This window comes from Mustela nivalis, assembly GCF_964662115.1.
Source record: "Mustela nivalis genome assembly, chromosome: 2".
NCBI classification, from domain to species: Eukaryota; Metazoa; Chordata; class Mammalia; order Carnivora; family Mustelidae; genus Mustela; species Mustela nivalis.
The window spans coordinates 171,857,292-172,922,304 of NC_139021.1; the positions used below are offsets into that span (position 1 = coordinate 171,857,292).

Genomic DNA, 1,065,013 nt, shown 5'->3' on the forward strand with positions numbered 1-1,065,013 from the left:
TTTTGATAGAGAGGTTCTGTGAGCCAGCTAATGCGTTGGCAGGTGAACTAGCTTTTACTGCCAAATGAGTCAGCTGAGATGGGAACATTAATTTATTTGAATGGACATGAATTGACAATGCCATAAAGAGGTATTGGTATAGCTTAATGGAACAAACTGTCAGGAAAATGTAGGTTGGGTACAATATGATTGGCAAGCATCAAGAATGTTTCCATGTTCACAAATATCTCCCTTTCCTAATCTGGACTGTTGTCTCTTGGATTCCTCCATTGAATTGCAAATACTCCTGGAGGAATGACACCTTCTGCTATCATCAGGTGTTAATATTAGATTAAAATTGCTAATATTCAGAAGTTTTGACCTACATAAGTAGTACTTTGATTTGATTCAAAATCATACCTTCTTAGGGATAGTTTATGAGATCACCTTGTTATGGAACTAAGAAGAGAGAGGATAAGAAATTTCTGAGACAGGGAAAGATTTAGAGTATGAAGTATTGCCTTCATTGTTGAGTTGGCTGTGTTATCAGGACCCATGACACCCTCCTCATTCTAGACATAATGATTCCATTATTGCTTCCAAGATCTATGGCTATTTTATATTCATGTAAATTTTATAGTGTACTCATGTAAGGCTCGATGTAGACTGAAATCCCCCAAACTTGTTCATTCAGGTTGATTCTAAACCATGTTTTCTAGGACTTGGCCCTAAAAATTGGTTTTTAGGATCTAGAATTTAATGTTCATCTCTGTAAAAATAATTGCAATTCAACTTAGTTCTCTAGTTTCTACAATCTGGTTGTTGGTTACTGAATACTGTTTATGGACTTTGGAGTCAGGCAAAACTGGATTTTACTTGTTGTAACTTTGACAAGCTGCTTACTCATTTTGGGCTTTAACTGACTCATCTTTGTATGCCACTCATATTCCTCAGAGTCATTAGATTAGTTACATGTGCATTAGATGAATTGTGCTAATTATGCACATTCCAAAGAAAAGACTAGTCGTTGACTGGTTCCCAGGAGAGAACCTCTCACTCCTTATCATATCTTGCCTGAAAAGAATGTTTTAGGATGCCTGAGATTTTGGGTTACACTGTATCAGGTGGGCAATATAGTTTATGCGAACAAGATGACTTAGGGCAAATGTTTGTTCTTGCATGCCTGAGGTCCTGGACCACATGTTAATTTGTTTTCTGGAAGCTGGAGACTGAACGGCTAAGATCAGTGATGCACATCCTGTATGCCTATGTGACAGATCACCAACCCAAACCTTGGATGCCAAGGCAAGGGAGAGCTTTTCTGACCGACAACACTACACACATGTTGTCACATTTTATGACTTGGAGAAGTAAGTACTGTCCTTGTAATCCCACTAGGAGATGATAACCGGAAGCTTGTGCCTGGTTTCTCTTGGTGCCTCCATCCTAAATGCCTTTTACTTTTGTTGATTTGGATCCATATCCTTTCACTGTAATAAATGGTGACCATAAGTATTATAGCTTTCTTGAATTCTTTAGACAGTCCATTCTGAAGTTGGTTTTAGGGGCCCCCACACATCTGTTTATGCTTTGCTAGCAATATATCCTGGGTCAAGGATATATTTTAATTTCATTTTCTTAAATTAAAATTAATTTCATTTAATTTCATTTTCTCACCAGTAAATGGGGATGATAATAATTATAGTAGCTACCTTGTCATGAAGTTTTGGGACCCAGCCTATACTTTATTTTCTCCACAAGCATTACTTGAGAGTTACTATAGAAATTCCAGGAAAATGTAAAGTGCCAGCACATAACATATATATTTTTTCAACAAAGTTCTCTTAAGCAGTCTCTTTTGCAAGTTCTCATATCTTCTCTCTCCCCTGGTCCCAAGATACCATTTCTGGATTAGGAGATCCAACCTCAACTAGTGCAGAAATGTCTTTTTCCAAACTCAGGAGAATGGGCCTCATTCTCCTCTTATCAGTGGCTATGCCCATTTTCATCCCCAAATCATCTCCTTGATGGAGAAGTCAGGCAAAATAGGTGCTTTGCTTGAGCTTTTTCACCTGATTGGCCTCAAGCAGTAAACTGATCTTTCTTGGTCATCTTTAAAAGTTCAGTTTTGTTTTCTTTTAATGTCTCTGGAATTTTTTCTTTTTTTTCCTATCCCCAAATCTTTTAGACTTTAACTTTTCCTTCCTATATGTTTGTGATATTATCTATGCCTCCTTTAAAGTTTTTTTGGCTTAATTAAAAATTTTACATTATTGCCACTATTTTTCCTTAATTATGAAACTTATGATCAAAATTAAAACATTAAAAATATTTATACCTTAGAAAATAAAACTCTTTTAAAGAAGTCTAACTCTCAAGAAACCACAGATGTGTTCCCTTTAAATAACCTGGTTCACAGCAGAAGTTCTTATGTAACCACTGGCTTCTTTAATTACCTTCCCTATGAGGATAACTCTATTAGGATAATTTGAAATGGCAGGGGCAGAAGATTTTTTTGGTGGGGGAGAGTTTTTTAGCTCTCTCAAATTTCATGTAAGGAAACATGCCCATCTGTTCTCTGAACTTTAAAAAAATATATATGCCTTTCTCAAGGTCATGGTAGAGATTTGAGAATCTCCAGCATTTTCTTCTTCATTATCAGGAACACCCTTTTGTGTTCCAGTTTTAAAATGAGGGTCTTACATTATATGGTTTAGATGTTCACATCAAGCATTATTTTCTTTCTTTTTTTTTTTTTTAAAGCATTATTTTCTTTTTAAATTAAATTAATTTATTTGAGAGAGAGAGAGAGAACATGCATGAGTGTGAGGCAGAGGGAGAAGGAGAAGCTGACTCCCCGCTGAGCAGGGGGTCCAGACCAGGGCTGCATTCCAGGACCTTAGATCATGACCTGAGCTGAAGGTTGAAGCTTAACCGACTGAGCCACCCAGGTGCCCCCCAAGCACTATTTTCTGTACTTCTACTGTCTATAGGAAGTTGTACATATGAGCAACAGTTGGAGAAGACTTTATAAAGATCAGTTTTCCCAGGCATATATGCCTATGGCAAGGAACAAAGAAGTGCCCCAAGAATGCCTCCGTTGTGAAAACTGTGACAGGTTTGGCATCAAACCCAAGAGGATTATCAATTTTTAGGTCTCATTAATTAACAATCCTGCAGGCGACTGGGTAGCTGAGGGCGCAGCAAGGAAGCTGGTCTAGAAAGTTGGCGTTTCTTTTATATAGCATGAAGTGATCATATTCTCTCTTTGCACCAGTTCCGTACACACACAGAAATGGAAACAAAAGCATTGAGGCTGCACTTGGAAGATACCTCATTATTTTATGTATTCAGCACTCTGCTTTTCTGGAAACTGTCACTAATTGCCCTGTATTTACATGGTTTCTGCTGGAGTGGCCATGTTTATTGATTCAGTTATTCAACAACTATTTATTGGGGGCTATGCGTGACACTCTTCCAGGCCCTGGAGACATAGCCATGAATAAGATATACAAGAAATTTCTTATGGAGCTTGCATTCTGATGGGGGAGAAATTAAACATTAAATGAACTAAGTAAATATTTGGTATGTCACACAAAACGTGCTATGGAGAAAAATCAAGCAAGAAAGTGAAAAAAGATGAAGGGACAAAGTGAGAGAAACCCTATGTTCCGTAGGTGGCCAAGACGGACTTCATCCAGGTTATTTTTGGAGTTAGATCAAAACAGGAGGGTTTAAACTGTGGAATGAGGAGTAGGGGGAAAAAAAAAGCCTGTTAGAAGCAAAAGAGAAGCACGAAGACGCAAGAGAGTAGCAGAAAAAGAGAATGTGGGTGGAGAGAGAGAGCCTGAAAGAGAACTTCTCAGGTTCTGCATATCATTCCAGTGTATGTCTGATAAATCCTTTTATAAAAATCCTTCTTCCATTTTAAACTGGATCAGTTTCTGTCACTCCCAACCAAAGAATCCTAACTCATACACATATTGAGTAAGATAACTTGTAAATTCAAGGCTTGCTCTATGTGGGAGATGTTGGTTACCTCAGAAAATTGGAGCTCGGTGCTTCTGATGCCAAGAGTACAGATTTGGTAGCACAGTAGAATTAATTTTGCTGTTCCCTAGCATTCCAGAAATAAAATGTGCAAGAAATATCCATTTTTCTGGAGCTTTTTCAAATTTTTATTTATATCTAGTTAGTTGATGTATATGGTAAAATCGGTGGCAGGTGTAGGATTTAGTAATTTTTCACTTCCGTAAGATACCCAGGGCTCTTCTGTTTTTCTTTTAATTGAATTAACTCTGACTCTGCAGTGGCACTGTGGAAAACTCAAATTGGAAGCATTATATTTCACCACTATTTTTGTTTTCCCACTGCTCCCTCCATCCTGGAGTCACAAAATAATTAGGGAAGCTTACTGATGTCTAGATCCCTGGGGAAAGGCTCTCTAATCTCCAAGTTGCTATTGTTCAACCCTGCTTTAAACTTTCTCTTAAAGTCCCTGGCTCTCTGCTTCTCACCAAGAGGAGAGCACAGAAATCTGTACTGAGGCTAAAGGATGCTCTCCTTCACAGGGTGCACTCCTCCCTTCTGAAGTTGTGTCACCTTCCTGGAAAATGAAAAATCTTGAAGCAGGCTCCAGTATCCACTCAGGTAACCATGGGACCTGCAAATCATTCACTTTCTCTCTTTATTCTCAAAATAATTCTATTCTCTTCTGGCCTCCCACACACTCCCATACACAATATTTTCATTTAGCTTAGACTTTTAGAATAGACCATAAGAGTTCGTGACTTCCACTTCCAATTCAGCTTCCCACCTTGCAAAAACTCCCCGAAGATTTTTTTTTGGTCTTTCTCATTATGCTATAATATACATAACATAAAATTTTCCATTTTAACCATTTTTAAGTGTATGTTTTTGTGGCATTAAGTACATTTACATTGTTGTGTACCCTAAAGATTTAACAAGAATCTGGCAATCTGACTGAAATGGGGAAGGATGAAAATATAGAAATAAATTCTATATTTGAAACATTGCTCATTTGAAACATCATGTATTTGTTGAATAAATGGGGCAAGTTCCATAATTCATAATTTTGAGCAGCAGAAAGCCATCAGCAGTACAGCAGGTTTTAAAGTGCAAGAGGATGATGAGGAGAAAGCTTGGCTGTAAGGAAACTTGGGGAAACAATGAAGACAAACTTTACCTATCTCACTCATAACATCATTTAATATATCTGAAGCGAAGTAAAATGAAGACTTTTTCTCCACTATGCCTTGTGCCAGGATCAGAACAATGTTCCCGAGTGTTGATGGGGGCATAAATAACTTCCACAGAGAAAGTCTCAAATCAAAAGTAAAGTTTATTATGAATTGCAATAATGCTTTTTGTTATCTAAGCAATGGTTTACTAAGGGATGCAATCCACATAAGAGTTAGTATTAAAAAAAATTTTTAAGTATTAAAAATCTTAAACTTATTGAGAATTACAGTGGGGGTCGTAGGGCGTGGGGTGGACAGGAATGAATTCAAAATACGCTCAAGTGATTTACATTGGCTTGGCCTACAAGTTTCTTTTGGGAATTTGAAGAACTTGTATCCATTCATTCATTCTGAAATATTTAGTTAAGCGCCTACTATGTGTGAGGCCCTGGGATACAGCAGTGAACAGGTAGTTTCCTGTATTTAAAGAGCCTACATTTAGGTGTACTGGAATTCTGAGTCGTGCATCCAAGGGCACGATAAATCGAATGATGCAGTGAGCCGAGGAACCACGATTCTTCAAAAACCTCAGCAAAATCGGTATTTAAAATTTTCTATTTTTGGAAGCTGGATCCTCTTAGTTCCGGAAAGGGGGCGGTGTGGGCAGGTGGGATGTAAAGAGATTGCCCGTCCAATATATACACAGATTTCGTGTTTGGGTTCAGCAGTTTAGGACTGGAATTCCAAATTACAACTGCGGTACAGAACTATCCCGACCTAAGAAGCAGACAGGATTACAGAAGAAACACTAATTTATATCAGAGCCCCCAGAAGGTAGAGCCATCTCAGCCTACAGCAGAAGGCCATGAACTACAACTCCCAAACGCCCTTGCTACCGCCAGCCCGACTTCGAAGTATGGGAAAGATGGAGGAACGCCGGGCGCTCTCCTGTTGCGTCATTAGAGTGCGACTCCAGACACAAAACAGGTCTGGGCTACAAAAGTATGGCAGCTGCTGAGGCGGCGGTGGTATCGTCGTCGTCTTTGGAAACAGACAGAGCCCTGGTCCCTGAAACGGCAGGAACAGGCGCAGCAACGGCCGCCACCCCACCAGCGACGGCTGCAGCTGCGGCCGTTGCAGCCGCTGCCAGAACCGGATCCGAAGCCAGGGTCTCTAAGGCCGCTTTGGCTACTAAGCTGCTGTCCCTGAGCGGCGTGTTCGCCGTGCACAAGCCCAAAGGGCCCACTTCAGCCGAGCTGCTGAATCGGCTGAAGGAGAAGCTGCTAGCAGGTACTGCAGCCCGGGTGGGGACCAGGCTGAGGCGGTCGCCGCGAGAGCGGAAGCCGCAGAGAGCCAATAGGCTTTTTTTTGCGCGCCCGTGGCTCGAGAAGTCAGAGGAGGGGAAAGGGAGGATGACCACTGAATTAGCTCTGGACAGAAATCTGGGGCATCTCCGGCTTGGACTTGCCCTGACGTGAACTCCTGTAGCCTAGTTGACAGTTATCGTCTCCAGGGAAGAACAAAACACAAAACCCCCACACTTAACACGAATAAACCCCTTCCCTTGGGCAGACAGACTAATATTCTGTAATTTACAGACTTTTGTTTGGCTCCCGTTGATAAACCCCTCCTAAAGGACGCACTGGCTCTCTACCCCCAACGTTGAAGTCTTAAAAATAGTTTGGAGATGCAGATATTACTTAATTAACCAAGACTTGAATGCCGTGGTTTTCACAGAGTGAGCATAGGAATTATTTAGAGTCCCTTGTACAAATACAGATTCCGGATCTCTGCCCTCCCAGAGATTGTGATTTTGAGGTTCTGAGGTCTTTTTTAGGAAACCATTTTTAAAAATCTTTTTTTTTTTTTTTAAAGATTTTATTTATTTATCAGAGAGAGAGAGGGGGAGAGAGCGAGCACAGGCAGACAGAGAGGCAGGCAGAGGCAGAGGGAGAAGCAGGCTCCCTGCTGAGCAAGGAGCCCGACATGGGATCCCAGAACACTGGGATCATGACCTGAGCCGAAGGCAGCTGCTTAACCAACTGAGCCACCCAGGCGTCCCTAGGAAACCATTTTTAAACTATTCATCCAGGTGGTTCTGGTGTAAGTGGCCTTTGCACGACATTTTGAGGAACACTAAGTATAATTGAAGAGCATTCTTTTTTGTTTCTTCATGTACACGGGGAGCATATTAGAAGAGCCTTGGAGGATATCTCAGTTCATCCGACCAGTAGATTATTTCCGACAGTGACAGCAAGGAACCTTAGATTTATTGGACACCTACAATAAGCCAGATGTAGTTTATAGAGAAGGAAAGATGAAAAATCCTGTCTTTTCTCTTAACTGAGCTCAGAGCATAGACATTTCTGCAGACTTTGAGGATAAAACTATTTAGCTGTGTATTCAGGGCTCTCCTGAATTTGACCCTGGCCTGTCTTTCTATTAAAAATACAGTACAGGAACTTTTCTCCTCCCCCTCCACCTTCTTCTTTTGAAGATTTATTTAGTTTAGAGGGAGAGAGAGTGCACAGGCAGGGTGAAGAGGCAGAAGGAGAGGGAGAGACTCTCAAGCAGACTACTCCATGGAGCATGGAGCCCAAAGAGGGGGGCTTGATTATATAACCCTGAGATCATGACCTGAGTCCAAATCAGGAGTTAGTTGCTTAACTGACTGAGCCACCCAGGCGCTGCAGGAACTTTCTTTCCTTTTTTTTTTTTTCTTTTAAGATTTTATTTATTTATTTAACAGACAGAGATCAGAAGTAGGCAGAGAGGCAGGCAGAGAGAGAGGAGGAAGCAGGCTGGAGCCTGCTAAGCAGAGAGCCTGATGTGGGGCTCAATCCCAGGACCCTGAGATCATGACCTGAGCCGAAGGCAGAGGCTTTAGCCCACTGAGCCACCCAGGCGCCCCAGGAACTTTCTTTTTAACATTGTTTAGTGTGTCTTGGCAAACTTCATTATACTTTTTTTAAATGCAAAAACAAATTATTCTGGCGGGAATTTGTTAATTAAAATTGACACAATATGGATTCAAATGTTTAATGGCATTAATGTTTAATACGTACACTCTTTAGATGTTTAATCCTAGTGTTATATCTACTCATTCTGTTTTTATACTTCCCTTATACTTTGTTACCTGTAAGAATGGGTCATATAGGGATGTTGAAGGAAGGAATTGCATTAAGAACAAGCGATGTGGTGTCGTTTGTGTGTAGTTGTTTCCTATACACAATTTCTTTCATTGGGCCTGATTTATTAGCTGAACTATGATTTTTTTGATTCGCAAGGTAATGATTACCATTCTTCCTCTCAGACAGGTTTCTGATGGAATCAAAGCCATATCCTGGCCTTCTGGTTAATCTGCCTCCAAGAGTCTAAGAGCTGAAGTTTCTTGTTGAAACTTGGTTAAAACATTGTTTCAAGGCTGTTGCTAGGCGATCTTCTAGAAGCCCCTTGCTCAGATGTAGATATTCTCATTACTCCATTTCTGTATTGCTTTGATTGGTCTAATTCTATATTTGTGTTAGCTAGACCAGGCTATCTGGGAGGGTTCTAAAAGATACGAATTTCAAGGCAGCACGTTCTGTTGCTGGCCAGGTTTGACATCCACTGATTCAGGCCACCGTTAATGGCCATAGCCTCTATTAACACTTCTGGCCGTTCCCTGTATTGATCCATGTTATACTGAAATCCTTGCTCTTTGTCTTCTATCTGAATCCTTCAAGGCCCCAAACATCAGAATTTTATAGCTAAAAAAGACCTTAAGAGATATTCTTCCATCAATGTTACCAATAGGATGAACCAAATTCCAATATAGTAGACGGGTGTGTCTTTGAACTTGAAAGAGTAAATTTGGACACAAAGGAAAGAAACAGGTTTGTGGGCCTTCGTAGTCTAAGGAGTGTCAGGTTGAAAAATACAGAGAGTTCTCCGGAAGTTTCCTATAAATTTATAGGTGAGAGGCCCGTAATGAATTACATAAAGTGAAAGGTGAAAGGTTTGAAGCTTGAGCCTGTTCTTATGGGTTGATGTTAAAGCAGGCTCTTCCACGCCCAGTGATGTAATCAGAGAGTGCTGTGAGGACTGTGTTCCAGACAGATGGTGTTCTGTAATTATGCAGTCAGGCCAGGCAACCCAGCACATCATTTTGGACATCTATTCTGGCTTCTCCATTATTGCTCTGCTTTCCTTCTCTTCTTTTCTCTGTCCTCTCTTTTCGTTTCTATTGCTCTATTTTTTTATCTTCATCATGTCAGTGGTTATAAGGGAAGTTTGATGGGTTTGGGAGATGTAGATCAATACAGCTGTTCTTTCCTTTTTCATTTGAAGTTCAGTAGCCAATGTTTGGTCTATATTGATATATATATGTAACAATAATAATGATAGTAATAATAATAACTTATTGTCAGAGTGCCACGTAGTTTCCAAAGCACTTTCAGATAACATTATTTCAATTTATCTTTGTAATAGGAAGATGAGATGGCCCAGGTTGACATTTTCTTTTTTTAAATCTAAATGCTTCAGAGTTTGAGATAATTTAACTGGTACCTACTTCCCACATAACCCCCCCCCACCTTTTTAAAATTACCATATAATTTATTATTTGTTTCAGGGGTACAGGTCTATGATTCATCGGTCTTACACAATTCACAGTGCTCACCATAGCACATACTCTCCACAATGTCCATCACCCAGCCAACCCCTTCCTCTGCCTCCACTCTAGCAACCCTCAGTTTGTTTCCGGAGATTAAGAGTCTCTTATGGTTTGTTTCCCTCTCTGGTTTCATATTGTTTGATTTTTTCCTCTCTTCCCCTATGATCCTCTGCCTTGTTTCTCAAACTCCACACATCAGTGAGATCATATGATAATTGTCTTTCTCTGATTGACTTATTTCGCTTAGCATAAACCCTCTAGTTCTATTCATGTCATTGCAGATGGCAAGATTTCATTTTTGATGGCTACATAATATTCGTGTGTGTGTGTGTGTGTGTGTGTGTGTGTGTGTGTGTAGGTATATATATACCACATCTTCTTTATCCATTCATTTGTTGATGGACATCTAGGCTCTTTCCATAGTTTGGCTATTGTGGACATTGCTGCTATAAACATTGGGGTGCACGTGCCCTTCGGATCACTACATTTGTATCTTTGGGATAAATACCCAGTAGTGCAAATGCTAGGTCATACGGTAGCTCTATTTTCAACTTTTGAGGAACCTCCATGCTGTTTTTCAGAGTGGCTGCACCAGCTTGCGTTCCCACCAGCTGTGTAGGAGGGCTTGTCTTTCTCCACATCCTTCCCAACATCTGTCTGTCATTTCCTGACTTGTTAATTTTAGCCATCCTGACTGGTGTGAGTTGATATCTCACTGTGGTATTGATTTGTATTTCCCTGATGCCATGTGATGTTGAGCACTTTTTCATGTGCCTGTTAGCTGTTTGGATGTCTTTGCAGAAATGTCTGTTCATTTCTTGATTGGATTATTTGTTCTTTGGGTGTTGAGTTTGATCAGTTCTTTAGAGATTTTAGATACTAGCCCCTTGTCTGATATGTCATTTGCAAATGCCTTTTCGCATTCTTTCGGTTTTATTTTGGTTTTGTTGACTGTTTCCTTTGCTGTGCAAAAGCTATTTTTAAAAAAATTTTAAATTTTTTTATAAGCATATAATGTATTTTCTACCCAGGGGTACAGGTCTGTGAATCACCAGGTTTACACATTTCACAGCACTCACCATAGCACATACCCTCCCCAATGTCCATAACACTACCACCCTTCCCCCAGCAACCCTCAGCCTGTTTTGTGAGATTGAGTCTTTTATGGTTTGTCTCCCTCCCGATCCCATCTTTCATTTTTTTATTTTCCTACCCCCCAAACTTCCACGTTGCATCTCCACTTCCTCATATCAGGGAGATCATATGATAGTTGTCTTTCTCCGATTGACTTATTTCGCTAAGCACAATACCCTCTAGTTCTATCCACATCGTCACAAATGGCAAGATTTCATTTCTTTTGATGGCTGCGTAGTATTCCATTGTATATATATATATATATATATATATATATACAACCACATCTTCTTTATCCATTCATCTGTTGATGGACATTTAGGTTCTTTCCATAGTTTGGCTATTGTGGACATTGCTGCTATAAACATTTGGGTGCATGTGCCCCTTCGGAGCACCATGTTTGTATCTTTAGGGTGTATACCCAGTAGTGCAATCACTGAGTCATAGGGTAGATCTATTTTGAGCTTTTTGAGGAACCTCCATGTTGTTTTCCAGAGTGGTTGTATCAGCTTGCATTCCCACCAACAGTGTAGGAGCGTTCCCCTTTCTGCGCATCCTTGCCAGCATCTGTCATTTCCTGACTTGTTAATTTTAGCCATTCTGACAGGTGTGAGGTGGTATCTCATTGTGGTTTTGATTTGTATTTCCCTGATGCGTAGTGATGTGGAGCATTTTTTCATGTGTCTGTTGGCCATCTGGATGTCTTCGTTGCAGAAATGTCTGTTCATGTCCTTTGCCCATTTCTTGATTGGATTATTTGTTCTGTGGGTGTTGAGTTTGCTAAGCTCTTTATAGATTTTGGATACTAGCCCTTTATCTGATATGTCGTTTGCAAATATCTTCTCCCATTCTGTGAGTTGTCTTTTGGTTTTGTTAACTTTCTTTTGCTGTGCAAAAGCTTTTGACCTTGATGAAGTCCCAGTAGTTCATTTTTGCCCTTGCTTCCCTTGCCTTTGGCGATGTTCCTAGGAAGATGTTGCTGAGGCTGAGCTCAAAGAGGTTGCTGCCTCTGTTCTCCTCAAGGATTTTGATGGATTCCTTTCTCACATTGAGGTCCTTCATCCATTTTGAGTCTGTTTTCATGTGTGTTGTAAGGAAATGGTCCAATTTCATTTTTTTTCATGTGGCTGTCCAATTTTCCCAGCACCATTTGTTGAAGAGGCTGTCTTTTTTCCATTGGACATTCCTTCCTGCTTTGTTGAAGATTGGTTGACCATAGAGTTGAGGGTGTATTTCTGGGCTCTCTATTCCATTCCATTGATCTATCTATGTGTCTGTTTTTGTGCCAGTACCATACTGTCTTGATGATGACAGCTTTGTAGTAGTGTTTGAAGTCTGGAATTGTGATGCCTCCAGCTTTGCTTTTCTTTTTCAACATTCCTCTGACTATTCGGGGTCTTTTCTGGTTCCATACAAATTTTAGGATTATTTGTTCCATTTCTGTGAAAAAGTTGATGGTATTTTGATAGGGATTGCATTAAATTTGTAGATTGCTCTAGGTAGCATAGACATTTACACAATATTTGTTCTCCCAATCCATGAGCATGGAACGTTTTTCCATTTCTTTGTGTCTTCCTCAATTTCTTTCATGAATACTTTGTAGTTTTCTGAATACAGATTATCTCTTTGGTTAGGTTTATTCCTAGGTATCTTATGGCTTTGGGTGCAATTATAAATGGGATCGACTCCTTCATTTCTCTTTCTTCTATCTTCTTGTTGGTATATAGAAATGCAAATGATTTCTGTGCACTGATTTTATAGACTGCCACTTTACTGAATTCCTGTATGAGCTCTAGCAGGTTTGGGCCCACATAAACTTTTGCTATGATTAGCTTCTTGAAGGAATTGAGGGTTTTGATTTGGAGAGAAGGGCAACAAAAATAGATAATTTGGGAACATAGTGTTCTTAGAAGTAGCCCTTTGAAAAGTATTCCTGACATTAGGTAGCTAGGGGTACCAGCAAAGAATGCCTGGAAACGAGAGAATTAGACATGAAATCAAGAACTTCTAGAACTACCTGCCTATATAAAAACTGACTTCATTTCATCATTTAAGAGCCCACTACTGGGAATTTATTATTATGTTTTTCAGGGTTAGCCTGGATATTTGCTCACATTAAAAAATATTTCTAGAAAGTGAATTCTAGTTTCTACACAACTAATTTTGTAATACTATTTCTTCATAATTTAGGGAGTATCTGTACATCTTTAAATCTGTTCTTTGCTAATAGTGTTATCATCTTAATCTGTTAAGTTTGTACAATCCTTTTTGTTTTGAATACTCCATCCCTCTTTCCCCCGTATTTATGAAGCTCTTACTTCGTTTTCTAATTGACATTTCTCATTCAATTACTCTCACAGAAGCTGGAATGCCTTCTCCAGAATGGACCAAAAGGAAAAAGCAAACTTTGAAAATTGGACATGGAGGCACGCTAGACAGTGCAGCCCGAGGAGTTCTGGGTAAGAGATACGAATGGAAGTTTGATGTAACTACCACTTATTATAGAAAGAAATACAGATTGAGAACAGATAAAGCCATGCCATTTTCAGTCTTTGGAGTATTTCAGATCTACTGGATTTATAATGCCATCTTCTAAAGAAGACCTTAAAAGGTACAAGCTATACAAAGCTATTAGAAATAGCCACTTTTGTGTGTGGATGGGACTGTAAGACAGGATTTGTATCTGTGAATCAAAGCGTTAACTTAGTGGGCCTGAAATTGCTATGTTTAGAAAGGCTTGCTTGCAAGTCTTTCCCTTGGCAGGCATCTGGGAACTTGGATTTTGAGAGTGTTCCCACCTTTCTTATTCAATAAGGGTGGCTTGCTGTGTGCCTCAGCTGTTGGTGTGAACAATGTGGTGTGTGCCGAACACCTGCTTTCCTTTTAGGAGTCTGGAGTTTTGTCCTACCACTTGTGCAGGTGTGTCTGGGCAATTGTCCTCATTCTCCCCAATTAAGAACTTTGGGTTCTGAGTTTCTAATAGGCTTTCCCGAGTAGGAACATTGCACGTGCTTTTTATATGTTGGAGAAAGGAGCAAGCTCAAGGGTCCTCTGTCACAGGAGGAAAAGAGAATAAGGAAACCTGTGCGTGGATTTCTCCAGTGTCTTTTTCCCTTTTTAATCCTATGATGTAATGGTACTATGTCACCGTAGTGAGTCTTAGCCATACATGCATCTTCCAGTGTGGAGTGTCCTTTTGGGGATTCTGACAAAGTATTTGGCTTTTTTTTTTTTTTTTACACTTATCTCAGATTTCATCTCTGAGGATCAGCTCTTTTGAGAACGTGGGGCTTATGGTTCCTGAGAGGAAGTCACACTTTCTGTTGGAGATATAGTGAACATTATTGCTTATGGAGGCAGATTGGTGGAATTGATTGACAGGAGAAAAATCACTTATCCTTTTCCCTTTTTACTCTTTTTTTTTTTTTTTAATGCCTCTGGTAGAGGTTCTAAAGTTTACAGACTGCTAAACTGTGTGTCCACAGGCTAGACTATGTTTACAAACTTTTGGTATAAGTCTATCCATCGTCACAGAAATACATATGTTGGGATTCCTGTCTCCACATCTTAGAAACAGAGTTCAGTAAGACAATACCTACTTTTTTACATGGTCTGGTGTTTTGTATTTTATTCTATTTCATTTTCCTTTTAAATGTTGATAATCCACTAAATGGATTTCATGATGTACTAATGGGTTGTGATTCACAGTTTATAAAATACTGTGCTACAGTGTTCAGTCCATTTTATTGGAGCCAAAAAATTAGGTACAAACAACAAACCTGATCTAAGCTATCCAAAGGAAATGAATGCTTATTTAGAAGAAAAGGATAAAGTTTTTGGTGAAGAAAATTCCATTTTTTAAGAAAGCTAGAAACAATATATAATTTTGCATTTTAAAAAATTACAGTTTTGGGACGCCTGTGTGGCTCAGTTGGTTAAGCAGCTGCCTTCGGCTCAGGTCATGATCCCAGCATCCTGGGATCGAGTCCCACATCGGGCTCCTTGCTCCGCAGGGAGCCTGCTTCTCCCTCTGACTCTGCCTTCCACTCTGTCTGCCTGTGCTCACTCTCGCTCTCTCTCTGACAAATAAATAAATAAAATCTTAAAAAAAAAATTACAGTTTTTATTTAATTCATTTGGAAAAATATCTTTACTGAGGGTGTAAGTAGATTAAAAAAACACAAGCGAATCCATTTTCCTGAGTTAGAGAACTTGAATAGGCAAATTCCGTTCACTTAAAGTTACTGTTTCTTGCCTAACTAATGATAATCATTTAATGAGCAGTGAACTACGTGTGAAGTCTTCAGCTTGGGGCATACATAAGTTATATACTTTAGTCCTCGTAAGGTAGGTGTTATGATTCCTCATTTTACAGAAGAAGAAATGAAGACCCTGAGAGAAAGTGCTTTGTCATAGTTTGTGGCAGAGTCAGGATTCTGAGCCTGATCTGCTCCGTTCCAAAGCTTCTGCCCTAACCTGGCGTGGCAGATATTGGGCCTCCTGTTCTCCTGCTCCGCCCATTGCAGGGTCACCCAGCAGTCACTGTTCTTTGCAGCTGGTCCTAAAAGTGGCTTCATGGTTTTTATCAGTTCAACACTTCTTGAGTAGAAGGCTATTCATTGTAACCATTCTGTTCTACTGTTTTCCAAGGCACAGCCCTAAAATATGAGAAGAGACAGGATAAAGTCTGCTGTTTATTTATGAATAGACCAATTGTATTAGTTTCTGGTGGTTTTTACTCCTTTGTATGCAGAAAATAGTGATATTCGAGGCAGTGAAAAAATAAGTTTATTTTTCACCCTAAAGCTAAGGGATCTTGTTGAAATTTCCATTTTAATATTATGAAAGGCTGGCATTTGGCCAAGATTTGTATGAATGGAAGAAATTATATTGGAAATAATTTCCTATTTGGAGGCTTAGTTTATATTTGATCATTCAGGAACTTTTATGATGATATAATCCATGCATGTATCAAATTGATTAATTTTATTCTAATACCTGTATTTCCCAATGAGGAATAAAGTAAAAAAAAAAAAAAAAAGTAGGCATTTAGTCACAGAATAAAGGGTATTCATTGTTTAAATTAGTCATCTGGAGACTTAGAACTTGATTTTTGTTATGTGGTGGAATAAGCACTGGTTCTAATCGTCATGAGTTTGTGAACTAGCTGCTTTACTTACTAAGTAAACATAGTCTGGGAAAAATCTGTAACCTCTCTAAATCTCCATTTGTTTAATCTCTTGAAAGGGGTAAGTAACATCTACCATAATTTTCAGTAGATTTATTGAAATATCTTATGAAATATCTATAACCTATGGATATATGCTATACTCTGTCAAGTGCTTTATAAAGGTCTTTTTTTTTCCCCCATAAAACTGGACCTGTGTGAAAAAATATACTTTTACTTTCAACATGTAGACTGTTTTTGCTGGGCTTTTTTTTCCTTTGTAATATTAATGGTACAGATTTAAGAATTTAGTTTATAATGTAAGATATAATCTGAAATTTGGGCTTATAATTCTATTAACCTATATTATATATAATATATATGACATATAATTCTATAAAGAGGACTTGCAAGATTCTTAAAAATCTTGTGGTAAGTAGAATAATGACCCCTTAAATATGCCTATGTCATAACCTCCAGAATCTAAGAATGTTCTATCACAATCTATGTTAAGTTCTAACACAAGGGGAAATTGAGGTTGCTAATGAGCTGCTAAAGAGATTATCTTGGAATATGCAGGTGGACCCAGTGTAATCACAAGGGTCATTAAAAGTGGAAGAGGAGCCAGAAGAGAGAGATGTGGACACAGTGGTTGGAGTGATGTGATTACTGGCTTTTAATGAGGAAGTGAGTCACTGAGCCAAGGAATGTCGGCCCCCAAGCCCTCGGTATTAGAAAAGGCAAGGAACCTCCTATAGAAAGGCTCTAGAGAGATTCTTCCACAGGGCCTTCAGAAAAGACTGCAGCCACGTAGATATACCCTGATTTTCAGCTTAGTAAAACTCATTTCAGACTTCTGATCTCCAGAACTGTAGGATAATGAGTTTGTTAAACTACTAAGTTGGTAATTTGTTACAGCAGCAATAGGAAACTAATACATCCATTTATTATAAATCACCTGAAATGGAATCTCAGGTGATTTGAAAATTATTATTTTGGGGGGTGCCTGGTTGGCTCAGTAGGTTAAAAGTCTGCCTTCAGTCAAGGTCGTGATCCCAGGGTCCTGGGAACCAGTCCTTGCTCCGTAGGGAGCCTGTTTCTCTTTCTGCCTGCCACTCGCCCTGCTTGTGCTCTCTTTCTGTGACAAATAAGTAAACTCCTTTAAAAAAACAATTTTTTTTAACTTCAGAGTTTATAAAATTACTTAAAAATATTAGAAAATATAAAAAAACAATAGAGGTAAAAATTGTTTTCCACGTTCAGCAATAGTCACCAACATTTTTGCTTTATTTTCTCCTAGCTTTATATCTATGCAAAATTTTTAAGTTGAGCTTTTTTATTGTACGTACCTTTGTATCCTTTTTTAAAATTTAACTTAACATCATTTATGTTAACTCTCAGTAAAGATTTTTCTTTTTTTAACTTTATTGAAGAATAATTGACAAATATAATTGTGTATATTTAAAGTATTGAAATTGTGCCAAGTATATTCTCCAACCACAGTAGTATGAAACTAAGAAATCAATTACAGTAGGAAAGCTAAAAAACTCACAAATATGTACAAGTTAACACACTTTGAATAACCAGTGGGTCAAAGGGAAATCAAAAAATATCTTGAAATAAGTGAAAACAGAAATAAAACGTACCAAAGTTTATGGGGTGCAGGAAAAGCAGTTCTAAGAAGGAAGTAAACATTATTTTTAAGGGCAACATAATATTCTGTCGTATCAATCAAAAACAATTATTTAGGGGTGCCTGGGTGGCTCAGTGGGTTAAAGCCTCTGCCTTTAGCTCAGGTCATGGTCTCAAGGTCCTGGGATCAGGCCCCACATCAGGCTCTCTGCTCAGCGGGGAGCCTGCTTCCCCTTCTCTCTCTGCCTGTGAGTTTTCGCGTCTGAGAGACGACCAAGGAGCCAACATGGATGCAGTCACACGAGGATTTATTTAACAAGCTTGAGCTTGGGTCCAAGTATACCCGACACAGTGGAGTAAGGACTTGGACCCTGAGCTTAGTTAAGGCAGGAGTATTTATGGGTTCCTGTTACTAAAGCAGGGTGGGGGTCTCTGCAACTAAAGCAGGTTGGGGGTCCTTAGAACTAAAGTAAAGTAGGGGAAAGTTCAGCCCTTGGGCACAGGGGTCTGAGATGGCTGTCCTTATGCTAAGGCTGAACCTGAGGTGGGATGGCCTTAATTTTTCTTGGCCTCCACATTTCCCCCTCTCACAGGAACCTAAGGAAGGACCCAGTGATGGGTCCAGGCTGTTCTCAGCCACAAGGTCTGGTGGTTGGTATTGCTTGCTGTCTGAGTACCATGAGCTGACCTGTACTGTCTCTGTCTTTGACAAAAGATACTAATCTATTGATAACGTAGGGCCCGAAGGTAAGGAGGAGAAGGAGGTTAATGAGGGTTACTTTTTATTCCCCCACACTGGTGTAAGAAGAGGGCGTAGTATAAGTAACATTAGTGGGGCACGTGAGAGCGGCACAGTCTCAGCTTTAGGGATTGTCCTTGGCCAGCTGGCTCTTTCATTCTGGAACAAAGTTCTTGAGAACGGCGTGTGAGTCAGCTGGACGGATGTGGGTGTAGTGGACCCAGGGAGTAATCCCGTCGACCTTGAGAGCGGTGGGAGTGGTGAGGATCACGATGTAGGGTCCCTTCCAGCGAACAAGTTTTCCACTTGGCGGCTGCGCATCCAAACCAAGTCCCCGGGTTGGTAAGGATGTGGTTCCAGCTCCTCCTTTGTCTCAGTATGGGCAGTTAGGATCTCTGCCCAGGGAGCCTATTCCCCCCTCTCTCTCTGCCTGCCTCTCTGCCTAGTTCTGATCTCTCTCTGTCAAAATAAATAAAATTTGAAAAAAACCAAAACAATTATTTAACCATTTCCCTATATGTGATCATTCATCTTAGCAGAATTTTATTAGTAGGACAGATTATGTGAGGAACATCTTTATGAATAAAACTCCTTTTGGTTTTGGATTATTAAGATAGATTTCTAGAAGTGGAAAGATGCAGTTCTTTTAAGATGGTTGCAAGGGTATTAGAGAATTAGGTAAATGACAATAGAAACTTTCATTTGCAAAAGCTTTGGAATTATATGTGTCATACTTTCGACTGTTCTGAAGGGGCTCTCATCATTTAAAAAAGTCTATATGATTTGTGAACATTTGGATAGGTTTGGAGATAGTGGTTTTTTTTTTTTTTTTTTTTTTTGCAGAGAGACATTTGAGCACAGAAAATTTGGGAGATGGAGAAAGAGAGTAGTCACTGTGAGACAGTGCTTAGCAAACCCTGTTATTCATTCATTTTCCCAGTTATTCCCACTTTTCAAACTGCTTTGTCTTCTTTAGTATTAGAAAAACTACTGAGCTTTCCAGATTTGGCTGAAATGCTCTCTCCTACATAGATAGCCTGCCCACTTGTGCTTTTATATTGCTAATGTAAAGCTTCATTCTAGTCTAACCTTAACTCACAGAAGGGCTGAAACCAGGTTTTATTTATTTCTGTGCCTGTATAAGAACTGAATAAAATGTGGAACGATTGAATGAGAAAAAGCTGAGTAAAAATTCTGTCCAATAAACTGTCCTTTGAATGAACAGCCACTGGTTGGCTGGGCCTCAACTCCAGATAATCTTTCTGCGCACCGCTTTTGCAGTTGTCTTCCTAGAACTCTGCTTTCACTGATCAGCTAACTTCAGCGGGCCTTGGTTTTCTTGGATATAAAATGAGAAGGTTAAGCTGGATAACTTTAAAATACCTTCTTGTTTCAAATTCTGTCATGTTGGATCATTGACCTAGCAGAGAAATCAGCGTTTCAACCACGATAAAGTCAAACACGTCAGCCTGTTCTAAGACACCTGCACTCTGGTTGATAAACCCACTGTGCTTATTCTTGTATCAGAATTTGTGCGGTGTGTTCCTTTTTTAGAACATGCTTCTCTCCTTTCTGTATGTTCAAATTCTGAACATCTTTTAAGGCGTATCTCAAGCTGTGTTTGAAATGCTTGAATGAAGCATTATCTGGCCTCTTGAGTGGTTTAGAGTACTGCCTTCTTTGATGTCCTACAGCATTTATTCTGTGTTCGTTTGGACTCTTCCTCACATACTGTCTTATTGCTATTTAGCATTGTTCACTCATTAATTCATGCACCTTTTTTTTTTTTTGCGTGCTTGCAGTTTCCCTTATCTGTATTTTTTTTTTTCCCCATGAGGTTATAAACTCTTTCAAAGTCAGGAAATGTTCTGTTCCATTAAAAATACTGTTCTTGGGACTGTGTGCTTAGTAGCTGCTCTAGAAATATTGACTAGGGATTCTTGAGTGGAAAAAATTGCATTGGATGTTTGTTATTACTATATAGAGCTTTTTCCTGCATAGTAGCAGCTACCATTGGAAGAGTATGATGCTTCACATAGGACACTAAAGGCAGACAATTGCTTTTATCTTAGTCTTTGAGCTAATATGACTCTTATCATAGAAGCTCAGGGAGGGTTTGGGATGATTTTATGTTGGGGTTGAGATTTGACCTGGGTTTCAAAGGATGGATTTTGAACACTAGAGAGTTGGTACTCTAGGCATTGGGATCCCATTGAGGATTGCTTGGGGGCTGGTAGTGTGCAGTACAGGTAATCAGAAATGGTTATAAAATGGTGTGAACTGGAAGAGAAAGGGATAGATTGTAGAGCAGTCAGGCTGGTAGTGGTTTACGTAATTTAGGCTTATGGCATTGGGAAGAAAGCCTCCATAAGTAAGGTGGCAGAAGGATAAAAAGGAAGGGAGGGGGTCTTCCGTTAGTCTGGTCTGAATTTTGGCCACCATATATTAGTTGTTAGATGTTGGGCAAAGTTCTTAGTCTCTGTCTGTTTCAATTTCCTCACCTATAAAATAGGGATAATTGTATTATTCTTTAGGGTTGTTATAAGGGTTAAATGAACTAATGAATGGAAAGCATTTTGAGTGGAATTTGATACTTGGTAAACTCAAGGAATGATATCTGCTATAAATATTCATGATAATTCTTTTAGCTGGTCAATCATTTCTTTTTGTTTTTTCTTGTAATTCTGAATCGTGGTGTTTATACTATGTTCTTTTACAAAATTATATCCATTGATGAGAAATACTTATACTTATGATTTTAAATTCTTATAAAAATTTGCTTTCTGTTAAGTGGAGAAATAATTGTAAACTCTATCCTTCTCTCCTGGTGAAATGTGTTCATAAGGATAAATAATGTTCGAAATTGAAGAGATAGGTGGGGCATTATTGTACTTAACACATGATGTATGTGAACATACATTGTCCAGGCTCGCATTTTACTTTGTATTCTTCTTTGTGTTTGGTTGATCTGTTACGTTTCTGTTTTCTTGATTGTATACTGATGGACACTAATCATTTTTAAATGGTTCATTACTTATGATAATGGCTTTTGCTTGGTTTGATAATGAACTCTATCAGAAGACTTTATCATACTGTGGTTAAAGCATATCATGTGTTTTTCACTGATCCACATATAAAATTCCAATGAGTCCTCTGAGATTGTTCTAAACTTTTCATTATGTAATTGTCTGGATTGAGGTTTCTGTCATGTTTAATACTTTGAGAGGAAAAAAAAGTTTTATTTTACATCCTTACCCTTTACGTACCCTTACATCCTCTCTTCAGAATTTCTAAATTGCATGACAAGTTCAACTGATTGGAATAATAGGAACCCTCTAGTAAGGCTAAATATATGTTCTTTCCAACTTTATGTTACATGTGCCAGGGAATTATGACCCAAATATATAGTTATTTCAAAAATCTAGTTTTCAGAATAGAGTGTTATAATATTTCTTTCTTTGATTTATAGTGGTTGGAATTGGAAGGGGAACAAAAATGTTGACCAGTATGTTGTCAGGGTCCAAGGTAAGAAAATTGGAATCCTTTTTTTTTTTTTTTTCTCTTGAATGTTTTTCTTAATGACCTATGTTTTGGATTTTAATCAATTAAAAATTATGTACATTGCATTTACAGGGGTTATTCCTGAGTATTAATTGTGTTTGTCATGAGAGCTGAGATTGAAAATATTGAGACTATAAATTGGAAATGCTTCAGCAAATTGATTTATAGAAGCAAAAACTCTGGAGTGCTTATCATTTTAAAAATTATATATTTTTAATATATTTCTTAGATGAAAGAGAACTTACAGATCATAAATTCTATGGGCAGATTTTTTTTAAACCTTGGAATTTTTATAGAAACAATACCATTAAAAAAAAAAGAAGAAGAAACAATACCATTTTGTAACCCATACACTTTTACAGCAAAAGACCTGTTCACTGGTTATAAAATGTTTACCAATACAAGTGAGGCTTCTTTAGGGTGATAAGTTGCATCATTCATCTGTAAGGGTAACCTTGGCTGAATCAAAAAGCACTTTTTGAGGCACTTAGGGAGAGAGAGGAAGGTTTATGCCGGGGCAGGGAGAGCTGTAAATCTTTGGATAGCTTTAGGCAGTGAGTGAGAACCCTCTTGCAAAACAGCAGGTAGAAGAAGCATTGAAACAGAGGTCAGTGTGTCAAAGGGGTTAACCACTCTGGACCTCTCGGTTTTTCCTTCGGAAGAATGATTTGATCCCCTCTAGGGTCTCTTGTGGCTCTACAGGAGACAGGCATAGCTGAGTTCTAACTGGGAGTGAAGTGGTGGTTCTAATAGTTGCAGCGAGGGACCAGCGAAAATGCCTATGCAGGGAAGATTGATAAGCCGCTAGGTAGAGAATTTCAGCAAGTTCCTGAACTAACTTTTTATTTGTTTTGAAACCCTTCCTCTAAGTGGGGTATGAATAGTTGGTAAAGTGAACTTGTCTAAATTGTTCTTTAAAATACGTGTGTGTGTATGTGTATGATCAAAGACCATTAAAAAAAATTTCCTCTTATTGCAGATAAAGGACTTTTGTAAAATATAATTTAAATGCTATGACAGCATCAGATTGCTAAATAAGTTTCTAAATAGTCTCATTTTTCTGAGCTTATCTCATTGCGGGTGCTGGCTCATAGAGCACACTTTGAGTGGCAGTGGTCTAAGTAAGTTTTTCTTAAAATAAAAAGCCCTCAAGAACATACTGTTTTTGACGTCCCATTTTAGTTATCAACTGGAATAGAAACCTGTATCTTTCAGTTGGAAAGGACCTTAATACTTTAGATAAATGGAAAAATTTCATTGTGTCTTACTGCATAATCTTTAAAATGTTGGTGTTGAAAAATCACAGAATACAAGAATTGTGTTAGAATGGCAGAGTTTGACGTGTTTTGCTAAATTTACATTGTGCTTAAATACTTACACATGGCATTTAGAATTTGTCTCTGATACAGGGTTTTGCCATTTGCTTAATATTTGTTTCTTTTTAATATTTCTTCTTCCAAAGTACAGACAGTGATTCCATTGATGAAGAATTATGGATGATTTTTATTTTCTTTTTTCACATTATTTAGTATTTTCTAAAATCTTTACAATGAACAATTACTTTTATAATAATAACAAAAAGATACGTTTGCATTAAGGATTTGTTCTTTTACTCCAAGATAAAAGATGTTGCATTCATTGGAATATTCATTATTCACCTCTCCCCTCCTTCCCAAACCACAAATACAACACGCTATTGAAAGGTTTTACATATAAATTCCAGGCATATTTCCAGAAATATGACCGGAAATGTAAATACATCATTGGCTGTGGTTTAAGCTTTATTTATCACGAACCATTTTGGTATTCAGCTTGGGAAGCTGAATGTCATACAGTGAAATCACTGATCCTCAGATGACTGTATCCTAAATAGAAAATCCCAGGTGCATCTTATTACAGAAACCTAGTTCTTGGATGCTTCACATTTCAAAAATAGGCATTTTTATCTTGTTAGCTATTTGTTTTTCTTACACTTTTAATTTTAGATTATGTATCTGTTTAAAAAAATTAAGTCATTTAAATTTTAGCATGTGGGATACTACATTTTTACCAAAAGTAGTTGAAAATTTTTAATGAATTTTTTAAAATTAGATTTTGTGTTTAGCCCTGGAAGGAATCTTATAGATTGTCTCCAAAAATTTTTTGGCCAAGACCCATAATATAAGAAATTCATTTTACCTTGTGACCCCATATACACATACACATATAAAAAAACAAAAATTTCAGGGGCACCTGAATGATACAGTTGGTTAAGCCTTTGTCTTGGGGAGCCTGCTTCGCCTTCATCCTCTGCCCCTCCTCCCAGTTCATGCATGTGGTTGGTCTCTCTCTCTCTCTCTCAAATAAATAAAGTCTTAAAAAAACAAAAAGCAAAAATTTCATTAAACAGCCTTAACCCTATGTACAATGTACTCTTGATATTTTTGCTTCTACTTCCTTAAAAAAAATTGGTTCCTACAGCCTCCAAACTAGGCATGGACCTACCAGACCTACCACTGGACCTATGTTTACTCTTTCTCCACTTCCTGCTTTTATGGACGAGTTTTATTTACATCACATTGCTACTAGAAAAATTCATCTTATAGTATGTGTAGGGTAGAGTTACCTCAAGAGTAGCATTATTTGTTCTTGGATGGCAGATATGCAGTGTTCAGATTACAGCCTTATCACAGTGCTTCCCTCCCTCACCATCCAGTCCTGATTACAGAGATTGCTAATTGAACATGGCCTAACACTCTTTACTGCTGAACCAAGAAACATCCTTGGAATTCATTTCAACATAATGCCACTTCATATAGTCACTGTCAGTTAATTGGTAGAGTGCTGACCTTTTCAATAAACTTTTTATGCCATCAGATGATTTGGTTCCATTCTTCGAAGACCAGAGACCATTTCAACCACCCAACTCCTCTCTTGCATTTCTTCCAATTCAGATCAGTGTACGATGTAAATTCAGATCAGTGTACGATGTAAGGGTCCTGCTCTGTGTTCTTCACTTCTTCCTCTCCTTTCTTACAGTACTCTTTGCTTTGCCAATGCTCATGTTTTTCTTGAGCCATTTTTTTTTTCACTGCATGCTCTTTTTGGTTACATTTATAGTGTGTATAAAAAGTAGATCAATAAATACTATTAAGAGTTGACCCTTGAAAAACACAGGGGTAAAGGGTACTAACCCCCTACACAGTCATAAAACACCATATAATTTTGACTCCCTAAAAATTTAACTTACTAGTCACCTGCTATTTATCATAAACATTACTGATATATTAATTATTAACACATACTTCATAAGTTATTTGAATTTTATACTGTATTCTTAACATAAGCTTGAGAAAAGAAAGTGGTATTAAGGAAAGCATGAAGAAGAAAAAATGCGTTTATAGTACTGACTATAAAAATTACATATAAGTGGACCCATGCAGTTCGAATCCATGGTATACAAGGATCAGTAATATTACTATTCCCAAGTATTTCATGTATCCCCAGATCTCTCTCCAGGGTTCAAGGCCTATTGGATCTCTTTAACTACATGTTCCATAAACACTGACATTTATGTCATCTAAGCAAGTTCTGTTGGAAATCTGAGTACAGTTAATTTCATTCTTTTTCATATCTATGATTTCTGGTAACCTAGGCAAAACATGGCGCTCATCAGAAACAGGAAGTATCACCTGCCTGTTCTTTAGGGAGAAACAGTTTCTCTGGGCATTAAAGTGAGAAAGAAATTTCTAACTGTGAGGGATATTGCATGACAGACAGTGGTTCTCAAAACTCGTTTTACAACAGATAAAGAAGTGTATCTATATAAAATGTAACTTAGGTAAGATAATTCTGAGATACGTTAGGCTAATGTATCCCTTTGGCCTAACTTGTTCTAAATACATAGAAGGCAGCAGTGGTTGCAATGTCCCTCTACCAGCTTCCCTAAATTATACTTTCTTTGAGCCAATCACTAAGCAGATATACTTAGAAGTAACAGACTGTGATGAGATTTTGTAGTACTACCTTTATTAGCGTCCTATATTGCTGATTAAAGTCAGTTACTTATATGCACTTTAGAAACCACATGAACAGATGGAAGGGTTGATGTCCTATTATGAAATCACTCATGCCATATAAAGACTAGCATTTTCCAGATGTAAGGCCACTCCCATATCTCTGTGGAGATAAACTGAAGTGGTACCTATAGACAAACCCAGCATTTCTTCAGAAAGCAGTTTTGTATCCCTTCAGCAGTTGAACAAATATTATCATTGAGGTATCCAAACTTTTCCACCCTGGATGTGTTCAAAAGACAGTAACCTCCCCCCAAGTGTACAGTAGCGTTTTGAGGTGAACCAGTCAATGGCTGCTCTGAAGTGTGACTTGAATGTTGCTCCTGTGGAATATAAGCCAGCTCTCCAGGACTTGTGCATTTCTTTCATTTTCTTCAGAAGCTAGTCCAATTTATACCTTGTCTTACACTCTATTAACATGCATACATTTCATAAGTACTATATTGAAAATTTGAAGGGCTTACACTTACGATCTATAAAGAGCTATTCCTTTTTTCATGAAGACATTTGCAGTTACATATTCTTGGTTTGGTAGGTTTTTAAAAAAAAGTTCTTCCTCATCATAAATAATATTCCTTTGTTTGTGAAATTTTGAATCACAAGCTTTCACATCAAACCTCAGAAAAAGCAATTGCCTACTTGAGAGGGAAATGGTTATGTATATTTCTGTAATATAAAAACATTTTCCTTTCTTCTGAAGAGTACAGAAGCCAATTTGCTCTTAAATCTGTCTAGCTAATATCTTGCTATGGGGTTCTGGGAACTTGAAGATGAGTAAAGTAGAAAGTAGGGTACTACTAGTAGCAGAGAGAAACCATGAATCCCACAGAGCACACAGTTCAGTGGAAACTTCTTTCAGAATTCTTAGGACTTCCATTCGTTTTGTTGCAGTCAATTTATGTTGAAACGAATACCTTAACAGAATTTAGAATTATCAGGTTATGCATCCTGTCTCTTTGTAGAATTTAGGGCAGTAAATAGAAATACTTTTGACCCCATGGGATAAGATGGTGATGTGTGTATACACATTCCCATGTCTTTTTTCTTCTTGGTGGTGAGGTTTTGTTTCTCTTGAGGGCTTGCCTGTCTGACTGAATTTTTCTAAGTAGCTTGTGGACCATTGACTAGAACTAAAAGATTATTATCAGTAGGTGCCAAACAAGGGAGAGCTAGAAAACAGCTATGATTTAGCTCAGCAGTTGACAAAGTTTGGTCCAGGGACTTCTCTGAGGCATTTTCAGGGGTCTGTTAAAGTCAAAACTATTTTCATAGCTTCACAATCTGATGAGCATGTTGTGGAGTTTTACATGTTGTGTACATGTATATCAGTGTTTTAAACATTTTTGTTTTAATTTCTAACACAGTAAGTATCAACAGATAGAACTCACATGAAAAAAAAGTTGTGCCAGGGTTTCTAAATAACTTTCAAGTGTATATAGGGGTTTAAATCACAATGTTTGAGAATTGCGGATTTAGGTATTTTATTTCCCTTTTTAAAAAATGCAGCATGTAGCCAGATTAAGTGTAAGCACAGAACCTGGAAGGATTTGAAACTTGGCAGATACAATCTGGATGTCCCAAACTATGGTGAAATGTGAAGAATTTCACAGATAAGAACTTCTCCAACATGTATATAATTCTGTCAACAAATTTTTAATTAAGTGGCTACCATGTTTCCATTTAGTAAGAAACACAATAGAACAGCAATGCAAAATCCAAGCTAACAGTTTGTAATTGGAGAAGATAAGGATCAATATATATCTTTGTATTTCTCACAAGCTCCTAGGAAATTAATTTGTACATTCACAGCCCTTAAGAAACATGACTGAATGAAAGCACATACGAATGAATGAATGAATGAATGAATGAATACATGATGTGGGTGTGATATAGGCCTTTCTTCTAGGTATTGAGCGTTTACTCTTAGCTTTGTTCCCAGGTAGGTGATTGGAAGTTGAGAAGAATTAATAGGGTGGCTTTGAAAGATGAACAGGAGGTAGGATTTGAGTCTTAGAAAAGAGAAAAAGCTCAAGGCTAGGGAAGTAGCTTGTGCAAGAACCCCTGGAGTCTGGAGACAAGAAGAGGAGAATGAATATTGCATACTTGAAAGCATGTTCCAAGATTAAAAGGTTTCTGGTTAAAACTTGTTGCATAGAATAGCGCAGGCATTTTCAGCATTTTCAAGGCATAGTATACATGATTGCAGGGTTTTTCTCATGCAATAAGATAGATAATTAAGGCAGAAATTAGAGCATATTCTTGCTTTACTGTTTCTTATGGGAAGTCACTGTAGCTAGATGAGGTACTCTACCCACTGTTATTGTAAATCATTCTGTATCTTCATCATCATCATCTTCTTCTTCTTCTTTTTTTTTTAATAATAATGATGATAATAGTGTTGTTCAGTGGTGCTCACCATGGCCAGGTATTGTTCTCAGCTCTGCCCTCCCAAGGTACTATTATCATCTCCGTCTTAAGGACAATAAGGCTCCAGGAGGAAAGACTTCCTTGACCTACTTTACTCATGTGATGCAGTCAGGATTCAAACGTTTGAGTCCACGCTCTTCCCATTCACCCTGCTATATGTACTTTTCTCCATGATTACGCTTAATCCAGGTTAATTGTTCCAAAATATGGAAGCAGGAATGGAGCATCTCATCAATTAAGAGATGAGACTGAATGTTTAGTTACAAGAAACTAATTTTTATCAATACTAATGGAGTTTTTTGGGGGACTTTTAAAATTTTAATTCCAGTATGGTTCACATACAGTGTTATATGTTTGGGGTGTACAGTATAGAGATTCAGCAATTCTGTACATTACTCAGTGCTCATCACAACAAGTGCACTCTTTTAACCCCACCACCCGTTTCCCCCATACCCCCAGCCACCTCCCTTCTGGTTACCTTCCATTTGTTCTCTCTAATGAAAGGTCTGTTTCTTGGTTTGTCTCTTTTTTCCTTTGTTCATTTGTTTTTTCTTAAATTCCAGGTATGAGTGAAATCATATGGTATATGTTTTCTCTGACAATACTAATGAAATTTTTAAAAGTTAATTCAAATACATTGGAACATTACCTCCTGTAGTTCATTGTTTAGAAAAATTATTTTGAGGGCTGTCTGGGTTGCTTAGTTGCTTGAGTGTGCGACTATTGATTTTGGCTGAGGTCATGATTTCAGGGTCGTGGGATCAAGCCCCATGTTGGGCTCTGCGCCCAGCATGGAACCTGCTGGAGAGTCTCTCTCCCTTTGTTCCTCCTCCTGCTTGTTCTTTCTCTCTCTCTCTTTCTAATGAAAAATCATAAACAAACTATTTTGAGCTATATAATAGAAGATGATTTCATCAATGGGCATGTAAGCTGGTATAAAATGCTTGTTTATGGGAATTTGAAGTTTTAATATTTTTCTCATTTTTGTCTCTGGTTCCTTCAATAGCCTAATGAGCTTGTCATTAATAAACTTAAGTTTCTGCAAAGTATTTTGAGCTTCCTCTTTAACAAATTGCCCACATAACTACAGATTATTTTCAGTGGGGATTATATTCCTTGCATTTTTCTCACTGTTTCATGAAATGTTCCAAGTAAAACTTGAATTTGACCCAAAGAGGGCAGTATAAAGAATATGTAATACACGGCACCTGCTTAGTCAGTTAAGCGTCGGACTCTTGATTTCAGCTCAGGTTGTGATCACAGAGTCCTGAGACTGAGCCCCCACATCAAGCTCCACACTCAGCACTGGGGAGTATGCTTCTCTCCCTTGGCCATCTCCCCACTTGTGTGCTCTCTCTCTCAAATAAATAAATCTTAAAAAAAAAAAAAAATATGTAATACAAGTGTGCCCCGAGGGGAGAAGTAAATAGGCCTCAGTTAACTATGAATGCTGTAATTCTTCACGTATGAATAAATGATCAGTTCTTAGAAGTGATTTTTTTTCCTTTCAGAGAGCTCGAGAAGTAGCTATTTCTCTTCATTAAGAAAACTCATGTAATATTAAGTATACTGCCCTTGCTGTACTAGTTTGGCCCATTTTCTACACATTTAGCTTTTGTTTATATATCTAATCAAGTTACTGAGCTTGGTTTTAGTATTTCATATGAGAAGTAGTAAACTTATTTTATTTTTAAATTAATTTTAATTATATGCGTGGTAAAATTGTTGAGTCTTGTGATGGCCATGTAGGGATTTATTGTACCATTCGCTCCACTCATAAGTATATTTGGAAATTTTTCCTTCAGAATCAAAACTGCCTAGTATAAAACTGGTTTTAGAAATACATTTGTAATAACTGTGTTTATAAGCCATAATTGTCAATAAAATAAGGCTTTTCCTTGTCATGTTGGCTGGTGTGGGAAGTTTGTGAATGCTCCTCAATTTATACAAGTGCTTCCCACATATCAAAAAAAAAATTTATTTTTGCTTTTAATTTAGTGTCAAGTTGGTAGTATTGGTGAAATTCTGTATAAAACTTTAAGACATACATAACAATTTTTCTTTACCTTATGATGTATTTTTCTCCCTTGCTTCTCTTCCTCTAGAGGTATATTGCCATTGGAGAACTGGGGAAAGCTACCGACACACTAGATTCTACTGGGAAAGTCACAGAAGAAAAACCTTATGGTATGATGTTCATCTAATGTGATCAGCTTTTTTAAGATTTAGAGAAAGTTTCTGTGAATTCAGACTTTTAAAATAAATGTCTTACTGGATATTACCAGTGATTATTACAGTTATTAGTACATTTCCTTGGGTTAATAGGATTGAAAGTTGTTGATCACATTTTTGCTTATTTCATATGAGTTTGTTCATAAAGATTTATCATAATTGCCTCTTTTCCTGTAATCAGGTTTTTTTTTTTTTAACGTTTTCAGAGTTCTTCTAGATAATTCTCTAGCCAAACAAACATTTATAGCTAAGAATTAGGGGTTTTACCACAGTGTCTTGTCATTGTTTATTGACTTACTTTTTTACAACTATTTCTTAGCTTTTGAAACATACCAGGTTTAGTACTTTACAACTAATCATTTCCTCTGCTTTTGGAGTATATTAAAAAATATGACAGAGGGAAAGCTGTTTCTCTAGAAGTAAAACAGAACTCACTGGGGCCCACCTTCATTTCCCTGCCATTCCTTTTACTACTTTGAGTGAGGATAGGTAAGTTAAATGGTTTCCTAGCAACTCTTAGGGTGTGAGGCTCTTCCAAATACAGTGGTTGCCATTCTGTTGGCTCACCTATGTTATTATGTCGTCAATTGTGAATTATTTGTAGGCTTTCTGGTTGTTGTTGTTGTTTGTTTGTTTTTGCCTGTGTTTAATGTTACCTCTTTTTAATTTAGCTAGTCTAGCATCTGGCTTTCCTGCTTTTGTGTTGAGCATCCTTAATATATATTACATACCAACCTTCTTCTTGGCCTTGTTTGCTTCACTTGTCTTGTTAACATTTATATGTAAGTTAGTATCTTACTTGATTAATCAAACAATATAATCAAAAGATAAATCACTGATTTATGTTGAGTTAAAAAGAAATAGAGGTTGAATTATCTTTGAAATTATTGTTATTAGGAAATAATAGCAGATCCTCACTTAATAGAAACCCAACCATAATTTTCAGCAGGAAGCTTTTAAGGGATTAAAGAGGCATAGGACAATAAGAGGATGTCTGAGATTTCCAGAGTATACTAAAGTATATGCCAGTACCCACATAATCAGAAGAATGGTGAGGAAGTAAAATTGGTAAGACTTCTCGATGGGATGGGTGGTAAGGGCATTGTCAACCATGATCTAGGTTTCTAGGTTTTAAAGTTGGTTACATGATGATGCATTTCATTGAGTAGGGGATACTTGAAGAAGACCAAGGTGATGAAAATGCAGTCGACCCTTGAACAGGACAAGTTTGTCTTGTGTGGGTCCACTTATACATGGGGAGTCTTAAATGCAGTACAGTACTGTAAATGTGTTTTCCTTTTTTTTTTTTTTTTAAAGATTTTATTTAGAGAGAGAGTGCTTGTGAACAGAGGGGAGGAGCAGAAGGAGAAAGAGAATCTCATGTAGACTCCATGCTGGGTGTGGAGCCCCACACAGGGCTCGGTCTCATGACTCTGAGATCATGACCTGAGGTGAAATCAAGAGTCAGTTGCTTAACTGACTGAGCCTCCCAAGTGCCCCTTCCTTATAATTTTCTTAGTAACATCTTTATCTAGCTGACTTTATGCTAAGAATATTGTATATAATCTATGTAATATACAAAACATGCATTAGTCTGCTGTTTATGTTGTTGGGAAGGCATTCAGTCAGCAGCAGGCTATTAGTAGTTAAATTTGGGGGGAGTCAAAAGTTACACATGGATTTTTGACTTCATGGGGGTTCCATGCCCCTTAACTCCTGTGTTGTTGAAGAGTCAGCTGTACTGAAACATTCCCTTCCTTCCTGCCCTTAAGCATTTTGGAATTTTAAAAAACTCTATTTTGTATTGTGCAATTTGTAACCTTCCTTCCTTACTTTAAAGGAAAATTACGTTGTTAAAAATCATCTCATTGTATGTTGAAATAAGTCATGGAGAAACCAAGTAACTTTCTTCAGACTGGAAAGGGAAACTTCCCTATAGTTTTTCGAATAGTATTTATAGTCCCAGAAAATGAAAGCTCAGAGAATTTTGCTTATTGACATGAGTTTTCTGTGTGGTTTAAGTAAATTAACAAATGTCTGTCATCGATTTAATCTGCCAAAGCAGGTACCAAGGGGAAAATAAATAAGTATGAGACCTAACCTGTGTCCTTAAGGAGCTTCTGTTTAATGAAAATCTAGGACCCATGTTCTCAACCCTCTGAGACTCAGTACTGAGACTGTAACCAATACTTTATAATGCCTTCCTTACTCTCTTGAACTAAAATTCAGAGATACTCTCCCCTACCTACATGTTAGGAAAGAAGTCAATATAATACAATTAACAGAATATAAAGAAGAAATAAAAGTAATTTATAATAAGCTAGGTATGTTGCCATGCAAATGCACAGCTATTACTGCACTAAGAATTGGAATGAACTAGTCAGATGTTGACACAAAAATGAATGCCATAAGTATAAAGGCAGACTGATATAGGTATGTTGTATTGATGACTCAGTAATGTAAAATTCAGTATATGAAAAACAGTACAAAATATACTTCGTATTTAAGTGCAAAACAGACTTAGATTCTAGCCTCAGGTGATTATAAACAGGCTTTCACCCACATAAGTATCTGGCAGACATCCAGAAGTTACGTGGTGCGCAGAACACTGGATCGTGCTGTCCCATCTGCATATTGTAGGACATCAGCATTCCTGGCCCTCAGCTATGAGATGCTGCTGATGCTGCCGCCCCGCCCGATCACTGTAACGATTAAAAAAAAAGCAGTTCTTAATTGACCCGTTGAGGACAACTGACATAGGGGGAAGGCAACTAAGGCAGGATGCAGTAAGTGGCAAATGGCTGCTTTTCAGTCATTTTTGTTCTCTCTGGACAAATACTGTTTTTAACCATTGTTTCAGATACCTGAAAGCTTAGAAGAGTAAGAAGACAAGTCTGACTCAGTAGACTGAAAACTCAAACCATAGTAATAAGACGCTTCCTTTTATTCTCTTTCATGGAACCTTCCTTTATCCCTAAATAGCTTTTCACCATTTATAAATACACATTTGCATGTTAATCCCTAAGCTGTGCGGCTGAGACCATGTCTCTTTCGGTCCTCACTGTCTTCTTGGTGTCCAGGACCATGTGTGGCGTATAGAATAAAGCATAGAGCATGATTAAATAAGCAGGCAGTAGATAAGCATGGCAGAGATGACTGCAGCTAAGTCACACAAAATATTCTTCCTACCTTCTGCGGCTCTTTCCTCACCCACGTCTGGGTGTTAAGTCTCAGGCACAGTTGTTGGTGTCTCTGAGGGCACTTGGCTTTGTTGTGCTCATCTGCCCTTCGCTGAGCTCAGGACACGAGGGCTGAGTTGGCGTCCCAGGCTGTCTCAGATGTGGGCCAAGCTTCTGGGAAGGCCGGACTGCGTCTGCGATAAGAATAGGTTTTTCTATCTCTCTTGTGGCTTTTTTATTGGGAGGCCAGAAATGTGGAAGGAAAGTGGTATCTTGTGCTAATCCTCTGGTCTAAACCCTGCAACTCCTTGATCCCAAGATAGGATTTAGCAAGGTCTTCTCTAGTGGATGTAGCTGATCTGTCTAATGGGAGAGGCTCCTCTTGGACTGTGCTTTGGCTGCCCACACTTCTCGGAGGAAGCTGATGAGTTGAATTGGGTCTCAGATTGTGATTTAAACAAATAGGGCACACACTCTAGTAGGGCTGCTGTGTACCTCAGCATCAGTCATCTTATGGTGCCTTTCATTTGTGTTTAAACCTTTTTATTATGAAGTGTTACACAAATAAAGACAAGTGAATGAAGCTTAAATTTGCAGCTCAGTGAACTATCACAAAGCAAACCTCCCTGCAGCTCCCGGTCTAGTCATCAAATAGAAAATTCCTAGAGACGTCTTTCAGGCCCCATTCCATCTATAACATTCTTCTGTCGATACACATTTGGGCTGACCCTGGTTTGAGGCTTTATGAATAAAGCTGCTATGTGTGTTTTGTACCTGTTTTTGGTAGACACATGTACTCATTTCTCTTGGATATGCCCCCAGGTGGAATTGCTGGGTCACAGGATAATCCTGCTGTACTGGGAATTGTCAGGTTTTCAAAGTAATTGTATAACTGCGTTTTTACCACCAGTAAATGACTTTCCCTTGCCAGGACAACACATCGTATTAACAGTGTTAATAATGTTGGCCGTTCTGATGTGTATAGTGGTATTTCATTGTGATTCTCATTTGATTACTAATGAGATTCAGCACTTTCTCATCAGTGCTTTGGCTTCTTAGTCATATTCTTTTCTGTATTGTCCAGGTCTCTCGCCTCTTCTTTTATTTTTTTCTTTCTGTATTGAGTTGCCTTTTTAAAAATAATGATTTGTACAAGATCTTTGTATACTCTGGGTATATGCTCTTTTGTTATATGTCTTATGGATATTTTCTCCTACTCTGTGGCTTATCTTTTACCTCTCCTTAACCCACTGAGCCACTCAACCACCCCTATCTTTTACCTCTCTTAACTGTGTCTTGGAAAACAGAAGTTTTTAGTTTTAATTTAGTCCACTTTATCAAGTCTTTTCCTATGTAATCAGTCCAGTTGTTTTGGTGTCTAGTTAAAAAATATGGGGCGCCTGGGGCGCCTGGGTGGCTCAGTGGGTTAAAGCCTCTGCCTTCGGCTCAGGTCATGATTTCAGGGTCCTGGGATTGAGCCCCACATCGGGCTCTCTGCTCAGTGGGGAGCCTGCTTCCCCTTCTCTCTCTGCCTGCCTCTCTGCCTACTTGTGATCTCTCTCTGTGTGTCAAATAAATAAATAAAAATCTTAAAAATAATTTCCTACCCCAAAAGTATGAAGATATTTTCCTGTATTCTAGAAGTTTTGGTGCTTCTGCAATCCACCCTTTTTTCTAGCCCCGCCCTGTATGGGTATCCTGTATGGCCCAGCACTTTTCCCTGTTGCATTGTCTCCTTGGTCACGAATCAAGCACCTTATAGATACGGGTTTGTTTGGAATTTATTTTGTCACACTGGTCTCTCTGTTCTTATGGTAACACCAAACACCAAACTATCTTAATTGCTATAGTTTTAGAATAGATCTTGGTATCTGAAAGAGCAAGTCTTTCTGTTTTTTTTTAAAGATTTTCTCTATTGGTTTTTTTATAGCTTTCTTGTCAGAGTAAGGAAGTTGCTTTCTGTACCTAATTTACTGCTTTTTTGTTACTTACTTTGTTTGTTTTAAATAAGCTTTACCCCCGGGGCGCCTGGGTGGCTCAGTGGGTTAAAGCCTCTGCGTTCCGCTCAGGTCATGATCCCAGGGTCCTGGGATCGAGCCCCACATCGGGCTCTCTGCTGAGCAGAGAGCCTGCTTCCTCCTATCTCTCTCTCTCTGCCTGCCTCTCTGCCTACTTGTGATCTCTGTCTGTCAAATAAATAAATAAAATCTTAAAAAAAAATAAATAAATAAAAAATAAATAAGCTTTACCCGCAACGTGTGGCCTGAACTCAAAACCCTGAGATCAAGAGTTGCGTTCTCTGCTGACTAAGCCAGCGGGGCACTCCCAACTGTTGTATTTTTTAAAAAATCATGAGTAGACATTGAATTTTATCAAATACTTTTTCTGTATCTGTTGATTTTTATCTTTATTCAAATATTAAACTAACTTTACATTTCTAGAATAAGCCCAAATTGATCACGATATGTTATCCTTTATATAAATTGTTGGATTTAGTTTGTCAATATTTAATGTAGGATTTTTGCATCTTTGTCTCTGAGTGAAGATTACCCTCTATTTTTCTTCCTATTAATGTCCTTGACTGGTTTTGATATCAAAGTTATGCTGACTTCATAAAATGGGATATAAAAAAAAATGGGATGGGGAGTATTCTCATCTCCTTTTTTAATATCTAGAATTTGTGTAGATTGGCAGTATTTCATTTTCTAATACTTGGTAGAATTTACTGGTAGACATCTTGAGTTTTCTTTGTTAGGAAGGATTGGCCTTCTTTATTAAATATCAAACAATTTTTTTATTTCTTGTGTCATTTTAGGTAATTTTTATCCTAGGAATTGGTTCATCTAAATTTTTAAACTTATTAGTATAAAGTTGTTTATACTATTTCTTTATGACCGTTCTTTTTATTTTGAAATAACATCAAACCTATTTTTGTAGTTTTCAGTATGTAGATCTTTCACGTCTTTTGTATGTGGAAACCCTAAGTCCTTCATATTTTTTGATGCTATCATAAGTTGAATTTTAAAAATTTCAGTTTCTAATAATTCATTCCTAGTGTAGAGAAAAGGAGTTAACTTTTCGATATTGGTCATATGTCTTTCAGCTTTGCTAGACTCACTAATTTGAGTCACTTTTGTGTAGATTCCTTGTTAGGGGGACATCTAAAGTAGACATTTTTCCGGGTCTGCATGAGCCCTACTTCTCAGACTTGACTTCTCTGAGATCTCAGTCAAATGCCCTGGGTATTCAGCCAAGTGTCTTCATTCTGGATGGTTGTCAGAGCCCACCTTGTAAGAGCTGTGATAGTGGTTCTTTGGTTAACTTTGTGGCAACTCACTGTATTATGTGCAGCTTGGAATGTAGTCAGTATCTAGCGGACCCCTGTAGACATCTCTTTCTCTGTGTGGTTCTCTCAAATTCCAGCTGCTGCTTCTTCCCCAAACTCTTGATTTTTACTCAGTGAGATTGCTAAATATCTCGGTTTTTGTCTTCTTGAAGGGAAGAATTCTGTTGAGAGACTTGAGAGAGAATTAAAGCAGCAAAGGTTTTATTTAGCAAAGGGGAAGTATACTCCAGGAATGTAGCAAAAAGGGTTGCTCTAAGGCAGATAGGCTGGTCTCTGGGTGGAGACTGGGGGGGTCCACACCCTCTTTTCTCCCCCACTGCGCATGTCTGTCTGTCTCCCTACTCGAGCCAGATCACAGTTCTCTTACTCCCCTCCTTGCACCATGGCTCAGAGCGCAGCTCCAGGTGAAAGCAAGTGAACCTCAGAAGGGCCTTGCCTATTTCTTTCCCTTCTCTTAAGGATTATAGTCTTTGCTGTCTGTTGTCTAATGTTCGAAAACAGTTGTGTGTTATCTATTTTTTCCAGTTAAGTAGTTGCTTATAGTGGTAATGCTTGTCTGGTACCATTTAACTCTACCATGGTTGAATATTGCTTTTAACTGCATAGTTCATTTAAGTAGCAGCTATCACGATATAAGTAGAGTCAACACATTTTAAGCAAATAATAATGTGTGGCGTGATCTTACATATATTAATTTTATGAGAATGACTTTTTAAAATTAATTTCAAATGACTACTGGCACACTGATGAATTATTAGTTCCTAAGAAAAGAATACTTACCCAGGTCCTATGGCATTTTTATCATACCCATCTTCTTTTATCAAATATAATTTTTTTGATTGTTATTGGATATGATCACTTTAGAGATTTTATTCTCCATTTCTTTTAAATTCTTTGTAGGTAAAATCTGTATTTTTTTTTAAGATTATTTATTGAGAGAGAGAGAAAACACAAGTGTGGGGAGGGCCACAGTGAGAGAGAATCTCGACAGGCTCCTCACTGAGCATAGGATAGGGCACAATATGGAGCTTGATCTCACAACTGTGAGATCACGACCTGAGTCAAGACCAAGAGTTGGGCGCTTAACCGATTGAGCTGACCCAGGTGTGCCTTGAGTCTTTATTCTTATTATTAATTATTAATTGGATTGTACTAATACCAGTTTTAGAGATAGCCAGCATGTTTCATACATACTCATATAGTGAATATAATAATCATATGTTAAAAGATAATCATGTTTTATTCTACTGTATCATGTTCACTTTTATTGCAAAACAACTTGCTACATAGGCTTTTTGTATGGTGATTCAAACATCAGATGAATGATTGGCCTTGCCCTTTGACTTTGACATTCTGTCACTGCTCAGCTAATTCAGCAGCAATGTCTTGAGTGCCGCCATAATTGTGTACATTACATAAGAAGAACTGCCTTTGCTTTTAAGGAGCTTAGAGTTTCATTGGCAAGATAATACCTGCATACATATAGTAGGTAATAATTAAAAATTGAGTATGATTGCGACACCTGGGTGGCTCAGTTTGTTAAGCATCTGTCTTCTGCTCAGGTCACGATCCCAGGGTCCCACTTCAAGCTCCCTGCTCAGCAGGGAGCCTGCTTCTCCCTCTGCCAGCTGCTCTCTCTCTCTCTGACAAATAAATAAACAAAATCTTTAATAAAAAAACATTGTGTATGAATAATTACAGAATGAACAGCACAAAGCAGAAATGCCTGAGATGTTAAGTCGGAGAAAGATCTTGGCAGAAGTAAAATGACAAAGAGCACACCTTATCATCTTGTGTTGGGGAGTGTCAGTAAAGGAGAGCCACCCAACCAGGAAAAGGAGTATACGTTGGCAGGAATGTTAGTAAAGAGACCAGCCTAGCAGAAGTAGAAAGCATTTGGTCTTGTTTTGAAAATGTATTGCTAAGTTACGAAGTTTTGCAGTGTTCTCAGCAATGATGTATCTTTAGCAGTGGTCCCCTGGGAGGTAGCATTGGCTGTCGGAATTGGAAGTTTTGCATCACTAAGGTGCCACCAGTAATTGTTATAATGTTGCAGTAGAGTGAAAATTTCTCATGGAAAAAACTCATCATATCATGAGCTACATCTGTTTGAAAAACAGTATGAAGAGAACACCCATCTGAGATCTGTCTTCGTAGACCACTAGATGTTGGAGAAATTCTCTTTGAGTTCTGTAGATCTTCTCTGTTTGAGTCTAGTAGATTTTAGTCTTTTGTTTATGTTTAACTTGAGGATCCAGGTCACCCTGAGGTAAAGATTCTTGTGTTGATATTGAAATCAGAATCCAATATTCCATGCTGTCTTTTAATCTCTATTCTGGTTTTACAACGATAACTCAAAGCACATTATTTTTGAAAATATTTTTTAATAAAATAAAATGTAGCATGTATGTATTAGACTAAAAAGTTTGAATAAATTTCCTACAAAGTGAGAAAGAAGCTCTATAGGGGCACTGGGTGGCTCAGTCTGTTATGCATCTGCCCTCAGATTATGATCTCAGGGTCCTGGGATAGAGCTCCATGTCAGGGCTCTCTGCTCAGTGGCTAGTCTGCCTTTCCCTTGCCCTCTGATCTTCCTCCCAACTAGTGCTGTCTCAAATAAATAAATAAAATCTTTAAAAAGAAGTATAATTTTTTTCCATTGACTATAACCTAAACAAGTTATAGAATATTTCTATAATTATTGAGTATGAAATATGTACATAGTCATCTATATGTATGAAAATCCCAAATACTGAATTTCAGTGTGTTATAGTTTTCACTTGTTAAAATCATAGAACTGTACTTTAATATTATAGTGATGGTATTTTATAATTAATATAGTTAATATAGTTAATAATAGTCTGTTGGAAAGAGTATTAAATAGAAGCTGAAGATGTGACTAACAGAAACTGAAAGCTTTATGTCTCTATTCAGATTTTCTAAAATCATTGTTTTAAAAATGCTTAGTAATCATATCTTTGCTATGTACATTCTTTTTTTGCACTGGCTTATTTTTAAAATCAAACTCCTGGGAGTGTTTGTTTAAAAGAACAGAGAAATTCTAAGCAGTTAAGGGACAGAAGGAGACAAGTAAATACAACTTTACTTGGGGACAGAATCGAATGTGAATGTCTTATGCCATACCACAGAGCAGTTTTAAAATCTAGCAGGTGAAATTTTTAATGTGGTTAATACTTAATAATCTTTTTAAATACTGCATTAAGTTGTTTATCATATGTGATGCCTGGAGAAACGTAAGCAACTTATATAAGATGTTATTTTTAAGTAATCCCTACACCCAAGGTGGCCTTGAACTCAACCCCAAGATCAAGAGTCACACGCTCCACCAACTGAGCTAGCCTGGCACAACTCCTTTAAAAAAATTTTTTTTTAACTAAAAAGTTTAATTGATTTTTTAAAAAGATTTTTAATTACTATTTATTTATTTGACAGACAGAGATCACAAGTAGGCAGAGAGGCAGGCAGAGAGAGAGTAGGAAGCAGACTCCCCGCCCAGCAGAGAGTCCAACATGGGACCCTAGGATCATGACCCAAGCCGAAGGCAGAGGCTTTAACCCACTGAGCCACCCAGGCACCCCTAATTGATTTATTTTTTAATTGAAGTATAGCTGACATTCAGTATTATATTAATTTCAGGTGGAAAACAGATATTCACTGCTTACCGTCTGTCACCATACAAAGTTACCACAATATTATTGGCTATATTCTCTATGCTGTACTTTTCATTCTCATAATTTACTTATTTTACAACTGGCAGTGTGTACCTCTTAATCCCAATCACCTATTTTGCCCATCACCACTTACCATGATGGGCACTAGGTAATGTATGTTTTTTAGATCACCACGTTGTACAACTGAATTATACTTCAATTTAAGAAAAATAAAAAGGACTTACCTGTATATCTCTACTTAATTTCTGATCTCATTTTTTAATATGGCAGTATTGTTTCTATAGCTAATGCAACATTTTCTCAGGTCTTCTAAAGGCCATAGTAAGAACCAACTAAATGTAACAAGGTGACTGGATCAGTTTTGGAGAAGACTTGGAGAAAAAATTGAAGCGAAAGAAATTTGGTCTTAATATTACACAATACAAGACTTTCTCCTTTTATCTCATTTATATGTATTTTATTCATCTCAAAAAGGTAGAATTTGGCATACAAATTCAATTTTTAATTGAATATTCAGAACTTTCAGTGCTGTGAAAACAGCATGTATATTTCTGTGGTTGTTATAGTATTCCATTTTTTTATTCATTTTTGGCAGATAAAATAACACAAGAAGATATTGAAGGCATTCTACAGAAATTTACTGGGAATATAATGCAAGTACCTCCCCTGTAAGTTCAGTTATTGAATTTGGATAAATGTTTAATTTTTATTTTTCAGTGTTTAATATCACTTTAGTGAGGAAAAAAGGGAGGCTTCCTTTTATGTATTATGAGGCACCTTTTAATCTGACATAACATATGATCAAGTAAAGGTGAGTCTGTAAAGGTGAGCCTGATTTAGACAAGTTACAGAGCTGCCTGCACTCTCTGAGGTAGTGGCATGTGGTTTCCTCTGTCTCTGGATGTTGCCACAGCCTGACATCAATGCTATTCCAGAGTTTATCGATCTTTCTGACTCCATCTGTATACCTCAAGGCAGTTCTGGAGTGCAGAGATGCCGGTTTTCCCGGAGTGGCTGTGAAGGGATGAGTCCAGGGGAGTACTGGTGTCAGTACTGTGATTCATAGTCCAGTTAGTACTTTTTTTCAGGGGTGGAGACCATTCTTTTAGGCAGAATCTGCTTCACAAATCTCTGCAACAGATGAAACAGATGAGAGTAATAATATATTAAAAGTATAAGAATAGGGTCACCGGGGTGGCTCAGTGGGTTAAGCCTCTGCTTTTGGCTCAGGTCACGATCCCAGGGTCCTGAGATTGAGCCTCGCATCAGGCTCTCTTCTCATCAGGGAGCCTGCTTCTTCCTCTCTCTCTGCCTGCCTCTCCACCTACATGAGATCCCTGTCAAATAAATAAATAAATCTTTAAAAAAAAATAAATGTATAAGAATATTGAGTACCATTTAACCGTATTTTTTGTGCACATTACCATTTCAAGCAAATTGCTTTTTATTTAAAAAAATAGCTGAATCATATGTCTGGAGGTGACTGACAGTTCTTTTAGAATTTAATATTTTATTTATATATATATTAATTAATTGATTAATTAATATAGTAGGCTCTGTGCCCAGCATGGAGCCCAATGTGGGGCTTGAACTTCACGACCCTGAGATCAAGACCTGAGCTGAATACTTAACTGACTGACCCACCCAGGCAACCCTAGAGTTTAGTATTTATGTTTTACTTTAATATCTTGATTTTTTATCAAGAACGCTAAAATATCTATAGGGAAATGTGTCTTCATAATTTTGCCTCAAATGAAGGTTTTAAAAATTTTGCAAGCTATGAATAAATGTTACTTTTTTGATCATTATTGTTAACATGCACGTTTATATCTATTTATAAGAGCAGTTTTAGAAATTTTTTCTCTGGTGATTATTCCAAATATTTTGTGATCTAATAAAATTTTATCACACAAAACTTAAGATCTATTAAGTAGATTTGCATTTTAGAAATACTTTATTAATTTTTATGTGAAAATGAATATTATTATAATGGAAGTTGTTTAAAGAAAATACAGTAGAGACTACTGTGACCAGAGTCCTTGTGCCCTTAACCCAGAACCAGGACCAGTGAACACATGAACAGACCATCTCCAGAGAGAAGGTTAAAGTGTAAAATTGATAGTACTGTTCATTGGGAGCAGACTGAGCTTTAGCTTTAAAGCTATTTAGGAACTCCGTCTCTGGTGCCATCATGGAGTAGATTAGAAGAAAAAAATAGTTCATGTCCTAGAAAGATTCAATTTAAGGACTTCTGGTCCTCCTTTCTTTCCATGCTCTAATGTGGAGTTATTCTCTGTCATTCTATCTTAATCTTTTCTCTCTCCTTCACTCCCTCTCTTCCTCTCTTATCTTGCAAGCTATTCTGCATTAAAGAAAGATGGACAGAGACTTTCAACCTTAATGAAGAGAGGCGAAGTAGTAGAAGCAAAACCCGCCAGGCCTGTTACCGTATACAGTCTCTCCCTTCAAAAATTCCAGCCACCATTTTTCACATTAGGTAAGGTGGGAAATTTGAAATCATTTGTCATTAACATGTACCTTTATTCTGCATTTGGCTACTTTTGGGTAATTTAATTTAATTTAATCCTAGGATATTGGAGATTTTTAAAATTCAAATTTAAGTAAGGTTAGGATTTATTAATACCTTTCTATTTAATGAAAAAATTGATAGCTACATGGAAGTTTAGAAATACTTTTCTAAATAGGCTGAGTTTTTTATATATCATACTGTCTTCTGAAGTTGGAAGTAACATACCTTTGATCTCTAATGGGGTATATGCTTTCAAAATTTTATATTTTATGTTTTATTATCTTATGGGTGCTTGTTCCCCCATTTTGGCTAGTACCTCGTAGTTTACATTCAGTTTTAAAATTTAAATTGCCCTTATAAAACAAAGCATTTTCAGTTTTTGGACAAGAAATTCTAGGAGCGGAGTGATTATTTCTTCCCTTTCTATTTTACCTGCAAGTTACTGCTAAGGATCCTGACAATATGGAAATAATGGGTAAGGCAAAAATGTATTCTTGGACATGCAGTAAACTTTAATTCAGGTTATTAATTTGAATTTATCTACAAATCTATATTGAAATAAATTTAAAAACCAAAAAGTTTGTTTCTGTGGTTTGGAAATTTTATCTCCTAGTTGCAGAAAGTAGTAGCTCAGGTCATGAGCATGGATATGAACTGTGAAGAATTAAAAGCTGTAGTTTTTCTAAATTAGGCTTCCTTAAATTGATCCTGCTCTTAATTTCACAATGCCTACTAAATAGAATTCCCTTTAGAAATAATTTCCTAAAACGTTTTTTCCCCTAACTTCCATTGCTTTGACATTCTACTTAATGTATATAAAGTTCCTATAGAATGTGGTCTTTGTACAGTCAAAAAATTAAGTCACTTCTTTCCTTTAGTGTCCTGACTCTAAAATGTTTAACAAACAATGAGGAAAATATACTAAAAAATATTTCATTCCATGAAAATGCAGCAGCTGTGTTGGCACAGTAGATATTATCTCTGCAAGGAAGAAAAATTTGAATTTTTCTGATTGCATTTAAGTTGTAAATACCTATTTTTTCACTTGGAGGTTATGGTAGGCCCAAAAGAGCTATCTTTTCACCAAAGTCAAATACAGTGCAAGAATGTTTATATACCTGCTTTGATCCCAGTGGTCATTTTTTATCTCATCCATGGCCCCCAGCCTTGAGCTGATGGGGGAAAAAATGAATTAAAATCTCAGGTAGTGAGTTCTGGTTAATTTCCTCACGTAGCTTTTTTTGTATGATAAGACTATAAGCAGTATAGTTCTTTTCTGTGGAAATTCAGGATATCTTGTGGATGAATAAAAATAATCCAGAGTCTTGCTCTTAACCAGTAAATGTGTAATATTCTGTGTGAAGATGTTTAGATATGCATTCATTCTGGAACATTGTGTAATTTTAGTTATTTTATGATTTCTTTAGGAATATTTCCAAGAGAACATTTAAATCGAATGAGCTCTCAATGTAGTGTATTTTCCCAAACATAATTACTGTCCCTGATAAGGGATTTGGTTTGATGTATTTGTTGAGCGTGTAAATCTGAAAATATCATAAAAATCTACAGCTCTTGATAGCAAAGCTGAGATGTCCAACTGTTTAAAACCAATTAAGTGAACAAGGTATACAAATCTGAAAATATTTTTTATATGTGCAGCTCATAATAGCAAAGCTGAGATTTCTAAACTATTTAAAACCTATTAAATGAACAAGGCTGTAGTATTAACGTTGGTGTGACTTGCCAGTTCATTTCAAATGTGTTCATGAGTTTCTGCTGTTTGCTTTCTCTACACTCTGACTTTTCAATCTCACAAACACATATGCTATTGGATGAATAATTTATGTTTCAGCACATAAATATTTTATCACTCGATTGTTTGCATAGTGCATTTTTACATTTGTTTAGGGCATCATTTCTATGTAAAGTGGATTTCATAGGAGGTTAGCAATTTACCATGTCACTGTTAACATTCCAGATGTTGAATGTGGAGGAGGTTTTTATATCAGAAGCTTGGTCAGTGACATTGGCAAAGGTAAGCATAAAGATGAATTATGAATTATCATTTAGAGAGTAATATTCTTTTTTGATGGGAAGAGGGAATTTTCTATTTTTCATATCTCTGAGTGCTGGCCTTAGGGAACTGTACTCTTGCTGCCTTCAGCTTCAGAAGCATTGAAGGTTTATAGCATACAATTATCAGCCTCACCAGCTGCCATGAAATGCTTGTAGTAGAAGAGAAAGAGAAAGCGAGGAGCAGGAAATGAAGATGGGAATAATCAGTGTAAGAACCAACATTATTTCAGATATATTTTAACGCAAAGGGATAAGATGAAAAGATTTATCCTTCTAAAAGGTACTTTCATTGATAGAAGTAAAAAAAAAAAAAAACCAAAAAACTGGAAGCCACAGTCTTGCAAACAGCTAGAAGGCTGCAATTCCAGCTCTGCCCTTTGCTGGCAGCTGTGGCACTGGACAGGCCAGATGACGTCATCTGCAGATGAGAGTAATGGTTACCTCATGGGCTTGCTTCATGGCTAAATAAGAAAAGTATGTGCCAGTTCCTCGTAGACTGTAACGCAGTGCTAAGGTGAGTTACTAAATATTATTTTGCTACTTTATCATTTGTTAATCTCAAAGCTCTTGGTTCTTAGATTAGATTATTACAGTTTTACATGTGGGATGGTTTGGAGAGGTTTGAATCAAGATCTTCTGTCATTTGAACCTCATCATGACTATGAAATACTGAATCATTTCCCCTGTGGATTTTCTTTTCCCCTTTTGTTGCTGTAGAACTCTCTTCCTGTGCCAATGTCCTAGAGCTGACCCGAACCAAACAGGGACCATTTACACTAGAAGAGCATGCCCTTCCCGAAGACAAATGGACGATTGATGACATTGCACAGTCTCTGGAACATTGCTCATCACTTCTCCCAGCAGAGCTGGCACTTAAGAAATCAAAACCTGAGGATTCTAATGAACAAGTTTTGAGCTGTGAATATATAACTCTGAGTGAGACAAAGGGAGAAGATGATGTCATTAAGACATCTTAAGATTGGTTTGGGATTGTCATCATTTCTTGGTTGACATTTGAATCCTGTGTGCAGAATGACAAGCTACGTGCAAAAGACAACTATGTCTCCCCCTCTCCCCCGCATGATTTTTTTGTGTGGTGAAGAAAAACGTCCATCATTTACAGTTTCTGTCGTGTACACTTTATCTGCTCATTATAAATAAGCTTGCGGTTCATTCGGTTCTTTGCTTTACTACGAAGTGTTCTTTTAGGATGTTATTATGTTGTTAGATTGGATTCAGGAAAATCAGATCTTCTGATTTTGATCTTTCTTCAAAGTCTTTTCCCGGAAAAAGTTGAGCACATACTCTAATCAAAGAAAAAGGAAACTCAAGCTACGTGTTTCTTTGGTGTCACAAAAGTGAATGTAAATTAGTGTTACTTTGACTTTATTTTGGCTTTCTAGTGGTTCTGTTGTATTGAATTCCTTATGTTTGAAAAGGCCATTATTTAACTCATGTTTTGAAGTTTACAGTTATTGAGAACATTTATTTGATCAGGCTGTACTACTCTGGTAATAGGTATGTTTGTTTAGATCTCAGAAACTAATAAACTTTTATAATAAATATTTGTAACTAGATCATTGCTGCTACCACTAACAGAATGTAAATATAAATAGGAGACTAAAGATTTAATTAGATTCACCTCTACTATGAGTGCAAAGGACAGCCCTGTGGCTTATATTTTGGATTTGTGTGATCTTTCCTGATGATTTCATCAAGATAGTAAACCACCCTGTACCAAGTTATTAAGTAGCATAATTTTTTAAAAGTAAGCTAAAGAATGTGTCTTCAGTTCAGAATTTCTTTTCTCTATTTTTTAGTATTTACGCCTATATGGGGCATTAATCCCCATGACACTGGTTTTTGGTTTTTCTTTACTTTCTTTCTTTCTTTTTTTTTTTTTAGTTTGCTGTTTCAAATTACATTTGTAGATATTGAGGTAGCTGCTCTGAATTTCCATTTACTCTCTTCTGCTCTAAATATTTTAAAAACAGCTATTCTCATTTTCTTTTTCTTTTTAAAGATCATTTATTTATTTGAGAGAGAGAGAGAAAGCTCAAGCACAAGACGGGGGAGACAGAGGGAGAAGCAGTCTCCCTGTTCATCCCCGATGTGATGCGAGGCTCCATCCCAGGACCCTGGGACTACGACCTGAGCATCCAAGGTAGATGCTCAACCAACTGAGCCACCTAGGCGTCTCTCAGACACTTTCCTTCAAATAGCTTACTGAAAGTTCCAGGTCTGTTTTTAACATAATTTTGAAAACATAGTCATGTTATAAAAATGCAAATTTCATATATAATGAGTGCTTTATATTTTTATTATGGGAAAGGAATATATTATGTGGCCAGTCTTTAGAGATGTCCAAATCCTGCTTCACTGATTCAGATAAATATAGTTTCTAAAGGAAGAATAGTTGGAAATTTCATAAATAGGAGTTTCTAGGTTTTTATGGAAGGCTTTTCTTTTTAAAGGTGTCTCAACCGCTAACTTAAAAATTTAAACATGTAAACTAATGTGATTTTATTTGTAGTTAGTCTAATATAAATTCAATATAAAAAGTTATATGCTTCAGCAGAGCATTTTCATCATATTGGCAATTGGTATTTTATTTATTTATTTTAATTTATTTATTTTTTTAAGTAGGCTCCATGCTGGGAGCGGTATAGGCTCCAATACGGGGCTTGAACTCACAACCCTGAGGTCAAGACCTGAGCTGAGGTCGAGAGTCGGACACTTCACTGACTGAGCCACCCAGGTACCCCGCAGCAATGTATTTCAAATGAAAATATTAAAACTAATTCTAAGTATGTACAACACACAAAACTATAAGGAAAAGAGTTTGCTCTCCTGATACAGTAATGTAAGATACCAAACACACAAGGTTATAAGTTGAAAGTTTACAGTTTTACTTATTCACATCTTGTGCCCTGCCGTCCGTATCAACTGCAGGTGGCGGTGTTGGCCTCCGGCCTGCTGGAACGGCGTGGCTTCCAGAATTTCTTTCTGCAGTGCCCACTAAGGTCAAATAGAGGACAATTCCAGTTTTAGAGAATGTCGACTTAAAAACTGACATGTCATTTACTAGTGAAGAGTAGAGATTTTATCTTTTTTTTTAATATTGAAAATACTGAAGGAAGTTTTGCCAAATGGAAAAATGACCCACGGGTCCTCACCATCCTGATGCAGTGACCTGAGAGCTTTAATTTTGTATTCCTGTTTCCCTGGTTTTTTGTTGATGTGATCACAGTCTTGACACCTAGATTTTCTAATGGACTATTTTTTCATTTCATGATCATCAGACTCTATTTGTATTTAGTTTTTATTAATCATATTACTTCGTATTGAATTTATTTAAGCCATTTCCTTATTGCTGAACACTTACTTTCAATTTTATTAGGATCAATTCCTGGGAATGGGATTATTAAGTGGAATAATAAGAACAGTTTTATGGCTCTTAATATGTTTGCCTTATTACTTTCCCAGTGAGTTACAACATTTTACAGTGGCACCATTTGAGTTTATCAGTTGATTAAAAGTTTACAGCTTTGGATAGGGGTTTTATATATATTGTTGCTAATTTAGTAAGTATAAAAAATTGCTCTTATTTGCTTTTTTGTGACTTTTTCGTATGCTCTCTTCATTTTAGAAATAAATGTCTTCATGGTTTCTTTATACATTTGTATGGGTTATTTATGTAGTAAATACTTGGTAGAAGTATTTTCATGGCCTGTTGTCTTTTTAATTTTCATTTCATTTTTCATTTTTGCTATATTTGCTAATTAATTTTAGTAACTATTCCCCTTATATAGTTGTCAGATTTATGATATGAATAGTTAAAATTTTTTAACTTTAAAATATTCTTAATTGTCATAAACAGCTGAAACTGATCAAGATGCTCTGAAAGGTTCAAGACTCATCAATAAATTCATTTTCTTCTGAAAGTCTAGCATTTACGTACCAACTGTTTTGTTTTTTTCATTATGTAGTTCTAGGCCTAAAGTTTAGTGATATGATAAAGTTGTTTTGCTTTTAAGTAAAAGGACTTCCTGAAAATGTTTCAGCCTAGAATATACCAAAGTACTTAATTTTTACACTTTAGATTTTTTTATTTCTGAAAACTTTTGTCTTAGAAGGTGGTCCTAGGATTATTTTACTTATGATTTTAAAGTTTTTGAACTTTAGAATAATACAGATTTTACTCTCTGCTAATTCAAAGTGATAAAATTTGAATAAGGGCTAAACTCACATTTTCCTATACTGACTAAATCTTTTCTTCTTAAATACTTGAATTAATACAAGCTATTAATCTATCATCAGAAATGATTAATTTTGTAATATAAAATAAAGAGTGCTTTATATCAGGTCTTCAGTACATTTTATACTCCTGACCAGTTTGAAATTTGTATCAGACTTACAGTGGGCACTTAGAGGTTCATTTCGATAGTGAGTTGTTCTATTTCAAAGGAAGAAAGTAATTTACCTTCTGTCATTATGTATATAATAGAGAAAATGTAATTCAAAAAGCACTCTAAAATGTTGAAAAATTTAAATATGAGGCTATAATAGATAGTTTATATATTGAAATCATTGTGATGGCCTTGTAGTCAAATCTGTAGAAGACTTGTCTTAAAACCATTTCTTTATACTATATGTGGGCAGCCCTGGTCTGGCCTAATTATTAAGTATCATTCATTAAATACTTATTATGTGGTGTTTGAATCAGTAATGCCTTTGTATTTTCAGTTTGAGTTAAATTCTATGAACAGGAATATTTCGGATTGCTGTTGTAAATGGTGATACCAGCAGGAAAGTTAAAGTCAGAAATAACTATACCTTCTTATCTATGACTCTTAAAATATATTAAGATCACTTCTTTATCTATCATTAATCAGCTTTTTAATCCAGGAAAATCACTTCAATCTTTTGGGGCTTCCATTTTCTTATCTTTGAAACAAAGGGATGGACTTGTCTAAGAACTGAGTCTAAAATAAATGTGTATTTATTATGTTCAGAAACTCATTCCTTGTAACCTGAATTTTCATGTTGTTTCAAATTCTCACTCTTCATCTCTTTGAATACTGCATCTCTTCCACCCAGTTGTCAGATTAGATTATGTCTTATCTTCTCATTTTGTTTTATGTATCTAATTACTCTTATATTTTCTATCTCTGTCCCTCTGTGCTAGAGCTTGGGGGATTTCCTGGAATTTTTTCCAGATAATGAATTCCTTCTGCCATTTTAGTTTACTCTTTACCTATATATTCATTTTAATGATTATTGTGTTTTTAGAAAAGTTCCAGAATATCACCTTTTTCCCAAAATGCCTCTTGTGTGTTATCTTGTTCTTTCATCAGATTTTAGTTTATTTATATATTATATATATGTATGTATATATACATACATATATATATATATATATTTAAATATAGTTTCAATATGTTTTTTTACTTTAACTGATAATATCTATATGGTAAACTGCATATACCATAAATGAATAGACTGATGAGTTTTCAAAAAGCAGACACATGTGTAACCAGCAACCAAATCAAGAAACAGGATGTTTCTAGTCTGCCCAAAGCCCTCCAAAGTTCTCTTTCAGTCACTGCCACTGACCCTCACCCTACCACCAAGGTAATCATTTCGAACATAGCTTATTAATTTGCTTTCATGATTTATATAAACAGCGTGTAATATATACTCTTTGATGTCTGACTTCTTTTGCTCAAGATTACAGTTAGGAGATTCTGCCATCTTGTTGCCTATGGTTGTAAGTTACTCATTCTCATTATTGTTCAGTATTCCATTAGGTGAATAGACCACCCTTTATTGATTCTACTGAATGATGGGCATTTGATAAGCTTTCAGCTTTGAATATATATTTTTTTGTATTCCATTATATTTCATTCTGTCTCATTTTTTGCTTATTCTACCTCTTTTAAAAATGTCTTAGTGTTTGCTGGAGGATTTGTGAGATACATCTTCAGTTTATCACAAATTATCTTCATTATACCACCTCATATGTAGAAACTTTGCAATACAACTTTCCATTTCCTATCTCCTATCTTTTGTGCCTTTTTCATACATCTTACTTAAACATATGACATAAACCCTATAATATATTGGGCTTTTATTTTTGTTGTTTTTTGCTTTTACTTTATTACTTTAAACTGTGGTTCAGCAAATTTTTCTGCAAAAAATGCGATTATAAATATTTTAGAGTTGGCAGGTATATGGTTCCTTTTACAGCTACTCACTTTTGCCACTGTAGCGTGAAAGCAACCATAGACAATACATATAAATGCATGGGTGTGGTTATGTTCCAATAAAATAACATTTACCCTGATGCTGTAGCTTACTGACTCCTGCTTTAGACTTACAGCCATCTTTAAGAGATTAAAAAAAAAAATCTTTCCTATTTCTCTATATCCTAATGTTCTTCATTTTTCTTATGTAGAACCAAATTTTTACTGCTATCATACTTCTTCCTCCTGAGTAACTTCCTTTAATATCTTTTATTTTTTTTTGAAGACTTTATTTATTGAGAGAAAGAGCATGTGAGCAGGGGGTGGGGCAAAGGGAGCAGGAGAAAGAATCCCAAGCAGATTCCCCACTGAGTGTGGAGCCCAGTGCAGGATTCGATCTCAGGACCCTGAGATCATGACCTGAACTAATATCAAGAGTCGGACACTTAACTGACTGAGCCACCCAGATGCTCCTAATATCTCTTTTAACACAGATATGACAGCAGTAAATTCTCTCAGCTTTTGACTGAACAATGTTTATTTCACCTACATTTTTGAAAGCTATTTTTGCTGGGTATATAAATCTGGGCTGGTTAACCTTTTATTTTTTTTTCAGTCAGCACTTTAATGATGTCATTTAATTATCTTCTGACTTGAGTAGTTTCTCTGGCTGCCTACAAGGTTTTATTTTTGGTGTTTAGCAGTTTGACTCTGATATGTCTATGTGTGGTTTTCTTTGTATTTACCCTTTGGGACTCTGAATTTCTTACATTTTCAGTTTGTTTTCTTTCGTCAGTTCTGGAAAATTCTCAGCCATTATCTTTTCAGATATTTATTCTACTCCATGCTTTCTTTTTTCTGCTGGGACTCAAATTACTATTATATTCAACCATTTGATATTGGCACACAGGTATTGAATGCCCTGCTCTTTCAGGCATCTGATACCTGTGTGCCAGTATTTATATTTGTATGCCATAATATGTGTGCCAATACATTTATATTTCAGTTTGGGTGGTTTTTAATGACATATTTTTAAGTTCACCAATTCTTTTGTTAGTGCGGTGTAGTGATACGCCTGTTGAAGAAATTCTTCATCACTGATATGTTTTTAATTCTAGCATTTTCATTTAATGATTTTATTTCTGGTTTTTATCCTTCTACTGAAATTCCCTATCTGTTCATGCATGTTGTGCATTTTCACTAGGTCCATTAACATATTAAAGTTATTTTAAAGTCTTTGTCTGATAGTTCTAACATCTGGGCCTTATCTTAGTCTAGTTCTCTTAATTACTTTGTCAATTGTCTTTCCTTACTTGTGTGTGTGTGTTTCATATTTCTTGATTGAATGCCAAATATTGTGCATAAAACAGACTGAGCTACATAGTATTTACATCTGGAAACGGACACACATCTGCTCTCCAACGATTAGATTGGGTGTTGGGGCACTGTAGTCAGTAGTCAGGATAGGTTTGGGTTTGTTGTTAATCTGACTATCCACACACCAGCCCTCTAATTGCTGCTGCTGCTTTGTTTAGTGGTCACATGGATTGTGGGAGGGTTTTTCTGTTTTCCCCTGCATGCTCACATTTCAACAATTCCTTTCTACCTGTGCCACAGAAGGAATCTGACCCATGCTTTTTCACCTCTCTCAGAGGGAAATTGCTGTTATTTGTTACATGGTGGACTTCAAGGAAGTGTTTCTTGGTTCTCTCACACCAGCCTCACAGTCTTAGGCCTTGTGCTCCTGGACTTTGGGGGGTGGAGTTTTTCAACAATTCTGCCCCTTCACCAAGGGTCACAGATCTCTGCTTAGGATCAGCACAGCATCCTGAACCAAGTTCATTTTTGCCCCTTCCCACAGTGGCAGGCAGCTTTTGTTTCTGCTCTGCCGCCAAAGGCAAATGTATCTTTGCCTGGGCCTCGTCTCTCCCTGCAAAGTTTATGGCTTTTGCTTCACGTGAGGGAAGGGGTCATGTAGGGGGTGGGTTTCATTACTTTGTGCCACCCACAGGGTCTCTTTCAGGTCTCCTGCCCAGCCCAAGTCTTGCTTATAGATGGAGACCCATGGTAAAACTAAGAAGTGCCTTCCTTTGTGTCTGAGACTCTCCAAATTCCTAAGCTATCACTCTTGGCCTTTAAGAATTTATTACAGTTTCATTTGTTTTCATCTTAACCTGCTTTTCTGATGACTGCCTCTTCTGTACTGTGCCAGGAGTGAAACAATTCAGTTTCCCATTGCTTGTCAGAGGAGCTTGTCTCCCACTTGAATTCATTTACTTCTCTGTTAGGCTCAAAAAGTTATCCAGCTTTTTCTCGCTATTAGGATGGGACTGACACCCCTTTGAAGCTTGCTGTATCTTAAGTGCAAGCAGAACCTTAAGTGATGCTTTTATATTTTCTCCAGCTTTCTAACTCCAAATTAATGCCTTAGTAACTTAGAGGCCAGATATCTTGTCATTAATAATCTTTTGGCTCATGGAATTGCCCATATGATCCAAAGATGGCAAATAGGGACGTCTTGGTGGCTCAGTCAGTTAGGCGTCTGCCTTCAGCTCAGGTCATGATCCTGGGGTCCTGGGATCGAGCCCCGTGTCAGGCTCCCTGCTCAATAGAGTGTCGTCTTCTTCTCTTCCCTTACCTCCTCTCCTTGCTTGTGTGCTCTCTCTCATCCTCTCTCTCAAATAAATAAATAAAATATTTTTTAAAATTAAAGATGATGGGGTGCCTGGATGGCTCAGTGGGTTAAAGCCTCTACCTTCAGCTCAGGTCATGGTCTCAGGGTCCTCGGATCAAGCCCTACATCGGGCTCTCTGCTCAGTGGGGAGCCTGCTTCCCCTCTCTCTCTGCCTACTTGTGATCTCTCTCTGTCAAAATAAATTTTAAAAAAAATTAAAGGTGATGAATAGGTGTTCTGCCTTATATAATTTAAATATGTTACTTGTCAGGGCACCTGGGTGGCTCAGTGGGTTAAAGCCTCTGCCTTTGGCTCAGGTCATGATCCCATATTGGTCCTGGGATCAAACCCCACATCGCACTCTCTGCTCAGCGGGAAGCCTGCTTCCTCCTCTCTCTCTCTGCCTACTTGTGATCTCTGTCTGTCAAATAAATAAATAAAATATTAAAATAGATAAATATGTTACTTGTCAGATATGAGTACCTTTGCCTGGGGAAACAATGTATAGCATACAGAAGTCTTGAAGACATAATCCAGGCCTTTAAGAAGTTTCACTTAATTACTTTGCTTACTGACTACATATAAAAAAATATGGTTCAAAACAATACATGAGTATCAATGAATAGTATTCCCAAAAAGTGCTAGTGATGTTTAATGGAGCAATAAATAATTCTGCAAACATCTGTTAAGCTCCTAATAAGAACAGAGGAGCGAGAACAGAGGATGTCTAGTGATCAGGATAGGTGCAAGAAGACGGGAACCTTGAAGAAGAGATAATTTTCAAAGAGTTAAGGGGAGGAGTTCAGGGCAGTAGAGTAGTTCCAGCAAAGAGGGCAGTGTACAAGGCGTATGCAGTGAGGAAAGGAAAAATGACTCTGTGGTTAGCATTACGTCTTTGGAACCTTAAAAGCCAGAAATGAATAAAGCTTCAGGGGAGGGACTGGTTTATATGGAAGCTTTATTTTAAGGAGATTAATCTGGCAGTGATGTGTGGCAGGAACTGAAGAGGTTGAAACAGGAGGCAGAGAGCCCAGCTAGAACTGAGTCTGGTGCACTCATCCAGGGCTGAGATAATAAAGATCTCCAAGCCAGAGTATCATCAGATAAGGGATGTTTGAGTGAACAGTTTAAAGGAAAATTGACATTATTCAATTTATTTATTAGAGAGTTGAGGGCCAGGAAATTGGAGGGCAAAATGATTAGCAATAGCCATCAGATAGTTTATCTAAAAGGAATGAATCTGAAATTTGGTATAAGAGTAGTATTTTCTTGGGTGTTGGGTAATTGGTGTAATTGCCTGTGCTAACAACAACCATTATGCCTTGTTCCTTTTTAATCTGTTGTGAGCAAACAACCTCCTGGAAGGAGCCATGCCTTCTCGCTTCTCTCCAGTGTCTGCCGCATAGTAGGTTTACGGAATTTCATCTATAGTTGAGGATTCGCAGCAATCATGTGAAATATTAAATATTAAATCATGCTCGTGGTTGTAGGTTTATCCAAGCTCTACTGCTTTTCACCCACTATTAACTTTAGGCAACTTAATTAGCTTTTTTGAGCCCCAGTTTCCTCATCTGTAAAGTGGGGATATTAATAGCATCTACTTCATAGAATTATGAAGTCTAAATTAGTAAGTATTTAAGTAAAGCATTTAGCATGACTTAGAACTTAGTAAACAGAAGCAAATGCCATATATCTGGTTTATATGTAGGAGAAGAATAAACCTGAAATTCTCATAGTTTATGAATTCATAGAATACATTTCAAACAATGCTATATAAGATACTGTTTTGGTAGGAAGACTTGAGCTAAAACAAAGAACTCCTGACAGTACAGATAATTAAATGGTGCACTAGGCTACTGATGTAAGTAGAAGTCTTTAGAGAACGTCGATGCTTGCCTTTTGTATATTAAGTGTACTAAGGTGTATTAAATCTCTATATTTACACACCCACAAACACAAACACACGTGTCGTTCAGGTTAGTAAACCTTTTGCATTTCTATCATCTTATTTGACCCTCCAGCAATCCCGTGACGTCGGAAGGATCCGTCTTCACTTGTCATTTAGGTGAAGAGCTTTAAGTGGCGTGAGGACGCCGTGACTCACGGAGGCTCGCATAGCCAGCCAGCTTGGCAGAGCCGTGTCTGTCCTCTTCTGCTTCCCAAATACTGTTTGTATTACATCTGGAGAAAAGTGATCTGAAGCACAGATGTTTCGTGGGAGGAATGAAACACGTGCTGCAATGCCAAAAAATAACTGGGCATAAAAGCAGAAAACAAGACATTTGTTTCTGTTATAATATGACAGAAAATAAGGCTCTTGCGGCTTGGGATTGAGCATTCACAGAAGAAACGGGGAGCCGTTTGATTTGGGCGACACTGCTCTTGGAACGCTGCATCTGGTTCTGGGCTACTCATTACCAGGCTCATGGAAACCAGCTGGACGAAGTTCAAAGCAAAGCTCCAAAATGATTAAGAGGCTGATGGCATTGATTAATAAGGAAAGATTAAAAGAATTAAATATGTATAGCCCAGCTAAGCAAAGACTAAGGAAAAACAAGCTAAATGTATGCAAATATCTGAAATGTGTAAACATTAAAAAGGAAGATTAATTATTTAGCGTGATACATGAGTATAATATGCAGTAATAGGATGAACATTTAAGCTGAGTATAAAGAAAAATTGCTTGATAATCGATGAAGGCAATCTGTGGCATAGCCTTTCTTTAGAGAAGCAATAGACATCTCTAGCCTTATGACTTCTAAAACTTTCCTGGAAACTGGGAATTAGATGATGTGAGAGGATTATTATTCATTTGGTCAGGTTTAATAATAGTATTGTGGGGCGCCTGGGTGGCTCAGTGAGTTAAAGCCTCTGCCTTCGGCTCAGGTCATGATCCCAGGGTCGTGGGATCGAGCCCCACATCGGGCTGTCCACTCTGCGGAGAGCCTGCTTCCTCCTCTCTCTCTCTCTCTCTCTCTCTGCCTACTTCTGACCTCTGTCTGTCAAATAAATAAATAAAATCTTAAAAAAAGAAAAAAAATAATAGTATTGTGGTTGTACAAGAACATGTCGCTTTTTAGAATTACTCTGAAATATAAGTGTAGAATCGCATGATGTAAGATATTTGCTTAAAAATACTACAGCAAGGAAAAGAGGGAGGAAAGGAGAGGAGGGAGGGAGAAGAAAAGATGGAAGAAAAAGAGGAGAAGGAAGCAAGCGGGTTCAAGTGCGGATAGTGTTGAATGTGAAAGAAGGCAACATGTGAGTTCATTTTACTTTTTTCTTTGCTTTTTTGTATGTTTGAAAACTTCCATAATAAAAAAAATTTAAATTATATTTTCCTGAACAAAACTCAGTAGTATATTAATCCCTGGCCTCCCTGAATAGAAAAGCCTTCCTGCGTCATAGACAGACTTCTGGTTGACCAAGACCTGCAGTGTAGGGGTATATGTCTCTGTTCACCATCTTGGTCTGGCATTGGAGATGGAACTGGGCTGAAGGACTCTACAACTTTAGATAGAAATTCAAGAAAATTAATTTGGTCTGTAGGCTTCTAGTAGTAGCTTCAAAAGGTAGGATTTCTAAGGTGCAAGAACAGAGAGTAGGTTTGTCAAACTATTAATAACTGACCTCTCTGGTCCCTAGTTCATGGAAAATACTAACCATTGAACAGACGTCTGGGTGCCTTGGAATGGCCAAATCTTGTTCTCTTCAATGAAGAAACACTTTTCCCTTTTGTTTGTTGAGTTTGAAAGATAAGAAGAGGGGTAATTAGTAAAGTGAAAGATTTTAAAATCTAGCAATCATCTATGAAGCTGAAGTGTGTAAAAAAAAAAAAAAATAGATTTTAAAAAACCATCTTCTCTCCCTTAGCTTCGCCAGGCAGGGGACTTAACAAGCTTTTGGAATGTATGCCCTCAGTCTGCTCTTTTGTTTGTAGAGGAATATAAATATTTTATCTGAATTTCACTGGTAGCAATCAAGCATGAACACAGACCCACTATTTGAGGACCTGTCATGTCTGAATTTTTCCAGAGTGCACAACTAGGCCAGCACATGGCAATTGGAATGACGCTGATTCCAGCTCAGGGTAAAGATGGACCCTGTAGCCACCGGGGCTGTCTGAAAACGCAGAGGCTGAACGGTGGACATGCTTAGTCGAGTCCATCCCATGACCAGACGTCCTTTCTCCAGCCTAGGGTCACTGGCGTATCCCTGGCCCTTATCATCTCTTACCACGGCTATTGCAGTCGCCATAACTGGGCTTCCTCGCCTCCAGTCTCTTCTTATGCCTTTATTCTCCCCCTTCCAACCAGAGTAGCTATTCTGAAACACAGCGGATTGTGTCACTGCTCTGTTTAAACTCTTTATAGCACCTACAGGATAAAGTATGATCAGGACCATCTTAGTTTTTACTATTTCCCTGGTGCTCACACCTTGCCTGGCATGTAGACATTCTTCAGTGGTGATCTGATCCAACGCACACGAGCTCAATGCCTCTCCTCTCCCAGTTGCCTCTCTGTGCCTTTGTACTTGATCTCTGCCCAGAAGGTGGCTATTTCCTGTGTCCACCCAGCAATTTCATTTTTAAAGATTATTTATTTATTTATTTATTTGACACAGAGAGATCACAAGTAGGCAGAGAGGCAGGCAGAGAGAGAGAGAGAGAGGAGGAAGCAGGCTCCCTGCTGAGCAGAGAGCCCGATGCGGGACTCAATCCCAGGACCCTGAGATCATGACCTGAGCCAAAGGCAGCGGTTTAACCCACTGAGCCACCCAGGCACCCCCACCCAGCAATTTTTAAGACTCAAAGTTTTTAATAATGAAGTCTTTTTTGATGGCCCCGTCAGAGTGAATCCATCCTTGTCTTAGTTGTCATGGTACTTCATGTATACGTTAATTACCATACTTATGCCCCATTTTATTTATTTTTATTTTTTATTAACATATAATATATTATTTCTTTCAGGAGTACAGGTCCTGTGATTCATCTGTCTTAAACAATTCATAGCATGGGGCGCCTGGGTGGCTCAGTGGGTTAAAGCCTCTACCTTCGGCCCAGGTCATAATCCTGGGGTCCTGGGATTGAGACCCGCATCGGGCTCTCTGCTCGGCCGGGAGCCTGCTTCCCTTCCTCTCTCTCTGCCTGCCTCTGCCTACTTATGATCTCTGTTTGTCAAATAAATAAATAAAATCTTAAAAAAACAAAAAACATTTCACAGCGGTCACCATAGCACATACCCTCCCTCATGTCCATCCCCCAGCCCTACCATCCCTCCCAACCCCCTCCACGCCAGCAGCCCTCAGTTTGTTTCCTGAGACCAAGAGTCTCTTAAGGTTTGTCTCCCTCTCTGGTTTCATCTTGTTTCATTTTTCCCTCCCTTCCTCTTTGATCCTCTGTCTTGTTTCTCAATATTCCTCAAATCAGTGAGATCATATGACAATTGTCCCTCTCTGATTGACTTATTTTGTTTAGCATAATACCTTCTCGTTCTATCTACGTTATTGCAGATGGTAAGATTTAGTTTTCTTTTTGATGGCTGCATAATATTCCATTTTGTATGCGTGTATCTGTGTGTCTGTGTGTATCATATCTTCTTTATCCATTCAACTGCTGATGAACATCTAGGCTCTTTCCATAGTTTGGCTATTGTGGACATTGCTGCCATAAACATTGGGGTGCATGTGCCCCTTTGGATCACTATGTATCTTTAGGGTAAATACTCAGTAGCTTAGCACCCTGTTTTAATAACTGTTTTTCCCACCAGAACTATGGGCCCTTTGAGGGCAAATAACTATGTTTTCATCTCTATTTCCCCACTGCCTGGTACGTTCTAGGCCCTCATTATCATCAGATAAACCTTGGGAGCTATGATGTTCCAAGGATGGGAAGATGATGGGCACTCAGCAGGTTCTGAGTGAATAAAGTGAGGGACATTTATGCAGCACATATTTACTGTTCGCTTTTCATCTAGGTCGCTTTCTTATCTGTAGTTCAAGGAGAGCATGATACACAGAACCAGAGATCTAGCTGACCTCTACGTTAACCTTGAGTCTATTGCTGGTCCTTGAATGAGGAAATATCTCCCCCCTCCCATTTCTGTGTCTTAGGGACAGAAGGATGAGTAATGCAGTGATAACATTCTAGAGATATTTATTCTACTACCCTAAGCTGCCTCTCAACTTTAGGAGTCTATGAAAGAAACAAGATGATATGTAACTTATCCTAATTGGTGGTAGCATTGTTTATGTGTTTCCTTTTTAAGGAGGAGGTAGAATCGGACTGTTTGTTTGGTTTCTTCCTCAATAAGAAGCATCTTAATAAAACTAGTCTGGACATCTGTCCCATTTTCAAAAATTACAAGTTTTGATCATTGCTAAATTGTACAGATCCCAATCTGTCTGCTCTGCATACATTTGCATTTATAAAAGCAGAAACAGACTTAAAGTCTTTCTAATGCAGTCCCCTAAATGCATGAAGTATTAGATTGCTTGCCCCCATTGGTTCATGCATTGCTAAGGGCTTAAAAGGATCACCGATTTGAATTATTTAATGTGTACAGCAAGTTGAGTTTCCTTTTTTTTTTTTTTTTTTAAGGAGCTTTGGGGATATTGCTTTAGTTTTTTAATGTTAAATCTCATTTTTCTTCGAAAATAAGAAGTTAAAGCTGTATTCACATAAGCTCCCAAAGTGCCAGATTTTCATTGTGTTTTTAAACCATCTAGGAAATGTTTGATTCTAATGAACGTTACTGCTGGAAATTGGACTGAAATTGCCGGGCTGAAAATATAGTTATAACTCCATGTTATTCTAATGCTGTATTATTTTTCTGTTTTGGAGCTGATGCAGATGAAATAAAAGAGGGAGAAATTCTGTGTCTAATAAAAAGCCCCCCTAGATTTTGTGGTTTTAAAAATTTAAGCTGGTTTTGACTTAAATTCAGCCAGCGGAATCCTGTCCTTTCAGTGTTGAACATTTATACTGCATTTTTGAAGTTTTAGTTCCTACTGTTTGTGGTGGTTTACTCTTTCCCCGGGGAAAGGCAGTGGTGTTTTCATCACAACTTGGGATGGTAACATCTGGGTGAACGGATTTATTTTAGTTGGTGTTATGTTGGTAAAGCTTGCCAGAAATGGAGCCTTGTTTGTGATTTCTAGTGTGGTTCCCTTTCGCCACGCAGAGAGTGTTCTGTTACCCATATGTCAGGACACTGCACAAATAAGAAAAAGGGAAGTCCAGCCACGTAAGGCAGTCAGGTGACGTGAAAAGTTGAGGTACGGGGATCAATAGGGTGACCATATAACTTATCATCTAAACCCAGGGAGTGAGAAGGGAACGCTAAGTGATTAAAAACATCACTTGATCTACAACAGTTGGATCTACTCGTCCATCCAGGACGATCCCAATACCATTGTCACCCTAACTGGGAAGCTTGAAACTCCCATTAAAGGTCTTGTTTACTATGATATACAGCACATTCTTCTGGGAATTCTGCGGGTTCTGATGAGTCATTGACGTAGCTCTGTGTCAAGGAGTAACATGGTAGGAATCCTAATACATCAGGCAATATACCACTTTTCTGGATTTGTAGCGGGTTAAGAGGCATGTTAGGGCAGAAGACAAAGCAACTGGGACTCAACAAAGGGTGTAAACATTGTCTAATAAACCCGCTAGAGCTGACAGTAAATTATTGTTATTGGCTAACCATCTTTCTTAATAAATCAGATGTGCTTAGTATCGAGGAGGGCACAGAAATTGACTGCCTACTGGGAGAGCTGGGATTTGGGTTGCCTATGGCTTTGATTCCAGAATCAGAAACATTAGGCAAGGATGTCAGCAAATGAAATATATTTTCACTGTTACATGCCATGAGATGCAGCCACTGTCCTATTTTCACTTACAGTAATTCCTTCTGAATTCATATACCTTAAAATAGCTGCAGAGCCTCAAATCTGTAGGAATGGTGTATGCTGCTTACCACACATTCCTTTTTCCTGAAGCTTTCTGGGGTCTTTCAAGAACACAAGTCAATTCAGCAAATATGTGGGGGGACCTAATGTGTGAAAGTCACTGTCTAAGTTGTTTCCAAGATACAAAGGGAGAGTGACCCCTGCCCTCAAGACACTTCCTGTAATACAAGGAAATAAAGTGAAATAATAAAAGCGTGGGACCACATAGCAGGTACCATTAAAAAGGAACATACATTAAAGCCAGGTATAGGAAGAAAGATCCCTATAACATTAGTCTATAACAATTAACTGCATGTTTGAAATATCTTATACTTTTAAAACATCTTGGGGGGGGGCTGGCTGGCTCAGTTGGAAGGGCACAGGACTTTTAATCTCTGGGTCATGAGTTTGAGCCCCATGTTGGTTCTAGGAACTACTAAAAAAAAAAAAAAAAAAAAAAACTCAAAAGGGAGATTTATGTATCTACGTAGTACCATGAAGATTTAGAGAACTGGGAGGTGACATTTGATTTCAAGGATCTGTGATGCCTTTCCCCTTTGGGCCACCTTCCCTGTCACTTGACTTTCTTAAAACCTTTCTTAGGAAAAGAGACTTCTTTCTCATAAACGCGCTCAATCGTAGATGGCCAAACACAGGTTCTTTGGGGACCCCAGGACATTCCCTGTTGTTTTGTCCTTAACAGCCTTTGATGTCCTCTGCCTTTCTCTCTTACCCTTGCCTGTGTCATGTGCATTGTACTTTGGCACCTGGCTCCCTGAGGCCTTCCTCCTCACTCCGGCACTTGCCAGCAGGATCTGGGTGTGCGCTCTGCTCATCTTTCCTTTGCACACCTCGGCCCAAGCCACACACACACCTCTTGACTGGACTCTTGGCAATGTGAGGGGCCTGGAGGGGGGACAGGTGTGAAAATGCCGAGGAGAGTAAGACTGCTGTGCACATGCTGGTTTGAGACGTGTTAGATATTCACCAGTTGGCAGTCAGGTGAGTCTCAAGGGAGAGATGGCTGAAGAGCCGAGATTCTTGTGTATGAGAGGTGTTTAAAACCATGGGATAGGGTCAGGTCATCGTTCTTGGGAGCACACAGATAGGCTCAGCAGCTTCTGAGTCCTTTGTCATTCCAAGTCAGTCCAATGCAATAGGAGGAAAACCCAGGAACGCTGGAATCCTGAGAAAGGAGGGGTACGGTTCTTTAAGGGGGGACTGATCGGCGCTGCTGACGGAACTATTAAGACCAAAACAGAGAGGAAGTGTTGGATCTGAGGAACTTGAGTTTGTTCATAATCTTGAAAACCCCTTAAAATTATGTGCAAGATTTGTGGGATATGTGCAACAGAGTCCTTATTTTTTTTTTTTTTAAGATTTTATTTATTTACTTGACAGAGATCACAAGTAGGCGGAGAGGCAGGCAGAGAGAGAGGAGGAAGCAGGCTCTCCGCTCAGCAGAGAGCCTGATGCGGGGCTCGATCCCAGGACCCCGGGATCATGACCTGAGCTGAAGGCAGAGGCTTTAACCCACTGAGCCACCCAGGTGCCCCAACACAGTCCTTATTGAGTGGTTCCTCCTTGCCTGGTTGTGTAGTACTCCCATTGAAGTTTCACAGAAACCCTGTGAGTTCAGTACTGTCATCCCAAGCTTCCAGATGATGACACTGAGTCCCAGAAACTAAGTAGTTGACCTAAGGTCACACCAACTGATTAGTGAAGAGCTGGGATTTGAACCCAGGCAGCCTGACCCCAGAGCCCAAGCTCTTCAATGTGATGCTGAGACCCACAGAAGACAATGGCAGAGCGTGCACACACATCTGGCCTCGAGAATTAGGACTTGTCCACATGGGAGTCCAAGTGCAAGCTGTCAGAGCTGGTGAAATCAGAAAGAGTGAGGAAAACTGAGACCCACCAACAGCAGAAGCAGTGAACTCCTCACTGGCTGGGGGTTAAACCTTACAATTACATACAGAGATAGGTTTCTTCGACTCTTAAATAAAATTCACCTCCCCTTTGATGAGCACAAGACTTCATAACCTCCCTTGAATTTTATTTATAATCCAAGTCAAATTAAATATTGTGACCAAAACCAGGGCAAGGGGACAAAGTGCTGCTTTGGTTTCAAATTCGATGTCCATTTCCAGATTCTGACATGAATGTACACAGAGACTGACAACACACACACATACACACGCACACACGCACATACACGAATATTTCTAATGCGGCCGGTGGGAGCAGAGAGCTGAACAGGATGAGCCATTAAAGAGAGGGTCAGATGGAGATGGAGAGAGACAAATGGAGAGCAAGGATAGGACTTTGTCAGCGAAGCGCCAGAGGTGAGATGTCTTATCAAAGGAGAGAGTGGCCAGCACTGTTGGCTGCAGTAGGACACGATTCCTTTGGGAGCTGCTATGTCTGTGCTTCCCTTACTACTCCCACTAGACCATATGCAGCCGTGTCAGGAAGAGTATTGTGACAAGCAGAACACTTGGTGGGGGAAGCCCATTTTCCGTCCTCTAACGGATGATGAGAGCAACACCAAACCTCAACCCCCAAATCCATTTTCTTGCCTTCCCAAGAGAAGTGATCATTAGAATTGCAGGTGACCTTGAGGAAAGAAGGGAAAAAGCTCCCCTGAAGCCAGGCTCATTTTCAGCTGTCAGTGGAAAATACTGTTCTGCGCGAGGCTCCGCCAAGCCTCTCAGGCTGGGCCAGTAGTCGTTTTCCAACTCCTTTCTGTTACCTTTGTAATCCGAACATTTTTCGATCCATTGTTTTCTGCTGTGTCAGCACTGATCAAGCTAAGTGCGAGAGTTTGCACCACCAAGATGCCACAATTACTCACTGTGTCCCTGTCCATGCAGGTAGGGAATGCGCATGGCTCCCGCAGACTTTGGACCAGAGCGGGGCTCTTGAAGGGATGTGATAATAGCCACGTTACATTGAGCTGGGCTTAAACTAATGGGCAAAAAGAGCCATCTGACCCTCTACTTGTGAGGGTTAGTAACAAAATAAATCATGTTTTTTTTCTGTGTCAGTTTCCCACCTTGCCCTAATTTCATAGATGAAATCACATGTGTAGAGCCGACTTTGCAATTTCGCTCTGAAGTCCAGAATGGCGACACGGGAGAGCACCATGCCTTTTTATATACTTGTTCCCTGATGTGTTAAATCACCCAGAAAGCCGGAGGGAAAAACGCTCCCCTGCCTGAGCAAGTTCAAGAAAGGTGCCATCTGAAGGATATTCCAGCATTTTACAGTTGAAAGGATGTGGAAGATCTAGGAGTATTAATAATAACTATTATTATCTTTTTATTTTTAAGCTCCGATGCAGGAAGTTGCGTTAATTACACTCCTCAGTTCCTGGCACACTTGCATTGTTCTGTTTTCCAGTCTCTGCTCTGCTTGCTTGTGTTTCTTCCTCATTCCCGCTCTCTCTCTGTCTGCTCCCCTGCCACCCTGGGCCCCCCATGGGTAATTGTTCTAATGCGCGCGTATTACTTATTTGCGTATATTCTTGCAAACCGCATGACCTGTATGATCAATCTACAGACCAGTATTGCGTTGTAGAGCTTTCTCTTTCTTTCTTCCCTCAACTAGGTTTTTAAGATTTATCCTTGTTGCTCTGTGGGTTTCTAACCTATTGCTTCTACTTGCTGCAGAATGCTCCATGATTTTTCGCTCTTCCCTGGGTGCTTACGACATGCCGGGTTTAGTATATGGCGCTTTATGTGCGTTCTCTCTTGATCTTACCAACAATCCAGGAGCAGGGTACTGTAATTGCGGCAGGAATCCCAAACCGAGTGAAACGAGTCAGAATAACAACAGGGGATTCAGCAGAGGGATATACGGCTGCACCAACAGCGGGGCAGTCTTTGCTCAAGCATCCTCCGGGACAGCTGTTCTCGTGGCTTCTAGCCTTTAAACACTTCAAGTCTTTAAACACTGCTGATCTCAGCTCAACGGTAGCTCTTTTCTTCCCTCTGGCAGTCATGTTCCTTTGGGTCCAATAGCACACGAGTCTCTGGACTTACCTAGTACCCACAGATAAAGGAGTAATGAGGCGCTGGGCATCTCTGTCCATTCTCTCAGAAGAGACATCTTAGGGAAGGCTGCAGTGCCTCTTGAACATTGTGTGCTTGGCCCAGGCCCAAACTTCATGGTTCCAACAGGACAATGAGGAACTCTGAGCTGCAGAGCAGGATCCACATCTTCAGTGGCCCAGGTGGGATGGAGAGCTGCTGGCCTTGTGAGTGAGTGCTGCCCGCCCAACCCTGCATTAGAGGCTGCAGACACCGACTGTGGGTCCCAACTATGCAAAACTTGATTCCTCTTCATGCAGTATATAAGCCCCTGTGTGGGTATAGCTCAAGCACTAGGCTGTGTGTGTCTACTCCTGCATGAATCTCGTAGAATAAATGTGCAAATGTGCTCTTTTTCTTTTAAAACTTGCTGTCAACAGTGGCACTCATAGCACCACATCCAGGGAAACTTCAAAATCAAAATCTTACTCCGTGAAAATGCTCCAAAACTCAATATAGGGAGTTTTTTTTTTTTTTTTTTCCATGTGTGACAAGAGAGCTTCCTTTAGTGTTGACACTCTTTAAAGAAGGACTTGATTATATTTTCTCAGATCTTATATTCTGTTTTTTAAGCTGCCATTTCTATCTATTCATTTTGGAAGTAGTACGTTTGAGTAAGATTTTCAACAATTGCATATCTCCTGAATATTCTCTGGTTCCTTTCTTATTCTCGCAAAAAATATATTCAGTACAGCTGATATTGTGTTTCTTTTAAATTATCCATTTTCCTTTTATTCACCAGTCTTCACTTCTTGTCATCAAGCTTCTGGTCTCCTATTACCTTGTAGGTCTAATTGGCTATTCTAATAAAGAGCTTCTATCAGTTTCTTTTTTGAATATATCTTGTCTTTTGACTGCATGCCGGTAACAACAGACTGTTAACTGTTGTGATCTTTTATAATATTTCACACTGCGTGCTGACTACTCCTCTCTTACTGAAAGTGGTAAAATCAGCTAGTACTCAGCCAACATGGACATAGCAAGAATTAGGAGGAAAGAGACCCCTCTGGGCCTGGCAATGGATGGAGACTAGACTAGTCTCCAAAGCTCTGGAGGTGAAAAAACCGAGTTGTCCGCATGAAACACAGAGGAGTGATGGAAGAGACGTGCCTGCTGAAGCCGATCCACGTTGGGGTGGACGAGGCTTCCTGTAGGAAGCAGCCTCTGAACTACCAGCTGATGGAGAAACTCTAGGTCTGCTCTTGCGGCTCTCCGGGGCAGCTTTTCCACACCTGCGTGTTGGCACTGCAGTTTGACTCCCTTCAGGCACCCACAGATGTCAGACCCTCTTCTCTGCAGAACAGTTGCACCAACATGGAAACATGTTTCCCAAACAGGAAAGGGGTGTCACCATCACCTACTCAAAGACTGGCTCACTGGAAGTACCCATGGGCCACTCAGTCCATCCTGACCATTTTTAGGAGAAGACCTTCTGACTCCAGGAGCCCAGAGATGTTTCCATCTTTGCCAGGTCTACTTTTCACTTTCTTAGAATCGGAGTTGGGAGCACACAGTGTACTGGAAAGTCATCCTGTCCTTACAAGGCAAGACACAGGGGCCTTTCCTAGCTGGAGGAAGAGGGCAGATGGACAGTTCATCGTCTTCCTGCAGCATAGATTCTCTGACACCTGGAAAGATTTGACACCTGTCATGGCAACCACTAAACAGAAAGGCATAAATAGGGACGCCTGGGTGGCTCAGTTGGTTAAGCAGCTGCCTTCGGCTCAGGTCATGATCCCAGCGTCCTGGGATCGAGTCCCACATCGGGCTCCTTGCTTGGCAGGGAGCCTGCTTCTCCCTCTGCCTCTGCCTGCCACTCTGTCTGCCTGTGCTTGCTCTCGCTTCTCTCTCTATGACAAATAAATAAAATAAAAAAATCTTTAAAAAAAAAAAAAAAAAAAAAAAAAAAAAAGAAAGGCATAAATACCTTCCCCCTTCCCTCCTACTGTCTGTCTGTCCATCCCTGCCTCCCTCCCATCTCTTCCTCTTTCTGGGCTCTGTACCTTGATTCAGAACCCATATTAACTATGCTATGATTTCTGCCTTTCCCTCTTCTCTGTTGGAAATGGACAGACATGGAAGTCATTTACCTTTTACTGACTGAGGTGAAAGAGCTACAAATTGATCATAAAAACGAAAGCATAAATTAGGTAGGATACTAGCAGCAATGAAAAGACCTAAAAACTGATGGAGGAAAAAGAAAAAGAGAGGAAAGAGACACAAAACAGTAACATAGATGACCTATTTTTAGAAAAGCAACATCAGTATTGTTTCTACTCATGTATATTTCTAGAGAATAAAATTTATTCCATAGAATAGGGAGATCTTTTCTGTTTGTTTCTGAGTAATCAGAGCTGTGAGTACAATTAAGAGGAGATTCAAATAAGTGTACAACCATGGCAGGTTCCACCCCCACCCCTGGGCATGGTTGCCCATCTCCTCTAAATGATGAAGAGTTTTTGGTTCAACTTAGACATGATCCACTGGCAGAACACTTGTGATTTCTTCCCATTCACCACCCCCCCAACCAAGTCACAACTGTCTTAGATAAAAAAGAACAAAACCACCCTGTTAAAGAGAAGCTTGGTGCTATAAAAAGCTTAAAATGTGCTTCCAAACCATCTCCATCATTTTAAACCCTTCCCAGTGTTGTACACAAAGGATCCCAATCTTAAGAAGTGCTAAATCAAATTTCTGTAATGGAAAATGTAAATTTTAAAATGTATTATGAAATGACAGTAATCAAATCAGAACTGCTGCAGGAATACGCCGACAGACCAGTGAGGCAGAAATCAAGTCCAGGGATAGACTCAGAGTCGTAAAGTAATTTAATGTAAAATAAAGGTAACATGGTGAACCCGTGGGAAACTGTTCATGCAATAACTGGTATTGAGATAATTGGCTGGTCACTGGGAAAGAAATAAGCTTATGCCCTACCTCAGTTCTTATACTAAATAAATTAGAGATGGATATAAGATTTCTGTGTATGCTAAATATACTGAGAACATTTTTAGAATATCTGCTGGAACCAGCCATGCCACTAATAAAATAAAGATGCAGAACTGTAAAACAGGCCCACTTTTCCAAAGCCCATTTTTTAAAATTTTATTTTCAGTAAATTCTGCCTTGACTCTCTGAAGGAGCATTACTATGGCACTTGGCTTCTCAGATGATGAACTCAACCTTCCCATTCAGCGTAGAAGCCTTTCATATTTAAAAAATAACTGGACTAGTCCTTTGGCCCCATGAAAACTAAATCTTACCTAAAGCATCAAGAGGAGGTAGTACTTTGCTACGGTTAATGTTGAGCCAATTCTGACATCCATTAACACAAAGTAAAATTAGTACACCTGCTTAGAGACTTTTGTGATTAACAGATGTGGTATTTGTTGGGATTTTGATTTTGATCAAGATGAACTATTTTAGTCAAAAGTTGGGTTTAGTTTTCTTAAAAAAATACATACACAGAAACACATTTTAAAATTATATTAAAATTCAGTCCCAAATGTCAGGGCACAAAACTGTATCCTAATGCCAGCCACATGTATAACATTTGTACTTTTGTGTTTCAAAAATTACTAAATTAGAGGCACCTGGATAGCTCAGTTGGTAGAGCATGTGACGCTTGATCTCAGGGTTGTGACTTCCAGCTCCATGTTGGGTGTAGAGGTTACTTAAAAATAAAATCTTTAAAAAATACTAATAATAGTTTGATAATGATTTTTTGGATATGAGACAAAAAGCCAAGGCGACAAGAGAAAAAAGAAGACAGATTGGACTTCGTGAGATTTTAGAAGTTTTGTGCATCAAAGATACTATCAACGGATGAAAAAGTTGACCCACAGAGTGAGAGAAAATGTTTGTAAGTCATGTATCTAATAAGGGATTAACAATCAGAATATATAGAGAACTCCTAAAAGGCAGCAACAAAAAAAAAATAAATAAACAACCCAATTCAAAGATGAGTCAAGGAGTAAATAGATATTTCTCCAAAGATGACACACGAATGGCCAGAAAGCACAGGAAAAGGTGCTCCACATGACTCGTCATTAGGGAAAAGCAAATCAGAACTACAATGAGATACCATCTCATAGCCATTGAGATGGCTACTGTAAGAGAAAGAAAAAACAGAAAATAACAAGTGTTGGTGAGGATGTGGAGAAATTGGATCTCTTGTTCACTGTTGGTGGGAAAGTAAAACAGTAGAGCCGCTGTAGAAAACAATATGGTAGTTCCCCCCCAAAATTGAAAACAGAATTACCATATGCATCTGCACACCCACGTTTGCAGCAGCATTATTCACAACAGCTAAAATGTGGAAGCCCTCCAAGGGTCCATGGACAGAAAAGCAGATGAAGGAAATGTTGTTGTACATATAGTGGGATACTAACCAACCTCAGAACGTAAGAAAATGCTGACATTTTCTACCGCAGGACTTAAGTATGAGGACGTAAACCGGTGAGACAAGCCAGTCACAAAAGACAAATAGTGCACGATTCTATGTACTTGAGGAACTTAGCATAGTCAAAATCAGAGACAGAAAGTAGAATGGTGGTTGCCAGGGGCATGGAGGAGGAGAGAAGGAAGAGTTACTGTTTATCAGGCATGGAGTTTCAGTTTTATAGATGAGAGCCTTCTAGAGAGGGGCGGTGGTGGTGGTTGCACAGCGAGATGAATGTTCTCACGCCCACTGGAAAGTGGTTAAGTACATTTTTTTTCTTTTTTTTTTTTTTCTTTAAAGATTTTATGTATTTATTTGACAGAGAGAAATCACAAGTAGATGGAGAGGCAGGCAGAGAGAGAGAGGGAAGCAGGCAAGCAGAGAGCCCGATACGGGACTCAATCCCAGGACCCTGAGATCATGACCCGAGCCGAAGGCAGCGGTTTAACCCACGGAGCCACCCAGGCGCCCCGGTTAAGTACCTTTTATGCAGTGGGTATTTTACCACAATAAAAAATATTGGAGAAAATTACTAATAAAAATTACAGTTCCACAATCAATCATCCCAATTCCCTGAGGGAAGAGTAACATGGTTAAAGACTCAAAGTGGCCTATGAAATATATACAGAAGGACAGAATAAAGAGTCAATATTATGAGGACACGGGGGGCACAGGCAAGATCAAGTCTAGGGAACGAATAAAGCAAAGGATAAGACTAACACAAACCCCCCCCCCAAATTAAGAGTTGACATTTGTGGAGCTCTTATGAAGCACCTGGCCTAAGAGCTTTACATATATTCACTCATTTAATCCTCCCAGCTAACTCTTGAGGTAAACACTCATTTTTGTTTTGTTTTGTTTTTGAGGAGTGCGAATTAATTCAGTGGATTAAGCAGAGAATACACATGCAGAGGGGAAGAACAAGTGTGAAAACAAGACAAAACAGCAGAACATGACCATACAGGAAGAGCCAGATCTTGTTTCCTCTTCTGTTTCCGGCACAGGATGAAGGAAGGGTTCAAGTTGTACTTATTTCTGTTTTGTTTTAATTTTCTCTGTCTCTGTTTCTCTCTCTCTCTCTCTCTCTTTTTTTTTTTTAACCACTGTCCATCATCTGTCAGTTTATGTGCTCAATATAATGATGTCAAAATGTTAACCTGCATTCTCTTGGGAAACAACTTTATTAACTACTGTCCAGTGCTTCTATATAGTTCCTGTAGTCCTTAGTCTTATAGTCTCTATTCATTATCTAAGTTCGTAGGCAAATTTTCCTCCACTCCTTTTAGTGAAATTGTGTCATGTATCTGTAACACAGTTGGATTTGTTTTTTAATTTTTAAAAATAAACTTGTACCTACCTCTCTCCCCATTTCTCCTCCTCCCACCCCAGACCCTGTGCTCCTCCCATTTCGCAAATGAGGAGCGGATCCAGAGATGCTGAGGAACTGGCCTGATTTCACAGCTAGCCTGTGACGGAGGTGGGGTTCGAACCTAACCGTTGATCTGGAGTCCACATTCTCCATGACTGGACTAAGTGAATACACGTGCTATCAACATTGGCAAAGGTGGGCCATAAATCTGACTTTATTTTCCGATAGCCAAAGAGAAAGTGTGATCAGAACTTACTTTAAAAAGAAAATACCAAGGCGGAGAAATAGAGTTCAGGATGAACGTACTCTCCATGTGTGTGTTTATACATAATAAAACCTGACTCATTTTTTAGGTGGCCTATGCATTTATGCTCTAATGTCTTACCAAATAAAATTAGCTAGAGTTAAGGTGTCGTTTCTAGGCCCTGCAGTTAGGACTGAGTTTCTTTGCTTTTTTTAAAGTAGATTTTCTTTTAGAACAATTTTAGATCTAGACAAAGATAGAGAGAACAGTACAGAGATTTCCCCTATACCCCACACCAATGTCCACCGTTAGTAACTTCTTACATGAGTGTAGTGCATTTGTTATCATTAATGCAGCATACTGATACATTATTATTAACGAAAGCATATCCCTTACTCAGGCTTTCTTAGTTTTTATCCAGCATCCTTTCTCTGCTCCAGCAAACCACGGGACCCCATGTTACATTTGGTTTTCATGTCCCTTAGGCTCCTCTTGGCTACGACTGGGTTTTAATCTGCTCTATGCAAAGTCTGAGGCTGGTAGTACTTTGCTTGAAGCTTTACAGCTCAATATTTTCAAGCGCTTGTACAAACAGCCTAATGTTATGATGGCTCATAACAGTGTTTCAAGGTAGTAAACAGCTCTGTTTTCTGTGCCAACCGAAAGAACTGCTGCTTGCTCTCCTGCCAGATGACTAATTGGGTGCACAGGGGCATTCTTCCAGGTAAAGCATATTTCATGGGATTTCTTAAGCTGCAGCCTCAGATGCAATAATTGTCCAATTACGAGACTTATGTTCACATTTCAGCCACTCTGTTTTCACTATCTGAATCTCCAACTTTGAAAAGTATGGCTTCAGTCACTCAGAAAATTTAACATGACTATAATGCTTTTCGCCCTCAATTTTGCCTCCATCAACTCTTTCCTCTTTGCCTGTTTGCCTGTAAACATGCTCAAGATTCTCCCAGGCTTTTTCAAAAGTGAAGAAAACAGTTTATTGCAGTCTAGTTACTGCCTGATTCCCTTATTCCGTTCACCTCTGGAATTCTTGAAGACCTGGACCCTGTCATTATTCCTTCTTCTTCCTCATCCCTTTATTCCTTAATCCAGGATAATCAGGGCCCTTTCATCACTATTTAAAATGCCTCTCTGAGTGTGACCAAGTATAGTGACCTTTTCTTAGTTCTTCTTATGCTTTTGGAGCGTTTGACTATGTTGGTGATTCCCTCCTTTAAAGTGCTTCTCCGGGGCACCTGGGTGGCTCAGTGGGTTAAAGCCTCTGCCTTTGGCTCAGGTCCTGGTCTCAGGGTCCTGGGATCGAGCCCCATATCGGGTTCTCTGCTCACGAGGGAGCCTGCTTGCTTCCCCTCCTTTCTGTCTGCCTCTCTGCCTACCCGTGATCTCTGTCTGTCAAATAAATACATGAAATCTTTAAAGTGCTTCTCTGGGCACTTGAATGGCTCAGGGGGTTTAGGTCTGACTCTTGATTTCTGCTCAGGTCATGATCTGAGGGTCATGAGATGGAGCCCTGCTTCGGACCCTGCGGTCAGCACATGGTGGGGAGGGGAGTCAGCTTGAGATGCTCTCTCTCTCTTCCCTTCTGCCTCAACCCCCCACTTCCATGTGCATGCTCTCTCTCAAATACATGAATGAAATCTAAAAAAAAAAAAACAAAACAATACAGTGCCTCTCACTTGGTTTTTATCAGATAAAATGATCCTTTCCCTTTCCAACCATTTCATTAACTTTTTAGCTTCCCCCCTTCCTCCCATCTCCTATATGTCATTGTTTCCCAGAATCTGCCTCGCCTCTGACTGCTCGAAGCTGTCTTATCTACCTGGGTCTCCATTACATTATTATATCTGTGTCAGTCCCTCTGGTCTTTCTCTTAAACCCCACCCTCCTATTTCCAAATGTCCCTAGACATTTCCCCTTGAATATCTCTCCAATATACTTAATCTGCTAAAAAATCTAATACACAATGTCTCCCACCAAATCAGTTCTTCTTAAGGTCTTCCTGTTTCCTGTTCATACTGCCACACGTCTTCCAGGAGCCCAGACTTGAAACCTTGATGTTTTCCACCACAACTTCTCTCTGGTCCTCTCTGATCAATCAGCAGATGCTATCAATCATTCCTTGATAGTATCTTTCGATAGATCCTTCCTTGCTATTATCATTCATTCATTCAGCAAATGTTTGTCCAGTGCTTACTGCATGTCATTCTGTCCGCACAGTTTGGTGATTAATTGAAAGCTGAGCAAGGTATATATTCAGAATATTCTATTCTAATTTTGTTGTCTCCATGTTTGCAAACATTTCATGGCTGCCCTTCACCCACTGCAAAATACAGGATACTCTGTTGGGCCCTAAGGGTTCCGTGGAGTTCCTTAAAGAACCAAAGTATGTGAGCCTAATGTGAGGAAGCCCTGTAGCCCAACTAGCTTAGCATCATTTCATAACAATGTTTTTAAAAGCTAAAAACAAGTTTTAAAAAATTTAAACAATTTTTTTGGAAGCTAAAAACAAGTTTTTAAAAGAACTGTTTCAGGCTTAGCTTACACTTAATGCCCTCTTCAATCAAACCTTAAATGACTCTGCAGCCTAATATGCTACTAGCCAACTACAGGCAGCCCACTTTTTAACCAAACGAGACTGTCAGCAGTGGAAATCAAGCACACCAGCTCTCCACGTCTCTGCTCACACCATTACCTCTTTTCTGCAAAAGGTAGGATCTTCCCACGGACTCTTCTTCTTCTTCATCTTCGTCTTCATCTTCTTCGTCTTCTTCTTTGTCTTCTTCTTCTTCTTTTTTCTGGACTCATCTTCTTCTTTTTTTTTTTTTTTTTAAATTTCATTTATTTATTTGACAGAGAGTAAGAGAGAACACAAGCAGGCAGAGCAGCAGGCAGAGGGAGAGGGAGAAACAGGCACCTTGCCAAGCAAGGAGCCCGACATGGGGTTTGATCCCAGGACCCTGGGATCATGACCTGAACAGAAGGCAGTTGCCTAACCAACTGAGCCACCCAGGCACCCCTGGACTCATCTTCTTATACCGATTCCTATATCCAACTTTTAAAAGCTAGTTCATATTTCAGAAAGAGCTTTCCTTTCTCCTGAAAGTCTATGAACTTGGTTGCATGAATCTTACAGGCTCTTACTACAATATTTGCTTGATTTTTTAAATTTGTATTCATGCCTTACATGGCCTGAAGGAGTTTTAGACTCCTTGCAGACAATCAGGATGTTCTAAACAACTTTCTATTTGCCACCATAGCTAGCACAGTACCTGATCTGTACAAAGCAATGGATAGGCATTTGTGGAATACTTGAGCAAATCTGTTTTCCTACCTAGCGTCTTAGCCTGAAAGGGTCTGTATGAGTTGCTGTCAAAAAGAGGGGGAAAAAGTACAGTCAGTTTTTTGTGAATATCCATGTAAAAGAGGTCAAGAGGAACCATGAAAAGAAAGACCAAATAAGAAAGACACATAGAGGGCCCTTGGGTGGCTCAGTCTGTTAAGTGTCCAACTCTTGGCTTCAGGTCAGGTCATGATCTCAGGGTCATGAGATTGGGACTCAGTGCAGAGTCTGATATTCTCTCTCTTTTCCCTCCATGCTCTCTCTCTCTTTCTCTGTGAAATAAATAAATCTTTTAAAAAAAGAGAGAGAGAAAAGAATAATACGTAGGCAAAGCTTACTTTCTTACTTATTCAGTACGATCTAAGAATGTAAAAAAGGTAAGTAAGAATCCTTCTTCACTTCATATTTAATTCACTTTCCTTGCACCTTAGTTTTGATCACGTCTCAAGAGAGACAGGAACTTGCTAATGCTTCCAGTATCTGTCGAGATAGAAGGGCTGCCATGTTCATCGTATCGATGGGGAAACTCGGATCATCAATGACTTAAACAGGATCCGTGGCACAGAAGTACAGCATAAAGTATGAGATGCTAGTTACAGGATTCTGATTCCTGGCTTGTGACTCATCATGTTTTGTCACTGTCCCCAAATTTATGATCTTCTCCTGTGCCTAGGAAAATAATTTTTGTTTCCTACTGTCCTTAGAATTACGATAGCTTCTTTGAAGCTCCCTTTATATGCTCAGAAACATCAAAGTTTGAGTTTGACCCCTTTTCGGGGTCTGTATCCTTATGCACACACACAGCTCCCAATTTAATACAGAAAATCCACAGTGCCAATATTCTCAGCAGCTGCCACCAAGAACCCAGCTGAAGCAGGTGGCACGAAGAGCTAAGCACTGTCATGCCAATCTTGAGTCCTCGGGGGATGCAAATGATTCTTTAATCACTTTTTGCTGGCTTGTCTCTTTTGCTAATGGAGGAGTGGCTAGTGCATCCATATTATATCCATGTAGTGTGGCACTGTTAGCATCACTTGCCTTTTTCCAAGCAAAACTTGGAGCTAATGACAAGCTATTGCTGAGAAAATGAATATTTTTTCTGAATTCAGTTCTGCATGGGAACAGCTGACCAATTTTCATTGCTGTGATGTGGCTCTTTTGCTCATGGTTGATTTTGAGTAATAGCTTCTCTTCTGTAGAGAAAGGATTCTATTTGAAGTCCTCTCAGAGATTTGGTTCAACAAACTAGACTACAGGTCTCAGAAAAAAAAAATCTCTTTTGAACCTTCCAATAATAGACTTTTTCTTCTGTTATTTCTGGAACACTTTGTCCTACACAGCCAAGCATGTAGATAATTTTGTTGTTCGCTGTGTTCTCTGTTTGCCATTATGACCCACTTTTTCAACTTGAAGAACAGATAGAATCAAATCTCTTTTTTATTACTAATTAGTTGTTTGAGTTCCACTTTTCCTCATCAGTAGGAAGTCCACTATCTTCTTAAGAACTTCCTTTGCCCAGCCTGGGAGACAGATTATTTTGTCTGTAAGGTGTCAGTCTTCTAGCTAGATATCAGGGAGAGAAGGTTTGGAACCATGGTCATCTGTGTGATGTCACTTTCAAAAACTGGTCCTGGGTAGATCTGTGGACCTCGCCAGGCCAGCTTTTCAAAAGTAAAGCTTTTACTTTACTCATTACAGCAAATGTGATAGCAAAATATTTAACTACTGGTAAAGCATGGGCATCAAGCAATTAGAATGAATTCTAGCTATAAACATCTGGTAGACTTAGAGAGTGTCCCAGCTGACTGTTGGTCCTGGGAAACAGTTCTTTTGAGTTCCTGGGCCCATGGTCAGCCCTGTTCCCACAAAGTCCCCACACAGTGTGGAAGTGGCTGGCGCTAGAAGAGTTTCTGGCCTGGACCAGATGCTGCCCCAGAGCCAGCCCCCTACCAGAGCTGTGGAATGTCGGTACAGTTCTTGACACCTTCTTTCTTCAGTGGGTGTTATTTCGGGGATATTTCTACTTTTATTAACTATGGGGATGATTGAGAATCTTGGGGAACAGAGATAGAGTTCCTTTCCTTCTAGAAGGCCCCTGTATTCGTTTCCTAGAGCTGCTATAGCAAAGTACCACAAACTGGGGCAAACAACTTAAAACAACTGACATGTATTCTCTCACAGTTCTGGAAGCTGGAAGTGCAAAATCAAGGTGTTGGCAGGGCCACGCTCCCTCTGAAATCTGTAGAGAAGAATTCTTCCCGGCCTCCTCCTAGCTTCTGGTGGTTGTGAGGTGCTAGACTTTCTGTTTCTGCCTATATAGAATTTCTCTTAGGAGAAAAGAAACAAACCAAAGCCTGTCGTATTAGGTTTGGTTGACCAAAGAAACTTGCTATATGAGGGCAAGGACTTTGTGCTCCCATATCATATGGGGGCTTTTCTTTGCTTTTCTGTTCCAGAAGATTCAAGGAAAATTGTCACAATTCTTATTTTTAATTAAGGAAATTAAGATTTAGAGAAGTGACGTGGCTGTCCATGTTACTCAAATGGTAAGTGACAGAGCTGTGATAAAGAATCTTCATATCTATGTAGCTCTGACCACCAGACCAAGCTGAATTCTGTCCATCTTTTAATACTCAGCTGAAGACTCACAGCTCGGGAGACAGTATTTTTTTCCTTCCACTGATGGACCATTGATCTAGGAAAGTGAGATTAGAATGAGATCATACAAGGCTTGAATGAGAGCCAGAGGAGTTTAAATCTTGTTTATCAGGCAGCAAAGACTTTTTTAAAAAGAAAAATGGCACAATCAAGATTGAACTTTTGGAAGATTAATCTAGAAAGTATATTCAAGTGTGATAGAGAAGAATCGGGGGCCCAGCAGGAAGCTGGTAGGAAAGTCCAGGAGAGAGGATACAGCACGAGACAAGGGCATTGACAGAAGGCAAAGATGGTTCCAATGTTTGAGCCTTTAGAAGACAAAACTTCTTTAAAAATAGGGGACACAAAAGGGGCTCATCTGGGAGGGAAGGTGAATTCAACACGACACCCTGGTTTGGTGTTCTAAAGGAGATGTCCCGTTGATGGTATATGCCTTTTCGAGTGAGAGTATTGAGATTCTAAGTTTGGTCTTTCTTCAGAATGCAAAGCTGGTAGCTTGTGTCCTAATGGCACATGCACCCTTATCGGACCTCTCTTGTGCTGGGATCTCTCTATTCATTGAGTAACAGTTCACCAATTTTCAGGAGCTGGGGATTCAAAAATGACTGACAGCATCCTGGATTTCAGAATAATTATAGAGTATCTCCTGGCATGGGGGCAGTGACAGAGATAAAACAAGAAGTGATGGTGGGACAAGGGGGTCCAAAAAAGCTTCCAGTGCGGCATCTCTGAGCTAGGTTGTAAAGGAGGACTCAGAGTTGTGTTGGAAGAGAAATGAGTGAGGGTTTTCCCCAGGAAGGTCATAGCAAGAGTAAAAGCAGAGCGGGAAAGGATATGGATGCCTGGGAAATTCTAAGTGGGCCCATAAGGGTTCAGCACAGGAGATAGGGAAGAGGTGGAAAGCCATTTTCACAATGAGAAAACGAACAAAACAAAACTGCTCCGGTCAGAGTGAGGAAGTGGAAGACCAGGAAGGAGGAGTGGGGATCAAAAATAGAATTTCAGTCTTAGATAATATGAAGTATTCAGGTCTGTAAGAACCATCAGAGACCATTCTGCTTTAGCCACCTCACTTTATGGACAAATAAATAAAGTCCAGAAAGCACAGATGCTTTCCCCAAGGTCCACAGATAAGCTAGGACTTTAGCTCCCAGATCAATGTCCTGGCTCCTGTCTCCTCAGTGAAGACTCAGGAAGGGAAAGTGGCTGCTCAGATTCATACACAGCAATGCCAGGGCTTTGGATTCTGACCCCAGTGCTCCTTCCTCCCCGCCCCCCAGAGATCACTGCTCTGGACTGTGTCCCTCCAAAATTCATATGTTGATACCGAATCCGCAGAGCGATGGTATTTGGTGATGCGACACTCGGGAGGTGACTAGGACCTGAGGGAAGAGCCCCGTGAATGGGTTGGCACCCTTACTGAGCACTCACAGAGCTCCCTCGCCCCTTCTGCCACACAAGGACACAGGGAGAAGACAATCTTCTGTGAACCAGGAAGTAGGTTCTCGTCAGGCACTGGATTTGCGGGTACCTTGATCTTGGACTTCTCAGCTCCAGAATGGTGAAGAATAAATTTCTTTTGTTTATAAGTCATCTAGCCTAGGTACTGTTATAACAGCTGAAGCAGACTAACACAGTCATGGAGGTGAAGCAGCTGGGTGAAACCACAAGAGCAATGTGTCAGCGTGGCAGTGACATGACTGACAGGAGGCCAAAATAAAGAGGGTGAAAGGGAAGACTTTGACCCACTGTGGGCCAGAGTGTGGGGAACATGACTGGTCAGGATGCTGAACGTCTTCCAGAATGCCACCAGAGGAAAAGGCCATGACCCAGGGTCTAGAATCATCCAGGAGGATGAGAAAGTGTTCCAGAAGCAGAAGAGGGTGGGGAATGGACAGAACATGCCGATGACGAGGATGCCCAGATCAGTTGTTATTGCAGAACAAAGGAGGTACCAGAGCCTGGAAAGGGTGGCAGAAAGTGAGCTCCCTAAGGTCCCCCCTTCCCCTACGGGGCTTTTGACAAAGTGGTCATGGACAGGAGTTAGAAATCACAGTGAGGGGAAAAGTAGAATTCCCCAGGGCACAGAGTATGAGATTAGAAGTTCTACCCAGGGTAGAGTGAGGGAAGGTGCTGTTGAACCAAAAGGGAAGGAGAATGTGGGTGGCAGGGGCAGGAGGTAGGGGATTGAGGGCAGGATGGTGATTTTCTAATGTAGGGTTGAACGAGGCAAACTCTGAGAGCCCCTGGATGGCTGTGTTTATGGCCACTGAGACATGATTAAGCTCCTGTTATAGGCCAGGCACTGAGCTAAGTGCCTGGGATGTCTGTCTGCCAACGCTTACCCCAATATTACCTCTGAGGTAAGTAGAGTTGTCCTCATTTTATTTTATTCTTTTATTTATTTACTCATATTTTTAATTTTTATTATAATTATTATTATTTTTCTTTTTTTAGAGAAATAGAGTGTGCACACATGCACGTGCCAACAGGATGGGGGGGAGCAGACAGATAGGGACAGAGAGAATCTTAATCAAGTTCTACACCCAGCACAGAGTCCCACTCAGGGCTCAGTCTCCCAACCCTGAGATCATGACCTGAGCTGAAATCAAGAGTCAGATGCTCAACTGGCTGAGCCACCCAGGCACCCATATCCTCATTTTATTTTATTTTATTTTACTTTATTTTAGGTTTTTATTCAGATTCCAGTTAACTAACACATAGTGAGTTGTCCTCATTTTATAGGTGAGGAAATTGAGCCACAGAAAGTGACGTGACATACCCAAGGTCATGTACCTGATGAGTGGTAATTAAAGGCAGAGGTTGAGCTGCAGCTGGCTTCATGGTTCAAGTGGGTAACTACTATGCGTTACATCCTTCACAAAAGGGGGCAGCAGTGTAGGAGGAACTGGGGTAACTGCCCCTTTCAGCCCTGAAGATATGGTAGCGTGTGGTTTCTGTAAAACTCATTCTCTTTGAAGAAGGTAGCTTGGAAAAGATTATGTGGGTTTGCATCCCATCTCTGCACTAGGAGCTTAGCGACTTAGGATAAATTTCTTAACCTTATGTAGCCGACCTTTGCTTTTTATAGAGATGCTGTAATGAAAGTAATAATCAAGGTACCAATTTTAGCAGAGCATCCAGGGTGTTCCTATTAAAACATAAATCATATCCTGTCATCGCTTGGCTGAAAACCATTCAATACCTTCTGAACTTACGGTAAAAACTGGTCTTTACCGTGACCTGCAAGACCCTAGACCATCTGGTCTTTGAACTCGCCTGCTGTTCCTGGCTCCCTCATTTCCTAGCTCCAGTGACAATCGGTCTCCAGCTGTTCCTTGAAGACACCCGGCACACCTGAGTGCTAGATATCTTAGTTCACTCCCTCACTCCCCTAATTCGTTGATCCAAACTCTCTGAGGGCTTCTCTCTCCCTTACGTAAAACTACTTTTAGTGGGCTAAAACATCGACAAACATTTTATTTCTCATGGTCCGTGCGGGCCAGGAATTCTGCGAGGGCTCTCCTGGGAGGTTCTGACTCCTGGATCTCTCTCATGTGGTCAGAGTCACATGGTGGCTAGACCTGGGAGAATGCAGGCTTCAAGCGGCTGAGGCTGGCCGGGTCTCTCTTTCTCTCTTCCTACTCTTGGTCCCTGCAGGTGAACTCTCCATGGGGGCTCATTTGAACTACCTCACAGCATGGGGGCTTCCGGGCAGTGGGCTGCTAATATGGTGGCTGAGGCTTCATAGGTGAGCTTTCCAGCAGCTGAGGTGGGAGCTGCATCACATTCGAGCCACACAGTCTATGGGTTGAAGCCACAAAAACGATCCCCTTTCAAGGGAAGGAAACAAAGAACCCACCTCTTAATTGGAAAAAGGTCAAAGGCAAATTGTAGCAAGGGCCCATAGGATGGGAAATACAGCTGCTGCCGTATATGAACAATTCAGCCTGCTGAACCCCCTTCCTTCGCCTCATTCTCACCTCACGTGCCCTTTACCTGACATTTCTTTCCTTCTTTTTTAAAAAAAGATTTATTTATTTATTTCTTGAGCAAGAGAGAGAGAGCAGCGGAGGGGTGGAGAGAGAGGGGCGGGGGAGGGGAGGGCGACAAGTAGACTCCGCCCTGAGTGCAGGGCCCCACGCAGGGCTGCTTCATGGGAGACAATGAGATCATAGCCTGAGCTGAAACCAAGAGCTGAACCCACTGAGCCGCTGACATTTATCTTCTGTGTTGTCTGTCTTCCGGCTCTAAAATGTCAGCCTGATTTGTTCACTGCTATGTTCCCAGGGCCTGGAACAGAGCCTGGCACATGGTATTCAATAAGTGCTTGTCGAATGAATGAATTACGTCTTTTACATCTAACTATAGGTCTCGAAGTTAGATGGTCGTAGACCCATCTTACAGATGAGGAAAGTGAGGCTCAGGAAGGTCTGGTGACTAATGCAGGGTTCTCAGCTGCAAAGTGGAAGGACTGGAAGGTCGATGTGTGTCAGCAGCGCCTCTCAGGACTCCCCTCTGCTCACTACCCGCAGCCCTGCCCAGAGACACACACTGCCCCTCGCAGACCACGGTTCAGTTTTTACCCAGTTGGTTGCACCTAAACCGACAGCAAAGCCTTTACACTTGAAATCCCCTTACAGCCGTATCTCTGAGCATGTTCGGAGGGAACCAGCACGTTTCACATTCAGATTTTATTTCTGGTTTGCTGCGAGAAGGCAATTAAATGAAAGGTTACGCAGCTTTTTTAAATGGCCAGCTCAAACTTCTGGCTTATTTTTGCCCTGCTGTCTTTATAGACATTTTACCAATATTTATCACTACCTCCCTCAGGGAGCCCTCAGCTCTGTGATATTTGAAATAACAAAGCCTCTCCGTTGTGGGCCCTTTAAAAGGTTCCCGGTAAAACTGCACCATTAACATTCACAGTTCCTCATTTATGAGGCCGGATTGCACTTATTTCCATATTCCTCACTGTTTTGCCAATGAGGGTTTCATATAATAGTGTTTGAAGGCTAAAGACTTCAAAGCAAATTCTTTACTGTTTTTATCTTGAAAAATATTCAATATTTGTATAATTAAAGTGAAGTCTTCCTAGAAAAAATGACAACTCAAATAATCTTAAACGTACCTCCAAGAAAGAAGCTGTCAAAATGACATTTAGTTGTACGGTCACATTCTCCAAGGCGGCTGCTTCTCCTCCTGATTTCTTGTAATTTTTGAAGGTTATGTCATGGCTGACTTCAGATCACTTTTTAAATTATTACGGTCTCCCTTCAGTGTGAGTTCCGAGGCTGAGGGGCTCTGGCTTCCCTTTGCTCCACATTTCGTCTCTGGCATTGTTACCAGCCTTTTAAAGCAAAAGGCAAAACAACAAAATCTTCCTTGACCCAGGTTTTGCCCCTAGTTACTAAACTATTTTGCCCCTAGTTACTATACTATACTATCTTTCCTCCGTACCAACGATTTTCAGTCGAGCTGCATACCTTCTGTCTTCATTTTCTCATCTCCTAAATACATGGCAAAGATTTGACAGTGGCCTCCAAGCTCATTAGCAATTAATCTTAGGGAATTTCTCAGGTTCTTTTTTTAATTGACTGCCCCGTCTGCCTCTCTGGTTTTCACTTCATGCTTCTCGCTTGGCAGCCTGCTCAGCGATCAAGCATCCCTCCATCTAGGATGTTTTCAGAGTAACTCAAGAGTTGGTATCATAATTCATACATCCTTGTGCCTGGGGCTGGCAAGGACATTCAGGGAGAGGAGGAGGAAGCTGGGGCTCGGGAAATGGATCCATCTGGTTGGCGGGCAACAGGGGCAGGAGGTCATCACAGATTTACAGTTGGTGTTCAAAGGGGCTTGGAGAACTTGTGCTGGGCCTCGGCCAAAACTAGTTCTTGGAGTCCAATCCAGCGGTCACTAGGGATTCCCAGGCAATGCCTCTGCTCATTCAATGAGAATTTACCAAGCGTCAATCCTGTGTTAGTCATTGTGCTAGGCAAAGGAGATGCCAAGTTAAATGAACACAGTAGATTTCCTTAAGTTGTTCATTGGGGGAGCAGACAGACAGAAAAGTAGACCCACAAAGTATGAAAAGAATATCTAGAAGAGTAGAGTTTGGCCTTGTGTTCGTATCAGTGGTCATGGAAACAAATGCCACTGCCTTTATCTCATCAGTTGCTCTTTTGACAGTTTGATATGGGATGTACTAGGTATTATATGGGAGAAGTATGATTGTGATTGCTTTTCACATTAGGCACATGAATAAATAAGATGCTTTGGTAGTTTTATAAATAGCTGTTAAGAGCCTCTAGAATACCTGAAAGCTCTTAAAACTTGCCATGCTACTTCCTCTAAAATCTTGTATTTTGCACTTTCTTTACCCACACAAACACCTGTTTTCTTCATTGCTTAGTCTGTTTAAACCTCACATCCCTCCACCATCTCTTAGTTAATCCCATCCATTAATTCTCCTGTCCCAAATGAAACAAAAATGACAGACTTTGTCTAACCCAGGAGAGTAGATTTTCAACAGGCAGTATTCACAAGTGAGAGGAAGGAGTCAAGACAGGTTATGATAAACAAAATAATGAAACAACTTTCAGCCCTCTACTTCAGGAAATTTAAGACCTTAAGAGAGATGTCTGCAAAGGAAGAAATAAAAACTTTAAGAGATGATGCAGACAATAACAAGAAGACTAGATTTTTCAATTTATGAGATGTGGTCAAAGCTTGCTTATTGCTAAATTCATCATCGTAAATGCTTTCTATTATTTAAAGCATAGGTTTTAGGTTTAGTTAGACCTGATCCAAATCCCGAGGCTGCCACTTGCTGAGTGACCTTCAATGACCTTGCCTCTCTCAGCGTCTGTTTCTACAGAGGGAAGGTGGGGGATACTGATGGAGTGCAGTGAGGAACTTGGGATAGATGTCAAGAAGAGCATCTCGTATGGTGTAGATACTTGACAAGTTGTAGCTGCGAGTGAAGATTTGTTTAAAGAGTTCTAGTTTTGTCCTACAACTATTTAATGAACTTTTTAAAAAGGGACACATAGATTTTCTTAGTGATTCAAGAGCTTTGAAATGCTCTCAATGTGTCATACCTGTCTTCATCTAAGAAATGTATCTTTCTTCACTTCTTTTGACTTGCTATGAGTGTTTCTGGCAATTTTTAATTAAGCCCTCACAGATTTTAGATCATTGGCTATGTGGTAAGCAAATTATTTGCAAAAATAATATTCTTGCTTCCTTTGGGGAAATTTCCTCCATGGAAATAATACAGCATCCAATTTGCTGTGCAACAATTTCAGATGTTGAAAAAGGACTTTAATTTGAGAAGGGGTCTGTTTGGATTGTTTAGATTCCACGAACTGAAACTGCTTTGTTGGTTCTGTTTTCCTGGCTTCTGGGAGAGGAGGAGATATGAATTCAATTAGCACCTTGGTGTTTGCTTTATCCTTCATTTCGGTATGGGAGATGCTTCGTATGCACAGTGGTGTCAGGTTACATCAAAAGAGGGGGAAACAGTTTCTTGGTTTTTAATTTTCTACCGAAAAGGAAAGGCACCCATTTTGTTCTGCTCTAATTAGTATGGGAGCTAGTGCATGACTTTGAGGGCAGGCAGATGCTTCAAAGACGCTTGTAACAGAGATCTTTATTAATTTCCGTGCAGGATTTATCCTTCTGCCATGTCTAGGCCGAAGGTAAAGGCCCAGGAGGACGAGCAGTGCAGAGAGCTCACCAGCCTAAGCCAGGTGTTACCAAGAACAAGTCACAATGGTGAGAAAATGGCATGTTCACAGTCTCCCACTTCCTTCTCCATCAGAAACACAACGTTCATTATTTTATTTAGGGATTCAAAAAATTATTTTAAAGTCAGTAACAAGTCTAATTATAAAGACATTTGCTGCGAAGGTGCTGGGATTAAGGCTAGTTTGCCACCCCCTCTTTTGGAGGAAGCGAGAATGGAATCATGCAGAGAACGTTCACTCTGCTCCCAAGTCCTGCTTTTCAGATGAGGAAACAGAGGCCCATGTGGCAAACTAAGGATTAAGAGACTAATTAGTGCTCTGGTCCTTTTATTAAGCACTGAAATCTTGGTCCAGTAATACATTTGTCCAGTAAAAGGAGCTTCCCTAACTGGTTCTCACCCTTGTCCTTGAAAGGGCCTGTGCGTCCTCTACAGACTCCGGGAGGGGACTTTGCCTCCACTGCTGAGAGACCAAAGCCTCACCTGTTCTAAGTGACATTCTGCAGCTCGTGTCCCAGCAGTACTACAATGCCTGAGCTCCAGCAAGTTGCCTAGATGGTCAGTCCATTTAATTTCAGTGAGTACTTCGTTCTGGTTAACTGAGCATCTACTTTGTAGAAGGCACTGTGGAGGTTCATAGATGAAAGAAACACGGAGAGTCTACCCTAGCCTATAAAACATCACTTTGGGAAAAGTTTAAAATGGAGGTAAGCTCCAGGGCTTTCTTTAGGCTAGAATTCACAAGCTCAGATGCCTGCAGAGGCCCAGCTGATGACATAAAGGAGTGATTTGGGCTGGATGTGAAATAATTTGGGGTGGGTGGGTGGGGGCTGTGGGCTGTCTCCAGCTGGAGAGTGCTTTCCTGTTTTAAAGGGGCAGCTGCTACTCATTCCCGGCCAATTGTGTTCCCATGCAGAGAGTCAGGACCAGTCTGGCCAATATTGAAGATTTCCCAGAAAAAGCCAGAAATCTCCATTTTTGGGTAAAATCCCTCAAAAGGACTGTGCAGGCCAAATGGACACAGCTCAGTTTGCAGTCTCCCACTTAGCCATGTGCAGCGCTGTCCCAGAGAACAGGGCGCAATGCCCTTCAGAATCATTCTTTTTCATCCCCTGCCATACCTTTCCTTTTCCTGCCTGGCTGTACCCTTTCTTCTCCTCCGCCCCCTCTGGCCCAGGCCCCGGTTCAGCGAATGTTCCAGAGGAACACTGAGCGTCTGTCGTGGGCTCTGTATGGACAACTTTGAGCAACACTACTCTGGGGTAAGCACCTCACTGTAGATTTGTGATTTTTTTTTTTTAAGATTTTATTTATTTATTTGAGAGAGAGACAGTGAAAGAGAACATGAGAGGCGAGAAGGTCAGAGGGAGAAGCAGACTCCCCATGGAGCTGGGAGCCTGATACAGGACTCGATCCCGGGACTCCAGGACCGTGACCTGAGCCGAAGGCAGTTGCTCAACCAACTGAGCCACCCAGGCGCCCCTAGATTTGTGATTTTTAAAGAAACGCAATACTTGTGATTTTCTTCTTTCAGGGGAGAGCTGTAACCGTTTTGGTAGGTACTTCGAGGCTGACGAGGGTTAGGGCTGTACGAGCATGCGCAATAGAGAACTCCATTCTGCAATGGGTGAAAACAGCGTCAAATGCCACGTGAAAATCACTGCTAGAAGCGTTACATTAGTGTTAATATTGAGTTAAAAAATTCTGAAGGGATCAACGGACCAACCATTAAAAGACCTGCATGTGACCCCTCTTTCTCTCTTTTTCTTCTTCTTGTTCTTTTTTTTTTTTTTTTTTTTAGATTTTATGTATTTAGGGACACCTGGGTGGCTCAGATGGTTAAGTGCCTGCCTCTGGCTCAGATGATAATCTCCTAGTCCTGGGATGGAGCCCCAGGAGCCCCACGTCTGGCTCCTGGCTCAGCGGAGAGCCTGCTTCTCTCTCTCTCTCTGCCCCTCCACCCCTGTGCTCGCTGTCTCCGTCTCAAATGAATAAATAAAATCTTCATTAAAAAAAAAAAAGATTTTATTTATTTATTTGCCAGACAAAGAAAGAGAGCACAAGTGGGGGGAGCAGCCCACAGAGGGAAAGGAAGAAGCAGGCTCTCTGCTGTGCCACCGGCCCAATGCGGCTCCACGCAGAGCTGGGGCTGGATCCCAGGACCCTGGCAGATGCTCAACCCACTGAGCCACCCAGGCGCCCCTTTCTCTCCTTCTCTTAAAGAGATCATGTGAATGTCAGAACAGTAACTGCAGACAGACAGTGTCTACCACATTTAAAACACTGCCTATGATGCAGGCATCAGGAGCTGTCCGCTGAGGGGAGCGCACGAGGAGTTAATGAGAGATGGGAAACAGAGGGAATGAACGGGATCCGAGGAGAATGTTCAAGTTACCCCTAAGTAGAGGCTGGAAAAGGGAAGGAGCAGACCATCAGAGGACATGGTGTGGAAGAACGGAGTTACGTGTATTGGGAGAGATGACTCTGGAATACAAAATAGGAAGGTCAGGAGTCAGCAGGGGATGATAGACAACAACGAGCTGAGAAGGGATTGGGGCTTATCTATAAATATATGCACACACGTGCAGTATTATACTGGAAAATAGCTAACCACTGGCCTTCCTGGGGTGGGGGTAGGGGGAGCCTTGATTTGTAATATGTGCGGCTCATGTGGCATAAATTCTCCTACAGTGACTAGTTTCAAGCTATCGACGTGAAGGCATTGAAGGCAGAGCCAGGAAGAGGTGTGCACGGCCGGGCCCTGCAAGGTGGAAGGTAAGGAAGGCGACATGACGAGGCCCAAGGAAACTCATGATCCTGAGTGCCTCAGCGATGAGGGGTAACAAAGTCTGAAGAGCGGCTCGAGTGCAGTGATGGCTGAGGTCTTGAAGCCAGAGAGTGCGCACAGACATTAGAAGGACCCCTCCAGCTAGGAGGGTGACCGTGGAGACAGTTGTGGAGGCTGGAGCTTATGATCTAGGTCCTGAAGCCATAGAGGGCAGTGTGACATTGTGCTCAAGGTCAGTGAATGTCAGAGGGAGAAGTCGGGATGTTCTGCGCCATTGTCCATCGCAAGTTGCTGAGCATCTTCTACGGGCATGATGCTGGGTGGACTCTCAAGACGTGTAAGACAGCGTTTCTATCCATTTAGTAGGAGATAAGGCCTGGACATAGGACATACAGTGTCATGTGACTGATACAGGTTAGGGATGCTATGGATTAAAAAATGAGGCTCTTAATATTCATAATAGGTACCACCTATCTGAGCCCTTAGCACTGTGTTAGGTACCTTACCTGCATTCCTTTTAACCTTCAGAACAGCATCCCATTTAACAGAGGAGGAAATGGAATCAGAAATTTTAAATAACTTATCCAGATTCACACATCTGGCAAGTGGCAGAGTCAAGCTTGAATCCCACACCTTTCTAATGCCAAAAAGCCTGTCCCCCAGCCGCTGTGCATCCCAGCCCCCTCCCCCTTAAAGACAGGGCTCTGATGGAGATGAAGGAGAGTGTAATAGGAGATTTGGAGTTTCTTTTTAAAAAATTACTCAGCTTGCATATTCCTAAAGAGTCAATTCATGTTAAGAAATAATTTCCCTTGTGCTTGCATGTGACATGTATTTTTAGGATCTGCTGTTAGCAAGTGTATTTTTGTGTGATTGAGTGGGAGAGTGGGAAAGTTTTTGCAGAGCTGTTTAAACCAGAATGCAGGGGGCACAGCAGAGACTTTAAAATCTCTGTCATCTAATGTCTTGGAAAAACCACAAAGAGACGTGTTCTCAATTTATTATTCTGTGTACATCCCCAGATGAATGACTAGTTAAAGGTATTGTTAAAGCATTTTAAATGACCCACTTCCAGCAGCGAACAGAATCACTTGCTGTGCCAAGCCAACTGGTGTTTCTGAGATTATAAAACCACAAAGTGAGGAAAACGTTAAAACTGCTAAAGCAAAAATGATACACAATAATGGAGAAGGATAAAAACCGAGCTTTATTGTCTGCGTAGGCAGATGGCTGACCACTAGGTGGGCCTCGGTGTAATGTCCAGGGTAATTGGCTGCTGGGGTGTTTCTGGCGAGGAAGCTTCAGACTTCAGCTCCGTACACAAAATCCTGGCGCATTCTTCCCTGTGCCCTGCTCTCCGCCTTCTCCTCACGACTAGATCTGACACTTGATCCAAGCAGGCAACTGCAAGCAGAAAGTTACCTTTATCTTCAAATGCTTTTCTGAAAATAATGACATGAAAAGTAATTAAGGACCGGATTTCCTCTCCGCCATTCTCTTCTGCATGTACAATTATCCGCAGATATAAAATTGCCTGCTTTGATAATTATACCCTCCAAATGAGGGGCAAGTGGCTAATTATGCCCACATGTGGCCGATTGCACTCTCCATTAGCCAATTATGTGCACGATTATTTGTGCACATAAATAATTGTTCTCATGGAAAATAGCCATCCTCCTTTCAAGTGCTCCTGCTTTGAGTGGCTGATGGAGTGATTGTCACGCTGGAAACGTACTTGTTGGGAGTGAAAGAGTATCCGATACCAGGAAACGCACCAGTGACCAGAGCTTGCTGGTGGGCACTGAAGCAAATGGCAGTAGGGGTCCAGGAGAGCAGGAAGGACTCCTGGACTGCGGGACAGACTGGGGGATGGAAGGGAGAGTCTGGGGGTGAGGAAGGTGCTTCCGAGGTTGGCGGAGCTGCTCAGGTGTGGTGACCTTGAGCAGGTTCATTAACCTTCCCTCGGTTCTACTGGTTCTGCACACACAATGAGAATGATAATAATGCCCAAGTCCCAGCTCTATTGTGGGATAGATCCGACAATTTAGGAGGGTTTGTCCTCTACTTCGGATAAAAGCACCACATGACAGGAGGCATCAGGATGTGAGGCAACACATTTCCACCCGCCAAGGAGGGGTAATGACCCTCCTTAGCAAAGCAGGACCTTTGCTAAGGGAAAGGAGGTGTGATAAGAACAGGAAGCTTGATTCCCCAGGGCACTGATGAGACACCAGAGAATGACATGCAGAATTCATTCATTCATTTGTTCATTCATTCCTTCATTCATTCACCTCTTCAATAGACAAGAGTCAGCCTTTCACCTGGAGCTTCTCTGATGAGTAATGAGGGGAACTTTTACTTCACGCCCAAGAAATCTGGCGTGGGTTTTCACAGTTTGAATGACAGACAAACTCAGTGCCAGTGAATGTTGTGAGGTAGGGTCCCTTTTAACAACCCAGGAACTGTGGTTTTGATGCCAATACTAACAAGTAGTAGATGTCGCAGTGTCAGGGGTAAGGCCACGAGGCAAGATTGCAGCTCTGCTACCTGCCTGTGCTCCCATCTTCCCTTTCACACATGATAGAAGGAAGTATTCTGCCTCATGGGGGGAAGGAAGAAGATTCACAGAGGCAAATAGGCTAAGTTAGTTTTGAAAGAAGAGGTGTTTGCCATGTGGGTGCGGCACGGGGGGATATGGTCGTATTATAGAAAACCGAGGCATAAAATAGCCTGTCTAGAGTTAAATGTGTGGACTTTGGACCAGACTCTGCCTGGGTTTGAATCCTGGCTGTGTGATATTAAGCAAGTTACTTAACCTCTCTGCATTTCTGTCCATTCTTATAAAATGGGGATTCTAATAGACTTGTGCCATACAGTTTTGTAAGGGTCCAATTAGTATGTATGTAAATAGAAGTATTTAGAACAATGACTAACATAGAGGAAGCACTGTCTGCCATTACTTTAATTACTAGACTAAAAATAAACCAAAAATCTCATCTAAGAAAAGTAATACTAGTGGTTCTCAATCTTCAGTATATCTAAAACTCACATGTGTGACTTAGCAAATAAAGCAGACTCCTGGATTCCCGCCTCAGAGACGCTCCCTCACTAGGCTGGGCTGGAGTCCAGACGTCTTCCCTTCAAATAAGCCTCTCCCCAGTCCTGCCCCAAGTGATTCCGGTGCAGGTGACCTGCGGACCAGGCTTTGAGAAATAGAATCGCACAGAAGTGGCCCCTCACCACAGCCCATTCCTTACCTGGGGGATTTCTGCTAACAAAAGCCTCTGCGGGAACGGGCGGCGGGAGCCCAGAGAGGCAAGTGCGGGGCCCCTCTGAGGCAGCAGCGTGTGTGCTGCGTGGTCCCATGGGCCCACTAGCAGCTGCCTTCTGGAACTCTTCTGTAAACTCAGCAGACAGGATGATTTTTTTTTTAATTAATATTTTTATGATGAGACAAATCTTGTGTCTCTTAATTCTGTAAATGAGGAAACTAAAGTGTAAACATCTGCACTGAGGAGAACGAGTTTCCAAAGCCAGAGGCTCCCGGCTCCGGGTGATCCCCAGCAGTGGGAAGGCAGGTGGACTTGCCCAGAGTGCAAAATACGGACCTGTGGCTGCAGGCGCCACAATGGCCAGAAAGAACCGGTTCTGCCTATGGTGCATGCATGCTTAAGGTAAGCGCTTCTTCACAATGCTGGTTTTGAAAGCTCGGCTTCCTTAAATAGGAACATTCTAATGGTAGCAAAAATGAAAACATCTTCTGGATTGAAAAGGGACCCACGGCATAACAGTTATCACACACCCCTCTCCCTGGGTGATGAGTGGCTGCCTGGCTGGCCTCCAACCCCAGGGTCCAGATGCTGAAGCAATTATAGACAAGATCGCAGGCCTACCGGACACTTCTCAGAAATAGGTTGTTGACATAAAAAGAAATATTGATTCACGAAAATAAAAATGTTATGCTTAAATACTACCCCCCCCCCAAAAAGAAATTTGCTTTCTGCATATCTACATATTGAACCTTCATGAAGACACGTTCCCCTAAAAACCCACTAGTGTCGGAATGTGTGTTGTCCTTTGTGATGTATGCACACAGATCTCGTAGACCCGGTCAGGAACTGCGGAGAGTGAAGGTCATCCGCTCCCTGTCTAAAGCCCGAGCCCTCTGCGTCACAGCCCTAAGCACAGCCTCTCCCCTCTGCTGGAGGGCGGGTTCAGCGGCCAGCTGGGCTCAGCCCTGCTCTAGCAGACAGTTCCATCCTTGGCTTCCATATGAGACCATCAGGGGACGTGCTTATCTGGAAAGAGCCAGTCAGGCCGGAGGGAGGGATTGAATCTAACAAGACGACGTGTGATAAGGATACTCGTGAAGCTGAACTCCAGACTGGAGGAATGGAGCAGCACATTTTTGAGAACAGCGGAGATGAGCTTTGGCGGTTGGGCACTTCGTCTGCCAGAGCAGCCGTTCCATCTGGATGGCTCGAACTGCTGGAAAGTTCTTCTCCACATGGTGCCCATGTAGCTTCAGTCCATTCTTGCCGTGGTGCTTGCTTGCCCCGGCTTGCTCACCCTGGCTTCCCCTATCTCTCCCTTATGTGTTCCCCTTCTGGCTTACCCCCCTCCTCCTGACTAACGAGTGCCAGTCACCCTGGGGCGTTTTTTGGGGTCCTTGATGGACTAAACCCATTCCTGCATCCAAGTCCCTACCCCTGCTGTCCTACCTCTTGGCCAAGCTGCCTCCTTCCCGTCCTTCAGGACTCGGCTCCGAAGCCTCCTTGCGCAGCGTCAGCTTTCTCCCCCTGTTCCTCTCACTCTCTGTACCCTGTTAACTCCCTGCTAGCGCTCAACAACATTTATACTTATTTAAAAATAGAGCTATTTGTACACTCTCTCTCCTGTCCTCCTCCTTCACTGGAGTCTTCATAAGCCAATCCTTAAAACCCAGTTAATAGATAGATATCAGACAATTATATATCATTTTCAGTCCATTCTGAGTTGATAAATATATTTTAATGTATTAGGCATGAAGAGAGCAAAGATATTTGTTCTCCTGTTCTTACCTAGGGATGTATCTCAAAAAGATTTAAAGTAGGGGCGCCTGGGTGGCTCAGTGGGTTAAAGCCTCTGCCTTCGGCTCAGGTTATGGTCCCAGTGTCCTGGGATAGAGCCCGGCATCGGGCTCTCTGCTTGGCAGGAAGCCTGCTTCCTCCTCTCTCTCTCTCTGCCTGCCTCTCTGCCGACTTGTGATCTCTGTCAAATAAATAAATAAAATCTTAAAAAAAAAAAAAGATTTAAAGTAGACATTTTGGGGGCCAAATAAGTGTGGTAATGAGATGATCTTCTGCTCCTAAATACTCAGCTCTTCCAGCTCACTGTCCCTGCATGGGCGTGTCAGGCCTCGGGTCCCCTTCAGACCGTGTGGTCTCTGGAGCTGTGGCTCTCCAGGGCTGGCAGGCAGAATTCTGGTTGCACAGGACTGGGTCAATTCTGACCTGGTCTGCAGGCCAGAGCTGTCAGGAGCCGAGGAGGTGGTAGCTGCTGCTGTGAACGCCTTTCCCCGAGTCTGCCAAATGGCCATCAGACAGTGTTAACGACTTTTGATTTAGGTTTGAACAGAGCAGTCCCTTGGGCCATTTACTGTGCTGTATCATCCTCTCTGGAAAGTGCTCTCTAAGTAACTGCCCAGCAGACTGAGGAAATAAAATGCTCACAGACGGGGGAAAAACCTATACACACAGAGAGGCCGACTTCTCATAACACGGTGTTTAGGTCTAGAACTGGATCGTGAAAGGGTGCTTAAATTTTCTGTGTTCATTGCATAGAACACGCATTTATCCCTCCTTTCCCCTCACAGCTGCCTGCTTCTGTCTCTCTGCCACTCACACACACACACACACACACACACACACACACACACACACTGAGTCATTGCCAAGAGTAATAGAGTTGCTTCTTTACCTTTTGGAAAGAAACCTCATTCTGATGAGGATGCTGCTGACTAGCCTGGCTCTTAATTGCAGAGACAATGCTTTATGCCATTATCTCTGCACAGCTGAAGGGCCTGGTGGAATCCGTCCTCTAAATGAAATAAAGTAGAGAGATTCCTGCCAAGGGTTGGCAAAACTGCAGTCTTCTCCCCCACGCTCACAGCTTCTGAGAGAGAGAGCAAGAGGGGGGCAACAAGCATGTAGGGGCAGAGCCCCCTGAAGGGAAGATGAGGGCAGAAGTGTACGTGGAGGTCAGGCTGGCTGACAGAAAGGACATACTCCTGAGTAACTGCTTTACCCCTTCGGTACCTGCTCTGAAATACTCGGCAGAAGTTCACAAAGCACCCGACTGAAGTCTCTACTGCGGGGACTAGAGGACCCCCTTAAGGCTGAGACCTTTATTCCCACACGGACTTTGGAGAATGTACCCTGCACAGTGGTCCATATTCTTGCTCTGACAATGCCAGAGACAAGGACTACAGGTCATGGCCCTCCACCCGGGATGACGGCGGAAGGGGACATCTCCTGAGGGTTCACCGTGTGCCAAGGGCTGATCCAAGTGCTGTACTGTACCGTCACATCTAGTTACCAGAAGGGCGTGGGTATGGAGCAAAAGCCAGTAAGGGCGTCCAGGAATAGCTACCCTCCTTGGGCCCCTATAAACATAGTAATTGTGTTTTCTTCTCCAAATCCTATGTATTACTTCTGTTGCTGAGATATTCACTGTAGAAAAAAGATGTAATAGTAATCATGTAAAAGGGTGCTGGGCAAGACAGCATCCAGCCTCAGTACTCACTGGAGGCTGAACCCGAAACTCTAGCTTCTCGATCGTCCCACGATGAAGATCGCTTGGTTCAAAGACAAGCCGGTAGATGGTCACTCTTCATTACATAAATGAGCAGCGTTCAAGAGAAGAGTGAAGAGATCTTTGTATTTCCCGAGATTCAAAAATCTGCCTCACTCTTTGGGGGGCAGGTCGTCCAGCTAAAGTGGGAGCCGGTACCTCTGGTTCTGTAAAGTGGCAGACCCTGAAATGAGAGACACACTTGGAGCCCATATGCCCCTGGCTCTGTGCAGGGACTGCCAGAGCTAATCACGAACAGTTGTAACTTTGGAACAAGTGCAGCACCTCCTTGGCTAAGGTTGGCCCTGACAAAGAGGGTTGTCATCCTATAAAAACCCATTGCATGTGTGCATCGGACTAGTAAAAAAGCATCATGAAAGGGACTGTAACATCTTGTGGAAATGGTCTAAGTAGCCTCTGTTTCCATTTGGTGTTAGAAGAAAATGGACCCATCTTTGTGCTCAGCAAAGCCTTGGGAGAAGGAAACCTTACAGAGGAATATACTGTAGTTTCTGTGGCGTTAATGACAGAGAGAGGAAGGGCGAGTGCTGCTGTAGGCAGTCATTCAGGAACCTGGCTGACAGCACATCTGCCATTTTTAACATTTTGTTTCCAAGGTTATTCCCATCACTGAAGTCTCTATTGCAGCCCATGACAGAGGATGGCTTGGAGGAACACAGATGGGAATTTTTATGCTCCAGACTTGAAATGTGCATATACCGTTTCTGATCGTACCCATAGAATGGGGGCTGAGAAATAGAGCCCCAGGAAGCAGATTTTGTGGACAGCTAGCAATTTCTGCCACCTACGACAAGGGGGATCTAAAGCTACTTATTAGAAAAATATAATATAATATAAATATATATCATATTTATATTATAAATATATATTAAATAATATTATATTCATATATAATATAATATAAAAATGGTGATAGCTAACATTTATTCAAAACTGACTATACACCAGCTGGCACTCTAAGAGTTTTCATGGATCAACCCGTTTAACCCTGACAGTGGCCCTGTGAAGTCAGTGCTGATATTATCCCCATTTTATAGATTAAGAAAATGAAGTCTGGAGGGGCTTGAGTAGAGAAGTGGTCATATTTGTGCCCTTGGGCTTTGAGCAGTTCCTGGAAGTATCACCTGGAATCTGATGTGAGAAATGCTCAGACAGGCCGGGAACAAGGAGTAGAAGGACACTGAGACTCAGGCTCAGTTGGGGATGGGTGGATGAGTGGGTTAGGCTTGAAGTTGGATAGAGAAGCTGATGCTTGACAATTTTGCGGAACCTTGAAGGGTGAGAGGGACTTTACTGGACAAACTGATGGGTCCGGCAGGCAGGAGGCAGAGGAAACCATACCCCCCACCACAGAGACACTGGAGAAACTATAGCATGTTTCTAGTGTTAAGGGATAATTCTTTGAAAGGTGAGGTCAAGCCCTCATGCAGATATGAAATGAACACATGTCAAATATTTTATTTGATTTTTAATTAATGAGGAAACCGGAAAGATGCTACAACCGGCTCCAAGGAGAATTCAGAGAGCCACACAGTGGGCAGTGAGGAGTGCCGAAGTGAGCTTTCAAGCAGATGCAAAACGGGTTTATCCACAGAGCAAGAATCAGCTGTTTTCCACTAGACATGATTCAGGTGCATTTCCATGCATCATTATCAATTTTATGGAACAGGCAGAGTTGTAAAATAGCTCAATGCCAACGAGAGGCACGACTAGCCCAAAGGGTATGCTAGACAAGATGCCCCCAATTTTTTTTTTAACCTCATTTCAAAGACTTTCACAGATTTTTTTCTGATAAGGAGTATCAGCGATTCCTTGTGGCAGGAGGTAAGACTGGAAAGACAGCGGAGCCCAGTTTTAAGAGGTAACAAAAGTCCTCCAAAGGCATATGGACAATATCCTACAGGTCAGGAAGTCTCACACTATTAATAGAGACTGTAATAGAGACACCTGTCGAGTTTGTCCTCGTACACTTCTCAGGCCCAGCTCCTAAAGGGTCTGAGACACTGGATTTCAGGTGGATCCTGATAATGTGCAGTTGCATGAAGAGGCCCCCGGGTCATTGTAACACACTTGGAGAAAAATTCGTGGAACTAGTAGAGAACCATCGAAGGTTTTTAAGCATGGAAGGTTTTTAACCTGAAGACATCTATGTTGCAGCAGAGGAAAGCTGATTAGGAGGGAGAGAAGCTCGATGCTCTTTAAAGACTGCAAAGCAATAGTGAGAACAATTCACATTTGAGGGCTGATGGGGGCCCCCGAGTATGTGAGGCACATGGCATGTTGTAGACGGGAGAGCGGCCTGAACTAATTCAGTGTCAAGGGGAGGAGAAGAGGGGGCAGAGTTGAGAGTGATTTTCACTGCAGCCTGAGAACTCCGCCTCCTCCCAAATTCATACCCAGGGCTGCGCCCATGAACGTGTGTCCAGCCTCTTCCTGGGCCTGTAGGGATGGGCTTGGGCACCTGATAAATAGGGACACTTCCCACCAATGTAAAGCCTAGACTTTGGAAATCTCTGGATGTGATTCATGCTTTCTAATAACGATGGAGATCTGAACCATAAAAAGAATCCAAGTTCCTCAAGTCATAAAGGCGCTCATCATTTGGAAGGGGTAAAACACTGTCACTATTTTCAGTCATCCGTGAAATGAACATTCTAGGAAGATACAGTGAGTTGATGCACCACCCTTGAGCAGGGGACAAAATGAATGCTCACCGGGGATACTTGGTATTTTAAGAGGATGGCAAAGGGAAGAATAGTGGGGGTGGGGCAAAAACTGAGAGAGATCATTAAATTATAATCTTAATTGAGTAAGCATTCATGGGGCCCTGTTATTTGAATGGCCTCCCAACTGTTCATGTACAAATATGATACATTGAACCAAAGCTATTTTAATAAAACATCCATTTTCAGAAGCTGTAATAGGTTCTCCCAGGTCAGATTTGGTAAGCTAGAAAGAATAAATGCCAACTCATATTTTTCTGTGATAATGAAAATAAAGAGAAATGAGTGGTTCAAACCAATAGTTTAATTTTAGACAAGAGTTTGACTCCTCTCCTGTCCTTTCCCTGGAGCTGTTACCAAGTAACCAAGCCGATTGGCTTGAATCTCCCTGTTCGGCATTCACACTTATACTGACCCTCTGTGCAGACAGTCTTCATCTGTTAAATGAATCAGTGGTTGTATAACTGGGGCTATCCTGAGTGGGATTCCTGAGGTCTACGTCCTGATTCTCTTTTGCCGGCTAAGTCTGTGAATGACCTTCAGCAAGACGCCTAAGGTCTGCGTAGAATTGCAGGTTTGTCATCTCAAAGATGGAGTTGATAATCCCATCTCTCTTGAGCCCACACTGAGAAAAAGATTACATGACTGCAGTTATTGGAGAGTCTCATGCAAAGATGTCTTATAAATATTATAATTAATGTTATCATTAAGTATTGCCTTAGTGCAGCTCTCCCAAGTATAAATATCAGCAGAGTAAGAAGTCAGTTTTCCCTGAAGCAAAACTGAAATTTGAAAATGCAAGTTGGAGGAACCTACTTTGCCATGGATGATTCCAGAAGTTCTGCAACACATGCATGATTTTTTTCCTACATGGACTATTGATGACGAATTTTGACTTAAAATTTCTTATTTCTAGGACTGTCCAGAGACTTAATAATAAAGCCCCATGGGAGGTTTCTAAAATATTTTCATACAATAGTTTTCATGACCATTAAATTTTCCATATAATATCAGTCTATATAAAAGCTCAGAACCACTATGTGTTTGTCAATTGAGTAGAAGAAAATATACATTAATTGTTATAAATGAGAACATTGACTTATTATATGTAATAAACATTTATAAATATATACACAGTGTCATCCTTTGGCTAGTTTAGAGGTTAGAAGAAACTGTTGCAGTGTATTGCAGTGGACAGAGGACAGGACCAGGAGTTGGGACACCTGGGTTCCTAGGAAGCACTTAATAGGGCTGCATGGTACAGCTTAGAGCTATTCCAACAGTGGACCAGCCTGGCATCATGGGTACCTACCCAAAGTCTTGTTAGAAATACAAATTCTTATCTTTGACCCTCAATTTACTGAATCAGAATCCTTGAGTATGGGCCATAAAATCTGTATTTTAGCAGATTCTGGTGAGACTCTGATGTAGTAGAGTTTGAGAAGTACTATGTAGTTGATCCTGACTTAGACTTACCAGAAATATGATCTTGAATATGTTACATCATATCACTGAGTTCAATTTTCTCATATTTAAAATCTGCACAATAATGTCTACATTACAGGTTTGCTTGGAGGATTAAACAAGATGTTGACATCTGGTCTAAGGCTGACATCAAATAAATGGTAGTTTTCTTGCTTCTCTGCTCTTCTGTAGACTAGTTGGTTAAGTGTGAGCAACTGTGAACATGAAGCTGTTCCCTATTTAGTTTCTTTATTTGTAAAAAGAAGGAGACATCGTTGTACTCAGTTCACGAGATAGTTACCAAAATCGGTTGAAATTATGTGTGTGACAGCTTTTTGCACACTTTAAAAGGATTAGACACATCTAAGAGATTAATGGGCTTGGGTTGCTGATTTTTAAGCTCAAGTGGGTAATAAGATTGACGCTGTTCTGCATCCACATAGAAACTCTAGAGAATATGCACATTTGAAACAGAGATGTCATCCCGGGAAGGTGACCTGTTCACCCAAACGAGTCCACACAGATTGGTTTTCTGGTGGTATGCTGGAGTCAACCTGTCCTAGCTCATCAGGGCCAATTGATAAACCTCCAGGAATTTTTGTAAATTGGTTGTTTAAGTTAGCTATTATTTAAAATTAAGTTATATAAATTAACTTACAATGATATTAAATAAATTAAAAACAAAGAATAATTACTCTACATTCTTCCCTTCATAATTATTTTACTACCTACACCTTGAGACTATTTACATTGCTTGCATACATATGGCAGTAGTACTTCGTAATGGCATGCTATCTCCTCACTCCACAGAAACGGACATTGGGCCAGTAGCTTGAAACTGGCCATGGTGGATGAATATTTGCATCATGGAGATACACCAGTGCTACAGATCCAGGCTTTTTTACCACTGGTCTTACCTTTGTTAATTTACTGCAGTCCAAGTTCTGACTCCAGCCTTAGAAACCGAGATTTGCCAGCATGCTGAGAATAGAACCATTTTATGGGAAGGACTCATTACCCAGGCTCACAGACTGATATATATACAATCAGAATATTCATTTATTAAGTCACAGCAAGGAGAGTTGCCATAGGACATACCCCAGGGAAGGCAAAAGGAGCTACTTACACATTTTGAATATTTAATGACATTAGGCCAAAATGACATAGACCATTTTTCTCCACAACAGGGACACCAGTTGACTTAAGGGAGGGACAAGCTAAGTGCTTGGGCAGGGTCACCCGCTCCTTTAGACCTTATGTGGGACTGTCCACTTTGCCCAGGGACTCTCCTTTCTTGACATTATTATAGGCAAGTTGACCTTGCCTTTCTGCCCCCACTGATGAGCTTATTCTTTCTTAACACATGGCAATGACTCCAATCAGGTCATAGTCAAAAATGGACAGCTGTTCTTCATCTTCAATGCACTGTCTGTCTTCCAAAGACAAGTTCTGGGACCATATGCATCAGGATCATTTGAATGTGTCTTAAAAAATGCAGATACCCAGGCCTTCCCTACATCTGTTACATCAGAGTTTCTGCCAGTGGGGCCCAGGAATCTGTATTTTCAACAAGCTCCTAGGTGATTTCTATCCACACTGCAGGCGTGACAACCAGTCCTAGAAGTTTCTTTGCACATTTCCACTCAATACATGAAGCTGTTAATTTCTGAATTTTACTCCCAAGACACCTGTAGCCTCAAGTTCCTGAGGGCACCACACCGCAGTCCCCCATACTGCTCCTACCACCTCTGTCACGAAAGACACAGCACCAGACAGTGTGGCTGTATTAGTACAAATTCACCCCCATTTAAGAAAACTCAGTTCTAATCCTGACTGCGGGCCAGTAGCCACCTTTTCAGTCCCTTTCATTAAGGGCCTACCCATTATTATTCCCCCTTGATGGCAGAGCTAGAGATGCAGGAATGCAATTTGTTCTATGTGAAATCTTAAGTGTACACAGAAGGAGGTGCACGGGTTTTGGTACCGTCTCTAAACAGCAGAAGGAATGAACTTTGGTGAATAGGACATGATCAGAATCATTCTAGCTCAGTGCTTCTTGACCAGGAGTGAATCTGACTCCAGGCAACTGTGGCAATGTTTGGAGACATTTCTGGGTGCTGCAACTGGGGGTGGGGGTGGGTGATGGGGTGTTACCGGCATATAGTAAGTGGATGCCAGGGATGCTGTTAAACATCCTACAAAACGCAGAACAGTCTCCCCAACAAAAAATTATCCAGCCCCGGATGTCAATAGCTCTAAAGTTGAGAAACCCTGCTCAAGCTTCCTTTTCTCTTTCACATTCTAGTCATTTGTTTTCCTTTCAGCTTTAGGATTCATCCAACAGCCTCATGCCCCTGCAGTTTCTGGAGAATTTTTAAGGGCTGAATCATTTTAATGTCACAAGAAAAAAATAAATTCCCAGGAAAGGATGGGTCATTTTGTTTAATGATGTTTTGCCTTTCACCCAGCAGGATCTCAATAAACATTTTTTTAATTAAATGGATGAATAAATTAAAACATTACTTTCACATGTGTTTGAATAACAGGAAGATGGCTTCATGTACATTTATAACTTGTTCTGGTATTTGTCTTGAGTGGGTCATAAATGCAGGCTACATGCTTTTCCCCTTTGAATGGATCCAATAATAATGCTCTTTAAAAAAGAAAGGAAAGTGGTTGTGATTTGCTGAGAGTGTAATGCTCATAAAAGCCAGCCCTGAATCCAACCCCCTAGATCTATTTACGGAATTCAAAGAATGTCGGAAAAGCATGTGGCTTCAAGGTTAATGTGTAAAATTCACAGAAACTTGAAAAATCACTATGACTAAAAAGAAGGTATGAGCACTCTGGATGCCTTTAAGTTAGAACGACGGCCAAAGCCAGTTAATGCTAAAAACAGCTAATTTAACAAGTTTTTACATTTGCCTCCCACTCCACCTCACATTTAATCAATATGCCTTAAAGAGAAATAATGAAAAAGTGGGAGCTCTGAACCAGATCTGCTTGACTGCACAAACCCCAGTCAAACACTGCGTTTTCTATCTGCAACTTGGGGGCGTCCATAGTTTACTAATCAGGAAGCAATGCAAAGAGAGGAGGAGATGCACCCCAGAGCTGGATTTGGTTACAGAGCCTGACAACATCAGTGAGTGGTCTGGAATCTAGGGCAAGCAGGCAAAAGAAGTTCTAGATAAAGGAGCCTCATCATTGTCACACCCTAAAATCATAGACTCCTGGAAGTGTACAGACGGATGTGATTAGAAATTTAAAAATCCAGTCTTTCTAGTTTTCATCTGAGAAAACAGATGCCCAGAGAGGCTAAATAATTTGTTCAAGAACACGGAGCACAGACCACCCTAGAGTATAAACCCCTTAGCAGAGCATCCCAAGCCTTTGACCTTTCCAGTCAGAATTAGGTAGTATTTTCCAGGGTCTCATGTCTGCCTCTGTCTAGCACATTTGCCCATCTGATGAGTTTGGGAGTTTCATTATCTGCCATCTACCATTATTCTACCATCATCTCCCCATTCCTCTTCACTTGGCTGTACCTTGGACTCAGTACATGTTGGTTAAATCAAACTGGGTTGAGCCCAGGTTTGCTAATCAGTCTGGGGCACTGGGAATCAGGATAGCTTGTAATTTGTTTTGCTTTTTTTTTTGCTCATTCACTTTTTCCACATATAGACTTTCTACAAATGTTATTAACATCTGATACAAATGCTACATCTGGATTCTTGGGATTAGAGGTCTCAGATATATCTTGGTAATCTCTACACATCAAGTTGCTCTGAATTTTACTTTTTTAATTAATTAATTTGTGGATTTTTTTAAATTAATTAATTTGTGTTTTAAGTAATTTCTACCCCCAACATGGGGCTTGAACCCCAGATCCCGAAGATCAAGAGTTATGTGCTCCATGCCCTGAGCCAGCCAGATGTCCCTGTTTTGAATTTTAAAATGTAATTGGGTGAGGGTGGGGGGTAGATAAGACCCTCAAAAGTATTTTTGTTAATTTTACATTTTTTTCTTTTATTCTTTTAAGTAACTTTCTTCTTATTATAATTCCTGTTCATTATAGAAACCTGAGGAAATAGTAGAGAAATAAATAAGATAAAGATTACCCATAATTGTACCATACATTTTTTTAAGCCCTAGGTAAACGCTAGGAATGCAGTGTAACATCAAAACATCAAAGTTTGCAGGAGCATAATTGACTTAAGAAATTATGCAGGCTGGACAGTTCTTGCTGGGGTAATTTTACAGATGACATTATTGAAAAAATAAGTGACTAGTCAATCTCACACAGCGAGGATGTGGCTTAGGAGGATATTGGAACCAAGATTTCTACTTTCCAAGGATAGTCAAGGGGAAGTGCTAAAAATCTGACAATATCCCTCTGGACAGACATTTATTCTATTACTACAATAAGCCACATGGTAAGTCATAAGGGGCATTTCGTACTTCTAATCTGTCTCTACTGTATTTAGAATCTGATAATGCCACTATTAGAATTCATCTCTTTAAGAATAAAAGGAACCGAGGAACTAAAGAGAGGGGTTGCACTAATCCATTAATTATATCCGTTAAGCTTCAGTTACAGCTAATAAGGAATATCACATGACCACGGTGCGTGCTTGTTCTGAACAATAAAGAACATGAGGAAAGATACGATTCAGGACCGAAATGTCCTTCAGCACTATGTAGGTAGTGGTGATGAAAGTCATTAAAAGAAAAATTGATTGAGGTATTTTAGTAAACAAAAGAACTCACTGCTTACCCTTCAGGAAGTGTATTGTTAAGATAGTGCCATTCAGCCTCTTGGAAGAAAATGTTTCTTCATGCTTCTCTCTTTAGCCTAATTCTTATCCTGTCACATTTCAGGCAAAAAGAAAAAAAAAAAAGAAAAAAAAAGACAAGATTGAAAATGATGGCTCTATTTTATTTGCTTCAAAAGAAACAGGCTGTTGCATTGTGCTTGGAACAGTTTACTTTTGGCCTTGACGTAAGTGTGAAAGAAAGACCATGTAATTGACAAGGCTGTCTCTGGGGAGGCAGCAAATATAGTGTTAAGAAGATGAACAGGCGTGAAAACAATGACTGTTTGGTAAAAGTAAATAATTTCTGCAGCGACCATGTTCTCACCATACTTTCTTTGATACTGATTTGCTTAATAGGACAGTAACAGAACCGTAAGTAGCTTGTGGGCATTGTCTTTCTGATATTTTTTTTCTTTTGCATTCTTGAATTTATAATCACATTTGTATTACCTTTGGGTTACACTGAGGATCTGTAACTTTTATTAAAATCTGGAGCATCCAATACCTGACATATATCTTCATTCTCTGAAATCTTAGGATTGAATTAGAACATTCTTGTGAACACTGGTATATTAAAACAGAATTTTTTGTCAACTGAAGACGTGAACACCAGACTGTCATACAGGCTTTAAAAAAGGTCTTGGAGGGGGTGCCTGGGTGGCTCAGTGGATTAAAAAAGGTCTTGGAGGGGGTGGGGAGAGGAGGGGGGAACTCAGTTTTATAAATCTTAAGGAATTCACCCTTGGTAAGAGTATATAAGGGTAGAAGTGGGAAATCAGGAAGAGAGCATTTTAGGAGAGGGGTGTCGGTTTGCTAGGAATGAATGCTGCCCCTCCCCCAGGGGAGATGGCCTAGGGGAGGCCTGTCTTTCCATCGATGTCTGGTTGGAAAGGGCCCTCCACAAAACCACTTCAGGAGCCTGCTGTGGGAAAACTATTGCCCAGGGAGTGTAGTCCTCCAAACTCTGACTCTCAGTGAAAGGGGGAGAGACAGTTTGGCTGGCTGCTTCGATGGTGGAGTCAAGATTGCCCGCATTGGACAGCCTTGTGGGGGTTGCCTTAAGTCTTATCTGAGAGGTGCCCTGGAAGAAAAAACATGTAGCTACAGAGAAGATGGAGGTCGCTTCAGATGGAGCTGAAGGAGAAGTAAGTAACCAATCGGGACTCATTCACCCTGTGAAGAGAATGACACAGGAAAGATCCCCAGTGATGGGGGACAGGGGTGTCTCTATGAATGACAACCCTCTGCCCCACATACACACCCCAAAGCAATCAGTTTTAAACACATGCCGAATCTTAGGAAATTCATATACTAAATCACCCCCAGAGTATCTGGCAAGTAAGAATTTTCTGCTCCCCTTACCTCTTCTTCCTCTTTGTGCTCTAACCCTTGCAACCCCAGTAGGATGAGCTGGAGAGGAGCAGAACCCCTGGGCTGGAAATCAGACCAGAAGTCTGCCCTCCTGCAACTGCAGATTCTCCCTTGCCACTGGCCTGAGCTGGGGGAAGGAAGGAGGTGTTCCTTTTAAATCGAGAATAAAATGTTATTTCATTTAATGCTTTCATTTAGAATAAGCATTTATAGATTTATATATTGACTGGATGTCTTAATTATTAAACCAAGACCGTGTTTGGTAGCTTAAAGTGATGAGACATCTTTTTATTGCCAAAGAGCATCCAGGAAAGTTGGGAGCCTGCCTGAGTGTTTGTGCAGTGACAGGGGAAGAATGAGGTCCTAGGGCAGATTTTATAAGTATAGCCAGAGCCCTTAAGGGCTTGTTTAATGTAGTGGTTCCGTACTAAGGTTTGTGCACCATAGCTTGTGCAGAGGGGAGAAAAAAGGGCTGTCTTGTGTTTTTCCCATTCCTTTTTTAGAGGAGAGCTCAGCAAACATAAAAGCCCAATTCAAAACCCAATGGGTATATTTGCATATTCAAGTCTAAGACATATCATGTAAGAACTGAATTATGGCATTCATTATTTCAAGTGACAAGCTGTGGGGTTTTTTTCCCTTCTAATTTAACAAATTAATTTTCTTTGGAACCTTTTGGTTTGGATTTTAAGATTTTAAGCTTTCATCACGAAAAGATGACAGCCTTGAAGATTAAAGTGTGGTTCTTCCCAAGATGTTCTCAGCCCCGCCAAGGATTCTGTGCAGACTCAGGCTTCGTTCCTCTCCCATAACCTGTATTTCTTGATATTCTCTTTACGTTCTGAAAGACTTTTTTAAAAGAAAAATATCTGTGGTTGAAGGACATTTCAAAGAATAGAGGATACAGTTTTAAATCAAAGGAAGTTTCATGATATGACTTTAGTAGCTCATTTGACTTACGGTGTATCCTTTCCTTATGAAAGTGTTAAAAAGCTCTGTACAGTAAGCCTGGCAGTCTTTCTACGAAACACAGGTTTGTTTCTTTTTTTTTCCCTGCCCTATAGAATGTATTTTTTCAAAACATGAATATCAGCAGTTAGAAAATAGTACATTTTATATATGTATCTACTATATACATAATATGTATGTCTATGTATTTTTTTGTTTCCTTTTCAAAGTCCTCAAAAACCTATAATCATGAATATTTTCTCTCCTCAGTATTTTTCCCCTCCCAGAAACTTTGAAGTTTCTTTGCATAACACCAGGACAAATGTATTATTACTATTATTATTATTATTATTATTTTGTAGACATGAAAGAGGGTGCCCTATCCCCAACCAGGCTTAGGAGATTCTGAAGTCCCCTATTTTCTTCCTTCCTTTTGCAAAGAGGCCCTTCTCTTTAAGAGAAGTAATTTGTTATTCACAGTTTCCTTGTCCTCATATTATCAAGGGAAAAATTGTAGAAATTTTAAGAAAGCTCTAGGCAATGTTTTCATCGCCGAATCTTTGGGGAGTTATAAAAACAAACAGATTACTGAACCTACAAGAGAAACAATTGTGAAGTCATTACATGTTAAGCATAAAGCAAAATCTCCTCCTGGATCATTAAGTTATAGAAGAATAGAGAGATTGCATTTTAAGATTCTGATAAAGCTAGGTAACTTGGGAGGCAAACAAGTAAAATTTTACAATTCAGGAATATTGACAGCAGTTGAGTATGATAGACTTCTCACATTCCAAATGTAAAGCTTCCTTCACTGAGCTAATAGAGGCACTGCCACTGTAGATATTTAACAAAAAATAAATAGAATGAGTCAACAATTTAAAACTAAAATGTGTTTTTTATTCATTCTCATTCACATAAAATTTTTAAGTCATCATAAGAACTTTGAAAGGAGGAGGGGGCAGAAAAATCACCCACTTTCCTTCTCCCCAACTGTCTCCTTCAAATGTGTGCCTTTTCCTCAGAGTGAGGCACTCCAAAGAGGAAAGTCTAGGCAGCTCAGTCAGTACTCATCAACCCAAATGACCTACCAGCTTCCTCACCTCCAACTTGTTCTCAGCCCTTGATTCTTGGCTTTGTTTGGGCTCAAGTCCTGTGACCTGATTTGTCTTATCAGAATGAATAGGTTAATGTTCCTCCTTCCCTCTAAACTGGTCTAGCTCTATGGTGGGCCCAGATTATTCATAAAACGTAGCCATTCACTAGGACCCTGGTTAATTTCCTTCCAACATTTTTCCTGTATCTTCTTTTCCTTCCTAGTTAGAGTAGTATACCCACACATGTATTTGAATATCTTGTGTTTTTCTTTAAAATCACACTTTAAAGCTTTTATATCATCTCTGTAATTTTCACTTTTAAAATAATACAATACTCTCCAATTGAAATATAATAATTTCTTTGGTCATTCTGCCATTGAAGTAGACATCTGGTATTCTTCCTGCTCAGCATCATTCTTTTCTTTCAGGAAATGCCACTCCCCCTCATATGAGACTGCTGATCACGGTATTTTCATCCTGCATTTCATCTCACCAAAGGGCAAGCAGATGACCCAAGCCAGGCCAGTTAGATATGACCTCCATATTCTCTGCGTAGAGAATCTTAAGCATGGTATCACCCTACTCAAAATTTGGTTGGTAAGTAGAAGGTGACTGACTAAATGCTCTACTTTTACTAAGTGAAATAGAATGACTGGGTCCTTCTAACACAGTACCCCAAAGAAAGACTATCCTTAAGACTATTATACAAAGATCCCTGGAGTTACCCTGGTTCCCATCCTTCCTGATGTCATTGATTTAAGGAACTATCCAATCTTCCCAATGTTCTCTTGCTAAAGAAAGTCAGATTTTCCGTCTGTTCTTTGCAACTAAGGAACTCTAAATGATAGACTTGTTGCTAGACATTTTGGTTATTTTTACTATTTTGGATACTTCTGTGATAAACATCTTTTGTGTGTGCTTGTATGTGTATAATGGCTTTTTATATATTTTAAATAATTTCCCAGAAGTGTAATTACTTAGTCAAAAGATATGAACATTTTCCTGACTCTTAATATAAATTGCTCAAGTGTTTTAAAGAGGATTATGTGAATTTACATTTTCTATATTACAAAGAACATTACTAAAAAAAATACTACAAAAATCTGCCTCTCCATTTCGAAGGACCTTGTAATAGATGTTGTGTTGAATGTACTTGATATAGGAACAGAGTGCTTTCAGTTTGGCTCTAAAATAATTTCACTGGGTTATTCATAAGATCTTATGGAGGTATCGTGAACAAGCATTTAGGGGTTATTTGCATTAGACCCTAGGCTAGTGAACAGATTGTATATTCAACAGCCTTAAATCTGTGATAAAAATCTGATACTCAGTGGATATTGAATATACACTTGCTGGTGGCTTTGCATTATTCCATGAAATCCTCAAAATGACCCTACTGTTATCCCTATCTTATAAGTAAGGAAAAGAACCCAAAACTGTACTGGGCCTAGAACATAAATCCACATACCCCTTAACCCTTCTTATAAAACTATATCCTAGTCATCTGTTTCTATAGAACTTGGGGTCAGAAAGCCAAGTCATACTCCTGACTCCACCAAGTAGTAATTGGATAACCTTGGAAAATCCACTCAATTTCCTTGAAAATTAGTTTTCTAATCTAGAGAACTAAAGTAATAATACCTACTCTACCTACCACTATAGGACTTTGTGAAACTCATACAGATAATGTGGGAAAGTGCTATACAAATGTAAGCTATTGGCATGGTGACTTAGAGTTAGCGAATCCCATGGGTAAATATCTCTGAGGTCATAAAAAAACACTGGGGCCTTGGGATACCCATTCTTCTCTTTCTGCCTTGAGTTCTCAGTCATTTGAGATACATATACAAACCCAATAGATGAGCATAAAATATATCAGCTGGACTGGGAATGTGGTTTAAGTATGTTGCCACAATGGACTTCCTAATACTTCAGACTGAATAAGGAAATAGACATACCCACTCCTTACTGACAGAGTGGGATCCTTCATGTGTCTCCCATGGGGAAGTTATTTAGTGCCTGGTGGCAGAGGAGAAAGTTGGCTGAAGACAGGCAACTCCAAAACACAAGCATGAATGGCACTGAGCCCACATGGTCAGGTCCTTCTTCTTAAGTAGTCATATCATTTGTCCTAGACAAAGGTACTGGGGTGGCATAGAGAAAAGGCTGCAAGACTCCCAAGGTTTACCCTTCTGGGAATCTTTATGGGAATATGAAAATATGAAGTTTGAGAGAGTAAAGCAGTGAAGCAGTGAAGAATCTCTGTTGGTAATAGGAAAGCAAGGACCACGGGGAGTCGTTCAACTCTACTGCCTCCCACTTGGCTGAACTGAAGGGAGCCATCTGTGGCTTCTACATACAATTTTGTCAACTTTGTAATTCCACACCCACTCTTTAATTTCTCACCATGTGGCCATAAAACTCCTTTCATATTATTCACTTAAAAAATAAAATGTGTTTCCGCTCCTATAAAATACAGTTCATTGTCAGCACTCTTGCATTGTTTGCTGTCTGATGTAACCCTTTCCCACCACTTGGGCTGCTTGCTCTGTGGTCTCTGTGGGGTCTGTCCAGGTCCAAGTGTATGGCAGCCTCATTTGGGCAGCAGAAGGCCCATAGAAGGGCATTAGGAGACAAGAGCTAATTGGAGTTTTGTGATTTGCTGTCATGGATGCCTGGTCCTGTCAATAGTGCTCAATAAAGTCACAAGGCCAAACATTTCCTTCTGCATACTGATTGCTGAGTTGGATTTCTCTCTGCAGAAGCACCGTCCAGGCAGTCAATTTTAGAAAAATTGTCTTGGTTCTTAAGTGGTTAAAATCCAAGTCTGGAGAATTGTTTGTTAGGGCTGAGATTTTGCTATGATATTTTTGTCCTTCAAATCTTTACCCAGTTTCTTCGATCCCTAAGTTTTATATCTGATCAGCGATCTCCTTCCAGTCTCCAAGGGTGGTAAGTACATATTCTACCAGGCTTAGGCGATAGGACTTTTAAACGTCTTTCTCCTTGTCCCCTTTTCCTTCTTATTGCCACCCTGCTAGTCCAGGCCCTTATTCCTCATCTATGCTATTATGATGACCATGAAGGAGGTTTTCTGGGGCTACCCTAGTTCCTGTCCATCCAGAGTTCTGTTGGTCAGCCCTTTTTTCGGTCCTGTGAACTGCCTTGTCATTATATTTCTGTTTTGGCTTAAGTTGGCCTTGTAACCAAAGGATTAATAAAACACCAGCTTGCAATGATCTGTGTTGGTTTCAAACTTCTCCAGCATTTCCTATCTAATCAATCTACTGATTTTTAGTAGTTTCTTCCTTTTAGTGGGTAATTGTCTATTTGTGTGCACATCTTATCTCCTCAAATAGAATGTGGTCTTCTTAAGGTGTTGGGCCATGTTCTCTGCATCTGTAGATGCCTTATCAAGCTTAGTGGAGCCTTTCACAATGAAAGTCCATAATAGATATTGATTGATCACTCCATTTTCTTCTTCTTTATCTCCAGCTCCTCCTCAGTCATATTAAACATCTCCATGGGAGTACTAGAGGAAGCACTTTGCTTTACCTGCAGCTATGGGGTTCTATCCCCATGGTAGCTATAAAAGGACCCAGAGAGGCAAATACAATCCTGCCTTGGTATCACGTCCTTGGCCTTCTGAGGGTGCATGGCAAATAGCAGAGTGTGGGGGTTATTGCTTGATCTGCTCCTCCCCCTGTGCACCTACTCCCTGCTCTCTATGGGGACCAAGTCCCTAAAAAGTAAAGGGGCCAGATTAGAGAAAATCATTATTTTATTTAGCAATCCAGTATAAATACTGAGTATTCTAGTGTGTGTTTATGATAAGGACACCCTTCTTTGTCAGAGAGAAAAAGGAGAGTCAAAACTAGATTATCATTATTATTATGTATTGGTTGTAATACTTTAGTGTGTTATTCAGAAATCTCTGATTGTAAGTGATGGACATTCAATTCAAGCCAAGCTGAGTCTAAAAGAAAGTATACTTAATCTTATAGCAAACGTGTCAGGATAGGTGGACTCTCAGGGACAAAGGAATGGGATATGAAGATTAATCCAGTGTGAGTCGATGGCCCATCCCAGAAGTGGTAGTGCTGGTATGGAGTATTATTAGAGGAAGGGGTGTGTGTTAGGGTGAGGGGAGTGCTGAGCAGATAAAGATAAGGGCCAATAAAAGCAACTTCTTTCAAGGTATGTCTCCAAAGGCAAAGGAAACCAAAGTGAAAATGAATTTTTGGGACTTCATCAAGATCAAAAGCTTCTGCACAGCAAAGGAAACAGTTAACAAAACAAAAAGGCAACCCATGGAATGGTAGAAGATATTTACAAATGACAATACAGACAAAGGGCTGATATCCAGGATCTATACAGAACTCCTATAACTCAACGCACACAAAACAGATAATCATGTCCAAAAATGGGCAGAAGACATGAACAGACACTTCTCCAATGAAGACATACAAATGGCTAATAGACACATGAAAAAATGTTCATCATCACTAACCATCAGGGAGATTTAAGTCAAAACCACATTGAGATAACACCTTACACCAGTTAGAATGGCCAAAATTAACAAAACAGTAAACAACATGTGTAGGAGAGGATGTGGAGAAAGGGGAACCCTCTCACACTGTTGGTGGGAATGCAAGTTGGTGCAGCCGCTTTGGAAAACAGTGTGGAGATTCCTTAAGAAATTAAAAATAGAGCTTCCCTATGACCCTGCAATTTCACTACTGGGTATTTACCCCAAAAATACAGATGTAGTGAAAAGAAGGGCCATCTGTACCCCAATGTTCATAGCAGCAATGGCCATGTTCGCCAAACTGTGGAAAGAACCAAGATGCCCTTCAACAGACGAATGCATGAGGAAGATGTGGTCCATATATACTTTTATTATGCCTCCATCAGAAAGGATGAATACCCAACCTTTTTATCAACATGGAAGGGACTGGAAGAGATTATGCTGAGTGAAATAAGTCAAGCACAGAGAGTCAATTATTATATATGGTTTCGCTTATTTGTGGAGCATTAGAAATAACACAGAGGACATGGAGAGACAGAGAGGAGAAGGAAGTTGGGGGAAATTGGAGCAGGAGATGAACCATGAGAGACTGTGGACTCTGAAAAACAATCTGAGGGTTTTGGAGGGGTAGGGGGTGAGAGGTTGGGTGAGCCTGGTGTTGACTATTATGGAGGGCACATATTGCATGGAGCACTGGGTATGGTGCATAAACAATGCATTCTGGAACATTGAAAAGAAATTTAAAAAAATAAATAAAACTTTAAAAAACTTGAAATAAAAAAAAATGATAAAGGCCAACAACCATTTTAAAAATGGTTTCCTTTAGGGGCGCCTGGGTGGCTCAGTGGGATAAAGCCTCTGCCTTTGGCTCAGGTCACGATCTCATGGTCTTGGGATGGAGCCCTGCGTCGGGCTCTCTGCTCAGTGGGGAGCCTGCTTCCCCCCCCCCCTGCCTACTTGTGATCTCTGTCTGTTGAATAATAAAATCTTTAAAAAAAAAATGAAAATGGTTTTCTTTAATGTCTTCCTAAATTTTGCAAATGCTTTCAACCAACAGGGTCAAAGAACATGGAAACTATACTAGTGGGTGTTATGTTTGTATCATGAGCCCGGTGCCTGCCTTGAACAGCTCCCTCACTGCTTGCTTGTACCTGAGGCTGTAGGTGCCTGGTGAAAAGCTTCTACAAGTCTGCTCTCGTGCTGGGCTCCTCAGGTGGTGCTGTTCCTGCCCTGATGCTTCACACCACTGGTCTCCCTCCTCTCCTGACCTCTGGGATTGATGTCTTATTTGCATGGATTACCTTTGTCCGTCCTTCCTTCCTTCCTTCCTTCCTTCCTTCCTTCCTTCCTTCCTTTTTTCCCTCCTCCCTTCCTCCCTCCCTTCCTTTCTAACAACTTCCTAACTTCCTTTCTTTCTTAAGATTGTATTTATTTGGGAGAGAGTGCATGCACATTGGGCACACATGAGTGCGGGGAGAGGTAGAAGGAGAAGCAGACTCCCCGCTGAGTGGAGAACCAGATGTGGTGCTAGATCCCAGGACCCTGAGATCATGACCTGAGCTGAAGTCAGATGCTTAATGGGGGTTGAGCCATCCAGATGCCCCATTGCTTTTGTTTTCATTCTGGATGACAAAGTCTTCAGATTATCCCAAACCTGATCAACTGTAGCCAACTGTAGCCAGTTGGAGGAGGGGCTAGTTTCCCCCTCCTCCCCCTGGACATTGTTCCTTCACCTTAGCTTAGGTCAAGTACTCCTGGAAAAAGAAAAGGCATGGTTCACAATAGACATTCTGGAAATGGATTGTTTCTGACATGTTGCAAAATTTATTCACTCTTTGGAACTAAAGCATTTTCCCACTAAAACCAACACCAACCAGGCTGCCCCTGGAAGGTAAGGAGGCCCAAATACAGGATGTTCTAGAGAGCTGTATTTGGGACACTTAACACATTCTCCAAAAGATTTGCTTAGGGCCCAGTGCTGCAATTGACACCATGAGGTCTGTCCTGTCCATGGAGTTGATCTCACAGCATGCAGCCTCAGAAGGGAAGCCAGCTCCTCAGGGTGGCTGGCCTGCCTTCTCTCAGAAGTCAGCTGTGTTTTCTGCTAATTTTCCCCAGGAAAGGCAGCGCCTGAATCCTCAAACCATCACCAGGAGTAGTGAGCCGTCCTTCACAGGAGGCATCCAGTGCTGGAGACCCAAAGCTTGTGATAGATTAGAGAGAGAAATGAGAAAGCGGAGCTCTTCAGATAAACCTTGCTTTTTACAAATCCTCTAATTTGACTGCATAATTATTTTGAACCCACAGATAATTTGTACAATTTTCCTATAAGTCATTCACACACAATTCCTTCTCATGTGACACTTGGCTTTGTTAAGACATATCTATGAGGGAGAGCTGTACTTCTCAAGTGCAAATGTTTTATACGTGTTATGGCTCTCAGCTTACATATAAAGAGATATTGGGTACTAGGAAACCAAGATCTTTTATTTACATATGTAAAGAATTCACTAGATTGGCTAAAATAAACTCATCTGTCAGTTTCTATACAAGCTTATAACAAAGAAGTCATTAGCTAAGAGCAAAAATACACATTTCGTGCAATTAAAAAAACAGATCGACTGTGCCCAGTACAAAAATAAGACAAAAGAAACTGCGCGAAAGACAGTATTCCTTTAATCAGGTCATTGAGAGTCTATTACAAAGTATTTTTTTCTTTAGGGTGAGCACTCTCTTGACTCAAGTGAGCAGGGATGAGCTCTTGGACCATTTGTGTCCACATGGAGTGGGGGCGTTGTCATAAAACTCTCACCTGACCCAGGTATGAGAAAGTGCTCAGGCTTGCTTTTCAAAGCACTCCATGCGTTTTCGCCTTTCAGTGAACGAAAGGAAATTAAAAAAAATGTATCTCTGTTACAACACCTCCTCCATTTTCGGGGAATTCATTCTGCCGAGGTTCTATCTGGTAGTTACCTTTTCCAGTTCATTTAAAGCTGTCCAAGGCCCGAACACTGCTAATTTTTCTCTCACTTGTGATCAGTTTAAGCATGGGGAATGACGTATTCAACTTCCTGCCCTTTGGGAAATATTCTTACTGCGAAGATGTCCTAGGAAAGGAACTTAGATTTTTGCAGAATCTGTATTCTCCCTGCCATTACTCAAGCCCATTCAACTGTTCATTCTGTCCACAGACTCAGAGAAAGAGGCATGAGGAAGGTGCAGCACCCTCCTGCATCCTCCGTGTGGGAGAAAAAACATGTGTGGCAAGGCTGACCTTACAAAGGCACATTAACGCTCGATGACAATGAAGACCTTCTCTAGGTCATTCCTCTTAAGAAAAACTACACACATGCGCACACACGCACACAACATTACTGCAAAACAACTGTGATTGTGGTTTACGTACTGAAGCTGCTGTTTCCCTAGAATGTTTTATCCAACATCCTCTCCAGACAGTGAATGCAGAAGACCTAGGGTGGAAAAGTGCATTAGCTTTTGATTAAAGGTTGGATGAGGGCCAGTTAAATTTTTAAATCTGAATGAGCTTGCTGACTCAGGCTCCTTAGCAGCATAATGGACAGACAGTCCTCAAAGCTTTCATTAAAAGGGTTTCTGGTAACTGATGTCTAGAGAAATGAGTTGAAATATAATTCACTGAACTACTCAGCTTTCATCTGAAACAGAATCTGTAATCTCAGAGAATTCAACTGGTCTCTTGAAATTTTCAGGTAAAATTAAATTTAAAGAAGCTCGAGCTTAAATATTCTGAAGAAAAGAAACCTCCAGTAGCTTTGTGACTAAATCATTTTATCCTTCCGAATCCTGTATTTAATTCTGTTTATTGCATTTTAAGTGCAGCTGGAGTCACCAATCTGCTGATAATAAAGCCTGGAATGGCTTGTGGGAGGTTCTCAGGATGTATCAGAGACTGATTTGATTTGAGTTTTATTTTAAATTTTGGGTCCTCTCTGAACTCCGCCTTCTTGTTTTTGTCTTTTTCTCCTTAGTGGTAGGAACAAACTGTCTTTGCAGAAATCTCCCCGGGAAGCCTAGCTATAAACATGCCACAGAAACGACCCTGACCTTGGAGGCAGTCTCATCAGGACCAGTAACTCTCAACCTTTAAGATGTGGCCCAAAACAATACCTAATAATCTCCTTTTGCAATGACCCTAGAGGTGAAGATGCTCTCTTCCTGTTTCTCATGAAAGGATGTAAGTTGTATTTTTTAGTTTCTTTTCCCGGCCCAGTAATCTCTTGCTCAATGTATCAGATTGGGTCAGCACCTCCGGAAGGAGGCAGCAACAATGGCTGCTTCACAAAACTGGTGACACCTTGGCAGTCAACTCTGGGTTGAATTCTTCATTGATAACTTGTCTTCTCAAGGAGACTGTGAGCTCCTTAAGGCAGGAATTCTATCTTTTACTCCTCCCCAATCTCCCCAGCCGCTCCCATGCAATAAGATTCCAATAATCAGTTGCCAAGCCATTTATGTTCTTTTATGGACATGTGTAGTAGACACCTTTCAGAGTGTCTGCACAGTTCCCAAAGACCACCGCCCTGCCTTGAAATCAGCCCTAGCAGCCATATTTGTGCAATACGACTCTTTCAGAGGCGGTAGCTTATTGGAATTGTGATAGGCAGTTGCCGCTAGCTGGACGGATCATATTCTCTTTATCTCTTTCTCTCCCTCTTTCTCTCTGGAATTTCAAATTGAGATTTAGAAACAAACCATTTTAGTCTCCGCATGTGGCTAGAACTGGTAACATATGAATTCAGGCTGTGGGGATACAATATTCTACCAAGGGAAGAGAGACTCAAAGGAAGCCAGCCTGCACAGAGAGAATGGAGTAGCAGAGAGAAGCAGACATGAATTGAGAAAAAGCCCGACACCTTTCTGGTTAAATTCCAGTCAGTTTGGAGGCCAGATGCATTCCTGTCCAGGAGCATCACAATCATCTTTTGTAAATCTATGATAACTCCCTTCTTACCCTTTTGCATGCTAGCTTAAGATCTTTTGCCCTTGAAACCAAAAGTGTTCTAAGTGATATAAAATGGCTGTCATACAGAAAGTAAAATGGCAGTTGTCAGGGGCAATGGGGTGGGGGTAATAGGAGTTGTTTAATGGGTGCAATTTCTGTTCAAGTTAAAAAATTTCTGGAGATTGGCTGTACACTAATGTGAATGTTCTTAACATTCCTGAATTATATGCTTAAATATGCTTAAGATGGTAAAATTTATGTGGTATGTATATTACCACGATTATTATTTTTTTTTAAGATTTTATTTATTTACTTGAGAGAGAGACAGTGAGAGAGAGCATGAATGAGGAGAAGGTCAGAGAGAGAAGCAGACTCCCCATGGAGCTGGGAGTCCGATGTGGGACTTGATCCCGGGACTCCAGGATCATGACCTGAGCCGAAGGCAGTCGTCCAACCAACTGAGCCACCCAGGCGTCCCTATTACCACGATTTTAAAAAGAAATGAGAAGTATCTGTTACCGTGGATTTCCTGTAGTTTCCATTGCCTTATTCAGGTCCCGTTGCCCCCCGTGTGGACATCTGTGGTTACCAAACTGGTCTTCCCACTTCCATCTCCTTGGAACTTGGTCCCCAACTACCAAGCAGTCTACCCTGCATACATGGAGCTGTTCGTATTCCTAAAACAGTGTTCAACCTCTACCTTTCTCCAGCATACAAATCTTCATGCTACCCAGTGAATTCAGGATCAAGTACCACTCCCCAGCCTGGCATACAGAACCTAACAAACCTTACAAACCTTCTGATCCACTGATTCCCTAAAGGAAGATTGTTCTACGTGTTCTACCAAGCTGCCTAGATTGTTTGACCTCCTATCCAGAACAGCACTTACTTATGCTATTATCTACCTTGGATCCCTTCCTTTTGCTCACCATATCTCATCTCTCTTTCTGAGTCCAGTTCTAGGTCCATTTCTCCCGAGGAACATTTTCAGACCACTGTAGCTCTCTTGGGACATTTGTTATTTGAATCACACTTGTTGACATTTAAATATACATAGTTCTATGCAACTATTTCTTATTTTGCTAGTTTTAAAATTGCTTGATGATAGGGACTGGGTCTTACATTCTTTGATTTGATTTTTTTCTTTCTAAATTGTCTACTAAGATACTATATTCTGAGGAGGTTCTTAATAATGCTTGTTGAATGAAATCAGAAACAAGGAGGGGTTGCTTCATCAGCTCGCCTCTTTAGGACAAGCACTTGCAAGGAAGTAACAGAAACATATATTGAACACTTAGTACTTGCCAGATACCATGTCAAGTGTTTTACATGGACCGTATACCTCATTCAATCACCCCAACAGCCCCATTAAATAGATATGACTCTTATCCTCATTTTACAGAAGAGGAAATCCAGGTACATACAGTTAAATAACTCCCCAAGATCATCTCAACTGTAGGAGGCAGAGTTATGATTTTGAGCTAAATCTATTTGGCTCCCAAACCTTTGTTTTTTCTACTGTATCACCACACATTCCATACTCTATTGTTACTGCTAGCTTCCTTGCCCGGTTTTCCTGTGAATTATAACTTCCCCCAGGGCAGGAATCTTGTCTTACTATCTGGTAGAGGCTCACTAAAAATCTGTTAAAGAAAGGGAAGACATACTGTCTTTCTGTCTCACAAAGGATGGGAAGGAAAAAAGGAGGGAGGTTGGGTTGGTGGGATGGCTAGAAGAAACTTGGGGTAGAGCTTGTTCCCCTCCTAAGCTTGGCAAGTCGCGTTCTTGCAAGGGGCTTGGCTAGAAAACGCTGGCTCATCTTTCTAAGCCATATTCCCAGTGTCATTGATCCCTTTCCTCTGGGGAGTTATTCAACCATGTGTTCACTGTGTGGAGGATAGTTGATGATGAATATTCTCTTCCTTTGGTCTCTTCTGGCCGGGGTTCCTTGGCTCCCAGCCTGCTCCTTGCTTGTTTTGAACAGATAGTACATAGCCTTCTTTTCTGTCTCGTAAATGCTGAACTCTGGCCTCCCTTAGCCATTAGGTCTCTAGATAAAAAGAAAATAGGGGGCTCCCTGCCCAGCTCTACCTATTTTGTGTCCCTGCCTGGTTATGTATGCGGAGCTATAGAATATTGGGTGGTGACATATGTTTAAGGATGGATAAGCAGATAACCCTTAACTACATTCCTGAAATCATACTATTGGGGACTAATTCTTTGTGTTAAAGAGTTCCTCCTCCTCTTTTCCCACTGCCACACCCCCTTGCCCCCCATATCTCAGTTTCCTACCTATAAAATAGAGATATTAAGGTTGTTGGAATTATTAAATGAGTTAGCACAGGTATGTGCTTAGCACAGTACCCAACACCATGAATAGTAGTTATTGTTGTTGTAATTATTATCAGTAGTAGCAGTAGTATTAAGATGCATGATAACCTGGGAAAAGTAGCTCATTAAGCCAGGATTAGTCATGAACTACCTCAGGGGAATTAGTTTACTAGCATTTTTATGCTACTTCCCAAAAGAATGGTTCATTGAGATGAGAAACATGTAGAGATGCCTCCCTACAGACCTGGAGTCTGGGAATGAGGAATGCTGTGTATTCAGGTGCAGTGTGAGAAGACAGGAGGGAACTGGGGCAGGACACAGTAGTGTTCATTGAAAAATCTTTGGTTTGCAAGGAGCAGAAAGCTAAATCAAACTAATTTAAGGCATAAGAGAACTTTTCAGAAGGGTATTGGGTAACTGCAGAGACCAGGAAACAGGGTTCCCACAACCCCCAGCCCCCACAACTCCCAATTTTCCTAAATTCTACAAGACTTTTACAATTTTTATTTATTTATTTATTTATTATTACTTTTTAAATTTATTTATTTGACAGACAGAGAGATCACAAGTAGGCATAGAGCAGGGCAGAGAGAGAAGAGAAAGCAGACTCCCTGCTGAGCAGAGAGCCCTATGCGGGGCTCGATCCCAGGACCCTGGGATCATGACCTGAGCTGAAGATGGAGGCTTAACCCACTGAGCCACCCATGTGCCCCCCCCCCAATTTTTTCTTTATTTTTTAAAAGATTTTTTTTTAATTTATTCTAGATAGAGAGCAAGCTAGTGAGCCAGCACATGCACAAGCAGGGGTGGGTGGGGAAGGGGCAGAGGAAGAGGGATAAGCAGACCTGCATCTGAGCAGGGAGCCTGACAAGGGGCTGCATCCCAGGACCTCAATCTCAGGACCTCGATTCCAGGACCCTGGGATCATGACCTGAGCCAAAGGCAGATGCTTAACTGACTGAGCCACGCAGGCGCCCCTGAATTCTACAAGGCTTTATCCTCTCTTTCTACAAACAGATGTTCTCTCCACGGTGGTAATGATAACTGACATTATCTCTTACGTCTCCTCTTTTCTGCTCTCTCACCAAAACCACAAAAGCTTCAAGTTTTAAAGAGAATCCCGGGGCGGAGCATGTATTGGTCAGGGCTGCCTGGATTACATGTCTACCCCTGGTCTTTGAGTCAAGAAATCAGAGGGAACACTGGTCTCTGCACAAGACTCCCAAGAACGGAGCAAAGTAGAAACTAGTCAAACAGAAAACAACAGACGTCCACTTATTTTATAGTATATGGGTCTGGGAAAGCAGACATCCTGAGATTAGATGGCCTGCACATTTTCTTTCAGGCAGATGAAAACCTACATTCTTCCAGCTAAAATTTTTCCATTCTCTTTGTGAGGAGTGTCCATGGAGAGGCTAGCTTCATGGGATAGAGCAGCAAGAACACAGCTCGTGCTGTTTCTCCCTACTTCAGTCCAGTCCTTCTTACGGCGCACACGTTAGTCCATACTCTGGTGGGTTATGGGCTTTTTCTTTCTTTACAGGCTGCTCATATTCCCTTCCCTAAAAGCTACTCTATTAAGAGGGAGATTAGCCAAGTGGGCTTGTTTGATTATGTGCTGATTTAACTCGTAATCACAGGCCTGGAAAAGAAAATGTCAGACACACTTTAATGGCTCGGGATATAAAACATGGAGTACAAAGCGAAAGGCAGGCTTTCTCCTTGCCGAACTGTAATTCTACGACAGCAGGCAAGGAAGGAACATGGTGAAGAATAATAGTTAACATCAATTGTGGCAATGTCCAGTTTTGTTTTGTTTTTGTTTAAACTATGGTGGGGGGGGGGTGGAAGAGGATGACATTAAGTCTTCGGGGTATGTATGGTTAAGTCTTAGTGTGTGCATGTTTCAAGCTAAGGCTAAATGATGAGAAAAAACAAATACAATTTCATTGGCTGTCTGATTAGGCCTAGCACGAACTGTATCTTTGTGGTATTAATTTGGAAACACTGGACATTGTTCTTCCCTACTTGGCAGGGTCCTGACTGGGATGGAGAGAAACAATCACGGTTTTGCAGTTTACAAAGCACTTTCCTATAAAATAAACCATTTTAATCCTCCCAACGAGGTCGGGGGAAGGGATGTTATTCCCATTTCACAGAGTGAGAAAATTGGGCTGGAGCCCAGAAACTTGGCAGATGAGTTTGAAAAGTTGAGTATCAGCGGTTTTTAATTTTAGGGCCTAGCAAACTTCTAAAATGCATGTTCCTGGTTCTCTACCACCAGCGTCTTGGTTGAGTCAGTTTGGGGAAGGGCCCTGGAAACTGAATTTCTATCACGCACCCCAGGGGATTTTGAGTATGTACTTGGCACTACCCAGGGAGCTATGGGAGAAACTGAAACACACAAACTGTGTGGCCATCTCATTCATCCTTTCCGAGCCTTGGTTTCCTCATCTGGAAATGAATGATGGTAGTGAAAATAGCCAGGTGCCACGCCAAGTACTTTCTGTATGCTGTCTCCATGAACCCTTTTGATAACCCTAGGGGGCGGGGCTATTGTTGTTCCCAGGTTATAAGACTCAAAGGCAAACCGTTTCTACCCTCTCCCTCTTTGCATAACTGCCAGAAAGAAGAGAAGAAGTAGGAAGTATCTAGCATATACTCATGATGTCGAATGAATGGCAGCATCTGTTACAACTAACTGCTAAGACTGACAATACGCACAAGACAGCCACTGCTAAGAGGGCCAGAACCAGGTCATCTCCAAGTCCCCCTCCAGCTCCTCTGTGCAGTGATTTCAGCATATCAAGTTCCTCTACTTAAAGGGATTCCTACAAAGAGTGTGGCAGTAACTTAACTGTACTATAATGAGTGACCCAATTCTTCCTTTAGATTGAAATTTGTTGATTTTTTTTTAAAGAGTGAGACTATATAAAGACTAGACAGATAAGGAGAAAAATGAGAAGAATATTGGGCTTTGATAGTATGGTTATGGATGATTTTTTTATTTAAGCAGTTTACTTTTACATATGTTTTTTCAAAGATTTTTATTTATTTATTTGAGAGAAAGAGAGAGTGAGAGCAAGAGAGAGCACAAGCCAGTGGGCAGAGGAAGACGGGGAGGGAGAAGCAGACTGCCCACTGAGCTGGGAGCCTGATGCAGGGCTTGATTCCAGGACCCTGGGATCATGACCTGAGCAGAAGACAAACACTTAACCGACTGAGCCATCCAGGTGTCCCTACTTTTAAATATGTTAATATAGTTTCTATGAGAAATAAAAATTTGGAAGAAAAGCAGGATATCCAATTTGTCTTGTGCTGCCAATTTAATGTATATTTCCCAAATGTATTCTTTATCACAGTCAGCAATTGAAAGTTCTCTATTAAAAAAAATCAACAAAAGAAGGTATCAGGAACCAAGAAAGAAAGACTTCAGAGCTGATGGACCTAAATTACATGCTCATTAGCCTTGACTTATCTCAAAATACTAGAAGTAAAATATCCAGTCTGTATCTCCTGCACAGCATCATGTTGTTTAAATAGAAAGTTCTCGGAACAGTCTGTATCATCACTGAAACACGTCATTCAGTTCCTGGGCATTAAATGTAATCTTCTGTTCCTGCCCCATATCATTGAACAGTGCTCTCAATTTCATTGCAAAGGCAGCTACTGGAGCCTAATGCTGTACTTTTTTTTTTTTTTTTTTTTTTTTACATTGGACATAAAGCATAAACATTTACGGTTATGATCCTAAGTTTACTTTGCTCTGGAAATAAGAGTTGTTGATGAAAGAGGAAATCCCTTGGATCCCGTGACCTTACCAGCAACGTATAAGAAAATAATCTGTCTTTCGTTTAAAGCAGTTGTCAGAGAAGGTAATCTGTATTTTCATTTGCTCTTTAATTATCCTTTAGCTTTAACAGAGTGAACCTGCAAAGTCATATTTTGAGTTCAGAGAACATGGTCACTGTAGCAATGAGGGGAAGAGTCCATGTCTCAATGTCTTAGATGACACTGGTGTGCACTAGAAAGCGTGAGTTTGAAGACGGGGCAGGACAGTAGAGTGGGTAACTGCATGGACCACACAGATTCAAAATAATCTAGGGGGAGAGATGATGGTGGTTTACACTTGGATGCCAGCAGCAGAGGAGTTAAGAAGTGCATTATGGATATGCTGGGCTGATTCACTCTTAAATGCCCTATACCTAGGTATAGAACTTGGCATGTAGTAGTGACTCAATAAATATTTCTTGAGTGAATAAATGAGGGGGATTTGGGTAAAATTCTCTAAGGCTCAATTTTCTCACCTTTGAAATGGGGGCGAGGGAGGGAGATACTAATAGTATCTATCTCTGAGGGTTATTGTAGGGATTAAATGGAATAATTCACATAAAGTGCTTAGCACAGTCACAGAAACATAAGATAATGGCAAGATGTGTTTATGAAACACATAAATATAAAACATTTGGGAAGAGCTTATCTTTGGAGAGATGGAGGGAGTGTAGACTTTCACTCTTCACCTTATTTTTAGGGGGGAGGGGCACAGGGAGTGAGAGAGAGAGAGACTCTTAAGCAGGCTCCACGCCCAGTGCAGAGCGCCACTTGGGGCTCTGACTCATAACCCTGAGATTATGAACTGAGCTGAAATCAAAAGTCAGACACTTAACCAACTGAGCCAGCCACCCAGGCCCCCCTTACTCTTCATTTTATATGCTCAAAATAAAGAAAAGAAAAGAGTACTGGAAGGGTGAGCCATTTTTTACTTCCTCTTTGCACTTTTCACTACCTTTTGAAATTTTTCTCTAATGAACTTGTGGAGTGAAGACAGGAATTAAAGGGTAAGATCGTTCAGAATTTTAGGGTTTTATAAAGCATCGGAAATGTGAGACTTTTTTTCTACTCCTTCTGCATGGTCCATTTCTCTGACTCTATGAATGTGGGTATTATGCTTATCATCCTCCTCTCCCGCCTCTTTTAGGTTCAGAGTAAAGTGAGCTTTTGAAGCTATTACAAAACAAGAACAACAACCTAGTTCATCCCCAAGGTCTGGAGCCTCTCATTCCTTCAAAAGAATAAACACATGTATTTAGTGGTTAAGAGTCCCTTGAGCTGAAACCATTCATCAGAGTAACTACACTCCATCTGTCTGAGGTATAATTTATCACTAACGAAATGGGGCTCCTTGTTGGGATTTACAAACCCTATGTCCAAAGAAGGGATCTGATGCTTTTTAAGTGGAGGCACCAAAAGGTGAAAAGTAAGGTGTGCAGTTGGAGGCATAAGGGAGGGCAGAGGCCCGCAGGAGATTTGACTGTTTCAACTAACGTTAGCATCACCTCAAGAAATAACTATGCCAGGATGAGCTCTTGGTGTTTAGCAGAGCTCCTGCTGCCAAACACTGAGAGATCCTCCCTCTTCAATTTTCTTGCTCTGCTGACCCCAGCATCTCCTTCATGTTTGCCGTTCTAGTGCTGGTGTGCTTTTTCCTAAGGTTTGCTCCCTGCTCACACATAGCTGTTGTTGCTAAGATCAAGAAGTCCGTTCTTCTCAACCCTGGCTGTACTTAGGAAACTCCTGGGGAGCTTAAAAAAGAAAAAGAAAAGAGGGTACCTGGGCCCTATTCAAGACTTGTTAACTTTGAATTTCTTCTTGATGGATCCTGGACATTGCTTTTTTATTTTTATTTTATTTTTTCCCTTAAGCTTTCCAGATGGTTCCAGTGTGCAGTCCGCATTGAAAACTACACAGAGAATTAAAGCTCAAGAGAGACCCCTCCCAGGGAGAGTTTACTTTTCTTAGAAATCTAGGAGATCGGGAAACTGTTAATACACAAAGGCATCTAATAACACTCTTCACAACAGCAACAATAATAGTAATAATGTTATTAATATTGATAGCTAATATTCATTGAGCTGTGTGTTAATTTAATTCTCATCAACTCATTGAGATAGTTACTGTTATGAATACGCCCATTTTACAAATGCGCAATCCAAGGCACCAATATTTTCCAAGCAAGGGAGTGCTCAAGCTGGAATTCAAGTTCAAACAGTGCAGCTTAGAGCCCACAGTCTTTATGACCACACTCTACTGTCCACTTAACGCTGCTGAAATCACAGAGGTGATGGCACTGTCGACATAGTGCTGGCATTCTCTCTCCTCCTTTCTGGGTAAATCCATTCATGTTCCAGATGACACACTTTAAAAGCAGGATATGAATACTATATGCAACTTCTCTGATATAATTTGAACTAACCGAAATACCCCATCCTGTTTTTAAAGCAATGTAAATTATTAACCAGCCTTCTGTGATTCCTTTTGGAATCTAATTCATGACATAAATCCATGGCATCAGTTAGGATCATAAGTTTTCTATAAATTGCTCATCAATCAGTATGTGATGTAAGATAAAGCAGTAAGAGTTTTCCTCCAAAGAATGGTCTTTCTGTTTGTGACAAATTATTCTTGGCATTATAATTAGCCAGTGGGGTTACTGAAACAGATGGGAAATGTTTCTTCCAAAATTTGAGAACTGAAATGATTCTTATTCTGTCTTGTGATAAATGCCAATTAAAATAGTTTTCCCTTCACAGGAAAAATTAAGAAAAAAATAGTTTAAGGAAATATCAACCCCGATTGCCAGAGGAAATTTGTTTCTGCAGTAAAACAAGCAAAACAAATAAAATCCCTTAAAATTAGGAACAGACTGTCTTCTGAAGTGAAGTTCACATCTGGAGATTTTTATAAAATTTATTGGAAATGTTCCGGTTATCTCTATTTTTAACATAACAAAAAGATTCTTGTTTGTTGAATTTGATCTAAAATGTTACTTCTAAGGCAAGTCCTGACACAGCTTTTGCATGGTTGGAAAATATTCTCTGTGTGGAAAAAGAAGCAAAGATCTTAGATATTGAAGCTAAAGTGGACCATTGATCGGCTGGAGACTCAAATATTCTTTCTAAATTATATCTAATGCCCATCACCAGGGGTGTGACCAATAAGCAAAGAGCTGACAGTAAGTAGCAAAATTAAAGAACTGTGTTTATTAATATCCTTCAAATACATGCAGTTATAGAATGCTACTTAAACTAGACCTTTTTGGTAAAGACATTGCTTGACTATGGTATCAAGAAATACTAGTTAGAATGTATATAAAAGGACCCTGGTGGGGTGACTCAGTAAGTGAAGCATCTCACTCTTGGTTTTGGCTCAGGTCATAATTTCATGGGTCATGAGATCTAACCCTCCATCTGACTCTGCACTCAGCACACTATCTGCTTGAGACTCTCTCTCTCCCTCTGCCCCTCCTCCCACTAAAATAAAATAAATAAATAAAAATAAAAAAAAATTTTTAAAAAAGGAAGACGTAGAAGGACCCTGGAATGACTAAATACTCACCCATGCAAAATTCAAAGTTCAGAAAAATTGAAATGTTCTTTTGGTCTTGCTAAATTTTGATTTTTTAAAAATCCATAAAAATGAATCAAAATCTGTTATTTCACAAGTTTATTGGCTTTTTTCTCTTCATCTTGTACTCTTGTCATTTCTCTTTTTCACAGTTGCCATTTATAATTTTTCTTCCTCATAATTTTGACCTTCTCATAAATTGAGTTCTACCTTTTTGCTCCTTCTCTACCCAATGGTCTCACTATCTCTTTCTGCACAAATTTTCAGCTTGAGCTCCTGTTCTTGATTGCTTAATTCTTTCTATATTTTCTAATTCAAATTCCTAAAAGTGAGAATTTAATTGCCCTAGTTCATCCCTGTTTGATTAGAGCTTTGGTGCCAAGTCACCTTGTAAAACTGTGGTGAGCCCAAGGATTGGCTGCCCCAAGATTGGCAGATGCCTCTGTGCTAATTATCTGTGGCAGAGGAGAGCAGAATCATGTGTACCAAACATGGCTGCCTAAGTAGGCTTTATCACTGGAGGATAAGGAAGGATAATTTTCCTCAGAAGGAGTTAAGGGCTTATCTCTCATAATTATCTAACGTAGATGGTAAAGGGGTAGTGGATTATTCAAAATCCATAATCATGGAAATCTGTAAGTACCTAGACATTTTACTTAACCACATAGATGAACATACCAAAGGTAGAAATTTATCTTGAAATTCTATAATTTTAATGCATCTCAGAAAGAAATAATTTAAACAATATACTGTGAGTATTGAATTAGGTCTAACCCTTTGGAAAATATATAGACACCATCACAAATAGTTCAAAGAATACAGCTTAAAGAGCCGTGGTAATCAATAATAAGTGGCCTGGTTTGTAGAAAATATTGTGGTCATTTCTGTTCTTTTTTACAAAGTGCACATTCTAATTTTGAAATGCGTGTTCCGGTTATCTTCTTCATCTCAAAAATGACTGAGCCAGATAAGAAATAATTTAAACAAGGTCAAATAAAATAATTATAGGCAGTGGAGCAATCTAGAACCCAGGGGTGAATGACTTTTTAGTTGGGGTAAAAAGAGTAGAAGTCTGGTAAGAGCTACAAAATAATACTTGTTAAAGACAAGAATAATTGGACATTTTAATTTATATTTTCTGATAACTCAGGACTAAAAGGATACATGATAAAATGAAAAAGCAGAAAAAATTTAAACTAGTGAAAGAGTCTTTTTTTTTTTTAACTTAACAATTAACTTTAGAAACTTGAATCATGGGATAATTGCTACAGATAGTTTAAGATGATTCAGAAAGATTAGGCATTCATATGAATGAGGATAGCAGTTGCAGCAACAGAGTTAGAATAAAAATAATGAGCACTAGGAAGTCCTGAGGCTTTAGGGCATACACTGATCATATGCCAGGGAAATGTTCCCACCTGATACAACATTGTAGACCCGCCAGGACTGTTGGGCATCTACAAGCCTTGGGAGCATGTAGGGGATTGGTACTGGTTTCTTTGGTGGTTTCCCCTGAATCACTGCACCCTCAACAACATCATACCAATGCAATATTGCTGCTTTGCTGTTTATTCATACATATTTTTGGTGTCTGGCTAGCTCAGAAGCGCCCATATTTTTTTCCTTTTTAATGAGGCGGATTTTTTTTTTTCTTATTGTGAGTGATCATTTCCAGTTTCACCCTTTCCAATCTTTCTCTAATAAGTATTTCATTTTGACTAGTCTGCAGTTTAAAAGAAGATCAGTTGAGCCAAGAATCTGTCAGTAATGATGTTATTATTTATGCAGAAGAGACTTGGGGTAAGTCTTAGAGCTAGATACTTCCTTAAGCCTCCTTCTGATGATTTCTGCCAGACTTGAGTTTGGGGAGGGTGCTTCCTAGTGAAGACCTTACCTTTCATTCTAATTCTCCTCTTAAATTTATTCAGTGTGTAGTCAGAGGTGCCAAAAACCCACTATAGTCCAGTCTCCACTTGGAAGTACGTAGCTATCTATTATAACTGACTAGAGGTACCTGTCAAATCTTTCATCCAGGAGCTACTCTGTCTAAAAATATCACTATTGGTATTTAATTCCTTTGTGTTTGTTCCCTCACTGGCCTTCTTTGAAAAATAAAATCATTTGCTCCATGGACGTTATATTCTATTAAATCACTAAAGGATGTTAGGACTCAAAAAAAAAAAAAAAGGATGTTAGGACTCCTCAGGTTCATTTTCCTTTGAACAGACCAGGTAATAGTCAGGGAATGTTCATCTTATGTGTGTGCTGTGTGTGTCCTGGGGTCCTGGGGTGGGGGCCAGGTTGTTGGGGATGGTAATGGAGGTAGGATATATCTTTATACTTTTCTTATATTCCTTATCGCTCAAAACGATCAGGAAATAGGTACAGTCATTCATGTTAATGACTGGTACAAAGTAAGTGTGTTAGCTCTTTAAAGCCCTTTGCAATATAACAAGTGCCTCCTAAACCTTAAGTTAAAGGATAAAACCATGGAGTTCCAAGTTTTTGTCAGAGTGTGGTGGTTGTATGTTTTGTTCTCTGGTCACTGTGGTCCCGCCACAGGTTGGTCACTGACCTCATTGGACATAAGGCAATGGGCTGCGAAGTTGCTGCCTCCTGGGAAAAAGGTGACGGGCATCAAGAGGCAGGGGAATTACTATGCTCACTCTGTGGCTCTCTGGAATCACATGGCCCCTCTGGGTCCTATAATAATGTTCTCCAGGAAAGAGTAAAAGCAGGTGCCATCAAGTAGAGCTTCACAGTTTTAAAAAATAACTAACATTTTACATCATTTGGCATTTTAATCTCCTTTTCTCTTGGCATTGTCTTGTGCTACCTTCCTAAACTGAAGGACTGTGTCCAGTGGAAAAGAACATGACTGTAAGATATTTCAAAAAATATCTGCTATCAAGCGGTTTAGGTAATTTAATAAACAAAATTCTTGCACATGCTTTCTAGTTGTGGATAAAACATTTTCTCTGTTTATGGAAGAGCCAGTTTTCCTGGAAAAATATGTCCTCTTCATGTGCAAAAAGACTTTCATACTACATTCTAATTTTTAAAAAATGGAAAACTTGGGGTTCTTGCTTAAAATCAGCAATGTTCATGTTGACTTTTTTTCATTTAATTTAGAATTTCCCATCAGCTTTGCAGAGGGACATGGGTGAGGGATGTACAATAAGAATTGTAAGGCTGGTTTTAATTTACTTGTGTACATTTTCAAAATTACGGTGCCTGGAGTCTTCCAAGACTGATGTTTTTAATAAGTAGAATGTCGTGTTATCAGGATTTGTGGAGCCTGGCTATCATTTGTCAGATATTTTTCTTTTTTTATATATGTGCTGTTTTGCAGTTCTTCTTTGTCTCTGACTTTATTCAGGGAAACCTCACTGTGTTCTGATGCTTTGTCTCTCCTGATCAGAAGGTCCATAATTCTCTTTCATGCTCTTTTCCTTGTAAACATAAACATATTTTCCTGTGTCAGGACCCCAAGCAGCTTTCTAAAAGCTAGTATGTTATTCTTATGAATTGTTTATTTTGCTTGGGAGCTTTTGTGTTTTAAGTATTTCCTGTTTTCCTTACTTTGCCTGCTTTTTCTTCAAACAGAGGGAACATGAAACAAACCTCAACTCCACCAAAGACTTATGGAGATTCTACCTGGTTTATCTGTATGTGGTGATGCCTCAGGAGTATAATTGTAGCAGCTGGATTTTTTCACAACTAAAAGAATCCTTTCTGTTACTCAAAATCACAAGTATGTCCCTGGGTTCCATGACACTACTTTCCAGGGCATGACCTCATTTTAAGTTGGTGTTTGGAACTGTAAGATGCCTGATGCAGCTAGTGCAGTGATGGCTAATATTAGAGTCATCCTGAGAAATTAGAATTACCAATTGGGGAAAGAATTATGACTTTAGAAAAGAAAAGAGTGTGATATTTTCTTTTTTGTTACCTGATTCAAATTGGACTTTTGTTCATTTTTATTGACAGAATTGTATTTTTAAAAAGAGTTTTTCTATCTTCTCATGAAGGAAAGTGACAGCAAATGATTACCTGGGTGTGAAAGAGAGAAAAGTTCTCTCACCTTTTTATCTTTAAGGTGCCCTCATTCCTTCCAGCATTATCCCAGTGAGGAGAGGATAGAGAAACCTCTTAGGTGTCTTGCAATAGGTTGGAAAGTTCCAAATTTAGGCATCCCTTCTTGACACATTTTGTCAGACATTGGGCCTTTTCTTCTTACATATCTACTTTCAAGAGGAATTTTGCTGCTGGTTTGGCTTGTCTAATTGCATTTTTTAAAAAAGTATTCCTATTTCCTTTTTGGCTTTTTTCTCTGTACTCAGGCAGGAACTTTAGTCAACAAATTAACGGTATTAATTGATAATTTTTATGTTGCAGACTTTGAGCTGAGCTTTCAATATATGCCTTTACCTCTGCCAGTAAATTTGCACTTGGTTCCAAGTTTCAGGTTCAAGGTTCATTCTCTAGCTGTGTGTCATGTGTTCGGTTTAGTTTTGGCTCTGCTCTCACTAACTTGTGAGACATTGGGCAAGTCACTTTGCAGAGCTATGGAAGGCCTTTCTGGAACTCAGCACGAATGATAGATAAACCCAAACTTGTTTCCCATTAGCCTGAACTATGAGCTATAGGACAAAGAAAATTGCATTGCCTTTCAGAAAAACTAGGGTTTTAGACTTACCTCTACCACTGTGTGAGTTTGGATAAGGTACTTCAATTTTCCTGGTCCCAGCATCTCATTTGTAAAACAGATTAGATCCATCTTCAAAATAATGAGGGTTTATCGCTTTGATTGCTTCTTTATGTTTTTGTATTTTGTATTTGTGTGTTGTGTCAAACCTAAATCTCTTTCAATTCCATGAATTCAATTCAGGGAATCAGAATGAATTCTGTTCCTAAGACTAGTTTTTGATGAACATTAAATATCAAAGTTTGTATAGTGCGTTACCATTTACTGTGTGCTTTCATATTTTCGGTTTAGATTCTCATGTGAGCTTGGAAATGGACACTGATGCGTAATTTGATTTTCCCATCTTAACAGTGGGAAAACTGAGGCATAGAGGTTAATGGGTCATGCAAGAGTAATCCGTATATAGGGGGCAGAATTAGAAATCAAACCCAAGTTTTTTTCTTAGGGCATATGCTACCTTTAACATTTTTTATGAACCCATATTTTAAATTAATTTTTTATTATTTTTTAGAAGTAAATTTTAATTTTCAATCAAAGAGTACCAAAAGCCTTATAATAAAATGCTGCATCTCCTGCCCATTCACTATTTCCTAAGACAAGGCAGCTTTCAACTCTTCAGGGTAGTATGATTATACTACTAGTTCTTGATTTGTCAGTTTTGGACATGCAATTACTTCTTATTAAGCAATTAAGGATTTAGACCCACCCATCTTTATCCATCTCCCATTTTAAAAATTTAGACATATTATAAATTTTTGGTAAATCAATAGTGTTTATATAGTGAATATTGTTTACTGATAAACCATCTTGTACAACTTTCCTTTTTTCCCTTAGTCAATGATTGCTTCATTTTGTTCATTTACTTGTTTTTCTGTGTGCTCATTCCATTTTCCTTCCAAATATCTGTCACATATTATTAGTATTTTTCCCCCCAAAGCTCAAACAGTTCCAAACACTTGTATTTATTATTTTTCTAGTTATACCTCCCTCCTCAGCTCTGTTGCAGGTTGGACTAGTTGTTCTTGAGACACAGCTATCTGTCATTCTAGGATGTCTTTACAATTCTTTAATGTTCAGTCTCTTTTCCTTTCACCACTTACCATGAATTTTCTAAAGAAGGGTATGTTACAAGAAAAATTTTACAAATGTTTGTGTGTCTGAAAATATCTTTATCCTCATACTTGATTGATAGGTTGGCTAGGTATAGAATTCTAGGTTGATGGTAATTTCCCTTCTACCTCTACTTTTAGCATCTAATTTTGTTGTTGAGAATTTCAATGCTATTCTAACTTCCAATCCATTCTGTTTGCCTTTCCCCCCCCTTTTTTTTCCATTTGTGAGTCTTTTAATTCGATGTTTTAGGCTATAGTGGGTAAGCAGGCTCAGTTCAGTTTTGGGAAATCTTATGTTGAAGTTGATACAACAAATTTTGTCTTCTCCTACATAGGAGTTTTGCATTGTCACATTAATTAATATACAATATTGTAAATTCTTAATTTAAGATAAGAGTCTGTTATATATAATCATTAGTGAATCTTACCCCCCCAGTTTTTCCCTCCTTGATAAGAGGAGAAACTTTGTTTTTTAATTTTAATTTCTAGATTTCCCAGACTCTATTTTGTAAACTTTCTTTTATTGTATTTTAATTTTGGCTACCCTGTTTTCATTTTTTGTTCTCTGAGTATCCTTTTGTTTATTAAAGAGTATCCAGTTCTTTTTTTTTTTTTTTTAAGATTTTATTTATTTGAGATAGAAGGAGAGAGAGAGAGCATGAGTTGGGGCAAGGACAGAGGGAAAGGGAGAAGCAGACTCCCTAATGAGCAGGGAACCCAATGCAGGGCTCCACCCCAGAACCCTAGGATTGTGACCTGAACTGAAGGCAGATGCCCAAGCAACAGAGCCACCCAGACATCCCTCCTGTTCTTGTTCTATGATTGCATTAAATATTCCCTTGTCACTTGACTGTGTTTCCTCTGATTTCCTTTTCTGTTTGTTTTGGTTTCTTTTATGTCTAATGAATCCCTATTGCTTGTATTTATACAGAGAGTCATGGAAAAAAAGATTGGGTGAGATTTACTGACTCAGCAGCCGTCACTATAGGGTGAGCTGTAGGTTGGTTTGCCATTTGGTATGGAGACCCCCAACTGACAATATATTTTCTCTTGGACTATTCAGTTTCTGCAGATAAGTATTCTTCAATTTTCTGCCTGGAGGTTATTCAGTTGACTGTAGGTATTCAGGGAACATGTAGGAAAAGAGTGGTTGGGAAATCCACCATTCAATATATAGATTTTTACCTAATTTCCCCATTTTCAGCTGTGTACGTCTCTCCCTCCTTCCATTATGACTGATGCCATTATGACTGGAGCCTCTAGCATTCAGTTTCTTAAGATATTTACCCTCCTGTCAGGGTTGGGTCTGGGGTCATCTTTGGCTGCTTGGGGTGAGGAAGGGGACCATGGGCCTTTATATTTCCCTCAACTATTCTCCTTGTTTTCATCCTTGGGCCCCCCCCCTCTACTTCTCATTGTACCTCTTACCTCTGAGTCATGGACTCTTCAGGCTTGTTTCTTACTGTTATTCATCTCTGTAGGCATAAATGATTAGTTATTGTTTCTCCATTCCCTTTTCTCCTTCCAAAGCTCTGACACTTTCAAATGCATTGGCACCTCTTATCAACTAATTGGCTCTTTTCTTACTTTCTTTGTTATTGTGAGTTTGTACCTTTAAAATTAAAAAAAAAAAATCTTTCCTGTCAAGTTGGTAGAGTTTGGAGTAGCAGTAAATGCTCCTCCTTAGTCTACTATGTTTAACAGGAAGTCCTAACCCATATTTTTATTGAATTAAATTTCATGAAAGACAAATTTCAGCAACAGACTACTGACTACTAGCAATAAATGTCTTTGGGGGTAATAAGTCTGAATATTTAGGATGAAAGTTGAATTATGTTCATTTTATTTCCCAGTTAAAAGAAATATAATAGCCCTGCACTGAGAATTTAGAATCTTTGGAGTTATTTCCTTGAATTTACTTATAACAATATGTTTGAAATGTGTTAAGTAGAAAAATTGGCAGGATCAGAGTGTATGTGTGTGTTTGCAAGTGTGACGGCAAGAGAAACTGATGGAATCCAAGAGAAAAGCAGAGTGTTAGATATTGGTGGGGAGAAGGTTGGTATTTCAGCACATAGCCACATGAATATTTTTAATACCATCAATAATTTTTGATAAGTACCTAAAGTTGATTTTTTCTTTACTATCTAATATCACAGACCATTCATGTTCCATCAGTGTCTTAAAAATACAGTCCCAATTACACTAAGGATACATTTGAACGAACAAACTTGTGGCTCTTGTAACCAGGCTATCTGCAACTCTCATTATCTTAGCTGCTTTCAGAAGCCTCCTATGAGCCAAACGGTGAACAATAGAGATCATTCTTCAGTCAAGCAACTGAGAAGGGGTTGCTTTGGCTCATTAGCCCAAATAGGATCTTTTACTTTTTGAGTTGCAGTCAAAAGATCAGTGGAACTGTCATTTCTCTTGTTCTTTAAAAAATCATGCGCATTTCCTTCAATTTGGCAATGTGAAGTCTTAGCTTCTTGCCCATCATTTTATAGTACCACTCTTAAGTGGTATGAATGGAAATGAAACACATTCCCCAAATATCTGAAGGTCCTGATATATGGCTAATTGTGGAGAAAACAAATATACTTTTCTTATCTCTTTCCCTTGGAGAAATTGTAATAGATAATTCCAATCATAACAGTTTCATCCTACTTCAGTAAAACTGATTTTCCCTCTACTACCTCTTTGGAGTAGATTTTCACCTTTCTGCTGGATTTATGACTGCTATTACCAATACAGTGAGTTATTATAGTGTCGGATAGCACTACTAGAATGCTGACTCTACTTTTTTTTTTAGAAAAAAGAGATAACCATGTTGGAGCTTTAAAATTTCTTGATCATAGAAGACACTGAAACATTAGTCCAGATTCTAGGCAAGTTTTATCACTGACTTTTTGTGTGACTGTTGTAAATCATTTAAGTTTCCTGTGTCTACATCTGTAAACTATATGACCCTTAACTGTATAAGGAATTCCCGGTTTACTGAACCTGATAATAGATAAGCTTATCCAGGGGTGAACCTCATGTTTATTTATCTTTGTTTCCTTTTCCTTAAATTCGTAAATGTTGACTTTTAAAAGAGTATGAAAGAAAAAAAAATTGGATATAGAGCAAGCGGTAATCCTATGAGATCCTTGTGAGAATAATTTTATATAGATTTAGTATATACAGCTTGATTCTAAAGGCAAAGTTGAGAGGAAGACTGTGGGGCTGCATGTTCTTCAGTAACGTGAAGTACTGAGCCGATTATAGTGGTTACAAGATTAAAAGATATATATTTTTAATGGACAAATCCTTTGCTTGAATATAGGCTACAGTGAGCATGTGGCTGAGCAGTGATCTCTCTTGTTAAATGGGTTCCCGTGTACCCTTTGAGTTACCTTCACACTCACTGACTGTTTTAAGAGCTTGGCTACCTTCCACATTTCTGAAAGCAACTCTACATGGATGTGAGAAGGATGTGGTTCACTTTAAACTTTGGCTGGCATGAGAGAAGAATGGAGAAGGCAGGAGAGATTGTTCCAGTATGGCTACTACTAGAAAGAGTTCTGGATTTTATAGTCATGGAAATTAAACAGTGTAATCCAGAACAATATCCTCCTTTTGTTTTGTTTTCCACCCCCCTAGAATGTTCTCCTCTTTTTCTTCCTTCATCCCAGGTAGTCTCTAAGGAGCATCCTGATGTGGAAAAGATGTGAAAGGAAGAAGGGGCTGTCCTCATTTTCAGGTTTGAGGATGACATTTCTAGTACTGATATTATGGGGGAATTGTGATTTCTTTGTTATATGAATGAAAATCATGGTTTCCTTTTTTCTCCCTTTTCCTTTCAAAGGAGCCACCTCTTTCTGGACTTTTGTTTTCCCTCCTTAAGTCACTGCTGAGGTATTTGCAAACCAAGCCAACACATTTTATTCACCAAAGTAGAACAAAGCAACTGCTAATAGAAATAGCTTGGTAACTAATGGAAAAAGACACGGACTTGTATTTAAAGCTCGATTCATTACTTACCCCAACCTGTCATTGACAAATCTTTCAACATTTCCCAGTCTCTATATCCTCATCTGCAAAATGGGGTTAATGGAGGATTTCATCTGCAAAGTGGGGATAAAAGAGATTAAAAGAGATGACGTGGGTACATTATGCCCGAAATAAACATGAGTTGAATCTTAACAATAACGACCGTGTGGTTACAACTAAAACTTTTTCTCCTTTTGCTGTCAGAAATGTCTTCGGTAGATTTTAAATTCTTTTTCGTACTGTCTCCTCCTCTTTGGTGGGGATCCCATTACATTGCTTGTAACTCGAGTATACATGGCTGCAATTTGTGTTCGGCTTCCTTTCTCAAGGGTTGAAATAGGCTTTTTAGAGAAGGCACGAAAGTACAAAGCAAAAATTTCAGCACATGCCATCAAATCTTGGAAAGTCATCTAAAGGAGGAAAGATTGCCGCTGAGAAAGGAAAAACGGCTCTTTTCTGGGCATCGTTTCTGCTCTTCTGAAAAAAAGCCCAGATGTTGCAATATTTTTCAAGGCAGAATATTGTCCCAGATGGAGGAGGAAACACTGACAAGCAGAAAAGGGAGATACCTGGGGTTCCGAGGCAGCGCGGGGAAGGGGTGGTGCGCCCCGGGCTCAGAATCTTGTAGCTCTTTGTTGGGGGCGGGGGAGTCATCATTTCGGCGGAAGAAATGGCTCCCCCTTGGAGAAGTCCCCACGCGGCCACCGCTCCCCGACCCTCGCGGCCCCTAAAACCCCGCCCCTCCCAGTTCTTGCGGACCCCACAGCGTGTCGGACTGCGGTGCCTTTAAGACTTTTGCCTGCTGCACAAGCTCAGCTCTTTGTGTGTTGTTGGAGTTTTTCTAAGAAAAAAAGAAGAAATAGGCAGGAGGATGGGGCGGAGGAAGGGGAGACGCGGGGGGGAAAAGCGCTGCACTTTTGCAGCTGTAGACGGCCGACGGGAAGGGCTGCTTTTTTGCTGAAGCTGCGAAGCCGGCCGGGTCTGCTCTTTCGCTGGTGGGGCTCAGGGGGCGCGTGGCGCGAGTGGGGCCCTATCCCCGCCGCGCGCCGAGGAGAAGGGCACCGCGGGCACGCGGGCCACACCTGGGGGGCCAGTCTCGCTTCAGCTCGCGGGCCGGGCCGGGTGGGCGCGCGCGGGGGAGTCCCCGGTCCCTGTCAGGGCGGGGCGAGACCACAGCGCAGGGCCTGTGGGGGGGGAGCGTGGGCACGCGCGAGTGGGGGCAGGCGGCCTAACGCACCGCGGGCTCCAGCCGCCACCCTGGTGCCCGGCTGACGGCAAAAGAGAGAAAATGGCTGCTGGGGGGCCGCTGGCCGCCGGCCTGGCGGTGCGGAGCTGAGCCCCGCTTCCCGAATTCCCCTCCCGGGTTGGGCGCGCCCACCTCGGGGCTCCCGCGGGCCCCCGCCTTCCCCGGCGCGCGGGGCCGGAGCCCAAGCAGTTGGCGCGAGCCGCGGGCGAGGCGGGGCCGCGCGCGGGGGTCCCCTCCCCCTCCCGCAGGTCCCCTCTGGAGCGCTCCGCGCCGCCCGCGCCGCCCGCGCCGCCCGCTCTCCGCCTCCGGCCCGGCCCGGGTCGCCGCGGCGGTGGGCTCCATTTGCCGAGGACAAGGTCAAGAGACCGAGAGGCGATGCCCGAGTGCGACTGCAGGGGGCCGAACAGAGGCGACGGCGACTGGGATCTGTCCCTCCAGACCGGGGAGCGGGACTGGGGCAGGCGCCGGTGAGGAGGAGGAGAAGCGGCGGCGGCGGCGGCGAGGTTTTCTCCGGCCGAATTGCACCCCCCCCTCCCCCGAGCATCGCTGTCCGCGCCCGCGAGCGCAGCCCGGCCGGTCAGGGGCGCCCGAGAAGATGGAGCCGGGGGGCCGGGCCCGCATTGGCCCCCCGCAGCCGGCGGCCCCGGGGCTGTGGAGGGCTCGGCCGGCGGGCGGCGGCGGCGGCGGCGGTGGCGCCTCCTCCTGGCTGCTGGACGGGAACAGCTGGCTGCTGTGCTATGGCTTCCTCTACCTGGCCCTCTACGCGCAGGTGTCCCAGTCCAAGCCGTGCGAGAGGACCGGCTCCTGCTTCTCGGGCCGCTGTGTCAACTCCACCTGCCTCTGCGACCCGGGCTGGGTGGGGGACCAGTGCCAGCACTGCCAGGGCAGGTTCAAGTAAGTGTCTTCGCGACCCCGCACCTCAGCCCTGCCCCGCACGGGTCGTGCCCCCTCCCATCCTCTGCGCCCCCGCCCTCAACGCGGCCTCGGGTCCCAGCGCTGGGAACCGCCCGCAGCGCGCCGCCTCCCTGCAACCCAGGCGCCCGGGGCACTCGAAGCCCTCGTGATGGTCCAGGTGTCCGCAGCGGCTTCGGGTCCCTCGCTCTTGAGCATTTATTTCCATACTCAGTTACGGTGCCAAACACCATTTTTGTTAGGTCACTGTTTTTTAATCAAAAATGCAAGTAACTCATGAAATACTTGAACACTGCGAAACATTCAAACCATGCAGAAGTGTAAAGGTTAAAGTTACGGGCTACCAGTACCTCCCTCTACTCCCATCCTAGTCCTCTCTAGAGGTAACCACCGCGAACATTTTAGTTTATTTAGTATGATAATTGTGATCCTAAGAGTTTATGATGGGCTTACTCTGTGCCAAACACTGTTAAGCGCCTGACGTGGATTATCTCATTTGTCCCTCACAACTCTGTGAGTTCCTAGGATGATTATGCTGGATTTACAGAGAGAACTCGAGGCAGTGAATTTAAGTCATTTGCCCAGGATTACACAGTACTAAGGGCAGAGTTCTTCCAAGTCAACTAGCCTAACTCCAGAATGTTTACTTTTAGCCAATATACTATGTCGAATTTGCTACGGCAGTTTTGATTGGGAATACAAGAGTGACTTTGGGTAACATAAAATGATGAACTATGTGGGCTTTTTTAATGCAGGGAAGGTAATGGGTTTTTCGAACTGTTTATTTCACTATCAGCTGTTATGTGAGAGCATCACTTTGGTTTTTCTCTGAAGCTCAAGGCCGTAAGGAGTTTGCTTTACAACAGCAAGGGTACCCTCCCCCTATTGGCTGATGTTTATTACCTTCCTGCCTGATATGAGAAGAAATGGGTGAATTGGGGGGAGCAGCAAGTAAGATAGTTGAGGTGGCCATCTGACAATTTGCAGATAGCAGTCACTGAGTCAACTTCTTAGATTTCTAGATAGTTACTGTGAAATTTGCTGGCTGTTTTGCGGCTCTGGAATTACACTATGTAGATTCTGGATATTTATTGTCAGGATGACAGCAAAATCTCGGGCTCTAAGGCAAAGAAAGGTAGGAAGTATGTTTCACGTTATTAATGGATTATAGGAAAATGTCCTGAGAGTTTTAAATACAGCATATTTTCCATTTATTTAAACTATTGCTAATTTAAACCATGCCCCTTAAAACTTGTGAAACTGTATTTTTTAAAAGGGCACTTTTAAATTTTAGGTAGATCCTACTATTTAAATTAATTTACAGTGGTTTTTGGAAGTGAAATCTTAAAATGAAGCTTCATGAAATTCATTTGTTTCAAAAGACTGAAATGTTTTCTCGCTTCCTAATAAATTAGTATAATACTGTAGTTTCTTGATACTTTTTTTAATTTGAAAGAGGTGTTAATTAAAAGTTTTATAAAGTGTTTCAAGATAAGGAAAGATATCTTATTGAATTGTGCTTGTTGGTAGCCTTTTTTACTTAAGTGTTTTGAAGCTTTGGCTATGACAATTACAGCCAGCCTTTTTATCAAGCAAGAATTTTGAATATATAAACTGGCAGCCAACAATGAATGAAGCTGCATCAGTTTTTTACCTCTTTCTGTAAGTAGGAAGATAACCCATTGTATGTGTGATTTAGGGATTTTGGCCTTTTTGTGGATTTGGTCTATTTATCTAAAGAGGACAGAGATTGCTATGATTTTGAGAGGCTCCTTTCTACATTTTATGGTAGTGGAACTTGTTAATCAGCTAGCTAGATCAGCAGCCTGCAACCTCACTAGCAGATACTGTCTCAGTTAGGAAAGATCACAGATCAAGTTAAACTATTTTAATAACATAAGATGCTGTTCATAAACTTTACACATTAGTGAGTAAAATAGAAATAGCTTCTTAAATATACTTAAATAACAGTTAACCCTGAATTACTCATTGAATATAAATCATTTCCTTGGAAACTTATTTCCTATGATTCATTGTACTCTATTGGTAAGTACTTTTTCATTTCTCTGTGGAATACAGGCTATTAATTATAGTAAATATAACTGGTACTATTCCGTGTTTTATGTATACTCTTAGGGGTAAAATGTGGTATTTAATGTTAAAGGGAAGAATCAATTTAGAAGAAAAGAATTCTTCATGGTAAAGTATATGCTAAGCTAAAAAAGGTTTATTTGAGGATGGTGGCTACTGTTATTCAGCAGTTGAAGGAATAACAGTGGGAAAGACTAACTGGAAATTCTCACTTCATTAATTATCTTGAAAATCTTTTACTAAGCTGAAGGATAGTAACCTAGCAAACAGATATAAAAAATGATCAATCTTGGTAAGCAGGTGTCAAAATTAATTGGCTGGTTCCATGGTAACTTAGTTTTTTTCCTACCGTGGGGATTTCACTAGGGAATAAGAGAATTCTTCAAATGGTTCTTTAGAATGTAAGATTGATGGTAGGTGGGTGGGGGAATGCAGAAGCAAATATGGTATCAAAAGTGGTACTTTAGTTTTCTTAGCACTGATTTCCATCTTCAGTTTCTATTCAAAGAACAAAACACTCAATTATAAGCCATTTCTCACATAGGTAAAAATGAATACTTATCTTTGGCTAAAACTAGGCTGAAGGGTTTGGGACTGAGAATCAGAAAGGACAGTGCCAATATGAAATAGAAGAATTAAGGATATAATATATGCTAACTTGGATTCTATTTATTTGAATTAGGCTAGTATAACATTAGACTAGAAAACATTTTACTATGAACTTTATTTAAATGAATGACATTCTCTTTTAGAAACTAGGTCTTTAGAATTATTTCTGTAGAGTAATTGAGATTTATATTTATATAAATTTATATTTTGTGTTCAGACTTGGACATTTTCTTGCTAATGTGAAATAGGAAACTATGACTTCTAGTTTGTAAGCAAAATAAACTACATTAATGATCTGAGATGGGAAAATATCTCATATTGTGAACAATTTCTAAATGTAAATTTATTAAAATTTTTATTGAATATTTTTCTAAAATCATTTTTACATCTTATTATATGTTTAATGTGTATATAGATTTTTTTAACCTTTTAGATTAGTCAAATATGGATACCGAAATTCTCGCATATATAATGGAAGTATTCTATTTCTTCTGACAGCCCAAAAATGGGGATATAATAATGAGGAACTTCATTGCTATTATACACAGAAAGGGGCAGGGTTAAATATGTAAATATGTTTCCTTAGCTTTTGGTAAGAAAACACACATTTCAATCCTTTCTATTAAGACTAGGAAAACTGTCAGTAACTATAAAGTTGGACTGAATGCTCCCTGACCTCTAGTCTGTATTTTTTCATTTAAAATTTTAATGTTTTTACCCATAAATTTTTAAAAGTTTTTATTTAAATTCTACTTCATTAACATACAGTGCAGTATTAATTTCAGGTGTATAATACAGTGATTTAACACTTCCATGTAACACCAGGGTCCTCATCCCATCACCTATCTAACCCATCCTCTCCCCACCCCCTTCTGTAACAGTCTTATTTATTTTATTTTAATTGATTAATTTTTTTAGCAGGAGAGAAAGAGTGTGTCGGGGTGGGGGCAGAGAAAGAGGGGGTGATAGAATCTATTTTTTGAAGGTTTTATTTATTTGATAGAGAGCAGGAGCTAGCTGGTGTTGTGGTGGGTGTGGAGGGGCAAAGGGAGAAGCAGAAGCAGACTCCCTGCTGATCAGGGACCCTGGGATCATGACGTGAGCAGAAGGAAGATGCTTAATCCACTGAGCTACCCAGCCAACCCAAAAGAGAGAATCATAAGTGGGCTGTACGCCCAGCAAGGAGCCCATCGTGGGGCTTGATCTCATCATACTGAGATCTTGACCTGAACTTCAGTGAAGAGCCTGTTGCTTAACCCACTGAGCCATCCAGGTGCTCCAGTCTTCTTTATTTAAACTAGGATTATAGGGGCACCTGGGTGGCTAGGTTGGTAAGCATCTGCCTTTGGCTCAGGTCATGATCCCAGGGTCTTGGGATCGAGTCTCACATCAGGCTCCCTGCTCAGTGGGAAACTTGCCTCTCCCTCTGCCCCTGCTGTATTCCCCCTCTCTTTCTTTCTCTGTCAAATAAATAAATTAACAAAATCTTTTAAGAAAAGGGGAAAATAAGATTATAATATGTAATTATATCCATGGGTTCTTTTTATGTTATTAAAACAATTACAGAGTAGAAATTTAAAATTAGAGTATTTCTAAGACCTAAATTGATAAAGTAAGTTACGTGGAGTAACATGATTTTCAAAGATTTTATTTATTTATTTATTTGAGAGACAGAACGAGCATGAGCTGGGGAGGGGAAGAGGGAGAGCAGGATCTGGTGGGTGTGGGAGAGGGGCAGCAGGAGAGGGTCAAGTGGACCCCCAGCTGAACGTGGAGCCATCCCGGGCCTTACAACTTTTCTGTGTGGTATGTAGTAGTATCTCATTGTGGTTTTAATTTGCATTTCTCTAATGAGATGATGTTGAGCATTTTGTCATGTGCTTATTTGCCATCTGCATATCTTCGTGGTGAGGTATTTGTTCAGAACTTTTGCACACTGGGGCGCCTGGGTGGCTCAGTCATTCGCTGTCTGCCTTCAGCTCAGGTTATGAACCCAGGGTTCTAGGATGGAGCCCTGCATTGGCCTCCCTGCTCAGTGGGAAGCCTAATTCTCCCTCTCCCATTCCGCCTGCTTGTGTTCCCTTTCTTGCTTTGTCTCTGTCAAATAAATAAATAAAATCTTAAAAAAAAAAATCTTGGAGCACCTGGGTGGCTCAGTGGGTTAAAGCCTCTGCCTTCTGCTCAGGTTGTGATCCCAGGGTCCTGGGATTGAGCCCGCATGGGGCTCTCTGCCCAGCATGGAGCCTGCTTCCTCCTTTCTCTGCCTGCCTCTCTGCCTGCTTGTGATCTCTGTCTGTCAAATAAATAAATAAAATCTAAAAAAAAAAAAAAAAAAATAGACCTTTTGTACATTAGAAAAAAGATTTTTTTTTCTTACTATTCATTTTTATGGGTTCTTTACATGTCTGGATACTAGTTCCTTTTCAGATACATCATTTGCAAATGCTTTTTCCCAGGCTGGGGTTTTCATTCTCTGAACAGTGTTTTCAAAGAACACAACTTTTAAATTTGATAAACTTCAGTTTATCTTTTTCTTTTATGAAATTTACTTTTGGTTTCGGATCTAAGAAACCTTGGCTTAAGTCATAATTTCTCTTTAATTTTTTTTCTAGAAGTTTTGTAGTTTTAGATTTTACATGTAGGTTTATAGTTCATTTTGAGTTAATTTCTGTCTATGTAAGAGGTATGGGTCTCTATGGATCTCAGTTCTTTTCTTTTTCTTCAGGGCCATTTTAAAAACACTATTCTTGGGGCCTATGGTGGTTCAGTTGGTTAAGTGTCTGACTCTTGATTTCAGCTCAGGTCTTGATCTCAGGGTGCTGGGATTGAGCCCCACACTGAGCTCTTCTGCTCAGCATGGAGTCTGCTTGGGATTCTCTCTCTCCCTCTTCCTCTGCCCATTGCCCACTCTCTCTGTCTCTAAAATAAATAAATAAAATTAAAAAACAAAAAAACAAAAAAAACAAAAAGACTCTCCTTTCTCTGAGAAGTCACTTTGTATCTTTGCCAAACTCAGTTGTTCACATTTCTGAATTCTCTGTTCCATTGATTTCTTTGTCTATTTGTACATCAAGACAATAACCTCTTGATTATTGTAGCTTTCTAAGTCTTCACGTCAGCAAGTGGTAAGTCCTTTAATTTTGTTCTTTTTAAAATTATTCTGGTTATTCTATTATTTGGTTATTCTGGTTCTTTGCATTTCCATATGAATTTCAGAATCAGCTTGCCAATTTCTACAAAAAAAAAAAGCCTGCTGGGATTTTACTTTGGATTGTGTTGAAGCTGTAGATGAATTTGGGGGACAGTTGATGCCTTATTAACATGGAGTTTTCTGACTCCTGAACCTGGTATATTTCCTTTTGTTTAGGTCTTTTTATTTATTTATTTATTTATTAAAAAATATATTTATTTATTTATTTGACAGAGAGAGACACAGTGAGAGAGGGAACACAAGCAGGGGGAGTGGGAGAGGGAGAAGCAAGCTCCCCGCTGAGCAGGGAGCCCGATGTGGGGCATGATCCAAGGAACCTGGAATCATCACCTGAGCCAAACGCAGATGCTTAACAACTGAGCCACCTGGCACCCCTGTTTAGGTCTTTTTAAATCTCTCAGCAGTCTTTTAAAATTTTCAGTGAACAGGTTTCACAGTACTTGTCAGATTTTTCCTTAAATATTTCACTTTTTTTGATTATATCCTTTTTAATTTTGATTTCTGATTGTTGCTATTATATAAAAATACAACTGTTTTTGTTTATTAATCTTATACCTTTCAATCTTGCTAAACCATTAATTATAGATTTCTGTAAATTCCTTATGATTTTCCAAATAGATAATTGTGTTGTTTGCATATAAAAATACCTTTGCTCCTTTCTTTACAATCTTGGTGCCTTTTCTTTTTCTTGCCTTATTTCACTGGCTGGAACCGCCATTGCTGTGATCTATACATGGGATGAGAGTGGTCAGCTATATGCTATTCATGATTTAGGGGGACAATATTTTAATCTTTAAGCTAAGTGTAATGTTTCTATAAGATTTTTATAAATCCCTTTTATCACATTGAGGATGCTTCCTTCTGTTCCTAGTTTGATAAGAGTCTATTGGAGATGGATATTGGATTGTGTTTTCCGCATTTGTTGAGATCATCATATCATTTTTCTGATTGTTCATTGATATTATGAATTCTATTGCTTAGTCTTTAAATGTTGAACTAATGTTAAATTCCTGAGATGAGGACCATCTGAAATGATATATTTTCTTTCTTTATATATTATTTGGATTCGATTTAAAATTTTGCTTAGAATTTTTGTGTATATGCTCATGAAGGATATTGGTCTGTTAGACCAATTGGTCTATTAGAATCAGTGTAATGCCAGCCTCACAGAATGAGTTGGGACCTTCCTGTTTACTTTGCTGGAAGAGTTTGTGTTGAATTGGCATTATTTTTTCATTATGTGTTTGGTAGAATTCACCACTGAAGCCCTTGAGGCCTGGAATTCTCTTTAAGTCCAGATTCAATTTAATTAATATAAATTTCTTTGACTTAGCATATTCAACTACAAGTTCAATTTATATAATATATATATAGAATTTGTTAAAATTTATTGGCCAGAATATTGCCCATCTTGGGAAGCATTCCTTGTGCTTGTGAAAAGAATGTGTGTAATGGGTAGAGTATTCTATAAATTTTAAGTTAGCTTGAGTCGATTTCTGGTTTTGTTGGTTTTCTAAAACCTTTCTGATTTTCTGTCTACTTCTATTAGTTATTGAGAGGGAGGTATTAAAATCTTCAATTATAATTTTGCATTTATCTATTTCTCCCTGCAGTCTTATCTGTTTTGCTTCATTTATTTTGAAGCCCTGTTATAGTGTATGAAATTTTATATCTTCTTGATAAATTGACCCCTTTTATCATTATGAGATGACTATTGAAAAGATGATCTGGGGCGCCTGGGTGGCTCAGTGGGTTAAGCCACTGCCTTCGGCTCAGGTCATGATCTCAAGGTCCTGGGATCGAGTCCCACGTCGGGCTCTCTGCTCAGCGGGGAGCCTGCTTCCTCCTCTCTCTCTGCCTGCCTCTCTGCCTACTTGTGATCTCTCTGTCAAATAAATAAATAAAATCTTTAAAAAAAAAAAAAAAGAAAAGATGATCTTTTTTTTTTCGTGTCTTTGTACCTTTGTTGAAAATCACTTGGGTAAGTCTATCTCTATATTTGTATCTTGATTCACTTCTGTTCCTTTGGTCCATATGTCTGTCTTTTTGAGAGTCTCTTTTTTGACTATTGTAGCTTTGTAGTAAGTCTTGAAATTAGATAGAGAGATTCCTATAAGTATTTTTATTTTTGAGAATTTATTTAGTTATTCTAATTCATTTGCTTTTTCACATTTTAGAATCTGTTTATCAGTTTATCATTTCAAACACTGGGATTTTAGGTGGTATTGTGTTGACTTGAGATCATTTTAGGAAGAACTGACATCTAAACAATACTGACTTCTCCAGTCCATTGACGTGATATATTTCTTCATTTATTTATGTTTTCATGGATTTCATGCATAAGTATTTTGTAGGGATATATATATATATAGATCCTACAGGTATTTTGTTAGATTTATACCTAGTTTATGTTCTTTGATGCTATTGTAGTTGATACTGTTTCTTTTAATTTCACTTTCTATTTGTTCATCTTTATTATGTGGAAATAGAATTGATTTTTGTATATTGAATTTGTATCTTGCCTGCAATGTTGCTAAACCCACTTAGTTTCAGTAGCTTATTTGATTTGCTGTTATTTTGTTGAGGATTTTTGCTTCTGTGTTCTCAAAGAATCGTACTTTATAATTTTCTTTTCTTGTAATGGGTTTGATTTTCATGTCATAATGATTTTGTTTGATTTCTTATCATGCCCTATAAAATGAATTAGAAGGTACCTCTCTTCTTTTTTCTGGAAGAATTTATGTAGAATTACTTTTTTTCATCAATGTCAGTAAAATTCATCATCATTTAGTTCTGTGTAATACCCAGTGTTCATCACATCATGTGCCCTCTTTAATGCTCAAATGGACCAAAGAAAGATCCTGGCCCTTTCTTTGTAGAAAGGCTTGCAACTATGAATTTAGTTTTTAAATTAGATGTAAAGACGTTCATTTACTTGGTTTCTTTTTGAGTGCATTTTGGTAGATTGTCTTAGAAAGATTGTCCATTTCAAGTTTTCAAATTTGTGAGCATAACATTTGTACAGTGTTCCCTTATGATTTTGAAGTCTGTGGCATCTTTAGTAATATTTCTTCCATTTCTGATATTGGTAGTTTACATTTTCTTTCTTTTTTCTTGCTTAGTCTGGCTAGATATTTATTGGTGTTATTGATCTTTTCAAAGAATATGTTTGGTTTCATTGATTCCTGCTATTTTTTCTTTTGTTGTTATTTTCAGTTTCATTGATTGTTGCTTCCTTTGGTGTTAATTTTCTTTTATTCCAATTTCATAAGATGAAAAGTTCACATTGTTAATTTGAGGTGTGTCTTCCTTTCTAATGAAAGTTTTTTAATGCTGTTTGTGTTCTTCTAAGCACTGCTTTGCTGCATCTCACATACTGATATGTAGTGCTTTCATTTTTATTCAGTTCAATATACTTTCTGATTTTCCTTTAGACATTCTCTTTGGCGTATGTAGAACAATTTTGTTTAACTTTCAAATATTTGGATATTTACCAAAGACTTTTCTGTTATTTATTCCTAATTAAAGTCCATTATGTTCAAAGGACATTCCTTGTATGGTTTTAGTTATAAATTTATTAAGACTTGTTTCTGGGGGCACCTGCATGGCTCAGTAGGTTATGACCTTTGGCTCAGGTCATGATCCCAGTGTCCTGGGATGGAGCCCCACATTGGGCTCCCTGCTCTGCGGGAGGCCTGCTTTTCCTTTTCCCACTCCCTCTGCTTATGTTCCCTCTCTTGCTGTGTCTCTGTCAAATAAATAAATAAAATCTCAAAAAAAAAACCACCTTGTTTCTGGAAAAAAATATGGTGTATTGTGGTGAATTTTTACATTTGCAATTGAAAAGAATATATATTCTTCTGTTGAGTGAAATGTTACAGAAATCTCAATTAGGTCATGTTGGTTGTAATTGTTCACATATTCTTTATCCATACAATATTCCGTCTAGTTTGGTCGATTACTGAGAGAGGAGTGTTGAAGTCTCTAATTGTAACTATGGATTTGTCTGTCTCCTTTCACTTCTGTCAGTTTTGCCTGTGTTTCAAAGTTTTTTTGTGGGTTCATATACGATTAGAACTGCTGTGTTTTTTGGTGAGTTGACCCATTTATCATAGTATCATTTTCTTCCTCTTTTTCTTTGGTAATTGTTTCTGCTTTCAAGTCTTCTTTGATATTCATAGCTACTCTATTCTATATACGTATTTTAATCCAATCTAGTTATCTCTTTCTATCTGTTTATTGAGGCTTTTTACATTTAATGTATTTGGATATATTTTGGCATTCTATTTTAATTTGCTGTTGGCCCTTTAGGTATATGTCTTTTTAAAAAAATTTAAGTTCAGGGCGCCTGGGTGGCTCGGTGGGTTAAGCCGCTGCCTTCGGCTCAGGTCATGATCTCAGGGTCCTGGGATCGAGTCCCGCATCGGGCTCTCTGCTCAGCGAGGAGCCTGCTTCCTCCTCTCTCTCTCTCTCTCTCTCTCTCTCTGCCTGCCTCTCTGCCTACTTGTGATCTCTCTCTGTCAAATAAATAAATAAAAAGTCTTTAAAAAAAATTTAAGTTCAATTAGCCAACATATAATACATCATTATTTTTGGTGTAATTTTCAGTGATTCATTAGTTGTGTATAAAACCCAGTGCTCATCACATCATGTGCCCTTCTTAAAGCTCATTACCCAGTTACCCCATCCCCCCACCCAACTGCCTTTCTCCAATCCTCAGTTTGTTTCCTGGAGTTGAGTCTCTCGTGGTTTGTCTCCCTCTCTGATTTCTTCCCATTCAGTTTTCCCTCCCTTCCCCTATTGTCCTCTGCACTGTTCTTTATGTTCTACTTATGAATGAAGCCATATTATAATTGTTTTTCTCTGACTTATTTTGGGTATATGTCTTCATATTATGTTTTAGTGGTTATGCTAGTATGTTAGTAATTACAGTATGCATACCTAACTTTTTATAATCTACTCAGAGTTAATATTATTTTTCTTCAGGTAATAAGTTTTAGAACTCTATTTGTCCATTTATCTATCTCCACTGACCTTTGCTATAATTGTCATATACATCACATCTACTTGTATGGCAAACCCTATTAGATAAAGTTATAAATTTTGCTTTCAGCAATATACATATTTTAAAGAATTAAGAGGAGAAAAATTGTCTTTTATATTTTCTCAGATATCTTCTCTTTCTTTTGCTCTTTGCTTATCGCTAGAGAGAAATTTCCTTGTAGGGTCATTTCCCTTTAGTGTGAACCACTTTTTTGGGAGGGTCCATTTCTTTTCAAACATGATTGTTGCTGATGTATTTTCTTAAAATTTTTTTTGACCTAACAATACCTTTATTTTGCCTTTTTTAGTGAGGGATTTTTTTTTTTTTTTTAATTTGTCAGAGAGAGCACAAGCGGGCAGAGGCAGAAATGGGCTCCCCGTCGAGAAAGGAGCCCTATGTGGGACTCGATCCCACGGCACTAGGATTATGACCTGAGCTGAAGGCAGCCAATTAACTGACTGAGCCACTCAGTGAGGGATATTTTTACAGGAACAGAGTCCTAGGTTTTCAATTCTTTTCTTTCAGCATTTTAAAACAGGTTGCTCAATTTTTTTCTGGCCTTTCATGGTTTCTGATGGGAAGTCTGCAGTCATGCTAATTGTTTTTCTCCTATGTATATAATGTTATTTTTCTCTAGCTGCTTTCAAGATTTTCCTACATTTTTTGTTTTAAGCAGTTCAAATTATGTATCTGGATATAGGTTTTTTAAAATTTACCATGAGTGGTAGGGTTTACTGAGCTTTTTGAATTTATATTTATGTCTTTCACCAAAATGGGATTTTAGAAAAACCATTATTTCTTTTAATATATTTGCAGTAGTCTTTTTTGTTTCTTCTTCTGGGACTTCAGTGACACTAATGTTAGGTTTTTGATTTAGCTACACAGGTCCTTGAGGTTCTGATCCTTTTCTTTCTTTTTTAAATCTTTTCTCTTTCTTCAGATTGTGTTATTTCTTTTGAACTATCATTGGCTTCACTGACTATTGCCTCTGTTATCTGCATTTTGCTTTCGAACCCATCCAGTCAGTTTAAAATGTAGGATGTGGTATTTTACATTCTTAACCTTTCCGTTTTGTTCTTATTTTTTTTTTTTAAATTTTATTTATTTATTTATTTGACAGAGAGAAATCACAAGTAGACGGAGAGGCAGGCAGAGAGAGAGAGAGAGGGAAGCAGGCTCCCTGCCGAGCAGAGAGCCCGATGCGGGACTCGATCCCAGGACCCTGAGATCATGACCTGAGCCGAAGGCAGCGGCTTAACCACTGAGCCACCCAGGCGCCCTCCGTTTTGTTCTTTTTGATGATTTTTCTTTCTTTGATGAGAATGTCTCTCTTTTCATTTCATTTTATTGTCTTTACCTTTGTCTCGTGGCATCTAGTTATAATAATTAATGTCTGTCTGATGATGCAAATTTTTGGATCTTAGGATTTTCTGACATCCATTGATTATCTTTTTCCTTGAGAATTGTGTATATTTTCCTAGTTCTTTGTATGTCGAGTGATTTTTGGATTTATTCTGGACATTATCAAGGTTATTTTGCATAGGTTATGGATCTTGTATGTTCTGGGGAATGTTGATTTATTGATCTATCTATTTATTTGTTTATTTTTATTTAGTAAGCAACAAATCAGTTAGGTTCAAGTAGCAAATTCTCTGTCATGCTTTCTGAGGGCAGTGAATATAAAGCCTTTGGATCTGAATGCACACATGCCACTCAGGGATTATTCTGAGACTTGTGCAGTGTTTTAGTTTTATTTCTCAGATCCTTCATTAAGCTGCTTTTGGGTCTGTTCCTCGTATGGGCTGCTCACATTGATTCTGAGTCTTATGTGGGTTCATACACAGAATTAGGGGATTTCCATCTTCAGCAATCTGTTACTTGGGACATCTTGCATACTCTGGTAGCAGGGGTACTTTTTCCCAGCCATTTTTAATGGAAAGACAGAATTTCTCCTTTAAGAGTCCATCTGTATGTGTATGTATTGCTGCCATTCTTAAGGTTTGCCATCCTTTTCGTCTCTATGGCCATTGTTTTAGTAAAGTCCTGAATTTTTCTCTACTGGGTTGTTGCAGTAGCTCTTTTAATTCATTTTTCTTCTAATTTCCCCCTTGCTCTTCTCTTCTTTATTGCTACCAAAGTTTGCTTCCTAGAATACAAATTTTATTATATCTCTTCTTTTCCTGAGAGCCAGAATATTTAAAGCAGTGACTCTTAAGTTTTCTGATGACAAATCTATTGTCATAGATTCTTGTTTTCTAGCTAATGTATCGTTTTCTTCTGGCTTCCCTTATTTTTTTCCTTTTAAATTTTCAGAAATTTGCTTATGCTATGTGTGGGTATGGAATTCTTTGAGTTTTTCTTGTTAATTGCTCTGCAGGTTTATATCTTTTTCAGAATTTGTAAAATTTTCTGTTGCCATTTTTTCAGCTACACTCTTTCTTCTTTCCTTTGACCCCAATGAGACAAATATTAAATCTTTGTTACTGAATTCTAGGTCACTAAAGCCCTATTCCGTCTGTTTTCTTTCTATTCAGGTTGGATAACTTTTATTTATCTATCTTTATGTTCATTGATTCTTTCCTCTGTTATTTCCATTCTGTTATTGGGCCCATCTTGTGAACTGATACAAAAAGTTTCATTTATTGTATTTTCCATTTTATTCTTTATGTCTTCTGTTTCTTTGCTTGAAACTGTATTTCTATATTTGTTTTGAAAGTATCTGCAGCTTCTTGTTGTATTATTTTTCTGATAGCTGCTTTAAGATTCTTGATAGATAATTCTGCCATCTTTACCAGAGCAGCGATGGTAACTTCTGATTATCTTTTTCAGATGAGTTGAGATTTTCTTGTTTCTTGGTATGGCAAGTAATTTTGGATTATATCCTGGACATTTTGAGTATTGTGTATGAAATTCTGATTCCTATTTAAAAATTCTTTTTTAGGAGGCAATCAACTTGTTCTGGTTCTGCCTGCATGACCTTCACTTTTTTTTTTTAAAAAATATAACAGCTTTATTTAGTTGTAACTTATATAACATAATATTCACCACTTTAAATGGCTCAGTTGTTTTTAGGATATTCAGAGAGTGGTGCAGCCATCACCATATCTAATTTTTGAAATTTTTTTTAATCATCGCACAAAGAAACCCCATTTCCATCAGCACTCATTCTGTATTTCTCCCACCCAACAACTCCACTAATCAGGTAGCCACTAATTTGTTTTCTGTCTCTGTGAACTTGCCTCTTGTGGACATGTTATATAAATGGGATCATATAATGATTCTGTCTTATGTCATGAGTTTCTTTCACATAGTATGTTTTCAGGCTTCATTCATGTACCATGTGTCCATTCCTTTTTATTGCTGAATAATATTCCATTGTATGGATATTCTACATTTTGTTAATTCAGTTATCAATTATTGGACATTTGAGTTGTTTTTACCCTTTGACTATTATGAATAATGCTGCTGTGAATTTTTGTGTACCAAATTTTTGTGTGGACATAGGTCTTCATTTCTCTTGGGTATATATGGAGGAGTGTGCTCGTCCATTTTTGTGCTGAGATTCGAATGCCAGTTTAGTTTCCAAAGCCTTGGTTGTACCATTCTGCTCTGCCCTGTTTGTCTGCTCCAAAGAGACCATTCTGAAATGCAGGTGATATTCCATACCATAGTTAAATTCTAAAACTTTTTTGCTTTGTTGGTTGAGATCTATTTCACATATGGGCTACCTGAGGGTGTACCCAGGACTTCATACACGGATTTGAAAGATCTCCCTTTTCATCCTCTTCATCTTTGTGTAATCCCTTTCCCTTCTCTAGTTAGGAGGATGAGGGGTGCTGACTCTGCTGTCATTTGCATAGTGCAGGGTAGAGATGGTCTACTCCAGGATCTCTGCAGCTGCTGCAACCCAAGTGATGAGCATCAGGGCTGCCGCCTCCTTGCTGGCACTTATTTAGTGCATGGCAGAGATCACTGAGGGACCCTACCTCCACATTTTCTCCCAGTGGGGAGGGGAAGGTACTTAGTATTTTTATAGGAAACATGTAAACATTTTTTTTTTTTAAAGCACCGTGTACATTAAGAACTCTCAAGTTGATTCTCTGTGTCTCATAAAAGAGTAGAAACTCTAAGAGCATTTTCCATGTTTTGATATATTTTTTATATGAGTTTTTGTAGGCAGGGGGTGTTTAGCTTTTACAAAATTCTCAAAAGTGATCTCAGATCTCCAAATGGTAAGAGTCATTGTATCATAGGAAAGAAAGTCAAATAATGGTCACCTTATATGTATAGCTTGAAAACTTATTTTTTCAAGACATGGAATTGTCTCAAAAGTAGTTTTTAAATATATTTTTTCAAAAAGCTTAGGAAGATTATACAGCAAGGATAAAAGATTCTTCCTGTTTTTAATTGCTCAAATAATCCAAACATTTACATCTATATTACACATAGAAACATATAGATACAATGTACATTTATATATATTTACATATATTACAAATATATTTATATATTATGTATATACATACATATACCTGATGTATTTCTGTAAATACATATCAGAGTGATGGGGAATAGTCTATATTCCTCTATGTATGCATCATCACTTTACATACTCTACTTTTATTTGCTGTTTGTATGTTGTCTTTCCCCTTTTATAGCCATATTGTCCACTCTGGCAGTTACTAGCCACATATATCTATTAAAAGTAGTTAAAGTTAAATTTTAAAGGGTCAGTTCCTTTGTTGCACTGGCCATATCTCAAGGGCTCAATAGCCACATGTACTGAGTGGCTCCCATATTGAACAGTAAATATATAGAACTGTTCTATCATTGCAGGAGGTCCTAGACAGCATTGCCTGGAATGTAAGGTCCAGGAGGGCAAAGACAGTTTCTTTTACCATGTTTTTCCTCCACTTTTTATATTAACGGCTTTACTGAGATATAATTTATATATCATAAATCTCACCAGTTTAAAGTACACGATTTCATGTTTTTAAATGCTTAGAGTTGTGAAACCATAACCATAACTTTAAAACATTTTGTTATTCCATAAAATAACCTGAGCAGTCACTTTCTATTTTCTTCCCTACTCCTTAGCACTAGATTGCCACTAATCTACTCTTTAGAGATCTTTTAAAGTTCACTGTTCTTATCCCCCATGCCAGGAATATTGCCTCATTTAATAAATATATTTGAATCAGTGAATGACTATGTGTATATATTTTTTCTGTAGTCTACTTAGGGAGAAAGTCAAACTATATAAGTATATTTTTACCTGTGACTTAAAAAATAATTTACAGGGTATTTTATATAGGTAGTATAAAATCAGACTAATCTTATACTTTAGATATATGAAAATTAACTTTGATAATGATGTTCCTGAGGTATTTAACCATCCTGAGTTATGAAGACACATTAGCTCCAGAAACTTAGTAATATAGTAAGTGTGGTAAGCATAATTTTAAGAAGATCCTCTTGACTTTTGTCCCCTGGTATTACTGTCATAGTTGTGTTATAAAGCTGAAGGGAGATAATTTGAGTAGACTTAAGTCACATAGCCCTTTAAAAGCAGTTTTCTCAGGTTGCTAGTAGAAGGGGAAGTCAAAGACTGGAGGTACAAAGAGAATTTGACATACCATTGCTGGTTTGAAGATGGAGGGGAACATGTGGAAAGGACTGGAGAGTGGCCTCTGGAGCTGAGAGCATCCTTGACCAATAGTTGTCAAGGAAATGGGACTCTGAGCCCTATAACTCAAGGAACTGAATTCTGTCAACAAGCTGAGTGGGTTTAGAAGTGGATTCTTTTCAAAAGGTTGTAGATTAGAGTCTAGCTCAGCTAGTGCTCATCTGAGTCCACAGGGACTTCTGACTTATAGAACTGTGAAATAATAAAGGTATGTTGTTTGAAGCTTCTATGTTTGTGGCAATTTGTTAACAAAGCAATAAAAAGAAACAAATTCAGGAACACATTTAGCAACAAGTCATTGAAAAAAGGTATTCTTGAGTTTCAGTTAATCATACTGTTTAGTTAACCAGAAAATTAAATTAAATTACTTCCTTAAGCATGATGGTGAATTGAGTTTTATTATTTTTAACAGCAGTAATAATGCAGGATGATTTGTGAGTTTAGTTTTTTATCATGCTTTGTTTACTTCCCTCTCCTTCCTCTCTTTGGTCTGCCATGAATGATGGGAATTAACACTGAATGGTTGGCATACGTTTACTAATTAATATTTGGATTCTTGAAGATGCTTTGATATTTTAGCTATCTGATCTATTTGGCCCTGTTTGATCCACAGGATACTATTCATTCACACCATTCATTTCATTCTGAAATACTACTTGAGCCAAAGGTAACAATTATATCTTTAAGACAGCTGAACACCTAAAAGTGAATAGGAAAAATATAGACAGCTTAAGGCTTAAAAATGATTAGTAGATGTGAAGTCAGTTTAGCCAGAAGGGAAAAAGGTTCTCCTTACTTATTATTAGACGGTAGATGAATTTGAGAAGGATACAATGGGGAAGAGACTGTATGACTAAAAAAATTGCTTGGGTTGTATAGTTATCTCAGTGACTTAAGGCAATGCTGAGGAAAAAAAATGCTTAATAGGCTAGAATCCTCATATTTGGGACTATAATTGTTAGAATTTTTGAGTTCAGAATTAGTTGAGAAATAGGCTTTGAAGTTAGATCATTAACAGTTAAACTATCAGGTTTATGGGTGCTAATATGGAGAACATGATTTTTTTTTAAATTTAAAGATTTATTTATTTGAGAGAGAGAGAGAGGGTGCACATGTGCACATAGTGGGGAGGGGCCTAGGGAGAGAAAGTCTTAAGCAGACTCTGTGCTGAGTGTAAAGCCTGATACAGGCCTGAGATCACGACCTGAGCCAAAACCAGGAGTTGGATGCTTAACTGACTGAGCCACCCAGGCGCCTCTGGAGAACATGACTTTGATTCATGTGTGGCCATAATGGACTATCTAATATTTCACTTCAAAATTAAATTTACCTGCAGCCAGAGGTAAGCAACTGCTGGTCCATGTTTCTGGACAGGGCTCTTAAGTGCTTGGAAGAAAGTAAGCATAATGCATTCCCTCAGCCTGCAGTTGGTGCAGCTTTCAACATCCCGTTTTTTTCTCCTTAACCTTACCAATCAGAAGCCTCGCCTTCTCCATTGAGGAAGAAGGAAGGAGTGAGATATGGGCAGAGAGGTGAAGAGTGTCACTCTAATTAAAATCCCTCCCCATGGAAATATTAGGAATGAGTAATATATTCTAACAATCAGTAAAAAATAAATAAGTACAACTGAATCAAATTTTTTCAAAATGAAGTATCTTGCCCGGTAACTTAATATCTTCCCCTATGCCTGTAGCCTCTTTACTCAGTATGAAGTCAGCTTTACAGTAAGCATATTTAACATGGCCAGGAATCTTGAAGTAAATGCCTAATTAAAATATTTGTCCAACAACCTGATGTTCAAATATTTGAGCAAAAGACTGCTGAGTACCCGATTGCCTGCTATCAATTCCAGTATAACTTATGCACAGTTAAGTATTGACACACAGCAGGTAAAAGGTTAAAATGCTGAAATCTTTTTTGATACTGGTCTTAGTAACATCTATCCTGAAGGCACTGTTTGGTCTTGGCAATTATTTGAAGCCTGGTTGAGACTGGGAAAGCTATGCAGTGGGAATGCAGTATTTTAAAGGAAGGTTTGATTTGCCGGAGGAGAAATGGTAATGGTCTTCCAGTGGCAGTCCACTGGAAGTAAATTATTTTTCACCCCAAATCATGCAAAGGGTGTGGTATAAACAGCTCCTTCCTCTTCCACTAGATGTGAGAGCTGACGAAGCACATACTATTTGCTACCACTGAGGCCAATGAATAGAGGGATTTTTGTTAGTGTGTGCTGGTGTCAGTCAACTACTGTAGTCAGGTTGGTTAGTGTACTTACACGGGGTAATACCTATTTGGCCAGGATATAGTTTATTCAAATTTGTGTTAAGTGGGACGGTACCCAAGATGATTTACTGGAATATGGGAAGAAAATATTAGGATTTCTAGTAATGTTATTTTTAATTTTGATTTTTAAAATTTATACTTTATAGTACAAAATATTTATTTTAATTAAATTTAATTTTTTTAAGTAGGCTTCATTCCCACTCAGAGTGGAGGCCAATGTGGTGTAAGAACTGAGCTTAAATCAAGAGCCAGACACTTAACTGACTGAGCCACCCAGGGGCCCCAGGTACACAATATTTTAAATAGTACATGTATATTTACAGGTAAATATACATATACTTGAGTTATGTAATAAAAACTTTTACTGGGGGTGCCTGGGTGGCTCAGTGGGTTAAGCCGCTGCCTTCAGCTCAGGTCATGATCTCAGGGTTCTGGGATTGAGTCCCGCATCGGGCTCTCTGCTCAGCAGGGAGCCTGCTTCCCTCTCTCTCTCTGCCTGCCTCTCCATCTACTTGTGATTTCTCTCTGTCAAATAAATACATAAAATCTTTAAAAAAAAAAAAACTTTTACTGACAAGGGAGCATGTAATTAAGGTTTGAAGACTACTGCTCTAGCAGGTGAGGTCACTTAAATTTTTATTAGGAGTTGGATGGATGGAGAAGGCACACTTAGAAGTGGAGGATACAGGGGCGCCTGAGTGGCTGAGTCAGTTGAGTGTCTGCCTTCAGCTCAGGTCATGATCCCAGAGCCCTGGGATCAAGCCCCACGTTGGGCTCGCTGCTCAGTGGGGAGCTTGCTTCTCCCTTTCCCACTCCCCCTGCTTGTGCTCTGTCTCTCTCTCACTCTGTCTGTCAAATAAATAAGTAAAATCTTAAAAAAAAAAAAAAAAGTGGAGGATACACAGTGCTCTGTGAAGAAAAAAGAAGAAATGCAAGCTCAACAGTGTAATACAATAATGACTGTGCAGAAAGGAAAAAGAATAGTTAATACCAATGAATATAATCTTTAGGTACTCTTTACTTTGTTTAACTGTATAAACTGTTAAACAATATTTTAATTAAAAACGTTTTTTTAAAAAAGACTTCCTTATGAGGATGGATTGCAGTGGTGACTGTGCATAAAGATTCCCCAAATGGATTCAGCTATTCTTTGGGTAGTTATTGTCAACACTAAAACCATATATTTTTAAAAAAGATTTTACTTATTTATTTGTCAGAGAGAGAGAGTGTGTACAAGCAGGGAGAGCAGCAGGCAGAGGGAAAAGCAGGGAGCCTGCTGAGCAGGGACCCGGATGCGGGACTTGATCCCAGGACCCTAGGACCATGACCTGAGCTGAAGGCAGATGCTGAACTGGCTGAGCCACTCAGGCATACCAAAACTATGTTTTTTGATAAATAGGATTTATTACCTCAGAGACTTTGTACCATTTAAACTACTGATTTTTTTCTCATTTTTATGATGTTTTAATCAAATTTTGTATTCATACCAAGGATAGAGAACAATATAATTGATTTAGTTTTAGTTTTGTTTAACGTTTGTGTTGGTTTTCTTAACAGTCCAGTGTGTTTATTTGATCATGCACTCTAGACTGGGCAGTTTTAGCTAGATGAGACCTTTGAAGACATATAGGCACGTGACTTGCATCTGGACAGGGATTGGCAAACTTCTTCTATAAAATGCCAGTGAATAGATATTTTAGACTTTGCAGGCCTGATAGTCTCTGTAGCCACTGCTCAACTCTGCTCTTGTAGTGTGTTAGCAATCTTAGACATGTATAGACAAATGTGTATAGTAGAATTCCAGCAAATCTTCATTTACACAAACAGGCAATGGGGCAGTAGATTGTGGAGCTGTGATCTAGATTAACATGTCAGTATGGCTCTCAATTCATGAACAGGAGCGCCACAATAAAAAATACATCAGTTGTTCGAAACTTAGAATACATTGTAGAAACAACATTAGGAGTGGCAAGTTCAGTGTCTGTGTTTCTGTGGGGACAGTTTCTGAAAACCTCTGCAGATGGGCCATACTTTGTTTCTTTGTCTGCTTGGTAATTTTTTTGTTAATTTTTGTGATGTGATAAGGCTAGGATTAGAAGCATCTCCCTCTTTAGGTTTTTTGTTTTTGTTTGCATATGTGGGTTGGAGTTCATGATTTTTCTAAACTACTTTTGTAATGCCTGTATTCTTTATTGCATATGGTCTCTAAAGTCTCTGTTCTTTTAGCTTGTGGTCAGCTAGTGTTTTGAGATCGATTTCCTTGAATGCCTGGAGCCAAGGAAAAATGAATAACTCTCTAGTCTTTGCAGATTGACTCTTTCAGGGCACTCCTACAGTTGCATAGCTAGGTTGTTTATGACTCTACCTTAGCCTTAATTTCCTTTTTGCTTTCAGTCTAAAAGTTAACCAGAGGTTAAATTTCAGGTCTTTTGTGAGCATGTAGTCTTCCCTGGGAATGCATGTGGCTCCCCATGTTCCCCTGTATGGGCTTACATACTGGATAGTTTTTCAGTACCCTAATTCTTCAAAGAGTCTCTCTCCAGATTTTTCTCCCAGCTGTGTGGTGTATCTATTGTTTGCTTCCACTGTGACCTTTTGCCTCATGCATCAGGGTTGCTGGTATTTGCCTTTCAGAGCTTTTAAGGAATGCCTTCTGTATAACTGCTTTCTTTGCTCTGAAGGGGTTTCATGTTAGGCATAGGATGATTTTCACGTTTTATCAACAAATGATTTCGTTAATTAAATGTAAAAATTTTAGGTAAGTTTAAATTGCTCAAAGGGTTAATGCAATTAAATTTATGGTTTCTTCCTTTAACCACTCCAGGTAACCATTGAATCTATCTTCTCCCATTCTTGTAACCACTGTCATCTGGATTTCCTTATGGTCTCATCATTAGACATTCCCCATTGATCCAGTGAATGAGCTGTAGTCCCCCAACAGAGGAATGCTATTTCCCGAGCCTCCAAGTCTTTATACATACCTCAGTCAGAATACTGTTATATATATTCTTTTTATAAAGTGCTAGATTAAATTTGATTATATTTTAAGATTTTTTCATGATGGATTATTCATAATTTTCTTTTATTCTGTTGGTTTCATCGAGTTGTACTGTTTAAAGAACCATTCCTTTCATCTAAAATATCAATTTTTTATTTTTTAAAATTTTAAAAGAATTTTTAAAAATTTTTCATAAACATATAATGTATTTTTTGCCCCAGGGGTACAGGTCTGTGAATTGCCAGGTTTATACACTTCACAGCACTCACCATTGCACATACCCTCCCCAATGTCCATAACCCCACCACCTTCTCCCGACCCCCCTCCCCCCAGCAACCCTCAGTTTGTTTTGTGAGATTAAGAGTCTCTGATGGTTTGTCTCCCTCCCGATCCCATCTTGTTTCATTTGTTCTTCAAACCCCAAACCCCCCACATTGCATCTCCACTTCCTCATATCAGGGAGATCATATTATAGTTGTCTTTCTCCGATTGACTTAGTTTGCTAAGCATAATACCCTCTAGTTCCATCCATGTCATCGCAAATGGCAAGATTTAATTTCTTTTGATGGCTGCATAGTATTCCATTGTGTACACACACACACACACACACACACACACACACACACACACCACATTTTCTTTATCCATTCATCTGTTGATGGACATCTAGGATCTTTCCATAGTTTGGCTATTGTGGACATTGCTGCTATAAACATTTGGGTGCACATGCCCCTTCACTATGTTTGTATCTTTAGGGTAAATACCTAGTAGTGCAATTGGTGGGTCATAGGGTAGCTCTATTTTTAACTTTCTGAGGAACCTCCATGCTGTTTTCCAGAGTGGTTGCACCATAAAATATCAATTTTATTGTTAGTTCTTAATGTCTTATTCTTTCTGTAGTATCTGTAGTGAGGTTTCTCTTTTCCTTTTTGATAATGGTAATTCATGATTTTTTCTTAATAAGTTTTGCTAGAAAATTTTTCTAGCAAAATTGTTAGTCTTCATGATGCCAGTTTTTAATTGTGTTGGTTTCCTTTGTTGTATGACTTTTTTATTTACAAGTTTTTTTTTTTTTAAGATTTATTAATTTATTTGTGAGAGAGAGAGCATGCACCAGTGTGGGGAGGAGCAGAGGGAAAGAGAGAGAATCCCAAGGAGACTCCTTGCTGAGCACAGAGCCCAATGCAGGCCTCAGTCTCACAACCCTCAGATCATGACCTGAGCTGAAACCAGCAGTTGGACCCTCAACTGACTGAGTCACCCAGGCCCCCCAAGAGATTTCTGTTCTTTATTATTCCCTTCCATGTATTTTCTTCTGATTTAACTCACTGTTCTTTTTCTAGCTTCTTGAGCTGTAACCTTGGATAATTGATTTTCAGTTTTCTAATATATACATCAAGAGCTAAAATTTCTCTCTAAATACTGGCTTAGCTTCATCTCATAAATTTTGATATGTTGTGGTTTTAATATTATTCAATTAAAATATTGTCTAATTGTCTTGGTGACTTAGAAGTATATTGCTTAATTTGCAAATATTTGGGGATTTTAAATTTATCTTTTTTGCATAGTCAGTGTGTATGGTGCTGCCACTAATTTCATGATTTTTGGATGCATTATTACTGTAGCCAGTTGTTATTGATTAAATTGATTTAGTTCAATTCTGGTATTTCTTGTTGGTGTGACTTATGAACAAGTAGTCCTATAAAGAGGGTGGGAATTTATTTTTCTCACTGTCGACTTTGGCTCCTGAAAGACTTTTGCAGGCTCAAAGTGTAAAAAATATATAGGAGTTCAAGGTTCTCAAGTGCATCTACCCAGATGGCACCCTCCTAGGTATCAGGGTTTTACTTCCTCTTAGGGGCACTATCTTTAGCACTGAAGTTTTGTCACGGCTGTGAATTAAACTTTTTCTAGAATTCTGCTTCTCTCACAATCTGATCCTGGGCCTGTTTTCAGCTTGATCCTCCCTTGGAATTCAGGAGCAGAGATTTTTTAAATGTTAGAGTCCCCTGGCTTTTACACTGTATCTAAAATTGGTGGTTGGTGAACTGGGTCTTATAGGTTATTGGGAAAAGCAGGTGTCTCATAGAGGGACTCTGCTGCAGTTTTCTTCCTGCAGCATATCAGTGACTTTTTATAAGCAATTAACTCATTCCACAGTCCTTCTAATTATCCTTGCTACTGTACTTCTCAAATATTAGAGCTATTGCATTAGCCTGTTGTTCGTGCATAACCTTCTACTGGAATGCCATGTCAGCTCTCAAGTAGGAGTCTTAGTCATCGTGATGCTGTAACATGCCAGGAGTTATTACCACTTTGTCTACCATCTGCCCAGTGAGTGATCCACTAGAATCCTGTCCTGAAGATATGCTTCTCAGTGGTAACTGTTAGTTTGGCCACCCTCACCTCCATCACCCTGAAGCAGAAGTATCTGCTTTCACACTGAGCACTGGGCACATGTGGTATACCTGGGAGATGCTGGAACACCGACAGAGTAGTACACAGAAGTAGCCAGTAAGAAGTATATTATCAAGTCCACTACCACAGGGGGGGACCAGACTTTAATCCCATAAGGAAGTACTGGGGGGAAAATGCACTGCAGTGTTATCCCAACAAAGAAGTAAGGAAGCTTGGGAGTATCTACACTCTTACCAAATCATTCATTGGCTAGAAATCATTCATTCTGGGAGAATGTTGGTTTATAGGCACTTTCAGCTCATCACATGCAGAGGAACTGGGGTTCCAGTGGCCAGAGGGGAGTCCACTGAAGGCACTCTGCTGCAGAATTTCCTGAGGGGAGGTGCTGGGAGGAGCTATTGGTAACTGGGTTGCTGGCCGTCACAATCTATAGGAGCCTAGTCCTGGAGAAGCCAAGCTGCAGGAGATCGTTAAGTAACCTGGGTGCACTTTGTTGACAAAGCATGACAGCTTTAACATCAGGCCATTTGACAAAAAAGTATTTACAGGGCCCAGATCCATTTTCATAGAGTAGGCAAACTGGATTTTGAGGTGACAGGCAATGGATAATTGGCACTACCCTTTGATTATTCAGCTTTTTAATGTTTTCTTCTAAACATATATGAATTCCCCTGCAACCAAACAACACTGCATTTCTAAGAAGATACACATCTTCCTAGTGAAGTTCTCACCCTTCGTCCAAAAGGAGAGAGTACGCAGTTCAAAGAGTCATTATATCTGTGATTGGCTGTATTAATTACTTTCCATATTCAGTCATAGTCATACTCAATATGCCATTATCTAAAGTCTAAATTGTAAAGTTAACTTACAACAGCTTGTATGTAAAGTAGAAATGAGGAGAGAAGATATACACATAACAAGAAAATAGAAACTATGCAAAGTTGTTATGATCTTTGTTTCTGTAATGTGTTTATAAGATGATAATTGCTTTCTGAGGTTTTGTTCTTCCACTCCCTATTTTTATTTCTCCTGCTCTCAGCTAGAGTTTCAGGTTGTTGGAATTTCACCTAGTGGAGTGACCAAAACCAAATGGATTGAGTTCTCAGTCCCTGCTTTGGTTGGATATTTTTTTATGCGTCTATCCTCATCCTCTTTTAGCTCTGTTTAAGTGTGCTGTGTTTAAGTGTAAACCTGTGCCTCAATTTTCAATTTTGATTTTGGTAGTTTTCAGTATTAGTATATCTATTATTATTTTTTTCAAATATATCTCTTACCTTTTACAGTTTTTAATTAAGTGCCAAAATTTTAAGTCTTGTCTTTTGCCTTTTTGAGCTTAGTAAAGTATATTTATTTTATAGGACAGGTCTGACAGTCTCTGTAATAGAAGTATCTTCAGGTCTCTTCCTGTTGTCCCTTTGTTCTTATTTTGTTGTCGTGCATCTTCATATGTCTTAGTATTTTTAATCATACTAGATATTTTACTTGAGAGATTATTGGTAGAAATAATTTGAGGTCTAGAATGATGTTACATTTCTTTAGAGAGTATTTTTTGTATCTTATTAGGAACTTTGGCATATTAGCAGTTTCAGTAGCCCCTTAAGCCAGTTCTAAGCCTTGAGGTTTTCTGCCATCCAGTTGACTCATAGCTAGGCTTCAGTCCACATGGGGCTGGTTTACTTCTGGTACAGCCTTACCCCAGTAACTGGTCATTGTGTCTCAGTTCAGAGGGCCATGTTGTTTGAGCCCCTACCTTTCATGGGCCATTGCCCTCAACTGTTATCTCCCTCCATATCTTGGGCTGCCAAAAGCACTCAACTTTTTGATACTGTCTTCTAAAGAGGCAAGTCTTTCCAGAGCAAAAGCAGCTCTGAATGCCTTCCTCTTAAATTTGTAACTTCTGGGTCTTGGGTTGGTAGATCTTACCATTTTGTTACTTATAAGATGCTTTTAATATTGTAAATATTTTCCTTAGCTTTTTAAAGTTGTTTTCAGTGCAGGATTTGTCTGAATTATCTTTTTTTTTTTTAAGATTTTATTTATTTATTTGACAGACAGTAATCACAAGTAGGCAGAGAGGCAGGCAGAGAGAGAGAGAGGAGGAAGCAGACTCCCTGCTGACCAGAGAGCCAGATGCAGGGCTGGATCCCAGGACCCTGAGATCACTACCCAAGCTGGAAGGCAGATGCTTAGCTGACTGAGCCACCCAGGTGCCCTGGTTTAGAGATTTTTAAGTGAGGTAACACATATGTGCTTATGTAGGTTCCTGACACATAGAAAATGCTCAATTTATTGTTACATTAATTTGAGAGTATTTGAATTTTTCTTAAAAAACTTTTCCAAGAATGAATTAGCCCATTTATTGCCTAAAATCATCTGCAGGGATTATGAAAGACTTACAGATAACATTCTTATTGACTGACATTTCTGTCAACCATTATTTAGATAAATGAAATTTTTTTTCTAGTGTACTTAAGACTAGTCTATAAGGAAAATTTAATTTATCTAAAACTAAATAATGACCCTGAGATCTATGTGCATATGTGTATATTATGTATAATATATGTGTTTATGTATAAGTGAATATATAAAGACTAATCCTTGTGTGTTTGTTTCTGTGTGTGTGTGTGTGTATGTATATAAATAATGTACTTGCATATATTATATATAAAGGCTAAATAGGAAGGTATCTTAATTACTTAAAGTATGGTCTTCTGTGGATAAACAGTTGGGCTGGAGCTAAGGAGAACAAAGTGAAGTAGAACTGAGATTTTGTTTTAAATGTTTTTAAATTCTAAAAACTGAATTTTTCTAATTATCTTTTTTGTGTTTTAAATGGAAGATAATTATAAAACCTTGATTTATCCTATTTTTAGAATTGATTGAGTTTTTGGACTAGATATAAAGTAGATAAGAGAAAATGACAATAAAAACAGGCAGCCCCCTAACTCAGTAAAGTCTAGTGACAGCTACCTCAGTTATCCTGGTTTGTGGAAAACAAAGACAGTGATATAATGGGACAAATGGTGACTATAGTGGGGGTGAACATAGCATAATGGACATACTTTTAAATCACTGAGTTGGACACCTAAAACTAATAACATTGTGTGTTTACTCAAAATAAATAGATAAAAAACGTATTACTTGAGAATAAATAACACGATAACTGAAAAAAGCCAAGACCAAAACCAAAAGCAAATATAGCTAACACTATAAGTTCAGAATGGTATGTACATACACTATTTCTCTATATTCATTGATCTGCATCTTTTAAAGTTCATTTGACCTTCCTTTTTTTTGCCTCCATCTTATTTTTATATAGAGGCAATTTAACAACATCTATTTTTGCATTAAGCATTAAGCCCATTGGTACAATGTTCGATCTCTCAGTGTGTTTTTTCACTGTGCAAAGTGAAACAGCCAAGATATGTCGAAGTTTAGAGAAATCCAAAATAAATTCTTTTGAGATGTAGAGAGATAGATGGCAATATGAAAACTTTCCTAATTTTTAAGTAAACTCTCCCTATTGGAAAATGCTGCATTCCATTTCTTTGGTTAAGTGTCTTTATAATTTTCTTATGCTACTATATGTTTTAAAGTTACTTTAAGGTAATCGTTTTCATGATTTTGTTTTCTAGGTTAACAGAACCTTCTGGATATTTAACAGATGGTCCAATTAACTATAAATATAAAACTAAATGCACTTGGCTAATTGAAGGCTAGTAAGTATATAATTTGGATTAAATTATTTTATTCTGAAATAATAAAGAAGATGATCATTTCAGTTTTAAAGCATTACAGTATAATTTTATAGGTACATAGCTTGTTCAGTTACTTATCGTTCATTCAGCCATTATTCATGATATTTTAAAATGAGATTTGCAACTTTTAGATATCACATTTAATGTAAATTATAGTACCCCATTAACGAGATAATAATTCGTTACATATATTTTATTTTTGAGTTGTGTTAGTGTGGCAGTAAATCAAGTGGACACTTTCTGGCTTGCTTTAAACATCTTGTTATGGAATTTGAAAATGCCATAGAAAGCATAAAAATATTTCATGCTAAATTATGCTATTGGTTCATTCGATTCAGCATTTTAGTTATAAGGGTGTTAAAAAAAGAACATTTTGTAGGAGAGAGTTAATTATCTTTTTAGGAAAATTTTTCAGTAATTAGGGTTTGAGATTGAATTGATCTATTTAAACATGCTGTGAATAGATCATAAATGAATTGATAAAAGCTATTTTTGAATCATTTTATGATTTTTAAAGAGTGTATTTGGAAAATGTTTTTCTTTGGGGGGGTTATTTTAGAAAGTTTTTAGAACTTAAAAGTTACTAATTCCCTTAGCACTTATGGTCTCATTTTGATTTTTTGTGTTTTGTTTGTTTGTTTATTGTTTTTAAAGTAATCTCTCTGCCCAGTGTGGGGCTTGAACTCATGACCTTGAGCTCCATGCTCCACTAAGCCAGCCAGGTGCTCCCCCCCTTTTTTTCATTTTGTTTATTTATTAATATATCATTGAGACCTTTTTATTACAATTTCAAGGCCATATTAGAGCCTTTACTTAATAAGCGTTGTGTAGAAATAAGAGTTGTTACTTTTTGAACGTTGAATTTTAAAAATAAACTTTATTTAAGTATAATTTACTTATAATACAATGCATATTAAGTATACAGTTCAACATGGCTTCAACAATGTATACAATCTCTGTAATGTCCCTTTTAATCAAGACCTAGAATATTTACTGCTGACCAAATTTTTAGAAAATGGTGATTTATATATGCAATCTTTTAATAGATTTTGAAGTTGTATGTCATTTTTACAATTCACTTATTTTTTAACTTTTAAAAAATTTTTTATAAACATATAATGTATTTTTATCCCCAGGGGTACAGGTCTGTGAATTGCCAGGTTTACACACTTCACAGCACTCACCATAGCACATATCCTGCCCAATGTCGGTAACCCCACCACCCTCTCCCAACGCTCCTCCCCGCAGCAACCCTCAGTTTGTTTTGTGAGATTAAGAGTCACTTATGGTTTGTCTCCCTCCCAGTCCCATCTTGCTTCATTTATTCTTCTCCTACCCCCTTACCCCCATGTTGCATCTCCACTTCCTCATATCAGGGAGATCATATGATAGTTAGTTGTCTTTCTCTGATTGACTTATTTCACTAAGCATGATATTTTTAAAGTTTTGTTTATTTAAGTAATCTCTACACCCCACATGGGGCTTGAACTCACAACCCTGAGATCAAGAGTCTCATGCTTTTCTGACTGAGCCCGCCAGGTGCCCCTCATTTTTACAATTTAGAGAAGACTCTTTATCACTCTTTTACACTGGTAACTTAAGAATGTATACAAAATTTTCTATAAATACTTTTTTAATACAGTACTCTTAAAATTTTTTAGACTCTGCTTTGAATGTTACTTATTAATTAAATGTATTTTAATATTTTTTTTTCAGTCCAAATGCAGTGTTAAGATTAAGATTCAATCATTTTGCAACAGAATGTAGCTGGGATCATATGTATGTTTATGATGGAGATTCAATATATGCTCCTTTAATAGCGGTTCTAAGGTGAGTAATAGTGTTTAATTGGTGAACTTACAGTCAGTTTTAGAACAGTAACTATAATTTATTAATTTTAAATATGTACTGCTCTGTGCTTTAAAATAAATTTAGCAGAGATATTGATGGCTAAATTCTAAGATGGTTGTAATACAAGTTTGCATACTGTGACTGTCAACTAAATTTTGATTTCGTAAAGATAAATAAGTACTCTTTCAGAAGTGTGTATTTCTTGATAGATATCCTTTATTCTTTCCACATATCATTTATTCTTTTAAAGTGATATGAATATGTTTTCAGAGATACCTGTTGGGGAGCTTATTGTGAGCTCTATGTAACAAAGAAATAATAGGCAGATGTATATGTTTTTTATAGTTGTCTTTTTATATTGGTGAAATGATAAAATTTCCAGTTCTGTAAAAAAAGGTTTTGGTATACTTTATGTAATGATTTAATAACAGATGTGTTTCTTTCAATCTTGAATTGAGTTTTGGTTGTTTCACAATACTTATTGTTAGTAGTCAGACTTAATTTTATTTTGTTTAATTTTTTATTTTTTTAAAAAAATATTTTATTTATTTGAGAGAGATTACAAGTAGGCAGAGAGAGAGGGAGGGAAGCAGGCTCCCTGCTGAGCAGAGATCTCAATGCGAGGCTCAATTCCAGGACCCTGGGACGATAACCTGAGCCGAAGGCAGAAGCCACTGGGCCACCCAGGTGCCCCCAGACTTAATTTTAAAATTAAAGTGTTTTCAGTATCAGTTTAAAAAATGCTTTCTGTGTAATACTAATTATTATAAAATGTTTTATGAATAAGAGAAAATATATTAGACATAGGAAATATTCGGATCATGTAATGTTGATTTGGTGTACAATTTAACTAAGTTTATTGTCGACCAGAGTTACTGATTAAATTATTCCTTACATTTCTTATTTCTATAATACTGCTTACATGTTCTATCATTGTTAAAATTTTGAATAAAGATAAAAGCTTATTGTTCCCCTCAAATTTTTAAAAATTTCTTTCTTCTTTTTACTATTTATGTTGTAAATATTCTGTTTACCAGGAATGTGAACTATTGTTTTTTGGATAGACATGTTAAGGACTTGTATTTCTGAAGGAATATTTCACAGTGACTCTTAAGGATCTTAAACATAGTCTGTAATATTGCTATTGTTCTAAATACTTTTAGAGTTTAATTTTTGAGTTGTTTGAAAATTATTTAAGGGGTTGGTTGCCACAGATAGCCGTTTATCCAAGGGTGATAGAAAATGGAATAGTCGTATGAATAATTATATTGTAAGATAGTTTTTTGTGATAGTTAGGTAAGATTCTGGGTTCATACATTAATTTTTAGTAATTTAGATTTTACTCAGATGTCATTATTGTGTTTTTTTTTTTTTTTAAAGATTTTATTTATTTGACAGAGAGAGATCACAAGTAGGCAGAGAGGCAGGCAGAGAGAGAGAGGAGGAAGCAGGCTCCCTGCTGAGGGCTGAGCAGAGAGCCCGATGCGGGACTCGATCCCAGGACTCTGAGATCATGACCTGAGCCGAAGGCAGCGGCTTAACCCACTGAGCCACCCAGGCGCCCCTCATTATTGTGTTTTTATGGCCTTTCCATTTGTTTTCTTCATAGTTGTAATGACCGCATTAATTAACAGTGATTCATTAACACTCTTAACAATGCTTTCTTGATACTAAAGGAAACTTTTGTAAGGTAAGGATGGGTTTTAGTATATGACTGTGAAGATGGAACCAGTGACTTTTCATTAGCAAGTGTTCCTATTAGCTGTCTTGAAGGAGATGGAAAGATGTTTATTGAGTATCCCTTGATGCTAATCAGTGTACTGGGCAGTTTAAATGTTATCAATTTCTCACAGGGATATTGTGGTAGAAGTGCTGTTATCCCCATTTTATTGTTGAGAAAATTGAGGCTCAGAGAAATTGCTTTACTTTTAATAGATGGTGGAGCCAGGATTAGGATGTGACATTCTCTGGACTTAAAAGCCTAAAATACTACAGTTTAGAATCTTAAGTGTTTAAATCATTCCAGTTTCATAATATACATTTCTCAACAAATACGTGATAACTTCCTCAGCTTCAGAGACTGTCATAAGCCTGGAAGATATAGTAAGGAAAAAGGTACAGGCCTTGCAGTGAATTCACACACCAGCTGTCTAGAGTTGGGTCAGACTTCATAGTTGGGTGCACCGCCCTCCATAGGACTGCCCATAGTTCAGATACCAGCTGCAGGTCCAGAGGTCCTCGAGCCCCACCCACACTTCTGACCAGATGGCTGCAGATTTAGGGGTGTCCACCCCCCTTTAGTAATTCACTAGAATGACTCATAGAACTCAGGAAACACTATACTTATGATTATAGTTTCATGATAAAGGTTAAAAATCAGGATCAGCCAAATGAAGAGACACATAGATTGAGGTCTTGGAGGATCACAGACAATTTCCTTGGGATATGTTACGTTTCCAGCATACCAATGTGTCTCATCATCTAGGAAGCTTACCTGATCCACAGGTGTCCAGAGTTTTTGTTGGGGTTCCGTTATATAGGCATGATTGATTGAATCATTGGCCACAAGGTCGAACTGTCTCTAGTCCTCCTGCTCTCTCTGGAATTTGGATTGATTTCTTGTGGCTCAAAGCCTCAACCCTTTAATTGCATGTTGGTCTTTCTGGTGTGGCCAGCTCCCATCCTGAGTCCCCTCATTAGCATGAACAATCACAGAGTTCCCATGAATAATGGAGACAATCCTATCACTTGGGAAATTCCGAGGATTTGGAGGCTATATTAGTACACAGAAGTTTGGTACTGATGGCAGCATGCACACAGTTTTTTTTTTTTTTTTACCCAGCACATAAGTATTGTAATTAGGTTATGAAAAGAGTGCTATATGATTTTAGAAGTAACTAATTCTTCATGGTGAATTTCATCATGGGCAGAAGTAGAATAGACAAAGTATGGGGGCCAGATGGGACATTCTCGATAGAGAAAAACATGTACAAAGGCACAGATGCATTAAAGAGCTTTATGTTTTGGGCTAATAGAAGTAGTTATGAGTAATCTGATCATAGGCTATGTGAAGGGATTGGTAGGAGCCGGATTACCCAATAAACAGTAATCATTACATCTACTGAATGGTTATTATGTGCCAGGCAGTATGCAAGAGTTCTTTATATATAATAACTCATTTAATCTTCACAGTAACCCTTTAGTTAGGAATTATTATTGTCACGGAGTTTATAAATTCTCCATTCATAAATGAAGAATTGAGGTACAAAATGATTCAGAGTGGTTCAAAGTTGCCTAGCTAGGAAGTAATATAGTCAGAATAATAACTCTGGTTTTATATTCCTTTATCACTGTAGTATTGCTTTCTTCTTTACCACATTAAGGAAATGGGGCTTTATTCTATAGGCAAGACTTTAGAATGTGGAGAATGGATTGTAATAGAGAAGTGTTATTATTTTTTTTTTAACTTTTTATTTTTTATAAACATATATTTTTATCCCCAGAAGTGTTATTTTTTGATTGTGTGCTGGACAACTCTGTGCTGGACATCATGCTTGTAAAATCACATGTAGAAATAATTTGAAGCTTAGAAAGATAATATATTCCTATAGAGAGTGCCTGGGGACACTAGCAATCCAATCAACTGAATTTAGATACTGAGGTGATTTATACCCAAGCTGTAATGCAGTCTCCTAGAGAGTTGATCTTTTACTAGTTCACTTTTACTTAAAGTCCTTGGGGTCCAATTTTGGTTTTCTACCTCTGTAAAACAACCCAGTTTCTCAGCCCTTCAAACCTCACCGCCAACTTTGAAATCAGCAAATGCCCATAAGAAGTGGCCCCAGGACGCCTGGGTGGCTCAGTTGGTTAAGCAGCTGCCTTCGGCTCAGGTCATGATCCCAGCGTCCTGGGATCGAGTCCCATATCGGGCTCCTTGCTCTGCAGGGAGCCTGCTTCTCCGTCTGACTCTGCCTTCCACTCTGTCTGCCTGTGCTCGCTCTCGCTCGCTCTCTCTGACAAATAAATAAAATCTTTAAAAAAAAAAAAAAAAGAAGTGGCCCCAGTACCTGGGCTCACCATCTTCTTAGTTCTCCAGGACCTTCAAACTGATTTTTTTTTTAATGTAATTTGTCATTTTTCTAGTTGACTTCAGTGGAAGGGTTAGTTGGTCCAATTGCTTGATGTGTCATATAAGATGTGGAAACCCTCTCTTATAAAGTTTATTTTTAAAAATAAATTCTTCAATTAAATTTCTTTTATTTATTTTTGAAATAAATTACTCTTTAAAAAAAAAAACACTTATGGGGCACCTGGGTGGTTCAGTGGGTTAAGCCTCTGCCTTCATCCCAGGTCGTGATCTCAGGGTCCTGGGATCGAGCCCCGCATCAGGCTCTCTGCTCAGCAGGGAGCCTGCTTCCCCCTATCTCTCTGCCTGCCTCTCTGCCTGCTTATGATCTCTCTCTCTGTCAAATAGATAAATAAAATCTTTAAAAAAAAACCACACACTCTTAAATAAATAACCAATAAACATACCTGTCCTTTGTTTCAGAGAGGTTAATTATATCTATTATAAAGACCTGGGAATATTATTTTTAATAATGTACTCACTTCAGGGGCGCCTGGGTGGCTCAGTGGTTTGGGCTGCTGCCTTTGGCTCGGGTCATGATCTCAGGGTCCTGGGATCGAGCCCCGCATCGGGCTCCCTGCTCCGCAGGAAGCCTGCTTCCCTCTCTCTCTCTCTCTGCCTGCCTCTCTGCCTACTTGTGATCTCCGTCTTTCAAATAAATAAATAAAATTAAAAAAAAAAATGTACTCACTTCAAAGTAATCTCACTTTAGTGAAAAATATATGTAACTAAGATTGGTAGTATAGAATTAGAATTCTTTTGACAGTCCCCTTTTAAAATTTTTTGTTCCTTCACAAACATAGGTTAGTAGATGCAGTAATAATTAGAAAGGCATCAAGATTTGATTGCTTTTTCATTTGTTTACTTTGAGAATGTGTTTGTAAAATAAATCATTTGATTATTGTATTTCATTTTGTTCTGGCAAATATGATTTGAATGAGATAGTTCAGTTCCTGGTGACGCCTATACATTAATTTAACATTGCTAAAAGGAACGGACTATTTCGAGTAATGTAATTTGTTGTTAGCAACTTCTTTTCTCATAGTGCATGTTTTCACAGATTTAGAGAGGGTAGGATGGTATTAGTAAATGAAGATATGTAATTTTTCCTAATGCATATGGAGATTGAAAAAGGGAAAAGTAGCAATTACTAACTGATTACTGACTCAGAACTCTTGCACATTAATATCTGCCTCTCTCCCTTTGTTAGTTTTCTTTTGTGTGAATATGGACTTAAATGTCTTTTGGAATATTAATATAAGTTGTATGAGTATGCAAACATTTTTTCTAATGACCTGAAATACCTGGATAAGTGTCCTGGAAGTGTACAGGTTTAACCAGAAAGTCACTGTAGTCCCTTCGCTGGGGTGGAGTATTCTCCTTCCAGCTTCATCAGAATTTGCCACCAGAGGGAGAGATAGCAAGGCTCTATGCCGGCTTTAAGAGAAGGTTAGCACGTGACTTAAGAGACCACCCTGTAGTATTATAACAGGATGGGTAGGAGGATAAAGGGGGAAATGGACACTGTGATCCAGCGGGTGTCCGGGAAGAAGAGAGGGTGGTGACACGAGAATGAACCTTGGTCCCTTGGCAGCAGTAGAGGGCTAATTGGGTGAAAAATGGAGAGAAGCTTGTTTTAGGCTTATCCTTCTAGTTGCTTCTTCTGTTACAGATTTTTAGTGATGCTGACAATATTTTTTGAGTAAGTTTTAATGTGATGAAGTCATATGCATATTAATATATATTGCGTTCAATTTTGCTCTCTTACAGTGGTTTGATTGTTCCTGAAATCCGGGGAAATGAAACTGTGCCTGAAGTTGTTACAACATCTGGCTATGCACTGTTACATTTTTTTAGTGATGCTGCATATAATCTAACTGGTTTCAACATTTTTTATTCGTAAGTTTTTTTTTTAATTCTGTATTATAATGATTCTTATAACTTGACTTTAAATAATTTATTGTTTTTATAAATGTCTTTTATATGAGGAGCAGGCTAGTGTGTTAAATTTCAGAATTATAAGCTCTTTTCCTACGTGACATAAAATCTTAATCATATGCCTCAAAGTACTGTTTGAGTTTGTATTCTAAGTCTCAGGACATTACGGTAGCAAGTTGGGTTGGCAATTAATTATGAATTTTAAGATTGTCAGTAAAGGATTAAATGAACAAGTACAAGTTAGGGAAATTGTAGCAGCAGTCATGTGGGATCACAGGGGTCTTCATCTGTGTCTGTGCTCGAAGGTATTTGAAGATGGGTGTGAGAACCAAGTTTGTGTAGTTCTTCTGCTTTCCAGAGGTTGTGCTGGATACTCTGCGTGCACTACGTTCTTTGGTTCTCTTTACAACTGTTCTGTCTAGTGGGTATTTTTCCCATTTTACAAGTGAGGAAATTAAGGCCTAAAATAAGGTAAATGAATAAACCACTGTCTCCTCTAAAATAAGAAAATGATTTTTGTTAAGACTCTATTATGCATCTGATACTTTATATAAATTTTCATGCCTGGAAGTCTCACTTACATGAAGTGGAGGAGCCACGTACTTTCATGGGAATGCCCACAGAAGAACTTGATACACTTCTTTTTTCCCTTTTCTTCAGGAATGTAGAATATGACTAGAGAATTTTCCTGCATGAATAAAATGTTGTAAATATCTTCAGACTATTAGAATTTAAAATCAGCAAGCTGTTATAGAACCTATCTATCTTATATATATTCAAGGAAGAATAAATGTGTAGTAGAATGTAATTGGTCAAAGGGCTTTAAAATAAAATGTGATAAGCATCCCTATTCTTCCGTGGCAGTGTATAGGTGATAGCATGCTATGTAAATATTATTATATAACCAGCCTAAATTTTAGCTTTTCATTTAATCTCAGATATTCATGAATTTAATTATTTTCTATAAAATATATATTCAGAACGTTTGAGTACTTAATTCTTTACAAAACATTGTGTTTGGAACTATAGATCCTGCAAATGTTGAGTGTGGAGTTCTTGGAGGTTTGGAGCCTTGGTAGCAAAGTAAACTCATTGAATGAGTTAAAGTCAATTGCAAAAGTCAATTGCAATTAACTGAATTGCATTAGGTATAAAAGGGTCCAGAGTAAAGAATTGAAGTCACATTGTGAAATTGGGTTAAACAGAACATATCAAACACAACATAAAAGTGGTAAATAAGGTTTACAAAATATCAATCAAAATTCTTTTTTAATTACTTTGAATTTGAATCTATATGTATTATATTTTACAGAATTAATTCATGTCCTAACAATTGCTCTGGTCATGGGAAGTGTACAACTAGTATTTCTGTTCCAAGTCAAGTGTACTGTGAATGTGATAAATACTGGAAGGGTGAAGCTTGTGATATTCCTTATTGTAAAGCCAATTGCGGCAGTCCTGATCATGGTTACTGTGACCTAACAGGAGAAAAATTGTGCGTCTGCAATGATAGTTGGCAAGGTAAGCATGTGTGGTGTGATGGCTTTTGAAACATTGATTCATATATTTAATAAGATTAAAAGATTCTATTTGTTTTGTTACAGTTTGCACACCCAGATCTCATGTATTTTATTTTTAGAATTTTCAGATGAACAATCAACTTCTTAGGATGTTTGTTTCTTCCCAACTAGAGTTGTGTCTATACCCTGTTTTGAGAATCAAGTGCTTCTTGGCAATCTTTCTAAATTGTGGGTGTGTGATCAGTGTGATATTCTGGAATTTTTGGCTGAATGCTGAAAAATTTGATGACTTGACTGAATTTAATGCAGGTTGCCTTCAAATTTGACTTGTAATGGGTAATAGTATATTGCAAAAATGCTTATATTCATGGCAGGGTTTAAATTTATTTCTTAGGAAAGACTGACCTCTTGTGGCTATTTTTTTAAAAGAACAGACTATTTTTTGAAGTATTTAAAAAATTTCATTAAGGATTAGTATTAGGGATTTCAGCTGCTTATTCAAGAGTAATATTTCTGGGGAAGAATTGCTAAACAGTTTTTATAAGTATCTATGATTAAATATTAATTTTAGACTACATTGAAGAGTTTTAGCTTACTTAAGTATTTGGCTATCAAATCATAAACTTTGTCATTGTGGAATTAAATGAAGAGGTACATCTAGTTATCCATATACTTACCTTTCTGGAGCTTACTTTGTGCTAATTGTAATTACACATTGAGAGCTTGCTTTGTGCCAGCATGCTAATCCTGTTGATTGAGGCAGTTTTGACTCAAGAAATAAGTAATCCAAAATCACATGATCATGTGTTATAGTACAGGGTAGCAGTAGGTCCTAAGTAAAAACCAAAGAGAACGTGCTCCTCATATAGTTGTAGTCATCATTCTTTAGATGACTTTAAGAAAAAAAATGTTACTAAGTATGCTGAGTACTTGTTAAGAGGAATTAATTTAGGCTTTGTATAAATTATGCCCATCTTAAATCCATGTTATCTCACTAAAAAAATTAGTTGCACTGACACAAAATATGAGTGATTTCTTACTGAAATGAATTTGGTTACCTATTTTGATTATGATAGAGACAGATTTCTCTATGTTCTTTAATTACAGGAGCATGTTTTTTGTTAAGTGGTTATTTTAATAGTTGGTGATCTTTCTTCTCCTCAAAGTGCCTCAGTACACCATTTTTTTTTTTTCATTTTAGTCTTGAAACTAAAATAATGTCCTTTTCTTTGGAGAGAATGGTACTTCAGGAATATATTTACATTTATTGAAATTAAGGCCTGAGAAATAGAAGTGTAGCTTATACACAGTGTTTTTCAAAGTGGTCTTCAGTGGCTCTCAGTCTTCCATCTCATTTCAACAGTCTTGAAAGCAAAAGAATACGTTTGTATGCTATTCTCTGTGAACATCTCTGTTCTTTTTTATTCTTTCTTTCTTTTCTTTTTTTTTTTTAACTAGTCCTTCTTTAAAATGCTTTGTTTTCTGGGGGTTTATAAAGTCTAGCTCAAATGTTATCTTTTGTTTTTTGGCTTTTGTTTGACCTTTCACATTTTATTATTCTTGTCAGTAGTGCCTTAAGACAAAGGAAATTCCTGACTCTTACATATAAGAAATTGGAAATGGCGTAGCAAATACTGGGCATGTTCACTTTTAAAGCAAAGGGATAATATGAATAGTCCCATATTTATACCCACAGAAATATATCTATATTTTACATATAACTTTTAAAAATAAATATAAAATGTTGTACAGAAGTCAGACAACTATTCTTAATAGATAAAGAGTTGATCTCTGAGCTGATGTGAATGTTTTGAGGGTAGGGTACTTGGTGAAAGTGATATTATGCTTCTTTCATGACAGATGACATACATATTGGTTCCTTCGAGCTTCAGACCTGATCCCTGGTTTTGTATTTAAGGAAGTGTAGCTTAAAGTAGCTGGAATTACTACCAGAACTGCTAGGGAGAAAATGATGTTTCTATTTCAGATACGTAGAATGGGGAGGAATCATTAAGGGGGAAATGAGAGAGAAATTTGTTTCTAGGACATCTGGGGAATGATCAGAGAACTTGAGATATTTAAAAATGAGAGCTGAGGAGGCAATTTATGAGATTCAAAATCTGGCACGTTTTTGTAATGTGTTATTTGGAATTAGATTCTTTGGGTTAAAAATAAGATTATTGGTACCTCCATTATATTTTATCCTTTTATGTTGGTTCATTTTACTTACTCTTTTGGGCCTATGCTAATATACCAAAAAAAAAAAAAAGTATTGCTTTCTAGAAACAGATTTTATTAAAGAGGACAAGTGTGGAGGGGAAGCCCAGCTTTATGTTAAGTCTTGGATTCCCCTCCTAACATTTCTGTAGTGCTTGTCCCACCTGGCTTCTGTTCCTCTTTCTAATTTAGTTTTTTGTGGGTACCTTTGAAGATTTCTGCTTACCCATCACCATACTTTTTCCTCCCTTAACTTTTTCTTCTTTCTTCCTTAATCATTTGCTATCATCTTTTTACTGTTTGAGGAATTTTTCCAAATTAGAGAGGAATTTGTTTTAATGGAAGATGGCGCCATCAATGTTAACTGCCCCTCCCCTTTCCTTTAGAAAGGCATGTTGAGGGGCACCTGGGTGGCTCAGTGGGTTAAGCCTCTGCCTTCGGCTCGGGTCATGATCTCGGGGTCCTGGCATCGAGCCCCACATCGGGCTCTCTGCTCAGCGGGGAGCCTACTTCTCCCTCTCTCTCTCTCTGACTGCCTCTCTGCCTATTTGTGATCTCTGTCAAATAAATAAATAAAATCTTTAAAAAAATAAAAAAATAAAAATTTAGGGAAAGGCATGTTGAAAAGCATATACGTTTGTTGTATTATGTGTAATTATAATAATGTATGGTTGTCAAAGATGATATATACATATTAGATTATTTAAAGGGTAGGGACCTCTGTGGGCTCATCTGCTTCGGTGATGATTTTCAGTTAATAAAATTATTTAAGTCCTAATAAGTCACAGAAGGGGAAAAGGGAGCTTTAAAAAGTAATTTTCTTTAGAGATGGCTTCCAAACATTAAGACAGATGAGGAATTTTTAAAAGACATCAAAATCATGATACAACAAATTGAGTTTATGTTCATATGTAGAGAATTTCAAAGCAGGATCCAAGTTGTAGTGTCTCTACCCTTCCCCCCAGGCTATCAATTCCCTAATTAGAGGGGCTCCAGGTTTCTGTCTTTTACATAAATTAAACAAAATCTGAATCACTGGAAGTCTTTGATTATAAGCAGAAGCAGTTCTGGCTTACTTGAGCAGAAAAGGCACTTATTGGAAAGCATGGCAGAGACCATTGTTGCCCAGAATTCGTTTTTCCCTTGTTTTTAGCACATGGCATTCCAGCTGCATACCACATTTCTCAGCTCCCTTGCAGCTGGTATGGCTGTAGTACTAAGTTCAGATCAGCAGGACACGAGTGGAAGTGCTCTGTGGAACTTGTAGATCATTGAGATCTTTCCAAATGGTGGTAGATGACAATAACTTTAGTAACCAATATTACTTGCCTATTTGCTTCTAGAATTTATCATTAGGTTGAAATTTAGTTTTAGCTTATTTAAGCAGCTTAGTTTCGGTTCTCCTAACCTATACCCTAACTAATACAGAAGGGTCCCCAATAGCTCTGAAGAGAGATGAAAGGCTGGTCGAACCTTGGTTGGAAAGGGTCAAGTACAACGGAAAGGCAGGTGGGTAGATTCACGGTTACCTGAAAGATGAAGCCACAGGAATGTTGGATGAGAATATTCATGTCACTCCACTGGACCCTGGGATTCCCACTGGGATCCTTACTGTGCATACAGCATGCTTCAGGCATGGCTAGAGAGAATTCTAAGTGTTTCCTACACCTTTGTATCACTTGTTAAGATTCAAAGTCCTGCTTAGTAGCATCTGTTTGGCTGAGGTCCTACTCATACCTTGGCTGCCTAGAGATGCATAAAGAGAAGTTAGCTTCTCTGATCCATGAGTAGAAGGGATCCCGTTTCCGAACAGAAATCACACGAGAGAGATTTTCCCAAACAAGAAGGGGGTTTATATGATTAGAGTCTCTCAAACAAATACAAAATCCAAATAAAATAATTTTTAAACTTTAAAAAAAAGATTTTATTTATTTATTTGAGAGAGAGAGTGAAAGAGAGAGCATTAGAGCAGAGAAGGTCAAAGGGAGAAGCAGACTCTCCGTGGAACAGGGAGCCTGATGTAGGACTTGATCCCGGGACTCCAGGATCGTGACCAGAGCCGAAGGTAGTCGCTTAACCAACTGAGCCACCCAGGCGCCCCCAAATAAAATATTTTAAAATGTAGATTGTTGCCTTAATTGAAAAGGAGTGGTATAAGTAGTTCTCTGATGTCTACTCAGAAAAAAACTTTGCAATGTGGAACAGATGGTGGAAGTAGACAGGTTAAAAAAATAAACCCGTAGGCTTCAGCGTCTGATTTTCTTTTTCTTAATCCATTACACAAGACATTTTCCCCCTATTTTATAGAGATGAAAAATAGGTCACCGTCTTTATATACATGACCATTATCTAACCATTTAACAGTTGTTCCTGTGATGTTCCTTTCCTATTCCAGAATGTCCTGCTTAATCCTACTGTTCAGTCCTTTTAAATGTCTTCAGGATATTCATTGTTTATAGTATTTCAGTTCAGTTAAGACTTGGTTCTCATATAAAGATTGGAGTTTGTTGTGTTAAGCCTTTAAATTATTGATTAAAAGATAATATCTACATATACAAATCAGAGAATTTGATAGTTTTATATAGAGCCTCTGATTCTTTATTTAAACTCATACTTTATTTGAACTTATTTCAGTTTCTTTCTTTTTTTTTTTTTTAAAGATTTTATTTATTTATTAGAAATCACAAGTAGGCAGAGAGGCAGGCAGAGAGAGAGAGAAAGAGAGAGAGAGAGAAGCAGACTCCCCGCCAAGCGGAAAGCCCGACGCGGGGCTTGATCCCAGAACCCTGGGATCATGATCTGAGCCGAAGGCAGAGGCTTTAACCCACTGAGCCACCCAGGCACCCCTTATTTCAGTTTCTTTCATGTCTCTTTGACCCTTAGTATTTCACGGCCTTTCTTATTTCTGAATTTCATCCAGGAATACCTTACCCCATTAACATTCTAAGACCAGGTTGGATTCTTCTGTTGTATGCTTTCCTAAGACCCTACCTTTTTAATTTATAGCACTTATCACATTTATGTATGTTTGATTTTTAATTTTCTTTCCTACTGGAGTATAAGCTCCATGAAGTTAAGAATGATTATGTTTTGATCATGTTTGTGTCCCCAGTACATATTATAGTGCTTGACGTGTAGTAGGCATTCAAGTTTTTTGTTGTTGCTGAGGGAACTATTATTATTATTTCTTAAATTTATTTTTACTTAGTTAACATACGGTGCAATATTGGTTTCTGGAGTTGAATAAATGAATAAAACTAGTTTAATGATATATAGACATTCAAGTATAAATGTTTCAGAAGATGAGTACTATAATAAATTACTTAATGTACTTAATTTATAAAAAATGACTTTAAATATTGAGAAAAACAACTGAATTTGAGCTTGTGGTTCTTGGATTCTTTGTTTTCCAGTATTGCAATCCTTTGGTTTTAGATATTAACATTTGCCAGTAGGTGGCAGTATTGACTACCAGAACATACACTTAACCTCTGCTTTCATTCAGGTTGTAAAAACTTGATAATGTTGTTGTTTTAGAAAAATATAAAACGTTTTAATTTAAACTCTTGAATATTTTATCTTGAAGTGTTTTTTTCTGCGCTAGCCATATGACATACCAGGACATGCTTAGTTACTTTAGTATGTAAGTATGCATCAGAGTTGCGTACTTTAAATGTAGCACCTTTAAAAAATTCACTGGATAAATTACCTTTTCCTTTTTATGTTTAATGATAATAAACATTGTCTCTCTACTTTATTTAACTTTAATGACAGGTAATATATTAAATTTAATTCTTTTCTTTTAGTCATTCTTCTTACTAGTAAAATCAGCAGATCTGACTTTTTGCAAGTCAATAAAATTAAGTTTTTATTCCTAACCTACTTGAAAAATTGTTTAAAGGTAGCATTGAGAATGTGTGTGTGGGTCTGTGAGTGTGTGTATAAATATATATTATATTCATTTATGTAACAAAATTTTTTGAGCATCTACTAAGTTTTAGTCACTATTCTATGCCTTTCGGATACATCGTGGAACAAAGAAATCAAGGATCTCTATGTAGTTTACATACATTAAACTGGGAGAAAGATCACAGACAATGAACATAATATACATGTTGTAAGTACAGTCTATTAGAAAGGGATAAGTGCTGTGGAAAAATAAAGTAGAGCAGAGAAAGAGGGGTAGATATGGGGATGGGAGTTACAGTTTAAAATAGAGTGGTCAGTTTAGGCCTTAATGAGAAGGTGACATTTGTGCAAGGACTTGGTACATGTGAAGGAATTAACTATATCCTTACTTAGGAGAAGAATATTCTAGGCAGTTGGAACAGTCAGTACAAAAGCCCTAAGGTAGCAACATGCCCTTTGTGTTTGAGGACCAACTAAAAGGCCAGTGTGCCTAGAGTTGAATTACTAATGGAAGATTAGTCAGATAGGAGCTCAGAGAAGTTACAGAACAGGGGAGAGGATTGGAGATATGGGGTTTAAGGGTTACTGGAGTGATGGAGGTATGTGAAGAATGGAGACAGTTTAGCTAAGCCTTAGCATTGGGGACAGCTCTAATGATTTTGACTTTTACCCTAGGTGAAATGGGGAACCACAGAAAAGTTTTGAGCAGAAGATTGATCTAATCTGACTTAGTTTTTAAAGGTTTCTGTTGGCTTCTAATTGAGAATATTGAAGGCATAGTACCAGTTAAGAGGTTACGGCTATAATTATTATCCAGATGAGAGGTGATAGTAGTGTGGGCAGGCAGTGGAGGGGTAAGAGTGGCTTGAGTGTTAAATGGAACTTAAAAAGCAGGGTTAATAAGATTTGCTGACACATTGTGTATGGGTGAGGGAAAGAAAAGAGTCAAAATGACTAAGATTTTTTAGACCACAGAGGTAAGGTAGAGTTACCAATGGATATGAAGAAGAGTTTAGGAGGAAAATTAGTTTGACTTCGGTGTGTGAAGTTTGAAATGTCTTTTAGACATCTAAGTGGAGATGTTGAACAGATAGTTGGGGTTTAGTGGAGGATGTCTGTACTGTAGCTATACATTTGGGTCTTAAAAATATTAAATTGGAAACTATTGGTGGTACTTAAGCCATGAAGTCAGATGAGATCACCAGGAAAGTAAGTATAGAGAGAGAGTGAAACCTACTGAGCTCTGAGTTACAATACAATTCACGGGATATTGTGTGAGATGAGTAACTTCCCTCCTTAGAGAAGCTTACCTGATGTTGAAACAAGCTCTTGTATTAATGTTTCTGACTTAGAGAAGTAGAATAAACAAATCCTGCTCTCAGTCCTAGCAAACTCTGTATTAATCATTTTCAACTAATCAGAACCAAAGTCCATAAAGCTTTGTTTTAATCCTTCCACGACTCAAAATAATATGTTGGAAAATACTTTTCTTTGCCAACAGGACAGTTCCTGTCTATATTATAATTGCATCATTGACCTAAACTGAGAGAACCAAATATTCCTGGAACAGAACAGTATAATGATTACCATTCACACAACTCATTGTTCTATAAAATTAAAATACTGTCAAAACAGCTGTGAACATTCACAATACATGAAAATTCATGCCTGACCTTTGGAGATTGGTTTAGTGGGGCTAGAAAATGTTTAGAATACTTTGGATACTGAAACAAAATCAGATTTTTCAGTGCCGTTAGAAGATGACTTATACTTTTGTTACCTTGTTTTGCTTTTTATTTGGAGAACTTCAGATTCAGTATACATACTAAATCATAAAATTATTTCTGGGATGATTACAATAAGTTATATACACAGTTCTTAAAATCTCCCTTCTCAGCGTATTTTTTTCCTTTTCTGTTAGCAATCCAACTTTGGGAAATTGCCTTTCATTTAGTTAAAGTAGTCGTGATGGGATGATGAATACAGATAGTTGTCTATTCTAAACTTGATTTTTTTAGCCTCATTTTGAAATTCTCTGAATTTCTCCAGTAATTCCCATTTTTTTTCCTCAAAATAGCCGAAATTAGTTTCTGTGGCTTACAAACAAAGAAATCTAGCTGATACACTATACCAGAATATAGTGGTACTCTGTACTATAGTGCCCTCTATACTATTAGAGTTCATATGTATATATGTGTGTATGTATTTTATATTTCTGTTATTAGTTTTATTTAAAATACTAAAAGTGATATTTGCAACATAGATGTATTGAAAGAAATTTAGCTTAACCATTTGCATTTGGTACAAAGTTAGCACTAATTTAGTGTTTTTAATTGAGAACTGAAAAAAGAAAATAAATATAATTTGGCCCTTTAAGTCTATACCACCTCGATAATTTTCATCATGACTTAGATTAAATATGAATTAAAAGTATGAGCTAAAACTATATTAGGAAGTCCAAAATTCTAGAGAAAGATTAATTTTTCCCCTGAAAATCCCTTATATGACTGCATAATTTTTGGGTTTCTTTTCTTACTTTAAATGATACAGAGAAACTCCACTCAGAGTAATTCTTGTTTTTAGAAATCAAAGCCTGCTGTTAAGTTATTATTACTGAGGAACAATTAATCTTCTGGGGGAGATCGAATTTTACTGTCAGGTTTTCCTTTCTTTATCTTTGTATATAGCAATTACAGGTTTTCTAGTAACATCGAAAATTTGTATATAAATCTATTAATAATTTTTGGACCTTTGGGGGATTGCTGTTTCACTCATCTGAAAACTTTAAATTTTTATCTTTCTTTATATGGAAGCTAAGTTATTTTATAAATTTCATTTGTGTTATACACATTTTTTTGTATTGATTTTGTATTGATTTCCATTATAAAATCAGAGATAGATTCCTTTAGAAAAACTTGTCCAGTTTTTCCAGTGCAAAATACAACACTTTGGAATGTAATTTAGTGGTCTGGAATTACTTTGGAAGAACTTTAAACATTTTGCAGTTCTTTCTTTATTCTCGGTTTTATCTTTGCAATTTTTTTCTCTATTTGATTTTCCCGCTATTATAGGACTTATTTTGCAGACTTCCTGCCCAGTGTGGAGCCTGATGTAGGGCTGATCTCACTACCCTGAGATCATGATCTGAGCCAAAATAAAGATCAGTTTGCTAACCGACTTAGCCATCCAGGAGCCCCTTGGGATTATAGGAATTTTTCACTTGTAATTTTCCTTTTTTCTTTGACATGTCTGTTTGTAATATCTAATGACACTAGGCTTTATTAACATAGATTGCCTCAAGTATACTTAGTTTTCTTATATATAAAATGAGGGGACTGACTTAATAATAAGAATAGGATTACTGGGACACCTGGGTGGCTCAGTCTTTAAGTTAAACGTCTGTCTTCTGCTCAGGTCATGATCCCAGGGTCCTGGAATTGAGCCTCGCATGGGGCTCTCCACTCAGTGGGAAGCCTGCTTCTCCCACTCTCTCTCCCCCTGCTTGGGTTCCCTTTCTGGCTCTCTTTCTGTCAAATAAATAATTAAATAAATAATCTTAAAAAAAAAAAAAAGGATTAGGATTACTGTAAAGGAGCTTGAAGAAGTAACTTCATATCTAGTAAGTTGAAAATCTTGGTTTACTTCATAGCTCATACTTTGATCTTTTATAGCTCTAAGGTTATTTTTATTCATTCATTCCATAAGTATATACTGAGACCACTCATAGGTGTTGGGCTATGTTAGGAATTTTTCATTTTGTTTGAAGTATGATGGGAAACCACTGAAGGATTTTGAGTAGGAGTGAATTCATATTTTTAATTACTCTCGTTGCATTGTGGAGAGTAGAATGTGATGGGAAGGGAACCAGAATGGAAATAAGGAAACCAGTTTTTGGAGACTCTTGTTCCAAATAGTTCCAAATAGGTGGCTAGGACTAGGATGGTAGCTGTTAAGGAAAGAATTGGTGGTTGGTGTCTAGTAGAAATGACAGAATTTAAAGATGTTTATCATCGGTAGGGTACAGACACTCAGACACCAGCCAGTCAAAAGGGATGCTGCCCTTAAGACAGAGCTAGATCCTGGAGAAGCCATGCTGTGCCAGGTATCATGCCTTTAGTTGTTGACTGGAGAGGCTTGGATTATCTCAGGAAGGGGCCAGGGGAACTGGGAGGGTAGGCCAGGGGCCAGGGGCTTGAGGCAGTATCTGCTTCAATTGAAACCTTTCCATATTGTAATGGTCAGAAAGGCTGTACGCCTGCATACTAATGAATGTCAGTCCGGGATTTGTTGATGGATTGGATATGGAATGTGAGTGAAAGAGAGAGCTCAGGAACAGCCCCATGGTCTTTGTCCTGAACAGTGAGGTGAATGGAAATGCCATTTACTGAGATGGTGAACACTAGTGAGGGAACAGATTTGAAAAGGAAGAGTTAAGATTTTAGTTTTGGACATGTTAAGTTTGAGATTATTATTAGACATCCAGCTGGTGGAGATGTCATATAGGTCATTTCTCTTTGAACCTGGAATTCAAGAGGGATTGTGGGACTAGAGATACACATTTGGGAGAGATCAGAGTGTAATTCTACTCTCTATGATTGTGTGTAGAATAGCATTTTCCCTTTAGAAATCTCTCAACAGCCTTTAATCTCCAAAGTTACAGTATTAGAAATTCATTTGTGCTCTTTGGATTATAAATGATGCACAACCTGTGGAAAATGTAGCATATTAAATCTTTATGAAATCCCCACTGTAATGTGAATTAGTTTATTCCATCTTTTCAAGACAGCTGAGTTCTGCATACCTTGAGGAGAGAGAGAGAAGTTGTGCAGGAAGAGTTAATGCAGAGGGGCTGCATAAGGGGCCCCATTAGGAAGTGGTAGATAGAGGGCTTTTCATGGAAATTATATATATATATATATATATATATGTATATATATAAGTATATATATACATATATATTAAGGTTTTATTTATTTATTTGACAGAGATCACAAGTAGGCAGAGAGGCAGGCAGAGAGAGAGGAAGGAAAGCAGACTCCCTGCTGAGCGGAGAGTCCGACACAGGCCTCCATCCCAGGACCCTGGAACCATGACCCGAGCTAAAGGCAGAGGCTTTAATCCACTGAGCCACCCAGGCATCCCTCATGGATATATTTTTATAAAAAGGGAGTCTTGGGGCGCCTAGGTGGCTCAGTTAGTTAAGCATCCGACTCTTGAATTTGGCTAAGGTTATGATCTCAGGGACCTGAGATTGAGCCCTGCGCAGAGTGGAGTCTGCTTAAGATTCTCTCTCTTCCTCTCCCCCTGCCCCTTCCCCACTCTCTTAAAAAAAGCTAAAAAGGGAGTCTTTGAGGGCCTTAAATGTAGATATCAATATTAGATTTTTAATGGATGGTGACACCTTTATGTATAGTGTAATCTTTGTAGTTATTTATGTTTTAAATTAATGTTCAGTTTATAAAATTACATTTTAAAAAAAGGATTTCATTTATTTATTTGAGAGAGAGAATGAGCAGGGGACAGTGACAAGATTGTCCGCTGAGCAGGGACTCTGATGTGGGACTTGATCCTAGGACCTTGATATCATGACCTGAGCCAAAGTCAGATGCTTAACTCACTGAGCCATTCAGGCACCCTATAAAATGATGTTTTTAATTATTTTAGTTATAGAACACAGCGTGCTACCAATTAAGCTATCTAGTTTTCCTTAAACTTTTAAGCCATATTCATAAATCTCATTCTATTTATAAATTTCCTAATTTAGAACGAAATAAAGACAATCTATAGAGTTTGACTATAGACATTTCTTCTAATAATTGCCAGAAGTAAGATATGGTAGTAACAAAGGTAAGAAAAATTTTAACTCCTATTTTGTGTAGAAAATCAGATTTTTTAGATTACGGAGTAAAATTTAAAAAACCTTTAGAATCTTGTTTTTCTGTATTAAATAACAATATTTAAATAAATTAAGTAATAAATTTAGTTATACATGTTAGTTTCTTATAACTGCTATAATGAATTACCATAAACCTGATGTCTTGAAACAATACACCTTTATTAATCTCTTACCATCTGAGATAAGAAGTGTGAAGTCAGTTTCACTGGTCTAAAATCTCAGGGCTTGCAAGGTCACACTCCTGGAGGCTCTAGATCTTTTCCTAGATCTTTTCTAGATCCTTGACTTTTCCTGCTTCTAGAGCTGTGGTTCCTAGTTTTCCCTTCCTCCACTATCAAAGCTTACACTACAGCTGACTTCAGTGGTCATATTGCTTTCTTCTTCTGTATTCATATCTCCCTCTCTTGTTAAGGAAACTTGTAATTACATTCAGAGCCTGCCTGGATAATCCAGGATAAACTTCTGAGCTCGATTCCTAATTTAGTCATATCTTCAAAGTTCATTTTGCCAGATAAGGTAACATTCACAGGTTCCAGTGATTAGGACCTAGACTTCTTTGGGGCGAGGGGCTTTATATAGCCTACCACAAACCTGCTCTGAAATATTTTGCTTTAGCATAGGTTTCATAAACATATTACACTTTAAACAATTTTTTTTTTTAAGATTTTATTTATTTATTTGACAGAGAGAAACCACAAGTAGACGGAGAGGCAGGCAGAGAGAGAGAGAGGGAAGCAGGCTCCCTGCTGAGCAGAGAGCCCCATGCGGGACTCGATCCCAGGACCCTGAGATCATGACCTGAGCCGAAGGCAGCGGCTTAACCCACTGAGCCACCCAGGCGCCCCCATATTACACTTTAAATATGGTTCTGACTCTCAAGAGTTTTACGTGCTGTTAATTCTCTGTCAAGCTCTTTGTCAAATAATACCTGGGTATTATTTGACTGCTCCCAGCTCTGCCTTTAGGTGGTAGACTTTTTTTAAGTTTTTACTTAGAAAGTTTTAAATTTATGAAAAAATTGCAAGAATAAGAATAGTACAAAGATTATGAAAGCGCCCTTTACCCCCATTTTCACCTGTTGTTGACATTTTACCCTATTTGCTTTATTATTCCTGACTTCCATGATTTAAAATAAATCTACATTTCCTTTTTAAGAAAACAAGATACAAAAATTCATACCAATGAATATATTACTTATATATAACGTCCATATGATCTCATTTCTCTTCAGTCTACGTAGAGATTGGTGAACCATTCTGTGAGTTTTGTCTTTGTAGGCCACAAAATCTATGTTGCAGGTATTCAGCTGTACTCGTGCGGAAGCAGTTACCGGTCGTACTTGAATGAGCATGACGTGTTCTAATAAAATGTCGTTTATGAAAACAGATAGTGGCCTGGAGTTTGCTCGTGGTTTGCTGTTTGCCAACTTGAATTCTAAGTGATTTCGAATGGGAATTAAAATATATTTTTGGCAGCAGTATATTCTTTTTTTTTAATTTTTTCTTTTTTATAAACATATATTTTTATCCCCAGGGATACAGGTCTGTGAATCACCAGGTTTACACACTTCACAGCACTCACCAAAGCACATACCCTCTCCAATGTCCATAATCCCACCCCCTTCTCCCAAACCCCCTCCCCCCAGCAACCCTCAGTTTGTTTTGTGAGATTAAGAGTCACTTATGGTTTGTCTCCCTCCCAATCCCATCTTGTTTCATTGATTCTTCTTCTACCCACTTAAGCCCCCATGTTGCATCACCACTTCCTCATATCAGGGAGATCATATGATAGTTGTCTTTCTCTGCTTGACTTATTTCGCTAAGCATGATATGCTCTAGTTCCATCCATGTTGTCGCAAATGGCAAGATTTGATTTCTTTTGATGGCTGCATAGTATTCCATCATGTATATATACCACATGTTCTTGATCCATTCATCTGTGGATGGACATCTAGGTTCTTTCCATAGTTTGGCTATTGTGGACATTGCTGCTATAAACATTCGGGTGCACGTGCCCCTTTGGATCACTACGTTTGTATCTTTAGGGTAAATACCCAATAGTGCAATTGCTGGGTCATAGGGCAGTTCTATTTTCAACATTTTGAGGAACCTCCATGTTGTTTTCCAGAGTGGCTGCACCAGCTTGCATTCCCACCAACAGTGGAGGAGGGTTCCCCTTTCTCCGCATCCTCGCCAGCATCTGTCATTTCCTGACTTGTTGATTTTAGCCATTCTGACTGGTGTGAGGTGATATCGCATTGTGGTTTTGATTTGTATTTCCCTGATGCCGAGTGATATGGAGCACTTTTTCATGTGTCTGTTGGCCGACTGGATGTCTTCTTTGCAGAAATGTCTGTTCATGTCCTCTGCCCATTTCTTGATTGGATTATTTGTTCTTTGGGTGTTGAGTTTGCTAAGTTCTTTATAGATTCTGGACACTAGTCCTTTATCTGATATGTCGTTTGCAAATATCTTCTCCCATTCTGTCAGTTGTCTTTTGATTTGTTAACTATTTCCTTTGCTGTGCAAAAGCTTTTGATCTTGATGAAATCCCAGTAGTTCATTTTTGCCCTTGCTTCCCTTGCCTTTTGCGTTGTTCCTAGGAAGATGTTGCTGCGGCTGAGGTCGAAGAGGTTGCTGCCTGTGTTATCCTCAAGGATTTTGATGGATTCCTTTTGCACATTGAGGTCCTTCATCCATTTGAGTCTATTTTTGTGTGTGGTGTAAGGAAATGGTCCAATTTCATTTTTCTGCATGTGGCTGTCCAATTTTGCCAACACCATTTATTGAAGAGGCTGTCTTTTTTCCATTGGACATTCTTTCCTGCTTTGTCGAAGATTAGTTGACCGTAGAGTTGAGGGTCTATTTCTGGGCTCTCTATTCTGTTCCATTGAACTATGTGTCTGTTTTTGTACCAGTACCATGCTGTCTTGATGATGATAGCTTTGTAATAGAGCTTGAAGTCCGGAATTGTGATGCCACCAACGTTGGCTTTCTTTTTCAATATCCCTTTGGGCTGTCGAGGTCTTTTCTGGTTCCATATAAATTTTAGAATTATTTGTTCCATTTCTTTGAAAAAGATGGATGGTACTTTGATAGGAATTGCATTAAATGTGTAGATTGCTTTAGGTAGCATAGACATTTTCACAATATTTATTCTTCCAATCCAGGAACATGGAACTTTTTTCCATTTCTTTGTGTCTTCCTCAATTTCTTTCATGAGTACTTTATAGTTTTCTGAGTATAGATTCTGTGCCTCTTTGGTTAGGTTTATTCCTAGGTATCTTATGGTTTTGGGTGCAATTGTAAATGGGATTGACTCCTTAATTTCTCTTTCTTCTGTCTTGCTGTTGGTGTAGAGAAATGCAACTGATTTTTGTGCATTGATTTTATATCCTGACACTTTATTGAATTCCTGTATAAGTTCTAGCAGTTTTGGAGTGGAGTCTTTTGGGCTTTCCACATATAGTATCATATCATCTGCGAAGAGTGATAATTTGACTTCTTCTTTGCCGATTTGGATGCCTTTAATTTCTTTTTGTTGTCTGATTGCTGAGGCTAGGACCTCTAGTACTATGTTGAATAGCAGTGGTGATAATGGACATCCCTGCCGTGTTCCTGACCTTAGCGGAAAAGCTTTCAGTTTTTCTCCATTGAGAATATTTGCGGTGGGTTTTTCATAGATGGCTTTGATGATATTGAGGTATGCGCCCTCTATCCCTACACTTTGAAGAGTTTTGATCAGGAAGGGATGCTGTACTTTGTCAAATGCTTTTTCAGCATCTATTGAGAGTATCATATGGTTCTTGTTCTTTCTTTTAATGATGTGTTGTATCACATTGACTGATTTGCGGATGTTGAACCAACCTTGCAGCCCTGGAATAAATCCCACTTGCTCATGGTGAATAATTCTTTTAATGTACTGTTGAATCCTATTGGCTAGTATTTTGTTGAGTATTTTCGCATCTGTGTTCATCAAGGATATTGGTCTATAGCACTCTTTTTTGATGGGATCCTTGTCTGGTTTTGGGATCAAGGTGATGCTGGCCTCATAAAGTGAGTTTGGAAGTTTTCCTTCCATTTCTATTTTTTGGAACAGTTTCAGGAGAATAGGAATTAGTTCTTCTTTAAATGTTTGGTAGAACTCTCCCGGGAAGCCGTCTGGCCCTGGGCTTTTGTTTGTTTGGAGATTTTTAATGACTGTTTCAATCTCCTTACTGGTTATGGGTCTGTTCAGGCTTTCTATTTCTTCCTGGTTCAGTTGTGGTAGTTTATATGTTTCTAGGAATGCATCCATTTCTTCCAGATTGTCAAATTTATTGCCGTAGAGTTGCTTATAGTATGTTTTTATAATAGTTTGTATTTCTTTGGTGTTAGTTGTGATCTCTCCTCTTTCATTCATGATTTTATTTATTTGGGTCCTTTCTCTTTTCTTTTTGATAAGTCGGGCCAGGGGTTTATCAATTTTATTAATTCTTTCAAAGAACCAGCTCCTAGTTTTGTTGATTTGTTCTATTGTTTTTTTGGTTTCTATTTCATTGATTTCTGCTCTGATCTTTATGATTTCTCTTCTCCTGCTGGGCTTAGGGTTTCTTTCTTGTTCTTTCTCCAGCTCCTTTAGGTGTAGGGTTAGGTTGTGTACCTGAGACCTTTCTTGTTTCTTGAGAAAGGCTTGTACCGCTATATATTTTCCTCTCAGGACTGCCTTTGTTGTGTCCCACAGATTTTGAACCGTTGTATTTTCATTATCATTTGTTTCCATGATTTTTTTCAATTCTTCTTTAATTTCCCGGTTGACCCATTCATTCTTTAGAAGGATGCTGTTTAGTCTCCATGTATTTGGGTTCTTTCCAAACTTCCTTTTGTGGTTGAGTTCTAGCTTTAGAGCATTGTGGTCTGAAAATATGCAGGGAATGATCCCAATCTTTTGATACCGGTTGAGTCCTGATTTAGGACCGAGGATGTGATCTATTCTGGAGAATGTTCCATGTGCACTAGAGAAGAATGTGTATTCTGTTGCTTTGGGATGAAATGTTCTGAATATATCTGTGATGTCCATCTGGTCCAGTGTGTCGTTTAAGGCCTTTATTTCCTTGCTGATCTTTTGCTTGGATGATCTGTCCATTTCAGTGAGGGGAATGTTAAAGTCCCCTACTATTATTGTATTATTGTTGATGTGTTTCTTTGATTTTGTTATTAATTGGTTTATATAGTTGGCTGCTCCCACGTTGGGGGCATAGATATTTAAAATTGTTAAATCTTCTTGTTGGACAGACCCTTTGAGTATGATATAGTGTCCTTCCTCAACTCTTATTATAGTCTTTGGCTTAAAATCTAATTGATCTGATATAAGGATTGCCACTCCTGCTTTCTTCTGATGTCCATTAGCATGGTAAATTCCTTTCAACCCCCTCACTTTAAATCTGGAGGTGTCTTCGGGCTTAAAATGAGTTTCTTGGAGGCAACATATAGATGGGTTTTGTTTTTTTATCCATTCTGATACCCTGTGTCTTTTGATTGGGCCATTTAGCCCATTGACTTTCAGGGTAACTATTGAGAGATATGAATTTAGTGCCATTGTATTGCCTGTAAGGTGACTGTTACTGTATATGGTCTCTGTTCCTTTCTGATCTACCACTTGTAGTCTCTCTCTTTGCTTAGAGGACCCCTTTCAATATTTCCTGTAGAGCTGGCTTGGTGTTTGCAAATTCTTTCAGTTTTTGTTTGTCCTGGAAGCTTTTAATCTCTCCTTCTATTTTCAATGATAGCCTAGCTGGATATAGTATTCTTGGCTGCATGTTTTTCACGTTTAGTGCTCTGAAAATATCATGCCAGCTCTTTCTGGCCTGCCAGGTCTCTGTGGATAAGTCAGCTGCCAATCTAATAATTTCACCATTGTATGTTACAGACTTCTTTTCCCGGGCTGCTTTCAGGATTTTCTCTTTGTTACTGAGACTTGTAAATTTTACTATTAGGTGACGGGGTGTGGGCCTATTTTTATTGATTTTGAGGGGCGTCTCTGAATCTCCTGAATTTTGATGCTCTTTCCCTTTGCCATATTGGGGAATTCTCCCCAATAATTCTCTCCAGTATACCTTCTGCTCCCCTCTCTCTTTCTTCTTCTTCTGGAATCCCAATTATTCTAATGTTGTTTCGTCTTATGGTGTCACTTATCTCTCGAATTCTCCCCTCATGGTCCAGTAGCTGTTTGTCCCTCTTTTGCTCAGCTTCTTTATTCTCTGTCATTTGGTCTTCTATATCACTAATTCTTTCTTCTGCCTCATTTATCCTAGCAATGAGAGCCTCCATTTTTTATTGCACCTCATTAATAGCTTTTTTGATTTCAACTTGGTTAGATTTTTGTTCTTTTATTTCTCCAGAAAGGGCTTTTATATCTCTCGAGAGGGTTTCTCTCATATCTTCCAATCCTTTTTCGAGCCTGGCTAGAACCTTGAGAATTGTCATTCTGAACTCTAGATCTGACATATTACCAATGTCTGTATTGATTAGGTCCCTAGCCTTCGGTACTGCCTCTTGTTCTTTTTTTTGTGTTGAATTTTTCTGTCTTGTCATTTTGTCCAGATAAGAGTATATGAAGGAGCAAGGAAAATACTAAAAGGGTGGCAACAACCCCAGGAAAGTATGCTTTCACCAAATTAGTAGAGACCCCAAATCGTGAGGGGGGGAGAAAGGGGATAAAAAGAGGTTCCAAAAGGAAGAAAGAAAAAAAAAAAAAGAGAAAAAAAAAAGAAAAGAAAAGAATTAAAAAAAAAGAAAACAAATAAGAAAAATATGAAAAAGAAAAAATATATATATTAGATAAACTCGTTAAAAAACGTTAAAAAAGAAAAAGGTAAAAGTTAAAAAAAATTTTTACCAGAAGGCGAGAAAAAAACAAAAAGTGAAAAAGAAAAAATTTAAATTAACTGTAAGACTAAAAAAAAAATCACAGGGAAAAAGCCATGAGTTCCGTGCTTTTCTTTCTCCTCCTCTGGAATTCTGCTACTCTCCTTGGTATTGAAACCGCACTCCTTGGTACGTGAACTTGGTCTCGGCTGGATTTCTTGTTGATCTTCTGGGGGAGGGGCCTGTTGTAGTGATTCTCAAGTGTCTTTGGCCCAGGCGGAATTGCTCCGCCCTTACCAAGGGCCGGGGTGAGTAATCTGCTCGGGGTGCTTTCAGGAGATTTTCTTCCCTGAGTGCTTGCCGTAGTTTTCTGGAGGACGGGAATACAAATGGCGGCCTCCTGGTCTCCGGCCCGGAGGAGCCGAGAGCTCAGGGCCCCACTCCTCTGTGGACCCTCAGAGAACAGTGCCCAGGTACTCCCGTCTGCCTGACCTCTGGCCGCGCTTCGAGCTCACTGAGCCTGCGACCGGTTCAAGGTAATACCGAGCTGCGAGCTTACTGTCGGCTCCGTCTCTGTAGCCGGCTTTCCCATTCCAATACCCGCAAGCTCTGCGACACTCGGACACCCCCGATCCTTCTGTGACCCTGCGGGACCTGAGGCCACCCTGACCAGGCGTGGGCTTCGCCCCGGTTTAGCCTCTGGAGCGATGTCCCTCAGCGGAAAAGACTTTTAAAAGTCCTGATTTTGTGCGCTGTTGTTCCGCCGCTTGCTGGGAGGCCCCCCCCCCCCCTCTATCTTCCCGTCGTTTTGGATTCACTTCTCCGCCGGTCCTACCTTTCAGAAAGTGGTTGTTTTTCTGTTTCCAGAATTGCTGTTCTTCTTCTCTTCGATCTGCCGATGGATTTTCAGGTGTTTGCAATCTTTAGATAAGCTATCTAGCTGATCTCCGGCTAGCTGAAGTAGTCTCAGCCTGCTACTTCTCCGCCATCTTGACTCCTCCGGCAGCAGTATATTCTTTAAATTTCTTCAGTTACCAAGGAATAGTTTGTAGTCTTCTCACTCAGAATCAGTAACATTTTCTGTATCTGATTTAAAGGATTATCATGTTATCAAAGAGATAAGCTAGAATGCTACCTAGTTTGTACCTGAAAAATATAGCACGCAAGCACTGAAAAGGACTTTGAAGATGAATGAATGAGTGCAGGGTGAGTGAACCCAGAAACAAATGGGAACTGTTTGGGTTCACGTCTCTCACATCAGAGTCTCTTCGGATATTTTAAAATTTTGTGATTCAAGATAATCTAAAACTTTTTGGTATTAACAAATTTAAGCCAAGTGATTGCTCTCGTAATTGAGTAAAAATGTCACTTGGTTGCAATGTTAGCATTCCTGTTTGCTATGGATTTGAGACCAAGTGATGTTACTTACTATAGGCTAAAAAGAATATTCCTCAGGTTTTTTATGCTTTTGTGACAAGTGCAGTTCAAATGATAATATGGCATATTATTGAATTTAAACTATTTATTAAAGGTAAAGGAAAGAAATGTGATGAGAGAATTATGTCAAGATAATATAGGTATGCTAAAGTATGTTAAAAAGGCACTGTAGTAATATCATTTTCAACTTGGGACCAATGATTTACTTTGAGCAAAGCACTATTACCATCATATTAAGTAAACATTAATTTTACGGGTTTTGTAAGTTTATATACAATTTATAAATTTTTGTTGGTTTTATATTTATGAAAGTACTTCAAACATAAGGAATTTATATTTAGTTTTATTTCAGTGTATTTTAGTTTCCTTAGAATTAAAATAATTTATGAACCTTAAGTTTGGTGAAATATGTATTTCCTTCGGGAGCATTCCTTCTATTAGTTAAGTTTGAGAAACCTGATCTAGGCTAGTCTCCTATATTTTACAGAGGAAATCAAGTCTCATGAGTAACTTGAATGATGGGTAGGTAAAGGCAGTGTTTTTAACATAAAGTTATTTAGGTTATCCTGCACTTATTAATACTTTTTATTTTATTATGCATAATAATTTTTTTCTGTTTGAGGATAATAAGCCTCTCTACTAATACCAATTTTGGTTGTTCTTTATATAATGATACTAAGAAAAATATAATTTTTGGTTTCATATTTGTTTAATAGTTTATAATTTATAAATGCTTTCATTTCCATTGTCTTTTAAAAATTATGATAATCTTTAGGGGATCAATTGTTATTTCTAGTGTATAGATGAAAGATTGATGATGGGAGAGACAAACAGACTTGCTCAAGGTCACATTTGTTGTTAGTGACTAAACCAGGATTTGGTTACATTGATTTGCAGTCTGATACTCCAGTAGCATTCTAGTAGCATAATAAAGTAAATAGGATATTTCGTATTACTTAAATGATTTTTTTTCAGGTTGTGGTATTTATGTCTGATTGGGTATATGAATTTTTTGCCTGGTAGGCATTATTTTTGGTCTTAGAAATTTTCCTATAAGTTATATGTTAGGTCATTTTATGTATATTGCATTCATTAGTATCATGAGCATTGAATTCTTAAATTTTCTTAATCCTTATATTCTATTTCTATAACCTAAGGTCTTTGTTTAATGCATTGTGTTTGATTTTTTTTTTTAATAGGTCCTGATTGTTCTTTGAATGTTCCTTCTACTGAGTCTTACTGGATTTTGCCAAATGTTAAACCCTTCAGTCCTTCTGTAGGTCGGGCTTCCCATAAAGCAGTTTTACATGGGAAATTTATGTGGGTGATTGGTGGATATACTTTTAACTACAGTTCTTTTCAAATGGTCCTGAAGTAAGTTTTTTTTCAAATGTTCATAATCTATTGGATTATTTTGGTAATAAGGTTATACTAAATTTCTTATTTTATTGCTGTCCAAATTTATAAGCAGATCAGTGGTAGTAACTACTTGCTACATAGGACTGATTTGAGAATACATAAAATCAGTATATACATAGTTAATTTTTGTCATTGTGCATGTAAGTTTGTTTTGTAGAAATCTTATTACTTCTCTAGAGATTGCTTTTCTCAAATTCTTAGTATGAAAATACTAACTTCAAAGAAGTAGGGGACTGTGCCTGTATTAGACATTAAAAATCCTGTCACCTTTCATTTTCTTAGAATGAAGTGTATTTGCTTATATAAAAATACTTTCAGTTTTTTGTTCCGTAAGTTTTAATTTACCTGAGCTTTTATTTTACAAGCTTTTGGGAACACAGCGCCAATATTATAAAATAAATCATTCATTTGCTGTTGGTGCAGTAGAGATTATCCTCTGCATGATTGGATGACATGAAAAATCACATGGGTGGCAGGTTTATCTGACTTTTTTTTCAGCTGCCAGTTTTATTTTATCAACCATCTATTAATATAATAAAAGAGGAATTAGAAAGAGTAATTTGATTATCAGTATTGTTTTCGATATAATAATATAACTGGTACAACCTGGGCATCAACCAGTCAGAACTGACCTTGTTAGTCTTCATTGTAAAATTATATATGTTGCATGTAGGCTCCTTGCAATATGCAATATACAAAATAACTTTAAAAATAGGTATTTTTGCTTTTGTTCCAAATATTGCATGGGTACACTAAAAACTTGTTGGTTGCTTATCTGAAATTCAGATTTAACTGAGCATCCTATATTTTATCTGGCAACCCTACCAAGTGAAAATACTAACCTTGTTACTTTGGAGAATATAAAAATGTCTGTGTTTAAGAGGAGATTGCTTTAAAGCTATGATTGAATACGATTGGAATTAGTCTAAAATGAATTCTGGAGAGGAAGAAAAGGAAGAGTGCTAGGTAAATATTTAAGTGAATAATTAGAATTATACCTCATAGTATATGAAGGATAAAATATTCTAAAAAGAATTGAAGGAGTGTTGGTAGTATTAAACAAGTTGTTAAAGGTATAAAAAGAACCTGAAGCAATAATACAATTTAAATGTGGAAATGAGAAGGAAATTAACTATGATTAATGATAATGAAAAGTCCATGAAAATAAAATAATACTTTGAATTAAACTGTGGTCTTTGCATCTTTGTGAAGATAGAGTACAGTATCAGGGAAACATGGGAATCTTAAAAATTTGTGTTCTGTACAAGTTTAAATGCGTATTTAAAATTAAGTGGTGAATATCATTTCATACTCTTAAACTTATATATTTCTCATTTGACTCAGATAATTTAACTTTTTTTTTTTTGTCTGCAACCTGTTTCTTTTGCCTGTAGTGTTTAGTTTTAAGTCTTGATGTGTCAGATTAAAAGTAACCTGGTTGCTGTGTTTACAAGTTAGAGAATTTTTTGTTTTTATTATTCTGAATGTAATTCAGTTGTAGATAGGTAAGGATATTTATTGGCTTTTAGAAGTGATGTTAGTCATTAGTCAATTTCTCTTCTATAGAATTTAATCGAGGTATAGATGTTACATTTGTAAGAATCTTTTGCAATTTTAACAAAGATTTTATTTGAGAGAGAGAGAGAGAAAGGGAGAGAAAGAGAACATGATCAGGGGTAGGGGCAGAAGGAAAAGCAGTCTCCCTGTGAGCAGGGAATCCAGTTTGGGACTTGATCCTGGGATTCCGGGATCATGTCCTGAGCTTAAAGTAGATGCTTAACTGACTGAGCCACCAAGATGCCCCTAGATGTTATATTTTAAGACAAAATTGTTCACTAAGATATAAAATTCTGTATTATTTGACAGAACATATATGATGGGTCCCCCAATGATAGGTCCGTGATCAAAGGAGCGAGACTGATAAAAAGTGAAGGTCAAGCAAAGCTTTATTTTGCGCCAAGCATCGAGAATCAAACTGACTGTTCGGGGCTGCCTCTTACAAAGAGGTGACCCTTCCCTGCCTTACTGACTAACTTTTAAAGGGCAAGGGCCATGTGGTTGGCCACACACAGGTGGCCAATGAGATTGCAACATACAGAGAAAGCTGCATAGTCATGCTAGGTCACACACAAGTGACCAATTGAATCACAATTTACCCTATAGTAGATATTTGAACTAGGCTATCACCTTGGTCAGAATTGGCACCCAAAAGGCGCCCAAAAGGCAGGGCCCACACTCCTTGGTAGCTAGGGAGACAGAATACATGCCCCACTGATTGGATGTCTCCACCCAGCCTGACCCACCCTTGTATTTGGGCTTTGTTACCTGGGACTGGTTTCCTGGACTTGATTTTAAGTAAGTCCCCTGGTGGGGGGGCAGGGTCAGTTTAAGTTTTACTGGGTAAACAACAAAACCACTGTTTAACCGGATGGAATCGCTCTGGCTAAATAGACCCTTACGTTATATACTGACATTAGTGAGAATTAACATGTATTTATGGGCATAGCAAACTGTTTTGAATATTAACTGTATGCTTGATATTTGGGATACATAGTGGACATATTGTCTCTATATTTATGGAGTTAGTGAGGAAAGACAGGCAATTAGAAAAACACAATTACCATCATAAATAAGTACATTTTATGTAAAATATATATATATATATATATATATATATATATATGTATAAAAAGATACCGAGATAGATAGGATAAGCAAATCACAAAGTGCAAAGAGGAGAGTTATCAATGTGGTCAAGGTAGCCATCGTGGGAAAGGTGATAACAACAGATTTAAAGAGATTAAGCATTGGCAGTGCAGTTATCTGGAGACAGAAAAGAGCCAGACAAAAGCCTTAATGTGGAGCTACTTGCACAGTTCAAGCAGCAAAAAGGAGGCCTTGTGACTTTCATGGAATACATGAGAGGGACACATGAACTTCTTGGGATAGTCGGAGAGAGAGACAGATCATGTAGGATGTTGTAGGTTTTTTGAGAGTCATGGGAATCTTTGAGCATGCTTTGACTTGCATTGTGCCTACTTTGTGAAGACTATACTGGGATTGTAAGAAGAATAGAAATGGGGCTTGAGTTGGGATGATATCATTAAAGGAATGAATTCTAGGTGGAGAAGAGAACCAAGAACCGATCCCAAGGCACCGTATCACTAGGAGGTCAAGGTAAAAGATGAGAAAACAGCAGAGGAGGCTGTAAAGGAGTGGCCTGTGAGGTAGGAAAACCAAGTGTGGTATCTTTGAAGGCAAGGGAAGAGAATATATGAGGAGAAAGGATTGATTAGCCGTGTCAGATGCTAATGATTAACCAAATCAAGGAAAATGAGGACTGAGAAGGCCCAGGGATTTAGCAGGAGGAAGCTGGTTTTAACAAAAACAGTTTTGTTGTAGCCTCGTTTTAAAAGCTTATTTAGAGTTAGTTGAAGAGAGTGGAGAGGTTCAGGGTGGGGTAAGGAAGAATAGGCATAGTAAAGAAATGGGGTGATAGCTTGAAGGGGGAACAGTAAGGTCAAGAGAAATTTTCCTTTTTTTTTTTAATAAGTGGGGAAAAATAACACCATGTTTTTATGCCAATGGGAATTATCTAGTAAATCCATAACGTGGTGATGCAGGAAAGAGATGGAAGAACTGCTAGAATGTTGTGGGATCCACTGCACCAGGAACACAAATATAGTTTATTGATAGCAGAAACAGCCAACTGCCAAGGAGGGGCCTAGGGCCTAGATGCTAAGAATGGTTTTGCATTCTTAATGGGCTGTAGAAAAGAACCGAAGAAGAATGTATGAGACCAATGTGGTACACAAAGCCTAAAATATTTATTGTCTGGCCTTTTACAGAAATAGTTTGCTGGCCCCTAATTTATGGTAATTTGGTAGAAAGCTGTGTGTTGGGTGCAGATATGGTAGGTAGATACAGGTACGAGTCTGGAAGTTATGTTTATGTTTTGGTTGATTATATTTCCTCATTTATGACATACACATATTTTATAACTCCATGGTAGGAAATAAGTTAAACATGATACTGAAGACAATTTTTAGTAACCCTTTCTTTCTCTCTCTCTCTCTCTCTTTTTTTTTTTTTTTTTTTGGGTGAAGGGAGTCCTCTTACCTTTCTTGATGAGTTGAAGAGAAGAGGGAAAATAATTGATAATGAACTTCGTAAACAATGTTCTTGCTAATTCTTAGCTTGGTGCTTCCCTTTTTTATGTTTAGGCAAATTGAGGAACTTTGAGTGTAGAGTATGATGGTGGAGTTCTGTTGGATGAGCACTTGAGATTCATAGTTTGGAACTTCTGTTTCATATATATATTTTAGAATATATTAATTTTCTTTTTTTATCCTGTAATCCAATAAGTACTTTATTTTTACAGAAGCTTCTATCTTACTAGATTCATTTTATTTCAAAAAGTGTTCTGTGAACGTGTTATATTTGGCATAGGAAATGCATACTTAGTTAATTTACATAATGCTAAGCTTAGTCTGTATAAAAGAATAAAAATGAATACATAAAGGAAATGGCTGTTATGAAAATAGGGAGAAATTTTATCTATTTTGAAAAGAAAAAGGTGGCTTTTAAAAAAACTTAAAAATGCAGAATAACTCACTTATTATTTAGGCTACTCAGTTGGTTGAAATTGTTAAGGGTAATTGAACAAATTAATTCCAGTAATAAATAGCCTACTCAAGTTAATATATATTACATGTTTAAATGATTGAATTTTGATTTAGAGTAGGTATGTCTTGAATGAGTCTTTATTAAAAATTTCTAATGTGGCACATGAAATTATGTTTATTAGTTATAATAATTTTTGAGTTGAATGAATACTTGAATACAAGCGAGGAAAACATGCAAATTAAAAAAACAAAAATGAATCTTAGCTTATAAAGTTTTTTTTCTTTTCTATTTTTTTGCTTTTAGTTATAATTTGGAAAGCAGTATATGGAATGTAGGAAGTCTATCAAGGGGTCCTCTCCAGAGATATGGACACTCTCTTGCTTTATATCAGGTATGGATCGTTCTTTTTACATTCTATTCAATGTTTTTTTTAAGAGTTTACCTTTGAGGAAAAAAAAATGCTAAATCCCAGTTTTACTTCAAATCTTAATGAGAATAGATCATAGATCACAATAACTTGAGATGTCACAAACTTGTATAGTATTTTAGTAAAAAAATAGATTTTAGTACAATTTTTCATTAAACATGAGAAAAAATGAAGATTCAGTTTTTGTCCATGGCTTTATGCCTAGTTATCAGGTTAATCACTTTTTTTTAAAAGATTTTATTTATTTATTTGGAAAAGAGAGAGTGAGTGAGAGAGCAAGCATGGGGAGGGGGAGAAGGAGAGGGAGAAGCAGACTCCCCTCTGAGCCAGGAACCCATTGTGGGGCTTGATCCCAGGATCCTGGAATCATGGCCCGAGCTGAAGGCAGTCACATAACCCACTGAGCCACCTCGGCTTTTAAAAAATTGTAGTAAAGTACACATAATATAAAATTTACTATTTTAACCATTTTTAAATGTATTTTGAGTGACATTAAGGATACAAATTGTTGTACAACAGTTATCACCATTATTTCCAGACCTTTTTTCATCTTGCAAAAATGACACTCTATACCCATTGAACAATAACTCCCCCTTTTATTCCCCAAGCCCCCGCAACCACCATTCTACTTTCTCTCTCTGTAATTTGACTACTCCTCATATAAGTGGAATCATACAGTCTTTGTCTTTTGACTGGCTTATTTTACTTAGCATAATGCCCTCAAGATTCATCCATACAGTATATGCTAGAGTATCCTCCCTTTTTAAGCCTAAATAATATTCTATTGTATGGACATATCACATTTTATTTATCCATTCATTCATTGATAGACCCTTGGGTTGCTTTCACATTTTTAACTCTTGTGAATGATGCTGTTGTGAACATGGATATATAACTATTTAAGTCCTCCTTTAAATTTTTTGGATAGATAACTAGAAGAGGAGTTGCTGGAATATATTATAATTCTATTTTGATTATTTTGAGGAATTGTCATATTGTTTTTCACAGCAACTGCACCATTTTACATTTTCACCAGCAGGACACGGGATTCTAATCCCTCCACATCCTTGTCAACACTTATTATTTTTTGTTTGTTTGTTTGTTTGTTTTTTATAATAGTCACCCTTATATGAAATGGTATTTATTCTGGTTTTGATTTGCATTTTTTCAATGATAGGTAATGTTGAGCATCTTTTCATGTGCTTTTTGGCTATTTGTATGCCTCCTCTAAAGAAACGTATATTCAAGTCTTTTGCCCATTTTTAAAATCAGGTTGGTTGTTTCTTTGTTGTTGAGTTGAAAGTGTTCTTTATATATTCTGAATATTAGCCCCGTATCAGATACATGATTTGCAAATATTTTCTCTCATTCTGTGGGCTCTTTTCACTCTCTTGATACATTCTTTGATGTACATAAGTTTTTAATTTTGGCATAGTCCAGTTAATGTATTTTTTTGTTGTTGTTGTTGTTTTTCTCTGGGCTTTTGGTGTTATATCCAAGAAGTCATTGCCAAATCCATTGTTATGAGTAACAATGTTATGTTATTTCCCTATATTTTCTTTTAAGAGTTTTAAAGTTTTAGTTTTTATATTTAGCTCTTTAATCCATTTTGAGTTAATTTTTTTGTTTATGGTGTAGGGTAGGTGTTCACTTTCATTTCTTTGCATGTAGATACTTTGTTTTCCCTTCACCATTTGTTGAAATGACTGTCTTTTCCTCATTGAATGGTTTTGGTGCCCTTGTTGAAAATCATTTCATCATGTGTGAGGGTTTATATTGGGCTATTCTTTTTTTTTTTAAAGATTTTATTTATTTATTTGACAGAGAGGGATCAGAAGTAGACAGAGAGGCAGAAGAGAGAGGGAGAAGCAGGCTCCCCACTGAGCAGAGAGCCCGATGCGGGGCTTTATCCCAGAACCCTGAGACATGACCTGGGCCGAAGGCAAAGGCTTTACCCACTGAGCCACCCAGGAACCCCTATCTGGGCTATTCTTTTGATCTGTGTCTGTGTACCAGTACCAGTGTGACACAATTTTGATTATTATACTTTTGTAGTAAGTTTTGAAATGAGGAAGTGTGAGACTTCCGGCTTTGATCTTGTTTTTTAAGTTTGTTTTGCCAACTTGGAATCATTTAAGATTCCGTATGAATTTTAGGATAGATTTTTCTGTTTCTCCACTGTCACGGATTTTTTGATAGGGATTACATTGTACTCACTTACTCTTGTGTAATTCATGAATTTAGTATGATTAAAACATGGGCTATTTAACTGTTTTATTTTGAATCAACAAAGATTCTTATATTTTGTAGTCTTTGACTAGACCTGTTAAATAAAAACTTAAATATTTTCTGTGCTTATTTAAGACAATTGGGAAAATACAAGAGTGATGTAAAGAATAAATGTTAATCTTTTTTTCTATGTGCATGCATGTTTTAAAGATAAAAACCTCTCTATGTATATGTGTTTATGAACCACTTCTCGGCCTTTTGGCTAAGATCAAGTGTATATGTGTTTGTGTGTATATAAATGCTTTTTTTCTTTTAATTTTGATTTTTAGTTTTAGTGTTTTGATTATTGCATTTTTGTGGTAATAACTTTTGAGATGTAATTGATATACCATAGAGTTCAGTCATCCATAGTGTGCATTTGGAATGGTTTTTAATTTAGAGTTGTGCAACAACCTTTTGCGTATTTGCATAAAATCGCAGAGTTGGTTCAATAATCAATTTTAGAACCTCACAAAGATACTTGTACCCTTGTTACTCTAAACCTCCTCATCCTCCCAGCTTTAAGCAATCATGAATCTCTAGAGATTCGTCTGTTCTGGATATTCCATATAAATGACATTATATACCATATAGTTTGTGTCTAGCATGTTGTAGCATGTATTGATACTTCATTTTTATGGCTAAATAATATTCTATTATGGATATACTACACTTGCTTTATTCATTTATCAGTTGATTGGGCATTTGAGTTGTTTTTTTACCTTTTGGCTACGATAATGCTGCTGTGAACATTCATGTGTAAGTGTTTGTGTGGACATGTGCTTATGTTTCCCTTGGGTATATAAGTAGGATTGAAATTTGCTGGGTCAAATGGTAACTCTATATTTAACTTTTTGAGGAACTACCAGACTGTTTTCCAGAGTGGCTACATCATTTTACATTTCTACAGGCCATATATGAAGGTTGCAGTTATTTTACATCCTTGCCAGCACTGGTTATTTGATATCGTTTTGGATTATAACCATCCCTAGTGAAGTGGTATCAGAGTTTGTTTTGATTTGCATTTCCCTGTTGACTAATGTTATGAGTCATCTTTTCATGTGCTTATTGCCTATTTGTATTTTCTTTGGAGAAAATCTATTCAAGTTCTCTTACCATTTTTAATTTTTTAAATTTACTTTTATTTCATTTTATTTTTAAAAGATTTTATTTATTTATTTGAGAGAGAAAGAGCAGAACTGGTGGAGAGGGGAGGGGCAAAGGGTGAGGAAGAAGCAGACTCTCTGCTGAGAGAGCCCTGTGGGAGGAGGCTTGGGGACTGGGTTGGGGAGGGCTGGATCCCAGGGTCTTGGGATCCTGACATAAGCTGAAGGCAGATCCCTTAAGCAACTGAACCACCCAGGTACTCCCCCTTCCCATTGTTTAATTGGGTTATTTGTCTTTTTATTATTGAGAAGTAAGAGGTATTTAGATATTCTAGATACAAGTCCCTTATCAAATACAGGCTTTGCAGATTTTTTCCCATTCTGTGAGCTTTCTTGATAGTGTCTTTTGAAGCACAGAAGTTTCTTAATTTTGATGAAATCCAATTTATTGTTTTTCTTTTGTTGCTTGTGTTTGGTGTCATATTTAAGAAACCATTGCCAAATCCAGTGTTATGAAGGTTTACCTCCTGTTTCTTTCTAAAATTTTATAGTTTGGCTCTTAAATTTAGGTGTTTGATCCATTTGGGTTGGGTTTTGTACATAGTATGCCATAAAGGTTCAAGTTCATTCTTTGTCATGTTAACTGTCTAGCTCTCATTATACCATTTGTTGAAGAGGCTGTTCTTTTCCTTCTGAGTGGTCTTGGCACTTTTGTCAAGTATCAGTTGGCCCTAGATATACAGATTTATTTCTGGACTCTCAGTTCTATTGATTTATATGCCTGTCTTTATGCCTTTAGTACACTGTCTTGATTACTTTTCCTTTATAGTAAGTTTTGAAATTGAACAGTGTGAGTCTTCCAATTATAACCCTCTTTTTCAAGATTGTTTGGATATTCTGGGTTCCTTGCAATTCCATGTGTTTTGGAATCAACTTGTCAATTTCTACAAAGAAGCAGTTTAAGAGATTGCATTGAATCTGTTGATCAATTTGGAGACATTGCCATCTTAATTATATTAAGTCTTTTGACCAATGAACATGGGTTGTCTTTCCATTCATTTAGATCTTTTAAAATTTCTTTCAACAATATTTTGTAGCTTTCAGAGTTAGTTATTTCTTTTGTTAAATTTATTTTTAAGTATTATTTCCTTCTTGATGCTTTTGTGAATGGAATTGTTTACTTAGTTTCATTTTTCATTTTTGGATTGTTCATTTTTAGTGTATAGAAATAGAATAGATTTTTTGTATGTTGATTTTGTATTCTGCAATGTGGTCTACCTTTTTGGTGGACAGTTCTTGAAGAAAACAGTGAATGAGAATAGCACAAAGCAATATACATAGCTGGTAAAATTTAAGTGTAAGAAGTGGAGACTCAACAACTAAGAGAATTAAAAATATAGTCAATTTAACTCTATTAATATAGCTATTTTAAAGAAAGTATTTTAAAGTAACTTTTTGAAAGTATGGATTTTCCCCCCCTTCTTGTAAGTAAAAGCATTAATTCCATTTGACTTTCTATAAATAAAATCTATGCCTTGTGCATGTTATGAGTGATTACTAAAGTTTAGTGTTTAAATTAAACCTTTATTTTTAATTATATTGCTAAGATATGACTATTTTGCTTATTAATATATGTTTTTAATTTACAGGAAAACATCTTTATGTATGGAGGCAGAATTGAAACAAATGACGGCAATGTCACCGATGAACTATGGGTTTTTAACGTACATAGTCAGTCATGGAGTACAAAAACTCCGACTGTTCTTGGACATGGTCAGCAGTATGCTGTGGAGGGACATTCAGCACACATTATGGAGTTGGATAGTAGAGATGTTGTCATGATCATAATATTTGGATATTCGGCAATATATGGTTATACAAGCAGCATACAGGAATACCATATCTGTGAGTTACTTTGAAAATGTAACTATATACTCTTTCCTTTATTAGTTGAGACTATTGTTATCTTTAATAAAATCTTCGTATGAATTTAGTCAAATGCTGAGTTTTTAAAAATCAGAATTATGAGCTAAGAATTACTTTTTAATATAAACCTTTTGGTTTTGTGTTAGGTTTTGTCCTTTAGTATTTACCTTCTTAGCTAAAAGTGAGGAAGTGTTACATACCAGTTACACATTTTCAAGAATTGAGAATTTTTATAAATATGAGAAATTCCAACAGATGGTGCTATTTCTTTGGATTTTACTTATGAACCAAGAACTAACACTAAAATAGTCTCTTTACGATGCATTCCATGATTTCAGGATTTTCATTTTTTCAGGGTTCTGTTTTTAATCTTTCTGTAGGATCTCTATATGTGTATTATTCTTTTAAAGTTAGCTTCCTGAAGATGGTCTGTTGTAATCTTTTATAAGAGATTATTATCTGGTGGGTGAAGGTGACTGAGACGATCTGCATACGACTTTTTATACTATGCTTTTAAATACTCTTCTTTGTTTTTCTGGTACTTTAAAATTAAAAAAAAAATTCTTTACAACATTTTCAAACACAAGATTTTTTTTTTTACAAAATTTATGTACACATACCATATGTTCCCTGTTTAGATTAAAAACCATATTCCATTTTTAGCTCTGGCCAGTATTATGAACTCAAGTTTTTGGCTCCTTTGTGTATAGATAGCTATATTCAACTATTTAGAGTCCTTGTGTAGTCTTAATGAGGACTCTCACTTACAGAGCAACAAGGGAGTCCTTAATGTGCTCACAAGACTCCTTTTCTAAAAATATTCCTCTCTTCCCCCTGCAGTCCTTTCAAGTGATAAGTTTTCTTTTCAAAATCCCCACTGCAGCTGAGTGGAAAGTGGAATACATATCCTTCTTACTTCTTATTGCCATTTTACACTATTCCCCTTCCTTCCTCTTTTAAAGCATTCACCTTTGAACCTTACATCGTCAAACTGTGTCGCCTATTACTTCTTTACTTTTCTGTTGCCCTCAGATCACTGCTTTATTCCTTGAAAAATATAACTTCTGGTCCACTATCATTCTACCCCACAGAATATATTACATTACAATACATTAGAAAGCAAAATGTTAGTCAACTATTTCTCTGATTTCACTATCCACTTAAAGCGTTATTCTAATTCTTGGATTCTCTCTTTTTTAAAAATCTCTCTTCCGGGATCTTATTTCCCATCCTATTTGAGTCTCTCTTTCCCATTGTTATACCCTTGACCTGTGTTCCTCGGTGTATCCCATAATTTCCATTTCAGTTATCTTACTCATTGAGTGCCACTGATCTTTCCAGTTTACTCCTTCTAGTACCCCACCTCCCACAATTCTGCAACCTTACTGGAGCTGTCAGTGCATTGGGCCTCCTATAGGTTTTTCACTATCACTCCCTTATCTGTACTTCTCACCTTACCCAGCTTGAACCTCATAATCACCAGTCTTTCCTCCAACTCTCCCAGGTTGACCATTTCATACATTTCCTCTCTATTTCGTATATATTTCCTCTCTATACAAATATTTACATTTCATTCATATTTCCTCTCTAAACTTTCAGTGCTTCCTTCTCCACAATTACCCTGAGCCAATGACCTGACTTCTTAACTTACTGGGAAAATAGAACAGATCTAAAGAGAATTCCTGCTGATGGGAACACTTTGGGGTGTAATGGTTAATTAGCGATACTGTATTGGATAGACGGCTATGTACACACATTATTGTTGTAACAGACTCATGGTGGCATTGAAGCACATGTGGCTGTCATTGCATATCTTAGATGGGCCCAAGGGTTGTTTAAGCAGCAGTTAGAAATTTTCTATGTAGAAGCGTGCTTGTTTTTTGATTTTGTTATTGATTTTTTTCTTTATTATGTTGTTCAGGGAACACATATCTATCAAATCTACTTCATTAATCTGTTTAGGTATTCTATTCTTTCCTTACTTTTTTTGGTACTTTACCTGCTATGCTCTGAAAATTGAATTAAAGCCTAAAAATGTTAGGTTATTTTTGCCCATTTTTCCTTGTATATTCTGGAATTTATACTTTATAAAAGTTGATATTGTGGATATTCATAACTGTTACATCTTTATTGTAAATTGTGTCTTTTAATATTATAAATTGCTTTGCTTGCTTAATGTTGACTTGATTTGACTTGATTTCTACTTTGTCTGATATTTAATATTATGGCTCTTGCTTTCTGTGGGAAGGGGTTCAGTATTTTCCTGGTATACTTTTGCCCTTTCCTTCATTGTTAACCTTCCAGAATCACTTTGTTTTAAATGTGTCTCTTGTGTATAAGAGGGGATTGGATTTTGCTTTATATTCCATCTGGTTTTTGTATACTTTGTGTTACTCTGTTGTCTTCTTGTTTATAATTATGGCTCTTCTTACATTTAGGGAGAGAAAGCCTTTTTGTGGGAAGGAGCGTGGTAATTTTTGAGATCTGCTGCCATTAAGCTTCTTCCACACTCCTGTTTCTCATCTTTTCTGCATTCTTGTGGCTTTTTCTCTGTGACTCTCTTGGTTTTACTTACCTGTTTGCATATTCACACCTTATTTGGAGTTTGTAGTTTTTTAAAAGTTCCTAGTTTCTCTGGATATTTAATTTTCTTTTTCTTTCACGTTACCTTCGTGTTTTCCTTATTGTTTTCCACATCTTCTCTGAGGAAACTGGGAAGATTCAGAATTAAACTATCATGAATCTTATGATTGAACCAGAGGTTTTGACTTTTGAAGTTTCATAAAAAATGAAGTCTGAAGTTAACTAGTACTTTCACTCTTTGGTCAACCTCCAATTTATAGGCTACTATTTCGGCTGCTTTAATTCTTGTTTTGTTTTAAGTACATTTGACCATATTATCAATATTTTAAACTAAGGGTCACAGTCTTTTCTGTAAAGGGACAGAGAGTAAATATTTCAGGTTTTGTGGGCCACGTGGTTTTTATCATAACTAGTCAGCTCGGCTGGTTTGCATAAAAGCAGCCACATATAATACATACCACAAACGAGCATGGCTTTGTTCCAGATTGGGCCCCCTTGGGTGTTAGTTCGCCTGCTCTAGAGAGAATATGTACTTCTGGGGGCCTAGAAACCTTGGTCTAAATTAAATTAAAATTTCGGCATATGCTTTTTGGGACCTTATTTATATGTAGGGTAAATTCATGCCCACAGTGACATGATGTCTAGTGTTTGAAGGAAAGTTTTCAAGGGAAGCCCTTTCTCCTTCCACATAGGGCCAACGCTAAAATAGACATTTTCTGCCTGCCTCTGCAAAGCAGATTGAAACAAAACAAAACAAAACCATTTTTCGTTGAGGGTATAACCCTGACTTTATGTAGAAGCTCTCTGATTCATTATTTACATGGGCTCACATGCAGTTTTGGCCTTGAAAACTGAATTTCTAAGTTACCTGATTAGTACATGTCTTCTCTACTCTGCCTCCCAACAATATAGTTTATAGTTCACAGAATATGTTACTTACTCTTTTCATATTCCCCTTTATTGAACAGTAGTATCATTCAGTTATGAGACATGGTGGTGATTATGCTTTCTAGGGATAGCTAGGAAGGCACGTCAGAGTTTTTCTAATCTATGAATGGTAAATGTTGATGTAGGTTGTTAATTGATAAATTCATTGGCTGGTAGGTTTTTGTTTTCATTTGGAATAATTTGATTATATAATTTTAATTGTAGTTTTGGTAAAATATTTAATGATTTCTTAGAGTTCTTTTGGTTTATTCTATAACAACAATACTATTTATAAATAAATTTATCCACAGGTTTTTTTTGGTTTTACTTTTGCCTTATTAGTTGCACTACTTTCAGGCACACTTATGAATGTAGTATAAGATAGAAATGGGAGGAATGCATAGTTTATGAGTTTTATAAGAGTAATAGATGAATTGTGGGCAGTTTTGAAATTCTGTGAATTAAGGACAAAGTAGAGTTCATCAACTTTTCTGTAAAATTATATCTTAATAATAAAATTAACATTACTTTATTTACTCCTGTGCATTTTGAATTCACTGCTTTTGAAAGTATGTGATATCAAAGAATAATTGAAGTACTTTCACTTTGGAAAGTCCTTAAAAATAAAAGAATACAAAACCAATGAGTAAATATAGTTTAAATATGTTAGAAAAATTAAGTTCTATATATCATAGAAAAGTGCTTCTTTAGGGAATGATATTAAGTAGGGCTACTTTGAACGTAAGTAATAAGATAATTTATCATCTTAGTTATAAATGAATACTTGTTGCCATAGAGAGAGTATATATTCATTTATTTATTTAGTCCTGTTCTTAGGGGGAATTACTACACTGTTTTGGCAGTTTCGCCTCTTTTTTCCTGACTGATTTTAATGGCATCAGGTCCCCAAATGTAGGTTGGTTTTACTTTGACTATCCTTACATATTAAAGCTTCTAGACAACTAAGGAAAAAAATGCTTTTGTATTAAAGAAGGGGCTATCTCTTTAACCAGCATCATGGTGAGGTAACTGAAAAGAAAGAGTAATTCATGAAAACAGGTTATTTTGGTAGCTAAAAATTTACTCAGAAGCATACGCTAAGAATATTGATCTCATGGTTATGTAGAAATTTTAAAAACAGAGAAAAAATTTCCAGTTAACAAATGACCCTTATTCAACTTTTAATAATATTGCAAATCATTCTAAGGTATTTCTGTTTCTGCATTTAATACAGTGATTCTTATTTGAGATTTTTGTAATATAATTTAGAACAAAATGACCATTTAGTTAACTTATCTTCAATTATCTTAATTGGAGAATTATAGATTAGCACTAAAAAAAATCTAAGATACTAGAGAATATTTTTTAACTGCTGAGATTGTAAGTATCGTCCTTGCTATTTTATGAGTTTTAGAGTTTTGTTGATCTAGGGTGTACTTCCTAAACATTGGGTTGACTTTGTAGCTTATATGAGCACAGTTTGGTTCTACTTGGTTTCAGACATATGCAGTAATGCACACCAACAAATGATGAATCAGGTATTTTCCCTTAGCTTTGCAGAGCTTATTTCGAGCAGGGTGATACAGACAATAAAAAATAAATATAATATGGATGTATGTTATATGATGTGTTAGAAGATAGTAAGTTTTAGAAAATCAGAGCAAGGTAAGGGGATTGAGAGAGAGATTGAAAGTGAGGTAGTTTCAAAACAGGAAGGAGACAGTAGATGTCACTGCAAAGGTGAGTTTTGAGCAAAGAGTTGAAAGATGTGAAGGGATTTACCGTGTGAGTGTCCGGGGAAGAGTGTTTCCTTGAGGCGAGAGCAGCTGTGTCAAGGCAAGAGCATGCTGAGCATGTTCAAGGAACAGTAAGGAATCTGGAGAAGAACGGGTGGGAAGTAAAAGGAAAAGATGAGGTTAGAGGAGTAATAAAGAAGCAAGATTATTGGGTTTTTGCATTGCTTTTGTTTTTTTTTTACTGAGTTAAATGGAGAGACCTTGCAAGACTTTGAGTAGAGGAATGACATAATTTTTAAAAGCATCATTTTGTGTGTGTTGGAAATAAGCTCTAGGAAGGAAAGAACAGAAGCTAGGAGGCCATTTAGGGAGTTGTTAAAATAATCTGGATAGGGACGGTGGTAATATTGAAGATGATGAGAATTAGTCCATTTCTCATCAACATCTATGTTTTTAAATTAAATCAGCAATATTACTTGCTGAAGGTTTTGGATGTAGAGTCTGAGATAGATGAGTCAAGGATGATTTTAAGGTTTTTGGTTGGAGCAGTCGGAGAGATGAAATTGCCATACTGAACACAGAAGATTCTGAAGCAGGTTTGAGGTGAAGGTGGTTTGAAGGTCAGGAGTTAGTTTGGATATGTTATATGTGAGATATCCATTAGGCATTAGACTAGAGAGAGATCTGGGCTGGAGATGTAAATTTTGGGCCTCTTAGGATATGGAAAGCAGTGAAAGCCATGAGACTGGATCAGATCACTAAGGAAATGGGTGTAGATAAACAAAAGAAAAAGATTGGGCCCCATGGTGTTCCATAAGAAGGAGAAGAAGATAAGCAAGGAAGAGTAGTGTTGTGAACGGAAGCCAAGTGAAGAAAGATTATTAAACAGGAAAGTGATTAATTGTACCAGATGCTGCTCTGCTCTTGGCTCAAGGAAAATGATTTAAAAAAAGAGAGAGAGAGAGCACCCATGCACGCACACACATGCACGTGAGTAGGGGGATGAACAGAGGGAGAGGGAGTGAGAGAATCTTACGTAGGCCCCAAACCAATGATGAGCCTGTTTCGGGGCTCAGTCTCATGGCCCTGATATCATGACCTGAGCTGAAATCAAGATGCTTAACTGACTGAGCCATCCAGGTACCCCTCAAGGAAAATGATTTCTAAGGATTGGCCATTGAATTTAGTGCAGTGCAGACGATTGGTGATCTTGGCAAGAACACTTTTTGTGTAACGGGGAAGGGTGGTAAAAGCCTGACTGGATTGGATTTAGAAGGGAGGGAGAGCGGAATTGGAAATATTAGTCAAGATCAATTTTTTCAAGAAATTTGCTTGTAAAGGGGAGCAAAGAAGGTAGCAGCAGCTGGCAGGAAACACAGGATCTTTTTAAACTTGGGTTTTCTCAGAAGCAGACTATTAAGCAAGGTTTCAGGTGAGAGAATCTTATTTGGGAAAATGCAGGTAATGCTGTTCGCTATTCGAGGAGTTGAGAAGAAATGCCAGCATGAGAAGGCGGACATGAAAGGATCCACTAAGCCAACAACCACGGAAGTTACGGAGCTTAATGACCAGGCTTCGAATTAACACTTCGTCTTTGAAATATCCTTCTTCAACTTTTAAACTTCTTGTGAGTTGATGAATCCTGCCAGATGTGTCTCTAAAATCAATCTGTTCTTTAGCTGAAGACGTTTCATTCATTGTGGCGTGATTTCTATTTTTTTCTTATTTTATTTTATTTTTAATTTTTTAAAGATTTTATTTATTTATTTGACAGAGAGAGAGATCACAAGTAGAGAGGCAGGCAGAGAGAGGGGGAAGCGGGCTCCCTGCTGAGCAGAGAGCCTGATGGGCTCGATCCCAGGACCATGAGATCATGACTTGAGCCGAAAGCAGGGGCTTAACCCACTGAGCCACCCAGGTGCCCCAAAAAGTTTATTTTAGAGCAGGAATCCTGCAATATGTCTCTCTGAAAGTGTACTTTCTAGTAAAGAGCTGTGTATTAAATGCTTGGTAAATATCTGAATGAATGCATACGATTTTGAGCACATATTTTTAAAAGTTAAATCTGTAGATTTGCTTAGTGTTGTTTAAAATACATTAGCCAATTTTAAAAAACCATACACTATACTTATTATTGTCTTTCTAGTGGTGACTCAAAAAGTCTTACGCTGATATTCTCCATGTGTCTCTCCAGAACCACCCTTTGCCATTTCTGCCCTCCTCCCGTGCCCTCGAGCTTTCACTGGGGGGGCACCCACAGTAAATCAGAGATCATGAGGTGTTTTATTTGCCCCACTTCCTCCCTGCTGGGTGATCTTGGGTTGGGGGGTTGCCCTACTGAAGGCTGGACTGTCAGTTGTCTTTATCCATATAGCTACTCTCTAAGAGTTCTGGAAACCATTCTCTCCTCTTGCTTTTTTCAGGCTAGCAGATACTAAAGACTTCCTGCTGTGTTATTTCCAAGATATTACCCTGACTATAGTTTTAAAAGTAATCTTTCTATTAGACTCCTTATAATTACTCATTTTTAATATATCATCTGTTTTCTCTCAAGACCCTGGGAATTGTAGCAACTGTTGATTCCTTAGAGATTCAAATATAACTGTTCATCTAAATGATCTTTTACATGTATTTAGGTATTAGGATCCTGGAAGGTGGGAGAAAGAAGTGTTTTATAAGAGGACTTCATCCTTTATTAGATGAGAAAAATGTCAGCAGAAATATAAACCTTTTAGAATAGCATGGGTCCTTTGGTCCATTTCTACTACTGTTATTTTGAATTACAATTTTTAATACTATGTGGTCCTTTGTAGCATTTTGTTTTTTCTTAATGTTAAAGGTTGTTATGTTTATTTAACTTCTTTTTATTTAACATTTTTAAGAGCATTAGCTATTCTTTTTTTTTTTTTTTTAAGTAAGCAGCACTCTTATGTGCCTACATATTGCTTTCTATTTATTTATTTATTTTTAAAAGATTATTTAGGAGAGAGAGAGTGAGCACGAGTGTGTGAGTAGGGGGAATAAAATAAACTTCTTAGAAGAAGAATGTAAGTACCAGAAGAATACCTATATAAAGCCATATATGTGTCATATTCACTTATGAACAAAGAGATACAGGAATTTGGAGGAAAATTAAACGACTTCCAAAAAAATGAAAAATTCCACAAATACAGCTCTGGATTAACAAGAGTCTTTTCACCATTATACAGTTAAGAAGGCCACCTTTACTTTGTTAATTAAACAAAAGGTTAGGGAACCTTTACTGCAAGCTGATCTCTTCATTATGCATTTTCCTGATTGTTCCAATAATTCTGCACATGAAGCTCATTGGATTACTGTCACTCCTAAGCACCTGACAGCCATACGGCACTTTTAGAAGTTGTAGGGGGAGAGAAGAGCAGAGGGAGAGGGACAAGCAGACTCTGTACTGAGTGCAGAGCCTGATGAGGAGCTCAGTCCCAGGATCCTGAGATCATGATCTGAGCTGAAACCAAGAGTTGAATGCTCAACCCAGGTGCCCCAGCTTTCAATTTATTTTTAAAAACAACCACTTATTGGTTTCTTATTATGTTTACTCAACTCAACTTTATTTTGTTATTAAATCATCAGTGTAGAAATGACCATGTCTTACTAGCAAAAGCACCCCAAAAGTATATCTGGTAAGATGATATTTATGAAAAAATGTAACCATTTATTGTAGTCCTTTAAGTTTTCTCTTTATAATTGTAGTCATTAAAAAAATTGTTGGATTTTACAAAAAAGTTTTCTGTCTCTATACTATTCTAAAATCTAGAATTTCTTATGGATTTGTTTTTAAAAATAGCTTTTTATATGTTTATGCTTATATTGCATATTGTTTTGTTTATTTGGTTTTGAGTTTTACAAAAAGGAAATATTTTATACAGTTTTCTGAGGCTTTCTTCTATTTCATTCACCTATTATATTGCTAAGGTTCATCTATGTTATGTATTACTGTATTTACTCCTTTACATTACTGTGTTTCATTATATGACTCTACCACAATTCCTTTATCCATTCTCCTGTTCATGAATGGGTGCTTGGTTAAATTCAACCACAGCAGCAATTTTGAGACATCTTGATAAAACGACTGTGTTTTAAAAGACAAAGAAAAAGTCTTCAGGATTTTCAGGTAGAGAGATAAAATATCTTACAAGGGCAAGAGATTAGCTTGTATCAGATTTCTCAAAAGTAACATACAAATCAAGGCAACCAAGGAGCAAATTTTTCAAGAAACGTAAGGAAAGAAATATGGTTTAAGGCTTTTATATCTTGCCAAACTGTCCTTCAAGTGTCAAGGTTATAGAAAAAACAGTTTGAACATGGAAAAACTCAGGTAATTTCGTGTATATGTGCCCTTACCTGAGAAATCTAGTAAAGTAGAAATGTGCAGACTTTTTCGTAGAGGTCTAGATAGTAAATTACTTTGGCTTTGTAGGCCACATGGTCGTTACTCAGTTCTACTGTTGAGTCTGTACACATGCACTGGTATAAAATATATAAGTGAATGAGTATGGCTGAGTTCCAGTAAAACTTGATTTACAGAAACAGTTGGTGGGCTGTTTGGCCTGTGGACTGTGATTTGTCAAACCCTGTCCTAGAGAATAAGCATCATCTGACAAAGAGATGAATGGGAACACTTCAGGTAAAAGACTGGTTAGAGGACCTGTATTTAACTTTAGAGCTAAGACTAAAACAAGGGTAGAGATGTCAGTAGACCACTAGAATGCAGATATTATGTGTTCCTTCTAAGTAGAAAGAATGCAACTAAAAATGGGGGAAGGGTGAGAGAAAGAGGAAAGCAGAGAAAGAGCCTGGATTCTTGCATAGGTAATTGGTAGGAGTCAAGAATGCCATTTAACTCTTAATACCATAAATGTTAGTCGGTCCCAATTTTAGTTGTTTGAGCAAGCCTACCTAACATTCTGTGAAGGCTGTTATTTCATAAATCTCATTCTTTCTTAGAAGTCTTTAAAGAACAAAGAGAACATTTACTTACTTAAAATTATAGTATAAAATATTCTATCTGCAATTACAGATGGATCTGTTGGATGCTTTTACAAATCTAAGATATACTCTAGGATCTTGGTGCTTATTTTTATTATGTTTGCTTTGCTATTTCATTTTCCTAGAAATTAATTCATTGCTCATCAGTTATTACCAAACAATGCTAAAAAATTTAACAAGGAAACAACTTACTTAGGAGGGTGATACATGAATGAAATATATGGTCACTTTCAGTTTTCTTATTGCAGTGCCCAAAGTATTTTATTACATTTGAGAAGGCATAAAAGGACTGGAGGCACCATCATTGTAGCCTGCTCTTAGCTTTTATTGAACATAGTAATTAGAGTCAATGAGATAGCATGGGTTGTGATCCTAATGCCAGAGAAAATAGAATTCAGGCCACCAAAACATTGTATGAGTCAAGAATACCTTATTGTATTAAAACCACAATTCACCAGAAGATGTAATATACAATAGAAGAATATCTATGTACCAAATAACCCAGCAACCAGCCATTTAAAACAGAAACTGTAGGCAATCAGAGAAATAGCAGCAATTTCTTTACAAAACAGTTCAAGCATTACTCTGTACACGACAAGACAAAGAGAAGGTAGAAAGATCTAAACAATATAATCAAGCAATGTTAAGAATATATATTAACACAACCTGATTATGGACAAAGTACTTGTGGACTTCTTAAGTATGCATGGAAAACTCATAAAAAGTGAGTAGATTGTATCTTAGGATATAAAGAAAACATCAGTAGGTCCCCCCAAAATGGAGATACTAAATAAAACCTTTAAGGTAGGTATAAGCTTAAGTTACAAAATTGCTGAAAAATAATGACAGTAAAAGCAAAACATACAAGAATCTATCAGATAAGTTTAAAGCAGTTATCAGAGGATTATTTATAGCATTAGACAACTGTATTAATATGAGTGAAAATAGGTAAACCACATTCTGAACTCAAAAAGCAAAAAATAGAACAAAGTACATACGGACCTAGAAGTGATAGGATTCAAATAGTAAAAATGACATCTGAAATTATTGATGTAAGAGCAAAAAGCAATAGATCACATTAATAGATTATTAAAAATTTTAAAATAGATAAACCTCTAGCTAACTCATTTAATCAAGAAATAAGGAAGAAACCACAAATATACAAAATAAGAAATGGTAAGGGGAGAATAGTACTAGTAAAGAGGAAATTTAAAAAAAAATGAGAATACTTTGTACATCTATGCAAATAAATTAAAAAATATAGAAAAAATAGATAATTTTTTAGAAAATAACAGTTTTGTAAAATTAAGCCCAGTAGAGATAGAAAGTTTATATAGGTGAATTTCCATAGAACAAATAAAGCACCAAGCCTAGATGATGTTATAGGTTAACTTTAGCAATGCTTGTAAATTCTTTTAGAGAATAAAAATGGAAGGAGAACTTCAAAATTTACTTTAGAAAACAAGTATAACATTGCTACCTACAGTTATCTCAGAAATAGGAGATTATAGACCTGTGTGATTGAAAATGAGTTAACATGCTTTCCTTTAGAAATCACCAAAAAATCTTAAAATGAACAAACTAACACACACCAATGAGATACCATGATCAAGTAGGATATATAACTAGGATTTTAGGGATGATTTAATATTAGGAAATACATTAATAAAATTCACTACGTTAATAGGTCTAGGGAGACCATGCTAAAAAAGCCCATTCCTAAAAAAAATCTTAAAAAATAAATGTATCTATATCAATCCAAAGCCAGCGTCTTCTGTGGGGAATCAGGCACTTGGGTGAAGGTTAGGATCAAAATAAAGATGCCCACAATCTCCTTTACTACTAGCCATTTTTCTGAAGGTAGTAGAGGAAACATTAGAGGAATAGGACTTTGATAAGGAGAACATAAACTATTTGCAAGTGATATAGAATTTTTGGAAAACTTATGCAATAAGAGGACTAACTGAAACAATAAAACAATAAAAGAACTCAGCAAGGTAACAGGTTATAAAATTAATATGCAAAAAGTGTGCCTGGGTGCTACAGTCAGTTCAACGTCTAACTCTTGGTTTTGGTTCAAGTCGTGATCTCAGGGTGGTGAGATCGAGCCCCATGTTGGGCACTGTTCAGTGGAGTCTGCTTAAAATAAAAGACTCTGCCCCCCATAAATCTTTAAAAATTAGTATGCAAAAATCAATATCCTTCCTGTATATAGTAGGCAATTAGAAGACATAAGAAGGAGAAAAACACATTTAGAAAGCTACAGTGAAGCTAAATTATTTAGATATAAATTGAACAAGAAATGTTCAAATATATTTTTTTTAATACTATAAACCATTCCTGAAAGTCACAAATGTAGGGGGAAAAACCCAACAAAATATATAACAAAAATACATATCAATTCCATTTCAAAGAATTTATGCTTCAGTTTTACCTCCAAAATACAGAAACACTTTTTTTTTTCCCTATGGACAGAGTTATTCACTGTAACATTATTTAGAAACTACTGGTACATAAAGCATGGTACATCCGTATTAGTGAAGTACTGCTGTGTGCTTGTAGAAAAGGAAGAACTGTTTGAAATCTTATGGTTTACAGGATATATCAAGTGACAAGTGAAAAATAGCATATGTAGCATATTACTTTTTGTGTAAGAAAGTAGGGGAAATCAGAAAATACTGTTATGCCTGCTTTTTTAAGTAAAAATGAACACTGGAAGGATAAACTAGAAGATGGTGATGTTGGCTACTTACAAAAGATAGTAGAGAATGGAAAATGGTGTGGGAAGGACAGAAAATGAAAGTCTATTTCCCTTAAACAGTTTTGACTTAGAAGCAGATTGATCTACATGCCAAATCATCAACAAGGAAAGCAATCAAACTCTAGAACAATGCAAACGGGAACTCATGAACTCACTCATGTCTCAAATGGATAACACAAACCACTGAAGAGGGAGAAAATAACCCATAGGCCTTTTTAACACAGTGTTGGGTTACGTGTCCTCAGGCTAGGTGTGGCTATGTAGGGAATAGCTGCTAACAAATTTTTTAAGTTTGTTTTTTGAAGGTTGTGGTAAAGTAATTCTACATTATTTTGGGTGTATTCGACAGATTAAAAAAAATCAATAAATGTGTTGTTGGGAGCTAAAATTCTCAACATGGAAGACAGGAGATACAAATGTGAAATGGGGAAGGCAGGAAGAATCATGTCTGATGGACTGGGCTTGTAGGTATCCTTGTGAGCTTGTAGTTTGGTAGGCGGGTAGCAGGTAGACAGGTAAATAGGCAGGCGGCCCACAGTTACAGGGTTAGATTCTTCTGAAAGGGCCTAGAAGCTAAGATACCCCAGGAAAAGGGAGCAAAATGATCACCCATATTCCCAGATCTAGTTTCTAAAAACATTCCCAAGAAAAGAAACCAAGACTCTTTGGAGAAATGGCTGATTCTAGGGCTATGGCAGGAAAAGTAAGGATGAACCTGGTATATCTTGCTATATCAAATTAAGGAACCGCTCAGGAAAACGATGGGTCCTGTCAAAAGCACAGAAGAATTGGCTTGGGGGGGCGTCCTTTGGTAAAATCTGGGATACTTTGAGCATCAAAATAATTTAGGCAAATAATAAATTATAAAATTGAACCAGGAATCCGTGAGCTTATACTCATAATGGGCAGATTGACAAATAGAGGAGAGGAAGACACAGAATGCTGAATGGCATTGGCAATGCTGACTGGAGTTGAGGAAAAAAATCATTGTTTAATAATAATTGTAGCAAACAATTGGTTTGGGAAAGAATCATCAATAGGTTTTAAATCAATAGGTTTTAAATAGGGGATAAATTTTTGATGAGATGTGCACAGTATTTAAAGGTCTTTCTCACAGATTGTTTATAAGGTGCAGAGAAAAATAGTACCTTGTCTGAGAAATCAAAATTCATATAAAAAACCATGCGAAATTATACATTGTGTGCCTCTGGATGTGATAGCTGCTGAGAGAAACATCACTTAAAACATCACTTAAAAGAGAGTTTGGCACACTCTTTGTACAGGTTAAGACAGTAAATATTGTGGGCTTTGTGGATTATACAGTCTCTGTTTCATCTACTCAGTCCTGCTGTTGAAATTTGAAAGCACGCCATAGATAGTATGTAAATGAGTAAATGTACCTGTATGCCAAAAAATATTTATTTAAAAAAATGAGCCACTGGCTAGATTTGGCCAATGAGACACAGGTTTCCTACCCAGCATTTTGAGTGGGACTGCAAACAAATCTAATCATTAAGCAGTATTGTATAAACCTCAAATAAGGAAATTTTTGTTTAAAAAGGCAAAGAGCTTTATTCTTCAAAAATGTCAATGTTGGGGCACCGGTGTAGTTCAGTCAGTTAAGCGTCTGACTCTTGATTTCTGCCCAGGTCGTGATCTCAGGGTCCTGGGATTGAGCCTCGTGCAGGGCTCCTCACTCAGCAGGAAGTTCCTGGAGATTCTCTCTCCCTCTCCATCTGCCCTCCCCCCTCCCCTGTGCTCTCCCTCTCTAAAATAAATAAATTTTTTAAAAATGTCATAGGAAACAAAGACTAAAAAATTGTTCCAGATTAGAGGAGGTTTATGAAACATGACAACTGAATATGGTAGGTGATCCCTGACTGTATTTCTATACTGGATGAAAAAATGCTGTGAAGGACATTACTGGCCTAATTTAAAAACTAAAATATTTGTGGATTAAATCATTCTATAAATGTTAAATTTCTTGACATTAATAACTATAATATGGTTCTATAGAAAGAAAGTCTGTTCTTAAAATATATACCATAATATATAGGGATAAGAGAAATGATGTATACACAGTTATTGTGCTTGTGTCTTTCCACACGTGTGCATGCGTGTGTGTGTCTGTGAGGGAGAGAGAGGAAAAGAGAGATTGACTGAGGTGGGGAAGGAAAGGGAGGGAGAGAGAAGAAGGGGAAATAATAAAATGGAACAAGGTATTAACAATGAATCTGAGAAATGGGTGTATGGGAATTCTTAGATTACTCTTGCAACTCATTTGTACCTTTGAAATAATTTCCAAATAAAATGCTAGAAGTAGATTACAAGAAGTGTACGTAATTTTTAAAATATTTGTTTATGTAGGACATATATTTGAACTGAATGTTATAGAGAATTCTTGTGAACTTCCTCTGGTGATAAAGGAAATGCCAGTTTGTCCTTTCTGCTATACTTAGAATTACAGCTTTTAGGGAATCTGTAAATCTCAGAGGGGGCTTATATGGATGGTTTTACTAACTTGGACCATAAAGCTATTCTGGGTTAGTCCTGAGGGAAATTTCACTTTAGGTTAGCAATACCTCATAAACTTTCTAAGAATCTCAATGTGCATCTCAAGGTTAGTATAATATTAATGTTTTGCTTTAGTATTTTTCATGCTTTTAGAATTTGGAAGGTGTAGTTGGGAAGCCAGTATTAATACCATTTTATCTTCACTTTTTTTCCTTTTGATTTAAAAATTGTTAGATATGATATTTTCAGGGACTTTTTTTTCCCCTTTTGTAAGTGTAGTGGTATCTGACTTTCTCTTTCACTTGTAACATGACATGTTTTTCAAAATTTGGTGGTGAATTTCAAGTGTGAATTGGACATTGCTTTTCAGAAAACTAGTGTCTGAAAATATAATTCTATAGAACAGATGTATTAGGTGGTAGAAGTTAGGAATTTTTAATAGAGGAAATCTCCCCTTTAAAAATAATTCAGTCATAGGAATCATAAAACACATACTTTTACTGTCTTAAATTAGGGTTGGCATTTGATATAGAATTTCATTTGTGAAGAACTTTTCAGGACTAAATAAGTAAAGTAAAACAGTTTCAGTGTAGTAAGTAAAATATTGCTTTAATAAAGTGTTCAGTCTGTGTGACAAAGGCTGCTGTTCAGAGTATATATGTTTTCATATTTTCTAAGAATATCACAATAATAAAGACCAGTTTTGGTAAGTGACTTTATTATATCATGTTTTTAAAGCTATTTATAAGCTATATGAATATTATATATTTAAAAATATGCATTGGTTATATAAAAAAAAATTCACTGTATATGTGTTCAGGATTCAGAAAATTCTGGTCTTTCTCTGTTTAACATTCTTTCATTGATGGAGATCTTAGTCCCTTAAAGGCAGCCACTGCATTATTATATATATTTAAAAAATTCTATTTATATTTAGAAGAAAAACGCTCTTCTTGTAAATTTGTACTTAGTTTTTCATGAGTATATAGAACTGTATAAGTTCTATAGTGCAAAGTCCCTCATGCTTCCTTCGACATACTGGCTCTACAAAAATTCTGAGATACCTTATTTTCCACTTGCCTTCCATTCTTCAGACTTTTCTTTAGACAAGCAGCTCTAGTGCCTTTAGTCTTCACTCGACTGGGCTTACATTCATAGCTTTTTGTTAATGCCTTACATTAAAACAAATGTTAATGATTTAAAGAATATTTTGTAACAATGATAATAGCAGCTAGCATTTGTTTGCTGGGGACTTATTCTGTGGTAGGTGGTATTATAAGTACCTCATGCATGTTAATTCAAAGTGAACATATAAATATAAGCTATTTTTACCCCATTTTATAGGCAAGGGAACTGACACACAGATGTGTCACACAAGTAGCTATGGTCACCCAGTTAGCAAATGGGAAGGTCAGGATTATATAAATATAAGATACACATTATCTTCGTTGACCTTTTGATAGCTTTATCACCCTCTCTGGACAAACCATACTTTGTAACAACCCTTTCAGACTTAACTGTGTGTAATAGAGTGTGATGTGTTATCTAATGTGAGACCATTAAGTTCCCTTATTCTAGATATGATATTTTCTTTTATACTGGTATTACTGTGTTGACCTATAGTTGGCCTAAAGAAAGCAAAACTTCTTATTTGGTTCATTAGTTTTTGTTTTTTATATAATTGCTGTGAAGGGAGGTATATACTCTGTCCTATATTTGTTTAATTTTAGAAACTCAGTGAGGGGTTTATTGAAAGAGTTTCAGCCCATTATTGGTATAAGGTTTATAATTTATTATTAAAAGAGTTTCAGCCCATTATTGGTATAAGGTTTATAATTCTGGTATCTAAAGACTTAGTTACCTTGTCCTTTTATTGGTCAGTGGTCATTTAATAAGTACAACTTCATTCTAGGAATTGACAAAAAATGGTAAAGAGTAAACCATTGGCAATAAAAAAGAGTTGGAGAATGTATAGATAAAAAGAGATTTAATAGACATATCAGAATATCAGACACCTGTGATGTGTGGGTCTCACGTAGATCCTGATTTCAACAAACTTAAAAAAAGCTTATAAAATAATTAGAAATTCGAACACTGACTGGAAACTTCCTGATTTAGATAATTATTAATTGTCTGGGTTTTTGTGGTTGTTGTTGTTGTTGTTGTTTTTTGAGAGTTGCTGTGCAGACCTCTGGGGTTCTGGAACAAAGCTATAATCTCTTCTACAGATCACTTTTTGAGAAACAGTTTCTCTTTTGCTAGTCTTGCTGCCTATTATATGAGTATATTATTTTTTCCCTTGTCTGGATGGCTTTCAGTTGTTCATACTTTTCCCAAAGATGTTTGGTAGAAATTGGCAAAGCCATCTGAGTTTGGAATTTTCTTGGTGGCAAGGCTTTAAAATTACAGGTTCAATTAATCTAATCGTTATAAAGCTACTCAAGTTTTTTCTCACTTCTTGTCAGAGTTAGCATTTGATTATTCTTTCAGGATTTGTCTATTTTACTTAAATTTTCAAGTGTATTGACATAAAGGTTTCATAATATGCTGTTAGTGAGGTTTAGAAGATTTTATAGCTGTGCTCCCTATAGGTCCATAATAATGTCTTATTTGGACCTTATTGTCTTGTGCAGATTCTCCAGAAGATTGTAAGTATTAATACTTTTCAAAGTACTAACTTTGGGAGTTACTGATTTTTTTGTATATTTTTTTGTCTATTTCTTTCTTACTTTTATTATTCCCTCCTTTTAATATATTTTGATTGTTAAGCTTTCCCTCTTTCTTTATATTGATATTCATTGTTATCAGGTTTTTAAAAATGTTTTTTAAAAATATGCATTTCTTCTTTACCATGTCTTTTAAAAAGCAGATATTTTAAATTTGTATAAACTATATCATAAGTTTTTATGGTGTCTGGGTTTTCTATTCTGAGAGATCTTTGTCAAGGTCACAAAGGTTTTTCTCCTAGATGATTTAGAGTTTTGCCTCTTATCCTCAGATCTATCATCTATTTGAGTTGGTTTTCACAAATGGTATGAGTATGAAGTAAGGGGTGAGGTTTTTTTTTTGTTTGTTTAATAAATATAAAAATTTTCCAGTAACATTTGTTGAAAAGATTTTCCTTTTCCCGTTGATAGGTGTGTTTAAAAGTCAGTTGACCATATGAGTTAATGTTTGGACTCTCTTTTGATCCATTAATGTATACAGCCACACTTCATTGATTACTGTGGCTTTATAATTGAGGTGGTGTAAGTCCTGTTTTTTTTTTTTTCTATTTCCAAAAAATTTTGGACTATTCTCTGTACTTAACATTACCATATAAAATTTAGAATCAGCTTGTCAATTTCTTAAAAAAAAAAGCTTGTAGGAATTTTAATTGAGGTTGAATTATGTGTACAGATAGGAAAATCAAGTCTTTAGTAATATTAATTCTTCTAACTCATGGGCATGGCGTATTTCAGCATTTACTTAGATGTTTTGCATGTATTTGTGTAGTGTAATGACTGTCATGTTTGCCTGTTAATGGCACTTAAAATTTCAATTTACAATTGTTGATTGCTAGTAAATAGGAAAGAAGTTGAGTTTTCATATTGAACTGGTATCCTGCAATTTTGGTAAACACAGTTACTAATACTTATAGCTTTTTGGCAGAGTCCTTATTTTCTACACAGATAGATGATCACGTGTTAAAACCATGATAATAAATTTTGTTTATTTTTCCTTTCAATCTGCATACCTTTGCCTTGTTTTCTTTGTATTATTGCTGTGGCAGTATCTCTGGTACAGTACTGAGTAGGAGTACTGAGAGCAGCTATTTCTGCCTTTTTTTCCTGTTAAGAGGGAAAGTTCCAGTCTTTTAATTATTGCATTAGTGGTATGTTTTCTAGGTGCTTTTTATGTGGTGAAGGAAATCCACTTTTATTCTTAGTTTACCAAAAGTCTTTTTTCTCAATGATGTTAATTTTGTCAAGAATTTTTATGCATCTATGGAGAAGATCATTTGTTCTTTTTTTTTTTTCATTTCTTAATATGGTAAATGACATTGATTTTCAGGCATTAAGTAATGTTTGCATTCTTGGGTAAATCCCATTGGTCATAATGTATTACCTTTTTCATATATTGCTGGAATTGATTTGCTAAAATGTTAAGGATTTTTATGTTTATGTTCAGAAGAGATACTGGACTATAGTTTTCTGTTTTTATAGTCTTTATCTGGTTTTCAATCTGGATAATGATAAAGTGATTTGGGGTGTGTTTTACTCTATGCTATTTTCTGTAAGAGTTTGTATAGAATTGCTATTGTTTCTTTCTTAAACTTTTGATGGCACTCACCAGTGAAACTGTCTAGTTCATGAGCTTTCTTTGTCAGAAAGATTTTGACTATTGCATTTATTTTCTTTAACAAATGTTAGAGATATTTAAATTACCCATTTCTTTGTGGGCGAGCTTTGGTAGTTTGTGTTAAATTTATTGGCATTAGTTCTTTTCTTATTCTCTTATTTTTCTCTTCATTTTAGTGTTTGTAAAATGTATAATGATATCTGATATGAATTATTTGTGTCCTCTCTTGTCAGTTTGACTAGAGATTAATAGGTTAAATTTATTGATATTTTCAAATAACTTGCTTTTGTTTCCTTTTTTTCTATTTTTATTGATTAATGCTCTATTTATCATATTTCTTTCCTTATTTGGGTTTTATTCACTCTGTGGAAGAATAGGTCATTGAATTGGCTGAGACATTTTCCTTCTTTTTAAAAATATAAGTGTTTATTGTTATAAATTTCTTTCTAAGCTAATGGTTCTCAAACTTTAATATACATAATTATGAATCACCTGGATGGTTGTTAAAACGGATTGCTATGTCCTAACCCCTGGTTTTCTTAGTATGTGAGTATTGATGCCAAGAAACTTCCATTTTTAAAAAATTTCTAAGTAATGTCATTTGCTGCTGTCAAGGAACCATCCTTGAGAGTGATTGCTTAAGCTGTCTCCTGCATAGTAAAATGTATTTTTGTTTCCATTTAATTCAAAATATTTTCTAATTTTCTTTGTGATTTTTTTTTTTTTTCCTGGCTCCTAGGTTGTTTAGTAGTATTGAGTTTTATCCAAATGGATGAAGATTTTTCAGGTCTCTTTCTTGTCATTATTTCTTATTTCATTTAGTTGTTGTCAGAGACTATATTTTGCTATTAAAATTTGTGTGAGTCTTCTGAGAATATGGTCTATCTTGGTGAATGTTAAGTGTCAGTTAAAAAGGGTGTGTCTTCTGCTTCTGTTGGTTGGGGTGTTCTATGAATGCCAAATGCATGATGATGCTTGGAGTTGTTTAATATTGGTATTTTGTTTAAAAACGTGTTTTCCTTAATTACTGAAAGACTAATGTAGAAACCTCCATTTATGGTTGTGGATTTAAGTGTTGAATTTTTCGGTTCTATCAGTTTTTGCTTTATACATTTAGATGTTTTGTTATTAGGTATTTATATAATTAGAATTTTCAGGTCCCTGAAGTAAATTGTCTGCCTTCATTCCGAGTTATCTTCTGTTACCATTTCTGTTATCATCTGTTTGAATAGCTTCTTTAGCATGTCTTTCAGAGTAGATCTGCTGGATATAGATTATCCTGTTTTGTTTTTTTTTTTTTAATATATATATCTGAGGATCTTTTTATTTCACAATCATCCCTGAAGGATAGCTTTGCTTATCATGGAGTTCTGAGTTACATTTATTTTAAAAAGTGTTGGTACTTATTCTGGCCTCTATGGTTTCTTAGGATGAAAATCACAGTCATTCAAAATGTAATTTTTGTTTTTCTCTAACCGCTTCTGAGATGTTTTGTTCATTTTGAGTGTTCAGCAGCTTGATTGTGATGTGTTTAGGGGTCTAGATTTCTTTCAGTTTGACTTGTTTGTGATTATTTCAGCTTCTTGAATCTGTAGGACCATTAATTTATTAACTATACCTTTTTGTCTTATTTTTGTTGAAGTTGCTCTAGGGATTACAATATATGTTTTCAATTTATCAGGTTCTACCTTTAAATAATGTTCTACCACTTCACATATAGTGTTAGAACCTCTGAATTTCCTGTATTTCTTCTCTTTTCCTTTGTGCTAATATTATGTCTCATATGTTATGAACAGCATCATAAATTGTTATGCTTTTTGTTTTAGGAAATAATTTATCATTTTAAGGAGACAAAAAAAGGAGAAATTACGTCTTTTATATTTACCACCTAGCGACCTTTCTTGTAGTCTTCATTCATGTATGTAAATCCAAGTTCTGTCTGGTATCGATTGTTATTTTCATTCAGCTTGAAGAAATTCTTTTGTCATCTCTTGTAGGGCAAGTCTGGAGTAGTACATTATCTCTCTCTCTTTTTTTTTTTTGGTCTGAAAAAGTTGTTTCATCTTTGGAAAATACTTTGTTGGGTATAGAATTCTATCTTGATAGTTACTTTTTTTTTGGGTAGAGAATTCTAGGTTGACAGATTTTTTTATACCTTCTGAGTAGTTTAAAATGTGAGACTTTATTGTCTTCTGACTTAAATTCTTTATGATAAGAAATTAGTTGTAATTCTTATTTTTGTTTTTCAGGTTGTACATCTTTATTACTTAATGCTATTTCTTGGCATGGGTTTCTTTCTTGCTTGCTTGTATTTCATTGATCTAGTCCTGGAGTCTAAACCAGTCTGCCTTTACACTTTTCAGATTTGTCTCTTGCACTGTTTCCATTGTCTGTTGTTGTACTTAATTAGGGGGATAGGAAGAAATGAGTCTATACCATTTTGTTCCACTTATCAACTTTTAAACTTTTGGTGGCTTTCTGCAAACTATTTGTTAGTCTTTATCTCAGGGCTGTTTATAAATAGAGAAATGTATGTGAGAATAAATTTTTTTTTTTCCTGATGCACATCCAAAAATTTTGCATTTTTAATATTTCAGAATTTAATCCACAGAAAAACTAGTCTTACTCAACTTTAATCTCTAGCATCTAACATAGTAACTAACATCTATTTAATAATTGTTTTTTGATTAAATGAATATTAATTATACTTACTTTACTCATAAAATGTGCTATTAGAATTTGCTTATTGGTACTTTGGTGATATATTAGTTATATTTTTAAATATCCTTGAATTTCATGGTTTATCTTCTTTCATTTACAGCATCAAACACTTGGCTTGTTCCAGAAACTAAAGGAGCTATTGTTCAAGGTGGATATGGCCATACCAGTGTGTATGATGAAATAACAAAGTCCATTTATGTTCATGGAGGCTATAAAGCATTACCAGGCAATAAATATGGATTGGTAGATGATCTTTATAAGTATGAAGTTAACACTAAGACTTGGTGAGTAGACTGGATAAAAGTATGATGAGAAACTTTGTCACTGTTTTATTTTATATTTGTATAATAGTGGCATTTATTAAATATTTTCAGGGAAACATTATTGTCCTTTTTTCCTGTTTATTTCAGCTAATGAAATTCTCTTGTACAGCAAAGGCACAAAATAACACATTCTCTATGTATTCATTATCACTTTAAGTGATTGACTTTGAAATGTTTTCTGATTATATAGATATGCTTATTCTGTATATATTACTTATAAGTGCTGATCTCATGTTCAATTCAGATGAGCAGATTTGCTTACCAATGGAACTTTGAGCTTTGATATTTTTTGCTCTGTGATTTTTTTTGCATTCATATTTTAATGTCATTTGTAAATTTTAAAAGCATTTCTTCAGTTTCATCATCTAATTTCCTTCAAAATGCAAAGCTTTTGCATTTTTTATTGTTGTTATAAACAGTGTTACATTGTACATCTTGTACTGGTTTTCTCATGCAGATATGCGAGAGTTTTTGTAGGACATATACCTAAAAGTGAGATTGTTGTGTCTGAGGATATTTACATCCTCAATTTTACTACATGTTGCCCAACTGCACTCCCAAGTCACTGTGGTAATGTATACTTTCACCAGCCAGATGTAAATACCCCTGTTTCTTCATATTACCACCAAAATTTGTAATTGTGAGGCTCTTTTCCTTTTGCACTTGAGGTGGATTTGCATGGTATCTTAATGATATTTATTGTGGATACCCAGATTATTGTTGTGACTAGGCATCTTTTTATAAAAGTGTTTATTTGCTACTTGTGTTTCCTAGTAAATTGCCTATTTATAACCATAATGTTCTTTTTTATGTTTCAAATATTAGTATCTTTTCACTTATTATTTTCTCTATATATATGAGTTTTAAAATAGATTTTTTTTTAGGTTTTTTTTTTTTTTTTTTTTAAGATTCTATTTATTCAACAGAGAGAGGATCACAAGTAGGCAGAGAGGCAGGCAGAGAGAGAGCGGGAAGGAAGCAGGCTCCCTGCTGATCAGAGAGCCTGATGCGGGAGTGGATCCTAGGACACTGAGATCATGACCTGAGCTGAAGGCAGAGGCTTAACCCACTGAGCCACCCAGGTGCCCTGAAAATAGAATTTTTTTTAAATAGAATTTTTGTTGTGTTCAAATATTTACCTTTGTAAAGCCTGGGAAATTATTCTGTTGTTTTCTTAAGACATTGTACATTCCTTTAAACTCTTATGAAATTACTTTATGCATTGAATGAAATAGAGTTTTTCACCAAATTTTGATTTGTTCTATCCCCTTCACTTTCAAACATACATTCTAAATTTTATTTTCTTTGAAAAAGAAAGATGGAATTAAAGAAAAGAGACATTTCCTTTGCATGATTTAGTAATTTTTATTACTTTTTGTCTAATCAATACATTATTATTCTTTATATTTTTATAAATAGTAAAACTAGTAAATCACTTTTTTCTTTTATATAATTTTAGCATTGCATTTTATTTTCTATTTTAAACTTTCTAACTTTAACTTTTTGTTCTGATAGCAATAGGAACTATGATTTAGTGATTAAGGCACTATCAATCTGCTTAACATATTTTTGTGATGTGAATGGATAAGAGAACTATGGGTATTATTTGAATGAAGTCAAAATGAGAGTTATTTGTTGCTCACCACTTGAATGGGATTTGCTCAGATTTTAACATGATTCCCTTCCCGAAAGTTTCCCATAGTGAACTTTTATGTAGAAGAATGTAATTATCAATCTTGGCAATTTTAGTATATGTACAAATACCATTGGATACTTATCCCTTAGGAGAATTTATTGAAATAATTTGCAAATTATTTTTAGTACATTATTAGATATATATTATAGATACATATGATACTTTAAATATTTTACTGGTTTCTGTGTTTTTAAAAAATATAATAAAATTATTAGTGAGTACTAAAATATTTTTCTATTATTCTTAAAGTTTTGATACTTGTTAGCTTACCTTTAAAGTTTGCTATCATATAGCAATTAGTATGTATAGGTTTATTTGTGATATAATTTAAAAATGTCACTAATATATATCTGTTGTACAGATTGATTTTTAAGTTTTTATCACCTCAGAACTAGTTTTATTTTTTAGTAGATATAGTTTATAGATAGGCTACTTTGTTGAAGTATTAGTAAATGGGTATTTGGAGGAATTCTTTTTCATTGGTATAATGGATTATTTTGGAATATTTTTTCCATTGAGAAGAATTAGGAATTACATCTTTTTAGGCACCTAAGAACTGTCAAGGCAGTGAGAATCTGTGGATCAAGATCTAGGAGAGGTGGAATGTCAAGGGAGGTAAAATTGGCATTTTGTGGAACTATTTTCCCTTTAGATGATAATAAATCCTGAAAGCTGTCTAAGAAACTGAGTAGAACTTTTGTCAATTAATATGGAGGAATAAGATTGGATTTCCGTGTGCTAATGAAGATGGACTTCGCTACACACATAAGGATTTGGTTTACTCCCTGAAGTTCTAGGCCTACTAGTGTGGATGAGTCCACTTTGAGTCATTGGATTGCAGTGATCTGCTCATAAACTAGGTAGCTGGCAGAACATATGTAAATCCTCTCTTGAGGAAGATAATATCACACAGAGCCTCAAATTATTTCTTCAAAAAACATATGCAATATCTGATACAAAGTAAAACAATGATAAGTCTTAGAAAAAGACAAGATAGGAAGAAAACAGCCTTTAGAAGCATAGCTTTAGGATAATGGTGTTTTAAGACAGAAACTTTAACATAAAAGGTAGAAAGTATTAGGAAACAAGGGGAAACTTTTACTAAAGAATCAAATGGAAATTTTAGAAATGAAGAATACATTAAATGAATGAAGAATTCCTTAGATAGGTTTAACAACAGGTTAGATACAGGTGAGGAGGGAATTAATGAAATGGAAGATCAGAACGAAATACCCGCACTGAAATAAAGAAAGAGAAGAATGAAAAATAAAATAAGGAAGGAAATATTAAGGACCTGTAGAATGGCCTAACATGCATGTAATTGAAGTCCAGAGGAAGAAAAGTTAGAAAATAATGTAGAGCACTATTTGAAGTCTTAATGACTGAGCATTTTCAAAAGTGATAAAACACATCAAGCTACAAATTGGAAAACTTCCATGTGCAACATAATAAAAAGAGATGTATACTTAGAAATATCGTGTGATAATCCAAACATGAAGGGAAAAATTTTAAAGCAGCCAATGGGAAAAAAAGTCATACTCTTTAAAGAAACAATATTAAGAGTGACAACTGATTCCTTCCTCCCTTCCTTTCTCTGTTCCTTCCTCTCTTCCTTCCTTTCTTCCTTCCTCTCCTCCCTCCCTCCCTTCATTCCTAAGGCTTTTATTTATTTATTTGAGAGAGAATGAGAGAGAGCATGTGCTGGGGAAGGAATGGAGAGAGAGAGAGGGAGAAGCAGACTCCCCTGCTGAGCAGGGAGCCTGATGCGGGGCTCAATGCCAGGATCTTGGGATTGTGACCTGAGCCCAAGGCAGATGCTTAGCTGATTGATCCACTGAGGTGCCCCTAGACTGACAACTGATTTCTTAACTGAAAAAATGAAATCTAGAAAACATGGTCTTCAAATTGCTGAAAGGAAATAATCATCAACCTAAAATTTTGCACCTAGTGAAATATCTTTAAGAAATGAAAGCAAAATAAAGATATTTTTCAGAAAAACAAGAGTTAAAGGAATCTTTAACAGACCTCCAATAAAGGAGATACTAAAAGAAAATGCTACTGAAGTAAAAGAAAAATGTTGCCAGATACTGGAATGAATAGGAAACTTAAGAGTAAATTGAAATAATTATTTGTTATTTTAAACTATAAAAATAATAGAGGCTTAAATGGGTATAAAATTTGAATGCATGATAATAACATCTCATAAGTCAGGAAGAAGGGTAAATGATGTTCAAAATACTAGGGGTTTTGTTACATGTGGGAATTGGTAAGAGAAGTAGTTTATAGTAGACCTTAATAACTAAGGATTTATATTGTAATTATTAAGCAACAAAAATAAAAGTAGACCTTCATATCTAACAAGCTAATAGGAAGGAAAATTATACTACTTAATGGATTTGGAAGAAGACAAGAAAAGAATGGAATAGGACAAAGTCTAGTTGGGATACTTGTAAAGGAAGTAGGAAGTGTATTTAACTCCAGATATTTCAATAATTACACTAAATGTAAGGGAATTAATATTCCAGATTACAGTAAATATAAGAGACTAAATATTTCAATGAAAAGCTAAGGATTTTTTGGACTTTGTATAAAGCAAAACCTAGCCATATGCTGCTTAGAAGAGATACAAAAATCTAAAAATATTTGGAAAAATTGAAAGAAAAGAATGGAAAAAGATACACAATTGCTAAACAAAAGAAAGTTGAGATAACTTTACTAATACCAGACAGATAAGAATTTAACTCAGACATCTACTTGGAAGATAGAACAGTGAATTTATATGTGCCTTATAACATGTGTTAAATAAAGCAAAAAAATGATGGAACAAATGGGGACAGATTATATTGGGATGTTTTTAATCCAGTTATCTTGGGAACTGATAGCACAAGGAGACAAAAAACAAAAAACAGAAAAGATATGAATGATTTCAACAGTCTAATAATTTTGTGTTCTTCAGTATTTGAGAGGATATTATCTTATAACTGCAGAATATGTACTGTTTTCAAGTACATATGGAACATTTTCCAAAATTTACCATATGCATTTTAATGCAAGTCTCAACAAATTTAAAAAGATTCAAATTATACAAAGTAATTGATCACAATGAAAAAAACACAGAAGTAACTAGAAAATCCCTAAGATGTCTGGAATTAATAAATTTCTTAAAACTAACTGTTCAAAGGAATTATACTAAAATTAGAAAATATTTTGTACAGAATAATGACAGATCAAAATGTGTATGATGCCTCAAAGAGGGACATTTATAACTTTATTTATTTATTTATTTTTAAAAAGATTTTATTTATTTATTTGATAGACAGAGATCACAAGTAGGCAGAGAGGCAGGCAGAGAGTTAGAGGAGGAAGCAGGCTCTCCACTGAGCAGACCACCCAATGTGGGGCTCGATCCCAGGACCCTGGGATCATGACCTGAGCCAAAGGCAGAGGCTTTAACCCATTGAGCCACCCAGGTGCCCCCATTTATAACTTTAAATGCATTTGTTAGAAAAGATTTTTAAAAAGCCTGAGAATCAGTGTTATAAAAGCATAATCTCAAGAAGTTAGAAAAAATGATAGATTAGTCCCATAAGAAGAATATAAATAAAGATTAGAAAAAGAATATGAGATAACATAAATTAATGAAATAGAAAAGAAACATGATAAAGATGATCCATATAGTTACCCCAAATCAATAAAATTGGTTGTTTGGAAAACGGTAACTTAAAAGCAGTACAATTTATGCTATCATAAAAACATTAACAACTATGGAGAAAATGCAATGACATGTATGTACGAACTTTACACAGAAAATTAAAAACCTTATTTAAGTGAGAAATAAATAAGAGCCAAATAAATGGAGGCTACATTATGATAATTGTTAGAAAAATGGAATAGTGTAGAGATTTTTTTTTTTTTTTTTTTTTTTTTTTTTTTTAGGATTTTTATCTATTTGAGAGAGAGAGCACAAGTGTGTGCATAAGTCTTTTGGAGGGAGTGGCCAAAAGAGAGGGAGATAGACAAGCAGACTCCCTGCTGAACAGGGAGCTGGATATGGGGCTTAATCCCAGGACTCCGAGATCATGACCTTGTGAACCAAAGGCAGATGCTTAACTGTGTGAGCCACCAGGTACCCCTGTAGAGATCTCTCTTTTGCTCAAACTGATCCTGTAAATTTAGTGTAATCCTAAACAAAATTATAGCAAGTATTTTTTTAGAAGTTGATGTGCATATTCTAAAATTTATATGAAAATGCAAATGACCAACTATAGCTGAAACAAAGTTTAAGAAGAACAAAGCTAGAGGACTTCTATACCAGATCTCATGATTTTGAAGCTATGGTAGTTAAGTGTTGTTGCAAAGATAATGAAGTAGACCAGTGTGGCAAATAGGAGTTCCATAGGCAGACTCACATATTTGTGGACATCTAATTTATGACAAAGTTGAACTACAGAGCTGTTTTTATGATAAATTGTTGTGGACCAGTAAAATATACAATTGAAAAAAAAGAATTTTGGGCCCTACTTCACACCATACACAAAAATCAGTTTCAGATCAATCGTGGATCCAAATATGGAAGGTAAAATAATAAGTGTTGTACAAGATGACATAGGCAAATATTTTTATATCGTTGGTAAAGAAAGACTTTTAAGGTAGATTTAAATAATTTCCTTTTTTTTTTTAAGATTTTATTTATTTGACAGAGAGCGACAGAGTCAGCAGGCAGAGGGAGAAGGAGTAGAAGGCTCCCTTCTGAGCAAGGAGCCCAATGCAGGGCTCCATCCCAGGACCTGAAATCATGACCTGGGCAAAGTCAGATGCTTAACTGACCGAGCCATCCAGGCTGTTTTAAGTGTTTAAGAACCATGGTGGGGTGAGGGGAGGGGATGGGAAAGGATGGGAGAGGGAGGGGCAAAGCAAAATTGTATTGGGAAACTGAGGAAAATTTAAGAAACCAAATAAATGGGTTTGCTTCCTTGTCATGGATTCTGTAAGGACATAGTTCTTCTCAAATTTCCTGTTAGCTGGCATGTGTCATATTTAAAGCAGATTAAGTAGGACAAGCGAGTCAGCAGAATAGAAATATTAAAAAGAATCATTCTTTTAATCACAAATCTTATTTTGGGGTTTAAAAAAACTTCTAGTTTTAGCCAGGTGTGCGCCTTAATTACTTATTATTTAAATCCTGTTAGTAAGCGAGAAGTGATAAACTGAAATACATATGTTTAAAAATATAAAAACATTAAGTGAAAAGGGAAGGTGCACCATGGAAAGTATTTGCAACACAGGAAGTCAACAAAAGACTGTCTCTTCCTGCAAATATAGGGAAGCACTAACAATCAGTAAGAAAATGTCAGATAATTCAATAGAAAATATGTAAGAATCTTGAACAGGTATTTCACAAAGATATTTGGATGGCTAAAATACATATTAAAAGGTGCTCAACTTTGTTACTAGGACAATTTAAATTAAGACAACATTGACATACCACCACACATCCACTTAAATGGCTAAAATTTACCTGACTGCTAGTATCAAATATGTATAAATTGGTTTGAAGTACTCTGAAAAAATCTTTTCTGCTAAATATGAATATACTCACACTCTTAATGTATGAATCCTCTGAAGTAGCTATTGTAGTTCTATATCCAACAAATGCGTATATGTGTGCACTGTAGTCATATGCAATAGTATTCATGACAACTTATTTATAACAATCAATAATCAAAAACAGGTGAAATATCTATCATTTGTTCAAATGGATGAGTTATATATTCTTACAATGGAATGCTATATAATAATGAAAATGAAAGAATCATCTCTGTATACATTCATTCAGTTGTATCTCACCAAAATAGTGTTGACCAAAGAAGTCAGACCAGAAGAAAATAATATGATTCCACTTAAATGAAGTTTAACAGCAAGAAAAATTAATCTGTGGTCGTAGAAGTTATAACAGGGATTAGGCTAGAAAGGCTAGAAAGAACTGAGTAGTGATTGGGTGAGCAACAGAGAAACTTCGGGAATGGTTACACGGATGTGTTCACTTTGTGATAACTCATTGAACTATACCCTCAAAATATGTATACTTTTTCGTATGTATGTTACATGTTATTAAAATTTATTTAAAAACAGAAATCTGTATTTGATTTGACTTTGTAGGTTTAATAGTATATGCTTATGGTTTATAATAATTGGAATAATGAAAGCGGGTCAAGTTTTTAAAAAATTTCTTTATGTATTTATGAGATAAAGAGAGTGAGCTCAAGCAGGGGGAGGGGCAGAGGGAGGAGAAGAAGCAGGCTCCCCCTGAGCAGGGAGCCTGATGTTGAACTTGATCCCAGGACCCTGAGATCATGACCTGAGCCAAAGACATACACTTAACCAACTGAGCCACCCAGGTGTCCCAAGAGGTTCAATTTTTAATATATAGTTACCAAAATACTTTTTTTTTTTTTTTGCCATTGTTAGAAAAGAATTGAAATGTAAAAGTTCTGATACACCAGAAGCCATTGCTGCTATTCCACTACTTCTAGTTGAATCTGGTTTCTCTACATTTAAGGAATAAAAGAGATCAGATATCCTGTATTTTTAGGAATTCCCATTTCTCGAAAATGATTCCTTATATATTGTTGGAATGTACTATTCATTGATATCATCATTTAAGAGATTTAAGCGTTGCTGTAATGGTTTTTGTTACTAAGGCCATTGTGGTCTTGATTTCTTAGCCTTGTTAGATAAGACATCTCATAATATTCTTTGCGCATACATGTTTGTAGAACTAAGAGTAGGAGGCTTTTCTGTGATAGTGGAAATCTTAGATTTTCTAGACCTTCTGTTGAGGTCCTTTCCTCTACTGCTGTCTTCTTTTAACCTGTGAAAAAGACCAGTAAGTTTTAACACATAAGGAGCATATTAAACATTATTGTTTATAACTTATAGCTATTATGATCAACTAAGAAATCTTTTCCCATTTTTTTAAGTGGAAGAAAATAGATTTTAGCTTTACTTTGAGAAATATTAAAAAGTTAAGTACAAGTCTAATGATAGTACTTTTGTGGTACTATATTAATTCTGTACTTTAAAAAATTTTGGAATCACATTTACCTTAAATGTATTTTTATAATGATACTATGTCTGATTACATAAAATGAGTTCTTTTACATTCTTAAATTTGATATAATGGGAGTTATTTTTACATTGAAGGATTCAAAATTATTAAATTACTGAGTTTTTGTGATTTCTCTAAAATTTCAGCTGTCAGGCTTTGGAAAGTGATATAAGACAATTTTATAAATGTTATTAGTTAACTTACCTTTTAGTAAATACTGATGAGCATGGTGTCCATCCTTGCTCATTTCTCTTCACGATGAGTGTCTGAAATCTTTTCAACTAACTTGTTGACTCTATTAGGTACTGTGTTGGGAATAATTTATGATATCCTCAGTAAGGAAGACAGAAATTTTATGGTTCATGTATATTTGGGAAATAATAGAAATACACACATACATATATATAAAGAAGTGGAATAGTAGACTTATTAAAATGAACAAAATATATAGGAAAAAATATTATCATCTTTATAAATATCATGGTATGTTATGGGATTTAGAATTTTGGAAAGTATGGTTAAAGCCACACACTGCTAATTTGAAGAAATATTTATCTCTTTAAGGTAATTTTGAGATGTGTTGTACTTACTTTTATCCTAGTGCTCTTTTATAAACTAGGGAATATTGCATATGGTATCTGAAAGCATACATTTATAATTTTTGAATAATAATGAAGTGAACACCTTATCTTCCCGAGCTATATAAGAGGACATTACAATACCCCCATCATGTATGACTTCATGATGGCATTCCCTTCATTATCCCTGAAAGAGATAACCATTATGCTTAATACTGTGTTAATTATTTCCTTGATTTCCATTTTTTATATGTATTTGCAAACAAACCACTCACTTAGTCTCTTTTGAATTTTGCTTCTATTGTTAAACTTTGTATGCTTTCCTTAGAGATCTTTTAAAAAATCAAATCTGTGTGTTAGATATATATATATATATATATATATATATATTTTTTTTAAAGATTTTATTTATTTATTTGACAGAGAGAAATCACAAGTAGATGGAGAGGCAGGCAGAGAGAGAGAGAGAGGGAAGCAGGCTCCCTGCTGAGCAGAGAGCCCGATGCGGGACTCGATCCCAGGACCCTGAGATCATGACCTGAGCCGAAGGCAGCAGCTTAACCCACTGAGCCACCCAGGCGCCCTAGAGATATATTTTAATGGAGGGAGGTAGATAATAAAAATGGAAGTAAATAAAACATATTTAAATGATAATAACTGCTGTGGAGGAAAGAGAAAGCATGGAAAGAGGATGGGTTTTAGGTTGTTGCATTTAAATAGGGTAGTGAGAGAAGACATAACCAAGGCCATATGTGAGGAAAGACCTGAAAGAGGTTAGAGAGGGAGCCATGCCAGAATCTGAGGGGCAAGTAGAAAGGTAGTGCAAAAATCTTGAAATGGGGATATATTTATCATTTGGAATAGCAAGGTGGCCCAGTATTGCTGGAGTAGGGGGTCTTAGAGTGGACTGGATGAAATGGTAGAAAGAAAATGATCTTAAAGTGGTAATTGGGAACATTGTCAACAAGCTCGGTATAGGGATTTTGATTTTTATACAATATGGGAAGCCATTGGAGGGTTTTGAATAGAGAAGTGAGATGTTCTGCCTTAGGTTTTTTAGGGGAATCACCCTGGCTGTTGTGATGTGATTATGATGCAAGAGTAGAAGCAAGAACACCATTTAGGTTATTTTAGTAACCTAAGAAACAGATGATAGCATCTGGGACCAATGAGGTAATGTGCAAGTGATGAGGATTGGTTAGATTCTGAATATAGTTTTAAGGTAGAGCCCAGAGAGATTGCAGGGACTAAGGGATTGGAAATAGAGTGGTAGAGAGAACAACTGAAAGAGGAGTTAGACTTGGCCTGAAGACCTGAAAGCATGGAGTTGGTATTAATGGAGATGATGAATTTTTTGAGAGGAATAGGTTTGATGTAGAGGAAGATGAGAAGCTCAGTGTTAGATATATTTAATTTGAGATATAGACTACACATCCTTGTGGATCTGTTTAATAGGTGGATAGGTATAGGAGTTTGGGCATCTGGACACTAATTTTCTGGTCAGAGAAGTAAGGACAAATAATAAGAAAAGGCAACTGAGAATGAGTAGTTAAATGAGCAGGAAAACCAGGAAAATCTATGTTCTAGAGCCAGGAATGTGTTTCAAAGGAGGGAGAAAATCTGTTCCCATCAGCAGCAGCTGTGAATGGGTGAAGTAATATGAGAATTGGGAGATATTCATAGGATCTGGCAAGCTGGAGTTTTTTGGTGATATAAGTAAGTTCCAGTGGAGTGGTAGAATGAAATTCTGATCAGCATGGATTCTGATCAGGGTGAAAGAGGATTTGGAGAAAAGTACTGGTAAATTTTCTGAGGAGTTTAGTTTTAAGGGAAAGAGAAAAATAGGATAATGGTGGGTAAAGGAGGTGGGGACAAAAGAGGTCTTTTTTTTTTTTTTTAAGTTTGGAGAAATGATTGTTTTTTGGCTTAAAGGGAAGATCAACTGTATGTTTAAAAAAAAAAAATTATGCCAGAGGGAAGAATTTGATAGAAGGAAGTACTTAGAACAAGTAGCCATGGGTTCTAGCGAACACAAATAGTGAGGATAGGTTTTAGGAGCATAGACATTTTATTCATAGGAATAGGAGAAAAGGCAGGTTACATGAATATAGAGCAAGAGAATTGGTAGAGTGATGAGAACTTAGGAAGATTTGATTCTTTTTTATTCTTAATGAAGTGGAAAGTGAAGTTACCAGTTGGGAGAGAATGGGGATATTTAAGAAGGTGGAGGGATAGGCAGAATGGATGAAGGGAAGTGGGAGATACAGGCTTTCAGTTATGGAGTGTATAATCTAAGGAAATGAGGTACAGCATAGGCAATATAGTCAATGGTATTGTAATAGCGCTGTTCAGTGACAAATGGTAGCTACACTTGTGGTGAGACTAGCATAAGGTATAGACCTGTTGAATCCCTGTGTTATACACCTGAAACTATTGCAATGTTTTGTGTCAATTATATTAAAAAAAAGAATTGAGGATATTTACTAGAGGTTGAAGGTTTGAAGAGAGAAGTTGCAGTATGAAATGTTCATTTAGGAGGAGAGTATGGAAGTATGGTAGAATTGTTGGCAGACTGCAATTGTAGTCTTATGTGAGAGATACTTAAAGTGTGAAAATATTTCCTTTTTATATTTTCTGCCATGGATGGTATTTGGAATGTAACAAGTTTTGTATTATGAACAATTATAGTATATATGTTCTTATTTAGTCTTCTCTTGTTTCCTATATAGGTTTCTCTAAGCTATTTCCTTAGTATTATACATGCTTGCTCATAGGCAATGTCAAGCTCACTTTTACCCAACTATACTTCAACATTATTTCACTAATTTATACACTTACCAGTCATGAATGGGAGTTTCTAGTTCTCTACAATTTCTCCAAAATGTGATGTTTGAATTTTAAAATAAATTTTGTCAACATGATGGGTGTGAAATGGTGTTCCCATTTGGTTTTCATTTGATTTCCCCTGATTACTAAAGAGGTGAAACATCTTTTCATGTTTTTTGTTCATATATTTCTTCTTCTTGTTTTGTCATACTGGTTATTTTGTGTATCCTTCTTTTTGATATTAATCCTTTGTTAGTCTTCTACTTTGCCAGCCTGCTTTCTCTTGGATCATGGATTTTCATTCTGCTCTTTGTATAATGTTTAATGAATGGAACTTCTTAATTTAAATATAGAAATGATTAATATTTTCTTTTGTGGGTTGTATTTTGTGTTTTGCATAAATAATACTTCCATACTTTAATATTTTCTATATTCCCTACCATTTTATATCATTTTATAGTTTTGCCCCTCATATTTAGTTTGAATCCAACTGGATAGGGATTTTTTTTTTTTTTTAATGAGGATATCCTTTTGTCCCAGACCATTCCTTTAATGGTCTGTAATACTAATAAATTTTTGTTAGAATTATTGCTAGGTGTTTGATATTTTTGATATTTTTCTAAATGACATCTCTCTTAGCTTTTGAAGGCTGAGATGACAAATTACCACAATTTATCCTCTCATAATTCTGTAAGCTAGACACCAGAATGGAAATCAAGGAGTCAGCTGGGCCACACTTTCTCTAAGGCTCTGGGGAAGTCCTTTCTTACCTTTACTAGCATCTGGTTAACTCTGGGCAGTCCTGGGTGTTCTTTGGTTGTAACTCCATTCATCACTCTAATCTCTGCCTCTGTCTTTCCATTGCCTTCTTTCTGTGTGTACGTATATGTGTTTTCACGTGGCCTTCTTATAAAAAGAGACCAATTATGGGACTTAGGGATCACCCTAATCTAGTGAGACCTTACTTTACTTAGCTAATTAAGTCTGCAAAGATTATTTCCAAATAAGGTCTTGTTCAGAGGTTCGAGGTAGACTTGAGTTTTGGGGATTCTATTCAACCATATATTATCTTTTTATTTCTTTTTGGGCTGATATATGGAGATGCAGTTTTTTTATATTTCTTTTGTGTCTAACAACTTGCTGTATTTTAGTAACTTATGTGTAGATATTTCTTAGTTTTTTTTAATAGATGATCAGATTATATGCAAATAATGATAGCTTTGTTTCTTCCTTTTTGGGTCTTACAACTTTTTATTTTTCTTACCTTATCATTTCAGCAAACATTTCTAGTTCAGTGCTGAATAGAAGTTAACAGGCATCCTTTATTAGTTCTGAGCTTTAATGAAATGCTTTTGGTGTTTATCCAGTATGAATGATGTACACCGTGGGTTTTGTAGATGTTGTTAAGAAAGAGCCTTTTTTTCCTGGTTTCCTAAAAGTTTATATCATGAATGGTTGGATGGATTCTATCAAAAATATTTTGGGGAAAGTTTATCTGATTTTTCTACTCAATAATTTACTGTGGGTAATTACTTTAATTATGTTATTATTAACCTAATTTGGGTTAAGTCAAATTGAGTCAATATATATTACTTGTTTTTTGGCTTGCTAACATTTTGATAAACATTTTTGCACTGATGTCAACAGATTTGCATGTGGTTTTCTTGCATATTCTTGTCAGTTCTTTGGTGATAAGATTATGTGGGCCTTATTAAATGGGTTGGGGACTACTCCTTTTTATACTTTGGAACAGTATGTATGTATCTATGTATGTATAAGACTGGGAGTTGTTTTTCCTGAATATTTTATGATGATAACCTTCAAGTCAGGTGTTAGAAAACAACTTTATGTGTAGTATTTAGGTACTATGTCCAATATATATAATGGTTATAAACCTATTTAGATGCTATAATTAGTTCTTATGTTTTGATTATACCTATTTTTTGGAATTTATCTAAGAAATCAATGTCTTCTGTTAAATTGTTCCAGAAGTGTCTTTATTATGTTCACTTAGAATCTTCAATATTAGCAACATTTGTAGTTATGTTCCCTTTTAATTATTTTAAGCACTATCTGTAATTATCTATCCTAGCCATCTATACTATTTTTTCTCAATTAATAGTGAGTTGTTGACATGATGTCACTTTAAACCTGAATATTTTTATACTTATTTACTAAAAAACAAGGACATTCTCTCCCATAATCACAATATAGGTATCAAATTTAGGAAATAACATTAATAGAATATACTAATACAGCCTGTAGATTTTATTCATCTTTCTTAGTGACTCTATTATCTTTCATAAAAAGGATAACACTTTTTAATGGCTGAATTTGATTTCTTAATAAATTTTGCATGTATGTTCACAGGTGAAATTGCCTGAGGTTTTCCCTTTTTATACTTTCCTACTTAGGTTTTGATATTTTTTTCCTTGCCAGGGTTTGATATCCTTTCCTGATCCAGGATTATATCTAAGATCACACATGTGTTTAGTGGTCATGCCTTTTTAGTCTTTTTTAATCTGAGACAATTTCAGTCTTTCTTTTGAAGAATTTACCCAATCTGGAATGTTTCTTCATGATTAGATTCACTTTTTAAATTTTTGGTAGAATACCAAAATAATTCCTTGCATGATTTTTTTAAACTATTTTTGTTGACATCAAATTCATGTAACAATATTCTCCATTTTGACTATTTTTAAAGTGTACAATTCAGTGGTTTTTAGTATATTTATAATGTTTTGCAGCCATCATTACTAATTTCAGAATATTTCTATCCCCTCCAAAAGAAATCATATACCTCCCTAAGCACTCTTCCTCTGTCTCCTACAAACCATTAATCTACTTTCTGTCTCTAGATTTGCCTATTTTTGATATTCATATAAGGGGAATATACAATATGTGGCCTCCCGTGTCTGGTTTATTTCACTTAGCATAATATTTTCAGACTTCATCCACACTGTGATATGTTTTACTACTTCATTCTTTTTTATAGCTGAATAATATTTCATTGTATGAATATTCCACATATTGTTTATCCATTCATGAGTTGATGGACATTTGGGTTGTTTTCACTTTAGGATATCATGAATGAGGCTGCTATGAACATTCCTGTAGAGGTTAACTTTATATATTGGTTAAAGTGGTGGTTAAAATGGTTCCAGTTTTCTCAACTGTAAAGACACACTTTTTCCTTTTTAAATTAATAAACACCTGTGGAGAGATACTTATAGATTATGTAAGTATTCTGTTTCTTATTAAACTTTTATCTAATAGTTTTAGTATCCACTGATCATTCTTGTGAGAAAGTTATTACCATTGTTGGTTACTGAATAGTGATATCTAATTTTATTATTCCTTCTAAATTGCCCTGAATTTTTCTTTATTTTGTTAAATGTTTTATAATGAATTACTGTTTTTCTTTATTTTGCTGCTCAAAGTGTCCCACATTTGGCCACTGTGAGCTCCTTTCAGCCAGGCGGCTGTGTTTTTCAGATGTGTCCTCACTGTCTTTCGACTCCTCTACTTTCTGGCACACATACAACAAAAAAAAATTCCTTCACATTTTGTTCTTTTCCAGCTGGAATAAGTAATTTTCTCTAGGAACCCACATTCCTTTAGTGGAGAATAGCGTTTAAAAACTGAGATTAGGGCACTAGGTTTGTCTATTGCTTTTTTGATGTGTTTATAGATCCTCTTAGAAGATAGAGCCAGAAAATATGCAAACACACATATCTATATCTATTTTTAGAAAAAGGCATATATCTCTGTCTCTATATATTTGTCTGTCTCTCTGCCTAAACCCTGTCCTGTCTAAACTGCATAATGATGCATCACAGTATTTATTCTAGCCTTCCCCTCTTCTGCATTTGTAAATCCCTTCTGACAGTGAGAAACCTGGATCAAAAGATATCTTGATTTCTTTCATTGGAGTTTTGTACTTTTTGTTACATAGGTAATATATATATATATATTTAGATTTATACCTATTTTATTTTTTTGGTGCTAATATAAATGGTGTGTATCTTTAATTTCAAGTATTCATTATGCTGGTATGTAAGAAAGCAATTGACTTTAGTTTATTAGCCTTGTATTCCTTACCCTTGTTATAATCACTTAGTTCAAGGGATTTTCTCCATAGACAATCATGTCATGTGTGAACAAATACAGTTTTATTTAATTTTTTCTAAATTTGTTTATCTTTTATTTCCTTTTCTTATTTGATTGCATTGGTTAGAACTACCAGTACAATGTTGAATAGAAGTTGTTAGAGAATACTTTTTGCCTTCTTCTTTCTCTTAGAAGGAAAACATCTAGTTTCTCACTGTTAAGCCTGATTTTTTTTTTTTTTTGGGTAAATTTTCTTTATCAAGCTGAGGGACTTACCCTCAATTCCTAGTTTGCTGAAAGTTTTTATCATGAATAGATGCTGTATTTTGTTTAGTGATTTTTTTCTGTATCTGTTGATATGATCATATGATTATTGTTCTTTATGCTGTTGATGTGATAGATTACATTATTTGACCTTCAGATGTTTAATCAGCTTTGCATACTTGGATAAATCCTATCTGTTTAATCATTAGATTAAAACACACACACAAAAAAAAAAAAAAAACATTTTCAACTTAAAATTCTCTCTAGTAACTGAGTATTTTTCCTTGATTCATATATTTCCTTTGCTATTTACTATCTAGATAGTGTTTATTTTGTAAAAAGAGATCATAGACCAGTAGATTTTAAAAGGAAAATGTGCTGTATTTTGTTTAAAAACATTCAACTTGAACGTGCTCTCTATTGGACAGTGGTATAATTTTGTATATGTGCTACTGAAGTGAGCATGACAATGGTATAATTTTGAATCTATAGATTTCTTTTGTAACCAGAAAGGCTTAGGAGAGAATGGGAGACAAATTTCTAGATGAAGCCATCTATAGTAGTTTATTATGAAAGCCCAATATTCTTTCTTTTACAGCCTTATTAAGATGTAGTTCATATACCATAAAATCTACTTACTTAAAGTATCATCTTCAGTGTATAATTCACTGAGTTGTCCAGTCATCACCACAAACTTAGAACCATTTTATTCCCGCAAAAGGAAACCCTATACTTATTAGTAGTCACTCCTTATTTCCCCACAGACCTTCAGCTCTAGGTAAGCACTGTTTACTTTCTATCTCTATAGATTTTTCTTCTGGAGTTATAAATGGATGATACAATATGTTTTTTTTCAAATATGCTTCTTTAAGCCCAATGAGAGCATGATTTCATATTGTAGTATGTATCAACACTTAATTTCTTCTTTTGATAAAATATATTCTGCTGTATGGATATATCACATTTTACTTATTCACTTGTCAGTTGATAGAAATTGGGGTTGTTATTACTTTTTAGCTATGGCTAATAATACTTCTATGAACATCTGTGTACATGTTTTTATGTAGAGGTTTGTTTTCATTGCTCTTGGATATATATCTAGGAGTGGATTTGCCAGCTCTACAGTTACTCTACATTTAAATTTTTAAGGAATAGCCAGACTGTTTTACAAAGTGGCCACACCATTTTACATTTCCATCCGCAGTGTATGAGGATTTTAATTTCTCCATATGCTTGCCAACACTTGTTACTGTCAAACATTTTGATTACAGTGACCCTAGTGGGTATCTCATTAAAGTTTTTGATTTCTATTGTTATAATTGCTGTTCATATTAAGCATCTTTTCAAGTGCTTTTTGGCCATTTATATAACTCCCTTGGAGAAATGTATATTAGGATCCTTTGCCAATTATTTAATTTGATTTATGTCTGTTTATTGTGGAGTTATGAGGTCTTTATACTAGTTGTAAGTTCTTGGTTAATTATATGAGTTGCAAATATTTCTCCCATTTTGTGTGTTATTTTTCACTTAGTTTACAGTGTCCTCTGAAGCTAAAACTTTAAAATTTGGTGATGTCCAATTTGTTATATATTTTGTCACTTACGCTTTTGGTGTTATATCTACAAATCCATTGCCTAACCCAGTGCCAGGAATATTTACTTCTGAATTTTCTTCTATGGGTTTTATATTTTTAGTTCTTAAATTTAGGCCTTTTATCCATTCTGAGTTAATATTTGTCTACATTGAGAGAGAGGAGTTCTTTTTTCTTTTTTCATGTAGATATTCACTTGTCCTAGAAACATTTGTTGGAAAGAGTATTTTTCCTTTATTTGAATTTACAATTCTTTGAATTGACTATTACGGTTTCTTGAATTTCTACATGATTTTAAGATCAGCCTGTCAATTTCAAAACAAAACAAAACTCCAGTTGGGACTTTTATGGGGAATAAGTTGAATTTATAGATCAAATTGTAGAGTATGGCCATCTTAATAGTATTTTGTTTTCCAATCCATGAAAATGGGCTATCCTTCCATTCATTTAGGCCATCTTTAATTTCTTTCCTTAATATTTTTTAATTTTTTACAGTACAATTTTTATACTTGCTTTCCTACATTTATTCCAAAATATTTTATTCTTTTTGATACTATTGTCAGTTGATTTTTAATTTATTTTTGTCTTAGGATTTTGCATTGGTAGGTATACAAGTTGGTGGGTATAGATATTCAACTAATATTTGTATATTGTTCTCTTATCCCATAGATTTGCCAAACCCATTTATTATTTTTAGTAATTTTTTGTGGATTCATTAAAATTTCTATGTATAAGATCATGTCATCTACAAATAGTGAGAGTTTCACATCTTCCTTTCTAATCTGGATGCCTTTTATTTCATTTCCTTGCTTCTTTCCCTTTCTATAACCTGTAGTACAATGTTGAATAGAATCGAGAAGAACAGACATCTGTGTATTGTTTCTGGTCTTGGGGGGAAAGAATTTAGTTTTTCACCATTAAGTATCATGTCAGCTGCTCTTTTTTTTTTTAATAGATGTCTTTTATATTAGATTTCTGTGGCTGCTATAACAAGTTACCACACACTGTGGTATGTATTCTATCACAGCTCTGGAGGCCAGAAGTCTAAAATCAAATTATGAACAGGGCCATGCCACCTCCAGAGGTGCTAGGGAAATTCCTTTCCTTTCCTTTTTCAGCCTTTGGTGCCTGTCAGTATTCCTGGAGTTGTGGATGAATTTTTCTGTCGTCTGCCTCCACATTATATTACCTGATCCTCTTTTCTGTGTGTGTCTTTTATAAGGACACTTGTCATTGGAGTAAGGTTAGCTGCATAATCCACAATGATCTCATCTCAGAATCCTTAATTTAATTACATTTGCAAAGACACTTCCTCCAAATAAGTTAACATTCATAGGTTCTAGGGATTGAAACATGCATTTATCTTTTGGGTTGGAGTACCATTCAGCCTTTATCAGAAGTTCCTTTCTGTTCCTATTTTTTGGAATGTTGTTATCATGAAGGGGTATTAGATTTTATCAAAAACTTCTCCTATATCTATTGAGATTAATTTTTTTCTTTATTAATATGTAACATTGATTTTCAGATATTAAGCCAATTATGAATTCTTGGGATAAACTCCACTTGGTCATGGTTTATAATCCTTTTTATATATTACTGGTTTTGGTTTGCTAGTATTTTGTGCAGGATTTTTGTGTCTTCCTTTTAAAAGAAGAGTAGTCTGTAATTTTCTTGTGATTTGATGGTATTAGTATCAGACTCATATTTTCTCATACAATGAGGTGGACACTATACCATCCTATTTTATATTTTTGAAGAGTTTGTGAGGAATTTACATTACTCTTCTTTAAATATTTGTTAGAATTAACCAGTGAAGTCATCTGGCCTTCTTCTTTTTTTTTTTTTCTTTAAGGAAATTTTTAAATTCTTAATTCACTCTCTTTATTTGTTATAGGTCTATTCAGATTTTCTATTTCTTCTTGTCTCAATTTTGATAGTTTCTATCTTTTGAGGACTTTGTTTATTTCATATTGTTTGTATATAGTTGTTTAGTATTGTATTATAATTTGACTTATTTCTGTTAGGTTGGTAGTCATATGCTTTCTTTCATTCTTGATTTTATTTTATTTTTAAAAAGATTTTATTTATTTATTTGAGATAGAGAAAGCAAGAGAGAGTGAGTATGAGCCGGGGGGAGGGGCAAAAGGAGAGGGTAAAGCAGATTCCCTGATGAGCAGAGAGTCTGACCTGGGCTCATTTCCAGGATCCAAGATCATGACCTGAGCCAAAGGCAGATGCTTAGCCAACTGAACCACCCAGGTCCCCTCATTCTTGATTTTAATAATTTGAGTTTTCTGTCTCCTTTTATTCTTGTTCAGTATACCTAAAAGTTTGTCAATTTTTTTTTTTTTTTTTTTGTCTTTTAAAAGAAAGAACTTTTGGCTTCAGTGATTCTATTGTTTTTCATCTATTTTATATTATTTCCTGTTCTAATTTTTATTATTTTAAAATTCTTTTTGGTGTAGGCTTGGTTTGCCCTTTTGTCCAGTCTCTTATAGTTGAAGTTTAAGTTATGGTATGGAATTCTCATTTTTTCTTTAAATACGTATCTCTGCAAATATAGATTTCCCTCTGAAGTATTGCTTTTGGTGTATTCCATGTGTGTCTTTGTTTTCATTTTCATTCATCTCAAAGTGTTTTTCAAAATGCTTTTGATTTTTTTCTTTGACCCATTTGTTATTTTAGAGTTTTTGTTTCATTTCCACATATTTGTGGTTTTCCCAAATATCTTTTTTTGTTTTAATTATTTTAATTTCAGTGTAGTTAACATTCAGTGTTGTATTAGTTTCAGGTGTACAGTATAGTGATTCAGCAATTTCATACATCATCTAGTGCTCATCACTACAAGTGCACTCCCTCATTCCCATCATCTATTTAATCCATCCCATCACACCTTCCCCTGTGGTAACCAGCAGTTTGTTCTCTATAGTTAAGGGTATGTTTCTTGGTTTGTCCCTTTCTCTTTCCCTCTTTTTTCTTTGCTTGTTTTGTTTCTTAAATTCCACATATGAGTGGAATCATATGATATTCATTTTTCTCTGACTGACATTTCACTTAGCACTATACTCTGTAGCTCTATCAATGTCATTGCAAATGGCAAGATTTTATTCTTTTTTATGGCTGAATAATAATAATATATATACATATATATATATAATCTCTCTCACATCTTTATCTATTCATCCATTAATAGACACTTGGGTGGCTTGCATAATTTGGCTATTGTATCCTAAACAATTTGTTATTTGTTTTTAATATAATTCCATTGTGGTCAGAGAGCATACTTTGTATGATTATAACACTTCCGAATTTATTTAGGCTTATTTTATGACCTAGCATTTGGTCAATCCTAGAGAAATGTTACATGTATGCTTGCAAAGAATGTGTATATTGATGTTGTTGGCTACAGTGTTCTACATATGTCCGTAAGGGCTAGTTGGTTTGTGGCATTATTCAGGTATTCTGTTTCCATGTTTATCATAGAATTCATTCCATTTTTGAAAGTGAATTTTGAAGTTTGCTGCTATTAATGATTTATCTATATCTCTTTTCTGCACATTTTGTCTCATTTTGGGGGGGGTTCTGTTGTAACGTCATATACATTTATAATTGCTGTATCTTCTTGATGGACTGATCCTTTTATCACTGTGAAATACTACTATTGAAGTCTTGGAATTTTTTTTTTAAATTTTTTAATTTTTTATAAACATATAATATTTTATCCCCAGGGGTGCAGGTCTGTGAATCACCAGGTTTACACACTTCACAGCACTCACCAAAGTACATACCCTCCTCAATGTCCATAACCCCACCCCCCTTCTCCCAATCCCCCTACCCCCAGCAACACTCAGTTTGTTTTGTGAGATTGAGAGTCACTTATGGTTTGTCTGGAATTTTTTTTTTAATGTCTATTCTGTTTGATGTTATTATACTATATATTATTCCAGCTTTCTTATGTTTATTGTCTGCATATCTTTTAAAAATCCTTTTCTTAATATATTTGTACCCCTCAATCTAAAATATGTCTCCTAGAGAGAGCACATAGTTGGTACCAGTTTTTTTTTTTTAATCCTGTCTCACTCATAATCTCTGCCTTTTATTTGTATATTTAATAACTTTAATGTTATTTTTTATATAGTTGAATTTGTCATTTTAATTTTTTAAATCTCATTTGTTATTGTAGATAATGCTTCTTGTTACTCTTTTTTATTGCTCTTTTTGTATTGAGTAAATATATTCCAGTGTAATAGTTTAATGCTTTTTTTTTTTAATACAGTCATTTTAGTTACTTCTTTACTGTTGGTTCTAGGGCTTATCATATATATATCTTAACTTACCAGAATATACTTCCAACTTAACTTAACTGCAGTGAAATATAAAAATGTTGTTCTTATAGATCTCTATTCCCTTTTTCATCTTTTTTTGCACTATTATAATTATATGTAATATCTGTGTTTGTTGTTAGCTCAAAAATACATTGTTACTATGCTAACTTTATGCAATTTTTGCCTCTCAGAGAGAGAGAGAGAAAGAAGAGGAAATATAAATTTGTTTTGGATATTTTTGCGTGCTGCTTTTTCATTTGTTCCTGTTGATATGCATTACTATTTGGCATCTTCAACAGAATTTTGCTTTCATCTGTCACTTTGTGTGTTATTGTCAAATATATTGTACTTTTTAATGTTACAGATCCAACAATACATGTGTTGTTTTGTAATAATTATTTATCAAATGTATTAGGAAAAGAAAGGAGAAGAAATATGCATTTATACTTTGTTTTATAATTACATAATTGCCTTTTCTAGAACTCTGGATTGAAATGACTGATCTAAGACTGGAGAACTTCCTTTAATATCTTATAAAGCAGATATTCTACCAATAAATTTATAATTTTTATTCATCTGGTAATGTGTATCTGGGTTATTTTTTTTCCAGCTTTCTTGAACTTCAATTGACAGATAAGAATTGTGTATATTTAAGGTTTATATGTGATGTTTTGATATACATACACAGTGGGAAATGATTACCATAGTCAAACTAATTAACATATTCTTTATCTTACATAGTTCACCCCCCCTTTTTTGGCTGTGTGTGGCGAGAATACTTATGATGCTCTGTCAGCAAATTTCAAGTATACAAGGCAGTCTTATTAACTGTTGTAACCATGCTGTACATTAGATTTCCAGAGCTTATGTATTCTGCATAATTGAAACTTTGTGTGCTTTGACCTATGCCTCTCCTTTTCCCCCATTCTTAGGCCTTGCAACCATTTTACTCTCTGCTTTTTTGAGTTTGACTCTTAGATTCCACGTAAAGTGAGATCATGTAATTATTTGTCTTTCTGATTTCACTTAGCATAATATTGTCCAGATTCATCTATGTTGTTGTAAATGGCAGGATTTCTTCCTTTTAAAAAGCTGAATAATACTACACATATTTATATAATACTAATACTAATACTAATAGTACACATATTTATATTTATATTTAATTTTCTTTATTCATTCATTCATTGATAGACACTTAAGTTTATTCCATATCTTGGCTACTATGAATAATACTTCAGTGAACATGAGAATGAAGAGATATTTTTAAGATACTGATTTCATTTCCTTTGGACATATACCCAGAAGTGGGATTGCTGAATAGTACGATAGCTCTTGGTAGTTTTGTTTTTAATTTTTTGAGTAGGGTCTATAATGTTTTCCAAATTGATTGTACCAATTTACTTTCTCACCAACAGTGTACAAAGTTTCCTTTTACTCCACATCCTCATCAACACTTATTTCTTATCTTTTCAATTATAGCTATTCTAACAGGTATGAGGTGATATCTCATTTTTTTTTTTTTCATTCCCTGATGATTAGGGATGTTAAGTGCTTTTTCATTTACCTGATGACAATCTATATGTCTTCTTTGGAAAAGTATTTGTTCATATCGTCTGTGAATTGTTTAATTGGATTGTTCTTTTTTATTGATTTTTGTCAGTTTTTTTAATATTTTGGATATTCTATTCTCCATTCTGCAAAGCTAGGTCCAATGCTGAGGGCTTCCCATTTTTTCACTTGGGCAGTGCCTGAAGTGTTCAGGGTTATTCATCTTCTACCAGTGCAACAGAGTTGACCCAGCTGTCTGTGTATGCTCATGAACCATCTGCAGGAGCACGAGTGTGCTACATGAGGAGGGATTTATGGGTTGTTGGGGGCATATTTGTGCTATTTGGGGTAAGTTTGCAGGTGATGTATCCTATGAAGTTCATGGGTAGGCCTCTTGTAAGAGTTTATGAAGTGGTTAGTAGAAATGTTGAGTCTTTGTTGAGTTCTGTGCCCCAGTTTTCTTACTCTGCCAATCTTCTTATCTTTCTGGATGGGATAAGAAAGAAGTGGTCCTCTTGGGCATAATCCCTCTTGGCTGTGGAAGCCAGATACATACTATATTCTCCCATGGGAGTAATTGTAGGTTGAAGGGATTTCTCTTGGGAGTGAGCAGTGTTGTCTTGGGGAGAGGTGATGTGGTAATGTTCTTCCTACCCTCCTTGACACTCCTATTCTTGGAATTTTTGCTCCAAGTGGTCCTGGGATTTCTGGGCTCCCATAAAGGTACTTTTATCCCTCCATAGTTGATAAAATCTGTTTCTATGGGAGGACAAGGTCAGAAAACTCCATCATCATATGTCCCTCCCTGTATTTTGATTTTTTTTTCATTCAGCACTTTGCATATGTCATTTCACTGCATTTTGACCTTTATTATTTCTAGTGTAAAGTCAGTTGTTTGTCCTATTGGTGTTCTCTTGTATGCAAAAAAATCCTCTTTCTTGCTGCTTTTAATATTTTCTCTTTCTCTGTAGTCTACAACGTTTTTACTATTTTATGTCTGAATGTGGTTTTTCCTGTGTTTTTTCCTCCTGTAGTTCATTGAGCTACTTGAATGTGTATATTAATGTTTTTCATCAAATTTAGGAAGTTGTCACACATTATTTCTTGAAAATTTTTTACCACTTTACCCTCTGTGCTAGAATTTTCAGTAAAAGTGTGTTGTTGCTGTTAATGGTGTTCTGCATTTCTTACAGGCTTTGTTCATTTTCTTTTCTTATTCTTCAGATAGCAGAATCTCTGTTTTTCTGTCTTCTACGTCATTGATTTTTTCCTTCTTTTTAAAAGTGTTTTTTTTTTTTAAGATTTTATTTATTTATTTGACAGAAATCACAAGTAGCAGAGAGGCAGGCAGAGAGAGAGGGGGAAGCAGGCTCCCCGCTGAGTAGAGAGCCTGATGCAGGGCTTGATCCCAGGACCCTCAGATCATGACCTGTGCTGAAGGCAGAGGCTTTAACCCACTGAGCCACCCAGGCGCCCCGATTTTTTTCTTCTTGTTGAAATTTACTATTAGGTTTCTGTCATAAATGTAAAAATTTCAGTTCTTATACTTTTGAATTCTAGATTTGGGTAACTTCTGTATCTTTTGTTTTATATTTGATATGACATTTTTTATTTTTCTTTACTTCTTTAAACCTGTTTTCTTTAAGACTGAACATTTATAATAGCTGCTTTGAAGTTTTTTTTGCTTCATCTGACATCTGGGTTCTCTCAAAGGCATTTCCGTTGCCTGCTTTTCTCCCTGTGTATAGGTTACTCTTTTCTGTTTTGTTGCATGCCATAGTTTCCCCTGAACACTGAACATTTTAGAGAACATGTTGTAGCAATTCTGGATCCTGGTTTTTCCTCCTTTTCTGGAAGTGTTGTAGTTTTACTTATGTAGTGCCTTTACTGAACTGTTTTAGTGAAGTCATTTTCTTCCTCCAGTAGATCCTCTGATGTTGCTCCTTAGAATAAGCAGCCTGAGGATGCGCAAAACCCCCCCGGATGACAGGAGTGTTAGCGGGGCTTTCTGACTTTTCCCTCTGACTTCTGTGGGAAGCTATCTGATTGCATTACAACTACCTGCAAGCACCACTAGTTGCTGACTGTGGGTGAATTATTCTCAGCAATACTCTGGGGGTGTAAATTGCTCCCTAGTCTGAATTCAGTTTCAGCCCTTTTTCAGGCATGGTCTTTGAGACCAGTCTTAGAGATTTTGACTCTACTATGGCTCTTACTAGCTGTCTTTTCCCCTGCTTTTCTCTGGTGAACTCCTCTCTATTCTGTGTTTTAGCTGATTGCTCTCAGGGAGTTGCCAACTGTCTCTTAATTGCTTACAGTGGAAACCTCCATTGTTTTTGAGAGTGCCCTCAGAGCTTGAAGTTTCCCACCTTTTATTACAAATAAACTCAGTTCGCTTGGGACATCTGTGGCGCTCTCTTTTTCTTCGCCTGCGTCTCCCTGGTGTGGGATGGGGTGAGACTCTGTGCCACTACTTTGGAATTGTAGGTGGGGTTAGTAGTCTGTTCCTCCTGGAGTGATTCCACTGTGCTCTGTGCAGGAAGTAGATGAGGGACAGTGACCTTTGCTCTTCTCAGCTTGCATAGAACTTCTGCCTATGACTGATATGGGGTGATGATTTCTTGGCCCTCTTAGCCAGCTTACAGCATATGAATGGGGACTAGGTCAAGGATGAAAGATTTTGTTACCCAGAACTGGGGGCCATGAGAAGTATTGGCTGTCTGCTGTTCCTGGTTAGATATCAGTGGCCTGGACTAGGAGGTGAGGAATGAAGGAGCTGTCTGTTCTCAGCTTTACCCACCTGGAGTTGAACTTCCTCCTTGCTGAACTAGTTGTGTGTGTGTGTGGTGGAGGAGGGTGCTGTTATGGGGAAGGATGGGAGTAGATAGTGGGTTAAGTATTATGGATTCCTGCTGTTCTTACTGAAATTTCGTAGGCATTCTTGAGTAAATATTTATTTATTTATTGACAAATAACAATTATTTGTTGTTGCTCTTACTAAATTTTTCTGAGAAATTAAATGCCGTTTTTTGGTAATTTTTACCAATTATAGTTCTCTCCCTATAGAGTTTGTGGGACTCCTTATCTTGCTGTTATGGAAGTCAGCTCCATATTCTTTAAGCATTAATTGCTATAGGTTTTTGAGATATATACTATACATATCTTACTCATTATACTGTATGTACTGGGTTTACATTCTGATTCGTTTTAGTAGCACTGCTTTATTTGGAATACTTACGAAATATTGATTCATATTGAGTCATGCAGTTTATTAGATTTCAGTACATTAAGGTGAAATATAATTATGAGCATATATTTATAGTACTTTCAGTTATACTTCAATTAATTAAAAATGTTTATATTAATTTGATGTTTCTTAAAAATACATTATGATTTTACACAATATGGATCTATCTCAAAAATAATCTTAAGCAAAATAATGTGTATACAAATGGATACAGGCTATATGATTCTATTTTATAAAGTACAGCAACAATACAAATAGAACAAACAATCCTAAGCTTGGTATGGAACCACAAAAGAATCAGAACAGTGGTAATCTTTTAAAAAAATATCTCAGTACTCTTTACACAGTTATGTTCATCTTGTGAAATTTCATTGAATTTTAGACATGTGCATCTTTATGTATGTTATATTTAAATAAAAATTAAATGGTGTATTATGGGATCCATGTGAATTATTAGTTTTAACTGAATACAGTTCAGAGTAAATTTATTATATTAAACTTTCTATTTACTTTTGTATTTAAAACTTATGGTACTTTGGTCCTCTAGTTTTAAGGACACTTGTTTGCTACTTTTATAAATGAAATAAAAGTTCAAAATACAAATTATAAAATCATGAACAATTATGTTTAATATTGTGTTTCCTCAGAACATTTGAATTAACTGTGAATCTCAAAATATTTTAAAAATATTGAAATTTAGAGGACATGTATGAATTGTTAAAAAATAAAGCATGTTATTTTCATAATTTGAAGGAAAATTCTATATGCAAGTTAGACCCTTTATATAATATATATAAAATCAGGGAGGTCTTTTTATCCTTTGTAATACATTTTCAAATTTTATCCTGTAGGACTATTTTGAAAGAAAGTGGGTTTGCCAGATACCTTCATTCAGCTGTTCTTATCAATGGAGCTATGCTTATTTTTGGAGGAAATACCCATAATGACACTTCCTTGAGTAACGGTGCAAAATGTTTTTCTGCCGATTTCCTGGCATATGACATAGGTATGTATCTGTTAGGATTGTACAAAGTAGGAAATACCAGAAATTTGTCATATAGAGATTATCAAATACATTAATTGACAGCATGTGTATATGTCATTTTAGAGATAAATTCAGTGACAGATTATGAATGGAATTCTCTCTAATTTCAGCACAATAGTAGTATAGGGCCAGGAGAACAGACACTATAGGTTTAAGCATCCTTTTTGAGGGCTTTTGTATATTGTATCCCTGTGTGAGCCCTTTATCAGTCTATTATGTTGCCTTATTAGTTTTGATAACAGACAGATATGGGGCTCTGTCAAATTATATAAATTACAAGTAGTAGGAATGCAAATATTTTAGGGTTAGTGTGTATGAGCAAAGATGCATTTAAATTAAACACGGAGTTATAGTTCCTTTGTGTAGGAAGATGATAGAAGTAAAGAGAGGAGTATAGAGACAGTAGAGCTAAGAAAATAAGATTTGGGGACAAAATGGAAACCCAGAACATACCTGGGAAGGAAGTAACCAAATAAGAATATTTTTCAGAGAGTCAGAAGTACAGTGTATTTATATATTTTCTTAATTTTGTTTATGCTATCTATAGTCCTTTAATTTCTAAACATTAAATGAGTATATTTTTTGAAATACTAAATTTAGCTACCCCGTGGACCAGTATAGTGAAAATACTTCTTCTCTTTGTGTCATTTTATAGATGAAGATTACTTGATATTTAAAATATATTTAACAGTAGTTCAGAACAGTTTTAATTGATGGTGTAAAGTAATATGTCAATTTTAAGCTATTATGAAACTTCCTGATAAATAAAAATAAAAAATAAACTAAAGAATAACACACTTATTGGATTTAAGAGATATAGTTTTGCTCTTAAACATCATAAACGCACATAGTCTACTTTGAAAAATTATTTCAAGTGGTGGCATATAAAAAAATTATGCCTATTAGTAAGGACTTTGGTTTTTATATTGTTATACATTTGGAAGGAAATTCCTAGTGATAAAATTAAGCATACTTTTTGATTCTAAACTGTGAGTATCTGTCTGTGATTAATCATTATAAAGAATCCACTGCCTTTAGGATTTTTAGATACTAAATAATTAAATCTTTACCTTTTTGGACTAATAATTTGAAGTGATAATTCATTATCAAAATTGGATTGTCTTGGTTTATAAATTAGTGCTGAGATCCTGAAAAATGGATTAAATAATGTTCTGAATCTAGGCTCCTTTTTATGATCTGTTATTGCCAGGCTGAGGCTGCCAACATATTTTTTTGGTTGTGATGAGACAGTAAGCTTATTTCTCTGGAGGTAGATGAAGGGATTTTGTTTCATTTCATTTTTTCTTTTATGAATAAAAACTGAGAAAAGTGTAGAATTTGTTATTATTGTTAAAAACCTATGAAGTGAGATTTTGGACTTTTTCAGAAGATTCTTCAAGGAGTTACCACCTACTTTGTATACTTTAATGAAGGAGTTAATGTTGAGGTATTTTGTAGCTAACATATTGGGAAATTAATTTTATTCTTTCCATATTCAAGATTATTATATCTTAGGGTTTATGTATCAGAAAAGCTTATCCATGTGAAAAATAATAGAGGTATTAGATTAGTTTGAAAGAGATCAGATTATCATTTTTCTAATTACTATTTGTTAAGTGTTTCTAAGGATTAGATAGTATGCTAAGGACTTTATATACAATATCTTAACCTCTCTAATAATTTTGTAACAAGGTGTTAATAAACTCATTTCTGGAATAGTAAGCCCAAAACCATGCAGGTGGTAAGTGGTACATCCAGCTTTTGTAACTCCTAAAACTTACATAGTCTTTCTACTTGAGTATCTTGTGCTGCTATTTGGTTGGATCCATTTTATGTTCTAATTTTGTAACAGATTATCAGACACTTATATTTAATAATGTTTTTTAATGCTGTGGAAAGATAGAAACAAATACCAGTTTCGTTTTTCAAGCAAATTGTTCAGATGGGAGAGAGAATAACATTTTAAGCAGTTTTTACACTTAAATATAACATTAACAATTAACAACAAAATATTAACAATATTAACAAAACCTAAAACAACCATATAATTCAACATAGGATAAAAGTGTTCTGTTTTATCTAATTTAATTATTTTTGTGCAGTTCCCAATAAAGCTGTCCCCCCAAATCTGTTTTTATTCTCTTGAATTTGTGGCATCAAATGTTGGAATGTTTTCCTGGGAAAAATATTTTTTATATTTCATAAAATGTTTTCTAAAATAGTTGTTTTCCTTATGGAGTATATTTTATGGAAATAAAATACAACCATTGCATAATGAACCAACTGGAAAATAGATCTGTTTTGAAAAAAAGGTCATCTTGCTAATTTTTCTCTTTAGTACATTATCCTTGGACTTTTATGGCATATTTATCTGGAGTGCACCTGAGGAGTTAGCTGATTGTATTGTGTTTTATGATGTTTAAATAAATAGGAATATTTGTGCCAATATGTTGCTCTAAAAAGTACTATTTCAACCTTAATTGCCATAGTAAATTTTACATGGTGAATATTGTTAATCTTTGAGGACATAACCTTGACTTCACAGTTCTCATTGTTACACTATAGATGATAGATGTGGAAGGCACATGGCAGTGATTTTTTAACATGGCTGTACCTTGGCATCCCCCTTGAAGATTATAGGGAAGAACTTAGATCTGTATAAACTGATTCTCTTAGATTAGGCACTGGGCATCTGTATTTTAAAAAAGCAACTCTAGTGCATAATTCTATGTTAGGCCTACCAAACATTCTTGTAATAGCTCTTCATTTCATGATTCTGAAATAATGTCTCAAAATTCAGTTCAGGGCTGGTGAATGAGACTGAATCAACTCTAATATAGAATGATATATTACTTAACGATCTTGTTTATAAATCTAGCTTGAGATCAGATAACTTTGTTTTTTTTTTGTTATTGTTAGTGGTAGTATTACTGCTTTCAGAAAGCCCCATGACACTTTATTCAAGATGAAAATGATCTTTGTGGTAAAGATAACCTTCGGCTAAAGATGTAATGGAAAAACATGCCTCATGTTCATCTCCTGTTATTAGACATTTATACTCTGAAATTATTTGGCTGTGTGAAGTATGCATTGTCATAAAAGTTAGTTTTCTAGGGTTAGAAGGAAAAAAGGTATCAGGTTGTTAGTTTTTTTTTTTTTTTTCCACATCTCTAAAGTATCTCTAAGTAGTTTGAGGATTTCAGCATTTACAAATGAGAGATTGTCCTGAATTGAAACAGACATTAATAATGAACTGAATTTTGAGACATTATTTCAGAATCATGAAATGAAGAGCTATTACAAGAATGTTTGGTAGGCCTAACATAGAATTATGACCCTTTAAATACAAATGGTAGTCATTCTTTTCTAGTAAGAAAATTTGCCCAGTGGTTAAGAGGATGTATAGAATTCTGAACAAGATGAAAGACAACTCAGAGATACAGGGATCATATATCTTTTTCTTTAGAAAGATAGTAGAAATACCAAAGTGTGATTTCCTGAATTAGACTAAAGTAAGATTTATATTAGAAATACATCTTGCAGAAAGTAGATATATTGAAACTGAAATGAAAAATCAGATCAAAATAATAAGATCAAATCAGATCAAAATAATAAGAGTTCTAAAAATTTTTTTATTTCTGGGCGCCTGGGTGGCTCAGTGGGTTAAGACTGCCTTCGGCTCAAGTCATGATCTCAGAGTCCTGGGATCAAGTCCCGCATCGGGCTCTCTGCTCGGCAGGGAGCCTGCTTCCTCGTCTTTCTCTCTCTGCCTGCCTCTCTGCCTACTTGTGATCTCTCTCTGTCAAATAAATAAATAAACAAATAAAAATTTAAAGAAAAATTTTCAAGATTAATTTATTCATTTGAGAGAGAAAGAGAGCACACAGGAGGAGGACCAGAGGGAATAGAATCTTGAACAGATCCCCCATCTCCAAGTGCAGAGCCCCACATGAGGCTCAACCCAGTACTCTGAGATCATGATCTGAGCCACAGTCAAGAGTTAGAAACTTAACTGAGCCAGCAAGGCACCCCAATTTTATTATTTTTTTAAGTGAGCTCTACATTCAATCTGGAGTTTGAACTCAGAACTCTGAGATCAAGAGTTGTATGCTCTACGAAGTGAGCAAGCCAGGTGCTCTAATAATAAGAGTTTTTAAACTAAATTTCTTGAACATGACAGTTTTACTTATGACATTAATTTCTTGGTAGGTGATTATTTGAAAACAAATTGAGTAAAGAGAACTTAAAACTAATTTCATATTTAGAGAAGCAGTGTTATTTTAATTGGCAATGTGTAGTAATATGTACAGTTAACCACACAGTTAAAACACAGTGAAGTTGTAGTTCACCATACCATTAAAAATCACTTGACTGGGTTATGAGCTTAGCACGCATATTTTTGTACACTCCTATAGAATGTATGTGTGTGTGTGTGTGTGTGTGTGTGTGTGTATGTTCAATGGATATAATTTTATAAGATATATAATTTCATTAAAAATCATATTTAAATAAAACATCTAATTATTTAATTTTTAAAAATTTTTTTATTTTTTATAAACAAATATTTTTATCCCTAGGGGTACAGGTCTGTGAATCGCCAGGTTTACACCCTTCACAGCACTCACCAAAGCACATACCCTCCCCAATGTCCATAACCCCACCCCACTTCTCCCAACCCCCCTACCCCCAGCAACCCTCAGTTTGTTTTGTGAGATTAAGAGTCACTTATGGTTTGTCTCCTTCCCAATCCCATCTTGATTCATTGATTCTTCTCCTACCCACTTAAGCCCCCATGTTGCATCACCACTTCCTCATATCAGGGAGATCATATGATAGTTGTCTTTCTCTGCTTGACTTATTTTGCTAAGCATGATACGCTCTAGTTCCATCCATGTTGTCGCAAATGACAAGATTTCATTTCTTTTGATGGTTGCATAGTATCCCATTGTGTATATATACCACATCTTCTTGATCCATTCATCTGTTGATGGACATCTAGGTTCTTTCCATAGTTTGGCTATTGTGGACATTGCTGCTATAAACATTCGGGTGCACGTGCCCCTTTGGATCACTACGTTTGTATCTTTAGGGTAAATACCCAGTAGTGCAATTGCTGGGTCATAGGGCAGTTCTATTTTCAACATTTTGAGGAACCTCCATGTTGTTTTCCAGAGTGGCTGCACCAGCTTGCATTCCCACCAACAGTGTAGGAGGGTTCCCCTTTCTCCGCATCCTTGCCAGCATTTGTCATTTCCTGACTTGTTGATTTTAGCCATTCTGACTGGTGTGAGGTGATATCTCATTGTGGTTTTGATTTGTATTTCCCTGATGCCGAGTGATATGGAGCACTTTTTCATGGGTCTGTTGGCCATCTGGATGTCTTCTTTGCAGAAATGTCTGTTCATGTCCTCTGCCCATTTCTTGATTGGATTATTTGTTCTTTGGGTGTTGAGTTTGCTAAGTTCTTTATAGATTCTGGACACTAGTCCTTTATCTGATATGTCATTTGCAAATATATTCTCCCATTCTGTCAGTTGTCTTTTGATTTTGTTAACTGTTTCCTTTGCTGTGCAAAAGCTTTTGATCTTGATGAAATCCCAATAGTTCATTTTTGTCCTTGCTTCCCTTGCCTTTGGCATTGTTCCTAGGAAGATGTTGCTGCGGCTGAGGTCGAAGAGGTTGCTGCCTGTGTTCTCCTCAAGGATTTTGATGGATTCCTTTTGCACATTGAGGTCCTTCATCCATTTTGAGTCTATTTTTGTGTGTGGTGTAAGGAAATGGTCCAATTTCATTTTTCTGCATGTGGCTGTCCAATTTTCCCAGCACCATTTATTGAAGAGGCTGTCTTTTTTCCATTGGACATTCTTTCCTGCTTTGTCGAAGATTAGTTGACCATAGAGTTGAGGGTCTATTTCTGGGCTCTCTATTCTGTTCCATTGATCTATGTGTCTGTTTTTGTGCCAGTGCTATGCTGTCTTGATGATGATAACTTTGTAATAGAGCTTGAAGTTCGGAATTGTGATGCCACCAACTTTGGCTTTCTTTTTCAATATCCCTTTGGGTTTTCGAGGTCATTTCTGGTTCCATATAAATTTTAGAATTATTTGTTCCATTTCTTTGAAAAACATGGATGGTACTTTGATAGGAATTGCATTAAATGTGTAGATTGCTTTAGGTAGCATAGACATTTTCACAATATTTATTCTTCCAATCCAGGAGCATGGAACATTTTTCCATTTCTTTGTGTCTTCCTCAATTTCTTTCTTGAGTACTTTATAGTTTTCTGAGTATAGATTCTTAGCCTCTTTGGTTAGGTTTATTCCTAGGTATCTTATGTTTTGGGGTGTAATTGTAAATGGGATAGACTCCTTAATTACTCTTTCGTCTGTCTTGTTGTTGGTGTAGAGAAATGCAACTGATTTCTGTGCATTGATTTTATATCCTGACACTTTACTGAATTCCTGTACAAGTTCTAGCAGTTTTGGAGTGGAGTCTTTTGGGTTTTCCACATATGGTATCATATCATCTGCGAAGAGTGATAGTTTGACTTCTTTGCTGATTTGGATGCCTTTAATTTCCTTTTGTTGTCTGATTGCTGAGGCTAGGACTTCTAGTACTATGTTGAATAGCAGTGGTGATAATGGACATCCCTGCCGTGTTCCTGACCTTAGCGGAAAAGCTTTCAGTTTTTCTCCATTGAGAATATTTGCAGTGGGTTTTTCATAGATGGCTTTGATGATATTGAGGTATGTGCCCTCTATCCCTACACTTTGAAGAGTTTTGATCAGGAAGGGATGCTGTACTTTGTCAAATGCTTTTTCAGCATCTATTGAGAGTATCATATGGTTCTTGTCTTTCTTTTATTGATGTGTTATATCACATTGACTGATTTGCGGATGTTGAACCAACCTTGCAGCCCTGGAATAAATCCCACTTGGTCGTGAATAATCCTTTTAATGTACTGTTGAATCCTATTGGCTATTATTTTGGGGAGAATTTTCGCATCTGTGTTCATCAAGGATATTGGTCTATAGCTCTCTTTTTTGATGGGATCCTTGTCTGGTTTTGGGATCAAGGTGATGCTGGCCTCATAAAATGAGTTTGGAAGTTTTCCTTCCATTTCTATTTTTTGGAACAGTTTCAGGAGAATAGTAATTAGTTCTTTTTTAAATGTTTGGTAGAATTTCCCCGGGAAGCCGTCTGGCCCTGGGCTTTTGTTTGTTTGGAGATTTTTAATGACTGTTTCAATCTCCTTACTGGTTATAGGTCTGTTCAGGCTTTCTATTTCTTCCTGGTTCAGTTGTGGTAGTTTATATGTTTCTAGGAATGCATCCATTTCTTCCAGATTGTCAAATTTATTGCCGTAGAGTTGCTTATAGTATGTTCTTATAATAGTTTGTATTTCTTTGGTGTTAGTTGTGATCTCTCCTCTTTCATTCATGATTTTATTTATTTGGGTCCTTTCTCTTTTCTTTTTGATAAGTCGGGCCAGGGGTTTATCAATTTTATTAATTCTTTCAAAGAACCAGCTCCTAGTTTCGTTGATTTGTTCTATTGTTTTTTTGGTTTCTATTTCATTGATTTCTGTTCTGATCTTTATGATTTCTCTTCTCCTGCTGGGCTTAGGGTTTCTTTCTTGTTCTTTCTCCAGCTCCTTTAGGTGTAGGGTTAGGTTGTGTACCTGAGACCTTTCTTGTTTCTTGAGAAAGGCTTGTACCGCTATATATTATCCTCTCAGGACTGCCTTTGTTGTGTCCCACAGATTTTGAACCGTTGTATTTTCATTGTCATTTGTTTCCATGTTTTTTTTTCAATTCTTTAATTTCCCGGTTGACCCATTCATTCTTTGGAAGGATGCTGTTTAGTCTCCTTGTATTTGGGTTCTTCCCAAACTTCCTCTTGTTTGGAGGAAGTTGTTTGCTCTGAGTTCTAGCTTCAGAGCATTGTGGTCTGAAATATGCAGGGATTAATCCCAATCTCTTGATACCGGTTGAGTCCTGATTTAGGACCGAGGATGTGATCTATTCTGGAGAATGTTCCATGTGCATTAGAGAAGAATGTGTATTCTGTTGCTTTGGGATGAAATGTTCTGAATATATCTGTGATGTCCATCTGGTCCAGTGTGTCGTTTAAGGCCTTTACTTCCTGTAGATCTTTTGCTTGGATGATCTGTGCATTTCAGTAAGGGGAGTGTTAAAGTCCCCTACTATTATTGTATTATTGTTGATGTGTTTCTTTGATTTTTGTTATTAATTGGTTTATATAGTTGGCTCCTCCCACGTTGGGGGCATAGATATTTAAAATTGTTAGATCTTCTTATTGGACAGTCCCTTTGAGTATGATATAGTGTCCTTCCTCATCTTTTATTATAGTCTTTGGTTTAAAATCTAATTGATCTGATATAAGGATTGCCACTCCTGCTTTCTTCTGATGTCCATTAGCATGGTAAATTCCTTTCCACCCCCTCACTTTAAATCTGGAGGTGTCTTCGGGCTTAAAATGAGTTTCTTGGAGGCAACCTATAGATGGGTCTTGTTTTTTTATCCATTCTGATACCCTGTGTCTTTTGACAGGGGCATTTAGCCCATTAGCATTCAGGTTAACTATTGGGAGATATGAATTTAGTGCCATTGTATTGCCTATAAGGTGATTGTTACTGTATATTGTCTCTGTTCCTTTCTGATCTATCACTTGTAGTCTCTCTCTTTGCTTAGAGGACCCCTTTCAATATTTCCTGTAGAGCTGGTTTGGTGTTTGCAAATTCTTTCAGTTTTTGTTTGTCCTGGAAGCTTTTAATCTCTCCTTCTATTTTCAATGATAGCCTAGCTGGATATAGTATTCTTGGCTGCATGTTTTTCTCGTTTAGTGCTCTGAAAATATCATGCCAGCTCTTTCTGGCCTGCCAGGACTCTGTGGATAAGTCAGCTGCCAATCTAATATTTTTACCATTGTATGTTACAGACTTCTTTTCCTGTGTGCTTTCAGGATTTTTTCTTTGTCACTAAGACTCGTAAATTTTACTATTAGGTGACGGGGTGTGGGCCTATTCTTATTGATTTTGAGGGGCGTTCTCTGAACCTCCTGAATTTTGATGCTCATTCCCTTTGCCATATTGGGGAAATTCTCCCCAATAATTCTCTCCAGTATACCTTCTGCTCCCCTCTCTCTTTCTTCTTCTTCTGGAATCCCAATATTCTAATGTTGTTTTGTTTTATGGTTTCACTTTTCTCTCGAATTCTCCCCTTGTGGTCCAGTAGCTGTTTTTCCCTCTTTTGCTCAGCTTCTTTATTCGCTGTCATTTGGTCTTCTATATCACTAATTCTTTCTTCTGCCTCATTTATCCTAGCAGTGAGAGCCTCCATTTTTGATTGCACCTCATTAATAGCTTTTTTGATTTCAACTTGGTTAGATTTTAGTTCTTTTATTTCTGCAGAAAGGGCTTTTATATCTCCCGAGAGGGTTTCTCTAATATCTTCCATGCCTTTTTCGAGCCCGGCTAGAACCTTGAGAATATTCATTCTGAACTCTAGATCTGACATATTACCAATGTCTGTATTGATTAGGTCCTAGCCTTTGGTACTGCCTCTTGTTCTTTTTTTTGTTGTGAATTTTTCTGCCTTGTCATTTTGTCCAGCTAAGAGTATATGAAGGAGCAAGTAAAATACTAAAAGGGTGGCAATAACCCCAGGAAAATATGCTTTAACCAAATCAGAAGAGATCCCAAATCATGAGGGGGGGAGAATGGGAATAAAAAGAGGTTCAAAAAGAAAGAAAGAAAAAAAAGAAAAAAAAAAGAAAAGAAAAAAGAAAAGAAAAGAATTTAAAAAAAGAAAACGAATAAAGAAAAATATGAAAAAGAAAAAATATATATATTAGATAAACTAGTTACAAACGTTAAATAAGAAAAGGGTAAAAGTTAAAAAAATATTTAGCAGAACATGAGAAAAAATTGAAAAAAGAAAAAAATTAAATTAACTGCAAGACTCAAAGAATCACTGGAATAAAACCATGAGTTCCATGCTTTGCTTTCTCCTCCTTTGGATTTCTGCTGCTCTCCTTGGTATTGAAACTGCACTCCTTGGTAGGTGAATTTGTTCTTGGCTGGATTTCTTGTTGATCTTCTGGGGGAGGGGCCTGGTGTAGTGATTCTCAAGTGTCTTTGCCCCAGGCGGAATTGCACAGCCCTTACTAGGGGCTGGGCTGAGTAATCCGCTCAGGTTTGCTTTCAGGAGCTTTTGTCCCTGAGCCCTTCGCTTTCAGTAGAGTTCTTTCAGAAAGTGGTTGTTTTTCTGTTTCCAGAATTGCTGTTCTTCTCTTCGATCTGCCGATGGATTTGCAGGTGTTTGCAATCTTTAGATAGGCTATCTAGCTGATCTCCTGCTAGCTGAAGTAGTTTCAGGCTGCTACTTCTCTGCCATCTTGACTCCTCTAATTATTTAATTTTTTGAACACACCAGCAAAATTATAAAAATCCCAACCTACTTGCTCTTTATAATTATTTTCATTTTCTGGAGGTAATTTTTTTAGTTCCTCTGTTAATCAAAATTTCTCTATACCCTTTGTTAAGTTGTTAGGGTTCTTCTTTGGTGAAATCAGCACCCCTTGCCTGGTCACCTGAAAGAACCTGTTTGTTTCTCTTTGTCATCAGAAAAACTCTTAAAAGTATTCACACATTTTTTTTACTGAATTTAGCCAACTGCTGTTTTTAGCTTTATTGTATATTTTGCTCAAGGGGTCCTTTCTATAATATACTATTATATAGAAAAATAGTATCTTCTTTTTTAAAAAGAGGCCAATAATTAAAGGAAAAAGTGACCTTTCATTTTGAGAAATGGAAGAACTAGAATTTGTTAAATGTTTCCTGTGGTGCTTGGCACTTATCACGTGCTTTATGATATAATGCATCATAACCTCTAATAACACCTATGTAGTATGTATGGTTATATTATTTTATAGGGGAAGAAACTGATTTAGCATGGTTAAACCCAAAGTCACATAGGTCATAAGATGGTCTATTTAGAATTTGAACCCAAGCCTAAGTTCAAATTTCTTTTGATTCTACCACTATGCTATGATAATGATTTTTTTCTCTGATTTAACAGGAAAATATTTAAATGATCTTTAATTGGGGAAAGGGCATATAATATTTGCTAATGTGGCAAGTCACTCAAGAAAATTAGTTTTATTAGTAGATTTAGAGTTAATCAGATATTTAAGGCATATTTGAATTATAATTGTACCTCCCCTCTCCCACAAATTAATCAGAGAATACTGATCTCAAGATAGGAACTCAAGGAAGAAGAAAAATGAAAAAAGAAAAACGAATAAATCTTTCTTTCTCTTAACAGATCTACTAGCATTTTGAGAGATTGTTTTGAATGCAAAAATTGCTGAATACTGATTCTTGTAATAAAATATAAAACTGAAAGAAAAGTTTTCAAATGTCTTAACAGAACCCCAGGGGAAGAGGGCATGGGGAAGCAGTCATGAATATAGAATAAAAAATTTAAAATAAATTATTAGCAAATAGAACTTGACCGTGTTTCAAAAGTATAATAAACTCTGACCAAATAGGAGTTATTCTAGGAACTCATGTATGATTCATCATCAAGAAACCTATAAATATTTTTACATCAAGACTGTGTAGAAGCCAACAGGAAATATCATTGTATGTTAAAACTATAAAATCATTTCAATTAAGATTGAGAGTCGAATAGTGATATACATTTTTCCTGGCAGAGAGTAAGGAACTAAATAAATATAAATATTCATTGAGTGAATCATAGGGGACAGAATCCTGAGTAGAGCTGTGATGAGATCACCTAGGAAGATTGTGCGCCGTGTACAGATTAGGAGACTTGGCCTAGTGGACAAAAAACCCACTGAAGCACTGTCACTTAAGGGACAAGTGGAAAAACATTTTGGTAGCATCCATAAGTTTGGTTTTCTATTACAAAATGTACAAATCAATAATAGAAGTTTTTCTTTATATCCATCTAGTTTTGAGTTTTATATATATAATATGTGAATTGTTTTTAGTAATATTAGTAATATGAATACTGACTGACTTTTGAACTGGCATTTCAAGTGGGTTATTAAAAGGATCTTTAAAATATGTCCTTAAAGTAGTATAGATACATATTTTCATGAAAAATATGAATATTTTTAGAAAAATAGTAAAAATACTCAAAATTAGTAACCATTGACTATGCATTTTCCACCTGCACTATTTTTTGCATCATTGATAAAATAAACCAGTCTCTAATTTCAGCAAAAGTTCTTAATGTAATTGTGTGGCCCTTCATAAAGAGATCATTTGGGTTTGAGAGAATGCTACCTCTAATTTCTTGATTTTTTTTTTTAAAGATTTTATTTATTTATTTGACAGACAGAGTTCACAAGTAGGCAGAGAGACAGGCAGAGAGAGGAGGAAGCAGGCTCCCCGCTGAGCAGAGAGCCCGATGCAGGGCTCGATCCCAGGATCCTGAGATCATCACCTGAGCCGAAGGCAGAGGCTTTAACCCATTGAGCCACCCAGGCACCTCTAATTTCTTGATGTTATGTGTATTGAATAAAATTTGTAAATTAATATTTAGTACCTTGCAGTATAAGTGTTTTTTAAAATCTGTATTTCAGAGAGTATATTTTAGTTTGGTCATTAATCCTGTGTTGTTTTTCTGTTGTCATGGAATGGTGTTTTTGTCAGTTTTCATGGTGTTAGTAGGCTGTGGGGTTTTGCTCTCATTTGTGTAACCTTGAAATGTTTGTTAGGTGATAATGACCTGAGTGCTTTGGAAATATATTGTCTTCTTGGCAAGAAATACAATTATAGATTATAGTTAGATTAATAATAAACAGACTTTTCAATGTAATAATGGGAACAGACTATATGTAAACAAAGTATATTAGTTTAATATTGAGCTTTAAGGCATTTGATAACTTCTACGTGTTATAGGAAAACTAATCTGTGTTTTATAATGAATCCTGGTCAAGAATGTGAAAATTCAGCAACAGAATTTATCTAGCTCAACCTTCTGTTTTGTAGCTATTGAAGAAACAGGAAGGTATAAGTAGAAAGCCTATTTGTAACAACTGCTCTTATCCTTTTCTTTTCTTATTCTTTTGAAAAATCCTGGCATGTTGGGCAAATATCAGCAAGGATCAAAAAGTGTCTATATCCGCAAAAGTTGCTTACCTCAACAAGCTTTTCATAAGCTTGCAACTTAAATTCTGTTCTTCCTAAACTGAGTTTTTTTTTTTTTTTTAATTTTATTGATTTATTTGAGAGAGAAAGCGCACAGGCTTGGGGAAAGGGCAGAGGGAGAAGGAGAAGCAGACTCCCTGCCGAGTGGGGAGCCCAAAATGGGGCTTGATCACCAGGCCCTGGGGTCATGACCTGAGCCAAAGGCAGATGCTTAACCAAATGAGCCATCCAGGCATCCCATTTTCTAAATAGTTTCATGAATGAAAACAATTTGCGAGCAATTCTAAGAAACTGCAGAGGAAACTCACTCTGTATTTATTGTATTGTATTGTATTTATTGTATTGTATTAGTCAGTACAGGTTAGGTCATACTCTGGCAACAAACAATCCTGCCATAGTCTGGGTTCTCTGGAAAGCAAATTCTAAGACAGAGTTTAGTGTTTGGGGCTTATTTAGTTTAGTGTTATTGAGTCATTGGATAAACAGCTGTGAAAAGGACATGGAAGAAGCAGGATTGGGCAGAGGAAAAATTCAAGTAGAATTTAACAGCTGCAGTCAATCCCAGGGGAACTCTGGAGTTGAAATGTTCATCAGAGTTGTCCTTTGTTAGGATGGAATAGCCAGGCCTTGATCAGTCATTGTATGAGAGTCACTCCTAGGAGTGTAGGAACTTGGGTGAGGAAGCTCTGTGTGTGCGCAGCTAAAGCCGTTTCTATGGGGGCTGGTAGCTGAATGATGTTGCTTGACACCAGTCCTAGCAGCAGGGACAAGAGGTTCTTTCTGAAGGTTTATTTAGGCAGATCATGTCCATGTTCATCACAATTTGTTCTTTGAGCTACTCGGTCTACTTCAAGCACATTTCTCAAGAGCTCCTCTAGGATTCCAGTGACCCATTCTTCCTGGCGGAAACCTGGGTTATTGCTTCGGTTTCTGTAGCTGGTTTCAGGGCTATAGCTGATATTCAGCATGTCCCCCTTTTATTATTTTTTGTAAATATTCCTTACTTTCAGTTGGAACCCACAATCTTTGTAACTTACCTGGTGGTATGACGTAGACCCTTACCCTTAGGTATTTGAGCCCTGGTCATTATGTACCTCCTGCTCTAGGTATTGAAGTTGCCCATTTACCATAACTCTTGGCAAGAGGATACCAAGGGACACCCAAGGGATCATCTGTGTACCAAACATATTCCCCTCCCTTTATTTTGTAACAGTGGTGGTCCTACCTTCCTTTTATGATCTGGGCCAATTATCCCTGCCAAGATGGTGACTCCTTTTTTGCCTGCTTGCTGGTACCTTGACAGAAGGAGCCTGAAGTGCCTAAGGGACACTATGGCTTATAGTTCAGAGGGGCATTGCTTTGGCCTCTGCCAGAGTATTTCCCCTTTGGGGAATAAGATCTCTAATCCTGCAGAGCCCAGATTTCTGGGATAAGAAGCACAAATTACTCAACTGTATCACTGAAAGTGAGGCCACTAAGAGTGGCTTTTACTCCTTGGGTCCTGGACTTTTATATTCTTCCTACTGGGAACAGATTACCATGTAAAGTTGCTAAATTCCAAGGTGTATCCTGCATGGTGGTGTTTCATTTGTGCCTATCCAAAGGTCTATCAGACTGTGTATTACGGGATCCAGTGGATCCCATGGTTATGGGCTCATTCCTATACTTCCTTTGCTGTAGTGTGTCTTTTGATTACATAGGAACCCCTGCTGCTTGATCTATTACTTCATAATTTCTAAGGCAGTCATACTGGTTAAGACTTTGTGGTTGGGAAAATCAAACTGATACTCTGAGTATGTATCTCGTCTTTTTTTTTTTTTTAATGAAAATTTTTAAAAATTTATTTTATTTTTATTTTTAAAAAGATTTTATTTATTTATTTGACAGAGGTCACAAGTAGGCAGACAGGCAGGCAGAGAGAGAGAGAGAGAGAAAGAGAGAGAGTGGAGGAGGAAGCAGGCTCTCCACTGAGCAGAGAGCTGGATGCGGGGCTTGATCCCAGGACCCTGGGATCATGACCTGTGGAAGGCAGAGACTTTAGCCCACTGAGCCACCCAGGCACCCCCCAATTTTTTTTTTTTTAATTTTATTTACTTATTTGACACACAGAGAGATCACAAGCAGGCAGAGAGGCAGACAGAGAGAGGGGAGGGGGGGAAGCAGGCTCCCTGCTGAGCAGAGAGCCCAATGCGGGGCTCGATCCCAGGACCCTGAGATCATGACCTGAGCCGAAGACAGAGGCTTTAACCCACTGAGCCACCCAGGCGCCCCAGTATATATCTATTCTTGTCCTAATGAATTGTTGATCAGATTAGAGTGGAAGGGGCCCATTTGTAGTCAGCTTGCCACTAAGTGTTTATTTGGTGGCCTTGGGGAATGGTTTCATCAAGGGACCAGAGTTGATATCTTGCTCGCAGGCTGACCAGTTGCCAGTAACAGTAGCTCGATCAGCTTTGTTCAGAGGAGCCCATGTTATTGTATCCCTAGATGACTTCCATCTCTCTATAATGGCTAGTTTGTTCATGTTCTTATTGTGCCAGCACTGAGGTATCCTATAGTGGAGCCTAACTAATGCTAGCTGTTTTAGTTATTTGTTTGCTTGTTGTTTATTGTCGCTTCCATGTTCGATGCTCTCTGATGCCTTTAAATTGTGTCACAAAGATCTTTATATTTTGTACTTGTTCAAATATATCCATCCATTTGCCTCTACCCCAGGCCCTCTTTGTTTCTGATCTTCCAGTATTTCTTTCTCTATGCTACTGATCAGTGAGCTAGACCACTAATTACTGCCCCAAAGAGAATTGGGCCAATTCTTTTTGCGTACATTGTGGATGACACACTGCCCAAAGACCTGCCACACTGAGAGGCTTTTTCCTTTTCCATTGTTCCTTGAGGTCACTCCTGAGTGAGGTTCTCTAGGTGATGTCCATTTTTGACTTGTCCCCACATATCAAGCTGAAATATTTGTACTTTTCTCTGATTGGTATCATGGCATAGAGAATTCTTCATATGACCATAGCTGTAAAATGACAGGTGCAGGTTTAACAGTGTTACTTAACATGGGGCCTGAACTATCTGTTCGTGCAGAGTGCTTGTGCATTATGTGATCTGGCTCATACTTCATCTTGGGTGCCACTTTCATTTTATGTTCTTATGATTCTTGATAACAGAGTCAGCTCATAATATAAAACTCTGAACACCTGTGTTAGTTGATAACACAGGGTCTCTATCTCTGGCAGGGTCCAATAACATGGCAGGCATAGAGAATAAAGTTTTCCACTGCAGATGATATGGCCTTTGGCATGTGTATGGGGTCTGCGTTGGGATTCTACTGGGATTCTACTTTCTGTATATTTCATGTGCTACTTTTCCCAACAGTGCCTCCACCAATAGCTATAATTCTTCTGGGTCTTGCAGCCCTAACTGCAAGTCTGCTTACAAAGTGTAGCCTGAACCTATAGCAGAGCTATTCCCTACCCTGGCATGAACTCAAAGCTGACAGCCAGCCTTTCATGTTGTTCAGTATGTGGGCTAGAGCAGTATTTCCAGGTGTGAAATAAGCTACCTTCAGAACCCAAAGAGACCTACTGAATGGTTTGCTTTCTGCTTTTCATGGGCATTGCAAGGTATAATAATTGGTCTTTTTTTTTTTTTTTTAAGATTTTATTTATTTATTTATTTGACACAGGAGAGAGAGCATAAGTCGGCAGAGAGGCAGGCAGAGAGAGAAGGGGAGGCAGGCTCCCTGCTGAGCAGAGAGCCCGATGTGGGGCTCGATTCCAGGACCCTGAGATCATGACCTGAGCTGAAGGCAGAGGCTTAACCCACTGAGCCACCTAGGTGCCCCAATAATTGGTCTTTCAATTCAGATGAGCTGTCTGAAAATGTTCTTCACCACTGGTTCCCTAAATATTTTACTAATATGAAATCTGAATCTTTGTAGGTTTTATCTTTCACCCTTTGAAGCCTGTATATCTTAACAAGGCCTCCATTGCATAAGCCTATCTTATTCATCTGGCACAGTTAGAATGATGTCATTAATGTAATGGAACAATGTAATGTTCTGCAAGATGTCCAGTTGGACCAAATTTGTTATATGTTATGACAAAAGGAGGGAGAGTTAGTATGAACCTGAGGGAAAATTGTGAATGTATATTATTTCCTATTCCATATGAAAGCAAACTGGTTTTGATCCTCTTTTTTAAAAGGATCAGCAAAGAACACATTTGCAAAAAATGGTCACGCTAATCTGTTTTAAGAAAAATATGCGTTTTGCATAGTGACTCCTATTTGGGCTACTACCTGGTAGTAGGCTCTTATCATCCTCCAGGCTTTGTTTGGTTTGCAGGGCCCAGATCGGTGATTTAAAAGGAGATTAGATGGGGTCCATCATTCCTGCATTCTTTAATTCTTCAGGGTACTACTACTACTAATTCTTGCCATCCACACCCCCTGGAATGCAACATTTGTTTAAAATGTAATACATTATCCAGGGGGTGGTTGTTTCAGAAGTTTCCACTTGATCTTTGCCACTGTGAAAGCCAAGGACCCAATGTCAGTGTTGTGCCATTTGCCAGAAACATCCAGAACATGACCACTTCATAGGTCTGCAGACCTAGTGACTCATTTTGAACAGGACCTTGGCTAGGACATCATTAATTACCTCATTGCCATATATCCCTCCTGTAAAGAGAGGCCATGATGACACTTTATATCCAGGGTGTCAGTGCTAACTCAGACCTGTGTCCAACTGTACTTGAAACATTTGTGCTGCTTTTCCCCCTAGTTATGCAATTAAATGATCACGGGTGACTTTGATAAAGAAATAGGGGAATTATTACCATGTACACTTACTGTGGTATTGCAGGGTCATTCCCTGTAGGCATCAGAATTTTAAATATATCAAATCTGGACTTCATAAATGACTCAATTTCAGGAACTGAGTAATAAATTGTGACTTTTTATTGCAGCATCTGCCATCAGCCTCCTGATCATCCATCCTTGATTTCTTCTGATGACTTAAGTTAGATAGTAGTGCCCTTGCTGGCTGCCTATTTTGCTTCTAGGGATGCTGTGGTCTATTAAACATCTGTATAATTTTTAACGTATTATTCTCCTTGACTGACGCTCCAACCTTGCTTCTTATTATAAATCTTGCCCTCTACTTGGATTGGATTCTAATGGTTTAATGTCACCAGTTGGGATGGATTATCCTCTTGTCTCCATCATTGAGCTCAGGTTTTTTGTGGTTTTTCCTACCATCAGCTTTGGTCTGTGGAGAAGAGCTAGCATATTCTTATTGATTCCAGTACCATTTTCTCCATCACATTCTTCATGACTTTAGTAAATGGCATACCATCTGGCCCTTTCCATAGATATAAGACCTGGTAGATTTTCTGGTGTTACATTAGTATATCCACTTTAGAATGCCCATATTTCTAGACTTTTTATCCTCTCTTTGCTCTTTGTTATGGCAATTCCAACCAATACAGCAAAGGCTGTATTTTTTATGTCTCTATGCATCTTCTTTTTCTTTTTTAGCTTTATTGAGGTATAACTGGCAAATAAAATTATAAGATATAAAATCATGTACATTGTAATGATTATATGTATACATTGTGATAGGAATCCCTCAGTATAGTTAATGCATCCATAAGTTCACATTTTTTTCCTTTTTAAAGACTATTTATTTATTTATTTGACAGACCGCGATCACAAGTAGGCAGAGAGGCAGGCAGAGAGAGAGAGAGAGAGGGGGAAGGAGTCTTGCCGAGGAGCAGAGAACCCACTATGGGGCTAAATCCCAGGACTCTGGGATCGTGACCTGAGCTGAAGGCAGAGGCTTTAACCCACTGAGCCACCCAGGTGCCCCTTTTTCGCTTTTTTTAATTTGATGTTCTTTGTAGAGTAAGTTATACTCTTTGAGCAAATTTCAATGATACACTACTCTGTTATCAACTATAGCAACCATGTTGTATATTAAATCCTCATACCTGGTTCATTTTATAACAGAAAGTTTGTATCCTTTTTATGAACCTCTCCTTATTGTCCTTATTACTTAGTCCCTGGCAAACATTTTTTGACTGTTTCTATGAGCTTGACTTTTTTTTCCCCTTTAGAAATTCCACGAATAAAGACAAATACTGTGTATTATTTATCTTTTTTTCTCAGACTTACTTTGCTTAGTGTGATACCTCCAATGTCCATCGTTGTTTTCTTAAATGGCAGGATTTCTTTCTTAGGGCTGAATAATATTCCATTGTGTATGTATATGTATACACACACGTGTGTGTGTGTGTGTGTGTGTGTGTGTGTATATATATAATGCATACACATATATATGTAGGTATGTCACATCTTCTTTATCCATTCAGCCATTGATGAACACTTTGTTTGTTTCTGTATCTTGGCTTCTGTGAATAATGCTGCAGTGAATGTGAGAGTGCAGAGATCTCTTTGATATCCTGTTTTCATTTCCTTTGTGTATACACCCAGATGTGGGATTGCTGGATCATATATCGTAGTTTTATTTTTAATATTTTGAGGAAACTTCCTGTTTGAGGGACAGTGGCTGAACCAATTTAAATCCCCACCAACAGTGCACAGGGTTCCCTTTTCTTCATGACCTTATCAACACATGATATCTCTTTTCTTTTTGGTGATTGCCATTCTAACGTGTGAAGTGATAGCTTATTGTGGTTTTGATTTGCTTTTCCCTGATAACTAGCTATATCGAACACCTTTTTTGTTATTTATTTATTTATTTATTAGACAGAGAGAGAGAGAGAGTGAGCATGCACACAGCTAGGGAGAGGGAGAAGCAGCCTTCTTGCTTAGCAGAGAGCCTGATGTGGGGCTTGATCCCAGGACCTGAGGTCATGACCTGAGCTTAAGGCAGACACTTTACCAACTGAGCCACCCAGGCACTTCTGAATACCTTTTCTTATACCTTTAGGCCATTTGGATGTCTTCTTTGGAAAAATATGTGTTCATTTCCTCTATTCATTTTTAAAAAATTATTTATTTATTTTTTTTAAATTTCCTTTCAGTGTTCCAGAATTCATTGTTTATGCACCACACCCAGTGCTCCATGCAATACGTGCCCTCCACAATACCCACCACCAGGCTCCCCCAACCTCCCACCGCCCTCACCTCCAAACCCTCAGTTGGTTTCTCAGAGTCCACAGTCTCTCCTGGTTCATCTCTCCTTCCAGTTTCCCCCAACTCACTTCTCCTCTCCATCTCCCCATTTCCTTTGTGTTATCCTTATGCTCTACAAATAAGCGAAACCATATGATAACTGACTCTCTCTGCTTGACTTATTTCACTCAGCATAATCTCTTCCAGTCCCTTCCATGTTGATACAAAAATTGGGTATTCATCCTGTCTGATGGAGGCATAATACTCCATAGTATATATGGACCATATCTTCTTTATCCATTCGTCCATTGAAGGGCATCTTGGTTCTTTCCACAGTTTGGCGACTGTGGCCATTGCTGCTATGAACATTGGGGTATAGATGGCCCTTTTTTTCACTACATCTATATCTTTGCGGTAAATACCCAGTAGTGCAATTGCAGGGTCATAAGTTAGCTCTATATTTAATTTCTTAAAGAATCTCTACACTGTTTTCCAAATTGACTGCACCAACTTGCATTCCCACCAACAGTGTAAGAGGGTTCCCCTTTCTCCACATCCTCTCCAACACATGTTGTTTACTGTCTTGTTAATTTTGGCCATACTAACTGGTGTAAGGTGGTATCTCAATGTGGTTTTGATTTGAATATCCCTGATGGCTAGTGATGAACATTTCTATCCATTTTTTAATTGGATTTTTTTTTCTTTTTGTTGCTGAGTTGTGCCAATTTATTTGTATATCTTTGTATATTAAACCTTTAACAGATATATGATTTACAGATATTTTCAACCATTCTGTAGGTTGCCTTTTCATTTTGTTGATTGCTTCCTTTGCTATAAATAGGAGTCATTTTGATAGTGAGCTTACACCATCTCCTGGGGTCCATTTCAGGGCATAAATCCTGCATCTTGGGAGAGTGCTTTTAAATCTGTAAACTTCCCTAATACAATATAAGGCCCTTTGGGTCACTTTCTGCTTATTATCGAGTACAATGTGTACTTCCCCAACTTCTGCCAATATTTGCTTTCTAGGTCTTCCAGATACTTGGGGCATCATCCCTTTCCTTCCTTAGCGGTCACAGCATGTCCCTGGCTGAATTATGCTGAGCCAAGATTATTGACTCAATGGCCAATAGGGAAGGAGTGAACAGATTCTGAACTGGGGCACAAGTCTTGCTGGAGAGAAGCCTGCATTGTGTTTAAGCAAGGACTAGTACTATCTATGCAGGGTAGGGTGGACAACTTCTGTAGTCTCAAATGATTCTGGAAAATTTGGGTAGATTATCAGAGGTCCCCAACCCATGTGTCATGATCTTTTTCTTTTCCTAGCTGGCTCTTGACTTTGAAATAGCAGACATTCTTTAATTTGCAGACTTTCTGTACTTGGCATCCTTTATATATGGGACTAAGGAGGGCCTCTGGCTTTCTTGGCCTTTCTTATATTTTTATTTAGTTATTATTTTTTAAAGATGTAATTTATTTATTTGTCAGAGAGAAAGAGAGAGAGAGAGCAGTAGCGGGGAAGTGGCAGGCAGAGGGAAAAGCAGGCTCCCTGCTGAGCAAGGAGCCTGATGTGGGACTCAATCCCAGGACTCTGGGATCATGACCTGAGCTGAAGGCAGACGCTTAACTGATTGAGCCACCCAGGTGATTGGCTTATCACCAATAAGATATGCCACCTATTTATCTTATTATTTTTTAAAGCTTTTATTTATTTGAGAGACAGAGAAAGAGTTGGGGGGAGAGATAGAGGGAGAGAATCACAAGCAGACTCTTGGCCGAGCCCAAAAGCGGGGCGCGATCCTACAATCCCAAGATCACGACCTGAGCCAAGATCAAGAGTTGGACACTTATTCGACTGAGCCACTCAGGTGCCCCTCATTAACTTTTTTCTCGAGCTCAGTGGGGCTAAGCTGTAGACATGTGGTTTTAGTATATTAGTAGTTAACTGTTACCAGACATCTGATACTTCACACCTGCTAGAATATTCCCCTCCCTTTGGCATACCTTCCTAATTTACCACTGGTATAAGTTAATAGTTGATGACATCTTGTGCCAGAGGCTTTCTCTGTTATGCTTACAGCAGTGATAGGTTCTTCACTGCTAGCCTGGTGGTATGTGATGCAGCTCACAACCTCCATCTTTCTTCCTGCTTTTCTTGTGTCAGTCCTGGTACCAGCTCTCATAGTTGGGCTCTCTGGGAAGTAGACTCTGAGACATAGTTTTGTGTTTTTGATGTTTGTTGAGAGCCCTTAAAATCAGTGCCTTTGGAAAAGGTAGGGAGGAAGCAAGATTTGACAAAAGGAAAAGTTGAGTTGTGATACTGGACAGACAACCTTAGTCAACTCAATTCACAAGAAACTCTGGAGGTAAAATGTGTGGTATGTTGGGATGAAGTGACAGGACCTTTAAAACTTCATGTTGATCAGCAACTGCATGTGGATCATCCTTAAAAAGATGTGGCCTTGTGTGTGGAGTGGCCCAAAGATACCGAGGCACTTGCTGAAGTAGTTTGCAGCTGATGACTGCTCACCGACAGCTCTCCCAGCAACAGGGACAACAGTTCCTTCCTTGAATGAGGTCTGGGTAGCACATATCCATGTCCACCATGAATCTCTTAAGTTTCAGAGGATTAAGACCAATTAAAGTGGGCGCCTGGGTGGCTCAGTGGATTAAGCCGCTGCCTTCGGCTCAGGTCATGAACTCAGAGTCCTGGGTTCGAGCCCCACATCTGGCTCTCTGCTCAGCAGGGAGCCTACTTCCTCCTCTCTCTCTGCCTGCTTCTCTGCCTGCTTGTGATTTCTCTCTGTCAAATAAATAAATAAAATCTTTAAAAAAAAAAAGACCAATAAAAGTTAATTTCTCACTCATACCACATGTTTAATATTGGAGGCAGGGCAGATTAGCTTATTGTCATCATGTAGGGACCCAGGACGAAATTGCATTGTCTTTCATTGGTAATTCAGTGGTTCCATCTAGAAATACAAGTGTCACTTTAACTTGCATTTTGTTGGCAGAAACAAGTCATATTATCACATCCAACTTCTGGGAAGTGTGGGAGTTTAATTTTACCATGGACCCGAAGGAAGAGAACATGAATATCTGTTAAATAACATCAATATATATAGCAAATATTGTTTGTAATTCTTTGTAAACTTTTAGTATAATTGAAGGTGATGTCTTGCAGATAGAAATAAAGCCTTCATCTCCTACCACCACATATGTTAAAAGGCAACCAACTTCTACAAGTAGAATTGTGTTGTATTATTATTGGTCTGAATTAACTATTCTCATCTGTAATTAAAAATTAATAGTGTACTGTACTATTTCTCTCCAGGGACTTGCATACTTTACAAATATTACTACTTTCATGACATTAATGTTTATGTCAAAAAGGATAGTTTGATGATATAGTGAGACAGTATAATATAGTAATTAAGATCTTGTTTTGAATATGGACTTCACCATTAAATGACTATAAGGAAGTTACCAAACCTCTAAAGACTGTTTCCTTACCTATAACATGGCAACACAAATATTTACTCCTCCAAGTTGTTTTCAGAATTAAATACTACATAGCATTGATAAGCAATGAGTATATTGTTTTTATTAGGTAAAAAGTCATGACTACTTATCTTAGGAAGATTTACCCATTTAAAAAAGGCTATGGGGTTTTGGGGCACCTGGGTGGCTCAGTGGGTTAAGCCTCTGCCTTTGGCTCAGGTCATGATCTCAGGGTCCTGGGATCGAGCCCCGCATTGGGCTCTCTGCTCAGCGGGGAGCCTGCTTCCCCCTCTCTCTCTGCCTGCCTCTCTGCCTACTTGTGATCTCTCTGTCAGATAAATAAATAAAATCTTAAAAAAAAAAGGCTATGGGGTTTTATGTGTTCTTCAGTTAATTTTATATAATATTATTATAGCAATTAAAAAATTAACTTTTAGAAGCAACTATGTGCTTTCCTATTTTTGGAGGGAGACTCCAATGGCACTCTTTATATCTCTCTCTTAAGACTTGTCACATTCTATTGTTTTTCCTTCAGGGCAGGAATTCCGTCTCATTCAGTTTTATATCCATAATGTTGTTGTGTCATTGGATCTGCATTACAACTAAGTTGAATTACTTAGTGATCATCCTTTTTCCTCCGTTTTATCTAAATCTATTAACCCAAATTTTACTTATTTTTTTCCTATTCTTAGTTAAGAGCAGTTGATGACTTCTCAGTCTTCCTTTCTTTAGATTGAAACACCCAAGTTAATTAATGTTTCTATTTTCAAGATTCACTATTATGAATTGTGAATTACAACTCCCTGATCTTTTAGCATTGTTACTAAATTGAGATGTTCAGTTTTTATTTTTTTTTTAAAGATTTGCTTTCTTTATTTGAGAGAGAGAGTGTGAGATCACAAGCAGGGGGAGTTGCAGAAGGAGAGGGAGAAGCAGGCTCCCTGGTGAGCCCGATGGATCCCAGGAACCCGGGATCATGACCTGAGCTGAAGGCAGATGCTTAACCAACTGAGCCACCCAGGCGCTCTTGAGGTGTTCGGTTTTTAAATGTGCAAATGACTATTACCTAAATAGGAAGCAACTCAATGGATAAATCTCAAAATGCCATGCTTTTGACTTCATGGGCCTTGCTCACTTTTGTTAGCTGTGTGATTTGATCAGTAGATATGTTGTTTGATCACCTAGGTCCTACTATTTCACTGTCTTGAACACATTCCCAGTATTCTTGCCATTACTTGGGAGTTGAGTTGGAGTTGTCTGTCTCTCATGTACTTTTGCTTTATTTTGTATTTTATCTTATTTTATTTATTTAGAGTTTTTAAGTATTTCTGAAAATGGGATGTGCTGTGGACCTGAAACAGAAAATTTGATTAAAAACCTATACAATTAGTTGTTAAATCCCCAAATTCCCTTCTTCAGCTTGTGCAGATGAGTATCTGTCCTGCCTCTATTCTGCTGAAAGGCAGAAGTTTCTTCTCTGTGGATTTTGACCTAGGTACCAGAACATGGTTGAGGGTGTCAGTACAATTTTGGAAACAGTGGAATTGATGAAAGTGTACATACTTATGAATGGAAATGTTAGCTTTTTTTCTTTACTTAGGTCCAGAATACTGTTAGTCAGGTGTATAGCTTCTAGGCAGGAGATTGGAGGATTTACCTCAAAGAATAAGGCCAGCCCAAGAGAAGGCATGTGCAAAAACTAACATTTGGAGGTCTTCAACTGAAATAGTACCACCTATCAAAACCCCATACTGCTGTATAGTATGTATGAAAGTTATTAAGAGAATAAATCTTAAGAGTTGTTATAACAAGGCGGAAAACATTTTTTTCTTTTTCTATTTATTTATTTATTTATTTATTTTTGGTGTGAAGTGAACTGTGTTTAGTCATTTCACTACACACACACACACACATCAAGTCATGTTGTACATCTTAAACTTATACAGTGTTCGTTTCAGTTATATTTCAAAACACAAACAAACAAAAAGTATTCCAACAGACAACAGCATGTCTTGGCCAAGCACAGAGTTTCCAAACAGTCTTTTTGTGCTTTATTCTTCAACTTGAAAGGGCAGCTAGTTATTATAGACATTTGCAAAAAACTGCTAAATCTGATGAAAATATCAAATGAATAGGAAAAAAACAAGAAATCAAAAGAAATTGACGTAATCCTGGAAGGAGATAAAAACTTCAGTCTTTATGGACAGAAGATGTTACATTTATGAAGTAAAAATGTAACTTTTAAAAATAGATCATTCATAAAACAAAAATTGGGGCTTTTGAAATTCAAATTAGGATAACAAATTAATGGATTTTAAGATAAAAATGATTATGTTCCAAAGTAGTATGAACAAAGGACAGATGTAAAATAAAAGTTAGGAAATTTAAATGATTATTCCAGAATATTTGCTGAGTGATAGGAGTAGCCAAATTAAAGAACAGAAAATTTTAAATGAAGAAATTATGAAATGAATAATTCAAGAAAAATTTCTGGGCTTGAAGTACATGAATTTTCAGAATAAAAAATATCACATAGCCCCAGAAGAGACTTGTAGCAAAATTGGTCATGAAAAGTGGTGAGAGAAAGAAGACCCTAAGAGCTCATATGTAGAGCAAAGAAATAAGACAGGGTCTTACAAAAGCAAAATCAGAAGCCAGAAGATTGGAGAGTAATACATTTAATATCTGAAAATGCTTTCCAAGTTAGAGTTCTAAGTTGATCAAATAATCATATAAGTAGTACGATCATATGGTTGCTTTCAGAATTGCAACCTCTCAAAAATTTACTTACAATGTACACTTTCTCTGGAAGCTACAGAAGTATGTCTCCTACTAACGTATTTGACTAAATAAACAAATGTAAATTGATAAAAATTTAAATCCAATGAATAAATAATAGGGAGATGTGCAGAGAATCCTTCCTTTGCTACAGCAGGCCCAGAGGCAAGTTTGAATTTTAGAAGAAAGATGGAGTTTTAGTAGGGATGTCTTCAAGAAGTAAATGAAACTTCTAGATAGCTTGATGTATTAGAAAATGTTGTGAAAAGTTGTACACATTTGGTAAAGAGGGATGAAGTAGCATATCTATAGAAACCTAAACAAAAAAAAAAAAGATTTTCAGGGAAAAATACAAAGTTATTCAAGAAAAATGAATTATAATCTACATGGCTTATCTGTATATAGAATAATATATAGTAAATACTCAATATTGGTCTAAATAAAATTATAAGTACATGAGGAAGACAGAGGGAAGGGAAGTATGTGTGTATATGTCTGCATAAGAGTTAAATCTTCATCTTTTAAAGGGAAAGTTAGAGATATTATCTGAAACTAAGAACTTAGTATGCCATTTAGAATGAGGAGATAAATACAAAAACAAGCTTCTTCTAGTGTTTTAGAATTCAAAGTGCTTACCTCTGTGATTCAGGAGTAAACATTGAGAAGATAGGGAGCAGGAGAATTTTTTGTGGTCAACCTTGTGGGATTATTTGACTTTTAAACTTTGCCCATACATATATTTTGTTTTGATTGAAAACAAGCAAAATAAGAACATACCAAACCAGTACAGGAACAGAGTGAGGCACAAATTAGTGGGTCAGGGTAAATATTAGGATAGTGGTTCTGGGAAGATTGGTATATGGTAATACATAGAAAGGTATAGGAAATAAGATATATGGGAAAAATTAAATTACATTCCTGGAGAAGATGCAAAACTGAGTTCCAAATGGATTGAAGATCAAATGGTTAAAGCCAAACTGTACATCCTTTAAAAGAATATTGGAAATTATCTTTAAAATCTTGATTAAGAGTAAAGAGAATAAATCATGAAGAAAATGATAAATTTGATCAGGTTTATGTACAAACTTTGGTAAAATAAGGCTCCATAAACTACATGAAAATGCACATCACAGCATAGGAGAATATATGTTAATTTGCATATAATTAGCAGAGAATTGCTAATTAAGTATTTAGAATACTTAATAAAGAATTTGTAAAATTATCGAAAAACTAAAATTCTGGGGGCACCTGGCTGGCCCAGTCAGAAGAGCACATGACTCTTGAATTCAGCGTTTTAAGTTCAAGCCCCACATTGGGTGTAGTGATTACTTAAAATCTTTGTTAAAACAAAAAAACAAAAATCAAATAGAAAAATGGGCAGAGACTTGAACAGTGATTTTACAGGAGGGTGAAAACAAATGACCTATTAATGTAAAAAAATGCTTGATCTTACCAGTAACTAGGGAAAAAAACTTCCATCAGATTGGTAAAAATGTAAAAGTCTGAGAAAGCTACATAATGGAGTGGGTGTGACATAAGAGCTGTCATGCATGGCTAGTGTGAATTTAAGTCAGTGCAACACTTTGTGGAGCAAATGGGTATCGGAGAAATCTAGTACAATTGAACTTATGTCTTTCCTTAAACCTAGTGATTTTCCGTTCAGAAATCTGCCTGGAGAGGGGTACCTGGGTGGCTCAGTGGGTTGGGCCTCTGCCTTTGGCTCAGGTCGTGGTCTCAGGGTCCTGGGATTGAGCCCCACGTCGGGCTCTCTGCTCGTTGGGGAGCCTGCCTCCTCCTCTATCTCTGCCTGCCTCTCTGCCTACTTGTGATCGCTCTCTCTCTGTCAAATAAATAAATAAAATCTTAAAAAAAAAACTACTTGGAAAAACTCTCAAAACTTGCAAAAGAAGGTGTGTGTAACAGTGAACAAACCAACATGTGACTTGTAGTAGAAAAAATCTGAAAAAAGTCTAATTCATCTTTAAAAGGATAAATATGTTTTCATATAATCATAATATGGAATGTTATAACATGATTAAAGTGAGAACATAGCACCATGTATGTGCATAGGTCTAAATAGGTTGTTTAATAGACATTTCTCCAAAGAAGATACATAAATGGCCAATAAGAACACATGAAAAATCATTTGGAAAATACAGATCAAAACCATTTTGAGATACCACTTCACATCCATTAGGATGGCTATTATCAAGAAATAGAAAAATAAGTGTAAGTAAGGATATGGAGAAACTGGAACCCTTGTGCACTCCTTGTTGGATTATAAAATGGTACAGCTGGTGTGGAAAAGAGGATGGATGGTCCTCAAAAATTTAAACAAGACTTAACCACATAATCCAGCAATTCCACTTCAGGTATTTACCCAAAAGAATTGAAAGCAGGTACAAGAACAGATATTTGTCCATCCATATTCATAGCAGCATCATTCACAATAGCCAAGATGAGAAGCAACCCAGGTGTCCACTGATGGATAAATGGGTAAAGGAAATGTGGTGTATGCGTACAATGGGCTATCAGGCTTAAAAAGGATGGAATTCTGACACACAGCACAACATGGATGAATCTTAACGATCTGGTAAAGGAAGGAAGTCAAAGACTAAGGGTCTAATACTGTATGATTTCATTCATCTGAGGTACTAAAGTAATCAAATTTATGGACAAAAAAAGCAAAAAGGTGATTGGCAGGGGCTGAGAGTGAAGGGAATGGGAAATTACTGTTTAAGAGGCACAGAGTTTTAGTTTTGCAAAATAAAGTGCTGAGATGGATGGTTGTGTTGTTTTAAAAATATAAATGTACTTAATGTCACTGAACTGCACACATAAAAATGGCTAAAATGTGAAGAGAATAAAAAGCAAAACAATGTGTTGAAAATAAGCAAGTTATAGAATTGATACTCTATACTACAATATACATTTGTATTAATGCAAAGCTTTCCCGTGTACGAAAATTACTATATATGTATCATATATATAGAAACACTGATAAGCAAATACAGAATAGTAGTTGCATCCTAAGAAGGAAGACCTAATGGAGCTTGAATTGGAATGAGAGTACACAGGGAGCCTGTCATATCTGTAAGAATTTATTTCTTTAAAAAATCTAAAGTGGGGCGCCTGGGTGGCTCAGTTCGTTGAGCAGCTGCCTTCGGCTCAGGTCATGATCCTAGCGTCCTGGGATCGAGTCCCACATCGGGCTCCTTGTTCCTAGGGAACCCGCTTCTCCCTCTACCGCTCTGTCTGCCTGTGCGCTTGCGCTCTCGCTCTCTCTCTCTCTGACAAAAAATAAATAAATAAAATCTTTAAAAAAAAATCTAAAGTAAATATGGTCAAATACTAGGTTTGGCAAATCTGGTTAGTGGTACATAGGTGTTTGTAATGCCATTTTTTTAGGCTGTTCTGTGCGCTGAAAACAAAATCATCTTCTACCAAAAGAAATTGGCTTATGAAATTAGAAGAAATCCTCAGGAAGCCAATTTTTTAGTTAATGCTTGTCTTTATTCTTAGCTCCTTTCCCCCCCTTTTTTTCCTGAGTTTTTCTGAGCATTTCTATGGTTCTCATCTGGAAAATCTGCTTTCCTTCTTGCCTGGTTTGTGTTGGATTCTGGGCCAAATGGCTTACCTTTTAGTCCTAGGTTAGCTCAGATGGTTGGATCATTTTCTTTTCTGGACTACAGATTGCCCCCAAACGATCTTAAAGATTCTTCTTTGGAGATTTTTCTAACAAACTGGTATCTGGTAGTGTTACTCTTTCATCTGACTCTTTTCTGTTTTATTTCTTTGAAGCATATTCAGGTTTCTAATTCTGTTGTTGGAATACTATAAACAACACAATTTGTAAATCACTGGCCCTGTGTGTGTGTGTGTGTGTGTGTGTATGTGTTGGGTGGGATGATTGAAATCTATTTGCTCTAACTCATTTACTGTCTCTAACATTCCCATCTCTTTCTTTTTCAAAGCCTATGCCTTTTACAGGTCACCCTTTCCAAATGGGAATGATCTTTCAGAATCTGCTACAAATATACTTTTAAATGTCAAATATTTTTATAATAATTTATAGAAAAACAAAGGTAATCAAATGGGCTTTGAATAAATTGCCTAACTTCTCCTAGATCTAATTTTTTAATTTTCTTTTTAAAAGATTTTATTTATTTGACGGAGGGAGAGAGAGAAAGAGAGAGCGTAGAAGCAGGGGGAGCAGCAGAGGGAGAGAAAGAAGGCTCTCTGCTGAGCAGGGAGCCCACGGGGCTAGAATTTAGGACCCTGGGGACATGACCCTAGCTGAAGGCAGACACTTAATCGATTGAGCCACCCTAGTTCCCCTAATTTTTCATTTCATTTTCAGCATATGATAATACCTGCTGAATCAATTTCATTGGGTTCTTACAAAGACCGTTTTAAATTATGTAGATGAATGCACTTTTTTTTTTTAAGATTTTTATTTATTTATTTGACAGACAGAGATCACAAGTAGGCAGAGAGACAGGCAGAGATAGGAGGAAGCAGGCTCCCTGCTGAGCAGAGACACCCCCCCCCCCCGCCCCGGGATCATAACCTGAGCCAAAGGCAGAGGCTTTAACCCACTGAGCCACCCAGGCACCCCTAGATGAATGCACTTTGGAAGCTTTATAGTACTATACACATGTAAGCATACTTCTTACATAAACTGTAACATGTAAATTTCACCAGAATGTTAATTGTATGTATAAGCCTCCTTCATAGTATTTCCCAAGATGTGATATTCAGAGCATTGGCTCTTAGAAATGTTAATGTGAAAAGTATGACATGAAAAGTGCTTCTGTGAATAAAATGTTGGGAACATTGTGTTAGGTATAGTTAGGCTTCTATATGTCTGTACTCTCTTTTGAGACTATTTAATAGGCAGATGTATTTTCTGAACTAAAGAGAGAGATTATATAAACTAAGGAATAACTTCTCTTGGGGGGAATTTGTGTTCTTTGGAATAGACTTCAGGAGACGTAATTCAAGGTATGTTTTATTGCTGTCTGTTTTCTAGTTTCATTTTTTAAACCATGATTTTGGTTTTTATAATTTCTTTGATCTTCATTAGTAGTGATATTGAATTAAAACCCAATTATTATTTTAACACTAGTGTTATAGAGGTAATCACATGAATAGGAAAACAAATAATTTATTACAACTTTAACTTCTACAACTAACTCTATTTTAGGTTATTCTCTTTTTCCCAGAGGGCTTCTAAACTACCTAAAAATAAAATTTGTTTTTAAAAATTTGTTACATCTATGTGTTTTTATTAAATACTACTGCCTGCCTTTAGATATGGCATGTCTAAGAAGATGAAATCTAAAACACTGTCCTGAGGATGTCCCTAGTAACTGAAAACAATATTTGACATCTCAAAAGCTATGTTAGTGTATGTGTCAATTTTGAAGCTAGGTTATATTGAAATGATACAAAGTTTTCTATTAACATTTTTCTTTTCATATTTTTATATAGCTCATGAATTATTTAGGTTTTTAAATTTTTTCTAGATATTTGCAACTGAAGTCATTCTGTTTTATATAAAATGAACTCTATTATTTTGAAATACAAATCATTAAAATGATTTAATGATTTTATTTTGATGATTCCATTTTTAGGCATTATTTCACTGAATATTATTTATATATCATTTAATTTCATAAGCGTGAATATACAATTTGGTTTAGTAATTTAATTTTCTAATAGGTTTGCCCAGTATTGGTATTCATGCAGTTTACTATATGAGCCTTGATTTATTTAATAAAGATATGTCTTTGGAATTATCCTCCAATAAAAACTATACCCCTAATTTTTTTCATTTTCATCATTCTCATACACTTAAATTTATTTGTGGGAATTTTATGCAGAAGTTGTTTTTATTTAAGGAATGATGCCAGTTGAGTAGTGTTATTAAATTGTAGGTCATGGCAAGTTAATGAAAGTCTTCCTAATTTTAATTATTGTATCTTCAATTTGACCAAATATGGTTTTATATTATTTGTCTTGATTTATTGTTTTATTTCATTTTTTTGTTTTGCTGTTCTCTTTTTTCTAGCTTGTGATGAATGGAAAATATTACCAAAACCAAATCTTCATAGAGATGTCAACAGATTTGGACACTCTGCGGTTGTTATTAATGGGTAAAAAACATACATTTGTCAGTCAAACTATCCACATATTCTGTTACTCTTTTCAAAAATTATCATTTGTACTTAATGGAATTGTGTATCCCTAGTCTACTGTGGACTACATTTTGGTTCGTTAACCGTATCCTTCATTCTTTTGTGTTCAAATATATTTAAGAGAAAGGGGAGCAGTCAGACAGAATTAAAACTGAGATAAAACCAAAGATATTAAAAAAAATATCATCCTGCCTTCTTTTCTTTTTGTAGAGATCAGACAATGAATGTCTTCTTTAAAAAAGGTCAAACTGAAATGATAAAAAGGCTAGCTGCCTATTTCTATCAAGGAGAACAAGGAAAGTGAGAAGAATTACATTGTCATTTTAGTTCTGTCATTAACCCTGTGATTTTTGACAATCCCTTAATGTCTTTAAACTTTAATATCTTTATATCCCTTGGGATTTTGGATGGGATGATCATTAAGTTACCTTCTTTTAAGTTAGTATCATTTTTTCTTTTCTTTTTAAAAAAAGATTTAACTTATTCATTAGAAAGTGAGAGAGAGAGAGAGATTGTGAGCAGGGGGTAGAGATAGAGGGAGAAGCAGGCTTCCTGCTGAGTAGGGAGCCTGATGTGGGACTCAAGACCAGGACTCTGGCATCATGACCTGCGCCAAAGGCCAATGCTTAACCAACTGAGCCACCCAGGTGCCCTCATTTTTCTATTTCTAAGGCAGAAATTTGCTAATATGGTAGGAAACAGTAGGTCTTTCCTTAGCTTAAAATTTGTAATTTATAATGACATTTTTATAGGTTTATTTTTTCTCCACCTTATTCTAATTATGTAAAAATTCTTCAGGATGGTACTAAGAGCACGTAGAAGTTAACCACAATGAAACTCTATAATTGGTATCAGTTAGCTTTCAAAACAGTAATAAATGAAATTCAGAGTTTATAACTAAAACCTCTAGACTTCTTTGTTGCAATACTGTGTTGGTTGACTTTTATTTTACTCTTTTTAAATAATAAAAGATAATATTGAAGCATTTTCTGATCTTTTCTACTTATTAATAATGTTGGAAATAAAAATTATGCTTTTTTAGAGCACAGAATTCTTTGGCACTTGTAGTTGAATCAATTTGGCAATTGTCTGGACTTCTTTTCCTGAATTGAAGTTTTGAATATCTTTTTGATATTTTACCTTTGGTTTATTTCGTAAGAGGATAGTAAAACACGGAAATGCAGATTCTGTATCTAAGTTCACTGTCAGTATTAAAAAATTGTAATTCTAGGGTGCCTGGGTGGCTCAGTGGGTTAAGCCGCTGCCTTCGGCTCAGGTCATGATCTCAGAGTCCTGGGATCGAGTCCCGCATCGGGCTCTCTGCTCAGCGGAGAGCCTGCTTCCCTCTCTCTCTCTCTGCCTGCCTCTCCATCTACTTGTGATTTCTGTCAAATAAATAAATAAAATTTTTTTAAAAAAATTGTAATTCTAGATAGCAGTTCTAAAGTGTATCTTATTATCCATGTAGAGGCATTTTCAATTTCTATTTCTTAAATTTTAAATTTTTATTTTTTTATAAACATATAATGTATTTTTATTTCCAGGGGTACAGGTCTGTGAATCGCTGGGTTTACACACTTCATAGCACTCACCATAGCACATAACCTCCCCAATGTCCATAACCCCAGCATTTTCATTTTCTAAAAAAAATTATTTACTCCCTTGATAAATGTATTTAAATTTATTTTTCAAACTAGTAAGTTGGACTTTTCTTAATATTGTTTCTTTGGGATTCTTTTTTTTTTTTTTTTTTAATAGGTCCATGTATATATTTGGAGGATTTTCTAGTGTGCTCCTTAATGATATCCTTGTTTACAAGCCTCCAAATTGCAAGGCTTTCAGAGATGAAGAACTTTGTAAGAATGCTGGTCCTGGAATAAAATGTATTTGGAATAAAAATCACTGTGAATCTTGGGAATCTGGAAATAGTAATAATATCCTTAGGGCAAAATGCCCTCCTAAAACAGGTAGTTTTTATTTTTTTCTTCCTTTCTGGCATAAATCTTCTCTACTTGGCTAGAAGTACTAATACATTTTGCTTATAAGAGTTACCTTGGTATAGCTTTTAGAATTAAAAATTCATAATCCTTTAGTTAGGAATTTTAAAGTTTGAACTTAGCAGTGATTAACAATTTTTTATTAGCTATTTTCAGTTTTCTCTTTTAATTCTATATGTAGTATTATATATACCAATATTTTACGTATAACATGGTCATGTACATATATGTATATATGAACTATTTTCTTGTATAAGTAAAACATGCTTTAAAGTATATTCTAAGAACTACTGTGCTTCTAAGAAATACAATGAAATAATTTATTCTGCACTTGGTAGTTTTTTTTCCTTCTTTAATATTGCCAAGCCAACCACAGAGTTAAAAGATTTTCTAGAATTTTGATGACTAATGTTTTAGTTTAATACTTATTATAAAATATTGAATAAGTAAATCAAACATGAAAAATTGCTAGTAAATATTTATGAGTGAATGATTTGGATAAAAACTGTTCAATTTCCTTTAAATGGGTGGCACTTTTATATATTTTTTTATGCTACAATTAGTAATGTATTTTCAGTGAATCTGATTAATGTGATGCCTCTGAATATCTTTATGAAGAATGATAACCAATGAGTATTTGTTATAATGTTTCTTTTCAATGTGCAGTAATGGTTTTTTAATTAAAAAGCTTGTAAGTCTTTCCCCTTCCATACTGGATAAATGTTAAATGGCAGTAGGATCCTGGTAGACTGAATAATTAAAATGAGGGTAGGAGGAATCTCAAAACCTGCAAACACAATTCAAATTCAATATGAAGTTAAGTTCATATTGAAGATGTTATTTTCATGTTTTTGGCCATATTTATGGTGTAAAATGTCTTAGTGATTCTTAGACAGGTGTTAAAAATGTGTGAATGAAGAAGTGTGACATTTTCTTTCTCACCCTGACGCACTCATCTCCTGTTTGTCCCGCAGCTGCTCCTGATGACAGATGCTACAGATACGCAGACTGTGCCAGCTGTGCTGCCAATACCAACGGGTGCCAGTGGTGTGATGACAAGAAATGCATTTCTGCAAACAGCAACTGCAGTGTGGTTAGTATTTATGGGTGAATGGTGATGTGGTTGATGTGGTTAGCCTGGCTGCTTCTAGTCATTAGCTTCCCATTTAGTAGCCTGGTGCAGGCAGCACCTCACACATCAATGAAAATATGGAAGGAATCCCTCACTGTGTGCTGAAGTCACTCCAGCTTCTTGCTCAGATTTTTTAGTTTAGATTCCAAAAACTTTTGCTTCTTCCCATGCCCTTTAAAAAAAGACTAGAACTGTCAATGTAGTTTTCTGTGCTGATAGACACATTATATGGGTAAGTATTGGAATGATTTCCATGGCATTCTGGTCAGACATACACATGCGTGGTAGTAGTGTGGTCTTATGTTTTGTTCACAGGCTTTGTATGTAAGTTTACTCAGAGGTTGACAGTGGCACTTTCCGTTTGTCTCTTTAGATCAGTGGTTCTCAACCACAGGCAGTTTTGTGCCTTAAGGGACATTTGGCAATGTGTGTCAGCATTTTTGGTTGTCACAACTGTGGGGCTGCTTCTGGCATCTAGAAGAGGCCAGGGATGCTGTTAAAATTCCATAATGCATGAACTCTCCCACAAAACACTAGTATCTGGCTCAAAATGTCAATAGGGTTAAGTTTGAGAAACCCTACTTTAAGTAGACAATTGAAAAAAAGTAATGAAATTAATATTTATGGTAGATGAAAATGGATTAAGGGCAGTAAAAATTAATCTTATAAGCAGGTAGTATCAAAATATCCCATGTTTTTAAGATGTCAACAATTGGAAAGAAAAGTTTCAAAATAAAAAAACATTAAAAGGATTAAAAACTATAGTAGGACCAAGAATTCTCTTACTGGGCTGTAGCTTAAAACACTAAATGATGTCCTTACATATTTTCAACTAAATGTAACATACATTATTTAAAAAAAAAATTTTTTTAAATTTTCATTAATCACCAAAAGTATTCACTTATTTTTTTCAGAATACTATATGGAGATAAAGGTAAAGAAAAGGGTGTTTGAAAGTTAAGTAAAAAATCTTTATTGTATCATCAAACATTTTTTAATAAACAGTCATATTTAAAAATATTTGTTTTATGGTTCTATACTGTAATAATATTCAGAACTTAAAATGGTGGAAATTTTTCAGTTACTAACTCATCAGATTGAAACCTTTGCTTTAGTACATATTGTGTTGGTATATACTTTCCCATGATATAAGTTGCTTTAGTAATAGATATACTTCAATTTTATATGAATTTTAACATTAATAGGACATGACTCTGCTTTGAAAATTTGAAATACTTTTTAATATTTGCATTAATATTTGTCTAACGGGGGTTATTTTAGTGAGTAAAATAAAGCACGGGAATAAGAGTAAAATGAAGAATGTTATTAAATAAAAATTGTAAACAGATTGTGTTTAAAGCTTTGTTGGATAACCATGAGTTTAGGTATTGTGTTTAGACATTATTGTGTTTAGACATTTAAACTAAATGAGTCTACGGCCATACCACCCTGAACGCGCCCGATCTCGTCTGATCTCAGAAGCTAAGCAGGGTCGGGCCTGGTTAGTACTTGGATGGGAAACTAAATGAAAATAGGGGCACCTGGGTGGCTCAGTGGGTTAAGCCTCTGCCTTCAGCGCAGGTCATGATACCACTGGGGTCCTGGGATCAAGCCCTGCATTGGGCTCTCTGCTCGGCAGGGAGCCTGCTTTCCCCTTTCTCTCTCTGCCTGCCTCTCTGCCTACTTGTGGTCTCTGTCTGTCAAATAAATAAATGAAATCGTAAAAAAAATAAAATGAAAACATGCGTTACCTCAAAAATTGTGTTACGTAAATTATTATCAAGTATTCATTTTATAAAGTGACCTTATTTATATTTTATTTTATTTTTAAAGATTTCATTTATTTATTTGAGCGTGAGAGAGAATGAGAAGAGAGAACATGAGAGAAGAGGGGTCAGCGGGAGAAGCAGATTCCCCACAGATCAGGGAACCCGGTTTGGGACTCTTTCCCTGGACACCAGGATCATGACTGGAGCCCAAGGCAGTCGCTTAACCAACTGAGCTGCCCAGGCGCCCTATATTTTATTTTTTTAAATGATGTGTTAACGAGGAAGGCACTGGGTGAGATAGTATAAGTGAACAGATGGTACTCACTTATAATTTAGATTTTGATGTAATGTCTTTTAGACGGTTTGATCAGAATGGTGATTAAACTAAACCAAATGCTAATGGTTACAGAAAGTTCTGTGAGCTGTTAGTGTGAATGATGCCCATTGATACCCTATTTTGTTATTTGGTCGTATTTACTCGAAGTTGCATATTTTGTGCTCTTAAAGCTCAAATAACCTGCTTACTTATTTGGTTCATTAGGCTAAAAATTACCAACCGTGTTTCAGAATAACAGTCATTTCTTTCCTCATTGGTTAAATTGGCCCCTGTGTGTGATTAAAATATAATTTCATCTATTGTACTGGTTCAGCATCAATAAACTACCTTCCCGTTTGTAATGAAGAGCAGTGGAGTTATTCGGATGGTAACTCTAATGACACTGTTGTTAGTCTAAAGACTGGCATTAAAACTGTTCTTTCTTTTATCCTAACAAGTTGTTCAGCCATCCTCCTGTCATTTTTACAGGTTATTCTATTTATCGGATGGTTTGAGTAAATTTATTCCTTTTCCATTAGCTGACAAATGTTTGGAGCTATATTCTAATTATTACATAGAATAATGCTAAGATTTATATATATTCTATATGAAGACAGAAAACTACGAATTAGAAAAAGTAACAATGAAAAAGTATATATGTTCTGAATGAAAATGTGGTTGAATAAGAGTCACAAAGTAATTTGAGATTTAAAAAAATGTATCTCCTCTGGTTTTTTTTTTTTTTTAGGATGAATAATGAAAAACATTAGTATCTATCTACTTTTTATCTGTTACCTTATAGCACATGTAATTTGCCCTAAAGAAATGAACATCTTTGGAATTGAGGTGACTGCAGTGTGTTTTGTGTGGGAAAGTATAGTAGTTTATAGAAAAATATTTGATGGGTGACATTTAAATTGCCCAAGAGGATAAAAGTTGCTTCAACCATTTTTATATTTGGGATAGGTATATTAAATTTTAACTATTAACTTTATTGACTAAAAAGAAATATTTAGCTCCCTTAGTTAAAGCCTGAGTTAAGTATTTATATCTATAGAGGAAAAAAAAGATTGAAGTGAAGCTCAGTGTTCAGCATTAAGTCCTTTATGTTTTCTTCTCAAGAGTTATGGAAAGAATTGAACCAAATATTTTAATCATAGATATTGATGACATCCTGTAAAATATCTGAACTTTGATGTTTGTAGGGAACTCCCACCAAAGTTCCTGTGGTGCCTAAATTTTTTCTTTTCTTTCCTTCCCTTTTTTTTTTTTTTTTTTTTTTTTTTTACCTTTTTAACTTTAATCTTTTAATGCTGGAGTTTAGTTGACGTATGGTTATGTTTTATGGTAGGATTGGTCAAAGTCTTACTTCTGCGGCTTCTTTGCAGCCATCATAAAGGAAATGTGACAAATACAGAAGTGTCAGTTAACCAAAATGATTATTTCATGTCTGTGGGAATAAAATTAGTTTGAGTTATTGTGAATATAATTCATCTTTTTAGATTGATTTTGATAAATTATCTCTTTATTTTTTATTACTTATCATTTCTACTTCATTTCTAGGGGTTTGTATGATAGTTTTATTATGACTAGAATTCTTTCACATGGTAATGAGGAGCAGTGACTCTGCATTGGCTTTATTGATTGAATGGAAGCCTGTTATCAGATTCAATAGAAAATATTTTCATTAGATGGTTTCTGTTTCAAATTACGAAATGTGCACATTTTTTCCAATAAGTATATGTTGTAGTTCCAAAAACTATAGTTTAAAGAAATGAGTAAAAGAGATTCTGATTCAGTAAACTCGATCTGGGGTGGCTCAGTGGGTTAAACCTCTGCTTTCAGCTCAGGTCATGATCTCAGGGTCCTGGGATCAAGCCCCACATCGGGCTCTCTGCTCAGCAGGAAGGCTGCTTCCCCCTCTCTTTCTGCCTGCTTCTCTGCCTACTTGTGATCTCTCTCTCTCTGTCCAATAAATTCTTAAAAAAAAAATAGAAATCTTAATTTTAAAATTTACTTGTGATTTATATTTATGATGTAGTTTAAGAATTATTGCTATACAAAGATGAAAAATAACATGCTTTATCTTTAAACTTTCTAGTCTGTGAAAAACTACACCAAATGTCATGTGAGAAATGAGCAGATTTGTAACAAACTTACCAGCTGTAAAAGCTGTTCACTAAACTTGAATTGCCAGTGGGATCAGCGACAACAAGAATGCCAGGCTTTACCAGGTAAAGATTTCAATTTGGTAAATGAATTTCTAGTCCACAGATGAACGCCATTATAATAAAGAGCATGTAGTAAGAACATTCCAGTTCTTACTAATTTTTAACTTAACTTAATTTTTAAATTAAAATTAAATTAATAGCAAATAAACAATAATATTGGAGTAATAATAGCATAGTTTCTATAAGAAAATTTTGTATATTTGCTTCCAGTTCTTTTAGGATGTTCAGGATTTCTTATATTTATTATACTAGTGATTATATCTTAAATCATATCTTAAAAACAAAATAATAAGCACTGAGACTAATATTCAGATTTAATGAAAGTTAACATTTCAACCTATTTGGTTTGTTTTTTAAGTGCCCTTTATCTTTGAAATTCTGGGAACTTTTTTACTGACTACTTTTTTACTATAAATAACAATTTTTATAATAAGTTTTATATGATTTAATGAGACTCAAGTTATGTAAACCAGAGAAAAGCCCATTTTAAAAAGCAATTTCAAGTTATTTTTTGCATATAACACTCTTCTTAGTAGACTCTAAGTACTCTTCCTTTTAAATATAAAGGTAAAATCAGAAACTAGAAGAGTAGTATGGGTATTTAACCGATTCCATCTTCCTGTTATACAGGTTAACTGAGATATACACTGGTTAAGCGACTTGCTCAAAGCTACATGGCTTGTAAATGGCAAATGTAACTATTAACTGGGAGGTCAATTCTTGCCTTTGTCTATCCAGTGGTTTTTGTTTGCTTGTTATATTTTTTCAAAGAAAAATTTCTGTGCATATGTAACTTTAAAAAGTCCTTGGAAATCCCATCAAAGGATCTATGTCATGCTTAGAAGTTCATGTAATAAAATAAAAATTAGAATGCCTTTACAAGTACCATTCAGATTTTACAATATTCAAATTGTGGGTTTTGTTGATATACTGACCTTTAAAATTTTTAAACAGTGATATGTGCATGTGTGTTCACTTTGAAAAAATTAGAGAATATTAATGCAGTTCCAGATTTTGAAAAGCAGTAGTGAGATGACACTAAACTTGAAAGTAATATTGGTATCTAAGTGTTAAATTCTAAAATCAGCATGTAGATCAGTAAAAAATACTTACAAAGTTGTTTTAAAAATCTTGGAGCAAGGGGCATCTGTTGGTGCAGCTGGTTAAACGTCATGGTCTCAGGGTCGTGAGATGGAGCCCCACCTCAGCTCTGTGCTGGGCATGGAGCCTGCTTAAGATTCTCTCTCTCCCTCTTCCTCTGCCCGTCTTACCCCGTGTGTATGCTCCCTCTCTCAAATAAATAAATGTTTTAAAAAAATCTTGGACCAAAATAGGATTTGACCGAGGAAAAAAAATATATATATAAAATATATATAAACATATATTTATTTATATTTATATATAAATAAAATAATATATATAAGTAAATAAATGTTTTTTAAAAATCTTGGACCAAAATAAGATTTGACTGAAGAATATATATATATAGATATATATATATAATATATATATATATCTATATATATATTTAAAGGAAGATTGCTGCAGTGAGAAGGGAATTTGATTGCCAGCGGAAGTTTGGAAAAATAAGCGGTCATGTTTGGTAGCACCCATCTACTCATTCCCCGGAAAGAATATTAGTTTGGTATAAGAGCTCTACTTGGCCAGGCTATTTTGGAGAATAATAAATAACATACAGTAAATGTAATAAAAATTACATTATAAATTAACTTACCTTGTTCTAGGTTCATATTTACTAAGCAGCAATTTGGGTATATATAGTCTGTTTTCCCCTCAGCTTGTCTTGAGGAAGTGAATGCTCCAGATGGAGGACCCTGTCTATCCAGAGTTAGGCTCTCCCTTGAACATTTGTGAATTGTATTTTTTAATTGAGCTCACATAAACTTGGCAATTTGAATTTATCTCACTAAACTCATTTTAAAAATTTACCGCTCCCCATTTAACTCTGAAGCTGAGTTGATGCTCAATATTACAAACCCTAAACCCTCAAAATATCTGGGTCAGTGGTATAATTTAGTTTAGCCCCAAAGACCCATACGTTTCTTTTCATTTTCATGGTTTGTCAAGTAAGTGTTTTCGTCTCATAAAAAAATAAGACAGGGCAAAAGTAATCGAAACCCTTCCTTGATTAAGTAAGTTAACAAAAGCCATACTTAAGCAAAACTTTTATACTGTTTCCTTAAGTTGATTAGGTACTTTGGATTCCAGAAGACAAGGAATATTGCTATAGCTGTAGCCTGAAAAGGAAAATAAAGATGTTTTAAGCAATCATATTAAATGAAAATTATACTTTATTAAGGTATTGCTATGTTCTAGGTACTATTCATAGTATCCAATTTGGTAGGACTGCAGTTATTAAAGAGCAGAAGTCCCATGCTCATGGACTCTCTCAGAGGGTCCATGAGGTCAATACTAGTAATACTCATATGATTACTTACTTTTTAAATTCTGATTCTGTCATGGGTTTATTATGGAGTTTTCCAAAGGCTATGTAATATATGATTCCAGTAGTTTGGAGAAGTAGATAGGAAACTAGAATTGTCTTATATTAAACCAACATTAAAGAGATTTGCAAAAATGCAAAAGAGTGCTATACTTTTTGCCATTTTTTTTTTTACGGTTTTATTTATTTATTTGTCAGAGATCACAAGTAGGCAGAGAGGCAGGCAGAGAGAGAGGGGTGGGGGAAGCAGGTTCCCTGCTGAGCAGAGAGCCTGATTCGGGGCTCGATCCCAGGACCCTGAGACCATGACCTGAGCTGAAGGCAGAGGCTTAACCCACTGAGCCACCCAGGTGCCCCCTTTTATCTGTTTTAAAGACTATATTTCTCTTAAAATAAAATCTACTTTTGATTTTAAGTTGTAATGTTTTCCCCCAACATTTTATTATGAAAAACATTTTTTTAAAAGATTTTATTTATTTATTTGACAGAGAGGTAGAGAGAACACAAGTAGGCAGAGAGGCAGGCAGAGGGAGAGGGAAAAGCAGGCTCTCTGCTGAGCAGGGAGTCCAACATGGGGGCTCGATCCTCATGGCCTGAGCTGAAGGCAGACGCTTAACCGACTGTGCCACCCAGGAACCCCTATCTTGAATATTTTTACACGTACAGAAAACTGGAAAGAATCATAGAGAGGACACCCACCGAATACCCTCACCCAGATTCTACAATGAACATTTTGCTCTGCTTTATCCTTGATCTGTCTATCTGACCCTCTATTCGTTCATTGTTCTTTCTTAATTTTTTGATGCCCGTGGCCTGATTTGAACTATCAGCTTCTCTTTCTCAGGGAGAGAATTTGATGACACATCTCCTTTGGCCTGTATAAAGGGGCAAGACACCCCAAAGAGCTGGACGAGTGTGTCTGTAATGAATTTTTTAAGTACAATTTTAAGTGAACAAATAAATATATTTTTAAATGGTCATTTAAAAATTTTTAATATGGTCAAAGCCAATAGATAAAAAAATACATAAGAATCTGTGAAGTCTTCAATAATATTTAAGAAATAAAGGGGTCTCGAGACCAAAATGTTTGAGAATTGCAGCTTTAGAACAATTCCAGAAAATATGCACTACTGCATCTAAAGCCAAAAGGTCAAAGGGCACTGAAGCATTTAATGTGGTATGGAAACGAAATATAGTCAAAATTTATAGAACAGTGTATTAATGAAGCACTATATTATTAGCTAGTACACACTGAAGCATAACTTTATAATGTACTTATAAATGTGTGTTTTAGAAAATAGCACTATTTTAAGATCAGCTTGTATTCTAAGCATAAACCACTGTTATTGTACAGTATGTTTAAATGTTAAACCTGAATATCTGTATAAAAATAAACATTAGAAAGCAAAGATTATAGCTTCTTTATTAAACATAAAAGAAATAAGACCTATCTCCCTACAGTTATAATTAAAGAATCAAAGAACCCAGCTTATATCAAAATAGTGCACCAGGGCTATGGAATGGAGGAATAACTTTGAAATTGCTTTTGTTAAGTGGTGTTTATTTTTCTTTAAAGTGATCTTGTATTATATAAATTGGACCTGAAGATGTAAATGTAGTAGCGATTTTATTAACTGAGATACCATATGCCAATACACTAAGAAACCTAGCAGGCAATCAACACATTTTAACAGATTTTATAGCCATAGCTTATATTATGCTTAAGAATTAAAGGAAAAAATAAGAACTTCTGTTTTTATTCTTCACCAAACTATTAGATAAATTTTGTTTAGTAAATCATATTGATATCCTTAGAAAATTTTTATCATTGAAAGTTATTTAAACAAATAAAGAAGTTGTATTTAGAATTCTAAAATAACTGAAGAATATACATGCCTTTTGGTAATCTAAAAATAAGATAGAATTTTTTTTTCTTTTTTTTTTTTTGACTAGCTCATCTTTGTGGAGAAGGATGGAATCATATTGGTGATGCTTGTCTTAGAATCAATTCCAGTAGAGAAAGCTATGACAATGCAAAACTTTATTGTTATAATCTCAGTGGAAATCTTGCTTCATTAACAACATCAAAAGAAGTAGAATTCGTTCTGGATGAAATACAAAAGTATACGCAACAGGTAATAGCTCTACTTGTTTATATTGTAGAAATACACAGGAAGTCCTAAAATCATTAGCAATGGTTCATTTTTTTGTTTTTAAATAAATTGTTTTTACTAAATTTTGGAAGTAAAGTGGACATGACTTCAAAAGTCAATTGGCACTGGACTTCATCTGTATATGTATTTGGGAATAAGATTTTCTAAATTACTCATCTATGTTTTGCATAGTAAGCCGCTACATTTCTTACCAAGAAATCATTTCATATGAATAAATACACCTTAAAATACATTTTTTTTAAATTTTTTATTTTTTATATACATATATTTTTATCCCCAGGGGTACAGGTCTGTGAATCACCAGGTTTACACACTTCACAGCACTCACCAAAGCACATACCCTCCCCAATGTCCATAATCCAACCCCCCTCTCCCAAACCCCCTCCCCCCAGCAACCCTCAGTTTGTTTTGTGAGATTAAGAGTCACTTATGGTTTGTCTCCCTCCCAATCCCATCTTGTTTCATTTATTCTTCTTCTACCCACTTAAGCCTCCATGTTGCATCACCACTTCCTCATATCAGGGAGATCATATGATAGTTGTCTTTCTCTGCTTGACTTATTTCGCTAATACATTTTTAAAAAAAGATTTTATTTATTTATTTGTCAGAGAGAGAGCACAAGTAGGGGGAGTAGCAGGCAGAGCAGTCAGAGGGAGAAGCAGGCTTCCTGCTGAGCAAGTAGCTGGATGGGGACTCTTTCCCAGGAGCCTGGAATCATCACTTGAGCCAAAGGCAGCTGCTTAACTGCCTGAGCCATTCAGGTGTCCCAAGAATTTGTTTTGAAGTGTAATGTCTTTGTAACTTGAGATGTCCCTTATAATTAAAACACAAGAGGGACAGATGGTTGGCTCAGTCAGTTGGGTGTCTGACTCTTGGTTTGGGCTTAGGTCATGATCTCATAAGTCCTGGGATGGAGCCTCTGCTGAGGGCAGAGTTAGCTTGGGATTCTCTCCCTTTCCCTCTGTTTTTCCTCTGACTCAGGCCCTCTCTTTCTCTCTCTCAAAAAAGAAATAATAAAAATAATTAAGGCCAACACATTGGTTACATTTGTATATATGTATTTTTTGTGAGTGTGTGTGTTTTTGAATTATGCTATTTTTTTAGGTGTAGATTTGCTTAAAATAATATATTAAGGGTTAGCTGAAATAAAACCAGTTTTTAAAGTATGTAAAAGCTGTTGGAACTTACAGCACTTAGAAACTGTTTCAATATTTCAGGGGGTTTTATGGAAAATATTTCCATAAAAAATGGAATATTTCTTTGAAAACCAGGTGATGGGTATTAAGGAGGGCATGTGTGGTGATGAGCCCTGAGTGTTATATGCAACTAATGAATCATTGAACACTACATCAAAAACTAATGATGTACTATATGTTGGTTAATTGAACATAACAAAAAAATTAAAAAATGAAAACTGTATTAAAATATTAGTTTATAAGCTATTTCTAAGAAGAATTTACAGTATTTTCTACTCTTGGATCTTCAAAATATAGTTAACTCTTAAGAGTAGATTATATAAGGGGGCGCCTGGGTGGCTCAGTGGGTTAAAGCCTCTGCCTTCGGCTCAGGTCATGATCCCAGCGTCCTGGGATCGAGCCCCACATCGGGCTCTCTGCTCAGCAGGGAGCCTGCTTCCTCCTCTCTCTCTGCCTGCCTCTCGGCTTACTTGTAATCTCTGTCTGTCAAATAAATAAATAAAATCTTAAAAAAAAAAGAGTAGATTATATAAGGAAATTCAGAAATAATTTACTAAACCTAGTTTTGAAATATTTAGCTCATGTAATTACTTGAAGTGTACAAATGCAAACCGTCATAGCATCATAGCAGATTTTTGTATTTTGTTTCAAAAATAAAGTTAGAACTCAAAACAGATCAGGTAAGTGATAAGACTAAACAATAATAAAATAAATTTTATTTATGTATGAATAAAGTATATTATTTTATTTATAAATATAATAATAAATAATAAATAAATAAATAATAAATGCCTTAAATCTGTGGTTTGTGCTAGATTTGGCCTCACAGTTAAGATAAAAACATGGGGCGCCTGGGGCTCAGTGGGTTAAAGCCCCTGCCTTCTGCTCAGGTCATGATCCCAGAGTCCTGGGATCGAGCCCCACATCGGGCTCTCTGCTCTGCAGGGAGCCTGCTTCCTCCTCTCTGCCTGCCTCTCTGCCTACTTGTGATCTCTGTCAAATAAATAAATAAAATCTTAAAAAAAAAAAAGAGTTGGATGCTTAACCAACTGCACTAGTAAGATAAAAACACAAGACACGCAGAGATATCCTATTGTCAATAATGTACAAAGTAGAAAAATTTCTATACAAATAATGTAGGTGTGTCTATAATTCACCTGTTACTTTGAAAACTCTATTCGGCCTTATCTCAACAACTTTATTTTGACTTTGAGTTATGATTTTTATTTGGACAAATAGTCTGTTGGTACTTCAAAACTTTACTTTGTATAGGACAGAAGAGACCATTTTGGCTTGAAAATATTTTAGAGCAATATTACCAATTACTTGCTATAGAAATACTTAAGTAATGTTTTCTTGGTATAGCTGATTTTAAAGGAACATTGAGGACCACCATCAAAATGATGGAGAGCATGTAATTGGACATACTGCTTATCTTTAAAACTTGTCAGAAAAAATAAGATAATGCATATAAAGAATATATATTTTATTTTTCAGGGTATACAGTAATTATTATTGTTTGCATTTTAAGGTTTTTTTTTTAAAGATTTTATTTATTTATCTGATAGAGACACAGCAAGAAAGGGAATACAAGCAGAGAGAGTGGGAGAGGGAGAAACAGGCTCCCCCTTGAGCAGGGAGCCCATTCGGGGCTTGATCCCTGGACTCTGGGATCATGACCCGAGCCAAAGGCAGATACCCAAGGACTGAACCACCCAGGTGCCCCGAGGGTTGTTATTTTGTATCACTTTCTCACTGCTGCTATTACTACCATGTCCCAGAGTCATTATTTAGAATTCTTAGGTAACTTGATGAATTTATTTAATGAATAATTAATACTGATATTAATTGTGGAAAAATATTTGCCCCATATGACTATTGTAATTTTTCCATAGTGAATGAGAAATCCGCCCTGCTATTCCCCCACCCCCACTGACTGCCCTGGGTACTTATACAGAACCTTTTATCTCTTAAGATAATTCCTGATTTTTGATGAAGAATAGGTTGCTGATTTCACCTTTACTAGTAACAGAGGAATATGCACCTTGTGTTTAAAAAGTGACATAAGAACAGTTTTTATACATGTTAAAAAAAAATTAGGGGACTTGTGCACACTCCCTTTTGAAATTTTTGTATGGACATTCACTTCACAGTTACTGCTTACCCTCACATTTTTGGTGATATTAGCAATTATATTTCTGTTTTTTAAAAGATTTTATTTATTTATTAGAGAGAGAGAGCACAAGCAGGCAGAGCAGAAAGCAGGGAGAGGGAGAAGCAGGCTCTCCACTGAGCACAAGTCTGACATGGGGCTCAATCCCAGGACCCTGGGATTGTGACCTGAGCCAAAGGCAGCCACTTAACGAATTGAGCCACGTGGGCCCCAGCATGTGTATTTCTTATAAGTATTAATATGAGATGATTTAACTTATAATTATAGTTTCTAATTGTAGAGCCCTACCTCACACATAATAAAATGTTTAAATTAATTATGTCCTAGGCTTTTATAAATAATCAAAATTTTGGGGCACCTGGGTGGCTTAGTGGGTTAAAGCCTCTGCCTTCAGCTGAGGTCATGATCGCAGGGTCCTGGGATTGAGCCCCACGTTGGGCTCTTTGCTCAGCAGGGAACCTGCCTCCTTTCCTCTCTCTCTGCCTACTTACGATCTCTGTCTGTCAAATAAATAAATAAAATCTTAAAAAAATATATTAAAAATGTTGAAGTGGTTATCACAATATACTTGTTGACTCTCAAATATTTATTATATGCCTGATATTAATAGAATAAAGAAAAACTATTATAATTAAATTCATGTGAAAAACTAATCTGTGAAATTATTTTTTTGTGAACTGTAACTATTTTTCTGTGAAGAATGAGCCAGTATTCATTCAGTTAGTAAACATTTTTTGGGAATGTACTTCTTGCTGAGAATAGGGATCAAAAGACAGTCACTCATCTGTTTTGTTTTGTTTTTTATTAACATATAATGTATTATTAGCCCCAGGGGTACAGGTCTGTGAATCGCCAGGATTACACACTTCACAGCAGTCACCATAGCACATACCCTCCCCAATGTCCATAACGCAACTACCCTGTCCCTACCCCTGAACCCCGGGCAACCCTCAGTTTGTTTTGTGAGTTTAAGAGTCTCTTATGGTGTGTCTCTCTCCTGATCCCATTGTGTTTCATTTATTATTTTCCTACCCCCCAAACCCCCAATGTTGCAGCTCCACTTCCTCATATCAGGAAGATCATATGATAGTTGTCTTTCTCCGATTGATTTATTTCGCTAAGCATAATACCCTGTAGTTCCATTCACGTTGTTGCAAATGGCAAGATTTCATTTCTTTTGATGGCTGCATAGTATTCCATTGTATACCTATACCACATCTTTATCCATTCATCTGTTGATGGACATCTAGGTTCTTTCCATAGTTTGGCTCTTGTGGACATTGCTGCTATAAACATTCGGGTGCACGTGCCTCTTCGGTTCATTATATTTGTATCTTTAGGATAAATACCCAGTAGTGCAATTGCTGGGTCATAGGGTAGTTCTATTTTTCAACTTTTTGAGGAACCTCCCTGCTGTTTTCCAGAGTGGTTGTACCAGCTTGCATTCCCACCAACAGTGTAGGAGGGTTCCCCTTTCTCTGCATCCTCGCCAGGTCTGTCATTTCCTGACTTATTAATTTTTAGCCATTCTGACTGGCGTGAGGTGCTATCTCATTGTGGTTTTGATTTGTGTTTCCCTCATGCAGAGTGATAGAAAGAACTTTTTCATGTGTCTCTTAGCCATCTGGATGTCGTCTTTGCAGAAATGTCTGTTCATGTCCTCTGCCCATTTCTTGATTTGATTATTTGTTCTTTGGGTGTTGAGTTTGATAAGTTCTTTATAGATTTTGGATACTAGCCCTTTATCTGATATGTTGTTTGCAAATATCTTCTCCCATTCTGTCAGTTGTCTTTTGGTTTTGTTAACTGTTTCCTTTGCTGTGGATGTTCATTTTTGCCCTTGCTTCCCTTGCCTTTGGAAATGTTCCTAGGAAGAAGTTGCTGTGGCTGTTGTCAAAGAGGTTGCTGCCTGTGGTCTCCTCAAGGATTTTGATGGATTCCTTTCTTTCTTTTTTAAAATTTCTTTCTTTTTTTGTTTTTTAATGATTTTATTTATTTATTTGACAGAGAGAGAGAGATCACAAGTAGGCAGAGAGGCAGGCAGAGAGAGAAAGAGGGGAAGGGAAGCAGGCTCCCTGCTGAGCAGAGAGCCTAATGTGGGGCTCCAGGACCCTTGATCTCACATTGAGGTCCTTCATCCATTTTGAGTCTATTTTCATGTGTGGTGTAAGGAAATGGTTCAGTTTCATTTTTCTGCATGTGACTGTCTAATTTTCCCAACACCGTTTTTTTTTTTTTTTTTTTTTTAAGATTTTATTTATTTGACAGAGAGAGATCACAAGTAGGCAGAGAGGCAGGCAGAGAGAGAGGAGGAAGCAGGCTCCCTGCCGAGCAGAGAGCCCGATGCGGGACTCGATCCCAGGACCCTGAGATCATGACCTGAGCCGAAGGCAGCGGCTTAACCCACTGAGCCACCCAGGCACCCAGCCAACACCGTTTGTTGAAGAAGTCTTTATTCCATTGGACATTTTTTCTTGCTTTGTCAAAAATTAGTTGCCCATAGAGTTGAGAGTCTATATCTGGGCTCTCTATTCTGTTCCATTGTTCTATGTGTCTGTTTTTGTGCCAGTACCATACTGTCTTGATGATGACAGCTTTGTAATAGAGCTTGAAGTCTGGAATTGTGATGCCACCAACTTTGGCTTTCTTTTTCAACATTCCTCTGGCTACTTGGGGTCTTTTCTGGTTCCATATAAATTTTAGGATTATTTGTTCCATTTCTTTGAAAAAAATAGATGGGATTTTGATAGGAATTGCACTAAACGTGTAGATTGCTTTAGGTAGCATAGACATTTTCACAATATTTGTTCTTCCAAACTGTGAATATGGATAGTTTTTCCATTTCTTTGTGTTTTCCTCCATTTCTCTCATGAGTACTTTATAGTTTTCTGAGTACAGATTCTTTGCCTCTTTGGTTAGGTTTATTTCTAGGTATCTTATGGTTTGGGGTGCAATGGTAAATGGGATTGACTCCTTAATTTCTCTTTCTTCTGTCTTGTTGTTGGTGTAAAGAAATACAACTGATTTCTGTGCATTGATTTTATATACTGACACTTTACTGAATTCCTTAATGAGTTCTAGCAGTTTTGGAGTGGAGTCTTTTGGGTTAATCACATAAAGTATCATATCTTCTGCAAAGAGTGAGAGTTTGCCTCCTCCTTGTTGATTCAGATGCCTTTTATTTCTTTTTGTTGTGTAACTGCTGAGGGTAGGACTTCTAGTGCTATGTTGAATAACAGTGGTGATAGTGGACATCCTTTCCATGTTCCTGACCTTAGGGGAAAAGCTCTCAGTTTTTCTCCATTTAGAGTGATATTCACTGTGGGTTTTTCATAGATGGCTTTTTTTTTTTTTAAGATTTTATTTATTTATTTGACAGACATAGATCACAAGTAGGCCAAGAGGCTGGCAGAGAGAGAGGAAGGGAAGCAGGCTTCCTGCTTAGCAGGGAGCCTGATGTGGGGCTTGATCCCAGGACCCTAGGATCATGACCTGAGCTGAAGGCAGAAGCTTTAATCCACTGAACCACCCAGCCGCCCCATAGATGGCTTTTATAATATTGAGGTATGTACCCTCTATGCCTACACTTTGAGGAGTTTTGATTAAGAAAGGATGCTGTACTTTTTCAAATGCCTTTTCGGCATCTCTTGAGAGGATCATGTGGTTCTTGTTCTTTCTTTTATTAATGTATTGTATCATACTGATTGATTTGTGGATGTTGAACCAACCTTGCAGCCCAGGAATAAATCCCACTTGTTCGTGGTGAATAATCATTTTAAGGTACTATTGGATACTATTGGTTAGTATTTTGGCGAGAATTTTCACACATGTGTTCATTAAGGATATTGGTCTGTAATTCCCCTTTTTGATGGGACCTTTGTCTGGTTTTGGAATCAAGGTAATGCTGGCCTCATAAAACGAGTTTGGAAGTTTTCCTTCCATTTCTATTTTTTGGAACAGTTTCAGGAGAATAGGTATTAATTCTTCTTAAATGTTTGGTAGAATTCCCCTGGGAAACAGTCTAGCCCTGGGCTCTTGTTTGTTGGGAGATTTTTAATGACTGTTTCAATCTCCTTACTGGTTATGGGTCTGTTCAGGTTTTCTTTTTCTTCCTGGTTCAGTTTTGGTAGTTCATATGTCTCTAGGAATGCATCCATTTTTATCATAGTTGTTCATAATATGTTATTATAATTGTTTGTGTTTTTTTGGTGTTGGTTGTCATCTTTCTTCTTTCATTCATGATTTTCTTTATTCGGGTCCTTGCTCTTTTCTCTTTTCTTTTTGACAAGTTTGGCCAGGGGTTTATCAATTTTATTAATTTCAAAGAATCATCTCTTAGTTTTGTTGATTTTTTTCTATTGCTTTTTTGGTTTCAATTTATTGATTGCTGCTCTTGATCTTTCTTGTTTCTCTTCTCCTGTTGGGTTTAGGCTTTCTTTGCTGTTCTTTCTCCAGCTCTTTTAGGTGTAATGTTAGGTTGTGTACTTGAGACCTTTCTTGTTTCTTGAGAAAGGCTTGTATTGTGATATGCTTTTCTCTCAGGACCGCCTTTGCTGCATCCCACAGATTTTGAACAGTTGTGTTTTCATTTTCATTTGTTTCCATGAATTTTTAAAATTCTTCTTTAATTTCCTAGTTGACACATTCATTCTTCAGTAGGATGTTCTTTAGCCTCCATGTATTTGGGTTCTTTCCAACTTTCCTCTTGTGATTGAGATCTAGCTTCAGAGCATTGTGGTCTGAAAATATGCAGGGAATCATTCCAATCTTTTGATACCGGTTGGGACCTGATTTGTGACCCAGATTGTGATTTATTCTGGAGACTGTTGTGTGTACTAGAGAAGAATGTGTATTCTGATGCTTTGGGATGGAATGTTCTGAATATATCTGTGATGTCCATCTGGTCCAGTTTGTCATTTAAGGCCTTTATTTCCTTCTTGATCTTTTGCTCAAATGATCTGTCCATTTCAATGAGGGGGGTATTAAGGTCCTGTACTATTATTGTATTATTGTTGATGTGTTTCTTTGATTTTGTTATTAATTGGGTTATATGAAATGTGCTATTTTAGAAGTTGCATATTTCAAGGTTTCTTGTGTTAGTTCCTCATTTTTTCTTGCTTGTTTTTATAGATCATAAACATCGGACTAACAGTTATTTTGGATGTGTAAGAAACTTATATTTGAGAGTTTGTGGTCTAGCATGTGCTAGGAAAGAAAAATATTTTGTTTCATTAGAAAGCTGAACTGTAGCAAAATTTCAAAGGTGGAAGCCTCTGCAAGGTGACATTCCATTAAGCATACCTTTATGTAAAATGAATTATATCCTGAGTCATTCCAGTTATATACACTTAAGATAACACTTCCTTGGCAAGTAAAGACGGACAAATTCAGGCAATTTAAAAAGATATTCTGCGTCAAGTAATCATTTACTTATCGGAAATGGCTAATGAAATGTTGTAATGATTTATGGCGTGCTGCAGTAAATTTTCATAATATAGTAATTTGTCTTTGATTTTCAACTCCCTGTCCAGTTCATTTACTGGGTAATAGTTACTTTAAATATTTTATCAATGGCTTCATTTTTCTGTTTCTCTCCTCTTCCTCACAGATCCTTACCATGATGAGATAGGGAATAATATTTCATTTTAAATGACTTGTCTTTACTATAGATAGTTGGAAATGTAGGCAGAGTCACTGTAATGTGAAGCACAGTCATTAATCTGAAATATCTATGTTGGATTGAGTCCTGCTGTTATTATCAAGAACTATAAAAATGTTACAGTTTTTTTGTTATCAAAATATCTTTCACCATAATATATGAAATAAATGGTGATTATAAGAAAAAACAGCATGTGTATTTTTATAATTAGAAACATTTATTAAGTACTATCTCTATCTCAGGAATTGGATGGTAGAAAGTAACCATATATGTTCTAATGTACTTTGGTTCTAAAAATTTATTGACTACCTACTATCTGTATAGCATTCTACTAAGTGATAATGTCATAATGAATATTCATAGGATATTTTAATTGTAGCTAGGACATATTTGTTGAGTATTAACAATGAAATTTATTGTATTTATACACCTTGCAAATTTCTAGGTCTATAGCTGTCTTTAGAAGCTCTATAGGACCATTTGTATAACATATTTAGAATAAACACTGGATATGTCTATCTTATTTATGTATGTTAAACATTCAAATAGAGAGACATATTTTTCTCTATCCTGACAGTCCACAATGTAAAAAGGTGACATGAGTTTTGAAGTCACCTCACATTATAATATTATTAACTTAATAACTGAAAAAATAAATATATTATGTGCATTAAGGTAGAAGTGTTTAGGAATAATGTCAGCAAGATGACAGAATGGAAATTTCAAGGTTTTGTCCTGCATTGGTGGTATAGTCGTGAGCAAAGCTACATTCCAGCTTTTGTTCCCTCACAGAAACATTGGTTTGAACAACCATTCATATACAAAAATACCTTTGCAAGAGCTAGGTAATCTCAGTGAGAGATTATAACAGTTGAGAAAAGTGCAGAAATAAGAAAGGATACTTTTATAATACCTGCATCATCCCCGCCCCCAAGCCTGTGCAGGGTAGTGAAGCATGGTGAGAGATACCTTCTACAAAGGGGAAGAAAAGTAAAGTGAGCACGTGACTTTGCTGCTGAACCAGCTTCAGGTTTTCTCTAGTGAACCCTGATGCCTGATTGGTTCCTACTGACCCAGGTACCAGGCTTGCTCCAGACTGATCCCCATGGCCTCACAGTACAGGCAGGCTTCCTGTGGCCCTAGGCTCCAGAAGACCAAAAGTTCAGGACCTTCCCAGTATACTCTAGTACTTGGCCCAAGACCAGTACTTGGTACCAAGTACTAGTACTCTAGTACTTGTGACCCAAGACCAGGCTCACCCCTGGAAAGTCAAGCTTTAGACCCTTCCCTGTATACCCAACCTTCAGGCTTGCCCCTGTGTTTCCAGGTACCAAGCCCATCTTTTGTTACTCAGAATCTGGCCTGCTTCCATGGATTTGGCCACTAGCCTTAACCTAGGAGACCCTGGCACCAGGCTAGCCTCTATAGACTCAGAACCAGGTCCATACCCATGAGTCCAGGTGCCAGGCTCATCCCAGGACTAAGCTGGCATCCATGGATTCAGAATTGAAAATTATCCCGATGCCAGGTAACCTCCATGTTTCCTTCAGTCTGTCCCAAGAGATTTAAGCTCCAGATTGGCCCTTTTGGACCCAGCTACAGGCCTGCCACCATGGACCGTGGTTCTAGGTGTACTCTCATAAACCTAGTTCCCATGACTACTTCAATGGACCCTTGTACCAGGTGGCCCCCATGCAACCAGTATCCAGGCCTGTATCTACAGACACAGATTCTAGGCCCACTTCCATGAACCCAGGCATTGGCCTACTCATGTGGACATAAACTCCAGACCTATGGCAATGGTCCCAGGCTTGCCCCTCTGAATCCAGGTACCAGGCAGCCCCCTGTAGACCCAGACTCTAGACCTGATTACCCACTGACCTAGCCACCAGGCTAGCCTAGCTGAATAATCCAGCAGTAAACCTGCCTATGGATTCTACTTTATGGCCCTCTAGAATTGCTGGAATTTCTGGATAGGCTGAATGATGAAGGGCTTTCCTTACTGAAGTCTGTCTATAAAGATTAAAAGAAATAGTTACTTCTTTAGATGAAACACTGATGCAAGGCAATAGGGATCACAAAAAATCAGGGAAATATGACACTACCATAGAAACAGAATAAAGTACCAGTAACTGACCCTAAATAATGGAGAACTAAAAACTGACAATTCAAAATAATCATCTAAAAGAAGCTTAGTGAGCTAAAAGAAATAAAGATAGACAACTAAATTATATTAAGAAAATGATATGTGAACAAAATGAGAAGTTTAACAAAGACATGGAAATCATAACAAAGAAACAAACAGGAATTATAGAGCTAAAGAACACAGTGATTGAAATAAAAAAATTCATATAGCACTTCAATAGCAGACACTGTCAGTCAGAAGAAAAGAATCATTGAGCCCAAAGTCAAGTCATTTGAAATCATCTAGTCAGAGGTAGAAAAAGAAAAAAAAAAAAAGGATAGAAACATGAAGAAAGCCTCTGGGACCTATGACAGACCATCAAATGCATCCATACATGGTTTTTGGGAGTGCCAGAAGTCATAGAGAAAGACAAAAGAGGCAGCAATTTCCTTTAAAGAAATAATAACAGGAAACTTCTCAAATCTGAAACTCCCCAAGTGAATATCCAGATCCATGAGACCCCAAATAGATTAAATACATAAAGAGAACCTTCACCAGGACACATTATAACAGAGAGCCCAGAAACAAATTCATGCATTTATGATCAACTGATCTTCAGCAGAGGTACCAAGAACATAAAATGGGGAAAGGACAATTCAATAAATGATGCTGGGAAAACTGGATATCCTTGTGCAGAAGAATGAACGTGGACCCTTGTCTTACACCATATAAAAAAATCTGAAAATGGATTAAAGACATGAATGGAAGCCCTGAAACTGTAAAAATTCTAGAACAAAATTTGGAGAATAGGCTTCTTGACATTAGTCAGGGCAATGATTTTTTAGAAATGACCCCAAGAGTATAGGCAATGAGCAAAAATAGACAAATGGCATTGCATCAAACTAATCAGTGTCTTCACAGCAAAGGAAGCAGTCAGCACAGGAAAGGGACAACCTGTGGATTGGGAGAAAATGTTTGTAAATCATACATTTGATAAGGAGTTAAAGTCCACAATATATAAGAAGGCAAATAACTCAATAGCAAAGAAAAAGAACTCAGTGAAGAGATGGACAAAGGATACGAATAGCCATTTTTCTAAACAGAATATACAGATCACCAACAGGTATATGATAAAAGTGGGTATCATTAATCATCAGGGAAATACAATTCAAAATCAAAGTGACCCTGTTAGAATGGTTGTTAACAAAAAACAAGATAACAAGTTGGCAAAGATCTGGAGAAATTGTATACTGTTGTATACTGTTGGTGGGAATACAAATTGGTAAAGTCAATTTGGAAAACAGTATGGATGTTCCTCAAGAAATTAAAAATGGAACTGCCATGTGATCCAGCAATCCCATGTCTAGGTATATATTCAAAGGGAATGTAATCATATCAGTGAGGATATCAGTGAGGCATCTGCATTCCCATGTTCATTGTAGCATTATTCACAATAGCCAAGGTATGGAAACAACCTGTGTTCATTGATGGGTAAATGGATAAAGAAAATGAAATGTGATATGTGATAGTGTGTGTGTGTGTGTGTGTGTGTGTGTGTGTGTGTGTGAGGTATGTGAGATAGATAGATAATGGCATATTATATAGCCTTACAAAAGCAGGACACCTTGCCATTTGCTACAACATGTATAAACCTGGAGGACATTACACTAGGTGAAATAAGCTAGATACAGAAAGATAAATACTGCTTGATTGTATTTATATGTGAAATCTAAAAATGTCAAACTCATAAAAGCAGTTAATTGAGTGGTGGTTGCCAGGGACAGGGTATGAGGGAAATGTAGAGATATAGGTCAAAAGGTATAAAGTTTCAGTTATACAGGATAAATAAGCTCTGGACATCTAATGTACAGCATGGTTACTAGTTAATAATACTGTATTGTATACTTGGAATTGAAGATACTAGGTGTTAAATGTTCTCACCACAAATATAAAGGTAACTCTATGAGGTGATGGAAATGTTAATTAGCTTGATTGTGGTAATCATTTCACGTTGATTGCATGTACCAAAACATCAAATTGTATGTGTTTTAGATCTATATTTTTAAATTTTTCAATTATATCCCAAGAAAGTGAGACAAAAATAAAAAATTTATGAAACCCCACATAATTCAGAAACAAGAAAATAAAAAGAGTTGTTTATAATCTAATATATATAGAGTAGCAAAAATATATCATTTAAAAATATATTTTAATAAACACATTTTAAAATTGATTCATGATTAAAATAAATCTGTGTATACAGAATGAATTTCTTTTCAAACCCCTTTTGAAATATTAATGAGAGCATTAGGAGTATTTTGTTTTGTGGCATTTGGCAATCTATTAAATTTTAGGCAAAGGAGTCAGATTTTATCAATTTTCTTGATCTCTTTCATAATGAAAGTAGATGACATAACTTCATCAAAAATTGAGTAAAAGTCCTGAGGTACCAGTAAAAGTCTGAACTAGGACAGAGGCAGTTTTTCTTCTTAGTCCTTATGTGAACATGTTAAGTTTTCACTCACCTCTGTATACAGTTTGTTGATTTTGTTTCCTGTTCTCTCACAGTGCGTGTAATGGCAACTTAGCTGTAGATTCTTACCTCCAGAACTGATTAAATTGTTAAAGTAGAGCAGTAGCAGAGCAGCAGCAGCAATATGTTAATTTTTTAGTGATCTTGTTTTGTAAGGTAGGTATTTATATCAGACATTTATAACCTCATTTTGTAGAAGAGGCAACTGAGGTTCACAAGGGCTAAACAACTGGCCCCAATTATGTAGCATGAGTGCAAGATCTATTTTTGAAAAATACTGTTCTTTTCTACATCATTCTCTAAAATATGCTGGAATTGTTAATTATCCTTGGTACAGGAAGTCATTAGAAAGGCAGTTTTATATATTTTTAAATGTTATTTTTACTTTTTAAATTATTATTATTTTTTAAAGATTTTATTTATTTATTTGAGAGACAGAGAATGAGAGAGAGAGAGAGCATGAGAGGAGAGAGGTCAGCAGGAGAAGCAGGGAGCCCGATGTGGGACTTGATCCTGGGACTCCAGGATCATGACTTGAGCTGAAGGCAGTTACTTAACCAACTGAGCCACCGAGGCTTCCCTTAAATGTAATTTTTAATGATAAGGAGGTATTTGCTAAGGAATATGACTTTTTAAAAAAAAAACTTTTTATTTATTAGTTTGACAGATTACAAGTAGGCAGAGAGGCAGGCAGAGAGAGAGAGAGAGAGAGAGAGAGAGAAGGAAACAGGCTCCCGCTGAGCAGGGAGCCCGATGCGGGGCTTGATCCCAGAACCCTGGGACCATTACGTGAGCCGAAGGCAGAGGCTTTAACCCACTGAGCCACCCAGGTGCCCCAGGAATATGACTTTTTATATCTAACTTTCTTTAATACTCCTTTTGCTATTGTTTACAGAAAGTATCACCATGGGTAGGCTTGCGCAAGATCAATATATCCTACTGGGGATGGGAAGACATGTCTCCTTTTACAAACACGACGCTGCAGTGGCTTCCTGGTGAACCGAATGATTCTGGATTCTGTGCATATCTGGAAAAGGCTGCAGTGGCAGGCCTGAAAGCGAATCCTTGTACATCAATGGCAGATGGCCTGGTCTGTGAAAAACCTGTTGGTAAGCAGTAAACTAGTATTTCTTTAAAATAATTACCACGCCTTTCCACTTGCAGTAGTCCATGTGCCTAAGGTAAATTTCACCATCTTTTTATGATGTTGATTCCCTGATAATTTTGGTAAATTTTATCTTTAACTACATTCTCCACTTACTGTTAGTGACCTCACTGTTAACTTGTGAAAATACCAAAATTTTATGGTTTTATACAATTTTTATTTTTTGATTGAGTCTATTCTTAATTTTGTTAATGACTTATACTTTTATAATTACAGTGTTTAGAAGGAAGATTTGTTTTTAAGATTAACAACTAATTTTGAATCATTTTCATCTTATAGATCTCTTTCATTTGGCAAGTAAGAAGAAACATTTCTGTTCTTTTTTTTCCCTAATATGTCATTTTGTGGTGATTGACTTTTATTATTTTTTATATTGGCCATGACATTCAAACCCCAAACCTGTATTAATTGTGTGGTAATTTTTTATTTGGTTTTATTAGCCAGTATAAAATATTAGACATATACATTGTTTTTTTTTAAGTTTTTATTTTAATTTCAGTTAGTTAACATATAGTATAATATTAGTTTCTGGTGTGCAGGACATGTGCCCTCCTTACTCCTATCATCCATTTCAACCACCCACCTCCCCCCACCTCTGCCACCCTCCTCCCTTGTCAGCATCACTTTGTTCTCTATAGTTGAACGTCTGTTTTTTCATTTGTCTCTCTCTTTTTCCTCTTAACTCATTTGTTTTGTTTCCTAAATTCCACATATGAGTAAAATCACATGTGTGTCTTGAAATGGATTTTCGCTAAGTGATAAAGGAATATTGAATTATTTTCTCTTTTTAAACACTTAAAAAAATATACATAATATAAAATTTACCATTTTAACCATTTTTAAATGCAGAGTTCAGTGTTATTGCATGCATCAACATTATTGTGCATAATCAACAGCATGTATCTCCAGAACTTCCTCATCTTCCCAAACTCTATACTCATTAAACAATAACTCTCCAGACCTCTCTCCCCCAGCCCCTGACAAGCACCTTCTAGTTTCTGTGTCTATGAGTTTGACTAATTTATTTACCTCATATAGATGGAATCATAAAGTGCATGAACTTTTATGCCTGGCTTATCTCCCTTAACATAATGTCCTCAAGGTTCATTCATATTGTAACATATGTTAGAATATCCTTCCATTTTTAACATGAATAACTATCCATTGTATGTACATCCAACATTTTGTTTATCCATTCATCCATCAGTGTACACCTGAGTTGCTTTTACTTATTGGCTGTTGTGAATAAGGATGCTATGAACATGGGTTTACAGATATCTTTTCCAGTTCTGGTTTGTATCTTTTGGGTATATAGGCAGAAGAAGGAATTGCTGTATCATATGGCAATTTTATGTTCATGTTTTGAGGAATTGCCTTACTGTTTACCGTACAAGTTGTACCATTTTACATCCCTACCAGCAATGAACAAGTGTTCCAATTTCTTCACATCCTTGCTAGCATTACAAAATTATTTATCTGGGACGCCTGGGTGGCTCAGTGGGTTAAAGCCTCCGCTTTCGGCTCAGGTCATGGTCTCAGGGTCCTGGGATCCAGCCCCGCATTGGGCTCTCTGCTCGGCAGGAGCCTGCTTCCTCCTCTCTCTCTCTCTGCCTGCCTCTCTGCCTACTTGTGATCTCTGTCTGTCAAATAAATTAAAAAATATATATATATATATATATATATATATATATATATTTATCTAAAGGTTATGATATTCTATTTCATGTAAAGATTTTATAGTGTATTGTTTTATTTTTATTGTTTGTTTATCAGAGACATGTTCACTGATAAGCATTTGTTTTGATAAGGTATGGAATGTTTATGGAAAAAATTTTAGTGGGAAAGTAAATAATGAGTGTGTGTGTAGTACTTAGCCAAAAACAGAAAACTAGGTTATGGGCTACATCTCTATGTATAAGTTTTTAAATTATGTAACTTTATGTACTTTGTAAAGGATTAAAATTTTCAAAAGAAGTATGATTTTCAAATTTGATAATAAATTTAAGAAGTATTAACACCTCATCTTCATTTTCATTTATCGTATTATGTAGTTTTTGCTATAATTTTTATTTCAAACTTGGCTTACTTGAAACATTCCCCAAACCTCAAAACAAATGAAACCCATATATCTGTGCTAAAATATAGTTAACAAATAAAATAATTGTATTTGTTGATTTATTCCAGTCAGTCCGAATCAAAATGCAAGGCCGTGCAAAAAGCCGTGCTCTCTACGTACATCCTGCTCCAACTGCACCAGCAATGGCATGGAGTGTATGTGGTGCAGTAGCACGAGGCGCTGCGTTGACTCCAATGCCTACATAATCTCTTTTCCATATGGACAGTGTCTGGAGTGGCAAACGGCCACCTGTTCTCGTAAGTATTTATTTAGAGTGACTTTTCATGTAAAGGCAACACAAATCAATTTTCTGTGATGGAAGGAGGAATTAAACATCTGAAGAAGTTTTTAAAAGTTGGGAAAAAGTTTTTGCTTTTGTTGCAACAAAAAACTGTTGTTTTAAAACCTATTAATGGTATAGGCCCCAGAATTATACTATACCATCATTTTGAATTCTACTAATTATTTTATCCGACATAGGCACACACACACATTTTGCCACATTTGTGCTCTCCCCAACTCTGAGTGTACGTTGCAGAGAGTTTAACACTTCACGAAAGTGCTTATTGCTGCAAAGATCGCATACTGCTTTGTCGTGCTCCTTTAGTGTCCTCTAATCTAGCAGAGTTCCCATGTCTTACACAACTGATATTTTTGAAGAATCTACACCATTTGTTTTTTTACCTGTCCCAATTTGGATTTATCTAATTCTTTCCTCATAATTGGATTCAAATTAAGCATTTGTTGGCCAGATATCAATCCTATCAGTGGTGGTGCATCTACCAGGAAGGCAGGATGCAGTCTTGGAATCACATGGGAGTCCCGGCAGCAGGTCGGTACTGCACTTGCTATCGGTTGTACTTCAGGGCTAGATCTTACCCCTTGCTCAAATTTTTTAAGGACTTGACTGAGTGTATGTATCATACCACTGTGTGGTTATGAGAGTGGCCTTGTAAAGGCAGATTGCATCATGATGCTATTGCCAAGGTAATTGCATAGCACTACTGAGAGCACCTGGTGTCCTTGTAGGAATTTGAAACCACATGCAGCTTTTTTTTTTTTTTTTCCTTTTGGAAAATGTAGAAGCTGCTTTTCTTAGCGAGCTTTGAGCGAGCAGAAAATATGGTTTATCTTTCCACAATCTACCCTCTGACACTGGGTCTTATCAAAAAAATGCCTTTCCAAAAGGGACATGAAGTAATTGGTCTCTTCAGATTTATAATAAGAAGGTAGGAACAATTATTTATTTCCAGTGCTCCCTCACCCGCTTTTCAATGTTGAATTGATTTATTCATGCCACACTAATTGGAGTCTGTCCTTTTTGTGACTGATTCAGACTTTGTGTCCTTTTTGGAGAACATACTCTGCTGGTGCCCAGGGTCGCCATTCCACAACCACAGTTAGCTCTGGAATCACCTTAGATAAAGTTGGAGTTCGGTGTGTATTCGACCAGAAATCCTTTATTTAAACAAAGCAAAACATCTATTCACTTGCTAAATTCAAGCAGATACAGATGAATGAGAGGAATGAGGAATATGAGAGGAATGTTTAGGAAGGTCTCTAAGGCAGAAGGACCAGGAGTCCTTAGGTTTGTTTTATTTTAGTTTTCTTCCCAATACTTTTACTTGCAATAACCTGTGTTTGCAATGAATGAATGCCAGGTCCCAAAGGAACTGCAGTTACAGTGTAGTGAAGGGAGACAAAAGAGCAGCCACTTGAAGCCCCATATGGGTTAAACTCAGGAAGATATTGTAGTTGAAGTGTTCAATGGGATAGAGAAGGGCCAGTTTTAATCTTTCTAAGGGAATACTCCTCAGCGGATCTTGTTATCCCACGTCTAGTTTTTTTCCTCCTAACAATTGCTTTGATAGTTGTTACACACTTGTTATGCCTTCTCTCACCCGATCTTTGCAGCTCTGGTAGGTCCAGTTCAGGTCTTTGCATCAGTCCACTGGCTTCCCTCTGTTCTTTCCCTCTTCCAAGCAGGCACTTGTAGGTTTCCGAGGAGTTTGGGCCATGACACAGCTTGTTCCTGCAACTTTTTAAAGTTTTGTCTGGACTTTCTTATCAGCCCATTGGCTTCCTTACATTCCTTCCATAGGAACAGCTGCCGCTGCTGTAACCGTGATGATGGATGGATAAATATCCTAGCAGCAGCATGCATTGTCCGACCATGCATTCTTCCTTCCATCCTTCCTTGAGCTCTCTTGCTTATACTGTAAGAGAAAGGAAGAGCTGCTTCTTTTAAGAGGAGCTTCCTAAGTCTGAGATACCCTTTGGTGGTGAATCTACTGTTTTGAGGCTTGCGCCCGGGATCTGGTAGCCCACAGACAACATGGCCACCCATGTTCATAAGCTCTTCTTGCTCAGATGAGGATGAATGACCTTGTCATTTTGAGGTAACCAGCTGCTTAAGACAGTGCAGATGGAGACTCACTGGCCTTTACAGAACTTACATCATTCCCAAAGATACCCTCATAGTCTACCAGCCAGCCAAACCTGTGTTTGTTCCATATAGTCACCACTGGTGCATGAAGAGCTGAGATAGAACAGTAAGTGCCACAAGGTAGGCCAGAACTTCTAGGCTGTGGCTGTTGGGTATATTTGTTTCCCCAGGTTCTTGGCATCACGTGGAGAGGTGTTCTTGGCATGGACATAGCTGGGTATATTCGGTGTTGAGCTCCTCGGTGCTGTACTTTTTTAGGAACTTTATTTATTTATTTTTTAAATTAATTTCTTTTCGGCATAACAGGATTCATTGTTTATGCACCATACCCAGTGTTCTATGCCATACGTGCCCTCCATAATACCCACTACCTGGCTCCCCCAAGCTCCCACCCTCCACCCCTTCAAAACCCTCAGATTGTTTATCAGAGTCCATAGTCTCTCATGGTTCATCTCCCCTTCCAATTTTCCTCAACTCCCTTCTCCTCTCCATCTCCCTTTTTTTAAAAATAGGGAATGAGGACGGGCCTCATTCAGCACATGGCACTGGGGTTGTTGCAGGCATAAAAGGGTCTTACTCCCGCAGAAAATGTCTTATTAGGAGTCAGCTGCCCAGGGGAGCTGCATCCAGTGATGCAGTCTTAGGGGGAACTGACAGCACCCAGGCTCTCTTGCCTTCATAATCATGTTTGTCTTTCCACAAACTTTAATGTTTGATGAAAGAAATCAGACACAAAAGTTTATATACAGAATGGCTCCATTTAGATAAAGTTCAAAAATAGGCAAAACTAAGCTCTCTTGTTTAGGAATGAATATGTAGGTGGTAAAACTGTAGAGTAAGGCAAAAAATTAATGTAAATGACAGATAGTGGATGCTGCTGGGAGAAGACTAGGGTGTTGGCTAGGACAGGGGTGCAAGGGAGGCAGTGGGCCACCTCCAGGCTGAGTGCAGGCACAGAGTATTTCTGTACAATAATTGATTAATCTCACATTTCTCTATGGGCTTCTCTGTGTGTGTTATAGAATAAAAGGATAAAGGGTAACGAAAAAGGAGCTTGTAAACTTTCCAAGGTCTTACATGCTTAAGAACTTCCTAAAAATTAAAATCTAAGTCGTCTTCACTACTTACAAATCTTTCTTGTATTCCATCTCTTCCGTCTCATTTATTAACCTTTTGGAGAATAGTCTTCAGTAATTCATTCAAATAAATTTATGGATAATAATCTTTTTGAATTTTTGTATGTCTAAAGTGTATTTTTTTATGTTGACTTGAATGATTAAGTGGCTGGATGTGGGAGTTCTAGGTTATTCTATCCTTAGACCTTATAGTGTTTGGTGTTGTGAGTGAGAATTTTCCTGTGAATTTGACTTTCATTCCTTTGTGGGGCATCTTTTTAAAAAAATTCTTCAAGAAATGAAGGATTGTAATTTTTTTCTCTTAATCCCTGGGATTCCAAATTCTGTAATTCATTTCAATTTCCAGTAATTGAGTTAAATTTTAAAAATGGATTCTCATTTGCTCTTTGAATCTGAAGAGTAGTGTCTTTCTTTACCGCTAAAAATGGTCTTTAATACTTACATTGTTTTCTTCTATTTATTCTTTTTTAGAAATCTTCTATTTATTCTTCCTTAGAAATCTTAAAATAGTGGTTGGAATTTCTTTTTATTATTATTATTATTATTTTAGTCACCATATAGTACAGCATTAATTTTTGATGTAGTGTTCCATGATTTATTGTTTGCATATAACACCCAGTGCTCCATGCAATCTGTGCCCTCTTTAATAATTACCAATATGTCTTGAATTCACTTGAATTTTCCATCTCTTAGTTATAATTCAGATGTTTTTTCTTCTTTATGGTTGTTTATTTGGGGATTTTTATCTCTTTTAAAACAATGTTTTTGAGAACCTTGTATTTCCACCATAAAAAGTCTAACTGAATTTTTTGAGAAGGCATATGAAACATGATTAAACACCAGTATGAAGTGTATCTTCTTCACTGGTGAACTAAATTGTGACACATACTGCTGGGAGGGCTGTCCGCTAGAGGTGTGTATATCAGTTGTTAAGTTCTGCCTTTATGTCTTCTGTTTTTGACTCTTCTTTTTTTGTTTTCTTGATTTTGATTTCTTGAGAGTTTTGTGTTCTACTTCAACCATTTTTTTCTTGGGCAGTTAGTCTGCTGCATTTTTCTTTTCTGTAAGTCTTTTCTTTCACTGTTTGTGTCTGTTGTCATATTTACCTTCTTGGTGGCTATCTACAGTTCATTTGTGCTGATGATGTCCAATTATTTTTGTTCCACATCCTTTTAAATTATATGCCCTTCCCTTTGCATCCTTGTAGGGAAGAGGGCTACTGAACTTCTCTTTAAGGAGATTTTGTATTTTCTGGAAGTAAATACAAGTAAACCTGGTGGTGATCTACTCCTTGTGAGAAATAAACTCCTTCTCTATTATGTCATTCTTCCCTGCTTTTAACCAAAAGGCTTTTTTTTTTTTTTAAAGATTTATTTATTTATTTATTTATTGGACAGAGAGATCACAAGTAGACAGAGAGGCAGGCAGAGAGAGAGAGAGAGAGAGAAGCAGACTCCCTGCTGAGCAGAGAGCCCGACGCGGGACTCGATCCCAGGACCCTGAGATCATGACCTGAGCCGAAGGCAGCGGCTTAACCCACTGAGCCACCCAGGCGCCCCTAACCAAAAGGCTTTTAATGAGCAATAAGGAAATGCTAGGAAATAAAATAAGGACTAGGAACAAAGGTGGCATCCTTTATCAAAATCTGAGTGCAGCGGTGCCTGGGTGGCTTAGGCGTTGGGCGTCAGCCTTCGGCCGAGGTCGTGATCCCAAAGTCCTAGATTCAAGCCCCCATCGGGCTCCCTGCTCGGTGGGAATCCTGCTTGTCCCTCTCCCACTACCCCTGCTTGTTTTCCCTCTCTTGCTGTCTCTCTGTTAAATAAATAAAATCTTAAAAAAATAAATCTGAGTGCAAAACATAGCTGAATATTATTGTTTCAAAGACATCAGCTTTTGGGCAATGTTTTTATCATACTTTTGCTTTTAACTTTATATCTTGTTATCTTGTTAACATTAAATATTAACAATGGATTTACATGATCATTTCTACTACACGTATCTGGTCTTTCACTAAACATTTAACAGTAGTAAGTCTTTAAAAACATTCTTAGAGTTATAAATAAAATTGTGTTAGAAATGGTATATATTTTATGTTGCTTTTGTAAAGTTGTTCAGGGATCATTTGAGGTTTCCTAGTAAATGGAACTTGAAGGAAATTTTTCTTTGCTAATGAGAAACGAATATGGATTTTATAGTATTTGCCAGTGTTTTTTTTTTGTTGTGCTATTGTGATATTAGTACTTAAAATTTACAAATTGAAGAAAAGAAATGTATCTTAAGACAACTTTTGCCTAATGTTTTCTGAGAAAGCTTTGTTAATAACTGCAATTATTAATAATTGAGATATTTTATTTAAAATATTGGTTATTCTCTTTGTGAAGATGATCTTCAAAAGGATAATATAATGCAGTAATAGGCTTAGTTCTTAATATGTAAAAGTTCAAATAAAAATGTAATTAAATTGATAACAGTGAAAATGAAAAAATAGGAAACATGAGAATATAGTACACTGTTACAAATCTGTATTTCTTTCGGTATTTTACAAGTTTATGTACATGCTCAATTTAAACATTTTTTTCTCGGCAGTTAGGGAAGGTAGTCTTTTAAAAATTGATTAAAATTTATTTTTTAGAGTAGTTTTAGGTTCACGGCAATTTTGAGAGGAAGGTGCAGAGAATTCCTTTATGTCCTCTGCCCCCACACATGCACAACTTCCCTGCGGTCAACATCCCACACCAGAATGGTTCCTTTGCTACAGCTGATCAATCTACACTGACACATCATTATTGCCCAAAGTCTGTCGTCCAAAATCCTCTGACCTCCACCTGTTCATCCCTCTTTCTCTCCTAACTCCTGGAAATCACCAATATTTTTACTGTCTGCATAGTTTTGTCTTTTCCACAATGTCATATCATTTGTATGTAGCTTCTCAGATTGGTTTTAAGTCTCTCCATGTCTTTTCTGGCTTGGTAGCTTAATTTGTTTTTAGAGCTGAATAATATTCCATTGTCTTTTACCACAATTTATCTGTTCAGGTATTAAAGTCTTGTTGCTTTTGGCAAGTTTTGACAATTATGAATAAAGCTGCAGTAAACATCTATGTGCAGGTTTCTTATTTTCTTTTTTTTTTTTTTAAAGGTTTTTATTTATTTGAGAGAGAGAGAGAGAGAGAGAGAGAGAATATGTGAAGGGGGAGGGTCAGAGGGAGAAGCAGACTCCCCGCCAAGCAGGGAGCTCAATGCAGGACTAGATCCAGGGACTCCAGGATCATAACCTGAGCGGAAGGTAGTTTCTTAACTAACTGAACCACCCAGGCGCCCCAGGTCTCTGTATGGACATAAATTTTCAGTTCATTTGTATAAATATCATGGAGTGTTTTTGCTAGAATGTATGGTAAAAGTATGTTTAGTTTTGTAAGAAACCACTAAACTGTCTTTCAGAGTGGCTGTATTTTGCATTCCACCAGCAATGAATGATTTGTTACTTTGCATTCTATATACTCACCAGCATTTGGTGTTGTCAGTGTTTTGGATTTGGACCATTTTAATAGGAGTATATTACTGTTTTTAGTTTGAAGTTCTCTAGTGACATATGATGTGGAGAATCTTTTCATACTTGCTTCTGTATACCTTCTTTGGTGAGCTATCTGCTTAGGTCTTTTGCCCATTTTTAAAATTGAGTTGTTTGTTTTCTTATTATTGAGTTTTAAGAGTTCCTCATGTATTTTAGGTAAGAGTCCTTTATCAGGTGTGTCTTTTTGAAATATTTCCTTACAGCTATGGCTTGTATTTTCATTCTCTTGACAGTGTCTTTATAGAGCAGAAATTTAAAATTTGAATTTAAATTTTAATGAAGTTTAGTTTATCAATTTTTTTTCTTTCATGGATTGTGCCTTTGGTGTCATAACTAAAACACCATCACCAAACTCAAGGTCATCTAGATCTTATATGCTATCTTCTGGGAGTTTTATAGTTTTGCTTACAATGCTCATCTGTTCACGCATGTTACCATTAGAACTTTTAGCATATTAATCATAGTTGTTTTAAATTCTGGTCTGATAATTCTGACTTTCCTGCAGTGTCTGGTCTGATGCTTGCTCTATCTTTTCACATTGTGTTTTTTGCCTTTTGGTATGCCTTGTAATTTTTTTCTTGGTAGTCAGATATGATTTACAGGTAAAAGAGACCGCTGTAAGTGGGCTTTTAGTACTGTGGTGGTAGGTTGTGGAAAGGGCAGAAGCCTTCTATAACTGACTAAGTCTTTCTGTGGGCTTGTGCTTCATGCTGTGAACTTCCCTAGTGCTTCTCAGTTTCTTTCCCCTCTCTCGGGTTGCACAGGATGGCTGGCTGGATCTGTGCCTTTCTTTCCTCACACAGAAGGCCCAAGCAGGCTAGAGTTGGGTATTTCCCAACAGTTCAGGGGGGCTCCAATAAAACCCCAGCAGTTTGGGCTCTGTTCAGTAGTTTTTCCTGGCCTTATTAAAAAGAACGGAATGCTCTGACATGTTTCAGGATGTTTCCTTTTTGTCTTCCCCTGCTGGAAGCACAAGAAGATTTGTCTTTGATGTTCACTGTGAGGACTTTGTAGAGCTCCTGGAGGTTAAAGGAAAAAAAAAGTGTGGGAGTGCTCCTGTGACTGGGTCCTTCTGGAAATTTTAACTCTCAGTGTTGTCCACACTGAGCTTCCAGCAATCGATCAGCTGTAAGAGGCCTTTGGATCATGGTTTCTTCCCCACATACTGGCTCCTGCAGAGGTTTCAAATGTGGTATACTATGATTCTCTGCATACTCCTGTCTGTCTTTCCAGTCTTGCATGCAGTGATTTGCTCTGTGACCTCACGTCTCTGACAGATCTAAGAAGAGTTGTTGATTTTTCATTTTGTGCTGCTTCTTACTTTTTGTTAGGATGAAGTGGTAACTTCTGAATGCCTAGCATGCTGGATCAGAAACCAGAAGTCTCCAGTAATCATCTGATGACAGAATTTCTTACAGATTGATTTCTCAACTTCTTACACATTTCAAAAAACCATATTGGATGTTTAACAACTTAATTTTTCAAAAAGCCAAAAATAAATAAAATGAAAATGATTGCTCTAATTATTTATCGTTTATACATAGTCTCTTTGCTATTCATAACTTAGGAAAAATAGCATAGGCTACCAAAGCTTCCCTGTATTATTGTCTAAAAAACGTTAGACTCTGTCAGGTTTTGAATCAATATTAAATACTAAAGAATGAAATTTCTGTTAATCTTTAAGCAGTGCCTGTTGCTTTTTACTCTTGAGCAAAAGGGAAACCAACATTACCTTATGTAATAGTTTCATATGTAAAATAAAATCTGAGAATAAAATGTTGCTCTGAACTTGATATTTTGTAACTTGTTATTAAAGCCTAAAATCAAATAGATAAACAGAACTAGAAGATTGACAGTTTGTCATTCAGCAGTGCAAGAAACCCAGCATTCTTTCATCTAAGATTTTCCTAGTTTGGAAAGTATTAGTAGGAATTCTATACTTGAGAAGAGTTTAGATTTACTTTGCATGTAATGCTTGTTCAAGACTTTTTTTTTTTTTTTAATTTATGTCCTTAAAAAGATAGTCCTAAAATAAAATTTACTTTCCTAGGAGATATTCATAGACTCGTAAATATAAAACTAGATTTAATCTGGGGGGGTCTAGTAAAAATCTACTTCAGATCATCACACAGTACACATGGGGCTAATCTCTCTCAGGATGGGCAGGCAGCAGTTCCACTGGACGTCCAAGGCAGTGCAGAGTTTTTCTTTGGAGGCCCTCACTAGGCCCAAGACCAGCTAACATGGCTTTACACATGGACAAGGGTAAATGAGATCTGTAGGCCCCTGAAGCAGCTTCCAAAATGTCCTAAAAACAGGTAAAAAAATTCTCAGCAACCTTGAAATGCTGACTTCATTTTTCTCTATGTCATAGTTATCACACTCTTTTCACCTTTAAGTCTCCTCTGTGCCCATGATGTATATTTTATTTGGTTTAAGTAATTGCTGTCTCTTAGATATTATTACAGAAAAATGTTTACATCAACTATAGACAACTTTTCCAGGCTTTTTTTAGACCGTATTTATTTTTCCATTACCTTATAATTCCATTTGAATATAAAGTCATATAACATATTTTGTTACTGTTCCTGTCATGCAGCTCAAAATTGTTCTGGATTGAGAACCTGTGGGCATTGTTTGGAACAGCCTGGGTGTGGCTGGTGCAATGATCCTAGTAATACAGGAAGAGGACACTGCATTGAAGGATCTTCACGGGGACCAATGAAGCTTGTTGGGATGCACAATAATGAGATGATTCTCGACACCAGTCTTTGTCCTAAAGAAAAAAACTATGAGTGGTCATTTATCCAGTGTCCAGGTAATAAAAATGTGATGAAATTAATTACAGTTTGGAAACCAAGAATGACTTGTTCTTTCTTATAATCAACATTCAGGAAAACAATGAGACTCAAATTTCACAGATGAAAAAATATTCTTCCCTATATTCATCTCTATCATGCAGATGGCATTCTGTTTGGAATCATTAAATAGGCTCACCAAATGCATGGTATACAGTTGTTATATTTGGCTTTATATGAATTTCTAAGAGGGGAAATAATGGGTTCATGCCAATTTTCTATCTTGTACTATAGTCTTTTATGTGCACAGTATAATAATAACTTAAAATTCAAGGCAATTCAGAAGATCCAGTCAACTTCATGCTAATTGTGGGAATATTTTAAATGATATTTGTGATGGAATCAACAGGCCTCATTTTAAATATCATTCAATTTTGAAAGTCATTAGTTTTCAGGGTTTTTTTAAAATATAGGAAGTCAGTTCTTATACTGAAGAAAGCCAATCTCCTAGAAAAATTAACTTACTCAGTATATTTTTATTGCGTGCCTACTATGTGCCAAAGAGTGTTTGAAGTGTTAGAGACATAACAATTAACAAATGAGAGTAAAATCACTGCTCTCGTGGAACCTGTATTCTAACTGAAATTAACAAAATTAATTACACACATAAGAAGTTACATGCTGTTAAATTGCTGTTAAATAAATGAAGTAAGGAAGGGGGATAAGGCCTGCAGTTTTAAAAGGGTAGTGAGATAAGAGCTCACTGAGACATAGCAATAAACAATTCATGTAGTTGAGGGAGTGAGTGAGTCATAGGGATATCTGGGAAAGTGTTCTAGAGCAGGTAATAGTCTGACACAAGGGCTTGGATGAAAGAGTTTATTAAGGAGGTGAATCCGGGAGGCACAATTGAGGAAACAGTTTTGGAGAAGGGAGAAAAACCAAAAATATTAAGCTGGGTGCTGTACTTAGAAATGTGGCCTCACACCCACTAGGGACCTAGCAGAGCCGTGTAGAATGCTTCTCAGAGTTAACCCACTGACGAAATGGGAAGGTAGAGCACTTATCTATGGATTCTCATTAGTTGAGTGATATCTTTGGAGGTATGGTACTTCTAAGCTGTGCCAGCATGTCTGATCAATAGTTTGCCCTGGCACTAATGAAAATTCTGAGGTTGAAAAGTAGAGAGACACTGCAGAACTTTCATTAGGTGAGTCACCAACAGTGTGCTGTCCTGAAACCAGATGGATTGTGGGAATGTGGCACAGAGTGCAATGAAACCTGCTACATAAAATTTGAAGTATATGAAAAGCAAAAATGAAAAAAAACAATTGGTTTGTACAAGATGATTGAATTTAAAATTTTTTTTGCTTAGTGAAAGAAACCAGACCCAAAGGCTACATGTAGTATTATTTCATTTATAAAATGATCTGGAACAGGCAGAATTGTGGGGATGGAAAACAGATCAGTTATTTGCCAGGAGTAGCAAAGGTAGGGATTTATTTCAAGGGGGGCCTCACAAGGGAATTTTTTGTGTTATAGAACTGGTCTTTATGGTACTGTGTTAGGTTGATATATGACTCCATACATTTGTCAAAACCCATGTTGTTTACCACAAAGAACCAACTTTCCTGAATGCAAATTAAAAGGAAAAGTCAACTAGAATACCAGGGGATCCCAGGATGTAAAGTAAACTGTGACAAGTAAATTTAACTATATTACAAATGCCATAATGTAATATATACAAGTAATAAATGTAAGAAAAAGAAAAAAAAAAGAGCTGACCTAAGTAACTTTGGCAAACAATTTGATTTGATACTGTCAAGCTAAGGAAAAAGAAAACTATATATAAGATTGTATTCTGGTTAGTAAATTTGTGTATCACATGGTATAAGTTAACATTTCTAACAATACTTTATGCATTTACTAGGTTTGGACAAATAAATTGTGTTTAATTTAAGCTAGGTTTTCCCTTGTTAGAAAAAGAAGTTAAAAATAAGCAAGGACTGAAGACTACAAACAACCCTGTGGTGTTGGATTAGGGTCTGAGATAATAATGTGAATTCATGTTTATTCTAACATATATATACCAAAAAGTGAATATAGGTATGTATGTATACATAGGTTAGTATTATGCAGTGTTATTTCCTAGTTCTGTTGTCAAGAGGGTCTAGAAGTCATGACATGCCAGTAGGAATGAACATATCTAGTGCCTGCATCTTGGTTTCTAAATACTGTTTTCCAGTGAAAGGAACCATGGCACTGTAGAGAAATGGCTAAGTCTAGCACTGGGACAGGGAGAAAACACGATGAGCCCGGAGCATTGTTTGGTGACAGAAAGTAAAAAAGAACTTTAAAAAAAGAGAGGATGGGATCGTGATTATCCCACAGGAACACAGCACCAACCTAAATGAGCTCTCCGTGGATGAAATATGAGCAAAAGATAATGATCGTATTGTATTATAACTCAAAAACCTAAATCCTGATTCTGTATTGATTTAATGATATAATAAATAAAGAAACGGTGTGAATGAACAAGAATTCCTTATAGAAAAATTCTAAATAATAAATGTAGAAGGAATGAGGGGAATAAAAACATCACTCAGCACCCCCCCAGTATTAAATGCTATAAGAATAATCCACTTAATATAGAAATTGAGGAATGAAATTTTAAGGAGAAACGGGGTGCTTGTGTAGCTTTAAGGCTTCTGGTCAGTAATCACTTCTTTTCTCTTTTTCAATGTTTGAAGTTTTTATTTAAATTCTAGTTATCTAACATAAATTGTAATACTTGTTTTGGGAACAGAATTTAGTGATTCTTCACCAACACACAACACCCAGTGCTCATCACAAATGCCCTCCTTTATGCCCATCACCCATTTAGCCCGTTTCCCCTGCCCACTTCTCTCCAGCAACCCCCAGTTTGTTCTCTGTAGTTAAGAGTTTCTTTTATGGTTTGCCCTCCCCCCCTGCCCTTTTTCCTTCTCATATATTTATCTGTTTTATTTCTTAAATTCCACATATGAGTGAAGTCATATGGTATTTGTCTTTCTCTGGCTGACTTATTTCACTTAGCTTAATACACTTTGGATCCATCCACATTGTTGCAAATGGCAAGATTTCATTCTTTTTGATGGCTGAGTAATATTTCTCTCTCTCTGTGTGTGTCTCTTTGTTTTGGTTTTAAGTTTGATAAGTTCTTTATAAATTTTGGATACTAACACTTTATCAAATGTCATTTGGAAATATCTTTCTCCATTCCAAAGGTTGCCTTTTAGTTTTGTTGATTGTTTCTTTTGCTGTGCAGAAGTTTTTTTTTTTAAGATTTTATTTATTTATTTGTCAGAGAGAGAGGAGTGAGAGTGAGCACAAGCAGACAAAGTGGCAGGCAGAGGCAGAGGGAGAAGCAAGCTCCCTGCCCAGCAAGGAGCCCGACGTGGGACTCGATCCCAGGACCCTGGGATCATGACCTGAGCTAAAGGCAGCTGCTTAACCAACTGAGCCACCCAGGCATCCCTGTGCAGAAGTTTTTATCTTGAAGTCCCATTAGTTCATTTTGCTTTTGTTTCCCTTGCCTGTGGAGATGTATCTAGTAAGAAGTTGCTATAGCTGATGTCAAATAGATTACTGCCTGTGTTCTCCTCTATAATTCTGATGGTTTCCTGTCTCACATTTAGGTCTGTCATCCATTTTGAATTTATTTTTGTGTGTGCCAAGAGAAAGTGGTCTAGTTCCATTTTTCTGAATGTTGCTGTCCAGTTTCCCCACACCATTTTTTGAAGAGGCTTTCTCTTTTCTATTGGGTATTCTTCCCAGCTTTGTTGAAAATTAGTTGACCATATACTTGTGGGTTCATTTCTGGGTTTTCTAGTCTGTTTCATTGATCTAAGTGTCTATTTCTCTGCCAGTACCATACTGTCTTTATCACTATAGCTTTGTAATGTACCTTGAAGTCTGAAGCTGTGATGCCTCCAGCTTTGGTTTTCTTTTTCAAGATTGCTTTGGCTATTTGGGGTCTTTTGTGATTCCATACTCATTTTAGGATTGTTTATTGTAGTTCTGTGAAAAATGCTATTGATATTTTGATATGGATTGCATTAAATGTATACATTGCTTTGGGAAGATTAGAAATTTTAATAATATTTATTCTTCTAATCCTTGACCGTAGAATGTTTTTCCATTTCTTTGTTTCCTCTTCACTTTCTTTCATAAGTGTTCTATAGTTTTCAAAACACAGATCTTTTACCTCTTCAATTAAATTTATTCCTGGATATCTTATGGTTTTTGATGTAATTGTAAATAGGATTGATTCCTTGATTTCTCTTTCTGCTGTTTCATTATTGATCTGTTAAAATGCACAGATTTCTGTACATTCATTTTGTATTCTATGATTTTATTGAATTCATGTATCAATTCTAGCAAATATTTTTGGTGGAGTCTTTTGGGTTTTCTACATATGGTATTAAGTTGTCTGTGAGTAGTGCAATTTTGACTTCCTTGCCAATCTGGATGCCTTTTACTTCTTTGTTGTCTGATTGCTAAGGCTAAGACTTCCAGTACCAGCAATGGTGAGAGTGGATGTCCCTGTCTTGTTCCTGACTGTGGAGGAAAAGCTCTCAGTTGTTCCCCATTTGGAATGATATTAGTTGTGGGTCTTTTTTATATGGCCTTTGTGATGTTGACTTACACTTCCTGTATCCTTTTACTATATTGAGGGTTTTTATAAAAAATGGATGCTGTATTTTGTCAAATGCTTTTAGTGCATGTATTCAGAGGATCATATGGTTCTTAGCCTTTCTTTTATTAATGTGTTGAATCCCATTGATAAATTTGTGAATATTGAACCACCTTTATAGCCTAGGAATAAATCCCACTTGGTTGTCGGGAATGATGCTTTTAATGTACTATTGGATTCAAATTGCTAGTATTTTGTTGAGAATTTCTGCATCCATGTTCATCAGGGTTATTTGCCTGTAATTCTCCTTTTTTAGTGGGGTCTTCCTCTGGTTTTGGAATCAAGGTAATGCTGGCCTCATAGAATGAATTTTGAAGTTTTCCTTCCATTTCTGTTTTTTAGAACAGTTTGAGGAGAATAGGTATTAATGCTTCTTTTTAAAAATTTATTTATTTTTAATATTTCTTTTCAGTGTTCCAGAATTCACTGTTTATGTACCACACCCAGTGCTCCATGCAATACGTGCCCTCCACAATACCCACCACCAGGCCCACCCAACTTCCCACCTCCTCCCCTCCAAAACCCTCAGTTTGTTTCTCAGAGTCCACAGTCATTCATGGTTCATCTCCCCCTCCAGTTTCCCCCAAATCCCTTCTCCTCTCCATCTCCCCATGTCCTCCATGTTATTCCTTATGCTCCAAAAATAAGTGAAACCATATGATAATTGACTCTCTCTGCTTGACTTATTTCACTCAGCATAATCTCTTCCAGTCCTGTCCATGTTGTTACAAAAGTTGGGTATAAGTGTCTGGCAGAGTTCCCCTGTGAAGACATCTGGCCCTGGGCTTTTGTTTATTGGGAGTTTTTTCATTACTGACTCAGTTTCTTTGCTGGTTATCAGTCTGTTCAAATTTTCTATTTTTTTTCCTGTTTCAGTTTTGGTAGTTTATATGTTTCTAGTGTTGTCATATAATTTTTCACAATATTCCTTTATAATTGTGTTTCTATGATGTTGGTTGTGATCTCTCTTTTGTGACTTTGTTTCCTTTCTGTTTTCTTTTTGATAAGTCTGGCTTATAAGGGTTTTATAAATTTTAGTAGTTCTTTCAAAGAACCAGCTCCTAGTTTCATTGATCTGTTCTACTCTTTTTAATTGTTTATATATTGGTTATTTCTGCTCTAATCTATATTATTTCCCTTCTTCTGCTGGTTTTAGGCTTCATTTGATGTTCCTTTTTTAGCTTCTTTAGGTGTAAGATTAGGTTATATATTTGAGATTTTTCTTGCTTCTTGAGGTGGGCCTGTGTTGCTTTATTCTTCCCTTTAGGATTGCTTTTGCTGCATCCCAGAGGTTTTGGACTGTCATGTTTTCATTTGCATTTGTTTCCATGCATTTTAAAAAATTTCTTCTTAATTTCCTGGTTAACCCATTCTTTATTTAGTAGGATGTTCTTTAACCTCTATGTATGTGTGGTCTTTCCAAATTTTTTTGTGTGGTTGGCTTCAAGTTTCATAGCATTGTGGTCAGAAAATATGTCATGGTATGATCTCAGTCTTTTTGTACTTATTAAGGACTGATTTGTGACCCAGTATGTGATGTATTCTGGATAATGTCCATGTGTACTTGAAAAGAATGTGTATTCTGCTGCTTTAGGATGAAATGTTCTGAATATACCTGATAAGTCCATCTGGTCCAGTGTGTCATTAAAAGGCCTTATTTCCTTGTTGCTTTTCTGCTTAAATGACCTGTCCATTGCTAAGTGGGATGTTAAAGCCCCCTACTGTTATTGTATTATGATCAATGAGGTTTTTTATGTTTGTTATTAATTGATTTATATATTTGGGTGCTCCCAAGTAGAGGCATAAATATGGACAACTGTTAGATCTTCTTGTTGGATAGACTCCTTTACTAAGATATTTGCTCTTCTTCATCTCTTGTTATATTCTTTGTTTTAAAATTGAGTTCATCTCTTATAAGTATGGCTACTCTTGCTTTCTTTTGATGTCCGTTAGCATGATAAATAGTTCTCCATCCTCTCTCTTTCAACCTGCAGGTAGGTATCTTTAGGTTTAAAATGTGTCTCCTGTAGGCAGCGTATAGATGGGTCTTGTTTTTGTTTTTGTTTTTGTTGTTTTATCCAATCTGATACCTATGTCTTTTGATTGGAGCATTTACATCATTTACATCAGAGTGATAACTGATAGGTATTTACATCAGAGTGATTATTGATATAAATTTAGTGCCTTTGTATTACCTGTTAAATTATCATTTCTGGAGACTTTTTCTGTTCCTAGAAGTCTTTGCTGGTTTTAATCTTTTTTCCTACTCAGAGAATTCCCTAATATTTCTTTCCTGGTCAGTTTAGTGTCATGAATTTTGTTACTTTTTGTTTTCTGGGAAACTCTTTATTGTTTCTTCTATTCTGAATGATAGCTTTGCTGGATAAAGTATTCTTGGTTGCATATTTTCCCATTCAGCATATTGCATATATCATGCCACTTCTGCCTGGCCTGTCAAGTTTCTGTGGATAGATCTGTTGCTAACCTGATTTGTCTTCCCTTGTACATGAGATATTTCTTTTCCCTTGCTGCTTTTAGGACTTTTTTCTTATTAGTAATTTGCAAATTTTACTGTGATATGTCTTTGCGTTGTCCTGCTTTTGTTGGATTTGATGGGCATTGTCTGTGCTTTCGGGATTTGGATGTCTGTTTTTTCCCCCCCAGATCAGGGAAGTTTTCAACTATAATTTGTTCAAAACCTTTCCCTGTTTCCTTCTCTTCTTCTGGGATTCCTACGATATGAATAATATCTCCCCTCATGTGTTCTAGGCATGTTCTCAGCCTTCACCCTGTCTGTGTCCCAGACATCTGCCCATCTGTCAGCACAGTGCACCTGTGTTTTATCTCAGGGTTGCTGGCTGAGTTTCAAATATCCAAACTTTAGGGACCCAATGTGGTGTGGATCCACGCTGGTCCTCTGGGGGAGGGTCTCATCATACTTTGGCCGGTGCTGGTTTGCCCCAAATGGGTAGTCATAGGAATGCACAACAGCTTGAAGTTTATGGTAACGCTCACCAAAATTTATCATCCAGGTTAGCTGCCCTCAATAAGTGTCTCTACCCTTATGCTATGGAATGGGGCAACACAATATGGGAACTGTTGGCTCTTTTGTTCCCCAAAATGCAGAGCAACCGCTCCCAGATGCACTCCAAGAGTGGGGAAACAGCTCTCCCAGTACATCCTCTGATCATGAAACTTCTTTCTGGCCTCTGCCCTTCTTCATATGAGAACTGCTTACCCACCAGGCTCCACTCTGTCCACAGTGCATGTTGGTTTTGGTCAGCAAACCTTGAGATGGTGAATCAAAGGATTGATTGCTTCCAACACCTTAGTAGGAGAAAGGAAAGGCCTGGGGATCAGGCGCTCTATTGGTGAAAGTCCTTGAGCCAAGCTCTGTCTAGGCTTTCATTATGAATTTAATTAATACATACATGCAAGGCAAGGAGTTCTTGAAGCACATGATCACTTCAGGTGCCTATATTTTAAACATCTACTCCTGGGAAGAGAACCTTGAGCTGTAGTAAGAATCTGTCTGTCTACTTTCAGCCATGAAAGTTCAAAGGAGGCCTAGTGTTCTGGGCACTCCTCCTTTGCCTTTCAATTAATTTCATCCAGGGAAAATATACAAGTCAGACTTTATCTATACAGGCACTGTGAATCCCAAGTGTGGTCTTCTAAAACTTCAGTCTTTGAGCTCCTCTGCTTATAAAAATGCATAATAATCAGCCCCTCTTTTTTCCCAGTCAGCGGTTTCGGTAAGTGTTTTTCTTGTGTGATCCTTTGTGTGCTGCTCTTTGTCTGTCTGTCTGTCTGTCTCTCACCCCCTTTCTTCTCTTCATGATCAGGGCTCCCTCTCCTCTGTAGCCCATGATTCTTTTCTTCTCCCAAATCACTTCTCCACACCTCTTATTTTCCATGATGTGGTTTCTTTTCTTCCTCTAGTTGTGCAGTTTGTTCTCTCAGTCTTCAGATCGATTTCTTCAATGTTCAGAATGATTTAGTATTTATCTAGGTGTGTTTGAGGGATGAGGCAAGCATAAGTTCCTCCTACTAATCCACCATCTTAACTCCCACTTAACAGTTACTTCTTAAACAGGACTCAAAAGATTAACCATATGGAAAAATATTATAAATTGTACTATATTAAGATCTAAGAATTCTTTTCATTGAAAACATGAACAAGGAAAGTTACAGAATTAAAGATACTTACAATACTACCTAATAAAGCCCTTTATCCAGAATTGATATTTTTTATACACCAATAATAAAAGACTACACAAATAAAAAATGGCCAAGATAGTTGAACCTCACAAAAATGAATACTTAAAAGACCAATAGATATCTGAAAGTTTGTTTAATCTCTTTGGTCTTGAGGGAAATGCAAATGAAAACCGCAAAATGATACCATTAATCTCCCATGGGCGTGTCTAAAATGAAAAAAAGATAATTTTAAATGTTAGCAAGGATGTAGAGCAAATGGAAATCTCATACATTGGTTTTTGAGAGACTAAAAGGTATAAACACTTTAAAAACATTTTGCAAATATGGGTTAAAGCTGAACAAATGTATACCCAATGATTCAAGAATTGTATGTCTAGGCCATGGCTGGTAAACTGAAATCTGCTGCCAAATTTAGCGTGTGACTTGTTTCTACATAGCCTGTGAACAATAGTGATTTCACATTTTTAAAACTGAAAAGGAGTAGGAGAAAGAGTGGGGAAGGGAGGAGTGCAGGAGGGAAGGAAATTAAGGAATGGAAGAATCTTTGACAGTCTATATGTGCCCACAGTGTCTAAAAACACTTACTATTTGGTCCTTTACAGAAAATGTTTGCTGGTCCCTGGTTTAGGCCCAATAACCCAATAGGAAGCATAGTTATGTTCACTTACAGGACATGCATAGGGATGTTCATAGCAGCACTGTTTTAATATCTCCAACCGAGAACTCATCCAAATGTTCATCAACAGTTGGATAATTAAAGAAGTTGATATTACGCACAACAGAACATATAGCATGAGAATGATTAACCTATAATTGTATGGAACAACATGGTGGCTCTCCCATACACAGTGTGGAGAGAAGGAAACCAGACATAAACAAGATACTGACTCAGTTTACCTAATCTTCAAAAACAGGCAAATCTGTTTTATGGTATTATATAGGTCAGGAAAGTGATAACTTTTTTGGGGCACAGCAACTAGTGACTGGAAGGGGGTACAAAGGTATTATTTTATTTCTAAGAAGTTTTCTTGTATTATATTTTTAAATAGATTCTCCATTTCTGACCCTCTTTATTTCTCTCTGAATCACCTTATTGCTTTCTTGGTTGTTTTTCTGCCTTGCTTTAATGCCTCATTAAATTGTGAAGGTTATCTATTTTTCTGTTTTGGATGTCTTATAATTCAGTGTCCATTTTGGGGCTTGTTTTCATTTCCTTCCATAGTTCAGTCAACTCTTTTTTCATTTCTTCCTCTTTTATGTCCATTTCTATTCTTAATTGAATTTCTGATTTAAGGTAGTTTTAAAAAAATTCTTCAAATGTTGGTTTAACTATATTTATTGTTTAGAAATTTGTCATAATTTCCTGCTCCATGGTTATATTTTTCAGGGGAATTTTCATCAGTTAAGCTATGTTATATCTGGTTTCCTGATTTTATTGTTATTTTTCTGATTTTGGGGGAATAACTATGTAGTGTCATTTTTTTTTTCTTTCCATTTCTGGCATTGGTGTAGTTTGTAGGATTTCTGGTTTTATGGTCTCTCTTTTGTGAGAACAGCAAAGTTGTGGTGGCCAAGATAAGGACTGTGTGGCCTCTGAATTTGTGGCTTTCTTTTTTGTTTTGCAGGAATTTAACTTTCCAATTAATTTCTTTATCCCTTAGCCACCTGGTCCTAAAAGCCACCTTTCTTACTTCCCACCTTTTTCTCCGTAATCAAGAGCAGTTCTTCAAATTATCCACACTTCTAAGTCATCTTCTTTGTTTCTTGGGAGACATAGTCCTAGGCAGCCTTCATTGTTTTCAGTTATCAAAAAGTTCTACAGTGTTTCCTCATGCTGGAACAAATGGGATTTTAAAGACATAATTTTCTAATGTTTTGCTATTTTTATTTTATTATTGTTATTTTAAAAAGGCTTTTTTATGAGAGAGAGAAAGAGCATGTGTGCACAGAGTGGTAGGAGGGTCTAAATAAAAGGAAGAGAGAATCTTTAAACAGACTTTATGCCGTGTGCAGGGCCTGACATGGGGCTCAATCCCACAACACCAAGATCATGACCTGAGCTGAAACCAAGAATTGGATGCTTAACTGACTGTACCTCCCAGGTGCCCCTAATTTGCTATTTTATAGAAATACATTTTATTTTATTATATAGTATCCCTGTTCTAAGTGACCTTGGTGATTTCTGTTCATCCTGGTACATTTTTTATAGATTCCTTAGGATTTTTTTTAACATTGCTTTTCAATAAACAGAGTTATTTTTCCTTTCTGAATCATGCATGTTATTTTTGTTCTTTCCCTATTGCTCTGTCAAGACCCACTGTGCAACATGGTATTGAATGAGTGAGAGTGTACATTAGTCTTAAATGGAAAGTATTTAGCCTTTAACCTTTAAGTAAAATGTTAACTGTTGGTTTTTCATAAATGTCCTTACAGTTTGAAGAACTTTTAGTTGAGGTTTTGTTTTGTTTGTTTTGTTTTATTTTTCCTATTTGTTTGTTTTAAATCACGACCAGATGTGTAATTCTTCCAGATATGCATCTATTGAGCAGATCGTATAATTATTGTTTGTCTTAGTTAATACCATTAATTCATATTGTTTGGTTTTCAAATGCCAAACCAATCTTGCATTTTGGGATAAACTGCACTTATGATGTAGTATCCTTTTAGTATATTGCTGGGTTCAATTTGTTTAAATCTTGCCAAGTATTTTTGTATTTATATTGTTAAGACCTTTGTAGTTACCTTAGGGTCTGGTTTGGTATCATTCTCAAGACTTGGGAAATACTTTTTCCTCTTCCATTTTCTGGAAGAGTTTATGTAAAATTGGCATTATTTCTTAAATATTTGGTGGAATTTACCTATTAAGACATCTGGCCTGGAGTTTTCTTTGGGAGAGAGATTTTAACTACAAATTCTTTTTTCTTTTCTTTTCTTTTCTTTCTTTCTTTTTTTTTTTTTTACGTAGGTATGAGGCTATTCAGGTTCACTAACTTTTCTTGAAGAAGTTAGTAGTTTGTGTCTTTCGAGGAATTTATTGCATTGAAGATGTTACTGACAGATATTCATAATAATTGTTATTATCCTTTTCTCTAAAGGATCTTTAGTGATAACCTCTTTTTAATTCTAAATATTGATAATTTGTGTTTTCTCTCATGAGCAGTCTGTCTGGGGGTTTGTCAGTTTTCATTGATCCTAAAAATAGCTTTTCATTGTATTGATTTTCCTCTATTGTCCATTTGATATTTCATAAATTTCTGCTCTTAATTTTTCCTTCATTTTGCTTGCTTATAGTTTAATTTGCTTTTCTTCTAGTTACATAAGGTTGAAACTTAAATAACCAAGTTGATAATTTTTTTCTAATATAAGCCTTTGATGTTATAAATGTTCCTCTAGAAACTACATTTCAGTAGTGGTTTTATGATACACTCTTTCCATATTTTTACTTTAAGCTACCTGTGTTGTATTTTTAGTATGTTTTTTATAGATAACACATTGTTAGGCTCTTTCTTTTTAATACAATTTGATAGTGTATACCATTAAATTAATGTGTTTGGGTCTTTTAAAGTAAATGTTTTATTAATATGGTTGACTTAAATTTCCATCTGGTTACTTATTTTCTTTTCTTCTCATCTGTTCTTTGTGTCTGTTTCTTCCTTTTTTTGCCTTCCTTTGAATTAATTGAATATATTTTATGCTTCATTTTATTGGCCTATTGACTATATTACCTTCTTTTGCTTGCTCTTGGATTTCTATTCATCTTTAACTTGTCACAGTCTGTATTTAAGTGATATTATAACTACACAGTAATGTAAGAGCCTTATTACTTTTAAATATGTTATAAATCACATAGTGTACTTTTATTAATTTTTCTTTAATGGCAAGTTATCTTTAAAATTTTTTTTAAAATTAAAAAAAAAAACTTTATCATTGAGCAGAAATGGTGTAAAAGTGAGTAGGTTATCCAGCTATCCTGGAATGTGTCCAGGACTGAGGGCTTCCTTGAGATGTGGGACTTTGAGTACAAACACCAGTATAGTCCTGGGAAAGTTGGGATGACTGGTTACTCTAAAAATGACCCAATTTAATTGCCCCTAGTTGAAACAATTAAGAAATGGGACAAAATGAAAAACACTTCTTGAGACATTGGACAGGCAGCCAAAGTTAATGATCCCTCAGAAACAGGAAAGGAGTCAGGTGAACCTTACCACTATCCCCAGTTAGTGCTGGAAGAAAGTTTGCATGAGGTGCTGCATGGGTCAGGGGACACAAGTAGAGTCTGGTTATCCTGTGTTGGAAAAATGGAACTGGGAATCTGGGGAGCGGAGGACAAGGTGCCTGTCTGTTCAAAGAAGAGAGTTGAGCAGAGAGAGAGAGAATTGTGGAAAACTGCAGAAGAGTATCCTCTGAATATTCAGCTAAAAAATAAGTACAACATTGTAGAAAACTACTTGAGTTCTGCAGGAAGAATTACTTGAGTGGAATAAAAGGAATAGTCACCAAATAGCACACAGGACTGGGAATGGCCTGGGCATTATTCATTGGACAACTTGTAGAGTACTTTAGAAGAATTTGCTTTAATTAATATGGCAAAATTATCACTAGACTAGATGTTGCAATTGTCTTGTGTAACATTGGCCAGAGGATCAAACTGTCTTCAATTAACATAGCCAAATTCCAGAACAAAGCTAAACAATATAGGAATACAAAAAGTTTCCAGCATTCAAAATGTAATATTTAAGATTTACTATGTCTGACTTCCAATAAAAAAATTAGCATGTATGCAAAGAATAGGAAAACCTTGACCCCTACTGAAAAAGAAAAATCAATAGAAACCAACCTAGAAGTTAGATAGATGTGAAGAGTAGACAAGGCTATTGAAACAATGATTATGAAGGCATTTCATATATTAAAAATTAAACTTTTGAGCATGTTAAGTAGAGTCACAGAAATAAAAGAAAACAAAAAAAACCAAGTAGAATTTATAGAGATGAAATATATTCTAAGATGAAAAATGAATGGGCTTAATATCAGATTAGACACTGTAAAAGTAAAGATTGGTATACTCTTAAAGACAAATAGGAAGTACTCTAATGAAGCACAGAAGGAAGAATAACTGAAGCAAAATGAACAGCACATCAATGAGCTTTGGGGCATGAGGCCTCGTATTTTTGTAATTGGATACTCTGAATGAGGGGAGAGAGAAAGGACTTTGAAAAATCAGAAAAAAAAAAAAAAAAAACCAATGGCAAAATTTTTCTAAATTGGATGAAACCCAAAAACCCAAAGAGGCAGGAATGTCAATAAATGTTAAGCACAAGAAATGTGAGGATATCTATATCAATGCCCATAATAATTAAATTGTTTAAAGCCAGTGATAAAAAGATAAAAGCACCCCAGAGAGAAATAAGGCTTAGTATGAACAGAGAAACAAAGGTAAGTTTGAACCAGATTTCTTTGCAGGGGGAAAAAAAAAAAAGCCAGAAAACAGTGGAGCTACAGAAATGCAGTATCTTTAAAATAGCAAAAGAAAAAAAAACTTGAAGTTCTTTACTTAATGATGTATATATTTTTAAAAAGTAAGGGTCAAATAAAGATTCTTTCAAAGTTCTAAACACTCTAAAATTCATTACCAGTGGACCTGCTGTATAAGAAGTGTTAAGAAATCTTAAGTACTTCATTCTGAAGAATAATTTCCATATATAAATCTGATCTACACAAAGGAATGAAGAACAAACGACATGGTAGCACCATGAGTAAAGACTTTTTTCCCCTAAAACTTCCATATTTAAAAAAGGCAATTAGTGTTTTAAGGCAAAAATGACAGGACTGTATTCAGAGTTTAGTTTTTATGTGGAAATATACCAACAATACCTCAAAGGCCAAGGAAAGAATATTGGAAGTCTACTGTTGTAAGATTATTTTTTTTTTAAACAATATGTGAAGTGGTAAATCTTGAGCTTAATTGGTAGATGTATATTCTAAACCCTCAAAGAACTACTAAAGTAACACAGAGTCATAGCCAAGGAAGTAGATAAAATAATCCAAATGAAGGCAAGATAAGGGAAAAAGAGCCATGTAGAAAAGATGGGACAAATAGTTCACTAATGGCAAATGATAGATTTAACCTCAGCTTTTTCAATAATCATATTAAATGTAAATGATATACGCACCATAATAAAAAGGCTGAGATTTTCATATTAGCTAAAAGCAAGACCTAATACCCTACCTCTAAGAAATCCATTTAAAATACAAAGATACATTTTAAAAGTGAAAGCATGGAAATAGATAAACTATGCTAACATAAGTCAAGGAAAGCTGAATTGGTGACATTGGTATAAGAGAAACAGATTTTAGAGCAAAAGATATTACCTAGAATAAAGAGGATCAATTCACAAAGATAAATAGGTGAATTCATCAAGAGGACATAACATTCCTGAACATTTCTACCTAACCGTAAACATTCAAAATAGGTGAAGGTTCAACAGTGTATGATAAGGCTTCTCTTTTGATTTCCAGAGATATTGTAGGTTACCACTTTCTACTTAGAGATAAGTAGCTGCCATCACATCAGTTTGTTTGTTTTTGTCCACGGCTCTATTTTGGAGAATGTATTAGTTTTCTTTTGCAGCATGACTAATTACCACAGACTTAGAGGCCTAAACAATACACAATTATAGCTTGGGATTATAGCTCTTGGATGTGGCCTGGTTGGCTTCTCAGCTCAAGTTCTCAGAGGCTGTAATCAAGTGCCAGGCTGAGTCTTTGGAAGCTCTGGAGAAGAATGTGCTTCCAAACTTACCCAGATTTTTGTCAAAATTCAGTTCTTGCAGTTGTATAACTAAGTGCCTGTTTTTTCACTGGCTATCAATAGTAAACCACTTCATCTCCTGAAGTATGCTCACATTCTTTCCCACATGTCCCCCTCCATCACTAAAACTAGCAACATCATCTCAAAAGGTCACATGGAATCTCTCACTTTGAATCTCTTACTTCCAGTAGAGACCAATTTCTTTTAAAGGATCTTTTGGTTGGATTCAATCAGAATGAGTTTCTTTTCTTAAAGTCAGCTATGCCATGTAATATAACTGAATCACCAGATTAAGCTGATGACCCTTCTATCATATACATATCATATACAAGTTCCTACCACACTGAAGAGGAGGCCATTAGTGTTTGATTAAAAAGCTGAGTACTGTAACCTAGTTTTATTGACACCAAAGATTAACCACCATAACATACAATTTACCCATTTAAAAGTATATAACTCAATGAGTTTTTAGTATAATCAATTATGCAGCTATCACCACCATCAATTTAAAAGAAATTTTACCATCCCCAGAAGAAAACTTCTACTTATTGGCAGTCACTATTAAGCCCCCACTTACCCTTGTCAGCAATAGGTAATCTTTATATCTTTAATGGTTTTCTGTATCCATTATGTATCTCTAATCTTTATATCTCTATGGATTTATGTATTTTGGACATTTTAAGTAACTTGACTCATAGTGGTAGTCTGTTGAGACTGGTTTCTTTCACATTCTGTAATATTTTCAAATTTGATCCATGTTGCTGCATATAGCAGTACTTTATTTCTTTATATTACTAGATAATGTTCAATTTTATGAATATACCACAATTTATTTATTCAGTTATGACCTGATGGACATTTGAGTCTTTACAATTTGAGTCTTTTGGATAATGCTTCTATAAACATGCATGTAAGAATTTATGTGTGGACCTATTTTCATCACTTTTGAAATGGTGTATCTTTACTAGATACAATTACTTTGGGTCAAACAGCGACTACATCAAACCTTTTGAGGAACTACCAAACTGTTTCAGCTGCTGCTGTGTTATTTTATATTGCCACTGACAGTTCACAAGGGGTTCTGATTACTCTATATCTTTACCAACATTGGTTATTTCATGTCATTTTGATTATAATTATCCTGGTTTGTGTGAGGTGGTATCTCACTGCAGTTATGATATACAGTTTCTAAGTGGATATGGTGTTGAGCATCTTTTCATGTGCCTATTGGCTTTTTCCACTCTTTTTCAGAGAAATGTCCATAATATTCTTTGCCCATTATTTAATTGGGATATTTGTCTTATTATTATTGAACCATAAGAATTCATTATATACTGTAGATGTAAGTCCTTTATCAAAGATTGATTTGCAAATATATTTTCTACTCTATGGATTGTTCTGTCATTTTCTTGATAATGTACTCTGTTGCACACACACAAAAATGTTTTTGAAGATTTTATTTATGTATTTGACAGAAAAAGAGAGAGTGAGCACAAGCAGGGGGAGTGGTGCAAAAGGGAGAGGGAGAAGCAGGCTTCCTGTGGAGCAAGGAGCCTGATGCAGGGCTTAATCCCAAGACCTGGGGATCATGACCTAAGCTGAAGGCAGACAGTTAACTGACTAAGTCACCCAGGCACCCCTGTTGCACAAAAATTTTAAATTTTGATGATGGCCTATCTGGTTCTTTTTTTTTTTTTTTTTCATTTGGTGTCTTATCTGGAAAACCATGCATAATGTAAGATACCAAAGGTTTACTCCTGTGTTTTTTTTTTTTCTAAGAATTTAATAGTTTTAGCTATTACATTTAGGTTTTTTATCTATTTTGAGTTAATTTTTGTGTGTGATATGGGATGTGGATCCAACTCAATTCTTGAACATTTTTTTTTATCCAGGTGTCCAAGCACCATTTGTTGAAAGACTACTTTTTTCCTCATTGAATTAGTTTTTTATTTTGTTTTATTTTTCATCTTTTTAAAATGGTGTTTTAATCACTTCTGTATTTTCCATTTCTCTCCTTTTTATGTTCATGTTTTATTTTATATTCTTGAACATATAAAGCTTATTTATTTATTTATTTATTTATAGAAAGAGCAAGAGACTGGGAGTAAGGACAAAAGGAGAGGGAGAGAGATTCTTAAACAGACTCAATGCCTAGTTCAGAGCTGATGTTGGGCTTGAACTGAAGGCCCTGAGAGCATGACCTGAGCTGAAATCAGGAGTAGACACTTACCTGACCCAGCTACTCAGGAATAAAGCATACTTTCAATAGCTGTTTTAAAAATCATTCTGTGCTCATTCCATCATGTGTGATGTTTTCTTGTTTGTTTGTTCTATTGATTTTTTTGTTTGTTTTACTGATGAAGGAGCAGATGTTCCAGCTTGGTTATTTTTTTTTTGTGGTATTCTAGACATTGTGAATTTTTGGAATTTTATTATATAGTTTTGTTCTGTTTCTTTTAGTGTGTTGTACTTTATTCTGGCATGCAGTTACGTTACTTAGAATCTGTATGATCATTTCAAGAATTGTTTTTAAGTTTTTTCTTTTCTTTTCTTTTCTTTTTTTTTTTTTTTTAAGTTCCTGTACGTAGCAGTCCTAAGTTCAGGGCTAATTTATTTCCACTGCTAAGTCACTGTCTTTCTGTGGTCTCTATAGAGTGCTCTTTGTATTAAGGGGTCTCCACTCCAGTTGGAATACAAAGTATTCCAGTCCTTTGTGAGCTACTGGCATTGTTTGACTTACTGTTTTCTGGTGGTACTTTCTCTAACTTCATGGAGTTTCAGACTCTGTCATTATGCAGCCAAAGATTTAAGAAAACTCCTCAGTAGATTGATATGTATAGCTCTCTTTCCTCTCATGTTTTAATCCCCAAATTCTAGCCACTGTGACCTCCCCTGTCTTTGATTTTAGCTTTCTCAGCTAAATGACTCTCTGGCCATTGTTTGGCTTTGCCTCCCTGGGCTGCTTCCTTAAATCTGTCTCCAGGTAACAAGTCAGGGGAGTCATAGGCCCATGTTTCCATTTTTCTCAGATGCCATTCTTGAGCTGCTTTAAAAAGTAGTTTTTTGAAAGTTTTGAAAGTAGTTGTTTCATATATTCTGTTTCATGTTTGTTGTTTACAAGTGGAGGTCAATTCTTAGAGTGGTTAATGCCTTATTGGCAGAAGAGGAAGTCTTCTGTCTGTTTTTATCAACAATAATGAATCTCTTGTAAACAACATATAGGTCTTGCCTTTTTTGTTTGTTTTGTTTTGTTTTTTAAATCTAGTCTGACAATCTCTGCCCTTTATCAGAGTGTTTAGTCAATTTAGATTTAATATAATACTGGTATAATTGAGTTTTAGTTCTACCATCATGGTATTTATTTTTTAAATTTCTTTTATTTTTTTCTTCTGTTGTTGATTCTTCCTTTTGCCTTTTTTGGATTAATTGAGTGTTTTTAAAGTCCATTTTTATCACTTTTATTGGATTTTTAGCTATACTTCTTTTGTGTTTTTTTTAGTGACTGCTGTAGTGATTGTAATAGTCATCTTTATCTTATCACAGTCTACCTTGAATCAATATTATACTACTTCATGTATAAGGTAAGAATATTACAATAGTGTAATTCCATTTGCTCTTTTTCTGTCCTTTGTCTAATTATTGCCATATATTTTACTTCTGTATATGTTATTAACCACACAATGCATAGTTTTTGCTTTAAACAGATGATTTTCTTATAAAGAAATCATGACAAGAAAAAAATCCTTTTACTAATCCATGTAGTGTTCATTTTCTGTGATCTTCATTTTTTCCTATAGATCTGAATTTACTTCTGTTATATTTCTTTAGCTTGATGAATTTTATTTAACATTTATAAAAATACTGTTTCTCAATTGTAGCTATAAATGATGTTTACTTTCATATACCTGAGAAATGTTTTTATTGTATACTTGCATGTATTTATATTTGAAGGATATTTTTTGGAAATAGCATTCTAAGTTGATAGATACATTTTTTCCCTCCAATAATTTGAAGATGTAATTTCCTTTTCTTCTGGCTCCTACTGCTTCTCTTAAGAATTCCTTTATCAGTTTTATTGTTTACTTTTTGAAAGTAGTATTTTTTTTAAATCTCCGGCTGGCTTTTTAAAATAGATTTTTTTCTTTGTTTTTGAATATCAGCAGTTTTTTTTTTAAGGCTTTTAATAAAATTTTTTATTTTTTATAAACATATATTTTTATCCCCAGGGGTACAGGTCTGTGAATCACCAGGTTTACACACTTCACAGCACTCACCAAAGCACATACCCTCCCCAATGTCCATAATCCCACCCCCTTCTCCCAAACCCCCTCCCCCCAGGAACCCTCAGTTTGTTTTGTGAGATTAAGAGTCACTTATGGATTAGCAGTTTTAATATGCTGTACCTAAGGATCAATTTTATTTGTTATTGTGATTGTGAATTATATGGTTTATTTACTCTGTAGCTTGATTTTTTTCATCATTTTGTACAATTTCCTGCAATTATATCTTCACATATTGCATCTGTCCCATCATGTCACTCTGTCTTCTATTTCTAGGACTTTGCTTTTTCATTATGTCCATAATTTTTCTTACTGTTCTTTGTATTTTATATTCTTGCATCTCCTTTGATCTGTGTCTCAATTCATTGATTCTTCCTATACATGTTTCTAGTTTTTTGTTAAACTTATGTTTCAGTTATTACTATTTAACATAGTACCCCAGGCTCACAGTATTAAAGCAGTTTTATTCATGATTTTGCATCATCTCTTTTCTTGTTGAATTCCGCTAGGCAGTTCTTCTGTTAGTCTCCCTTAAATTGATTAATTGGTTGATTGATTAATTGATTTTTTAATGTGACTGCAGTTATCTGGCTTTCTGATTTGCTTTGACTTGTCTTAAAATGTTTCCCTCACATGTCTAGTACTTTGAGCTGGCTGGTTGGTCTAGGGGTCCTCTGCTATGGATGACTTATTTCTGCTGTCCTATCATCCTCCCGTTTATAGACTGTGCTCTATACATGTCATTTTTAGCATTCTAAGGAGAGAGCAGAGTGTGTATGCCTCTTGAGGCCTAAACTTAGAATTTGTATACCATCACTTCTTCATTCTGTTTTTTGAGAAGTCTTGATGCCAATCCATGTTCAAAGAATGGGAAAAAAAAATCCCACTTTTTTGGTGAGAGCAAGGATAAAATAATGTTATGTACAGCCTTCCTAATGGGAAGAATTCAACCAGTTCAACCCGAATATGGGAAGAATTTGTGTCAATTATTTTTCAGCTCATCTACCTAGCTCTAATTTTTTGTACGTTTCTTAATTGATGTATAACTCATATGGCGTAAAATCCTCCATGTTAAAGTATATAATTCAGTGGTTTGCAGAATAATTGGTAGGTTTGTAACTGTCACCAGAATATAGTTCCAGTAAATTTAGGTACCCCAAAATAAAACCCCATACCCTTAATAGTCCTTTCCTAGTCTTCTTTCTCTTGGAACCCCAAAACTACTGATATACTTTATTTATGAATTTGTTTATTCTGGACATTTAAATATGGTTTAAATGTACTGTTTTTAGAATATGCCCTTGATACTTAATATAGTCTTTTGAGAATTATTGTAAAATTATGTTAAGAAATAGCATAGAGGATCATAGGGGAGGGGAGGGAAAACTGAATGGGAAGAAATCAGAGAAGGAGACATACCACAAGAAACTCTTGACTCCAGGAAATAAACTGAGGCTTGCTGGAGGGAGGTGGCTGTGGGGATGGGGTAGCTGAGTGATAGGCATTAAGGAGGGCACATGAGGTAATGAGCACTGGGTATTATGTGCAACTGAAGACTCACTGAACTCTACCTCTGAAACGAATAATATACTACATGTTGGGTAATTGAATTTAAATAAAAAATAAATAAAAGACAATCCCTATGTCAAAAATTATACAATACATAGAAGTAAACTTAGTCAATGAGACAAAAGACTTGTAAAAAAATTAAAAAATAAAACTGTTTTATAACAGAAAAAAAAAAGTGCTTATGGGGGAGGGACAGAGGGAAAGAGGGAATCCCAAGCAGACTCCACACTGAGTGTGGAGCCTGACTGGGGGCTTGATCCCATGACCCTGAGATCATGACCTAAGCTGAAACCGAGAGTTGGTCACTTAACCATCTGAGCCACCCTGGCGCCCTGACTTCAGTTCTTTTAAATTTTTTGAGGTCAATTTTATGACCTGGTATGTAGTGTATTGATGGAGAATGTTTTAGGTGTACTTAAAAAGAATGTATATTCTGCTGCTGTTATGTGGATTCTTCTCTTTGTGTTTGTTTGGTCTAGGTTTATAGTGTTCAAGTCTTCTCTCCCCTGCTGATCTAATGTCTAGATGTTATATTTTTGTTGAAAGTATTAAAGCCTCCAACCATTTTTTTTTGAATTGTGTATTTATATTTTAATTTCTGTGTTTCTTCATGCATTTTGAGGATCTGTTAGTAGGTACATATGTATTTATACTTTTAATATGTTCTTCATGAATTGACCTTTATTGTTACACAATGTCCCTCTATATCTCTAAGAAAATTTTTTAAAAGTCTATCTGAAATTTGTAGAGCTACTGCAACTTTCTTATGGTTGCTGTTTGTATGTTAATATCTTTTTTCATTCACTCACTTTCAATATATTTGCATCTTTAGGTGTGTCTCCTGTACACAGTATACAATTAGATCTTAATTTTAATCCAGTCTATTTCTTCATATTTTTTGTACTTAAAATTATGCTTCTTCACTGTGTCGATAACATTTTTTTATCAAATTAGGGTAGTTTTCAGAATTTCAAGTAAATTTTAGCCTCCCCTACTCTCTCTCATCCTTTCAACACTCCCATTACATGTAGGCCTGAGTACTTGATGGTTTCCCATATTTATCTGAGATTTTGTTCACTTTTCTCCATTCTTTTTTCTCTGTACATACATAGTTTCTATTGACCTATAAATTCTTTCTTCTGTCATTATTAATCTACTGTTCAGTCCCTTTAGTGTATTTTTCATTTTAGTTATTAAACTATTCTACTAATTCATTTTTCATTCACTTTTTAAAAACTTGCTTTTACCATTGTTCTCTATTTGATCAGATATTGTCATCATACCTACTTTTACTTCTTTTATTCTTTGTCTTTAATTCTTCTGAATATTTTCATATCTTCTAATTGTCCTAAGTGTCCAGTTCTTGGGCTATCAATTCTCATTTTTATTATCTCTCCCTTTCTTTCTTCTGAGTCTTCTTTTTGATGCTTTGTAAGTTTTTTCTTTGAGGTTTAACCCTGTGTTTTCGTTTATTTACTTGTCTCGCACTCTCCCATAAGTCAGAGGTTTGCAAAGCAAGGCCTGAAGGCCAGGCCTGGTCCCTTGCCTATTTTTGTAAGTGGAGTTTTACTGGAATGCAGATATGCTCAACTGTTATGTATTGTGTATGGTTGTTTTTGCACTATAATGCTCAATAATGGCAGAGGTGAGGAACTGTGATAGAAATTATATCATCAGCAAAGCCTAAAATACTTACCATCTAGCCCTTTACAGAAAAACAGATTTTCTCACTGTGTATTCTGTGTTGTATTTGTTTGAGTTTTTAGAAGTATTTCTAGGGGCCGTTTACACCTGATTTTACAAAGTGTATGAGGCTTTTCTTGATTACAGAACAGATTTTACATTAATGTTTGATGTTGGAGTTTCTCTACCATGTGGACAATGTGAATTTCTTCCAGTAGATATGTCTGGCATAGGCTTTAAGTTCTCACAAGTGGACTTGTGATGTGCTTTTCTCCCCGACAGATAGGGGCTGCAATTGGAGGCTTCAAGCCTTGTAAGTATGGTTTAGTTTTGCTGTCTTCCTTGAGGATGCCAGAGACCATATCACCTGGCCATATTGGGTTTTCAAACCCATGTCTCCTTATTCTTGTTTGTCCATTCTATAGGTAGCGAAATTCTGTTACTAGCTCAAGATTCTCTTTAACATTCTTGTTTTGAATCCCAGCTCTGATTTCTAGCATCTGATAATCCCTTTTCTTTTAAGATAGGGTATGTGTTAAAAAATGTTTTGAGTAAATTTTCTGTGTATACATGTTTTGAATTTTATTGAGAATATCAAGCAGATATTTTTAAATGTTTTACATCTGTTTTAGAGAGCACATACTTTGCAAAACTATGTACCTTATTTGCATATCAAATGCTGAGTTTTCCATAATATTTTTTTTTTCTTTCTTTTTTCTTTCTTTCCTTTTTACATGTTTGTATATATAGACAAGAAACCATCTGGGCTGGTTTTAAAATTTAGACAAAACAGTATGGATGGCTTCTTTTTAGCTTTATTCATGTTCCTCAGCCAGGTTGTTATTAGAACCTTTCAAGTAACAATGTATCCTGGAAGAACTATTAGATACAAGCTTCTATTACTCTTCGCTTCAGCACCCTATGCTAGTGGGAATAAAACATAAGCATAGGCTTATAGTCTATCTTTTTCTTGTCTGTGTTTGCCACAGCCATTATGTCTGGGTTCCACTTTGTGTAGCATGCTTTATCTTTTGCCATTGTTGCCATGCTAGTTACAGGCCAGGACAATGACTACCCCCACCCCCCTGCCTTTTCTTCCCCGCCTTGGAAATTTTGTCTGCAGTCACATCTAAATTGTACTAACTTTTCGTGTGGTATATTCATTACCTTAAACATTACACTTACCTGTATCACACTTTCCATGAGCTTTATGGCATCAAGCCAATAATATGCTTTGTGATTGCCCTATGGCTCAGAAATGCCTTTTGAACTTCTCATTTTCAGGAAGAGACAGTGAGTGGCATTACACCAGGGATCCTCTTTTAATTTCCAGAGGTATTGTAGTTTACTACCTTCTAGTTTAATTTGTGTCGTTGTCACCATACCCAAATTCCTGTAGTTGCTGGTAAGTTTCCTTCTTATTTTAGTGGTGAGCTAACAGGAGGATATTAGATGTGATTGCTGAATCTAGACATCTTATTCAGAAGTTAAAGCATTTGTTTTTCTGGTGGAAATATGTCACCAGGAGATTCATAAAATACATATATAGTAACCTATTTCTTACTTTAACTTTTTCAGGTAATGCTTTACATGTAGTGGGCACTCAATAAATTTGTTTTTACCCGACTGAGTTAATTAGTGGTATCAATAATAAAGTTTCTGTGAAACAACAACTTATACTTTTAAACAAATATTTAAAAAATCAAAGTTCTTAACATTATTATTTTTATAGAACTAATATGAATTTGCTATAGAAAATTGATGATGCAAAAAAAACTAACTAAACTGAGATAACCTATATTAACTTTCGATAGGCAAACCTATATATTTTATTTTATTTTTTTAAACTTTGTTTTTACTTTTTAAAAATTTAAATTCAATTAATTAACATACAGTATATTATTTGTTTCAGGAATACAGGTCTGTGACTCATCAGTCTTATATAATACCCAGTGCTCATTATAGCATATACCTTCCCCAGTGATCACCCAGTAACCCCATCACCCTACTCCCTCCCCTCCAGCAGCTCTCAGTTTCCTAAGATTAAGAGTCTTTTATGGTTTGTCTCCCAATTTTCATTTCTTTAAAGATTTATTTATTTATTTTAAAGAGAGAGAGCTCTCAAGATAGTGAGTAGGGGCCAGAATGGGAGGGAGGAAGAGGGAGAGAAGGAGACTCCCGCTGAGCATGAAGCCTGATGCTGGGCTAGATCTCCCGATTCTGAGATCATGACCTGAGCTGAAATTAAGAGTCAGTCAGATGTTCAACCAACTGAGCCACGCAGGCATTCCATACTGATACATTTTAAAACAAAATTGTTGTCATTTTAAATATCAAGTTTTGTACCTTGATTTCACTTAAATTATCATGAACATTTTTCCTTGTTCTAAATTTCTTCCTCATTGTTTCATAATGTAATATAAAATATGAAAACTATAATTTTCCTCAGTTTTATAGAGGATGATGAAGTTTATTTAACATTTCCCCATGATGACTTTATGTTATTTCTATACTGTCTTATAGTAGAGTTATGGTTCTGAAAATTTCTATAAAGTATAGGTGTTCAGTTTTTACCGTTATTGCCTATGTCTTACTTTACCTTTTGATGTTAGCTCTTGTGGTGACCCTGTGTTACTCTCTCAGGATCTCCCTTTCTCACTTTCGAATTTTCTACATACAATAGCTATGGTATTTAATGTCTGGTCTTTTGATTCAAACTTTCTGTTTATGTGTTTGTTTCTGCTGTTGATTAGTTGTGTGACTTTGGATGGTTGCTTAACCTAGGCTTCCTTCGTGTGGTGTATAAACAATGAATCTTGGAACACTAAAAAAATAAAATAATAAAAAAAAAGTCTTAGAAATGGCCTCAATGTAATACCTCCCATATAGAATTATTGTGAGGATTAAATGATATAATTTAGGTCTACCACCTGGTATACTATCTGGCAATTGAGTAGTATTTATATATTTTAAACGCGATGCAATATGTACACTGACCAATCAGAATAGTAGCTGGCCACAACAATTGGTATTGATGGAATATTGGCTTCCCTGGCTACAGTAAGAGGAAGCTCAATTAAGTGCTATCTTAGTTGTAATAATTATGAAAATGATTATGAGGGTGGCAATGATGATGGTGTTTGGACAAGCAGTTACAAAATTAAGTCATTATGTTCCAAATAGGCACAAAAGGCATGAGCTTTCATGTATGAACTTTATCTCTCATCTGAAATTCTGTTGTAAAATTAATACCAGAACTTTTAAAATCTTATGTTACAAACATATAAAAAAGTCTTATGCTTTAAATGTGATTTTGTGTAGTTCACTTTCTTATAGAATTTTGACTAAGCTTTGAAGCTTTTCTTATCCAAAGAAGATAAGAAGATAATTTGTTTTTATGCAAATTAATTTAGAAGTACTATTTTTATTAATCATACACAGAGTTTTTTGAAGTAAGGGCCTATTGCTGCACAATATTTTATATTTGTTGATCATTTGTTATTATGTGTAAATATAATTAAGATGAAATTTAGCATCCTTTATTAAAGCTATATTATTCATTCTTGTGTGTATATAACTTAACAGATAAATATTCATGTGGATCTTTAAGTAATGTGTTAAAAAAAGTATTCCTTTTTGGGGCCCCTGGGTGGTTCAGTCACTTAAGTGTCTGACTCTTGATTTTGTCTCAGGGCATGATATCAGGGTCGTGAGATCAGGCCCTGTATTGAGCTCTGTGCTGGGCATGGAGCCTGCTTAAGATTCTCCCCCTCCCTCTGCCCCTCACCCTTGCTCATGCACGTGCGCTCTCTCATAGCTATGTTATGTTTTACTTTGTCTCTTTCCCCTATATTTTATAGAACATACAACAAAATTTCAACATAATTTATTGTATATATTGTCCTGTATTTATATTTTGAACCACATATATTTTACATTAAAAAATAAATCTTGGGAAATGTCCTTTGGCATTTGCTACCATTTAAATTTGTAAAACAAATTCTTTGTCTTGATAAGTGTTATACATGCTGTGGTTTTGTAGATATTTATGATATTTTTTACTCTTTTCTTCAGCTTGCCAGTGTAATGGACATAGCACGTGCATCAATAACAATGTGTGTGAACAGTGTAAAAATCTTACCACAGGAAAGCAGTGTCAAGACTGTATGCCAGGTTATTACGGGGATCCGACTAACGGAGGACAGTGCACGGGTAAGTATGTTTTCTTTTACTTCAGTATATTTTTATTACAGAAAAGAAAATTGAGGAAGATATGTATCTTGTGGAAAATATATTTTATAAAAGAAAATTTTTTCCATTAAGTTCCAGTATTTTTAGAAGGTAGTATTTACTCAGTAGGAGTGATGTGAATTATAACAATTCTGTGAAACACTTTACAAAGTTCTTATTGCAAAATTAATACATGCTTATTACAGGAAATTTAGCAAATGCAGGCACATTAAAAATTACCTGTAGTCTCCCTATTGAAAAATAATCACTGCTGGGGCACCTGGGTGGCTCAGTGGGTTAAAGCCTCTGCCTTTAGCTCAGGTCATGATCCCGGGGTTCTGGGATCGAGCCCCACATTAGGCTCTCTGCTCAGCGGGGAGCCTGCTTCCTCTCTCTCTGCCTGCCTCTCTGCCTACTTGTGATCTCTGTCTGTCAAATAAATAAATAAAATCTTAAAAAAAATGTTTAAAGAAATAATCACTACTGATTATTTTTTAATAACAGTAAGTCATTGTTTTGACTCTAGATATAAGAAATAATTAAAGGTATTGGGTATGCCTTATATCAGATAAGCTTTTTTGGGTTTGGAATCAATCCTGGAATCCTGGACTGATATCCACCCCCACTGCCAGTGTTCACATGTATGGCCATAACCACTCAACCTGTCAGTGCCTCCTTGTACTCATATGTAAAAGGGAGATGTTGAAGGTCAAATGAAATGATACATAATAGAGGCACACGTAAGGAAATTGAAGCACAGTAAAAGACCATTTAAAGTGCTCTTCTCATCGCATGGTTTTTTGTTCACTAAACTCTGCTTTTCTCCATTTTCCTCTATATCCTCCTGCTTTTTCCTCTTACTTTTTAGGGAATTTTTAGATTTCCTTTTTAAAAATTTCCTTCTAAGCTGTGATTTTATAGTAATCCTTTTTTATCTCTAGGTTAGTCCTTGTCGCTCATGTTTTAAATTTTCTATTTCTACATGGAGGTTGCCCATACAGCACCCACAGACCAGCCCCCGTTGTTGTCTATGCAAAGATTAAGACTGTTATGGACATTGGGGAGGGTTAAACAAGGAGCGGGCCCAGGGCCTGACCTAGATAAGAACGTTCACATTGCTTGCGTGCTGTGGACAGTGCTGCTGTGAACCTGTTTGAATATTGGTTTGTAGTTCTCTTGTGCATAAACTAGAAGAGGCATTGTGGCAGTTCTGTGTTTAACTTTTTGAGGAATTGCCCCATTGTTCAAGTTTTCCATAGTGGCTGCCTCATTCTACATTCCTGCCAGAAATGTAGAGGATTCCAGTTTCTCCACATCCTTGCCAACACTAGTTATATTCCATTTTTTAAAAATGTTAATCATCTTAGTGGATGTGAAATGATATCCCATTGTGGTTTTGATTTGCATTTCCCTAATGACTAGTGATGTTAACTATCTTTATCTTTTCATGTGGTTGTTGGCCATTGTATATTTTCTTTGGAAAAATATCTTTAGAAGCCCTTTGCCCATTTTAGAAGAATTTATTTTCTTTTAATTGTGGTGAAATATGCATAACATAAAATTTATCATTTTACCATATTTATATGTATAGCACAAAGGCTTTAAGTACATTTACATTGTTGTGAAACTATCATCACCATCCATTTCCAGAACTTTTTTCATCTTGCAAAACTGAAACTCTGTACCTATTAAATAATAATTCTTTATTACCCTTCCACAAGCTACTGGCAACCACCATTTTATTTTCTCTTATTATGAACATGACTTCTTCAGATAGCCTTAAATATGTGAAATTGTACATTATTTGTCCTTTAGTGACTGGCTTATTTCTCTTAGCACAATTGTCTTTAATTTTCTTTCATGTTCTAGCATGTGTCAGATTTTCCTTGCTCTTAAATGCCAAATGCTGTTCCGTTGTATGAGTATATACATTCTGTTCATCCATTCATCCATTAATGGACCCTGAGTTGCTTCCACCTATTGGTATTGTGAGTAATGCTGCGACGAACATGGCCTGCAGATACTTGTTTAGGTTCCTTTGTCTTTTCGTGTTGTTTTTGGCCATTTGTAGATCTGTGGAGAAGCGTCTTTTAAGCCCTTTGCCCATTTTTTATTTGGGTTGTTGATGTTGTTGTTCAATTATAAGGGTTTTTTTTTTAATATATTCTAGATATTAAGCCCTTAGAAGATACATAATTTGCAAATATTTTCTCCCATTCTGTAGGTTGCCTTTTAATTTTCTTTATAGTGTCCTTTGAAACACAAAAGTTTCCAAGTTTGATGAAGTCCAGTTTACTTATTTATTTTTTTGTTGCTTGTGTTTTTGGTGCTTATCTAAGGATCCACTGCCAAATGCAATGTCATGAGGATTACCAAAGTATTGATTTTTTGCCAACATAGGCAAAAGGAACATTATATTAGCTATAAAATATTTTAAATTAGAATGTAAGTTTTATCACTCCAATAGACATAAGTGCTTTTAGAAATATGTTCCCCTTTGGGGAGGATATGTCTCTTCTAGGTTTAAGACTAAGTTCAGTTATTCCATATTCATTTTTGTTGCTGACATTACACATCTGGCAAGCTGAGGCATAATGCAATGGAAAATTAAAGGGGATGAAAGATAAATGCCTATCTTATTCAGTACTGCACATTCTCTGGTAGTTTATGGAGCTTTAAATAATTCCTTATAGTTTCATTGTTTCCTAAAGTTGGCAAGATATTATTTTGCTGTCTGTGACTTCTCTATGGTGATGTAATATATGAAAGTCATTTTTATTTCTTAGGGCCATATTACCTATCTAACTAAATCAACAGTATGTCACATCTGGCGAATTATTTTTAAGCAGCTGTGGCTAAAATAAATTTATAAAAAATAAGAAGTATAAATTTACTGGTATTTCTTCATTTTTAGTTCACCTTTTTGGGAAAAGTTCATTTTTCATTAGTAGATGCATTTATTAAGATTCAAAGTCTGCTGATATTAAGGGGAAGAAGGAAGTCGATTTATATTTGAATGGTGAAGCTTTAGAGGTACTGAAGATTCAGAGATTATTTTTTAAATTCAGTGTACTAAAGTCAATTTAACATTGTTGCCGATATTAATGAATGTACATGTAGATTTTCCTCAGATTGTTTTTAGACTATGGCATATTCATAGCTATTCTTTTATTATAATTAACTATTTTTTATTATAATTAACTATTTAAAGTGGTTTATTAGTAACTGTCAGAGGGTGCCTGGGTTGCTCAGTCAGTTAAGCGTCTGACTCTTGATTTTGGCTCAGGTCATGATCTTGGAGTGGTGAGATTGAGCTCTGTGTCAAGCTCTCATCACCGAGTCTGCTTGAGATTCTTTTTCTCCCTCTGCCCCTTCCCCTGCTTTCTCTCTCTCTCAAATAAATAAGTAAATCTTAAAAAAAAAATACTTGTCAGAATGGCTAAAATTAACAACAGGGGTAATCACAGATGTTGGCAAGGATGCCGAGAAAGGGGAACTCTCTTACATTGTTGGTGAGTACACAAACTGGTGCAGCCACTCTGAAAAAAAGTATGGAGGTTCCTCAGAAAGTTACAAATGGAACTAACCTATGATCCAGCAATTGCAGTACTAGGTATTTACCAAACGATACAAAAACACTGAATTGAAGGTTCACATGCACCCCAATGTTTATAGCAACGTTATCAATGATAGCTAAATTGTAAAAAAAAGCTCAAATGTCTTCAACTGATGAATGGATAAAGAAGATATGGGATACACACACACACACACACACACACACACACACACACACACAGAGTGTGTATTATTACTCAGTGGAATTTTACTCAGCCATCAAGAAAGAATGAAGTCTGGCCATTTGCAAGCATGTGGATGGAGCTAGAGTGTATTATGCTAAGTGAAGTAAGTTAGTCAGAGATTTCACTCATATGTGAAATTTAAGAAATGTGAAACAGATGTACATAGGAAAAAAAGAAAAGAGAGAGAGCACTGACCTGGATGATTTAAAAAAAAAAAAAAGAAAAGAGTTAACTATGGAGAACAAACTGAGGGTTGCTGGAGGTGTGGTGGGTGGGGAGATAGGTTATATAGGAGGATGGGTATTAAGAGGGGCAACTTGTGATGAGCATTGGGTATTATATTTGAGTGATGAATCATTAAATTCTATTCCTGAAACTAATATTATACTGTATATTAACTACCTGGAGTTTAAATAAGAACTTGAAACAAAAAACTTTTTAAAAAAGTGGTTTTTTATTAAAATTATTTCTCATTGATGTCCAAGAAGATTCTTTGATACACATTTGCTCCGGAGTTGCTGTCTGTCTGTCTATCTGTCTATCATCCGTCTATCAATCTTCATAGCTATGGAAGAATATAACGTTGTCAACAGCTTGGGCTTTGGAAATATACTGCTTGGGTCCATATCCAGGCAATGCCACTGTCACATTGGGTAATTATTTAACCTCTTATTGTCTCAGTTTCCTCAGTTAAAAATTATATGACTGATTTAATTTATTGTGAGGCATAAATGAGGTACTTTACATAAGAAATAATTTGTGCTTCTGGCAAATGTTTATTCTAGAATGCTGTCATTGTCATTATTACTATTATTTTTATTACAAAAATTTGTTACATCAGTAAACTTAAGTATGTTAATAAAACTATGATTTTATACTTTGTAACAGTATTATTTTTGTCATACTTTCTTCAACTTGACTTATAAATGTTAGTAAAAGAACATAAGTGAAAGTTTCATTGACTAGAATGGCTTGCTGTACTCTAATGGCTCAACACTATGTACTGTATTACTTTGCAATGAAGGATTATCTTCGATTCACAAACAATTATTGAATACTTAACTATATGCAAAACTCTGGACTAGGGCTTGAATTTCTATACATTGTAAGGGTGATATAAGGTGTTATGAAGAGGCTGAATGATAGAACCAGGGACAAAGAGTTTAATTTTTTTTTTTTTTTTAGACGCTTAACCCACTGAGCCAGCCACCCAGGTACCCCAAGAGTTTAATTATGATGGAAGGATCTGGGTGGGCCCTTTGGAGTTGAGTTCAATTTATAAGTTTCACTTTTATACCATTATCATTAATTCTATGCTTTTCATTATACCTTGTTCTAAGTGTGAGGCAACTAAGCTATAATGCTGTTAATCACCAGAATGTTAAAAAATATTTGTATGTATTTGTTTTATTTGATTATTCATAAAAAGATGCACAATAAGAAGAACGACAAAAAAACTCACCTCTCCAAATTGTGAAATATAGGCATTTAAAAAATTGTAGACATATGTGACCAATAGTTTTTTTCATCTAGGTCTTAACTCTTTTTGGTTATTTTATTGCAAGATGTTTAATGGGGTAAACAATAATGCCATGTTTAATAGCATTATCAATAAGATTTTTTTTTTTTACACTGCATTCATAATTGGTTTTAACATAGTCTAATTTTGTTATGTCTTTTTGTTCATTTTGTTGTTCTTTTTCTAGGAGTTTGAATACTATACTCATCTGATTTTTTTCTTTCTACATACTTTTTAAAATTTTATTTTAGGTCTTTACTTTTAATAGTGATAAAAAAACTCTTTCCTAGTTTGGGGAAAATCACTTCTTTCAACACAGTGACAGTTCTATTTTTACCTTGTTTCGTATAAGCAAAACTTATTTATTTTTAAAATTTTTTGATATATTGTGGATATCTACCCTTAGCAGACTTTTACAGAAGTAATTAATAATTTTTTTTAAAAGATTTTAGTTATTTATTTCACTGAGAGAAACACAGCAAGAGAGGGAACGCAAGCAGGGGGAGTGGGAGAGAGAAGCAGGCTTCCTGCTGAGCAGGGAGCCAACATGGGGCTTGACCCCAGGACCCTGGATCACGACCTGAGCCAAAGGCAGATGCCTAACGATGGAGACTCCCAGGCGCCCCTGTTTAATACTTTAATAAATACATTGGGCTATGATACAACTATCCTCAGAGACAAGAGGGTAGTAAAAGGAATTTGAATGAGCTCTTCTTTTTCTCTACTAGGAGGGGAATTTTTTTCATTTTAAACTTTTCTCACGTATCAGAGGTGTTTATAGAAGCTGAAAGTTTATAATCAAATGACCTTGAGTATTCCTTGAAATAAGCATAAGTAATTTAAATCTCTCAAACTGGGAGCATTGACCTGAATGATTTAAACCTGCCAATGGATGAAAATTACTTGACATAGAATCTTATTTCTATTAATTATTTTGACACAACAAAGTTAAAAAGTTTGTATTTTCTTAGTGTACATGATTTTCCTGTGTGGCAAAGAAGGGTCAACCTGAGACTTTACATATCCCCAAAAGAGCCCATTACATGAATAATTATGTAATTATATGTAGATATTTAGCATATGGTATGGGCATGAAGTTATACTTTGATTAAAGACTTGCTTCAGAATAACATTTTTCAAAAACATTTAAATACATTAAGAAAACAAAAAAAGCCTTTTTAAATAAATTTTTAAAAAGATTTTATTTATTTATTTGACAGAGTTCACAAGTAGGCAGAGAGGCAGGCAGAGAGAGAGAAGGGGGAAACAGTCTCCCTCTGAGCAGAGAGTCGAATGTGGGGGCTCAATATCAGGATCCTGAGATCATGACCTGAGCTGAAGGCAGAGGCTTTAACCCACTGAGCCACCCAGGCGCCCCCCAGAAAGGCTTTTTATATTATGCAGAGCTGCCTGTTTAAACTGAATGATTAAAAAAATTAAAAATAAAAAAATCTTTGTTTTATAGCTTCTATGATATTTGTAGCTAATTATTTTGAAGCGTTTTGTTTTTCTGAGGGATGTGTTCCTCTAACTTCAAATACTTAGAGCCCTAAGCTTTCTTTATCTATTTCATCTTTCTGAGCTCTGTTTATCTCTTTTATTCTCATAAAAGGAATCAAAAGGACAAGAAGAACTGAGATTATGAAAAGTATTTGGACCTGACATTAAGTCAGGTAATTTGTGGTTAGTAGAAGGTGCAGTTTTTACTACTTTCTTGTGTTAGATGCCTTTTCAGCGAGATGTCTGTGGGCTGAACCTCATGAAACTGCTAGAGACACCCTTGGTAAACTTTTGAGTGTTGGGGAACTTCGCTTGGCTTGCTTCCGCACCTTTATTATACCTACCCTTTTTCAAGATCTTTTCAAGATCTTGAAGATCTTGAAGATCAAGATTGCAAGAGAGATCTTTTCAAGATGTCTCTCCCTGTTTTTTATTTGCACAAACTTCTAGTTTCCGCCCATCCTAACTTTAAACCTTCATTTCAACTTTTGGCATTTGGTTAGTGCTATTGGCAGTTGGTTAGTTCCTAGGCCTGATGCTGCAAATTATTTCCACCTCTAATTTGCATATTTTTGACAATAAAATGTGTGACTTGCATGCTTTCTTTTCATTAATAAGTTCACTAATATATCTCATGGAATTAAAAAAATAATGGCTTTAAATCTACAAGTACAGGGTTTATCTTTTGGGGACTACATAGAAGCTATTATTTTATCTTAAGTGTTTAATATTTCTCTTTAATTTCATTTGATGTGATGCCTAGTGCCCTTATCATGTATTGCTTGAGATTTTGTGTTATAAGGATCCGGCACTATTTGATTGTTTAAAAAGTGAAGTAAGATGGTATAATTTAATTTAACAATAAAAAAGGCTATTTTACAAACCTACAAAAATTAAGCAATTCTTATTTGCTTCAAATGACAGGCATAGGATGAAAATTAAAAAGTAAATTTAAAATGGTGCATATTTCTCATATTCTAAAAACATAAAACATTTATTTAGTGTATTTCAGAAAATTAGAGGTTAATCTAAGAAACTCTAGGTGTGTATTTGGTTTTAGTCTGATATTTATAGATTTTTTAAAGATTAGAATTCAGCTAAGTGCCAATTTGGATACACACTTTTTCATTGCTTAGATAATGCACAAAAAGTAATTAGTGACGGTAGACAAGTTAATCATATGTTAGAAATGCCTAGAGCAGGTGTAGGAAAGCATCAGCATAAATATTTTCTGTAAATAGTTCATAAACATATTAAAATCCTTCTTAATATATTATTACCAAGAAAAACCTTTTCTTTCAAAGTTCCATTTTTATATACCATAGGGTATGAATGCAAATATTTGCTTTTCTTTTAATCACAGTTTCATCTATACCTTTCATCTTGCTTTTTCTCTATGGGTTTATCTAGTGATTTTATTAGACTAATTATCTATATTTTTAGGCTTCAAAGGGAATATATAATTGTTTAATTGTGTATTTATTTTAATGAGCAATGTTTACTTGTTTTTTGTCATCCTTACAAGGCCAGAATTGTTCATATTAATTGGTTCAAAAACTGAATTCAACAACTACATTATTTAAAAATAGTCTCCTTTCACCCCCGTCTTAGTTAATGATAAACCAATTAAGCGTCCTCTATTCTTCTTTTCTTCTTTTGCTGTTGGGTGTTACAGGTTAGCTGAAATGGAATAGCTTCTTCTTAAATATTTGTGGAATGAATGAGTGAATACTCTCCCTACAATCTCTATACCCTCCATACAGTGTCTCTATTTGTCATCTACCTTTTTATCTCATTTACAGAAAGAGAAAGAATTAATAATGTTTTCTTGAGGTGTGGAATTGTTTACTTCACATATTGCTGACAACATGCCTTCTACTCATTATGGTGAAAACAAAGCCTCGATAACATATAGGGAAAAAAAGAACACCTCAAAGTTGTTAAGCAATGTTGTTACCGACTTACAAGTCAAAAACATAAGCATGTATTTTACTTTTTTTTTTTTTTTTGGTGTATAAGTGTTTAATCTTTTCAAAATTGAAAAGGTCTATTTAACTTTTTTGTTTTATTGTTTTGACATAATTTAGCACAGGAAAGTTGCAGGTAATACACAGAGTTCCATCGTGCTTCCTCTCTCTCTTGCTGTTTCAGTTAAATATTGCAGATTTGATGGGCCTTTATCCCTTAAATACTTTAGTGATGTTTTCTGAAAACTAGGGATTTTTTAAACCACATTACAGTTCCAGAAATCAGGAAATCAACCTTGGTGTGTATTATTATTAAATATAGACCTTAATTAGATTTTAATTTGTCCCTGCATTGTTCTTTAGAGAAAAAGAAAATCCACTGGTTTTATTCATTTGTGTATCTCTTGAGACTTCTTGAATCTGGAACATTTCTTGATCTTTCTTTTTATTAAGTGACATTGACATTGTTTAGGATTGTAGTCCATTTTTTGGTGTGTGTATATAGCATGTGCTTTGTATGGAACATGGCTTTGTTTGACATTTCTTCATGGTTATATTCTGCTACATACTTTTGGTGGGAGTACCACTGAAGTTATGCTAAATTCTTCTCATGAGCTATCATGAGCTACGTGCTATCATCATGACCTACGTGCTACCATCATTCCAGTAAAGGTAATGTTCAGTAGGGACATTTGGATAATGTGTCTGCCAGATTTCTTCACTCTAAAGTTACGATATTATTCTTCAATGAAAAAAAAATATCTTTTAGGAGATACTTTGAGACTCTGTAGTATCTCAAAACTAGTCTACTAGTTTTATGATTTTTACCAAATGGTGATTTTCTATCATTCTTTCTATACTAATTATTAGGCTTTCTTTTGTGATGAAAAGCTTTCTCTTCTCTAGTTCATCTGTGTATTTTATTTATGTATTTATGTATCTGTTTATCTATCTATCATCTCTTTGTATCATACTCATCCATTTTTCATATACTCTTTATCATTCTTTGAGCATTTTCTTGTATTTTTGCCACCATCTAGTACTTTCCCTGCTCTAACTGAAAGCTGGCATTTCTTAAGCAGCCTTGGTTCCTTTAGTGGGCTCTTTGCTACAAAGACAATTTTATTTCTAGATCACTTCAACAGACAGAACTGGAGAATAAATAAATATCTGTGTACACACATTGCTTACATTTCTAACCATAGATGCTTATATATTCTTATACATGTACATAACTACACACATTGATATATAATTCTACATCCACCTATATTTTATACTAAAATCTGTGAGTGTAGGGGCATCTGGGTGGCTCAGTCAGTTAAGGGTCCAACTTTAGGCTTTGGCGCAGGTCATGATGTCAGGGTAGTGAGATTGAGCCCCACCTTGGGCTCCGTGCTGAACTAGAATCTGCTTGGGATTCTTTCCACCTCCCCCACTTTCCCCCTCTACTCTTCTCCTTGTTTGCACTCTTTCTCTAAAATAAAATAAATAAAATCTTAAAAAAAAGAAAACAACAACCCATAAGATTACACTAACACCTCATTTTCTGTCCCTTACTATAGGGTTCATTTTTATTCTTTCTACTGTCCAAATTTTTAAGCCGACTTTCACTATCCACAGTATATATTTTTAAATTTCCTCAATCTTAAAATGTACAGAAAGTAGTTTTGGAACTGCTAGGCCATACCCTCCACGAAAAGGAAGTCTACTAATTAGAATTTAGCATTTATACATTTATTTTTGTCTTCAGTATGAGGACATAGAGTCTGTAACTGTTTAAAAAGTACTTGTGTTCACTCTTTTTCTCTCCTTCAGTGTGGTTGTTAGTCATTTCAGTTGGGGCCATTCATTTATTTCTGTGTTTAGTCAGCTTTAGGCCACCTGTGCCCCACCAGTGTTGTTGATGTAATTTTTTTTTTTTTTTGAGTACGTGAAATAGTAACATGGTCCTCAAAGTCACGAATGTACAAAAAGCCAGTTTCCTCCTTGCCCCTCCCCCCCATCTTTTCATGACATTCTCACTCATGCCCGGTAAGTAACCTATCTCAAACCCATCTCTGGTTTCTCCTCCCTATGTTATTTTAAAAATTAAATATGTAGAAACATGAATATTTTCTTAGTTTTTTTTTTTTTTACACAAAGCATAACTTTTGTCATTTAATAATGTAACTTGGAAATCATTCCACATTACAGAGCTCTTCCTCATTGTTTTTATAACTACCTAGTACTACATTATGAAGTTATACTACAACTGTAAACATTTAGGTGAATTCCAGTAATTTCAAATATCAGTAATAGCATAGTGGAAACTTTTGTGTGCATGTATATTTCTGTACTCTAAGAAGTGTATCTTCAGGATAAATTCCTAGAAGGGAGCATGTGAGGTTAAGAGATAAACACATACATTGTATGCTAGTCATGGTTCTACCAGTCTGTACTCCCACTAGTAGTTTATGAGAGTACCTGTTTCCATATAGCTTTGTGAGCAGAAGATATTTTTATACTTTTTAACTTTTGTCTGATAGATGAAATTTTAATTTTTAGTTCTCTTATCATGTGTGAAATTAATATAATCTTTATACATTTAAGGACCATTTTTATATTTATGTGAATTATCTGTATTTTTTGCTCAATTTTCTGTTGAACAGTTTTCTCCAAATATGTATCTGTCCTTTGAAATTGCTTACGGTGGTTTTTTGTTTGTTTTGGCTGTGAAGTCTTTATATTTTAATCTCATCAAAATAATTACTCTTGAGTTAGAATACTTTTTCTTATACCGAGCCTATCCAAGTTACCTATGCATTCTGTTACTTGTGTCCTTTTGCTTTTTTACACTTAGATCACTAATGGTTTTCGAGTTTAATTTTGTGTATGGTGTGAGCTATAGATGTTAATTTACCTTTTCCATCACTTGTCCAATTGACATTTATTTTAAAAAATTTTGATCCATGATTTAATATACAAGCTTTTTAAATTCTAAAGTTTCAAATGTCTTATGGATTTTTTATTCTACTCTGCTGATCTGTTTGTCTCTTGATACTCCAGTATTACAACGTTTTATTATAGAGGGCTTATAAATGTTTTAATGTCTAGTAGGCTGGTTCTTTGTTTTTTAAGCTTTTCTTTTTTTAGTGTTTTCCTGGCTCTTCCTGCCTGTTTATTTTTTTATATGATGACCGTTATCAGTTTATCTATTCCCAGAAAAAACTTGGTATTTTTTTTCATTTCTTTGAAGCTGTTCCTCAAACGGGTATAATATGTGAGGCAAAAGATTAAAGAAGTAATGTGTATGAAAATACATCAGAAATAGTACAGTCATATATAGATACAAAATATTGTTATTATGTTACAAAATATAAAACACATTTTGTAACATAATACTCAACATTTTTTCAGATTCTTTGATTCATCATCTAATATCTATTCAAGGCAATTTTATAAAGTAATCTCATTGAAAACAATGCATATTCAAAATAGACACAATAAAGATTCAGTCACTTGGTATTTAAGAATTTGAACTTGAAGCAAGCAATAATATTTGTGAATAGCTTTTAATAATGTGTCATTCTTAAAAGTCTCATTTATAGCCCAGGTATTGGTATTTTGTTGTTTTTTTTAGATGAATGAGAAACAGATTAAATAAAGTATAAGAAGTCAATTCTAAAGGATTTATATACTTTAATGGTAGTCATTAGCAGCAGTCAAGAAACTAGCCAGTTAGAGTAAGAAAATAAAATATGACTGAAGGTTTACTCTTTTATCAAAGATATTGAAGCAAGATTAAAGTTACTCTTTTATAAAAGTAAACACAGGTTATTAGAAATTCAATTTTTAGAAGTTGAGTTAAAATTTAGTTTGGTGACATTTTTAATATTTTAATATTTTTAATATTTAATGTTTTTGCTTAACCTTTCTTCTATTAGGAAAAAAACTAATTGTTTTAAATATGATTTCAGTTTTTAAAATTAAACCAGAATGGAAAGCTGACAAATTATGTGATTGCAGGCTTGGTGATTATAGATCAGGGACTGCATGCTTTTTTTCTTCTAAAGGGTTAAATAGTAAATTTTGGTTTTTGTGGGCTACTTATGCTTGCTGCTGTTGCTGTCTCTGCATCTTCTGCCTCCTTCTCCTTCTCTCCACCTTCACCTCCTTCTCTTTCTTCACCATTCTTTAAATGTAAAAACCATTCTTAGCTTATGGACTGTACAATAACAGGAATTGGGCCAGATTTGGCCCCAGGGATATAGTTAGAATAGATGGTTAGAGTTTCTTCTCTCCATTTTTGAATATGTTGAACAGCTTTCGACTATAAAATATAAATCTTAAAGTCCTGTTGGCACTTTATGACTTTCTAACCTATCACTGAAATCCTTGAAACAGTGCCATGTGCTTGAAGGTTCCAGTTACTTAAGTTCTGGATCCTTATTTGTCACTTTTTTTTTTTTAAAGATTTATTTAATTATTTATTTGAGAGAGAGAGCACACAAGCAGAGGGAGGGCTGGAGGGGCAGAGGGAGACGAAGAGAGAATCCTCAAGCAGGCTCCCTGGCGAGCACAGAGTCTGTTGAGTGGTTCTATCCTAGGACCCTGAGATCATGACCTGAGTTGAAATCCAGAGTTGGACGCTCAACTGACTGGGCCATCCAGGCATTCCTTCTTTGCCATCTTAATTACAGTTCTAAAGCAGTGCCTTATACCCCCATCCCATTCTGTAAATACTGGATTTAGGGCTGAATAACGGAGTTTTACTACTTACTCTTTATTTAGGCAAGTACAGGGGTCAAATATCCTGACTTAAAGTAATCCCTGTAAGTCCGATTGATGGCCCATTTTTAATTATGAGAACTATCAGTTTTTCAGTAGAAAAAAAAAATCATACTCTCTCAACAGGGACATGGCAATAGTTAGAATTCTTGCATTAAAAAAAAAAAAGATTTTATTTATTTATCTGACAGACAGAGATCATAGGTAGGCAAAGAGAGAGGAGGAAGCAGGAGGAAGCCCAGGACCCTGGGATCATGACTTGAGCTGAAGGCAGGGGCTTTAACCCACTGAGCCACCCAGGCACCCCTAGTTCTAGCATTTTTGATGAGAAAATTCAGATTGCTAAGATGATGTTGGTATCAGCATTTCATGTTTATTTATATAAAAAAGAAGCAGCTATATTCTGTTTCCCTTCTTTCATAAACCATACATCAGTGAAAATTTGGGTTTAGAGTTGTAAGTAAAAATGTAAGTTTGAATAGAATTTTAGATCAGCTATTTGAACATTTGCCTTTGTCAGAATTCTTACTCCCTTGAAATATAATGTATAGCAGATCTAGTAAATATCAAGTATAATACACTAGATGTATACAGTGCATATTAAATGGACACGATTTCCTAATTTCCAGAAATTATTGTTATAGGTATTCAACAGATAGTAAGGATCTAGCAATGGAAGGGACTTTGACACATAAGCTGACTTAGAAACAAGTCCCACCAATGCTGACTACCTTTTTTGGTTTCATGTTTCTATATATACAACTTGTTAGAATAACCCTTAGAGCATCTTTATTTTTTCTATCCTTATTGTTCAGTCTTGGCTATAAGTTAATATTGCAACTTTATACTGTAGGGGAACAGAAATAACATGTGACCACAAAATGTCCCTTCAGTGTATGTCTAGGCTATAAAATCATCATCATATAAAATTTGCCAAACAGGAGGCCACTGTATGATGATTTCATAGGTGCTTATTCAGCATAAAAAGATAACCTCAGATGCTGACAACAGAGTAATTTCAACACTTTCATGAAGTGTAAATTTTAAACAATTGAATTTGAAATACATTTGTGCCATTTTAACCTGACATACAGAACCGCAAGGGAATTCTCTCAAAATTGGCTTACATTAAAAGGCATTTTAACACAATTTTTTTTGGTCTCAGGAATTATTAAAGCTACTATACAATGATAATTCTTCAAAGGAACTCTGCAAACATAACTCTTATTTAGTTCTGCCATAAAGGGTAAATAAAATGTTTATTTAAGTTTTAAAATATTAATATGCATCATTATTTTTAGTGAAGTTCTGACTATGAGACAATATTAATATGAACCTCTGCAAGTTAATATTAAGATATCATGGTATATTCATTTACTATTTATGAAATTACATGTTATCAATATATCTTAGAGTCCCGTAGATTCATTTCTGTAATTCTCACACCGTGTGTTTCCATAGTTAATTCTACAAGCTTAAAGGAAAACTATGCTGATTTATTTAAATATTCTTTAGGAAGAAAAAAGTAGTACTTTTATGTAGAACTTTCTTTTAGCCAGAAAACCACGTTCTTAAGAATCTATCTAGTACCAAAACTTACTTTATATGTGTGTTTATTTACTTTATATTAATCATCTATATTTTTCAAAGCAAATAATCATAAACAATTAGCAAGATGCTTAGTTTCTAGAGTATTTTTTAAAAAAATTATTTATTTATTTGACAGAGAGAGAGATCATAAGGAGGCAGAGAGGCAGGCAGAGGGAAAGGGACAAGCAGACTTCCTGTTGAGCAGGGAGCCCGATGTGGGGCTCGATTGCAGGACCTTGAGATCATGACCTGAGCCGAAGGCAGAAGCTTAACCCATTGAACCATTCAGGTTCCCCTGTTCTAGAGTATTTTATATTTTGATCAAAACTCACTTATTTTTACATGTATATGTGAACCAAGAAAAAAACCACATTGTTTCATTTATATCAGAGAGTGGTTTAACTAGCTGGAGGTGTGTAGGACATGATCGATCTCACTGAAGTTTTTGGAAGAGCTAGTAGCATGGTTGACCTGGTCTCTTTAGGCTGTCTCATGATTGGCCAAACGCATTGTAGCCTAGAAATAACTGATGGTAGATCAGATATGTGACTGTATGATTATGACATGTGTTATGTTATGTATTATGATATGTGACATATGATTGTGACTGACACAATACAGTGTCAGTGTGTGACACTGACATATGTCAATGACATATGCTGTCCCACCGAATACAGTGGTTATCACAATATAAGAGAGATTGTGCAGATATAAGAGAGATTGTGCATGCTGAAATAGAACTTACCAGTTGTTTGGATGGTGGACACAATAAGTATGGAGTTTGTGTCCCAAATAATTGGAATGTTACTCTTTAACAAGGAATGCAAAATAATAAAATGAAATGAGTCCCCTGTTTGTTTCAGTTAATATTGTGGAATATTAAAACTGAGAGTGATCTCAGAAGCAAGATAAGATTATTTGGGGCAATAAAGAGGCATGCTTTATTTACATGATTTATAGCTATATTTTTATTATTTTTGGCAATGTAATAGTAGTAGAAATAATAGCTTTATTTATTAAGTGCTCGATATGTGTTAGGTATTTAAAAATATGTGATATCATTTAATCTTCACATCAGTACTAAGAGCGAAACATCATCATCATCATCATCATTATTATTATCTTTTGCAGATGAATAAACTAAGGCAGAGAAGTTACATAAATTGCCCAAGGTAGCTGGTGATTACAGATGTACATTTTGAATCTAAGCCTTTGATTCCAAAATTCTTAAGCTCTTTGAAATTCATTTGCTTAACTAGAGATGGAGAGGAGCCCAAAGAAGAATGCAATAATACTTGGATCCATACTTAACTTCAGGATACCCCAAAGTCTTTAAAGAGTTTCACAAAATTTTTCAATAAGTGAATTTACTTCCCTTTAATAAAAAAATAACTTATGAGGTAACTCTAGTTTTTGGATGGACAGGGGAAAATACATGGTATAAAAATAAAGCCCTAAATGAAATGTGATGGATGTTTGTGATGGAGAATATTCAGTGTCATTTTCGTTTTGACTTACAGCTTGTACATGCAGCGGCCATGCAAATATTTGTCACATGCACACAGGAAAATGTTTCTGCACAACAAAAGGAATCAAAGGTGATCAATGCCAACTGTAAGTAAAAATGACTTTTAGAACTTTTTGTAGATTGAACTTTTGCTATAAACTAATTGTTATAGGCTTTCCTTTTTTAAGGTTAGTGTTGTGCTAGTTAAGCAACCCATATTATTGTAAACTAGGTTTACTTGCATTTTATCAATTATCATAAAAAACCTAAGCCTTTTAAAAATGGTAGTTTTGCGGGGGCTTTAAAAGAACCCATAGAATATCTTTGCTTTGGTATCTCTCTAAAAAAAGAAACATTCTTAATTTTTTTGAAAAATGCATACATTAAATTTTCATTATATTTTTATGATTTTCCTCCATAGCCTGTTAAGTAAAAAATCGTATTTCTTGCCTTTTTTTGAATCTGTCATTATTAATTATAATTGTAGTTATTTATGCTTTTTAAGTGGTTCCTTATACTTCTTTTTCACTCTTTCACTAAACATGAACCCACCTTTTTTACTCGCTTTCAATATTTGTTTAAAGTGTTTTATTTATTTATTTGACACACAGAGAGAGATAGTGAGAGAGAGAGTATAAGCAGGGGTGTGGAAGGCAGGCAGAGGGAGAGGGAGAATCAGGCTTCTCGCTGAGCAGGGAGCCCGATGTGGGGCTTGATTTCGAACCCAAGGCAGATGCTTAATGACTGAGCCACCCAGGCGCCCTGCTTTCAGTAGTTTTGTGAATGATTTTTGTCTTCTTATAATTTAATTGTTATTCTCAAGATTTATTCTCCCCCTCAAGAAAATAACCCTAAAAAGCAGTTGTCTCATGGTATCTAAACATTCATTTTTTCTAACTTATATATGACATATAATATTAAAATAATTTTTGTTTCGGAGTTGTCTATATGCACCTATATTAGGTATAAATTAGGTATAAATGTACTGTATTGGACACAAATCATCAACTCTATAATAACTATAAAATTATGAAAAAATAAGAAAGGGTGAATACCAACTTTTGTATCAACACGAATGGAACTGGAGGAGATTATGCTGAGTGAAATAAGTCAAGCAGAGAAAGTCATTTATCATATGGTTTCACTTACTTGTGGAGCATAAGGAATAGCATGGAGGACATTAGGAAAAGGAAAAGAAAAAATGAAGGGGGGGAATTAAAGGGAGAGAAGAACCATGAGAGGCTATGGACTCTGGGAAACAAACTGAGGGTTCTGGGGGTTATGAGTGAGCCTGGTGATGTGTATTAGGGAGGGCACGTATCACATGGAGCGCTGGGTGTTATACACAAACAATGAATCATGGAACACTACATCAAAAACTAATGGTGTACTGTAGGGTGGCAAATAAATGCATAAATAAACAAATAAGCAAAATAGCAGGTATTTCTCTTAATTTTTATCTGGACCATATGTATTATGAAGCATTAGGCACATTAGTACTTTCCACATGCATTTGTATTTTATTCATTTATATTTTTTCACTTTAATTTCAAAATAAAGAACATTTTCCATGGGAAAAAAATAAAACTTTTATATCCAGAGAAGTCTGTTAACCATGGAAAATGATCAGTTTATTTCTTTTTGTTTAAAACAAATATAGTATTTGCTGTAGAATTATTTTAAGCATTTCAAGTTAGAATAACATATCTTTGACTAGCCACTGAGGTGTCATAGGTTTTCAAGTTCAGAGAAAGTGAACAGACTAGTTTTTATTTCTTCTCCATAGCTTCTAAACTTAAAAAAAGGAAGTGAAAGCACAAGATCTTAGGGAAATTCCTATTAAGGAAAGCTGTTTTTGTCTCAATACCAATGGATTTAAATCAGAGTTCTGTGTTCTAAGACAGAAGATACTTCTAATATTTCACTGAATACAAAATTCATAAGTAGGGCCACCTTCTTGGGTGTGTGTCTAGAAGGGCATTGTGCTTGGTTTAATGTACTGCTATCACCATCTTGAAATTCTTAATAAATTTTTAGCAAGAGCCTTACATTTTTATTTTGTACTTCTTCTTGCCTCCCTCTGCCACAAATTATGTATCAGGTCCTGGACATAGAGAAGAAATATTCTATTTTTGTTCTAAGATTCGATTAAAGCATCAAATAAAACTGACATCTTTAATTTGTACTGTATTTTTACTTAAATGATATAACCATCTATAATAATTTGTGATGTGGTATTTTAGTAAGATGCTTTTGTCTCCAGATTAGTGAGAGCAGTATTTTAATTCATTGAAATCATGGGATTATCACTTTAGAAATACAAAGTAACAGGATTTGGCATATATATGAAATAGTAGAAAAATAAATTATATAGTTCTGAATGATGAAAGTACAATTTGCCTTAGTTCTTATTTATGATTTTTGTAAGCAAGGGAAAAATTGGAATACTAATTTGTACAGTACTGTGTATATAGCCTTTCTAGATAGAATTATATTCATTATTTTTTCTTTGTTTTATTTATTTGGCTTTTGAGTGCAGGGCACTGAAAATAGGATCATCATTCTTAAAGCAATTATTTTCAACAGTGTGCTTATACTAAAAAAAAAAACACTCTTATTAGGAAGCAAAGCTAGTCATTCAAATCGCCAAATAATTATTAAGTTAATGCTTATACTATTAATGAAGATGAATATCACATAGTTTTTGCTGAAAGTATCTTTCAGGCTAACAGTGGAGACACCAGCCAAAATGTAATATACTAATTTGCTGTTTCAGTGATTTGAAATGCTTGGGAACCTTTCCCTTTTCACAGGACGATTTTTGTTTGACTTTAAATTTATAGTTGGACATCACATCTTGTGTATTTATACGTCCTCAAACTAAAATTTTATAACCTCTTCCAACTAAAATGCATTCTCTTCCAATATGTTAATGTGTTCCTTGCATTATCTGTGCACTCGCCTGTAACCTTTGCTAGAATGAAATTCTCTGGGGACCATGTCATCTGTACCACAGTGTAAGTGTTTAGTAAATTTATACTGGAATGGAATGAAGAACATTTTGCTGGGGTACTGAAAAGGCAGGATTAATTACCTTGGAGGGATCAGGAAAGTTTGAGAAGAGGATACTTGAGCTGGAACTTGAAGGAGGAGGTGAAATATTCTGGGTGGAGAATATAGTAAACAGGAGAAACTTTATCAGTAAAACAAGGGAGTGAAAATGAAGAAGGTTATAGCATTTCAAGCTTTTGCTCAAGGACACAGACAGCTGGCAAGAACATTGCTCTGACCCCTACAATGAAAGAAACAAGAGCTGGGAAAACTGAAAATCCATGACTTTTCTGGAAATCACTGCAGAACCGAGACTACAGGGTAAACAAATAGCCAAAAGTCTGAAGGGAAACCAGAGCTTTCCAGGAGACATGAGACAGGAACACTGGCTTACCTGCAGTGAAACGAACTGGAAACGTAGAAGACTTGAGCTGAGGTGGTTGATAGACTGCTGTTGTAGTTTGGACGGGCAGTAGAGTGTAGAGCTCTTGGTGGGGGTCCACAGGGATTGGGGTCCCCCAAGGGCTCTTTCTAGAATTTTTTCCCCATGCACCCCACCAGTTGCTCAAGGAAGAAAATGGAGAATATTTCAAGAATGCATTTCCTGTGATGTAAGCTGGGGGAGGGGAATAGCAGAAGCAGACAGGGTGAACAGGGCTTCAGTAATGGGGCCAAAATGTTCATTCAAAGGAGCACTGCATTATTTGCCTTGCCAGGGTTCTGGCTCTGACCTAAACCACAACTGGAACTCAGAAATGGTCACTTAAAACATTATTTAATGGAGATATGAACTGTAAGATAAATATGTAATGATATGTAAATGATATGTAAAGATAAATATGTAATTCTCTACGACACTTGTTTACTTTTGAGGAGTAACATGCTGACTTCAAAGAAAACACAATATATTATTTTTGTAACATGTATCAGTTTTACAGTGTGAAGGTCATGCATATTTGCATTCTGTGAAATGCAGTGTCTCTCACTCACTCAAATTCCTGTTCAATGTAATAGTGTAAGGAAGGTGAGTAGTTAATTTTTTTTTCTTCAGCCTTATAACAACCGTTGTGATAGAAACTAGTGTTCTTCAGTGGGAGATAATTTATTTTAATAAAATAAAAATGGTAAAAGAAGTTTTGATAAAATGTTGTGGCAGATACTTACGATATATCTTGCTAATAACTCCCTTGGCTGTCATACTTCCACCAAAGCTGTAGGGACAGTTTCCTATCCTTTCCAGGGTTCCACATAAAGTAGGAGAATCTTTGTTCCTCTTTCAGTTCCAGAGATACTTATTTCTGCCCAGTGCAACCAGGAAATATAGTTTATGCCAAAATGGGTCTTCCTCCACCAATGAAGGGTGAGCGTTTATCCTGCATTTCCCATTGTGTCACAGTGCTTCCTGAGATGACTACCCTCGGCAAGCACCCCCATCCTACCTTGGCATCTGCTACTGAGATAATTCCAGCTAAAGAGTTGCTCCTGAAAGTGGCTCTTGGTAACACGCCTTCATCAGGGGATCTTATTGTTAGAAGACTTACCAGGGGCAGTAAGCACTATGTAATGCTAACGGTAAGTGTGATAGTGGTTATCCTGGTGTACTATAGGATGATTATTGAGAATATAACTGTGTTTGGTAGACTGAAATATAGGCTGGAGGAGAAGTGCTGGTTTGTGCAGCAACCTTAGCACTTGAAAGTCTTGGCAGGGTGGATCATAACTATGACCGTGGATTTGGCTGGCTTTTATTAACTGTCATAAAGCCTTAAAGAAAGAGACTTCCATCAACTCAGGGCATCCTGTGAATATCACTTGGTCTTCATGACAGCATTTGATGAACCTTAACTTCGATAGCTATAGAGAGCAGAGTATGTTGAATTTATGCCTGGGATTTAATTACTAGTTCGGCTGGCTACAAATGAAACTGAAAGATGAGCCTTGACAGGTTACCCATGCTAGAGTCACTGCCTGGTGAGAACGAGTGGGAGTTTGAGGCATACAGGGGGGACACTTCTAAGTGTGACCTCAGAGTCTTGAATCCTAGATTCATTCCCCGGAAAACTCCTGGGTAGAAGTAGTAATCTTCTGTCATTTGATAGAGTAAGGTCACTTCCCTTTCCCTGGCAACAATGCAAAGATTTCACCTGATGTTTATGTTTCATAAGAAGATGTTTGTCTTCTTCCAGAGTGCACCCTGCCTCCATTTATTGTCTCCAGATCAGTAACAAGTGTCAGGTCTCAGTGTGGCATGATTGGGAAGACACAGTCTCTGCTGTAGATAGGTAAGAGATAGCTTGCCACTGAAAAAGTTGCAGGGCCTGAGCAATATGCAGAGGCAGGAACCAGCAGTGGATATATGAGAGGGTTTGGGATTAGGGAGTGTGAAATCTAAGGCTGGAGAAGGGAGAATTTATTGATGATATCATATCACTCTCCTATGATCCAGGATTTCATGCCTTAGTGATACACCTGTAGTTGCTGATGGTTTTTTAAAATGTGAGCATGCTGATTGCCTGTAGTATATAGGTGGGGAGATGCTGTAACTATCGAGGAAATGTTGAGCATTGGAGTCAGGAAACTCAGGAAGTTGGATATGTTGGAATACAAATATTACATAATATCTGGTAGACTATTAATTGATTCTGTTTTCTTGGAGGTTTTCCAGAGCACTTTCTTCATTAAGACAATAAAGAGTACAGTTGTAAGGGGAACTCTGGAGTCTTTGAAACTCAGTGGTGGCTGTTGTCTGTAGGTCATGGTAGATAAGAGAAAATATTACCTGTCAGTTGGGTTCCCTAGTATCAGCGTGGTTATGTTAGGATTCCAAAATCGTAAAGGATGGGTGGTTGTACCTAACTCTTAATTACCTTGACAGTTAACAAGACCAGATGGCTAACAGAATGTGTTAGTTGGCAAGAATTTGTGGTAATGCCTAAGTGAGTTCTGAGGGATGAACTAATTTGGCAACCAAGTAGATTATTGTTTGACTTAAATTACCAGAAAAAGAAAAAAAATCATGAACCAGTTAGCAGAAGGTTGGTGTCAGCTGTCCCAATGGAAAATTGTGAATCTTCACTCTTAGGCTTCCAGTCTGAAATGCTGGTTCCCAGCACCCATCAAATAAAGTAAAAGAAGCACCTGTACCATCTCATCGATATACACAATAAATACTTCTCCACTGTTTCTCCAAAGGGACCTCAACTCATTTAGTAGATAATTGGTCATGGGAAAAGGCACAAAGATACTTCTGAGGGGCTTTGGATAAGGTATATGAATTGGTATCAAGCACCAAAATATCATTAATTTATTTGCTTAAAAAATCTTTTCAATATTGCTACCATGTATCTGAGGAAGTTGTGTTAGTTCTTCTTAAGACACCATTGACAATTTTTATCTTAACTGCAAGTGACGAAAAAAACCCAAAAACATGTTTCTGGATTGGCCCTCGATTAGACCTTTTCTAATCTACTACTTTTTTTTTTTGTTCTGTTGTGTTAGTTCCCACACGGTGCACCATTAGTTTTTGTGCGTGGAGCACTGGGTGTTATACACAAACAATGAATCATGGAACACCACATTGAAAACTAACTACTTCTGATTACCAGAAAATATCTGAATTCCAACAAGTCAGTAAAGTGTTCTTATGTCTTATAGACAGTAAATGTGAAGGTCAAAGTATTTTGGTTGGGCAGAGGAAAACATTATTAGGTCAATGATTCTCAATGGGGATGGAATAATGTTCTCTAGAACTTTATGGATTTTCATAATTAATAATCTTGAAAAGTAAGGAGTGCTCCTGGCATTTAGAGATGAAGAGTCATAGCCTCTTTGTAAAAATGGGAACTTATGGGGACTAGGTAATAAATTGAATTTTGGTATAAATCTATTTAATTGATTATATTGGGTCTGCAGACTCACTCTGTGGTAATTTTCCCTGTCTCTAAGTGCATAATTGGAATGGGTATATGTCCCTCTTGTAGAACTGCATATTATTTTTGATCTGTGAGAAATGAGCTGTTAAGGCAGAAAGGGCCAAGTGGAAGAAGTCTCTGAAACTCCTTTCATTCACTCTGAACTCAATCAAGATAGTAAATCAGAAACTGGAGATCTCATGCCAAGACAGATAACAGGCTGTTGAAATGGAGAAAATGAGGAAGTATTATATTTTAAGTATGAGCTGATCTTTGAGTGGTTAAAATATGGACAAGATTATGATGAAATGCCACGGAAAATATATTTTCCGTCTTGAAGCCCATCACATGTCAAGGCATTCATTCAGTTTTTGATATTTAAAAAGACTTTGGAAACTATATCATTTCATTGATTTTAGGAAATAGATGACAGATTGGAAAAAGATACAGTAATATTAGAGCAAAAGGAGTTAGACTGTAGGCTTCTGGGAGCATTTTATGAGTCCCATGTTGAAAAACAATTGTCAGCCCCCAAGTAAATAATTTTAATGTGTGATTTCTACCACAAAGATTTTATGCTGGTGCTACAAATTAAAAAAATATGTTGGCTAGAAATAATATAACTTTAATCACTTTATTAATGAAATACAATGCTGTTAATAAGTTGATATGACTAATAATATTTGGTTCTTAGTCTACTAAAAGGAGTCTCAGATATTTTCTAGACATATGGTGTACTCAAAGATGTGTATTGTACATAGCTGTGATGCAATTTCCTGACATGATGAACACATTTTTGTTAAGTTCTAATCAGAATTGTATATGCTATATTTTCAAGTCACATGGTTGCATTTCTAGAAAATTCAGTGTATGTTGTAAACATGCAAAGCTACTCTGCATTTATATGTAAAATGGATGTAAGTTCTAGATTCAAATAATTATGAACAAAAAAATCCTGTTCATGGTTCAAAAAGCCATGTTGTTCAAAAGTTACACGGGTTTTGGATCAATTATTTTTTGTTGTTTTGTGGAGTTGCCTTGTACTCAGGATGTCTATAATCCTTGGCATCCTTTTTAGCCCTTTTTTTTTTTTTTTTTTTTTAATTTATTTTTTATTTTCAGCATAACAGTATTCATTATTTTTCACCACACCCAGTGCTCCATGCAATTCGTGCCCTTTATAATACCCACCACCTAGTACCCCAAACTCCCACCCCCCACCCCTTCAAAATCCTCAGATTGTTTTTCAGAGTCCATAGTCTCTCATGGTTCACCTCCCCTTCCAATTTCCCCCAACTCCCTTCTCCTCTCTAACTCCCCATGTCCTCCATGCTATTTGTTATGCTCCACAAATAAGTGAAACAAGATGGGATTGGGAGGGAGACAAACCATAAGTGACTCTTAATCTTTTTAGCCCTTTTAGTAAGTTCTATTAGAAATCCATAATTATTGGGGCACCTTGGTGGCTCAGTCAGTTAAGCATCTGTCTTTGGCCCAGGTCGTGATCCCGGGGTTCTGGGTTTGAGTCCCTTATCAGGCTCCCTGCTCAGCTGGGAGTCTGCTTCTCCTTCTGCCTGCCACTCTCAGTGCTTGAGCCCACTCTCTGTCAAATAAATAAAAAAAAATCTTTTTTTAAAAAAGATTTTATTTATTTAACAGAGAGAGAGATCACAAGTAGGCAGAGAGAGAGAGGGAGAAGCAGTCTCCCCACTGAGCAGAGAGATCGATGTGGGGCTCAATCCCAGGACCCCGAGCTGAAGGCAGAGGCCCTAACCTACTGAGCCACCCAGGCACCCCCCAAAACATCTTTAAAAAAAAAAAGAGAAATCCATAATTATGGAGATAACTAATTGTTACCCTAAAATTTATCTCCACTGAGAACCAGTTACCTCATCAGTTTGTGTTTTTTTTAGCCAAAGAACTTTGTTATTTCATTTATTCCACATCAGATCTTAGAGCAATTTATTGACTACTTGAGAAGGTTGTATATATTGATAGGATTGTTAGATACCATGTTGGTAGATTAATGAAAATGAATGGGTTTGTCCAGAATCATATTTTATTTTTTCCCACAATAAATTGAAGACTAAATTTCTCAAAAACATTTGGGATTATAAAATAATTATATGAGATATAGGTCACTATTACTAAGCAGGATCTTTTAATTTAATAAATTAATCCATAATTGAATATTCTTTTCTCTTCCTTATAAACTTTTCACTGATTATGGCTTTTTTATAGCTCTTATGTTAGGCTCAAGATACTAGTTCTCAAAATTAGTGTGAAAAAGAAATCTTTGGAAATATAGTGACTTGAATTCTAGCTTGGGGACCCAAATTTTGCTTTACTACAAAAGGTGACTGTGAAGTAATAGTCCTTTATGTACTTTGGGAAATATTCCCTTAGGAGGATAGTCTTCTGAGTACTTTTTCCTCCCCAGTTTACCTTTAGGCCAGTGATGTCTAAGATTATTACCTATTTTTTCATATTTTTCTATTTTGTTATATCTAGTCTTTTTTTTTTTTTTTTTGTGGGAAAGAGGCAGAGGAAGATGTCAATGCCTTTTCCATTTCAGGAAGATCAAACTTGTGCCTTCTTTTTTAGACTAGTTTCTGGCACATAACAGGGACTTTGTAAAATAAATATCTTAGGATTTTTGTTTTTCCCGATTTCTCTTGTCACTTTTAAAAGTCTTCTGTATTGGGAATGAGGAAGTACAGTACCTATTTCATCACTGTGCCCTAATCTCCGTTGTTATTACACAAAAAAATACAAAGGAATCATTTGCTGTACAACCTGCCTTTTTATACTATATCAATTTGCATATCGATTATCAGCTTCATAAACAAGATTGGATAAACAGATGGTAAATACAGTCTTCACATACTAATGCTAAATATTGCTTATGTTTTCCACCTCATTTTTGCCCATTGTAGTCACAAGTATAGTTCGACTTAATGGTTTATCTGTGCCGATGAGCCACGCAGCCTTAATACCTATGAAATAAGATATTTGAGGAACACCTATGCTTGCTTTATTTCAGAAACATTCTGTCAGTGAGATACCATAAAGACATAAATCTCAGCATATCAGTTGAGCAAACAGGTTGCTAATTCAGTTTAATCTTGCCCCATGTGAAAACAGATTTAATACTATCTACCTCCAATTCTCCAGGAAGGTGCTCTCCTGGTAAGAAGTCCAGCGTAAGTAAAAAATACCCCTGGTGTCAAGAATATGTTTGGGTTCTTTTGGAATATGTCTTCCTGCATTTAAAACTTTTGGATTTGTAGGAACACACTTCCAAATCTGTTAGCTTTGCAATTCGTCTTTCTTAGCCCCAGAACTGCACTAGATAGTATTTCATTTAGTTATCAATTGTGAAAACTTTCTAAACACAGCTAGGCTGTTTTCTAGTTACTGTTAGTTAGGTTGGAGGTCATGTAATTGGGTTCTGACCAATAAACATTAAATAATGTCCATCATTCCAGGCCTGGTCCCTAAAAAGTTATGTGCCACACATCCTCTTTGCCCCCATTCAGTAGTACAGTGAAGAGGAGGACGAGGACCTGAACGATCACGGAGCTCATGAACATCTCCGTTCCGGAAGACTGCATGAAGCCAGATGTCTTCCCCAACTCCTCCTCTCCATACCGGACTGTGTCTTAAGTTACAATCAGACATTTATTGTGGAGAAGTACTGAGATTTCAGAGTTTTTTTTTTTTTTTTTTAGTAGTAGTTAGCATACCCTTCCATGAGTAATTATTGTTCCTTTGGCACTTTACTTGGCATCCTTAATTAAAGCACTTTCATTTGAATTACCTTAAATGAAAGGTATTGATTAAGTGTGTCTTCTGGTATTAGTTTAGTGAATTATCTGTGGGGTGTTTGGGTCAATTTGTTCTTTTATCCACATTCATCTCTTATAGCCTTTGCATACTTTCCATTTCTTTTATTAGAGCTATTCTCATTGGAGGCTGTCTCTTAGGAGACTAGCATAGTCCTTGATCTCCAGTTTGATTATTACATTGATATAAGACATAGCAGAGTTACGTGGTTTTAATTCTAGATGGTCAGAATAATTCTAGATGGTGTGTAGGTTATACTAATTGTAAGTAATTGGAATTGGAAACAATTACAGAAAGAAACAGACTTAAATACCAAAGGAAAAAAAATGTACTTTAAACTTTCAATTTGTTTTGGTCATTCTATATTTATTATTAAAAATTATGTTAACATATCAGAGGATGAAATAGTCTCCTAGTATATTCCAATGTAATCTTCTGTGAAGAATTAAAGTACAGTAAATTTCAACATTTTAATGTAGAACATATATCTGGTGTATGTGTAGATGTTTTATCAAAATATGGATGCATTTCAAATCATGTGCATTTTAAGATGAATTACCGCTATATACTGCTGTGCCAGTTTGATTCATTTCTGGCGGCCTCAGTGCAACACTCGTACTTCTAGGAAAAAAGATAGATGATTGAAAATATTCCAGTGTAATCTGTTTCTCAAATAATTGTCTTTTGGTCTTGCTTTGACATTTACAGGTACAAATATAATGTCCTTTATTTTTATGTTTTTACTTTTCTTCATCGTCATTACTGTCGTCATACTTAACATATATTGAACTCCGCCAAATTCCTATCTCTGGGCCAGGTACTTGTATTTAATTCCTACAATAATTTTGTAAAGTGGGTAGTATTATTATCCCCGTTTTACTCTTAAGGGCACGGTAACTTACAAAAGTTAGTTTGTCCAAGGTCACACTTTAATTACTGTTAGAGTAGAACTTCCATCTAGGTTTCTCTAACTAAAATAACAGTGTTCTTTACTTACTATATACCCATCATTTAAAAAATTTGTAAAAGATTTAATTATTTATTTTAGAGTGAGAAAGCATGCATGTACATGCACACAGGAGCTGGGAGGGGGTGCAGAGGGAGAGGATCTCAAGCAGATGCCCTGCTGAGCCTGGAGCCTGGCCTGGGTCTTGATCCCATGACCCTGAGATTACGACCTGAGCTGAAATCAAGAGTTGGTTGCTTAATTCACTGAGCCACCCTGGCACGCCCCCCCCCCCATCATTTCCTTATTAAGGTTAATTGGCAAAAGAGAATTGAGGCTCTATTTCTGGATTTGTTGAAAAATATATGAATACTATTTGTGACTTATTAAATGACAGTTTTAATATAAAATATTTAGTAATTAATTAAAATTAAGTATTGTTTAGATAACCAAATTATTAATACTGTTTTTTCCCTAGGGAAAGAATTATATAATGTAGAGATTGATTTTATTCTTCAGAGACTTATGCTCTAACTAATCTAAGTTTCAGATTAATCACTCTTCAGTTTACATTTTTTTAATGTGAAATACTTTGTAATTTATCAGTAATTTCAATTTTTATTTTATTTTAATCCATTATCTTTAGCCTTTGCCCCTTAATTTTAAAGACATTGAATTAGTATTTTTTTAATCTTTTCATTGACTGATTTTGTCAATGTGGATATTTTTTGATGGACTTTAGCCTTTTTTTTTAACGATTTTATTTTATCTATCTAGCTAGCTAGCTATCTACCTATCTTACCTATTCTATTTATTTGTCAGAGACAGAGAGAAAGAGCACACACAAGCAGGGGAATGGCAGGCAGAGGGAGTAGCAGGCTCCCTGTTGAGCAAGGAGCCTGATGCCGGGCTTGATCCAAGGACCCTGGGATCATGACCTGAGCTAAAGGCAGGCACTTAACTGACTGAGCCACCCAGGCGTCCTTAATGGATTTTAGTTTTTAGGGCAGGTTTTGGTTCACAACAATATTGAACAGAGGTACAGACATTTCCCACATACCCCTTATGTAACACATAGCTCTCTCCATTATCAATACCTTTTACCAGGCTGGTACGTTTATTATAATTTATGAACATACACTGACACATCATTAAAACCCAAAGTCCCAGAGTGCCTGGGTGGAACAGTCCTTTGAGTGTCTGACTCTTGATCTTGGCTCAGGCTATCGTCTCAGGTCTTGGGATCAAGCCCCGCATTGGTCTCTGCTCAGTTTGGAGTCTGCTTGTCCCTCCCCTTCGGCTCCTCCCCACCTCCCACATATACTTTCTCTCAAATAAAATAAAATAAAATGACCCAAATCCAAGTTGACATTAGGGTTCACTCTTGGTCTTGTACATCCTGTAGGCTTTGGCAAATGTATAAATGACTGTACCCACCAGTATAGTATCAGAGTAGTTTCAATGCCCTGAAAATTCCCTGTGCCTCCACTATTCGTTTGTCTCCCCTAACTCCTTGCAAGCACTAATCTTTTATCGTTTCCATAGTTTTGCTTTTTACAGAATGTGATGTAGTTGAACTCATACAATATGTAGAGTTCTCAGATTGGTTTCTTTCACTTAATAATAGACATTAAAGTTTCCTCCATGTATTTTCATGGCTTAATAGCTCATTTCTTTTTAACGCTGAATAGTATTTCATTGTCGGGATGTGTCATAGTTTATTTGTCCACTCACCTGCTTACTGAAGGACATCTTGATTGCTTCCAAATTTTAGCAGATATGAATAAAGTCATGGTAATTATTTATTTTCACTTTTCTCTGTGGACATAAATGTTCACCTTCTTTGGGTCAATACTAAGGAGAACAGGTGCTGGGTCATATGTTGTCAGTATGTTTAATTTTGTAAGAAACTACGAGAATGTCTTTGAATGTGGCTGTACCATTTTGCATTCCCATCAGCAATGACTGAGGGTTCCTGTTGCTCCATATTCCACTACTTACGAGCGTCTGGTGCTGGTGTTCTGGATTTTGCCTGTTCAAAATTGTGTGTGGTTGTTACACACAAAAGTCAATACACACAGTGTGTGTATCTTGTTGTTTTACTTTGAGTGTCCCTGATGACATAGGACGTACAGCATCTTTTTGTGTGCTTATTTGCTAGATCTTAGTTGTGTATATTCTTTGGTGTGGGGTCTTTGGCCCATGTTTTAATTAGGTTATTTGTTTTCTTATTATTGAGTTTTAAGAGTTCTTCATATATTTTAGATAAAGTCCTTTATCAGATACATCTTCTTCAAATATTTTCTTCTAGTCTGAGACTATATTGTGTTGTGTTGTGTTTCTCACCCAACAACTTGATATTCATCTAAGCTGTTGCTTCCAGGTAGATGTAATTGGATCCTTTTCAATGATGTAGAGTATTTTGTTGCACTATTATACCACACTTCATTTATTCATTCTCCTATGTGTTATTTGATAATCTCAGTTTTGTTTTTGTTTTACATGAAAACTAATGTGCTTATTATTCTTCACATGTATATCTCCTGGTTCACAACTGTGTGCATTTTTGCCAGGCATGTATTTGGTATCCATATTTTCAATTTCAGAGCATTAACTGTTTTGTAAAATTATTACATCAAATTATATCCTTTACAGGACTGTATAAGTTTTTTTAATGTCTATGCACTTGACAGTACTTGCTATTAAAAGATATTTTAGTTTTAACGATTCTGATATTGCATGACGTATTTGGATTTTTTTAAGAATTAAAGTTCTTGGGTGCCTGTGTGGCTCAGTGGGTTAAAGCCTCTGCCTTTAGCTCAGGTTGTGATCCCAGGGTCCTGGGATGGAGCCCCGCATAGGGCTCTCTGCTCGGCAGAGAGCCTGCTTCACTTTCTCTTTCTCTGCCTGCCTCTCTGCCTACTTCTGATCTCTGTCAAATGAATAAAATCTTCAAAAAAAAAAAAAAGAATTTAAGTTCTCGAAGATTTATGTGCTTAATCTTTAAGAGATCAATTTTTCTCTTTTATGAAATTGTCCTCTTTCAAATGTCTTGTGTTTTTTTTTTTCCTCCTGGATTCTTAATGATACGTAATAATTTTTATACATTCTGGATGCATGTCTTTTATTGGTGATATGTGTGGTAAATACCACTATGTGGTTTGGATTTTCATTGTTTTCTGTGTCTTTCATGAAGAGACATTCTTAATTTTAATATAATCTGAAACATCAATCTTTTCCATATGGTTAGTGATTTTGGGGGGGATTCTGTTTAAAACTTCCTTGTCTTCTCCATTATTAGGTAATATCCCGATTGTGGCCAAATGGCCCTAGGTTATGTGGAAAGGTCTTAATTATTTCTTCACAATAAGATATAAACTATTCAATTCTTGAAAAGAATATAAACTATTTAGATTTTTAATTTTTCTTATGTCTATTTTATTCTTTGGTTTTTAAACAAAAATTGTTGGTATGCTTAATTCTTCTTATAATTATTCTTTTCATTTATCATGTCAGGAATTTTAGAAAGTTCAGCCAGTGCTCTTCAAATGTTTCTTGTTTTCTGTTTCCTCTGTCTTCTGCTTTGGGACTCCAGTAACACCATATCTTTTATGTCTCTTTCATATTTTTCCCTTGTCTCCTGACCCGTTTTTCAGTTCATTTTTCTACTGTGTCCAATTTTCTATTAATCTCATTCATTCAGTTCTTAATTTTAGTCACTGCATTTTCATTTTGTTGTTATTATAGTTCCCACTTTTTTCAGATTAAATTCTTAAACTTATCTATTACAGTTTCTAATTGTCTTTTATTGTTTCTATTTTTTAAGGCAGATTTCTCTTCCATTATAATAAAGATCATTATTTTAAGAACTGTGTCTTTTTCCTGATAATATCTGGATTGCCATAGCCCTGTTTCTGGTAGCTCCTGTTTCCTGTTTTCTTACCTATTTCCATGTCTGGTTATTTTTCATTTTGTCCTCAATACACATTTACAAAATCTAATTATAGATTGAGACCTTGTATGAAATCTTTTCCAAAGAGAATGTAATCCTGCTATGTGCATGAAGACAGTAGAACCTTAATCACTTTTAGAGATAAGTGTCCTTCAAAGTAGATCTGCAGGCTCTGGAAGGCTTCACTATGCTCTAATTCCCAAGATTAGCTCACCAAACTTTGGTGGGCCTGGACTCTAATCCATTTTCCTGTGACATATTGTCCTCATCCATAATTAGAGACAAGAGGGTTCCTAAGATGATCCAGGGAGTCCATCCTTTTCTGCATCTGGGCCTGGTAATTTTTCATTCTTAATCTTCAGCCTTTTAAGCTGAAAAGTAAACTCTACCTTTTTTAGTTGTCTGTAACTTACTTGGTTAGTTCTACTTATCATTATTAGTCTCTGAAATCCGTAAACAGGCTTATAATTTTAAAACCTGTGCCTACCTCCTGTACTGTTTGAGGGTTTACCTTACCTTTGGTTCTGATTTTTTAAGTTAAATTGCCTTAGAAATATGTTATTAATATTGATACTGTGCTACTCCCTAATATCCTATTTTTCTTCATATTATGTAACATTTTAATGGGTATTTTTAGAGAAGAAACAAAACAAAAGCAAGTGTGTTTTATTTTGTGTGTACTTTTTATAATTTCTTGGGAAAATGCAAACTTCTTATCAGATTCCCAACTGTTTTAAAGCGTCTGTCATGATATATCAAAATTAAAGCAATTAGATGTCCAGCCTCCTTTTTTTGTTTCTGAGTAGAAAAAGTATAATCTCATGATAAGATGTATGTGTATGTATATTTAAATATTTAATTAATAGGGACAAGATGAAATGCTATATTTTAGCTCTTAGAATGTAGAATTATTTTACATTTTGCTTTTTACAGGTTATATTTATAATGCAATGTGATAATTCACAAAAGTGATAGTCATTATTTAGGTGATATTTGCCCTTTCAAAGTCCCTAATATTTCAGTCTAAATCTGTTTTCTTAAAAGGTATGGCTATTTGCTTAGTTCGTTTGTTGGAACAAGAGGATGATTATCCCTTTGCTTTAGACACAGAATACTTTGATGTTATGTTTTTAATTAACCATTCAGAAGGTTTCTGAAGACTTTTAATGTTTGTATCTAATCCTTATACAGAAATATTCTGAAGTTAAAAATATTACTTAACTTACATATTAGAAATATTAGTGTAATTTATATTCAGTATTAATATGTTTAAAGAATTATTTATATCTATACTTTTCCTTCACATTATTTGACCTCCTATAATCTGAGTTTGAACTTCATCAAATAATTTAATTTCTCAAATTGTTTATTATGTGAATTAGATTAGTATATGTTCATATCTCAAATAAATATATTGAAATATTTTATGGTAAGAAATTTTATGTATAACAAAATATGGTGGACAGACTTAAGATGACTATCAATGGTCTCTGCCTCCGGGAATTCACACTATTGTATAGTGTGGGCAGGATTTTTGACTTCTAAACCAGAATATATGGCAAGGATAATGGTATATCACTTCTATAATTATGGCATGTCACTTCCATACATATGCTTTAAGTATGTCCTTTTTAAAAAGAAGATTTCATTTATTTATTTGAGAGAGAGAGAGAGAGCACCTAGAGGGAAAGAGAGAGGGAGAAGCTGACTTCCCACAGAACAGACAGCCTTATGTGGGGCTCTGTCCCCGGATGCTGAGATCATGACCCAAACCAAAGGCAGGCTCTTAACCAACTGAGCCACCAGGCACCCCTTTAAGTCTGTGTCATGCTAGAAGTTTTGCTCTAGAGAGTTTCTCCCTTTCTCCCTCACTTTGAAGAAGTAAATGGAGCTGAAGGCATCTTCTGGGAGGTGAGGGCAGCCTTCAGTCAATAATAATAATAATAATATTATAATAATAATAAACCAAGGTCTTTAGTTTTATAGCCATAAAAAAATAAATTCTGCCAGCAACCTGAGGGAGCTTAGAAGCAGCCCACCCCATCTAACCTTTAAGGGCAACCCAACCCCATATGTAGCAGATCCCAGCTCCAGCCAGTGCCTTGATTGTATCCTAACTCATCTCAGAATCTGAGGACCCAACTTTGCCCTATGTGCAGACTCCAGGCCCACAAAATCTGTGAGATACTAAATTTTGTTGATTAAAGTTACTAAGCTTTTGTGATTTGTTACTTAGCAATAGAGAACTACTGCAAATATATCCAATTAATCTTTTATTTACTTGAATTATATATTTGTGTATTAAGTATACAATACACACCTTATGTGCTTTTAGGGTTTTCAAACCAGGAGGGGCATCTCAATCTTCCATAGAAAAAATATACTTTCCTGAATGGGCAAAATAATTTTAACAATGCAAATTAAGGCTTTTTAAAAAACAGACTATTTAAAAAGAAATTTTACTTTTGTTACTTAACACAGTGGTTTGTTACAGAACAAAACATAGCTTAGGGGCACCCGAGGGTGGCTGAGTTGGTTAAGTGTCCCACTCTTGATTTCAGCTCAAGTTATGACCTCAGGGTGATGGAATCAAGCCCTGCGTTGGGTTCCACGCTCAGCAGAGAGAGACTACTTGTTTCTCTCCCTCTGCTCCTTCTCTTGCTTGTGCTCTTTCTCTTTCTCTCTCTCAAAATAAATTAAAAAAAAAAATCCTTTAAAAAAAGTAAAACATATCTTAAAACATTTTTTCTTAATCAGAATACTTCACATTCATATATGTAAAATTTTAGTAAGAAAGAATTTAGAATTTTCTTCTTAATATTGCTCTTTTTTTGTTGAAAATAATTGTGAGGTACTCCATTCTGATATTTTAATTTCATTTATGTATAAAGTCTGTAATGAAATTGACAGGTTTTAATAACTTTGATTTCCATTCACATTATTATGTAGGTTACATGAAAATGTATAATGGCTGTGCTAAACATTTCAATATAACAGCTGATTATATTTGTAACAGATTTGTATAAGTGGTTATATTAATTGATTTTGACATGTGGGAAATGAGATGGGGGATCATTCATTTGCATAGAACAGCATTAGGTGTAAGTAATACATTTATATATTTTTTTAAAAATTTTACACATATACATTTATAAGTTTATTTGAGATTTCATTAATTTCATCCCTTGGTTGTTTTTTTGTTTGTTTGTTTTTCATTTCATCCCTTGTAATGAATATATTTTTCCATTAAGTAAGCAGAGTGTTAACTCTGCTATTAGAATGCAAAATCTTGGATTTTGATTAGAAATATGACAAGTAGACCTGATATCTTTTTCTTTTGTCCTTTTTGAATGAATTAGACATGAGACAAATTTATCTTATAGGATATTCATGTTTATAAGAAGAAATATTTGATTATTCTTGCCTGGTCTCTATCTTTATTATGATGATTACCAGCTCCCATACTTCTACATTTAGCAGTGAGCTCTTAAAATTCTGCTGTTAGCAAGAGCTCTTCCTTCTCCACTATTTAATTATTATTGGGATGAACGCATGAATTCCCATTTTCTCCAATCATAGATAAATCACTTAGCACTCAACTTGTTCCAGATTTGGTTAGTGGGGGCTACTTAAGGCAAACTTGTATATATTTTTTTAAATTTTTTATTTTTTATAAACATATATTTTTATCCCCAGGGGTACAGGACTGTGAATCACCAGGTTTACACACTTCAGAGCACTCACCAAAGTACATACCCTCCCCAATGTCCATAATCCCACCCCCTTCTCCCAAACCCCCTCCCCTCAGCAACCCTCAGTTTGTTTTGTGAGATTAAGAGTCACTTATGGTTTGTCTCCCTCCCAATCCCATCTTGTTTCATTTATTCTTCTCCTACCCACTTAAGCCCCCATGTTGCATCACCATTTCCTCATATCAGGGAGATCATATGAAACTTGTATTTTTGTGACATATACCCATCATTTTGTGAATACTTCCTTACTCTGATATAAGAAAATGTTCCAGGCTGATGTTATACCTGTCCTGTCTCAGCCATTTTTTTTTGAAGATTTATTTAATTGACAGACAGAGATCACAAGTAGGCAGAAAGGCAGAAAAAGGGGGGAGGGGTGGGAAGCAGGGTCCCCGCTGAGCAGAGAGCCCAATGCGGGGCTCTATCCCAGGACCCTGAGATCATGACCTGAGCTGAAGGCAGAGGCTTTAACCCACTGAGCCACCCAGGCAACCCCTGTCTCAGCCATTTAAAACATGTTTTTGTAGATCTCTGATTCCTTGTAATGAAGAATTATATTGGAGGCCATTATCTTGGTGATAGATATGTCCTTTGCTAATGAGGTATCTTAATGGACTGTTCAGTGAACAGAACTAAGAAATATTTATATGTACAGATAAATACATATATTTATGTACATGTGTACATATGCATCCACATACACATATATACATATTTTAGAAAGCATTACTTAATACCTAGACTTCCAATTCCAATGTATCCCTCCAAGGTTCTTTTGGACCTTCTCTAGTTTAGTATCTCTATGTCTCTTCTTCCTCAGTGAAAGCACTGGCTTCTGGTGATGTAACACACTCCTTATTTGCTCAGTTCTCTAATACAAGAAATGCTTTCAGAATTGCTTTGTCTGTATCACTTTAATAAGCAAACCTAAAAAGATTCCAAAGTTTAACTCGTCCACGCTCAGGATTGAGGATATATAGTCAGATACTGTGTTAGGAAGTTATTTGGAATGGTCCCTCTTCTTTTTTCTTTCCTCCTTTCCTCCCTTATTTCTTTCCTTTCTTTTCTGTTCTTCCTCACCTCTCCCTTCAATTCTCCTCCCTCTGTTCCTTCCTTTCCCTTCAGGATGGCTATACGGTATTCATTGGAAATTCATTAGATTCATTTCTTTTAGTTTCTGTTTGATGGTTTTTTTCCTCTTTCTCATTCTTACTGGTTTTATGTATATATTTCAGAATATGTTGAACACTGACATTCTTTCAAAAGATAAAAGTACTTAAAAATATACTCAGAGAGATTAGTTCCCATTTCCTCCTTTCTTCTCCAGGGGGTAACTGACTTCATTGTTTCTTGTTTATCCTTCCTGTGATTCATATATATATATATATGAATCATATATATATTTCATATATATATATATATATATATAATATACATGCATATGTTTCTTATATATGTATATATATATACACACACATATACATATTCTTTTTCTTCTTACACAAAAGGTAACATATCATAGATATGTATCTATATTAGGTCATAAAGATCTTTATTACCTATTTGTTTGGTTTTATTTATTGATGTATGGCACTCCATTATGTTTATGTACTATAGTTTATTTAACAAATCTTGCATGCATGGACATTCAGATCATTTGTAATATTTTGTAATTATAAATGATGCTGTATTAAATAAACTTGTGCTCATATATATTCATAGTGCTGGTGATTTACTTTCAAATTCCTTTAAGTGGGATTTTTGGATTGAAGAATAAGTGCTCCCATATATTTGTTAGGTATTACTAAATTCTCCTCCACAGGGATTTTCTCATTTTGCATTCTCACCAGCTCATAATTTTATAGGAGTGCTGTTTGCCCACAGTCTCATTCGTAAGCAGAGCATATTGCTATACTTTTAAAATTTTGACAATCTGATGAGAGAGAAGCGGGCATCTTAGTATAGTTTTAGTTCTTATTTCCCTATTTGTAAGTAAAGTTGAACATTTTTTCACATAGTTAAGAACCATTTCCTTTTGTGTGTGTGTGAATTGTCTGTGTTTTTTGCTAGTTTTTCTATGGAATCGTCAGTCCTTCCCTTATTATTAGAGAGTTCTTTGTAAATTAAGGATTTTAGCACTTTTATGTCACATACATTGTCAGTTTTCTCACAATTTGTCATATTTTTTTATTTTACTAATGACATTCCTTTTACCATGCTTTTCAGTATATCCATGCTATCTTGCAATTTTTTTCTTCCAATATGTTTAAAGTTTTATTTTGTATGCTAGGATTTCTGATCCATTTAGAGTTTTTTTATATGTGTTTGATATGAGGAATGGATTTGATTTTATATTTTTCCAAATGGCTATCCAGTTTACCATATTTTGTCATTATGGTATTTTACCATAAATACCATTTATGAAAAAAACTTTACTTTGATAATTTAAAATACTCTTTTATCATATGATATGCTAGATTTTTAGTATATGATAGTTGAGCTTGTTTGTGGAATTTCTGTTCTGTACCTTTGGTTTTTCTATCAATGCACTGATACTACACTATTTTATTTTACAGACTTTGAGTATATTTTAATATCTTTTAAGTCTCGTTGCCCCCAAAGCTCTTCCTTTTCACTGTTTTTTCCCCCTTTTTTAAATTAGATTTTTAATTTTAATTCCAGTATAGTTAACATACAGTGTTATATTACTTGCAGGTATAAAATATAGTGATTCAGTAGTTCTGTACATTACTTAGTGCTTATCATGCTAAGTTCACTTTTTAATCCTCATCACCTATTTTGCCCATCCCCCTGCATTCCCTGTCTGATAACCATGAGTTTGTTTAGTTTTTTGCTTTCTCTCTCTCTTTTTCCTTTTCTTGTTTGTTTTGTTTCTTAAATTCCTTATCATATAGTATTTTTTTTCTTCTGGGTTATTTCACTTAGCATTATACTCTCTAGGTCCATAGATGTTGTTAAAAATGTTAAGAAATCATCCTTAATGGCTAAATAATATTCTATCATGTATACATACCTCAATGTTTCTAACTCCTTTAAAACTTACTGGAATTTTTATTTGGTAAAATTAAAAATTACCTTTCAAATTAACTGCCATCTTATGACATTGCAATGTACCAATGAAAAATAAGGAATGTGTTCGCATATATTTATGCATACTTTTGTGTTTTGCAGTCTGACTTTTATGCCTAAAGTTTCATTATATTTCCTTTGGAACTATTTATTTCCTTAGTTATTTGTAGGCATTAGTGATTTTTTAGATGACAGCTAAAGTTAAATTACTAAAAATTGATATTTAAGTTCCATTCATAATTATACACTTAGAAAATACTTTTAATACATTCCAAATTGTCTCAATACTTATTAATATAAAGCTCTTTAGATAATATATGATTGTCTAAAGAGTTTAAAATTTAAAAGAGAATATAATTCTGTATTGGACACCTTCAAGAACTCTATAAAGCTTCTCCGTTTAATTCTTTTGTTTAAAGGTTTTATTTATTTATTTTAGAGAGATTGTGAGAGTGTGTGCAAGTAGGAGGAGGGGCAGAGGACGAGAGATAAGGAGGGAGAGAGAATCTGAAGAAGACTCTGAGCTGAGCATGGAGCCCGTCATGGAGCTCTGTCTCACTACTCCAAGATCATGACCTGAGCTGAAACCAAGAGTCAGCCACTTACCCACCCAGGCACCCCTCAGCTTAGTTCTTAACAAGGTGATATTAATTCCTTATTTCTGTAAGTAATGAAAGGCAGGAAAAATTACTTCCTAAACGAGAATATATAATTTCATCCTCCTGAGATAATTTGTAGTTTGGAGAAAATAAAACTTTAACTGTGCCTTTATAAAAATTATATTATGTTGAAGGTAACATCACAATGACTTCTATTCCAATATGATATTAAATAATTTGAATAAACTTAATATTATCAACCAAAGTAAATATTGTGTAACTTCCATATGGGAATATAGGTTTGTATTCAGAGCTCTTAATGTCAACATATAGATCAATTAAAAAGTACTTGAAATCCTTAACATTTGTCAAAGTTAGTCATTTTCGACTGCAAATAAGACATGCAGGGAATATCATGCATAGCAATGCAGGCACTATTATTTTGAATATTTCCCTATTCTTAAAGTAGTATTGTGGGTCGCCTGCATGGCTCAGATGTTTAAGTACCTGCCTTTGGGTCAGGTCACGATCCTGGGGTCCTGGAATTGAGTCCCATGTAGGGTTCTCTGCTCAGTGGGGAGCCTGCTTCTTCTTCCTCTTCCTCTGCTGCCCCCCCTGGTTGTGCTCTCTCTCTTTCAAATAAATAAATAAATAAATAAATAATAAAATAAAACAAAAGTAGTATTGAGATATCCATTTGCAACAAGTCATATTTATATTTTGTGACAGAAAAAGGAATTATAATAATATTGTAAATCAGTCCTTCAGTGTATGTATATATTTGGTACTAAGTCATGGGATTTATGGTGGTGAGCCTGAAGGAAGGAACAAAATGTAGAAATAGTAGAGAACCTTAAGTGCTTAACCTAGATCATACTCATGATATTTATGATACCAGTAAAATGTATGTCACACATTTTGCAAGTTGCATTTGGGGAAGTCACAGGAAACCTAACTCCCAAAGTTTCATTGTTTCCCAGAGAATAAAGTTAGTTGTATAAAGGATTATTATATTTCTACTTTAATTTTGCAGTTAGTGTAGAAAAAGATTTATTCTTCAACTCATGAATAAAAAAACTAGCAACTCAAGGCTGATAAATGCATTCAGAATGTAACCTGATTATTTAGCCTAATTGTCTCAACTCTTTGACCTTTTATTAGTTAAAATATATATAAAAATTATTCCTGTGTTCTAGTTAACTCTATTAAAACTAAAGACATTTTGAAAGGTCTTATTCATCTTTTAAACTTTTAAATATACTTTAAATATTAAGTCACTTTATTCAGTTAGCCTGGTGTGTTTTATTGTATAATAATTTATTTTGGAGGGTGTTCCAGTGAAAAAACATTATGTGAAATCAAGCTGTATCAGTATTAGGTGCTAACTCTCATTTTAATTGACTTTTGGAAGCAGATATAAAAATGTGAACTTTGGAAATTTTTAGAATATTTATGATCTTCTCCCACTGCTATAATTAAGCGTAATTTTGAAGAATTTAATTTAATTTAGAATTCATGATTTGGAATGCTCTTATGTTCTTCTGTTTTTTATTAATCTCACATAAATTCAGAGTTTGAGCTACTGAATTTAGAGTTGGACAATTCAGAAAAAAACTTTTCTTTATTACATAATTGGGGAGATCTTTTTTGAAAATATAGATTCATGTGTAGAAACTGGGAAAAATATATTGATTTCAAAGAATACCAGAAGTAAGAAAATGATGTAGATTTATAAATTCCACAAACTTTCTTCCTTCCCCTTAAAGTGTCTCTATATCTTTATCAAGACTTTCAATTTCTTTTTCTATTATTAAGGAAGAATATTTATTCCCAGACTCCTAGTATTATCTTATCTGCCTTGTGACATTCCCTTTTATCATCTTGTGTGTGACTATTTGTCATCACTGTTTCTTTTCTCTACTCAAGCTCAAATATTGGCTTTTTACTTTAATTATTTTAAAGTTTTCTTTTAAAACTTTTATTTATGATATAGTTTTTAAGATGTTTTAATGTAGAGTTTATTGTTTTTCTTAAAGAAAAATACGGAGTTTTGAATTTTGTTGCTCAGTAGTAAATGAGTTTTTTTCCCTAGTTATAGGTTTAATTCTGTCATTTTAATTTATTTTTAATTTTTTATTGTGTTATGGTAGTCACCATATGGTACATCATTAGTTTTTGATGTAGTGTTCCGTGATTCATTGTTTGTGTTTTTATTTCTGCAGATGTGACTCTGAAAATCGCTATGTTGGTAATCCACTTAGAGGAACATGTTATTGTAAGTACTTTTACTTTTTCATTTTAAATAATTAGTATTTTTAGTTTTAGGTGATTTTGCAGATTATAAAATTCATCTTGCATGCTGATGTTGTCATTAGTATGTTACCATTTCTATTTCTAAATTGTATAATACAGTTCCATATATGTTGCTAAGAAAGGCAGTCTTTTTGCTATATTTTAAAAATTATATTTGGTGCATTTTTTTCTACTCTTGAAGAGTGACATAGCAGTAGATCTTATTCTGGAAGTGGAAACAAAAATGGGATTTGAGTAATCTCAACTGATTTTAATGTGGTCTTTTCATTTTGATTAAATTTTGAACAAACAGAATTTTGTGATAGATTTTTGCAGGGGGCAGTTTTGGTCATCACTAAAAAGCAGTGTTGAATTGTTACTGTAAGATACTTTCACTGGGTAGTGATCATATGAGAGATGTATGATAAACCTTTTAAGAAAGAATTTTTCAAATGGTTATACCATTTTACATTCCCATCAGGAGTATATGAGTTTCAGTTCCTCAAGTCTCTAAATTTCATATGGTCAGTCTTTTTAATTTTAGCTGTTCTAGTAGGTGTGTAATGGTATCTAATTCTTATTTACATTTTTCTAATGAGTAGTGATGTTAAACATATGTTGTGATTATTTGTGATAATTGTGAATATTTGGTTTATATATATTTTATTTAATGAAGTATGTTTAAATCTGTTTTCCACTTTTAAAAATTGAATTGTTTTCAGGGTACTTTATGTATTCCTGATACGAATATTTTATGTGACGTATAATTTGCATTTTTTTTTTTTTTTTGTGGCTTGTCTTTTCACTCTAGTAGGAGTATTTTTTTTTTTTTTTTGGAAGAGGAGTTTTAATTAAAATGAAGTTCAACTAATTAATTGTTCTTCTGAGAAATCTTATCCTAACCTAAGATCACAAAGATTCCCATTTTCTTTTAGAAGTTTTCTATTTTTATGTTTTTGTTTAAGAATACTGTACATTTTGCGTTAATATATGTATATATTTCAAGAGATGGATCAATTTTTTTCTCCATATGGATATCCAAATGTTCTGGCACAGTTTGTTCAAAGTCTTTCTTTTATTATTATTTTTTTAAAGATTTTATTTATTTATTTGAGAGAGAGAGAGAGAGAATGAGAGGAGGGACGGTTAGAGGAAGAAGCAGACTTTCCATGGAGCTGGGAGCCTGATGCAGGACTCTATCCCAGGACTCCAGGATCATGACGTGAGCCAAAAGCAGTTGATTAACCAACTGAGCCACACAGGCACCCAAAGACTTTTTTTAAAACAATGAAATGCTTTTAGACCTTTGTGGAAAGTCTGTTGCCTGTGTATGAGTATAAGGTTGTAAAGGCTGGGGGCACCTGGGTGGCTCAGTCAGCTAAGTGCCTAATTCTTGGTTTAGGCTTAGGTTATGATCTCATGGTCATGAGCCTGTAACAAGCTCCATGCTCAGTGTGGAGTCCCCTTGTCCCTCCCCCACCATCCTCTACCTGTTTCTCTCTCTCTCTCAAATAAATAAACAAAATCTTAAAAAAAAAAAGTATAAAGGCTATTTCTGGAATCCCTATTGTAGTTTATTAATTAATTTGCCTACTTTTATACCAAAATAATGCTGTTACAACTACTATAGTTTCATAATAAATCTTGAAATCATGTAGCATTTATTCTCCAATTTCATTCTTTTTCAATCTTTTGGCTTTGAGTTCCATTTCTTTTATGTTTGCATATGAATTTTAGAATACACATGTCAGTTTTTACCAAAACACATGCTTGGATTTGGATTGAGATTGTGTTTAATTTACATACCAGTTTGGGGGGAGTTGATAGTTTAACCATAGTGAGTCTTCTGACTCATGAACATATATCTCTTTTTTGATCTTAATTATTTTAAAATTTAGTCTCAACAATATTTGGTATTTTTCACTATGTGGGTCTTTCACAGTTTTTTTCAGCTTTATCACTACATATTTTATATTTCTGATGCTGTTGTAAAGAGTATTTTTTAATATTTAATTTTTAATTGTGTCTGGATAGTAAAAATACAATTGATTTTTATGTTGATTTTATTTATCCTTAAGCCTTGTTGAGCTTAGTTATTAGTTGTAGTATATTTTTTTTGTAGATTCCATTATATTTTTTATGTGGACAATAATGTGTTTTGCAATTAATGGAATTGTTTTTTTTCTTTCCTCTAAGGACGCCTTAGAGGCCTTTATTTCTTTTTCTTGCCTTATTGCATTGGCTACACCTCTCGTATCATGTGAAAAGCTGTGATGAGCATGGCAACATTCTAGTGTTGTTGATTTTGGATGGAAAACATTCAATCTTTCACTATTAAGCATGATGTAGGTTTTTTCTAGATGCCTTTATCAGGTTGAAGAAATTCTGTTCTAGTCCTTCTAGAATGGGTGTTTGTATATGTCATATAGTTTTTCTGGATCAATTGTGACAATCACAAGTTGTTTCTATTTTACTTTGCTAGTATAGCAATTTTAGTTTTTAAAAGTAATGAATGCTACAACATATGGATATACCACTTTTTTGAAGTTTATTAGTAGATGAACATTGGGATTATCTCTAGCCTTTGGCTGTTATGAAAAAATGCTGATATAAACATTCATATGGATTTTCTGTAGACATATAATTCCATTTCTCTTGAGTAGATTCCTAGAAGTGGAATTACTGGGTCATATGATAAACTTATTTTTAACTTTTTAAGTAACTGCCAAAAGATTTTACAATATGTTTGCATCATTTTACATTCCTACTAGAAATTTATAGATGCTTCAATAATTCTGCATACTCACCAAAACTTAATATTGTCTGTCTCTTGATTATAGCTATTCTAGAGTATTTGTAGTAGTAGCTTATGGTTTTATTTTATGTTTTTCTTATGACTGATAATGTTGAGCTCGATTTCATGTATCCATGTCCTACACATGTTTTGTTAAATATGTAAAATACTAAATTTCTGGATACCTTTGTTGCTATTTAAATGTCTTTTAAGGGGCGCCTGGGTGGCTCAGTTGGTTAGGCGACTGCCTTCAGCACAGGTCATGATCCCAGAGTCCTGGGATTGAGTGCCACATCAGGCTCCCTGCTCCACGGGGAGTCTGCTTCTTCCTCTGACCTTCTCCTCTCTCCTGCTCTCTCTCAAATAAATAAATCTTTAAAAAAAGAAAAAAAATAATGTCTTTTAAAATTACATTTTCTACTTACATTTCATATATAAAAATTAAATTCATCTTAGTACATTAATCTGATATTCATAAGCCTTAATGTATTCTCTTATTAGTTCTAATTATTTATATATTTGGTTTTAAAATACAATTAATTATATTACCTATAAATAAAAACAGTTTTATGCTTTTGTTGGTAGTTTTTTGATTACAGATTCAATTTATTTTTTCTAGTAATCACTTTGCTCAAATTTCTTATTTCTCCCTGATTCAGTTTTGGAAGGTTAGTAATTTATGTCTTCTAGGTTGTCCAATTTGTTGGTATATAATTTTTCATAATATTAATAATTCTATGTATTTCTGTGGCATTGGTTATTATTTCTCCTCTTTCATTCCTGATTTTATATATGAGCCCTCTTTTTCTTGATGAATCTTGCTAAAGGTTTATTTATTTTGTTTATCCATTCAAAGAACTAACTCATGATTTCACTCATCTTTTCTGTTGTTCTTTTAGTCTTTATTTCATTTGTTTCTGCTCTAATCTTTTTTTTTTTTAAATTTTTTAATTTTTTATAAACGTATTTTTATCCCCAGGGGTACATGTCTGTGAATCGCCAGATTTACACACTTCACAGCACTCACCAAAGCACATACCCTCCCCAATGTCCATAACCCCACCCCTCTTCTCCAAACCTCCCTCCCCCCAGCAACCCTCAGTTTGTTTTGTGAAATTAAGAGTCACTTATGGTTTGTCTCCCTCCCAATCCCATTCATTGATTCTTCTCCTACCCACTTAAGGCCCCATGTTGCATCGCCACTTCCTCATATCAGGGAGATCATATGATAGTTGTCTTTCTCTGCTTGACTTATTTCGCTAAGCATGCTCTAATCTTTTTATTTCCTTCCTTCTTCTGGCTTTAGTTCTGTTTGTTCTTTTTCTAGTTCCTCTGGCATAACGTTACATTGCTTATCTGAGATTTTTCTTGCTTCTTGAGGTAGGCTTGTATTGCTATAAACTTCCCTCTTAGATATGCTTTTATTGCATCCCAAGGTTTTGGACCATTGTGTTTTCATTTTCATTTGTCTCCATGTATTTTTTTATTTACTCGTTGATTTCTTGGTTGATCTCTTCATTGATTAGTAGCATGTTTGGTCTCCATGTATTTCTGTTCTTTCCAGAATTTTTCTTGTAATTAATTGTGAGTTTCATACCCTTGTGTTTGGAAAGATGCATGATATTATTTCAGTCTTTTTGAATTTATTGAGACTTGTTTTGTGGTCTAACGTGATCTATTCTGGATAATATTCCATGTACGCATGAAAATAATGTGTAGTCTACTGTTATTAGATGGAATGTTCTGAATGTATCTGTTAGGTTGATGTGGTGAAACAAATCATTCAAAGCCACTGTTTTCTTATAGATTTTTTGTCTGGATGTTCCATCCATTGATATAAGTGGGGTGTTACAGTCCTCTACTACTATAGTATGACTATTAATTTATTCCTGTATATATGTTAATAGTTGTTTTATGTGTTTAAATCCTCCTATTTTGGTTGCATAGATATTTACAATTGATATATACTCTTTTTGGATTGTTTTCTTTATGATTGTGTAGTGTCCCTCTTTGTCTCTTGTTAGAGTCTTTGTTTTAAAGTATATTTTGTTCAATATAAGTATTGTTACTTCCCCACCACCAAAATTAACCCAGGGAGGTCCACAGCAAGATACATAATAAATAAAATGACAGAAAGATTTAAAAGCAAGAGGGAAAAACAGCTATAGACAAAGAAGAACCCGAACCCATAAGGCTAACAGCTGATTTTTCAGCGGTAGCTTTAAAAGGCCAGAAAGGAGTGGCGTGATATATTCTAAATGTTGAAAGGGAAAAAAACTGTACCCAAGAAGGTTCTATGTATCAAGTCTATCATTCAGAATAGAAGGAGAGATAGAGTTTCCCAAACAAAAAACAAAAACAACAAACCAAAAAAAAGTTTCTCAAATAAAAGCTAAAGATGCTCATCACCAGTAAAGTAGCCTTACAAGAAAGATTAATGGAAATTCTTTGAATGTAAAGAAGAGGCCATAATTTGAAGTAAGAAAATTATGAAAGAAAAAATTTCACAGGTAAACATAAACGTATAATAAAAGTGGTAGATCCATCACTTACAATACCAGTATGGATGTTAAATCACAGAAACTGAAAAATCAAGTAAGTTTACAAAAATCTGTAAAGGAATTCACAAAATAAAAAAAATGTAAGGTATAACACTATATACATAAAACATGGGGAAGGGAGTAAAAATGTAGCATTTTTAGAATGGGTTCAAACTTAAGTGACCACCAATTTACTATAGATTGCTATATGCATAAGATGTTATATATGAACTTAATGATAATCACAAATCAAAAACCTCTCACTGATACATAGAAAATAGAGAAGAATCCACACATTACACTAAAGAACACTATGAAATCACAAGGGAAGAGAGTAAGAGAAGAAAGGAATACAGAACACAAAAACAACTGTAAATCAAGTAACAAATTGGCAGTAAGAACCTTATCTATCAATAATTACTTTAAATGGAAAAGGACTAAATGTTCCAATCAAGACATAGGGTGACCAAGTTGGTAAAAAAGCCAGGTCCATCTATGTGTTGCTTATAAGAGACTCACTTCAGACCTAAAGATACATGAAGATTGAAGGTGAAGGGATGGAAAACCATTTACTATCAAAATGTAAGCAAAATAATTCTGGGGTAATAATACTTACATTTTTCCAGGTTTTAAAATCCCATACTGGGATGGTTGGGATCTCTGTTTAAGCACTGAATCAAAATGATGGTAGTAGACACCACCATCAAGTAAAGAGTTTGCTGTAATTTATGGAATATTTCCTTTATCAAGTTAAAAATTATTATCTATTAGTCTGCTACAAAATTTCATCATGAATGAATTCTTCCTTTACCTTGTTTAGTGTGAAGTTGTAATAATAGGTTTTCTGATGTTAAGTATCTTTTAATCATGTGGTAAACCAAACCTGGGCATGACACATTATTATTTGGGACACTACTAAATGGTGCTTGTTTATATTATATTTAGGATTATTTTCAATATGAATGAATGTAAATTATACTTTTACTTTTTTTTCTAATGAAATGACCTCTGACTGTAATGTTTTAGTTTTTCTTTTCTATTTTCATGCTGGATAACCAAGGGTGATAGCTTTTAAAAATAAACTTTGAGAAGATTGGAGATCTCGTTTAAAATAGAAATAGTTAAAAAATATTAAGTGAGTTTCAAAGACTAGCTAAATACAAACAAAATTTTGGAATCTTGTGCTATTTTATTGGTAGTGTTTTCTCTTTCTCTCTCTCTGCCATATTATAACATGGCCTTTGGGTTTATACATCCTTTCCAATGATTTTGTTTTCTAGTTCATCAGCTTTAGGGTTTGTCTAGTAATCTCCTTCTCTTATTTACTTTTTAATTATTATTGTTTCTTATTAACATTATTTTCTACATAGTTCTTAGCAGACACTGAAGCTCAGTGTTTAGATTGTAATTGATTAGGGGTTGTAAAACTGATAATTTTAACTCCTTATTTATTTCTTGATTAGAAAACTTCTGTAAAAATAAATTTGCTCTCATCAAATATTTGGTTACTCATTGCTACAGTTTATATAGGAAAGGCATGACAAATGTGATATTAGTTGTTTTTATTTACCAGTTTTCAAAGTAAAGAATTATTTGCTCAATATCTCTCAAACATGACAAGTTTTCTTTTTATCATAAACTTATGAACTCATACATATTTATTATGTTTAAATCCATTTGCAATTATTAACCTCACTGATGCTCAAATTGTTTTTTATGTCTCATAAATTATTTTTATTCTCTAATTTGTCCACATTAGTTTTGCTTTTCTTTTTCAAACATTCCCGATTTTGAGGCGGGGGGCATATTTTTTTGTGATTTTTTTTTTTTTAATTAGAAATTCCCCTTTGGTCTTTTTTTTAATCTTTACCCTTTATTGTGTCCCAACGGAGTAACTAGTTACACTTATGGACATGTGTAAGTTATATTACACTTTTTTAAAAAAATAAGAAATATAGTAATATTTAATAAATCTTTTATGTTTAAGACTAAGATAACTTTTCTTACAGATCAATGCTATGCAATATAAATATAATGTGAATCACATATGTAATTACAAGTTTTCTACTAGCTACATTAATAAAGTTAAAGGAAACAGGTAAAATTAATTTTGATTATCTATTTTATTTTACCCAACATAGCAGAAATCTCAGTTTAACATGTAACGGTATAAAAATCATCAATGAGATATCTTTTTTTAGTTTTTTTTTTCAAACTGAGTCTGAAATACAATTTGTATTCTATCCTTATAGTAATCACTATTCAAATCAGTCACATTTCAGTTACTCAATAGCCACTGGTGTATAGTGGCTGCCATACAGGATAGTTCACCTCTAAATTACATAGGACTCTCACTCTCTTAAAAATGTTAAAGGAATAGTCATAAAGCACTAGATGGCAGCCTTGTCATTTGTTAAGAGACCTTTAAAACTCAATAACATTGGAAAGAAATGGTGTTTTAAAAAACAAAAGGTCAGTAGTTCTTGTAATAGTGTTAATGGAAACTATTCTGGTTTTAAAGATTCCAGTGAAATTTAAAATGCAAACATATACTGTAGCTTAAAGCAATTGAATGCAATGTGGTGTTAACTTAATTGAAAGTAATATACCAGCAGTTGTATCATAGACAGTCTTTGTAATTTTTTAAAGTTCAGTTTAAAACCCCAAACTGAATGTACTAGAAAGTGGTCATTCCTTACGTGGAACAAAATTCAAGTCCCTAGCAGTGATTTGTCCTTTGATTGGTCCTTGTAAACATTGAATTTCTTGATTTATCTTGGCAAATATGAAAAAATAGTAGTTACTGTATGTCGTTTCTTTTTTTCTTAAATGCTTTCTTTTTAATTATAACAGTTATAGCAAAGAAATCTTAAACACAAAATGAAGACTGGACTATGAAAATGTTATATAGATGATATGTTTCAGAGTATAGAAAGTCATTGTCTAAAATCCTCTACTTTATGCTACTACTACATTAATTATTTAAGGACATGTAATGTCCAAACTACTAATTATTATTGTTTTAGTATATTTCCAAATATATTTTGGCTTATTTAACCTTTTATTTTTGAAAATTACTGTTTTATTTTGAATTTCTTCTATTGCTATTTAGAGTTCAGGATACAATTTTGTGATGTACACTGAAATAAACTGTCTCTTTTAAGAGTAAGGAATTTAATTACTACTTTAAAAAAAATTACTACTTTTATATTCAGTGCTCAGTTTTACCAGTCATCACATCTTACATTAGTATATATTACTAAAATAATAAATATTCACTCATCCCACTGTAAACTCTTTAGTTATTATTGATATAGTTAATGTTTATTAATGTTTATGTTTGGGGCGGAAAGATTTTTTTAAGCATATTATTTAAGGATTTGTATTTTTCTTTTGTTTGGTATAAGAGATGATATTTCTAATAAGTGTTATAGCTTTAACTAATGAAAATCAATTTCAATTTAATTACTTAAAATTCTATGTTATACAAAGCAATAAAAGAAATTAAAATATAAATTAACCTTATACTTAGTGTAATTATCCTATATTTTGTTCTAAAATGGGAATAAAAGATTTTTCCCATTTTAAGCTAAATATACTGTATTTTGTTAGTTAATGTTTTCTGTGGCTTTAAAAAAAAATTATTTGACAGACAGAGATCACAAGAAGGCAGAGAGGCAGACAGAGAGAGAGGAAGGGAAGTGGGCTCCCTGCTGAGCAGAGAGCCTGATGCTGGGCTCCATCCTGGGACCCTGGGAACATGACCTGAGCCAAAGGCAGAGGCTTTAACCCACTGTGCCACCTTGGTGCCCCTGTTTTCTATGACTTTTTAATCACTGAGTATAAGTAGCTGTTTGAACAGAATCTGGCTGGTCCATCTGCAAATAGAGAAGTGACCCTGATGAACTCAGAGAATCTAAATTCATTTGTTTCCAAGATACAAAGAAGACATGTTAGATTGAGGATGATCTGACAAAACATAAATTAAACACATGGTTGGCATTTTAACTTTATTCTTTGATTCATCAATGTTTTTGTTAAATTTCCTTAAGCTTTTAGATTTTTATTTCAGAAATTATTATTATTATTTTTTTTAAAGATTTATTTATTTGACAGAGAGAAATCACAAGTAGACAGAGAGGCAGCCAGAGAGAGAGAGAGAGGGAAGCAGACTCCCTGCTGAGCAGAGAGCCCGATGCGGGACTCGATCCCAAGACCCTGAGATCATGACCTGAGCCGAAGGCAGCGGCTTAATCCACTGAGCCACCCAGGCGCCCCTATTTCAGAAATTATTAACATTTTAGCATACTTTAAAATGAATGGCAATATAATACAACTATGAAAAGGTTTAAAATAGCTGATAAAAATTGCTGTTGGGAACACCTGGTTGGCTCACTTGGCTAAGTGTCTGCCTTTGGCCTCGGGTCATGATCCCAGGGTCCCAGGATGGAGTCCCATGTCAGGCTCCATGCTCCGTGGGAAGCCTGCTTCTCCCTGTGCCTGCTGCTCCCCCTGCTTGTGCTTTTTTTCTCCCTTTCTCTCTGACATATAGGTAAATAAAATCTTTTAAAAATTAAATAATTGCTATCGAATTAATCTAGAAGTGAGATGAAAAATTCCTTTGGCAAAATATTTTATAATGCAAGTATTAAATTATTCTGGTTATATAAATAATACAGACTCATTGTAAAAATAAATAAGGTAAAGTTTAAGGAAGAAATAAAAATGTCTGAAAACATCCCACCAGGGCTCCCAAATGGAGTTGTGCAGTCTGTGCCCTCTGCAAAGTTTCTAAGCTGCAGGAGAGAATGGGCACTGATATCTTGTGCTTACATCTCTTACTAAGCTGCGTAACCTGTTGTGCTGTGTATCTGTTGTGAGCAACGGGTAATAGTTCCTTACTTGTATAAAGATGCTGAACGGGCAAATGAAGGCCCAGAATGCCTTTCTAAATAAATCATGCCCTGAGAACGATTTCACATATAAATATAACATATAGAGTATTCTCACTGTGAACAACTTTTCCTCACTGATATCTAGCTCATTATTTAGTGTCATATATTAAATAAAACATAGTTTGGGTCCAACTAGGAAAACAATTACCTGACTTTAAAATAATAATACTAGTTAACATTTATTGAGCATTTACTGTCCCAAGCTAGTCTAAGCTTTTTATATTTATTAGTTTATTTAATCCTGAAATGAGAAGGGTATAGTAACTATCAACATTTTTTTGTTTGAGGCAACAGAGGCAAGGAGAGTTTAGTTAATTTTTATGAAATCACACATCTAGGAAATGACAAAGCCAGTTTCCATTTAGCATTCTGGGTCTATAACCCATACTCTTGACTATGAGAAATAAAACTAGGACAACAAAAATTAATAATATATTTACCTCACATGTTTTTATATGAATAAAATAGAAACATCATGTTGAAAGAAATAAAAAGAGGGTCTAAACATTTAAAAATTCAAACTGTTTTCTTAAATAAGAAGTCTTCATATGAAAATATCATACTTAACCAAAACTGATACATAAATTTTATGAAATTCCAATTAGAATTTCATTCAGTTCAGTTTTTTGAAGTATATACTTTAGCATAAATTACTGTAAAATTTATTTTAAATAATACACTTTTAGAATATTCAGTAAAATTATGAAAGGGAAAAAATAGTGAGAAACTCCCACCTGATAGGTATCCAGACACAGTGTAACTTTAATTATACTGATTCCCATACTGACATAGGAATCAATGAACAAATAGAGACCAAGATTAGATTTCTCAATATTTGGGAATTTATATGGCAGTTATTTTATTTTTATAAAAGTTCTTAATGACTTAATCTGGTGGTTTTTTTTTTTTTAAAGATTTTATTTATTTGACAGAGATCACAAGCAGGTAGAGAGGTGGGCAGAGGAAGAGGAGGAAGTAGGCTCCCTACTGAGCAAGGAGCCCGATGCGGGACTTGATCCCAGGGCCCTGGGATCATGACCTGAGCTGAAGGCAGAGGCTTTGACCCACTGAGCCACCCAGGTGCCCCGTAATCTGTTTCTTTTTAAATATCTTAAACTTTGCTTTAGATCATGGCTTTTGCACTTAATATTTTTCTGCCTTAAATACTTTGTCCTTAGCTAATATTCCATCCCACCTAAAATGGACTCTTTCAGGTATCACAATAACTTTTTTCCCCCATCCTAATACTTAAACACTGTATGAACTTATTTCACTTGGTTGATTTGTTTATATACATGTGGGTTTTCTTTATTCACTAGAGTGGAAGTCCATCAGCCCAGGGCCTTCTCTTTTTGGAATCTGTACTTAGAAAAGTGTGTGTCTTTTAGGCAGGCTTTAAATAATACATAATAGTAGTACACATATAAATTATCAACAAATAAGTGAATATGCATATATTGTAGCTGTATGAGGAAGTATTTTTATTGGTGGGTGTTTGACCAAAAATGTTTAGAGATCATGTTATATGTAATCAAGTAAAAGTTGCTTAACATTTATTTTTAAATTTATTTTCATAAATTAGTAAAATCCATCATTGAACAACTTTAAGCATCAGCCATTCATTTTTAAAAATGTTTCAAGACTGTGTTTTTACTTAGTCTTTTGAACATTTGCTTCACATAAAATCTGCATAGATTTCCATATATCACTGCAGAGTAATAACATAGTTTAGCTACTTGGAGATCCTATGAAGTAAGGAAAGGGGCGTATGAAGAAGTCATGACACATTGTATGAAGAGCCCTAAATTAGAATCAGTGATATATATGCATTGGTAATCATCATCAATCTTCTTTTATTCCCTGATGAAAAAAATAAGAAACAATGAGTTTGTATATCCTAGGAGGCCACAGATTCAGTCATTGTCAGAGTGAGTAATAACAAAATATCTTTGTTTTTTTCTCTGAAACTATATCTAGCAAATGTTCAACTTTCAATTTTTACCTTTGGAATTATTCTAAATGTTCCAAGCTCAATAGAAATTTTTTTTGATTTTTTTTTTATTAACATAATGTATTATTAATCCCAGGGGTACAGGTCTGTGAATTGCCAGGTTTATACACTTCACAGCACTCACCATAGCACATACCTTTCCCAATGTCCATAACCCAGCTACACTCTCCCGATCCCCCTCCCCCCGGCAACCATCAGTTTGTTTTGTGAGATTAAGAGTGTCTTACGGTTTGTCTCCCTCCCAATCCCATCTTATTTCATTTATTCCTTTCCTACTCCCCCAAGCCCCCCATGTTGCTTCTCACCTGCTTCATATCAGGGAGATAATATGATAATTGTCTTTCTCTGATTGACTTATTTCGCTCAGCATATTGCCTTCTAGTTCCATCCACGTTGTAGCAAATAGCAAGATTTCATTTTGATTTTGATCGCTGCAAGATTTTGATCGCTGCTGGTATTCATACACACACACACACACACACACACACACACACACACACACACATATATCATCTTCTTTATCCATTCACCTGTCGATGGACATGTAGGTTCTTTCCATAGTTTGGCTACTGTGGATATTGCTGCTATAAACATTTGGATGTATATACCCCTTCAGATCACTATATTTGTATCTTTAAGGTAAATACCCAGTAGTGTGATTGCTGGGTCATAGGTAGCTCTATTTTCAACTTTTTGAGGAACCTCCATGCTATTTTCCAGAGTGGTTGTGCCAGCCTGCATTCCCACCAACAGTGTAGGAGGGTTCCCCTTTCTCCGTGTCCTCGCCAGATCTGTCATTTCCTGACTTATTAATTTTAGCCCTTCTGATTGGTGTGAGGTGCTATCTCATTGTGGTTTTGATTTGTATTTCCCTGATGCCAAGCGATGTGGAGCACTTTTTCATGTGTCTGTTGGCCATCTGGATGTCTTCTTTGCAGAAATGTCTGTTCTTGTCCTCTGCCCATTTCTCGATCAGATTATGTGTTCATTGGGTGTTGAGTTTGGTAAGTTCTTTATAAATTTTGAATACTAGCTCTTTATCTGATATGTCGTTTGCAAATATCTTCTCCCATTTTTTTCAGTTGTCTTTTGGTTTTGTTAACTATTTCCTTTGCTGTGCAAAGCTTTTGATCGTGATGAAATCCCGATAGTTCATTTTTGCCCTTGCTTCCCTTGCCTTTGGCAATGTTCCTTGGAAGAAGTTGCTGTGGCTGAGGTCAAAGAGGTTACTGCCTGTGTTCTTCTCAAGGATTTGGATGGATTCCTGTCTCACATTGAGCTCCTTCATCCATTTTGAGTCTGTTTTCATCTGTGGTGTAAGGGAATGGTCCAGTTTCATTTTTCTGCATGTGGCTGTCCAATTTTCCCAACACCATCTGTTGAAGATACTGTCTTTTTTCCATTGGACATTTTTTCCTGCTTTGCCAAAAATTAGTTGCTCATAGAATTGAGGGTCTATTTCTAGGCTTTCTATTCTGTTCCATTGATCTATGTGTCTGTTTTTGTGCCAGTACCATACTGTCTTGATGATGACAGTTTTGTAATAGAGCTTGAAGTTTGGAATTCTGATGCCACCAACTTTGGCTTTCTTTTTCATATTCCTCTGGCTATTCGAGTTTTTTCTGGTTCCATATAAATTTTAGGATTATTTCTTCCATTTCTTTGAAAAAAATGGATGGGATTTTGATAGGGATTGCATTAAACATGTAGATTGCTTTAGGAAGGATAGTCATTTTCACAATATTTGTTCTTCCAATCCATGAGCGTGGACATTTTTCCATTTCTTTGTGTCTTCCTCAGTTTTGTTCATGAGTATTTTATAGTTTTTTGAGTATAGATCCTTTGCCTCTTTGGTTAGGTTTATTCCTAGGTATCTTATGGTTTTGGGTGCAATAGTAAATGGGATTGACTCCTTAATTTCTCTTTCTTCTGTCTTGTTGTTGGTGTGTAGAAATGCAACTGATTTCCATGCAATGACTTTATATCCTGACACTTGACTGAATTCCTGTATGAGTGGAGTCTTTTGGGTTAACCACATAAAGTATCATATCATCTGCAAAGAGTGAGAGTTTGACTTCCTCTTTGCTGATTTGGATGCCTTTAATTTCTTCTTGTTGTCTGATTGCTGAGGCTAGGACTTCTAGTACTATGTTGAATAGCAGTGGTGATAATGGACATCCCTGCCTTGTTCCTGACCTTAGCAGAAAAGCTCTTAGTTTTTCTCCATTAAGAATGATATTCGCTGTGGGTTTTTCATAGATGGCTTTTAGGATATTGAGGTGTGTACCCTACACTTTGAAGAGTTTTGATCAGGAAAGGATGCTGTACTTTGTCAAATGCTTTTTCAGCATCTATTGAGAGTATTATATAATTCTTGTTCTTACTTTTATTAATGTATTGTATCACCTTGATTGATTTGTGGATGTTGAACCAACCGTGTAGCCCAGGAATAAATCACACTTGGTCGTGGTGAGTATTCCTTTTAATGTACTGTTTGATCCTATTGGCTAGTATTTTGGTGAGAATTTTCACATCTGTGTTCATCAAGGATACTGGTCTGTAATTCTCTTTTTTCATGGGATCCTTGTTGGGTTTGGGGATCAAAGTAATGCTGGCTTCATAAAATGAGTTTGGAAGTTTTCCTTCCATTTCTATTTTTTGGAACAGTTTCAGGAGAATAGGAATTAGTTCTTCTTTAAATGTTTGGTAGAATTCCCCTGGGAAGCCGTCTGGCCCTGGGCTCTTGTTTGTGAGATTTTTGATGACTGTTTCAATCTCCTTACTGGTTATAGGTCTGTTCAGGTTTTCTATTTCTTCCTGGTTCAGTTTTGGTAGTTTATATGTCTCTAGGAATGCATCCATTACTTCCGGATTTTCAAATTTGCTGGCATATAGTTGCTCATAATATGTTCTTATAATTGATTGTATTTCTTTTGTGTTGGTTGTGATCTCCTCTTTCATTAATGATTTTCTTTATTTGGGTCCTTTCTCTTTTGTTTTTGATAAGTCTGGCCAGGGGTTTATCAATCTTATTAATTCTTTCAAAGAGCCAGCTCTTTGTTTTGTTGATTTGTTCTATTGTTTCTTTGGTTTCTGTTTCATTGGATTCTGCTCTGATCTTTATGAATTCTCTTCTCCTGCTGGGATTTGGGTTTCTTTGTTGTTCTTTCTCCAGCTCCTTTAAGTGTAGGGTTAGGTTGTATTTGAGATCTTCCTTGTTTCTTGAGAAAGGCTTATATCGCTATATATTTTCCTCTCAGGACTGCCTTTGCTGTGTCCCACAGATTTTGAACCATTGTGTTTTCATTATCATTTGTTTCCATGAATTTTTTCAATTCTTCAATTTCCTGGTTAACCCATTCATTCTTTAGAAGGATGCTGTTTAGTCTCCATGTATTTGGGTTCTTTCCAACTTTCCTCTTGTGATTGAGTTCTAGCTTTAGAGCATTGTGGTCTGAAAATATGCAGGGAATCATCCCAGTCTTTTGGTACCAGTTGAGACCTGATTTGTGACCCAGGATATGATCTATTCTGGAGCATGTTCCATGTGCACTAGAGAAGAATGTGTATTCTATTGCCTTGGGATGGAATATTCTGATTACATCTGTGATGTCCATCTGGTCCAGTGTGTCATTTAAGGCCTTTATTTCCTTGTTGATCTTTTGCTTGGATGATCTGTCCATTTCAGTGAGGGGGATGTTAAAGTCCCCTACTATTATTGTATTATTTTGATGTGTTTCTTTGATTTTATTTTTAATAGGTTTATATAGTTGGCTGCTCCCATGTTAGGGTCATAGATATTTAAAATTATTAGATCTTCTTGTCGGACAGACCCATTGAGTATGGTATAGTGTCCTTCGTCATCTTTTATTATAGTCTTTGGTTTAAAATATAATTGTTCTGACATAAGGATTGCCACCCCAGCTTTCTTTTGATGTCCATTAGCATGATAAATAGTTTTCTACCCCCTCACTTTAAATCTGGTGGTGTCTTTGGGTCTAAAATGAGTTTCTTGTAGACAGTATATTGATAGTTTTTAGTTTGTTTGTTTCTTTGTTTTAATCTGTTCTGATACCCTGTGTCTTTTGATTGGGGCATTTAGTCCATTTACATTCAGGGTAACTATTGAGAGATAAGAATTTAGTACCATTGTATTGCCTTTAAGGTGACTGTCACTGTATATTGTATGTGTTCCTTTCTCGTCTAGTACTTTTAGGCTCTCTCTTTGCTTAGATTACCCCTTTCAATATTTCCTGTAGAGCTGGTTTGGTGTTTACAAATTCTTTTAGTTTTTGTTTGTCCTGAAAGCTTTTAATCTCTCCTTTGCTTTTCAAGATAGCCTAGCTGTATATAGTATTCTTGGCTGTATGTTTTTCTCGTTTAGTGCTCTGAATATATCATGCCAGTTCTTTCTGGCCTGCCAGGTCTCTGTGGATAAGTTTGCTACCAATCTAATATTTTATCAGTTGTATGTTACAGACTTCTTTTCCCGGGCTGCTTTCAGGATTTTTTCTTTGTCACTACGATTTTTAAGTTTTAGTGTTAGATGAAGGGATGTGTACCTGTTCTTATTGATTTTGAGGAGAGTTCTCTGCTCCTCCTGGATTTTGATGTTTGTTCCCTTTGCCATAGTAGGGAAATTCTCTCCAATAATTCTAATATACCTTCTGCCCCGATCTCTCTTTCTTCTTGTTCTGGAATCCCAAATATTCTAATGTTGTTTCATCTTATGGTGTCACTTACCTCTTGAATTCTCCCTTAGTGGTCCAGTATTTGTTTGTCTCTCTTTTCTCAGCTTCTTTATTATCTGTCTTTTGGTCTTCTATATCACTAAATTCTCTCTTCTGCCCTATTTATCCTAGCAGCAATAGCCTCCATTTTTTATTGTACCTCATTAGTAGCTTTTTAAATTTCAACTTGGTTAGATTTTAGTTCTTTTATTTCTCCAGAAAGGGCTTTTATTTCTCCAGACAGTGTTTCTCTAATATCTTCCATGCCTTTTTTGAGCCCAGCTAGCATCTTGAGAATCGTCATTCTGAACTCTAGATCTGATATATTACCAATGTCTATATTGATTAGGTCCTAGCCTTCGGTACTGCCTCTTTTTCTTTTTTTGGTGGTGAGTTTTCCTGCCTTTCATTTTATCCAGGTAAAAGGGTGGCAAAGACCCCAGAAAAATGTGCTTTAACCAAATCAGAAGAGACCCCAAATCATTGGGGTAAGAAAGGGGGTAAGTAGGATTAAAAACAAAAAGAAAAAAGAAAACGGAAAAAAAAAAAAGGAAAAAGGAAATATATGTATTAGACTGGTGAATAGAACAGAGCTACCCACTTAATTTTGGGTGTATTTTGATCTCTTAGAAAAAATGGCCTCCCAAAATTTTAAGGAAAGAAAAACATATATATACACATACATATACATATATATATGTACACACACACACACAAATAAGTGTAAACATGATGAAAGGATGTAATATGAATGTAAAGATGAATTTTTTTTTTTTTTAAGATTTTATTTATTTGTCAGAGAGGGTGAGCACAAGCAGACAGAATGGCAGGCAGAGGCAGAGGGAGAAGCAGGTTTCTCGCAAGCAAGGAGGCCGATGCAGGACTCGATCCCAGGATGCCGGGATCATAACTCGAGCCAAAGGCAGCCGCCTAACCAACTGAGCCACCCAGACATCCCCGTAAAGATGAAATTTTAAGAAAATTCTAAAAAGGGAGTTGAATAGAGAAGTTGCTTGGGAAAAGAAAGAACAAGAAAGTCGAGAGAATTTGCTTAGGCTGCAGACTAGAAGAAAGCCCTGTGCTAGATTTAGGGTATATTTAGATGTATTTGAAGAAATTGTATCCCTATATTTTTCTAGAAGAAAAAACCATATGTATATTCAAAAGATAAAGTTAGATGTAATGAAGGATAAAATATGACTATAATAATGATGGGTCAAAAAGATTTTTTTTTAAGAAAGGTATTGTTAAGATAAACTAGTTAAAAAGATGTTTAAAGAGGAGAGAGTAAAAGTTAAAATTTGAATAAGAAAAAAAAAATTTTTTTAATTAATTAACTTTGCAAGAGTAAAGAATCATGGGGAGAAAGCCATGATTCCCCTCGTCTGGAATTCCGCTGTTCTCCTTGATCAGTGAGATTGGTGTTGGCTGGAAATTCTTTCTGATCTCCTGGGGCGGGGGCTATTTTAGTGATTCTCAAATGTTTTTGCCCGAGGCAGAATTGCGCTGCACTTGCCAGGGGCCAGGCTAAGTGATCTGCTAATTCGTTCTTGGGAGTTTTTGTTCCCTTACTGCTTTCCGTAGAACTCTTGAGGACTGGAATGTAAATGGCATCCTCCCAATCTCCGGCCTGGAGGTGCCGAGAGCTCCGGGTCCCACTCCTCAGTGCGCCCTCAGAGAAAAGTGCTCAAACACTCCCGTCTTCCTGGTCTCCAGCAGCGCTCTAAGATCATCCAGCCTGTGACTGAGCATCTGTGTCTCTGGCACACAGCCCCGCCTGTAGTCTTCAAACCCAGTAGATCCCTGCTGCTCTTCTTGGGGGGGTCTCCCCAGATCTGCCACTTGTGGTGTCCCTGCTCAACGAACAGTGGTCTGACTGTGCCACCGATCATAGTTTAAGGTAACCCAAAGGTGAGATGTAACTCCTCGGCTCTGTCTCTGTAGCCGGGTTCCCCACTTCAGTATCTGGGAGTTCTGCGACACTCAGACACTCCCAATCCTTCTGTGACCCCAAGACCACACTGTCTCCTCGAGGGTTCCACCCCTGCTTAGCCTCTGGAGTGATGTCCCTTAGTGGAGCAGACTTTTTAAAGTTCTTATTTTGTGCTTTGTTGCTCTGCCGCTTGCCTGGAGCCAGCTCTTCCCCCCATCCCCCCAGGTCTATCTTTCCATCACTTTGGATTCACTTCTCTACAGGTCCTACCTTTTCAGAGAGTGGTGATTTTCTGTTTCTAGAATTACTGCTCTTCTGTTCGATCTCTTGTTGGATTTGTAGGTATTCAGAATGGTTTGATAAACTATGTAGCTGATCTGCTACCTGATGTCAACTCAGCCTGCTACTCCTCCACCGTCTGGACTCCTCAATAGAAATTTTAAATTAATAATTGTAAACATGGATATTACTGTTCAGCAAGCAAATAAAAATAGTATCTATTAGATATTTATTATGTAGAAAACAATTTAATAGTAATCATTTCATTTAATACTCACAAGAGTGACATTTTTTTTCTCCTTAATTTACTTACTGAAGAGTTATACTGTTAGGGCTTCACGAGGATGTCACTTATTGGAATTGACTCACTTTTGTTTATTCACTGAACATGTATTTATTGACTAACTACTTTGTTGGACTCTGGGGATATTACAGAGAACAAAATGGGTTCTGCTCCATTGATGCTTATTAACTAGTAGGGAAATAGATATTATGCCTGTTATACAATTGCCTAGATATATAATTGTCATAAGAACTCTGAATGAGAAATATAGATGCCTTGGGAACATATTATAAGAGAACCTGACCTAATTTGTGAGACAGGAAATAGGAATGGCTCAGGCAAGAGAATGAGGGAGCTTTGATGTACAGATAACTTGATAGTGGAGTGGTGTACGTGTGAGATTGGAGTGCAGTCAGAGGGACAGCATGTACAAAGGTCATCTGGCTGGAAAGAACATGGCACGTGAGAAACACAGAATCAGTTGTAAGGAGGCAATAGATGAGGTGCATGAGATTTGCAGGATCCAAAACATGCAGTACTTTATAAAACATAGACGGTTTTGGCCTTGTAACAAAAATGGGAGCCATTGAAAAGTGTTATGAGGAGACTAAAATGTTAAATTTTAATTTTAAAATAGTCTGTTTTCAATGTGTTAGACAGCTTGGTGAGAGCAATAGAATATGAAAGAACGCATTTTAGTTCATTTTCTGAGGCATATTTCTGGATCTACATGTAAAAATGTGAAACAGTAAGACTTAGATTCACACAAATTCTATCATTTACTAAACCTTTTTCTAAGTTGGCCAACATATGTATTTATACAAATGCTATTGTTTAAAATATACTTGGATCCTTAATATTTTTGTCCATCTATGTGCATCCTTTCCTGACCCCGGGATGACTAAATAAATGTGTCTGATATTTTTCTCCTAAACATCTTTTTTCCAAGCATTTTCATCACATAAACTAATAGAGTATAAGTCAATTCTGCCATAAAAGATAAAATCATAAAAAATAAAAGAGGGACATGCATTAAAAAGGACATAAACATGAAAACGTAACAAAATTAAAAACTCTTTATTGTCAAATACAAAATATTTGAATACCTTTAAAATGTGTGTGGATTCATAGCAATACTTTGCAAATAAGTGATTTTATTTTCTTGGTCGTCCCTAAGAACTTGTTTTTAAATTATTTTATTCATACTGATATACATTTTTTTCCTTGCTTGTTGATTTGTTTCCTCCTTCAACATTATAATTTTTCCTTTTCTGGTCACAATTTTTCCTTCTTTAGTAGGGATATCAGTTTCTAAATAGTAGTATGCATATTGGTACCTGGGCTTTGTATTGCATTGTGAAAGCATTCTACACTGTTATTTATTCTTTTCATCTTATCACAAGTCCACTGATAGTTCTGCAGGAAATGTGGGTTCAGAACTATGTGCTGCTGTATGGACCATTATGAGGTCCAAGATTTATATAGTATAAAAATGGGAGCACTGCATCAATGGAGAAATGAAACCAAACAGGTGTTGAAGCCAAAAATCTGTCAAGCCAAACTGTCACCAGTTATTTTTTATCTTTTATGGCAAATTGCCTTATGGCCAATTATTTGTACAACAAACATGCTTGTGGCAAAGGGATTACAGTGAAACAACATAGAACCAAATATATGTGATCATGAACTCATATTTATTAACCATATGTAATTATATATAAATACACATATGAGAATCTGTTTGACTTTTGAAATTTTTTAGAATTTATTCAGAGCCAATAGAGTAAATAAGAAAAGTGAAACAACATTTATTGAATGCCTTTATTTTCTAACAGTCTTCTCTAAGCCACATACTTACTGGCACAATTATATTTAACCCGTAGAATAATCCTCTGAGATAAGCGGTTTTATCCCCATTGTGGCATTGAATCTCACTGAGGTTAGTTAACCTGTATAACATAACCTCTTCAGTAAAGGGGAGGCTAAGATTGAGATCTCCTTAAATATTGTGATTAATGCTCAATTAAAAGTGAAATACAGCATTAATGGTAAAAAAGCAAATCATAAAGCCTCAGTTTCTTTCTCAAAATATTCAATTAAAAATTTCTGTAACAATTCAAAATTTATGTAATAATTATTCTTGTTCTCAAATGAACTGAAATTTGAATGAACAGTATCGTTGATATATACAAGTCAAGATCAATTTCATTTCTGATCCTGATGTTTGCCTTCTTGCATCTCAAATATATAGGTATCTCCAACATATATTTTGATTATTTTTATCACTGATTATTATTTTCTTAGAAACTACATTATCACATGTAGCTTTTGTTGAAAGACTACAACAAATACTGATTATTTGCTTTTTGTCACCTCACATATATAATGTTCTCAGAAACTTTCTTTATAGTCCAAGTTCTGTTTCAAAGAACCTTTTGCTGTAGCATTTAAATTTTTAGTCATCTTTCCCATTAATCTCTAGTTTGGCCTCTTTAAATATTTTTTACATGTTAAAGTCTTTTCACTTGACATTTTGTTTGCAAAAGCTTCTTTTATGGTGCTTCATTTATTCATGAACTTAATTTTGTATGTACATGTTATTCTTTGCAGTAAATAGCAGTCACTTTTTTTGTTCCATGACTTCTAGTCCAGTACTGACTGAATTACCCCCCAAAAAATCTTCTGCTGCATGTTGGAACTCAACTCTTGGTTTGTTCTAGTCATAGAAGTCTAACAAAAGAGACTGAGTATTTTACATGTTTTTTTGGTGTATACTTAAGAAGTAAGTGAATTAGAAATGAGATAGGCCATTTTTTGAACAGATACATAACTATGTAAATCTAATTACTTAATGCATAGTTTAAATCATTTGAGAAATGTGTTAAAGATCAAGGATCAAAAGAGAAAAGTCCTCTGAGCATCCCGTTTAAAAATCTTTTTTGGCCCAGTTATGGAAGTAATAATGCACGTTCATTCTAGAAAAGAGATAGGAAAAAGACAAATTAAAATTGCTGATAATTCTATCTAGAGAAAACTGTTTCTAACACTGTATTAGATATTTCCCCAGTCATTTTCTTATAAACTGATACTGGTAGGCTGAATAATCCTATTTCCCCCAAAGATGTACACATCCTAGTCCCTAAAAGTTGTGAATATATTACCTTAAATGGTAAAAGAGATTGGCAGATATGATTAAATTGACCATTTTGAGATGGGGAGATTATTCTTGTAGATCCAGTGTAATACCAACATTTCTTAAGAAATGGGGGTGAGGGAGATTTGACTACAGCTGTGGGAGATGTGATCATGGAAACAGGGAGCCAGGAAGGGGACAGAGCCATGAGCGAAGGAGTGAGCAATCTTTAGAAGCTGGAAAAGGCAAGGAAATGAATACTCTTTGAATGCCTCCAGAAGTAACCTCACCTAACACATTCTTTTTACTTCGTAAGGTTCATTTGGACTTCCTTAGGACTTCTAGAATTGGGAGAATAAATTCACATTGTTTTAAGCCACTGAGTTTGTGGTCAATTTTTACAGCAGCAGTAAGGAATTAATACCTCACAAAGGGAATATTTCTCAAAATTACTCTCTAGTAATTATTATTATTATTCTTTATTTTTAAATTAATCCTTAATATCTTTATGTATGCTGTTATTTTGTTCTCTTGTAACTATCAGTGTACTATAGTTTTAAGATATTTTTAGTCATCATTTTTTTCATAGTGGCAGTTTTTAAAAATTAAATTTAAATTTATCTCATTTTAACATGAAATCTGCCCTCTTAAAAATATTTTAGGTGTACAGCTGTAGCACAAATCTCCAGAACTTATTTATCTTGCATAATTGACACTTTATGTCTCTTATTTATTTATCCTTTCATACCCACCTCCCTGCTCCCTGGCAACAACCGTGCTACTCTCTGATTTAAAAGTTTAACTATTTTAGAGACCTTACACAAATAGAATCGTGGAGTTTATGTCCTTCTGCGACTGGTTTATTTCATTTACATCCAGTGGTTTTACTTCTGAGTATTTATCCAAAAGAATAAAAATCAGGATCTCAAAGAGATAATAGCCCTCAAATGTTTATTGCAACACTATTCAAAAGAGCCATTATGTAAAAACAGCTTAAATGTCCATTGACTGATGAGTGGAAATCCTGCAATATGTATCATGGATGAAACTGGAGGACATATATGCAGTTTTGAAAAAAGTTCTTTTAAAGTTTTCAGTGCGAAATAATTACAGACTTACATATATTTACAAATATTTCTTTATGACCTTGACTCTTAAAGTGTTGGATATTTATATTATATCCCCCACTTTGGATTTGCCTGGTGTTTTTTCATGGTTAAATTCAGGTTGTGCATTTTTAGTAACGATAGTGCAGAAGTGATGTGTGTCTTTCTCAATGTATCCTATAGGGATGCATATGGTACCAATTTTTTCCACCATTGATGCTATTATCTTTGATTGGCTCTTACTGTATGGTGGGTGCCGCTTTTTTCACTCTAAAGTTAGTTTCTTTTTTTTTTTTAATCTAATGAGTATTTTATGAGGAAATTCTTTGGATTGTGTAAATATCCTATTTATCATCATACTATCACCCATTTTTTTTTTTTACTATGCATGTATTTTACCATACAATACTTACCTGAAAAAGTTTTTAATGTACTTGCCAAATGGTGATTTTTCTCTTCCACTATTTCTTCTGCATTTATTAACTATAAAGAAGAGCTGCTCATTTTCTCTTATTTATTTGTTTATTCAGTTATTTCTTTATATCAGTATTGCCTCATGGGTATGTATTTAAGGCTTATAATAAATTACCATCATTATTTATAACTTCATCTGCTCTAAATTTGGCTATTTGGAAAATCCTCAAATCAGCCCTTGCTTCCTTTGAGCATGATTCCATAATTTTTTGTGTATTTTCTTATTTTCTTGCACTTAAAGATATTTCAGACTTACCTTGTACATTTCCTGCCCTTGCTCTGGAATCATCCATTGTTCTAGGAAGCCATGGTTTCTTATAATTGGAGAATGGTATTTAGAAACCAACATATGATATGATTGTCTATTTTGTGTGTGTTGAGTTTGAGGAGTTCATTATAGATCTTGGATATCAACCTTTTGTCTGTACTGTCATTTGCAAATATCTTCTCCCATTCCGTGGGTTGCCTCTTTGTTTTGCTGACTGTTTCCTTTGCTGTGCAGAAGCTTTTGATTTTGATCAAGTCCCAAAAGTTCATCTTTGCTTTTGTTTCCTTTGCCTTTGGAGACATATCTTGAAAGAAGTTGCTGTGGCTGATATCGAAGAGATTACTGCCTATGTTCTCCTCTAGGATTCTGATGGATTCCTGTCTCACATTGAGGTCTTTTATCCATTTTGAGCTTATCTTTGTGTATGTGTAAGAGAATGGTTGAGTTTCATTCTTCTACATATAGCTGCCCAGTTTTCCCAGCACCATTTATTGAAGAGACTCTCTTTTTTCCACTGTATATTTTTTCCTGTTTTGTCGAAGATTATTTGCCCATAGAGTTGAGGGTCCATATCTGGGTTCTCTACTCTGTTCCACTGGTCTATGTGTCTGTTCTTATGCCAGTGCCATGCTGTCTTGGTGATCACAGCTTTATAGTAAAGCTTGAAATCAGGTAACGTGATGCCCCCAGTTTTATTTTTGTTTTTCAGCATTTCCTTAGCAATTCAGGGTCTCTTCTGATTCCATACAAATTTTAGGATTATTTGCTCCAGCTCTTTGAAGAATACCAGTGGAATTTTGATTGGAATGTCATTAAAAGTATAGATTGCTCTAGGCAGTATAGACATTTTAACAATGTTTATTCTTCCGATCCAAGAGCATGGAATGGTCTTCCATATTTTTGTGTCTTCTTCAATTTCTTTCATGAGTGTTCTGTAGTTCCTCGAGTACAGATCCTTTACTTCTTTGGTTAGGTTTATTCCCAGGTATCTTATGGTTCTTGGTGCTATAGTAAATGGAATCGATTCTCTAATTTCCCTTTCTGTATTTTCATTGTTAGTGTATAAGAAAGCCACTGATTTCTGTACATTGACTTTGTATCCTGCCATGTTGAGATTCCTCAAGAAATTAAAAATAGAACTTCCCTATGACCCTGCCATTGCACTCCTGGATATTTACCCCAAAGATACAGATGTTGTGAAAAGAAGGGCCATCTGTACCCCAATGTTTATAGCAGCAATGGCTACGGTCGCCAAACTGTGGAAAGAACCAAGATGCCCTTCAACGGACGAATGGATAAGGAAGATGTGGTCCATATACACTATGGAGTATTATGCCTCCATCAGAAAGGACGAATACCCAACTTTTGTAGCAACATGGACAGGACTGGAAGAGATTATGCTGAGTGAAATAAGTCAAGCAGAGAGAGTCAATTATCATATGGTTCACTTATTTGTGGAGCATAACAAAAAGCATGGAGGACATGGGGAGTTAGAGAGAAGGGGTTTGGGGTAAATTGGAAGGAGAGGTGAATCATGAGTGACTATGGACTCTGAAAAACAATCTGAGGGGTTTGAAGTGGCGGGGGGGTGGGACTTCGGGGTACCAGGTGGTGGGTTTATAGAGGGCACGGATTGCATGGAGCACTGGGTGTGGTGCAAAAATAATGATACTGTTATGCTGAAAATAAATAAATTAAAAAAAAAGAAACCAACATATAGGAGCTAAGTATGCTCATTTGGTTCTGGGGTGTTGTTCTTTTTTTCCTTTATTTAAAAATTTTGTTTTTCAAAATTAAATCACCCAGTATATTCCTTCTCCTCCTCCTTCATCACTTCCTCTTTCCTCTTCTTCAACTCTACCTTCTCTTTAAAATGCTTTTATTTAAATTCCAGTTAGTTAACATACAGTGTAATATTAGTTTCAGGTGTACAATATAGTGATGCAACACTTCCGTAGAACATCTGGTGTTCATCCCAACAAATGCACTCCATAATCTCCGTCACCTATGTAACCCATCCCCTCACTCTCTCCCCCTGGAGGAAAAAAAAATCAATTTTTTCTCTGTAATTAAGAGTCTGTTTTTTGGTTTGCCTCTCTTTTTTAACCCCTTTGGTTATTTGTTTTGTTTCTTGAATTCCACGTATGAGTGAAATAATATGACATTTGTCTTTCTCTGACTGACTTATTTAGCTTAGTGTAATACTCTAGAGAGTACTATGGAATTCCACTGTCTTGGTGTAACTGAAACTTATTGTATCCTGAAACCTAGCTGTCCCTTAAAGGAAGAGTTGACTGTTTCCTCTTTCCTAATCTTGATACCTTAGAATCTAGACATGGGAATGGCATCTGCCTTGATATCTTTGACATTGACAAATAATTGCTTTTCTATATCTGTTCAAAAATTTCATCTCTTCTGAAGCATTATTCCACCTTCCTTCTTCCTGCTTTTCATGGAAATCCTGTGCCCTCCATTTAATATTTTATCTACTGTATACTTTTTCACCTGCCTCATTGTTTCTGTTATTATCTGTCTTGGCATGGTTCTTAGTTTCAATTTCCACATATATTTTAATTATGCATTAATTTTTTTATGTTCAACTTTTTTTTTTTTTAAAGATTTTATTTATTTGTCAGAGAGAGCGAGCGAGAGCGAGCACAGGCAGACAGAGTGGAAGGCAGAGTCAGACGGAGAAGCAGGCTCCCTGTGGAGCAAGGAGCCCGATATGGGACTCGATCCCAGGATGCTGGGATCATGACCTGAGCCGAAGGCAGCTGCTTAACCAACTGAGCCACCCAGGCGTCCCTTATGTTCAACTTTTAAAAGGACTTATAGGACTCAAAATCTCTATACTCTCAGGGCAGCTTTATTATAAGCAAAATGTATGGATTTAAAATAGTTTAGAGGAGGACCTGGGTGGCTTAACGGGAAGTGTCTACCTTCAGCTCAGGTCATGATCCCAGGGTCCTGAGATGGAGCCCCATACGGAGTTCCCTATTCTGTGGGGAGCCTCCTTCTCCCTCTTACTCTGCCTGCTGCTATCCCTCCTTGTGTTCTCTTTCTCCCTTTCTCCCTGACAAATAAGGAAATAAAATTCTTTAAAAAAATTCTTCAGAAAGTATGGAGAGCTAAGATATTAGGGCTAACTGTGTACTTGTTATTAATACAATGTGGGTTTTTTTTTTTTTTTTTTTTTTTTTTTTGTGGAGAGAGAAGCATAATCACCAATGTAACCATTGTAGTCAAATAGCCTCAAATCAGAGTTGTAGGTGCTTATATGTATATTTTTAAGATTTTACTTTTAAGTAATTTCTATATCCAGTGTGGGGCTCGAACTCACAACCCTGAGATCAAGAGTTGCTTGTGGCACTGACTGAGCCAGCCAGGCACCCTGGTGCTTGTATTTTTATATTATATCTGCCTATATACTTAACTTGTTTATTATTTTAGATGTTTTATATTTCTTTGTAAGCAATCTGATTTTAGACATAGATAATTTTGTTTTCTTCTTTTATTCCAACTTGAAATCTGTCATCTGTTCACTGCCAGGCCTTTTCTTTATGCTGTTTCCTTATTTGTATTTGTCTCTTAGTTGTAGAATGTGATGAATAATTTTTTTTTAGAAGAGTATATAGGACATTTTTTTTTTTTTTTTAGAATTTTATTTATTTATTTGACAGAGAGAGATCACAAGTAGGCAGAGAGGCAGGCAGAGAGAGAGAGAGGAGGAAGCAGGCTCCCTGCTAAGCAGAGAGCCGGACATGGTACTCAATCCCAGGACCCTGAGATCATGACCTGAGTCGAAGGCAGTGGCTTAACCCACTGAGCCACCTAGGTGCCCCTTTTAGGACATTTTTTACCTGAAATTTATCACTATGTTATTTTTCTGTGTAGCCAGCATGGCTGAGTATACATATTCCATAAATACGACTCCAGTTTCTTTTCTTTTGATTTATATTGTTACCTAAGAACACTTGTCATCTTGTATCATCTTTCTTTGTAAACTACTTATTTGTGTGAATGTGTGTGTGTATGTGTGCACATGCTTGTATACAGAGACATGCTCAGATGTCAGTAAGTTTTTTTTAAAATAACAGCTTTATTGAGATATAATTCATATGCTCCAAATCTTACTCTTTTTAAAGTGTACAATTCAGTATCTTTTAGTATATTTGGAAAGTTGTGTGACCATTACCATAATCAAATTTTTTTTTAAAGGTTTTATCTATTTGACAGAGAGAAATCACAAGTAAATGGAGAGGCAGGCAGAGAGAGAGAGAGGGAGGGAAGCAGGCTCCATGCTGAGCAGAGAGCCCGATGCGGGACTCGATCCCAGGACCCTGAGATCATGACCTGAGCCGAAGGCAGCGGCTTAACCCACTGAGCCACCCAGGCGCCCCCATAATCAAATTTTAGAACATTCCATCACTCCTAAGAGAAACCAGTACATAGAAGCAGTCACTCCTCATCTTTCCTACCTGCACACCCTTATAGTCTTCTTTCTGTCTCTATGGATTTATTACTCTGACATATATAGAAATGAAAATGTGGAATATTTGGCCTTTTGTGACTGACTTCTTTTTTTATCATGATTCAAGACTCACATTAAGTATCAGTACTTCATTCCTTTTTATGGCAAAATAATATTCTATGGTGTGGACACATTGCCTTTTTTTTTTTTTTTTTTTTACTTTTTTCCAACTGATGGAAATTGGGTTGTTTTTACTTTTGGGCTATCATGAATAATGCTGGATTCTTTTTATTTTTATATGAGGTGTTTCAGTATTTAAGTTTTAGTCTTCAACAGATCTTTTCTCTCATATAACATATATGTATGATATGCATATATAATATATACTTTTTCAATTTGTTATGATGTCTGCTTTAACAACATTAGTCATGCATATATTGAAATTTCTGTGCCTACCTCTTGAATTTTCATCTTTGTTCTGTTCTGGGAGGCTGTTTCAGATTTGACCTACATAGACTGATTCAGTCTTAATGTTGTTTTAATTATTCTGTTTTCTGACTCTGTTACTATGTTTAATTTTTCCATTTTTTATTACCTTATTACTTTACATTATTTTATTACTTTTTTGTTTCTGTATGTTTTTACAGTTTTAGTTTATTTAGCTCCTTTTTATTGTAGTCTTCAATATTATTATCTCATTTTTTATCTGTAATGTTGTAGAGTTTTTTAGATTTCCCTTTTTCTTTTGTGCATACCAAATAAATATTTTAAATGACTAGACAGTTTACTCATGTTAAATTATTATATATACTATATATATAACTATATATAGTATATATTATATATATAACATTCACAAATATTTTTCTTTCTCACTATCCAAGTCAAACTAATTTAACAATATAAAATAGTCAACTTTTTGGTTTTTACTTTTTTAATCTATGCAATTAGAATTTGCAGTCAGAATTATGAACAGCTGCATATTCTCCTTAAGTTCTGCTAAGTTCATACAAAAAGTTAAAGAGCTGTATAAAAAGAGTGGCTATTTTTTATATCTATTTTACCCTTATTTGTAGGCTTCATTTTTAGATACAATTGGGAAATTAATTGCAAAGTTCTAATTTTCCCAAAATTATTAGAGATTGCTCATTGTTAGTCAAAATATTTAAGAGTTGGGGATATCATTTACAGTTGTTCCAAACTCCAGGCCCCAGGCTGTAAAATCAGAGGATTCATTTATATAGTGTTTATCATTTCTTCAAGTTGTGACATACATCCCTTTGGTATTTTTCTATTCACAAAGTTTTCAAATGATTGTTTCTAGCCAGTAATATATTTAAACATGCAGTATACAGTTTTTATTTTGTAAATAATGAAAATTTAAAATATACTGAAAAGTATAGTGCACATACTTTTATATATATATGTTACATATCCTTCTGTAGTATATATAATATCATTTGAAAGTTGTGTATATTACTAAGGTTTAGTAAAACTTAATACTTTGCTATATTTCCTGCAACAGTACAAGCTTCAGCTCTGCTCACCTTGGTGTAAGATGAACATGGTGTACAGGGTTCCACCCTATATTTAGTTCCAACAGCAGGATTTTCCTAGGACTTCTTTTTTTTTTTTTTTTTTTCCCCTGTATGAACTTGCTCTTGCTTCCAGATTGTAGCTGTTCTAGCACTGAGGTGGGGATATCTGGAAGGAGAAAGGACAAACAAACAAAAACCTCACAAATCTAGGGAATGCACTACTGGGCCATCCCTTGAGTTCTGAACTCATTGCTTTTTACTTGCAGGACATTGTTCTAAAATTTCTCCTCTCATTAATTTTTCCCTTTCTACTAAATTTATATTTATGCCAATCAGTATAAAAACATGCTACTTCTCTCCACTTAAAAAGTAGTTCACCCTAAAAGACAACCTAATGAATGGGAGAAGATATTTACAAATGACGTATCTGATAAAACATTAGTATCCAAAATATAAAAGAACTTATACAACTCATCACCTGAAAAACAAATAATCCCATTAAAACGTGGGCAGAACACATGAATAGACATTTCTACAAGGAAGACATAGGATGGCCCACAGACACATGAAAAGATACCAGCATCACTGATCATCAGGGAAATGCAAATCAGAGCCACATTGAGATATCACCTCATACCTGTCAGAATGGCTAAAATCAACATCACAAGAAACAATAGATGTTGGCGTGGATGTGGAGAAAAAGAAGCCCTTGTGCACTGTTGGTGTGAATACAAACTGATGTAGCCAATGTGAAAAACAGTATGGAGGTTCCTCAAAAATTTAGAAATTGAATTTTCCATATGATCTAGTAATTCCACTTCTGGGTTTTAACCCAAATAATATGAAAGCACTAATTCAAAAAGATATATGTATCCCTACATTTATTGCAGCATTATTTACAATAGCCAAAGTATGGAAGCAGTCCAAGGGTTCTATTGATAGAAGAATGGGTAAAGATGTGGTGTGTTTGTACAGTTGAATATTATTCAGCCATAAAAAGGAGTGAAATCTTGTCATTTGCAACAACATGGATGGATCTGGAGAGTATAATGCTAAGTGAAATAAGTCAGCCAGAGAAAGACAAATACCACATGATTTCGCTCATATGTGGAATTTGAGAAATAAAACAATGAACAAAGGAAAAATAAAAAGAGACAAACTAAAAAAAGACAAATAAAAACAGACTCAACTACAGAGAATGAACAAACTGATCTTTACCAGTGGGAGGTGGGGGAGGGTGGAATAAATGTAATAGATTAATAGTGCACGCAGCTTGATGAGCACTGAGTAATGTATAGTACTGTTGAATTACTATATTGTACACCTGGAACTAAAACTGGATGTTAAGTATACTGGAATTTAAAAGAAGTGTTTTTCTCACCTCTCCACACTTATTCCTCCTGCTACTTTGTCATTACTCATTAATTATGATAACATAATAAATTGATTGTAGTCAAACAGGACTTCCTGTTTTATACCATAATGAAGTAGTTCATTAAAGTAGTACAAAAACTTGGGGCACCTGGGTGGCTCAGTGGGTTAAAGTCTCTGCCTTCGGCTCAGGTCATGATCTCAGGTCATGATCTCAGGTCATGATCTCAGGTCATGGGATCGAGCCCTGCATCAGGCTCTCTACTCAGCAGGGAGCCTGCTTCTTCCTCTCTTTCTGCCTGCCTCTCTGCCCGCTTATGATCTCTCTCTCTGTGTCAAATAAATAAATAAAATCTTTAAAAAAATAGTACAAAAACTTATTTTCAAATTGTGTACATTTGCATAAACTTTCTACTTACTTAACATTTTAATGTTTTTTGTTATGTACTGTATTTGGCTAAGAAGTTCAGAGTAAATTTCAGCATTGAGATACATGTTTTTAGTGTCAGGTAATTATTCATTGAGACTCCCCTAAAAACACACCAACATGATATTTAAAACTGTTAGGGGGAGAGGTAGATCATCTCCTGGTTAAGTGGAAAATTGCACGGTTGGCTTCTGGAGGAATTTGATTCTAAGCAGCTTTAAAACAAACCATTTTGTTAGGACCACAAATTTTATTCAGTTTATAGTAATTAACATTCACTGACAGGTACTCTTATTAGTCACATGAATTGAATAATACTCCTACTAATTTTCTTCCAGGATTCAGACTTATTTTTTAGCTCAAGTCACATTAAGATTGATCATTAGCATATATATGTTGTACTGATCTTGTTCTTCCAAATTGAATGAATAAGAAAGAATAGTAAAATCAAAGTTGAATGCCTTGCCAAGAATCTAATGGGATAGGATTGTGCCACAGACCTAGGGTCCATAGAGGCAGAAGAACGGGGGCACTGCAGCCACTGCTCATGGATATGAAGTGTCCCTTGTTACCAGTCCTTACGTCCCAGAGCAGTCTACTCCTGACTTCTTAATACTTAACTTTCATGCTAGAAAAAGTAAATAGAATTATGCAGATTCTTGAAACTAATTTTGCAGTGCTTACATTTCCTCAGTCATATTTTTCCTTCATTTTGAATAGATACTACCTTTCCACAGTATTGCAATCTTGCCTCTGAACCCCTGCCAGCTGGAACTGACCAGGCTGATCACTATTCTCTTTTTTAAACAACATATTTACTTGACTCCCATGACACTAACTTCTGGTTTTATTCCTATCTCATAGGTTGCTATCTCTGTCTCCTGAGGATGGATTATTTACATTGGTATGCCTCAGGGCTTATTTCTCACACCTCTTCTCTATTTGTAGTTGGTGATTTCCTGGCTTCAGGGTTTCAGATCTCCTCTAAAATGTTGATAATTTGCAAATTGTTATCTACTAAACAAGGTCCTAAGCTCGATTCAACATATCGCTTGGAAATTCAATAAGTAGCTCAACCTTCACATCTTCAAAACTAGACTCCTAAAGTTTCCTCTAACTCCCCCAAAATAAAACCTAGTTTTCTTAATAATCACAGTTAATGCCAACATTTTGTGTGGTTATGGGTCAAAAAAGCTTTACCTTTCTTTCTTTCAAATGCTACATCCTATCATTCAGTTAATCCTGTGTGTTGAATGCTACCAAACACATTCTGAATAATCTGGCCTTTTCTTGTAACCTCCCCTGCTAGTACCCTCGCCACCATCACCTGTGGCCTATTTCTTGCAACATCGCTTTTTACGAGATTCATAGTTAAGACTAACTTTTTTTTTTTTTTTCTTTAATGAGAGGTTGGTACTTGTTTCTTCTGCCTGGATTGCATTTTCTTCAGTAAACTCTGCAGCTTATATTACTAATGTCTTTCATCTTTAAATGTTCCTTCTCAAAATTTCAACCGAACTCCTACCCTGACAACAGTTTCTCTCCTTTTCATTGATTTATTATTCTCCAAAATACTTAATGTCATCTGTTATACTATATACTTAAGTTATTTATTTATTTCTAATGTCCATCCAATAGGATATAAGAGACATGAGGAGAAAAATTTTAATTATTTATTACTGTGTCTCCAGTGCCTAGAACATATTGGCCTATTGATTTTACCTTTGCAGTTTCTGGTAGTCAGTTGAAAACTGGAAATATTACTTATTGTACAATTCTTATTATCCCACATAAATACTGAGAAAGATGAAATGTTGTGTTACGCTAAATTAAAGAGAAATTTATAAGGTGGATCTTATAAAATATATGTAGTAAGCAACATATAAAGAATGATGCCTCGATAATTTTAACAATAATTTCAGTGATATTATTCCTATCTTTACTTTTTATTTTAATAGTGTTTAATGGCTGAGGGCATAACATGAAAGGTATGTATCCAAAAAACAGAAGTCATCTTTATTTAAAATAATTTGAAATGTTTTTTGTAAAGGTGGCAGTTTAACATTAATGAATAATTCTTCACTCTTGTATAACATATGAAGCTACTCATGATATATAACCCTCACATCTTTCACCTTGGTTTCAACATTATACATGAACAAATTAAAAATTGTTTACATGGATTTCTTTTTGTCAATTATTAATGAATTACCTCTGTAGAATGATGTTTATCACAGAGTCATTTTTAAATTGCTAAAGGTAAAAATTACCACAATAGTAAAGGAAAAAATAAATTCATTAGAATATGTGATGAAGTATTATTTATATATTAATGCTCATGTGTTCAAAGAATTTTGATTTTTTGAAATTAGGGTACCAAAATGTCTGCCTGTCTATTTTTCTATCTACAAAATTTTAACTGGAATCAAATGCACCAAAATGTTGCCTGTATTTTTCTCTAGTTCTAAGGTTATGGTTGACTTTTTCATTTCTTTTCACATTTGTGTACTTTCCAGAATATGTATTCTGTTTGTAGAACTTTTGTAATGACAAGAGAAGTAATAAGTACAATTTTTAAAGAATTAGAATTTCTTCCATAACTGTATTTTGCTTTTTGTTGCTTGATAACAAAGATACATATATTGGTAGTCTTGAATAATTATTTTTAATACTCATAAAAAATATGTTTCCACCTAACTTTTCTTTATCAGTTTGTGAAAGTGCATACACCAGGATTGTATTTGTTTTTCCCCCACAGACAGCCTTTTGATTGACTATCAGTTTACCTTCAGCTTATTGCAGGAAGATGATCGCCACCATACTGCCATAAACTTCATAGCGAACCCAGAACAGGTGAGAAGATAATTTAACTTTTAGTATATAATTATATTAATATCGTGGGATACATATTTTTTGTTATTTTTCTATTGTAATTTTAACTTCTTCTCAGAATTACTTCATTGCAGGGCTTTTGAAGAAAGACTAATCATGTTAATTTTTTTTTTTTTTTGTAAAATTTATGTATCTTTGTGATTAAGGGAGTTTGTGTGTTTGATATTTCAGATCTGCCAACAGCCCTACAACTTAAATTGTATGTTTTAGTTATTTTTTCAGTCTCATCACAGTGTTTGTGTTTGTAATTATGCTCTTAAACTGGGGGTAGCCTTATCTGAAAACAAAAGTCGTAAATTCAAAACGTGCTATATTAGATATGTTATTTTTCTTATACATTTTTGCACAGTAGTAGATTTTCCACTGTCTTTTCTTAAATCCACTGGCTTATCTAAGTTAGATGCCTCCTGGATTATTTTTTAATCATTTTTATTGAGATATAATTAACATATTACATTATATAAGTTTAAAGTATATATAACAGGTTGCTTTGATACATTTATATGTATTGCAATATTTACCATGGTAGCATCAGCCAACACCACTATTATATCACATAATTATCATTTCTTTTTTGTGGTGGGAATAATTAAAAGCTAGTCTCTTAGCGACATTGAAGTATATAATTCAGAATTATTGCCTATGTTAACTATGCTGTGCATTTGATCTCTGGGACTTATTTATTTACTGTTTGCAAGTTTTTTTTCCTTAAACAGCATGTTCCCAATCCTGCCCAACCCTCAAGCCGAAGGGCTTTTATGAGTTTGGCTTTTCTAGATTCTACATATAAATGATATCATTACAAGTATTTGTCTTTCTTTGACTTAGCTCATTAGCATTATGGAATACTTGTTTCTTTGAACAATTTACTGAATCAGTGATATAATTATAAAAGTTTGTGAAGTTTAAATGTATGAAAGATTAATTGTAAGTCATCACAGAAAAGGGCTCAAAGTTTGGAGTAACATACATCTATTCCTATCCATTTGAGATTGTATAAAGTTAAAAAGTCAAGGGAATAGAAGTATCAATCATACAGTTTATTTGGGTAGAATTTTAGTTCTTTTGAAACTGAAAATAACTCTTTAAAAATGAAGATGTTACAAAATGAAGATGGTAATGAAATATTTGAATTATTCTTTTTTGTTTACTGTGCTTAGAACTGTTAACATGAGATCTAGTCTCCTAAAAAGTTTTTAAGAGTACAGTACAGTATTGTGAACCATAGACACTGTATTATACAGACTAGACCTGATTCTTGCATAGCTGAAATTTTATATCTATCTATCTATCTATCTATCTATCTATATCTATATCTATATATACAGTGAAATAGGTGAATAGGTGAAGACTGGTAATTGCCAGAGGTGGGGGTGGAAGTGGGATAATGACTTCCACCCCACCCCCATCTCTGGCAATTACCAGTCTTTTCTCTTTATCTATGAGATCTGGGTTTGTTTTGGTTTGGTTTAAATTATACATGTAAGTGAGATCATACAATATTTTTTTTTTCCTGTCTGGCCTATTTCACTTGGTCTAGTGCCCTCACGTTCTCTTCATGTTGTTGCAAATAGCAATATTTTCTTCTTTTTTATGGCAGAAAATTATTCCATTGTATATGCATACCACAATTTCTTTGTGTTTTCATGCAGTGATGGACACTTACATTGCTTCCATATCTTGGGTGTTGTATATTGCAATGAATATGGAGCACATATATCTCTTTGAGGCAGTATTTTCATTTTCATTGGGCAAACATCCAAAAGTAGAATTGCTGGATCATACGGTAGTTTTATCTTTAAATTTTTCATAAATTTCCATATTTTTTTTCCATAGCATCTGCACTAATTTACATTTTCACCAATAGTACATAAGGGTCTCCTTTTTTTCACATCCTCACCAACACTTGTTATTTCTTGTTGTTTTGTTTTGTTTTGTTTTGGGTTTTTGTTTGTTTGGGTTGTTTGTTTGTTTGTTTTGGTAATAACCATTCTAACCTGTGTGAGTGGATATCTCATTATGGTTTTGATTTGCATTTCCCTGATAAATAGTAATGTTGAGTACCTTTTCTTGGGCATCAGTGTGTTTTCATTAGAATAAGTCACAGGAATAAAAGATACCATAAGGGAACATGGTCAATGATCTTGTAATAGCATCATATGGTGACAGAAGGTAGCTGCACTTGTGGTGAACATAGCATATAGAGATGTTGAATCAGTATGCTATACACCTGAAACTAGCGTAACATTGTTTGTCAAACTGGACTCAAAACAAGTTTTTAAAAGCCTATTCAGATCCTTTGTCCACTTTATATTTTTATTTTTTAATGTTTTTCAAGTTTTAATTTAAATCCTGATTGGTTAACATACAGTGTAATGTTAGTTTCAGGTGTAGATTTTAGTGATTCATCACTTACATACAACACCTAGTGCTTATCATAAGTTCCCTCCTAATACCCATCACCTATTTACTCCATCCCTCAGCCCACTTCCCCTGTAATAAACCTGTTCTAGGTAGTTAAGAGTCTGTTTTCTGGTTTGCCTCTCTCTTCCTGCTCCCTCCCCACCCCTTGTTCATCTGTTTTGTTTCTTGAATTCCACATGTGAGTGAAATCATATGGTATATTTCTTTCTCTGTCTTATTTTGCTTATACAATGATATGTAGCTCTATCTACATCATTGCAAATGGCAAGGTTTCATTCTTTTTTATTACTGAGTAATAATTCCATTGTATATATTTGTACCACAGCTGCTTTCTCCATTCATCAGTCAATGGACATTTGGGCTCTTTCTATTATTGGCTGGCTATTGTTGATAATGCTGCTATATACATTGGGGCTCATGTGCCCCTTTGAATCAGTATTTTTGTATCCTTTGGGTAAATACCTGGTAGTGCAATTTCTGGGTCATAGGGTAGCTCTATTTTTAACTTTTTGAGAAGAATCCACACTATTTTTCAGAGTGTTTGGACCAGTTTGCATTACCACCAACAGTGTAAGAGGGTTCCCCTTTCTCCCCATTCTCGCCAATACCTGTTGTTTCCTGTATTGCTAATTTTAGCTAATTTTAGCTGACAGGTGTGAGGTGATATCTCATTGTAGTTTTGATTTGTCTTTCACTGATGATGAGTGATATTGAGCATCTTTTGATGCGTCTGTTAGCCATCTGTATGTCTTTTTTGGAGAAATGTCTATTCATGTCTGCTGCTCATTTCTTAACTGAATTATTTGGTTTTGGGGTGTTGAGTTTGATAAGTTCTTTATGGATTTTGGATACTAACCCTTTATCAGAGATGTCATTTGCACATATCTTCTCCCATGCAGTAGGTTGCCTTTTAGTTTTGTTGATTGTTCCCCTTGCTGTGCAGAAGCTTTTTATCTTGATGCAGTCCTGGTAGTTTCTTTTTGCTTTTGTTTTCCTTCCCTCCAGAGAGATAACTAGTAAGAAGTTGCTGTGGCTGATGTCAAGGAGTCTACTGCTTGTGCTCTCTTTTAGGATTCTGATGGATTTCTGTCTCATATTTAGGTCTTTCATCCATCTTGAATTTATTTTTGTGTGTGGTGTGAGAAAGTGGTCCAATTACATTCTTCTGCATGTTGCTGTCCAGTTTCCCCAACATCTTTTGTTGAAGAGATCCTCTTTTTTCCATGGATATTCTTTACTGCTTTGTTGAATATTAGTTGACCATAGTGTTGTGGGTTCATTTCTGGGTTTTCTAGTCTGTGTGTCTGTTTTTGTGCCAGTACCATGCTGTCTTGATCACTACAGCTTATTGGTATAGCTTGAAGTCCAGAAGTATGATGCCTGCAGGTTTCCTCCCCTCCTCCCCAAGATTGCTTTGGCTATTTGAAGGTCTTTTGTAGTTCTGTACTAATTTTAGGATTGTTTGTTGTAACTCTGTGGAAAATGCTGTTTGTATTTTGATAGGGATTGCATTAAATGTGCAGATTGCTTTGGGTATTTTAAAAATATTTGTTATAAACAATGAGCATGGAAAGTTTTTCCATTTCTTTGTGTCATCTTCAGTTTTTTTCATAAATGTTCTGTTTTCAGAGTACAGATCTTTTACCTCTTTGGTAGGTTTATTCCTAGGTATCCTATGGTGTTTTGTGGTCTAATAGTCAGTGGGATTGATTCCTTGATTTCTCTTACTGCTTTTCATTATTAGTGTATAGAAATAAAACAGATTTCTGTATGCATTTTATATTTTGAAACTTTACTGAATTCATGTATCAGTTTTAGCAATTTTTTGGTAGACTCTTTTCAGTTTTTCTATATATAGTATCATGTCATCTATAAGTAGTGAAAGTTTTATTTCTTCCTTGCTGATTTGGCTACCTTTTATTTCTTTGTTTTATTGGTGGCCTAAGACTTTCAATACTAATTTAAATAACAGTGGTGAGAGTGGACATCTCTCTTGTTCTTAACTATAGAGGAAAAATTGCCAGTTTTTCTCCATTGAGGATGATATTAACTATAGGTTTTTCATATGTAGCCTTTGTTATGTTGAGGTATGTTCCCTTTAAACCTACTTTGTTGAGGGCTTTTATCATGAATGAATGTTTTATTTTGTTAAATGCTTTTTCTGCATCTATTGAAATGATCCTATGGTTTTTATCATTTGTTTAATTAATATGATGAATCATATTGATTGAGTTGTGAACATTGAGCCACACTTGTAGCCCTGAAATAAATCTCACTGATCATGGTGAATAATTTTTTTAATGTATTATTAGATTTGGTTTACTAGCATTTTATTGAAAATTTTTGCAACTATTTTCATTAGAAATATTCACCCTGTAGCCCTCTTTTTTTGTGGAATCTTTATCTGGTTTCAGTGTCTGGGTTGGTGGCCTCATAGAATGAATTTGGAAGTTTTCCTTCCGTTTCTGTTATTTAGAATAGTTCAAGAAGAATGGGTATTAACTCTTTTTTACCTGTTTGGTAGAATTTATCTGTGAACCTCTCTGGTCTGGATTTTTGTTTGTTGAAAGTTATTTGATTACTGATTTGATTTCTTTGCTGGTTATCAGTCTTTTCATATTTTATGTTTCTTCCTGTTTCAGTTTTGATTATTATATAGTTCTAGGAATTTATCCTTCTAGGTTTTCCCATTTGTTGGCATATATTTTATCATAGTACTCACTTATAATTGTATTTCTGTGGTGTTGGTTGTTCTCTCCCCTTTAATTTTTGATTTTATTTATATGCCCTTTTTCTTTTTGGTAAGTCTCACTGGGGTTTTTCAATTTTGTTAATTTTTTTAAATGAACTAGCTTCTAGTTTAATAGATAATTCTATCGGGTTTTCGTTTCTATATTATTTATTTCTGCTCTCATTTTTAAATTTCCCTTCTTTCATATATTTTCTTAAGGTTGGCTTCTAGTTTTATAGATTTATGGTCAGGAAAGATACGTGGTATGATATTAGTTTTTTTGTATATGTTGAGGCCTGTTTTGTGGCTTAATATATGTTCTATTGTGGCGAATGTTCCTTGTGCACTTGAAAAGAATGTATATTCTGCTGTTTTAGGATGGAATATTCTGAATATATGCTATTCCATATGGTCAAATACGTCTTTCAAAGCCATTTTTCCCTTGTCTTTCTATTTAGAAAATCTGTCCTTTGACTTCAGCGGAGTATTTAAGTTCCCCACTATTATTGCATTACTATCTATTATTTCCTTTATAGTTGTTATTGTTTTATATATTTGAGTGTCCCGTGTTGGGTACAAAAATGTTTGCGATTGTTATGGTCTTGTTGGATTTTCCTCTTTATGATTTTGTAGTGCCCTTCTTTGTCTCTTATTACAGTCTTTGTTTTAATATCTAGTTTGTCTGATATAAATATTGCTACTCCAGCTTTCCTTTGACATTCATTTGCATGATAAATGTTTTTCCATCTCCTCACTTTCACCATTGTATATTACAGACTTCTTGTCTCAGGCTGCTTTCAGGATTTCAGGACTTTCTCTTTGGCACTAAGATTTGTAAATTTTACTATTAGATAATGGGGTGTGGATCTATTCTTATTGATTTTGAGGGGGGTTCTTTACACCTCCTGAATTTTGATGCTTGTTCCCTTTGCTATATTAGGGAAGTTCTCTATAATAATTCTCTCCAATATACCTTTGTTAAGATAAGCCGGTTAAAAAATGTTAAAAGAGGAAAGGATAAAAGTTAAAAAATAAATTGGGGCACCTGGGTGGCTCAATGGGTTAAAGCCTCTGCCTTCAGCTCAGGTTATGATCTCAGGGTCCTGGGATTGAGCCCCACATTGGACTCTCTGCTCAGTGGGGAGCCTGCTTCCCTTCCTCTCTCCCTGCCTGCCTCTCTGCCTAATTGTGATCTCTGTTTGTCAAATAAATAAATAAATCTTTTTAAAAAAAGTTAAAAAAAATTTAGCCAAAGAAAAAAAATTAAATTAAAAGAATTAATTAACTCTGCAAGACTAAAGAGTCATGTGGAGAAAGCTATGAATTCTATGCTTTGCTTTCTCCTTCTCTGGAATTCTGCTATTCTCCTTTGTAAGTGAACTTGGTCTTGGCTGGATTTCTTGTTGATCTTCTGGGTGAGGGGTCTGTTGTAGTGATTCTCCAATTTTAGTATATGTGCTGCCGAAGCGAGCACTGTTGTAGTGATTCTCAAGTGTCTTTGCCCTAGGTACGATTGCACCGACCTTACCAGGGGCTATGCTAAGTAATCCACTCTGGTTCGCTTTTGGGAGCTTTTGTTCCCTGAACACTTTCCGTAGAGTTCCAGAGGACAGGAATGGAAATGGCAGCCTCCCAATCTCCAGCCCGGAGGAGCCAAGTGCTCGGGGCCCAATTCCTCAGTGTGCCCTTGGAGAAAAGCGCTCATTTACTCCAGTGTCCCTGGCCTCTGGTTGCACTCTGACCTCACCCAGCCTGTGACCAAGCATCTCTGTCTCTGGCACACAGCTCCGCCTGGAGTCTCTGAACCTCACAGATCCCTGAGCTCTTCTGGGGGGGGGGTCTCCTCGGATCTTGTGGGGTCCCCACTCACACAGCAGTGACCTGTGCCACGGATTACAGTTCAAGGTAACCCTGAGTTGAGAGCTCACTCCTCGGCTCTGTCTCTGTAGCCGGCTTCCCAGCTCTAATACCTGTGAGCTCTGTGACACTCAGACACCCCTGATCCTTCTGTGACCCTGCAGGACCTGAGGCCTTGCTGTCCCTGAGTGGGCTTTACCTCGGTTTACCTCTGGAGTGATGTCCCTCAGTGGAGCAGACTTTTTAAAAGTTCTGATTTTGTGCTCCATTGCTCTGCCACTTGCCAGCCCCTCCCCCCGCAGTCTACCTTCCTGTCACTTTGGATTTACTTTTCTCCTCCGGTCCTGCCTTTCAGAAAGTGGTCGATTTTCTGTTTTTAGAATTGTTGCTCTTCTTCTCTTCGATCTCCTGTTGGATTGTAGGTGTTCGGAATGGTTTGATAAGCTATCTAGCTGATCTCCTGCTACCTGATGTCATCTCAGCCTGCTACTTCTCTACCATCTTGACTCCTCCCCCATTCCCTCACTTTCAATCTACAAGTGTCTTTAGGTCTAAAATGGGTCTCTTGTTGGCAGCATATGGCATATTGTTTTTTTTTTTTTTTTTTTGAAGATTTTATTTATTTATTTCACAGACAGAGATCACAAATAAGCAGAGAGGCAGGCAGAGAGAGAGAAGGAAGCAGGCTCCCCATGGAGCAGAGAGCCCGATGCGGGGCTCGATCCCAGGACCCTGGGATCATGACCTGAGCTGAAGGCAGAGGCTTTAACCCACTGAGCCACCCAGGCACCCATATTGGTCTTATTTTTAATACATCTGGCATCCTCTGTCTTTTGACTGGAGCTTTTATCCATTTACATTTAAAGTACTTATTAACAGATATGTATTTATTGCTATTTTATTACTTGTTTTTTCTTGTTTCTAGGGATTTTCTCTGGTCCTTTCTTGTGTTTGTCACTTTCCGTCTTTCCTTTGCATTCGAATAGGCCCCTTTACTATATCTTGCAGGGTTGAGTTAGTGTTCACAAACTCTTTTGGTTTTTGTTTGTCTTGGTAACTCTTTATTTCTCCTTCTATTCTGAATGATAACCTTGCTGGGTAGAATATTTTTGGCTGCAGATTTTTCCCATTCAGCACTTCTAATATAGCACGCCACTCCTTTTGGCTTGCCAAGTTTCTGTTGAGAAATCTCTAGCTAGCCTTCTGGGTTTTCCCTTGTAAGTTAAGGACGTCTTTTGTCTTTCTGCTTTTATGATTTTTTTTTTAATTTTATTTCTTTATTTTAGAGAGATAGAGAAAATATGAGTTGGGGAGGTGCAGAAGGAGAGGGAGATTTAGACTCCCTCCTGAGCAGGGAGCCCATCTCATGGCCAAATCCTAGGACACTGAGATCATTACCTGAGCCTAGGTCAGGCACTTAATCCAACTGAGCCACCCAGGTGCCCCACTTTTATGATTTTTTATTTAACACTATATTTTGTTACTTACAATCTTGGTGCTGGCCTGCTTTTGTTGGTTTTGGTGGGAGCTCTCTGCCTCCTGGCTCTGGATGTCTGTTTCCTTCCTCATACTAGGGAAGTATTCAGCTATTATTTCTTCAAACCAATTTTCTGCCCCCCTTTCTCTCTTCTTTTGGGACTTGTATAACATACATATGTAATGTTATTACATTTGATGATGTCACTGATGTCTTCTATTCTTTCCCAAGTCCAGTGAGTGTCCTTATGGTTATTGCTTTAAATTGTCCATTTGGCATGTTACTTATATCGGTTTTGCTTTGATCTCTGGCCATGACCTTTTCTTGTTCTTTCTTTTGGAATGAATTCTTGTATCTTGGCATTTTATCTTAGTCTTTGACATCTTCTGTGTGTTAAAAAAAGGCAGTTATGTCTCCTCCTTTCCTTAAAGTAATGGCCTTATGAAGAAGAGGTCATGTAGAGTCCATGGCCTGAGCTTTCTGTAGTATTTCTGGTATGTGTGACTGAGGCAATCCCACCAGCATGCATGGGTTTGGGCTTGATATAAGCAAGTTAGGCAGCCATTGATGGATGCTTCACCCTGTATGTGGCTCTGTGTTTATGCTGAGGGGCAGGGGAGTGAAATGGCCAGATTATTTTTTCCTGCATATGCATATCTATAAATGCTGCCTCTCAGGGATGTGATTCCAGGAGAGAGAATAAGCTACTCCTGTGTTCCCCAGATGTTTTTCAGATTGCTGTTACCATACTGTCTGCCCTGTGATATTTGCCAGCTTTCTCTCCAGGAGGAGCACAGTGACCTTCAGGCCCTTTACCAGTCAAGCTACTGACTTTTAAAAGTCCAGACTTAAAGACATGCTGGTTGCAAGAACTCATGAAATTCAGCCCCTCTCATTTTCCAAGACAGTGGCTTTGCGGAAATGTTCTTTTGTGTTTCCCTGTGTGCTCCGCTCTTTCTCTTGCCCTTCTCCATGATAACAGCTTCCACCCTTCCACAGCACCCACAATCCATTTCTCCCCTAAATCATATCTCCATACTTCCTACCTTCTTTGATGTGGCCTCTTCTCTCCTTTTAGTTCTGGAGTTTTGTTCTGTCAGTCTTCAGGTCAATTTCTGGGGTATTTAGGATGATTCAATAGTTATCTAGTGTTCATGGGAAGAGATGAGCCTAGGGTCCTCCTACTCTGACACTGTATTCCTACCCAGTCTTTTTCTTTCTCACATTTTTCTAACTTTTTCTAAATTTATAAATCATTCAGTAAACGTCTAACTGAAGAGTATTTTTCTCTATCTGTCCTACTCCCCTTAAGTTTCCACTATGACTCTTTTTCAACCCGTGTCTTTATTCTTTTAATTTAATTTAATTTTTTATTTTTATTTTCTTTTTCTTTTTCTTTTTTATTTTATTATGTGTATTTATTTTTTACTTTTTAAAATTTAAATTCAATTAATTAATATATAATATATTATTAGTTTCAGATGGTAAAGTTCAGTGATTCATCAATCTTATATAATACCCCGTGCTCATTACATTACATGCTCTTCTTTTGTTTTTTTTTTTTTTTTCAAAGATTTATTTATTTATTTAACAGAGAGAGAGAGAGAGATATCACAAGTAGATGGAGAGGCAGGCAGAGAGAGAGAGGGAAGCAGGCTCCCTGCTGAGCAGAGAGCCTGATGTGATATTAGCCAATAAGATCTAAGAGTACATTAAAAGTATTATTTACCATAATTGAGTGATATTTATTCCCAGGTTTCCAGGGTGATTTAAACAGCCTCATATTAATCAGTGTGATACTCTACATTAATAAAAGAAAGGACAAGAACCATATGATCCTCTCAGTAGGTGCAGAAACAGCATTTGACAATGTACAGCATCCTTTCTTGATTAAAATTCTTTATAGTGTAGGGATAGAGAGAACATACCTCAATACCATTAAAGCCATATACAAAAGGCTTACAGTGAATATCATTCTCAATGGGGAAAAACTGAGAGCTTTTCCCCTAAGATCAGGAACACGACAGGGATGTCGTGTTTTTCAACATAGTACTAGAAGTACTAGCCTCAGCAATAAGACAACAAAAAGAAATTAAAGACATCTGAAAATTGACAAAGAAGTCAAACTCTCAATATTTGCAGATGATGTGACACTTTATGTGGAAAACCCAAATGACTCTACCACCAAATTGCTAGAACTAATACAGGAATTCAGCAAAGTGGCAGGATATAAAATCATTGCAGAAAAATCAGTTGCATTTCTACTAACAATGAGATAGAAGTCAGAAAAATTAAGGAATTGATCCCATTTACAATTGCACCCCAAACCATAAGATACCTAGGAATAAATCTAACTAAAGAGGCAAAGATCTGTACTCTGAAAACAATTGAACGCTCATGAAAGAAATTGAGGAAGGCACAAAGAAGTGAAAAACATCCATGCTCATGGATTGGAGGAATAAATATTGTTAAAATGTCTATGCTACCTAGAGAAATCTATACATTCAATGCAATCCCTATCAAAATACCATCAACTTTTTTTCACATAGCTAGAAAAAAATAATCCTAAAATTTGTATGAAGCCAGAAAAGACCCCAAATAGCCATAGGAATTTTGAAAAAGAAAGCCAAAGCTGGTAGCATCACAATTCCAGACTTCAAGCTCTATTACAAAACTGTAATCATCAAGACAGTATGGTACTGCCACAAAAACAGACCCTTAAATCAATGGAATGGAATAGAGATTCCAGAAATGGGCCCTCAGTTCTACGGGCAACTTATCTTTACCAAAGCAGGGAAGAATATCCAATGGGAAAAAGACAATCTCTTTGACAAATGGTTTTGGGAAAATTGGACAGCCACAAGCAGAAGAATGAAACTGGACCATTTTCTTACACCATACACAGAAATAGACTCAAAATGAATGAAATACCTAAATGTGGGACAGGAATCCATCAAAATCCTAAAGGACAACACAGGCAGCAACCTCTGTAACCTCAGCCACAATAGCTTCTTGCTAGACAGGTCTTCTACACAGTTTCTTTAATTCACTTTGTGTTCTTTATATATGTCTGTGCCCCCCCCCCCAACCCCAGAATCATGTGTTAAATCCTAATGCTCAATGTGAAGGTGTTTAGAGATGGGACATTTGTGAGGTAATTAGGTCATGAGGGTGGAACTCCTATTTTGTTGATTTTCTTGTTTTCTACTCTTTATTTATCTCTGTATTAGTTTTTAATATTTACTTCTTTTGTTAGCTTTAAACATAGTTTGTTGTCTTTTGAATTGAGGTGTAAAGTGAAGTTGTTTGCGAAGTCTTTTTTTTAAGATTTTATTTATTTCAGACAGAGAGCAAGAGAGAGAATGACTGGGGGAGAGGAGGGTGTGGGAGTAGAGAGAGAGGAAAGATACTCCCCACTGAGAAGGGAGCTTGACATGGGGCTCTATCCCAGACCCTGGGATCATGACATCAATGGAAGACAGATGTTTAACTGATTGAGCCACCCAGGAATCCCTGAAAGTGCTCTTCTTTTTTAATGTAAGCATTTGTTACTTTTAGTTTTCTCTTTGAACTAGTTTTGTTGCATACCATTAGTTTTGGTATATAATTTTTTCATTTTATTTTGTCTCAACATATTTTCTGATTTCCCTTTTGATTTCCTTTTTGATCCATTATTTCAGAAATATGTTATTAAACTTCTACATATTTTTAACTTTTAAAATTTTCTCCTGCTATTGATTCCTAGTTTCATTCTGTTGTAATCAGAAAAGATAACTGATATGTTTTCAGTCTTCTTAAATTTGTTCTTCTTAAATTTGTTAAGACTTGTTTTGTGACCTAATATGTGATATATTTTGGAGACTATCTCGCATGCATATGAACAGAATGTGGATTCTGATGCTGTTAACATGGAATTTTGTTTCTGTGTCTGTTAAGCACTTGTGTTTTCTAGTGTTGTTCAAGTCCACTTTTTCCTTATTGATTTTCTCTTTGAATATTCTATCCATTGTTGAAAATAGGTTACTGAAGTCCCTTACTATTATTCCACTTTTTTTATTCTTCCCTTCAGTAGTGCCAATGTTTGTTTCTATATTTAGATGCTCTCATAGTGTGTACATATACATTTATCATAGTTGTATCTTCTTGATTAATTTATCCATTTATAATTATATAATGTCCTTGTTTGTCTTTTGTTAAAGATTTTGACTTAAAGTCTGTTTTTGTCTCATATAAGTATACTACTTCTTTCTTCTTTTGTTTCTTATTTTCATGGAATATCTTTTCCAATCCCTTCGCATTTCGTTGATAAGTGTCCTTAAAGCTGAAATGAGTCTCTTTTAGATAGCATATTGTTGTTTTTGTTTTGTTTTGTTTGGAAATTCAGTTGTCCACTCTATGTCTTTTGATTGGGGGGGGGGTGTTAATGGATTTATGTTTAAAGTAATTATTGATAGGATAGGACTTACTATTGCCATTTTGTTCATTGTTATCTGTCTTATACATTTTTTATTCTTCTTTTTTCCTTTGCTGTCTTTTATGGTGCTTTGATTTTTTTGTAATGATACGCTTTGATTTCTTGCTCTTTTTCTTTTATCTTCTATATATATTTTCTTTGTAGTTATCATGAGATTTATTTACAACACATTGTAGTTATAGCAGTATTTTTTAAGCTGTTAAAACTTAATTTCAATCGCATACCAAAAGTCTATACTTTTACGTTTGTCTCCCATCTCACTCTGTCATTGATGTTATTTTTGTTTTTTATTTTATTGTAAAGCAGATCTAGTGGTGATAAGCTTCCTCAGCTTCTCTTTGTCTGGGAAAGTCTATCTCTCAACTTCTCTTTCTTTCTTTCTTTTTAATATTTTATTTATTCATTTAACAGACAGAGATCAGAAGTAGGCAGAGAGGCAGGCAGAGAGAGAGAGAGAGAGAGAGGAAGGGAAGCAGGCTCCCCACTGAGCAGAGAGCCCTATGCGGGGCTGGATCCCAGGACCCTGAGATCATGACCTGAGTCAAAGTCAGAGGCTTTAACCCACTGAGCCACCCAGGCGCCCCTATCTCTCAACTTTTCTAAGAACAGTTTTACCAGGAATTCTATTCCTGGTTGGTATATTTTTCCTTTGAAAACTTTTAATTTGTTATCTCAATCTTTTATGGTGTGCAAAATTTCTGCTGAGAAATCCACTCATAACCTTATGGGGCTCACTTTTATGTGATCAGTCACTTCGTTATTGGTTTTTTCCAAATTCTGTCTTTGACTTTTAACAATTTGATTTGATTTCTTTGGGTTCATCTTCCTTCTGTTTTCTTCAGGTTCATGAATCTAGATGCCTATACTTCTTGGATTTTAGGCCATTATATTCTTAAATAAGATTGTTGTCCCTTTCTTTCTCTTCTTTTTCTTGGACTTTCATAATTTATATATTGTTTTTTATTGAAGTATTACATAAGTCCACTAGGCTTTCTTCACTTCTTTTCTTTTTGCTCCTCTTACTATGTAACTTCAGATAATTTGCCTTTGAGTTCACTGATTTTTTCTTCTGCTCAGTCAAGTTTGTTGTTGAGCCTCTATATTGATTTTTCTTTTTTTAACTTAAGTTACTGTATACTTTTGTGGTTCTTTTTTTAGTTCTATCTCTGTTGAGATATTGACATTTTGTTCATATATTGTTTTCTTGATTTCATTTGATTATCTTTCTGTGGTCTCTTATTACTCCTTTACTTCTTTAATATAATTATTTTGAGTTACTTGCCAGGCAATTATAGAGCTCCATTTATTTAGGGTTACTTACTTGAGATTTATTTTGTTGCTATGGTTGTGTCATATTTCTCTAGTCCTTCATTTCCCTTGTAGCTTTGCATTGGTGTCTGTGCATTTGAAGAAACAATTGCTTCTCCTAGTCTTTATAGACCAACTTTAAAGGGAAAAACCTTCATCATTCACTTACCTAGAGATAATGGGAGCATCTGAAAACTTTTCTATGAATGATCATGTTCAACTCTTCCTTCCTCCTAGGGGATAAGTCTCAGTTTGCATGTCTTCTTTCAATTTCAGAGAGCCATTCTGGCTATAGTGAGCTGTCTACCTTTTCCCGTTGGAAAGTGCACAGAAAATTCAGGGTGTTGAATGCACACCCCATTCATTCTCCCTTCTGAAGGAGAAGACTCAGGGTTATGTACCTTCTCCAGTGTTGCAGAGCCATGACAGCAGCAGTAAGCCACCCACTTATATTCTTTATTTTTAGCTGCTGTCAGGAGGCTGAACTATACTTGTTCTCTTAGTGCTCTGGTTGAGGTAAAATGGAAACAGACCTTTTGTGCAGTGCCATGAAAGGCCATGGATGTTGGATATATGCTACACTCTCCCTTTTCCCTGAGGGAGAAGTCATAAGCTGAGATGATCTCTCTAATGCTGAGTGCTGCCCTGGGGCAGGGGCTGAAATGGGTAAAGTGAAATTGTTCTTATCCATTATAATGTGACTGTGGTTAGTTTTGTATTAATCTTTGGTACTGCAACTTTTAAGCTGGATTTTGATTCTCTTATAAAGGTATTTTGGTTCATATAACATTGTTAAATCAGTGTTTTTATGAAGGGTAAGTGTTGGTACTTACTACTTCACCATCTTGCTGATGTCACTCTCTATTGCTGTGTTTTTTATTAAATATTAATTTATCTTTTAATCCATATCATATTTTTAAATTAAACTAAATTTATTTATTTATTTTTTGAGAGAAACCGCAAGAGAGGGAACACAAGCAGGAGGGAGTGGGAGAGAGAGAAACAGGCGTCCTGCTGAGCAGAGAGTCTGATGCGGGTCTCCATCCCAGGATCCTGGGATCAAGGCATTTAAGGACTGAGCCTCCCAGGTGCCCCTCCATTATCATATACTTTAATAGTTTATCAAATAGATGAAACTTCAGAATATATCCTGCCATTTGCTAGCTTCTTTCCTCTAAAGTATTTTCATTGATTTGCCAATAAATAACATAATTTCTTAAATTTTCTTTTACAGTAAAATAGGATCCCTTTTCTCAAAACATAGAACAGTTCATTTTATGTTACTTTTTGTTCCTTAGAGTTTAAGGAAATGTTTATATTCTTGGGAATATATCAGAAACTACATTCTTCAGTGTGATAAGAAAGCTTTATAACCACCACTGACTTCTTTTTTATTGTAAATATACATAAAACTTATCATTTTAACCATTTTTAGATGGACAATTCAGTGGCATTATTACATTCACAGTGTTTTACAGTCATCACCACTATCCATCACCAAAATTTTTTTTTATCATTTCAAACAGAATTTCTAAATCCATTAAGCAATAATTCCTCATTTCTTTTCCCTGTAACCCTGTTATTTTACTTTCTGTCTTTATGAAGTAAAGTGAAGTAGGTGCCTCATATCATACAATATTGTAACCATACAATATTTGTTCTTTTTTGTTTGGCTTACTTCATTTAGTCTAACATTTCCAAGACTTATCTATGTTATAGCATGTTATCAGAATTTCATTCTTTAACATTGGCCTCTTGAATGTTTAATACCAAGTAACTGGAGTGTAATTCTAAACTTATGGACTTTGAAGACATATGACATTAATATAATTTGGAATATCTGACTCAAAATATGGGTTTAGGGGTGTCTGGGTCAGTAGGTGAGTTAAATGTCTGCCTTTGGCTCTGGTCATGATCTCAGGGTCCTGGGATGGAGCTCCCTGCTGAGCAGGGAGTCTGCTTCTCCCTCTCCTTCTGCCCCTCTCCCCACTTCTTCTCTCTTTCTCTCAAATAAATAAATAAAATCTTTACAATAAATTTGGGTGTGAATAATATTTCTCCATAATATTATCCATAGTGTCACACACGTAGGTCCAGATTAGCTGTAATTCTAGTTTGCTTCTCTCCTGACCGTCCTTTCCTTTTTCAGCTTCCTGAAATTCTTGACTGCTTCCAAATGTCATAGCTTTCTGTTTTACTTTCTACTATCTTGTCCCAATTGAAACCAAGAGCCCAGACACATTTTCTTTGAAATGATAGGATGCTAAACTGTCATGAGAGGGGCCATTAAGAATGCTTATGACATCATTATATCTAATTATATAAATATAACTTATATCTAAAATGATATTCAACCTTGAACAGTTACTGAAATTAATACAGATTAGTGGTCAGGGCTTCCTACTTATCCTACATAAAAAAATAGTAATAAATAGGTACCTTAGTTATTTATGCATTTCTTACATTTTGACAATAGATTTAATTCTAATCCATTTTTACTCAAAGTTCTGGTTTATGTATTTTACATATATTTTTTCACTACAAAAATGTGTGTATAATAATACAGTATGCACCTAAGAAGAAATCTTTCAACAAAACAGTAATATTACATTGCTATAAAATTACTTTGGACTAACCCAAATCTGTATCATTTAGCTATTATCTATAGGTCAACAAAGAAAATCAAAATACAAACAATGAATTTCAGCAGCCTCTGGTTTACATACAGAAGGCTGGATTATAGTAGGGAGGATAAATGGAAAATTTAAAATACCTTTGAATTTATCACCTATATGTTTTCATTAAAAAAGTATAACTGACATCTATACTTAGTTGAATAATGACAAAATGTACAAAGTCTGAAATAGTGCATGGGCATAATTAAAACATAAAATATTATTTAGTGTAATTTGATTTTTTAACCTGAATATTTTCTTTCTTGGTAGTCAAACAAAAATTTGGATATTTCAATTAATGCATCAAACAACTTTAATCTCAACATTACATGGTCAGTTGGTTCAACAGGTAAGAGGATTTTGTTGTCACATGTCTTTCACATCTGTTTATGGAAGGTGTTCTAACATGGCCTTTTATTCTTAATTCAAATAATTGAAATAAAAAAATATATGTCATTGTGCTGATTCAGGTAAAAATAATTAGTATGATTAATAAAGTTTCATTCCTTTGTTAACTTTGTCCCTTATTCAATTAAAATTAGATGGGTAACAAATATTGTATACCACTTAAAATGGCAGTTTTATGAATTGCTATGATTTTAATTAAGATAGATTACTTCTTTAATGACTAGGGACTGAGACTGCAATTATTTGATTCACTATTGAAGCTATAAATTTAACTATTAACCTTAATACTGATACAAAACAATGATGTTCTGTGCATGTTGATTTCTATTACTTTCAAGCTTAGAAATATACTATTCCCTTTGTCAGCTTCAGTGCTGAGAGAAGGTTAAAAAAAACCCTATACTTAATATGTCTTCCATAATAGGGTTTAAAAGTTGAAGTGTTTGGCTTTTAAAAAATGTAACCAAGTTGAAATATAAGCTATGTTGGATTATAAAAAAGTATGCTCACTTTTTTTTTTGTATTTGCATCTTAGGAAATTCTATTACTTTTTATTTTCTATATGAAAGATATACTCTTACATCAAAGTGTTGGAGTCTTATTTAAAGAAAATATATGGATTCTCAGTTATTCATATTTGATTTCTGAAAATCAAGTCATTATGCTATTTTAATATGGAGAATAATGGAGATGTAGATTTCAAGAATGATAAAGTCTTTGCAATTCTAGAACCTACATTACATGTGTTAAAAATGAGAAGTTTGGGCAACTATATAGACATTTTGTTACTGTGGTACCAAAAGTAAAGTCTTGGTATTTTGAGCTTCACTAAGAATTCATGACGGAATACTGGGCTTGCTCAGTCGGTAGAACATGTATCTTCTGATCTTAGGGTTGTACGTTCAAGTCTCATGTTGGGTGTAGAGATTACTTAAAAATGGAATCATTTTTAAAAAAGTAATTCATGAAAACTTGTGCTATTAATTTGAAATTTACTTTGGCACAATAAACTGACTCTGGAAGATTTTTTAAATTTGTTAACAAAAATATATAAAACCTTTGTAAAAGTTTAGAACAGTCTTTTTTTTTTTTTTTTTTTTTTAAATGAAAGAAGTTGTTGTAACTTTTAGATTCCCAGAACTAAATCTCAGAAATTTTTATTTTTGGGGTTAGGAGATGGGGTCAGGAAATCTGCCTTTTATAAAAGCATCCCACATAATTTTGGAATAGGTGATGAATTTAATTCAACTTCTCAGTATACTAATTCTAAATATTTTTACTTAAGTAAGTAAGGTGGAAGTCTTGGTAAGATTGTTGGAAATGTTTTGTTCCATTTTGTTAATTTCAGTAAATACTTATTGAGTATGTAATATGTGTTTAACTAATTGAACATTTAGCTCATGTTTTAAATTGTAGCCTCCTTTCAATTTATTCAAAGCAATGATGGTTCAATTTGTGAGTAAGACAAATAAATTTATTTCTTTTCCATTTTTTAATTGGACTGAGACATGTGAAATATGTCCTGATTGTTTTGAGAGGCTCTGTGGAGTAGTAAATGGAAGGAGTTCAGTATCTGGAGCTAATATATATCTGAGTTTCAAAGAAGAATTTACCATTCAGTAGCTATAAACTTAACTTTCTGAGGGTCAGGTTTCAATTTGAAAAATAGAGATGGAATACCTCTGAGATAAAACTGTTACTTGAAAAGAATGAAAATCTCCATATCACTGCCTAGTACATAGCACTTAATCAGTGGTATCGTTTTTAAAAATGATTTTTTATACTATTTCCATTACATTTATGATGAATCTTATTTTATTTCTCCTTTGTCACTCTAAATAGTGAACAAGTTTATTTTGATAATTATGTTTTTATATGTATAGTTTTAAAAATTAAGTAAATATAACATATATTTTTAAGTTTCTAAAGATCCTTTTTTCCTAATATGAGTTTTAAAATTTTGTTTTTATTATTTACATTTTAGCTGGAACAATATCCGGAGAGGAGACTCCTATAGTTTCCAAAACTAATATAAAGGAATACAGAGATAGCTTTTCCTATGAAAAATTTAACTTCAGAAGCAATCCTAACATTACATTCTATGTGTACGTCAGCAACTTTTCCTGGCCTATTAAAATACAGGTAAGTGTTAATAGTATTTAACATAATGCCCATTGAATATTTTCTTCACAAAAACAATGCTGTTATTGTTCAAAGTAATGATATCGATAAGATTTCTGTGTTTTAAACAACATGAAACGTATTGACCTTTGATAAAAAAGGGTACTTAGAATGTCTGATGATGAATGTGTTTATTTATTTTTTGACTGTTTGAGATCTATTGGTTTAATATTAATTACAGTTTCTTTTCTGGTAACAATGGAGTGCCAGTGAGGCAATATTATTTCGCCTAGTTTATACTCTAACTGAAAGGGTAGGAAAACAGAATCCAAGTACAGAAAGTTTATCTACATGGTTTTGAAGTTTAAGACCCAGCACAGGTAGAAGATAGGTCAAGAGTAGATGGTTTATGGTTTTCTCCTTCTTTATATTAGCTCAAAGGGAAGGTTTTGGCCTGATTAAAGTACAGGTGGTAAGTCTGAGGGCTGGTGTCCAGGAAAGGAGTGAAAAGCTGGCTATTTCTTGGGACTGGACTTTGCAACAGACAGCAGATCTGCTCAGTCTCTGTGTCCAGGCTTTTGACGCCTCTCACAGTTATGAGAGCCATGGAAAAATGTGCTCGAGTATTCCTCAGGGTCTCCAAAGGAAGACAGAACCAGATTCTGGGTTTAGAATATCACAGCTGCCCTCTGGCCTAGGCAGCATGTTTCTCCCTTTCTTCTTTATTTTTCCTTTTTTTGGGGGGCAAAATCTAGTGAAGGGCAAAATCTTTGCTGCTTTAACACTTCATTTTTCTGTGGCCCAGCAATGAAAACTGTCAGTTCCGCAGTCAACAGATTATCTGTTCTACCTTCAGATTGTGAAACTCGATTGCCTTACATTTCTAGTTTACTGGTTCTCAAAGTATGGTCCCCAGATCACGAGCAGCTGTGATAATGAACATTTAAAAAAAAAATGTTCATGCTAATGATACTGACTCATTAAAAAAAAAAGTACTAATTTTTCAATGAAATTGTATTCTAAGAAATGCATCAAAACTTCAGATAACTAGATTGGGTTTTGTGATAAATTGTGTACTTCATCTGAGGGTTAGATACTCTGTTCTTACAGCTCTACTTGAAATTATTTGCTTTGTTTAGAATTTCATTTTTGCTTTATTATATACTGAACATAATTTAAACTTCATTAAAAATTTAGGTAAGCAGTACTTAACAGTTCTTTAAGATTCACCACCTATCATTGTTGATTTCTTTATGCTACATATAGATGTTGGATATTTCCTTCCTTTTTTAAAAAATTAAGTTGTATATTTTGTTTTTTATTGTGTTTACTTATAGGCTGCCAAAGGTTTAGATTTACGGCTAGGAAACATTTAGGATGTTCTTCCTATCTTGAATTAGTCAGGGTTTGTGTTCTTTATTTATGCTTTTATGAAAGAAAAGCCTATATGTTGTAATGTTGGATTTGTTCATATTTCATTCTTTTATGACTGATTATTTGATTAGATTGAATTCAAATTAGTATATGGAATAGTTCCCATGTACCAAGCTCTGTGTGAGGTCATTATGTTTTAAAATCCTTAAGAGGTGCCTGGGTGATTGATTTAGATGCTAATACGGTCAGAAAATGCTGGAAATATTTTGACCTTGAGGATGTTGGATGCATCATTTTATTTTCTAGAATTTTTACAGAAATATGAATCAGATTCCACTTGGTATATTCAAATTATGACTAAAGGCAACCAAAGGGCTCATCTATTGAGCTTATTAAGTAGTAATTAAATTAGATATAACTGTTATATCTTAAATAGTTTCATGTACTTCATGTCTTGGTTATCTATTTTATTTTTAAGCAAATTATATCATTATTATTGAATGTTCATGAATATTTAATGGTTAAAATTAAATTTTTAAATTGAATTTTCTTTTGAGAATATACTAGTTCTAGAAACCACACCAGAATTTGTATAATAAAGTTGGAATATTCTACTCTCCCCAAATAATAAAATTTAGAAAGAAAGTAACTGATGGTTGACATAGTTACAGCCTAATTCCTACTCTTTCATTATAATCATTATATTAGGGAACCTGGGTAGCTCAGTGGATTAAGCCTCTGTTTTTGGCGCAGGTCATGATCTCAGGGTCCTGGGATAGAGCCCCATGTCGAGCTCTCTGCTCAGTAGGGACCCTGCTTCCCTCTCTCTGTGCCTGCCTCTCTATCTACTTGTGATCTCTCTCTCTCTTTCAAATAAATAAGTAAAATCGTTTTAAAAAATCATTATATTAGTTCTGAGGAATATGTCCTATTAAAGCATATGAGTACATGTGTTTATAGGATTATAAAAAACTTTCAGTTATTAAACATAAAATAGTAAAGTTATTTCAATTGAACTTTATTTGCAGTAGAATTGAAATAACCATTTTTAAAGGCTTTTGAATGCTCAATCAACCTTGTTATACAGGGGTAAACTTCAGGTGGTCATTTTGTATTTTTTTAAATTTATTGTTGGATTTGATTTGTTAAAATTTGATTAAGAACTTTTATACCTATGATTATGAAGGGTATTAGTCTATAATCTTCTATTGTTATAATCTTGTTTGACTTTGTATCATGGTACTGCTGGCCTTATAAAATGAATTAGGAAATATTTCCTCTTAATTTTTGAAAGACTTGTGTGCAATTGATATTACTGTTTTTCTTAAATTTGTGGTAGAATTCAATATTTAATGTATTTGGACTTGCAGTTTTCTTTGTGGGAAGGTTTTAACTAAAAATTCAATTTCTTTAATAGTTTTAGAGCTTTTTTGGTTTTCTATTTCTTCTTGAATAAGTTCTATCAGTTTGTGTGTCTCAATTATATTTCTCCCATTTGATTTAACTTGTAGAACTTATTGGTAAGATTATTAATAATATTTACATGTTATCCAGTGGATATCATCACTTTCATTTCTGGTATTCATAATTTTTTTCTCCTTTCTCTCTTTCTCTTTTTTTTTCCTTGATCAGCCAGAGAGTTATCAGTTTCAACAAATGGTTTCATTTGCTTTCTCTATTTTTTTTCTATTTCTTTCATTTCTTCTCATTATTCCCCTTCTTTTGCTTACTACGACATTAATTTGCTCTCCTTTTTCTGTTTTTTTTTTAAGATGAATACTTTCCAATTTCCTTTTTGATTTCTTTCTTTGTCAGTGGAGTATTTAGAAGTGGGATATTTTATTTGCAGCTATTTGGAAAATGTCTAAAAATGTTTCTGTCGTGTATTCCTAATTTAACTTCATTGTCACAGAACATATTTTGAATGATTTCAGGTGAGACTTATTTTATGATCCAATGTGTTTGGCAGAATAGTGGCTCCACAGAGGTAACCACGTCCTAATCCCTGGTACCCGTGGATCTATTATCCTACATAAAAAATGGGAGTCTGAACATGTGATTAAGGTAGGGCGTTAAGATGCTTACCCAGGATTTCTAGGGAGATCCAACCTAATTAGCTGGGTCTCAAAGTAATGTTTGCTCCCTGAAGTCAGGGATGGAGAGGGATGTGCCTACAGAAGAAGAGTTAGAGAGAAGCAGGATTACTAGCTTTGAATATGGGATAAAGGGGAATCTAGAAACTGGAAAAGTGGAGGAAACAGGTTCTTCTTTAGAATACCTAAAAGGAAACACAGCCCTGCCAATACCTTGATGTTAGTTCATTGAAACCTCTATTAGACTGCTCACAACAGAGCTGTAGGAGTAAATATGTCAGATTTCTAACATACAGAATTGTGTTAGTAAATGTGTATTGTTATTTAAGCTACTAAGTTCATGGTAATTCCTTGCCACAGCAGTAGAAAATGAATAAATCTGGTGTCTTAGTACATTGGACTGTTATTTTATTATTAACAAAATAACACTGACTGGGTAGTTTATAAACAATAAAAATTTTTTGCTCACCATTCTGGAGGCTGGAAAATCAATATCAAGGCACCAGCATTGTCAGGTATCCTCTTTCTCATTCATAAAGTAGCACCTTCTCACTGTATCCTCACATGGTGGAAGAGGATAGGGAACTCTGTGGGACTTCTTTTGTTGGAGCACTAATCCCTTTGATGAGGGATCCATGCTTGTGATCTATTCACCTTCCAAAAGTCTTGCCTATTAATACCATTGCCTTTAAGAGTTAGCAATTGAACAGATGAATTTTGGGGCAGGGGCATAAACATTCAGATCATAGCATCCAGTATATGATCTATTTTAGTAAATGTTTCTTGGACACCTGCAAAGAAATTACATTTCGCTGTCATTGGATGGAGTGTTCTACAAATGTGAATTAGGTCAAGTTGGTTGATGGTTTTGTTGTCTTCTAATGTTCTCATTGATGTTCTGTCAGTTTGAGAAATGAATGTTGAAATCTGTGACTGTAATTGTGGATTAATTTATTCTTGCAATTCTATCAATTTTTACTTCATGTATTTTGAAACTCATTTTTACTTTGATACATAAATGTTTATGTCTTTTTGATGAATTGATGACTTGACTTCATTGTTAGGAAATCACTTTCTGTATTCCTGGTAATATTTGCTCTAAAATTTACTTTTCCAGATATTATTATAGCCACTCTAGCTTAGTATTGATTATGCTATAAATTTTTTAATGTTTTGTTTGTATTTAAATTCTAATTAGTAATATATAGTGTAATATTGGTTTCGGGAGTAGGATTTAATGATTCATCAATAATATTATCACGCAGTGCTCATTACATCAAGTGCCCTCCTTAATACCTATTACCCATTTAGCCCATCTCCCTAGTCACCACCTGTCCATCAAGTCTGTTTGTTCTCTATAGTTAAGAGACTCTTTATGGTTTGCCTTCCTTTCTTTTTTTTTCCCTTTCCCATATGATAATCAGTTTTCTCTTTTAAATTCCATATATGAGTAAAATCATATGCTGTTCGTCTTTCTCTGAGTGACTTATTTTGCTTAATATAATCTCTAGCTCCATCCACATCACTGCAAATGGGTGAGATTTCATTCTTTTTAAAGGCTGAGTGATATTCCATTGCATATATATATATACACATACCACCTCCATTCATCATCAGTCAGTGGACATTTGGGCTCTTTCCATTATTTGGCTGGCTATTGTTGATAATGCTGCTATATACATTGGGGCTCATGTGCCCCTTTGAATCAGTATTTTTGTATCCTTTGGGTAAATACCTGGTAGTGCAATTTCTGGGTCATAGGGTAGCTCTATTTTTAACTTTTTGAGAAGAATCCACACTATTTTTCAGAGTGTTTGGACCAGTTTGCATTACCACCAACAGTGTAAGAGGGTTCCCCTTTCTCCCCATTCTCGCCAATACCTGTTGTTTCCTGTATTGCTAATTTTAGCTAATTTTAGCTGACAGGTGTGAGGTGATATCTCATTGTAGTTTTGATTTGTCTTTCACTGATGATGAGTGATATTGAGCATCTTTTGATGCGTCTGTTAGCCATCTGTATGTCTTTTTTGGAGAAATGTCTATTCATGTCTGCTGCTCATTTCTTAACTGAATTATTTGGTTTTGGGGTGTTGAGTTTGATAAGTTCTTTATGGATTTTGGATACTAACCCTTTATTAGAGATGTTATTTGCAGATATCTTCTCCCATGCAGTAGGTTGCCTTTTGGTTTTGTTGATTGTTCCCTTTGCTGTGCAGAAGCTTTTTACCTTGATGAAGTCCTGGTAGTTTCGTTTTGCTTTTTTTTCCCTTACCTCCAGAGAGATAACTAGTAAGAAGCTGCTGTGGCTGATGTCAAGGAGGCTACTGCTTGTGCTCTCTTTTAGGATTCTAATGGATTTCTGTCTCATATTTAGGTCTTTCATCCATTTTGAATTTATTTTTGTGTGTGGTGTGAGAAAGTGGTCAATTTCATTCTTCTGCATGTTGCTGTCCAGTTTCCCCAACATCATTTGTTGAAGAGACCATCTTTTTTCCATGGATATTCTTTCCTGCTTTGTTGTATATTAGTTGGCCATAGTGTTGTGGGTTCACTTCTGAGTTTTCTCTTATGTTCCATTGATCTCTATGCATTTTTGTGCCAGTGCCATACTGTCTTGACCACTACAGCTTTTTAGTATAGCTTGAAGTCTGGAAGTGTGATGTCTCCAGATTTGCTTTTCTTTTTCAAGATTTCTTTGGCTATTTGAGGGTCTTTTGTGGTTCTGTACAAATTTTAGGATTGTTTGTTGTAGATCTGTGAAAAATGTTGTTTATATTTTGTGTTTTTGTGGGTTTCTTTTGGTTTGTTTTTAAGATTTTTTATTTATTTTGTTGGCAGAGAGAGAAAGAGAGTGAGCACAAGCAGAGGGAGCAGTAAGCAGAGGGAGAGGGAGAAGCAAGCGTCTCCCCATGGAGGAGGGAGCCTGATGCAGGGCTCTCAATCACTGGACCCTGGGATCCTGACCTGAGCCAAAGGCAGATGCTTAACTGACTGAACCATCCAGACACCCATGCTGTTTGCATTCTAATAGGAATTGCATTAAATGTGTAGATGCTTTGGGTATTATAGACATTTTAACAATATTTGTTTTTCTAACCCATTAGCATGGAATGTTTTTCTATTTCTTTTTGTCCTCTTCAATTTCTTTCTTAAGTGTTCTCTAGTTTTCTGAGTACAGATGTTTTACTTCTTTGGTTAAATTTATCCCTAGATATCCTGTGTTTTTTTTGTGGTGCAAAAGTCAATGGGATTGATTCCTTGATTTCTCTTTCTGGTTTTCATTATTGGTGTATAGAAATACAACAGATTTCTGTATGTTCGGTTTGTATCCTGAGATTTTACTAAATTTGTGTCTCAATTTTAACAATTTTTTGGTGGAGTCTTTGGGTTTTCTACATAGAGTATCATGTCGTCTGTGAATAGTAAAAGTTTGACTTCTTCCTTATTTGGATGTCTCTTATTTATTTTTGTTGTCTAATTGCTGAGGCTAGGACTTACAGTACTATGTTAAGTAACAATGACAAATTATATAAGACTAATGAATCACAGACCTGTACCCTGGAAACAAATAATACATTACATGTTAATTAATTGAATTTAAACAAAAAAAAAATAAGAGTGAGACAAAAAAAATGAGAGTGGACAATAAACCTGTCTTGTTCTGGACTATAGAGGAAAAGCTCTCATTCCCCATTGAGGATATTACCTGTAGGTCTGTCATATATAGCCTCTATGATGTTGAAGTATGTTCCCTTTATCCCTACTTTGTTGATGGTTTTTATCAAGAATTGATGTACTTTGTCAAATACTTTCTTTGCATCTATCGAGAAGATTATATGTTTTTTGTTCTTTCTTTTATTAATGTGTATCACATTGATTTACAGATATTGAACCACTCTTGCAGCCCAGGAATAAATCCCGCTTGATCGTGTTGAATGATTCTTTTAACCTGCTGTTGGAATTGTTTCGCTAGTATTTGTTAAGAGTTTCTGCATCCTGGGCGCCTGGGTGGCTGCCTTTGGCTCATGTCATGATCCCAGGGTCCTGGGATTGAGGCCCACATTGGGCTTGCTGCTCTTTGGGAAGCCTGCTTCTCCCTCTCTCACTTCCCCTTCTTGTCTTTCCTCTCTCTCTCTGTGTCTCTCTGTCAAATAAATAAATAGAATCATAAAAAAAAAAAAAAAGTTTCTGCAACCATGTTCATCAGGGATATTGGCCTGTAATCCTCCTTTTTAAGTGTGGGGTCTTTGGTTTTGGAATCCAAGTAATGGTGGCCTCATAGAATGAATTTGGAAGTTTTTCTTTCATTTCTATTTTTTGGAGCAGTTTGAGAAGAATAGGTATTAATTCTATTTAGATGTTTGGTAGAATTCCCTTGGAAGCCTTTCTAGGCCTGGGTGTTTTTTGATTATTGATTCAATTTCATTGCTGGTTATCAGTTCAAATTTTCTCTTCTTCCTGTTTCAGTTTTGTTAGTTTATACCTCTCTAGGAATTTATGTAATGCAGATTGCCCAGTTTGCTAGCATACATTTTTTCATAATATTCTCTTTAAAATGTTTGCATTTCTCTGGTGGTGTTTATGATCTCTCCTCTCTCATTCATGATTTTACTTATTTGGCTGCTTTCTGTCTCTTTTCGAAAAGTCTGGCTAGGAGTTTCTCAATTTTAGCAGTTCTTTCAGAGAATAAGCTCCTAGTTTCATTGATCTATTCACTGTTTTTTATTGTTTCCATATTTTTTATTTCTGCTCTAATCTTTATTATTTCCCTTCCTCTGCTAGATTTAGGACTCATTTGCTGTTCCTTGTTTAGCTTCTTTGCGTGTAAGGTTAGGTTATGTATTTGGGATTTTTCTTGCTTCTTGAAGTAGGCTGGTATTGCTATATTCTGCCCTTTTAGGACTGCTTTTGCTGCATCCCAAATGTTTTAGACTGTCATGTTTTCATTTGCATTTGTTTCCTTGCATTTTTAAAATTTTTCTTTAATTTCCTGGTTAACCCATTGATTGTTTAGTAGGATGTTTTCTAACTTCCATGTATTTGTGCTCTTTCCAAATTTTTTCTTGTAGCTGACTTCTAACTTTCAAAACATTGTGGTCAAAAAATATGCACGAGGGGCGCCTGGGTGGCTCGGTGGGTTAAAGCCTCTGCCTTCATCTCAGGTCATGATCCCAGGGTTCTGGGATCTACCCCGCTTTGGGCTCTCTGCTCAGCGGGGAGCCTGCTTCCCCCTCTCTCTGTCTCTGCCTGCCTCTCTGTCCACTTGTGATCTGTCTGTCAAATAAATAAATTTAAAAAAATATGCACGATATGATCTCTTTTTGTATTAATTAAGGCATAATTTGTCACCCAGTATGTGATGTATTCTGGAGATTGTCCATGTGTACTCAAAAAGAATGTGTAGTCTGCTGCTTTAGGATGAAATGATCTGAATACTTCTGTTAAGGCCGTCTGATCCAGTGCATCATTCAAGCCCTAGTTTCCTTGTTGATTTTTGCTTAAATGATCTGCCTATTGCTCTAAGTGGGGTGTTAAAGACCCCTACTATTACTGTATTATGATCAATGAGGTCTTTTTTAATGTTTATTATTAATTGATTTATATATTCGAGTGCTCCCAAGTGGGGGCATAAATATTTACAACTGTTAGATCTTCTTTTTGGATAGACTTCTTTATTGTGATATATTACTCTTCTTCATCCCTTGTTACAGTCTTTGTTTTAAAATCTAATTTGTCTGATATAAGTATGGCTACTCTGACTTTTTTTTTTTTTTTTTTTTTGATGTCCATTAGCATGGTAAATGGTTCGCCATCCTCTCTCTTTCAATATGCAGGTGTCTTTAGTTTTAAAACGAGTCTCTTCTAGGCAGCATATAGCTGGGTCTTGTTTTTTCCATTCTGATATCTTATGTGTTTTGATTGGAATATTTAGTTCGTTTTCATTCAGAGTGATTATTGACAGATATAAATTTAATGCACTTATATTACCTGTTAAGTTGTCTTTTCTGAACATTTTTTCTCTTCCTTTCTAGTCTTTATTGATTTTGACCTTTCCCACTCAAAGAGATCCCTGTAGTACTTCTTTCAGGGCTGGGTTAATGGTCATGAACTCTGTTATTTTGTTTGTTTGTTTGTTCTATCTGGTAAATTCTTTATCTTTTCTTCTACTGAAAGACAGCTTTGCTGGATAAAGTATTCTTGGTTGCATATTTTTCCCATTCAGCACATTGCATAAATCATGTCACTCTTGTCTGACCTCCCAAGCATCTGCGGAGAGTTCTGTTACTAACTGGATTTGTCTTCACTTTTAAGTGAGGGATTTTTTTTTTTTTTTCCTTTGCTGCTTTTGGAATTTTTCCCTTATCTCTATTTTGCAAATTTTATTATGATGTGTCCTGCTGCTGGCCTGCTTTTGTTGAGTTTGATGGACATTGTCTGTGCCTCCTGGATTTGGATGTCCTCCCCCACTGCCCCCACATTAGGGATATTTTCCGCTATCATTTGCTCAAATAAACCTTCTGCCTCCCTTTCCCTTTCTTCTTCTGGTACTCCTGTGATGCAATGTTATTACACTTTATGGAGTCTCTGAGTTCCCTAAGTCTACATTTGTGATCCAGTATTTTTCTTTGCCTCTTTTTTTCAGCTTCATTATGTTCCATTTTAATCTTCTGTCTCACTTATTTCTTTATCTCCTTTTCTATCTTTGTGGTCATTTCACCCAGCCATTTTTGCATCTCTGTTATAGCATTTTTTATTCAAGCCTTAGTAGTTTTTAGGTCTTTTATCTCTGTGGTAAGAGGCTTCATGGTGTCTTCCAAGCATTTCTCAAGCCCAGCTACTGTCCCAGTTGTTGTTTAAAATTCTGGATCAGGCATATTACTTATATCTCTTTCAATTAGATTTCTGACTGTGACCATTTTTTGTTCTTTCTTTTGGGATGAATTCCTACATCTTGGCATTTGTCTAGGTTTCTGTCTTTTTGTTGTTAGGAAAACCTATTTTGTTTCCTGCTCCAGAGAGTAATGCCCTTATTAAGAAGAGGTCATATGATGTCCAGGGCCTAGTGTTTCAAGAAGTGTTATTGGTTTATGTACTGTGCACTGTGCTGCTATGTTATGGCTGTCCTTTCCCTCAGGTCAGTCCTCTGCAGAGTTTCTCCTTTACCTTGGCGGGGAGTGTTTGCAGCTTATCCAGTGTGTGGTGAGTTTTAAGGAGGTGTACTCTGGTCTGCTTGTTAAAAGGGGCCTGATCTTTTTTCCACTAGATCGGAAGCTTTGTAGCACTCTCTGGTGAGTAGATTTGGTGTATGTGGGAGTTTGTGCTGGTCTTCTCTGGGAGGGGCCTGTTGCTCTGGCTCTCAGGCACCCTTGCCCTAGTACAGAACCACATGCGTAGTGCAGGGTAGTGGGGCTGCTGTACGCATGTCAGGCCTCCACTATGAGCATTGTGCTACTCACTGAAGTCCATCTGTGCTCATGGGTGGAGAAGAAATCGGTGCTCTAAAGTTCAGCTCTAAAGACTGGAGTTTGTGCTTGCCGCTGTCCAGCAAGCCCTCAGAGAAGAATAAGCAGTTTCCCGTCATGTGTTCTAGGTGTCCTTCAGATCTGTGCCTTTACCTTGTCTGTGTTCCAGCTATCTGCCCACCGCAGCACAGTTCACTTGTGTTCTATCTCAGGCATGCCAGCTGAGTTTAAAAACTCCAAATTTTAGGGGCCTGGCATGTACAGACCCTTGCTGATCCTCTCGGGGAGTCTCACTGCACTGGGACCACTGCATTTTTGTCTCAGAAGGATGGTTAGACAAATGCACAGGAAGTAGAAGTTTTAAAGTAAAGAACAGCAAAACGCCACAACCAGATTAGCTGCCCTCAGCAAGTGTCTCTGCCCCAATGCTAACGAACAGGACAGGGTAATGGTGCCTCCAGTCTCTTTTATCTCCTGAGCCGCACTGCCACCTCTCCCAAAAGTATTCCAAGAACTGGAACCTTCTCTCCCAATCTTATGCAAGCTATCCTCAGACCATGCTGTCTGCTCCCAGGTTTCTCCCTTTCTTTTCCACTGTGGCACCACTATGCCCAATGGGCTCAACGTCTCCTACAATGCAAACTTCTGTAACTACAGTCTTTCAGCTCTGCTGATTGTAAAAACTCATGATAATCAACTCTTCTCATTTTCTCAGTCAGTGGTTTTGGGGAGTTGTTTTTCTTTGCAATCCCCTGTGAGCTGCTCTCTTTCCTTCTCTCTACTCTATCTGTGATCAAAACTCCTTCTCCTCCACAGCAATTCTGATACTTTTCCCCCAAATCTTGTGTCTGCACCTCCTACCTTCCATGACGTGGCCTCTTTTCTCCCTCTACTTGTGCAATGTGTTCTCTCAGTCCTCAGATCAATTTCTTGGGTGTTTAAACTGATTAGATATTTATCTAGCTGTGTTCTAGGGACAAGGCAAGCATAGGGCCGCCCTACCACTCCATCATCATGACCGCCTCTGTAGAAAACTCTAGAATGCTATATCATTTTTCATCCTTTTACTTTAGTCTATTTTTTATTTTATATTTAAAGGGGGTCTCATTTAGGCAGCATGTTGTTTATCCAATCTTAAACCATGTACAGACGATACACATATAGTTATATCTTTGGGTTTTAATCTTATTATTATTTGTTTACTATTTTTCTTTTGTTCTTCATTCTTCCTTTATTCCTTTTGTCTTTTTAAAATTATTTTTTATTATTTCATTTTATCCTCTCTTTTGGTTTATTAGCTACAATTCCTTTTTTGTTATTTCAGTCATTATTTTATAGTTTATCATATTTCTCTTATACTTTTCATTGACTAATTTCAGGTAATATTACATCACACATTTTTTTGTATCTTAATTCTAAAACAATATACTTTCATTTTCATCTTGCTGGGATTTGAGCCATTGCTGAATATGTTTTACTGCTTCTTATATTAGAAAATCCACACTACACTGTTACTATTTTTTATATAGTCAGTTATATTTAGATATATTAAGAATAAGAAATAATCTTCTACTTTACCAGTGTATTAACTCTTTTCAGTATTCATCTTTCCTTTTTTTCCTTTTTGTAGATCCAGATTTTTAGCTGGATATCTATCTGGTGTCATTTTCTAACTATGTAAGGACATAGACATTTAACACTCTAGTGTAGCTCTGCTGGGAAAGAAGTGTTATCAGTCTGTATTCTGAAGACATCTATTTTACTTTTTCAGAGGTTAAAGAATTCTAAATTGTAGATTTTTCTTTCTTCAGTTAAAAGTGTTTCTCCACTGTGTCTTGGTTTGCAGTATTCTTAGTGAGATATCTGCTTTTAATCTTATTCTTTGTATGTAATGGGGCTTATTCCTCTTTTTGCAATTTAAAATTTTTAACTTTTTCACTGATTTTGGCCAATTTGATTATGATGTATGTAGGTTTGGTTTTCTTCCAGTTTCTTGTGCATGGGTTTTACTGATTTGTAAAATTATAGTTTTCACCAGATTTGGAAAGCTTTTTCGGTTTTTTTCTGTACACCTTTCTTTACCTTTGGGAATTGCAATTGTACATATATTAGACTGCCTGAAATCGTTCCTTGGCTCTCTAATGCTTTGTATTTATTTTTTATTGTCTTTTTTCCCCTTTGTGTTTCATTTTGTGTATTTTCTTTTCCTGTATCTTTAAATTCATTAACCTTTTTTTCTGTAGTGTCCAGTTTGATGTTAATCCCGTCCGGTGTATATTTCATCACAGACATTATATTTTTTGTATCTAGAATTTTTATAAGATTTTTTTAGAAAGTATCTTCCATCTCTACTTAACATGCTCTATTTTTTTCCACCTTACTTAATATATGGAATACAGTTATTATAACTCTTCTATAAATTGCCTACAAATTGTATCATTTGTGTCATTTCTGAGTTTTTTTTTCCTTGTTTTATTTTGCTGCTCCTTGTGGGTCATATTTTGATTAGATAGCAAACATTCTGGATTTTATATTTTTGGGTGCTAGGTATTTATCAATTTTGATAAATAAATTTAAGCTTTGTTCTGGTATGGAGTTTTTCTTGGAAAAAAATTGATCTTTTCAAGGCTTTGTGTTTTGTATTTTGCTAGGCAGTTTCAAAGTGGCATTTAGTCTGGAGTTAATCTTTCCATTACTGAGGCACTGTTTTTCTGGGTACTGTACTCTATGATGCATGAATTATAAGGTTTTCTACTTTGACTTTTGGGACTATGACATATTCCCAACTCTATGAGTTTTGAGAGTCTTTTTCTCTGCTCCTTTCAATTGGCTTCCCCCCTCCCCAAACTTGGATAGTTTTTTTATTTGTTTGTTTGTTTGTTTGTTTTGTTTTTTTAACCAGTAAGTAGGATTTACTGGACGACTCATGGGGACCCTGAGCAATTCTCTGTAGCAATCTGGGAAGTCGTCTCTTCTCCAGTATACTGTCTTATAAACTCTAGCCACCGTGGCCTCTTCAGGGGTCATTGTCATTCCCCAACTTCAGAAAATTTCTGGAATATACATGTGTTCACTCTCCTTTTGATATAGCCTTAAAATCACAGTAATCTCTGACATTTAAGTGCTCATCTCATTTTTTTCTGCACTCATGAACATTTGTCCTACAAATATCAACATTGGTTGATATCTAATTTCTGAAAACGAGTGTTTTATATATTTTATCTATTTTACTGGTTGGTTTGGCTGGAGAATAAATTTATTTCCTCCATATGGGGAGGAAGGAAAGATCCTACATGTAATTTTGAGTTTAAAGAGTAAATAGAATAAATATGGTAGCCATAGGTTTGTTCACTAAATGAGTGAACCACATATATACTTACTATAAATGTGGTTTTGTGTTTTTACTTGTAATATGTTTTATTTAGTAACTTAAACTTGAGCTTCCAATTAATTTGTAGATAAATGGTAGTCAGGTTGTAGACATACATCTATGTATTTTAGATTTCATAGGCACATACTGTTGTGGATTCCAAGCTGTGACTTATTAGGGAATTTATAGTCCATAGATGGAATTGTTCATAAATATTTACAAACTACACTCTATGGAAGCAGTTATTTTGAAAAAAGTGACTGAAATAAAAAAGTACAAAAAGCCTAATTCCTATTGAAAAATATCCATCAGACTAGGAGATACCAAGAAACATTCAAAAATAAATATCGCTTTTATTTTCACAACATTTTATCCAGGGCATTTCTATTGTTTTTGAGATAAACTAGCATTTAACTTTTCTGATCATTTTTACTTAATTTATTTTAACATTTGTTTCAGTAGAGTTGCTACAAAGGGGAGAACATTCCGAGTATGGTTGAAAGAAAGTGCTTCAGGTTACTTTAGCCTTTCTTTTTTTTTTTTTTTTTTTTTTAATATTTTATTTTTTATAAACATATATTTTTATCCCCAGCGGTACAGGTCTGTGAATCACCAGGTTTACACACTTCACAGCACTCACCAAATCACATACCCTCCCCAATGTCCATAATCCCACCCCCTTCTCCCAAACCCCCTCCCCCCAGCAACCCTCAGTTTGTTTTGTGAGATTAAGAGTCACTTATGGTTTGTCTCCCTCCCAATCCCATCTTGTTTCATTGATTCTTCTTCTACCCACTTAAGCCCCCATGTTGCATCACCACTTCCTCATATCAGGGAGATCATATGATAGTTGTCTTTCTCTGCTTGACTTATTTTGCTAAGCATGATATGCTCTAGTTCCATCCATGTTGTTGCAAATGGCAAGATTTCATTTCTTTTGATGGCTGCATAGTATTCCATTGTGTATATATACCACATCTTCTTGATCCATTCATCTGTTGATGGACATCTAGGTTCTTTCCATAGTTTGGCTATTGTGGACATTGCTGCTATAAACATTCGGGTGCATGTGCCCCTTTGGATCACTACATTTGTATCTTTAGGGTAAATACCCAATAGTGCAATTGCTGGGTCATAGGGCAGTTCTATTTTCAACATTCTGAGGAACCTCCATGCTGTTTTCCAGAGTGGCTGCACCAGCTTGCATTCCCACCAACAGTGTAGGAGGGTTCCCCTTTATCCGCATCCTCGCCAGCATCTGTCATTTCCTGACTTGTTGATTTTAGCCATTCTGACTGGTGTGAGGTGATATCTCATTGTGGTTTTGATTTGTATTTCCCTGATGCCGAGTGATATGGAGCACTTTTTCATGTGTCTGTTGGCCATCTGGATGTCTTCTTTGCAGAAATGTCTGTTCATGTCCTCTGCCCATTTCTTGATTGGATTATTTGTTCTTTGGGTGTTGAGTTTGCTAAGTTCTTTATAGATTCTGGACACTAGTCCTTTATCTGATATGTCGTTTGCAAATATCTTCTCCCATTCTGTCAGTTGTCTTTTGATTTTGTTAACTGTTTCCTTTGCTGTGCAAAAGCTTTTGATCTTGATGAAATCCCAATAGTTCATTTTTTCCCTTGCTTCACTTGCCTTTTGCGTTGTTCCTAGGAAGATGTTGCTGCGGCAGAGGTCGAAGAGGTTGTTGCCCGTGTTCTCCTCAAGGATTTTGATGGATTCCTTTCGTACATTGAAGTCCTTCATCCATTTTGAGTCTATTTTTGTGTGTGGTGTAAGGAAATGGTCCAATTTCATTTTTCTGCATGTGGCTGTCCAATTTTCCCAGCATCTTCTTTATCCATTTGTCCGTTGAAGGGCATCTTGGTTCTTTCCACAGTTTGGCGACCATGGCCATTGCTGCTATAAACATTGGGGTACAGATGGCCCTTCTTTTCATGACATCTGTATCTTTGGGGTAAATACCCAGTAGTGCAATTGCAGGGTCATAGGGAAGATATGTTTTTAATTTCTTGAGGAATCTCCACACTGTTCTCCAAAGTGGCTGCACCAACTTGCATTCCCTCCAACAGTGTAGGAGGGTTCCCCTTTCCCCACATCCTCTCCAACACATATTGTTTCCTGTCTTGTTAATTTTGGCCATTCTAACTGGTATAAGGTGGTATCTCAATGTGGTTTTAATTTGAATCTCCCTGATGGCTAGTGCTGATGAACATTTTTTCATGTGTCTGATAGCCATTTGTATGTCTTCATTGGAGAAGTGTCTGTTCATATCTCTGCCCATTTTTTGATATGATTATCTGTTTTGTGTGTGTTGAGTTTGTGTGTGTTGAGTTCTTTATAGATCCTGGATATCAACCTTTTGTCTGTACTGTCATTTGCAAATATCATCTCCCATTCGTAGGTTGCCTCTTTGTTTTGTTGACTGTTTCCTTTGCTGTGCAGAAGCTTTTGATCTTGATGAAGTCCCAAAAGTTCATCTTCGCTTTTGTTTCCTTAGCCTTTGGAGACATATCTTTTTTTTTTTTTTAAAAGATTTTATTTATTTATTTGACAGAGATCACAAGTAGGCAGAGAGGCAGGCAGAGAGAGAGAGAGGAGGAAGCAGGCTCTCCGCGGAGCAGACAGCCCGATGCGGGGCTCGATCCCAGGACCCCGGGATCATGACCTGAGCCGAAGGCAGAGGCTTTAACCCACTGAGCCACCCAGGTGCCCCTGGAGACATATCTTGAAAGAAGTTGCTGTGGCTGATATCAAAGAGATTACTGTCTATGTTCTCCTCTAGGAGTCTGATGGATTCCTGTCTCACGTTGAGGTCTTTTATCCACTTTGAGTTTATCTTTGTGTATGGTGTAAGAGAATGGTCGAGTTTCATTCTTCTACATATAGCTGCCCAGTTTTCCCAGCACCATTTATTGAAGAGACTCTCTTTTTTCCACCGTATATTTTTTCTTGTTATGTCCAAGATTAATGGACCATAGAGTTGAGGGTCCATATCTGGGCTCTCTACTCTGTTCCACTGGTCTATGTGTCTGTTTTTATGCCAGTACCATGCTGTCTTGGTGATCACAGCGTTGTAGTAAAGCTTGAAATCAGGTAACATGATGCCCCCAGTTTTATTTTTGTTTTTCAACATTTCCTTAGCGATTCGGGGTCTCTTCTGATTTCATACAAATTTTTGGATTATTTGCTCTTTGAAAAATACTGGTGGAATTTTGATCGGAATGTCATTAAAAGTATAGATTGCTCTAGGCTGTATAGACATTTTAAAAATGTTTATTCTTCCGATCCAAGAGCATGAAATGGTCTTCCATATTTTTGTGTCTTCTTCAATTTCTTTCATGAGTGTTCTGTAGTTCCTCGAGTACAGATCCTTTACCTCTTTGCTTAGGTTTATTCCCAGGTATCTTATGGTTCTTGGTGCTATCGTAAAGGAATCGATTCTCTAATTTCCTTTTCTGTATTTTCGTTGTTAGTGTATAATAAAGCCACTGATTTCTGTACATTGACTTTGTATCCTGCCACATTACTGAATTGTTGTATGAGTTCTAGTAGTTTGGGGGTGGAGTCTTTTGGGTTTTCCATATAAAGAATCCTGTCATCTGTGAAGAGAGAGAGTTTGACTTCTTCATTGCCAATTTGGATACCTTTTATTTCTCTTTGTTGTCTGATTGCTGTTGCTAGGACTTCTAATACTATGTTGAACAAGAGTGGTGAGAGTGAGTATCCTTGTCGTGTTCCTGATCTCAACGGGAAGGCTGCAAGCTTTTTCCCATTGAGGATGATATTTGCTGTGGGTTTTTCATAGATAGATTTTTTGAAGTTCAGGAATGTTCCCTCTATCCCTATACTTTGAAACGTTTTAATCAGGAACGGATGCTGGATTTTGTCAAATGCTTTTTCTGCATCGATTGAGAGGACCATGTGGTTCTTCTCTCTTCTCTTATTAATTTGTTCTATCACATTAATTTATTTGCGAATGTTGAACTATCCTTGTAGCCCTGGAATGAGTCCCACCTGGTCATGGTGGATAATCTTTTTAATGTGCTGTTGGATCCTGTTTGCTAAGATCTTGTTGAGAATCTTAGCATACATATTCATCAGTGATATTGGTCTGAAACTCTCCTTTTTGGTAGGGTCTTTGCCTGGTTTAGGGTTCAAGGTAATGCTGGCTTCATAGAAAGGGTCTGGAAATTTTCCTTCTGCTTCAATTTTTTTAAACAGCTTCAGGAGAATAGGTGTTATTTCTTTTTTGAAAGTTTGGTAGAATTCCCCAGGGAATCCATCAGGTCCTGGGCTCTTGTTTTTTTGGGAGGTTTTTGATCACTGCTTCAATCTCGTTACTGGATATTGGTCTATTCAGGTTGTCAGTTTCTTCCTGGTTCAATTTTGGGAGTTTATAGTTTTCCAGGATTGCATCCATTTCATCTAGGTTGCTTAGCTTATTGGCATATAATTGTTGATAATAACTTCTGATGATTGTTTCTACTTCCTTGGTGTTCGTTGTGATCTCTCCCTTTTCATTCATAATTTTATGAATTTGGGCTTTCTCTCTTTTCTTTTGGATTAGTGTGGCCAATGGTTTATCGATATTTTTGATTCTTTCAAAAAAACAGCTTCTAGTTTCATTGATACGTTCTACTGTATCTCTGGTTTCTACCTCTTTGATCTCAGCTCTAATCTTGATTATTCCCCTCCTTATGTGTGGAGTTAGTTTGATTTGTTGTTGATTCTCCAGTTCTTTAAGGTGTAGAGACAGCTGGTGTGTTCTGAATTTTTCAATTTTTTTGAGGGATGTTTGGATACCTATGTTTTACCCCTTAGGACCGCCTTTGCTGTATCCCATAGGTTTTGGACCGAAGTGTTTCCATGAATTGTTTCAGTTCTTCTTTGATCTCCTGGTTGATCCAAGCATTCTTAAGCAAGGTGGTCTTTAGCTTTGAGGTGTTTGAGTTCCTTCCGAGCTTTTCCTTGTGATTGAGCTCCAGTTTCAAAGCATTGTGATCTGAGAATGTGAAGGGAATAATCTTAATCTTTTGGTTGAATCCTGATTTGTGACCCAGTATGTGGTCTATTCTGGAGAAGGTTCCATGTGCACTTGAGAAGAATGAGTATTCTGTTGTTTTAGGGTGGAATGTTCTGTATATATCTATGAGGTCTATCTGGTCCAATGTGTCATTAAATGCTCTTGTTTCTTTATTGATTTTCTGCTTCGATGATCTGTCTATTTCTGAGAGAGGCATGTTAAGATCTCCTACTATTAGTGTATTCATATCAATATGACTCTTTATCTTGATTAACAGTTTTCTTATGTAATTGGCTGCTCCCATATTGGGGGCATAGATATTTACAATTGTTAGATCATCTTGGTGGATAGTCCCTTTGAGAATGATATAGTGTCCTTCTCTATCTCTGACTACAGTCTTTAGTTTAAAATCTAATTTGTCTGATATGAGAATCGCTCCCCCCAGCCTTCTTTTGAGACCCATTGGTATGAAAGATGTTTCTCCGTCCCTTCATTTTTAGTCTGGGTTTATCTTTAGGTTCAAAATGGGTCTCTTGTAGACAACATATGGATGGTCCTGTCGTTTTATCCAATCTGCAACCCTGTGCCATTTTATGGGCGTATTTAGGCCATTCACATTGAGAGTGATTATTGATAGATACGTTTTTTATTGACATCGTGTTACCTTTGAAGTCTTTCTTTCTGTAGATTGTCTCTATATTTCTGTTCAATGCTATTCTTAGGATTTTCCCTCTATAATAGAACCCCCCTTAATATTTCCTGCAGTGTCGGCTTGGTGGTTGCATAGTCTTGTAAGCCTTGCTGGTCTTGGAAACTCTTTATCTCTCCATCCATTTTGAATGTCAGTCTTGCTGGATAAAGTATTCTTGGCTGCATGTTCTTCTCATTCAGTGCCCTGAATATATCTTGCCAGCCCTTTCTGGCTTGCCAGGTCTCTGTGGACAGGTCTGACATTATTCTGATGGGCCTTCCTCTGTAAGTAAGGAGCCTCTTTGTCCTAGTGGCTTTCAAGAGATTATATCTACAATTATGATTCCTCAATTTGACTATCAGGTGCCTTGATGTTTTTCTAGAATCTGTAATCTTGGGTGGAGACCATTCAGCCTCTAGTACATGAACGCTGGTTCCATTTGCAAGATTGGAAAAATTTTCATGAAGAACTTGTTCCACTATATCATCTAGACTTCTTTCTTTCTCCTCCCCTTCAGGGATTCCAATAATTCTGACGTTGGAACGTTTCATGGCATCATTTATTTCCCTGATTCTCTTTTCATGGCTTCTAAGCTGTTTGTTCCAGGCTTCCTCCTGATCCTTTCTCTCTATCTGTTTGTCCTCCAGATCACTAATTCTTTCTTCTGTCTCAGTTACCCTAGCTTTGAGAGAATTTGGATTAGATTGGAACTCATTGAAAGCATTGTGAAGCTCATCCCTGGTAGCTTTCAGCTCTTCCCTAACATTGAAAACATGATCCCTGGTCACTTTCAGTTCGGCCCTAATCAATTCCATTTGGTCATCCATGGCTTTCTCCAACCTAGCTATTGCCTGGATAATTGTTAGCCTGAATTCTCTTTCTGACATATTGTCTATGTTGATAGCCGTTAGCTCTGTTGCAGAAGGTCCATCCTCTGTATTTTTCTTCTGTTGGGCATTCCTCCTCCTAGTCATTTTGGTGATAGAGGACTGAATGTATGTAGCTGGATATATCTACCGTGATGCAGTCAAGGTGCACCCTGGAATGTGTCTGAGCAATCAGGGTTCCCCACCCAAATGAGAGAAAAAAGAAAAGAAAAAGAAAAAAAGAGAGAGAGAGAGACAGGAAAGAAAGGGAAGATAAAAGTGAAGGTTCAGCCCAAATGGGCCCCAAGGTAAGATTTATGAAGTATACAAACAAAAACTGACAAAAAGACTGATAAAAGTATATGACAAGGGAGGGAGACAAACCATAGGTGACTCTTAATCTCACAAAACAAACTGAGGGTTGCTGGGAGGAGGGGGTTTGGGAGAAGGGGGTGGGATTATGGACATTGGGGAGGGTATGTGCTTTGGTGAGTGCTGTGAAGTGTGTAAACCTGGTGATTCCCAGGCCTGTACCCCTGGGGATAAAAATATATGTTTATAAAAAATAAAAAATTATAAAATTTTAAAAAAAGTATATGACAAGAGAAAAAATATATATATGCAAATAAAGGAAGAACCTTGTTAAAAAGAACCCCAAGTGTAAGATTTATATACTATCAGGACAAACACAAAAACACAGAAACACTGGTGGAATAAAAAGATGGGAGGGTGGTTATGAATTCTCAGTGTGGACGAGGAAGGTTGTTTTGATTCTTCCTGAATGTATCTTGATATCTTTGTTAAAGGACTCAACTACCCTAAGATAAAGGGGGATTAAAAATTGGTTTACCTATGGGGGTAGCATTGATTGGGGAAAGGGAATTACCTTAAAGTTTAACTCTATATGAATATTAGAAAATAAAAATTAAAAAAGGAATAAACTAGACTAAGCTAAACTTAAATTAAAAAAAAAAAAAGAAATTTAAAAAATAGAAATGCCAAAGAAAAACACAGGTGTATGTATCAAAAAGCTCATGTTAGAAGGAATTTGATGTACTGGACATCTCACTGTGATGGTAAATATGTTAAAAAATTATCTATATAAAAAAAATAAGCCAGAATAGTGGGAATGAATTAAAAATAAAAGTTGTTCTATGAAGTTGTGGTGATTGTTCTCTTGTTGTCTTTTTTTTTTTTTTTTTCCCCTTTCCTGGTTGGTTTTTTGGGGGAGGGGCCTGCCAAGTGGGTTTTCAGTCAATGATGTTCTTTGAGTTAAGTCCTCCCGCCCCCCTCAAGGGGGTGGGCTCTGAGGAAACTGGTTTTTTCAGGCTTTTGTTCTCTGGAGTTTTTTATGTTTGTTTACTTTTCTTTTTCTCTCTCACCTTGACTGCTTTTGATGGTTTTTGTAGGTTTAGAGGAAAGTAAACTGCACCCTGACCACCCTCTCAGCGAGAAGCCTCAGTCTGGCTGTAGAGCCCAAATAAATCCCCCCTTGGCTGCTGGCAGAGCAGGTTCCCAGTCGTGGTCCCTGGGGATGCAGGATTTTTTGCTTGTACCCAAAACAATGGCAGAGGCGGCTGTCTGGGCAGCTCCAGACTGCCAGAGAAGTTCCAAGCAGTGGTCACACACTGAGATTTTCCCTTTGGCCCCTGCTGGGGTCTGAAAGTGCCTGGTCTTTCCCAATCCAAGAGCACAGGGCTGGTGCCTGTGAGCACCTCTCTCAGGGGAGGGCGTGGGGCTCGGGACTTGGACTCTGATAGCACAGCAGGGCATTCAGCAGGGCACTCGCATGGGGACTGCAAAAAGGTTGTGCTTCTGTTGGCTTGCAGGGCCCCCAGCCCTACACAGGAGCTGGGCCCCATGTGCTCTCAGGGTGCTGGTAGCTTGGGGATCAAGACCTGGTTTCTCCACCGCACTCTCTCTGGCTCTGCGCCAGAGGGGGCTGTCCTGGGTCTGGGGACTTAAGCCCCTGTCCCTAACACCCTGATTCCCACAATTTCCCTCCAGTGATCCTTTGCTTTTTTTGAGTGCTTTCTACCAGACTCCTGAGTTAATGCTGGTCCCCAGATGCAGGGCACTCTCGTATTGGGGTATTACTTTCTAATGGGTTGCCTCTGGTGGCTCCCTCCCCCCCCTTTTTTTTTTTTATCTTCTGATATCAGTCTGACTTTCCCACTCCGCTTTACCTGCCCACTGGTGTCTTCTGCTCCAGTAGAGATCTAGACGTGTATAATTCTGATCTCAGGCTGATTTCTTGGGTGATCGGAGTTCTTTGGAAGGTAATTAGCTCACTTTAGGGTACAGCTTGAAAGGGCACCTCCTCCTACTTCTCATATTTCCATATACATTTGAATAGATTGAACAGATCAATTTAAAAGGTATTACTTGAATAAGGAGAAGTTTTTACTGATAAGCAGGAAAATAGAAAAATATTTCATTTGGCTTGATCCATCATGGTCTAATCTTGTTATTAATAAGATGAAACTTACTCGCATGATAATAGAACTTTGTGTATTTGTACAAATGATAAACAAAATAAGAAGACAGTGTAATGATTGTTGCTTACTTAGGATCCTCTGTATTTTTTCAGTCAAAGACTAATATAAGGTAGTGCTTCTTACAGAAATGACAGATATCGAATATTTTAATAAAATTTTGTCTATACTTTGAAGCAATTAATGTTTCAATCTTATGCAAGAAATTTTGCTAGCATATAAAATAATACATGTAGCTCACAAAATATATTAGTAAGCATTCTTTGTTATAAACAAAGATATCTAACTTTAAATTCAGTAGGCTTAGAAAATGGGGCATCCAGAGGAAATGCCTTTGGGGACTTCAAGAACGCAATTACACTTCCTCTGACCATCTTACCTAAAACTGCATCCCTTAAAATCCTCTCATGGTAAAACTCTCAACAAAGTTTTTGAAGGAACATACCTCAACATAATAAAGGCCACATATGAAAAACTCACAACGAACATCATCCTTAATGGGGAAGAACTTAGAGTTTTTCCCCTAAGTTCAGGGACAAGCAAGAATGTCCACTGTCATCACTTTTATTCAACATAGTACTGGAAGTCCTAACCATAGCAATTAGACAACAAAAAGAAACAAAAGGCATCCAAAATGACAAAGAAGAAGTGTAATTTTAACTATTTGCAAACCACATGACACTATATAAAACTTCATCCGTTCACGTTCCTTATACTGTACTATATAAATAATTATTGAATTAACTGGATTTCACAATGTGCGTTGACTGTATTGTATTCTATTTTAGTTGTACTTATAGCATCCAAATTTAGCAATCCCAGAGAGTAAAGGGAAAAGACTCCCTCTTAATGTCTTTAGATAGAGTCTCAGAGACATACTTTGATTTTGTTTAGGTCATAAGATATTCTCTGAAGTATTTGCTGTCACTAATATGATGTGAAAGTTATTTATGACTTGGAAAGTTCTAGATTATATGTCCTTCTTTGTGTTTGTTACAGAGGTGATATTGATGCAGGGGAGGTTCTTAGAAAGAGTTATACTAAAGCAAGATTTTGAAGGATATGTAGAAGTTCAGAAAAGGGACATGATACATAAGAGTGAATTCTAGATAAGAAGAATGGATTAAATAATTTCAATTAGGGAGTAAATTGATTTCTAATAGCCAGAAAATAGGTAGTATGATAGAAAAGCATAGGGTGATCAGGGTGATGGTGCAGGAGTATATGCATATGGCTGCAAGTAGAGGCGAAATGTGGCTGGAACATTTTCCTGGAACAAAATGATAAAGTATTTATAGAGTTAATAATGAAATGTGCATTTTATTTTTTTAAAAGATTTATTTATTAGAGAGAGAGAGAAAGCACCCACAAGTGGGGGGAGGGGCAGAGGGAGAGATAGAATCTCAAGCAGACTCCACACTATGTGCAGATCGTGATGCAGGGCTTGATGTCACCTTTCTTGAGATTACGACCTGAACTGAAACCCTGAAACTAAGAGCTAGATGCTTAACTGACTGAGTCACCCAGGTTTCCCAGAAATGTACATTTTAGAAAGAGAATTCAGACTACCATATGGCTGAAGTGTTGGACTATGAGAATTTTTCTGAAAACTAATTCCAAGTTGTGTTTATTTTTTAAAATTTAACATTTATATAAGGAATTTTCGGTATTCTGAATTGACAACCAAAATAATAAGACTATCATTTTCAAGACCAATATTGACATATCCTAAAAGAGGATCTTCCTACTTAAGAAATGTCCCGTTATTTTGCACACTAGTTGATAGATCTGTCTAAATAATCAAAAGCATTTCAAAATGTCTATTCAAAGAGAGGAAATTTTTTTCTAGGAGTATTTCTGAGTTAAAATGTCTGTTTTTCAAAAGAGAGGAAAACCAAGAAACAGACTCTTAACTATAGAGAACAAACTGATGGTTATCAGAGGAGAGGTGAGGCAGGGGAGTGGGTGAAATAGGTGATGGGATTAAGGAGGGAACTTTTTATGATGAGCACCAGGCATTGTATGGAAGTGTTGAATCGTTAAGTTATACACCTAAAACTAATATTAATATGGTGAATTAACTAACTGGAATTCAAATAAAATTTAAAGAAAAAAATAATCAAAATGTCTCTTTTTCTTTCTTTATTCAAGTCGATAGATTTTAATTGCATGCTTAGTATGGTGAGGCACTATACTATGTATTAGTAGTATACATATAGTATATAACTATACTACATATTATTGTTATCCACATTGTCAGTTTGTAATTTACAATTTATTTCTTCTTCTACCTCAGTCCTATTTCTACCCATATTGCTCCTTTGAAGCTATTAAGACATAGGCCATAGACAACTTACAGACACTGACTTTCCAGTTTCTTGCTTCGGTCTTACTTGACCTATCAACAGCATTATTAGATCCTGTTTTTAAACACTCCTTCCTCTTGGTTTTCATGCCACCACATTTTTCTACTTTTCCTTCCTCCTTTCTAAACCAAGGTTTATTTACTTTTAAATATTTCCCTTCTGTCATTATTTAAATTCTTGTATTCCTTTGGTCTACATTTTAGATATTCTGTCCTTAAACAACAAACTTTCTGTTTTTGTTTCACTTACTATATGGCTTCAGTAGTCACTTATGTGCAGATTATTTATAAATCAGCATTAGTTGAGGCTTGCTTATATGTTCCAGTATGTCTCATATGTCTTCTTATCCATTGCTGCTTTCTTAAACACCCACACATTTTGCTTGAATCACAGACTTGGGTTTCGACCATTCGCCTCAATCTGTTCTTTAGTCAACAGGCACAAACCACACATTGAACTAATTGCACCAATAGTATTCCACCTTTTTCTTTTAAATGTCTCATTAATCCATTTTTCCCCCCAAGCACCTGCTGCTAACCCTATTCTTCCTAGGCTCCTGCAGCAGCACCTATTTCTCTTGTCCTAAATACTGCTTTTCAATGGTTTCTTCACACTGTAAACAGTGCTATGTTTCTAATATGCAAACTAAATTAGTTTACACCTATTCTTTAAACCTTCCAAAGCATCTCTTAACCCTGTGATCAAGCTCAAACTGCCTAAAATGGCCTGTATGGTGCTACAGAATCAGATTTGTTTAGTCACATTTCTTAGCATACTTTCCTCTGAACTCCACAATCTAGTAATACTACATTTCCTTCAGTTCTTTAAAAGTATTATTGCCTTTTCTTTCTGCTAGGCTTTCATCTGTGCTATTTCTTATACTTTTTTCCTTTTCACTTAATTTTTACTGCTCTTTCTTTTTGATCTTGTAATATCCGTTTTGTCTCATGCTTCTGAGTCTGTAGGTCCACTGCAATTCATTTGATTTAGGCGTAGCTCCGCTGGATGGCTCTGATTCAAGGTGCAGGTCAGCCAGGGTTAGTTTAGCCCTATGGCTTGGGTTTGTGTCTGCTCCATGTAAGATCATTCTGGTGCCCAGACAAAGAGGTAGTGGTTACCCAGGAAATGGTCTCCTACTAGAGGATCACAAAGGATAAGACAAACAGTGTGAAAACATTCGAATCTCCATCCATATACTCCATCCATGACTTGGCCAAAGCAAGTCAGATGGCTATGCCTGATATACATGAGTGGCAAAATATATTGCACTCAAGGGAAAAGGGAGTACATATTTGTTGAATACTAATTCAAGCCATCACACTTACTATAGCCTATTTTATTAAATATTTAATGAATGATTCTTTGGCAGTCCTTTCCTTTAAACTAGAATGTTGAAGATTATGAAGTCTTTGGTATACTTTCACCTTTGTTCTGATTTTCAGAATACCATTATGAAAGTCTCTATCAAATTGAAATTTGGGGAATATTTGTTCTTCTGGATTTCATATAATTGTATTTGATTATAATGGAGACCAGTGTCAGAAGAGATGTGCTATAGTGATTTAGAATGCATTGTGTGTGGTATGTAAAATAATTCTTGGAGTATTTTTCCCCACACAGAAGTTTCTCTCTTTCATAAGCCATATAGTAGGATATTTCTTTGCTGTTTGTCTGTTATTTAGCATATCCATTCAGCTTCCTTGTGATTGCTTTTTGCATGATATATCTTTTCTTATTTAAATTTTTTTAAAATTTTTATATTTGGTAATGTTATTTTTAAATTTTTTAATTTTTTAATTTTTTTTTTTAACTTTCAGCCTTTTGTATTTTCTGATGTAGGCTGTGTTTCATGTAGACAGCATGTAGTTGGAGTCTGGGTTTGTTTTGTTTTGGTTTTTGTTTTTTTTAAATCCAGTTTCACAATCTCTGCTTTTCAATTGGATTTTTAGTTCACTGATATTTAAGACTCTGATATAGTTGAATTTATGTCTACCATTTCATTTATTGTTTCTTGTATGTCTTGTATCATTTTTGTTCCTGATCCTTTATTGCTTTCTTTTGCATCAGTATTTTCTAGTGTAGCATTTTAATTCCTTTAACTGTTTTTCAGTAATTTTTAAATTTTCAAGTTTTTTTTTTTTTTTTTTTAGGGCTTACCATTTATATGTTAACTTACCAGAATTTACCTCAGATTCAAACTAACATAACTTCAGGGAGGGATAGAAATTGTACTGTTAGAGAGCTCTAGTCCATAGTCCCTCCTTTTGTTCTATAATTATTAAACATTATATCATACATATATGTTACAAACCCAATATACTGTTAAAATAACTACTTTATATAATTTTATGTCTGTTAAATAAGCTGAGAAATGAAAGGAGAACAAGTGTATGTTTATAGAGATTCTTGTATTAATCTTTTTATTCGTCATTTCTGGTTTTCTTCTTGTGGATTCGAGTTATGATCTGATATCATTGTCTTACTCCAATACACATTTTTTTCCATTTGCTTTTATTTCAAGTAAATTACATTTCTATGTGTTATAGGCCTAACATTATAGTTATATACATAGTCTTATATAATTCCTTTTTAAATCATTTAAGAGAAGAAAGAAGAAATATGCATCTATATTTTATACATACCTACTTACATAATTACCTTTACTGGTGCTTTTTTTTCTTTTTTTCTTTTTTTCATTTGAATTGCCAGCAGGGATCAATTTCTTTCAACCCGAAGAAATTATTTTAGTATTCCTGTAAGGTGAGTCTGCTAGCAACATCTTCTCCAAGTTTTCAAATATATGGGAATGTCTACTTTGCCATTGTTTAAAAAAAAAAATGGTTGATGAGATATACAATTTTTTTCCTTTAAGTATTCTGAACTTGACATCCCATCACCTTCTGGCCTCCTTTGTTTTGGATATAAAGGCAGATACTAGCCTCATTGATATCACTTGCATATCCTAACTCATTTTTCTCTTAGTGCTTTCAAGATTTTTGTCTTTGTCTTTCAAAACTTTTTTTCTTTTAAGATTTTATTTATTTATTTGACAGACAGAGGGCACAAGTAGGCAGAGAGGCAGGCAGAGAGAGAGAGAGGAGGAAGTAGACTCCCTACTGAGCAGAGAGCCCGATGTGGGGCTTGATACTAGAACCCTGGGATCATGACCTGAGCCAAAGGCAGAGGCTCTAACCCACTTAGCCACCCAGGCGCCCCTGTCTTTCAAAACTTTTAATGTGTTATTTCCTTTTAATGTGTAATTTCGTAATGTGTTGACATTCTCTTGGTGTTTATCCTATGTGGAATTTATTGAACTTCTTAGATATATAGACTAATGTATTTCATCAAATTTAGGAAGATTCCATCATTATTCTTCAAATATTTTTCTTCTGCTACTTTCTGTCTCCTATTTGGTAACTCTAGCATTCTTGTGTTGGTGTACTTAATAATATTCCACATTTTTCTGAGGTTCTGTTCATTTTCCTTCATTTTTTTTCTCTTTGTACTTAAGATTGCACAATATCTATTGAGCTACACGTTTGAGAATTCTTCTTTAAGGTTAAATCTGTTGAGCTTTGATAGTGAAATTTTCATTTCAATTATTTTTAACTTTAGAATTTCCATTTGATTCTTTCTTTAAAATTTCTATCTGTTGATAGTCTTTATTTCATGAAAGATTATTATCACATTGTTTTTTTTCTTTTTCTTTTAGCATGGCTTCCTTTAGCTATTTGAACATATTTATAATAGCTCCTTTGATGTTTTCATTAAATCCAATATCTGAGTTCTTTCACAGTCTTTGTCACCTGTGATCGCTTCTCGGCCTTTTGGCTAAGATCAAGTGCAGTCTTTGTCACCTGTTTTATAATTCTGTGCATGGGTTATGCTATTCTGTTTCTTTGCATGTTTTGTGTTTTATTGTTTTTGTTGAAAACTATACATATTAGGATATTTATTATGCCAGCCTTGGTTATTGATTTTCCTTTGTTGTTTGCTTGTTTATTTGAGTTGGCTAGACTATTTTAGTAAAGTCTATTTATTCTGCAGTGGGAAACCTGTGGCCTTACTCTCCAAAGGGTATTGCCTTTGTATGGGCATAGTTACCATGAGATAACACTGGTTTTTACATTTTTCTCTTTAAGTGTCTTACTCCATGATCTCTCTGTTAAGATCTCTCCTATGTATGGTATGACAATGGCTAGTCTGTCCTAATTTGCCACTGATTGCTGTGTTGTGTTCAACAGTGCCCCAGGGCATAAATTGCTCCACATTTCTGATCCAGTTAAAGTCTGATTAGTTTTGGGGCTAGTTGTTATTTTTCCTTAATCCCACCTAAGCTTTCATTATTTCCTTTTCCCTTGTTCTCTCTGATGAACCTGCTGGCCTGTGTTGTAACAGGTTGCTCTTAATGAAAAGAATATGAAAAAAAAAAAAAAGAAAAAGAAAAAGAAATCTCAGCACGTTAAGAATAGAGGGGAATTTTCTCAACTTGATAAAGAGAACATTTTAGTAGTATATCTGTATATACTGTCGGTGAACATGTTTAAATTGAAATTAAAAACATGATAGTATTTATAGTTGCTCTAAAGAAAATGAAATTAAGTATACATTTAATAAAACATATACATGATCTGCATGCTGAAAATTATAAAATAATGATGAAAGATATATAGGAAGATCTAAATAAATGGAAAGACCATATTTATGGATTGAAAGACTTATCATTAAGAACTACACCAGTTCTTTCCAAATTGACCTATAGGTGTAATCCAATTCCTATCAGTATCCCAGGAAGATATTTTATAGATATAGGCAAGCTTCTTCTAAAATTTATATGGAAAGGAACAAGCCCTAGAATAGCTAATATGATTTGACAGAAATCAAATCTTATTAGTTTTAGTTTAGTTTAGTTTTAGAGAAAACTAAACCAGGAAGTCTTTTTTATATTGATATATATATATTATTGTCTTACTACATAAATACAGCAATCAGGAGAATATAAGATTGGAGGAAAAACAGACATATAATTCAGTGGAACAGAATGGAGAACCCAGAAATAGATCTACAAAAATATATTTGACCGGCATTTCATCACTATTATAAACTTGCCTTTCAAGAGCCCATGTCAAATTAGAGTATAAGCTATACACTGGGAGAAAATATTAATAAATCACATTTCCAAGAAAAGACTAGTATATAAAATATATGAAGAGCTCTTAATACACAGCCTTTAAGAAACCAAATATGGTGATTAGAAAATTCACAAAGACATGAAGCAGTGATCTACAGTTGCCAAGTGAGCATATTAAGAGGGGTTCAAAATCATTATCAGGGAAATGAAGAATAAAAACCATAATTAAATATCACTACACACTTAATCAAATGGGTAAATAATAATGTACTAAATGCATTCAAGGATATGGAGAAACTATATCACTCATACATTTCTTACAGCACTATAAGATGGTAGAACTACTCAGGTAGATAATGCATTAGTGTCTTATAAAACTTAATATGAAATTATCATACTACAACCGTTTTATTCTTGGACATTTATCCCAGAGAAATGAAAACTTGTGTTTATATTCCTGTACACAAATGTTCATAACACCTTTATTTGTAATAGCCAAAAACTGCAGTCATCATTTAGCAGTTGAATAGTCAAACAAACTGTGGTTTGTAATACTTCTCAGCAATAATACTTCTCAGCAATAAAAAGGAACAAACTATTGACTCATATAATGCTCTAGGTGAATCTTTTAGAAATTATACTGAGTAAGAAGAAGCCAGTCTCAGTAAGTAATGCATTGTATGATACCATTTAGTTATTAATTTAAAATGATATAATTTTAGAAATGGAGAGCAAGTTAATGATGCCTAGGATTAGGGTGAGGTAAAACAGGGATAGGAGAGAGATAGATGTGAACTTTACATGACAACTTCAAAAATCCTTTTTAGTATTGGAACTATTCAGTATGTTGACTGGTGATGGATATAGGAACCTACACATGAGATAAAATGCACACATAAATGAGTACAACTATAATTAGGGAAATATGGGTAAGACGAATATTAATCTCTGGAGTGTTATATCATCGTTTTGGAAAATAATACTTTTGGGGTAAACTGGGCAAAGTGTAGAAGGGCTGTCTTTGTGTTCTTATAACATGTGAATCTATAAATTATGTCAAAAAATGTTCAATTATGAAGTATTCTGTATAAAGGTCAAGGAGTTGATGTTTCAAAAAGGGCAAGCTGAATCAAATATAAGTATCTATTAGGATTTTGGGCCACTTTTCTATGAGGAAGAGTTAATGGTATTTTACACCACAATTTGCTGTACCTTTTTGCCACTAGTATATATGAGCTGAACATAATTGCATGGCCAGCGAAAGTTCTGTTACAAATGCATTTACCTGGTGTGCAGATCCTATTGTACACTGGAATATGAATACTGAAGGAATGTGGGCAATACCCAAAGAGCAGCTGCTATGGAAGGTGCTAGGGAGACGAAAATTGGCTTGCAAATCCAATCTTCCTGCCAAGGAGAAGAGACCCTGGCAGATGCTCTAAGCTTTCAATTGTGTCTCCTTAAGTGCTGTGTTCTCTAAGTCAGGTCACAGCAGATAGCCTCAAATTTTTTTCATTCCCTGATTTGATCAAGGTGATCAGTCCTTCTTTACTTTTCTGAAAAATAGAAGAATCTTTCTGGAAGAAACTAAAATCCACTGCATCTGCCATTTTTGATCCATAGTCTCATATAAAGAATTAAAAGTTTTCAGTCATCAGGAGGAATGGGAATAAAAGATCAAATCCAAGAGGAAAGAGAAAAGACTACAGAAAAAGATCACCAGGGTAAACAAGATTTTATCAATTTTTAAATATCTGTGATTTCAGGAAAAAAGGTTAACTAAAATGAAAATTTCATTAAAGAAATATAATCTTTAATAAGAATAATCAAATGGATAAAAGGATTAAAAATAAAATCAGCAGAATTAATTTCTTCATGAATGGGTTTTACAGATTAGACCAGAGGAAGAGAGAAATTAGAATGTAGTTGTGGTAGATTGCAGTATTGTCCAAGATTACCTTTGCTGGTAATCGCTCTTTTTTATTTTGTGTGATTTTACAGTTTCTTGGATTAAAGTTGTAGAGCTTATTTTCTCATCCTTGGCTTTGGGTTTAGATAGTTGTCCTGCATTTGTTAGTGAGGCAAAGGTAGGGTCTGTAAGTTTTAAGCCTAGAACTTAGAGGACTTGCATATTTCCACTTTCTCCTCCCATCTCTGAGAAGTTCATGGTCAGACCAGTCTAATTGCTCCAGTGCTGATAGGTGATTTCACAATAGAAACCATTAGCCAGGAGAAAATGAATGACATCTTTTTTTTTTTTTTTTAAGATTTTATTTATTTATTTGACAGAGAGAGATCACAAGTAGGCAGAGAGGCAGGCAGAAAGAGAGGAGGAAGCAGGCTTCTCGCAGAGCAGAGAGCCTGATGTGGGGCTCGATCCCAGGACCCTGGGATCATGACCTGAGCCGAAGGCAGAGGCTTAACCTGCTGAGCCACCCAGGCGCCCCAATGAATGACATCTTAATGCACCGAACGAAAATATCTGCCAGCTATAAACAACAAAAATATTTTTGAATTCAAGGTAAAAAAAAAAAAGCATTTTCAGTCAAAATCTGAAGGATTTTACTTGCACTAGGTGGGTGACAAAAGAAGTACCACAGAGAGGAGCTTAGGTCAAAGGCAAATGATCTCAGATATAGACATATAAATATGATAGTAAGTGAAGAATAACGGAATAAGCCAACTTAAATGAATACTGAGTAGAAAAAATAGACTGGGACGCCTGAGTGGCTCAGTTAGTTAAGTGGCCAGCTCTTGGTGTCAGGTCAGGTCGTGATCTCCACGTCCTGGGATAGAGCTCTGCTTCAGGTGCTCCCTGAACAGTGGGGAGTCTGCTTGAGGATTCTCTTTTTCCCTCCCTCTCTGCCCCTCCCCCCACACTCTCTCAAATAAATAAATCTTTAAAAAAATTAAAAATTACAAGTAACTCACAAAGTTAAATTTTCTAAGATTTTATTTATTTGTGAGAGAGAGAGCGAGCAGAAGAGTGAGCATACACGGGTAAGGGAGGGAGCAGAGGGAGAGGGACAAAGTGTCTCCTGGCTGAGGAGGAAGCCCAATGCAGGGCTTGATCCTAGGACCCTGGGATCATGACCTGAGCCAAAAGCAGACACTTAAGTAACTGAGCCACCCAGGCATCCCTGCTCATGAAGTTTAAAATATGTGTAGTAAAAAAAAAAAAAAAAAAAAAATACACAACAACAATAATGCGAAGAGCAATGGGGTAAGAAGAGGTAATGTAGTCTAAGTAGCAATATCAGTGAAATTGCAAAAGGTTGCAAATCTTAAGAGGTTTTAATTTTTATAATTTCTAGGGTAAATCTAGAGAAGAATAAAGGATAGCATGAAATAACAAGTTGATCAAGGAATTGAACTGATTAATAAAAATATTTTATGAGCTCACAAGAAAGTATGAAAAGAGTAAAAGAGGTGCGTAACAAAGATGGTTCAAGGTCATAAGTCATATGATCATAAGTCTAAACTGAACTGTATTATTAATCACATTGAATTTCAGTGGATGATGTACATCAAGTAAAAGCCCAAAACTATCATATAGGATTGGAAAAAAAAAAAAAAAACTGCTTGAAAGAGGCATACTTTAAATATAATGATTCAGGGGTGCTTGGGTAGATAAGTTGTTAAGCGTCTGCCTTTTGTTTGGGTCATGATCTTGGGGTCCCAGGATGGAGCCCACATTTGACTCCCTGAAGCAGAGAACCTGCGTCTCCCTCTCCCTCTGCCATTCCCCCTGCTTGTGTGCGCACTCTCTCTATCTGTCAAATGAATAAACAAAATCTTCAAAAAAATATAATGTTTCAAATGGTTGAAATTAAAAGTATGCTCAAAATATTCTATATAAACCTAATGAAAAGAAATCTCTGTTGATCACACAAAGTAGTTTATAGCAAGATGCATTATTAGAGCTAAAGATGGATTTTTTTTAAAGATTTTATTTATTTATTTGACAGAGATCACAAGTAGGCAGAGAGGCAGACAGAGAGAGAGGAGGAAGCAGGCTCCCTGCTGAGCAGAGAGTCCGATATGGGGCTCGATCCCAGGACCCTGGGATCATGACCTGAGCTGAAGGCAGAGGCTTTAACCCACTGAGCCACCCAGGTGCCCAAGAGGGATGTTTTGTAATAATAAAGAGGTAGTAGATCCCTTGGATCTGAAGATGACACAGTCCTGAATCTGTATGTGTCCAATATGTAACTTCACATTACTATAGAAACAATACTGATGCACAATCCAGTGGACTAATAATTACACAGGACTCCGGGAACTGATGAGAAAATTCAAAACGTGGAGTTCTTTGTAGGGGTTATTATATTATTTTTTAATATTCTGTTTTCTAATAGATATCTGATGAAGGTGTTTTGTTTTTTGGTCTACAGAAATAAATTTTCTTGACTTAGTAGCGGCGTAGTAACAACAGGCTTTAGATTTGCTGATGAGCCTACAAGAAGATTGTATTTATGTTTAACTATTATGATTAACTATTCTTGCTGTGAAAACACCATGAAATCAACTCTTTGGGGACCGAGAATAGTTTTTGGAGATACTTAGGATTTGAAAGGAGATGATTGGGAAAGACTGTACGGAACTTGGTAATAGGCAAAAGTGATTATTGTTTAACTTAACGGAATTGTGCTAGGTGTTATATAGTTGATTCCCCAAGGAGTTTTCTGATTCTCTAGAGGTACAACTTTGACTGATTTGTTAGTATTTGGAATAATGTATAGTTTTTAAATGATTGGCATTTATACCTCTAAAAGATCTAATAAATATGTAAATAAGTTTTGTTTTATAATAGCACTGTAAAAGATTCTTATACAACAGTAGTTGGACAAGAATCAATTTACTCCAATAGAAATATAAATGATTTCATCCTAGTAGACAATATATAGTTCCTACAGTTTTTTTGATATAAAGGTATTACAAATTTCATATTTAAATTACTAATATATTAAGGTGTTCTTTTAGCCACTATAGCTTCTTTCCATGTAATTTTCTGTTAACATGAATACTTCTTTTTCTAAATTCCAATTTCTGCATTGTTTGGACTATCCTTAATACCTTGCTATTTCCCTCTTTAATTACTTAAAGACATCTGTGAAGTCTATGGCATTTGCTTATGCACATTTGTGTGTGTCTGTATGCGTGCATGTGTGTGTGTAGCCAAAATCATTGTAGAGATTTTATCCCACTTTTAACTCTTATTAGCTAATAGAATAAAAGAAATAAAGTATCTTAGTATCATAACCCTGAGATAAAAGATCTACACAGCACAATAACATGACTGTGTGTTTATGTATACATGAAGGAGAGAGAACATAAACATACAATGACAGAATTGACATACTTCTGAAGTACACATAGAGCTTTTAATAAAAACTAATAAAAGGCGATTTACAGGTCATTGGAAGCATTCCTATTTCAAATAAGAAGTAAGATGGGGTAAATACATAGCAGCCTTTTCTCCCACTGAACATAACCAAAAATATCTGGGCCAAATGTATAAGTTAGCTATTTGGGGTCTCTGAGAAGTAATCATCAGTAAGTAGATTAAAGAAGAATGTTAGAATTAAAAGACCACTGAACTGGTGAGACTAGCATTTCCCCTCCCTGGAATTCACTGACCTGAACTCAAGACAGCCTCAGCCCCAGAAGTGAGCACTGTGGTTCAGAGAAAGTGAGTTGCAGAAGAAACCCTCCACTTCTGGTCTGAAATGTGAAAGAGGGAACTTGTAAAGGTCAGGAACTGTAGGGGAAAGCCACCATTTTTTTCTAATCAAGGGAGTGACCTTTTCCATCATTTTCAGATTTAAGGGAAGGAATATACAGGGTGTGTACATTAGAGACTGATATTCTTGTCGGCCATCTTACAGTTCTGCCTAATACACTCTCTTAGGGTAGTTTCAGAAATTAAAAAGATAATACATGTCATACAAAAAGTATAATAAGTGCTTAGTGTTAGCTATAATTAATAGTATTTAACCGAAAAACTCTTGTCATTACAAGCAATCATCTGAAACTGAAAAGACCTTCAAATGTGAAGAGGTTGTAATTTCTTGCTAGATTATAGACTACATATATTTTTAATAAGATGTCCACTCAGATTTAAATATTGAAATTAATGCCATATCATTCCAATTCTTATTACTGATTCTCCCTTTCTGAATCTTCCTGTCTTCTCTTCCTTAAGAATTTTTAAAAGATTTTATTTATTTATTTTAGAGAGAGAGAGAGCATGAGTGAGGGGAGAAACAGAGGGATAGGAACAAGCAGACTCTGCTGAGCATGAAGCAGGACACTGGGCCCCATCCCACAACCCTGAGGTCATGACCTGAGCTGAAATCAAAAATTCAGATGTCCAACTGACTGAGCCACCCAGGTGCCCCAGAATATTTTGTTTCATATTTAATATTCTTTTATTTTTTTAATGTGTCTAGGTGTGAGATTTTTAGTCATTCCACTTTTTTTTTTTTAATTAAAGGAAATGTATCTCCATTGTGCTTTCAGGTACTTCTTCCAGTCCATTTTTCTTTGCCATTATGAGATTCTTAATAATAATGTTAAATAACATTAATATTAATATCAGACCACATTTCTATATCTCTCTCCCATATCTCTTAGCCTTTCTTTTAATTTTTCTATTTTTTCTCTCCCTTTGCCTCCTCCATCTGGTCTTCCAGCATGCTAATTTGTTCTACTCATATATCCATCTACTCTACATTTTATTTCACCTACTTTATTCCTAAGTGTTATTTTTCTTATTCATTTATAATTGAAGTATAGTTTCCCTTCTGTATCCTATTAGTTTTAGGTATACAACATAGTGATTGGACATTTATACACATTGTGAAATGCTCAGCCTCAGTGGAGTTTTCTCATTCTCCTTTCACATTGCGAATGATTTCTCTAATATGTTTACAATATACTCTTGAAGATAATTTGAAAATATTCAGCAAATTTTTGGACCTAGGGCTGTTGGCTATTCTGAAAAGTACTGCATATGAAGAACAGCCAGGATCAGATGAGTCCAGTGGAAGGGATGTTGAAAATTTCTAAGATGTAAATCTTCTGGTCACTCAGGCCTTTTTTGATAAACACTAGATGTGCATTTCCAGCTACTTTCTTGATCTGTCCACTTGAATATATAATAGGTATTTCAAAAACTAACATGTCCAAAAATAAAGTCTATGATCTGCTCACAAAAACCTGCTTGATTTTATCATACTATAAGTATATAGAGGACGTCCAGTTCTGGTTGCCTCATAGTAATAGGGACATTAACAAACTATGATACATCCAGAAAAGGTTAACTATAGATTGAAATTATATCATTTGAAGAAGATTTAATGAATTGTAACTTTTACATGGAGTAGAATTTCTATGGAACCCTAGGAAGTAGAACTAAAATCAGTCAGTTAGATGTTATAGAGAAATATATTGTGGTTTAAGGCCAAATTTTTAATGAATAAAGATGTCCAAAAGAATGGTTTGCCAGGCTTAATAGTGAGCATTCCACTTCCAAAACTGAGGAAAGGCTTTATTATAGTCTAATATTGTAGAGAAGATATATGTGGCTTTCTGACTATCTCTAATGGTATAAGATTAAATAATCTTCTAATTACACTCTGAGATTTTACTTTTGTGATTTTGAATAGACAATGAAATTTTTATACTGCTTAATTATTAGAATGTAGTAATTGATACATGTTTGATTTATGAAAAGTTTCTTTTGGGGGGTTAAATTTAAATGATAAAAACAGTGAAAATTATTTAATTTTAAAATGTTCTCATATGATTGGAAAATGAGTAAGTTAGACTTAGATTTCACCTTGTCACATGAGGCATTCATTTTTGACCAAACCATTTCATGTCCTCTTTTCTGGCTGTCATCCTATTCCATTAGTACTTTAGGAACAATGGCAGACAGAACAACCGACATTATTCTGGAGGTAACTAACTGTACCTTGTTTGCAAACAAAAAGAGAATGGGTCATTCTGTTTTGCTTTTAGCTTTCTCCTCAACATTATTGAGATATAATTGACATATAACTGTAAATTTAAGGTGTACTGTATAATGTTTTGATACATTTATATATTGAAAAATGTTTACCAAAATAAGGTTAGTTAACACATTCTTTACTTCAGATAATTAACCATTTTATTGTTGTTGTTAAGTGAGAACATTAACTACTCTCATAGCAACTTTCACATCTGAAACATTTGTTTAAAATTGAGTGCCTCAGCTGACATCCAGGGCCCCTGAAGATCAAAGAAAAAACTTCTGTATTGCAAAAGAAACCATCAAGAAGATAAAGGGGCAACCTACAGATTGGGAGAACATATTTCCAAATCATGTATCTGATAAGGGTTTAATATCCAAAATATATCAAGAACTCATACAACTCAATAGTAAAAACAAAACAAAACAAACAAACAAACAAACAAACAGGGAAAAAAAAAAAGCCAAACCACTAGAGGTGAATTATATGACAAACAAGCAGTCCTTGTGGTGTTAAGACTGCATGTGGGTAAAGATTGTGATAATTGCTGAATTAAAGGGAAAATTATGACCTCTCATTCTGAAAGCATTGTTTCTGCCAAAATCCACTGGCTCAATGATTTTTTTTTAATGTTTATTAAAGTATTTGAGGAATGAAACATCTTTGTTGAGGATTTTTATTTTACTTTTTTCTAAGTATTGTTCCAATTTTTTTTCCTTTACTTTATGAGTTGTTACGGAGTTATATGTATTATAAAAGTTTAAATCTTACAGCATCATAAATCTTATACTTACTAATAGCATTTTAGAAATCAAGGAAGTGATTATTTCTCTTTCAGATCATTTATCAGAGTAGGAAATTTTGAGTATGTGACTGTTTATACACAATTATTCAGACTTTAATTTGGCCACCTTAATATATTATTTGATCAATTTATATATTTAAGAAGGCTGTATCAATTTAATGTAAATCCTTCTAGTGTTAAATTTTTTTCATTGTCTTCAATAGAGTATTTTATACATCATCAACCACGTTAGCATTCAAATATCCTTAAAAATTCTATGACTGTGAGATATATAGTAGCAATGTTGTATGATAACTATGTCAATAATCTATTAATTAAACATGAATTTTTTTTCTTTTGGAATGCTAGTAATCGTGCCACTGAGTTGATTGGCATCAGTTCCTAAAGTGAGATTTTATTTTGGTAACATTTATTCTTTATGACTTACAATGTCATGCAATTGAATCTTGATAATAAAAAAAGGGAAAAAATTACTACTATAACTGCAGTGCTAATAACTTGAAAAACAAAAAGAGTGCATCGAGCATAAGTACTTTGTATTCTCCTACAATAGTGCTACTCATCAACTCTTATACATCACCACTTAAATTAAATTAAATTAGATTGAATCTAAATTACCTGTTTCTGAGTAAATGGGATTTTGTAATTTACTATTAAGTCAGTCTGCAAACTGATGTCATAATTTAGATTTGATTTTTTTTTTATGAGCATGATGCTAGGAATCATTCTTCAATTTGCAATTCTAATTTCTGTAGTAGACTAGGTACATCACCTTACTAATAACGGTTAACTTAAACAGAACAAAATAGAAAAGAACAGAATCCTAATGCTGATGTCTGTAAATTTTTATCACAAGTGTTTTAGCATTTTTGAACACAGAAGATGAGTCATTTGAGCACAAAATAAGGTTGGAAAGCTACTGGATATACAGATATTAAAGTAAAAGAGGAAGTTTTATCTTGTGTGTTTGGTTTGAGAAGTGTTATCATTACAAATGTGCTAATATACATGCCCTTGTATAATTTTTTCTGAAATTATCCCAAAGGATATATTATTTTATTTCCCTTTCTCCTGTTATTATTATTATTGTTGTTGTTTTTTACTTGTGTTTTTTTTCCAAATTTTTATAAGCTTGAGAAATTTATCATACAAATTTTCAAATATATTTTCCTGTTTTTTTTTTAAGATTTTATTTATTTATTTGACAGAGAGAGATCACAAGTAGGCATAGAGGCAGGCAGAGAGAGAGATTGGAGGAAGCAGGCTCCCTGATGAGCAGAGAGCCCAATGCGGGACTCCATCCCAGAACCCTGAGATCATGACCTGAGCCGAAGGCAGTGGCTTAACCCACTGAGCCACCAAGGTGCCCCTATTTTCCTGTTTTTTAAGCTTCAGTTCTTTTGTCATTAAACCTAGGTTGGCATAAGTTCAAGAAATGGTATTGGAAATTGTTAGTTTTATTCATTATTTAACTAATATATCAATTATATAATCAGAAATTATAAATGTGAGGAATATATAATCATACTTAAGAAACTTTCTTAAAGAGACAAATGGAAAAATTTATGATAGCTGCAAAATAAGATTGGTTGTGATAGGTATGGATGTTCTGGAGTTTAAAGAAGGAAGATATATCAAGTTGACCAGAGCTTAGTTTCACAACCCTGAGATCCATGACCTGAGTCGAAATCAAGTGTTGACTACATATGTGACTGAGCCACCCAGGCACCCCTATACACAATTAAATTCATTCATTTTAAGTGCACAATTTTATGAATTATGGCAGTCATGCATAATGATATAATCTCCACTGTAATCAAGATTAAAAATTTCATCAGCCAAAAAGTTACTCTACATACCATTGCTATTAATCATCTCTCACTGACCCAGACTGGTAGAAAGTTGATCACTTTTCTATCATTATAGCTTTGCCTTTCTATAATTTTTATATAATGGAATTATATAGTATGTATTTGCTTTATAATATATTTGAGATTACCCAAGTTGATATTTCTGTGAACATTTGATTCTTTTTTTATTATTGAATATATTCCATGGAAGGGAGCTATAATAATTTGTTTATTCATTCACTAGTTGATGAATTATGGGGATCTGTCCAGTTTGGGGCAATTTTTAAATTAACCACTCTACGTGTACACATATAGGTTTTTTGTGGGTGTATGTTCTCCTGGTATCTATGTGTAGGACAACGAGGTCATGTAGTAATTGCATGTTCACTTTTGTAAGTAATTATTTACTGAAATGTTTGAACAATTTTGCATTTCTATTAATAATATATTAGCATTCTACTTGCTCCCATCTTCAATGGTACTTGCTATTGTCAATGTTCTTGTTGTTTTGGTTTTAGCTATTCTAAGATATGTGAATGGTAATTTGTTGATTTAATTTTATGTTTCCTAAAAACTAATGGTGTTAACCATCTTCTCATGTGTTTAGTTTGCATTCATATATTTTTTTTGGTCAAGTATCTGTTCCAATCTTTGCCCAGATTTTTTTACTTAGATAGTTCTTTATATATTATTGGTATAAGTCCTTCTAAAATGTGTCTCCCAGATTATTTCTTGTTACTTCGTTCTGTTAACATTCTTTCAAGGAACAGAAGTTTTTAGTTTTAATCATGTCCAATTTATCAGTTTCTCTTTTTTAATGGACAATGTTTTTGATGTTATATTTACGAAATCCTAGCCTAAACCAGGTAACAAAGATTTTTTTCTCCTGAAACTTTATAATTTTAAAAATAATTTTATGTTTTACATTAAGGCCTATAATTTTAAATTTTTTTATATTTGAATGTATGGGCTAATATTTACTGTTTGCATTTTGTTATATATTTCAGCAACAATTATTAAACAAGAGTATCCTTTCTTCATTGAATTATCCTTGAACCTTTGTCAAAAATCAATTGATTTTTTTGTGTACATTGATTTCTAGGCTTTCTGTTCTGCTCCATTCAGATATGTGTCTATCTTCTTATCAGTTCACATTGCTTTGGTTACAGTAGCTTTTTTATAAGTCTTGAATCAGATACCATGACTCTTTCAGTTTGTTCTTCCTTTCAAAAATCTTTTGGCTATTCTATTTTCTTTCCCTTTGTACATAAATACTAGAATCTCCTTTTTTAACTTCTATAAGAAATCCTGAGATTTTGATTGTGATTGCATTGAAGTTATCAGTCAGTCTGGGGAGAATTGTCATCTTAATTCTTTTAAGCCTTATAACTTATGACTATAGTATATCTGATTATTTAGGTCTAATTTGATTTCTGTTGTTAGTATTTTGTAATATTCAACATATGTGATTTGCACATATTTTATCAGATTTTTTCATAGTTTTTGATATTATTATAATTTGTTTTTTCACTTATATTTTCAATTGTTTATTGTTAGTATATAGAAATGCAATAGAGTATTGTAACTTTGTTTCTGCAAAGTAACTAAATTAATCTATTTTTTATTATTAGTTTTGGGAATTAAAAATCATACTGTCTGAAAATAGAGTTTTATTTCTTCCTTTCCAGTTCTAACTTTTTTTTCTTTTTTAATTGTATTGGTAAGAGCTTCAGTGTGGTACTAAGAAGTTTTGAGAGCAGACATTGTTGCCTTGTTGCCGATCTTTTTTTTTTTTTTAATTATTTTTATTAACATATAATGTGTTAATTTGCTCCAGGGGTACAGGTCTGTGCTTCATCAGGCTTACACATTTCACAGCACACCCCATAGTACATACCGTCCACATGTCTCTACACTCCCACCCTCCCCCCAGCAACCCTAGGTTTGTTTTGTGAGATTAAGAGATTCTTACGGTTTGTCTCCCTCCCGATCACCTTACTTCATTTTTCCCGTCCCTACCCACCACTACCCCCTGAACTTCCTCTTAAATTCCTCATATGAGAGAGATCATATGATAATTATCTTTCTCTGATTGACTTATTTCAGTTAGCAGTATATCCTCTAGTTCCATCCATGTCATTGCAAATAGCAAGATTTGGGGTTTTTTTATGGCTGCATACTATTCCTTTGTATACATATAGCACATCCTCTTTATCCATTCATCTGTTGATGGACATCTAGGTTCTTTCCTTAGTTTGGCTATTGTGGGCATTGCTGCTATAAACATTCGGGTGCACGTGCGGATCACTACATTTTTATCTTTAGGGTAAATACCCAGTAGTGCGATTGCTGGGTCATAGGGTACCTCTATTTTCAACTTTTTGAGGAACCTCCATACTGTTTTCTAGAGTGGCTGCACCAGCTAGCATTCCCACCAACAGTGTAGGAGGGTTACCCTTTCTCCACATCCTAGCCAACATCTGTCATTTCCTAACTTATTAATTTTAGCCATTCTGACTGGCATGATGTGGTATCTCACTGTGGTTTTGATTTGCATTTCCCTGATGACAAGAGATGTTGAGCACTTTTCATTTGTCTGTTGGCCATCTGGATGTCTTTTTTGCAGAAATATCTGTTCATGACTTCTGCCCATTTTGCAATTGGATTATTTGTTCTTGGGTGTTGGGTTTGATAATTCTTTATAGATTTTGGATACTAGCCCTTTATCTCATATGTCATTTGTGAATATCTTCTCCCATTCTTTCAGTTGTCTTTTGGATTTGTTAATTGTTTCCTTTGCTGTGCAAAAGCTTTTGATCTTGATGAAGTCCCAATAGTTCATTTTTGCCCTTGTTCTCTTGCCTTTGGTGAGAGGCTGCTGCCTATATTCTCCTCAAGGATTTTGATGGATTCCTGTCTCACATTTAGGTCTTTCTTCCATTTCGAGTCTATTTTTCTGTGTGGTGTAAGGAAATGGACCAGTTTCATTTTTCTGCATGTGGCTGTCCAAATTTCCCAACACCATGTGTTGAAGAGGCTGTCTTTTTTCCATTGGACATTCTTTCTTCTTCGTTGAAGATTAGTTGACCATAAAGTTAAAGGTCCATTTCTGATCTCTCTTTTCGGTTCCATTGATCCATGGGTCTGTTTTTGTGCCAGTACCATACTGTCTTGATGATGACAGCTTTGTAATAGAGCTTGTAGTTTGGGATTGTGATGCTGCCAGCTTTGGTTTCCTTTTTTCAACATTCCTCTGGCTATTTGGGGTTGTTTCTGTTTCCATATAAATTTTAGGATTATTTGTTCCATTTCTTTGCAAAAAATTGATGGTATTTTGATAAGGATTGCATTAAATGTGTAGATTGCTTCAGGTAACATAGACGTTTTTCACAATATTTTTTCTTCCAAACCTATTGGTGTACAGAAGTGCAACTGATTTCTGTGAATTGATTTTATATTCTGACTACTGAAGTCCTGTATAAGTTCTGGAAGATTTGGAGTGGAGTCTTTTGGGTTTTCCACATAAAGTAACATATTTCTGCAAGAGTGAGAGTGACTTCTTCGCCGATTTGGATGAATTTTATTTCTTTTGTTGTCTGATTGCCGAGGCTAGGACTTCTAGTACTCTGTTGAATAGAAGTGATAATAGTGGACATCCCTGCCATGTTCCTGACCTTAGGCGAAGAGCTCTCAGTTTTTCTCCATTGAGAATGATATTCGCTGTGGGTTTTTCATAGATGGCTTTAAGGATATTGAGGTATGTACCCTCTATGCATGTGCTATGAAGAGTTTTGATCAGGAAAGGATGCTGTACTTTGTCACATTTTTTTATCAGCATCTATTGAGAGTTTCATATGGTTCCTGTTCTTTCTTTTATTAACGCATTGTATCACAATGATTGATTTGCAGATGTTGAACCAACCTTACAGCCCAAGAATAAATCCCACTTGGTCATGGTGTATAGTCCTCTTAATATACTGTTGGATCCTATTGGCTAGTATTTTGGTGAGAATTTTTGCATCTATGTTCACCAGGGATATTGGTCTGTACTCCTTTTAGATGGGGTCTTTATCTGGTTTTGGGATCAAGGTAATGCTGGCCTCTTAAGATGAGTTTGGAAGTTTTCCTTCCCTTTCTATTTTTTGGCACAGTTTCAAGAGAATAGGTATTAATTCTTCTTTAAATGTTGGTAGAATTCCCCCGGGAAGCCATGTGAACCAGGACTCTTGTTTGTTGGGAGATTTTTGATGACTGCTTCGATCTCCTTATTGGTTATGGGTCTGTTCAGGTTTTCTTTTTCTTCTTGGTTAAGTTTTGGTAGTTGATATGTCTCTAGGAATGCATCCATTTCTTCCAGATTGTCAAAGTTTCTGGCATATAGTTGCTCATAACATGTTCATATAATTGTTTGTATTTCTTTGGTGTTGGTTGTGATCTCTCCTCTTTCATTCATGATTTTATTATTTTGGAGCCTTTCTCTTTTCCTTTTGATGAGTCTGGCCAGGAGTTTATCAATCTTATTATAGAACCTTTATCAGTCCTTTCATGGAATCAGCTCCCAGTTTCATTGATCTGTTCTACTGTTCTTTTTGGTTTCTATTTTATTGATTTCTGCCCTGATCTTTGATTTCTCTTCTCCTGCTGGTTTTAGGCTTTCTTTGCTCTTCTTTCTCCAGATCCTTTAAGTGTAGGGTTAGGTTGTGTGCTTGAGACCTTTCTTGTTTCTTGAGAAAGGCTTGTGTCTGTAAATACTTTCTTCTCAGGACCACCTTTGTTGTGTCCCACAGATTTTGAACCATTGTGTTTTCACTATCATTTGTTTCCATGAATTTTTTTAATTCTTCTTTTATTTCCTGGTTGACGCATTCATTCTTTAGTAGGATGCTCTTTAGCCTCCATGTATTTGCGTTCTTTCCAAATTTCCTCTTGTGATTGAGCTCTAGTTTCAGAGCATTGTGGTCTGAAAATATGTGGGGAATGATCCCAATCTTTGGGTGCTTGTGAAGACCTGATTTGTGACCCAGGATATGATCTATTCTGGAGAATGTTCCATGTGCACTAGAGAAGAATGTGGGTTCTGTTTTTTTGGTGTGGAATATTCTGAATATATCTGTGATATCCATCTGGTCCAGTATGTCATTTAAGGCCTTTATTTCCTTGTTAATCTTTTGCTTAGATGATCTGTTCCTTTCAGTGAGGGGGATGTTAAAGTCCCCTACTGTTATTATATTATTGTCGATGTGTTTCTTTGATTTTATTGCTAATTGGTTTATTTAATTGGCTGCTCCCATGATAGGGGCATAGATATTTAAAATTGTTAGATCTTGTTGGACAGACCCTTTAAGTATGGTATAATGCTGTTCCTCATCTCTTATTCTAGTCTTTGGCTTAGAAATCTGAATATCTTTCTTTTGTTCTCCATTAGCTTGCTAAATTGTTTTCTACCCTCTCATGTGAAATCTGGAGGTGTCTTGCGTCTAAAATGAGTTTCTTGTAGACTGCATATCAGTTTTTTTTTTTAATCCATTCTGGTACTTTTTGTCTTTTGATTGAGGTATTTAGCCCATTTACATTTAGGGTAACTATTGAAAGATATGAATTTACTGCCATTGTATTGCTGTAAGATGATTATTACTGTATATTGTCTTTGTTCCTTTCTGGTCTATTACTTTTGTTTGTTTGTTTGTTTGTTTGTTTTAGATTTTTAAAAATTTTTTATCTGACATAAATTACAAGTAGGCAGAGAGGCAGGCAGAGACAGAGAGAGGGGGAAGCAGACTCCCTACCAAGCAGAGAATCTGATGCGGGGCTCGATCCCAGGAACCTGGGATCATGTCCTGAGCCGAAGGCAAAGGCTTTAACCCATGAGCCACCTAGGCACCCCTCTGGTCTATTACTTTGAAGCTCTCTTTTTGTTTAGAAGACACTTTTCAATATTTTCTGTAAGACTGGTTTGGTGTTTGCAAAATGTTTTAATTTTCAGTTTTCCTAGAAGCCTTTTATCTCCTTCTATTTTCTTTCTTTCTTTCTTTTTTTTTTTTTTTAAGATTTTATTTCTTTATTTGACAGAGAGAGAGAGATCATGAATAGGCAGAGGCAGGCAGAGAGAGGGGGAAACAGGGCTTGATCTCTCCTTCTATTTTCTGTGATATCCTAGCTGGATATAGTATTCTTGGCTGCATGTTTTTCTCATTTAGTGGTCTGAATATATCATTGTAGGCCTTTCTGGCCTGCCAGTCTCTGTGGATAAATCTGCCAATCTAATATTTCTACCATTGTATGTTAAAAGCCTTTTTTCTAAGCTGCTTTCGGGATGTTCTCTTTGTCACTAAGTCTTGTAAGTATTATTATTTGATGACAGGGTATTTGTGTTGATTTTGAGGGGGTTCTCTCTGTTTCCTGGATTTTGATGCTTGTTCCCTTTGCCATAATAGGGAAATTCTCTGTTACAATTTTCTCTAATATACCTTCTCCCCCAACCCTTTCTTCTTCTTTTGGGATCCCAATGATGCTAATATTGTTTCATCTTATGGTATCACTTATCTCTCGAATTCTCCCCTTGTGTTCCAGTAGTTGTTTCTCTCTCTTTTGCTCAGCTTCTTTATTCTCCATCATTTGGTCTTCTATATCACTAATTCTCTCTTCTGCCTCATTTATCCTAGCAGTAAGAGCCTCCATATTTGATTGCACCTCCTTAATAGCTTTTTCTTAAATTTCAACTTGGTTATTTCTCCAGAAATGGATTTTAGTTATCCAGAAAGGGTTTCTCTAATGTCTTTCATGCCTTTCTTTAGCTCAGCTAGAACCTTGGTAATCGTTTGTCTGAACTCTAGTTCTGACATATTACTAATGTCCATATTGATTAGTTCCCTAGCTCTTGGTACTGCCTCTTGTTCTTTTTATTGTGGTGAGTTTTACTGCCTTGTCATTTTATTCAAATAAGGTTATATGAATGAGAGAGTAAAATTCTAAAAGGGTGTCAATGACTGCATAAAAATCAGAAGTGACCCGAAAATGGGGGGAGAAGAAAGGGGGGGGAAAAATATATATGTGTGTGTGTGTGTGTGTGTGTGTATACATACATACATACACTGGTGAATGGAACAGAGACACCCACTTGATTTTTGGTGTATTCTGGTCTCTTAGAAGAAACTGCCTCTCAAAATTTTAAGGAAATAAAAAGTTTTATATACACACACACACACACACAAAATTAGGGTAAACACGATGAAGAGATGGATTATGATTGTAAAGATGAAAATTTAAAAAGATTCTAAAGGAATTTAGAAGTTAAGTTGGTTGGGAAAAGAAGAAAAAAATGTGATCAGGCTTGAGCTAGATTTAGGGGAGATATATATATATATATATATATATATATATATATATATATATATATATATATATAATTTAGGGTATATTTTGATCAATTAGAAGAAATTGAATCCCCAAAATTTTAAAGAATAAAAAATATATGTATACACAAAATAAGGTTAAATACAATGAAGAGATAAAATATGACTATAATAATGAAAATTTAAAAAGATTTTTTAAAAAGGTATTCATAAGATAAAATAGTTAATCAACATTAAAAGTGGAAAGAGGAAAAATTAAAAAATAGAATAAGAAAAAATAAAATTAAAAAAATTTAACTTTGTAAGACTAAAGAATCATGGAAAAAAGCCATGAATTCTATGTGTTGCTTTCCTCTAGCTCAGCAGCTCTGCAGTTCTTGTTGATTTCTTGATCTGCGAATTTGGTCTTGGTTGGATGTTCTTGCTGATTTTCTGGGGGAGGGGCTTGTTGCTGTAATTCTCATATGTCTTTGCCCAGGGTGGAATTGCACCATCCTTACCAGGGGCCAGGCTAAGTAATCAACTTGGCTTCGCTCTCCACAGCTTTTGTTCCCTGAACAATTTCTGTAGATCTTTGGAGGATGGGAATGAAAATGGTGGCCTCCCAGTCTCTGGCCTGGAGGAGCCAAGAGCTCAGGCCCCACTCCTCAGTGCACCATCAGAGAAAAGCAGCCAATTCCTTCCTGTCCCTGGTGTCCGCCTGCACTCCGAGCTTACCTGACCTGGGACTGAGCATTTCTATCTCTGGGACACAGCCCCGTTTGGAGTCTCCAAACCCAGCAGATTCCTCCCACATGCTCCTGCTCTGCTCCTCCTGGAGGAGGAAGGAGGGAGTCTCTCCAGATCTGGCACTTGTGGTTCCTGCTTGAAGAGCAGTAGCTCAAGTGTGCCTTTGATCACAGCTTACGGTAACCCTGATCTTAGAGCTCGCTTCTCAGCTCTGTCTCTGTAGCCGTCTTCCCTGCTCTGTTTCCTGGGAAATCTGCCACATTCAGACATCCCCAATCTTTCTGTGACCTCGCAGTTCCTGAGACCACACTGTCCCCTTGAGGGCTCCACCCCTGCTTAGCCCCTGGAGTGATGTCCCTCAGTGGAGCTTATTTCTAAAAGTTCTGATTTTGTGCTTCGTTGCTCCACTCCTTGCCAGGAGATGGCTGCTCCCACACAGTCTGTCTTCCTGTTGCTTCAGATTCATTTCTCTGCATGTACTATCTTCCAGAAAGTGGTCAATTTTCTGTTCCTAGAATTGCTGTTCTTCTTCTCTTCTATTTCCTATTGAGTTTGTAGGTGTTCAGAATGGTTTGATAACTATCTAGCTGTATTCCTGGGACCTAATTCTATTTCAGTCTCCTACTCCTTCACCATCATGCTCCCTTGTTGTCAGTCTTAAAAGGAAAGCATTCCATTCTTCACCATTAATTATTATGTTAGTTAAAGGTTTTCCAAGAAGTTCGTTAGAGAAGTTTTCTTCTATATTATTTTACTGATAATTTTTTAATCAATAATTGGTGTTAAATTGTTTCAAATATGTTTCTGTATCTTACAGAATAGTTTTCTGGTAATTCACTTTTAGTCTTTAGGCTTGGTAAATTGCATTGATGAACTTTGAATGTTGAACCAGTTCTGCATTTCTGGGATAAACCACAATTGGTATTGATTTATTATACTTTTTATATATTGCTGGATTCAATTTGCTAATATTTATTGAGATCTTATTCTGCTTCAATATTAATGAAAGCTATTTGTGTCTAGATTTTTTTTTTCTTATAATGCCTTTGTCTGGTTTTTCCTCAGAATAGTGCTGGTCTCACAAAATAAGTGTTAATGAAAGTGTTATTTCCTTTTCTGTGTTCTAAAATAGGGTGTGTAGATGTGGTACTACTTAAATATTGAGGATTCTCCAATGAACTCATATGCCTATAGTTGATTACTTTGTTGTTTTGGTTGTGTTCTTCCAAGGTTTTAAATTAAAAATCTAATGTGCTTAATAGCTACTTAGGTTATCTATTTTTTCCTTAAGAGAGCTGTATTATGTTGTGTATTGCAGTGAAGTTTTCCATCTCACCAAGGATATTGAATTTATGGGAATTCGTTTGTTTGAAAAATTACCTTATTATCCTTTTCATTTCTGTAGGTCTATAGTAATGTCCCCTCTTTCATTCCTGATATTGGTAATTTGTGACTTCTTTTACTCGATTTGACTAGAGACTTACGAACTTTATTGATCTTTTAACAGAATCAGCTTCTAGAAATCTATATTTCTAGATATATAAATATATATTTATAATATATAATATTCCTCTATCTGATGAAAGGTGTCTTAAAAGCATGTATAGAGGCACCTGGATGTTCAGTGGGTTAAGGCCTCTGCCTTTGGCTCAGGTCATAATCCCAGGGTCATGGGATCAAGCCCTGCATTGGGCTCTCTGCTCAGTGGGGAGCCTGCTTTCCCCCACCCCCTGTCTGCCTCTCTGCCTGCTTGTGATCTCTGTCAGATAAATAAATAATATCTTAAAAAAAAAAAAAGCATGTATAGACATCTGTATGAACTCATGGTTAGCTTAATACAGAAAAAAATGATTATATGTATAGAAATATTTATAGATATGTGTACATCCACAGGTTAGTAAACACACATATATTTCCTTGTTCTGTGAGCCCAGACGGCCTAGAAACAATGACAACATAGTATCAGCAAGCAAGCCTACTGCCTAGGATTTGGTTTCTAATACCATTCTCCTGTAAAGAAACTACTTGGAAGAAATGGTTGATTCAAGGACTAGGGTAGCAAATGCTCAAAATGATCTTGGAGTATTTTATAGTGCCAGAAAATAAGGCAGTGTTAAAACAAATAACAAAATACAATTATGGGAATATTTCAAAAGGATACAAGAATCAAATGAAAGAACTCCCATTGGCCAAAGCTGGAACAGTTTCAGCAACAATGAAGGTAATATTGGATCATACTGTAAGGTATAAAATAGGCATACATGATACCATACTGGTATAAATAAATAAATAAATGGGCAAATTTCACATGTTTCCAAATATATGTAAATAACATGTGTCAAAGAAGGTAGCCTGTTAATTTCCCACTTCTAAAATGTGCATGAGAACACCTTCTGAAGAGTGCAATATGGAAAAGTATTAAAAAGAGTAATTTTACAGGAGAAACCAAACCCTTGACAAACACTGTCTCAGCCGGGTCAACAATGTTAACAGCAGCAGAAATAAGTCACATTGATAGTCTGTACCTTTAGTATGAAGTGATAAAAATTGCACTTTAATTTCTTTGGTCTTCCTTTAAAAACTCCGTAACCTCAGCCTAATCATAAGAAAAACACTTCATGAATGCTGCTTGACGTACAATCTACCAAATACCTTACTACTACTCCTCAAAACTGTGAAAATAATATAAAACAAAGTCTGAGAAATTGTCATAGCCAAGAGGACCTAAAGAGACATAATGACTAGATGTTATTTGTTATCCTGGATGGAATCCAGGAATAAAAATAGGATATCTGAATACATTTTGAACTTTGGTTAATAGTGATGATATATGTCAGGAGAGTGTAGAATTGTGGAAAGGGAAATTACAGAAATATTTTTCAGTTTTAAAAGGAACATTTTGTCATCTGGGTGAGGAGTGACCAGAGCGTTCTGAGATGAAGACAGGGAAATCATTTCTGTTTTTGCATTAAACCAGGAGGAAAGTTATGAGGAAGGTGAGGCAATTATTTGCTCTAAAAAGAATTAAACCCATTAATTTTTTTAAACAATGTTCAGGAATGTATAATCAGAAATTTGTGTAATATTTATGCAGAATTGGCTGGTATGTTCATTTCACATGTTTATATCCAGAAATAGGCTTTATTCTTTTAAAAATCATTTCTTTTCCATTTAGCTCTATATTTTGAAATATTTTTTATCAGGAATGATACAGATTATTACATTAATAAACCTCATGTTAATGATCTATACAAGTCTTATGCTTATCTGAAATAGATTATCAAGGTTGATTTTATCCAGTAATAGCTAACTTAAGCTCCAGTTTGCTTTTATTTATTTTAAAAAATTGGATATTTAAACCCACAAGATCTTGAATTACTTGGCTGAAACATAGCTTGTCTTTGACATATCAATAATTGACTAACTTCCATTATGTAAGTATGCTTTTATGTCATCTTTTTGAAAGACTGTGATCTAAACAATGGTTTGAAGAACTTCTCCTTTACTTTCAGTTTGTTCAATGAATTTGATTATTTCAGCACATCCCTTTATATTTTCATTTTTGTTTATCTCATATTATAGCAGAGTTTATTTATGGCAGGCTGACATTTTGCACAAACACACCAATTTGTCCTCCAAATTAACATTTTTTCTCTCTTAACAAATTCTGACATTTTGTGGTAAATATCATGCTATTAATTTACTTCTCTATCCAGAGATATTTCATTTAGATTTCTTCATCAAATCATAAACTCAAAATGTTGATCATTTTGATTATTAATTATTATTAATTAATGAATAATGTAGCATATCTTAAATTCAGGTTTTAGATTTTAGACACGTTTTCCATATGAATTTGCATGTAAGATCAAATGGTTAAAATATATTATCAACATTACTGTTGCTACAGTTTTGGCTAACTCAGTTTTTTAGCATGTCACTTGTTTTGGAGCTTTTTAAAAACTTGGAGAGAATTAGGATATTATGAAATTTTACCATTTTTACCATAATTGATCTCTTGATCTTGATTAATTTTCTTTGAATAATTAGGGATAACTTGAATAACATCATTATAGGAAACGGAAATTCAGTGGTGCATTTATGCTGGCTAAAGTTTAAAACTAACTTTTAATGCACCTTGAGTGAACTTCTCATATTTTTCATGGGCAAGACCACAGAACCGAAATGGAGCATATTGATTATCTGTAAAAGGCCATGTTCTAGCAATGGCATCAGCCAATAGAAATCTTTCCAATTGGATCCTAACAGATTTTAGAGTCAGAAATATTCTATATCCTTAGGAGATATACTCTCAGGGACACTACAAAGTTACGGTGTTGTTATTGTTATTGATTTGAGTCACTTTTTTCTAAATAAAATTGTCTAAATGAACACTTTTTTAAAGCAGTCTTATTTGTTTTCTCATTGGCTTAAAAAATAATATTTCAGGGGTGCCTGGGTGACTCAGTGGATTAAAACCTCTACCTTCAGCTCAGGTCATGATCCCAGGGTCCTGGGATCGAGCCCGACATCGGGCTCTCTGCTCCATGGGGAGCCTGCTTCTTCCTCTCTCTCTGTCTGCCTCTCTGCCTACTTGTGATCTTTGTCAAATAAATAAACAAAATATTTAAAAAAATATTTCAGGTAATGCCACCTATTTTAGATAAGATTGCAGTCTGATGCAATTCATCTACTCAAAGAAATTTCTGGAAGCCAATAGGTTTAAAAATGTTTATTGTTGAAATTAAGAAGGTGAGGTGAAAATACATATTAAGAAATCATTTCTGATACCCTGATTTCAAAATATAGCTAAAATTATAAATGATAGACCTTATAAAATTTTTCTATGACTAAAAATGAGTAAAAATATTTTTTATAAAAGAAGCACGTATTTTCTATCTTTTGAGCTGTATAAAAACATAAGTTTTATAGGGAAAAATAATACATTACGATCTTTAATAAGCAGATAGTTATAGTCTATATGATTACTGATTTATGAAAGAAATTCAAATACATTAAAAATTCAAAAATATTTTTCAGAATAACATCTATACCTACCTCCTCTCTTGGCACTTAAGGATATATGGAGTTCTAAGAATACTCTCATGCTAACTTTTGTTATTCACTATATTCATTTATTTGGCAAACTTTTAGTAAATACTTACTATGTACCAAATGCTGTTCTAGGTATTAGAACAGTGCTATGAACAATATGAACAAGGCTACTATTCTCATGGAGCTTACATTTTAGTGAAGAAAGACATTTTAACTAATGATCAACTAATAAACTAAGGTAGTTTCAGGCTAAAGTATAAAAGAAATAAGTTCATAGAAGAATACAGAATAAGGGAGACAGCACCTACTTCAGAGAGCGTTTTAGAGAAGTGTGTAATTTACGGTGAGATCTGGATAAGAACGAGCCAGCCAGCCATGTGAAGACCAGTGCTCAGTCTCACTTAAAATGGTTCTCCTCTGTATATTCTTACTCCTTTTCTTGTTGGCTCCAGTTTCATTGGAAAGGGCCTGGAGCTGCTGGATTCTGATCTAAATTGAGAAAAAATGAGGACAGCCAGATACCTTAAACATGAAGTTATGTTTCATATTTTTCTGCGACCCCTACATTTCCTCCTATCTCTTCTCAGCACTTCAACATACTTTTAGACACCAAAGAGTGATTTCTTGTTTTACATATATTAATGTAGAAAATATCATACTTTTAAAAATTATAGTTAACACACAATGTTGCCAAAAAATAAGATACTTTAATATTTCTTTTCCCATTAACACTTACATGTTCTAACACACTATATAATTTTTATTATGACCTTTTTTTTTTTCTGCTGTCATCACCACCACCACCACAATTAGGAATTTTGATGTTATTTTTCACTGATAAATTTAAGAACTTGATATGATATTCAGAATATAGTAGATATGAAGTAAATTTTTTTTTTAAGATTTTATTTATTTATTTGAGAGAGAGGCAGTGAGAGAGAGCATGAGCGAGGAGAAGGTCAGAGGGAGAAGCAGACTCCCCGTGATGCTGGGAGCCTGATGCGGGACTCAATCCTGGGACTCCAGGATCATTGACCTGAGCCGAAAGCAATCATCCAACCAACTGAGCCACCCAGGTGTCCCGAAGTGAATTTTTTTTTTAAAGATATTATTTATTTATTTGACAGAGAGCTATCACAAGTAGGCAGAGAGGCAGGAAGAGAGAGGGGGAAGCAGAGAGCCTGATGGGGGGCTCGATCCCAGGACCCTGAGACCATGACCTGAGCCGAAGGCAGAGGCTTAACCCGCTGAGCCACCAAGACGCCTTGAAGTGAAATTATTTGATGGGTGAATAAGTTGGCACCATATATGAGGGAATTTGCTTGAGTTAGTGAATTAGTGTCTGCTGGGCCTTGTTCACCAGTGATACCAAATTATCCTTGCATCTGCCTTCCATTTTTAGAATCAGTGCAATCTGATTAGTAAGCCTGTGGCTGAGAATGAACTTTCTGACATAGTATTTTCCAGGGCTGTCTCCTGTGGAACTTCCTAGAGATAATCGCAAGTGGAGAAATATTTTGAAAGATTTTCACAACACTTGTAGTGCTGACTTTCCTTTTGAACAAACAAAATGGAATGCTTTTCAACTTGAGGCTCAAGCATCCAGATGATATGCTGAGTACAGAGATTGCTTATGCCAAGTCTGCTTTTAATCTTGAGTACATTTGTGCTACGAGATTAGTTACTTTAGGGCATTACTTGCTTCTATTTTTAAGGCAGTTTGTATTTCAGATACAGTTTCTGACAGAGATCTCCCCCATCAGTTTTTACCCCATCATCATGCTCCTTAGTGTGAAAGGTAGAGTATTCTCTGTAGGTTGAAGTCTACAAACAGTACTTTACTTCCTGTTCAAGCATTACATTGCAACTTAATTTGTGAAGAACTGCAGCTGGCACTGTGACAAATTAGAAAATGTGTTAATTTGGAAAGTCTATGTGTCTCATCACCCCAGGGGAGTGGAATCCCAGATTATTCTCTACATATAAGCTGGAGTCAAAATATTCATATCACTAATGTAAACTTTCATTTTTTCTTTAATTATATTAATAGGTAGAGTTAGATAATATAGCTGAAGTTTTAAAATGTTTTAGTGCTTTAGTTCATGGTTATAGCTGGCAGAACTTAATTTTAAATACTACTTTATTCAGATATTTTTTGGGAAAAAGTAGGAAATTGTGAGTGTTTTCATATGTATCAGTGTTTTACTTACTTGTCTCGAAGTACGATTTTTGTTCCGAAGTACTTAGCTATGTGGACCCAGAAAAAGCAAGATCTGTTTCTAACATACTCTCAACGATAGTCACCTGTGGAGAAAATTCATTTGTATTTTTTCGATTTAAAAAGACATTTTTTTCTTAAATCTTTTAAGACATTTTCACCTATAACCAATCTCCTACAGCAATTATCTTGCCTCACTCTCTGTATAAGTGCTCTGTAATTCTTCAAATGCTAAGTGGCTTTTTGGAAATGAATGTCACTATATTTAAGCCATCGTGTATATACCAAAAATTAAACCATCTTCTCAATTGACTATAATTCTTTATTTTATATAAGAGATACTGATATTTCTTATTTAAAATGCCATTTAAATTCTTTAGTGTTATTTCTTTGCACTGAAAGCTGGGATCACTGTAAGTCTCATCTCTTTCGTTTTCCTTTACTTATGGATTATGTCTTCCTCTACCTTGTGTCCAATGTCTGAAAGTTTTTGTTTTCATATACTTTGTATTGTTTTCTAGTTGTTTAAGGGAGGAGATATCTCTCATCCCTGAAAGTCTATTTGTCCTGGAAGTGGAAATTCAATTCCATGTTTTTTTATCATTTTCATAAAAAATTATTAAAGGGAAAAATATTTCAATACTTTAATGGTTAAATTTCAGCTGTCTGGGAAAATTCACTTATGTTGACCAACTCCTCTATACATGATATAAAAGTATAATAATATTCACTATATTGTACCTACTATATGCCAGGTATTATGCCAAGGATTTTTGTTAATTCAGTTGATCTTTCCTCTAGCATTATGAAGTAGGTATTTCATTACTACTTTTCACTTATGGGAGAATGGAGACACAGACAATCTAAATAGTTTTCCAGAATATTTATACTTATTAAATGAAAAGGTGATTTCAAAATCAGAAATTCTCTATTCAGATACTGCATTATTGACTAATACACTATGTCGCACTTCCTGAAGAACTGTGTAACAATATAATCTCTACGTTAGCAGAAATGTAGAACAGCTTTAGCTTATTGGCCAATTTCATCTCTAAAAATTCATTTTTTTTATTAACATGAAATTATAAAACAAGATGACATATTTTAGTTTTTGAGTAGAGTATAAAAAATAATTATAAGCATGCACACAGCTTCTTTAGACAAAAATATATGGGAAAGAACAAATCCTGTTTCCTTGATAGAGTAGAAATTTATTATTATCTTTTGGCTTTTAAGTAATTATTAGTTGTATTAATAGGCAGTGTGATCATTATTAAATGAAGAAATTCATTTACATATTTTAGTTAGGTACATTTAATATGCTATAGGATACATCATTGAAGTAATTTTGTAATAGTTTTTTAAAATTTGTTTCATAAACATATAATGTATTATTAGCCTCAGGGGTACAGGTCTGAGAATTGCCAGGTTTACACACTTCACAGCACTCACCAGAGCATATTCCCTCCCCCAATGTCCATAACCCCACCACCCTCTCCTGACCCGCTCCCCCAGCAACCATCAGTTTGTTTTGTGAGATTAAGAGTCTCTCATGGTTTGTCTCCCTCCTAATCCCATCCTGTTTCATTTATTCTTTTCCTACCCCCCCAAACCCCCCACATTGCATCTCCACTTTCTCATATCAGGGAGGTCATATGACAGTTGTCTTTCTCTGACTGACGTATTTTGCTAAGCATAGTACCCTCTAGTAGTTCCATCCAAACTGTCACAGATGGCAAGATTTCGTTTCTTTTGATGGCTGCATAGTATTCCATTGTATATATATACCATATCTTCTTTATCCATTCATCTGTTGATGGACATCTAGGTTCTTTCCATAGTTTGGCTATTGTGGAAAATGCTGCTATAAACATTCGGGTGCACGTGCCCCTTTGGATCACTACGTTTGTATCTTTTTTTTTTTTTTTTTTTAAGATTTATTTATTTATTTATTTAACAGAGAGAAATCACAAGTAGGCAGAGAGGCAGGCAGAGAGAGAGAGAGAGGAGGAAGCAGGCTCCCTGCTGAGCAGAGAGCCCGATGCGGGCCTCGATCCCAGGACCCTGAGATCATGACCCGAGCCGAAGGCAGTGGCTTAACCACTGAGCCACCCAGGCGCCCACTACGTTTGTATCTTTAGGGTAAATACCCAGTAATGCAATTGCTGGGTCATAGGGTAGCTCTAATTTCAACTTTTTGAGGAACCTGCATACTGTTTTCCAGAGTGGCTATACCAGCTTGCATTTTCACCAACAGTGTAGGTTTCCTCTTTCTCTGCATCCTCACCAGCATCTCTCATTTCCTGACTTGTTAATTTTAGCCATTCTGACTGGCATGAGGTGGTATCTCATTGTGGTTTTGATTTGTATTTCCCTGATGCCGAGTGATGTGGAGCATTTTTTCATGTGTCTGTTGGCCATCTGGATGTCTTCTTTGCAGAAATGTCTGTTCATGTCCTTTGCCCATTTCTTGAGTGGATTATTTGTTCTTTGGGTGTTGATTTTGCTACGCTCTTTATAGATTTTGGATACTAGCCCTTTTTCTGATATGTCCTTTGTAAAGATCTTCTCCCATTCTGTCAATTGTCTTTTGGATTTGTTAACTGTTTCCTTTGCTGTGCAAAAGCTTTTGATCTTGATGAAATCCCAATAGTTCATTTTTGCCCTTGCTTCCCTTGCCTTTGGCAATGTTCCTAGGAAGAAGTTGCTGCGGTTGAGGTCAAAGAGGTTGGTGCCTGTGTTCTCCTCAAAAATTTGGATGGATTCCTGTCTCACATTGAGGTCCTTCATCCATTTTGAGTCTATTTTTGTGTGTGGTGTAAGGAAATGGTCCAGTTTCATTTTTCTGCCTGTGTCTGTCCAATTTTCCCAACACCATTTGTTGAAGAGGCTGTCTTTTTTCCATTGGACATTCTTTCCTGCTTTGTCAAAGATTAGTTGACCATAGAGTTGAGGGTCTATTTTTGGGCTCTCTATTCTGTTCCATTGATCTCTGTATCTGTTTTTGTACCAATACCATACTGTCTTGATGATGACAGCTTTGTAATAGAGCTTGAAGTCCAGAATTCTGATGCCACCAACTTTGGCTTTCTTTTTCAACATTCTTTTGACTATTTGAGGTCTTTTCTGGTTCCATATAAATTTTAGGATTATTTATTCAATTTCTTTGGGAAAAAAAAGGATGGGGTTTTGATAGGGATTACATTAAACGTGTAGATTGCTTTAGGTAACAAAGACGTTTTCACAATATTTGTTCTTCCGATCCAGGAGCATGGAACATTTTTCCATTTCTTTGTGTCTTCCTCAATTTCTTTCATGAGTGCTTTATAGGTTTCTGAGTATAGATTCTTTGCCTTTTTGGTTATATTTATTCCTAGGTATCTTATGGTTTGGGGTTCTCTTTCTTCTGTCCTGAAGATGGTGTAAAGAAATGCAACTGATTTCTGTGCATTGATTTTATATCCTGACACTTTACTGAATTCCTGTACAAGTTCTAGCAGTTTTGGAATGGAGTCTTTTGGGTTTTCCACATAGAGTATCATATCATCAGCAAAGAGTGATAATTTGACTTCTTCTTTGCTGATTTGGATGCCTTTAATTTCTTTTTGTTGTCTGATTGCTGAGGCTAGGACTTCTAGTACTGTGTTGAATAGCAGTGGTGATAATAGACATCCTTGCCATGTTCCTGACCTTAGCGGAAAAGCTTTCAGTTTTTCTCCATTGAGAATGATATTTGCAGTGGGTTTTTCATAGATGGTTTAAGGATGTTGAGGTATGTGCCCTCTATCCCTACACTTTGAAGAGTTTTGATCAGGAAGGGATGCTGTACTTTGTTAAATACCTTTTCAGCATCTATTGAGAGTATCATATGGTTCCTGTTCTTTCTTTAATTAATGTATTGTATCACATTGATTGATTTGCAGATGTTGAACCAACCTTGCAGCCCTGGAATAAATTCCACTTGGTCATGGTGAATAATCATTTTAATGTACTGTTCGATCCTACTGACTAGTGTTTTGGTGAGAAATTTTGCATCTGTGCTCATCAAGGATACTGGACTGTAATTCTCTTTTTTAATGGGATCCTTGTCTGGTTTTGGGATCAAGGTGATGCTGACCTCATAAAATGAGTTTGGAAGTTTTCCTTCCATTTCTTTTTTGAACAGTTTCAGGAGAATAAGAATTAATTCTTCTTTAAATGTTTGGTAGAATTCCCCTGGGAAGCCGTCTAGCCTTGGGCTTTTGTTTGTTTAGAGATTTTTGATGACTGTTTCAATCTCCTTACTGGTTATGGGTCTGTTCAGGTTTTCTATTTCTTCCTGGTTCAGTTGTGGCAGTTTATATGTCTCTAGGAATTCATCCATTTTTTCCAGATTGTCAAATTTGTTGGCGTAGAGTTGCTCATAGTATGTTCTTATAATTGTTTATATTTCTTTGGTGTTGGTTGTGATCTCTCCTCTTTCATGATTTTATTTATTTGGATGCTTTCTCTTTTATTTTTGATAATTCTGGCAAGGGGTTTATCAATCTCATTAATTCTTTCAAAGAACCAGCTCCTAGTTTCGTTGATTTGTTCTTTTTTTTTGGGGGGGGGTGTTCCTATTTCATTGATTTCTGCTCTGATCTTTATGATTTCTCTTCTCCGCTGGGTTTAGGCTTTCTTTGTTGTTCTTTCTCCAGCTCCTTTAAGTGTAGGGTTAGGTGTTGTATTTAAGAAATACAGGTATTTGAGAAAGTGTAGGTTTATGTGTTGTTTCTTTTTCTTTTTCTTTTTTTTTTTTAAGATTTTATTCATCCAACTTGTGATTCATCCAGAAATCACAAGTAGACAGGCAGGCAGAGAGAGGGGGAAGTAGGCTCCCCGCTGAGCAGAGACCCCGATGCAGGGACCGATCCCAGGACCCCGAGATCGTGACCTGAGCCGAAGGCAGAGGCTTTAACCCACTGAGCCACCCAGGCGCCCCAGGTGTTGTTTCTTGAGAACGGCTTATACCACTATATATTTTCCTCTCAGGACTGCCTTTGTTGTGTCCCACAGACTTTGAGCCATTGAGTTTTCATTATCATTTGTTTCTATTAATTTTTTTTCAATTCCTCTTTAATTTTCTGGTTGACCCATTCATCTTTAGAAGGATGCTGTTTAGTCTCCATGTATTTGGGTTCTTTCCAACTTTCCTCTTGTGCTTGAGTTCTCGTTTCAGAGCACTGTGGTCTGAAAATATGCAGGGAATGATCTCTATCTTTTGATACCGGTTGAGACCTGATTTATAACCCAGGATGTGATCTATTCTGGATAGTGTTCCATGTGCACTAGAGAAGAATGTGTATTCTGTTGCTTTGGTATGGAATGTTCTGAATATATCTGTGATGTCCATCTGGTCCAGTGTGTCATTTAAGGACTTTATTTCCTTGTTGATCTTTTGCTTGGATGATCTATCCATTTCAATGAGGGGAGTGTTAAAGTTGCCTACTATTATTGTATTATTGTCAATGTGTTTTTTTGATTTTGTTATTAATTGGTTTATAAAGTTGGCTTCTCCCATGTTAGGGGTATAGATATTTAAAATTGTTAGATCTTCTTGTTGGACAGATCCTTTTAGTATGATGATGTAGTGTCCTTCTTCATCTCTCATTATAGTCTTTGGCTAAAAATCTTATTGATCTGATAGAAGGATTGCCACCCCAGCTTTCTTCTGTTGTCCGTTAGCATGGTAAATTGTTTTCCACCCCCTTACTTTAAATATGGAGGTGTCTTTGGTTCTAAAATGAGTTTCTTGTAGGCAGCATATTGATGGGTTTTATTTTTTTATCCATTCTGATAACCTGTCTCTTTTGATTGGAGCATTTAGCCCATTTACATTCAGGGTAACTATTGAGAGATATGAATTTAGTGTCATTGTATTTCCTGTAAGGTGACTGTTACTGTATATTGTCTCTGTTCCTTTCTGGTCTACTACTTTCAGGGTCTCTCTTTGCTTAGAGGGCCCCTTTCAATATTTCCCATAGAGCTGGTTTGGTGTTTGCTAATTCTTTCAGGTTTTTTTGTCTTGGAAGATTTTTATCTCTCCTTCTATTTTCAGTGATAGCTTAGCTGGATATAGTATTCTTGGCTGCATGTTTTTCTCATTTAGTGCTCTGAATGTATCATGCCAGTTCTTTCTGGCTTCCAGGTCTCTGTGGATAAGTCTGCTGCCCATGTAATATTTTATCTGTTGTATGTTATAGACTTCTTTTCCCGGACTGCTTTCAGGATTTTCTCTCTGTTGCTAAGACTTGTAAATTTTACTATTAGGTGATGGGCTGTGGACCGATTCTTATTGATTTTGAGGGGGGTTCTTTGCACCTCCTGGATATTTGTTCCCTTTGCCATATTAGGGATATTCTCTACAATAATTCCCTCCAATATAGCTCCTGCTCTCCTCTCTTTCTTCTTCTGAATCCCAATTATTCTAATGTTGTTTCTTTAGTCTTACAGTATCACTTATCTCTCGAATTCTACCCTCGTGGTCCAGTATTTGTTTGTCTCTCTTTTGCTCAGCTTCTTTATTCTCTGTAATTTGGTCTTCTATATCACTAATTCTTTCTTCTGCCCTATTTATCCTAGCGTTAAGAGCCTCCATATTTTATTCTACCTCATTAGTAGCGTTTTTATTTCAACTTGGCTAGATTTTAGTTCTTTTATTTCTCCAGGAAGGGCTTTTATTTCTCCAGAGAGCAGTTCTTTAATATCTTCCATGCCTTTTTCAAGCCCAGCTAGAACCTTGAGAATTGTCATTCTGAACTCTAGATATGACATATTACTAATGTCCGTATTGATTAGGTCCCTAGCCTTTGGTAGTGCCTCTTGTTCTTTTTTATTGTGGTGTGTTTACTGCCTTGTCATTTTTCCAGATATATATGAAGGAGCAAATAAAATACTACAAGGGTGGCAAAGACCCCAGGAAGATGTTTTTTAACTAAATGTGCTTTAACTAAACTAAATATGCTTTAACTAAGAAGAGACCCCAAATCGCCGGTGGGGGAAAAATCAGATAAAAAGAAGTTCAGAAAAAAATTTTTTAAAAGAAAACAAATAAAGAAAAATTAAATAAATAAATATATATATATATATATATATATATATATATATACACACACTCACACACACACACTCACACATGCACACACATATTAGACTTGTGACTACAACAGGGTCACCCACTTAATTTTGGGAGTATTTTGGTCTCTTAGAGGAAACTACCTCCTAAAATTTTAAGGAAGGCAAAACATATATAAGGGTAAATACAATGAAGGGATAGAATATGAGTATAGAATATTTTTTAAAATATTTCTATAAAAGGAGTTGATAAAGTGAGTTGGCTGGGAGAATAAAGAAAAAGAAAGTGGAGAGAATTTGCTTGGGTTGCAGACTAGAACAAGCCTGAAGCTAGATTTAAGGTATATTTTGATTTATTAGAAGATTCTGTACCCCAAATTTTTTAGAAGAAAAACCCTATGTGTATACAAAAAAATAAAGTTAGATACAATGACAGATAAAATATGACTATAATAATGAAGTCTCAAAAAAGATTATCATTTTTAAAGGTATTGTTAAGAGAAACTAGTTAAAAAATGTTAAAAGAAAGGTAAATTTTTATAAAAATTTATTAGAGGAAAAAAATAAAATAAAATAAATTTATTAACTGCAAGACTAAATAATCATGGGGAGAAAACCATGAATTGCATGGTTGCTTTCTCCTCCTCTTGAATTCCTCTGTTTGCCTTGGTAAGTGAAGTTGGTCTTGGCTGGATTTCTTGTTGATCTTCTGGGGGAGCGTCCGGTTGCCGTGATTGTCAAGTGTCTTCGCCTGAGGTGGAATTGCACCAACCTTACCAGGGGCTGGGCTAAGTAATCGGATCAGGTTCGCTTTATGGAGCTTTTGTTCCCTCAATGCTTTCCGTAGAGTTTCAGAAGAGGGGAATGAAAATGGCGCCTTCCCAATCTCCAGCCTGGAGGAACCGAGAGTTCAGGGTCTCACTCCTCAGTTCGCCCTCAGGGAAAAGCGTTGAATCACTCCCATCTCCCTGGCCTCCCGCCGCGCTCCGAGCTCACCCAGCCTGTGACCAAGCGTCTCTGTCTCTGACACGCAGCTCTCCCTGGAGTTTCCGAACTCCACAGATCCCTGAGCTCTTCCAGGGTGTGTCTCCCTGGATCTTGTGGGGTTCCCACTCACAGAGCAGTTAGCTGTGCCACGGATTTCGGTGCAAGGTAACCCCGAGTTGAAAGCTCACTCCTTGGCTCTGTCTCTGTAGCCGGCTTCCCTGCTCTAATACCTGTGAGCTCTGTGACACTCAGACACACCTGATCCTTCTGTGAGTTGCGGGACCTGGGCCACACTGACCTCGTGTGAGCTTCACCCCGGTTTAGCCTCTGGAGCGATGTCCCTCCATGGAGCAGACTCTTTTAAAAGTCCTGATTTTGTGCTCAGTTGCTCAGCTGCTTTCTGGGAGCCGGCCCTTCCTCCCCGCGGTCTATCTTCCCATTGCTTTGGATTCACTTCGCCGGTCCTACCTTTCAGAAAGTGGTTGATTTTCTGTTTCTAGAATTGTTGCTCTTCTCTTCGATCTCCTGTTGGGTTTATAGGTGTTTGGAATGATTTGATAAGCTATCTAGCTGATCTCCAGCTACCTGATGTCGTCTCAGTCTGCTAGTTCTCCGCCATCTTGACTCCTCCAGCTGTAATAGTTTTTTAAAATCATTTATGTAATATTTAAAAGTCATCATTGTTGGTTGTTAACTTTACTAGGTATTCTAGATGAAGCTTTGATTTCAGCATACATGATTTATAATATAGTGATCCAAATCTTTTCATGATTTCCAAATCTTATTTTACAAATGCCATGAAACATGACCACAGATATTGGGAAAGAACATATATTGAGTTTCAAACTTTCTTTTATTTTGATTTTTCAGATTGCATTCTCACAACACAATACAATCATGGATCTTGTGCAGTTTTTTGTCACCTTCTTCAGGTAATTTGCTTTTACTGACTTGAATTTATTAAACCTATATTCTGATGATGTTCTGTCAATCTGTAAGGAAATTCGTCACATCTCTAACCCTAAAATATAATAATGTGTCTTGAATGGTTTTATATGCTTAAATATATACCACAGAGTTGAAATATACTTGTCAAGTATACTTGAAATATACTTGTCAAGATTATTTTGCTATTGTACTATTTAATTGCTAATGGAGTCAATAGAAAGAATATAATAGGCATAGGTAATTAAGGCCTGCTTTATTTAATGAAATTAGCAATATATCCACTATATTGATTAGGTATAGCACTAAATCAATTCAGTTGTTTTTTAGGAAATTATCACATTTAGCACACTGTACTCAAAATCTGTAGGGAATGTATTTATTGTCCTCAGTGAACTTCTCATCTGGAAATGCTAAATATGACTTTGAGTAGATCATCATTCCCTAGAGCATTATTATCTGAGATATTAACAGTAAGTTAATAAGAAAGTTTCTGTAATTAACAACTCTGGAAAATAGGGCTCTTTAGTTTGCTTATAACTAACATTACTTCTACTACTAATGTTATAAGTTTTTTTTCCCCTTCGAGTTTTTTTTTTTTTTTTTTAGATTTTATTTATTTATTTGACAGAGAGATCACAAGTAGTTGGAGAGGCAGGCAGAGAGAGAGGGAAGCAGGCTCCCCGCTGAGCAGAGAGCCCGATGCGGGACTCGATCCCAGGACCCTGAGATCATGACCCGAGCCGAAGGCAGCGGCCCAATCCACTGAGCCACCCAGGCGTCCCTCCCCTTCGAGTTTTTAATATGCTAATCTGCAATGTATCTTTCTAAAAGAGAGGGTAGAGTTTGTAGCGTTTCTCAAAACATGAAAATCCTTTCAGGGGACATCTATTATTTCCATGGGATGTAAATAAAGAAACATTGAATTGGGAGAGGCAGTGAGTCAGTGATAGGATATCTTGTTATGGCATCTTAGATCATCTGGATAGGAAGAGAGGTTATTTTTGTTAATATGATTATTGTATGTGCAGGTTGTGCTGGCCCACTGGGTGCCTTCATGCAAATTAGAAAATTTGTGTCCTCCTTTTGGCAGACATAGCCCTATATCATGGCACACAGCTTTACAGAGTGCAGTATGAATTTTGGCCTCCATTCACCAAGTTGGCTGGCTTCGTTTATACTAAGTGAAGAAACCCGTACAGCCCAATCCTTGACATAGTTGATATGCCAAGCACTTTCTTAAAGACCAGTGTAACCATTGTTGGTTATCTTACCCAGATATCCATACAATACTTAAATTTCTAATACCTTCCTCACAGAGGTCAGCAAACATTTTCTTTAAAGGGCCAAATATTTCAGGATTTGTGGGCTATACCATCTCTGTTGCATGTATGCAAACCTGCTGCTATAGTATTAGAGCAGATAGAGCCAATAAGGAAACAAATGGGAGTGGCTCTATTCCAATAAACCTTTATTACAAAAACAGCTGGTGGGCTGAGTTCTGCCTTTAGACATAATTTGCCCAACCCCTCATCTAGCTTATGCCCGAATGCCTTTAATGGCAAAATCGCGCCATCTCCTGAGATAGCATTTTCTATCTTCAGATAACTAATTGTTCTTTATAATTGAGATGAAATCTGTCTCCCCATAACACCACTTCTCATTCATCCATATGGTCCAACACAGAGCAGGTCTCATCTCTCATCTCCATTTATAGCCCTTCAGTTTTCTAAACTCCTTTTTCCAATTTACATATTCCCTGTCTCTTTATCCTCTTCTGTTGTTGAAGCCTTGTCACTTTGGTCACTTTGCTCTGAAAACAGTCCTGTTTTTCTCTGTCCCCTTTAAAAGTTGTGATTTCCAGAATTTAATGCTATAAACACATTTATCACTAATGTGTGCATACTTTAAATTTGTCCCTTAAAAATGAAAAGAGGAAACATCTTAAATATACCTAATGTTTTATGACTTTGTTCTTCTGAGTATAAATGGATTTTAGGGCTATTTATCAGGGACTAGTATGTTTTTGGAAAGTACTAGCAGTTATAATCGGACAACCATTATTAAAGCATCAAAATAAAACTGGTTTTTGATGCAGAAAAGTGTGGATGGAAATATACTGAAAAGTTCAACTTTGTATAAAAATTCACAAAGTTGAATATATATGTAAATTATTAAATGTTTAGGGTTTTATTTTAAGCTTTTGAATTTGTATGCATATTTAAGTTCAATAGCTTTTTTTATTAAGTAAAAGCTAGTGTTAATGTGTACCATGTCTTAGAGATGATCCTATTTATTATGTTGTCATCATGGACAAAGTGAAATAAAATAATCTACCTGTTGTGTGAGATAAAATATATTTGATGTGCTTTTTTGTCATTTAAATTTCTTTCAGTAGTGAGATGGAAATTAGTTTTAAAATTATCTCATTGTTAAGAAAAAACATGGATAGAATATTTTAAAGTTTTTTTTTTCTATTTTTTTAAATAAAGCTACTGCTAAGTCTTAAAAGACCATTTTAAACAAGTCAGCATTTATGGACATCCTTCAATCAGACCCCTGTTACTGCTGCGGCTGTTTCTGAGTTACTGATGTAGCAAAGGTGAATGTCAGCTTCTCAGTTTAGCCATGTTTCGATGGAGACCGGTTCACAAACTGCCAGTTTTGACCTCTCTATTAGGCATAGTTCAGGGGTAACAGGATTGAGCAAGTACAGGGAGATCACTTATAGGCATAGCCTGGTTCTGATCTTAGCTTCTCTACAATCATAAGTAGCTCATAGTTAGGTGAAAATCTCAGTTCTTTCGTATATAGAACTAAAGGATTTTCTTATTGTGAGAGTCTGTAGTATAACATAGTAAATGATTAGAAAACTGGAAGGGAATTATTTTAAAAATAAATTGGGTGTTACACGCAAACAATGAATCATGGCACACTACATCCAAAACTAAGAATGCACTGTATGCACTAAGAATGCACTTAACCTAACATAATAAAAAATAAAAGTAAATGTTTTTGTTTGGTATGTAAGGTGGAAAGGTAAATCTGTGTGAATCTGAAATTTTAAGCCAGGCAAATTAAATGCAAATAGAGTAGGTACCACTGCCTTTGCACCTTTTAGAATTTTAAGGTGGTACATACTTGCACTAAGCTCCTGGGATGACAGTGCTTTTAATTTAACATCTTAACCAGATGGAGGGTAGTTTTAGAGGTTGCCGTTTGGTCTTTCTCACTGTGATAGATCTTACCCACTGGCCAGGGACACAATGTAGAGGTTACTCTAACCACCGTCTCCATGAATTCTTATTATACACTTAAGAACTGGGGAAATTATCACTGCTTGGTCCATAGTGAGCCAGACTTTAGCAAACATTTGTTACATGACTCCTGAAGACACCCCAAATCTAACAAGGGGCCATTTTTGACATTTAATCCCTGAGTATCTGTGTCATCTCTCTCCCAGTATCTGATATTAATTAAAGTATCTACTTATTTCTCTTGTACAGTATATATAACCGTTATATGCTTTAATCTATCTATCTATATATACACACACACACACACACACACACACACACACACAAATATACAGCATTAGGGATAGGAATCACACAAAGGTCCCCTTGAGGATCACTTGACACACTTTTCAAGATGTTTCAAGATGTTCTTTCTTCTATGGACCCAGCTACCTGTTCAGTCAATGGGGCTCTGGATCTGGAAATTAGCTTATCTGGAAACTGGACAGAGGATCATGATTTTTCTATTGAGAGAACAGTTCTCAGCCTGTTGTTTCCTCATTCTTGCTTAAAACAAAAGTAAATGTTAAATAGCACTATTGTTGTCTGCCCACCTATTTGAGCTCTGAAGATGCCATGCATTATTAATCATCTCCACAGCTCTTTGTGGGCAAGTCTTCTTGTCTGCTCCAACAGTCTTATTGATCATTATGGTAATTGTGGGCCATGGATTTTATCAGCTAAGCCCTGACACCTGCCGTCTTTTACTTAGGGGTCCCTTTCTTAATGTCTACCCCTATGACTGCCTCTACTCTTGTCAGCTATGGTCTGCAGAAGAACGCCACCACTGAACTTTTTAGTGAAGCTGATGCCCCTCTCATCAACATGATCCTTCTCTAGTGGCCTTGGTGAATGATTGTGTCCCATGGGGCATAATCTGCTGGTAGTTCTTTTGGCCTTACATAGTATACCGATTCTAGCATATTCCCTCTGTTGGCTTCTTTATTCCTTTCTCTTCCATCTGCTTAGGCAACTTAGGCATTTCCATTACACTTTCAGTTGACCATTGCTTTTTCCAGGCTTCTAAGAATCACTCCAGCAGCAAGTTTTCCCCATCCCCTCCTCAGGAGTTCTCAGTATGACATGATATCTCCTGTGGTCTTGAGAATATGCGTGAAAATTCATGAGTTCTTGTTTATCCAGCCTTACCTGCCATCCTTCTTGAAGAAACACCACCAAAATCCAATTCCTGTCATACTCCCCTGGTTCATGCCAGTACATTCTAGCTTATTGGTATAGCTCTTTCAAGTATATGTATCTTCCTTTTCTTATGAGGCCAATATATGTATTATGCTGTCCTTAAACCCTAGTTATGGGGTGCTTGGGTGGCTCAGTTGGTTAAGCATTCATTTTGAGTTCTGCTCAGGTCATGATCTCAGGGCTGTGAAACCAGGCCTGCTTTGCTCTGTGCTCAGCATGGGGTTTGCTTGTCCCTCTTCCTCTGCTCTTCCCCCTACTTGTGCACGTTCTCGTTCTCTGTGTCTGTCTCTGTCTGTCTGTCTCTCTCTCTGTCAAATCTTAAAAAAAATAGTTATCAGACTGGTAAGCAGGAGAGAAGGTGGTAACAGCTCATTAGGGACGAGTCTATTGTCTCTCCTACTAGGGAAGGGAATTGTAGAACCAACAGATTCATGCTTAAAAGCACTTTTCTTGATATTCCATTCTAAATATTCCTATCCCATATTTCAAGGGCTAGTTTTTCCCAGCCATGGCCCTTGTGTGTGCATGAGAGAACTGGTCTGGCTGAGCATTTGATAACCTTGGGCTCTGCAACTCTAACAATTAGATCATCGTCTGCTGCTGATCCATATTGGCTTTCCCAATGTCAAAGATAAGGACCTCAGTTAAAGCTATCCAAGGGACTCTCTAGCCTTTATATTTAGTTACTAATGTTTGTTAATGACCGTTAGTCTCTTGTTATCACTTGTTAACACTGCAGGTATTAATACAACATAGCAGCAATCAGCCAACCTAGTCTCTCTTGAAGGTGATTTCCCCAGCTTTCCACTGGTGAAATCTTTAGCAGTTGCAGTGTTCTTCCATGGACTGTCTGTGCCCCACTACCAATGCTGATGGTGTTCTTTTAGCCTGCCAAGGAATAAGTGAGCCATTTCCAAATCCCCTTTTTTAAACCTCATGATTACCCAGACTAAAGTCCTCAGAGAAGCAGACAACCAAGATGGCATTAAACATGCAATAAATGTATTAGGGGAAACTCCTGCAAAGGAAAGAGCAGGGAAGAAGTTTAAAGATCTTTTATATCACAGTGCTGATATCAGTGATCAGTAAGGCAGATTTTAATGACTGGCATAATAGATTCGTCTGTTGCTTGAAGGTTTGGTAGAACTGCCCTATAAAACCATGTGAGGGCAACCATCTCGGGTCCCCTTCCTCATTGGGAGCTTGGTACTATCACATAGCTATGGCTCAATAAACCTTGCTCTGCTGCCCACCAATCAGTCAATCAAACCAGTCAATAAGACCATATGAATTTGGTAAGGCTTTTAAATATGCTTTTGTAGCTGGCTGGTTAGCTCAGTTGGTTAGAGTGTGGTGCTAATAAATTTGCTTTTGTATGATTTGATTTTTTTGAGTAGATTTTTCAGTTTCTCATGAAATTTTGTTAATATTTACATCTCAGGTTTTCTTTTTTTTTTTTCTTGACATAAGTGATGATTTTCTTTAGGAAATTGCCCATCTTATCTTATTTTTAAAATTTATTGCCATATATTTTCCAATATTAATATTCCAAAATTTCTCTTATATTAGAATGATGTCTCCCTTTTCATTGTGAATTTTGCCTCTTTTCTTATTCCTTTTTTTCTCGATAAGCCATGTAATAGTTTTGACAGTATTGGGGATACTTATAAAAACTGGGTTTCATGCCATTGTTTTATTGTTTTCTAATTCATTGTTCTCTGCTTTTACTTTACCTTTTTTAAAATTTGCTTTATTATTTTCCAAATTTTAGATTTAAAATGTAATCAGGCTTATTAATTTCTAGCTATTTGGCTCTACTACATGCATTTAGGGCTACCAATTTTTTTTTCCCCCCAGTGGCTGCATTTTTTTTTTAATAATTAAATTTATTTATTTTCAGGATAACAGTATTCATTATTTTTGCACCACACCCAGTGCTCCATGCAATCCGTGCCCTCTATAATACCCACCACCTGGTACCCCAACCTCCCACCCCCCCCCACCACTTCATTCCCCTCAGATTGTTTTTCAGAGTCATAGTCTCTCGTGGTTCACCTCCACTTCCAATTTCCCCCAACTCCCTTCACCTCTCCAATTCCCCATGTCCTCCGTGATATTTGTTATGCTCCACAACTAAGTGAAACCAGATGATAATTGACTCTCTCTGCTTGACTTATTTCACTCAGCATAATCTTTTCCAGTCCCACCCATGTTGCTACAAAAGTTGGATATTCATCCTTTCTGATGGAGGTATAATACTGCATAGTGTATATGGACCACATTTTCCTTATCCATTCGTCTGTTGAAGGGCAGAAAGATTCCCTTCTTTTTTTTTTTTTTTATAAACATATATTTTTATCCCCAGGGGTACAGGTCTGTGAATCACCAGGTTTACACACTTCACAACACTCACCAAAACACATACCCTCCCCAATGTCCATAATCCCACCCCCTTCTCCCAAACCCCCTCCCCCCAGCAACCCTCAGTTTGTTTTGTGAGATTAAGAGTCACTTATGGTTTGTCTCCCTCCCAATCCCATCTTGTTTCATTTATTCTTCTTCTACCCACTTAAGCCCCCATGTTGCATCACCACTTCCTCATATCAGGGAGATCATATGATAGTTGTCTTTCTCTGCTTGACTTATTTCGCTAAGCATGATACGCTCTAGTTCCATCCATGTTGTCGCAAATGGCAAGATTTCATTTCTTTTGATGGCTGCATAGTATTCCATTGTGTATATATACCACTTCTTCTTGATCCATTCATCTGCTGATGGACATCTAGGTTCTTTCCATAGTTTGGCTATTGTGGACATTGCTGCTATAAACATTCGGGTGCACGTGCCCCTTTGGATCACGACGTTTGTATCTTTAGGGTAAATACCCAATAGTGCAATTGCTGGGTCATAGGGCAGTTCTATTTTCAACATTTTGAGGAACCTCCATGCTGTTTTCCAGAGTGGCTGCACCAGCTTGCATTCCCACCAACAGTGTAGGAGGGTTCCCCTTTATCCGCATCCTCGCCAGCATCTGTCATTTCCTGACTTGTTGATTTTAGCCATTCTGACTGGTGTGAGGTGATATCGCATTGTGGTTTTGATTTGTATTTCCCTGATGCCGAGTGATATGGAGCACTTTTTCATGGGTCTGTTGGCTATCTGGATGTCTTCTTTGCAGAAATGTCTGTTCATGTCCTCTGCCCATTTCTTGATTGGATTATTTGTTCTTTGGGTGTTGAGTTTGCTAAGTTCTTTATAGATTCTGGACACTAGTCCTTTATCTGATATGTCGTTTGCAAATATCTTCTCCCATTCTGTCAGTTGTCTTTTGATTTGTTAACTGTTTCCTTTGCTGTGCAAAAGCTTTTGATCTTGATGAAATCCCAGTAGTTCATTTTTGCCCTTGCTTCCCTTGCCTTTGGCGTTGTTCCTAGGAAGATGTTGCTGCGGCTGAGGTCGAAGAGGTTGCTGCCTGTGTTCTACTCAAGGATTTTGATGGATTCCTTTCTCACATTGAGGTCCTTGATCCATTTTGAGTCTATTTTTGTGTGTGGTGTAAGGAAATGGTCCAATTTCATTTTTCTGCATGTGGCTGTCCAATTTTCCCAACACTATCTATTGAAGAGGCTGTCTTTTTTCCATTGGACATTCTTTCCTGCTTTGTCGAAGATTAGTTGACCGTAGAGTTGAGGGTCTATTTCTGGGCTCTCTATTCTGTTCCATTGATCTATGTGCCTGTTTTTGTGCCAGTACCATGCTGTCTTGATGATGACAGCTTTGTAATAGAGCTTGAAGTCCGGAATTGTGATGTCACCAACGTTGGCTTTCTTTTTCAATATCCCTTTGGCTATTCGAGGTCTTTTCTGGTTCCATATAAATTTTAGCATTATTTGTTCCATTTCTTTGAAAAAGATGGATGGTACTTTGATAGGAATTGCATTAAATGTGTAGATTGCTTTAGGTAGCATAGACATTTTCACAATATTTATTCTTCCAATCCAGGAGCATGGACTATTTTTCCATTTCTTTGTGTCTTCCTCAATTTCTTTCATGAGTACTTTATAGTTTTCTGAGTATAGATTCTGTGCCTCTTTGGTTAGGTTTATTCCTAGGTATCTTATGGTTTTGGGTGCAATTGTAAAAGGGATTTACTCTTGAATTTCTCTTTCTTCTGTCTTGCTGTTGGTGTAGAGAAATGCAACTGATTTCTGTGCATTGATTTTATATCCTGACACTTTACTGAATTCCTGTATAAGTTCTAGCAGTTTTGGAGTGGAGTCTTTTGGGTTTTCCACATATGGTATCATATCATCTGCAAAGAGTGATAATTTGACTTCTTTTTTGCCGATTTGGATGCCTTTAATTTCCTTTTGTTGTCTGATTGCTGAGGCTAGGACCTCTAGTACTATGTTGAATAGCAGTGGTGATAATGGACATCCCTGCCGTGTTCCTGACCTTAGCGGAAAAGCTTTCAGTTTTTCTCCATAGAGAATGATATTTGCGGTGGGTTTTTCATAGATGGCTTTGATGATATTGAGGTATGTGCCCTCTATCCCTACACTTTGAAGAGTTTTGATCAGGAAGGGATGCTGTACTTTGTCAAATGCTTTTTCAGCATCTATTTAGAGTATCATATGGTTCTTGTTCTTTCTTTTATTGATGTGTTGTATCACATTGACTGATTTGCAGATGTTGAACCAACCTTGCAGCCCTGGAATAAATCCCACTTGGTCATGGTGAATAATCCTTTTAATGTACTGTTGAATCCTATTGGCTAGTATTTTGTTGAGTATTTTCGCATCTGTGTTCATCAAGGATATTGGTCTATAGCTCTCTTTTTTGATGGGATCCTTGTCTGGTTTTGGGATCAAGGTGATGCTGGCCTCATAAAATGAGTTTGGAAGTTTTCCTTCCATTTCTATTTTTTGAAACAGTTTCAGGAGAATAGGAATTAGTTCTTCTTTAAATGTTTGGTAGAATTCCCCCGGGAAGCCATCTGGCCCTGGGCTTTTTTTTGTTTGGAGACTTTTAATGACTGTTTCAATCTCCTTACTGGTTATGGGTCTGTTCAGGCTTTCTATTTCTTCCTGGTTCAGTTGTGGTAGTTTATATGTTTCTAGGAATGCATCCATTTCTTCCAGATTGTCAAATTTATTGGTGTAGAGTTGCTCATAGTATGTTCTTATAATAGTTTGTATTTCTTTGGTGTTGGTTGTGATCTCTCCTCTTTCATTCATGATTTTATTTATTTGGGTCCTTTCTCTTTTCTTTTTGATAAGTCGGGCCAGGTTTTATCAATTTTATTAATTCTTTCAACGAAGCAGCTCCTACTTTCGTTGATTTGTTCTATTCTTTTTTTGGTTTCTATTTCATTGATTTCTGCTCTGATCTTTATGATTTCTCTTCTCCTGCTGGGTTTGGGGTTTCTTTCTTGTTCTTTTTCCAGCTCCTTTAGGTGTAGGGTTAGGTTGTGTACCTGAGACCTTTCTTGTTTCTTGAGAAAGGCTTGTACCGCTATATATTTTCCTCTCAGGACTGCCTTTGTTGTGTCCCACAGATTTTGAACCGTTGTATTTTCATTATCATTTGTTTCCATGATTTTTTTCAATTCTTCTTTAATTTCCCGGTTGACCCATTCATTCTTTAGAAGGATGCTGTTTAGTCTCCATGTATTTGGGTTCTTTCCAAACTTCCTTTTGTGGTTGAGTTCTAGCTTTAGAGCATTGTGGTCTGAAAATATGCAGGGAATGATCCCAATCTTTTGATACCGGTTGAGTCCTGATTTAGGACCGAGGATGTGATCTATTCTGGAGAATGTTCCATGTGCACTAGAGAAGAATGTGTATTCTGTTGCTTTGGGATGAAATGTTCTGAATATATCTGTGATGTCCATCTGGTCCAGTGTGTTATTTAAGGCCTTTACTTCCTTGCTGATCTTTTGCTTGGATGATCTGTGCATTTCAGTAAGGGGAGTGTTAAAGTCCCCTACTATTATTGTATTGTTGTTGATGTGTTTCTTTGATTTTGTTATTAATTGGTTTATATAGTTGGCTGTTCCCACGGTGGGGGCATAGATATTTAAAATTGTTAGATCTTCTTGTTGGACAGACCCTTTGAGTATGATATAGTGTCCTTCCTCAACTCTTATTATAGTCTTTGGCTTAAAATCTAATTGATCTGATATAAGGATTGCCACTCCTGCTTTCTTCTGATGTCCATTAGCATGGTAAATTCTTTTCCACCCCCTCACTTTAAATCTGGAGGTGTCTTCGGGCTTAAAATGAGTTTCTTGGAGGCAACATATAGATGGGTTTTTTTTTTAAAGATTTTATTTATTTATCAGAGAGAGAGAGGGGGAGAGAGCGAGCACAGGCAGACAGAATGGCAGGCAGAGGCAGAGGGAGAAGCAGGCTCCCTGCCGAGCAAGAAGCCCGATGTGGGACTCGATCCCAGGACGCTGGGATCCTGACCTGAGCCGAAGGCAGCTGCTTAACCAACTGAGCCACCCAGGCGTCCCGGGTTTTGTTTTTTTATCCATTCTGATACCCTGTGTCTTTTGAGAGGGGCATTTAGTTTATTAACATTCAGGGTAACTATTGAGAGATATGAATTTAGTGCCATTGTATTGCCTGTAAGGTGACTGTTACTGTATATGGTCTCTGTTGCTTTCTGATCTACCACTTGTAGGCTCTCTCTTTGCTTAGAGGACCCCTTTCAATATTTCCTGTAGAGCTGGTTTGGTGTTTGCAAATTCTTTCAGTTTTTGGTTGTCCTGGAAGCTTTTAATCTCTCCTTCTATTTTCAATGATAGCCTAGCTGGATAGAGTATTCTTGGCTGCATGTTTTTCTCGTTTAGTGCTCTGAAAATATCATGCCAGCTCTTTCTGGCCTGCCAGGTCTCTGTGGATAAGTCAGCTGCCAATCTAATATTCTTACAATTGTATGTTACAGACTTCTTTTCCCGGGCTGCTTTCAGGATTTTCTCTTTGTCACTGAGACTTGTAAATTTTACTATTAGGTGACGGGGTGTGGGCCTATTCTTATTGATTTTGAGGGGCGTTCCCTGAACCTCCTGAATTTTGATGCTCGTTCCCTTTGCCATATTGGGGAAATTCTCCCCAATAATTCTCTCCAGTATACCTTCTGCTCCCCTCTCTCTGTCTTCTTCTTCTGGAATCCCAATTATTCTAATGTTGTTTCGTCTTATGGTGTCACTTATCTCTCGAATTCTCCCCTCATGGTCCAGTAGCTGTTTGTCCCTCTTTTGCTCAGCTTCTTTATTCTCTGTCATTTGGTCTTCTATATCACTAATTCTTTCTTCTGCCTCATTTATTCTAGCAGTGAGAGCCTCCATTTTTGATTGCGCCTCATTAATAGCTTTTTTGATTTCAACTTGGTTAGATTTTAGTTCTTTTATTTCTCCAGAAAGGGCTTTTATATCTCTCAAGAGGGTTTCTCTAATATCTTCCATGCCTTTTTTGAACCCGGCTAGAACCTTGAGAATTGTCATTCTGAACTCTAGATCTGACATATTACCAATGTCTGTATTGATTAGGTCCCTAGCCTTCGGTACTGCCTCTTGTTCTTTCTTTTGTGTTGAATTTTTCCGTCTTGTCATTTTGTCCAGATAAGAGTATATGAAGGGGCACGTAAAATACTAAAAGAGTGGCAACAACCCCAGGAAAATATGCTTTAACAAAATTAGAAGAGATCCAAAATCGTGAGTGGGGAGAAAGGGGATAAAAAGATGTTCAAAAAGGAAGAAAAAAAAAAAAGATAAAAAAAAGAAAAGAATTAAAAAAAGAAAACCCCTAAGAAAAATGTAAAAAAGAAAAAATATATATATAGATAAACTAGTAAAAAATCGTTAAAAAAGAAAAAGGAAATAGTTAAAAAAAATTTTTACCCAAAGGCGAGAGAAAAAAAAAAATCAAAAATGAAAAAGAAAAAAATTAAATTAACTGCAAGACTAAAAAAAATCACAAGGACAAAGCCATGAGTTCTGTCCTTTGCTTTCTCCTCCTCTGGAATTCTACTGCTCTCCTTGGTATTGAAACCTTACTCCTTGGTAGGTGAACTTGGTCTCGGCTGGATTTCTTATTGATTTTCCTGGGGAGGGGCCTGTTGTAGTGATTCGCAAGTGTCTTTTCCCCAGGCGGAACTGCACAGCCCTTACCAGGGGCCGGGCTGAGTAATCCGCTTGGGTTTGCCTTCAGGAGCTTTTGTTCCCTGAGGGCTTGCCGTAGAGTTCCGGAGGAAGGGGAATACAAATGGCGGCCTCCTGGTCTCGGCCCGGAGGACCCGAGAGCCCAGGGCCCCACTCCTCAGTGCGCCCTCAGAGAACAGCGCCAGTTACTGACCTCCGGCTGCGCTCCGAGCTCACCGAGCCTGCGACCGGTTCAAGGTAACACCGAGCTGCGAGCTTACTGTCGGCTCAGTCTCTGTAGCTAGCTTTCCCGTTCCAATACCCGCAAGCTCTGTGACACTCAGACACCCCCGATCCTTCTGTGACCCTGCGGGACCTGAGGCCACACTGACCCCGTGTGGGCTTCGCCCCGGTTTAGCCTCTGGAGCGATGTCCCTCAGCGGAACAGACTTTTAAAAGTCCTGATTTTGTGCGCGGATTTTCAGGTGTTTGCAATCTTTAGATAAGCTATCTAGCTGATCTCCGGTTAGCTGAAGTAGTCTCAGCCTGCTACTTCTCCGCCATCTTGACTCCTCCCCCCCAGGGCTACCAATTTTTTAAAAAAAATTCTGTTTCAGCTGAATTCGGGGAGTTTAATATATAGCATTTTATCATCCTGCAAGTCAAATAATTTTCTAATTCCTTTTATGATTTCCACTTGAATTATTTAGAAGTCTATTTTTGAATTTCTAAATGTGTAGGATTTCTTCTATGTGTCTTTTTATTGGCTTTTTGTTCAGTTAGTAAAAGGTCTTTATGATATTTAGGTATTTTGTGGAGTTTTTTTCTGTTGTCAAATATAGGATCAACCTTTGTAAGTGTTGCACTTACTTGGTAAGAGTAGAGTTTCTTAGATCATTGGATTCAGGATTTTATCGATGGCCCATTAGGTAAAACTTGTTAGTTTTTCCTGCATGTTCATGTTTCATGTTTTATCTACATATTATTAAGTGAGATTTATTACTGTGTCATTTATTACTTGTGCATTTGTCAACTTTGTTTTAATAATTTTCATTTTAATATTATGGCTTTAGGTGTAAACAAGTTAGAATTATTAAATTTTTCTTATGAATTTTTGCATTTTTTGTTCAACTTTTATATTATGATAAAACACACATAAAACTGGCCTTCTTAACCATTTCTAAGTGAATATTTCAGTGATATAAAATATTTTCATATTATTATGTAACTATCACCACTCCTCATCTCCAGAATGTTTTATCTTACACAACTGAAACTCTATGCCATTAAATAATAATTTCCCGTCTCCTTTCCTCAACCCCCTTGCAATTACCACCAGCCTTCTGTCTCTATAATTTTGAGTATTCTAGTGCACTTTATAAAAAGTGTCACAGAGTGTTTTTACTTTTGTGACTGACTCATTTCTCTTAGCAAAATGTTCTCAGGATTCATCCCTATTGTAAAATGTATCAATTTCCCTCCTTTCCAAGGCTAAATAATATTCCATTGTATGTAAATTCCACGCTTTCTTTGTCCATTTTTCTGTTGATGGACATGAGTTATTTCTGTCTTTTAGCTGTTGTAAATAATGCTGCTATGAACATGAGTGTACAAATATGTATTCAAGACCTCACTTTCTGTTCCTTTCTGTAGGAACTCAGAAGTGGAATTGCTGAGTATATGGTGATTCTGTTTTTAATATTTTGAGGAAACTTCATACTATTTTCCACAGTAGTTGTACTACTTTACATTTTCACCAAAAGTGCACAAGGATTCCAGTTTTTCCATATCTTCACTTACACTTGTAATTTTTTTTTGTTTTTTGATAGTAGCCACCCTAATGAGTGTGAGGTAGTATTTTATAGTGGTTTTTATTTATTTTTCCCTAATGATTAGTGATGTTTAGCATCTTTTTATGTGCTTAATCATCAATTACCTATCTTCTTTGTAGAAATGTCTGTTCAAATCCTTTACCCAGTTTTGAATCTGGTTCCTTGTTTTTTTGTTGTTGAGTGGTAGGAGCTCTTTATATATCCTAGATATATAATTATCAGCTGATAATTAGTCAGCTATATGATTTTCAATTATTTTCCTCCACTAAATATCCTGCTTTAACTCTAATGATAGTGCCCTTGATGAATAGATGTTTTTAGTTTTTATGGAGCCCATTTTGTCTATGCCTGAGCCTTTGGTGTCATATCCAAGAAATCATTGCCAAACAAATGTCCTGAAGCTTGTGGCCTAAATTTTGCTCTAAGAGTTTTATCATTTAAGCTATTGTGTTAGTTTGTTGATCCTTTTTGAGTTAATTTTTTGACATGGTATTAAGTAAGGGTCTATCTTTATTCTTTTGCGTTTGGATATCCATTTTTCCCAGCACCATTTGTTGAAAAGCCTATCCCTTCTTTATTGAATGGTGTTGGCACCCTTGTCACAAATCATTTGATCCAATATGTGAAGGTTTATTTCTGGGATTTTTATTCTATTCCATTGGTTCTATATGTCTATTTTTATGCCAGTACCAGACTGTTTTAATTATTACAGTTTTATAGTAAGTTTTGAAATCAGGAAGTATGAATCCTCCAACTTTGTCCTTTTATTAAGATTATATTATATTGGGGCACCTGTGTGGCTCAGTGGGTTAAAGCCTCTGCCTTTATGCTCAGGTCATGATCCCAGAGTCCTGGGATTGAGCCCCGCATAGGGCTCTCTGCTCACCGTGGAACCTGCTTCCCGCTGTCTCTCTCTGTCTGCCTCTCAGCCTACTTGTGATTTCTTTCTCTGTGTCAAATAAATAAATAAAATCTTTAAAAAAAGATTATATGATATTAACTTGCTATTTAGGTCCTTGAGGTTCCATATGAATTTTAGGATGAATTTTTCTATTTCTAAAAAACAAAACAACCCCTCCCCACAAAAAAAAAAAAAAAAACAAACAGAAATATTGTTGGGATTTTTATAGGGATTGTGTTGTATGTGTAGATTGCTTTGGATAGTATCAACATCATTACAGTGTTGATGTTAACACCATTACAGTATTAAGTCTTCAAATCCATGATAATGAGATGTCTTTCTATTTATTTGCCTTTTGTTTTGGGCAATATTTTGTACTTTTTATTGTACAGGTCTTTCAGTTCCTTTTTAAAGTGAATTCCCAAGTATTTAAACCTTTTTGATGCTACTGTTAATGGAGGTGTTTAGTTAATTTCTTTTTAGATTGTTTATTGTTAGTATATAGAAATGGAACTGTTTTTTTGTGTTAACTTTGTGTCCTGCTACTTTGCTGAATTTCTCTATTAATTCTAAGTTTTTTTGGTGTGTGGAATTTTTAGAGTTTTCTATATATATGTTCATTTCATTTGCAAACAGGTAACGTCTTCTTTTCCAAATTAGATGCCTTTTATTTCTTTTTCTTGTTAGTTGTTCTATGTAGGACTTCATTACCATGTTAAATAGAAGTGGCAAAAGCAAGCACCTTGTTTCTGATTTTATTTTATTTTTTTAAAGATTTTTAAAAATTTATCTGAGAGAGAGCCTGCGCGCTTGCATGCATGCGCAAGTGGAGGCGGGGCAGAGGGAGAGAATCTGAAACTTACTCCCTCGATCCCAGGATCCTGAGATCATGACCTGAGCTGAAATCAAGAGTCGGATGCTTAAGCAACTGAGCCACCCAGGCGCCCCTCTTGTTTCTGATTTTAGAGGAAAAGCATTTAGTCTTTGACTATTGAGTATGATATAGAAGCTGCAGCAAATCATCCAGAAGATCTAGCTAAGATATTAACAAAGGTGGCTACACTAAACAACAGATTTTAATGAAGGTGAAACAGCCTTATTTGGAAGAAAGTGGCTTCTAGGACCTCCGTAGCTGGAAAGGAGGAGTCAATCATGACCTGGCTTCAAAGACTCAAAAGAAAAGCTGAATGTCTTGTTAAGGCTAATACAGCCAGTGACTTTAAGTTGAAGCCATTGCTCATTTACCATAGGGTTTCCAGTTCCAGGCAATACTGAGTAAACATAAAACCCTTTCTATTTCCCACTGATTTCAACGATAAAACCTGGATAAAATGCATGGATAGCTATTTGATAGTTCTGAAAAGTATCAGTAGGGAGATTAAGGAAGACCCAAATTCAAAGTGCCACTAAACCTTTTGGGAATTTACCATTATTTTCTTCTGGTATCCCCTGACTTGAAACTTAATGCAGGCTGAAACCTGAGAGTGACTACTGAGGTCTCGACAAGAAACATCATGGAAACATCCCCTAGTTCTGAGTTAGGGCAAGGAAAAGGAAAAGGAAGCTCTTAAAACTCAGAGTGAACCGTGGAGACCTCCTATTTTTTCTCTCTCTCCCTAGTTCACTCACCCCCACCCCCAAATCCCAAGCAGTCCTACAACAGTAACATGGCTGGAATGAGAAGTTGCAAGAACCAAATCTCCAAAGGAGGGGAATCTTCCTTTACATACGGTAGAGCTGTGGTTCCAAGAGGGCTAAGACATATGCCATTGCTTTTTCCTTTCCTCTGTCCCCCCAGCCCAGAATGCGGCACATTCATGGAAGTGAGCAGTTTCTGGCCAAAGGATGCCAAGTGGTGCCCAGAGAATCAGGAAGGATCTGGTAAATGAAATAACAGAGAGAAAGTCATCCTATAAAGTCACTTATGACTTTATGGGATCACTTTTCAGCAGCACAGGAGAGGATCTGATCCTAATTAACATACCAAAGAATTTGAGACCTGACCTAATGGTTAGAACTCTGTCCACACCGCAGACTCAACCTGAAGGGCAAGACTCAAATAGTACTGAAAAGGTTTTGGGTGAATTGTAACCCCAGCCTACAGATGGCTAAAACAAAGTTTTGCTATAGGGAGTATCAACATTCTCTATAGAATGTTAGTGACCCCGGTCGCTCAGGAAAGTTAATGTAACAGGAGAGAATTCTGCAGTAGAGGGAGTAGCAGAGAGGTCTGGGATGGAAGTGGGGCCATTCTTAAGTTTTGTTAGCAAAGTCCACAATTGTCAATGTTTATCGCTTTATGATAAAAACCTTTTCATAATGTTTTGGTGCTGGATCTACTAACCATGCACATGGTAGAAAAATAACATTAGACTCTTAGCTCATGCTAAATATAAAAATAAATTCCAGGAGAAAGGGAAGACAAGGATATATCTAGAAGATGAAATAGGAATTCTTCTTCATAACTTTAGAATAGGGAAAATTATACACAAAGCACTACAATAAAATTAAACTACTGTAAAACTAAAAAGTTTTGTCATCAGAAGATATCCACAGTATTATAAAAAATCTAGCTTCCCAGTGGTATTAAATATAACTTGCATAAAGGACAAAGGTCTTATATTCACAATATATAACTCATATAAATCAGTAAAAACAGTCTGAAACTGTAACCCTTCCCTGCGAAAATGGTGAGAGACTTGGACAGGCACTTCACAAAAGAGGATATGATATCTAAGTGACTAACAAAACATAAACATGTGCTCAATTTAATTTTTACCAGGGAATGCAAATTAAAGCCACAATAGAATCCAGCTTACTATATCCTCATCAAAGACGCTTAAAATTAAAAAACAAAACAAGAACAAATGTAGGAGAGGATGTGGAGCTCTCAAAATTTCTGGTAGTCTAGAAACTGGAATAACAACTTTGAAAACACCTTGACATAATATTCTAAAGTTGAATTGACTCATACTCCGTGATCCAACAATTCTATTCCACCAAAAACCACATAAAAATAGGGCATCATGTTTTTTGTAACCAAACCCTTAGAATATCCTAAATACCCAAAAATAATTGAATAGAGAGTATAGCCATTTAATGGAAAAGTATGGGGTAATGAAAAAGAACAAATGACTCCTACAAGAACGATATAGGAGTCACTCACAAACATAGTGTTGAACAAAAGAAGCCAAAAACAAAAAAGACTAAATACTATAGGATTTCACTTGTATGAAGTTCATAAATATGCAGAACCAAACTATAGTGTTAAAAATCAACATTTCACTTGTATGAAGTTCATAAATATGCAGAACCAAACTATAGTGTTAAAAATCAACCTTTGAGGAGGAAGGAGTGGGTGAATTGCTATTTCTTTATTGGGGTGTTAGTTACATGGGTATATTATCTTTGGATAGTTTGTTGAGCTGAATGCTTGTGATTTCTCTGTGTGTATTATGTATTGATGTTCTGGGAAAGTTTTTAAAAAGAGCATTTCCTACTTTTAAACTATTAAGGAAATTTTATAATTAAAATATTATTTCCAACTACGTGATTTCAAAAAGGTATGCCTTAAATAAAGATTGAGTTTAGAAAGGAGAATTGTATACAATGATCTTTATCATTTTTTTGAAAATTTAGAAGATTAAGATATTATCTAGGTAGGTTATTTGTAGCAGGAGGAGTTAACTAGGAAGATCTTCCATATTAGATGTTGTTTGTCCTTTTATTATCTTGCCAGGGAGGCTTGAGAGCACTGTACTTTTTGTAAAATATTTGAAGGAAGGATTGAAGAGTTATCAAAGATGCTTTGTAGGTTTTTAAATGTGTTAGTAGTTTGGAGGAGGCTCATTTGGTTATTTTCCTATGAACTTTACATAAATGGTATCTGAAATTGATTTTATGTATTATTTCTCAGGCTTAATTTAACTTCTTACATATGGCTATAAAGCAGTGATTTTATTTGGGCGGGATTGCTCCCTCACTAGCTTCATGGGTGGGCTAAAACCCATTTATGGGTAGCCTTCAATAGCCAAATGCTAGGTGAAGAGTGAGCATATATAATGGTATATAATGTGAGTCCTGAATTCTTGCATCCATTTTTGTTCCTAAGTGGGAAACAAGCCTGAGGATAGAGCTGAAACACAGCTAAATATATAGGTCAGAGAATCAGAGAACAATGTAGTTAGGGTGCTGATTAATCCAAACCTGGGAGTTATTTTTCCTTTTGACTTTGGGGAGTGCCTGGGTCTGCTTGGGCTGTCATACCACAGACCGAATGGCTTTAACAATAGAGATTTTTTAATCTTACAGTCCTGCAGGCTGGAGAATCCAGGATTTGAGGGCTAGCATTGTTGGTTTCTGGTTTGAGAATTCTTGATTTGCAGATGGCTGTCTTTTTGCTCTGTGTTCACATCGTCTTTCCTCAGTGCATGTACATGGAGAGAGAGTGCAGGCTCTCTGAGGTCTCTTTTGGTAAGGACACTAATTCTGTTGGCTCAGGGTTCCATCCTTATGATCTCATTTAACTTTAATCACAACTCAAAGTCCCTATTTTCAAATATAATTGCATTTGGGGTGAGGGGTTCCTGTAAGTTTTGCAGGAACATAATTTGTCCATTGCATTCTGCCTCTGGCCTCCCATGATCATGTTCTTTTTACATGACAAATGCATTCATTTTTTTAATAATTTTTTATTTTTTATAAACATATATTTTATCCTGACAATCTCAAAAGCCTTAACTCAATCTAGGAGCAACTCTAGAGTTTGACGTCTCATCTAAACACCGTCTAGATCAGGGACGCCTGGGTGGCTCAGTCGTTGGGCATCTGCCTTTGGCTCAGGTCATGATGAGCTTCGCATGGAGCCCCACATGGAGCCCCACTGCATCGGGCTCCACATTGGGCTCCCTGCTCAGCAGGAAGCCCACTTCTCCCTCTCCCACCCCCTCTCCCCATTCTGCTTGTATTCCCTCTCTGGACGTCTCTGTCAAATGAATCTATAAAATCTTAAAAAAAAAAAAAACACTATCTAGATCAGATATGGCTGAAATTTAGGATATAATTCATCCTGAGGCAACGTTTTCTCTACCTGTGAACTGTGAAACCAGATAACTTAAATGATTCCAAAATACCATGGTGGTACAGGCATAGCATAGATATTTTCAGTTCATAAGGGGGTTATCTGAAGAAGAAAGAGGTAACTGGTCCTAAGCAAATCTAAAACCTAGAAGGCAAATTCCTTCAGATCTTAAAGATTTGAAAATAATCCTCTTTGGTTCTGTGCCCTACCTCCAGGTCCACTGGGGTGGCAGCAGCACCACACAGGTCTACCGAGTGTCCCTGCCCTTTTAGCATGACGAGGTGGCCCTGACCTTGCAGCACTGTGCTGAAGCTTTGTCGCCAAGACACTGGTTAGTGGCATCTTGGTCCCCAAACCATAGGTGGAACCAGTCTTGCCCTTATAATCTCTGACTTAACTTCAGGGCTACTTCCTTTTCTTAAAGGATAAAGCATGTTCCTAACTGAATAGCATTATGGTTCTGTCCCGTAGAATCTCAAGAAGCCTGACAGCCTTTTTCATCTTGTCCTGCTTTCTCTGTCCCCTTTAAACTTACAGTGTCTCTGCTGGTATAATCCCATCTCTATTCCTGATTCTGTGGAGATGACTAATTAAATCCCCACATCATACCCATGAGCTCCTCGTTAAAAATCATTGCTCATCCACATCCTTTGTGTTATCTTCAGAACAGGACTTCTCAACTTTTGCGATATGGGTTGGCGGAGAATTTTCCAAATCTCCAGGTTTTGGTTCTTTTGTTGTAAACAATTCCTTCCTCAAATCAATCTCTCCTCTTGTACTTAGGTATAAGCCGGAATGCGGTCCAAACCTACATCTTCAATTCTTTGCTTAGAAATATTCTCTGCTAAATTTAGAGTTTTATAGCTTTCAAGTTCTATCGTCCAGATAACACTAGAACACAATTCAGCCAACTTCTTTGCCATTTTATTTTATTTATTTATTTGTTTGTTTGTTTTTAAAGACAGAGAGATAGCTAGAGCAGGAACACAAGACAGAGGAGTGGGAAAGGGAGAAGCAGGCTCCCGCTGAGCAGGGAATCCAATAAGGGGCTCAATCCCAGAAGCAGACTCTTAACAACTGAGCCACCCTTCTTTGCCATTTTATAACAGGGATGGGCACAGGGTGCCTGGGTGGCTCAGTTGGTTGAGTGTCTGACTCTTGATTTCAGCTCAGGTCATGATCTCAATGTCCCGGTATCAGCCCCACCTGGGGCTCTGTATTCAGTGGGAGTATCCTTGAGATTCTCTCCCCCTGCTCACTCCTCCCCCACTCATGGGCATGCACTTGCACTCTCTCTTTCTCTTAAATAAATAAATCCTAAAAAATAATAATAACAGGAATGACCTTTCTTACAGTTTCCATTAATCTGTTTCTCATTTACATCTGAGACTTCACCAGAATGGTTTTTAACATCCATATGTATATCAACATTCTGTTTGTGATTATTTATGTATTATCTAAAAAGATAGAGACTTTCTCTCTAGCTGTTCTTGATTCTTTCAGAGCTGTCACCAGATTGCCTTTAATATCCATATTTCTTCAAACAGTCTCTTCACAGCAATCTAGGCTTTCTTTAGCTCCTTAAAATTTCCCCAAGCTCTACTCATTACACAGTTCCAAAGCTGCTTCCACATTTATAGGTTTTTTGTTACAGCAACACTTACTTCATGGTACTGAAATCTGCCTCTGTTCATGCTGCCATAACACAATACAATAGACTAGTGGCTTAGACAACAGAAATTCATTATCTCACCATTCTGGAGGCTGGAAAATCCATGACCAGGATGCTGGCATGGTTGGTTTCTGATGCTTTCTCTGTTGGCTTGCAGATGGCCACTTTCTTGCGTGTGTTCATACGGCCTTTCCTCAGTTTGTGCTCACTGGAAGAAGAGAGAGTGGGAGGGAGGCAAGGAGGGAGAGCAGGGAGGAGAGAAGGAGAAGGCAGGAAGGGAAGGACGGAGGGAGGGCAGGAAAGCGGAAGAAAGGAAGGTGGATAGGAAGGTAGGAAGGGGAAAAGACATGAAGGAATGAAGGAAGGTAGAAAGAAAGAGAAAAAGAAAAAGGGAAGGAAGAAATAGAGCTAGAGAGCCCGCTGGGGTCTCTTCTTAGAGAATGATCCTGTGGATCAGGGTCCCACCCTTATGACCCCATTTAACCTGATTACCTCCTAAATTTCCTATCTCTAAATATGGTCACCTCGGATGTTGGTCTTCTGCATAGGAATTTTGGGGTAATACAATTTATTTCATAGCAGGGAGTATGAAATCCATTCAGTCCCAATACTTTTTATACTGTTTTGTGATGGATTTCTGTCTCTTGCCCTTGAAATCATTTTAACTGACAGTGTATCCCAAGGTATAATTAATTCTTGCTTTAACAATCCTCAAAAAAAGTGTACCAGTTTATGACAACATATAGCTTTTCCACTTTTACCCACTAGGCTTTGTTGATTTTTCATCATTCCCAACTTAATAACTGAAACAAATTTTAAAAATGCAGTTTTTATTGTATTCTAAGTTGGCAATTTATTTTGTTATTATTATAGTTGGTAAGAAAAAAGATATCCCCAAGTGTTAGGAAGGCATTTTTAAACCCTTAAAAGATATTTTTTTGGAATAGCAATTATTAGGAGGTAAATTACCTTTTAAAATTATATGTTTCTATATTTCAACACAATTCCCTGGTTTGTAACATTCTTCAATGAAATAAAAGATTAATATGCCTAAACTATCTTTTAAAATATGTATTTAAGACTTGAATTTTATGATCAATTAACCTCAAATTGCTATAAAATAGTGACAATATTATCTCTTTTTGCATTTGGCCAACTAGATTACCACCAGAGGATATTTCTTTGTCACTAGAAACCTGCTTTACAATATAACCTTATACCACACTGTGTTACTTTTATTGAATTCTTTTTAATTTTCGCTAAATGAGAAAATGAGAATACCTAATGAGTTCCATGGTTTTTCATATTAAGAATCCTTTCCATAATGACCATTTTATGAAGGTTAAAATCAAATTATTGAAATATCTCTCCCTAAGTTCCTGTGCTTTCCTTTTTTTTTTTTTTTAAATCCCTGCAGCTCATGTACTTGCTTTTTTAAATATTTCTTTTCTTTTCTGTTTTTTTTTTTCTGTTTCCATTAGGAGTATTTTACTAAAGGGTATTGAACCTTTCAGATCTTCTGGCATTATTATACAGCAGACTTTATTAAAAAATGAAAGCCCGATTATTCCTGCATGCCCCCCCCCATATCTGTTTGAAGGAGCAATAGGAGCTATTGTAGAATATGATATAAAAAATATGAAAGAAAGTAGTGAAACTAGTTTTTCTCTGGCAAAAGTGCCACATAGTGGATTAAAGGATGGTAATGCTTGATGTTGCCTATTAAGACTTTTGACTTAAGAAATATATTAGGGAAAACTTATTAAACAGATAAGCCCAGAAATCTTAGTCACTTTATTGAATAAAAGTTTATTTCTCACCTGGCGTCCATTGGGCATAATGGGAACCAGTGAAAGAACAGGGTGGTGTGCAGGGCACTGCTTTCCAGGATTGTCAGTAGGGACTGGGATTTTCTGGTAGTCACAAAAGGATGAGTTTTCAACAATGCTGGGTAAATATTTTAGGTGTTTTTAGTTTTTTGCTGTTTAATAAAACAAGTGTTCTCAATAAACTGGTTCTCTTTTAGGTAGATTTTTTAAAAAGAACTGTAACTTTTATTTGCACTTTGGTTTATTAGGAATTAAAAGCATTTATAAACATTACCTTGATAAAAAAGGTAAAATTGACAAATAGGACATCTAATGTCAGAAACAATTAATAGTTTTTTAAAATCAGTTAAAGAACTAGTTCCATTCATTTAACAAAACCTTAATGACAACTACTATGTGCCAAGAACTGAGATATATTTTCCTGGGTTTTTAATATTTATTGGAGATTATTAAAATTTTAGTAGAAGAATGTTTTTTGACTATTTTTTCGATTTTGCCTACTTGTTTGCATCATGATGGTTTCTCTTACTTTTACTGATAACATAATATGAATTAATGTAGAAAGCATTTGCTACAAACCCCTGAAGTATATGTCTCCACTTCACAAGAAGGTGAAATTATAAACAAAATATTATATTGGGCATTTTGCATCATTATAAAGATGACACTTTTTAGTTGAGTCATGATGTCTAGATCACAAAGAATTTAGATTCCTCATGGAAAAATTAAACCAGTCTTCAGCAGCTTGAACTGAATTGTTATCATGCATGTCACTGTTTTGGAGGATCTACTGTGAATTACAGATCATTGAAAAAAATGCATTTTGGTACTTAAGTTGTATTTAATTACTAAACGTAAATGAATTTTGATGTGTGTAGTATTATTGTCTATTATTACACGTATTTTGAAAGAAACAGTTGGTAAGATTTGTTGTTGGATTCGGTACAGGGATTTTAAAGATGAATATGCTTTTACATTTTACCTGAAAAGTAGTGGTAAAACAAAGAAGTTAGGAGAAAGAGCGGACTTGTAATTTTAACACTTTTGTCACTTAGGTGACTTACTTAAATTTGCCATGACTCAGTTTTGTTATCTTTTAAATAAGTACATAACAGTATACATAGCATATCATGTGTGTTTGTGGTAATTAAATAAATACGGGTAAAACATAGAACATAGTGCTTGGTACATATTACTGGATGGATGTTAGGTTTTTTAATCATTATGAATGTTTATTATGAGTTCTGCTTTGGCACAGTAGGTTGGAGGTGATACATTTCTTATGTTAAAATATTTAAGTATGTTGATGGGACCAAAATTCAGGTAAATGGATCCTTGGTCTTTATCTGAAGTATTAATTCCTAGTACCATATTTGAACAGTTAAAGTTTTAATCTGGGGTGTAACAAGGAAAGTGTAATCACAATGGTAATGATTCAGACTGGAAGAGGGTTTCAAGCTATGATTGGCGTATTGAGCTGGGAAAATCTTTGTTACTGGCAGGGGGCTGGGCTTCTGTATTGTAGGGCATTTACCAGCATTCCACTAGATGTCCCCCAAATGGTGAAACCAGGATGTCTCCAGGGAATACTGAATATCCCCTGGAGCACAAAACTCTCCTGATTGAGAACCAGTGAACTAAGGGCAATCCTATAGGCTTTTTCAAATATATAAAGAAGCTTTAGCATATGGAAGAGGAATACACTGATGCAGTGTAAACCAGAAGACAGAAGGAAACAGCACTGTATGGATAAAAGTTAGAAAGCTTAATAGAAGAACAATGTTATAGATTGAGCTAGCTAAAAATAGAACGCAGAATGCAGTGACTGGCGAGTCAGCAGCTGTTCAGTTTAGATGAGTGTTTAGAGGCAGTATCACAAAGTTGTGCTGTGTATTTCTTTCCTGGGAGGGTGTCTGAATTAAATCTCTTAGGTCACCTTTAATAAGATCCTCTCTTTTGGGCAGGTGTAATGATAGCGGTTTGTAAATCATTCCAGTTGAGGCCATGAGAGTTGAGGCCATGCGGATAACTGAGCTCATTCTCTCTGAGAGCAAGAGAAGGTGACAACAGGGTGTGAACTGGGTTTTAGGGAATGTCCATAATTTAAAAGAGGGAACCTGGAATGCAATGTACCTCATTGACCCTCTACTACTGTGTCAGGAAGGATGAAGGGAAACCAAGAAAATTAAGGACTTTCTTTAAAAAAAAATTAATGAAATTGATAACCACCCTAGCAAATTTTATGGAAAAGAGGAAGGACCCAAATAAATAAAATCACAAATGACAGAGGAGAAATAACAACCAACATCACAAATACAAACAATTATGAGAGACTATTAAGAAAAACTGTATGCCAGCAAACTGGACACCTGGAAGAAATGGATTAATTCCTAGAAACATATAAGCTACCAAAATTGAAATAGAAAGAAATAGAAAACTTGAACAGCCCAACCAGCAAAGAAGTTGAATCAGTAATAAAAAAATCTTTCAACAATCAAAAAGTCCAGGGCCAGATGGCTCCACAGGCAAATTTAATCAGAGATTTTAAAAAAGAGTTAATATCTATTCTTCTCAAACTATTTCAAAAAATAGAAAAGGAAAATTTCCAAATTCATTCTATGAGGCTAGCATTACCCTGATACCAAAACCAGATAAAGACACCACAAAAAAAGAGAACTATAAGCCAATATCTCTGATGAACATGGATGCCAGAATTCTCAATAAAATACTAGCAAATCAAATCCAACAAGTACATTAAAAGAATCAATCACCATGATCAAGTGGGATGTACTCCTGGACTGAAGATGTGGTTCAATATTTGCAAATCAATCAATGTGATACACCACATTAATAAAAAAGAATTAAGAACCCTATGATCCTTTCAATAGATTCAGAAAAAGCATTTGACTGAGTACAGCATCCATTTATGATAAAAACCCTCAAAAAAAAAAAAAACCCTCAACAAAGTAGGGATAGAGGGAACATACCTCAACATCATGAAGGCTGTATATGAAAAACCCATAGTTAATATGCTCAATGGGGAAAAACTGAGAGCTTTTCCTCTACAGTCAGGAATAAAACAAGGATGTCCACTCTCACCATTGTTATTTAATATAGTATTGGAGTCCTAGCCACAGTAATCAGAGAACAGAAAGAAATAAAAAGGAGCCAAATCAGCAAGGAAGAAGTCAGACTTTCCCTATTTGCAGATGACATGATGTTCTGTATAGACAACCCTAAAGATGGCACCAAAAAACTTCTAGAACTGATATACTAAAGTTATAGGCTGCAAAATCAACAAAATCAATCAAATGCATACCTGCATTTTGATACACCAAAATAAAGCAGCAGAAAGAGAAATCAAGGAATCCATCCTATTTACAATTGTCCCCAAACTGTAAGATACCCAGGAATAAACCTAACCAAAGTACTCTGAAAACTATAAAACACTTATGAAAGATATTGAAGATAACACAAAGAAATGGAAAAACATTCCATGCTCATGTATTTGAAGAACAAATATGTTAAAGTGTCAGTATTACTGAAAGCAATCTACATGTTTAATACAGTTCCTATCAAAATACCAACAGCATTTTTCACAGAGCTACTACAGTCCTAAAATTTGCATGGAACCACAAAAGACCTCAAATAGCCAAAGCAAACTTGAAAAAGAAAAGCAAAGCTGGAGGTATCACAATTCCATACTTCAAGTTATATAACAAAGCTATAGTATACTGGCACAAAAATAAACATATAGATCAATGCAACAGAATAGAAAACCCAGAAGTGAACCCACAACTATATGGTGAATTAATCTTTGACAAAACAGGAAAGCATATCCAAGGGAAAAAGGGTCTCTTTAACAAATGGTGCTGGGAAGACTGGACAGCAACATGCAGAAGAATGAAACATTCTGGACCATTTCCATACAGAAACACAACAGTAAATTCAAAGTGGATTAAAGACCTAAATATGAGATAAGAAAACATCATAATCCTAGAGGATATTACAGATAGTAACCTCTTTGACATGGCTATAGCAATTTCTTACTATATATGTTTCCTGAGTCAAGGGAAACAAAAGCAAAAATAAACTATTGGGATTTCATTAAAATGAAAAGCTTCTGTACAGGGAAGGAAATAATCAAAAACCCACTGCATAGGAGAAGATATTTGCAAGTGACATATCCGATAAAGGGTTAGTATCCAACATATATGAAGATCTAATAAAACTCAACACCCAAACAATAAATAATTGAATTAAAGAATGGGCAGAAGAAATGAATTGGTATTTTTCCAAAGAAGATGAACAGATGGCCAACAGATACATGAAAAGATGCTCCACAGGGAAATGCAGATCAAAACTACAATGAGGTATCACCTTACACCAGTGAGATTGGCTAAAATTAACAACACAAGAAACAACAAGTGTTGATGAGGGTGTGGAGAAATAGGAACCCTCTTACACTGTTGGTGGAAATGCAAAGTGGTACGGGCTCTGTGGAAAACAGTATGGAGGTTCCACAGAAAGTTAAAAATCGAACTGTCCTATGAGAAAGCAGTTGCACTACTAGGTATTTATACAAAGAATACAAAAATACTAAATACAAAAATACTAAGTTGAAGGGATATATGCACCAATGTTTACAGCAACATCACCTGCAATAGCCAAATTATGCAAAGAGCCCAAATGTCCATTGACTGATGAATGGATAAAGAGGATGTGGTATATGTATGTGTGTATACATAATACATATATATAATGGAATATTACTTAGCTATAAAAAAAGAATGAAATCTTGACATTTTCAGTGATGTGGATGGAGGTAGAGAGTATTGTGCTAAGGGAGATAACTCAGAGAATGACAAGTACCATATGATTTCACTCATATGTGGCATTTAAGAATCAAAACAATAATCATAGGGGGAAACAGAGAGAGACAAATCCAAGAACGGATTCCTAACAACCAAGAATAAACTGTGGTGAGCAGAGCGGAGGTGGACGGGATGGGATGGGTTAACTAGGCAGTGGGGATTAAGGACGGCACTTGCCGTGATGAGCACAGGCTGTTGTATGTAAGTGTTGAATTAATAAATTGTACACCTGAAACTAATATTACACTGTAGGTTAACTAACTGGAATTTAAATAAAAATTTTTAAAAAGGAAATAAAGTTTTAAGAAAGTTTTAAAGAACGGATGTCTAGCATTATCAATTAAAAAGTGGGAGTCTGTTAATAGAGAAAAGGCCAGTTTATTTAATATGTAGAAAGTCAGGGTGAGGAAAGTATCCTCTAAAATATTGCATATTTTATAAACATTGATCATTATTGATACTAACAACTTTATGTGTCTATAAGCCAGATGCTACATTGCGAGGGGTTGAACAGGACTAGGTTGTGAGGAAGTTGACATGGAGGTGGCTACATTGAATACTTACTAGATAAATTAGAGGAAGCCATGGGCTCAATAAAATAAGGTTGTTGTTTCTATTTTTCAGGAGATAATGGGACTTGGGTACTTTTGGAAATCTAAATTAAGTATTAATTTAAAGTATTAATCTAAATCTAAATTAAGTAAAAAGAAAGAGTTTTATAAATATTAGGGGGGTGATAATTATTAAAAAACCCCAAAGACACCATACTAGTTAAAAAGGTTAGGGTCACGGACTTTTTTTCCTTTTTTAATCCTCTTTATTTGATACCGGATAACAGATTAGATAATGCAAATGGAAATACAACTATTGTGAGATTGTATACAAAATCAGAGTTCCCAACAGTTGTGGAGGAGAGAGTTTCAGGCTTAAAAGCTGGATTTGAACTTTGACTCTACTGCTCACTTGCTTTGTGACTATCAGCAACTTACTTGGAACTTTCTGAGCCTTGGCTTTTTCTTTTTGAAAATAAGAATAATATATTCCGTCTGGGAGTGTTCTTCTAAAACCAAACCCATGCTTCAGTGTGAATGAAGTATTTGGCACAGTATCTGAAATGTGTTCAGTGCTCATTGGTTAGGTGCTGGAAATGCCATTTTCATCATTGAAGGATATTCTAAGATCTTCTAGTGAAAAAAGTGTATTAAAGAATTAACAAGGGTAGAAAGCACTAAAATTTACACAGCTTATGAGTGAATCAATTTAAGAATACAGAGATTATCAGTCAAGGATGAAGACCAGGTTTTTAATAGTGACCAGTGACTACTGAATTTGCTCATCTCTGGGTCTATTCGTAGCATAATGTGTGGCCACAGAGAAGAGGGAGGGAAAACAGTGGTACATGGTTGGAACCAATGAATCAGATCCACATGATTCTGGTATTTTGAGATTTGTTAGTCTCAAGTCACTACTAACAAAGTATCCTGCATTTTTATATCTTGTTGCATATTATACTAAATATGTGTAAACACTGTAATTGAATTGTTTCTTAGTGTAAACATTACTGTATACTAGGTTTTCTCTATTTAAGTGTGACTGTTATGTTGGACTGGATAGTTCTTTGTCATTGAGGACAGTCCTATGCCCTGCAGGATAGTTTAGAAAGCAGCATCCCTGGCTCTACCATCTGATGCAACTTGTACCCCATCAATGTTGTGATAATCACACATATCTCCAGACATTGCCAAATGTGCCCTGGGGGTGAGTAGGAAACAAAATTGTCTTCAGTTGAGAAATGCTGGAATATTCTCATATCTAAAATAGTTACCAATAAGATAAAATGAATGAACCTGTGTGAAATTTAGATTTATACAATTTCCAGCTTTTATGACTCAATAGCAATTCTAAATAGATTTCTGTTGCGTATGAGACCAACACAGCTATAAACTCACAGTCCTTCTGACAGGGAAAATCTTAAAGATAGACTATATTGTATAACAGGAATATAAATAATTATTCTACATGTATACTTTGTTTTTACTTGAGAAAATTTTAAACACAGCTAATTTATCCATTTTTGGATATTTATTTTTTAAATAATTAAATATTTACCAAGGCAGAATGGTTAGTTCTATATATTTTTAAATTCTGTACAGGATATGGGGATTAGAGAGGAGAAGGGAGTTGGGGGAAATTGGAAGGGGAGGTGAACCATGAGAGACTATGGACACTAAAAAACAATCTAAGGGTTTTGAAGGGGTGGGGGGTGGGAGGTCGGGGTACCAGGTGGTGGGTATTATAGAGGGCATGGATTGCATGGAGCACTGAGTGTGGTGCAAAAATAATGAATACTGTTATGCTGAAAATAAAAAATAAATTTAAAAAATTCTGTACAGGGGCACCTGGGTGGCTTAGTGGGTTAAGCCACTGCCTTTGGCTCAGGTCATGATCTCAGGGTCCTGGGATCGAGTCCCGCATCTGGCTCTCTGCTGAGCGGGGAGCCTGCTTCCTCCTCTCTCTCTGCCTGCCTCTCTGCCTCCTTGTGATCTCTGTCAAATAAATAAACAAAATCTTAAAAAAAAATTCTGTACATATTCTTGAATATTTCATTACATGTTTCCAGTGTATTAAGCACAAATTACTTGTGTTTTATTTTCCAGTTGTTTTTTATCCTTATTGCTGGTAGCTGCAGTGGTGTGGAAGATCAAACAAACATGCTGGGCTTCTCGACGGAGAGAGGTATCAGTAATATTGCTTAATCTTTTGTTTAAAGATCTGAGTAAACATGAATCTGTATTGTTTAATTAACCTGTGTCACTCACGTACAGAGTTTCAAGTCAGCCTTACTCATTAAGATTGAACAAATCGATCTAGAATTTTTAAGCTTTAGAGTAAACTTTACCACTGTCATTTAAGTCAGTATCAGTAGAAATATTGGTTAATTGCAATGTTAATTGCAAAGATATTTCATTTTAAATAGTATTAGAATTCATATTGAATTTATGTCTTAATATGTTGATTAAATGATTTGCAATCTCTTTAGGTAGTTATAAAAACAATTTATTTTTATAAGTATCTCTGTTATAATTTAAAAGAAAATTCTCAGTGATAAATATTTAATTTTGGCTTTTACCGCCTAGATTTTTTTAAGTAATCAAATCTTTACCATTTCATGATTATCTGGTAATTCAAGTATGTTGAAGTGTACCTCAATTTGATACATCTCTGTGTCAGAATTAATCATTTATGTTCCCTCTAATCCTAAAATTGCAGAATAACTAATGATATAAATATATTAGATAGTTTCACAACTTTGTATATATTAGTCAATTGAAAGTAACAAAACAATATAATAATCTGGGAGTATAAATGTCCAGTAGGTTTATTGTTCTATACTTATATATTGAAAAAGCAAGTTTCTGTTTTTATTAGTATTATAGTCTATGAGTATTAATATTACCATACTGTTATTAGTATTAAAATTATTCTATTTGCTGTTGCATTTTGTGGTATATTTTCTATATATAATTTTGTGCAACAGTATGAAGCAGTAGTGTAATTGCTTAACATCTTTTTCTCCACATACAAAATATTATATTTGAAGATTTAAAACTAATGCAGAGTATTCTAAGCTATATAGTTAGTGAATGAGATGAATTGTTCTTAATTATTCTTCAGTTTTCAAACATCCATGAAAACTCAGTGTGTGCCTATAATATGTTTGCCAACTTGACAGCTCTCCCCCAGAAATAAATAATTTATCTCAATCATCTCTGTCTGATTTTCGGTATATGGCCAATGCAACATCAGTAAGAATATACTTGGTATGACTCTATCATAAAGTAATCCAGTTGAAAGGATCTTATTAAATATAAATACATAAATATTTGACAAGAAGTGGAATTCTGTGTGGAGTCTTCTACACATGTTAAACCATCTGTTAGATGAAATTATGGATTCTGGAAGTAAAAACAATTGGTAGGCAGGCAATGTGAAGGCCTTTTATAATGACATAGGCCAAATGACAGTTTATGCTTCTAATCATTAGAAAAGAAGTCAAGATCAATCAGGTAGCTTGGGTTCTGACCTCATTATGACTAACACTGTTTAAATATCTGATTTCTAAAGTTTATAGAATGCAACTATATAAATGTAGCATTGTGAAAAGATCAGTATATGACTCTGTCATTAACAAGTTTCTGAAAATGGTTAAGTGTCCTAATTGAATTTCCTTTCCTCTAATGAGAATGGATTGTACTATAAAACTAATTCCTTAAGCTCTAGGAATATTTATACATAACAACTAAAGTTTAAAAATAGTATTAAATATTTGAGAAAACTAATGTGAATAGTTCATTTACCTATAAAACTTTCACACTTCTCAAGATGAGAAATTGCTTTTGGTTAGGAGTATATCAATTCAAGGAAATAATGCTGTTTTTGCATATTAGAAGTTCTAGTAAGCTGATATTAAACTTTAAATTGTAAAAGATAAATTTAATTTATTTTTTATTGAAAGTCAAAATCTTTCAAAATACGTGCTGCACATGGACAGAACAAGGGAGAAATAGGAAGGGAGAACTTAGATTAGGACCACTGGGCCATTTCTAATCTGTGCTCCTAAATATTACCATGTCCTCTTGATAGTCCCTTGATATAATATCCCTTTGTCTAGAGCTCATCTGGGTAGTGAGTCTTATAATAATGATTGAATTTAATTTGCTACCCCTACTGAAGTACAAAATTTATCTTGTTGAGATGTCATGTGATGTTTATAATATCATTTTAAAAATAACATGAGGTGTTTTCTCAAATATAATTTTATTAATCTTTTGAATACAGAGCTCTAAATGTCATAGAAACTATCCATATGTTGATGCCCAAGTCGAGATGCCATTTTGATGACTTACAGATCAGTTATTAGATAATAATTTTGTATTATTAAAAGATTTTCATTTTGGTCTTAAATGCCCAAAGACTTTTAACTACAGTAGTTGTAGCTAATATAACAACCCCATTTATAGACTTTATTTGGATGGAGGTAAAGATGTGTTTTTATTTGATCTTCTCTTTATTCACTTTTATCTACTAGGTTAACACAGTCCCAAAAAGGAAAGATCCAGTATGTTTTCTTTATGTGATATGTCACTTTCTCTAACATTAAGACATCAACTATTGTAAGCCTCAGAGGACCTCTATGATTAGTACAAGGGCAATTTATTTGAAACAGTATATGAAAATTATTTAAAGGATTCTCCTTTCTTAATATTTCTGTGATTTTTGTTAGAGGAATTATACTATTTGCTTTTCTAAATATTAGGACTGGTTTAAAATAAAAAAAAAAATCTTTGGATTTTTAATATATATTGTTGAATCCAACCAGTCATGTTGCTTTTTTAAAAAGAAACTTTTTCATGCTTTGATTTCTCATAAACACATCTATACTGTTTTGTGGTGTAATTTTAATAATCGAAGCCTATTATTGATGTAACACTTTTTGGATAACACTCCTGACAACTTAGGGGCTCTTAAAAACACAACCACAAAGGACTTTCATTTAAATATACCTCTTCATATAGGAACTTCACATTCATTTCTATGATACCCTATTAAGAATATGAACATATTAATGTGGATGGATGGAAAAATAAGTGGATATTGATAAGTGGAAATATTTTAATAGACTAGAAGTTAAGTTCATTTTTTATAGTTTGTGCTTATTATAGAGGTATTATACCATTTTATTTCAATGTTTTATTTAATTTTAGATAAATAGTCATTAGATTACAAAAATATTTGTTAAGAGCAAGTATACATTAAAAGGAGTCTATTGAAATATTGTCATGCTTAATAATCTTCATTTTTAAAGTGAAATTTGAGTTTTTAGTATCATAAGGCACAAACCCATCCAAATGTTATAATTACTGCTTGCAGTGAAGATATTTAATCTTATGTTTGACTAAGGTGAGTGAAAATATCCTGCGTATCTTAATAGTTACAAGAATTTATTTCTTTTGAGTTGAAAACATTTTTTGCCACATTTTGAGTAGTTTAATTACAGTTTGCCTCAGTTAAAATCTAACTGCAGGGGTGCCGTGGTGGTTCAGTTGGTTAAGGTTCCAACATTTGATTTTGGCTCAGGTCATGAGATCCATCCTGGGCTGGAGCCCTGCCTCTGGCTTCTCACTGGGTGTGGAGCCCACTTAAGATTCTCTCTCTCTCCAGTCTCTCTCCACCCCTGTCCCCAACTACTTATGCAGGAGCCCACATGCTTGTCTCTCTCTTTCAAAAAGAAAAATCTAGGGGCACATGGGTGGCTCAGTTGGTTAAGTGCCCAACTCCTGATTTTGGCTCAGATCATGATCTCAGGGTCCTGAGATCAAGCCTGTTTTGGGCTCAGAGGTCAACAGGGAGTCTACTTGTCTCCCTCTTTCTGCCCCTCTCCCGACTTGTGCATGCACTTGTGTGTGTGCACACTCGAGCTTTCTCTCTTAAATAAATAAATCTTTTAAAGAAGGCCAACTGCAAAATCCATAGACTAATAGATCCTGTAGGCAAATGTGAGGTTATTTATTTTATTAAGAAAAGATTGATTTATATATATATTTGATAGCATGATCATGGTGGGGTCGGGATGGGCCAAGGAAGAGAAAGACTCTCATGTGGACTGTCAACTGAGCACCAAGCTGGAGTGGGGCTCCACCCGGGCTCAGTCTCATGACTCTGATGTCATGACCTGAGCCCAAACCAAGAGTCCGTGCCTTAACCGACTGAGCCACACAGGGCCCCTAAGGTTATTTCTAATCAACTTCATGTTACTAGTGGGTTTGTGTGTTTGAATGATTATTACATTTCCTCTATCAGCAACTTTTCCTTCTATAATTCTCTTTAATTTGCAGTCTTTAAAAGTTAAAGAAATATATTACTATGGAGCTTTACCACATGATTTGCTTATCTTTCATAATCAGGTATGATTTTCTAATGCTTGAAAATCAATAAAAACAGCTTTGCCTGGGATAAGACAATGTCCACTGAGCGACTGACCTTGTGTTTATGATGCACTACTTTCTTGCTCATTTCGTAATCATACTGCATAAAACCTAGATTTGAATGTAGCATTATCAACCTGAAATTTGAGTTAAAAATAAACTAAAATCCAGAGATAGGATTCTAGTAGCTATGGGTAGCAAACTACTTTTCTAGAGGAAAATACATGGTCTTCCCATCTCTATCTAATTGTTTTATGGTCACAAAAATAGAAGAAGTAATAATATCATGAAGTTATGCTTTACTGAGGTCATGTCATGGGTAAATAATTAATGATAGAATATTCTCTGAGATGCTAAATTTGTGGTAAATGGATTCCTATTAATGCAATGTTGCAGTGTTTATAAAATGAGTTGCTCTACCTCCTTAGACACCCACCTTTTTTAGAGAGAGAGGAGTGGTTATAGTGAAGAGAGTAATGAGAAAATGTTATTTTGGGTGGAGAAATTAAACTTAATAAATTACATACTATATGCAACTTCTTACAGAATTTCTTAGTATTTTAAGAATCTATTTTATATAATGTTTACATATGTTAATGTCTAGGTAAAGATTTCCATAAAACATTCTTTTGTCAAAACAAGATTTTTTAAAACCTAAATAATGCACTCAAATAAATCTCTCTCTTTGTATTTAATGGCCTTGGTGTTAATTTATTTTTCCTTACCATTTTCTCTTATTGGATTGGAATGTAATGATTCCCTTGCTTTATTTATTTTTCACTTTATCCTGTAAGACTAGAAATTACAGATGTTCAGCATGCCTGTTTATATTATCCTAGTTTTAAAAACTATGCCTGTTTATATTATCATAGTTTTTAAAACTAGCCTGTCTACTTAAAAGTAACTTCAATTGAGAAGTCAATATGTATGGGAGCACAAGATTTGGAAGTTAGCTTACTTTTGCCTTTATACCTGTTGCTAAAATCTTATCATAGGTATAGTGCTTTCATTTTGTTCAATTCAGCAAAGATGTATTAATCTCTTGCAATATTCCAGATAGATTGATAAATACTACAGATATAAAGAAAAAGATACAGAATCTTTTTGGGGGAGTAATTCATACCTTTAGCAATGTTAGTAAGATACACACATACATGTACACACTCTCTCAGGAATACTTCATTTTACTTTGTTGTGGTATCATCCATCAGGAGAGATACAGTACATCCAAAAGTTTTCTGGAAGTAGGATTAGTAGTGGAAGTAAATATAAACTGTTGTATAACTGTACATAGAGTTAATTTTTAAAAAAAGATACAAAAAATTTTAGCATTGTACTATATATTTATTATTACAATTATAAAAATTGCCTAAAATTATAGTATTTATTTATTATATGTTGTATCTTTAACTTAGACCTAATTATTTATATAGATTAAGAAATAGCTTGGAGGGCGCCTGGGTGGCTCAGTGGGTTAAGCCGCTGCCTTCGGCTCAGGTCATGATCTCAGGGTCCTGGGATCGAGTCCCGCATCGGGCTCTCTGCTCAGCAGGGAGCCTGCTTCCCTCTCTCTCTCTCTCTCTCTCTCTGCCTGCCTCTCCATCTACTTGTGATTTCTCTCTGTCAAATAAATAAATAAAATCTTTAAAAAAAAAAAAAAAAAGAAATAGCTTGGAACAGGGCGCCTGGGTGGCTCAGTGGGTTAAGCCTTTGCCTTTGGCTCAGGTCATGATCCCGGGGTCCTAGGATCGAGCCCCGCATCAGGCTCTGTGCTCAGCAGGGGGCCTGCTTCCCTTCCTCTCTCTCTGCCTGCCTCTTTGCCTACTTGTGATCTCTCTCTGTCAAATAAATAAATAAAAATCTTTTTTTTTAAAAAAAGGAATAGCCCAGAATATTGAATTTCTGTCAATAAATTTTAATCTGATTGACCATAACATGTTATAATATAACCTAAGAATCTGTTTGTTGTAGAGGGAATATGCTGTATTTCATCTAATATTATGATAACTCAATCATTATTTGATGTACCACTTAGAAGGAAAGTACAGTGACAATTAAACTATCCCATAGTACTCTCACCACTAAAAATATTTATTTTATGCTTACTGAAACTGCTCTTATAGACTTACTTAGATAGAGATTTTATTATATGTCATTCACATAATATACACTGAAAGGAAAGTAAAAGAAAAATAAATTGATAAGGTATTGCTAAAACTTACGTACATTCTTAGTCCAATTTTTTATAAGTCACTTTTCGATTCAGGTCAATGTTTTGTTTCACATAGTATCATTGACAAGAATAATCAAATTTGTGTCTTTACAGGGCATGACATATATATCATAAATGGCCTCTGGGCCAGTAGTGGTTGTGTGATTTCACTGATTATAAGACACATCAGGTTTTAGAGATATTAAGATGTGAAAACAAAATGTGTCTTAGAATCAAAATATGGTAGGGTTTACTTTATAAGATTTTTAGTAGTAAGTGAATTAATGCACGCTATGTTCTTGCTTCTCTGCCATTTCCTTACCAGACTTCAACAAATGTTACCTGTTATTGTTATTGATATGTAATATAAATAATGATTAACATTATATTATTCATTAATATTAGTAACAGCAACTCCTATATATCTTGGGTTCTTCTCCTCCATGTATACTCTAACACGGTTGTTCTCAATTCAGTAGGCCCTTTTGAATTTTTAAAAAATTACATTTATGTATCCTTGAGCACCACTCCACTGTTCTGCCCCCACCAACCTATAAATCAGAATTCTGTGAGGCTCAGCTTTATGAGTCTATTTTTAAAGCACACAATCAATTCTAATATGCACCACTGGCACTGAAACTCTTCTTTGGCTTTTACTCTTAGAGAGATGGAATGATTTGAGTTAAAAAAAAAAAAGATATGATTTAAACTAATAATTCTGCTATTGTGTTGAGACTAGACCAAGGGAGATGAATATGGAGATTACCACTCTACTTGGTGAGAGATAGCAATTGCTCAGATCAAGAGGTGGCAGTGGATATGGCAAGAAGAGATCAGATTATGGATATGTTTTGGAGATAACACAATTGCATGAATAGGGAGGTATGAGAAAGTATTAAACCAACCATGACTTCAAAAGAGTATAAATCAAGCATGACTTGAAGGTTTTGCCTGAATAGAGATAAAATTGCCATCAACTGAAGTGGAGTTAATTGCAAGTAAAATTGGCTTGGGGAAAGGAATTTAATTTTTACATGTGAAGTTTGAGATATCTATTGGATATCCAACTAGATAAGTCAAGGAAGCAGGAGTTGGCTCTGGCATATGGAAAAAGCTTAGCAGGAGAGACTAATTTGGGAATCTCAGTATATCAATGGTATTTAAAAGCAAGGGACCAAGGGCGCCTGGGTGGCTCAGTCGGTTAAAGCCTCTGCCTTTGACTCAGGTCATGATCTCAGGGTCCTGGTATCAAGCTCCGCATCAGGCTCTCTGCTCAGCAAGGAGCCTGCTTCCTCCCCCCTCTCTCTCTCTGCCTACTTGTGATCTGTCTGTCAAATAAATCTTAAAAAAAAAAATAAAATAAAATAAAAGCAAGAGACTAATAGTATCACCAAAGGAGGACGATTAAGCCCTACAGTGTTCATAATGTAATGGGTTGAATATGTCACCTCCAAATCCATATGTTGAGGCCCTAACCCAAATGCTATGGCATCTGGAACTGAGGTCATTAGGAGGTTTTTAGGCTTATATGATGTTGATATTCTTATGATGGAATTAGTGCCCTTTTAAAGAGGAGCAGAGGAAGCATGCTTTGTCTCTGACAGTATACAAAGAAGAGGTCATGTGAGCACACAATGAGATGGAAGCTGTCTGAAAGCCAGGAGGATGGCCCTCTCCAATAACCAAATCTGCCAGCATCTTGATCTCAGACTTCCTAGCCTTTAGAATTGTGAGAAGTAAATGCCTCCTGCTTAAGTCATTCCGTTTATGGTATTTTTTTTGTAGCAGCCTGAGCTGACTAAGACATTCAAGATGATAGAGAGAAGAGAAAATCAGCAAAGAATACTATGAAGTTGGAGAATAGCTAGTTCATGTGGGTTCTCAGAAGCTGAGGAAACACTGTAGAAGAGAAGAGTTTTCAAGTGTCTCATAGGCTGCTGATGGGCAAAGCAAAATTGTAACTAAAATTTGAGCATTGGATTTAACTATTTTGGAAGTCATTTGTGACTCTGACAAGAACAATTTTAATGGGTCAATAGCTATGAAAGCTCAACTGAAGTGTGATTAAAAGAGAACAAGAGGTGATACCTTCCAGAGTAACAGTAAAAGGAGCTCCATGGACTTAAAACCATAGCTGACAAACAACTCTAACTGGGGAACATTATTTTTTTTTTTTAAAGATTTTGTTATTTATCTGACAGAGGAGAGAGATCACAAGTAGGCAGAGCAGTAGACAAAAGCAAATGGGGAAAGTAGGCTCTCTGCTTAGCAGGGAACCTGACATCGGCCTTGATCTCAGAACCATGGGATCATGACCCAAGCTGCTTAACCCACTGAGCCACCCAGGTGCCCCTGGTGAACATTATTTTTAAAACAAATAAGCATCTCTGGAATCTGTCTTAAGTAAATACAGCAATTCAAGAAAATCTAAATCTTAGTTAAAAAGAAGCAGCAGCAGCAGCAGCCAGTAGCAGCAGCCAGTAGCATTTGAGCCATGACCTACTCTCTTCTTATCCCCTCTCAGCTCAATATGTTCTTATCTCCAGCAACCCTTGTCCAGTTACGTTTGCAGATGTTCTATTTTAGGTAAATGAAACTGAGATCTGAGGCCCTTTTCCTTCTCCAAGCCTTGTCTTACTGGTCAGAGTTCTTCCTCCAGGAGAGTAGACTGAGAATTCCAGAGTCCCTATTGCCCTCATCACACTTTGCTCAAAGGGTGGAGATTTCATGCCAGTGGAGACAGTGTGACAATATAAGAGGCTGCCATACCTGTCTGGCACTATCCTCATGAAATAGGAGAGTCATTTGAGAGAGGTATGAGCCACTGTCTCCACCACCAGCTCTGGAACTGTGGCACAGAATTTTTTTCCACGGGAAGAAATTTGTTTGTTTGAAACAAACTATGGAGAAGTTCAACCCCGATGGCTTCCTTGAAAAAAAAAAAAAAAAAAAAAAGGACATTGTGGTAGTAAACAATGCAGAAGAGGCTGATAGCTCAACCATAAATCACCTAGACGTTTACCAGAACAATCCAATGATAGAGAAAGTTAAGATCTCTTCTAGGGTTATAAAAATTGTCAAACACGAGTCTCAAATAGTATCCTACAATGGACCCAGAATTAATTGAATCAGATTAGGGAGCAATTTAAACATGAGAGCATTATCAAAAACAATAGTCAGTCATCAATTCATGGAGACAAACTAGCTGGGTGTGATACCAAAGGAGGCAGGGGGCTTAACAGAAGGATCTTGGGTAGACACAAAGAGAGCCCTGATAAAACTAGTTATTCCACATGACCATGCACATGCCCAAAGCTGCACCCTCTGAGGAACAACATCACAGGCTGCACTACAGAGAAAACAGACTTCACGAAAATACCCCCACCAAGTCACTAAACAAATCACTATACAGAATTATTGTAATATATTACCTATTATTGTAATCTATTGCCTAAAATGTCAGTGTTTTTCAACAAAAAATTATGGGACATGCAAAAAGAGGGAATTGTGGCTCATAGACAGGACAAATAGCAGCAGGTAACAGAACATGCTTGTTAGAGGGCCCCACTATCAGAATTAGCTGACCAAGACTTCAGAGCAGCTGTTGTAAATATGTCCAAAGAATTAAAGGAAGCCATGATTAAGGTAGGATAGAAATATCTCATAAAACCGATAATATCAATAAAGAGATAGAATTATAAAAAAAAGAGAAGCTAATGGAAAATCAGGAATTGAGAAGTACAGAACCATGATAAAAAAAAATTTACTAGAGAGACTCAATGATAGATTTGAACTGGCAGAAGAAAGAATTTATGACCTTGAAAATGGATCAGTAGAGATTATGAAACAAGAGCAGAGAGAAAAAAGAATGAAAAAAATAAACCTAACAGAAATACAGAATACCAGTAAGTACACCAATATATGCATAGTAAGAGTGCCACAAGGAAAGAAGAAAGAGAGGAGCAGAAGAAATATTTGAAGAAAGGCTGCCTGAAATTTTTTTTTAAAGATTTTATTTATTTATTTGACAGAGAGAAATTACAAGTACACTGAGAGGCAGGCAGAGAGAGAGAGAGAGAGAAGGAAGCAGGCTCCCTGCTGAGCAGAGAGCCCGATATGGGACTCGATCCCAGGACCCTGAGATCATGACCTGAGCCGAAGGCAGCAGCTTAACCCACTGAGCCACCCAGGCGCCCCAGAAAGGCTGCCTGAAATTTAAAAATACTTAGAGATGAATGAAAATGATAACACAATATACCAGAATTCATGGGATGAAACTAAGGCAGTGTTCAGTGGGAAATAAATATCTGTGCATGCCAGTATTTAGAATAAAAGATACCTTAAATAAGTAGCTTTTTAAAAACGTTTTAATTTAAATCACAGTTAGTTAACATACAGTGTAATATTAGTTTTAGGTGTACAATATAGTGATTCAACTTTTGCATACAACACCAAGTTCTCATCACAAGTGCACTCCTTATGCCCTAACACCTGTTTCACCCATCCCTCCATCCCCACCTCTCGGGTAACCAACCATTAGTGTGTTCTCTAGAGTCAAGAGTCTATTTCTTGGTTTGCCTCTGTCTCTCTTTTTTCCCCTTTGCTTATTTGTTTTGTTTCTTAAATTCCAGATATGAGTGAAACTATGGTATTTGTCTTTCCCCGACTGTTATTTTGCTAAGCATAATAATCTCTAGCTCCATCCTGACCTTCCACATTAAGTAACATGAAAAAGAAGAACAAATTAAATCTACAGAAAACAGAAAAGGAAAGAAATAATAAAGATTAGAGAAGAAAGTATTGTAACAGAGAATAGGAAAACGACAGAGAAAATCAATGAAAAAAAAGTTGTTTCTTTGAAAAGATCAATAAATTGACAAAATAGATAGACTGACCAAGAATAAAAGAGAGAAGTCTCAAATTGCTAAAATCAATACTAAAAGCAGAGATATTGTTACAAAACTTTCAGAAATAAAAAGTATTCTAAGGGTACATTATGAACATCTATATGACAACAAACTGAAGAATTTAGATGAAATGAAAAATTCCTAGAAAGGTATAAAGTGCCAACATTGATTCAAGAAGAAATAGAAAGTCTGAATAAATCTATGAAAAGCAAAAAATTGCATTTGAAATTTTAAAATTTCCCTCTAGATGCATCAGCAACCTGTCTGTAACAAGCACATCTACTGTCCGATCTTGCTTTGTTTCATGTTTTTATTTAAATTCTAGATAGTTAACATTGTAGTGTAATACTGGTTTCAGGAGTAGAATTTAATAATTCATCACTTACATACCAATCTTGTTTTCTAATACACCTTTCCAATAAAAGGAACCAGGGCTCCTTGTAGAACTGGCAGCTTGTAGAACCAGAGCAGAAAACACACATGCTGAGTTTTATAGTGCCAAAATATAAGGAAGTCCTCAAACACACACACCTCACCATGATGGGAGTATGTCAAAGAGACACAGAAGCCACAGTAGAGACAATTTTCAGTGATAAAAGCTGGAACAATGTGAGCACTAAATTAAACAAAGTAATATTGTATTATAACCCAAAGTGTAAAATGAATTAATCCATACTGATATAAACAAGTAATTGAATAAATAAATGGAGGAGAATTGATATTCTTCCATGCAGACACATTCCAAATAATTTATGTAGATATTTTGCCCTTAGGAAAGTTGAGCACAACTCCATGCTCCTTAATGTGAGCTGAGTGACATCCTTGAGTCACAGCTGTGTCAGAAATAATACTAAATTGGCACTTGACACCTACTTTCATTATCTAGAACTTATAGGGTATTCTGGTCACAGTGGTATATTGTGTTTGTTTAAGATTTTCAGTATCAGTATAATTATAGTTTAATTTGGTTTATTGCCATTCACCAAAATAATTCATATAATTTGTGATATTTAGGTGAATCACTATTGGAGCATATTGAATGAACATGGTATTAGATTCACTCATGAATCTAATATTGAAATGTTAGTCATTTTGGTTTATTAATTATTCTGAATCTCAATTCTGCTGTTATAACCAATACTTTGAACAAGGATAGACAATCAAACTTTGATATTTTTTTTAAAAATTATTCCCACAGACCATTCAAACTCATTTTCTGCACCCAATTTTTTCCTGTTCCTTGAGTAACTAGGGACAGGCATGATTTTTTTTTTTTGGTCCTTTCTTTTCTAGACACATGTTTTCCATTTTGTGGGTGATTTGATATAAAAAAATTTTATTCTTATGCTGGAGGAGATTTTTAGATGCCATTCTCTCTTTTGGAAGTAATCATGAGCAGATTGTGATCAAATTAAGCATCAGCTTTGTTCTTTTTACTTTTTTTTTGCATTTTGTCTTAATATCTATTTTTAATAGACAATATATCTGTGTTTCAGAATTTAAAATGTGCATCCCTGTTACCTAGTCACTCACTTCTTCCCTCCTCATAGGTTTTGTGTGTGTGTGTTTGTATTCTTTTGAACCTCTTTGATATATACACCGGTAAATGTGAACATACATTATTTACTCTAATGGTAGCATGTTATATATACTCTGTTTGGTAGATTTTTATGTAACTTTTAAGGTCTAATAAATTCTTGTACTTCTAAATTATTACTAACTTAAAAATAATATTTCTCATGTATTAATGAGCAGTCAAGATGTATAAATTAATACTTTCATGATACATCACATTTTGATGATTTTGTAATCTTTTTTTTCTGTTTTAATTATTTCTACAGTGGAACCATACACTTAGGATATTCTTCCAAAAAGATTTTTTAAAGAATTCCAAGATGCCAGTCTAGCTATGTAATTCTGAGAAAAATTTTTTTTTAAGATTTTTAAAATTAATTTATTTGTCAGAGAGAGAGAGAGCACAGGGAGGCAGAGTGACAGGCAGAGAGAGAAGCAGTCTCCCCACTGAGCAAGGAGCCCCATGTGGGATTCGATCCTAGGACCCTGGGATCGTGACCTGAACTGGAGGCAGCAGCTTAACCAACTGAGCCACCCACGCGTCTCATGAAAAATAATTCTTAAAACTACACTCCAATGGAGTACTTCTCAAAAACTCATGGCTCTTGTTCAAATGTATAATAGTCATATGAGAAAATTTACTAAGTATTTCAGTAAGAAATTTAGGGCACAGCAAGCTAAATCATAACCTTAGAGAGTTAAATTAAAATACTGGCAAATTACTTTGGACCTTTTTGTAAATTGTTTGAATTTACAAACCATTGCTCATCATAATGAGCAAATGCAAAATAATAATAAAATTTAGCTTTTGCTACATTTTTCTTCATTAAATTAAAAGAACCAATTATATATAAATAACTTTTTTTCTGTTGTTGTAGAAAGACTTTCTAATTGTATAGTCACTACATCATGTAATTATAAATTTGTACCGTATTTCTGTGTGAAAAAATAGTATACACTTATGCCCCTCAAGTACTAGTCTTTAATCTAGTACATGTAGAGCAATTTGTGTTTACTTACTCTTGCCAAAATTTTTTGCTTGGGAAGTTGACTTATAGTGATTTTGAAACACAAACTTACCACCTGCTAATAATTTTAAATGTATCAGATTTCAAATCTACATAGTATTTTTAAGTAAAATCTGTAAGATTATAATTAAAAATCCAGAAGTCATCATTTTTTTGGCTGTTTCCTTTTCACTATGTGTAATTTTTGCTATCAATTTTTTCTATTGGTATAAAATTGTATTTTTCTTAAAAATGCCAAGTTATTCAGCATTATTTGCAATAGCCAAAATATGGAAGCAAACTAAGTGTCCATTGATAGATGAATGCATACAGATGAATGGAGATATATATATGTATATATATATATATAATGTAATAATGGAGTATTACTCAGCCACAAAAAAGGATAAAATTTTGCCCTTTGAAACAACATGGATGGAGTTAAAGAGTGTAATGCTAAGTGAAATAAGTCAGAAGAAGACAAATACCATATGATTTCACTCATATGAGGAATTTAAGAAACAAAAAAACCAAAGGGAAAAGAGACAAACCAGACTCTAAAATGCACAAAACGAACTGGTGGTTACCAGAAGTGAGCTGGGTAGGGAGAATGGGTAAAATAGGTAAAGGGAATAAAGAGTATATTTATTGTGATGAACACTGAGTAATGTATTGAATTGTTGAATCACTATATTTTATATCTGAAGCTAATATAACACTGTCCTTAATTATCCTGGCATTTAAAAAAATAAAAATAAAACTGAATGCCAAGTTATATCTGTAAAAGCACATCAATTTCAATAATGTATAGGTCAACAAGATCCTACTTAGACTATTTCTTTTAAGGTACCTCACCAAAAATATTAACTTCTCACTTCTTCTTAATACATCCTGAAGTTCTGACATTGTGGACTCCAATGAGGTTTATAATTGGAATATTGACTTTGACTTTCAAAACCCATTCATAATTGTTGAAATAATCCTATATAAGGCTCATAGTTAAATCAAAATGAGAGGTATACACCATTCTCAGAAGCTGATTTTTGTATTGTATCATTGAATATAAAACATTTATCTCAAACAGATATAGACAATTTTTTAGAATTATTTATTTCTTTTCAGCATAACAGTATTCATTGTTTTTGCCCCACACCCAGTGTTCCATGCAAACTGTGCCCTCCCTAATACCCACCACCTGGTTCCCCCAACCTCCCATCCCCTGCCCCTTCAAAACCCTCAGGTTGTTTTTCAGAGTCCAGAGTCTCTCATGGTTCATCTCCCCTTCCAATTTCCCTCAACTCCCTTTTCCTCTCCATCTCCCCTTGTCCTCCGTGTTATTTGTTATGCTCCACAAATAAGTGAAGCCATATGATAATTGACTCTCTCTGCTTGACTTATTTCACTCAGCATAATCTCTTCCATTCCTGTCCATGTTGCTACAAAAGTTGGGTATTCATCCTTTCTGATGGAGGCATAATACTCTATAGTGTATATGGACCACATCTTCCTTATCCATTCGTCCATTGAAGGGCATCTTGTTTTTTCCCACAGTTTGGTGACTGTGGCCATTGCTACTATAAACATTGGCGTACAGATGGCCCTTCTTTTCACAACATCTATATCTTTGGGGTAAATACCCAGTAGTCTAATTGCAGGGTCATAGGGAAGCTCTATTTTTAATTTCTTGAGGAATCTCCACACTGTTCTCCAAAGTGGCTGCACCAACTTGCATTCCCACCAACAGTGTAAGAGGGTTCCCCTTTCTCCGCATCCTCTCCAACACATGTTGTTTCCTATCTTGCTAATTTTGGCCATTCTAACTGGTGTAAGGTGATATCTCAATGTGGTTTTAATTTGAATCTCCCTGATGGCTAGTGCTGATGAACATTTTTTCATGTGTCTGATAGCCATTTGTATGTCTTCATTGGAGAAGTGTCTGTTCATAGACAATTTATTATTGCTTTCAGAATAGCTATTTGCTTAACACATGAACTAACTATGAATTAAGCAGTAAGTCAGTTTTGCTTACTTTACAAAATTAGTAATTTACATATAACCTTTGGCTATTCCTTTATCTTAAAGTATTGATACAAGTTGCATAAAATTATTTTCTATATAGAAAATGCTTTGAAATGTAACATTATTTAATGAAAATGCACTACTCTTTTAGGGTAGTTGTATTCTAAATGATACCATGGAGACTACCATGGATGTTTAAGGAGTCTGGATGGAATGTATAAAGATGCTAAATTATAACCTTTATGGATGACTATAAGTCATTTTATCAATTATTTTAAACAAATGAACAATGCCAATTATTTAGAGTATTACTTTTTAAATACATCCTGTACTAGAAATTATACTATTTCTTGCCATAACAGCCTTTTTCATATCAAGGTATACATTAAAAGGATAAGTTCTTAAAATACTCTAAGGTAAACAGGTAGGGCTTATTGTGAATGCAGGAATCCTACTCAGGGTCTCTAACATAGACCCCTGGAGGCTTCCCAAGAAGTGAGGACATCAGTACATTAATGACCAATTACCACACACTAGTTTGTGAGCCATACCCCAATTACTGGCAGCTGAAATCCAATTTTGGAGAAGACACGGTAAATGGTGCACTTGCCCGTCAGATAGGTCCTGCAAACTGTGTTTACCCAGAGCACCTTGTTTGCGTAACATATTGTTAGCAACTACCCAGGACTGGGTAAACAACTCTGTTGTCTTTCATTCTAAAACTCTGAAAAGTTCATAAGTTTTGTTAAGATTGAGTGTAGAATCTTGTGGTGGCTAGAAACTTAAGTGGCTAGATGATGACTGCTCAGAATATTAATATCTTAGATCATAGCTTTTTATTCTTAGTATTTCACAAGTTAGAATTAGTAGATGTTTTAGACTGCCATCCTGTTTTTTCTTTACTGTGTATGGCAAAGTGGATTACTTTGTTTTAATATATGTCTGAGATGAATGGGGGTAATTTTTTTCCAAATGAAAACATCTAATTTTGTTTTATTTTATTTTATTTTATTTTTAAGATTTTATTTACTTATTTGTCGGGGATAGAGGGAGAGAGATCGAGCGAGCACAGGCAGACAGAGAGGCAGGCAGAGGCAGAGGAAGAAACAGGCTCCCTGCCGAGCAAGGAGCCCAATGTGGGACTCAATCCCAGGACACTGGGATCATGACCTGAGCCGAAAGCAGCTGCTTAACCAACTGAGCCACCCAGGCGTCCCTCTCATTTTGTTTTAGAGATTAATTCATAATTAGGGTTTGCCTAATTAAATTTGTTTTCCATTTAATTTTGATGGATCTATTTTATCAAGAAAAATATAAACTAATTGAAAGTTTATATCAGATAAGTCAGTCAGGGATGCCTTATATGCCAATACCGATTAAAAGGTTAAAAAAAAAATTTTAAGATTCATTTCACTTTGATGTCCTATTGATAGTTTTATTTTTGGTCAATTTTTAATTTAAAAGTATAATCATATACTTATTCAAATTGTATGTAAAGATATAAATTTAGATCCATGTAGGAACATATTTTTTCCTTATTTTGTTAGGACTTACTCATTTTTTTACATCTTCTAATTAGCAAATTACCTGCTCATTAGTGAAAAACTAGAAGGTATTTTAATAACAGAAAGTTTAATTAAGATGGTGAAAACCAAATAAATTCTCCAGAAAGTTCTTGCAAGGAGAATAATGCATAACAATAAGTAACAGTCACAATGTCTGTGATTCCTTTTTGTTTAACCTTTATAAAACCTTTATTATCTTGCTACCTGATAAGTGAAATATTTGGTGGCAGCTTGAGTACTATCATCCTTTATCTAGTTGTTACTCTACTTAATATGCCTCATTATTGTGCCTAGAATTACTTTTTATTTTTCTTAAGATAAATGTTTGATTTCAAATGAAGGTGACTTTGATGCTCAAAGCTGGCAGTTAACGATAACAGTGAAATAACTTTTTATGTGTGTGGTACAGAGACTCCTGTCTAGCAGAGGTTATTGTCATACATAGTAAGTGGCCGGCACATTTTGTGCAGGCTGTTAAAGCTTGGTGATATGTGTTATTTCAGCTACAGGAAAAAGGATATTATGGTAAGTCCTTCTTAATATTGAAGTTTACAAGAAATGGAACACATTATAATTGGCTTCACCTTTTTTTTAATGCCAAAAATTTAATATTGAAAGTGAACTTAATAATCTGAGTACAGGAGCATTAAAGAAAATAAACGATATCCATTGAAGGCTTGATATCCAATTACTAAAATCATGTTCTAGCCTTTTATTGTGTTAAAGAGTTTAAATTCTAGAAATATCACTTTGGTAATAATATTTTCAGTTATTTTGACCATAAAGACATATTGATCCTATCTACAAGGATTGGGTATTACCCTAAATTTCTATGCCAGAATTTAGATCTTGAATATAAAGCCTTCAGTAAGTTCTCAATGTTTGGTCAAAACTCAGATTTTATTGTAGCAAGAATATGATGTGGTGAGTAAATAGCAAGTACAGATTCTTTTGAACAGTATTTTTAAATTGATTTTATAGTACAAGTTTTTATTTTAATTAGTTTAACTTTTAGATGAGTAATACATTCACATCGTTTAAAACTTAGAACAAAATTGACTTCAGAGAAAAATGGTGGAGTAGGAGGACCCTAAACTCATCCTTATCCCATGGGTACAACTAGATAACACTCACATTAATGCAAATAACCCAGAATGCATCTGGAAGACTGGCTGAGAAACAGATTATCACACTGGGGAGCTGCATAGGGAAGAAAAATCCCCATAGCATTTGGCTTTGAAAATATAAAGAACATTCCACCCTAAAACAACAGAATACTCATTCTTTTTGAGTATACATGGAACATTCTTCAGAATAGATCACATATTGGGTCAAAATCGGGGTTCAACTGATACCAAAAGATTGAGATTATCCCCTGCATAATCTCAGACCACAATGCTTTGAAACTGGAACTCAACCACAAGAAAAAGTTTGGAAGGAATTCAACACTTGGAAGCTAAAGACCACCTTGCTTAAGAATGTTTGGATCAACCTGAAAATCAAAGAAGAACTTAAACAATTCATGGAACCCAATGAGAATGAAAACCTTCGGTCCAAAACCTATGGGATACAGCAAAGTTGGTCCTAAGGGGGAAATATATAGCCATCCAAGCCTCCCTCAAAAAAAAATTGAAAAATCCAGAATACACCAGCTCTCTTTACACCTTAAAGAACTGGAGAATCAAGAACAAATTAAGCCAACCCCACTCAAAGAAGGGAAATAATCACTATTAGAGCAGAGATCAATGAGATAAAAACTAGAGATACAGTAGAACACATCAGTGAAACTAAGAAGCTGGTTTTTTTAAAGAATCAGTAAGATCGATAAACCATTGGCCAAACTAATCCAAAAGAAAAGAGAGAGGACCCAAATCAATAAAATTATAAATGAAAAGGGAGAGATTATGACTAACACCAAGGAAATAGAAACAATCATCAGAAATTATTATCAGCACTTATATGGCAATAAGTTAAGCAACCTAGACGAAATGGATGCATTCCTGGAAACTTCCAAGACTGAATCAGGAAGAAACTGACAACCTGAATAGACCTATATCTAATAACGAGATTGCAGCAGTGCTCAAAAACCTCCCAAAAAATAAGAGCCCAGGACCTGATGGATTCCCTGGAGAATTCTACCAAACATTCAAAGAAGAAATAATACCTATTTTTCTGAAGCTGATTCGAAAAATAGAAACAGAAGGAAAACTTCCAGACTCTTTTTATGAAGCCAGTATTACCCAGATCCCCAAACCAGGTAAAGAACCCACCAAAAAGGAGAATTTCAGACCAATATCCCTGATGAATATGGATGTTAAGATTCTCAACAAGATCCTAGGTAATAGGATCCAACAGTATATTAAAAAGATTATCCACCATGACCGGATGGGATTCATCCATGGGATGCAAGGGAGGTTCAACATTCAAAAATCAGTCAATAAGATAGAATAAATCAGTGAGAGAAGAGAGAAGAACCACTTGTTTCTTTCACTGATGCAGAAAAAGCATTTGACAAGATACATCATCCATTCCTCATTAAAATGATTCAAAGTATAGGGATAGAGGGAACATTCCTCAACTTCATAAAACCTATCTATGAAAAACCCACAGCAAATATCATCCTCAGTGGGGAAAAGCTGACAGCCTTCCCTCTGAGAGTAGGAACATGACAAAGATGCCCACTCTATCCAGTCTTGTTCAACATAGTACTAGAAGTCTGAGCAACAGCAATCAGACAACAAAAAGAAATAAAAAATATTCAAATTGGCAATGAAGAAGTCAAACTTTCTCTCTTTGCAGATGACATGATACTTAATATGGAAAACTCAAAAGACTTCACCTCAAACTACTAGAACAAATACAGCAATTCAGTAATGTGGCAGGATACAAAATCAATGTACAAGTCCTCAGGGACTTCTACAGGAACAAAGGAGCTGGCAGGCACCATTTCCCTCCCCTACCCCCCAGCATAATCATATGTCCATCTGCTGCAATCAGTGCTTTCACTACTTAATGCGCTTACACTGCACTTTGCCCTCTGCAGCCAGCTCTGCCTCAGTCCCAGTGCTACAGGTACTCTCCCCCAGAAGACCAGCACAAAACTTCTCAATACTGCATCTCCCAACCTCTTGCAGAGGACACATGCACCTTGTGAAAACTGCACTCCCTACACTTTGTGGAGCTGCTCCAGCAAGACAGTTTTCGGTCTCTGGGGCAGCTGTATGTCCCTTGTGGAAGAGGACCAGTGCCACCTTGTTTAAAGTGTGTCCTCCACCCACTACTTTCAAGAGACATAGCTGACTTTCCTAACACACAGAAACAGACACATGATAGGCAAAATGAAGAGAGAGAAATATGAACCAAATGAAAGAACAGGACAATATCACAGCAAAAGACCTAAGTAAAATGGAGATAAGTAATATGCCTAATAGAGAATTTAAAGTAATGATCATAAAGATACTCACTGGACTTGAGAAAAGAGTAGAGGACATCAGGAAGACCCTTAACAGAAAAGAACCAATCAGACATGATGAATACAATAATTAAAATTAAAAATACACTTGACAGAATAAATAGCAGACTAGAGGGACCAGAGGAATGAATGAATAATGTGAAAGACAGAGTAACGGAAAGTAATCAAGCTGAGCAATTGGGAGAAAAGTGTGCAAAATGAGAACAGACTTAAATAAGTCAGTGACTCCATCAAACATCATAGCATTTACATTATAGGGATCACAGAAGTAGAGAGGGAAAGAGGGGCAGAAAATTAATTTGAAGGAAATAATAGCTTAGAACTTCTCTAAACTGAAGAAAAAAAACCAGAAATCCAGATCCAGGAGGTACAGATCCCCCAACAAAATCAACCCAAGGAGGCCCATGCTAATACATAGTAATTAAAATGGCAAATATTAGTGACAAAAAAGCTTAAAAGGAGCAAGAGAAGACAGTTATATAGAACAGAGTCCCCATTAGGCTATCAGCTGATTTTTCAGCAGATACTTTGCAGGCTAGAAGGAAAGGCACTATATATTCAGAATGCTGAAAGGGAAAAAGCTACAACCAAGAATACTCTGCCTAGCAGAGTATAGAAGCAGAATAGAAGGAGAGATAAAGAGTTTCCAAGACAAACAGAAAATAAAGGTTTTCATGACCACTAAACCACCCCTACAAGAAACATTAAATGGGACTCTTTGAGTGGAAAGGAAAGACCATAAGTGAGAGCATGAAAAATAAAGAATGCAGTAAAAATAAGTCTGAAAATTCTGTGAAAATCAGTCAAGGGACTCACAAAATAAAAGGATGTAAAATATGACACCATATATCTAAAACTTGGGGTGGGAGGAAAGGAATAAAGAAGGGATTTAAACTTAAGTGACCATCAACTTTATATAGACTGCTACCTGAAGATATTATATACTACTAACCAAATGATAATCACAAATCAAAAACCCAGTAATAGATATGCAAAAAATAAAGAGAAAGGAATTCAAGTATATCACAAAAGAAAGCCAGCAAACCATGAAAGAGAACACGATAAGAAAATATCAGAGAAAAAAACTACAAAAATAACCTCAAAACAAATAACAAAGTGGTAATAAATATATATCTCATAGTAATTACTTTGAATGTAAATAGACTAAATGCAGCAATCAAATGACATTACGTGACAGAGTGGATAATAAAACAAGGCCCATCAATGTGTTGTCTATAAGAAGGAGACTCATTTTAGCCCTCAAAATGCCTACAGATTGAAGCAAGGAAATGGAGACATATTTGTCATGCAAATGGATGTCAAAAGAAAGCCAAGGTAGCAATACTTACATTGGATCCAGTAGACTTAAGTTTTTAAAAGATTTCATGTATGTATTTGAAAAAGAGAGAGAAAGAGAAAAAGCAGGGCGAGTGGCAGAGGGAGAGGGAGAATCAGTCTTCCTGCTGAGCAGGGAGCCCGATACAGGCTCAATCCCAGGACCATGACATGAGGGGAATCCAGATGCTTTACCGGCTGAGCCACCCAGCTGCCCTGACAAAGTAGACCTTAGAACAAAGACTGTTGGTGTACCTGGGTGGCTCAGTTGGTTAAGCATCCGACCCTTGATTTCAGCTCAGGTTTTGATCTCAGGGTCATGAATTCAAGCCCCTTGTTGACTCCTCACTGAGCATGGAGCCTACTTAAAAAACAAAACAAAAACAAAAAGAAAGACTGTTACAAGAGACAAAGAAGGACTATATAATAATAAAGGTGATAATTCAACAGAAGATATAGCAAATCTAAGTATTTACGAGCCCAACATTAGAGCACCCAAATATATAAATTAATTAATAACAAACATGAACTAATTAATAGTGATGCAAAAATAGGAGACTTTCTGTGAAGTGTGTAAACCTGGCGATTCACAGACCTGTACCCCTGGGGATAAAAATATATGTTTATAAAAAATAAAAAACTTTAAAAAAATAGGAGACTTTAACACCCTTCATATCAATGGATCATCCAAAAGATCATCCAAACAGGAAATCAACAAAGAAACAATGGCTTTGAATGACACACTGGACCAGATGGACTTAACAGATCTATTCAGAACATTTCATCTTTAAACAGTAGAATACACATTCTCTTTGAGTACACATGGAACATTCTTCAGAATGGGTCACATATTAGGGCACAAAACAAGTCTCAACAAATTTCAAAAGATCTAAATCATACCATACATTTATTCTGACCACACACTGTGAATCTAGAAATCAACCATAAGAAATAATTTGGAAAGAGCACAAATACATGGAGGTTAAATAGTTTGCTAAAAAATGCATGTGTCAATGAGGGAGGAAATAAAAAAAAATACATGAAAATAAATGAAAATGAAAACACAATGGTCCAAAATCTTTGGAATGCAGGAAAAGCAGTTCTAAAAGGGAGGTTTGTAGCAATATAAGTCTACCTTAAGATGCAAGAAAAATATCAAGTAAACAACCTAAATGTATGTCTAAAAGAACTAGAAAAATGAGAAGAGACAAAATCCCAAACCAGTGGAAGGAAGGATTAAGATTTATTATCACAAAGATTACAGTAGAAATAAATGATACAGAAACTATAACAAAGCAAAACAAACAGTAGAAGAGATCAGTAAATCCAGGAGCTACTTCTTTGAAAAAATAACAAAATGGATAAAACTCTAGCCAAACTCATCAAAAAAAAAAAAAAAAAGGGAAGTCTTATAAACAAAATAGCAAGAGAGGAGAAATAACAACCTTTACCACAGTAAACAAATAAGTGTAAGAGAATATTATGAAAAATTATATGGCAACAAATTGGAAAACCTAGAAGAAAAGGATAAATTCCTAGAAACCTGTAACTTCAGAAAATTGAATCAATATAAAACAGAAGTTTTGCACACACCAATTACCAAAAATAAAATAGAATCAGTAATTAAAAAAAAAACTCTCAAAGTCTAGGATCCAGATGGCTTCCAAAGTGAATTCTACAATATCTATTCTTCTCAAACTTCTCCAAAAAATAGAAAACAAAGAAAAACTTCCAAATTTATTTTATGAGGTCAACCTCACACGGATACTAAAACCAGACAAAAACACCACAGAAGGGACGCCTGGGTGGCTCAGTGGGTTAAAGCCTCTGCCTTCAGGTCAGGTAATGATCCCAGCATCCTGGGATTGAGCCCCACATATGGGCTCTCTGCTCAGTGGGGAGCCTGCTTCCCCCTCTCTCTCTGCCTGCCTCTCTGGTTATGATCTCTGGCTTTCAAATAAATAAATCGTTAAAAAAAACCACACACACAAAAAGAGAACTATAGGCCAGTATCTCTGTTGAACACAGATGCAAAAATCTTCAACAAAATACTAATAAACCAAATCTAACAGTACATTAAAAAGAAATCATTCACCATGATCAAGTGGGACTTATTCCTAGGATGCAAGGAGTGGTTCAGTATTTGGAAATCAATCAACATAATACAGCACATCAAAAAGATAAAGAATAAAAACCATATAATCATTTCAATAAATATAGAAAAAGCATTTGACAAAGTCCTGTATCCATTCATGATAAAAATATAATATAGACAATATATGAAAAATCCACAGCTAGTATCATTCTCAATGGGGAAATACTGAGAGCACTTCCCCTAAGGTCAGGAACAAGATAAGGATGTCCACTCTTACCACTTTTATCCAACATAGTACTGGAAGTCCTAGCCACAGCGATCAGATAACAAAAGGAAATAAAAAGCATCTGGAACCTGAAAAACTTTCACTGTTGCAGATGACATGATATTATATATAGAAAACCCTAAAGACTCAAACAAAAAACTACTAGAACTGACAAATTCAGTAAAGTCACAGCATATGAAATCATTGTGAACAAAATCTGTTGCATTTCTATACACTAATAATGATGCAGCAAAAAAGAAAATAAGAAAGCAATCCCATTTACAGTTACACCAAAAAGAATAAAATGCCTAGGAATAAACTTAACCAAAGAATTTAAAGACCTGTTCTCTAAAAACTGTAACACATTGATGAAGAAAATTAGAGATGACACAAAGAAACAGAAAGACATTCCTTGCTCATGGATTGGAAGAACAAATATTATTAAAATGTCTATACTACCCAAAGCAATCTACGCATTTAATGCAATCCCTCTGGAAATACCTACATGCAAATACCAACAGTATTTTTCACAGAACTAGAACAAGCAATCCTAAAATTCATATGGAACCATAAAAGACCCCAAATAGTAAAGACAATCTTGAAAGAGAAAAAACCAGAGTTATCATGATTCCAGAGTTCAAGTTATACAACAAAGCTGTAGTCATCAAAACAATACAGTACTAACACAAAAACAGACACATAGATCAAAAGAATAGAATAGAAAATCCAGAAGTAAACCCACAATTCTGTAGTTAATTAATCTTAGACAAAGCAGGAAAGAATATCAATGAGAAAAAGTGTATTCAATTAATGGTTCTGGGAAAGCTGGACAGCACCATTCAAAAGAATGAAACTGGACCATTTTATTATACTATACACAAAAATAAATTCAAAATGGATTTGAGACCTAAATGTGAGATCTGAAACCATAAAAATCCTAAAGAGAGCACAGGCAGTAATATGTCTAACATGGACCATAGCAACATTTTTCTATATATGTCTCCTGAAGCAAAGGGTAATAAGAGCAAATAAATAAATAAATAAATAAATGAGTATTATTGGGACTACATCAAAATAAAAAGCTTCTGTGCAATGAAAGAAACAATAAATAAAACAAAAAGGCATCCTACTGCATGGAAGAAAGTATTTGCAAATTACCTATCTGATAAATGATTCATCTCCAAAATAGATAAAGATCTGATACAAATCAACATCCAAAAACTAAATAATCCAGTTATAAAATTAGCTGAAGTCATGAATAGACATATCTCTAAAGAAGACATACAGATGGCCAGTAGGCACATGAAAAGATGCTCAACATCCTTAATCATCAGGGAAATGCAAATCAAAACCACAATGAGATACCACTTCACACTTGTCAGTATAGGTGAATGTCAAAAACATAGAGACTACAAGTGTTGGCAAGGATGTGGAGGAAAAGAAACCTTCATGCACTGTTGGTGGGAATACAAACTTGTGCAGCCACTAGGGAAAACAGTATGGAAGTTCCTCAAAAAGTTAAAAACAGAACCACTCTATGATATACCAATTGCACTATGAACATTTATGTCCAAAATATAAAAATACTAAGTCAAAGGAATACAGGCACCACTATGTTTATTGCAGCATTATTTAAATAGCCAAAGCGTGGAAGCAGCCTAATTGTCCATTGATACATTGATAAATGAATAGATAAAGACGATGTGGTATGTATGTATGTATGTATGTGTGTGTGTGTGTGTATACACACACACACACACACACACACATATATATATAATGTTTAATATGTATATAATTATATATACATATATAATTATATATACATATATATTATATAAACATATACATGTTTCATGGTATATGCAACATTATTCAGCCACAAAAAAAAGAACGAAATCTTGCCCTTTGCAATAACATGGATGACCTAGGGAGTATAATGCTAAATGAAATGAGTTGGTCAAAGACAAATACTGTATGATTTCAGTCATATGTGGAATTTAAGAAAAAACAGATGAACAAAAGGAGAGAGAAAGAGAAACCAAGAAACTGACTCTTAATTATAGAGAACAAACTGATGGTTATCAGATTGGAGATGGATGGGGGGATGGGTGAAATAGGTGATTAAGAGTATAGTTAGGGGCACCTGGGTGGCTCAGTGGGTTAAGCCGCTGCCTTCGGTTCAGGTCATGATCTCCGGGTCCTGGGATCGAGTCCCGCGTCGGGCTCTCTGCTCAGCAGGGAGCCTGCTTCCCTCTCTCTCTCTCTCTCTCTGCCTGCCTTTCCATCTACTTCTGATCTCTCTCTGTCAAATAAATAAATAAAATCTTTACAAAAAAAAAAAAAGAGTATGGTTATGAGGGGCGCCTGGGTGGTTCAGTGGGTTAAAGCCTCTGCCTTAGGCTCAGGTCATGGTCCCAGAGTCCTGGGATCGAGCCCCGCATCGGGCTCTCTGCTCAGCGGGGAGCCTGCTTCCTCCTCTCTCTCTGCCTGCTTGTGATCTCTCTCTGTCAAATTAATTAATTAAATAAATAAATAAAATCTTAAAAAAAAAGAAAGAGTATAGTTATGAGGAGCACTGAATAATGTATAGAATTATTGAGTCACTATATTATACACATAAAAATACTATAACACTATATGTTATCTGTACTGGAATTAAAGTAAAAAACTTTAAAAAAAAAAAAGTGGAAACTAGTCCTCCAGCACACCAGTGGGGTAGGCTATTACTAAAACTTAGGAGCTGCACAAATGTCATTCTTATGTCCTAATAACAAAATTAAAGTCAAGGTTTGTACAATATATTTAACAAGCTGTGGTTAACCGCTGGGGACAAAAAAGAGATGAGTCTGATCCAGTTTTATTTTTAAAAAAATTAGAACAAAATAAAAATATATAGAGAAGTTTCACATCCAACTACAGCTTTGTCTATTCCTTTGCTCCCTCTCCCCATAGAGCACTGTTTCTTATGTATCCTTTTATTTTTTTAATGCAAATTTCAACAAATGCAATTATATCATCTTATTTACCACATTTCTTACACAAAATAATATATTTCCATACTTTTTCAGGCCTGAAATATCATGCAGTGTGATGTATAACATTTTTAATGTATCACCAAATAGGAAAAAAATACTGGCACTTAAAATGTGACATGGCATTGATTATACAGTACATCACAATGCCAGAAATATTAAGGTGAAAATAAATTCATATTTTAGAATAAAAATATGGTATGTATCCTCTGCTGTCCATCACTCTTGTCATTTAAGAACATAACCTGAATATCTTTGCATTGCAGGCCTTCTTTATTACTTTTTTTTACAGGTACATAATATTTCATAGCATGTTGTAGTCTGGTTTTATTTAACTCGTATAAATGGACACTTGGTATTTTTTCCTGTCTTTGAATCTTTGTGCATAGGTCATTTTTTATGCATTGCAGGTAAAACTACAGTATACATTCCAAATGAGATTACTGACTTACTGGTAATTACATTTCTAATTTGTATAGCTTTTACCAGAAAGTATAGTTTTAGCTCTGTATTTTCCAGCCAACTGAATGAAGAATATGTAGTCATATTGGATTTTTGCCAATTGAGAAATGAGAAATGTATTCCAGAATGGTTCTAATCTGTACTTCTTGAATAAGGTCGAGAATATGTTCTCTTGTTTAAGGACCATTTGTTTTTCTTTTACTGCAAACTGTTCATGTTCTTTGCCCTGTTTCTATTAGATTGTTCATTTTTTATTATTTCTAGAAATTCTTTGTAGTTTGCCTTTTCTCTCTGATATGGGCTAGAGTTTCTTTTCTCAGCTTGTTATTGATTCTTTACCTATTTTAAAAAAATATGAAGATGTTATCGCTTCTCGGCCTTTTGGCTAAGATCAAGTGTAGTATCTGTTCTTATCAGTTTAATATCCGATACGTCCTCTATCCGAGGACAATATATTAAATGGATTTTTGGAGAAGGGAGATGGAATAGGAGCTTGCTCTGTCCACTCCACTCATCGACCTGGTATTGCAGTACTTCCAGGAACGGTACACCCTCCTCGGGGGTTAAAATGCGTGGTTTCCAATAACAGAGTTTGCTTTTAGATGCAGTAGTTTTCAACTTTTTTCTTTTTCGTTATGGTGTACTTCTTAACGTCTATTATGATTTCTGTTGCTCATACCACCAACTTCTTGAGATTCTGTATCCCCGCATTCTTGGTATATTGTGGGGCAACGTTCATTCTTGGTTTAGCAAAGTTATTGGCAAGCCGCCTTGGGGGAGTGGTTGTGCTGGGTTTGTCGAAATAGAGTCTCCTGTTTCTTTATTCCCAGATTAATTAAACATGGAGGCAGTTTTTTTTGGTCTTTTACTAGTGATTGGTGGAAGAACAAACTTAAAAAAAAAAATCTGAAGGGGCGCCTGGGTGACTCAGTGGGTTAAACCGCTGCCTTCGGCTCAGGTCATGATCTCAGCGTCCTGGGATCGAGTCCCGCATCGGGCTCTCTGCTCGGCAGGGAGCCTGCTTCCCTCTCTCTCTCTCTGCCTGCCTCTCCATCTACTTGTGATTTCTCTCTGTCAAATAAATAAATAAAATCTTTAAAAAATAAATAAATAAATCCATTCTCTTTAAAAAAAAAATCTGAAGATGTTATTCATATTTAATGTCAAATTGTTCAACTTCTCTTTTTGACTTCCAGAATTTTGAGTTCCAGAATAGTCATAGATTATAAAGGACTTTTCCATGTTTTCTTCTAGAAATGCTATGGCTTTTTTTTTTTTTTTAACATTTTGTTTAGGCTTGTACTTTGGTACCCTCCCCCCCATGACCCATATAGTCACACCCTTGTGTAAGCCCTTTCTATACTGACTCTAGACTGGGGCTCTCTGACTGCTTTGACTAATCAGTTTTTTTTTCTTTATTTTTTTAATTTATTTTTTATTTTCAGCATAACAGTATTCATTATTTTTGCACCACACCCAGTGCTCCTAATCAGTTTGTTTGGAGTGGTGCTTTATCACTCTGACACCTCGTCCTTAATTAAGTGGGCAGTTCTTTTATCTTGGAAGCTTAGCAATTAAACACTTCTTGGTGCCCAAGAAGAAAGAAAGCTGCCCCAGCTGAGTGGCCCATTTCAAAGAGAATCAGCTCCAGCAGACAGTAGCTTCAACTGAGGTCCCAGTCAGGTCTCCAGAAGAGAAAGGTTGTCCAGGTGCTGGAACTTTCATCCCACATGGGTTCTCAGTTGAGCCTCCAGTTGACTGTGGTCATCCCAGCAAAACAACTGACACCAAGCAGGCAGAACTTTCCACTTAACATAAACAATTGTGAGAGATAATGCCTTGTTGCTTTGGGCCAATAAATTGTTTCACCTCAAATCTTAATGGCTTAACATAACAAAAATCATCATTGCTTATAATTTAGGCAGGGCTCAGGAGAGAAGGAGACATGATAGGGACTTAGCAAATCTCTCTCCCACATGGCATCAAGGGAGGCAGTTACAAGGTAGGCTGGAGAATCTTCTTGAAAGAAGTCTTAATGACAGATGGGCCTTGGTTAAGGGCTCAGTGCAGGCTGTTGGCTCTGGGCTTCAGTTTTGTTCCAGATGAGTGAGGTAGCTGAGTTTTGAGAGGGAGGAAGTGGCAGCTGCAGTTTCTCTTGAAGGCTAAGCCTATTACTTCTATATAGTGCTATCACCTCCACTGTATTATGTGGGCAAAAGCAGTCATAGGAACATCTCAGATTCAAGGGTATTAAGAAATAGATTGTCACACCTCTTTATGGGAGAAGTGATAAAGAATTTTTGAACATCTTTAATTCATCACATATTTAAATATTTGATACAACTTAATCTTCCCCTGATAGCTATCAGGTTATCCATCAGCATTTATTGACAGATTATTCTCTACTTCAGTATTTTGAGAAATTCTCATTAACACATTCTAAATTCTTATAATTTCTGTGTTGCTTTATAGGTCTCTGTTCATGCACCACTAATAAATATTATATATTATAAAATATTTTCTCGCTGGTACATTGGCTACCTCTCATTCTTTTGTTTTCATAATTTTATTGGGTATTCTTACAAACTTATTTTTATAAATAAATGTTATAATTGGTTTGTCATATTCTGGAGGAAAAAGAGACTATTGGTATAAATACTGAGATTAAATTAAAATTATAAATTAATTTAGTAGAACTGTTACCTTTCAGATTTTCAGTCTTCCTAACCAAGAATATAATATGTCTTACCATCTACTTTTGTGTCTTTAAGTAATATTTTAAAGATTTTTTCAAATAGCTTTTGTATATCTTCCTTTAAGTTTATAGACACATGTATACAAGACATGCACACATAGAAAGATTTACTTATATTTACTAATTGAACATGCTGTATGCTGCACTGAATTCCTTTATTGCTTGTAATAATATTTCAGTTCATACTTAAGGGTCTTCCAGGTATACAGTTATATTAACTAAAAAGTTATTTCCTCTTTTTCTAATATTTATACTTCAGATTTATTTCATTTGTCTAATTATACTGGCTAATATCTTCAATACAGTGTTACTAATAGTAGAGGTGATGGTGGACATCCTTGTCTTATTTCTAACTTTGGTGGAAATGTCTTCAGTGATTTCCCATTAAGTAAAATGCTTTGGGGCTTTTAGATCAATTGATTAATTTATCTATCCATGAAATCATATTAAATAATATTTTCATTGAATTGAATGCTTTTGCTAAGAATTTATGTTGAATTTGTATCAAATACCTTTTTATTTTCTGTGGAAATACATTATTTTCTTCTTAAATCAAGCAATATATTATATAGTAATAACATATTTTCTAATATTTAACCATTCCTATAATCTTGTAATAAATACTCATGATGATGATCAATTATTATTTGAATGTGTTGCTGGAATCTATTTGCTTCTTTAATTTAGAAATTTACATCAATATATAAAGTGATATTGATCTATAGTGTTCTTTTTGTGTGTGTAATCTTTTTTAGTCTTTAGTATTTATATGCTACACAATTCACAAGTAAGATTTGGAAGTATTCCTTCTAGTTTTCTGACCTTAAACCATCTAAATATCATTGGAATTTCTGTACCAAATGGTTTGGTAGGATTCTTTTGAAAATGATTGGATTGGGCTTTGGAGGGGCTAACTGACTATTTCTTAACTACATCAGTATAGACTTTTTAATCTGTGAGAATTATCTATATTATCTATATTATTAAAATGATTTGGGGTGCCTGGGTAGCTCAGTGGGCTAAAGCCTCTGCCTTCGGCTCGGGTCATGATCCTAGGGATCCTAGGGTCTTGGGATCAGGCCCCGCATCAGCCTCTCTGCTCAGCGGGGAGCCCGTTTCCTCCTCTCTCTCTGCCCGCCCCTCTGCCTGCTTGTGATCTCTGTCTCTCAAATAAATAAATAAAATCTTAAAAAAAAAAAAAGATTTTCATAAGATGATAAATACATGTAAACTCAAAAAGGGTTTGTTCTTTTACCAAAGTGAAGTATAAGCTAGAGCTAAATAACAGGAATATAAATAGGAATTTCTATATATTTAGAAATTAAGGAGTCTGTTCTATGTAACCTATGAGTCCTAGATAACATTATAATACAAATTAGAGAATATTTTGGATGAAATGATAAATCAGATGCAAATATTAAACTTTTATGACAGGCAGCAACACAGTGCTTACCAAGAAAGTGGTAGTTTTAAATCCTTATATCAGAATAGATAAAAGGCTGAAATCAGTGATATAAGGATCCATATCAAAAGTTAGGAAAAGAAAAAAATTAAATCCAAGTAAAATGGATGGAATGAAACAAAAAAATAATGGATGGCATGGAATAATAATAAAGACAAAAGCAGGAATTAATGAGATAGAAAATTAAATATAATAAGATCAATGAATCCCAAGTTCATTGTTTGAAAAAATTAATCAAATTGATAAACCTCAAGGAAGACTAATCTAGGAGTCTTCAGGGTCTTTAGACATATTCTCTCTACCAGAAATGTTGGCTTTACTGTTTTTTTTTTCTTTTTTCATCTCTCAATGCTTACTCTTTTTTCAGATCATAGTCCAAATGTCACTTTCTTTCTTTTTTTTTTTTAAGATTTTATTTATTTGACAGAGAGAGAGAAATCTCAAGTAGGCAGAGAGGCAGACAGAGAGAGAGAGAGGGGAGGAAGCAGGCCCCCTGTGGAGCGGAGAGCCGGATGTGGGGCTCGATCATGACCCGAGCCGAAGGCAGAGGCTCTAACCCACTGAGCCACCCAGGTGCCCCCAAATGTCACTTTCTTAATGAAGATTTACCTCACCCTCCCAGATGAATTTAGTGTCCTGTTGAATTTGTTCTTTTAGTAAATTTGGGTTTCCTTTTATGTAAGCTGGGAAGTCATTAGATTTTATGCAGGAATTACACTAGATGATTTATACTTTTAAAAGATTGCTCTGTACTCCCCAAAGTGATCTATAGACCCAACACAATCCATAGCATTATCCCAGCTGAATTGTAGAAAAAATTGGCAAGCTGATCTTAAAATTCACATGAAAATGCAAAGGATCCCAAAGAGCCAAAGTAGTCTTGAAAGAACAAGTTTGAGGACATACACTGGCTGATTTCAACATTTACTGCTAAGCTATAGCAATCAAAGTAGTGTGGTAGTGTCATAATGATATAGACCTATATAGATCAGTGAAATAAAACTAAGAGTTGAGAAATAAACTCTTACATTTATGGTCAATTTTTTTTTGACAAAGGTGCCAAGTAAATTTAGTTGTGGAAATGTCTTTTCAACAAGTTGGGCTGGGACAGCTGGACATCTAGATGTAAGAACATAAATTTGGGTCCTTACAAGACAAAAATCTAAAAATGCATCTTATATATTAATGTAAGGGCTAAAACTATAAAACTCTTTGAAGAAAACATAAGAATGTATCTTAATTACCTTGGGTTAGGCAATGATTTTTTAGATATATCACCAAAAGCTCAAGCAATAAAAGAAAAAATACGTTGGGCTCCATCAAAATGAAAAAAATTTGCACTTCAAAAGACACAATCAAGAAAGTGAAGGCAACCCACAGAATGAAAGAAAATTTTGTAAATCACTTATTTCATAAGAATCTAGTGTTCAGAATATATAAAGAACCTTTGCAACTTAATAATAAGACAAATAATTCAATTTAGAAGTGGGCAAATTATTTGACTATACACTTCTCCTAAGAACACATGTGAATGATCATTGAGCACTTTTTTTTTTAAAGATTATTTATTTATTTATTTATTTGAGAGAGAGAGAGAGCATGAGAGGGGAGAAGGTCAGAGGGAGAAGCAGACTCCCCATGGAGCTGGGAGCCCAATGTGGGACTTGATCCCGGGACTCTGGGATCATGACCTGAGCTAAAGGCAGTTGCTTAACCAACTGAGGCATCCAGGTGCCCCAGATCATTGAGCACTTTAAAAGATGCTCAACATCAGTGTCACTAGGGAAATGCAAGTCAAAAACCACAATGAGACTGGGAGCAGGGCATGGAACTTATTGCTGAATGGGTATTGGGCCTCTGTTGGGGTGTTGAGACATACTGGAAATAGATAGTAATAAATGTCATAAACATTCTGAATATAATTAATACCATTAAATTGTATGCTTAACTTAGTTAAGATAGCAAGTTTTGGTGTATATATATCTTTTCACAATGAACAAATAATAAACATACATACAATGAGATACCATTTCATATCCATTGGGATGGTACAATAAAAAAGATAGTAAGTGTTGACGAGAATGTGGAGAAAGTGGAGGTCTCATGCATTGCTGAAGGGAATTTAAAGTTGGTAGAGCTATTTTTCTCAAAATATTAATCATAGAGTCACTACATGACCCTGCAATTCCATTTCTAGGTATTTGCCCAAGGGAAATGAAAAAGATTGTCCACACAAGAATGTGTGTGTAGTGTTTATAGTAGCATTATTCATAATAGTCAAAAAGTGGAAATTATCTAATTATCCATCTATGGTTAAGGAATAAACAAAATCTAAATGAATGAAGGAAAACACAAAGTACCAATATTGTATGATTATGTTTACATGAAATGTGCAGAAAAGGTAAATATATAGAGACAACCTGATACCGGATGTGGGAATGAAGACTGACAGCAAATAGGCAAGAGATTGCATTTGGCATGATGGATATGTTCATTAGATTGTGTGATGATGGTTGCATAACTTTTTAGATATATTAAAACTCACTGGATTCTACATTATGGTGAATTGTATGGTCTGCATATTCTATTGCAATAAAATTGTTAAAATAAAAGAAAACAAGATAACTCTGACTGCTGTGTGGATAGTGGAAGTAGGGAGACAACTTTATAGAGGCTAGGATAGTAGTCCACAAAGAGAAGATAGTGATTTGAACGGGTTTTGTCTTCAATACCTGGGTATATAGTGGCACAACCTGAGATGATAAGAACTAGGACAACTTAGGCAGCAATCAAGAACACTAATTGGTCTTGTTAAGTTTAAGATGCTTATTAGATATTCAAGGGGGCAGGTCACTTAGGCAGCTGGACATAAAATCAGTTGGATATCCAAGCCTGGATTTCCTGAGAGGTCTAGATTGAATATACAAGTTTGCAAAAACTGTTGCCATAAGAATGATACTTAAGACCTAAGACTGGATGAATGTTAAATGTAGTGTGCCAGGAATTGTTTAAGGTAGAGGTCACAATGTCTTTGGGGACCTCACAATTCAGTGAGTAAGTATACTCAAAGAAGTGGGTATATGCAAACTGTGCTAAATTTCACCACGAGGTGGAGGATAGGTAGTTAGAAGTAGGCCTGATCAAATAAGAACCATTTGAGCTATCAAGAGTACACATTTATTTAATGGAGAAATTGATTAGGATGTTATTCATTGTCAATATGGGTGGAGAAAACACCATGGGAAAATACTGGAAGATATAAAAGGTACCCATTGTTTTCAAAATACTGAATAATCCAGTGTGGATGTGTAAGTTAAAAGATGAAGAAGAAGAAAAAAAAAAGCTTTATTTGGGTCTGATTATAGGAGAAGTTATGACAGGCAAGGAAAAAAAATGGAAACAGTAATTGGGTAAATCATATAAAGGAGAATATTCTTTGAAAAATGGTTATCTCAATTATTCCTTACAAAATCATGATGCCATCTCTCCTACTTTTGATAAGAAGCTATAGCCTCCATATATGAATATAACATCCGCATATACGTAAAGTATGAGTATACCATGCTTTTACATTTTTCCAAAAAAAGCTTATAGTTGCCAATATTATTCCATTAAAATATTTTTTTCAAATTTACATTGTCTATTTTTATGAACTAACATCAAGAGACTGTATTCAGTATATCATTAACTATTAAGAATATTTCAGTACAAATCTACCTTCTCAATCTTTTATATTTTTTCTGTAACATATTTTGAACATTTAGCTGAAACTCCTTGATAAATGCATTATATCATTTTCCTCTATTTCAGTTACACTTAGGTTCAATGTTCTTTGGACACCAAGTGTTTTTTAGTTGATTTTTTTAGGAAGATTTTCCGTAGCCCCAGAAACTCTCTGAACAATATGCATATCAAAGCCAGTTGAAGTTTCTCAACCCTGTTCTTCACAAATAATTTTTCTACTCATAGCAGGATGCTAAAGCAAAAATTTCCATCTTTCTTTTCCTTGCATATTCATTTTGGACATAGCCTATTTTCTTTGTAAAGACTTAGAGGCATCTCTTAACTAAATAAAATTACCAAGTAAGCAGATGTAAATCATTTTGAAATGGCTATAACTTGTGGAAACTTAAGGTAATATTTCAAAACCGTATACAGCACTATAGGTCTGATGCTTAACTTTAAAGATAATAATTCAGTGTAACTCATAGATACCATGTAAAAATAGAGTTATAGTAAATATTGATGCTTTTTTCTTGAACCTGTAAAATTCATTGTTTTAATGGAAAATGTTTAAATACTCTATCTCAAGAATTTATAAGTTATACTATTTTAAAACATTATATTTTGGAGATTTAGGCAGAGTGTATAATATATATTCATTTTTTTCCACTTAATGTTGAGTTTTAGAAAATGTATATTGTTAATGGGCCGTGCACTTTCAAGTCATTTTGTTTACCAAGCTAGAACTAAGATCTGAGCAATGATGTATGTCGTAAAACCTTTAAAACCAGAATGCATTGCATTAAAGAATGCTCATATTCTTTTGCAGTGAAGTATAGTATAAGAATTTTGCCCTAAGTAAGATTAAATTCAGATGCAAACTCTGTGTACATTGTTGCATTTATTATTATAAATAATAATCTGAATGTTTAATGTTGACATTTGGAATGTTTTCCAACATACTTCATAATGTGTTTTACTCTCTTTTCATTGTTAATCACATAGCCATTTTCAGTTCCTCTTAGTGTTTTTCAAGTGTTAGAAACCTTTTTACTTTTTTGCAGTTAATGAAATCTCATTGCCACAACTATATTTTTATAAACCTCCTAGGTGTAGAATTCAGGTAGACTTTAAACAACTGTAAGTGATTTCCTTACATGTCTAGTACTTATCATGTACAGACTTTTTGCAGATGATTAGACCACTAATATTTAGTGCTAAGGAGCTATGACTCTCTCATTCCAGCTGATAGTACAGTGAACAGTAGTGGTTATGGGAAATGACAAATAAAATAATAAAAAACTACATATCTCTATGAGTTGTAATGGTGGATACTGGGAAAAATGAATAATTTAAGATAAAATTAGGCCATGATTATAATATAAAAATAAAATATATTTTAAAATTATCAACTTGCTTATGATCTATAAGGCATAAGCTAAAACCTTCTAATAATGTCAAGGAATTATGTGCAATGATTATTAGTTGTATGAAGCTGGAGGAGTATTTAAATAATCTATTTAAAATCAATTACTCATTTATTAATAATCTTGGACAGTCCTTACCATCTTTCAGAAGGGCTACCTTGGCCAGTATGGAGATTATCATATTTATTCACAGTCTTTTATCATTGTACCCTTGCTTTGTCATTGGATTCTCATTTGCTTAATGAAGAAAACACTTTGAATTGTCATAGGGACCATATTTCAGTATTTGGTCCTTTGACAGTAATTGTATAAGAGCTCCAGACATCACACAGCTGGTCTTAAATTTTATTTTATAAAGAGTACTTTCAAATGCTTTCAGAAAGACAAATGAAATTTTCTTCTCCCTTATTATTTGGATATTTGGGATAAGATATTTCCTGGGCCCAGTTAATCTATACACACTTGTGGCTATCTTTTTGACAATATTTTTTGACAAAGATTTAACAGTTCTTGTTAATTTTGATTTTAACTTTGAGCGACATTGTTTTAAATTTAAATTAGCTTATGTAACACATAATTTCTGCTCCCCCTCAAAGTCTTTTGAATCAAAAGTATCAGAGGGGCTATTGATGAGAGATGAGCCTGTTAACCTTCCAGTAGCAAGGTCGAGAGTCCACAGTCAGTAGTAGTCTTCGCCGACACTCCTTTTGGCAACAGGCCATCTCCTTTGCTGCTTTTATCATTTTCTGTGTGAAGCTAGATTATAGCTGACATGGCTCAGCGTTGATTCTTAGTAAAATTGCCCTAATGTAGCAGCTTACTCTGTGCTGTGAAAGTCCCAGTGTAGAATATACTGTAGCAAAATAAATGAATTCATTGTTGTGCTAGTTAAATTCAAAGTATTGACTCTAGCAGCCCTGAGAATAAATCTGAATTGTAAAGAGTCTGATTGTTAAATGAATACAATCATTTACTGCCATAGGCCACAAAAATTAAAAAGGTCTAAGTGCTTCTTTTAGACAGAGATGCAGAGACTAATTTTACATGAATGCATATCCTAACAAGATTAGGAGGCTTATTCTGGCACATGAATTGTACTTTTGTTCATTGCGTGCAACACGCTTGCATCTTCAGTTTCACCCTGTTTTTATCATGATCTTAAGTTCTTTGCTTTAGCACTTTGCTTTCTTTGTGTATTTTAACCTTTAGTTGTTTCATTATTGTTTCCTTCAGTAGATATTTAGTATTTTCTTTGTGCTTTCCATTATTTATGTTATAAATTCATTGCTTATCTAGTCACTAAGCAAATATAAAAAGAGAAAGGGGCAGCAGAGTGGGGAAGGAGAAAAGGAGTATTTGTAAACAATTAAAAAATCGACTGCAGTACATTTCCTACACATACAAACTTCCCTTTTTTTTATATACGCAGTTCACTCACTGCCTAGCTACCTCCTCCAGGAAGAAACTCAAAATTCCCATCTAATTGTTCAATAACCTTGAAGTAAAAATGCAAGTTATCTAGCTCCCTCTCCTTTCACATTCAATATTCAGTAGTGAAATGGGACAGGAGAACTGTAATAAGCACCTCCACTGGAAAGGGTAGAAGGACGCAGCAGTCCCTAAACACCGCGTTTCTAAACTGTCGCTGATCAAGCGTTTTACCTTCTCACTCCCTATGACTAGGATATCTTTGCTTAGGTTTTCTGGGAGCAGTTCCCAGAAACTGCTTCTGGCTCTGACCTGTGGGAAATCCTTCTGTTTTCATTATTTTGCTTGGTCATATCTACAGATGACCATGCAGAATCTACCTTCTTGAGAGTCTGAGTGTTGACTCAGAAACTATGAAGGATTTGAAGTTACTCTACTTGGCACAAATATACATATACACATGTATGTGCATGTTTATGATGTTTATGCCACACACACACACACACACAGAGATGAGTAAAAGGAATGCCATGTCACTGAATTTCTGACCTCTCTATTCTTTCTTTCATCTCTTCTGAACGCAAGACAGTTCTTTCCTGAGCTCGATTTTATATTATATTAACTTCTCATTTTTAGCAATAATAACTAGTTCACATTAGTAATATAGTCCTTTGAAAATTGGTTGTCTATCACCACACATTGATTTTATGTGAATCAATTTTTTATTAAAAGATTACAGATTCACCAACTGTTTTCCTGCTGCATAACAAGGGTGTCTGTGCCAAGCCTCCAGCAATAACCTCTTACCTACCTCCTACCATTTTCAGTTAGTGCCACATATTTTAATTTGATTTAACAGTAACCACTTCTTCATACCACTTTTTTTTATATCATCTTTTTATTAATAGTAACAACTCAGGGACACCAAGCCAAACCATGCAATTGATTTAAAGCTCTGTCAGGACATTGCATTTATCATGGCACCACACATTTCATGGACTAAAGCAAACAATATGATCAAGCCTGGAAGATTACTTCCAGGGCACATGAGGGGAGGAGTGGGTGACAAGACGAGTATTTATGATAAATAATTCTGTTTCCCATAGAAAGAGAGAAAGCATGATCCTTTTTCCTTTGTGTCAATTAGCAACTTTCAGTTACTAAGAAAATGAATTAAATGGTCAGTGTCCATCAACTGATGAATGGATAAAGGATATGTGGTATGTATACACAATGGGATATTACTGAGCCATAAAAAAGGATGAAATCTTTCCATTTGCAATGAGATGGATGGAGCTAGAGAGTATTGCACTGGATGAAATAAGTCAAAGAAAGACAGATACTATATGATTTCACTTCTATGTGGAAATTAGGAAACAAAACAAACAAGCAGAGGGGGAAGAAAGAGAGAGGCAAACCAAGAAATAGAACAGACTCCTACCTATAGAGAACAAACTGATGGTTACCAGAGGGGAGGTGGGTGGGTGATTTAGTTAAAGAGGTATGGGGTTAAGGAGTAAACTTAGTGTGATGAGTACTAGGTGGTGTATCTAAATAGTTTTTTTACTGTTTTAGAATATTCTATGTGGTTATTTGTTATCAGATGTGGTTTGTGATTATCACCCCTTTTCAAGTCTTCAGTCTTGGGTGCTTAGTAGTTCTCTCTTTGATTTTTCTTTTTAATCTTGGTTAGTTCTTTATTGGGTTGCCTTCCTGTTGAAGTATAATCTGTAAGCAGAACAGGAAACAAATTGGAAGCTTATTTCTTGTTCACTCCTCTGTAACTACCTTCCATCTACATCTATCTACAGAAGGAAATGAATGCCACAGAAGATCCACTTGGCTCCCTTCCAGTCACAGTCCTCTGTAAAACAATGACTATTCTGATTTTTAAAATAAATAATCTATGGTTATTGTGGGTGTTTGAAATATTTTTTCCCTTTCTTTCTTCATTCCTTTCATCTTTTTTCTTTTTTAATTTTAAAAGGAGCCAAATATGAGGTGCTGATATAATCTATATAATATTCATTTTTAAGTGGAAAACATCAAGTAGAAATGAAATATGTTCTTTTTCTGAATAGAAAAACCTCCATGAGATAGGTAATATTACATTTTATCTAGTCAAAATAGCTATTAAAAGCTGCGATACTATCTTTCATTTAGTATTTCATTCATTTTTTAATTTAAATTATTATTTGGCTAATATGTTAAGAAAATTGTTAAGGCAGTATTTAAGAACTCGTTTTTTATGCAAAAGAAATAAAGTTTTTTCCTTGAGCATTTATGTATTACACTCCCATTTTATTAAATAGATAGAGCTATTTTTTCTTTAAAACTTCTTTAATACATGATAACATGGGGCGCCTGGGTGGCTCAGTGGGTTAAAGCCTCTGCCTTCGGCTCAGGTCATGATCCCAGTGTCCTGGGATCGAACCCCACATCAGGCTGTCTGCTGCACAGGGAGCCTACTTCTTCTTCTCTCTCTCTCTGCCTGCCTCTCTGCCTACTTGTGATCTCCGTCTGTCAAATAGATAAATAAATAAAATCTTAAAAAAAAAAGTCTTATCTATCATGATAACATTTGATTCATTTCAGTCTTTTTAGATGTGAAAATAACAGTGTAGCCATTCAGGTTTTTATTTATGACTCAGCATTTTATGAATTGATTTATCCTTCAACTGAAATGCTACAATTTGCTCTCATTTTGAAAGGTTATAGTTAATTATGATGAAGCACTAAAGATTGATAATTAGAATTTGAAATCAAAATGTCAGTATATTTATTATGAACCTACTTGAATGGGCTGAGAATTTCACTAATATATGACAATCACCAATCATAAATACCCCAACACAATTCTAAAGATAACGCTGTCTTCAAGTTATCCTTCAATTTTTTCTCTCTGTGATCTTATAAGTAGAAAAGTTATGAGTTGAATAAGTGCAACTAATAATATTTTATATATCTGTTATATTTTGGTAATATTTTATATATCTGTTGTGTTTATATCTGGAAATGAGTCACACCTGAATTGCCTCATTATTCTTATTTGATTCAGTAGGCATAGATTATCATTTAAATATATGTCCACATACTCTTTTCAACTCATGCTAAATACAAAGACATTTATAGGTAAAATTAGTAACAAATGGAAAGGTAGGTCTTTATACTTTCTTCTGTCTTAGTAATTTTATGGAACATTTTATAGGAAAGAAAATAGGGTAATAAACGAGTAGAAGCAATAGTCATGTTCAGTGATTGGGCAGATTTACTGGACTTAAGCTGAAGATGTTTTTGCAGGTTGATTTGTTTGGAATGGGGTAGAAGAACTAGGACAGTATTGGAGACCTGTGACTATGAGATGAATTGAGAAACAAGATTGTATGTGAAAAGTTACTTTGTTAAGCTTTAAGGTAGTATGAAATTATTAGTTATTATTAGCCAATTTATTTTTAATATCAGTTGAAAATATTATTTCTAATATTTAGTATTGAAATACAGCTCAGGGATGAATCATTCTTTGTTTATAGGATCACACTATTGGTATCTTAAATTCAAATTAAATATATTGTACACCATAACTGATATATAATGTTACATTTATTTTTTATTTATTATTCAGCTGATAGCAAATATGAACAACAGCAGCAAGAATTTTTTAGAAAGAACTGATATCGTTTTCAACCTTAAATCAGTTAAATTTAGCTTATATAATGTATTTAAATTAAGCTCAATTAAATTGTATTATTAAATTGATTTAGGATTGAAATATTTGGTTAATATGTTAATATATTTATATGACATTTTTTAGGACTTATAAAATACACTGGTTTAAGTGAGAGCCTTAAGTAATTTTGGTAAAACAAGAAAAATGAGAATTCCATCTTTCTATTGCAGAAAAATTTTCCAGCCTACACAGAGGAAAAATATGGTCTTTTAAAACAATTTAATGATCTGTCCTTTAGGGTAAACTTAATAAAAATGTTTACTAAAGTCTAGATCATTAAATTATTTTAAAAGTAAGATCAGGGGCTCTAGGTGGCTCAGCTAGTTGTCTAACTCTTGATTTCATCTTGGGTCATGATCTCAGAATTATGGGATCAAGTCTTGCATTTGACTCCATGCTCAGTGTTAAATCTGCTTAAGATCTTTCGCTCTGCCCCTTCCTTCCCCACTGCATGTACATTCCCTCCCTCTGTCTCTCTGAAAGAAAGGAAGGAAGGAAGGAAGGAAGGAAGGAAGGAAGGAAGGAGGGAAGGAAGGAAGGAAGAAAAAGAATAAAATAAAATTTAAAAATTAAAATTAAGTTAAATTTTTAAAAAAGTAATATCATATTTTCCTTCTATGTTTGCTGGAAAATTCAGGTAGTGAATCACGGAAGTCCTACAACACAAATATTATTCAAATGTAAATTTCAAAACTAGTTCAATAGTAATACAGCCATGGTTATAAAAACTCTTCTTTGAATGGTTTAAAAATAAAGTTATGTGATGCAATGTAATTTTTATCTTTATGCCCACCTATTTTATGACATAATTTTGGGAAAAGATATTTTACTTTTACTAAATACTTAACTATCATGTGAATTAAAATAGTAATTAAATATAAAGGTGGTTTAATTATGTTTAAATTTTATTATAAAATATTAAATAAATATTTTGAGAACATGATCTGAACTATTTTATTGGCAGCTGGACCAGCCTCAGAACTCAGAGCAGGTACCCCAAGTCAGCTCTCAGGATATCCATTCTGCTTCACAGATTACCATGTGCTGACAGAAAACAGGGGCAAACATTGGCATATTTCATTTGTTTCCCTTTTTATTTTTTTTTTTAGGATTAACTGTTATTCGGGCTCCTTTGCAACACCCAGAAGCAATTCTTTCATATATTCTATCCATTTTTTTCAAATTGTTTCTGGCAGAAGCATAAATCTGTTCTCTATTAATCAAAGCCAGATGTGGAATCTTAATTAATTATTTTTAAAATGTTTGTATTTCCAAGATATTTCTTTTATTTTAAAGTGTAAGCTTTGTGTGGAAAGAGTTTAGGTGATAAAGAATTTTCAACTATTATAAAATGTGAACATTTTCACATGAGCTAATATGGATGCCATGTTAGGAGATGGCTAAGTATGCTTGACAACTATTCACCAAATACGTATATTTTGTGCCATTTTTATGCAATTTCATAAGCATACATAAATTTAAAGGTTTATTTGCTATACTTACTATCTCTTTATAATGTCTTGCCTTACAGAGTTTGTCTAGGTCCAGTATTGCCATCATGTTTTTTATTCACCAGAAAACATTGCTCTTATCCCTGGAAATAAACAGAATTGTTGGTTTCTTTCTCCATTGATGGCAGTAATTTGGCCAATTTACGTACAAATAGTGTGCAAGCTCTTGATGATGGATTAGGCTTACCTCTACAGAGATATACAAATAAAAGTACTACTAATAGGAACACTCTGTAACTACAGTTAGAGAAAGAGAGAATTATTTAATGATACACCTTTATGCAGAATAAAAACATTTATGCTTATCTTTACATTTCAAACAACTTTTATAGTAGAGCAGTGAATAATTAAATAAAATGCCCTTTAATATGTATTATACACACACACACAACACACACACATAAATATATACAGGCACAGATATACATGGGCAAAATATCAGTGGCTTTCATTCATCAAACTATTTAAACCTTTTATATTATGGTAACTATTTCTAAATTATTTCTATCTAATTTCTGAGACTTATAACTGAGGTCTCTTAAATAAAAATTTGAAAGTTAGGATTTCTACTACACTAGAAAGAATTTCACATACATAATGATTTGAACAGAAAAAAAGGGAAGAAAGAGAAGTTAAGTGAGGATATTTTTATCTGAGTTTGTCATATACCCTGTGTTTAAGTCCAAGATCCACTCTTTGACATTGACTGTTATGGAATAAATTGAAATGTATTAGAGATGATTTTGATTGTCATATTGCAAATGTACGATGTAGTGTTCAGAAATATTTTTTGCACAGACCCTTGAATTGAGAGGCAAAAGTTCAGATAGCAGTTGTATATTTAGGCTTTCATATTTGATTCTAGGAATGTACATTCTCAGCATGGTACTCAGAATTAAATGCACAGCTGCCAAAACTGTTAATGGGAACTGCATGCTTAATTTAGTGCTACACCGAAAACATATCCCTCCTGTTCAATATATTCAATCAAAAAAATTCATTAAGAAGTGTTCTTATCTACTTTTCATTTTCAGGGTACAACAAGAGACTGTTACATCCCATTAAAAATGAATGTTTAAGTAACGAATTTCAGAAATAAAATATTGACTTTTTGAAGTGCTTTGGGGAAAATTTAATTTATGAAAAAGAAAACTCCTGGAATATGGTTGTAGCATTTCAAGGTTTTTTTTTCCTGGGCTTGCAATTATTATGCAAATATTACTGCTGTTGCAAAAGACCTTTGTCATGAATTGCTTTGTAATAGAGCAAAGCTACTAAACATTATTTTTCAAATAGATGTGTCTATGACAGCTTTAATACCTAAGACCTAAGATAAATTGCTGGTGGTAAGAGACTAAGCAAATGCACCCACCTCTTTTTTCCTAAAGTGCCAGAATTAAAGATGTTTATCCAAATATTTTAAATTAATTTATTTTTATATTTTTTTAGCTATGCCTGTGGTAGTAAATATGAAACAATGATTGTATTCAGCTTTCTTCTTTATCTGTCACTAAGACGGTGTCATAATGTTTAGAGACAGGCTCTCTTAACTGTCAGCATTTGTTACAGTTCAGTGATGCGTGACAAAGTGTGAGGGACGTTGTCTTCCCTCACTGTTAAATATATTAATGCAGTAATGATATTTCCCAGTGACTTCTTACTCAAGGTCAAAATAATGAGAATCATCTGTATTTTGCAACAAGTTGTTTATTAATCAATATATTTTCCGTCTTAGCCAATTTCCTCAAGTTTATGAGGTACTACTTTCTAAATATTGAGGCAAATATGTTACAACTTAGAGAAGGGCTTGTCATTTTTAACCTTTAATTTTGTTTTAAATAATCAACTATGACTTCTCAGTTTATCTTTTAAATAAGCAGCACTCTCATTTGTTCTTTTTGTTTCTATCTATGAAAAGATAACTCGAGGCAGAATTCTATATTTCTCTACTGAAATTCTCTTCCTTTTTATGGTTTTAATAAATATAAAATTATTTTATAAAACAATAATTGCTGGGGCGCCTGGGTGGCTCAGTGGGTTAAAGCCTCTGCCTTCGGCTCAGGTCATGATCTCAGGGTCCTGGAATCAAGCCCTGCATCTGGATCTCTGCTCAGCAGGGAGCCTGCTTCCCGCCCCTTCCTCTGCCTGCCTCTCTGCCTACTTGTGATCTCTGTCTGTCAAATAAATAAATAAAATCTTTAAAAAAGATTGCTGGGTGATAGCCAAGTAGTCATCCTGTTCATTTAATAATCCTCTATTACTCATATAATGCTTTAAAGTTTGCAACTTGTCTTCACGGGCAATATTTATTTTCATCCTAATAGCAATTCTTTGTGGTAGGTATTTCAGAAAATATTACCCCCATTTTACAGATGAGGAAATTGAGTTCAGGGGTCTTAGAACCCAAAATTCACACAGATTAAACTTGAAGTTAGGCCTTTTTGACTCCAATTGTGTTATCATTCTTTCTATTCCATTCTTATTTGTTTATATTTATTGAAAATCTGAAGATTGCTTTGCTATAAATATTATAATGTGCTTTTATAGAGTAACAAAATTACTACTTCAATTAAATATTCATTGCTTCTGGATTAATCTTTCTTAATCATCACTTTCAGCGATGTCACTTTTTACTTAAAAAACTCCAGTGGCTCATTGCCAACCCTGTTCCATCTTCCTATATCTGTATAACCATTTTCAAACGAAATATTAACTCAGATAAGAGGTGTCATTGTTTGTAGATTTTCATTTACTGTAGTTGGTCTCATTTCACTGAGTAGATTACATATTGATTACAAATGTTTGCATGGGATAATTTCATTTTACCGGTTTAATAGGAACCCAGTGTATGCTATTGGTTTAATAAGAGCAGTCTTTCCAATTCCAATCTACCTAAATGTCATAAATGATCTTTAATTTTCCCCATAGCATATTTAGACATTTTGAGGACTCAATTTGCACTGAAATTTAAACTATCCAATGGTATCTTTCAAAGCAGGCTCTGTAAATCCTTTACGTATTATTATTATTAGCAATTATATGTGTATTATTAGCAATTATATGTGTCAATTAACTTCCATTACTTGTAACTACCCTTCTGCAATGAAGAGCTTGAAAGAGTAAAATATTTAATTCAGATACCACTAGATGTAGTACCCAGAGGTAATTTGAAAAGCAGATCTGAACTGTGAAGTTCTATGTCAGAATTTTCATTTTAAAAACTCCCTTTCAATCATATACTAAGGATCATGAACACTATGTACTCATGTAGATACTTTTGGACAAAGTTTATTATAAATGTATATATACTGTAGTAGTGCAAATATGTGACAATGGTTTCACAGTTATTGCTAAAAGCATGCATTCAAATTTTCAGCTATTTTTTTTGAGAAAAAAATGAGTTTTATTTATTTAATCATTTTTTTTAATTTTAATTTTTTTTTTATAAACATATATTTTTATCCCCAGGGGTACAGGTCTGTGACTGCCCTATGACCCAGCAATTGCACTATTGGGAATTTACCCTAAAGATACAAACATAGTGATCCAAAGGGGCACGTGCACCCGAATGTTTATAGCAGCAATGTCCACAATAGCCAAACTATGGAATTTTCAGCTATTTTAATTCGATGTATGGAGAATAACTAGACTTTTAATTAAAGGTCTATGAAGTAAAAATGCCCCACGTCGGGCTCTCTGCTTGGCAGGGAGCCTGCTTCCTCCTCTCTCTCTGCCTGCCTGTCTGCCTACTTGTGATCTCTCTGTGTCAAATAAATAAATAAATTCTTTTTAAAAATGCATAATATATCAAAAATATATATTACAGTTACTAAATAAAATTTCCATTGTTGAAAGTTTGAAGTATTTTCCTTTTATGGGAACCTAAGTTCTTAAAAGGATATGGTTCAGCAAGAACTTGCCTGTTAAAGCTACTTACATTAGTTTTCCTCAATCTTTACTTTCAAAAGAATATGATTTGAACTTTTGATTGTCAGTAATGAGTTCCTTAATAGTTTAAAATCTCAGTAAACAAGATGCTTTAAGCTTTTAGTTAATAGTTGCTAGGAACTAAATTTGGTAATATTTGCTAGGGATTTGAATTGTTTAATTGTATGGATGACATGAATTTACTGATGATGTGTAAGTGCAAATAAGTACTTCTGCTATTAATATAAAATACTTTACAGCTAATATATATTTATTTTTTTCATTTTTTAGAATTCCAGTATAATTAGCATATAGCCTTATATTAGTTTCGGATATACAGTATAGTTATTCAACAGTTTTACAAATTACTCAGTGATCATCACTGTAAGTCTAAGTCCTTTCACCTCTTTTACCACCCCCCCCCACCTTTCCTCTGATAACCAACAATTTGTTCTCTAGATTTGAGTCTATTTTTTTTTTTGTCTCTTTTCTTTTTTCAGTTGTTTGGTAAAATCTTGTAGTATTTGTCTTTCTCTGACTGACTTATTTCACTTAGCATTGAATCCTCTCCATGTTGTTTTTAATGGCAAGGTTTCGTTCTTTTTTATGGCTGAGTAATATTCCTATGTATGTATGTGTGTGTGTGTGTGTGTGTTTGTGTGTGTGTGTGTGTGTATTTTTTATCCATTCATCTATCAGTGGACACTTAAGCTGCTTCCATAGTTTGGCTATTGCAAATAATGTTGCAATAAACATAAGGGTGCATATATATTTTCAAATTCATATTCTTTGGACACTCAATAGTGGAATTACTAGATCATATGATAATTCTCTTAATTTTTTGAGGAACCTCCACACTGTTTTCTACAGTGGCTCCACCAGTTTGCATTCCCACCAACAGTGGGAGAGGGGTCCTTTTTTCCACAACCTTATCAACACTGGTTGTTTCTTTGTGTGTTTGTGTGTGTGTGGTATCTCGTAGTTTTGATATGCATTTCGCTGATGATGAGTGATGTTGAACATCTTTTCATGTGTCTGTTAGCCATTTGTATGTCTTGTTTGGAAAACATTTGTTCATGTCTTCTGCACATTTTTAATTAGACTATTTTTTGACTCTTGAGTTGTGTAATTTCTTTATATATTTGAGATATTCATCCTTTATTGGCTATGTCATTTGCAAATATCTTCTCCCATGAAGTAGGCTGATTTTTAGTTTTGTTGACTGTTTATTTCACTGTGCAGAGCTTTTTATTTTGGTGTAGTCCCAATAGTTTGTTGTTATTGTTGTTTTTGCTTTTATTTCCCTTTGCCTCAGGAGCCATATCTAGAAAAAGTTGCTATAGTTGATGTCAGAGAAATTACTGCCCGTGTTCTCTTCTAGGATTTTTATGGTTTCAGGTCTCACATTTATATCTTTAATCCATTTTGAATTTATTTTTGTATATGGTATAAGAAAGTAGTCCAATTTCATTCTTTTGCAAGTTGCTGTCCAGTTTTCCCAACACCATTTGTTGAAAAAACTTTTTCTCATTGATATTCTTTCCTGCTTTGTCAAAAATTAATTGACCATATAATTGTGGGTTTATGTCTGGGTTTTTATATGTTCTTTGATCTGTGTGTCTGTTTTTATGCTAGTACTATCCTGTTTTGATTACTGCAGCTTTGCAGTATTATTGAAATCTGGGATTGTGATATCTTCAGCTTTGTTCTTCTTTTTCAAGATTGTTTTTTCTATATGGGCTTTTTGCGATTAGATATATTTAAATGTAGAAATTAAGTTAAAGTATTATTTTAATATTATTAAAATGGAATATAGATAATTTATATGTATTATGTTTTCTGAAAATTCTGAATTTTTTTAAAAAGGCATATGATTTTAATAAGATTGCAGAGACTTCAGTCTATCAAAATTTTATAGTTTTTGCCACAAGCATCGCTGCTTCCTTAGTTTCCTTGTACCCTGTTGGTATGATGTGGAGTTCAGAGTATCTGACAAGTGGAATAACCAGAATGTGTCTTGTAAAGAGTGCTGTTTCAGATCACAATGAAATCCAGAGAAGGAAACTCTTCTTTGACCTGCCAGGAGTTACATCTACAGGTTATCTTATCCCAGCTTCTGATTTGACATAATATAGCTATAATTGTAAATTAAGAGTATTTAATTTAGAGTTTAAAAAATGACTGATTAAATCTTTGTATTTTGAATCACTGTTTTATAATCATCATCAAAATTGTTTCAGTCCTTTAGGAACTCGTATTTTAAAAGAGAGAAGAATATTTCCTATGTTTAGAAGTATACACAGTTGTATTTCAGTATAACTGCTAAGCATGAGAATTATTGTTTTGTTTACTTTCTCCTGTCCTTTTTTTTTTTTTTTTCTGGCACATTGCCTAAAAACAGGAAAATGAGCAATGTGGGGTATGTTGGGAATAAACAAGGGAATGAATCTCAAATTTTGGCACCTTTAATACAAGACAGAAAGGAGTGGATTTGATAGTCAATCATTTGGTTACACTGAGCAGAGGTAGATAATGAAAGATCTGGGGTCTGTAGTGCCTACAGAAGTGGTTGAAGGAGAATAGATTCCCCTTAAGAACCATGGTTTCCTCTCTCTGCTTCTGGGACATGAGGACATGCATATGCTGATCTTGTGAGATGTTAGAAGTCTAATCAAGTGGATGTAAGACAATTGATAAAAGTAATAAAATTATTTACCTTTTATTATGCTGAGTTCTGTGCTAAATTCCCTCTAAAAAATCTATTTCATTTTTTTCTTCACAATTTGTGAGGTAGACAAAATCATTATCCTCACTTTGTAAATTAAGCTTGTAGAGATTATGTAACTGCCCAAGATAACACAGCTAGTAATGGAGAAACCAGAATGCAAATATAGGGTGTCATTATTCTAGAAAATGTGCTCTTAATCACTTCTTTCTGGTGCATTCTGTGGCCTTCCCAAACGTGCAATAAAACCAAATTTGAATAGCCAGTAGAATAAATTTAATAAACAACTGAAAGCAATTGAAGTCTATGAAAATTGTTTTATATTATAGAATCTGTACAACTGCAAAAGATTTCATTTACTCTTGTTGGCTTTATTTCTATAGAAATGATGAGCCAAAGCTTCATCAGAATTTTTCATTTTCTGAGGACTCTTCAAAGTAATAGTTATAGCTATTTATAATTTTTTGTAGGTAAATTAATTTTGGTTATGATTAACTTTAATAGACTTAGAATAACTTGGCTGCTCAAACACATATGTTCAAATCTTAGTCATTTTATTAAATTTCTCTGTGAGTTAAGGAAAATAACAGTACCTTCATCATGGAGTTGTGAACAGTAAATAAATTGTTACATGTGAAGTTTTTAGAACAGTTGTTGCCTTGTCTAAACACTTAATTTATTTAATTAGCAATTATTATAAAAGATAATTGCATTATGCATTAACTATCATCAAAGTTATGAATTTCAAGGTTAATGCTATTTAATAAAGTTCAACTAAATATCATCCCTTTTGGTTATATTTGTAAATAGTATTCAAAATGGCAGAATGAACAATATTTATCGTCAGATTTTGAGTTAATGAGATTACCATGAAAAGTAAATAAATATAAACATTTGCCTTTGTTTTACATTTTCAAATATATAGATGATATATTACTCAAATGTAGAATTTCAAGATATAAATCCTCTCCAAACAACATAGTAGTTTTCAAAGGATTTTTTTTTATTATATACTTCATGAAACAATGAAATAATGAAAGAAGAGTTTAATAAGGTGGAACTGATTGGATTGGACATTTGTATACCTCTGTGGGTATTGTTTAATTGTCCATGAGATTGAGTTGTTAAATAAGCAGATTAATATGAGTAACACATAAAGAAAGAAAATAATAAGAACATTGGAAAAATAATTTTATTTCTAATTATAGGTAGCACTTTTGGGCATGTAAAATATGTACATTTCATTGGGAGAGAAATTTTTACTTATCAGGATTAGTTTTTATTTCATATATTATTTGTTAGGTATTATTAAAGTAAAGTATTTACAGTTAAACAGTAGACATATTAGAAAGTACATTGATAGGTGACAACTGTTAGGATTATATAGTTCAATAGATTTAGCTTACATCTTAGTAAGTTAAGTACACTCATGAAGGATTTTTAGTCTACTGTCTTTTAAGTGTTTCTCATTATCCTAATGTAATTATTTTTGTAATGGGGCAAGACGTATCATATTTATAATGTCTTTTTATGGATTTAAAAAATACAATTTAAATAGTTAAATAGTGTGAAGTGTTTAGTTAAATACTATCAGTTATCATCTCATGCATATAGACATAGAGTTTTTGGTTAATATTAGCTTGATTAATATTATTTGAATCATATTTTATAATTTATAATTAAGATATTTTATAATTTATCTAAAAATTAGAGCCCATAGTATAGGGACTTCTATTGACAGGAGAGGTTAATCAGATTAACCTTTCCACTGGATTTTTAAACACTCGATATAATTTATACAATTTCCTAATAGCATCAATGAGCCCAGTTGAAGAATAGATAATAATGACAAGGCCAAAAAATTAGGGTAAAGGAGAATTGAGAAGTAAGAGGAGAACTGCAGAAGTTTTGCTTTGCTGGCCTTTCTCTAAAAATGGAAACTTGACATTTAGTTTGTTGACCTCAGAGTATAGGGAGAACAAGGAAAAGCCCTAGCAGAACTGGGAATCTGGTAGAAAATGCTTACCATACTAAAGTGGAAGTTCAAAGAGAGCACATTCAGGGTGTGAATTGAAAGTCAATCTGCAACACTCCCATTTTGTAGCCACAAGGTGTGCCTTAAATAACTGCAAGATCCAAAAATATCTTGAATCTTGAGTTTAGTTAAAAGTAGCAACTGGCAGAAGAAGGAAATCTCTGAAGGAGTACAGGTCATTCAACTCCAAAGAATTTCCCAGCATATTTTTTTGAAGACAAATAAACAGTATACAACCAAAAATTACCAAACACATAGGTAATAAAGTACCATGAGCAAGGACAACAAGAAATGATACATTAGTAGAACAGACTGGAAGATTTTATTTATTTATTTCTCTATCTATCTATTTATTTATTTTTTTAGTTTTTAGTTTTTAATTAAATTCTAGTTAGTTAATATGTAGTGTAATATTGGTATCAGGAGTAGAAATTAGTGATTCATCATTTATGTATAACACCCATTGCTCATTAGGACAAGTGCCCTCCTTAATGTCCATCACCCATTTCCCTTCTGTCAACCCTGCTTGTTCTCTATAATTAAGAGTCTTTTATGGTTTGATTCCCTCTCTATTTTCTCCCCTTCCCCTATGTTCATCTGCTATTTCTTTAATTCCACATATGAGTGAAATCATAAGATATTAATCTTTTTTTTATTTGTTTCACAGCATAATACATTGTAGCTCCATTTTGATGGCTGAGTAATATTATATTGTATGTGTATACATCTACATACATACATATATACACACATACATATATATATGACATTTTTCCAAAGACATACTGGCCAACAGACACATAATAGACAGGTATATATACCCCACATCTTCTTTATCCATTCATCAGTTGATGGACATTTGTGCTCTTTCCATAATTGGCTCTTGTAGATAATGCTGCTATAAACATCAGGGGCATGTGTCCCTTCAAATCAGTATTTTTATATCCTTTGAGTACATACTGAGAGTGCAATTGCTGAGTCATAAGGTAGTTCTATTTTTAACTCTTTGAGGAAACTTCATATTGTCTTCTGGAGTGACTGTACAAGTCTGCATTCCCACCAACAGTGTAAGAAGGTTCCCCTTTCTCTGCATCCTCACCAACATCTGTTATTTCCTGTGTTGTTAATTTTAGCCATTCTGACAGGTGTGAGGTAATATCTTATAGTTTTGATTTGTATTTCCCTGATGAAGACTGATGTTGAATATCTTCTCATGTGTCTGTTAGCCAGTATGTCTTTGGAAAAAATGTCTATACATATCTTCTGCTCATTTCTTAACTGTATTATTTGTTTTAGTGGTGTTGAATTTGATAAGTTCTTTATAGATTTTTGATACAAACCCTTTATCAGGTATGTCACTTGTGAATATCTTCTCCCATTCCATAGTTTGCCTTTTAGTTTTGTTGATTTGTTTCCTTGGCTGTGCAGAAGATTTTTTTTTTTTTTTAAGATTTTGCATTTATTTATTTGACAGAGAGAACACAAGCAGGGGGAGAGGCAGGCAGAAGGAGAGGGAGAAGCAGGCTCCCCACTGAGCAGAGAGCCTGACATGGGGCTTGATCCCAGGACCTTGGGATCCTGACCTGAGCTGAAGCTAGATGCCCAACCCACTGAGCAACCCAGATGCAATTATCTTGATTAAGTCCCAGGTTCATTTTTGCTTTTGTTCCCCTTGCCTCTTAAGAGTTATGTATTAAGAAGTTGCTTCAGCTTATGTTAAAGAGTTTATGGCCTGTGTTGTTCTCTAAGATTTTGATGGTCTCACATTTTGTACCTTGTCTTCATTTTAGAAAGATTTTTTCACTGGATATAGAGTTTTAATTTTAAATTAATGTATTTTTCAGTTTTATAAGTTCTATTTGGTTATATCTCAAATCTGCTATGTTACTTTTTATAATTCTCAGTTATTTCTAGATTTTTTCAAACTCCTTTTTATTACTTTCAATATCGTAAGTGTGGATATCTTGTAGTATGTATGTAGTATGTAGGGTAAGTTGGGGTAGAGATTACTAACTTTCTGCAATCTCAGTTTTAAATATTCATTTTAAATTGCCCTGGAAAAGGCAGAATGGAAGCTTGGGATGGTTATTCTAAGCTCACGTCTTTGTCTGAAGACTTTGGGTGTGAGCCAGGTTGTTATACTCTAAAGGGTCGAGGCAGCAATTGAAAATAGTTGTTTTTCTCAGCACAGGATAAATAGAAATGACAGAAATTCAGTAAGATCATAGGCTTCATAAGATGGGTCTATGTGATATTTTAGTTTTAGTGGACATTGCATTTAATGAAAAAAAGATTAATATATTTGAAAAAGTACATTTTTGTTCTTCAAGCCAAATGCCTTCTGTAGCCCCTTATACTGATGACTTGGAATCAGTCGGTAAGTGTATGCTTTATACAGTTGTGTAGCTAGAAATTCTGTGGATGAATTTGAAAATAGGAGAACTATCAGTGCAAATTTTCAAGTTGATAGAACCTTGGAATTGCCTGAATTTTTTGTTTTGGCAATTTAAAAAATATATAATAAATCACAAAAAAGCTTATAAGCATTCATAGTCCCACCACCCCAAATGAAAATGAAGCATATTTACTTGTAGTTTTGTTCCCTTTTTTAAATGAAGAGAAATCACTATTATTAAAAAATATGCATATTTATTGAAAATAAAGTGTAAGAATGATAGAAAAAACAAAATATCTCCGTCTAGAACTCATCATCCATATCGTTCTGGAAATAACTTTATATACATATAAAATTCAGGATGAAAGGAAGGAAGGCCAATATGTAGTAATAAAGACCTATGGTAAATATACTTGCCACTTTTATGAAAAGAATTTTATTTCATTTGACTTTAATTCAATGAAAACTAAAGTTAAACCAAAATAATTCTTGAACATCAAAAAATGTATTACCAAAAGAAGTATTAATTCCTAAAATATTCCTCTAGGATTAAAATAAGAAATTATGACAAATATTGAGAATTTAGAATCAAATGGATTTTTAAACTTCATGATTTTAGCTTTAGAGAATTTTTTGATAGGATGCTTTGATCAAAGAGAATATCAGTACTTTCATCTTCACTGTACATCTCTTCTCCCCGACCTTCCCAATTTTTTAAATTGTGTATTTCTTAGATTGTCCTGATCTTTCAGATTTACTTTCTGTTCTATGGATTCCTAGGGTTGGTTAGTATTAGTTACATATTTGATGGATATGATACATACAACTTGTCTTCTTATTGGAGCTAACTCTTGAATTTTTATTTATCTCTTAATTGTCAAGTTTCTATTGTCAAGTAATTTTGTTTTTTGGGGTTTTTAAAAATTGTTTATCTTAGGAAACTTCCACAAGAGCTACATTTCCCAAACATGACATTCCAAATTTTTTTGTATTCGAGCACCTTTAGAGTATCAGTTACTGTTTCACAATTAGACCCAAAGAAGTACCTACGATTTTTTTAATGAAATGGTTAGGTTCAAACAGTTCAACAAGTATTTGTATCCTAATGACTTACAAGTTATTTTAAAAATGCACAAAAATTAAAATAATATTTTATTTCATTCTTGAATAACCTTCATCACCTACTAATGAGATGTACATGCCTGCTGGACACTACACAGCTTCTCAAATCTTGGAATCATATTATGCAATACACATTTACTGTTCCATATTTATTTTCATGTGGTTCTTTCTTTTCATCATAGCAACTGCTGAAAATTTAGTCTCACAAAAATGTGACATTAATTAAAGGATAGTTGCACATTTTGTTGAAATTGGTGTCTACTTCAAGCAATGATCAATGCAATGTGTCTATAAGTAGTATCAGTGTATACAATTTAGTGTTTGATGAAAGTTTTGCCTATTGCATTTATATTATAACAGTCATCATTTACTCTATAATTTATGGTATTTTCCTATTTGTGAACCAAAATTGAGCCCAGGAGGAAAATTGCCTGACTGAGTTCCCAGGACTCCATTCTTGCGTCTGAAAGCAATTTAATCAAGGAAAATGCTGAATGACCCTGTATGTTTATATATTTTTTACCTCAGTGAACAATATCTTCTCTCTCCAGAGGTAACTTTGGCACCCTTAAATCAAACCCATCAAGCAGCCCCAACTTCCCTTTTGTTAGTGTATTAATTTCAACTGTGTACTCTTACTCAACTGATCCCACACCTTTTCTCTGACCTCCTGAATTTGCCCCAGTCCACCTTGCAGAGGAAATGTCTTATTAATTATATTTCCTACCACTTGATATGTTGTCCTCACCATCTGAGACTGGTACTAACTTGAAACAAGATACCCAGTAGTAATAAACCTTTCTTTCTTTTTTTTTTTTTTTAAGATTTTTTATTTATTTATTTGACAGAGAGAGAAATCACAAGTAGGTGGAGAGTCAGGCAGAGAGAGAGAGAGAGAAGCAGGCTCCCGCTGAGCAAAGAGCCCGATGCGGGGCTCGATCCCAGGACACTGAGATCATGACCTGAGCCGAAGGCAGCGGCTTAATCCACTGAGCCACCCAGGCGCCCCCTAAACCTTTCTTAAATAGGTTGGATATCTATCATCATTTACACAGACACATGCACACACATACTAGGTTTGTTAAGAATATATTAATTATAACTAAACAAAATTCTTAAACAGGATGACATACATAACCTATAAATTGTGGGATGAATAGGTTGTATTCCTGTGTCAATTGTTATAGAATGGGGAAAAAAGATTACAAATAATCACATTTTATAAATTGCTCAGTTGCCAAAGCAGCATAGATTCATTTGAAACATCAGCTGTCCTGGTAATTATCATACTTAGAGTTAACAGTAATTTGGCTCAAATAATTTATTTTTGGTCTCTATATTGCTTAAGCATCTGTTCATGAATTAGCTTTTGTAATGTTTCAATATGTTCTGGTTCATGTTTGGCATTTTTGGTTCTGCTACGATAATGAGATAAAACCATAGATTCTCTAAGTAGTCCTTGGACAATATTTAATATGTTGTCTTAGGCAGCAAAATAAATTATTTTAAATTACTTTTCATAATTTTTAATCTTACTCATATTTGATATTGTTAGTGAACTTGCAAATCAGTTTCTGAGAGTACACAAACTAAATTTGTTCCAGTATGAAAGAAAAATAAGCGATTTGTCCAGAGGAAGATATTCTGTTACTGATTTATGTATAGATATAAGATATATTTTCTAAAAATTAATTTAAGACATTGCTTTTGTCTTACATATGAATAAGAGGAAGTCAATCATCTAGCATCTGTTTAAGTCATTTTCTCATATCGAAATGATCCATAAATATGGTATACTCTTGATTAGCCAGTCTTAAAAATCTTTGGCATATATATATCCAAATAGTGATGTTTAACTATTTCCTGTCCCCATAAAAACTCCATATTTCATGCTTTGATGAAGATATAAAATTAGGGTGATAAATGAGTAAATTTTTAAAAATATTATTTGAATAAAGTGAAATTCACAAAACAAAATGAGATATTTTAAAGTAAACCATTCAGTGTCATTTAGGGCATTCACAATGATGTGCAACCACCACCTATATCTAGTTCCAAAACTTTTTCATCACTGCAAATTAAAATGCTATATCCATTAAGCAGTTGTTTCCCATACTTCTCTCCCCCTACTGGATACCTGGCAATGACTAACCTAAGTTGTCTCTATGGATGTACCTATTACGAATACTTCATATAATTGGGACCACACATTTTTGCATCTGGCTTCTTTGATTTCACACAACATATTAAAGTTTATTCATGTTATAGCATGTATCATTATTTCATTGTATGCATATACTGTAATTTGTTTATTCATTAATGGATATCTGGACTGTTACTACATTTTGGATATTATATCTATCTATAAATCATAATGTTTCTATGAACATTACTCTATAAAAATTTCAATTACTTGGGGTATATTCCTAGGAATAGAATTTCTGATTAATATAGTTTTTCTATGTTAAACTTTTTGAGGAACCATTAACATGTTTTCCATAGTCCAAAATGAGCCATTTTATAGGCCCATCAGCATGTATAAGGGTTCCAGTTTCTCCACATTTTTGACATTTGCTATTTTCCACTTTTTAAAACTGTAACTGTCTTTTGGGTGTGAAGTTGTATCTCATTTTGATTGGGGTTTGCATCTCTAATGACTAAAATTTTTGAGCATCTTTTTATGAGCATTTTGACCATTGCTTTTTTTTTTTTAAAGATTTTATTTATTTATTTGACAGAGAGAAATTACAAGTACACTGAGAGGCAGGCAGAGAGAGAGAGAGGGAAGAAGGCTCCCTGCTGAGCAGAGAGCCTGATGCGGGACTGGATCCCAGTACCCTGAGATCATGACCTGAGCCGAAGGCAGCGGCTTAACCCACTGAACCACCCAGGCGCCCTGACCATTGTTTTTTATTGTTGTAATATATTCTGTATAGTAGACCCTTAACATATATATTATGTATTATCTGCAAATATTTTTTCCCATATATTGTCTTTTAACTTTCTTGAAAATCTTTTTTGATGCACAAAATGAAATCTAATTTGCATGTTTTTCTTTCTTTCACTGTTTGTGCTTTTGGTGTCATATCTGAGAATTTGGTGCCAAATCCAAGGTCATGAAGTTTTACCCCTTTGTTTTCTTCTAAGAGTTTTATGGTCTTAGCTCTTACAGTCAAATCATTGATTCACTTTGAGTTAATTTCTGTGTAAAGTGTGAAGTAGGGTTCTGACTTCTTTTTTTTTTCCTTAAATCCAATTGCCATAGTATCACTTCTTGAAGATATATCTTCTTCCCTCATTGAATGATTCTGGTTCCCAAATCAATTGGCCATAGATATGTGGGTTTATCTCTGAACTCTCATTTCTATTCCATTGATTAATATGTTTATCTTTACAAATATTTTAAGGCTAAATAAAATAGGAATTGCGAATTATCCACACATTTAAAGAACTATTTGCCTGTAATTTTTAATTAAGTTACAATTACATAGGTACTTTTTGTAGGCACTCTGCTAGGCAGAAGGAACACAAAGTTGAATACACACTACCCTTAATTTTGAGAAAGAGTTTAATGTTTTAGTGTGGAGTCAACATAACTAAATCAAGAATTTAATTTTAGTTTTATAAGGATGAATATTTAGAAGGGCACATGATACTATAGGAGTCTAGGGGGATATAATGAGTATTCACCTATGTCAGTTGAACAGGTAATTAGTCTAAATTAATTATAGAACCCTATTCCCCTTGCCAGGGATTTTTCTTTTTCAGTGATGGGTTGCTAAGTCACTTTAAGCTAGGAGAGGCCCCAGGAAAGGTTACTGAGGGATTTGTAAAGGGAAGCTTCATTGCTTTTTAAAGAAAGTCACAGGAAGTTGATCTAAATATATTCCTTACATGTTACCAGCAGTCTTCCATGAAGGCACACTGAAGACTCTCTGAACAGAGTCAAAACAACTGAATCCTTGATGGCATGATTGAACCACTGCCTTAACCAACCCTGAAAACTCATCTACCTCTATGCTAATTCATAAATTTTCTTACTATTTATGGCAGTTGATAGCAGATAAAATTTATGGGGAACATAGTGCCAGCAGTATATATAAGTGATTAAGTTTCAGATATAGCTTCCCCAAAATAGTGATGTTTGAACTGAATGTTAAAAAATAAGTAACTTAGCTAAGCAAAAAAGGAACATGAAATGTGAATTACAAAGTGGAAAAAATGAGCCCTGATAATAAAGAATTTACAATATAATAAGGATAATAGAATATAGATATAAAAAGGCAATGCATACTCTCATGTATTGTTTCTTCATTTTCATATCAACACTGTTAAGAAGGGACACCTGGGTGGTTCCGTTGGTTAAGCATCTGACTCTTGGTTTCAACTCAAGTCGTGATCTCATGGTTGTGAGATTGAGCCCTGTGTCTAGGTCCTTGCAGGGTATGGAGCTGGTTTAAGATTCTTTCTCTCCCTTCTCTTTCTGCTCCTCCTCACCCCCACTCCTGTACACTCCCTCTCTCTCTCTTAAAAAAAAAAAAGAGAAGAAGAAAGAAAGAAAGAAAGAAAGAAAGAAAGAAAGAAAGAAAAGAAAAGAAAAGAAAAGAAAAAAGAGGAGGAGAAAGTAAATGAGTATAGGAGAACAGATGGGAGAAACACTCAGTAATGCCAGACCTCAACAGTAACACAAATAAGTAAACAAGTAATTGGGGGTTTGTTTTGTTTTTAAAAGATTTTATTTACTTATTTGACCGAGAGTTAGAGGGCACAAGTAGACAGAGTGGCAGAGAGAGAGAGAGAAGGAGAAGCAGCCTGCCTGCTGAGCAGGGAGCCCGATGCAGGACTCGATCCCAGGACACTGGGATCATGACCTGAGCTGAAGGCAGCTGCTTAATCAACTGAGCCACCCAGGCACCCCTAAACGGGTAATTATTGAGGTCAAATGTGCTGATACCACTGACCTGAGGAGTTTTCAAAGCTTAAGAGTTGTAATTAGGAGATCATGATATATTCTAGTTAATGTCCGCCTATAATAGTATATTAAATCTGTGACATACAGTGCTGTTACCAAAACCAGGATGGCGATACCTTCTAATATGATCAAGATTGCATTTTGAAAAGAGGAGACCACCTAATGGATGTTTTCAGTGGGTTTCTAGGACTGACATGAGTAGTGAAACCCTGACAAAATGGAAGTCTAGTCTGCTTAGCAAGAAGGAGAAACACCTGCAACTATGGCGGAAACTTTGTTTATCGAGATGGAAATGCTTATTACTCCATGGCATTTTCACTGTGATTTAATTTCCCAAATAGAAAGGGTCAGTGGAAGACTCCCCTACTGACAAAACTGCTAGTTGTGTCTCACATTAATTTTTACTAATATAAATTAGTGAAGTTGAATTTTATTTCTTAGGGTTTTTTGAGTCTTGATTCTGATAAAGCAGTATGATATATTAAGACTACATACTCTGGGGTGCCTGGGTGGCTCAGTGGGTTAAAGTCTCTGCCATCGGTTCAGGTCATGATCCCAGGGTCCTGGGATCAAGCCCCACATCAGGCTCTCTGCTCAGCAGAGAGTCGGCTTCCCCCCAACCCCAGCTTGCCTGCCTCTCTGCCTACTTGTGATCTGTCAAATAAATAAATAAAATCTTAAAAAAAAAAAAAAAAGACTACGTACTCTGAGGGTGACTGGGTGGCTCGGTTGGTTAAGCATCTTCCTTTGACTCAGGTCATGATTTCAGGGTTCTGAGATTAAGTCCCATGTTAGGCTCCTTGCTCAGCAGGGAGTCTGCTTCTCCCTCTCCCTGTGCCTGTCGTCCTGCTTATGGTCTCTCTGTCTCTCTCTCTCCAATAAATAAATACATAAAATCTTAAAACAAAACAAAACTGTATATTCTTGAGCCATACTGACTATTTGGGTTCAGATACAAACTCAGTCACACAGTAGCTGTATAGTTGAGATTCACTTAAGTTCTCTGCCTGTTTCCTCATCTGTAATGAAGGGATAATAATTATAGAACATTTCTTATTTAGTTGTGAGAATTAAATGTCATCCATGTTAAATGTACTGGATAACTAGAATACTGCCATAATATTTGGCATAAAATCAGTGGTCAATAACCATTATTCTAATAGCTATTTTATTAGTATTCAGTTATTATGGCAGTAATTCCTTCTAAATCATCAATATAAACAACTTCCCGGTCTAAGTGACACAGGGCCGGAAGTTGTGCTGTATTGGGGCAGCCAGGTTGTCCCTACAAAAGGATACGGTTCAGCAAATAGCCAGTGTCCTTGGGCTAATTACTTTCATCCACGGCATGTGTGCTATCATTGCTTCCCATGACAGAATGAGTGAGTAGCCATCTGACACTGGCAACAGACCTCTAGAGTGAAGGTGATTTTCCCAATGTCACAGAACAAGTCTTAAGGCCTGAACCCTAGTAACCTGACTCCATAATCCTATGATCATTTCATTGTCTAATGAAAATATAAAATTTTCTAGCCCTCCTGCTTTTTCCATCCTGAAGTTAATAGGATTTATATAAATAAGTACAGTTAAATGTCCCCCAAGTGGTCTGCTGATTAAAAGCAACATATTTCCTGTAATATCGTACCTCTTGTCATATGGATGCCTCTCATTCTAGAACAAGTTCAGTTATAATGCAGCAAGATCTTCTAGAAAATAGCACTTAGATAATGGAACGTATTTATTCTTTAAAGATCTTTAAAGATATTGTTCTTTAAGGACAAATTTTGATTTCTCTCATTAAAATATGAATCATGTATTTTAGAATTCTTTTTTTAGAGATTTACTTATTCTAGAGAGAGAGAAAAGAGAGAGAGCAAGAGCACACCCATGAGTGGGAGGAGGAGTGGAGTAAGAGAATCTTCAAGCAGACTTCCAGCTGAGGAAGGGCTTGATCCCATGACCCATGAAATCATGACCGGAGCTGAAACTAAGAGTCAGAGGGTTAACTGACTGAGCCATCCAGGTGCCTCATGTATTATATAACTGTATCACAAAACTATAGTTAACACATCTTAATTTTTCATAGCATGCACATATAATTTATATGATTTAGATTATTTTCATTTAGAATGCAGGCTTTAGTGCTTCAATGGGGAAATAAATCAACATGGTAGACAAGTGTTTGTCTACCATAGTATTCTAAGGCTGGCGAGTGGCTCAGGGCAGGCAGGCAGCTCGTTCCACAAGTTCACAAATGAACTCTGCTGTGCTCTAGCGGGTTGTCCTTATTTACATGCCAGAGCTGGCTCTCAAGCATCACATCCTTATATTCCAGCCCATGTGACCATGAGCAATGAGAAATCAGAACTTTTTCAGATTCATGTTTTTTTTTTTTTTAAGATTTTATTTATTTATTTGTCATAGAGAGAGAAGCGAGAGCAAGCACAGGTAGACAGAGTGGCAGGCAGAGGCAGAGGGAGAAGCAGGCTCCCTGCCAAGCAAGGAGCCTGATGTGGGACTCGATCCCAGGACGCTGGGATCATGACCCGAGCCGAAGGCAGCCGCTCAACCAACTGAGCCACCCAGGCGTCCCCAGATTCATGTTTTAAAAGAGTATGTGTGATAGTCACCTTCATCGGTTTGTTCATATTCCACTGTTCAAAATTTAAATTACTAGCTGCAGAAAATTATGGGAAATACGGCCTTCAGTGATGTGGCCTTGTACCTGTCTAAAATTCACTGTTACCAATTAACGGTGTTAAATAAACCCACATGGATAAGTGACTTTTAGGGAGTAGGTGGAGGTAAGGAGATCATATGGCTGAGTAATCATCCACTTATCTGAATGCAAAGTAATAGATGATCCTGTCAGGCTTGTGTGGTTGGAAGTGAGTCAGAGTGTGTGAATCCAATAAATGTTACTGTGGAAAAAGCACAATATCTTTATGACGAGGACAGAAAAAAAGAAAATATTAATGCTTGATTATTTTTTATTATCTTCAGTGAATAAGCAAGTTGGCAATAAATAAGAACTCCTTATCTATTATATTCAAAGTAAAACTAGAGACCAGAAGTTGGAAGTTTCTTTCTTTAAATAAGTGCTTTATAATTTTTAAAGAATCTATTTAGCATAGGACATCAACTCTCTCTTATTTTACCCAAATATGTAGCCAATTTTATTTATCCAAGCAAGCTACCTAATTTTACTTGTTGCAATATTTTGGTATTCTTTTAGAGTTCTCGAAAACTATTAATATAAAGAGAATATGCATATGGTGATGGAATATACACTCCATTATTTATTTGTTATTTACCATACTGGAAAATTCTACTAAGTAGAGAATAGTGATATTATCACATAACACAGTTTTTTGATAAGCCACAACACATGAATAATATAAAGGCAAGCTTTCAAATCTTCAGTCAATATTATAAATACAAATCTTAAGCCCTAAAGCTAAAATTTCAAGGGACATTCCTCTTGTCCATTATTCATTACAAAAATGCATGAATCTCTAATGGGAAAACAATTTCTATCATGAAATACAGAGGATTCGTGTCTTAGTTCTGTCTGTGCTAATGTAAGTATTTTTATCACTACAGGCTTGTAGGCTTGGTTGTTTTGGGATTCATCTGTGACAGTTTCTTTCTGTGTATTTGAATTTGATGTATAGATTTATGCTATGAGGACACAAGCTAATTCTTTTCTTGTATAGACTTTAGTGTCATTTCAAAGGCATGAGTTAAAATATTTTAGTACCAAAAAAAAAAAAAAAAATTAGTAGCAGACTGACTGATAGCCATGGATTTTGATTCAAAAAAATAAGTCCAGACAGTAATACTAACACAGGGCTACTTGCATTTGTTTCCAATTGTTTCCAAGACTAATGGAATGAATGGTAATTTATTAGCATTAACTCCTCATCCTGTCCTATTGAGTGTGTGACATGTGCATTTTAAAAGTTGTAAATACTGCAAGCATGACCGAATAATGCCTTTTTTTAACCTCATTAGTAGTTTTAGCAACAAGTCCTTTATGCTTCAGAAATAATTTAAAAAAAAGAGATTCTGAAGTAATTTGATACTACTGAAGCCTTAGAAAGTGTGCCTTTTCAAATTTACCATGGTAGGCATGAAGCAAGTTCTATATTTAGTATTAGCTGTGAGTAAAGACATTTGAATTCATAAAACAAATTTATCATTAGTATCTGTATTTTTTATTATCCTTAAATCTGTCATCATTCCTATAATAGAGAAAAGAGGGAGAAAAGTTAGTGTTATATGTAATATCTTCTAATGAAGTATTAATAATACTGGAATCTGAAAATTAAAAAATTATTATCTATAAAAAAGTCAGGTAAACTAATTTTATCCATTAAAACATTTTAAATCACTTTAAATTTTGATATATACAACACACTATGATTATTATGTACTTTTATTATCTTTGGCAAATTATCCTCACCATTTTCTAAGTCACTACAATAAAATGGATTTTCTATTTCATGCTACACAGTAGCAATTCATTAGTGTCTATAATGACACTTGAATTCAATCAACCGTATTAAGCACTGACCTATTTCCAGAATGGTTCAAAGAATAGTGATACATATATTTGGATTTTGATAGTCTTAGATCCTGGTAAAAGGCAACTTATTTTATGGTTGAAAAAATTCATAGTGGAACAATGAGTTTAATTGACCACCAGACAGTAAGCAAATAAGACGTCAAAAATCCCTGTAATTTAGTAACCCATTAAGCCTAATGTAACTACATATGCTAGAGGATTTGAAAAATTGTATTTTAGATAATCATTATCATCCTTTGCCATTTGAATTACATTTAGATAAAAATGTTTAATCTGAAGATTTTAAATTTTATATATATATATATATATATATATATATATTTTTTTTTTTTTTTTTACTACATGGAAGTAAATATTTTGCTCAAGTACTTAAAAAGTAGATGCAATTGATTAGTTCCAGAGGGATAAGTTACAGAGTAGGAATAAATATTTTCAATGCATAAACCTGACAAATGATTCATACTCATAAAGACCAGTTTTACAAATCAATAAAAGAAGACAGATAAACCAGTAGGAAAAAGGGTAAAGATTTGGACAGACACTCCATAAAAGAGGATATCCGAATACCCAATAAATATATGTAAAAATTTTCAGTTTCATTATTCATTAGAAAAATGTAAAATAAAACTACAGTGAGATAACACTATATCACTATCAAATGGCTAAAATGAAAAAAAGATGATTCTAAGTGTTGTCAAAGATGTGTAGCAATTGAAACTCATTCAATACAGTAAAGAGTGTAAGTTGGTACAACTCCTTTAGATAACTGTTTAGTAATTAAAGTTAATCATATGCATATGACTGATATGTTCTATTCCTAGGTACCTGATAATTTACTAAAAACACATTCAGAAATGTTCATAATAGCATTATTAGTAGTAGCCAGACCCTGGTATACTGAAATAGTCATCAACAGTTGGAATTTTTTTAAAGTTTCAGTGGCACACACAGGAAAGAAAATGAGTGACCTTCTACAGTTTCATGTGACAATATAGATGAATCTCACAAGCATAATGACTACTTAAGGGGAAGAAAAAGACCAGAAACATAAGAATAAATATTGTCTGATTCAGTTTATTTAAAGTTTAAAAACGTGCAGAACTAACCAGTATGTTGTTTCAAGTTAGTACTCACCCATGTGAGGGGTAGTATTTACTGGAAGTAGTATAAGGAGACCTTCAAGGGTGCTGCCAATAATAATATTTCTTATTCTGGCTCCTCTTTATACAGATATATCAAACTTTTGAAAGACAATTAAGCTATGTGCTTATGATTTATAGACTTCTGTGTGTTTTCTATTTCGATAAAAATTTAAAACAATATTTGGTGTGAGCAGGTGAACAGTAGAAGGGACCCATTCATAACAAAGAGACCAGTCCTAGAAGCCTCTTTGTCCTCTAGGGTTTAAGACTCTCCTCCCTCATGCCAGAGACATAGAGGCAGCCTAGAGACACCGACACAGGGATCTCACCATGTTCTTATCCCATAGAGGTAGCCTAGGGCAGGCCTGGGAAATCCCTTTTACCTCCTCAGATAATGCTAGAAGTTACGAGCTAACTGGGAGCCCCAGAAACACCAAATATACCATACAGACCAAAATAAGACTACAAAGACTCTGAAAAACTGCTAACAGAACCACAGCCTACAAAAGTTTGCCCGGATCTGAGTACTAAAATTAAATAGTGTTAATGTCTGCTATAATAAGATATTAATAGAATTCAGAGTCTTCTATCATAATAGAAATGTCTAGCATGTAATTTAAAAAATTACCCTTCTTATCAACAACCAAGCTAAGCACAATGTATATGAGAAAAGATAATCAACTGATATCAACATAGATGAGTGAGATATTGGAATTTTCAATCAAGGATTTTAAAGCATCCATCATAAAAATTTTCAAAAATGAATTACAAATTTTCTTTAAAAATCAAGAGTGGAAAAGTTCAGCAAAAAAATAGAAATTATAGAAAACCCGTATACCAAAACCAATTGTATTTCTGTACACTAGGAGCGAATAATCTGTAACTGAAATTAAATATAATTCCACTTATAAGAGCATAAGATAGAATAAAATGGGAACAAATTTAATAATTTCAAGACTTATACCCTGACAATTACAAAATATAGTTGAAAGAAATTAAAGAAGCCCTAAATAAATAGAAAGATACCTCATGTTTATGAATTAGAAGACTTACTGTTGTTAAGATGGCAATACTCCCCAGCTGGTATGTAGATTTCATGCAATTCCTATCAAAATCATAGCTGCCTTCCTTGCAGATGTTAAAAAACTGGTCTTAAAATACATATGGAGGGGTGCCTGGGTGGCTCAGTGGGTTAAAGCCTCTGCCTTCGGCTCAGGTCATGATTCCTGGGTCCTGGGATCAAGCCCTGCATTGGGATCTCTACTCAGCAGGAAGCTTGCTTCCTCCTCTCTCTCTCTGCCTGCATCTCTGCCTACTCTCTCTCTGTCAAATAAATTAAAAAAAAAAATACATATGGAAATTCAAGGGATCTATGATTGCAAAACCACTCTTGAAAACCACAAAGCTAGAGGACACACAATTTCTGATTTCAAAATTTATTGTAAAGCTATAGCAATAAAGACAATGTGGTTCTGGCACAAAAATAGAAATATAGATTAATGGAATAGAACTGGGAATCCAGAATAAACCTTAACATGGCTAATTGGTTTCTGCTAAGGGCACCAAGACAATTCATTGGAGGAAAGAATAGACTTTTTAATGGTGCTGGGATACCTTGCTGCACACATGCAAAATTATGAGGTTGAGCACTCTACCTCACACTATATACAAAAATTAACTGAAAATAGATCATACATCTAAATATAAAACTATAACTATGAAATTCTTAGAAGAAAACATAGGGATAGATATTTATGGCATTGAATTATGTAGAGGTTTCATATATTACTTAAAAATCACAACAACAAAGGAAAAATAAATTGAACTTCATAAAAAGAAAAACTTTTACACTTCAAGAGACATCATTGAAAAAGTAAAAAGACAGCCTGCAGAATGGGAGAAAATATTTGCAAATATGATATCTTGTATCAAGATGGGGAATTGTATTCAAAATATAGAGAATTCATTCAACTCAATATAATGAACAAAATCAATTTAAGTACAGAAAATAAGCAAATAATTTGAACTTGTTTTTTCCCAAAGAATATAAATAAATGGCTAATAAGTATATAAAAAATTACTTAACATCATTAGTGGTTAGGAAAATGCAAATCAAAACTACAGTGAGATACCACTTCACATCCACAAGGCGGACAGTAACGAGTGTTGGTGAGGATGTGGAACGATTGAACTTCCAAAATCTGCTGTGGGAATGTAAAATTGTGAAACCTTTTTGGAAAATAGTTTGGCTGGACCTCAGAAGTTAAACATACCATATGACCATGCAATTTCACATGTATATACAAGAAAAAATTTAAAAATAATGCCCATACAAAACTTATTTACAAGTGTTCTTTGCAGTATTATTTGCCATAGCCAAAAAATAAAACAACGCAAATGTCTATCAACTGATGACTGAAAAAAACCAAAAGTGGTACCTACATACAATGGAATACTATTTGGTAATAAAAAAAGAATGAAGTATTAACACATGCTATAACATGGATGAACCTTGAAAACATCATGCTAAGTGAAAGAAGTCAGACACAGGAGGTCACATAATGTATGATTCCCTTTATATGAAGTGTCCAAATCATGTAATCTACAGAGATAGAAAATGGTGGTTTTCAGAGACTAGGGACACAGGGAAGGGGGAGTGACTAATAATCAGTATGGAGCATTTTTTGAAGGTGATGAAAACATCCTGGAATTAGATAGCAATGATAATTGCAAAACTCTGTGAATAAACTAAAACCACTCATTTTGACACCTTAAGAGGGTGAATATTTTTTATGTTATATATATTTATATATAAGAAAAACTATATTTAATGAAAAAGAAGAAAAAATTATAAAACCTAAAAATTCAGTAACAAATTTTTAAAAATTTTTCCTGAATGGACTCCGTATTAGAGTGGAGATGAGAGAATAGAATTATTGAACTTGAGGACAGAACAATGGAATTCACTCAGCAGAGAAAATGGACTAAAATAATGAACAGAACACTAAGGATCTGTGGGATAAGAACTTGAGAACCAACATTCCTGTCATCCGAGTCTCAGAAGTTGTGGAGAAAGAGTGTGGAGCTGAAATGGTATTTGAAGAAATAATGGCTAAGAACTTATTAAACTTGGCAATGGACACACACCTACAGATCCAGGAAACTGATTGAACCCCAGCAGGATATACCCAAAATTATTCCCACCAAGAAATAATCATAATTAAATTTAAAAAACAAGGACAAAGAAAATTGCAGTCCGAGAGAGCTAATGTGTTGCATCTACAACACCAGTTTATATGTCTGTGAATTTTGCTTCTGAAACCAGGGAGGCCTGAAAGAAGTGGCACAGTATTTTTTAAATGATGAAAGAAAAGAGCTTTCAACTATGAGTTCTATATTTGGAGGAACAATCTATCCTTCAGGAATGAAGGGGAAATAAGACATTCTCAGAGGAAAGAAAATGGAAAGGATCTGTGTCCTACAGACCTACCAGTTATGTAATGGAAATTCTTCAAACTGAAAGGAAGTGATAAACGCCTGAGATTTGGGGCATCAGGAAGAAGGATCAATAAGAAGAATAGAAATATAGGTATAAACCATAGACTATCCTTTTACTCATGAGATTTAAAAATCTTTGATTATTGAAAATAGAATCATAGTACAGTCCGATACTCAATATAATGATTTTTTTTAAGGTTATTTATTTATTTATTTATTTGAGAGAGCAAGAGAACACAAGCGGGAGGAGTGGCAGAGGGAGAAGAAGAAGCAGGCTCCCTGCCAAACAGGTAGCCCCATGTGGGGCTCAATCTCAGGACCCTAAGATCATGGACCTGGGCCAGAGGCAGTTGTTTAACTGACTAAGCCAACAAGGTGCCCCTGAATACAATGATCTTTCTTTCTCTCTCTCTCTCTCTCTCTCTCTCTCTCTATATATATATATATATATATATATATAGAATATAGAATATTTAAGAATATTCTACTCAACAACAAGGGACATTCACTAAGATAAAAATTCTCCTAGGTCATAAAGATAACAAATTTAAGAGGAAACATACGGAATGTGTATTCTGACCATAAAGAAATGAAATTAGAAATCAAAAACAGAAAACAAGAAAAAAAAATCTTTAAACATTTGAAATTACACAGCAAAGTTCTAAATAACCCATTAATCTCAAAGAAAATGTTTAAAAATTTTAGAACTGAAGGAAATTGGATGAAAACAGAAACACAGCATATCAAAATATTTGGGATGTAGCCAATGCAGTTCTGAAAGGGAAATTTATAGTACTAAAATGCTTATATTAGAAAGAAGGATCTCAAATCAATAATCTTAAGTTCCTTACATAAAGAAACTAGAAAAAAAGTAAAAAATAACACAAATCAGGCAAAAAGAAGCAAATAATAAAGATAAAACAGAAGTCCAGGAAGCTTGACATAGGAAAATGAAAATCAGTGAAAGTTAAAGCAGATTCTTAAAAAAAAAATCAGTAGTATTTATAAATCTCTAGAATCTAACTTGAAAGAGAGAATCTAGGAAAAATAGAGACACAAATGGTATCAGAAATGAAATGGAAGTTATTACTACAGATTTTTAGCTGTTTAGGGAATACAATGGATATCTTTATTCCCATAAATTTAATAATTACAATGAAATGGACCAATTTTTCAAAAATTACAAATTACTGAAACTGAACTGAGATGAAACAGATACTCCAAATTGTCCTAAACCATGAAATAAATCAAATTTATAATTTTATTTTATTTTTCAATTTTTAAAATATTTTATTCATTTATTTTAAAGAGAGAGACAGCAGGAGTGTGAGGGGCAGTGGGAGAGGGAGAGAGAGAATATCAAGCAGACTCCATGCTGAGCAGGGAGCCTAATGAGGGGCTTGATCCCAGGAATCTGGAACCATGACTTGAGCTGAAACCAGTCAGACTCTTAATCAACTGCACAACCCAGGCAACCCAAATTTATAATTTTGAATCATTCCTTAAAATTAATTCCTAGGCGCCTGGGTGGCTCAGTGGGTTAAAGCCTCTGCCTTCGGCTCAAGTCATGATCCCGGGTTCCTGGAATGAGCCTCGCATTGGGCTCTCTGCTCAGCAGGGAGCTTGCTTCCTCCCTTCTCTCTCTCTCTGCCTGCCTCTCTGCCTACTTGTGATTTATGTCTTTCAAATGAATAAAATGTTTTAAAAAATTAATATTATAGTCTCCTTTTGAAATGTGATTTCAACTTGATCATAACATCATTTGATGAACTGTGTATTGTCTTCTGGGCTAGAATTTAGGAGGCTGGAATTTACTTAGTTTGGAAACTTGTCAATTGAATAGAGAGCCCAGAAATAAACTCATGTTACATAGGGTCAACTAAGCTTTGACAAGGAAACCAAAGACACAATGTGAAAAGAATGGTCTCTCCAATAAATGATGTTGGAAAAATTGGTATCCACATGAAAGAGAATGAAACTAGACTCCTGTCTTAACAACACTCACAAAAATTAGCTCAAAATGGATTTGAGACTTGAATATATAAAACTCCTACAGGCAAACATAAGGAAAAATCTCCTTGATGTTGATATTAGCAATGAATTTCTGGATACGACACTTAAAGGATAAGCAACAAAATGAAAAACAAGTGAGAGTACATCAAAGTGAAATGTTTCTGCACGGCAAAGGAAACAATCAACAAGATGAAAAGGCAACCTACACACTAGGAAGAAATATTTGTAAATCATCTATCTGATTTGGGGTAAGTATCTAAAATATATAAGAAAGTCTTATAACTCAATACCAAAAAAAAAAATCTGATTAAAATATGGGCAAAAGTCCTGAATAAATATATTTCAAAATAAGTCATCCAAATTATAAACAGGTACATGAAAAGGTATCACCATCACTACTTATTGGGAAAACACCAATCCAAACCACAGTAAGATACCACCTCACACCTGTTACGATAGGTAACAGAATGACAAGTGATAACAGGTGCGCAGGGTGGTTGGAGAAATGGAAACTCTTTTAGTCTGTTGGTGAGAATGTAGAGTGGTGCAGCCACTTTGAAAAACAGTATGGAACTTCCTCAAAAAATTAAAAATAGAACTGACATATGATCAGCAATCCCCTTTCTTGGTATATATCTGAAGGAAATGCAATATGTATCTCAAAGAGATATCTGCACTCTCATGTTCATTATAGCATTATACATAATAGCCAATATATGGAGCAGCCCAACATCCACCAATGGATGTATGGATTAAGAAAATGTGGTGTATACTTAAAATTAAATATTATTCATCTTTAAAAAAAAAGGAAATCCTGCTATTTGCAACAACATGAATGTAACTAAAGGACATTATGCTAAGTGAAATAAGCCAATTACAGAATGACAAGTATTTCATGATTCCACTTAGATGTAGTATTTAAAATAGTCAAAACTCCTAGAAGCAGAGAATAGAATGACGGTTGTCAGGAGCTTTGAGGAGGAAAAACAGGGAATTTTTTTCAAAGAGTATAAAATTTCTCTTATGCAAGATAAATAATTTCTAGAGATGTTCTGTACAACATAGTATCTACATTTTTAAATGTGATATTATACACTTTAAAATATGTTAAGAGGGTTAATCTGGATAGATCTCAAGTGTTCTTACCAAAACACACACACACACACACACACACACAGAAGAATAGAAGTAAATTATGAGAGATGGATATATTTAACATATTAAATATATTTATATGGATATAAAATTAGTTGTGGTGATGGTATTATGGACATATGCCTATGTCCAGACTCATCAAGATGTATACATTAAATGTGTGTAGTTTCTTTGTATATCAGTTATAACCCAATACAACTAAAAACCTTTTAAAAATGGGGGAAAGTACATTATGTAATATAATACCAAAAGGTTTTCAAAATCAGGACAAAGGATACAAAACCAATGTATTAAAGTATGGGTATTTCTATATACTGCCTTTGAACAGTGAAACATTGAAATAAATAAGAGTGACTTTTACAGTATCTGAAAAACATGAAATGTTTAAGGAAAACAACAAAATAATGTGCTGAAGACTTATGAAACACTGATGAAAGAAATCAAAGAAGACCTAATTAAATGGAGAAATATACTTCTTTCATGGCTTAGAAGAATCAATATTGTTAAGATTGTAGTAGTGCTCAAATCGATCTACAGATTTAACAGAATCCTGATAAAAATTCCAGTATGTTTTTAATATAAATCAATGAGCTGATTTTAAAATTTATGTGAAATGGAAAGGAATTACAATCACCTAAACAAATTTGAGAAAAAAAACAAGTTAAGGAATTCATAAAACTTAGTTTCAAAGCCTATTCTGAAGTGATTTTCCTTTTTAAAATTTTTTTAAATTTAAATTCAATTTAGTTACATATAGTGTATTATTAGCTTCAGGGGTAGAAGTTAGTGATTCATCAGTTGCATATAACACCCAATGCTTATTACATCAAGTGCCCTTCTTACTGCCCATCACCCAATAACCCCATCCTCCCTCCCACTTCCCTTCAGCAACCCTCAGTTTGTTTCCTGTAGTTAAGAGTCTCTGATGGTTTGCCACCCTCTCTGTTTTTCTTTTACTTTATTTTTCCTTCCCTTCCCTTATGTTCATCTGTTTTGTTTCTTAAATTCCACATATAAATGAAGGAAGTCACCGTTCTTAACAGGGGACCATTTTGCAACCTCGAGAACATTTGACAATGGTCTGGGGACATTTTGGCTCTCAGAACTGGGAGGCTGCTAGTGGCATTGAGTGGATAGAGGCTAGAGATGCTGATAAACATTTACAATGCACGGTTTGCTCCCAAACAAAGAATTGCCCTGCTGGAAATATCAATTATGGTAAGGGTGAGAAACCCTCCTCTAAAACTCTTTGATGAACACTGGCTGTTAGATGCAAGTTAAAATTATTGAACACTACATTTGAAACTAATGGTGGCTAATTGAATTTAAATAAAAAATTATTTTTAAAAAGGAAAAGAAAACTGTAGTAATCAAGACAGGGCAGCATTGGTAAGAAGGTAGATGTGTAGATCAATGGAATGAAAATACACCAAAATATGTAGTTAATCAATGTCAGCCAAGATTAAAATATATTTCAATAGAGCATGTATAGACCCTTTCTTTATCAAATGGTGTTGGAACTACTGGATATCAATATGCAAAATAAGAAATAAACCTCATATTAATGTGTAAAAAATTAACTCAAAGTTGATTATAAACTCAAATTTAAAACCTAAAATCATAAAATACCTAAAAGAAAACATGGAAAAATCTTTGTGACCTTTGTTAGGCAAAGATTTTTTTAGATATATCAAAATTAAGACCTATGGAAGGAAACACTGGTAGGTTGGACTTACTGAATGAATATGAAAAACAAACCATAGACTGGGAGAAAATTGTTGCAAAGCACTATCTGACCAAGAGCTTAGATCTAAAATGTATGAAAAATTCTCAAAAGACAAGAAAACAAAAAATACAATTTTTAAAATATGCAAAAGATTTGAACATACACTTCCACAAAGAAGATGCACGAATGCTTTATAAGCACTTGAAAATTTTTCACTATCATTTGTCTTAGCGTAAATTAAAACAGCAACATGCTACTACTACTGCTGCTGCTATTACTACTACTACTACTACTATTACTTCTGCTGCTGCTACTATTACTGTATTACTAGTACTACCACACACACACTAAAAAACAAAAAGAAAACTCTTACAGTAGCAGAAAGGATGCCTAACACCTGAACTCCCAAACACTGCTTTGGAAATGCAAAGTCATATGGTCACTTTGGGAAAACAGGCAAATTTTTGTGTAGTTAAACAAATACACACCATCTGTCGTAACAGTCCCATTCATTCATATTTACCCAAAAGAATTAAGAACTTATGTGTACACAGAATTCATATATGAACATTTATAGTAGCTTTATTAATAAACATGAAAACTTGGAAGTAATTCCAAAGTCTATCACCTGTTAAATGAACAAATAATAGAATTATTAAATAAAATATTATTAAATAATGGGTGTATTAAATAATTAAATAATAATAAATTAAATTCATTTAATTATAATATAATTATATATGAAATATATAATATAATATATCATTTATATTAATATTATACATTATATAAATAATAAAAATAAAATAATAAATAATAATACAATTATTAAATAATGGAATGCTACTTGGCACTGAGGGAAAAACAAAACAAAACAAAAAACCTTGGAGAACAGCCTGGTTGAATCTAAAATACATTATGCTGAGGGAAAAAAGTGAAACAATAAACTCAAAAGGTCCTGTTTGATTCCATTTGTATGGGATTTGGAAAACACAAAATTCTAGGGGAAAAATGGATCAGTGATTAGCAAGGGCTCATTGTAGGAGGGATTAGCTTAAAAAGGGCCATGAAATAATATCTTGATTTGATACATTGTTTTATTTCTTGATTACAGTGGTGGTTACACAATTTTATATATATAACAAAATTCATAAAACTGTAATTTAAAAGTGAATTTTACCATGTGTAAGTTATACTTCAGATTTTAAAAAATAAAAGATTTTAAAAAAGATTTTCAAGATTTTAAAAAATAAAGCCAGATACAATGTCTTCTGTTTAATAAAAATAAATAATATGCTTGCTCCTCTTTCCAACTACGTATGTATGTGCATACGGATTTTCTTCATGTATTTCAACTCAAACATATGTCATAACACAGTGAAAGCAGAAGCATATATGAGAATTTGATCATCCTTTATTATGCTAGATATTAAAGAGATTTGTGAACATAAAACAATGCCAATTGTGAACATAAAACAATTGTGAAAACAATTGTGAACATAAAACAATAAAAAATTCTCACAAAATTTTAGTTGTTAAATTTTTTTAAAAAATGAATTGTTGCTGTTATAAATCAAAAATGATTTTTCAAATGTTCAATTTTTATTTCTAATGTAGTGAATTTTGAGAGCAATAATTTACAAAAACAAAAGCTCTTTGGGATCCACTACAGCTTTTAAGAGGAAAAAGAGTCTTGACACAAAAAGTTTGAAAAGACCAGTGACTTGCAAGGAAGCTGGTAGCTGAATTGTCATGAGGAACGGAGCTGCTCTGGCCGTCTGAATCAGTAACATTAGGATTGTTTTGTGATACAGAAATAAATTCCTTTGTTCTTTATAATCAGTCTACTGTTGGATTCCTTCCTGACAAAAACCAACGACACCTTAACTAAATATAATCACTGTGAGCCAACCAGTACACGAAACACTACTGTATTCTCACATTTAATCTCCATGATATTGTATATAGGCATTTAATTTAATTTTTTTAAGATTTTATTTATTTATTCAAGGGAGAGAACTAGAGGAGGAGCCGAAGGCGAGAGACGAGCAGACTCCACACTGAGCTTGGAGCCTGTGATGAGGCTCAGTCCCATGACTCGAGATCTTGACCTGAGACAAAAACCAAGAGTCAGACACCTAACTGACTGAGCCACCCAGGCACCCCGAATGCAGGCATTTTAAATTCATTTCTACACATGAAGAAAATGAGTCTCCTAGAGGAAGTAACTTGCTCAAGGTCATACAGCTAATAAGTTTCTTATTCAGGCCTTATTCCAAAACCTAAATACTTTGATCATGTAGTAACAGACTTGGAGGCAGACAGACCTGGATTCATATTCTTGTTTAGTCATTTACTACTGTCAAGATTTGATAGCTATTAAATGGAAATTTGGGTAGCATCTATTTCACAGTGCTGTGAGAATTTTTTAAAAATGAGTAAATGTAAGATTTAGTCCAAGATATATGCTAAATAAATGTTAACTTATTACTACATCTCAATGCCTCTCTTCATCTGGTACCCTACTAGGGATTTCATGGTGCTTTGAAAACTATGTGTAAGGTGCTGAGAACAACATACTCGGCATGTTATTAGCCAAAAATAAGTTCTGGCTATAAATATAATTCCTGCGTTTGACGTGCTTGATTATTTGAGTTAACCTCCTTTGTTCTAGTAGGCTTATTCCTAAAATCATTTCAAGTATCTTGTATTTCATCTAAAATTTCTAGTGAAGCACTCACAGCCCTGAACTAGTCATTTTCAAGACAAAATCAGGTATTACCACTTCTGACATTATTTCTCAGTTGAGTTTAGAGAAACAGTCAGGGACATTATCTGAGATACCAAGACTTTGTCTCATCACTCAAGCCTAATGGGCAGGCTGAGTAGTTTATTCTTTATAGAGACTCTGAAATACACATAATAAGACTTTCATTGCTTACTGTGTTTTTCTGTGTTCAACAATAGGAGAGTATGTATCTGGCTTATCTAGTCCATACTCACTTAAGTGAAATTTTATAACATAAATGAAAAAAACTATTAGGGTCTGTCTTTATTTAAATCCATGACTTGCTCATGAGATAAACAAAGGCATTCTTTTGATTTATTATTTATTTATTTATTTAAAGATTTCATTTATTTGACAGAGAGACAGCAAGAGAGGGAATACAAACAGAGGGAGTGGGAAGAGAGGAAGCGAGCTTCCTGCTGAGCAGGTAGCCAGAAGGACTCGATGCAGGATTCGATCGCAGGACCCTGGTATCATGACCTGAACGGAAGGCAGACGCTTAACGACTGAGCCTCCCATGCGCCCCTGCATTCTTTCAATTTAAATATACTGTCCCTCTTGAAGAAAGTCAGCAAAAACATGAAACTAAAAATTTTCCTTTCTCCCTTGTTCTTCATCCTACACAGTTCTCACTTCATTCCTAATGGTTTCTAATTTTATTAGTTTCATATATATCGTTTCAGAGATTTCCCTTTTAAATGCACATACAAGCACCACAGAATTTGCTACGAATTTTGGCATTTAACCAAACTGGGTTTTCGCCGTGAACATTAAGATGAAAAGATCTGCGTCATATCGTGTGGACCCATAGTTTGCCTGCTGGGAGACTTGACAACAGCAGACATTAGAAACATACTCTGAATGTTAATCTAGTGGTTTTATTTCTTCTATTTGTCTCTGGCAGTGATTTAGGGTAGAGTCTGCATGGACTTGTTATTGAACTCTTCTAGAAGCCCTACTTATTTCCCGCCACCCCATCTCAATTGTGTTTGAAATAGAAAGCTAAAGAGCGAAGATGGTGAAGATGAACATGGCCATGTTTTAGTCCTTGGCGTCTCAAGGCAAAATTGGTACTTGAAACCAAGTCTCTGCCTTCAGATCCCACAGTCTCTGTCTATACTGTGCTCCAGACCGTTCTCTCCTTGTTTTTGCAGATTTTAAAAATTTACATCATATATGCACTTAAGCTGAGGGCATATCAGAAGTTATGGGAGATTTGTATAAAAAAAGCTTATGCTTATTGAAAGGGTCTTAAATTTATACTGATTTTAAGAAGTAGGTGTAATTCTTTTCTAATGTTCCTTTATTTTTTCCTAATCTTCCTTTAAAATGATGCTTTGGTATTTTGTAATAATGGTCGCTGTTGTGTGAAAATTAATGTCCATCAGGTCTGTGTTGGACCCTTGATTAGTTGAATAATGTATTAGTGCTAATTTTAGTAACCAAAGGAACTTCTTTCTCTCTTATGGACCAGTTTAATGTATCTGTTCTCTCCAAGAAGCTGCTTTTTCCAGAGTGAGTCCTTTGCCTTTCATCTTTGCCTTTCATCGGGAATGGCTCCGTCATTCCCGAGGTATTCCAGTGCACAGGACGGTAAATAGACTAGAGGAGGTACACTTCCTTCTTAAAAACCATGGCCTGGAAGTGATACACACACACACACACACACACACACACACACACACACACATCTGATGCATTCCATTAGGATGAAATTGTAATAAACTACCTTAAAAGAGTAATTTCGTCCACTGACAGATAGCAAGTCATGTCTGGCACAGACTGTTTCAGGGTAGTTTATCACTTTAGGTGTCTCGTTGCGTGGCCTGTAATTGTGTACATTAGCAGCATTTTGTGAAATACTGTTTTAATTCAGTGCAGTGGCAAAGTAACAACCAACACACTTGGTGTCGAATATTTATGTGTAGGTGCTCATAGTCAGTGTAGAGTATTTCTAGAATGAGGATCAGGTCTGTGTTTGCCTCTAGTCTCTACTTTTCTTTAGGTGCGTGACCTTGGGAAGATCATTTAATCCCTTAAATCTTGTGTCTGTTTCTTCATCTGTAAATTCAGGAGGTCTTATGCTCTCCAAAGGTCCTTTCGATGTTAAAATTCTATGAAATTAGAGTTATGTAAATTTTTTAAGTTTAAAGTGTCTTTTTTTCCACTTGTTTATTTGTTGCTTGAATTTAAATGAAATATAATTTCATCATTTTAAGGCATTTTAATTCCTTTCAGAATTAAAAATTGGTATTTATATTTATTCATGCCTAGTTAAATTTAACAGCAACATGAAATAAATGATTACCTGTTTGGATATAATTTCATAATAAGGCCTCTGAAGGTCGTTTGAAATACTGCACTAATTAATGTTTTATTTCCAGCCTTCCTTAATTATTCTAGCCAGATGGTCCTTTATTTATGTTATTGCTAGAGGTTTCCAGCTGAGGTTGTTTGATTGTTGAAGAAAAATATGTGATGGCACCATAAGATAACTGTAATTGAATTGTTAGGTATGTTAGAGCATTTGAGCCTTCTGTCCCTGTTCTATCCACATCTGGGAAATAAGTTTGTTAACAAAGCACTTTGACACCTCATCTGATGCTTGAGTGAAATTCTGAACCGCGCGGAAGGAATTCAAATGGGAAAATGACACTGCATTTTATTGTAAAAGGAGACACTTTGCACATATCTCTCTGTACAAAGTTCATTTTGTGAATGATTCAAAAAACTTTAAAATAAGTGTACTTTTAAGGACATGATCTGTTTTCCAATGTCCTAATAACTTCAGGAATAAGCTGTTCCATTAAGGTCAAATTTAAAATTTGTGCAGATTAGCCACTATTTAGGAAGCAGCTAAATGGAATTTTTATGGCACAGAACTTCAAAAGTCTAAATGAATTATCAGCTGAATAGATAGTCCAATAAAAGAAACAGACTTAAAGTGGAAGATAAAAGTGATAAAGTGACAGTAAATTAGAGAATAGAACTAAAAGCTCCATTGTTATGAAGAATAACAATAGACCTGAATTATCTATGTTTCTTTAGAAAGTATCCCTTCTTCTTTCACTTGTGAGTTTAGAATTACTAAATAAATTGATAGCATTTGAGCTGGAAGCTTCTATCAGCCACGTTAGGTAGGAAGTCTTATTAACATGGCCGTTGGCAACTTAACACTGGACAATTTTCTTCCAAGTGAACGTGATTTCATTATTATAGTACTTAAGCTGTGCACATGCAGAATAAATCAGTTCAATGACCTTCTTCCCAATATGTTCAAAGACTTTGAAACCTTAGCATATGCAGAACTGATGCAATTGGACATTATTGTCCAAACATTTTGGTGATGCGGTCTGTAAGCTCTTTGTTTGTTTCTTGGAGGCTTTGTCTTGTCTTTGCTTACCATGATGCATATGTAAATGAAATTTTATTGATAAGAAAGTTTTTTTTTTGAAATCATGGTACTGCTTGAATCTAATATATTTAATAGATATTTATTATTAATAATTAAAGAGGCAACAAGTCTGAGAGATAATTTGATACTTAGTGAGCAAAACAAAAATAAGTGATTCCCAAAAGAAGGTGCATACACACACACACATGTACATCCATTTGAATAGAAAAATTGATCGTATGGATTTAAAAAGATTTTTAAGGAAACCAAAGAAGAAGGTAAAAATGTGAGAGGATTGTATTGTTGTTTTATCTTCTTTTTATATTTTTCCATCATTTTGCTTGTTTTTGGCAATAAATATTCAATAGCATACTTAAGTCAGCCATCTGAAAAGCACGGAATGATGCCTTGTAAGAGAAAGAGCTTAATAGAGTGTTGTTGGGGTGTTTTTCTTTATTAACTTGTCCCCATTTCTGCCATTATTTAGTTGACTATTTCAATCTGAATAATTTCTCTCGTCTACAGCCATACCACCCTGAACGCGCCCGATCTCCTCTGAATAATTTCTCTCTGCAGTAGGCTTTTTGGGCCAATTGCTAAAGTAAATCTCCTAATTTTTATAACCCTGAACATATTTTAATTTGACCTTGTGGAGCATATACTAAGAACATCCACCTGTGTATCATTAAGTGTACTTAGTTCTGGGCAGAATGAGAGTCAGTTTGAGTGTTTTCTTGGCTTGCCATGGAAAAACACATAACCACAAGCCCTTACTTCAGCTCTTGGCCACCACCTGCTTTATAAACTAGGGGAAGATCAATGCTCCTAAAGTTGGCATGAAATAAAATAAAAGTTATGTTTGAAAAGATGACTAAGGTTTTTGTGAAAGTCATAAAAATTATGAGAAGTTAGATTGGAGACCTTTACATAAGTATCTTGCTAAGAATTATTAAATGTGCTTCAATGCAGATTCATAAAATGATTAAGTAGTACTTTTGACCAATTTGATTATGTGCTTTGAGGTTGACTTTTTTAGTTCTCTTCCTTTACCAATGGTTGGTTCATGCTGAATTATCTCCCTGTTATATGGCAACAGTATATAAATACCACATGTGGATCTTAACATTGGCCAACCAAATGATCCAGGAATATACACTGGAATAAACTCTTCAGTTATCTCCCATTGTAATTATGAAGACTACTGTAGTTTTCTTGTTTAAAAGCTTTATAAAAGTGCCTAGGTGGCTCAGTGGGTTAAAGCCTCTGCCTTCGGCTCAGGTCCTGATCCCAGGGTCCTGGGATGGAGCCCTGCATCGGGCTCTCTGCTTGGCAGAAGCCTGCTTCCTCCTCTCTCTCTCTCTGCCTGCCTCTCTGCCTCCTTGTGATCTCTGTCTGTCAAATAAATAAATAAAATCTTTAAAAAAAAAAAAGCTTTATAAAATAAGTTATAGGAATTTATGTTTTCTATGCACTTGGGGCCATCTTGTGAACAAATGTAGTTACAGATTTTAATAAATTTATGCCAGATAGTAGAATCCTAAATAATTGTTAGTAAAGAATTATTCTTTGTAGTTTTAGCCTTTCATATAATTTTGTGTATTTTCATAGCTTTAAAGATAGCATTTCTCTATCCAAAAGTACCTACCAGATCACTGGTTTTTTTTGTATGTTTTGACTATCATATGATCTCCCTGATATGAGGAAGTGGTGATGCAACATGGAGGCTTAAGTGACTAATACAATCTAAGGAGAGTTGGAACTATTTCTGTTTTGTATTTTTCGCATACATTTGAGATGGTAAAATCGTTCATCATTTTCAATCACTAGAAAAGAATTCACTGTGATATGAGTCAAAAGCCTGATGCATAGAAGACCCCTGCACTGACCAATGATAATTGGTACTGATATACATTTTCTCTCTAGCACCACAATAACATATGCTTCCCCAATGATTTATGAAATATACCTGACCAGTGGAAGTGAGCATGGACAGAGGGCTTGCAGAATAGGGAAGACATTTAGGAGAACCAAAATAATGGAAACATGTAGGTAGCCATTCCTGTTAATTGATGATAAAATGTCATTGATTTTTCAAGGGCAAAACCTTAATGAAACAGTATATTCAGGGTTTCAGATAGTCTCAAAGCAACTCAATAGAATTAGAGCATACTATTCTGCATACATCTTATTTTTAAGAGACGTAGGGTACCTAAAGATTAAATATTTGCTTGTAATGGTAACATTGTCATGTAATAACTAACAATACCATTATATGGTATTAAGCATGAAAACGACTAGATAAGAAATGTTTGCTAGTTGTCTAAATTTTATTTTGATAAAGATGGACCTTTTTCTGAATTTGTCCTATTTTCTAAATCATTATTGGTCATTTATTATAGGTGAATTATTAGAAGTCTATAGTGCGTGTTGATTTCCTTTCAGTTTAGTAAAATGGGAAGTCTATTATTACCAGCTTAAATATTGTAGTTGTATAGTTTCTAGTTAAAAATTAGGCAGAAGCTTTTGTATTAGTCACTTTTTAAGTAATAGTTTATATTTGTCACTGCATAAAATAATTATAACACTGAAACTGTAAACACTAAATCAACAGGCCAGCAATTGAAAAAACACATTTGGCCCATAAATAAAACCCTTCAGATTTATGACATTATGTTTAAAAGCTTTCACATGCTTTTCTTTTTGAGCTCTGAAATGTGCCTTTTTGAAAATTTACTGGCTTGTGTACAAATATGCTTTTGTACATATGGCTACACATGTGTAAGTAGCCATCTGAAATTATCACGTTCATTTATTTTGTCCATTGTCCCTCCTCCTGTCTTTCAGTATGAAATCCATGCTTATCAGCATTAAGTAAAAGACACTAAATGATGTGATCATAGTTTTCTCCCCCAGGCTTATCTTTCTGGTACAAAGCCACACTGGATTTGCCCTGAATCTACTTATATTTTCTTTTCCAAATCTGCTAGCAATCTTTGCCCCACTGATTGAGATGTTTGCTAACTCCATAGTTATTCAAAACTGCCACCTTTCTCAATATCCTTCCAATGGACTTCAGGTCTCAGGTTACCATTGTCCCCTGGAGGGTCTTCCCAGGCAATCAGCCCTCACTCTGAGCTAAGCATTTCATCTTTGTTCCTTTATAGCAGCCTGCATTTACCCTCTTTGTGGGCCTTGTCATACTGTCACAGAGTTGCCTGCTTACTCATCTCTCTCTCCCAATATTCTATGCTCCTTGTTTGAGAAGATTATGTCTTCTTTAATCTCTGCATTTTCAAAACAATGCAGCACGATGCCCTAGCACATAGCAGGCACTCAATAAACATTTGTTTATCAAACAAAATAATTCATGAGGTCCACCTATTAATGTAATCTTAAATGTGCGTGTGATTACATCTTCTATATGCAACGTTTCTGGGTTTAGATAATGTATCTTGAAGACTAATATTAAATACAATCATCTCTGGTTTCTCTTGTGGAACAATGAAATAGCCCTTTCTAGTTGTCTCTGAAAATGTGTTTATCCTCAGAATTGAATACACTATAAGCAGGCTAATAATGTTCTTTCAATTATTGACGTTTTGTCAAAATAGGGAATATCTTCCAGTTTTTGCACGTGGGAGAGATTGGCATTGCTGTTGTAGACAGAAAGGGAATTTGTAGATTTCTAACAAGTCTCCTCTCCCTGCTGTCATTCTCCTTTTCTCCTTGACTAGTTTTTATATTACTTAGAAAACTATTTCTTTCACTATTTTTACTTGCATTTTCTGCCTAGAAAACTACTAGTTTTATATTACCTAGAAAACTATTTATTTCACTATTTTTACTTGCATTTTCCATTTTCCATTAGACCATTCACTAAGGGGGAAAATAAGCCTGACCACATGTACTGGTACTGCTAAATATTCCTTATTTGCACATGGGTTTTCTCCTTATGATGTTATTAGCATCAGTCAGGGACTTGTGACCAGAGGAACAAGGAATAGCACCTCCACTATTTGTTACTAGCCAGGCTTCCTGCTGTACTAGGCGATCTCCGGCAGTGCTGTTGGTTCCCCTCACTCTTGTCCTTCCAAGAATTTAATCCAGTGATCTTCTATTCCATGCCATTATAAGAAATACTTTGCAGTGTCCCCTTTATTAACATGGAATGAGACTTATTACCAATGTAACTTACATAAATACATGATTTTAAAAAGCTGTAAGGTGTCCTAATGTAAGAGAGGCAAAGGAAAGTGATTTATGAAAACTAATATATATTCTAATATCCAGATGTTTGTGTACATCTGTGCTTCAACATATAATGAAGTAGTCAGTAGTCATCTATTCAGAGAACTACCACAAATATGACAGCTGCAGATGCTAACAAACTGAGATTTGTCATATTGGTGACCCATCTCTAAGAGCTGCCGGGCAGTATAGTTACGTGATTCTTCTGACTGCGGAGCCACTCCCGGTGATGTTAGGAACAAAGCAAAGGATAGTGATCTCTTGAAATGCATGGAGGGTGCATCCTTAAAACAGTCATTGTTATAACAACTGTGCGAAACATACTTAGTATTTATATGACTATGTAGTTAGGTGTTGGGCTTAAATAGTTACAAACAGATGAATGCCTGATAAGGCTTTTGAATGTCATGCAGGAATCCGGACATTTTATGGTGGGGGAAGTGTCTTGTGAGTCTCCTACTAAATGCCAGCCCAGCCATTTCTCTCATTCAGTGTAACAGTTCTCGCAAGGACACACACTGGGCAGTTTTCCTTAGTGCCCCTCCACGATGGCACTTCCACCGAGTATGAACTTCAGCTTCAAACACTCTCTTCTCTTTCATCCTGGGTTTATACCCCAGCAGCTCGCTGATGATACATGCCTCCTGAATTCTCGGGGTTAACATGTAACAATTTCTCCTGGCTACACATAATATGAAATTTTACCAAACTTGTAGGATAACATAACTTTTTCATATAACATCTCTTACTTAAATAAATTCTGTGTACATACATCTTGACACCTAAATTTCATACTTCTTGCTTAACTAGTGTTACTCATTATTTCCCATGCTTCTTTATTTTCTTGGCAGATGTGCATACTTCTGTATACATGTACACACATGCACACACATATTCTTTTATTACCCCATTAGAGCAAGATCATATGTTATGGGAAATACGGGGACTGGTAATATGGCTTTGAAGTCCTCAGGAGGAGGTGAATCACTGATGGGCAGGAGATGAAGATGGAGCAGCCGGGGAAGCAAATTAGGACGTTCCCGTATCACATGCCGAGCGTTGGTGGTATAGTGGTGAGCATAGCTGCCTTCCGTATCACATGCCGAGGAGGAGGATACTGTAAGAACACTTCGAAAAGACAAAATAAGGCCTGAGAAGGGCTCAGAGAAAGAAACGAGCAAGTTGGCAAAGCAATCTTGGCTAAGGCAGTTTTGTTGGAGAGATGGAGATGGAAGCCAGATTAGAGAAGTAAGATGTGCGGAAGTAACAGGAATAAGTAGAGACAAGTATTTTTCAAACTTTTTTTTTTCTCTGCAAAGGAGAGGATATGGCTGTAGTTGGGGAGATGTGGTCATGGCTTGGGGATATGGATTATGTTTTTCGTAGGTACAAGTGTAAGGGCACACATAAGTTTGTGTGCATGTATGTACATTAATGAAGGTATCTTAAAGAGATGTACGTGCTAATAGAAATAGGCAATACAGAGTAAAGTTTAGGGAAAAGAGAATGACCAATAGATTTAGATTCATGGGAAAGTAGGAGAGGAACAATATTGTTATCAGTTTATATTATTGCTTTCCTACTAGCCCTTAACAGACAGAAGTTATGCATTTCTTTGCACCCCTAGCACATAAATTATTACCTAGTAGGATCGTCTATATTTTTTCTGAAGGAGAAAAGGAACTGTATCCTGCTAGGAGAGTTAATTTACCTCAGAACTTGAATACCAAGATCTCGTACCAGTATTTTAATTATATCCCACCTTCAAAAATTGTCAAACTTATGTTCCTTATATATTTTACCTATAGAAAACTTTTAAATGATCTATCTCATACATTAAGTGTTTTTAATAATTTTGAATTAGCATTAAGTATATAATTTTAGTGCTCTTCTAACATGCACTAAATTTTAAAAAGTAATAAATGTGAGAAATGAGTTAAATCAATATGGTTAAATTTAATAAAATACAATTTGAAGAACCTACATTATTTCTAGAGTAATATCTGTAAAAGAGTGACAAAGAGTTCTTCATCTATACAGGCTCCAGTGGGAAGAGGATTATGTGCAGACAGCTTTTGTTTTCTTGGTCCTGTACCTCACCTGTTCTTTTTTATTGATTGATCCAATTTCGGGAAACTCAAGTCTGTTGACATTAGATTAGATCGTACCAGCCACATGGTTTTCTTTTATACTCAAATCTCAAATTTAATAAATGATCAGAAGTAATTTAGATTCTATAATAATAAATCATAATATAGTTCATAGGGCTTGCTTAGGTGGCTAAATTAAAATGAAATTCCACCTAATTATGTTGGTGGGGGTGGGATGTATTTGGTGCCAGTGTCCTGTGTACTCTTTGATCTGTTGCATGCAGCTTTATTGTGATTCTCTGAAGTGTATTCAATAAATATATACTGTTAGAAATAATTTGTATTTTGAGGATTTTCAGTAAAATACTTATTTGGGAATACCATCTACTTTATGACTTTAGAGGCTATCCCTCATAATAGAGTTAAAAACATCAAAAATAGTTACTTTTTAAATGAAAGGAAAAGATAAATTCCAACCACCCGATCATTCCAAGGGTAGAATTATTGACTTGATGCTAAATTGACCCTCATATATCATAAAAAAGGATGCTCCAAATGATATGAATCATTTTACTGAAAATCTTATTTATTTAAGAGAAAAAGAAAACAGTTAATATATCCCTAACATTAGCTGATGAAAATCAGATTACTTTGTGTTAACATTTAAAGTAAATAATGTTAAACATGGGAAACATTAAGTGAAGTAATATATACTATCTCTTCTGAAAAGTGATTCAGATTTTTATTATAATATAAACGAAAATCTACTGTAATTTTTTAAACTGGTTGTCCTTTTTTTTTGCCTTGTTAGTATATGTCAGGGCCTGTGCCAAGTGCTTTACATACATTATCTCATTTAATTTACACAAAAACCCTGTAAACTATTATTTCTATTTTACCAGTGAACAAAGGTCCAGAGAGTTTACATGACTTAATTTGGTCATAAACTAGTAACTAGACAAAACAGAATTTAAATCTGGGCTGGTCTGACTTGGAAGCCAATGTTCTTGACCACTTTGATGTGCCATAGTCTTGGCAACTTGTAACATTTTACTTAGACTTTAAGTATAATATTTATACATGCACAATATAATTGGCTATATTTGTTTATATTTTTAAATGCATTAAATGAATATTTATGTAATACCTATTATTAATCTAGAACAGCACTACACATTATGAATTTCAAAATGTGTAACAAGCTATCTACTCTCAAGGCATATTCAATCTAGCTAGAAAAGGGTGATGTATATCTTATATATAGTTATAAAAAATTGCTCTATTTACAGAAATAAAACAATTAGTGATGGTATAGTTCAAATTGCATTGGATATATTGTTATATAATGGTATAATATGCAAAAAATATGTATGCTGGAGATAAGTCCTCTAGAGGAGTTTTTTAAAAAAAGAGTTTAATGTCATATGTCTTCAGGAGAGCTTTTTGGAGGAGGTAAGAACTAAGCATTTAATGTATATAAAATATTTGAATTGATTTGGATACACAAAGTGGACTTACTGAGACACATCTACTTTAGGATTAAGGTTCTCCTTAAAATGAGTAAAACCAAGCATTTTCTGGTTCTGAAGGTACTTATCAGACAATGGCCCCATATATTTCTCTGAGGCAGCCAAGGCAGTTTATTTAGAATCCTGGTGCATATCTTGGCTAATACCTTTCCCTACTCCTGCGTTTTCGGAGTTTCATTCTGGAGGACCTGGTCTATACCATATTCCCATCAAAGTCAGCCTTCTTACCATAGCACTCTTCCCTGGTTTCAGTTCTCATTGAGCATAATTTCCTTGTCCCTTCACTAATATTCTCCACTGGAGGAATGACTAGGTACTTCTCAGCTTCAGTGTCTAACTGCCCCAGCACTGGCTAACTCCCTACGCTAATCTATAGCAACCCTCACACTCATTAACATGCTGGTCTCCGTGACCAAAAAAAAAAAAAACATCCTGCACTTGTGTTTTAGTAATAGGAACAACTGCATGGCAGAAAGACAGTGAATCATCACACCATTTAAAATCCCAAATATCAGAGTGCCTGGGTGGCTTAGTCCATTAAGCATCTGCCTTCGGCTCACATTATGATCCCACAGTCCCCTCTGGGCAGGGAGCCCAATGTAGGGCTTGCTTCTCCCTCTCCCTCTGCTGCACCATTTATACTCTCTTTCTCTCTGTGTGTGTCAAATAAATAAATAAAATCTTTAAAAAAAATCCCAAATGTCATTTTTCTTTCTGTGCTATTAGATATGAACAATTATAATTTATGAAGATAGTATGTAGATTATGGATAACTTCTGATTTCTGATGTTCATATTTATATTCATTTCTAAATTCTGATATTCATATAACTCATAGAAAATTAGAAATTATATATAAAATATATATATAACTATACACACACAAATATTTTTGCTCAAGATAGTGAGTCATTATTTTGCTTATTAATTTTTGTGTCCTGTCATCATGTATAAATAAGCATACAGCTTTGAACAATTTAATGTTTTCCAGTAAAAAAATTTAGACATAAAAGAGGTGTGCATTTTTCAAGTTGATCTATTTTTACCTTCAAGGTTTACAATCACTTTCTAATATATGAAAATTACCATATGAATAATTTGACATAAAATTTTTTTCTCTTCACATTTCAAGGTTTATTTCTAGATACGGAAAAATATTTTTTTTTCTCCCTTCTACTCCTGGAATTAGAATCCAAACCATTTGCAGCAATTTTACTGCTTTCTTTTTTATTTACCTCACTATAATTGTATCCAGTGGTGAAGCCTACAGGATCAAGGTTACCTTGTTCTATGTCAAGCTACTCCACTTCTTAACTGTTTCTGCCTTTTAAAATATATATTATTAGACATTAAATTCTGAGTTTTTGTTCATTTAATTTTTTTAAAAGATTTTATTTATTTTTTTGACAGACAGAGATCACAAGTAGGCAGAGAGAGAGGAGGAAGCAGGCTCCCCGCTGAGCAGAGAGCCCGATGCAGGGCTGGATCCCAGGGCTCTGGAATCATGACCTGAGCCAAAGGCAGAGCCTTAACACACTGAGCCACCCAGGCGCCCCTATTCATTTACTTTTAAAGCCATGGCTGAATTGGCTCAGTTTAGGAACATTATCTCAGAAATGATCTGTGTACTTGGTCATTTGACTACTGATTCTGGAGACTAGCTAGGAAAACATCCGATGGTTTCCCAGTAGTGCAGAGTACGCAGTGATAGAAACAATACATTTGTTTTGGGGGCCAGCATTAAAGAAAGAGTTATTAAGAAGCTAAAGCCTGCTGATGTGGGTGGAGGGACAGGAGCTGGGAAGAGGAATTGAGGCATTATTTCTATTAGAAACCTATTACAGAGTCATGGGTTATTAAAATTGTGAAGATACTTAGAGATCCTCTAGTAAAAACTAATTTTCCTAAGGGAAACTGAGGCATAGAGAAACTAGGTGACCTTCCCTAGAACACCTAACCATTAGTAATTAACCAAGACTAGGAAATATTCAATATCATGATTAATTTACAAAATTTATATTCAATTCACTTCGAGCCAAATTTTAACCAGTTTGTTGTTGCTTTTTTGTTGTTTTTATTGTATATTTGGATTATTCATGGTTTCCTTGAATCTCATTACTCTAGTTTATTGAGAGCTGTGTTGGTTGCTTTGGGAAGCTGTTTTTCCACAATTCTGAAACTCTATCATTCTTCATTTAAAGTATATTTCTAACTTATTATTTGGAACTACCTTCAAAAATAATTGGTGTGTACATGGGTGGCTCAGGGTGTTAAGCCTCTGCCTTCAGCTCAGGTCATGATCCAGGATCGAGTCCCAGATCGGGCTCTCTACCTGGCAGGGAGCCTGCTTCCCCCTCTCTCTCTGCCTACCTGTCTGCCTACTTGTGATCTCTCTATGTCAAATAAATAAATAAAGTCTTTTAAAAGAAAATTGGTAAATCACATGAAGAACCGACCACATTGCTTATAGATATTATGTTTTTCCCTGAAAAGATAAAGAGATCTGAGCTGTCCAATATGGTAGCCACTAGTCACATATGGCTACTTAATTAATATTTAATTAAAATTAAATAGAATTAAAAGTCTAGTTCTTTAGTCACACTGGCCTCATGTAAGGTGCTCAATAGCCACACATTATTAGAAGCTACTGTAGTGAACATTGCAAATATAGAATATTTTCATCATCACAAGTTCTGTTGGATAGCACTTAGACTGACCATCAACCTTCCTCACAGGTTTTGTTACTAGAGCTTTTAAAATTCACATACAGTTTTAAGGGGTAAAAATATTTATCAGCACTAAAGATACTCCACGAGGTTTGCTGTAGACGCTAAAGGAAAGTTCATTGTTCAAAAGTATTTTGAGCAATATATTAAATACATGTTGTTCAGGGACTATAGATGAATACTTTGAGTGCTTCAGGGTGTGTATTTTGGTAGAAGTGCTGGGTGTAATCTTTATGCTCCTTCAGGTCCACTCTTCATCCTTTCTATCCCATTCTCTGCCCAGGAGCTGACCTATAGGTCCTATGCCAGTGGACTCCCTCACTGTCTTTTTTCCAGGAGGTTTCATGTGAACTATGAGATCAGAGTATTTATGTCACCAGTTCCCACCTTGCAAGGTTCTATAGGCTGACTGTATCCTGCAACCCAAGCCATATTTGCTACCTACTGTTGTATAACAAACAATCCCAAATTCTAATGGCTTACAGCAATAATTTATTTTCCACAGTTCTGTGGATTTTCTGGATTCTCTCTGGGGAGTTCCTCTTTTCCATGTCGTGTTGGCTGGGATCCCTTATGAGAGGTCATCTGGAGCCAGAACATGTCTGACATCTCAGCAGGAGTGGCTAGAACAGCTGGGAGTGGTGGGTCCTCTCTTTCAAGTAAGGTAGTCTCTTTGCGTGATGGATCAGGGGTTCCAGAGGTTGAAAACAGAAGTTTTTAGACCTCTTAAGGCTAAGACTAGGAACTAGTAAAACATTGCATCCACTACATCTTATTGGTCAAAGCAAGTTATAGAATCAGCCCATTTTCAAGGGACAGAGGGAAACTCTGGATTGGAGAAGCAGCATAGCATATACAGAGATGGGAAGAATTGTTAGCAGCCATATCTTTCAAGGGACTCTTTGATCTTTCAAGGGACTCTTCACAAAGACTCTGTTTCCCAATAACCACATGCCGCCTTTATCCCTCCAAGTCCAGGGGTAGTGTGGCTCCTCAGTTCTTACTAATCCCAAGATACTAAATGATACCTTGTGAATTTCTTAAACTTGTCCACCTCTTGGTCAATATTCCTTTTTATTTTCCCCCAGCTTCCTTTTATAAAGTTTACTCAGGTGACCCAGTTAGAGAGTTCTTTTTCCTACATGATCCTGTTTCAGCACATTTATTAAATATTAGTTATACTTCTTATACCTGGATTTATTTATAATATCCTATTAATTTTATTTTCTAGCATCAGATGTATTTAGGAATTTCCTCTACCCTATTTACTTTACTTTCAATTTTTGTGATTTTTTATATAAAGATTTAATCTTGAGAATGAATATTAAGTTTAACTAATGAGGTATTCTTCAGACTTCTCATATCTCACAACAGGGTGGTAGCTGCAATCTTTAGTGACAAGACTTAAAATTTCTAATTGCATGACTCAGTGTTTCCTTCAGACATACTGATTTTTTGGTATTAATTGTGTTAGAGTTTTTTGAACTAGCTTCCTATTCAAAAAGGAAGAAGTCTATCCCCTTCTGAATTTGCATGAAAATGGATTTTCAAATGATTACTTTATAAATATTTGATACCATATTACATTCCTTTAAAATTTGTTTTGGTTCTGATTAAAGAAAAAAATCTTTAGCAATCTTAAATAAATTGGACCACTACCCTGAGACTTAAGAAAGCATTTGTAGTAAACTATTTAACGATATTTATTTCATGTCATTTAAAGTCTGAATTTTTGTTTCTTTTTCATACTGCTGGTAGAATATAAGAGTAGTCTGGAGAATATATGATGTTTACAAATGGGCATGTAGCAGATACACATCAGAATTTGAGTGTATCTAGATACAGGAATACTAGATTTCTTTATTGCAATCATATCACTATGGTATTTCATTGCAGCTATAAGAAATTTGTATGACTTACCATAAGGTAAATGCTAACTTTGCAACATGTATCACTTTTGTAACTGACATTCTGTGTTCAGGTTCATTGTGTTCCTGACATATCCCCATCATTTCCTTTCATGAGAGAACCTCTTCCTTGTGAACTACAGTGACTTTTTTATTGACATGATACAAGTGCAAAAGCTTTCCAGTAAAGCATTACTTTGTAACAATAGGCAAGACACATTCTGCCAAACAATAAATCATCTATATAGTCACTGGAGCGCAAAAATATTTCAGTGATAGACCAGGTAAAAATTGATATTTGAGTAGGAAGATTTTGATTAAACGCTCTTTTTTTCTGTAGCTTTGGTAAAATTTCAGGTATTTAATTTCCATATATAATTATGTTCTGAACTCCATATATACATTGTTACGTTTTTCAACTGAATTCCCAGCTGAATATAAAAACTGAGAACAAGAAGAGGTGTTATTACTTAGAGGTGTTTTTAACAGTTCTCCAATTTCATAACTTGTCATTTCCTTTTTTGACTTAGAAATGTGTTATACTCCTGGAAGTTCTTATATTTGATATATGCAAAAAATAATTTGAAAGGGATTATGCTAATATAGTAGTTAAAAACTCAGATTCTGAAACCAGACAGCCTGGGTTTTTAATCTCAGCTCTGATCCTTACTTGCTTCCTAACTGTGCCTATTACTTTCCTGCTCTATACTTCAGTTTCTTCATCTTTAAAAATGGGAATAAGAGGATAATACCTCATAGGGTTGTTATGATGATTGAGTTAATTTTTGTGAAGTGCTTAAAATTGTGGATGTCGTATAGTAAACTCGATCTGTTTGCTACCATTATTGCTATCAAAAAAGTGAAAACATTTGCTTCAATCAATGAGCATAATTAGTTTCAATCATTGTTTTTAATTTATTTCAATTTCCCTACAGTGAAAAAGAATGCAATGAATTCCTTTGCCATTATTTGATATTTTGAGTTGTATTTTTCATGGCCACACATGAAATGTCCCATGCTGTTTCACAATGTGTTAGATATTAGGAATTTAATAATAATTTGTTTGAGTAATGTTTCCACTCAAAGAGACTCTACACCATCCTAACTAGGGAAAGAAAATTATTGTCTTAACTCATAATAAGCAAGTAGACTCTTTAAAATCACCCCATTTTGTAGATGCCATAGATATATTACTCTTTAAGCGTATTAATAGTTGATATTTTTCTGTTTCTCATCCTATGAGAGATTAAGGCCTTGTAAAGGTATATTTCTTTAAGAGGGAGAGGAAGAGTGTGCCCTTGCATTTCTCAAGTGAGGTGAAGAGGCACAGTAAAATGAGCAATGGAGTAGGAGGCAGAACACCCAAGTCCTGGCCCTGGCTCTGCCATTAACAGCTGTATGATCCTGAGTTGATCTCTTACCTTTGTGACTTAAAATTTCTTTACTAGCTAACTCTTGATTATTGTAAGAATGGAATATGAGAATTAGTCAAAACATTTTGGGTACTAAAAAGATCATGCAAATGGAAAACAATATTATTGTTCATTTTAATTAGGAGCAACTCTACCCTTACCCTGATGAAGAGGTTAAGGATTAAACTGACTTTTAATATGCATTATGTAGAAGTGAGATTAGGGTTCTGCAGACCATGTTGATGTTCATGCTTAGGGAGATGGACAATAATTATTTCCTGCCAACTCTCAGAGGAGGACAACAACTCTCAGGACTGTTTGAAGGCAAAGAACAGGCTGCATTTAGCAGAAATGATAGTTTCTTAATCCCTGCTAGAGGGCAGATTAATGGTGTCTAAAAGATTATTTAGAAGGCTTATTTTTGTCCAAAACCTTCTGAGAAATAGCCTATCAAATGTTTTTCTTAAGGATTATCAATGCATGACAAAATTAACAGAGTTCAAACATTTCTCCTTTCATCCTTATTCATCATGGTGGAGATGTTAATAGCTCTAGACAATAGACAAAAAGAAAGAAAAAAATAATGGACAGATGAGGTATTCATAATATGAAACAATTACCAATTAGCTGAATGCTATACCAGAAAAGGAAAAGTATTTACATTATTTTGACACGTATTTATTGTGCTACACATTTGCTAGAGTTACAAAGATGATCCTTGTCCTTAAGAGCCTTCTGGTCTATTTGAGGAGCCATGTACTGAGGAAGGTATTAAACTGCTCCTGCCGAAGCTAACTAAAAGAGGTGCATTGTTTTTCTCATCAGGATGTTGGATAAAGACAAAGATGAGAGCATGGGTAGTTGAGTATGGGAACAGGAGAACACTGAAGACCACTGACTCAATGAGGAGAGAGGGAGCAATTGGGACCTTGGTCCTTTGGAGCAAAAGGTTTAAAGAAAATTGTTTATGAAGTTTGTTTTGAAGTAATATAACCCTTTATTCTTATCCCAAAGAAACTGCCACTAAACTTTTATATTTTACTGCAATTTTTTTTACTTGGATTTGTAGGTACTTTAATTTATTTTTGGATGTGATATTATGCTAAGAGTAGCCATAAGGTAAAAGGACAAGATGGCCCAATAAATGTCACATACAGACTTATTTTAAAAAATACATAAACAGTGCTACCAGATTTGACATGTTAACTTTAACTACAGTTTTTAAATGGTAAGTGTTATTGGCTGCAGGAAAAGTCAATGATTGGCACATATATAAACAACATAATTGTATCACATATATTGTTCTTATTATGATTAACACTACTACCACGAGTGAGTGTAACAACCAAAAATTACTTGAGGTGTTTTTATATCATCTTATATTAACAATAACTTGAAACATAGTAAATGTTGATATATGCATTTTAAAGATGAGAAAAAAGGGAGTGCAGTGGTTAATTGATATGCCCCAGATCACAGCCCAGAAAGTTGCAGAGCTCAAATTTCATGTGAAGTTGACTCCAAAAGCCTATTCTTTTTCTAACTTACTCTGTTCCTTTGGGAAGAATACAACTTATTTTAGGAATTAGTGGTAGAAGTATCTCCCATTAATTCTATATTTGTAATCTCATAAATCAAACCTTAAATTATAGCATTTTATAATATAGTATATTAAAAAGTGGAACATATTTGGACTAGAACAAAGAAACGACTAAGAGGATAAAAATAACCCAGAGCAATAATTTAATTTAAGCAAATTTAAGCTGAACATTGAGAAGTTAAGAATATAAAAATCTTAGATTTTCAAAGCAATAACCTTTCTTACTGGAGACTTCATTTTATTTAAAGCATTGATTACTTAAAAACAACAACAACAATAATAGTCATTTGTTATTATTCCCACCCTACTAAATTAGTTATATTGACCAATTTTTGTATTTGTTAAATTATTTTTGATCCAGTATTCCTATCTCATTTTGTGGTGGGGGTGGAGGGTAGAAGAAAGGAAAAGAGACGAAATCCCTTTCTGAACTATGTATATGTACAAATATATATATATATATGTTCATGTATATATATGTGTGTGTATGTATATATACACATATATATATATACATATATATATGTTGAAGTTTTGAGTTTATAGTAAATTAAGTAGTCTTATTTGTCCAGTTTATGATGCTTTAGTATCTTTTTGACCACTCACACCACATCTTGTTTCAGTAATTTAGTTTATTGCCAAATCCTGCCACTTCTCACTTTACTTCGTTACCATTTTCAATTGATATTTTATTTTTCTGATTTGGGAAAAACAGTGACTTTGATCTTCTTACTGACTGAAAGGTGCCACAGAAATTTGTGGTTTTTCCTAGTTTTAAATAAAGCATGTAAATATTGAAATATTATAGGACATTCTAATGGAGTTACCTAGCAAGTATTTGGGATGAAAAAAGAGAAGTCAGAGTTTAGGATGCTCACTTGCCTACCTTTAAAGGAAGTAAAGAAGAAATCTCACCAACCTTGTGGCTGACTCAGATTTATTTTATTCTTACTTCTATGGTTATAAACATTAAATTAGATGTAATAAATTGCTAGGCTTATAAAGTTATGAAAACAAAGCTAAAATGCCTTTAAAATTTTAAACAAAATAAATATCCCAAATTGAAAATTCTGATGAAGAAATTGAAGACTTTCTGTAATCCTTTTCTCTGTTACAATCTGTCCATTCCTCAGGATTTGAATGCAATGCTACCTCTTCCAAGAAGTCTTTCTTTCTTTCTTTGTTTTTTTAAAATGAAGTATAGTCAAGTTATAATATTATATTAATTTCAAGTACAAGAAATCTTTCTTAATCATCCTGAATATAGTAAGTGATCCCACTCTCCTAAGCTCTATAAAAATCACACATCCTTCTCTTATAGTACTTACCAAATAGCATGTTAATTATACTGAAATTTTAAAAAATTAATAAAATATTTTATTAAAATATTAATGCATTAGCCTCATTTTATTTTTGTATACATTTGTTTTGTGTACATTAGTGTCTTCTACATAAATATTTGTTGAATAAATAACTTGAGTTGGATTGTAAAGCTCTGTGTCTATGTAAGGATTTGTATGTATGTTTGCATTGTTTTTATCATTAAGCCAATGCTTTTGGAGATCTGATTGGGTCAAACATTGAATACTGTCTGGAAAAAAACAGAATTAAATACAATTTCTGCACTAAAGGGGCACATAGATATTTTAGAAAGACAAAGGAACCAACAATTATAGTACCATTAACAACAAACCCAGGTTAGGTCCAACTTCCTTCCTAACTCATATAAGGCTTATTAAAGTAAGCACTCAAAATTGAGACACTTAAAACTGAAGGATGCAAAATCCACCATAGGACACATCAGATAGCAGCACAATATATAGCTCATTACTTTCTTTTTCTCTCTTTCCAACTTAGAGTTCAGCTTTAGCTTCTAGGGATAGAAAATTTCTTGTGATGAAGCTACATAAATTTATGAATGAGCTGTTTTTGAGCTAATATCAGATGCTTTATTTCCTGTTTCCACTTTCACCACTATTTCAGATGCCCTCAACTTTAATTTATCTTCACAGGAACCTAGAGATTAATTTGTGTTTGTTTCTGATGCACATGTATCATCGTGTGATCGCAACTGAGATATTTACCAATTTTAATTAATAAAATTTAACACAAGACACAACTGTTCTAAGTAATAAAGGGTATTAAGAGATTGAAATTTTCTCTCAAATCATTTAAACCCACTACAAATATAGCATGTTACACGTAATAAGTACAGTGATTCATTGTTTCTAACACATATCTTTTTGCTGCCTATTATATACCAAGCTTTGAGGTAGGTTCTAGAAATATAGCAAGGAGCAATGGACACATTTCTGGCTCTCACAGAAGTTATAGTCCAGTGGATGATAGAAATGTACACAAGTTGACAAATTTTCATTTATAACTTAGTTTTTAAATTTGTAAATGTATTATTCTTGGATAAAATGTATAAATGGAGTTTGTTTATAAAAACATCTTGTTTTCCTTATTTTTTATGAAGTATAATTAACACAATATTTTATTAGTTTCAAGTGTACAACATATCATTCAACAATTCTCTACATTACTCAGTGCTCTCCACAGTAAGTATAATCACCATCTGTCAACACACAGTATTATAATATTATTGTCTATATTCCCTGTCTTGTATTTTTCAATTTTAAATAATTCATGTTGAATGAAAATTCTAATACTAGTGACTCACTAGAAGCTAACTAGTCCTGGAAAAATGTGTATCAAGAATCAGGTTGAAAAGCGTATGACATTTTCTTACGCTAGAATGAGTAGTGAGAGCTAGAACACTCCCATTCACATCTTGGGAATTCTAGAAGCAGTAGCTATTCCAGTGATAGCTGGGATGAAAAGGCTGCTGGACTACAATCCCAGACGGGCATGGAAGTCTCAGTGGCAACAGCATTTTATAGAAAACAGTGATGGGGGAAATGGAATGATAGGAGAGGCCATTTTTATGTACCACTAATTTTTAAGTCAAGTATAGTTATGCTAAGATCAAGAACTATATGCAGCTAAATTCTAGCTAAGGTAAAAGTAAACCAAATCAATATAACCAATACTAACATCTGTGACAGACTTTATTTTCCAGTAATGGCCACCGTATCTCCTATTTCACATGTTCTTCTACAGTGTGAACTTGGTACTCTCTTATCAACAGGTGGAAGCTTATTCTTCTCCCCTTGAATGTGGACTGGCCTTAGCAACTCACTTATCACCATCAGATTAGAGTAGAAGCGATGTGTGTGCCTCCAAGTCTACGTTGGGAAAAGCCTGCAGCTTCCTCCTTATTTTTCTGGTCTCCCGGAACACTTGCTATCTTAATGCTTCTATATGTATGCTTCCTTCCGGGAGGTGCCATGCTGTTAAAAGTCCAGGCCATATAAAGATAAAGGCCCTCCAGTTGACACACCCCCTGGGTCCCAGTTCCACATCATTCCAACCTAGATCCAGGTACATGTGAGTGACATTGTGTATGTGCAAAGAAGAAAGCAAAGTGATACTTGGTGACCAGAATGATGCTTGTGGCAAAGACAGTAATATTCACCAAATACTCCGTCTGTTCTCCCAAAAGCCTTAGGCCCCTTGGAATCAGTTAGGACCAGGTGATTAAATCTGAAGAATGGGCCATGAGCAGCAATGATACATGTCATTTCCCAGCCATAGCAGAGACCATCAGTGATATATCAGTTGATATTTAGATAGCCTGGATCCTCAGGATTTCTTATTTCTTGAATAAGGATTTCCTTACTCAAGAATGAGGAAAAAACCTCATTCTTGAATAATATACTTTCCTCATTTCTCATTATTCCATTGTATTTAATCACTCATTCTTTCCACTTACAGGGCTCCTACTATGTGCCGGGCAGGTGCTGGAAATAGAGATGAAGAAAACATAGTTCTGATTTTGAAGGGTCTTAGCATATTATGGTGAACTTCTTCTAAATATTTAACTGTTTACTTGCCACTTACACACTTTCTTCAGAAGAAATCTTTGAAAGTCTTAGTTATTCAACCAAGAATGCATGGCCATGCCAACATGACCTTAACTTATCATTCCTGTATTATTTTCTGTTAACACATTCCAACCACATCAGAAATTTCATTTTCCTTATAAATAGACTCAATTTCTAGACTATTATGATTTTGTGTATGCTGTTAATTTTGCCTAAAATGACCAGAATTACCGTTGTTCATCAAAATTCAACTTACTCTTTATAACCCAGTTTAAATACTACTTCTTCATGACATTCTTCCTGAATACCTCACCAAATATGATACATTTTTCTGTTAAGATGCAGTGACAGTTTGTGCCCATTTCTTTGTACTCCTGCCCCACTACACTGTAAGTTCCTTGAGAGCAGGACTGGTTACCTATTTCTGTACCGTAGGTGTCACTTGGAATGAAATCTTCCACACAGTGAGGATTCAGCAAAGATTTATTGAGTTGAATGGAGTTGAACACAATACCTTAACTTTTACCTGTATCGTTTGTTCATGAATGCATCATAGATTTTACAAGTGTAAGAGAAAATGTGATATGAGTATAAAAAAATGAAATTCCAGCAACTATGCCTCAACATTACTATTATAAAATGAGAACTACCATATCAAAACTTATCCAAATGAAGAAAGGGAAAAACAGCTTGAAATGTCAACATGCTTCAATAACACAATAATCCTATAAAATATAATTTATCCATAAATCTAAACTTTTTGTATAAATCTGATCATTTACTTAACGATTTAATATTAATAAATGCCTTCAAATCAACAAATTTCATCTCTAACTACAGATTTTTGTAAAATGACAAGGAAGACACCTATGTTATCTACATAGGTGATCTACTCTGACTTCAAAATCGAATCAAACTTGGAAATTAAAATATGTTAATGTTTGGCATGAACAAAAGACAATGCAATGTTCATAAGTTTCAGACCAAAAGTCTTATTTTGTGTCCTGAGACACATTATTTATTTGCTTATGCCAAACAGTTTGTTTAGGAGATTCTATCTTGCCTTATGTTCTTGTTCCTCTGGAAATACACAGTAATGAAGGTGCTCTTAACAGATGTTCCTCTTGACATATTAACTTCCAATATTCACTGTTCATTTTATTCACCACAACTATTTTTATTACAGCAAGCAAGAATGGGAAAATGCAGAAGGTCAAAGGACTTCTCTTCCAGTACCTACTGTGGTTATACACTAGCTATATGTCATTAATAATGCCATACTTGCTCACACTTACTGATCACTATGTGCCAGTCAGCCTCATAAGGGCTTTACACATGTTACTCAGTTTAATTCTCATTAAAAAAACCTTATGAAATATGTTAATTGTTATCACCACCTTATAGTTGAAGAAGCTGGCACAGAGAGGTTAAATAACTTGCCCAAGTTTAAAAAGCTAGCAAGCTGATAAACAGTGAGTTGGGATCCCTATATCCCAGGCTCTCTGTCTTCAGAGCCAGGACCCCTGGCAATGTTCTAAGCAAGGAAGGAAATTCTTTTTATTATTATTATTTTTTTAATATAATTTTTTATTTTTTATATAAACATATATTTTTATCCCCAGGGGAAATTCTAAATCCTACGTAGTTGTTCTTAGATAACTTCGGGTAAAATTTTGCAAATCATTCTTTCTGGAAAGAAAACGTAATAGCCATTTCAGTGATTGTTAACCAATAACAACAAGTTCACAGAGCATTTAATTAGTTTCCTAAGGATAATTCTTAACTTAGATGAAATTTACTCTGGCATGTGAAGTGATCCACAGCAACAATAAGGGAAGGCTATTGTGATGTACTGATACTACAAAAGCTAAAGAAAACAAGTTTTCCAAGTAATCAAGGCTAGAACCAAAACCTGAAAGACACTGTATATTTTGTTAGGGTAAAACACAGTAACTCTATTAAAGAGATACTAAAAAATATTTCTGTAGAAGTGTATATTTATTGAGCAATAGCTTGGTTTAATGGTTTATGCAAATTTCAGTAGAATTTATCAGTTAACAAAATAATCCTACTTTTTTTGGCAACTTAACTTTGCAGACAGGGATGATAAGGTAGGTTAATTATATATGATCTGGAGTGAGTAATGGAGATCTCTGCCTATCTCTATCTCATCTGTATTTATACCTGTTTATAATTCAGTAAGCATGAAGATGAGAACACAACCTGGAATGTTCTAACTTATAATGTGCCAGTTCATGTCAAATATATTTTTAGAAGGAAAGATGTTATGATGTGTCCATGTCGGTCCATCAGTTGTAATGAATGTATCATTCTGGTAGGGAATATTGATAATGGAAGAGTCTATATATGGGGGGGGAATAGAGTGTAGGGGAAATCTGTGAACCATCCCTTCAACTTTTCTATGAACATTCAGGCTCTAAAAAATAAGATCTTCAAAAAAAGGCAAAACAAACCCACACTTTTATAGTCACTTAATCTATGGTAAATGAAGACCCATGGGAGAAGGGTCTCTTCAACAAATGGTACTGGGAGAAACTGGGCAGCTCCATGGGTAAGAATGGAACTGGATCACGTTCTTGCATCATACACAAAAGTAAACTAAAAATAGATCAAAGACCTAAATGTGAGACCTGAAATATGATTTCACTCATGTGGAATTTAAGAAACAAAACAAAGAAGAGACAAACAGATTCTTAAATATAGAAACAAACTGGTGGTTGCGAGTGGGAAGGTGGGCAGGGGGATGGGTGAAACAGTTGCAGAGGATTAAGGGTATATTCATCATCATGAGCACTGAGTAATGTTTACAATTGTGGAATCATCATATTCTATACCTGAAACTAATAGAATGCCGTATGTTAATTATACTTGAATAACAATAATACAGTTTACCCTGAACAACATGAGTTTGAACTGTTTGGGTGCTCTTATGTGCGTTTTTTTTGTTTTGTTTTGTTTTGTTTTTTTTACAGTACAATACTAAATGTAAATGTATTTTGTCTTCCTTATGATTTTAATAACAGTTTTCTCTGAATTAGTTTATTGTAAGAATATAGTGTATAGATAAACAAAAATATGTGCTGCTCAGCTATTTATGTTATTGATCAGGCTTCCTGTCAGCAGCTGTACTTTTAGTTTATTAGTAGTTGGGAGAGTCAAAAACAATGCATGGATTTTTGACTGGGCAGAAGGCTGGCACCCCTAATCCCTACATTATTCAAGGGTCAGCTGTAGCACTCCAGGCAGCCACCACTAACTGATGAGCGGTAGCACAGGATAGCAGGCCTATTTGCCATCCCTGACCCAGAATGCGGCTCCATCGGAGTCCTCTCCTCTCTATGCTATAACTATGTGGTTGGCTTCTGTATTCAATATATTCTATATTGTAATCTCTTAGGAAGGAGGGATTTTTTTTCTGCCACTAAGGCTTGGCAGAAAAATGTTGAGTAACAGTAAATTAATGGAAACATTTTTTTTTTAAAGCAAACACAAGTCAAGGGAAAAGGATATATTGTGCTTGTGTTAAAGCAAACACAAGTCAAGGGAAGGGATATATAAGGGGCCAAATATTAAGTTGGCCCCTTATATATTAAGTTGGCCCCTTAATATAAGGGCCAACTGTGGGGAAATAAGGCAAAAGGAAAAGAGCAGATAAGCTGAGCGGGATATTAAATAACTTTTTAGCAACAGCTCAATGGACACACCCACAAAGAACACTCATGTCAGATAAGTATAAATACTGAACTCATTTCTGGGTTTCTGTTTCTTTCTGTTAGATCTATGGCCAATATTTCAATTGAAGAGAGTAGAAACAAAGGCAAACGAACTGTTTAGTTCCTGTTACATACCTTTCCTTGGGCACTTATTCCACTGCTTTAGTTACTTCTTCTGTATCTGGCTGCCGTACCAGCATATGTAAGCATCTGTGAGAACTGATCATGGTCTATTTATCTTCATTTTCTCAATACCCAGAATAGTGTCAAAAAAACCCCAGCATAGTGTCTTATATATATAGCAGGCACTAGGATAATATCTGTTGAATAAATACATGTATGCATAAGTAGATAAAAGACAATAAGTTGATAATGAATCACCAATATGCATAATTAATCTCATGGCGTAAATGTTATGAATGTAAGTATAGGGGATCCCAGGGTTTTAGGGGCTGGTCAGGATAAAGATGTGAGCACAAGTTGGCAGCAGCACACACAAGCATTATGTGGGTAATGCTTTGACAAGTTTGCGTACGGGCAGAAGTCCCTCCCGATGGGAGACAGTCTACAAACTACCACGTGGGGCTACTACCAGAAGGGGAAGAGGACCAGGAAACTCCTGGGATATAAGGGGGAAAGAGACGGGGGCTACATGTCTAGGTGATATTGCTCAGCAGCCCCTCGGGGAGTTCCTAGGTCAGAAAGCTCCAAAGGGCATCAGTAGCTTCGGGTCTTTATATCCTGGGGTTTATCAATCCCTCAGGGCTAGGAGACATGTGGCACAGTTTCATGTGGTCTACAAAACAGGCAGGCTCTAACTGACTAAAAATCTGCTTATTTGGCCTATGTTAAAAACAGGTGGATGGGTAGAAATTTGAGTTTGGAGCTTGTGGGCCTTTGAGCATATGGGTCCCAGCCTGCTGTGAAGAAATAAACGACCTAGAGGCTAATATACAGAAAGCAACTTTGGCTCCTTTATGTAACAATAAGTAGCCATGATATGAAATATAATAAGGGAGGTGGGTGGGGACGAGTGAAACAGATAAAGGGGATAAAGAAGTATTCCATAATCACAGATAACAGTAGAAGAGACACAGGGTAAGCAGAGTCAACACTCCCGCCTGAGAACGGGACGAATGGAAGCTGAGTGGCGGGCTCCTGTCTGTAAGCTTTCTGAAAACTCACAGTGACTGCGAGCGTGAGGAATCCTGGTTGGCTGTTGCACATCAGTCCCTAGACAAATGCTCAGGAAGGTACCTCCTTCCTGTTACATTCCTTGGCTATATCTGAAATAGGAGTTGTAGAATAGCCCTTGGGGCTATGAAGCTTTTTCTTTCTACTTACTGCTCAAAGAAAGTTGGAAGCCTGAGTGTAATTTTGAGTCCTGAACAGTAATATTATTTTCTTACTACAGGTTTGTGGTTCCTTTGGCAGTACAACTCTCTCAGAAACTCATGGGGCTTCTTCTCTATTTGATTACAGTGAGTTCCATGTACCAGTAACCGTGCCCATGGTTTCTTTAGAGACATATTCTCAGATCTGCTATATTGCTTTTTTTTCTTTCCCCGCACCTCACTCTTCTAGACTCGATGCGGGCTGCATTGAGGCTATCTGACTTCTGTAAAAAGGCAAAGCTTTCCATCTGATCTTTGCTCTGAGTTATTTTATCCAGCCAAAATATTTTAGGGTGCATCAACCCAGGCTAAAATTTGTCTGAGGTATCATAATCAACTCAGTAATTTTTAAAATGGGCATAAGGCTATACTTTTAATGTGATCTTTGACACAAGATTAAATTTTTATTTTTATTTTTATTTTTTTAAAAGATTTTATTTATTTATTTGGTAGAGATCACAAGTAGGCAGAGAGGCAGACAGAGAGAGAGGAAGAAGCAGGCTCCCCACTGAGCAGAGAGCCCGATGGGGGGCTCGATCCCAGGACCCCGGGATCACGACCTGAGCCGAAGGCAGAGGCTTATACCCACTGAGCCATCCAGGAGCCCCACAAGATTAAATTTTAATGGGCATTTTATCGCTCAATGTCTTTCTCAGTCGTATTTCTTACTGTTTAAGGTCTATAGCGGTTAGTTTTCCAATATTGTAAGGCCTCAAATTTTTGGAGGCTCTATTCCATTTTACATCTCTTTACTAATGAATTCTTTCCTGATTAAAGGTCTTTTCTTAATATCTTAACAAATGCAAGTCAACATATTCTACTAATGCTGTTTTCCAATTTCTTCCCATAATACTTGAAGTTATTAGGTACATGATTTCTTTCCGAAGTTATCAAAGACAACATTTAACCAAATGTTTTTCCACCAGATAACATGGATTGCTACCTGTTCAACTTCTAATATCAGTTCTCTCATAACCTGACTACTATTCAATGCCACATAGTTTAGGTTTTTATTACAGCAGTGCCCTACCCTGGTACCAATTTCTGAATTAGTCAAAATAGGCTTTGTAATGCTTTGATAATAAATTAACCTTGAAATCTCAGCCTTTATAGAGCAAAGGCTTATTTCTCAAACCTGTAACATGTCTAAAAGTAATCAGCAAGGGATCTCTCTCCTATGTAGTCAATCAGAGACATAGGCTGACAGATCCACGTCTAAATTCTCACTGGTCAGTCAAAGCAGATGTAACGAATGTATGGAGAACTCACATTTTTTGCTTTGGCCCAGAATAGATGTCAATTGTAATCACAGCTCATAAGATAGAATTAGTCATACGGCCCTGCCTAACTGTAAGATGTATAGGAAAAATAAAGAATCATAGGAAATATTTGGTAAGCATTGCCATTTCTCATGAAGAAAAAATTCAAGTATATAAAATTATGAAAAATATAAACAAATTAAGGAATCCAGGTATTTGCCAAATTTGTTGTTTCAGAGCTTCTAGGAATTGGTCTTTGTAGCCTTGGAATGTATTTTCAGATAAATAAAACTTAGTCTCCTTCAGTGGGTTAATAATATACTTATTAAATTCTTTAAGGAATGATATGGGCAAAAGTTGTAAAGTAGGTTCAAGAAAGAGATGTGTTCAAAATAGTAGCCCTGTATATAAAATGTAGATTTTAGGAAACAGGTGATATTTGAAGTATATCCTTCGAAAGCAATCATGTGAATACCATACTCTCCAACGGGCAGATCCTCAGTAGGACTAGAGAGACTGCTTTTCTGAAGGAGTCTAGCACTTTTTGTGTGTGTTTCAGAAGAAACGATTTACACTTACAGTATATCCAGATTTGAAGTCAAATGTGATTTCCTGACTCAGTTACAGTCTATGAATGATGAGCCTTTGTAAATTATAAAAATTTACATTACATACCTCTTTCCAGACCTGTAATGAGTCTACAAGTGCTAGCAAAAGGATTATAATGAATCTACCTTTCTCACATATGAAATTTAAGTGTTGAATATATAGCTTTGAATGTCAGTTATAAGATTATTAAAGAGACTGGATTTGTTTGGTTCTTTATGCCATCTGTTAGTTATAGGTTAAGACCTAAAGCTAACAAATTAAAATTTATACAAAATAAATACTGGAGAAACTATAATAATAGGTTATTCATTGAAGTATCACACTAAGGATTTTTGTCTCTTATCATATTTATTTCTCATAATCTATGAGGTAGTAAAATGATGGCAAAAAGGTTCAGCAGCTGACCCAAGGTCACACAAGTAGCAGGACTGGTATGCTAACCAATCAGTCTGACTCTAGACACCACATTCTCAGTTACTGCTGAACACCACCCTCTCTGTATGATAGAAGATGTTTGTACTGAATCACGGAATTGAACCATCTTGAGAGTTTGTGTTGCCAGATTTCATTTCAATGGGTACCATGTCATAGTTGGCTAAGGGAATTTTTCAGATTGCATAGATCTTTTTCCCACTCTTTTCCCCTACTCTCCTGTCGTCTATTCAATTTGTTTACTTAGGTGAATGTACCTTTAAAAAATGCTTTTACGTTATTCTAATACACCTCTCCAACCACCACCCCTTCAAGAACCGCTGCTCTAGTTTGTATTAGTAACTCTTCTTCCCCATGTAAGGGGAAAGGAGACGTTTAAAAGAAATATAGATATTTCTGATCTCAGGAAGGCTTACCATAAACTGGTCCTAAAATGTATTATAATGGTTAAGACTGAAGGATTCGTGATCAGACAAAGTGTGAACTTTGTATGTAGCCTTTCATTGTTGCAATGTGTCTAACACTGGTTCTTACTCCAGCTGTGAGAATAAAAGTCTCTTGGGCACTGCTTTCTGTTCTCTCTGATAGCTAGATGGATAAATTAAATATAGGACTAGCTGCACAACGTAATTACTGTAGAAATAAATGTAGGCAAGTTACTTTTTGATTCTGTGTCTTCTTTTACTAATGTGTTAAATAGAAAAATAATAATATGTACTTCCTATATTGTTGTGAGAATCAAGAGTTACTTGCAAACTGTCTAGAAATGTCCCTATTACATAGTAAGCACTCAATGTATAATAATAGATATAGTAGTGAAAATTATTATTATGTAAGACAAGCTAGCTAATTCACTACCTTTATGTTCTTATCCCTCCACCATCAGAAATCTCCCACCAATAGAACAAAACAATTGGCCACTTTAGACCTCTTAAGTCACACTGTTTCTTAAAAGAATCTATAAAATAGGAACTAGGTGTTTCTTAATATCACAGTGGAGGCACTATTAGGATAAAGTTTAGAAGTACAGAATCTGGAATGAGATTGCTCAGAATTGAATCCTTACTCTGCCTTTTACTGTGTAATCTTTTACAAGTATATATCCTCTCAGGAGATAATTTCCTCTTTTGTAAAAAAATGAATGAAGGAGCAATCATAGTTCTTTTCTCATAGGGCTATCATTAGGTACAGAGGAGTATCACTTACATTGTTTGTAAAATAAATGAACAAAGTTTTAAACATACTTTATGAATATACATTTTATTTTATGTTAAAATACTTTTTCTATTAGGGGCTCCTGGGTGATGCAGTTGGTTAAGCATCTGATCTCTATTTATCTCAGGTTGTGATCTCAGAATCATGAGCTCAAGTCCAGTGTGGGGCTCTCCACTCAGCACAGAGTCTGCTTGGGATTCTCTCTACTTCTCCTCCTGCCCCTACTACTCATGCTCACACTTTCTCTCTCTCACTGTAAAAATAAATAAATCTAAATAAAAATATATTAGTTCGTAAAATTCTGGGCAACAGTGGAGCAAATACTAAACTTGAGATTTGACTCTGTACTAGAAGACAAAGCAGAAAGACTGTCACTTATGTAATTATTATTATGAAAAGAAATAAACTTCTTGTCTCAAATTTATTGTCACTTAACCCCTCTAAGACTTAACTACATTATAAGGAAATTATTGTTTCTAACACCTGTACTTTTTCTATAATTTTTGATTCTCCAACAATGAATATGAATGCACTTTCTATATTGAAAAGAATCTTAAAAGGAACCAAGGTATATGGGAGAAAAATAGAACTAGCAGTTTTTGCATGCCTAATACAGTAAACACTTTTTGATGTATTTACTCATTAATTTCACAATAATCCCACTAATAGCACTTAACAATACAAATACTCAACTAACATTATGTAATGGATAAGTGATAGTGCTAGAAAATTCAACTCAGATTTACCTCCAATATCCAGAGAGTACAAATAATTGAAATTCAGATGAATCACAGAGAACTGTAGAACCTAGCAACCAAATTCTTATGTTGAAATTTGTATAAGCAGCAATGTTCTGAAAAGACTTAGTGTAGATTTCAAAAACATTGATAAAACATATGACATAGAAATAGCATATAAGGGTGCCTGGGTGGCTCAGTGGGTTAAGCCGCTGCCTTCGGCTCAGGTCATGATCTCAGGGTCCTGGGATCGAGTTCCGCATGGGGCTCCCTGCTGAGCAGAGAGCCTGCTTCCTCCTCTCTCTGCCTGCCTCTCTGCCTACTTGTGATCTCTCTCTCTGTCAAATAAATAAATTAAAAAAATCTTAAAAAAAAAAAGAAATAGCATATAAATAAATCTTGCCCAAGAAAATTTTCATTGGCTACTCAGTCTTAACTTAGCCAATTTGATTCTAAGTATCAAATTAACTAGATACTTGATAGACACTTTTTTAAAAAAGATTTTACCTATTTAATTGACAGAGAGAGAGAGACAGCAAGAGAGGGAACACAGCAGGGGGAGTGGGAGAGGGAGAAGCAGGCTTCCCGTTGAACGGGGTGCCCCACACTGTCCTCCATCCCAGGACCTTGGGATCATGACCAGAGCTGAAGGCAAACCCTTAAGGACTGAACCACCCGGGCACTCTATGAAACACTTTTTGTCTAATAATGTGTTAAAAGCTATTCTAAGAATAATATCAATATACTGTTCATGATAGTTGTTTGCATATTTATATATTATTGTTAATCTATGTTAATTATTACATTGTGGTTAAATTGAGTGAAAAGGTTTTTTTTAGAAACCTAGTAATTGCTATAAAACACACTTTTATTGGTTAAGGGTTTTAATTTAAACTTCCTACTGTTTGGCAATATATTGTTGCTTTAGTATATTTTATAAAATATTTATGTACTTAATAAGATATTTCTAAGAAAATAATTTATCTTGGGCACTCCAAAATCAGTGCATTTTAAGGATGTGCTAAACTTGAATAGGAAGCATAGCAGGGACCATTTTTCTGTTTCTCTAGTAACTCAGTCTGAGCACTTTGTGTTGTCTATGTGTATAATGTTACTGCAAGTCAACATTTTTAAACAATTATAGCTTTGTTTTAATTTTTCCCAAGCAAATTTTTATCTCTAAGGTTAATTTTTAATCTTTTAGGCCAGAATATTTATAATAATATTTATATAATATTTATAATAAATAATATCACTACCCTTCATTCAAACAGAATTGAGTGTTGTTCTTAAGAATGAATAATTTAAATTAAAATATGAGCCTCTGAGAGTAAAACTTCCCTAAAAAAAACTCCTCTATGTACTATATCAGTGACTTTGGGTTAATTACCTGACCTCCCTGAATCTTCGTCTTCTCATTTATAGAAGTGGGAATGTCAGTATGTTCATTCTAGAGTTGTTGGGTGAACTGGATACCGTATGTATCAATGTCTAGCATGTAATGGCATTTGAATTTTAGTCTTCTTCCTCCTTTTTTCTCAGTAATTTAATTGATTTGTTGCTGCTATTGCATAGTACAGTATGTTCTACAGTATTTTTTACAATAACTTTCAAAATATGAGAAATGGATAGCTATCAGTCGATAGGACTAATGACTTAGAGTGCATCAGTGATTCCCAGTAATGAATTCATGGGTGGTTCATGGCTACATTTTTACTCTATAACTAGAGAAATAAGGACAATTTTAAGTTTTTCATAAAGCTAAATGAATTCCATTCAAATCTTAAATTCTTTCCAATTATGTTGTGATTAAGATGTCCTATATTAAATTATAGTAAAAATAGTGATTTGGGAGGTTTTAAAAAAATAACCTTTAGAGCAAAAGAAAAAATTTGGAACTCCTCTATCAGTGACCCAAACTTCTTTTAGACTTTATTTTAAATATCAACTCTGCCACTTGTTACTTATATGATTTAGGGCAAGTTATTCATCCTCTCTCATACATTGTTTTCTCATCTGTAGAATGGGAATACCAATAGTAATCATCTCATGGGTCGTTATTAAAGTAAAATTAGATAATAGATCAAGACTCATAGAACAGCACTGGAACAAATTAGCATTCCACAACAAGCTAGAGTTACTATCATTATCACTGGTCTGAATCCAGACTGCTGGGAACCCTGCATTTAGATAATTTGTCTTATGTCCAGATCACTTTTGAAGGAAAGAAAACTTATGTTTGTAGATGATATAATATCTGAAAGTCAGAGATAGGTTTTGTAGACATATGAGATTGTTATTTTCTTTGAAAGTACTTAACAAAATATCCCTGTTTCTTGCAATAAGCTAAATACTGTCATTGAACACCACCCATAATTATGTGGCTATTTTTAAAGACCTGTCTTTATTTTTATATTAGATTAGGATTTGGTGCTTTTGTTCAGCCCAAGAAAACAGGTTTTGGCTATATTATATTTTGCATTTAATTTAATTATCAAATTTTCCTCCCTTAGTTTCTCAACATTTCTTAGAGCAAAACTTTTCTACATACCGATTACATAATTATGAAGGTCTACATGGTTTTATTGCAAGTAAAAATAAATAATTGTGAAAATGAAACATAATTTTTCATTTTTTTCACATTGAGTTACTTTGTATAATTTATTTCCAGAAGTTTAGGGAAATTAGGATGGTGTTTATTATTTACTGTTTCTGCTATTCTTGTAAGGTATCACAAGGAGAAAAACAATAATTAGGTAACTTTTTTGGAAAAGCTTAGCATTTCCTTTAATTTGCAAAGCATTTATTCTGTTTTCTCAGAAGAAAGTGCTGTTGTGTTCATTTTGAGTTATTAATGCCATACCACACCATAGGAAAAAAAAACCTACAGCCACATGTTTAAATGGTCGAAGATAAAGGATTTCATTTTGAGGAAAATACAGTATAGCAAATGGTTCCTTTGAGGCCAAGACATTGCTCCCTTGTAGGCTTTGTTTTAGAGCATTCTGGTCTGATCGCTCTTGAAATATCTCAATTTAGCTCCTGAGCTATATTCTCCTAAAAATCAAAGCTTTGCCCTCTGTCCTTATAAGGGAATGGGAGGGCTTGGCAAGGAATGCCTGGATCTTCAGTAATCTGTATTTTTGCAGCAATACCAATATTCTGTTCCTGGGATATAAGGTATGAATTCTACCTTTTTTTTTTTTAAGAGTTTATTTATTTATTTGATAGAGCAGAGAGGAAGGGAAAGAGAGCACAAGCAGAGAGAGTGGCAAGCAAAGGGAGAGGGAGAAGCAGGCCCCCCACTGAGCAGGGAGCCCATTGTGGGGCTCAGATGCCCAGACGTGGGATCATGACCTGAGCTGAAGGCAGAGACTTAACTGACTGAGCCACAGAGGCACGATTCCTTTTCTTTCTTTTTTTAAAATATTTTATTTATTTATTTATTTATTTATTTATTTATTTATTTGAGAAGGAGAGAGAATGTGAGCAGGGGGAAGGGCAGAGGGAGAGACCCTCCAGCAGACTCCACACTGAGCATAGAGCCAGAGGCAGGGCTCTATCTCATGATCCTGAGATCATGACCTAAGCTGAAACCAAGAGGCAGTTAGGCTAGGGTGGCTAGGCTGCCTAGGCTCCCGGGTACTCGACCTTGTTCTCCTTTCATCCCTAATACCTAGTACGTATGTAGTATGATGTTTGCTTGACATAACAGTAGGTGCTTAATGAGTATTTGTAAAATGAATACATGTTAAGCCAACTGACCAAAGCAGCACATGTCAAATTAGATTAATTGTGAAGTTAATTGCAAGTGAGTCATTTAATACTACTTTCACACTAATAGGCTTGATATCCAAATTAACTTCTGGTTTTCCCTGGACCTGTTACAGAATTGAGAGAAAATCTGACTACTACATTTGGAACAAAACTTGGCCAAGCATCTTAACTGAATGATGAATATAAAATTTGAACTTCACTAATGAAGCTTTTTTTGACTCATGATGTTCTGAGACTCTTCCCAAGAGTGGAATAAAATAATATATTTTAAGTTCCTAATTCCTAAACAATTAAAGAAAACATGATTCCCCTCAATTACAATAAAATAAAGTTTTGGCTATTAATAGTTGAAATCTTGTTAATAAAATGCGGAGCTGATAGGTATCTGATGGGACCTCATTGCTTTAGGGATCCCATTGAAACCAGAACTGTTCTTCCATTGTGAGACTCCCGAAGTGGAAGTTCAGGAGTAATTGTCAGTAAGCAAGACAGTGCAAGAACTTGCAGAATAAATTGCTATATGGTATTGGCAGTGTACAAAGTTGCAGTCAAGAGCCATGAACCTAAGCACATGTTGCACTAGATATGTTACAGGTGAAGATAATCCTATTACCCTGATGAATCAGTGGGTCCCGGAGGGCTTTACTTGACATCAGATGTTAGATTTTTAAAGCACTTTAAAAAAAATTGCTTCATAAGAGATTTGTAGAATGGATTGATAGTTATGAAACAAAATAATCGTTGCAGGAAAGGTGGATATTTTTAGAAAATAATATTTGACTCATTGTTCATTCTGTGTATGCCTAATGCTTAGGCTATTATCATTTTACCATAGATAATCTATGAGAAAGGCAGAGTCTTTGTTTCGCCATAGCCTCTTTTAAATGCAATGTACCTCTTTAAATATAAGCATTGCTTCCAAGCTGCCATATCCTTTAAAAGGCACTTAGCAAAACCATTGAAATTTGATACATCTGTGTACTGAGGAGCAATTTCTGTGGAAAATTCTTTCCTAAATTAGTTGGATTTTTTTATATGTAATAAAGTAAAAAGGGAAGTTTTGTTCAAATAAGAGTATATCACCAACCTTTGTTTTTATGAAGGATAGCAATACTTTTGTGACATATTTAAGTAGCAGAGAGGTAACTACTTATTTCAAAATGTTTTTTACACCTATTTCTTTTTTAATATCCTATTATGAGCAGGAGTGAAACTGGACTTAAATTCAGGTTATTACCAATACTCTAATAGCTATAAATGCATCACTATTTCATGTGAGTGAACACTGGCTGAGATTTAGCAAAGCTATTGGACCAGAAAAATCTATTTATCCAATGGCTGGTTTATAGCTTTTCAATAGAACATTGAAATAGAACATTTTTACATTTTTTGTTAACTTCAGTATTCTTTGTACCAAATTACTCTCAAATCTAATTGTGAAGTAAATACAAGAAAAATTGCTATTTTTGGTGGGGAGGATGGAAAGAAAGGGCCAGAGCCTTGCCAAATTTTATACTCCCATTTTCCCAGCCCCATATCTCTGCCACCAAAGTACAATTCAGAAAAGGTCACTTGAATGGAAAACTTAACATGTAAATTAGAAGATTATTGATATTTCTGATAATCTAATTATAAATCCTAAACTAATCATAATACTGATTTCTGATCTGTCATCACACCCAATCTCACAGTCTACACCCCCCCTACACACACACACACTACTCACTCATCCTATGTTGGCCAAAGATCAGGACGAAAGTAAAATTTTAAAGTAGCTGAAGAAGATGCATGTTCCATTACTACTCGATCCTCTCTCAGTAATCTCTCTGCAATTGAACTTGGCCCCTGCTTATTTTCTGGGGGTGTAGCATTCAACTCTCCATTGCTCCCCATGGAAGTCAACCTACCCTAAGCTAAGTTTCATTCTCTCAAATTCCCAGTAAATAATATGCATCTGTTAAACAGATAACATATTTATTAGTAATATACAATGAATTTATTTAGTTTCTTCTTCCTCATCATATTTAACACCCTAATAGTAATAGTTATATCCGGTTGTGTAATACAACTATAGTACAAGGAATTGAGTTTTATGGAACTCCAGTAGTAGGGCTGATTAAATATTTTTTATGAATATCATACAGTTGAGTAACCACTTAATGATGATGTGTTAGATTTGTGCAGTGCTTATACGAAATTCTTGAAATATATTAGCTGAGTGGTTCCCAAAATATGGCAACCAAACCACTACTGATGTGAAATATGATTTTAAGTGGTGGCCAACACAGTTTTATGTGATATATAAACACCTGGAATTAAAAAATACCGAAGTATATGAACATTTGTCAGTTATCTTTTTATCCTTTGAAATCTTAAGAAGAAAACCTCATTTTTTTGGTCTTTTTAAAACATATTTTTTTTTGTTTTTTTTTTTTAAATATTTTATTTTTTATAAACATATATTATTATCCCCAGGGGTACAGGTCTGTGAATCACCAGGTTTACACACTTCACAGCACTCACCAAAGCACATACCCTCCCCAATGTCCATAATCCCACCCCCTTCTCCCAAACCCCCTCCCCCCAGCAACCCTCAGTTTGTTTTGTGAGATTAAGAGTCACTTATGGTTTGTCTCCCTCCCAATCCCATCTTGTTTCATTTATTCTTCTACCCACTTAAGCCCCCATGTTGCATCACGACTTTCTCATATCAGGGAGATCATATGATAGTTGTCTTTCTCTGCTTGACTTATTTCGCTAAGCATGATACGCTCTAGTTCCATCCATGTTGTCGCAAATGGCAAGATTTCATTTCTTTTGATGGCTGCATAGTATTCCATTGTGTATATATACCACATCTTCTTGATCCATTCATCTGTTGATGGACATCTAGGTTCTTTCCATAGTTTGGCTATTGTGGACATTGCTGCTATAAACATTCGGGTGCATGTGCCCCTTTGGATCACTACGTTTGTATCTTTAGGGTAAATACCCAATAGTGCAATTGCTGGGTCATAGGGCAGTTCTATTTTCAACATTTTGAGGAACCTCCATGCTGTTTTCCAGAGTGGCTGCACCAGCTTGCATTCCCACCAACAGTGTAGGAGGGTTCCCCTTTATCCGCATCCTCGCCAGCATCTGTCATTTCCTGACTTGTTGATTTTAGCCATTCTGACTGGTGTGAGGTGATAGCGCATTGTGGTTTTGATTTGTATTTCCCTGATGCCGAGTGATATGGAGCACTTTTTCATGTGTCTGTTGGCCATCTGGATGTCTTCTTTGCAGAAATGTCTGTTCATGTCCTCTGCCCATTTCTTGATTGGATTATTTGTTCTTTGGGTGTTGAGTTTGCTAAGTTCTTTATAGATTCTGGACACTAGTCCTTTATCTGATATGTCGTTTGCAAATATCTTCTCCCATTCTGTCAGTTGTCTTTTGATTTTGTTAACTGTTTCCTTTGCTGTGCAAAAGCTTTTGATCTTGATGAAATCCCAATAGTTCATTTTTGCCCTTGCTTCCCTTGCCTTTGGCGTTGTTCCTAGGAAGATGTTGCTGCGGCAGAGTTCGAAGAGGTTGCTGCCCGTGTTCTCCTCAAGGATTTTGATGGATTCCTTTCGCACATTGAGGTCCTTCATCCATTTTGAGTCTATTTTTGTGTGTGGTGTAAGGAAATGGTCCAATTTCATTTTTCTGCATGTGGCTGTCTAATTTTCCCAACACCATTTATTGAAGAGGCTTTATTCCATTGGACATTCTTTCCTGCTTTGTCGAAGATTACTTGACCATAGAGTTGAGGGTCTATTTCTGGGCTCTCTATTCTGTTCCATTGACCTATGTGTCTGTTTTTGTGCCAGTACCATGCTGTCTTGATGATGACAGCTTTGTAATAGAGCTTGAAATCCGGAATTGTGATGCCACCAACGTTGGCTTTCTTTTTCAATATCCCTTTGGCTAATCGAGGTCTTTTCTGGTTCCATATAAATTTTAGCGTTATTTGTTCCATTTCTTTGAAAAAAATGGATGGTACTTTGATAGGAATTGCATTAAATGTGTAGATTGCTTTAGGTAGCATAGACATTTTCACAATATTTACTCTTCCAATCCAGGAGCATGGACTATTTTTCCATTTCTTTGTGTCTTCCTCAATTTCTTTCATGAGTACTTTATAGTTTTCTGAGTATAGATTCTGTGTCTCTTTGGTTAGGTTTATTCCTAGGTATCTTATGGTTTTGGATGCAATTGTAAATGGGATTGACTCCTTAATATCTCTTTCTTCTGTCTTGCTTTTGGTGTAGAGAAATGCAACTGATTTCTGTGCATTGATTTTATATCCTGACACTTTACTGAATTCCTGTATAAGTTCTAGCAGTTTTGGAGTGGAGTCTTTTGGGTTTTCCACATATAGTATCATATCATCGGCGAAGAGTGATAATTTGACTTCTTCTTTGCCGATTTGGATGCCTTTAATTTCCTTTTGTTGTCTGATTGCTGAGGCTAGGACTTCTAGTACTATGTTGAATAGAAGTGGTGATAATGGACATCCCTGCCGTGTTCCTGACCTTAGCGGAAAAGTTTTCAGTTTTTCTCCATTGATAATGATATTTGCGGTGGGTTTTTCATAGATGGCTTTGATGATATTGAGGTATGTGCCCTCTATCCCTACACTTTGAAGAGTTTTGATCAGGAAGGGATGCTGTACTTTGTCAAATGCTTTTTCAGCATCTATTGAGAGTATCATATGGTTCTTGTTCTCTCTTTTATTGATGTGTTATATCACATTGACTGATTTGCGGATGTTGACCCAACCTTGCAGCCCTGGAATAAATCCCACTTGGTCGTGGTGAATAATCCTTTTAATGTACTGTTGAATACTATTGGCTAGTATTTTGTTGAGTATTTTCGCATCTGTGTTTATCAAGGATATCGGTCTATAGCTCTCTTTTTTGGTGGGATCCTTGTCTGGTTTTGGGATCAAGGTGATGCTGGCCTCATAAAATCTTTTTGGAAGTTTTCCTTCCATTTCTATTTTTTGGAACAGTTTTAGGAGAATAGGAATTAGTTCTTCTTTAAATGTTTGGTAGAATTCCCCCGGGAAGCTGTCTGGCCCTGGGCTTTTGTTTGTTTGGAGATTTTTAATGACTGTTTCAATCTCCTTACTGGTTATGGGTCTGTTCAGGCTTTCTATTTCTTCCTGGTTCAGTTGTGGTAGTTTATATGTTTCTAGGAATGCATCCATTTCTTCCAGATTGTCAAACTTATTGGCGTAGAGTTGCTCATAGTATGTTCTTATAATAGTTTGTATTTCTTTGGTGTTAGTTGTGATCTCTCCTCTTACATTCATGATTTTATTTATTTGGGTCCTTTCTCTTTTTTTTTTGATAAGTCGGGCCAGTGGTTTATCAATTTTATTAATTCTTTCAAAGACCCAGCTCCTAGTTTCGGTGATTTGTTCTATTGTTTTTTTGGTTTCTATTTCATTGATTTCTGTTCTGATCTTTATGATTTCTCTTCTCTTGCTGGGCTTATGGTTTCTTTCTTGTTCTTTCTCCAGCTCCTTTAAGTGTAGGGTTAGGTTGTGTACCTGAGACCTTTCTTGTTTCTTGAGAAAGGCTTGTACCGCTATATATTTTCCTCTCAGGACTGCCTTTGTTGTGTCCCACAGATTTTGAACCGTTGTATTTTCATTATCATTTGTTTCCATGATTTTTTTCAATTCTTCTTTAATTTCCCGGTTGACCCATTCATTCTTTAGAAGGATGCTGTTTAGTCTCCATGTATTTGGGTTCTTTCCAAACTTCCTTTTGTGGTTGAGTTCTAGCTTTAGAGCATTGTGGTCTGAAAATATGCAGGGAATGATCCCAATCTTTTGATACCGGTTGAGTCCTGATTTAGGACTGAGGATGTGATCTATTCTGGAGAATGTTCCATGTGCACTAGAGAAGAATGTGTATTCTGTTGCTTTGGGATGAAATATTCTGAATATATCTGTGATGTCCATCTGGTCCAGTGTGTCGTTTAAGGCCTTTATTTCCTTGCTGATCTTTTGCTTGGATGACCTGTCCATTTCAGTGAGGGGAGTGTTAAAGTCCCCTACTATTATTGTATTATTGTTGATGTGTTTCTTTGATTTTGTTATTAATTGGTTTATATAGTTGGTTGCTCCCACGTTGGGGGCATAGATATTTAAAATTGTTAGATCTTCTTGTTGGACAGACCCTTTGAGTATGATATAGTGTCCTTCCTCATCTCTTATTATAGTCTTTGGCTTAAAATCTAATTGATCTGATATAAGGATTGCCACTCCTGCTTTCTTCTGATGTCCATTAGCATGGTAAATTCTTTTCCACCCCCTCACTTTAAATCTGGAGGTGTCTTCGGGCTTAAAATGAGTTTCTTGGAGGCAACATATAGATGGGTTTTGTTTTTGTATCCATTCTGATACCCTGTGTCTTTTGACAGGGGCATTTAGCCCATTAACATTCAGGGTAACTATTGAGAGATATGAATTTAGTGCCATTGTATTGCCTGTAAGGTGACTGTTACTGTATATGGTCTCTGTTCCTTTCTGATCTACCACTTGTAGGCTCTCTCTTTGCTTAGAGGACCCCTTTCAATATTTCCTGTAGAGCTGGTTTGGTATTTGCAAATTCTTTCAGTTTTTGTTTGTCCTGGAAGCTTTTAATCTCTCCTTCTATTTTCAATGATAGCCTAGCTGGATATAGTATTCTTGGCTGCATGTTTTTCTCGTTTAGTGCTCTGAAAATATCATGCCAGCTCTTTCTGGCCTGCCAGGTCTCTGTGGATAAGTCAGCTGCCAATCTAATATTTTTATTATTGTATGTTACAGACTTCTTTTCCCGGGCTGCTTTCAGGATTTTCTCTTTGTCACTGAGACTTGTAAATTTTACTATTAGGTGACGGGGTGTGGGCCTATTCTTATTGATTTTGAGGGGCGTTCTCTGAACCTCCTGAATTTTGATGCTCATTCCCTTTGCCATATTGGGGAAATTCTCCCCAATAATTCTCTCCAGTATACCTTCTGCTCCCCTCTCTCTTTCTTCTTCTTCTGGAATCCCAATTATTCTAATGTTGTTTCGTCTTATGTTGTAACTTATCTCTCGAATTCTCCCCTCGTGGTCCAGTAGCTGTTTGTCCCTCTTTTGCTCAGCTTCTTCATTCTCTGTCATTTGGTCTTCTATATCACTAATTCTTTCTTCTGCCTCATTTATCCTAGCAGTTAGAGCCTCCATTTTTGATTGTACCTCATTAATAGCTTTTTTGATTTCAACTTGGTTAGATTTTAGTTCTTTTATTTCTCCAGAAAGGGCTTTTATATCTCTCGAGAGGGTTTCTCTAATATCTTCCATGCCTTTTTCGAGCCCTGCCAGAACCTTGAGAATTGTCATTCTGAACTCTAGATCTGACATATTACCGATGTCTGTATTGATTAGGTCCCTAGCCTTCGGTACTGCCTCTTGTTCTTTTTTTTGTGTTGAATTTTTCTGTCTTGTCATTTTGTCCAGATAAGAGTAAATGAAGGGGCAAGTAAAATACTAAAAGGGTGGCAACAACCCCAGGAAAATATGCTTTAACCAAATTAGAAGAGATCCAAAATCGTGAGTGGGTTGAAAGGGGATAAAAAGAGGTTCAAAAAGGAAGAAAGAAAAAAAAAAAAGGAAAAAAAAAGAAATGAAAAGAATTTTTAAAAAAAGAAAACACCTAAGATAAATATAAAAAAGAAAAAAATATATATATTAGATAAACTAGTAAAAAATCGTTAAAAAAGAAAAAGGTAACAGTAAAAAAAAAAAAAAAAAAAAAAAAAATTACCCGAAGGTGAGAAGGAAAAAAAAAAAAAAAAAATGAAAAAGAAAAAATTAAATTAACTGCAAGACTAAAAAAAATCACAGGAAAAAAGCCATGAGTTCCGTGCTTGGCTTTCTCCTCCTCTGGAATTCTGCTGCTCTCCTTGGTATTGAAACTGCACTCCTTGGTAGGTGAACTTGGTCTCGGCTGGATTTCTTGTTGATCTTCTGGGGGAGGGGCCTGTTGTAGTGATTCTCAAGTGTCTTTGCCCCAGGCAGAATTACTCGGGGCGGGGTGAGTAATCTGCTCGGGTTTGCTTTCAGGAGCTTTTGTTCCCTGATCGCTTCCATAGAGGACGGGAATACAAATGGCGGCCTCCTGGTCTCCGGCCCGGAGAAGCCGAGAGCCCAGGGCCGCACTCCTCAGTGAGCCCTCAGAGAACAGCACCCAGTTACTCCCGTCTGCCTGACCTCCGGCCGCGCTCTGAGCTCACCGAGCCTGCGATCGGTTCAAGGTAACACCGAGCTGTGAGCTTACTGTCAGCTCTGTCTCTGTAGCCGGCTTTCCCGTTCCAATACCCGCAAGCTCTGCGACACTCAGACACCCCCGATCCTTCTGTGACCCTGCGGGACCTGAAGCCACGCTGACCCCGCGTGGGCTTCACCCTGGTTTAGCCTCTGGAGCGATGTCCCTCAGCAGAACAGACTTTTAAACGTCCTGATTTTGTGCGCGGTTGCTCCGCTGCTTGCCGGGAGCCGGCCCCTCCCCCTGGGTCTATCTTCCTGTCGCTTTGGATTCACTTCTCCGCCGGTCCTACCTTTTAGAAAGTGGTTGTTTTTCTGTTTCCAGAATTGCTGTTCTTCTTCTCTTCGATCTGCCGATGGATTTTCAGGTGTTTGCAATCTTTAGATAAGCTATCTAGCTGATCTCCGCCTAGCTGAAGCAGTCTCAGCCTGCTACTTCTCCGCCATCTTGACTCCTCCCCTCTCAATGTCTTAAAAAAATATTTTACTGTATTATATTAGTCACCATACAATACTTCATTAGTTTTCAATGTAGTGTTCCATGATTCATTGTTTGCATATAACACCCAGTGCTCCATGTGATACATGGCCTCCTTAATACCCACCACCAGGCTCACCCATTACCCCACCACCCCTCCTCTCTAAAACCTTCAGTTTGTTTCTGAGAAGAGTCCACATTCTCTCATGGTTCATCTCCCCCTCCGATTTCCCACCCCTTCACTTTTCCTTTCCTTCTCCTAATGTCCTCCTCATTATTCCTTATGCTCCACAAGTAAGTGAAACCATATGATAATTGACTTTCTCTGCTTGACTTATTCCACTCAGCATAATCTCATCCAGTTCCATCCATGTTGATTGAAAAGTTGGGTATTCATCCTTTCTGATGGCTAAGTAATATTCCGTTGTATATATGGACCACATCTTCTTTATCCATTTGTCTATTGAAGAGTATCTTGGCTCTTTCCACAGTTTGCCTATGGTGGACATTGTTGCTTGAACATTGGGGTACATACATATGACCCTTGTTTTCACTATATCTGTATCTTTTGGGTAAATACCCAGTAGTGCAATATCAGGGTCATAGGGTAGCTCTATTTTTAATTTTTTGAGGAACCTCCATACTGGTCTCTGAAGTGGCTGCACCAACTTGCATTCCCACCAACAGCATAAGAGGGTCCCCCTTTCTCCACATCCTCTCCAACGTTTTTAATTTCTTGATTTGTTCATTTTTGCCATTCTGACTGGTGTTAACAGGTATTTCAATGTGGTTTTGATTTGAATTTCCCTGATGGCTAATGATGATGAACATATTTTCATGTGTCTGATAGCCATTTGTATGTCTTCATTGAAGAAGCCTCTGTTCATGTCTGCTGCCCATTTTTTTTTAACCTGGTTATCTGTTTTTTGGGTGTTGAGTTTGAGAAGTTCTTTATAGATCTTGGATATCAGCCCTTTGTCTGTAGTGTCATTTGCAAATATCTTTTCCCATTCCATGGTTTGCCTCTTTCTTTTGTTGACTGTTTCGTTTGCTTTGCAGAAGATTTTTATCTTGATGAAGTCCCAAAATTTTGTTTTTGTTTTTGTTTCCCTTGCCATTGGAGATGTGTCTTGAAAGAAGTTGCTGTGGCCAATGTCGAAGAATTTACTGCCTATGTTCTCCTCTAAGATTTTGATAGATTCTTGTCTCACATTGAGGTCTTTTATCCATTTTGAGTTTATCTTTGTATATTGTATAAGAGAATGGTCGAGTTTTATTCTTCTGTACATAGCTCTCCAATTTTTCCAGCACCATTTATTGAAGAGACTGTCTTTTTTTCACTGGATATTTTTTCCTGCTTTGTCAAAGAATATTTGACCATAGAGTTGAGGGTCCATATCTGGACTCTCTACTCTGTTCCATTGGTCTGTGTGTCTGTTTTTGGGCCAGTACCATGCTGTCTTGGTGATCACAGCTTTGTAATAAAGCTTGAAATCAGACAACCTGATGCTCCCAGCTTTTTCTTTTTCAACATTTCTTTGGTGATTTGGGATCTAGAAAGACTCACTTTGGTGCGAGTGTTATTTTGAAATAAATTTGCTTTGTAAAAGGTAAGCAGATTTAAGTTAATAGTCTAGGTAAATAATAGCATTAGGTGGTATTAGGAAATGTCAAAATTTACAAAGGCAGTGCTGAAATTACTTGAATTTGGGAAACTCCATTAATTCATTTGCTCTTCATAAAAAACTCCTGGGTGGGTAGTGTAGCTATTCTATATCTATTTTTTCAGCTAAAGGAACCAAAGCTGAAAGGTAGGTTTAGTGATTTTTCATGTCCGCACAACAGCAAACATGTGAACTTTCACCTCCAACAGTGTCAAGTGCTAGTTATTCTATAGGTCAGGAGATAAAACCATATTTGTCTTATGATTGGTTATGTTTGAAAATATGTATGCATTTATTATATTAAATTACTTGGAGATATATACATAGACACATACACAGATTAAAATGTATTAATATATGAAGGCTTGTTTTGAAAATATAAAATTAATTATATAGAGACTGTGTTCTAACATCGTGGAACTAATTTGGATAGAGTTATTAGGAAGGAAATATTTTTTTTTTAAGATTTTTTTTTTTAAGATTTTATTTATTTATTTGACAGAGAGAAATCACAAGTAGATGGAGAGGCAGACAGAGAGAGAGAGAGAGGGAAGCAGGCTCCCTGCCGAGCAGAGAGCCTGATGCGGGACTCGATCCCAGGACCCTGAGATCATGACCTGAGCTGAAGGCAGTGGCTCAACCCACTGAGCCACCCAGGCGCCCCTAGGAAGGAAATATTAAACAGATATCTTGCTTAAAGTAGTATTCAGTAAGAAAGTAAAACCCATTTTTTGTAGTGAGACCCCTTGAAATCAACTCTCTTGCCAAATTTCAAGTATACAATATATAATTATTAACTATAGTTACCATGGTGATACATTAGGTTTTCACAACTTATTCATCTTATAACTGAAAGTTTGTGCTCTTTCACTGATATCTTCCCTTTACCCTCTCCAGCATCTGGTAATCACAGTTCTCCTCTGTGTTATTATAACATTGAGCTTTTTTTAAAATTCTACATGTGAGTGGGATCATATAATATTTGATTGTGGTTTTATTTCACTTAGCATAATGCCCTACAGGTTCATCCATGTTGTTGCAAATTTGGTGTAGATATATTAATTAGCCTGATCTTGGTAACTGTATCACAATATATACATATATCAAAGCATACTACTTAAATATACACAATTTTTATTTGTCAGCCATACTTTAATAAGCTAGAAAAAATGTCCAGCACCAACAAAAAAATAAATAAAACCACAAAGCACAAAGATGATTTGTATTTTAATCTCATTCTATAGAGAACACATACAGGGTGTTAATAACTATATGTATGTGTGTGTATATATATATATGAAGTATGTCATAACTGTTATAACATAAACAATGAAAAGATTAATGATAGTAAATTAAGTGGAAAATAAAACACTTACATATTCATGTATTGGTAGTGAGAAAAATCATAAAACAAAAATTAGTTGACTAAATATATCTAACCACCCAGGAGTGACGAAGAATGAATGTCACAATAGAATTTTCCAAAATTCCTAAAAGGCAGTAATTGTGTCTTATTTACCTTTGTAGCTCCACACCTAGTGCAACACCAGGTTATAAGAGGATGTTCAGCTAATGTTTCTTAAATCAATATACTATTTTTAAAGCAAAAGCTTATCATCTTCTACTCTTTCTAGGATTGTAACTATCTTTTCCCTGCATGTTCTTATTTTCCATCATGGATAAAGTTATATCTTACTGTACTCCATATTCTACTTTTTTACCTCTGGGAGTGGCCATGATCATGTACACCTCCTGTACCTGCCTTTAATATTCAGCTTCAAATCCAAGATGAACTTGGATTAGCTATTGTTTGCATTTTCCTTAATTCCAGTTAACTAAAATAAAAGAGTTTTAGGGGTGCCTGGGTGGCTCAGTAGGATAAAGCCTCTGCCTTCGGTTCAGGTCATGATCCCAGGGTCCTGGGATCAAGCAACGCATCGGGCCCTCTGTTCGACAAGGAGTCTGCTTCCCTTCCTCTCTCTCTGCCTGCTTCTCTGCCTACTTGTGACCTCTGTCAAATAAATAAATTTTTTAAAAAGTGTTTTAGTCTTCCTCTTTGGTGTCATAGGTAGACTGATACCTCACTCAATAATGTCTGTAAAATATCATTTTTATTATAAGAGAAATATGTGTCTCTGAAGGAATAGAATCGTGGATAATGTAAAGAACTGGTTGTGTTCTGCCATGTTAACAGCATATCACCGTTGGAGCTTGTACTTTATAATATGAGAATATCATCTATTTTTAAAAATTAATTAAAAACTTCAGTGTGTTAGATATAGGATTCCACTATAAATCTGTGTTTATGAATGTACATATTATGGGACATACCATATTTTATGTTACTTTTATACTTCCTTTGACTTAGAGGTCTTTAATAATATCTTAATGGTACCAAAGCAAAACATTCTTTACAGCTAAGAAGACAAAGCCTCCTTTTGACCATGTCATTGCTACTATCCTGTACTTGGCTGTCCTTTTTGTTGTAAATTAAAATAGATGAAAGCTGTCGAGCCAAGTCAATGATGGAGGCTAATTTAATGTGATATAATTGATGAACTCTAAATTGACCCACTTTTCCTTTTTGAAACACAGTGAGTAGAGCTTAAACTTTCAGAGTATTTGATTTATACTCTTTGTCACATTGATGTTGAACAACTCATTGTAGTGATAGAGAAATAGCGATGAACTCTTTTTATGGATATTTCCATAGTTTCTGCATATTTGGCAGTACAAAAGTCAGAGAAATGGACCCAGGTTAAATATACTACCTAAGTAACCCTTAAAAAAAAAAAAAGCAAAGAAGAGAAGAGAAGTGTTACCCAAGACAGAAGGAAGGGGGTTGTAGAGGTTACCAAATTAATACTAAAGAAGTTAATCAAATGCTATGAAAACAATCAAATTATTGCAAAAGGAAAAAAATTGAAGTAAAATAAAGTCCAAGTAAAATATTGGGCTTGTGTCACCAGGATTTTCATAGATTTTAGAGAATCTGAATTCCCTTGAAGCAGAATATATGCCAAAATTTTCAATCTAGGCATCTCAGCATGATGAATCTTCCTAGCATCTGGCATGCAGATAGAGTTCAGTAGAATTGGAAGGGTGCTATTGTTGTGTCTGAGTATCCAGAAGAAACATAAGAAGGCAAAAAAGAATGACTATCCAGAAATTATCATTACTAGCAATATTTGGTTCAGTGCTTTTTCCAGGGGTTATGTCAAAAAGACCATCAACGGTGCACGTCCACAGAACTGTGCTTTGTGCTTACACAATCTGTGTAGGATAGCTAACAGAGAGGAACAAGGGGGAAAAAATCAAGACTTACTTAAACAATATCCACATACCTTTTACTATTTGGCAGAAGTGTTAGTGGCTACACTAAGGTTGCTGATCATTAAATTTGGCAGTTCATGAATTGAGATAGTGGAGCTTTTCTGTAATCATTGATCAAGCAGTGTCATTCTCATGAAAGACTGAGATCACTTGGGAAGTGAAGGGTTAAAAATAAAATTTCAACCAAAAAGCCGAAAGCAGAAGCATCACACAGCTGCCCAATGTGAATAGAACTGCAAATCCAAACCATAGTCTCATTTGTGCAGTAATTGCTTTCTTTTTGATTTTTGTTTGATTGTATTTTGGTTTTGTTTTCTTTTGTTTTGTCTCATTAATGAAAAATTACAATGGCCCTAAACCACATGGGCAACCAGAAGAGTTCTTTTGGACCATGCGGTCCAGTTGACAGACTGAGAAGTCCATCTTATAAAGAGTAGTCAGCTACAACCTACTGAAATATTAGTTCCCTTTTTGTGAAAAATTATCAGGAGAAGAAAGCCAAATCCTTCTTATTAAACTTCTAAATTATCAGGACTATCAGAACAGTTTATTGCCAAGAAAATGAAAGGGCCAATAAAACTAAAGAGAATTACGGAGTAAATTCTTCAGAAATGGAAACCTCTTGCCAAACTCAGTTTAAAAACACTGGTGCATGAATTCAGTCAAGCAGATACATTAAAAAAATTTTGTTTATACCAGGTCAGGACAATATCAAAAAGAATAAAAAGCACTGTGATAGGTCTGTTAAAGGACAGTGACAAAAATCAGGAGCAGACTATGTCTGTTACATTCGAACACTCTTACTGTTTAGTAGGAGTTTTCCCTTCCTTTAGCACTTGTAACTTCATGCAGTCTTGGTTCTTTAATCACCTTTGCGTTTAAGCCTTCTTATTATTTGCCCACTGTTCAACCTCCAAATATCAATGCTTATTGTATTTATGGAAGAGAGTCGTATGGTCATCACAGTAGATGAAAATTCAACATCATTCATGACTAAAAGAATAATCTTGGAAAACTAGAAATACAAAGAAATTAAATGATAAAAAGTATCTGTAGAAGTCCAATACAGAGAAAACATGGTATTCAATGGAGAAAGATACAAAACACACCTTTTAAAATCATAAACAGGGAAAGAATACCTTCTATCTCTTCTTCTCTTTAAAATTGTGCTGGTGCCTTTAGCCAGTGCAGTTAGTTAAGAAAAAAGTAGAAGTTATACTAAGATCACAAATAAATACACTTTTCATTATTTATAAATTGTATAATTGTCTACATAGAAAATATAAATGAATACATTAAAAAATTTTTGTAGATAATAAAAAGTTAGCAAGTAACCAGAAGTACTCTAAATACACACAAAAAAGTTTATATAAAAAGCAACAAATAGCAATTGTGATCTTTAAAAATATTATTTATAGTAGCAATAAAATATAAGCTAATTAGTATGAATTTTAACAGATGTGCAAATTTTTTTATGTAGAAAAATATGAATTTATAGGATAATAAACTTGTATAAAGTTGTATTGAGAAATTTTAATGAAGATACAACTAAATGAAGAGAAATTCCTTCATGGATAGGAGGATTCCATTAGTGAAGTTATCAGTTCTCCTCACACTGATCTATAGATTTAATGAAATTTTCATTGAAAAAAGTTTTTATAGAACATAAAAGATAACCTTAAAATTTCCACAGAAGAACAAGCATCTGTCAGTGCAAATGACTGGGGATAAAAGAAAGAAATTATAGCCTCACAGAACAACATGGATGAAAGTTAGAAACATAAGCTTAAGTGAAAAAAGCAAGTTGTAAAGTATTATTCGTAGCTAGAGAACTTTTTAAAAACAGTAGAATGTGCGCGCCTGGGTGGCTCAGTGGGTTAAAGCCTCTGCCTTCGGCTCAGGTCATGATCTCAGGGTCCTGGGATCGAGCCCCACATCGGGCTCTCTGCTCAGCAGGGAGCCTACTTCCCCCCTCTCTCTGCCTGCTGCTCTGCCTGCTTGTGATCGCTCCCTCTCTCTGTCAAATAAATAAACAAAATCTTAAAAAAAAAAAACAGTAGAATGAGCCTAAACTATTTACAGTGGTGATTATCTTTAGAGTGGGGAAGCACAGGAATGAAATAGTAAGAGTAAATAGGTGGAAGGAAGTTTTAGTAATGTCTAGTTCTTGAGTTGGATCATGGGTTTAGGGGTGTTCATTATATTATGCTTTTAACCTAATGAGTATGTGTAATTTACACATTAACTTATAAAAATAGGTCAACAATTATTTTAAAATAATTGATATTAAGTAAATAAAAGATGGAAGCAGTCCAAGTGTTTATCAACAGATGAATAAGCTAGGAAGATTTATAGGAAGATTTAGTGTGTATATATATGCTGTGGAATATTATTCAGCCATAAAAGAGAATGAAACCTTGCCCTTTGCAACAACATGGAGGGAGCTAGAGAGTATAATGCTAAGTGAAATAAGTCAGTCAGAGAAAGGCAGATATCATATGATGTCACTCATGTGTGGAAAGCAAGAAACAAAACAACCAAACAGAGAAAAAAGAGAGAGAGAAAAACCAAGAAACAGACTCTTAACTAGAAAGAACAAACTGTTGGTTACCAGAGGGAAGGTGGGTAGGGGAATGGGTGAGATAGATGATGGGGATTAAAGAGTACATTGGTCGTGAGGAACACCATGTAATGCACAGAGATTTTTAGTCACTACACTGTACATCTGAAAGTAATGTAACATGATCTGTTAACTATACTGGAATTATAATTTAAAAATTTAATAAAATCAAATAAATAAAAGAAAACCACGATACTCTAGAAAAAGATGAAACGATTTGGGGGAATTTCCTTTCCAGAAATCAAAATTAACTGTGGTGCTTGTGTAAAGATACATCACTTACGGAATTGAATAGAAAGTCCAGAAATAGACCCCACATGAATGTATGGAAATATATGGGAATTTCATTTATGTCTTTATTTGCATAATGGTGGGGAAAGAATATTTAATAAATGATGGTGCTACAATTGATTATCCATATGGAAAAAAGGAAGAGGAGCCCAATTTGATCATGCACAAAAATTAATCTCAGATGGGTGAATGGTAATCAAATATTATTTAAAGTAAAAAGCCAAACCTTTCAATTTAAAAAATTATAGGACAATAGTTTAGCAAAGTTGAAGATACACATCATGAATTTGTGGGTTGCTCTCCCAAAGACACTTGGACATGTGCACTAGGAGATTATATATAAAATTTTTCTTGGCAGTATTATTTTTGATAGCAAAAGCTAGAATTAACAGGTATACATTTATAAACAAATTATGCTATATTTGTATATAGAATGGTATGAGTAAAAAAGAGAATTACCTACATAGAGAGTCATCGACATGAATAAGCCTCGAAAACATAACACAAGTATCCCCCACTTTTTGAAAGCTCACATTGGGCCACTTGCTTTTACGGAAGAACTTACATTACTATGGGTTTTTGCAAACAAAAGAAATCTGAAGAGGACTTTCACTTTTATGAAATAGGTGAAAGTCAAAAATAGCACTCAGTGTTTTACAGCCATTCCTTATAGGATCAGCACACACTCTGAGTCCAGAGTGTAGTCTTGCTTCTCCCCATGGAAGTGATTCAGAGCCTTCCCTGGGAATGATACTCAGCGTCTCAGCATCAGGCTGCCAGAGCTCTGAACTGTGTCTGTGAGCATCTGTGCTTTATCTCCATTTATTTTGTGCATCTGTTAGCAAGATGTGTCTTAAGGTATCAGAAAAGCCTCAGGAGAGGTTATTTTGGGGCCTGGGAATGCTAAATATTTTTTTCCCATTTAAATTAATGGAAATTGCTTCTTTGCTTTAAGGCCATTTTGGCTTATGAGACTTCATAGGAACACTCTACTTTCAGAGAGTCGGGAGGATCACTTCTCGGCCTTTTGGCTAAGTTCAAGTGTAGAATCTGTTCTTAGCAGTTCAGAGAGTGGGGGAATGTGTAGTGTGCAGGCGAGCAAACTGCTGGCTGTATAGAGCATGGAAAGAATGAAAGCAGTTATATCTAAGTGTTTTATTGTTTAGCGATATGCACATTTGTGGGAAACTATTTAAAATAAAGAGAACAATCCACACAATATTCAGGATATGGTATCATCTGAAAGGATAGTGATATAATCCAGGAAAGGTACATAGGAGCCTCAAAGATCCCGACCGTTCTCTTCCTTAAGCAATTTCAAGTACATGGATGTTCATTTTGTAACTTGGTTTTCTAGGGCTGCTTCAGCCAAGTACCACAAACTGAGTGACTTAAAAACACAAATCTATTGTCTCACAGCTCTGCAGGCTGTAGGTCCAAGAGGAAGATGCTGGCAGGGCTGCTTCCTTTGCAGGCTATGAGAGAGAGTCCCTCCATGCCTCTCTCCTGGCATCTGGTGCTGTGCCGGCTGTGGCTTTCCAGGGCTGGCAGATGCCTCACGCTGGTCTCTGGCTTCATCCTCACATGGCTTTCCCCTTTGTCTCTGCCTCTTTGCATTACATACTTTTTTTGTTTTTTGTTTGTTTTTGTTTTTTTTAAGGACACCAGTCATATTGGATTAAGGACCCATTCTTCTCCAGTATGACCACATCTTAACCGATTATATCTGGAAGCACCCTATTTCCAAATAAGGTCATATTCTGGGGTCCTGGGGGTAGGACTTCGAGGTATTTTTTGGTTGGGGAGGGCTTGATTCAAGCCATAACAATGATTATTCTTCAAGTAGTAGACAGGAGTTATATATACGATTTTAAGAAATATTTCATAATTTAATTTTTAAGAAAAATATTAGCCAGGATACATTTTTAAGCAGTTATCACTTGTGGACAATAAAATGTTTGTGTCTTGTACTAAATGCTTTAAATTGAAAAACAGAAGCTACCATACCTAGACTCTCCATCTTCTGTAGAACGCTTTGAGATATGGGTTTCAAAGGCTTGCCAACCTAACTTCGTTTCCACTGCTTTCCCATTTGTTCTAAGGAAAGCAAAATGTTGTCTATTCCATAGTATTTTATTTTATGCCTTCACATTTCCTATTCCAGTCTTTCTGCTTAATGTACTTTCATTTTTCTTCTCTATTTACCCTCCTTCCTTCTCCCCTTAACCTCCCTCTCTCTGATAACCGTAGTTATCACCTTCTTTTTCAAAATTCGTCCGAAGACCTTCATAGCCCACCATTTACTTACTCTTCGTATGAGTTAAATGACCCTTCTCTTTTGCTCCCATAGCTGGTATGGATTTCTGTTGCATGGCATATCTAAATTATGTGTTTTAAAGACAGGTATATCTCTTTTCTACTTGCCTGGCGCAGTCCCCAGAATCTGGTCTGCAGTTAGTAAATGCTTATTAAATTAAACCAATCCCCTTAAATAGATGCATGCAGGTTTCCCTTGCTCTTCACTTTGACCTCGCCTTGTCAGACTGTCTGTTTCCCTCTGAATCCTAAGAACTCAAGAACTAAGTCTGTACACTTCTGTTTTTCAAGTGTAAGTATACATTATAGTCATTCAAATACAATAGACATTTTTATTTTTAGTATCACAAGTAGAAATTTTCTTCTTTATGTCCCAGAAAGCAGGATTGGTTAAAATCACAAGGTTTTGATAAAGATAGTAAAGGGAAGGAATATGCTGAATATTACGTCTCAGACCAGTGCTATCTTTTCATTTTGTTGAATTTATTGAGTTTTATCTCAAGCTTCATTTTACTCTAAATGTGTTCTTCACCACAGGCTAACTGCTTGCTTTGGTTAATATTTAACATTTAAAATATTTTATATTACATTACATTGGGTAGTGAAATGTATACCCACTTTAAGAGTTCTGCCACATGTTAAGGAAGAGCTTAAAAACACCTGTAGAGTAAAATACATTCACTCTTCTATTTTTCTAAATTTCCTAGTCAGGTCACAGGGATTATGATACAAAAGACTTTCCGTGTGCATTCTGTTTGGTTTCTTTTCTGAATAATTTTGACAACTTTTTCCAGGCTGGACAAAATTAGTTTGTGTAATAATGCAGGTTCTTGACAGACATAGTCATACTTAAGATCAATCAGTGTAGACTGTTAATTTTCCACACCTCTTCTTAAGGTGCTTGTATCGCTCCAGGCTCAGGCCTTCTTCCACATACCTATTGTATTAATTTTCTATGACTACTGTAACAAATTACCACAGTTCTGCTGAAAAAACAAATACATATTTATCCCTTACAATTCTGCAGGTCAAAATTCTGAAATCCACTTTACTGTGCCAAAATCAAGGGGTCAGGGCATACTGCCTCTGACTGAAGAATCTAGGAGAAAAGGCTTCATCTTGCTGTTTCTAGCTTTTAAAGCTATATTCCTTACATTCCTTAGTTCCTGGCCCATTCTTCCATCTTCAAAGCCTGCTGTGTGTCTTCTTGCTTTAAAGTTTCCTTGCCTTGTCTTCTCTAGTCAAATCTTTCTCTACTTCCTTCTTATAACAACACTGTGATTGCATTTAGGGTACCAAAATTGTCTTCATCTTGTAGACCCAGTTCAAAATCCTGACACTGAAACATTAAGTGAAGATATCTGATTTGTCTCCCACCAGATGGCAAGCTTTGTCATAGTACTCCTACTCCTAATCTAATCTAGTTTTGAAGGCTAAAGAGTTAAATATGACAATTTAAATTCAGTCATAGTGCCATGCAGTGTTGGATCAATGGAACTTGTATTATCTAGATCGCTTCTGATGAGAATAACTACACACAATCAGATCTTTAAAATTGTCCTCTGAGCTATTTCACTGGCCTCTGAAACAGATAATTACTCTGGTTTCAACACCAACAATTTTATTTCCATTTAATTAAGATTATTTTAATGCTGTATTCACTAATTTTTCCAGTAACTCTTTATAAGTTTCCTAAATTTTATTAAGAATATACATAGTACCTGGGAACCTGGGTGGCTCAGTTGGCTGAGCGTACAACTCTTGATCTCTACTCAGGTCACAATCGCAGGGTCCTGAGACTGAGGCCTGGCTCAGACTCTGTGCTGGGTGTGGAGGCTGATTAAGATTCTCTCCTTCTACTTCTCCCCCTCCCGCCATTCTCTCTCTCAAAAAAATTAAAGTATATGTAGTACCAGTTAAGATAAATAATTGACTATTGGCTATTATTTATCTTAATTGTAATTATTTACATACAGGATTTCTCCTAGAACTCATTAGTACTTTTATCTCAAGCAAGTACTAATCCTTGCCACTTTTATCTTGTAGTGTTATGTAATATATATTATAAATAATAGGCACAAATACACCAGCTTTTGAAAATACCAAAAGTTATTACTCTATTACTTTATTGGCTTTGTTTTTCAAATCATACATTCTTATGGTAACAGTTTCAACAGTTGAGAGTCTTCAAAAGAATGATGGAATATTCTCCTTTCTTTGTTATAGAAACCTCTATAGAAAAGTCAGGAAAAATAGAAATTAAATGAATTAAAATTCATGTTCTAAAAATAAAACATCATTGTATTTCCTCCTGGACATAAATATGTAGGTTAAAATGATATAGGTATATAAGTGGGATCATACTTAACAGTGATGTTTTTGTTTTGTACTTCATGCAAAATATGAGATTAATTATATTGGTCCTCCCCCATTCCTTCATCCCCAAACCCAAAGTAAATATTTCAAATCTTATTTTTATCATATATAATTTTACATATGAGTTTATATATGTGTGTATATGTTTATCCTGGTTTTACATGTAATTATCCTTGACATTTTCCAATATCATTATAAATTCCTTGAAAACATAATTTTAATGGTTATATAGTATTTTACTTTTTTGATATTCTAGTTTATTTAGCCAAATTGTCTCCAGTTTTTCATTATTTTAAATTGTACTTTGTCTGGAATTTGTAAATGTTGCTCTTTGACAGGAATTTGTAAATCTTGCTTGTGTCAATGATTATTTTATTAATGGGAGTCATAAGGTGGACTTAACAGACTCAAAGTATGTTTGAACATTTGATGTTCTTAGTATCTATTAGCAAATAATTTTTCAAAAAAGCCAACTGACTATTCTTTTAATACAATTACTGAAGTTCTTCACTAATCTTTGCAAATTAGTTAAAAATATTCCTTAATGTTTTCTTGTAATCAATTTTTATCTTATGAGTCTCTTCCTTTCAAATTATTTTAATTACATATATAATAAAATTGAGATAAAAGTCATCATTCATCCTGCTGTACTAATATTGGGGAAAGACATAACTGCTGGGATTTCTAAAGGTGGCAGGAAATACAGGGTAGAACTGAGAATCTTTTACCAATTTGCTGAAGGCTATCTCAAGCTTCTAATTTTGTATAGATCAGAGTTGTCACCACTGCAATAGAGAGACAAGGAGAACAGAAGTAGATCTCTTAACTAGAGTTGTTTTGTGCCCTTTTAGCAAATCCTAGATATCCTTTGTGACTCACTATTCCCTAAGGAAATTGGAGCCTGGCATGGCAAGGTTCTTGTGATGGCACAATTATTTTCAAAGAGTAACATTCCTCAAGGGAATTATTGCTCTAATAAAAAGATATATCAATAGATAATAAAAATACATTTGAAAATTCATGAACTCTTATTCACTTTTTAATACCATTTATTTGAAAGAATTAAGAGATCTTTTTATACAAAGAGGGCATTGTTTCCAATGACATTATACGCATTCTTCCTCCCTTTTTGTTTGCACTAAAGAAAATCTTACCAAATTTGATACATTATTCTCTGAAGGTATGTTTGCATCATTTCCAATTAAATGTTTTAAGTCAGCAGTATACAGTGAACTATCATAAATGTTATTGTAGGTTCAAGCTGAAATGTTAGCAAGAGAATTGCTAACGGGCAGCATTTAAACTCTTATTGACTCTGTGTATTTTCTAATGTCTGTGGTATATACTACTTAGACTGATGAGCTTTCAGTAGCTTCCAATTTGAATTAATATATGGTGTTCATCTCTCTTTTTGTGTTTTGAAGTCAATACAACATTTAAATTGGAATAACATTTGCTTATTCATCTCACTTTTTTGAAGGAAGTAGGCAATGATTCGGGAAAATAAATTATAATTTTTTCCTTGGGATCCTTAGAAAAGAAATATGCATGTGTTTTGTTGAAAACGATGGCATTCAGTGGATTGAGTAATAATTTATGTTTTTTTTTACTTTTATTACTGATAAAAACTCTTCTGTAAAACAGTTGTTTGAAAAGTAGGAGAGACCAATTAAATTTTCAGGTGTATTTTAATAGTATCTATAAAATTCAGTTACTCTCTAATAATCTATATATTTCTTTGACTCTTGACCCACTTGGCCTTCAAACTGTTGATGGATATAAGGTGATTTCTTAATTAACAAAGCCTAAAACATTCAAATCAGTGGTAGAATTCTTTTGGCATTTGTTGGCACGTGATACACTTGGATATCATGCTTGTCCAACATATACTGCACTGTCTGTTGAGCAAAGCTTATGACACAGAAATGATCAATGCAAATGTAGTTATGTTTTTCAAATCTTGGTAACTCAAACTTATCCTAATGTGTTTGAAGGGCAAAAACTTGTTTCCTATAGTTAGATGTAAAAAGGTGTAGAAAAGGCAGGGTAGAAAAAGATCTATGGAATTCAGAGTTGACATAATTTGAGTGATTCCAAGAGAATGAAAGCAGGAAAGAGAAACATGTATGGTGTTTGACAAATGAGAAGGAATGATATGCAGGAATTTGTAGTATAGAGAAATAAAGGGCCTTTTTTATTCTCATAAAATGTTAATTGTGAAGTGAAAGAATTATTCATACCCAAATTATTGTTTAATTCTCATAATATGGTTCATCAAATTCAGCAATTCCTTTAAATATCAGCTTTGCCTCGCAGACTTCGTGAAGCCTTTAGTACCAGTCTAGTCCATGCAGATACTTTTTCTAAGATCATAGTATTTGTTTATGCCACTCATTTAACATGTGATCACACATTTACATTTCTGATTTGTTTCATCATTAAAATCTTCTATTGCAAGTTAACATTTCATTATTTAAATCTCAATCTCATAAGGATAATATAAATCTGGAAGACAAGCACTCTGTCCTATTTCTTGCTAGTCTCTACAACCTTAGCAAATATCTGCATATCTCAGTTTTTTATTGATTGAGCATAACATACACTATTTTTCACTAAAGGAAGTCACTCACCCATGTTAAGAGAAAAGATAAAAATATCATTGAAAACATTCAAAGATTTGGGTGAAATTTAGAAGCTTTAAAACTTGTAGATTAGTTATTTATTTTGGTCATGGTATAGATCTGAGACAGAGGATTGGTGTTTGTGAGTCAAGGTAGTATTCATAAAAGGGGATAGTAAATGGAGAGGGGGTACATGAATGGCAGTTTTACTTTTAGAGTTGGTGGTTCTCATGAGTATTGCACTTGAACTCCAAGGTATATCCCTTGAGCTGAAAATGTGTGTAGTCATAATTGCATGACCTGTGATAAATTGTCTTTGTCCCAAGATAGATTACAAAACTGGCACTGTATCAAGATAGAGTAATTGTAGAAGAATAGAAACCATCTGGACATCTGCTAAAGGCACACACCACAGAAAGCTGAAGATATGATCAGTTCTTGAGTTGCTTTGCTGACAGCTTCAACTTTCAGAAGGGAGACAGAATAGTCGAAGAAACTACCCACCATGCTGGGGGTGTAGAAGTTTTAAGGAAAAGAAAATTGATTTCATTTTAGAGTATATAACAGCAAGGAAAATGAATATAGGAGGTATTACACATTTTAGCAAGATAGATTATACACAATAGAATACTATGCAGCCATCAAAAGAAATGAAATCTTGCCATTTGCGACAACATGGATGGAACTAGAGCGTATCATGCTTAGCGAAATAAGTCAAGCAGAGAAAGACAACTATCATATGATCTCCCTGATATGAGGAAGTGGTGATAGATTTCAAAATGTTTAAAGAAAAGCTATATTCATTCAAATGGAAAGAGGTGCTAAAATAAGGTATCCTAATTAGCATTTATTTGTTCGTTTAGTTACTAAAGCAAAAGCAGTGGTGTTAGAAAGTCCAGAGCTGTGAGTCAGTTAGGACTTCAAAATTGAACTATTTTTCTTTTTTGTTAGGATAACTTGGCTGATACAGCAAGAATAGTTTACAGATATGATATATCTTGACTTCAGCAAGGGATTTAACAGTATCAGATGTTTTGAAGAAGATAGAGAAATGGACACTTGGGTAACAATACAGTTATTTCTAGGGGATAGGGACCAATTATTAGCACTCTCCTCTCTATCTGAATTCTAAGCAAATGTGAGCTGAACAATTAAATGGCAAACCTAATGAGTTTGAAAAATATAACTTCAAATTTAGTCACTTGCCATGGATACTAGACTAGGGCATGGTTTACCTCATGGAGATCTTCCCAGATAAGAAATTATGAGATAAAGGAGCGGAGTATAATTCACATCATCTGAACATACCCCCATTCATCAATAGAATAAATCACTCCACCTGCTATGGTCAACCTTGGGAGTGGTTATACACCCTGGGGAATAAACCAGCAATTTGTCAGGATAGCTCTGTACCCACCTTCAGGAGGAAGGATGCCAATTCCTATCACTGACTCTCTGGGTACTCTCCTGGCACCCATGGCGGTCAGTTTTGATTTCATATCTAGAAAGCTCTGAAATGGGTTGGAACAGTACATATACCAAGCTCATGTAGTACATAAATCAGCTCCCATGATACTACTGGTAATTTATCTGCAATGTATTCTCAAATTATGTCTCACTAGTTATATGACCACACTAAATAACTTATTAAGTACTAAATGCTGAATTAAATGATAATTGCATTAAATACTAAAATGCATAAAGTTAGATCAATATTAAAATTTCAACAAGGAAGAAATGCCCTAAATTGAAGAGTCACCTGCCCTTTATCAAATTTCAAGGGGAAATTATTAAAGCTTAAAAGATTTTGTTTTCAAGTTAAAATCATAGGTAAAGTCCAAAGTAAAATTATTTTGCCTTTGTGAGTTATAAATTCCAAAAACTATCCTTCAATATTACTTATTCTATTTAGTCCTTGCCAGAACCATTCTCCATTCACATGTAGAGTTGGGATTGTCTCTTACCAAGATGCATGAAAATTTCCTTTCAGTTGTATTAGTTCAGTAGCAAGTCTTTCATAGGCCTTATTTTTAAAGAATACAAATACTTACTAACTCACAGAACATTTTCACAGCACTGGCCCCACAATTACCAAAGTTAGAAAATAGGCCAATATTTATTTGGAATTATCTCAAGCAAAATTGTGTTTCCCAGGGATGCTCAGATGGCTCAGCCAGTAAAGCGTCTGCCTTCAGTTTAGGTCATGATCTTAGGGTCCTCAGATCAAGTCCCACATTGGGCTCCCTGCTCTGCAGAGAGCCTGCTCCTCCCTCTGCCTGCTGCTCTTCCTGTTTGTGCTCTCTCTCTCTGTCTCTCAATCTCTCTGTTAAATAAGTAAATAAAATCTTATAAAAGAAATTGTGTTGCCCAAACTTACGTCTTAGTGTTGTCAAAAATCATAGCAAAGACTCCGTGGTATCTGAATTAAAAGGGTCTCTGCAAGTTAAGTGTGAGAAATTTCTAAGCAAAATATTAATGTTGGTCTTAGGCTTACTTATCCCTTAGACAGTTCTTGCAAAGTTTAGAAATTTGTAATGGTATCAGCCACGAGCACCGGATTCAAATGCCTTTTTTCCCCACACTGTCTATTCAAAAACCTCTTTGTTTCTGTTTACCTCAATAATAAGTTGAGAATGCCTGTTCTGGCAGGTAGCGCCCATGAACGAGTATGTCCTTTCTAGTTCCCTGCAGCTGTTGCCACAGCACATCATTATGGCATTGCTCCTGAGGAAAGCTTGGTCTCTCAGATGTTATTAGAGACAATCTGAGACCATGTGGTGAAGAGTGACCTTTAGCTTGTATTTATACCACATGATTCCAAGATGCATCCGTAGGTTCTTCCTTGTTCCTAAATTAATTCTTTAATTCAACAAATATTTAGTAACCATCTGCAACATACCAAGTACTTTTTGACACTGAAACTTTAACATGGACAATGGGACCCACTCCTCATATGAAATGTATACAAAGTATAAAAATTAGGATTCAACAACATATGACCCAAAAAGCTTTACTTTAGGGAAAGATCTAGGGAGGCTATGTTTTGGATAAATTTTTACAGTGGGAAGAGGATGATTTCACACAGTCTGAAAATAAAAGAGAGTGTATACCAGCTGTGGAACTTCTCGGGTATCAAATACCTATTTTCTCCCAGGGTGGATATTTGAATATGGCCCATGAAAATAAACCAGATATTTCTAAATCCATACACTTCATCTGTTCTATCTTTTGACGTCACTATAAGGAGGGAACTCTATAACATAAAAAGCAAAAGTCATTCTCTTGGTGGCTTTTATGATTTACCTTGTGTTGCTAGAAAGTAAGGCAATTCTCTGTTCTGATAGTTCTCTTTGTCATCCAATCTTACCAACCTGGTCAGAGAGAGTGAAACAGAGGCTCAACACAAATGATAATATGGGGATAACTGTTCATTATGTTAACTGAGGGTTCAAAATATCAAAGACAATTCTGCACTCAAGGGAAAATAGGATAAAAATAATAACAACACTAACACATGAGAAATTAAACAAACACAATGTAAAATTCTGGATTTAGATTTAAAAACTCAGTTGTAGAAGTTTTAAGTTGGAACACTTGTTTTGATCAAAGTTCACGTGAGAAAGACCTGGAATTGTTGATTGGGTCCAACAGTACAGTTGTTCTAAAAATTAAAAACAAAAACAAAAACAAAAAACTATTTTAAAGCACATGTAAATATGGAATACATTAAGAGAAATACTTCTACCATATTCTACACTAGTCAGATCACATCTAAAATATGCGTTCATTTTACATTTAAGAGGAACATTGAAAAACAAAATGCTGAAAACCATGTTAAATGAGAAAGAGTTTTGTGCTTTTTGAGACTATGAGTAAACTCCTTGAGGACAGGACTATATTACATATGTCTAAAGTGGCAGTGTCTGGCCTTCTTCCCAGAACATTGAAGTATTCTGTAAATGTTTGTGCATGAATAATGAATGCAAAATTTAAGATATGGGAATTGTTTAATTTGAACATATAAGAAATTTCAAATAATAAATATTTGAAGGAATTTTAAGGAGATTAAAAATATTCTATTTAACTTTAATGATCCAAAAAGATCCCAAGAATATAAGTTTTTGTTCAGTATAATGAATTCTAACTGTAGTATAAACCTTTTGGGGGAAAAATACTGCCTTCATAAAAAGCAATTTTTTTGCTAGATATAAGTGAGGATGCTAGATAACCATTTGTCAAAAATTTCAGAGCACTTGGGAACATTGGACTAGGTAACCTCTAGGATTCCTTCCAATTCTGAGAATGAGTTATTTCAAGGAGTCTGCGATGACCACTGATTTTTCTTACAGTTTGATTTTTATGGTATAAAATACCATTCTGAGTACATAAGAAAGGCAACTTATATCAGTCGTAATTTGTGCTGCATCTAACTGTCCTTCACATTTAAAAATCCAAGTGATTGAAATTAGTTTTAAAAATATTTATATCCTATCTCCTTGCACAAAAGATTAAAAACAAATAACTGCATATTAATCTATCATATTGATTCTTCCATGAACAAAGTAGGTATCTTTCAATAGGCTATAGAAAATCGTAATTAACAGATGTCTTATTTCACAAAGAAACATTTTACAGAAAAACCATTTTTGGAGTTTCTCAATATTGAACCGAAAATGGCTCCATTCGCTAATAGCAAAATAATCACATTTTCCTTAAAGGAAAAAAAAAACATTTTAATAATATCGATTAAGAGGAAAATGCCAGTGTTTGAGTCACTTATGTCTCCAGGAAGATTTAAGTACTTCTTCAAGAACTTTAAAATTATTGTCACAAACTACTTAAATGTCTGACATGAACCTTTTATACAGTTAATGTAAAAGCTAACTGGATTATGTTGCATTTAGAATTTCTTAACCTAGACGCTAGCATATTGTGGTTCAAAAATGAATCTTGAGCTTCGTATTGATTCCCAGAATCATGGAGAGAAAAAAGTACTTCTTTAGTAAATTAATTCTTGAGAGGGGGGAAACGCTACTGAAGGATTGATCTGAGCTTTATTGTAAGAAGAGCCTCCAGTCATAAATTACCGGCACACAGGCAGGAGTCGATGTGTCGTTTCTATTGTAATCAGCTGCTTTTATATTTCCACTTGTCAAGGTTGACTTGATCATATTGTGCACGTCTTGGATGTCAAAGGCATTCATTTGCTCTTCTTGAAAGCAGGACAAGTATTTCTCAGACAACTTAGACCTCTAACTTGAGGAAGTAATGTATTCTGCAGTATGAGTGTGAGGGTGTTCTATGAGGGGGGAACATTTTTTTTTTCTAGCACATGTTTCAAAATTTGAAGTTATCCAGTTCCCATTTTCACTCTTTGAGGAGTAATATGTATTAAATATCCATTCTGGGGATCTAGCTTTTAAATGACCTTTTCAGTACTCATCCTTTTGCTCATTTTGATTTGCTCAGATAAATTACAACCACCTGGCCTTTTGTATTAAAGAAGGTTACATACAAAATTGACCTTTTGATACTTATTGGGAGATCTAGGTTCATTGTATTTGAGATTAACTGCTGTTACTGTTTTCTTGGTTATGTCTTAAATAACTTTATACGAGGATGGTAAAGCTCGTTTTTTTTGTTTGTTTGTTTATTTTGTTTTGCCCATTTGTTTCGAGCTATTTCTAACACCATAGGGATAGACTCTAAACAATAAAAAAGAAAATATGTTTGAAAAAATAATAAATATGACTTCTTTAGATCATATAATGTCTGATGATTTATATATATTATTTCAATTTCTCTTATCCTTGATAAAGCCAAAATTATCTTTTGACCATTCTGCTCCTTGCCACATTGCTTAATACGACTCAGCCTTTCATCTGTTTCTTGAGTACTTTAAGGTCAGACTTGCCTCCAGAACCTTCCAGTTGCTGTTCCCTCTGCCTGAAATGATCTTTTCTAGCTTCCCTTGTTCCATTCACCTAATATTCTACTTCTTCCCCTGCATTTTCTTGGCCTCTGTTTGGTTAGGGTGGGCATGTGACTATTTATGGGCCATAAGGTATGTTGCTTCTGGTTTGAGGCACTGGAAAGTCCATATAGGATCCACTAGCTTTTCTGCCTTTATACTCAAGGAATCCTTGGGTTGAGATGCAGAACCTCAAGACTGAAGCAGTCTGTATTACTGGTTTACCAGATAGGAAGTTATTTACATCTGTAGAAGATTTTGTGTGAGCAAGAAATAGACTTTTCTATTTTAAACTACTGAGCTTTTGGGTATGCATGCATATCCCGAGTTTCAAGGTTTTAGGTTAAATGACATTTCTTAGGACACCTTCTGTCATCATCCTACCTAAAGCACTTTCTCCTTCTGCTAGCTCTTTCTCCCAATCATTATATGTTTTCTGCAGTGGTTTTCTGGTAATATTTTATTTAAGTATATGTTGAACAAACAAGACTTCTGTATGCCGTTAGTAATGATTTTTAAGTGTCTAGAGTAATCTTTAAATTGGCAATCAGCACTTTATTTTTGACTTTTTGTTTTAATGTCAAGAAGTGCAAACAAACCAAAATAAAATACCACCTTGCAAAGGTCCATTGTATTTCCTATTGATCACCAGAAAGGATGGTCTCATATCAAGCAATAGCTGAGTTCTTAACTTTTCTACAGAAATCCATTCTGTATGAAATGATTCCTTTCATTCAGAAGTGAGGTCATCTTTGGCAAAGTCTAAATCAACGATGCCTATCTTTGTCACAAAGAAAGGACTAAGAACCCAAATTTCAGAATTTCCTGAAGTGACCTTCAAAATTCTACAATATTTTTACATGTCTTAAAGTTTTTGCCCACTAAGAAATAGGTAAGTCTGGGGCACCTGGGTGGCTTAAAGCCTCTGCCTTCGGCTCAGGTCATGAGCCCAGAGTCCGAGGATCGGACTCGGCAGGGAGCCTGCTTCCTCCTTTCTCTCTGCCTGTCTCTCTGCCTACTTGTGATCTCTGTCAAATAAATAAATAAAATCTTAAAAAAAAAAAAAAAGAAATAGGTAAGTCTTTGTTACTTTCAAATCCAGCCTGCATAAGTATTTCATCCAACATCAGAGTATTGTCTGTCTCTAGTCTCCTGGTAGATGGGCTAGAAGAGTCCTGATAGGGTGTTTTTTTTTTTTAATATCATGTAAAAGCTTACTGAATTTAGAATCCAAAGAGTCACCTTTTATATATGTAGGAGCTGAGTGATTTAGTGCAGCAGTGTGGTGAGTGGCTGATGGAGGCTAGTAGGACTGAGGAAGCAGGTATTGGTGCTAGCCCTGCCCCCTCCCCAGACCCTTCTGCAAGTCGGGAAGGACACAGCCTTTGGCCATAGTGAAGAAGTGGGCAGCAGCGATTCCCCTCCACCCCGGGGCGGGGGGAGCATGTATCCCATGCACCTCAGAGGTAAAAGTTCTTTTTCAATGAATGGATGTTCACAGCCTAACTTATTCACTAAGTAGATGAAGATATGAATGAACTCTCTATCAAATGGTTCTAAGAATGGCCTTTTACAAAGGAAAGAGGGAAGGAAGGAAGGAGGAGAAGGAGGGAAAAGAACAAAAGGGGAATGGAGGGGAGAGAAAGGGAAGGGAAGAAAGAAAAAAATTCTGCTCAAAATTTTAGTTTAAACTCTTTAAGATTCATCTTTTGGATGCCAAATAAAAAAGAATTTCAGAATCTCCTTTTGTTCCTTAATTAAATTTATTGATAAGGCAGGAGACTTTACTGAGAATCATTTTCTTATTGCTGATGCATGAAGAGATGACATACAGTCATACTTCTTTTTCCATTGGTAAATTAAATAAAATATGTTGCTAAATATAAGATAAAAAGAAATATATAAAGGCATATCATCTGCATTATCAAAGTGTTGCATGGGAAATCAACTATCTATTATTAAGATACAAATTATTTTCTTTTGAAAGAATTCACAAGATGGAATTCTTCATTGATGCAGGCAACAGGCACACACAGTTGATGGAAACCAGGAATTGGCTATGCTGGGACATGTTAGTATTTCACTTAGACAACAGAGAAATGTTGAAGCTACCAATTCTATCCTAACTTACTTCAATATGTTAAAAGAAATGTTAGCAAAGATTAGCAGTTTCTGGAGTGGATATGAAAATTTGATAGAAATATTATTTCACTTTTCTTTGTTTTCTCCACACCAACATGAACTTGATCTTTCCAAACAGAATGGTTCTCCCACGGTTTATCCAATGATACAGAGCTTAACTGATTTGATGAACAACCTTGTGGGTGCTTTAAGAAATAGCTTTTGTAGTAAGAAAAAACCCCCAAACTTTGGTTTGGTCTAACCCTTTCAGATTAAAGGGCTAGATCCTTTGGTCTAAACCCTTGCAGATTAAACCATACAGACTTACAGTGATTGATACAGAGAGACTGTTGTCAGGTGCTGTTTCCATTTTCTTGGCTTCAGACTGCAACTGGGAAGAATTGTGCCATGTAAGAAGTACTGTTTTGGCTCCTATGCATGACCATGAATACATAAGGATAAGGAAGATCTGTCATACTTTGTCATTTCTTTGACATTGCCTAAATTAACCTAAACAAAGACAGTCCATACTTAACTGCCCTACTTATAAAAGTGAGATATATTTTCTTTAACTCCTGTCAGTAGAGAGCTTTTAAGACCTTATTATAGGCAAATGATGGTGATACTATCAGGCCATACAGTTTGTGTCACTCTGCTCCTGATAGTATGGGCAATTTTTAAGAGTTCCATGAGAATTATACTACATGGAAGCTATTTAAAATCAGAAAGGGGGCACCTGGGTGGCTCAGTCGGTTAAGCACCTGACTCTTGATTTCAGTGCAGGTCATGATCTCAGGGTTCTGAGATCAAAACCTGTGTTGGGCTCTGTGCTGGGTGTGGAGGACTGCTTAAGATTCTCTCTCTCTGCCCCTTCCCCCCTCAAAAAACAAAACAAAATAAAGTAAGTATGTAAGGCTGATAATGGAGATAAAATCATTCCATCTAGAATATAGGTGATGTTGTACATACAACCTCATAAACATCAAAGTTTAAGAACCACTAGCTTGTCATCAACAAGCTAGAGGAAGAAATAAAAGGAAACTTTATAAATAGATGTTTAGTCCTTTGAACCCATTCTGCTTTTAAGATATATTTCAAGTTCTTATCCAACGAATAGGGATGTATAGAGAATCCTAAAGTAGTCTTACTTGCTTTCATTATTCATTCTATTTTATTTTTAAGCATTAATATCTGTTGAGAAATTTGTCTGTTGAAAGAATTTAAGAAAATAGTAGAGTTACATTCTGGTTCTAGATGAGGGGCAATTAGCTTCTGAAGACAGTAGTAAGTTAAATTATTGAATCCATTGAAATTGCAAAGAAAAAAAATTTTTTTTGAAAAAAAAATTTTTTAAGTAAACAACTATTTCAAGAGTAACATAGTCCCAATAGGTCAAAGATTGCAGAAGTCTAGAAAAAGGTAATTAAAGTAACCTGAATAAGAATGTTAAGCCAGGCCACTCCCATAAAATGCTAATACTAGTTTCAAACCAGAAGACTGGGAAGCGAAACATTCCCACTATTCTGAATAAGAATTTGAGACTTGCACCTTGCAGATTTAGTTGTCTAAAATGCTAGAAATCATACTCTCCTAATTTAAGGATACAAAAATTTATTGCCACTTCTTTTTACTTCCTTGTACCATCCTAATACCAAAATAACAAAATTAATTGTTCACCTCCATTGCTTTATGTTAGCTGTATTTGTGTCAAACACAGCTATTGATACTATACAACAGAAATACTCTTTTTCATAAAATGTTGCTTAATCTCTTATTGAAGCACTTTATTCATTTTGGTATGGAAGTTCAAGAGTAATGACTAAATCATCTTGATTGCACCCTCCATGCCTTTCTAAAATCTTGGGAGTGTAATTGCTATTAAAAATACAAATACATTATAATGACTTTATGGCAGTTTTTTTTCCCAAAATTTTTGCAGTATTACAATAAGGTAAATGAAAAGCAACATGAAACCTGCCATCGATTTGTTGGGTCCACAAAATTGCCCCATTCTAATATATATATATATATATATATATATATATATATATATATATATATATCTGTTTAGTTTGGAGGATAAAACTTCTAGAATATGAGGGACACAAACTTTTTTTTTTGGGGGGGACACATACTTTTAAAGGCTTAATCATAATTAAAATTAGTTTTATCATAACTTGCTTTCACTCACATTTGGATGATATAGATTTTTATACTTTAAGTCACTCATTAATTGTTCATTAATCAAATGACTGCCACTAGCACTGTGAGTAATAAAAAACAAATAAAAACAGATCTTTTCCTTAAGGAAGATTTCAGAAAAGTCTAAAGATATTAGAAGATAGTACCATACTAATGTAGTAAATAATTTATAAGTGAAATGATTACTTCAAACTTGGGGTGAAGTTGAAGCACCTTTGGAAGTGGGGGAGGAGGATGAATAGGACCTAGACATAGGATGTCTATGAGACATGAAGGAGACATGAAGACAACTGGGGACAGTTAGTTACTGTTCTGTTATGTGATTTTTAAGGATTATTTTCCTAAAATCTGTTAGAGAGTTGTATGCCTTTTGTTGGAAAGGTGGTTAGTATGAACTATGAAGAATGATACAGCATTTGAAATAGTTGTATTGAGTAGAAAAATTATCATATACATTTGATAGAATCAATGATTATTCCTGGTTGCCACATTTAAGCCAGGATTTTCATATTATTTTTAATTTCATGGTTTGTTTTGTAAGACATTTTGAATAATAAGATAGTTATTATAGACAACAAACATGACACTAAGAACATCTCTTTAATTTTTAAATTTTCTTCACCACAGTGTTTATGGCAGCATGATTATAATCTATTGTAATATGGTCAATTTGTTCTTTTGGCTTTATCTTTATGCTGAATAATTGGCAATAGCAGATTAGTTATAAAACAGATCATCTGTTTTATGGCTCTTATTGCTGTACAAAATGTTAAAATTCATTTATATAAAAATCACAATCACAAAATTAATTTAATTTCAAAAGTTCTTAAGAAAATATTCTATATTTCCTCCCAATTTGTAGGTTGAAGTTTTATCATTCTTAGTCACAAATAGCAGAAAGCAGTTCCAAGTCTAAATTCATTTTACCACAATTATGACATTTAACAACTGTGTCATAAATTTGCAACATTGTTAAAAGGGAGAGTAGTGGAGCAAAATGTGTCACTAGTGCTGAAGAAAATGGACCTCTGGTAATTAGTGTGCCACCTTCAAAGACAAAATTAGTGCTTGAAATTTAACATAATAATTGTACCAATGAACAGTTACCGAGTGCTCACAATGTTCCAGTCTCTGTGTTGAGCTGTTCAAGGGAATTTCCTCTTCAGTGCCTTATCCCTTCTGATATTACTGTTATTCCCATTTTTGTGGAGAGAAATAATAAGTATTAGAAAGGTCTGAGTAATTTGGCTACGGCCCAAGAGTTTGTGGATGGAGAAGCTGGGATTCAAAACGAATCCTCTGAGATATAGTTGTAGTTGTAGACACTGTTAATATCCCAACTATTCCAATGAGAAAAATTGAGGTTTAGAGAGCTCTAAATAATTTGGTTAAGCTCAAACAGCTAATAAGTGAAGAAAAAAAAAATGGTGTTCAGACACAGGACCTCTTCACTCCAAAGTCTGACTATATTGCCTGTCAGATAAACTTTGACAATATTGAAGTCACCAGCATGTCATTTACATCCTTTTTGTTCTGACACAGAGGGGACTAAATTCAGGAAGGAATGCATACAGACATTACCTGGCAAGAGGGGACACAATTGGTAAGGATATGGCTCAACGCCAGAAATTAGTAGCAAAGAGAATCTCACTTTATTCCACTTCATTATTTTAGGGCCATCATATCAAAGCAAAAGTGTTTCAGGAGAAAGTGACTTACCTTTTCTGAGTTTCAGCCAAAATATTTGCATTAGTTTTCTAAAGTAAGAAAGTCAGTGTTCAGCCAGTCCTCAAACTAGTTCTCTACTAAGTGGCCCAGAGTTAATTTGTCTGGCTAATTCCCGATTTGTATCTTTTAAAGTACACTATCTTGTGCCCTAATTATTTTTATATTGCCATGTCTTTTTTTTATGTATTACAGCATTATGGTCTTGGGCAAGAATAGTGTTTTTCTTGATTTTGCAAACAGTATTGTAGGAAGCATTCGATTCTTAAAAAACGATGGAAATTCAAACCTCAGAGGACAGATTAGAATCTTTAAAAATACCTTTGTATTCTACAAATATTTTTTTAAATGAACAAAAGTATTAGATAGTCATTGATTTTTCTTTATTATGAGTAGTGAGGTTCACAATAATATATTATAGTCCAGAGAAATATATTCTTTGTCAAAGATAGCGAATTTGGAATATTTATAGACTTACATTACAATTTGTGGTATGGAGTATTCATGCACTATATTTTGTAGACCTTTTACTTTTAGATCTAGGGAGAAGGTAAGGTAAGGAAACAGAGCTGTTCATTTTGTTAAAAGTCTCTTAACTATAGAAAAGTAACTGAGGGTTTCTGGAGGGGAAGTGGGTGTGGGGGATGGTCTAAATAAGTGATGGGGAAGGAGGACTTGTGATGAACACTGGATATTATATCCAAGAGGTGAATCACTAAATTCTACTCATGAAACCAATGCTACACTATATGTTAACCAATTTGGATTTAAATAAAAGTGTGGAAGGAAAAAAATCTCTCAATTATATGAGATGTCATTTGTAATATGAGGAGAACTAGTATAAATGAAGAAAAAACAATTTTTTGAGGGAGGGAGAGAGAAAGGGGTTGGGAGGGTCCGAGGGAGAGGGAGAGAGAGAATCTTAAGCAGGCTCCACACCTAGCATGGAGCCCAATGCTGGGCTCAATCTCACAACCTTCAGATCATGACCTGAGCTGAAATCAAGAGTTAGACTCTTAACCAACTGAGTCATCAAGGCACCCCCACATAAAGAAACTTTTTAATACAAATGTTAGAAAATTGTGTTTAAACCCAAATTAAAATTTACAATTTTCTCATGGGAATTTGTACATTACCATAGGAAAGATAGTTTGTATATTTGTGTATGTGTGTGTTTGTGTGTCTGTGTCTATATCTATGTGTGCGTCTGTATGTATATTTTTATCTGAAAGACAAAGAGCACTGTGTCTTCTACACTTGATATCCCTTGACATCTGAAGTAATGTTACATTTGCATTTGTATAAACAGAATGTTCAGATCTATTGACCACTCCTAAGGCACAAACAAGATTCTATTTTCTAGCAGCTGTATTTTTAATAATGTAATTTTGAGGTTATATTAAGTGAATAATTTGGTGGTTAATATCATTCACTTTTTCCTTTGAATATGTTTTTAGTGTGTCTTCATTGCTTTTTTTTTTTTTTTTTTAAAGATTTTATTTATTTATTTTTTTTAAATTTTTTTTTATTTTATTTTATTTTTTTTTTAATTTATTTTTTATTTTCAGCATAACAGTATTCATTATTTTTCACCACACCCAGTGCTCCATGCAATTCGTGCCCTTTATAATACCCACCACCTAGTACCCCAACCTCCCACCCCCCACCCCTTCATTGCTTTTAAATATACATATAATTTAGGAACTTAAACTATTACTCAATAATAAGTGTGTTATTTCTATCCATCCATATTGGCCTGTGGATGTTCTCTTTTTAATAATGACAAAGCAAGGCCTTAAATTATATTTTAGACGCTCATTTCATGAACACTGTCACTGCTGTGTTACAAGTGTTAAAACAAAAATGTTAAATAATAAACTGCCATCAGGTGTTGGCTTTTGTTCCTTAATCAACTGAAAGCGAATTTTATGAATGATGCATCATGACACGACATACATTTACATTCAAATACCAGTTGTTAACGTTTTAAGTTAATGCCAGTGAATCTTTAAAAATCTCTGTGAATAATGAAGCTATTCATTGTGTTCAAGGATTTTGCCTTTTTCAATGATAGGATTTTCTTCTCATTTGAAAGAGTATTTAATTGCATCGCTCATCCACTTTTAATATTTAATAATAATTTTATTAGCTGTGTAGAATGAGAAGGGCAAGATTTGCAATATCTCCTGCTGGTCATCAATTTTTTCTTATCATGACTTAATGAATATTATAATTACAAGGAAAGGCAGAAATATAAATTAGGTTGGTAGTTGGCTGGGACTTGCTAGTTTATTGCTTTTAGCTTGGGCAAAGCCCAGAGTAGACATAAGGAAAAAGAAACAAATATCTGGGGGTGCTTCAGAAGACCTGGCACAAAATTTTTGTAACCTACTAATCATTGCTTGTTTTAAATAATGAACACAGACGGTTTGAATCAAGTTACAAACACTGTCAGTAACAATTCCTGCTGGTTCCACAGCAGTTGACAGACTCTTGACGACTTCCAAAACTTAGTCTTGGCAGGTGTATGTTTCTTTAATCTCTATTAATGCCTTTTGAAACTTTTTTAAAAAAGATTTATTTATGTATTTGTTTGTTTATTTGATGGACAGAGATCACAAGCAGGCAGGAAGGCAGGCAGAGAGAGAGGAGGAGGCTGGCTCCCTGCTGAGCAAAGAGCCCAACGCGGGGCTCGATCCCATGACCTTGGGATCAAGACCTGAGCTGAAGGCAGAGGCCCTAACCCACGGAGCCACCTAGGTGCCCCCTTTTGAAAACTGTTATTATCTTTTTCTTAAACACGTTTACTGGTATTTACCTTCAGCTGAGATAAAAGCTGCATTATTTTGAGTGGGAAGACTTGGCATATCCATCATCATAGCAGGGCCTTTTACTCAACTAGCCCTCCCATCTTGGGTTTTCAGAATGCTTTTGAATACATTTCATTAGGTCTGTGGGATAGAAGTCAGGGGAAAAGTTCTTTACAGTCATCATGCGTTCAAAGCCTCTATGGATTCATGACCCAGGCCATGGGGAAAAAACAATTTTTATGTTAGTGATCTAGGTATAGATGTGTGTGTCAGATGATTCCTAAGTTTTGAGTACCATTTGTTCAAAATGGAAACCGATCTTGTTGAATTTCCTGTTTTTAAACCTATTTTAAACAAATCATTTTTAACCCCCTGCAGCAATTGCTTCGAGAACGACAGCAGATGGCCAGCCGTCCCTTTGCTTCTGTTGATGTTGCACTGGAAGTAGGAGCCGAGCAAGCAGAGTTTCTGCGAGGGCCATTAGAGGTAGGAACTGTGGTACCGAGAGGGGACCGCTGTGATTTGCATATTTATATTGCTTCTCTAATTTGCATCTGCTTGTACAGCCAAATAGAGTCTGATTATGTAGAGTTGACAAGATTCAGCTACATTTGTGATGCCACTTCCAAGGCACATAGTTTTAATAGTATGACATGAGCTGTAACAAAAGCCACTGGAGAGTCTATTAGTCTAGGCAAGAGTGACAGACTGCTCACTGGCAGCCTGGAGCTGACAGGTAGGAGCTGAAGGAATTTAAGATACAGGTATGATGGAAGAAACAAAGCACCTCTATTTAGTCCTTGGAGTGCCCAACACCTTTTAGTTCCCAATTCACATTTATCTTTATTAACAAAGTTGACTACAACAGGTAGGTGGAAATGAGTTGCATTTTAATCACATAGTTGCATTTTTGAATGTTGAGAATTATAGAATATTGTGAATATTTTCATTTGTGGTAATGGCTGTATTAGTATAATCTTTTTATTGCACATGCAGAAATAGAGTATAGTGAAGGAGAAATCATTATGTGCAAGTAAATGTTGTACTGGACTCCTGCAATAATGCCTGGAATGGTTTCTGAAAATAAGAACACACCGAGAGGAAAAATCCACAGATTGTGATTAATGACTAATCAAAGCATTTTGAGGCATAGTAATTTAGTTATATGCTTATTATTTTTTATTTCTATTTCACAGATGGTAAGACGTTTAAGTAGGAAGATTAAGAAACACTATAGAATTGAAAATTGTTTTCCCTTTTTAAAAAATATCCTTATATGACTAATTTCATGTTGCTATTTTCAAATCTTGCTTTTCTTCAAGGAAAGCAAGGAATATAAAAATAGACTTCTCCAAAAACCTAGGTACAAATAGAATTGATTCTGTCTCTAGCACTTTAGTTATTTGGGAGAAAAAAAAATTAAACAACTGAATCAGGCCTTGCAAATGCTATCCAAAGAGCCAGTTTCTAGAGGACATTTCTCTGAATTTTTGTGTACTTGATTTATTATTCTAGATCACAGATTACCATGGAAGCTCAGATCATTAGGAAATTAGTAGGTATATTTTCCATTACTTGGGGAGAAGTTAGAAGAGAGAAGATTAAATGGAAGCTACAGGAAGTGCTCTGATTTCATGTTGGCCTCACCTCACTTTAGTACAAAATCTTTAACAAATAGGAAACCTGCACTGTTTGAATCCTACTTCTTTTTGTCCAACACTGTGAAAACACAGTCACAGGAGAGAAACGGATGTAAAGAATACAGACAGAGTCCACAGAAGAAAGGGACCGATCAAAGAACTAGAAAACTCACAAACGTAAGGAGCAAATGTAATTCCAGTACATATGTACCTCCCTGGTGTGTTAGCTGCTGCTCACTAGTGCTCAAGAGTGTATCGTTAGGTGTGTGTGTTCCTAATCTTTCCATTTCTTTGTTTTATTTCTTCCAGATTTTGTTTCCTTATCATTGTCATTTTTAACATTAAATTTTATTATATAGAATTTAAAGATTTCTGCCTCTATTTATAGTTCGTGTTTGCCTGCTAGTCCTTTTATTCCTTTACTTCCAACTTCTCTGTATCCTTTTGTTTCCTACTTATCCCTTGTAGAGGTGACTATTCACTTTATCCTGCCATCCTATAGTCCATCTTTTGATTAACTGCCTGAATCTATTTACATTGACAATAATTACTATACTCCCAAGGATTATTTTAGCTGCTCCTTTGTGTGTGCAGGTGTGTGTACATGTGTGTGCTGTTCTTGTTGTTGTTACTACCCTTCTGTTTTGTTCTTTTTCCCTATTGCTCTTGGATAAATTGATGTCCTTCTAATAAACAGTGTTACATATTCTATCTCTCTGTTTCTGATGGTCACACATCACACACCAAGATTCATAGTGAAGGTTCTTTTCCCTATCACCATCTAAGCTTATTAATACATATTTCACCCTGCCTGTCTCAAACAAAATTAATATTTTAATATGCTTTTAACTCCTTCTGTTTCTCCTACCCTATGCTAATACTGCTTGGAAATATTAATCCAGATATGGACATACTTTTAAAATTTAAGTAACAGTGAATTATCTTTACCCTTCTTTTTCTTTATATCTAGGTGCTTACTCATGCATTTCATTTATTTTCCACTATAATAAATCCTCCAAGATACCTTTCAAAGAGAAATTTTATGTGGCATGCTCTTTGAGACCTCATATGCCTATCAGTATGTTTATTTTGTCCTCACATGGAATAACAATTTAATTAGATATAAAATTCAATTTCAAAGTTCTCTTCTTCAGAACTTCAAAGGTATTAATTGCCCCTTTGTCTCAAGTCTGATGTCAGTTTGATTCTCTGTCCTTCGTAAATGATCTCCATTTCCTTTTTGCAGGCTTTCAGAATTTTCTTGTTTCTCAATGTTCTTAAATCTCTCTCAGATATGTACCCATTATCTCATATTTGGCATTCTATACCCCCTTTAAATCTGCAGCCCTATAACTTTGTATTTTTATGGATAATCTTTGGTTACTATTTCTTTTAATATTTCTTACCGTATTCTTTCTTGGATTTCCCATTAGATGCTCTTGATACTTCTTCTATCATCTGTATTTCTTTCTTTTTTTTAAAGATTTTATTTATTTGACAGAGAACACAAGTAGGCAAAGAGACAGGCAGAGAGAGAGAGGGGAAGCAGACTCCCTGCTGAGCAGAGAGCCCGATGCGGGGCTCGATCCCAGCACTCTGAGATCATGACCTGAGCTGAAGGCAGAGGCTTAACCCACTGAGCCACCCAGGTGCCCCTGTCATCTGTATTTCTTAACTTGTCTCTCATTATTTCTACTCTTTCGATTCTTTCTGGTGCCTCTGGGAACATTCCTCAATCTGCCATTCCAGTATACTGATTTTTCTTAGAGTGTATCCTTCTGTTATTTAACCTATTCACTGACTTCGTATCAACAATGATATATTTTGTTGTCAATAGCTGCAATTGTTTTCATAACTGCTTGTGGATGCCTCATATTTCTAATATCCTCCCTCATCTTTCTGAAGCCATTCATATTTAATTTAAATACTGCTACGGGCTTTCCCTTATATTTGACTTTCTCTGGTATAGATCATTCCATATTTCTATTTTCATGGTGCTTACACTCTATAGAGGTCTCCCTTTTTTTTTCTATGTACACATATTTTATTTCAGCTACTAAGATCCACTTAGGAAGAACGATAAAATCCTTGACTCTCTATTGTACTCTTTTAAGCAGTTAGTGGTTGGGGGAGAGGAACCGGCCTATGATATATAATCTAGCTTCAGTCACCACTGCTCATTTGTCATGGATGTCCCTTTCACTAGCAAGACTTTAAAGTACTTCCTTCCCAAGCATTATTCCCACCAGATGGTAGCCTCTCGCTGCTGCAGTTGGAGCGCCACAGTTGAGGTAGGGAGAAGTGAATGCTTACGGGTTGTCCAGAACCCCACATGTATGGGTCTGGGATTCTATACCCCAGGTGAGCTCTAAAGCTACTCTATCATTAGTTTGCAGTCTTGTGCTGACACTGGCTGTTTCTGCTGCTTTCTTGCCATGCACAGGTGGGATAGGCATCACCTATCCCGGCAGAGCGTGGACTCTGACCCTCTCCTAATGCAGGACACGATTTACTTCCTATAAGAGGCCTAACCACCTTCTATCTTTCCAACTGTTACTTCAAGTTTCTGTATGAATTGCTGCGTGTGTTCTGACAACCAGCAGAATTCTTATAACTTATATGTTATCACTATGTTTTGAACTCAGGGGAGGGGGACAAGTAACTCATTTTGTTTTATCATTTGTTGGCTACAGGACCATGTATGTACTTTAAAGGGTCGCTCTATTCTCAAGTTTTTGAGGAACCTCCATGCTGTCTTAGAGTGGCTGCACCAGCTTGCATTCCCACCAACAGTGTAGGAGGGTTCCCCTTTCTCCGCATCCTCTGCCAACATCTGTCATATCCTGATTTGTTAATTTTAGCTATTCTGACTGGTGTGAGGTGGTATCTCACTATGGTTTTGATTTGTATTTCCCTGATGCTGAGTGATGAGAAGTACTTTGTTATGTGTCTTTTAGCCATTTGGATGTCTTCTTTACAGAAATGTCTGTTCATGTCTTCTGCCCATTTCTCGATTGGATTATTTGTTCTTTGGGTGTTGAGTTTGGTAAGTTCTTTATAGTTTTTTTGATACTAGCTCTTTATTTGATATGTCATTTGTAAATATCTTCTCCCATTCTGTCAGTTGTCTTTTGGTTTTGTTGACTGTTTCCTTTGCTGTGCAAAAAGCTTTTGATCTCGATGAAGTCCCAATAGTTCATTTTTGCCCTGGCTTCCCTTGCCTTTGGTTTTACGATGTTTCTAAGAAGAGGTTGCTGGGGCTGAGGTCAAAGAGATTGCTGCCTTTGTTCTCCGAATGGATTTTGATGGATTCCAGTCTTACATTGAGGTCTTTCATCCATTTTGACTCTGGTTGGTCCAGTTTCATTCATCTGCATATGGCTGTCCAATTTTCCCAACACCATTTGTTGAAGAGACTGTCTTTTTTTCCACTGGACATTCTTTCCTGCTTGTCGAAGATTAATTGGCCATAGAGTTGAAGGTCCATTTCTGGGCTCTCTATTCAGTTCCATTGATCTATGGGTCTGTTTTTATAGCAGTACCATACTGTCTTGATGATAACAGCTTTGTAATAGAGCTTGAAGTCTGGGATTGTGATGCTGCCAACTTTGGTTTTCTTTTTTCAACATTCCTCTGGCTATTTGTGGTTGTTTCTGGTTCCATATAAATTTTAGGATTATTTGTTCCATTTCTTTGCAACAAATTGATGGCATTTTAATAGGGATTGCTTTAAATGTGTATATTGCTTCAGGTAGCATAGACATTTTTCACAATATTTGTTCTTCCAATCCATGACCATGGAAAATTTTTCCATTTCTTTGTGTCTTCCTCCATTTCTCTCATGAGTACTTTATAGTTTTCTGAGTACAGATCCTTTGCCTCTTTGGTTAGGTATTCCTAGGTATCTTATGGTTTTGGGTACAATTGTAAATGGGATTGACTCCTTAATTTCTCTTTCTTCTGTCTTGTTGTTAGTTTATAGAAATGCAACTGATTTCTGTGCATTGATTTTATATCCTGACACTTTACTGAATTCCTGAATGAGTTCTAGCAGTTTTGGAGTGGAATTTTTGGGGTTTTCCACATAAACTGTCATATCATCTGCAAAGAGTGAGAGTTTGCCTCCTCCTTGCCAATTTGGATGCCTTTTATTTCTTTTTGTTGTGTAATTGCTGAGGCTAGGACTTCTAGGACTATGTTGAATAGCAGTGGTGATAGCATCCCTGCCATGTTCCTGACCTCAGGGAAAAAGCTCTCAGTTTTTCCCCATTGAGAATGATATTTGCTGTGGGTTTTTCATAGATGGCTTTTGTGATATTGAGGTATGTACCCTCTATCCCTACACTGTGAAGAGTTTTGATCAAAAAAGGATGATGTACTTTGTCAAATGTTTTTTCAGCATCTATTGAGAGTATCATATGGTTCTTGTCCTTTTTTTAATTAATTAACCCTGATTGATTTGTGTATGTTGAACCAACCTTGTAATCCAGGAATAAATCCCACTTGGTCGTGGTGAATAATCCTCTTAAGGTACTGTTGGATCCTATTGGCTAGTATTTTGGTGAGAATTTTTGCATCTGTGTTCATCAGGGATATTGGTCTGTAATTCTCCTTTTGATGGGGTCTTTGTCTGGTTTTGGGATCAAGGTAATGCTGGCCTCTCAAGATGAGTTTGGAAGTTTTCCTTCCCTTTCTATTTTTGGCACAGTTTCAGGAGAATAGGTATTAATTCTTCTTTAAATGTTGGTAGAATTCCCCCGGGAAGCCATGTTTGTTGGGATATTTTTGATGACAGCTTCAATCTCCTTACTGGTTATGGGTCTGTTCAGGTTTTCTATTTCTTCCTAGTTCAGTTTTGATAGTTTATAAGTCTCTAGAAATGTGTCCATTTCTTCTAGATTTTCAAATTTCCTGGTGTATAGTTGCTCATAATATGTTGTTATAATTGTTTTTGTTTCTCTGGAGTTGGTTGTGATATCCCCTCCTTGTTTCATGATTTTATTTATTTGGTTCCTTTCTCTTTCTTTTTGATAAGTCTGTCCAGGGGTTTATCAATCTTATTAATTCTTTCAAAGAACCAGCTCTCAATTTTGTTGATCTCTTCTAGTGTTCTTTTGGTTTCTATTTCATTGACTTCTGCTCTGATCTTTATGATTTCTCTTCTCCTGCTGGGTTTAGGCTTTCTTTTATGTTCTCTCTCCAGCTCCTTTAGGTGTAGGTATATTTGAGACCTTTCTTGTTTCTTGAGAAAGGCTTGTATTGCAATATACTTTCCTCTCAGGACCTCCTCTGCTGTATCCCACAGATTTTGAACCATTGTGATTTCATTTTCATTTGTGTCCATGATTTTTTCAATTCTTTTTTAATTTCCCAGTTGACCCATTCATTCTTTAGTATGTTGCCCTTTAGCCTCCCTGTATTTGAGTTCTTTCCAACTTTCCTCTTGTCATTGAGTTCTAGTTTCAAAGCACTGTGGTCTGAAAATATGCAGAGAATGATCCCAGTCTTTTGGACCAATTGAGATCTGATTTACGACCAAGGATGTGATCTATTCTCGAGAAAGTTCCACATGCACTAGAGAAGAATTTGTATTCTGTTACTTTGGGATGGAATATTCTGAATATATCTGTGATGTCCATCTGGTCCAGTATGTCACTTAAAGCCTTTATTTCCTTGTTGATCTTTTGTTTTGATGATATGTCCATTTCAGTGAGGGAGTGTTAAATTCCCCTACTATTATTGTATTATTGTCAATGTGTTTCTTTGATTTTGTTACTAATTGGTTTATATAACTGGCTGCTCCCATATTAGGGGCATAGATATTTAAAATTGTTAGATCTTCTTGTTAGACAGACCCTTTAAGTATGATATAGTATCCTTCCTCATCTCTTATTATAGTCTTTGGCTTAAAATCTAATTTATCTGTTATAAGGATTGCCACCCCAGCTTTCTTTTGATGTCCATTAGCATGGTAACTTATTTCCCACCTCCTCACTTTAAATCTGAAGGTGTCTTTGGGTCTAAAATGAATTTCTTGCAGACATCATAACAATGTCTTTTCTTGTTTTTGTGGTTTTTTTTTTTAAAGATTTTATTTATTTATTTGACAGACAGATCACAAGCAGAGAGGCAGGCAGAGAGAGAGGGGGATGCAGATTCCCCGCTGGGCAGAGAGCCCGACAATGGGGCTCAATCCCAGGACCCTGAGATCATGACCTGAGCCGAAGGCAGTGGCTTAACCCACTGAGCCACCCAGGCACCCCTTGTGGGTTTTTTTAAAAATTCATTTTGATACCCTATGTCTTTTGATTGGGGCATTTAGCCCACTTACATTCAAAGTAACTATTGAGAGATATGAATTTAGTGTCGTTGTATTGCCTGTAAGGTGACTGGTACTGTATATAGTCTCTGTTCCTTTCTGGTCTGTTACTTTTAAGCTCTCTCTTTATATAGAGGACCTCTTTCAATATTTTATGTAGGGCTGGTGTGGTGTTTGCAAATTCTTTTAGTATTTGTTTGTTCTGGAGGCTTTTTACCCCTCCTTCTATTTTCTGTGACAGCATAGCTGGATATAATATTCTTGGCTGCATATTTTTCTTGTTTAGTGATCTAAATATATCATGCCAGTCCTTTCTGGCTTGCCAGGTCTCTGTGGATAGGTTTGGTGCCAATCTAATATTTTTACCATTGTATGTTACAGACCTCTTGTCCCGAACTGCTATCAGGGTTTTCTCTTTGTCACTGAGAATTGTAAGTTTTACTAATAGAGGACAGGGTGTGGACCTATTTTTTTTTTTTATTTTGAGGGGGGTTCTCTGTGCTTCCTGGATTTTGATGGTTTTTCTCTTTGCCAAATTGGGGAAATTCTCTGTTATAATTTGCTCCAATATACCTTCTGCCCCCTCTCTCTTTCTTCTTCTGGGATCTCAATTATTCTAACATTGTTTCATCTTATGGTATTACTTATCTCTTGAATTCTCCCTTAGTGGTCCAGTAGTTGTTTATCTTCTTCTGCTCAGCTTCTTTATTCTCCATCATTTGGTCTTCTGTATCACTAATTCTTTCTTCTGCCTCATTTATCCTAGCAGTAAGAGCCTCCATATTTGATTGCACCTTATTAATAACTTTTTTTATTTCAAATTGGTTAGATTTTAGCTTTTTTATTTCTCCAGGAAGGAATTTTATTTATCCAGAAAGAGATTCTCTAGTATCTTCCATGCTTTTCTCGAGCCCAGCTAGCACCTTGATAATTGTCATTCTGAACTTTAGTTCTGACACATTACCAATGTCCATATTGATTAGGTCCCTAGCCATTGGTACTGCCTCTTGTTCCTTTTCCTTGAGGTGAGTTTTTCCACCTTGTCATTTTATCCAGATAAGAATAAATGAATGATAGAACAAAATATTAACAGGGTAGCAACAGCCCCAGAAAAATATACACTAACCAAATCAGAAGATACCTGAAACTTCTAGATTATGGTTGCTTTTCTGTTCCTATAATTGCTTCTCTTATTCCCTTACATCCTGTTGATTTTGTAGATATTCAGAATGGTTTGATAACTATCTGGCTGAACTCCTGGGACCCAATGGTATTTAAGTCTTCTACTCTTCTGCCATCTTACTCCTCTGTCATTCCATCTTGCTCCTCCCCCCACTGAAAAATGCTTTTACGAATGTTTATGTACAAGTATCATTTCTTGGCCATGTAATTAAGAATAGAAATGCTGGGTCATATGGTAATTTTTTATTATTTATTGAAAAAAATTCTTTCCCCATTGAATGATCTTGGGACCTTTGTTGAAAATCAATTTACCATAGGTGTAGGGATTTATTTTACTGTACACTCAATGACATTCCATTGTTTGATAGGTCTATCATATGACAGTACCACATATCTTGATTATTGTAGCTTTGTAGTAAGTTTTAGAATTCTAAATTATGAGTCTTTCATCTTTGTTCTCTTTGAAGATTGTTTTGGTTCTTTAAGGTCTCTGAATTTCCACATTAATTTTAGAATTGCTAATTGCTACAATAAAGCCCACTAGTATTTTGATAGGAGTTGTGTTGAATCTGTAGATCAATTTGGGGAAATATGTAATATTTTAACATTTACTTTATTAAGGTTGTAATTTCATTAATTGAGTACCTTCATGCCCCATGCCTAAAATCCTAAATCCCATAATAGGTTTCTTCTCTCTTGGTAAATAATTATGATTTCTGATAATTGAAATTCCCTATAGCTACATATGTCTAACCATGTTAAATAAATCCACAATATAGATTTAAAAAAATATAAGCTGAAAACATTGTTGTTCAGTAGATTGTTTTAGAGCTTAAATTGTTTCTTTATTTCTTCCTGTAAAATTAAACATCAGAAATAAATCTGAGCAGCTGCTAGTATCTTCCTTTAGAAAATAATAGCAGTAGAAGTAGAATGTTTAAAATTTTATTTTCTTTTTTCCTTTGCTAAGCATTTTGTGATAATTACTATTAAGTGGAAGTTATCTATCTGAAATGTATATACATACATATACATATATATGTGAAATTTGTTTTCCATTTTTACAGTACACTGGAAACTGGTCCAAATCTCTTTTTTTAAATATACATAACAGTACAATGTGGCTTATTGATTTGCTTACACGGTGAATTCCAAAACTTAGGCTCTGAAATTGCATTAGGGATTTTATTTAAACCTAAAAATCAAAGTAATTTTAAAGTTTCTCTGTTGGGTTTTTCTTAAAATTCAGTGTTTAACTTCAATACAAAGCCATAGGTTAGCTGGCTATTACTGTTCTGTAAATATTTTTTGAGTGTTCATAATGTAGTAAGTTAAGAAATGGATTTCTTTTAAATTAAATTTGACTCATGTGCCACTGAGTTCCACATCTGTACAGTCAGGAGAAAATGTAAGATGCAATATGGAATAATTACTTCTGATACATCTATGGGTAACTGTGTGCTACTATACACCAAATGGCCTATTCAATGAAGTAGATGTTTTCCTGAAAATTTTTACATATATATAAATTATATTTTTTAACAAGTGAGAAGTGCTGAATCTTTATAGGACCTTTGTGTAAAGCCCTAGGTGTAAAACCATTTGTGACTGAAAAAACATACATCTAATGTGAATAATCACACTCTAAATTATCTATAGCAAATACAAATCATTATATTTTATTATAGTGACAAATTAAAATACATTATTAAAATTTAATGTACTTAGAATGTAAATTTATATACAAACTCAATGTATTAGTTGGTTTCAAACTTATATTAAAAAGAGGATTATTTTTACAGTAATAATGTAGCCTATAGTATATGTGTGTCATTTTTCTTTTAGCCAGCAATAACATGAAAATTTATGGTAATTGTTCAGCTGATTTTTTATGGAACACTTCCTATGTGTTGGGCACTGTTCTAAGTACTTGAGAAACAATCAGAGAATAAAACAAAGAACTCTATCCTCATGTTTATGTTATAGCAGGGGAGAGGAAATTATTTAATATGTTAGGATGTGGTAAGTGCAATGGAAAAGGAAAAATAAAGCAAGATAAAGGTTTTTAGAATGCTTTGTGGAAGTGGAGGAGAGTGTGAAGTATTGAGTAGGGTGGCAGTCAGGGTGACCTCATTTAGAAGATGAGATTTGAGGTAAAGGAGGTAAGCAGGCAGGAGATTTCCAGGGAAAAAGTGTTCCAGGCTAAGGGAATACCTGAGGCAGAAGCCCTAAGGTGGGGCATTCCTGTCACGTTCAGGGAACAGCAAGCATGGGCTAGGAGTAGGCAGATGATAATAAGGCCTCATAGACCTTTGTAAAGACTTTGACATTCAATTCTGAGTGATGAGAAGACCCAATTATAGGATTTTATGAGAGGACGGACATAATTCGATGGTTTTTAAAGGATCACTCTGCCTTTAGGGTTGAGAGTAGTCTGAAGAGAAATGTCTTCATATAGTTATCTGGGAAACAGACACCATGAAGAAGAATTTGTTCATCTGTGATTGAGGAATGTACTGGTAGCAAAGTAGAGCCATAAGAATGGAACTGGAAGACCACCATACCACCAAAACTTAATCTCCTTGGGAATCACACATCAGACTATGGACTCCTGAGGCAGTAGGGCCAGAGTATTTACCCTTAGCTCCTTTCCGTTATCGGTTAAGGGCTACTTCCTAAGAAGTCAGAGAAAGCCCTCAGGCAAAGAAATGCAGGCTCCAGCACTGGCAGTTAGCAAGAAAACTGACATGGTAACTGAGGGGTAGTGGAAATCAACCAACACTCCCTGCTACTGGGAGAGAACAGAAGAAGAAAGACTTGTTAACAGGCTACTGTAGGAATCCAGGCCACAGATAATGGTGGCAAGACCGACTAAAGTGATGGAAAGTGATCACATTCTGGACAACATTTTTAAGGTTCCTATGAGTATAAGATTTTCATTTTGAAAGTTTCTCCAATGACATTATGTTTGTAAAGTCTAAATAGAAAGATAAGAAAATGATTTTCAGTTCCTCTTCAAGATGGAAATATAAAAAGATCCTGAACTTACCTCCTCCCACAGACACATTGAATCTACAGTTACATATGGAACAACTTCCTTTAAAAACAAACACACCCTAAAAACTGGTGGAGAAACCCCTTCACATTAAGTAAATGAGAGGGATACTGCATTGAAGCAGGTAGGAAAAGGTGAGGCATTATCTTGCCATAAACCTCACCCAGCACAGCAACTCACACTCAGGAACTCACACTTCTCCTTAGGGAGAAGCTCACAACCCAGAGCTTCTCCCTAAGGAGTAAAGAGTTTGTACTACACATCAGCATTTCAACTTCTAAGACTGTTACCTGGGAGATGAGCCCTGAAAACACCTGACTTTGAAGACCAATGTGACTATGCCTGAGGGGCAGGCTTCTGGTTTGGCATACTTCAAAGGGGCCACAGAGGTATTCTCAGGTAGTGCTGGCTGGTGGACACAATGTTTGTGCTCTCCTTTTTCTTTGCTCCAGCTTGCTGGTATCTTCTGGGATAGTGTTTATACCCTTGTCTGGTGCCCTGATTTTTGCAGCTGTTGCCAAAGAACACCTCTTCATTGCTGGCTCTCATAACTAGTTCTGTGCTCAAGTCCCACAGAACTATAACCAAAGGAGAAAGACTTCTTGACTAGCTAGCACCCCCAGAGCACAGAAAGAGGCAACAAACTCAGGAGCTCAATCTTTCTATGAAAGAGGCCTATTAGTCTTAGCTAATCATAGCTGCAGCCTGAGAGCCAAGCTTCTCATTAAATAAACTTCTAAAGGCTGACTGTAAATCATACATATGATAAGGAGTTAATATTCCATATGTATGTGTATATATATATATATATATATATATATATATATATATAAAGAACTCATACAACTCAACAACAACAAAAAAAAATCAGATTAAAAAAGGGACAGAGATGGGGTATCTGGGTGGCTCAGTTGGTTAAGCGACTGCCTTCAACTCAGGTCATGATCCCAGAGTTTCAGGATCGAGTCCCACTTCAGGCTGCCAGCTCTGCAAGGAGTCTGCTTCTCCTTCTGACCTTCTTCCCTCTCATACTCTCTCTTTCTCTCTCTCAAATAAATAAATAAATACAATCTTTAAAAAAAAATGGGCAGAGGATCTGAATAGACATTTCTAGAGGTGACACACAGTTGACCAATAGGTATATGAAAGTGGTGCATAAACAATGAATTATGGATCACTGAAAAAAAAATTTAATTAATAAAAAAAGAAAAGATGCTCAGTTATCAGAAAGGCAAGAAATAATAAGTGTTGTCAAGGATATGGAGAAACAGGAACTCTTATGCACTGTTGGTAGGAATGTAAATTGGTGTAGCCACTGTGGAAAACTGCATGGAATTTCCTTAAAAAATAAACCTAGAACTACAATATGATCCAATAATTCTACCTCTGGATATTTATCTAAAGAAAATGAAAACACTAATTTGAAAAGATATCTGCATTCCCAAATTTATTGCAGAAATAGCCAATATATGGAAAGTGTCCATGGATAGATGAACAAAGAAGATGTGACATATATATTGATATATGTGTGTATATTTATACATATATATACATACATATGCACCATATATATATATATATATATCCCATATGTACATATATACTCCATATTTATAAACTCTTCAGCTATAAAAAATGAAATCTTGCCATTTGCAACACTATGAATGGACCTTGAGGACATTATGGTAAATGAAATGAAATGGAGAAAGACAAATACCCTATGATCTCACTTACATGTGGAATCAAAACAAAAAAAGAAAAAAGAAAAAGTGAGTTTATAGACACAGAGAAAAGATTGATGATTGCCAGAGGCAAGGATGGGGGGCTGTGCAAAAAGCAAAGAGAATCAAAGGTACAAACTTTTAGTTATAAAATAATCATGGGATATAGTGTACAGTATGGTGATTATAGTTAATAATACTGCATTGTATGTTTGGAAGTTGCAGGAAAAAATCTTTGAAGTTCTCATCACAAGAAAAAACCCTATATGTATGGTGTCAGATGTTAACTAGACTTATTGGGATAATCATTTTGCAATATATACAAATATCGAATCATGTTGGCTCATTATGTTGTGCACTTGAAACTAATATAGTAATGTTTGTCAATTATCCCTCAAAAAATTCAGAAAAATAAAATTATTTTCTCTTTTTAAATGGCACTATAATAGTTCTAGAGCTTCTGATGCTGTTGTATTTATTCATTGAGATACATAATAGGTGCATTCTGTCTCATTGTAATTTCTCAAACAACCAAATATGTGCTTTTCTTTAGTAACTGATAGAAACCTTAAGAAATGGAGGCAGAAATACCTATTGCCCCTTAAGTGACTGACTTGGTTTGTTAGATCTGGGGTCACAATCACAGCCTACAATTGGATCACAAACAAGTGAATGTATAGCCCTTTCGCTGAAATGATGATGATGTTAAAAAGCTACACTCCCAGGTGCCTGGGTGGCTCACTTGATTAAGCGACTGCCCTCGGCTCAGGTCGTGATCCTGGAATCCCGGGATTGAGTCCCGCATCGAGTCCCGGGATCGGGCTCCCTGCTTGGCAGCGAGTCTGCTTCTCCCTCTGACCCTCCCCCTTTTCATGCTCTCTCTCTCTCTCTTAAACAAAATATTTAAAAAGAAAAAAGATACATTCAATATTCGTGGTGGGTTTTTTTGTTTTTTGTTTTGTTTTGTTTTGGGTTTTTTTTTTTTAATTTTTTATTTTTTATAAACATATATTTTTATCCCCAGGGGTACAGGTCTGTGAATCACCAGGTTTACGCACTTCACAGCACTCACCCAAGCACATACCCTCCCCAATGTCCATAATCCCACCCCCTTCTCCCAAACCCCCTCCCCACAGCAACCCTCAGTTTGTTTTGTGAGATTAAGAGCCACTTATGGTTTGTCTCCCTCCCAATCCCATCTTGTTTCATTGATTCTTCTCCTACCCACTTAAGCCCCCATGTTGCATCACCACTTCCTCATATCAGGGAGATCATATGATAGTTGTTTTTCTCTGCTTGACTTATTTCGCTAAGCATGATACGCTCTAGTTCCATCCATGTTGTCGCAAATGGCAAGATTTCATTTCTTTTGATGGCTGCATAGTATTCCATTGTGTATATATACCACATCTTCTTGATCCATTCATCTGTTGGACATCTAGGTTCTTTCCATAGTTTGGCTATTGTGGACATTGCTGCTATAAACATTCTTTGCTGGGAGTATAAACTTGTGTGAGTCCCTAAATTTAATTGATGGTTTTTGCTGGGATATTATTCTTTGTTTCTATTTTTATTTCTAATAATTATTTAGCAAATTATTTTTACTGTTACTTTTAGCACTGAAAAACAAAACCACTTACTGGCCAACAATAAAGGATTTGTTAATTTATTTTATGTTACACAATAGTATATACATTGTGATCTAATTTTGATAAACATGGAAAGGTAAGTTTTTAATTAGTAGTTCTGTCTAGATGCATGGTATATATGGGCTATTCTTCTTGTATAGTTGTACTGTCCTTTCTATCATACCAAGAACTTCTTTTTTAAACAAAGAATTAATAAAAGTATAAAATATGAGCTATTTTTTCCCAATTTTTAGACGCCTGTATTTTAGACTCCACATATATTCGGGTTTGAAATTTTGCCAGTTATTTAAAATGAATATCTCTGGTTATCATTTCTATTTTAGGGGGTAAAACCTCTTATTTATATTATACATACTTTGGGCCGCTCTGTTACCTCTTAACCCACTATAATTAATTTGTTTACATTTCAATTTTTGATAATGGAAAGGACAATTGAGATATATTCTACAAGATTTGCACTTAGTTGTGCTTCAGGCATGCATTAAGAGATAGCTTTCCAGACAGTAGAAATGAGGATTCACATGCCAAGGTAAGGAGCCTGAACTTGATCTTCCTAGGTCATGAGAACAACTGAAATATTTGTACTGAGTTTAAGGTCGTGTTTTTCAACATTCATTTACATACACTATCTCAACCTCACTTGAGCTTAGAAAAAAGGCATTTCTTTGTCTTTTACCACTGAGCAAACTGAGGCTCTGTGAACTTAAGACCTTTGTTCAAGCTCACAAATTCATTCACCTGTAGAGCAAGGACTGAATCTGAATCTCAGATTGGCTCAGAAGTTTCTCTTACACCATTCTTTTTTTTTTTTTTTTTTTTAGATTTTTATTTATTTATTTGACAGAAAGAGATCACTAGTAGGCAGAGAGGCAAGCAGGGGTCGGGTGGGGGGGAAGCTGGCTCCCTGCTGAGCAGAGAGCCTAATGTGGGGCTTGATAAGGGGCTCCATCCCAGGACACTGGGATCATGACCAGAGCTGAAGGCAGAGGCTTTAACCCACTGAGCCACCCAGGCGTCCCTCTCTTACACCATTCTTTAAACACATTGATTTTAGTTTAAATTGAGAATACATCTTAGGCACCAATGTCTTGGTGGAATATTTTCTTGTAAAGCTGTCTGTGAACATGGAGTTACTTGAAATATTATGTAGTATTCTTTGATTCCAGGTGCTCAAATAGACATGAATCATTGAGACCGTTCAGCCTAATACATATACTGTGTAGAAACCCCTTGTCCAAGTTGACAGGCACATTGTCCAGGCCAGACAAAATGAACTTGGTGGCTTCCCTGCAGGAGTGGTGTGAGCAGCTGGGCACAGCCATGGCCCCCAGCACTTCCTTCCTGTGTGCCATCTTCACGGACCACAGTTTCCTGCGGTTAGTGTCAGTGGCTTATTTACTCTTCCCTGGGTTTCTAATTTTTCAGAGTGTTACAGCCATCTTGTGATATGTGAATTTTAATTATTTTATTAACACTTAACATTAATTTTTAATTATGTAAGTAATAAATCCTTACTGTAGAAAAAATCTTCCACAATCCCACCACCCACAAATATTCACTGCCAGAACTTTTATGTCCTTCCAGTAACATTTTCCTTTACACATGCATTTTTACAAAATTGAAAGTATATTCTATATTTGATTTTACATTCTGTTTTTCTCACTTAGTGTTAATAAGAACGTTTTCTTTTACTTCTAGGTTTGATTTTAAAGTGTCATGTTAATTATTTTATAGTGTAACATAATTTATTTCCTTATTTTATTTTCAATTAGCTTGATTCCAATTTCACACTACTATAAATAAGAATATAATTAATTTTTGTATATAACTTCTGATCTTAATCTATAAAAGAGAAACTATTAGATAAAAAATTATAACCTAAGGTGAACCTTGAGATATATTGCTTACTTTCCCAAATGCTCCTATTCATACTACCTATAGTAAAACATAAGAATTCCAGTTTTCCAGGAGCCTTGTAAAAAATTATTTTTTTTAAAAGTTTTATTTATTTATTTGAGAGGTGGAGAGAGTACAGAGGGAGAGGAAGAGAGAGAGATTGAAGCAGACTATGTACTGAGCATGGGGCCAACATGAAGCTCAGTCTCACCATCCTGAGATCATGACCTGAGCCAAAACCAGGAGTCCGACTCTTAACTGACTGAGCCACCCAGGTGCCCCTCAAAAATGATTTTAAAAGCATTGTAAAAAAAAGTTTTGTTAATTTTATATGTGAAATGTTGTTTTTTCTTAATCAGATTTCTTATTACTTGTGAAACTGAAAATTTTCATATTGTCTTTGACCATTGTGTTTCTCCTCATTCATTTCAATGGCCAGTTTTCCCTTGTTTTCCTTTATTTTAATAGCATTTATCATTAGTAATCTGGCTACACAAGATATTCCATATCAATTAGAGAAAATTTGAAAATGTTAGAATAACTTTCGTTTTTTCTTCATTTCTGTCTTGGAACATTGTTTGCTTCTTATTTAGAAATCAAATATATAAAATGTATATTTTCTGTTATAAATACTTTCCTCCTGGATATGGCTATTAAATTTTTATATTTTTTCTTTTTTTTCTATTATTCAGACTGTCTTAGTAATATTTTCAGATATCACCCTTGTTTTCTGTTTATCCTGAATTTTCTATTATTTCCCCCTCTTTGCTGGCCTTCTTCTGAATTGAAGATTTTTTAAAAAATCAGTATTTCACAACTTTTTTCTCAAATTTTCTCAACTTTTTTCTTAACTAATTTGTATGTTTTACACTCTCGCTCTTTAGTAATTACTCTTAAAATTTTAACAGTCATAGTTTAAGTCTGAAATTAGTAAACATTTCTATTTCTTTGCAGACAGTTTTTAACAATTTAAAACAATTTAAATCTTATAGGACATAGTTCTCTTTTTTATAGCTGAGTTGTGTCACTAGTTGAATTAAACATTATTATTGCTGCTGTTGCTTTACATGACCAATATGTGTTTGTCTTTTTTTTAAGATTTTATTTATTTATTTGAGAGAGAGACAGAGAGAGCACAAGTGGGGGAAGGGGCAAAGAGAGAGGGAGAAGCAGACTCCCTGCTGAGCCAATGTGGGCTTGATACCAGGACCCTAGGATGATGACCTGAGCCAAAAGCAGATGCTTAACCCACTGAGCCACCCAGGAACCCCAATTGATAAGTGTTTAAATTTACTTACATACTTACTATTTCTTTGCTCACTGTTTTTCTTTGCATTCAGAGTTTTCTTCTGGAATGTTTCCTTTGTCCCATGACTTATCCTAAGAAATTCCCTTACCATGTTGTCTTTTGATGATAAACTCGTTTAGCTTGTTACTTACAACTCCCCTTTTCAGTTTTCCTAGTGACATGGAGCGTCCTTTCATTTGCTTACGATACAAGAAATAATGAAAAATGTCCTTCATCAAGCATCTAGTTATTTTCCAATGGGAGGGACATACTTGCACATTTTGTTTGTTTAAAAATTGTTCTCACATTTGCCTTCCATGAGAAATCTTCTAACAGAGTAACTGCTGTTCCTTTGCAGCTGATCTGGCTTTCTTTCTAATGGCTTCTGTCTCTGGTATTCTGCAGTTTTACTATGAGTTTTCCAAGCATGAATTTATTTGAAATTATGTCGCTTATTTTGTGCTTCTATGTCTAAGGATAAAAATTAGCATTTATTATCCCTTTTAATGTTCTCACACCCTATTTTCTCTGTTTTCCTTCTGAAATTCTGACTATATGCATAATGAACCTTCTCATCCTATCTTCAAAATCTCTTAACCTCTTAGGAGTATTTTCCATCATCTTCTCTCTCTCTGTTTCTTCTGACTTATTTCCTCAGAGCCTTATTCCAGTTCACTAATTTTTTTTGTTGAATTGTATATAATCTGGTTTTTACCCTATTCACTGAATAACTTTCAACACTTATTTTTTTTTCATTTTTGAAAGTTCTGTTTTGTTCTTTTTCAAATCTGCTTAGCAGTTTTTTAAAGTCTTTTCCCTTGCTGGAATTATTACCTCATGTCATTCCAAACGTAACCATTTTAATTTTATATTTGATTATTCCAAACTCTGAAATCCTTGGAAATCTAAATCCATTGCTTATTTCTGTTGGCTCTCATTTGTTGTGGCATATTTCCTTGTGTATTTGGTGAGCTTTGTGAGCTACTATTTATTTGATCTTAGTCTGTTGTTTTCTACTGGCCTAAATAAAGAATGCTCTCCTCCAAAGAGGATTTTTCTGCCAGAAACCAAGGGCCTGCGATTATTTCTTAACCACTTCTTCGAGGGTCCCTGGCATAGGGCAAGAATCTCAAGCTCAGCTTTCTTATCTTTTGGGTTACTTGTATTGGCTTTTGTCCTCTGGGCTGTTCTGCTTTTTGTTTTCTACTCCTCTCTCCAGTTTTGGCTGGTCACCTTGGAGAATTCCTTACCACCTGCAGTGTTAGCAGTGCATTAAAATGCATTAAGAATTTGGTGTTTTAAACTGGGAGGACCCTTCTGACAATTGTGGTTTGTCTTCCAGAGAAGCTCTGTTTTACTGGGGAGAGGGTCTTTTGGACTGCTGTTTCTCTCCCTGGCATTGGCTTGCTAGTTTCATCAATGCCATTTCTAAAATCCAGTTCTGACAACCTCTGATGGGGAAAGGTCTCACTACTGGCTTGGCATCAAGCTAAAGCCGATGCCAAATTAATTGATGTATATATTCAATATTCATTCAACAAATGTTAACTGACCACTGACTATGTGCCAGGCATTGTGCTGGACACTGAAACTGCAGGGTTGTTTTGTTTTTTTTTTTCCTTCTCTGAGAATTGTATTTGTCGCCAAAAGTTCTCAACAATGAATTTTTTTTCTTTTCTTTTTTCTTTTTTTTTTTTTCAACAAGATAGAAAGCATTGATGACTAAGGGGTGACTACAAAAAGAATCAGATAATTTTTTTCTTTCTGGAGTAGAATTTGGTGTCATCACTTGTACAAAACCTGGTGCTCACTTATCTCACTGTAGTTTTGACTCAAATTTCCCTAATGACTGGTGATGTTGATCATCTTTTTATGTGCTCATCAGCCATGTGTACACCTTCTCTGGAGAAATGTATACTCAAGTCCTCTGCAATTTCTGAAGTGGGAATGTGTGTTTGTTGTTGTTGGGTTGTAGAGTTTCTATATATTCTGAATATCAATCCCTTATCCAATATGTCATTTTAAATATTTTCTCCCACTCTGGGGATTGCTTTTTTGTTCTCTCAACAGTATCCTTGAAAGCACAAAAGTTTAATTTTGTGGACTAGTTTGTGGACTAGTCATATAGAAGCAGTCAAGCCCCCAATTCCCAATTGACCTTCTTGTACTTCCTAAGGCTCAGGAAGAGGGAGGACTCCCAATACCAACTCTGATTTTCTTAGCCTCCTGGGGGCCAAACAGTCCAAGGATGTTCTTTTAGGGACTATATTGACTTTCTTCTTGGTGTTTATAGATCTTTCCAGACCAAACCTCTGTAAAATCCTTGCCTTGATGCTAGTTTCTATGAACTTGTCCAGTCCAAAGAGGGCAACATTAGGCCAAGTTCCCTCAGCCAGAACTTACACAGGACATAAGCCCTATTTGCACATAGCTAGCCATAGGCCTCAGGAGAGATTTGCCTTAAAGAGGGAGATGATTTTCAGTTGGTAGTAGAGTGAAGGAAACTGTTAAGGTCACATCTTTTCATATTCCCCATAATAAATGCTTTAGAGGATAAAGAATTTCGTATTTTAAGAAAAATATTTAGAGTGAATAGGAGATTTTTATAGGCACACTTTTGGTCTTGAAGTATGGAAGGATCTGGATTCCTAGTTGCATTTTCAAGTTTTCTTTATCTTTATTTTAAAGTTGTAAAGGACCTTTCATCACCAAAACCACCTGATCAGACAATGTTTTCTAAAAAATTTTAGGAATATAAGATTTGGAATTATAACAGCATATCATAAACTTTGTGAATGAATGGAGCATGAATTGAGAATTAAAGGTGATTCTTCAAAATTAACATGATATGAATAGAACCTGGCAACATGGTATGAATATATACTTAAGTTATTGGAATCTCTGTGGTCCTAAATTAATGTAATCAGACATCATAATACATTTAGGGATGAAAAAATCCATTTCTTTCCAGTTTTTGGTAAATAGCTTATTAATGTCATAGATAAACTACATATAAGTAAAAGACTCCTCGCATATTTCATACAGAATTCAGTGAGTTCAAAGCTGTGTATACATTTATATTTCTTATATACTTTTTAAAAATTTTTTTTAAAAAGTTTTCATCAACATGTTAAAACCTATGGTTGTCTTACCTCAATCATTTAAAATTAATGTAAACTATGATGAAGAAGAATATAAAGTTAAAAATGAACAACAACAGAAAGATAAACCCTTTTTCACTTCTCAGTGGCTGAAATGATAAACAGAAAAATTGGCAAATGCAAAGTCTTATAACCCTGGGCACCCATATTCATATGGGCTATCATTCAGCAGAACATTACATTACTTAAGGGTATGGTCATATCACATGAAACAATGCTAGCATAAATTACTTATATAGCAATCTTACAAGTAAGAAGTGGCTATGTAAAGTGAGGCTATGATATAATTTATTGGAAAGTTATAAGTGCAGTTTAGCAATTCTTGGGGGCAGTGTTCCAGCTCTGAGTATAAAAAAAAAAATTAATTTCCAACACTATCCCATCCTTCACCTACTCTCAGATAGAACAAGTAATATATGGGACCCATCAAAAAAAAAAAAAAAAAAAAACCCAAAACCAAAAAACTATGCTCATCAGATTGGGCAGATCACACATACTGCGACCAAGAACATTCCACAATCTGTGAAACACAGTAGGGTGTTTCTGAGTACTTTGAAACACTTTTAATATTCATTTTTATATGTATGTTGAACCATTAATATTTGGTACATTAACATAAAGCTAATATTAATTTCTTAGTACTGATTGCTCATAATTACAACGACAAAAAACTTATTATAGTGTTTTTACTCCTTATTCTAACTCTTTAGATTGCTTTGAAGTGCTTTTTGTGTGTCTGGTAGTCTGCAATAGTTATTTTCTGATTACTGTTAAATATTTTATTAGGATGTAGATCTCTATGAAAGTTGCTATTGCGTTAAATTTATGTTTCTGCTTAATACATTTTTTTGCTTACATTTTATGTGAAATCAGTTACGAATTTAACCTTTATTTCTTCTTCCTTTCCACTGATAGATAATCTGATGAGGTTTATATTTTCAAGGGAATAACTGACTCTAGGAATTCTATGAAATGCTGTTAAATCATATGGAAATCTTACAAAGTAAAATCTCAGATATTAGAATTGTAGTGCTAGATATTTTATATGTAGACTCAAAGAAACTAATAATGTTATACTTTGGCTAAGTAAATATTTTCATATTTTGCTTTCTTAGAAAGTAAAACAGCAACTAGATAAAAATTTAGGGTATTAACTCTGAAAATTTACCTACTATCTCAATATACATTTTCCTTTTACACAGGGTCATGGTTCTATGCTATTCATACAAAAAGCCTTTGTTCATATTTATACCTTATAATTTTGCTCGTGTTTATTACTAGCCCCTCTTAATTTTTGGTTCATGAAGAAACACTCAATGTTAACCATTCACAGCATATAAAAATAGGGCAGACTAGGGGCGCCTGGGTGGCTCAGTGGATTAAGCCGCTGCCTTCGGCTCGGGTCATGATCTCAGGGTCCTGGGATCGAGTCCCGAGTCGGGCTCTCTGCTCAGCAGGGAGCTTGCTTCCCTCTCTCTCTCTCTCTGGCTGCCTCTCTGTCTACTTGTGATTTCTCTCTGTCAAATAAATAAATCTTAAAAAAAAAAATAGGGCAGACTAAATGTCATATAGGCGAAGTGTGTGTGTAATTTTTCATGAAGAAAAAGTCATTATTCTTAATGCATTTCTCATCTCTAGGACATCTTAGGAAACAAAAGCAAAATTAACCTAATTTTATTTTTCCATATTTCATAATGGAAAATCTATCTTAAAAACAAAATGTCTATACTATGAAAAATTGGTTCAACAAATGTTTACCAGATTTACTATGTGCAAAGCAGTCGAGAAGATGAAAGACATTGTCTGTTTCTTCCAGAAACTTACAAACTATGAGGAAAGATAAGCCATGTAAAAATACCTCTAATAAAAAATACAGTGTGATTAATGCTAAAAGAAAAACATACACAAAGAAGAGGGGGAAAAGAATTCAAAAACTCAGGATCATGATGAATGTTTCATGAGAGATTATAACAGGAGATGTTTCCATTTAAAAGTAGATAAAATGTCAAGACAAAGCTAGGAGTAGGGTTGAGATGGGAAGAGTGAAGAGATATGCCAAGCTGAAGGAACAATTTGAGCAAAAGACAGAGATCGTGAAGAGTGGTGTGTATGTGAAACAGTAAGAAGGCAGGACAGGCGAGCAGAGGGAGGAATTGTGGAAATTAAACTAGAAGATATAGATTATATTACAAAAGTCGATTTTAATGAGATGATAAGGATCACATAAAAATTTTTTTAAGCAGAAGAAGTTTGTGATTGATTTTAGACAAATGATACTAGCAGCATTTTGTAGCATTCGTTGTTTCGAGGAACAATTGGGAGGGAGAAACATAGGCAAGTTAAGTTCTGAACTGGTGACTGTCAAAAAGTAAGGAAGTAAATATATTGAAACTGCAAAGAAGCAGAATTTATAGAACTAAATATTGGATTGAGTATGGAGATGGGACTGGGGCAAAGAGGAGGGTCAGAATACTGGGAATTCTTTTTTTTTTTTTTTTTTTTTAGAATGCTGGGAATTCTTTACACACACCTGAAGTCATGGAGTGAGAAGGGAAAGGAGAATCAAAGACAGAATGTAGGAAAATTGCTATAATTAAAATGTTGGAGGCACATTGAATGAAAGAAAGTATCAAATGACAGGCTGAGAAATAAGCAAATTGAGAAGTGTAGGACCATTAGAATTAAGAAAAGTAAGGTAGCTAAAAAGGATGAAGTGGCAAAAGATGCTATGCATTTCATAAGCAATCAAGGAAGAGGGGAAGTGAGGGGACACGTGGAATCTGGTAATTATGCAGTCATCAGTGACTATTGAGGAAGTCAATTGAATGGCAGAAACCAGACCAAAAAAAGGCTGCATTGAAAATGAGAAGGTGGATGCAACAAGACTAGACTAGACTACCATTTTGAAACCAATAATGTCAAAAGGAAGGAGAGAATTAAGTTGGTAATTTGAGAAATTGGCAGATCCAAGAGAAAGTTCCTCTGGGAGAAGAAATATTGAAGGGGAAAAAATGCACATTAGAATATATAATAGATGAAAATAAAGAGAGGATCAAGGAAACAAGTACGGGGATTAATTTTGGGAAGACAAGAAAGGATAAGAAAATGGTGAGTAAAGATTAAAGAGAATTTGAGCAGTTTCACCTGATAAAAGTTTAACTTTGATGATGATCTTTCATGTCTGTGGCAACATTAGAAGGAAGGTCACCTGCAGAGAGATAGCTATGGATATAAGTTTGAGGCCTAAGAATTATAAAAGAGACATAGAACACTTTTGGGAGACACTTGATAACAAACAGGTTAAGACAGAAAACTGAAAATTACCAAGATTTCTCCTTCTACTCTATTCTTCATTTTCTATCATTGAGCAATGTCAGTTGTACAGCCAAAATATGTTTTTTCTAATTTAATTTTATTTTTTTCTGTGTTCCAAGATTCATTGTTTATACACCACGCCCAGGGCTCCTTGTAATACGTGCCCTCCTTAGTACCCACCACCAGGCTCACCTAACCCCCTACTCACCCTCCACTCCAAACCCTCAGCTTGTTTTTCAGAGTCCACAGTTTCTCATGGTACATCTCCCCCTCCAATTTCCCCCAATTTACCTTTGCTTTCCTTCTAGTGCCCTCCATGTTATTCCTTATGCTCCACAAGTAAGTGAAACCATATGATAATTGACTCTCTCTGCTTGACTTACTTCACTCAGCATAATCTCCTCCAGACGCATCCATGTTGACACAAAAGTTGGGCATTCATCCTTTCTGATGGAGGCATAATACTTCATTGTATATATGGACCATATCTCCTTTATCCATTTGTTCTGTTGAAGGGCATCTTGGCTCTTGCCGCAGTTTGGCGATTATGGCCACAAAATATCTTTTAAATCCATTACTTCATCCCATACTGCTGTAATTTCAAGCCTTCAAGATTTTTTTTGTGAATGTGTTATATTACTCTCTTTACTGGTCTTCCTGCCTTTCTCCACCTCCTCCTTCCAGGCTTTTCCCCCCATTGCCACTGAAGTGATCTTTCTAGGGTACAGATCTGCTCATATCACCCTGCTCAAAATTCCCCAAGGGCTCCTGATCTCTTACGTTGTAAAAATTCAAATTTGTCTGCATTATATACCATAACCCACAGCAATCTAGTCCCTCCCTTCCTATCTGGCCATTTCTTGCTATCTCACCCTAAAACCTGGATCCCCTGCCAACATCCCTTGCCTCTTTCTTGTTTCTATCATTCCCTTGTCCTGGAAGAACTTGCATATTTGGTAGAATTTGACCAGTTCCTCTAGTATGAAGAAGAAGAAAAGAAGGAGAAGGAATAGGAGGAAGAGAAAGAGGCAGAGGAGAAGAAAAGTATGAATAAAGGAAGAATCCAATGAAATACATTGTCTTAAGGTGTCAAAAAGGATTGCTGAGCAGCAAGAAAAACCAAAGGAACTTAGCATGAAGTAGGATAATGACTTTGTCTTACAGTGATCTTAAAGCTAGAATCAGAAGTGGGGAAAGCAGAAAGTGGGGTTCACTCAGGGTTAGATATTAGCAAAGTGAATAAAGATAATCAAGTTTATGAGAGATTCTGGGATTTTAGTATGAGAACCCCTTTTAATGTGCTGAAGGTGGGAGTGAAAAGGTTGATGGTGAAAGCAAAAGTCTGTGTCTGGGAATATGGATAGCTCAAGGGATAGAAAATTGAGATCAATTAGTTAATTCATTACTTTCTTGCTAATCTAAACTTTACTGTGTATCGCCAGTGTTTCAAGATTGGAGAATACAGACATGAATATGGGGGCATAGTCCCTATTCCTGTGAATAACAGTTTGATTAGGAGTGTGGGGGGAATTCATTGTTTAAGATCTTCAAGAGATTTGACGTATAAAGTAGTTGGGACAGCCTGATTTTGCCTTAGTTAGTCACTACTCAATTAAGTAGTCTGTGTTCTGATTACTCAGTTTTGCAACTTCCTTCTTTTACTTTAATGCACAGAAAAACACAAGCAATATTCCACAGTTAGAAAAAAAAATCAAATACTTTGTTTAGAAAAGATGGTGATTCTGAGTAAACACGCAACATTTTTTCATAACCACAGTGGAAAATCTTGTTCCACCACTGTTTTGTATACATACACATATTTTGTACATGCATATTTTTGTCCTGAGGGAAAAATAAATGTAAATTATTCTGTACTCTATGTGAATAAATACTGAGTATTAGTAAATCTACATACTTTCAAAATGTGTTTTTTTAGAGCAGTTTTAGATTCACAGCATAATTAAGAGGAAGATACAGAGATTTCCCATATGCTTACCTACTACCTCCATACATGCTCTATATAAGTTTTTTGCTTATAGCTTCATGTTATAATATACACTTTTACGAAATTATTGTATTTTTCAGGTATCTAATATATCTGTGGCCTTTGCATCTCCCTGAAGTGATATGTTATGACTTCTGTATTCATGCTTTTGGGAATTATTAGAAAGTATGCTTATAAAATAGAATAATTTTATCTTATATAAACTAAATTTCAAGCAGTTCCATATAACTTTTAATGAACTACTTTTAATAAAGCACATTAAAATTTGATGGCCTCATTCAGCAAAATAAATAAATAATTTAACATTCTGAAAATGTACAATGCACAATATGAGGCACTGCAGACAACAGAAAAATGTTTATGCTACAGTCAGTGCTCTAGACTATCCTAGAATGTGCTGTGGAGGATGACATGAATTACCTCACTCTACCATTATTTAATTACCCCTTCCTGCTGCTGCTGCTCCTTCTTCCTCCTTCAGGCTGGTTCTGTTACCCCACACTTTCCTGCATCATACTAACTCATACATGTATGACGGCAAAGCTCAGGCACCATAAGATTCCAGAATACTTTTGACTTATCAAAGAAAGCTTACTTTTGGTATAATTAGTTATAAAGCTATTTTATTACAGTTACACATTTATATGTGATCATTCTCTCCACCATAATATTTGGTTAAATACCTCCAGTCTCCCACTGTATTGAATGAAGTATGTGTGTGGACATAAATGCACATGCACAGTTTTCATGAAATACTGAGAGAAAATGTGACTGACATATCATTTCATTATTTTCCTATGTATTCTTGAACTGTCAAGACAATACAGTTGTCATAACACCCGTTGTTACTATTTTTTTTTTTTTTTTAAGAAGCTGACAGAGGTGGGAGGGGCACAAGGAGAGGGACAGAGAGAATCCCAAGCAGGCTGCGCACCCAGTGCAGAACTGCATGCAGGACCTCATTGCACAACACTAAGATCATGACCTCAGCCAAACCAAGAGTCCAACACCCAACCAACGGAGCCACCCAAGCTCCCCTGTTAATACTTTTAAAATAATGTTAGTTTCTTCCTCTGATTAAAAAAAATTAAAAATTCTAATTATGGAAAATTTAGGAAATACAGGAAGCTATATTATAAAAATAAAAAGCCTCATCCATACCCCATCAACTCTAACAGATGGCTACATCATGGAAGGACCACCTCTGTCTGGATGTAGAATGTGTCCCTGATGGCAGAAAGTTCCCTCATGCCCTTCCATAGTCAGTCCCATCCATCTACCCCAAAGCCTTGGCAACCACTCATTTGATTTATGTTATTATGGTTTTGTTTTTTCCAGAAAGTCATATAAATGGAAACCTATACAGTGTAGCCTCTGATATCTGGCTTCTTTCATTTGACATAATGCTTTCCAGATCTATCTGTGGAAATACATTTTTTGTTGTTCTTGGGTAAATATATATATCAGTAAGGTTGTTGGGTCATATGGTAAAATAATGCTTACTTTTTTTTTTTTAATTTTTTATTTTTTATAAACATATATTTTTATCCCCAGGGGTACAGGTCTGTGAATCACCAGGTTTACACACTTCACAGCACTCACCAAATCACATACCCTCCCCAATGTCCATAATCCCACCCCCTTCTCCCAAACCCCCTCCCCCCAGCAACCCTCAGTTTGTTTTGTGAGATTAAGAGTCACTTATGGTTTGTCTCCCTCCCAATCCCATCTTGTTTCATTTATTCTTCTTCTACCCACTTAAGCCTCCATGTTGCATCACCACTTCCTCATATCAGGGAGATCATATGATAGTTGTCTTTCTCTGCTTGACTTATTTCGCTAAGCATGATACGCTCTAGTTCCATCCATGTTGTCGCAAATGGCAAGATTGCATTTCTTTTGATGGCTGCATAGTATTCCATTGTGTATATATACCACATCTTCTTGATCCATTCATCTGTTGATGGACATCTAGGTTCTTTCCATAGTTTGGCTATTGTGGACATTGCTGCTATAAACATTCGGGTGCATGTGCCCCTTTGGATCACTACATTTGTATCTTTAGGGTAAATACCCAATAGTGCAATTGCTGGGTCATAGGGCAGTTCTATTTTCAACATTTTGAGGAACCTCCATGCTGTTTTCCAGAGTGGCTGCACCAGCTTGCATTCCCACCAACAGTGTAGGAGGGTTCCCCTTTCTCCGCATCCTCACCAGCATCTGTCATTTCCTGACTTGTTGATTTTAGCCATTCGGACTGGTGTGAGGTGATATCTCATTGTGGTTTTGATTTGTATTTCCCTGATGCTGAGTGATATGGAGCACTTTTTCATGTGTCTGTTCGCCATCTGGATGTCTTCTTTGCAGAAATGTCTGTTCATGTCCTCTGCCCATTTCTTGATTGGATTATTTGTTCTTTGGGTGTTGAGTTTGCTAAGTTCTTTATAGATTCTGGACACTAGTCCTTTATCTGATATGTCGTTTGCAAATATCCTCTCCCATTCTGTCAGTTGTCTTTTGATTTTGTTAACTGTTTCCTTTGCTGTGCAAAAGCTTTTGATCTTGATGAAATCCCAATAGTTCATTTTTTCCCTTGCTTCCCTTGCCTTTGGCGTTGTTCCTAGGAAGATGTTGCTGCGGCAGAGGTCGAAGAGGTTGCTGCCCGTGTTCTCCTCAAGGATTTTGATGGATTCCTTTCGTACATTGAGGTCCTTCATCCATTTTGAGTCTATTTTTGTGTGTGGTGTAAGGAAATGGTCCAATTTCAGCATTCCTAGAAACATATAAACTACCACAACTGAACCAGGAAGAAATAGAAAGCCTGAACAGACCCATAACCAGTAAGGAGATTGAAACAGTCATTAAAAATCTCCAAACAAACAAAAGCCCAGGGCCAGACGGCTTCCCGGGGGAATTCTACCAAACATTTAAAGAAGAACTAATTCCTATTCTCCTGAAACTGTTCCAAAAAATAGAAATGGAAGGAAAACTTCCAAACTCATTTTAAGCATGCTTACATTTAATAGTTTTCCAAAACTGCAGTACCGTTTATATTCCTGTCTGCAGCATATGAACGTTCCCATTGTTCTGCATCCTCATCAGCACCAGGTATTTTTTTTTTTTTTTTGTATTTTATTTTGTCATTCCAGTAGATGTGTGGTGGTATATCATTGTTGTGTTTGGTTTTGAGGATACCTAAATTTCTTTCAATATAGACGGGGCCTACTTACCCATTTATAGGTGTGTATACCTTCAAATGTTTACTTTTCTATAGACATATGCATTGACATCAACCAAGGGATTTATTCTGAAATAAAAGGCAAGGATCAGGGAATATCTAATACGTGCCTATAAAACAAGAATTCAGAAAGTAACTTTGAGAAAAATATCTTCATAAAGTAGTTCTATTTTTCTAGCTTCCTACGAGACCTTCTTCAGTGAAATAACTCTGTTAACTACAAAATAAAATATTAATATCAGATTAATTTTTAACTTTTATAATAAAAAAATTAAGCACACAGAAATAGAAAAATGAATCATATCATCTAGACTTAGCAAGTGGTAACTCATGCCCAATCTTATTTCATCTCTATCCCCACTTCCCCCTAGCCCCACCAGTGATTATTTTGAAGCCAAATCCCAGACATCAGAGATTAAATTTTAATGGAATCTCTGAGTTCTTGATTTATCATATTAGCATTGAAAATAACTATTTTGAAGTGTTTTAATTTTAAAAATCAATTTCTGGTATTTATCTCTAAGGTTTTGCTAGTTTTCTGGTTTGACCTATTTATATGTAAAATATTTGCTAGGTATATTATTCCAGGCACTTATCCAATAAGTAATGGGAAATCATCACAACTGAATAGAAATAAAAATTCATTAAGTGAGATTATTTTGTTTTATTGGCTATTCTATATGTAGTCTCTTTAGTAGCATTGTATAGACATCAAATTAAAACTATAGATTTTGCTTATTGAAGGTGCTACTTAAGTTAGCAAAAGAGGTCATTTGATCCATTTTCTATTTAGTATATTTTATTTTTAAAATTACACATTGAGTATAATCCTAGGATACTTTCTTAATTCTTATTACAGTACTGATGTAATTTTTCTCACTGGGTAGCTCAACTGAAGTACATAACCAGTTTTAATTAAGAATAAAAAAGGAAAAAAAAAACCACCTCACATCATTAGGAATTCTGATTTTTGCTGCTCTAACAAAAAAGACCATGAGCAATATGAGATTAGTCAGATGTGAGGAATGATAAGCAACCATATTAGGGACCACCTATGACTAACTACATTAATTAGGGAAGTAACCTTGACATTTTTCAGTCCAAGTATGAATATCTATAGTTTATTATATTCCAGACAGTATCCATTACCAAAGATGTAGGGCCAAATTAACTTTAATGTTGCTCTCTTCACAAGACATTCCATAGCTAGCAATAACATTAAGATAATGCTGTTAAAATAAGAATTTCAATTATAAGGCAGATGAGACTGTGAAAAACATGACAGCCTTAATGAGCAGTAGGAGTTGGTATTCATTTTGATAAGGAACATAGTTATCATAGATAGAAAGGAAAGAAAATACAGCATACAGCCTTTTCTTATTGTATCATGTCATCCTCTATTGATAACTGCTTTGGGTTCATATTCATTTTTATTCATTTTCCCAGACTGGTACTAGGATGAAGATCCTGTGACTCTTCCAGTTGCAGCAACAATACCTTCAGTTTCTGTAGTGCTTCATCCTTCCAAGTAGTTGGAAGCATTTTCTCTTATTTGGTCTTAGCACATCTTTGTTAAGAATGAAAGAGAACTAAGGTAATGGTCTTTTCTTGCAGGTGGGAGAACTGGATCAGTAACTCAGTGCAAACATTGCAAACAGATTCAAATTACTTGAGAGATCACCCATTGCTAACCAGGGGCCCGATTTTAACCAAGACATGTCATCAATATGACTCAAGTACAGTATCATTGTTTGGGTTATATTACATATATCCTTGTTTTGGGCGGGGTACTTTCTTTTTTAAATGTTATTTTATTTTTTCAGTGTTCCAAGATTCATTGTTTATACACCACACCCAGTGCTCCATGCAATATGCGCCCTCCTTGATATCTACCACCAGGCTCACCCATCCCCCCGCTTCCAAAACACTCAGTTTGTTTCTCAGAGTCCACAGTCTCTCATGGTCCCTCTCCCCTTCAATTTCCCCCAATTCACTTTTCCTTTCCTTCTCCTAATGTTCTCCATGTTATTTCTTATACTCCACGAGTAAGTGAAACCATATGATAATTGACTCTCTCTGCTTGACTTATTTCACTCAGCATAATCTCCTCTGGTCCTGGCCATGTTGACACAAAAGTTGGGTATTCATCCTTTCTGATGGAGGCATAATATTCCATTGTATATATGGACCATATCGTTATCCTTTCATCTGTTGAGGGGCATCTTGGCTCTTTCCACAGTTTGGCAAGTGTGGCCATTGCTGCTATGAACATTGGGGTACAGGTAGCCCTTCATTTCACTACATCTGTATCTTTAGGGTAAATACCGAGTAGTGCTATTGCTGGGTCATAGGGTAGCTCTATTTTTAATTTTTTGAGGACTCTCCACAGTTTTCCAAAGTGGCTGTACCAGCTTGGATTCCCACTAACAGCATAAAAGGGTTGCCCTTTCTCCACATCCTCTCCGACATTTTTTATTTCTTGCCTTGTTCATTTTTGCCATTCTGACTGGTGTAAGGTGGTATCTCAATGTGGTTTTGATTTGAATTTCCCTGATGACTAATGATGGTAAACATTTTTTTATTTGTCTGATAACCATTTGTATGTCTTCATTGAAGATGTCTCTGTTCATGTCTTCTGCACATTTTTTGATGTGATTATCTGTTTTTTGGGTGTTGAGTTTGAGGAGTTCTTTATAGATCCTGGATATCAGCCCTTTGTCTGTACTGTCATTTGCGAATATCTTCTTCCATTCCATAGGTTGCCTCTTTGTTTTGTTGACTGTTTCATTTGCTATGCAAATGACTTCTTGATGAAGTCCCAGAAGTTCATTTTCGCTTATGTTTCCCTTGCCTTTGGAGATGTGTCTTGAAAGAAGTTGCTGTGGCCAATGTCGAAGAGGTTACTGCCTATGTTCTCCTCTAGGATTTTGATGGATTCCTGCCTCACATTGAGGTCTTTTATCCATTTCGAGTTTATCTTTGTATAAAAAAAAGGGTATGAGTATACCCTTGTTTTTGACATTACAGTGGTAGAGAGAGATGGAACTAGTGCATGTCTCTGGTGGGAGTAGTAAGATCAGAAGAGAAAAAGGCTGCCATAATAGCTATTTATTTTATCTGTTTACTGATAGCTAGCCCCTAAGTGTGGAACTACTCCTACACTGGCCGTCTTACTAACTTCGTTGGCCAAACCCATGAGTCATATGCAGTATAGTGTAATCATGGTTCTCCTGGTGTGGCTTAATGCAGAATCCCATGCCTAGGGCAGCTGCATGGAAGCACAGTTACCTATCCTGAAGCTTCAAGGCTGTTTTATACAATTAAGGAAAGCTAAGAGGGCATCCTGCTCATCTCATTTATAATCCATTTGTTTAGTGTTAGTCATCAGATGTACCATTTTTGCCTCTGTGTTGTAAATTTTTAGGGACTGTAGTGTCTTCTTGTTCACTTTAAATTTTCACAGTTCATGTGCAAATGCAGATTTTTCTTTGCATAAAGAATAAACCTATATGATAATTTTGGCTATTTTTAGTGGTCTGGAATTCTTCTCTGCTTCTGAAAAAGCGTAAAGACTATTTTGGTTTTAATTTACCCTATATATCACTATTCACCACTTATATAATTAATATAAACATTTTTTCTCAATTTCCTTATAAATATATTTCTCATGGAGCATTTTCATCCTTATTGCTTACTCTAGAGTATGACCAATTTTCATAGTCTTTACTACAATATGCTGTAAAACACTCATAATGTTTGTGCTGTCTCCTTTCATATTTACTTAATCTATCATCACAGGGAGCATGGCTGATGCCTTTAAGTGAACCAATCGATTATACAACATTATGTTTAGCTTCCACAAGCAGAAATTTCATTTTCTCCCTTAGGAACCTTAATTCTAGAAATGAGCATTCCATCCAGATTCAGAATGTTCATTTATTAAATGCAAATTTATTTTAGCTTACACAATACATATTTAAATGACGGACTTATAGAGGAACAATAAAATGTATAAGGTGATTTATTAGCATCTATGATGATTTTAAATATAATAAAAAAATGAAACTGATTTGAATTACAAATATTGCAGAAAATCTTTCAAGATGAATCACAGAGCTCAAATGCAAAGTTGATGTTCTTAAATTAATCAGTTAGTTAATATGTTGTCTAACAAACTAAAATATAATACCATATTAGTGGAGCAAATTCGCCAAACAGATCTTATGCTTTTTAAATATAAGAACATAGTGAATTTCAACCATATTCTTAAAACCATCTAATATCTGGCTTTTATAGATCTATTTTATTTTCTTTCCTTCTTTATCACTAGAAACAATGACCCAATGATTCCAAAATAAGGAAAACTCACTATTTTTATTATTGTTCATTTCTTTTTGTCCTGTTATTTGTACTTAGAAACACCATGTTATCATTTACTAGGTTTCTTTTGTGTATTGCCTTGCAGTAGTCTGAACAGCTTCATATATAAATTTTAAAAATTAGTAAAAATTAGTCTCATACTCTTAGTAAAAATTTGAGGTATAAAGACAGTAAAAGACATATAAACAGTAGCCATGCTGAACAAAAAAAATGCTTTTTAAATCTAATATCACCTTCAAACTTGTAATTAATATTATCACTCTCAGAATATGTTTAAAACTGATATTTTAAAAATGTTACTTCGGCTCTCATCCACCAAAAGGAAGGAGAATATCTGGTTCATCAAATTATTAATCAGATTTAGACCTTAATAACATGTAAGCCTCTTGAATGAATGTTATTTCAGAATTGAAATAGAAATAAAGAGGAATGAAATCAAGACCAATGATACAGTCATTTTACCTCTAACATTAAGAACATTAAGTTTGAAGTCAGAAAACTTAATTTCAGTTTTAGTTCTACTTTTTGCTTATGTGTATGTGACCTTCAGAAGGTAATTTAAACATTTCTGAACTCCGAGTTCCTCATTTATAAAACAGAGGTTAGATATCTTCTCTGCTTATCATTTAGAGTTCTTGTTGAATCAAATAAGGTTTGCAGCATTTAGATGGCAAACAAAACATTGCCAACATACAGTATTCTAGCAGACTTACTGTCTAACATTTTCATTTATACATTTTTAATAATGATTTATTGATTATCCTCAGTGTGCAAGGAACGCTGCCAGACATTAGGGAAATAAAAGTGGGTAATATAATACCCAATAACCTGAAATTCTGGTGGGGAAAACATATAAATACATAATAAAATAATTTCAGTCATTGACTTTAACTGACTTGTTGTTGGTTGAGTGTTTTCCAGGTATAAATAATTACTTTATTGGCAAGAGGTATCATAAATGTTTAAAAGAAAGATCAAAAAGGAAATAGAATTAAAAATCTAGACATAGATCAAATTACATATGGAAATTTAGCATATAAAAAGTGGCATATCAATCAGTGGAGAGAAAAATGGGCTTCTCAGCAAATGGCATATGTGACTAGAAAAACAAAAGCAAAAACAAAAACAAAGGTGAATTACTCTATAAATTCAGAGTAGCCAAAAGTTTCCTAACTATGATTGAAAATCTAGAAGCAATAAGGGAATGATTAATAAAGTTTACTTTATAAAAAATACTAAGAATTTTCCATGGCCCCAAAATTTAAAAGGTAAAATGAAAAATATGAAAATATTTACAGTTTATATCATGGACAAAGAGTTGATAGAATATGAAGAGCTTTTAAAATTAAAAGGAAACATTGGGGTGCCTGGGTGGCTCAGTGGGTTAAGCCGCTGCCTTCGGCTCAGGTCATGATCTCAGGGTCCTGGGATCGAGTCCCACATCGGGCTCTCTGCTCGGCAGGGAGCCTGCTTCCCTCTCTCTCTTTCTGCCTGCCTCTCCGTCTACTTGTGATTTCTCTCTGTCAAATAAATAAATAAAATCTTTAAAAAAAATAAAAATAAAATTAAAAGGAAACAAAAAACCAATTCTATAAAAAAGGGATAAGAGTTACCAAATAGTTCATGGGAAAAGAAATGCAAAGAGCGTAAGAAATGGGACTGTATGTTCAAATTTACTCTTAATAAAAAGTGTAATTTAAATTAAGTTAAAATTAAAATTAAATTAAAATAAATGTTGATTGCCATTGCTTATCAATGAGACTGTAAAAAATCTGAAAACATAGCAGCATACTTGAGATAGGTAGAATATTGACTCCCAAAGATGTCTATATCCTAATCCCCAGAACTTCACATGGCAAAAGGACTTTGTAGCTATGACTGAATTGAGGATTATGAGATGTGAAGATGATTCTGGGTTATTCAGGTAGGCTTAATGTAATTACAAAGTTCCTTACCTTAATTAGTGAAAGAGGAGAGTCAGTCAGAAGAGGCATGATGAGGGAAAGAGAGGTTGGAGATGTGATAGCTAGCTTTGAAGACAGAAGGGGGCCACCAGCTGAAGACTATTGGCAGCCTCTAAAAGATGGAAAAAACAAGGAAACAGATTTTCCCCTGGAGCCTCTGAAAGGAAAAGAGTCCTACTGGCATCTTGATTTTAGCCCAGTGAGACCTATTTTTTGACTTCTGATTTCTAGAACAATAAGATAACAAATTTACATCATTTTAATCTATTTTAATCATTTTAATCTATTAAATTTGTGGTAACTTGTTACCATATCAATAGTTAACAAATACCATTCTCCAAGAGGAAGGTTGTGAGCCAACTGGCATTTTCATATCTTGATGGGAATGGAAATTGTACATTTATACTTACCTTAGTTCCTGCAAACCTTTCTCTGCCACTGTCAAAAATATGAAAAGATACACAGAAGGCTATTGTAGCCCATTTGTAATAAAAGAGATTGGTAACAGCCCAAATATCCATCAATAGTTGACTGATTGAATTAAATGTGATACAACATTGGACTATTTGGTTATTAAAAATAGTATTTCTGTATTTTGCTGTGAAATGATCTCAAACATTATTGTTAAGTGAAAGTGGCAAGGTAAAAGAAAGTATATTTAGTACCTGACTATTTAGCTAATAAGGGGGATTACATAAATATAAATAAATACACATATTTTCTTTTAAAAATTAAAGGATATGTGTGCGTTTGGTGGTGATTGATAGGGCATGAAGGAAACAAAGATAAATGGTATATCCAAGTGTACTTTATTTTGTAGATCTGGCCCTAGAACCAAACAAATGCCTTGAAATTATAAAACAGAAATAAATAAATTCTGCAGAATTTGTTTTTTAAAAAGCATAAATAAATAAATTAATTTAAATCCACCTCCCCATCAACCCCTCCCCATTGTTCTAAATAGAGATTGAGTCAGTGGCAGAACCAGAGAGATCCTGTTTTGTTTTGTTTTGTTTTTTTAAGATTTTATTTATTTATTTGACAGAGAGAGAGAGAAAGAGAACACAAGTAGGCAGAGAGGGAGGGAGAAGCAGGCTCCCCGCTGAGCAGAGAGCCTGATGTGGGGCTCTATCCCAGGACCCTGGAATCATGACCTGAGCAGAAGGCAGAGGCTTTAACCCACTGAGCCACCCAGGCGCCCAAGAGATCCTGTTTCAAGTGATTTTCTAATACACAGTATTTGACTATATCCTTAGTGGGGTATATCCTCATGATGAAAAAGAACAAAGAAATCAATTTGGGGGCACCTGGCTGGCTCTGTCAGAAGAGCATGTGACTCTTAGCCTCAGGGTGTGAATTTGAGCTGCCTGTTGGGTAGAGATTACTAAATAAATAAAACTTTAAAAAAAGAAATAAATTTATATTAATTATATTTTCAGATAGAATATATAATATTATATTTAAATTAGTACTGTAGCATAAAAGTAATTATCAATATCTTTAGGGATCAAGATTTTCAATGTAAGAGAAAAGAAATACAAAAACTCAAAGAAGTTAAGTAAAACAACTTAATTTGAATGGTAACCAATTCATCACCATGAATTTATGGTATATTTTTTCTCTTTTAAAAAAACTCTCAGTAGGGAGGGCACATTGATATTTTACACAGATCCCCCTGTTTTAAAGATGTGTTGCCCTGCTTCTGAGATGCTGTTGGCCATTTTCAGCTGTCAACCTATTCAGGGATTACCATAACAGAAGAGAGGGGCCTTCCCCAAGATCATGACCATTCCCAGGGCAACCAGTGTGTAGGTGTGATCCTTGAATGAGTATAAAAGGCTGGCCCTCTGGCCTACCTAGGTTATTGAAAGATCATTCTAGCTCCAGATCTCCACATGGGTCTGTGTCATAGTTTAACCATTTTTCTCTGTCCAGTGCGGCTTCTTTCCTTTGCCTTCCACTTTTTTTTTTTTTCTTTAGTTCATAGGAACTCCATCTCCCAGGGAGTCTGCTTTTTTGGGAATAAATCTATGACACTGAGCTATGTTACCTAAAATTTCTTAGGACAGTGACCAATCCAGTAGCAATAAATACCTCTCACATTTAGAATGAGATCTCTAAATACCACTCCCAGCAGACATCCTTAGAGAAATATCTGATTACCGCTCTGGGACAGGTAAAAGACAAGGAAGCCATGAAAGGCTTTTGTGCACATGTTAGAAGAACTAAGGAGCCAATTTGAAGACATTCTCATAGTTCAAAGATAGTACAATTTGAACAATTAACAAAACTCATGTTAACAAAAGTTATTACTACTACTAACAGGGAAGTAAGTATTTAGCCTACTTTTCTTATAAAACTCAGTAAATGTAGAGTAGAGTAGAGGGGAACTTCCTCAACTTGATGAAGAATATCAGCAAAAAACCTACAGCTAACACCATGCTTAATGGTGAGAAACTTGAATTATTCCCACTAAGATCAAGTACAAGGTAAGGATGTCCCCTTATCAACAATTATATATACTTATATATTATAATATACTTATTATACACATACACACACATATATATAGTCACAAATGTGTGTGTATATATATATATAATAAGAAATCCAAAACAATCAACAAAAATACTCCTGGAATAATACACAATTATAGCAGGATTCAAAGATACAAGGTTAATATGCAAAAATCAGTTGCTTTTCTACATGTCAGGAATGAATAAGCGGAATTTGAAATTAAAGATACAATAGCATTTACACTACTACCCTCAAAATGAAATACTTATATATAAATATAACAAAATATGTACAAGCTCTACATGAAAAAAACTACAAAACTCTGAGGAAAAAACAAAAAAAGATTAAATAAATAGATATTCTGTGTCCATGGATAAGAAAAATCAATATGTCAAGATGTCAGTTTTCCCTAACCTGGTCTGTAGATTCAAAGCAATCCCAATCAAAATGCTAGGAGGTTATTTTATGGATATTGACAGTCTGATTCTGAAGCTTGTCTGGAGAGGCAAAAGACCTGGGATAGCCAATAGGATATTGAAGAATGAAGTTGGAGGCCTGACACCACACGGTTTCAAGACTTACTACAAATCTACAAGACAGTGTGTTTGAGCAAAAGAATAGACATTTTTTTATCAATAGAATGTAATAGAGCATCCAGAAATAGATCTACATGAATATACTCAATTGATCTTTAACAAAAGAGCAAAGACAATGCACAGAAGCAAAGCTAATCTTTTCAATCAATGGTGCTAGAACTGGTCCACATGCAAAAAAAAAAAAAAAAAAAAAAAAAAAAAAGAATCAAGGCACAAAGGATATTTGTGATAACAAATTAGAATAAGCAGGGACGCCTGGGTGGCTCAGTTGGTTAAGCAGCTGCCTTCAGCTCAGATCATGATCCCAGCGTCCTGGGATTGAGTCCCACATCAGGCTCTTTGCTTGGCAGGGAGCCTGCTTCTCCTTCTGCCTCTACCTGCCACCCTGTCTGCCTCTGCGGACTCTTGCTCCTCTCTCTCTCTGACAAATAAATAAATAAAATCTTAAAAAAAAAATAGAATAAGCAAAAACCAGTGAGAATCACTGCTTTAAATGTTGGCATAGTGAAGTTCTAATTAGTAAGATTCTGGTTAGTATGTTTTGTTTAATACTAAAAGCAAAGATAATGAATTATAAGGTATTTTATAATGTAGTAAGTAATATTTGAGTAAATAAAATTTTCTAATTGTGAACATATGAAGTCATTCTGATAAAAATTTAAATAAAAATATAAGTGTCATAATATATGTAAATATATATTATTGTTTTCTATTTACTTGTTTTCTATTTACTCATTACATATGATTTATTCTATAATACTTCTTACAAATATTGCTCCACACCCTACCCTTTTTACCCAAAACAAAACAAACAAAAGGCTAAATTTGTATTAAATATGCTTGTGGTTTGGTTTTCACTGGTTTTTAAAGATTTATTTATTTATTTGAGAGAAGGAGCAGGAGGAGGGGCAGAGCGAGGAGAGAGAGAATCTCAAGCAGACTCACTGCTGAGTATGGAGCCTCATGCAGGGCTCCATCCCAGGACTCTGAGATCATGACCTGAATCAAAATCAAGAGTCAGACACTTAACCAACTCAGCCACCCAGGCACCCCATATTGGTTTTGTTTTTGATTTTACAAATATTAATTAATATTTGGAGGAAAGAAGCTTACTTTTATTTTTTGCTCTAGTACATGAAGTGTCATCTCATAGATTTTTAAATTTTTTTATATTTTATTTACTTATTTTTAGAGAAAGAGAGAAAGCATGGGCAGAGGGAGGGGCAAAGGGAGAAGGAGAAGTCAACTCCCCACTAAGCAGGGAGCTTGATGCAGGGATTGATTCCAGGACCCTGAAATCATGAAGCATGTATTTTATACATATATATATATATCCATAGCTAATAAAAAACTATAATGTTATATATATATAATATAACTATATGTTATATTGTTATATATATATATATATAATGTTATATATATATAAAATAAACTATAATGTTATATATACATAACATTATAGTTTCTTATTAGCTATGGATAAAGGAAATCCATGTGTTATATACTGGATAGAAGATAACAAAAACAGAAGATAGCAGCTGAAATTTTTTGTTCTACTTGTGTGAAAGGTTATCAACTAGTAAATAATGTGAGCAGAGCATGAAAATGACCAGTAATTCAAGAATAAATTGGACAAGGTATAGTTTGTTGTGTTTTTAACTACAGAAGGCCGGTCAATAGCTGGACTCAATTTGCTGTTGCTTCCTTCTGGAAAGCTCAGTTTGTTAGCTTTAGGATAGGCTCAGTCAATGGATTCTTTTTTACTAAGAGAAATGATCCACGGGAGGTCCCCCAAGGAGTAAAGTCATGAGAAAACACAGGCAGCCTTTCATGCCATACAGCTCTACTAGGGAAGTTAAGACTCTGACCTATTTGGGATAGAGTTTCAAAGACCGTGGGTTTGGAGCTCTTAAAAGAAAAAAAAAATCAATTCACATTATCAAAAGAAAGCTGAAAATGATAACAAAAGGCTGTTTTTATTAGAAAAGCTTTTATTATAATAACACATTATTTGAAGTGCTTGAAATGGGCCTCAAATAATACTAAAATTCATATTAAAGAAGGTAATAATTACACTTTGTTAGTTTGCCTGTTTGTAGGTACCTTTTGCCATCTCCTAGTAGAACAATTTGAGGGGTGGGGAAGACACACAGATTTGGGTAAGATAAGCAGATACACGCATTCATTAATAGTATGTGATTTGACTTAGAGAAAAAGGATGCAGCACCCAGTGATCTCTATCTATGTATATATTTATATATATGTGCATATTGATAAGACAAAAAACCATAAATAATTTATCATGTTTAGTACTGCGAAATTAAATTCTCCATTTGCACAAATAAGATTGAAGGGCAGTTTCCCTTTTGAGAGTATTACTGTTGTTATTGTTATTGTTACTATTTTCTCTCCTATTTCCAAAAAAGAACTGAAGATGAAAGGGACAAACAAAATAAATGCAAAGGTTTTTTTTGTTGTTGTTGTTGCTGCTGCTTCTGCTTCTGGGTTTCGTTTTTGTAGTTTTGGGGTTTTTTTGTTCATTTTTAGGAAAGAGTGGCACAGTAGAATAAACTTTGGGGTCAGACAGGCTTGGGTATAAATTCTAGCTCTTTTCTCTTAAGTCCATTTTGGGTGAATTAATTCCGTTTTTTGAATTTTGCTTCCCAAAACTGAAAAAAGCACAGTAATGACTACCTCAGGATTTCTGTGAGGATTAAATGAGCTAAAACTGGTAAAATACCTAGCAGAATACCTGGAACAAAGTACAGGCTCGATAATGAACACATCTTTCCCTCTGGTTTTCCCCTCTCTAAGGAGATGGAGATTTCAAAGAACCTTGCCCAGAAGGGCTCTTTTCTCCCTCTTCCATCAAATCACTATCTTTTCAATATCTAAGAGCCCAGTAATGAAAGAGTATCCAAGTTTTATATGAACAAATCAGAAACACTCATTTATTTATTCAACACACTGTTTTTGAGCACCTACTCTGTGTAAGAAAGCTGGCTGTAGACTGTGGGGGATAGGAGAAGCGTTTGAAGTGCCCAACCCCAGCAAGAAGGAGCTTTGCTTTTTGGAAAAAGGAATTTAGAAATGGGGTAGAGGGTAGTGAGTGGCTCAGGTGGTTAGGCCCCCCGGCTCTTGGTTTCTAACTCAGGTCATGATCTCATGGGTCTTGGAACGGAGCCCTTCATGGAGGCGTGCATCAGGCTCTGTGCTCAGTGGGGAGTCGCTTTGATTTTCTCTGTCTGCCCCTCCTGCCACTTGTGCCCCCTCTCTCTCAAATAAATAAGTAAATCTTAAAAAAAAAAAAAAAAACCAAAACTCAGTTTTCTTCTTTCCTCCTGTTTTAAAAACCTTAGTAGATATGTCATTATATCTGAGAGTTGTATTCAACCTGGCTCAGACTGTGGTGATGACTTCTTTAAAAAGCCTGCCTAGTCTTTTGGAGAGTTGGTAGGATATGTATGACTTCATCCATGAAGACTGAAAATATACAGATGAGACAGATTAATTGAATGCAGAAAATCTAGTACTTCCTAAGTAATAATGAAATTAAGAATAAGAACTAGAAATAGTTCTTATATTTCTATTTCTAATAGAAATAAGAACTAAGAAATAATAAAATTAAGATTAAGGATTCATTGATAGAATAGTCACTTAAGTGAAAACAAATGCCACAGTGATATAGAACTCAAAATCTGAAAAAAATGGTCAGGATTTATAAATTTCTTTTTAAAGGACCAATTTGGGAAACTGAAATTTACTATTTAATTTCTTTTAATTATAATATGAGTTGGGGAGAAAGGGGTGTTTTTACATCCCATCTAAGGCTAAGGCTCTCAAAAAATACAATATAAAAATAAAATTAAAAAATTACTCCATACTTAGAAAGTAACTAACAATAAGTTATACTGACAGCTTCTAACTACAGAAAAATTTTAAATGTGAACAGTTAATCATGAAAACCACTCTGTAACAACTTCATTTTTTAAACTTCTTTAGTGGCTTAGAAAATAACAACTTGTAATTTTTACTTTTATTCATTCATTTTTATTTTCTTAAGATTTTATTTATTTATTTGAGAGAGAGAGCGCGCACCAAGTGTGGGTGGGGTGCGAGGGCAGAGGGAGAAGCAGACTCCCCACTGAGCAGGGAGCCTGTCGCAGGCCTGGATTCCAGGTCCCTGAGATCATGGCCTGAGCCAAAGGCACACAACGAACTGAGCCACTCAGTGCCCCATTTTATTCATTCATTTTTAAAACAGCTTTATTGAGATATAATTCACATTCCATGCATTTCACTCATTTAAACTGTACAGTTTAGTGTTCTTTAGTATACTCCGAGATATGTGCAATCATCTCTGTAGTCCCCCCATATCCTCCCCCAGCCCTAATAATCACTCATCTACCCTACCCGGTAAATTCTCTCTCCCTCCATAAGGCTTTCTGGTGTTGATTGTTGAGGACTGCTGGTGTTCATTTGTTTAGTGACTTCTCCAAACTAATTTTGCAAAGATGTTATTCCTTATCATGTATGCTCCTTGAAGTCTCAGTTCTGCTATCTCAGCAGGCAAGTAGTGACAGGACGATACTACCTTCAACGCTTAAAGACAAAAAGGAAAATAAAAACTCCCTTGGTCTTTGCATATTGTCTCTGAGCTAGGATATTCCTTCATTGCTAGGTCAAACTGACTAGAACTCTTCTTAGCCTTAAATCCCTGCTTGTGTCCAGTTCAAAGATCAGCCCAAGGTTTAAGTTGAGAGTCCTCTCTGGTATTTTTTAGCGTGGGTCTGACCCTGGCCATGCATGTTGCACTCCAGACTCCCCTGCGAGCTCCAGAGCTTTTCACAGCTCTCTTCCCTAGCTTCCAGAGCTTTCCTCAGCCTCCTCATACTCGGGCTTTTGGGTGGGTCTGCTGTTTGCTTCATCCTTTATTCCTTGCCTCAGGCAGCAATTGGTAGCAGATGTCACCCAGAAAGCCACTTCACCTTAGAGGAACAAAATAAAAGTCGGTCTTAGTGCTGGTGCCTTGGGGAATCAGCTGAGCAGTTTTCAAGAACTAGGTCTATGTTGCTTTTCCTGACACCAGGAACACACGCCATTGTCCATAAGCTTGGGGACTGGGAGATGCTAGGCAGGTAGGCAAAAACCACACAATGCCTCTTACCAAAATTCAGTGGCCTGTTTCTTTATTCAGCACTCCTTGATTGACAGGGTTGTTTGATTGGGTTCTAGAGTTTCAAAAAACTTGAATCTGTCGGTTTTTATCAGCTCAATTCTTGCTGGAGAGACCATTTCTTACAAGAGACCAATTCTTGGAGCTCCTCATTATGCTAATTCCATGATGTCATTTCTATTGCAAGTACTTAGGAGAACAGTTTGGCATTTTGTAGTAAGTCAAAAGATACACAAACCAGCAGTTTTCCTCCTCGTTATTTACCCTTGAACAGTGATTCTAAACTGGGGCCATTTTGCCTCGTCAGTCACATTTGGGAGTGTCTTGAGACATTTCTGGTTTTCATAACAGTGGGTATACCACTGGCATCTACTAGGTAGAAGCTGTGGATGCTGCTAAATGTCCTGCAGCACACAGAATAGTCTCTTCCCCACCCACCTCAAAGAATGATCTAGAAAAATTTACCAAAAGTTGAGAAATCCTAATTTAGAGAAATGGTTATTCATATGCAGAAGGAGAAAGCCCATAACCGCCCTGCTTATAATAGTCCTAAATAGGAAGTTGTTCTAACAACCTAAATAGCTATCAGCAATGGAATAGTTATATTCTTATATAAACATTTATAGAATAATTTATAGCAATGAAGATGGTGAAGAAAAGCAAGAAAGTGTTTTCCCTAGATATTAAGAGTGGTCACTTGGAAAGGGGGTGGTGGTTACTTAAGACTGGGAAAGGACACTTGAGATCTGGGATTCTGGCAGTGTTCTGTTTCTTGAACTGGGTGGTATTACATCAGTGTTCAGTTTTTTTAAAAGCTACACACTAACACTTTATACTTTCACATACATTTTATAATAAAATAGATAAAAGCTGTCAGTAACTATTCTATTATGCTCCCTATTCTGATAGATCATGTTTTTCTTTCTAATTGAGATATAACATATACAATATACAATTACTTACAGGTATACAACAGAGTGATTTGAAATTTGTATACATTGTGAAATGATCACCACAATAGGTCTACTTAATATATGTCACCATACAAAGTTATTATAGTATCGACTATATTCCCCATGCTGTACATTTTATTTCTGTGACTTCTTTATTTTATAAATGGAAGTTTATACTTCTTGATCCCATTCACCCATTTCACCCCCACAAATCACTCCATCTGGCAACCACCAATCTGTTCTCTTTCTTTTTGTTTTGTTTTGTTTGTTTTGCTTATTTTTTTGTTTTGTTTTGCTTTTCAGATTCCACATAAAAATGAAATCCAGTGGTATTACTCTTTCTCTATCTGACTTGTTTCATAGCATAATACTCTCTAGGTTTAGATCTATTGATGTTGTGACAAATGGCAAGATTTCATTTTTATGATTGAGTAGTATTCCATCGTTGATCTATGTGTGTGTGTGTGTGTGTACACATGTACATACAGTTTTTTTAAAAAACTGAAGTTATCTCACACTTATGATGGATATAGATAGATTAGTTGGGTAGATAGATAGAAAGAGGAAGAGAGGAAGGGAGAGAGAGAGATAATTATTTATTTATTCATCCATCTTTATCCATCAGTGGCTCCTTGAGTTCTTTCCATATCTTGGCTATTGTGAATAATGCTGCAGTGAGCAGGGAGGTACATATATCTTTTTTTTTTTTGAGAGTGAGATGGGGGACATACACAGGTGGAAGAGCAGAAGGGGAAGCAGAGGGACAGAATATCAGGCAGATTCCATGCTGAGCACAGAGCTCAGTGCAGGGCCTGACCTCATGATTCTGAGATCATGACCTGAGCTGAAACTAGGAGACAGATGCTTAACCAGCTGAGCCACCCAGGTGCTCCTATATAGATCTTTACGATTTAGTGTGTTTGTTTTATTCAGATAGATACCCATTAGTAGAATTGCTGGATCACATGGCAGTTCTATTTTAATTTTTTTGAGGAACCTCAATACTGTTTTCTGTACTGGCTGCACAAATTTACATTCTCACTAAGCATGTACAACGATTCCCTTCTCTCCATATTCTCACCAAAGCTGTTTTGTTTTGTTTTGTTTTGTTTGTACTAGCCATTCTGACAGGCATATGGTGGTTATCTCATTGTGGTTTTGCTTCATATTTCCCTGGTAATTAGTGTTGTTGAACATCTTTTCATGTGCCTGTTGACCAATTGTATATCTTCTTTGGAAAAAATATCTTCTCAGAGCCTCTGTCCATTTCTAAGTTGGATTGTTGGTTTTTTTGTTATTGAGTTATATGAGTTCCTTATATATTTTGGATATGAACCTCTTGTTGGATGTATGATATCCATACATGATTTATCTTCTCTCATTCAGTAGATGACCTTTTCATTCTGTTGATCATTTCCTTCATTGTACAGAAGCTTTTTAGTTTGATGTAGTCCCTGCGCTCATTTTTGCTTTGTTCCCCCTTATCTTTGAAGTCAGATCTAAACAAACAAAAAAACATGGCTAAGATCTTTGTCAAGGAACTTACCACTTAGGTTTTTTTTCTAGGAGTTTTATGGTTTTAGGCCTTACATCTAAGGCTTTAACCCATTTTGAGTTAATTTTTATATATGGTGGATGATAGTGTCCAGTTTCATTCTTTGGTATTTTTTTCTTCTTTTTCTTCTTTTGTATGTACCTGTCCAGTTTTCCAAATAATATTTATTGAAAATAATGTCTTTTCCTCATTGTATATTCTTGGCCCCTTTGACACAAATTAACTGACCCATATATAAGTGGGTTTATTTCTGGGTTCTTTATTCTATTCTATTGATCTACATGTCTGTTCTTATGACAATATCATACTGTTTTGATTACCATAACATTATAATACAATTTGAAATCAGGGAGTGTAATACCTCCAGCTTTGTTCTTTTTTATCAAGATTGTTTTGGCTATTCAGGGTCGTTTGTGGTTTTATATAAATTTTAGAATTATTTGTTTTAGTTCTGTAAAAAATGCCATCAGAATTTTGAAAGGGATTTCATTGAATCTGTAGCTTGCATTGGGTAGTACGAACATTTTAACAATATTAATTCTTCTAATCTATTAGCATGCAATATCCTTCCATTTCTTTATGTCATCTTCAGTTTCTGTCATTAATGGCATAGTTTTCAGTGTACAGATCTTTCACCTCTTTGGCGAAATTTATTCCTAGGTGTTTTTCTCTTTGATGTGATTGTAAATCAGATTATTTTCTTGATTTCTCTTTCTGATAGTTCATTATAAGTGTATAGAAACATCGCAGATTTTTGTATGTTAATTTTGTAATCTGAAACTTCACTGAATTTATTTATTTGCTGTAACAATTTTTTGGAATGTTTATGATTTTGTATTTATAGTATCATGCCATCTGCAAAAAGGGACAGTTTTACTTCTTTTCAAATTTACATGCTGTTTTTTTTTCCTTGACTAATTTCTCTGCCTAGGACTTCAAATATTATGTTGAATAAAAGTGGTGAAAGTGTGTATCCTTGTCTTATTCCTGATCTTAGAGGAAAAGCTTACAGCTTTTCACTATAGACTATGATATCAGCTGTGGGTTTGCCATGTATGGTTTTAATACATCAAGGTACATTCCCTCTATACCCACTTTATTGTTGTTTTAAATCATAAATGTATGTTGAACTTTGTCAAATGCTTTTTCTGCATCTATTGAGGTGATAAATGTAATTTTTAATCTTTCATTTTGTTAATGTGGTATATCAGGTTGATTGATTTGAAGGTGTTGAATTATCCTTGAATCCCTGGAATAAATCTCATTTGACTATGGTGTATAATCTTTTTAATGTATTGTTGAATTCAGTTGTTAATATTTTGTTGAGGATTTTTACATATTTGTTCATCAAGGATATTATACTATAGTTTGTTTTTTATTTTGTTTTGCTTTTTATGGTGTCCTTGTCTGTTTCTGGCATCAGGGAAATGCTGGCCTTGTAAAATGAGTTTGGAAGCATTCCCTTCTCTTCAATTTTTTGGAAGGGATTGAAAAGGCTAGGTATTAAATCTTTTTGAATGTCTGGTAGAATTCACCAGTGAAGCCATCTGGTCCTGGACTTTCATTTGTTAAGAGGTTTTTGATTACTGATTCAATTTTTTTTTACTAGTAATTAATCTATTCAGATTTTTTTCTTTCTCCATGATTTAATCTTGGAAGATTAGAAGTTTCTAGGAATTTATCCATTTCCTCTAGTTTATCCAAATTATTAGTATATAAAATTTGTTCACAGTATTCTTTTATAATCTTGTATTTTTGTGATATCAGCTATAACTTTTCTTTCATTTCTAATTTTATTTGAAACTTTTTCAGCTAAAGGTTTATCACTTTTATTTATCATTTCAAACAACTTTTAGTTGTTTTGGTTTTTAATTTCATTGAACTTTTATATCACCTTTTTAGTCTTTATTTCATTTATTTCCACTCAATCTTTATTGTTAAATTTCTTCTACTAACTTTGAGCTTTGTTATTCTTTTTTCTGGTCCCTTTAAGTGTAAAATTAAAGTGTTTATTTGATATTTCTCTTGTTTCTTAAGGTAGGACTATATTGCTATGAACTTTGCTCTTAGAACCACATTTGCTGCCTTCCAAAGATTTTGATATGTTGTGTTTATCTTCTCATTTGTCTCTACATATTTTTAAATTTTTCCTTTGATTTTTTTTGTGACCCTAGAGTTGTGCAGTAACATGTTATTTGTCATTATTTAAGGTTGTTTTTTTTTTTCTTCGTGTAATTGTTTTCTAGTTTCACACTGTTGTGGTCAGAAAGGATGTTTGATGTGGTTTCAGTCTTCTTAAATTTATTGAGAATTGTTTTATAGTCTAACATGTGATCTGTCCTAGAGAATGTTTCTTGTGAGCTTGAGAAGAATATGAATTCTCTTTTGAGATGGAATGATTTACATATATCTACTAAGTCCATCTGGTCTAATGTATCATTTAAGGCCAATGTTTCCTTACTGATTTTCTGTCTGTAGGATTTATCCATTGATATGAGCTGTTAAATTCCCCTCCTATTATTATAGTGCTGTTAATTTCTCCCTTTAGGTTTGTTACTATTTGCTTTATATAATTTGGTACTCCTATGTTGCATGCATATATATTTATGAGTATTATACCCTCTTGCTGAATTATCATTATGTAGTGCCCCTTTTTGTCTTTTATTAATGTGTTTGGTTTAAAGTTTATTTTATTGATATGAATAAAGTGACACCAGCCTTGTTTTTGTTTCCATTTGCATGGAATAGCTTTTTCATCCCTTCACTTTCAGGCTGTGTCTGTCCTACTTCTGAAGAGAGTCTCTTGAATGCAGTAAAAAGATGTGTCTTTTTTCTCTTTTTTCTTTTTATTTTTTAATCAATTCAGCCACTCTTTGATTGGACCCAGTCTTTTTATTGGAGAAATTATATGATTTACATTTAAGAAAATTATTGATTGGAATATAGTTTTTGATATTTTGTTGATTGTTTTCCGACTGTTTTTTGTAGATCCTCTCTATTTCTTTCTTCTTCTTCTCTCTCTCTTCCCTGTAGTTTAATGGCTTTCTCTATTGTTAGGTTTAAATTCCTTTATCATTTTCTTCTACATTTACTATAAGTTTTTGCTTTGTGATCACTGTAAGGTTTACATATATCATCCTATGTATATAATAGTCTATTTTAAGTTGATAGCAATTTAAATTTGAATATATTCCAAAGCCCCCTCACATTTTGTTTTTTTTGTCATAATTTACAGCTTTTTATTTTATGTATTCCTTAACTAATTATTATAGTTTTAGTTAATTTTACTACCTTTGTCTCTTAACTTTTATAGTGAGTTACAAGTGATCAATCCACAACCTTTACTATAAACTTACTTTTTTTGGTGAGATTTTTTTACTTGTTTATGTTTTCCTATTACTAATTAGTGCCATTTCTTTACAGCTTAAAGATATGCTTTTACCGTTCTTGTAAGATTGGTTTACTAGTGATGAGCTCCTTTAGCTTTTGCTTGTCTAGAAGACTCTTTATTCTCTTTAATTCTGAATGATAACCTTGCTGGGTAGAGTATTCTTGTCTAAAAGGTTTTTTTCCTTTCAGTCCTTTGAATTTGTCGAGACTCTCTCTTCTGGTCTGTAAAGTATCTTCTGAGAAATCTGCTCATAGCCTTATGCGTTTCCCTTTTATATAACAATTTGTTTTCCTTTTGCTACCTTTAAGATTCTCTCTTCAACTTTTGACATTTTAATTATAATGTGTCTTGGTGTGGATCTGTGGGTTCATATTATTTGTAACGTTCTGGGCTTCCTGGACCCAGATGTCTGTTTCCTTCCCTAGATTGGGAAAATTTTCAGCTATTATTTCTTCAAATAAACGTCTGTCCCTTTCTCTCCTTGCTCCCTTCTAGAATAGCTATAACATGAATACTATTCTACTTGTTGTTCCACAGGTTCAGTATCTTCATTTTTAAAAAAATATATTTTTTCTTTTTGCTGCTTTATCCAAGTAAGTTCCATTGCTTTGTCTTCCAGCTTACTGATCTGTTCTTCTTCTTTATCTAGTCTACTGAATATTTTTCACTTCAGTTATTGTATTCTTCAGTTTTGTTACTTCTGTCTCCCATATTTTCTGTCTCCTTGTTGAAGATTTTACTATATTCATGCATTCTTCCCCTGAGTTCAGTGGTCATTTTTATGACCATGACATTGAATTCTTTATCAGATAGATTACTTATCTCAATATCATTAAGATCTTCTTGTGAAATTTTATCTTAGTCTTTTATTTGGAAAATACTTCTCTTTTTCCTCAATTTTGCTAGACTCTCTGATTTGTTTCTATGTATTAGGTGAAACAGCTACCTCTTAGTCTTGAATGGGTGGCCTTGTATAGGTGATGAACATTGTTGTTCAATCTTCTTCTAGTTCTTGTCTCTGAGATCTTCATGGTTGTCTAAACTGCCTGATTTATTCTTGATATGTCCTCATGGTCGAGGGTATGCCAAAACCTGTCATTGTTTCACAAGGAGGGATCTCATTTACATTCTAGTTTTAGGCTGATTGGAAGCCAGACACTCAGGCAGCAGCTTTTAAAGTCTGTAAATATATACAGTTCCTGTGGGGCTGTGATTGTAATCCCTGCTGACCTGCAGACCAGGAGATCTGGGGATGTCCCCTCAGTGATAGTTGCAAAATTCTGGGCTCTGGATGAGTGTATAAACCCCTTTCTGGGAGATCTTGTCAAGCTGTAGTAAAACCAGTGGGGTGTTTAAGGATGGTGTCTATCTGATTATGTCCTTTGTGAGCACCTTCTTAGCCTCTAGATGGGTAGGAAATATGAAGTCTGTCTCTCAGGCTTAAGCTCCAGGCTAAGTAAATATGCCTTTTTCACAGGAAGACTGGTTGTCTGTACAGTGTCCTGGGGGAGGAAGTCTGCCAAGAACTTTCTTTCTAATTGTTACATTCCTGTGGAGCTCAAGAACCCCAGCCCCTTGGCTACAAGGCCAGGTGATCAAGGGGTACCGCCTGTGTGGATTATGAGCACTCACTGGTTTTAGCTAGGCAGCTGGAATATATAAGATGTGGGGCCCAGTACTATAGAAAGGCAGGAGGGGTAAATGTCTTGACTTTGGGTACCGATGGGCTTCAGTAATACAGAGGGAAAGTGCCTTGTCATTGTGTGGTGCTAGCTTTAGGCTAGGAATAGGAGAATGTCATGACTGCTCATGCTACCAGGGAATGGGGGAGTGTTTGGTTTCAGCGAGGCAGTGGAATGGTGCCATGAGCTCTCGTACCCATGTGTCTTACCAAGGCATTGAGAGGGTGTCCTGTCTGAGCTTACCCACTATGCTAACAGGGTAGGCGGAGAGTTATAAAATGGGGTCCTTTACCACTTTCAACTCCAGAGATTCAACTGTCCCCTGCTCCTTTTGCATATTCTTTTAAATTAGCAAATGAATCTCCATAGATAGTCTAGCCACTTAACAAAATTAATAAATAAATAAAACCCCTGTGGGTCTTGGGGTAAGTTAGACAGCATGCAAGCCCTTTAAAATGGAGATTTCAGTTTCCTATCATATTTTGGGTCCCTTGGATATCAGCCTTGATGGTTTTCTAAGTCAAACATTTTGAGAGCTTGCCTCTCCAATGCGGATTCCAGGGGCCGGGGTCCTTGTTGTAGGGCACCCACCCTTCGCTCCTCTGGGAAATAGGGGACTGGTGAGATGCAGAGGAGGGGAAGGAAATGGCGAGATCACATCTTTGCCTCTCCTACCTGCCTTGATATGGTCTTTTTATCCTTTCTTGTGGAAAAGCCAGTCATCTAGTTTCAAATCTTTTGCAGAAGAAATTGATCCATATGTAGCTGAGATTTGGTGTGTCTATGGGAGGAGGTGCATTCAGGATCTTCCCATCCTGCCATCTTACAGAAATCTCTATAAGCTCATAATTTTCAAATTGTGTTTGAAATATCTTTACCCACTTTTGTTTAAATTATTGAAATAGTCCTTCTCAACTTAAGTAAAAATTAGGTCTGTAAAAACATTAGTGCTTAAATTATAAGGGGATTGTATTAAAATTTTCTCTTCTTTTTATGGCATTTGTATAATATTGGATAACATGTCAGGTAGGTTGTGAAAGTTTAAATAATTTGTTCAGGTTATCACAAAAATTACAATACAGTAAATATAATGTATTCATATTCTTACCAATCAAGGCTTTTTTGGTTTTGTTTTGTGGGTATGTTTTAATCATATTACTGTATGCAGTTTCCATCAAAGGTTAGAATTTATCCATGAATTAATCTATTTGTTCATTATTCAAGAATCCTTACTAAACAATTATCATAGATCTGCCACTATGGTAAGGTTGCATATGCAAAGATGAATAAAATTCAGGCCTCACCCTTTAGGCACTCATAGTCTATTGAGAGAGAGACAGACACTTGACTATGTGATATAATTATGAAGAGACATTTATATTCTCCAGGAACAAAGAGAAAGGAGAAACTAATTATGATCATAGGAGAAGTGGAGTAATTTTTCCAGGGAAAGCAAGATTGTTTCAAAATTATTTCAATATTTGAGTAAAAGCTTGGGGGGAGGGGAATAAAAGTTCCCTTAGACAAGAGAGGCCATTCCAGGAAGGTAGTCAAGAGGGTGCATGGTATAGTTGGCCTGGCTGCAAATGGACTCCAAGAAAAATGGTGAGAGACAAAAAGGGAATGGAGAGTCACAAAGGGTCTTATTCCTGTAAGCAATGGGAAACTGGAGAAGATATTAAAGCACAATAAATTTATATTCTCAATAAATCCTTCCAGTGATATTATGGGGAATAAATTGAAAGAAAAAGAAATTAGGAGTCTGTCAGATGATGAGAAAAGAAATGTGAGTAAAGGAGGGCTATTTTTCATTCCTTTATTCATTATGTCAACAAATATTTTATTCCCAACTATATGCCAGGCACCATTCTAGGCACTAGTAATTCAGCACTGAAAAGAACAGACAAAATTCCTGTGCTTGTGAATTTTAAATCCCAGGCAGGAAAGGATTTAGGGACTCTTTTTCCACCCTTATCCAGTTGTTTATCCAGGACAAGGGTGATTTCTATGTAAACCTTTGATTCATGATGTATTTTTAATAAATTAAGAAAATGTGTCGATGTGTGTGGAGTATGTGTATATGTATATGGATGATGGATGGATAGATAATATATGCGTGCATATATATATTTGCACAAATACATAAGTATGTATATATTTTAAACTTACAGCATGAGGATACTTTTAGAAAAAATATTGAACTATTTTACTAAGTATTCAATGCCTATGATAGAGCATTCATATTAAAAAATCAAAAGATAAGGAAGAGGATATAATAAAATGAGAATTAAACCATTCTCTCACCTTGATCCCCTAGCCACCTATTCATCTTCCTAGAAGTAACCAGTATTTTCAGGATTTTTGTGTTTCTTTACAGAAATAATTCATATCATTGCTAATATCAATGTTCTTTATAGATGCAGTGCTCTTCACTTTGCAAGACAGTTACATATTAGCACTTATGGATAACTGCTTTTTTAATGGCTGTATAGTGTTCCATAGCTCCATAATTTATTTAACTATTTCCCCACTGATGTACTTTTCCCAACACTTAGCTATTTCGAACCATGTTGCAATAAATATTCTTGTCCAGATCTTCTTATTAGCTTTCCTTTCCCCACCACCTGAACCTCTTATCCTCTAATATACTATGTATTTTCCTTGTTTCATTTGCAGTTCCTATACCCACCCTGCATTAGCATGTTAACTCCAAAAGGCAAAGACTTCTCTCAGATTTGTACCCTGATATAATCGTAGCTCCTAGAGTAGATGAATTCAATATATGAATTCAATATATGAATCCTAGAGTAGATGAATTCAATAAATATTCAATGAATATTTATTGAGTAAATAGATTTTCACATGTATAACTACATGTAGGAAAAACAGTAGAAGTAAAATTTCTTGTGGAAGAAGAATATGCATTTATAATTTTGAAAAAGCTGGCCAAGTTGATCTTTATCCAGCAGGATATCTCAGCCTCAGCACTGTCGACATTTTGGGCCTGATCATTCTTTCTCTGGAGGACTGTACCTTGTACTCTGTTGAGCAGCATCTTTGGCCTCTAACTACCAGATGCTACTAGATATGACAACCAAAAATGTTTCCAGACATTGCAAATGTCCTTGGTTTAAAAAATACTGTTGTAGTGTCTTAGACTGTCTTAGACTCCCACCAATAGTTATGATAATGATTGTTTCCTAGAGTCTTGCCAATACCCTAAACATTTGGTTCTTTGAAATCTGATGGTGAAAACTAGTACCTCATAGTTTAAGCTGCCATATTAATTCACATTTTTTATTAATTCACATTTTAATAGAACTTTGATATAGTGAATCCCTGGCATTGTGTACTGCACCGATGAAGGTGAGTTTGACTTTCTATTATAGAGCGAAAGAGAGAGAATATATGAAATCTAGACTCATTTGGGGAAAAAATGCTATGTGCCCTTATTTTTCATCATTAAAATATGTAAGTTTTACAAATCCTATCTTATCTTTGGACTATTATGACTTCATGGACTGAATCTTGTCTGGAATTATATAAGTTGGCCTTAATTAATGAACAAAATTTGGAGTCAAAAGACTTGGATTTGAGTCCAGGTTTTCCTAAATACTAGTTGTGGTACCTTGGAGAAGTCACATAAACTCTGGGCTATAATTTACTCATATGAAAATTGTGGATAGTAACATTTGCTCTCTCTACATCATTGAATTATTATAAGAATTATTATTTTTTTTAGATTGGGAAGCTTTTCACAATTGCAAGGGCTTAGGATAATTATTATGAAGGCTTTATGACCCACTGCTTTTTCTTATGACTCATAGTGTCCCGAGAGTTTATCACTGCTCAGCGCTTCAGTAATCCCTTTTAACTGTTCTCACTCATTTATTTATTAAACATAGACATTTTGTACCTTACCATACCTTTGCTCCAGCTCTGTAGTCTTAAATCATTACAGTACAATTTTCCTCATAACTGAGCAAGTCCCAGACAGACTCATCATTCATTGATTCACTCAGTGAACATTAAATAAACCCCATTATCTTCCCCCCAGCTGACTTTCCTTTTGAACAGCTCCGTTTTTGTCAATGCTGTTATTAATCTAGTCTTAAGGGTAGGAACTTTGGCGTCATCTACCTTGCTTGTGTTCCGTGTTTCATTGATCCTGCTTGCCATGACCAGACTTATTATGATAGAATACCACCTTTTTCAGTTCCTTCCCACTAGTTTTTAAGCTTATGAGTGCTGCTGTTGGCTACCACATCAAATCCAAGTTATTTTTTACTAGCACTTGTTATTACACTTAACCTGTTCAATCTCGTAACTACTTTCCCTTTCATTGCACCAGGCCCATTCCTGCACCTATGCTTTTGTTCACAACTTTCTCCTTTATCTGTTCTTTCACCTACCAACCAGCACTATCTTTCAAGGTCTCTATCATTCCCATTACTCCGTATTCTTCTTTTCTTGACAGTTCACCCTACTCTGGTCTTTTTATCATTTAATTCTTATTCTTCTTGGCCAGTTTAACTTGGTGTATCATAGAGGATCTCAATCCTGGCTGCACATCAGAGTCACTTTACAAGTTTTGTTTGTTTTCTTGGTACATAATCCCAGGGCCACCCTCTGAAGACTTTATGAGTAGAGCTTAGTCATTGTAGTTTCGACACAGAGTGGCTTGAACATTCTTGTGGATATTATAATTATTTAATTTTTCTCTTCCCAATCAAGAAGTGTAAGTGGTGCTAAGAATGCTAACAGTGCATGGTCAATAAATGATTGATCAGTACTTTGAGTACCAAAATGTTTCTTATTCATTTTCTGCAAAGCCTATAATTTGTATCCTACCTCTTCCAATTTCTGGCTCTGTGACTTAAATAAATTGCTTGCTTGCTTTTAGCCTCATGTATCTCCATATGTAAAATGGCTATAATAACACCTGTGTTTCTAAGTGTCACAAGAACATGTATGTGCATATAAATCATCCACATAGCTAATAATTGATAAATAATGGCCCCTTTTATTCGTATTAGCAGTATAGGCACCTGGGTGACTCAGTAGTTTAAGTGTCTGCCTTCAGCTCAGATCATGATCCAGGGGTGCTGGGGTCAAGCTCCATGTCCAGCTTTCTGCTTAGAAAGGGTCTGCTCCTCCTCCTCCCACTGCCATTCCTCCCTCTCTCTCTTCCACCACCCCCTACTTTTGCTCTCTCTATTTCTCTGTCAAATTAATAAATAAAATCTTTGAAACACACACACATTGTATACCCTCTCTGCTTTTCTGGAGATTCTGGGAACCCCCTTTTCTTGCTTGCTTTAGGATTTGCTATTTTTTATGACCTGGTAGATATGTTTATCTGCATTATTATTGGAATTAGGAAGACAAGATGGCAAGGCCCTATCTAATCACTGTGCCATTTTTATGTCCGTTAAATCTAATTACATTTTCTCATTTCAAGGAGCAAATGAGTGTCCCATTTTTTGACCATCCTTGGTTGTTGTTCCTTGATGATAGGAGCATATGCACCATTACAGTTTTTCCTTGTCAGCAGCAACTCTAAGTCATGCATATTGGAAGTTTACGCATCCTCTTCGCTTCACCTGACGATGTCAAGGAGCTCGTTCTTCCTCTTCACTGCACTTTAAAGGAAGATTTTAATTTATTAATTTAACCCACTTTTATTGTACAGTTTATAATTATTTCATTTAATTTTAAAGTTAGGGAAGAGTAACATTATTCTATTAAATTTAATCTCACCATATTTATTGTGCTCTTGTGAGAATTAGCAAGACTACATAGAGAATTTTGTTTTCCACAGAAGATTATTACATGAATTACCTTTATTAAGTTCTATGTCTTCAGTGAGTCATTTTTCATCTTTTACTTTTCTTATTAATAAAAAACTGAAATTGCATTTTTAAGTAAAACATACAGATAAATGAAAAAACAAGTATTATTTATTGACTTTTACCCATTATATTCAATGGAAATAATAAGAAAGGACTTAACGGAAGTGATACATTGTCAACGACAATATAGGAGAAAAAGTCCAGAGCAATTAAATGGGGAAAATAATGTCTTCAAGCATGGACATTTACACTTGTTTTTCAGTTTCAAAGTTGAAAAGTAATGCTGGAGGCCAACCCCTCCTGCACTGGAATTAGAAACCGTTTCTTTGGAATGCCTCTTATCATGGAAGTTATCCCTCTAAGTTAATCAAACCTAAAGATGCAACACTGCTGAACAGTGCACATTTTCAGTTTCCAAAATTCTTGCAGCTGAAATTTATGCAGATGTTAACAATACTGAGGGCTCAGGGTTGAAATGAAAGTGTTTGAAACATTTTGTGAATTACCCTTCTTACAGTAGAGTTAAGAGGTGAGATGTATGTTTAATTCTCTTCTCATCTATTATGTGGATGTATTAATACTTCCTCAGTTGTTGGAGGGATTAAATGCACTTAGCATAGGAGACGGACACATGCTGCTTAGTATATTAGAATAAAGGAGCATGTTATTTCTGGAAGATGGTATGGGAGAGGGACAGCCCAGACTGCATCTTCTCAAGAGTCTATACTTTTCTAATAGTTGGCTTCAAAGTGGGATTTCTCTGGGGGGTGGGGGGGAAGAGAAGAGTAGTAGGGAGGGGAGGGGAGGCAGAGACCACCTTCAGAGCTGGCTGCAGCCGCTCAGGACATCCTGGAAGCCCCCTCCTCAAGAGCACAAAAGGAATGATGAGTCTTTTTTTGGGGGGGGGGGATGATGAGTCTTATGAAGTGTTGGTATTAACAGAGTATGTGAGAAGATACCATTGGTGCAATCAAGTGTTTGGCTACAGTTCAGGACCTATGGTAGAACAATACTCAGTAGCCACCCAGATTGCAATAGGTGGGGTGACAGGATGCTGTGTGGGATTTTTGTTCCAGAAAGTTGGAAAACTAGCAGCAGTCACAATATAATTAAAGAAGAAGCAGAATTGATCAAATAGAACATTTGATATCCTGTGGACTTGTTGGAGGCTTTCTGCCAGGCCTTGTGTCTTAAGGATATGACGTTCTATCTCAGTGGAGTCACTGGTAAGAAGAGAAATGGTGACAATGGAGCTTTTCTCAACATTACTCACCCAGAATCTCTGGGGCTATGAGAAACAACTAACTGGACAATATCAAACTTACAACTTAGTGTTTTGCCATTGAAGTCTGACAATCTAGTATTTTCTATAAAAACAACCTGTACAGTGTGTGTACGATAGTATTCCTGAGTAAACCATGGCTTTCATTATATTTTTTCAAATTTTGCATTTGTTTTTAAATTAGGCTGTAAAATACCACTATTGGATGTAGATATGTATAGAAAAAAATGTGTTGGATACATTCCCCAATGAAATGTTGGTCGTGACAGTAATTAAAAATTTGTATTATAGCTTCAACATTAGGGTTGACTTTTTTTTTTTAAGATATAGTGGCAATAAACTGTAGAACTGTAATTCCCTTTTGTGGAAGGATTTAGAAGTTACAGAATTATTAGAGATATTAATCACATTTAAGAAAAAAGAAAGAAAGAGACAAAAAGAAAGAGGGAAAAAAGAAAAAAGAAAAGGAAAAGAAAAAAAAGGGAGGGAAGGAAGGAGAATGAAAAGACTCTTTTGTTCAGTTAGTTTTGATTATCTCTGAATTTGAGTAATTCACACCTGGTTTCATATTTCAGGTGTATCACCTGATAGCTGGTTGATTTTAGGTAATATCACTTAACTTGTCTGAGTTGCCTTAACTTATCTCAGTTTCTTCATCAATAAAATAGAAATAAATAATAGCAGCCTCATAGAGTGGTTTTTAGGTTATAATGAGAAGATATATATGAAGGATTTCCTGTACATTTTATGAGCACTTTTTAAGTAGTAAATGTTATTACTCTTACTTTTACCATTATACATAGTGTCTTGGGGTCTAGATTTGTTTGCATGCATATCTTAGAATAATATGGAAGAGTCAAACAGCTATTGCCCAAGAAGTGGATTGACTTTGAAGCTAATGAAACTTAAGCCTAAAGGCCCCTCATATGCACAGATGCTTACAAATGCTGATATTTTATCCTGTATTCTTAATTTTATATTCTTTTTCTTATAGAGGGTTTCAATAACTCCAAAAGTTTTGGGTTCCACAAAACCTGGATCTAGGTTGTACTGCCCTGAAAGTTGTTTTGTTTTGTTAACTGAAAAAAATCAAAGGGAAATCTGTATAAGGAGGCCTAAAAATTTATGCCATCTAATGAACACATTGATAGCAGTATTTATATTAAATTACTCTTTTAAGCCCAAATCCCACCAATTCATAAAAGCTTCAAAATGATGCTGCAGGTAAAAATGGCATATTAGAAACAATGAAGACCAGAGGTCACTAGAGCATGGCAATAAAACTCTAAAGATATGTAATCAATGTATGAAATTGTCTCATTTTATCCTCAATATTTTCTAAGCTGTTTTTCATAAAGAAAGGAAAATAGTTTTAACAGACCAGTGAGTAAGTTAACTGATTAAACTTACTTAAAATAAATGCCAGTCCTCTTTAAGCTAAAGTATGTCAAAAGCATATTGAGGCATAGATCTTCCAACAAATTAACAATTAAATGTCTACTACTCACACATACAGTAGTTGAAGCTGAGAAAATTACATATTTGAAGTCAATAAAACAAACACTGGTATTATAAAAATAAGCTTCAGTCTACAGAAAATAGATTCCTATTTAAAATAGTTAGCTTCCAGAATTTGAGGAAAAAATACTTAGAGGTCTTTTTGGTGATAACTGTTAGTGAGTTTGAATAAAGCACTGAAAATGCCTTGGAATTTATATTATTAATCTTGGTCTTTTCAAGAATTTATTGATGGGTTTTCTTAATATACCTATATGCTCAGTAGGTGTGAAATATGAAAAATATAATGTAAAGCAATTCAGAAAAATATTCTTGAGTTACAAGTCAGGTGTTTTAAAAATATGTGCTCTGGGGCACCTGCGTGGCTCAGTGGGTTAAAGCCTCTGCCTTTGGCTCAGTTCATGATCCTGGATTCCTGGGATCGAGCCCCAAATCGGGCTCTCTGCTGGGCAGGGAGCCTGGTTCCCTTCCTCTCTCTCTGCCTGCCTCTCTTCCTACTTTGATCTCTGTCTGTCAAATAAATAAATAAAATCTTTTTTTTAAAAAAAGGAGAAAATAAATAAAATCTTTAAAAGAAAATGTGCTCTACCTTTAAGAAGTATACATGCACTTCAAGGTAAATGAAATGCATTAAAAATGTTTCACCTAAGAAACACAAAATTTAAAAAAAACACATTTTGGTAGGGGGCAGGGGTTTGGGGAGTAGGGAAGGAAAAAATGAAACAAGGTGGGATCTGGAGGGAGACAAATCATAAGAGACTCTTAATCTCATGAACCAAACGGAGGGTTGCTGGGGGGCGGAGGTTGGGTACGGATAGGGTGGCTGGATTATGGACATTGGGGAGGGAATGTGCTATGGTGAGTGCTGTGAAGTGTGTAAGCCTGACGATACACATTTTATTATATGTTAATAAAAATAATTAAGAAAAAAAACACATTTTGATCTTATGGAACAGATGATATTAACTTCTTAGTAAGCCAGAATCTTACAGGAATTAAACTACACTTAATAACAGAAAAGATCCATTAATTATCAGATACGTTACTGTAGCACTGTGGTAAGAAACATCATCCCCATTTTACAGAGATAATCAGTATTAAATAATTTTCCCAGTGACTGATGCAACCAAGACAAGCATTCACAGTCTCCTTGCTTACAGTCTGTCTCTTAATCTTGTTAGGTCACATCATCTCTCAGCATTTTTAGAAAATGCCCTTTTTTTTTATTATGTTTTCAGCAGACTGTGAATCTAACATACCAGCTTTACTCTTTTCTGTGCTTTCTTTCCTTGAGTATATTTTCAGGAGAGAAATCTGTTCTAGTTTTCTGTCTCTTCCAAATAGTTAAAAACATAAAAGATCAGAGATGTAGTAAATTAGTTTAGAAGCTCGATGACTTGATTGGGATGTTCAATTTTACTATAATAGCCTAATCTGAAATGTTATCTGAAATGCTTACTCCTTCACAATTTTTTTTTCTATGCTACAAAAATTGTTCATAACAAGAACAATCTTGGGGAAAAAACAAGATGAGATGTTTCAGACAGCTTAATGGGGCTGCCACTGTACTAGATAACCATTGTTTAGAGGAGTCTTGGATTAGCTGAAGGCTAGTATAGACTGAACATATTGAACAATGTCTTAAGTTGCACTTTAAAAGTCAGGATAGACAGTTCTCATAAGAAATGAAAGCTCCTTTGACCATTATAGGTGTTCTGTAGCTAAAGATGAAGTGCCACACTAACAGAACAGAGCTTGCAATTTGTGGAATTGGATTCCAAGGTGAAAGAGAAGGTTAACAGTTTTTTGTAAAATTTTTCTTTCCCGAGAATAGAAATTCCAAGATTATAAAATGCAATATTCACAAAACCATTTTATACTGTGCTTATAAGTAGGAGTTAGAGAAAATATCATCTTGCTCAATATTTTGGCAACTGATTTTAAAAGCCTTCCTAACCAAGTCCAACTGAATTGCTCCCTTAAAAAATTTGAACCTTATTAAGTATCTAACTCATTGATACGGTCCATTTGAAGAAGCAATTTATTAGTCTAATGGTTAACACCTGTTAGTTGAAGCTGAAAAATGAAAAGATTTTAATTGAAAGAAAATGCAGTAAATTCTGCTTTTTTTTTTCTGGTTTTATAAAAAATTCACACACACACACACACACACACACACACACTCACACACATATACACACAGTCACTAACACAATCTCCTTTCCCTTAGATGATTTTAGTACATTTTCCCTGTGAGTTAAAAGCCATAAGTATCCCCACAGATATTTTTTTGCAAGTGAAATTGCTTTTCATTTGGCAAAAACTAAACCTATGATTCATCCAGCTTAGAGAGCTCAAGGCCAAAGAGTACGTCTTGCTTGCTTTGACTGACATTTTTGCAGGATAAATCAGACCTGCATGATTCAGCTGCATTGAGATTCATTATGCTGTGAGAGGGGAGGTTTGGGGGTGGCATAAAAGAGCATGAAGGGAAATCATCTTGGAAATCGTGGCTAGTGGCTGAGGTAAAAATCACCCACTACCAATAGGCAGTTTCAATTGGTATTTGATTGGGACGGCAATATTTTCCTGCCACACCCTTTATACAAAGAACTAGCAAAGAACATTGAGGAAGAGTTAGTAAAGGAAATTTTTGAGGGGTGCCTTGGTGGTTCAGTTGGTTAAGCGTCTGCCTTCAGCTCTAGTCATGATCCTGGGGTCCTGGGATCAAGTCCCTCATTGGGCTCTCTGCTCAGTGGGGTGTCTGCTTCTCCCTCGCCCTCTCCTTCTGCCCCTGCTCTGTGCTTGCTCTCTCACTCACTCTGTCTCTCAAATAGATCCATAAAATCTTTAAAAAAAAAAAAAGAAAGAAAGAAAGAAAGAAAGAAAGAAAGAAAGAAATTTTGAGAGAAACAGGAAAAGGGATTTTCCTTGTTAGGAGAAGTATAGTTAAGGTAGAGAGCAAGAGTGTAGAGTAAATGGCTAATGCATTAAAAGTAAATCAAATTTGTATTTTGTGTAAAAGGAAAAGTGAGGAAAAATCCGTCATCAAAAACATTTACCCTAAACATCCATCATTAGTAGTTCATTCCTTTTAGATATCTTCGTTAGGTTTGTCCATCAGTTCCTTTTAAATTTCCTATGCCCGGAAGGAGTTAAAATCTTCCTACACAAGGTACTTCCCTATCCAGCCTTAATAAAAGGAGAATGCAAGAAAATTGCTTTAGGAATTTGGGGCATCAGGAGAGAAGAGTGTTTACAAAGGATTATAGTAGCTAACACTCCATTTTTGCTTAATATTTGGTTTATTCTTTCTCAGTGTTGATATATAACACAGTCATAACAGACTTTATTCAAGACCAGATATATAATATACGGTGCAAAATGAATATACAGAGCCTTTTGTTCAACTATTTTTTAGTATCTCAAGATGGGGGCGACTGGGTGGCTCAGTCAGTTGAGCTTCTGCCTTCAGCTCAGGTCATGATTCCTGGGTCCTGTGATTGAGCCCCATGTTGGGCTCCTGCTCAGCAGGGATCCTATTCCCCCTACTTGTGCACTCTCTCTCTCTCTCTGTGTGTCAAATAAATAAATAAAATGTTTTTTAAAAATTTCAAGATGGAGAATCCCAAGAATTTCAGCAAAGTATTTAACCAAGCTTGGGACATCCCAACCATAGGACCCTGTGCAACTGCCCAGGCCACAAGCCCATGAGGTCAGTCCTCATTTTATTCATTATAGTAGAAATGGTGAACTCTAAGCTTGGTTAATAAAAAACATTTCAATAAAGATATTCAGACACTTCCACTTGTGAATCCTTAACACTAATACTAAAATATTGAAACCAAATTTTTTTTTTAAGTTAATGTGGGCCTTTAGAAATCACTGAGTTTAACTTATTAAATTCTATATGAGTGATCGATCTTACTTGCCCATCTATCTTTCCTTCTTTACCTGACCTTCTTTGGGAATGTATAGGATTCATGAGTTTCTACCTTATTATTTCAGGTTTGGACCCTATACCCTTACCCTTATGCCTGAGATTCAAAAATATAGTCTCCTTTTACCCTTCCTAACACATGAGCCATTCAAATGCATAAAGTCAAGGATTGCTCCCTAGAGTCTCCCCAAATAAGCGCTCACCTAGAACAACAAGCCATATTTCAGCCCCAGGTTTGAGGTTAGAATGTGTATAGTTGATACCTGGCTATGCCAAATCCTGAAGTAGGTCAATGAAAGCTAAGGATGGTTTAGGTAAGGTTTTCTAAAATCCCAGTTAATAGGGAAATTAGGCCTACAAGTGTCTTGGTCATGGAAGCCATAAAAGGTACCTTTAGGGGGTGCGCAGCTGGCTCAGTCAATAGAGCATGTACCTCTTGATCTCAGGATCATGATTTCAAGCTCCACTTTGGGTGTAGAGATTACTAAATAAATAAATAGATGGCACCTCTTGGTAGAATAGGTTTCACATTCCTATCAAACCTGAGCTAACTGCTATCTAAGCCAATATTGCTTTCCTTTCTAGATGTTTCCAACAGTAGAATGCCTTTTAATTCTTCTATTAAATTGTCTCTTCATCTTTTGTTGACACATCACTATAATTAATATTACATTAATCCCACCACTAACAGAATGCACCAGGATTTTTTTATTTTATTTTATTTTATTTTATTTTACTTTTCAAGATCAGGTGTTGCTGATAACTCTTCTGAGTTTTTAAACTTTTACTCAATTGTGTTTAGAGTAAATGAGGTCATTCTTTTGATGTGAGGCTTTGTTTTTTCTTCTCTCAACCCATAGGCATCAGCAAAAGTTAAATGAAATAATGGCATTTTTATGATGTTGACTAATAGTCATAAGACATTAGCTGAGAAATGAATAGCATTGAGGTTTTCAATAATCTGCTGTTAATTTTTAATGTTATAACTTAGAAAATAATTATAAATCCTGTTTTTGATCAGAGTTGACCACTAAAACTCTTTTTTAGTAATATATGTTGAGTAGGTACATTATGTCTAATGTGATTCTAAGTACATACTTCTAAAATATTTGTCTATAAATTTTCTCTTCTAAAATACACAACGATAGCTTGTCAATTTATTAGCAAGTGAATGTGAATAGTTTAGTTAAAAATGTTGAATCATCTTTGCAATACTTGACTGGGTTTTTAAAAAAAAAATAGTATGATTATTTTATCTTTTAAAAGAAAACACTTATATAAAATAGTACTTTTTTAAATTCTATGTATTGTATGCAAAGTGTTCCACTATCAATAGATAACTTTGACTTTAGGAAACAGAGTTGACAGTATTTTCTCTTCAATCAGAGAATGTTTACCACTAAGTATCATTTTATAGCATTGGATTATTCTTCTGAAAGGAAACTTTTGAAGATTTTATGGGCTTCCAGTTATAATCCAATATAACAGAATAAACATGAAGCCAAGGCTCTGTAACAAAATATGAAAAGTTATGATGTTTGAACTAAAAAAGACAAATGTAGTATGTAGACTTCAAAATATATAAGAAATCTAGAAGAATCAGTACAACAATTTGTTTGAGGTGCAGCGTTTAGAAGAGAGGAGAAAGTGAATCTACAGAAAAGTCAAATACTGTTTTATTGAAGGAACTTTAGTATGCTAGAGGTAATATTTAGACAATGTTAATAGGCTTTATGCTTTCTTGATGGCATAGCCAATTAGTCTGTAATCTAGTCAGTTACCAAGCTTAATCATGAATGCAAGATAACACATCTTTAAAATAAATGTGATAGTTTAAGTGTAAATAGTATGTTATCTAGAAAGTAAGTTCAGTACCGAAATCACATATAAAGACCTTGCTTCAACGTAGATCTTTGCTTCCAATTATATAAAGCACATGTTAACCCTGACATGGTGTGTCTATAGCTAGATGTTATATATTACTACACAAAAACCATTTGTCCTCTCTGAAAGAATATGAACTGGTAAAGGGTAAGGAAGCTTTCAAAATAATATACAGTTGCTAAGTAATCCTACCTTTTTGATAAATTAAAAATGTCCTTGAATTTTTTGAAATTCCTTTTGTCAAGAGGTAAGGTCTAGGTTTCCTCTTCTTGAATCTGAATAGGTTCTGTGACTGTTAGACCAACAGAATATAGGGGAAGTGAAGCTTCCTAGTTTTAGTGTTTATGCTCTCAGAGTCTGGAAGCTTCCATATTCAGTGTCTTGGAATATTCACTTTTGGAAACTAAGCTGCCATACTATAAGGTAGCTTCTACATCCCAGTGTATGGAAAGGGCTGTGTAGAAAGGAACTAAAGCCTCTGCTGACAGCCCATGCTGAGCTGACCGCTAAATGCCAGCACTACTGTTCTAGGCATATGAGTGAGTCAATTTGGAAGAGAGCCTCAGAGATAAGCTAACCCCTCCAATCCCTGACCAAATTACAGATTTGATTGCACCAGGGAATTCTGGGATTGGCTCCTTCATTTGCAGCAGTTAGGATCATAAGAATGCATGAGAAGTAAAGAGCCAAGGTATGAAAGAATAAAGGGTTGGAGGAGACCGAGTATGTCCGTTTGCTTTCTCTCATTTTTTACTTAGACATTTCCCCCAATATCTCTTTAGGTTGGGATAATATCCCTTTTCACAAAGACAAGAAAAATGTGTTATCCTTAGCCCTTAGAATGTTTGGTAACATAAGCTAGTGCACATGCATGTACACTAAATATTCCAAACAGGTCTTGCCCGCATCAAGAAAAATGCTAAATTCATAATTATCAGAGTGAGCCAACAGATAGTTAGGATAATTAGGGTACTGTTGTGTTTTTTTAATTAGAACAGCTTCTCTACATAGAGTTTTTTTTCCCTTCAGTTACATTTTCCTAAAGATATGAAACCATTTGTCATGCCATTCAATTATTATCCTTTTTTTTCCCTAAGAAGATATAGTCAATGAATACATTAACCTATAATGTTAGTTCATTTGCAACCCAGTTCTTTGAGGAATTGAAAAGAGCTTTCATTTTCATTTTTTTTAAAGTTTTTATGAATTCCAGATAGTTAACATACAGTATAATAATATTAATCTCAGGTGTACAATATAGTGATTCAACACTTCCACACATCACTGGTGCTCATCACAAGTGTCCTCCTTAATCCCCATCAGCTCATTAAACCACTCCGCCACTCACATTCAATCATGATCTTAATCCAGACCTCCCAGAGGGCTCATCAGAATCTCCTAGTAAAATTCAAACTCCTTAGTCTGGCATTGCTTCTGAAATCAAGTACCATTTATACTTTTCAACCTTGTTGTTGTTGTTCAACCTTGTCTCAACCTCTGAGACAGATCAAACCTCTATTCTTAACCATATTTAAGTTGGATATGCCTCTCAGCCTTGACATCTTATTCTCCTGAAAGTCTGACTTACCTCTAAAGGCCAACTTCAAACTTTTGTGAAAACGTTCTTAATCATAGCAGCTGATATTCCTTTCCCCATCTCCCATACTTCTATGTGGCCCTGATGGAACATATAGACTTCTTTGTTTCATATTTCTTTCTATCCACGTCACACCTCTCTCAAAAGTCTATGATATTCTGAAAGGCTGTTAACAAGTCTTATATTTCTGTGCAGTTCTCCATGGAGCCTAGCAATACATTGAGCAATGTAGTTGAATTTGTCCATTGATTAAATATTCAGTCTTAATGAAGGTACCAGACTAGATGCTCTTTACATTACAGATAAGAAATGATTACATTACTATACTTTCTTTTACCATCAAGTAGAAATAACTGTATGATTCTAGTTCTTTTTATATCATGATCTCATGATCACTTTTGCCAGAAACTTGTCAGGTACCTACCAGCAAAATCAAAACAAAACAAAACAAAAAACCCATTATAAAGATTTTTTAAAAATTTTTATTTATTTGACAGAGATCACAAGTAGGCAGAGAGGCAGGCAGAGAGAGAGGGGGAAGCAGACTAAGCAAGGAGCCTGTTGCGGGGCTTGATCCCAGGACCCTGGGGCCATGACCCGAGCCCAAGGCAGAGGTCCAACCTACTGAGCCACCCAGGTGCCCCCCAAGAACCCATTATAACAATGCAACAAATACAACTCTCTAGAAATGTTATAAAAATTAAGTAGGTTTGAAAAATGTGGTATGTTTATCTTATTGAGATCAGAGTGCTTGTAGATATGGAGAGAAGATTTACTCCATAGCGTTAAGGTCACATTTTGCAAAGTGGAAGTTTTATTAAGAACTAAATATTTCCAAATATTGGAATCTAAGTATTTCCAAATAGCTTAGTTATCCCCTGGACTTTGTTCAAATAAGGTTTGAAATGAAAGTCATTCAGTTGTCTGTATTTTTATTACATTATTTATTATAACTGGGGGTTACCTGTGAGATTTTTCTCTAGGAGAAGCCTGTTCTAATCAGTGGTTCTCAAATTACAGTTTTTCACATTTACAAGGGAAATACTTGTTAAAAGGAAGATTCTCGGGCCCAGTCCCCTCTGATACTTTGAATTAGCTAATCTCAGTAAGCCCCTGAATTCTTCAGTTTAATAAGCACTCCTCTCAAGTCTCTTAAGTCTCTAATCACTGAGAACTAATGCTCCAAGTGACGCTTTTTTGTTTTCTGTAACTCATGCTGAAATGGCAAGAGTATAAGAGAAAGATTGTGAATGGTGAATGAATAAGACTCAGAATGTTCTAATCTGAGCTACTCAGTCAATATTGGTGGGAGTGTCTTCGGGGATCCATCTTATAAAAAAAAGTAACTAAGGTTTTGCCCACTATAACCTTAAGTGAGCATAGCAAATGGGAAGATGTCTTATCCCAGCAACCATTAGTGTTAGTGCAGAAACCCTGAGACAGGTCACTTACCTAGGAATCCTGATGAATAATACCAACAACAGCATTTTAGAAAAGTACCAACCTCTCACAGCTACTTCCACAATTATCTTCACAATTTGATAGAGACTACCAAAAAACCCAGACCCTTGCAGGAATCGGCACTGTGAAAGAGCTTTAAGAATATGTGGATTACTTTTGTGTATCTCAATACCCCCATAAAACTCCAAGATCACTCTCAGGAGATCTTAAGAGGCTAAAAACTTAAATATAGCTTCATTGGCAAATATCATTAAGCAAATAAGTTATCACAGCCATTTGGAGTGGTCTTGTGCATATGTCATAATTGTTAGAGACTTAGGAAAACTTTGGAACACATGAATTGTTTTGTTATTTAGGATATTGAATTATAACTGCCACAGGAAGCATCATAGACATCACTGACATTTTTTTTCATGTATATGTATATCAAAATATAAAGGAGCTATCATTTTCAGACTTGACCTACTAGCTTAAAATTGACATAGGTAGTGGAATGCTTGCCTCATTTAAAGAAATATGAGAACCGGCACTTTTGCATCACATTCCCTATGACACAAATACAGATTTTTGAAAGATATGTTGAATTGCCACATGAAGAAAAACGTTTCTAAGAAATTTTTGCAAGTCTATGCAATTGAGAAAAATTCCATTTGATTGAATTAAAACTCTACTCAGAATAAGCATGAATATTGATAAATAATACATATGAAAGTTTTGACAATGAAATCTATTGATGTCCGCAACTTATTTTGACATGTTTCAAAAGAAATGGATTGATAAATGGACAAATGGATAGATCCATTTGATAAAGCTGTGATAAAGCAAAAAATCAAAATGTTAAGATTTGTAGAATTGGAGTGCAAGTATATGGTAGCTACTACACAATTCCTCCAACTTTTCTGCATGCTTGAATATTTTCATAATGAATTGTAGTTGGGAAAAGCATTCATCAGTAGAAAAGGGGAACAATCCTTTTTCTTGTTGGAAAGGCAGTCAACCTACGTTTTTGAACACAAGATTTATAGTCAGACAGACCAAGAGTAGAATCCCTATTTTTACACAGTGTCTGTTTGACCCTGGCGATGTTAAATTAATCACTAAGCTCTCATTTTATCATCCATAACAGGAGTGTAATAATACCTACCATCTACTGAATGTGTAAGAATTAAATATATGCCAAGTGTCTGAAAACCAGCAAACATTTAAAGAGAAGTTATTGTTTTTTTAAATTGTTACTGGTTTTGATATCTGCTATTAAACGAATAATAAAATAATTTATACATATTAATTTCCTTTTAAAAACTTTCTAAATTCAAAAATGGGAATTGTGACTGTAATGTTATGTAAAGACATGTAAAGTTCTTGCTAAGTAAGTAATATATTTTCTATAATTCCAAATTCAACAATAATCCTATAAGATTTAGGAAAATTAATTAACATAAATTCCATGGCATTTGATGTATTTCAACATTAATTTTACCAAATTTAAATTTAACTCTCCTAACAAGAGAAGGAGATATCTAGTCTATATTTCTAACCAATATATTTTCAACAAAACATTTCATTCAAAAAAAAAAAAATAGCCCTGTGTTAGATGTTGGGAAGGAAAATGGAGCTTAATACAAGGCCCTCATCCACAAAAGAATTTCACTGTGGCTAGGAAAAAATATCCAGCCCTTGGGAAAAAAAGAACAATGCATGAGTTAAAAATATAAAACATGTAACAAAGAAATATATGATTAAGAACCAAATGAGTGATATAAATAATATGTGCTGAGAGTTCAAAAAAGGGAAAAATTCATAATGGCCTTGAAGTAAAAGTTCTGGGGATTCTGTGCCTATTTAAACCCTTTGGAACATGAAAGAAACTATTGAGAACATGTGGTTTTGATGGGAGGCAAAATGCAATTGAATAGATAGTATTGTTCAGGGCAGGCCTTTCCTTGGGAATTATGAACAGGAGGGAAGAACAAGAACAGAATATTTAACAACAATCACATGATTAGTAACTGAATGTTATATACTTCCTTCATTTCAAGAAGTGTTTATTTAGAGTCTGGTTCATATAAAGAATTGGGATGGCTGCTGGGGGCTCATATGAGTGAGATTTGGCTCTAACTCCAAGGAGTTTATGAGCGACAGTAAGTAGAAGTATTATTAAATGCTCAGTGTATGCCAGGCTAGTTGAAGCTTATAGTCTTTGAGAATTAAGACAAAAATCTGTGATACATGAAGTATAAAAAAGCAACACCATAAAGGAGAACAGATGAAATACTAAGCAAACACAGAGAAGAATTTTCTTGAAGTTGACATAAGGAAGATATTCATGTAAGAAGTTAACAGTGAGTTGGTCATTGAAGAAGAATGAGTAGAATGTAGACAGAGATGCCGTGAAGAAGTAAGGTAAAGAACAGGAGTGAACCAAGTTCCAGAGGTAAAGCATATACATGAAATAGAGTACATGGTTCTTCTGGAAGAAAGTATGGAGAGAGGGAGGGGGAAAAGGATGGAGATCACCAAGGCCTTGAGTACCAAGCTAAGTTTTGAACTTTATTCTGTTGGCAATAGGGAGCTATTATGTGCTAAAGAGATTATGTGCTAAAGAATGAAATGTTCAGAAATTGTTATTTGTTTTTACTCTGGTAGCCTGTGTAAGATGAACTGGAAGAAGAAAAGACTAAGTGCAAAATGACTATAAGGCAAGGAGAGCCTGAGTCTAGGGACATAGAAAGAGCTATCTCAGAGGATAAAAGGATATAACTTTAGAACTTATTCAACTTCAAGAGCATAGGGACAGCAGAGTGTACTAAAGTGGAATGTGGTAGGAGGCTGACATGGTTAAAATTTCCAATAATTGGTAATAATAAAAACCCTACCCATTTCTAGTCAGCTTTATTGTTGTTTTCAATTCTCTACAGACAATGCCCTCTTTATTGCTTGCACCCAGAGAAGATTGCTCCCACTGCCTCCAATCTTTGTATATCACTGCATGGGATGGAAGCAATTCGAGAAGTTTCTCAGATCTAAGCTTAGCACCTGAGGTTTTGAGCTTTCTTTTAATAGACATAGAACTCAGAGAGATAAAAGAGCAGATTTGAGAATGAGTTTAATTTTATACATGTTAAATATGAGTTACTGGTAGAACAGCTAAATAGTAATATCAACATTGAAAGTGTAAGCATGGATGTAACCCAGCCGAGAAGTTAGGATAAAGATCTAGGCTTGGGAGTCATCTACAGAGAAGTGGCAACAAAGACTAGTAGAATGCCTAAGCTTTGAGGGCTACAGTATTTATAACTGAGTATCTACAGTATGAGCCACATATTTGGTCTCTAAGTCATATGGATTTTAAGCCAAATAATACTCAGAATATGTGCAATCATGTGTGTCTGTTAGAAATCTCCATTTTGATTCATCTTTCCTTAAGCTTCTGCCGATATTACAGTTGAGATTATTGATACTTGAAAGCAAAGTATAAGAAGAATTTTGAGCATATTCCTTTTATCTTTAAATATAATATCACTGCAAGTGATACTATATTTATATAACATGTATAACTGATAAAATAGTTTATACTAAAGAAATTCAAATATCAAAATATAGTTTAAATTGAGTACATTAGAATGTAATTTCCCAAAGAAATATTCTTCTGATTTACAGGGTAATGTTCTGCTTTGGCATTCCTTTAGAATTGGTACAATACAGGAAGAAAATGTCAAAGTAGTCGTAAAACTAGCAAATACATTGTTTTTTATACACACATGATATGTCTTTTTTGTAAATGTGTTCCTAGAAAAGGGTTATCTTTTTCCCAAGAATTTTTATGCTTCCTGTGTCTGTCAGTGAAGATCCCTTCTGATCTTGACTACTAGGAATTTCAGAACTATATTTAATGATCAAGGACATTAACCATCTTACCATAAAATCTTAGGAGAATGATAGCCCTACTTGACCTATTTAGGCTTTATTCTTAAATGGTATACATGTGAGTTTTATTGTTAGTTATTTCAATATATTAAGGAATAAGTCAGGCTATAAATAACAGAAGTAATAAGTAGTTGAAAGTGTGATGCTAGATGATATTTTTAAAATTTTTTCGTTAAGGAGGTACTGAAAAAAGAAGAGCCAGAAGAAGTAGCACAATATATTGAAAAGGAAAAAAAATAGCACCATCCCTATGATCTGAATAACAATTGCTATTTGTTACATATACAGAGTTCTAGGTACTTTGCATAATTATATTTAGTAACCATGATAACACCATATTATAAAGAAGAAAATTAAGAATCAGAGAGCCACTGGTTTTCTCTAGTAATGAAGGCGGAAATTGAGCAAAGATACCAATAACTTCTGGAGGATATATTTTGTCCACTCATCAAGGCTCTATCCTTAGAACATATGCTCAAAATATGTCACTTACTAGCTATTTTCTTTTGGCCTCTAAGGGATATTTCAAGCCTGATACTCTATGATTTTAGAATGAAATTGAAATAGCAATCAATACAATATGAAGTATAAAAATTTTACCATTTACAATAACATCAAAACTATTAAATACCTAATAATAAGTGTAACACAAGCAGTGTGTAAGGCCTCTACAGTGAAAACTAAACATTATTGAGAGATCTGAAGATGTCATAGTAAACGGAATGATAGACCATATTTGAGAATCAGAAACGTAGTATTACAGTGATGTAGTTTCTCCCTAGATTGAAAATAGAGTCAGTGTATTTCCAATAAAAATCCTAGAGACATTTTTTTGTAGAAATGGACAAACTGATTCTAAAATATTTATGGAAATCAAAAGGCAAGGAATATCCAAAGAAGAAAACTGTATGCTACCAGATATCGAGACCTATTATAAAGCTGTAATAACTAAGCCAATTGGAATTGGTGCCAGGATAGAAAAATAGATCAGATAGTGGAAAGTGTGGTGTGATACATGACAAAGGTGGCATTGCATTTCAGTGAAAAAAGAATGGTCTTTTCAATAAACCATGCTAGATCAATTGGATATCCATATAAGAAAAAAATTATTAGGATTCCCATCTCACAGAAGTCAAAATCAGATGGACTACAGATCTATAATGCAAAAATAAAATGAAGTTTTTAAAGGAAAGCAAAATAGGTTCATGACTTGGAGATATTTCATGATTCCTTAAACATGCTATAAAAAGTAGTAGCCATAATAGAAAATTTGGTATATTAATATCAAGAACTTCTTTCATCCAACGGTACTGTTAAGAGAGTGAAAATATAACCTATGTAATGGGACAAGGTATTACCTACAAAAATATCTTTAGAAAGGACTCATTCTTCATTGTATATAAAGAATTCCTCCAAATTAATAAGAAGAGATGCGATCAGCTCAGTAGAAAAAAGAGCAAAACATTTGAGCAGTGACTTCATAAATGGATATCCAAATGACTAATAAACTTATGTAAAGGTGCTCAACTTCATTAGTCACTGGGAAAATGCAAATTAAAACTACAGTGCAACACCATTACCTATCCATACAAATGGCTAGAATTAAACAAAGACATCACTAAATTTTGGCTTGGATTATGAAAACAACCTTAACACTCATACATTGCTTTGGGGAGTATAAATTGATACAACTATTTGGAAAAATAGGTCAAACACTTTAAAGATAAACATATACATACCCATGACCAAGTAATTCTCCTCTCAGATACAAGCCCAACAGAAACAAATATAGGTGTTCATCAAAGACATATGTAAAAAAATTGTTCATAGCAGTACCATCTGTAGATTACTTTGGGTAGTATGGATATTTTAATAATATTAATTCTTCTAATGTATGACCATGGAATATCTTTCCATTTATTTGTGTCATCTTCAGTATCCATACCTTACTTTGGTCAGTGTGCAGATCATTCACCTCCTTGGTTAAATTTATTCCTAAGTATTTTATTCTTTTGAGTGTAATTATAAATGGATTTTTTTGGTGTCATTTCTTTTGATGTAATTATAAATGGTAAAGAATAGTCTTTTCCACAAATGATATTGGTAAAACTGGACAGCCACATGTAAAAGAATGGAACTGTATGCCTTACACCTTATATAAAATCAATTCAAAGTAAACAGAAAACTTGAATGTAAGACCTGAAGCCATAAAACTCCTAGAAGAAAACATAGGGGGGTAAGCTCCTTAGCATTAATTAGTCTTGACAATGATTTTTTTTTGTAATTAGACACCAACGCAAAGGCAAAAACGCAAAAATAAATGAAGTGGGACTACCTCAAACTAAAAAGCTACTGCACAGTGAAGGAAACAATCAACAAAATGAAAAGGCAGCCTATGGAATTGGAGAAAATATTTGCAAATTGTATATCTGATAAGTAAGGTTTTACATATAGCTTTATGTAAATTTATATATAAATATAATACTCATATTATATTAAATATAATAAGGAACTCATATAACTCAACATCAAAATAACCTCCCCCTCCCCAAAAACCCTATCTGATTAAAAATTGGAAAGAGGAACTGAAAAAACATCTTTCCAGAGAAGACATATAAATGCCCAACAGGTACATGAAGGGGTGCTCAGCATCACTAATCCTCAGGGAAATGCAAATCAAAACCGTAATGAGATATCACCTCATTCCTGTTAGCATGGCTGTCGTCAAAAAGACCAGAGCTAGGTCTTGGCAAGGAGGTGGGCAAAAGGGAATCCTTGTGTATTGGTGGTAGAAATGTAAACTGCTGCAGCCACTTTGGAAAACAGTATGGAGGTTTCTCAAAAAATTAAAAATAGAGCTACTCTATGATCCAGTAATCCCAATTCTGAACCCAAAGGAAAAGAAAACATTAACTTGAAAAGACAGATGCACCCCTACCACCATCGTCTCTGCTCCCTGCTCAATGCGGCTTTACTCGCCATAGCCAAGATAGGAAATAACTATGTGTCCTTCAATGAGTAAATGTATAAAGAAGATGTGAGGGTGCCTAGGTGGCTCAGTTGGTTAAGCAACTGCCTTCAGCTCAGGTCATGATCCCGGAGTCCCAGCATCAAGTCCTGCATTGGGCTGCAAGCTCCATGGAGAGTCTGCTTCTCCCTCTGACTTTCTCCCCTCTCATGCTCTCTCTTGCTCTCTCTCTCTCAAATAAATAAATAAAATCCTTAAATCTGTGCTTTCTTAAAAAAAAAAAAAAGAAGATGTGAAATACATATATCGTATCATATCATATTCTATGTAGAGAATATATACCTACAGATGAAAGATATTAAGACAACCTACGGGTCATCTTTGGACTTTAACATTCAAACAATTTTATTTCAGTTCATAGAGCAGTTACTCTTCCTCTAGTTTTTGTAAATGAATTACTTACAGGTGGTAAGCAGGAATTCCTTATGTCAGATAGTATCAAGAGAGAAGTACGAAATAATTTAGAGTCAGAACTGTGTTGAAGACTTAGCTTTGCCATTTATTTGCTTTGTGAGCTAAAGCAAGAAATTAACTTCCCTGAACCTCCGTTTCCTTTTCTATAAAATCGGAAAAGTACACTTTATGCAGTTGTGTGGAACTTATAGGAGACTATATAATCACACACCACCTATTAACTATTAGGATTGTTAAGATTTTTTTATTTGTGCCAGGTATAGTCCTAGATGTTGGGGATACAAATAGGGAAAGACCTGAGCCCTGCCTTCAAATCCATAGACCACTGTGGAGGAAATATCCTATGAAGAGATAATGTCAGCACAGCAAGACAAGTCCTGTGATAAAGGTATGCCCAAGGTTCATGGAGCAGTAGAATTAGACAAGACTTATTACAGGAGATGGTTCGAAACTCAGGACTGACAAATGAGTAAGGTGTATGTTAATTGCAAGATTAATTCTGGATTAGTTTTTTAGGACTTCCATGACAGATTACCTCAAACTGCAGGACTTAAAACAATAGAAATGTATTATCTGCCAGCTCTGGAAGCTGGAAGAATTGGTTCCTTCTGGAGGCTCTGAAAGAGAAACAATTTTATTCCTTTTCCCTAGCTTCTGGTGGTTGCCAGGAACATTTGTGTTCCTTGAATTACAGCTGTATTATTCCGATTTCTGCCATAGTCTTCACATGGCCTTCTGACAATGATACCAGTCACTGGATCGAAGCAGGCCCACATCTTAATCCAGTTATTTCTCCTCTTAACTAATTATATCTGGTAAGACCCTTTTTCCAAGAAAGGTCACATTCTGAAGTTTGGGGAGGACATAAATTTGATGGGACACTATTCAGCCCAGTACAATTACCCTGTGGTCCCCCAAAATTCATATCATCTTATGTGAAAAATATATTCATTCCATTTCAACATCCCCAAAGTCTTAACTCATTCCAGTATTAACTTTAAATCCAAGTTCTCATCTAAATATCAACTTGGAAAGTTTCAAATCTCAGCATGTAAATCAGGTATAGGTGGGTATGATCCATCTTAGAGCAAAATTCCTTTCTATTTGTGGATTTGTGAAACTGGAAAACAAGTTATCTGATTCCAGAATAGAATGATGGGACAGGCACAAGATAGATATTCCCATTCTAAAAGGAAGAAAATGGAAGGGATAAATGGGTCATTGTTTCAAACAAATCTGAAACCCAGAAAGGCAAGTTCTATTAGATTCCAAGGCCTGAAAATAATCCTTATTGGCTCACTGCTCTATTCTTGGGACCCATCATGGCCCCTTCTGGTTTCTGCATCCGTGGGTCTAACACCAAGCATCATTCTTCATTTCCTTCCTTCTCCGTACCTTTCCATCTAAGCTGTGGCAGTGTTTCTGTTGGTATACATTTCTCAAAAATCTTGTTGGTCTCCTGTGCAATACAGGGAGTTCATCCACCCCATCACACAAGATGGTCTCCACATATCTTTCCGAGATAACCCCATCAATCCCAACTCTGCTGGCTTCTGCTGAGATTGGTTGATTGGATCCATGAGTCAGATATTTAATTTCTTCAACAAAATGTGGTCCAACTACAACATTTGTACTCTCTACACAGTTCTGGTTCCTTTTTGTTTATCCCAGTCTTTGCCCTAGTTTCTCTCTTTCTTCTCACACTTTACTATAAGCAGTATGAAGAAAACAGGCATACCTTCTACACTTTGCCTTTCCTCCCCTTTTTTATTATCTTTATTTTCATCTGAGACCTCGCCAGAAACACCTTTAGTGTTAAGATTTTTTTTTATTATGTTCAGTTAGCCAGCATATAGTACATCATTAGTTTTTGATGCTTCACTTCTATGGACCACATCTTCTTTATCCATTCATCTGTTGAAGGACATCTCAGCTCCTTCCACAGTTTGGCTGTTGTGGACATAGAGCAACATTCTGTTAATGACAATATATGTTATTCTCTAAGACAATAGAACCTTCCTCTACAGCTCCCTTCACTTTCTGAGCTCTCATGAGAATGAGAATGTATCCATAGTATCCATATTTCTACCAACAGTCTTTTCAAGAAAATGTAGTCTATCAAGTGCCTCAAAGTTCTTCTAAATTCTACCCATTACCCAGTAGCAAAATCCTTTGCAGTTTTTTTTTTTTAAGATTTATTTATTTATTTGACAGAGATCACAAGTAGGCAGAGAGGCAGGCAGAGAGAGAGAGGTAGAAGCAGGCTCCCCGATGAGCAGAGAGCCCGATGCAGGGCTCGACACCAAGACCCCGGGATCACGACCTGAGCTGAAGGCAGAGGCTTTTACCCACTGAGCCACCCAGGCGCCCCCTTTGCAGTTTTTTTTTTAAGAAAATAACTTTTTAAAAAAAGGTTTTATTTATTTATTTGACAGAGAGTGACAGCGAGAGACCAAAAGCACAAGCACGGGGAATGGTAGGCAGAGGGAGAAGGAGAAGCAGGCTTCCCACTGAGTAAGGAGCCCAATGAAGGACTCGTTCCCAGAACCCTGAAACCATGACACCAGCCAAAGGCAGACGCTTAACTGACTGAGCCACCCAGGTACCCCTCATTTGCAGATCTGTAGGTGTATATTATAGAAGCACCTCAGTTCTTGGCGCCAAAATCTGTATCAGTTTCCTAGGGCTGCCATTAACAAATTACCATAGACTGGATGGTTTAAAGCAAAAGAAATTTAATCTCTCTTTATCACAGTTCTGGAAGCCAGAAGTCCAAAATTAAGGTGCTGGCAGGACCAGGCTCACTGTCAAGGATCCAGAGAAGAATACTTCCCTGCTTCTCTCCTAGCTTCTGGTGGCCTCCAATAATCCTCACTACTTCTTGATTTGTAGCTTTATCAATCCCATCTCTGCTTTTGTGGTCACATAAATTTCTTTTTTCCCTGTGTGTCTTCATATGGCCTTTAAGGACACTGTTTGTTGGATTTAGAGTCCATCCTAATCCAATATGAACTCATTTTAACTAATTGCATCTACAAAACCCTCTTCCCAAGTAAGTTCATATTCTGAGGTTCTTGGTGGACATGAATTTTGGAAAGGCACTGTTCATCTCATTACAGGTTCTTATAGATCTCTGATTCTCCTTCAGCTCTCTGATGGTTGACTCTGCTAATATTAAGTTCCTTTGGTGACAGCTTATTCATCTGACCTACTGTCTGCATCCTAATCCTCTGTTTCTTTTCAAACTGTGTTTCTTAAATGTTAAACCTTTAAACTGACAGATGCACTGATGGCAATATCTTGAGAAATCTGAATGTTATGTTTATCTGGAGATGGGAATTTTGCCAAGGTGAGGTGAGAAACAGTGAAACATTGTTTTTAATTCGTTGGATTAATATGTCTGATACTTATTGTGGTTAAATAATAATCTTTGTTTTTGTTTGTATTTAATTACGTGTTGAAGTTGAAAATATCAAGGGTTCTTTAACTAATTCTATGAATTGATATTTAAAACATGGTCTGCCATGGTTACCCAGCCTGGGATTTGTTACTTTAACATATCAATCAATGGCAAAGTCAATGTGTAAGCCGCTAGTGATTTTGAAAGTGTCTTTGTATTCAATAGTCTTGTACCTTGTTTGTAACTGAAGGTCATTCTTTAGGAAAAGAATGATATCTAAGACTATAAATTTATTGTACTTTCTAAGCTCTTGAGATCAGAGATTTACAGCATCAATATATGTGAGCTTTACCCATTCAGGTGGCTAAGGCTGATGCTTATAGCTTTAATTATTTTCACATGATGCAGCTAATTTCAAGAATGTTATTCTTTACTTACTTGGCTTTTAGAAAATATGTCTATTTTATCATTTGAAGCCTATTTAATAATACCTCTTTTTGTTTTAGCAAAGCCCCTTCTTTCACCAAAACACTTGTTAGATTTTATTTGTCTTATCTTCATAGCAGTCCATGTCCAAGGGATATTATATTTAGAAATTATATCTCATATTAGTTATAAACTGGAACGTTGTTTCTTGAAGTTCGTGATGAACATGTGCTCCAGTCACCTGTTTCTTGGGGGTATTGTTATAGGCTAAACCCATTCCCCTACCCACCACCTCCAAATATTTGCATCCTAATCCCCAAAACCTGTGAATGTGATTTTATTTGGGAAAAGAGCCTATTCACATGTGATTAGGTTAATGATCTTGGGAGGGAGATTATCCTGGATTATCCTTGTGGACTCTGAATATGATTGCCGGTGTCTGAGTAGAAAAGAGTGGAAGAGGGAGATTTGACACCAGAAGAGGAGAAGGCAATGAGACCACAAAGGCAGTAATTGGAGAAAGGCAGACACAAACCAAGGGAGGCCAGAAGCTGAGAGAGGCAAGGAGCCTATCCTCCTATAAAGTCCCTAGCCTTGCCCGTACCTTGATTTCAGCCCAGGAAAAATGATTTTGGACTTCTGGTCTCTATAACTGTGAGAAAATAGATATCTGTTGAGTTAAGCCATCACATTTGGGTAGTTTGTTATAGTTGACGTGGGAAACAGAGGCACAAGAAAAAATTATTAAATTTTCTTACCGGCTGACAAGCCCTTGAAACAGGCAGAGTGACATTCCTCTAGGGATTCTACACCTTAAGTCTTTGCTAAGGGCAAAAGCAATCCTAGCCTGACCGACCCTTACCCCCAACCAGGATCCTGTAAGTCTACTTTAACAATTCCTTTGGAAAATTCCTTTATCTCTAAACCCTCCCAGATATTGTTGACAATCTTACCCAAGCATATGGCATGGCATATGTACATACATATATACATATATACATCTGAAGGGTCTCAAACAAAGGTTTTATTACTGGTAATGAATAACCTTTTCCTCGACAACAGCTAGCCTCTCAAGGTCCTAGAAACCTCGCTTCCAAAATTCCTTAGAGACTTATACCATCCCTGACCCCCTTCCAACTTGCAAGCATATAATGGACCACTCCTCACAGTCCCAGGGCAGCAGCACTTTCTGCCCAAGGGTCCTGTCCCCATTCTTCAATAAACCACCCTGTTGCACCAAAAATGTCTCAAGAATTCTTTCTTGGTTGTCGGCTCCAGACGTCACCCCACCAAACCTCACTAACATTCTAAAACTTCATCATAGTCACCTCAGGAAACTAATATAGACGTATAACATTTTCTCTTGGGAGATATGAGATAGACTATACCCCATCAAAAGCAGTTTTACTTACTAGATTTACTTATAGTGATTATGTTTCTTAGTGGTTCTATGGAGTAAGCTCGTCCTCTGAGTTGATACTGAATTTTGAGTAACGTATCTTTCCTTTGACTTTAGGTTTAATACCGAATCTAGCTGTCAAAATCACTCCGAACTTCCCTATAAAATTGTTTCTTAAATTGGGAGACTATTTCATTGATATCTGTTAAAAAGAGGCACATCTTTCCCTACTTGAATAGCATATTTCGAATTTCCTCCTCCTGTAAATAGTCATATTCCTTTATAAAGTCTCAAGCTCTGTTCAGTTTTCATTTCACATTAGATTACAAATTAAACCAAAGCTTCCTTTATGGGTGCAAAATTGATGGTACAACTAATTGTTCTCTCAAATGGCTAATTATATTTCTAGTTGCCTACTTGAAGGTCTAATTAGCCAATTGCATATGCTTATGTGGGGGCAAGGAGATAATTGGCATTCTCAAGCAGGTAATTAGAAAAGCAATTAGTAGTGCCCACAACTAATTACAAGAATGAAAATTGTACCCACCAAGATGGTACCAGTGTCTACTGAGCAGAAAACCCGTCTCTGGAAAGTGGTAGGAGACTTACTACATCTGGCACTATCTTAATGAGAAGCAGTAACACCAACCAGGAACTAGTAGGTCTTCCTGGATCTATAAGCTTCCTTCTCCCAGGGCTGCCAGAGTCTTTCCATCTCTGGCAAAGGGCTGCCTTTGGGGCAATTTTCCTATTGCCAATACTAATTTGTCAAAAACAACTTGCCCCTGAACTTCTAAGCACATCAGGAGCACTATGATCTTCGAAGTTATTTGATTTCTGGAGCTAATATATTGGGAAATCAATCTGTGATTGATTTTTGATGATGTGTTATCAGCATCTCCTTTTCATGTATTTGTCACGACCAGCATGACAAACTGACCAGGAAAACGTGAGGGCTAAGAGGATGGTGAAAAGAAATTAAGAGACAAAGAGATGGGGGCAGGAGGGACACCAAAGATGATGTCCAAACAGTGCCAATTTTATTCCACATCTTACAATCATTTATAACGCAGACCAGAAAAGGAGGAGCAATACATCAGTACATAGTCAGATGACCACAAGTTTCTCTAACAAGTTTACATTTACTACAAGCAAACCTCGTGATGCCAGGTAGTTTCGGCTAAAGCCATTAGCAAGACAATCACCCAGGGAGTGGGTTCTGGGAAGTACAGAACAACAAGGACTAACTAAGAACTCAGGACCCTGGCCACATTGTTCCCTACTGTAGGGAGAGCGTGTGGGAAGTCACGTAGGCGAGTGCACGACACATAGCACAGACCCTTTTCTCAGTGCACTCAACTTTCCTGTCCTTAACCTTGTCAAGGTGTCTGGACTTCGAAGGAGACACAAGTCAGGGCCTGGTTTGGTCCTCAACTCCAACCATGCCGTAGCCTCCAACACGTGTTGTAATATAAAGGGTCCTATGAGGAGCATCATCTTGGTTTTGGTTGTTTTTCCAGGGCACCTGACCAGCCTCTTGACTTAACAGAGCTCCAGTCAAGGTTTCAGCAAATTCGCTTTGAGCAGAAAGCTTCCTGTGGTTTACAGATTTTGTTGTTGAAATCCCTGCAGCTTTTATGCCCCATTAAGTTTCTGACTGTGCTCTTTGTTCTGTGTTACCCAAACGTAAACTACTGATTCCTTATTAATGAGAAGGGATAGAAATGGGGAGATGTGTTTTCTGGGACAGCTAAGTCAAAAATTTAGTTCTCAGGTAACAAGAAAATAAAAGTTGAGAGTTTGGTGCTCTGAATACCTGAAAATACTAAATCTGCTGTCAAGAAAAATGAAAAAGCCTGACTCATTCCCTCTTCTGACACGTTTCAAAATGGGTGTACCCAGCACAAATTGCGCAGTGGTGCTGGTGATCACAGGGGTCCAGAACTCCCACAGCCCCCAGTTCGGCTGCTAAGGGGACCCATTGGTGGGGTTGTGCATTGGTAGCAGCCTGTAGAGCTAAGGAAGTTAAGGTCAGGAGTTCCCAAAAATAGAACAAATATGCCCCCCAAAAATATTAATGATTTAACTAGGAAAAATGCCTTTTTCTTTTTTTCTTTTTTCCTATTTTTAAAAGTTCTTTGCCTGACCCTCTATTTTCCTATCAGTCTTCTTAGTCTGTCTCAGTGGTTTCCTTTAGTCAGGACCTCCTGCCTTGTGCACTAGGGCAAAATGTCTAGGACTGTGGAAAAAATTTACCTTGAAGTAAAAGTCCAAACAAATGCAAATCTGCTATTACGGTTGAGCAATTTAAACACTGCAGCACAATTGAGGATTAAAATCTGGAAAAGAATATCCAGAAAAAATACATAATCTGGGGGTTATTTTTTAAATTAGCTATGATTGAGGGATAATACAGAAGAGGGATTAGAGGCATTAATTACACAACAGATAGAGAATAAGCAGCCCTTGCTTAAAATGTAGTGTCGTCTTGTTAACTATCTGTTCTTAAACAGTGGCAAAACAATAGCTCAATTAAATGTATATTCAACCAGAGGTACATTATTTTTTAAAAAAATGAAATTCTGCCTCATTTAGCTGTAAAAACTTGTAACTTGACTTTTTTTTTTAACTGAGTATGTTGCTTCAGAGAGACCTAACCTGGATATGTCTTAAGGTAATATTTCATTTACTTCTCTAGCTATATTTCTTTTCTCCTGTCTTCTCCTACTTAGTTTTAAAAAGCTTAAAATGGGAAAAATTAAAAGATACCTATTTTGTTTACTCTCGTTTCTCACCTCATATATATTCATGCTTCCTGCAGAAACTTCATTAGTTTTCAACTGGACCCATTTTCTCTTACTCTGCCCATCCCCGACCGGATAGTCTCGGTGTGATTTACATGAAGCAACCCAAAGGAGTCAAAGACATCAGTGAAAGTTAAGAATCAATCTGTCAGGTGATTACTAGCTACCACGGTAATTTTAGGGAAACTATACTGTGACATGTTCGGGTCTGAGTGCCTTTTCACTTCCTGTTGTCTCTTCCTGGAAATCCTTTCCCGCCCCCAGAGACGCACACAGCACACTCCTTCACCTGCTTCAAGTTTTGCTCGATGGCCACCTTTTCAGTGAGGCCTTGCCAAGGCTGCCTACTTAAAATTGTATTTTCCCCTTCTTTAAGTCCATACACTTCTAGTCACCTCCCCTCCCTGCTTTTTCTCTGTAATACTCATCATCTTCTGTGTACTTTTTCTTATTTCATTTGGGAAAGATCATTCACATAGGACAATATATTATTCATAGATAAGTTTAGAGAAAACACCTAGATAAACAAACACTTGTGTATCTGCTACTCAGGTGAAGAAGTAAGAGGCTCCCGTGTGTTCTCCCTCTCCCGACTTTCTTGGCAATCACTACCTTTCATTTCTTGATTATACGTATGCACACAGTACTAATAATACATAATTTACTTATTAATTATAGTTAAAACAATGATACCTGGCATTCTTTGTGCAGATGAATTTTTAGACCTATTCCAGGGCACCCCCAGACCCATCCTTAGCCAATCAGCTTGCCTCTTTCTTCACCAGTTTCCTTGGCTTTACGTATTTTTACCACAACCTTCCACCCCCTCCCAGATTTAATTTCCTAGTTTAGCATTCATTTCAGCCTCTGATATATACCTTTGCTAGATTTTCACATTCTTTCCCAATTCCCTTAACAGGACAACCTTCACTTTTGACTTAAGTCAGATGGTGAAAGTAATGTAATTTTACTGAAAATAACTCACCCCTCAGATTGCCAATGCCAGATATTGGGCACATGACATGTAATTTCTTTCATTTCTTTTATGCCTGAAACAGACTTAAATGGTTACAGAGTTTCCAATATCTGTTACCCGTTCTGATAGCAGGAAAGCTCAGGCTCGTCTTGATTGCCAAACTCTCTTTGTTCTCTGGCCAAGTCCTCAGAGTGACTTTGCTCTGGTTAGGCGTATCGCATGTACGAGCCACAATTTCCATTCTGATTGATCCCAAGGATTCTAACAAACATCCTGCTTCACAGATGATCTCATTTTGTTTTGATAATGTGCCCAATCATTTCGTATACAATCAAAATGTGTAATCAGAGGTGATGCAAATGAAACTTTATCATCATTGGGACCTCTGCCTGTTTGCAAGTGTCCTTCCTCTTCATCTGGTAGAAGTTAGCCATTATTCTCTTCATAGCGTTTTCAGTTGAACAATGTCCACCTTTGTATTGTACACTATGGAGTCTAGAGAACAGTGCTCACTTTCTTTTAATGTTGTTAGAATTAGATGTACCATTCATCCATAATCTGCTTTCTACAATAGCAGCAATCACTGTGTCATTGGCCCCTAAAATGAATTCTTAGATTCTGCAATCACTGCACTATCAACATAAATCAGGTGTAGCTTCTAAATCTTCCATTGAGAATATGTTGCCATTTTACCTATCCAAAGCATGCAGTAAGTGTAACAGTATATATCTAAATTTACTTCTCTTGAAGCATTTATGTGTTCTGCCTTCTCACTCCATTGGCTGCATTTTACTGGAAACAAAAGTTGTGGAGCAACAGATTATCCATACATAGTCTAGGAGTTCCTTTGGTGAAGGAGAAATATGGAAACTTGTATAAGAAAAAAATGTGATGTTTTCATTTAGTTTTCTTCTTTATTAGCGTCACTATTTTTGCATTTCTTAATTTTAAGAAACAGATTTTTAAGTAGGAATTATTATACCCAATGCTTAATAACTGAAGTTTAAATAGACTAAAACATACACAAAAAATGTAATTGAAGTATCTTTTTTTCAGTTTGAGAAATTTATCTTATATGAAAATCATTCTTTCTAGAGATAGTATATTTTCTGTAGCAGATTAATCCAGTTCTTTGAGAGATTTATTACTGTCAAACATTTACCAATAAGTGGTTTTTCTAAGAATGCAATTATGTCAATGCCTGTACCCACATAAGTACTAAAATTTTAAGGAGATTCTTTAAAGTAGAGGCTTAAATTTTTTTCACCATTACCACAAGATAATAATTTGACCATTTTTAAGGGTTTTGCATTGAATTGTTCATGAAAAAGAGGTCTTGCTGAGTCTTGAATGAAAATAAAATGTAGTTTTATTTAAAAAAAAAAACCAATTCTATGGGTATGCATAATCTGTACTCCACTACTTTTTTGTCATAAGGTTACGCTGGAGGAAATCTTTTTTTTATATGTTTGTCTCTAGTTTAATCATGTAATAAAGTTATCCTGCATTTGAAGAATTTTATTTAGTCTATCATCATAGAAATTTAGAGTAGGTTGCCAATTTGGCAAAGATTGTAAGTTCAAGTATGCTGGTTATTTGTATCTGTGCTAAAGTGACCTCAGAACTTTCCAACACATATTGATATAACAGTAGCTCATTATCTGTATTCTGTTAGACCACAATAAAGATAATACTACTACCATGGATTTTATAAAGTAACTTTGAAGAAGCTGAAAGCTTAATTTATTTTAGTATAAGATGCTTGAGGACTACTTTTTAAAATTAAATGTGGAAAATAGCAAATGGAAGATAATTATAAAGATGCCAATCATAAAGAGATGTATTATCAATCACCTACTGGCAATTCATTTGTCAAATATTTGTTGACTATCTACTATGTGCCACTATATCCTGCACCAATAGAGAGTGGAATAAGTTTTTAAAATAAAATTAGTGGTGGAAATGAGGAATGGCTGCTAATGGGTATCGGTCTGGGGAGTGACACGGTAAAAATATCCTAAAATTAGGTGTCCTAAAATGATGGATGCACAACTGTAAATATACTAAAAACCACTGACCTGTGCACATGCACTTTAAAAGAGTGGATTTTGTGGTATGTGTATTATATCTCAATAAAACTATTTAGAAAAAAAGCTTTATGGATAGACAATAAGACCAAATCATAATGAAATTCATTATAATATTGGCTTCTAGTGTTGACCAACTAGCTTCTAGTGTTGACCAACTAGGCAAGTGTTTACAGTTCATGAGGCCGTCCTGAAGAAGGTGGGCCACTTAAATTTGAGAGTAGTGTTTGCTCTCCTCTGGATGTGCAAGAAAATTCAGGCCCTGTGGCGCATTATGCTTCAAAAAAAAAAAAAAAGAAAGAAAGAAAGAAAGAAAGAAAGAAAGAAAGAAAGAAAAAAACCCAGAACAATAAAAATTCACATGAAATTTACATGTCAGGACTTTTTTTCTTGCACCATTTGAAAGTAAGTTGTCACCTGAAATCCCTCCATTACTTCAGTGTCTATTTCCTGAAAATAAGAACATTTCCCTGTAGTCATCATTATAGGGACACTAACATGGCCGTAGTAGTGCCATCCAGCCCTCAGACCCCGTTCAGGCTTCCATTGTCTCAATCCCGTACAGCAAAATTATTGCAAGAGAATTGAGTCTAGAATCATGCCTTGTGTTTGGTCTTCCTCAGTCCCAAATAGTTTCTCAGTCTTTTTTGGACTTTTATTAGCTTGACACTTTTGAAGAATTATTTTATAGTGGATTTTCTGATGTCCCTCAATTAGAACTTTCTCATATTTCCTCGTGATTACATTCAGGTAATGCAATTTTTAGCAGCAATATTACAGAAGTGATCCTGTGTTCTTCTCATTCCACCTTATCAAGATGTGCACAATTTCAATTTGTTCCATTACTGATGGTGTTCACTTTAATTACTAAGGTGGTTTCTCCGGGGCTTCTCCAATATACCATTATTCTTTTTCTTTTTATAATTAATAAGTATTTTATGGAAGGTACTCTGAAATGCCATATATTTCACATTATCCATCAGACTGTCTATTTGTTATTTACTTATTTCTGTAGCACAGTGTCCTGTTTTATTCACTGAATAATAATCCATTACTACTATGATGTTGATGCCCAAACTGCCTGAGATCTGGGCATCAAGACCTTCTTTAGAAAGGCTTCTGTGTCCTTGTGCTGAGTCTCCATGCTCTTTGAGTACTCCCTTGCTTTCTGGAACAAGCTGTTCTGGTCCCATCTTATTCTTTCTCGGCTCCAGTTATTTCTCCATGAGGTCCTCATGCTTTGCAGTGGGGAATGCTATGTAGAAGTCAAGATCTGGCCTTAGACATGCCCTTGCTGTTGAAGTGTTGCTGCTGCCAGACCTCTGGGTAGACAGAGCTAGAAAATATATGTACATGTATATATATTTGCATGTGCATTCCTTTCTCTATATATTGAAAACTATGAATTTGCACTAATAGCTATAATTCCAGTTCAGTGTCATGGGGTTTAATTCCCTTTCCATATCTATAACTCCTTTCTCTAGCCAGGTGATGAACATGTCTTCCATTATCCTTAATATATTTACTTTAAAAAAAAATAACATTCCGTTTTATGTTAACTAGCATTCTATCTTAGTGGCTATTTCCTCCCCACCCTCCACCAAATCAGTCTCCAGCACCCCATGCCGGGCTGCTCTGTGCTGCCCACAGATGCCTTCCTCATCCCTCTAAGGCTCTCACACTGTGTGCCAACCACTACTCGATCTGGACTCCCTCCTCGCCCTCTGTGTACCAGGACTCCAAATCCATGAGCTCCCTCCCTGCCCACCTCTCAGGTACACACTTCTCATGCTTCTCACCCCGCTCAGCACCGGAATCCCCATGCTTGGCCACACCCTCCCTAGCTTGGGTACTCACACCACATGCGAGGCTGTCTCCACGGAGAAGTCTGTATCTGTGCCCTTGGAGACAGGTCAGGCCATGCTCATTTGTGGGTACCCACCTCACCCCACATCTGCCCTTATTTGCAGGTCCCTCTGGGGCTCTAACAGCCTGTTCTAGAACACTGTGACTTCCCTTTTTCCCCTGGCCTGGGCACCTCCCATGCTCTGCCCCACCTAATGGCTTCAGGACTAAATTGTTCAGAAAGGAGAAGGGAAGAGCTCACATGATACTTAACTTGACCTGTCTTTCTTACCTGTTAGACTAAAGTCTGTGGGGGAAGGGACCACTTTTTTACATCTTTTAATTCTCTGTTCTTAACAAAGTATCTGACACATAGAGGTAGGAACTCAATAAATGCTTGTTAAATCAACCTTATCCAAGTTGAAAGCTGAGTACTTATATAATTCCAGGCTTTAGTTATTATCAGTGATCTTGGTAAAATCTTCTGAGCATTATTACAGAGAGGAAGGTGAGTCTTAAGCAGTTTTGCCAGTTGTCCTTCAAAGGTTATTTCTGGAAAAGTACAACAAAATGAACTTGTTTTTTTGACAAGGGTTGAAACTTCTATATACAATTTGCTGATAACATGAACCAAATCTATTGATTTATTTTGGAATCATACATTTAATAACAGGAATATTAGTTAGATACACAAATTTGTTCTCATTAAGTAGCAAAAATCATAAGTGATCAAAATTATGCCTATTTCCTTCATTTTCATAATATAAACGGATTAGCTTCTGTATATGCTCAATCTTACAGCTAATGCAAGAAACATAATACATTGAAAGAAAATTGAAATAAGTGATGTTTGAAATGAAGCATTACATAACAACAATAAAAACTGACCATTTATTCTGACTTTCAGTCATATTTCAACATTGACTTTTAGTTCCTATTATTAGCAGGAACAAGCTTTAGTTTGTTTGTATCATTCCTGGGACATTTGTTCATTCATTCATTTATTCTCACTAAAATGTAGCACTTTTCCCTTTCTTCTGTGGTCTCTCTTTTGACCTGTATGGTGTTCTTTATTTACTATTTAATTGTACACTTGGAATTCTCATCAGGCAAGTGTCGCCCTTAATAGGCTCCAGGAGGTGCCTGGGGGCAGTTGGTAGGAGTTGGTGGAGATACAGACACACTTGGCCACTATGTGCAGTGCCAGTTGCTAGACTGACATGGGACAGTAGAGTGAACAACACAGGCAAAAATGAGTGTGAATGTGTATGTGCATATGCAGTATTGGTTAGAGAGTGATAAGTCTTGTAGACAATAAATTAATAAAACAAAAGAGTGGGACTTGGAGTATTCATTATAGGATAGGAAGTGGGGTTGCAACTTAAATGGGGCCATTTGGAAAGACAACACTCAAGCAAAGACCCGGCCGTGAGGGAGCCAGCCTTGTGGGTAGACTGGGGCAACAATGCCGCGGACAGAAGGAAGAGCAAACACAGATTCTCTTCCGTCGATGCTACACACTTTTCCATTTATAAAGTCAGATTTCCCGGGTCGTCGTCCGCTTCTCCCCTCACTCTCTGCCTTCCTCCACATCACAAACCTTGCTTCTGGAATCTGTTTCATCTCCTTTCCCAGTTTAATTACCCCAGTTGAGATTCCTGCCATCTCTCCCTGAGCACGGGGATATCCAAACTCCTGGCTTGAAATCGCTCTGCCTCCCCCGTCTCGCTGCCCATCTTCCTTACACAGCTCACTGTTCCTCTCGCTCAGAAGCCCAGCCATGTGGCTTTCACTCATCATACCAAAATATCGAAGTGTAGGACCATATGCTATCTCTGAAATACCATAAGAGGGTCTGGTTATTTCCTCTAATGGAACATCAGCAGCACGTTGACACCCCATTGCTTGTACTCATTCTGGAATATATTTTTCCCGTCTCACACTGTTGAAAACTCACTCATAGATAAAACCTCAGTTCCAGTGCCAACCTCTTCCTGGAATGTTTCCTGCCTTATCTGGTGGGAATGAACTTCGGGCATACCACATTTTCCTGTGCTTCGCAGATACTGTGTTTCTTACAAAGTAAAGTTTTGTGGCTGCAAGTCTATAGGCACCATTTTTCCAACATTTGCTCATTTGTGTCTCTATGTCACATTGTGATAATTCTCAGACTATTTCAGACTTTTTCATTATATTATGGCCGTCTTGATCAGTGATCTTTGATGTTACCATTGTAATTATCTTGAGCTGCGCCCAGATAAGATGATAAACTTGATAAACGTATGTGTTCTGTCTGCTCCATTCACTGGATGTTCCCCATCTCACCCCTCTCCTTGGACTTCCGTGTTCCCTGACACACAACAATATTGAAAGCAGGCCAGTTAGTAACCCTACAGTGCCCTCTGAGTGTTCGAGTGAAAAGAAGAGTTACATGTCTCTCACTTTAAATCAAACGCGAGAAATGATTAGGCCTAATAAAGAAAGCCTGTCAAAAGCGGAGAGAGGCTAAAAGCAAGTCCTCCTGTGTGAAACAGTTAGCTAAGTTGCGAATGAAAAGGAGAGTTCTTGAAGGAAATTAAAAGTGCTGCTCCAGTGAACACACAAATAATGAGAAAAACAACCTTATTGCTGATATGATGAAAGTTTTAGTGGTCTGGATAGAAGATCAAACCAGCTCCAACATTCTGTTAAGCCAAAGTTGAGTCGAGAGCAAGGCCCTAACACTCTCCAGTTTCGTGAAGGCTCAGAGAGGTGAGAAGCTGTAGAAAAGTTGGAAGTTAGAAGACATTGGTTCATGTGGCTTAAGGAAAGAAGCTCTCTCTGTAACATAAAAATGCAAGGTGAAGCACCAAGTGCTAATGTAGAAGCTGCAGCAGGTTCTCTGGAAGATCTAGCTAAGATAATGAATGAAGGCGGCTACACCAAACAACAGATTTTCTGTGTAGATGAAACAACCTTATATTAGAAGAAGATGCCATCTGGGACTCTTATAGCTGTAGAGGAGAAGTCAATGCCTGGCTTTAAGCTTCAAAAGACAGGCTGACTTTCTTGTTAGGGGCTAACATAGCTGGTGACTTTAAGACGAATGCTCATTTACCATTTTGAAATCCTAGAGCCCTTAAGAATTAGGCTAAATATATGCTGCTGTGTTCCATAAATAGAACAACAAAGCCCAGATCTGTTTACAACACGGTTTACTGAGGTTTTTGTTTATTTTTTTGTTTTGTTTCTTTTTTGGTTCACTGAGTATTTTAAGTTTACTGTTGAAACCTACTGCTCAGGAGAAAAGATTCATTCAAAATATTATTGTTCTTTTGGGCACCTGGATGGTTCAGTCAATTAAGCATCACCTTTGGCTCAGTTCTTGGTCTCAGGGTCCTGGGATTGAGCCCCACTGGGGAGTCCCAGGGAGTCTGCTTTTGCCCCTGACCCCTGCTCTCTCATGCACATGCTCTCTCGCTCTTTCTCTCAAATAAAATCATTCACACATACACACACACACATGATTTTATATCCTATATGAATGATATGTATCATTGACAATGAGCTCTGATGGAGATATGCGATGAGATTAATGTGTTCATGTCTGCTAACACAACATCCAAAGGTATTAGCCCATAGGTAAAGGAATAGTTTTGACTTTCAATTTTTATTGTTTAAGACATACATTTTGTAAGGCTGCCATAAGTAGTGATTCTTCTGAAAGATCTGGGCAAAGTCATTTGAAAACCTTCTGGAAAGGATTTACCGTTCTTGATGCCATTAAGAACATTTGTGGTTCATGGGAAGAGATCAAAATATCAACATTAGGGATGCCTGGTGGCTCCGTGGGTTATTGGCTCAGGACATGATCCCAGGGTCCTGGGATCGAGCCCAGCATTGGGCTCTCTGCTCAGCGGGGAGCCTGCTTACCTCTCTCTCTCTGCCTGCCTTTCTGCCTACTTGTGATGTGTCTGTCAAATAAATAAATAAAATATCTTTTTAAAAAAACCAACATTAATAAGTGTTTAGAAAAGTTGATTCAAACCCTCATGGATGACTTTAAGGGGTTGAAAACTTCAGTAGAGGAAGTAACTGCAGACGTAGTAGAAATAGGAAGAGAAGTAGAATTAGAAGTGGAGCATAAAAATGAGACTGAATTGCTGCAATCTCATGATAAAATGGATGAGGAGTTGCTTCTTACGGATGATCAAAGTGGTTTCTTGAGATGGAATCTACCCCTGATGAAGATGCTGTGAAGACTGTTGAAATGACAACAAAAGATTTAGAATATTACATAAACTCAGTTGATAAAGCAGCTGCAGGGTTTTGAGAGGACTGACTCCAATTTTGAAATAAATTCTATTCTGGGTAAAATGCTATCAACCAGCATCGCAAAGTACAGAAATCCTTCTTGAAAGAAAGAGCCAATCAATGTGACAAACTTTAGTATTATTTTAAGAAATTGCACAGACATCCCAACTTTCAATAACCACTACCCTGATCAATCAGCAGCCATCAACATCAAGGCCAGACCCTCCACCAGCAAAGAGATTATGACTTGCTGAAGACTCAGGTGATGGTTATCATTTTTTAGTAATAATTAGTATTTTAATTAATATATGTACCTTGTTTTATAGACATAATGCTATTGCATACTTAATAGGTTCCAATATAGTATAAATCTAACTTTGTGTCACTGGAAAACTACATTTGATTCACTTTATTACAATATTCTCCTCCCCCTTTTTTTTTCAGTATTCACTTTAGTATGATGATCTGGAAATAAACCCATAATATCCCCAAGGTATGTCTGTACTCACCTGGCTTTGATTTTATTTAAATATCTCTCTACCCACTGGATATTAAGCTTTCAAGTCAGAGATTCTGCCTTACCCGTCTTTACATTCATACTACTTATCTGTTTGCCTGCACCAAACATGTGATTAATACATATTTGTTGAATTTAATATTAATACAATTAATATCACTTATAAAGCAGTAATCCTTCTATAATCCACCTAGCAATAATACAAATTAGAATAACTTGAATTCAAACATCGAATGATTAGCAAGTGACTATTGTAATCTACCTGATCCCCTTTATTCAAAGTTCCTCAAGAAGGAGACATGGAATCTAAGATGATGCTGGACAGGGAAAATTTAGTATAATCCTGTCTCAGGAAGCAGGAAGGTGGGGGAGTAGGTCCTCTGTATTCTTCCAGTCCAGTCTCTCTGCTTCAGGCCAATAAAATGTGTATTAACTAACCAGGAGATTTCTGCAATCACTGCTGCTATTCTGGGAGTCCAAGGTAACCATCAATTTTTTTTTTTAAGCTAGGGCTATTACCACTAGGTGGCACCAAACTTCAGCCCAGAGTAGGAGGAGTTTGGATCAAACACTGAACTCCCAGTCGGCCTGGCTCACCTCTGTCACTTAATCAGTTAATCGGCTAATCTTGTGACACAACCTCATATTGTACACAGCTCAGGTTTTGAGCACTGTCTTGGTCTATTTGAGTAACTATAACACAATACCACAGACTGAGCAGCTTATACACAACAGAAATTTATTTCTTATAGTTCTGGTGTTTGGGGAGTCCGAGATCAAGGCACAGGGTGATTACACTGTGGCAAAGGCCCACTTCCTGGTTCGTAGAGAGTCATTTTCTCACATGGCAGAAGGGGCAGGAGAGCTCTCTGGGGTCTCTTTCATAAAGTCATTAATCCTCTTCTTGAGGGCTCCCCCCTTACCTCTTAATACTTAATATCATCACATTGGGAGTTAGGATTTCAACATACGAATTTGGAGGGGGACACATGCATTCAGACCATAGCAGACACCACTGTTTGCATTAGACAGAGTTCTATTGTACCATTTTTTAAAGATCAGATACTGTACCAGCCAGATTATATGCTTTATCTCTAATCTTTACAGTAACCTATAAGGTAGTCGGTACTGATATTTTTACTCTGTTTTTAAAGAATTTGATGCTAAGAGAAGAAAAGTTCCTGTCCTAAGATTGTACAGCTAAGTATGTGGGAGACCTAGGTAAGAATTAAAGCCTGTCTGACTCCCGTGCCATACTCTTCATAATTTCACTGGTAAAGGGAAGAAAGAGATTGAGGGAGCTGGGGGGAAGCGTGGAGAGAGAAAGAGAAGGGAAAGAAAGACATTTTTGAAGCAAAGAAAAAAAGTAAACATGGCCATCTCTGTTTCCTGAGCCCCAGAAGTCTGACTCTGCGCAGGAAAGAGAAGCTTCCAACTTTGTCCTTTGTCTCTTTTCCTTCCCGGCTCAACTCTCACACCAGAGACTCCCGCCATGGCTCTCAAGGACTCAGTGTGCTTCTCCAGTGTTGAAGTCCTAACCCCTCATGTGATGGTATTAGTAGGCATGACCTTTGGGGGATAATTGGGTTCAGATGAGGTCATGAGGGTGAAGTCCTCATGGTGGGATTATTGCCCTTAGAACAAGAAATCAGAGATCAGAGAGTCCCAGCCCTCTCTACTTGTCCATATGAGGATGCTGTAAGAAGGTAACCTCCTAGAAGCCAGAAAGAAAGTTCTCACCAGAACCCAACTATACTGGCAAGCTGATCTCAGACTTCTCAACCTCCAGAGTTGTGATAAATAAATGTCTGTTCTTTAAACCATCTAATCTGTGGTATTCTGTTATAGGAGATGAACTAAGACAATGACTTTCTATTTTCTTTAATTATGAAAGTGAAAGGCCTTTTGCTCACCCACCTGGCTCAGAGGCAAGTTCACATCCCCATTTTCCAGTTTTTGATCAAGATGGCAGACTTTCAGTCTCTTTGGTCATTGTCAGCACCCAAACCTAAGGCTTTCCCATCTATCTAGTCTCTCTCTCTTGTTTTAATGCCCTGAGTTTTCCATTAGTTAATGGCTCAGACTTCTGGGAGTGGTAGGTTAGTTCATTCTTGTCTGACTTTAAATGATTGACTGTTTGACCTTGAGGAAAGACATATCCTTCAAGGACTACAGTCTTTATGTCAACTTAGAAAACCTTAAGATGAGGTAGGGTGATTCACCGTGGAGGAAACAAATGAGGAAGAACAAGAATAAAAGCCAGCAAGAGAAAGAGAGAATAAAATGTGGGTATAAAAAATTCCAAAATTTCGGTGAATTATTATTCTTCCAATTGTGTTTAATAAATCATTCTGTCCTTCATTTGCAATGAGTGTTGGAATATTATTATAGTTGAAATTCAAATTATGTGGTTAACCACTGTTCACTTTCTAAACTCTTTAATTATTTAACATGTGGATGGAAGATTGTTCATGGACTACATTGGTTAAGAACCAAGATGATATCTACCCACATAGCTCTGAGTTTACAGTAATGTGACCACTTTCCAGTTGCCTTCTGAAAACATGACTTTAGCATTCCAAGAAACTCTTGCCCAGAAAGATAAAATTGGCAAATAACACTCTTGTTCCTTTTAGGAACTTTTTGAAAATCCACTTAAAGGAATATTAAACTATTCAACTTTAAATAAATAACATCGGATGATTGCTTAAATCTCCAGAACTCACTTTGACCCCTTCCCCTGTGTGTCCATCAATTCTAAATTATTATATAGTAATCCTTAGGCAACCGCAGTCAAGCCCTTTCCTGGTGAAAGACCTGCCTTAAATCAGAACCTCCACCCTCAATGCCACCCAAAGCAAACCTCTTAAATATCCCACCTTGCTCTCACTTTTCTGGGCGATATCTAAAAGTGTGTTAAGAAAGCAGTCTCTCTTCTGGTGGTAAGCAGTGAACTCAACTTTGTCTTATGAATAGACTTTACAAAAGCCAATTTTGCCAGTATTCTGAGGGAGTCCCCATTCAGCAGGGAAGCGATTGATGCCATTCCTTTCAGGCTTATGGAATGAAACTGAAGGTCTAATTCTGTCCAGGAAAGAGAAGCCTCTCATCTTTTATCCTATGGTGTCTATAAACTCATCATACTTTTCTTGGAAAAAAATATACTAATTGTCAAAAGTTTATAACACTAGGCACAGAAAGGAAAAAAAGAATCATATTTGTTAGAGAAAGCTTAGTGGAAAAAAATATAAAATCACTACAAAAATAATTCATATGAAGTTATATTTTGAGATTACATTATTTTCTCTGTGGCATTCAGACACCTGAAATTCATTTGAAAATATGTTGGTGAACAGTTCTCATTCTCCAGAAGTACATTTTTTAAAAAGCAGTATTTCATAATAGCAATATAAAATGAAAATCATTGACTATCTTGCCTTGTGGGACTTGGCTTTTGATTTAAATAGAGATGAAAATAATGACATTCATCTATATGAGACATTGATAGACTTAAGAGACATTAAGTCACAAGCCTGTAAGACTAGTTCATAAATCAGTAAATCAGAAAATTGGTAAAACTTTTCTAAAACGCTGTCCAGGGACTACTTAATCCTTTGCAATTTGTTACCTATTTATGTGTCTTTTTAGGAAAGGCTCATCTCCCATTAAATGTTTGGCAAAAAGAATATATAAAATTAGAATTTACAAAAGCTTACAACTATTATGTCATTTTTGATTTAACATTTTTTTAAGACTTGTGCAAAAATTACTCCTGATTTTAGTTTTCTTAGTAGTTCTCTAAAATGCTGCTGCTCTCAGGACATAAATGCCATACAGCCAGTGGTAGAAAGGCTGTCATGTAACCATTAAGACTGCACTAAAAGGCAAAATGTTGCAGCTAAAAGTATTTTTAATGACTTGAAATTGCTTGGAGTGCTTTCTAGAAGTAAAAAGATGCTGATTTATTTACCTAGTATACTTACCTAAATTAATTTGGCAGGATTACTTGGGTCCTAATCCTCTTACAATGAAATTTATATGTTAATATTTTTAAATAGTGCATCATTTCCCCCCGAAGGATACTATATATCGCAATGACATGAATCTACCAAAAGTCATTAAAGAACGAAGTAAATTAACCCATTGTTGAAATAAGAGCAAGGACTACATTTTTACACAGACTATATTTATGATTTTCTGTGACCTTGCAGATAAAACATCACTATGTAAAATGTTAATAAGAGTAAATAGAATTACATTCTATTTTTAGATTTCCCCCGGATACAATGTCCACTTAGAAATATGGAAGGGCTTTACTCTGGCTTGATTTTTGTTGTTTTTTTGTCACAGGGTTTTTTAAAATTTTAAATGAATGGCCTTTTTGCACATCTTTTGATTAAGCACAATCTTTACTACAGATAGAAGAATCCCAAGGAAATTTCTGTATAGACCACTTTTCCATGTATTTTTCCTCTTTCATGGAAATAATAACCATAATCATTTACATATAAATAGACTCTTTCCAAAGTCAAGTCAGAACAGGTGTACTTTGTGATCTGCATTTTTACATCTTGTGTTTTTCTCTGGTTATGGACATCTCCTTGGTACTTAGGGTTGTGGCCTTGACAACCGGTACAAATATAATGAGATGTGTATGAACTGTGAAATACATTTTTTATATAATTAATAGTTGATGTGCCTTTTAAATGAACATATCAGGTCCATATAGCTGAAATTTAATTTGTTTTTACTGTGGACCAAGTACTGTGGGGAGCGTGTGCTGTGAATGAACACTGGTGCCCACCCCCCTCCTTTCATATGTTGGAACCCTAGACCCCATTGTGATGATGTTTGAAGGTGGGGCCTTTGGGAGGTAATTAGGTCACCAGGGTGGAGTGTCCTTAAAGAAGAGACAGAGGAGAGATGGTCTTTCTGGGCTGTGTGAAGACACAGGGAGAAACTGGCCATCTGTAAACCAGGAAGAGGGCCCTCACCAGCAACCTGACCACGTCGGCCCCCTGATCTTAGACTCCCAACCCCCAGAGTTTGTGTGAGAAATAAATGTCAATTGTTTAAGCCATTCAGTTTATGGTATTCTGTTGTAGCAGCCTGAAATGAGTAAACTGGCATGTCGGATAATCATTTTGTAATTCTTACAGGAGCCAATACTATCATTACTTTAGAAAGGAAAAAACAAAAGTTAGAAAATTAAATGGCCTGTCCAAGACTCACAGCTACTAAAAAGGGGTCCAGAACTTGAATACAGGTTTGCCTGCTACTCCCTTCATGGCTCTTAACAACTTTTACGCATGGTCTTTCAAGCTAATTTATCTTGATTGTCCATTTGACTAACATCTTCCCAGGACATACAAAATACTTGAATCCATGCATGCTGCAAACATCAAAGGCCCAGGAACCCTAAAATGAAAGCCACAATTTACGGAGTGCATTGTGGTATTACGTAGTGGAGGTGGTTTCCTCCCTCTTACATATGCCACCAGTGGAAAATGTATTAAAGTTATAGGAAAGTCCACTTGAAAATATTTAATATGCAAAAATTTATTTTCTACAACTCCTTGGGAACACATCTCAATTCATGTTAAAGAAGGTTAATGTAATCATAGATTAGTTTTTAGGTGAGTCTGTCAAAGTATAGGTTAAATCTAAACAATAATTTGCAAACTCTAGGTTTATATGTGGGTTAGGTGGATGAAGATGGAGTTCAGGACAGTATGCATCTTAGGAACACATGTGAACATCCAGGAGGTACTTTCTTTCCCAAGGAGGCACACGTTGATGCTGAAAGATTATCCATCTTCCTGCTAATGGTAGAAAGGGATGTTCCTTTGTTATTCAGCCCAGCAATTGTTTGCAGCCTTATCTACAATCCCTTTGGTCCATCCTAGTCCCTTGACCATGGGAAACTCTCCCAGAAGACAGCATCTAAAGTCATTTTTGGGTACTTCACTCTCCTGTGAAAGCAACTTGTAGTAGTTCCAAGAGAGTGTGTGTTTTTTTTTTTTTTTTTAAGAGTGTCATGATTCTTCTCTATATATCTTGAAGTTATCTACTGCCACAGGTCCGTTCTCTGTTCACCATTTACGACTCTGTAAGGTGATTTTCGTAAATGCATAAAACAATGGTTATATAATCTGCAAGTTTGTACCACTCATGTTTTAGCTGTTCTAAATCAAACATTTACTACTATTTTCCCCATTTCACTCCACTGCGGCATCACCTACTTACCTCTGCTTTGCTGGAGGTGTATTGAGGGATGGTCAGGGAGTTCAGTTGTACATATTCTGATGGAACCAAGAAGCAAATTTAACTTAACAGGATCCTTGTTTCTTCAGCAGCAGGGGGATGACGTATCTATGTACAGGCAGCCTGTGGCTTGAAGACAGAGCTGCCATGTTTGCCAGGTAGGGACATTTAAAGACCTAGATTCTAAAAATCAACCCAATAATAACCTTATATTGTGTAAGAAAACTCTACAGTGGAATGGATTTTTCACATTCAGAAATTATGTGCATTTTCCCAGCATGGTATCTACTTACCTAACGCTTTATGCCACATAAAACGATAGATTATCCAGTGTAATCTAAAACCATCCAAGACATTTAAAAGTTTTATAGTACAGTATTTTAAGGTTTACTAACCATTATATAAAATTAATAAGATAGTTTATGCAGTTTCTTGCTTTATTGATTGTGGGTAATAACCTTTAGATGGGAACATAGTAGAATGATGTGACTAACTGCCTTTAAAGGAAACTTACTTAAACTTGAATAATTTATTTTGGGTTTCTCAGATTCCTTTCACTTCTGAAGTCTTAGAGAGGAACGGTCAGATATTGAGTTGCTTTATTCTCTAAAAATTTTGTGGAGAATTTCTTTAAGGAAAGATGTGGATTTTAATGCATAAATTTTTTAGACAGACTATTGAAGTTGAAATTTCATTTCAAGAGGCAGTCAGCTTTGTTTAACTCTATATTTTTAGTATCCAAAATTACTGAGCCAGATTTTGCTTTAATTAATAACTATAGGATGTGAGGCAGTTCCAGTGCTGCTTTTTCTATTAACTTGCAATTTCCTGTAGGAAATTAAAAAAATGGAAGAGGGGGGTGGCCAGCAAGAATAAATACATGCTACAGTTGCAAGTCACCAAAATTCATCAGAATACATTAAGCTGCACAGTTTTGTTTTAATTCTATGGAGTTTCTTAATTCTTAAGGCAAATTTGACAAAGAAACAGGGCCATTCAAATCTAAACTTTAATATAAATAACTTTTAATATAAAGACATTATTAAGTTGGTTAAGATATAAAACTTAACTGGAAAATGTAGCTTCATGTAAGGAAACAGATTCTAGAAACAGACTGCCTGAGTTTGAATTCTGTGGTAGTGCGGCAATTTACCTACCGTTTTATATCTCTTTTTTGTTTAAAATGGGGACCATAATAACACCTGTCTCACAGGATTGGTGTGAGGCTTCAGTGAGTTACTCTGCATGGTATCTGCTACACCACGAATGGTGCATGTGACTGCACTTAGTGTATTTTTCTTTGCTATTAAATCTTCTTAAAAATCTTTTCATTTAGCTATGTCTTCCTACAACTATTAGAGCCAAATCTTTAGAAGACAACTTTAAGTTTTTAAGATATTGCCAAAGTTTGTTAAACTTTTGAGTAATTCCCTGTTAATTTGCCTGATTTTTAATTGATTTACCCAGGAATCCAAAGGGGGTCCATAGCTGTGCATACAAAACTTTTAAGTCAGTATTATAAGTACCAAATTCCCAGTGTCTGATCATTTTTTCCAGTAAAAGAATTTCTCTAGCTGAGATTCTTGAAAAAAAAAAAATCGGAAGAATATTGCCAATTGACTAGAATACACAAAGAAACACAGCATCTGGGTCCTTTAATTGCTCGTGTTTTAGATCTGCAATTCAATCACATTGGTAAGGGCAGCAGGCTTTTCCTAGTGTGGTTGCCTTTTCATAGTTATGCTTGTGCTCATTCTATAATCAATACGTATTGCAATTTAAATAAAAACATAATAAAATGTAGAATTAAGACTGTATTGTTTATCTAGTTAATAGCATTAACAAATCTTAGTTTTGGCTTCATTTGAACTGCATGTAAATGCCTTGTCAGTGGTATACCTGAAATAGCTTCTTGTTCTTTTTTATTATGTGCTTATGTGCTCATCTGAGCATGTCTTGTTACTAGGATTGCCTTATAAAAGTTGCTTTTAATTTCCCTAGTTAATTAAAGGTTTTTCTTACATTTACAGGCTCCCTAGTTTTGAGGTGTTTTTTTTTTTTTTTTTTTTTTTCTGGGAGGGGGAACGTTGGTAGAATGGTACCTTTTATCATTCCATCATATATGATTTATCTTTGCTCTGTGAATTATTAAATTATTACTTTTATGAAGTAATAATGAGTAATTGAAACAAATGTTAATGGAATGACTGAAATATATATGCTAACACATTCATCTGTTGTTTTTCTCTTCCTAACACTGATTTAAGTGGATTACACTTCAGAAGGACCTTATTTGAAAAATGTTGCTAATTTGTTGTTTTCATGTTGGTAATGACATTCACAGAATGTTCAAAATGGTATCTTTTCCAGTGTAGCACATTAAAATCAGTGCTAGGAAGAAATTTTTCCATAGTATGGACGTTTCATAATCTATTTATCAGTTTATGGACTTTTGTTTCCAGTTAGAAGCTATTATGTATAAAGCTACTGTGACCATTTGTATATAGATCTTTTTGTAGACACATTTTTTTTTTCATTTCTCTTGGTTATATACCTTAGAGTGATAATCTATTGGTAGAGTATATAATAAATATATATTTAATTTCCTGAGAAACTGCCAGGTGCCTTTTGAAAAATAGATGTTTTTAATTTTGATGGTGTGTGATTTACTTTTTTTCTTTTGGTGGATCATACTTTTGATATCAAATTAAGAAATCTTTGCCTAACTCAAGATCACCAAGATTTCCTCCTGTTTCCTTCTAGAATTTGTATGATTTAACTCTTATATATGGATTTGTTTGCACTCTGAGGTTTTATTCTGTTGGGTTTTGTTTTGTTTTTGCTTCAGTGTGAGGTATGGGTGTAAGTTTTGTTGTTGTTGTTGTTTTTCATATGGATATACAGTCATTCCAGCACTTTCCTTGCTCCCACTTTATTACCTTGGCTGCTTCAATGCAAATCAGTTGACTATATATGTGTGGTTCAAAGTATTGATTCTGTTTATATATGTGTTTATCTTTATGCCAGTCCTACAAGTTCTTGATTATTGTGGCTTTATAGTAAGTCTAAGAATAAAGTAGAGTGAATCCTATAATTTGTACTTCTTTTTCAAATTTGTTTTGGCTATTCTAGGTATTTTGCATTCCCCATATAAATTTTAGAATCAATTTTTCATTTTCTCAGAAAAAATACCAAAAACCAACTGGGATTATGATTGGAATTGTGTTGAATCCATGGATTAATATGGAGAGAATTGACATCTTAACAGTCCTGTGTCTTCTAATCTGTAAACAGGGTAATATCTCTTCATTTGTTTAGATTTTCTTTAACTTCTCTCTGCAATGTTTCATAGTGAGATATTTTGTTAAATTTGTACTTATTTCATTTTTGATCCTATTTTAAATGATACTTTCTTATTTTTGTTCTCAATTATTTGTGACCATTGAATGCTGAAATACAATTAATTTTTGCCTATTGACCTTTTTTGTCATCTTACTAAGTTCTTATTGAGTTTCAATAGAATTTTATAGATTCCTTAGGATTTTCTATGCAGAAAGTCATATCATTTGCAAATAAATGGCTTGACTTCTTCTTTTCTCATCTTATGTCTCTTCTTTCTTTTACTTGCCTTATTGCTTTGGCTAGAATTTCTAATACACTACTGAATTGAAATGTTGGCAGCCAGTATCTTTGCTTCATCTTAGGTTTATATTAGGAAAAAAAAAAGGCTTTATATTAGGAAAAAAAATTCAATCTTTTACCAACCATTAAGTGTGATGTTAAATTATAGATTTTCTAAAATGTACTTTATTAGGTTTAGGAAATCTACTTTGTTTACTGAGAATTTTTGTCTTACTTTTGACAATAGCTTTCTGAATTTTTAAGATAATCTTATGGTTTTGGTTTTTCAGATTGTTCATATGCTAAATTAAGTTGATTGGTTTTCCAATGTCAAACTGACATTGTCAAACTAAGGGATTGCTTTCACATAGTCATTGCTTGCTATCTTTTTTATATATGGCTAAATTCAATTGGCTATTTGTAAAGCCCCCCCCCCTTATGTTTATTAGGCATATTTGTCTTTAATTTTGATTATTTATCAAATCTTTCTGCAACTTTGATATCAGAGTAATGCTGGCTTTTAAAATATGAGTGAGGACATGTTCCCTCCTCATCTATTTTATGGAAGACTTTGTAAAGAACTGGTATTCTATCATCCTCAAATGTTTGTTAAAAATTATCAGGTATAGGGGTGCCTGGGTGGCTCAGTAGGTTAAGCCTCTGCCTTCAGCTCAGGTCATGATCCCAGAGTCCTGGGATCAAGCCCCACATCAGGCTCTCTGTTCTGTGGGGAGCCTGCTTTCCCTGCTCTCTCTCTGCCTGCCTCTCTGCCTACTTGAGATCTCTGTCTGTCAAATAAATAAATAAAATCTTAAAAAAAAAATTACCAGGTATAGAGCTACCTGGGGATGTTTCATGGGATAGTTTTAACTAATTTTTTAATAGACTGGACTTCTTTAATAGATTACAGGGATGTCCAGGTTATATAATTCTTCTTGAGTGAGTTTTGATAGTTTGAATTTTTCCAGGAATTTGTCATTTCACCTAAATTGTCAAATTAATTGGCATTCCTTTTTTATCTTTTTAATGTTCACTTATTATTTTCTTGAAGTCTGTAGAATCTATAGTGATGACTTCTCTCATTCCTAATATATGTCTTCTCTTTTCCTTCATCAGTCTGCCTACAGATATATCAAATTTATTGGTATTTTCCAAGAAACAACTTCTGGTTTTATGGATTTTCCTTTCATTTTTATGTTTTATATGTTATGAATATTTGTATCATTATTATTTCTTTCTATCTGTTTGGGTTTACTAGTTATTTCTTGGTGGCCTAATTTGGCTCATTGATTTGAGGCCTTTTTTAGTATAAACATCTGAAGGTATACATTTACCCCTAAACCCTCCTTTGACTACACTGCACATATTTTTTAGGTTGTATTTTCATTTTCGTTCAGTTCAAAACATTTCCTAATTTTCTGTGTGAATTCCTTCTTGAATTTTGGGTTATTTAGAAATAAGTTTAATTTTCAGGTACTTAGGGATTTTTCAGATATCTTTCTGTGATTTATTTCTTGTTTAATATTTTTATGGTTAGGGAATATTTTTGTATGATTTCTATCCTCTTAAATTTGTTGATGTATCTTTTATGACTCAATATGAGCTATCTTGGTGAGTGATCCCTGTACACTTCAATAGAATGTGTATTTTGTTCTTGTGTGGAGTTCTAGATCAGGTTCAACTAGGTTAACTTCACTGATAAATATTAGTCAAGTCTTTTACATTCTTAAGTCTATAGTCTTACTATAGACTATTGTCCTTAGTTCCTATTCCAAAATGTCCCAACTATTATTATGGTCTTGTCTATTTCTCCTTTAAATTATCAGTTTTTATCTCATGTATTTTGAAATTATTATTAAGCCTCTACACATTTAGAGTCATTATGTTATCTTGATGAACTGACTTTTTTTAAATCATTATAGAATGTTCTTCCTTTTTCCTGGTAATATTTTTTGGTCTGAAATTTTTTCTTTCTGCTGTTAATATAGCCAACCCAGCTTTCTTTTAATTAGTGGTGCATGGAATATCTTTTTTCATCTTTTTACTTTTAATCCTTCTGTGTTTATATTTAAAATGAGTCTGCTGTAGACAGCTATAATTAGGTATTGCTTTTTTTTAATCCAATATGATGATTCCACTCTTTAATTCCTTTATTTAGACACATATGTTTAATGTAATTATCAGTATGGTTGGGTTAAAATCTATTATCTTATTATTTGTTTGCAAAGTCCTTGTTTAGGTCTTGCTCTACCAATACATTCTCATACATATTTTACAACATTTTGTTTCTCCTACTCTGCATGTAGGCATTATAATTTATTCTAACTCCTTCAGTGGGCCATATTTTCACAGCCTCGTGATATTTCCACAAGCTATTCTCTCTGCCAATGTATCCTGCCTTTTCTTCCCCTGTTTCTCAACTTTATTTAACTAATTCTTGCTCATCCTTCAGACTACAGTAAAGATTATATACCTCTAAGAAGCTTTTTGTTTTCCTGGGGTAAGTGCATTTCCCTATCTTTGCTTCATCTACCTTACAGTTTGTTATACTCTAGCACTGGTTGTTTAAGTTCTGTATAGGAGTATGCTAGAGTGATTGACAATGTCTTCTTCAAAAGGAGAACCCATTAACCAGATTGCCATGAGAGTCTGCCACTCTGTCACACTCTTAGAATCTCATTTTGGAGTTCTTTTCCCATCCTGCCTGATACCATCTCAGTTAAAGTAATAAGAGAGTCCCCTAATATGTCTGCAAGGATATCTCTTCCTTACATATAATCTGTTTAACTACAGTATAGTTAGGCATTTTTATATCATTTCTTTAGAGAACCAAAGGAAGTTTCTCTTTTAGATCATTTCTATTTTATCAAAATAAAAAATCAGGTGTATTTGCTAGAAAACTGAAGCTGAGTTGCTGAAAATTCATTGCTGGTGTTTTTCACTAATAGTGGTCTGAATTGTTTCACTGGCTGAGTACCAAAATCTGATTTTATGCTATTGCAATAGGATTGCTGCTGGTTGTACTTGGTACCCTTATGAAACAGCATTCTTTTTGTATTAGATTAATACGAAACATTTAAATAACCTTTTCTAAATTGATTTTTTAAATTTCTACAACAAAATTTATCACCATTTATATATCAAGATAGCAGCAATTGTAAAATGGTACTAAATAATAGATGATGTCTTAAGAACAATAATGTAGTTTTTTTTTAATCCCTACAGGACAAATTATGGTAATAAGTATTGACAAGAAGTGTGGTTTATCTATTTATAGAAAACATAATTATAGCAGACATTTTCAAGTATATTTTTTTCTTACTCCCTTAATTAACTTTAATCAGACATTCTTAGAACATCTTGTACTTACAGAAGGTATTCTTTGACAACCAAATGCAATCTGAAAAGGAGACTTTTATAGGAGTTATTTATTTTTTCATGTGACCCATAATGGTGAATCTCATTTTCATTATGTTGCTGGAAAGAAGCTTAAGTTATGTTTTGTTTTCAAGAGAGTATAAAATTATATCCTATTAAAAAAAACCTGAATAAAATAGGTCAAAACCCAGTTTATTCTTTATATAGCACATAAATATAAGATCTAAATATTCCTATACCTTAATTTAGGGAGCAAACATGAAAGTGTAATTAGTCAACAGTTAATAATTTAAAAAATTCTATCTGAGTCATCATAATATCAGCCATAGTGGGAAAAATATTGTGATGTTGATTTGGTTAGCAGTGGTAACTTACCTCCCCCAGAATATGTATTTTGGGGTGTGTTTGGTTTTATTGTTATTGTTGTTGTTTGTTTGTTTTCACTTGAAAAGCTTTTTCCTAAAGGGTTTTTTCAGAACTTGCTATTGGCAGAAGATCAGAATGTGGCTGTGGTTCCCTTTTTAATAAAATAAATAAATATGTGTATGTATGTGTGTATGTATGTGTGTGTGTGTGTGTGTGTGTGTGTATCCATTTTAACCATTTTAGTTACTTTAATCTATCCAAAAGATCTTATTAAAATCAAAATACAGGTCAAATCTTTAAAAGTAAGTTGCTATTTTGCAGGAAACATTCCAGGTATGTGCACGTATATGATAGTGAGCTACTAGCCATGTTGAGATTCAAGTGTTAAAAATAGCAATTGGCTAACTAGACAGTAATTAGTCCTGAGCCTAGGTGTGAGATATAACTCTTACAGCCAGTAGGTATAAAATCAGAGGCAAGCTATCCAGCCTCTGTGTGCCTGAGTTTCCTTATCTATTAAAAATTCCTTTGCTTTGGGGCACCTGGGTGGCTCAGTGGGTTAAGCCTCTGTGTTTGGCTCAGGTCATGGTCTCAGGGTCCTGGGATTGAGCCCTGCAGCGGGCTCTCTGCTCAGCGGGGAGCCTGCTTCCCCACCCCAACCCCCACCTGCCTTTCTGCCTACTTGTGATCTCTGTCTGTCAAATAAATTAATTAATTAATTAAAAATTTTTTTTTGCTTCCTACATTCCATAATCGTGTCAAAAAAACATTTTCAAGTGCAAAGCATGGCACATATATTAATTACAACTCACATACATGATCAGATTAGGAAAAAAATATGAGAAGCACGTTTTTAAAATTACCCACCTACACAATTCTGCTGTGAATAGGCAGTAGTCATTAAACAAACAACAAACACCAAAATATCAGTCTCATGGTAGTATGAAATCTATAATCCATTTCTATATTTCTTTCAGGCTTAACTTAACCTCACTTCAAGTTGAATATAATAAAGACTCACGAGCTAAGACTGGGGGATGAGAACCTCCTCCTAAATTGTGAGAACACGGCTTTGTAGAAAAGTATACGTTTATTACTTGAAAGTAATAAAATTACCCTGTTTGTATATTTTCATTTTGAGTGTCTAAAAATAAAGTTGCTATTGAATTACCTCACCACACATCCAGACACTCATTCGCATGTGTGTATGACATGTATGTATACATAGAATAAAATATCCTACAATCACGATTTTTTAAATTATATTTTTTTATTGCTTTTCTTAAATTACAGATTATGTGAAGCTTGATAAATATCCACAAGATTTAGTAACCTAGTCGCAAAACAGCCTACCATCTTCAGGTCAATATTAGTGGATATCTTTAAGTGGAGAGTGACTTCGGAACAGAATGTTTTTTCTTTATCATTTCTTTTTGTCCCCTTATCAGGCAGTATTTAACAAAGCAGAAACACATGTACATGTACCAAGAATAAGTGAACATAATGGGAGAAGCCTCTAGACCCACATTTATTTTGGAAAGGTTAGAAAATGAGAAAGTGATGGCACTCTGAATAGGTGTACATTTTATCTTCTCAGTGTTATAATTCTTTTAAAAATCATATTTCAATCTCGGACTGCTGGGTAAGAGGAGAATACATAGGAAGACAAGGTGATTCCATGAACATCCAGCACTGTCCCACATGCAGTGTGGGACTAATTATGTTCTCTGTAACACTCTCTAGAAGCAGGTTCAGTGAATTGCAATCTTGGGGTTAACCAAGACAATTTTAAGCAAAAAGAAACCCTTCTTCAATGTGACAGTGGGAAACGACAAACATTCTTGTTATCACTATAATTCACTGAGCACAAACTTTAATCTCTTCATATCTCCTCTACCTGCCAAATTGCTTGAATTTTTTGTGCCGGCATTCACACAACCTGATATGCTAGTTGCAGTTTCTCATACTCTGCCACTTTGTTCTTCAAGGGAACCCTGGCTACATTGTATCCCTAGGTTCTTTTGACTATTGCCAGACATGAGTGATGCTGAACAATGGGAAATCAGTTCAAACAGTGGCTTAAGAATCAGGTGTATTATATCATTCATTCATTCATTCATTCATACCTTCATCCAACACTTAATGAGCATCTTCTATGTGCCAGACACTGGGGCACGCCTTATAAGAATTTTTATTTGGACTCTGAAGAAATCAAGTGCCGAGAATCAGATAGTAGAGTTGTGTTTACCTGGGGTGCGGAGGTGGGGGAAATAGAGAGATTATGGTCAAAGGGTAAAAAGCTGTAGTATGCAGAATGAAGAAGTTCAGAGATCCTGCCGTATAGCATGATGACTATAGTATGATGACTATACTGTATTCAATACGAAATTTCCAAAGAGAGTCAATTTCAGGTGCTCTCATTACATATACCAAAGTATATATGGAAATGGTATCTTAATTACCTTGATGGTTGTAATCATTTCACTATGTATTTATACATCAAACCATCATATTGTACACCTTAAATACACGTGTTTTATTTTTTAAAAAATAAATATTTCACATCCAGATATTTCTGGCTGTAAGGTGCATTCTCTTTCATCCATATCATATACACTAATGTGAAGAGTAGAGGGAGGAAAATGAGCGCCTTCAATGTATAGTATATCTGTCAGCCCTTTTCTTGGCAATTAGAATAGAATCATGTCCAGAGTTATATGTGGGTTATAGCAGGTATTCCCCAAATCTTATTTTCCTATTACATAGAATAGAAACTCTTTTCTCATACCAACTTTTCCTTTTCCTGCTGCACTGTTGGATAATTTGCAAGGAAGTTGATTCTCTAAACACAAATCCCAGGACACAAAGAGCCCAGTCCACTTGTAGGTGCTGTGTATCATGCTACTGCCTTTTGGGAACACCCATCTCTTCATTTGCATGTTTACTTGTATTCCAAGGACATCTTCTTTAAAGCCAAGAGTTTAAGCTCCACCTCCTTGTCTAACTTAAATAAATAAAATCATAAGGCTTTTCTTTGACTCTTTGAATTGAGAAGTAAATGTGCTTATTCTGGACCATTTTTTTTTAATTTCAGAAAAATTTTAAAGTTATATATGAGGCAATAAAAAAACATGATTTAGTTTCCTAGTATGGATTTCATGAGACTAAATTATCTGAGGACAACTGAAAGATCATCATTTGTTTATCTAACCAATATTTATTGAGTACTAAGTATGAAATATAGTGCCAGGGCTCAGGCAGAAATGAATGAGACACAGCCCTTGACCTCAACGCTATTTACAGTCTAATAAAGATAGACACAAACACATAGGGTGGAAGGGTATGAAAGAAGAGTGAGACTCTGATAAATATTGAAGAGTAATTGTGTTGAGGTAGAGCTTATTAATCCCAGTTTTCCTTCTACCTTTCCTGTTTAACTAGAAAAATAAAACCACCTCTTATATAAGAAGGGAAAGAGGAAAAGGAAACTGTCAAGATGTTTCATGGTTTGAATTAGCACTTAGCATTAAATGTGTAAGCTAAATGGCTCATAAAAAGTGGTGGGTTATTTGGTGTTTTATTTTTGTTTTTGATTGGGAGATACTTATTCCTGTGACATAGGCTACTTCCTCAAATACAAAATTTTAGTATATGGTTTATATTTTATGTTGCATTGTTTCTTGTTTCAGTGTTCAGTTATACTAAACTTGAAGTTATCATGGTTTGAACAGACAGTTCTAGATGTCATTAGCTAATGTTTTATCATCAGGGAGAGACTATTTTACAACAAAATTCCAAAACAAAACTTTTCCTCCATTAGTCAGTATCCATTCTCCAGTCCCTCCTCCTTTTGCTGCTCCATTAGTCTGTATAAATTGCCTTTCATTTTATTACTTTCCAGGGCTTTTAAGTGCTTGTTTAGAAACAAATTTTCTTAAGTCCAAGCTAAAGTCCAGAATTTATTTGATTCTTTTTTTTTTTTTAAATCAGCCAATCCTTTATTCATTAGTTTCAGTTTCTGTGAATAAGAACCAGAGACACGGAGCTGCTAAAGCTTTATGGAAGAAATGTCCATTTGGTCCGTGAAGCCAGTTGTAAGCAAGTTTGTTATGTTCCTGAACTAGTTTCAGATTAAGCAACAATTGGAGCCTGTTTGCTTTATTGTGTTATTTAGGATGTAAATATGATCCGGCATTATACTGATTACTAAACACCCTTTGTTTTTTAATACTTTTATTATAATTATTTTATTTTGTATTATATTTTCCTATCCATCTAGCAGTCAACCAAATAATATAATGCAATTCCATTTTAATTAAACTGTTGTTTTTAAAAAAAAGACATTATGGCCTGGAAACTATACGTTTGCTGTGCCATCCCTAATGGATTTCACATTTCTAACATTTTATTTTTTTTTAATTTTTTTTTAAAGATTTTATTTATTTATTTGACAGAGAGAAATCACAAGTAGATGGAGAGGCAGGCAGAGAGAAGAGAGAGGGAAGCAGGCTCCCTGCTGAACAGAGAGCCCGGTGTGGGACTCGATCCCAGGACCCTGAGATCATGACCTGAGCTGAAGGCAGCGGCTTAACCCACTGAGCCACCCAGGCGCCCCACATTTCTAACATTTTAAAAGCCAACATTATTTATTATGTTTCTTTCTTTCCAGCCACTTTTACTGTTTTTTCCCCATACAAAGGGAATTTCCTAATTGGCAAGTACACTAGGTGCTTTCTAGTCCTTGATATACTTGACCTGGCTATAGCATGTTGTGTTAGTTAATAGACTAATAATTAAGCTCTATTAATAGATATAATTCAACAATAGATATTAAGGACCACCGTTGTGCCAGATGCTGTGCTAATCATTGGGAAGAGCTTTTCCTCCAGCAAAGAATTTGAAGACAATAGCAACAGCTGAAAACAAAATTCTCTTCTCTTTAATTTCATGACTTCGTTCAATCCTAATTTTTATCTGTCTTTTCAGACCTCTCCATCACATCATTTGCTGGATGCACTTCCTTTATGTTAAACATTGTTGTTATTCAGGCTTCCTTCCCAGCCCCCTTTTAGCTCTACCTTGTTTTCTAAAGGTGATCTTATCTCCTTATCAGACACTGACCATCTTCTATTTGCCTGTGATGCCAGTTCCCTTGATCTGCAAACCCAATAGCCAACAACTTGCCAGTTGTTGCTTGTGGCACCTCAAACTCATGTTCAGAATAGACCTCATCAGCTTTATTATCTTTTCTTCAGACCTTTCTCTGCTCTCCACTTGTACTCATTTTCTTAGCTGATAGTATCACTGTCCACCTAGAATATTTTCAGTACTGTTTCCTATGAGAACAGAGAACTTCTCTGACCAGATCCATATCTCTGGTTCTCAATAAATACGGGTATTCAAAACATGTGCTGAATAAATTAAGAGGTTTTCTTGACTCTTCTGTCTCCCTCACTACTAATAAAATTTATTCAAGTCATTCTTCAGTTCTGAAAATTATACCACTAACATCTTTCTAGAATTCATTCCTTGTCATCATCTTTACAGCACTTCACCTAGTTCAAGCCCCTTATATTCTTCTAAAGCACTGTTTTTGTCCATCTCTATCTTTGCTTCTCTCTATAGCACCCACACCCATGTCCTTCATATCCCAAATCAAATTTTTTTTTATAAAATGCTGAGCCCAGATGTAGTTGATTGAGGTATGCAGACTCTGCCATGTCCTTCCACCCCAAGTCACTGGCCCTTGCCACTAAACCCTGACCATCACCTCAGCTCAAAAACAGCTCTCTTACTTGCCTTCTTCCATTTATAAGATAGAATTCTCTTTCCAGGAAATACATTTCTTAAAATCCTAGCCTCTGGTTAATGTGAGGAATAGTACTAAGTCGGGGAGGAGGCGGTGAGGTTGTTTACTAGAAGATGAAACCAGAAGATGCTCTGGTAGGACTCTCTTACTGTAGCCCTAATTTACCTGCGCAAATGGCTTCCAGAGTATGGCCCAATAGAGGTCACCCTCTTGTTACCATTTATGTAAATCCCTTTTTAAGCATGGGCAAAATATAGTTCTTTCTCTGATCCTAATACCCTGGAAATCCCTGTGGCTTTAACAATGACAGAAATTCCATAAATTATCAAGTAAATGTCATCTTCATGCCTATCAAATTCACTCTAGTACTGATTAGTACATTTTTGTTACCATAAAATGCATTGATTGGCTCCTCCAGCTGTGTGCATCTCCACCTCCCACAGTGTTCATTGCAGGGAGCCGCATTACCTGACTAGCCTAGAACTGTCACACTTCCTTCCTCCGTATCCAGAAAGGAGATAGAACCATCTTTTGGAACAATCACCAAGGGCTTTTTGCTATATATGTCAAGACCTTGGATTTTCATGAGTTAACCGCTGACTTCTGAAAGTTTAGTTTTGCTTTTTTTTTTTTTCCTAATGATGACAGATAAACCAGAACTATGTCACATTGACTTGCTGCGGTCTGCTAGAGGCTAGGGGCTCCGGTTTCCATGTTTTCTCTCTCCAGGTGTCGTCTTCTTTGTCTCTAGAGCTTCTCCTCCAGAACCTCATCCAAAAAGCAGTACAGGGTTGTGGTAAGGAGTATGTGCTCTGCTCCAGAACAAGTCAACTGTTCTGGCTCATCTAGTAATGGTTCTGGCAGCCCTGGTTCACCTCTCTCTGTGCCACAATCTCCTCATTTTCTTTTTTTCTTTTTTTAATTTAATATTTTATTTATTTATTTGACAGAGAGAGATCACAGGTAGACAGAGAGGCAGGCAGAGAGAGAGAGAGAAGCAGGCTCCCCACTGAGCAGAGAGCCTGATGCGGGACTCGAACCCAGGACCCTGAGATCATGACCTGAGCCGAAGGCAGCGGCTTAACCCACTGAGCCACCCAGGTGTCCCAACAATCTCCTCATTTTCTAAAGGGAGGATAAACCATCTACCTCATTGGTAGTCATAAAGATTAAATATGTTATACATCCCATGTGCTTAGAAGAGTATCTAGCGTAGAGCAACCTTTCTACATGTTTGACAGTATTGATGTGCTCTACCCATGCCTAAAATTTTCCTTAGCTTTCACCCCCACCCCCTGCCCAATCACGGCTTCAATTACCTAAAACACATTTAAAGTTTTAAATCCTTGGCCTACAAATGTCATGGAAGGCCTTTTGGTTCTGCCCATACTCTGCCTTTCCAGCCTGGTCTCCCACCATTTTCCCATTTCTGACCCCTGTGTTTTAATCCTATCATGCTTCATACTAAGCGCTCTCAGGCATCACACACACTAATATAAATTAAGACCCAACTCTCAGTCCAAATGCTCTCTTCCAGGGAAGATCCCCAGTTAGCCCTTGAAAGGCTAATCAACTGTGCAAGCTTGTACGACCTGTAGTTCATTGTATCATGACCATTTCTTGAGGCATCTTCTGCTCCATGAAAGACTTTTCCACCTGGTGTGCTTGGTGCTCAGCGTCTAGCGCACAAATGCTGTTCAATAAGTTTGCTGAATAAGGGAGTGCTGTACACAGAAATTAGTAAATGTGGACATGAGGTTTTAGCTTTTATTGATGTAGCTTTTGGTTTGTTAAGCATCTCAAAGCCTTTTACAAGGTTGAACTAACATGAAATATACACATCTCATAAAAACTAGCTTCTTAGATGGCTATTGCCTGGGGTTACCATAGATGATCATGTTAGCCATGAATGTGGCCCCACCTCATTTTTAGAAATGGATCAACCAATATACTGTCCCATTATTTTCTGATCTGTCTGTCTCTGAATTTCTCTCAAGTTGCTGGACACTGGTGTCCTCTATTCAGGTATCATACATCACAGAGCTGTACTTTATCAAAGTGAACATACCCACAGGCAGATTCATTTGTGAAACTGGGTGGAGGTGGGCAGGCATCGTGTCTGCCTGCTCTTATGCCACATGATAGAACTTGGACATGCCCAAAGTCAGAGCTCCAGAAGACAATGTCCCTGCCTTAGAGGGACTATCAAAGTCTGCAAATCTGATAGCACGACTCCAACTCATTGATTTACTGAAGGCAAACAACTAAACCCATCAGTGAAGAAAGAAAGTATTGCAGCTCAGGCTGCCGATTATAGAGGCTACACCCCTGAGAGAAAATTTGTAACATGGGCCTGTGCTCTGGGATTTCACAATTTAAGATATGCTTGACTATGCCCCTGTTAATGTGTTATTCCAGCACACACACACCAGTTCAGCAAAGAATGCTGGCAGGCCCCAAGTTGTCCCAAACACTGTGTTTCCTGTTTGGTTGCATCAGTCTGAAGCCTTCTGAGGTCAGAGGCAGGGTGTTGGTTGATGTTATTGTTGATGATTATCCAAAGGAATGACCACATCATGAACATATTGTACAATGTGGTGAGGGTTTCACTTTTCTTATGGACAAAAGAATTCTGACAACATCCTAACAGCTGTACCAAACTGCTGCCTAGGATAGATGTTAAATCAGAGAAGGGATGAGAACCCCCTTGTCATCAGAATGGCTTCCGTGTGCCACATGTTGGCATAGGTAAGAGATGACATAAGAGCAAAGACAGTTGTCCGATCCTCACACAAGGGAGCGACCCTGGATTCCGTGAGCTTGCAGGTGGTCAAACATGAAACCCAGACTAGCTGTATGCAGTGGTCACAGTGAAATCATGACTAAAGAATGTTCCTATGGGGCCGCCTCTATGGGCAATCCCACCAGAGCCGATTCTCAGCACCCAGGAGAAGGGGGCTGCAGAGATCTGCAGCAGCCCCAATGAGGTAGAGGGCAGAGATGTTCACAGAGGCCCTAACACATGCGGAATGGAATGAATGCTTCAAGAAACACTAAGCCTGGCGTGAGCCTCGGAACAGCAGACTGTGTGCAGCTGTTAAGGCTGTGTGGAAAGGCGCTGTGGAAAATGGAAATCAAGGAAATAAAGCGGAGATTCTTCATGGCTTGTCAATTATTTTACTCTAAAGGACATTTCAATTGCAATGGGAGGTTTGAATAGATGGGTAGCTACGGTTCCTATGTCTCCTCATCCTCATGCCTAGCGTAGTGACAGCTGTCTACCTATTTTTGTTGTTGTTTGCTTTCAAACTTCTCAGGGTTTTATTAATGTTTTACGTCTCTGCGTTCTTTGGGCGAGCTCCAATGATAGTCATTATATTTACCTCCCTAAATTTTACTACTATTTCCCAAATCCGTTTGTGGGGGGAGTTTTGCTCCTCTAACCTTCTCATCTATTAAATGACTGCCAGCTTTCAGCTCGGTCCCGTGTGTCCCGGTAGTGAAATACGTACACACTCAGCATCTTCTAGGAGACATCTGAGAGTTTTTGCATAAATTTAAAAGAGACTGACCAAATTCTCGTTTTAAAAAATGTGATGTCACATGAATGGCCCTCTCCAAATTCCTTGTTATTAGTGATAGCATGTTTAGGGGAGAGGAGCTAGGATTCAAAAGAGAGTTCTAAGTTCTGCACAAGGGCATTATTTTATAATCCTTTCCTCAGTCTTCCTATCTGTAGACTTTTCCTCCATAAATACCACATGAGGACCCGAAGTGAAAGGTGATGATTTATAAAGTCTTTTGAGCCTAAAAGAGTAATGTGCCACATAGTATTTGAGGGGGGGGAATGCAAGGGAAGACCAGACCTACAGCAAGATGATACTTTGTCCCTACACATTTTCCCTACTCTAGGGAAAAAAGGAACAATTTTGTCAAACCCAAATTGAGGGTATCAGACTGGTGGATGAGCATGTGAAGAGGCTAGCTCCTGCCCTGGGCAGGGGTTTCACAGGAACCAGCAGAGAGGATCACAGGGAGAGTTGCAGGTGGGTAGAGAGGAATTTTAGGAAAGTTTATTTGTGTTATATGATCAAGTTTATATTGATTTCCACGTTTGCAGTCTCTTCTTAAGGAGATTTCAGTGAGCTTCCTTCTTAAAAAAAAAAAAAAAAAAAAATGCAAGAAAAGAAGTAATGCTGCTGGCATTGAGAACGGAGCCGCCCAGGGCTCCCTGGTGTGTACGCCACCTTCCCCTCCTGAGCTCACATACTCTTCCAAGCTAAAAAAGGATGCCCTTTCCCAAGACCTTATATCTTATACCACAAGAAATTCCACTTCGGGAGCACAAGGCCAGGGGATATTTTCTTTTCCTTTCTCATTTTGGGGACTCTCCAAGAGCTAAAGCAGAAAAATAGTCAACACTAGATGGCCCTAGAAGATATACTCTTAATAATTCAGCCTCTTGTCCGATTACCCTGGGAATAGTTCTTAGACATTTTCCAACACACAGCGATGCCACCTCCTAGCCCCCGCTTATCTGAACTTTCCACAACTAATGCTCCATACTTTCAGTCACATGGTAGGAATTCATCTTGGTCTGAGTCAAACCCTTAACAGAAGGGCTGACCCTATTTTACGGCAACGCAGTAAGTGTTGGCTACTATTAATGAGTAGACTTGCAAGGAGCTAATCCATTGTTAACGACAAAATTCTCCTGCCCTCATGCTGACAAAGGTTGGCAGCCTATGCATAACGCCTGGTGTGTTGCAGCGTCTCAGGAAATATGTGTGTGCAGATGTTCAAGTAAACAAAGAAAAGGGTTTTGTAATTGTTGTTGTTGTTGTTGTTTGTTTCTTTGGCAAAAAGGAATTCATCTGGTCAAGGGACCTAAGAGTGTGCAGAGATAGAGTCACAGCCCGAAAAAATTCTTGTTTGCTCCTTACGCTGTTGGAAGTGGTTGAGGTAAGATTTGAGGCCTCTCTTTATTAGGAATTCAGCAAGACCAACCTTCTCATTATATGGAGCAGCACACTGAGTAATAAGAAATCTGGCGTGGCTACAGTATCTTGCACATAGGCTATGCTCAATAAACATTTATTGAATGACTGTCTTGTTACCAAGACTTTGCAGCGATAAGCTTTAGAGGTTTTCGTCTGACCATCTGCTTGAGTGGGATGAGTTGTGATGTTGATAGTTCAAATTGGGTTTGTCCTCACAAATTCCTAACCTCAAAGTAAGATAGATGCAGACCCTCCGCCAGAAAATATTGCACTATCTGGAAATCTATTGCTTTTCAAAAATGAAAGGCACCGAGGTGAGGCTCTTTTACACTCATGGTTTCAGGTGGAACCAGGAGCCCTTGGGCACATACTGAAGAAGTTTCCAAAACTGAACTTTTTCCTTCGGAGCACCTCCACCAAAGCTTCCTGTGTTCTTCATGGAAAACGAATTGCCTTTGGCCAGTCGCGCTAACGTGGCTTCTTGACAGTTCTTCACATGACAGCTAATTTCTTTCCATCCGTCCTCACTGCCTGAGTGACTTTTCTTCAATTCATAAGAAAATATGCAGACGGGAAAGTGTAAAACACAGTCCAGGACTCGCCTTCTCATTTTCCATGGCTGTGAACCCACACTGAGCCACATACTCCGTCTACTGGTCCCTTCTGTGCTACATTCCTGCACAGATTTCCCATGAGCATGTTTTGTGGAAAATATCAAGAAAAACCATTTTCTTGGAAAAATACCCCCACCTTTCCTTTGTTCACTAAGAAACACACCCAGATTGGTTGGCTGTTGGTGTTTGCTTGTTTCCCTTTTCTTTCTTTTTTTTTTTTTTTAAGATTTTATTTATTTATTTGACAGAGATTACAGTAGGAGAGAGGAAGGGAAGAAATCACAGAGAGAGGAAGGGAAGTAGGCCCCCTGCTGAGCAGAGAGCCCGATGTGGGACTCGATCCCAGGACCCTGAGATCATGACCTGAGCCAAAGGCAGCGGCTTAACCACCTGAGCCACCCAGGCGCCCCTGTTTCCCTTTTCTGACTGTGGATTCACAGCCCGTGGGAGGCTTCCCTAAGTGCCATTACTAACTGCTTGCTGCTGGAGAGAAAGTGTGACGACGAAGGATGCTTGTCTGTGGTCCTCTCCCTTCCCAGCTCCTCTGGGCCTCCTTCCTTTCGTGCCTCTCCGTATCGCATCTTTCTTATTTACAGCAGTGTACAGAACTCGTAGAGGAGAGACGATGTGAGATCGATAATTTTTTTTTCAACAGATTAGATTTGTCAGTATTCTTTAATAAGTAGGAACAAGAATCTCATAGATGAGTACAAGTGGCTGGGCCTAGTACAGCCCAGAGAACACCTGATATCATAAGAAAACTCCTTCAGTGGGAAGGACATCGTGTTGGCGTAGAGTGGGTGTGGAAAGCAGATCGGTTGGGAAGGTGTGTGTCTGTACTAGGAAGAGTCTAGGAGGCGTCGCTCACACATTCCTTCTTGCACCCGCCAGCATATTGTGGCAACTTTCTGTCCCCTCAAGTCTTCACTCTCAGAGCCTCAGTTGTGTCGTAAGTCATGTGTGGAAAGTAAATACTCTTCTGACCCCTCCACGGAGTAGCTGTACGAGTCACGTGAGATTTTAAAGAGTTTTGTCAACCATTTGGTACTTGGAAAAAGGGCTAGTAGAGATTGTTATCCAAAGAGACAATTTTAAATTACTGTAACTGCCTGCTATTAACTAAACACATTAGGCAACTATACAACTAATGCTGAGAAAAATATGATTCAATTTTCTGACAAATGATAATTTTGTCTTATTCAAAATTTGTCTTATTTTCCTGAGGTGATCTCAGAAAGTATAGAGCAATTTACAGAGATTAACCGGTCCCAACTTTGCTTTTTTGAGGAAAATAAAGGGGAATAGCTAAAGTCATAGAAAACTTGAGGGCTGTGTTGGCTAGAGTTGGAGAAATCAGTTTATGTTTATAAAAATGTTTAGGTTCATGGAAAAGGGGCATAGTCCTTTTAAAAATAAAGCTGTAGTCAGAGAGCTATGTAAAATAGAGAATTTTTTCACAGTTAGTTGGTGCTGATGTCTTCTGTGGGGTGAACCTCATCTTGGTGAGGCGCGGCCAATGGCGTGTTGCCTCTACTAACACAGTTGGGAAGATTGACTCCTATCATCAGGAGCCAGAGGACAGTGATGAAGGGGGATAGAAGTTTGAAGGTTCTTTCTATTTTTCTTCATAACTTGACATCTTTTTTACTTGTCTTATTTCTTCAAATCTCGTAGACTCTCTGGGTTCTCAGCTTTGTACTTTAAATAGTCATGTGTCTCCTGTGACATCACATAACTTCTAGATGAGATGGAGAATTGGGAAAGAACCAGGCACTAGAATGATGACAGGCCTCAGTTTGAGTCCCGATGCTTCCACTTGCATTGCACAGGCAAAAAGTGGCCGCCATGATCACGTAGACCGCTCCTCAACCCACAGCCAATATCTGCTCTCTAACTCTCTCCTCACTTATGCTGTCCTTGTTTGCTTCAAATCCGTGCCTCTGAAGCTTGTCTCTGCCTGACCCCTGGCTGCCCCCGCCCCAGCTCTGACAGTAACATGAATTATGGTCTCAGCAGACAAAGATCTATGGTTGTGAGATGCAGTTAAGTAGCAAGGTAATTCCCTTCTAAATCGAAAATGACCATCACAAGTATTTTCATGACACAGTATTTCATTTTAGTGCATTTTAAAATAATTCTTCCAGGACATACAAGAAAAGAGAAAAAAAAGGAAATTGAAATAGCAAACTGAGAATTGATAGTGCTCAAATATAGTAAGTAGGCAAGTTAAAGGCACCTCTGATTGAGAAGAAAAACAGGGCTAAGTAATAGAGCTGCCATTTATTAAATGCTTACATTATGCCACATAGTATACCAAGTACTTATATAAGTAAGTTGTCTGGTTTACTCATTGCTAAAACCCCAGGAGTTACTGGCACTATTTTTAGTCCCTTTGTAAAGGTGAAGATACTTGGGCCTAACATCACATGGTCTGTAAGTGGTAGAGCAAGGATTCAAACTCAGTTTTGCTTTTCATAGTACAATATACCTGCCCGCAAGAAGGACCTCGAAGTCTGTGTCGTATCAGAACCACATGTAATGCTGGAATGTTCTATCCTAAATTAGAATATTAAAGCTGAGTGATAAGAATAAGTTATTTTTGTAGTAAAAATGCATGGTAAGTTTGGGGCGCCTGGGTGTCTCAGTCATTTAAGCGTCCAACTTCTAATTTTGGCTCGGGTCGTGAGATCGAGCCCTGCGCTGGGCTCCAGGATCCGTGGATGTCTGCTCGGGATTCTCTCTCTCCCGCTTCCTCTGCCACCCCCCACCGCCCTCTAAAATATACAAATAAATATTTTAATAAAATGTATAGGTTAATCAGACCATTGAAGAGTAACAAAACAAAATAACAATACTAGCATTTACTGAACACTTGCTCTATGTCAGGCAGTGTCCTAAATGCTTTAAAAGTATCAGCTTATTTTATCCTCACAACAACCTGATGAGGTAGATAGTATAATCATTGTCATTTTACAGACGAGAAGACCACACACAGAGTTAAGAAATGCGCTCGTTTTACACAGTAAGGGGTAGGGTTAAGAATTGCATCGAGGTAGCATTCAATCAGAGGCTCCCCTTGTAAGCTCTGTCCTGTACCAACCACCTGCTAAACTCTGGTCCTGTGTTCTAGCTGCTCTGAAGTATCGTCTTTTAAAGCTGGAGTGGGAAGCTCGGCCTCACTGGCGGCAGTGACCTACCCTTCACCACTTGGATTTAATACCTGGCTGATTCTTGGTGAAGAAATGCAAGGAAGGAAATACTTCTTAGAAAATGATTCTTCATGTCTGTGCTCTGCGCAGCTGCTGGAGCACTTCACTTGCCCACCGTCACGGACGGACCGTAACTGAGCTCTTTTCCCTCTAGAGTAAAGTCAGTGGTTCTCGGGAGTCAGCTCTGTCGCACCGTCCAAGCCCCACCTCCTTGGCCCACTCGGAGAGCTCGCTCCCCCAATAGGCCTGTGGAGCCTGACATGACACACTCTAGCTTCGCTTGCTGCCGTCCATTAGAAAGTCCACAAAATTCCTTCTTTATCCTTTATAGTGTTTGGATGACGCATCTTACTAAACCATCCTGTCCCTTGAGCCATATTATTTTCGATTCTTTAGTGTTGGGATGATACCTGTATTTCTCCTGAACTTTTTGAAAGTCACTTTCCTAAGTGTGAGGATGCTTGTCTGAGTCTCAGCACACTCAGCACTGCTTGTTTGGTGACCCAATGGCCCCCGTCTGTCTTGCCCCTCACAGTCCCCCACTTTACCTTCAGGAACGCACAGTGTCGTTAGGCAAACCCCTATATTTTCGATCTCCTCAGCCGATTAGAATGTTCCCTTTATCTTGCTGCTCGAACTGAAGCCTGGCTGTTCCCCGAGGAAACGACTTTCCCTGCAGCTGTCTCGGGGTGTTCCCGTGGCCCTTCCTTCTCTAGACCCAGAAAGCGGGCCAGGCGCTTCTCTGCTTTTCCGGAAGCTATGCCACCACTGCCTCCAGATACTGGATTTCATACATCCTGTTCTCAGACCCCTCCCCTCTGTAGTTCCAGCTCACTTCCTCTATTAACCTCTGCTTGCCAGAGTCTTTGATCTCCACCGGGACCTCCAATCCATAAACCTGAGCACTTTCTTCCTTGTGAACACCCCTCCCTCATCGCGGTGATCTTCTCCTCCCCCTACTTTACGTTTCCTTTCACACCCTGAACAACCTGGTCTCTCTCCCTTGCTCCTGTGTCCTCTCAGACTTCCTCCAGCCTTGGTTAAACCCAATTTGCCCAGTTCTCTGTCTACTCCAGTTCTGCCCCCCAAGCAGTAAAAAGAGGCTGGAAGAAACCCAAAACAAAAATGGTTTTATTTTAACCTTATGACCACAACTTTGACAAATCTTACATTGCCCGAGTCCATTTGTTGGTCTTTTTGCTGGTGCTGGAATGCAGCCTTTCCACTCCTCCCTGGGGACCTTTTCCTTTAATGAGACTTCTCATTGGTTTCTAACTCTTCATATGGCCTCGCCATGCCCGCCCCCACTTCATTCAGATCATACTTACATTTCACTTCCTCTGAGAGGCCTTCCCTGATCCCCCTCTCTAATGTAACCTGCTTGACCTGCTCTAATCACATATTCTTGTATTTGTTTTTTAATCATCCTCTTCCCTTCTCTGGAAAGGGAAAGATCCTCTCTGTCTTGTTCACTGTTCTTTGCCTAGTGTCTGCAACAGTCCTATTCAAAGCATGTGCTTAAAAAGTATCTGTAGGACAAATGAATTATTTTGGTCCAGTATTTTAAATTCTAAGAGAGCATGGTCATGCTCTTGAATGTTCTCGTTACATTCCTGTTTACTTCTATGCTAATCAGAACCAGAACAGAATGTCTGCTTCTTTATTCTTTTAGCCCAAGAAATGAAACTTTCAATTGCTTAAGTTACATAATATCATCAATTTCTGCTTGCTTTGAACAGAATGAGACTGCCAGCAGCCATATAGCTAGTGTTGGGTTTGGAATCCGTATTAAGAAACATCATCCTAGTTTTTTCTCTAATTGGATGTCTACATTGTAGGACTTGTTACATTACCTCATCTCCCAGCCAAGTTCCTTCTGTCATGCGTCCATCCTCAAGGTGAAGCTTTCTACCAGGGTATGTATCTTTTAGCCTTGCAGTGAGAGGAGGCAACCTTTACAGAAAAGTATTGATGGAGATGTTCCTCCCAACAGGTTTAGTTTTTTTGTAGCAGTAGATTTTACAACCAAATAAGACTTAATTATGTTCTGGGTTCAAAAAAATCTGTATCTTGCTAATACTTAGAGTGTGTGTTAGTATGTCCCACAGTGCTCAGTAACTGCTCTTTAGCTCACCTACTCCCTCTGCCCAAGAGAGTCTCAATATGTAATTAGTGCTCGAGGAATAAGGGCTGCAGTTCTTCCTCTTACTGTTATTGTTATTAGAGGAAACCCTTAAAAATTCATATTTACTGAAAGCATCTGACTTAGCAGACCAACAGAAGAAATTAGTATTTTCTCTGCCATCCCTTTTGACACCTTATAAAACCTCAGTGATATTAATTAATTTCTCCTCTTCTACTGTGCCTGCATGCAAAATAAGGATGACCTCTTTCTCTGGAAGCTTCATGAGTTAACAAAAAAATAAGATACATTGAGTCGTTGAAAACTAAGTGTGAAGGGTAAGCAATGCTTGCTCAGTTCTTTAGACTATTGACCTAGTCGTGGAGTGAGCACTGAGATAATCATTTCTGCCCTTTTCTGAAGGGAAAAATAACCATCAGAGTTCGCCAGGCAAGATAGGAAAAATTAAAGAGGGAAGCCACCATGGTCCCAACGAGCAAGCATTGTTATGGGAAGATTAGTGACAGCAATAACACAGAAGCTTGACAAAACCGCATGAAAAACAGAAGTGTACATGTCTAATAACCCTATCTGTACCATAACATATTGTATATGGATCTGGCCAAAGTCACTTTCTCACCAACAAGGACATTTTTTATTAAAACCATGAATGCTGTGGTGGGGCGGGGAAGTACTGCCCAGGGCCCCCTTCAGGACGGAGCCTGTTAGTCTCACAGCTCACAGCTCTGGGTCCCTCTCCAGGAATTGCCCTTTGCTGAGAGAAGCTGCCTCACCAACACTACCATCCTCCCGTATCCTTGGGTGGGGGGTTGAGTTCTTGGCCTCTTGCCTCCATTAATACAACTCCGAAGGTCCACACCACTCATCACAAATGAACTTTTCCCTCTGCACATCTCTGCTTCCATCACCCCACGCGGATTCCTGAGGGTACTTCTCAAAAAACTTCTTGCACACAAATCTCAGAGTCTCGGAATCTGTTTCCTAGGAAACCTGACATATAACATATACCATGTCTACAATCTAAGGAATAGTTATTATGAGCCTTTCCAATTTTATGAATATCATCAATTTTATGATGATCACAAAACTCGCGTAACTAAGTGAATTTCCCCATTGACATTTGCCATGCTATGTGATATGGGGCTTATTTCTCCAATGCGAGTAGCTTCAGTGACCCCCAAATAGGGAAAAATGCCCTGAGGGGTCGGAGTTAGTCACAGTTTCAGTGTTATACTTCATGATCACTTCCAAACAGCAGAAAAAGATGGCAAACAATCAATACTCTGTTAGAGGTCAGATTGTGGCCGGGGAGACTATGTGTTTCCCACGGCTGCCATAACAAATTACCACAAACGTGGTGGCTTAAAATGACAGAAATTTATCCTCACCGTTCTGGAGGCCAGGAGTCTGAAATGAAGGTTCTGGCAGGTTTGGTTCTTTTAGGACACCCTGATGGAGAACCTGTTCTAAGACACTGTCCTGTTTCTGGTGACTGCCGGCAAACCTGGGCATCTCTGCGGCATGGGCCTGATCATGCCATCACCTCAGGTCTCCGTACAGAGTGTCCCCTCTGTATGCTCTCTTCTCTTCCTAAAAGGCCATCAGGCCCACCTTAATCCAGCATGACCTCTCCTTAACTAATTACATCTGCAAAGGCCCTGTTTTCAGATGTGGTCACATTTTGAGGTGGTGGGTGGACATGACCTTCTGTGTGGATACTGTTCAACTTGGTACAGAGACCACGTGAGGAAACAAACCAGATTTCCTTCCCTGTGGGCACTTTTATTTGTGCTATGAATCTTTTAATTAACCTGCTGTCCTTTTTAAAGAAAACACAGTGGACCAGATGTGTGCAGTGGGCCACGCCCAGTGACAGAAGGCTCCTCAAAAGTTTAATCAATCAGATAATTAGTAAGACCAAGAGGGAGCAGCATGAGTGAAACCAGAGGAAGGATCATTACACAGACTCTGACCATTAATTTTTAGTCATACTGAAAAAGGAGCTTTAGCGGGGAAAAGATCTGGAGAGAGATTTTATTCACTGCCGCATACTTCCATTTTTTAAAGCAAGCTCTGATGAGGTAGCTGAGTTCACACAATCAGATCATTTATGGGAAAGGCCAAGAGGAATGCTACACAAATATATTTAGTTTGGTCATGGAAGGAGTCTACATGTCTCAGGTCCTAGGCAGGGCAGCAAGCCTGCCCTGTGGGTTCCAGAGACTCTTAGAATGACCAGGGTGACTGAGTGACTGAAAGCCTCCTCCGCCCACTGTTCCCTTTCATTTTTCCCCTTTTAGCCCTTTGGATTATAAAATCAAGGAAATTTAATCTAGCAAATAATGGTGAGAGAGCTGGTGAGCAAAAAGTCTTCCCAGGCCACGCAGAGACACATAAAAACACTCTTAGGAACCTATTCGTCCATAAGAGAGTTTTCTGTTTGCTGTATAAGCCAAAGGTTTCAGTGGAATATTTATCTTTTTAATAGCTTTTCCCCCCTGAACTTTCTACCACTGGTGCTGATCAATGATCATCTTCCCTGCAAACTTGGAACTTCATTCCAACTTTAATGTACAGGCACTGCTGTAGCGGTGCCAAACTTCAGAACGAAGACTGAGTGAACGAAAGTGCCCAGGAGGGAAAGATAAGAAAAGATCTGGACACATTAACCTCCCTTACTCCACTGCCATGAATCACCAGAACAAAGGGGAAGGGGGATTTTTAGGGTGGCATAGATAACATAGCTAATATTCAGTTGGATTTGACTTTAAAAAATTGTGTTTGCGAATGATTTGACCTAATATAAAAATTTAAACACCTGGTTTTTTGCTAGGCACTCTGCTAAATACCTTACTCATATGTTGTCCTTTATCATCTTCAGAGTAACTTTGCAGGATTGGCTGTTATAAATTCTCTTCTTCATCTAAAGAGCCTGAGGTGTCATAAAGTTAAATAATTTGCCCAAGATCCCATAAGATTTGAACCCAATTCTGCTTTACATGCAGTCAAGGCATCTGGGCATGATGAATATATCTAGACTTTATAATAAGATTACTTCTAAACCTTATGCTAAAATTATTGATATTAGAAAGGCTACCCTGCCCACAAACTTCAAGGGATCTAAGAGGATTGCTACAGACGGTCAAGATGTTCATGGGACTGGTGGTAGAGAAATGCATCAGGGCTTCGAACAATGCTAACAGGTCATGACACACGGATAGCAACAGGGTATAGATATTAAGGGGGATGAGAAAAATTCTTGGGAAGAAGCTCACTTCGGTGTTTGCATCAGTGATGAACTTTAAAAGTGGTTGTGTTAGCCACTGGCGGCCATGCAGTCTTCGGGGTGCCTTATATAGAGACAAATAAGCAAAAGGAAGTTGGCGTTGGTGGCTTTTTAAGGAAGAAAAGAAACCTCTGGAGCTACTCCGTATTCATGCATATATCTGCAGCTCCATGTACCCTCAGCATATTGTGAAAACTGATATTTAAAATGGTGATCATGGGGCAGCAAGACATGTTAAATTATGTTTAATCTATTCCAGTCTTGTCGGAAAAAAGGGACATGGATATTTATTTTGAGATTTCATACTTACTAAAAAAAAAATACCTGAAAATAGCGAAGACTTGGTCCTTACAGAGTTAATGTTCAGCTTTCTGTCAGCCATAATGACTCATTGTTAAAAAAATCCAGGTTGGTTTGACTGTATCATAATTACATACATGTTTTTTATAACAAGTCAAATAAGCTCTTCCATTCAGAATTTTGTCCATGCTTTTGTTACTTATAATAGGCTGTGATTGGTTTAATAATATAGTAGAAAGTCATTTATTATGCTGGATCTATTAACATTTGATTCCTCATTAAGAATATTGCCTTGTCTGCACTTTCATTCTTTCTGCTGACAGTTAGTTTTCACAGTGCTTCTTGATTTAGTTTTATGATTGAAGTTTCAGGAATAAATGTTTTAATTTAATGTTCACTTGGTATAAGAGATTTGACCAATAGTTTAATAAAAGAGCATTGTGAGTTCCTGATGGAGAAGGGCTTGCTGGTATCCGTTTGGGACGATTTGCGCCATGTCTTAATGAAGGTCCCAGAAACCCACTATGTGCTGCCCTTGTGAGGTCCCATCTGAGCACCCAAGCATGCCTTTCTGGGCAAGTAGTGATGATCTCAGTCATCCCAGCCGGGAAGTGTGCTGAGGGGCTGATGAGGGACCTGTTTCACGGATGGCACCTGCCTACTGAACATTTCCTAGGCTCTATCCCTAGGGAGCTTGTAGCAATTTCCCAAATAAGCTATGTATCTTTTACCTCTGCATTCATGCTTTTCCTTCCACTAGAAATCTCTGGCCTTCCTTGTTCTCCTAATGAACTGCAAGTCATCCTCTGCCAGGTAAAATCCTTCCCCAGGAGACTCCCTCCTCTACTATCCCCAAGCGTCTTTGCATAACTCTGTGAGCCAGTTTGGTTGTTAGTCACAGTTGCCATCAGCTTGAGGGCCCCGCCAGGGCAGGCACTGGGCGTGTGCAGCAAGCACTCCACCCCTACTTGACACCAGGGGACCTAGCACAGTTACCCCTTGCATTGAGTTGATCTGTCAGTTGCAGGGCTCAGGTCGCATCTTGCATGGATAATGTAATGTGTTTTGGAAGGGACCTGCCTAGAGCGTAATACCAAGATCTTGATTTTCCAACTTTTCTGCTGGTTTAGTTCTATCTGCAGTAGATTGAGCTTCTGTCCGTAACTTTTGCCATTAAGTGTAGAGATTTACCTTGTGCACAATTTGGGAAAGAAAGAACAAATACCCATTTATCCATGAAATATCTATTAAATAGCACAGCCTTAGGTGCCAGGGAGAGTCTACTCTGCGTAGCACATAATGCTCTCGTCAGATTAGACACCTTGATCAAACAATGGAAAAATGGGCAGATTTTTCAGTGGCAGTGTTGATGGGACATGATAGGAAATTTGACATTGGGATCAGATTTTCCCTACTCTATAAGCCATTAATAAAATCCTCTCCTGGAGGCTGAACTTCTTAATAAATCTATTTCAAACCATTAGCAGAGATTTAAAACAATATTGTCTCTGCCTTAAGATATATAGGTAGAGAGAGAGAGAAATTTTTTTAATCCTCATCACAACACTATGAGGAAGGTATAGTTATCCCATTTTCTAGATGGGCAACTCCAGACACAGAGAGGTTGTGATCTGACCAATGTCACACTTCGCTGGGTGAGAGAGCAGGACCTTGAACCAGGCAGTGGTGGCTAAAGGTTTCTCTCTTAGCCACATTACACTTCCCTTCAGTGGTTTATGATAGGAAAATTTACTCCTGATTATTATTATTTTTAAATATCTTACTTATTTATTCATTTATTAGCGAAGGAGAATGAGCATGGGGGGGGGGGCGCAGAGGGAGATAATCTCCAGCAGACTTTCTGCTGAGCATGGAGCCTGGTGCGGGGCTCAATCCCATGACTCTGAGACCATGACCTAAGCTGAAATCTAGAGTCAGACTTAAATGACTGAGCCACCCAGGTGCCCCAACTCCTGCTTATTGAGAGAAAGTAGAGTGAGGAAGTCTTGGAGTGGCCTAGGATGACCTGGGATGGCTTCTTGCAGAGGAATTTTGAGCCAGATCTTGCAGAAATAGTAGATGTTGGCAAGTAGTCTAGGTGGATGGAATGGCCTGAACAAAAGCACAGGGCTGGTCTTAAGCAAGACAGGAAGTCAGCTGATTTGGCAGGCACGGGCACATTTGTCTCACACACTATTAAGTGTCACTTTTTGAGATCAAAAAGGATGGTCCTAATTTTTGAAATAAATATATGAAGTGTAGTGGATAGGTTGCTTTTTGCACTGGAGAAAAGTGAAGCCTGGCAATTGTTTAATAAATGATCAATTTCAAATTTTTAAAAATACTGTCAGGAATCACCTTTTAGAGATAGTGTGTGCAAAGTCACCTCCTATTAGCATTCATATTTATTGAGCAATTCAGGGCAAAGCATGATTACATAATATCTCCAAATCAGATAATATCCTCATTTTCTGGGACCTAACTACCTATTTAAAAATCAGTTAATAAAACTGCTGTGATCGCAACCAGCCTCTTCACTCCGCAAGTCAGTGCTACACAATTAAAATAAATGTAAAGCTCGGTTTGGTTTAAACCAGATATTATACTATAGATATAAACCTGTGTGTGTGTGTGTGTGTGTGTGTAGTGAGAGATTTTGAACAGAGATCGAACAGGGAGGCATTTCAACAATGGAAAAAAATACTTGGTACAATATGAAAATTAAGCTTACAATTGGAATACCTTTGGAGTCTCAAGAGCAGCATACTGATTCTGTGAATATTGTGTTTTATTCCTTTACCTATTCCCACATGTAATCCTTTATTCTCTTTGAATTTGCTTCTAATGCAGTTTAACCCTGGTTTTGACGGTGTCCATCAACTTAATTTCTTTTATTAATATGAATTCTTCTTTTAGCGAGTAAAGCTAGCTAATCTGTTTTTTCCCTTTATCATTTCATGCAGAGCAAATAGTAAATAAGGAAGGAATATGATTTTCACTTCTGTTTTTCCCAAGTGTAAACAATGAAGTCAGAGACTCTGAGCCCGAGATCTAGAGCCTTGGTATTTGTTGATCCTATGGAATCAACGCCCTTGATTAGCTATAAGCCAAGCCATCAGGCTGACTTAATTCTATGCTCAGTAAATTAATTCTATTTTACTAATGTGACTAAAAACTAAATTTCATATCAATATAAACACTCATTAAACTGCAAATACCAAGTTGTGCAAGCTGTTGAAAAGACTCATTTTTATTTATAGATGGATTCTGATAAGAATAGCATTAGAAGTGGTTTAGTAGGGAAATGTTAGAGTGATTAATGTGCAGTTGTTTGCATTTTTAATATTTCACTCATATATCAGATTAGTATTTGTGCATACTGTCAGACTTTATTCTGTCCTTGTCAAAACACTTATTACTGCTGACAGGTATAACATATCCACGTTAATCCTTAATTCCTTGATTCAATTTTCTAATTGCTTTTTTGGCATGCGATGGTGGCCATTTAGGTTTATGTGATGTATTCATCATATGGTATAATAATGTGCTTTAAAAATTAGATGTGTCATTTAAAGTAACTGAACAAGAAAAAAAATGACTAAAGATTGGAAATTTCAAATTTCACCATATTAGACAAAGTATTAGATATTGGTATGTCACACATTCTGGAGATTGTCCATAAATCATGGTCACAGAGTGTTAAAGGGACCCTAAAAATCATACCATCTATTTGTTCATTTTTCAGTTGGGGAAATTGACTTAGTAACATGCCCAGTATCACACAAATCCATGCTGGCAGAGCTGGTCCAAGAACTCAAGTGTTCTGAACCCTGGTCGGGAATGAGGCAGGTGCATGCATATGACTTTTAAAAGTGATATCTTAAGTTCACTCCTACATTAATAGCCAAACTGAAAGAATGAGATATTCTTTGTCTGCTTAAGTTGTATTTTTAGCAGTATCATAAGGTGGTTAAAAACCAAGATACTAGAATCAGACAGATCTGAGTGTCAGTCTGTCCCTCGACCTGCCCCTCCCTCACTGTGTCACCCTGAGCATATTATCTGACCTTTCTGAATTTTAATTTCTTCCTTTTATATAATAGAAAATAACATAATAATTCATGTAAAATGCTTAGCACAGCCCTTGAAACCAGTAAGTACTCACTAATTGTTAGTTAATATTTTTTTAAATGTTTTATTACCCCCTTAATATCTATAGGAGAAACTGAGTCATGCCTACCATGTGACAGTTTCATTTATGCTTTGATTCACACACTTGTCATGTGAAAGATGTCCTCTGTTAGATGGTGTAGGTCAACCAAAGAGGGCTCCAACGTGGTATCTGGCTTAGTGGAGCAGGAATCTAACAGAGGCATATGACATGTACGTCAGTAGCTCAGGTAAAAGATTGGGAGACGTAAGTCCTCAAAGGTGGCACAAGCACCATGCTTAGGCATTTCAAAGAGAGAAGGTTGAGTGCAGGGGTGATAAGGATGGATAAGAAACTGGGCCTATCCTCAAAGAGTTCGTTCCAATGGGATGATAGGGTATTTATGCAAGTGCCATGCAAGGTGGAAAGTGAGGAGGGCCATGAAAGGTACAATTGAAGTGGCGGGGGGGAGGTGGGAGGTTGGGGTACCAGGTGGTGGGTATTATAGAGGGCACGGATTGCATGGAGCACTGGGTGTGGTGCAAAAATAATGAATACTGTTATGCTGAAAATAAAAACAAACAAACAAAGGGAGAGAGACGTAAATTTGTATATTTTGAATAGTTCCAATTATTGCATGGAGAGCTTGAAAACAAAGCAACAAAGAAAACCTTGCCTGATGGTAGAGAGGAAAGGTCTCCTAGACACTAGGAATATTATGAGTGAAGACGGCACAGATTCTGGAAACCCTGGGCACAGGGTTGAAGAGTGAACACTTACACGGACTAAAACATAGAGTTTGTGCAGAATAAAAGATGATGTTTGATGAGAGCCTGGCAATCCTAAAATGCCATTTTTGGACTCCATGTTACAGAGATCACAACGACCTGTCATCAAACCATTTTGGCCCACAGATGTCTTCTTTTGACAGCAACAATTTTGAGATGTAATGTCTTTAAAGAAATCTCATACTTTAGTAGTACCCACTACTTTTTGTCTTCTTCTAGAAGATAGTCTTCCTACCTACTGTAGGCATTGTACATAGTGCTTAGGCATACAAGCTCAGATGGTAGGTTACAGTTTTCCAAATCATGGCCCTGTCACTTATTAGGTCTACAACTCTAATTATGTTACTTGAACTCTCTGAGCTTCAGTTTCATTATCTGTCAAAGGGGAGTAGTTCCTAGCTCATGGAGTAAGGTTAAACTCATGTAAGCACACAGCACAGCACAAGGCATATTGTGAGCATTTAAGAAATGTTGGCCATTGTTAAATTACCCACCTGGGCCTTGAAGGAATTTGAGTTTGCAACCTTACTTTGAAACTAGTGAACATTTTTGAGAAAGGAAATTTTTTTTTTTTTAAATCTTCTGAGGCCTAGAGTATCAGACTACTTAAATTGTTAGGACTAGTCCAAGGACATCAAATAATTCTGTTAGATCCTCAGCTGCTGGGGTGAGGGTTTCCAGTAATGGGGCTTCAGTGTGATTTCTGGGAATGAACCACTCACACATTTACTCACTCTCTCAGTGGGCCAGTGGAGGAAGGAACAAGTCCGTGGCCCCCTTTGCCCACTGGCGTCTTCTAAGCATCCCCTGACTTACAGGACCAGTTTCCCAGGCTATGTTGAACGGTGGCCTCACTTTCAGAATACTTCTTTTACAGTCATTATAAATTTAAAGAACTGTCATCTTGAAAATCCTTATGATTCCAGAAGCTTCTCTGGTAACTTGCTTGTCTTCAGTAGCTGAAAAATGGAAAGAGATAACACAGAATTGTTGCCTCTAAAAACAAGAACTTGAAAATATGAGTACAATAGTTTCGAAAACACTAGAGTGAACAAAACAAGCCTTTTTCACTCTAAAAGTGCTGTGTGCTTAATAAACAAAGACTGCTAATTATATAACTGTCAGTGAATTTTCTGGCTTGGTCTAACACCAGTTTCTTGTGGTACAACAAATATGAAACTGTCTGGAAGTAAATCACAGCCTCTAAGTGCTGTGGGCAAACAAATCCATGCCTTATCTCTTTCAAAGGAAGCCATGGAAAATGCATGATAAATCGCACAGTTCAGTGAACATGTTATGTCATTGTGAAATGATTTTGATTCATGGTTATGTATCTATCGCTAAACAACTGGCAAACCTCAAGGTATCAGAAATATCATTCATGGGGTTTTGCTATTTTCTGCTACAAAAATCAAGTGCTATAAAATGAGGATTTTTTTTCCTTTTTATTTAAAATTCTTTATTGAAAGTGAGATTTGCCACAAATTCTTTGGAAATAATTTTTTAAGTTATGTGATTTCTTGCCAGAAAAGTCAAAGGGCTGAGCTCGTTACTAATATTCTTAACATACTGAATAATTCATACTTTTGCTAATATCCTTTTATGAAAATTTTATAGCCAAAATAGAAAAACTTGTAAGCCAATTTGACTTTAAAATAGAATTTTAAGCTCTTTTCACATGGCTTATCAATATAAAAAATTCTGAATGTTTGCAGTACAATAGCAGCAGAATTAAGAGTAGGGAATTATTGTAAGAATGCTTTCTCAGAAGTGGCTTTTTTACGGGCATAATTTCTTTTCTGTGGTCAAGATATTTTACTACACTCTTCATCTGTTGCTGATTCTCTGACATTAAATAATTAAGTTGTTTTCCACCCTAAATTTACAGTTATTTTTTACTAATTTTTCCCTCAGTTAGTGCTTTTGGCATTAGCATTTGATGTTTAAAACCTTTTCTTCCAGTATTAAAAACAGCAGAAAGGTAGGCTGACAACACAGTCAACTGATGTGCTCCCAAATTGTTTCCTGTTTTCTAAATCCCCTAAGCCAGGAACCACCATTTCTCAAGTGGTTTTTGTTGTTGTTTTGTTTTATTATATTGTAATCATAAACTTATTTTCTTCTCATTTTTGTAATCAAATATTTTCATCTAAATTTGTATATTTTGAATAGTTCCAATTATTGCATGGAGAGCTTGAAAACAAAACAACAAAGAGAATCTTGCCTGATGGTAGAGAGGATAAGTATTTCTTAGGTATATTAAAGAGGATTTTAATATATCTGATATATCACCATTATTTAAACCTGAATTTATTTTATTTTCTCTTCGTATATTTTAACCAATTGACCTTTGCATATACTTTGCATTTATTAAATTAGAATAAATTTCAGAAGCCTAGAAATATGGTTCAAAACATTCATAGTATTTTTCTGTTAGCCTTGGAATATGACAAGCCTATTCTCTAAATATTTACATCATTGGAGACTATCTATGTACTTATGCTGATTTTGACTTAACATTTTCAAAAATAAGTCTGTTAAATTAAATGTAAGCTTTAAAGTGTAAAACCATAGATCATGTAACTTGATACAAAGTATTGCAACATGGCTTACAGCATATTCCTGGAAGATTTTTATGCCCTTTACTTCTGCCATCATGGCCACTTTCACCTTTATATTGAAAACTCCCAAAATGTATCTGTATGAGGATAATTTTAAAACACAAGATTTATGTGGCTATAAAGGAGAAATCCTTTATAACCACATAAAACTGTTGTCACCAGAAATTTCAGTCTAAGTTTTACATGAAAGGGGACATATTTTATCTTTAATGCCTCATTAAACTTTCTGGAAATGGCAGTATTCTAAAATATTCTTGGTGAATGACTACATATGTCTGTATTTCTTTGAGAAGTTCAAATATGATCAACAACAACAAAAAAACCAAACAAATCATTTGTTCTAATAATTAAACCATTGGCATTTTTCCTTCTATTTTGTCTTCATGCATAGATCTTGTATTGACACGTCAGCCATGTCCCACCTGCAGTTTTTTCAGGGAAGTAGCCAAAATCACCTTTCCTATGCTAAAATGATAGCCTTGCTGTTTCAAAGGTGACATTGGTATTCACACCTTAATTCCTTGTGCATGTTTGTATCCACACGTGTGCATGGAATGTGTGTGTTCACACACCTATGTGCTTGCACATGGATTTATGCCACGTGTGTGGTTCATGTCTGTTTGCACATGCACACATATGATAAACTGCATTGTGTGGTTAAGAGGGTGGACTCAGGAGGCAGCCTGCCTGAGTGTAAATCTCAGCCCTTCTCTTTCCTCATTATATACATTTAAATAGGTCATTTTAACTTTGCTTCAGTGTTCTCACTATAAGATTTAAATGAGTTCATATATGTAAAGAATTGTGAGTATCTAATTCATAGTAAGTACTTAATACAAAACTAGCTATTACTACTATAATCATTATCATATTTTCACTGACTCTATTCCTAGGGTCATGTTATTTAGACAAATGCCTTAGTTGGTGATTACGACATACGTATTTCACTGAAGTGATATTAAAGATATGCTAACAAAATATTTTATGTTGTAATCATTTAATTGGGTAAACTGTACTGTGTAGTGCATCATTGGTGGCAGGAAACAATTATGAGAAAGCAACACAAGTTGCATACCTTTGTGGCTCACAGACTACCCATCAAATATAGTGACACGCATTCATTTATCCAAACATAGGCAAACCGCACATCCCTTTTGCACCAGGATTTGGTGTTAAAATGAAACATGGCACCATACAATCCAGCAGTCATACTCCTTGATATTTACTCCAAGGATCTGAGAACTTCTATCCACGTAAAAACTTACTTGCTAAAAAAGGAACAGCATGAAGGGAACAAGGGTGGATGGTAAACTTCTCTAAATGTACTTTGTTTTTTAGATCTGACCCTGGAGCCATATCAGCCTATTAAAATTATAAAGCAATATTAAATAAAAATGGAAAGGGGAACAATCCCTCAAAACAATCAGCCTCTGAATTCACAAACTTACCTAAATTGGGATGAACTCAGTGGCAAAACCACACTGAGAAGACCTATTTCAAGTGATTTTATTTTTATTTCTTTTTCCAAGTGATTTTAAATATGCAGTATTTAAACACGCAATATATTCTTTGCAGGATCCTTAAGACAAAAAAAACCCCAAACTACAAAGAAGTCAATTTTAATTAGTTTTATTGTCACATATAATATAAAAAATATTTAAATTATATTTTATGCTATAATAAAAGTTATTATCAGTATTACTAGGTATCAGATTTTCAATCTAAGAGAAAAGAGATACAAAAATGCAAAGAAGTTAAAGCAAATTAAATTTGAATTGGCAATATCATTGTGAATTCATGATATATTTTTCCTTTTTAAAAACAATTCTCAGTTTGGAGGGCACATTGATATTTTACACAATTCCACCTTTCCTGAAGACATGATATCCATTTTCTGGGAATGCTGTTCACTGTCTTCAGCTGTCAACCTCTTCAGGTATTACTGTAACAGCAGAGAGCCACATTTTCCAAGGTCATGACCCTTCCCAAGGGCAATGATATGTAAAAACTGATCTTTGGAGGAGCATAACTGCTTGGCCCTCTTGGCCCAACTTGATTGTTGAAAGATCATTCTGGCTATAGGTCTTCTCTTGGCCCTGCATCTCAGTTTAGCCCTTTCCCTATATCTAACAAGGCTTCACTTCTTTTTTCTTCTACATTTTTTTTTTCAACCATAAGAACCTTTGCTTGGTAACTCTTTCTCCCAGGGAGTCTGCTTCTTTGGAAATCTAATTTATGACACTGAGCTCTGTTGCTTAAAATGTCCTAGAAGAATGGCCAGCCCAGTAGTAATAAATACCCCTTATGTCTGGAATTAATACCACTTTCCAGCAAGTTTCCTTAGAGGAAGGTCTGATTATAGGTCTGGGACAGGCAGAAGACAAGGAAGCTATCAAAGCCTTTTGTGGTCATGTCAGAACTCAGGAGTCAATTTGAAAACATTCTCATTGTTCAAAGATTTTGAATATTCAATAGAACAATTTGAACAATTGATAAAACTAATAAAAAATTATAGAATCTACCAATTGAAACACATCAGAAGTATTAAAAGTTATAATTTTATAATGATAATATAAATTGTCATGTTTGGAGAATGCTAGCAAATAATTATTTTGAAAATTGATAAATGAAAGGGAATAATCAAGTATTTAGCCTACTTTTCCTATAAAAACTGTATACAAACTCTCACTAAACTAAGAATAGAGGGGAACTTCCTTAACATGTTGAAGAATATCTGCACAAATCCTACAACTAACATCATGCTTAACGATGAGAAAGTAGAAGCATTCCTCCCAAGATCAAGTACAAGGAAGGTTGTCCCCTTCTCACCACTCCTTTTCAACACTATACTGGAAATTGCAGCTAATGCATTATGACAAGAAAAAGAAATGAAAGGTATACAGATGGGTATGCAAAAAATGAAACTCTCTTTATTCACACATGACATGATTTTCTATGTAGAAAAGTCCAAAGAATCAACAAAAGTACTCACGGAATGATAAGCAATTACAGCAAGGTTGCAAGATACAAGGTTAAAATACAAGTCAGTTTCTTTCCTGTGAACCAGCAATGAACAAGTAGGATTTAAAATTAAAGATATAATAGCATTTATACTACTACCCCTCAAAATGAAATACTTATATATAAATCTAACAAAATATGTACAAGATCTATATGAGGAAAACCATAAAAGTTTGATGAATAAAATAAAAAAGAACTAATAAAGGTAAAGTTACTCTGTGTTCATGAATATGGATGATCAATATTGTCAAGATATCAGCTCTTCCCAACCTGATGTATAGATTCAAAACAATCCCAATCAAAATACCAGGTTCTTTTGTGAATATCTACAAATTAACTCTAAATTTTATATGGAGAGGCAAAAGATCCAGAATAGCCAACACAGTATTGAAGTTGGGAGGCCTGACACTAGCCAACTGTAGATTACTGAACCTATAGTATCTACAGTAATCAAGATAGTGTAGTATTGGTAAAAGAATAGACAATTAGATCAATAAAATAGAATAGAGTGCAGAATTAGACCTACATAAATATAGTCTGTTGATCTTTGTCAAAGGATCAAATGCAATGCAGTGAAGCAAAGTCAGTCTTTTTGAGAAATGGTTCTGGAACAACTGGACATCCAGTGCAAAAAAATGAATCTAGAAACCTACCTTAAACCTTCCACAAAAATTAACTCAAAATGGATGATAGACCTAAATGTAAACTGCCAAACTATAAAAGTCCTGCATAACCTAGAAGAACACCTGATGACCTGGAATATGGCAATGACTTTTTAGAGACAACACCAAAAACACAATTTATGAAAGAAATAATTATGAAGCTGGAATTCATCAAAATCAAAAACTTTTGCTCTTTAGAAGAGAATATCAAGAGAATGGAAAGACAAAACACAAACTGGGAGAAACTATTTGCAAAAGAGACATCTGATAAAAAAAAATTGCTTTCTGAAATACACAAAGAACTCTTAAATCTCAACAATAAGAAGCAAGCCAATTAAAAGTTGTCCAAAGACCTTAACAGATACCTCACCAAAGGAGACATAAGGAATAGCAAATAAGCATATGAAAAGATCCTTCATATCATATATCATCAGAGAAGTTCAAATTAAAACAGCAGCAAGATGTCACTGCACACCTTTTAGAATGGCCCAAATCTGGAACACTGACACCATTAAATGCTGGTGAAGAGAAAGAGCAAGAGGAGATCTTATTCATTGATGGTGGTAATGCAAAATGATACAGCCACTTTGGAAGACAATTGATGATTTCTTAAAGAACTAAACATGCTGTACTATAAGATCCAGCAGTCACACTCCTTGATAGTTTCCCAGTGGAGCTGAAAACTTACATTCACACAAGAGCCACCACATGGATGTTTAGAGTAGCTTTATTTATTTTATTTATTTATATTTTTAGAGAGAACACATGCAAATGGGGGGGGCAGAGGGAGAGAATCTTAATCAGGCTCCCTGCCCCGCACTGGGACACAACATGGGGCGGTCTTATGACCCTGAGATCATGACCTAAGCCAAAGTCAAGAGTTAGACACTTCCCTGACTGAGCCACCCACGTACTCCATATAGCAGTAGCTTTATTTTTAATAGTGGAAATTTATAGGCATTCAAGGTGTCCTTCAGAAGGTGAATAGATAAATGAACTGTGGTACCTCCAGACAATGTAGTGTTTCTTGGCACTAAAAAGGAATGAGCTACAAGACAAGAGAAGCCATGGAGGAACCTTGGGTGCCTATTAATTACTAGTGAAAGAAGTCAACTTGAAAAGGTTAAATTCTGTGATTTCAACTATATGACACTCTGGAAAAGGCAGAACTATGGAGCCACTAAGATCACTGGTGCCAGGGTTTGGGGTAGTGAGGAAGGGATAGATAGGTGGTACACGGGAATTTGGGGCAGTGAATATACTCTGTGTGATACTATAATGGTGGATTCATGTCATTTACATTTGTCCAAACCCATAAACTATAACACAAGAGTGAACCCTAATGTAAACTATGGGCCTCTGATAACCGTGATGTCAATGAAGGTTCATCAGTTGTAACAAATATACCTCCAGGTGGGGGCAGTTGATGATGTGGGAAGCTATGCATATGTTAAGGCAAAGTGTGTAGGGGAAATACTGTGCCTTCCTCTCACTTCTGCTGTGAACCTAGAGCTGCTCTAAACAATAAATTCTACATCACATGCTTGCGGTATAAGACTGATGAATTACAGACCTGTACCTCTGAAACCAATAATACATTATATGTGAACTTAAAAATTTAATAAAAATAATCCTGACAATTGTTTAAAAAAAGTCTAAAAATATCTAAAAAATAAAGTCTATCAAAGAAAAAAAAAACTAAAGATAGAAAAAAGAGTACTTTTCAAAAATAAATATGTACCAATTTTTAACCCCCCCCAAAAAATGTCTTCTAAATGTTAATGACCACCACTACAAAAACACTGTATTACAATGAGAAAATAGTCAATTGAACTATTAGAAAATGAGACATTTTCTGTCCCCATCCACTAGGAGTGTATAGGTTAAGTGACTTCAGCAAGGATAGGAGAAAAGTAGAATCACGGTGTCCTGTCAATTATGCGAATTTAAGGTTGGGTTTTCTTTTTCAGGGAGCACCCAAGCCCATAGCCATTGAACCATGTGCTGGGAACAGAGCTGCTGTTCTGACTGTGTTTCTTTGTCTCCCTCGAGGATCATCAGGTGCCCCTCCTCCTGGACAGTCAGGTAAGACGAACATGGAGCCATCAGCAGTAAAACAAAAACACATAGACTAAATGGAAGAAATAAACAATGCTATCATGCAGCACAGTGAGGATGCTTACATGGTTCTAATGGAAAGTGTCTTAGAATTTCTTAGAATGCAAACTTTTACCAAAATATCTAGAAATCCTCATTGCTATAAATTCAGATTTGCCAATGTTTCTCTTAGAAGTACATGTTAAATATGTGTGTATGTTTGTGTATAATGTATGTGAGTATGTATGTACACACACACACACACACACACATCCAATGTGGTGTTGTAACTACAGTAGAAATCTCCCTGACATGGCAAGCAAATTTTTGACCCCTTTGGACCACTTATTTTTTCCCAGTATGTGTGTCATAGAGGATGCCAAATTATAAATGTGATCAAAATATGGAACCAAATTAAAGAGTTTACTTGCATGTTTAGAATGTGAAGTTGTGTCAGAGGATGATGGCTTGATGCCAGCCTCTCGGTACTTAATATATGTTCTTGTTCTCAGCACCAGACAGCTGGAGCCGTGGGTCAGGGAATCCCCCCCGCTCAGATGGCACAACCAGTCTTCGCCTCTGATTCTTTTCCTACCTGAAAATCATATTTTGAACTAGGGGGTAACTGGATATGCCCTGTTGGAGGTCTTCTCATTGGTGTGATGTTGTCCACATTGTACACACACACACACACACAATGTTGATATAACTTGTAATTAGATCACAAACTGTGTTTATGTCTCTCTTTTTACATATTCTATTCCACTTTCTTACAATGTGTAATTTTTCTGTCTCTGATTATTTGCTCTTTGCAACTCTTATGAAATGGCTGCTTTTTGAGGGTCAGGGTAATTTCCAATCTTTCTCTGGCAAAAAGTGCCAGAGATCTGGCAAGTTCTCAATAACAGTAATTGATGCTGAACTCACTTCCCTGATTATTTTATCTTTTCTTGGTTCCCTAGCTAGCCTTGACCTTGCATCTCACTTTCTTGATTTGTATCCAACCTGACACAGAAATGGAAGCTGTATTACTTTATTCCCTGTAAGCTTAAGATACTCCTAGAACAGGATTTTTTTCCTGTATGGAGACGGAGGGTTTCCATCTCTTAAAAATGATTTGCCACTTACGGTACCTGATGATACCCTGTTGCAGGAATTTCTCCACAAAGTTTATGTGTAGGTGTTTGTTCAAAGAAATGAACGTTCTTTGTGCTTTCTCATATATTGAGTGAATGCCTTGCTCTTCTTTCAGATCTACCAAGGTAAACGTAAATGGGATGCAGCAAGTGAAATAGTTTGGCACGGGTCAGATAAGATGGATAATTGTAGGTACTGGGCCCAGCTAATGGAAGTATTGTTTTAGGACTGGGATGATTTCCAAAGCAAACCCTTCACTAATGAAAACAGGTCTGTGTGATATACACTGAGGTTCTTCTGGATCCTTGACAAGATGACGTACTAATGGGCAGAGTGAAGGCAACTGCCAATACTCTGTCCCTTTAACCTTTGAAATCTTTTTGACTGATTTGAAAGAACCCAGTAGCAGTGTGGCCCATTACCTTAGCTGTGTTCTATTGCAGATGCATTATGATTGCTAACAGTAATGCTACCTTAGATGTGCATAGTGCTTTAATCTATACAGTGTTCTCTTATTTTTTGCATTTGATCCTCATGACAAGCCGTGCAATCAGTAGTATAAAACTCACTTTGTAAATGATGGAATTGAGGCATAGAAATCTATTTTCTATGGAAATTCAAGGAATAATTAGGAAACTACTGGAGTGTAGAGAAAAAAAATACTGATAACCAACATGCCAGGTAGTTTTCCCTGATGCTACGTAGCAGAGAGGTTATTTCTCTATACTCCATAGCCCGTGTCTTCACAAAGCCCAGCATTTGAGGGAGTACTGAAAATGTCTATAGCGTTGATAAAGGTAGACAAAATTTTGAGTTAACTTACCATACTTTCTCAGAGCCTGTCAACTGAGCTGTATCGAAAATCTGTGTGCATAATTCAGGATGAGCTTGTTCTTTGTTTAAAAAAAACTCATAAATGTTTTCTAGGTGTTTTTATAGGATTAGGAATACTCTTTGAGTCTACTTCAAAACAGTATTAGGTGCTGTCTGCAGTCTACTTTGAAATGCATCAAAAACATGGTATTGATGTATGGATTGGAGGTAGGATGGGCGGATGGAAGCTATATTATAAAGCAGGTCAAGTAATTGTTAATGGTAGAATGCAGGTGGTGGGAATACTGTCATTAAAATTCTTTCTACTTTGCTACATGTTTGAAATTTTTATAGTAAGATGTTAGGAAACAATAAAATTTAAAAAAAAAAAAAAAGCTCCTGACTTCACTGCCACCACAAACAAACAAAAAACAGGCAGTGTTTGTAGAGAGAAATTTTCTAATGTTCACGTCTTGGTTTTCCCTAAATAAGGCAAATACTGACACCAACATACAAATTATATGACTTATTTTTTTACTCTTCATCAAGATACTTGGTGTGTACACAGCCAATTAAAACTTAACATAGTACCGTCTACTACTTGAGAAGAAATGCATTCCAGGGATCATTTGAGAACCATATTGGCTCTTGGAAAGAAAGTGTTGACATTGGTTATCTCATTTCTAGAGTTTGGTTTACCGCATATCTTTGCAAGAAGTTCGTCTATGTGCCTATGCTTATCCCAGTGCCCTACACACAGAAAGCAGTTCAAAAACACTCTTCATGATGATGGTGGTAGAGAAGGAGCTTCATGGATCAGCTCCTGACGCCATCCCCACGATGGGATGAACAAGGTGCTAGGAGCCTTCTCCTGGCTCTTGAGTGACTTTATGTCTGCAGATATTAGCATATCTATTCAATGTCTAGTACGTCTTATTTATTAGATTAAAAGTTCTCTTGCAGTCCTTAGCTCAGTCTCAACATTTTTTACGAGGCCCTTTTTTGAAATGTAGCTTTCCAGTTGTTGAGTGATGCTTTTCATAAGGTTTTCTTCATTAGCATGAATGAAAGCCCTGTAGACAAGGGTCAGTTTGGGGATAAAGAGAAGGCGGGAACATCTGAGGAGCATGGCGGTCTTCTCTCTGAAACTGAGTGCCAGCACCCACAAATACATGATTTGGAGACACACGCGTGCTAGGTTATTCACCATCTCTTTTGAGCAACAGCTAGTAATTTTTTTTTTAAGATTTTTATTTATTTGACGGAGAGAGAGATCACAAGTAGACAGAGAGGCAGACTGAGAGAGAGAGAAAAGCAGGCTCCCCACTGAGCAGAAAGCCCGACATGGGGCTCGATCCCAGGACCCTGAGACCATGACCCGAGCCGAAGGCAGAGGCTTTAACCCACTGAGCCACCCAGGCACCCCTAGTAATTATTTTTTTAATTTAAAATATGACATGGTCTTTCTGGTTCATTCTCTTTCCACCAGAAAGTAGTTTAGGAATGCTTAGCAAGTCCTAAGGGTCTAAAAATGTCGGAAGTCCTTTCCATGGCTTCATGGCTTTCCTCTAAACAGAGATCGAAAGAAAAGCTGCAGATTCCTCCATCAGATTACCCCGTGCACTAATCTTTTTTTTTTTTTTCTTTTTTTAATGTAATGAAATTAGGTGTTTGTGAGCAGTTCTCCCTCTAGGTGGCTTAGAAGAGTAAAAGCAAAAGATATTAAATAGGCTTTTTGGCATTCCTGGAGCCGGACTAATTAGGTTCCCAGCTCCCCCACCCCGTAAACCTGCTGCTTCATTATTCTTTGTGAGAAACTGTGGCCAGCCATGCCAGACTCTTTGGGTTAACGTGGGATTTCTGCTGTTGACAATTTGTGCACTATACACCACTTTCTCTACTGACCTCAAGATGGTTGAAAGACTGACATCGCCAGGAAAACAGGGCCCACCAAGTAACTGCTGCATGACACTAAACAACGAAGCATGTCTCCAGTCACCTTGGATGGCAAGGTCCCCAAGCGTTTTAGAGTCACATTAAGATGAAATGTGGACAAAGTAAATAGAGCTCTTCAAAAGCATAAATTGAAAATGATAATGATTGCTGTCACTTTGTGATGGAAGATTATGGATTTCATAGTTTATGGATTCTCACTAATAAGTAGCAAATTAAGTCTTCTCACTGGATTAAAAATCCCAGGGACCCACATGTCCACAGCCAAAAAGAAGCGATGTGCTTCAACTAAAGATGGAATTTTGTCCTGGTCTTGCCTCACGTTTGACTGAGTCTAACATTACCAAAAAGAACACTGTAGAAAAGCTAAGGTTTTTATTCTATTTTTTTCTTTAGGCTTAGAAGTTTTGACAGGATGACCAGATTATTTTTAAAAATCTAAAATGCTGTGTAATGCTTAAAATGATAGTCTATTTACAGGGTCATGTATAACGATGACAAAAAAGAGACTTTGATTTAATTGAATGAAAAAGAGGTGGGAGAAAGGGAAGTAGTAATTCTGAGCATTGTCTCAGGTGCTTTCCATACAGTCATTGGTCTAACCCTCTTAATGATTCTGGAAAGTAGCTATTGTTATCCCACAGCACCCGTGAAATATAGAAGGTCTTTGCAGTTCCAGGGACGGATTGGGTCTGCAGGTTCTCAGCATGGGACTCTCTTCCTCTGAAAGCTGTTTTTAAGCTAATTCACATTTCCAGAATCTTCTGAGTTTACTCATCCCTTAAGACTATTTTCCTTCCATAAATTTGCCACTGTATCTTCACACTTGTAGAAACACACCTGTTGATCTAATCTTAGCACTCTCTCTGTTAGGTGGCTGGAATAAGAAATAAAATTACTGAACCATATCAAGGCTCCGTTATGAAATATCTGGCATGGTAGTTACCTTTTAACCTCAAATCCAAATATTATTTACATACACCATATGTATCTTCATAAAGAAGAAAGAAGAGGCTTTTCATGGCAAAATAAACTATAAAATTAGGCAGAGAGCCCAGGCAACACCAAAGAACCAAACACCTGGGATTATTGTTAATAAACATAACTCTGTGTCAAAAACACACCTGCTATTAAAAAGGCCCACAGATCAATCATAGAAAGTAATTTTGTCTTCTATCCAAAGTATAGTTACATAGTTACTGTGAATCTTCATGTACTACCTTTATTCATTTGAGAAATATTTAAATATGTCTGCCATAGACCAGACACTGGATATATGGTGGTAAACAAAAACAGAGTTCCTGCCCCTTTAGGGGGTACAGCATGTGTGGAGATAAACGTGAAGTAAGTAGTCACACAAGTAAACCAGTAAGACAAATTGTGCTAGGTGCTATGGACACAGAGTAAACAGTGCTATAGAGAGAGAGAGAGTGCTATAACTAGAGAGAGTTATATGGTCATTAAGCTTAATATCCTTCTAAGTGAGTAACAAAATGACAGTCACTCAAATCTCCTTTTTTCAGTTCTCACTTGCCACCAAGTCTTCGTCTGGCTTGACAGTTGAATAGTCCCTGTCTCGCCTCTCCAGCTTCTGGAAACCCTCTCCTCTGGTGTGCCTTGATCCACCTCAGGCACCTACTTACAGAGGATGGATGTGGAGCACCTCCCTTTGGTTCTTGGTTTGCCTCACGTGCCTCAAGTCCTTTAGCCAACCTCTCGTCCTTCTCCATGCTGTCCCCCGAGGGCTGTGCCCTGTCCACTCCAGGGGAGCTCACCCCTGACTCCGGATCTCCAGCCAGCACTGCTCACCTGTTGAGCACCAGCACCGCAACCTGGATTTGCTGCCCTTTGGGCATAACGTCATTCTTCCTGGACTTTCTCCCTGTTACACTGCCTACTTCCCTACTGTTTTGTAAAATTCGTTTCAGAGTGGCTCAAGTTTGAGATCCTGGAGTTGCTTGCCTTCTTCACTTTCTCCCATCGTGTGTGCAAATCATCATGAAGATCTTTAGCTTTTGCCCCAGTGGCAGATAAGGCAGACACCTTGTTTTTGCCATTCTTCCTGTCTCTACTTTTCATCGGGGCACCTGCTGTTCTCACTGGACTTTGGCCAAGAGAGCACAATTCTAATCATATCACTCTCTTCCTCATAAACCTTTGCTGGCATTTTATTGCCTGTTGATGTGAGTCCAGACATCTAGTCAGGGGTGTGAGGTCCTCCTCAACCTCTCTTCAGACTTCTTTCAGGTTTTGCATCCACCCACAGAATCTTGCCAGCGCTACCTATGGAGGCACCACGGGCGAGCCTGCCCTTGGGCAGTTATTTTAACCTCTTGGACCCTCAGTTTTCTCGTCTATAAAGTAAAGAAGATGACCACATGGTATATTTTTATGATTGCTGCCAGGCCTGTAGTTCCACATGTATGTTTCTTCCTATGATTCTGTGAGTGTATGTGTGTTCTCTGAGGCGCGCTTTCCCTCTTAGCTGCCTGTTTCCAAAGCCCAGCTCAAAAGCCAGTTCCTCTTCCACGAAGACTTCTGTCTCCTCCATATACATGTGACCTCACTCTCCTTAAAGTCCCATAGATCTACCAGATCAATTCATTACTGCCTCCTAACATGTATCAGAGTCACTGTGTTCTTTCCTTAACTTTCTTCCCCGGTGGTAAGCTCTCTGAGGGCAGTGGCTGTGTCTTGTTTTGTCTTTGATTCCCCAGCTGCTAATAAGTTTTTGTACTTAGTAATTGATTGATAGATATTTAATTGGTGAATAAAATTAATTATCCCTAAGTTATAGAACTTCTTCACCAAAAATATGTTGAAAATCTATAGTTATATGCTATACAAATGTACAATTTACTAGTTATAATTTGACTTCAGGCCAATAATCTTTGATAGACTAGATTTTATGTATTTATGATTCATGTAGCATTCAAGTTACAGATCTTGGACACTCAAATCAAACTCAACATTGCACCTTTAATGAAAAATATTAAAACTTGGTTGTTTAGAGTTAAGGTTTAAGGAAAATCAGAATATTAGGGGACTATGACACAAAAAATAAGGCACTGTATGTTTCCAATGTAGCATGTACTAAACCTATCATAAACGTATTCTATTTTTTATTATTTGAACGTTGATTTCTTTTTTGATGATAATTTTTACAAAACCATGTTATTTCAGTTTGAGAGAGCACAACTAGGTTCCACCCTTTATGACCAGAAAAACAACTTTTAAATCTTACAGAATAGATGCCTACATATTAGTTAAAATCAGGAAAGATAACCTCACAAAATGCATCCAGCAAATAAAAAGTATCAGTTGCTATTGTACTTATAATTAACACATATCATTTGTTATGATTCTGCTCTATGTTCATTACCATTCTTTGAATTATCATCACCCTATGAAGCATATAATATAACTTTTCTTTCATAGGTGAGAAAAATAAATTCATGGAGCTTAAGTCAACTTTCCTATAACCACACAGTAAATAAGTTACTGAGCCAGAATTTAAAACCAGAAAATCTCACACCATAATGCTCTATCCAAAGTTTTCTTTTTCCTTATGGGAAGTGGGGTGGGTTATGGTCAAAGGCCATTAGCTATCTGCTTTGAGAGAGAGTGGAGACTTTCCTTCCCTGCCCAATGTCTCTGTGAAGTGACATGGCCATGGGCTTCCCATTTGAGATTTTAATTTTTTTCTTCATGTCATTGGTAATAGAGAGAAATTAATTAATGTGCAAAAGGAACAAAGAAGAAAATAAGGACAAGAAACATGAATAGTGAACATGGCTAATTAAATATGCAGTAGAAGTAAGTGAAACAGCCTGGAAGTTAACTCAAATACTCTCAAGATAGAGCAATTAGAAATAAACTCACATGAAAAGTCAGAATTTATGGACGTGAAAAGTGAGACCCCCGGCACTGAAAGCATGGCCAACACATTTTTCTTTTCTTTTTCTTCTCCCCACCTGCCACTCTGTTCAGGTATTTCTAGAATTGACTGGGAAATAATTACTGTGGTCAAAGAGAAAAACAGGAAAAACTAAGCAGCTCAACAAATCAACTTACAAAGCCAAAGGGGAAAATCAAAATTTGTTGGGTATAAGTAAGTTGCCTTCAAAGCAACAAAACAAGAAAATAAGAATTTTGCAGAGATGAACAAAATTTAAAGCCTAAATCAGCCAACCAGTATTTCCTATGCTGGTTGACATGACGGTCTCTATACAAAGCTTCCAATTAGTAAGATGTTTCACTTTTAATTGGTCATGAATTAAATAGTCCTGCTTTACATGCTTTAGGGGAATTTAGCAGAAGGCCACCTGCCTTAAACAAGGATAGATGGGTAATTCTGAGTGTTAGACAATTTTAAAAGTTTAGGAGCTTTAGAACTGAACTTAGAAACCATTTACTTCTATCCTGCATTTTGCAGTAAGAAAGAAAAGGAGGGAGGGAGAAAGGCAGAGAGAAACAAAGAAACCTGGAGAGCCAGAAGCTGGGGAGAGATTTGTCAAGCTCGCAGCTCGTGGGAACTAAAACCAAGGTCTCTGGATCTCTCATGGAGGGAGGGAATTCACCCCTGCCTCATGCTTATTATGCCATGTGGTAAAGCCTGACAAGAAAAGACCACAATAATAATCCCCGCATTGCCAGAAGGCAGGACTGCACACCTTTCACCAGAGCCCAGAAATGGCAGATGGAAACAAATTCTCTAGGTCCAAAAAGGAAAATTAAATGGCTTGAGAAAATATGTATCCTTATCAGGAAACTGATAAAATGCTAAGAAAATGTGGGTGGAGGGCCCTGGGAATTTCTTCTTTTCACATAAACATGTTTCTGGTGGCCACTCCAAAGGGCCAGTGGTCCCTTAGCAAATTCATCTGGAAGGAGTATATTCAAGTTTTGATTAAAAAAATTCCATGTTATACTGACAGCTGATTTAATCTCCTATCATTTACTGTAAAATGGTACCACAGGACCTACTAAAGGCATCTTTGAGTGTGACTTTCCCTTCATTCTTAATGAAAGGCCCAGTGGAGAAGCTCGCACCAATGATAGTAGTGTTGTAACTCTAAACAAGGTAAACACTGATTATAACATTAACCACTGAAGGCCTGAATCATCTCTCTCCAAGGACTTTTAGGGAAAGAGTTAATGGTCCTCTGCAAAGTGAGTAAGTTGCCTTCTTTTATACACTGTATTACTTGCCAATGAGGGCAGCCCATGTAAGTTGGGTCTAGATCCATAACTGGTGGGCAGCAAGTTCAGAGTGGGCCTGCAGAAAAAGTGTTGGCAAAACTTAAGAAGGAGCTCATCCTCTTCTTTAAGAACACAACTCCAAAGAAGCAGTTTGAGAAGTTCTTCTTGGTCCCTGGAATTATCATTTAGAAGGCTTGGAGGAATGAATGAATTCTTGCCCCATGAACCTGCTGTCTGACATAATTTGAACCGAACCTTGAAGGCCCTAAAAGTCTGGATGCAGTAACCATACATTCAGTTCCATTTATTCAACAAACCAGGCAAGGATCATCAAATCAATAACATGACTGTGCCATCTGCTTTCTCCTTGCTCACCATCATAATGAAAAATGACTCCTTAAGTGTTCTGTGAGGCAATTAGCTCTGAATGTAGAGCTGTAATGGTGAGAGGCTGAGTCACATTTGTATTCTAAACTTTACTGGTAAAATGGAAAGGCAACTATTGTCCATATTAATAGATACATAAAATGTATAAATGGGGTAATTTGGTATTACTTTATTTATGCATAATATTATAAAATTGAAGAAACACAGAGATAGGAAGGGCACTGTAATGACACCGGCTCATCCAATGGCTTGCGACCACAGCTGGTGACCCTGCTCAGAATCATCTTGGACAGACAGACAATTTCTAAAAACTTTCCCAAAAGGCGTGCCCATAACTTCTGGGACTAATTCGTTCTGTTATTTAAAAATCTTCACTGCAATTTTCCCATTTTCTTTTGTGTTCTCTCTCTCTCTCTCTCTCTTTGTTTTTGTTTTGTTTTTGCTCTGTTTTTGTTCTCATCCCTCCAGAAATAGAGAACAGCTGATCACATTCCTTATAATAATCCATCATGTGGTAGAAGGCAGTTTTGAAATCACCTCCCAGGTCAGGTTCAACGAACTGCTCCCAGTCCTTCTATCCGTGCCTTCTGGAGCCTGTGTCTTCCAGCTTGGGTCAGCCCATGGCTCTCAGAATGTCCCTCAATCTTCCCAAAGCTCATTTGCTCAAGAGTCATGGAATAGAAGGAGATTCTGGAGATGGTTCTATCTCTTTGTTCGAAAGAGGAAGAAGCTAAAGCTCACCTGAACAGACTTCCTTAGTGCCCACCATCCTAGAACCCAGGGGGCTCTCTCCGGCTTTAGTGTCATCATGCCTTAGTGCTAACATCTCTTTTAAAACCAGCTGCCCTGCCCTGCTGGTTACTTTCCCCCCACAGTTCAGAAGGACTCCTTTGTCCTTTTCTGACCCTTTCTGCCATTCTGCATTTTGCATTTATACCTACTGTTTTTCTTGCACAAGGAAAGGAGGCAGTTCATTTCAGTTAGTTTCTCTGATGTTTCAAGGTTTTTTGAAGTTTAATACCATTATTCTAAGCTCTGTTCTCATGCCCTATGTCCCATTTGTGTTATCTGCAAATATGAAATTTTAGAGAGACAAAAAATACTTCACATTGCTGGATGCTAAAGTAATTTTTAAGATACACTCTGATGTTATAGATACACCACACCCCTGTCCTGAGCATGTACTAGTCCTTTTGACTGTCTATCTAAACTATCCTCCAACACACAGCAACCCCCACACCTCCCCTCCTAACAAAGGAATGTCACTTCAAGGGTCACTTCCTCTGTGAAACCTGTTTCCATCCTCAGTCCACTCCTTTATTTTTTGTTTATTACTATAACATTTTTATTATAGTGTCTCTATGTTACTCAGACAAGCTAAGGGCAGGAGTTTTCCCCTTGTTTATCATTATATCTCTGGGCGCTAAGTGGTACCTAGAACACAATAGAAAGTCAGCACATGTGCTTAATTATTTTACTCTTTTCTCTTACTCATCTGTCCTTACTGGTGCTAACTTTCCAGAGTCCAGATCTTAAGCTCACTATGAATTTTCAACTGCATTTTCCCATGTACTTGTTATAAATGAATTATAATATAAATTATAATTACAATATAAGTTAATTCTATATGTTTCTCAGTTTTAAAAAGTGGAAAAAAAAAAAACAACCCTCCCTAATCTCTGGCCTAAAATTTGGCTTCTGAAATAGGATCAAAACTCTACCAAGGTTAAATCACCTGTTTCTTCATTGCTAACTAGCCCATTGTTTCAGCCCCGTTCTAGAGGACTACTTGTCTCAAATCATGTTGGTCACTTTGCAATATGTGGTTTTTTAACCCCTTACATTTAACAAGTTCCTTTGGGTCTTTGAATATTTTTTTCCATACATAAAAATCTTACTTTGATGATTTGGTCATACACAAGATCATGGTTTGACCTTTTCTAAGACCATCCTTTTTTCTTTTCTTAAAAATAAATGTTTCATAGGCTCCTCTTCATTCTGGGTGCTTAAAGCAGGATCAGAGTCTCTACTCTCTTTTCTTGGTGGCCTAGGAGTGAGTCACCAGACCCTGCTTCTGCTGCTTGACCATCCTTTTACAGTCGGCTCTGATTCTTGCTTGGCTACGTAGCTTCTATATCCTTTGTTGTGGGTTTTTAGATCACAGCTGTTTTTAAGACTGAGATTTTTCAAATGCTTGGAGTATCTCTATTTTGATATTTGTTTCTAGCCTTTTCTCTTACATGTAAAAACAAGTCAATCTTTTTAAACCTGTCTTATGCTTACTGCATTACAGATTATGTTCTATTCCCCTTTATATCCCCAGGGGTCACTTTCGTCTTTGCATTAATGTTTTTCACTTTCCCAAACACTTCAGAATCATCCCTGTATCCTAGTCTCCTTAGGTGACTTAAAGTCTTGTCAGGACACTCCAAAGTCCCATGTTAGCTCTCAATACGCCTCTTTTCTGTCCATCTGAGCTTTACCTCACTTCCTTTTTCCTTTGCATTACAATTATTTCTAGGATTGCAAGTATTCTCACCTATCATGTTGGTGAAAATTAAAAAGTGTGACAACACATTGCTAGTGAAAATGCAAACTGGTACATCCCTATTAGAGGGGAATTTGGCAATAAATACATAACAAAACTACACTTGCACTCTTTTGACCCAGAAATCCCCCTCATAGGAATATACCCGAAAATATACTTCCAGTAATGTGGCAATACATGGACATTCATTTCAGCATTGTTTTTAATCACATAACATTGGGAACAACTTATATGAGAGTACATGGGAAAGTAATAAAATAAATTATAGTACATCCACAAATAGAGTACAATGCATCTGTAGAAAAAAAAAAAAAAGATGAGGAAGATATCTATAAGCTGATATGAAATTATTTCCAGGATATGTTATTAAGTGAGAAACATAAAGTGTAAAAGAATATCTAGAGTATGCTATCTTTCACATAAGCAATAAGGAAATTTTTAAAAATGTACAGATACCTACTCAATTTTTCAGAATACAAGAAACATAAAGGGAAATCTAATGAGATTGGTTACCTACAGGGAGTGGAAATGGAATATGAAAATGGAGAAATAGAAGAGGGGGTATAGGAATGAGGGGTGAGGGGAGAGTGACACTTCTTTGAGTACCTTTTTATATACTGCTAGAAACATTGTAGTGTTTCACATCCCAATAAATGAACAAAGAAAATCAGGATATGGGGAACCCAAAATGGAAGACAAACCGTAAAAAAATGAACCTAAATGCATTTCAGATGAGTAACATACCTGCACAAAGGGGATAGGAAAGAAAACAGCCTAAGTAACTTGGCAAAATAACATTTGATTGTATACTATAAGGTTAAAAGCAAATAGAACTATTTGCAAGCATTATACTGTAGTTAGTACATCTGTTTCTTTGGAAATGGTGGTGGGGCATGGGTTTGCAATGCCGACACTATGTCGATGCCATGGTTAAACAAAGAGATTAAATGCCTTGTGGATAATGAGAGTTGGGTTTCTCACTCTCAGAGAAAAATAAAGTGAGAAGAGTAGAGTGAGTCCTGTGGTACTGAATTGGTATTAGAACCATCAGCAAGGGCTTATTCACATGCATGAAGACATACGTAGAAATGCAGCTGTGTGTATGTGGATTAGCGTACATATGTGTGTTTCTTCACTGTGTCCTCTGAGAGGACTTGGAAGCAAGGATAACCTCAGTAACAATGAACACTCTGAGTTCGCATCTCTGCGTTTCCTAAGCACATTCTGCAATAAAAGGAACCAGAACTTTCCAGAGAAATGGTTGACTCCAAGGCCAGAAGGGAAAATGCAAGATGAGCTTGGGACGTCTTACGGTTCCAGGGTTCAAAAGTTAAGTGTTCAAAAAGTTATGAAGACATGTTGGAAAGACACAGGAGTCCACCTCTAAGGAACAACCATCTGCCAAACCTGGAATAATGAACAATAGAATAAATACATGTACCATTGGATTATGACTCAGAGAATAAATTAAATGCCCACAACTCCTTACTAACATAGATATAAAAATTGAATAAGTTAAAAAGTGGCATAGAAAGAACAGCTCCTCTTTACAGTAGAATTCTAGTTAATGGTTATACAAAGAATAAGAAAGATAGAAAAGTCATCTTAGACAAATACCACAGTGGTAATTACTGCAGGCAAGAACAATTGATGGAGTCTAAAATTAATGGGAGAAAATATAATGTAAAACAGCACATTCGCAAAGCCTCAAAAGTATCTTCCCACAAGACATTTCTAATTACAAAGGGGAAAATAATTAGTGTATAGTAGAAAAATGTAGCAGACATGACCTTATCCAAATGATCAGGGTTATACTACCATCAGTAATAAAACATAAAGAAATCATACACCCCCTGATATGTTGCCCTAAAAGACCAAAAACATCACTACTGTTCTCGTTAAATGCATAAGACTAATCTAATTATGAGTGAAGATCAGAACAAATCTAAATTGAGGGAGAGTCTACAAAACAAACTGACAAAAAGTCTTCAAAATGTCAAGGTCATGAAAGACAGGGAAGGACTGAGGAATTAACACTAATTAGAGGCTAACGACATCTGCATGCAGTCAGATCCTGAATTAAATCCTGGAGCAGAAATAAAAGCTTAGAGGGAAAACTGGTGAAATTCAAATAAGGCCTATAGTTGACTCAATAGTACTATGTCAGTGTTCATTTTCTGGTTGTGATCATTATTTGGTAGGACAGTGTCAGGGGAAGCCAGGTAAATGGCAAATGAGAACTCTGTACTCCTTTGTAACTTTTCTGTAATTCTAAAATTATTTTAACGTGAAAAGCTAGTAAAACACATTTTCAGGACTCTTCTGCATTTGGGTCTTATTCCAAAAGTTAACCTATAGATTATGGGCTGTATGACAGACCACTCATGCAATCTGGAATATCTGTCCTTGTGACTTCCAGTTTGGGGCTCAGATTTTGAAAGCACTGTTTTCCCTGTCCATGGTCTCTTCCAGTCAGCAACCACATGGGCTTTCTGTATCTGAGTTTCAGCTGCTCAAGGGAATGGCTGCCACAGTCTTTGAAGCTATTCCTCAAAATTTCCAAAGTGAACCTTATATATTCCACATAGTTTATATTAAGGCATACCATCCCAAACATACCTCCAAAATGGTGAAAAAAATATCTAGCCATTAATATGTGATGTTTAACATATAAATACAAAAACATATCTTCACTTACAATAACTAAATAATAACATTAGGTGTAGCCAAGATTTACTGAGCATCTGCCATGTATGGCCACTGTCCCAGGTGCTTTATGTATATTTAAACCATTTAATTTTTTGACTGTAACTCATGGGTGAAATTATGTGTTTTACAGCTAAAGAAACCATGCTTCAAAAGGTTATTTTACTTGCCAAAAATTTTTTACTTGCTGAAGATTTTAGAGCAAGCAAGTTGTAGAGCTGGTTTTAAAGCCTGGTCTCTGTGCCCCATATGCTGAGCTGTCCTATCGTTGAAATCTCTGAGGTCATGTCGGCCAGGCTACTTGTTCACACGTTAAAGACATTGAAAATGAGCAAATCTTGTGAATGCCTTGATGCTATCCTCTTAGAATTTTCTCCTTTGATTCTTGAATTGCATGTTCATTTTTATTTTGTTCATTAGAATGCTATAGCTCATGGATTTTTTTTTCTAATTCTGTCTTTCATCTTTAAATCATATTTAATGTGTAAATCAGGAAGTGTAGGACTTCTAATGCAACATGGAAATAAGACTAATAAACTTAAAACAAGATGATGCATATTTACTACATTGTTCATATCTTTTACCATATTTCTTGATGAGAGAGAGAGAGAGAGAGCTGGGGAGGGGTAAAGGAAGAGGGAGAGAATCTTAAGCAGACTCCAGCCCCCCCCACAGAGCCTGACATGGGGCTTGATCTCATGACCCTGAGATTATCACCTGAGCTAAAATCAAGAGCCAGACACTTAACACTTAACTGAGTCAACCAGGAGCCCTATTTTACCTACTTTTTGTTAAAGTTTTGAAAATGTTTAAAGAAATTAGTCATCCCAAGACCATGAAAAAGCGAAGAAGCTTTTTCTATTAAAAATATTCTTAAGTTATTTTGATCTGGAAATATTGTGTTGAAAAGTTACCGGTGCGGGGGGGTGGCGCCTGGGTGGCTCAGTGGGTTAAAGCCTCTGCTTTAGGCTCAGGTCATGGTCCCAGAGTCCTAGGATCGAGCCCCGCATCGGGCTCTCTGCTCAGCAGGGAGCCTGCTTCCTCCTCTTTCTCTCTGCCTGCCTCTCTGCCTACTTGTGATCTCTCTCTGTCAAATAAATAAATAAAATCTTTAAAAAAAAAAGAAAAGAAAAGTTACCGGGGGCGAGGAAGCATCCTAATGCAAATATCATTTCTCTTATTGATTTTTCTCAATTTAGAAAATATATTCAGTGGCGTGCAAATGTCTGAAATGAGCAAAGATATACACACAACCACACACACACACATACACACGCACACACACAAACATACAGTTTATTGGGTATTTACTATGAGTCCATTGCTGTAATAATATTTTCCGAGTTTTCTCATTTAATATTGTACTAATCCTGTAAGTTGGATCCTACCATTTGTACTTAGCAAACAAGGAAAATTGAGTTCAAAAACTTGTAGTAACTGATAAACTCAGGATTTCACCCCATTTTTTTTTTCTGACTCTAAAGCCTAGGCCACTAATCCCTATATTCTACTGGTTCCCCAGTAGGAAAATATTAAAAACAGCATGGAAAAGTACGAAGGCAAAAAAGGCACTTACATGAAATATGTTAAGCTTACATCTAATTTGCTCTATTTTGTGATTTGGGGGAAAAAAAAAAAAGGTAGAGCAAAAAGAAAGAAGGGATTTTAGAGAGTGATTCAGAGATCAAACATTATTTTATCTTTTGTCCCAGAGCGCTTCAGATATAAACCCAAGGCTTCGCTGTTGCTAACGCGCAGCCCTCTCTGTGTCTTGTAATTGGTAAATTTACATCATGTGTGTCACCAGCAGCTTAAGGAAGGCACAGATGTCAGTTTTGGAAATCCTGGGAATTTCAGGCTTGCTCAGACTAATTGGTCCAATCGATAAAATGCTAATGAAAAAATAAATCCAAACCTTTACCATAGTAACTGAGTTTTGACCTCGAAGATTAATATAACTGCCCTTCTGGAATCCCTATATTTTCACACAGTAAAATTTATAAATATACATATGTATATAATTTTGTATAATATTTTGTTATATATATGTTTAATGTAATGGGTGGTTTAGGGATGTATCTACTCAAATAAGTATATTTAATCTTCCAAGATAACAGCCTTGAAGGGAGCAGCAACCAATTCAATAATGTATGTATTTATATTTATATTCATATTTATATTTATAGATTTATAGATATTTCCTTTAAAAAATAAAAAATTATTTTAAAAATTATTTAAAAAATTATTACCATGTTAAATTGGTAATGGTAAAGATCACCATTCTAATTACAAATGTTAGCTGTTTAATAAAACTAAATTCCACTGTCACATTTTCTTAGAACAACTATATTCCATGTGTCACCTGTTGACTTGGTAACACATCTGACCTGGTAACACATCTAGGAATTTCAAACCACCAACTAACTGCGTAGGCGTTAATGTCTCTCCGATTCCGTATCCTCAGAGGAAGCCCCCATTTGTTTACACGATCTTTAGTAGCAGAAAAATGGTACCGAACAAGGTCAAAGCCTACTTACTGGAAGCAGCAGCCTGCTAAGCTGCCTCGGTTCCCGGTATGTGTTTTGCTCCCTGCACTGGCCCTCTTTCCTCTCTTTCAATCTCAGGATCATTAGCATAACAGGATCAGACAACTAGAGTTCATCTTGTTCAGCCCCCTGTCTCGTGCAGCATCCATTTCACATTTTTAAACATATCCACAGAATGAGACTACACAGGTTCTCACTGTAATAATTTCCAGATCTTAATTTCCTTTTAGCATTTGGAATGTGGCCACTGCATGATTGATTTTTATACAAACATACTAGAGCTTATACGTTGAATTGGTTGCTGCCCCCTTGGAGGCTGTTACCTTGGAAGGTTAAATAGACTTATATGAGTACATATATCTCTAAACCACTCATTAGACTAAACATTATTTATCTGTCTTCCTCCCTAACTAGACAGTGAGCTCCAAGCAAGCAAAGACCATCTTTCTTTATCACAGTGTCCTCCATGTCCAGCATAGTGCCTGACACAATGGGCCAATACTTAGCTGAGTGAATGAATGCATGAATTCATATATTCTATCCCTGTACTTTTATCATATGAAAGCAGAACCCTAAAGAAGGTGTACAGCTTGCTCCAGGGCATATAGCTGATTATTGGCAGAACAAGCAGGTGATCCCAGGTCTTCTCTCTCCCAGGCCAGTGGGTTTCACATAATACTGACATTACCCAAAAGAATTTTTGGCTTCCTCTTTCTAATTGCTCTCAAAGCCCAGAGTATATTCTCTTGAATATACTTGGTGGCAAATCTTTAATCTCTTGAGTGGTAACTTTGATGTTTGGAATCATCCTAACGTAACCAGAAGCCCCTGGGATCTGGCCTCAAATCACCTTTCTCCATTACTACCACTTGCAGAGCCTACCCTCGCGGAAAAAGAATACTCGGTCTCTGTCCTACACAGCCTGCTGTGCTCAGCTGATAGACCTTTGCTTATGCTCTCCCCTCTGCCAGGAATGTCCTTCTTCTTTCCCTCCTCAAATGTCAGAATTCTTCTCATCTTGGTTCATGTGCTTTCCCAAACAAGGATTTGAGCTGTAGTGGCAGAGGAAGGAAGGAGGGGAGAGTCAATTGAGCTAATGTTTTCATATTTCTAATAACATTTCATCTCACTAAATGGAAGCCAGAATGTAGACAGGAACTTGTTCAGTAAAAAGAAAGGAGGAAAAGCCAGTGAGTGGCACCACCTATAAAATGCATTACAAAAATCTGTGAAGATATGTGCAAAAGGAGACTCCAGCCTCATTTCAACCTGAAGAATTAAGGCCCCATTATGGGAGAGTTATCAGAGTCAGGCTTCTGAGTAATTTGCCTAAAAATCACATTGCAATGATTTGACTCAGTTTATATTTCTAGTAACCAGGCAGGCATCCCAGCCTTTATGGGAAGGAGCTACCGGAGATTGGTAATCAAGTGTTTGTAGATGTGTATGTACCTTTGAATACACCCTTTCTTATACACAGGTGTTAAGGCCTGGGGAGGTAGAGGAAGGTGCAGGGGAATCGGGATATTTCTGCAGGAAAAGGAGGCCGTGTTTCTCTTCTGCTGTCTGCCTCTCACCACCATCACCACCACCACACACACTAATGTCTGCCAGTTCTTCTCCCTGTAGCTCACAGGTATTCATCTATCAGCTGGTTTTTGTGACTATAAAATTAATATTTATTTTTTAAAAATTGAGAAAAGAGAAAACAAAGTCTTACGACCCAGAGATAACTAACAAAAGACATATGTCCTCTCAGGATGTTAGATATATTTATATATCTTTTCTTTTTACTTAAGGAACATCATTTTTTAATGAAGTTCTGTATTCTGCTTTTCCACTGAATGTTATGTAATGAGTATTAAATTCTGTGTCATTAAAAATTCTTCAGAAACGTAATTTTAATGACTGCATAGTATTGCATTTTATGGACACCATAAACTTAATTATTCTCCTCTTCTTGCATAAATAATGTTGTTCCCTGGATTCTTCTTCCATTCTTGTGTGTGTGTGTGTGTGTGTGTGTGTGTGTGTGTGTGGTGTAAATAATGCTGTGATACAGATTCTATGTAAAACCTTTGTCCAAATCTCTGATAATTTTTTTAGGATAAAATACTTAGTTCTGGGGGTGCCTGGGTGGCTCAGTGGGTTAAGCCTCTGCCTGCAGCTCAGGTCATGATCTCAGGGTACTGGGATTGAGCCTTGCATAGGACTCTCTGCTCAGCAGGGAGCCTGCTTCTCCCTCTCTGTCTACCTGCCTCTCTGCCAACTTGTGATCTCTCTGTCAAATAAATACATAAAATCCTTAAAAAAAAAAATACTAGTTCGGAAGCAGGTAAGAATGAATTTTTTTTTTTTTAAGGTTTTCAACACATGTTGTTAAGTTGCTTTTCAGGAAAATTTTACCAATTTATATTCAGTCAACTGAGGCATTTCAAACATCATGAAAAAAACCATTGTAGTAAACTACAGCCACATTCCCTCCCGAATGAAAATGCCCATGGGACATAGAGAGACAGTCAGACTTCATAACAAAGGGATTAATTGCAACTGACTAGTGACAGGTTCTGCACTTGGCACACCGGGAACATCCACAGAGGGCCGGTCGAGGAAAAGTATAGTAGAAAGCATCTGAAATGAAGATTAAAATATCCATTAGCATATGGAGAAGTGGTAGTAAGGTTGCCAATATGTATCTAGGACATTTGGTAGTACGTGCTTGGTTATTTACAACCCACCTGTATCCAGAAAGCATTTGAGGGGAGCACTGGTCATCTGAGGCTCTTCCTGATGGAGCATTTGTTCTCTGAGCTCCCAGACCTGCGTAACTGAGTAACCAGACTCCAAAGCAGAGACTTAGGTCCTCATGTTCAGAGGGGCCTAACCGATCCATCTCTACTTGATTACTGATAATATCAAGACTATCTCTGTACATCAATCAAGCTTTTTATGAAAGACAGTAAAACATTAAGATGGTTAAAAGCATAGACTGTGGAGCCAGACCACCTAAAGTCTAATTCCTGGCTCTATCATTTAATAGCTGTGTGATCCTGGGCAGTTTACTCAATATATATGTGCCTTGATTTTCTCATCTATAAATTGAGGATACTCATAGTCCTTCCCTTTAGGATTGTCATGAAGACTAAATAGGTTAATATGTGTAAAATGCTAGGAACTTACTACTTAGCAAGTGCCCATAGTAAGTGCTACATAAAAATCTATTATTTCCAGCTGCTAAGAATTAACTTCAACACATGAACTAATGTCAGTTAATAAAAATATTTTAAAGTACTTGCTTCAGGGTGCCTGGGTGGCTCAGTTGATTAAGCATCTGCCTTTGGCGCAGGTCATGATTCTAGAGTCCCGGAAATCCTGGGATCAGCCCTGCAGGCTCCCTAGTCAGCAGGAAGTCTGCTTCTTCCTCTGGCTTTCACCTCACTCATGCACTCGCTCTCTCTCTCAAATAATAAAGTCTTAAAAGAAAAAATCACTTTCCTAGACTCTATGGATAAAAGGAAAACATTTTTTTAAGTAGATTCTCAGGAATATTCTTGGTCCATCTTTGAAAAGGTTTTTTATGGTAATTCTACTAAGTAAACTATTGCATCTCTCAGAAATATTGAAAGCTGTATCTTATACTAAAGATAAAGACCATTAGCATCATCATCTCAACAGACACTTTTCCTTCCAACATTAAAGAAATTATATACTTTATCATCAGACATTTAAAGAATTTAGCCCTCTATCTTGTCTAAGGTAAAGAAATCCCTAAAGTAACACTTAAAAACCATAGCACATTCCCGTAATCTCACAACCCAAATATAACAATGGCAGTGAAAATAAAAGGTTTATTTCCTTTCAGAACATTTTTTAGCCATACCATTTCTCCTAGATTCATCTGCACAAATCTCACTGAGTTATACATGTGTGTTTAGCATTTGACAGGCTCAGCCCTGGAAAGATTTGGTCAGAATATGATTTCCAACCATGGACTACTGGAAATCTAATTCTACTGAGTGATCCTGATAAACAAGTGAACTAAATTAAAAAAGCATCCAAGTAAAGGGACTGTTCAAAGAACCAGGAACTGCTTGACCAGCAGAAATTGGGCCATGGACTTAAGAGCATACAAACTGTAGGCCATCAAGGATAATTGAAAGTCATAATCTTCCAAAGGGCTTTAATTGAATATTTGGAAATCTGTATGAAAATAAACTGAGTCAACTAAATAGAAATAAACACAGCTCAACTAACCAGTATAAATCTTCAGAAGAAGAACCCTAATTAAAAAGATATATTGCACTTCCTACACTTTGCCATTCTGGTTGTTTTCAATATTATGCCACTGGGAAAATACAACTGTTCCTAATCAAATAATTTAAACTCCCATGCTGGGGCTTAAGGGTGGGTTTTCCCATTTTTCTCTTCCCACTTGTTTTGGGGATAAAGCCGTGCAAATTATTCAGACACCAATCAGATTTATCATCCTGTGCCTTTTGATGACATCCATCTGTTTATCTAAGAAGCCATTAAAGACTTATTGAGTTACAGCCCTATGGAGAAAATTGGGTTATCATCTATGGTTAAATCCAATTCTTGCATCTGCCATCTTTTCAGCTTATGCGGTATATTCTGAAATTACCCTGACTTGCAGACCTGTACTACAAGAATACATTTGCTTCATAGCCTTTTTATGTCATTTCTAGAGAATTTCTAATGCATGAGCAATTTGTAGTTCAGGAAAATGTTGACAGAAAGATGTCAGAGCTTTCTCTTGTTAAAAGTTCAAAAGCTGCACCCATTTAAAAGTCTTATTCCAAAATGGGCACTGTTCAATTCTGAGTTTTGTATTTAGAAGAGCCTAGTCAAAGAAAAAACGGACTCTAGGTCACAAAGGTAGAATTGTGTTAATCAGAAGATAAAGATAAATTAATATCAAGTCAAAATTCAAATGAAGAGGAAAAAGTGAAAGCTCATCACAAACGACGTTAAATAAATACCAGCAGGTGAACCGATAAGACACAAAGGACCCAATCTTCCTAGCGAATGACGAGGTAGGAGTTCAGTGCTTATCTTCCAAGTCAAGCAGCTTAAGCAATACTAAAAGTCATGTTTTCTGAGCTGGCTGAAGAGGCAGTGGACTGTGTGGCGAAAACTAATTGAAATAAAGTGAATATTTGCCATTTCCTGGAGACACTGTTAGAGCCTGACTGCAGGAGCTCCAGAGAAAGAGCAACTGTGAATCCGGCAGATGCTTCAACTTGCCAGTTTTTCTAGCATTTGTCAGAGAAATGAGAAAGAATCCACGAGAAAAGCAGTTCCTTGATTTGTTTATGTAAATCAAGCCAGATTTCTCGGAAGCCTAGATTTTCCGGGAATCTTCGAAGATTACAGCGTGGCTGCTCTTCCTTAAAATCTAGCTGTACACACTATTTATGGGCCATTTAAGGAGTTCCTTCCGATCGTATTTCACAGTGCCCTTTCATTGTTTGCCTTGTTATGAGATAAGTACCCGGACATGGGAGACAATAGCAGCACAACTGCTGCGCGTCATCAGTTGAGACCGACAGGCTGAGTGTGGCTGGTTTCAGAAAGAGGTTCCTTTGTCTCCCTACCTGTTTGCTTGTCCGTGACCTTCATACAGTACTGACTGTGCTGTCAGCAGAGAAACTGTTCTTATAAAGTCACCAGTGATGCCACAATGACACAAAGCTGTTGTCAAGCCAAGGATGCTCAGGAACCAGGATTAGACTGCAGGGTGGCAAATAAGAGGCAGAGGAGTCTTCAGGAGTATTTCATACCCTACTGCATCCATCCCAAAAGTGAATTTGAGGAGGACCAAAAAAGCTCCTGTTTAGAGTGAGAAATTGTATACTTTATGACTTTAGACCTGTGGCCTTTCTCTCATCACTGCCCTACTCCACCCAAAAAATACTTCCCCTAACTTGCTCAGGTCTGAAATTCTATAACTTAATGTAGTTTCTGGTTGGGGAACAGAAGGAGTAAGGGGGGGCCCTTTGAGACAAGAGAAAACACTTTGTTGCTCCAAAGCCTTATTTTCGGATCTACTCCACTGAAGATCTATTAGTAAAATATACTGGCAACTTTTCATTCATTTATTCAAAGATTAGTTTATTACTTTTTTTTTTTAAAGATTTTATTTATTTATTTGACAGAGAGAGATCACAAGTAGACAGAGAGGCAGGCAGAGAGAGAAGGGGAAGCAGGCTCCTTGCTGGGCAGAGAGCCCGATGCGGGACTTGATCCTAGGACCCTGAGAGCATGACCTAAGCCAAAGGCGGAGGCTTAACCCACTGAGCCTCCCAGGTGCCCCAAAGATTAATTTCTGAACACCTACAGACTATTTCATAATTAATTTTAATGTTCAGGTAGGAAAAATGATACTGTAAATTCTTTAAGAAAGTTTTCAGTAATTCCAGTGATTCATCAGTTAAGGATGTCAATCTGGATACAAACAACTGCTAAAATGGCTAAAAGAAAGGTTCTGAATATTGAATTGCTGGAAGCAATAGATCTAGGAGAACCAAAATGAGAGCCTACAATAATGCCCAAAGGTAGTACCACCATTCTCCTCTCTTAGATCTTTCCCATCCCCTTATCTCCTACACAGCTCACCATGCTTCTCAGTCCAGGGCAGGTGTGATTTCTGTCTCTCCGACAACCTGCTGGAGAAGATCTGTTGCCTTTTTGCCTGTCGGTGACATCCCCCTCCACATCTTGTCTTTACTCTATGGCTTCTTAGAATGCAAGGGCCACAGCCAGAGATGCCTTGTATTTGCTGGACTGACTTCTTCCACCTTGAAGATTACCTCCCTGATTGACCTACCTTTCTTTCTTTCATTATTTCTTTATTTTTTTTAAATTTTTTATTTCTTTTCAGCATAACAGTATTCATTGTTTTTGCACCACACCCAGTGCTCCATGCAATCTGTGCCCTCTCTAATACCCACCACCTGGTACCCCGATCTCCCACTCCCCACTTCTTCAAAACCCTCAGATTGTTTTTCAGAGTCCATAGTCTCTCATGGTTCACCTCCCCTTCCAATTTCCCTCAACTCCCTTCTCCTCTCCATCTCCCCTTAGCAAGACAGGAAATAACATGTGTTGGAGAGGATGTGGAGAAAGGGGAACCCTTTTACACTGTTGGTGGGAATGCAAGTTGGTGCAGCCACTTTGGAGAACAGTGTGGAGATTCCTCAAGAAATTAAAAATAGAGCTTCCCTATGACCCTACAATTGCACTACTGGATATTTACCCCAAAGATACAGATGTAGTGAAAAGAAGGGCCATCTGTACCCCAATGTTTATAGCAGCAATGGCCACGGTCGCCAAACTGTGGAAAGAACCAAGATGCCCTTCAATGGACGAATGGATAAAGAAGATGTGGTCCATATATGCTATGGAGTATTATGCCTCCATGAGAAAAGATGAATACCCAAGTTTTGTAGCAACATGGATGGGACTGGAAGAGATTATGCTGAGTGAAATAAGTCAAGCAGAGAGAGTCAATTATTGACCTACCTTTCAACCGAAGTCTCCATTCTCATACCGACCAGTATTAATTGAAGCAGGTAACATCATCTGTTGGCAATCAGGTCCTGCATGATTTTAGGCTGCTCCAATAGGTTGTTCTCATTACTGACTTAAGACATGAAGATGATTACCTTTACAGGAGTTCCTTAACAGTCAATTTCTCAAGTGGACATGATTGAAGAAGGAAATTAATACAATATTAATTAATGCACAAGCGTTAGGAATAGAAAATTTAAATAATTACTTTCCTGAAGAAGACTATCATTTCCTTGGGCAGACAATAAGTAAATATATAAAAATTCCATGTCTACAAAAGAAAAATGAGAGAGAAAAATACTTTTACTAAATGTTATGGACTGATTTGTGTTTCCCCAAATTCATAAGTTGCACCTTTAACCCCTAGTGTGACTATATTTAGAGATAGGGCCTTAAAAGAGGTATTTAAGGTTAAGTGAGGTCATAGGGTGGGGACTGGTGTCCTTATAGCAAGAGGACAAGACACCAGGAGTGTATACACACAACAAGGGGATAAGACACCAGGAGTGTATACACACAGAGGAAAGACCATTTGAAAACAGGGAGAGAAGGTGGCCAAGTGCAAGCCAAGAAGAGAGGCCTCAGGAGAAACCAAACCTGTCAACACTTTGATGATATAGAAGGAAAAGGTCATTCTAAACCTCATAAGGGGTTCATAAGCAGAGAAGAGTCAGAAGTCAGAGTGATGTGAAACTGGAGGGTTGCTATGGAAAATGGAAGAAAATGGTAGGTGGGTCCTCACTCCCCAGATGAACTTGAATTTTATCTGGTGGGAATTGGATAAAAGAATAAACACTGATCTTAAAATGAAAAGTTTTAAGAAAATTAGCTTTGCTGCAGTTTATGCAAACTCAGTTGTACAAGATTAAGACTAAAAGTTGAAGACCAATTAGGAAAAAATTACAGTAATCCAAGTAGGTAAGGGCCCAGATAGTGGTAGAAAAGGAGAGTATCTGATAAATTTGAAAGTTACTGCAAAGTAGGAATTGATAGCACTTGGTAACAAAATTGAATTATGTTAATTAATAAATCATTTATTTTTTGTGCATCTCAGCATTATACAGTTCACTCTACGAGTGAACTCGTTAAAGAGATTCTTATGTTAATAGAAAATTTCATAACATAAGTTATTTGAGAGCTTTTTTCTAATTGAATAAAGTTGTTGAGCTGTTAGAATTACCCTGAAGATCTTAGTAAGCAAGGAATCATTTAAAATTATGTAATCTATATAAATAAAGCATTCAGACAATTGAAACTTACTGCCATGACCCAATCTGGGGAAGAAGAGGGACTAGAGAGTCAGATAACTTTTTGGAATTAGGTAATCCCAAGAGACCAGTAGAGGAATCTAGTTAAGGCCCATTTTTTCTAAAAATAGTCAGGAAAGGGATTTTGAAAGAAATCCCTCTATACCAAGATATCACTCCTTGAGACAAACATAGGATTGATGTAAATATCCAAGTATATAAGTAAATCTCAGTCATTTGTAAAATAATATTACTAATGTGTATTGAGTACCTGCTATGTGCTAAGAGTTTTGCATAGTTTGTTTTATTTATATGCACTGAGTACTTAACTAGGTGTTAATTCAGGCATGGTCCCTGCCCTTATGGGGCTTACAGTCTGGTGTGGGTGATAGGCATCAACAAATTACTGCACAAATACATACCTGATTAAAAATTGTGTCAGTCTCCCTGAGTAGATGACCAGGAATTAACTGGGGGGAAAGACTGGAAGAAACCGATTTGGGCCAGAAGTGAGGCCAGTGATTCATAGGGAGCCAGGGGACTGTCTGTTGGCATTCCAAAGATATGGCAGCATGGGTTGAGATCTGGTCATCAAGAGACTTGAGTTCATTTGCAGAGAGTTTGTCTCAGTCCAGGGTGTAGATAAAACCAATCATTAAAGACCAGGACCTTCTTACTGCAACATTCAGTCATAGGAACATTGAAAGGCAAAGTAGAAAACCAGATTCTGGGAATCTTGGATACAAAATGAAATGCAACAGATTTAAGTATAACCTGTGCGGTCCCCATATTACCCAATTCAGAACCTACAGACCCAAACTAAGTAGAAAGTGTTGTGTGGTTTAATGGTCAGAACACCAGAATTGTGCTCAGGTGCCTGTGGACCACTTCCTAGGTATTTTATTCTGGGAAACCATTTAGCCTTTGTCAGATTAATTTTTTCATTCTATAAAATGGAGATAATACTATCTATTTCTTAGAAATGGGGTAAAGCTTGAAAGAGATAATGTCCATAACATGCTTAATTCAGTGCCTGACTGACAATATGTGCTCTTCCTTCCTTCACATGTCACCAATATTTTTGCTGTTCTTTTGACCTCTATTTGGTTAATAACATGAAGATACCTACATACTCAATAAAATGTATGAACTTTATAACTGATGTTTTCTTTGTTCTTCTGAAGCTTGTCTGACTCTTTTCTACTTTTTTGAAATTTTATTGTTTTTAATTTTAATTCCAGTATAGATAACATACAGTGGTTTGTTAGTTTCAGGTATATAGTATAGTGATTTAACAATTCTATACATTGCTCAATAATAAATATATACTCTTTAATCGCCATGACCTATTTCACCAATTCCCCTATGCACTTCCCCTCAGTTTGGTAACCATCAGTTTGTTCTCTATAGTTCAGAGTCTGTTTCTTGCTTTGTGCCTTTTTTCCCTCTTTGTTCTCTGTTTTTTTTCTTAAATTCCACATGTGGTTAAAATAATATAGTATTTGTCTTTCTCTGACTGACTTATTTCACTTAACATTAGGTTAAGTTGTCGTATTCAAAGGCAAGATTTCATTATTTATAAAGACTGAATAATATTCCATTGTATATATATCATATTTTCTTTATCCATTCATCTATCAATGGACAAATGGTTTGCTTCCATAATTTGGCTATTGTAAATAATCCTGCAATAAACACCAGGAACATACGTCTTTTCAAATTAGTGTTGTTTCTTTAAGTACCCAGTAGTACAGTTACTGGAACACATGGTAGTCCTATGTTTAAAATTTTGAGGAATCTCCATACTGTTTTCCATAGTCGCTGCACCAGTTTGTATTCCCATGAACAGTGCATGAGGGTCCCTTTTTCTCCACATCCTTGCCAACACTTACTGTTTCTTGTGTTTTTCCAATACCAATTCCAATTCTAATACCTAGGAGGTGATATATCTCAAAGTAGTTTCAATTTGCATTTCTCTGATGATGAGTGATGTTGAGCATCTCTTCATGTGTCTGTTGGCCATCTGTATGTTTCTTTGGAGAAATACCTATTTGTGTCTTCTGCCCATTTTTATTTGGATTATTTGGGTTTTTTGGCTGTTAAGTTGTATGAGTTCTGTATATATTTTGGATACTAATCCTTCATTGGATATGTCATTTGTAAATATCTTCTCCCATTTAATTGGGTGTCTTTTAGTTTTATTGATTGTTTCCTTCACTGTGCAGAAGCTTTTATGTTGATTTAGTCTCAATAGATTATTTTTATTTTTATTTCCCTTGCTTCAGGAGGCATACCTAGAAAAGTGTTGCTGCAATGTCAGAGAAATTACTCCCTATGCTCTCTTCTAGGATTTTTATGGTTTCAGATCTCATATTTAGGTCTTTAATCTGTTTTGGTTTATTTTTGTGTATGGGCTAAGAAAGTGGTCCAGTTTCATTCTTGTGCATGTTGCTGTCTAGTTTTCCCAACACCATTTGTTGAAGAAACTTGACTTTTTCCCACTGCATATTTTTGCCTCTCTTATTGAAGATTAATTGAGCATGTAATCATAGATTTGTTTCTGGACTTTCTGTCCTGTTCTGTTTATCTATGTGTTTATTTTTGTGCCAGTACCATACTGTTTTGATTACTAGTTTGTAGTATAATTTGAAATCTGGAGTTGTGGCATCTACAGCCTTGTTTTTCTTTTTTGGTTCCATATAAACTTCAGGATCATTTGTTCTAGTTCCGTGGAAAACACTGTTGGTATTTTAAAAGGGATTGCATTAAATCTACAGATTGCTTTGGCCAGTATGGACATTTGAACAATATTTGTTCTTCCAATCCATGAACATGGAATATCTTCCTGTCTGTTTCATTTCCATTTTCTTTCATGAATGCTTTATATCTTTATAGTACAGGTCTTTCACTTCCTTAAGTTTATTCCTAGGTATTTTATTATTTTTGGTGCAATTATAGATGGGATTCTTCCTTAATTTTTCTTTCTGCAGCTTCATTATTAGTGTATAGAAACGCAATGGTTTTCTGTACATTGATTTTGTATCCTGTGTCTTTATTGAATTCATTTATCAGTTCTAGTAGTTTCTTGGTGGAGTTTTCAGGGTTCTCTATACAGAGTATCATGTCATCTGCAAATAGTGAAAATTTTACTTCTTCCTTACCAATTTGGTTGTCTTTTATACCTTTTTCTTGTCTGATTGCTGTGGCTAGGACTTGCAGTATTTTGTTGTATAAAAGTGGTGAGAGTGGACATCCTTGTTTTGTTAATGGTCTTAGGGGGTAAGCTCTCAGTTTTCCTCCACTGAGTATGATGTTAGCTCTAAGCTCTTCATATATAGCCTTTATTATGTTGAGCTGTGTTTCCTCTGAATCTAGTTTGTTGAGTTGTTGAGGGTTGTTATCATGAATGGATGCTAAACTTTGTCAGATGCTTTTTCTGCACCCATTGAAATGACCATATATTTTTAAATCTTTTCTCTTATGGATGTGATGTATCACACTGATTGATTTGCAAATATTGAACCACCCTTGCATCCCAGGAATAGGTCTCAATTGATCATGGTGAATGATTTTTTTTTTTTAATGTGTTGTTGGATTTTGTTTTCTAATATTTTGCTGAAGATTTTTGTGTCTATGGTCATCAGAGCTATTGGCCTATAGTTTTCTTTGCTTGTAGTGTCTTTGTCTAGTTTTGGTATCAGAGTAATGCATGCTTTATACAATGAATTTGGAAGTTTTTCTTCCTCTTCTACTTTTTGGAATGGTTTGAGAAGAATGGATATTAACTCTTCTTTAAATATTTGGTAGACTTCACCTGTGAAGCCATTTGATCCTGGACTTCTGTTTTTTGAGAGGTTTAGTTTTTGGTTTTTTCTTTCCCTGATTGAATTTTATTGTTAGTAATTGGTCTGTTTAAATTTCTATTTCTTCCTGATTCAGTTTTGTGAGGTATATGTTTCTAGGAATTATCCATTTCTTCCACGTTGTCTAACTTGTTGGCATATGATTTTTCATAACATTCTCTTCTAATCCTTTGTATTTCTGTAGTATCAGTTGTTACTTCTCTTATTTCATTTCTGATTTTGTTAATTTGGGTCCTCTCTTTTTTGAGGAGTCTGACTAAAGGTTTATTAATTTTGTTGACCTTTTCAAAGAACTGGGTCCTGGTTTCACTGATCTGCTCTATTGTTTTTCTGGCTTCTATTTCATTTATTTCTGCTCTATTTCTTTCTTTCTATTTATTTCTTTCTATTTATTTCCTTCTATTGGTTTTGGGTTTTATTTGTTCTTCTTTTTTTACCTCCTTTAGAGGTGAGGTTAGGTTGTTTATTTTAGGGTTTGGGTGTTTTTTTTCTCTTCTTCTTCTTTAGGTAGGACATATTGCTCTAAACTTCCCTCTTAGAGCAGTACTTGCTGTATCCCAAAGATTTTGGACCACTGTGTTTTCATTTTCATTTGTCTCCAAGTATTTTTTTTTCTCTTTGATTTCACAGTTGACCCATTCATTGTTTCACAGCACATTATTTATCCTCCATTTATTTGTGCTCTTTAGAGATTTTTTTCTTGTGTATGATTTCTAGTTTCATAGTATCATGCCCAGAAAAGATGCATGGTATGACTTTGATCTTTTTGAATTTGTTAAGATTTGCTCTGTGGCCTAATATGTGATCTATTCTGGAGAATGTTCCACTTGTACTTGAAAAGAATGTGTATTCTGCTATTTTAGGATAGAATGTTCTGAATATATCTGTTAAATACATCTGGCCCAATGAGCATTCAAAGCCACTGTTCCCTTTTTGATTTTCTGTTTGGATGATCTGTCCATTGATGTAAGTATGATGTCAAAGTCCCCTACTATTATTGTATTACTATTAATTGCTTCCTTTGTGTTTATTATTAACTGCGTTTAGTATTTTAGTGCTCGGTGTCCTTTGTTTCTCTCTACAATCTTTGTTTTAAAGTCTCTTTTATCCACTACAAGTGTTGCTACTCCAGCTTACTTTTTACCTTCATTTGCACAATAAGTGCTCCTTCATTCCCTCACTTTCAATCTGCATGTGTCTTTAGGTCTGAAATGAGTCTTTTGTAGAAAGGATCTTACTTTTTATCCATTCACTCACGCTGTTTCTTTTGAGTGGAGCATTTAGTCCATTTACATTCGAAGCAATTATTGATAGATATGTATTTATTGCCATTTTGTTACTTATTTTATGGTTTTTTTTGTAGTTTTTCACCATTCCTTTCTTCTCTTGCTCTCTTTTCTTAGGATTAGTTGGCTTTCCTTAGTGATGTACTTAGATTTCTTTCTGTTTATTTTTTGCATATTTATTACTGGTGGTTACTATTCAGTTTATATATAACAACTTCCATATATAGTAGTGTATATTAAGTTGATGGTTGCTTACGTTTGAGCCCATTATTTACTCCTCTCCTCCTCATGTTTTAGGTATATGGTGTCATACTTTACATCCTTTTATTTTGTAGTCTCTTGACTGATTTCAACAGATATAATTATTTTTACTGCTCTTGCACTTCTAGTTTTCCTTACTCTTGCTTACTCTCATTCCACTCAGAGAGTCCCCTTTAATATTTCTTGTAGGGTTGGTTTAGTGATCATGAATTTCCTTAACTTTTGTTTGTCTGGGAAACTATCTCTCCTTCTATTCTGAATGACAGTCTTGCTGGACAGAATATTCCTGGCTGCAGATTTTTTCCTTTCAGTTCTTTGAATATATCACACTACTCTCTTCTGGTCTGCAAAGTTTCTGCTAAGAAATTAACTGATGGCCTTATGGGGTTTCCTTGGTATATAACTGCTTGCTTTTTTTCTAGCTGTTTTTAAAATTCTCTACCACTACTTTTTGCCATCTTAATTACTTTATGTCTTGGGTGTGGACTTCCTTGGGCTGATTTTGTTGGTGGATCTCTGTACCTCCTGGATCTGGATGTCTGCTTCTTTTCCCAGATTTGGGAATTTTTCAGCTATTATTTCTTCAAATAAGTTTTTGTCCCCTTTTCTTTTTCTTTTCCTTCTGTGATCCCTATAATATGAATGTTATTACACTTGCTAGAGTTGCTGAGTTCCCTAAGTCTGTTCTCATTTTGCATACTTTTTTTCTCTCACCTGCTCAGCTTTATTGCTTTCTATTATTCTGCCCTCCAGGTCACTAATTTGTTCTTCTCTTCCAACTAAACTAGTATTTTTTCCAGCCGCTATATTTTTAATTTCATTTATTGTGTTCTTCATCTTTTTAAGAGATCTTATTTATTTGACAGAGAGAGAGAGATCAAAAGTAGGCAGAGAGGCAGGCAGAGAGAGAAGAGGAAGCAAGCTCCCTGCTGAGAAGAGAGCCTGATGTGGGGCTTGATCCCAGGGCCCTGGGATCATAACCCGAGCCGAAGGCAGAAGCTTAACCCACTGAGCCACCCAGGCTCCCCTGTGTTCTTCATCTTTGATTGCTGTTTTTTTTTTTGTTTGTTTGTTTGTTTGTTTGTTTTAAATATCATTGTTAAGTGTCTGGCTGATGTCCTCTACTCTTTTCTCAAATTCATTGAGTATCTTTATGACCATTACTTTGGATTCTCTATTAGGCATATTTTACTTACGTCTGTTTCATTTAGGTCTCTTGCTGTGATTTTGTTCTGTTCTTTCATTTGGGACATATTACTCTGTCTCCTCATTTCATCTAACTCTCTGTGTCTATCACTGTGTTAGGAAAGAAAGCTACAACTCCTGCACTTGAAAGTAATGGCCTTATGAAGAAGAGGTCCTGGGGTGCCCTGCTGTACAGTGTTCCCTGTTCATCCCTGGTGCTCTAGGGATGTCTTTTGTGTGTTTTGTGCACTGTGCTGTTTTGGCTGAGCCACTTTTTCCTTCGGTCCATTTGTCTGCAGTGGCTCTCTTTTCTTGTTGTAGGCAGTGTTTGTCACTGTGGTGTTAGTGGACCAGTCTAGGGGATGCCTCAGGCTTCAGTTGAGTCAGACCAGGTGTTTGTAAGAGATGCAGTAGCACCAGACTTCAGGGTGCTTTCCCTATGTTATCCCCTGAGGAGCTTTTGTTGGTGGGCAAGGCCTACGATCAGACCACTTGTCTCCTCTCACCCACTGCTGGGAACTCTGACTGGTGTGTATGGTTATCTTTCCCTCTCTCCAGCACAGGAGTCGGTTTGGAGTGGTGCTGGCCACTGGAGGAGCTGCTTGTATAGTGATCAGCTGCCTTGTATGGGCACTGGACAAGAGAGTATTAGATGCATCCTTGATGAATCTGGGAAACAGTGCTAGCAAGCTTTGTGTGTCCCAGTCCTCTGTGGGAGGGACCCTGCTGCACCCAAACTGAGGCAAGCTCTCTGGCTGAATTGGTGGAAGCACAGCACAGAGAGCAGAGCCGTAGTGCTAGCAAGTTAGGTTATGAGTCTTACAGGTGACTGTGTTTCTGTGGTGGGGCAGGGGACAGAAATGGTGCCTGCCAGTTCCTTTGTTCCTGGAGGAGTTCCCCAGCAATTTCTGTCCCTCTGATAAATAACTGTCCTTCCTTATTCCCCAAGTACCTTTCACACTGCAGCTTCTAAGCTGTATCTTTGGGGGATATTTGTTGTGCTGTCTAGAGATGGAGACTCAGGTTCCTCACACCCTCCGAGTTCTCCCAGAGTCCTGCCTGCTGATTTTTTAAAATTACAGGTTTTGAGTACTGCTGGTTGTAAGAACTCGTGAAATTAGGCCCTTCTGGTTTTTCAAAGACACTTGCTATGGGGCTTCATCTTCCCCGGTGGGGGGGGGGGGGGTTCCAGGTGTGGAGGTCTCTTTCTCTCCCCTCTCCACTGATGCAGTGTCTCTCCCTACTGTAGATAGTCCGTCCTATGAGTCCATTTGGTTCCCAACCATGTCTCCACCCTTCCTACCCTCTTCAGTGTGACCTCTTCTGTACATTTAGTTGTGGAGCTTATTCTGCCAGTCGTTGGGTTATTTTCTGGGTTATTTATACTGATGTGAGTGTTACCTTGTGTCCATGGTATGAGGTGAGACTAAGGTCCTCCTACTCTACCATCTTCCCCTCTTTTCCATTTTTTTCTTGATTTGTAATTGTGTTTCATATTTTGAGTCTCTTTCAGATGAATATCCAGAATGGGGGAGAGTCAGGGGATTAATATGTAAATTTACTCATTTAGAGATAGAATTCAACCTGTGCTCAATTAAGACTGTATGAATGAATGATTGCTCTTTGATTACAGAGATTTGACAGTGATAAGCATAGTTAATTAATTGTGAAGATGGTATATATTAAAAATAATTTTAAAGCATTTTTTTGTAATTTGTGTTTTAAAGTGATTAGTAAAGTGAATGCTAACCTCTTGCTCTCTGAATATTCTCTTAGCTATAAGCCTACCATGTTTTAATTAGAGAACTGTTCTGACAGTTCCGGGAGAGGAAACATTTTTTCTGTTTAAAGCATTCCTAGCATTTAAGCTACACAATTTATCTAGAATGATATTCCCTTTAAAAGGAATAGTAGACAATTAGAAGAACAGCACTGTAAATTTTCTGCCTTATGGATCGAAGCCAAGAACCATACAACTTTTGTGCTTTATAAGCAATTGCAAACTAAAATGAGTAACTGGTGTATTGTAATAGAGTTGCTTTGAGCTGCTATTACCATAGAATACTTTTCCAGCTTTCTTAGAAGCATGAGAACAGAATTGAGAAGAAGGCATCTATCTGATTAAAGCTAGAATGTTGCTTGCATTGTACTTCACTTTAGGCAGAGTGGTAGTCATTTTATTTGCTATTAATATGAATAAAGAGATCACTTCTTTTCAGAATGCAGCCTGCAAAAAAGATCTGTAGCCAATACACATGGCTAGAAATGAAGCTGCCTGTATAAATGTAGACATCCCTGAGTCTGGTAAGACCCTAGAAACTGTCCTGAAAATCACAGTGGGAAGACTGTACACTTGTTCAAATCAACAATGTCTGTGAGGGAGTTATTGAAACCTCCCCTGAGCTCTTCCTTCAGAAAATGGGAGTGCAGGTTGGACCAAACCAAATAGTCCCTATTCATGTGAACGCTTTTATCAAGATTAGGTTAGTGATAAGACAGCAAGGTACACTGGTTTTTGAATATTTCCTTTATGATAATAACTGGATGAAATTATTTTATTTAGACTTTAGAAATAAAAGCATTGCTTGAGTATGTTTAAATTCTGCTAAATATAAGTAGTAAACAAAATGTACACAGTTAACTTTATATATTCCAGCCAACCACATATCCGTACAAATGCTATGTTAGTTCAGCCTCTTAGGGACCTGGCAATATTTTTCCTTTGGCAAGTAGGTTTCACCCTTTTATTCATTTACTCAAAAGTATTTACTGAGTATAGGAAAAATCCCAAGCACTGTATTAGGTACTAAGTATACAGTACCTAGTAAGTAAATGAACACTAACTAATTCCCAGCTTTTCGATACTTACAATCTACTGTGGGAGACAGAGAGGAATCAAATGGTGCCACAATATCCTTTCTCCAGGTGAAATCTTTGAAAGAACACTAATGGATAAACGTGGAGCAGCTCTGGTAGAAATGGAACAGGCCAAGGAATCCGCTGTTCTGCTCCTACTCACTGCCCTCTTGGCAAACCTCTTTAGGGCTCTGTGGACTTAGTCTGAAATCATTTTAATATTTACATGCAGTCAGATGTGCAGAAACATGGGGAGCCTTGCTCTGCAGGACGTCATTCTGGCTAAATCTACTTCAGATGGAGCTAGCCAGCCTCACCAGACTAGCCACACACCACGGACACAGAACTTTATTCTAACCAGCCTAATGCTCTTTCCAGTGAGAAACACAACATATTTATTGCCATGGGTTAGGCAGGAGGGAGTGCCGCTGTAAGACTCTTCTCCCAAGAAATAGACAACTATAGAAACTATAATTGTATGAAAGAAATTGATATATAGAACTGATGAGAAACCTCAGTATACCTATACACACCTGCCTGCATGTGCACACACACACACACACACACACACACACACACACACTCATGTTAGCCAAATGCTTTGAACCTGCCAAAGCGGTCTAAACTTGCAGAGTATCAGATAATTAGATACTTGGACCACATTCATCCTGGGCAGGGAACATGTACCCTACCAGACTTCTCTTTTGCTTTTTCTCTGTCTAAGAGGAACCTGGAGATGTGCTTCATTTATACTGAGAGTAAGAGGGTCCTATTCAACGTTAAGCTATGACTCTATAGTTTCTAGATTCTCTGCTCTCTGATGCATACTGTGTGTGTTCTGTTAATACCCATCCCACTTAATAGTGATGCCCCTAGTACTAGGTATATGTGAGCAGTGCAAGTAGTTCCTTGGTCTAGCAGCAACAAGGCCTGTACATGTAGAAAAATCTTTCTTCTAACTCCTCAAATATTAATTGTTTGATTGAGGATTGGGAGATTCCAGTCATAAGAATGAAAGAACATGAAAACATGAAGTTTTAGGCATAAAAATAATACAAGGAAAAGAAAAACTATACTGGCTATCACATATATATATATATATGTCACATATTCTGTGCCGGATATTATTAAAAAGACTTATGGACATGCATTTGCATGCTTACTGAAACATTACAGCAGCCCCATGGAATAAGCCCCACACCTACTGCTGAAATTTATGGATGGGGAAGACAAGGTAAGCACCTCACACAAGATCACACAGAGTCAGGATCTGAACCCAGACGGTCCAGCTGCCAGGTCAATGCTCCTAGAATAACCCTGTGCCACCACAGTGCTAGGAGGGCCTTCTGCAGAGCATGTAGACAGAAGATTTCTTCCAACAAAAAAGTGGGTGTGGGGGCGCCTGGGTGGCTCAGTCATTACGCATCTGCCTTCTGCTCAGGTCATGAACCTAGAGTCCTGGGATCGAGTTCTGCATCAGGCTCCCTGCTCAGCAGGAAGCCTGCTTCTCCCTCTCCCTCTTCCCCTGCTTGTGTTCCCTCTCTCTCTCTCTCCCTGTCAAATAAATAAATAAAATATTTTTTTAAAAAAAAGGAAACAAGTGGGTGTGAACTCTGTGAGGCTATCTAATGGGGTAAAGAGAATTGAGAGGAAAGAAATGAAGGACTTTGAGAGGAATGGAGAACAGGCTAACCAGACCCTGACTGTGATGACTAGAACCAAACATAAAAATAATAGTTACTTAGCTACTTTGAATCCTTTTCTGGAAGTAGACAGTAGATGAATTCCAAATAAAAAATTGTCACCATGAGGGTTTTGTTTTTGTTTTTTTGTTTTTGTTTTTGTTGTTGTTGTTGTTTTTAAAGAGAAAGACTAGAGATTGTGGCCCAGTTGTGGTTCAAGTGGCTGTAACTTCGCTTCAGCCCGGATCTGAGACTGTGCTCACTGACGGGCACCCGTAGGCTGGGGAGCCAAGCAGAGGCTGTGGGTGACGGACGGGCAACTCGTTGAAAGAATAGTGTGGAGAAGCCTGAGGTCACGGTGGAGCAATAAAAGCTGATTTCAGGAGCCAGGAACATTTTCAGAAACTAGAAATCAACATTCGCCAGATGGTAGAAGTCAACACAGCCGAGACGATGCCAACAAGTGTCTGGAACTGAGGCGGTGCCTGCCTCGGACGGGAGGCAGCTTACACGTTGGACCAGGATCCGAAATTATTTCAGGATAGTCTTTTTGCTCAGGCCCAAGTAGAGTGCTTGAGCCAGACTGGCTGCCTCTGGCAGCCCAGGAAGTAGATGTGGAGCCCACACTGAAAAGCTCCCTTTTGGAAGGACCCCCAGATGGGAGACACCAGCTTCAACTGAACCAGGCCATGGGAATGGGTGGTCTGGGGAGAAACACGAGGAACCTCGGGCTCTTGCTCAAGAAGACCTGTGGTAGTCAAAATGGCCACGAGCCTGGAAGGACCCAGAAGCCTGTGATTCAAGTGGTAAAACCCCTCAGCCAACTGTGTCCCTCTCCCTAGCATAACTAGTACCGAGTTTTCATCCTCCGTCTCTGGTGCATGTGAGTGTGGTTAAGCCCTTTGCTCTCTGAAGTGTTTACTATGCACAGTAGTAAAAGGTTGCCTTAGGAAGAGAGGGAAGCACTTAATCACAACATAAGGTTTCATTTGGTTTGGTTTGGCTTCCCATGAGAAAACAAAAAGAGCAAGTTTGGGATGGGCAGTTGTGAGGCTTCTTCCCACTTTGATATTCTTGGACTATCTGAATGGCCTGCGCCTAGAGGATTACTCAGAGAGGCAGGGGCTCCCTACCCATGTGTCTGTGGGGCTGCACGAGGCCCATGTCCGCAGGGCCTGACCTGTCTTTTCAGGGCCACAGGCTCCCTCTCCTGTGCCTTCCTGAGTTTCGCACTGAGGCCGATGCCTGGCTGGGCTGGGGCTTGGGCTCTCCCCCCTCCAAGCACTCCCTCCGGCACACCCTCCTCACTTCTCCGCAGTGGATGGAAGTGTTCTTCTTGCCGGGGCTGCCACGGGCTCACATACTGCCCCTGAGCCACTCCAGAGTTCACGGATTGGCACCCAGAGCGTTCTTGTACGTGGACGGCTGGCACAGGCGTTCTCAGCACTCTGGGGATGGCCTTGCCTCTGCCTGGCTGCTGGCACCCAGGACTCCAGTGCCCCAAGGCCATACTTTAATTCAGTAGCTTTCTCCCCCAGATCACTCTTTCCTGCATTCTCTCTGTGTGCTGAACCCAAGCATTCAAGTCCTTTTCACCCCCATCAAGCTCTGTGTGTAGTCACACAGCAATCTTGATCTCACCCAGATTTCTGAGCTGCTTCTGTAGTTGACAAAGCCAGGTACCCAACTGTGCTTTCACTCGCTCTAGGTCAGTATAAATGTGGGGACTGATGCTTACACAATTTGAGTATTTTGGCCTCAAATGTATGCTACCTCCCCAGGTCTGTGTGCTTCAAATCCCATGGCCTTTTGCCAGCATTGCAAGATGTGCAGCAGTAGCTCCACGGCCTCCACATGGCCTCCCTGCCTCCCGCTTCCCTCCGCCACACCATCTCCAACCCCTCCGGGCACAAACAGTAACTGGGAGATGCTGCAAGTTCAGCACCTGGCACTGCACAAGCAGGTGTTGTCCCTAGGGAAGGGATTTAAGGGGTGGGGAAGGTGAGCCACCAGAGGCCTTGAAAGAACACAGAGCAGAGCAAAGACGCACATGCATCAGAATGACAACAGGTGCCCAGACAAGTCTGTTCATCCAGTAGTGAATGTGAGCATGCGGATGGAACTAGCCTTCAGCTTCTCCCCTTTCGGGGCTGCTCAGGCAATGCTGACAAACTGACTAAACCCCCTGGCCTTAAAAACACCACCCCGGCTGTGACATCCACATTCAACTTTCTTGGTTTCTGGCAAACACCTGTATGTTCAGACTTCTCTGCCTTTGCCTGTGATATAGCTTCAGCCAATAAGGCATTTTGTCACCTGGAAAAATCCCATCACTCTCCAGGGCCACACATTATTGTCACCTCCTCTGTGAAGCCTTCCAGGATCCTCTTAGGCAGTGTTAAAACCGTTTGCTGGTTCACAAAGGAGTAGAGAGAAAATTGGGGGGAGGAAGGTGTCAGAGCTGGAGTGAGAAGTAGAGGGGAGAATGGAATAGCATTTATTCTCCACTGGCCCTTGGGCGTTTGCTCATCATGCTGCTAATAGCACTAACCATTCTGAGTGTTGGCTGGCTTTATAATTAACCAGATGTCTACAAATACTTCAGTCCTTGCCAGATAGAGAGCCATTAGTTCCTGCCTCCCAGGGGGCTGCTAGTTATATCTGGAAGTCCCCAGAAGAATGAACCATAGTTAGTGTGACTTCAGTGCTGTTTTGAACCCTCTGACTCCAGCTGTCCCTTGTTCCTGTCCTCTGCCCATGAAGTCTTTAGATACCTTCCAATGCCATGGCCTATCCAGGAAAGATGCCAGTAGCTTCCAAAGCTACAGGCTCTTGATAATCCCAGACTCCTATCTTCTAAGGCAAAAGACCTGAGCTCACTTAATGGAGGTGGTGGGAATGTACCCTCTGGTTCCTGAACACCTCTCTTTGGGCCCACCGTAGCCTATGAGCACTGCTTTACCCCCTCTGTACTGGGGACTCACATCCAGCCCATAAGCCCTAGAGGAAAAGTAGACACCATTTCTTTCTGCACTTCTCATCCCATCTCAGACCCACTCTTCAGCAAGACTCTCTTCTCTTCTAGAGAAATGAAGGTCTCATGCACATGGCCGAGTGCATTTTAGCTGTTCGGAGTTAGCAGGGCAATGATGTTTTTAAGTCTAAACCCAACAGAAATGGGTATACCAAAGAACATAAATAGGAATGTTCATAACAGCATAATTACAGTAGCTAAGCACTGAGAACAAGCCAAAGCCCATCAGCAGCAGAGTGGATACAGTGGAGCATGTCCATACACAGGACTAGTACGTAACAAGGCGTGCACTGCATCTACATGCCGCATTGCAGAGGAACCTCACTTACGTAGTAGGGCTGAGCAGAAGGAGCCAGCCACGGAGGAGGACTTGTTAATAACATGATTCCACTTATATAAAGTTGGGGCTTTTTGGTTTTTTTTGTGCATTTTTTAAAAAAAGATTTATTTATTTATTTGAGAGAGCATGCATGGAGAGAAGGCAGGGGCAGAAGGAAAGGAAGAGAGAGAATCCCAAGCAGACTCCTTGCTGAGCATGAAGCCACACATGGGGCTCAGTCTCACGACCCTGAGATCACGACCTGAGCCAAAATCAAGTATCAGATGTTTAACCAATGGAGCCATCTAAGTGCCACTGAAGTTGTTTTTTGTGTGTTTTTGTTTGTTTGTTTGTTTTTTAATAACAATGAATCAGTGGTGATAGGAATCGGTTTGGTAGTTAACCTCTGGAGAGGAGAGAGCAGGAGGAATCTTCTGGGACTTGGGTCTAGAGGGAACTATGGTGCCGCAGATGAACGTTCTGAGTAAGGCTGGGCCTTCTGCTGGGGTAAAGGATCTCAGCACGGTTCAGAAATGGCTTGCATCGTTCGGCTGGACACACATCCTTTCCGTACTCTTCGTTCAGCCTTTTGCGTTCAATGCGGAGAATGACATTTTTCAGTAACTCCGTGTCCACTCTGTTCATAGGAAGGAACCTGGTAGTTGATGCTGTAAATATAATTCCAGGAAAAACAATGTGCATTCAGATATGGGCTCTGATAGCTGCAATTCTAGAGCCGAGGAAAAAGGGAACCAGCCGTCATAAACAAGTGAAAGAAAATAGCACTTTCCATCTGGACCGTACCTTTGCAGGGCTGTTTTAGCCATCATCATTCCAAAACAGATTTGAAGCTGTATTTTACCTCATTGCTCTTTATATCTGGCCCAATATTTCTTTTGATAATCCATGCTATGAAGCACTTATAAACAGAATCCTGGCCTATTTTCAAGGATGGGAGATATGACACACCAATTAACTATAGAAAGGCTTGAATTTAGGATGGTTTTATTTCACAACGCAGAGTATGTCAGCCGTTTCTCCATAGAGCCGGCTACTGCAGATTCTAATAACAGAATCCCATTGCTCCCACAGTGGATCGCCCCGGCTGTCAGGAGATTCTCTGCAAACAACAACAACAACAACAAAAAGCATTAAGCCGCTTCTTCCTAATTATGGCGCGCTCTAAATATCTAATTATCGCTGAGAACAAATTGCATGTTGCAGGGATAATATTATGGGGAATCGTTCATCTGTTGGGCTTCTGCTTTTGAATTCCTGAGTTGGTGCAGCAGCTGCTGGAGCAAAAAATTTGCCACCTGGACACTTCGTTATGATTTCATATTTAAATGCAAAAACTGCTGAAGAGGGGCTCTATTTGATGGGCTTGGCTTCCTCAGGCATTTTGTACTTAGATGTGCATCATGTGTACAGCTTTTCCAGATTTCCCAGGTAGCTGGGAATATTGAATAATTGAGCATTTAGAGGAACAGCAAACATGGAAGCAATGGGGCTAGAGTAATACCAGTACGGCGACAGGGAAAGCAAGTTCTCTAATAATTTTTTCTGTATCAGTGCACAAAGGTCTGCAGCTCTTTATGACATTCCTCAGGAACTACATGGGATTTTCTTAATAAATGCTGATCCAAAAAGTACACATTCCCAAAGATTACCTGATAATTACACCTACTGTAATATGCTTAAAGCTAATTAACATTCAGTCTTCACTTTAGAGAATAGAAATTACCAGGTACTTATCCTATAATTACATCTTTGTGCACTCACTATTGTAATCCGTGGCATTAACTATATAATTAAATGATGAACAGTGACTGTATAAGTAGAGAGTACTTATGTAAAATTTGCGCCTTATCCAAAAAAAAATAATAATAAACAGACTCAAAGAATCACATCTCATTTTAAATTCCATTGTTCTCATGGAGATTGTATAGTGTGCCAAGAATTAATAATAATATTGTTAGCTCCTTGGAAGGGGGACACTGATCATACTGCCCCACTGTCAGGAGGACGTCCACTGCAGTTCAGCTCCCTTTTAAGGATGAGTTGCGCCAAGCAATTCTCACTGCATTTTTTTTCTAGGTGCACATCAGATAACAAATAGGTAGAAGCTGTCTTACTAAATATGGCCTGTCTCTAAGCTATTAAGTCCAGTAGTTTTGTGTCAGATGCTTTGTGTAAGAATTCTTTCAAAAAGTAATGTTTTTATCTGATTTTAAATGCTAATATACATTCATTGTAGAAAGTTTTTAAAATATTGAAAAAATACACAGAAGAAAATAGAAATCACTTACAATACCATATCAATGTTAACTTTTTATTCTTCCAGTCTCTTTTCTTCAGTCTCTTTTCTAGAAGAATCTTTCCTCCTCTTTTTCTCTCTCCATATATATGAAATATATCTCAAATATCATAACCTGCTTTTTTAAAGCAGTGTATTATGACCATTCTAATGAAGTATTATTTCTTATCATATTGACCATGATCCCATAATATTCTGTAACACTGACCATCCCTAAATCATTTAACTATCTGTAATGGACATTTGGGTTATTTCCCGTTTTTCATCCTCAAGTATGATTTCCCTCATCACTGTGTAAGAGTTCTCTGAGAGAATTTTTAAACCTTGTATCTCCATGAAAGCTCTACACCATCCATTCTAAATAATTGCCTTGGGACAATCTCAGTTCCTGAGTCTACCTCTGGATTCACAGCCTTGTGGAGCCGTGGTGCTTCACAGTCAACACCATGCACCGGCAGAGATCAACTCGATGAACAAATGGTCCATCCAGTGAAACTAAAAGACTTTGTAGCAGAAAGGACAAATGCCAGTTCCAACAGAGAACAGTAGAGACAAGATTGCCATCCCACAGCAGTAGCATAGATATATCAAACTCAAAAAATCCACAAGAAGTTGATACCATATTTACCACAGCAAGCAGTCATCCCGGTTCCAATAAGTATCATCAGGCACTCAGGGCAACTTGTTGGCTCAGTCAGTCAAGCGTAGAACTTTTGATTTTGGCTCAGGTCATGATCCCAGGGTCCTGGGATTGAGCCCCTTGTCAGGCTCCGTGCTCAGCACACAGTCGGCTTGGGATTCTCTCTCTCCCTCTCCCTCTGCCCCTCCCCCCATTTGTGTTCTCTCTCTCTTTTTCTCTCTCTCAAATAAATAAATAAAATATTTTTTTAAATGTCATCAAACACCCTAAATTAATGCTGTTGGTTTGAAATGAATTTGTTTGTATGTGTTGTATTTAACTTGCAAATTTGTTTTGTATTAGTTTGGGTGGTATAGTTTAAGAGCTATAATTGTAAGGAGTTACTATGTAACTCAGATTTTCACACGTTTAAGTAACATAGTAAAAATCATTTAACATGGGGGGTTCTGTAACAAGTTTTCTGCTAAGGTGGATCCATACATTTTCTCCATTTGGGCTGTGCTGCTCTCAGAGCCACTTCCTTATGCATAGCCTTGAAATAAATGACTTCCTTGGGGAAATTTCCTAGACACAAAATTACTGTCAAATGTGGTAAACATGTGAAGGCTTTTGATGTTCCTGTCAAATGTGAGTACCGATTCTTCAAGTTACTTTTTCTCCCTTTAGTTTCACCTTTACTTTTAATATTTTCCACCGTAGTCCATTCATTTAAGTTTGCCCAATACTTATTGAGTGCTTACTCTGCGTAGGCATCACGCCTGCCATTGGGCCTTCCAAGACGTGAAGGACTGCCCTGAAGGAGCTCACCCACTAATAGGAAGGCAATGACATAAGACAGCAGTTCTCACATGTTCATTTTCACTTTTAAAAATGATTGAGGACCCAAAGAACTTTTTTTTTATGAGTTATATTACTGCTGTTTACTATATTAGAAAATGGATAAATATGCCAATGCCTTAATTCTTATTTTCACTTCAAAGCTTATACTTTATCAGTGATCACACATATGGTCCCTTGTTTTTCCTTAAAGTAACAGCCTTTACTTGGTTCATCTTTGAGAAAATGTCTCCCCTATACCCAAGTCTGAATAACTGTAATTGGTCAGTTCTTCGTTTAAGAATAAATGGAGTCCTCGCCTGGGTGGCTCAGTTGGTTAAGCAGCTGCCTTTGGCTCAGGTCATGATCCCAGTCTCCTGGGATCGAGTCCCAGATCGGGCTCCTTGCTCAGCAGGGAGCCTGCTTCTCCCTCTGCCTCTGCCTGCCACTCTATCTGCCTGTGCTCACTCTCTCTGTCAAATAAATAAATATAATCTTTTAAAAAAATGGCGTCCCATTAAAAAAAGGGGGCAGGGGGAGCAGCCAGTTCAGCTGGCAATTTCAACAGCCATGTGAGTGCTTTTCTTGAGACACCTGTCACATGCTGGTCCGCAGCAAAAGTGCTTCTGTGTGTTTCCCATGTCATCACACAAAATACAAGACATGTCTATGACAGTCAAGTCTTCATGAATTAAAACATTCTTAGGTGAAACTGGTATTATTTTTGCTGGGAGTATGTAGTCGATGGAAAATATCTGGCTGCTCCTGACTTTTGGTGGCACTGCCCAGATTCATACTGAAACTCCTGCCATTTTGCCACCATGATGCAACAAAAAAGGGGCAAATAATGCCTAGTGATTTTGGCAAATGATGGCTTAACATTATGAAAATTATTTTGACCTCGTGACAGCCCTGAAAGAGCCTCAAGGTCCCCCAGGGTCTGCGGAGCTTACTTTTGAGAAACTCAGCTATGGAGTAGGGTTATTCTGTGCTGGGCACATGTCACAGTCTACTGTGACAACACAAGAAAAGGAGGGCCTGAGTCTGCAGGGAAATCAGGAAAGGGTTGATCAAGCTGAAGGGGATACCATTAAAAGCAAAAAGTCCAGGATCTCACATTTGCCTCCCATTGCTGCTTCATCTCTTAATCTCTTCACATTAAACTTCTCTGAAGAATTTGCTATGCACCCTGACCCCATCTCCCTACCTTCTACCCATGTCCACTCCAACCTATTTTCTGGCCCCATCCTGCACCAAAATAATCTTGCCCCTTCTTGCTTAAAATGCTCTTCTGCCCTGAATTCACTTGTATAATATTCTCCTGGGTTCCCTCTTCCTTTCCCCCCCCCCTAAGATTTATTTTATTTATTTGATTCAGAAAGAGAAAGAGAGAGGGCACAAGCAGGGGGAGCAGCAGAGGGAGAGGGAGAAGCAGACTCTCTGCTGAGCCCTGACACAGGGCTCAAACCAGGATTCCAGAATCATGGCCTGAGTCCAAAGGATACTTAACCGACTGAGCCACCCAGGCGCCCTTCCTTTTATCTTTATATCTATCCCTTTTTGCGTTCTTTGGGGGCTCATATGCCTCTACCCAGCCATTGAAAGTTGATGTTACTTAAGACTCAATTCTAGACCCTGATCTTCTACCACTCTGGATTTTCTCTAAGCACTCCCAGCCAAACCCAAGTCTTCGGTTACAGTTTCTCAAAAATTTTAGCTCCAACTGGATTTGTCCTCAACCCTTCCTACTTAAAGTGTGGTCTGTAGATCAGTAGCATTGGCATCACCGGTGAACATGTTAAGAACGCAGAATCATGGACCCCATCCCAGGCATACTGAATTAGAATCTGCATTTTAATCAGATCCCCGGGTGACTGTGGGTATATTCAAGTTCAAGATGCCGTGTTTCAAGAAACAGACCCGGAGGTCGAACTACTTCCCTGGCATATACTCTTGGCTATCTCAAAGACACCTCAAACTCAACATGCTCAAAATAGAACTCAGTTGTTTTTCAGCATATCTAGTTCTTTATCCACTTTACCTTCCTTACTTCAACAAATGGCGTTGCCAAATGTTGTATCATGCAAATGGGAAACCTTCATCTATGTTATCCTCTTATTCAATTTATCACCAAGTTTCCCATCTCTTATATCTGTCTCCTTCTCTCCATTTCCCTCCTCACTGACACCATCCTGGCCCAGGTGTCCCTTCTCTGTTACCTGGGCATTTCTCAATATCCTCCTTAACCAAAACCCCTGCTTTGAATCTTACCACCCCTAGTCGATTTTCCACAGTAGTTTGTGCAAAAGAGTAATCTTTGGATTCACATATTGGCTTTCATCATCATCTTGCTTAAAACATCCCAATGACTTTCTATTGCTCTTGTGATAAATATGACAATCCACAATATGGTCACGTGAGATCTGCCCCTACCTGCCCCCACCCCAAGACTTGTTCTGGGCCAAGTTCCTTGAGATTCCTCTTCCCTCACACCTGGCTTTCTTGCCACCAACATAATTTATCTACTGAACTCCTATTCTCCCTTAGGTCTTAGCGCAATCATCTCTTCCTCAGGGAACCTTCTTCTCTGGCCTCCTTAATTGAATCTATTCCTCTTATTCTGTGATCTCATTATACCACTTATTTGCCTGCATATTTGTCACAGTTGTAACTCAAGATTCATTTTTTGTAATTCTTTGATTAATGTCTGACTCCTTCATGAGACTGCCCGCTCCATTAGGGCAGAAACCACTCATGTTCTCTCCCGCTATTGTAACCTAGCTCTTGCCCGGCAGATAATCAGCAAGGCTTACAGGTCCTCACCTCTCTTCCTTTGTTCGTTTGTAATTCTGTCATGCCGAGTTCCTTTCTTCTTTGTCGTCAGATAGCCAAATAATACCTGTCTTTCAGATTAGACTACAGTGGCATCCCCTGTATGTGGCCTTCACAGCATAAGTGCTCTTCAGATCCTCCAATATGGTACTTATCACCTTCTACAATAATTACTGTGCGTTTATTCTCTCTGTATTAATTAGTGTAAGTAACCACCAGTCACTGTAAAGATAAATAGAAGTTTAATTTTCACTCACATCTAGTTCAGTGGACCGACTGAAGCAGTTCTCCAACGAGTAACTTGGGGATTGGGTTTCCTTCATGATCTCATGCTGCTTTCCTAGCATATGTCTTTCTCCACATACCTTACCTCAATGAATGGCATATACTGTCACAGGGCATGGACGTGGCTCAGTCTCTTAAATGTCCTGGCCCAGAAATGGCATGTTATTTCTACTAGAACTTGTCATCTGACCCCTCCTAAATGGATAGGAAAATGGAGTAGATTCTTCCCATATGCCAGTAAAGTGCATAGTATCAGGTAGGAGAGAAAACTAGTCATCTCAACCAAGCCAGAAACTCCTCAAAGAGGACAAGATCTAAGTCTGAGTCACCTTTATAAAACACAGATGTATTTGATATTTCTATCAAATTAGCGATTAATCCAAATTACTGGGGCAGTAAATAATTGATGATTTCAAAAGACAGAAGTGAAGAGGGAGACAAAACCAGCAAGAAGCAGAGTAGCAGATATGGAACACTAGCAGGTATTTCTTTCATAACCCAACGCTATTCATTTCCAGTGCTAACACCCATTTGGGCAGTGATAACTAACCTGGTCAACAACCTAAGTCCCTCTTCCCACCCAAAACAGTCAGTTTTTGATGAAACATTGTGACTTCCTGTGCTGTGATGATATAAATGAAAATTTTCAGAATAACATTATGTGCTGGAGAGTGTACAAGGGGCTTTACCTATGCCACCATATGGTGATTCTTTCACCAATTCTGCAATGTAGTCATTCTTATCTCAGAGCTGATGGGTCTTGTTCCAGACCACACAGCTCACAATTAACTGTCTCAGGAGGTGGGCTCAGATGCGTCTGACTCAAAAACCTACATACTTACCCACGATGTCGCACTGCAGAGTTTATTAAACAGCTGAATATTTATCAACCTCGAGAATCAGTACATATAAGTAGTAGAATTAATCAGCCCATTGTAATCCCCATGACCTAACTTGGATAATACTCCAAGGGATCACTTGTAGAATTTTGCCAAGACTGTAGGCGCATTCTAAGGAATATTAAGTGTCCGTGTTTAACTAACTTACATAGTCTAAAGCCAAGGTGATATTATCATAATTAGCCTATATTGTTTGGCATGTTTCTGGTGTGTGTGGAGGGCAGGGGGTTTCCAGAGGAGACAATGGCCCCAAAGTGTCTTGTCTTTGTTCCCTCTAATATATACAACCCATCTGTGTTTGCAGAAGTAAGACTAGCTTTTGGCTTTCTGCTTGTTTTTATGTACAGTCAAAACAGTGAATCATGGAAGTATTCATCACAGGAAGGCCAGAGAAGACCTCTCAGCCCTTCTATCACTGTTTCTCACCCCTATCACTAGAAGCTGCAGCCTTGAAAATACACCAGGAAGAGTGGCAGTCTGTGTAGCCTGAATATGGAACCTACGAAGTAGGTTCAGACTAGGAAGCTGAGGGATTCCATTTTTCACCAGCTATAATGCAGCTAATTTTTAAAGCTATTTATTGAACACAAAGACATCTGATTGAGCGCTTGGAAGTATGAATCTTTCTCTGTCACCCTCATTCACCACCTCTTTTCATGGTATCTTTGTTAAAATTTGCAGTAATGGTACTGTATAAAGGGCCTTTGTGTGACTCACAGTGCCTATAAAATAAGATTTTTTTCTATGATCATCTTTTGAAAGTTGCTGTTTCTGTTATGTCACATTATTTTTTTTCCAGGTGCACTAGGTTTACCTGCTACAGGAAAAGATTATTTAAAGAAACATGCACCTTTTATTTTCTTTAATAGTTTGTGTTATGATATTTGATAGTTCATGAAGGACACTGTCAGGTTTGGAGAAGGAGCCAATAAACTTTCGGTGCTAAGAAATATAGCCCCATAATATGCCTACTCATATGCAGAGATATTTTATCAGCTTAATGGTATCTTTTAGTATCGGACACCTTTGGTTTACAAATTTGCTCAAGGGCTATTTGCCTCTGTGTCACATTAGTGTTGAAGGAGGTTTCTGATGAGAATATTCAGTTTGGATATTAGATTTATGGTTTTCAATGTGGAGATAGTCCGGCTTATCTCAGATGGTGCTCTCTATGGCTGATGCCAGCCGGGGGCTCATGAAATGCCAGAGAAACTCTTGTTTGGTTTTAAAGATATAAATAAAGGTGTGTGGGCATGAGAGCACCTCCAGCCATGGCATTAATAGCTGTTTACTTTGATAAAATGTGTTCTATGTTCGCCGGGTAAAAAGGAAAAAAAAAAAGAATCATACGTTCATCGTATTTTAAACATATTCTTTTAATGGTAAATGAAATCCTGCATTATGTGAAATGCCATCATCATTATATTAATATAAATCTGGGCAGCCAAGGAAGAGAACTGGGAGAAGGACATTTATGGAAGGGGAAATTCAGGTCACGAAGCAAAGAATGTAGTCTAGTGTCCCAGAAGCCAGGGCGAGAGGAAAGTCCGGCTGTTAACTTTAAACTGCCTGAGCCTATGAACTTCATCCAAGAACAGAGCTGGGACTGGGCTTGAGGGCTTTGTCTTTCTCTTTTGAAATGCAGAGTTTGCCAAATAAATGAAAGGATACATAACTATTTTCACGCAGAATCTTTCCTGTGGACAATATATCAAATTAAATTGTACACAGAACTATGCCATGTTTGGAGCAAATGACTGAGTTTCAGAGTGAATGGCCATGGATCTGTCAGTCATTCCTCCATGCTTGGATCCGTTGATTAGACACTAATTCCTCAATTTCTTCCGTTTCAAATGCATCTTCTCCAAGTACTACAACTCACTTAGCTCCTTAAAGAAGGAGCTATTTTGTCCTCCAAATAGACAGGAACTTTCATATGTCCTAAGAAATGATAGCTTCAGTTTTCTTTTATTTTGGCAATCTGGATGAGATTCATTTAGCTTGGCCAGGTGAGCAAGTAAAAATTTGCTTTTTCTTAGTAAAACATACTGTTGTGTTACATTGATCAGATAATTTTATGTATTTTAAAGGTGCTACAGTTTAAATGGGACTTCATTATTATTCCTTATTATTGATTCAGCTCTTCAGCTTATTACAAAGACGTGGTGCAGATGCCCACACCTTTACTGACTGGATGACAGAAGCAGGATAGGAAAAACAGCTCCGTCCTTATGTGGGTGACAGCAAAACCCTACGCACAGAGGCTCGTGTGGCTGTGAATAGGAACGTGTCTACCGAGTCTCTTGAAATGCTATCAAATACTTTTTTCTTTTCTTCTGCTATATTCTCGCAGCTTATTCTCGCAGCTTATTCTCACAGGGCACATGACACTTACTCTTCTCTCAGAAGCATAATTTTCAACCTTCAAGACACTGTAATGGTAGTTTTCATTAAAGTAAAATTTTATGGCTTTTTTTTTTTTTTCTTTATAGAAACCTGCCAGCTAATGCAAACACAGCCATTGACCATTCTCTCCTACAAGAGTAGGGTAGAGTTTCACATAAGGGATTGTTTACCCAATAAAAGGAAATTTATAGTTTCCAAAAGTATGATGTAGAAATTCACTAATTTCTCCTCAAACTATTTACATCTAGTAATACATTTTCTCTTCTATCTAGCCACCCGAAATTTCAACATGTACAGAAACTATTAAAAACTTTTATGTGACACAGAGTCATTCAAAGTAATACTGCTTTTCTTTTCTTACTGTTTTATAATAAGAATAGTAGATTCTAGGCTAGCAACGTTTCACACTGATAACATATATCTTGTCAGACTAAGAACTCTTTGAAAGCAGGCATAGCAAGTATATAATTTAAACTATACTGTGTGCTTATTTGGGGAGGAAACAGATGGAGATTACAGAGGACTTAAAGCCCCCTCAAGTCACCCATATTAATAAGTCATAGCACTGCATATTATACAACGGATTTAAAGTCTGATAGAAATCTTTCATCATCAGGGAGAATTTAGATAAAGGAAATTCAGACAACTGGGAAAGAAGAGGGATTGAGTTGTTTTATAAGCCTGCTTATGCCCTTGTGCTTGTAATTGTAACTCTAATTATATTTGTACTATATTAAAATTAAGTGATCTAATTAAATATTCCATATACTGATAAAATGTTCACTCAAAAATGGTTCCTACTGAAATTAATACTTCAGAAACACTTAAGACAATTTCTTTAAAAAATTGCTGTTGGGTATGTGGACATGTATGACATGGAAACCAAGAGAGAAAAGGGTTTCAAGAAGAACATTCTCACTCATGTCAAATGCTTCAAGAACAGAAGAATAAAGAATATGGAAAGATTTCGATTTGTCAACTCAGGAGACATTGCTGACCATTCAATTTAGAGTTTCATTATACGGGTTAGAGCAAAAGCTGAATTTGAAGATGATAAGCATGAGATTGTGGGAGAAGGGCATAGGACATGGAGACTGTGATTATGGGGATCATTCAGCGACCAAACGAAGTGAGGGGAAGAGAAGGTACAGAGAGAATGACAGTCTACCGCTGGGAAGGAGTTCATTAAAGGGATGGTGCTGAAGAGAAGAGCAAGCTTTTGGCTTTGCAAACTTTGTGCCTTCTAGCAATATATTTAACTCCTTGTGCAATTATGTATTCTATTCCTTCTATAAAACTGAAATAATAACACCTAATTAAAAGATTCTTGGGTAGGGGTGCCTGGGTGGCTCAGTGGGTTAAGCGTCTGCCTTCAGCTCAGGTCATGATCCCAGGGTCCTGGCATTGAGCCCTGCATGGAGCTCCTGCTCAGTAGGAAGTTGGCTTCTCCCTCTCCCTCCGCCTCTCTTCCCACCCAAATTAAAAAAAAAAAAAAAAAAAAAGACCAATTCAATGTGATTATATAGCAGCATTTTTTTCTTCTTTATATTTCAACTTTCTTCTTGGAAGGGTGAATCTTGTCCAATTGGAAGACGGCGCCCTGCCGAGCATACTCATGGATTAGCATGGGTACTTTGGCAGCGGACCTGAGGAAAGCTGAGGTGCCCCGTGTTTAGAGCACAGAGCCCTGGCTGCTCCCACAGGAGACTGAAGGCAGGGGCTGGGCAGATGGGAATGCAGGTGGGAAGGGAAGGGCAGCCATGGGACAGGCCGCTGTCATGGTTTGAAATAGGACCCCTTCCTTAGGAAGCCCTTCCAAAAATCATATTTGTGATGTCTATTGGACTCACAAATGCTTGATGTGGATATTTTTATAGTGTTAACCAAATAAGGACCTTTGTTTCATGCCTGGGTCAATAAGACAAAGGAAATTTCTCAAGGAAGCCAGAACTCAAGGAAATTCAGAAGACCACTGTAAACCCCATATTCAAGAATGAACAAAAATCTTTGGAAGGATTTTTTTATTTCCACAGGATGAGCAAAGAGGCAAGAAGACTAGAGGGGACTTCCAACAAGACTTTAGGGTGCAAGGAATCCCTGAACTGACTCTTGTGTTACGTATAAAGCCTAGTGCCTTGAACATAATTGATACAGAATCAGGGGTGCTAATTAGCATAACCTTTGAAGAAGCACCGGAAGGAATTCTAGATGGCCCACTGTCCAGAGTAGTTGGAGGAATGGGACTGAGATAACAGCTGGATTTCTCTACTTCATAGGCCATGAGATTAGTGACTGGAACAGAACTTGGGCATCATGTTGCTTTTCCTTATTTTGCTGTTCTTTGGGAAATTTGAACTTTTCTCAGGACCTTGCTGACCTTGCCACTGTTTCTCCAGTAAGCTGTACTTAGTCTCACCTTCACAAAAACCTGAGAGATTTGAAACTGGCCACAGGCAGGTGCAATAGATGTAAGGTAGTGGTACCAAGGGAATTTTTATTCCTTTTCTAAAATTACAAAGTCATTTAGTAGGCCTCTGCAAAATGCTGGAATTGTAATATAAATGTTCTGGCAATCTCTAAAATACCCCAAGGAAAATTAGTTTTTGAAGTAGCTACCAAGATATTAACCGTTGTTGCATTGTTATAATGATTAAGAATATGTTCTTATAAAAGCAAAGAAATATTTATCCTATTTGTTAAAGTTAACACAAATTTGTGGGTGTCTATGATGCTACCACATAACACTCCTGGGCAGTGAGAGTGGCAATATCATTTCTTTTAAAATCTACCACAAATATCTACCTCCTTCTGTTTATACAAAGGCAACCATAATGACTTTTGCTTCTGGCAGGCTGAAATAACATGTGGGGCCTGTGTAGAAACACTTGGAGCCTACAAAATGAGCTTTTAGTTTATCCCCTGGTAGTTAATTACTATACCTCTAGGTCAATTAGATGGCTCCTAATAGCTCGGTTGTAACTGTGGTTTCACTCACAAGCTGTGTGTGGTAATTCTGGTTTACTGGTTTTCTTAAGTAAAACTCAAATTGCCATGTGTCTGAGATCCAAAATAATGATCAAAACTGAAGTATACCAAAGTGGGATCCGTAATGAAAACAATTTCATCAAAAGCTTCTTATTTTCAATTGCTGTTATACTGTTAATGTTCTCTTGGTTCCTCCAAAGATCATTTCTAAAAAAATAATGTAAAATAGAAGGAACATTTGCACCTTCATGACTTTAGCACAAGTGATTAGAGATTTGCGTGACCTGAAATTAAACAAGAGATACTGAGTGGTTGTGTGTATTCAAAGGAACAACGCCACATTGGTCCACTAGGGATACAGCTGAATCACCTAGAGGCATTTGTTGTCATTCGGTATTTCTCTAGTGCAGTACCTTCGCAGCTGCCAAAAAGTTACTGCTCAGCAGTGTGTTGCAACAGTCCATGCTCTTCCTGCTGTTCTAATGTGAATGCACTATTTCCAGCTCTGGGACTCCTGCACGTTTATGGTTCCTTCCTCCCCCTTTTGGACTATGACTCCTCCATCTGAGAGATGCCCAGTGAAACATCTTCTGCCTGCATCTGCCACCCCACTTCCACCCCCAAGAAAGCCACTACCCCTGCTTTGTGCATTCAATGGACACTTAATGAACATCTACTAATAGAAGACATTGCCAAATACCAGACAGATAGAAGGTGAATAAACCTAGACTCTGTGCTCAAAAATGGCAATGTTCTATGAAGGAAACAGACACTTAGACAAGTAATTACAAGAAAGTATGATAAGGACTCTTAATTGAGATGCCTACGAAGTGACACAGACAAAAAGAAGGAGCACCTAATGGTATCCAAGGGTGATGTAGGGAAGAGGAAACATAGTGGACTTCATGAAGGAGCCAGTGCTTGAACAGGGGCTGGAAAAATGTGAGAAAGTTGTCAAGTAGATCAAATAGGAAATGGAGATGTTACCAGACAGAAGAAAGAGCATGAGTAAAGGCAGAAAGGATGGCTTGTTTGCTAACTTGACCAACCAGGTGGGTGAGGATGTCACAAACCAAGAAAAGAAAATTAAAGGGGAAAATGGAGTGCATGTAGGAGCCCAGTTCATTTTCTCTCTATCACTGTCACCACTATCACAAAACCATATTTCCCCAATTCATTCCCCTAACACATGAATGGATTGATAAAAAAGCTATACTGCCCATTCTAGGTGGGCCTCGCTGTTTGTTGTCTTCCTAATAATACAACATATACTTGATTACTGACTGCCTGCTCTGTACTTTTAAATTATGAAGTAACTCATAATCCACAAGTGGGAAAACTTAAATTGACCGATAATCACAAAATAACTTTAGAAAGCTTTTTAAAAGTTACTCCCTAAAAAATGCTAGATCTACATGGTTTTATAGGAAAATTATTTTAAACCATCAAGAAATAAGTAATTACAAAGCTAATTAAACTATTTCAGAGCATAGATAAATAAGTCAACTTTTTGAAGCAAGAATAGCCATAATGCAAAACCTGACAGAGAAAGCAAAGTAAAAGTATACCTTGACAAAATGGTTATATGGTTTATTTAAAATGATAAAGATATAAAAATATCTACTCAAAGTCTGGAAAAATAATGACTATAATAATGGGAAAGGAATAATTATTCTAGATGTTAAAACATAGAGCTGTAGAATTGAAACAATATTGGGTTTAGATTCAATACAGAAATCAGTAGAATAAAAAATACAGATGTAGTCACAAATGTATAAAGCAATTTAGTGCAATAATAAAGAATATCAAATAAGTGGAGGAAGGATGATTTTTTAATAATAGTCTCAAGAGAGTTGGCTATATACTATTAAAAAATATTAATTCAAGCATCACTCCTTCCATGAAAATAAGTTCCACGTTGGTAAAATAACATAGTATAAAAAGATGCACATAAATGTATTGAATCAAAATATAAGTAAACATTTCTACAAACCGAACCAGGAGGACCCATAAAGAAAAAGACTAAAGGCTGTGACTGCAACACTGACACATAAATTCTATAACCAAAGCCACAGTGAAAGACTAAAATGCACTAGCAAAATTTAGGACATTTATATCAGAGTCAATATTCCTAACATAAAGAGTCCCTACCAGTTAATTTTTAAAAATAAATATGCCAATAGAACACAAGGCAAATGAAATTAACATGCATATGTACTAATGAAAGAAATAGGAAAAGCCTGTAAGAATATTAAAATAAACTCAACTTTGCTAATAATTTAAAAATGTAAGTTCTAACTATAATAAATGATCATTTATGACTAACTATTAGATAAGCAAGGAAGAAACAACTTTATAATATCCAGTGTTGGCAGTGAGCAAAGAAAGGAGCATGCTTATGGATTGTTGGAGGGATAGTTTGGCAACATTTATCAAAATGCAGAATGTATTTCATCAATCTCTCGTGATTTAGCTATTCAAATCAGTATTCAAAGGTAGATTCAAGGCTAGTGATTTCAGCTTTTTATGTAATAATGAAAAGTTAGAAATATCCGACATGTTAATCAGAAGAGGATACCGTTCATCTAGGTAAACATAAAAAACTTACATGCCTCAGATGGGTCATGACAATAGTTAAGTAAAGGAAGTGGGTCAGAGGTAAAACAGTAGAAAGGGAGGCAGACTGTAGATAACCGAGGGCATTTCCTTTCTCAAGCGGATAGCCACTCGAAGGTCCAACTCTTTGTTGCCATGAAATAATACTAAGCCAGGCTGCAAGATTTTCCAGTTTTCCTGAAACAGGAGTTATAAATTGGATTTGAAATCTAATTGTAAATACCTAACACTGCGTAGGTCATAAATATGCATGCCACATTTAACTTACAGAACCCATTTGCACCATCTGATTTATACAATGAAATACTATATAACCAGTCTTGTGGTAGATTGATCCCACATCTGTTTTCCCTTCCTTGAAAAAGGGTTGCATATCCTATCCTCCGCTGTGCCTAGCAGAGCTTTCTGTGGTAGTAGTACACTGCCCTATCCTGTTAAAGTCAGACTCCATGACATGTCTCACTTTGACCAATGAAATGTGCATGGAGGTGACACACAGCTTGTGCAAGAATCAGTACGTGCCTCCACTGATCCTCCCCTCAGCCTCTGTCCTAAATAGGGGCTGCCTAAGGCCTGAAATGAGATATCATGGGAAGCAGAGCCCTGAGGGATGACCCCGACCTCAGACAGGCCTTGTACGCAACAAATAAATATTTGTATTTATAAAGCACTGAACTGTTGAGGTTGATGCTGTGACCAAGCTGACTAATAAACTACTAAAAAGTATGACAGAGGTGTCTGGGTGGCTCAGTGGGTAAAGTCTCTGCCTTCAGCTCAGGTCATGATGCCAGGGTTCTGGGATGGAGCTCCTCATCAGGCTCGCTGCTCAGGAGGGAGCCTGCTTCCCTCTCTCTCTCTGCCTGCCTCTCTGCCTAATGTGATCTCTCTTTCTCTGTCAAATAAATAAATAAAATCTTTTAAAAAAAAAAAGCATGACAGTTTTCACTGACATAGAAAGATCTTTGCAATGTATTGTTGAATTTAAAAATAGCGAGCAATAAAATAATGAAATTTTTTCGTGTAAAACCTTGTCTATAAATATACCTCCGTATAGGTATATGTATTAAAGAAAAGTCTGAAAGGTGTATAAAAATCTTTGATAGCAAATGTCTTGAGAGGTGGAACTTAAGATACTTTTCAGTTTTGTTTTTATATTTTCCTGTATTTTTTTCAATCAAACAAATCATTTTTGTACAAAGAAAATAATATTTTTACATGATTGATGATTTTTAAAAAACTCAAAAGCCACATAAAATATTATAAAATTATCCCATTTGGAGAATCCCACCCCCCCCCCAAAATGAACATATCTGTCTTCTTAGAAAAATTTGATTGTAAAGACAAAATGAGTTAAGGCACTCCCAGTGAAAGTCAAAGTGCAGAGATTTGATTTCAGGATTTCAAGAATTATTATAAAGCTATAGTAATTAAGACAATGTAGTATTGGCACAATGCAGGTATATGAACCAATAAAAAGAACAATTGAGAGTCTACTCATAGCCACAAATTTGATTTGTAACAAAGTTGACATTGTGCACAAGTGGGAAAGGAATGGACATCCCATAAATGGTATTGAAAAATTGGTTGTCCATATTTAAAAAATGAAATTGGATACCTACTTCACATTGTAGCACAAAATTAATACCACATGTCTTAAAATTTTTAATATAAAAGGTAATATAAAACATCTAGAAGACATTCTACAGAAGATTTTAATGAATTTGGAAGCAAGGAGTCCCTTAATATAAAGTTCAAACCATGAAAACAATTGATTAATTCAACTACATTAGAGAACTTCTCTTCATTGAAAGATGTCATTAAAAAATGAAAATATAAACTACCGAAAAGGAGATATGTTAAAAACCTGTAACTGACAGATAATATTTGGTGATTTTTGAGTGCTTACTATATGCCAGATACTGTATGCAGTACTTTACATACAAGAATGAATTTCACTTTCACAACTATCCTGTCAGACTAGTAGTATGATTCCCCACGTCTAGATAGTACCAAGGCAAAGAGAGGTTAGGAAACTTGCTCAAGTCCCCACAGTAAGTGGTAGAACTGGAATCTGAACCCAGGCAGACTGGCTCTGAAGTCTGTTCTTTCGACCACTTCAATACTGTATTATGCTGCTTTAGCTATATTATATTATATTATATTATATTATATTATATTATATTATATTAATAAAGGATGGTAATCTAAAATATATGAAGAACACCTACAAATCGATAACAAAAAGACAATGCAATGAAAATAGGTCAAAAGACAACAGTTACTTCACAGAAGAGGAAATATTAATGGTCAGTAAACATATCAGTAGTGCTCGATTTACTAGCAACTGGTGAAATACAGATTAGAGCTACAAAGGGATACAATTGCACCATCTGATTGACAAGGATTTGGAAGTTTGTCGGTATAAAAAATGAGAGGGAGAGAGAAAGAGAGCAGGGGGAGAAGCAGAGGAAGAGGGAGAGAGAGAATCTGCAGCAGACTCGGCACCGAGTACAGAGCCTGACCAGGGGCTCCGTCCCAAGACCCTGAGGCCATGATCCAAACCAAAATCAAGAGTGGGACATTTAATGATTGAGCCATCCAGGCTCCCCCTACTAGGTAAAGTCTTTGTGGGAAAAAAAATCTTTTTCTAAGCCACATTTTTCTTTATTTGACACACAGTTTATCTAACGTGGACACATGGAATAGTCTCACCAAAAATAGAAGCAGATATGTTTCAATTTCTAAAATCGCATAGAGAGTTTATTAAATGGCTTGTAAAATAAAAAATTAGTCTTTAAAATTTGATGGAAAAATTGAGTCTCATTGAAGTCTATGTTAGTTAAAAAGATGTTACATATTTGAGTGAAAAAAATTATTTAACTTGTTCTTCAGAGCTTATTTAAGAAGAATTTTTAGATCAACTGGGAGAGGTTGACAAACCAAAATGTTAACTTAATCAATTGCAGGTGTAAGGGAGGAAAATTTTTCGTTTCTTCCCTTCTACCTTCTTTGTCTAGTCTCATAATTAAATTGACATAAAGCAGATTACAGGAGAAAAACAAATTTAACTTCACACATAGAAGAGCTCATAAAAATATGAGACTCAAAGTGACCAAAGCTGGCAGCTTTTGTATCTTTCAGAAAAAGAGACAATAAATTTGCAAAGAATTGACAGGACAGAGTTTGGGCTTGGGGTAGCAAATTAATGAAGAAGTAACGCGATTTTGTTTTTACCACTTTCTTGGTGCTTTAAATATCTCTGGTGCTAAGGATGGCTTCTACCCTTCAGGTGCAGGGAGCGTCCTGGCACATGGAGAAGATAGTTCCTGCTTCCCAGGGAACAGAGGCCAGTCAGAGTGCCTTTCTTGTTCTGGCTATTTCTTAAGTAACTTTAATTCAAAATGATCAACATGTCAAAGTGGAATATTTGGGGACCACCTGCCTTAAATCCCATCACAGGTTTTTAAGCTGTGTTTTTTTTTTTTCATCATTTAATCTGATGCCTTTTTCTCACTGTCCTTATAAGATATTTATCTTAAAATGTTGAATCAGCAAGGGAAGTGTCAGAAGATTTCAGCTCAGTTCAAACCACCACTTACATTACAGTGACCTGAAAAACAGTCCTAGTGATGTTATAAAAAGGCCAGAGAGGAAAAGAATTAAAAAAAAAAAAAAAGCCTCCCTCCAAAAAAAAAAAAAAAAAAACAAAAAACAAAAAAAGACTTGCAGTTCTAGAAAGGTTCCTAACCTCAGTGCTAAAAATTATCATGCTTTGAGCCATTATTTTGGACTAGGTAGTAGTCATAGAGAGAATGCCCCTTGACCCCTCGGTGCAGTCCTGCAGAATTGAGTCCCGGAGGCGGCTTCTGTCCAGTTTGTTTGAGATATTGATCTGCGAAAGATCCCAAAGCTGTCAGCATCGTGGGCCCCGACTTACAATAATACGGTAAATTATGTTTTCTTTTCCACCTCTGCACGCCGAGATTGTTTTGGAGATCTTTCAACTTAACTCATTATAATCAAGTTGTACCAGCCTTTGTTTTAATAAGATTGTAATCTCCAGGTCTATCCTTCTCATCAATGACTTTACACTGTTAATTGCTTTCTTGTCCTCCATTAAATTGCAGTTGCAATAGCTTCATCTTAACAGGCGCCTGGTGCTTTGTATTCTGCCCCATGCTCTGCAGACACACTTAGTAACATCATCTTCCAAAAGAACAAAATTACCTATTATCCCTTTAATCTTGATGTACTTTTTTTATGTCTCTTTGGTTCCTAGCTAGTGTCCAACCAGGAAACTGCATATTATCTTCCCTTAAAAAATGTGTTGTTGTTGTTGTTGTTTTAAAGCAGCATAGTATGGACGACGAGAATTTATTTCTAGATAGAACTCACACAGTGCATTCATCTATTGTTTTATAGGACCAATTAAAAAGACAAAGGGGTCTATTCTCCCCCTGATACACAAGAGTGACTTCCATTAACATTAATGGAAGGGAAACACTTGCGTGGAGATGAGTGGAACCGCCATATTAGAAAGTGGGGGAAAAAGCAGAATCTGAAACAAAAGTCTCCATGCATTTCACTAGAAAATCTACACAAAAAGCAAACCATTCAATTCACGAATGTTTTTTCCCCCCTATACTTGTGGCTTGTTTGTATATTAAAGAAAGTCAGTGAATAATTTTGAGGCGGTTCCTTCCTTCACGAATCAATCAGTTGTGAATTTGTTATTTTAACACAAATGGCACAACTTGTGTAAGGAATTCAGTAATGAAAAGCGGTCAGGGGCTTTGACAGGTTTTAGATGAAGAGGGGTCCTGGGAGACCTGCTTTTGGAGGCAGAGGTGAAAGTCGAAGTTGGTTACCTGAAGAACTCTGTACACAAAAGCTTAATTTTCAAGGGAAACGGGCTGTCCGTGTCAAACTTATCTTTTGGCACATCTTGCCTGAAATCTATCAAAATCGGGGAACTGATTCTGACTCCAGTGGAACCTCTGAATCTCTGACCCTCTTGGCCCTCTTGCGTGCCTTCTGAAAATATTAAATTGTAGCCGAGCATCACCTGACACAAATTTGGACATTTCCTTTCTATCGTTTCATTTTTTGATGAATTGTTTGGGAGTTAAATTATTTAAAGTGTGACCAGCTCCCCATGCTAACATCTTTTCTTTTAAAATATTCACACATTCATTTTGTATCTGGTAGATGTTAGTTCCAATTAGATTTTAACCTTTGAAAATGTGCTTCAAACATAGAAGCTGTCTGCTGAGTGACAGCCCTCTCTTTGGTGTCCCTCCATCTGTCCTCAGCTTCCCTGGCCCGGACTTTCATTTACTACACAAACCAGGCTCAGCAGTATCTTCTCTACCTCCAATCTGTCCCTTTCTATGCCTGCTTAGCACCATCTCTGGAATGTTGTTAGTATTCATACTGACCTGGAAAATGCTTCTGAGATGTTTCCTACTTTAATTGCTTCCTTTCTTAACTATGACAAATTCCCTGCTTCAGAGCATTACGTGCAAACTTTCTTTGGAGCCAAGAGATCCAACTTTTTAGCTAGAGTTCCTTTTTTTAGTTTAAAAAGTGACTGTATCCCTGTCATCTACTTCTCACCTTCAGTATCCTCCCTTTTGTCTTGGGATCCAGTTCAACCTGATCTGCTCTGGTCAGAATTCTCTAAAGATACTCTTCTCTCAGCAAAACCATGTTTTTCCCACACTTGGTATTACGATGCAGTTTGTGTAACGCGTCCGATGGAACCTGGAGCACGGCAAGTGGGGGGAGCAAGAAAGGGGTCTCAGGCATTTCATTTTAACTTGATAGTTTAAAAATGCTTTCATTCTCCCTAGCATTCTACAGTGTGTTCATTCAGGTCCTCTGAGAGGTGACTCCAAGATGAGATTAGATGTGCAAGGTCTGTGTTAGGGGAAATGCTGTGAAGGATACAGGGCAGAAGCAGGAGTAAGGAAGGAGAGCCCCAGATCAGGATGTCTCCGTGGGTGTGGCACCATTCAAGGTTTTGGACAGACCAGCGGGAAAGTCCTGAAGCCAGTCGCCTGTTAGACAAGTGACCTATCAGGCAAGAATGGGACTTCCCTAGTGCTCCCATCATGCTTACCAATGGCTGGGAACCACCTGGGAGAAGCCTGGCCTCTGTGTACCTGGTGCTGGACCCAGAGGGGTGGCTGCTGGGGCGGGGCGGGGGGTCAGGCACCTGCGCAGGAGATCTGACTGGCACCTTTTTAGGCCACCACACCCAGCTATTTGTTTTCCCACTTGCAGTGTGACTTGTCCTTGAGGGAGGAAATCAGCAAACTATCAGGACAGCTCTGCTCCTGCTGGCCATTCTTCCAGTGCCAACTACTGCCCTTTTGGGAGTTATTATGCCCCTGATGGGTACTGTAGATTTTTTCCTTGAAATTGATGAGAACCGTATATCAATTAAATTAGCTCCAAGGCCATGCTGTAGCCAAAGCTGAAAATCTATTTCCTCTTCCCTATTCCAGATTACGTGCAGCGGGGGTTCCAAAAGAGCACATAACAGGTTGTGGAGATCAAACACAATTAAGATACTTCAACACTAGTCAACCAACATGAAGATGCCCTGAGTCTGTATATTAACCCACTATCGTTTTCAAATTCCTTGGGAAAAATTTAAGTCCAAATATTTAATTGCTTTACAAATCAAAGTCCAAAGAAAATAAAGTCTGCAATCTTAGGTCCTCTTGTCCTGGTGAATTAATTTTTTTTGAAGTCCAAAGGTTATTCTCCCCAATTTCTTAATGTTGCTCAGTGGCAACTAGCGAAGTTCTAGATACCGGCAAGGAGTTAGGGTTTCTTCAGCAGCCTCATCCCGGACTATACCCATCACTGGAATGGACATAGTTCTTTCAGTGCTTCCTAAATTACAGCCCAATTTCCGAAAAGTCAAAAAAAGTTCGTAGGAACCTCAAGAGCCTTAAAACCCCAGTCTCATACTTACCCAAACTAGAAAAGGAGCTGGTCTCCAGCCCCTAAAGTAAATATCCCAGTACCCAGGGTGACCAAAACCAGAGCAGAGATTCATTGGTAAGTGAGTGTAGGAAGGTAGATGGAAAAAATCTTGGTTTTAGTCTTCCAAGGTTGCCAGTCAATCTATGCCTGATGCCCAGAATCCATGACCTGTGAATATAAATTCTACTGGGAAAAACCTCTCCATGAGAGGTTAATTAGACCCTATATATTTATATCTATGGGGAAAAACCCATCCGTGTAAATGTTCCACTCCAGTAAATGTTCTCAACCCTTTCAAAACACTTATCCCGAGGCCAAGAACTATGTCTGTCATGTGCACCATGGAATCCCTGGCATCCAGCACCTTGACTCACGGATAGAGGGGGCATGATAAATCATTGTAATAAAAATAGAATTTAATAGAAATTAGTTCCTTCTCCTGTCATTCAAGCTTCTATATTGCCTTAGTTGAAGAATAGCCTGGTTACAAGGTGACCTGTTAAAAAAAATCTGTTAAAATTTACAACTATGTGTGCAGGATTTTCTAAATACTATGCGGCAAAAAGAAAAACAGAAATTAGTCAGGCTCGGGGACCAGTATGACCTGTGACCATCATCCATAATCTCTGATTTCAAGTTTTTATGTTCATCAGGACAGCCACACTATTTTCATCGATTGACTTTATGACAGATATTTACGTTTGAACAATAGCTGTTTAAAAAGTTATAAATATATCTTATATTTATACTAATAAAACAATGCATTTTAACAATGTATGATTTTTTTTTTAAGCTAGGTTTCTAAAAAGTTTGAAATCTACTGGTTCAACAGTAGTAAAATGGGCGTTGAGCCTGAGAGTTTTACCTGGATTCAAATTCCTTTCTGCCTTAACATTCCTGAGACTAAGGTAATTCTTTTGTAAAATGAGAGTGATTATACTTGTCTCAAAGTTTGTTGGGAGGTTGAGAGAGTTAAATTAAAAAATCTGGAAAGTTCTGGCGCAAGGCAGACTGTTTCTGTGCCTTTATACAAAGCAATCACAGTGGATTACATAGGACAGCAAACAAAATAGGCACTATTATGTTTTAATTAATTTTAGTTTCAATATTTGAAGATCCTTAAAGATGTTTTAAATAGTTTCAATTATAACTGGGAAAAACAGTTTTCATTATTAAAATACGAACTTTCCCATAAATTTTCAAATTAATTTGTTCATACCTGGGCACATGCTTCCCACTATAAGTTAGTGCTTTGAGCATAGGGATTGCATCCAAGTTTCCATCTTGGGGGCCATACAGTTGAACAGAGTATATTCCGAATAAATACTTTTTTTTTTAAACTCAGGAAACTCATATATGGAACGTATGTACCAGTCTTTGTTGTAAATGCTTTGTAAATATCAACACACTTAATCGACAGAATCCTCTGAGATGGCTGCTGTTATTACTTCCATTTTACAGATGGGGAAATTGAGGCTCAGGGGGCTTAAAGTCATACAGTGAAGTGAGACCCCAGTGGCTTGAAAGTCCGTTCTCTTCATCCTGCAGTAGGGTGTCCCCCCTCCGTGAAAATGATGATCATATTGTCAAAAAGAGAGTTGCAGGAGAAGGCTGATTGAATTAGTAATAATTTAGTCCTAGAATTTGTATTATAGTTTCCATAGTAACCTTAATTCTTCCTGCTTGGTGTGTGTACATTATAAAAGAAGCATTCATAATTCTAAGTGTGGTGTTGATCTGCGGGACCATTTCATCCATTAGCACTATGAGCACACTGCCTTGGGCCTATGAAAATGTTGAAGAAATGAAACAAAAATTTTATTCTAAAATAAGGAAACTACAAAATTGAAATTAAGAAATATCAATAAAATGTAATCTAATGTCAACTTCATTAATTGTTAAATTTAGGATTCATAAATATTTCAGTGTACTTGCAAACAACCCGTAGGTTTAATTTGCTCACTTCATTAGAATTCCTAAGCAGGATCATTACAGAACAGTCATAACCAATCATAGGTTACATAAGATACTCATAGTAAATATTTCAAAAATAGAAATTATGAAAAACTTTTCAAATACTTTATAATAAAAATTGAATTTCATGTGAGTACACTTTACTGTGCTTGATACGACATGTAGAGGGGTCTTTGAAGGTCTTCAAGTGGTCTTTTTATGATTCACTTCATTTTAGTTCTCCACACACTACCCAGCGAGCTGCCTGCTTCTCTGTACGCGGGTAGCCACTTTGAATGAGACACAGAAGAAGGTATACCATTTTATTTGTAAGTCTCAGAAGTCACCAGTTTGTAAAAGTAAGTTATTTTTCCGATACATTACCATACAAATACTTGCATTTTTCCTCCTCCATTTTCTGACTTTGCAATTCAGAGAATATTTCCTATAAGAAGCAGCAGAGAATGGCATTATAAGGAAAAAAGGGAAAGTGCTTGTGTGGGGTGGGGGCAGGCTGGGAATGACAGATGAACTCTCCCCACCCATACTTTCCCAGAGGAGGATGGCACATCTGGGGCTCCAGCGAACTCCCGCGCTATGAATATGTATCCCAGAGCCCTAGGCCCATTTGCATGAGTTTAAATATCCCAGGACTCCCTGTCAGTAAGCACCTCGCACAGTTCTGAGCCTGTAGGGAGACGTGAGCCTCCTAATGCTGCTGTAACAAATTATCGCAGATGAGGCGGCTTACAACAACAGAGATTTCTTGTCTAACGGTTTTGGAAGTCGGAAGTCTCATCTGGGTCAGAAGCGTCCCATTCGTTTGGGTGGGTCTAGGGAAGAATCTGTTTCCTTGCCTTTTCTAGCTTCTAGAAGTCGCAGCGTTCCTCAGTTTGTGGCCTCCTGCCTCCATCTTCAAAGGCAGCCCCACTTTCCATCCCTGGCGCCAGCAATTCTGTCTTCCTCCTCCACGTGGCAGGCACTTCGTGGTGGTGTTGGGCCACCCAGATGATCCAGGATTCTGTCCCCTTTGCCCTCACTTCAGTCACCTCTGTACAGTCCCTTTTGCCATTTAAGGTGGATTCCAGGGATTAGGTGTGGGCGCGGGCATCTTTGGTGAGTGGACGTGCTTCTGCCCACCAAGAAGCCCTGGGCAAGCTCTAGGCGACTTGGCGCTGCGGCGGCACCTGGGCAAATGCCAGAAAATCCACTTGCAGTGACTCTCAGAGGCTTGCTCGGTCTCTCTGGCTGTGTTCCTGCTACGGCTTCCCCGATGGACTTTAATTCCTCCTCTGAAGTTGCCGCTGCCTCTCTTCCCACTCATCAATTTCCCCTTCAACCTAATGATATGGAAGTTGTAGGAGTCACTCTCTTCCTTTTATTCTCTCCGTAATAGTGCCCTGGGAGAGGGACCCTGGGTGGGAGGGGGAGCCTCGTTCGCGGATTGCGTGCGGGGATTCTTCTTTCCCATCTTTATCTCCGGGTTTGCACTACTTTATATTAAGAGCATTTTTTGTTGCTGTTTAGAAAATTACCACACGGGTGGAATCCTTCTAAGACACCGTGCCGAGCCGGTAATGCACGCGGCTAATGGTGGGCTCGTTCCCTGCTCCTCCCTGCCCGGGCCCCGGCGCCCCCTCTTTCTCCTCCTCGGTCAGCTCCAGGGATGAGAGGCAGGGACCCTGCCACCTCACATCTGCCACTTGGCTGTGATCCTCACAAATGCCTCAATTTCTGCGCCTCCGTTTCCTTCGATATAACATGTGAATAACAGCTTTTCCACTTCACACCACCCTCAGGAGCTGCTGTTTCATCTTTGTCTTTATTAAAACACGTCTGATTTCTGAAGCAGCTGTCAGGCTGCCTGGGACTAACGCCTGCAGGGTAAAGGCCAAAGGCTTCAGCAAAGAGGTTCTTTAGACTCGACCCCACCCGAACTTTCCAGCTTCGACTCCCACTGCCTCCACGCACACAGCACTCCCACAAAACCCATCTGCTTGTCATGCCCCCGTGTGCCAGAGAGAGGACATGGCTTACAGTTCTCTCTCTCTCTGTGGTTTTTGTTGGTTTTTGTTTTTCAGTTTTTTGTTTGTTTGTTTTTCATTTCAGTAGATAGGGAAAAGGGTTGGGGGTGGGGAGAGCAAGTGTTAGTCGTTGTTAGATTTTCTAAAATATTACAATGTTTATCTTGCTTTGAAGAAAGAGAAGAGTGAAGGCATTTAAATTTAGATAAAACGTATGTTTCAGTTTAGAACGTACAGCTAATCAGAGCTAACTCTGTGGTGGTCCGTGATTCCTGACCAGAAAGATGTTTTAAGCATTATTAAATTTTACCTGCCCTAAAGTAGATGATAGAGCCAAGGATGGCTAAGTTTCTGCTTCACTCAGTGGGCTTTGGAGTAAGTAAATAAGTGGAAAGTCAGCTTCTACTTGGACTGTTGCAACCGGACTTGGGGAGGGGAGGGATGGACACCGTGAGAAGTCTCACCGCTAGGCAGGACTTGGTATTCCTGAAGGTTCCTTCTTCTTATTCGCCTAATGCCTTAGCACCACTGACCTGGAGAAAAGCAATCACAGACAACGCAAGGAGGACCAGTGACATCACATCCTCCGCCAGTCACTTTCATAGGGAGGCAGAATGCCGAACCACGAAAATCTTCTACAGAGGGTCTCAAGGGTCTCAAGAACAGAGGAGAGAGGTTGTTACTACATTGTGGGCTTCATTCTTTGTCCTTATACCCTTTATACAGAACTCTTTTACTTTTAAGAGCCATGTTAAGGGTGCTCAATTTGATTGTTCTGGGTGGCTGAATTTTTGACAGGTTGTTTTCCACAGCAGCCATGTCTGCCTCTCAGAAAAGCCATCCAGGACCCATGCGATGCCCTTTCATACCTCGAGAACTTTCTACGTGCTCTTCCGGTAAAACCGCCCTCTCACCCTCCCCACTTGCACACCAGGCAATTCCTGCCCATCGCCCGTACTCAGTATCGTATCTATGAAGTTCTTCCTAATGACCAGCACTCCCCGACACACACAGCAAAGAAAGGTCATTAATTAATATTGTATGCTAACCTTTAATGTATTATACAAGCTGATGTGTGTATGACAGAATTTTCCTGCAGATTTTTCATCGAAACATTTTGTTCAGCAGGCTGTGCTGGCCACCATAGAAATCAAGTTAACTAACTTTAGAGCTTGGTTTTAGGGACATTCAAACATGTATCATGGGGCAGGGAGCAAGGGAGGGAGGGGGAATTAAAGGAAACCAGGGGGCACCTGGGTGGCTCAGTGGGTTAAAGCCTCTGCCTTCAGCTCAGGTCATGATCCCAGGGTCCTGGGATCAAGCCCCACATCAGGCTCTCTGCTCAGCAGGGAGACTACTTCCCTTCCTCTCTCTCTGCCTGCTTCTCTGCTGACTTGTGATCTCTGTCAAATAAATGGTTAAAAATCTTAAAAAAAAAAAAAAAGATTTAAAGGAAACCAGAATTGTCATCTGAAAAAAATCATGGCTTCTCGTCTTGGTTGTCAATGAGTTTTTCCCGTAAGATACTAAGTAACAGCAAAACTTCCATGAAAATGCTGACTTACAGTTCCTTTTGCTGCACGGTTCACAGGTTGTTTTCATATTGATTCTCTCACTGGACCTTGGCAACACCCCTGTGCATCACCCATTTTAGACGGAGAATTGGGGGTGCCTGAGTGACTCAATCGATTAAGCATCCAACTGTTGATTTTGGCTCAGGTCATGATTACAGGGTTGTGAGTTCAAGCCCCACAGCAGGCTCCATGCTGGGCCTGGAGCCTGCTTAAGATTCCCTCTCTCCCTCTCCCTCTGCCCCTCCTCCCACTCACATGCTCTCTAAATCAATCAGTCAATCAATAAAATCTTAAAAAAAAAAAAAAAGTGAAATGGAGGCTCCACAAGGGCAATTGACTTATCCGAATTACCAGAGCCAGTGAGTGGCAGTCTGGAGAGGAGCTGTGGTCCCCCGCGTGCCCGTCCTCCAACAAGCCCTTGCAGACCACTGCCTGTCCTAGGAGCTAATGAGAGCACAAAGGAAATGCAGCTAGAGTTCCTCCCCGCAAGGAACCGCCACCTTGCTTTTCCCACGCACCATCCTGGGTTTCTCCCTCTGACTCCTCATTTGAAGGCTTATATTTCAGTAACTGTTCCCTGCTCAGTTTGGAAAGTTTGAAGCCTGGATAGTCATATAATTTGTGATTCACTTCCCATGTCTGCCTATATTAATAGAACTCTGTATGATGTGCTCCCTTGATTTACTGTTTTTCTGACCACCACATCAGACTATTAAATGATTTAATTCCATGCTTCTGACATAAAGAGCTTCCCATCCCCTGGGGTGACAGGAAGAACTCGGTGGGAAGAACTACGGGACACAGAGGCACCCCAGCCTCTGACAATGAAGACACGGAATGGCAGCTAAGTGAGGGGGAATCTGAGGAAATATTACCAATAAATATGGGAAAACACTGACTACTTATTATTAAGGAAGCTTATACAAATCAGGTTATGCAAATAACTTCGGTACAAAAAGGGACTAAGTATACAAATAATTGATAAAGAAACAAATGACTAATAAAAGATATGAAAATCCCACAGTCTAACAGTAGTTAATAAAAAGATATTAAAATGATAATCCTGACTTGCAAATTAGTGAAAATTAAACATACATTATAAGTATATATAGTGAAATAGACACATTTTTAAACACTGCTGGTACAGGTACAGCACAAGTCTTTCCAAAGAATAAATTGGGACTATGTATGAAGAGCTTTAAAATGGTTCATATTCTTGCATTTAATAATTTCACTTTTAAGAATCTCCTGGAGGGAAACAATAAGGAATTTGGTCAGATAATCAAAAACAGAGACCATCAGGCCAGCATTATTTGTAATAGTGGACAATTAGGAACTTAAATAAACAACAGTAAAAAAAAAAAAAGTATAGAAATTAGATAGCTATGTGTTATGTCATAATAATATGGAGAATACTTAATGACATGGGGAAATGTCAGATTGTCAAATGTCACTTTGTTCACCTAAAATCTTAGAAGAAGGCAATTGTTCCCATGCTGTGGCAGCAGCGAGGTAGGGCCGTTCTCCACCTGGGGAGGGTTTCAGGGCCAGGCGGGAACACCAGGGCCGGCGCCCCAGCTGCTGCCTCTGACTCACCATGGGGCCTGGGCAGAGTCACCAGACTGCCCAGCCCCCCACTTCCTGCGGGTGCTCCCCGCTTCTACCTCAGCAAGAGAATGGTGAGACGGTGTGTGTTAACTGCCTTGTGGGGAGGTAATGGGCTCCTCTTAGCACAGAAGGCAGACACTTGAGAGAAAAAATTATTAGTGGGATAAAGAATAAACTGTGAAAGTACTTTACAAATGAAATTGCAGTATAAGTAATATTTTAACTGATTCCTAATTTTCATATTTTCCACATATAGAACATTCATCTCCCCAGTTGTCATCAGTATCTTAAACATGACCCTAATTGCCTAGTTACGTGATGCCCTCCACAAACAGCCCTAAATCTTTTGATCGCCCCCACCTACACCAGCTCCCCGAGACGGCTGCAGCCTCACGGGGAGCCTTGCAGGGTGGCGCTGGGGTTAAGAATGCCAGCTTGGGGGCGAGGACCCCGGTTCCAGTCCCAGCTTTGTCACATTCCCATTGCTAACCTTAGCCAAGGTGCTTCACTGCTACAAAGCCACAGTTCCTTTAACTCCCGAAAATGGGGACAGCAGCCTCTGCTTCCCTGAGGCAGGGGGTTGGCGGGGGGGAGGGGGGGTGTTAGATGAAAGGATCTGGGTAAAGGGCTTGGCCAGAGCAACACCTGGCACAGAGTCAACAATGACTGGTCAGCTTTTATTATTACAACTGCCTCTAACTCCCAGCTTCCAGCTTCCAGTGATGGACAGTGCTTGAGCCCAACCCTCACGTCCCCACTCACCCAGCACATTCTGGTGGAGGAGGCTTGGAGCAGCCTCCAGAGCCCAAGACGATGTCAGCCAGTGCAGAAAACACAGATGGTATCACGGAACTGGCGGGAGACCCTTGTGGATGTCTAGACTGCTCCTGGGTACCCCCAAACTTTGATCCCCAAACCCCAGGTCCCTATTCTAAGGTAGGGTTGGAGTATGAGCGCAAATTGGGAATGGTGAGCATTTGAAAGCCCTCCTGCTGTGTCAGCGGAAACAGGATATGCACAGAGAGGAAGAAATCCAGTGTGGTCCATAAAACATGTGGAAGTGATGGAATTCCAAGGTAGTCTGACCAAAGAGCAGGGACCTGCGGGTCCCACGAAGGCCATAAACAAGTCAAAGCAGATGGAAATGTGTTCATATCCCCTGTACACCGAGCTAGAGTGGTCACGATGTCAGTGAGCAAGCCAGTGAGGGGCCCAGCCTCCAAATGTGTCGTGATTTCAGCCCGAAGGCCAGTTCTGGGCCTTTTCCTTCATGTCTGTTCACACTCCTTAAGCTTCTCTGTGCACCTGCTGGGTCCTTCTCCACACTGGTGGTCATGTAACCCTCACCCTTTCTTCCTGTTGACTGCAGAGACCTTTTCCATTTTAGAGTTATATTTCCCCTCCTCATTTTGCAAATATTAAGCTGTGGCATAGAGAGAGAAGTATGGGCTCTGGAGTCAGTAGAGGATTCAGACCTCAGCTCTGCCACTTCTTCCTTCCGGGTCCTTTGGGAAAGATACTTAAAAGCCTCCATTTCTATATTTGTAACATGAATGTAAAAATACTATGTCCCAACTCACTGTTGTGAGAATTCGTTGAAAAAAAAAAAAATACATATCTGTTGAGAAACCAGCATAGAGTAGGCAGTTAATAAATACCTACTTTTCCTTTAGTGGAGAAATGTTTAAATGCAAATATTGCATTTTATGCATTTGCAATGTTTACCGACAAACATTGTACTTGTGGTTTTATGAGTATCTAATCAAATATGCTTGTAAGTGCTTCGATGATTAAAAATATTTGACAATTACAACCAGGTCAAGTGCTAAGATAATAATGATAAATAAGAAAAAATTCTTGCCAGCTGGAGCTTTCATTCTAGTTGGGAAAGATAGCAGATAATTAACATGGATATAAATAATGCATAGACAAATATTTTTCTAGAAAAATAAGATATCCGTATGTGCTTAGTTTGCATGACTTTTCAATGGAGATTTTGCCCATTGAATGATTGATGATCTTAGCTGGTGATGAGGGCATGCAAATAAATCCCACACCTTGAGGTATCAGGTCCTATAGAGATTAGAGTGAGGAGGTAGATTTTGAGCTGAGAAGGATCACGTGCGGATGTCTAAGTAAACACGTTCTATAAATTGTGACACCTCTGAAAACCAAGTCAGCTGGCTTTCCTAGGCCAGCAAATTGCTGGTGACCCTAGAGAATTGTGTGAGGCCACAATTTAATTGCACAAGCTTTAAGAGATCTGCAGTCTTTTATCCCATTAATTCAACCTGCAACTTTGTTCTCCCGTCCTTTTGAATATGCAATTCTCATTGATTTCAATGGGAGTTAGAGACACAGAGAAAGGGAAGAATTGGGCCAATTATCTGTTCAAAGCAGAGCATCATTTAAAGTACAGTCTTAAAATGTTTGCAGGCACATTAGTGAGTCAGTTCCTTCTTCCTCGTTTGTCCAGAAGGCTTTCCAGTTTGAATGGACCCTTTTAAAGGGCAGTCTCCTTCCCTAAATTCTCAGTGTCAAACTCATGCACCAGTAATTTGATGTGACTGCTGGGAGGCAATGACCTCACATTTTAGTCTCGATTTTACTGCTGAATTGTTTTAGATTTAAGCTATAGCCTAATCATAATTACCAACCCCAAATAACATTATAAATTCCTACAATGCCTACTGGGTTCTGACCAGTGCTGCATACAGCAAGTTAAGTCAGCCCAGCCTCGGCCCTCCGAGACTTTTTGTTTGAAATAGTCTCAGTCCATTGGTCATATACCAGCCTAGTGCAAAGAGGAAAAATGGTTGCAAATAGAACGTTCAAAGCGACTGTACTTACACAGACGGTGAACACAGCATTGTGATTTCAGCTCTCCCTCACCTTATGGACTATGTGTTATAGCATTTAGCTGCACTGTACATTTCTGTAAAGCAAACCCCATTTTTCTACTGATTTCCATTCCATAGTTCCATGCTTATGAGAACTTATGAAGGTCTTAGTTGAAAACTCCTGTGTTGGAGAGATCTAGGTGATGTGGCCAACAGACACCCCAACTCCACCACCAGTCTGTGCCTTTGAGGGACCTCTCAGTGTGGAACAGGTTACCGCCCCGAGAGCTCAGGATCTTCTCCTTGTTGAGAGCTCTTTCTCTGACCCACAGAGGTGTTGCTCCCACCCGTAGATACACCCTGCCTTCCTGCGGCAACACCCTTCTGTCCTTCTGTCTGGGTATTTATAATGCTTTATAGGACCCGGCTCAGAACTGGTCTCCGGCAGTAATTGTCTCCAGATGTGGCACAAAAATTGAGTTCAATTTGTGGCTGTACACTTCAGGTGAAGAGGGCTGCCATGCACAGTTGCATAGGTTGTGTAATCCACCCTGTCCGTGGCAAAGCTGTCACCTCACAGCATAGTAATCACAGGAATATGGTAGGGGCTTTAGGAAGCATTCTAAATCTGCCTTCAAGCATAGGAGGTATGAGACCTTGGAAGAGCTCTGGGATGTTTCTGGGATGTTTCTGCCTCAGGAAGTTGAGGCCTCCCTGTCCACCTTCTAGAGTGTTTGTGGACTAGCTATGATAAAGTATGTAAAAAGTCTGCTCAGTACGTCGTGGTTTTCTGTTTGGTTTGTTTTGTTTTCAATGAGAAGGGTTATTGAAATGTATTATAGATTTTCTGTGGAGTAAAAAGTCCATACGTGATTAATATTTTAAAGAAAAAGCTCTTGTTTATTTTTCTCAAGTGCTATTTCATAGGGAACAAAGACCCTGTGAAGTAGCTCAGCAAATAGTCTAGATAATCATATATTGTTCATAATACTACATTTTAAATGAAAATTTTCTGCAGACCTTGATTACTATGTCAGGTTTGCCCAGTGCTTACTCACCTGGTACGCTCCCTGTAAACAAGGAAAATAAAAATAAGTGGGGGCAACAAAAATCACTGCTATTATATTTATTACAAACAAGTATTCTTGTGTGGATTGACTTTTCTTATCTGAAATCCTGTTTCTAATAATTGTTAAAATAGTAAATAATAGGCTCCAGAGATAATAATTACTATCATTTTAAAATCTTTTTACAAATGTTTCTTACCTTGCTATAATGAGGAATCTGAGATTCGAGGGATACGTGCCCTTGCTGGCAGCCATTTATTTTCCAGCATCTTCTCCTTGCCTTCTGAGTAGTTCTACAGATGAACAGGGAGTGCTAACTACATTCCTTGTAGAATATACAGTTATGAAATTCCTAGGAAAAGGTTCAGTAATTTGAAGACAATGATCTCAATAAATGTTAGGAAATAACTAGATTTTAAAAATAATTAACAACTGAGTATTTCCACAGTAGAAGTGTAGTGGGGTTAGGGGTCAGAGGAAGCACTTTAGCCTTAGCTGAGAAAATGACAATAAACAATGTAACCATCAGGGATTATGTAAAGCAGACCTTAGGTGCTCAAGAAGTTCAGGAGAGAAATTCTAGTGAAGTCTATAGTAAGTAATCAGAAGAGCTTCGTCTTCAGCTGGGTCTTAAGCAATAGAGGAACAGAATTTGGATAGGCAGAGAAAACGTGTTTCCTATGGTTTTTATACCTCTCATCGGCAGTAGGAACCTGTGAATTCCTTTGCAATTTTGGTATAGGAGATATTTCCTGGTAATTAGCAAACATAAGAACCTGACTGTGGGCAGCTAAAGTGATTGGCCCTTGCTCAACAGGAGAACTTCAGAGCCGTGACCGCATGGGGGAAGAGGAAACACTTCCAATGAGGCTCCCCCTTCCAGTTGGCATCCAAGATTGCCCTGAGTCTTTGCATGCAGATCTCCAAGAGATAAGGGGTCAACAGATTGTGTTGATGCAAATGCGATGTTCAGAGTCTTCTTGGGAGCTCAAGTAAATAGTAAACAAGAGAACCTGAAAGTTAGCTAAATTGGAAAGCTGACTGAAATGCTAAATAGAACATACTTGGTAAGAACTGATTGGTTCATTCAGCCTGGAGGAAGAGCAGCAGAATGGAGAATGTGTCCTAATACAGCTCTACTCATTACTATCTCAGCTCCAAGTTCTCCAGTGATAGGTACAGAAGGCACTCTGAAAGCTTTCCACATGTCTAATTATTTCCTGCAAAGTCTTTCATCAAAAAGTAGAAACATAAAAATCCCGTGAATTTTTTCTATTTTCCATGAGATAAAATGGAACTGCAGGTTTTGGAGTTCTGGGCTAGAGATGAAAGATATGGATACAGAGGTAGAGATGAAATACAACTGAAGCTCTTGGTTGCCCCAGGAATCTGTCCATCTGTCCATGACCCTCAGTATCTCCTCAACTCAGTGCAACCCCATCCTTCCTGACTCCCCTCAAACTCAGACCCACTGCCAGCCATTCTTCTCACACTGTTTCCCTGCACTCCATGTCCATGTTTGATTAGATTCATGGGAATTCTATTAAGTCTAGGTCTTTCGTGATACAAGCAGGGAGAGCATATCCCTGGCTTTGATGGCTATGGTGGTTTTACGGTATATCCACAAACTTTTTTTTTTTAGATTTTTAAATTTATTTGACAGAGATCACAAGTAGGCAGAGAGGCAGGTGGGGGGGGGGAGGGGCGGGGATTGAAGCAGGCCTCCTGCTTAGCATAGAGCCCGATGTGGGGCTCCATCCCAGGACCCTGGGATCATGACCTGAGCCGAAGGCAGAGGCTCTGAGCCACCCAGGTGCTCCCTACATCCACAATATAACCACATAATATAATCCACAATAACCCACTGAGCCACCCAGGTGCCCCCTATATCCACAAATTTTTGATAATCTTCCTGTCAACAGGTAGAGCCCAAATCTCCTACCCCTGGGGATGGTCTAGACTCAGGGACTCCCTTCTAACAGAGTAACACAGATGTCACAAGGTCCAGCTTTCCCTGCTGGGTTACAAAAGGCACTTCTGCTTTTGTTCATTCTTTCTCTTGGATCACTTGCTGTGAGAAAAGCCAGCGGCCATCATAAGGACACTTGCCACGGAGAGGCCCATGTGGTAAGAAACGGAGGCTCTGGTCAGCAGCCAGGAGGGAGGCCTTCCGGATGGCTCCCTGCATGAGCTTTGAATGGGTCCTCAGGTCCCAGTCAGGCCTTCAGGTGCTTGTCACCATGGCCAACCTCGTAGCTACAACCTCAAGAGAGGCCTTGAGCTCAGCTCAGTCACTCCCAAATTTTGACTCACAGAAACTGTGAAATTAATAAACACTTGTTACCTTAAGCATTTAACTTTGGGGGTAACTTGTTATATTATTGATACCTAATACAATGGCCTAACAGAGTCATGTGCTATCCCAATGTAAAAAAGTCTCCCAAAGAATTAGGTGAGAATTCCTCATTGTTTTGATAGGCCTTGAAAAGGAAGAATCAGCTTTGGTCCACCGCTAAGGTTTTTCACATCATATCTGAAAGAACACACTTCTAACAGTGATGCTCAGCAGGGGCAGTACTACCCCATAAAACTTTTTCAGAAATTTGCAGAACATTCTGGGTTTTCATCATGACTGGGGCCACTTTCCAAGCAGTTAGTAGGGAAGGCACAGTGGTCTCAGATGCCCTGCAGAGCACGGGGCAGGACCACACAGTGTAGAGAGCCACACTGGCCACTCGTGAAGGGAAAGACAAAAAAAAAAAAAAATTGTTTAAAGCTGTCTGAACTTAGAATTTCTGTTTCACATTAAACTCATTCTTAATGCTTTTAATATATACTGAATTTTCCAGAAATATCTTCTGTGTAAGTTGATAGATTAAACTTTGTTTCTTAGAACCTTTCTAGAGTTGTTCAAAAGCGCCTCAATGGCAATCGTGATCCTCATATATTAAGTTGCTAATAAGACACACACATCAGTCTGCATTTACGCCTGAAGAATTCCTAGTGATTCTACAAATAGTTAAAAGTATCTGACTACTCATAATATAGCCATATGCAAGCAGGACATTCGGAGAACCTTTGCCCTCAGTTGGTGCAGATGTGTTGAGAGATGGTGTGGCAGAATAAGGTGATAGATAGACCTGGATTCAAATCCTGCTTCTACCATTTGCCCTGAGTTAGTAACCTTTTACTTCTTTCAGGATCAAGTTTTCTCACCTGGGCAATAAGGTAATAACAACTACATTGCAGATTTTTGGAAGGATTAGAGTTAACATTTCAAAGTGTTCAGGGTAGTACCTGGCCCACTGTGGGTGTGTAATAATGACACATATCGTTGTAAATAATAGTACATGTTTTGCTCCATTCTGTAACAGTAAATCAGTGTGCTTGTTCCTCCCAGGTGCACTAGATAGGTCGCCAGCTTGATTCTGAAGCTAACAATAGTCATGATTTAAAATAACAACAGAGAAACCCAATGAGATACAAGGTATTATTTAGCTTAAGAGTAGGGTCGGTTGTGAGCTTGGAAGTACACAATAAAACTATTAGGAAGCTAAGGGATGTCCGGTTTTTTCAATATGGGTTAGCATTTTCAGTGACATTTTTGATGCAGAAAGTAACTGTCCCCCATGCCACAAGCGGTTATAAAAAGCTGCACTAAAAGACAACGAATCTTGCCCTTCTCACAGGGTCACCACGGCCTCCACTGTCCACACCCCTCCTCTCCAAGCAGAGACAACGACTGGGTTATGTTTGTGGAGAGTCGGTGTGTTTGGGGGCATGCTGTCTTCCGATCTCTCCTGTGTTCATTAGTGGGTAGCACCTCCCTCGGACTCTAGCACACGTGGGCAGGTGGGCCAAAATGTGTTCTGTCCTCAACTCAGTCTTTGCTACTGCTCATGGAACTCAAGCCAGCAAAAGCCAAAGCTACCCCAAGCCTTCCAAAGAAATGAGGAAAGTCAGACTGTGGGCAAAAGGAGGTCGTATTAAGACTCTAATTCTGAGACACTCGTCTATCCCCTGCTGGGAGTAGACTGGGTGTCTCACAGACTCCAGAGTCTGAGAGAGCACGAGAACACATCTAGCCAGGGCTGGCAGGAGATTCATTTGCTGCAGATCCCAAGAGGAACCCTTAGAAGGGGCCAAGCAGCCCAAAGGTGCATGGAATGGATTTAAGTCATCCTTTAAAGTGACCTTGCATTAACCAAAATCTGGATTAATTTGCATTGTACTTTAAAAAAAATATATCACCTTTATAACCTCAGATGGAAGCATTAATAAAAGAGGGAAATCTAGTCAGTATCATAAAAAGAAGTCATATAAACTCAATTATTTTATAGATGGGGTACTAAAATTCCAAAAAGAAAGTTTTAAGAGAAAAAATGAATATGTTAATAATTATCAAAATATCAGTACTTCTTTCGACAACTGATGTATATATAGAAGATATTTAAATATAAATTGCCTGGGAACCAAAATTAGAAGAACAGCACAATAACAGAAATGGTTATTGAAACATCTGAAATCCCTTATATGTTCTACAGCATCAGATAATGATATGACAGTCCAAGTTGCCCACAGAATAAGACAGCTTTAGAGAAATTTTAGTAGACATTTCACAAAAGGAGGTCCCTGAAAACTTAGAAGAATGTTTTAGATAATGCAATTATTTAATCAAGAATGTCAAAGACCAGCCATCACACTACCTGCTTTTTAAAGTCAAAGAAGCTGGGAATAAAGAGGGTATTTTAAAAAGAAGCAGAAGAAGAGCAAATGACAAGAGAAAGAGAAAAATTATGACATCCAGCCTAACAGAGATGATCATAGATTGTAGCTCTGCACTGTTTTCTCAAAAGCTTATACACAAGCTAATATGTATGAAAAGATTTTTTGAAATGTAGAAACTAGTAACTTTTTTTAAAAAAGGATGAGGTAAGAGACCTATGTTACAACTTTTTAAAAGATTTTGTTTATTTAAGAGAGAGAGAGCACAATGGGGGGCAGGGAAGGGCAGAGGGAGAGGGAGAAGCAGGCTCGCCACTGAGCAGACAGCCTGATGCAGGGCTCCATCGATCTAAGGACTCTGGGATCATAACCTGAGCAGAAGGCAGATGCTTACCCAACTGAGCCACCCAGGTCCCCCTCAATATGTTTTAAGTCAAGGCACTTTCATTCTTTTCCCTCCTCCTCCCATGTTTCCAGGCTTCACTGGTCCGCAGTTTGCGAATGCATTCCTCATTTACCTTTATGCTGTCCTTCATGGTTAGAGAGCATCAGGTAGCAGGTGCCTCACCAGTGTACCTAGCATCAATACCAGAAGAAATAGAACATGAGTAATTTTCACACAGTGGCTGATTTCCTAAAAATTGGTGTCCATATAAAATATTGGTGAATCTCCTGATTTCAAAAGGGAATAACCTTAAATTTAGTAACCTTTTGATAACTGTGTATTTTCAAACATTGTAAAATAAAAACAGATTGACTTGAATATTGTGGAAATTCAGGCAGGGTTAACCAAAACTTTCTGTGTTTCAAACCTATGAGTGAAAATGTTTCTCAAACACTAGCCCGCTTCCCTACCCCAGTGACTGTGACTCACCTGGAGCCGTGGGGCTTTGCTCAGCTGACGGGGCTCCCGCCAGCCTCGTTACCCATGGGTGCCCGTCAGCACAGGCTGAATGCGGGCCTGAGCCGTCCCTGAACCCAGTTCTACCTGCTCGCTATCATTTTGGCAAAGGTTTGGTTGAAAGGAAAAAAGTCTGTGGATATACATAAGCAGTTTAGCGTGGCCTGTCTTTGGGAAAATATTTTTATTCTAATCTTTTTTTTTTTTTAAGATTTTGTTTATTTATTTGAGAGACAGAGAATGAGAGAGAGAGAGCATGAGAGGAGAGGGGTCAGCAGGAGAAGCAGACTCCCCACGGAGCAGGGAGCCCGATGTGGGACTCGATCCTGGGACTTCAGGATCATGACCTGAGCCAAAGGCAGTTGTTTAACCAACTGAGCCACCCAGGTGTCCTAATCCTTATTTTTAGAGAGAAACACTATAATTTGTCAACTGGGATTTGTATGTTTTACTAAGGAAACCAGAATCAGAAGTAGTTTTCAGTAATCATTTGGCTAAAATTCGATTTAATGTAAGGGGTGCCTGGGTGGTTGAGCAGCAACTCTTGATCTGGGCTCAGGTCATGATCTCAGGGTTATAGGCACTAGCCCCGTCTGTGTCTGGCTCCTGGCTCAGCAGGGAGTCTGCTTAAGCCTCTCTCTCCCTCTCCCTCTGCCCCTCCCCCCAAGTGTACACGAAAGTGTGTGCACCCTCTCTCTAAAATAATAAATAAATCTTTAAAATTTAATGTTAAAATTTTCTGAAGATAAATAGCCAATCAAAATTAAGTATACTTTAACATATAATAACATGATTCCTTTATATACATAAATAATCTAGATAATATTCTTTCTTTTTTTAAAGATTTATTTATGTTAAAGAGCATGAGAGAGCAGTGTTGGGGGGTGGGCCAGGGGAGAGGGAGAGGGAGAGAGAATCTCAAGCAGACTCCCTGCTGAGCAAGGAGCCAGACATGGGGCTAGTGTCCATGACCCTGAGATCATGACCTGAGCCCAAATCAAGAGTTGGACCCTTAACCAACTGAGCCACCCTGGCACTCTGATAATATTCTTCTTAGTAGTCAGGATTATCTCTGGCAAAAAAATTCTCTTTTCCAGGCTGGCATATGTGATATTATAAGAACAGGTTTTAAAATTTTTAAATTAATAAGAAAATAAGAAGTAAGGCAATATCTTTCATATAAAGAATAACATATAGAAAAAACAAATTGTAAGTTAAAAGAAAAAATTTAGATTTACTTCTATAGACACAAAGACCTAAAAGAGCAAAACTAATTTAGTATTTTTAGCGTAAGGAGAATACAACTCGTGTAATAAGTGGGCTCATGGGTTATTTTCTTGCTATCCTTAAGATATTCATGTTCTTTACCCCACAGTAAAGGGTGAATAGGAATCATTTCCATAATTTAGTGTAATGTTTGAATTACAAAGAGCGATTCAATTTTTTGTTAAGATCATTCTGTAGGCACTTACAGTCTTTTTTGATCAGAGTCTTTACTTAAGGATTAAAATCCTTCTAGTGATGATGAAGTGGTCCCATGATTTAAATTATGTAAATTATTATATGCACATCTTCACGCAACCCAGCAATGTCTCATACATACATATGTTCACATATATTATACGTATGTAGTAGACCAAAAATTAGAATTGCAGGGGCGCCTGGGTGGCTCAGTGGGGTAAGCCTCTGCCTTTGGCTCGGGTCATGAACTCAGGGTCCTGGGATCGAGCCCCGCATCAGGTTCTCTGCTCAGCAGGGAGCCTGCTTCCCCATCTCTCTCTGCTTGCCTCTCTGCCTACTTGTGATCTCTGTCTATCAAAAAAAAAAAAAAATCTTTAAAAAAAATTAGAATTGCATTAATTCAACAGTGATTGATAAAGTTTGAACATTTGCTAAGAATATTGTGATCGCTGCAACTTCTTTTGTATTTTCTTAATAATATAAAAAATTTAAATTAAAAAAAAAACAACAACAAACAACTGGGATACCTGTGTGGCTCAGTCAGTTGAGCATCGGGCTCTTGATTTTAGCTCAGGCCATGATCTCAGGGTCCTGGGATCCAGCAGCAGCTCCGCATCAGGCTCCACTCTGCAGGGAGTCTGCTTCTCTCCCTCTTCCTCCCTCTGTCCCTTCCACTGCTCCTGCATAAGCGCTCTCTCTCTTTTTCTAAATAATAAAGGAATAAATACATTTAAAAATAATAATAATAAAAAATAAAGCAATCGGAGAAAACAGGAGAACACCTTATTATGGTCTTAAGTAAGGAAGGCCCTTCCAAGTAGCACAAAAATATACGAGTCATAAAGAGCACCTGTAACTTGAACTACATATGAAAGCAAGTTTGATGCTAAGAGAAAAATAAAGTAAAAAGACAAATAGCAAAATTAGAGAAATATTTGCAACACAGTATACTGCTGTTGAATGTTCCTTTATCCAAAGCTTTTCACGGTGATAAAAATTTGTAAATGTATTTGACAGTATTTCATTGACTTGTCAAAAACATCAATGCACAATGGAGGTGTCAGGAATAGTCTGAGTGCTATTTTCATGCTATTGCTTAAAAATCTAAATTCTGCAGTAAGTGTTTCATGTTATGATTCCGCATAATCTCTGAGCTCAAACTGTAGTCTCAAACTGCAGGGACAAGAAGCAGCAGGTGGAAGTTATTTATTTAAACAACTTTATATTTAAATGCCAAATTAGTCTTTGAATAATTCTAACTTTTCTGTGTTTTCCAGAAGGGAAAGTGAAATCATTCCCCTCCACTACTCCACCCCACTCCCCTGACAGTTTGGGATACTGACCTGTTCTTTCCCTACATGTTAAACCAGGAGATTTCTAAGATTGCTTCCAGCTCTGAAATTCTCTGATTCTCTGAATATCCCCATTATTATCATGACATCTCATTCTGCTGAAAGAAGGTTAAATCGGTAGTCTCTTATCTTACATCTATCTTTGTGAGAAAGAGTAAAGAAAACCGAATTCAGTTTCTTCATGATTAATGCATTTGTCAAATTCTTTCCAAGTAGCAAATTAATTTATTGTGTTTTTTCATGAATGCAAATTAAAGCTGTTCAAACTATTGTAAAACTTAGCAGTCCTTTTTCATAAATTAAAGCTAACTGATTTAATGTTAATGAGAGGAACTATATTCAAATACAAATTTTAATAACCTGGGTAGAAAGAAAACCTTAGACTTCATAAGCCTTTCCTTACATAAAATTCATGTAACTTGAACAGAAAGTCATTAAAAAGTAATTTTCTATATTGAAGCCTGTATTAATTACCTTGTATGAAACTCTGAAAAGTTCCTTAATAAATGTCTGGCCCCATGTGTCCCCGAGAAGGAGAATTGTCTATTGATTAGTTAATTATCCCAAACCAAAGTCCCCAAATTCAGTTTCTGATGCTCACTCTCTTACCTTTTTCCTTGTTTGAAATTCTCATCAAACCAGAACTAAATCAGTATTGCTTTGTTGTTTTTTTTTTTTAAATAAGGGAGTACTTTGCTTAGTCTGTTCATATGGATAATAAAAAGGGTACCAGTATAAATATTATAGAATATTTTGCACTTTGTTGGTTCTTAGGGGTTAATCTAATACTCCGTAAGTGTACGTGCGTGCGTGCGTGTGTGTGTGTGTGTGTAAAGCATCCTTATTGGAAGGATCAGACTTTAAGAAATCTGTCCTGTAAGCTTGATTCTTTCATACTTGTAACAATGCCTGAATTTGCTTCAATGGGATTATAAGAAACAAAAACATTACCAAACTCACTGAATCTTTGTATTCTTCAACATAACCATCCTGAGAACCCCATTTTGTCAATCCTCCCCTGAAGAACAAGAGAGAATCAAAATCAGTATTTTCCTTTGCGTTTGTGTTGTAACTGCGATGTGCTCAATTTTCACTCCGTTCAACAAGGAGAAATTTCAACTTCTGTTCTGATTGATAAACTATAGGGACTAATTTAGGCTCACATTTTTGAAAAGGAAAATTTTGTTGATGCTAAACGTGATCACATATATTTCCTACTGGGATTTGGGAATTTTTGTATAATAAAAGTATCTGTTTTTTAATATTAAAGTTTGCAACATTTACTGACTTCAAAAGGCAGTGCCTGATTAGATTTACTGTTCACTAATTCTAGGGCTAATCATTTAAATTGAGGAAGAGACATCTAAAACATAAGTCTTTGACACTTTCGATCTGATTTTTGTGTTACACCAAAGTCATAAGAATCAATAAAATAATGAGATTAAAGCTGAAATATGTCCAAAATCTTTTTGGCTCCTCATCTAGGAGCCAGAGAAGTAACAAGTCTGAAGGAGTCTGCGCTTTGACTAGGTCCTTTCATCCTGCTTGCAATAGTTGTCCTTGTTGGGTTCACTTTAGGACAAAATGAGCTCATGGAGAAGCACTGTAGGCTTCCTGTGATGAACACATGAAATATTTTCACCCACTTTTTCAGTATATCTTGGCTACCTTACCACCTTCCAAAATGTCAGCAGTGATTAGACTACATTATGGGATAATTAATATGAACTTTTATCTCACAGCTAATTTTGAGTTAATACTAGAACAAAACACATGTCAATATGTTAAAGATGGAGAGTGGAACAGACTGCTTTGGTATATAAAAATATTTTTTTTCTCTTTTCAAATGTCAGTCTAATATAAACGTTTGAGAAAGGTTAAGTAATCTGTGAAAAAGCGTCTTTGTGAGGTTTGTGGTGTAGTTTCCAAGTCCTCTCACAGAATATGGTACAGATCTTTTCATATTAAAGTTCTGCTCATGTTAAGAAGTTAAGCAAGTGTCTCCTCATGGACCGGGCTTCAGGGTATGTGGCTGTGGATGATTAACTATGTCCAATGTACACTCGAATACCAGCACTCCGTATTTTAAAATGATCTTCAGGAGGCATCCTACGCCTGTTTCTTTCTTCTGAACCAGCCTTTTTCCACATCAGCTACAGTGAGTCAATAATTTATTTCATCTCAGGGTAGTTCTAGAGATATAGGAGATTTCTGATCCTAAGATGCCTGTGCATGTTTAATTGTGCTTCTAAATATAGCTCATGTTCAGGATTACAGTGTATCAACTCTGCATGTTGGATCACAGAGTTCAAGACATGATCTAGACATGCCATCGAGGCCACCGTAACTGTAAACCAATCTGAATGGCTCAGCCCAAAAGTCAGGCTGTTCCACCCAGAATTTAATTGTTGCTTTGAATTAAAATTAAATATGGGGTATAATTGGTTTAGCTCCTTATTCAGCTGGATCAGTTCTGGCCATATGAGTAGTGTCTGTACAAAGACAGCCATATTTTGTTTCAGGCAGCTCACCCAATATTTTCTTGCAGATAACACTGTTTATAATTCCCTGCAAAGAAGGCTCTGTGGTATGCAGCTAGGCGTAATGCTTGATGGACTTTGGATGTTGAGTCCCTGAGCCTTTAGGATCTGCTACTTTGTGCACTCACTTTCCATCCTTTGCAGATTATCCTAGTTTTCCACAAATAGTGGGTAGTTCTTTGGCATTGTAGCTTATTGTCTCAAGGTCAGTACTTTCTGCTCTACCTTCTCTTTTCTTGATTAGTACTTGACCAAAGAAATAAAAACAGCTCATTGGCCATTTTCACCTGTGGAAAGTGAAATGGGAATGAAATGTAATTCATTAAAATCTGCAGCTATTCATAGGGCATGTGCATTTGTTCTGATTATTGCAATCCTTGTTTGTCCAAATGTGTTTAAAACATAATCTTTCACACACAAAAAAAATAATAAAAATTGTAAAAGCAAGGGAGACTAAATGTACTTAATTATAAATAAGTCATTTATAGTTGCCTTTTAGTATCTCCTTTACATCGTTCAAGGGCAAGTCTTAAGTACCTTTGTAAATACAATTTTTAATCTACATTCTCCAGCTCTAATAAGTGAGGGTTTTTGAAGAATTAAAAAAAAAAAAAGTAAGGATTTGGAGTAAGGAATATAAAACAAAATCTGATATATATATACTTTCGTGTGTGTGTGTGTGTGTGTGTGTGTGTGTGTGCAAATCTTTTTAAAATTTTTATTGTTGCAATGTAGTTGGCATACAATATTATACCAGTTTCAGGTGTACAACATAGTGATCTGACAATTCTGTATATTACTCAGTGCTTGCCACAATAGGTATGGTTACCCTCTGTCATGATACATTATTACAGTGTTATATACCATATTTTCTATGCTATCTTTTTCATATTTATTTTATAACTGGAAGATCATACCTCTTAATCCCCTGCATCTATTTTACCCTTCCCTCCACTTCCCTTCCCGTCTAGCAACCACCAATTTGTTCTCCATCTTTATGAGTCCATTTCTGGTATTTGTTTGTTTGTTTTGTTTTTTAGTTTCCATGTGTAAGTGAAATCATATGGTATTTGTCTTTCTCTGAGTTATTTCAACTCTATGTATCACCACTGTGTGGTCACAATTGGCAAGATCTCGTTCTTTTTTTATGGCTGAGTAATATTCCATTATATTCCAATAGTCCAGTATATCATTTCATATTATCTTTATCCATTCATTTATCAATGGATACTTAAGTTGTTTCCATATCTTAGGTATTGTAAATGACATTGCAATAAACGGAGGGGTGCTTTTATCTTTGGGGGTTAGTGTTTTCTTTTCCTTTGGACACATATATCAGAATTGGGATTGCCGGATCATATGGTATTTCTATTTTAATTTTTTGAGGTATCTTCATACAGTTTTCCATAGTAGCTGCACCAATTTACATTCCTACCAACAGTGCACAAGGGTTCCCTTTGCTCCACATCCTTGCCAACATTTGTTGTTTCTTGTCTTTTTGATGCTAGCATTCTGACTGGTATCAGGTGATACCAGTGGTTTTTGGCTTGCATTTCCCTGATGATTTTTGTGGTTTTTGGCTTGCATTTCCCTGATGATGAGTGATGTCGAGTGTCTTCTCATATGTCTGTTGGCTTTCTGTATGTGTTCTTTGGAAAAATGTCTATTCCTATCCTTTGCCCATTTTTTAATCAGATTAGGTTTTTGCTGTTGTTGGTTTTGGTGTTGAATTGTGTAGGTTCTTTATGTATTTTGGATATTAGTCCTGTATCAGATATATCATTTGCAAACATCTCCCATTCAGTGAGTTACCTTTTTGTTTTGTTGATGGTTTCCTTTGTTGTGCAAAACCTTTTCATTTTGGTGTAGTCCCAATGGTGGATTTTTATTTTTGTTCCCCTTGCCTGAGGAGACATAGCCATAGATATCTTACTAAGACCAATGGCCGAGAGATTGCTGCCTATGTTTTCTTATAGGAGTTTTAAGGCTTCAGGTCTCAACGTTTAGATCTTTAATACACTTTGAGTTTATTCTGTGTGTGGTATAAGTGGTCCACTTTCATTTTTTGCATGTAGCTGTCAAGTATTCCCAACACTATTTATTAAAGAGACTGTCTCTTCCCATTGTATATTCTCCTTCCCTTTGTCATAGATTAATTGACCATAAACGCATGGGTTTATTTCTGGGCTCTCTATCCTGTTTCATTGATCTGTGCGTCTTGAAACATAAATACTTTTTAAAACCAGATAGTACCATACTTCTGCTATACTCCTATACTTTCTTAGATTTAATTCCTCTAAAATGCAAGTTTCTTTTCCTTATTAAAACAAAACAAAACAAAAAAAAACTTTTCCTCTAATTATGAGAACTCATCAACCATCGGGCTGAAAGTCAGCAGCAGCTGGATGGTGAACTGGCCCCTTGCCCAGACCTCAGAGTAAGACTAATTTGAAAACCCTTTACAGAATGCAGCTCAGAGCCTGCTGCTCAGAAGATCCTGTTCTAATCAACCATTGATCATAAGAGATTTCCTTTATTGACCTGAAAGCAAGTTTTTTCATCTCCCTGCCAGCTAAGGCACTTACTGAAAATAGGTAGATAAAATCCAAAGTGAATACGCCTAATGAAGAAGGCAAAGTCTTCCATCTCTCCCACAAATGACATTCTGATTCTCTCTCCAGTGGGCCCTTTATAATGACACGTACAAATACGAATTTCTGTCTCCATCCATCTCTTAGCCCATTTCATTGCCACGCTATGAAGAAGCTATGATTAGCAAGATATCCCTTCTCCAAATATATTTGGATATTTAAAAAACTATAGTCAGAGATTGTAGAACAATGTATTGGAGTTCTTTTTGTGTCTACAGATACCTTGGAATGAATGCAGGACCATGTTTATCCCCCTGGATATAACATCAGAAAGTTCCAGATCATTCTGAAATTTGCTCCCTCTATGATTTACCTGCCTGTAGAGTTTGAAAGGTTCCCACTAGTGCTGACTCTTCGTAACACTTCTCAATTTACAGTAGCTCAGGGGACACTTTGATTGTTTCCAAAGGCAAAGTGGGGCAAAATGACACTTTTTTCACTCAGAAGGGTCAGTCTTTATGGGACAAGCTCAGTCAGAATCTCAAAATTGCTTCAGAGAATGAAGGTTTCTTTTATAATATTTTCTGTTAGATTAAAGGAGGTCATTTAAACAAACTACTTCCCCAAAGTCCCTGTTTTGAATTACTGGAGAGAATGTGTACTATCTGGGGTCTTGGATCACTTAGCAAACATCAGAGGCATGGTTTGGAGTCTTTTTTTGGGAAATACACTGTCCAACTACACTGCCTTTTCCTTCAGCAAAGGAGATTTATCAAGGATCAATTTGGTTACAGACACATCTGTTTTTGCTAAAATGCCTTTGGCCATTATCTGTAATAACTTTTGGTAAGGTCTAAGCAATTTATAATAATATTAATGGAAAAATCATGATTCTGTATAGCATTTTTCCCTTCCATTTTATCTAAATGGCTAGCAGTGAGGATTTGCATAATTTTATCTTGCTTTTTTTTTTTCCCTCCCAGTTTTGCTATGATCTGAGAGTTTTAAACGGAAGGCACAAATTGACAGCTGTGAATTTAGGGAAGCAGAAACATCACCTTGGACAATACTAAACTTCATTTTTTTTTAAGTTGATGGCTTGTCTTTTTTTTTTTTTTTTTTTTTTTGATGGCTTGTCTTTTAATAGTCAGTGTGGTCCATAGGCACTGTGTGGTATTTAAGCTTGAGGCTGTCTACTGTACTCTCATATATTCTTCTATAAATGCTGTGGAAAGCAGTGACTCACAGCATACCAACACTGTTTAACCTTGACTAAAAATTATAATCTAGTTTCTTATAAATAGATATCAGAGCTCAAAAAATTATTTGTGTTTTTTGTGTTGGCTCTAACTTTGCACAGATCTCCAGAGAGAGATCAGAACTTGAAAGGTGAACTGATTTTACCCTTTTGGGAAGTGGTTCATTCAGGAACTGAAAGAAGCTTATGATGGGGCTTCCCGAGTTGATTTAAAACTCTCAGTCTCTCCAAAGACATTTCGGGAGAGCTGAATTGCTAATGCTTCGCTGCCAAGCAAGTGTGGCAGCTGTTTCAATTTTTCATCAATATTGTACACACAGCCACAGATATTAAAACCTGTTTATAGACCATGTTGACCAAGATACTGGGCCAGATGCTCACTGGTGTAGCTCCACTGTCTGGACATAAGCATGTTCAGGCCTTCGGGGGAGCACAGTGAGACCATGCAGGAGACTCTCCCCTGGGTCCCCTTTTGGACAAGGGACTGTTTATAGGTCCACTGCTGCTCTGGTGGTCCCTCCCTGCCCTGCATTATTCCCACGCTCCACTCACTGTCTTCTTTGCAGCGAAGCACAGGGAGAGAGAAAAGAAGGAGGCGAGCCTCTGTTTCCAAATACCTTCAAGATAAAATAACACCAAGACCTCGAATCAGAATTCGCTTCTTTAGCAGCATACAGAACGACGATATTGCATTTACTCCTCATTCAAGGGGTAGTTGTTGACTACCTATTTCAGACTAAGCATTGGGATATAAAGGTGAATAAAAACATAGCTCTTACATTTTAAGTGCTCCCCATCTTGGGAGTAGGCCGAGTTAAAAATGCAAAATTCTATTATAACACGAAGAGTTAGAAAATTAATTTAAAAAATAATCTATTCAGTTGTCCAGAGATTGCTAGACATAATGCTAGTCCCAGTTTGGTCTTTGACACCGTGCCTCCTCCTTATCTCTCTGATAGGAAACGTAGAACCAGGTCTTGGTGGGTGTTCTTGGTTCTCACTCTGGTAGAAGTATGTCCAGGCCTTCACAAGGCAGCAGGAACAAATGCTCATCTCCAGCAAGGAAGCCCTTGGGCCCAGCCAGTCCCCGGACTCTGCAGTCATGCTGGTGGCAGCCCGCCCTGCCGCCCTCGAGAGCCTGTACAAGCGAGGGGGCCTGCGGCGGGGTCTGGGTCCTTGCTGCAGGCCTGCTGAAGAAAGGCAGCTGCAGCCATAAATCTAGAGAGCCAGAGTGACCTTAGGAACCACCGACTCCAACTTCCTTCCAAGAGAAACCTCTCAAGGGACATTCCGAATTTCAGATCAAGAAAAGCTTGGAAGCCACGCACTCAGCTGGCCTAGAGTTGTCATGGAATTTTGTGGCTATTTGTTACAAACAGAAACGGGTCCCACAGGTTAGAACTAGCCCCTGACTAGTCTTCTTAGAGTCTTGGCCAGTCTCAGTTCTGCCTTCCTCCTGCCTCTCCAGGTGGTCTGTCTTCCCGTGGACTCCCCACCACCATGGCCAGTCGTCTCCTCTGGGGCTGACCTCCTTCTACCCTCTTCTTCCCACCAAGGGCAGCCTCCTCCACCTGGTGGCAAAGACTGCCGGCTTCCCACCCAAGATCCGACCCTCCGTCCTTTAGCGGAGAGCTGTTCCCGCAGAGGAGGACTTGCTGATGGCATTGAGGCAGTACCATGAGCTTCTCTACCTTCTCGTCTCCCACCTGCCTCCTAGATGTCAATGGCCCAGGCACTCGTGGAAGCCCCAGCTGAAGATGGCAGAATGGCCGTCAGCCCGGGTCCCGGAGTTACTGCACAGGCCAGGGGCTGCACTCACTCCCTCATCCTCCCCCCGACGCATGTCCCGACACCAATCAGGATACTCATCTGAGACTTTTACAAAGTGAGGAAATGAACTAAGATGTGGAGCCACTGAGATGTCAGCCTTTAACTATTACAACACCTAGCATTACTTGCCTATACTTACAAAGCCTTCAGATTCCATCCATGCAGAACACCCTGGTTATCTCTGGGCTAGACTTTATTTCTGAGCTTCCCACTGGCCTATCTAGCCAGACACCCCCTCTGAGATGTCTCACAGATCGCTGAACTCAGTACGTCCAGAACAGAACAAATGATCCGCCATGGTGATTCTGTCCCTCCTTCACATGCCAGTGAGTAACATTTGTATGCACTTGGCTGTTCAAGCCAGCAAGCTGGGAGTTGTTCTAGATCACTCCCTATTTTTCATCTCCCATATTAATCTCTCCTAAAACATCTGTGCTGTTCATCATTTTTCTCTCTCTTTATTGCCGTTTTCTTATCTGGTTATAGTTCTCATAGCCTTACCCCCAACTCCCATCCGTCTCAGCTACCACTAGGAGTGTCTCTTTGAAATCAACATATGGTGATGCCTTTCCACTCCTTAAAATCATCCCGTGGCTCGTTCCGGCTTGTGGATGGAACATCTGTTTCCACGTTTGGCACCTGGGGCTGTCTCCTGGACTCCTTTCTGCTTCCCCCTCACTCTTCTCCTGTTCGCACCTGTGCTCCACCCAGAGCAAATGTCCAAAAGTTTCAAATGCCCTTGCCCTTCGTGCTGGGGAAGTGTTAGTTCCCGGTAGCCCGAATGCACCCCAGTGCTCAGGCCAGGCCTTTTCTCCCGCGTAATCCTTTCTCATCTTTCACACCTCAGCTCAGAAACCATCTCGCCTGGGAATCTTTGACCTCCACACCCACCCCAGAGGTCTCCCCTCTGCATTTTTCCCCTCATGCTTTGGGCCTACTTCATAGCATTTATCTCTGTGTGATTATTAGCAAATCTAGGAGTGCTTGTCTTGTTGCCCTAGCTTCACGCTGTTTGATAATGATTCTTTAACAACAGCCCACCTCAACCATGCTAGTTACATATATGCCCTCAACACAGGTTTGTCAGTTGAAGCGACACTGTTGTCTGCTCCTATTTGCATAAGTGGATAAAATGATACACATCCAGTGCTGAGGGCAATAACTGCATTAGTAAGCATTCAGTCAATGGTAACAGAATAGGGATTTTTTAAAAAATATATTATTGCTATTATTTTTATAACCATCAACATTAATTAATGCCTTTGATCTTCACTGATTTTACACCTCTACCAGTTTTTGAATTTTGGGTTCCACAGCCCCCCCCCCCCCGCCTTTGGCTTAATACCATATGTAACTCATTTGTACTAAAGTAGCAATTTTCTTCTAATGGTATGAAGTGAGCAGAGTTCAAGTCAAAGGGTCTGGAGGCCTGAGTTCAGGTGCCACTTCCAGCGCCAGCTGCGTAGCCCTGAACCGGGCATTTCATCACTCTGTGCCTCATTTGGCCATCAGTGAACAGGGGATACAATGAGCTTCCTGACCCACTTAAGCCAAAGATTATCAATGGGAAAGCATGTTTTTTAACCCTAGAGAGTGGATAAAGGCTAATTATTGGTAGTATTTCCAATAATAGAGCAATATTAATATAAACAATGCTTTCTCTGTTGCATGTTGCCTTTCCTCTATTTTGCCACTACCACTTTCAATTATTTTCATATTCTATAATGAATAGCAATATACATAAGTCTTCTGTGTCTCTATGAGCAAATTCTCAATTTGGTTATCCAAGGCATCAAAATAATTTTGGTTTGAGGATTGAACACAGTACCACCTCACTGACAATGTTGCTCTAAACTGATGCCATCCACAAGTCTTTGAGTCCCCCTTTCTATCTAACTGTGTTCCTTATTTGGCATTCCAGACAGTAGGCACACTAGCTGTTGGGTGAATGAATGAACGCTATTAAAGGATAGAAGCAAAGTCTTGAGTGCTCTGTGTTTTGTCAACTGCTCCCTACTTGACTTCAGACTTCTCACTTAGTGATGATGGTCATGGTGATGATGGTGGTGATGGTGATGGTGATGATGATGGTGATGATGATGGTGGTGATGGTGGTGATGGTGATGATGATGGCGGTGATGATAATGATGATGGTAATGATGACATTTTTGAGCTCTTAGGTACCAGGTACTTTTCGTAAGCACTTCACATTTAATCTTCACAATAACTTTGTCAAAAGAAAACAAAAGCTTGATTCACTATAATGGAAGTTCCATAGGATATCAAATCTTTTATGTCTTGTCTGTCTTATCCATTGCTAAACTCTTAGGGACTCAGTGCAGTGCCTGGCATATATAGTAGACACTCAAGAAATAATAGTTAAGTGAAGTGAATTGCCCTTCAAACACTTTCTTGATATTTGAGGACTTTGGAGTTTTCTGGACATTCATAATTTGATTGATTTCTTACTGGTAGTGGTAGTAACTGATTGTTTAATTATTAAAATTATTAATTACCTTTGTATAGGAATTTATAAATATTTTCACACATAATCTCATTTAATTTAAAGCAACCAATGACATTTTATTACTAGAAATCCTGAAATACAATGTCTCTACCTAATGGATAATAAAATATTACCAAAATAAAATAAAATATCTACCTAATGGAAAATAAAATATAATATTACCTATTGGAAAATAAAATGTTACCATAAAATAAAATATTACAGTATTACCATGGTTTGATTTTTCCAATGAATGATCAGAAAGCACTTTGATTAATTTAAAGATGATTAGGGCTTAAAATAAAGAATTATCACATATCAGATTCCTTTAAATGAAGGAAGAAAATACCAGGAAATATTTCCCCAGGTGGCTTAGGATGAGAGAATTCTCAATTGGAAATTTACTTAACAATGTGGAAGGGTAGCTATAAGGCTGATTCTTCTAATGTCTGTGACTCTTAAAAAAAAAAAAAATCACTGAATATTTTAAATGAATTAGTAAGATTTTTTACTATGTAATTAAAATTAGAACTGTTAACATCCAAAAGAAACTTTACTTGTTAAGAAAGCATGAGGATTTGCATTAAACCATGGCTTGAGATAGTAATGACCATGATTTACTCAACATATTCCAACCAATCAGAGAACAGTCCATATACAATTTAGGGAGAACTTAGCAATGTTACAGAAGGTGGCATCTGTGGTGCTGGGGTAGGATTATATTTCATAAAACTTGCACGGTGTGTCTTTAAATGAAATTTTAAAATATTATGATGTGTTAAAGGCCAAACAAAATTGTATAAGCAGAATACATTTACAATTTGTATTTAAACACTGACATCTCTAGTTGTCATTGGTTTTTAGTAGGTGAAGGGAAACATTTCTTTAAACTCTCAGACAAATATGACTAGTCCATTTGTCATTCCAGTGTTTTCAGTACTTGAAGCATTTCAATTTTGGTTCAACAATGTAACCTTTGGAGTTCTGCCTAATAATGACTTCAGTTGCACTGGCCTTCCAACAGATAAATTAAAATGGAAATGCATATTTTCTAATTATGCATCCAGCCCTAGTTGCATATTGGCAAGGATGGCCACACTGAATGTTAAATTAAGTCTGCACAATAGCTAGAGTCTAGGTAACATCAAAGTTTCCCAAAGTCACTTTCTTAATCATGTGAAGGATAGCCAGGACTCTGATCAGTAGTATGTAGCTGTATACAATCAGAGGGAAAACATTTAAACATCCCAGCATGGTATTTCCATTTAAATCTGATTACAGTGAAATAAAACTGTAGCCATTAAAGGTTTAGAAGAACTACAAATACAAGCCGTAAAAGAAGACAGATAGTAAATGAGGTAGTAAAACATTTCAGCAGGGCAAACAGTTTACAGCACTCATTCAAGTCGTCCTAAAGCAGACTGTGTAATTCACTGCAGACCCTGCACCATTCCCTGAGCTCCACTTAAACCTGCAATTAACCTTTCACGCCTAATGAAGCTGTTTTCCTGGAAAATTAAAATATATAGTGGTGCCTGCTTTTACACAGACTTGGGAGGGGAGCATTTCAAAATGAATGACTTTTCGGGGGCTTTGTTCAAATGTAAAATGGAAGTGCTATGTTTGTATATAAAGAGGATGTTCTTTCCAAGGCAATTTCACTTGATGTGCAGTATTTTATTACTGTACTTATTAATTGTTCTGCATAATTGTAAAAAAACACACATCAGTAATTTTATGATTACATTGTTACAGCCGGAGTCTACTAATACCATTCCACTTCCATTAGGAAAAACTAGAGTTTTACTAAAGATAACTCAATCCCTGATGTTTCTCCTTGGTGGCTTTCATTGCAAATTTAGCGGTTTAAAAAGATATATTTATTTACCATGTAAATATGTAGCTGTTAGTCATTTCTATTGTTTTTGTTTTGTTTTGTTTTGTTTTGTTTTTTAAGGGCATGTCTGCAGGTGTTTATTGAGAAACAAAGTTCTTAATTTTAAGAAGAAATGGTTGGAATTTTTTTTTCCCTTAAGAATCTGGGTAAAGGTCTGATTCTGGTATATCTTCTACTTACTTCCTAAATATCCATGGTAGCTCTTGGCATTCACACCAGTAACTGTTAAATAGTGCCCCTGTTCTGAAGGAAGTCTGCATGGTCCCAAAGGAGTCTGCTTTCTTCCCAGCTCACCAAGCCCCAAGTGACTGAGAACAGCTACCAGTGACATGCCACCTCTGTAAGAGCTAGTTTGACACACCATGAGGCTTTGGCAGGTGGAGTACGAAACAGAAGATGGTACCTTCTTTCTTATGAGGTTTATAATTCATATTTAAATAACCTAAATGTCATCGTGTCTGGTATTTAAAAACTAGAAGTGCAAAAAGGTAAAGCTTATAATAAATATTTAAACCCCAGCGTTTTTATTGAATCTCCCGGCATATTTTGATGTAAATTCTGCAGCCCGCCGCGTCTGTGCATCATCTTGACACGGTAAATGAAATTCCTTTGGACCACCAGTCTAAAATAATGAATTGTTCCCCCGGTTAATTGTATTGCTTTGATAACAAGGAACTATGCTAGGCCCAGAGAACACAATAAGTGGATTTCATCAGATGATTTGTGTGACGTTTTGAAAAATGATCTTCTGGAGTGACCTGATTTTAATGGAACTCAAACCCTGGGCAGCACGCACCGCTGCATGGCGTCCTGTTGGCCAGAAGCGCTTCCACTAGGGGCACCAGGAGTGGGGGGTCGGCACCTGGAAACCTCTCCCTGGGCACAGATTTCCCAGGGAACTCTAAACAAGGAGAAAGGGTTTGCCTCAAAGAGCAATGTGGATGAATTATTTTTAAGTTGTTTTTATTTATTGATGCATTGAAAAAAAAAAACAACAACCTAGGAAAGATCTCAAGCTACCTTTATCTCTTCATCACCCTACTGAAAATAAACCAAGACTAAAGAAATAACAAGCAAGGCTATTTATTCAGAACTTGCTCCATCAAGGGAATCACCCAACATTCAGTGCTTGCATTTCGACAGACGCTTAAAAATAGGCAAGTGTGTGGGATATAGTGGGAAAAAGAGAGGACTTCAAGCATGCCCTGATTGGAAGCTATTGGCACAGGAAAGCTAGAGTCAGGTTAACTAAACATGGGGCATCCTAGATGATTGGTTAGGGGTCCATATTTGCCCTTCTTGGTTGGCCCTAAGTTGGAAGCTTGGACAAAAATTAGGGAAGTTGTCAGTTATTAATGAAGTTTGGTAGGTGGGACCTGTTGTTACCGGGTAATCATTTCACCTCCTGGATTGTTACCAGAGATAGCAGGCTGACTTCCCGCAAACCTGCCACGGCAGGCGGGCTTCCTAGTCTGGTTATTGTAGATAGGGGTTGGTTTCCTGAGCAGGTTGCTGCTTTTGTGGGCCAGAGTCGTGTTATTGCCTGGTGATTGCCTGTTTATATAGTCAGTCTCCCACCAGCATACACATGTTTCATGCAAGGAGAGGGCAGAAATACTGGTTTTCTTAAAGAGCTACTGACAACTTTTCTTTATACCAACTAAGATTCCCTACAATAGAGTATACTGAAGGGCAAGGATAGAAACTAGTTTGACTTCTCAACCTCTCTCCCTTTTTTAAAGGGACTTCCACATACTAGACACTTCGGGAAGACTGGGACCTGTTTCCTCATATTTACTCCTCTGTTCAGGCTTCTTGAAGGTTGAATGAGGACCTAGCAATTTCTGGGTTGTTGTGTTAGAGTTCTCCACAGAGTACAATATAAAGAAGTGCAAAAATGGTAATAAAAACTTACGTCCAATAATTTGATTCAGAATGCATGCAGTTGTTCTGATCATTATGCTGTTCTTAATTAAATTATAAGATTATTTTAAAAGGATAACTCATGAGATGCTACAGCTGTGTAGTCCTGTAAAGGATCCAAGTTTAAATCTAAACAAAAACTTGGTTTGGCCCTTCCAGAGGATGAGAGCCGGTCATGCGCCCCCTGGAGCCTCCTCTCAGGGTACATGTGGGGGACACTCAACATCACTGTAGGAATTCAAGGTTCCTACATGCATGTGCCATTTATGCAGAATCTGTAAATGTAGTTGATAGTTCTATTTCCATAGGAAAGAACAAAAATTCGCCAAATTAAAAATGAGCATGATTTGTGATTTTATTTGTAAATCAAGGACTGAAATATGGTTTGTGATTTATTATTTTCAATGGAATGTGTTTTCAAACTTACAAATCATTAGCAAACCCAGGATATGAGAGACACGACTTTAATTTGGCTTCGGACTTCCAATAGCCTGGATTGCAAAGGTACAGTGGCAGTTTTAGATTAGCAAGGAATTTCCTGTTTGGGCAACTCAAACTGCTTCTCTCCTGACATTATATCTTCTGTGAGGAAAATCACATTTGCAGCCACATGTAAATGGAAGAGTATTGTGTTTCAGAGCTCGTTTGGACTGGGTCATGCAGTAGTTTAATGAATAACATGATTTCATATTTAGAAGCTGTGATCATTGCAATTACTGTAAGTGGTCTCTGTCTACATTAGAAGAGACATATATTCTTTGTCATATTTGGCTGTCTCTGGAAAAGATGGTGCCAGGAATGAAGTAACAGAAGGTTGTGAATTATGACAGAAGGATGCCAAGAGATCTGTGGAAACTTAAGGTCTGCCTGTACTGAATTTTTTGTTAGCACAACCCTGGCCTGTGAGTCTTTTTAACAACAACAAAACATGTGCTTCAGCTCCCTCCCTTGAAGAAATAACAAAATCATTATTTCCTACAGCAGAAATATCTGTGTGGACACTTCAGAAGTTCCTACATATTCTTCAGAGGTCAAGAAAGCAATATTTATTTAAACTCTGAACCTTTAAACTTGCGTTATCTCTAAGCAATTCAGAATGTTTATTTAATGTCCTGAAAGAGCAGGGTATTTAACAGCAGCCCTTAAAAGGCAAATATCTAAGATTATCAGCCTAGGCAGTGATTACTGTAACTTTTTAATCCTTTCCCTCCCTAGCTTTGTTAATTTCTTCTTCTCCACAAATACCTTCTCTTCTATTTTCACATGTACATAAAAACTCCTTTTTCCTTTGAAAAATGTATGTCCTCAGATGATCCTCTGTATTTGCATATATCTCATCTGACCTGTTGCTTTTCCTGTGTACCAACTCAACTCTTTGCAGTGCCAAACGGCTTGAACATGGAGGCTTTATGTGTTCTCACTTTTCCTCTCTCCCCATTCCCTGCTTAACTGTCAGACTTCCCTCCTCAGTTAGGTATGGACATGACTCAAACATCATCCAGATCTTCTTCGAGGAAATCTAATGTCCTTGCATCCAGCCTCAGTGCTGGCCCATTTGGAACTCTCTGCAGACTCCTTGAACGTGGCGTCCCTTGACTTCTACAGTCGTGCACTAGACTGGTGGACCCTCCTCTTACACTACCTGTTTCCCTCTATTGGCATTTCTTTCTATTCATAGACCTCTGGAGTTCTGTTCTTGCCCGATCACATTTGAGACCTACCTAGAGAATACTACCCACATGGAGTCAATTATGGAGTAAAATAATTATGACCCACATGCAGTCAATTATGGAGTAAAATAACTCAGTGGCATCTTGCATAACTTCAGATCCAAAGTGAGACCTTCTTCTAAGAGCAGTGCATTGAGGAGATGTCTGTAGGGCTCAGGGCTTGGTTCAGGTCAACCCAGGGTCAAGTCTTCAAGACCTGGGAGATGGGAAAATGAACCAAAAGTCCTTTAGTCACCCCTTAAACCAAGCAGGCTGGTCTCTTGGTTTAATATGGTGACTTGGCACATTTTGTTTTTCTCAAGAATTATATGAAACTAACTTAATAGAAACTAAAATGTTTCACGTATAGCTATGACAAACCGGAGTATCTGGCTGGACCATTGCTTGTACAAATTTAGGAAAGTCTTTACTATCCATGAACATCGTACCAAATGTTCTTGTCAATTAATAGACAAAATTATGTAACAAAACAATACTCTTTAAATTACCAAAGATAACTAGAGATTCATTTTTGTGCTGATAGTCTGCTGATAATACTCAGAATTTATTCTTATTTTTAAGAAATATCAAGCTGTCTTTCTTCCATGTCTACTTGTCCATAACACAACTCTGTGCCTGGGTGCTTTCTTACTTCTTAAAAGCACTTGAAAAAAAGGAATGAAAAGACAGGCCACAGATTTGGAGAAAATATTTGCAAAACACATATCTGATAAAGGACTAGTATCTAAAATGTTAATTAACTCTTAAAACTCAACAATAAGAAAACAAACTGTTCAATAAAAAAGGGTAAAAGATCTGAGCAGACACCTCACCAAAAAAAAATGTGCATCTGACAAATAAGCAAATGAAAAAGATGCTTAACATCTTATGTTATTATGGAATTGCAAATGAAAACAACCATGAGATATAGTTACGTTCCTATCAGAATGCTAAAATCCCACACACCACCACCACCACATGCTGACAGAGACGCTGTCAAATGCTGGTGGGAATGCAAAATAGTATAGCTCCTGTGCAAGATAGGTAATTTCTTTCAAACCTAAAAGCCAGGCTCACCACATGATCTGATGATCATGCTCCTAGGTATTTGTGAATTGGAAACTTACATCTACATTAAAACTTGCACATAGGTATTTACGCTTGCCTTATTTATAATTCCCCAAAATTGGATGCAGTCAAAATATCCTTCAATAAGGGGACAGACAAACAAACTGTGGAATGGAATATAAATTCCATTGTATGGAATATTATCCCAAAAAGAAATGAGCCATTGAACCAAAAAAGATGTGATGGACCCTAAAGGCATATTGTTAAGTGAAATAAGACCATCTAAAAAGGCTATGCACAATGATTCCAACCATATGACGTTCTGGACAAGGCAAAACTACAGAGACTTTTAAAAAAAGATCAGTGATTATCAGAGGCTCATGGGAAGGGGAGGGATAAACTGGGAAAGCACAGGGGATTTTTAAGGCAGTGAGTCTACTCTGTGTGATACTCTAATGTTGAATATATGATATTATGCATTTGTCCAAACCCTTAGAATGTACAATACAAAGAGTGAACCCAAAGAGTAAACTATGGACTTTCGTTGATAATCATGTATCAGTACTAGCTCAATTTTTCTTTAAACCTAAAACTGCTCAAAATTTCTAGAAAAAAAATATTAATACAATGGCTTTTTATTCTATACACATAAACATAATAGTAACACTGAAAATTCTGTGTACAGCTAAAACAAACTTGTGTTCAGACGTGGGAACTAAGGTGTGGGGTCCTGTCCACAGCTGGTTGTAATGTCTTTGTCACACACACTGAATTTGACCATCTGAAGTCAGAGTCAATTAACTGTTAGATTCTTGTTCTTCTTCCTGTGTCACATTCATATGTCTCAATTGAGAAACATTTTAAGTAAAGGGCAAGCTACATGCTAACTTCCAATAAACAGTGAAATGTTTGATGACTAAATATAAAACAATAAAAAACAGGGTGCTAAAATACCACTGTCACTCTCCCAGAAATGTCTAACTAAATATTTGAATGATTTTCTCCTCTTCTTACAGGCCTTGCAATTGCCAGTGCCCTAATAGATATTTCACAACAGAAGCCTTCAGATAGTAAAGACAAGACTTCGGGAGTCCGAAATCGAAAACACCACCTCTCAACACGTCAGGGAACTTGTGTCTGAGAAACAGAAGCTGCTTCTGGATATTCCGAAATGTTTCGATTTTGTAAAATGACTTCCATTAAGGCTGGTCTGTGGCCTCAGTTTTTATGGAGGCGAATCTCCGTATGGTCCCAGGGCTCACGTACAGTTCCCTCCGAATGGGCAATGACCCGAGTGACCAGAGAATGTTCGTGACTTTTATGAAAGTAACAGTATTGATGGTCACGGACGATAAAGTCAGTTTTTACGACTCTCTTAGGCTTATCGTAGATAACATTAAATTACGCTGGAAAAAGATGTATATTGTTTCTTAATGCAGATGAAAATATGTAATTCATATAAACCAAACTGTTTATATACCAAGACTTTAAAGAAAGACATTTTATAATGCCTGGATGATGAGAATTGTACAGTTTTTGCCTCATAAGCAAACTTAAATCACTTGTATATGAACAGGAAATGAGCAAATTACAATGGCTTTAAATGCTGTTTTATCTCACTGTAAATGTAAAAGCAAGATTTTGGATTAGTAGGGTGTAGGTAGTATATTTAAATATTCCACATGACCATATCATGTCTACACTCGGTTTGAGAATGTGACTATTTTCCATCTAACAGGAACGCAGACCACAACTGGTCACATTTGGATGGACGGCGTGTGCAACTTCACAGGAGGTTTATTAGAATTCTGAGTGAAAAGGACATTCCTGTCATCCACGCCAACTGCCTAACTCATTATCAGAGCTGATAGAGCATGGAAAAACCTGTCCAGCAATCAATGTTTCCCCTCCTTCCAAAAACCCTCCGATACCGAAACTGGAGAGAGCTGAAATGGTTATTTTAGTGTGTGCAAGCCTCAGCTCTACTGTGGTGATTTTTTTAATTGGTTAGGAATCATTGGATCAGACCTAAATGATCCATCTGCATTTTGTAAGAACGGACCATCTTCTGTTGGCCTTCCTCTCCTAGCTGCTCGATTTTTATCTATGCTTTGCAGATATTATGAAAAGTATTTTAGAGGTGACACCTCCCAAGTTTTAATGTGATTCAGGTCCCTTCCCGCCATCAAGTCGATGTCTACAGTATCCTTATTTCTAACGTGGACACGTTAATGTCACGAGAGGAAGTTTCTGGTTTAGAAAATAAGTTCATCACGGCCCACATTGACCATATTCTTAACGATTCACAAATCTGCATCATGGCAGAAAGGAAAAATGATTTCAAAGCGCTTTCACTCTGGGACATAGAATCCTTGGTGTCCTCATTTGGACACCAGTTCGCTAGAACTCAGTAGCATCAACAGATCTCCTTTGAAATGTTTTCTCCACCTCAGGGGGACAACAGGATATGTGTAGAAAGCAGTGACAGAGATATCCAAAGCTGCCTCATACAACACAGCTTCGTTCACTATGAAAGTCATTTCAATATAATTGAGGTTTAGTACTATCTATGTACTTTTCACGTTCTTTGGATTTCTGGAAGGTAAACCACTTTACTGTTTACAGCTGATGGATGCATAGTTCCTTGCATGCTGTGATCGTGCAGTAGCAGAATATGACCCTATTGTGATACTCAATGTTTATTTCATGATGCCATTTATCCATAGCTTCATCCGATGAGGACTGAATGTAATATAGAAGAGGAATGACCATACAATAGGTAGTTGCATCGTATATACGATTGCTAGGTTGCATCGAGCCATGACTATCATTGTTTTGATAATTAGGCACTTGCTAATTATAGTATATATTCTTTATGTTGGCATGATAATTTTGCTATTTTCTATGCATTAAAAATAAGACTAATTCTTAGAATAATTCATCTATAGCCTGTGGGTTTTTTGGGAGAGGGGGCGGGAGTGGAACTGGTTGTTTTTGCCTCCCTGTGATGTTTTCTCTCTCAAAAAAAAAAAAAAAAAAGAAGTGAGCAAAGTTTGTAAATGTCTCCTAAAAACAATCAAGTAATTTTATTAGCTTCTTTTTGGACCCTTTAAATGTTGATTTTTTTCTCCTGGAGAAATAAATTGACAAAACTGGTGACTACAAAAATATAATCATTTAAAAATAAAACGATTGCCCGATTTGTTTTGATTCTCGAATGACTATCATGAGGGAGGCTTATATAACAAAAACACAAAAGCATAGAGAGTTGTAGGTAAGATCTATTTCAGCCGTCCTTTTGGAGAGGCCAAGCAAACAGTATTACTATGAAAAAATTGCCAAGCTTCATCCATCTCGAATCCCACTAGGTTCCTAACACTTGAAAATTTGAATTTTAGAGAACAACAGGACATCATGCAATGTGAAGTTAAAGTCATACTGTATCTTTCCGGGCCAAATATTGCTAACTCCATGACTAATTATGCAACATCTTCTCAAATTATCAAAGCTTTTTACTGGCAGTAAAATTCTTCACCCTCAGGTGAAATGGATTGAAAAGACCTTAGGGATTCTCACTTTGAATCTGTGTCACGTTCTTTTTGTCCCCATACCCCAAACACTTGAAATTTAGATGCCCCCCCCTTTTTTTTTACTTTTTAAATTCAATCCACACATACACATACAGATCCTCTTCCAGAAGTATACAGTGAAATGACTGATTGTCTTGAAAACTTTATCTTTGTGGAATTCTGTACCTTTCAGTTTAGGATAACTTTGAAACGTCCTTTAGATTTTAGGATTTCTTATTCTTCCAAGTATTAAAAATTTTTGTTAAATAGAATGGAGTTTTAAAAATTTCCCTGGGCACGGGGTTGGGGAGTAGGGGGCAGGTGGTGCCTGGATGGCTCAGTCGGTTAAGTGTCAGACTCTTGGTTTCAGCTCAGGTCATGATCTCAGGGTCATGAGATCGAGTCTTGTTCCGGTTGGGAGCTCAGTAAGGAGTCCGCTTGAGGTTCTCTCTCCCTCTCCCTCGACCCCTCCTGCTCGTACTCCCTCTAAAATAAATAAATAAAATTAAAAATCTGCCTGGGGACAATATTTGGCCAACTAGAGAATCTTGTTGAGGAGATGGACATCCTCAGAGGTCAACTTAATACATTTTAAGGAGACTGGGATTTTCATAATCACTTTTGAGTGGAAATTTATTTCAGTGACACACGTCGAAGGAAAGAGTATGCCACATACTACTGTGTTCAAATAGGACACATTTCAACATGGAATAAATACTTGCAGTACCCCCAAAGAACACATTTTTGGGGAGTTTTGTCAGACAGTGGTCATTGTATGGCTATGGTCCTGCTGCAGAGTCCCTTAGAGTGTAGACCAGCAGACATGCCTGGGAACAGATGCTGGAACCAGCTTCGAGCTGCGTGGTGACCTCTAGAAGCATCCAGACTTTGCATCTGTGAATAGAGGTGTGGAGCTGCTGTGAGCTTAGAGGGTAATGAACATAAACCTCCCACAGCAGGTTCTCCATGCAGTATAGCTGGTCTTGACCATCCTGGGGCTACCAGGCCACTCCTTTTCTACTACCTGTTATATGAATCTGTCTGTTAATTTTTCATCCATCTTGTACCATAGCTGAAGATCAAGTAGGTTTTTGTAGGTAAAAGTTTCATAACAATCTTCAGTTCCTCTATTTCTAGGACATAGAAATTTCTTAAAAAAACTACTTTGATGGTTGAGTCCTTAGAAGTTTTGACTCTTTCAAAATACATACAGCTTTAGTATTTCTTAAATGACTGTTTGATGACCTTCAGGCAGGAACAGTAATTGTCACTTCCATTCAAGTAAGGCCAGAAGAAACCAGTCCTTACATTTGGTTGGCGTACATGGTACAACTTTTTGTCATGAAACATAAAATGATGACTGGAGTGTTTTATATGAAAGGTTTTAAAAAATTAAAATTGACCAAATGAATGAATTCTCCCACATACACTGAAGAACAAGTCAACTTCCAAAGCCCATTTGCCATTTTACTAGAGTGAGTTCAGAACTTACTCAGTCATAAGAACTCCCCGCCTTCGTACAGATTCCTACTTCTGCCTCTAGAGATTAAGATTCAGAAGGACTGGATCAGACCCTGGAGATTTATATGCTCAATAAGCAGCTTAGTGATTCTTACCACGCGGCAAACGAGGGAGACACTGTGCTGGGCCAAAGAGCTCCCTTTATCTACAGTGAGAAGAATTTCTTTAAGTAACAAAGTTATCGCTCTAATTCAAAATGCTTTAAATGATTTTCCAGGGAATAGAAGCCCTTGGGTTGGTGTTACAGCAGCATTTTCACCACAGTATCCCTTTAACAGTGGGGTGTTATCAAATTTCTAAAATTAAGACTTACCACCATATCAATATACACATCCACAGGTGTGCACGGCAGTGTTAGCGCAGATTGGGTGGAAGTTCCAACCTGCTTTAAAAAGTCCACATTTTCTGCCACAGTGTGCTGTGAATCAGGAGTTGAATTACTGGAATAAAAGCACTGGATGCTCCAAGCGCCACTGCTAAACACAGTTTTGTTTTGTTTTGTTTTGTTTGTCCCCCTCCAAAACCGCACAGGAAAAGCACTGAGCCCCTGAGAGGGCAGCCCCTCTGCCATGGAAGACTTGCTTGGAACCTTTGTGGTCTTGAACTCCACGTGCAAAATACCTGTTTCTCTCTTTCCCTCTTCACCTGATTTTCACTGGTCTTTTCTATGCATTCTCTCCGAATGGCATCCCGAACACTTGGAATGTTCCTGACAATGGAAGCAACACGCACAAGAGCCTCAGTGGCCAGGATTTCAGCTCTCCGGCCCAGCCCTGTGTGCTGTGTGTACAAACACTGTTCTTACAGTAACAATCCACTTTCAGAGACTGGTACCGCCATGGCAGAGTTGAGCGGTTTTCTAAGAAGTCTGCTTGTTCTTTGGCAAGCTTTAGGTTTCATTCCCCAGAGGCCATCTCTGTCCTTGCTCTATGTTCGTGCCCCTGCTCTGCTGGGCCTCAGAATGGAATTACTGAAAAGGAGCTGCCAAGGAGGAGCCAAACATCTCACCTGTGTGTGGCCCCCACAGGGGACCCAAGCACCCATGACCACTCTTGGGCTCAGGGTCTTGGCCTAACCTGAGCTGGGCCCCTGCCTGTGCCCTGGCCGACGGAATGGTGGTCTCCTTCCAGGTAGCCCTCCACCACACCTCCCAGGGTGCAGGCCAGGGAGGAGGCTGAGATCAGGGGGTCCAGTCATCCCTGGAAAACAGGCCCAACCTGGCTGGCATCTCCCAGCAGCTTTAGAAGGTCGAGAGGACCTTCCGTAGGGATCCTGCTGAAAAAGTCCCCAAAGCGGGGAGAGCACCGAGCAGATCCTGGGGCCCCCTTTCTTTTACAACAGAAAGCAGCAGCTTCTCTGAACATCTGAGCCTTGCACGGGCTTTTCTAAAGCTTTTTGGTGGTGAGTCAGTGGCTAACAGGAGATTTGAAGATTTCAGCTCAGAACCAAACCTTCTCTGCCCCAACAAAGTTTCCCTGCAGGAGTCACCCATGAGCCACTGAAGTGAGGGGCGGCCCTTCCCTGGGCTAACCCGCAGCCCTTTCTCCCTCTCCAGAACTGAACACGTTTAGCAATATGGTGTCTACCATAGCCAGAGCAGCCAAGATTTTCTGGAACTTTACTTTCTCCAGACCTACCAATGAAAACAGCAAGTAGTATTATTTTTCTTTCCAAACAGGAGACCACATTATCATTTTGGATGAGCTTTTGTAAGCACCAGCTTCCCGCCACTCCTGCCCCCAAGTCTGACCTGTCTGCTTCCCAGGGCTCCCCGCTCCCTCCAGGAAAGAATTCTGCCCCATTCAAGTAGTTGCCAAGCAGTCCTCATTGAGCATGAAACCAAACCCCTCAAAGAGCACTGCAGAAATGCTGTCTTCTGCTAAGCATCAAATGGTTTCACCAATTTATTTTTGGCAGAAGTGAAATTTTCACGCAGGCAAGATAGCCGTTTAAGCATAAACTTCTGTAAAAGGTTCCGTGTACGGTCAGATAGGAGATCTCGCTCCAGAAAATCCGCCTAGGAAAATGGCATTAGTGAGCAAATTCTTGTACCAGTTCTTCGTGCGCCTGTAGCCCCGGTTGCTGAAGGAGATCTTAAATTTTGTGCTTTCCAGTTCCGAGTTAGCTTTGTCCTGTTGAGCAATGCCCTCGAGTTTTAATGTAAACTCAAACCACACTTTTTTTTTTTTTTTTAACTGCCTTGGGCCATTGTCTTAACCATTTCTAAGTAACCTATGATAAAATGCTCACCTAGGTACCTCACCTAGGTCTTGTGATGGGTTTTGTTGTTGAAATGAGAAGTGGATCAGAATTAAATGTGTTCAACTTTTACTGGGAAAAGGCTCAGGTTAAATTCAATACATTGCAAGCAATGATTTTCTCCAGAGATTTTTCTGGTAACACTAAAGCACACATTGGTGCCAAAGTTCCCAAGCAGTCAAATTCCAGTGGAAACCATTGATACATGTTACCTGATGATTCAGATTTATGCTTTCCAGGGTTTTGTTTTGTTTTGTTTTACAAAGTCCATTATATTTCAAATATTACCTTCCTCAACTTTAAATGGTAATTTTGCAGCAAATACTAAAAGAGTGTGTTAGGTTTTCTTTCCCATCGTCACACATCCTTTCTGACCCTTCATTGACTAATCTACTCCTTTCCTCCCAGCAGTAAACAAACATCTCAGACCTCTCTCAATGCTTAAAAAATGAAGAAATAACCTAAAATAGGTCTTGCACATCCTCGTTCCCTTGTGACGACGATGCACGCAGGCAGCTGTTGTCTTTTCCTTCAGATCAGCTTGTTTGAAGTACGACGGCACTTGAAAGGAAGGCCGGCTGGAAGGACACCAATAAAAATACCAACTCAGCTTAAAACTATTTGATTTCAACCCAAAACGGATTACCTTCAACGCAGATAGATAACGGCACACAGGATATTCTACTTACCAAGACTGTTCCCTGATCCAGTCAGAACCCCGGGTTCATCTGAAGCTTGTTGCCTGGTGGAGGTGGGGGAATGTGGTCTCCCAGACATTTATGTGTGCATGCACCTGCTGGAAGAAGGAGCAAGATCTGAGTACGCAACGTCCACTCCTGGCTGATTTCTGAAGTGACAGCTCCCATTTGGCCTTTGAATGCAAAAACCCAGTCAGTTTGCTGTTAAGGGAACTGGCCTTGCTGTGAGGGCAAACCACCCAATAGAATCACCTTCTTCCTCAGGAGGCAACATCTACGAGGCGCTCTACAAACTAGAAACTTGTCTAAAGACATGTAAGGCTGTGTTTTCGTGCTTTTTTCCGTAACGTGTGATGTTTTAGTGACAAGATTTTCCTTTTCTAAACCATATCCAGAGGATGGATATGGTTTAAAAAGGTAGACCTTTTATGAGTAATTCTTATTTTGGAAGTATATATAAACCACTTACATTTTGCACATCAGTGAATGGTGAATTATTTTGTCCTGAAGTGGAATGTCCAAAGAAAGAATACCCTTTCATCAAAATCCCTTGGGAAGAAAACAATAACCATGTTCCTCCTCTATCAAAATGTTATAACCATGTTTATATCCGTCCATACTGCAAGAATATGATAACTGATCGCCTTCTCCCTCTTCTTCTTTCTCTTCTTCTGCTCCCTCCCTGGCACCGCCTTCTCCTGCTGCTGAGGCATCTTTCTGTTCTTCCTCTACTTCTTCTTAAGCAAATTACTTTGTATGGACATTCTCTTTTGGTATGATTTTTTGGTATAGATATTCTTAGTGCTATCTTAATAATCGCCCTTGTAATTTACTCTCTACGGAGATATTTACAATATTTGCAAAGATTATGGCAACATCAGGCTTATGATCTTGATGGAAGATAGAACAAAGAATAATGATTCATACCGTCTACAGAGTTTGAGACCTATTATGACTATTGGCATACAGTTTAATTCCATTCATAAAACAAGTCATTTCATGTCACTTAAAGTAAAGTGCCATGTTCTAAACTTGGGTCTCAACCACATTAATATCAAGCCCAAATGGCAGTCCCATCTGGGTGTTTTGTGCCTTCATGTTACATGAACAAGTCTGTATCAACTATACATGAACCAAAAATATCCAAGGAAACGGGGGTGCATGAGTCAATTTTGGCAACTTTTCTTCAAAGTCTGTCAAGGACATGTGATCTAGGGATTAAAGTGGAGACCTGGAAAAACTAGAATAAAACCAAGATCCTATCCTTAGCTAAATGACCAAGCCTCACCATGCTTTATGTACCCCATGTATGGAAATGAGGACTCTGGCTCCCTCCTTCCAGATGCTTGTGAGAAATACACTCGGTGTTCAGAGCCTCAGAGCCAGTCCCGTCCATCCCGCTGTCATTATCAGAAGGCTGTGCCCATGGCATTGTGTATAAGCCTGGGGTAAATACTCTTTACATTGTGATTGCACTTGATTTCCTAACACTGTTGCCATGGGCTAGCATGCTGTGTTTTCTAGGCTTTGAAGGTGGAGGGATACATGGTATTTCACGGCCTACAGAAGCTATTGTAACTGTTGTATCAGCACACAAAGGAATGAATGCACAAGGTGCCACATCCTGGTTTGAATTCCCATTTGTAGCTGTATTTTCTGAAGTTCAATACTTTGGATCTTTCTGTTCCAGCATTAAACGACGAAGTTACTCATCCATATAGAAGAATCTGAAGTTTTATCAGGTAATTACATAAATGAAATATTGTACACAAGGCATTAAAATTTGTATCAGAAAGAACAGCTCGCATTATTCCTCAATCAATATTGGCATATGTAAAACACTTTGAAAGCTCTCAACAAAATAATAAACTAAAACATGCTCCTCTCTTCCCGTTCGTCGTTATCTATATATTTTTCTTTTAGATAAACAATCGACAGTGTGTTTACTGAAGCTTGCATTGCTATTCCCCAGTAGTGTTTGCAACTGGAGTTTTATTCCAGCAGCTACACAAAATGAGTCCACAGTGCAGAGCAGGAAGGCCCCTCTGGAACCTGAGATTATTTGTTCTCTCACTGTTCTAAAGGTAATTAAGGAGCATTGCATGTTTCTCAATTAATGATTTCTCATTCAACAGGGGATCTTTGATGCTAATTTGTTTTAATCAGGGCAGAGGCTGCTCAAAAACTCTAAACAATTCAGTGAAGAGGAACTAGGAATTTTTAATCAAGTGGAAGAGATTTAAATGCTATGAGGGACGCATCCATCATGCACTTTCAATTCTTGTTCATTTAACTATGTTCTTTTACGTTTTATAAACCAATGTGAGAATTATTAAAGAAAGCTTATTGGATTACATATCACTGTTTTCCTTATGTATTTGTGTGCATGTATAATGGATGTCTCCATTGAAAGCTTACTTCTATACAACTTGCGTATCTCTCCCTATCTAGAATGTATTGATACATCTATCTTATATTCTTACTTATCATGTATACTTGGAAATGTAGAATATGGATGTGTAAGGGTATATTCACAAATCTGTAGCCAAGGAATAATGGAAGAAACGTTATGAATGAGCATTAGGTTTAAGACAATCTCTCATATCTCGGACGACTGTCCAGAGTGGCCATTCATAACATGAGCTGTTAAGTCAAATTGCATCAGGCACATGAAACATTTAAAAGCTTTGCATCAAAAAAAAAAAAAAAAAAAAAAAAACTTAAAAAAAATAAAAATAAAAATAAAGCTTTGCATCCATTGCACCTGAAAAAGGCACAACAGTATGATTAGACCTCAGTTCGTGGAAAAGATGACTTCACCAGGTGACTATCTCTCACGGAAGTAAATGCTTAAAGCAGTGAAGTCAGAATCCTGCCTTTTTTCCCTCATGATCAATTTCTGATCTTCTCGTTCTGATGTCCTTAAATCAAGTCTACTTTGCAGGAATGTCAATCATAGGAAAATGAGGTTTGTTTGGATTTTCTCCTTCTTCTAACTGAATATAGAAAAAAAAAGTCTCCAGAAATGCTCGAGAGGCCGAACTAATTAAATACTTACAGGCTTACTGGATTGCAATCGGTGAGATGGTGAGCTTTTGTTTTTATTTTTTTGAAACTAGTGGCTCTCAAACTTTGAAATAAGTCAGAATCACCTGGAAGGCTGGGACCCGCCTCCTAGAACTTCTGACTCAGTAGGTCTGGAATGGGGCTTGAGAATTCCGGTTTCTAACAAGTTTTCAGGTAATGCTGAGCCTGGGGCTGTTGTCCCCACTTGGAGAACTCTGGTTATGATTGAGAATTCTGAGAATGAGGGGACCGTGGTTTGAGTGCAGCGCTGAGCGATGACTCTGCGTTCTTCATAAAGTCCGATGTATTTTTCACGTCTTCTCTGCCAGGAAGCAGGCAGGCCTTGTGTGTCTCCGAAGTGGCCTCTGGGTGAATTTCTGGACCCGCTGGGCAGGGGTTAAGTGGCACTTGGATGACATTCATGCCCACATTTTAATTCATGGAGATCCCCTGGAGGTTTGCTGGAGTTACAAACATCTGAAAACAAACCTTTGAATGGAAATAATGACCTAGGACACCTGCGCGAATGGGCAATGCCAGCCACGAAACCGGCTTGCGAAAAGGCAGACCAGGATACTGTGGTTTCCAGCCCTGCTGATAATAAGAATGATCCAGGGCTCTGTTTTTAATAAGGCCTCCAATTAACCCAACAAACAAGTCTGGGGGACTCTGCTTAAGGACCCAGTTCTTTTCCCTTACAACTATTCTTCATAACGCTACTGAAATGGCCGAGATAGAGCTCTGGAGGGAAGGCCATTCACAGAGCCTCTGTCTGGGACACTCACGCACAGGCTGACCCCGCTGGCTCAGCTTTCCCCGACACAGGGCACGACTGTGTTGGTAGCAGTGAATTCTCCCATGTGTCTCTCAGAATATGATCATTTCAATGGTGATTTTCTTTGATTCTGTCCATACTTTTTTTTTTTAAGATTTTATTTATTTATTTGACAGATAGAGATCACAAGTAGGCAGAGAGGCAGGCAGAGAGAGAGAGGGAGAAGCAGGCTCCCCACCGAGCAGAGAGTCCGATGCGGGGCTCGATCCTAGGACCCCAGGATCACGACCTGAGCCGAAGGCAGAGGCTTTAACCCACTGAGCCACCCAGGCGCCCCAATACTTTTTTTTTTTGACTCCCCTATCATAAGGCAGTTTGAGGGTAAGGGGACTAGGTTCTCCTGTTTAAGTATGAATGGTTATTTAATTTCATTTACATTCACCCTTATGATTAACTAGTGGGCACAGAATTAAATTCCCGGTGATCACCCTGTTTTGAAATCTATCTTCTGCAAGTTCAGAAAGTTAGTAACACTTACTATGTGCCTGACACTGCGCATGTTATTTAACCCTTGCATAACCAATCAGAAAGGAATATTAGAATCCCTGTTTCACAGATTAGAGCATGAACCTGACTGAGCTCAAGTGGCAACTGTGGGAGAGAACATAGCACAGCGAGCTGCTCCCCCGAAGCTGCCCGTGACTAACGCACAACCTTCAGACAATGGCAGGAAGACTGATGTCAGAAACTCCCACGATCGTTCCCTTACCGTATTACCTCATGATAGAAACATTTCTAACTGACGGGACTCAGTCCCTATTCTAATGAGCAATCGAACCTTTTGGAGTTATCATGGTTCACCCATACAAAGAAAAGGGGCTCAGCTCCCCCCCTGCTCCCGGCGGTCTCTGACTTTTCCGATGCCCGTGACCCGCTGCGCCCGTGAGTCAGTTCGCTTAATCACCCAACCGTCCTGTGCGTTCGTGGGCTGGCTTCAGACCTAATCATGTCATATCATCGGGTCACACAAGTGCTAGTGATCTAATCGAAAGTGACTTTGCAATTACAAGTTACATCTTGATGTGATCATATTGTCAGTATTCCACTTTGCTGGGACTTAACAGATCTCCAGACCGAAGTTAGAATGCTTGTCTAAGCCCAGTGCAAAAAGTCATCAGGAGGCGGTCGGGGCCCTCACGGTAATTCTCTTGTCCACGTCACTGCTTAGTTTGGAGAGTGTTAACGCATACCACCTTCCTCTAAACCCTCTCTGGCCCTTTACAGAGCCACCCTTCCATGCAGGATGTTGCCATGCACCCTCGCTTACCAAGCTGGGTCCTGGGTTCTAAGTTCTGGAAGAAGAAGGCACAGGCTATCTGGGAGCTCGGGATTTGCATCAGATCAAATCCCAGGACAGGTTGCAATCAAAGGCCCTCAAATCTTCTCCTGGCTCTGTAGTGCTGAGGACAGTCTAAGCTGGGAAGTCTTTCCTTTGCTGGGTCCCACAGTAACAGAAAGCGACACACTGAAGCGTGTCCGTGGGACTAGTCGTGTTCCTTCTGGTTTTCTGTCTCAGTTCTCTCATTTGTCTAATGAAGGTCCCCCTCGGAACGCGCTGGCTGGTTCTCTCCGAATTCCTACTGGGTGACCATGCTACTGTGCTTACCTGGGTTGCTGTGACTTACATTTTTATGAAATCAGCCCTAAGAAGTGTATGTTAGAACCCATCAGGTGACCTCAGCTTCATGAGAAACATGTCCTTAAGACGGCACACAAATCGTCATAGGCATTTACAAGGTCAAAGTTTCTGTTCAGTGATTTTGGATTGCTTTGGTTGCACTTTGGTTTGGCTGGAGAGCGTGTAGAGAGAAATGGGTATACTAGCCTTCTCGCCCATTTCCTTAGTCTTTTCTCATGAGATCCTTTGAACTGTACAGTCTTCAGCTATTCTTTCTTCCCCACCACCAAAACACTAAATTCTTACCTTATTCCTCGGTGAAGCTTAAATTCTCCCCAAAGGAGCAGTGTATTATGACTCTGTTGTTAGGAATGTGTGTCAAAACTTCATGGCCTCTAAAGGGACCTTACAGAATACATTGTGTCTACTCAGGAGATAAAATGGAGGTGTAGAGAATTAATAAATTATTTGGGCATCAAAAGATTCTATATAAAGAACTGTTAGTTAACAAAGATAGGAATGTGAAAGTTTCTTAGTCCCCTAAAAAGACTGTGGGCAATGGTTTTGTGGCAGCCAACTTTCAGAAAGAACGTCACGAGATTATTTTACAGTCGTATTAAAGGGGAACAATCCTTCTCCATTCAGGGCCAAAATAAATGGAAATTCTCCATCCAGCGGGGCCCTAACAATTTAGAAAGAAGCCGATACTAGGTAACTAGCTGGAGTGTTCATTTGCAACATGCAGATGTATGACCTAGATCCATCTCTAAAAATTAATTTAACGGCGCTGCACTGGGCCCCGCTAATACTCTAACAAGTTTTTTTTTTTCCTTTTCTTTAATGATGAGCATAAACCCTGAGGGCATTGTGTTTGATAGAAGTGACAGCTCTGCAAGATGCAGGCTCCTCTAAGACTGAGTGTGCTGACTCAGAAAATAGAGGGACAAGGCTGGATGGGAGCGGAGTTGTCAGACAAATCAGTAACCTTCTAGATTAAAAGTTATGTAGCTAATCAGTGCTACAGGCAGACTTTGCCCGTATCCCCAAGGAGGGGCTGATTTCCTTAGGATTTATTTCTTAAAAGAAAAATCAGCATAGAACTTAAAAACGGCATTACGAAATGCCCTGGGTCCTTCTCCTTCGGTTGCTGGACATATTTTCAATTCCCGTATCATCTGAATAAAGGAGTTTATGTTTCCTTCTTTTTTCTTTCTCCTTTTCCAACCCTCCAGACTCAAGGAGATCCATCATGTTCCTGAAACCACACAGGACACTGAAATCTTTGTCTTTCAAATATGCTTAGAAATAAAATTGCAGAGGTTTTCTTATTTCTAAGATATTGCAGAATTAGGTCTGATATCAGTGAGGGAGCTGAAACAAACAATGCAGCAAGAAAAACTGGTATTTATGTCTATTTGCCTGGGATTTTCTTTAAAGTGGCTTAAGTGACACCCAGGATTAATTAATCTGGTAGTTGATTGCTGTGCTGCACAGAGCCCAGGAAGCCCTGGCTGATTTGGAAAGTGTGTGCCCGAGATCTGCTGGCACCCAGACTAGAGTGAGCATCCTGAGAAGGACATGCATGGAGGAGCTAGGACAGCGCTTTTAGGTATTTTTGATAAAGGGGAAGTGAGACTCAAATGATTAGCAGCTCAGGGGCAGCATGGGAATCCTAACTATTGCAGGGAGGATGAACCCTACTCAGGTATCATTACACTTCAAGAGAATTTTGAATTTGTGGCTTACAAAGATGATTTTGCGACTCTGTTCCAAACTTGGGAATGAGAATGGTGGATGCCCTTACTGTAGAGTCAACTCCGCAAGGAGCTGCCCAGCCATGCTAAGGTGCCATGCGGTGGCTTCAGACTGCCATTGGTGTGAAGGATCGGGGTGCCCGAGTCTCCTTCTGCTGGTAGCATCTGGACTCTAGTCTCCGGGCTTTGTCCCTGTTGGTTTCTGTGTTTGTTTTCCATCTCTTGGGTGTATTCAATACAAGTAATGGACAACCTGAAACCAGTAGATTGAACCATAAGGAGTTCGTGTTTCATTCAACAAGAACATCTGGCAGTACGAGTCTTAAGGTTTTGATGGCTCAAAGATGTCCTCCCCATCCTCGGTGGATAAGCTTTTATCCTCAAGTGTGTCCCTCTTTGTCATAAGATAGCTGCCACAGCTCAGGAGCTCATCTCCTCATGTGGCATAGGATAAAGCAGGAACAATTCCTTATGAGTCTCTTATCTTTCATCAGGAAGGAAAATCTTCCTCAGAAGCCCACCCTGCCTTCAGCCTACCTTCTCATAGCTTTCTCTAAGATTAGGTCACATGATTGCTCTGAACCAATCCCTGGCAAGGGGCAATGTGCTTGCTGTCATTGGTTTAGACCCCTCTCCACTCCAGGTATGATCTAAGGGGGAGCACTTTTGGGGGTTTGTTAGGATTGTAGGGTCTCAGACCCACCCCAGACCTACTCAGTTTGAATCTTCATTGAACAAGAGCTCTGTGGTGATCAGAGGACCTACAATTGTGAGAAGCCCCAGCCCGAAATCAATGACGATTCATCCACTAGGGCTGGGCATGTTGCAACTTAGGAAAATCAGGATTATGTTAGCATAAAAGGTGGGAATGGCTTTTGGGTAGGCAAACCTCAGTGTCTACCACAATCTTGTTCTCCCTCATTGCTTAGACAGGTGTCACTTGTTTTGGTGACTATTACTTTCTCTCCAAAAAGCTCTGCAAATTTCTGTCTGCTAACATTACGTGCTACTCCGGGGAGTAGCATGGTCCACTTGAGTTGGCCCTACATCTCTCCTTCATCTTCTAGCCCTTGGATCGTATCAATATTCTCCTTGGATGCTGAGCAAAGAGTGCACGTGTCATCCCACTTCCCTTAGGCAGGATCACTTCCTGAGTAGGGTCCGAGCTCAAAGTGTTCCTCTGTTATGGTAGGATGAATGGTTCCCAAAGCTATCAAGGTCCTAATCTTGGCACCTGTACATGTTCTCTTGTATGATAAAAGAGACCTGGTGGATTTGAGGAGGGTACGGATTTGGGGAGGGGAAGATGATTTGGATTATCCAGCTGGACCCTAACTGTGAACATAAGTGTCCTGATAAGAGTAAGGCAGAGGGAGGGTTGACTTCAGAGAGACATGGCAGCAGAAGTAAGGAGCGGAGTGATGCTGCTGTACACTGTGGAATGCCAGCAGCCACCAGAGCTGGGAGAGGCAAGGAAGAGATTGTCGCCTGGAGCTTCCAGAAGGAATGAGCACTGCCAATGACTTTGCTTTAGCCCTAGAATACTCATTTTGGACTTCTGGCCTCTGGAACTGTAAAAAAAAAATTCATTTCTGCTGTCTTAGGCCACTAGGTTTGTAGCAGTTTTTTCCAAAAGCCACAGGAAGTGAATACATCCATCTCAAACCCCCTGGCATTCCCTGTGTCACAACTTTAAATCCAGACATGTCACCTTTTCATTGTTTTAGTATAGTTTACAGATGGAATTACAGATTAATTTTTACAATTCACTCAAATACTGTTAAACTAAGATGCTCAATGGGTTAGGATAAGAAATTCGACCCTTGGAAGCCTAGAGAGGCAATTTCCTGCCCATCACGGTTTCAGGTCCTTGGTCACTATCATCATCATCTTGCCCCCAGCGGCAGGATGACAGGAGGGAGGCAGGGAGCGCCTGAGAATCACCCCGCCCCTCTCCCCTATACCCCCAACACACACGCAGCCTGGCAGCTCACAGAGCAGAAAAAAAAAGCACAATTAGAAAATGAACTTCGCATAGCTTTTCCAGATGCTGTTCTATCGTGAGCCCAGTCAACGGCTCTTCTCTCCACCAAAACCATTTGACAGGACAATAAAGACTGAGAAAGGTCAGAAGCTAAGGCTGTGAGAGACTAAACATGCCACTGAGATGAATAAAGAGAGGGTCCCTAGCAGCTGTGAAGATGCGTGAGATGGATCTGGAAAAGGGGACAGGGAGTCTCATGCCAAGCAGGCACCCCCTGGGCAGAGGCCACAGCTCAGGCCTGTGGGGGCAGCTGAGATCCTGCGGATGTGGGGGCCTGATGTCCAGCAGGGAGAAAGGGCCATTCCTGCAGCTGGCACGTCTGTGCTGAGGGAGGCTTTTAAATATGCTCTTTGGACAGTGTTCATCGCAGGCCATTGGGATGGAGATGGATGAGGGTCTGAAGTGAGGCAGACGAATGTGAAGAATCATTGTTTTCACTGCTGGGAAGGAGGGGGAGGAGGCTGTCACAAACCTGCAAGTTCAGCTTTTTCTCCGAAATGAGCTCTCAGCCCTGAAGTCTGTCTGCTCCTAAACTCCATGTTCTGCTAAATGGTGCTAATAACGCGTGGCCCACGCTGGCCACCATCCCGCCACCCAGGAGTCATGAGGCCCCGGAGCCATCTTGTCCATTGCCGGTTCTACCCGGCACAGAGCCTCACCCCCCAGCCCTCCCCAGTCCCGACGCCTCCGTTTGGACAGAGAGAGCTTCCTTTCCACTGCTGGCTCCCTCACAGCCGTGGCTGAGCCTTATGGTATAAACTTCCATCAGTAGAAAGGGCTCATATGTGAGGTTTGTTGGGTAGGTTCCTGCGTTTGTTGTTTTTTGGACTTTGTCCTTGAAATTCCTCTGTTGATACTATCTTACTGGTGCATCGCCCCAAATAAAACAGATCATCAAGAAAAGCAGACTTTGGCTCTTAGCCTCCAAAGAAAGAAGAATCAAGTGAAGTATAAGAAGAAATAAAATACATTAGTGTTCAGTTCTGGGTTTTGAGATTCCTGTGGCTCAAGGCCTCGTGCTCTATAGGTTTGACAGAATATTTAGTTGATAGGCCCCTGCCCTCAGCCATGCCCAGCCACAGAGAGAGGCCAAGATTGATGCCTACGTGGAAGACAGGGAGAACCTATAGAAGAAGAAAAAAGTGAGATACAGAGTTGAAGCCCTTGCCCTTCTAGATTAAGACCATTGGTGTGCAGAGCACATGTCCACACACATGGAAGGTCTTGGCTACTGGCAGCTGCCTGTGGGTCATGCAAGGCCAAGGCCAATGGAAGACCAGCTGCTGCCCTCAGCAGATACGAATGGGGATAGATGTCGATGGTCAGAGCAAAACAGGGTGGTGGCCCCCACCAGAGAGGCCAGCATGGACAGAAGGTGGCAGGGGACAGGGAACATCTTTCCCAGTGACAAGGAGATACACCCATCATTCTACCCCACGAAAGTATAGCCATGGCATTAGGGACCGAAATGACTCGAAACCCTAAGAGAAAATTCAAGTAGCTGCATTTCCTTAACTTGCCTAAAATTTGACCACAGTTGGAATAGAAACTTAAGAAAAAAAAAAAAAAGGCTGAATTAGAAGGAAAGTTACCCATTTTTACACACATATGAATATGGCTTATGAATTAACATACTTGATATGCTAAGTTTATTACACCTGTAATGAATTTAAAAGTTGCCTTAAGCTCGAGATTTCCATTCTCTATTGGAAGAGAATTTGGTTGGATGCGTTTTATCCACCTTTAATTCCTCTCTGTCCTTCCCAACAGAGCTGATCTCCACAGAAGACAGCTTCCTCCCAGTGGTTGCATTCGCCCTGTGAATTCACTGAATGTGCTTTATGTGTTCCTAAAAATATTCAAGATACAAGCAAATAGCCACCCAAAGGGGACTAACATTTATTAAATACCAGTTATGATGCCATTATTCCCGAAACGTGATGAATGGTACCTTCCTCCGTTCAGTCCCACTGATTACCTGGGATGTGGCTGCTATCATTCTCCAGGTGCAGAGGAGGAAGCAGAGCTTTGGTGGCCTACCCAAGGATGCGTGACTTGTACTGAACTGCCCTGCCAGACACACTCGGAAGCGCACTGAATATAAGATCCACAAAAGACGAAAGTGTTAGAAGGCAGAAAATGCTAGCTGAGAACAAATTTAAGGTCTGACCACCATTCTCCCTCTGCCTCAGTTCCCTTCTGAGAACACAGCCCTCAAAGTGTTCTGGCAAAGGTGGACAGCTTGTGAAGAAAAGGCATGTGGGTCACAAGACCTGGAGGGAGCAGAGGATACAACAATCAGTCGCAGACCACCATCCTCTCTTGTACAGAGAAGTTCCGGGTGACTGGTTCCCTGGCACTGGCAGCATCCTTGCGCAGACCCTGGTGATGAGCCCAACATGGCTCGCCTCACCTGTGCCCTTGATGCATGGACAGATGGTGTAGCACAGAGGCTGAGTGTATAGGCTCTGGGGCCCCAGTAGCTGGGGTCCATATCCTGGTGGGTCCTGGGCAAGTCATTTGACCTCTCTGCCTCCGCTTCTTCATCTGCAAAGCAGAGATAATAGTACTATCTACTCAAAGGCGGTGTGCCGATGAGTGAGTGAGTAACATGCATAAGATATTTAGGGTAGCGCCGCCTGGCGCATGGTTAGTGCCGTGAAGACATTAGTGGTCATTATTCAGTGGTCTTGGGATCGGATGACAGGATTCACCAGCTCAGCAGCTGGGAAAGTTTCCCCGGGGAGCTGCTTCCGAATCTAACTCAGTCTCCCTGTTACTCTGTACCGTCTAGTTGTGTAAGAAGGCTTCTTGAGTAAAGTGGGACCTCCAATGCATCCTTGTTTTACATCTTTGGAAATTGGGAATGGCAAGACTCGTTTGCTCTGACTTAGCCCATGAGATAATTACCCCTACAGGCTTCAGAGAACTGAGGCATTTTCTGGGCAATCAATCTGACTTCCAGCCTAATAGAATCAAGCATGCTGAAGAGTACCATCTACTTGAATGAGGAAACGGGGCAGCCAAGGCAGTGGTGATCCTACTAGGGCCAGGTCCTGAGGGCCCACTCTGTCCCCCGACATGTCTCTGTGAGGTATCACCGGTCTCTTTGTAGAAGCAAGAAAGGAAACCCCAGAGGAGCTACAGTACTCCCAAAGGCCAAGGGCTCATGGGTTGAGCAGGATTCACACTCAGGTCTGCCTGATGGCAAAGCCTTGGGCCTTTCCCCACCTCCCCTCCTTTATCCTTTGTTTTTTAATTTTTTTTTTTAAGTCTTTCTTTGTCCTGCCTTTCAGGGATATGCTGCCCTCAGCCACTCTTTATACTTTACTCCTGGCTCCTATCTTTTCTGCGCAGGACAGCAACTCCTTTTGTTTGGGGGTACTCAAGCCCCCCCTCCATTAACCAGGCTCTCTCCTCATCTCCCTCTCCAGCAGGCCGCTTCAGCAGAAGCTAAGAAAGTCACTCCCAACAGTGACTGTGAGAGGGTGAGCTACGAGTCTCCCTGGGGACATTAGTTATGCCTCAACTCAGGGGACTGCCTCTGCAGAGACTGGGATTCAGTCCGGTGGATGATGGTTGAGAAAATAAATTCAAAATGAGGCATAATCAGTAAATACTGGGTTCTAGAACACTGAACAGTCTGATTAAATGGAGGTCCCAGGGAAAATCACAAGCCCACTGTAGCCAACTAGTAAGATCTAGTATAACCACGGCTTCCAACACAGAACCTAGAAATCCGTGAAGATGCTGATGACGGGACTCGGGGCAGCTGGGGCCGGTCCCAGGCCCTACACACTTCTGTTCTCTAATGTGCTTTAAGGCGGGTTTAGCCCCAATGTCTTCTTCCATTCTGGTTGCTATAACAAAATACCGTAAACTGGGTGTCTTAGAAACAACAGAACTCTATTTCTTGCAGTTCTGGAAGCTGATAAGTCTGAGATCATGGCACCAGTGGATTTAGTATTTGAAGGGGGGGGGTGTCTGCTTCCTAGATGGTCATCTCTTTACTCTGTCTTCACATGACAGAAGGGACTAGTTGGCTATCTGGGGTCTCTTTTATAAGGATACTAATCTCAACCACAAGGCTTCACCCTCACGGCCTAATCACCACCCAAAAGCTCTACTTCCTAACACCATCACATTTCGGGTTAGGATTTCAACATATGAATTTCAGGGGGACACAAATATTCAGATCATAGCACCCGACAAGGAGAAACTGGCTATAGACCCAAATGAATGCACTGTGTCCAAAGCATTCATTAGAGCCAGGGCTGCTTGGGAGAAAGCTCGCACTCTATTTCTGTGTCCTTCTCTGATCTCCCCACCCTGGGGCATCCCAGGAAAAAAAGTTGACATTTATTGAACAGCTAGTATGCTCCAGGTCCATTTTATGCCCATGTCAGATTCTGGAAAGCCTTTATGATCACACTCATGCCGCAGGGTGGGTGTCAGGAAAGTTCCTTAGGTTGCTTTCACCTGGGATTGCCCCATGTGGGTCCTGTGTGCTCAGGCTCCTTCTTCCTTGATTCTATACCCACTACTCCTGACTGCCCTGCCCTGCCTGCTGAAATGCTGTTGATCTTTTGAGGTGCCCTGAAACATGACCACATCCCCATGACCAGTACTTTGGTTTTGGGGTCCGTATGCCTCCTTGATTGGATCTGACTTTGTACTATAGCATCTAGCTGTGTCCACAGTCATTTCCCCCAAAGCTTCTTGAGGGGTTCACAGAACTCAGCTGAAGCCACCTTTCCCCCACAGAGAGCAGGGAGTCACAGCAAAGCACAGGTCAGACCCACACTGGCTGATTCAAACTGATTCTGCCAGTTCCTAGCCATGTGACAGGGGGCCCGTCACTTAACCTTCTATAACTCTTTGTAAAATTAGGATATAAAATCAGGAGGTAATGGTCTCTGCAAAGGTCTCAGTGATGATGTTATAAGATAACGCCAGTAATGCATCAGCTTCCGTAACAGTTATCATCGTCCGTCTGCAAGCATCTTTCATCCAGGTGCTCAGTTAGCTGTGATCTGGTGCCCAGCACAGTGCCTGGCACAGAGTGGGCACTCCAGTATTGTTTTGCATGAAAGATGGAATGACCCGAGGTACCCAAAATAAGAACTCTAGAAGACTGAGGTCAGTGTATATGCAGGAATATACACATTTCCCCCTTTTTTTTTGTTCCAATCTGATTCTAACTTAGCTTGAGGAATTCCTACAACCCAGTTCTGTTGACCAGGATGTCACATAAATTACTGTTTTGCCCCATACCATGTTGGATTCTGAAGCATTCTGAATATCTACTAATCCCTTCACCCATTCATACGTGGCATGTTCATTGAGTTTCTACTATGTGCCAAGTCCTCTTCTAGGCACTGAGGATGTAATAGTGAGCAGAATAGATAAAAATCCCTTCACTCACAGAGCGTACATTATAGAAGGAGACAAATAATAAATATAAGTAACTGAATAATGTAGTGTGATAGTAGGTTCTAGGGGCTATCGAGGAAAACAAAGGAGGGGTTGTGGAGAAGGCTGGTTCCTTGGAAGGTGGCATTTAAGCAAAAATCAAAAAAGTAAGGAAGCAAAGCCTGTCTAAATCTGGAAAAAGAATGTTCCAGAAAGAGGAGCAGCCAGCCCAAAGGCCCTGCAGTAGCAGTGTGCCTGGTTTGCTGGTGGAGGTCAGCTCATACGGAATCCAGTGAATAAGGCAAGAGAGTAGGAGAGGCCACACCAGGCAAGGCTGAGTGGGCCCAGTGGTACTTTAACTCTGACTCTGAGTAACATGGAATTGTTGGAAGGTCTTGAACATAACAGTGACTCGATATTATTTGCTTTCTACTTTATCTGTGATATTTATCAATTCTTATAAAACACTTGGCCTCAAAACTCCTTTTAAAAGAATCAGGTAGAGGGACACCTGGATGGTTCAGTGGGTTGAGTGTCTGACTTCTGCCCAGGTCATGTTTCCAGGGTCCTGGGTCAAGCCCTACATCAGGCTCCTTGCTTAACGGGGAGCCTGCTTCTCCCTCTGCCTGTTGCTCTCCCTGCTTGTGCATGCTTACTCTCTCTCTCTCTCTGACAAATAAATAAATAAATAAATTTTTTAAAAAAAATTTGGTTACAGTATCAGGTAGAGTAAAAATGCCAACCATATAGGGAAAAGAATTGTGCAGAAATTGCATAATCATAACCAAACTCAAAGTGTTTGCTGCTTGGGGTGCATTGAATTAAATGTGACCCAAAGAACTTTTAATTGTTTTTCATAAGTAAGGAGACAGGGAGATAGCCCCCAAAGCACTCTCTCCCATGGGGCTAGTACAGGGAGCTCTTACTCGGTATACTAGGTGGGGCATGGGCTGGGAGCTGCCACAGGCATGTTTAGCTCATTTGCACATGCCCAGTGTGTCAACCTGCTGGTGCATACTATACACACTCAAAAAATGGCAGAAAAGTCCTCCCATAGGAGGAGATTTGAGTATAATAACGGGCTATAGGTAACTTCAGGACCAGCCAGGGGAACTTCTGCACAGGTCCTCAGCTTTCATCCAACTCAAACTGGCTCACATAAGGGCTATCAGCTGAGACACACCTAGCACGGGGCTACCAGGTGAAACACCTCGTTGGGCATTTTCTTGGCTGGAACTGTTGCCTCTGCAAAAACAAAACACATTCCTTCCTTGCTTCTATCTCTTCCCTCTTATTTGAGGGAATAGCTCTCAGTCGTCTTATTTCAGTAACTTTCCCATTGCATCCTAGCTAACGCTATTCGTGCCAATTTTCTTTTAAAACGCTGCACTCCTTTAATTTAAAAAGTACTTGTTTCATATACACAGATCCAGAGAACTCAAAATTTGCATCAAATCTTCTACAGCTATTGGCTACGAGTAGCTACAGGAGTTTACATTATCCTCACCACTGTCTATTTTTAAATCTTACACCATTATCTCGAAGGTTTTATACTTTATGGAAGGGTAGCACACGTGTATAAAAGCACAGAAATCATAAGGGGGCCGCTTGAGATTTCTCAGAGCGAGTATCCTCTTTAACCAGAACTAGATGGAGAATCACATTCCAACATCCCCCAAGCTTGCCTCGTGGGGGAGACAAGATGGCAGAAGTAGGAGGAGGTGCCCTTTCAACCCCAAGCTTGCCTTGTGGCTTCTTCCTGTTGCTTCTCTGCCCCTCACCCAAGGTAGTTTATTTCTTGACCTTCACCACTATAGACTAGTTTGGTTTCTCTTCAGATTTTATCTAATGGGTGATGTGCTGTGTTCTCTCTTGTGTCTGGCCTCTTCTGCTCAGAATTTGTGGTGAGATTCATCTGTGTGTAGGAGTGGTTGTAGATGCTTCGTTCTTCCTGCTGTGTCATTGTGTGGATGGACCATGATGCATTTCTCTATTTGCTGCTCATGGCTCATTCAGACTCTTCCAAATGGTGCTGCTCTATGACTGTTCTCACAGATGTTCTCTGGGGGATCATATGTCCATATTTTGAAGTGACATCATAAGGTACACTGTCTGCTTCAGTAGTGAAGTATGTTTTAAGGCAATTACTCTGGCTTGCTGTGTTAAGAACAGACTCAAAGATGTCAGAAATCAACACAAAGAAACCAGGGAGAAGGCTTAGAGGATGGCCCAGGTATGAGTGTTGCTTGGACCAGAATGGAAGCAGTCTGGTTGGAGAAAGGTGGTTGACGTCTGCATTGTTTTAGAGATCCCTCCTCAGAGAGCTGTGATCTTGCTGAAGGTTGGTGGCCCAGCACTGTCTTGTCACCTCAGCAGAGGGGCCGTGTCAGGAGGGCACAGAAAAGCATTTCGTGGTATGGCCTTGTTGGTTCTTTGGAGTTTAGTGCCTTGTTCCAGCCCCAGTCCTTGACATGGTAGCCGCAGTAACTATGACCACCACCACTGGGGCCAAACAGGAAATCCCAGAAATCTCTAGGTGGCCAATGGCAGAAGATAAAGCAAGATTAGAGGGCGGCTTTTCTTCTGAGTGAGCTTCTGAGTGAGCTTGCTGCCTTCAGTGACATGACTGCCATTAAAAGTTACACAGATTTCCTTAGAAGATTCTTCACTCACATCTCAAAGGGACCAACTTACAGCTTGGTCCATGGGTAACTTGTTTTCCAAAGGCTTTTCAAGCAACCAGAAATTCACTGTTGTCTAAAATGTCTGACCCGCTTCAGAACTCCAGCGAGTTTCCTCCAGCTTCTTCCTTCACACCAACGAACATTTCTCTTTGCTGTCTCTACGGTTGAGCCTCCAACGCTCTTTGTGGTCCTCACAGGAATTCAAGTCTGTAGGCATCCAGAATGAAACATGGGGAAAAATCTCTCTGGATCCCCTCCCCTCGCACGCTGTTTCCAGGCCCTTTGGTTCATTTCTCTCCACTGCTGAGTGTTAGGAGACAGACTCCCCCCTCTTTGCGGATCGTCATTTTCACGTAACTTTCTGGGTTTTCCTGAATTGATTGAGAGCTTAGACAGTGCTTGATTTTGCTCAATTTCTCTCTTTTTTATATTAGCAGAACTATTTTTTAACCTATACAGAGCTTCTCTTTCACATAAGAGAACCCTCTTTTTCTTCCAGTGAAACATGGTTACACACACCTGCTTAACTCAATCAATAAGCAAATGGATCATCAAGCATCCTTCAAATAAATAGCCTATACTGCTTGACTGCCAATGCGAGCGACACCGTTGAGCTAAATCTGATAGAGGAAGACTGCACTAACTGATTCCTATGTGGGTTTTTTGTTGTTGTTGTTTCTTGAGATAAGATGAAACTTGAGTCTTCAGACAACACTGTCATTGATTTTTAGGCTTTTATCCTCCACAGAAGAAGTCCTCTTGTTCCAGCTTTAGCAAAATGGCAAACAGCTTTTGCTTCTTTTAAGAGTCCTGCCTGCTCTCCCTTTCTCAACCCCCTTGGATTAGGGGGTCCTACAGTCCACGTGACACAGGATGGGTCAGGAAAGGCCTCTGGACTGCCCTCATCTCCTGAGCCCCTTGTCACCTGTTAGAACACAGTTGGGGGGGAGGTGCTGGGCAGCAGGTGGGTGGGAAAGCACATGGTTTCTGCCAAGAACAAGTTTACTGGGAAAGGCTGCTGAGAAGCAATGAAGTGTGGCATTTGGTAGGATTTAAACACGGATGATGCACCAAAAGATGGGGGAAATATTGAAGACCAAGGACATGAGGCTCACAGCACTCCCAATGCAACTGAAGAAGAGCCTGAGGGGTTTCCCTACAAATGTCTGCTTCTGATAAGCCACCAGTTCTTCCGGACCTTCCTGGGATTCTGGCTCCCACCCACTGACCCCCCGTGAGAAAGTGCAGCCAATTATCCTACTGGACCCTTGAGTGCCTCCAAACCAGCCAGCCAGGAAGCCTGCTGTCATTGTCCCCTTCCTCTAGTATCATCCATTGTTCAGATGACTGCTGGGCACCCGCTAAAGGGTCAGGACTGTAGCAGGAGTTGTAGAGGCTTTAAGCGTTTTAGGATGTAATGTCTGCCGTACAGTGTGATAAAGCGCTGTGAGGAAGTAATCAGGGCCAACACGTGAGTTCTTCTGCTCACCAGACACAGGTTTACGTGCATTACGTCATGGGGTGCCTTCAACAGCCTGGGGGCGGAAGGCAGTGTTAAACCCATATCATAGATGTGAAAACTGAGGCATCGAATCTTTAGGAACTGCGGGAGTCCAGAGCCCGAGCTCGCATCAATGCAGAGTCAAAGGGAAGAGGATGGGTTCTGGAGGGCATCCCGTAGCTTTCCAGCCAAATTCTCCAGATACATGAGCAAACACTCGGGTCTGAAGAAGAAACAGGGTGAAGTTTACCTGGGGAGGAAGAAAGTCCTTTCAAACCAAAGGAACAGCAAGGCCCACAGGCACAAGACTGGTCTGGGGTTTGGCTGGTCCGAGGCCAGTGCCCCCCACCCTGCGGGGCATGACTGAGGTGGGGGTGGATGGGACAGCCGGTGAGGCCAGAATCAGATGCCTGTGAGTCCCAGTGTTGGGTGTTGTCCAAGCCTGGCTTCTAGTAGCAGCTCCTCTGCTCAGAAATATCCCGGTTTGGATGATAAATATCATGGTCATTCTGGGGACAGAAAGAAGGACTGTGACAAGCTTCTTAATAAAGAACAAACCTTCCTCTTGCAAGTGCCGGGGCCCGCAAGGTCCATCAGGAAGGCTCCGACTGTAGCTGAAAGTGTGGCCAAGGTTATCCTGAGAGTGTGGAGGAGGGTCGGGAAAGGACAGAATGGAAGACCCATCAGATCAGGAGCCCAGCACTGGGGTCTGGGATGTGAGCCTGAGCCCAGGCAGTGGTGGGACAATGACAGGAGGGGACAGACTGTCCGCCAGAGGTACCCAGGAGCTTAAACTCTCCCTGGAGCCTTTCAGTGAAAGAGGAGGTAAGTGGGTTTCTCCTGAGGCACAGAGAGAGCATGAGGATGGGGAAGGCTGGATCTCCAAACTCTTGAACTTGGGCTGCCGAGGGGCTTCCTACAGGGGAAGGAAGCCCACGTCCAGTCCGCGTGAAAGGAACAAGACGTGGAAGGTAGCTTTAGGAGTGCGCTAAGGAGAAACTGACATTGGAAATGGAAGGAATGTTTGCAACAAAAATGCAGGATAAAGGAAGAGGAACAGAGGCCAGGGCAGGGCCCCGAGTGGACAAGAGCAGCAGTGAGCACAGGGAGACACAGAGCCGGCAGAGAGTCTGCGGGCCCAGGGCTGGGCGCCGCTGGAAGAGAGTGGTAGGCGGTGGGTGCAGGTAGGGTCCGGAGACAGTGAGTGGAAGCTTCTTTCATGCCTCTAAAAGGCCTGAGGCTGGAGAAGCCAGAGCCTGGGGTCCACAGGCTGGTCCTTGAGGCCCGAAGGCTCACCAGGCCTCTCCACCTCCCTGTGCCCTGGGGTAGTGATGACCTCAACCCAAGTCCTTGTCTCACAATTTCTCACGACCCACAGAGAACGAAGCAGCAAATCCTGTCTCTGTTACCACAGATGCCCCCACTCTGGCCAACCCCAGACCCTCCGCTGCCACCGGCCAGAACCCTGCTGGCCCTGCTGCTCTCCTGGGGGCTGGTCGGCCTTCTCCACACCATGCCCCGGGGTGGGGGTGGACCTTTGCATGTCTAAGTGACATCATGTCACTCTGGCCCAAAGCCATCTGATCCTCCCTAGACAAATTAGCAGCTCTGATGTCCCTCCCTACCACTGCTCTACTCTCCAGACAACTGTTCCTGAAACCCTCCCTGCTGCTGGGGCCTCAGGCCTTTCCCTAGTGTCCCTCAGCCTGGAACCATCTGCTTCATAGATGCACCTGGCCCCCCCATCTGGTCTCTGCTCAATGTCACCCCACCCCACCTTCCCTGACCGCCCCCTAAAGTGCACCCCCACATCTCCCTCTTTCTCTCCCCTTATCCTGATTTGTTTTCCTTCGTAGCAATGATAACTTCCCATTATGGTTTTTTCTATTTTTCTGATGTAATCTATGTGCAGTGAGACCCACTCCTTTTAACCTAAAGTTCTCTGAGTATTGGCAAAAGCAGGCAATCCTATGGTCACAGGCAAGATGCAGAGTGTCTCCGTCATGTCCCCGAATTCACTCATGCCCCCTTGGAGTCAACTCTTCCCCACATCTTCCCTAGCACCCACCGATCTGTTTTCTGTCCTCATAGATTGGCCTTTTCCAGACTGTCACATAAATGGAATCACTAGCATGTGGCTTCTTTCGCTTAGAGTGATGTATGTGGGATCCGTTCATGGTGTTGAATATCATAGCTCCATCCCTTTGATCTCGGCCTAACATTCTATTGTGTGCATAGACCACGGTTCGTTTATCCATTCCTGCTTGAGACCATTTGGGTGGTTTTTAGTTTGGGGTGAATGTGATTGATTACAGCTGCTCTATTCACTTGTGATCAAGTTTTTGTGTACACGTAAGTTCTCATTTGGGGGCTAAAACCTAGGAGCCGGGTTGCTGAGTCACATGGTGTATGCATGTTTAACTTCGTAAGAATCTGGCAAAGCCTTCTCCAGAGGGGTCAGACCATTTTAGATGCCCACCAACAATGCACAAGGGGCGTGTTCGTTTGTGAGACGGAATCTGCAAACAGCGGCCAGACGGAGACGACGAAGAGGCCCAACCCACCCCCTTGGCCACAGCCTGGCCCCAGTGGTCCAGTGGCCCCAGTGATCGGTGAGTACAGTTCCCTCTAGTGCTGCCCCCCTTCTAACTCAGGACCCCCTGAGAAAGCCAGATATGCTCCCCTAACCAATCACATGAGATGCCCCACTTCTGGTTAGCTGCCTGCAGCTTCTCGGAGCCAGCAGCCTCCGGGCGGGGCCCACGGGAAGCCTTCTGCCTCGTCCACTCTAAAGCTGTCCCACCCTGCCTGCCTTCGCCTCTCTGCCAAACCAGGGACTTGCTGACCCCTTGCCATAGGGAGCTCCAAGTACGCAGCCTCCATGGGTGGGCTTCCTGTTCTTTTCCAGGTTTGTGTGAGCCCTTGGCCCACTTCCTTCTGGTCAGGCAGAATCTACAGCTCAGGGAGTTGCCAGGCAGTGGGGTCTGGAGATCTGGACTGTTCCCTGGTCTCTGCAGGGGAAGGAGGACCCCAACATCCTCCTCTCCAGACTACCCGCCTTCTGGTCCCCTGCTCCCTGGCCCCATCTGAGCCACTTCTGTCCCCGACAGGGAGAGGGTCAGGGGATTGGGGCCAGCTCCGGGGGTGGCAGGGAAAGCTTTGCAGTTCTTCTCAAGATCTTGTTTGTTGTGAAAGAGCACGGAGCCAGTGGGGAGAAGAACCTACAGGAAAAGACTCTTTCTGAGACAGCCAGAATCTTCTCTACTTCTAGAAACTGCCTCATAAGTAGGGAGGCCAGTTAGACTAAATATCATACTGTCCCAAATGCTGCCAATTTGGGAATCTCCTCCAGCTGTGCCTTCCCCCTGGGAAGAGAGATTTGGAAACCCTTGGGCTGAAGCGGCTCCGAGCGCACGTCAGCTCCAGGGCTTTCCAAAGGCTCTTCTGGAAGTCAGGTTTCAGAATTTGGACCTGTAGTAGCAAAAAAGCGGGTGCCCCAGATCTGGATGAAGTGGGGATTTGGCCCTGGTCTCCCCAGAGCCCGAGCCCCAGGATACCTGCTGGGGGACCCCGGAGCCCTAGAGGTATCCGCTCTAAAGCAAACAATAGAAACAAACAACAGAATACAACTTTCGGTGTCTGTCTCCCTTTGTGAGGGATTTTGTTTTGTCACTGCGATATCAAGGTTTATTTTCTTAAAAAAAAGTCTGACTGTGGCTTCATCAGCAGTTGTTAAAAAAAATACCAGACTAAGTATCTAATGATCTACAAACAAAGATTTGAAGATGCTACTTAACAGGGCTCTGATCCTTTTGTAATATGATCTGTTTCACCCTCTCTGTTCAAAACCCAGCAAATGAGTTAAGCAGGTGCAGCTGGGAGAGAGGGAGAGTCCACACTCCCCCTGAGGTTTGTCCCAGGAGATAACTCAGCTCGAAGAGATCTGAGTGGCAAGCAGATGTAGGCTGTCTGTGAACAACAAGGCTTTCGTGGGTGTGAGCTCTCTCCTGTCCTGCAGGGGATGATACAGCAAATCTTCCCAGTGCCCCCAACACAATCATAGGGCAACTCACAGGCTCTGGGCTTCCTTGGGCAGCCCTGGATGGTTATTCCAGACACACAGGTTGAAATTGCAAAAGAACTGGACAGAATCACAAAGCTTGAAACAACCTCACCCATTGCCTAAGACTTTTTCATCGTGTTTTTGGCAGAAAGAGTTTTGTATACGGCTTGTTTCATTTCTACTTGGTTAATTTGCTATTTCATTAAATTATCTGGCAACTCTCCATGTAGGGTATACTCCATCAAAGTTTATTTCTGGAGGAGAAATAAAGACAGTTAAGTTACTGGCAATGAATGAATGAATGAATGAATGAGTGAACAAAAGAATGATTTGACGGACACCGAGTTCTCGGCATGTGCAGGTGTTAGGTCAGGGGTCTTCGCATTTGCTCTTCTTATCTGTCTAGCAAAGACTTCTTGTGAAGCGGCCTTACAGACCAGGAAACAGGGGCTTGCTCAGGATCACCGAGGGGCCAGGATGGAGTATGACCTCAGCTACGAGGGCACCTGGGGCCAGTGAGGTCCTGGACATGGAGGTCTAGAGAGCTCATCACGATGGGCAGTGTGGGCTGTTCTCCCCTCGTCCAGCCCTGGGGGGAAGGAGCTCTTGCCCCGCTGGCTGCTGAGCCACCGACGGAGCCCTGCAGACGGAGGCGAGAGGCGCTTGCTGAGGAAGGGATCCCTTGCTTTCCTTCCCTCTGAAGTTTTCCCCTAGAGCTTCACCGATGATATTCTGAGCCCTGACATCTTCCATCTCCTGCATCGGTAATGAACGGCCTCACAGGCCTCTGCTGCTTCTGCACTGCGTTTCCCTGACCCAGCACTTTTTCTTCGGTGCATTATTTTCCCCTAGATTTTCAAATTCCCCATGGACAATAATCAGACAGCGAGCTCCCCACACTTGGCAAGTTTTTGAGTTTTAATAAAAAATCATGTTTATTCCCGTAAAGACTTTTTTTTTTCCTTTCCCTGCGAATTCTCCTAACAAATGCAGTTTTTGCTCGACTCAGGCTTTATCTTGAGTTTGGTTTCTTAAAGCGGACTCTGACCCCAGGTTCTTTCTGGTGTCGGGAGCCTGGAGCCTGCTCTGTGTCTCCAGGTTTGACAGCCCCTGACCTGGGGGGAAATGTGCATTATCCCCCTTCTGGTTTTCAGTCTTTGTGTGTCCAGAGGGATTTAGAACATCTGCGGTAAATGGGAAGAGAAAGAAGAAAAGCGCCACCCCCCCACAACCTGCACAATCGCTGCCGGGGGCCCAGGCATTCTCCTTACAAGGCATTTGAACGTCAAGTGTAGTTTATACTACAAATGAGGGCACCGTGTGTTGCATTCAGCAGCTGTGGAGACACAGGCCATCTGCAGTGTCTAGAGCCCCCAGTTCTGTCCCAGGGTTCCCTGGGCAAGGGGGCACCCCCACTGCTGCCACCACATTCAGGGGAGATGAAGTTCACAGAGGAGCGGTAACCCCTGCCCCCAGCCCTTCCCCTGCCCCAGCCACGGCAGGTCGCTGGAGGCAGTGTCCTCTTTCTCTCCCTTGCCATCAGTGAAGTAGGGGGAAAAGGGACAATAAAAAGGCAGCAAGCAGGGGGTAAGGATGCTGGAATGCCCACCGGTGGCTGAGGACTCACTAGGTGCGGGGTCTGGGGCACAGACGGGGACTGTGGATGCCACTTCCAGAGTGGCCCCGAATCGCATTGTCATAATGGCGAGCTGGAGTAAGAAATAGGTATCGGAAACCCTGGAATAGGACGTACTGGGTCAGACCGGGTTAGGAGCCCGGCAGCACTTGGTGTCATCCCCCAGCTGAAATTCCATTTCCGCTCTCACTAGCCTGTGACCATAGGGATGTTTCTTAACCTCTCTGAGCCTCAGTTTCCCCCTTTGTACAAAGGAGACAGTGCCTACTGTTCAGGTCTGTCCCAACGAATACATGAAAAACGCATGTTGCTGGTTTCTGCAGAGACAGGTAAATGACAGCCCCCTGCCTGTGCTGCCTGCCTCTACGTCTTCTCACTACTCCTCATTGCCAGGCAAGCGGGTCATAAGTTACTGGGTGAGCACAGGGACAGCAACCAAGGACCCCAGCTCCGGGCTGAGCCGGCTCTGTATCCTTGGACAAATTATTAATCTCTCAAGGCTCCATTGGCTCATCTACCATGGGGGTTGCCCGTAATGTTTACATCACAGGACAGCAGCAAAGATAATAAGAGGGGATGCCATGAGTGTTCCCCAAATGTTGGCTCTCAAGATGGCTCTTTAATGACTATTACGAAGTATCAGTCCTAAAGCAGGCTCAGAACTATAAAGGTGAGTGGACGTGAACCTTGATGTTTCCCTGCACACACACAGTGGGCAAAGAGAGGGCCCTCTTTCCTGGAGTTGGGGAGGTTGAAGACTTCCAAAAAGGACTGAAATGACTGTCCCAACCTCTGTCCCCAAGGTTTCAAAGGTCAGTTTTACACAGTGGTTGGACCCAGAGTTGGGGCTGGTATGGAATTGACAGGGCACAGGTGTCTGTTTATACTGAACATGAAAAAGAACTTTTTAAAATGAAATCCCATCTTTTCGATAAAGTAATATATTCACATCATTTAAAAATCAAAAGGAAAACTTAAGTCCACACAAAAACCTGCACACACACATCTACAGCAGCTTTATTCATAATTGCCAAAACTTAGAAGCAGTAACGGTGTCTGTTAGTGGGTGAATGGACAAAGACACTGTGGTCCATCCAGACAATAGATTATTCGTCGGCACTAAAAAGAAATGAGCTCTCAAGCCATGAAAAGACATGAATGGGTCTTAAATGCATACTATTAGCTGAAAAAAGTCAACCTGAAAAAGCTAAATAGTATGTGATTGCAACTGTGAGACATTCTGGAAAAGGCTGCACTGTAGCCTTTAGACTGTAAAAGGATCAATGGTTGCTGGGGTTGGAGTGGAGAGGGATGAATGGGCAGAGCACAGAAGGCTTTTGGGGCATTGAAACTACTCTGATTGATACTCTGATGGTGGACACATATTATAACATTGGTCCAGACCCAAAAACCTGTAGGATGAACCCTGAGTTAAACGATGGTCTCTGAGTGATGGTGATGTGTCTGTGTAGGTTCATGGACTGTAACACGTTCCACGCTGGTTGGGGATGTTGGTGGGGAGGCCAAGGATCTCCTAAATGGTAAATCTCGATACCTTCCTCTCAATTCCCTGTGAACTTAACAAAAGTCTTTTTTTTTTTTTTTAAATCAAAAACATTCAACCAAGGACACAGAGACAAATTTTGCTCACACCCATTCTCATCTATCACATCTCACCTGCCACATCCACATGCACTTTTATTAATTAGTTGAGAATTCATGCACTCTTTCTTCATCCACATCCGATCAAATGCAAATATGTTCTTTTCCTCCTTTTTTTCCTCAAAATGTAGCATACCTTATACACTGTTGCATACAATGTAGGGTTTGCTTTTTCTTCTTAAAACGTATCCTGGAGATGTCTCCGTGTCAGTGCAAGTTCTTGATTTTATGCTAGTGTGTGGTGGAACCACTGTGTGAATGGACCTTTGCTTAGTTATTCCCTACTGATGTACTCTTCAGCCATTTCCAGCCTTTCAAGACTACAAACAAGCTTCCTTGACTCGACTTGACTGTATCTATGCGAATTTGGGTATGTGTGAGAGTAAAGGAAGGATACCAACCCAGAAGTGGGACTGTTGAATCATACATTTGCAATTTTGGTAGATGTTACCAGATTGGTCTACACAGGGATGGTATCGTTTTGCACTCCCACTAAAAAATGCCCATTTGGTATAGGTTTCCCACTCTTCTCAAGGTTTTGTGTTTTCACTGGTCTCGCAGGGAATCCATGGTATCTCTAGCATGATTTTAATTTCTCTCTCTTTCATGCCTGAGGTTGAGTGTCTTTTCATTGGCATAAAGCTCATTTGTATTTCTTTTTCTAGAACTGTCTGGTAATGTATTTTGCCCATTTTCCAATTAAGTGGTTGTTCTTTCTCTTCTAGAAGTTGCTGCTATATTAAAACGATATACCCTCTCTCGCCAGAGCAGGAGGGAGGAGAGCCGCCCATCAGCAGAGGCGTTGGCAGGAATGCAGTAGGGCCAAGGGCTGGACGGGCAGGTGCTCCTGGTAATAAGAGCCTTGTTAATACCACTGCCCATGTGTCAAGGCTAAGCTCAGATCTGACCTCTGCCAAGAAGCTTTCCCCGGTCTGCCCAGTTGGAATTCTCCCTGCCTATGAGTCTGCCTTATGTTGTTGAGTGTTCATAGGCTGGAAAGAGTGTTAGTGGGGAGAGGGAGCCTTGAAATCTACACACCCGCCTCCTTCCTTAGTCATGTCCCTCCCGAGTCTGGGCTTCAGTGTACACATCCGGATATTGGGAGAATTAGACAAGATTATTGTCTGGCAGATTCACTTGGGAGGCTTTTAATGCTTTACCGGCCTGGTCCCCACCTCAGACTTGAGAGGCTCAGAAGGAGGAGTAGCCTGTGTATTCTGAAGATTTTATTTATTTATTTGACAGAGAGCGAGAGTGCAGAAGGGGGAATGACAGGGAGAGACAGCGGGAGAAGCAAACTCCTTGCTGAGCAGGAAGCCTGCTGTGGGGCTCAATCCCAGGACCCTGGGATCATGACCTGAGCCGAAGGCAAACGCTTAACCGACTGAGCCACCCAGGTACCCTGTGTCTTTTGATGTGTGTCCTTTGGTTGAGATGAATTGGTGAAAATGATGACCATTAGGGTCCCTCTGCCTCCAGATGTTTGGTCAGGGCAGGTCTCTGGTTTGAGCCCGAAACACTCCAGTCCGTGCCTCTTCCCAAAGGTGCCCGTATTCCTCATTGACACATAGTAGGCACTCAGGAAACGTCAGTGGAATCCAAAACATGAAGTGTCTTCTTAAGTCTCATTTTCTTATTCCTGCTGCTTATGAAAATATATTGGTGGGAGAGAACAATTCTGTAACCTCTAAACTGTGTGGATTTGATCCATTTATAACACAAAGTTAATCTAACCCAAGTTAATCACCCTGAAGCTATTAGCCATTTGGAATCTCTCTCCAATGGGATGAGAGGTCATGTATTTGCAACCTGTGAGTTTTATGAATAATTGTTTCCTCTTCCCTGCTGAGCTTGTGTTTTCTTGATGAAAAATCCATGATTTTTTTTTTTTTTTTCTCCCACCTGATCTGAGACCACTCTTCACATCTGGGGACATCTCGGAACTAGCTTTAATAACGCTGGCTTCTCTGACCTTTACATCTCTGCTGTCATACTTGTGCCCCTCGTAGAAAAATCCAGTGGAAAAATCCAGAGTGTGTGTCCAGCAAATGGCCTCCAGGGGAGCCTGGCCTGCGGGCTCACTGACTGCGTTTTCTCGTGCTTTCACATTTTAAATGCTCCTAAACAAACAGCCGGCACTGCTGGTCATTAGGGGAGCCGGGGACACAGAAGCAGTGAGCCAGCCCAATTACTGGGGCGCGTCCAGCAGGCTTTCCGCTGCGGGTCCGGGCCGGCGGCACTTCAAGTGTAATCGGTGCTCTGGCAGCCTGAGAATTTGTTTCAGGCTTAATTAGCCTGAGGCTGCTACATGGACCCCAGCTTTGTCCCCTAAAGCGATGCACGGGGCCCTGCAGTCATGGAGGGGGTGAACAGCTTTAGCAAGGCCCCTTGAGGGATGAATAAAGCCTCCATGCTTGCCGAACCAGAGGCAAGTGGCAGGTACCGCCTGCTCCCCACACAGGTCACCTCGGGCTTGCTGGGGACGGTGGCAGGCGGTGTACCTGAAATGACAAAGAGCACATTTCTTTTTAATTTTCAGCTCCAGCCCGATGCTTTCCCATGTGACGTGTTCCTCCCATAAATCAGCCCGGAGAATAAAGAATGTGTACAAACAAACCTATCTTACCAGTCAGCTTTTATTCGCGCTGCTTTCTAGCAAAATACAGAGCTGCGTTTTCCCCACCCCAGATCCCAGGAGTGGGTGTAAGGAGCGCTGGAGGGGAAAACAGATGCCAGGCTGGAACCCAGGCTCTGCCCTGGTGCACCACGTGACTTCTAGCCTTAGTTTACCCATGGGGGGAAATGGGACTAATACTACCCATCCTATCCATCTCACTGGTCATTATACACATGGAGTGGAACCAATCTGGGCAAGGTGCAAAGTCATCCAAATGCATAGCGTTATTAATTTTGCTCTTTGAACTGGGGGTTTTCTTTCCTTGAGATCTCCTGTGGTGCACTGTTTTTCATCTGTCACGAAAATTTCATCAGAGCTGGTGTCTCTGGAAGCAGAAGTGAAGCCCACCTTGCTCATCTGTCACTATTTGTCGCATCTCCTGAAGATGATCTCTCTGCAGATCATGTGCCAATTTGTTAGGGGGCAGCTATCCATCAAGGTGGAACCTTGATCATCCATCTTTAGACTGGAAGGTGCTGTCAACACAAAGCAGACACTTCCCCAAGGGGTAAGGAAAGACAAAAACAGCTCCTCTGAGAGGCAGCCACGGTGTGCTGTGACTCGTAGTGCATGTATTTGGGGAAGAAATTCCAGAGAGCAGAGGTGTGTTTGACACTACACACCCCTCCCCCCAACACCCAACCCGGTTCCGTGTATCTCTTGTCCAAATCTTAGCCCCCAAGAAGGAAGGTGTGATCTCAGGAGACTCTGGTCTTCTCTCCAGATACCTTAAATGTCAACATTATAATTGCTATTCAGCTCACAAAATTGGTGGAGAGCCCAGGTGAGGCTTTTGTGACCACTCAGACTTGAAGGAATTAGACATTTCTTGTGCCATGAATGTTCGAGTGTGCACTCTGCTCTGGAAGGACAGTGGTGAACAAGCCAGACAGAGCCTTTCTTCCAGGGATCCAGGAGTCCAGAAGGAGGTCAAGATGACAGGGAACAGACAATCTCTGCATCATGTGACATGGAGATGAACTGGGTTTTGGAGGAAGTGACTAATCGGGATGAGGAGATTCAGGGAAGCTGAGGAAATGTTAACCGGGGCTGGGCGGCAAGGCTGTGGGGATAGGTGAGGGTTCAAGGCGAAGGGTGAGCAGGTGTAGGGCCCGAAGTGAAGGTAACGTGGACTGCATTAGGGCAGGGCTTCCCAAACCTAAGAACCTGTTAGAAATACAAATTCTTGGGCTTTGTGGCAGGTCTACAGAATCAGAAACCCCATGGGCAGGGCCCAGGGGTCTGTGTAAATAAGCCCTCGGGTGATGCTGATGCACATCCTACCCTGGGAACCAGCATGTTAGAGGAGTAGGAAAGCATTCAGCACAGAAGTCAACCCAACTGAGCATTTTTCTTTCTAAAAAAAAATTTACCGTTATCTTTGCCACTGTGATGGGGTTCCTCCTTGCACCCCGCACTCCCACAGTGCCCTCCCCTGTCATGGTCATATGGTCTTTTATCTTCCATTCTTGCTGGGACAGTATTCAACCTTCTAAACTCCACGTTCCCTACATCCCAAAGAACTGCAGAGAGAAATATACACATCCACAATTATATTCAGAGATGTCATCAGCCCTCTCTCTATAACTGAAAGAAAAAGGAAAAAAAGAAAATCAATCAGGATATAAGAGACTGGAACAAGAGTACCACCCAACCTGACCTAACTGGCATTTGTAGAACATTCTACCCCAAAATAGAAAAGTGCATGTTCTTTTCAAGTATGCATGGAACATTTACCAAGATAGATTATATTCTGGTTATGAAACGGTCTCAATAAATGTAAAAGGATTCAAGGCACACCAAGTATTTCTATAACCACAGTGCAATTAAGTTAGACATCAATTACAGAAAGATATCTGGAAAATGCCCAACTATTTAAAAACTAAATAATACACATTTACATATCATATGGTCAAAGAAAAGATCAAAAGGGAAATTAGAAAATACTTTGAACTGAATGAGAAAGAAAACACAATATATCAAAATTCGTGGAACGCAGCTAACACAGTATTAATAGGGTTATTTTTAGCACTAAACACCATAAAAGAAAAGAAGAAAGAAAATTAAATGAGCTCTGTTTCCAACTTAAGAAAAGGGGAGCAATCAACCAAAAATAAGCAAAAGGAAAAAAATAATAAAGATTAGAACGAAATTCAATGAAGTAGGAAACAAATAATAAAAAGAAAGAAAGCAAAATCTATTTCCAGGAGAACATCAGTGAAATCAATACACATCTAGTTAAACTAATCAGGAAGAAAGAGAAAGACACACACACACACACACACACACACACACAAAACCAATATCGGGAATGAGAGAGAGGACTTTACCACATACCTGTGATTCTATAAATAACACTACAATAATAAGGGTACACCACGAACAAACTTATGCCCATAAATGTAACATCTTGGATAAATGAACAAATTCCATGCAAGATGAACAGGTGAATGGATAAAGATGTATACACACACACACACACACACACACACTCACACACAATGGAATATTACTCAGCCATCAGAAAGTGAAATCTTACCATTTGCAACAATGTGGATAGAACTAGAGGGTATTATTCTAAGCAAAATAAGTCAATCAGAGAAAGTGATCATATGATCACATTCATATGTGAAATTTAAGAAACAAGACAGAGGATCATAGGGGAGGGAGAGAAAAATGAAATAAGACAAAATTAGAGAGGGAGATAAACCATAAGAGAATCTTAACTACAGGAAACAAACCGAGGGTTGCTGGAGGGGAGGAGAGTTGGGGGATGGGGTAACTAGGTGATGGGTGTTAAGGAGGCGGTTGATATAATGAGCACTGGGTATTATATGCAACTGGCGAATCCCTAAATTCTACCTCTGAAACTAATCATACACTGTGTTAATTAATTGAATTTAAATAAAGTACAATTTAAAAAAAGAAGAAATAAGTAGCCTGAATAACTCTATAGCTTTAAAGAAATTGAGTTTATTTAAATTTTAAACTAATCTAAAACCTTCCCTTAAAAAACAAACAAACAAACAAACAAGCAAATAATAAAACTTCAGACCCAGATGGCTTCATGAGTGAATTGTATCCAAACATTCAAGGAAAAATGATTCAATTCTCTCCAAATGCTTTCGTATAATAGAAGAGGAAGGACTATTTCCCAAATCATTCTAGACTGGGATTACTTTGATATTGAGCCTAGACAAAGACATTGCAGTGAAACTACAGACCAATACCCCTCATGAACACATATGTAAAAATTCTTAACAAAAGTTTAACATATATAATTAAACAATGTATCAAAGGAACCATGTATCATAACAAGTGGGACTTGTACTAGGAATACAAGATTGGTTTAACATTTGAAAACCAATTAGTTCAATTCATATTAACAAACTAAAAAAAATAATAATAAGCCCAGCTATATAATCTTCTCAACAGATGAAAAAAAAAAACATTTGACAAAATCCAGCAATTATTCCTCATAAAATATATCATCAAACTCAGAAAAGAAAGGCATCTATGGAAAACATACAGTTAACATCATACTAAATGATGGCCAGCTGATTGGTTTGTGCCTAACATCTGGACAAAGCAAAGATGTCTGCTCTCATCACATCTATTCAATACTGGCAGGTCCCGGCCAGTGCAATAATGCAAGGAAAGGGTATCCAGATTAGAAATAAAGGAGTGGAACTCTATTCACAGTCAGCATGATTGTCTGCAAAAGACATCTACCCAAACAAAAACCTACAAGAATAAGTGAGTATAGTAAGGTCGCAGGAAGCGACATCAATATAAAAAGTCAATTACATTTTAATTACCAGAAGCAAGCAATTGAGAATTGAAACAAAAATACCATTTTCGATAGCAACAAAAATATGAAACTTAGGATTAATCTAACAAAAAGATGTGCAAGACATGTGAAATCCTAGAGAAATCCTAAGTAAATGGAAAGAGATATTTTGTTAAGAGATAAGAAAATCCAATGTTGTCAAAATGTCAATTATCCTCAAATTAAAATATGGATTCAGTATCATGTGGAAAACACATAAAATAGATTATGATGCAGGCTCAGAAAGGAAGGAAATTCTGACACCTCTTAGAATGTAGATGAACCTCATGGACATTATAGCAAGTGGAACTCCTCAGCCATTAAAGGACAAAGGCTGTAGGATTCCATTTACATGAGGTCCCTAGAGTGGGAACAGACTTGAAGCAGAAAATGGAATGGTAGTTCTCAGGATCTGGGGAAGGTGGAAAGTGGGAAGTTATTTGTCCATAGATACAGCAATTCAGTTTTTCAAGACAAAAGATTTCTGGATACTCATTGAGATGGTATCTGCCCAACACTGTGAATGTACATAATATTGCTAAACAGTACATGTAAAAATGGTTAAAATGGTAAACTTGATGTGAGGCATACTTTATCACAACTTTTTAAAAATAGCATAAGAAAACCTTTGGAGGTGATACGTACGTGCATTATCTTGTTTATGGTCATGGTTTCATGGGTATCTACAAATGTCTTAAAATCAAATTGTGTACTTTAAACATCGACCATTTGTTATATGTCAATTATACCTTGATAAAGCTGTTGAGACTATTTAATCAAGAGAATTGAATGGTATAAAGACTGGGATTCTTGGGAAGTCTGCCTGGATGCTTTTTAAGTGTTTGAAAACATTATCTTTTCTTAAATTAATTAATTTTTTTTTTTGAGAGAGAGAAAGTGTAGTGGGGATGGGGCTGGTAGAGGCAGAGAGAGAGAGAGAGAATCTCAAGCAGACTCCCTGATGACCACAGAGCCTGACCCGGGGCTTGATCTCACGACCCTGAGATCATGACCTGAGCTGAAATCAAGAGTCAGACGCTTAATGTACTGAGCCACCCAGGTGCCCCTGTAAACATTTTAAAGCTCACTTGGAAGAGTGAAGATAGAGGCATAGCCCTTCATACCTTGTTTCTACTGCCTTGTATTCCTGCCTTCCCCTTTCCCACCAAAAGAAGTCTAGCACAACCTTTATCAAGGAGCACATTAGACACTCATTTGTTTGTCTTTATCCTACATTTGGGATCCTGCCACAGGCCATGCACCTATCCCGTCAGGCGGTGGAAGAGTGCCCAGTCTGAAGCATCTGGCTCCCGGTCTGGGGGAGGACAACTGGAAAACCATCATGCGAGGGATACGTGAGGAAACAGGCTGTGACACAGTGCCACACACGGATTGGCTTAACCCAGAAATGTAGCCTAGAACACTAGCCTCACAGTTCTGGAAGCTAGAAGGCTGAAATCAAGGTATCAGCAAGGTCCTACTCCCTGTGAAGTCTCCAGGGAAGGCTCCTTCCTTGCCCAGTCGACCTTCTGGTGGTTGCCAGAAATCCTTGGTGTTCCTTGGCTTGGAGCAGCACAGCTCCGGTTTCTGGCCCCATCTTTACATGACTGCCTTCCCTTGGTATGTATCTTGTGTCTCACTAAGGACACCGGTCATTGGATTGGGACCCGCTCTAACCCAGTATGACTTCATCTTAACTAATTATATCTACAAAGACCCTATTTCCAAATAAGGTCACATTCTGAGGTTCTGGTAAAAACAGACTTTGGAGGGACACTATTCCACTGAGTACAGGCTCTACGGAGGACGCATCAAAGGATGGAGTAAGTTACATAGCTGGGATTTTCATTCAATGCTAGAGAGTGCAGATCCATAAACAGAGTCTGGAATATTCTAAAGACAATGGGTCACCTTTTCATGTTTCTGAACAGGGGACATGAAGGGTCAGATCAGTGCCTTTAGAAACTGTGTGGTATCCATGTAGTAGATAATTTCAGAGAACAGAAACTGCATAAAACCCCCCTAATCTGGGGCTTTATAATTGTCTTCCTTATATGCAAGGCGGCAGAGCCCACAGGTACAGACAGGAGCATGACGGGGTTATGAGGAAGGGTGCTGGTTGGAAACCTCCATGAGATGAATGTGGGAGAATAAAGTAAAAAACAATTGAAGGGGAACACCAGGTTTCCAGCCTGGAAAGGAAGAAACTTTTCCTGAAGGAATTGCAGAACCCTACGGAGGGGATAGTGGTGACATTAATCAACAGAGATGACAGACAGAAGAGCAGCTCCTTCTGCCTAAAACTAGGGGCTGAAGGCTCAGGGGTGGCAGTCCAATTTGGTTATAAAAATTGAATCCAACCATGAGTCTTGTGGAACAATTTTAGATAAACGCTTTTGGAAAGGTTGGGGGCAACGGTGCTCCTGAATGCCCGCCATAGCTCTTCTGTGGCACCAAGCTGGGATTTCCCCCAAGCAGCTGGAAGGAGGGGGCTGGAGCTCAGGAGAGACATGGAAACTGAAAATGTGTATCTGGGAATTGGTTCTGTAACAGGGATAACTTGGCTCACCTGGGACTTGGATGCTTCTGCTCCAATGGAGGAAGCTGCCTCTTCCTATGGTTTCTCTTTCCCTCAAATTTTGTTGGCTAGGATTAGGCTGCAAACCCATCCTGAAGCAGTCAGTAGCAAGGGGAGATAGAATTAGCATGACTCTCCTGGACCAGTCGTCTGCAGCTGGGGGCAGAGGGGCGTAGAATACAGAGAATACATGTCTGGAAGTCCACGCATCCTTCCAGGGTGTTTAAGTGCAGACAGGGCTTGTGCGTCTCCACTCTGATCTCAATACAGAACCATTTTGTATACCCGGTTTGAGGAAGGCTGTCCTACAGATGCCCTATTAGAAGAGCCCTCAGATAAAGGCTGAGCAGGAACTGGCACAGAGGTAGGAGGAGAGCAGGTGCCCAAGGCGGGAGATCCAGAGGAGTGTTAAGGACATGGACGCATTCTCTAAAGGCTCTGTTTTAACCTTCCTCCACAAGGTAGTTTGCATGCACTGGCCTCAGGGAATAAACATCCACCTTCTGCAAAGTCCTCTTCTTCCTGCGTCCACACCGCACCTACACTCCATCTGTTCTGCTTCCACAGATTCCACAAACCATGAGCTTCCACTCCATGTGCCCTGTCAAGATGCCCCTGGTCCATTGCTCGCGGACCAGCTGCCGTGCGCAGGCTCATTCGTTCGCTCACCCAGGTGTCTTGTTTGCAAAGCCGGAGGGGGTTCCCGTGTGGCAGTGGATCAGTGCACGGGTTTCCAGTAGGTGTGGTGTCTGCAGACACCGCATTGTTGCTAGAGTTTTCTCCCAATGAGACAGAGATTAATTGTGGGAGGTAAACAAAGAATCCCATTCATGAGTCTGAGCGGTGCAGTGGTGAAGCCAGTGACATAGTAGGAGTCCCTACGCCCGTCGGGAGGATTTCTGCAGATGGCCTTGAAATGCATGTACTTTGGAGAACTGTTTCTTCCTCCTGGCAGGAAAAGATGTCTAAGGAGGACATCTGAGTAAGAACAATAATGTCCACCATCTACATTTCAGAATCACTGCGGACGATGGCTCAAAGGTGGAAAGAGAAGTCTGAGTAACGATCTCAGGTTAGGAGGTAGGCTCACCTGTCAAAGCAGCAACTGTCACTGATGGCGCAGCTTTTACACACCTGGTCCTGCAGTGCAGTCGAGAGGCCTCCACTCCTCGGAATTCTCCACGCCCAGTAAGCTACTCCCAGGGAGTGGGAACTGCTGACCTTGAAAAGGGAAAGCAGCGTGGATAATAAGAGAGCTGCACTGACCTTGTCAAAGGTGGGACGCTGCGACACTGGGAGGAAGTGTCTTTCTGAGAGAGCTTCATCTCCAACTGTGGGCATGTATCGACAAGCCTCCTCCTTTCCAAGGCGTGTGTCTCTGGAAACTGCTGGGAACCTGGCGTGTGAGCTTCCGATTCTCTCTGACTCCCAGGGCAGGGCCAGAGGGCTGAGCGCATCTTCTGCTCCCACCCCTGGCCTGGGGCGGAGCTCCAATGAGCCACACGGACCAAGTCCAGCCCTCTGGTCCTTGGAAAGGCAGACCCAGCTATCATCTGGGGAGGAAGGATCCCGTGGTAAGAGTAGGCGGGGTCAGGCATAGAATAAGGGTGGGTGTGGGGTGGGTGGGAAAGGGGAATCCACGCAGGTTTTAATATAACTTCTCCCTATTAAATCTTCAATTCTGGGGGCGTGTGGGTGGCTCAGTGGGTTGAGCCTCTGCCTTTGGGTCGGGTCATGGTCTCGGGGTCCTAGGATCGAGCCCCATGTCGGGCTCTCTGCTTAGCAGGGAGCCTGCTCCCCCCCGCCTCTCTCTGCCTACTTGTGGTCTCTGTCAAATAGATGAATAAAATCTTTTTAAAAAAAATCTTAAATTCTGAATCTGGTTTGTCACCGTTTCCTCAGACTCAGAATTCTTGGATTATCTCTCCCCAGAACTTCACTCCCTCTCTCCCACCCTCCCACCATTTTTCCTTCCTTCCTTCCTTCCTCTCTCTTTCTCTTTTTCTTCCTTCCTTCCTGATTGATCTATGTATTTGAGAGAGAGCACCCACGAGAAGGAGGAACAAGCCGAGGGAGAGAGAGAATCTCAAGCAGACTCCATGCCGAGTGCAGAGCCCAACAAGAGGCTCAGTCCCACGACCCTGAGATCAGAACCTGAGCCAAAACCAACAGTCGGACGCTCAACTGACTGTGCCCCCCAGGTGCCCCCCAGAGTCTTTCTAAAGAGTAGTGGTTCTTCAGCTTCAGTGCTCATTCATGAGCCTCACTGCTGATTTATTGGCTTGGAATCTCAGAGTGGAACTGAGCTGGGGCTGAAGCCTAAACGTGACAAGAAGCATGCTCTACACGCTGGTCTGCATCGTGCAGGATCTTAAAAGGGCCTTTGCTTCTGGAATTCAAATGTAATGAGACACTTGGGAGCCAAGACCTTGACAGAGTCCAGCAAAGCACAGCATCTTGTTCTTGGTTTTGATCTGTCTCATCTGTAAACTAGTCTGTCATTATTTACTCATCAAAACGGACAAGAGGAAGGGAGGCATTAGACAATCTCTCTGTCTTATGCTGTGAATAAGCTCTTACATATTCTATTTTTGACTGCACTTGAAATTAATCAAAGACAGAATGTCCTGTCTGATTATAGAAGCCGTCTTGAGCGCAGCTCTAACATGCACGGTCAACAGCGAGCAGGACTGTGCTTGGGCCGGCTCCCACAGGCTGATGGGGTGTCCCTCTTCCCAAGAGCCTGTCCGGCGACATCACAGTGGTAGCTGGAAGCCACCTGTGCTGGGAGCATTTACACCACAGAAATTGTCGGGGGCTGTGAATCTGGCTTCTGTTCATCAGCACTGACCCCGGGCTGGCCGGCCACATCTGTTGGGAAGGTACAAAATCTGACTTTTGAGTTCAAGAGAATGTGAGAGAACAAAAGGTCCCTGAACAGGGCTACACCATCACTGGGGCGAGGGCTCAAAGGACAACAAGGTGTGTCCCTACAAGACGCCACCGCGGGAGGGCCAATGCGACCTCCTGTTCTATACCACAGAACCTTCTGGGCACCCCCTCACCATGCCTTCTGCCTGCAGTGGTCACTTCCTCTGATGCCACCCACACTGATCTTTTTGTTTATTCTGTTGATCAACAACATTAGCCAACAAGTATTTCCTGCACATATACAGGCCTACCCTTGTGCCTGTTACTGAGAAGCATGCAAAGGTGTTTGAAGGTCTGTCGCTGGAGAACATGGGGTGGGGGAAGGAGGATAAAACAAAGCTGAAGCTTGTGAATAAATTCATGAGCAGCAAAGTGAAAAATTGGCAGCAACCAGAAGGTTCCATTCTGCAGGATCAAGGAGCGCTGAAGGCCTCTGAATTAGGTCCCTGATGCTCTGGGACCCTCCCAGGAGCTGGACCTTCCTCCTTACTCTGCGGCCTGTCTGTGTTGTCATGCCTACCCTTGCCTTTCTCGTGTTTCCAGGGACACCAGAGGGAGGACACCACTGTGATCTGTTCACCTTCAGTGTACTCGGCAGATTGCAGTGGGTACCTGGCCCCAACAAGGGACGGGAGATGGAAGGTGAGCAGATGGACGTGAACTTGAAGAACAGGCGGGACTCTATAATCAGGGGAGAGCTGAGATTCCAGCAGGAGTGCAGCGCACACAGAACGCCTGAAAAACACTTAACTCGGGGCCCTAAGAAGTCAGCCCCCTGAAGCTGGAAATGCCCAAAGGGGGAGCAAAGAGGAATGAGCCTGGGAGACGAAAGGGAAATGCCGGTGAGCTTGGACCTGGCTGAGTAGGTCAGAGATTTTCTAATCATGTTCTTACGCAGAGCCCCAGGGCATTACAGAAGTGCTCCGGGAGCTCTGTAAATAATTTAAATTTAATTTTCCAAATTACATATTTTAAACAGTAATACAATTACATCGGTACACACAAATTTGGTTTACGCTAAATTTTAACACGTTGTCGACCTCCAGTGGGTTAACTTGTGCTAACCCGATCAATTCTCCGAATAAAACTCGGACCATAGCTGTTTAATTGAAGACTATTCTGAGATTGCAGCATGTGCTATGAAGCTGCAAATGGTATCAGTTTTACTGATATGAATCAAGATTTTCTCCATTTTACGCAACTTAAATCAAATACAGAAGAAAATTACACGCCGGGGCTGATAGAAGATTGCCGTTTTCTTCCATAAACCCAGATTTCAAAGTTTTATGTTCGTCAAAACAGCCTCATTATTCTCATTGACTGACTTCATTGTATTCACAAATGTTTAATCATTTGGACTTACGAAATAAATTTATATTAATGTTGCAGAGTACCTAAGTGGAAAAGAAGACCCTAACATTTTTGAAATCTTATTCGGCTGAAGCTAAGAACCGATGGGGAACACCCAACCTGCCTTCTTAAAACCCAAACTGATTATCTGGAAGGAAGTGATGATGTTCAAAATTCCTTTGGGGTAAATGATTTCTTTGCTTTGGGAAAAACACCCAACTGCAGCCTTTAATTATAGAAATGTAAAGACAAGAGCCTCTTCTGAAATAGAGACATTTGAGATTCAAGTCAGAGCTGTAAGAAATTCCAAACTGCAGCGGGATTGTGTGTGTGGGGGGTAGTTAGCTGGGTTTGGGGGACATAAGCAAAGACACTTCTGTTTGGATTGTGTCTCCCAAAAAGAAGATGCGGGATTCATAAGCTACAGCAATGCAGAACTGACCTAATTTGGAGACAGAAGGTAACGAAGTTAAGACAGGGTTCTTAGGGTGAGCCCTCATCCAGTACAACTGGTGTCCTTATAACAATGGGAAATATGGATATAGAGACAGACATGCACACAAGGACAAGGCTGTGCGAAGATTATTATGTCGCCAAAAGCCAAGGATCTACCAGAAGCTAGGAGGGAATCCTGGAGCAGGTCCTCTTCTAGAGCCTTTTGAGGAAACATGGCCCTGTGACACCTTGACCGGAGACTTCAGCCTCAGAAATGAGAGAGTAAATTTATGCTTGGTTTGTGGTTCTTACTGCCGTGGACTTAGGACACTATAGTAGACTACGGCTGCTTTCAGGGAACATATGGAAGTGTCATGGTATCTGCTGTGCACCTAATCCCCTACCCCCCCACCCAAAACCCCAGTAGCAGTGGAGCCCCTGTGGCTAAAAACACAGAGAGGAGCAGACCGGCGTGGGGGGGACTTCTCACTAACTGAGCACAGGGCCCAGTTCCGTCACAGACTGAGATTCTACACGAAGGAAAAGGAATTCTGACATTATACAGAATTCTTGTAGTAGACCATAGGAAAATTTTGAGCTTCAGGGTAGCCCAACAAACGATGTAATTAAAATTGGGAAATCATTTTACCTATTTTCCTTTTACTCTTTGTAAGTTGCTGCTGGAAAATTTCGAATGACATACGCGGCTTGCACCTGCGGCTCTCCGCGTAATTCGGTCGAATATCCCTGCTTCGGTGTCATAATCACAGGTGTTGTTACTTTCATTTTACAGGTGAGGACAGTCGGGCTCCAAGAGGTTAATAAATGACTCAAGGTCATGTGGGCAGAAATTGAAGGAGCTGGGATTTGACCCCAGGTCTCTCTGGCTCTAAACACTATACACGTGACTATTTCCTTTTGCTGGAGTCCAAATTTATGGCTCACTGAGTGTATTTTGATTCTCACAAGAGATTAAAGCCCACCCCTGGGCTAACGGAGAAGGGGGCGTTTGGGCGTTTCACACAGCAGCATGGCGTATCCCAAGAGGGCTCCTTCCTTGGACCCACTGAGGCTGGGAACCCTTGCTTTTCAGGTTCAACCCTAGAGTCCCTGCCTCGGGGCTTCCCCACAGTCCTGCCCGCCTCAGGAATGGCAGGCTTGTTCGGTGTCTTCTTCTAGAAGCAGGGCGTGCAGCCTCCCTCTATACAGGTTTGTTGATTGATGGAGGAGGAAGCAGAGGGAATTTTGCTCTGATACATTCTCAGAAGTAATGGCAGGGGTCTGAGTGACAACCGTCCTGTGCAGATCAAATGACCACGGCCAGGGACACGCTCAGATTTGCGAATTCCATCAAGACCTTCCAACCTGTCACTTGGATCCATCTTTGATAAAAGGCATTCCCCTCTTCCTGATGGCTAGAAGAGCGGTATTACAGGTCCGGGGGTTGGGGTCTGACTGGAAATTAGCAATTTACCTTGGGAGGCTGGGCACGGGGAGGCGAGCGGGAACCCAAGTATCACTTGCAATTCATGAGCGTTTTCTAGACATGTTTTCGAGAGCACCTTCATTTCAAGAAAAGGCAAGAACAAAGCAGCCTTTGAAGATGGAGCTTTTATTGCTCGTCTCAGAAAAATACCCAGACGCAGTGGGGTTGTATGAGTGTCACAAAAGAAATTAGGTTTCTCTCTTTCCCTGCAAGAACAAATGTTTATAAGTGTGTCATTTACTAGGTCTCATGGTAAGGAACATAAATAAACGATTTTGCTTTGTTTTCCACCCGGGGCAAAAGTGAGTGACAACCGAGAACATGTGTGTTTTGGGGGTTGGTGCCTGGGGGCTGGAAGTAGCTTGTAGGAGAAGATGAGAAAAAAAGAAGAAGAAGAAGAAGGAAAAAAAAAAAAAAAAAAGGCCTCACTTCCCCTTTTGCCTGCCTGGCTAAAAACCCAATTAAAACTTTCCTGCCCGTTTGTGGGGCCACTGACAACAGGTTCCATGTCACTGGACTTTGGCTGCTGTCCTGCTCCCAGAAAAACAATGTGAGATTTCCAAACTGGCCTCGGTGTTAATCAGGGCCACGCGGGATGGAGCTGTACAGATTGCTAGGGGCTCTGATCCAGTATGTTCATTCATTTATCTTGCTTTTCCCCGACATGTTTGCTGTCAGCTGCACAGCTAAATACTGAGGCATTCGGAGGTGGTTAACTTCTGCTGAATCCAAGAAAATAGCTTTCGGAGCCCCTTATCACCAAATCAATCTATCTGGTAAACCCCTGAAACTAAAATAATATGTTTTCAAAAATTCTCTTCTCGTGTTTGTCGGCCCCGAGAAGTTATTTTTTTCAATTTAGTTTAATTTCTTTCTCTTTTTTTTTTTTTTTTTTTTTTTGCAAATTGAGTTTTTATTTCCCCTGTACATCATTCAAAACTCCTTTGTAGGCAAAGTTCAGAAGAGCCGTCTGTGGATTTTTCTGGGTTTTTTAACCCAACGCTGCCCTGTCCTGACTCACCTCTGATCTTGCATGCTGAGAGGGAAACAGCTAAGCCCGGTGTGTGTTAGCCCAGTGTACATGGAGCTGTCTCTGGAGGAGGCTTTGGGTTAACTCGCTGGCCCCAGGGGCCTGTCACCTGAGCAGGCTGTGCCCTTGAGTTCCCTGGGGAAGGGTGGCATCCGTGACAACGAAGTCAGATCTTCAGATGCTCGCTTGCTTGGACTGGGAGCTAGGCCAGTGTAGGGGGCTGGGAGAGATGCCGTGGTCCAAGTCAGTGCTGTCCAGTGGAAAAGTAATGTAAACCACATAGGAAATTGCAGTTGAGCCTTGAAGGACGCAGGAGTCAGGGGCACCGACTCCCCCCACAGCTGAAAATCTATGTATAATTTTTCACTCCCCCAAACTTAACTACTAAGAGCCTACGACTGCTTGGGAAACCTTATTGAAAACATAAACAGTTGATGAACACATATTTTGTATGTTTTATGTATTTTTATACTGGATTCTTACAGTCAAGCAAGCCAGAGGGAAAAAAAAAGTTGCTAAGAAATCCTAAGGAAGAGAAAATACCTGGACAGTACTGGATGGGGGAGATTCAAACTGGGTTGTCCACAGATCAACCGTATATAAATTTTAGTAGTTACCTACTAAAAAAGTGAAAAAGAAATAGGTGAAATTACATTTAATAATGTATTTTATTTGGCTCAAGATATTTAAAATGTTATTTGAACATGGAATAAATATAAAAAAATTACTAAAGAGCTACTTTATGGTCTTCTTTTTTTTTTTTTTTTGAGGACGAAGGCTACACTATCCTATGTATTCAATGCCGACAGCACGTGTCACATTTCAAGGATTCAACAGCCCCATATCTCTCCTATCCCCATGTGGGACGACACAGGTCTAAGTTGGCAGGCTTTACCTTCTCAGTATCTACTGGCTGTTTGGGAAGAGCCACGTGACGGTTGAAGCAGGACTGTGCCGAGTCCACGTGGGAGGTAGACACCCTGTCCCTGGACAGAATTACTAGGAAGAAATTAATAGGGCGCTGGTGGCTGGGGACTAGAATTGCCAGGAAAGGTTCCAGGAGGCAGCAGGACACAGCAAGTGTTACACACATGTCACCAAGCACAGAGGAACCGTAAACTGGTTGGGGACCACTGGCATCTCCAGAGATAGAGAAACTGAGGCAGGACACTCCCCTTCTCTCCCCGTGCCTCTTTCCTTAAGTCATCTTCTCAGCGGACCAGGGATGGTGGTCAGAGGACAGCCTATCTATGTAGGGTGATGCAGAGGGCCTGGTCCTGGCTATAGCAGCAGTCCTCGGAGATGCTGCCCTCGGGCTGCACAGCACAGCAAGCCACATAGGGCCCTCCATGCCAGCCATCCTGACTTTGTCACTTAGTGGCTGCTGGCTTTGGGCAAAGGGTTGAGACTCTGAGTGAGTGTGCCTCATCTGGGAGACGAAGACAGCAGGAGCCCCCAACCCACAGGGCAGTTGACAGGATTAAGAGGTGTCCCTGGTACACGCCTGGCAGGAACCCTAGGGCTTCCGGGTTATGTGGAAATGTAAAAGGGGTCTGCATGGGTTTCTGTCACAGGCAGCGCCAGCAGGTTCAACGTGAGTTTGGCGCAGGTCATGATTCTCAAGACCTGAACGAAGGCGAGAAGGAACAGGAGGTTACAGGAAGCTTGGTCGCTTTCTGTTAGTTGTTTGCATGGAGAGTTCCAGCGGGCACATTCGGCCGAGGCATGGCGTTCCTCCTTTCGGTCTCACACGTTTTCTGCCCGTACCACGTTTCTGATCACTTCAGTTCAGATCACACAGTCTCTGTCACACCGTCCTCTTCAAAAATCGCTAACCAAGCTGGAGGAAATGAATTTCCTTCGTGGGGGGAAGGCGACAGGAGCGTTGGGATTCATCATTACGATATAACCAGCATACAGGTGTGTTGATGTGTGTGTGTGTGTGTGTGTGTGTGTGTGTGTGTGTGTATGTGTGACTGTGTGTGCATGTGTGTGTATGCTCCTCAAACAGGAACCTACCCCAGGGGTCATATTTTTCACAGTACTTACATTTCGTCTGTGTTTCTTTGAATGGATTTTCCATTCAGCTGTGTGGCCTATAATGGCATTGCAGCTTGACTTGGCCTTGGTGTCTCCATCCGCAATGGCACCTGCCTGCAGCCTGAAGGTGAGGGGAGGGTTGGGACAGATCCCTCCTCTCCTCTCTCTGAACTCTCCTTTCCATAGCTTGGTACCTGCTCCCAGCACTGTGGCCCCATGTCCATGAGGCAGGCTTGGAGATACCCTTCAGAGCCAGAGCTCACATCCACAGGGACGGCGGACATGGAGGCCCTTGCTGTTCCATCATCAAGTCCCTATAATCTTCATTGTTTCCATCATTTATTAAGCTTTTACTCTGGGCCAAACAGCCATGTGCATTTTCTCTATTCTCCCTAATAGTTGTACAGGGCGGGGATACCCTTTTCCTCCAACTCTGGCTGTGAGAATGACCCATTAGCCTCCAGGACTGCTTGCTTCTAAGCCTGGGAGTACACTTATCCACACAGAAATAAGCTTTGTTAAGACCCAGTTCTGTAGGGGAATTGACTGCTTTTATGCTTTTATCTGATCCGGGCACTATAACTTTGACTGAAAAGTCAGGCAGGGACTGCTCAGTTCACATTCTTATCTCTAACAGCATGTCGGAATGTTCTTTCAGTGGGCACGCTGTACAGACAGCCAACAAATTAGTTGGGAACAAGTAAAGGCATACCATAGTCAGCTAGGATATTTACGACAACTGCTGATCTCAATGTGTCTCCTCCTCCTGCTCCTTGTCCTTGTGATTAGCAAGTAGAAGTAGGGCTTACCTTAGTGGGAACAGTAGTAGTAGTAGTACTTCCTGAGCTGTTTAATTTTGAGTTCTTTTCACTAAAGAACTAGCAACATTTTAACAGAAATGGTTACAAGAGAAAAGATGTCATGATGGCTTGCCAAGACACCATCCCCATTCTCAGACCCGGTGTGTATGCTACTCTGTCCTCACATTCTCCTACCTGGCACACAGAGTTTACCTCATTGTTTTAAGATCTTTCAGCCTCTGTTTTGGGACTTGCTCAAATTTAAGCACAGACTTCACCAGCTCCATTGCACAAAAGACGGTGTTTTCCTCCAAAACCTCTGCTTGTCTCATCACTCCAGGCACGGCTTCTCCCTCTTCCAGGCTTGATGCACAAATTTACCTTGGGATGGATTTGTAGATTTTTTATATCCTGCCCAATGCCATGATTGTTGGAGCATATGGAACAACTTTAAGTATTTAAGCTGAAAAGAAAATTTCTCGTTGGACTAAAACACGAAGACCATCAGTGGCACTATTCCACATTTTTCCTCCTCAGCATCGAAGCCCAGGGAAGCCTTCCCAGTGGCCAGTGTGAGTGGAGGATGAGCACCTGGGCTCCTGTGGCCACCTGTTTGCTCTGCAGTTGTTCTGAACCATGCTCTGATCATAGATGAGACATAGAAAGAGCTGGAGCAGGGGGAAAGGGAATGGTACAAAGGGTTCTTGACCAAAAGCTCACAACCAAGAGACATAAATCTAGAGAAACACAGAAGACACCATTTCTGCAAGAGCAGACTTTTCCTGAGCAGCAGAGTAAGCAATCCAGGTTACATTTTCTAAAACCTGAGCAAGGGGGAAAGCACTGTTGACCGGAGGGTAAAAAACAGGCAGGCATGGGGTAAGGAATGGACCTGGAGTACAGGGTAGGCTTGATACATAGAGGGGAGTGGGAAGGGCACTCAGAAGAAAGAGATAAGCAGATAATGGAAATATTCAGTGATAAGACCAACTGGAAAGAGACCACCAGCCTGGCTAGAAAAAGGACTTCACACTGGGGACAAGTAATAGAAATGGAAAGAAATGTCATTGCCCAGGAAATTGTAGGACTGTGCTGTCCACTGTGGTAGTCAGTGGGCAGATGTGGCTATTTACATTTAAGTCTACATTAGATTAAATCCATTAAAATGTTAGTTCTTTGCTTGTCCTAGTCACATTGCTAATGCTCAAGAGTCACATATGTCTAGTGGCTGCTGTACTGAACTTTAATGTTATAGGACAACTCCATCATCACAGAAAGTTCTAACGGACATCCCACGATGTTGAGCCCAACTTCATGTGGACATTTTTCATGAGGGCAGTGGGGAACCATTTATGGTTCTTAAGCAGGTTACATGGGGGTGAAATAGTTTAATTTTTAATTTTTTAAAAATAAATGTTTAATTTTTTAAACAATAAATATTGTTTTTTAAAAAATAAACAATCCCTATCAAAATCCCATCCTTTTTTTTTTTTCAAAGAAACGGAACAAATAATCCTAAAATTTATATGGAACCAGAATAGACCTTGAATAGCCAAAAGAATATTGAAAAAAGAAAGCTAAAGTTGGTGGCATCATAATTCCAGACTTCAAGCTCTATTACAAAGCTGTCATCATCAAGACAGTACGGTACTGGCACAAAAACAGACACATAGATCAATGGAACAGAATAGAGAGCCCAGAAATAGACCCTCAACTCTATGGTCAACTAATCTTCGACAAAGCAGGAAAGAATGTCCACTGGAAAAAAGACAGCCTCTTCAACAAATGGTGCTGGGAAAATTGGACAGCCACATGCAGAAAAATGAAATTGGACTATCTCCTTACACCACACATGAAAATAGACTCAAAATGGATGGAGGACCTCAATGTGAGAAAGGAATCCATCAAAATCCTTGAGGAGAACACAGACAGCAACCTCTTCCACCTCAGCCACAATAACTTCTTCCTAGAAACATCGTCAAAGGCAAGGGAAGCAAGGGCAAAAATGAACTATCGGGATTTCATCAAGATCAAAAGCTTAACAGAGGAAACAGTTAACAAAACCAAAAGACAACTGACAGAATGAGAGAAGATATTTGAAAATGACATATCAGATAAAGAGCTAGTATCCAAAATCTATAAAGATCTTAGCAAACCCAACACCCAAAGAACAAATAATCCAGTCAAGAAATGGACAGAGGACATGAACAGACATTTCTGCAAAGAAGACATCCAGATGGCCAAAAGACTCATGAAAAAATGTTCCACATCACTTGACACCAGGGAAATACAAACCAAAACCACAATGGGATACCACCTCATGCCAGTCAGAATGGCTTAAATTAACAAGTCAGGAAATGACAGATGCTGGCAAGTATGCGGAGAAAGGGGAACCCTCCTATACTGTTGGTGGGATTTCAAGATGGTGCAGCCAGTCTGGAAAACAGCATGGAAGTTCCTCAAAACGTTGAAAATAGAGCTACCCTATGACCCAGCAATTGCACTACTGGGTATTTACCCTAAGGATACAAACGTAGTGATCTGAAGGGGCACGTGCACCCGAAATGTTTATAGCAGCATTTTCCACAATAGCCAAACTATGGAAAGAACCTAGATGTCTATCAACAGACGAATGGATAAAGAAGATGTGGTATATATATACAATGGAATACTATGCAGCCATCAAAAGAAGCCTTCATTTCATCAAATGAAGTCTTGCCATTTGTGACAATGGAACTAGAGGGTATTATGCTCAGTGAAATAATAAGTCGATTGGAGAAAGACAACTATCATATGATCTCCCTGATATGAGGAAGTGGAGATGCAACGTGGGGGGTTTGGGGGATAGGAGAAGAATAAATGAAACAAGATGGGATCAGGAGGGAAACAAACCATCAGAGACTCTTAATCTCACAAAACAAACTGAGGGTTGCTGGGGGGAGGGGGGTAGAGAAAGGGTGGTGGGGTTATGGACATTGGGGAGGGTATGTGCTATGGTGAGTGCTGTAAAGTGTGCAAACCTGGCGATTCACAGACCTGTACCCCTGGGGCTAAAAATACATTATATGTTTATAAAAAAATAAAAAACAATATTAAAAAAATAAATGTGTGTTGAAGATGTTATTTAACTCATTAATTAATGAAGGGACCAGTAAGATATTAAAAGCAGTTCAGTAATTGGAATTTTTTTAATTGACGTGAAATTCACATCACATAAAATTAACCATTTTAAAGTGAGCAGCTTAATTTTTAGTTGTGGTTGATACGGAGTTTTTCAAAAATTAGAACCCTATGGCCATGAGCAGGATGGACTGGCGGGGCAAGAGATGGGAGAAAGGGAGGCCAGTTGGAGGTCTGGGCAGGGCACTTAGGTGTGAGCAGCTGAGGCTGGTTTCGGGAAAGCAGGAGGGGGCCAAGGCGGTTGAAGAAAACCAGCAACTTTTGTAGGCAGAGCGGGTCAGACTCACTAGAATGGAGAGAGGAGTGAGTGGCAACTGACAGTCAAAACTTCCTGCAAAGAGGAGAGGTTACTGGTTTGGAGGAGCTGATATATTCAGACACGTCCTTACTCTGAATTGCTGAAGAGCCCTGCAAGCAACGAGTGGCTTCCGCAGAGCACTGGCGGTGGCGTCCGAGAGAGCAGCACGTGGTGCAGGACGGAATGGGTTGTCTGGCAAAGGTGTGCGCATGCGTTGACTCAAAGCGGGGCAGGGCGGGCACATCCTGAGCGTCGAAGAACATGCACAGTGGGGATGTTCTGTCGAGCAAAGGAGGCGGAGAAGTAGGATGCGGGAGAGAAGGGTTTGGTTCATTCAGCGACTATTTATTGAGTGCCTGCTGTATGCAAAGCATCACGGTGGTGCTGAAGGTACATGCCAGTGATGACGATACCCAAAACCCAAACAGCTCCCTACTCATGGTGCACCCAGTCCAGTGAGGCTAAAAGACATAATCTCAGAAACAGGGAGAGGTGGTCGTTTCTGAATGTTGCCCAGAAGTCAGTGAGGAAAAGAAGGTCTGAGTAAAGCCTTCGGCTCTGGCGAGAAGGCAGCGGTGGCCAGGGCCTTGGAGAGACAGCGGACTGGGGAACGGGAGAGCAGAAGCCAGACTGCGCAAGACTGAGAAGCAACTGGTAGGCGGGGAAAGGGACCCAGCGGCCATCACCACCGTCCCGGCAGGTGTATCCGTAAGAGGAAGAAGAGAAAAGCTTCTCTGGAGAAGGCGGCAGATCTGAGCAGAAGCTGCAGAGGGTGGGGAGCAGGTCCATAAGCTTAGCAGGACACCCTAGAGGAGGCTCCAGCAGAGCAAACAGGGAAAGCTACTAGAGGGAGGAGCTAGGTGTGGGGGTGGGGTTCCCACGAACTAGGAAAGGATGAAATCCAGTGCGCGAGTGAGGATTTTTTTGTTTAAATAACTTTTTTGAAACAAACCAACAAAACAATACCTGTGAATGATCATGGTAAAAATTCCGAGAATGAAAAGGTGTTTCTTCCCCCCTTGCCAGGGGTAACTGTTGATGCCGGTTCCTTATGTAGTCTTCTAGAACCGCAGAATTGCATATGCAACCGTGCGTGTGTTCGGTTTGCATCTGTAACCCCAAACCCCATTTTTATTTATACAGTTGAGAGCACACGCTGTTTTCTTATTGTTGCGGGTTTTTTTTTTTTTTCCATTTTACAAATAAGGTTTGGAGATCATTTTCTATCAATACACAGAAAGCCATCTAATTATTTTTAATGGCTGCATTTTCTTTAATGTGCTGTAATTTTTTACCAACCCTAAATTCACAGGCGCTTAGGTTATTTCTGGTCCTTTGTTATTACACACAGCATTGCAGAGACTATCTTACACTAGTATTTTTTTTCCCCTTTCTTGTGATAAAATATTTATTACATAAAATTGACCATTTTAACCATTTTTAAGTGTGCAGTTCAGGGGCAGTAAGCACATTCACGTATTGGTGCAAACATCATCACCAGCCATTTCCAGAATTTTTTCGTCTTGCAAAACTGAACCTCTGTACCCATTAAACATTTCCCATTCCCCACTCCAGCCCTGCCCTCCTCCTACTCTGCCAACCACCATTTTACTTCTTGTCTCTATGAATTTAACTACTTATGTACCTCATATAATTGGAATCATATGGTATTTGTCTGGTTTATTCCACTTAACATAATGTCCTCAAGGCTCATTCATGTTGTACCAGAGGTCCCAGTTTCCTTCCTTTTTAAGGTTCAATAATATTTCATTGCATGTTTTTAGCATATTTTGTTTTTTCATTCATCCATTGATGAACACGTGTGTTGTTTCTACCTCTTGGCTATTGTGAATATTGCTACTGGGAATAGGGCTGTACAAACATCTGAGTGCTTTTTTCCCATTCTTTTGGGGAATACCTAAATGTGAAGTTACTAGATCACTCAGTAATTCCATATTTAGACCTTTGAGGAATTGTCTTGCTATTTTCCCCAGTGACTGTATTATTTTATCTTTGCACCAGCCATGAACAAGGGTTCCAGTATCTCTATAAACTCGTCGACACTTACTGTTTTCTGCTTTGTTTTATTTTTGTTTTGTTTTGTTTTAAATTATAGCCATCCTAATGGAAGTGAAATGGTACCTTATTGTTGTTTTGATTTGCATTCCCTAATGATTTGTGATGTGGAGCATCTTTACATATGCTAATTAGCCATCTGTATAACTTTTTTGGGTAAGTATCTATTCAAGGCCTTTGCCCATTTTTAAATTCGGTTGTTTGTATACTAATATTTTTATACATATTTCTAAAGTAAACTTCTAGCTGTAGAATTGCCAGGTTAAAGACTGGGTACATTTGAATTTTTATACATATTGCCAATTTATCCTTACAAGAGGCAGTAAGGATTGCTTGTGGTGGTATAATGTGTGCATTTTGAAAATTTTGTGAGTAGACTCATACACCCTGTAATCTTGACTTTTTGTCTTCTTTTGATCAGCATAATTATTTTGAGATTCCTCTGTGTTTTTGTGTATATCAGTAGTTTATTCCTTCTTATTAATGGTAGTATTCTATTGGATATATGGATATACCCCAGTTGGATGGACATTTTGTTTATTTCTAGTTTTTGGTTATTAAAAATGAAACCTCTCTAAATATTAATTTATACGTCTTTATGGAAGCACATGTTTCCATTTCTCTTGGGTAAATACCTAGGAATGGAATAATGACTGGTTATAGGGTATTTATATTCTTAAATTTTAAAGACTGTCAAACTATTCCCCAATGTGGCTGTGCCATTTTACATCCCCAAGAACAACAGGAGAGTTCTGGTTGCTTCCTGTCATGGTCAATGGTCGCTTTGGTCAGGCTTTGTAATTTTAATCATTACTGTCATTTCTAGTTGGTCTACTTTGGTATATATTAATGTGGTTTTAATTTATATTTCCCTAATAACTAATGATGTTGAACATCTTTCTGGGAGCTTACTTGCCATGTATCTATATTCTCTGATGAAATAGCTTGTTTTCATTATTACAGTTAAGTTGTAAGTGTTCTTTATATAATCTATTCACAAGCCCTTTCTAGAATATATGTTTTACCTGTATTTTCTCCCATACGGTGGCTTCCATTATGGATTTCATAATATTGTCTTGTAAAGGCACTTCAGATAGATGGATCCCAATTTGTTGATTTTGTTTCTTTTGTATTTGTGCTTCTTCTGTCCTATTTAAGAAATCTTTGCAAAATCTAAGATAACTTAGATTTTTTTCCCTATTTTTTTCTAATTAAAGTTTATAGTTTTAACATTTTCCTTTAGGTCTGTGGTTCATTTTAAATAAATTTTGGGGTATGGTATGAGATAAGGGTTGAGGTCCTTTTTTTTTCTAGTTAGGTTTTCTTGTTTAGCTTTATTGAGTTATTTATTTATTAGCTACCCAGTTCATCTAGCACCATTTGTTTAAAAGATCATGCTTTCTGTATCACCTTGAGAACTTTGTCAGCATCAGAAAGACTTAAGTAAATCTATTTCTGGACTCTTCTACTACATTGACATATATGTCTATCTTGCACCAATACCATATGCTTTTATCATTGTAGCCTTGTAATAAGTTTTTTTTTTGTAATTTTATTTTTTCAGTGTTCCAAGATTTATTGTTTATGCACCACACCCAGTGCTCCATTGAATATGTGCCCTCCTTAATACCCACCACCAGGATCACTTAACTCCCCACTCCCCTCCCCTCCAAAATCCTCAGTTTGTTTCTCAGAGTTCACAGTCTCTCATGGTTCATCTCCCCCTCTGATTTCTCACAATTCACTTTTCCTTTCCTTCTGCTAATGTCCTCCATGTTATTCCTTATGGCCCCCCAAGTAAGTGAAACCATATGACAGTTGACTGTCTCTGCTTGACTTATTTCACTCAGCATAATCTCCTCTAGTCCCGTCCATGTTGATACAAAAGTTGCATATTCAACATTTCTGATGGAGGCATAATACTCCATAGTATATATGGATCATATCTTCTTTATCTGTTCATCTGTTGAAGGGCATCTTGGCTCTTTCCACAGTTTGGCGACCATGGCCATTGCTGCTATGAACATTAGGGTACAGATGGCCCTTCTTTTCACTACATCTGTATCTTTGGGGTAAATACCCAGGAGTGCAATTGCAGGGTCATAGGGAATCTCTATTTTTAATTTCTTAAGGAAGCTCCACACTGTTCTCCAAACTGGCTGCATCAACTTGCATTTCTACCAATAACATAAGAGGGTTCTCCTTTCTCCACATCCTCTCCAACACACGTTGTTTCCTGTCTTGCTAATTTTAGCCATTCTAACTGGTATAAGGTGGTATCTCAATGTGGTTTTGATTTGACTCTCCCTGAGGGCTAGTGATGATGAACATTTTTTCATGTGTCTGATAGCCAATTGTATTTCTTCATTGGAGAAGTGTCTGCTCATGTCTTCTGCCCATTTTTTGACATGATTATCTGTTTTGTATGTGTTGAGTTTGAGAAGTTCTTTATAGATCCTGGATATCAGCCCTTTGTCTATACTGTCATTCGCAAATATCTTCTCCCATTCCGTGGGTTGCCTCTTTGCTTTGTTGACTGTTACCTTTGCTGTGCAGAAGATGAAGTCCCTAAAGTTCATTTTCGCTTTTGTTTCCTTTGCCTTTGGAGACATATCTTGAAAGAAGTTGCTCTGGCTGGGGCACCTGGGTGGCTCAGTGGGTTAAGCCTCTGCCTTCGGCTCAGGTCATGATCCCAGGGGCCTGGGATCGAGTCCCGCATTGGGCTCTCTGCTCAGCAGGGAGCCTGCTTCTCCTCATCTCTCTCTCTGCCTATTTGTGATATCTCTCTCTGTCAAATAAATAAATAAAATCTTTAAAAAAAAATAAAAATAAAAAATAAAAAAAAAAAAGAAGTTGCTCTGGCTGATATCAACGAGGTTACTGCCTATGTTCTCCTCTATGATTCTGATGGATTCCTATCTCATGTTGAGGTCTTTTATCCATTTCGAGTTTATCTTTGTGTACGGTGTAAGAGAATGGTTGAGTTTCATTCTTCTACATATAGCTGTCCAATTTTCCCAGCACCATTTATTGAAGAGACTGTCTTTTTTCCACTGTATATTTTTTCCTGCTTTGTCAAAGACTATTTGACCATAGAGTTGAGGGTCCATATCTGGGCTCTCTACTCTGTTCCACTGGTCTATGTGTCTGTTTTTATGCCAGTACCATGCTGTCTTGGTGATCACAGCTTTGTAGTAAAGCTTGAAATCAGGCAACATGATGCTGCCAGTTTTGTTTTTCTTTTTAAACATTTCCTTAGCAATTTGGAGTCTCTTCTGACTCCGTACAAATTTTAGGATTATTTGCTCCAGCTCTTTGAAAAATACCGGTGGAATTTTGATCAGAATGGCATTAAAAGTATAGATTGCTTTAGGCAGTATAGACATTGTAACAATGTTTTTTCTTCTGATCCAAGAGCATGGAATGATCTTCCATCTTTTTGTATCTTCTTTGATTTCAAAAATCAGTTTATATGAGTCTTCCAGTGTTGTTCTTCTTATTCAGATTTGTTTTGGCTTTTTTAGGTATTTTGCTTTTCCATATAAATTTTAGAATCAGCTTGCCAATTTTGGCCAAAAAAAAAAAGGCTGCTGAGATTTTGATTAGGATTACATTAAACCTATAGATCAATTTGAGGAGAATTGACTCAAGTTGCCTTTCCAAGCTCATTTCCTCAATTCAAAAAGGGGAAAAACAGTTTTGAAACTAAAAATTGTGATATGAAGAGCTAACCTGGCTTCTCATCTTCGTTTTTGAAATATGTTTTTGGTGGCTATAGAACTCTAGGTTGAAAGCTTTACTCCCCAACCCTCCAGGTACCCAGGACTTGGGTGTTGTCAATCAACTATTTTTGGCTTGCATTACTTTTGACAAATAATTCAAATTGTATTATTGACAAAAAAATTTTCTGACAAACAAAACAAATTGAAAAAACAATTTCTTGTCATCCTTATCTATATTACTCTCTACATAATAGTTTTTTTTTCTTTTCTTGGGTTTAAGACTTTTTGCAAATGTATTTTAAGTAACCTGATGTGTGTGTGTGTGTGTGTGTGTGTGTACATATATAAAATATTTATATTTATTGTACTTAAGGTTCCATGTTCCATGACTTCTTGGATTTGTGGATTTACAGTTTTCACCAAATTTGGAAAAAAAATTGGCTATGTTTTTCAAATATTTTATCTGCTACCTCCTACCTACCCAGACCACTTGATGTTGTCCCACAGATCATTGTTTTCTCTTTTGTTGTTTTTAGTCTTTTCTCTCTCTTTATGCTTCAGTTTGAGTATTTTCTATTATTCTGTCTTCAAGTTTGCAATCTTTTCTTTGTCTTGTCTTACCTGCTTTAGCACCATCCAGTGTATTTTCTATCTCATTGAATTTTCCATCTTACAAGCTTGAGTCTTTTTTCCCCATATATTCCATTGGTATGGAATATAGTTATAACTGTTTTAATATCCTTGCCTACTAATTCTATCATCTACATCATTCCTAAGTTTGTTTCTATTACTGATTTTTCTCTTCTTTATGACTTGGTCCTTCCTGGCTTTTAACATGCCTCGTAATTTTTGACTAGATGCCAGACATTGTGAATTATATATTTGGTGCTGGATATTTTGTCTCCTTCCACAGCATCCTAGCCTTCACCTTGCATGGCACCCATCATGGTTACAGCTGCTTATTTGATGTCCATGGATATCTCTGCTGCTATGCCAGGGGCTCCCAGGGAGCATCAACACGTATGTCATATTCCTGTTGATACTCCAGCAACCAGCTGAATGCCTCCTGTGTTGCAGGTACTCAGCAGGTTTGCCAATGGACAAATGCATGAATCAATCAATAAGTGGATGAAAACAACAACACTCAGATGCCCTTATGTTTCAGTTGTCCACTATTATGTAACAAATTACTCCAAAACTTAGCAACTTAAAACAATAACTATTTGTTTATATCTCACAGTTCTGGGGGTTGAGTGGCTTCAACCTGGAAGTTTTTTGCTGGCCTCACTTGGGTCTCTCAGATAGTGATAGTAAAATGGTACTGGATTTGTCCGAAAACTGACTGAAATGCTGGGAGGGTTGGGCATCTCTCCATCTCTGTGTAGTCTCTGAGTCTCTTTCTAGTTGGTTTCTCCCTGTATCCTCTCCTCCGTGTGTCCTCTCCAGCAGCGTAGCCTTAGCGTCCCCACAAACACACATTCCAGGAGGAAAGACTGAGTCTGCCAGTCCTCTTAAAAGCTAGGTTCAGAAATGCCCCAGCATCCCCACATTGAGCTCTGCACTCAGTGCAGAGTCTGCTTGGGATTTTTTCTCTCTCCCTCTGTCCCTCCCCGTGCTGAGAACTCTCTCTTTCTCTCTAAATAAATAAATAAATAAATAAATAAATAAATAAATAAATAAATAAGAAATGGCCCAGCATCACTTCCATGGTCTTCTACTGATTAAGCAGAGGAGCGGCCTTCATTCAGGATAGAGGAACTGAATTTTACCTTTCAGTGCAGTACCTTAAATGCACCTCCTCTATGAAGAGGTTCTGATATCTACTGTTCCTTTTCTCCAAAGGACTTATCTGATTTAGATTCAGGTGCATCTCCAGTGGGAAGGCCAGGAGGGGCTCTGGTGTTAGGTCTGTCTCCTTAGGGACCCTTACCTGTTAGAGGAAAATCCTCAGCAGTAGCTTCTGACCTAGACACAGGGTTCCAGGTCAACATACTAAACTAGCTAACTCATGTTATCTAGCAACCTAAGTGGAGTGCAGGTTTACTACAAACCCTGGACCATGATTAGCTTGCATTCCATCACTCATTGTAGTTGTTATTATTTTTATGCCAACATTTTTAGAACTCCTACTATTTGAAATGAATGTCTTTCTTTCTTCTTTGACCTTATACTTGACTTGTGAATTTGCCTTAAATCTGGAATATTTCTTTCTCTCTCTCTCTCTTTTTTTGGGGGGGCCATAAATGTCCATTTTTTTTTTCCTTGACTAGTGTTTGCTGCTTAAATTTAGTGTGATTTTTATAGTTGGTCAGCAATTATTTTTTTTAATTGGTAAATTTAGGTATTCTAGGAATAGAAGGGCTTTGGAAAAAGTCCTTCCTTAACTCTTAGCCAAATCTTAATTCAGAGAAAAATAAAACCCCAGTGAAAACCTCAGTAGGTTTTCCTCTAACGCTATAATCACCAGAGTGCAGGCATAAAAGCCACGAAGCTCTGTTTTCCTAGCACCTCCTACCACAGGCATTTAAGGACTTGAGTCATGCTTGTCAGAGCTGATGTTAAACAGAGGCTTGACAACCTCCAGGAGTTTTGATTCTTTGGTTTCATTTCCTAATTGGCTGCCCCTGAAGATCGCAGTCCCCTCAACCCCAGATGTTATGATGATCCTGACCCACTGCCTTTCTCTTTGGGGTCACCAGAAGTTCAACAGAACTAAGCAGAAAAATCACACATTTCCAACTTCTAGATTCCACAGCAGACGTTCTTATGAAGAGCTGGACTTCTCAAGTTGTGTTTGTCTACCTGGAGCTTCTGACTCCATGCATCAGCAATGGAAATGCATGTTTGTTTTCCATTAAAAGGGGGAAGGAAGCTGCTCGCTCACATGCACAGATTTATACACCATCAGTCAAGCCCTTTTCCCTGGAGATTATCTGATGAATAAATTAGCTTTCTATAAATATATGTTGCAAGCACTCTTATACCATGCAAAGCCATTATTATAATTCATCAAAGCAGCTATATAAATGGGGCGCTATATCAAAGAGGAAAAAATTAGGACATAAGGATTCGCCTGTATGTCTGGACAGATCCTTGCCTTCAATTTGGCACCCACAGTATTTGAACCTTTCCAGTGTCCTTGGAGACGTACCAGCCCCATACCTGGCCACCTTCCCACTTTCTTGACCTTTTCGCTTGAGATAGAACACACTGCATATGATGTCTGATCTTTTCTGCTAGATAATGCTTTGGGGCTATTTTTTAAACAAAGCACTTAAGCTGATAAGAGTCATATTTTTCCCATCTGTATTTCCAACATATTGCCAGAGGTTCTGAGCAATAGATATGTTTTTGAGTAAATAGAATACTAAATCAAGGCAATGGATCATAAGTTTAAGGCAACGAGGCTCTCTCGTCACCATCCAATAAAAAAGGTCACTAGACAGTGAGAAAGAAATGGAATGGTGGGAGATAGAAAGTTTTAATAATGCAGTCATCAGGAAGATCAGTGGAGCTTTTCTTCCTCTTCCTGGACCTGAGAAGATAAAAGTCCTCCTCAGAGCACAGGAAACATGACTGTTTCCATCCCAAATGGCATGTGGTTCTGGGGGATCGATCACAGCAGTCCCTGCTCTTATCTCCTGAAAATTCATCACACTTGTCTCTCCTGGGTTTGGGGCTTGAGTCATTGCCCTGAGGAGGTTCAGGGAGGCACTCAGTTATTGGCCTTTTGTGCACTAAAAAAAAAGAAAAGAGAGAAAAGAAAAGAAAAAAAGAAAGAAAGAAAGAAAAGAAGAGAAAGAAAGAAAGTAAAAAGAGAGAGAGAGAAGCTGCTAAATCTTTCCCAGGCAGGCCAAGCCTTCGGTCAGCTGCGAAATCCTTACTTCTAGGTGACCTTTGCCAATGGATAAGGCAGAAGCAGAACAGAGTGAAAAGGGGCGCCCACACCTTTGGTGGCCGCTTAGGTGAAAAGGGGTGTACAGACGACAGGGGGCAGGAAAACCTTCTCACCTCTCTTCTGTCCAAGCCCATGTTGAAGGGTGGTGTGTGCATTTAGACTTATAGGAAGGACAGCAGAGGCGACTGGTTGTTAGAGCGCGTACAGAGAAAGCAGAAAGCTAGGGTTCTGGACTTGGCCTTTGTCTCTCTCTGGTGCCATTGTCACCCCACCTCACAAGCCTGAGATTTTGAACTTGGCCTTGTTTTCTCAGAACAATTGACAAAAGGAGGGTGATTTAAAAAAAAAAAATTAATGAATTCAACAACAGTGCCAAGGAATGTTGATCGTGAATTACCTCTTGCAGCACCGATGCTGCCGTTAGAGAGTTCTGTTGATCAAATAAACATACTCCTCTTTCTGCTAATAGTTCCGAGCTCTATGGTGGCTCAACGCCTCGTGTTGTTTATGCAGTCAGTTCCAGAAGCAATAGGCCATAATACAGTATCTTGGGAAGTTATCTTCTGTCTTTGGTTTAACGGCATCTGTGACTCTGCTAAATTTTTTCAAAAAAAAATTTTTTTCCCTGTCTCTCCTACTGCTTCTAAGCTTTATGTGATGTTTTATTTAATATGGCATGCAAGATATTGGTCTTCAGTCCAAATTGCAATTTCACATCAAAACGGACTCTCCTGACAGTTAGATGTGGATGGTCCATTTCTGAAGTTTACATGCTGCCCTAGATCTTGAGGGAAAAATGAACAGCTCACCTACTTTGAGACTTTGTCCACAATAAAAAAAGACACTCCCCCCCTGCAACTAATATGATGTAATTTACTAGTCTTCTTCAAGTGCTTTGGTGCAATAAGGGATTGTGTTAAAATACTGCAGACATTTCCCAAGAAACAGGCCCATCAGGACTTTAAATTTATATTGGCATGCATCCCTAACATTAGAAAGAACCTGAGGGTGACTGAGGCAATTACCTGTGAATTTTTGAGTTCCTTTTTCCCTAGATCTGGGTGCTGCCTAGCCTGCCATGTCTTTGTGGAAAGTGCAATCCGATCACAAGCTTTTACAAACCAGTCTTATTAATGACAGTTGGGCCAAAGTCACTCAAAGAAAAAATTCAAACTCATGTGCTGAATTTCTTTTTAGCTCTAACAACCTAAACAATGTGTTCCGAAATGGTGGACTATGAAAAAGAAGATCACAATTTTTACAATATATTAATAATTGTTTTTAAGGTTGAAATGAACAGAAATGCCCTAATTCTTTACAGAACATAGGGTGGCATTCAACTTTCTTTAAAGTCTGACCCCAATTAGCCTTCCTGTTTTATCTCTCACAGCTTCCCTGTTCGTGCGTTAATTTATTCAGTCTGTGCAGACTGTATTCTCTGAGTATCTTCCACGTGCCAGGCACTGTGCTGTGTGCTGAATAGAACTTTCCCCTTCTCCCTACCTATCTGAATCCTGCCATCCACCAAGGTCAGGGAACATTTCCACTTCTTTGCACACCATCTCAGATGCTCGAGGGCCACAGGGATCCCTCCTGACTCCTCTGCATTCCCTTTAAAGTTCATTTTGCACAGACTCTCTCTTGTTCCTCAACCAATTCTTTCAGGTTTCTGTGTTCTGAGTTTCCAATGGGCTTATGACCTCCTTGAAGGCCAGGATTGCTTCTCTGTGTTTCTCCCCAGGCCCCGCAGCTCCCAGTAGGTGTTCAGCATGCGTGTGAGTGAGCAAGTGGTCATAGAACCCCATTGCCTTGCCTCCCCCAACCCCAGCATCCTTCCCTGATGTTCCTGTGAGCACATGGCTTCTCAGAAGCTCAGTACTCACTGTTCGGACTGTCTGGAATCTTTTGCTCTCGGTTATCTGTACGTCTGACTCCCTTCAGGTCCCTGCTCAGGATCACCTCATCAGGAAGGGTTTCCCTGATTACTTTATGTGAAATAACACCACCCCCCACTTGGCCTCATTCTACTCTGTCATTAACCGCTGGACATACTATTTGCTTCTTGGTCTATTACCTCTTGCTAGGGTATTAGCTGCTTGGCTTAGGGAAGTTTGCCTGTTTTGATCACTGCTGTATCTTGAGTGTCCAGCTGAGGGTCTGGTTTCTGGGAGGTGCTCGGATATTTGTGGTATTCACAATAGGAAAACGTGTTTTTAGGAGCAGATCTGCCCTCAGGGTGGGTCCTTCCTCCATGATTTGTGTAGCACCCATGACAGTTGTCAGTGACCACCTTTGGGTGGACTTGAACTAGCCAGGATTCATGACATGAGCTCTGGGGTCTGCTACTCTGCCAGAGTCCTGGGCCTCATCTACCTGTGTGTCTACTGGCAAGGTAACCTCCCTCACCCTCAATCTCTACGCGTGAAATGAAAATCTTTACCACTGCAAAGAAGAAATAAGAATATAGGAGATGTGCTAGCATAGTACTTGGCACCCAGGAAATGCTCAGCCAATGTAGGTTATTACTGAAGTGGATGGAATGGCTCACATTTTGTGTTCGCCACTAGAAAGGCAGTTTGACTTTGCAAATGTTCATAGTTTAGGAATTTTTGAGAATGTGGATGTCAGCAATTGTTACCAAACTGAATGGGAGTATGGCCTTCAAAGGCAGGTCTACAGGGTGGTAGTTGCCCAAAAAGGAAGCATCAGTGCCATGAACTTAGCTGTGCCTTTCACTCAGGCCCATCCCTCTGAATGTGTCCCCAAATGCCAGGGTCCAGGTGAGGGCATTATTTCTGGGTTTGCCATTGGTTGATGCTGGTCTAGCACACAGAGAATGGAAGAGAATGCCAGTGTCAAAAGCCAGATAAATTTCCATCTAATTTTGAGAGGAATTTTGGGGCATTCTCTTGATCTCTTTGAACTGCACAAATTGACTTTATTTTTTGTGCCTTTCATGCTTTCATTTAAACCAAGAGAAGAACATATGAGCTTCTCATGCTTTGTCATGACAGCTTTCTGTCTTATTCCCATGGTAAGCATAACTGTGTTTCCTACAACATCCCTTAACATGGTTTTCTATAACCTGCAAACACACCCAGGGCCTTTGGTCTAGTAGCTTCTGCATGTGCAGGTCAGACACTTGGCATTAAGCAGCCCTGGAGCCAACACGGAACTCACTCAGGGCCTGGCTGCCCACCCATCTCAGGCAATGTGTGCCTCTCTCCGCACAGTGCATACTTCTCTCATTACCTAAGTTTAGCATTTGATTAATTCTCATTAACTCTAAGAAGGGATTTGAGTTCTTTTTCTATCACCTATCATTAGGATGCCTAGAAGTAATTTTCCTTCAGTGATCCTAAATATTCTTCAAAGACTAATTTGACCTTGAGAAGAAGAGTCATTTTTATAGGCAATTTGACAGTAGATTTGAAAAATCACCTCTGCGCATTCTAACAGGAACTGTCTTTGGGGAAAGCCAAGAAAAGCTGAGAAATGATGTGTAGGCTCTCTTCAATCATGTTTTCTCAAAAGGCATATCCAGTCTTGAAGTGATGGAGCCTGGGAGAGAAGATCAAGTTTGAAAACACACACACACACACACACACACACACACACACACACAACAAAAACAAAAAGGCTAACAGCATTTCGTGTCCCTGATCAAGTTGAGACATAGTGGTCAGGCTTTTTTTCCTATCATGCTATTACCTGACATTACATTTCTTACCAGAAATTTAAATAAAAACAAAGAAAACAACTATCTACCATTGTCTGCAACCATCTCACTTTTTGACAGGACTTGCACTGCTTTCTTGAAAATGGCTCATAAGCTAGGGCTGTGGCCTTCAGGAGAGGGGACAGGGGATTGGTTGGGGGGCTCTGTCAGCAGCCTCTGTGTCCCTGGTTCAGGCTGACTGTACAGGGACCTCCTTGGTTCCACATTTCAGAGCCCCTGATGAGGGAAGAGCATGGCATGATCAAAGGGTTTGAGGAATGTAACATTGGTAAGGGTTAAGATGGCAGGCTTTATACTTGGGTTCAAATCCAGATCCCTCCATGTACAAGTGGCTAGTTGGCTAGTTCTCCACTGACTGAATTTTTGCAACTTCACCATGGAAATAGCAATGCCTTCTCAGGAGGCAGGGACCCAGAATGAGGTCATTCATGTCAAGGACCTAAACCAGAACCTGACCATCTACAGTGCAGGCCTCACTGCTGTTGCACATCCTGGTGGTTATAAGACATGGAGTCTCTGGGTCTGGGAGAGCAGGATTCCTGGAAGCAGGTCTGGGGGGACTTTGAAGGCATAAAATTGAAAGACTCACACACTGTTTTGCTTCTACTATTTTCATTTCTATGCCAAAACCAAAGTCTGGGCTGTGATTTTGAGAACTGAGTGTTGACAACCCTGGGAATGCGATGTGGTGTTCTTTTAACCCCACAGGAGACCATTGACATACCTGAATTCAATCTGAGTGTTGGACATATGCGGTCTAGACACCGTCCCCCATCCCAACCCTCTCCCCCAGGGAAAGAAGTCCAGGCTTCTGGCTTATCTCTCTGGGGAGAGGCAAAGTTTCACAGCAATTTTTTTTTCCCCAAACCCCAATCATATTCCAGCCACTCTCATGTCTCCTGCTGTGTCTTAGTAATACCCAGAAACTATCATTTACTTATTGTTAGCCTTCAAAATTCCCTAAATATACTGACTTTTGTAACTTTGCCTCTTTTTAAGCTGTCCTCTTCCAAAACCTCGTTTGCATGTGCTGACTGTGTTTTTAGAATAATACACAAGAAAGTGACTACTTTAACTAGATGACATTAGCAATTAGATGAGAATGATACTCACATTTGTCTCACCTAAAATGATCTTGTCTCGCCTTGGATCATAAGTCACCCATAGGGACACTGCCCTGAGAGGCTGGTGGGAGAGCGAATTTCTGAGGAAGGAATGGTCTATTTGAGGCAGAACCATGTCCAAAGCCTCCTGCAACACTGTGGTCCTGGCACCTTTGGTTTTGCTCTCCTGTCAGTCAGTCCTGAACCCAAGGCTCCAGAAGAACAGACTCAGAGGAGCCATTTTCTGTCAGTGAAAAGAGAGTATGTCTCAGACAGCTGTCATTGAACAATTAATCTTCAAAATGAGATCTCAGTCACCAAACATGTGTTCTCACGAGCAAGGCCTTATTCTCATCATCCAGAGATGCTATTAAACACAAATAATATATACTTTTTCCATTCATAATTATCTCCCCTTAATGCAGTTTCCATGATTATGATGCATGCTATAACTGTTGATTCCTCACGGCTGGAATTGTTAACATATTGTGAAAATATGCACAAAATCATTCTTTCCAAGCTGACTTTTGCTGTTAAAATTAGAAAGACCAATATGAGTTTGAACAGCATGATAGGAAGAGTAGATGATCAATTCCTAAGCTTGGAAGTGCAATTGCCTTGCTAGGGCCAGGATTTTTTGCTTCCGCATCTTCTTTCTTCTCGTGCTTATTATAATAAAGACAATAAAGTAAAGTGAAAGGGGGTGGCAGTGGAGAGGGAATAATGGAATATTTTAGTATAGAATGATTTTGATTTAAATATTTTTCTATCTAACAGATAGACTGGGCTATTAGAAAACTGGACACAAATAAAATGCATTTGGTTTTCCATGTCGAGGGCTTGAAGTGACTTTTTGTTTCTAATAGTTCTGGATTTGCTGCTCATCCAGAAGAGAGAAAAAAAAAGTATTGAAAATCAAAAGGAAAAAAACAGACAATATACACAGTTTTTAAAACAATTGTCACTAAAATTAAGCACATATCTATTGAACTGACAAAAACCAAACCCACTTGTTCAGATCTGAAACTTGGCAATGGTGTCTCCCAAGAGGTCAATGATTCCTTTGATTTTTAATAACAATTAGGATTTTTGTTTGAACAATCATAACTGGATGGAAAATACTTTCTTGCTCTATTAGAAAAATAACCACTTTCTGTTCTTTCTCCCGTCCCCTTGGAGAATCTCGATGGTTTCCTGCCCAGCATTGGTTTTCTTTCTGCCGCTGTTCTATGGGCATTTTGTTCCATGAAACCATTAGGAAAACAGGTCAGGCATTCATAGTTGCAGTTAAATGTTTCCAGCTCTTCAGTCAGGAAACATTTGGGACCCACAAGTCCCAGAACCGGGGTCCAATGCCACTCCACACCCCTACCTCCTGACCAAGACAATTCATGTTGTTTTTCTCTGACCCTAAGGAGACCTTCCCTGACTCTAGGTGACAACTTTCTTCCCATCGTCCCTGCAGGGGCTCCAGCTTTTGCAGGAGAACACCTTCTCCTGGGAAGCCTGTGTTGGCAAACCCCCAAAAGTTGTATTGAAATGTCAACACTTTCCTTGTTTGGAATTGTAAGCAGAGATCGGCAGAGCTGTCTGTCCCTCCGGCCTCAGAGGGGTATTTTAAATCTTGAGTATTTTACTCATACCCAGCACTAATGAGAACTGGAGGATGATAGGAAGAGAGGAAGTTCCCATAAGCACATATTATAAAAAATTAATGTCATCCCAAAGCAGACCACCCAGACAGAAAACATGTCTCCTATACAAATGAGGGATGTGGGAAATACTTCTAATTAAAGTTTCAATCCTCCATCCAGATCAGTGTTAAAGCATGGAGATTTTTCTTTTCTTGGATGTTTGGTTTCACTATGGATATTTTGCAAAGATAACACCAGGCTTTGCTTATCACTAGAATCTCCATTAATATTTATTTCTACTGTCTGGGTTCAAGGCCTGGAGCTCTCTGTAGGAAAAGGAAACTAATCCAAACCCCGCTACAACATTCTTTTTGGGTGACACTTTAAAATTGCACTTAAGAGTTTATTATTCAGATGTTTAAGGAAACATAGCTTCAAAGTTAGAATAGCCTGGTTATAGGCCCCTGCTTCTGTATTTCATGAGAAATCTCCAGAATTTAGGCCTTTACTGGAGTTACGGAGTAAATGAAAGTCTGGAGCATTCTTGAGAGAGCCCTAGTCATGTTTCTTTCAAGTTTGATGCGTAGGTCACCTTTGCTGACGTCTTGGTGGGGCATTGTTCAAAGTGGTGCATGTGGTTTTACTTGACCATTCCAATGGATTACTTGGATTTCAAATAGATAAGCTCAAAGATGTGGTTTTAAACACGCAGAACAAGAGAGCAGGAAGTCCATATGGCAGGGAATAAAGTCACACACACTTCTGAACACTTAAAAGGCTGTCATCTGCTAAGCCTGCCTGTAATAGCCACTCTCCAAGATAATTGCCACCCATGTGTCCTTGACGAAAGTGCACTATGCTGCCCAGGAAATTGGCTTAAACTGCAACAAGAAAGATTTTGATTAGCTGAGGCAGAACTTCCTGCCTAAACAAGCCTGGATTCTGAGAGAGAGGAGCTGGCGGGAGACCCTGAGATGGGCTTGAGCATCCTCGGCTCTCCATCCCTTCTCCTTCTCTTTGGCCCTTGAACTTCCTGAGATGCAGAGGAGGCAGGTTGTTACTGTCTCCCAACACAAGACATGTGGGAGCATGACTTTTAAGAAGCTTAGCTTCTTTCCTCTCTTCCCTTGTGCACAACTGGGACAGATTCCGGTAAAATCAACCTACAGATGATGACCGAGCCCTGTTCTGTGTTGCTTTGAGGGCTGGGTGGCTGCCCTCGGCGGCATATCATCTAGCCAAGGGGGCCAGCCAGGGGCACCCAGCAACCTCACACCATAGGCAAAATGGCAAGAAAGTGAGAGGGGGGATGGGCAAGCAATGGGTACCAGGCAGGAAAAGGTTTCACCTGCAGGGGAAAGACACCTTCAAAGACGGGTAGGCTGGGTACCGAGGGGAAGCTTAGGGCAGTGTAACGGTGGATGAACCGCCAGAGTCAAATTCATGAATTCCCAGTCCATGCCTGCAGGAGCGGAGGCTGGGAGCAGGAAAAGTCAAAGAGGGAAGCAGCCCATGTCTGAGAGCTTACTCCACTCCTGAGCGCGGTGGGGCATGCCACTGGCTTGCAGACTCATCCTGGCGGGGACTGCCAGAGAATCCAGTGATCTCCATTCCATTCACAGGTAAAAGCTTTTGATTCGTAAGTGTTTTCTTGAATCTCTTAGAACAGTGTAGGTTAAGGACACCTTGTCACTAATGGGTTTACCACTTCTGTACACAATGAATGTGCCATGAGCCCTATTCTAGGATGCCTTAAACACATAGGTGGACTGACCAAATGCTGGTGACTTTTGTCGCTGCCTCAGAGTCCGTGTCTACAGGGTACTTCTGATGCTAGAGTACCTTCATCCTGGGAGCAGTGCCATCTGCTCTGGCAGCTGGGGGCAGGAGGGAGCGGCTAGCACCTGTACTTGGGGGTCTGGAGTAGGCACCTCTTGTGAGCGACACAGCCTTCTCCCACTCAATATTCCATGATGCCTACCCCTGTCTTCCATGGGGCAGCCATGGGGCCCACCCCTCCCTGGCCCCACCTCCTTTAAGAGCCCCACACGCATGCCCAGGCAAGGAGTGAGGACGGAGCAGGGGCAGCCTCCCACCAGCTAGTCATCAGATTCCAGGGCCCCATACCCTCCTGGGTTGCTGTGTTCAGCCTGGGGGCCCTTTGGGCAGTCCTGGGAAATGCCCTTGAGCTGCTTGATTTGTGCTCCCGCTTCAGAGACCAGCATATTAGCAAGAATTATAAACACTCCTTTTTGTGGATCCTGGGTTATTTTGTCTATTTGGGGTAATAATTCTCATTATGCTTTGTGGTCCTTTTTAATAAAAATGACATTCCCCTTATCTTTAAAGGTTGAAATCTCAGCCTAATGTATGACCCACACTATCCTTGGAGAGTTATAAAAATTAGATTATATAACCTCACATTTCCCACTAATGAACATGGTGATGCTTTGGCCCAATGAAAGGGAGACAAGAGATGGGGATTTATGTTTTAATAATCCTGCTTAGATTGGTGTGTGTGGCCATGGGCAGCAGGCCGCCGATGGGCGCAGAAGGCACTGCGGCTTTCCTGGCCAGCAGGGCAATATTTTTATGGCAGTAAATCTCTCTTGGGTGAGGGCTTCTTACGCGGTACCGGGGAACGGTTGTGGCTGTGGTTCAGTGTGTGAAATTGCTCTGAAAATAAGACTCTTCCTATCGCCTAGGAGAAAGCTGCCTGGTGCTGCTGTTCTTTGAGTCTCAATGTAGAGGTGCTGTCCTGGGCACCAGTGTATCTTACACCGGGCGACGTGATGCTGGTTGGCATGCATGCCATTTTGTCACTTATTCCTCACAACCTTCCTATGAGGTGGGCACTGGGAGTGCCCCTGTTTTATACCATGACCTTCTTGTGGGCATGTTTTCATTTCAGGATCCCCACATCCCGGGGCAGATATTAGTAAGACTAGTCAGTATTGCAGAATAAGAAATGAGGTGGTCAGAGTAATGTGTCAGCTCGGTTAGGACATAGACCTGAGATATTTGATCAAACATGATTCTAGAAGTTTCTGTGTAGGTGTTTTTGGATGAGATTAACATTTATGTTGGTAGATGTTGAATAAAGCAGATTATCCTCCATCATGTGGGTGGGCCTCATCTAATCTGTGGAAGGTCTTAACAGAAAAAGACTGGCTTTCCCTAAACAAATGGAATTCTTTTCACCAAGTGCCATTGGGCTGGATCTGCAACTTTTCTTTAAAATAAATCTCTTTCTCTGTGTGTGTATCTATCTATCTATCTATCTATCTATCATCTGTCTGTCTATCCATCCATCCAGATAGAGAGAGCTACCTAGGTATATTTCTATCTCTATCTCTATTGTTCTCATTGAATATGTTTCTCCGAAAAACCCTAACTAATCCAAGACCTAATATATTTTCAAATATGAGCCATATAAAAACACCTATAGAGCTTTAAAAAATACTGATTCTCCAGGTACCATAACCAGTTATTCTGATTTTATTCATCAGGGTATAGTTTAAAAACGGTATTTTTTAAAAGCTCCCTAGGTAGCCATCAGGGAAATGTAAATAAAAACCACAATGAGATAACTCACACCTAATAGGATGGATATAATAAAAAATACAGATAATAATAAGTTTTGCCAAAGACGTAGAGAAATTAGAATCCTCAACTGTTGCTGGTGGGAATGTAAAAATATGCAGCCACCTCGGAAAACAGCCTGAAAGTTCCTAAAATGTTAAATGCAGAATTATCATATGACCTAGCAATTCTAGTCCTAAGTATAAATTCAAGAAAGGAAGGAAAAACATATATTCATCTAAAAGCTTGTACATGAGTGTCCACAACAGCATTATACACAATGACCAAAAAATGAAAACAACACTAATGCCCATAAACTGCTAAACTGATCAATAAAAGGGGGTGTATCCATACAGTGGACTATTATTTGGCAATAAAAAGAGATTAAGTTGATATATGCTACAACAGGAATGACCTCTGGAAACTTGTTAAATGCAAGAAGGCAGACACGAAGAATTCAACTCAAATGAATCCTTTTATGTAACATGCCCAGACAAGGAAAATCCGTAGACAGAAAACAGATGCATGGTGGCCTAGGACTGAGCAGAGACTCAGGAGAGACGGGAGAGACTGCTTAGGGATATGGGGTTTCTTTTTGGAGTTATGAAAATGTTCTAAAATTAATTTTGGCAATGGTTATGCAATTCTGTGAATATACCCAAAACCACTGAATTGTACATTTTAAATGGGTGACTTACATAGAATGTGAATTATATCTCAATAAAGCCATTTAAAAAAAAAAAAAAAGTTCCCCAGGCAGTTCTTCTGCGGCCTAGATTTGAAAAGCACTTGCCCTCATGCGGTCCAGTCCATGGGGCGGCTGCACTGGGCTCCCCTGGAGCTCATTAGAAATGCAGACTCGAGGAGTCAAGATGGCGGAGAAGTAGCAGGCTGAGACTACTTCAGCTAGCCGGAGATCAGCTAGATAGCTTATCTAAAGATTGCAAACACCTGCAAATCCATCGGCAGATCAAAGAGAAGAAGAACAGCAATTATGGAAACAGAAAAACAACCACTTTCTGAAAGGTAGGACCGGCGGAGAAGTGAATCCAAAGCGACGGGAAGATAGACCCCAGGGGGAGGGGCCGGCTCCCGGCAAGCGGCGGAGCAACCGCGCACAAAATCAGGACTTTTAAAAGTCTGTTCCGCTGAGGGACATCGCTCCAGAGGCTACCCGGGGCAAAGCCCACACGGGGTCAGCATGGCCTCAGGTCCCACAGGGTCACAGAAGGATCGGGGGTGTCTGAGTGTCGCAGAGCTTGCGGGTATTGGAACGGGAAAGCCGGCTACAGAGACTGAGCCGACAGTAAGCTCACAGCTCGGTGTTACCTTGAACCGGTCGCAGGCTCGGTGAGCTCGGAGCGCGGCCGGAGGTCAGGCAGACGGGAGTAACTGGGCGCTGTTCTCTGAGGGCGCACTGAGGAGTGGGGCCCCGGGCTCTCGGCTCCTCCGGCCGGAGATCAGGAGGCCGCCATTTGTATTCCCGTCCTCCGGAAATCTACGGCAAGCGCTCAGGGAACAAAAGCTCCTGAAAGCAAACCCGAGCGGATTACTCACCCCGGCCCCGGGTAAGAGCTTTGCCCCCGCCTGGGGCAAAGACACTTGAGAATCACTACAACAGGCCCCTCCCCCAGAAGATCAACAAGAAATCCAGCCTATACCAAGTTCACCTACCAAGCAGTGCGGTTTCAATACCAAGGAGAGCAGCAGAATTCCAGAGGAGGAGAAAGCCAAGCACGGAACTCATGGCTTTCTCCCTGTGATTTTTTTTTAGTCTTGCAGTTAATTTAATTTTTTTCTTTTTCATTTTTTGTTTTTTTTTTCTCACCTTCGGGTAAATTTTTTTTTAACTGTTACCTTTTTCTTTTTTAACGATTTTTTACCAGTTTATCTAATATATATATTTTTTCTTTTTTATATTTTTCTTAGGTGTTTTCTTTTTTTTTTATTTCTTTTCTTTTTTTTTCTTTTTTCTTTTTTTTTTTCTTTCTTCCTTTTCGAACCTCTTTTTATCCCCTTTCTCCCCTCTCACGATTTTGGATCTCTTCTAATTTGGTTAAAGCATATTTTCTTGGGGTTGTTGCCACGCTTTTAGTATTTTACTTGCCCCTTCATATACTCTTATCTGGACAAAATGACAAGACGGAAAAATTCAACACAAAAAAAAGAACAAGAGGCAGTACCGAAGGCTAGGGACCTAATCAATACAGACATTGGTAGTATGTCAGATCTAGAGTTCAGAATGACAATTCTCAAGGTTCTAGCCGGGCTCGAAAAAGGCATGGAAGATATTAGAGAAACCCTCTCGAGAGATATAAAAGCCCTTTCTGGAGAAATAAAAGAACTACAATCTAACCAAGTTGAAATCAAAAAAGCTATTAATGAGGTGCAATCAAAAATGGAGGCTCTCACTGCTAGGATAAATGAGGCAGAAGAAAGAATTAGTGATATAGAAGACCAAATGACAGAGAATAAAGAAGCTGAGCAAAAGAGGGACAAACAGGTATTGGACCACGAGGGGAGAATTCGAGAGATAAGTGACACCATAAGACGAAAAAACATTAAAATAATTGGGATTCCAGAAGAAGAAGAAAGAGAGAGGGGAGCAGAAGGTATACTGGAGAGAATTATTGGGGAGAATTTCCCCAATATGGCAAAGGGAACGAGCATCAAAATTTAGGAGGTTCAGAGAACGCCCCTCAAAATCAATAAGAATAGGCCCACACCCCATCACCTAATAGTAAAATTTACAAGTCTCAGTGACAAAGAGAAAATCCTGAAAGCAGCCCGGGAAAGGAAGTCTGTAACATACAATGGTAAGAATATTAGATTGGCAGCTGACTTAGAGACAGAGACCTGGCAGGCCAGAAAGAGCTGGCATGATATTTTCAGAGCACTAAACGAGAAAAACATGCAGCCAAGAATACTATATCCAGCTAGGCTATCATTGAAAATAGAAGGAGAGATTAAAAGCTTCCAGGACAAACAACAACTGAAAGAATTTGCAAATACCAAACCAGCTCTACAGGAAATAATGAAAGGGGTCCTCTAAGCAAAGAGAGAGCCTACAAGTGGTAGATCAGAAAGGAACAGAGACCATATACAGTAACAGTCACCTTACAGGCAATACAATGGCACTAAATTCATATCTCTCAATAGTTACCCTGAATGTTAATGGGCTAAATGGCCCTGCCAAAAGACACAGGGTATCAGAATGGATAAAAAAACAAAACCCATCTATATGATGCCTCCAAGAAACTCATTTTAAACCCGAAGACACCTCCAGATTTAAAGTGAGGGGGTGGAAAAGAATTTACCATGCTAATGGACATCAGAAGAAAGCAGGAGTGGCAATCCTTATATCAGATCAATTAGATTTTAAACCAAAGACTATAATAAAAGATGAGGAAGGACACTATATCATACTCAAAGGGACTTTCCAATAAGAAGATCTAACAATTTTAAATATCTATGCCCCCAACGTGGGAGCAGCCAACTATATAAACCAATTAATAACAAAAATCAAAGAAACACATCAACAATAATACAATAATAGTAGGGGACTTTAACACTCCCCTTACTGAAATGCACAGATCATCCAAGCAAAAGATCAGCAAGGAAATAAAGGCCTTAAACGACACACTGGACCAGATGGACATCACAGATATATTCAGAACATTTCATCCCAAAGCAACAGAATACACATTCTTCTCTAATGCACATGGAACATTCTCCAGAATAGATCATATCCTCAGTCCTAAATCAGGACTCAACCGGTATCAAGAGATTGGGATTAATCCCTGCATATTTCAGACCACAATGCTCTGAAGCTAGAACTCAGAGCAAACAACTTCCTCCAAACAAGAGGAAGTTTGGGAAGAACCCAAATACAAGGAGACTAAACAGCATCCTTCTAAAGAATGAATGGGTCAACCGGGAAATTAAAGAATTGAAAAAAAAACATGGAAACAAATGACAATGAAAATACAACGGTTCAAAATCTGTGGGACACAACAAAGGCAGTCCTGAGAGGAAAATATATAGCGGTACAAGCCTTTCTCAAGAAACAAGAAAGGTCTCAGGTACACAACCTAACCCTACACCTAAAGGAGCTGGAGGAAGAACAAGAAAGAAACCCTAAGCCCAGCAGGAGAAGAGAAATCATAAAGATCAGAACAGAAATCAATGAAATAGAAACCAAAAAACCAATAGAACAAATCAACGAAACTAGGAGCTGGTTCTTTGAAAGAATTAATAAAATTGATAAACCCCTGGCCCGACTTATCAAAAAGAAAAGAGAAAGGACCCAAATAAATAAAATCATGAATGAAAGAGGAGAGATCACAACTAACACCAAAGAAATACAAACTATTATAAGAACATACTATAAGCAACTCTACGGCAATAAATTTGACAATCTGGAAGAAATGGATGCATTCCTAGAAACATATAAACTACCACAACTGAACCAGGAAGAAATAGAAAGCCTGAACAGACCCATAACCAGTAAGGAGATTGAAACAGTCATTAAAAATCTCCAAACAAACAAAAGCCCAGGGCCAGACGGCTTCCCGGGGAAATTCTACCAAACATTTAAAAAAGAACTAATTCCTATTCTCCTGAAACTGTTCCAAACAATAGAAATGGAAGGAAAACTTCCAAACTCATTTTATGAGGCCAGCATCACCTTGATCCCAAAACCAGACAGGGATCCCACCAAAAAAGAGAGCTATAGACCAATATCCTTGATGAACACAGATGTGAAAATACTCAACAAAATACTAGCCAATAGGATTCAACAGTACATTAAAAAGATTATTCACCACGACCAAGTGGGATTTATTCCAGGGCTGCAAGGTTGGTTCAACGTCCACAAATCAGTCAATGTGATACAACACATCAATAAAAGAAAGAACAAGAACCATCTTGAGTATCTATTCAGATACTCTCAATAGATGCTGAAAAAGCATTTGACAAAGTACAGCATCCCTTCCTGATCAAAACTCTTCAAAGTGTAGGGATAGAGTGCACATACCTCAATATCATCAAAGCCATCTATAAAAAACCCACCGCAAATATCATTTTCAATGGAGAAAAACTGAAAGCTTTTCCACTAAGGTCAGGAACACGGCAGGGATGTCCATTATCACCACTGCTATTAAACATAGTACTAGAGGTCCTAGCCTCAGCAATCAGACAACAAAAGGAAATTAAAGGCATCCAAATCAGCAAAGAAGAAGTCAAATGATCACTCTTCGCAGATGATATGATACTATATGTGGAAAACCCAAAAGACTCCACTCCAAAACTGCTAGAACTTATACATGAATTCAGTAAAGTGTCAGGATATAAAATCAATGCACAGAAATCAGTTGCATTTCTCTACACCAACAGCAAGACAGAAGAAAGAGAAATTAAGGAGTCAATCCCATTTACAATTGCATCCAAAACCATAAGATACCTAGGAATAAACCTAACCAAAGAGACACAGAATCTATACTCAGAAAACTATAAAGTACTCATGAAGGAAATTGAGGAAGACACAAAGAAATGGAAAAATGTTCCATGCTCCTGGATTGGAAGAATAAATATTGTGAAAATGTCTATGCTACCTAAAGCAATCTATACATTTAATGCAATTCCTATCAAAGTACCATCCATCTTTTTCAAAGAAATGGAACAAATAATTCTAAAATTTATATGGAACCAGAAAAGACCTCGAATAGTGAAAGGGATATTGAAAAAGAAAGCCAATGTTGGTGGCATCACAATTCTGGACTTCAAGCTCTATTACAAAGCTGTCATCATCAAGACAGCATGGTACTGGCACAAAAACAGACACATAGATCAATGGAACAGAATAGAGAGCCCAGAAATAGACCCTCAACTCTATGGTCAACTAATCTTCGACAAAGCAGGAAAGAATATCCAATGGAAAAAAAGACAGCCTCTTCAATAAATGGTGCTGGGAAAATTGGACAGCCACATGCAGAAAAATGAAATTGGACCATTTCCTTACACCACACACAAAAATAGACTCAAAATGGATGAAGGACCTCAATGTGCGAAAGGAATCCATCAAAATCCTTGAGGAGAACACAGGCAGCAACCTCTTCGACCTCAGCCGCAGCAACATCTTCCTAGGAACAACGCCAAAGGCAAGGGAAGCAAGGGAAAAAATGAACTATTGGGATTTCATCAAGATCAAAAGCTTTTGCACAGCAAAGGAAACAGTTAACAAAATCAAAAGACAACTGACAGAATGGGAGAAGATATTTGCAAGCGACATATCAGATAAAGGACTAGTGTCCAGAATCTATAAAGAACTTAGCAAACTCAACACCCAAAGAACAAATAATCCAATCAAGAAATGGGCAGAGGACATTAACAGACATTTCTGCAAAGAAGACATCCAGATGGCCAACAGACACATGAAAAAGTGCTCCATATCACTCGGCATCAGGGAAATACAAATCAAAACCACAATGCGCTATCACCTCACACCAGTCAGAATGGCTAAAATCAACAAGTCAGGAAATGACAGATGCTGGTGAGGATGCGGAGAAAGGGGAACCCTCCTCCACTGTTGGTGGGAATGCAAGCTGGTGCAGCCACTCTGGAAAACAGCATGGAGGTTCCTCAAAATGTTGAAAATAGAACTGCCCTATGACCCAGCAATTGCACTATTGGGTATTTACCCTAAAGATACAAACGTAGTGATCCAAAGGGGCACGTGCACCCGAATGCTTATAGCAGCAATGTCCACAATAGCCAAACTATGGAAAGAACCTAGATGTCCATCAACAGATGAATGGATCAAGAAGAAGTGGTATATATACACAATGGAATACTATGCAGCCATCAAAAGAAATGAAATCTTGCCATTTGCGACAACATGGATGGAACTAGAGCGTATCATGCTTAGCGAAATAAGTCAAGCAGAGAAAGACAACTATCATATAATCTCCCTGATATGAGGAAGTGGTGATGCAACGTGGGGGCTTAAGTGGGTAGGAGAAGAATAAATGAAACAAGATGGGATTGGGAGGGAGACAAACCATAAGTGACTCTTAATCTCACAAAACAAACTGAGGGTTGCTGGGGGGAGGGGTTTTCGGAGAAGGGGGTGGGATTATGGACATTGGGGAGGGTATGTGCTTTGGTGAGTTCTGTGAAGTGTGTAAACCTGGTGATTCACAGACCTGTACCCCTGGGGATAAAAATATATGTTTATAAAAAATAAAAAATTAAAAAAAAAAAGAAATGCAGACTCTCAGGTCCCACCCCAGACACAGACCAGAGTCTGCATTTTAATAAGAGCACCAGGTGGTTCCTGGGTAAGATTGAGTTTGAGCCGCAGCTACTCCAGGAGACCTTCCCATGCCTCTGGAGTCACCCATTGCCTCCGTCTGCCCCGAGAACCTCATCCTGACGTTTCCTGGATGTTCTGGGAAGCTTCTCCAAGAGAAGAAGTCCCTGGACCAGCATCCCCAGAGTGTAATTTGCTGGAAATGTCTATATTGTATTTGGGCCATTTGCATTTAAAAGAAGTGATGACCCTTGTGTCAGTTTTCACATCTTGGGAGGGTGAGTAGCAAGGGGGCAAATGGGGAGGACCCAGAAGGCCCTGGAGGGCTCCACCTGCTCTCAGCCTCTGGAGCCTGGCATTAATACTTGGACTTGGAGGTGGCTCTTCCCTCGGGCTCTCTGAAGGTGAGGGGCACTGGTGCAACAGCTGTTAAATCCTGCGTTCACCCAGATGAGTCCTGCAGGAGCAGGAAATACATCTGATGCTCCCACCTGGCCCCGGAGCCCTGCCCTCAGCAGATGGCCCTTGACCGTGACCGTGACCGTTCCAGTGTTGAAAGTGACAGCTGCATTTACAGAGGATGAGTTTCCTCCATGCCGGCCCGGTATGGAGCCATCCCCTGACTTGTCCCACTGGCTCCTCACCTCAGCCCCAGGAGGTGGAGGGGGTGCCGCCTTTAGATCCACAATGGCAGTGGAGGCACCTGGAAGCGGAGAAGTAACTTGTCCCATGTCATTCAGCTAATATCTGGTAGGGCCAGGATTCAAATCCCATCTGACTCCAGCAGATGGGTGGGTATCAGACCAATGTGATGGATTTGGATATTTTGGTCTGGTGGTGGGGGGTGGCGCGATGCTGGGTTGAAGCCCCATAGAGCTAGCTGCCCACGGGGCATTCCGGAGGGCTGGGAAGCCGGGGCTCATTCCAGAGGAGGTTGGCCAACCCCACCCTCCTCACCCTGCTCCCCAGCAAACAGCTGCTGGAACAAGGAACCGGGTTGAGCTTTCCACCTGCTTCTCAGTACTATACCTAGCCACTACCTCTTCCTGTCACTTCTGTCTGACCTGGCCTGCTGCCTGCCTTGGATCCTAAATACGTTGCCATTTCAGTACCATTCCAATTCTTTTTTGTAATCCCTTTCGTTGGAACACCGAGCCCCTGATACGAGGGACCAGCAGCAACAGATGGCACGTCGGAAGAGCACCTGCAAAGTTCAAGCCTCTTTCCTGATCCTCTGATTGTCGGTCGCTCTTTCCTGTTCCAGTAATTGCAGGACAAGTGCACCCGAATGTGTGACGGTGGGTGTCCCTGGCTCTCTGCACCTCCGCTTAGCAAAGATGCGCCGCAGGCCCTCTGCCCAGGGTTTTGATCTGATCTGAGTCTGCAGCCAGGGCGTTGAGTCTGAGCCAGCTGTACTAGCACATCTGGGAAGCCCGTCCACCTCCCCTCTGAGCGTCCTGTCCGAATCCGCCTTGGTTTCCAGCCCTAAGTACTGTTTCCAGAAGACTACTGACCAGCACAAGAGCTGGTTTGGTACATCTTGGAGAGGCTCTCCCTGAAGTCCACCCAGTCAGAAGAAAAGTGGCCTCTAGACCCTGGGATTTTCCCTGCACCACGCTGCCTTCCAAGTCCACCGTGCACGCACCAGCAGGGCCCAGGTCCCCAGTCTCCTCCATGGCCTCAGTCCACACCCATCCCTTGGCCTGGCCCAGCCCCCACAGCCTGCCAGGTTATTGCATTTACCCACCTCCCTACCCCACTTTTCAGCAACTGCATCAAATAGCTGTTGCTATATTACAGATCACTCTACACCTGGTGGCTGAAAACAACCACCGTTTGTACGGATCACGATTCGAGGGGTTGGCCATTTGGGCTGGTCTCACCTGGATGGTTCTTCTGTTCTTGGCTGCGCTCATACCTGCAGTGAGCTACCTGAGGCTTTGCGGTCTGGGATGGCCTCCGATGACACAAGTGGGCTCTGCTCACGTGACCTCTCCTCTGCCCGTGGCCCCGTTGAGCTCGTTCACACAGCTGCGGCAGGGTTCAGAGAGAGCGTGGAAGTTTCGAGGCCTCTTGCCACCTGGACTCAGAACCAGCTGCCCTGACAGGTCACTCCCACTGTGCCCTGTCAGGCCAAACATGTCCCAAGGCCAGTCCTGATTCAGGGGTGGAGAGCTAAATGGCGTTTCCCAGGGGTGCAGCTGCAAAGTCTTCTTTCAAAGGGAATACGTACAGGGAGGAGTGGAAAATTGGGGCCAGTTCTATAATCAACCTACCCCATCCAACCCATCTCTGTACTGGGCCTGTCCTTAGCCTCAAAACTCTAACTCTTAGGATCTCGGCCTCCCCACCAAAGACAGAATTTTACACTCACCCTCTGGCTCCGTCCACCTCAAGATGCCACTGACAATACCAGGGCTCCCTTGCTACCCTCAGTCTGGCCCTCCAGGATGGATACGGCCCATCCATATCCAGGGCACCTGAATGATATCAATTTAATATGTCAGTCTGGAAGAATATCTCTTAAGTTTAAGGCAAAACAAATAGAAAACACCCAGAGGACAGCAAACAAAAAACACAAAGTTGAATAGTAAAATATTAGGGTGTTTGGCTTGGGATGCCGTATTCACTACTGCTTGGCTGTGGACAAGCTACCTCAGCTCTCCATGCCTCGGTGTGGAGATAGGAATAGGTCTAGCTCCTGGGTTTGCTTTGAGGATTACACGAGTTTGCATTGTAAACTGCTTAGGACGGGTCAGGGCATATGGCGCATGCGCAATTAGGAGCATTGGTTAGGTACCAGGAGGGCAGTTGTTAGGGAAGCTGTTCAAAGGAGGCAGTTTCCTCAGAAATCCTCAAATGTAACTTGTAATTATGTCAACTGACCGTGGTAATGGATCCACCAATGAAGTCACAAACCTGCCCAGCGGGATCTCCTCTCGAAGGGGCTTCCGGAGTTATACCCCGTGTAGCCAGTCCCTCTGCTCTATGCCGCGGGCTGTTGTGCTGAGATCAGGAGGACACTGTGGGCTCTCCGGCTGGTCCTGTGCAGCTGGCCCATGCCTGTGCACAATGCTGTGCTCCTCTGGCCCAGCAACCATCTCCCTCATGTGCCCCAGGTCACGCACAGAGGCTGTCAGGAGGAGGTTAAGCAGCGTCTTCCCTTAAGTCCTTGATACGGTGTAGCTTCTGAAGAGCGGGGATTGGAGGTTGAGACTTTATTTATTAGGCTCACCACCCACTCTGCTCCATCTAACTGGCCATCCTTCTGTTTCTCAAGCACACCACGGCCAAGCTTTGGATCTGGGCACACGTTATTCTGCTCTCCTGGAATGTTCTTCCTCCAAATCTTCTTGTCACTCTGGTCTTTGCTTAAATATCACCTCCTCAGGAAAGTCATACAAGCTAAATTATCTCCCTAATTTCTCTATCACCACACCGTATTTTAAGATTCCACATAGTACTTACCTCTGTCTTATTTCTTCCTCTCCTTCTCTCTTTTGCTTTTGTTTTATTCAGTTATTGGTTTGTGTTCCCTACCCATTCTGTTCCCCATTCAAACATTTGTTTCAAGATGTCAAAAACCTTATCTTGTTCATCACTATTCCTAGTGCCTAAAACTTAATTGGCACCCTAGATGCTCAATAGATAGATATCTTTTGAGTGGGTAGATAGATAAATGGATGGCTGAGTGGATGGACTGGTTAATAGATGGATGGATAGATGGATGGATGGATGGATGGATGGATGGATGGATGGATGGATGGATAGGTGTATGGATAGTTGGGTGGATGAATGGATAATCTGGAATAATTTTAATAGGGCTGTAATGGGCTCTTGTTTTTGAAACCAAATACAGGATGAGGGGCTGAAGCTTTTCTTATTTAAAAGATCACTCTGATTGCAATGCTGTGATTGGTTTTGATCCCATATAGCAGAGCTTGTCTCTAGGGATTTGTTTGGTTTCAAAGTTTCCATGGTCTATTCCCTAAGAGTAATGTATAATCTCCTTATTTCTAAAATGTGCAAAAAAAAAAAAAAATAAAACCATAACCATAGCTTCATTTGCTAGGTTTACTGTTGTCACCTTCTTGGCTGGGTTTTCATTTTAATGGGAATGCACACAGACAGAAAAAGACTTTTCTAGAGCTACCTTCTAAATTCCCCCTGGACAACAGGGGGAGGGTGGAAGGTTCAGCCATTTTGTCTTGGAGTGTCTGAAATGAAAGGGGGGATAGATCATTGTATTACATAGGGCTTCCTATGAAAGAAATTTCTTTTTTAAAAAAAGCTTTGAGTTTTGTTGTGGATATCTTTGGGTTCATTTTGCTTGGGGCCTATGAAAGAGATTTCTTTGGGCTATAGTAGATCATTTCTAGAGGAGAGCTCTCCACATTACTGCTAACCAACCTCCCTTTACTGTCTACCATCTTAGAATTTAAAGAATGGATTGGAAATGCTTGTTTTCCTCTCATTTTAATCCTTGCTGAGCCAGAGCTTATCAGGAGTTTAAGAGTCAGAGAAAGAATCAACCAAGCACCATCACCCTGTTCCTGGTACAGAGCCATCTAGAACTATCTCTGGCATTTGACAGTTGCTTCAGTCATCACTTAGTAATGGCTGTGGATAATCTAAAACCAGTTGTCTCCGCCATGTTTCCCAGAAAAACTGTATCCCCTCCTTTTGTATCTGCTTTCACAAAGACTTTCCAGTAGCCCAGAAAACAAAAACAAGCAAACAAACAAAACACAGCAAGTGTGCCAGTTTCCATGATAACAAGTGAAATGAAAATCAGAAGTGGCTAGCAGGATCTCATGAAAATGTAAAGCATATCACATTTTTCTCATTCTCTCAAAGAACTTAGGTGAAATTATCCCCCAGGGGAAGGCTGAATTTGGCAGTCAGATCTGGTCATGAGAGAGCTTTCCGGGGCATAGTTAACTGCTGTGAACCCATTGCCAGAGTTGTACTGACTCAGATCCTCAATGGTACCTGGGAGGCTTGTTCATAGCTTTAGATACCAAAGTCAAATTATTGCTTTACAATTGGTGAGAGCCAAGTCATAGGTCCTACTGTGCAAACTGCTCAAAAGTCTTAAGTTCTTGAATGCCCGGGTAAGATTTGTAGTTCCTATAGCTAGCTCAGCAAGATCTGTAGCCTTCAACTCTTTCTAACTAACCTTTACCAACCTTGCAGGTATGGCCCACCTTAGTGTTCCTCTCATTACTTCTTAACAGAAAGCAATTTTGGGGGGATACCTTGAGGGCTCAGTGGGCTAAGTGTCTGCCTTCAGCTCAGGTCCTGGGACTGAGTCTCACATCAGGCTCTCTGCTCAGCTGGGAGTCTGCTTCTCCCTTTCCCTCTGCCCCTCTCTCCACTTGTGCTCTCTCTCTCTCTCTCTCTCTCAAATAAATAGATAAAATCTTAAAAAAGAGAAGGGAATTTTGTTCTTCTTTTACTTTTTGTCATGAAATATTTTATACTTTCATGAGAGGATGTGAAAAATATATATATATAGTTTAAAGAATAACAAGGAAAACTACTTGAGTACTACCACCACCCAGGTTAGGAAACTTGCCTGTGCCTGGGTGTGTCTCTCCCTGTTTGCATTCTTCTTTCTTTACTTTTAACACCTGTGTTTATTTTGAACCTTTAGGTCAATGAAATCATTATATATGATATGATATGATATGATATGATATGATATGATACGATATGATATAGATTATTCTGGGACTTCTTTCATTTAGAATGGATTTTGAGATTCATGCATTTAGGTGTAGCTCTTCTATTGTCACACCTGTATACTCTTCTACTGTTTAAATACACTACAATTTACTTTTTCATTCCACTCTCAAAGGGCCTTTGGGTTATTCCCAGCTTTTATGACTTTGTTTTGTGAGAAGAAATAATGACACTATGAATGTTTTTTTACATGTCTCTTCACAGACACATACAAGAGTTTCTCTAAGAGAAGCGCCTAGCTAGCTCAGTCAGTAGATCATGTGACTCTTGATCTTGGGGTCATGAGTTCAAGCCCCATGTTGGGTGTAGAGATTACTTTAAAAAAACAACAACAATCCTTTTTTTTTAAAAGAGTTTTCTCTAAGGGCAGCACTGTCTAATTGAAATATAAGATCACAAATAAAAGCCCCATATGTAATTTTTAAACTTTCTAGCAGCCATATTTTAAAAAAGCAAAAAGATGAAATTAATCTTAATAATTAACCCAATATATCCAAAATACTATCATTTTGATATGTAGCTAAATAAAAATTCCTAATGAGATACTTCACATTGTTTTTCTCCCATACTTTGTCTTTGAAGTCTGGTGAGAAGTAATTCATAATTACAGCACATCTCATTTCAGGCTAACCACTGTCACAGCTCAACTGTCCTATAAGTGGTTAGTGACTCCTGGTTACTGATTTGGACAGCATTGCCTTAGGATATGCACATTAAATAAATCCAACTATTTCCTGTCTAAAGAAGATATATTTTGGATTCAAAGACATAAAAAAGATTGAAAGTAAATGGAAAAAAAGACCTCATGCAAATAACAATGACAACAGAGTTTGCATTGCTATGCAATATCAAAGGTGACTTTAAAACACACACACACATACACACACACACACACACAAATGTTACCAGCAATGAAGAGGTACATTTAATAATATAGAAAATTTACCCCAACAAAGATGATTGATTGATTTTATTAGACCATGCCAAAATATTTTCCAAAGTATTTATATTACTTCCATCAATATGTGCTGTCCAGATGGACTCTGTCCTTGGAAAGGCTTAATATTGTCAAACTCACATATGTGGCTATCTGGTGTGTTGTAGTGGTATTTCCCCAGGGTTTTAATGTGAAGTTCCCTGATTACTAGGAAACTTAATCATCTTCTCATATGATTATGGGCTACTGCTCTGGAAGGGTTTTTTACCCATTTTTTTCTTTTCTTTTCTTTTCTTTTTAAGATTTTATTTGTTTATTTGACAGAGAGAGATCACAAGTAGGTAGAGAGGCAGGCAGAAAGAGAGAGAGGAAGAAGCAGGCTCCCTGCTGAGCAGAGAGCCTGATACAGCACTCGATTCCAGGACCCTGAGATCATGACCTAAGCCGAAGGCAGAGGTCTAACCCACTGAGCCACCCAGGGGCTCCTACCCATATTTTTCTATTGGATTTCCCATCTTTTATTTTCTATTTATAAAAATCCTTTTTATATTCTGTGTACTATTTCTTTTGACAGTTATATTTGATGCAAATATCTTCTATTCTGTGACTTTTTAAATTACTCTCTGAATGGAATCCTTCAGTACTTTTGTTTTTTAAGAGGGGGGAGAGGAAGTGGAAAGGGGCAGAGGAGGAGGAAGAGAGAGAGAGAATCTTAAGCAAGCTGCTCTCTGAGTGAGGAGACTGACTTGGGACTTGATCTCACAACCCTGAGTCATGACCTATGCTGAAATCAAGAGTTGGACACTTAACTGACTGAACCAAGGGATCTTTTAGTCTTTTTTAAATTTAATTTTAATTGTAACAGTTTTCTGGAGATAGAACTCATATACAGTTCACCCACTTTTAGTGTACAATTCAATGATTCTTAGCATATTGACAAAGCTGTACAAATACCACAATCACTTGTGAAACATTTGTATCACCCCTAAAAGAAATACTATACCTATTGGTAATCATTTCCTCTATCTCCAGAGATAATTCTTAATTAACCTTATGACCTAAATCACCTGGAAATTCCTTATCAATCACTGAGTCTCAGAATGGGTCCCAGGATGACCCAAATTGATGAGAGATGATGTTGGTGAGGTCAGCAAGGGTCAGACTGTGAAGAGGCTTGAATGACCTGAAAAATCAGATTTTATTCTAGAAACATTGAGGGACCCCTGAAATACTTTAAACAGAGAAATAATCTATAATAGTTCATCAATTTTCACTCTAATTTAAGTTACCTCTTTCCTTCTATTTGCTAGAGGCTTATTTGGCTCTTCTTTTTTCAGTATTTTAAGTAGAAGATTATTGGTTTGAGGTCTTTCCCCTTTTTAAAATATAAGCATTGATAGCTATAAAATGTCCTCTAAGCACTGCTTTAGCTGCATCTCATAGCTTTTGGTATGCTGTGTTTTTCATTTTCATTCATCTTCAAGTGTTTTCTAATTTTTCTTGTGATCTCTTCCCATTTAATCATATTAGGGAGAGAACATGCTTTGGATGATAACAGTTTTTGAAATTTTTGACACTTGTCTTACAGCTAAATGTAGCCATATACTTTGAATCATATACTTCAGTGTCCAAACAGGGACAGTTTTCTTTGGGATAAATGCTAAACTGGAGAGATGTTCAGATGAGCAGTATCTACAGATACTGTCCTAGAAACCAGAATGTATGTCACCCTGTTAATGTCTGAGTATGTGATGACATTTTTAAAGGTTTGCTGTGTATTTGGAAAGAATAAGTATTACATATTTGTCTGGCACATTGTTCTATATATGGCCATTAGACCAGACTTATGGATCATCATCAAACATTCTTTATTCTTGGTGAATTTTTGCCTGCGTAACCTCTCAGTTGCTGAAAGATATGTCAAAATATTCCAAATGGTTAGAAATAACTATCCTTGTAATTTATCAATATTTGTATCCCATTGGATACAGATGGAGGCTAGGATGCATACAAATTTAAAACCAGTATTACTTTTGTGTGTTTTGCTTTTATCATTGTGAAGATCTTAGTCTCAAGTATTGTTTTGTTTCAGAATCTATTTTATTGGTTACTAATACAGCTATATCAGCTTTCTTCCAGTAGAAGAAATTTAAAAAGGGGAAAGACCTCAAACCAATAATCTTCTAATTAAAATACTGAAAAAAGAAGAGCCAAATAAGCCTCTAGCAAATAGAAGGAAAGAGGTAACTTAAATTAGAGTGAAAATTGATGAACTATTATAGATTATTTCTATAGTGATGATATATTATTTCTATAGTGATGATATATTATTTCTATATATGATGATAGTATTTAACTATCATCATCATATCATCATATCATCATCAACACCATTTTGGATAATCAATGTTTCAATTTAAACCAATTCTTTCCATTATTCATCCTTTAATCTCAGACATGCCATGTGGAGCCCCTTTTGTTCTGCCTCAAGTATATCCTGCAGAATTTCCTTTACTGAGGGTCTAGATTTAGAAAATTCAATTTTTGTTCATCTCAAAGTGACTTTTCCTTGTTTTTGAAATCTGTAGTCAATAAGTATAAAATTCTACGATGACAGTACTTTTTCTCTCAGCACATTACAGATGGCCTATTACTACCTTCTAGTTTCCATTTGTTGTTACTGAGAAATTAGCTATCAATTTTTTGAAGGTGGTTTGTCTCTTTTTTGGCTTTTTTAAAAAATAACTTTTTAATGTGACCTGGTATGAGCGATTGCATTCCCTCAAAATTCATATATTGAAATCCCAGTGCCTGGTGTGAGGGTATTAGGAGATGGGCTTTTGGGAGGTGCTTGGGTCATAAGATAGAACACTCGTGAATGGGTTCAGTACCATTATAAAAGAGGTCCCAGAGACTTTGCTTGCCTGTTTTGTCATGTGACAATACAAGGAACAATCTGCAACCTGGAAGAGAACTCTTACCCAACGATGCTGACACCCTGATCTCAGATTTCCAGCCTCCAGGACTGTGATAAATAAATTTATGTTGTTATAAGTCCCCCAGGTTGTGATATTTTATTATAGCCAACCAAACAAATTAAGACAATAGGGAAAATGTCTAAGAATGCAAAATGGTATAATGAACCCTCATGTAATCTGGCTTTTTAAATATTTACTCTTTCTCTTTGGTGTATTAAAGTTTAATATCTGTGCATTTCTTCTTATATACTCTTGGGGAGGATTCATTGGGATTGGTTTCTTTTACCTTTCCAGTTTTTACATTTGCCCATTCCCTCTATATTCTAACTCTACAACTTCACGTTGACCCAGATTTCTCAAACTCAGTACTCTTGCCATGATTCTCCATTGTGCAGGGCTGTCCAAAACCTTGTAGGATAGTCAGTAGAATTTCCTGGCCTCTATCTGTTAGATGACAAGAACACATACCTTCTGCTAGTTGTGACATCAAAAAATGTCTCCAGACATTTGTCACCCCTGGAGAGCAAAACTGCCCCTGGTTGAAACCTGCTGGTTTAAACATATATTGAACCTTTTTAATCTATTGTCTCTGTTTCTTAGTGTCTTGTTCATATATTCCAGATCTTTGTTATTTCTGGAATGTAATTTGAATTTCTTCACTACTTCTCTCTTCAGCTATATCTTCTTAGTCATTTTTAGTTACTGTGTCTCTGCTTATATTCCAACTTATTGTTAATTTCTATAAACATAATAACTTTATGTTCTGTCTCTGATAATTTCAATATCTGAAGTCATTGTTACTAATTTTTTGTCTTTGCCAATTCTTACTTTTGTTCCTTTATTTCCTTGTGTGCTCAGCAAATGAGTTGCTTGTTTTCCTTGGAACTTTCTTTGTGGGAATTCTTTATCTGTGGGATGAAAGTGAGTTTTTCCAGGGAGGATTTCATTTAGCATCTGCTAGATGCTTGGGATGGCTGCTAATCTAGGACCACTTAAACTGTTGGTTTCAGAGTTTTCAGATCTAGGTCATAAGGATTCTGGCTGAAATCCTGAGTGAGGGCCAGTTTGTGAGCATAGATTCTCAAAGGTTTTTTCCTCTTCTCCTCTGTTCCAAGGTTTTAGAGAGGTAATATTTCCCATACTCCCATTGGTGGTAAGGAGGTAGTGGAGTTATTTTTAATTCACCTTTACACTTAAAGTTAACTCATGGGATGTGGTTTTATTCATTAAGGTGTTCTAGTTGAAGGTCCACCTTCCTCCCAGGTGGACCCTGTACTTTGTCTATGGTATCTGTGAAGCAGTGCAAATTTCAGCTCAATCTACCTGTTTTTTTTTTTTTTTTTTTTTTGCAAATGCCCCAGGGTGGTAGCTATTTAGCTTGCTCCTTAACTCGTATGTATACACCCTTAGTTTTTGTTTTTACCCTCATGCTCCTTTTCTTGCTAGCTCATCAATACTCTTTAGAAGGTATTCACAATTTTTTTTTTTGCCAGCATATTTAGTTATTTTCAGTAAGAAAATTGGTGAAGGTACCTGGTCTGTTATTTTGCTGGTAATAATTATTGAGTTAGCTTTTTTCTTTCCCTAGTTACAGGATCAATTAGTTTATTGTGCACACCATTTAAAATCGTACCTGTTCTATCCACTATACGCACCTAGCCTGAATTTTCTAGGTCGGTGTTTTACAGGAGTTGCAGATGGAGAAATAAACCAGGAGCACTATTAGATTGCTGTTTACAGACCTTTGCTTTGCCTTTGACTCTCTGGCTGGAACCAATTATTGAGCGACATGTGTGAGCTTAATGTAGTCCCCAGTTATTGAGGCTTGCCCAGAACATGCACTGGGATACCACTGAGCAAATCACTGTCTCAGCACAAATGGTTACTGGGCTGATCAGTTAATAATTTCCAGCATCAAGGAAACACTTTCTGGCATCCACATCTTTTTAAACTTGTTCCTCAGTGATTGGCTGCCATTTTTGAATGAGCTCGAAGTGTGCCCATCTGCAGTGAAGAATAGAAAATGATACCAGGGAGATTGTTTGTTCTTACAGTCTGGGAATGGTCATTAACAACAATAATAATGATCGTAACGAGCATGAGGACGATGACAGTGGTATTTACTCTATGCCATTCACTGTACCCAGGGCTTACCTAGAAGAACCAATCCAGATGATCTCATTTAGTCTCATGATCAACACATCCTGCTGTTTAATTATTGCCAGAATCAAAACTGATTAGAATTCTTGTATAGCTAATAAACCACCTCAGCAGCTTCACCTTGTTCACTCATCTTGGCATGAATTTTGGTAACTAGCTCATATAGGTGGGGCCATCAGCACTGAGTTCCACGGATCTTTCAATGGTGCATTTTTATGGATGACGTAGGTGTTTGGTTTTCCTACCACAAAAATGTTTTAAGGTAGAATTATTACAGTAATGCCCTATGATGTGAACCTTGGAGGCACCAATCCCTATACGTCTGTACTAGAGGTTTCAAGATGTGCCCCATGGAAAATCTTTGCTCTGTCTTCAAGTACAACTTTGATTGCCTCTAAGTGGGGCTGGAGTGGCCTCCTCTTCTCTTTTCAGAACCTTGGTATCTGGCCCATCTATTCTGTGCACCCATGATTTTCAAAATTTTTTATGAAAACATCTCCAACCAACCAAAATGTTTGTCAAGCACATTACAAATGACTTTTTTGTCCTCAAGGACTTGAGAGTGAGCTGTTAATATGATACCTCATCGTCCCCAGCTATTTTTTTTTTTTGGTGTATTTCCTGCACATTTTAACATTCTTCCACATGATTACATTGACACTGATTACAATCCAACCAGAAAACCAGAAAGTTAGCCTTGCTATATCATGACCATCTAATCCTCATACTTGATTCTAATTTCAAGAATCATCATCATCTTTCATAGCAAAAAGATACAGGTCAGGATCACATGTCCATTTCTGTTGTTCTATATTTTGGTGTCTTTTTCCTAGTCTTTCCTAAACTTTTATGACCATGACATTTTATAAAATTACAAGCCAGATATTTTATAGAAGATGTCTTAATTGGATTTTGTCTGCTCTTTCCTCATGATTCAGAGAGTATGTATTTTTCGCAGGAATGTCACCAAAGTGTCACAGGTTCTTCTATCCTTCCTCTCGGGTAGCACCCCAATGTGGACTCATCCCATTTCCGATGACATTAACTTTAACTCTTAGATTAAGGAGGTATCTGTCAAGCTTCCCCACTGTAATGTTACTTTCTCACACATTTAAATTAATAAGTATGTTATGGGAAGTTCTTTGAGACCAATTAAAAACACCCCAGTCTTCATCAAACTTTCAATTCATTCCTTTAGCTCCATCAATATCAACCCGTGGTTTCCTATTTTATTCCAATTTATGTATTTTGATATTCAAAATTTCCCAGATGTGACCAATACTTTCTCCTTCTTTTGGCATGTCTCCATCATTCTTTGAGTATTTCCTTGCTTTCTGACCTGAGGTAGTCCAGGCTTCTTCAAAGTCCTATAATCAGCTATTCATTCAAGGAACACTGCTTTCTTTTAGTGGAGAATGGTGTTTAAAACCAAGATCTGGCTAAGGTGTGTGTTCACGGCCATTGGGATGTCACTGTTCCCAGGCCTGATGATGGGCAGAACTGGGGATGATATGTATTCACAAATACACACCACTTATACCTATATTTATCTCAGTGTCTATATGTTGAAAACCATGAGCTTACACAATACTTCCAATTCCAATTCAATACCACAAATGTCATTCTAATTTTCTCCATTTCTTTATTTGTAATTCTAACAGTAAGAAATGTGACTTGTATTATCCTCTTTTTTTTTTAAGATTTTATTTATTTGAGAGAGAGAGAGAGAAAGCATGAGAGGAGAGAGGTCGTGGAAGAAGCAGACTCCCCGCTGAGCAGGGAGCCCGAGCAAGTCCCACTTGAAGTATTTTCTGAATAAATAGAAGATTTTTCAAAATAAAGTGATTTTAATACCACTTTATATTAGAAAGTCCCACTTGAAGTATTTTCTAAATAAATAGAGGATTTTTCAAAATAAAGTGATTTTAACACCATGTTATATTAGAAAACCTAAAATATACATGGAAAGTAGCTCATAGAGTATTCTGTTCATTCTGAAACTTAAATCACCGCCTAGTAAAAATACTGATACTTCAAAAGGCACATTTGCTCTGAAATGCTAGTGCCACATGTAAACTAGCCCACTGTAGCAGTAGTGTGCTAAATGGCACCGATTAGTGTCTCATTATGTAGAAGCTTATTTTAGAAGAGCTCCTACTCTCTTTCAGAAAACTTCATTTTCACTACTAACTACTAAGTAAATTTGCCAAACTTAAGATAAGTGTTCATTATCAGCGTAATCAATTTTTTAAAAATATTTTATTTATTTATTTGACAGAGAGAGATCACAAGTAGGCAGAGAGACAGGCAGAGAGAGGGAGGAAGCAGGCTCCCCACTGAGCAGAGAGCCTGATGCGGGGCTCGATCCCAGGACCCTGAGATCATGACCTGAGCTGAAGGCAGAGGCTTAATGCACTGAGCCACCCAGGCGCCCCCAGCGTAATCAATTTTTTAAAGAAAGGAACTAATACTAAGAAACATCAAGTTTCTTATTGCTCTTGGTCCCAGGACTCCAGGATCATGACCTGAGCCAGAGGCAGTCGCCCAACCAACTGAGCCACCCAGGCGCCCCATGACTTGTATTATCCTTAATACACCAATTACTTTCACCAGTAACTATAGGTAAACAGTCTCCTATCACTGCCACCCACTGCATCCCAGCATGGGCTCCCTCCTTATTCTACCAATGCTTCTGCACCCTTGCCATGGGGCCCTGCCGCATGAAAGTCCCCCAGTGGGGTTGTCCTACTTATCCTGCTTAGGTTCTGACCCTCAATACAGACTGATCTGTGCAGAAGCCCTTCCCATGGGCTCTGCTTCCCCATGTGAGGGGATGTGCAACCCCGCCTCACCTATATTAGGGTTTTTCTGGTGCCTTCCTCACCTCTCTTGAACAGTGGATCCCATGTTGGGCCACCTCTGCACATGACTCGGGTGCCAAAGCCTGTGTGGGGTGACCTTTCTTCCCCCTTGGATATCCAACACAAGGCACAAAGACACACGCCAGCATGGATGTCCTCCTTGCTGCTCTTGGTCTCTGGCATCACGCCCATCTCCTGTGCCACTGTGGCTCACCCCTCAATGGTGTGGCCACCTACCCTGCTCAGTCCCATCTACTATCTTTTACACGAAATTGTTGGGGAAGAGGAACAAGAATTTTAAAACTTTAATAGTCACAGACTCCTTTCTTCGAATGAAATTTTTGTATGTTAATGAAATTATTTTAGCTTAAATGTACAACATCCTTATATAAAGTGAATACATGAAAACAATGAGATTGTTAAAAAATTTTAAACTTTTTGAGATCACTTTAGATTTGCAAAAGAATCACAATGGTAGTATATAGACAAGTGTAACTATCACACAGCCATTTTATTAACATCTTAAATAAATTAGATAAATTCTTCAAAACTATGAAATTAATATTCTCACCATGCAATTAGCTAAACTGTCGACTTCAGTGTCTCCAAGTTTTCCATTAATGTCTTTTTTCTGCTCCATGAGCCGGAGGACCACATCGCAGTTGGTCATCTTATCTACCCAGTCAGTGAGGCTGTTTTCATGAATCCAAAACTGAAATTAGCAGTTCTGGGGGATAGTTGAAGACATATGGGGGAGAGTTGAAGACAAACTTAATTTGTGTTCATGTGGGTTTAAGAATATCTCGAATCACATGGATAAGTGGGTACAATTGGAAATATTTGTTTCTTCTATGGCTTACCTGGTCTACCCAGGACACTTCAGTTAAACCAATATGGCAGGACTCATTGTTCAGACTCTGGAAGAACACATCAACTCAGCAGCACAACTCACTGATTCAGTAGTTTACAAAATGTTAAAACTTGCTGCACAACACATTTGTTTATAGATGGTTTGGTTACATATTTATGATACTTAAAATACGTTAAGAGTAAAATGTAGAATAGACATTTGCAGGAACCCAGAGGCAACCTTCAGGACCTTGGGGTCTGGCCACCATTGCTCATGATACCCTAAAATTTGGATTAACTCAGATATTGGTGAAGAAAGGTCCTAGACTTAATTGCAAGGCCTCCTAGAATTGTATTTTCTCAACAGTGTGCTGGAGTGATGCCTTTGGGCTATGTCTGTGTCTGTTGACAGTCGTGACTGACTAATTACGTTGATGTTGATGAGAACATCGGTCCCTGCTGCATCACAGAGGGTCATCCGTATGAGGCACCTTGGAGCAAATGCTTTTGTATGGTAGATTCAGGAATGGTGGTGCTCCTGTGTTTCTATTGATCTCATGAGTACTATCAGTCAGTGACACTGTAATTAGTCCTCCTTTCTTTACTGTTGTCTGCTTTAGGCCCCAGCTGAGAGAGTGACAAGGACTTGGGTGGCATGCGTGTTAATGTCTCCATGTTTGTTTCCCGTTGCCTCTTCTGTTCTCACAGACTTCAAGATTTTATTTGACTAAATTGTATGTAAGCTGCCAAGGTTCCTTGTAGAACCAAGAAAGCATGAAGTCAATAAATATGGAAGGAAGGAAGGAAGATGGTAGATTGATAAGTAGGATAGAAAAGTGGCCAAAAGAGAATTCAGTAACTCCCACGGGCATGTGCCAGGCTGGCGCGTCTATCTACCCAAGGGTCTTTCTTTCGAAAGTTGCTCATTGACTCATGTTGGTAACAACGCCTTACCCTCCTACAGTGTCTTTGTCATAGCTGGTAAGGTAATATGTTAATACTTATTTTTAAAATAGAGTTGGATGTTCTTTTCATTGTATGAACTAATGGTTCAACATTTTTATTAAAGGAGAGAGAAACTGTGCACAGTCCTGCCCTTCAAAAAAGAACCATTGTTAGTTAACGTTGTGCCACTCTTGGAGACTTCTGGAGCTGATCAACCCAACAGAGCCTACGCAGATGAGAGCCAGAGGCTTGTTCTGGGAAAGCTGGATCTCCCTGGGCCTCCTGGTACACCTGCGCTCCAAAGACTAAAGATTTTGATCTGCCTGGGATGTGTCCTGGCGGGGTACCAGGGCCTCTGCCTCCACTCAACCCCTTTGCCTGCCTGCTGCTTCCCCCACCCCCGCCCCCTTCAGAGGTTTCCGGGTCAGGACACTGATTCTGAAAGGGGGCTGCCCTTAGAAGCAGCCCTCTGGTGACAGAGTAGGAGAGACTGGCTCCTGAAGTCACACTTGTGTTGGGATCCCAGCTCCGCCACTTGCTGTTTGTTGGATCACAGGATAACATGCCCTTTCTAGGTCAGTCAGGAAAGTGGGGCTCCCTGAATCACCCTCTGATTTCCCTCTTATTTAGAGCAAATGTCTCTAGAAGCACCAACTGCGTTCTTGGTGCATAGTTAGCGCGAAGCCAAAATGAGCTTTTCACTCTTGTTTTCACCATTTCAAGTGAAGCCAGTGGCCGGCCATTCTAGTAGAATCCACAGAGGGTGGATTTTTATCCACCAGGGCCAAGGTGTTCTGTGACCTCAGCCGGAGAGCGGTAACTGTCACATCACTGCCTTACCCTGGAATCTAGGCAGTGGGTCATCTCGCCTCCTCTCTCTTGGCAACTACGTTTCCTTGGATGTGTTTGCAGGTTACAGGCTCATTATTTTTGTTTCCATGTTGGCAGTATTTGTCTGCAAGTCATTTCTAAGTTTTGCCCTCTGGTGTGGGTAGAAAATGAAGAAAGCTTAATGAAGTCAAGACCAGATGACACCTGTCTTGCCAAAATAAGGGAAATGGCCTTATTTGTAAAGAACACGGACGCCAGTATTTGCCAGCTGGGGTTTGGTTCTCACTCTGTTCTTGCCAACACCGGACGACATTTCAGATGGGCATCTGAGGGACAGGGATCTGTGGCCCTGACTCCCTGGCTGTGAGGTCTGAGAGTCGCCAGTAAAGAACTCCCCAGAAATTTCTTGGGACTCACAGCTTCGCAATGACATATGCAATGGTTAAGGGGAAAGAACCTTTTCCTGGGCAAGGGACCCAGGGTAATAAGGTATTTGGCAGTAATAGGAAATGCCATGTGCATTTTCTATCGGATGGCGTGGTCCCTCCCCGGACGTTGGCTTTCTGGATATTCTCCATCATTCTTGTGTTTAGACAGCCTGCCTGTCCTTGCAGGAGGGGTGACTCCGAGCCGGGCGGGCTTTGCGAAGTGCCTGAATGGTCCAGCTGTGTAGCAAATTAGCATAACTGGCAGGTCCCATCTGTCCAGTTTATGCTATGTAACTGATGCTGCTCTATCTTCTGTTGTTTAAATTCTTAAGATGGTTTGAGTCTTAACTGCGTCATCACGGTAGAGAGGAAAGCACGTGAGCCTTGGACTCTCCCTTCCCCCAAAATGCTCACTAAGGAATGAAATGCATTAAGAAGCCTCACTCATCTGGAAGATGAGGGAGATGAACCTGCCTTCCTTATGGGCCGTCCTGAGCAGGAGGAACCTCAGGTACTGGGCTAGTCTCTGGCGGAGTGTGGTGGGGGCCCCAGGAGGGTCGCTGAGATCCTTACAGAGGTGCTGAAACTCAGTGAGCCTTTTCTCTCAAGTGGGCGGGGCCGGAGTAAGCCCATCGAGGGGCTGGAGACAAGTGTTTTCCATCCCCCGTGCGTGTTTTTCCAGCACGGCTCTTTGGCAGCAGGTTAAACATCTGGTCCTGGTGCTGGAAGCTTCTCTGAGCATCCACTTCTCCACTCTGCCCCTTTGCTCGGTGTCCCTACGCCAGGGATCTTTAAACATGTTGACATGACAGCATTCCCCAGGGGCCACTATATAAATGAGGACAGGGAATGTCGAGTTGGAGGGTAACAGGACGAGGAGCCCTGCCCACCCCTTTACCTCAGCACTGACCTGGGGACTTACACCAAAATCTGCAGCGCTTCAGGGAGTGATGAAAGCCACTGCTGTGGACACCTGAAACTCCCTCCCAGAGGGCTCTCCTGGCTTTACCCTGGGTGCCCACCGAGTGCGGCTGTCAACGGAGCAATCTTCCTTAACCTCTGGCTGTGTTCCTTACCAGCCACTGCCCGCTGCCTGCCTATGGAGCCCACGTCTCAGCTTGCCATTGCTGGCCATGTGACTGTGGGCAAGTGACTTGTTCTCTGTGTCCCAGTTTCTGTATTGTGGGCTCACAGACTGGCCCCATCCACAGAGAGCAAGGAGAGCCCAAGGAAGACACAGGCTACTAGAGATACCCCAGATGGGTTGGGTAGGTGGCACGTATCTGGGGCTTACCCTGGGGCGCTGTAAGTCAAGGGTCCCTCCACACCTGTCTTCTAGACCTTAGAAGGTTACATAGAGGTTTTCACTGGGGTCAGACCATGTACTGTCCAGCTGGTCTCAACACTATGTCTCTGTATCCAGGCTGTCTCCTTGAGGCAGCTTCTGGGAAGGAGGAAGGCAGGTGGAATGCACATTCTGATGATGGGGACGGAGTGCGACCCTCCACTTGCTGGAGCCCAGCTCATGGGTCAACCAACCATCACCCCTTCTCCATGACTTGCCCCAATACACATCCATAAAATGGGGTTGGGGTGAGGCCAAATCCCGTTGTGCACGTAAGCTGTTTCAGCTCGGTTCTTGTCGCGTTATAAATAAGTGTTCGGGGAATCTTAAATGGTGATATATTTGTTATTTATATACATACCATGACTTTTTTATTTTATTTTTAAATTATTATTATTATTATTTATTTGAGAGAGAGAGAGAGAGCAAAAGTAGGCAGAGCAGCAGGCAAAGGGAGAGGGAGAAACAGGCTTTCCACTGAGCAGGGAGCCTAATGCTGGACTCAATCCCAGGACCCTGGGATCGTGACCTGAGCCAAAGGCAACCGCTTAACTGACTGAGCCACCCAGGCACCTCTCCCATGCATTTCTTGTTCGATTCTAAACAATCTAGCAAATTTATAGTCTACCACTCAATATGGGGACCTGACCCAGGAGTATTCGAATGCTCAGTAGGAATTTAGACTCCTGTATAGCTTTGAGGAATTGTGGTTCGGGGCTTCTAGGTCATTATTTCTCAACATGTAGGCTGGACACCGTTTCTCTCAGAATACTCCTGAATGTATGCAGATGCCTAGACCCTATTTCAGACCTACCGAACTGCCATCTCTGGGTGCAGGGCCCAAGAATCAGTATTTCAACATAATCTTCTACGCGTGCCCCGTAGAGGACCCCGGATGTGGATGCTAAATCCTTGCCTCTGGTTCTAGCCTACACTCACAGGACTTCTCTCAGCCTTGAAACAGTAACCCTTTTGTTCTCTTTCTATCAGTCTGTCTGCATCCGTATTTAATTTTGAAAGCCTCCTCTACGCCGCGCTGTCATACAATCAGCCCCATGCCAGAAATATTGACTTCAACCTCCCCGTCAAAAAAAAATTCTTGCGAAGTTATTTGTCCTCTGGTTTCAGTCCAGATGTCATTTTGGAGGCATCAGGTGTTTTTAAGTGTCCAGGTCCCACTGGGTAACAGTTCACTTGTAACAACAAAAGCTCTGCATTTTTCATCCATTTATCTTCCTGGTGAAGACTTATTTTGGTTCCACGGAGGCAACTAATTAATTACTTAATGTTCTTTTGTATTTTTACCAACATTAGGCCAAATATATGTCGTAGAACAAACCATCCATACAGTATGTGTCATAATTACTGTTTTGCAATTTCACACCAGCAAAAATTTATTAAAACTTCACGACTCATTAATAGTAAGTGATCATAATCGCTTAATAGAAAAGGAAAGTGTGCTAATGATGGCAGCCTTGATTAACGTATTTGACCTTAAGTCATGAAGTCAAGTGAAATTAATATCACTGAATGTTGAACATAAGGTTTTTTACAGTGCACATCATTTCAATCATCATAAAAGGCAAATAAACTAGTTTTGAGTTTGACTCGATTTGAAAGCCTTTTAACGCTTCACAACAAATTAAGGGAATGTTAATGAACTCCTACACAATGACAATTAAGTGACAAAATGTGAGTAGATGCAGAAATGGCTCTTTTCTATCAAGTGCTGGAGGAACGTTGTCCTACTGGCTGGTGAACGTGCAGGCAATTTGCTGGGGTACAGCCTCTCCCTCAACAGTTTAGTATGTGCAAGGGCGAGACTCAGCCGTCCTCCAAAGATTTTACTCTTTCCTAACCAGACAAAGCGGTGAGGGTCTATGAGGCATTATAACCCAGAAGGATATTACTCTTATTTGAAAGGACTAGCGATCCCTTTGGACGCCACCGAATGTGCCCTGTTCCCCACACGCAATTGGAACATTCTCCTTGGAGGGACTGAGGTCTGTCCTGCCCCTCCCTGGGAAGTCTGCATTCTTCAGAGCCTGGGTGCTGGGGAGAAAAAAAAAAAGGTTCATACTCTTCCATAGGGCAGGGATTATATTTCTTTGTTTCCCAGAGATTATGCCCATCACTTGGCAGGCCTCTGGGAAATTAGTGAAGGGGGGAGGGGCTGAGCCTGGGGGACACTCAGGTCACCCATTCTTTCAGAATTGAAAGTTGTGCACACTCAGATCCCCGCCACACGCCAGGACTGGGGCCCGGCGTCCCGTTCAGTTTCCAACGTCAGTGCCGCCGTTCAGTGTTCACAGCCACTCTATTCGCCGCAGTGGCTGTCGCCAACACGGGAAGCTGAGAGCAGCCCCGTGAGCGAGGTTCTCTTATTTACAGCTTTTGATACTTGGGGAAATGGAGGTTTGGAGAGGTTAAGAGGTTTTGACGCTAGAGTTTCTACTCTTTGCCACCCCATGGGGGCATAAGGGGGAGTCTGTCTTCTTTTGGGGGGGCATATAAAGCCTTGCTAGGTGGGGAGGCTCATGCTCATAGAGCTAAGCAACAGAGCAAGGACATAGAAGAGCAGAGGAGCCAGTGAGATGCGCTGGAGAGCCGCGGGACCCCTGGAGGCGAAGAACCCGCCGTGCGCTGCAGTGACTCGGGAAGGCTCGCCAGCGGGGAGCTGCGGGTGCGGTCGCGGTGGCCGAGGGTGAGGAGGTCTGCTTGTTTGTGCAGGGACAAAGTCCGACAGAAATTTGGGAGGCAGTGTGGAGTCAGGGCCTGGTGGCAGTGACGTTCGGGAGAACGTTCTGGAGAGGGAGAGGCAGGTGATAGCCCGTGGGGGAAGGCGGCAGGAACAGAAGGGAAGGGTAGCCGCAAGGGAAGGGAAAGCCCTACTGGCTCGTGGGATAGTGGCAAGGGAAGAGAGGGACGAGCCTGTGAATGCTGGAGTCGAGGCTGGTGGCGGGGCTTGCAGGCGTCCCCCCCACACTTCCCGAGAGAAAGTTGGGTCTTTTCCACTCCTCCCTCTTGGAACCTCTGCTCTCCCTCGTGGGTCCTCCTCTGCACAGGGGCCCAGCCTGGGGGGTTCTGCTTGTTCACCTTCCAATTCCAGGCACGGGCAAACCCCGCCAGTGCTGCCTCCCGAACCCTTCCACTCATCTCCCCACAGCATGAGCACCCCAGAGCCTGCCCCGCCCTCCCTAGCATGGGCCACGTCCCAGCCCTAATTGTTCCCTCTCCCTCTTGGCCGGCTACATGCTGGAGGGTGTCCACCAGCCTACCGTGTCTGCAGGCTCCCTACCACCTCCTCAGCCTCCCGTTCCTCTCCCCAGTCCCTCCACGATAGCCCACTGGACCGATTTTTCTTTCCGATGCACCATCACCTCCCTTCCGACCTCGGGCTTTCACACCGCTGTTGCCCCCTGGAGGGCTCTCCCCGCACTGCTGGTGCTTTCTTAAGGTTTAGGAGGATGCCTCCTGGGAGACGCTTCCTCTGGTCTCCCAGATTAAATAAAGCTGCTTCCTGGTTCCGTTCGTCACGGCACCCCATTGATCCCACAGGAATAGCGCCTTATGTGTCTTTAGTCCTTTGCTGTGTGCCCGCACGGAAAGCCCCTCACCGGAAGTGGTTCACAGCATCCCCAGACTCACCCGGGGAGGTTGGCTCTGTACCATCTTCACTTCACAGATGAGGAGACTGAGAGCACATGTCACCGAGGACCGTAGTTGTCACTGTCATATTTTATTTGTTTGCCTTTACAAAGGCTCTCTGGTTACTGGGTAAGCTCAATGAGCCTTCCCCGGCCAGGTACGTGTGTGCCACATACATGGGCAAAATCTGCCGTCAGAACTCATTAAAATGTCGCCAGCGACGATCGCCTAAGGAACAATTCTGTTTCACTGTCAGTAAATCCCAAATTAGGAAAAAAAAAAAAAATCCAGACACATACTTGAGTTCTTCACATTAAAAGAGGATTACCAATTTAAAACCTCAGGTTTCCTTAAAGATCTAATCCCTCTGTGGCTTTGAGAAAGGGGGGATTTGCAGGAAGCCCCTTCTGGAGGCACAGGGTTGCCAGAATGCCCTGAAGTTAGAGACGCAGACCCTCCAGTTGGGCTGCCGGGTTCAGATTCTGGCCCCCCACCCCGATCTGTGGGGGCTTTGCCAAGTTACTTAGCCTCTGAGTTTCTCTTTCCTGATCCTCAAAATCAGGAGAGCGGAACCTGCCTCAGAGGCTGCGGTGAAGATTTGCAGGAATGCTCAATGTTATGCCGAGGAATGAGGGGCCCAGGGGAAGCACAGATTCGCTACTGCAGACAAGAAAAGGCAAGAAGCAAGCAGGGACTAAATTAGAAATGGACTCGATGGTAGGGGGCTGTGGGAAGATCTAGAAGCTCCAGGTGGCGCCTGGGTGAGCAGGGCTTTGCGGGCTCTGCACAGGTGGGTTCCATGAGTTGCACGGGCGGGGCAAAGCTGAATGGGGGGCTCCCTGCAGGGCAGGCAAGGCCAGCTCACCCAGCACCTAGAGGTCACCGGTCCACGTGGAGGCAGCCCTGGCACCTCCCTCATTGCCCCTGTCCCCTTACATTGGTTTGCTACCTGGATGCATGGACTTGTCCAGCGAGGAAGCCACCATCCCACTCCTGTGCTCCACTTGGTGGCTCACCGCGGCTCAGGCACATGGGCAAGGGGAAAGCACGTAGCAAGGTCACTTGGCAGCCCAGTGCTGAGAGTCTGAGGTCGGCTCACCCCTAAACACAGAAGGGGTTGACCAAAGATCACTTAATACCTGTAGGAAAAAAATGCTGGGAAAACCTCAGTGGAATAGCAGAAGAGAGTCTACAGTTGTGCTCCGCCAAAGTGGACAGTCAGTTAAAATAGTTTTCAATTCCTGGGTAAGCAGAAAGATGCCAGAAAAAGGCAGAAAGGAAGCCGAAGGAGAAAGTCCCATCACAGGGGCCGGGGGGCTTGGGGGTGCTGAATTGAGGGCTGTAGAGGCTTCCCTGCCCCTGACCAGAGTCAGATGAAAGCCTTTCCGCATCCATGAGATGGGGAAGATCAACTAGCGCCCACCCTCCAGGGGCGGAATCAAAGGAGGACATGTGTGAAGGTGCTCTGTGAACCAAGACGACTTCTAAGTTAAGGAGATGCTACCCCAGTACCCAATGGACCCTTCAGGGACAAAAACATCCTGGAAGAACAAAAACAAACAAGGATTGTATCCGAGTATGGCTGCTTTCCTGTTCTGATGCTGGGTACTTTCGGACAACGGTGGTGTCTGGGATTCAAGGTCCAAGGACCAAGAGGGAAAGCAGATGTGGACAAGAGCCACGTCTGGTAGAAACGACCTTCTTATTGTCTGCTCTATATTTTCTTTTCCATTTGGGCACAATTTTCTGAAGCTGGAATGACATCCTTGCAAATTAAGGAGCGGAGCCCATGTTCCCTCGTAAGTAGATGCCCCAGTCCGAGGTAGGACTGTGATGACTGCTTTTGGGTATTTGCTAGAAGCTCTGACAGAAGGCCTGCCTCCACCACAGGCTCTCCTTCCCTGTCTCCATGTTTTCTAGGTGGGGGAAAATTGGGGGGGGGGGTGCAAAATTTAAAGCAAAGCAGGTACTAGGGACTGAGTGATTTCACAGAGCTGGCCATCCTGCCAGGGAGATCTAGCTGTTCTCCTCCAGCACTGCCCGGGGGGCCAGAGTGCCCACTGTCTGCTGTCATGAGTCCAAAGATAGCAGCCCAGGAAGTGACGGCAGGGGATCCGATTAGGGTGAGTTGGCACCCCTGAAGTTGGAGCCGGGCCGAGCACTTCCAAAGTTGTGCGAGAACAGGCCAGCTATGTTTTTCTGGGCACAGTCTGTAGGTAAATTAGATCTTTAAAACACTTAGGCAGGCTTTTGTCACTTGGTGTTAACTGTGTACCTTGCAACGACTTTAATTGGTTCCTTGTCTAGAATGAGGGACGGAAATGAAAGTGTGGCTCTTAGAGGAGCAGTCCTGGCACTCCGACGGCTTGTTAGATTTCTTTTTTAATCTGCTGTTCTTTTCCTTAAGGTGAGGGAGGTAATCGAATTATCTTTTTGAAGACAAGTTCATGCCGCAGTATGTCAGTCTGGGCTGCTCTTGTAACGTGGCCCCGAGTGTGGGTAGAGGGAAATGAAATGGGGATGTGGGGTGTACCTGTGAGCTTTCCTGCTCCAAAGCCAGGAGCCGTGGCCTCCCCAAGGAGAGAGGGAGTGGATAGTGTAAATGGGCAGTGTTGTCGCAAAACTGAATCCGAGTCCCCCTCTACCTCCCTGGGCTGTGTGACTTTGCGCTAGTCACTTGCTGTCTCTGAACGTCTGTCTCTTCAGTTGCAAAATTAGATCGATTCTGTCTTGGAGTGGGCAGGAGTGAGATCACATGCCCAGAGCCCATCCATCCTAGTGTTGGGGGGTGGGGGCGCGTGGTGAGCGCTCAGTAACCAATGGCATTTATTATTGGGCCGTTATTATCATGAGCCTTCTGTGGCACTGTCCACAAACCAATCCTTGACAGCCTTGTCACCAAGAAAGCTGACCCAGCCTCCCTGTCCATGTAGAGCTAACTCACCCTGTGTCACTGACCACAAAGTGAGGAATTATTAAAAACTTTCCGGGATACACTGTATGCACAGTGCCTAGAAGGTGCCTCTTCCCCAAATTGCAGCAATTCATCCTGAAAGAGGATCTGTGGGGCAGACACTCCCTGCCTCCTGGAGCTTTGCTGGATGAAGGAGAAAATTCTGGTCCTGGGAGTGCTCTGAACGAGGGCTGCACCTGCCTCCTTCCTCCAAAAAGCAAAGGCTGAACTTCGACTGGGTTCCAGCAGCTATAGAGTTCATCCTTCCTTTATCTTTTTTTTTTCTTTAAAAAACAACTGGTTAAAATAAATAAATAAATAAAACTGGTACACAAATATGGCAAAAAACTGTATCTAGGTAGAACCTATCCATCCATCCATCATCCATTCCTTTATTGTCTATCTTCTACCTATTCTCTATCTATCATCTATCTGTCTATCATCTCTCTATTTATCAACCATCTAATCTATGTTTCTACTATGGATACAAGGAGGATCATATTTTCCTTTGTTCTGTACTTTGCCTTTTCACTGAATAAACCACAGACCACTTCCAGTCTCAGTGGGTCTCTATCTACTTTTTACAAATGGTGGCACAACATTCCCTTGTCTCGAAGCACCATGAGTTCTTTAACCAGCTGGCTACTGATGGGCATTTGGGTTGTGGCAAGGACTTCCCTATTACAAATTATCCTGCACTGGCAATCCTTTTGCACAGACCTTGGCATGGAGTGTAAGAAGGCTGGGTAAATTCTTTACAGGGGAATTGCTGGCTCAAAGGGGATATGGATTTTAAATTACGATCACATTGTCAAATGGTTTTCTGAAAAAGATCATCCCTGTGTATATACCCACCCAAGGAGTTCTCAGGCCAGATGCTCCTCTTATCTTTTACAGATGGTGAATTCTTGGCCTCGAAGCCTAGATGCGGGAATCTTCGTGAGGATCAAAGCAGGCGGTGCGGCCAGCGGCGCCGGTGTCTGGGACTTTTATGGATACTCCGCTCCTATCTCTCACATCGCTGTGTTTTTGTTTATGCTTTATTTATATCAGCCAACACAAGCAGCCTTGTATCTTGTTCCTGTCACAGTTTTTATTCACTTTCTTGGCATTTCTCTCAGGGTTTTATTAGTCATGTCTTGTTCCAGCTCCTAAAATTTCTATCACCTGCATCCTGGGGACCTGGTTGTACTGCGAAGGTGATTAGAATACTAACGGCCTAGAGAAGGAAACCTGATGCCCCAGGGCACCGTTCTTTCCCCATTTCTGCTAGGATTCAGGGAACCTCAGAGTCCTGCCCGCCCCCAGGGCCTGCCCCCCATGCGGACATGAGGGGCTTCATTTCTCGGGGAAGGAACGTGGGGCAGCCTGAGGAACCCAAAGCCAGGAGACTTGTTGGAACCTGGGGTTTTGTTACACCTCTAAAACAGGCCCAGACCCAAATGCTCACAGACTTTTTATCTGAATTATGGAGCCCAGTAGAAATCATCCTAAACTTGGTCATTGGAAGGTCGGTCCAGGAGACAAGGGAGTAGGAAAGCCCAGTTGAATTAAAAAAAAAAAAAAAATCATAAAATTGTGTCCTACAGAGAACCGCCTGTGAAATGCAGGCTTCTGTCCTGGACTAGGCCAGGTCTTCTTGCTGTGCCGTGGACTGCCAAGTTGTAGACTGAAGCAAACAACGCTGGTGATGTTAATTACTGAGTTTTGTGCTTCAATATTTTGCCGTAAAACTCCTGGTAGTGATAAGGTGCCAGAGATTACAACCTCCCGGGGAGTCCTATTTGAGCAGTCAGGACCCTGATGTTAATGCCCACGTATTAAACACAGCCTCATGCGGTGTAAAGTAACTTTTCCTTGCCAGGCACTGGGCTATAGCCTGGAAATTGGGAAAATGACCTATTCTGTCTTTAAACTTTTTATCCAGATACTATTTTATAAGAATACACAAATAATTCAACATTTATGATTGTATCTAAAGAATTCACTAGTCCTATCCTCTAATTACAGAATTGTATGTTGAAGACATGAAATCAGTATCTGATGTGGCCCTCCACAGACCCTGGTTCCTTTAGGCATGCATAGAGGAGCTATTCGGTTGGGTTTAAACCAGTGACTCTCAATCAGGGGGTTTTGCTAGCTCCTCCCAGGGGGCTGACAGCATCTTGGGGGGTGGTTGCTACTGTCGTCTAGTAGGATGGGGCCAGGGTGGTTAAACATCCCACAACGGACAGGACCAGACCATCCCTTCCTTCCTTCAAGACAAAGAATCATCTAGAATCATCTAGAAGTATCTAGAAGCATCAACCACATTCGGTCCTCCAGCATCTTATCTCCTCTGCTGTCAGAAAGCCCCCGTATCTTGATACTGGGGATCTCCAAGCATCTGCAGACTTCAAGATCATTTTCCAATGAATTAAGGTAAAAGAAAAAAGACACTACCACTGTAGTTTTGTTTTTTGTGTTGTTTTTTTTTTAAAAAGAAAACAATGTTTATTAGGGTATCCTGGGGTGGAGGACCCCTGAACAGATTACATACGTACATTCTGTAGTGCTCGAGCAATATGTTAACAGAAAATCCAAACATCACAAAACCACTTCCAAAGTCCAAAGAGCAAAACTTGTACTTCTCTATGTAGGTGGTGCTCCATGGGTGTCTGTGGCAAAGGACGCTGCAGACAGCGGCGTGAGGGAGCCGTGTGGGGATGGCCCCGGAGAACACACAGGTGCCGCAGGAAAGCAGGGACACACGGCGATGAGATACAGCTGTTGTCTGGTACGAGTGGGAAACTCAAGAAACACACGATGGCAAGTGGCGACCAGGAGGGAAATCACTCATCTCGATCCTAACTGGAGGCTTCCGTGAAGCTCACTATAGCCCTGACCCCAACTCTGACGAGGCTGGGTGTTTGACAGAAGTCTAAAACCATCCTAAAAACCCAAATCCTCTTGGCTGGCTAACCTATATGAAACAGAAGGAACAGAAGCTGAGACATACCCTGTGGTTAGGGGTAAAAATGCAACATCATCTAAAAGAATAAACTTGAAAGCCCACACCCCGGAATCTCACACAGCTTCTCCACGGGAGGCGGATTAAACAAGAGAAAATAATTTCAATATCTAAGGGATGGCGCACAGGAGAACAGAAAACCCTTTAAAGAAAACTCTGCGGTGAAAAGCATTCCCCCCTCCTCCCTTGGGGGAGAAAGAGAGAGAAAAGAGAGATAATTAGAAGAAATAGAAGGCCCTGGATTTCAGGCTTCTGAAACCATTTCTTCAACCCTCTGAGGACAATCGGCTATTTCTGAATCTAGAAAAGTCTCATTACGAGAAGATCGCAGCCACATAAGGCAGGGCCATTGTAAGTGGGTTCTCCAGTTCCCATTCTCTCTTTCCCACATTTCAGAAATGCTTTCGGCTAAAGCTAAAAAATAAAAAAGGCAGATTCCAGATCAAGCACACTCTGCATACCAAAAAGACAATGGCGGATCCCACAGCCCTAAGGAAGTTGTGACACAGAGAGAGAAAAGGAGCTTTTGTGGTGGGTAAGTGTCAGATGTCCTGCCGGGCCCCAGTGACAGGTGACAGACCTTTAGCCACTCAAAAGAGCCTTGCATTTCTTCTACCCATGGCATCGCGTGGGTGTTCCAATTCTTTACCCTACTTTACTCTTGTCTTGTAACCTGGGTTATATTTGCTGCCACCAAGGGTCTTTGCGTACTTTCAAAGTTTTGCTGTTTGAACAAACACTGCTAGACCTGCTTTCCTGCGCTAGAGCAGCTCTCGTGTCTCCTGTTCCCACCTGCACTGCAGCTGGTGCCTGACACCTGGGCCAGTGCCACGGACATGGCCACTTGGCCATGCTCACGGCCCTCTGAGGCCTCCAAGGGTGACCCCACTTGGTTCCCCGTGGCAGTCTGACCCCCTTCTCCGTGTTGCTTGAGCTGTGCCGGTTGCTTGCGACTTCTTAAGGACCGAGTCTGGAAGGCAACTTCTTGTACGACCTACAACGAGAATTTAGATTCTCTGAAGGATGTTAAAATGAAGGATTCTGCCACCCGGAAAAGATGGGTGATTCCGCAGGCCGCTGTCAGACGGCCTTGTCCTCTCAAGTTACTCATGGAGGAGGTTCGGTCCTGAAGGAGGGTTCACTGTGCTAGAGCAGATGGTCCATAGAGGCCGTGATTGAAGACCACCTCTTTGCTTCTCAGGATGCTGGCACAGGACCGAGCTTGGTCCGGGCTTGGTGGAGCGGTCCACCTTTCCAGCCAGCATCCTGCACTTGACGCAGATTAAAATATCAGCAGACTAATTTCCCATGAAATCAGTTCACCCCATTTGGGGTCCTGTCCTTTCTGGGACTGGCTGGTGCTGCTCAGCTCGTCCTAGGGGACAAACGCTCATTTTTCATCTCTCAGCAAAAAACACGGCCAGCATATTTAAAGCTGCTTTGATTCCAATACTGTGTTCGACACTTCCTTCCAGGTCTGCCTCAGTAGCCTTTGCTGTCGTGCCCGAGAGCTCAGCGCCGGCGAGACAAGGCCGGCGGACCAGTTCTTGCAACCGTGTTACAGAATGAAGCCTTTCGATGCCCCCCAATTTTTCATTCACCCAACGTTGTTTAAGAACCTACCGTGAGGCGTGCTTCCTCTCAGGGCAATCTGGGGGGAGCTCCAGGAAGAGATGTTCAGACAGAAGAAGAGGCTGATGGTGTCTGGCCAGAATCTTGGTCTTCTTTATGAAACAGAAGTGAGAATGGTAAGAAAACACAGGCTGGGATGAAGAGAAGAAAATCCGAGAAAACCTTTTATTGACGCTGGTGCTGGGTTTGGCAGCTGCCCGGGAGCAAAAATAAACTCCTGATGGCAGGGAGACAAGACGCTGATGCTGGCACCTGCCAGGGGCAGACAGCCCAAGTCGCAGCTGCGCTGGTCGAACGAGCCTGGAGACCTCAGGGGGTGAGGACCTCAATGACTGGTAACGGGCTGCGGTTCTCTGCAGGCAGTTTATTGAAACAGGATTTGTGCGCCTC

The 1,065,013-nt window shown here is 37.2% G+C and overlaps 2 protein-coding genes and 4 long non-coding RNA genes across 8 annotated transcripts; all 6 read left to right on the plus strand.

Annotated features, from left to right (window-relative positions):
- Nucleotides 1-6,080: 6,080 nt before the first annotated feature.
- On the plus strand, nt 6,081-49,279 carry TRUB1 (TruB pseudouridine synthase family member 1). Its single transcript, XM_082719190.1, has 8 exons — nt 6,081-6,470; nt 13,329-13,427; nt 21,976-22,031; nt 30,655-30,736; nt 41,594-41,666; nt 43,356-43,495; nt 45,507-45,563; nt 46,322-49,279. The coding sequence occupies exons 1-8, from the start codon at nt 6,185-6,187 to the stop codon at nt 46,579-46,581; spliced, it is 1,053 nt and encodes a 350-aa protein (XP_082575316.1). The 5' UTR covers nt 6,081-6,184; the 3' UTR covers nt 46,582-49,279.
- Nucleotides 49,280-72,458: 23,179 nt separating this feature from the next.
- LOC309860038 lies at nt 72,459-86,943 on the plus strand. The gene is made up of 3 exons (XR_014309110.1): nt 72,459-72,569; nt 86,304-86,410; nt 86,797-86,943. It is a non-coding gene; the product is annotated as an uncharacterized lncRNA (long non-coding RNA).
- Nucleotides 86,944-87,601: 658 nt separating this feature from the next.
- On the plus strand, nt 87,602-105,302 carry LOC309860035. The gene is made up of 4 exons (XR_014309107.1): nt 87,602-87,643; nt 89,073-89,156; nt 92,685-92,843; nt 105,090-105,302. It is a non-coding gene; the product is annotated as an uncharacterized lncRNA (long non-coding RNA).
- A 31,011-nt stretch (nt 105,303-136,313) lies between these two features.
- LOC309860036 lies at nt 136,314-137,671 on the plus strand. Its single transcript, XR_014309108.1, has 3 exons — nt 136,314-136,394; nt 137,181-137,244; nt 137,350-137,671. It is a non-coding gene; the product is annotated as an uncharacterized lncRNA (long non-coding RNA).
- A 443-nt stretch (nt 137,672-138,114) lies between these two features.
- Nucleotides 138,115-953,343, plus strand: ATRNL1 (attractin like 1). 3 transcript variants are annotated; one of them, XM_082721456.1, is made up of 29 exons: nt 138,118-139,674; nt 167,668-167,751; nt 169,507-169,620; nt 175,538-175,666; nt 177,018-177,226; nt 198,729-198,903; nt 203,878-203,965; nt 209,025-209,280; nt 232,010-232,193; nt 260,380-260,534; nt 293,270-293,354; nt 295,155-295,363; nt 296,368-296,486; nt 300,712-300,844; nt 305,259-305,440; nt 320,061-320,274; nt 322,515-322,703; nt 332,201-332,419; nt 359,770-359,907; nt 376,592-376,685; nt 401,948-402,000; nt 437,089-437,183; nt 454,439-454,517; nt 456,561-456,718; nt 522,558-522,619; nt 554,120-554,198; nt 707,762-707,869; nt 849,922-850,036; nt 951,299-953,343. In XM_082721456.1, exons 1-29 carry the CDS (start codon nt 139,376-139,378, stop codon nt 951,421-951,423), a joined length of 4,149 nt encoding a protein of 1,382 aa, XP_082577582.1. In that variant the 5' UTR covers nt 138,118-139,375; the 3' UTR covers nt 951,424-953,343. The 3 variants fall into 3 exon arrangements, with proteins under 3 accessions (XP_082577584.1, XP_082577583.1, XP_082577582.1); XM_082721458.1 differs by lacking the exons at nt 707,762-707,869; nt 849,922-850,036; nt 951,299-953,343 and adding an exon at nt 631,740-632,155 and having other exon boundaries at nt 138,115-139,674; XM_082721457.1 differs by lacking the exons at nt 707,762-707,869; nt 849,922-850,036; nt 951,299-953,343 and adding an exon at nt 608,592-608,858 and having other exon boundaries at nt 138,115-139,674.
- A 31,991-nt stretch (nt 953,344-985,334) lies between these two features.
- Nucleotides 985,335-987,217, plus strand: LOC309859141. The gene is made up of 3 exons (XR_014308559.1): nt 985,335-985,454; nt 985,850-986,001; nt 987,144-987,217. It is a non-coding gene; the product is annotated as an uncharacterized lncRNA (long non-coding RNA).
- The last annotated feature ends 77,796 nt before the right edge of the window (nt 987,218-1,065,013 follow it).

Bases quoted from the DNA above. Each gene is read 5' to 3' on its own strand.
- TRUB1 (XM_082719190.1), top strand. From the start codon at position 6,185: ATGGCAGCTGCTGAGGCGGCGGTGGTATCGTCGTCGTCTTTGGAAACA. The intron at 13,428-21,975 runs GTAAGAGATACG...TTTGATTTATAG, and splicing joins TGCAGCCCGAGGAGTTCTGG to TGGTTGGAATTGGAAGGGGA. The intron at 41,667-43,355 runs GTAAGTTCAGTT...TTATCTTGCAAG, and splicing joins ATAATGCAAGTACCTCCCCT to CTATTCTGCATTAAAGAAAG.
- ATRNL1 (XM_082721456.1), top strand. From the start codon at position 139,376: ATGGAGCCGGGGGGCCGGGCCCGCATTGGCCCCCCGCAGCCGGCGGCC. The intron at 177,227-198,728 runs GTAAGCATGTGT...TTTTTTTAATAG, and splicing joins CTGCAATGATAGTTGGCAAG to GTCCTGATTGTTCTTTGAAT. The intron at 359,908-376,591 runs GTAAGTATGTTT...TTTGACTTACAG, and splicing joins TAACGGAGGACAGTGCACGG to CTTGTACATGCAGCGGCCAT.